This window comes from Chiloscyllium plagiosum, unplaced genomic scaffold (genome assembly GCF_037043375.1).
Source record: "Chiloscyllium plagiosum isolate Xiang-an unplaced genomic scaffold, Cpla_swu_hap1 HiC_scaffold_2, whole genome shotgun sequence".
Lineage (NCBI taxonomy): Eukaryota > Metazoa > Chordata > Chondrichthyes > Orectolobiformes > Hemiscylliidae > Chiloscyllium > Chiloscyllium plagiosum.
In genome coordinates this window covers 73561096-74714528 of record NW_028270140.1, presented here as the reverse complement: position 1 = coordinate 74714528, position 1153433 = coordinate 73561096, and the positions used below count along the sequence as shown (strand labels likewise).

The 1153433-nt window shown below is 40.6% G+C and overlaps 6 protein-coding genes, 1 long non-coding RNA gene and 1 pseudogene across 15 annotated transcripts; 5 read left to right on the top strand and 3 right to left on the bottom strand.

The window, feature by feature from the left end:
- The first annotated feature begins 66960 nt into the window (after positions 1-66960).
- On the top strand, positions 66961-67923 carry foxb2 (forkhead box B2). Its single transcript, XM_043673977.2, has one exon. The coding sequence runs from the start codon at positions 66961-66963 to the stop codon at positions 67921-67923; it is 963 nt and encodes a 320-aa protein (XP_043529912.1).
- Positions 67924-184713: 116790 nt separating this feature from the next.
- LOC148151920 (uncharacterized) lies at positions 184714-216119 on the top strand. Its single transcript, XM_087993960.1, has 3 exons — positions 184714-185300; positions 214639-214700; positions 216076-216119. Exons 1-3 carry the CDS (start codon positions 184714-184716, stop codon positions 216117-216119), a joined length of 693 nt encoding a protein of 230 aa, XP_087850086.1.
- Positions 216120-216343: 224 nt separating this feature from the next.
- LOC148151919 (uncharacterized) lies at positions 216344-224768 on the top strand (annotated as a pseudogene).
- A 39273-nt stretch (positions 224769-264041) lies between these two features.
- On the bottom strand, positions 264042-271730 carry LOC122561123 (uncharacterized). The gene is made up of 3 exons (XR_006314916.2): positions 271590-271730; positions 269465-269788; positions 264042-265386 (listed from the first exon to the last, which is right to left on the bottom strand). It is a non-coding gene; the product is annotated as an uncharacterized LOC122561123 (long non-coding RNA).
- Positions 271731-271736: 6 nt separating this feature from the next.
- On the top strand, positions 271737-694726 carry vps13a (vacuolar protein sorting 13 homolog A). Of its 7 annotated transcripts, XM_043712521.2 has the most exons (72): positions 271739-271964; positions 297546-297589; positions 309120-309162; positions 317650-317745; positions 339646-339747; positions 342522-342631; positions 348754-348813; positions 357024-357083; positions 357175-357255; positions 359577-359634; positions 362347-362474; positions 366740-366846; positions 368853-369024; positions 371734-371796; positions 372054-372183; positions 377180-377274; positions 380169-380311; positions 401021-401222; positions 404009-404123; positions 408494-408630; positions 411326-411458; positions 412511-412628; positions 420369-420504; positions 420789-420879; positions 424341-424513; positions 428488-428644; positions 433895-433974; positions 442044-442103; positions 447908-448073; positions 455279-455395; positions 465740-465843; positions 466134-466301; positions 466454-466749; positions 473868-474015; positions 474710-474839; positions 478973-479097; positions 484271-484443; positions 495653-495873; positions 495960-496192; positions 496463-496555; positions 496657-497016; positions 504983-505084; positions 520539-520691; positions 537809-538067; positions 549510-549670; positions 552944-553059; positions 558669-558957; positions 561341-561736; positions 562658-562762; positions 563809-563955; positions 565490-565618; positions 568107-568240; positions 574546-574681; positions 587237-587469; positions 587778-587931; positions 588346-588492; positions 593670-593751; positions 594273-594342; positions 600300-600411; positions 601193-601306; positions 606266-606408; positions 613387-613468; positions 613573-613686; positions 636208-636283; positions 639112-639275; positions 643482-643527; positions 643606-643729; positions 649847-649961; positions 678635-678720; positions 685476-685599; positions 687688-687762; positions 691075-694726. In XM_043712521.2, the coding sequence occupies exons 1-72, from the start codon at positions 271865-271867 to the stop codon at positions 691135-691137; spliced, it is 9579 nt and encodes a 3192-aa protein (XP_043568456.2). In that variant the 5' UTR covers positions 271739-271864; the 3' UTR covers positions 691138-694726. The 7 variants fall into 7 exon arrangements, with proteins under 7 accessions (XP_087853893.1, XP_043568487.2, XP_043568472.2 ...); XM_043712537.2 differs by lacking the exons at positions 678635-678720; positions 685476-685599; positions 687688-687762; positions 691075-694726 and adding an exon at positions 650402-652007 and having other exon boundaries at positions 271738-271964; XM_043712528.2 differs by lacking the exons at positions 678635-678720; positions 685476-685599; positions 687688-687762; positions 691075-694726 and adding an exon at positions 650232-650394 and having other exon boundaries at positions 271738-271964.
- A 1275-nt stretch (positions 694727-696001) lies between these two features.
- Positions 696002-872351, bottom strand: LOC122561122 (guanine nucleotide-binding protein subunit alpha-14). Its single transcript, XM_043712573.2, has 7 exons — positions 871605-872351; positions 808393-808577; positions 732644-732798; positions 719867-719995; positions 713844-713973; positions 705196-705349; positions 696002-698897 (listed from the first exon to the last, which is right to left on the bottom strand). Exons 1-7 carry the CDS (start codon positions 871723-871725, stop codon positions 698707-698709), a joined length of 1065 nt encoding a protein of 354 aa, XP_043568508.1. The 5' UTR covers positions 871726-872351; the 3' UTR covers positions 696002-698706.
- On the top strand, positions 761371-769855 carry LOC148151918 (endogenous retrovirus group 3 member 1 Env polyprotein-like). Of its 2 annotated transcripts, none has more exons than XM_087997784.1 (2): positions 761371-762172; positions 767228-769855. In XM_087997784.1, the coding sequence occupies exon 2, from the start codon at positions 767469-767471 to the stop codon at positions 769368-769370; it is 1902 nt and encodes a 633-aa protein (XP_087853910.1). In that variant the 5' UTR covers positions 761371-762172; positions 767228-767468; the 3' UTR covers positions 769371-769855. The 2 variants fall into 2 exon arrangements, with proteins under 2 accessions (XP_087853910.1, XP_087853914.1); XM_087997788.1 differs by lacking the exon at positions 761371-762172 and having other exon boundaries at positions 767082-767496; positions 768366-769855.
- Positions 872352-900675: 28324 nt separating the features above from the next.
- Positions 900676-1102945, bottom strand: LOC122561127 (guanine nucleotide-binding protein G(q) subunit alpha-like). 2 transcript variants are annotated; one of them, XM_043712596.2, is made up of 8 exons: positions 1102209-1102945; positions 1016728-1016912; positions 941616-941770; positions 924428-924556; positions 923773-923901; positions 923098-923227; positions 913294-913447; positions 900676-904299 (listed from the first exon to the last, which is right to left on the bottom strand). In XM_043712596.2, the coding sequence occupies exons 1-8, from the start codon at positions 1102342-1102344 to the stop codon at positions 904109-904111; spliced, it is 1209 nt and encodes a 402-aa protein (XP_043568531.1). In that variant the 5' UTR covers positions 1102345-1102945; the 3' UTR covers positions 900676-904108. The 2 variants fall into 2 exon arrangements, with proteins under 2 accessions (XP_043568531.1, XP_043568539.1); XM_043712604.2 differs by lacking the exon at positions 924428-924556 and having other exon boundaries at positions 1102209-1102931.
- Positions 1102946-1153433: the final 50488 nt, after the last annotated feature.

Genomic DNA, 1153433 nt, shown 5'->3' with positions numbered 1-1153433 from the left:
TCCGTAGACCACATAAACTAACTAAACAAAACATATGATATATCAAGCCAGATTTGATTTTGGTGCCTGATTTTTCAAGTGGTACTATCAGCCAAGATTAGAACAAATCTTGCTGACATAAGACTTCATTGAATTTAAGAGGGATTTGAGGCTTTTTTAAAAAAAGAAACATATGCAGAATTACTGGACATAAAACATGAGTGTTATGGTGAAGTTTGTTGCATGGATTGGATTGTCAAAATGGTTTTGAATATTACTAAGACTTTTCTGGGAGTAGGATATCCTAGGATCCTCTGGGAAGCCAGGGAGGAGATTCCTGAGCCTTTGACATTAATCTTTAAATGTCATTGTCTACAGGAATAGTGCCAGAAAACTAGAGGATAGCAAATGTAGTTCCCCTGTTCAAGAAGGGGGGTAGAGACAATCCTGATTATAGACCAGTGAGCCTTACTTCAGTTGTTGGTAAAGTATTGGAAAAGGTTATAAGAGATAGGATTTATAATCATCTAGAGAAGAATAATTTGATTAGGGATAGTCAGCACAGTTTTGTGAACGGTAGGTCTCACCCTTATTGAGTTCTTTGAGAACGTGACCAAACAGGTAGATGAGAGTAAACCGGTTGATGTGGTGTATATGGATTGTAGCAAGGCGTTCGATAGGCTATTGTACAAAATGCGGAGGAATGGGATTGTGGGAGATATAGCAGTTTGGATCAGTAATTGGCTTGCTGAAAGAAGACAGAGAGTGGTGGTTGATGGGAAATGTTCATCCTGGAGTCCAGTTACCAGTGGTGTATCGAAAGGGTCAGTGTCCACTGCTGTTCGTCATTTTTATAAACGACCTGTATGAGGGTGTAGAAGGGTGTGTTAGTAAATTTGCAGACGACACTAAGGTCGGTGGAGTTGTGGATAGTGACGAAGGGTGTTGCAGGTTACAGAGACATAGATAAGCTGCAGAGGTGGCAAATGGAGTTTAATGCGGACAAGTGTGAGGTGATTCACTTTGGTCGGAGTAACCGGAATGCAAAGTACTGGGTTAATGGTAAGATTCTTGGTAGTGTAGATGAGTAGAGACATCTCGGTGTCCTTAAAAGTTGCCACCCAGGTTGACAGGGTTGTTAAGAAGGCATACAGTGTTTTAGCTTTTATTAATAGAGGGATCGAGTTCCGGAACCATGAGGTTATGCTACAGCTGTACAAAACTCTGGTGCAGCCGCACTTGGAGTATTGTGTACAGTTCTGGTCACCGCATTATAAGAAGGATGTGGAAGCTTTGGAAAGGGTGCAGAGGAGATTTACTAGGATGTTGCCTGGTATGGAGGGAAGGTCTTATGAGGAAAGGCTGAGGGACTTGAGGTTGTTTTCATTAGAGAGAAGAAGGTTGAGAGGTGACTTAATAGAGACATATAAGATAATCAGAGGGTTAGATATGGTGGACAGGGAGAGCCTTTTCCATGAGGGGCCATAGCTTTAAATTGAGGGATGATAGATATAGGACAGATGTCAGAGGTAAAAATGTGTTGCTGGAAAAGCGCAGCAGGTCAGGCAGCATCCAAGGAACAGGAGAATCGACGTTTCGGGCATAAGCCCTTCTTCACACTTCCTGAAGAAGGGCTTATGCCCGAAACGTCGATTCTCCTGTTCCTTGGATGCTGCCTGACCTGCTGCGCTTTTCCAGCAACACATTTTCAGCTCTGATCTCCAGCATCTGCAGTCCTCACTTTCTCCTCGAAGATGTCAGAGGTAGTTTCTTTACTCAGAGAGTATTAAGGGTATGGAATGCTTTGCCTGCAGCGGTAGTAGATTCGCCAACTTTAAGTACATTTAAGTTGTCATTAGACAAGCATATGGAAGTATATGGAATAGTGTAGGTTAGATGGGCTTCAGATTGGTATGACAAGTCGGCGCAACATCGAGGGCCGAAGGGCCTGTACTGCGCTGTAATGTTCTATGTTCTATGTTCTATGATATATAGTTTAGCATTATTTGAAATCTTCAACTAAACCTATACTGAGAAAGCCAGCTGAAAAAAATGAAGGTAGAAATCATGATGTGATCCTATCATAGCTAAAGTTAGTTAATATTCTGTTATAAACAGAAAAATTTGACTTATGGAAATTGGCAATAAGAATTTAAACAGAATTACGAAAGGAAACATAATTTTAAGGTGAAAGCTAGGAGATTTAGAGGGATTTAAGAAAAAATTTTCCTCCAGTAGACAGTGGGTGTTTGCCATGCACTGCCTAGGAGGGTAGTTGAAGAGGTAACCTCGCAATATTTAAAAAGTACTTTGCTGAGCACATGAAATGTCATAACATTCAAGGCTATGGTCTAGTGATGGAATGTGGAACTAGTATAGATTTAGAGTAACTTTGGCGGCACAGACTTTGATGGGCCAAAGGGACTCTTTTAAACACTATGATTCTATGAAAGTTTGATCTTCAAGGACAGAAGTCAAACAACAAGACTTGAAGAGAGAAGCTTAGAATAAGGAAAAAGAAAATCTGTCTCTCACAAGGGCTTTTATTTAACTAGAATTCTGCATTTATCACCTAAATTCCACCTAAATTTTGTTGGGCCAAAGGGCCTGTTTCCATACTGTAGGGAATCTAATCTCAAGACAAAGTGACCAAAAGATGTTTGAACCTTAATATTACAGGTGTTTTGACAGGTCCTGCTATGAATATGTATACCAGTTTGCCAGAAGACCAATTTGTGTGATTTATTTATTTACTGTCATTTGCATTTTACAGTAAAATACAGTGAAAATCTTCCTCGTCCCTCTGTGCTATGGTAAGAAATTTGAAAAATCGGTTGAGATATTCAGGCCCCTCTTGCCCTCAAGGTAGAAGTATCGCATTTTCCTGCTAAGTCCTGGACTTTGAGATGAAGGTCTCGTTAGTGCAGGGCGAGAGGCATATTAACAGGGATTATTGCTCATTATCACTTAATAACAATTCACTGTTATGCACTATCTCACTTTTCCACACATCAGATAGAAACCAAACTGACAATTCCTGATATGAAAATCGGAGCAAGTACCTGGTGACCCCAGCTTGCTGCTCGCTCCTGTCCATCTTGGACACCTGGCACACTATTGGTCAGTGACTGCACGCACATTATTTCCATGAACTTTGGCATACAAGATGTGCCACCCTCTCCACCTCAACATGGCTCATCTCCAATTCACTTATACAATGCTTCTGCACTTTAATGTTGCAGTTCTCAGCACTGGCACTTCTCATTGGAATGCTTCTGCAAGGTAACTGTGTGCAGGGACAGACAACCAGTTCAAGATTGGATCAGGCTGCATCTTAGGGCTGCTAGCTCAAACGTAATGCTTATTCTCTTTGTGCCTCCCCTTGATCCTCTAAACATCACTATCTTGCCTTGGGCTTGCCTTTTTGCACTTTAGCCCCTGAGTCTGATCTTAAAAGTTCAAAATACATTGTGTTGTTTTGCAGTTTAGCACAAATGGATGTCAGGCAGATTATCATGGTTGCCAAGGGGATAGACACATTGCTGTACGGCATGGTGCATGGTACATGAAATACATGTGCCAGCTGTGTATGTACCAAAGACACTGCATGTGCTTCAAGAAAATAACTATCTACCAAAAGTATAAAGATACTGGTGCCCAATCAAATCCAGGGAGACACCCTTCAGTCAAGAGTGTTCCAGCGCTGTAAGTCAATGGCAGCCTCTGAAAGGGCTTGGCCACATTCAGCCAGTTGGTCGGGATGGTCAGGGTCAGTGGTCTGTACCTCTACACTCCAGAGCCACTGTGAGTACAGTGCAACTAGTCCAGGGTATCACGGGAAGGTAGTCAGCGAGCATCATTCAGTGTTGTCTGGCTAAACCATGCAAGGAGGTGTGTCATGTTCAGTATTGGGTAAAATCACTGACTGCAGATGCTGGAAACCAGAGTCTAGATTAGAGTGATGCTGGAAAAGCATAGCAGTTCAGGCAGCATCCGAGGAGAGTAAAATTGACGTTTCGGGCAAAAGCCCTTCATCAAGAATACATGTTCAGTACTGGGATGGGGGTCAGGTTCCATGGACTAACAATCAAAGGGGCATTATTAGTGCTGCTGTTAGGGGGTTCAGTTCTTAATCATTGGGATTGGAAGCAGAATACTGGGTGAAATGGATGCAACTCAGTATGTATTCGGGAGGCAACAAGATACGGAAGGTAAATGGGTAATGCAGGAAGAGGCAATTGACTGTGAGCAGCTATCTAGCTTCAATGGGGGGAGCGCTAGTAGACTATGTTTATTTCAAAAGCCTGGTGGTAGGGGGAGGCATGCTAAAGTGGGCAGGTGAAAAGTTAGATAGACTTATTGGTTGAGAATTTGGGAAGTTCAAAGCCTATTGATTAGATTAGATTACATTGGATTTCCGACAGTGTGGAAACAGGCCCTTCAGCCTAACAAGTCCACACTGACCCTGCAAAGAGTGACCCACCCAGATCCATTTCCCCCAGACTAATGCACCTAACACTGGGCAATTTAGCAAGGCGAATTTACCTGACCTGCACATCTTTGGACTGTGGGAGGAAACCGGTGCACCCGGAGGAAACCCACGCAGACACAGAGAGAACGTGCAAATCCTGCACAGAGACTCACCCGAGGGCGGAATCGAAGCCGGTCCCTGGTGCTGTGAGGAAGCAGTGCCAAATACTGAGCTACCGTGCCAACCCTGAATGCACAGATGGACCTTTAAGATGAACAGTAGCTAGGTCAGTCAGGGAGGTGGCAGGTATTTGGTGCACTGTCCCCTTCCCTTTCATTCAGCCTCTTGTCCATCAGTGGGCGACATTGCAACCATCCCTTCCAAACTCCAGCACCTGAAAGAGCACTGGCACCAAGGCTCAGAGGGCACTGTTTTTTTGTCAATGCATCGAAACTGCAAATTAGCTGATCTTTCTTATATAGAGTGACCATGTACTTTTGTTTAATATTGGGATGTTCTTTGTTGATGTCAAATTTTAATCTTTTGTGTATCACTGACTTCCTTTGCCCCAATAGCAGCCATGTCTTTAGTTATAGAATTTTCTTTAGCTAACAGGGTGGGTCACCAGGAAGGGAATGTTTACTGATGGCAGTCCAAATCCTTTCCCCAAACACTTCTGACCATTTCATGCAATATTTGAATCAGACCCCTAATGGCTGTGATACAATAGCAATACAATACATTGCTATTGCTGGATAGATTGATCTTTCTTGCTAAAGTAGCAAACAACTGCCATGTACCCATAGCCTTCGCATGGTTCGGGAGCTGCTTACTTCACACCTTTACCATAAAACATTGTGTAGTGCTCAGGATAGCTAGGCTGTAAATCTTCAATGTTTTAGTTGCAGCTAGACAGATATTCACACACGCAGCTGATGAAAAAAAGTTGAACATATATTTACAAATGTGATAACTTACTTATGTTGGCATGTTACTCGTGCCACATGTATGTCCTCAGAAGGTTTTTCTCCCCCACTTCCACAAGTCTCATCACAGTTCTAGGCTTTGCAGCTGATTGGCAGGAGCTTGGCCTATAGTAGAGACTTTTGACCTTGCAGGTTTGATCAGGTGATCTCAGAGGGGCTAGTGGCTACAGGGCCCAGTCATGCTGAGTGCTGAGAGGCCTAACCCTAATCCTATCAAGGCCTCCTTGGCTGGAACTCCCACACGGCTGAGGACGGCAGATAGGGTGGAGATGAATGCCCAGCCACTGAAAGAGTATCCTGAGAAGAGAATTCTGGGACCTATGTCATAGAGACTGAGAGAGTCATAGAGTCCTACAGCGTGGAGACAGGCCCTTTGGCCCAAACTGATCCATGCCGACCAAACTGTCCATTCATGCTAACTCCATTTCCCTGCACTTGGCCCATATCCTTCTAAACCTTACCGATCCATGTATTTGTCCAAATGCTTTTAAAATGGTGTTAATGTACCTGCCTCAACCATTTCTGCCGGCAGCTCATTCCCTATGCATACCACCCTCTGTGTGAAAAAGTTGCCCCTCAGGTTCCTTTTATTCTTTTCCCTCTTATCTTAAACTAATGCCCTCTAGTCCTTGATTCCCCGACCCTGGGAAAACGACTGAGCGTGTTCACCCTACATATGCCTCTCATGATCTTATACACTTCTATAAGATTCCTCCTCAGTCTCCTGTGCTCTAGAGATAAAAGTCCTAACTTGTCCAACCTCTCCCTATAACTCAGTCCCCTGAGTCCTGGCAACATCCTTGTAAATTTCTTTTGCATTCTTTCCAGTTTAATAAAATCCTTCCTGTAACAAGGTGACCAAAACTGAACACAATACTCCAAGTGTGGCCTTACCAACGTCCAGTACAACTGCAACATAACTTTCCAATTTCTACACTCATTGCCCTGACTAATGCAGGCCAGTGTGTCAAAAGCCTTCTTCACTGTCCTGTCTACTTCTGACTCCACCTTTAGAGAACTATGCACTTGAACTCCAAGGTCCCTTTGTTTCAGTACACTCCTTAAGACCCTACCATTCATCATGAAACTCCTACTTTGACTTCCAAAATGCAAGGCCTCACCTATATTAAACTCCATTTGCCATTTCTCAGCCTACTTCCCCAGCTGATCAAGGTCCTGCTGCAATTTTTGATAACCTTCCCCAATGTCTACAATACTTCCTATTTTAGTGTCATCTGCAAACTTACTAACCATCCAAATCATTGATATGGATAACAAACAGCAATGGGCTCAGCACAGACCCCTGAGGCACTCCACCAGTCACAGCCCTCCAGTCCGACAAGCATCCTTCCACTATTACCATCTGCTTCCTACCATCAAGCCAATTGTGTATCTAATGTGCCAGTTCTCCCTGGATTCCATGCGATCTAACCTTCTAGAGCAGCCTACCATGTGGAACCTGATTTGTTGGTCTCCTCTGACTGTGTATTTATTGGTATCATCCAGTTTACTTATGAGGATGGAGTGTCTGGAATAAGCTCAAGGTCCCTCATTGCCTTGTCACCTTGCTTTTGGTACTGAGCACCTATAGCTGGAGCAATGGATTGCAGATCTTTATACATTATGAACAGGCCCTGAGATTGCTGGATTTGGCTCTCCATGGCAACGGCCAACCTGGAGATGGAGGCAGCCTGACAGAGGTAGCAGCATCCCAACTGCGTTACTGCAGTCCTGCAACATTTGTGTCTGGTTGTCAGGTGCCCTCAGCCAACCTGCCTGCTGCTCCTGTGATTGCTTTTGCATTTGTATGACATTCCTATTTGTCAACACCACAGGGTCCTCTCTTGTCTGGAGATGAGCAGGTGTTTGGTTTCTGGCAATCCACTGAGTGCTAGTGACCTGGGTGGCTTTTTCCTTTACCAGCTATGGAGAATTGGCAGTGCTGTGATCGCCAACAGATATTCCTAAATCTAGATAAAATATCCAGTCAGGTATCAGTATCTGAGCTGGTGAGGGTACAAGAAGCAGCCTTGCTGTTACTTCCTTTGTGTGAGGTGGGAGTGTCTAACCCAACTATTAGTGCTGGAATAAGTGAGGGGAAAGGTAATGTGTTGTGTGCAGTCACAGAGAAAGAGTGACTGTGAGGTAACTGAGAGAAGATCTTTGGCATTGTTTCAGAATTCCTGGCCATTTCACTGGGCTGTGGGCATCACATTGGCCTCGTAGCAACCTAAGACCAGGCTGGCAGGGTCTGTGTAATGGATTTACTGCCCATCCTGGACAAAGTGCCAAGACCCCTGGAGCTGTATCCACAAATTGGGATGCCAGTTTATCTGTCATTTCACACATGACTCAACTGTAGCAGCTCTTTTTGACAGCTCATGACATGTCCACAATAGCCTTTTAAAAGTGGTGTTGACATCCTGGGATATCTTGTTAGAGGTGAGTACTTCTGCCTATAGTGAGTGGGAGGTTTGGGCAAACATTGGACAAGGGGCACCATTGAGCCATGGTATGTAATTAATGAGGTGACAATGGGATGATCACTTGAGATTACTGTGGGAAATCCTTCATGAAACCGTGAAAATGAAATGTGGCAAATTTCTGGTAAGATTTAGCCCTGATTGTTGCTGTTGAATAATCCAACACTTGTGAAATTTGCAAGATAAGAAAAAATGCTGTTGGATCAGTGGTTTCAATCACTGAGGTTAGAGGAATATTTTGAAAAACTAAGAGAAATCATGATTATGGGTGAATTCAGAAATAGCATTCCATTCAGCTTCAGCATCAGTGTGTGCACCAACCAAGGTCCTGTGTCAGCTGAGTAGCATATCAACAAAATGGCAGTACCTGCTGTGCCCTGAACCCCTCCCACTCCAGACTCACATCAACCATGAAACCTCTCATTGCAATCAGTAGAGTCTACCATAATACTACAAGGTAGAACCCTTGCAAGTGTCAAAAATTCCATGTTATTTTCAACTTCCGTTCAACTCTCTTTAAGTCTTGCCTAATATCTGCATCTTTGAGGTGCCAATGACATAGGGCAAATCAAATTTGATCAGCATTTGAATCCTAAATGCATTCTAGTTGCTGGCATTGCAAGTGGATGATTAAATTATTGCAAATTAAATGCAAGTGCAATTTGCAAACACATGTTTCCTCTGTTTGTCCTTTCAATGTCCTAGTGCCCAGCAGCTGTGGATCCTGTCTTTTTGCTCATCAAGCTGACACTTACTCTGCCGAAACTGGACTTTATCCCAGCCATCTTTCAGTGACAGTAAGCATCAATAAACAACAAGTAGTGACAGGGATCGCAGAACACAGTGGATACATCAGCACTGGGCTCTGCCTGGTCACCAGGCATATCTTCTTTCCAGTATCCACATCCCCCTTTATTGAGCAATACCCTGACAGGCCATTTCCACCTATCCCCTTACTCACATGTGGGAACCCAACACATTGAATTTTGTCACTAGCCTTCCTCCCTGCCCTCAAGTCCAAACAGTACATCTTACTGACACCCAAAGTAGTCCTTTACACGACACATATACCATAGTTTTACCAGACTGTAGAGCTGCTCTCTCATTAGAAAGAGCAATTGATGATGATTTAACCTGAGGGCCACCACACCTCAGAAGAGGGGAGAAGTTGAGAAGAAGAGTTCTTCATGGTAGCCTCAGCCAGTAAGGGAATTGAGTGAATCAACCATCCAACCAACTGAGCTAAACTGACCCCTATTTACACTCTCCCTGTAGAAGACAGACAAAGATAGTGACCACATGGTCAGAGAAAGAAACTTACACTGCTGTAAGTGAATCTGCCCAGTTATTGAATTTGCTGTTTGAGTTCAAGTATTTCTGGACATCGGAGTGCATTTAGGAAAAATTAACAAATAGTGAAATTCACAGCTGACCTTGGAGGAAATTGTGTGGCACAGCAGCAGATAAGAGCATAGTTTTTAAATATAACCTTGCTGTAAATCTATAATAATGAGTAGAATGGGTTCTTTCTTGATTATATGTTTTATTGAGACCTGTCTCTTGATTAAATTTTGAAAATGTAAACCAGAAGTAGTAAGTTAGCCTGGAGCAGTGTTTTTTAGAACAATAAGACTGTGCTATTTTCTGGGTCTGTAGATTGTGAAGGAGCAAAGGTGGCCTTTAGTAGAGTGATGTGTTCTTCCTATCAGATGTGGGAGATTAGGGAGAGGTTCCATGTTACTGATGGTTATGTCTACAGGGAGTGCCTTTTGTTGCAAATCCTATCAGTTCACGTGGATCGGTTGAAGCAGCAGTTACAGGCAATAAGGAATGTACAGGAGTTGAGATTGTGATGGATGGCAGTTATAGGAAAGGAGAAAATTTGCAGATACAGTCAGGTATATGGGCTCCAGGAAAGGTGCGAGAGGAAGGCGGGTCATGCAGAAGTCTCCTGTGGCTATCCCCATCTCAAATAAGTATGCTGTTTTAGAAAATGTAGGGGGTGATGGACTCTCAGGGAAATGTAGCATGAACAGCCAAGTTTCAGGTAGTGAGAATGGCTCGAATGTAATGAGGGGTACGTCAAGTTCCAAGCGTTTGATTGTGATAAGGTAGTGTCTAGCCAGAGGCACATGCTGACATTCCTGCAGCTGGCAGCGAGAAATCAGAATGTGTATTGCCTCTCTGGTGCCAGGATCAAGGATATCTCAGAGAGGATGCAGAATGCTCTCAAAGCGGAGAGGAATCAGCAAGAGGTTGTTGTACACACTGAAACTAACGACATAGGAAGGGAAAAGGATGAGATTTTGAAGGGAGAAAGTTAGGCAGGAATTTAAAAAGATCTTTGAGCCTAGTGATATCTGGATTACTCCCAGTGTTATGAGCTAGTGAGGAGAGGAATAGGTGGACAGAGAAAATGACTGCGTGGCTGAGGAGCTGGTGCAGCGGAGAAGGATTCATATTTTTGGATCTTTTGGAATCTCTTCTGGGGTAGAAGTGACCCGTACAAGAAGGATGGATTGCACCTAAATTGGAAAGGAACTAATATAATGGCAGAGAGAAATCGCTAGACCTGCTCGGGAGGATTTACACTAGTAAGGTGCGGGGCGGGGGAGGGGGGGGGGGGGGGGGGGATGGTGGTGGGACCCAGGGAGATAGTGAGGAAAGAGATCAATCTACAACTGGTATGGTTGGGAAAAGGAGCAAGTCAAACAGTCAGGGCAGGCTGGAACAAAGCAGAGAACAAGGTAGGACTGAGAGGGAGAACCTGCACAGTTACCACCTTTGCTGTTTGAATTCATATATCGCTGGACATCAGAGTACATCTGGGAAAATTAACAAACAGTAAAATTCACACCTAATCTTGGAGGAACTGTTGGGCGAAGTTCACAGCACAGAATCAGATGTGTTAATTGTTGTTTTAACTCTGTCCAAAAGAAAGGCTGCAGTACTGAGTATAGTGGATTCTTTCTTGATTATATGTTTTTGGAGATAAGTCTCTTGATTAAACTTAAAATATAAGCCATAGCTATTAATTTAACCTGGGGCAGTGTTTGTAGAGGAATATGACGGTGTTATTTTCTGGGTCTGTAGATTGTGAAGGAGCAAAAATGGCCTTTGCAGTGATATGTACTTCTTGTCAGATGTGGGAGTTTAAAGAGAGTTTAAGGGTAACTGCGGATTATATCTGCCCTAAATGCTGTTGGATGCGAATCTTATCAGATCGAGTGGATCAGTTGGAGAGACAGATAGAAGTGATGAGGAATTTGCAACAGCAACAGTATGTGATGGATGGCAGTTAAAGGAAGGGGAGAAAGTCCCAGATACAGTCATATAGATGGATTAACTCCAGGAAAGGTAAGAGAGGTAGGCAGCTAGGGTAGGAGTCTTTTGTGGATATACCCATTTCAAACAGGTATGTTGTTTTGGAAAATGTGGGGTGTGATGGATTCTCAGGGGAACGTAGCACGAACAGCCAAGATTCTGGTATTGAGACTGGCTCTAATGCAACGAGGGGTACACCGGCTTCCAAGAGATCAATTGTGTTAGGGGATTCTGTAGTCAGAGGTACAGATAGATGATTCTGTGGCCAGCAGAGAAAAAGCAGAACGGTGTGTTGTTTCCCTGGTGCCAGGATCAAGGATGTCTCAGAGAGGGTGCAGAATGTTCTCACGGGAGAGAGGGGCCAGCAGGAGGTCATTGTCCACATTGGAACCAACGACATTGGAAGGGAAAAGGTTGAGACTCTGAAGGGAGATTGCAGAGAGTTAGACAGAAATTTAAAAAGGAGGTCCTCAAGGGTAGTAATATCCAGATTACTCCCAGTGCTTTGAGCTAGTGAGGGCAGGAATAGGAGGATAGAGCAGATGAATGCATGGCTGAGGAGCTGGTGTATGGGAGAAGGATTCACATTTTTGGATCATTGGAATCTCTACTGGGGTAGAAGTGACCTGTACAAGAAGGACGGATTGCACCTAAATTGGAAGGGGACTAATATACTGGCAGGGAAATTTGCTAGAACTGCTTGGGAGGATTTAAACTAGTAAGGTGGGAGGGTGGGACCCAGGGAGATAGTGAGGAAAGAGATCGATCTGGGTACAGCTGAGAACAGAAGTGAGTCAAACAGTCAGGGCAGGCAGGGACAAGGTAGGACTAATAAATTAAACTGCATTTATTTCAATGCAAGGGGCCTAACAGGGAAGGCAGATAAACTCAGGGCATAGTTAGGAATATGGGACTGAGATATCATAGCAATTATGGAAACATGGCTCAGGGATGGGCAGGACTGGTAGCTTAATGTTCCAGGATACAAATGCTACAGGATGGATAGAAAGGGAGGCAAGAGAGGAGAGGGAGTGGTATTTTTGATAAGGGATAGCATTACAGCTGTGCTGAGGGAGGATATTCCCGGAAATACATCCAGGGAAGTTATTTGGGTGGAACTGAGAAATAAGAAAGGGATGATTGCCTTATTGGGATTGTATTATAGACCCCCTAATAGTCAGAGGGAAATTGAGAAACAAACTTGTAAGGACATCTCAGCTATCTGTAAGAATAATAGGGTAGTTATGGTAGGGGATTTTAACTTTCCAAACATCGACTGGGACTGCCATAGTGTTAAAGGTTTAGATGGAGAGGAATTTGTTAATTGTGTACAAGACAATTTTCTGTTTCAGTATGTGGATGTACCTACTAGAGAAGGTGCAAAACTTGACCGACTCTTGGGAAATAAGGCAGGGCAGGTGACTGAGGTGTCAGTGGGGGAGCACTTTGGGGCCAGCAACCATAATTCTATTTGTTTTAAAGTAGTGATGGAAAAGGATAGACCAGATCTATAAGTTGAAGTTCTAAATTGGAAAAAGGCCAATTTTGACAGTATTAGGCAAGAACTTTCAAAAGCTGATTGGAGGCAGATGTCCGAAGGTAAAGGGACGGCTTGAAAATGGGAAGCCTTCAGAAATGAGATAACGAGAATCCAGAGAAAGTATATTCCTGTCAGGTTGAAAGGGAAGGCTGGTAGGTATAGGGAATGCTGCATGACTAAAGAAATTGAGGGTTTGGTTAAGAAAAAGAAGGAAGCATAAGTCAGGTATAGACAGGATAGATCGAGTGAATCCTTAGAAGAGTATAAAGAAAGTAGGTGTATACTTAAGAGGGAAATCAGGAGGGCAAAAAGAGGACATGAGATAGCTTTGGCAAATAGAATTAAGGAGAATCCAAAGGGTTTTTACAAATATATTAAGGACAAAAGGGTAACTAGGGAGAGAATAGGACCCCTCAAAGGTCAGCAAGGTGGCCTTTGTGTGGAGCCGCAGAAAATGGGGGAGATACTAAATGAATATTTTGCATCAGTATTTACTGTGGAAAAGGATATGGAAGATATAGACTGTAGGGAAATAGATGGTGACATCTTGCAAAATGTCAAGATTACAGAGGAGGAAGTGCTGGATATCTTGAAACGGTTAAAAGTGGATAAATCCCCAGGATCTGATCAGGTGTACCCGAGAACTCTGTGGGAAACTAGAGAAATGATTGCTGGCCCTCTTGCTGAGATATTTGTACCATCGATAGTCACAGGTGAGGTGCCGGAAGACTGGAGGTTGGCAAACGTGGTGCCACTGTTTAAGAAAGGCAGTAAAGACAAGCCAGGGAACTACAGACCAGTGAGCCTGACCTCAGTGATGGGCAAGTTGTTGGAGGGAATCCTGAGGGACAGGATGTACATATATTTGGAAAGGCAAGGACTGATTCAGGATAGTAAACATGGCATTGTGCATGGGAAAACATGTCTCACAAACTTGATTGAGTTTTTTGAAGAAGTAACAAAGAAGATTGATGAGGGCAGAGCAGTAGATGTAATCTATATGGACTTCAGTAAGGTGTTTGACATGGTTCCCCATGGGAGACTGATTAGCAAGGTTAGATCTCATGGAATACAGGGAGAACTAGCCATTTGGATACAGAACTGGCTCAAAGGTAGAAGACAGAGGGTGGTGGTGGAGGGTTGTTTTTCAGACTGGAGGCCTGTGACCAGTGGAGTGCCACATGGAACGGTGCTGGGCCCTCTACTTTTTGTCATTTACATAAATGATTTCAATGCGAGCATAAGAAGTACAGTTAGTACGATTGCAGATGACACCAAAATTGGAGGTGTAGTGGGCAGCGAAGAGGGTTACCTCAGATTACAACAGGATCTGGACCAGATGGGCCAATGGGCTGAGAAGTGGCAGATGGAGTTTAATTCAGATAAATGCGAGGTACTGCATTTTGGGAAAGCAAATCTTAGCAGGATTTATACACTTAATGGTAAGGTCCTCGGGAGTGTTGCTGAACAAAGAGACCTTGGAGTGCAGATTCATAGCTCTTTGAAAGTGGAGTCGCAGGTAGATAGGATAGTGAAGAAGGAGTTTGGTATGCTTTCCTTTATTGGTCAGAGTATTGAGTACAGGAGTTGGGAGGTCATGTTGCGGCTGTACAGGACATTGGTTAGGCCACTGTTGGAATATTGCGCGCAATTCTGGTCTCCTTCCTATCGGAAAGATGTTGTGAAACTTGAAAGGGTTCAGAAAAGATTTACAAGGATGTTACCAGGGTTGGAGGATCTGAGCTACAGGGAGAGGCTGAACAGACTGGGGCTGTCTTCCCTGGAGCGTCGGAGGCTGAGGGGTGTCCTTATAGAGGTTTACAAAATTATGAGGGGCACGGATAGGATAAATAGGCAAAGTGTGTTTCCTGGGGTCGGGGAGTCCAGAACTAGAGGGCGTAGGTTTAGGGCGAGAGGAGAAAGATACAAAAGAGACCTAAGGGGCAACTTTTTCATGCAGAGGGTGGTACATGTATGGAATGAGCTGCCAGAGGATGTGGTGGAGGCTGGTACAATTGCAACATTTAAGAGGCATTTGGATGGGTATATGAATAGGAAGGGTTTGGAGGAATATGGGCCGGGTGCTGGCAGGTGGCACTAGATTGGGCTGGGATATCTGGTTGGCATGGACGGGTTGGACCAAAGGGTCTGTTTCCATGCTGTACGTCTCAATGACTCTATGACTCTAAGGTAATCTGCATTTATTTCAATGCAAGAGGCTGAACAAGGAAGGCAGATGAACTTAGGCCATGGTTAGAAACATGGGACTGGGATATCATAGCAATTACAGAAATGTGGCTCAGGGATGGACAGGGCTAGCAGCTTAATGATCCAGGATACAAATGCGACAGGAAGGATAGAAAGGGGGACAAGAGAGAAGGGGGACAAGAGAGAAGGGGGAGTGGCGTTTTTGTTAAGGGATAGCATTAAGGCTGCACTGTGAGAGGATATACCTGGGAACACAGTCCAGGGAAGTTATTTGGGTGGAACTGAGAAATAAAAAAGGAATGATCACCTTATTGGGATTGTATTATAGACCCCAGTAGTCAGTGGAAATAGAGAAATAAAATTGTAAGGAAACCTCAGTTATCTTTAAGAATAATAGGGTGGTTATGAGAGGGGATTTTAACTTTCCAAATGTAGACTTGGACTGCCATAATGTTAAGGGTTCAGATGGAGAGGAATTTGTTAAATTATCTGATTTCGTATGTGGATGTACCTACTAGAGAAGGTGGAAAACCTGACCTACTCTTGGAAATAAGGCAGGGCAGGTGACTGAGGTGTCAGTGGGGGAGCACTTTGGGGCCAGCGACCATAGTTCTTCGTTTTAAAACGATAGACAGAATCTAAAAGTTAAAGTTCTAAATTTAAGGAAAGCCAATTTTAATGGTGTTAGACAAGAACTTTCAAAAGTTGATTGGGGCAAATCATCACACAGAAAGGGATGACTGGAAAATGGAAAGCCTTCAGAAATTAGATAACAAGAGAACAGAGACAGTATATTCCTGTTCGGGTGAAAGGCAAGGCTAGTAGGTATAGGGAATGCTGGATGACTAGAGGAATTGAGAAAAGGAAGGAAGCATATATCAGATATAGACAGGAGAGATCAAGGGAATTCTTGGAAGAGGATAAAAACAGTAGGCATATACTTAAGAGGGAAATCAGGAGAGCAAAAAGGGGACATGAGATAGCTTTGGCAATAGGGTTAGGGAAAATCCAAAGGGATTTTATAAATACATTAAGGACAAAAGGGTAACTAGGGAGAGAACATGACCCCTCAAAGATCAGCAAGGCAGCCTTTGTGTGGAATCAGGAGATGGGGGAGATACTAAACAAGTATTTTGCGTCAGTGTTTACTGTGGAGAAGGACATGGAAGATATAAAATGTGGGGAGATAGATGGTGACATCTTGAAAAATGTCCATATTACAGAGGAGGAGGTGTTGGATGTCTTAAAATACATAAAGGAGGATAAATCCCCAGGACATGATCAGGTATACCCTAGAACTCTGGAGGAAGGTAGAGAAGTGATTGCTGGGCCCCTTGCTGAGACATTTGTATCCTTGTTAGTCACAGATGAGGTGCCTGAAGACTGGAGTTTGCCACTATTTAAGAAAGATGTTAAGTAAAAGCCAAGGAACTATAGGACAGTGAGTCTGATTCTGGTGTGGAGCAAGTTTTTGGAGGGAATCCTAAGGAACAGGATTTAGATGTATTTGGAAATGCAAGGACTGATTAGGGACATGGGAAATCATGTCTCACGAACTTGATTGAGTTTTTTGAAGAAGTAACAAAGAGGATTGATGAGGGCAGAACAAAGGGCGTGAACTATATGGACTTCAGAAAGATGTTCGACAAGGTTCCTCATGGTAGACCAGTTAGCAACGTTAGCTTGCAAGGAATACAGGGATAACTAACCATTTAGATACAGAACTAGCTCAAAGGTAGAAGATAAAGGGTGGTGGTGGAGAGTTGCCTTTCAGATTGGAAACCTGTGACCAGTGGTGTGCCACAAGGATCAGTGCTGGGTTCACTGCTTTTCGTCATTTATATAAATGATTGGATGTGAACATAGGAGGTATAGTTAATACGTTTGCAGATGAGACCAAAATTGGAGGTGTAGTGGACAGCAAAGAAGGTTACCTCAGATTACACAGAATCTTGATCAGATGGAGTGGGCTGAGAAGTGACAGATGGAGTTTAATTCAGATAAATGTGAGGTGCTGCATTTTGGAAAAGCAAATCAGAGCAGAACTTATACACTTAATGGTAAGGTCTTGGGGAATGTTGCTGGACAGAGAGACCTTGGAGTGCAGGTTCATAGCTCCTTGAAAGTGGAGTCTAAGGTAGATAGGATAGTGAAGAAGGTGTTTGGTATGCTTTCTTTTATTGTTCAGAACATTGAGTATAGGAGTAGGGAGATCATGTTGCGGCTGTACAGGATATTGGTTAGGCCACTTTTGGAATATTGTGTGCAATTCTGGTCTCCCTCCTATCAGAAGGATGGTGTGAAATTGAAAGAGTTCAGAAAAGATTTACAAGAATGTTGTCAGGGTTGGAGGGCCTGAGCTATAGGGAGAGGCTGAATAGGCTGGGGCTGTATTCCCTGGATCGTTGGAGACTGAGGTGAGACGTTATAGAGGTTTATAAAATCATGAGGAGCATGGATAGGGTGAGTAGACAAGGAGCTGAAAATGTGTTGCTGGAAAAGTGCAGCAGGTCAGGCAGCATCCAAGGAGCCGGAGAATCGACTTTTTGGGCATGAGCCCTTCTTCAGGAATGAGGAAAGTGTGCCAAGCAGGCTAAGATAAAAGGTAGGGAGGAGGGACTTGGGGGAGGGGCGTTGGAAATGTGATAGGTGGAAGGTGAGGGTGATAGGCTGGAGTGGGGGTGGGGGCAGAGAGGTCAGGAAGAAGATTGCAGGTTAGGAATGTGGTGCTGTGTTCGCGGGTTGGGACTGAGACAAGGTGGGGGGAGGGGAAATTAGGAAACTGGAAAAGTCTGAGTTCATCCCTTGTGGTTGGAGGGTTCCTAGGCGGAAGATAAGGTGCTCTTCCTCCAGTCGTCGTGTTGCTATGGTCTAGCGATGGAGGAGTCCAAGGACCTGCATGTCCTTGGTGGACTGGGAGGGGGAGTTGAAGTGTTGAGCCATGGGGTGGTTGGGTTGGTTGGTCCGGGTGACCCAGAAGTGTTCTCTGAAACGTTCCACAAGTAGGCGGCCTGTCACCTCTGGGACACCCGGACCAACCAACCCAACCACCCCGTGGCTCAACACTTCAACTCCCCCTCCCACTCCACCAAGGACATGCAGGTCCTTGGACTCCTCCATTGCCAGACCATAGCAACACGACGGCTGGAGGAAGAGCACTTCATCTTCCGCCTAGGAACTCTCCAACCACAAGGAATGAACTCAGACCTCCAGTTTCCCCATTTCCCCTCCCCCCACCTTGTCTCAGTCCCAACCCTCGAACTCAGCACCACCTTCCTAATCTGCAATCGTCTTCCTGACCTCTCCGCGCCCACCCCCACTCCAGCCTATCATCCTCACCTTAACCTCCTTCCACCTATTGCATTTCCAATGCCCCTCCCCCAAGTCCCTCCTCCCTACCTTTTATCTTAGCCTGCTTGGCACACTTTCCTCATTCCTGAAGAAGGACTCATGCCCAAAATGTCGATTCTCCTGCTCCTTGGATGCTGCCTGACCTGCTGCGCTTTTCCAGCAACACATTTTCAGCTCTGATCTCCAGCATCTGCAGTCCTCACTTTCTCCTGAGTAGACAAGGACCTTTCCTTGAGGTGGGGAGTCCAGAACTAGAGTGCATAGGTTTAGGGTGAGGGGGAAAAATTTAAAAGAGACTTAAGGGGCAACTTTTTCAGGGAGAGGTGGTGTGTGTGTGTGGAATGAGCTACCAGAGGAAGTGGTGGAGGCTGGTACAACTGCAATATTTAAAAGGCATCTAGATGGGTAGATGAATAGGAAAAATTTAGAGGAATATAGGCCAAGTGCTGGCAAATAGGTCCTGATTGGGTTAAGGTATTTGTTTGACATGGATGAGTTGGAGCGAAGTATTTGTTTCTATTCTGTACATTTCTATGACGCTGTGATTCTCAGTCATCATGTTAGTCACTGCACATAATACCCCATCCCTTTCCAAAATGGCTGTTTGGTTGAAAGAACATGGAGTGTGTTTGCCACACAAGTAGCTGTAGGTGTTAGAGTGATGTCTTAATGTCCTGTATGGTGAGTTGACTCCCCGTGAATTGATCCTATGGACAATCATGAAAGGTAACCAGTTTGGCTGTGCAGAAGATTATTTCAATTCTAACAGCCTTTAGGCACTTGCTGAAACAGGCATGGAAAGGCAAAATAAGACATGGATACTGCAAGCATGTGGGTAAATGCTCAGTGAGTGACCCCTGAGAGAGAAAGCAAGCTGCACTAAGATGCAGCCTGGTCCAATCCGTGCATTGCATGCTGGTCTCAACTTTCTAAACATCCGACAAGTGAATGAATAAGGTATCATCAGAACCTTGAGAGATTGAATGCCAATGTCTGTGTACAAGGGGCATATGTGGCTGGTGCTCATGGATTGTGCCCTGAGATACTGTTGTGTAGTGACCAACATAGAGGCTCTTTATAACAAGCAGCAAGCTGAAGTTGTCACTTTGACATACATGTCAAGAATTCTTGGCATCCAGTTTGCTTTGGCAGGTAGTAGGATAGAACGCTGCATATTATTGAAGCAAAGTGTGCAGTTAATAAAATCATTAACAAGCAATAACACCCCTGAATAAGGCAATATACCACTGTCTAAAAAGAATCTTGCCTCGACGCCCAGAAACTGGGTAAAAGATGCAGCAAGTAGTTCCGAACATCGAGATAGGTGTCATGGGCTTCACACATGATTCTGCCATGTTTTTCACCATGTGAAATGTGATCAAAATGGACTTGTGTAAAATATGATTAATATGAAACTCATTGTGTGTTTAATCTGATTATTGTTGATATGACATTGAAATAGTGTTAAGAACTTTTGGATAGTGTTCTGAAGCACTCAGGTAATGATATTCCCAGAGTCATCACAAAGGTTAAAACACTTTATAAGTGTAAGCAAAGTTCCCCAATTTATCTGTGTTTTACACCCAGTTTGACAATTCAAATCAGGCTTCTGTAATTCCTATTTACTATTCATTACAAATGAATATATCTTGCTACAACTAAACAATTATGAACATTTATAATATCATAGAATCCCTATAGTGTGGAAATAGGCCATTTGGCAAACAAGTCCATACCCACCCTCCAAAGAGTATCCCACCCAGACCCATTCCCCTACCCTATACTCTACATTTCCCCTAACTACTGCACTCAACCTACACATCCCTGAATACTATGGGCAATTTAGCATGGCCAATTCATCTAACCTGCACATCTTTGGACAGCGGGAGGAAACCGGAGCACCTGTAGGAAACCCACGTAGACATGGGGGAATGTGCTAACTCCACACAGACAGTCACATGAGGCTGGAATCAAATCCGGGTCACTGTGAGGTAGCAGTGCTAACCATTGAGCCACTGTGCCACCCCAAAATTATATAACCACAAAGTAAGAACTCTAATCTCATTATAAAATTCACCCTATTACCACATGCAGACTCTATCAGATACAAAAAAATGGGTCTGATGAGCTAAGGAAAAGATGGGGAAGGCAGGTCAATGGTCCCTATCCACAGAGTTCATTGAGATGAGATTTATGGTTTGTCAAGACTTACTGATCCTCAATCTTCCTTGCTCAGGTACCTTGTTTACTTGAAGGAGGTGTAGACTAACTGTGTCATACTTTTATAGTTTTATCTCCATTATCAGCTAAAATCCACAGCATACTGCAACTGGTGAGTGGAAGTAAACTGGCTATCTTCAGGCTTGATGTGTTTTTTACTGTAGCAGAAAGGGAAGTATTTTCCTTTATGGAGATCCAATGGCTTGTAACTAAATATTCACACCCACAAGGTATCCGGCTATCTGGGAGCCAATCACATAGTTGTTTGCAGGCAGAAGACCTTTAACATTGACAACGGGTCACCATTCTGCAGACCAATCATCTGTTTGTTACCAGCAGAATCTGCTTTCGTACACAGCCCCTGGCTCCAGCTCATTCATAGTAATCTTCATCACGAATTGAATAGAGAGCAGTTTAAACAGCACCCTACAATGAGTGTTTTCTTCTTTAAAAATGTCATAATCCTTTCTACAATCCTTGGTTTTTTTAAAATAAATATATTTATTGAAAAGATAAAGGTTTTTGAGGTTTTTTTTACAAAACTAATACAAACTAGTGTAACCACTTCACATATAATAACAGCATTGATATAAATTAAGAAAACTAACTACTAATCTACTCTACAGACTACCAAAACACAAGGAAGATATAAGAAAGAAGACTATATATATATATATATATATTAAAAACTACAGTATAGTACATAACTAACAACCAAAAAAGGAAAGAAAAGGTTAATAAATAAATAAGTATCCAAAATAAAATTATATCAAGTCATAACAAGATCCGTATTTATATGGGATTCTCCCTCCCAGGGGCCCCCGAACCGACAAACATCATCCTCATGGCTAAACAAAGGCCCTAGTCAGTATGACCTATACATCTGCATTGGTGTAGCTCAAGAAGGGCCGCCAAGTTCTATAAAACATTCCGTTTTTTGGTGCACCATATTTGTAAGGAAGTTTAGAGGGATATATTCCATAACTATCCTATGCCAATTCGCATGTCCTGGGGGATTTTCCGATACTCAGCTTGCTAAAATGTTTTTCCTCGCACAAAAGGATAGGATAGTAAACAGTTTCTTCCCGTATGCATCTAGAGAAGGAAGATTTGGAAAGCCCAAAAGGAGAGACACCAGGTCCAATCTAATCTCAGTTCCCAAAATCTTTGCCAAGGCATTTGCTACACTGTCCCAGTATCTACGAATCTTATGGCATGTCCACAAAAAATGAGTGAGAATACCAACTACTATTTTACATTTAGGACACATTGGGGATGCTCCTGCCTTAAACTTAGCAAGCCGCTCTGGTGCTATATGGGCCCTATGAAGTATCTTCAATTGAATAGCTTAAGTCCTATTACAGATAGAGATCTTGCTGGCATTTTCCCAGATATCCTCCCACATCTCTAAGGAGATTTCCATCCCTGATTCTTGAATCCAGGTTTTATATCGCCATTCCGTGTTTTTCGATACCTTATTACCGAGCGAGTGATAGAGAGTACTTACCAAGGGTGCACCCATTAGCCGAAGCACTCTCCTTTCCATATCCGAGGATTGGTCATCAATGTGGTCTTTTTTTGTACGAAGTCTTGAATTTGACAATATCGAAAGAGATCCTTGCCAGGCAACCTGAACTTCTGACACAACTGTTCGAAGGATATCATGACCTCCCCATTGAACAGATCTCCCAAGCAGGAGATTCCTCTGGACTCCCAAATTTTAAATCCAGCGTCTGTTAAATCTGGCTGAAATCCCAATGTTCCCACTATAGGACAAAAGGGGAGGTTTTTCGTAAATTACCCTCACCCTGTTGTATCATCCTCCAAGCTTTGATTGTGTTTAGTACAATCGGGTTTTTACAATGATCCATGACAACTCTTATCTTATCCATAAATAATAGATTGATGAGGGGCCATTTTGCATGGGAAGCCTCAATATTCAGCCAAATTGATTGTGGATCACAAGACACCCAATCAGCCACATATGATAGCAGGGAACTCAGTTGGTACTTCCTAAAATCTGGAAAATCCAGACCTCCCCTTACTTGTGGAAGCTGCAACCGATCTAATTTAATGAGGGGCCATCTTTGATTCCAAATAAAAGGACCAAGCCAACCATAAAGCTTACGTAGCGTCTGTCTCAGCAACATCAAAAGAAGCATACTCATTGGATATAATAGGCGAGGGAGAATATTCATATTGACCAAAGCTACTCTTCCTAACCAGGATATCAGGAGATCTTCCCAACGTTGGAGGTCCTGCCTTATTTTCTCTAATAAATGCGTATAATTAGCTTTATATAGCTGACCAAATACCAGGGTAATGAAAATACCTAAATAGAGAAAACCTCCCAGTAACCACCAAAAGGGGAAGTGGGATCCATCCGCAAAGTTGGATATGCTGGTAAGACTTCCTAGCTGTATGGCCTCTGATTTTGTGAAATTAATTTTGTACCCTGAAAACATACCAAGTAAATTAACCACTTGAATTAAATGGGGCACAGATATCAATGGATCATTTAAGACAAGAAGGATTTCATCCTCAAAAAGATTAATTTTATGTTTGCCTGATCCTACCTCTGGGGCAGTTATATTGGGGTCAGTTCGGATAGCTTCTGCCAGTGGTTCGATCACTAATGTAAATAGTAGTGGCGAGAGAAGGCATCCTTGACAACAACCTCTGCCAACACTAAAACTATCCAATCTTATGCCATTGGTAATCACCGCTGCTTTCGGGTCATTACATAACCTTGCGACCCATTTGGTAAAAACCTCTCCAATGACAAACAGTTCCATAGTATTAAAAACTTATGGCCAAGCCACCCAGTCGAATGCTTTCTCTGCATCTAGGAAAATGACTAATCCCGGTATCGTTCTTTGCTGGCAGACTTGTACCATATTTAACAATCTTCTGATATTATTAGTAGATCTGCGACCCTTAATAAACCCCGTCTGATCCTCTTTTATAATAAATGATAATACCCTCTCCAGTCTTAATGGCAGCGTTTTTGAGAGGATTTTAAAGTCCACTTTCAATAAGGATATAGGTTTGTACAAAATACAGTCATCTGGGGCATTTTCTTTCTTAAGAATAAGAGAGATATTTGCTTCTCTCAGAGAGTGCGGGAAACTACCCTGACTATATGAGTAGTTATACATATCTATAAGTGGTCCGGCCAATTCATCTATAAACTCTTTATAGAACTCAACCTGAAAACCATCTGGTCCAGGCGCTTTACCACTCTGGAGCTGCCTCACCGCTTCCTGCACTTCTTGAGTTGTCAGGGGGGCATTCAAGAGAGACACCTGCTCCGAGGTTACGCCTGGAAGGACCAGATTCTTAAAAAAAGACTCCATCTTTCTTGCTCTATCCTCACAGCCCTCTGACTGATACAGTTCAAAATAGAACTTTCTAAAAGCTGCATTGATCTTTTTAGAATCACAAGTCAAAGTACCAGCACCTTCTCTAATAGATGTAATAGATTCGGAGCCTTTTTCTTTCTGTCAAGGTCTGCTAGATACCTGCCCGGCTTATCGCCGTACTCAAAATAATCTCTGCTTTGTGAATAGTATCTTCCACTTTGCTGTTTGAGTAAGTGCAGAATTCATAGTAGCCCTGAGGGCTGTAATCCTCTGTAATTTAGTAATGGACAGCCTATCAACGTACCCTGATTCAGCTGACTTCAGGCGAGCCTCAAGCAGATGCTGTTGTTCTCCCTTCTGTCTTTTCCGGGTCACACAATATGAGATAGTCAAACCACGCGCATATGCCTTAGCAGTCTCCCACATCACCGAAGGGTTACTGTCTGTACCTGAGTTAACATCCCAGAAAACTTTAAATTCCTGCGAGAAGTATTCTATGAACTTACTATCCTTCAATAGGAAAGGGTCCATACGCCATTGTCGGGAGGCCATCTTATCACCAATAGTCTTGACCTCCATCTACACTGGTGCGTGGTCGGAAATAGCTATATTCCCTATTTTACAGGACAATATCAAATTCAGAAAGGTCGAAGTGACAAAAAAAAATCAATTCTGGTGTGGCACTTGTGTGGGTTAGAATAAAAAGTAAAGTCTCTGCTCTCAGAGTGAAGACACCTCCACATCTACCAATCCCAACTCCGTATTCAGATCAGCCAACTGCCTAGGTCTCAGAGATATACATGCAGAGCTCCTAGGTATCCTGTCCAACTCGGGATCGATAATACAATTAAAATCTCCTCCTATAATTATGTGACACACCCCAAGGGATCAACCTGAAGAGCGCATCTGTTACGAATTTAAAAGGATGTGCCGGGGGTCAATTTACTTTCAAAATTTCATATTCCTCTCCATATATTAGAGCTTTATGTATTATAACCGTTCAGACTCATCTTTTATCTGGCTTAACATTTGGAATGGAAGATTCTTTCAGATAAGAATGGCCACTCCCCTACTTTTCGAATTGAAAGATGAAAAGAACACCTGACCAAATCCTCCCTGCTGCAGCTTCAAATGCTCCTTATCATTTAGATGTGTCTCCTGTAAAAAGGGCAACATCAACCCACTCTTTTTTTTAAGACTTGATAGTATCTTTTTCCTCTTAACTTGAGAGTGGCTCCCATTAACATTCCGGGTGCACCATTTAAATGAATGGCCAGCCATGATCGTTCAAGAAAGTCCGAGACCCCGCAGGAGGAAGAATCCCACCCAAAAAACATTGAGTAGAGACTATAAACAATTGACATAAATTTAAAAATACAACTTTTGAAACAACTAAATCAAAACTACTAAAATCTACTCCAAAGAAATAACATAAAACATAATCAAAAGGAGATTTTCCCCCTTGACCACAGGGGCACTCCTACCATCCAATAATCCCACGATAACTCCTTCCAGCTAGAGCCATGCCCTCGGCCCAGACATCGCAAAGTAAGATAAATAAATACCAATGTCTTATAACACAAAAATTAAAAGTGGGCAACCAACCCGCACCCTTCATGTTATAACCCTAGGCATTCTTGACAAAGCAGCAACATGAAATAAAATATATAAAATTACAATCCCAGCAAATATTAAAAGAAAACTCAAAAACACCCTCCAACAACCAGACAAACAAAGCAAGTTAACCATAAGAGTTAAAAGAAAAAACACTCCCTGAATGAAAGATGAAAAAGAGAAAAGGGGAAGGAGAAGGAAAAAAAGGAGTAAAATAAAGTCATTGTACATATAGTTCAAGTCCTTTAGTCTGTTTGAGAGCATCCAAAAATTATTTTGCTTTTGCCGGCGATCTGAAGTTATACATAGACCCTCCGTGACCGAAGCGCAGCGTTGCTGGGTATCTCATGGAATACTGAATATTTAAATCCCTCAGATGCTTCTTTACCTCATCAAATGCCTTCCTCTTGCATACCCAGGCCTGCGCACAGTAACCCGGTGGGCCCGCTCAACCCACACCTAGCCTATTCTTCCAACGACCTCGATTTTCAAGGTCATCGATCTGCTCTTCCAAGGCCCAGACTCGGTGTTCCAGAGCCCGGACCTGACCCACAAAAGATTCAGCAGCGGTCTTGAAGGCCGCGGTTCATTGCTCTGCCCCTCCAACACTCTGCCTGAGTTTCTCGATTACCCGGTCATGCTTCTGCAGCACGACCAAGATTGACTCCCACCTGGACTGGGTCTCCTCAATTGAAGTGTCAATCTTCTCTCGGAGCTTGACAGACGACAAGATCAGGCTCGCCTCTGTGGGTACATCCCCCGGGGTGGCCATGGACTCATCTTTTGCTGCGGGGGGTGGGAGGGGTCCCTGCCTGTTGCGAACTCCATGATCCTTTACCTTTAGTCATTTTAGAATGTACCAGACTGCTAAAGTTTGGTGCAAAATGGCTATGACAGCTTTTTAATAGTTTAAAAGGAGGGTAGGTACCCCATTTTGTCTGGGTCCTGGGCAGAAATCAGCAGACTCAGATCTACTGTGTTGCCGCCATCTTGAACTCCCCTCCTTGGTTTTTAAAACAAGTTATTTTTCTTTTTCAGTCTACAATCAAAAATACAGAAAATAAAAAGATACAGGTTTTATAACTGACAATGAAAGTCTGTGCGAAGGATAACTTCCATTTTTTTCTTTGGAAGAATGTGTAATCAAAAGCGCAAGAATAGATCTTTTTTATTTTTGGAATTCAGATTGTTTTATAAAGAGGATATGTAAACTTAGGTTAGTGCTGTGAAGATTGTTTTTAAGCTTCAAAGTCATTCTGAAATAGTGATCTAAAGTGTCAGTTCTAAAATTGCTATGACTGCCATTACAGCTTGGATGAACACCCAGAGTGTTAATGGAATAAGATGTTTGTATTTTGGGGTTTATATTCGAAAAGTGTGGTGCTAGAAAAGCACAGCAGGTTAGGCAACATCCAAGGAGTAGGAGAATTGATGTTTCGGGCATAAGCCCTTCATCTGGAATGTGGGTTTATGACAGGCAGTGTAAACATACTAGAAGATAGTTTTATTTGCAGTTCAGATTAGAAAACAGCAGATTTGAAGTTGAGAAGAATCAAGACTTGTGTTCAGATGTAATTTTTATTTTCTTGTCTGGCAGTTTTTATTGTCAGTTCACTTCACAGGAAACCAGTCAGTGCAACAGCAGTGTTTGTTATACTTTGTGAAATTTCCAAGCCAGGAGAGTTTTGAATAGAAACCTTCAGGTTGTTAGGGTTTATCCCATAAGAATTATGAAAGGTTCATCAATCAGACTCTCAGAGAAATCTTAAAATTGTCTCTACAGTTCAAGGAAGGGAAACCAGAACATGCCAGTAAAAACTCAAAAGTTAAGGTATGATTATAATTTTGTTTAGAAGCAAGAGGCAAGATGATAGACTCTGAATAGGCCATAATAGACTGCATCCAAAGTCATTGGACTTGCACCCTCAGTGGATGGCAGTCCCATTCTCTGGAACTGCCAGCTATTCAGCTCCAGCACACTGGGCAGTGCCATAGCTCCATAGTGGAACCCCACAGCCAGGATGAAGGTTCCTTACATACCAGGGCACAGGTAAAAATGGAGGATTGGACAGGGTGGTTCTTAGGGAGAGAAATCAGGGGTGGAGGGTATCTTTACACGTCTGTGCAGGGTGGAAGGATGTGGAGGTAATTATCTTCTGAGCTGATACAGCAGTCTGAACAGAGCATGCTCTGGAGTTAATAACCCGCTTCCTTACCAGATTTTTACAAACTTGCAAAATAAAAGGGACCAACCATTATTGTGCTGTAGATTTTTTAATCAACCTGTTCAGAATGTTACGGAAACTCTGGAACAAGTGGGACTTGAACCTACCACTGCACCATAAGAGCCTTCTGTTATGCTGTAGGCAAAGCAATATTAGGGTTAATTGAGCTTTGATAAACTGGAAAAATTCTTAATTATTTACTTATATATGATGGGTAGACTGCTGATTTTGGCTGAGCTCAGAGTTGGGTGGAAAGGTGGTAGGCTGGTCTTATTTTATATGGCTCCATGTCCTATTCCAAACACACACAGTGGAAAATGTGTTGTGTCGCATGATGTTCTATTCTGGGATCACTTCTCTTGTCTACATAAATCAACAATTTAGATATAGGGCTCAAGGGAAGCATGTTTAAATTTTATAGATGGCATTAAGTTGGAAGTAACAAAAATAATTAGTTAAGATCAAAGAAGGTTGCAAGGATATACTGTTAAGATTTGGTGGTTCATTTTTTAAAAAGAGAACATCAGAATTCTAAACTAACACCAGAAAGTAATGGAGAAACTCACCAGGTCTGGCAGCGTCTGTGTAGAGAGAAACAAAGTTAGCACTTAGAGTCCAATATGACATTGATTCAGAACTGAAGAATGATGCTAACAGACTTGCTGAGTTTCTCCAGCACTTTTTTGCTTCATTTCAAATCTCCAGCATGGAAAGTGTCTTGCTTTTATTTAACTATTGATTCTACTTTTGCTTGGGGAGAAATAGGTAGCTTGGAACAAGAAGAGATTTGGAGATTCCCAAATACATACACCTGTAAAATGGCCAATGAAATTTTACGACAAGAGGCATAAAATATAAAACTTGAGGTGTGGTGATAAACCTGTGTAAAATAAAAACACTGAAATTTTGGGATCTACACTAGAGAAAGAATGTTGGAGGAATAGAAAGGGTACAATGCTGAATCATTAAGACATAAAAATTTACACAAGTTAAAAAAAACTGACAATTTTTACCTAAATGGAGGGGATCATGGCATAACTTGAGTAAAATGCTTAAAATTTTGAAGGAATGAGATCAGATGGTATTACAAAAGGCAAATTACCTTTGTAGGTGTCCAGTGAGAACTCCATTTCCCAATGTGGCTGAGAATTCTGGACAAAGTTAAAAATCACACAACACCAGGTTATTGTCCAACAGATTTAATTGGAAGCACACTAGCTTTCAGAGCAACGCTCCTTCATCAGGTGATAGTGGAGGGCTCAATCCTAACACACAGAATTTATCACAAAAATTTACAGTGTGATGTAACTGAAATTATACATTGAAAAATTGATTGTCTATTAAACCTTTCATCTGTTAGAATACAGTGATAGTTTCACTTCTTTCATGTGTAAATCACAAAACCTTTTTTTTAAGATTAAAACTCACACAACACCAGGTTATAGTCCAATAGGTTTAATTGGAAGCACACTAGCTTTCGGAGCGAAGCTCCTTCATCAGGTGATTGTGGAGGGCTCAATCCTAACACAGAATTTATAGCAAAAATTTGCAGTGTGATGTAATTGAAATTATACATTGAAAAATTGATTGTCTGTTAAGCCTTTCATCTGTTAGAATACAGTGATAGTTTCACTTCTTTCATGTGTAAATCACAAAACCCTTTTTTTTAAAGTTGCATTCTTGGGTTAGCTGTTAACAATGGTGATAGCTAGACAATATGTTGAAGGTGTTAGCCCCCTGTGTTCTCTGCCTATGACCTGATGTTTAGATTGATTCTAATCTAAAAAGTGAGATAACAGAGTTTTACATAAATTCATGCAGTTTTTGAGCTCAGAGTTCTACATGAATGATGCAGTTTTTGAGCAAAGTGCAATGTAACTCTGCAAGTACAAATTCACCACACAAAATATATGTGTGCATGTGGGGCTTTGTCTGTCTGTGTGTGTGTGTCTGTCTGGGTTGGGGGTTCTGAGTGTGAGAAAGTGTGTGTGTGTGTGTAGTGAGTGCAGAGTGTCTTAAGTCTGTGAGGGGGTGTCTGTGTGTGTGTCTGTGTGTACCTGTGTCTGTGTGTAGGAATATCTGTGTGTGTGTGTGTGTGTAGTGCAATGGTGATCACCTGTAATGTGACATGAACCCAAGGTCCCGGTTGAGGCCCTCCCTATGGGTACCGAACTTAGCTATCAGCCTCTGCTCGGCCACTTTCCTCTGCTGCCTGTCCCGAAGTCCACCTTGGAGGATGGTTACCCAAAGGTCCGAGGCTGAACATCCTGGACCACTGAAGTGTTCCCCAACTGGGAGGGAACCCTCCTGTCTGTTGATTGTTGTGCGGTGCCCATTCATCCGTTGTCGTAGTCTTTGCTCGGTTTCCCCAATGTACCATGCCTCCGGGCATCCTTGCCTGCAACGTATAAGATAGACAACATTGGCTGAGTCACATGAGTACCTGCCATGTACAAGGTGGGAGGTGTGCTTCCAATTAAACCCTTTGGACTACAACCTGGTGTTGTGTGATTTTTAACTTTGTACACCCCAGTCCAACACCAGCATCTCCAAATCACGAGAATTCTGGAGCATGCCTTAAGAGTGGCATTGTTGCAGGTAGGACATACTTCATTCATGTTGTTTTTAAAAGCGGAATGACCTTGCTATTAAATGTGAAGGTGTTAGCCCCTTGTGTTCTCTGTCTATGACCTGATGTTTAGATTGATTCTAATCTAAAAAGTGAGATAACAGAGTTTTACATAAATTCATGCAGTTTTTGAGCTCAGAGCTCTGTGTTGTGGGGACTACCACAAAAAGGAGACTACAGGATCAGGAATGCTAGAGAAGAAGAGCCATTGGAGTCCAGTCAGTTGTTTGGTGTCAGTCAAAGCAGAAGGTTGCTACCTTTGGGATTCTGATCGGGTGGGGAGAAGCCTTGGGCAGTTGTGACGAGAGAGAGAGAGAGAGAAAATTCAGGTCCAAATTGTTTTTTGGTAGCTGAGCACAGCAGTGAAAGAAGCCCACAAGTAGTATTTTGTTAGTGCAGATGGAGACTGGATTTCAGAGAAACCAGAAATAGTGCCAGCTTAATGAAGCTAGTTGTCTATGAAAGAGCTGAATTTGTGTCATTGCTGGGTGTTTCCCCTTGAAAATCCAGACAGGGGCGGGGGACCCATTCCCAGGCAAACAAACTCAAATTAGGAAAGAAGAGGTCATTGAGGCATTCCATAATGGAGTAGCTTTGAAGGAATTTTAAAGCTAGACCTCAAAAGTGAAGAATTTGAATACCTTGTATAAGAGTCAAAGTTTTAATGAAGTTGTGACAGTGTCACAAATATCTGGGTAGGTTGCTGAGAAATCTCTGGAAAATGTATTAACCACACATGCTATTTGAAGTGTTCTGTGTGGTGTTTGATCACAGTTTGTCTGATAACACGCACTTATCCTATGTTAATTCTGGATATGAGAGTTTAAGTTCAATGTACACAAAGTAAATGTAGAAATACAGAAAATAGGAGCAAGTGTAGAACGTTTGTCCTTCAAGCCTGCTCCAAAATTCAACATGATCATGGCTGATCATACAGCTCTGTGCCCTGTTTCTGATTTCTCCTCAGAACCTTTGTTCCCTTTTATTAGTAAGAACCATATCTATCTCTTACTTGAAAACATTGAATGTTTTTTCCTGAGCTGCTTTCTGTGGCAGTGTACTCCACAGGCTGACCACACTGAAGTAATTTCTCCTAATCTCAATGCTAAAGGACGTATCCCATATGCTTAGACAGTGACCTCTCGTTCTGGACTCCCTGGCCGTCGGGGACATCCTTCCAACATTTACACAGTTAAAATTTTACAGGTTTTTATATGCTCTGGTTCCTCTCTGAATATGGTCCTATTCACTCTAGTCTCTCTTCATATGCCAGTCCTACCATCCCAGGAATTGGTCTGGCAAACCTTTGTTGCACTCCCTCCGAAGCCAGAACATCGTCCCTCAGAGAAAGAGACCAACTTTGCACACAGTACTCCAGGTAAGTACTGGAGTACTAAGCCTGGTACAATTCAGCAAGACATCCCTGCTCCTGTACTCAAATCCTCTTACTATGAAGGCTAAACTTCCATTTGCCTTCCTTACCACCTGGAGATGGTTTTGCTTTTCTAACCTCCTATAGTTCTATTCATTTGTTGAAACCTATGGAATCTTGTAGCTTTATTCTCTTTGTAAATACCTAGGATCTTAAATTATGTTTGCTCGAGACAAAAACATTACTGGTTCCTAACCAGATCATAAGACAAACATGGCAGTGCCATCTGGGAACGTAATTATAGATGCGGATTGACTGTTTCTCATCATTGCGTGGTCTGAAAAGGAAAAAGCTAAGGATAAAGAAAAAAATGAAGGAGACTATGACAAAAAGCAAATGTTTACCACACAGAAGATAGTGGCATTGTGGAATATACTACTAAGAGTAAATTATTGAGACAAGGTCACTTTAACATTTAAGAATAGATTAGAAAATAGGTGAGGCAAAATAGAGAGGATACAATCTACAAAGGGCATAGGCACTTGGATTAAGACTTTAGGTCAGATGAAAAATAAGCACCAAGGTGCTTTGACTGAAAAACCTGTTTTCATTTTACAATTCTGTTAACACAGATTTACAGAATCATTATAATACAGAAAAAGCCATTCAGCTATTCATGTCTGCATTTTTCTCTTTGGTAATTGAGTGCCTTTCTCCAGCCTTTTCCCCTTAAGCCTGCATATCCTGAGATGAGGTTCCAAGGGTGTATCAAATCTACCACAAACATAGCCTCTATCTAGCTCCATAATATCACCTCCATCTGCTGCTGAAACCCAAGAGAACTTCAATTACCTCTAGCCTTAGACTATATCAATACTCACTAATTTTCCACTCTCCATGAACTTCTAAAACTCTGCTATCCCTTTTCCTAACTCATAGTACATAGTGTTTACTTATCACATCTGGCTCACTGATGTCCATTGGCTTGCAATCTGTTAACACCTCAGTCTTAAAATTCTCATTGTCTCATCTTTTCCTATTTCCATAACTGTCTCCAGCCATACAAACTTCCAAAGTCTCTATAATCCTCGAATCTCTAAATTTAAAGGCAATGTGTTGAATTTTAAGATATTATTAAACCTGAGCTGTAGGAATTCTGATATAGTGAGCATGGCATTCTGATGAATGGCTTATGCCTAAAATGTCAACTCTCCTGCTCCTCGGATGCTGCCTGACTGGCTGTGCTTTTCCAGCACCACATTTTTTGACTCTGATCTCCAGCATCTTCAGCCCTCACTTTCTCACAGTCTATGATGCAGTGAGAATTTAGATGGTGTAAATATGGGAATGAATGCCAAGAATTTGATATCTGCCGTAAGTGCCACAACTATTCAAATGATGCATCATTCTAATATTGAAACACAAAATGTACCTATAGATATAACAACAATGATCACTGCCTGTATGAATATTGCCACAATGGTGGGATCAAACGGGCCAGTCGTATTTAAGGTGTAGCAGAATATTACAGAATTGTCCATGATACATCTGGAAGGGTCAAGGTTAGGATCTCAAAATTGGATGTGAAATTGATATAAACGTGGACAGGGATTATGGAAATGATAATAAAAATTTATTACTTTAAGTCATATTATCACATGCATCTTTTATTCCCAACCCTCCAGTTATGCCTGAAGATTGCGCATAATGCGAAAAGAACTCAACAAAAATTTGCACCAAACTAATCTTCCTTTAGGAAACAAAGAGCAACCAAAATGTCAAGAAAAGTTATTATATTGATATTTATACTTGATATTTTGAGACCAATTCCTACCATCCTTAGAGGGCCATCTGATTCAAGATAGTATAACAGCTGTTTCTTTAATAAAAATGCAGTTTAAATTATGGCACAGATAGAAGTCCTAAAAGATGCAGGGTTTGGAAGAAAATCATGACTTAGAATTCTTGTAAGAAAATTAAACCATGTCTTAAAACTCTGCAACTTTAACAAATGGTTGCAAAACCTTAAGTCTCATAGCTAAGTAAACTATTGTAACATTAGCTTTATGTTTGCTCGTCACTGCATTGAACTGTACTGAACTATTCAAAACCAGAGCATAACAGATAAAGTATCTAGATGTGGAAACATTCTCAGATAAATTAGGAGATATCAGATGGGAGGAATCTATTAAAGATCATATGTGCTCTGATCACTGGTCAGTTGGCTCAAATAGCTTGTAGACAAAGAGCCTAATTATCTCTTCAGGTGGTAAGAAAGAAGATCAAAATGACATTTGCCGCAGCAGTGAGGAATAGACCATAAGAACAAAAGACATAGGAGCAGAAATTAGGCCATTCAGCCCATCGGGTATCCTCCACCATTCAATCATGGCTGATAAGTTTCTCAACCCCATTCTCCCGCTTTCTCCCCAGAACCCTTGATCGGTTAGACAATCAAGAACCTATCTATCTCAGTCTTAAATATACTCAGTGACCTGGCGTCCTTTCTTCTGTGGCAGTGAATTCCATAGATTCACCACTTTCTGGCTGAAGAAGTTTGTCTGTTCTAAAGGGTCTTCCCTTTTTTCCAAGGCTGTGCCCTCAGGTCTTAGCCTCTCCTACCAATGGAAACAACTTTCCAATATCCACTCTGTTCAGACCATTCAGTATTCTGTAAGTTTCAGTTAGATCCCCCCTCATCCTTCTAAACTCCATCAAGTATAGGCCCACGTCCTCAAATGTTCCTCATGTATTAAAGTTTTCATTCCTGGGACCATTCTTGTGAACCACCTCTGAACACGCTCCAGGGCCTGTACATCTGTTCTGAGATAAGGGGTCCAAAATTGTGCACAATACTCCAAAAGTGGTCTAAACAGAATAGGTACAAAGTGTAGAAATAGTCCTTACTTGAGATCAGGGAATGACAGACATCAAAGCAGCTAATAACATTTTAAAGGAATTATATGCAGCATGGATACTTTAGGGGTCTTGTGATGCAGTGGTAATGTCCCGACCTCTAAATTCAAGGCCCAGGCTGAGCTCTCACCTGCTCCAGATATGTGTCATCACACATCTGAACAGGTTAATTGGAAATATCTCTGAGTCAACCCTGATTTGTGGCCTTGTGGCACTGTGGTACTGTCCCTACCTCTGAGGCAGAAGATTCAAGATCAAGTCTCACATGCCCTGGAGATGTGTTATAATACATCTGAGCAGGTTGATCAAAATAAATCCTGTTCATAGCTAAAACAGAAGTAAAAATCTCCTTCCTGTAGTGTGGTGACCAGAGTTGCACACAATACTCTAGCAGTGGCACAACGAAAGTTCTAAACACCTCCAACATAACTTCTCTGCTCTACAATCCATGTCTCAACTGATAAAGAAAGTGTCCCAATTGCTTTTTTAAACTACCCTATTAATCTGTCCTGCCACCTTCAGTGATGTGTTAACAAACATTCCTTTTGTCCTCTGAGCTTCCTAGTGTCCTGCCATTCATTGAGCACTCCATTGTCTTGTTACTTCTTCCAAAGTGCATCACCTCAAACTTATCAGGATTAAATTTCATCTGCTACTGATCTGTCCATCTGACTAATCTGTTTATATTGTCCTGTAATCCAAGACCTTCTTCCTCACTGTCAACCAGGCAGTCAGTTTTCATCTCATCGCAAACTTGCTTATTATCTCCCACCACCACCTTATCCCCACACCCCAGCATTCTCATTAATGTTGCTTATGTACATCACAAACAATAAAGACTAAGAGACCCGTGGAGCACCACTGAACACCAGCTTCCAATCACACAACAGCTACCTCAGCCATCAATCACCACTCTCTCTCTCTTGCCACTAAGACAATTTTGGATTCTACTTGCCCATTTATCATTGATCCCATGTACTTTTACATTCTAAATCGATCTCCCATGTGGAATCTTGACAAAGGCTTGACTGAAACCCACATAAATGCAGGAAAGATGTTCTTGATGACTGGGGAGTGCAGAATCGGTAGTCTAAAGATATAGAGTAGGCCATTTAGGGCTGAAATCTTTTACATCCAGAGAGTTGCAAGCTTGTGGCGTTCTCTGCCACAGAAAGCAGAAGAGGTCAAACATTTAGCTCTTTTCAGAAGGAGATAGATATATTTCTTAGGGCTAAAGGAATCAAAGAATATGTGATGAAACAGAAGCAGGATATTGAGTGAGATGATCAGTCATGACGATAATGAATAGCAGAGCAGGCTCAAAGGACTGAATAACCTATTCCTATTTTCTCTCTTTCTATGCTAATTTTCATCGTAACTCAACTGCCATATCTGGATTTTAATATGCTAACACAAGCTGTTATTCTTATCACATTAAACAAATTGAGCACAGCTACAGGACTTACATTGAGACAATAATGCACTAGAATTTATACCCCCTCACCCCTCTTTCAGTATCCTGGTGCACGAATCACATAAAATTAGTATCTACATGCAGTAAGTAATTAGGAAAGTAAATGAAATGTTGTTTACTGCAAGGACAATGGAAATCAGGATGTTTGACATAATTGTATAGAATTATTGATACCACATCTGGATCACTATTTTCGTCTCATGTAAGAGAGACTACAAATACCATCGAAGCAATCCAAAAGATCACTTAATTGATACCTCAGACAGGGGTTTGTCCTGTGAAAGGGTTAGTCAGGTGGAGCCTGTAATCATTAGAGTTTGAAGAAGAAGTGATGATCGTACTAAAAGATACAAGACCCCCAAGGATTTGGCAAGGTTGTTTCTGGAAGGATGGGCTGAATCTTAACAGAAATCAGCTAAGTGTCAATTTTTGCGAGTTTCATAGATGGTTTCTTTCCACAGTGCCAAAAATATTTTTATGAACTCTCATCAACCTACCCATTAACTAGGTACCACATTCCCTTTCATCAATGCTAGTCCAATTCCCCATTCACTATAGGCGGAAGTATTCACCGGATCCCTAGCAGCGATATCGTCTTTGACCTTCAGCTACCCTCAAACCTTGTGGGAATCTAGGGAAATGATTGCTGGGCCCCTTGCAGAGATACTTATATCATCAATAGCCATGGGTGAGGGACAGGATTTACATGTATTTTGAAAGGCAAGGACTGATTAGGGATAGTCAACATGGTTTTGTGTGTGGGAAATCACATCTCACTAAATTGATTGAATTTTTTGAAGAAGTGACGAAGAAGTTTGATGAAAGCAGAGCACCAGACATTGTTTATATGGACTTCAGTAAGGCCTTCAACAAGGTTTTGGATGATAGACTGCTTAGCAAAGAATAGACTGCTCAGATCACATGGAATACAGGGAGAACCAGTGATTCGGATACAAAATTGGCTCAAAGGTAGGAGGTAGAGGTTGGTGGTAGAGGGTTCCTTTTTGGACGAGAGGACTGTAATCAGCAGTGTGCTGCAAGGATCAGTGCTGGGTCTATTCTTTTTTGTCATTTATATAAGTGACTTGGACGTGAACATAGGAGGTTTGGAGATGACACCAAACTAAGTGGTGTAGTGGACAGCAAAGAAGATTACCTCAGAGTACAATGGAATATTGATCAGATGGGCAAATAGCCCAAGGAGTGGTGGGTGGAGTTTTATTTAGATAAATGTGCATTTTGGAAAGGCAAGTCAGGGCAGGACTTATACACTTAATAGATATCTTGGGGTGCAGTTACAGAGTTCCTTTGAAAGCAGAGTCGCAGGTAGCCAGGTTTGTGAAAAATGCATTTGGTATGCTTGCCTTTACTGGTCAGTGTATTGAGTATAGGAGTTGGGATGTGGCAGTACAGGACATTGGTTAGGCCATTTTTGGAATAGTGCATTCACTTGTGGTCTCCCTGCTTTAAAAAGAATGTTGTGAAACTTGAAAGGTTCAGAAAAGCTTTACAAGAGTGTTACCAGGGTTGGAGGGTTTGAGCTATATGGAAATGCTGAATAGGCTGGGGCTATTTTCCCTGGAGCTTCAGAGGCTGAGGGGTGACTTTACAGAGGTTTATAAAATCATGAGGGACATGGATATAGTGAATAGTAAGCGAGAGGGCATCGGTTGCAGGTGAGAGAGGGAAGATTTAAAAGGGACCTAAGAGGCAACATTTTCATGCAGAAGCTGGTGTCTGTCTTGAATGAGCTCCCAGAGGATGTAGTGAAGGCTGGTAAAGTTACAAAATTTAAAAGGCATCTGGATGGGTACCTGAATAGAAAAGGTTTAGGGGAATATGGACCAAATGGGACTACACTAATTTAGGATATCTGGATGGCATGGACAAGTTGGACTGAAGGGTCTGTTCCCATGCTGTGTATCTCTATGACTATGTGCCTGGTGAAGCCTAGGCAGTTCAGAGTTGCCCTTCATCATTAATGGCAATGCAGCCGCAAACCTTTCATGGCACAAAGTTGGCACAACTGACATCTTCTTCCACATGCAACTGCACATATCTACCCCAACCACTGTTTAATACTAGGCTGCACAGCTTACCTGCTCTTAGCCACATCGCATCTTACAACCCTCCAAGTCTTCTACTTTTTTATACTTGCATGAGATGTGGACATCAGCATTTATTGCCCATCCCTAATTTCCACAGGACATTTACAGGTATAAAAGAGACCTGAAAGGCAACATTTTCACACTGTGTGGAATGAGCTGGAAGTGGTGAAGGCTAGTACAATTGCAACATGTAAAAGGCATCTGGATGGGTATATGAACAGGAAGGGTTTGGAGGGATTTGGGCCGGGTGCTGGCAGGTGGACCTAGATTGGGTTGGGATATCTGGTCGGCATGGACAAGTTGGACCGAAGGGTCTGTTTCCATGCTGTATATCTCTATGACTCTATGACTCTATAACCAGGTGAGGATGACAGATTTTCTTCCCTAAGGTACATTAATGAACCGGATGGGTTTTTATAATAATTGACAGTGACCACGAGTCACCAGTTGTCATGATTTTAATTCTAGATATTAGAGTCATAGAGATGTACAGCATGGAAACAGACCCTTCGGTCCAACCCGTCCATGCCGACCAGATATCCCAACCCAATCTAGTCCCACCTGCCAGCACCCGGCCCATATCCCTCCAAACCCTTCCTATTCATATACCCATATATTCTTTTATTGAATTGAAATTTTACCATCTGCCATGCACACAATACATTAGCCTTGGGCTCTGGATTGCAGTAAAGTGACATGACCACAATGCCACTGCCTCACTCACTTTTTCCAAAGTCCACTATAGGCCAGCATCTTCTCAGCAGAGTCAAAAAGTGTGGCGCTGGAAAAGCACAGCAGGTCAGGCAGCATCTAAGGTGCAGGAGAGTCAACATTTTGAGCATAAGCTCTCCATCAGGATCTCCCAACATCTTCTCATTGTACGTTGTGGGATGCCTTTAAACAGTTTAAAACATTCACCTTTTCTTCAGCAATGCCAAAAGCAAACAGAAAGCAAACCAACAGAATCTACATTTGTTTCTTAAAACAGAAACAAGCTACTCACATGTCAATCGTCAAGAATCCTACAGTCAATGAATAATCATTGCACCCAGTTCTCTTCTGCTGGAGTCAGGTGTCAGTTAAGTACTAGACATAAAACTGAAAGGACTGTAGATATTGAACATCTGAAGCAAAAACAGAAATTGCTGGAAAACCTCAAATGGTCTGGCTGTACCTGTGGAGAGAAATCAGAATTAATGTTTGGGGTCTGGTGACCATTCTTCAGAACTGATTGTAGCTCGGAAAAGGATGGTTTTTATACAGAAAATGAGGTGAGGGGTGGGGACAAAGTAAATAATAGTTGGAGATAGAGCCCACTGAGAGAAAGACAGTCGGATAGACAAAGGAGTGGTGAAACTTTGATCTAAGGGATTGAATAGCTGCTAATGGTGACTATTAGTGATTGATAAAAGGTAGTTTGAATTAGAATTCCTCCAGTGTGGAAATAGGTCCTTCAGCCCAACACCAATCCTCCAACGAATACCCACTCACGCCCATTCCCCTACCCTCTAGTTTCCCCCTGACTAATAACCTATGCTATGGGCAATTGAGCATGACCAATTCACCTGACCAGTACATCTTTGGATTGCAGGAGGAAACCCACGCAGACACGGGGAGAATGTGCAAACTCCAAACAGACAATCACCTGAGGCTGGAATTGAACCGGGAATCTCTGGCACGACGAAGCAGCAGTACTAGCCACCCTATGTGCTACCACCCAGGTAGTGTGTGGTAGCAGCCCATGAAATGCCAAGGTCGTTAGTCAGTCAGTCAGTCAGTCAGTTAGTTAGTTTGGTAAGCTATTCAAGCCTTGACATGGTTGACCTCAATATTACATCCAGAAGGCTGCAGGTATCCCAAATGAAAATGACGTGCTGTTCTTCCAGGGGAGACGATGGTGTGTTGAAGTAGCAAGCAACTGGAAGCTCAGGGTCTTTTTTTGCAGAGTGAAGGTATTCTGCGAAATGGTCACCCAGTCTATGTTAATGCAGGTAAAGCGCTGCTTCACCTGTGAGGTGTGTTTGGGACCTTGGATATTAAGGAGGGATGAAGTAAATGGGGAGGTGTTAAACCTACTGCAGTTGCAGGGGAAGGTGTTGTGGGGCTGATGGCGGTGGCATTAGACGTGAAGGAAGAGTGGATCAGGGTGTCTAAAGGGAATGGTCCTTGCGGAATGGTGACAAGGGAAGGAGGGGAATTTATGTCTGCTGGTGACATCTGCTGGAGGTGGCAGAAATAGCGGCTAATGATCCTGTAGATATGGGTGTGGGATGGTAGTTGAGGACAAGGGGAATCCTATTGCTGTTGTAGGAGGGAAGACAGGGCATGACGGCTGAATTATCAATGATAGGTTAGACCTGGCTGAGGGCCCTGTCAATTAAGTTGCTGGGAGTCCTTTGTTGAGGAAGAAAGTGGACATTTCAGAGGTCCCCTTGTTGAAGTTGGTATCATCAGAACAGACGTGATGGAGACGGAGGAACTGGGAGAATGGAAAAAGTCTTTACAGGAATCAGGGTAGAAGGATGTATAGTCAAGGTGGGAGTCAGTGGGTTTGTAGTGGAAAATGGTGGTCAGCCTATCCCCAGAAAAGGAAACGGAGATGTTGAGGAAGGGAAGGGAGGAGTCAGAGATGGACCAGGCGAAGGTGACAGCAGTGTGGAAATTGAAAGCAAAATCGGTAAACCTTTCCAATCCCAGATGAAAGGGGGAAGCAGCACTGATTATGTCAATAACATTCCAGAGAAAGAGTTGTGGGAGTGGGTCAGAGTAGGACTGGAACAAGGAATATTCCACATACCCCTCAAAGAGACAAGTATAATTGGGACCCATGTAGGTATCCATGGCCACCTCTTTGACCTGACGAAAGTGAGAGGAGTTAAAAGAGAGGTTGTTCAGGCTGAGGACGAGCTCGCCCAAGCGGAGGAGGCTGGTGTGGGGCGGGGTGGGGGGGGGGGGGGGGGTGGGGGGAGGGTGGCAGGTGTGAGGTGGGGGGAAGGTTCAGGCCTTTTATCCAGAAGAAAGCAAGGAGCCCTGGGACTATTCTGATGGGAAATGGACGTGAAAAGGGATTGAATGACCATGGTAAAGAGGAGGTGGCTGGAGCCCACGACCTGGAAATTCTGAAACTCACATAAGGCATCAGAGGAATTGTGGATGAAAGCAAGAAGGACTAGGCAGCAGGAGAAGCCGGGGAGGGGGGGGCGGGGAGTATTTGGCTTGTATTCCCCGATGCTCCCAAAGAGCCCTATCTTGGAGAAGGTGATGTTCCTCCTGCTTAATGCCCTCACCCTCCCATTCTCCCAGCTCTTCCACATCTTTGACATCCCCTGTCTCCTTGAAAAACGGTAAGTATTAGAATTAAGCAGTAAATTTTGTCCCAAGAATTCAGTAATTCCTGCTCTCCTAGACTGATTCAAGCATCTTCAGGAGATCTATTGTCTGCTTCACCATAGTCCTGATGGAAGAAATGACAGCATTTTATCTACACTTGGCCTCAGTCTAGCTTTTATGTAACAGAGACATTAGCAATGGTTGCAAAGGGTAGCCCTGGAACCCTGTAACTATGCTTATAAGGGATATGAAATGCAGCAGAAGCATGAGAGCTCTCCAGGACAGAGGCATCATTTCAGTTCCCAATCTAGTATGAGCAAACATGTAGGAAGTGATACCAACATTCACAGATCATTTTTACATTAATGGAATAGGTTCTTTTTCTATTGATGAACTCAGCCACAATATTATCTCAACATGACTTGTGTACAGTCTACAACCCCTTGCACTTGAAAGTAGCCAGCTCCATTAATAAATGTTATCACCAGGACTGCTGCACTGACCTCATTATAGGGAAACAAGATGAAACAATGTGATCTGTCACAAACCGCATCAGTAACAGCTTTGATACATGTGATGACTGGGGGCTCTGAGATCCCACACAATGTCCCCTTGGAAGGATCCAGTTGTGTAAAAGTTCAACCCAGCTGTCACCCTGATGGCCACTAGGATAGGATGACTAACCACCCCTTCAGGCCACATGTTGCACTCAAGGGGTTGACATAATTCTGTGATAGTGACCCGGACATCTTGAGTCTGCACAATAACTGCACCTGTCTCATCCAGAGGAAATGGCATCCACGATAATCTAGCTACCGTGCACATGCGGAGACTATTCAGCACCTTTCTGGAAGTTACTGCTGGTCCTGGGATTGCAGGAACAGCTGTTGCTCCTCACTTCCTTTTCATATTTGTTGCATCACTGCAACGGTGACATTAATGCCAGTTGTGGCTGAATATGTCACTCGTGCTAAGAATGAACCTCACCGAAGAGGTCAACAGGAATGTGAACAGTCAGCATTCACATCACTCACAAATGATGGCTTTGCATACTTTTCCATACAGTGAAACATGGAATACCATGGAGTGATTCACATTTAACTTTGGATTTGGACCTTATTCTGATGAAAGCACCACCAGTTATGCCACAAAGATATAAAGGACATTGCAGGTGGCGCAAGAGTGCAGAACCTTTCTCTTCCAAGTTGCATATCATTTACAAAAGGCATAATTCTATGCAAGAGTGTGTTGCATTATACCTACTGATCAAGTTAAGATGCAATGATCATCTGGTAGGGCAGAATTGGGTATAGCTAAAAGGGACTAATTTTATCAAAACTCTTTATCCTGCCCTCATAAGGATAATTCACAACTTTGATTGAAGAAGTATTGTTATGGAGAATATCAATTAATGATGTTTGTTTGTTAATTTCCTCAGGGTAATGCCCTGACCAATCAAAGTCAAACTGCATGATTTAAAATTTAAATAAACCCTGGCTGTTAACTGCCAATTATCATCAACTGGTGCATTTTCTATGGCAATACTTTTACCAATCAGAATCCACCTGCCAAAAAAAAGTACTCTCCTCTCATGCAGTATAGGTATAATATTGTCTTCTTGAATTGGTATTCTCGCAAATTTCCCAGATGAGTGCAATGTGAAAGGCTTTGGCAATTTTTTTCAGCAAAATGAAAAATGTAATAATTGACTGTGCATGCAAGCCAGCAACATTAAAGGACAAATGCTTATTCCTCTTAAAATCCACAAAAAGAAATACAGTCCAAGGTATGGCTCCAACAAACAGAGAGTTTTTCCCCTGATTCCCATTAACTAAGGCTCCTTTGATGCCACACTTGGTAAAATATGGCTTTGATGTCAAAGACAGTCACTCGCATCTTAGCTCTGGAGTTCAGCTCTTTTGTCCATGTTCGAACCAAGGCTTTCAAGAGGTTAAGAGCTGAGTGGCCGAGGAGGAATGCAACGATGAGGCTCTTAGGTAGTTAATGAAATTTTTTTTTAACAGTTCAAGACAAGATAGTCATGTTCCAAAAGATTTAGGAAATGTTGAAAAAACTGCTCAAGGATAAAGTAGAAGGTGAGAGGGTCAAACTCAAAGCCAATACATGCTCTATTTATGGCAGCTATTTGTTAGACCATAAGAGACCATAAGACATAGGAGCAGAAATTAGGCCATTCAGAAAATTGAGTCCACCACTCAATCATGGCTGAAAGGTTTATCAACTCCATTCTCCCACTTTATCCCCATAACCGTTGATCCCCTTGATACTCAAGAACCTATCTAGCTCAGTCTTTTCAATGACCTGGCCTCCATAGTCTTCTGTGGCAGTGAATTCCCCAGATTTCCAACTCTCTGGCTGAAGAAGTTTCTCCTTATCTCTGTTCTGAAAGGTCCTCTCTTTACTCTAAGGCTGTGCCCTCAGGTCCTAGTCTCTCCTACCAATGGAAACATCTTCCCAACATCCACTCTGCCCAGGCTATTCAGTATTTTATATGTTTCAATTAGACCCCGCCCCTCATCCTTCTAAACTTCATTAGATATAAACCCAGAGTTCTCAAACATTCCTCATATGTTAAGCTGCTCATTCCAGGAAACCTTCTCGTGAACCTCCTCTAAATACGCTCCAGGGCCAGTACATCCTTTCTGAGATAAGGGGCCCAAAACTGTGCACAATACTCCAAATGTGGTCTGATCAGACCCTCAGAAGCTTTTATAATCAAGTCCTCTCAAAATAAATGCCATCATTGCATGTACCTTCCTAACTACTGACTCAAGCTGCAAGTTTACCTTGAGAGAATCCTGGACTAGAACTCCTAAGTCTCTTTGCACTTCAGACTTCTGAATTTTCTCCTCATTTAGAAAATAATCCATCCCTCTAATCTTCCTACCAAAGTCCATGACCTCACATTTTGCCATATTATACTCCACCTGTCACTTCTTTGCCCACTCTCCTAACCTGCCCAAATCCTTCTGCAGCCTCCCTGCCTCCTCAATGTTCCCTGCCCCTCAACCTATCTTTGTATCATCTACAAACTTAGCCAGAATGTCTTCAGTTTCTTCATCTAGATTGTTAATGTGCAAAGTGAAAAGTGTGGTCCCAACACTGAGCCATGCGGAACACCACTTGTCACCAGCTGCCACCCTGGGAAGGAACCTTTTATCCTCACTGTCTGCTTTCTTCCAGACAGCCATGCTTCTATCCATGCTGGCATCTTGCCTCTAACACCTTGGCCCTTATCTTACTCAGTAACCTCTTGTGCAGCACCTTGCCGAAGGCCTTCTTGAAGTCCAGGTAAATAAAATCCATTGGCTCTCCTTGGTCCAACCTGCTCATATCAGGCCTGACATACGCTTGATGAAACCATGCTGACTTTGCCCTATTTTACCAATCACTTCCAAGTATTTAGAAATCTCTTTCTTCACAATGGATTCCAGGATCTTACCCAAGACTGAGGTTAGCCTAAGCAGTGAGTAATTTTCCATCTTTTGCCGTACTCCCTTTTTAAACAGAGGTGTCATATTAGGCCAGATAATGGCTGTGCTGAAAGATATAAAGAAAATCCAAATTCCAGTGCTTGTCAACAAGACATGATCAATACTTGATTAACAGATCATAATGATATGAGAAGTGTAAAGAACATGGGTTGTCTTACTTTGGAAAGGGAACAGAGAGGGTGAGAATAGGGCTGTCGTGCCATTAGCTCTATGATTGTGTTGGTTACACAATGATGCTGAATGGGACACTTTTAAGACAAAACACATCAGTTTAAAACAAAATGCACATGCATCCTGTGTTATCACGGAAGTTTCAGATGTGCTAATTTTTACTGCCTCCAAAGATTTATCCTGTGCTTAGAAGGTATCAACCTTTTGGCGTATTATTAGCTGAAAAACAACAAATTGTTCTGTCACTTGAAGATCAGAGTGATAATCTTTCAAAATTAAAATTACAGGATAGAAAAGCCATGGTCATGATATACCTGATTTTTCAGTATATTTGCTAGCAGGCATTGATCTGCATTGCTCATATGAGCTGTTGGATATCTCTAATCATCCTATTCAGCAATATTATTACAACCTCAAGAATAGGTGAGAATTGTATCCAGGCTTCCTGGTTCATATGTTGAGACACTACCATTGCACCATAAAACCCCTACACATGGGAGCTGTAGGTATTTTTAATCAACTTGTTTGGAGATGTTACAACACCACTGAAGCAAGTGAGACATGAACACAGGTCTCCTGGATTAAGGGCAAAGACACTAACACTGCACTACAAGACCCCTATAGAGCTTAGCTGGTAAAATTACCTCTCTGTGATTTTGCACCTGAATTAGGTGACGAATGGATAGGCTGTTGAACAGCTTCCATAAGGAAGCTCTTAAAATTGGAGGTGCTTTTTAGACAGAAGACATTTGGTGCTAGCTCTTGGACATATATTTGTGTAATTTTCAAAGTTGAATATATGTGTTATTCAAGTCATTAACAAGTACAGTGATTTGCTTCTGGACCACACAAAGAGTTAAAGCAGGAACACACCAATGCAGTAAGAAGGACACTTACTGAGTTTCACAAATCTGCTGAGCAGGCTAATCAGAAAGTCAGCCTGCTTCATTACCTGAAACCAAACATGTTGAGTAATATATACAAATAGGGGCATTTAATTTTGTAATCTAAATGTATACTAATTTGGATTAGTTGAGTTTACTTTTTGTTGAAATCAAATACCTACTTTAGTAACATACTGGTTTAAAGTTGAAATGATGATGGATCATCCTTTTATTTTGCCTGTTAGCTTTTACTGTGCCTTTTAAAGGCTGCCAATGAGTTGAGATACATTTATGATTCATTTTCTCAATTTGTGATTGCAAAATTAACTCAATTGGTTAATAAAGGTGACAGGAGGAAACCGGGGAATTATAAAGAAGTTGGCTAATTTCTGTTGTCGAAAAATTGCTTAATTAATTAAGGATAGTGTGACTAGGCACATTTGAGATTTTCAACTGATCAGAGAGAGATAACATAGATTTCTAACAGGTAAGCCATGTATGACCAACTTGATTGAATATTTTGAAGAGATGGCTAAATTGATAGAATCATAGACATGTACAGCACGGAAACAGACTCTTCGGTCCAACTTGTCCACAAAGTTAATCTAGTCCCATTACTAGCATTTGCCCCATGTCTCTCTAAACCCTCCCTATTCATGTACTCATCCAGATGCCTTTTAAATGTTGTAATTGTACCAGCCTTCACCACCTCCTCTAACAACTCATTCAATGCATGCATCACCTTCTGCATGAGAAAGGAGCCCCTTACGTTCCTTTTAAATCTTTCCTCTCTCCCCTTTAAAACTATGCCCTCTAGTTTTGGACTCACTTACCATGGGGAAAAGACCTTGGCTATTCACTCTATCTATGACCCTTATGATTTTATAAACCTGTAGAAAGTCACCTCTAAACTTTTGACGCTACAGGAAAAATAGCCTCAGCTTATTCAGTCTCTCTCTTTAGCTCAAACCCTCCAACCCTGGCAACATCCTTGTAAATCTTTCCGAAACCCTTTCATGTCTCACAACATCTTTCCTATAGCAGAGAGACCAGAATTGAATGCACAATTCCAAAAAGGCCGAACCAGTGTCCTGTATAGCCACAACATAAGCTCCCAACACCTCTACTCAATGCACTGGCCAATAAAGAAAAACTACTTAGGACGGCACGATGGCACAGTGGTTAGCACTGCTGCCTCACAGCGCCAGAGACCCGGGTTCAATTCCCGCCTCACGCAACTGACTGTGTGGAGTTTGCACGTTCTCCCCGTGTCTGCGTGGGTTTCCTCCGGGTACTCCGGTTTCCTCCCACAGTCCAAAGATGTGCAGGTCAGGTGAATTGGCCATGCTAAATTGCCCGTAGTGTTAGGTAAGGGGTACATGTAGGGGTATGGGTGGGTTGCGCTTCGGCGGGGCGGTGTGGACTTGTTGGGCCAAAAGGCCTGTTTGCACACTGTAAGTAATCTAATCATACTGACCAAACTTGTCAAACCCTAAATAACATAGGTCCTAAACTGTGTCCATAGTAGGTGGTGAAGGAACCAGAGGGAAAAACATACTTGAACATATTCTCACCAATTGACCTGCTGCAAATACACCTGATGAAGGGTCACTGGACTTGAAATATTAACTCTGTTTATCTCTCTACAGATACTGCCAGGTTTCTGTACTTCTCCAGCACTTTCTGTTTTAGACAGTGAAATATTTATTGGTGATTTATATGGACTTCCTGAAGACAACTATTCCAGTTCCTCATAAAAGACTGATAAATTCCAGAACTGAATGAAAATTATTGACCTGATTAATAAATTAATTGAGGGGAAAAAACCTGAGAGTGGGAACAACAGAGAGATAGTCCAATTGACTAATAGTGTCCTCAAGGATCTCCATTCAGGCCTCAGCTATTCACTGTATTTTTTAATGGCTTGAATATGGGACAGAAAACCACATATAATTTACAGGTTTTGATGTAAATTTTAAAAGCAAGATAAATAGGAAAGAAAATAAATGTTCATTATTCAACACACAAATATATATGTGACTGCACCCACTCAAGCACCAATGCAGAAACATACAAACTCAAGGAAATATTGTGATTATAAATTAGTGTGGGTTTAGGTGTTAATAATTAAAGAGTTCTTTGTCACACTTCTTTTTCAAGTGAATAATTGAAATGATGCAGTCCTTTAATTCTCTTTGATTCACTGAATCTTTGCCTGTTGGTGTTTCTTGGGCATGGTCTTTATCTTTCGTTAACCAAGATATTTCTCCATAAATGGACCTGATTACACCTCCTTATCAGAAACTTCATTTTCATCCTGTGACCCGGGCATTTCTTTCCATTTTCCTTATAAGTGAGGATCGCTGGGCCATTATGAGGCAATGGAGCCTGTGTGGCATTACCTCACTTACCATCTTGATAAGGGTGAGCATTTTACACCCATGTTCCAGAATTTCAGATTGCAGTTGAAGAATTTGCGAAAGTGAATTGTGCGATCATGTTTTTGAATCAGCTGGAGAAGTAAAGCCATTAACTGTAGGAAGACTTCTTTGTGTTTTAATAGCTTCTCAAAGATATGGCCAGAAAGGTTATTTGCATCTCAATGACTTTGACAAGATCTCCACAGGTCATCAGGGAGCATTGTGGCACAATGTTAGTGTCTCTCCCTCAGAGTTGGCAATCTGGGGTTCAAGTCCCACCAGTTTGACAGGCATGTCGTAACATAGCTGAGCAGCCTGACTTCTTAAAGAAGTATTTATATCATATGTTCCATATTGCCATTATGGATTCTCAATATTACCTCAACAAAAAGTCAAATAAGTTAATTAAATACGATTTAACATTCCAGTACTGGTTTTCCTTAATGTTTGTTCAAGTGACTATTTGTTATCCCAACTGATCTGTTATTTCTGGGCTTACCTTTACATTCTTTTTTGATCAAGTGTGTGATATGTACTGCTATTCAATCCTCTGGGGCAATGCATATCTGCACCTAAGAATGTTAAGTTCAGCGCCACTACAATTGTTACCCTTATTTCACTTGTGTGTTTGATATATCTTATCCATACCTGATCATTTATCAACTTTAAATAGTCAGTCTTTAAATACCTCCTCTTTTTCAAGCTCCTCAATGAGTTCCTTTATTCAATTTGAAGCTGACAACATCTTCTACCTTGAAAAAGCCAAAGTACTAATTTACTATATCAGCCAAGTCCTCTGTTTCCATGTGTAAATTGCTTTTCGGGTCCCTAATCACCATTACCCATCTTTTTACTGTTCTTTTATTATTTATGTGTTTTCAGGAAACTTTAGGATCCCCTTTAATTTCAGCCACTATTCTGTTTACATACTCCCACTTTAATTCTTCCATTTCTTACCCTTTTCTTCTGAACTTACCATATCGAACCTGGTTCTCCTTTATATTATCAACTTCCCTCAGTCAAATACATGACTATTCTGTTTCATCTCACTGTCTATTGCTTTCATCACCTCGGGAACTCTAACCTTGCTTGTCCTATCTTTCTCTGAGTAAGATTATATCTTGACTGTACCTATACCACCTCCTCTTTAAAAACTGTCCATTTTTCTAAAACAATTTGCCTGTCAGTCTTTGATACCAATTTATCTGACAGATGTTTTCCCACCAAATGAAATTAATCATTCTTCAATGTATTGGAGTCTTAGAATCATAGAGATGTACAGCATGGAAATAAACCCTTCAGTCCAACTTGTCCATGCGGACCAGATATCCCAAGCCCCATTTTCCAGCACTTGGCCCATATCCCTCTAAACTCTTCCTATTCATATATCCATCCAGATGCCTTTTAAATGTTGCAACTGTACCAGCCTTCACCATTTCCTCTAGCAGCTCATTCCATACATGCACCACACTCTGCGTGAAAAGGTTGTCCCATAAGGTCCCAAATATAACTTTCCCCTCTCACCCTAAACCTATACCCTCTAGTTCTGAACTCCCCCAACCCAGGGGAAAAATACTTTGTCTATTTATCCTATCCATGCCCCTCATGATTTTGTAAACCTGTATGAGGTCACCCGTCAGCCTTTGACACTCCAGGGAAAACAGCCTATTCAGCCTCTCCCTATAGCTCGAATTCTCCAACCCTGGCAACATCCTTGTAAATCTTTTCTGAACCCTTTCAAGTTTCACAACATCCTTCCAATAGGAAGGAGACTAGGTTTCCACACAATATTCCAAAAGTGGCCGAACCAACATTGTGGTACAGCTGCAACATGACTTAATTTTTTATTTCAAAAATATACTTTATTCATAAAATGCTTTAATGGTCTGTACAGTTGGACATGCCATACATATGTAAACATTCCATTTGTTTGCATACCGAAAACGGAGTAATCATTCCTATTTACAGGTCTGTACGATTACATTTTTAGCTGAGGCGTTAGCAGGGCCCAAATGACTGCGTGGGCCCCCTGTTCTTCTTTAGGCAGGCAGATGTTACACGGTGGTCTTTCCCCACCTTGCCTTGGTGGCAGCTACCCCAAGCTTCAGCGCGTCCCTCAACACGTAGTCCTGGACCTTGGAATGTGCCAGTCTGCAACACTCAGTTGGGGTCAACTCCTTCAGCTGGAAGATCAACAGGTTTCAGACTGCCCAGAGAGCGCCCTTCACCGAGTTGATGATCCTCCAGGCACAGTTGATGTTCATCTCGGTGTGCGTCCCAGTGAACAGGCTGTACAGCACAGAGTCCCGCGTCACGGCGCTGCTCGGGACGAACCTCGACAAACACCACTATATTCCTCTCCAGACTTCTTCTGCGTAGGCACATTCCAGAAGGAGGTGTGTGGCAGCCTCCTCCCCCCAGCAGCCGCTTCGAGGGCAGCGTGCGGTGCGGCTGAGAGTCCGGGTGTGCATAAAGGATCTCACAGTCAGAGCCCTTCTCACCACCAGCCAAGCCATGTCTTGGTGCTTGTTGGAAAGTTCTGGCAATGAGGCATTCTGCCAAATGGCTTTGACAGTCTGCTCAGGGAACTGCTCGATAGCATCCGCCCTCTCCTTTTCCCGAAGGGTCTCAAGGACACTACGTGCTGACCACTTCCTGATGGACTTGTGGTCAAAGGTGTTTTTCTTCATAAACTTCTCCACGAAGGACAGGTGATACGGAATGGTCCAACTACTCGGAGCGTTCCGCGGCAGCGAGGCCAGGCCCATCCTTCACAACACCGGGGACAGGTAGAACCTCAGTACGTAGTGACACTTGGTGTTTGTATGCTGGGGATCCACACACAGTTTGATGCAGCCACACACAAAGGTGGCCATCAGGGTGAGGGTGGCGTTGGGTGTATTTTTTCCCCCGTTGCCCAGATCTTTGTACAGCGAGTCCCTTCGGACCCGGTCCATCTTTGACCTCCATATAAACTGGAAGATGGCCCGGGTGACTGCAGCGGCACAGGTTCTGGGAATAGGCCAGACCTGTGCCACGTATAATAGCAATGACAGGGCCTCACACCTGATGACCAGGTTTTTTCACGTGATGAAGAACGACTGTAGCTTCCATCTGCCCAGTTTCTGCCTCACTTTGCTGATACGCTCCTCTCAAGACTTGACGCACGCCCCAGCCCCCCGAATCAAATACCCAGCACCTTCAGGTGGTCGGTCCTGACGGTGAAGGGGATCGAGGATTGGTCGGCCCAGTTCCCGAAGAGCATGGCCTCGCTCTTGCCTCGGTTTACCTTGTCCCCCGAGCTGGTCACAGATGCACATGAGTCTGCGCACGGACAACGGATCCGAGCAGAAAACGGCGATGTCATCCATGTACAGGGAGGCCTTAACCTGCAGGCCCCCGCTGCCAGGAATAGTCACCCCTCTCAGGCTCGCATCCTTCCTGATGGACTCGGCAAATGGCTCTATGCAGCACACAAACAAGGCAGGAGAGAGAGGGCAGCCCTCCCTGACTCCAGATCTGATTGGGAAGCTATGTGATTCCCACCCATTGATTGAGACTGCACTGACAATGTTGGTGTAGAGCAGTCTGATCCAATTGCAGATTCCCTCCCCAAAGCCCATTTTGGAGACAACATCTCTCATATGCCTGTGTAATATCCTGTCAAAGGCTTTCTCCTGGTCCAGGCTGATCAGGCAGGTGTCCAACCCTCTGTCCTGCACGTAGGCGATTGTATCCCTGAGGAGTGCGAGACTCTCAGCGATCTTCCTGCCCGGCACAGCACAGGTTTGGTGAGGGTGAATCACCGACCCCAGAGCAGACCTGACCCGGTTGGCAATTACCTTTGACAGAATTTTGTAATCCGCATTCAACAGTGAGACTGGTCTCCAATTTTTGAGTTCTTCCCTCTCCCCCTTCCGCTTGTAGATGAGGGTGATGATGCCTTTCCTCATGGATTCACTCATGGTACCTGCCCAAAGCATACTGACATACACCTCCAGCAGGTCCTGGCCAATCAAGTCCCACAGAGTGGAATAGAGATCAACCGGTAAGCCATCGCTTCCAGGAGTTTTATTCTTTTCGAAGGACTCAAGGGCCTTGGTTAGCTCGTCCAGAGATAGCGGCTGGTCCAGCCTCTCGCGTGTTCTGTCGTCTAAGACCTCCGTGATAGATGACAGGAACGACTGGGAGGCCGCGCTGTCGGTCAGCTTCGCGTCATATAGACTGGCATAGAAGGATTTACTGATCCTCGTGACGTCAGCCTGAGATGACGTTATCGAGCCATCTTCTTCCTTCAGGCTGCTGAGCACAGAGCTCTCTTTGTGCACCTTCTGGAAGAAGAAACGTGAGCACATTTCATCCTGCTCCACCGAGTGGACCCTGGACCAGCTGCAACATGACCTCCCAACACTCAATGCTCTAACCAATAAAGAAAAGCATACCAAACACATTCTTCATGATCCTATCTACCTGCAACTCCACTTTCAAGGTGCTATGAACCTGTAGTCCAATGTCTCTTTGTTCAGCAACACTCCCTCAGACCTTACCATTAAGTGTATATGTACTGCTAAGATTTGCTTTCCCAAAATGCAGCACCTCGCATTTATCTAAATTAAACTCCATCTGCCAGTCCTCAGCCTATAGGCCCATCTGAAGAAGGGCTTATGCCCGAAACATCGATTCTCCTGTTCCTTTGATGCTGCCTGACCTGCTGCGCTTTTCCAGCAACACATTTTTAAGTATTGGCCCATCTGATCAAGATCCCATTGTAATCTGCGGTAACCTTCTTCGCTGTCCACTACACCTCCAATTTTGGTGTCATCTGTAAATTTACTAACTATACCTCTTATGTTCATATCCTAAACATTTATATAAATGATGAAAAGTCATAGACCCAGCACCGATCCTTGTGGCACTTCTCTGGCCACAGGCCTCCAGTCTGAAAAACAACCCTCCATCACCATCCTCTGTCTTCTACCTTTGAGCCAGTTCTGTATCCAAATCGTTAGTTCTCCCTGTATTCCATGAGATCTAACCTGTCTCCTATGGGCTTGGAAAGGGTGGAGGCTAGGAAATTGTTTCCGTTAGGCGAGGAGACTAGGACCCGTGGACACAGCCTTAGAATTAGAGGGGGTAAATTCAGAACAGAAATGCGGAGACATTTCTTCAGCCAGAGAGTGGTGGGCCTGTGGAATTCATTGCCGCTGAGTGCAGTGGAGACCAGGACACTAAATGTCTTCAAGGCAGAGATTGATAAATTCTTAATGTCACAAGGAATTAAGGGCTACGGGGAGAATGCGGGTAAGTGGAGTTGAAATGCCCATCAGCCATGATTGAATGGCGGAGTGGACTCGATGGGCCGAATGGCCTTACTTCCACTCCTATGTCTTATGGTATCTTATCGTATCTTATGGGAACCTTGTCAAACGCCTTATTGAAGTCCATATAGATCACATCCACCACTCTGTCCTCTTCAATCTTCTTTGTTACTTTTTCAAAAAACTCAATCAAGTTCATGAGACATGATTTCGCACACACAAAGCCATGTTGACTATTGCTCATTAGTCCTTGCCTTTCCAAATATGTGTAAATCTTGTCCCTTAGGATTCCCTCCAACAACTTGCCCTCTATCTCCACCAGGGACCCGGGTTCAAATCCTGACTCAGGCAACTGTCTGTATGGAGTTTGCACATTCTCCTTGTGTCTGCATGGGTTTGCTCCGGTTTCCTCCCACAGTCCAAAGATGTGCAGGTTAGGTGAATTGGGCATGCTAAATTTCCTGTAGTGTTAGCTCCATTAGTCAGAGGTAAATGTAGGGGAATGGGTCTGGATGGGTTGTTCTTCGGAGGGTTGGTGTGGACTTGTTGGGCCGAAGGGCCTGTTTCCACACTGTAGGGAATCTAATCTAAACTTGCCCACTTGACATCAGGATCACCAGTCCATAGTTCCCTGTCTTGTCCTTACCATCTTTATTAACTAATCGTACCACATTAGCCAACCTCCAGACTTCCGGCACCTCACCTGACGATATAAATGTCTCAGCAAGGGGCCCAGCAATCACTTGCCTAGCTTCCCACAGAGTTCTAGGGTATACCTGATCAGGTACTGGGGTGTTATCTACCTTTAGGTGTTTCAAGACGTCCAGCACTTACTCCTCTGTAATATGGACATTTTTCAAGATGTCACCATCTATTTTCCAACATTTCAAATCTTCCATGTTCTTCTCCACAGTAAATACTGATGCAAAATACTCGTTTAGTATCTCCCCATCTCCTGCAGCTCCACCCAAAGGCTGCCTTGCTGATCTTTGAGGGGGCCCTATTCTCTCCCTAGTTACCCTTTTGTCCTTAATGTGTTTGTAAAAACCCTTTGAATTCTCCTTAACTCTATTTGCTAAAGCTATCTCATGTTCCCTTTTTGCCCTTTTGATTTCCCTCTTAAGCATACTCCTACTGTTTTTATACTCTTCTAAGAATTCACTTGATGTCTCCTGTCTATACCTGACATATGCTTCCTTCTTTTCTTAACCAAACCCTCAATTTCTTTTACTTGTCCAGCATTCCCTACACCTACCAGCCTTTTCTGTCAGCCTAACAGGAATATACTGTCACTGGACTCTCGTTATCTCATTTTTGAAGGCTTCCCATTTCCCTTTACCTATGAGCATCTGTACCCAATCAGCTTTTGAAATTCCTTGCCTAATACTGTCAAAATTGGCTTTTCTCCAATTTAGAACTTCAACTGTTAGATGTGGTCTATCTTTTTCCATCACTATTTTAAATCTAATAGAATTATGGTCGCTGGCCCCAAAGTGCTCCCCCACTGACACCTCAGTCACCTGCCCTGCCTTATTTCCCAAGAGTCGGTCAAATTTTGCACCTTCTCTAGTAGGTACATCCACATACTGAATCAGAAAAATTTCTTGTACACATTTAACAAAGTTAAAATCCCCTATCATAACCACCCTATTATTCTTACAGATTAGATTAGATTCTCTACAGTGCGAAAATAGACCCTTTAGCCCAACAAGTCCACACTGACTGTCCGAAGAGTAACCCATACAGACCCATTCACCTATTCCATACTAATGCACCTATCACTGTGGCAATTTAGCATGGCCATTTCATCTTTGGACCGTGGGAGGAAACCGGAGCACCCGGAGGAAGCCCACGCAGACACAGGGAGAATGTGCAAACTCCAAGGTCGCCCAAGGTTGGAATCGAACCCAGGTCTCTGGCTTTGCAAGGCAGCAGTGCTAACCACTGAGCCACTATGCTAACTGAAAGCTCCTTACAAATTTGTTTCTCAATTTCCCTCTGACTATTAGGGTGTCTATAATACAATCCCAATAAGGTGATCATCCCTTTCTTGTTTCTCAGATCTACCGAAATAAATTCCCTGGATGTATTTCTGGGAATATCCTCCCTAAGTACAACATTACTGCTATCCCTTCTCAAAAACGCCACTCCCCTCCTCTCTTGCCTCCCTTTCTGTCCTTGCTGTAGCATTTGTATCCTGGAACATTAAGCTGCCAGTCCTGTTCATCCCTGAGCCACATTTCTGTAATTGCTATGATATCCCAGTCTCATATTCCTAACCATGCCCTAAGTTCATCTGCCTTCCCAGTTAAGCCTCTTGCATTGAAATAAATGCAGTTTAATTTATCAGTCCTACCTTGTTCTCTGCTTTGACCCTGCCTGCCCTGACTGTTTGACTCGCTTCTTTTCTCAACTGTACCAGTCTCAGATTGATCCTTTTCTTCACTATTTCCCTTGGTCCCACTGCTCCCCCCTCCTCCCTGCCCTTATTAGTTTAAATCCTCCCAATCAGCGTTAGCAAATCTCCCTGCCAGTATATTAGTCCCCTTCCAATTCAGATGCAAACCATCCTTCTTGTACAGGTCACTTCTACCCCAGAAGAGATTCCAATGATCCAAAAATGTGAATCCTTTTCCCATACACCAGCTCTTCAGCCACGCATTCATCTGTCCTATCCTCCCAATTGTACCCTCAGTAGCTCAAAGCACTGGGAGTAATCCAGATATTACTACCCTCAAGGACCTCCTTTTTAAATTCCTGTCTAACTTTTTATGTTCTTTCTTCATCTTTTCCATAGCTAACCAAAACTTTATCAAATTATGACCTTGTATTTTCTTCACCTTTATGCAATATACTTGTGTTCTTTTGTTAAAGACCATTGTCACCTTGTGTAATTATGTTTAGTAATTATATTTACACCAATTTCAAAATGAAAATCTGGACCTATTGGTGGAATAGAATTCTGTTGAATATAAGAAGAATCTGTGAAACTTTCAAGGAAAAGAGTGTATAGATGACTAGATATAAAGATTGGAGTTATTGTGAATTGTAGTTGGGTTGGACTTCTAAATGATTTTGAATACTATTTTAATTTTTCTGGGAGTAGAAAACATAACTGCGAATTGTTTGTAATCTTTGACCATTTTTTGGAAACATTAACTGATAAATTGAGAGTAGAAAGGTAAAAAGATAGAAGGGCTGGCTTAATGGCTCAGTGCTAGCACTGTTGCCTTGCAGCACCCAACACCTGGGTTCCATTCCAGCCTTGGTTGACTGTCTGGAATTTGCACATTCTCCCTGTGTCTGTATGGATTTCCACTGGATGATCTGATTTCCTCCCACAGTCCAAAGATGTACTAATTTGGTGGATTGGCCATGCTAAGTTGTCCCGTAGTGTCCAGTGATCTGCAGTTTAAGTGGATTAGCCTTGGGAAAATGCAGAGTTATGGGGTTAGGGCAGGGGTATTGTCTGGGTGCAATGCTCTTTAAAGGTATGGTGCAGACTCAATGGGCTGAATGGCTTCCTTCTACACTGTAGGGTTTCTATGATTCTAAATAAAGCAAGATCTTGTAAAGATGAGACGCTGAAAATGATTGCCCAGCATTTCCAATTAAAAGCGGGGTGGGCGGAAGCCTGAAATTAAGATGTCACAATAGAATTAGTTAAGATTCAGTTAAATATGCAGACACAGCTGGATCAACATCGGAGAAGGAGACATAGGCATCAATCACAAGGGTGGTGACAGTTTGAATTTTCTTGTCCAGGTTAATTTTCAACTTCTTGAATGTATTTGCATCTGTACCCTTCTGGGAAGTGGGAACTGTTTATCACATTCTTGGTTTGATAGATGGTGCAGAATTTTGAGCTGTCTGCATGTTATCCATTCATTCTAGAGGACCTTAAATCTGCCCCCTACTTGAATCCATGTTGTTATGCTTTGTCCAGTTAAGTTACCGATCAATATGAAATGCTAGTATGATCACGGTGGAAGAATTCAACTGTTGTGATATTGCTAATGTTCAAAGAGTTTTGAGCTTCTGCCATGTAAGGTCATAACTTGACATTTATGTGGTGTGGATGTTACCTGCTATTTGTCAACCCAAGTGCCTGATCCAAACGGATTGCATCCTTCAGTCCATTTTACAATAATCTATGGAAGACATACAGAGGTTTTATCATTTAAATTTAATAATGAAATTTTAAAAAGGCTTAATGCCAAATGGCTGATAAATAGAGGAATTTGGAGTGGAATTGGAAAGTTCCAATTGTCGTGGTCCACGTGGGTGCCAACAGTATAAGTAGAAAGTTGATAGTAGAAAGGTAGATGGAAAAAGGTTCTGCTGAGGGAATATAAGCAGCTTGGGGCTAAATTGAAATGTAGAACCAAAAAGGTAATAATCTCCAGATTACTACATAAAGCATGGGCTAATTAGCATAGGATCAAGAAGATTAAAAAGCAAAGATTGGTGTAGGAGAAGCAGGTTTGAATTCATGGAGGATTGACACCTGGGGAAGGAGGGAGCTGTTCCAATAGGACAGTCTCCACCTGAATCATGCTGGGACCACAATCCTGATGAATTTCATAACTAGGGTTGTAGCAAAGGCTTTAAAAAAAGTAGTGGGGTAGGGTGAGTTCAGTTGGACACAAAATTAGAAAATCAAAGTTAAAGAAGGTAAGATTGTAGGTTGATGGGATTGATTGCTACCAGAAAATAAAAAGGGAGAAAATGTGTGAATGTCATATTGTACCAAGGAACCATAAAAGTATAAGAAAATTCACTTATATAACAAATTTAAAAGGATTGAAGAATTCAGAATAAGGTAGACAAACTGACAGTGCAAATTGAAGAAAATGAATATGATCTCACAGCCATTGTATAAAAATGGTTACGAGAGAATGTAAATAAACACTCAGGGATATTTGACCTTTGAAAAGACAGGAGAAATAGAAAAGGTGGTAGTTGGCATTATTAATAAGAGATGAAACAAGGACAGTTGTGAGAGACAATATAGGCCCAGATGATGGAGACTCCATTTGGGCAGAGGTAAACAGCAAGGTAAAGAAGACATTAGTAGGAATGTACAGACCCCAGAACAATAGCCACTCTATAGGAAAGGCTATAAATCAATAAATGATGGGAGCAGAGCAATAATTATGGGTGACTTTAATTTTCATGTGTACTGGATTCATCATAGTGGAAAGGGTAGCTATGATGATGAGTTCATAAAGTGCATTAGGGATAGTTTCTGACAACAATATATCATGGAGTCAACCAGGGAGCAGGCTACCTTGCATCTGGTCATGGGTAATGAGGCAAGTTTAATAAACAACCTCAGAGTGAAAAATGCCCTACGAAGTAGTGATCTTAACATGATGAAATTTTATATCCAGTTCACGAGTAAGAAATTTGTGACAGAAACAATTGTGTTTAACTTAAATAAAGGCAATTACAGTGAAATGAGGATAGAGTTGGCTAAACATAGCAAGGCAGATAGATTAGCAAGAATGACAGGTAGGCAAGCAGTGGCAAATATTTAAGGAGGCAATTCAATGTCTCTCAGCAAAACTACATTCCAATGAGGAGGAGAAATCAAGGTAAGATCAAGTGTTGCATAAAGATTTGTAGCTCAGGTCCTGGTTGTTGTGGTTATGGGCATGTTCGCCAAGTTGGGAACTTAAAATGGAGATGTTTTGTTCCCTGTCTAGGTGACATCCTCAGTGCTCTGAAGCCTCCTGTGAAGCACAGCTATACTGTGTCCTCTGGAATTTATTTGGTTGCATTCCTGCTGCTTCCAGTTGCCAGTTCAGCCTATTCATTCTACAGGTCAGTATATTGGGACAAGGACTATGTATTTGTTGATGGAGTCCATGGATAATGCCATGCTTCTAGATATTCTGGTATGTTCTCTGTTTAGCTTGCCCTATGATCATTGTGTTGACCCAGTCAAATTTGTGGTCCTTGTCACCTGTGTGTATGGCTATTAGGGATAGCTGGTCATGGCATTTAGTGGCTAGTTGGTGTTCATGGATGCGGATTGCTAATTGTCCTACTGTTATATCCTACGTAGTGTTTTGTGCAGTCTTTGCATGGAATCTTATAAATTACATCAGTCTTGCACATAATGGATATAGGGTCTTTTGTTCTGGTGGGCTTTTGTCTGCATGTGGCTGTTGGTTTATGGGCTGTCATGAATCTGAGTCATTGGAACAGTATGGCTGTTACTTTGGAGACATTCTTTTCTTAAGGTAGCATGGCTAGTGTGTTGGGTCATGGCATGTCCTCATCGTGTTGTTTGTCTGCAGATGATGTTGTGGGGGTATCCGTTCTTGGTGAAGACTCTGCAGAGGTGTTCTTCTTCTTCACTTCGTGGGTCAGGGGTGCTGCAGTGAGTTGTAGTCCTTTTGAACAGGGCCCTTATGCAGCTTTCCTTGTGCGTCTTCAGGTGGTTGCTGTTGTAGTTCTTATAGACTGAGACTCATATACCGGTCACTACAATGAACTAGCGGAACTGGCAACTGGAAGCAGCAGGAACTGAACCAAATAAATTCCAGAAGAGACAGTATAGCAGCACTTCACAGGAGGCTTCAAAGCACTGAAGATGTCACCTCGGCAGGGGAGAAAACATCTGCAACTCAACGTCCCAGCTTGGCAAACATACCCACAACAAAGGCAGGAGGAAAGATTCTAAGAGAGGGATAAACCATTCATGGCTAACCAAGAAAGTTAAGGAGAGTGTAAAGTTGAAAGAAAAAGCATATAAAGAGATCAATGTCAGTGATGCCGTGAAGACTGGGATAAATTCAGAATCCAGCAAAGGAAGACAAAAAAGATAATAAAGATGGAGAAAATGAGCAATGAAGGCAAACTAGTGAGTAATATAAAAAACTGACAATAAGAGTTTCTTGAAATATATAAAAAGGAAAGAGAGAGAGATCAAAGTGAACATAGGCTCCTTAGAAAATGAATCTGGAGAGAGAGTTATGGGGAACAAATAAATGGCAAAGGAGTTCAACAGCTATTGTGAATCAATCTTTATGATGCAAGATACTTTGAACACCAAAGAATACAGGGGAGGAATTGAGTAACATCCCCATCATCAAACAAGTAGTAATAGACAAACTAAGGCAGGCAGGTCCCCTGGCCCAGATGGCTTGCTTCCTCCGAGCCAAAAAGAGGTAGCTACTGAGACAATGGATGCATTAGATGTAATTTTCCAAATATATTTGGATTCTGGAGAAGAACCAGAGGATTGTAAAACTGCTAATGTGACACCCCTTTCAGAAAGGGAGGAAACACTGAGCAGGGAAGAGGAGGTCATTTTCAGGTTGGTAACCTGTGATCAATGGGGCTGCACAAGGATCAGTGCTGGGGCCACAATTGTTTAGCGTATGTATTTATGAGGAAGGAAGTGAATGTACTGTAGTCAAGTTTGCAGCTGATACAAAAATGTGTGTAAAAGCATTTTGCAAGAGGGATACAAACAGTTTACAGAGAGATATTGATAAACAAGTAAGCAAAAGGTTTGCAAATGGAGTATAATGTTAAAAAATGTGAGATTGTTTAATTTGGAAGGGAGACCAAAAGAATATTATTCAAATGGTGAAAACTGTAGAAAGCTGCAAAAAAAAAGGGGTTTGGTGGTACTTGGACATGAAGCACAGAAAGCTAGCACAGAGGAGCAGCAAGGTTAATGCAGTTTTAAAAACTGAAAGAACTGCAGATGCTGGAAATCGAAAACAAAAACAGAAATTGCTAGAAAAACTGGCAACATCTGTGGAGAGAAATCAAAGTTAACGCTTCAGGTCCAGTGACTCTTCTTCAGAATAGTTCAGAACAGAAACGTTTTCTCTACACAGATGCTGCCAGACCGGCTGAGTAGCTCCAGTGATACCTGTTTTTTGTTTGTGGGGCTAATGCAGTGTTGGCTCTTATTTCAAGGGGTTTGGAGTATAAGAGTAGGGAAGTCTTACTGAAACTGTACAAGGTGGTGGTGAGACTACATCTGGACTACAATGAGTAGTTTTGGTCTCCTTTTCTAAGGAAAGACATTATTTCATCAAAGGCAGTTCAGAGAATGTTCACGAGCATGATGACCAGTATAGAGGGATTGTCGTATGAGCAAAGGCTAAACAGATTGGATTTCTCCCCACTGGGGTTTAGAAGAATGAGAGGTGATGTCATTGAAACATATAGGATTCTTAAGGAGTGTGACAAGGTAAATGCTGAAGTGGTGTTTACCCTCATGGGAAAGTCTAGGACCAGAGGGCATATCTCAGAATAAAGAGACACCAATTTAAGACTGAGATGAGCACGAATTTCTTCTCACAGAAAGTTATAAGTCTTTGGTATTTCTTTAGGGCTTTAAGGGCAGAGTCCTTGTGCATCTCTACAGGTGAGAATCAAGAGTTACAAGTGAGAATCAGTAAGAGAATCAAGAGTTACAAGGAAAATGCAGGAATGTGGAATGAGGAGTGTTGGATTAGTCATGATCCTATTGAATAGTGGAGCAGGCTTGAGGGACCAAATGGACTCCTCCCATTTCTATTTCCTATGGTTTTGTCTTATTGTAAAATTTCCTGGGAATTATCAACTAGTCAGTTTAATGTCAGTGGTACATCTAGAAAAATAATTTGTATTATCAATATGCATTTCCAAATGGAATGCTTTGCCACTAATTTATTTTTAGGGAGGCAACAGACTAATCGCATTATCACTAGATTATTAATCCAAAAACTCACCTAATGCTTTGGGGATGCAGGTTCAAATCCTGCCTCAGCAGATGATAAAATTTGAATTTACTGTTAAAAAATCTGTAATTAAGAATCTACTGATGACCATGAAATTGTTGGGTCACTAATGTCTTTCAGGGGAGGAAATCTGTCATCCTCACCTGGTCTAATCTAAACATGACCACAGCAATGAGGTTGACTCTCAACTGCCTCCTGAAATGGCCTAGTGAGACATTCAGTTCAAGAGCAGCTCGAGACAGGCATAACTTCTGGCCAGCCAGCAATGCCCACAAGTGAACAAAAGAAAGGAGGCAGTAAAAAGAGTAGACAATGGTAATGCATTAGATATAATTTATCTAGATTTTCAAAAGATCTTCACCATGGTGCCTCATATTAGATTATGCTAAAGTAGAGAGTGGCATTTAAGGTTAATTATTCAGAGAGACAGAAGGTGGAAAGTGGTTTTCCAGAATAAGTAGTATTGGCACCACAGCTGTTCACAGTTTACATTAATGATTTTGACTTTGGGATGGAAAAAAAAAATCTGAAGTGTCTAATGACACCAAACTTGTGAGGGGGAGGGAAGTAGTCGGTACTGCCAAGAACTATAAGACATTATTGGAGGGCATCAATAATTATGTCAAAGACATCTACTCATTTCCTATCTGACGCACAGCTATTGTATCATTTAGATCACGGTTGTGATGAAGTGTGAAACAAAGTTTCTCGAACCCAAAGTAAGTAGGATAAAGCAGGATGATGGTACAGTTAATGATTGACAATGCAATGAAAGGCTGCTGTCTAATCAACATTTCTGTCTGAGATTGAACCCTGATTGCAGTACAGACTTTGAACAACATTGAAATGTAAGTTGATTCTGACCGTCAACTGGACAGCCAAAGATTACTGCGTAAATATTGTTCTGCAATGGCACTCATACATGCAGCATTGAATTTAAAATCCATGTCTTCCAGCTATATATCTCATCATGATACTTCAATCCTCTGACTCCAATCCCAAATCCGGCCCCTTTCACCCACTTTATTTATTATCTCTTAAAATCCATTTTGTAATGTCAATTTGTAAAATTCCTTTGGGCATCTGGTGCAGGTTCTTGTTACTCAGTGACTTACACACAGAATATTTGTTGTTCTGAGGTGGGTGGGGCGCAACTACTGATTACCTCAAGATCACCGTGAAAGGGAATGGAGTCGGTGCCACCTGTGGAAGGCAAGGCTGGACAGCGTCCTGAACACAATACAAGTATAGGGGAGCTACCAGTAAGCAAAGTATGGTCGCAGGGATCTGTATGTGACCGTGTATGGGGCTGAGTGATTGCAAAACACATATTTTCATGATTGCTTCGTAAAATGTTAAAAGTCAACCAATAATCGAGAGACATTTCGGTAGCGCGGATCAATGTTAGCTCACGTTGGTTCCCGGCCACCTCTGCTGTTGTGGTTACAGGAAAATAGACATCACCATGAAATAAAACAGAAAATATTGGAAGCATACATTCACTGCTGTAGTAACTGAAAAGAGAAATGTCTGGTTTGCGATTGGTTAACGTATCTTACAGAGTCCTTTCTTCAGAGCCACAGTGTCTTTCTATCTCGACCTTTAATTTGGTTTTGCGGTTCTTTGTTAATTGTTTGTGGCGATTTGAATGGATGTTCACAGTTTTTAATTTCTGTTTACAGTTTATGAAGGTTCTGGGAGTTGGGGTGCCCTGGTTTTGCAGTCTTTCCTGCATAACCAACAGCTCAGAGTGGATTTCCTTTTGGGTGTAGCTGGTGAAGCGGGAGAGGACCACAGTATCCCTACTGTTCCTACACCCTTCGACCATTGGTGAGTTTGGATTTGCCAAAATACCACACTTCCATTTTCCAAATGTTTTGCAGTTAATAGGACCGCAGGCTTGAATTTTACCAAGAAATGTAATTTAAAACGCGTCGGGGGCAGTCACTCCGCATTAAATTGCGAATTCTCCATGAAAAATTCGCGAGCCAGATTCAGCACCTGATCTCGAAAACTGCTTTGCTTCCCGATTTCAGCTAATGATAATGATCTCTGTATTTCTTATTCAGTAGTTGAAACTGTTCTGGTCCAACTTGCTGTTTCTTGCTCACTTTCCCCTTACTGCAGTGTAACGCACACACACACACACAGACCCGGTGCTGTAGAAGTCTAGTTTGCGTGCGGCACAAGGGACTGGAGCTCAGAACCTGGGAACTGGGACTCCCTCGTGACTCGGTGCCGCGACTTAGCAGGAATCAGACGGAGGTATCTGTCTGTGTAAAATCACTCCTGGAACTCTCTCTCTCTCTCTCCCCGGGATATATTGCCTCGAGGTTTTATTTAGATCAATGCTTCACGTCGCTGTCTCTGTTACCTACTGCTTACCCTTATTCAAACAGCCAGAAAAAAAAAACCCTACTCCGCCGTCACTTACATTTCCTCCTCACCCAAAGTTAGATAACGATTCCGTGGAAGACTGAACGGATTTCATGCTGGACCTGAACGGCTCGTTTCACTGCCCCAGTAACAGAAGCCGAGCGAAGAGCTTTCTGCCCTCTATATACTGTTGTTTTAAAATGACGCGCGACAAACGGACTTTTCAGTTGTCGATTTTAACACTCTCAAGTTATAGAAAAAAAAGTTGGATTCTTTTGCATTAATTCACTTTGCAACGGAACATATTTAACGTGGAGCAAAGATGCCTGTGGCTGTGTAGTATGGCTGTGTAGTTTACCACTCACTGAGCGGAAATGCGAGTGAGGGGATGCTGCCTGAATTGCTTCCTCTGATTTGGTCCGTCAGTCAGCGTTCGGGGGGTTGTTAACATGGCCATTGAAGAAAGCCGCCGCGCTGGACGAGTTACACAAACAGACAAACCTTTCAAAATGACATTACTCACATCTTGACATATTAGTCGAGATGGGTTATTTGAGGAGTGTAATTATCTGTGGCCCCTTTATAGCAGAGCCTGACCTTCCTTCCCGCGTTATACTGCCGGAGACTTACTTTGAATTTCAAACAAAGTCGAAAAGTAAATGCTGCAGATAATTTGAGGTCCCAGCCTGAATGAAAATCTATTTGGTATTCTCTTTCATGTTTTCATCTCCCCACATATTTATTTCCTTCTTTCGGCAAGTTTCTCTCATTCCTGTTCTTTCTCTCTTGTGTTTTATTGATTGTGGGAGACCTGCTAGTTTTTAAACCTGGTTATGTGCAGAAAATCCAAATTAAAAAGATGTTGAAATAGAGCATTTTTTAAAAAAGTGTCTATCATTAGACAGAGCGTCCCGATCTACAGTCAGTAGAATTTATATATGTTACCGCAGTAAATCTAAACATATCGAGAAATTCTCATTTTCACACGGCTCATGGGGATGGACAGTGACACTTAAAGGCTTAATGTTGATCTTTGAATCTAAGCTTCATTTGGGTAGGAACTGGCGATCCGAGGCACAGCCAAATGGGCGATGAGAGGAACTGTGCAGGGTTCGGAAGCGGGATTTGCAGGTTCCGATCAAATCAACTTGCAAATAGTTCGAATTGCAACCTGGCCTTGGGTAGCTGAGCAGGTGGTAGATACTGAAACATCTGGAGACGACCTTTTGTGTTTTCTTAATGTGAGCAACGAGTTAATGTTGGTGTAACCCTTCTGCAACTAAAACGAGCTAGTTTTTAGAACCGTCAATTTTAAACCTTAGTTTGAGCTTGAATGACGGGAGCGAACCGCGGATTTTGCTGCTGCCCGCCAGTCCGTTTCCGCACTGCCTCACCGATATTCAGCAGGAGCGCACACTGCGGGCAGTACACAGGCATATTCTATTGGCCGAGCATTCCTCCGAAATAGGTGTAAGTGAAACTAGAATCAAAACTAGAATCGTGTAGTTTTTTTCTCTCTCTCTCACCTCCCACCTCCCCCCCCCCCCCCCTCCCCCGTCCCTGAGCGATTGTCATGTGATAATGAAGAGCAACAAAGCGCTGAAGGGAACTGCAGGGGTCTCCTGCATCTGTGATCACAACAAGCCTCGTTAGCTCACACAACACAAGTGTGCACGTCTCGGCCTCTTTATCTCGGAGCAAGACAGCAAGGAGCTTTCCTTTTTAAAAAAAAACCGCATCTACAACTCTGGCATTTACAACAGCACAGTTTAGCAGCACAGGAATTCGTTCAGCACCTTAGCCACTCTGAGATTTTATGGAATCTTGGGCAGGGAACTCAGCTCGATCGTCGACAGAGTTATCGCTTCGCTTTCCGGGAGAAGGGGCTCCGGTGAATTCGCTGCTTTCCTCTCGGTTTATCGCAGCCTAACAAAATGCCTCGCCCCGGGAAAAATTCCTACAGTGACCAAAAACCTCCTTACTCGTACATCTCACTGACTGCGATGGCTATCCAGAGTTCAGCCGAGAAGATGCTGCCGTTGAGTGATATTTACAAATTTATCATGGACAGGTTTCCCTATTACCGAGAGAACACTCAGCGCTGGCAGAACTCTCTCCGCCACAATCTCTCCTTTAACGATTGCTTCATCAAGATCCCACGCAGACCGGACCAGCCGGGCAAAGGCAGTTTCTGGGCACTTCACCCGGACTGTGGCGATATGTTCGAGAATGGGAGTTTTCTCCGCCGCCGTAAGAGGTTTAAGGTGCACCGCTCTGAACACTTGTCCGCCAAAAACTCACAGATGATCCACTATTTCCAACAGCACCACCATCACCATCAGCAGCAACAAGCCAAGTTGGGACTGGCCACACCGGAGACGGCCCCAGGTATGGGGCGCATACCCCATTTCCAGCCCTATGGAGTCAACGGGCCCCAATCAACTGGATTTAAGCACCCGTTCGCCATCGAGAACATCATTGGAAGGGACTATAAGAACATGATGGCCAGTGGACTCCCTTTAGCCTCTGTAATGCATCACCTTGGTTACCCAGTGCCCAGCCAACTCAGTAACATGGTAGGATCCATGTGGCCTCATGTTGGTGTCATAGACTCGATGGCCCCCATGCCAGTTTCTCCAGATTACAATCCATTTGGGGTGCCCATGAAGACAATCTGTCACCCGGGCACGCAGACTATGCCAGCCGTCCCCGTGCCCATCAAACCTACAGTGTCACTGGCGTCCATCTCCACAATGCCTGTGCCAGGAGCCCTGCCGGGCAGTGCCACGCAGATCTGTCCTTCTTCATCTTCAACCTCCTTACATCTAGATCAGACTCGGTCAGCTCCCAGTGAGGGCAAAACTAGCTCATTACACTCGGTGCTCGTCCATTCCTGAGGGCGATCCGTTTGAACAGAGAAAATAATTGATTTAAAGATAATGTGAAAAGGTTAATTATGCAGAAAATGTTTTATCTCGTTAAAGATTCATAAATCATTCTCATTTAGACATGATATCAGGGAAATGTTTTAACAGAGCATTTATAGGTAAGAGGGTCGACTTTCTGCAAACAAGTAAAATAGCAAGTTATATGTTTCTGGAATAAACCCCTGGATATGAAAACATATATTTCATCATTATTGCAGAGACATCATCTGTGAGTATTTAAAGGTGCACCTTATCCTTCCGTGTGGTTGTAGGTTTGTAATATTCAGAAATCGCCAGATAATAGCGAGGGGCTTCAGTTGCAGGTGATTTCCAACCCGTGATGTTGTTTAACATCAACCTCGCTTAAAATAAACAAGTGGATTCCTGAGAATCGAATGGGTCTGAGCGGCAACAAAAGAATGATTTCTAAACTTGCTCGCGTTTAAACAGTTGAGGCGTAAAAACAAAGGGTCCAGCAGGAATTTGATGAGATTTGAGATGACAAGAACTATTAGAAACTGGAATAAACGGCATATTGGAAGCTGAAGTTTCGAAAGGGCCGCGCCGATTGCAGCTTGAAATCTCTCAGTCTCGCAGCTCAGATAACATTTTTGGAGCGCGACCGTTTCCTTTTACAACTTCCACAAGTCGTTCAAGTAAGGATTGGTGGATATGAATTGCGGTCTAGAAACGTCTGAGTAAATTCTAAATTTGTTTTAAGAAAATACAGATGTACTCATTGCGTCACACCGTACAAAGGGACAGTTCCTGTTAAGTTGCTCCAGTTTTAGATAACGTGTATTCTGGCTGCTTTGAACGTTGGCGAAAGAAAATACAAGTCACGCCGCAGAGTTTGTTAAATACTCGAGCTCACTGTTCCACCTAATTACTACGTAGCATTTACTTTACACACATCGACGGAAAACAAAGAAAAACTACTTTGCTTTGATAGCGAAATAACTCATTCCAATCGTTATTTTGTAAGTTATGTCTGGGCTCAGGTTTTGACAGAATGCACATTTGAAATCCCACAAAATTAGAAGCGGGTGTTTTTATCAAATTCCTACTTGCTGCGACATGTAGGCTTACACTCATTTGGAGTGGATAGTGCAATTGAAATTGTCCAGTAGTTTCCGTGGCGAATTCAACTTAGCTGACAAAACAAGGCTGGGTAAAAGAGGGACAATATCTCCTGAGTGACACAAGTTTCCTTTGGCGCGCCGCGAGAGAAAAGCTTTTCACATTATCTTTGTAATGGACAGAATTTTCAGGTTTTGTCCTTTACTCCTCTTGCCATTCTTTTGGCACGTAGTTTGGATTCATTGTGATGTTAAATATGGTGTGATCAAAACCACAGCAGACAATGTCATAGCACTTTACGAGCAACAAACAAACTGAATGGAATTGCTGGATTGTGAATATAGATGTATAGTAAACTTGTCGTGAAAGGTGGTTCTAACTTTCATTCGTTTTGTATATACTGGTACTGAATATTTCATCTGTGAATAATTGTTCAGAATATGTTGTGTACATTGTACACATGAGCTTTTATCGAAAGCAAAGGTTATTAAATATTTACAGTCCAATATGTGTTTACTATCTTTATTTTAACGGAACTATGGTTCAAACCGTGCTGGTACTGAAAAAGCCCAGAATTGCACTTCTGCTAAACTAGGCGAACACTTCAGGCCAGTTAAGTGTTCCCAAACACCAGCGCCTTCTTTCCGGGCCTGAGATGCCCTCTTTTCCATCACTAAAGTATTTGTTCTATCCGGGTTTCACTCCAGTAACTGAGATGACAGTATCAAACACCACGGCAGGTGATGCTCCAAGGATTACTATATGCCTTCCAGCAACATTTCCGAGTACTTATATGAATATTTCGAATTCAACAGATGAAAGTGATGTTGGGCACAAGGTGAAATTATTTTAAAACGATTCCATTTGACATCCTATGCGTTGAATGGGATACCTTCACCCCGAACAAGAGGTGAGTTCACTTCTATTGTGAAAGGATTGGGAATAACGGAATCGAATAATGATATAAATTTAACCCTTTGTTGGAAAAAATGAAAACAGCAATTTGAAGAGCTTTTCCCTTCCCTACTTGTTTCCATTCACAGGATTTTAAAGACAGTTGATTTTTTCACATTTATTTTGCATTTGTTTCAATTTTCTTACTCTTGTTTTAGAACGTGGGAAATAACTGCTGGAGTGGGTGACCGAAAGACCCTTCGAAGACATGACGGGAGGGATGGATAGTGATTAGTTCATTTCGAAACTAAACTCTGGAACGTACGATGGCTCAATTTGATGAGTTTGTTTTTCATTATTTCGAGCCAGAGTCAAAAAGAGTGTCACACAGGAAAGTGAAACCCCCCGCCCCCATTCCCCAAACCATACAGAAAGCCCCGTGTCATTGACCTGTTGCTGCTGGTGGTCCCACATTGTATCATTATTGGTTCATTCCTCAAAGAGATATGGGCATTCACTGAACTGACGGGAACATGTTTCACCCAGTTGTTCTATGTTGCCGTAATTGCATTTAGTTTAAATACTTTGGATATACAACACTGACAGCGGTAACCAAAAACCGTGATATACCAAACCATTGAGAATATGTAGGGAAACAAAATCTCTGACGACTCTGAAGACTAAGACCTCCAATATTTAAAGCAATTTTCTTACGGTTTAATCACTTTCCTGCGATTGACATTCAAGATGAGCGCTTAAAATACCATAGCATACAAGGCTACAGGCCAAGTGCTGGAACATGTAATTACAATTAGATAGACGCTTAATGACAGGAGGGGACTCGATGGGCCGAATGGCCTTTTCCCGTGCTGTTCAAAGCTCTAAAACTCTATTAATTTTTAGTGCACAGCTGGAGTAGCGCAAAACTCCAATCGTACTCAACCTTCGAACATCGAACTGCTGTGGGAACGTACATAACAAAATTCAAGTTGCATACCAAACAAAATAGGATAAGAAAGAAAGTCGTGAAGATATCAACACTTGAAATTAATTAATTGATTTAATTTTCATAATTTAAATATCTCTAAGGATTGATAGACCAAGTACTTTTAACCTTCGATGATAACACATTGAACACAAGCAACAACTAATAAGAGATTTACTGTCGACAATTAGAGCATAATGTAACTGTCACGTTAAACGGATCTTTTCCTGTAGAGGGACATCAAACACAATTACCTTTCAAGCATCTCCGATCTTCAGAAAATGGTTCCAGCCAGCTAATGCAAAACGGTGGGAAAGACCCAGTTACACTCAAGCTGTCACGTTATTATTAACTTGGTTTTTCTTTTTGTTTGTGAATAATTATGCAAGAACAACCGAAAACTCTCTAAAATGTTCTGGTTTGTAGTTTTATACTTATTCAATAGTTAAATTAACAGTCGACGGTAGGGGGAACGTATTGATCAGCTGTCGATTTTTAAATAACTAACTGATCCAGTTGGAAACTTATTTTCTTAAAAGGCATTAAAGAGGCTCCAGTGTAAACATTGATAAATGTTCTGACATTCTTAAAGCCCATTGAGACGTCCGTGCTGTTACTCTGTTAAGATATTATTTAACACATGCAATAATAACAATAATTTGCATGGCAAATCCGACCACAATTAGGGTGCCACAACATCGTGGTAATGTTGTAATTGACACGTCATTCAGAGACCTGAGCAAATGATTCGGATCGAAGAATTTAAAACTCACTTTGGCACCGGAGAAGTTAAATGTATTTAATTCACTGTTTCTGGACTAAATGCGGTAATGGTGGTCACGTAGTAATGACTAAACTGTGGGTTAAATCCCTTCAATAACATATGATGTTTATTTACTATTATCTTCACAGATGGAAATCTGCTGTTTTTGCCCCGTCTGGCCTATAGGTCATGAATAGGAAAGGTTCGGAGGGATGTGGGCCAGGAGCAGGTGATGGGACTAGTTTAGTTTGGGATTATGTTCGGCAGGGATTGTTTGATGGGTCTGTTTCCGTGCAATATGACTGTGAAGGCAGTCCCGCAGCAATGTGGCTTACTCTTAATTGCTTCTGAAGTGGCCTAAAATCCAGTTCAATGTCAAGAAAGTGGCTCACCGCCACCTTCACAAGGACAATTATGGAACAATAACAATTCACCATATATTATGATTTAAAAACGTTTATAGAAGCTAAGAGTTCTCCGTAGTCCTGTGTACAGTATTGGCTTCAACACTTGGAAGGAATAATGAGGCTTTACTGAAAATACAACGAAGATTCATTACCTGGTATGAAAGAATACAAAAAACTTGAAAATAATGGGTGTAATTGAGTTGTTGGAATTGCTTAGATTGCTGGACAAGGATCGGACAGGATTTGTAGAAACAGATTGTTTCCAGTGGTTGTGGAGTCGAATTACAGAAAACACAGACGATGAAATATTGGAGATTTGGAACAAAAAGTAGGAAAAGCTCTTTAGTTAGAGCTCTGATGTAACATAAGGCATGGGAATGTTCGAAATTATATTGAAGCGGTAGATAAAGGAGGAAAATACTTTTGGGACAGGAATGGCATGAGGAATATATGCAAGGTAAATAGACTGGTTGAGCTCACTTGCCTATTAGCGGCTTACACCTTCCATGTAAGCAGTTTGTGTAAATGCAGCTGTTACATTGCTTTAAATCTAATCTTTAAATATTAGTTTTGTATTTAACATAGAAACACAGCATTTCAGTAATCCAGAAAAAAGGATTTCTGCTTTCAACTGAAAATACCTTGATCTGTTCAGACATGGTCATGACTGCATAAGGTATGTTACAGTCCTTTCACTCTGTAAGATGTTGGGTCTGTTTTCTGACATACTACTCTGCCACGCTTAAGTGTAGCAATTCAATGGCATTTGAATGTATGTAACATCAAAATCTATTTAATATCCCTTGCCCAAACTAGTCAGCTAATGATGATAAAATTAAACAAATGCAAAATCGATTTAAAGATTTCTGACCTGTAATTTTTTTGGTCTGTTTGGCAAAACATAATAATGCGTACACTATGTATTAACTTGTACAAACCCAGTTCTCTAATTGAAAGGTTACGAATTTATTTGTACGATTAATGGAAATGTAGGATGCACATAACAACGATTAAAATTAACAATGTAAGCATGATCAATTTTTCTGAAAGGATTCTGGCGTTTTGATTTCGATGTTAACTGTGTCTTGTTGATTAACAAAACCTGTAAACAATTTGCTAAAACAGTAAAAATATAACCTACTCGCATTCCTAAGTTCCATTACCTTAGTTGAAGTTGATAGGACTTGTCATCCTTCCAACTATTTTTTTAAACGCTAACATTAAAATGTAGCGTGCAGTTTGAAATGGCTTGGATACCATCTTGCAATAAATTCGCATTTTGTATCAAAGCTCCTATGAGAGCTAAAATACTCATATTACTTATTTGCTGAATTGTCACACGCACACTTCCCGTTTGAGTTTGCAAATAAAACTATAGTGTCTCAGTCACAGGCATATTATTAGTGTTACTTGCATTGCACGGGCTCTTACCCAATTATGGATATTGATGACTGCAATTTCGATGTTTATATTAAATAAATTCCAAAAAAAAAGCAATAGAACTTCGCATTTCTCTGAAAAGCAAAAGTAGCTAAAATGAACTATCGACTTCATGTGTAGTGTATCTGGCTGAAAGGACCAGTCTAATACTAGAAGCTGCTGTGTACTCATGGTGAGACGATTAGCTGTCAAAATGTGATCATGATTTTAAATTGGCGAGCACACCTGTATCACAGGCAAGTGGTAACATTCTGAAAGTTGTACATCATCGCATTGTCCGAATACGCTGAATTATCCATTTGAAAACTAAATTAACCTAGATATCGACGCGGCTTATTCTTTCTCGGTAACGAGCAATTAGGAGGGAAATCTATATAGAAGCATAAGAAAAGTGCACGGATCAGTTAATAATTCGCCTGGTTACATTATTAACCAACTGCAGACGCGTGCTGTCTGGAACTGATGAGATAGCGTTTCTGAACTATTCATTTGTGAAACTGAGATACCTGGGATTTGGGTAGACAAGATGTTTAGTAAGTATTAGTACATGATTACCTATTCGTCCTCTAGGTACTACCGAACATTTGCGACTGGCGCTTCGTGTTAACAAAAAGATAGCATTCCAAAGGACATTGATGATCTGACGGAAGGAACTTGCTTGTCCGACCCAATTGGCAAAGTGAAAATATCGAAATATCTGTTGATGTTCTGTACACTGGATTAATGTGTTACATGATATGTCATTTTTAAATTGACCATACGCTTGTCAGAATGCATGCAAATTGTCACCAAGTCCCAGTTCCGCAGCAACTGATAATTACTTAAAAGTGTTCTGCTAATAGAGTGGCTTTTTTATATTCTTGTAATTAATATTTGTGACAAATGGTATTTCCGTATAGGTGTTATCAATGTGCTTTTAACTTCAGTACAGTAAATATCGCAATTATTTTCCGTGTAACTGGGCGATTAGGAAATATTCCCTTTCTCCTCAAAATGACACCAATTAAAATCTCAGTTCTGAAGAAGTTGTGTGGAACTGGAAAGTTGATTCGGTTTCTCCCTCCACAGATGCTGGAAGACATACTCAGTATTTCCAGCACTTGGTTTCATTTCATATTACCAACATCCACAGGACTTAGCTTTTATTTATTCGACCAACACTCTCAAATTCTCTCAAATGTGATACATTTCGTGCAAGGGAGTCTTTATTGAAAGCTCACTATTGGCACCTGAAGTACCTGTTACTATAGGAAGGAAGACATGCTTCAGCTGTACAGAGCTTTGGTCAGATCCTACTTGGAATTCTGAGTTTGTCACTCAGTTTTGGACACTAAATGGTTAGCAAAGTATATTGGCTTTGAAAGGTTTCCACCACAGATTAACCAGAATGATATTAGCCCTTGAAGGGTTAAATTGGGGGGATACATTGTATATGGAATGTGTTGCCATGAATTCAGTATATTAAAAATCAATATGTTTAAAATAATTAATGGCTAGATGCAGAGAGACTATTTACTGTAAGAGGCAGATTTAGAACAAGAAAATATTCATTTAGAATTAAAGATAGAATTAATGTAATATTTTTTCACAAGAACACAAATGGGGATATGAAACATAATCTTCCAAAAGACTGATGATGCTGAGTTAATTAAAATCTTCAGTACTAAAACTGGTAGACTTTTATTGGGTCAGTACAATGTGTAAGAAAGCTATGTAACAATGGCGGATGGAGTTGAGGCAGAAATAATTCAATTGAATGGCAGAAAAGGATCAAGGAAGGGAATGGCTCAATTGAATATAGTTGAAATAATATTGAAAAACACGAACTTCAAAAGTATAATTGAGGCAAATTAATATTTTTACCAAAGATGCTGTGTGATTATATCTGTGCATTTATTGGAGAGAAAGAAATAACAGTGTTACGATTATATACTTGTTCTACTTCTTGCATGCCATAGATCCACCACTGTGTTAAGCTCAGAGAAAAAGAGATGATTGGAGAAACCGAAGGTAATGACTAGAGTCAGTTAAAAGACCAGGGTCTTCAGAGTAAAGGAGGAAAGCATGTATATCTTTCTGTATCCAATATTATCTAATTATTCAAACAAATGCATCTGTTAGTCCCATCCAATAGAAGGAACTGATTGATGCTAATCAGTTACACTGTGACAGAGATTTTAATTTATGACAAAAATGAGATAAAACCAAAAGTTTGACTGTATACAAATGGTAAGAAGTACAACAAAATTGCTATATGTTGCAATATGACAATAAACAGAGAAAACTAGATGCAAATAAATAGTTCTCTTTCGCATTGATTGCCCTCAAAGTTTCATGCCACGCCAACAACTTTCAATGTAGGTAATGGCAATTCTTCCTTCATATTGACTCAATGAAGGAACCATATTCCTGAACTTGGCAAAGCTGCCTAATATCATAGGTGCCATGAAGTAATGCAACAAGTAGGTTGATGATTTCATATCTGAATTTAAAGGCATAGGAATTATAAAACTAGAACCTTATCAATAACTATGTCAATTGTAAAATCAATTTTGATGTTTCCATATTAATAGTAAATGTTATATGGATGCATAACTTCTATTTATTATCTGCTGACATCACTTTAGAAATAAAATTCAATTTAATTTAACAATTGTGGAATAACTTCACATAACTGAAAAGGTTCTTTTATTTATCTTGAAATCTCCAACTTCTCCACTAATTAATAGAATCATCAATAAGATCCAAATCCACCCATTGTACTTTTAAAAACAATTCTTTCCATCAGTCAACAAAAAAAACTTCAAAATTCCCTGCTGCTTTGGAGTTATTTGTAATGTAAATTAAACTGCCTACAGATTGAAAACAAGCAATGTGATGCATTTCACAATAAATTTTAAAACTTTTTGAAACATTAACCAATTTAAACTGAAGTTAACAGGCTGGGGTAGACTTTTTGGAAGTACAAACCAACTTCAAGAAAATATAACTATGAGAGCACAGAAAATATATTGCTCAAAATGGAAACTCATGTAGCTAATTGGACTTTTATTACAAGTTAAACAGAATCACATGTCACAAAACAAATGTGAATGTGGAATTCTCATCTTAATTAAACTATGCAAAAAAAACAAGCATCCTGTTACAATTCCACCTGTCTTGAAAAAACTTTCATGAATTTGTTTCTTGTATCTATCTCAGAAGTCATTAAAGTTGTTAATCTATCAAGTGAAGGAACATATCTTATCACCCAAAATCTGCTTTTCATCAAGACCAGCAGAGCAATTTATCTCATCAGAGTTTAAAGTTTAATGTTTTCAATTTATCTTTATCATTTGCTATCTTATCAATGTAGTCTCATCTCAATTTATTATCTTCAGTGGTTTGAAACAAATACATTTCCAAAAATTTACAAAAATTTGAATTATTCAGACTTCTTTCATTGTGCAGTCCTTTTCCACAAGGCATTGGCCGGTTAGATTGTTGTACTGCTTCCTGTGTTTGTGACTGTTGGACTAAAATTTTAAACAATGTCAAAGTTCATCTGACCAGAGACTTGTACAATTTTGAAATGGAAACATCTGATAATAATACTGTACAATCATTATATTTGATGTGTCAATTGTTGTGCAGTATGACTTGACAGATCAGGTCCTGATTATTTCCATCACATATTCACAAGAGAATTATTATTAACCTCCTTCAATCACTTTCAACTGCGTGCTTAACAACTTGACTCCATTCATAAAGTTTACATGTTGCCTAATTCTTCTAATTTGCAGTAATTTATGTTAATCTGTTTTCAACTTCCTCTAACATTGATCCATTCATTTCCCAGTTGTCTTGAGGTCATGTTGTAGACTACTAGTTGCTTTATCAGGCACAAATTCTCTACTCCAATTGACAAATAAATTGGAAATGGTATAGATTGCAACACCAGTCTTGGGGAATTTATTTAATTTTTGCTTAATACCACAGCTTCCTTATTCTCCTGCCAATTTCGTATTCAGTTCCAGGATTTTTAATTGGGTTCCTACCACTTTAAGATTTTGTATCAGCTTTCCATCAGTAACAACAACAACTTGCATTTATAAAGAACTTCACAGAGAGAAAAAAAATTGAAGATGTTTCAGAGAATGTTTGTTGAATCAAAGATTTAGGGATGAAATTCCAGGAAGAAAGATTTAGGGGTGAAATTCATGGAAGAAAGGTTGAAGGATGAAATTCCAGAGGCCAGAGCATAACGTACATAGAAAGGAAAGGGTGAGGTCATCAAGGTTGTTAAACATGAAGATAAGAATTTAGACTTGATAGGTATGGGGCCCAGCAGTAAATAAAGATCAGCAAGAACTGAATGTGTGATGTGATATCAGTATGAGAGTTCGGGATAAGCGGAAATCTTTTGGAAGATACAGAACATTTTCAAAGATAAGGGGGCAAAATAAAATCTAATTTGCCTGTTTCTTCAGGCAAATGGGTCAAAAAGAACCAGTTTCTGAAAATGCACTCATGTTATTTTTAGTCAGGCAAAGTTTAAGAGTTCCAGGCAACTACCCCATTCAGGCTTTAATCACCATGACAACTGTTTCATAAGCCTCTGCCAAAATGCAGAGAATTCATCGTTTTCTTCCTATTGACCAAGTTTTTAGTTACCCTTCCTGATATTCTGCCAGTTATGCACCTCTCAATTTCTCATGTTTCAACAGCATTTCTTAAAGGAGGCCACTAATAAACAGCAGGATACAAACAGGTGGGTTTATGGTGGATCACAATAAATAAAAAAGAAACTCAGCAAGTTGGAAACAGATGATGATCACAGTGCCTTGATGAAAATTACACAACCAGGAGGGGAGCAGTTGCTAGGTTTTGTCACCGTTGTTCTCCGTAATATGGAATTTGATTTATATGAATATATGTATACATCCTTATCATAGCAAAAGAAATGTTTTTTTTCACAATCCTAACTAACATAAATTACCTGGATTCAAAACTCAATTTGAAGATGAAAGCAAATTAAGGGGGAGTGTGGAAATGGAAGAGGCAGCACAGATTTTAAAGAATGAATTGCTCAATTTATGTAAGTGGGACAAGCAACAACAGATGAAAATTAATGCAGATAAATGTAGCATGTTAAAGGCAAATAGACCACAAGTGTACTGTGTAATTGGGGTTTAAATATGTAAGGATGAGATTGAAAAAGACTTAAGAATTTTAATTAACTTAGCAGGAAAGCATGAGCTGGGTCTTTGATTGAAATTAGGGCCAGTAGGGTAAATCCATCGGAAGGAAGAGTGAGCAGGCCAGTTTCTGGACTATTGCTGAGATGGGACCATTAGTGACTAAGAGTGGAGTTTGGTTATAACCTCAAAATAATGTGGGACAAAATTGGGGAATCAGGCATAAAAAAAAGACATTGGAACATAGGACTTATGAGCAGGAAGAGGCCATTCAGCCCTTTGAGTTTGCTCCATCATTCAAGAGGATAATGGCTGATCTCACTGTGGTCTGAATTCTGCTTTCCACTTAATACAATTGAGATAACATGCAACTACTCAGACAAAATTATCAGTCACAGTTACCAGTATCAATATGGAGTCACAGAATGCCTGCAAGAAAGAAGGAGGTCATTTGATCTGTCATGTCATGCCATTTCTCAGCAAGAGCAACTTGACTCCCAACCTTTTCAACATAGGCCTATACATAAGATTTCTTCAGATAATTATCCATTACCCTTTTGAAAGGTGTAAATAAATCTGCCTCCACTAAACTCTCAGCAATACATTCCATATCCTAACTAGTTGTTACATTAAAAAAAAAAATTCTCATTTCACTGTCATATAGAGTCATACAGCATGGAAACAGATCTTTCAGTCCAACCAGTCCATGCCAAACATAATCACAAACTAGACTAGACCCACCTGTCTGCTCCTGGCCCATATCCCTTCAAACCTTTCCTATTCGTGTATTTATCCAAATGTCTTTTAAACATTGTAATTGTACCCACATCCACTACTTCCTCAGAAAAGTTCATTCCAAATGTGAACTACCTTCTGTATAAAACACTTGCTCCTCATGGCTTATTTAAATATCTCTCTTCTGACATTAACAATGTGTCTCCATCATAGGAAAACACAGCTACCATTAACCCTACCTATACGCCTCATTATTTTGTAAATTTCCAGAATGTCATTTCTCAACCTCCTATGCTCCATTGAAAAAAGTCCCAACGTCTCCTGCCTTTCTTTATAACTCAAACCTTGCAACATTTTAAATGTCAACATCCTGGTAAATCTCTTCTGAACAATCTCGAACTTAATAATATCCTTCCTATAACTGGGCAACCAGAACTGGACACAATATTCCAGAATCATTACTTACCAATGTCCTGTACAACCTCAACATGACTTGCTAACTCCTATACTCAAAGGACTGAGCAATGAAGGCAAGCGTGCAAAATGCCTTCTTAACCACACTGTCTGTATTTAACCGAAACTTCAAAGAATTATGTACCTGAACCCCTAGGTCCCTCCAGTCTACAACACTACCCAAGGACCTACCATTAGTATTAAAGGTTTGGTTGGTGAAGAATTTGTCAAATGTGTTCAGAGAATTTTGTTTCTGGTGGAGTGAAAGGTGGTAAGATTAGCAAACAATAGTTGAATAAAGATATTGAGGTTCTAGTCAAGAATAAAAGAGAGTTTTATATTAGATAGAGACAACTAGGTTCAAATGAATCTCTTAATTAACATAAAAAGCATAGGGCATTCTTAAGAGGGAAATCAGGAAGGCAAAGATGGGATATAAGATAAGGTTAAGAATAATCCAAAGAGATTCTACAAATACATTAAGATCAAGAGGGTAACTAGAAAGAGGGTAGGGCCCCTTAAAGATCAAGGAGGTTGTCATTGTGTTGAGCCCTGGCAGATGGGAAAAATACTAAATTAATATTTTGCATCAGTTTTTACTGTGGAGAAAGAAATGGAGGCTGAAGAATGCAAATGAATAATTCCTGATGTTTTAGAAACAGTTCATATTATAGAAGAGGAAGTTCTGGACATCTTAGAGAATATAAAAGTGGATAACTCTCTGGGACCTGATCTAACGTATCCCAGAAACTTGTGTGAACTTCCTTCAGGAGAACAGTGACCATCACGCCACACAGCTCTGCCATGACAACCTCTGCAAGACATGACAGATCATTGATATGGATACTGGCATGACATGTGGGAACACCATCCACGACATGCACAGTATGTATTTATGTGACTTGGCCAATGTTGTCTACCTCCTATTCTGCAGGAAAGAATGCCCTAAGGCATGGCATATTGGCAAGACCATGTAACCGTTATTACAACGGATGAATGGATACCACACAACAATCACCAGGTAGGAGAGTTCCCTCCCAGTTGGGGAACACTGCAGCAGTCCAGGACATTCAACCTCCAATCCTTGGGTAAGCATCCTGTAAGGCAACCTTCAAGATGTGACAACATAGAATCGCCAAGCAGAAATTGATAACTAAGTTCCATACTCATGAGGATGGGTTCATGTTGTGCTACATGTAACCCCACCATACTGTGCTGTGTTTGTAAAATCTTCCTTACTATTCTGTTTTGATACAATTACCTTGGTTACTTGTTGTTATCTCTACTTTAATTAGTTTGTAGAGTTTTTGATTACTTGTTTCTTTGGTTAGACGTTCATTATACGACTCTTATCCAGTCATTTAGTTGTCTCCAGCACCATCTTATTTTTGATTATTTGTAATTATCTCACTGCTTTATTCATCAGTTCATAGGTCATCCCTTCGCTTGTTATTCAGCTGGTGACACTTTATTCACAACATTTAACACTTTTGATCACTGGCAAAGACTTGTTACTCAGCCTGTCAACACTCCACTCACACTATTTGGACTCATCTGTTGATGCTCTTAATCCCTAGAATTATCTTGTCATTATCTCTCTGACTATATGTTCTGTGCCTGTGCTCTTCCCTCCGCTTCACATAGCGAAAGAGCAATACTATGAAAGCTTGTGATTTTAAATAAACCTGTTGGACTATAACCTGGTGTCGTGTGATTTCTGACTTTGTCCAATCCAGTCCAACATTGTCATCTCCACGTTGGGGAAAGTAAGGGTGGAAAATGCCAGACCCCTTGCAGAAATATTTGCATCATCTCTAACTATGGGTGAGGTACCTGATGACTAGAGTTTGGCTAATGTTGTACCTTTGTTTAAGAAATGTTATAAGGAGAAATGAGGGAACTATGGACCTGTGAGTCTGACTTGGATTGTGGGTAATTTATTGGAGATGATTTTGAAAGATAGGATTTATGGACATTTAGCAAGGCAAAAATTGATTAGGGATAGTCAGCCTAATTGTGCAAGGAAAATCATCTCTCAGGAACTTGATTGAGTTTGGGAGATCACCTTAAATCATGGTTCTCTGATCCTTAGAGTCAGAGAGTCATAAAGATGTACAGCATGGAAACAGACCCTTCAGTCCAACTTGTCCAAGCCGACCAGGTATCCAAACCCAATCTCGTCCCAACTGCCAGCACCTGTCCCATATCCCTCCAAACCCTTCCTATTCATATAACCCTTCCAGATGTCTCTTAAATGCTGTGATTGTACTAACCTCTACCACTTCCTCTGGCAGCTCATTCCATACACGTACCACACTCTCACCCTTTCCCCTCTCACCCTAAACCTATGCCATCTAGGTGTGGATTCCCCCACCCCAGAGAAAAGACTTTGTCTATTTATCCTACCAATACCCCTCATGATTTTATAAACCTTGATAAGGTCACCCCTCAGCCTCCGATGCTCCAGTGAAAACAGCCCTAGTCTATTCAACCTCTCCCTATAGCTCAAATCCTCCAACCCTGGCAACATCCATGTAAAACTTTTCTGAACCCTTTCAAGTTTCACAACATCTTTCTGATAGGAAGGAGACCAGAATTGCACGCAATATTCCAACAGTGGCCTAACCAATGTCCTGTATAGCCACAACATGACCTCCCAACTCCTGTACTCAATATTCTGACCAATAAAGGAAAGCGTACTAAATGCCTTCTTCACTATCTTATCTACCCACGACTCCACTTTCAAGGAGCCATGAACCTGCACTCCACAGTCTTCCAATAATGGGGACAATATCTCCTTTCAATTCTGTCTAGAACCCTCATGATTTTGATGCCTTGAACAGCTCTCAATCTTCTTTTCTTCAAGAAGAACAATCCATCTTCTCCAAACTATCCAGGTAACTGAAGTTGTTTAGCCCTTACCATTTACATTCATCTCTTCTGCAACCTCTCTAATATCTTTATATTCTTTCTGAGGTATGATACTCAAAATTGGACACAGTAGTGCAATTAAGGCCAAACCAGTGTTTCAGACATGTTTATCATAATTTTCTTACATGAATGACTAATTTCTTGAAATTTATATTGCCCTCACCATATAACTGGAGTTCCCCTTCAAACCACTCATCATCCTAACTTGGAAATAGATTGCTGTTCTTTCAATGCCACTGGATCAAAATCCAGGAACTCCCTCCCTCACAGCATTGTAGGCCTACCACTGTATCAAATGAACTGCAGCACAAAACCACCTTCTTAAGGACAGTTAATGGGCGATATATGCTGGCCAGCTAATGATGCCTACATCTCAAGAGTGAAATCAATTTTAAAAAATTGTACTTTAAAAACATAAATTTTAATGAAAAACTAGATATTTACTTTTTCAGACTCACTAGGATGATACAGACTTTCTAGCATGTCCCCCATTTAAGTTTACCCTTTTGCTGCCTTCTTGCAATATTTTAAATGCAAACACTCGCACACTCTCCCAAGATGTTCACAAACTCAGCATCTCGCTGGAGATTCTAAGCAAATTGTTGTGAGAAACCAGTACATAAATAAATGCTGTTCTACCTAGTGGGGTGAGATCAGCAGCTTTGGCTTAAGGTGTATAAATCTTGAAAGAGCAGCAACACCAGCATGTTTCACAAAGTCAAAAGTCACATACCACCAGGTTAAAATCATAAACTCGTCACCTGACAAAGGGACAGCGTTCTGAAAACTTATGATTTCAAATAAAGTTGTCGGACTATTACCTGGTGTCATGTGACTTTTGACCTTGTCCACCCCAGTCCAACACTGAAACTTCCACATCATGTTTCACAAAGGCAGCAAAATAGGCTCACTTGAATCTGGATGACTAATAATTGAAATGTTTATCTGAGTTCCAATACTGAGTTAGGTAGTGCCCATATTTTTGACATTACAGTTGCCTTTTCATCTTCAATGCTGTGCATACATCTTTCAGCTGCAGAAAATTCTTTGTCTTGGTCGTAAGTACAGATGTTGCAAATGTGTGGCAGAAGCATACAGTTTGGCTGATATCAGTCATCTCACCACGTTGATTTGACTCCATCAGTGCCATTTCAAATTCAATGCCTCAGCGAATGCACTGTCTTAATTACACTAAGCAACAAGAAGGGCCATGCTACCATTGGCATCTAAGGCAATCATCAACTTTCAGATTAGTTATTGATTGCTTCCTATCATTTTTGTTCATAGAATAGTTTGAGGTTTTTACACTATTTGTACATTATTTAATGTGATTGATGTGCATATGGGATGGTATTGAATGTGGTGAAAACCTTGTGTTTTCATGCTGGGTTCTGCTTTGATTGTGAGAATGTGCAGCAGTTACTCAGAGGAGGTCAAACTGCTTAAAGTGGGAGGAAGTGGATTCAGAGAAGGGCTATCGGTACAAATCCCAGGAGATTTAGGAAGAAATGTTATGACCTCATTCTAATCCAGGAACTGGATATGTGATGTCTCCATTCCACTAACAATGTTCTCGCTGAAATCTGCTGCATGTTATAGGCTGACTTGTAGCCACTGAGCGGGGTAAGTGTGGCATGTCAGCATCTGGAAATATGCCTCCAGCCATAAATTTTTCATTTTGGGTTTCTTCCATAAAAGAGCAGGGGTTATCACCAAAATCTCACAGTTTGCTGTTCAATGAGAGAGTTGACTGACATTCTAATAGAAAAAGAGGGCAAAATGTTAGAGTCTTTATTTTCAGAGAAAATCAGTAAATGTGAGCCTATGGCTTTGACAGGATACCAGGCTCCCCAGTGGTTCAGGTTGCACAGATATTCCTTTGTGTGTGTCTCATCTACATTCAGAGATGTCCCCTGCCCACAAAGGGCTTTACTCCTTCAATGTTCAGCAGCTTAAGGGCATGAGGTCACTGGACACATCATCCAGAGTCAAGAGTGTGGTGCTGGAAAAGCACAGCAGGTCAGGCAGCATCCCAGGAGCAAGAGTGTTGATGTTTTTGGCAAAAGCCCTTCATCAACCTATCATCCGGAGTCCGAGGCTTATGTTCTGGGGACATGAGTTTGAATTCCAACATAGCAGATGGTGAAATTTGAATTCAGTAAAAGAAGTTCCAAAATAACTTTAAGAGTCTGATGGTGATCATGTAACCACTAATGACTATTGTGGTGACCATCCAATTCTGTAACATCCTATGGTGGAAATAAGTTTTCCATCCATGCCTGGACTAGCCTATAGGTCACTCCAGACCAACAGCAATGTGATTGACTCTACATTGCCCTTCATTGAGCAATTAGGAATGCCTAGCCAGTGAAATCCACATCTCATGGGCAAATAAAAAAGAAGTTGGTGTGTGATCCTATTCAGCAAATTAAGTGGCCAATGATTATGAACTGTATTAGTCTGCAGTGTCATCGGCATTTCAGCCACTAGGAGAGACTAGAAGGTGACTGCTGGATGACATTGTTTAACTGCTGACCTTGTAACTCATGAATGCACAATCTATGTACAGCAACAGCATGCATTAACAAGAGTTTTGCTGGCACATGAACTATCATCAAGCAGACCACTGGAGTGCTTCAGCAATGGTCCTGCTGCCGAGGTTGTTCTAGAAGAGCAAAATACTGAAATAAATGTTGCCACAAACATTCCATGATGACTTTATCAAAACAATTATCCACCTTTCCAGACAAAATTCACCTTTGCGCATTCTATCAATTTCATTCATGTGTTTTTCATTGGTCTAGTGATTTGAGTGCATTGCTACAACAGTGGCCTCTGCTTGGCTGGCAGAAAATTGCTGACTTTCATGAATGATACTACAGATAATCTTAGAAAATGGCCGAATGCAGAACCATCCCTTGAAGACCTGGCTTTGGATTGCAATGTTAAAGTGGGTGGAAGCAATCCTGGATGACTGACGGGTAACAACAAACTGGCACTGCAACAAGGTGAATGTTGTGATCCTGAGGAAGAAGCACAACTTTGTGCTCCGTGGAGCCACTGCTACTCTCTGTGTGGTGCCTCAGCAATCTTGATAATCTCCAGGAGGACAAATCATTTTATGACTTTGAAATTCTGCAAGCTCTTGAGAACTGGCATCAGGAGTTCTGATGGTAGCAGTCTCAGCTTGCATGCCAACTAGCTGCATTTGCTCCGCAATGAGCTAAATTTCCGTGACTGCAGTTTAAGTTTCCACTGAAGTACTTAGTTCTTGCAAAGCTTGTTCTTCGTTTATGGAGGCCAGGGCATTGACCAGCAGATGCTGTATTGTTGTTTGAATCTGAAAGCGTTTTAATGTTGAACCCCACTTCTAGCAAAGTACTGTGTAAAATTGGTGTTGTAGTTCACCACGGTTATTGTCAATGATATTTTGGCTTTATGATATGCTAACCAATCAACAAACCATTTCTGTGGGCATATCTATCATCTTTTTCTTCACCTGATACCTGCACTACGTAATACTCCATTAGAGATGTCACAGAATGTTGCTTTGCCAAAGGGAATATCTTTTGGTCGGGATGTTATGCCAAGGCCCTATTTATGTTTCCAGATATACCTAAACACATTATTTTGGAAAAGAGCAGTGGAATTATCACTGACGTTTAGGCAAAATTTGAGTCCCACAGTTTATATCACAAAAATCTGATTATCTGGTCATGATTATATTTCTGTTTGTGGGAGTTTCCTGTTGACAAACTAGGCGTCATGTTTCTTGACAGCGATTACCCTTCAAATATAATCCTTTGGCAGTAAAATTCTTTGACATATCTGGTGGAAAGCAAGCTATATAAAGTCCATCAGCTTTAAAAATGTGTTTTTTTAACATTGTGAATATAATGCATGTACATTTCCAGTCTTAATTTTTCATTTAAAAAATGGGAAATAAGAAGTGGGGGCTATTCTCAAATTTAGGTGGAAGCCAGTTTCTACCAATTGTTTTTGTTAAATCTGAAGAAGGGTTCTGGTCTAATTATTCTGGATATTCAAAGGAAAGTTGGTAAATTCACTTGAAGTAACCCCACACATACATTCACCCTGTCTAGAATTAACTCTGTATGACTAAGTTTCTTTCAAAATTGTAATTCAGGATTCACTTTTTGCTTACCTTCCCCTATTCTGTACTTTCTTAAAGGAGGCTTTTTTTATAAGGAATTAGTAAATCTTAACAAATAAATTTGTTCCTCAGTTTATTTACCATTCATTTTGTTCAGCTCACATCTACTTCTTCATTAACATTAACATGGTGAAGAAATTATGCTCATGACCATAGCATTACCTTTGACCACATTTATTTTTGCTGTTTTTAAACTGTAAAACCTATCCACCTGGACTAAATAGAGTGACATAAAATCCACCCCAGGTGAAATATTTGTGGTTTACAGACACAATGAAAGGTGTCAAGGAGATGATTTTTCTTTCAAGCTAGTCACACCTGTTATCAGTGTCCAAGTTCCAATAATAAACCAAAATATTTGCAAATCTTTACAAGCAATCTAGAAGACTTAGCCTATACCTCAGGGCTAATGAAGTAGTACAACTCTAAGATTACCAAACAGACAGGATGATGAAAGAGTCACAGTGGACTATTCAATTGCAAAATGTTTATTACAGAAAGTTTTAACCAGCACAAAAATCAACATGCATTAATACAACCTTTAATATGTTATTTTATCTTATTTCCAGCTTTTCCTTTTTCATCTAAAGGCAATGTTTATTGTGTCTTTTGATGAGTTAGAGAAAAATTAGATGTGAGTAGTGCAGATCGTGTTGTACATATGCACTTTAAAAAAAAGTTGATAAAGTACCAGGTATTAGATTTATTAACAAAACTGAAACTCATGGGACTAAAAGTACAGAAACAGCATGGGAACAAGATTGGTTCAGGAACAAGAAATGGGAGTTATGGTGACTAGCTGCACTTTGGATTGGAGGAAGGTATAGAATGGAGTGGTATATGATTTACAATGGTACAATACAATTGGAAGCTTCAGTATGAAGACATCTGTGTCCAGTCAGTGCAATAAGACATGGATAACATCCAGGCTTAGGCTGTTAAGTAGCAAATAACATTTTTGCCATGTAGGTCATAGGCATGACTATCTCCAACAAGAAAGAATATAACTATTACTCCAGATGTTCAATCGTTTCACCATTGCTGAATCCCAATCTGTCAAAATCCTGGGTGTTGCCATTGACCAGAACTGGCCTGGACTAGCCATACAAAAACTGTGACTACAACAGCAGATCAGAGGTTAGGGATGGTGCATGTGTAACTTATCTCCTGTCTCCCCAGTGCCTGTGCACCATTTACAAGGCATAAGCTAGGGGTGTGATGGATTTCTCAACATTTGCCTAATAAGTGCAACCCTAATAACACTCAAGAAACTTGACACATTCAGAACAAAGCAGCTCAGTTGATTAGCATCCCAACTAACATCTTCAACATTCAGTCCCTTCATCACTGATGTAAAGTGGCAGCTGGGTGTATTACCTATAAGACACACTGTAGAAATTCACCAAGGCTCCTCTGACAGCACCCTTGATATCTAGCACCTGAAGGATAAGGACACCAGATGCATGTGTAGAAGCACATAGCAGCAGCATGAGACGCCAGCAGCTCCCCTTCACTGTCACCAGGAAATATCCCAGAAACCCCCCTCCTAGCAGCAATCTGGGTGCCCCGACATCCCATAAATGACAGTCTTTCAAAAGGCAGGTCATTGCCACCTTCTCCAGAGCAATTAGGGATGGACAATAAATGCTGGCAAAGCCAATGATGCTCAGATCCCATGAACAAATTTTAGAAAAAATGATAACTGCTTGTTTTATGTATATGGACGACTGCTACAAGGGGAAACCTGCAGATAACACAAAATGTGGAAGTAAACACAGAAGAACAATGTACATTGGCTTCAAGAGTACACAGACTGTCTGGTGAAATGGAAAAACAAACCATATAAAATTTAATGCAAGAATAATGTATGTGATGTATGTGCAGAAACAATACTTGCTAAATGATACAATTTTAATGATAACATGAAAAGAGGGAATCCTGAGGATGGTTCTGCACTTTGAAGGTGGCAAATAGTTTAACAAAGAAATTATTCAAGAATAAGGAATCCTGAATTTTATAAATAGGGTCATAGAAATAAAAGCCTGTAGGGGGTATGTTATAATAACCTAAATAAAACACTAATTCGGTCCCATTATGAGACTGGAGTCAAATTGGGGTGCCATGATTTAGGAGGACATCAAGATTTTGAAGAAGGTAGAGAAGACATTTACTAGAATAATTCCACGAATGCAGGGTTATAGCTATTTAGATAGGAAACTTGGAACAGACAAAGTGAAAAGAATACTTAAGAGAGGTAGTTAAAATCATGGAGTGTTTAGGTCGAGTAGGTAATGAGAAATTGTTTTCACGGTTGAAGGGCCAACAGCACGAGGGTTCAGATTTAAGACAATTGGCTAAAGAAACAAAAACAACATGAGATAAACCTTTCATAAAAAACATGTCTGGTTAGGATTTGGAATACACCACCTATGGAAAAGAATCCACAGTGACATTCAGATGTTAATTGGATAAATTTAAGAGAGATAACATTATTGGAATATAGGATTTAGATAGTGGAACTAAATGCATCATTCTTTTAAATGGCTGGCATGGGTAGAATAGTCTTCTGTACTTTGTGCTGTATTTTTCTTTGATTCTATAGAAGCAGCTCATTGGTATTTGATGATAGAGGAGATGATGGTCTCATGGTATTATCACTGGACTGTTAATCCAGAGACCCAGAAAATATTCCGGGGACTTAGGTTCAAATCCTGCCATAGCAGATGATGGAATTTGAATTAAAAAAATAAAATAAATCTGGGATTTAGAGTTTAACAATGGCTATGACACCATTGGCTTAGAGAGGGTGGACGCTAGGAAATTGTTTCCGTTAGGCGAGGAGACTAGGACCCATGGACACAGCCTTAGAATTAGAGGGGGTAAATTCAGAACAGAAATGCGGAGACATTTCTTCAGCCAGAGAGTGGTGGGCCTGTGGAATTCATTGCCGCAGAGTGCAGTGGAGGCTGTGACGCTAAATGTCTTCAAGGCAGAAATTAATAAATTCTTGATGTCACAAGGAATTAAGGGCTATGGGGAGAATGCGGGTAAGTGGAGTTGAAATGCCCATCAGCCATGATTGAATGTCGGAGTGGACTCGATGGGCTGAATGGCCTTACTTCCGCTCCTATGTCTTATGGTCTTATGGTCTTATGGTCTTATTGCTGATTGTCAGGAAAAAAACTAAAGAAATAGAGTATAAAAGTAGGGAAGTGCTCCTGCAACTCTACAAGGCATTAGTGAGACCACACCTGAGTATTGCATACACGTTTGGTCCTCTTACATAAGGAGGGATGGATTTACATTAGGCTGATCATGTGAACTCTATGGTTCTAGGAAAATAGATTTGAGAAGACATGTTATACCATCATAGAACACAGAGAAAAGTGCAAGAAGATTTAAAAAAGGCCCCTATAATAGAGGTGGCAGAGTTTCCCTGTTATCACTGTGATAAAACACATTCTTGTAATTTATATGTCCTTACTCGGATCATTACTTAGAAACTAGTGTGGTCACAGTAAAGAATTTAGGAAGTTTAGTGTTGGTGTCTAGAAATGTTGGGCTGGACTAATTTATTCCCTAACCTTAAAATAAGTGATTGCAGTTCTACTCACACAGAAATGAAAGATTTCCTGAATCCCTTTCTCCTGCAGTCTCTTTACATGCTGCTGCTCAGATGACTCGATGTGTGGTACAAATGGAAGGACTGTGCCATTTTTTCCAGAAAATTACAATTAATGTCGACAAAAAGGTTTCCTCCGGGTGCTCCGGTTTCCTCCCACAATCCAAAAATGTGCAGGTTAGGTGAATTGGCCATGCTAAATTGCCCGTAGTGTTAGGTGAAGGGGTAAATGTAGGGAATGGGTCTGGGTGGGTTGCACTTCGGCGGGTCGGTGTGTACTCGTTGGGCCGAAGGGCCTGTTTCCACACTGTAAATTATCTAATCTAAAAAAACCCAATGTCGACCCCGTTAAGCATATTTCCCTTCAGCCTTTTGTTTACTTAGAAGTGAGCAAGTAGCTTATCCATTCCCCGAGGCTGGCCTGACAATTAGGTTTGGGCCTTATATCAATGGGTAATTGAAATCTCTCTCCCTGATGTTTAACTGCCAGATTCCAATTTTTATTCTGAGAAACATATTATCAATTTCAGAGACCAAGAATATACTTGTACAACTATAAGGAAAATGACTTGTGTTTTCTGCAAATATGTGTTTGTATATGCATATATGTTATATGTTCTGTTCTTTGCAACTGAGCGCTCTACTATTTGGAATTATATAAAAACATAAGAACTGGGAGCAGGAGTAGGCAATTCAACACCTTGAGCTTATTCAGCCAGCTGATGTCATGGCTGATCTCATCTTGGTCTCAACTCTATTTTCTTGCCTGTGCTCCATAACCTTTCAACCCTTTACAAATTAAAAATCTATCTCCTTAAATGTACTCAATATCCTGACCTCCACTGCACTCTGGGGGAAGTGAATTCAACTGATTCATGACTCTTTGAGAGAAGTAATTTCTCTTCATCTATCTTTTTAAATCTGCTTAGCCTTATCCTAAAACTATGATCTCTCATTCTGGATTCCACCATATAAGGAAACATCCTTTCTACGTTTACTTTGTCAATCCTCTTGTCTACCTCAGTTCGATTTCCTCGCGTTCTTCTGAAATCCAAAGAGAATCGGCCTAAACTGCTCAATCTCTCTTCAAAAGCCAAAAAGTCTCATTTCTGGAATCAATCTCGTGAACCTCTTTTGAATTACCGCTAATGCAATTTTATCCCTTCTCAAGTAAGTATTTGTAAGAGTTTTAACATATAGATACATATAACATTTTTAAAAATGAAGAGTTAAAATGTTAAGATTACATTTCAACCATGGTTTGTTATAATGTAGATTTTATGAAATAAGAATGTTTCTAAAAGATTGGAATTAACTTGAAATTTAATAGTATTTTTCCAACCTTGCATACAGCAAGATTTCCAGACAAATTTGAAAAATAACACTCCGAAGTCAGCCAGATACAAAACCTCTACTGGGCCATTATGCCCAATAGTAGACCTTTTAAACCCCATAAGTACTCTATTCCACACAGCACTGTCTTGCCTATTTTCCAATGATAATTCCAATCTCATGAGTCTGTTGAAGTATTGTAAAACAATTAGTTATAAAGCAATGATGTATTTGCTGGTAACATTAAATCTAGTTTTTTTTAAAATAACGGATACATTTACAACTTATTGAGATACTCCACTTATGCAAACATGTTACATTGTCAAGGGTAAATTACAAAAATAATAATAAATTAAACTATTGAGGCAAATGTCTCACAAAAAGCAACAAACCTTCTACATCGAAAATGCTGAGTGTAAGGGAAAAATGGTAAGTTATCCAGCACATTAGAAAGAGGGCAAGTGTAGAGAAAGTTAAGAAAATGATGCACTTAGCAGCAGGAAAAGGAAACCAGTCATTTTTCACAAAAGAGAGGAAATCACAATCAGACTTCACACAGAGAATAACAAAGTCTGAATGGAACACAAATGGCCTGTGACCACATTGCTCTGATCCCCCACTTTAATACAACAAATGCACAAATCCCCAGTGAGCTTTTGTTGTGTAGATTGTCTTTTCACTGCTTAATACAGGTGTCATCATTTTTATCCTTTTGCTTTCTTCAAACATAAATTTATAGATAATGACACAATAGAAATGTTTTAGATGTTTGACAGCTTCAAGCTTAATAGAAATGTATATTATATGTCATGCCATCTGAAGCACTAACGAATTCAATTGCTCCAAATACATTTAATTTTGTAAATATCAATGCAAGCACACACAGTGTTTCTCTACACTAGTTTCTACCCCCTCTACACTCTCATCTAAGCTGAAGTACATTGCAACCTAAAATAATTTTGTTCGGATACTAGTGAGGCAAAGTGTTTCAAATCCACTCTGATGGCCTTGCACATTGAGCTTCAAGATCAGATTTGATTGAAGTAATATTTTCTACTTTATGCTGAGCTGTTTTTGATTTAATCTTTCCATTCTAAAATGTAAGAATTATAAATAATGTTTAAAGATTTGAATCTTAAAATACTTGTTTCTTGCCTTTGCTGTAAGGATTCACTTAAAATTCTTGTAATTACTCTGAATCTTACACATTTGTTTTTGAGACACCATTACCAGCCACAAATACACATGTGACAACAAGTCTACGATACTGAGCCAAACTGAATATATTTGTGCCTCAGGTTCATATAAGTTAAAATAGGTAACTACTTACTTATTTGGACAGGTCTTTTGACCACCATAATAATTATATACCTACTTGTATAAGTATAAACAGAAACACAAACCTGCGAGATAGAACAAGTGAAGAGGATAATGTAAATACGCAGTATTTTCTTTTCTCGAGCTCAGTCATAAGAATTCTGAGTAGCATTACAAATGCCACAAAAAATACCTTGTTAACAGGTACAACAAAAAAAATTATGTACAGAACAACCTTGATTATCTGAATGAGACAGGCGGGGAGTATTGTGTTCGGACAACCGATCATTCGGACAATCGATCTGATCGTAAACAAGCGGTAATTTATGAGTCCCGGTTATCCGGACATGTCTCGGTTATCCAGCAATGCACACCATAATGCCGTATAACTGATAACTGAATGCTGAGTTGCCTAGTGCTGTTTTTACGAACCATGAGATCTTGTTCAGATAATCCAAAATTTGGATAACTGATGTTTGGATATCCAAGGTTGTTCTGTAATCTCAGTTGGAACAGTTGCTACCAAGTTTAAATTAAAAACAAAACACTGTAGCAATTGATAATTCCAAAAGGACAAAATGCAGGCATTCCCCATTCAGTAAACATGCATTAATCAGAAGTTCAAAAGATGAACCTATCAATAACATAGCCACGAGAGCTGGGCAGAGGCTAGATTTTCTGACAATTGATTCTCCTGATGCCTCTCACCATCTACAGTGATCAGTTGAGAAGTGTGATAGAATATGTACCAATCAAGTGAATGTGCTCAGCTTCAGCAATGCTCAGGAAGCACAACATAATTGAGGGTAAAACAATTTGTTTAATTACTGCAGGCTTAGTATCCACACCATTCAACTCCTGACACTGCCTGCGATACATTTGGCATAGTGCAGAAACTTGTAGGAGCCGATGAACAGGATCAGGCCATTAGCTCCTCAAGCATATTGTGTCCTTCAATGAGATAATGACTAATTATCAAAAAAACTCTTTTTACTATCACTTCCTCATATCCTTTAATTAGTTAAATTATCGTTGATTAACAAAAATCTATCATTCAGTTTTAAAGTGATCAATGGATCAACCATCAATTTGAATTTATTGGAGATATAAACTTCTACCTTCACGTATGTGTAGAAATATCTTCTAATTGCCCTCCTGAAAATATTGGCTCTAATTTTTAAAAATGTCCCTTAATTCTAGCAGTATCTGTGGAGAAAATGAGGACGCAGATGCTGGAGATCAGAGTTGAGAGTGTGGTGCTGGAAAAGCACAGTCAGTCAGGCAGCATCTGACGAGCGGGAGAATCGATGTTTTGGGTAAAAGCCCTTCATCAAGGGCTCTTGCCTGAAACGTCGATTCTCCTGCTCCTCAGTTAATGTTGTATGTCCTGTAAAGGGACACAGGACTCAAAATGTTAACTCTGTTTTCTCTCCATAAATACTGCCAGATCTACTGAGTTTCTGCAGCAATTTGTGTTTGTGCTTGTTTCAGACCTCCTGCACCCCTTGGTCTTTGTTCTATTTATCCCTTATTTTTTGATTTCCCAATTAGTCAAGATTTTTTCTCTCTATTTACCCCATTTGTTTCCCTTAATATCTTGGAATTCTTGATTAAATTAACTCTTAACCTTTTAAATTCTGAGACACAATTGGTATAATCTGAAAAATGTGTTGCTGGAAACGCGCAGCAGGTCAGGCAGCATCCAAGGAGCAGGAGAATCGACTTTTTGGGCATAAGCCCTTCTTCAGGGCTTATGCCCGAAACGTCGATTCTCCTGTTCCTTGGATGCTGCCTGATCTGCTGCGCTTTTCCAGCAACACATTTTTCAGCTCTAATCTCCAGCATCTGCAGTCCTCACTTTCTCCCACAATTGGTATAATCTCTTCTTCAACTTTGACCTTTGAAGTTCAAGTATTAGTCCCATAAATCTGTGCTGTGCATTCCAACAAGATCAGTGTATTCTTTCAAAGGTTTGGTGCCTAGAAAAGTACTCACAGGGCTTCAAATGTGTTTGAACAGGATTTAGCATAGCTGTAATATTTTTCTACCTCATTGTGTTCTATTCATCTAAACCTAAAGACTAGTATTCAATTAGCTCTCTTATTCTCTATACCTGTCTATGACAATTTAATGGTCTATGTATGAGGACTTCCAAGTATCTTCAGACCTTCACATTCAAAGATTTTCATCATTTTGAAATCTTAGAATTAAAAAATGACAAATCAAACTGGTTGATTTCACATTTGCTGACATTGGAATTTATTTTTGACCATGCATTTATTCTATAACTACCTCTGCAATTTAAATCCTTCATATTTACTGCCTACAAATGTGACCTTTCTTTGTGTTACAAGCAAATTTGGTTAAAATTGAAAAGAGAGCCAAGTTGACAAAGCTTTTCATCTTGCAAACATCAATACAAATGCATGAATACCAAACTTTGAGTGATCACAGTGAGAAAAGAGTGCTGATTGGCTGGCAGAATTCTGATTGACAGAGATATTGGAGAAAGCAACAAAGAACTATTGTCATGACATGTCCTTGGGGACCATGATGTGGAGGTGCTGGTGTTGGACTGGGGTGGACAAAGTTTAAAATCACATGACTACAGGTTATAGTCCAACAGATATATTTGAAAGTGTAAACTATCAGGTAGCTAGTTGGGCAGGATCACAGGACACAGAATTTATATGTAAAAGATCAAAGCATCAGTTGTATTACATTTTCATCTTTTTCTTATAAATTCTGTGCCCTATAATCCTGCCCCACTGGCTACCTGACAAAGGAGCAGCACTCTGAAAGCTTGTACTTTCATATAAACCTGTTGGACTATAATCTGGTCTCTTGTGCTTTTTAACTTTGTCCTTGGAGAGTCAATGAACCAAGAATCTGGATAAGCTTGAACATTAGCCCCTGAATGTTTTGATATAAAAATAACCAGCAACACAGCTTTATGCTTTAAATGTGTTAAAAGGTTAATTTACTACACAATTATTGCTGAAAGTTATTTAAATAAACAAGTTACAGTTATTCGCGAAAATACAACTACAAAAATTTAAACTAAGTAAGGATAAATTTGTACATGAAATTGGAGGTGAGATCAGTTCCTACTACTATAAGCTTAGCTTGTTTGAATGTTCTCTTTCTAAATTGAAGAAATTTAAAACTTGAAGTCAGATTCAGCAGCAGCAATGACTTCTGTAGTTGAATAGTTAGAGCTTGCTCCCACAGGTCCTGAAAGTGAGAGAGGTTTCTCTTTTTCACTTCTATGGCATTGTGTAGTGAATCAGTCGAGCAGTTCTGGATATTGCCATGTATCTCCCTGTTGATATCTAGATCAGTGTCTTTATACTAATATATATAGACAAAAGGATACAATTCAGCGATCAAATCAGGTTTTCACATTAGTTATTAGGGGAGTACAGGTCTGGAGCACAGGCATCTCATTGACATTTCCTCATTGCATTTCACTTGCTATCTGTGTCAACCATTAGCTTGAATAGCTTTCATTCAGTCAGATACTAAAATAAAACAAAAAACTACAGATGCTGTAAATCTAATGCAAAAACAGAAACTGCTGGAGAAATTCAGCAGATCTGGCAGCATCTGTGGAGAGAAAACAGTTAATGTTTCAAGTTCAGTTCTGAAGAAGAGTCACAGATTGTTGACTTTCTCCAGCAATTTCTGATTTTGTTTTATTCTGCTAAATTTTTGGTGACACAGAAAGAGCAATTCACAGCCCCAGCGAAGCTATTGTCAATGACTTACTGTTTACTCTTGGAAATGTGAAGTGAATTTTAAAAGATCTCATGTTTCTTCTTCAGATAAATAAAATTAGAATTAGATTTTATTATCATGTGTACAGGAGCACATGAATATAGTGAAAAGTGTACAATGTTGCCATTCCTGCCACCACCTTAGGTACAAAGGTACCTAGGTACAAAATCTTAAGTACAAAGTAGAAAAGTTATTAGTTAAACCTTATAGTTCCTCTTAGTAAAAAATAGGAAAATAAAGAAACAAAATTAAAAGGTCAGCAGTCTTTCTTAAGTGCTTAGCTATGCTAAGCTCGTACTCCCTATAAGGGGTCAAGCTCCTCCGCTTTGGCCCACTCTCCGGGAAACCTCAGGCTGCTTACTCTCGTCCCTGCAGCAGATGCTGGGGGACCTCCCTCACTGTCTCTTTGAGCTCGCTCTTCCTGCATTGGGTCCGATCTCTGTCTGCCAAGTCCCTGGTCTGGGCACCCCAGCCACTGCCACTATCTGGACACAATGAAGATGTCTGTGTCATCTCTGATTTGCCTTTTAGAGAAGACAAATCAAAATAACTTGTCATGTTTGCCAGCAAGGGCAGATATGTTATTGTGGTATGGTAATGTGCTATATCAATGTCACACCTTCAGCATATGTCAGCAGTTTATATGGCACACACAGTGAATGGGTTTCAACCAGGTCTCAAAGTGGTCCTTAGTCAAGTCAAGGCAGACTGTAATCAGTCAGGGAGTTCTGCTCCACTCAATATATAGTATCATACAATTTCAGTCCAAGGGCTTGGACACAATTGGTTGGGTTGCTTGGACTGTTCAGAGTCAGGAGTGTATTTCATTTAGTGCAGGGAGCTGGTCTTAGCCAGTCCTGCAGGTTTGGTCCAACTAGTCAGGTTATTAACTGTAAGTCAGTTGGGGAGCTGCACAAATATCAGAAATGGGTTCTGATTAGTCATCAGTTAGGCTGTTATTCCAAGTCAGTCAGAGAAGGTAGAACACAGATAGTCAAGGGGTCTGGTCACAGAGGATGTTCTGCTGTCCTGGCAATTAGGGAAGTCATTTGTAGATTGGAGGCAGCATGCAAGCATGCAGATGGGATAACAGTTGTAAATGGGCAACGCAATGTATAAAGGAGGAAACAATAGAGTTTAGGGGAGAAAGGAGGTACTGTGTGGGGATGCTGTGTGGGAGGATATGGGGGTCATCAACAGTAATGGCCCCGGGGCCTTTGATAGGGGAGCAGTGCATAACCATGTTTGGCTTAATAAAGGTGTATGTCTAGGCTCAGGGGGTAAAGTGGGGATTAATAAAGGAGGCAGATGGGATTAATCTGGGATTTAAATCAGACAGTACAAGTGAAAGACGCCTTTATCATGCAATCCTGGCTGTGGGTTGTCAGGTGCTCTCTTGTGGTATTGTGATAGTGTCCCTACCTTTGAATCAGGAGGCCTAGGCTCAAAACCCATGTGCTCTAGTGGCGTGTAGTAAAATGTCCTTGATCTGAATTTATTTTATTTTAAATATCCTGGATATGAACTTCATGCATTGATCAACAATAGCTACAAGCAACCTTGACCAATCATTCAACATTATAAATTAATACTAATAATGGCTGTTAAGAAGAAGTAATATTCAATCTAAGTTCCACAATTCACAAATATATGCCAAGGTCTTTTAGCCTGTCTAAGGTCCAGCAGCTGCTAGCCACACACTTTAGACTTCATAATGTGTGCAGCAACTCTCCAACATGCCTTTCTTGATTAATATGAGAGGAGAGGGGAGAGATTATTGCTACACAAGTACAATCACCTACTCTACATTTACCAAATGACTTGTGCAGCAAGCAGCTAAATCAGGTCTACAATATTAAAACTTCACGTAGAGACTTTACATTGCCCTCCTTGTCAGATGCCTCCATGTCCCAACATTAGGAGAACAATGTTTAAATGTCATTTATGTTTGCTGCAACTAATGAATGAGGAGGTGCCTTGTTTCTGATATTCCCAAAGTAGATGCATAGAAATTATCTCCCTTGGCACAGATGCTGTTATCATCTCTGATGTGACTGCACAAAGAGCAATAACTTATGATGAACATGTGTCTAGTACCCCACAATTGGCAATATGGGCTTTCTAGCCAGGTTTCTATGCCTTTACAATGAGGTAAAATGTGGGAGACCCACAATTACTTATTTTCCATGGAGCATCATGTAATGAGAGTCAATGGTGCTCTACTTTATACAGAGATGTCATCAGAGTGCCATGCCACAAAGTAATAGATAATACAAAAACATTTTCAACTGGAACCAATGAGAGCCATAAGATATCTCCTCAACATGAAACTTCCATCCTTGCCATGTCTGTCATTCATTGCAGAGGACACCACTTAATCCTTGGATGTTTTGCTCTGGACAACTGTAGGATACAATAAGGGTATGTGATGAATGATAAGGATCTGTGAGTATTGCAGCATTGCATTGAGTCAGTCAATTAGGCCATTCATCAAAAAGAGCAACAGTATTACCATCCTACAGTGTAGCATTGTCAACCACGGTAAGCAAGACAAGATTTGTTTGGCAATTGCTTTCAATTGAACCAGTTTGGTGAAGCCATCTTTCACTGACATAAAATGTTTTCATGCTTTAGAAACCAGCAGTACCTGTTTCATCCCAATTTTATATTCTGTTCCTCTTGGAATAAAAGGTGAAATTCTGTTGGCCATATTCATCAATTTATGTGATTCATGTATTAGAGGTGAAATTCTGTTGGCCTTATTCATCAATTTATGCAACTCATGCACTAGAACAGCTAGATCCCTTTGCACCTCAGAATTCTGCGGTCATTCTCTATTTAGGTGATTCTCTTTTTTATATTCTACCCGCAAAATGAACAATTGCACATTTTCACATATTAGACTCCATTTGCCAGATTTTTGCCCATTCACTCATCTGCATATCCATCTGCAACTTCATTATGTAATCTTCACAACATACATATCTTTGTGTCATTTGCAAATTTAGATACCATACCTGTACTCCCCTCATCTACGTCATTGATGCGAATTGTTAAAAATTGAGGCCCGAGCACAGACACCCGAGGAACCCTACTCATCATATCCTGCCATTCAGAAAACGACCCATTTATGCATACTGTCAGTTTCCAGTCAGCCAGCCAATCCTCTATCCATGCTAGCATATTAAACCCTACAACATGCACTTTTGTATGTAACGGTATTGTCTAATGTACAAATAACATTGTCACTGTCTTGTCATATGTGGAACTGGGATTTGAGGTTTGTCCTCCTCTCCCTGTAAAATGGTTGAACGGTAGGGTTCGGGGCCTAGCTTTGCTGCTCCTCTCCCTTGTAAAACTGCTGTCTTTTGTGTACAGCTGTCAATGTTTTTTGTAAACTGTTTTGTAATTTGTTTAATATAATAAAAAAAAATAAACCCTACAACATATGTTTCTACTTTGTGTAATAACATTTTATGAGGCATCTTGTCAACTGGTTCTAGAAAAAGGGATACAAAGAGTTCTACAATTGAACATACCAGACTCAAAATGTTAAACCTGTTTTTCTCTCTCCACAGATGATACCACAGCTACTAAGTTTCTTCAGCATTCCATGTTTGTTTCAGATTTCCAGTATCCACAATATTTTGCCTTTATAAAAGTAAGGTGTTATGCTTCAATTATATAGAAAATTGGTGAGATCACCTGTGCGCTGGTTTGGTCTCCCAATTTAAGGAAGGAAGTAAATAGATTGGATGTGATTCAGAGATTTCTCAATTAATTCCTGGAATTGGCAGTTTGTCTTTTGAGACAAGTTAGGACAAGCTGGATTAGTTTTCATGTTTGTTTAGGAGACAGAGTGGTGATTTGTTTAAAGTCCAGTAATGAGATCCTGAATGATCTTGACAAGACAGATGTGAATGTGGTCAGTTGAGTACAAGGTGAGAGTTTTTAAAGTTAAGACTCTCCATTTTAGGACAAGGATGAGGCAAAGTCATTCTTTCAGGGTTGTGTAACATCAGAACTCTCTTCCTCAGAAATAGTGGTGGAGGCAGAGTAATTGAATATTCTTAAGATGGGGTAAATAGATTTTTGTTTGGCAATGGAATCAAAGGTTATCAGGAATAGATGGAAATATGGAATTTTAAACATCAAACAGGTCAACCTTGAGTGAATTGAATGCCACAACAGGGTCAAGGGGCCAAATGTCATTCTTCTGCTCTGAACATAAAATATAAAAGACAACTTAGCTTTTTGTATAAAATATGTAATAGTATAAATGTACATTTATAACACTGTAGATTCTCTAAGCTCCTGCTCAGTTCAAAAACATACAAGGCTTGAATACATTATTTATCTTGCAGAGAATGTGTTCCTGCATATGAATATATGCTGCTTCTACTAAGCATAAATGTGACATGTTACAAATTTGCCTAATTATCTTAATTTGGTAGTAGTGTTGCTATTGACATCCTCAGGATTGTTCAGCAAATGTGGACTAATCATGGAATTACAGTTAATAGTAGAAATTTTGTTTTATGTTTTGCAAGTGCAGGCTGGTTGAATATGGTCTGTACTCTTCCTGTTATGAATAACCTTCTGAAGAAATATGATTTTGATGCAATTAACCCATCACTGGAGCATACAGTTTATGCACCTGGCATTTCAATTCATTATGAGAGTCATTAATAAATACGGTGGATCACTGAGTCATAACACAGGACTTTGCAGGAAGAAAATGAAACATTGTAAGTTAATGTACAGGTACCGCAAACCATTTAGAAGTTAAACATCATTTTTGCTTTAATTAGAAGAGGATTGGACAATAAGAAAAAAAGGTGTGAGCTTATGCACTTCGTCAGGAAGAATATATGAACTTATTGTTATTTAAATGAAGAAAGATTGCAGAAAGCATCAACACAGGAGGAATTTGTGGGCCATCATTCATAAATCACAAAGGCTAGCTTCCAAGTACAGCAGGTAAGAGGGAATGAAAATGGAATGTTGATCTCTATTTCAAAAAGAATGGAGTATAAAATTTGGGACTTCTTTCTAAAACTCTACAAGTCATACTTAGAACATAGAACAAAGAACTATACAACAAAGGAACCGGCCCTTCAGCCTACAATGTTGTGCCAAACATGATGCCAAATTAAACTAATCCCTGCTACATGCCCTTTGTTCGTATCCCTCCATTTCTTGCATATTCATGTGTTTATCTAAAGGTCTCTAAAATGCCCTATTGTATCTGCCTCCATCATCACCTCAGGTGTGCGTTCCCAACTCCCACCACTCTTGCCCTTCATATCTCCAAATATCTCTACTTAGACAGCACTTGGAATACTGTCTACAGTTTTGGTCCCCTTGTGGAAGGAAAGATATATTGGCATTGGAGGCAATCCAAAGAAGGTTCACTAGATTGAATTCAGTTATGGAGGGTATTGTTTATGTGCAGAGGTTGAGTAGGTTGGGCCTTGTACTGCTTTTTTTAGAGGTTTAGAAGAATGAAAGGTGATATTATTGAAACTTATAAGATTCTTAATAGGCTTGACAGAGTCAATGCTGAGAGGTTGTTCCCCTTGTGGAAGAATCTAGGGCTAGTGACACAATCTCAGAGTATGGGGGTCGCCCAATTAAGACAGAGATGGGGAGGAATTTCTTCTCTCAGAGAGTAGTGAATCTGTGGAAATCTTTACTGCAGAAGGACTGGAAAATGTCAGGTCATTAAGTCTACTCAAGGCTGGGACAGAAAGATTTTAAATCAGTGAAGCAATCAAGGAATATGTGGGAAAAGCAGGAAAGTAGAATTGAGGACAATTGGATCAGCCATGATCTCACTGAATGGCTCAATAGGCAAAATAGCCAACTGCTAACACTATGTCTTAAGATCTAAGTCTTGCTTCTCTTATGCAGGATTTTAGTGGGATCACACGTACAATACTGTATGCACTTTTGGATTCTATATTTAGGAAGGATATGCTTATTTTGGAGGTAGTACTGTGAAAGTCTGCTAGATTAGTTACTGAAAGTGAACACTTTCTGAAAAGATGGATAATTTGATTTGATATTCTCTAGAGTGTAAAAGACTGAGAGGTGATATAATTTGAAACATATAAAATTTCAAGTGACTTGACAGCATAGATAATGAGAGGTTGTTAGCACTTGCTGGGGAATCTAAAACATAGGGTATTGTTTCCGCAGAAGGAGATGATCATTTATGCTGAGATGAAAATTTCTTCACTTGAACAATTGTGAATCTTTGGAATTTTCTACCCCAGAGTGTTGTGGAAGCTGCATTGTTGAATGCATTAAAGACTGGAATAGATGGCTTTTTGATCTCTCAGGAAATCAAGGATATGGGGAGTGAGTGGTGAAAGAGAAGTTGTAGTGCACAATTAGCCATGATCATATTGAATAATGGGCCAGGGTCACCAGACTGTACGGTCAACTCCTGCTCCTATTTCTTCTGTTCTTGTGTCACCTGTTATATTCTCATCTTGTTCCTTTAAAACATTCTGATGGGAAGTATCTAGTCTGCTAGAGATCACTTTAATGACATCCCAACATTCTCACCCAGAGAGTGATGGAGATATGAAATGCACTAACCTCGACAGCAGTTGAGGTAGGAAACCTCACAACTTTTAAAAAATACTTGGATGAACATGTAAATTCTCATAACATTCAAAGCTATGGGCCTAATGTGGGAAAGTGGGACTAGTATCAGTGGTAGTGTATATTTGGTTGTACAGATTTGATGGGCTGAAGGCCCTCTTCTGTACTGCATGATTCTACTTTCTATTTTCCTCGGTTTTGTTATTTTGCTTATACTCACTTTGGATATTCCCTCTCCAAGATTCAATATCAGTTCCTTTGGAATATTTTGTTTATTGATTTATTCAGATGTAAATACTGATGAAAAATAATTATTCAACATGTCTGACATTTCTTTATTTTCACTGATCGTATCACAATGAGCAGTTTGCAAGTGACCCACATTACACCTGACAGTCTATTTTGCTATTATACTGGTTAAAATTTGGTTTGATTTTGATGTCTTTCAAGTTTCTTTTTATAATTACTTACTGTAACTTTTACTGTTTGTTCCATCAGCCTTCAGTTTTTTTAATGTTGTTCTCACTCTTGAGTAACTGCAGGCTTATTTGTATTTTTGAATGTTTTTTTCTTTTAGTTTCATTTTACTTTTACCTTTTAATCCTCTAAGTCTGTGTGTCTTTTTGGGAAGGAAAGCTCTTGCAACTATGGCATATAATTCCATTCTGAATTCTATTTGTAAAGTAATCACATCACATTGACCTTGACATGTTAAACCATTAGCCTATTTACACACAAAAGTGTCCATCTCCAAACTATTGAAATCCCTAGAACTGCCACATTACACTTTCCCTCTTCCTCCTCCTCAACTATATTCCCTTGCACTACACCTTCAACCCTCTGACCATCAACTGCTTGACCTGTTCTTCACCCCAACCTTATTCAAACCCTACCACTTAGGATATAGTCCGGCTCATTATTATTAAACTGTTGTTTTTATGGCAGTCTCCTTCCTCATTTCCTTATCTTCACAGGTAGCTAGTACAGGGTAAGGTTGAATAGGATTAGTGTCTGCATATTCTCATTGACTATCTAACCTGGATTTCTCTTATTCTGTACACTATCAGGTTACTCACAAGCAAAAATACAGATAAAGGGGCACAACCTGAAATTTTAACACCGATCCCCTCTTCAGAAAAACTGCTAAATCAGCTTGAGTATTTGTAGCATTTCTGATCTTATTTCAGGACATCACTTTGTAGAAAAAAAAGCAGACAATTCTTTAAAGGGCAACTTTAAATGTTGAAGATCATGATACCATGTTGTCTTTATTTAAAGCATACAGAAACTGAGTATGCAGGCACATAAAGTAATTAGGAAGGTAAATAGTTTGTTAGTTTTAATATAAGGGGGCTGGAATACAAGATGATTGCAGTCTTACTATATTTATTTGGGTCTTTGATGCGACCATTCCTGAAATACTGAGCACAATTTTAGTCTTCTGACCTCCAATGGGTAGCTCAGCAGTTAGCACTGCTGCCTTACAGCACCAGGGACCTGGGTTTTGATTCCAACCTTGGGCGAGTGTCTGTGTGGACTTTACACATTCTCTCCATGTCTGTATGAATTTCATCTGGAAGCTCTGGTTTCCTTTTACAGTCCAAAGATGTGCTGGTTAGATGGATTGACCTTGCCAAATTGCCCATAGCATCCAAGGATGTCCAGGCTAGGTGGATTGGTCATGGCAAGTGCAGGAGTACAGGGATAGGGTGCGATGCTCTTTGGAGGGTCAGTGTGGACTTGATGGGCTGAATGGCCTGCTTCCACACGGGTAGGGATTCTTCGATCTTAGGAAGGATATACTTGCCTTGGATACAGGGCAACAAAGGTTCACTAGATCAGGATGAGATGATTTTCAAAAAATTAGTCATAGGGTGTGGTTATTGGTAGCTTGCCCAGTATTTATTCCCAATACTTAATTGCGTGTGAAAAACTGTTAGTGAGGCTTCTTCTTGAACTGTTCTCATCCTTATTCGAGGGATTATTCGGGATTCCTTATTTAGGATTTCTGCCCAGTGACACCATTCTAAGTCATAATGGTGTGTGCTTTGAGGGGAACCTGCAGATGGTGGTACTCCTATGTATTTTTTTTCTTATCTTGCTGGATGGCAGAGGTCATGAGTTTAAACAGTGCTGTCAACATTGATACATCTTGAAGATGGTACACATTGCTACCACCATGTGTTGGCAGCGAAGGGTGTAAGTGTTTAACATAAGAACATAGGAACAGGATTTGGTCATTCAGCCAATCAACCCTGCCCCACCATTCTAGATCATCGCTTCATGCAATTTTCCTGCACTATTTCTGTTTCCCTTAATGTCAGTAGTCTCCCAAACCTATCGATTTCTGTCTTGAACCTGTTCAATGATTGAGGCTGCATGACTCTTTAAGGTATAAAACTCCAAAGATTTATATCTGAGTGAAGAAATTCCTCCTTATTTCAATTTTAAAAGGCCTACCTCTTATCCTGAGATGATTTCCCTGGTTCTAGACTCACCAGCCAGGGGATACATCTTCATCCATCTTTTCATGCCCTGTAAGATTAGTATGAGTTTCAATAAAATCTCTACCTCAGAAGTAACCCCTGCAACCAGGATTCAGCAAGCACATTGGATGGGCTGTCCATGAGCAATTCATCAGATTCACAATATGTCATATTCAAACTTCTGCCTGAGACCATCATAACGTCTTATTGGTCAAAATTATGAAATATAACAGAAAAGCACCAACCCATAACATCCTAATCCAACAGCATCTCCAATACTAAATACAAAACTTAACTATTTACACTTGGGCTTTCGCTTGGTGTTGGTGCTTGTTCTAGTGCTATACTTACTGTAAAAGATTTTTGTATCTCTTCATTCATTTAACTAGATGTCAAAACATACTGCAGCCAGTACTGTGCTCCTTGAAGGAAGATGACACTGTAAGAAGACCATGTAATATTCACTTCCTATAAAAAGGAAAAAGGGGTTGATTTTACATCTGTGTATTAAGTTAAAACTCTTTTGTTCACATACTATTTATTTTTCTTGGTAAACTAAAAGAGGATTTCATTAGCAATACATTAAGGATAATTTACATTCTCATCTAAAAAAATTCCTAAAATACCATTATGCAAATGTAAATTAGATACTGAAGCTTTTTTTAAGTTGGTATGAAGGGTGACAAAATTCGATCCTGTACTACCCACAGTTTCGGCACTATAGATACTCTTTTGGTGCCACTATGATGCTCACATTGTGTTCTCAGAGCTCTTATCAGATTTTGGTGAGAGAATCAGCATGATTGTTAGGAGTGTACAGCGGAGTATGTGAATCTGAGCATGATGAGACTGATGTGTCTGCAGGACTGCTGTTTACAACACCACTGGTCCAGTTAACACACTGTTTTAAACGTGTGTAGTTGGAGTGCATTTAACAACAGGAAGAACATGTGAAGTGCCGACATGTGTTCCAGGACTGGCTGCATCCCCAGCAAAGCACCCTAGCACTATTAATCCTGCATATGAATTAGTCAACCTTTGTGCACTGAAAGTTTTGCATTCATAGGTTTTGTCATGACTTCTCTATCTATGGGTACATGTCTTTTTAGAATGAGAAGGGTTGTTTATTGGTACATACCCTGAATCAATTTTAGCCAATAATGAACAAATAACAGTTTTCTGAGGGCAGGTGATTTGAATCTTTGCAAACACTTTAGACTGTGCGGTGACACTGATAGTGTGAAAGGTGACTTTCACCACTCTTTGGTCATGAACACTATCAGATCCAGGTTTGTTGATCAGGTCTGTGGATGGCTCTGGTGGGATCCCAGATGCTTGTTATTGCAGCTTGAAAATATTCCTTGTGAACCGTCTGTTTAAGTCTATGATGACTCCTTGTCATCATAACTACATCAGTTTTTACTCTACTGTACTGCCTCTGCCAATGGCCTTTTCTGCTGCATGATTTGCAAAGTTGATTGAAAGATGGGGATTTCATTGTTTCCTGCAGAAAGTCACACCTCACACATGTTTTGCTATATTTGGGTATTCTTGTGATTGCATCAACTGTCAACCTTGTTCTGCAGACCTGTAAACTATGTTTAGCAGTAACGATTCCTTCATTCTCATGTCAATCTTTCCAAATCTCCTTGGCACTATAACTCATTAGCGTGTCCAAATCTTTCTGGAAACCATCCAAAGGGCTGGATGCAATCACCAACTCACCAATTCTGTTTGCCAGCTCCCCATCTGGTAAATCACATAGTGAGCTGCTTTTCTCTGCATCTGTTCATGAACAGGTCTCATTATTGACTGCGGGCTTGGTCTCATTATCTAAGGAAGGGTGTGAATGCTTTGGAGACAATTCAGTGAAGGTTTCCAACATTGATATCTGGAATGAACGGATTGTCTTGTGAAAGAAAGTTAAACAGACTGTTTCCATTCGAGTTTAGAAGAATAAGTGATGTCTTGATTGACGTGTAGAAGATCCCGAACAGTTTTTACAAGGGAAACAGGGAAAGAGTATTTCCTTGTAATGTAATTGAAGATGAGTCCAGAATTAGGTGGCCCATTTAAAATGTATGGATTACCCTATTAAAACATTGATGAAGCAAAGTTTTTTTTTCTCTCACAAGGTTGTATGACTTTGGAACTTCCAAAAGGCAGTAAAGGTAAAAAGATTCTTGTTAGGCAAGGGAAGCAATGGTTAACAGCAGTTGATAAGAATGTGAAATTCAAAACTCAAACAGATTAGGCATGACCTTATTGAATGGGGGAGCAGGTTCAAGCAGCTGAATGTTTCATCTCTGCTCCTGGTTCATGAGCTCAGTGTTGATGATAATGGTCTAATAATCATTTGCTTATCAGGAATTATTTGAGAACGTGTTTGTTTATTTAGAACAGTGAAATGCATCAAGTCACAAAGTCACAAAACTGACTGGTTTCTGTGTGTGTAGCTTGGCTAAAGTGAGGACTGCAGATGCTGGAGAGTCAGAGTCGAGAGTGTGGTGCTGGAAAAGCACAGCAGGTCAGGCAGCATCCAAGGAGCAGGAGAGTCAACGTTTTGGGTTTACGCTTTTCGATTCTGTGTGTAGCTTGCAAACGTTTACTGATCACTTGTCACAAAAAAATGCAACATTGTACATAGAGTCATAGAGACATAGAGATGTACAACATGGAAACAGACCCTTCGGTCCAACCCGTACATGCCAACCAGCTATCCCAACCCAATCTAGTCCCATCTGCCAGCACCCGACCCATATTCCTCCAAACCCTTCCTATTCATATACCCATCCAAATGCCTCTTAAATGTTGCAATTGTACTAGCCTCCACCACTTCCTCTGGCAGCTCATTCCATACATATACCACTCTCTGTGTGAATAAGTTGCCCCATAGGTCTCTTTTATATCCTTCCCCTCTCACCCTAAACCTATGCCCTCTAGTTCAGGACTCCCCTACCCCAGGGAAAAGACTTTGCCTATTTACTCTATTCATGCCCCTCATAATTTTGTAAACCTCTATAAGGTCATCCCTCAGCCTCCGATGCTCCAGGGAAAACAGCCCTAGCCTGTTAAACCTCTCTCTATAGCTCATATGCACCACAGAGTCCTTGAAGGTGAAATTTTGTAAAACAAGGTACAGCATACACCAATGATCACCTTAGCGAACACAATTAAAAATAAAGAACTCCATCCCATGAATGATATTTAAAGAAATTGTGAATGACTTACCAATCAATATCTGATTGGTTTTATTTTTATGGTTGCAGTTGTAGAAATGTCTTGAGTTCTCCAAATTAGGGTTGGTACTAACAACAGGAAAGTTCTATGAGTTGGAGGCTCTCGTTCTGGCTTCAAGAATTCTGATCAGACCACCTGCTGAAAATCATATTTACAGCAGTTATCATCTTTCTTGGCCTGTATCTTGAAAAGGAAACTGAGAAAAGGCAAAACAAAAGATGGCAATTTGCTTGTGGACGGCAGAAGATGGGGAGTAAGGCTTTCAGCAGGATGCCTTCAATATCGAAGTCTCCCTGGCTGATTTCAATTACTTTTACTCAATGCAGAACGGTGTATATATTTTCTCCATCTTCTAAATGAGGGATCACTAAAATGTGCCAACTCTTGTAAATTGCCTTGCAGTTGCAGAGCATGGTGAGGACAGAATTGTCAGTAGCTTTGAGCCTGATTGTAACAATGAACATCTTTATGTCTAGCTCCTTCCAGATTGGAATGGACAGTACCTCTAATATAATTGTTATAGAGTCATAGAGTCATACAACATGGAAACAGACCCTTCAGTCTAACTAGTCCATGCTGAACGTAATCCCAAACTAAACTAGCTCCACCTGCCTGCTCCTGACCTACATCCCTCTAAACCTTTCCTATTTGGTGCCTTTTAAATATTGTAACCGTGCCCACATCCACCACTTTGTCATGAAGTTCATTCCTCACTTGAACCACTTTCTGTAAAAAAAGGCGCCTCTCTTGTCTTTTTAAAGTCTCCCTCCTCTCACCTTAAAAATGTGCCCCCGGTCTTGAACTCCCCCATCCTAGCAAAAAGATATCTACCATTAACCCTATCTACACCCTTACTAATTTTCTGGAGAGATTATAAAAATCTTGCCGGAGCTTGAGAATTGCAGGTATGAGGAAAGGTTGGATTGGCTAGGGTCATTTTTCTTGGAACAGAAGAGGTTGAGAGGTGTCTTAATTAAGATATACAAAATAATGAGGGCTTAGATGGAGTGGACAGTGAAGAACCGTCTCTCCTGTTGTAGAAGATTACTAGGGGGCACAAGCTTAACGCCATTGGTAGGAGGGGGTAGAAGTGACATGAGGCAAAAGAATTTCACTCGAGAATGGAGGGTGTCTAGAATTCACTACCTAACTTAGCGGTTGAGACAGAAACCTTTGACTCATTTAAAAGGAACCTGGATCTGTACCTGAAGAGCTGTAACCTGTAGGTCTACCAGCTAGATGCTGGTAAATTGGATTGGAATGGGCGCTAATCTATCCAGTTGCCTCGGCAGGCAAAATGCTTAAATGTTGAAATTATCTACAATCCTGACTGCAATCATGTTGCCTTTTTTCTGCACCAAGGATCTTCAAAATTTGAGTCACTGTTTCAAAATAGAGTGTATAGAAGGGAAACAAGTGCTATCAACTGAAGACCTGGATCTTAGTCTAACAAATACATATAGAGAATGCCATAGATTCAAACAGTCTGAGCTCCTCCTGTAGCACTCAGTTGTTGGGTGACTTCTGGCTGTGCCACAATGGAATCTGAGATACTGGCCATCAGACATGATCATTGGGTTTGCCAGTATTTCTGTAGAATTGGTGACCATTCTCACATGGGAAAGACTGGGCAGTAAGTTCCACAAGAAACCCCATACCAAGATCTTTTCATTTATTCAGGGATCCAGGTGTGGTTGTCTGGGCTGGTATTTATTGTCCATCCCCAGTTGCTCAGAGAGAAGCTAAGAGTTAATCACATTGCTATGGGTCAAGAGTCTATATACTATAGACACCTGCAGGTAAGGATGACAGATTCCCTTCCCTAAACAGCATTAGTGGAGCAGATGGTATTTTTAACGCTAACCAATAATGTTTATACAGTCGCCATTAGACTAGCTTTTCAGTCCAGAAATTGATACCAGGCTCCTCCTTGTTCCTCAGCTGTGAAAGCAGGCCTTCTGACAGGTCTGCCAATGCACCCAGCATTTCCATCAGCAAATTTCTATTCACCACCCTCATCATATTTCATAGTGTGGAAGCAGGCCATTTGGTCCATCGAGTCCACACCAACCCTCCAAACAGCATTCCATCAAGACTACACCAACCCTCCAAACCACCCCTCTACTCTATTCCAGCATTTCCCATGACTAATCCTTTAGCCTGCACATTCCTGGACACTATGGGCAATTTAGCATGGCCAATCCACCTAACCTGCACATCTTTGAACTGTGGGGGTTAACCGGAGCACCTGAAGGAAACCCATGCAGATGCGAGGAGAATGTGCAAACTCCACGCAGACTTTTGCCCCAAGTATGGAATAGAGCCCAGGTTTCCGGCGCTGTGAGGCAGCAGTGCTAACCACTGAACCATCATGCCACACAATACTTATTTGTGTCCTTTTCGACACAACACATGTGCAAACTTGTCCTCTGTGAAGCTGGCACCTGCAGTAACCTTTCCTCCTACCTTTACTGCAGCCCAGTTGTGCCTAGTGATACGTTACACTCTGGTTTTCTTCCTGTCAGAAGGATGTTGTGAAACTTGACAGGGTTCAGAAAAGATCTACAATGATGGTGCCAGGATTGGAGGATTTGAGTTGAAGGGAGAGGCTGAATAGGCTGAGGGGTGACCTTATAGTGGTTTATAAAATCAAGAGAGGAATGGATAGGATAAATAGACAAGGGGAATAGTTTGGCTTTTGCCCGAAACGTCGATTTTCCTGCTCCTTGGATGCTGCCTGACCTGCTGTGCTTTTCCAGCACAACTCTAATCTTGACTCTAATCTCCAGCATCTGCAGTACACACTTGCGCCTTAGGCAGATATGGGCCAAGTGCTGGCAAGTGGGAATATGTTCATGGGATATCTGTTTGGCATGGACGAGTTGGACCAAAGGGTCTATTTCCATTCTGTACCTCTCTATGACTCTGTGACATGTAGATCCAGTTCCATACTGTCCTCAGTACTTAATGGGCTCTATCTGAGCTGATGGTAGCAAATGTAAATTTGAGTGACAGTCTTGATCATTACTGGTGTCTCCTTTCTCTTGGGCTCAGTGTCTAGAAGCATTATGTAACCAGCTAGCAGTTTTTTAATATTGAGCAGGAGAGAGCGACAAGGGTAGTGTTCCAGTGATAGATGTAGGGAATGCTTAAATCATCTATGCTCATAAATCAGAAGAAATTGTCCGATCAAGAGAAAGTAGGAAGTATGAAGATAGATTAGGTTGAAATCTAAAGTAGACAAGAAGGAGGCTGCAAAAACACAGCAAGCCAGGCAGCATCAGGAGGTGCAGAAGTCGATGTTTCAGGTGTAATCCTTCTTCAGGACTGGGGATGGGTGTAAGGGGAGCTGCAGATAAAGGGGGTGGCGGGACAGGGTGGTAAAGTGGGGATAAGTGAAGACAGGTAGAGGGTACGATTTGGTTGGTCAATGGGAGGAATGAGTCCAATTGGTGGCAGAGAGGAGTGGAAGGGAGGGTGAGAGGCTGGGGAAGGAGTTGGTGGTGTACAGGCAGGTCTTGCATTTTTTCTGGTTGCAGGGTAAGGTACCTGGGGTTCAGGGGGGTGGGGGGATTGATGGATAGAGTGGCGCAAACCTAACCTAGGTTGAATTCTCGGCCATCTCAGCTTCAGTCCTTGTTCCTCTCCAATGATGACTAGCATCTTCCCTTGCATGAGGAACAAGGCACAAGCCATTAATATGGATGATACTTTAGATTAAATGTTTAATTATAACATGCAAACAGACAGCAAAAGCCATTTCAGCTACAGAATGTGTTATCTTACGAAAATGTATTATCTCATCAATTTACAAAAAATTTGCACCCTATTCATTAGCTTTCAAAAAAGTAGACTGCCCGGAGGATTTTGTTTTCATGTACTACCAGGCAAAGTCTTTCTATCCCTCGTCACAATTCCATCCCATTCCACCCCCAATCCTGCACCTGGAGTTTAGCCTTTGTAACGTAAGGAGGGCTATTCTGCTTGGGAGAGAGGGAGAATTTCATGACTTCAAACAAGGGACATTAGATCAAGTTTTTTTTCTTTTCAGATAATCCTGCCTTTGATGTCACCAAACTGAAGCCTCTCAGAAAAGAAAGGGAAAGCTGTGAAAGGGGCCCAGTTAATTTATACGTTTAAGTGTTGCTGTTCTAATTCGCCAATGTAGCATTTTTATTGTCTTCTGCTTTGCATTGCAAAGGCTGGCTTACATCAGGCAATTATCAATGGCCGCCTGAGCAAATAATTGAAATGCACAAGTTGCGGGGTTTGGTTAAACAATGTCAGGAATGGAGGTGCGAGGTCATACATATTCCTAATTGCATTATCAATAGTTGGTGATCTTCCCTGTTGACCTGCTATGGGAGTATTTATTTTGCATTTATTTCAGAGCAGCTAATCAGGTAAACTGCATGGGTACAAGGCACGCATTCACAGGCATTATCTTACACAAAACTCCTACCGAGCAAATAAACATCCTTATACAGCTCAGTTGAATTCTTTTTATACCAGACACATCTGTAAAGGATAATGTAGCTGCAGACTCTGCATTGTTAGTCTCTCTGGAAAAGGTTAGTAGAAAATAAGGATTTAATCTTCTGGAAAATCTTCAACAAATAGCTATAAGTGGAGTGGTTTTAGTATAACTTTTAGTTGTAATTAATGCCATCATATTGTATTATTTATTAAATTCTTTAATTATCTCAACGGCGGGTGAGAGCGGAAGCAGGCAGCCCGAGGTGGCCAGTGGCAAGAGTGGGAGTAGGCTACAAGGTGGTGAGAGCAAACAGCCCAAGGGAGCGGCAGCGATGGGGGCGACGTTGAGGCTGAAGTGACGGAGGTCGAGCACTTGTGAGGACTGCGAGCTGAGCTTGGCCCGGCACTTACGGACTGTGGTGTTGAACTGTTAACTGTGTTTCTTTGTTTTTCTACTCTTTAGTGAGAAAGACTATAATGTTTACATTTTTAAATTTGGTTTCCTTATTTTTTTGCTTTGTAACTAAGAAACCTCTAAACTTCTAACTAGACAGGGTAAATGCAGGAAGGATGTTCCCAATGACCGGGAAGCCCAGTGCAAGTGGTCGCATTTTAAGGATTTGGGATAGGCCATTTAGAACTAAGAGAAAGAGAATATTTTTCACCCAGAGAGTGGCAAGCCTATGGAATTCTCTGACAAAGAAAGTAGTTGAGCCAAATGAATGTTTTCAAAAAGGAGCTAGATATAGCTCATAAGGCTGAAGGGATCAAAGGATTTGAGGAGAGAATGAGAATTGGATACTGAGTTGAATGATCAGTCATGATCATATTGAATGGTGGAGCAGGCTCAAAAGGCTAAATGGAACAATCCTGTTCCTATTCCTAATAGATAATGAACTTTATAGCTTATATATACACAATACGTTGGCTGTTAGTGAAATTAACAAAGTATTTGACATGTCATAAAATGTTTCAATATACAAGCATGCAAATTAGGAACTGATGTAGACCATTCCGTCCTTTGAGACTGCTCTGCCATTCAATAAGATCGTGGTTGATTTGAATATACACCAAATTGCACATCACTATTGACCCCAATAACCTTTGACTCCTTTCCCTCACATGATTCTATCTACTTCCACCTTAAAAACCATTAATGACCCTCTTCCCACTGCCTTTAGGGCAGTGAGTTCTAGAGCCATGAGAGAAACAGTTTCCTCTCCTTTGTGTCCTAAATGAAGATCCCTAATTTTAAAACAGTGTCAGCTAGTTCTGGACTCACCACAACAGCACGAGAGTAACACCCTTTCCATCCCATCAACTTCAACCAAAACACCCTTACTCTTCTAAACTTTCATGAAAGCAAGTCTAATCTGTTCAATCATTCACCATAAGACAACCCACTTATTCCACATAGCAATCTAGTAAACCTTCTCTAACATCCAACATATTTCTGTCCTTTTTCAAATAAGGAGACTAAATCTACACACAGTATCTAGAAGCCTACTTAGAACATATTTACTCCAGAATGTTGAAAAACCTGTCAAATGAGATTAAACATTCATATATACTAGGGATAGAGTTCATACAATGGGCCAAATTCTAACAAAATATATCACACCAATGCAATTTCACATAGCTACGGAAATATATGAACCTATTATTAGGTACCAAATGTAACAGCTCAGCCATTAGTGAAGTCATACAATCCTAAATTTCCTCAGACCTAGAGCAGACTGCTGATGTAAAAGGAGCAAAAGAGGGCAGAAAGTGAGACTGGATATTGTGCTGATAGATTTCCACACTGAAGAAACGACGACAGGGATTTCTCTAGGGAAGGGAATGAACAGGAGTTCTTTTCTCCCCCTTACCATATAATGCACAAAAATGTGGCCACAGCACTAGCAGAATGTCATTATTAGTCAGATTCCAGGCTGCTCTTGTCGGTGTAGGCAGTCATTGTTCTGAAAAGGTAAAAGCGCACTCAACAGAACCAGAGATGACTTGGTAGCAACTCCTTGGCAATAGCTTTCGAGTGAGCTTCAAAACTCGTTCATTTTGGTGAATGTTTTCTTTGCTAAGTTAGCCAATCTTACATATCCTCAGAGGTTGCATTTCTTTAAGCTCCCCTAATAGGTTGTTTCAGATTTCTCAATCTTAGCTTATAATATTTCTGAGAACTTGTGCAGGATAAGATACAAGATTCACTAGTCTGAAGGTTAGGGTGTGGAGCAGTGTCTTCAGTTTTCCTAACTTCAGGTTTGGTCTTCAGAATGGTCTTCCAGCTGTTTTTAACCTGTTCCTTCTTTGAAATCTGCAAAACATAATTACTAAATCAAGATGCAGGATTTACTCAAATTTGCTCCTATACATCACTAGACAATAATTCTGGAACTGCAGCTTTGTGGGAATGTCAGATCCATTCCTTTTTGGGGTTTGTTGGTAATTGCTAATTAATTTATCTTTTAATGTGGGGGGCATGTGTTGATACGCCTTTTACTATTTTAGGATGTTAGAAGACTCCCATTGCTATGGTTGAGGCAGCTGAGCTAACCACAGATGGTGAGTGGGTACAGAAATTGGTAGCTCCCTGTCATTTTTAAATGACCAATTAACAACCTATGTTAAGAACTCAATTGGCAGTAACATCTTACTGCCCAGTTGGAAACAATGAGAAGTGTTTCATAATATTTTCTTTTATAATCTGGGTTTAGGACTGTATAATCTCACAAAAGTATAATGTTTAATTCCATGGTCTATTTGTACCAGAGCTCTTTACTTACAATGACATCTGCACATACGTTCTCTTCATACAAGCATCCGCTCCTATTCAGATTTTTCAACTTACTGATGTGATGCTGACATTATTATTTCATCATCATAATTTATACTTGTGATGTTAACCCATTAATTTACATCTCCCCCTTGCCCTTGTCCAAGTCTTTGATCCTATCACATTTACATTCTCTGCATCACTCCTCTAAGGTCTCAGACTTCATAGAGCTAGACTTGCTTGACCAATCTCCCCGATCTGGTTCTGACCTTTGTTTGTGGTCAATGGGGCTGTTCGTACTTTCTCATCTATCAGTGTAAGTGTTCTTTTGCTGGGTAGTTACAGAGCTTCCTTCTTCTTGTGACTGGTAAATACAAGTTTCTTATGAGTCTCTGTGAAATGATATCATTGTATTACAGTTTTACCTTTTGATATTGTGGTCTGTCTCAACCATGTGTGATTTAGATTATGATCTTTTTCAACAATTAAATATTCCTTCTGTTAGTCCTTTACCTGTATTCTCCCCCCACCCCCGGCTTCAGAAGTGGTAACTCTCATGCCCTGTACCTGTTATTTATTTTGAGTCTAGACACTTGATCTTGACTTTTGATAGTGCAAAGCAAACAGTATGAAGTCATTTGAAAGTATCAGGCAGGACAGTAATAGTTGACCATTGAAAAAAATTGCAAGTCAGATTTCTGTTGTTTAAATTCATTGACTAATAATAATAGACCAGAATATTATCACCGCTGTAGAACCAAGAATATTTACTTGGCCAAGAAGCAATACAATTTCCACATCTTCTTCTTCCTCTTCTGGTTCAGTTTGCTAAATTATCCTTCCGTGTGAAGATGATAAATCTAATTTATTTCGAAAAGGTGATCTGACATAGAGTAACTGCTGGAAGCAACTAAATCTGCCATACAGCAAGGATTGAAATGCCATCAATGTCACTGTGCTTAGGAAGTTTTCATTTCCTCATTGTTCCTTAACCTAACATCATGAGTCCTCAAAAAAAACCTTGTCTATCTTAAACTGATGTCTCCTTCCTTGCCAGACAATTTCTAACCACCTGTTCAGAGATGTTAATACAGAAGGACTGTACCACTGCATCATAAGAGCCATCTCCTTCACTGCTACCATATTCTTGTATGGGTTCTTCATATTTTCATATAAGCTGAGGACAGACTTCTGAATTACTTTTAAGCAATGTTTATTTACAGATTATGATAAGGTTTCAGATCAGCATGTTCTATGCTCAACATGTTCCAAACATTTGGTGGAGTACCATTGCATGACTGTTGATATTACAGTTATGTTGCACTTTGATGCACTTTAGAAAAAGTAACAAGACAAGTGAGGGCTCAACAAATGGTAGGACACTTGGAAGCTCAGAAGAACACAGGGATCTTGGAGTGCTTGTCCACTAATCCTTGAAGGTGGCACGACACATTAATAGGGTAGTTAAGAAGGCATATAGGATACTTGCTTTATCTGTCATGGCATAGATTATAAATGCAGAGAGGTTATGTTGGAGTTGTGTGGATTTTGGTTAAACCATAACTGCAGTTCTGTGTACTACACTATAGGAGGGATGTGGTTGTACTGTAGGGATGCAGAGGAGATTCAGCAGGATGGTGTCTGGGTTGAAGCACTTTACCTATGAAGAGATATTGTTTTCTTTGGAGCAGAAATGATTGAGGGGGGACCTGATAGAGATATATTCAATTATAAGGGACATGGACAGGATGCACAAAAAGTAGCTTTACCCCTGAGTTAAGGGTCAATAATGAGGATCCACATTTTTAAGATGATAGGAAAGAAGAAGACAAAAGGGTAAATAGGGAGAGAATAGGATCCCTCAAAGATCAGCAGGGCAGCCTTTGTGTGGAACTGCAGGGGATGGGGAGATAAAAAAAACTATTTTGCATCAGTGTTTAGTGTGGAATAGGACATGGAAGATATCGAATGTAAGGTCATAAATGGTGACATCTTGCAAAATGTCCAGATTACAGAGGAAGAAGTGCTGGATGTCTTGAAATGCATAAAAGTGGATAAATCGCCAGGACCTGATCAAGTGTACCCTAGAACTTTGTGGGAAGCTAGGGAAATGATTGCTGGGCCCCTTGCTGAGATATTTGTGTGATCGATAGTCACAAGTGAGGTGCCGGAAGACTGGAGGTTGGCTAACGTGACGCCACTGTTTCAGAAGGGTGGTAAGGACAAGCCAGGGAACTGTAGACCAGTGAGCCTGATGTTGATGGTGGGCAAGTTGTTGTAGGGAATCCTGAGGGACAGGATGTACATGTATTTGGAAAGGCAAGGACTGATTAGAGATAGTCAACATGGCTTTGTGCATAGGAAATCATGTCTCACAAACTTGATTGAGTTTTTTCAAGAACCAATGAAGAGGATAGATGAGGGCAGAGTGGTGCGCATGATCTATATGGACTTCAGGAAGGCATTTGACAAGGTTCTCCATGGGAGACTGGTGAGCCAGGTTAGATCTCATGGAATACAGGGAGAACTAGGCATTTGGATACAGAACTGACTCAAAGTAGAAGACAGAATGGGTGGTGGAGGGTTGTTTCTCAGACTGGAGGCCTGTGACCAGTGGAGTGCCACAAGGATCGGTGCTGGACCCTCTACTTTTTGTCATTTATATAAATAATTTGGATGCGAGCATAGGAGGTACAGTTAGTAAGTTTGCAGATGACACCAAAATTGGAGGTGTAGTGGACAGCAAAGAAGGCTACCTCAGATTACAATGGGATCTTGATCAGGTGAGCCAATGGGCTGAGAAGTGGCAGATGCAGTTTAATTTAGATAAATGTGAGGTGCTGCATTTTAGGAAAGCAAATCTTAGCAGGATTTTATACACTTAATGGTAAGGTCCTAGGGGGTGTCGCTGAACAAAGAGACCTTGGAGTGCAGGTTCATAGCTCCTTGAAAGTGGAGTCGCAGGTAGATAGGATAGTGAAGAAGGTATTTGGTATGCTTTCCTTTATTGGTTAGAGTATTGAGTACAGGAATTGGGAGGTCATGTTGCGGCTGTACAGGACATTGGTTTGGCCACTTTTCGAACATTGCGTGCAAACTTGGTCTCCTTCCTATTGGAAAGATGTTGTGAAACTTGAAAGGGTTCAGAAAAGATTAACAAGGATGTTGCCAGGGTTGGAGGATTTGAGCCATAGGGAGTGGTGGAATAGACTGGGGCTGTTTTCTTTGGAGCATCAGAGGCTCATGGATGACCTTATAAAGATTTATAAAATCATGAGGGGCATGGATAGGATAAATAGACAAAGTCTTTTGCCTGGGGTTGGGGAGTACAGAATTAAAGGGCATAGGTTTAGGGTGAGAGGGGAAAGATATAAAAGGGACCTACGGGGCAACTTTTTCACACAGAGGATGGTACACGTATGGAATGAGCTGCCAGTGGAAGTGATGGAGGCTGGTACGATTGCACCATTTAAGAGGCATCTGCTTGGGTATATGAATAGGAAGGGTTTGGAGGGATATAGGCCGGGTGCTGGCAGGTGGGACTAGATTGGGTTGGGATATCTGGTTGGCATGGACGAGTTGGACCGAAGGGTCTGTTTCCATGCTGTACATCTCTATGATTCTATGACTCTAAGTATAAAAGGGAGCTGAAGACACACCTTTTCACCAAAATTGTGTTAGGGGTCTGGAATGCACTGCCTGGGACGGTAGTAGAGGCAGTTAACCTCACAACATTTAAAAAGTACGTGACTAAGCACTTGGAATATCTTAACATTCAAGGGCCCCCCAATGCTGGAAAGTGGTGGTTGCAGCAATGGCAGCATTGCAGCATTAGTGGGTCCAGTGCAGGCAGCATTGGTGAGCCTGTCTCAAGATTCATGGTCGTGGTGGCAGTGAGGGTGAGTCAGACATAATCTTTTCCTTTTGGTTCTGTTTCTGTTTCTTTAATTTTGGATCTTGTTTTTAATTCTAAGTATTGTATTCTAAGATGGCACCAGAGAGTGGCAACTCTGTACACTTTTCACAGTACGTTGTACTTTTGTACTTGGGTACATCTGATAATAAAACTGATTTTTGATAAAGTAGATTTAACATAGTTTTAGCATGCCCCTTCAGTACATTTTGCCCTAGCCTCGGAACACTTTTGTCTGTAATAAGCCGGAAGAAGACAGAGATCTTAAGAGACTCATTATGATCTAATGACTTACTAGTCATGTACTCCAAAATCCTGAAGTCACTATCAACATCACATGCCCCCCTTCTGCACAGAGTCTTGTTATTTTTATTCTCTCCCATAACACAATACTGGATGCCAAAATCATCCATTGTGTAGTGAAAAAAATTATGTCCTTTTTAAATTATGAAGTGAAATGAGAAAGAGCTGTTTTGAAATCCAGGAATTTACAAAGTTATCTGTATGTTATGAAAGTATGGTTTTGATACCTTTTATGAGCCCTGTATGTGTAGCTGTGCATTCCAACAATGTGCAGATGAACTGGAGTCAAAGAATTATTTACAAGTGAAGCTGATTGGTTTGTGGATTAGGCCTAGTTATCAATGGCAGAGGTTGTTTGCCTACCAACAACATGGTAGTCAGGTGACTAAACAACATGGGCTGTATACTAGACAAGAAGAAGCTTTGTCAGACCAGAAGAGGAATTAATAGTTTGGAGCAACTGAAAAACTCTCACTCTCAGTCTTCTGTAATGAGCCACTTTGAACCAAAAGAAAAACACTAAAATAAAACAAAGAACTCAAGATTTCAGAGTCCTGAAACAAAAACAGTAGTTACTGAGTTCCAATTAAGAGTCAGTGGACTCAAAATGCTAACTCTGCTTTCTTCCCACAGATGCTAAATGGCTGAGTTTCACCAGCATTTTCTGTTTTGGTTGTGGAAGGAAAAAGTTTATATTTCCTTCAACTGATGCTGCTAATTCTCTCTTTGAATTGGATAAGTCACAAACTGTTCAAAACTGAAAAGTCATCCTGTGCTCCCCACAAAGCAGTGGGAGTATTCAGAAAAAGGAAGTTCAAGGAGAAACTTTCAGGTTAGTAAGAACAATCCATCAGATCAAGTGACCAAACACTGTAGAACAGTTTTCCCAGTTTCCCATCTGCCCCGTGTGTTTTTCTCCTGTTTATGTTTGTCTCTGTGTTTTTGTCTGTGTGTTTGTGTGTGTGTCTGTCTGTCTAAGTTTTGAGTTTTAATTTGCAGAGTTTCCTTCATTGAGTTTAAATGTAGCTACAAATGTACCTGTAATAAATAATATTCCTAGTGAAGTACAGAAACCTGGTCCTTGCTTTCTATCAATGTGGGTCATTCAGTTTGGGAATTTTACCAAATTCTTTTAAAAACGTTCATTTTTCTGATGTCATCAAGAATAGCAGGACTTGATTTCCAATGCAATATCCTAATGAGTTGTGACAAAAACAAAAGCAAGCTCAGAGTTTAACAGCCACACTCAGACTCAGAGTAAAGTGAACCAGTAAGGTAGACTAACCCAGAATTTAATTTTTTAAGGGATGTCCTTAGAAAAGTTTCAGAATAAATCTTGTTTAATTGTTGGTGAAGATTTGATATAATGTGCCTGAAAGATTTATGATGTATTTGGAGTTCACAGCTCCATCAACAATGAACTTGAAATAGTGAGTACTTTTAAAGGAGTGCATGAAATCCACATTTCTGCTTTACTTACTCCCAAACCAGCATCATTGTGGGTGAGAGAATTAATTGAAATATTAGTTATTAAAATGTAGCACTACTTTCTGATGAATGCTGACAGGCATCACAAGTGACATTCAGATCCTTAGCAAACCTCCATGCAGTCACTCTACGCAAAGTTTCATTCCTTTAACAGCCTCGTGTTATCTCATGTGAAACAGCTGTCAGCTCAAAACCACATCCTGGTCAACTTTAGTACTGGGCACACTATTGAAAATTGCTTTAAGGTCTTATGTCCTACTCAAAGACGAAAGACAAAAGTTAATCCATACCTTTTTCAACTTAAATCATAACTAGCGAAAAAAGGTCAAATTAGTAAGTTAAAAACTGAAGGTTCAGAACAGAAATACTTTTTCATGCAAAGAGTGATTAATACTTGGAAACATCTTCTGTGCAGAGAAAACTTTAAGATCATTCCAAAGGCAGGTAGCTGCTGTACTACTGGGAATTTGATGCTCTTTGGAAGGAAGATGAGGGATGACAGATGAGCCAGATTTGGCAAGGGGGTTCTTTCATTTGTACTCCTCATGATCATTGTGATGTAATCTCTCAGTAGACTAACATTTGCTGGAAAATGCTATGTATAAATTGAACCTCGTTCAGTTTTAAGTTTACCAGGCTATACCATCTTCACTGCACCATTACAGAACCATTTGTACAATAGCCTGCAATCATACTTATACTTATTTGTCTCTTGAAGTGTGTGTTTTGAGCTGCTTGTCATAATGTGCATTATAAGAATGTCCCTCAATTAACTATCATATAATGAGTACTTCATCACTTTTAAATTAAGTTGCAACTCTGCTCCTGCCAAGGCTATCTCTGAAGGCAGATATAGCACATGTTTTATATTTGAACCTTAATAGTGCATGTGGCAAATTATGATTTGGAGGTGCCTGGTGTATAATCTGTATACCAGGTTATAGTCCAACAGGTTTATTTAGAAGCACTAGCTTTCGGAGTGCTGCTCCTTCATCAGGTGGTTGTGGAGTGTAAGATCGTAAGACACATAATTTACAGCAAAAGTTTACAGTGTGTAACTGAAATTATATATTGAAAAAGACCTGGATTGTTTGTTAAGTCTCTCATCTTTTAGAATGACCATGTTGGTTTCAGTTTTTTCATATGTAAATCCCAGATCTTTTTTTTAAGTTACATTCTCAAGTGAACTGTAAGAATAGGTGCCATGTTGGCCCAGATAATGCATTGAAGGTGAGAAACTGTCTGTGCCCCAATATTCAAACTGATTCTATTTCTGAAAAAGGGATTTACAGAATCTTACATGGATTCATGCAGTTTTTGAGCAAATTAAAATGTAACTCTGCAAGTACAAATTCACCCATAAACGTGTGTGTGTGTGGGGTGGGGGGGGGGCGGTGAGCGCAGCTATGAGTGTCTGTGAGAGATGTGTGAGCATTTTGAAGTGTAATCATAAACGAGATGATGTTTTGGTTTCTACTTCTTCCACTGAAAGTTGTTCTAATGGAAATTATTTGATGGTTACTTTATCATAAAGATGCAAACTTAGATCCAGAGATTTTTAAGGGATCTGTTCACTTTGGGGGTACAGGGCGGATTGTGTTTTTTTTTTAGAATATTGGAAATTGTCTTAGGATTATTACAGATTGTCTCATTGTGTGGTGCAACTTGTCACAGCTGTCAAAATGCAATTGAGATTTCAAGGCAGTTGTTAGGTATCAATTGGTTGAAGCCTCCACAGTGAGATTTCCTTTTTTCAGCTTTGCAGCTACAAAGCATCAACCAGGCAGAGACAAGTCTCAAGGAAGAGTAGAACAATACTAATAACTCTGAGGTGACATAGTGTGGCTGTGCTATGTACTGTACTGAATGCCCTTTTCACTTGTTTCCCCATGTAATCATGATATTAGAAGCATTTTTATTGCTGTGTTATATATCTGAAACTCTGACTTACACAAATGCCTTATAGTTGCGTAGATTTACAAATCTCAAGGGTAATCCTGACCAATTTTGATTTAGAATTGATTTGCAGAAGACACTTCAAGAGATCATGATGTAATAAATGCTTTATAACAAGTTACACATTTGTACAATCAAGTAACTTATATTAATTTTACATGTATGTGCATTTACATGTTGCTTTGTGCTATGTACTATGTGCTAGCATTTTAAAATTCTTCTCCTTAGTACCTCTGTGGGTTTTTACATATACGATCTTGGAGGCTGCTCCCTTCACAAGGTTACCACTGTTCTTAATCTTTAGTATCCTTAGGCCATCTTTATTCTATTGTAAGACTCTCTTATTCTCAAGGAGAGACAGTGTCAAATAAAGGGGACTGTACTGAAAGGTGTGCAGGAATAGAAACACCTGGGTCTATATATACTTAAGTCATTAAAAGTATTGGGAGTAATGGAGAAAGCAGTTAATAAAGCACCCAGTATCTCAGACTTTATTAGTAGGAACAAAGAGTACAAGAGGAGGAGGTGATACTGAACTTGAATTCAAGATTAGAAAGATATTGAGATTGTGTACAGTTCTGTTAGCAACACTTTAGGAAGGATGTGAACGTATTGGAAAGAATGTGGAAGTCATTTGCAAGAATGGTCCAGGGATGAGAATCTTTAGTTACAAGGATAGATTGGAGAGTTGGGACTGCTTTCCCTGGAGCTGAGAAAGCAAAGGGAGATTTATTGAAATTTTCAAAATCTTGAATGGGCTGGACAGTTCCCATCCATAAACAGGTTGAGAATGAGAGGGCATCAATTTAAAATAGTCTGCAAAAGAAACAAATGTGATCTGAGAAAAATATTTCTTTTAATACAGTGAATAAATCAATGAAGCATTCAGGATAGCATGAGACGATTATTTCAATAGAAACAATGTGCACAGCTACTGAGGAAAAGCAGGAGAATAGAACAAAGTTTTGTTTACATATTAAGCACTTTGCATTGTTGTGAACAATATAAGAACAGAATAATATAGCAACAAATTGCTGTCAAGTATTTATGTTCCATTTTTAATACACTTTTGACATTTGGTCGTCCATGATCCTTGGCCAGCTTGAAATTTTCAATAAGCTGCTGATGTGGCATTCTGCTTAAGTTATATTTTTAAAAAGCCTCAGAGATAGCTCAAGATTCTAGGATAATAGCAATGCAATTTAGGAGACAACTTATTTGGACAAAGTTAAACTGCCATTTGTTATATTGTGTAGATGCATTTTCTGTTGCTTCTTTAACTCATATTTTATCATTATTGTGTTTAGCCTATTTAACGAAATTAGATTTAGCTCAGGTCAAGCCGATTTGAATTGAATCTGAGTTCTTGGCATTTTTGATCACCAGGACTACGTGCCTGTTTATTTCCCTATGGTGTGAGAATACAAGGTTGACACTTTTTTGTCCTTGGAGGAGAAAGTGACTGGAATTGTAATTAGATTTATGACTAAATTAAACACTTCTGTAATATTGCTGTAGGCTTTTGGTGCTGCGTAAACCACAGGCCAGTTTCTGCAATAACCAACAAGCATCTATTTGCCACTAAGATTGTCAGTTTTGCTAAAAATGTTATCAATAGAAAATGCACTAGTTTCTGTTGCACTAGTTTTCTGTTGCACTAGTTTCCTGCATATTCCCAGTGGTAAGTTTTGGATTCCTGCTTGAATATTTTTCTTTCTTTAAAAATACTTTTGTCCCTTTCAGGTTCTCATATAAATTCTTTTTCAGATTGGAAGTATCAGGATATTAATGGTACACTGTGAATACTGTTTTACTGCAGCTGAAAGCAAAACACAATGCCTTGCCAATTCCTTTAGAGGTGCTATTTTGAATGTGTTCCTGTTGTGTCGATTGATCGTGTGATCATTTGGGGTCTGCAAGCACCTCAATCCTGTCATTGGGTATGATCCTGAATCAAAGGTAACAGATGTGATCTCGTAGGATTTTATCAAGGGCACAAGCATAAACTCTGTAAAAAGAAACAAAAACAGAAGCAAAAATACAGCGGGTTTGACAGCATCTGTTGAGGGAAAAAAAGTTAACCTTTTGAGTCCAGTGACTCTTCAGAACTGAAAATGAATTTCTGTGTATACATTTGCTTAAAAGATAAACAACAATTTTCAGTTATACTGTACTTTAACGTAATGAAGCATACCAATGTACTTTACAGGAGTGTTACAAAGTACAATTAGACAATGAGCCCTATAAGGCTATGTTAGGACACCTGGCAAAAGCATGGTCAAAAGTTCTAAACATTAAGGAGTCTCTTATGGGAAAGAGCTAAACAGTCAGAGAAGTTTAGGAAGGGAATTTCAGACTGTAGGTCAAAGGTAGCTGAAGACACAACCACCAATCATGGATCAATGAAAACTGGAGATTATGGGAAATTAGAATCAGATGAGTGTAGATATCTCAAAGGACTGTGAAGCTGGAGGATATTACAGAGATGTCTCAAGATGAGTCTACTGAAATATTTGAAAACAAGAATGAGAACAAGAATGGCATTGTTTGAGGTGAGTGAACATAGATATGTTAAGATATTTCAATCATGAAATATACTTTTTCAATTTGATAACACATAATCTTATGAAAGAAAAATCAGGGACAGTTTAAAGGAATTTCAGAAACTGAAACAAAAAGTTTTCATCACATAGGGTTGAATATACTAAAACTTGGTTAAGTGTCAATTTTGGGGAGTTTCACAGAGGATTCCTGTCCATGAAGTCTAATCAGTTGTGTTCCACTGCTCATCTCATTATGTGTGGACCATGGTTCTATGGCACTGCATCATTGGCACTTTGTACTCACCAGTGGCAGAAGTACTTGCCATAGCCAGGACCTTCCAGGATTTCTGCTGCTGGTGTGTACCAGGTCAATTGCAGATAGCTGAGAATGACCATTCATAATACATGTCGTGGGAGGGAAACAAAAAAAAAAGCTTCTGAAGGCACATAGATGGCACAAGTGACACTTTATTGGAAATAGAAGCTCACAATTGTAAATGTATTGCAACTTAACATTATCACCAGCCTGCCATTGTAACTGCAGCTACAAGAATGAAACTACTCAGCTACCCATTCTGAGCACTATCCAATGATGTCTAAGGAAGTACCACTTTTTTCCTTAGACACCAGCTTGGCATAACATCTTGTTCAATGTGGGAGCATTACAAGTTGGAAAGTCATAAACTGTGAAAAACATTCTTGCTTATTGAAAAAGGAAAAATAAAGAAAACACAAACAAGAATAGTTGCATTTGCTTCTGGGAATCAAAAGAACTAGCTTGCCTTTAGACCAGCAACAAATGAGTGACCACTTCACCTAATTCAGTTTGATTAGAAATAGGTGGCGATTAGGTCCAGTCTGGCATATTATGTTGCAGTGCTGAATTATGGTGAAGGTGATGTACCTCCTGCTCAATATTCACTTTTTCTTTCTTGGAAGATTGCTGCCATTCTCCTACCTTTTCAGTTCCCATCGCATCACCTCTCTGCTTGTTCCAGTTCTGCAGAGTGCAGCATGCAAGGATTATACCACACACCTGTCCCCACAGTATGGCAAGGCCATCCCTACCCAACACACTTCAACAGATCTAAACAACAGAACTTCATTTTGAGAAAGCCTATCAGCTGCTCCATTATCTTTTGTAGAAGCCTGGGCCACACTGCATCTACAGTCATCATCTGTCAGGGGGTTGCATTACTGAGCTGTCAGATATGGTTGCAGAGGGTAGCCTGAATAACTACCCTGTCCCTGTCTTGCCCAATTGTATCATGCACCATTCTCAATTTGGCACTCATTGGATATCCTCCAAAACACTGGCATTCTGTCATCCATGGCACTTTTAAAAGGCCAATGTGTACCCAGGTGAGTATTGGCATTCCATGGCAGTCCTGCTTGTTGAAGGACAGTCTTTCTGAAGTTGTCAGAGAAGAGGAAAATAGTGCTGCAATTCTTTGAAAGGGACCTGGAGGTACTGGTGGATAGAGTGATCCAGAGGACAGAGCCTTCAGAAGGTTAGTTTCCATTCTCTCCAGAGATGGCTGGGCCCTTCCCTGAAGGAAAATGTCCTGATCAGGCCTACATGTGACTCCAGACCCACAACAATGTGGTTGACTCTTAACTTCTAACTTTGCAATAAATTCTGGCCTAGCCAGTGATGCCCTCATCCTGTGAATGAATAAAAATAAAATCATGCAAAAGTATCTCACGATATACACCATGGCACCAGCTGTGCACACCTCTCATCCATGGACATTGGAATCCAATTATGTCAACTCTTCACATATTTCATGGTATCTCTCCAATCTACTTGGAGGAACCTTAGGAAAGCAATGCCCACATTGCAGGCTGCACCAGTAAATAACATTGAAAGACTGCTGCCAGGATACTTTGTAAGCAGGGACAGGAACCCAGCCCACGGATTGGATTAGGCTGCATGTCAAATCTGCTCACTTAAATTTGCTTTCTTAGCTAACCTAATTTTTGAGTACCTGGATGCTCATAGTATTCCTATTTTGCCTTGATTATTAGCACAGTCTCACAAACAGGCATTTAGCCTTAAGGTCGGTAGGTCTCAGACAAGGAGACAGATGTGTTGCTATATGCTACATCAACTTCACACCTGCATTATGTGCCAACATCTTATGTGACAAACACGCTGAATGTGCAGTAAGCAAGCAGCCATGTTTTAACGTATTAGAAAGGACACCCTCTGAAGTCCACGGAGGCAGTCATCAAGTAAGGGATCCCAGCACAATATATCAAGGGCAGCGTCCAATAGCAGTCCATGATGTTGACAGCAGTTGGGCATTCGGTAGAAGTTTTTTCAGTCAGGGGTTCTCTGCCTCTGCAGCCCGAGCGCTTCTTGACTGAAGTTGTCTGGTTCGGTCATTCAAGGGGTCATAGTCAGTTCACCAGATCTGTCCAGAGTGGGGAATGGCTGGGATGGGGGAGCCGTTAGCACAGGGATTAGGAAATGCAAGCTGGAGCGAATGGGCAGACATTGTGAAGAACGGGGAGTGGGGTGGGGGGGGGGGGGGTGTTGGTGGGGTGGGGGAGGTTGGGGAATGTGACTATATTTATAAGGGGGGGCATGCGGTAAATCATGGATGGGAATGGGGTCATGTAGGAAGGGGGTCCATCTATGGTCAGGAGCACCATAGCATCAAGCAAAGTGTGGGAGGGGATGGTCAGCATATGATCACACCTGCAATGGCCACCTACAATGTTCCCACTAACTTTTTTTCCGCTGTGTCATTTCCAAGATCCATGCACAGCAGTGACTTTCTTGTGCATTAAGTTATTGCTTCAGAGCAACTGCGTGACTGTGTGGGTGGGTGTTGAGGGGTGGGGTTTGCGGGAGAAGGTTACTAGGCCTCAGAAGGGCTTTTAGGAAGGGGAGTTGGACGTTTGGACCCTCACCAAAATGTGGAGGCGGAGGCTGGAAACTGCTGCACGAAGAACACTTCTTGTGGCCATTCATTGTGCAGTGGGAAAGAAAATAGCTGCAGTATTAGGAATAAATATCCTTACCTGTAAGGGAGGGGGCTGCAAGACCCCCCTTTAGAGGGGGAAAGAGCATTTAACACAGCCCCCTGCGCTGGACAGGAAACAAAACTCCATGTCCTGCAGCATGCTGTTGTGCAGAGGGACTTAGGAGCGCTCGTACATGAATCACCACTAAGTTGATTTGCAGAAGAAACAGGTAATCTGGAAGACAAATGGAATATTGGCTTTCATTGCTAGAGGGATTGAATTTAAGATCTAGGAGGTTCAACTGCAATTGTACCAGGAGGTTCACCAGGTTGATTCTGGAGATGAGGAGGTTAATCTAATGAGAGGTTGAGCCGCCTGGGACCGTACTCACTAGAATTTAGAAGAATGAGAGGGTATCTTCTAGAAACATATACAATTATGAAAGGGACAGATAAGATAGACGCAGGCAAGTTGTTTCTGCTGATGCATGAGACTAGGCCTAGACCAACTGGCGTCAAGATTAGGGGGAGTAGATTTAGGACAGAGATGAGGAGGAACTGCTTTTCCCAGAGAGTGGTGATTCTACAGAATTTTCTGCCCAAGGAAGCAACAGATGCAGCTTCATTAAATATATTTAAGACACAGTTGGATGGGTTTTTGCATGGTAGGGAAATTAAGGGTTATTGGGATATTACAAATAGGAAAAGCTGAGATAATGGATAAATCAGCTATGATCTTAATGAATGGTGTGACAGGCTCGATGGGCCAAATGGTCTATTCCTACTTCTATTGCTATGATACTATGATACTATTCCCTGATAGCCCTAATGCATTTGCTCCCTGTGTGCTCCAGACAATGCTGATAATTTCAGTCAGGGCTGACGCTTGTGCACACAGAGGCCAGAGAAAGGATAGGGATGTGTGAGCACAATGGGTCATAGTGCCCTTGTTCATCTTGCTTTCACATGCTGCAGCAGGCTCTCAACATAGACATCAATATGTAGGTAATCCTGCATGGACATGATGTTAGACACAGATACATTCAGGGCTAGTCAGATGCAGTGCAAAGCTATTAATATTTATGGTAACAGGAGCATTGTAGTACAGTGCAATGTCATTTGTACCTCGTTCCTTCCCAAGATGTCTCAGTATATTTCCATGTTCTGCAACAAGGTAGGAGGGAGCCTGTTGGCCTTGGACATTTGTCTGGGCAGGCTTGTGCCTGGATGCTCCTTGGCTTGACGTTTCGCAGGTTTGAAGGGCCAGGCAGGGTCGAGATGGATGGCCCAGCCAACTCTGGAGAAAACTGAGATGAACCTTCTGAGGGGCTTAGATATAGCTCCTATTCTGGCTGAATGCTCCTTGGCACTCGCCTGTCTCTGTATGGAAGGGACATGGAGTGAGTTCAAAGTTCCCTATTTCTTTGTTGCTATGCACTCAGTGATGAGAACCCACTGCTGACACAATGGATTGCATGTGTATGCACCTCCCCAGCAAACTCAAGTGTGCTGGACCTGGCTCTCCATGGCAACAGCCATGCTATCCATGGAAACAGACAAGTCACGTATTTGAGGCAGCCCTGCTGGGAAACAGATACGTTTTTCATGACAATGGCTTCATAGTCATCATTAGACTCTTAATTCTAGGTTTTTAAAAATTGAATTCAAATTCTGCCAGCTGCTATGGCAGGATTTGAACCCAGGGCACCAGAAGATTATTTAGGTCTCTGGATGAGTAGTCATGTGATATTACCACTTGCATCAACTCCCCTGTAGTGACTTGCATGGAAGCTCTCCATAGCAGTGGTGAGTTGAAGTCACCACGTACCAATTTTGACTTCCAATTCGAGAATTCTAAGCATCCAGTCCATGACAAGAATTCTCACTGCCTTGTTTGCTTACAATGGGTAGTATGATAGAAAGATGTATACAGTATTAATAAGGTCATTAACAAGTAATAATCCCTCTTCATAATAAGCAACTCACCATTGCCTCGCAGAAATCAAGGCTTGACACCCAGAAGTTAGTTAAAAGATGCAGCAAGTTATTCTAGACCTCTAGATAGGTCACACTGGACTTCTTCTGTGATTTTGCGATGTTCATGCCATAACACAGATATAAGATTCCACTCCTTGTTTCTGAGATGACTTCTTCCTTATCTCTAAGTCATGCAACTCCTTATGTATTGTAATATTCATTTAGTTACATCAATACATAATATATTTGCAATGCAGCTCTCTAGTATAGTGTCCAAGTCCCCTTTTTTCACATACTCATTCTTGCCTAGGGTCCTCTCTCTTATTGATGTCAGAGTTATAGCTTTAGTGATATCATCATGATTTATATGAATCTCAGTAATCCACAGCACCATCCATTGGATGAAGCTGCATGTATCATGCTTTGAAGTAAACCATCTTGATTGTACAATAAATTTGTTAATATTGTGATTTTTTTTCTTTCTGGTCCACAAACAGAAATGGACAATAGCAATTGAATTGCAAAATTTCACCTGATCCTCACAATGTTCCTGCATTAGGTGAAGCATTATGTTAAATTTTACTTTAATTTTTTTTGAAAAGCTTCAGCTTTTTTTTCAGTCCTCTTAGCTGTCAGCCATGATAGATGAAGCTGTCACTGTGGGTCTGGCTAGGTATAATGATGGTACACAATTACGTCTACTTAAAAACTCTATTAACACATACGTCTTCAATATACTTTGTATTAGCACTACTGCTTGAACAGAACCCAATATAAACATTTGCCATTTCAAATAACAGTAGAATTTATAATAAGTGCTGATTGTTGACATAATTTATTGTTTTCTTTAGGTTAAAAATTAAATATAACACAATTTAGGTTCCAAGTACAGTGTACATTCTATCTCACCAAGAAAAAGCAAAATAAAGGAACATATTGTTCTGATTGTGTTGAAACTGCTGAAGCTATTTTTGTTTATTTTGCGAACATGCCCTCAATAATACAGATTATAAACTGAAAGCCATGGAAAATATTATTCAGTTTTAAAGTATGTCTGGTTGGAGATGAAATAAATGGAGTTTAATATCTTTTACTAGGTGGGGAATGGGCAACTAGCTAATTACATTGATAAATGAGTGATTTGTTCAGTCTCAGGAGAAGGTTCTTTCCCAGATTAGCATACACTTGGCATGTGCTCGGCCACTTACTGGAAGTTCCTGATGTTCTTCTTGTTGGAGTGTTCATCATCAACTCTATGAATTCATAAATAGTTTCTGACACCAGGGACTTACAAGCTTTACCTTCCAAAGGAAGTATCCCCTCAAGATTCTCTCGTCTAAAGAAGAAAGTACTGGGATGTGATAAATGATCTGTTTACCGCCTGTCTGACTATGCATTTTGAAAATACAGATTGTCTTTATTTTTATAATAGCAGAGGTGAGATTAAAGGTTCTGTTAGAAGCATCAGGGGTCTGAAGCAGATAATATTGGGTCATTACTCCAGTTTTCAAAAGCCATATTTCATCAACCTTTCACCTCAACACAACTTTTCTGATCATAATTTGACATTTTATTAGCAACGGATCTATTTTTACATTATTTGTGTTGTTTTTATCAATTCTATGAGCACTTCAAAATGAAATATAACATCAGACAAAGTGGAAGTAATTTTAACTTTGTACCATGGTCTACAATGAGCAAAGGCAAATTTGGCTCCTGTCTTACAACTTTCCCAATTTTTATATCTATTGAAATGAATGAAAATAAAAATTGGCAGAGACATGAATGAGCTGTTGACACGCTGTCACCTATTTTGCACAATTGCACAGAGTCAACATTATCTGAAGTAAATATGATTAACTCATTAAGGTACTTTTCATTGATTTAATGCTGTAAATGCCTTGAAAAGTCATTCCTTGTTGCTATATAACAAAACATATTGTTTTAAAATACAAATTGAGGTTTTATGTAATATACATAAGACAGAAAACTTATCATTTATTATTAAAAGTACTGAATATTTCCTTCATAGATATTTTTTGGACATCTGTTGTAAAGTATTTTCGATACAGGTTATTCTTAGTTCATCAAGGTTTTGCTTTGTTATTGTATAACTATACCCTTTTTGAGGGAAATTAATCAATTGCAAGTAATTGCTCCATAAGTTACCAAGTACAAAGGAAAAAGTATTCTCAAACATTATTTCCAGAAATTTGTCTTGTAAAATAAAAAAAAAAGATTTTACATGACTGAAATAAATCATTTAAAATATTTTAAAATAATTTTATTAATCAAATATAAATTAGAGATCTTTAAAATGTATTAACAGAGGGAACTATGATAAAATTGAAATGGTCATAATATAGAAAGTATTGAAGATCGTAGATAAACCTTGTTTACTTCGCTGACAGGAACTCGGGGTGATTGATCACTATTGCAAAATACTGTATGTTTAAAATGTCCTGCCCATGTTTTTGCTGGAATCACAGTCAGAAAATGTTAAAACAATGTAATGACAAAGACGTTTTTATTTTCATAAAAACCTGTTAAATATGAATGTGATCATGAATAAAATATGAGGCCATGAACAGATCACAATGTACCACTGAACCCTGAACATATAATAGAACTTGCATTTGCTCCTGAGATGTGAATGAAGACTGAATCAAAGATGAGATATTAATCATAATTAGAGTTCGTATGACAGGTCTACGATGACAAATACTACATGCTTCCTAACAACCATAAAAATGGTTCGTCATAATGAACTGCTTAATTCGTTAACTCCCTCATTAGAGAAAAGTCCATCGTGTAAGTTTAATTTAAGTTTAGTCCCATCTTCATTTGCAAATTTCCCAATTGATAGTAAATATCGTGCTGAAGACTAGATAAATTGTTCAAAGTATAATCACTTGGATATATTCATAGATTAATTCCCCAGGCTATACTTCAGTGATGACTTGTCAGCATGCATATCAGTATATTTACCCTTGTGTTTCATGTTCATCACTGCATTTCATTCCTTTGTAGAAACGGTAGATAGGTTAAGGACTCAATATTATTCATTATCTTTATGTTTTTCCACACAATTGGCCATCATTTCAGTCAGCACATCTAATAATCTTAAAAATACAATATAGTCTGAATTCTACAAATGCAGTCATAGCTATAAAATTATGCATTTGTTACATATGGACAAATGATCCAAAAATTTGTTCCTTTCTTTTGTTACTGTTTATGTAACCACGTTGAGTGCATGACCATCAAGTGACAGGCTTTTACTTGGCTATCAATTGTATGGAACGTTTGAGAAAACAGGAACTACTGACTGAAAAAGCATTCAAAGAGGTTACACATGCACAGATGGCATGCTTTTACTTCTTAATTTAAATTGCATTTGAAAGTTATAACTGTCTAGATAAAAGATAATAAATGAATTCGTGATCAGAAAATATCTTACTGTGGCAACCTTCAAGTTCAAACTCAATATCTTACAGTTCTACATGAAGCATTCCTCCACTACCTCAACACATGTGAGCCCTGGGTGGGCAGACTTTGGGAAAGATTTTAATTCAGTCAAAGCCAATGTACTTCCAAAGAGTTAAAGTCAGGCCCATCAGACCAAAGCAAGGTCCTGCAGTTGCATGACAGGCAGAGGCATGCTTCTTCCAAAATGGTCCAGTGGATAGAAAGATAAAACAGGTCATCCAGCTGATATTTCACCTCTCCCAGATAATGGCACTAGGCCATTTGTATTGCAGCTCAAGTTATGCAAAGCAACATACATTAACACAGCATAGACTGAAGATCATGCCTGTTAATAGCCAGTTTGTATGGCTTAGTATAACAGTAGTTGATGCCTTTATCGATTGAACTGACGAGAAAACATAATGACAGGTATTTTACTGTCATAGATCATTTAATGAGACTAACAATGAGATAATATGACTCAAATCATTTAATGCATCAATAATTTCTGCTCATCATATATCAATTTAAGGATGTTCAATTTTCTTGCTTTTTAGTAAGAGGCTCTTTCAAAATAGTTTATTATCAGTCAATTTAACATTTATATGCTAATTTACAAGGACCAAACTTAGCCCAAAGAACTTCACCATTCTTTCCCTCACTAAGAAGATTTTACTATTCTACTTTAAGTGATTCTTACATCTTAGGCTTCTGTTATTTACTTGCCATGGGATTAAGTCTAGAGTGATGCTACTTTATTTCAATGCAATTAAAGTTTATTTGGAGAAATATTTAAGGTACTGCTTTATTAGTAAACAGGGCACAAAACTTTTTGGTGTGGAATTGCTGTGATTTTCCTGAGATTTTAAATTTGTCTCAATGTCAAGAAAGCTTCTAAAGTTTTCATCTGACCAAGTTATGAGGATCTGATTATCCAATCATTTCATTCAAAGAGATCCAGGATCACATCTTGACCAATGTGATAAACAAATATTAACATGGTTGGAGCTCCAGTTAATACCATTACCAAAAAAGTGCAAATCACAGAGGAGTTTCAGCAATGAAATCAGTAAATGATATCCAGAGAAAGCACCAAGTCCTGTACTGTTAGCATCAATGGTATCCATTCAGAAAATTTAATACAACAATATTCTACTATCATTAAGATATAAGGATTAAACCAATAATAAGCTCCACTACTACCTCTCTCGAAACGCAAATGGAAAACTTTGTATTCTGCCTAAGTTTCAAAAATTACGAAACTAAAGGAAAATATTTTTAAAGACTTTTGTTGTTTAAGTGGGAATGCCACATTTTCTAAATTCCTTTTCTGCCCTTGATTATTTTGTTCAAGCTATAAACAATGGACAGAATTCTCCCATTTACAGTTACAGTGAGGATCAACTTGCCAGGCGCTTGGAGCAACTTTTCTCATGCAATCTTTTGCCCTTTATCTTATTCAACCAGTCTCTTTAGGCTTTTCCAGTAGAGTACATGACAGCAGCAGTAGACATACTCACCACTGCTGGGACCTTCCGGCACTCACGCAGTTGGTGCAATATTTAAAGCCCAATTATATGTCACTTCAGATGCTGCAAGCAAGGAACTGCCCTCACACTGTGTGGTGATCATCATTTAGGAAGAGGCCTAAAAATGGCAATTTAGTTTTCTGCTTTCTGGACTATAGCATTTGGGTGGTAGAAAGGAAGGCTGCTTTATTCCTGCAGACTACCAAAGCTTTATTTGACACAGCCAACCTGGACACAGATAGTGCTGTGTCTCAGCTTAAACAGCATGCATAGAAGTGCAGCAAGGTCAATGATCTTCTGCAATGCACAAGAGTAATTGCCACCACCTCTTTTGCACTATCTCTTATTCACAGGACCATCACTGTAACTCTGCCATTGCACCATGGCTCAAAGTCTAAAACTTTCAATATTGCATGCATCATGTCCACTCAAATGTTCTCAACCATCTCAGCCACCCAAGCTGCTAACTCTTCTTGCCCTTTACATTTTCTACTTACTCGTGGGGATACTTCACCATCTCCCCTGCTCCTGTGTCACAATTAAAACTGCTCTTCTATCCACTTCCATCATATTCAATCCCTCCCTTTGTCCCATTGCAGGAAAGGTTGACCAACAACTGAGGTGAGATGGTCAAGATGAGTAGAGGGGAGGAAGTGGAGAACATAAAGCCCCTCACTCCATTTGAGAAGAAAATGCTCCATTTGACAAAAGAGCAGAACCGTTGATGTGGGGACAGAGGGAACTCATTGGCAGAGCAACCAAGTAAGCTTCATTATGCAGTGCTGCGGTGGTCACCCATCAATGCCAGTGCTCACTCTTAATCTACACAAGGTTTTTTTTCTTCTTACACAAATAATTCCCTCTCTCCTTTTTTTGTTGCAGGCACTAGCAACATTCAGCAAATCTCTACCTCAAAAGAGCAATGTAAGAAACCCTCTTCCACCTCTGAGGAGGAAGTCAATGAACTCTCAAAGCAAGCACCATTAAAAGTCTTACCTGCACATTCCACTAGCCCAGACACTTTCACCTTAGTGGTTATTCAAGCCAAGTTAGACTCCGGATCATCATCTGGTTTACCTATTACTAACATGTTTTTGTAGTTGGTTGAGGAAGAAATACTGCAGAGTCTTTGATGCTTAGAGGACTGACAGAAACCAGGCAACTGCTTAGCTCCAGGCAGAAGATGATACTAGAGTCTTGGACAATAAGGCTTTCATCAAATGCTGAGATAGACATAGATGAAGCAGGCAGGTTTGTCAGAAGCAGTCAGTTAGCTGGATCAAAGGATGGAGGAATCCAACAATGTTATCACATCTAGGCTGGATTCAACATGTATGCAGCTGACTGCCTTCATGACGAGCTTGACTCCTATGGAGACCCAGGCCAACATAGTGTCTTCCAGATATGCACAAGGGCCTTCACTCTATCACACTAGCCATAGGTGTTCAGCAATAATGGTAGTGTGAGAGGAGGTATGAGACCTCAACCACATATTAGGTGTCTCTTTCCTCACAGGGATCTCCAAAACCCTTTCCCAAAACTCTCCGGAGATGTCAAGCCCCTTCTATCCCCATGAACCTATGGAAGTCCAGATGAGGATAGTAAATGGGCAGGCCGATCTCAGTGGGCCTTGGTCCTCTAGCCCCAAAGTTTCTGCAGACAAATGTCCAAGTCCTCCAAAGCCAACTATGGTGCACGCTCCCTCCAGTCCAGTGCAAAGTTGACGGGATATGGGTATTATCTGCTAAGCCAGCATCTTGTGAGTCAGAGTACTCTGTGAGTGATAATTCCACATGCATCTGGAGGGAAAGGTTCATTGTATCTATCAGTTTTACAAGATTGCCATTCAAGGCTGGGAGATGAACAATGGGCGCCTCATATGTCTATTTGCTCATAGTGCAGAGATTAGTCAATAAAATGTGCCCAAAACTTTGACTGTCACACACTCAATCTTGTCCTATGGGATACTCAAGTATTTCTGGGCAACCTTTCACCCTCTGTGCACTCTGAGTATTGAAGGGATATTGATGAAGGAAGGTCAAAATGTGATCCCTTAGGATTCATCTCAACCTGTTGTTTACGAGGTAAAAACAATGACTGCAGATGCTGGAAACCAGATTCTGGATCAGTGGTGCTGGAAGAGCACAGCAATTCAGGCAGCATCCGAGGACAGGCAAAATCGACGTTTCGGGCAAAAGCCCTTCATCAGGAATAAAGGCAGAGAGCCTGAAGCATGGAGAGATAAGCTAGAGGAGGGTGGGGGTGGGAGAGAGTGGCATAGAGTACAATAGGTCAGTGGGGAAGGAGATGAAGGTGATAGGTCAGGGAGGAGAGGGTGGAGTGGATAGGTGGAAAAGGAGCTGGGCAGGTCGGACAAGTCCGGACAGGTCAGGGGATCGAGTTTCTGGAGGTTAGAAGCTAGGATGAGGTGGGGGAAGGGGAAATGAGGAAACTGTTAAAATCCACATTGATGCCCTGGGGTTGAAGTGTTCCGAGGCGGAAGATGAGGCGTTCTTCCTCCAGGCGTCTGGTGGTGAGGGAGCGGCGGTGGAGGAGGCCCAGCACCTCCATATCCTCGGCAGAGTGGGAGGGGGAGTTGAAATGTTGAGCCACTGGGCGATGTGGTTGATTGGTGCGGGTGTCTCGGAGATGTTCCCTAAAGCGCTCTGCTAGGAGGCGTCCAGTCTCCCCAATGTAGAGGAGACCGCATCGGGAGCAACGGATACAATAGATGATATTAGTGGATGTGCAGGTAAAACTTTGATGGATGTGGAAAGCTCCTTTGGGGCCTTGGATGGAGGTGAGGGAGGAGGTGTGGGCGCAGGTTTTACAGTTCCTGCGGTGGCAGGGGAAAGTGCCAGGATGGGAGGGTGGGTCGTAGGGGGGCGTGGACCTGACCAGGTAGTCACGGAGGGAACGGTCTTTGCGGAAGGCGGAGAGGGGTGGGGAGGGAAATATATCCCTGGTGGTGGGGTCTGTTTGGAGGTGGCGGAAATGTCGGCGGATGATTTGGTTTATGCGAAGGTTGGTAGGGTGGAAGGTGAGCACCAGGGGCGTTCTGTCCTTGTTGCGGTTGGAGGGGTTGGGTCTGAGGGCGGAGGTGCGGGATGTGGAATGAGATGCGTTGGAGGGCATCTTTAACCACGTGGGAAGGGAAATTGCGGTCTCTAAAGAAGGAGGCCATCTGGTGTGTTCTATGGTGGAACCGCTCCTCCTGGGAGCAGATACGGCGGAGGCGGAGGAATTGGGAATACGGGATGGCATTTTTGCAAGAGGTAGGGTGGGAAGAGGTGTAATCCAGGTAGCTGTGGGAGTCGGTGGGTTTGTAGAAGATGTCAGTGTCAAGTCGGTCGTCACTGATGGAGATGGAGAGGTCCAGGAAGGGGAGGGAGGTGTCAGAGATGGTCCAGGTAAATTTAAGGTCAGGGTGGAATGTGTTGGTGAAGTTGATGAATTGCTCAACCTCCTCGCGGGAGCACGAGGTGGCGCCAATGCAGTCATCAATGTAGCGGAGGAAGAGGTGGGGAGTGGTGCCGGTGTAATTACGGAAGATCAACTGCTCTACGTAGCCAACAAAGAGACAGGCATAGCTGGGGCCCATACGTGTGCCCATGGCTACCCCTTTGGTCTGGAGGAAGTGGGAGGTCTCAGCATGCTCCTGCCCCACTGAACTCATCTCTACCTACCTCGACACTGTCCTATCCCCCCTAGTCCTGGAACTCCCCACATACGTTCGAGACACCACCCACGCCCTCCACCTCCTCCAAGACTTCAGTTTCCCCGGCCCCCAACACCTCATCTTCACCATGGATATCCAATCCCTCTACACCTCCATCCGCCATGACCAGGGCCTCCAAGCCCTCCGTTTTTTCCTCTCCAGACGTTCCCAACAGTACCCCTCCACCGACACTCTCATTCGTTTGGCCGAACTGGTCCTCACCCTTAACAATTTCTCCTTTGAATCCTCCCACTTCCTCCAGACCAAAGGGGTAGCCATGGGCACACGTATGGGCCCCAGCTATGCCTGTCTCTTTGTTGGCTACGTAGAGCAGTTGATCTTCCGTAATTACACCGGCACCACTCCCCACCTCTTCCTCCGCTACATTGATGACTGCATTGGCGCCACCTCGTGCTCCCGCGAGGAGGTTGAGCAATTCATCAACTTCACCAACACATTCCACCCTGACCTTAAATTTACCTGGACCATCTCTGACACCTCCCTCCCCTTCCTGGACCTCTCCATCTCCATCAGTGACGACCGACTTGACACTGACATCTTCTACAAACCCACCGACTCCCACAGCTACCTGGATTACACCTCTTCCCACCCTACCTCTTGCAAAAATGCCATCCCGTATTCCCAATTCCTCCGCCTCCGCCGTATCTGCTCCCAGGAGGAGGGGTTCCACCATAGAACACACCAGATGGCCTCCTTCTTTAGAGACCGCAATTTCCCTTCCCACGTGGTTAAAGATGCCCTCCAACGCATCTCATCCACATCCCGCACCTCCGCCCTCAGACCCAACCCCTCCAACCGCAACAAGGACAGAACGCCCCTGGTGCTCACCTGCCACCCTACCAACCTTCGCATAAACCAAATCATCCGCCGACATTTCCGCCACCTCCAAACAGACCCCACCACCAGGGATATATTTCCCTCCCCACCCCTCTCCGCCTTCCGCAAAGACCGTTCCCTCCGTGACTACCTGGTCAGGTCCACGCCCCCCTACGACCCACCCTCCCATCCTGGCACTTTCCCCTGCCACCGCAGGAACTGTAAAACCTGCGCCCACACCTCCTCCCTCACCTCCATCCAAGGCCCCAAAGGAGCTTTCCACATCCATCAAAGTTTTACCTGCACATCCACTAATATCATCTATTGTATCCGTTGCTCCCGATGCGGTCTCCTCTACATTGGAGAGACTGGACGCCTCCTAGCAGAGCGCTTTAGGGAACATCTCCGAGACACCCGCACCAATCAACCACATCGCCCAGTGGCTCAACATTTCAACTCCCCCTCCCACTCTGCCGAGGATATGGAGGTGCTGGGCCTCCTCCACCGCCGCTCCCTCACCACCAGACGCCTGGAGGAAGAACGCCTCATCTTCCGCCTCGGAACACTTCAACCCCAGGGCATCAATGTGGATTTTAACAGTTTCCTCATTTCCCCTTCCCCCACCTCATCCTAGCTTCTAACCTCCAGAAACTCGATCCCCTGACCTGTCCGGACTTGTCCGACCTGCCCAGCTCCTTTTCCACCTATCCACTCCACCCTCTCCTCCCTGACCTATCACCTTCATCTCCTTCCCCACTGACCTATTGTACTCTATGCCACTCTCTCCCACCCCCACCCTCCTCTAGCTTATCTCTCCATGCTTCAGGCTCTCTGCCTTTATTCCTGATGAAGGGCTTTTGCCCGAAACGTCGATTTTGCCTGTCCTCGGATGCTGCCTGAATTGCTGTGCTCTTCCAGCACTACTGATCCTCAACCTGTTGTTTGTCATGACAGACTTCACTACACAGCACTCAGATACAATATGCTATCTGAAACTATCTATCCTTAGAACCAAGCAATATTAGTTCGCCATCTCTCACACTATTTCTTTTCCTTTAACAATCAATAGGACCTATAACGTGTAATACTTTAAAGTGGGAGCACCTGAAAATATCAAGCTGCAATCAAAATTAAAATGAGACATACATTCAGCAACACAAATGGTCAAGGACTGTAAAAATAACAATATCCAAATCTCCTTCACACTAAGTGAGAGCTGCTTATCAGTTTAAGAAAACAGAATTGTAAGGGCCTCCTCCATCACCACATACTAACCACCTGACGCTGGAGGAAGAATGCCTCATCTTCTGCCTTGGGACCCTCCAACCACATAGCACCAATGTGGATTTCACTAGTTTCCTCATTTCCCCTCCCCACACTTTATCCCAGTTCCAACCTTCCACTCGGCACCACCCTCATGACCTGTCCTACCTGTCCATTTTCCTTTCCACCTATCCACTCCACCCTCCTCTCTGATCTATCGCCATCACCCCCACCTCCACCTACCTATTGCATTCTCAGCTAACTTCCCCCCAGCTCTACACCCCTCCCATTTATCTCTCCATCCCTTCGGCTCACAAGCCTCATTCCTGATGAGGACTTTTGACTGAAACACCGATTCTTCTGTTCCTTGGATGCTGCCTGACCTTGCTGTACTTTTCCAGCACTACACTCTTGACTCTGATCCCCCGCATCTGCAGTCCTCACTTTCTCCATACTTAACTCATTCTTCCTGGAAATGACTTTCAATTAGTTTTTCTCTGATTTCTCATGCTCAATGAACACAATTGAGAAAGGAATTTAACAACTGTGACATGGGGTAAATGGCATCAGTAAAGTCCTGAGTGCATTGATAGCTCAACAATTGGGAGACACTACATGGGTCCCTCATTGCTCCTTGAAATGACCCACTAGCAGGAAAATTCTGGCTGTTTGGCATTATGCAGGACCCCACCATTAAGGATATATTTCCTCCCCACTCCTATCTGTGTTTTGGAGAGACTATTCCCTCCGCGACTCCTTTGTCAGATCCAGGACCCCCACCAGCCCACACCCGGCACCTTCCCCAGCCACTTCAAGAAGTGCAAAACCTGCTCACATACCGCCCTCCCACCTCCATCCAAAGCCCCAAAGGATTCTTCCACATCCGACAGAAATGTACACATCATCTGCTGTATTCGTTGCACCCAATGTGGTCCTTTCTGCGTCGGGGAGACAGGATGCCAACATGCGACTGCTTCAGAGAACATCGTTGGGATACCCACACCCACCAACCCCATCGCCCTGTGGCTGAATACTTTAATTCCCCCTCCCAATCCACCAAAGACATGCAGGTCCTGGGCCTCCTACATCACCAAACTTAACTACCTGATGCCTGGAGGAAGGATGCCTCATTTTCCACCTTGGGACCCTGCAAACACATGGGATCAATGTGGATTCCACCAGTTTCCTAATTTCCCCTCCCCCACCTTATCCCAGTCTGAATCTTCCAACTCAGCACCGTCCTCTTGATCTGTCCATCTTCCTTCCTCCTATCTGCTCCACCCCCCTCTCCAAACTATCAATTTCACCCTTACTTCATCTACTTATCACATTCCCAGCGACCTTCACCCCAGCCCCACAATCCTCCCATTTCTCCTGGCCAACAAGCCTCATTCTTGATGAAGGGCTTATGCATGAAATGTCAATTCTCCAGCTCTGGATGCTGCCTGACCTGCTGTGCTTTTCCAGCACCACATTGTCGACTCTGATCTCTAGTGTCTGCAGTCCTCACTTTCTACTATTATGCAGCACATACCCATTTTGCTTGTTTCTTCAACAAATTTATTAAAGATACAGCCAACAGGCTGAAATTATGCACAAATTTCCAGTAAAACTCAAATATTTACAGAAATCTCTTGATTGAGGGTGGTGGTTGATGGGAAATTTCCATCCTGGAGTTCAGTTACTAGTGGTGTACCGCAAAGATCTGTTTTGATCCACTGCTGTTTGTCATTGTTATAAATGACCTGGTTGAGGGCGTAGGAGGATGGGTTAGTACATTTATGGACGACACTAATGTTGGTACAGTTGTGGATAGTGCTGAAGGTTGTTGTAGGTTACTGAGAGACATAGATAAGCTGCAGAGCTGGGCTGAGAGGTGGCAAATGGAGTTTAATGCAGTAAAGTGTGAGGTGATTCACTTTGGAAGGAGTAACAGGAATGCAGAGTACTGGGTGACTGGTAAGATTCTTGGTAGTGTAAATGAGCAACGAGATCTGGGTGTCCATGTACATAGATCCCTCAAAGTTGCCACCCAGGTTGATAAGGTTGGTAAGAAGGCATACGGTGTGTTACCTTTTATTAGTAGAGGGATTGAGTTTCGGAACCATGAGGTCATGCTGCAGCTGTATAAACCTCTGGTGTGGCTGCAGTTGGTGTATTTCATGCAATTCTGGTCACTGCATTATAGGAAGGATGTGGAAGCTTTGGAAAGGGTTCAGAGGAGATTTACTGGGATATTGCCTGGTATGGAGGGAAAGTCTTATGAGGAAAGGCTGAGAGACTTGAGGCTGTTTTTGTTAGAGAGAAGGTTGAGAGGTGACTTACATGAGACATATAAGATATTCAGATACTCAGAAGGTTAGAATGTAAGGTGAGAGCCTTTTTCCTCCGATGGTGATGGATAGCATGAAGGGCCATAGCTTCAAATTGAGGGGTGATAGATATAGGATAGATGTCAGAGGTAGTTTCTTTACTCAGAGAGTAGTAGGGGCATGGAACGCACTGCCTGCATCAGTTGCAGACTTGGTAGCTTTATGGGCGTTTAAATGGTCACTGCATAGGCATATGGACCAGAATGGAATCGTGTAGGTCAGGTGGGCTTCAGATTGGTTTCAGAGGGCGGCATGACATTGAAGGCTGAAGAGCATGTACTGTGCTGTAATGTTCTATGTTCAATGTTCTCATTTAGATTTAGGAACAGGAAATTCTATTAGAGCCTTAATTTTTGCTGCTTTAAGCAACACTTGTCTATGTCCTTCAATATGTCAAAGTAAATGTTACTCCTGCTTTTTCAAATTCACTTTTTGATACATTTATTACTAAGCCACATTTATTACTAAGCCAATCAGTTGTAATGGCTTAATCAGGTCACATGCTCTTTCCATATGTTATTATATACCACAGCATTGTCTAACTATACCACTTAATTGATCTGAAAGAACAGACTTGACTCTTAAGACTCTGGAATCTAGCTGAAGCATTCTTTAACCCAAATGGTATCAGTCATCATTGGTATAACCCTTTTGGATATAACAAAATCAGACATTTCTTTAGCCCTTGATAATAATGGTACTTGTCAGTATCCTTTCAATAGATCAATCTCAGAAAGGAATGAGACTCTGCAATTCTATCACTGGAGTCCTCCAACTGTGGAATTAGATACAATTCTGTTTTTGTGATCGCATTTATCTTTCTATAATTTTATACAGAGTCCAGTTGATCCATTCAATTAACTACAGGTGAACTCCAGCTACTTGGACTAGGCTCATCCAAGTGGTTTTCTGGGAAGTTCTGAATCCTTCCTTCCACTTGAGCTTGTTTATCTGGGCTCAACTGATAAGGATGTTGCTTTATCTTCTCAGACTCTCCTACATCTACATCATACCTCTTCAATGTTGTACATCAAGGCATATCTAATTCTAACCCTAATCTTATACTTCCAATGACTTGCTTTCATTTTTAGTAATAGTCCTACTCAATGTACTGACATTAGGCTGAATGGTTCTGTAATTGGTATCAAAGTATTGGGTTTGATTACATGTTGAGGTCTCTCTATCACCTGACATCAATGGCATGTTTTACATTTCTATGAAGCCATGATCATATAAAATACATGGTTAATGAAGTCAATATTTTCCATACTCTTATACCCTTCCATAGAAAATTCATGTGCTACTCAAAGTATCTCTTTACAAGATTGAGGCAGTACTATTATTTGATGAACAACCAACTATTCTTCATCTGTAGATCTTTGAGGATCTTTGAGGATGTCTCTGCTTCCTCATCAGAACTGAGTTTTAAATTAAATACCATTCTGCAACATCTTCAGCTTCAGCTTCTAGCTGAACTCTCTGTAATAACACTGGATTTGTTTCCTGAGCCTCAATTAATGAAGACATTTCTTTTGATCTGTCCTATTGCATAATCAGAGTTTCAGGTAGCCTAACAGATGCTTGCAGTATTCCTGAGACCTCAGATGATGACCTTTGATTAGTCATTGCTCTGGTCACTACACATATTGGAAAAATACCTAGAACCTATTCGTTCAATTGTTCCATCTCTTTAGCCTCAACTGGATTTCCAAGGCAAAGTTATAATTTTCATTCCTGCCAAATCATTCTTCATGAGTAAATCAACTCAATCCACAGGTAATTTCTTAATTAACCTGACTATTACTGGTCCTGAAAATTCACACTCCAATTGGACTTTGTATAATGGAGCAGGGACATACTCACCACCTATCCAATTTATGAGCACTTTGTCTTTAAATGAACCCTCTGCAGGGAAAACTAAAGCCTTTCACAGCAAGATAGCTTGAGTAATCTCTGTATCCCTTAGAATAAAGCTTTGATTCTTATGCCTTAAAGGATAAAAGGGTATTGGAAGAAAGCAGGAACGAGGAGGTGATTTGAATGGTCAGCTCTAATTATACTGACTAGTGGAGCAGACTTGGAGGGCCAAATGGTATACTCCTGCTCCTATTTTCATTGTTTCTATGTTTCTTCCTTTGAAGAAAAAGGGGTTATCTTTTCTTCAGTTCAAAATGCTTCATATCTCTCATCAACCCTATGTATTTCTTATGCACTCACTCAATGTTTAGTTTTAGTTAAAACTGTAGCTAGCTGTAATTTAGCAATAATTAATGCTGCAATTTTCCTTCTGATTATCCTTTTCAAGCTCATATGTACAAGCTTGAAGTTGTACAAGTTGCATGGGTTTCCCTTACAATTTCCAGCATTTTGAATGAACATGTCTCACCTTGTTCTAACACAAACATCTTGGATTCTGAGTTCCCTACTAATAAGGAGTACACCTGGGACATTTCCAGCTATCCATTTCTTACCTTGGCTACTCCAATGTCTATCACTTTCTATCCCTTTCGAATTCATGAAGCTGACAGAAAAATAGTTTAGTTTTATGGATTAGCTAATAATCATAATCATTATTGCTGCCTGTCTAGTTGCAACCCTTTGGTCATTAGCATTGTTTCTTATTACTGAAGGTAGTGAGTTTTTACTTCTTCTAAGAGAGTAATCTCTTCCAGAGCTTCATTGAGAGTTTAAGCTTCCAATGTCTATATTTAGCTGTGTCAAAATTACTTTGCTTAGATGATTATACCGGATGTACTTTCACCAGTTATTTGTGTATTATATTGAACTTTGAAAACACGCGGCAGATAACCATATGATGCTTTCTTTCTTAGAGCAAAAGTAATAAAATAAGACATAAACTCCAAGATATTCTTCAAGAATAATTGTCTTTCCGTATTCTTTTCCATTTCATCAGAATCTATATGACAGATTATTTTATTTGATGAAACTTGCTTTAAGTATCAGCACATTTTATGTTAGATTATTTTAACTGGCTATGCAGTAATTGCCATTTATTTAATTTTAGTGGTTTCAGTAAAGTGTTATGGCAATTTTATTTTTATAACTCAACATTTTATGATATACATTAGTGGATATTATGTAGAACGTGTTTAGTAAGTCAGTACTTAAGCTTTTGTTGACAAAATGAAAGGTATATTTTATATATTTAAAATCAGTAAAATAGAAGCATGTCGAACAGACTTCTCATTTTGAGGTCAACGAGATATAATTGTAAACAGGCAAGTAGATAGTAATTGCTTTCCTTTGGCTAGAGCTTGTAAATCCTTGATTCTTCTTCAGAACATGTGTTGGATGCAATCTAATTTGGTAATACAATAAGCCATGACCAATAACTTATGACCACTCCAATATTACTTTAAATCCTATTTCACGTGAAGTTAATAGTCATGGACTGGACCACAGAAAGTTGTCAATACTTTGGCAACATAAATAGAATCCTCATCCCAAGATATCTCCTCAAAGCACAGTGGAAATTAAGCATGAGGCATTATCTACATAAAACCCATTGAGCTGAAGGCATTCAGCAGATGTTTGTATCTGAATAAAATTGTCTAGCTACAATGTCAAGCTGACCTGTAGATTGATCCTACGAGTAGTTCAGAAAATAGGAGGTTGAGGGAAATGGAGGAAGGCATGAACCATCCACAGCAGTAGGGTAGAATCAGAAGGTTGGTCTTGGCTCTGCTTAGATGTGGCTAAAATAAAGCTAACCTATCTTTAAGGGCCATCCATCAAGCTGATGTACACCAACAATAAATAAGATGAGCATGTGCAATGCATGGTCAGCTTACATACACCAACTTTAGCAAGGGGTCCCCAAACAGGCATTAGTGAACCTGATTAGCACGTTGAAATGGTCTAATTCTTGTTTCAAACAGACATCCTGGATATTGGAAGCCAGCAATTGCTGTTTAAGCATCAATGCCTTTCCTGGAGAAGTCAAATAATGAGATTGTACCCAGAAATAAGTTTCCCCAAATACTTATAGCAGAAAACGAATTGGCACAACTGATGGATTTCTCCCAGTGTATTCCTTCAAAATTATATCCCTGCATTGTCTGGTGACAAGAAAAGGAAATAAAAGTGTGCGATCAAAATGGTGGAAAAATAATTTAAAAGATATTTAAGCTAAATATAATACACAATAATATTTGTACTTAATTAAAATCAAGATCTTCATTTCATTTCATTTACAGATCAAGCACTTGAATTTTGCCCTAAGGTATGACACCTCAATTAGATTTTTGTCTTATGGTCCATAGAGAAGGTATGTTTGGAAAAACTAAAATGATATTTTGAAATTGTAAATGAAATAAAGTAACGTCTATTCCAAAGTACAATCTCAAATCATTTTGAATACAGAAAATCTAAAGCCTATTGCTCAGCTTTCTAAGTCACTCGAAGTGGGAGATTAATTTTCAGTTAGGCAGTTTGCTATATGTGAGCTAAGTATAAAAGCATGAATAGTTGATGTTTTGTAGAAAGTTGAAAAGCATAAAATACTAACATTTAATAACCAGAATCTGAAAAAGATTGCTGTTGAAATAAAACTTCCAATTTATTTTCTTCTTCTGAAGTCCATAATATCTTCTTGAAGTGCGCTCATAAAATGTGCTTTCATTTGAGACTTTATTAATATACGTTACATTATCTGCTGTGACACATCTATTCATCATTTCATGCAAGTTTGGTGGTCATATCAGTTAAGCTACTGCTCTGTCAGAATTTCAAAACAAATAATGTCATTAGTTGACAGAATACCTTTGTACTTGAAGCTGCACCATACCTTCCTTTGGGCCTTAAATAAGGATTGGAAGAAATAACTTTCACAATTTTTTAAGGGTTTCTATGAAGCTTTTCCAAATGTTTTGCCACATGATGTTAATCATTTAAGGTATATTCAATCATATTTAATGTTGATTTATAATGAACATGCCATATTTTATGAACAATATTTGCACAACGTCCTTTGCGAACAAATGCAAACCCCATGAATGCAAGTGTGAAAATAATGAAATTCACTTTGATTAAAGATTATAAAAGAACATTTATCTTATGTTCATAATGGTGCCACTATTATCTTTAATAATTTCATTCCTCCCTTCTCTGTCCTTCCTCCATCTTTTAAAATGGGAGAGATTTGATCAGAATTTAGGTGGGGAAGGGGCAAGGATGAGGTAGGGGTCATAAAATGCCATAGCCATGTTGAGAGGGCTTCATGGACACAGAACAACTGCTGGACCATTCCTCCAGCTGCAGAGATGACAATGGCTTGGCTGCCAGTTTCTGTCGATAAATGGCCAAATTACATACCTAAGTACTTAAATTATATACCCAGGTTATATAATTTGGTTGAACAGGTTGAACAGTTTATCAACTTCACAAACAGCTTCCACCCTGACACACTGACCTCAAGTTCACCTGGACCATTTTGGACACATGCCTCCACTTTCTGGACCTTGCTGTCTCCATCTCCGGAGACCAACTCAACACGGACATCTACTTCAAACACACTGACTTCCACAGCTACCTGGACTACACCTCCTCCCACCCCGCCTCCTGTAAAAACGTTATCCCTTACTCCCAATTCCTCCACCTCTTCCGTACCTGCTCCCAGGAGGAGCAATTCCACTCCAGGACATTGCAGATGGCCTCCTAATACAAGGGCTGCAATTTCCTCACCCATGTGATCAACAATGCCCTCCACAGCATCTCCTTCACTTCCTGCACCTCCATCCTTAAATCCCTCCAACTGCAACAAGGATAGAAATCCCCCAGTCCTCACCTTCCTCCCCACTAATCTCCGGATTCAGCGCTTTATCCTCTGCCATTTCCCCAACTACAATCAGACCCCAGCAACAGAGATATATTTCCTTCACCACCCCAATATTCTGTAGAGACCATTCCCTCTGTGACTCCCTCATTAGGTCTACACCACCTACCAACCCACCCTCCACTCTGGCACCTTCTTGCGGTGGCAAGGGGTATAAAACCTGTGGCCACACCTCCCCACTCATCTCCATTCAGGGCCCCTAAGGATCCTTCCACAATTGGCAGAGATTTTCCTGCACATTCAACACCATAGCTACTGTGTCCATTGCTCTCAATGTGGTCTCCTTTATACTGGGGAAACAGGACGCCAACTCACAGAAGGTTTCAGGGAACATTTCTGGAGGACACACACCAAACAACCCCACCGGCCTGTGGCCATCCACTTCAACTCCCCCTCCCGCTCTGCCAAGGACATACAAGTCAAGGGCCTCCTCCACTGCCAAATCTATGCCACCCAATGCCTGGAGGAAGAACACCTCACCTTCTGCCTTGGGACTCTCCAACCACATGGCATCAACGTCAAATTCAACAGCTTTCTCAACTACCCTCCCCCTATGTCATTGCAGATCCAACCCTCCAACTTAGCAACACCGTCTTGAACTGTCCTACATGTCCATCTTCCTTCCAACCTATCCGCTCCACCCTCCCCTCTGACCTATCACCATCATCCCCCACCTGGATCTACCTATTGTCTTCCTCACATCCCAACCACCACCCTCCTATTTAGCTCTCAGCCCCCTTCCACCACACCCCGCATTCCTGGTGAAGGGCTTATGCCTGAAATGTCGGTTCTCCTGCTCCCCGAATGCTGCCTGACCTGGTTTGCTTTTCCAGCACCACATTTTTCAACTCTTGATTGCCAACATCTGCAATCCACCCTTTCTATATACCTAAATAGCCAAAAAATAACAATTCTTCTAGGTAATGGAACATCCCTTGCTATGTGTTGAGGCCACCAACAGCATAGAAGTGGCTTCACTGTGCCAATGGCCAGACCAGGTCTCAAAATCACCTCTTGAATGGGTTTTCTCCCATTGGTAGGCCTAGCGTACCTGGTTCCAACACAAAATCTTTTAGCCCAAATCCACCTCCACAAAACAGTGCATGATATCTAGGAAGGGCAGGAAGTTAGGAAAGGTTGAAGGAGTTTCTCTGTTAATTAATTATCATATTAACATAGTAGAGAGAAAGAGAGAGATGACCTAAGCCTAGTTAACCAGAATGTATAAGCCATTTGGCTAGACCTGAAAGATGATGAAGTTAAAAAATATTTTGTGAGAATGTTTCCAAATGAAGACACATTTGATTGAGGTTTTTCACCTTGTACTCATCAGAACAATTTGTCAGGAGACCAATCAAGAGAAAGGCCAATATTTATGCTGCATGAGAGGAGACGACTATCTGGTTGGTAGATGAGGTCTGATTGATTTTATAAAATTATTTGTTATTAACCAATTTTTCTAATGAACCTGTTCAGAGATGTTAAAAAAACACCTCTGGTGCAGATGGGACTTGAACCCGGGCCTCCTGGTGCAGGAGTAGAGAAACCAGTGATCGTTAGACTTGACACTAATTGAGAGTTAACTGTCAGGCATTCTTTAATGGTTAGTGTGATGAGATGTGGCTTTAAGACGGATTTGTTCTGTCTTGTTTCTCTTGAAGAAGAGTGTTTTCAATCTGATGCCAAGGTGTCTGCCTCATAGGAAGCAGAGTAGATAGTTTTTTTTTAAGTGGCAGGAAAATTGATGTTTCGGGCAAAAGCCCTTCATCAGGAATAGAGCTATTTCTGATGAAGGGCTTTTGCCCGAGACATCGATTTTCCTGCTCGTCGGATGCTGCCTGACCTGCTGTGCTTTTCCAGCACCATTCTGATCTAAACTCTGGTTTCCAGCATCTGCAGTCCTCACTTTTGCTGAGCTTTTTTTTTAAGTTAGACAAATGAAGCAGAAGTGGGTGGAGTCAGGCTCAGACAGACCCAGGGTTTTAGTTTTTGATTTCAGTTGTTGCAGCTGGGGGTTTTGCAGGTGAAGCTGCGACATACAGCACTCGCTCTGCTGCTGCAAAAAGGTTGAGTTCTCTTTTGCGGCTGGATTCATTCCATTGGTGTTTGTTCTGCCCAAGTGAGGGACTAATGTTTTGCTAAATTTGCCTTTGTCAAGGAGGTCTTTAGGGGATGCTGCTATATTGAAACAGTGATGAGGAGCAGATAAATAATATATTAGTTTATTAGGTGTTCCAATAGAGTTAAAGTTGTGCCAATTTTTCTTTCTTCCTGTGTAGTGGACAGCAAAGAAGTTACCTTTTATGGTGAAAGCTATTTAATTTTCAAAGTAGGGAGGTTATGCATCAGTTGTACAGTTCATTGCAGGGACCACATCCAGAGTGTTGCGTGCAATATTGGTCTCATTATTTAAGGAAAGATGTAAATACTATGAAATGAGTTCCGTTTACTAGACTAATACTTTAGGAATAGGTGGGGTGCCAAATGAAGAATGTAAGTAGAGTTGAGGATTATGAGATCAACCACGATCTCATTGAATGGTGATGCAGACTGGATGGGCAGGTTGGCCTACTTTTGCTTCTGTATCTTATGATCTTATCATCTTATTGAACATGCTAGACCTATATCCATTCAGAAGAATAAAAGGCAACTTGATTGAAATGTATAAGATTTTGAGGGATTTTCACAGGATGTACGTATAAAAGATATTCCTTCTTCTAGGAGAATCTCGAATTTGTGACCACTTTAAAAAAAAGGGAACATCCAGTTGACTGAGATGAGGACAAATGTTTGCTCACAGTGAGTCATGATTCTTTGGAACTCTCTTCCTTAAAAGGCAGTGGAAGCAGAATATTTAAATATTTTTAAGGCAGATGTAGATAGACTCTTGGAAGGAAGGGGATGAAAGCTCATAAGTGGATTGGGTTTTACAGTGATCAGATCAACTCTGATCTTATTAAATGCAGACCAGCCTCAATGAGCCAAGTAATCTGCTCCTAATTCTCATGTACATATGTTCACATGTTCATTAAGCTGCTTTCATTCGCTTTGCACACCCAGCAGCAAAAGTTTTTCTCAGTGATGCTGACAAATGCTGAGTTTCTGGTTCTCTTACCATGCCTATGCCCCAGGAATGTTCAGGAGTCTACAAAAATTAAAGGTCAATCTTCTAGATATAACTTGGGTAAAATAAAATGCAATTGTTAATGAAAATTTTTAAAACACTTTTATTTAAAGTTAAATCACCAAAGTCTTACCAAACCATAGCACTGCTCTGTAATTAGAGAGACAACTGGTGGTGATTTAACCTGACAGCCATCACACCTCAGACAAGGGGAGAGGTTGAGAAGGAGAGACCTTAAAGGTAGCCTCAGCCAGCGTGAGGATTGAACTCATGCTGTTGGCATTATAGTGTTTGCAAAATAACTATCGAAATAACTGAGCTAAATCAAGTCCCACACTTTTGCTTATTTATGACAAAACCATTGGAAATTTTCTAAAACAAAGGTTTGCTTGATTGATCTTGAACAGCAGAGACAAGGATGAAATCTTCAGGAATATGTCAGAGTTTGGAAACCCCATGGTCTGGTAGTAGAAGCGGTCTGGCAATGGAGAGCTAGCCAACTGTTCTAAATGGGATGGCAGGAGCAGCAGCAGTCTCTTTATTGGCTGCAGCCTGAAGATTGCTTACAAAGTCCGGCTCACTGTCTTTGGATCATCATATAGTTCAAACATTATGCAACATTTTTCCCTGTATTTTGTCACTAAATAAAAATGACAATAAATAAATCAAATCAAATCAAAATAATGGAACTCACCACATGCCAGAAAAATCACAGTTTATATGTGCCTTTTCTCTAATATTGATAGCTGAGGAGTGGCATTTGGAGAAATTGGTCAACTGAGTGTAAAATGAGCCACACTACTCACACAAACTGTAATATTACAGCTTCTAGTAAGTTACATTAAGGAATGTATGATTCAAACTACATCAATAATACATCACCTTCAAGGCACAAGTTAATAGTGTTATGTTGGGGGTGGGGGGCATGCATTAGTGTCTTTACTTCCCTAGATGAGCATAGCTCCAACCCACAAAATGCTTGACGTAAGTCAAGACAAAGCAGTCCATGTCACTGGCATCCCATCTACTGGCTTAAGCACACTCACACCTTCCACCATCAATCCACAGTGGCTTCAGTGCGTACCATGTAGAGATGCACTTTAGCAACTTGCCAAGCAAACATGCTATCTCTACTACCAAGAAGAACAAGATAAGCAGACATTCACAAACACCTCCAAGTTCCTCTCTGCATCACATACCATCCTGACTTGGAAATCTATCATTACCTTTTTATTATCTTTGGGCTGAAATACTCCCTCCCTAAAAGCATTACGAGTATACGTACACGACCTGAATAGCAATAGTTTCACAAGATGGCTCTGCAATAATTGGGGACGTCAATAAATGTTGTATTTGTAGGCAATTCCCACATTCTATTAACAAATACAAAGAAGTTTTGTTACTCACACACTATTACAACTGATGCATCTACAATGCACGCACCCTGGTTGATACAAGATGGTTTTAAAGATAAACTTATTCACATCTAAAATTTAATGGATAATAAATAAGAGCAAAATAGCAAAAACGACACAAAAATAATTTTGGAGGCAAGTAAATAACTTCTGGCTGCTGAAAAAAATATATGGTGCTATAATTAAATTCAAATTATTTATGTCTCAAACCTCATCAGTGATACCACAAATACCACAATGTTGTGCATCTTGAAATATGTTGGAAGTGTTGGTAAGACTACTTCAGATTAGGTAATATGTTGCCACTTCTGAAATCTGACAGACGAAACTTCACATTTACAGTATGCAATGTGCTCAGGGCAGCTATACATCATGATACCTCACTAGTCCACTGTATTTAAACCTATACCTAGAACCTGATGCAGTGATTCCAGCCTTCTCCTCAACTCATAAAAGTTCAGATTTTTGTTGTTCTGCTTTGGCTTGGTAGCTGTCTCTTTAAAATGCAAAATATATGAGATTTCATGGGATGTATGGCACAGAAACAGGGCATTATGCCCAACGAATCACATCTAATGTTTATGCTCCACTTGAGTCTCTTCCCTTCTATTCTTACCTAAATCTATCATTGTGCTCCATATTCTGTCTTCCCTCCTGCTCTTCTCCAATGTCCCCTTAAATGCATTTATGCTATTCACATCAACCACTCCCCATAATGGCAAGTTTTACATTTTCATCACTCTTTGGAAAACAACTTTCCTTCAGATTTTTCCAGAATTTCTTGATTCTTACTATATATTTATGGGAGCGGACGTGCGAGCATGTGTGGTGGTGGGATGCTGAGTGAGGGTTCGATAACTATTGTATGGTTCAGAATAACACCAAACAGTGTGGGTTAACTCCTGTTCTGTCTGAGATAGAGTTGGGACCTGTCTTCTCACCATACCCCTTAGAATTGAAGATCAATGCAAACCATTACACAAAAAAAAAGTTCAGGATGAAGCATCAGCAAACATTGAGCTAAGTACCGGTCTTTGGGAGAAAACACATGTACTGTATCATTCTGTACTGATGGCATCTGGTTTTGCTAATCCCACAAGAGGAAATATATTCTGTATCTATTCTGTCAAAACATTTCAGAATTTTAAATACTGTAGTTTAATTAGATCACCTATCTACTTTACCTGTACAAAAGGAAATAAACCAAATCTATCAAATACTTTTCTGAAAATGTACTTTATTCATAAAATTAAGTGCATTACATGACTATTCAGTGATGTTACATAAAGTAAAAACAAATCACTTTCTTCCAATAGAATGCATTACTCACTACATTCATAATTGTGGATAGTATTACATTGTCATTACATGTCAAGTTGCAATCCAGTTTTTCAGTTTGCAGCCCCTTGGTTTAAATTAGATCCCCAACAGTGTGGAAACAGGCCCTTCGGCCCAACAAATCCACACCAACCCACCGAAGACTAACCCACCCAGACACATTTCCCTCTGACTAATGCACCTAATACTACGGTCAATTTAGCATGGCAAGTCCACCTGACCTGCACATCTTTTGACTGCGGGAGGAAACCAGAGCAAACCTGCACAGACACAGAGCGAATGTGCCATCTCCACACAGACAGTCACCCGAGGCTGGAATCGAACCCAGGTCCCTAGTGCTGTGAGGCTGCAGTGCCTAACCACGAGCCACCATGCCACTCCATACTATGACTGATGGGCAATCAACAGTCTTTCTATATTTCACATTTGTGGTAGCTGTTCCAAGCTTTAGTAGTCCTGGACCTTGAAATGTGTCAGTCTACAGCAGTCAGTCATGGACAACCCTTGATGACCACCATCCTTTAGCAAGTTGATGGACCTGCAATTGCAGTTGATGATTATCTCATCGTCTCCCGGGTAATAGTAATTAGAACAAGGAGATCTTCATCATGAAGCTGATTGGAATGATCTTCAGCAGAAATGACATCATCCTTGTGAAATGAAGCTTTGACCTGAGTGCCTCAGCTACCTGTAATTGTTACCCCTCTTCTGCCAGCAACCTTCCTAAGTATTTCACAGAAGGTCTCTTCCATCTCTCAAGCAGGACAGGGGAGAGGACGCAGCCCAACTAACTCTAAATTTTATTGGAAAGCTTTACAATTTCCTTCCATTGATTGAGAAAGCATTCCAGATGCCTGTCTAAATCCATTGGATACAATTGTGGATTTCCTAGCCAAGCCCCATTCTGGACAGCATAGTATGCTTGTATGTTGTCATAGTATGACAGGATAGTATTTAGAAAACCTTTACCTGGCTTCTGGATTAGTGGTGCTGGAAGAGCACAGCAGTTCAGGCAGCATCCAAGGAGCAGCGAAATCGACGTTTCAGGCAAAAGCCCTTCATCAGGAATAAAAGATTGCAAAGGTTGATAATTAACTCATTTGGCCATCTTACCAGTGCAGCTTCCATGACTAACTGTTCCTGGCATGGGATTTGATTCTAAAACTTCTGATGCAGAAGTAGAGAAGCTGTCTGCACCACAAGACCTCCCCAGTTCATATTGGTGTAGTTAGCATCCTGCATGATGATCATTCGGTGTTCTGTACTCAGTTCTGTACATTTCTTTATCTATCACCCTTCTACTATTTGTTGGTCTGTAAGCTGCATCTTTTAGTATGATTGACTCTCTGTTATCGTTCATCTCAATTCTTATGTTTTCTATTTTTGTTTTGCTGATAGTGGTGTCTGCTTTTTTAGCTCCTGGCATTATGTCATCCCTATTAAGTGCAGTTACTTCACCTTCATATTTTACCCCTCTATCTTTACTAAATATGCTATACCCTCCTGAATCTTTTTGTATCCATGTCTCAGTAATCTCCTCTGTGCCTGGTTCTTCTCAATATGTGATTACCTTCAACTCCCCTGTTTTATTACAGACAAAGTGTGCATTGCTCCACAGATATTTTATCGCAGTTTACATAGTATTTCCTCTCAATTTATATTTAAATATCTCGTGTTCTTTTACTGTATTTCTTCTCTTGCCATCCTTTTTCTCCCTTACATCATTTTCCCCATGCTCCATATCAACATACTGTTTTATTTACATTTATATTCCAATTTTTTTTGCAGGTTCCACAACCTACCACCATGCTCAATACCAAAGCAAGCTTATTAATTTAAAACTAGTGTTTAAGGCAGAAACATATTTATTAAAACAACATAATGTTCACCAAAATTAAAAATTGCAAGCACATTTTCTGCTGTTGGAGACAAGTGTGTAGATGAATAAAAGCTTATTAAAATGCTTTAGAAAAAAATTTGAACTAAAAAACTAAATTCAACCCATGATTTGGCATAGGGATCCATAAAGCTTGCTTACTCACACCCAGTTAAAGTGAGACAACATGGAAAGTTCATCCTTGTTAATTTGCATAATTTCAGCAGTCTGGATCTTTAAAAAAAAAATCAACATGTTCATAACTGTTATTACACACTGCTCGAGCAAATGAGACTTGAACCTGGGAGTCCTGGCTCAAAGGTGGGGATGCTAGCAGTATACCATGCAAACCATAATTGCAAAATGCAGTCTGATGTGAACGATAGTACATAGATCAAGTGCAGCTAGCATGAATTTCAAGTGGCTTGCACTTCATAAGGAAACATGTCTCTCTTAAAGTGAAAGTGTATTCAAGATGTAGTGGCTGGTGGAGCTGTTAGTGAAAGTTGTCGAGGGAGGGAAGAAGATGACCTATGGAGCAACAGGCCAGAGAGAATGCTCCAAGGTTCTCTGATGAAATGCAGCAGGCATTGGTCGAGGAGATCAAAAGAGTTATAGGGCCACCATCCAGTATTGCTGAGAACATCCAGATTGTTTGTATATTCCTTCCTTATGTACCTTCTAAAACTCTACTTCATCCTTTTTCTGCTTTCTGACATCAAGTGCTTACTGCAGGTGCAGCCAACTGTTATGTATGTAATTAAGGCAGGCTGACCCTCATATGAATATAAAATCAAACATGACGATAACATGCCGGCAATACAATGTTGTCATGTTAGTCAACCAAATTATGGATGCCAAGCGGGCACATATATCAGCGGCATTTTGAAGTCACTAATTAACAAACTATTAAGCTGGTTAACAACCCAGTGATTTTCAATTTTTCATCACACTGTATTTTTCAGGCAATGAATATAAAAATATTTTGGAGTATTTTATAGCAGCCATGACAAGGTGATGCAAAGGCAAGAGAGAAGGCTTGCTGCCAGGATGATGAAGAAGGTGGCAGCAACTTCTTTTTTGGCCTTTTTAGAGTCTATTTTGAACCTTTAATAAAAAATAAAGACTGATTCGGAGAGCAGGGGCTTTTAGTATTCTAGCAGTAATGAACCTTCTGTTTGCGGCATTATCTCTCTGATGTATGACGATCCGGCCTAAAGTGCTAACTGGGTGTGGAGATCTCCTTTGTCTTCTAATCAGCCCCTTTCTCAATGGCCATTCAACACTTGAACAAACACACTGAGACAACACGGGGTGGGATTGAGCAGATCTACTCAGTTTCCACTGCAATGCTCTATTCAACCTGAGAAACATGGAATCTAGCCCATGGTGTAACGATGGATCATTTGCTTTCCATTTTAGTGAATCTGTCTCTCTACCCAACTCTTACACTCTTCATTTTCATCTTCAAATTTTAAAGAACTTTCATCTGGTCAACCACAGCAGCCTCACTATGAAGGACTCAAGCAAGACCAGAATCAGTTGAAGAAACATTGTCACATGGCTTAACTGTGGCAGCCACCAGCTGAGATCTGGAACTATGCACATTTCAGAGGGTAATGACTTAACAGACATGACTGGGCAAGGGGACAGGAATTCATGTGTGCTAGCCTCACAAGAGTGGAAGCCTGAAGACAGTTTCTGCTACAGAGAACTCAGATGATGATAACAATAAGGCAGCATAAGGGAGAGTGTTGCATACAAAATGTTTGGTGCATTGGCAAAGGCTATTACAAAGCCTGTTACACTATCAAGGAGCATGGAGGAGTCCAACTCCATGGAATCACAGAATTGTTATTGTGCAGAAGGAGACATTCAGCCTATCATGCCCATACCTGCTCATCAAATAAGCATCATTACCTAGTGTCAAGCCCTTGCTTTCTCTCCATACCCTTGCACATTATTTTTATCCAAATAATCAGCCAATGTCTTCTTGAATGCCTCAATTGAACCTGCATCCTCCATTTCCAGGCAGTGCACTCCACAACTAACTACTCATCGCTTTTTTCTCAAATCACCCTCGCTTCTTTCGCACATCACTTCAACTGTATGCCCTCTCATTCTCATTCTCGTTCCTCTTATGAGTGGGAACAGCTTCTCTCAATCCACTCAATCCAGGTGCATAAGGCAGGAACATATTGTCACCCTGGATGTTCTCAACAATAGTAAATGATAGCCCTATTACTCTTTTGATCTTCTGGACAAAGGTCTGCTGCAATTCATGATTTTGGGAACCTCTATCTAATCTCCAACTTGGCACATAGAGTCACAGAGTCATACAACATGGAAAAAGGTCATTCGGCCCAACTTGTCCACACTGACCAGGCCCCCTAAACTGAACTAGTCCCATTTGCCTGCATTTGGCCCATATCCCTCTAAACCTTTCATATCGTGTACCTATCCAAATGTCTTCATGAAAAGCCTGGAATCCATTCTTCTCACTGCAAAATGGTTGAAAACTCCATCATTCAGCAATTGATGCCTGATGTCACAATTTACATTGAAATGTAAGCAAATGCAACCCAATATATCAGTGCTGCAGTGGAAGGTATGATTGGAAATGCTCTTTGAAAAGTTTGTTCTTAAACGTTTTCCCTTTTTGTAATATCTTTTATTTCAGGATTTTGTTGAAGAGAACACTATGATGGCCCATGGTCAAGGCATGGAAACGCAAAGAGTTATGAGCCATTGGTAATGTTAGGATGAGACTTCAGGGGAATCTGAGTCTAAGCGTCCTATTATGGATTGCTCAGCTATTTTGTTGTGTTATTGGGTCATACACTCCTTAGTTTCCCAAAGTTACCGCTAGCATTAATGGAACTTTTGTAATCATACTTTAGTTGCAGCTTGGATAATACAAAAGTTAACTTTCATCAAGGTTAGAACTTCTGCTCCATCTCACCTTTTCGTACTTATCAAGGTTTAGAGGGGTATGGGCCAATGCAGGCGTATAAGATTAGTTTAGTTTGGAAAACTTGGTCAGCGTGAACGAGTTGGACTGAAGGATCTGTTTCCCTGTTGTCTGACTCTCTGACTCTGTATGTATCTCACATCATGACTACATCATTACTGTTCTGAATGTTTCTGATATTAATTCCATTATTAACTTCCAATAAAGTCCAGAATTGTGGAGAGCCAATGTCTCATCTCTTCCTCCTTGATTTCTTCCCTTTTCCTCTTCCTCTTTCACTTCTTGAGGTGTCCTTTAAAAACCTGGTGGCAAGGGCTGCATCCCATAAAAGCCAGGTTACAGCAGAAGCAACAGTTCTTGTAGAGTTAGACAAATGCTCCAGTGAATTCTGCAGGAATCACCACAACCTCCAGACAACAAAGCATTATTTCAGAACACAGCAGGTTTGTTCCATTGTGTTCCAAATGGGGTACGATTTTCATGATCCAGTGGCTCAGGAGAGTCACCAGTCTGCTGTGGAGTGGATAGCCCTTATCATCAAACTGAGATGCATTAGTTTAATGTTTACATCTTTCATTACAGTACTCCATTAAGGAGTGATTCTTTAAATAATTGTTTTATTTGTTTGATTTTCTCAAAAACAAATGAAGAGTTATTTCTGCACCACCTAGTGTTGATGAGGACACTGATGGATATTTGTAACGTTGCATTCTGTAAATTGCTTTAGTATTCTGTAAAATATTGGTGTTCTATTTGACCATCTGGCTGTCAGTTGTTTAACATGGCAACAGAGATTAGGTGCAAAAAGTGAAGATTGGAAAATATCATATTGTTCCAGACAGAGCATTTAATCTGAAGGCTGAATCTTACATTTTTTGGTTAAGTCAGAGTTGCATTTAGGTTTTCTTGGAGGGCTTCCTGCCACGTCGTCGAGAGTATTTCCTCACCTGATTTTATCAAACACATCTCATTTATTACCAACCATGCCTCTCTCTCTTACACCCAATCTCTGCCCCATCTTAACATGTGCCAATCCCACAATAATTCATCACTCACTTAATATCTCAGCATTCACAGGCATTCCTTACATCACACAACCTTAAAAATACAATGATACATGTCAGTCCAGAGCTGATCTCCACACCTCCTGACGTTTTCCCCAGGGGTACTGGAGCCCCGCATGGTGGGCAGAATCCTGAAGGTCTGCTTGAAAGGATGGTGCTGATACGGTGCTTCCATTTCCCCGAGGATCAGCAGTGGAGGTTTAGACACCAAAAAATGTCAGCCTGGTCTGAGGTTACCATCCAGATTAAAGCACGCTCAGATCTGGAGGGTAATGCCCGACAATGTAGACAGGAGATCAATATCCTTTTCTACTTTGCCAATGTAAGTGCCAACATCTGCTTTTTGCTACCTCACACTCACTCAATCTCTGCTACTGTACCAGTAAGCCTTTGTAAAAAGTATTGCATTTTATATTGCCTGAAAATAATAAACATTAAATGTTCAAGTTTTCTGCTTAAATTCTGCCATATTAAATCCTAGATTTGTACAAAATAAGTTCCACCTGCAGTATTTTCATAAATCCAAGCATTTTCTTTACATACACACACACATACACACACACACGCACAATAGGGCACAAAGAGTCAAGAGTTCGCCATTTGGCTCCATACCGCTTATGATGAGAGGATCCTTACTCTGACCACCCTGACTATAGCTTTGATGGATTTCAAAATACAGATGGTTGTTCCATAAAAGAATTTATTATACATTTTAGCAGAGTGATTAGAAGAATTTAATTTGGAAATGCCTTGTTTAGTGCTCACATTTAATTGTCTGGATTACATTAAGCATCGTGCTGACCAATTTTTACAGCGTGGCAAGGAGAGAAGGTTGAGTGAAGCGAGGGCTGCCGGGAAGGGTACGTTTTCCCACTTAAAAAGGCACTTACCTCGGAAGTCGGGCCTCCATTTTTACAGCCCGGCGAGGAGAGAAGGTTGAGTGAAGCGAGGGCTTAATTACCGGGAAGGTAAGGGCTTAATTTATATTTGAGCAGTGGCTAAACCTGAGATACTACACATGTAGTGTCTCCCTCCTGCCCCCCCCTCTAACCAGAAGAAAAAGACTCTATAAGGTCAGGCTTTTATTTTTCTCTTTTTTTTTCATATATTTAAGTGCATTGCTTGGTTTTAGTTAGTTCATATAAAGCTAAGCTTACAATGGCAGGCGACTTCAGACCCGTGGCATGTGCCTCTTGCTTGATGTGGGAGCTTAGGAACGTTCCTGACTCTTACACTTTCAAGAATTGTGTCCAGCTGCAGCTCTTGTTTGACCGCATGACGGCTCTGGAGCTGTGGATGGACTCACTGTGGAATTTAGTGAACTGGTCGATTAGAATTGCTGAGGGAGACAGTGAAGGGGTGACCAAAAGACAGAAAAAGAGTAGGAAGGCAGTGCAGGTGTTCCCTGCGGCCATCACCCTCCAAAACAGGTATACCGTTTTTGGATACTGTTGGGGGAGAAGGCTCACCAGGGGAGGGCAGCAGTTGCCAGGATCATGACACCGTGGCGGGCACTGCTGTACAGAAGGGCGGGAAAAAGACTCGTAGGGCCATAGTCATAGGGGATTCTTTTGTGAGGGGAGTAGATAGGCGATTTTGTGGCCGAAAACGGGATTCCCAGATGATATGTTGCCTCCCAGATGCTTGGGTCAGGGATGTCACCAATCGGCTGCAGAGCATTCTAAAAGGGGAGGGTGAACAGCCAGTTGTCTTGGTGCATATAGGCACCAACGATATAAGTAGAAAACTAGATGAGGTCCTGAAAGAAGAATTTAGGGAGCGAGGAGAGAAGTTAAAGAGGAGGACCTCAAAGGTAGTGATCTCGGGATTACTAGCAGTGCCCTGTGCTAGCCAGGGTAGAAATGAAAAAATAGGCAGGATGAACACGTGGCTTGGGAGATGATGTAGGAGGGAGGGGTTCAGATTTCTTGGACATTGGGACCAGTTCTGGGGAAGGTGGGACTATTACAAAATGGACAGTCTACATCTGAACCAGACTGGAACCAATGTCCTTGGGGGAGTTTTTGCTACTGCTGTTGGGGAGGTTTTAAACTAATGTGACAGGGGACTGGGAACAAGTAGGCAGCGAGGTGGAGACTGGAGACTGTAAGAATTATGAAGATTGCATTAATAAAGAGGAGAGTAGGCAGAGAGCAGATGAGCACAAAAAAACTGGTAGCCTGAAATGCATCCACTTTAATGCAAAGAGTATAGTGTGTAAGGCAGATGAACTTAGGACTTGGATTGGTGCCTGGGAGTATGACGTTATTGCAATCACAGAGACTTGGTTGAAGGAAGGTCATGATGATTGGCAACTAAATGTTCCAGGATATAGACACTTCAGACAGGACAGGGAGGGAAGTAAAAGAGGGGGTGAAGTTGCATTGTTGGTACGATATCATGGCTGTGCTAAAGGAGCACACTATGGCGGGCTTGTGTAATGAGGCATTATGGGTGGAGCTGAGAATAAGAAGGGTGCAGTTATATTGTTGGGGCTGTATTACAGGACTCCCAACAGTGAATGTGAGGTAGAAGAACAAATAGGTGAACAGATTATGGAAAGATGTAGAGGCAATAGTGTAGTGGTGATGGGAGATTTTAATTTTCCCAACATTGACTGGGATACACCTAGCGTCAGAGGTCTGGATAAGGTAGAATTTGTAAGAAGCGTCCAGGAGAGCTTTCTAGAGCAGTATGTCACTGGTCCGACGAGGGAAGGGGCCATATTGGATCTGGTACTGGGGAACGAGCCGGGACAGGTGGCAGAAGTTGCGGTGGGGGATTTCTTTGGGAACAGTGAGTTTTAGAATACTCATAGGTAAAGAAGAGAGTGGTCCTAAGGGAAGAGTACTAAACTGGGCCAAGGCCAATTATATCAAAAAGAGGCAGGAGCTCGGAAATGTGCATTGGACACAGCTATTTGAAGAGAAGTCCACATTTGAGATTTGGGAGGTTTTCAAAGATAGGTTAAAGATAGACATGTCCTGTTGAAGGCAAAGGATAGGAAGGGCAAGATTCGTGAACTGTGGATGACAGGAGCAATTCTACGACTAGCCAAGAGGAAAAGGGAAGCGTACTTAAGGTCTAGGCAGCTAAGAACAGAACGGGCCCTGGAGGAATGTTGGAAGAGCAGGACAAGTCTTAAACGAGGAATCAAATGGGCTAAAAGGTGTCATGAAATAGCTTTAGCAAGCAGAATTAACCCGAATCCCAAAGCATTTTATTCTCATATAAAAAGCAAGCGGGCAACTAGAGAAAGGATTGGTCCACTAAAGGATAATGAGGGAAGGCTGTGTGTCGAACCTGAGCAAATGGGTGAGATTCTGAATGATTACTTTGCATCAGTGTTCACTGAGGAGAGGAACATTATGAATGTTGAGATTAGTGATAGAAGTTTGATTAGTCTGGATCACATTGACATAAGTACGGAAGATGTGTTGGGTAGGCTAGAGGTTATTAAGGTGGACAAATCTCCAGCATGGATGGGATCTATCCCAGGTTGCTGAGGGAGGCGAGAGACGAAATAACTGGGGTCCTGACAGATATCTTTGTGTCATCTTTAAATACAGGTGAGGTGCCGGAGAACTGGAGGGTTGCTCATGTTGTCCCCCGTACAAGAAGGTTAGTAGGGATATTCTGAGTGCCTACAGACCAGTGAGCCTGACATCAGTGGTGGGAAAGTTGCTGGAGAAGGTACTGAGGGATACGATCTATTTATATTTAGAAAAGAATGGGCTTACCAGTGATAGACAACATGGTTTTGTGCAGGGGAGATTGAGCGTTACCAACTTAACAGAGTTCTTCAAGGAAGTGACGAAGTTGATAGATGAAGGAAGAGCTGTTGATGTCATATACATGGACTTTAGTAAGGTGTTTGATAAGGTTCCCCATGGTAAACTAATGGAGAAAGTGAAGTCACATGGTGTGCAGAGTGTCCGAGTGAGGTGGATAAAGAACTGGTTGAGCAACAGGAGACAGAGAGTAGTAGTTGAAGGGAGTTTCTCAAAATGGAGAAAGGTGACCAGTGGTGTTCCACAGGGGTCAGTGTTGGGGCCACTGTTGTTTGTAATATACATAAATGATCTGGAAGAGGGCACTGTTGGTATGATCAGCAAGTTTGCAGATGACACCAAGATTGGTGGAGTAGCAGAAAGCATAAGGGACTGTCAGAGAATACAGGAGGATATGGATAGGCTGGAGAGTTGGGCGGAAAAGTAGCAGATGGTTTTCAATCCAGACAAATGTGAGGTGATGCATTTAGGCAAGACTAATTCTAGAGCGAATTATACAATAAACAGAAGAGCCTTGGGAAAAGTTGATAGGCAGAGAGATCTGGAAGTGCAGGTCCATTGTACCCTGAAGGTTGCTGCACAGGTGGATAGAGTGGTCAAGAAGGCATATAGTATGCTTGCCTTCATTGGACGGGGTATTGAGTATAAGAGCTGGCAAGTCATGTTAAAATTGTACAAGACATTGGTTCAGCCGCATTTAGTGTACTGTGTACAATTCTGATTGCCACATCACCAAAAGGATGTGGACGCATTGGAGAGGGTGCAGAGAAGGTTTACGAGGATGTTGCCTGGTATGAAAGGTGCTAGCTCTGGAGAGAGGTTGAGTAGGTTAGGTTTATTTTTATTAGTAAAAAGGAGATTGAGGGGGGACCTGATTGAGGTTTACAAGATCATGAAGGGTATAGACAAGATGGATAGAGACAAGCTTTTTCCCAGGGTGAAGGATTCAATAATGAGAGGTCACGCTTTCAAGGTTAGAGGTGGAAAGTTTAAGGGGGATACAGAGGGTGGTGGGCATTTGGAACGCGTTGTCAGCAGAGGTAGTAGAGGCAGGCACGGTAGATTCATTTAAAATGCGCCTGGACAGATGCATGAGTAGGTGGGGAGCAGAGGGATACGGATGCTTAGGAATTGACTGACAGGTTTAAACTGTACATTTGGATCGGCTCAGGCTTGGAGGGCTGAAGGTCCTGTTCCTGGGCTGTAAATTTTCTTTGTTCCTTGTTCTTTGAAATGTGCATGAGGATGGACTTCTAGTCTTAACTGGCATTCAGTTCTCAAAAAAAGACATTCCTTTTGGATCATGCTTTTAAAATAAGAATTCTATGGAAACAAGCATTTCAGCAAATACAACATTCAACAGTGTCACAGGGAATGTAGGACCCGATGCTTCCCATCTCTCTTGGCCGCCATCTTAATCATAGAGCTTGTGCTTAGTTCCGCTGGTCTCCTTTCCTTCTTACTGGCTTCAAAACTCTTGCATTTCTATCTTTCCTTTATTTCTGGTGAGATATCATCAAAACAAAACATTATCTTGTTCCACAGATTTTGCTTGACCTGTTGAGCATTTCCAACTTTGTCAGATATCAGTCTGAATAAATTGTACTCGATATAAGAAGCTTTAATCCAATAACCTATATTAGTTGAATTTACTTAGATTGGTTAAAATGTTATTCAGAGTCATTGAGTTGTAAGAATCAAAGTAATTTTGAGGAGTATGAAAGTTGAAACTTTATTGCTGGAACAGCACAGCAGGTCAGGCAGCATCCAGGGAACAAGAGATTTGACGTTTCGGGCACAGGCCCTTCTTCAGGAATCCTGAAGAAGGGCCTGTGCCCGAAACGTCGAATCTCCTGTTCCCTGGATGCTGCCTGACCTGCTGTGCTGTTCCAGCAATAAAGTTTCAACTTTGATCTCCAGCATCTGCAGACCTCACTTTCTCCTTGAGGAGTATGAAAGTCTTACAAGTTTCAGGATCAGGTTTAACAGCACATTAAGGTCATTAATATGGTCAAGCAGCCACAAGCTAAAATTGGACATTCTAAATTGACCCACAGCCAGTGAAATGGGACCCAATTGAAAACTGGCCAAACTTAATTAAACAGCAGCCAACAGCTTCAGAGAATGGTGGAAACCAAAGTAAAAGAGGTCACAAAGGTCAGAAGGAACCAGCCTGAGGGTTGCCTGAGGAATGTGCATTGACGGAGTATTGATCAAACTTTCTGGCACCTTGACTTCTAGCTATTGCCTAATGATGTGCACTTTTCACTTCCAGCAGAGCAATAGTGAAGGGTATTGGCATGATCCCAGTGGATGCTTTGAACCCCGCTCATGACCCTATGGGCCAAAAGCTACAGAACATTCAGGAAGGTCTGGAAGAGGGAGGTAAAAACATACACCTGGTAGCCACCTCCTCAGTGAAGACTTGCTGAAAGACTTGTGGTGGAAGACTGTGTGGCAACCCAAGAAGACCCAGAAGAAGATCCACCCTGACCTGCAAAATCCACCTTCATGAAAGAGAGCCAGCTTTATCTGACCGATTGGAGAGGAAGGAGATTCTAATGGCTCAGCTCAAACACGGGAATCATTGTGGATAATATCCCTTCTCTGGTGGATAGAGTGAAATAGAGAGTAAATATTGTGGGAATTTGGGAAATGGTCACATCGTCTTTTTATTAAGGAATATTTTGTTAATAAAATTGAGTTGAACCGCAAACCGAATTCTGTGTTTGTTTGTTTTCCTCACCAACAAGAGTGCTTGGGTAAATTATTTTTAATACATAAATTGGTCAAAGTGTTCAAAGAACAAAGAACACTAAATAAGAGTGGTACTTCCAGTAGGATAGCTTGAGTAAGCTACTTAATTTGTTGTAATATAGTCTTGAGTGATTCACCTTGCTGAAGTAAGAAATGATGCAGAGTGTATGGTTATGTCAGGCTGTGGAACAGAGCTCTCAATTTTGACTCAAATCCCCAGTTGTTAGTGGTTTATTTTTCTCGAACTTGGGCAGTATGGGACGTTGTCATTCCCAATGCCGAGACCAATGTGAGATCATTTGTCTAGTCTTATTCTTTTTCAAAATCCTTGAGATGTTTGTACAGACTGCTACGGCAACAGCCAGAAGTGACATACAACCTGACTACAGTCCATCACCTCCCAAGATGGACATGTGCCTGCTGTACTGATTTGCTACAATTGATTGGCTTTTCAGGCCTCTCCCAAGTGTACTTAAGAATTAATTACATTGCTGTGGGTTTGGAGTCATATAGAGACTAGGTAAGTACAACTAATTTCCTTCTCTAAAAGACATCAGTGAACCAAATGGTTACTTTACAATAATCCAGACAGTCCATGGTAATAGTTACTGAAGTCAGTATTTTATTCCGGATGATTCAATTCATGAAATTAAATTCCACCAATTGTTGTCACAGGATTTTAGCTCATGTCTCTAGAGCATTACTGTAACATTACCACTTTTTCAGCCACAATTTTCCAATGTCAGGTCTTCCACAGTGAACATGTGGTATTTGCATTCATATTGTTTCATTGATCATCACCACATTTTTCCACTGCGGGTATTGTTTGCATTAAATTACCAATTTTACAAATTAAATCATGTATCAATTATACTGCAAAAGGTTAATTGTTATATTGTGCAAGTATGTCTTTTAATGTTTATTGGAGAGTCAAATTTCGTAAAGAGCTAACAGGACTCTATCAAACTAAAATAAATATGCATGTTGTATTTTCTACCATCTCTGAATGTCCTGAAGTGCTTTACAGATAATTGCTTTGGAAATGGAGACACTGCTGAAACATAAGAAATTCAGCAAATAAATTGCACAGAAAAACTCCCCAAAACATAAGCTGATAATGACCAAATATTCTGTATTTTTAATGATCTTCATTATGGATAAATATTGATTAGGATAACATTCCCACTCATCAATCGGACACCATTTTTAGTGTTTGCATTCATACACTGTAGATGTTATATTCTGTGGGTCAATATGTGTGTTTCAAGGATAATTGCGTGTGGTAAGTGGTACTCTTCAGATTGTTTTAGATGAGGGTTTCACCAGATTGACAGTGGTCAAACATGATCTTCCCACTCACCCTCTGAATATGCTATTGCTATTATCAGTTCTCTTTTGAAACAATTTTGATAAAAGCATAGCTCCTAGCTAACTTCTGAGCACAGTATTTGATAGAATATTTATTTTCCCAACAGAAAACAGTATTTGCTATAATGAGAATTCATTAACAATCCTTTAATTGCTTTTAATAAGTGATGGGTGTAGATTGAATGCACAGATCATTAGTGCAAACTAGTGATGCTTTGACATGGCAGATGAATGAGTCTAACAGAAATTCTGGCAGCAAATGATGTTACAACTTTTTCTTTAAGTTTTCCACCTATTTTAGTCTACATGAACTCTAACATGGTTGACAATTCTAAGTTTTTTGTCAATGAAACCAAAGGGTAGATGAGGGAGAACTAGTTTAATAGGATTTTCATACTACCTTTAATAACATGCTGCACAAGCATTATTATACAACATCAGAGTGTTTGGAATTCAAGAATAATATATTTGCATGGATTGAGGATTGTTCAATGCACAGCACATAGAGAGTAGAAATAAACAAATCATTTTCATGTCACAGGCTGTAATGATCAGATCTTAGTCATCAGTAACTTACAACCCATGTCAATGATTTGGATGAGGAGATTGACTGTAACAAATCCAAGAGAAATTGAGGACTGCAGATTCTAGAGATCAGAGTTGCAAAATGTTGCACTCGAAAAGCACAGTAGGTCAGGCAATATCCGAGGAGCAGGAGAATTGTTTTGGGCATAAGCCCTTCATCAGGAATGTGGGGGCAGGGGTGGTGGAAGAAAGGGGGCTGAGAGATAAATAAAAGGGGTGGCCATGTGGGGAACATAGCTGGGAAGGCGAGAGGTAGATGCAGGTGGGGGGTGATGATGATGGGTCAAAGCGGAACATGGACCGGATACGTGGGTAGGAAGATGGATAGATAGGACAGTTTAACAGGGCAGTGCTGAGTTGAAGGTTTGGATCTGGAATGAGGTGGGGGAAGGGGTGATGAGGAAACTGATGGAGTCAATGTTGATGCCATGTGGTTGGAGATTCCCAAGTTGGAAGATGAGGCATTCTTCCTCCAGGCGTCAGGTGTCCAGGATTTGGAAGGGAGGGATGCCCAGGATTTGCTGGGACACATGCACCAAACAGCTCCACCACCCTGTGGCCGGTCACTTGAACTCCCCCTCCACCACCAAATCCTAGCCACCCAACACCTGGAAAAAAATTGATAAGGAAGACTCAAAAAATTTGCAAAAGTCTGGCTGAGTGGACAAACACCTGAGTAATTGAGTGTAATGTAATGGTGGCAAAGTGGTCAGCACTACTTTCACACAGTGCTGGTGACCTAGATTCAATCCTAACCTTGGATAACTGCCTGTTGGAAGCTTGCGGGTGCTTGCCCTGTGTCTGTGTGAATTTCTGCTGATTGTTCTGGTTTCCTCTCACAGTCCAAAGATATGTATGTTAGGCCATGCTAAATTGCCCTGTGGTGTTCAGGAATGTTCAAGCTAGGTGGTAAATGTGGGGATAGGAGGGCATGGTCTTTGGAGGGTAGTGAAGACTTGATAGGCTGAATGATCTGTATCTGCAGGAATTCTATATAATTATAATGTTCTTTACAAACGGATGAAAGATTGTACATGGTTACACGATAAATGGCACAGAAGCAGATTATTTGGTCCAATCAGTGCATGCTGGTGTTTATTTTCCACTTGCACCTCCCCACATCTTTTCTCATTAGAGCTACAAATAATCTCAAATGTGTAAAGTTTCATTTTAAACATATCTATAACAACTCCCTGTGGTAGTATGTTCCACATTTTCAAAACTCTTTGGTTAAAGAAGATTCTGGGTAATCCAAGATGGAGGATGGGAGAAATTTCTGGCTGCAACAGGCTGCTCTTTTTTTGAGGTATTTTAGGTGTTGGAGGTGATTTCCCCATATTCCAGGAGCAGCAATTATTGTTTTAAATACTATTGGAACTTTGGAGAAAAATAGTCAAAATACTTTTAAAGGGGAAAGGGACAGACAAAGGGAGCACATGGTCGGGTCAGTGTAGGAGAGAGAGAGAGAACGAAACCCACACTGCTAACTGACACAGCAGTGAACCTGTGCAGTTACTGCCTTTGCTGTTGAATTCATGTATCACTGGACGTCGGAGTGCGTCTGGAAAAATTAACAAACAGTGAAATTTACAACTGATCTTGGAGGAACCTGTTTGGGAGAGGTGACCGCACAGAGACAGATAAGTGAATAGTTTTAAGTGGGCCTTGGGGCTTTGCCGTAAGTCTGCAGTAGCGAGTAGAGTGGGTTCTTTCTTGATTATATGTTTTTATTGAGATATATCTCTTGATTAAACTTAAAAATATAAGCCATAAGTATTAAGTTAGCCTGGACCAGTAGTTTGCAGAGGAATAAGACAGGGATATTTTCTGGGTCTGCAGATTGGAAGAAGCAAAAATGGCCCTTAGTGGAGCGATACGCTCTTCTTGTCATATGTGGGAGTTTAGGGAGAGTTTATGTGTTACTGGGGATTATATCTAGTAAATTACATTGGTTGCGAATCCTATCAGATCAAATGGATTGGTTGGAGCGACAGTTAGAAGCAATGAGGAATTTACAAGAGCAAGGTGGTGTGATGGATGGCAGTTATAGAAAGGGAGAAAAGTTGCAGATACAATCATATAGATAAGCTAACTCCTGAAAAGGTAAGAAAGGTAGGCAGCATGTGCAGAAGTCTTCTGTGGCTATTCCAATTTCAGACAAGTATGCTGTTTTGGAAAATGTAGGCGGTGATGGATTCTCAGGGGAATGTAGCACGAACAGCCAAGTTTCTGGTATTGAGACTGGTTCTAATGCAATAAGGGGTACATCAAGTTCCCAGAGATCGAGTGTGTTAGGGGACACTGTAGTCCGAGGCACTGATAGAAGTTCCTGAGACTTATAGCGAAAAATCAGAATGGTGTGTTGCTTCCTTGGTGGCAGGATCAAGGATATCTCAGAGAAGTCGCAGAATGTTCTCGAGGGGGAGAGGGACCAGCAGGAGGTCATTATACACATTGGAACCAACAACATAGGAAGGGAAAAGGTTGAGTAGTAATATCTGAATTACTCCCCGTGCTATGAGCTAATGAGGGTAGGAATATGAGGATAGAGCAGATGAATGCATGGCTGAGCAGTTGGTGTATGGGAGAAGGATTCACATTTTTGGATCATTGGAATCTCTTCTCCCATTTCAGGATGGATTGCACCTGAATTGGAAGGGGACTAATATACTGGCAGGAAGATTTGCTAGAACTGCTCAGGAGGATTTAAACTAGTAAGGTGGGGGGATGGGAGGGACCCAGGGAGGTGGTGAGGAAAGAGATCAATCTGAGACTGGTACAGTTGAGAAAAAAAAAGTGAGTCGAACAGTCAGGGCAGGCAGGAACAAGGTAGAACTAATAAATTAAACTGCATTTATTTCAATGCAAAAGGCTTAAAAGGGAAGGCAGATGAACTCAGGGCATAGTTAGGAACATGGGAATGGAATATCATAGCAATTATAGAATCAGCTCAGGGATGGACAGGACTGACAGCTTAATGTTCCAGAATACAAATGCTACAGAAAGGACAAAAAAGGGAGGCAAGAGAGGAGGGGGAGTGACGTTTTTGTAAGTGATAGCATTACAGCTGTACTGAGGGAGAAAATTCCCAGAAATACATCCAGGGAGGTTATTTGGGTGGAACTGAGAAGTAAGAAAGGGATGATCACCTTATTGGGATTGTATTATAGACCCTCTAATAGTCAAAGGGAAATTGAGAAACAAATTTGTAAGAAATATAGGATGTTTATAGTAGTGGATTTTAACTTTCCAAATGTCGACTGGGACTGCCATAGTGTTAAGGGTTTAGATGGAGAGGAATTTGTTAAGCATGTACATGTGGATGTACCTACTAGAGAAGGTGCAAAACTCGACCTACTCTTGGGAAATAAGGCAGGGCAGGTGACTGAGGTGTAAATGGGTGAGCACTTTGGGGCCAGCGACCATAATTCTACTAGTTTTTAAGTGGTGATGGAAAAGGATAGACCAGATCTAAAAGTTGAAATTCCAAATAGGAGAAAGGCCAATTTTGATGGTACTAGGCAAGAACTTCCAAAAGCTGACTGGGGGCAGATGTTCGCAGGTAAAGGGACGGCTGGAAAATGGGAAGCCTTCAGAAATGAGATAATGAGAGTCCAAAGAAAGCATATTCCTGTTAGGGTGGAAGGAAGGGCTGGTAGATATAGGGAATGCTGGATGACTAAAGAAATTGAGGGTTTGGTTAAGAAAAAGAAGGAAGCATATGTCCTGAGAAGAGTATAAAGGCAGTAGGTGTATACTTAAGAGGGAAATCAGGAGGACAAAACGGGGACATGAGATAGCTTTGACAAATAGAATTAAGGAGAATCCAAAGGGCTTTTCAAAATACATTAAGGACAAAAAGATAACAAGGGAGAGAATAGGGCCCCTCAAAGAACAGTAAGGCAGCCTTTGTATGGATCTGCAGATGGGAGAGATACTAAACGAGTATTTTGCATCAGTGTTGACTGTGGAAAAGGACTTGGAAGATACCGAATGTAGGGAAATAGATGGTGACATCTTGAAAAATGTTCTTATTACCGAGGAGGAAGTGCTGGATGTCTTGAATTGCATACAAGTGGATAAATCCCCTGGACCTGATCAGGCATACCCTAGAACTCTGGGGTAAGCTAGGGAAGTGATTGCTGGGGCCCTTGCTGAGATATTTGTATCATCGATAGTCACAGGTGAGGTACCAGAAGACTGGAGCTTGGCTAACATAGTGCCACTATTTAGGACAAGGTAGGGAACTATAGACTGGTGAGCCTGACGTCAGTGGTGGGCAAGTTGTTGGAGGGAATCCTGAAGGACAGGATGTACATGTATTTGGAAAGGCAAGGACTGATTAAGGATAGTAAGATGGCTTTGTGCATGAGAAATCATGTCTCACAAAGTTGATTGAGTTTTTCAAGAAGCAACAAAGAGGATTGATGAGGGCAGAGTGGTAGACATGAACTCTATGGACTTCAATAAGGCGTTCAACAAGGTTCCCCATGGGAGACTGGTTAACAAGGTTAGATCTCATGGAATACAGGGAGAACTAGCCATCTGGATACAGAACTGGCTCAAAGGTAGAAGACAGAGGGTGGTGATGGAGGGTTGTTTTTAAAACTAGAGGCCTGTGACCAGTGGAGTGTCACAAGGATCGGTGCTGGGTCCTCAACTTTTTGTTATTTATACAAATGATTTGGATGTGAGCATAAGAGGTACAGTTAGTAAGTTTGCAGATGACACCAAAATTGGAGGTGTAGTGGACAGCGAAGGAGGTTACCTCAGATTACAACAGGAACTGGACCAAATGGGCCAATGGGCTGAGAAGTGGCAGATGGAGTTTAATTCAGATAAATGCGAGGTGCTGCATTTTGGGAAAGCAAATCTTAGCAGGACTTATGCACTTAATGGTAAGGTCCTAGGGAGTGTGGCTGAACAAAGAGACCTTGGAGTGCAGGTTCATAGCTCCTTGAAAATTAGATTAGATTAGATTAGATTAGATTACTTACAGTGTGGAAACAGGCCCTTCGGCCCAACAAGTCCACACCGCCCCGCCGAAGCGCAACCCACCCATACCCCTACATTTACCCCTTACCTAACACTACGGGCAATTTAGCATGGCCAATTCACCTGACCTGCACATCTTTGGACTGTGGGAGGAAACCGGAGCACCCGGAGGAAACCCACACAGACACGGGGAGAACGTGCAAACTCCAGAATGTTTTGTTGTGGGTGTAATGAAGGTTCATCAGACTGATTCCTGTGATGAGAGGTTATCCTATGAAGAAAGAAAGAATAGCCTGGATCTATATTCCCTATTGTTTAAGTGATTAAAAGATGATCTCATTGAAACATATAATCAAGGCAACACTGATAGATTTTTTTGGATACTTTAGAGAATCAAGGAACATGGTGACTGGGAAAAAAGTGGTAGGGATAGAAAATCAGCCGTGATTCTATTGAATGGCAGAGCAGATTTTGTAGGGTCAAATGTCTTACACCTGCACCTATTTTTAATGTTTTTACAGTAAAGCCACAGATATAGAAAACATAACCTGAAATACTTGGTCAGTATCTTAATTGCCATGCAATTCACCTTTACTGATTAAATTCAAATTTCCTTAATCCCATCCTGGTCCAAATAGATCATACATAAACAGGTTCTAAGTGTTGTAAATGTTCCTAGCCTAAACGTCTATTGATACCACAAATTCTCAGCAAACTAATGCAGTATGCGGTGTGTTGTATGAACAACGATGTGTAATCTCCATAATGAGTATAATTCACACAGCAAACAAAACTAAAGATTTTAGAAAAGTTTGGAAGAAAAGGGTTTCTCCAGTCCTGTCCAATTCCTGTGGGATCACTGAAAGGTTGACAGAATGAAGTGATCCCTCAAGAACAGCAGAATTCATAGGGCAGATTACTTCATAATGCCGGCTGGCAATTGATTGTCAGGTCTAAAAGTTGACGGAAATACAAGAACCGAGCTGAAGGCTCATCTGCACAGTGCACAATAGGAGCAATCTTCACTTCTGGTGATGGTTAATTTAGTTGACTGGATATATAGTATATCATCATTTGGAATGATACTCGAAGTGTAAGTTGATTTCTACTCTAACTGAGGTAGATTTCAGGCCTGCCTTTTCGCTCTATCAACAAGAATGAAAGCAACGGAAAACCACTAAAAATAAATTGAGGACGAAGCATCGGCAATGAACCAAGAACATCTTCAGGTCCAATGAATTGATCTTCACTTAACCAATGGGCAGAAATCTGACATGATAAGATCATGTGATCAGATTAAATGTTACTCTCTATAACTTCAGCAGAAAATTGGCTGTACTTATGGATACAGAGATTAAAAGATGATTTTCTGCTGAGTTTTTACTGCTGTGCAAAGATTATATCAGGAAATCAGGAGAATATAAGTTCTCTGCTGCGCTGTACAAAATAAAAATTTTCCTTCTTTCAATTCTTCTAGAAAGACATGCAATAACTTTCCCAGCCCAAAATATCCAAGAACCCATTCCTGGGTTGCATGAGTCTAGATAGAGGAGACACTGACCCAGGCTGTTCCTTATATCTTCACGTCAAGGTCATTTGCCTGACAGGGGCAGGTGAATAGTATCCGCAAAATCTCAGGAATGACACTTAAACCCAGAGGAGGTTAGGGAAAATTGGAGCAAACCTCATGAAGTAGTATTGCACTATCACAAGTTATCAAAAGTTTAGTTTGTAAAATTTCCAAGATTATAATGTATTTAGCATCATCTTGTGGCACAAAGTGGTACTGTGTTTGAGTCTTTTAAAACTAAAATTTACTTAAACCATGTTTTCTGTCAATCTGACTCTGGTATTAAGAAACACAATTAGAAAGGAAACATTTCAAAGGAAATGAATAATATTTGTAATAATTATAAATTTAACATTTGTAATATTATAAAAAATGTGATTCAAATTAAATTTTACTTAAAACAATTTTTCTGTCAAACTGACTGGTACTGAGAAGCACAATTACAAACTAAATATTTCAAATAGGGAATGAATAACATTTGTAATTATTACAAATGTAAAATTTGTAATAATTACAAATATAAAATTTGTAATAATTACAAATATTATTCATTCCCTATTTGAAAATTAAGTAAAATTATATCCCTATGTAAAATTTGTAATATTATAAAAGATGTGTAATAGAATTTTGATTTAACAAATTTTCACTGAATTTCACATTTAACCAAAATGCTCGTTTTTTAATATGAATTTTCAGTATGCTTAAATTCTGAATTGTTTGTTTCTGAAACTGATATGCTTGAAAAATATTTAGTGATTACAGTTGGCCATCCACATATTCCTAAAGTCTACTTTTGCAATAATGGTGCAATCATTTATCACATGAAAGAAAGCTCTAGACATATTTCAAACAAATGGTACTCTTTATAGCTGCAGGCAGCTGCCTTTATCTGGAGATCAGGATAACATCAGAGGTCTGACTCTTGAACAGGCTGGTAATTAAAACATCAGTGCAGGTGTACAAAAATGGAAAACACTGTCATATTACTAATCTGGGAAAGTACTGACCATACCTGTTGGGATCACACTTTGTTCATTGTTTTTGAAAGAAAACTACTGAAACATTGGCAAGTGTGGTATTTTCTAATTCTTTAGGTACATTTTTCTACACTTTTAAATACACCATTATCAAAAAACCATATGCATGCTCATGTTATAATTATTATATTACTTTGGCATTGAAAGTGTGCACTTTAATTTTGGAAGTAAGCATTTCCAATAATTCTTTTAGGTCATTGCAGAAGATGTGGAGATAATAAATCTACTTCACAACATGCTCCCAACATACCCAGAGGGAACCCTTTTGGGACCATTTGTCTTTTGTTCATTATCTTGTCTGGTTCATGCAGTGGTCTAGTTCATGCTCAATGAGTTTCAAACAGCTTTTGGGATCAGAAGTCATCCACTTTTCACCTGGCATCTTTTTATATTTCAAATTATATTAAATTTTTTCCATCACATTATATACTTCTCAAGAACCTATTTAAGGGTTTCAGTTGATCGAATATGCTATTCCTGTTATTGCCACTTCTGACACATATACAGAAAAGGTTAAACATGTGAACCATGACTTCCAAAGTGGATAGAATAAATATTACAGTGGAGTCCAGCTTCCTGATTGTCCAGAAGTTCCAGGCAACAAATTCTTTGCCCAAGGTTTCACATCATTGTGCAAATGACAAACAATCTTTTTGATGCATAAGGCTGTAAAATATTTTGTGATTTGTAAAGCATTTATCTTCATTCATAGGTCCAAGAAATTGATACACCACAAGTTCAAGACCTAATTTTGTGGACTCTTATTTAATTGGCAATTTCTTTCAAGGAAAATGAAAGTTGCAACCTACTTTTAAGAAGATTCTTTTTAATTCAAACGAATATTAACACAATACCACAGGTCTAAGATTAAGAGTAGCATTTTTGTTCTAGGGTGGGGATCCCAACATTGTGATAATTTCTGAAGCATAATACACATATCCTGATTTGTGATTGAGAAACCAGTTAATAACTGGAGAGTACACTCACCACCCCATTAAAGATGGCAAATGGATATCTGACTCTGCAGAGCGAAAGGGAAGTTCTCCAGAAATGAAAGTAATGCAGCTTTCTGTTGTAGGAAAGAGAGAGATCAAGAGTTTACAAGATGAGTACAGGTTGCTTCGGAATGCTTTTAAGATCGGCAACTTAAAATGGCAGCAGTTGCCAGATTGCTCTCTGTATGCCCAAACAACAGTCTGCAAATCAGCTGCTGTGGTTGAGGGTTGTAAGATGGAGCAGAGGATGAGTAATGGAAGTGAGCATGCAGAGCGTGTGCAACAGATGCTTAAATGTTGAAAAGGAGCACTGGCTCTCCAGTGTGTCAGTGGAAAGCTGCGTTTCTTTCTCTGGCTACAATTCAGCCATGCAGGCTTGCAGGGGAACGCAGCTACTCACTTCTTGCAGCAATGGTCACAAAACCTTGAGAATTCTGTCTGAAAATTTTGTTCACCATTGGAAATAAAACTCATGTTTCATTGAAGCCCAATCATGAGTCCACTTGAAAGGTCTATGAATTTCCCTTTTCATTATTGACAGGTCCTGCTTCATAGATAAAGCAGAAAAATCTGAGAAAAGGAAGCAGATATAAGTGCTTAGGTCTTTAAAATGTATTCATTCACAGACTGTGGGTACGGCTAGCTAGGCCCATGTTTATTACCCAACTCTAATTGCTCTTGAGCAGATGGTGGTGAACCACCTTCTTAGACAGCTGCAATCCACCATGTGTTGTAGGAAGCTCAGTTCTGTCAGGGAGAGGGTTCCAGGATTTTGACCCAATCATAATGAAGGAGCGATGATATATTTCTAAGACAAACTGGTATGCCACTTGAAAGGAAGTTGCAAATAATACAGATGTCAAGCTGTCAAGGGGAGATGGTAAAATTCTGTCTTGTTTGAGATGGTCATTACCTGACATTTACAAGAGTCACAGAATCCTACAGCATGGAGACAGGTCCTTTGGCCCAAACTGGTCCATGCTGACCAAAATGTCCATCCAGGCTAACTCTATTTCCCTGCACTTGGCCATATCCTTCTAACCCTTTCCGATCATGTATTTGTCCAAATGCCTTTTAAATGTTGTTAATGAACCCACCTCAACCACTTCTGTTGGCAGCTCATTCCACATACGTACCACCCTCTGTGTAAAAGCGTTGCTCCTCAGGTTCCCTTTTGTCTTTCCCCTCTAACCTTAAACTGATGCCGTCTATTCCTCGAGTCCCCAACCCTGGGAGAAAGACTGAGTGCATTCACCCTATCCATGCCTCTCATCTTATACATCTCTATAAGATCCCCTCTCAGTCTCCTAGGCTCTAAAGAAAAAAGTCCTAGTTTGTCCAACCTCTCCCTAAAACTCAGACCATTGAGTCCAGCCACCATCCTTGTAAATTTCTTCTGCACTCTTTCCAGTTTAATAACATCTTTCGTATAACAAGGCTACCCAAACTGAACACAATGATCTAAGTGCAGCCTCACCAACATCCTGTATAACTGCAACATAACTTCCCAACTTCTATTCTCAATTACCTGATTGATGAAGACCAGTGTGCCAAAAGCCTTTTCACTGCCCTGGCTACCTGTGACTTCACTTTCAGAGAATTGTGAACCTGAACTCCAAGATCCCTTTCTTCCACTATTCTCCGTAAGGCTCTACTATTCACCATGAAACTCCTACTTTGGTTTGACTTTCCAAAATGCAAAACCTCACACTTATCTATATTAAACTGCATTTGCCATTTCTCGGCCAACTTTCCCAGCTGATCAAGGTCCCGCTGCAATTTCTGATAATCCTCCTCACTGTCCACGATACCGCCTATTTTAGTGTCATCACAAACTTACTGATCATGCCTTGTATATTCTCATCCAAATCATCGACATAGATAACAAAAAGGAATAGGCCCAGCACCGACCTCTGAGGTGCTTCACTCCACAGACTTCGAGTCTGACAAGCATCTTTCCACTATTACCGTCTGCTTCCTGCCATCAAGCCAATTTGGTATCCAATTTGCCAGCTCCCCCTGGATTCCACGTGATCTGATCTTCCAGAGCAGCCTGCTGTGTGGAACCTTATCAAAGGCCTTACTGAAATTCATGGAGACTACGTCTACTGCCCTGCCTTCATCAACTTTCCTGGTCACTTCATCAAAGAACTTTAACAAGTTTGTGAGGCATGATCTCCCACTCACAAAGCAATGCTGACTACTCCTATTCAAACCCTGATGTTCCAAGTGCATGTTTGTCTTTCCTCTGAGAATCTTCTCAAGTATCTTACCCACCTCCGATGTTAAGCTTACTGGTCTGTAGTTTTCTTTGCAGCTTTTCTTGAATAATGGCACAACATTCACTACCCTCCAGTCTTCTGGTACCTCACCTGTGGCTAACTTTAATGCAAAAATATCTGCCAGGGCTCCTGCATTTCGTCTCGAGCAGTTGCAGTGTTCTTAGATATATCTGATCAGGGCCAGGAAATTTATCCATCTCCATACATTCTACTACATCTAACACCACCACTACTGTGATAGGGACTGTCCCCAAGATATCACCACTAACTTCCCCAAGTCTTCATGTCTTTTCCATGGTAAACACAGAGGAGAGATATTCATTGAGAATCTTGCCCATCTTCTGTGGTTCTACACGTATATGTCCACTTTGGTCCTTGAGGAGCCTTATTCTATCTCTAGTTATCCTTTTTCCTTTAGTATACTTAAAGTACCTCATTGGATTCATCCTAGTCTTCTCAGCCAAAGCTATCTCATATGCCCTTCTCACCCTCCTGATTTCCTTCTTCAGTAAACTCTTGTATTCCTTGCATGCCTCCAGGTATATACTTATGTGGCATGAATGTTACTTGTCACTTTAAAGTTAAATCTGAATGTTGTCCAGGTCTTGCCACGTATAAGCACACCTCCTCTGATGCTGAAGAAGTCTGTGAATGGTACTAAGCATTATGCAATCACCAGCAAATATCTTCAATTCTGACCTTGTGGTGGAAGGTAGCTATAGAGCATAGAACAGTACAGCCCACCATCTCTGTGCCGTTCTAAACTGATCCCATCTGCTGGAACATGGCCTGTATCCGTATATTCCCTGCCTGTTCATGTGTCTGTCTATATGCCTCTTAAATGTTGCTGTTGTACCTGCTTCTACCACCTCACTTGGCAGTGTATTCCAGGCACCTACCACCTTTATCCCCAATTCCCATTGAGTCTAGTTTTGTTACGATTCTTTGATGCTACATTCAGACAACCGCTGCCTTGATATCAAGGACATTAATTTTAAGGAACCTCTGGAGTTGTCTGTATTTGCACCAAGGCTGTAATGAGGTCAGGAACTGGGTGGCCAACTACATGTCAGCAATCAGATCATTGATGAGTATGTGTCACTTGATAACTCTGCAGAATGACTCACTTCATCACTTTCTTGATGATTGAGAACAGACTGACAGGACAGTAGCTGGCCAGGGTGGATTTGTCTTGGGTTTGGGCACAGGACATGGATAAGCAATTTTGCATAGACAAACACATGGCTGGGTGGATGCCAATGGTCTAGCTGCATTGGAAAAGTTTGGTTGGGGGTGTAGACAGTGCTGGAACACATGCCTTCAGTTCTATTGTTGGAATGTTTTCAGGAACAATAGCCTTTGCAGTATCCAATACTTTCTATCATTATTTTATATCAGGTGGAGTGAATCATATTGGCTGAAGACTCGTGTGATACTGGAAACTTTATGAGGAGGCTAAGATGGATCATCCTTAGCACTTCAAGCTGGAAATGTTGCAAATGCCTCAGCTTTACCTGTTGCACTATTATACTAGGAACCCAGTCAGTGAGGATGGAGATAGTTGTGGAGCACTCTCCTTCTATCATTTATTTAATTGTCTACAAACATTCAGGACTGGATGTGTCAGGACAACAGATCTGTTGGCTGTGGGATCATTTAATTCTATCTCAAGATTCTATCTTTCTTGTCATGCAAGAAAGTCTGTAGAATTCCCTGCCCCAGACAGCAGTGGAGTCCGGGTCACTGAATCTCAATTGAGATCGGCAGTTTGATCTACAAGGAGAGACCACACCAGCCGTGATTGTGATGGGCCAAATGGCCAACTCCTGTTCCTCGAGTCTACTCTCCCACAGGGAATAGCAGCTAATACAACACTGGCCTCAGTAAAATGTTCCCAATCCAGAGAGAAGTTACAGCACAGTAGCTAGATGGTTCATTTACATGCCCCACATGAGCAAGAATCCTAAACTCACTAGTAGAGGCAGGGACAGAAATCATGGGTCCCACTGTAGACCTGGCTCAGGACCTTCTGACTCAAGCTGACCACAGCAAGCCCTCAACAGCCTGAGGCCCCAGTTACAGAGCCCTGATGTGCCTATGTCTCCCATTTCCTTTCTCTTAACCACTTGGCACTTTTAATATTCTGTTTTCAGCTGCCAGCTTTGCTAGCTATTGTGCAGACACAAACCCATGCTGTTTAAAATAAAGAAAAGCATCCTCATTACCAAACATCTTTGTCTTGATGCTTTGCCTTTTTGTTTTCCCAAGTTATTAAAAGGAAGAAGCCCACGGTGGAAAAACTACTTGATACTAAGGAGAACTATTCCAGCACTCCTCCTGATTCGACCCCACTGCTTTTTCATGCAAAGGATGGTGTGTGTATGGAATGAGCTGCCAGAGGAAGTGGTGGAAGTTGGTACAATGACAACATTTAAAAGGCATCTGGATAGGTATATGAATAGGAATGGTTTAGAAGATATGGACAAAGTGCTGGCAAATGGGACTAGATTAGGTTGGGATATCTGGTCAGCATGGTACGAGTTGGACCGAAGGGTCTGTTTCTGTGCTGTACATCTTATCTCTATCTCGTATTTCTAAGTACTGTGTTGTAGGTTCACGAGGTTGACACCTCATTTTAACACCTACAAATGTTCGGGACACCACCCACGCCCTCCACATCCTCCAAGATTTCCATTTCCCTGGCCCCCAACGCCTCATCTTCACCATGGACATCCAGTCCCTATACACCTCTATCCGCCATGACCAGGGCCTCCAAGCCCTCCGTTTCTTCCTCTCGCGACGTCCCCACCAGTTCCCTTCCATAGATACTCTAATTCTTTTGGCTGAACTGGTTCTCACCCTCAACAATTTCTCCTTCAAATCCTCCCACTTCCTCCAGATGAAAGGGGTAGCTAAGGGCACCTGCAAGGGCCCCAGCTATACCTATCTTTTTGTCGGCTACATGGAACAATCTATCTTCTGCAATTACACCGGCACCACTCCCCACCTTTTCCTCCGCTACACTGATGACTGCATCAGTGCCACCTTGTGCTCCCACGAGGAGGGTGAACAGTTCATCAACACATTCTACCCTGACCTTAAATTCACCTGGACCATCTCTGACACTTCCCTCACCTTCCTGGACCTCTCCATCTCCATCAATGGTGACCGACTCAACACTGATATTTTCTACAAACCCACCAACTCCCACAGGTACCTGGATTACACCTCCTCCCACCCTGCCTCCTGTAAAAATGCTATTCTGTATTCCCAATTCCTCCGCCTCTGCCGCATCTGCTCTCAGGAGGACCAGTACCATCACAGAACACACCAGATGGCCTCCTTCTTTAAAGATCCCATGTGGTTGATGATGCCCTCCAGCGTAGCTCATCCACTTCTTGCACCTCCTCCCTCGAACCCCACCCTTCCCAGCACAACAAGGACAGAACGCCCCTGGTACTCACCTTCCATCCCACCAACCTCTGTATACATTGCATCATCCTCTGCCATTTCCACCACCTACAAATAGACCCCACCACCAGAGATATATTTCCCACCCCATCCGCTTTCTGTAAATACTGTTCCCTCCGTGACTACCTCGTCAGGTCCACGCCCCCCCAAAAACCCACCCTCCCCTTCCGGCACCTTGCCCTCCCACAGCAGGAATCACAAAACCTGTGCACACACCTCCCCCCTCACCTCCAACCAAGGCCCCAAAGGAGCCTTCAACATCCATCAAAGTTTCACCTGCACATCCACCAATGTCATTCACTGTATCCGTTGCTCCCGATGTGGCATCCTCTACATTGGGGAGACAGGACGCCTACTCACAGAGAGCTTCAGAGAACATCTCTGGGACACCCGCACCAACCAACCCCACTGCCCCATGGCTGAACACTTCAATTCCACCTCCCACTCCACCAAGGACATGCGGGTCCAGGGCATCCTCCATCGCCACTCCCTTACCACCCGACACCTGGAGAAAGAATGCCTCATCTACCATCTTGGAATCCTCCAACCCCATGGCATCAATGTGGATTTCACCAGTTTCCTCATTTTCCCTCCCCTCACCTTATCCCAGTTCCAATCTTCCAGCTCAGCACCACCCTCATGACCTGTCCCACTTGTCAATCTTCCTTCCCACCTGAACGCTCCACCCTCCCCTCTGACCTGTCACCATTACCCCCACCTCCATTCACTTATCGCACTCACAGCTACCTTCTCCCCAGTTTCATCCCCTCCTATTTATCTCTCCACCCCCGAGGCTCCCAGTCTCATTCCTGATGAAGGGCTTTTACCTGAAACGTCGATTTTCCTGCTCCTCGGAAGCTGCCTGACCTGCTGTGCTTTTCCAGTACCACACTCTCAACTCTAATCTCCAGCTTCTGCAGTCCTCACTTTCGCCGACCTCATTTTTACATATGGCCAGTGCTATCCAAGAAGGTGGCTCTTCTTCCTGTACACTTTATTGAAGCAGGCTGATACCGTGACACCTCTTACGGTCCAGGGTCAATGTTGTGGACTCCCAGGGCAATTCTCTCCCTAATGTATTCTAATGTTCCACTGCTGTTAGTGCAACGCCCTGCTGGTGGGAAAGGAAATGCCCAGGGATAATGCACCTGGGACATTATCTGTAAAACATGATTCTGTAAGAATGACAGTGTCAAGCTGTTGCTTGATTAGGCTATGGGACTTTGCTTGGGCTATGGAACCAGCTGCAAAGTTAGTAAGGAGGATGTTGCAGTGAATCTACAAAGCTGGGTTTGGCATTGCCATTTTCAGAAGTCACACAAACCAGGTTATAGTCCAATAGGTTTATTTGAAATCACAAGCTTTCGGAGTGCTGCTCCTTCTTCAGGTAAAGTCTGATGATAGTTTGTGATTTCCAATAGACCTGTTAGACTATAACCTGGTGTCGTATGAGTTCTGACTTTGGTTGCCCCAGTCCCACATCATTGCCATTTTTGGCATCTACTTTGATGGTGGGTGGTCTGTCCAGTTTAATGTCTTTTGTATTTCTAATAGTTTGAGTCAACTGAGTGGCTTGTTAGGGCATCAAAGAGTCAACCACATTTCTGTAAGTCTGATGGAAAACAGTAGGGCTTCTTCCTTAATGTGCATTAATAAACTGTGCATTTAAGACAATTAATAATCATGGTCAATATTACAGATTTTAATCCAGATTTATTAATTGAATTAAATCCATTTGCTTAAACACTGTGGCCCCAGAGTACTGGGGGAATGTGAGGACTGCAGATGCTGGAGATCAGAATTAAAAAGTGTGGCGCTGGAAAAGCACAGCCAGTCAGGCAGCATCTCTGAAGCAGGAGCTCCTCTTAGAAGCTGCTCTCAGATGGAGGATGTTTTAACTCACCAGTTGTCAGTGTCATGCATTGTGCACGTTGCTCATACGAAGCATTTGACACTTTGAGTGGCTTGGGAAAATTCCTCTTTGGCTAGGTTGACTCAGTTTTGTTCAATGAGATGTTGTTTGAAGTTACCTTTAAATCTAACCTGTAACTAAAGATGATTGGCTGTCAGGAATTCATGCATATTCAGTGCTGTTTTCCTCCACAAAGTAAGGCTAGAATTCAAGCTTCTTTTCATTTGGCTTAGTTTTGTCCTGGATAATGAAGATCGTTGAGCTCAATTATAGAACTCTTAGATATAGCTTATTCAAGCAACACAATATATTTAACAAGTATCCCAGCTGTGACAATCAGCATGTCATGCAGATAGCAAATGTTGGAATTAATTTTCCATAAAGAATAACTTGATCTTAGAGTGACGTTCAAAGATGTGTATCACCAGGCACTCTTCAAACTTCCGTGGAGAAATCGATTGAAATGCTCACTTCATATTTCATTGTATAGGACAAAAAATATAATGAAATTCCCGGCTTTAACCTTTATAACTTTACCATTTTTATAGCAATGTACCATCAATTCAAAGTTACTGGAAGAAAGCAAATTAAATAAAATTTTAAATGAAATTCTTTGCTGATGTTTTACACATATGGATGCTGATTTGCTTCTTTCTCATATATTTAAATAGTGCCAGAAATCTATCAATGGAATTGGTTTTGCTAATAAGAACAACCACTTTGAAACCTGATTTTCTGAGAATCAGTAGTTATTGATCTCATAGAGTCTTGGAGCCATAAAGTACAGAATTGGCCCTTCTGCACATCAAGTCTGCATTTACCGAGCTACACAAATCCCACTTTCCAGCACTTGGCCCATAGCCTTGAATGCTATGGCATTTCAAGTGTTCATCCACTTTTTAAATTTTGTGAGGTCTCCTGTCTCTACTACCCTCCCAGGCAATGCATTCCAACCCCAACCACTTTCTAGATGAATAAGTATGTCCTCAAATCTCAAAGTCTCCTTCCTTTCACCTTAAAAGTGTGTTACCTTATTACTGATCTTTCAACAAGGGGGCACAGTTGCTTTCCATCCACCCTTTCCATGACCCTCATAATCTTACACCCTCTAATAGATCACCCCTCTACCATTTCTGTTCCAAAGAAAACAACCCAAGCCTAACCAGCTCCTCTTCATTGCTAATGTGCTCCATCTCAGGCTACATCCTACTGAATCTCCTCTGTATCCCCTCCAGTGCAATCACTGGATTGCACTTCCTATAGTAAGGCAATCAGAATCACATACAGTTCTTCAGCTGTGTCTCTTTTTCCTCTCTTGCTTCTCAAGCAGTGTGGAATATAACTAATCACACGTGGACATTTGTTCACTTCTAAGTGTATCAAAAACTTCAGTATCTTCTGACTCCCTGTGTCAGTCTGAGGTTGTGTTGCTTGTTGCTCAGTTATTTCTCTGTTGTTGACAGGCATGCACAAATAGATCTCTATTCACAATGAAGCCAGTTACCATTCAATACTTAAAATGTCCAATGCTGGTACTTTGTGAAGATTAAAAAAATGCTTTAATATCAGTAAAATTTGTAACTTAGATCCTAGATTACAAATGTACAATATAGGCACCTATTATCTGTCTTACACTTGTCAAGAAATGTGATAAGTTAATAAAATTTAAAAATGAATAATGGGTAACCAAGCTAATCTGTTCCCATTGTAAAGCCATTCTATCCAAAAATGAAATCCCTTTCCAATCTTATCCACCTCGACTTAAAAGTATTCAGTTATTCCACTTTCACTATCTTCTCAGGCAAAGATTTCCAAAGTCACACCTTCCTTTGAGAGAAAACAGAACTTCCCTTCACCTCGGTCCTAAAAAACCTAATATCAAAACAATGTCCCCTAGTTCTGGACTCACTCATAAGAGTAAACATCTGTTCCACGTTCACCTTGTCAAGGATCTTATAAATTTCAATCATATCACCCCTCGGTCTTCTAAACTTCAATGAAAACTCGGCCAGCCTATCTAATCTTTCCTCATGAGGTAACCTGTTCATTTCAAGTATTGTGCTGGAAAAGCACAGCAGGTCAGGCAGCATCTGATCAGCAGGAGAATTGATGTTTCGGGCATAAGCCCTTCATCAGAGAGGGCTTACTATCATCAGGCTTATGCCTGAAACGTCAATTCTCTGTCTACTCGAATGCTGCTTGACCAACTGTGCTTTTCCAGCACGACACTCTCAACTCTGATCTCCAGATCTGCAGTCCTCACTTTCTCCTCATTTTAAGAATTACATTCTTCATTAAATGAGGAGGCCAGAACTGCACAGAATATTTGAGATTTGGTCTCACTAATGCCCTGTATAACCGAAGCTTGGAATCCTTGCTTTTACATTCAGTTCCATTCTTAATAAAGTAAGCATTCTATGAGTCTTCTTAATCACTTGCTATATCTGCATAGTAACTTCTTGTGACTCGTTCGCTCGAACATTTATATCTCTCTGCACCTCAAAACTTTGCCTTGGTTCTCTAGTTACATTATACTCTGTTTTTGTATTTTACCCACCAGTGTGAATAACTTTACATTTTCCCACATTATACTCTATATTCTTAATCATTTAATCTGTTTTATGAGTCTACATCTTGCATTTTCAAAATTTGTCAGGATGTGATATGATCTGTCCCCTTAACTGCCTCCTCAACCAAGGTATCCAGAGCAGCATCAGAAAACCCTGGATCCTGCTGTCTGCATTATTGAGACAAGATTGACTTTTCTTCAATACTGATTGTCTTTCTACAGATACCTTCACACTTGCTCCATCCAGAAAACAGCACAACTTTAATAGGAGCAGGTTGATTTTAAGTGGCACATTTATCTCTAATTGGTGCAAGACCTGCAAAGACTTGGATTCCTGGCTGAGATGTGCAGTCACTCATGACTTTGTTTAGCACTGGCTTAATATTACAATTCTCCCAAGTTTGCATGTAATACAAAGTTGGCATCCTGCCTGTAGGAAAAGAAAACAGGTGTGGGTTAATTGCACATCATAATCTACATGTTCATTTTTGAGAGATGTCCAATTCAGCCCTCTAATATTTTTTCCTCCTCAAACTAACAAGCCATGTATCAAGCAGTTAAAAAAAATCACAATTCTTGGTAAAGCAAGAGTAGTAGGATTGGGAAAAAGGATAGATTCTTGACAGCCCAGTAAGGTATGTGAGGATTGGTTCATTTTAATTATTCTTAGTTTCAACATTTTTTTTAGTGACATGCCTCACTGAGAGAATGTTTACTTGTCAAGCTAACAAGAGCTTCTCTCCTCACCTATTATTAGCTTACATAAGCACCAATCATTTGAAGCGAATACAAAATCATTGAAAACACTTCAGGCAATGTTTGGTGTAACACACCCTCCTTTGAACATGGTCAAAAAACAGGGCTAATCCAGCTGAAAAGAGAAAAATACAGTTGCATAAGGAAATATCAGTTTAATGAATAAAGGGATCTTGACACTACTTGACATTCATTCTTTATTACCAAGTTCTAGTTTCCCTTGTTCACTAAGAGTTATTATGAAATGCCTGTGGAAAATAAATGAACACCAGGCATTACAATAATGCAAGTGGCTCATACCTCTATTTAAGAAACCCTGGGTCATCCAACAAAGCACCAGACATTAAATTATATTTGACAGCAGCCACAGGCTATGACAAGCTAGAACCTTGACCCAGTCTTCAGGTCTTAGTTTGGAAAAGGTAGATTTAGTTTTGCTGGTATTTTTGTGTTTCTTAAAAGCAAAATGCAAATCTTGTAGTTAACTAATAAATAATTTATAAAGAGGAGGAGGAACTTTCACAAAAGGATGCAGTGGCTATTGGAAAATGTATTTTTTTTGTTATTTTTATGAAATCATGCTGGAGGCTGTAGCATATAAATGTATTTAAAATGACATTATTATTTAGGAAAATATTTTGTTATTTTGGAAAATAGATTAAAATTTACCATAAATTGCCAAGGCATACAAGTCTATGGGCCAAGAGTGGAAAATAAGGTTAGAATAGTTAGATGCCTGCTTTTGACTGGTACAGATCTATTGGGCTTAAGGGCCTATTTCTGTGCTGCATACCCCTATGATTCTGTGACTCTATACTTTGTAGCATATGTGTTGATATAGCACAAAGGGCAATTCAAACTCTTGCTTCCAAATATCATATTTATGAATACATTTGGTGTACAATTTGACTCCAGTTTTCCACCATGACAAGTTATTCCCATATTAATAGTCAGCATCAATTTTTTACACTACAAATAAATGTTTTACTCACTGGTACCTTAAGACTAGGTGCAAAGGATCAGCAGGCAATAGAGACATACATTGTCAAATCACAAATGGGTTTAAAACATGCCCACAGAGAGCAGATCCGATGTGGCAAACAACAAAGATAGTGAACACATACAGCTACACAGGAGGTTCTCCTTTATATCTAAAATATAAGGAGAAAGTGAGGACTGCAGATGCTGGAGATCAGAGCTGAAAAATGTGTTGCTGGAAAAGCGCAGCAGGTCAGGCAGCATCAAAGGAGCAGGAGAATCGACGTTTCGGGCATAAGCCCTTCTTCAGGAATGAGGAGGGTGTGCCAAGCAGGCTAAGATAAAACGTAGGGAGGAGAGACTTGGGGGAGGGGCGTTGGGAATGCGATAGGTGAGGGTGATAGGCCAGAGAGGGGGTGGGGGCGGAGAGGTCGGGAAGAAGATTGCAGGTCAAGAAGGCGGTGCTGAGTCCGAGGGTTGGGACTGAGAAAAGGTGGGGGGAGGGGAAATGAGGAAGGTGGAGAAATCTGCATTCATCCCTTGTGGTTGGAGAGTTCCTAAGCGGAAGATGAGGCGCTCTTCCTCCAAGCGTTGTGTTGCTATGGTCAGGCGATGGAGGAGGCCAAGGACCTGCACGTCCTTGACGGAGTGGGAGGGGGAGTTAAAGTGTTCAGCCACGGGGTGGTTGGGTTGGTTAGTGCGGATGTCCCAGAGGTGTTCCCTGAAACGTTCCGCAAGTAGGCGGCCTGTCTCCCCAATGTATAGGAGGCCACATCGGGTGCAGCGGATGCAGTAAATGGTGTGTGTGGAGGTGCAGGTGAATTTGTGATGGATATGGAAGATTCCCTTGGGGCCTTGGAGGGAAGTGAGGGGGGAGGTGTGGGCTCAAGTTTTGCATTTCTTGCAGTTGCAGGGGAAGGTGCCGGGAGTGGAGGTTGGGTTGGTGGGGGGTGTGGACCTGACGAGGGAGTCGCAGAGGGAGTCGTCTTTCCGGAACGCTGATAGGGGAGGGGAGGGAAATATATCCTTGGTGTTGGGGTCTGTTTGGAGGTGGCAGAAATGGCGAACACTTTAACTCCCCCTCCCACTCCGCCAAGGACATGCAGGTCCTTGGCCTCCTCCATCGCCAGACCATGGCAACATGCCGCCTGGAGGAAGAGCGCCTCATCTTCCACTTAGGAACCCTCCAACCACAACAGATGAATGCAGATTTCTCCACCTTCCTCATTTCCCCTCCCCCCTACCTTTTCTCAGTCCCAACCCTTGGACTCAGCACCGCCTTCTTGACCTGCAATCTTCTTCCCAACCTCTCCGCCCCCAACCCCTCTCCAGCCTATCACCTTCACCTTAACCTCCTTCCATCTATTGCATTCACAACACCCCTCCTCCAAGTCCTTCCTCCCTACCTTTTATCCAAAATATAAGTCAAACACTGTTTGAGACATGATTTTCCAAGGGTTTATACATCAGTATCTGCAAGATATGCAATGATGATCAGCCAAAACACTTATCTTGTTTATTGTGAAAAGTTATAAGATTTTCATGCATGTCTTTCTCACAGGCTTTTCTATTATAGATTTCAGTAAAATACAAGTCTTAATAATATTACATTTGATTTTGGCAATGATTCTAGAAAGAGCATAAATTAGCTAATCTTTGCAAACTCAACATATTTAGAATAATTATTGCAATTTGAAATACAAAGTGCATAAACCAAAAACAGTAAAAATAAATATGTGTTTCACAAGCATTGTTTATGAAATTTGAACATCACTGGCAAGGCCAGCATTTGATGTTCATCAGCAATTGCCCATAGACTATAGTGGTAAGTCACCTCCTTGAACTACTGCGGTTTATCATTTATAGCTACAGTCACAGGCGACTTGGAATGGAGTTCCAGGATACTCACCCAGAAACAGCATCCAAGTGAGACTAAGTGGTGGCAGTCCCACACATCTATCAGCCTTGTTCTACCAGTTGGAAGAGATCATGAGTTTGGAAATTCTGTCAAAGGAGGCTGGCGGAGTTGCTACCATGCATTATGTAGATGGTGCACACTGCTGCTACTCTGCTGCAGCTATGAAGAGAGTGAATGTTGAAGATGGTGGTTGGGGTGTCAATCAAGCAGGCTGTTTCCTTCCTGGATAACATCAAGTTTCTTAAATTTTGTCAGTGGTTCATTCATCTGAGCAAGTTCAGAATATTCCATCACAATCCTGACTTGTGCTATTAGGTGATGGACAGATTCTGAACCTTGAGCTTAATCTCGCCACCACAATATTTATATGAATGGCACAGTTCAGCTTCAAATCAATATAACCTTTAGGGTGCTAAGATTGAGGGAGTGGGTTGGTTACTTCAGCAATGGTATTGAATGATATAGGGAGATGGTTAGATTCTTTTTGCTGGAGATGGTCATTGCCTGAAACATGTTGAGCAACACAAATATTGCTTACCTTGTATCAGTGCAATCCTGAATTCCATTTAATTCTTGCACATCTGGGAATGAACTACTTCTGTATCTGGGGATTCATGAATAATATTGAATATTGTGCAATCATTAGTGAACAGTCCAACTTCTGACCCATAAGACCGTAAGACATAAGAGCAGAAATTAGGCCACTCAGCCCATCGAGTTTGCTCTGCCATTGAATCACGACTGATAAGTTTTTCAATCTCATTCTCCTGCTTTCTCCCCATAACCCTTGATTCCCTTGATACTCAAGAACCCATCTATCTCAGTCTTAAATATAGTCAGTGACCTGGCCTCCATAGCCTTCTGTGGCAATTAATTCCATAGATTCACCATTCTCTGGCTGAACAAGTTTCTCCTTATCTACATTCTAAAAGGTCTTCCCTTTACTCTAAGGCTATGCCCTTGCATCCTAATCTCTCCTACCAATGGAAACATCTTCCCACTCTGTCCAGGCCTGATGAAGAGCTTTTGCCCGAAACGTCAATTTTCCTGCTCCTTGGATGCTGCCTGACCTGCTGTGCTTTTCCAGCACCACTCTAATCTAGACTCTGATTTCCAGCATTTGCAGTCCTCACTTTTGCCATTCAGTATTCTGTATGTTTCAATTAGATCCCCCCAATCCTTCTAAACTCCATGGAGTATAGACCCAGCATCCTCAAACATTCATCATATGTTAAGCTTTTTATTCCTAGGATCATTCTTGTGAACCTCCTCTGAACACACTCCAGAGCCAGTATATACTTCCTGAGATTTGGGGCCAAAAACTGCACACAATACTCCAAATGTGGTCTGACCAAGCCTTATAGAGCCTCAGAAGTACATCCTCCTTTTATAGTCAAGTCCTCTCAAAATAAATGCCATCATTGCATTTGCCTTTTTAACTACTGACTCAACCTGCAAGCTTACCTTGAGAGAATCCTGGACTAGAACTCCCAAGTCTCTTTGCACTTTAGACTTCTTAATTTTCTCCCCCTTTAGAAAATAATCCATATCTCTATTCTTCCTATCAAAGTGTATGATCTCACACTTTCCCATATTGTATTCCATCTGTCACTTCTTTGCCCACTCTCATAACCTGTCCAAATCCTTCTGCAGGTTCCCCACCTCCTCAATACTACCTGTCCCTCAACCTATCTTTGTATTATCTGCAAACATATCCAGAATGCCCTCAGCTCCTTCATCTAGATCGTTAATTTATAAAGTGAAAGGTTGTGGTCCCAGGAATGAGCCTTGCAGAATACCACTTGTCGCCGGCTGCCATCCTGAGAAGGACCCTTTTATTTCCATTCTCTGCTTTCTGTCAGGCAGCCAAGCTTCTATCCATGCTAGCATGACCCTATGATGGACGAGAGCTCAATAATAGTACGTTGAGATTTTTGAGCCTAGGACACTACCCTGAGGAACTCTTGCAGTTCGATGGCTGAGATGATTGACTTTTAATAACCACACTAGTCTTCCTTTGACTCAGTATGCCTTCAAACAACAGAATGTTCGTTCCATGATTGCTTTTGACTTTAATTTTGCTCAGGCTCCTCGATGCCAAACTTGGCCACATACCGCTTTGTTACTATGCTAAACATTCCTCACAATGTATTGGACAATATAGATGAAGAGATGCTGGGACAAAATTTTTTTTAACGTTTAAACTGCTAAATTTAGATCCCTGATAAAATCATGGAAGACCTGATTAATGAATCAAGCTGCACAAACTACCTTTTCCTGTTGCCAACACAATAATTACAATAGGCAAGCTGTCATTTGTTTTGAACTAAAATGAAACTTTGAGTGAATCGTAATATGTGACAGTATACCAAATGCAACCAACAGACTTGTTTACCTTCTCGAGTACATATGGAATTTCTTTTAAATACTCATATTAGTTTAGAAACCAATTCCAAACAATCACGGTAAATAATTTTGTAACAAGCTAAACCACTAAGCAGTTTTATTCTCAGATAGCCACTAACAAACAAAATTATTAGTGAGTTGTTAAAATTAGTTCAAACAATACTATAACTTTGAAAAAACACATGATAGATTTAACCAGGCAAGGCCATCAGTTAAATTCATTTGACTATCTTTCTTTGAAGAAATTTGAAAAATGGTTCTTGGAAGGCAATAGTGGAAAATCCCTCTCAGATACACCAATTCTCAGAATTCTCTTTGAAATTATTTTTTGTTTCCATTTGTGTTGAGATTAGGTCATGATTGATAATACCTGATATTTCAGAAGTTTCAGATTCTTATTCTTAAAAACATTTTGGAATACAGGAGGGAATTCCCCAAAATTATCCCAGCTGGAATCAAGAGTAAGAAAATATTCACATGAAGTCCTAATGTTGACCTACAACCTAAAGCAGGAATTCTCTGTTTCCAGCCCTGTTGGAATCACCACTTCCTGCTTCTTCCCTATCTGTCAAGTGCCAATGTCAAGGTTCTTAAAGATTTTTTTCATAGTTGTTGTATTTGATATGAGTTGTCATAGGAAGATGGTGGACCTTGAGTTCTCCAATACGGTTAAGGAGTCTTCGCATTGTCTCGGTTAGATTCAGCACTACTGAAGCCCTCAATGAGAGTCTTGATGTCAGCTTCAGAATAATCTTTACTGTAAAGTCTTTTGCTGCCTCTTCCAGTGTTACAGCAGTAATCCTTCTTCTGCATCAGATTAGATTAGATTAAGTTACTTACAGCGTGGAAACAGGCCCTTCGACCCAACAAGTCCACACCGACCCTCCGAAGAGCAACCCACCCAGACCCATTTCCCTACATTTACCCCTTCACCCAACACTATGGGCAATTTAGCATGGCAGAATGTGCTAACACCACACAGACAGTTGCCTGAGGCGGGAATTGAACCCGGGTCTCTAGCACTGTGAGGTAGCAGTGCTAACCACTGTGCCACCGTGCCGCTAAATCATCACTAAATAAGTGTGCACACAGCTAGTAGTGGGAACCCATCCAGAAACTCGCTCATGCAACCTCCACCTACTGGCTTCACAAATCTTGACTGCATAGTTCATGGAATTACATCGAATCACACTTTTTGGAATTAAGCTACTGCAATTCTTTAGGTTACTGTCACCAACTGAAATTTAGTAGATATAACCCCAAACCAGCCAGGCTCCACTTTCATATTAACACAAAAAAAAATCATACAGCCTTTCAATTCTTGAAAGTTCTGCTCCTTCTGCCCAGTATAAATTTGCAAGATGAAAGCCTCCAATACTTTCAAATCAAGAAGCTAACTGTGAGAAATAATGAAACTAATAGGAAGAAGTTACTGTCACCTCATCCACACATTTTCCCATTTATGCACTCCTGCAATGAGATATATACACTCAAGCATATGAATGTGTCAGAGCAACATCATTTGGTAGAATGTGATCCACAGGCAACTTCAGCACAGGGTCAACAGTCAAGGCAGGCAAAATTTTGTATTATTGTAGCCCAGGTTCATTTTAAGTTACTACAGTGAATATTAGCAAAACTATTGAGCCTGTAATGATTCAATATATTGAAATTGGGGTGGATTAAGAAAACAACTACATTACATTCAAGATTTTACTGATAACATCCTTACAGACATTTGACCTTCAGCAAGCAATATCATGATGTTCATGACTTCCCTTCATTAACATGAAAGTGCTTCTGAAATTTTCTTCAAAATATATTTGTGGTTATCTGAGAGTTTTGTATATTATCACAGGCAATGTTTATCATATTGAGAGAAGCCCCCCAGTGGTGTGCATATCATATTGTTATGCAGTTTCTCTGCAGCCATAACATTGTACTCTTTGCTCTGTTCTATTACCCTCCTGTACTTGTATGGTCTGATCTGCCAGTACTGCATGCAAAACAAAACTTTTCACTGTATCTAGAAACAGCGACAATAATAAATCAAACCAAAAACTGAAACCAAATCATAATCATCTACTTTGTACTGGGAAATGCTAAAGCGATGTTCTGATGCTGTCACAAATGTTATAACATATGGTTGATTGTGTCTTACTTCAATCCCAGATCCCCAGCATATGACCCTGATCTGATCCCCAGTTTTAAACATAGTTTTGAGTTTCTCGATCACTTACTGGAAAGGTGATGCAATGCTACCAGATATCCAATCATGCAGCTCTCTTATATAATGAGAACCGATGTTTGCCAAAAACAAAATCAGCTCAAGGAAATCTATGGCCAAGGAGGCCAAACATTTCCATGGTTAAACATCTAAAAGAAAGTATTTTCCTTAAAATTCTGCAAAAAAAAAAAAACCCCAGATTTGTATATTTTGTTCCTAAGTGAAGATCATCGGGCACATTTTTATTTAACTATAGTGGTGATATTGCTATGGCAATTCCAAAAAAAGAAATATACCCCCTTAAAGAGCAGAATCCCACTGCTGCAATGAGATTTAGGCTGCTGTTTTTAATGTAGGGATAACCCCATCACAAACTGGTTTGGGCATGTTGCCTGATTTAATTTTGTAAATCTGTATAATTCTACATGAAAAATAAATGAGACAATCACATAAGCTAGACCAGTAGATTACAGTATTGTCTTCTGATATTCAAAAAGTGCAACTAATGTGTTTTGTAGGGGGGGGGGGGGGGGGTTATATTACCACAAACAAGGCAATAAGCCAAGCAAACTCTCATGACCTAAGGCTTCAATCTGTCAGTAGAATCTTCCATCAATACATACCGTTAATAATGTCACACCCTTTAACCACCAGGTAATCAACGAGGAATTTATGGAACTCTCTAAGAATCCAAATATAAATCCATACCTTCAGCTAAAAGTACTTAAGGATACCTGGTAATAACTACATCTCCACGGCAAGGGAAAAAGTGGGAAGAGAACACATCATGATGAAGGAAGTAAATCAAGTCATGAAGATTATATACAGTGGTAAATGTTTGGATATGCTGGATGTTCAGTAGAATGAACATAAAATCTGGTCCCAAAACTGTCCCCCTGAACTGAATTAGCCCATTATCAAGTACAAACATGAAATTAAAGCACAGAAGTTTCCCAGCCAGTGAAAGGAGTGGATGCAGGAGAGCCATATATAATAGCAAAGACTCATGTCAGAACAGGTCCTTGATGCCTTCCCACTGCCAATGTTTCCATAGGGTGGGACAAAATGCAGACTGTTTACTTGCTGCAAGGCAGCTGTAACCAATATTCATGTTTAAGGCCCCAATTAGGGCTATTTAGAGCATAAAATGCTCATCGGCATTTTACCAGTGACTAAGCGACTGCCCACCATGTATGGAAGCCACCAACTAAATGGAGGCAGTTTCCCTCTGGTCCAGGGAGTCTTTGTGACAGAGATTTTATCCTCCAAAGAGGGAATAAATGACATCTAAGATTGGGACCACAAACTAAATGCTTCCACCAGAGAGGTTCCCCTGTAGTCAGAGGCTGCTGCCTGTTTGGTGCCTCTCAAAAAATTAATTTTCATTCTTCCAATTGTCTCTGCACTTTGAGATGCCACTTTGTTCTCTTACCTGCCTCAGCAGTGCTACCTCTCATTAAGGATCTACAAAGGGCCTACAGCTGTTGGCCCTCTAATAGGATTGCTATTATCAGCAGCCTACTCACTGTCTATGACTAGTCAGTGAATTTAGAAGCAGTCAATTAGAATGTCATCACTGAGCTCCTGGTAGATTCAGGCTCAAGGTTTCTAAATGACCCTCACATTACAGCTCTGAGGTTTGCAAGGAATTGTTACTGTCCTTTTCAATAAACAAGCCAACCTCTTGGGAAAAGTTTACTGGATCAGTTCTTATTGCCCTGATTTCCTAAACTAGGAAAACTCAAAATGTGTACCTATGCCTCTGCTCCAAATGCTCCTCGTCAAAATACACAAAACTGTTTGTAATTAATTAACAAGAATCATCTGGAAGCCAAGAAACCAAACTTAGTATCAGAAAACTCCAACTACTAAAAGGTTTGACCCCACCTCCACACCGTGCTGTTGCTTCTACTGGACAGCACCAATTCAAATAATAAAATAATAATATTTCAGGTACACATTAAATATACAAAATATTTTTTGAGATATTCCTAGATGGAAAATGAACTAGAATTAATCAATCCCTTAAAATTATCTAGGTTTGCATGAAATCTACTTTTCTATGCTACATTTTTAAATGAACAATATTAGATGGGAAAACCAGGAAAGGCGATAAACAATGCTCACCCAGACAAAAATTAAGAAAAAGGGCTGTATCGTCCTCAAAACCTCTCCTGTCAATGGCAATGAAAAAGGAGGAAACAGTGATTCAATCTAGACTATTGCTGCTTTCCTGTCCTGAATTTAATTTATTTTCCTTCAAACTCATTTATGGATTTCCAATCCCCCAGGATTTGCAAAAGATTTTGGTCTGTCTAGTCCCATTTCTATCATTCCCTGAGACCATAAACAGAAGAAAGCAGTATTCTTTGATGTTATGGCATGAAGGTCCCATTGTGCCCATATGATGTGAGAGCATGTAACAGTACCTTAAACAGTATCTTTGGGGCAGCATGGTGGCTCAGTGGTTAGCGCTGCTGCCTCACAGCCCCAGCGATCTGGGTTTGATTCCAGCCTCGGGTGACTGTGTGGAGTTTGCACATTCTCCCCATGTCCGCGTGGATTTCCTCTGGGTGCTCCAGTTTCCTCCCACAATCCAAAGATGTGCATGTTAGGTGAATTGGCTATGCTAAATTGCCCATAGCATTCAGAGATATGTAGGTTAGCTGCATTAGTCAGGGTCTAATGTAGGATAATAGGGTAGGGGAATGGATCTGGGTGAGTTACTCTTCAGAGGGTAGGGCGAACTTCTAAGGGCCGAAGGGCTTGTTTCCACACTGTAGGGATTCTATTCTAAATTTCTTTCAATTTAGTCCAAATGATTGCCTATATTAACTGACACCAACAAAAAATTGATTCAACTGGAACTTCTGCACTTTTGCATTATTAGTTTTATTTTCACCAGTGACCATCCTTGCTTACCACTATTTCTTCTCCATTTAATAGGCTCTCACCTGATTTTGAAGTTCTATGACCTTGTCATTTTTGATAATGACTATCCCAAATGTGGCAGAATATATTAAAATCAAGTTCAGAAGACCAGGACAAAATTTCATTACATTCCACCCTCACCCACAAAAAAAACAGCACAAAGGATTGTCATGTTATTGCTTAAAGTTGTATATACACCTTAATAAAATAGAATCATAGAATGGCTAAAACACAGAAGAAGAACATAGAGCCTTTTGAGTCTGTACCAAGATAGCTAGTCCTACCAAGTTCTCCATTTACTTCCCTTAAGGTTCTTATTAACTTCCCTTTCGATAATCACAATTGAAACCCACCTCCACCATCCTCTCATGGATTAGATTCCACATCCTAACCAGTTGTCACATAAAAAAGATTTTGCCTCTGCGCCTTTTACCAATCATTATAAATCAGTGTCCTCTGCATTTTTTTTATCTGTTCTTGAAATGTGTTGGTTGATGGCAAGGCCAATATATATTTGCCATGTTTATTTTCCTTTCGGAAGGTGATTGTGAATCATTTACTTGAACAACTGCAATCTATGATTTAGGTACGCTCATGCTCATTCTATGAGCAATTTGATTTCATTTCAGAGAGCAGTTAATTGTCAATCACGGTTGCTGTGGGCCCAGAGTCGCATATAGCTCTGACCATGTAAGGAAAGCAAATTTCCTTTGCTGAAGAACGTTAGTGGAACAATCCAATAATTTCGTGAGCATTATTAAAATACTAGCCTTTTAATTCATATTATTAATTTAAATTCTTCAAGCAGCTTTGATGAGATTTAAAGTTATATCTCCAGTGTATCATTTCAAAAACTATGGAAGACAACTCAAATAACACTACGGCCAGACCAATATCCTTCACTCTTGACACTTTCAACAATAGGGAAAGTTTAATTCTAATCTGTCACTTCTTTCATAATTTTGAAAACATCTCATAAATCTCCTCTCAAACTATTTTTTCCTCAAGGAAAATGATCCCAGCTACTTCAACCTACACATATTACTGAAGTTTCTTATCCCTAGAATTATTCTTGTAAATGTTTACTGCAACCACTCTGAAGTCTTCACATCTTTCCTAAGGTACAGTTTTCAGAATTGCAAACAATACTGTTGTTGAGGACAAACTGGTGTTTTAAGGGTTTAGCATATCTTTGTTGTTTCTATAAATTTATCATAGAATATTACCTCATAAGTCCTTGGGTGGCAAAGACATTTATTGTTATATGTTTATGAGTTGTGGGGATTATTGAAAAGGCCTGAATTTATTGTTCATCAGCAATAGCCCTTAAAAAAGCAATATTGACCCACATTCTTGAACTGTTGGAGTCCAGATTATGCAGATACAGTGTTTTTAGGAAGAGATTTCCAGGATTTTGAAACAGTATAGCACGACCATATCCCAGGTGAGGTTCTTCAAGTTAACAAGGTTCCAGATGGAATGCTCAAAACTGTCAAGCTCCAAGGCTAAGAATGATGAACTGGGTCTCATCTTAATTCATCTACCCCCCTTATCTGCTCACAACAAGGCTAAGTTAGAAAGGATCCCTCCCCTTTGATACCTTCCTCCTAAATAAGATTAATATATATTTTAAAAGGAACCAACTTAACCAGGCTTTCTTGAGTTAACAAAAGAGTTTTTTTAGTTACTAAAGCAGGGAAGGAATAACATTGAAACACACATATAAATAGATTAGAAATGAGAAGTGAGTTCAAACTAAAAAGTAAAAGATATCTGGTTCTGTCTCTGGGTCATTCATGTACAATATGAAATATTGCTAGTTAAGTGGTTGGCTTAGAGATTCTTGGCTTTGTAGATTGATTGAAATTAGTTTGCCTGAGTCCCTTTTGACTAGCTTGCTGGACAGTTGGATTCTAACACTCAGAACAAGACAGTACATTACAGCAGCACCGGCGTGACTATTGGTGGTTCTTCAGTAGTGAACATCACAGCACGATACTGCTTGAACCCAAGCTAACATACAGAAGTACACCAGTCCACTAGCATACACGAGCACCATAGTTCACTAGCACAGCTTCTTCCACAAGCGCATGCAGACCAGGCTGAAATTGACACTTAATTGCTGCTCATGTGCATTCTTCAAAGGGGAAGTCACAAACATGTAGACTTTTCTCAAATCGTGTTCCGAATGCTAGATAGTCCCCAAGTGATTACAACTCAATATGTAGTGCACCTCTCCTTCTTTATAAGGAGAGGTGCACTAAGGAAGTAGTGACCATAATACAATAAGCTTCAATCTGCAATTTGAGAGGGAGAGGGTACAATCGGAAGTGACAATATTTCTGTTGAATAAAGGGAACTATGGAGCTATGAGGGAGGAGCTGGCCAAAGTTCAATGGTGCAATACCTTAGCAGGGATGACAGTGGAGGAACAATGGCGGATATTTCTGTGTATAATGCAGAAGTTGCAGGATCAGTTCATTCCAAAAAGGAAGAAAGATCCTAGGAGGAGACATGGGTGGCCGTGGCTGACGAGGGAAGTTAAGAAACATATAAAGTTAAAAGAGAAAAAGTATAACATAGCAAAGATAAGTGGGAAAACGGAGGACTGGGAAGCTTTTAAAGAACAACAGAGGATTACTAAGAAGGAAATACGCAGAGAAAAAATGAGGTACGAAGGTAAACTGGCCAATAATGTAAAGGAGGATAGTAAAAGTTTTTTTAGGTATGTGAAAGGCAAAACAATGATTAAGACTAAAATTGGGCCCTTGAAGACAGAAACAGGGGAATATATTACGGGGAACAAAGAAATGGCAGAAGAATTGAATTGGTACTTCAGATCTGTGTTCACTGGGGAAGACACAAGCAATCTCCCTGAGGTGACAGTGGCTGAAGGACCTGAACTGAAGGGAATTTATATTTGCCAGGAATTGGTGTTGGAGAGACTGTTAGGTCTGAAGGTTGATAAGTCCCCGGGACCTGATGGTCTACATCCCAGGGTACTGAAGGAGGTGGCTCGAGAAATCGTGGATGCGTTGGTGATCATTTTCCAGAGTTCGATAGATTCAGGATCAGTTCCTGTGGATTGGAGGGTGGCTAATGTTATACCACTTTTTAAGAAAGGTGGGAGAGAGAAAGCAGGAAATTATAGACCAGTTAGTCTGACCTCAGTGGTGGGAAAGATGCTGGAGTCTATTATAAAGGATGAAATTACGACACATCTGGATAGTAGTAACAGGATATGTCAGAGTCAGCATGGATTTATGAAGGGGAAATCATGCTTGACTAATCTTCTGGAATTTTTTGAGGATGTAACTCTGAAGATGGATGAGGGAGATCCAGTAAATGTAGTGTACCTGGACTTTCAGAAAGCTTTTGATAAAGTCCCACATAGGAGGTTAGTGAGCAAAATTAGGGTGCATGGTATTGGGGTCAAAGTACTAACTTGGATTGAAAGTTGGTTGGCTGATAGGAAACAAAGAGTAGTGATAAACGGCTCCATTTCGGAATGGCAGGCAGTGACCAGTGGGGTACCGCAGGGATCAGCACTGGAACCGTAGCTTTTTACAATATATGTTAATGATATAGAAGATGGTATTAGTAATAACATTAGCAAATTTGCTGATGATACTAAGCTGGGTGGCAGGGTGAAATGTGATGAGGATGTTAGGAGATTACAGGGTGACCTGGACAAGTTAGATGAGTGGTCAGATGCATGGCAGATGCAGTTTAATGTGGATAAATGTATGGTTATCCACTTTGGTGGCAAGAACAGGATTACTCCCTAAACGGAATCAATTTAGGTAAAGGGGCAGTACAGAGAGATCTGGGCGTTCTTGTACACCAGTCAATGAAGGTAAGCATGCAGGTACAGCACGTAGTGAAGAAGGCAAATAGCATGCTGGCCTTCATAACAAGAGGGATTGAGTATAGAAGCAAAGAGGTTCATTCTGTAGCTGTACAGGGCCCTGGTGAGACCAAACCTGGAGTAGTGTGTGCAGTTCTGGTCTCCAAATTTGAGGAAAGACATTCTGGCTATTGAGGGAGTGCAGCGTAGGTTCACGAGGTCAATTCCTGGAATGGCGGGATTACCTTACGCTGAAAGACTGGAGCAACTGGGTTTGTATACCCTTGAGTTTAGAAGACTGAGAGGGGATCTGATTGAGACATATAAGATTATTAAAGGATTGGACACTCTGGAGGCAGGAAACATGTTTCCACTGATGGGTGAATGCTGAATCAGAGGACACAGCTTAAAAATACAGGGTAGACCATTTAGGACAGAGATGAGGAGAAACTTCTTCACCCAGAGAGTGGTGGCTGTGTGGAATGCTCTGCCCCAGAGGGCAGTGGAGGCCCAGTCTCTGGATTCATTTAAGAAAGAGTTGAATAGGGCTCTCAAGGATTGTGGAATCAAGAGTTATGGAGATAAGGCAGGAAGAGGATACTGATTAAGGATGATCAGCCATGATCATATTGAATGGTGGTGCAGGCTCGAAGGGCAGAATGGCCAATCCTGCACCTATTGTCTATTGTCTATTGTCTATTATCTTCATTGTTGAAACTTTATTGCTGGAACAGCACAGCAGGTCAGGCAGCATCCAGGGAACAGGAGATTCGACGTTTCGGGCACAGGCCCTTATCTTCATTTACAGCTGGGTTAACTGGGATCTCTAGGTTCTGGATAAGGTGTCTGTAATCAATTTCCGAGCAATACGGGTGATTTTTAAGGGGCACAGTTGAATGAATTAACTCCAACAGAATAAACAGTCATTCTAGGTTTAACTGCTTCCAAATAAGTTAGTAGGTTTGTGATCAGTTTACAGTGTGGTCTTTCTGTATCCATCTTGTACATACATCTCAAAGTGTTTGGAAGTCAATAAAACACATGGCTTTCCTTCCTACTACGGAGGACTGACTCTTATGCTCATTTAGATTTCTATTGCTTGACTGGTATTCTAGACACCCAGGTTCACATCCGACTGCAACCAAAGAGAGAATTTGAATTCAATAAAAATCTAGAAGTAACAATCTCTTGGAAATTGTCTGAACAAACAAATCTGGTTCACTAATCTTCATTAGGGAAGGAAAATTGCCATCCTTGACTGGTCTGGCTTATATGTGACTCCAGAATCACACCGATATGATTGGATCATAATTGCTATCTTATTTGACAGTCACAACAAAGCAACACAAAGGAAATAAATACTGACTGCAGTTAACTCTATAATGCAAACCAAATGCTGGCATAATACATTTGACAGCCCATGATGGTCTTCTGTAGCCATCTAGCTTACTCCCGGAATTGGGTATCCATTAGGTCCTGTTTGTCTTATAGCAGCTGATGCAGCTGCTGAGTGCAGTCATCCACAAGGACAGCTTCCTCAATGTCAATGTCCTCATCCTTCTCTTTGGATAACTCAGATTTCTTCCCCAGATCCTTAGCACCTATTACATTGCCTTGTTGCTTTCTCTAATTGTGCAAATCATAGCATTTCAGGATGGCGCAGCACGCTCTCTCTGCACTATATTGGAGTCCCCCACCTAAAACTGTTTCATGCTATGGAGCTGCATCTTCAGCAGCTCTATTGCTTGCTCCAATCCAGCCCCAGTTGCAGAACGTGCAACAACTTGGGAAAGCTGCAGCACTAGCTGAGTGACCATTGCACTGCATTAAAAAGGGAGTGCTTGGTATCCTCCAACTCCCTTCTATCCCAAATCTACATTAATCATCCAAAATTTTACATTGTATTCCTCACAGTCCATCATCATACTTATATGATTTATGACGAAACGATGTTCCCTCATCCCAAAGCACCTTTGCATTTCTATAGATGATGGGGCTTTTGGCCTGCATTTGCTTCCTTGTGAATTGTTGCCTCTAATCTCTGATATGACAATGTTAGTTCAGCTAACTCCAATGGCATAGTACAATTTAACTTGCACGAACATTTGATACATCAGCACATTCATTCCACATGATTTTCATACATGCCAAGAAATGTTTGGAAATGAACTGTCCCTTCATGTTTTTGCTTCTTCATCCAGCAGCTGTGGATGCTGCATTTTTACCCATCAAAGTGACACTGAGTCTGCCCGACAATCACCCAGCCACTTTCTGGTTCCATTTTGTATCTAGAGAACGGTAAGTGATGGAAAGTAGGGAACACAGATCCCAGTTGATACCATTAGCATCAGGCTGTGCCTGTTCAACATGCACCAAATCACCTCCATATCCCCTTTTACCTCATATTACACCAGCAGCCCATTTCTAGCCATTCACCATCCCCCCAAAATATGGATACCCACCATATTGAATGTTGTCTCTATCTTCTCTGCCCCCTGAGCCCTGACTTTACATTTTAAATGTACCAACCCTGCTCCTATATGCTCTACAGTGGGTGGTCCTGCCAATAACCACACCCTCCAGCAGCCTTCAATTCCCTCCGATTTTGTTCCATGTTCACATCTTGACACAGACCTTGAGATTTCAATTCACTGTTCATAATCCTTGATCCCACCTTCACAAACACTTTTGATTTACCCCCTCCCTCCCATATTTTTGATTCATCCACCCTTTTTGTCAGTGATCCCTCCTCTATTCCACAGGCTCCCTCGAACCTTCCTTAACAATTAATAGATAGACCTCCAGGAATGTATTTGCCCCAGATCTTTAACTAACTTTGAAAAGCAGCACTTGGACCATCAAAGACACCTCCATTGTCATCATGATATCTACACATTTCAGCAAATTATCTATATGCTAGAGAGACTCATAGTCTCACTTGTTATTGCAAACAGTTAAATTTTATTTTGAAAAGGAGGGAATATTCCATTTGTACCTTGTCTTTAAGAAAGTTCACAATTAAAGCTTCCATTTGCTGTGTATACAATGTTGTGTCTCTGCCTGACTGCCAGTCTAGTGTGTGTGCGTGTGTGGGTGTGTGTGTGGGGTGGGGGGGCTCAAGCTGCACATATAGAAATCAGTGCGCTGATGTCTGCTTCATAACTTGCAATGAAGCATAACTTGTTTCATAACTTCAACTGCTTTAAGCAAACTAAGTGGTGAGTTCATCAATCCCTGATGAACAATTGATTATTAGATCATTATCACTAACATTACAAATATCACTCACTACACCATCACATCCTCCTGCATTTCTTGCCTAAACCCTTAAATCTGTGTCCCTTGTCCTTGAATGATCAGCTAATTTATTAGTTAATGTTTATTATCTACCTTACCTAAACATTATCGTCTTCGTACACCTCTGTAAATTTCCTTTCAATATCCTTTGCTTCAAGTAGAATCAGCAAAAGAAAGTTCTGTTTTTGGACAAACAGCTACCATCAGAAAATATTTAAGGTAGAGTATTGTCACTAATTCTCCTTTTGTACTGTATCTAAAGGAGTATTTGTTTAACAGGGTTAACAGTGATAGAGGATGAACCATTAGGGAGTCTTAACAACAAAATGCAATTTATTTCATGACATCAGCAAGCACATGTTAGATTAGTTGGTTAGTTAAACATAAGAATTAAAACTATCAGAAGCTAAATGCATTGCAATCTCAAACTAGACTTCTCTTTCTCCACCCATGTCTCAATGACACCATCAGATTAGCAGAGCCTGTGATCTTCAACATTAACCAGCGCTTAATACAACAAACATCTCTGTTTATGAAGCCCAAGATCCCAAATGCTTTGTGAACTATCTCTAAATATATCCTGTGTATGAACCTCCAGGTCATTCTGTCCCTGCACATTTTTTACAGCTGTGTCCTTAAGTCTTTATTGCCTCTTCCTATACCTTTAAGCAAAATGCATCACCGTACATATTTCTGTATTGAATTCAACCTTTCTCTTGCCTTCACATTCTAATAACAATGCCCTATTGCCGTTCAAATCTTTCTCAGTCTATCGCGTTTTCAAGTTTGGTATCATCAGCAAATTTTGAAATTTTACTCTGCATAGCAATAAACAAGTTATTTAAAATCAACAAATCAGGATTCCTAGCACTAAACTTTAAGGGACAGCACTCTCTACCATCCCCCAGACTGAAAAAAACAATCTTTTCCCATAGTTCACTGTTATATGACCTTAACCCATTTTTAAAATTCAGTTTGACACCGACCTTCTTATGCCCTCAGCATCCATTTTGGTAACCATCTTTTAATGTGGTACTTTCTCAAACACTTTAATGAAACCCATAGATGCAATATTATTGCTTTCCTTCATCAATCTTTTATGTAACATCATTAAAAAAAACTTGACTAGTCAAGTATGTTATGCCTTCTACAAATCTGTGCTGGTTCACCTCAACTAACTCAAACCACAAAGTGCCTGTTGACTCTTTCCCCTAATTATTGTCTTGAAAACCTCTCTTACCCACTACTGGATGTTCTATTGACCAACTTGCTAGATACTAAGAATACCTTTACCACTTTCTCAAATAAGGCTGTCACATTTGCTACTATACAGTCCTCTGCCATCTTTCCTTAGTAACCTGCATAAGAAACATCCTAGGCTGACAAATTATCAATTTGAAGCATAGCCAGAACATTTTGTACATTCTATCAAATTTTTCTTGATCCATTATCAGCACCATACCTGCTTTTACTGATACTTTGTCAGCACTAATAGAATGTACTCATTAGATACCTTAGCCTTGCCCTACAACGCTAAACATATATCATGGCTGGGTCCCTTGTGTGCAGTGGTAATAATCCTCCCCACCCCTCCTACTATAGCTCAGAAGTAAATGTCCCACCTGCCCCAGGCATGTGTCATCATTTGAGTGCCCAGACTGATTAAAAGTATGTATATGGTGAAAAATGTGTTGCTGGAAAAGCGCAGCAGGTCAGGCAGCATCCAAGGAGCAGGAGAATCGACGTTTCGGGCATAAGCCTTCCTGAAGAAGGGCTTATGCCCGAAACGTCGATTCTCCTGCTCCTTGGATGCTGCCTGACCTGCTGCGCTTTTCCAGCAACACATTTTTCACCTCTCATCTCCAGCATCTGCAGTCCTCACTTTCTCCTAAAATTATGTATATCACTCACTTTGTTCATAGTTGCACTGACCTACCTCTTACTATTCGCTTTCTATTTTTATGCTGTTAGAAGATTTTGCTTGCCCAACAATGACATCAATCGATAGAGTGGCTGTGGAAGCAACAGAATCCTTTCCTCACCTGATCAACATAGTTTGAGGCACATTCTGAGAAAATCACCTGCTGCCTGAGACTGTAAGAAGTGAAACTCTACAAAATCTAGTCTCTGTTATTGTTTTGCTAGCTTGGCAACAGGGATTCTTACACAAGTTCTGCCTACATGACCGTAACACAGTGCATTCTACCCAAACTGGAATATACAATAGCTCTGGCAAGTGGCAACATAACATGGCTAAAGGTCCGTGGGCACTAAGCATTACATTACACTAAGCAATACCAATTGCTGACAATAAAAATAGAAAGTGTTGGAGAAAGGCCTGGCAGCACTGTAGTGAAACAGAGTTAATACTATGACTTCTTCCAAAGAACTTGCCTTTCTGTCAAACATTTCTGAGATGCTTAATCAAAATTTTATTTCAGAAATGTGGAGCTTCAGATTTTTATCAAAAAACAAGTATTAGATTGGAAAACTGCATGGCGTTGTCACTCCTTAGAAAATTTGGCCCATTATTGGGGCAGGGCACATAGCATCGAACATGGAGGTCATTCGCCTGCATTCTAAAACTCCTCATTGTAAAACTCCCTAAATTATTAAGTACTATATCTGTTAAAGCAGCATTGTATAAACAATGATAAAGGTCTCCCAAATAGATCAGTGAAGTTTAAATCCAGTCTTGACTGAAATTTACACTTGGGTTTTGACTGATAAGAGAAGGTTTGTGTGAAATAAAATCCTACGACTTCTCATTCCTACATAATCAAAATATACATCACGTTTGATTGCATTATTTAACAATAGCCACCACACAGTTCTAATATGAAAGAAGCAGAATAATGTGATCAATGTGATCAGTTGAAATAAGCCAGGCAGCTTTCTCCAGATGAAGCAGAGTAAACAATGCAGTATTCCAGTCAATCACAATACAAACAAATTTTACGAATTGCACCATGATCATGTACATTTTCCTTATGCACATTAAGTCAACCCAGAGACCTGACAAGCAGCAGAGAAAAATAAACATGTAAATTACAAATTCTTTTTAATTGAATGAAATATGGCTAAATTCTTGATATGCTAATATACATTCCCATCAAATGGAGTTTCTTGCTGGGAGTATGAATTTGTAAACTTACCCTTTAGAGTATAATATCCTGCACTGCAGATCAAAGTTTCTACTCCTGGAAGAGGCAAGAAGAATGGACAGCTTAATTGGATTAGAGTCAAAAATTAGGATCTTGCCAGCAGGATTATTTTTTTCAATTAAGCTCCCTGATCTCTGAAATGCAGATAAACCTTCCTAACTATGTTAGAGCCCGGGTGTCCTTGGAGAAGGAGCACGCGGTGTCCACCAACACCCTGGAGTTGTTCAGGGAGAGGTGGGTGCCGCTGGGAGTGGAGTGCATCATTTCTCCCTCCAACTCTATTTTGATTTAGTCCCTACCCTCCCCTTCACTGTTCTGATCACACAGCACTGCCCTTTCATGTGAAGGGCAGTGTTTGTCACTGGCCACCCGGGTGTTTTCCTATCTTCCTGGTGGTGGAAATTGAATAAAGATTCGTGCACTTTGTGTCTTCCACTGTGTCTCACACCTGCACACACACACCATGGGTGCTGGGGATAAAATAAGCACTACCGCACTTAGGTGGTAGTGTGGGGGTTAAAATAAAAAAAAAAGAAGAAAAAGAAAAAAAAACAAACAGGGACCTGATGGAGCACGAAGAAAAAATAAATAAATAAATAAACCTTCCTAACTGCTGGTAGGGAAGTCTATCTGTATGGAACTATATTGTTCCATCATTGTGTTAAAATCCTGGAACTCCCTTATTAACAATGTTGTGGCTGTCCCTACACTTGAAAGACTGCAGTGGTTCAAGCAGGCAGCAACGATCTTATTCAGAGCAATTAGAGATGGGCAATAAGTACTATTCTAGCCAGTGATACTTACATCCCACAAATAAAAAAAAGTTCGACACAACTGAGAAATTCCATGCTTTCTATTGCCTGGCTGTGTATAAGAAGCAAATATATTTGGCAATCCTTATTTACTTCCGGACTTCAGGTTAGGTACTTGCAACTCTGATTGATACTATTTAAACAAAGGTTGCATTCAATTTCAGTGTAAGATTTTTAAGGACTGAGCAAGCAGGTGGGGGAGGAAGGTGGCTGCAGCAGGTTGAGGGGGGGGGGGGGGGAGTGGTGATGGTGCAAGAGGATGCAGACTGGAGATAAAGTAGTGAGGAAGAGGAAGGATCAGTGTGGCAAAGTTGGCGTGCTGTTCAATCAGAATTTGGGCATTGATTTTCCAAGGGTGGATGGACAGATATTGCAAGATTTTCTGTCCTGTATTGCTTCACATGGGGTGATAGTTAGAAAGGGAGAATCACAGGGAGTTGGCTACCCAAGGTGTAATACTTTCACATAAAGCTCATGTGCAGGGATCTGTCTGTTAATATGAGTATGTTGACAATGATATGTACGTGGTCTTGTGGAAGTCATGTGCAGAAATCCATGGTCACATGGGGAGGAAGGTCTTACTGAAGGTGAGAGTGCAAGTGGACTCAAGGATGGATATAACCACAGAGGAAGGGAAAGGATGTTATCCATAAGCTGTGCAGGTGGCAGAGGATGGAATGGAAGCTCTATAATCTCATGCTAGAAGAAGAGGAGAGTGGTGGAGAAGTTTGGGATTTGAGGGCGTTGTTGATGGTCTATCATGCTAACACATGCTTAGAATAATTCTGCCGAGACCACTCAAAGGGAGGCTGACTATTTGCATTAAAATTGCGCTGACAATGTTTTAAGTACATCATCTAATGCTAATGTCTCCATTAATTTGGAAGATTGTTTGCTAAGACCTGTGCTTTTGTGCTAGACATGATGGACCTAACCATGCTGCCCATGCTGATGGGGAGAAAATATGCAAGATCAAGGGTTTTACTAGGGTGTCATAGAGCAAATCTAGAGGACAAATCTAAAAATGAATGATCACTTGTATCAATGAACTATTAATCATAGATCTCCTGAAACCATCAGCACTATGGCACATCAGAAACCTTCCCTCCTTCCACCATCTTGCAGCCAAGAAGGATCTAGTACAGATGGATGCTGGAACAGCAACAGCAGGCAGATGCTGTAGGCCAGCCTGAGAGGAGTAACAGCCGGAGCAGTAGGGGCCATGCTGACAATAAACATTGGCTAGAAACTACATTTACAGTTGTCACTGCAGCTAGCTCCAACTGGATACAATGCAGAAGGCACCTTTGGATGTTCCAGGAGATTGTCTTCTATATCTGAAGCTGCTGGATGAGCACTTGTAGCTGCAAAGAATGCTGGTTAGCTAGAAAGTGACAGCAGCCCTCAATTTTTATACCCATGGATCATTTCAGGAGACACTGGAGTCATTGTGGAATTGTTTGTTTGAGCGAGGCCCATTTTGATATTGGGAGCATCACGTTCCATCTTTTCACAAGCAGCATGGTGAGATTCCTGCGAGGCAACAGTGAGTTACCAATCAAATGGACTAATTTTTTTTTAAACACCTCATTGAAGGCTCAACTTACCTCGTTAATAGTAAGCCTTCTCTCTTACTAGAATTGCCAAACAAGAAAAATGTTGAGGAAACAAACTGGAAACCAAACTGGGTACTTGACAAATTCAGCTCATGACTTGCTCTAAAGGGTCTCTGCGATGGATACTGGGCACTAATACCTCACGGCAGGCTCCATGAACACTGGACATACATATCTCACTTCCACAGACATTTACTCTAACATGCGCCAGCCTCTAAGAACCGTCATGGCACATCTCTGATTCACTTACAATGCTCTATCTCAGACTGAACTGGCAACTATCATTACAATGCTGCAGGAAAGACACTTTGCATCCAGGACAGGCACCAAGCTTTATGGATTAGACCAGGCTGCATCTCCAGACTCTTCAGTCATTGTCATAGTGCATACTCACTCTGAGCTGATTACAGCCTCTTAGCTTTGTATTGCCTTGCCTTACCATTTTTTTTTGCTTTGCCCCCTCATCCAGAGATACCTGGCTCATATTACTTCTGTCTAGCTTTGCCATTTAGTAATGGTGATGGTTGTCAGTAGACCTCAGTCATATCAAGGCTTTGGTCAGGGGTCAGGCACTAAGTGATCTGATACCAGAACAGGGGCTTGGACACAATCAGTCAGCTTCACAGGACAGCCAGACATGGATGCTCTATACATAAGGGGTGGGAGTCACATGGCAAGCAGCCCACCACAGTCCTGAATCTTTCTGCCTTATTAGGAACCTTTCTGCCTTTCCTATTTACCTCCAGGAAAGAGATGCAAGTATTAAGGGACATGAAAGTGGGAGGACCAGCGGTTACTTTTGATGCAGGTAAAGAGATGATCTGAATGAGTGAGTAGACAGCTGGAGGGCTTGCAGGGTTAGTGATGTGGGTGGTGATGATGAGTGAGGGAAGATATTGCAGGCAGTAGTGAGAATGATAGAGAATGAGCCTTGGTGGAAGTTGGATACAGTAGCTGTGATAGAGTGAGTGTAAGCTTTGGAATGCCAGTAGTCAGCTGGGTGGACAGTAGCCTCTTAAAGATGTCACAGACATCAGAGACGCTGGTCTTTTGATAGATACCCTAAGAGTGGTGAGTTGTTCCACAATCAGTAAGTTGGGGATAGAATCAAATATGAGGGGAGCCACAGGGATGGGGTAGGTAGTTAATAAGGTATATTTGATAAGATAAGAAACCTCACTAGGTCTCATGGTGAACATGACTACAAAAACCTCAGTACAAATCACACTTCATCAAACAACGTAAGATTCAACCCATTACTGTTAAAAATATTGGGATCCAGCGATGGCACACCTGATTCATTAGGACCTCAAGGTAAAAACAATGACTGCAGATGCTGGAAACCAGATTCTGGATCAATGGTGCTGGAAGAGCACAGCAATTCAGGCAGCATCGAGGAGCTTCAGCAAAATCGACGTTTCGGGCAAAAGCCCTTCATCAGACCTCAAGCTGGTCTCCCCAATCTCCACCCAGTAATATGTCATGATATCATTGGATCAATGGAGCTGAATGCAATTTCCAACATTAACCCTTTCACAGTTAGTATCTAATCAGATTCTTGGTAGAGGAAGTGATGAAGGAGCAAGGAGATTTGTTCTGATTCGGAAGACGAAGGTATTGTTTGTGACATTGGGCAAAAGATCACTCACAGGAAGAAGCTAGGACAATAGTCTAACAAGGTAGACATACATGTGAAACCTTATTACTAACAGATTCCATCTGATTGAGCTATTGATACATGTTTGTTTTTATGTTATTAATTTTGGAACCAGCTGGCGAGACAGCCCTCTTTTCTTCTTTGGATCATTGAATGAATATCATTTCATTTTACTTTGTGCATTGAAGGAAAGATCCTTTTCCACTTTGACAATGTTGGTACATCAAATCGCATAGACGAATCTAGGATTTGTGCTCATTATGGTCAATTGAAGCTGCACAACACTTGGTATTCCCATGACCACAGGTTCCCGGAGAAAAGAAGAATAGGGAGACTTCAACCTGGGAAGCATTTTTCATTCTTTCATCTGCAGATCCTGGTCATATTTTTTCCTAACCCAAATAGATTATCTCTAACGTGTCCACATTGTATTGTATGCCAGCCTCATTCTCCTCTCCGTGACCTCATTGTAAAAGGTCATTCTCACTGAAACTAATCGGTTGAGTCTTGATTGATTTTTTTGCAGCAGAGAGCGGCGGGAGCTGGGCAGAAGTGAAGTCGGAGTGCTGAGGCCGTTGGGAAGGTGGGTGAGTGTTATTTAAGTAGGTGTGTTCTAGGCCCCAGGTCCTACACAGTAGGGCCTCCTCTAACCTAAATTAAAAGTCCACAGACTTGCAATAAAACATGGGGGTCGAGGGAAGTTTCTGTTGAGAAAAGAGCGAGTCTTTGGCTCAGGAGTCTTCGACAAAGAAGTTGAGAGAAGTGATTACGCCACAGTTGAAGAGGATGAAGACATGACTGCCAAGCTGATTCAGTGTACTGCGTGCATGACTTGGGATGTCAGGGACTCTGGTGTAGCTGGCTCGTATAACTGTGGAAAGTGTGTACACATTCAGCTTCTGACAGAGCATATTGCAGCACTGAAGAAAGAACTAGATGACCTCAGGCTCATCCGAGAGAATGAGATCTTTCTGAACAGGATCTTCAGCAAGGTTATTACACCGAGGATACCAGAAGAGAGTAGAAGGGAGAAGACGATGAGGAAGGCAGAGATGAGACAAGTGCACGAGACCCCGGGGGAAGTACCTGTCAGGAACAGGTTGAATCTCTTGGAAACCGTAGAGACAGATGTCGCTGCTAGTCTGAGAGGCGGTCAGGTCTGCCAATCAGAAATTGGCGTGGAGGCAGAGCCGAGGAGTCAGACATCACATAGAGCCGTGGTAATAGGGGACTTCATAGTGAGAGGGACTGAAAGGGGTTTCTGCGGCAACAGGTGGGATTTGAGGATGGTTTGTTGTCTTCCTGGTGCCAGGATTAAGGATATCGCAGACAGAGTGCAGGAAATCCTCAAGGGCGAAGGTGATGAGCCAGATGTGGTGGTGCATGTCGGCACAAATGATGTCGGGTAGAAGAGGAGGGACATTCTACGGCGGGACTTCGGAGAACTTGGAAGAAGGCTGAAAAGCATGACATCCAGGGTGGTTATCTCTGGTTTGCTTCCAGTTCCTCAGGCTGGAGAGGACAGGAACAGAGAGATACTGGACTTGAATGTGTGGCTGGGGAACTGGTGCAGGAAGCAAGGATTTAAATTCTTAGATCACAGGGGTAAATTTAGCAGTAAGGCTAAATTATACAAGAGGGACGGGTTGCACCTTAATAGGTGGGGGACCAGCATTCTGGCAGATAGGTTTGCCACTGCAACACAGCTGTGTTTAAACTAAATAGAGGGGGGGAGGGGACAAACTGGAAGTTTAAGAAGGAAGTTAAAGGGAAAGTTAGAACAAGGGAAGTCAAGAAAGACAACGGAATCAATGGAGCAGAAAACTCAAAAAAGGATCATGCCGTAAGGTCAAGTGAAATAGGGATTGATAGGAAGGGTGAGGGGAGTAACAAATTAAAAATATTATACATGAATGCACGAAGCATTAGAAATAAGGTGGATGAACTTGAGGCTCATTTGGAAATTGGCAGTTACAATGTTGTGGGGATAACTGAGACGTGGCTTCAAGTGGACAGGGCCTGGGAAATGAATATTCAAGGCTATACGTGCTATCGTAAGGACAGACTGACGGGCAGAGGGGATGGGGTGGCCCTGTTGGTAAGAAATGATATTCAGGCCCTTGCGCGGGGGGATCTAGAATCGGGGGATGTAGAGTCAGTATGGATAGAGCTGAGAAATTCTAAGGGTAGAAAGACCCTAATGGGAGTTATCTACAGGCCCCCAAACAGTAGCCTGGATGTAGTGTATAAATTGAATAAGGAGCTGAAATTGGCCTGTCGCAAAGATATTACTTCAGTTGTTATGGGGGATTTCAACATGCAGGTAGACTGGGAGGATCAGGATGGTACTGGACCCCAAGAAAGGGAGTTTGTGGAGTGCCTCTGAGATGGATTCTTAGAACAGCTTGTGCTGGAGACCAGGGAGAAGGCAATTCTGGATCTGGTGTTGTGCAATGAACCGGATTTGATCAAGGATCTTGAAGTAAAGGAGACATTAGGGGGTAGTGACCACAATACAATAAGCTTTAATCTGCAGTTTGAAAGGGAGAGGGTAGAATCGGAAGTGATAATATTTCAGTTGAATAAGGGGAACTATGAGGGAGGAGCTGGCCAAAGTTCAATGGTGCAATACCTTAGCAGGGATGGCAGTGGAACAACAATGGCAGGTATTTCTGGGTATAACGCAGAAGATGCAGGATCAGTTCATTCCAAAAAGGAAGAAAGATCCTAAGGAAGGCAAGGGTGGCTGACGAGGGAGGTTAAAGACGATATAAAGACAAAAGGGAAGAAGTATAACATAGCAAAGATGAGTGGGAAATCGGAGGACTGGGAAGCTTTTAAAGAACAACAAAGGATAACTAAAAAGGTAATATGCAAGGAAAAAATGAAGTACGAAGGTAAACTGGCCAAAAATATAAAGGAGGATAGTAAAGGCTTTTTTACGTATGTGAAAAAAAAAATGGTTAAGACTAAAATTGGGCCCTTGAAGACAAAAACGGGTGAATTTATTACGGGGAACAAAGAAATGGCAGAAGAGTTGAATTGGTACTTTAGATCTGTCTTCACTGGGGAAGACACGAGCAATCTCCCAGGTGTAATAGTGGCTGAAGGACCTGAACTAAAGGGAATTTATATTAGGCAGGAAATGGTGTTTAAGAGACTGTTAGGTCTGAAGGCTGATAAGTCCCCAGGACCTGATGGTCTACATCCCAGGGTACTGAAGGAGGTGGCTCTAGAAATCGTGGATGCGTTGGTGATCATTTTCCAATGTTCTATAGATTCAGGATCAGTTCCTGTGGATTGGAGGGTGGCTAATGTTGTCCCACTTTTTAAGAAAGGAGGGAGAGAGAAACCAAAGAATTATAGGCCAGTTAGTCTGACCTCAGTGTTGGGAAAAATGCTGGAGTCAATTATAAAGGACGAAATTACGACACATCTGGATAACAGTAACAGGATTGGTCAGAGTCAGCATGGATTTATGAAGGGGAAATCATGCTTGACTAATCTTCTGGAATTTTTTGAGGATGTAACTCTGAAGCTAGTCAAGGGAGATCCAGTGGATGTAGTATACCTGGACTTTCAGAAAGCCTTTGATAAAGTCCCACATAGGAGGTTAGTGAGCAAAATTAGGGCGCATAGTATTGGGGGCAAAATACTGACATGGATTGAAAATTGGTTGGTTGACAGGAAACAAACAGTAGTGATAAATGGCTCCGTTTCGGAATGGCAGGTGGTGACCAGTCGTGGGCCGCAGGGATCGGTGCTGGGACCGCAGCTTTTTACAATGCACATTAATGATATAGATGAAGGTATTAAAAGTATTATTAACAAATTTGCTGATGACACAAAGCTGGGTGGCAGGGTGAAATGTGAGGAGGATGTTAGGAGAATGCAGGGTATCCTTGACAGGCTAGGTGAGCGGACAGATGCATGGCAAATGCAGTTTAATGTGGATAAATGGGTGGTTACCAACTTTGGTGGTAAGAACAGGAAGGCAGATTACTACCTAAATGGAGTCAAGTTAGGTAAAGGGGCAGTAAAATGAGATCGAGGTGTTCTTGTACATCAGTCAATGAAAGCAAGCATGCAGGTACAGCAGGCAGTGAAGAGACCTAATAGCATGCTGACCTTCATAACAAGAGGAATTGAATATAAAAGCAAAGAGGTCCTTCTGCAGCTGTACAGGGCCCTGGTGAGACCGCACCTGGAATATTGTGCGCAGTTTTGGTCTCCAAATTTGAGGAAAGACATTCTGGCTATTGAGGGAGTGCAGCGTAGGTTCACAAGGTCAATTCCCAGAATGGCGGGATTATCTAACGCTCAAAGATTGGAGCGACTGGGCTTGTATACACTTGAGTTTAGAAGGCTGAGAGGGGATTTGATCGAGACATATAAGATTATTAAAGGATTGGACACTCTGGAGGCAGGAAGCATGTTTCCGCTGATGGGTGAGTCCCAAATCAGAGCACACAGTTTAAAAATAAGGGGTAGGCCACTTAGGACAGAGTTGAGGAGAAACTTCTTCACCCAGAGAATGGTGGGTGTGTGGAATGCTCTGCCCCAGAAGGCTGTGGAGGCAAAGTCTCTGGATACTTTCAAGAAAGAGTTGGATAGAGCTCTTAAGGATAGTGGAATAAAGGGTTATGGGGATAAGGCAGGAACAGGATACTGATTGAGGATGATCAGCCATGATCATAATGAATGGTGGTGCTGGCTCGAAGGGCAAAATGGCCCACTCCTGCATCTATTGTCTATTGTCTATTGAAAACCCCAAATGCCTGCTGAGTGCATGCCTATGTTTTGCTAGGCCATGGGAACAATATAGAAATACACACTGGCAATGACATGAGACAAAGGATGTGCAGGTGGAAACCAGCATTGTTGCCTCTGGGAAAAATGCTCCACTCCTTTAGTTTGGACAACCATGTCACTAAGTGGTGTAAAGAGACTGCAGAAAAGTATTATGCAATGCCAGTGAAAATATATTTACAGAAATGCACGCTACATACATTGCCTGATCACTTATGTAATCTGTTTGCCCTCACAAGGTCTTTTGAGCCTAATACTACAACTACATGCTGCCTCAACATCCACAATTAAGGTGGAGGTAGCCAGCTTTGATAGCTTTGGCAAGCTTTCTCGAGTATGGAGCTTGACTTGCTGGAGGTGTTGGAGGCACTGGGGTCACTGGCAGAGTGAGGTGGAGAGGAAGGACACCTCTGCGATGTCCTGTTGTGAATTGCTGGAGTAGTTCGATGGTGATTCTCCTCCCTGAAGATACTGAATATCACTTGCATGTCTCAGGTAAATAGTCACATGGATGGAGGTTGGACTGCCTCTTCCATCTCTTGGCACTGATACTGTTCACCCATAGTTACAGTGACTGTTTGCAGGTCTGAGAGAATGTCCAGCAGCCACTACATGTTCCACTGGACGGGTCCAAGGTGGACACACAGATAAGCAGGCATGCTGGAGCAATGACAGTAAACAGAACTTGTATACCCTCGTACCTTTCACTGTGTGTGTCAGTTACGTCTGAGTACAAAGTATGCCATTTGCTTAGAGGTCAGTAAATGTCTGGTCTCCAGCAATCATCAAACTGTCAGAGATCTTGGGCTTTACCTTCTCACCATCTGTGGACCAATGATGTGTTCACCAGATTCTGACCTTCAGTCTCCTGAAGATAATGTACCCATTGAGGTGAGTGTCTCTGCACTGGTGATGGGTGCAGGTGAACACCATTCGGCTGCAGCCTTTGATTGTGGTGATACATCATCTTCAGAGATGGTTGTGCTGCTCAGGGGAGGTTGTAGCCTCTTGTGCTCCTTTGCCCTCTGGTTGTTACCAGGATCTGGAGTGGATAATATAAATAATTAGCTGCTAACATAAACAGTTCCTTATTCAAATAATCACCAACACTACACATTTGATAACACCAGACTGAAGACTTCCACACTGGCTTTCTGATACAGACCTGTCTGTCCATACAGAGCATAATCATGGTGCAAGCTCGCCTACTCTTTGAAAGGGGTGATGTTCTAAATATCCAGCTCCCCTCCTTAGGCTTACCCATGTTGACTGCAAGAGTTTGTTCATCATCTTCCTGGATCTAGGTTGTCTGCAGAATTTCAGATACTAGGTCGAGACTGGATGCATCAGGGCTAAACTTAATTTCAAATCTTTCCAATGCATTCCAGCTGAATTTGAATGAGCATGGCCTGAAGTCAGACTATTCTAATCTCCAGTTTCTCTGCACTGTGTTAGGGTGACATGGTGGCTCAGTGGTTTGCACTGCTGCTTCACAGCACCAGGAATCCAGGTTTGATTCCAGCCTTGGGCGACTGTCTGTGTAGAATTTGCACATTCTCCCAGTGTCTGCGTGGGCATCTCTGGGTACTCCAGTTTCCTCCCACAGTTCAAAGATGTGCAGGATAGGTGAATTGACCAAGCTAAGTTGCCCATAGTGCTTAGGGATGTGTAGGTCAGGGGTAAATGAGGGTAATAGGGACAGGGAATGAGTCTGGGTAGGTTACTGTGGATGTGTTGGGCCAAATGGCCCGTTTTCTACACTGCAGGGATTCTATGAAGTCTGTATTCTAAGATTATTTGACTTTGAATCAGTGATGGCATGCCTAATGATGTTCAGAATCATCTAGCACCTGTTGAAGACCATAAAAGAGCTTGATTTAGGGATTCTAGAGATCATTGTAAGACAAGATACCTGACTATTTTGTTTAATATTACTGCTAAGATCAAAATATTCTCCAAGTTGTTCATAAGTAGAAAAAAAATCCAAGATCAGAATTTTTATTTCACAGCATAGTAACAGACCCATACTTCATATCATCTATATTTCACTTCCCTTTTGGTTTGTAACATTCAACATTATGCATTTGTAAGATATCATTATAAAAAGCTACATTATCTCTGCAGGAAACCATGATCATTTTAATGATATAGATGTAGAAAGTGTTTTTTTTTTAAGAGTTAAATTATTTTTAATATATGTATTTGTCTCATAACATTCACATTAAAATTTATTTCTGTGCTATAACACATGAAGCTAAATAGTTGTCAAGTCTCTGACCAATATCTCTCCTCACTATTAATCTACTCCTCAGATTTACAACATAACGTATGTTGCACTCAAGTATAATCAATTATTGTCTGATTCCATGAATGAATCTGGAGTTCTGCAAATAACCATTTTATATTATACACACTTTATCAGGAATATTTATTTCAGTCACATTTAGTAATTAACATATAAAAATACATTAATGAAATTATGTATAAGAAATGACATACATCAGACATTGTAGAATGTGCAAGGTCAAATGACTTAAAAGTTCAGATGTAAGTAAGTCTCTGTGGTTATTCAGATAACAAATTCTCCAAATATATCTTTTGTTAAATAAAACAAATAGTGAAAACTTTAAAAAAATCCAAGTTGAAGAATGAACAATGGAAATATTACAGTTAATTTCCTTATACCAGTGTAGATCAATTCAGAATAGTTAGGAATTGGTGCAAAAGGTAAAGCATTTCAAACATTCAAATTGACATGGTGGGATTATTTGTATTGTTATTTACATCTTTATCTAAATAGATAAGGAATGTGGGTGGATGTGTAGACCACCTTATGTGCTAGTGGAAAGCATTGAGACTGTCATTCATCTCCTACTGGAACATGTCTTTGCAAAGGAAGTCTTGAGAAGGATGCAATAGTTTTTAATCAAGGTTCATCCCTCGCCCTCTGTGACATGGGACTCTACGCTCTATGGCCTGTTCCGCTGGATGCACACTGAGACAAACATTGCCTATGCCTGGAGGACCATCACCAAAGCTGCATTTTGGTCTGCCTGAAACTTGTTGGTCTTGCTGCCACCAAGGAGCAGCGGGGAAGGACCACCAGGTCTTCCTGCTCAAGTTAAATGAGGGTCCGTTCAATTATTGGACTCTCCTAGTGCCTCAATACATGTAAACATAGTCTTTGGTTGTTGGGCTAGAGTTAAAATCAAATGTTTGTTTGTTTACTTGATATGAAACTGTACAGAACAGAACTGCACTTGTGACTATGTATAAATACAAAGATCTTTTATGAATAAAGTATATTTTTGAAATAAAAAAAGTCAAAGGATGTAATTATCAAAATACTTTTAGCCTTTATCAAAGCTGCAGGAGTATAAAAAGGTAGGCCATCAACAATAGCTACTATTTTCCTTTGTGCTTGGTGTAACTACAATGAATGGAGCATTTTCCCCCTCATTTCCATTGGTTCTACTTTTGCTAGGGTTCCTTGATGACACAATTCAATTGCTGACCTGGTGCTAAAGCAGTCAACCTCATCTCCCACTTGGATTGCTAATTCATTTCTCTACTTTGTACAACCAAAACTATAATGCTTTCTGGAGCTGTGTGGCACAGAACCTAAACTAAGCATCATGGCAGGTTATTGCTATTGCACCATCTAATACCACTGTTAACTAGACCTTTCATCACTTTATTTTGCTGGTGGTTCAAAGTAATCAGTCAGATTGGAATATGTTTTCTATTTATGGATTGAACATTCCCCACAGAGTCAATGAAACTGTCCACACAAAAGCAGGTTATTTTGCCCATCATTTCCATGCTAGAAAAATCATTCAATTTAATCCCACTATTCTGCCTTTTCTTCATAGTTCTGCAATTATTTCATTTCAGATATTTATCCAGTTCTCCTTTGAAGGCCATGAATGCATCTACATCCACCACAGTCTTGGGCAAATATTCTAGATTCTAACCTTGCTCTGTATAACAGGATTTCCCTGCTGTCAGTGTTTTTTCCTTTGTCATTCACCTTAAGTCAGTGCCCCTTGTTTCACCACCCATTCTAAACATGAGCATTTCTCCATTCCTAATCTGTCCAAGTCCATCAGTATTGTGAAATCTATCAAAACTGACTTTAATCCTCTCTTTTCCCTTCATTGCATCAGCTTGTTCAATCTACCCTCGGAAATGTTCGACAATGACAGGTAGACATCCCTTGCAAGCCTGCTGAAACAGTTTGATTGGGGGTCATGGCTAGTTCATGTCTTCTGCTATTTAACTGCTCTGCTATTTCCTTTTTCTTCAGTGGTCTACACCCTCAGCCTTAAAGTGTGTGTTAGTACCCAAACTAACCCTAACCCATCAACCTCACAAATTTCGTACATTACCAACTTCCCAACCAAGCTGTGAATGTGACTACACCTGCCTATCTTTTCATACAAGATCTAAAGCCCCAACTCCAGTTCCCCCTTATTCTTTGTGATTCGACCCAATGGAATGATTATGGCCCACCCCCTCAATCAAACTAATCAGCCAGCGCAGATGGAGACCTGCCCAGACCCTTGACTGGTAGCTATACATGTCCATGACTGGGACATTTCTGCCTCTATAGACTGGTCTCAATAGAGACAAAGGACAGATCATGACCCACTCCCTTGAGCATTGAGACACAGATCCCTGGATGCCTGATCTTGACCAAAGGAGTGGTATAGGAAGTTGCCCTTGTGTAACCATGCCAAGTGCCCTGATAGACAGTGTCTCCATGGACTTCACTGGGGAATACAGAAGAACCTCAATTATCTGGCATTCAGTTATCCAAATATTGGATTATCTGGCAAAATCTAAAGGTCTCGATGTTTGGCTAAACATTGTTAACCGGCATTCAATCATCAAGAATTCGATTAACTGAACAAAATACCTCCCACTTATGTCCTTCGGACAATGGAGGTTCCTCTGTACTCCCTTAAGGTTTTGAGACATAGCTGACTGTTTGCTGCAGATGTAATGTGTTTAGTGTGAATGCTGCTGCCATGCAGTTCACGTGTGACACTGATGTTGTACACTGCAGTGCAATAACATGTATGTGTCCTTGTTTCAGGACTGTCAAGCAGCATGGCCAGCGATCTGATTGTGTGTCAATTGCTTTGGCAAGTCAATGCATGCATGCTGTGACATCGTGCCAGATTAATGCTGCGAAGAGTGTGACTGAGCAGCCAGGTAGGCAGCTTGGTCCAAGCCAATGGGCTGGTTGTTGTCTCCAGTGTGTAACTGCCCCTGATGCAGCTGGGCACTGCTGATTGCTTGTGTTTCCTATGCAAGTCTGTGTTTCCAAGGCATACTGCCACCAGATTGGAGAGATGTCAGTATGGTGACAAGGGCTCACTGAATGTAACATGCCAATGCCTGGGGGTGAAGGGTATATGTGGCCTGTAACTATGAGGTTGGTAGGATGAGCACCAGGATTGGAGTGATAATGTATGGGGGCTCACCTACGCATTCAGGCTGAGGCTGATAGTACTGAGTTGCAATATAGTTGTGGACAACATGACATCATTATGAGGAAGCAGTGAGTTTAATATGCCAGACACCTGCTCCGGTTTCCATGTTTAGCAAAAGGTAACTTTATTGGGTGAGATAAGATTTGAAGCAAAATATTAATAAGAAGCATAATAAGTATCAATTGGCAACTTGCCATTGCCCAACCAAAATCTCACCAAATATGAAAAGCTTACAAAATAGAATAATGATTTTGGTTTCAAGATTATCCTCACTGGATTATTGTTCAACTTTATAACATGCCTTACCTTCGTCCATGCCGTTCAGACTCATTTTTTTCTATATCCAGAAGTGCTATTACAGTCAGACTTTTATAAGAATCATCCATTACTTTTCCCCTCTTAATCAGCTGCTTTGTCTGCCTTTGCTGAATTCTCAATTGCTCCCAATCCCTGCCCCAGCCCCCTCGGCGGCGGGGTAGGGCAATGGGTTTGGGGTGGTGGTTACTACTTTGCAACCAAAATTTAAATGCTGCCTGTTTGCATCTAATATTATTCTTAATTTTTTTGTTAACCATGGTTTTCCTGTAGTGTTCTTTACCCCAAAAGGAATGTATAATTGATGCAATGTATGCATTCTTCCTTAAACATTAACATCGCCTATATATTGTCATATCATTTAATGAAGGTATCCAATCTATCACTCCTATATGTAAATTCCTTTGTTTTGATTTAGAATTCTCATTTCAGATTGACTATTTCATTTTCTATCCTAAAGAATCCTGTCATGTATTGATCAGTTTTTTCCTGAAGCACCTCTCACAAGAGTATTAATCAAAATGTTTTCATTGCATGAAACCAAATCTAGAATAGCCCCTGAATTGGTTCCTCAATGTACCAGTCAAAACATCCATGCTTGTAAACATCCCAGGAATTCATTCAACACAATTTTATTGCTAATGTGATTTATCCAGTTTTAATGTTGGTTAAAATAATCTATGATTACTGCTGCAACTAATTTCATAAATATCTAATTTCCTGTTTATGTCATCCCGACCACATCACTACTGTTTGGAAGCCTGTAGACAACTCTCAGTATATTGTTTCCAACCATTGTTGCTTCTTAGCTCCGCCCATACTGATTCCAGTTTTAGATCGTCTTACCTACCTAGTGGTCACCCATTCCCTTTCTGCCTTTGTACTCTTTACCCGTAGTGCGACCACCTCACTGCACCTGCTATCCACAAAGCTCTCAAGTATTGTGGATACATCACTGTGACTCCAGCTGTTGCTCCAGATATGAAACAAAAATTTATAGTAGCTGCACTGGATACACTTCCTGTACATGTGATCACTCTGGAGAATAGAAGTATTAACATTCATCCAGAGCTGCCTTGCATCACTTATTACTTCCACTAGTTTAACAAATGTTATATACCACTATCCTTACTTTGTTTCTTATGCTCTTATTGTTCTTAATCTAAGCTAAAGACCAGTTTTTATTTTAAAGACTGGACACTACAAAAACTTACATGGTCCGGCTTATTGAGGCCATCTATCAGGCGGTGATGATTCCTAATCCCACCTTTGGTTTTTCCTGCAATGTCACACTTGAATATTTTCAAAACTTAACCTTTTTATGTAGCTTTTCAACTTCTGGTATCCTTGGGATTGTTTTCCAGTATTTGAGTTGTTTTGTTTCCCGAACCTGAAAATCTTCACCAACTAGTACCCTCCTTTAAGCCTCCCTGATCTCATGCTGATTCTTATTATAGCATTTACTTTCTTTTTTTTGCCTTCATATATTTTATTAACTTCATCACCAATTTGTATCCTTTGTTGAAATATAAGAATAGAAAAGACCTTAACCACTTAACGAAGACTCAATACATACCTCACTTTGTCTGCACTTCAGTAAGAACCAATTAAAATCAGCTTTAATTAATTAACTGTGTCTGACTGCCTGCTACTGGGTCCTTACCTCACCCACTCCTTTCAGTGTTGTTAACTGCCTGTTTGGAGACTTCACCTCACTTGTCCTGCTCAGTAATTCTGACCGCCAGCTTTGGGATCCTCACCTCACCTTCTTCTTTTAGTAATGCTTTCTACTTCTTTTGGGTTCCTCAATTTGCATGCTTCCTTTGCCCATTTTTGGCCTAATGCTGTGAGAATTCATGGTGACTGTAGTAATATTTGACACTCCAAGGGCCACTCCCTTCCAATTGTATACTATTGTGCTGTCAAGCTAGTGGGTCTGTTCCGTTAATGGGATGACACATATTCAGGGCTGGTGATGGTCATGTCTGGGACATGGCCTCTGACGTGTCTTTCAGAGTATTTGATAACATCAGGCTGTTGCTTTCCTTATTTATGGAACCACTCCCCCAATTTTGGCAGAAAGCTCCAGATGCTTGTGATTTGCAGGGACAATTAGTTTGAGTATGTCTTTGTCAATGCCAGGCAATTTGTACAGTTTCATTCTTTTTTAACCTTTTGGTAGGGGTTTGATGTAACTAATTGGCTTCCATAGCCACATAATACGGCAGGATGGTAAATTTCCTACCCTGAAAGACTTTAGCCAACAAGATGATTTTTTTTTGCCAGTGTAGTAGTTTTCTGATTACTGATGTAAATAACAGCATTATTTATTCATATTTATTACCTAATTGAATATAAATTATCCCAGCTACTATGATGAGAACTGAACTCGTGACACCAGAGTATTAGTTCAGGCTGATAGATCATCATTTCAGTAACATTATCATGGTGTGACCATCCCCTACCATAAGGGCAGGAATAAGGGAATGTAATGGGTTAAGAAGGTGGGGAAAGCATGAATGCTTCGTAATGGCACAACAGCTATATATTCTCTGCATTTCCTATCTTAAATGTAGCCTACAGATGTTCGTGACTCCTTTTTCTCTATGCAGAAAGATAGCATAATTACTTTCCATGTAAAACATCAATATTCCATGAAAAAAGTGCTCTTTATTTATTTGCAAACAATGTCAAAATATTTCTCATGAATGCTGATTTAAAACAATTCAGTGAGTACTTAATTTAGCTATTCCAATATTATATGAAGGGTCTTCGTCTCCACAAGGACTGCATATTGGTTATTGCTAATGAGGATACTGTCATGAAATGCATTATCTTGTGCTTTAAGCCAATGCTGTTTTCTGCACATTGAGATACAGGTCTGGAGTATCATAGGCTATGTACTGTCCCTGAGGTTGCTTGCTCTTTGTTGCTAAGTAAGGCTCTTCAACTCCTCATATATCATAAAACTTCTGTATTTACATGTGTACACAGTATGTTATTAAGTACAGATTTCTAATGCATTGTCTAGAACCTCTCTTCACACGCACATTCTAGACAGGTACCTTCTCTCTTACTGATGTCAGAGTCATGTTATATCATCATTATCGGCATGCATCTTATTATATCCGAAGAAGATCCATTTGTATAGGAGCATAGACTCATAGAGTTGTATAGCACAGACAGAGACCCTTTGGTCCAACTTGTCCATGCTAACAGATATCTTAAATTAATCCAGTCCCATTTGCCAGCAGTTGGCCCATATCCCTCACAATCCTTCCTATTCATATACCTATCCAGATGCCTTTCAAATGTTGTCATTGTAACAGTCTCCACCACTTCCTTTGGCAACTCATTCCATACATGCACCACCCTTTGCATCAAAAGGTTGCCCCTTAGGTCCCTTTCAAATCTTTCCTCTCTCACCTAAACCTATGCCTTCTCATTCAAGGAAAAGACCCTATTTATGCCCCTCATGATTTTATAAACCTCTATAAGGTCATCCCTCAGCCTCCCACGCTCCAAGGAAAACAGCCCCAACCTATTCAGCCTCTCCCTGTAGCTCAAATCCTCCAACCCTTGCAACATCCTTGTAAATCTTTAGTGAACCCTTTCAAGTTTCACAATATCCTTTCTATATGAGGGAGACCAGAATTGCTCACAATATTCCAAAAGTGGCCTAAACAATTTCCTGTGTAGCTGCAACGTTACCTCCCAAATCCTACATTCAATGCTCTGACCAGTAAAGGAAATCATACCACTCACCTTCCTCACTACCTATCTACCTGCGACTCCACTTTCAAGGAGCTATGAACCTGCACTCCAAGGTCTCTTTGTTCAGCAACATACCCCAGGACCTTACCATTAAGTGTATAAGTCCTGCTCTGATTTGTCTTTCCAAACTGCAGCACCTCACGTTTATCTAAATTAAACTCCATCTGCCACTCCTCAGCCCATGGCCCAAATGATCAAGATCCCATTGTACGTAAGGTAACCTTTTTTGCTGTCCACCACACCTCCAATTTTGGTGTCATCTACAAACTTCCTAACTTTCCCTCTTATGTTCACATCCAAATCAATAATATAAATGACAAAAAGCAATGGAACCAGCACTGATCCTTGTGGCACACAACTGGTCACCGGACTCCAGTCTCAAAGGCAATTCTCCACCACCACCTTCTATCTTCTACCTTTGAGCTAGTTCTGTATTAAAATGGTTAGTTCTTCCTGTATTCCATGTGGTCTAGCCTTGCTAACTAGTCTACCATGAGAAACCTTGTTGAATGCCTTACTGAAGTCTATATAGATCTCGCCCACTGCTCTGCCCTCATCAATCCTCTTCATTACTTCTTCAAAAAACTCAATCAAGTTCATGAGACATGATTTCTCATGCATAAAGTCATGTTGACCATTCTTAATCAGTCCTTCCCTTTCCAAATACAAGTACATCCTGTCCCTCAGGATTCCCTCCAACAACTTACCCACCACCAATGTCAAGCTCACTGGTCTATAGTTCCCTGGCTTTTCCTTATCACCTTTCTTAAATAGTGGCATCACTTTCGCCAACCTCCAGTCTTCCAGCACCATGCCTGTGACTATCGATGATACAAATGTCTCAGCAATGGGCCCAGCAATCATTTTCCGAGCTTCCCACAGAGTTCGAGTGTACACATGAACAGGTCCTGGGGATTTATCCACCTTCATGCATTTTAAGACCATCCAGCACAACCTCTGTAATATGGAGATTTTTCAAGATGTCACCATCTATTTCCCCACGTTTTATGTCTTCCATGTCCTTCTCCACAGCAAACACTGCTGCAAAATACTCATTTAGTTACTCCCCCATCTTCTATGGTTCCACACAGAGGCTGCCTTGCTGATCTTTGAGGGGCTCTATTTACCCTTTTGTCCTTAATGTATTTATAGAATCCCTTTAGGTTCTCCTTAACCCTATTTGCCAAAGCTATCTCACACCCCCTTTTTATCCTCCTGATTTCCCTCTTAAGTATTTTTCAAACTACAGGGGTCCTTGATTTATGAATGTTTGACTTAAGAAATTACATATGTAAAAATTTAATTCCATACTGGAGTGTAATTTTAAAGATCCAACATATGAACATTTGTTGTACTTATGAAGAGGTACTTTATGTGTCCTGCATTGGGTTCTGACTTATGTATAAATTGACTTGTGAATGGACTCAAGAATGGAACCCATTCACAACCTGTGTCTGCGTGCACATCAATTACCCAGGGAAAGTTAATTAGGCAAAAGTGAGGACTGCAGATGCTGGAAACCAGACTCTAGATTAGAGTGGTGCTGGAAAAGCACAGCAGGTCAGGCAGCATCCGAGGAGCAGGAAAATCAACGTTTCGGGCAAATGCCCTTCATCAGAAACCTGATGAAGGGCTTTTGCCCAAAACGTCGATTTTCCTGCTCTCGGATGCTGCCTGACCTACTGTGCTTTTCCAGGACCACTCTAATCTAGACACAGGGAAAGTTAATGCCATATGCTGTTACATTTATGGCCATCAAAGGTTTCTCAATAACTTTGATGAAAAACATGCTATGAGTATCAACTGATAGCACTATCTGCTTTGGGGAATTTCCATAAATTTGTGTGGCGCTATGCAAATATATTTTTCTTATTAATGTTTACATTTTGAAAAATCTTTGTCTTTACTGAAGGTGTTAATCAATTTATTTTTAATGAGATTTTATTTAATGAGATTAAAATTGCAAATGGAAATAATTTAAAATGAATATTGCATTTCTACAATATATATTAAAATTGTAATTTTAAAGCCTATTCTGAATCATTGTAATATTCTCACTAATTGATCAGCACCAATATCCTCTTAATCCAGTTTCTTGATAAATTATTCTTGGAGAAGTTCAATAAATATTATGTACATTGCAGAGCATAACAGTTTTGCGCTCATCATGCCTGCGATATTTGATGCCTTATCCAGATAAAGTTAAAAATCACACAACACCAGCTCATAGTCCAACAGGTTTAATTGGAAGCACTAGCTTTCTGAGCGCTGCTCCTTCATCAGATGGTTGTGGAGTACACAATTGTAAGATACAGAATTTACAGCAAACGTTTACAGCGTATGTATTCTGTGTCTTACAATTATGTACTCCACAACCACCTGATGAAGGAGCAATGCTCCGAAAGCTAGTGCTTCCAATTAAACCTGTTGGACTATAACCTGGTGTTGTGTGACCTTTAACTTCGTACACCCCAGTCCAACACCGGCACCTCCTAATCTTGTCCAGATAACACTCTCTTAAACTTGCATCATTGTGAAATGAATATTATTTTACCAAACCTTTATTAAGTTATGCATTGTGATATTTCACATGCTGCTGCAGCTGCTTGTAGTTTCTTCTGCTCAGAGAACTGCTGTCAAAGTATGTCACACTTGTCAGCTTTGCGCCACTCTCACATATTCACCATAACTCATCAGCTACCAAACTGTGACACCTTGCCATTCAACTACACTTAGGTTGACCTATGCTTTTGCTGCCCATTACTTTGCATTTTAAAAGAGACCTCTGTAGCTTTTCAGTTCTGATCAAGTGGCAGTAGTACTGACATTTTTTTCTAGGTTGATCTGTGTAAGACATTTTCAGTACACCTCTTGGCATTCATATTTCAAAGGCCTTATTTTATCCACAGATTTTTAAAGATCCATTTTATTTATTTGTTCAGGGGTATTGCATCATGGGCTAGGCCAGTTTTTATTGCCAATCCCTAATTCACCCGGAGATGATGACGAGCTGCCTTATTGAACACTACAGTTGAAATAACATTAGAGTGCTGTTAGAAAATGAGTATCCACGTTTCTAAAGCATACAGGTAGGTAAAGAGAATGTAGCATCAAATGAGTTGTTTTCCTTGTGTTAAGCTTGAGGTTTGTTATCATTACTGACTGAAAATGTGTTGCTGGTAAAGCACAGCAGGTCAGGCAGCATCCAAGGAACAGGAGAATCGACGTTTCGGGCATAAGCCCTTCATCAGGAATCATTAGCACATCTTTCATATTCAGAATGTAACTCTAGTTCTATCCTTCTTCTGACTTCAGCATCACTCCAATCTTTCATTATCATTCATCCTAAATAGACATAAAGAGAACAAATGCATTAATGGAGGTTTTTTTTTAGTGTTTTTGCATATTCTTCCTTTTCCATGGGATTACTGAATACAAGCACTTGGAACTTAAAATCTTTCAGTTTAATGAGAGTGCAATTGTGTAATTGCAACTATATTTTGGAAACATTGTGCATTTTATTTATACAAATATTCACACCACACCAATGCCAAGCACTCACAGTATCCTTTAAGGGAGAATCTAACCATTTCCCTAGTATCAGCATCCTGGAGGTTACCATTGACCAGAAACTGAACTGGACTAGCCATTAAACACTGTGGTGACAAGAACAGGTCAGAGACTAGGAGTATTGCACCAAAACTGTATCTCCAAAGCACAAGTCAGGAATGGGCTGGAATGTTCTCCACTTAGCTGGATGACTGTAACTCCAGGAACCCTATTCAAGAAACTTGACACCGTTCAGAGCAAAGAAGCTCACTTGTTTGGCACCACAGTCATTCACTCCATCACCAATGTTCAATAGCAGCAGTGTGTCATTCTACGAGATGCATTGCACAGATTCACCAAGGATCCTTAGAGAGCACTTTCCAAACCCAGAACCCCTACCATCTAGAAGGAGAAGGGCAGCAAATTCATGGGAACGCCACCAATCTCCTTCCGAGTGACATACCATCCTGACTTGGAATATTGCCGGTTTTTTTCAGAGTTGCTGTGTCAATCTTCTGGATCACCCAGCCCCACCATCCACACTGCCCCCTCCCTCACCCAATGGCATTGCGGTCTCCCAAAGCAGATAAACAATAACATGTGGTTCACCATCACCTTCCAAACAACATTTAAGATCATCAACAAATGCTGGTCCAGCCAAAAATGGCCAAATTCTATCAATGAATTTATAAAATTATAAAATGCTATTGAAGTTTATGATGGGAAAATACTTTGTAAATATATTAACAAATCTAACATGTTTGCTTTTTAATCAGTGAATGGTTTGTTGCCTTTTGTTTTTTCCCTCATGAACCTTGAACGTCTGTCCAATATTAGCTCTTCATTTGCTGCCATCTAGTGGCTGAGTAAAATAAGATCAACACCATAGAACAACTGTTTGTTTTACACAAATAGTTGGGGGGGGCGGGGGGAGAGACAAGCACGTCCCATCTGCACCAGAGGTGTGTATTAACATCTCTGAATGAATTGATTAAGTTTTTGTTTACCCATTGATCGAGAGGCATATAGGTGAACATAATACTCACATAATGAGAAAGTGCAATAGGTTTATTCAATTTTTATGTATTTCAGGTCTAGTAGAATACATTAATATTAAGTTTTAATAAAATTAAAATATATTTTTCAACTTAAAAGAAAATTCTTAAAAATATCAAATCCTCTTTGTTTTTCATTTGAAATGCACTCAATACAATGATTATTCCAAATTTTGATTTTTTTCTCCCTAAAAATTGTGCTTTATTCATTTCAGTAAAGTAACAGGTGGGCTGCTCAGAACAAAACCAAACATATTTTAGTGCCGTCAGCTTTTTTAAAAAAAGCTGCGCTCTATCATTTGTAAAATCTTTATATTTTCTTTTATTCTTTCATGGAACGTGAGCTTCACTGGCTGAGCCAGAATTTATTGCCAATCTTTAATTGTTCTTGAGAAAGTGATAACAAGTCTCTTTCTTGAACAGTGTAGGTATATCCACAGTGCTGGTATAAAGGGATTTCCAGGTTTTTGATCCAGTGGCTGTGAAGGAACATCAACATTGTTCAGTCAAAACGGCATATGTTTGCAGGGGAATTTGTAAGTGGTGAGATTCTCAAGCATCTCTGCCTATGCCCTTCTTGGTAGTAGAGGTTGTAATTTTGAATGGTGTTGAAGGACCCTTGGTGAATTGTTGCAATGCATCTTAATGATGGTACGCACTGCAGCCACTGTGTACTAGTAGTGGTGGAAGCGAATATTGAAGGTAATGGATGAAATGCATTAGGTTGCTTTATCCTGAATGGTGTTCAGCTAATTTGTTTTGTCTTGACTTGTGCCTTGAGAATGGTGGAGAGGCTTTGGGGTTTCACCCACAGCAGATTTCCCAGCATTTGAGCTGTTTTTCTAGCCACAATATTCATATGTAAAGTCCAGTTGTGTTCAGTGGATACTTTATTGCTGGAACCACAAGATGTTGATGGTGGGGGATTCAGTGGCAGCAATGCTATAGAGTATTAAGGGAAGATTGCTGGATTTTCATTTGTTCAAGGTGGTCTTGAATTGGCGCTTGTCTGGCATTAACATTACTTGCCGCATTTTTCACCTACGACTAGATGTTGTCTAGGTTTTTCTGCATATGGACGTGAACTCCTTCAGTACCTGAGGAATTCAGAACGTTTCTGAACATCCCAACTCTCATCAGATGAAGTCATTGATGAAGCAATTAAAGATGCTTAGGCCTAGTACATTACCCTGAGAGACTACTGCAGATAGTTCTGAAATGTTTGACCTCCAACATCATAACCATCATCAGTTATGCTAAGAGTGACTTAAACCATCGTAGAGTTTCCTATTGATTTGGATTAGTTCCAGCTTTACTCAGGTTTTTTTGATTCCACAGTAGGTCAAGTACTATCTTAATGCCAAGCGCAGTCACTTTCACCTCATCTTGAGTTCAGCTTTTTTTGCCTATTTTGGATCAAAGCTATAATGACATCAGGATCTGAGGGACCTTGACCTGAGGGACACTGAGCATCAGTGATGTGGAGGTGCTGGTGTTGGACTGGGATGGACAAAGTTAAAAATGACACAACACAAAATTATAGTTCAACTGGTTATTTGGAAGTTCTAGCTTGAAGAAGCAATGCTCCTGCATCAGGTAACAAGCAGGACAGGATTATTAGGCAGAGAATTTATAGCAAAATATCACAGTGTTATGCAATTAAAATGGTATATTGAACAAACCTAGATTGCAGTTAAGTCTTTCATCTCTTAAAATTGGTTGCAAGTTTTGGTTCATTAATATGTAAATTCCAGAACTTCTTTTAAGTCACATTCTTGAGATAACAACGAGAATCAAAAAGGTGACACGCGGCTCAGACAACGGATTAAAAGGTGTGAGGTTAGAGTCTGTCTGTATCCCAATCTTGAATCAGACTGGTTCTAAAGTAAGAATTTATAACGTGATATGGATTGACTGCCTGCAGTTTGTGTGCTTTTCGAGCAAAAATAGAATTCATCTGCAAATGCAAATTCACCCCATAGACTTATATGTGCCTGTTTGTGCGAGAGTGAGTGAGTGAGTGAGTATGTACATGTAATAGCACACAAACACACTCTCTCCCTCCCTCACATGCACACACACACACACACACATATATATTAGTCTATGGGGTGAATTTACATTTGCAGAATTGTATTTACAGATACATTCTATTTTTGCTCAAAAGCGGACAATCTGCGGGCAGTCAATCCATATAAATTCCTACTTTGGAAAAAGAACCAGTCTGACTCGAGACTGGGATACACAGACTCTAACCTCACACCTGTAACATTGTCTGAGCTGAGATGTCACTTTTTTTAAATATAACCTTAAGTTATATTGAGAATGTGACTGGAAAGAAGTTCTGGGATTTATAAATTAATGAACCAAAATCTGCAACCCATTCTAAAAGATGACAGACTTAACAGTAATCTAGGTTTGTTCAATGTACCATTTTAATTGCATGATATTGAGATCTTTTGCTATAAATTCTGTGTCTTATGATCCTGCCCCCTAATTACTTGAAGGAGCAGCACTCTGAAAGCTAGTACTTGCAAATAAACCTGTTGGATTATAACCTGTTGTTGTATGATGCTGAACTTTGAGCATCAGTGAGTAAGTTAGTACTGAATAATTGCTCCTTGGTAGCACCATCAATCACTTTGATTGAATGTTGATTAATGGGCTGGTAATTGGTTGGGTTGATTTGGCCTTTTTTTTGCATGTTGGACAAACCTGGTTAATTTTTCACATTATCAGGTAAATGTCACTGTGCACACACAGCTTGGCAAGAGGCACAATAAATCCTGGACCATAATTTGGCATTTGGCTGGCTTTTGTTGAGATTGTTGAATATTTGTACCCTGACTAGCTCTCTTGTACTCAACTCTGGTAATGGTTTAACGGTCTTGATGAAATAACATTTGACTTGCTGTGATTTTGCTTTGATTTTTCTTCACTCACGTATATTACTAGTTCTGACTTCAGTAAGTTTTGTTTTACTAATAGAAGAGTAGTTTGTGTGCTGTGTGAGATAAGGTTTATAGTAGACTACTTGCTATGCCTTCAAAATGTGTGTTACTCCACTTGAAGCTGTGTGAGATTTGCTCAATTTCTTTATGACTCCTTTGATGATTTTCATTTCCACCTCAAGTTGACGATGTGGCTGGGGATAGTATGGCAATGATATGTTGCATTGAATTTCCCAACCTTTCTTGAAGTAACTTAATTCTTCACTCATGAACCTGGGGCAATTGTCACTCCTGACAATGTTGGGAATGCCATAAAAACTGAACTCTGCTTAAAGGCATTCGACAATCACAGCATGCTCAAGTACTTTAAGATGATATTCTCCTGCAAGACATCCTAGCAGTCTGTACACATCTTTATACTCATCTAGGATATATTCCATGGTCAATAATTTAGTGTGCTGTGATGCATTACAAGTTTCTTTGCACATTCTCCCAGTGTCTGTGTGGGTTTCCTCCGGGTGCTCCGGTTTCCTCCCACAAATCCAAAAATATGCAGGCCAGGTGAATTGGCTATGCTAAATTGCCCATAGTGTTAGGTGCATTAGTCAGAGGGAAATGGATCTATGTTACTCTTCGGAGGGTCGGTGTGGACTTGTTGGGCTGAAGGGCCTGTTTCCATACTGTAGGGGAATCTAAACTCTAAACTCTTTTGGCAAGTTGAGGTTACCAGTCTGGGATTTAGACTTGCTCCAGCTGAGGTGGGTGGCATTTGCTTGCTTCTTATAATGTGGGACTCCAAATCCTCATTCATGTGTTTCAATAGGCTTGCAGATGCATAAGTATAGGACCACCATATGGCCTTAACCTTACTTTTGAGGGCTTCCATTTCTTTTTGGATTGCCTTTTTACGCAGGTCTGTGAATGTCAGGAGGTTGCTTGATGCACCAGTGTCTATCTGACATTTTATGTTGACCTGATGTTCTCCTTTTGTGGACTTCCTGACAACAGCCACAAACTAGGTCTCACCTATCACTTGACTAAACCAATTTGTTATATGCTACATAGTGATTCGCTAGAATTTTCATCTGTTATCTTTCGAGTAGCTAGCTGTACTCCCTTGTTGCCAGACACTTGTTGGCAAAATGATTCAGCTTTCCCTATTTTAGACATGCCTTCTTCTCTTTTGCATGATATCTTCCATAATATTTCCACTCTGTGTTTGTGAGAGACATTGTTTGTAAGGTATGATGCTGAAATTACTACCATGTCAGGCTGCTGCTTGTCTAGTCTATGGGACAGCTCTCCCAGTTTTGGCACATCCTCAGAATTAGAAAGGAGGTTTCACAAGCTCAACAGAGCTGGGTGTGTCATTGTCATTTTTGATATCTAGGTCAATGCTTGGCCGTCCTTCTAGTTTCATTCTTTTTACAAGAATGGTTTGTGCAATTTCAGGAGGCATTTAAGAATCAACCATATTGTATTTAGGTGTACCGCAGGGCAAAAAACAAAGATTGTGGCATCATCCTTTTACAAATTGTGAGCTGTTCACTTAAAAGTATATCTTTCCCATCTTTAATGTTTCTAGTAGTTTAGGCCCTAAGTAAGCAATCACAAATTACTTAATGGGATACTAAGGTAATGCTTCGAGCAGAAAGTCTTTCTTTAGTTATTATAGTGATAGTGTTAATGTAGTTAAAGTATGTTAAGCATCTCAATGTAATAGCAAAGCCAATGTTATTGTTTACTAAAGATGACTAAGTCTTGCGACTTCTGGGAAGAATTTGCCAATGCCACTAAAAACTGTAGCTATGAATTCTCTTATTTTCAGGTGAATTGTTAGATCTTTCCAAGAGTAATCTTCCCTAATCTCAATGTTTCCACTTTTTCCTCTTGAAATGCTGATTCTTGGTGAAATGCATTTCTGAGGAGACCAACAGATCTCTGATAACTTGTCAAGTTGGTCTTTGTTCATCCCTGAATTTTAGAATTAGAATTAGATTTTAATGTCAGGTGTACTCAAGTATAGGAATACAGGAGTACTGTGAAAAATGTACAAAGTCACCATTCTATGGCACCACCTTAAATACAAAATACAAAACCAGAATTTAAATAAAAGCATAGGATAAATAGACAAAGTCTTTTCCCTGGGGTCGGGGAGTCCAGAACTAGAGGACATAGGTTTAGGGTGAGAGGGGAAAGATATAAAAGAGACCTAAGGGGCAACTTTTTCACGCAGAGGGTGGTACGTGTATGGAATGAGCTGCCAGAGGATGTGGTAGAGGCTGGTACAATTGCAACATTTAAGAGGCATTTGGATGGATATATGAATAGAAAGGGTTTGGAGGATATGGGCCGGGTGCTGGCAGGTGGGACTAGATTGGGTTGGGATATCTGGTTGGCATGGACAGGTTGGACCGAAGGGTCTGTTTCCATGCTGTACATCTCTATGACTCTAAAAGAAGAAATAAAAGAAACAGAACAAAAAGAAGTCCAGATCTTAAAGTCCTTATCCAAAGAAAAGGAAAAAAAGTCAGATTTTAAAGTCTTATTTCCCAAGCCTAGCCCTGGCCTGGATTTGATCAACCTTCTCCTGGAACATGCTCCACCAATCACCTTTGCTACCATTGATTTAGACTGTTAAGTATAGTAGGTTTACAACCAAAGTTAATGTTTGCCGACACTTATTTCTTACAGACATCACTAAATAACAGTGTGAAATGGGAGCTCTTAATGTCTTTTTTGTTCTCAAATCCAGGTGGGGTGAAACCCATTTCACTATTCATTTGGTTCACATTTTCTCTACAACCCGTTCACAGATTGGTGGGACCTGAACACAAGCCTCTTGGCTCAGAAGTCTATTCTTTTTTAAAGAACTATTAGTTTTAGCAAATTTTGAGAAGATTTGTACCTCAGGTTGAGGTTTTGGATGTAGGTTTGCTTGCCGAGCTGTAAAGTTCATTTCCAGACGTTTCGTTACCCTACTAGGTAACATCTTCAGTGGGCCTCAGGCAAAGTTGAAAATTCCTGCTTTCTATTTATATGTTTGAGTTTCTTTGGGTTGGTGATGTTATTTCCTGTGATGAAGTCACTTCCTGTTCCTTTTCTCAGGGGTGGTAGATAGGGTCTAACTCGATGTGTTTGTTGATAGAGTTCCAGTTGGAATGCCATGCTTCTAGGAATTCTCGTGCGTGTCTGTCTGGCTTGTCCTAGGATGGATGTATTGTCCCAGTCGAAGTGGTGTCCTTCCTCATCCATATGTGAGGATACTAGTGAGAAAGGGTCATTTCTTTTTGTGGCTATGGTGTTCACGTATCCTGGTGGCTAGTTTTCTGCCTGTTTTTCCAATGTTACAGTCCTTGCATGGTATTTTGTAAATGACGTTAATTTTGCTCATTGTCTGTATAAGGTCTTTCAAGTTGATTAGCTGCTGTTTTAGTGTGTTGGAGGGTTTGCGGGCTACCATGATGCCAAGGGGTCGGAGTAGTCTGGCAGTCATTTTCAAGATGTCTTTGATGTAGGGGAGAGTGGCTAGGGTTTCTGTACATTTTTTGTCTGCTTTTTTGAGTTTGTTGCTGAGAAATTGGCGGACTGTGTTCATTGGGTACCTATTCTTTTTTAATACACGGTATAGGTGATTTTCCTCTGCTCTGCGTAGTTCCTCTGTGCTGCAGTATGTATTGGCTCGTTGAAATTATGTTCTGATGCAGCTTCGTTTGTGGGTGTTGGGATGATTGCTTCTGTAGTTCAATATTTGGTCTATGTGTTGTTTTTATGTAGACGCTGTTTTGAAGTTCCCCATTGGCTGTTCGCTCTCCTGTGACATCTAGGAATGGCAGTTCGTTGGTGTTTTCCCTCCTCTTTAGTGAATTCTATGCCAGTAAGGGTATAATTGATGGTCTTGAAGGTTACCTCTAACTTGTTTCATTTAGTGATGACAAAGGTGTCATCCACAGAGCTGACCCAGAGTTTGGGTTGGATAGTTGGCAGAGCTGTTTGCTCAAGTCTCTGCATTACCGCCTCTGCTAAGAACCCAGATATCGGAGATCCCATGGGTGTTCCATTGATTTGTCTGTAGGTTATGTTGTTGAAGCGGAAGTGGGTGGTAAGGCATAGACCCACTAGCTTGATGATATTATCCTTGTTGATGAAGTTAGTGGTGTTTGGTGTATGTGTCTTTGGGTCTTCTAATAGTGTAGTCAGTGTTTCCTTGGCCAGGTTAATGTTGATTGAAGTAAACAGGGCTTTTACATCAAAGGAGGTCATTATTTCATCCTCTTCTATCTTAGTGTCTTTGATGGTCTTCGGGAATTCTTGGGTGGAGTGGATGGAGGTGCGTGAGCCTTCTACTAAGTCTTTTGTTGACCAATCTGTAAGTTGGTGTTCCAGGTAGCGAGACTATGGGTCTGAGGGGGACTCCTGGTTTGTGAATTTTGGGTAATCTATAGAAGCGTGGTGTGTTGGATCCATCTGGTTTCATTTTTTGGAAGTTGGTCTTATTTACTTGTTCAGATTTCTGAAGTTTTTTGAGTAGGTCTGCGATTCGGTTCTCTAGTTATGGGGTCGGGTCAATCGCCACATGTTGTTCAGTGTTGGTATCTATAGTGCGTTTGGTTTTTCAATGTAGTCTCTTCGATTTAGAATGACTGTCAAGCGTCCTTTGTCTGCAGGTAGAATAACAATGTTTTTATCTTTTTTTAAAGTCTTTCCGGTGCTTTCCTTTCTTGTGTATTGAGTGCGTTTCCTTCCTTTTTTCTGCTTAATGTAGGTGCGACTACCTAAAAGCCCTGTTTACTTCAATCAACATTAACCTGGCCAAGGAAACACTGACTACACTATTAGAAGACCCAAAGACACATACACCAAACACCACTAACTTCATCAACAAGGTTTGTTGGGTTTCTTCTGTGAGTTGGTTGTCTTTCAGTGTTGTTTCTAATGCTGCTAAGAAATATTTCTTGGCCGCATCCTGGCAGTTATACTTTTATCCTCTTCCTAAGACAACTTTTTCAGTGTCTGTTAAGGGTCAGTCAGATAAGTTTTTTATTCATGCTTCTGTGTTGTCATTGTTGTTACTTTGTGTAAGTTTGTCTCATTTTTTCTGCAGGTCCATTTTTTTCATTTTCTGTGTTTGTTGCTGTCTAATATCTATGGCTTGTTGTACTGTGTCTGTCCATTCATGGTCTGTTGCATGACTGAGTAAAGATTTTTGAGATTAGTTTAGTTAATTGATTAAACACTAATTAAGAGCCTAATCTAAGAGCCTGCTAAATTATGCAACTGAATATCATATGAGCTAATCACTTAACTATTGAACCACTGGTAGCTTAAATGTAAAACATTTAGAAGACCTGTCGATTTGACTTATAGGGGAAATATGAAAATATCAGAATCTATCCCGACAAAAAAAAATTTAAAGAGAAAATATTTCAGTTATCTTTATATATGATGAAAGCTGTTCCAAACAGATCATTTGCAGACTTTTGTCATCAAACAATATTGTTTGGGTGTAAATGTACTATCAAGCTAATTCGAGGACAGAGATAGCGCAATCAAATATGTACTCTGCAAGTTATAAATAATATTGTAGGTGGACTAGTTTCAGTTTAGCAATGCTTTCATGTGGACAAATTGATGTATAGGTCTCCTCCAGAGCCCAGTGGAACAAAAACAAAAACATAAAAAAATGAACTGTTTGTGAATACAGCTATACTTTGAAACTGCCTTGACCAACATACTTAATGACTTATTCAGTACAGTTCCATCACTACTATTTCTGTCTGTCATTTCTCATGGCATTTTTAAAATTAAGTTGTGAACTTTTGTAGTAACATTTTTTTGCTAAAAAAGGTAACTTTTGGATTATAAAGTGCAAGTCAGTTGAACTGAAAGAATGCCCAACAGTGAAAAATAAAATGATAATACCTACAAACGAATGCCTAAAAAGGTTTGAGAAAAAAGTAACAAAGCATGCTTATGTGTAACATCAATTTGTCACAAAGGAAAAGAATACAGAGAACCACAATGGAATCAATTCAAAAGCAGGTCCAAAAATGCCATGTTCTAATCTGAATAGATAAAATCTGCATCATTTCACAGAATTGTTTCATTTGTAGAATCTTCAACCTTGAATAGTGTTTGTAAAGTGTATTTATCTCTTGCATCATTGCTTGTTGTGTGGATTTTATAGAGTCATAGAATCACAGCATGGAAACAAACTCTTCAGTCTAATTTGTCTGCTCCGACTAGACATCCCAATCTGACCTAGCCCCATTTGTCAGCATTTGGCCCATATCCCTCTAAACCCTGCCTAATCATATACACATCCAGATGCCTTTTAAATGTTGTAATTGTAGCTGCTTCTATCACTTCCTCTGTCAGCTTGTTCCATACACTCACCACCCTTAGTCTGAAAGTTATCCTTCAGGTTTTAAAAAAATCTTTCCCCTTTCACCTTTGGACAAGGGAGTCAAGGAAAAAGACTTTGGTTATTAACCCTATCCATGTCCACCATGATTTTATAAAACTCTAGAAGGTCACTCCCCAGCTCCAATGCTCCCTGTAAAGCTTTTCTGCACCTTCTCATATTTAACAACATCCTTCCTATAGAAGGCCGACCAGACTTGATCACGGTATTCCAAAAGTGACCTTACCAATGGTCTGTACACCTGCAACATAACGCCATGACTCTTGTACTCTATCCTCTAACCAATGAAGGCAAGCATGGCAAATACTTTTTCACCAGTCTGTCTACCTGTGACTCCAGGTTTAGGTTGAGAGTGCTAGGCCTTTTCTAATTGGAACGGCGAAGGATGAGGGGTGACTTGATAGAGGTTTATAAGATCAGGGGAATAGATAGACAGTCAGAGACTTTTTCCCCAGGTATAACAGAGTGTTACAAGGGGACATAAATTTAAGATGAAGGGTGGAAGGTATAGCGGGGGGAATGTCAGGGGTAGGTTCTTTACCCAGAGAGTGGTGGGGGCATGGAATGCGCTGCCTGTGGGAGTAGCAGAGTCAGAATCATTGGTGACCTTTAAGTGGCAATTGGATAGGTACATGGATAGGTGCTTAAGCTAGGACAAATGTTCGGCACAACATCGGGGGCCGAAGGGCCTGTTCTGTGCTGTATTGTTCTATATTCTATGTTCTATGTTCCACTTGAGGAATTATGAACCTGTACTCCAAGGTCTCTTTGTTCAACAACACTTCCAGGGCCTTACCATTAACTGTATAAGTCCTGCCCTGATTTGCCTTTCCAAAATGCAGCACATTTATCTAAATTAAACTTCATCTGCCACATTGTCCCATCTGCTCAAGCCCCCACTGTGCTCTGAGATCATCTTCACTGTCCATTACATCACTTATTATGGCATCATCTGCAAACTTACTAACCATACGTCCTATATTCACATCCAAATCATATATGACGAAATGCAGTTGGCCCAGCACTGATCCTTGTGGCATACTGCTGGTCACAGGCCTCTAGTCCAAAAAACAATTGTCCAGGCTTTTATATGAAAGGTGTTAACAGAAAAAACCTTTCCTGCAGGGACAGGGACAAAAATCAGGTGAAACACAGAGCAAAGGCCACTCTGCTCTTTCAAAACATAAAACAAAGTTACCTTGATTTTGTTAAATAATAATAAAGGCCCCATTACTCTGGGGATAAACAAAAATAAATAAACAAACAAAAAGGCTCTCCCTTGACTCTGTCCCCACCGACCTCTTTTTGGCAGGGACCATGGGGTCAAAGTAAAAATAAACTAAAGCAAAATCAAATAAAAACAAATAAACAAACAAACAAAAATATAAATAAATCCCCTCTACTCCATCCCCATCGAACCCTCCTGGGACAGGGACAACAATAGTTGAAAATTCAGAGGAAGTTCCACTGCTCATTTCAACTAAAAATAAAATTCCTCTCTCATCGATCCCCATGAAGTGTATCTGAGACAGGGACAGTATGGGGCTAAAATAAAAGCCTCCTTTGCTCTGCCAAGGTGTCCAAAATCAGAACAAAGGGAAGACGGTCTCCAGAGGCCATAGAACATGCATGTGGTCTGGCACCCAGTAAGCTTGCTCAGTTGCATGTTGCATGGCACTGCCACATGGAGCACTCCACCTCAATGTAAGAGGGGAGCACACCTTCACAGAGGGCTCTTCACTGGGGATCTCCAACACTGTATGGCAAAACATCACACCAAAGCATGTCCAGACGGATGAAGACACAGCAGTGGAGAGTGTGCAGCACCAACTCATACAAATAAATCCTCCTTACCATTGTAAAGGGCACCAGGAGGACATCCCTGAGACATCTCAGATTGTGGGATACCAAGTCACAGGGGAGGATCCGTGGCACGGGGCCAATGTTGAGTTTTGGATGGACAGGGGTCAGTTCATCTGGAAGCCCACTGCACACCTGAGCCGCCTCAAGTGCACATGAGGGTTGACCTATGACAGGTCCTTCTACACAACTTTGCAAGCTTTCTCACTGGACAGATCTGGAGAGAGGAGAGTCCCATAATAGTCACTTAGGTCCTGATGCCCTCTGGGTCCGAGATGAATGATCTGTTGTCGGCTCGCAATACAAGGAGCAGCTGGTAGACCCAGTGATTAGAAGGGGGAGCCATAGTGGAGATCCTGAAAGAACTGGACCCGCGATGTCACATTTGCACCCCTGGACCCAATGAGATACAAATACCGGAGTGCTGCTACCCTCTCTTCATTTGCCTCCCGCAGGGCTAGTCCACATCGGGCTAACCGAGGTGTGACTCCAGGTGGAGCACCTTCTTCTTCAACCCTCTACCCTGGATTTCAGCCTCTTCATCGACACCCACACTGACAGAAGACACTGATGTGAGTCTTGCGCATGTAGGAGTGACCTCGATCTCTGAGGCAAGACGACTTTGAAGGTGTCAGGAATTCAGCAGGAACACTTTATTCAAGCTGTAATCAATTACAGCAAGGAGAGGAACTCAAGATCATCACGCAGGATGATCCAGCTTACTCTGTCAAACATCCACACAATACTATTTTTATACTTTCGTACATCAAATTATGTAAATCTACAAATTAACTCTTAACGTGCAGTTGATCATATCGAATCCATAAGTCAATCAACTGGGTGATGATTACATCAAATCTGTAAATCAATTGACTAGGCAGATTAAATTTGACTATATAAAATTTATAATTCAGTAACTAAGCACTTCAATTACATCAGATTGTTGTGTATTATGCATCTACAATTCGAACACCTAATGCCCGTTCACTTACATGGTCACTTGCTTATTTTGTAACCTTTGCCTCTGAATACTCTGATCTGCTAAGGTTCTGCCCTGCTTACTCATATTGGTTAGCAATTAACAAGGCCTCTGTGGTTTAGGTGGGGTGTCTTTAATCATGCAGAGAGTCAATCGTCGTAAAACATCTTATTCTATGGTTTTGAGAGACATTGTGCTATAAGTTTCTTTACTTTGGTATTAAGGTCCTTTTTTTTTTAAAACCAATCCACTCACGTGCTCTATTTTACTACTATTGCATTTCATTCACTCAAAACCATGGTCTCTTCACTCCCCAGTGCACTAGGTCACCCAAAACTATGAAAAGATTATAATACTCATCCCCTCTCAGAACCATCTACCATGACTTGAATAGCTTGTAGGACATCAAACAAGTTTTCTCCATCAGCACATACCTGTTAGATACATATTGATTAGGGCCATCATCCGCTTTAAGAAAGTTACCATCAAAATAGTGCTTCTGTGAAATTGAATGAATGAATCAGTAAACTAGCAATAGTGAGTGAAATCTCAAGATCCAGCTGTGGTAGTCAGTTTCCACTCACTCTGCTTTTATTAAGTACGTATATAATTTCTGATTTGTTTACATCATATAATATTGTGATGATATTCTTTCTAGCTAAAAGGAGAGGCTGAATAGGTTGGGTCTGTTTTCCCCTAGAGCATCGAAGACTGAGGATGACCTCAGAGGTTTATAAAATCATGAAGGGGTGGGGGAGTCCAGAACTGGAAGGCGTAGGTTTAGGGTGACTCTCGTATTCTCTACTGCAGAAGGATCCACACCTCACATTCCCTTATTAAACATATCCCACCATAGCCTCAAGGAGGGAGGACCACCCGCCCCATCACTTTCCTTTTCCAGCTGGTCCACAAGTAACAAAATGAATACCCGAACTGCTCGTCCTCCAGCAGCAGGTTGAAACTAAGAATAGACACTTACTTGAAGAAGCACATCTCCTTAAGTCCCATTCAAGGCACGTGTGCATTCACGAAGTGAAGCACTGTGCCTCTGAAATGAACTGTGTGAGTTGTGTTATGAAGGTGTAGGTGTGTATTGTACCTTGAAGAGGGGGGAAGAGGGGGAAGAGGGTTCAACAAAGACTGACTGAAAGCACAGAGTGTGCTGAACAATTTAAAAAAGTGTAACATTTGGTTGAAACAAATAGCTGGAGCTGTGTGGCCATGGTACAAAAACAAGTTCAAATTCGGCCAATTTAAATTATGCCCCAGATACCAAATTTGAATTTTCATGTTTGACATGACATCAAACCAATGAAATGATCCAACTTTTTGGAGCTGAAAAATCAGACATTTTGAACAGTTAGGGGGAGAACAGCAAAAAAATATCCACAAGTAAAAATTGCCAGCAGAATAGCTCTCTGAAAGATACCTGTCTATAAGAAATGTGTGCAGCAGAAGACCAAAGCCAACTTAGAGAAATCTACAGGGAAAGTTTGACATCTGAAGAGGACAACCAGGTTTGAAATTGATTTGTCGTAAATCCAAGAGGGAATTTATCGGACCAGTATTGTAGAGTGTGAGGTAAAAGATAGGTTTAAGAGAAAGGAGTTGTAAATAGTTGTGGTTTTAATGTTCTCTGTTGGACTTAAAGAATAAAATTGTTAAATTTTACTTTAAATAGTGACCTCTGGGATAGTTCTTTGCCTCTCAAAATTTAACAGACTATGGCATGAGGTGAGCTTCTCTGGGTGTTGGGTTTAAATTAGCAGAGGGGTTTACCCCATGTCATAACAGTTGGAGCAGATGGCCTGGCACATGCTGCTTGAACCTCAAAATCTCTGGCTGACAAACAGGGGCCAATAAGATAGCTACTCTGCCAGAATTGGAGGCCATGAAGACCTTTCCACACAAATCCAGGAGCTGTGCAGCTTCATCTCCTGAAACAGAATGGGTACCTTGCAGGAGGCTCACCACGTACTTGCGTTCCCTGAGGAGCAAGAGGATACGAAATCTGCACCGGCCTTCCTGGTACTGCTGACATTGAGGCTAGCTATGGGTGTTTTCATGGTTGCAGTATATGCTACCACCATCAATTACAAGAATAAAACCCAACTTACTGAGCAGGCAAAGGATTATTTTTCCCTTCCACTTCCTGAGTATGCTGCAAAGGAATCCCTGGCACCACTGCTTCATGTACCTGTCCATTCCCCAAGCGGCCAATAGCTACCAGACATGGCCAGAAGTGGCAGAGAAGTCCACCAGTCCATAGCCAAACTGGACTCTGACTCAATGCCCAAGTACTGCTTACATGGAGTTCCCCAAAAGGGATAAGGGGGGGCCTCGCCCACAAGCACCACATCTCTCTCTGCCCCGTCTAACTTGGCAATGCTCCTGACCGACTCCCAATCCTCCTCCAGGACGTTGCTTCGGACCCCTCACCTTTCTCCTGCAGGAGACGGTCCAGGGTCACCAGTTAGACACACCCCTGCCTCAACCCAAACCCAGGCATGACAGCAGGAGGATCTTTTGGTCAATGTGACATTTGAGCCTGAGTTGTATTGTTCAATAATTAAAGGGTGACGAGATACCAGGGACAAGCAGAGAGAGGATGACTCAGAGGATGCAACCACTCCTGTGGAGGAATGATTTAGCCCCACCCCAGATGCTGTTATAGAGGATCCCACAATCATCATTGCAACCACAACCCCCCCCCTCCCCACAACCAAACACCAGGACCAACATCTCCCCCACATAAATAGTAGGAAAAGGAAAATGAGAAAGTCCCATCAGGCCTCACCTGTCAGTCCAGTAGCTACAAGCTGCCATGTCCCTTCACGCCATCTAACCAACAGGTACAAAACAATAGTTCCCCAATGTTTAGAGGCAATAATCAGGCAGTAAGTAGGCCACAGTCACAAAGTAATAATTAAGATGGCCTGGCTCCAAACAATTCCAGGGCATCAGAATCCAAAATACAGTCACTCACTAAGTGTTCAGGCTCCAAGCAATGAATGTACAAGCTAAATCCCCTGTCTGAATAAATCTAGGCTCCTATGTTTCTCAGGGCAGCAGCAAGTCCCAAGACTGAGTCCTTTCAGGCAGAGTGCAGCACCCCAGGCCCCAATCAATAACAGCAGCTTCTCCATAGCGCAGCATGTATTATTACATCAGTCTTCAATTCACCAAGGAGAAAGGCAAGGCACCAGGCTTCTCAGGGCAGCTGTAACAGCAGCAGCAAGTCCGAGATTTGAGTGCCTCTAGGCAAACAGGCTGTAATGCCCTAGGCCTCAACCAACTCCAGCTGCTCTCAGCTGCAACAGGTGTTGCCATTTAAGACTCTAAGTTCCAATTACAGCAGAGTACAAATTCTCAACACAATGCTCTCTACAGGAAACAATCCAGCAACACAACTCCATCTTCTAAATTTAAACTAATTTTGTAACAAATTGGCTAGCTCTCCCAGATCCCATGTAATCTAACTCAACAAACTAACCTATCATGCAAAACCTTGCCAAATGCTTTGCTGAAGTCCATATAGACAATGCCTACTACTGTGCCTTCATTAATCTTCCTTTTCACCTCTTAAAATAACTCAATCAAGTTAGTGAGGTGCAATTTTCCAAACACAAAGCCATGTTGACTATTTTTAATCAGTCCTTGTCTTTCCAAATGCGTGTAAATCCTATCTCTCAGAATTGCCTCCATCAACTTACTGAAAACTGATGTAAGGCTCACCAGTCTATAGTTCCTTGGCTTTTCCGTATAGCCTTTCTTAAATATGGCATCACGTTAGCCAACCTCCAGTCTTCTCGCATCTCATCCATGGCCATCAATGATACAAATCTCTACTAGTGGCCCAATTTCAACTTCCCACACAGTTCTAGGAAACACCTGATCAGGTTCTGGGGGATCTATCTATCTTTATGCACTTTAAGAAGTCCAGTACATCCTCTTCTGTAACATGAACTCTTTTCAAGACATCACTATGTATTTCCCCACGATCCCTAGCTTCCAGGTCCTACTCCACAATAAATACTGATGAAAAAATATTCATTTAGTATCATCACCATCTCCTGTGGTTTCACCCATAGACAGCCACATTGATCTTTCAGAGACCTTATTCTCTACCTAGTTACTCTTTTGTCTTTAACGTACTTTTGGATCCCTTTGGATTCTCCTTAAGTCTATTTGCCAAAGCTATCTCATGTCCCCTTTTTTCTCTTCGGTCCTCTTCTTCAGTATACTCCTACTGCCCTTATACTCTTCTAGGGATTCACTCAATTCCAGCTGTATATACCTGACATATGACTCCTTTCTCTTGACCAGAGCCTCAATTTCTCCAGTCGTTCAGCATCACCACTCCTAACAGCCTTACTCTTCATACTAACAGGTACATACTGTCTCTGAACACCAGTTATCTCACTTTTAAAGGTGCCTCAATTCCCAAACATCCCTTTACCTGTGAATAGCCTCTTCCAATCAACTTTTGAAAATTCCTGTCTAATACCATCAAAATTGGTCTTATCCTGATTTAAAACTTTAATTTTTTGAACAGTTCTATCTTTTTCCATAACTATTTTGAAACTAATCAGATTATGATCACTTGCCCCAAAGTGGTCTCCACTGACACCTCAGTCTCTTGTCCTGCCTTTATTTCCCCACAGAAGGTCAAATATTTTTCCTTCTCTAGTAGGTACATTCACATATTGAATAGGAAAGGTTTATTGTACACTCTTAACAAATTCCTCCCCATCAAGACCCTTAACACTATGACAGTCCCTGTCTATGTTTGGAAAATTAAAATCTCCTACCATTACAGTCCCATTACTCATATATATCTGAGATCTCCTTACATATTTGTTTCTCAATTTCCTGCTTACTATTGGGGGGCCTATAATACAATTCCAACAAGGGGATCATCCCTTTCTTATTTCTCAGTTCCACCCATATAACTTCACTGGATGATCTCCCGTGAATGTCCTCCCTAAGTACATCTGTAACATTATCCCGAACCAAAAACACCACTTTCCCTCCTCTCTTGCCTCCCTTGCTATCCTTTCCATAGCATCTAAACCCTGGAACATTAAACTTCCAGTTCTCGCCATCCCTGAGCCACATTTCTGTAATAGTTATTATTTCCCAGTCCAATGATCCCAACCATGCCCTAAGTTCATCTGTCTTATCTGTCAGGCCTCTTGCACTAAAGTAAATGCAGTTTGATTTCTTAGTCCTACCTCATTCTCTGCCAAGATCCTGTCTGTCTTGACCATTTGACCTGCTCCGTTTATCTGTACCAGCGTCAGCTTTTTCTCTGCGCTTACTATCATTTTGGATGCCCCCCACCCCTAACTACTTCAAAGCCTGCTGAGTAGCACTAGCAAATCTTCCTGCAAAGATATTGGTTCCCTTCCAATTTAGGTGGAACCCATCCTTCTCATACAAGTCATTTCTACCCCTGAGGAGATCCCAATAATCCAAAAATGTGAATTCTTGCCTCCTGCAGCAGCTCCTCAGCCATGCATTCATTTGCGCTCTCCTATTCCCACTCTCACAAGCACGTAGCACCGGTAGTATTCCATTAATTATTACCCTTGAGGACCACTTTTTAACCTACTGCCTAATTTCCTACATTCTCTCTGTTGAACCTCATCACTTTCCCTACATATGTTATTGGTACCAAAGTGAACAATGACCTCCTGCTGGTTACTCTCCCCTTTCAGAATATTCTGCATCCTCAAAGTTTGTGAGAAGATTTGTAGCTGGGGTGCTCGTTGTTGTGGTTCTGTTCGCCGAGCTGGGAATTTGTGTTGCAGACGTTTTGTCCCCTGTCTAGGTAACATCCTCAGTGCTTGGGAGCCTCCTGTGAAGCACTTCTGTGATCTTCCTCCGGCATTTGTAGTAGTTTGAATCTGCCGCTTCTGGTTGTCAGTTCCAGCTGTCTGTTGCAGTGGTCGGCATATTGGGTCCAGGTCGATGTGCTTATTGATTGAATCTGTGGATGAGTGCCATGCCTCTAGGAATTCCCTGGCTGTTCTCTGTTTGGCTACACTACTATATAACACTACTATTATAGGACAAGCCAAACAGAGAACAGCCAGGGAATTCCTAGAGGCATGGCACTCATCCACAGATTCAATCAATAAGCACATCGACCTGGACCCAATATGCCGACCACTGCAACAGACAGCTGGAACTGACAACATTCTGCATCCTCTCCAACACATCCTTGACCCTGGCACCAGGGAGGCAACAGGCTTTTCTGTTGTCTCGCTGATGGCAGAAATGTCTGTCTGTGCCCCAGATCAGAGATTGCCCTATCACAGATTGCTTGGAACCTGATATATCCGTCATTACTACAGCCAGTCACAGTACCAGAAATCTGGCTGTCAGTGCTATTCTCCCCTGACAGGCCATCCCCCTAAAGTATCCAAACAGCGTACCTGTTTGAGATGTGGATAGCCACAGGAGACTCCTGCACTATCTAGCTACCACTCCTATCATTTCTAGCCATCAATGATCTACCTGACAGTATTTGTGCTGTCTCCACCTTCCTGAAACTGTCATCTGTCACGCACCCACTTGCTCGTGTAAACTTGTCATTGTCTCTAAATGCCGTTCCAACTGATCCCTGCGGTCCAGAAGGATTTGCAACCAAACACACTTCCTGTAGTCAACATTCAAATTCTCTCTGATCTCCCATATCTGATTTTATGTGAAAACAATAGGCATTTTAAGAGAATGGAGTCTTGTCACTTTCTAAGTGGGACAAGTACAAAGTAAAATAGTAAATGATGATTTTTGCACTCTGTACTCCTTCAGGAACTGGTTCACTGGCAGTCAGAAAATGGTCGCTGTAATCACATTCGTATTTATTGAAGAGCAAAGTGTTTGTATATAAGAGAATTTTCTTCCCAAAGACTTGACTTCTTATTGTTCTCCATCTTCGCCTTCCTCAACCTAAGGGTTTAATCTTTATACTTCATTCTTCTAGAACTCAGTGCTGCTCTGTTTTGTGGTCCTTTTCAAGAAATGATAAGTAACAAGTGAAAAAGCAATATCCTAAGATAAAGATGTTTCATTGTTTTATGATCTGCTATTAAATAATTTCCATTAAATACAATAGAATTCTATAGAAATTACAGCAATGAAATAGGCAGTTTGGCCCAAGCAAACTGGGTCATCCACATATGAATAATATGCAGCTATTCTTTTGTACTGCATTCAAAAGCTATATAGAACTTCAGCAGAGGCTTAGTTTAACCATGGATTCATATATCACTCATATGTCATTGTAAGTATTCAAATTACATTTGCAAATAAAATAAGATTTTCATGGTAAGGTATCAGACTGCTTAATGTTAACTTCAGCAAAACATTAGTTTCAGGATTAACAAGAGTGCTAATATAATTCACATGTTAACATGGTTTTACTAGTCCAGTAATTAGCAGAGAAGCTACCCTGGTTTCTCTGAGAGTTATATATGGAAAGGACAATCCGCAGCTGGCTAGATTCCCACAAAAGGAAGTCAAACTTCACTACTGGTACTGAATCTGAATGTCCTTTTGTGGGAATCTAGCCAGCTGCTGGTTGTGCTTGTGGGTTGTACTAGATCCCACCACCACATCGCAAAGCTTAAAATTAACTTACCAAGTAATACCACAAGGTGGGAATCACATAACTGTGAAAAATGTTTTTATATTGTGAACATATAATATCATGGTTTAATGTCAAATTTGATAGAGTTTTGGGCTATTGATATAATTGTGTCATTGCAGATTAAGTTTGAAATCAACTAATTTTCTCAATTTACTTTTAGATCAAGTAGCAAGTTGCCAAACAAACTTGAATACATTGACATATGATATCTTATTTGCTAAAAATATAACAAAGCCTATGAGAAACATGGATGTCATTCCATTCCATTTTTACAACAGACCTTGGCAAATAATGTGACCTAGTCTAAAGAAATTAGAACAACTTCAAAATGGAGTCATAGTGATGCAGCACCAAACAGACTCTTTGGTCCAAGCCGTCCATGCTGACCAGATATCCTAACCTAATTTAGTCCTATTTGCCAGCACTTGGCCCATATCCCTCTAAACACTTTCTATTCATGTACCTATCCAGATGCCTTTTAAATATTGTAATTGTACCAGCCTCCACCACTTCCTCTGGCAGCTCATTCCATCCATCCACCCCCACCCCTGCATATTAGGTCCCTTTTAAATCTTTCCTCCCTCACTTTAAACCTGTGCCCTCTAGTTCTGGATTCTCCCACCCCAGAGGATAGACTATTGTCTATTAACCCTATACATGCCCTTCATGATTTTATAAATCCTCGGCCTCAGACACTCCAGGAAAACAACCACAGCCTATTCGGCCTCAAACCCTCCAACATCCTTTTCTAAATCATTTCTGAAGCCTTTCAAGTTTCACAACATCCTTCCTATATGAGGGAGACCAAAATTGCACACAGTATTCCAAAAGTGGCCTAATTAATGTTCTATACATCCACAACATGACCTCCCAATTTCTATACTCAATGTTCTGACAATAAAGGTAAGCATACAAAATGCCTTCTTCACTATCCTATATACCTGAGGCTCCACTTTCAAGGATCTATAAACCTGCACTCCAAAGTGTTCAGCAACACTCCCCAGAACCTTACCATTAAGTGTATAAGTCCTGCTAAGATTTGCTTTCCCAAAATGCAGCACCTCACATTTATCTAAATTAAACTCCACCTGCCATTCCTCGGTCCATTGGTCCATCTGATCAAGATCCCATTGTACTCTGAGGTAACCTTCTTTGCTGTCCATCACATCTCCAATTTTGGTGTCATCTGCAAACTTACTAACCATCCAAATCATTTAGATAAATGACAGACCTAAATTAGAGTGGTGCTGGAAAAGCACAGCAGTTCAGGCAGCACCAAAGGAGCAGGAAAATCGACGTTTTGGGCAAAAGCCTTTCATCAGGCTCTTCGGATGCTGCCTGAAACTGCTGTGCTTTTCCAGCACCACTCTAATCTAGAATCTGGTTTCCAGCATCTGCAGCCCTTGTTTTTAACTAGTCACACACCTCCAGTCTGAAAAGCAAACCTCCACCACCACCCTCTGTCTTCTACCTTTGAGCCAGTTCTGTATCCAAATGGCTGGTTCTCCATGTATTCCATGTGACCTAACCTGCTAACCAGTCTACCATGAGGAACTTTGTCAAAGTCCATATAGATCACATCCACCGCTCTGCCCTCATCAATCCTCTTCGTTACTTTTTCAAAAAACTCCAACAACTTGCCCATCACCAATGTCAGGCTCACCAGTATATAGTTCCCTGACTTTTCCTTACCACCTTTCTTAAATAGTGGCACCATGTTAGCCAATCTTCCGGCACCTCACCTGTAACTTTTGATGATGCAAATATCTCAGCAAGGGGCCAGCAATTGCTTCCCTAGCTTCCCACAGAGTTCTAGGGCACACCTGGAGAGGTCCTGGCAATTTATCCAACTTGTTGCAACTTAAGACATCCAGCACCTCCTCCTCTGTAACGCTGTCAAAATTGGCCTTCCTCCAATTTGTAACTTTTAACTTTTGGAGTCCAGTCTGTGCTTTTCCATCACTATTTTAAAACTGATAGCGTTATGGTCCCTGGCCCCAAAGTGCTCCCCCACTGACACTTCAGTGACTTGCTCTGCCCTTTCAGGCAGCATTTGAGTGTGACATCAAAATATCAAAATAGAAGTCAGTGGGAATTAGAAAAAAACTACTTGGATTCATATTTAGCACAGAGGAAGATTATGTGGTTGTTGACAACCATGTCTTTGAGCCTCAGAACATAGTTGAAGTAGTTTCTTAGGACTAGACATGGGCAATTTTAGCCTTTTCAAGAGTGATCTTGCTTCCATCATATGGATAGAGTGAGGATGTGCATTGATTTTTAGGCAGCACACAATTCCTTCTGCAACGCTCAACTAAAGCAGCAGACTGGGTCCACATACAGCAAGATCTAGACAACATTCAGACTTGGGCAGATGTATGGTACTAATTTTTTTACTGCATAATGCAAGGCAAGGACATTTTCAAATAGAAAGAGTTGAAAGACATCCCCTTGATATTCATTATCTTTATCATTATTAAATTCCTACCATTTGCACACAGATTTACCATTGACCAGAAATATAACTGAACCAGCCACATAAATACATTGGCTATACCAGCAGGTCAGAGCCTAAGATGGGGATTTTAATTCCCTAACTGCAGTAAAGTTGGAGACAGAGGGTTAATTTTTTTGAGGACCATGTCACCTTCCTGTCTCCTCCAGATTAAGTCGAGGGTGGAAGGGTTTATGGACTCAGCTGCCAAGTGAGGCTCTTAACTGAGTATCCTGCTGGTATTATGATCCCAGCTTTTGGTCCTACTGGCTAAGGCAGAGCCCAAAATGAATTGTGGCTTAATAGGTCATGGGATGAATCTTATTATTCTTACATGGTATCAGTTTTGTCACATTTCATCTGGAGCTTCTCACCATGAGCCTTACTATTGAGACTCCTCACCATATCACAGCAAACATGCCTCATTAAATACCCACTCCCTCTTCATGGTATCTATTTAACTCATCTTACCACACAGTGTTTGTGGAACAACTTTGCCATTGCTGCATTATCCCAGAATTGACTGGCATCTTCCATATTTCTCACCATAGTCCATATTGTTCACATCCTTGTATGATTCTGTCCTTGATCTTGGTTTAGTTAATTAACATGGTGGTTAATCACTGAGACACATTCACAAAACATTGTTGGCCTTTAACAAGAAAACATAAATTCATGACACAGAAGGTGAAATAAAAAAAGCAAGCTATCTAAATATCAAAGACAGCCAGACCCAAAACAAGTTTCAACATGATCTTGACACTATCCATTATATAAACTCAAGCCCAGAGAAATTACCATATGTCACCTCTTTAGAAGTCAACAAAATTGATACCTAACAATTTCTTAGGTGTGGATTGTGGAGACAGTCCAGTAAGACCCTTTCCAAGTTTGCTGACATGAAAATTTCATATATCTAATAGCCTTTACTTACTCCGTTCTAATAATCTGGATATTCATAACCTTACTCTCCTAGATTGAAAGTTTTACAAACTAATTGACTCTGCTAAGGGAACCCATTTGCTGAAATGCCCTGAAATCATCTTCCTGGATAAGAACAACAATTGCTTCCAAAATCAACAACTCTTCTGAACTGAATCAAAAAAAAATCTTTTGAACTGAAAACAAAGTCAATGGTTATGTACGGTGACTCTATCTACCATAAACTTAGCAGCATAAACATTTTTCCATTAACATCACAAGAATTTGCAGTCACCTGTTCTCTGACAAGTATTTGTTTAGGTCACTGTTTAAAGGAGAAAGTCACCAACATCCATATGATAATAGTTTGAACTCCAAACTCCAAAACTTTCATCATACTACTATGAGAGGAGCTGCCAAACAGGGAGCTGGAAAGCAAACTTTGTGACACCTGGCTTAACATATCCTACGTGGTTTCTTTTGTAATTTGGTCACTATAATAGTTAGTCACTGAACACATTGACATTTGGCTCCTTAAAATAAAGAACACAAATTTATTATTTAAAAGAAAAAACAAATGAGAGGGTGTACAATTTAAAAGATTTTGATATAAACAGCAAAATCAAAGATTAATGCCTTTTAACAAGCAGTGTTCTAAAATTTATAGTTACTTAAGTATCACTCCCATCTTAACTTTAAGATTTCTCACTCAACTGACTGCTTCCAGTTTCGATGGCCTAAAATTCTTTACCGTACAGACAGCCTGGACTGCTTTTCAACTCTCAAAGTTCACACAACTGGAGATATCTCCCAATGAAAAACACAGATTTCAACAGATTAATGTGCCCTTTTCATGATTAAAACAAAAGTGTTCTTCTGAACAAAAACCCGATTCTGACCTTTGACTAGCTGTTTCTGTATAGATTATAAAACTCAGCATTGTAAAACATTTAGCAATTAACCTCCCAGGTATCTGATTATGGCATGTAACTTAAATCACATGGTTTCCTGGAAATGATGTCCTTTATTCTATGTAATAAATAACTTTCTGATTTATTTTAAAAAAAATCACCTTCACAGAACTGAAACCAAAATCTATTTACCTACTTGTCATGGGTAAAGAGACCTTCCTTCTCCCCAGAGTCCTTGTCCTTCTCTTCTGATGACTGCTCTCACTCAACTATCTCCTCCACATCCAGGACATTATCTCTTTGCCTGCTCCAGAGCACAGCATGTCAGGATGATATGACATACTGTGTGTGTACAAAGCTGGCGAGCAACCCCAAACTGATGCATTTAGTGGAACCATAGTTTTGGCAGCCCATTACTCTTCTCCAACAAAGCCGATGCACGAATGCATGACTGTCCTGTTAGAGGGAATGTTGATAACACTCTGCTTTTCTTTGTAACAGTGCAATGGATTTTTTTTTACATAAATATGAACAGATGAATAGCTCCTTGATTTAATATCCAATCCAAAAACCATATTCATCAGTGTATTGCTCCCTGCCTATGTCTTCTACACACAAATCTTCACTCTCTCTTGCACTCAGCGACCAATTCATTGGAAGCTTTACTAACCAGTTAGCTCTTCATAAGCGCACGTCTCAAGTGCTGATTCACCCGTAAGTAAGGTTCCAGGATGGAGTTTGGAACAACTGACAATTTGCAATTTAAACTAATTCTGGTATTCTGTCCAAGTGCTACCGTAAGAACTGGAAATATTGGTTTGTACTGAAGCAGCTGATGACAGGAAAAAAGGTGTCCTTAAAGGGGCATCCAATTAGACTGAATCGACAGCTTAAGACTGAAAACCATACTTACCTGAATGTTGAGACAGGAAGAGCTGAAGGGCTCCTCCCAGTCTCATAATTCAAAGAAAGTGGGTCATCCCCATTTCATCTATCCCTGATCACCACCAGCTTCTCTCAAACAATTGTCCACCTGCTGGCCACTTTCAATTTCCAACATGTTATTACCACTGCCTCATTTACAAGAGGATCAGTATGCACTTCATTAACTAGATTGCATCTTAACCTCTGCTACTTATTGACTTTATGGAAATTAGTCTCCAGATCTAACATCGGCGGCACTCTGAGCCTTACCATTCTAGAGCAGGCATTGTATTCTGTGGCGCTCTATGCCCCAAAATAGACATTCTCAAACTCCTTGACCATTCTCATTTCTAGCAAAATTTTCATAAACATAAGCTTCTGCATTTTTGTCATCCTGATGCATACATCAGATGAGAAAATTTGATTAATTAGCAAATGTTCATCATATAGTTAAATGAAGTTTCCAAGATTACATTACAATTCAGTTGGGAGAAAGCAAGGACTGCAGATGATGGAGATCAGTGTCGAGATAGTGGTACTGGAAAAGTACAGCTGGTCAGGCAGCATCCGAGGAGCAGGAGAATCTTCCTGATGAAGAGCTTTTGCTCAAATTGTCAATTCTCCTGCTCCTCGAATGCTACCTGACCAGCTGTGCTTATCCAGCACCACACCCTCGATTACAATTCAGTTGTCTAGTTCTGTGGACACAGGACTGGATTGCCTTGTATCTAGTTGCAAAGTATCCTCATAATATGGTGTATTTATGAAGTAGCAATATGACATTCATAAAGCATTTGATAGAATTCTACTGAGTTAATTATGTATATATGTATTTTTATTTACTTGAATAAATTTATCTAATGAACCTATTTAGGATTTTTCATTTTGTATTTTAATCTACTTATAATTAAAGAGATGAATGTGTGCCTCAATTGGAGACTATACAATAACAATTTGCATTGATATAGTCCCTTAGCACAGTAAAACACCTCAAGAGTTTCTCAAGATTGTGATCAAATATAATTTGACATTGAACTTTATGAAAAAGAATTTAGGACAAATGTTTAAAATCTTCGTTAAAGAGGCAGGTTATGAGCCATGTCATAAAGGAAGAAAGAGACATAGGAAGGTGGAGGTGTTTAACCAGGTAATTTAGGACCTTGAAGCCTAAATGTGATGCACTAGATGCTATTATTGGAGGACCACAGATAATTCAGAGAATATATGGCTGGAAGAGGATACAGAGAAACCATGGAAGAGTTTGAAACTAAGGATGAGAATTCGAAGTTCAGGCATTACTTAGTAGGGAGTTAATGTAGGTCAGCAAATACAGGTACATGGGTTATTGGTGAATGAGATTTAGTGCAAGTTAAAATTTGGGCAGTAGGGTTTTTGAGCTGAATATACCTTCAGATGGAAAAAGGCAATCTTAGCAACAGCACAATCACGGGTTGGAATTTCATCTTTGGGGCGAGCATCATACCTATGTTTTAAAGAGCATTGTTCATTTTAGATAGTAGCCAGGAAGAGGAATGGAGTCAGCACTTGGAAACAGAGGGCTGAATTTTGCCAGAATCTGATCAGCATAGGCTATGGAAAGATGCGTGGTAAAAACAGGTGAGATGTTTAGCCAGGTCCAGCTCAATGTTGAGATCATCTCATTGTATCATGTTTGCTTTTCTCTAATGGTTTGGCAAGATTATCGCTAGCTAGTCGTAAGTTCCCAACTGATGATCATTATTGCTTGTTAAACATCTTGCACTCTTATGAAACTTATTGTACAAGGCAGCCACTGATAAAACATGACATGGAAACCAGACTAAGTTCTTAGAAGCTTCAACTTGCTACTTGCTTGAGGAGAATCATGTTAGCCACAGACAAGCTGGAGAGCAGGACACAATACACCATCACCATTCTAATGCACCCTTCCACCATGGATGTTGACATTCCACTTTCAGGGAAGCTGACTACCATCCTGATATGTTCTAATGCACTGGCACTGTGGCCTGCGAGATCAGACTCATCTGGGGGGCTACACTGGCAAACAACTGTATATAGCTGCATTGAGTACAGATACCAAATAGGGAAAGGAACATGACTTTTACTAACCTAACTAGTAGGGATGCTCCCTTGCCTTCTCAGTGTGCCCTTGCCCTGCTGTACCTTGCATTGGCAATCACATAACCACACAGATGACCATGCTAGCAGCAGTCCTCTGTCAAGGACGCTTACATTATTATCCCAACGCGTGCATCACATGGCCTCAGTGTTTTTCCAACAAACAGGTATCTGCAGCCAGCCATCAGACATGTCTGAAAGTCTTAGCAGAGCAGTCTTAGGTGAAGTCCATGGTGACACCATTAGTCAGGGGTTCCCAGCACAATTCATCAAAGGCAGCCTCCCCTACCAGTCCTAGGCTTTGGCAGCTTGTCAGGGTACTGCACAGGGTGGGAGGTATTTGTACATGCTACAGAGAATAGGCCAGTCCTTTGTCTCCACAAGGGCCAGTCAGGGAGAGAAAGCTGTCATGGTCAGGGATATGTATTTCCACTAGCCAGGAGTCTGGGCAATTGAAAGTCAGTGCTGGAAGGTCAGATTGCTTGAGGGATGGGCCACTACGGTCCCATCACCTTGGTTCATAAATATTAAGGGGAAAAAGGGCTGGAGGAAGGAGGGCAGGAGAAGAGGGTCTGTGGGACATGAAGGCAGTTTTAGTTTCATGTGCACACCTTGGATAATGACCTGGGTCCATGATTAATGATGAGGCTGAGAAAAGTGGCAGAGGAAAAAAAAGGAGTGGAAACAAATATTGTAGTCCAGATCCCACTCTCTCATGTAACCAAATATCTATGGCTTGTGAATCCGCCTATTCTATTATGTGAAGTTATGTCATGGAAACTCTCATCTTTGGCTCGATGACATCTTTGAATCTAGGAGCAGACAATAATGAAATGATTTCAACATTTTGTTGTTAAACACTAAATCCGCAGTGATAATGCTACTTACTGCTTTTATTTTGCACAAGTACTCCTTTTTCGAGTTATCTCAATAAGATGACATCATTAAATCTAAAACAAGTAAAAATATTTTACTCCCTAACTTGCAATAATCCACATAAAATGGGAATCTTGGTAAAATGTCATCCAATCTGTTCACCTACTGTCAAGATGAAACTACTATATAACACAGCACAGCTGAATAACTTTGTTACAAACACTCTCATCATCAGACGAATGCTCCTTGCGATTAATTCCTTAGATCAATCATTATTGTCTTCTTCGGCTTCAGAATTCTCTGTGATACATGTCATTGTAAAAATCCCTTTGGCCAATATATTTTCTTTGGACAATATATCTTACAATGGTATTTTGTGTCACAGCTGAAGCATCCATCAACTGTTTTCAAGACATTCCTGGCATTCATCTGACTCTATTGTTGATCTTCTGCTGGTGTATCAAGATCTACTAAAGATATTTTCATCCTTATTCCTCCTGTTTGTAAATCTTTTTGTTGCACTGATGCCTGCATCCAGTATCTGGGTGGTCTCAAAATGCAGCAATAATTGAGTCCTCTATTCTTTGTAACAGAGTTGAATGTGCCATTTGCTCACCAAAGTTGCTGGGAATAACTGCTTCCTCACCATTATTTTTAAGACAGGATACATCTGATCCAACAGCAAATGTTTCTCTGAGGACCGAACTCTAGTTAGAACCAGGACCCTGTTCCTATTTGACATCATAAAACAATTCAACAATTTAAACACTAACATCTAAAATTTCTAATTTGAACTTCTTCAATCCTTCACACAATCTGAAAAAAAAAATTCACAATGTTACTCCATGCAAAGTCAGGAATTTAACCCAGTGGAAGCTTACACACTTTGTTTAATATGACAACTATGCCCTCCTTGCCATGGACATTACTTGTGACTATATATTAACTTCATTCTTCCACAGGTCTTGTGATTCAGATACTGAAAACATCATATCCTGACAGCTTAAATCAGCTTTCTGCCATTTTCTACAATGGTTACAAGGATTATAATTTTTCATTCATCTTTTTTTCCAACCTTCAGTTTGAGGCAACCATTTTCTTCTGCTATCCTATAAGACCATGAGATAAGATAAACTTTTGATAGACAATTGATAAAGAGGAATCCAAAGCCAGTCTTTGTTTGGAATAGATTTATTAACACAATTAAATATTACAGGTCTAACTTGGTCCCACTCATTTGTAAGTGTCTCTTTAAATGTGTTTTTAAAAATATTTTCTCATTAACCTGTTCAGAGATGTTGTTACACACCTTTACAGCAGATGGGACTTGAACCCAGATTACCTGGTTCAGCGGTTGATACAATTTTACTACAAAAACACTCTTTAAATGTGCTTTTTATTGATGTCAAGAAGTTCTCTTACACACAACTGAATGTTTTCTTCCCAATCACCAAATAAATGTATTTTCTTTTACCCAGAACTGCTACCACACACAGCTGAGCAACTTCCTACCACCAAAACCATTGTGACTTTTTTTAAAACCTGTTAACAACCACCAGTAAAACACCTGTGTAGTCAACTGAATATTTACATGCATTGTCCATTATGGACAATGCAAACTATCAAAGGTGAGGGTGGGGTGTGGGCTAGGCAGAGCAGGCAAGGACTAAATCAAAATGGTGTCACAGCACAGTATCCCTCACAGTGACCATCTCTTTCAAAAAGCATCGAGAGCATTGGTGGATACCATATGCTCCTTCTCTAAGGACACCTGAGCACAAAGGTAACTGTGGAAAATGGGCAGACAGTCAGCAGAGATGACCCTTTCTACAGCCTGCTGTTTATAGCCAGTCTGGCCAGGCCCAGCAACAGATTCACAAGGTGGTCCTCCGATCTGCCCAAACCCCTCCACACTGGATGCTCAAAGATCAGGACAGTAGGGCTGAAGTGCAACCAAAAATACAATAAAAGATTTTTCTAATAACTAAAAAGGGTGCAAATGCCCACAACCAACGTATGTATGGTCCACGGACTCCACAGCACCACAAAATAAACAGCTGAGCTGGGAGTCTGAGAACCACCGCAATCTGTGGTTATAATGTAAGGCTGCATGCAACACCCTCCACCCCAGCAAGAGGGGTGATTTCCACGTAGAGAGCAGTCTACTGGGGAGCCCTGCTGCCCGACAGCAAATCAGCATATCAAGATATCTGGGCAGCAAACATAAGAGTTGAGGCAGATGTGTGCAGCAGCAGCCTGTACAGAAAATGTCTTTGTGCAAGGCTAAAAGGCAGAGTCATAGTCATACTTAGGAAGTGACTCAGGTTGTGGAGTACAGACCCGTGAGGGAAGTTCAGGAACTTGGGGCCAATATGAAATTCCATCCAAAGAGGATTCCACTGCACAGCTGAGTATCCTCCCAACAGGTGCATGACATCAGGTTTGAGCACTGCTGTTTTCATGCAGCAAACGGCTTTGGTTGAGAGCTGGACGTCCACTGACACCCTGCTTGCCAATTCCTGCAGCAACATCCAATCCAGGCCTTTGCCATTCAGCACGTTCCCAAACTCTAGCGTGGCCACAGTCCTCCCCTCCATCAGCCATTTGAACTTGCGATGGTGGAAATGAAGATTCCTGAGCAATGGCTCTCTGACAAAGTCGCTACTCCTGACGGTGGGAATCGCCAGCATGAGTTGACCATGTTTCAGACATTGATCAGGTCCTGGTAAAAAAACAGGCTGCATCCTGAGATAAACGTGCAGACCATTGTGGTCAATAAACATGAGCTGCGTATTATTAAATGTGCTTAAGCAACCATTCAGTAAGGGCTTCACCTGTAAGTAGTCAGTTTACATTAATACAATTAACAGTGATAATTAATTAAGTAATAAGGCTCTTGTGGTGCAGTGTCTATGCATATCATTTATATGAATTTCCAGAAGGCATTTAATATAGTCTGACATAACTGGGAAATTGATTGAGTGGGAGGCAACAGAGCGTAGGGATAATGGGTAGCTACTTGAATTGAAAGGATGTGACCAATGGTGTCCCACAAGAATCTGTGTTAGGACCTAAGTAAATAATTCACACTATTTATTAATAATTTGGCTAATGGCATGGAAAGGCAGATATCCAAATTTGCTATTGACATAAGTGGCATTGAGGCTGATAACATAATATTTCAAAAGGGCACTGATAGGCTAGGCAAACTGATAAAACTGTGGTTGTACAAGTTCAATGCAAGCACATGTGACGTTATTCATTTTGGACTGAAAAGGTTTAGATTAGAATACTTTCCAGAAGGCATGAAGTGTGGGGTAATGGCTCAGTGGTTAGCATTGTTGCACCAGGCACATGGGTTTGATTGCAACCTCAGGTGATTATCTGTGTGGAGTCTGCACATTCTGCCCGTATTTGCGAGGGTTTCCTCTGGGTGCTCTGGTTTCCTCGCACTATGCTGGAAAAGCGCAGCAGGTCAGGCAGCATTCAAGGAACAGGAGAATCGACGTTTCGGGCATAAGCCCTTCTTCAGGTTTCCTCCCACTATCCAAAGATGTCCAAGTTAGGCACACCTGGCAATATTAAATTGTCCTTAGTGTCCAGGGATGTACATGCTAGGTGGATTAGCCAAGAGAAATGCAGGGTTACAGGGATAGGATATGGGATGAGTCTGGGTGGTATGTGCTTTGGAGAGTTAGTGTGGACTTGATGGGCCAAAAGGCCTGCTTCCACACAATAGGGATTCTATTTAAAAAAAAGAGATGTCCAAAGAGATGCATGGTAGACTAATTAAAGTTAGATCTCTTGGGAGTCAGGGTGAGCTTGCCTACTGGATACAAAATTGGCTTTATGGTAAGAGACAGAGGGTAGTGGTGGAGGTTTTTTTCAGACTGGACACCTGTGCCCAGTGGTGTTCCTCTGGGATCAGCACTGGATTCACTTTTGTTTATCATAAATATAAATGACTTGAATGAGAATATAGAATGTATGGTTAGTAAGATTGCAGATGACCAATTGGGTCAATAGGCTAAGGAGTGGCAGGTGAAGTTTAATTTGGATAAATGTGGGATATTGCATTTTGGTATTACAAACAAAGACAGGACTTATACTATTAATGGTAGGGCACAGGGTAGAGTTGTAGAACGGAGATACCTGGGGTTCAGGTATAGAATTTTTTGAAATTTGCATAACAGGTAGACAGAGTTTATTAAGAAGGTGTTTAATACGCTTATCTTCATTGCTCAGATCTGTAGAGTATAGGAGTTGGGGATGTCATGTTGATATTGTACAGAATATTGGTGAGGCTTCTTCTGGAGTACTGTATCCAGTTCTGGTCATCCTGTTAAAGGAAGGATATTATCAAACTGAGAGGGTTCAGAATAGATTTGTCAGGATGTGGCTGGGAATGGAGGGTTTGAGATATAAAAATAGACTGGAAAGACTGGGACGTTTCTTTATTGGAGTATAGGAGGTTGAGGGGTGACCTTATTGAGGTTTATAAAATCATGACGGGTATAGATAAGGTGAATAACAAGGGTCTTTCTCTTGGGTGGGGAAGTTCAAAACTGGGAGTGAATTCTTAAGGTGAGAGGAGAAAGATTTAAAAAGGACGAGGGGCGATTTTTTTTCCACAGAGTGGTTTGTGTGGAATGAAATGCCACAGAAAGTTGTGAAAGCAAATACAGTTACAATGTTTAAAAGACATTTGGATAAGTTCATGAATAGGAAAGGTTTGGGGGGATATAGGCTAAGCACAGTCAGGTGGGACTAGTTTAGTTTGGGAACATGGTCAGTGTGGACTAGTTGGACCGAAAGGTCTGTTTCTATACTGTATGACTCAACAAACTGGAGGTTCAAGTGCATAGGTCACAAAAATGCCACAAACAGGTGCAGAAATTAAACAAGGAGGCTAATGGAATGCTGGCCTTTATATCTAGAGAACTGGAGTATAAGGAAGCAGAAGTTATGCTGTAGCTATACAAAAATCTGGTCAGATCCTATTGGAGTACTACGAACAGATCTCGGCACTACACCTTATGAAGGATATATTGGCCTTGGAAGGAGTTAGATTAGGAAGCACTCATACACACAAAGGTAGAGGTTTGGAACTCTTTGATAAATGGTAGTTGACACTAGAACAGTTGTTAGTTTTAAATCGGATATGGACTTTTTTTTTGTTAACCCTCCCCAACGATATTAAGGGATATGGACCAAAGGCAGGTAGAGTTAGGCCATTGATCAGACATGATCTCATTGCACGGAAGAACGGACTCAAGGGACTGAATGACCTACTCCTGTTCCTATGTGTGACCCTAACACAAGCAGAGCTCCTGATGGTATCATTCGTGGAGTCACTGGAGTGCAGAATCTTCTCCACCATGTCAAGAGGGAAATCCACAGAGATGCTGTTCTGCAACCAAATGAAACTGCGCATGCAGCATGACAAAGCATTCATTTTTGGAATATATTCAATTAAGGCTTTATTGCATTCCCCTATAATTCAGTATTCCAGGACTATTGGTAGCATATGATGGGAAAAAAATCACGTAACTAGAATGCAAATTGTCTTAAAGTTATACAAACAATTTTTTCACCCTATCAGTTATCGGAAATAATACCTACAAATCCTGCTATAAGATGCAGGCAGGATGATAGAGTATATAAAGCTCATAACGAATAGTTGGGGGCAAATGGTTAAGGATTTGAAATTCCCATGTTTATTTAAAAACTGCTGATTATAATTCTGGTGACTACTTTAAAACAAACGCCTTCCAATTTAATCATTGGGGCTCATGTGGCACAAGAGGCCTGTGTTCAAGCAACTGCTGCAAATATGTGTCATATGTGGTCAGATTGATTATCAATACTTATGAGGCTCATAGGAGAAGTTAGTGCACAAAGGAGGATGACATCATATCAAGTTTATACTGCCATGGCATGTAATCTTTCTGAAATAGTTGCCACTGATCTAAAGGTGTGATTAGATTAGATTCCCTACAGTGTGGAAACAGGCCCTTTGGCCCAACCAGTCCACACCGACCCTCTGAAAAACAACCCACCCAGACCCGTTTCCCCTCTGACTAATGGCCAATTCACCTGCCCTGCACATCTTTGTGATTGTGGGAGGAAACTGGAGTATCCGGAGGAAACCCACGCAGACACAGGGAGAATGTGCAAACTCTACACAGACATTCGCCCAACACTGGAATAGAACCTGGCAGCAGTGCTAACCACTGAGCCACCGTGCTGCCCCAAAGGAGCAATCTGACAGATCCGTTTTACCGCAGAATGAAACAATTCATATTCTTGTTTTATCCTGGTGCCTTTCCTTTAAAAGTCACTTTAGAAACCACAACACTGCGATGGCCAGGAATCGAACCCGGGTCAACTGCTGGAAGGCAGTTATGCTCACCACTATACCACCATCACCTTATAGGTATAGGGCAATGAAAGAAAAAAAACTTTAATACTACACTTTATAGACATGGAAATTAGATTTAGTCTTCTACAGTTACACATATCAAAAATAACAGGATGATTATAGACAGTCACGTAGAAATGGTGAGCTTGCAGACTTGGACAGTGATTAATTTTCTGACTGATAATGAAATCTGCTAATGATGAGTTAAGAGATTTGTACGAAAACATTGACACCACGGTCAAAATATTGCAGCTGAAGTTTTTAAGTAATGAAAAGAATCATGCAGTGATTGATGAAATGCTGCAGAAGATCTGAGCAGAACAAGCAAGCTGCAAGTTGACAACTGCATTGGCATGAGCTGTTCATGTAGGAAATTTACCTTGAATGTTGTGTTTTATTCATTCATGATTTGTCTAGCATTTATTGCCCATCTCAAATTGTTAACAGTTCACTCAACCATATTACTTTGGATCTGGAATCACATATACAGTAGACAAACAGGGGGCTGGAAGAACACAGCAAGCCAGGCAGCACCAGGAGGTGACGTCAACGTTTTGGGTACAACCTTCTTTCAGGACTAGATGCAGGGGTAGGTGGCGCTACAGATTTACGGAGAAGGGTGGATTCCAGCATCTGCAGTTTTCTTGTCTCTAACTGGAGTCACATATAGGCCACACCAGGGAAGGATGACAGATTTCATGCCCTAAAGGATATTAGTAAACCAGATGGATTGTTATGACAATCAACATTAGTTACATGGTCACTATTAGCTAAGCATTACAATTGCAGATTTCGATTAAAATAAATTTTACCATGATGATAGCTGAATCCATGTGTCCAGAACATTAGCCAGGGGCTCTGGGTTACAACTCCAGTGACATAATCACTATGCGACTGCTTCCTCAAAGCCAGCACTTATTGCCCAACCCTGATTGCCACTGGAACTGAGTTTCTTGACAGGCTATTTCAGAGAATAGTTAAGAGTTGACCACATTGTTTTGGTCTGGGCTAAAAGGTAGTGAGTCAGACGGGTTTTTAATTACAATTGATGATAGTTTCACAGAGAGACTAGCTTTTAATTTCAGGATTATTTAATTAGCTTAAATTCTACCAGCCATCACAATGGCATAATTCAGAGGCCCATCACCCTGGGCTTTTGGAATATTAGTTCAATGATATTATCACTGTTACTTATCACCAACTCCCCTCAGTGAAGTTCATGGACTGACAAAAATGGATAAAAGAACAGAAACTAAGAAAGTGCAGTGAGAATTCTCATAATGGGTCCAAGATTGCTCTTACATTGGAAAACAATCATGTACTTCAAAAGAGAGTCTCTGACTACTACTCACATTCTGCCTGGCCTTATCAGTAGTGAAGTGCACACAGATCCTGCCCTGGCAAGCCTTCTATCCATCACTAGGAAAGCTCATTTGGCTGGATAACTGGTTTGCAATGCAGAGTAAAGTCAATAGCATAAGTTTACTTCCTACACTGGTTGAGGTTATCATGAAGGTCTTTCCTTCTCAATCTCACCCCTTATCTGAGGTATGGTGACCCTCAGGTTAAACCACCACCAGTCATCCCTCTCGCTAATGAGAGAGCAGCCTTATGATCTGGCCAGACTCTGGTATCTTTACCTTGATTAATAAACAGAAGTTTTTGGGAGAAACTCAGCAGCTCTGGTGGCATCTATGGAGAGAAAACACAGCCTTCTGAAGGGAGAAGATGTTCCTCCCTGTAAAATCACTTTAAATTTATGCCTCTAGTTATGTGCAAATGAAGCAAGGGTGATGTGGGAGAAAAAAATTCACACTAAATTCTTAGAGTATGGAAATGTGATAGAGGCAGGTTCAATTAAGTCCTCAAGCAGACATTGGATGATTATTTGGATAGAAATGATGTGTTGGGATATGGGGAAAAAGCAGGAGATTAGCCCTAGCCAATAGAAGCAGCGGAGGCTTACTTTTGCTCTTATATGTTCAGGCCACTCCAGTAAACAATGTAAAGATATAATTTTAATTACAATAACTAGAACTGTATTCCTCTGCTACCCAATATTATGAGATGGTACAATGCAGGGGCGTAACAAAGCGATTAGCAAATGTGCCTTTTGCACGGTCACGTGCTCAGTCCTTTTTAACGCAAGACAATTTCACAAGGCCCGTTATGTAGGTTCCTGCCGTTTTTTCTCACAAAAAAAGTCATTCCGCTCGTTTAGATTACGACCTGTACAATTTCCCTTATGAATATTATCGTGTTATTTGAAAATTAATTTTGCTTGATTTAAAATCAGTCATATTCAAGAATTATTTATATAAATAACGCAATTTTATCACATTAGGCCTGTTAAATGAACTGCACTCATTACTTGCTGATCATAAATAAAACAGTCAATAAGTATTTCTTATTTATTTTAACTCCCCCTCCTGATGACCAGGATTCTGGGCGAATGTTATATTTAAAAATAACTGAAATTCGTTACTATGAAGAAGAACTCTTACTGCACTAAATTGAGCCGTGGTTCTGCTGACACCTACGACCATCCGCAATTGCGGAAGCGAGCACGCCCGTCGTGAGCGTGCACGGCCTTTCCAAGCTCGTCAGATGGGTTCCGACAGTCGCCGTTGGTGTGCGTCGCCCTGAGAGAGAGCGAGGCAGGGCTGCTCGCGCTAGTTCCGGTTCACTGTGCGATCGTTTTCTTTTGAATCCTTTGGTTTGGTTCTTGGGGGCAGGAGGAGGCGGTGGCGGCTGGGCCGAGGATGGTGATTGGAAGACGATGGTGTTCGAGTCTTTAGTGGTCGAGGTTTTGAACCGTTTCTTGGGGGATTATGTGGTGAACTTGGACACCTCGCAGTTACAGTTAGGAATTTGGGGAGGTAAAGTTTATAATTTGCATGTTTGCCTTATTTGCTGTCTCTCTATATAATGTCAGGGTATTTGACAAATACCTGCGTGAGTCTCCGTCGCTGGGTGTGGAACCTAGCTCCCTGGAGAGAGAGAGAGAGTGACCCACCCACCAGGATTCTGCAGTAAAATGCACCATGGCAATTTTCTTATTTGTTTCTGAAGAAACTATTAACTTTATGTAGTTTGCAACAAATAAATATAATTGCTTTGCGCATTTCAGTTTTAAGGTTGCAAAGCAGCAAGTAGGTTTTTGTGCATATGTTTCTTCATTATTGCATGATTTTACATTCAGATCATTTCAAATTGTAGTGACTGCGTTTATTAGACACTTGCTGCTTATTGAGTTTATATTTAATTTGATACAGAACTACGGCTTTAACATAGCGAATGTTTTAAACTCGTCGCTATGGATTATATAGCTTGCTTTCTTTTCATTTCTCATTTCTGTGCTTCTCGAATACATGCGACTTAATATATTAACTCAAGTGTAATTACACACGTCTTTCTGTAAGAGCTTTGTAGCTGCGTTGACAATAGAACAGTACACATAAACCTTATTCATTAAGCAGTAGTGAATTTGAAGAATGGCATATAACTTGGGAGTTGTAAACTCCTAAAGCCAAGTTTAGACAGCCTGACATAAAATCTTCTTTCTTCAGTTTTTTCTCTTTTATAGTCATAGAGATGTACAGCATGAAAGCAGACCCTTCGGTCCAACCCGTCCATGCCCACCAGATATCCCAACCCAATCTAGTTCCATCTGCCAGCACCCGGCCCAAATCCCTCCAAACCCTTCCTATTCAATGTTGCCTTTTAAATGTTGCAATTGTGCCAGCCTCCATCACTTCCTCTGGCAGCTCATTCCATACATGTACCACCCTCTGTGTGAAAACATTGCCCCTTGGGTCCCTTTTCTATATTTCCCCTCTCACCCTAAACCTATGCCCTCTAGTTCTGGACTCCCCAACCCCTGGAAAAAGACTTTGCCTATTTACCATATCCATGCCCCTCATGATTTTGTAAACCTCTATAAGGTCATCCCTCAGTCTCCACTCCAGGGAAAACAGCCCCAGCCTGTTTAGCCTTTCCCTATAGTCAAATCTTCCAACCCTGGCAACATCCTTGTAAATCTCTTCTGAATCCTTTCAAGTTTCACAACATCTTTCCGATAGGAAGGCGACCAGAATTTCACGCGATATTCCCAACAATAACCTAACCAATGTCCTGTACAGCCGCAACATGACCTCCCAACTCCTGTACTCAATACTCTGACCAATAAAAGAAAGCATACCAAACACTGCCTTCACTATCCTATCTACCTGCGACTCCACTTTCAAGGAGCTATGAACCTGCACTCCAAGGTCTCTTTGCTCAGCAACACTTCCTAGGACCTTACCATTAAGTGTATAAGACCTGCTAAGATTTGCTTTCCCAAAATGCAGCACCTCGCATTTATCTGAATTAAACTCCATCTATCACTTCTCAGCCCATTGGCCCATCTGGTCCAGATCCTGGTGTAATCTGAGGTAACCCTCTTCGCTGTCCACTACACCTCCAATTTTGGTGTCATCTGCGAACTTACTACCTGTGCCTCTTATGCTCACATCCAAATCATTTATGTTATGCTTCCTTGTTTTCAGTTTTTCTTAAAGAAAATCTGGTGTAACTGCTGTCATTCTGGCTATATCAGATAGTGGAAAATGAAGATTATAGTTTTTGCACTTCTGATTTGGTTGTTTACTTAAGGGTTTTTAACGAAAGAAATCTATTGATGATTGTTGATGTCTTATGTCCAATAAGAGACAAGGACTGACTTTAATTAGCCTGTTGTCCTGTGGACCAGTATAAAGGAAGAATGTTGCTGTTAACTATGTGTACTTACATTTTAGCATACTTGCTGTAAAGCAAGGACATTAGAGCAATTTATTTGCTATGAAACATTATGCAATATATTTGGCAACTTCTGCAAACTTAGAGTCATAAAGATTGCTCTGAGCACAATGTTATGTTTTGGTCTATGCATAAAAACCTAGACTATATATTGAAAGCAGTTCAGAGAAGGTTTGCTCAGCTGATTCTGACAATGAAGGAATTTTTTATGTAGAAATGTTGTGCAACTTGGCCCGATACTCATTGCTGTTCAGAACAATTCTATATTCTATTGAAACAGACGCTTGAGGGGGTTGTTAAATCAAATCAGAGAATTCTTATTCAATATATAATTTCAGTTACATCACACTGTGTAAACTTTTGTTATAAATTGTGTCCTATGATCTTATTCTCCACAGCCACCTGATGAAGGAGCGGCGTTTTGAAAGCTAGTGCTTCCAAATAAACCTGTTGGACTATAACCTGGTGTTGTGATTTTTAACTTGGTACACCCCAGTCCAACACCAGCACCTCCAAATCAGGATCATTCCTGATTGTATTAAATGGCTGAGCAGGGCCAATGAGTCAAATGGTCTTGCTGCTCCTATTTCTCATGATCTTATTGTAGGGCTTCCCAAATAGGGATTGGACCCCAAGTAGCATCGCAAGCGCAAAGGAAGCAATGGCCACTGTGGAGCCCTGCCCTCTGTCCTTCGACACAGGCTCTCACATCTTCTGTATTCTTTGTTTTCACTGAGGGGGTCATTACAATTAAGCTTTAAAATGGGGTCAAAGTTGGGAAAACACTAGGGAAGAGCTTAAAAATGTGTTGCTGGAAAAGCGCAGCAGGTCAGGCAGCATCAAAGGAACAGGAGAATCGACAGGAGAACCTGAAGCCCTTCAGGTGGCTAGGGAAAACACTAGGGAAGTTTTGTCTTCTAGAATGAAGTTGATAAAGCTCAAAGCATGAAGGTGAAGAGCTGATGTGTGAAAATAACAACTGAAAGCAGAAAGAGACACCAGTTTCTCCTAAATTATGTGCAGTATACCCATTTTTGAAATGTTAACATTACACGATCCTGTAATAATCTGACTCGTTAGTTATTCTGTATGGATAGAACTGTACTATCTCTTTAGGATATACAGTCATAGTCTGAAACCTGACACAGCCCCGAAGAATGTAGGCATTAACTTGGATTGAGACAATGCTGATTGTAATAATTTCAATAACTTTAAGTTTCAGAATGGATAAGAATAATAGCATCACTGAAGCACATGGTAGGTCAAGTTTCTTATGAAGGAATAAGCCCAAAATTTTCTGCTTTTGCTTTGTTCTTTAGATGAGTTCCTTTTTACATCCATTTGAAATACTGTTTTGAAACATCTCAATAATGTTATGTTAGGAATTATTAATTTGCTATCATTATTCAGCATACAGTCCTACATTCGATAGGTCCTACATTTTAATGGTCCGATTAACCTATTTAAAATAAATTGTTAATGCCCCCATTAAATACTGGGCAGAGGAATGTTATATGGGCATTAATTTCATATCAACATATTGGTCTTTGACTATTGTAGTGAAAAAATTACCGCTTGAGTTGGTCAAGCAAAGATTTTATTAAAGCATTTGAACTTTTAAAGGAAATGTCCACAGACATAGTGAGTGCACTGGTAGTAATCTTACATGAATTCTTGGATTCTGGACAAGTTCCAGAAGATGTGAAAATTGCTAACAAACATCCCAAACAAAAAAGGTGTAACTATAAATCGGTTAGCTTAACGTCTGTTATTAGGAAAATATTTGAGTATTATAAAGGATGTAATCTTGAAATGCATAATATGATCAAGCAGAGTCAGCATGGTTTCATAAAGGGACAATCATGCCTGATAAAATTTTTTACAAGTCTTTGAGGTGGTAACAAGCAGTTTAGAAAAAAGGAACCAGTACATGTATTGTGATATATTTCAATTTTCTAAAAGGCATTTACAGAAGTACTGCACGTGAGGCTCTTTAATATTTTAAGAGTACATGGTGTTGTTGGTAATATATTTGCCTGGATAGAGGATTGTCTAACTAATAGAAGAAAGTTTTAGGATAAAAGGGGCATTTTCAGGATAGCAACTGAGTGCCACAGGTATCAGTGCTGGGACCACAATTAATTATTGTATAATATTAATGACATGAATGAGAAAAGTAAATGTATTGCCAAGTTTGAGGATGACCCATAAATAGATGGGAAGGGGGGTAGGTGTTAGAATGGAAATAAGGAGTTTACAAAGGATTATAGACCAGTTAAATGAGTGGGTAAAGACTTGGCAGAATATAATGTGGGGTAGTTTCTGTTTGGCAGGAAAAATGGGACAGCTGAATATTATTTAAGTAGGAAAGGATTGCAGGAAGCGGCAGGCCCAGAGGGATTTGCATGTCCAAAGTGCATGAATCACAAAAAGCTAGCATCCAAGTTCAGGCAGTAAGAAAGGCCACTGAAGTGTTCGCCCTCCTTTCTTCTCAAAGGGATAGACTAGAATAGAAAAATGGGGAGGGCTTACTAAAGCTGTGCAAGACACCAGTCAGACCATATCTGGACCACTGTGAACAGGGTTGGTTCCTTTTAGCTAAGGAAATATGTATTGACATTAGAAGCAGTCCAGAGAACTTTCTCCAGGCTGGTCAAAGGAAGAGGGTCTGTTTTGTAAGGAGAGGTTGAGTAGATTGGGCTTATACACATGGGAGTTTAGAAGAATGAGAGGTGACCATACTTGAAATATAAAGAATTCTTAGGGAGCTTGACAAGGTAGATATGGAAAGATTCTTTCTCCCTTGGGGCCAGAGGTACAAATATCAGTCGATTGATTGCCTAGTTATGAGGAATTTTGTTTTCTCAAGGTTAGGGCGACATAGTGGCTCAGTGGTTAGCCTGCGCACAGCACCAGGGACCTGGGTTTGATTCCAGCCTTGAGCGACTGTGTCTGTGTGGAGTTTGCGCGTTCTCCCCATGTCTGCGTGGGTTTCCTCTGGGTGTTTCGGTTTCCTCCCACAGTCTAAAGATGTGCAGTTTAGCTGAATTGGCCATTCTGAATTACTATGTTCAGCGATGTGTAGGTTAGGTACATTAGTCAGAGATAAATGTAGAGTAATAAGGTAGGGGAATGGGTCTGGGTGCGTTACTCTTTGAAGGGTTGGTGTGGACTTTTTGGGCCAAATGGCCTGTTTCTGCACTGTAAGGATTCTGCACTGTATGAAGTAGTGAGCCTATGGAATTCTTTGCTGTAGAGAACTACAGAAGCTGAGTCATGAAGTATATTCAAGGTTGAGATGGACAGATTTCTAACCATGAAGGCAGTCCAGTTTGTGATAAGGCAGGAAAGTGGAGTTGAGGATTATTAGCTCAGTCATGATCTCACTGACGGTGGAATGGTCTCAATGGGCCAAAAGGACTTCTGTTCCTACATCTTATGAACTTGCAAGCAAGAGCTCATCTTTACACAAAGAAGTTGTCAAATATAAAGTTTTCAATTATCCTTTTATAATTCTCAACTTCATGCAGTTTCTTGTTCTCTCAGCTTTGTGTCTGCTAGTTTTCATGGTAGCTCAATCATCTTGTCTGGCCTTTAGTTCACTTGTATCCTTGCACTGTGTCACAGTGAATCTTATGCTCACACAAGCTATTACTGTCACAACATGGAAGAAATTGAGCACAACTGCAGCAGTTAAAGACATTTGTGCAATTTAGTTTCATGTAACCCTACTTATATTAAACCCCTCATCCTCCCTTCAATCCTTCCTGTTGGGCCCCTGGTCAGGTGCAACTTGCCAATAGCTGCAGGAATGCTACTGGTGTCAGTGGGCTTTACATCTTCTAAGGCTTTATTTAAGTCCTGATGATCTACAAAGGGCCTGGAGCCACCATCAAATTGCATATGAAAATCGGAAACATTTATGAAAATTTTTGCTATTTGCTAGAAGATTGTGGTGGTTATGGTGTTTATCGTTCATTAATCAAAGTTTAAAAACCTCACAACACCAGGTTATAGTCCAACAGGTTCATTCAGAGGCATTAGCTTTTGAAGCACTGCTGCATCTTCAGGTGGTTGTAGAGCAGAATCATAGGATACAGGATTTATAGCAACTGGATTGCACTGTCATGGAATGTAATAAACAAATTTAGATCAAGTCTTTCATCTTTTAGAATGATCATGTTTGTTTTGATTCTTTCAATTGTAAATCTCAGAACGTCTTAAAGTTAAAGATAACTTCTCAAGGTATCTTTAACAATAGGTGTCATCTCACCTCAGATAATGCATTGAAGTTAGTCTGTCTGTGTCCCAGTGTACAGAATCTTACATAGATTTATTAACTGTAATTGCCGCTAACAGCTATCTGACTTGTGTTGCATTCTTGCCATCTGGCTCAGTTACCAGCTGAGCCCTCCAATACTGTAAGGCACAGTCTTGATGAGGATCACCTGCATATTTCCCATTGTGGTTGCTTGATGGTGTTTTATAAATCCCTTTTATTCATATTTAGAATCCTTTCCAGTGCTGACTGGGCTGTTTTTTTCCTGGGATAGCTTTAATATTTGATAAGTAATTCTGCCACTGGCTGAATACGTAACTGGTGAGGGCTCTGCCTGAAAGTTTGTTACAGTAAGGGTGCTGATGATCAGAGTGAAAAGTGTGATTGTTGTCACCCCAGTCCATCATAGGAACATTGTTTATCAGTGACAAAACAACACCGCATAGAAGAATTTCTTTTGTGCCTTAGGCCTTTTTGAAGAGGACGGAGTGATTCTGTCATGGTAGAATAGCTGCTAATGGTTTTTGGTTATTACATGAACAGGTTATGTAATACCATGATCAAGTACAACACTTCCATGATACAAAAAGATATTGTTAAACCTCTAGCTATATATCTGCAGGATCCTATGTGATGCACAAATTGATCCTTCTCCAAGCCCATGGATTCAAATTTACATTCTCTTGATAGGTTACATTGGCATGTTCTTTCAGTATTATCTGCAGAGGCTCTCCTGCTCTCCCGCCCTGCTGTTAGACTGTGAGTTAGTTGTATTAACGATGGTCTGGGATAGTAGTTCTGATCCGACTGTTATGTCCTCACTCTGGACCTTTTATGGCTGAAAGTGCACATTCTGTGAATCAGGTTTGTGCTGGAGATTCATACTAACTCAAGGACTCGACTGGTATTTCTGAACAAATCCTACCACTATTTCTTAAGCTTCACTTTGCCCTTCCATTCAGGGTTTGCCTGGTCTTCAAGGGGCTATGTGATGCTACCAACTAAAACTTTCTAAGCTCTCCTTACAGACATGCATGCATAGAAACAAATAGGGTAAATAGAGGTCCAAAATCTGGAAAATTAGCTAACTGAACTTTGCTTCCCAGATCGCATGTTGAGGTGATCCTTTTGTGAGCCTGGTCTTTGCTGTTCAGTAGTCTTTCTCTGAATGCTTCTACTGATTTGTAACAGGCACAGAGTATATGGTTCACTTGGAATATTTCAATTCAAGAGTAACAGTTCACAGCAATGCCTGTAGGAAAGATAACTGGTTTGTCAGATATCCCACAGGAGCTTGGCTGGATAGATAATTTTTTTTATTTTTGCTGAGATTGTAATTGACTAAAGCATGCACTGTACAAGTCCTTTGTTTTAAGAATAAAACAAAACAACTGTTTATCAACAACAGAAATGAAGATGGGCTGGGGGAAGAAAACCTATCCTTTATTAAAAGAACTGATTCAAAGATTTTTAAATACGAGAAATAACTAAGTACAGTACAGCTTAAAAGCATTGCTGAGATTCTAAGAAATTGCAGTTACCAGAACACAGCAAGACCCAGCCCTGCTCATTTCCAAGGGGTCTTTTTTTTTTGTTTGTTTCAATTACTTCAAGTGCGAAGTATTAAAATTTCAACTGATCAGTTAAAAGAAGTGGATTTAAGCTTAGTTTAAAAACCTGCCTCAGGTATAGTATAGTTGAAGGAAGGAAACTATCAGGAGCATAAAAATAATTATGAAAATTTATTAATATTTGAACAGATCAATTGAAATTTTAATGCTCCTGATAGTTTCCTTCCTTTAGCTAGACTTTACCTGAAGCAGGTTTTTAAACTTTAAGCTTAAATCCACTTCTTCACTGGTTGTATCCCCAACACTTCAGTCACTTTTATTTTGTGTATGTTATGGCCCAGGTAGATTGAAAACAGCTACTAGTGGGGAGAATCTAGTTTATAAAAATCTTCCAAAAGGCCATATAAACAACAACCATCAACTTACCTCAGTCCACGTTTGTCAACTCTTCCAAAAAAAAAATGAGGATTGTCAGGCATGATCTCTCCTTTGTGGATCAATGCTGACTCTCCCTGATTAATTGAAATTTTTTGAGGTGATCCTTGATTATAGACGAGCAAGAGGGGAATAATGTTTTTGACCTTGACCTCTACTCAGTCTACATGTGTTATGTATGCTGACCGTTGGTAGAAGTGACCATGCTTGCTCCATATATGGTCGAGAGTGTTTTGCTGGGAAAGCACAGGTCAGGCAGCATCCAAAGAGCAGCAGAATCGACATTTCGGGCATAAGCCCTTCATCAGGAATGAGACTTGTGGGCCAGGGCTGGGAGATAAATGGTAGGGGAGGTGGGGTTGGGGGCATGATAGCTGAGAGAGCAATAGGTGGATGACGGTGAGGGAGAAGGTGCTAGTTGGGGGGGGGGGTTTCGATTGAAGCTGAAATGAAATGAGTTAACTTGCTTCCACTCCTCAGGTTTGCTACTTTTAATAGAAACTTTAGATACTGTTCGGATCTGATACTGTTCTTTGTTTATTTTGGTTGGGCCACTTTTCTTGTTCTCTCACCTGAAAGGAATGTATAATGCTTGCAATTTAGGACCCTAATTTTGGATTGGACTACTTCATTTTCATAGCCAGTGAAGAATTCTTCTCGTTCCATGGTCACTTTGCTTTAGGGAACTTTGACGATTATTATTTAAATCCTTCCCATTGTACTAAATCAAATCTAAGATAGCCTGCACTCTAGTTGGTTTCTTGATGTATTACTGTAAAACACCATCTTGTGTACACTCGGGAATTCACTTGCCAAGTATTATTAATGTTGTTTGTCCAGTCTTTTTGGATTAAAATCCTTCATGATTACACTAGTACCCTTGTTGCCTACATCACTAATTTTTTTTTGTTTTAGTACTATCTCCTATCTCTCCAGTAATATGAGAAGCCTATGAACAACTCCCACTAATGTTTTACAATGCTTGTTGCTTCGTAGCTTTACTCCATTTGATTCCTCGTGTAGATTCCTCTGCTGATATCCATTTTTCCCTGTTGCATTTATTTCACCGAACAATTTTCCTTTTTTGCCTGTCCTTCCTAAAAATAGAATATTCCTGAATGTTCAGTTCCCAGCCTTGATTATCCTTAATGTCGTCTTAAGTACAATGACATTCTATCGGTTTATAGCAATTGTGCTGTTAATTCATCGACTTTATTGCAGATGCTCTGCATTCGGATACAGTTATAACTTTCACTGTTTGCTTTTAGTCGTTTGGTAGTGCAGAATTTGAGTATTCTTGGGCAAAGGAGGCACCTTTCTTTTTGCGTCAAACATGTTTGTCTGCACTCATCACAACCAATGTTCCCTCTAATTATTTTTCTTTATGGAAATGCAGACCTCCAAGGTCCACATATGACAGCAACTTCCAAAACTGGAGCCCAGTTCTGTGATCGCATGCCGATTGCAGTGTGTGGAACCTTGGAGCTTTAGAGGGATTGTTGATCGGTTTTGCAAGATTACAGTTTCAAGAGGCAAACCAGTATTTATGCTGCATGAAAGGAGAATGTTAATTGGTATGCAGGTAGGCTCTGGTAGAAGATTGGTGAGGTCCTTGAAGCAACTACCAATCACAGTATTCAACTTCCTTATTGCGTACTATGGCTGTATTTACTGTTAGTCCTTTGCCTTCCACTGAATCTTGTACTTTCTAGATTATGTTTTCCACTTTTCTTTCTCATTATTGTCTCTCTGCCCTCCTCTTGCGCTGCTGCTGTCATTTGGGGCTAGCTAGACCTACAGCTAGGAAGAGAGATGCATGATTTTTATATAGGATCAACTGGGTGAATGGGGGGGGGGGGGGGGGGGGGGGGGGGGGGAGGGAATGAGTACAGATGGTGTGCGGCTTCAAATGAAATCAAGGGAGGCAGAGCACCATAAATATCTTGCATTGATGGTGACGGAAACCCCTTGCCTGTCCCCCCTAAATGTGCAATCTCCTACATTTACCCTGTACTGTTCTTTCCTTTATGGCCCTTGCCCATTAACTCAACTCTAAGGTGTCCTCACTTGTAGCAGTTCACAACTGAGAGCTGGTTTTGAAGTGACACAGCTCAAGATATCTGCAATTCTATTTTCTTCTATTCACCCATCCATCTATTCAGTGTACCTGTGGGATGGCCATCTTCTGGAAAGTACTACTTGGGAAGTTCTCAACTCCTGTCATGTTCCACACAATTTCTAGCTGCCCCCAAGCTTGGAAACTTGAGCTTGAGCTGAAGCAATTGGAGATCACTCCTTAGTCATGATTACCATCCAAGATAAGATAATGAGTATTGAAGCTCCAACATGATTCAGGAATTTCAAGCAACACTGTTGATCCGTAATCTTATAAACAAAAGTGATGTATCACAAACAAGGCTGGAGTGTTTTCAGTTCTGGTTGAAGGTGGGTGCAGAGTAGATATGTAAAACTAGCTGGTGAAGCTTTTAAAAAAAAATGTAGTGTATCTTTCTGACACCTCTACACCAGAGGTTTGTTAGAGTAAAGGCTTTTGGATCTCCATATTTTTAGCATATGCTGATATTTATCTGGTTAGGGCAAGATGATTCTGCATCTTCCATTAATTCTGCTCACCAACTGTTCAGTGGAGCTGTTCTTTGGTAATTTTTTCTGATTGCTAGGCTGTATTGCTTTGGTTAATCTTAACCGTTTGCTATCCACCTCTATAATGCAGGAACTTTAACTCAAGTTATTTTTTTTGGACCTGCTTCCTAAATTTTCTGTCTAGTTTGTTTAGCTGCACTCTCCAGATTTGTTATGTTTTAAAATAGGATCTTGCTCATTTGGTTGATCAATGAATTCCAGTTTTACACTCCTCTTGGTCAGGGGCTGTGGTGGCAGTGTCCGCACCTCTGAGCCAGAGGGCTTGGATTCAAGTCCCACCTGCTCCAGAGGTGTGTAGTAACATCCCTGAATGGGTTGATTTAGAGAATATCTACCCTCTTTTGGTCTGAGTTTTCTTTTTGTTTTTGTGTGTCTGCGTTCTTTCCTCTCTCTTTTAGGGAATGTTCCAACAAACTGGGGACAGTGTTCCTCAGTTGACTTTGGCTGGGTGAGGTATCTCCCCAACCAGCTGTTTTGTGTGAAAGTACTTCTGGTTCTCATTTAATTTTAAGAATGTGTATTCTATTGCATTTTGAGTCATTTTCTCCTCCTTTTTAAAAATGATGGGCCTCCCTGAACCTTTCTTACCTTCATCAATTTCCCCCATTTGCAAATAGCCATTGCCTCAGAATTGTAATTTCCTTTTCTGGCTCCTCTTTTGTGAACAGTGAATGTAAATTTACCCCTTCTAACACAGAATTCATTTATCCCCAACATTGCATTGTAAATAGCAGGCCCACAACTTCAGTGACCTCATACTGGTTTAGCAGAAGGGTTCCTTGAGAGTCTCATTCTTTTGCTAGCAATTTCAAAGCTAAAATAAACAGATTAGTACTCAATTAGGGAATCCAGCGTTACAGGGATGAGGCAGGAAAGTGGATTTGAGGATTATCAGATTAGCCATGACCTCATTGAATGGTAGAGCAGACTAGATGGGCTGAATGGCCTACTTCTCATGGTCTAATTATCTCAACACTCTCTCATAACTGGTTTCTATTTTACATGCCTATATCCAGCAGTTGAACATTGCTGGGCTATCAGTGTACATTTAATCAGGCTATTTCTTGAATGGTTAAAAATTTGTCTGTAAGTTTCAGGCACTAAATTAAACTGAGGATAGTTTTCTCTTTAATGTCAACTAAGCAGCTGAAGTCTCCTCAGAAAGCATAACTTAATCATCTTATGCCTTGATTGTCAACCTGCTTTGCAATAAGAATCTAAGCTTTTGCCAGGCAAACAAAATGGCAAAGCTTTTTATATGAGAAAATGTAAATGCCTCTGTCCTCTTCCAAGATTGGGATTCTTTTGGACAAATTTTAAATAGGTCTGCACTTTGACTTGAATTGGTTGCAACTCTTTTATCTGTATCTTCACTGGGTTGAGTCAGGCTATTTTTAAAATTTTATCCTTTTTCTTCTCACCTTTTCTTTTCCTCTTTTGAAATGCTGTTTCTTGATCTCTATCTCCTTTTGTTTTTCACACTCCTCCGTATCTCTTTCTTCCCCCCTCTTTCATTGAATACGAGCTCCAGTCTCTTCTGTATCAGCTGAACCTTTGCTAACTTGAGCTTTGTTTGTTTACATTGTTGACCGTAGTTCTTTGACTAAATGTCAAGATTGCAAGCCACTAGTCTCTAAATTTCATACTTTTTAGTTTTTGATCCAAGTTCTATTTCCAAATACCTAGTCATACCTTTCATTTTATCAATGGACAAAGTCTGTAAGGTATTCCAAGTTCTTTTCCACTCTTAAAAATATACTAACTGGGAAATGATGTTGCTTTTGGTTACAACCCTCTATGCTATCTCCGCTCATTTAATTCTGGTGTGATTTCTTTAATTTTAATTTATGCACCATTATCTTAAGAAACCATTGGAACTAAAGACTGATAAGCCTGGAGCTGACAGGTTGCATCCAAGGATTTTTAAGAACATAGCTACAGAGCTAGTGGTTGCACAGGTAGAATCTTCCAGGAATCCTTAGTTTCTGGAAAATTCCTAGAGGATTGGAAAGCTGCCATTATAACTCCCTTCAAAAAGGTGAGAAATGGTCAACTATAGGCCAGTTAGCTTAACATATCATGGGAATATGTTCGAGTCTATTATAAGGCATGTAAAAACAGAGCAATTGGAGGTATACTATATAATCAAATAGTTAACATGACTTCATGAAGTGAAAATCATGCTTGGCTAAATTATTAGAATGAAAACTGAAAATGTGTTGCTGGAAAAGCGCAGCAAGTCAGATAGCATCCAAGGAACAGGTGAATCGACGTTTCGGGCATAAGCCCTTCTTTAGGAATGAGGAAAGTGTGTCCAGCAGGTTAAGATAAAAGGTAGGGAGGAGGGACTTGGGGGAGGGGCGTTGGAAATGCGATAGGTGGAAGGAGGTCAAGGTGAGGGTGATAGGCCGGAGTGGGGTGGGGGCGGAGAGGTCAGGAAGAAGATTGCAGGTTAGGAAGGTGGTGCTGAGTTCGAGGGATTTGACTGAGACAAGGTGGGGGGAGGGGAAATGAGGAAACTGGAGAAATCTGAATTCATCCCTTGTGGTTGGAGGGTTCCTAGGCGGAAGATGAGGCGCTCTTCCTCCAACCGTCGTGTGGCTATGGTCTGGCGATGGACAAAGGGGCATTTTCAGGATTGCAACTATAACTAGTGTTGGGCCACTTTTAATGACTTGAATGAAGAAAGTATTGTCAAATTTGCAGATGACACAAAACTTAGGGGGATGGCAAGTAGCAAGGTTGATGGATTTCACAGAAATAGTCAAAATTATAGACACAATAACAAAAATCTTTGTCAGTGAAATATAGTATGGGAAAATGTGAGATCATGCACTTTGGCAAGAAGAATAGAAGAGCTGCCTGTTTCTTACTAGAGGCTGAAAAAAGCTGTAACACAAAGAAATCCCATTCTTCTATAATCTGGATTCCAGAATTACGCTATTTCTTTTTTTTTGGGGTGTAATCAACTTTTTACACAGCTCCAGCAAAACCTCCTTGCTCTAAACTCTTTGCCTCTGTTAATAAGGGCTTGTATACTGTCTTAACCACTTGTCTAGCTATCTTAAGAGGTTGACGGACCTGCACACCAAAGTTTCCTGATCCTTGGTGTTTCTCTGGATTCTACCATTCATCTTGTAATTACTTGCCTTAGTTGACCTGCCTAAGTGCATCACATCAGTTTCTTACATGTTTGAATTTCATATACCATTGATCAACCTAACCAGACCTATATCCTCCTGTGGGCACTGAGAGGCAGAAGTACTAACCACTGATCACTGTGCTGCCCACTGTATTGACCTTTTGGAAGTTTGGCTGTTCATCTCCCCTGTTAAACATTCCTTCTGGATCCCACCCCTCTGCCACGTTAGTTTAAACTTTCCCAAAAAGCACTAGCAAGCTTTCCAGTATAGATATTGGTTTCGTTCCTGTTTAGATGCAACCCATCCATTTTGTACAGTCCTACTGCCCCAAAAAGTGGTCCCAGTGTCCCAGAATTCTAAAGCCCTCCCGTTTGTACCATCTTTCCTATTTCTATATTCTGAGCACATGGCACTAGTGGTAATTCAGTGATTTTTGTTTGGGTCCTGTTTTTCAATCTGTTTTTCTAGCTCCCTAAATTCAGCTTGCAGGACCTTAACCACTTCCGTTTTCTACCTCTGTTGGTACCAATCTTTTTTTTTAAAAACGACTTCACAGGATGCGGGTGTCATCGTCCAGGCCGGCATTTGATATCCATGCAAATTTGCCCAGCGGGTAGTTAAGTACCACCCATATTGTGGGTCTGGAATCATGTGTAACCCAGGCTAAGAAGTTTACTTCCTTTTAAAGGGCATTAGTGAAAACCGACACTTGTTTCATGTACTACATTAGACTTCTAATTCCACGAACTGTCATGATAGTTTGAAGTCGGGTCCCCAGACATTACCTTCATTAATAGGCTAGTGTTAATGCTACTAAGTCATCAGCTCTCTTTTACATACCACAATCTGTTTGTTTGCCCTGTGGTTGTTCAGTGGACCTGTAGTCTTTGGTGGTCACAGAAACACCTGTCAGTACCCCTTGCCTTTTAGGTCTCCTTGTCTAAGGAAAGGTGTTTGGCATTTTAAACACTCCAGTGAAGATTCATTAGGTTGATCGTGGAAATGGAAGTTTTTGCTTCTGAAGAGATGTTGAGCAGGTTGGGTTTGTACTCCATTAGAGTTAAGAATGAGAGGAATCTTTTGAAGCATAGATTATTTGGGGCCTTGACAAGGTAAATACTGAGAGGTTATTTCCCCTTGTGGGTTAGTTTAGGAACAGAGGGCATAAATTTGAAGTAAGACGTTGGTCAATTATGACAGAGGTGGAGGAATGTCTTTTGGAGGTCTGTGGAATTCTTTACCACAGTGGATTGCAGAACCCGAGAGAGTTTTAATCAATAAGGGATTTGAGGGTTGTGGTGATGAGGCACGAAAATGGAGTTGAGAAATATCAGAAAATCTGTGATCTCATTGAAGAGCAGAGCGGGTTTAGTGAGCAGAATGGTCTACTGTGCTCCCTGATTGTTAAGGTTGTCATATTTTCTGCTGAGGCATGAAGCTCTGGAAGACTCTACCAATGCTTCACCGCTTTTAAGAAGCACTTTTTTAAAGCTTACCTCTTTGGCCAATGTTTTGATCAGTTGACCTAGTATTCTCATTGTGTGAATTGGTGTTGTTGAAAGGAGATATCAAAGAAGTCTTGAGTCCTGTGATTTGCAACACGATCAACCTTTTATTTGGAGTTCCTAACCAATGCATTGAGAGGTTCCTTTCCAGGTCACTGACTTCCCCAGCCAAATACAGCATTTTTATACATTTTGTTATAATAATTGCATGCAACATGAATATCATTGTGAGCCACATTGCCCCAATCTGCATATCCAATTCTGTACACATTATCAATGATGGGCAACTCTATGGACTGCCCTAGGTCCTCTCATGATGTTTACACTTTATCATCTTTCTTTGAGATGTATTGTAAGAGCCTAATCACATTCCAATACTGACAATTATATTCCTTCTCAGACATTTGCAAGCTGCATCTCATTGATTGCCAATAACCTGTATACTTACCACCAAGAAGTCTTGAAATACTGTATTGCAGTTTATATTCCCTACTGATCTTAGTACAGAAGATTAGAAAAGATGTTAATTTCTACCAATTGTTATGAAGTCTTTAAGATCAATTCTAATATAAAGATATTACAGTTCTGTAACAAGGCTGGCAAATTGGGGCAGCCTCTCTCTCTCTGTCTCTCTCTCACCTGATCTTCTGAGATCAAACAAACAATTTCTTGCAGCTGCAGTTTATAACCTCTGCTATTTGCATGCTCTAAGTTGGGTTTAAACCAGGTGGTTAATTCGTGGATAAAATTTACTGTCTCTATGCTAAATGTTTTTCATACTTATTTTCTTTAATTAATAAGACTGTGTGTTTATTTGAATTCAATCATTTTACAGCTTAACCAAGTCATTCAAAGGAGCTTGTTTTAGATCCTTAAAATTCAATAGGATATTACTTCTGTCCTTTGGAAGTAAGGATCTGAACTTCAGATACAATTGCTTATTTCTTCACAGTTGCAATGACTGTTCTTTACAACTTTTCTGTAATTCCTGCCATGCATTGGTGCTCTTTTAGAGGTTATCTGTTTACACAATTTGCTTTTTCTGTCCTGGTTGACTGAGTAGGAATTTTCTTTATTGCCTACAGCTATCTGCTTAAAGGAATTCAGTTACACCCCTTAATGTTGGTTTGTAGGTTTGCATTTCTAATTTGCAATTCCCTTAAATACAAAATACTGTGGGATTAGACTTTTTTCTTCTACATTTTTACTAAATAACAAACTTGGGAGGCTGGTTAGTGTATATGTATCCCTCATCCTTTCAAGGGTATTCTTTATCAAAATGTTTTAGTATTTAGAACTGCTTGTATACCGAAAATCTGATTAAATTGCCCTGTCTTTTCTCACTGGGATCCTATTTTGATTCCCATGGGATCTTGCATTACCTTATCCTGCAACTTTGTACGAAGACCACAAGTCTGGCTGTGAATGTCTGTTATATGTAACTGCTGATCCCCTATTAGGCCATTTTATGTAAACATTGGTCACCAGCAGCTGCAATAGGTATCATGGTTTATAATGTTTTGTTTTGTCATGGTTGAGGGTATGTTTGTCGAACTGGGAAGTTGTTTTTAAAGATGTTTTGTCCCCTCTCTAGGTGACATCTCTGCTTTGGTGCCTCCTTTGGAGCGCTGCTGTACTGTCTCTTGAATATTTTTCTTTGGCTCTATTTCTGCTTCCGGTTGTCGGTTCCAGTTATTCGTTGTAGTGGCTGGTACACTGGGTCCTGGTTAATGTACTTGTCCATGGATGAGTGCCATGCTTCTAGGAATTCTCTGGCTGTCCACTGTATGGCTTGTCCTATGATCGTGTGTTGTCCCAGTTGAATTTGTGGTCCTTGCCATCTGTGTGTATGGCTCCTAGGGGTTGTGTTCGTGTATGTGGATTGTTGTTGTCTGCCTGTTTGTCCTATATGGTGTTTTGTGTAGTCTTTGCATGGAAGTTTGCAAATTACATTAGTCGTGCACATGATGAGTAATGGGTCTTTTTGTCCTGGTGAGTTGTTCTCTGTGTGGCTGTTGGTTTATGGGTTATCCTGAATCCCAGTGGTCGGAGATGTCTCGCTGTCAGTTCCGTGATGTTACTACCACAGGGACGCAAAACCAGCAGACTTCCTAGCTGCACTAGAATGTACACTCAGAACTAACTGACTAAACAAAGCGACACCGCAAACGGTCAGACCAATGTACCCTCGCTATCAAAGAAAAGACAATTGAACAACCTCAACACCAAAGAGACAAGCCCTAAAAAATTCAAAAATGACAGGAACATAATTATAGTATCAGTAGACAAGTGCAGAATGATGGTTATCATGGGCAAGACCCCATGTACAGTATTCAGAAAGTGGAGAAACCACTTGCAGATCCTGTCACCTACCTGCAGAGAGAGTTTGACCCCACACTACAGCTAACCAACACAATAAACAACACAATGGAACTTGCAAAAAAAAAGGACTAATAACCAGAATCGACCTACAAAGGATGAAACCAGAAAGCAACAACACCCCAAGATTTTAGGGATTACCCAAAGTACACAAACCAGACATTCCATTCACCCATTGTGGCACTCCTGGGAAAGCCATCACTTAAAGTGGCAAAAATGAAATCTAAACTTTGGATCAGCGGATCCAAACACTCCACAATAGTCACAGGAATTCCTAGACAACATCAAGAACATAAACATAGATGAGGATGAAGAAATGGTCGCATTTGATGTAATGGCACTGTTTACTTCAATTGACAAAACTCTAGCCAGAGAGACAATAGCCAACCTCCTGGACAAGCAGAACAGAGAACACGATGGGAAAACCAATCAATAAGGACTGCATACGCAAACTACTAGACCCGTGCTTGATGGCGCACTTTATAGTCAATAACCAAATGTATGAACAGATCAATTGGATACCTCACGGACTCTTCCATCTCTGGGCTCATAGCAGAAGCAGTGATGCAGAGATTGGAACAAACAGCCCTATCACAAAATCCAACTCAAAATCTGGATCAGATATGTAGATGACACCTGTAGATATCATTAAGACAAATGGAGAACACACCGGATCACCAATACCATACTCACAGGGACCAGATTTATGAGAAAGGAGGAAATCAACAATCCAACTCCCATTCCTGGATGTGATGGTACAAAGAACACAGAATAGTGAATGCACTACAAGTGTACAGGAAAGCCACACATTGACCAGGTCCTGAATTACAACAACAACCACCACCCAAACATACACGAAAATCTGCATTAGGACTCTGTTCAAAAGGGTTACAACACTGTAGCAACCCCCCGACCTGCAAAGAAGAAGAAGACCTCTACAGAGTCTTCTCCAAGAACAGATATCCCCACAACTTCATCTACAGATGCCTAACAGACAAAAAACAAGATGAGGACATAGAGTCGTAGAGATGTACAGCATGGAAACAGACCCTTCGATCCAACCTGTCCATGCCGACCAGATATCCCAACTCAATCTAGTCTCACCTGCCAGCACCTGAGCCATGTTACCTTACAGAAACATCTTGGAACTGACAGCCAGCCTTCTTGACCACTGGGATTCATGACAGCCCATAAACCGACAGCCACACTCAGACAACAACTCACCGGGCCAAAAGACCCTATACCCATTTCAAGACCATTGTAATTTACAAGATTCCATGCAAAGACTGCATGAAACGCTATATAAGGCAAACAGGTAGACAACTAACAATCCGCATCCACGGACACCAACTAGCCACTAAATTCCATGACCAGCTGTCCTGAGTAGCCATTCATATAGATGTCAATGATCACAAATTCAACTGGGACAACACCACAATCATAAGACAAACTAACCAGAGGATAGCCACACAATTCCTAGAAGCATGGCACTCATCTACAGGCAAGCACATTGACGTGGGCTCAACATACTGGCCACTGCAATGAACAGCTGGAACTGGCAGAAATGCAACCAAATAAGTTCCAAGAGAGTGTGTGTGTGTGTGTGTGTGTGTGTGTGTGTGTGTGTGTGTGTGTGTAGCAGTGCTTCACAGGAGGCTCCAAAGCACAGAAGATCTTACCTAGATAGGGGAGGAAACGTCTGGTGAACTTCCCAGCTCAGCGAACATACCCACAACCATGACAACCAACACCCGAGCTACCAATCTTTATACAAACCTTGATTTTTTTTTTATTTTAAGGTACTTGAGTAAATATGACATTTCACTTCAGCTATTTTTTTGTTCATCCAGATTATCTTCCTCAAGTTTTTTGGCTCAGTATAGTTTGTACAAGGTCTTGATTTAGGTATTAATTACCAAAATCATTTCCTTGACCATTTAGTGGTCAGTAAATGACCAAAAGACTGCAACAGAATTTACTCCCTTTACGCTTATTTTAAAAAAAAATGCTAATCCACAAAGTGTTCTTTGGCTTTTGCTCTTATCCAGCCTGTGGTATTTTATAGGGCATCTGTTGTCTGTGAACAGGGAAAGAAACAGCAAAAATCCTCAACACAATCAAAACCAATTTGAAATGATTTACAACAAAATAGTCTTCTGAAGGCAAATGATCTCAACTTGGTAAGGTGAAAGATCCTTATTTTTTTTCCCTATGGGCTATAGGTCTCACTGGTAAGGTCAGCATGTAAAATTCCCTCATAGGCAGGACAAATTCCATCTCGATAATTGTCTTGCTATCTGTCCATTCTTTATTTAAGAATCAGTAAACTGATGAAAGGCATCATTATCTGTGCCTGCAAACAACATTTGCTCCTCAACAGCCTGTTCACTAATGCTCAGTAGGGTTCTGTCAGGATCAGAAAATCACCCCACGCCTAAGAGTCCTCATCCCTCTATTTTGTTGCTCTTGTACCCTTCTGCAAACATCACCCACTTATCTTTTTTTTAAATTGTCATATGATGTTTGGCAATTGCATTTGTATAGTTAGGCTTGTGGATTTATCAAGTATAAAATCAAAATGGAAACTCTCTGCTTTTCAAATGTTAAGGAGGCGAATAGGCACTCTGCTTCTGAAACAAAATTGAATTGAGCAGTCAGGTGATTTCTTCCTGCTAATATACATGGATCAGCACCATGTCTTGGAAACTAACCGGCATGTTCAAGCTTGCATGCAAGCCATGACATTAAAATGCAAATTTCATTTTCAGACATTTAACTGAGAATCCATTAAAATCAAACTGATCTCTGCTGTTGGGTTAATGATTCCACTGTAAATACTGTAGAAATTTGATCGCAATTGATTTGAGACTTGCTGGCTTCTGAATGGCTGTGACAAAACACTCTTATTGTTAAATATGAAAATAAATCGAACTAAAAATTGAACTATCAACATTGTTTCAATGGGCAGATATAAAATGTGATTTATCACTTTTTTATTTTTAACAAGATATTTTTAGTAGCAGCATTCCAGAACAGTGAAGGAATAGAATCTTACCTAAACTCCTATCAGGTGCTCCATTAACCATAGAGACTCGCCATTGCTGACTGAGTAACCTAGCTGCTTTTTCTTTTGCTAGAGGGCTTTGACTGCATCCTGACTGGAGTGAAGCAGCAAGCCACTTCAAATTGATCTTCCTTAACCTCTCTCTCTCTCTCTCCCTTTTTTTTAAAGTGGACAGGAAAGGGAACCATTGGCCTACACCTTTGTAGGGAGCAACTGACAGTGAAATTTTGCATTTAAGACCCAAGCATATAGTATCTTCAGAACTACCACCATTTTTGCTTTGATGCCAGAATACACTTAGTGTTTAGTGATAAGCTTTTAGCTGCCTTTTTCAAAACTCAAGAGAAAACATGCCATTTACCCATCAGAGTCATAGAGTTATAAAACACTAAAACAGAGACTTCAGTCCAACCTGTCTGCATGACCAGACATCCCAATCTGACCTAGCCCCACTTGCCAGTATTTGATCCACTTCTCTCTAAATCTTTCCCATTCATATACCCATCTAAATGTCATAATTGTACTTGCCTCCACAACTTCCTCTGGTAGCTCTTTCAATACATGTAGCACCCACTGCTTAATAAAGTTACCCCCTCAGATTCTTTTTGAAATCTTTCCCTTCTCACCTTAAGTCTATGCCCTTTAGTTTTGGATCCTGCTGACCCTCACATCCCCAACATTAGGAAAATGAAGTTTGGCCATTCACCCTGTTGCGTCTGCCCTTATATTCAGCTAAGTACTGTGAATCGATTCTTAATAGTGATAAATATACTTTTATCTATTTCAATGCGACAATAACAAATACACTATAGACTAACAATTAACATTATAAATCTAAGACTTTGATTAAATGCCACCACACTAGATCTTGGCCTTGATCCACGTGGTGATGATCTTCTGGTGGTCCCAGGGTCGTCATCTCTTCACACTAGTTGGTCTTTTGTAAGTGTTCCTGTTCCCAAGGGTGGTGTTACGGTGATTCTTAAACCTGGCTGCTTTTGTGCTCCTTTTCTGAGGGTCATTGGTAGGAATCAAGGCTTGATCACCCTGAATGATTGGGTCCAATCAGGTATGGATGTGTTGATGAGATGATCCTTCAGCCTCCATTTCTGAAGGTGTGAGGGGTACCTAGGTTTCTAGCCTTTCACAAATAAGGGTAGTCCTTTTGTTGTGGAAAACAACTCAATGTTTTCTATTGTCCTGGGGATAGCCTGGTTCAATTGTACATTGTGTTGTCTGTAGCTGCAGTCTGTCTGGGTCTGTAGTTGGTTAATTTCAGTGGTTTTAGCACAGATACCCATAGGGTGGACAGTGAGAGCCTTTTTCCTCTAGTGATGGTGAGCACGAGGGGACATAGATTTAATTTGAGGGTGTGATACATAAAGGACAGGTGTCAGAGGTAGGTTCTTTACTCAGAGTAGTAAGGGCATGGAATGCCCTGCCTGCAACAGCAGTAGACTCACCAACTTTAAGGGCGTTTAAATGGTCATTGGATAAATATATGGGTAATAATGGAATGGAATAGGTTAGATGGGCTTCAGATTGGTTTCACAGATTGGCGCAACAGAGGGATGAAGGGCCTGTACTGTGCTGTAATGTTCTATGATACTTTTGGCCAGTGTTTGACTTGATTTGATTTCCCAGCATGCATTTTTTAAATCCGGTTTCTTCTAAGTCCATCATTTTTGAGCAGCCTGTCCGGCCACAACCATGCCCCTCGTGATTTTATAAACCTCCCTATAAGGTCGCCCCTCAGCCTCTAATGTTCTAATGAAAAAGGCCCAGCCTATTCAACCTCTAACTCAAAAACCCTCTGGTCCTGGCAACATCCTGTAAATTTTTTCTGCGCTCTCTCAAGTTTAACAACATTCTTCCTAGAGAAGAGTAATGAGAATCCTGAGGTATTCTAAAAGTGGCTTTAACAATGACCTGCACAGCCAATTCATGTGCTCCATGCACTGACCAATGAAATCCAGTATGCTAAATGCATTTCTTCACCACCTGGTTTACCTGCAACTCCACTTTCAAGCAACTATGAACCTATGCACCTAGGTCTGTTTGTTCGGCAGCAGTCCCCAGGGTTGTACCATTAATGGTGAGAGTCCTGCCCTGGATTGCCTTGCCAAAATGCAACACCACGCATTTATCTGAATTAAACCTCATCGGCCAATCCTCAGCTCATTAGCCCATCTGATCAATATCCTGTTGTACTCCTCCTTGCTATCCACTACATCACCTATTTCAGTGTCATCTGCAAACTTTCTAATTGTACCTCCTGTATTCCAATCCAAATCATTTATCATACTTGGGGGAATGTTTGCCGAGCTGGGAAGTTGATTTGTAGATGTTTTGACCCCTGTCTAGGTGACTTCTTCAGTGCTTTGGAGCCTCCTGTGAAGTGCCGCTGTACTGTCTTCTGGAATTTATTTGGTTCTGTTTCTGCTGCTTCTGGTTGTCTGTTCCAGTTGTTCATTGTAGTGGCTGGTATAGTCCAGGTCAATGTGCTTGTCTGTGGATGAGTGCCATGCTTCTAGGAATTCTGTGGCTGTCATCTGTTTAGCTTGTCCAATGATCGTTGTATTGATCAGCTGAATTTGTGGTCCTTGTCATCCTTTGTGTATGGCTACTAGGGACAGTTGATAGTGTTCTAGTTGATATTTGTGGATGTGGATTGTTAGTTGTTTGCTTGTTTGACTTATATAGTGTTCTGTGCAGTCTTTGCATGCAACCACCTGAACACGAGAAGCTGCATTTGGACTCTGTTCAAAAGGGCTACAACACACTGTAGCACTCCCGACCGACGAAGGGAAGAAGAACACTTCTACAGAGTCTTCATCAAGAAATGATATCCCTACAACTTCATCTGCAGATTCCTAACAGACAGACAACGTGACGAGGATGTGCCATGACTTAGCTTACTAGTCATGCGACCTTTTTATATATTTTTAAAAAAATGTCTTGGACCTGACAGCCAGGCTTCTCTGACCACTGGGATTCATGACAGCCCATAAACTGACAGCCACACTTGGATAACAACTCACCAGAATGAAAGATCCTATACTCATCATGTGCGAGACCAACATAATTTACAAGATTCCATGCCGGAAGCAGCAGGAAAGGCACTAAATAAATTCCATAAGACAAAATACAGCAGTGCTTCACAGGCGGCTCCACAGCACTGAAGATGTCATCTAGACAGGGGATGGAACGTCTGCAAATCAACTTCCCAGCTCAGCAAACATACCTACAACTATGCCAGCTGGCACCCAAGCTACAAATCTTTATGCAAACCTTGAAAATCATTTTTATAAATGATGAAATGCAGTGGACTCGGCACTGATCCTTGTGGCACGTTTGCTGGTCGCAGGCCTCCAGACTGAAAATGGACCTCTGTCACCGCCCTCTGTCTCCTGCCTTTGAGCCAATTTTGTATTCAATTGACTAGCTTCCCCAAGATCCCATGTGATCTAAACTTTCTAATCAGTCTATCATGTGGAACCTTTGTTGAACACTTGAAGTCCACAGATAATGTCTGCCACTCTCCCTTCGTCGATTTGTTACCTCTTCCAAAAAAAAACTTTCTCAAGTCACTGAGATGCGATTTTCCCCTGAACAAATCTGTTGAAGTCCTTGCCTTTCCAAGTTCATGCAAATCCTGTCCCTCCGAATCCCCTCCAATAATTTATGCACCACTGACGTAAGGCTCACCAGTGTATAGCTACCTGGCTTTTTCCTACCACCTTTCTTAAATAGTGACATCACATTAGCCAACCTCCAGTCTTCTAGCACCTTGCCTGTGACTGTTGATGATACAAATATCTTAAGGGGTCCAGCAACCTCTTCCCTAGCTTCCCACTAAATTCTGGGAAATGTGTGATCAGGACCTGGAGATTTATCTACCTTTTTGTATGTTTTAGATCTCTGCTGCAAAAGGAACTTTTTTGAACACTTCACTTTATTTTAACCTGGAAGCTGTAACTTTCAAAAACAGTTTTTTTAAAATGCATCTGCCTTGAGTAAGTTGAGAGATGGAGGAAGTAAGAGAGGATCCTGCTATGTTTCATTTGTTCGTAACAAAGTAAATGATCAAACTATCTGAGGCAAGAGTTGTCACCATCCATGACAGTATCTGTACTTTTACACGCTACTATTTGTTTGTGTGCATATGTGTGTGAGAGAGAGATTTGTAGCATCAAGAAATAATAGACCCTGACTCTGTTTTTGACTTTGGAGATGACTTGAAGTCAATATGTTTAACACACTCTCAACATCAGTCCTATCTGTCTTTTGGAGCCTATAAAACTCCTTATTGTCGCTACAAAGGAACAGGTATCTTATTATTCATCTTTGTAATGAAATAGAAAATGGTGTGTATAATCACGTTCCTATTTTAACGATGTTAAGTCTTTTATTTGACAGCAGCCCAATAGAGATTTTATTATACAAAATAAGTAAAATTTTGCTATTAATTCGAATAAAGAAATTCATTCAATCTTATCCTGCTGGGGCTTGATTATGTATTGCATTTAGATGTCTATATTGTTTCCTGATATTACTACTTTCCCCCTCAGGCTGCATGGTTTAATTTCTAATGAAAATTAAATTATTTATTTTTCACAGGAGATGTAGTTCTCAATAACCTGGAAATAAAAGAAAATGCGTTGGTAAGTAACTTTGTTTTTTAAATTTTGCAAATGATTTGATTGTACTTACTGTTTGATTTATAATAAAAAAACAAGCTGAAATTTAAATCCCCAATGTCGGAGAGGGATGAGGATGAAAACTTAGAGGTATATATTGTTAGTGAGGTCTCTACTGAATTGTCCTTTACCATTAGCTGGATGCTTGTTCATTCACCTATGAAGAAGAAACAAATGAGAAAGTAGGTCAGTTGTCTGCCAGGTCAAATGTTATTTGATGTATGATGCCATCATTGTAAGTCCTCGTCTGTCCACGTTTAATCCAAGGGCTGTAATAGCTTGAGGAACGGAAGTTCTGGCATAACTGAAATGGAGCAACAAGGAGCAGTTGTAAGCGCCAATTGGCAATACTTTATTTTTGGTTTACAATAGACTCTGTTAAAATTGATTTTTTTTTTTGCCTGTTCTTTGGGAACGCTTGCAGATTTGGTGTGATGTTTGGCATAATCTAGATCTCTCAAACTGACCAGTTTCATCAGGGCCTGAATGTTATTGGCCTTTGAATGTGAAAGGAAACTAGAATGGTGATTGAAGGATTTGCAGACCGGAAACTTGGGCGGCATGGTGGCACAGTGGTTAGCACTGCTGCCTCACAGTGCCAGAGACCTGGGTTCAATTCCTTGTTCAACTGTCTGTGTGGAATTTGCATATTCTCCCTGTGTCTACGTGGATTTCCTCCGGGTGCTCCGGTTTCCTCCCACAGTCCAAAGATGTACCGGTTAGGTGAATTGGCCATGCTAATTTGCCTGTAGTGTCAGGTGAAGGGGTAAATGTAGTGGAATGGGTCTGGGTGGGTTGCTCTTCGGAGGGTCGGTGTGGACTTGTTAGGCCAAAGGGCCTGTTTCCACACTATAAGTAATCTAATCTAATCTTAAAAAAAAGTCCAATTTGAGATTTGGCCAGTTCCTCTGGACCTATGTATTATTGGCCTTTTGGCCTTTGAATTGTGAAATTCCTGATAAATTTAATTTTGAAAGTATCAAAATTGTTTTGAGATGTCCAGCATCTGCATCAAGTTTTTTTTTTCTGAATCTGTCAAGCGTTTATATAAGCCTGTATAATGCGGTTAGTGTTTTGGGGCAATTACATTTGAAAGGAGATCCAACTGGTTTCTTTTCATTGTCCCCCTCTTCTGCCTGGCTGAATGTGTTCTCACTTTGAAAAGCATCTCCTCCTCATCACCCTTTTTCCAATCAAAAGCTATTGCTTTGAGTTTCTGCAAGAATCCTAGCCAAGCCCACCTTTTTGACACTCAAATTTAAAAGTGATAACTTCAATTTAAATGGGTTTCCTCAGTCCAAGGTGATTCCAGGAATTGTCTCATTGCTTATTCCTGGCATATTTAGGCCTCCTTCCTGATATCTTTCTCTCATGCGTTGACTTGTATCAGTCACTTCCTGTTCTTGCCATGAATTGGGAGTTTAATCAGTTTTTTGTTTCTGATTTCCATCTTTCTCTTAAATGCAACTGGTCCTTTTCTGACTCTTCTTATTTTTCCTTGATATTTCTTTATATTTCTGGAGAGAGGCATTCAAATAATAATTTATGTAAGGCTGGAGACTCTCTCAAGCTACCTTTGACTACACTTTTTCTCTTTTTTTTGTTTCCTATAAATGTTATCCTACTTTCCCTGAGATGACAATCAGTGGAGTGGTACGCTCTTTCTGTCTGAAGCGGAAGATCAGGGAGTAGTTGACTGTCTATGGTGACTACATTTGCAGGAAGTGTGTTTTGGTTGCAGCTTCTATCAGATCAGTTGGGGGCCCTGAGGAGCATATAGGAAGCAGCGTGTGATAGAGAGTAGCTTCAGAGTGGTGCAGTCAGGTAGATGGGTGATTGCTAGCAGGGGTCTGCTCTGGATATTTCCCTCTCAAACAAGTATACTGTGTTGGATACTTTCGAGGGAGATAGTGTGTCAGAGGAACATAGCAGTGGCAACCAGGTCTTTGACACCATGACTGGTTCTGCTGTTAAGTGGGATATAGAGTCATAGAGATGTACAGCATGGATACAGAACCTTCAGTCTAACTTGTCCATTCCGACCAGACATCCCAACCCAATTTAATCCCACCTGTCAGCACCCAGGCCATCTCCCTCAAACTCTTCCTATTCATATACCTATCCAGATACCTTTTAAATGTTTTGCAATTGTACCAGACTCCACTACTTCCTCTGGCAGTCTATTCCATACACGCACTACCCTCTGAATGAAAAAGTTGCCGCTTAGGTCCCTTGTATATCTTGCCCCTGTACTCTTAAACCTATGCCTTCTAGTTCTGGACTCCCCCACCCGAGGAAAAAGACCTTGTCTATTTACTCTATCCATGCCACTCATGATTTTATAAACCTCTATAAGGTCACCCTTTAGCCTCTCATGCTCCAGGGAAAACAGCCCTAGCCTATAGCCCCAACCTCTCCCTATAGCTCAAATCCTCCAACCCTGGCAAATTCATGTCAATCTTTTCTGAACCCTTTCAAGTTTCACAACATCCTTCCAATAGGAAGGAGACCATAATTGCATTCAATATTCCAAAAGTGACCCAGTCAATGTCCTGTACAACCACAACATGATCTCCCAACTCCTGCACTCAATACTCTGAACAATAAAGGAAAGCACACCAAATGCTGCCTTCACTATCCTATCTACCTATAACTCTACTCTCAAGGAGCTATGAACCTGCACTCCAAGGTCAGTTTGTTCAGCAACACTCCCTAGGGCCTTATCATTAAGAGTATAAGTTCTGCTAAGATTTGCTTTCCCAAAATGCAGCACCTCGCATTTATCTAAATTAAACTCCATCTGCCACTCCTCAGCCCATTGGTCCATTTGATCAAGATCCAAGGTAACCTCCTTCGCTATCCACTACACCTCCCAATTTTGGTGTCATCTCTGGGCAATTTTGATAGGCACAGACAAGCATTTCTGCAGCTATGGGCGAGACTTCAGAATAATGTGTTGCCTCCCTGGTGTCAGGGTCAAGGACATCTGAGAGCGGTTTCGGCAAATTCTCCAAAGGGGAGCATGAGCAACTGGAGGTCATTGTACACATTGGTACCAGCAACATAGGTAGAGAAAAGGAATGAGGTTCTGCATAATGAATATAAGAAGTTGGTAGGAGGTTAAAAAGCAGGAGCTCAAGGGAACTCAAGTGATCTCTGGATTACTCCTAATGCCATGCGTTAGTGAGAATAGGAACAGGAAGATAGGCAGATTAATGTACGGCTGAGGAACTGGTGCAGGATGTAGATATACCTATTTGAGCAGGAGCAAAACTCTGCCTTATTTCCCAAGGTAAGGTAGGTAAGACTGAGATGCTAGTGGGGAGTATTTTGGGATCAGTGACCATAATTCTATTAGTTTTAAACAATTTATAGAAAAGCATAGGCCTTATCTCTCATTTCAAGTTCTAAATTGGAGCAAAGCCAATTTTGACAGTATTAGACAGGAACTTCAAAAGTTGATTGGGTGATGTTTGTTCACAGGCAAAGGCGTGACTGGGAAGTGGGAGGCTTTCAAAAGTGACACAGTGAGAGTTGAGTGACAGTATGTTCCTGTTCGTGTGAAGGGCAAGGCTGGTAGGAGTATGGATGACGAGGGACATTGAGGGTTTAGTCAAGAAATAGAAGGGAAGCATATGTTGTATGTGGTTAGCAGGGAATTAATGAATTCCTGGAAGTGTATAAAAGCAGTAGAAGCATACTTGAGGCGGGAAATCAGGAGGGCAAAAATGGACATGATAGCTTTAGCAAATAGAGTAGAGGAGATTCCAAAGAGATTCTTCAAGTACAATAAGGGAAAAAGAGTAACTTGGGAAAGAATCAGGCTCCTAATAGAGATATTTGTGACATTCACAGGCACTGGTTAGGTAGCAGAAGACTGGCAGCACACCACTGGTCAGAGGACTCTACTCTGAACAATAACCTTCTACCATCATCCTCTGTCTCCCACCATCAAGCAAATTGCACTGGAGAGTGGTGAATGTTGTCATTATTTAAGAAGCCTTACAAACAAAAGCCAGGGAGCCATAGACTGGTGAGCCTGATATCAGTGGTGGGTAAGTTGTTGGAGGGGATTCTGAGAAAGAGGAGTTACATGTATTTGGAAAGGCAAGGACTGATTAAAGATAGTCAGCATTGCTTTGTGTGTAGGGAAATATTCTCTCTCAAACTTGAGTTTTATGAAGAGCTGATCAAGCAGATAGATTAAGGCAGAATGGTAGTTGTTATTGACGTGGACTTCAGCAAGAATTCAATAAGGATTCACTGGTTATAAAAGGTTAGATCCAAGGCGAGCTAGCCAATTGGATACAAAATTTGCTTGATGTTGGGAGACAGAGGCTGGTGGTCGATGGTTATTGTTCAGACTGGAGGCCTTTGACCAGTGGTGTGCTGTAAGGATTGGTGCTGGTTCCACTGTTTCTTTTACTTAACCAATTTGGATGAGAATATTGATGTGGTTACTAAGTTGGCAGATGATGCCAACATTTGTGGTGTAGTGGACAGTGAAAATTATCTAAGAGTATAATGGGATCTTGATTGACTGGACCAATGGGCTGAGGAGTGGCAAATGTAGTTTAATTTAGATAAATGAGTGGTGTTGTAGTTTGTTAAGACAGACCAGGGCAGAACTTGCACCATTAATGTTTGGGTCCTGGGGAGTATTGTCAAACAGAGACCTAGAGGTACAGTTAAGTAGTTCCTTTTAAAAGTGGCATCACAGGTAGATAGGGTGGTGAAAAAGGCATTTGGCACGCTTGCTTTTATTGCTCATAATATTGAATATAAGTGTTGGGATGTCATCTTGTGGTTATACAAGAAATTGATGAAACTACATCTGAAATACTCAATACAATTCTGGTCACTCTGCTATAGGGAGGAGCTATTAAACTGGAATAGGTGCAGAAAAGATTTACAAGTACATTACTGAAACTGGAAAGGTGAATTATAAGGAGTGGCTGGTTAGATTGGGAGTTTTCGTTTCCCTGAAGTATTGGAGGCTGAGGGATGACCTCACGTTTATAAAATCATGAGGGCCATAGATAAGGTGAATAGCCAAATCCTTTCTGCAGGGTAGGGGAGTCCAAAACTAAAGGGCATAGATTTAAGGTTAGAAGGGAAGGATTTAAGAGAAACCTGAGGGGCAACGTTTTCCACATAGATGATTGTGTATATGGAACGAGCTGCCAGAAGAAGTGATAGAGGTGAGAACAGTTAGAATGTTAAAGGACATTTGGACAGGTACGTGAATAGGAAAGGTTTGAGGGATATGGGCCAAATACAGGCAAATGGGAAAATCTTGTTGGCATGGGTGAGTTGGACCAAAAGGTCTTTGTGTTGTTCTGACTCTATCCGATCTGTTCAGATGATGGCATCTTCTGTACTAGTACTTCCAATATGTCTTTCTCCTCAACCAGCTTACTTGCCAACCATGGTGTACAGGTCCCTCCCACTGTATCTAATTTACTTTTTGTGCATTTCAGTCCCCCCCCACCCCCACTATATAGTCATGATATGGTTCCCCTTGTTTTCATCAGCCTCTGTATTCAAAGGATTACCACCTGGATAATTGCCACCATCAAATATATCTTCTCTTGCCTTTTCCTTGTATCATTTCATTCCCTGATACCATTGGGAAGCACAGTGGTTAACACTGTTCCTTTAAAGTGCCAGGGACCTAGGTTTGAGTCCACCCTTTGGTGACTCTGCAAACTCTACACAGACACATTCTCCCCATGTCTGAGAGGGTTTCCTCCAGATGTTCTAGTTTCCTAACTACAGTTGAAAGATGTGCAGGTTAGGTGGATTGACCACACTAAAGTGTCTATGGTGACCAGTGGTGTGCAAGCTAGGTTGATTTTATCCCTGGGAAATTCAGGGATACAGGGATGGTGGGGTGGGTTTATGTAGGATGCTCTTTGGAGAGCCCATGTGGACTCGATGGGCCAAATGGCTTCCTTCCACACTGTAGAGATTCTATAATGCCCTGCTCAAACCTCGTGTCCCGCTACTTAGTCACCCCCTTATCCCGTCCCTCACTTTTCTACTCCTTTTGCATGCAAGTACTGAAGATGCAGTACTAGTCTTCAACCGCCTCTCAACACCATTCAAGGCCTCTCATCCTCTTGTGCTAAATAACAGTTTGTTTTTGTTTGTTTCAATTTAATGTGCTGTATTCAGCTGCTTCTAATGCAATAGTATTGCTACAAAGTTGAAAGAGTGTATGGTCACTTTGAGATAGAAAGTATTTTCTGAATTTAAGTACAGCCACAGCTGCCGGTATAAAGAACAGTTAAGAAATGGGCTTTTCTAAAATAGAAAAAATGACAATTATCTGTTAAGTGGATACCTGAGTTTTGGTAGCTGTTCTGACGACAGGTGCATTAAGGACATTTAAGTAACTCCTGTATAGGCACATGTGAAAAAGTGTATAGGCTATGCGCAGGTAGGGAAAGAGTTAAGTTTGAGTTTTGTGAACTGGGGTTCAGCTGAGCATGACTTGGATCAGATTAGATTAGATTAGATTACTTAGTGTGGAAATAGGCCCTTCGGCCCAACAAGTCCACACCGTCCCGCCGAAGCGCAACCCACCCAGACACATTCCCCTACATTTACCCCTTCACCGAACCTGCAATTTAGAATGGCCAATTCACCTAACCTGCACGTTTTTTTTTTGGACTGTGGGAGGAAACCGGAGCACCCAGAGGAAACCCACGCAGACACGGGGAGAATGTGCAAACTTCATACAGTCAGTCGCCTGAGGCGGGAATTGAACCCGGGTCTCTGGCGCTGTGAGGCAGCAGTGCTAACCATTGTCCCACTGTGCTGCCCATAAGAAAAGAACTTGCAGTTAACAATGGGGTGCTGGACGCAAAGGTAATGGGTTAACAAGGTGAAAAAGCATTCATTATGTCAAGTCATTTAACAACATTGGAAGCATTTAGAATGTAAGGTCAGTTTAACAAGGTGGAACGTATTCATTATGAGAAGCCAGTTAAGGTTAAGAACATTCATTGTGTAACAGCAGATGGCTTAATCTTTAGTATTGACACTCGCTGATTATAACGGTCACGCAATGAATATGTATGTTGCCTTATTTGGGTGCTCTTCCCTGTAAAGTGACTATAGAATTAATTAACAACTGCTGTTTGAAAGAGAAGACCGAGAACTCATGTCCCTGTGCACGGGCGATCGTTCTCTCTCCCACCAGGGCCCGGAATAAAGATGAAGGGGTAAAACTATACTGTGTATCTGAGTGTTTTGCTTCAGCTGAGGGGGAAACGGGATGACACATGGATGATAGTAAAATGAAGGGTATGTAGGTTAGTTTGACATGTAGCTGTGAAGGACATTGGTTAGGCCACCTTTGGAATACTGCGTACAATTCTGGTCCCCCTGCTATAGGAAGGATGTTGTGAAACTTGAAAAGATTTACAAGATGTTGCCAAGGTTGGAGAGTTTGAGCTATAGGCAGAGGCTGAATAGAACATAAAACATACATAGAACAGTACATCCCATGACAAGCCCTTCATCTTCTATGTTGTGCTGACCTTTTATTCTACACTAAGATCGAACTAACCTACACATTCATTTTACTATCATCTATGTGCCTATCCAAGAGTTGCTTAAATGTCCCTAATATATCTGACTTTACCACCATTGCTGGCAGTGCATTCCACGCACCCACCACTCTTTGTAAAGAACCGTCTGATACCTCCCCTAAGCCTTCACTTTAAAATTATGCCCCCTTGTGATAACCATTTCTACCCTGGGGAAAGGTCTCTGACTATCCACTATCTATGCCTGTCATCATCATGTACACCTCTATCAAGTCACCTCTAATCCTCTTTTATGTTCCAGTGAGTAAAGCCTTAGCTCCCTTAACCTTTCTTCCTTAGATATGCCCTCCAGTTCAGGCAGCATCCTGGTAAATCTCCTCTGTGCCCTCTCATCCATTTCCTCATCAAAGTGATTTATAAGAATCACAGAGAGCAGAGGTCCCAGAACAGATCCCTGTGGAACACCACAGGTCACCGAGCTCCAATCTGAGTACTTTCTACCTACTACCACCCTTATCTTCTATGGACCAGACAATTCTGTATCCAGACCGCCAAATCTCCTTGTATCCTATGTCTCCTCACTTTCTGAATGAGCCTACCATGGGGAATCTTACCTATGTATTGCTAAAATTCATGTCCATCAAATCCACTGCTGTACCTTTTTAATGTGTTTTGTCACATCATCCCAAAAAAATTCAGTAAGGCTTGTAAAGCATGACCTGCCCCTCATAAAGTCATGCTGATGGTCTCTAATCAAGTTATGCTTTTCCGAATAATCATAAATCCTGTCTCTTGGAATCCTCTCCAAATAATTTGCCCACTACTGACATAAGACTGGTCTATAATTTCCAGGATTATCCCTATTCCCTTTCTCAAACAAAAGAATAACATTTGCCACCTTCCAATCATCTGGCAGTATTCTAGTGGATAGTGAGGATGCAAAGATCATCATCAAAAGTGCAGTAATCTCTTCCCTCGCTTGCTGTAGTAACCTTAGGTATATCCTGTCTAGTCCAGGGGACTTACCTATCCTTACGTTTTTCAAAATTTTTAGCACTTCCTCCTTCATAACATTAACCTGTTCGAGCATATCAGCCTGTTTCATGCTGTCCTCACAAACGACGAAGTCCCTTTCACGAGTGAATACTGAAGCAAAATATTCATTTAAGAACCTCCCTTATCTCCTCTGACTTCAGGCACAAGTTTCCTCCACGACCCTTGATCAGCCCTATCCTCACTCTGGCCATCCTCTTGTTCCTTGCAGAGGTGTTGAATGCCTTAGGGTTTTCCTTAATCCTACCTGCTAAAGCTTTTTGCTCTCTTCTCCCCCCCCCCCCCCCCCCCCAGCTCTCCTAAGTCCATCAGTTCCTTCCTGGCTATGTTGTAACTCTCTAGAGCCCAGTCTTGCTTCCCCAATGTTAAGCTTCTTTCTTCCTCTTGACTAGATATTCCATGTCTCTTGTTATCCAAGGTTCCTTTTCCCTATCATCCCTTTCTTGCCTCAGTAGGACAAACTTATCCGTCACTACAGGAAGTGCTCCCTAAACAACTTCCACATTTTGTCATGCATTTTCCTGAGAACACCTGTTCCCAATTTAGGTCCCCAGTTCCTGCCTAATAACATTGTAATTCCCCTCCCCAATTAAATACTTTTCCATACTGTCTTCCTCTATCCCTCTCGATGACTGACTGTAGTAAAGGTCAGGGAATTGTAATCACTATTGCAGATATGCTCTCAAATAGAGAGATCTGACACCTGGCATGGTTCATTGCCAAGTGCCAAATCCAATGTGGCCTCTTCTCTAGTTGTCCTATCTATATATTGAGTCAGGAATCGTTCCTGGACACACCTGACAAAATCCACTCCATCCAAACTATTTGCACTAAGGAGGTTCCAGTCAATATTAGGAAAGTTGAAGTCATCCATGACAACAATCCTGTTACTTTTGCACCTTTTCAAAATTTGCCTCCCAATTTGCCCCTCTGTGTCTCAAATGTTATAGGCTGGGGCTATTTTCCCTGGAACGTCAGAATATGATAGGTGACCTTAGAGGCTTATAAAGTCATGAGGGACATGGATAGGATAAATAGACAAGGTCTTATCCCTGGAGTTGGGGGAGTTCAAAACTGGACGGCATAGGTTTTAAGTAAGAGGGGAAAGATTTAAAAGGGATATCAGGGGCAACATTTTCAAGCAGAAGGTGCATGGAATGAGCTGTCAGAGTAAGTGGTGGAGGCTGATACAATTACAACATTTTAAAAGGCACCCGAGTACAGAAGAACCTCAAATATCCAAATGAGATAGGCGGGCACTGTTTCATTCGGATAATTTGATTATTTGGATAATCGATTTTAGCTTAAATAAGGCTGTGCTCCACTGGAGAATTTGTTTAAATCTATAATTTTAATGAATCTCCTATTTAAACAAAGTAAGCTTTGCAGTCTGCAAATTACAGGTTAAAATGAGAAGGACTAAACCCTTACTGTGAAATCCCAGCATCAACAAGGTCCCAAAGAGCTTCTGTGATCACAAGACCATTTACAGTATCCGTTTCCAGAAACTCCGTCTCACGATAGAAAAACGGAAACCCAGCCTCGCGCATGTGTTTACGTTTTTGGCCTTGTTTTTTAAATGAACGGCCCGGTATCTGGTCAGCGTGGGTGAGTTGGACTGAAGGGTCTGTTTCCATGCTGTACACCTGTATGACTCTGTAACCCTATGTATGCCATCTGACCCTTGAAACTCCTCAGTCTTCAGGGTTTTCTCAAGTCTTTTTACCGGTGATGGTGATTTTTATTTCAAGTTCTACTCTTGGAAGGTGAATTGTGCTGTGAGGAGTGATTGTTAAAATTAGACACTTAATCTCTAGGGTTTTGGAGAATGAGAGATAATCTCATTGCAACATCAAAAATGCTCAGAGGGCTTGACAGAGTTGGTGCAGAAAAGATGTCTTCTCTTGTTGAGTGTCTGCAACCAGGGGCTGTAGTCTCAGAATAAGAGAATGCTAATTTAGGTACCAGAATAGGTAGAATTTCTTCACTCAAGATCTTGAATCTTTGGAATTCTCTACTTGGGGGTCATGGAAGGTGAGCGTGTGTGTATGTGTGTGTGTGTATATCTCCCCAAAATTGAAAGTATCAAAGAATATGAGGATAGTGTGGGAAAATGGTGTTTAGATAACAGATCAACCATCAGCTATCGAGTTGTATGGCAGAGTAGTTGTTGGGCTGAATGGTCTATCATCCAAGTTCCTATTTTCCTTCCTGTTGTGTTGAGGCAGCTGCTTTTGCAGTCTGTCTTGCCTTATTTGCGCATACCCATTTCTTTCTACTGTACTCACTTTCTTTGTTTTGTGCCAAGAATCTTTTGGCCCTTAAATGACCCTGCCCCCTCTTCCATTACTGGAAATTCTGTTTTCCTGCTGGTCTCTATTTTCATTGGTTAAACTTTCGCAATTTCTATATTTTATTTCATTAAAACTGATATCATTGACCAGAAATGTATGGTTGGACTTTACACTCCTTCACTAGCAAGTTTGATGTTACAGGTTCCTCACGTTCAATGGACATCCTGCTTGCTTACATAGTGATCCAAATTCTGACCTAACATTGGATGTCTGAATTAAAGTTTTGGAAAATCTAGTATCTGGTTGACCAGACCTTCGGTATGGACTGGTTGGACCATAGGGTCTGTTTCCATGCTGCATGACTCGATGACTCTCTACGACCCCAAGGTTAGGCTGCTGGGCTACTGGTGTTCTGTGTTCTCTTTCCATCACCAAGCACCCCTTCCGTCGTTACTGTACCAAACATGTAATTACTAAACCTGTTGGAACAAAGTTTAAAAAGTCTTGAGGAATGTGGTGATATAGAGGGTAAATTGTATTAGAGTATAATGGCTTTAAACAAAAACATTGATTCTTATTTTCTTTTTCCAGTGTGAGCTTAATGTTCCATTCAAAGTTAAAGCTGGTCATATTGGTAAGTACCTTTCATACAGTTATTGTTATAATGTCTAAGGTTAGCAGAACTTTGTCTTTTTTAGGTTCATTTATTTGACTGGTGTCTGAGTGTCATGACATATCATCTGGATAGAATTCTTCACTAAATTACCCCTTCCTTTTTAACTTGCTAACTGTATTTAACTTCAAACCTGCTATCTCACTCTGCCTTGTCCCTGTTGTGAAGAAAGGTAATCAACCAAGAGGCAAATTGCTTCCCCCTCACCCACACATGCTGCTAGACTTGCTGAATACTTTGCAGAATTTTCCTTTTTATTAATTCTGTGTGGACTATCTTCCTTGTTAATCGTATGGTACTTTGACCTATTGATATTAATGAAGATGTTAAAGTTTTAACCTTGCAAAGTTGAGTAACCAGTATGTTCTAATGCACATTCCCAGGATAATTTATGAAAGGTTATAAATGATATTATTTGGGAACTTGGATTCTAGAGTGAAGGTAAATTTAGTTTTTGCTGTTGAGTGCTGAGCATGTCTGGTCCCTTTTTTTTTTGAGAGTGGGTCAGAAAATTACTTGGAATGCTGAGCTGCAGCTGACCTGTCTAAGAAATCATGTCACCTTGGCTAAGTGATGTGAATTAATGAATGTTAACTAAGTGTAACCTTTACAAACATGTAGAGGCTACAAATGCATGGAGTTAAGAAGAGGAGGTCCATACCAGCAGAGGAAGTTTTATAGTTTGTGGAAATCTGCAGGCCATTAGCTGGAGGGACATATTAAGCTGTTTGTAAGAGCCTCAAAGTAGTCAAAGTCAGAAAAGTCAATTGCACAGAGTTCTGGTCACCACACTACCAGAAAGATGTAAATGCTTTCAAGAGGGTGCAGAAAATCTCTTTACTAGGATGTTGCCTGATATGGGGGATTTTAGCTTTGAAGAAAGGTTGGATAGACTGGTTTTGTTTTCACTGGAAGGTGGGATGTTGAGTATTTATAACCTTATGAATGACATGGATAGAGTGGAAAGTATGAGGCTTTTTTTCTGGGGTGGAAGGGTCAATGCCAGGGGACATAGGTTCAAGGGGTGGGTGGAGTAGAGTTGTTTTGTGGTGTGTGGAATTTAAGAGATGCGCAAGACAACTTTGTTTTTTCACATACAAAGTGCATTGAGTACCTGGAACGCATTGCCAGACGAGGTAGTGGAAGCAGACACAATAACAGCATTCAATAATACATGTAATAGGAAAGGAATAGAGGAATACGGTTCATGTAAGTTAAGATGGTTTTAGTATGGAAGGGCAAAATGTGCCGGTGCAGTCTTGGAGGAGTGATGGGCCTATTCTTGTGCTGTATTGTTCCTTTTGTTCCTCGTGGCATGCCTGTGTCTTGGTGAGAGAGCAATTCACATCTGGTGAATTTGCAAAAAGTCTTTGCAAGAAAATGCTTACACCTTCTCAGTTGAGAGGCTGAAATTAAGAGTATTACTTCATTAGTGTTGAGTGTTTATAGTGAATAATGCTGGGGGGAAAGGAAGGTTCAAATGTTTAGTTTTTGTTGTTTGATATTTTTTTCTAAATTGTCATAACTTGTTTTAAGTTTTGTCTGGAATTTTTATATTCATTTGTTTAAAAGTACATTGACTGTATTTACACAAGATAGTCAGTTAGTGACTCACTGTGATAATCCAAAAGTCAAAAATAAGAGTTGTCTCTCAAAACAAATTTCACTTTAGAACCTGACTTGCCTAGTAAGTCAGCTGGGGTCATGATAAAGTTTTTCTCTCTGGTTAAAACTAAATTTTAATGTTGCTTACTAAAGCAAAGTACTGAAGGTCTTGAAAGCCCAACACAAAAGAGGAGAAAGATCTGGAAACAGGAGTAAATCTGGCAAAGTGTGGCAAGTGAAAGAGTTAATGTTTTGGGTTGTTAAAACTGGGACACATTATAATGACAGTTCAAGTGCAATTTTAAGTAAGCGCAACGTCTTGGCTGGGGGGGGAGCAGATGAGTGGAAAAAAACAAAAAGAATACTTTTGTGGTCTGAAAATGAGTAACTGACAAGAGTTGACGGTGCAAAGCTCAAATGGAGTGGCTATGGGGCTGAAAAAAATGAGAGCTGTGATTTATAGCAACAGCTGGCATTCAAAGCCAACTGGAAAGCAAATGGTATGTTGGCCTTTTGTTTCAAATGGAGCAACATAACAGTAGGGATGTCTTGCTAAAAGTATGGAAGACCTTATTTAGACCACATCTGGAATACTATGATCTGTTTGATCCACTTATCTAAAGACATTGGGCTTATTGCAAAGGTTTCATTTGGATAGTTCTGGGATTGTAAAGGGTCTGAGTCCATGATTGGTGTGTTGATGTTTAGCTGCCTTGCAGGGAAAAACTTATGATCAATCGTATGTAATAGAATCATTGGATACTTAGACTATTGAAGTGGGCTATTCGGCCCATCAAATCCACACCGATTTGTCGAAGAGCATCCCACCCAGACCTCTGCATTTCCTGTGGCTAATCCACTTAGCTTGTACATCCATGGAAACTAGGGGAATTTAGTATGGCCAGTCCACCTAACCTGCAATCTTTGGACTGTGGGAGGAAATTGGAGCAACAGACGTGGATAATGTGCAGACTCTGCATGCATTTACCCAAGGGTGGAATCGAACCTGGTTCATTGGTGTTTGTGAGGCAACAGTGTTAACCATTGAGCCACTGTGCCACTCCAGATTTGGCTCTGCATAGTCAAGACTCTGAACTCATTGAGATCTGACTTTGGTTAAGGATAGCTGACATAAATTTTCCCTGTGTGCACACAGGGTGAATTTAGAAGCGGATTAAAGTTTTAATTATTAGTATGGTTTATCTGTTTACCAGGAATTAAACTATAGCTACAGTAATAAATAAATAGTTCCTGTTCAGTACAGAAACCTGGTCCTTGCTTTCTATCAACCTTGGTTTGAAAGCTAGATAAATCAGGGAACTGCGTATTTTTAAAAGAAACTTTTTAACATTTTGGGATCTCTTCAGGAATAATCAGTCTGATTGACGGCACACTAACTCAGTGAGTCAAAATAGTAACCTGTTGCTGAAGAATGATTTAAATGCATAATTTGGCAGTGTGTGACAATGGGTGGTTTTTCTGGTTGCAACAAAAATGGGGGTTAGAATAATACTGATTGTTAGGAATCTGTAATTGTGATTAATCTGAAACATGAATTTCAGTTGAACTTAGATTTTGGTGATTAACTTCAAGAGGACTCAAGCCAGTGGAACGTGTGGAGTTAGAGCAGATAAAACGTCATGCAGACAGGAAGAACAAGAAGTGGAAATCCATTTCAAAGATAGTACCATTCTGAAATGGGTTCAAGAACAGAGAACCCAGGAGGTTTATATCCATAAGTCATTGAAGATGACAGGGCAGAAAACATCTGAGATCCTTGCTTTATAAATAGAAGCATGGAGTACAACTCCTGCTTCTCTGAACATTTCTTAATAAGTGGTTTGGTCCATACTGAAAAATTGCATTTTTTTTTTGGGCACTGGAAGTGAGGGATTTCAATTATATGAATAGATTGTTGATGTGAGATTTATTTCCATTTGGAGAAGAGAAGTTTAAAAAAAAATTTGAGTTGCTCAATGTCACGAGGAGATTTGAGTTGATCAGTGTCGCTAAGTAGAGCAGTTTAAGAGAAACTGTTCCCAATGGCAGAAGCATTGAGAATCATAAGCTGTTGAAAGAAGGTGAATGACAAGGACTAACCTCTACATGCAGCAAGTAGTTACGACCTTGAAAGTAGTCCCTGGAGAGTATGGTGGAGACTGATCAATTGATTAAATTATAGCATTCAAGTTGGAAATGAATAATTAGGGGAAGATAAAATTTTGCAGGGCATCCTAAGCAGGATGCAGGTTTGGGGAAAGCTGAATTTGTCTTGCCGAGAACTTGCACAGCCCCAAATTACCTTGTTCTGCCCTGCAAGCGTTCTTTACCCACCTTGCTAAAGTCATCATAGTTGAACTGGACTATAGGCTGCTTTCACAGTTTGTGGCGCCAGTTGGCTAAGCTGGAAAACCTTGAAGACACACAGATGTAAATTAAAAAAAAGTGAAAGCACAATCTGCTTTCAGTCAAGGATGAAATTACATTATCATCATTGTCAAAAAATGGGCTGCTGTTTTTAAGTAGCAGAAATGCATAATTTCATGAGCACTGGCATGGTCCTAAGCGATGTACTAAGTAGGTTTTCAATTAACAAAACAACTAGAGAATCATAAATCATTTGTTAGGTAAAACTAAATTTGCAATTCACTGATAAGGACCTTCATTCTATGCCTTTTGAGGCAACAAGTTTTTTTTTGCTGATACACTCAAGTATTATTGACCTCTGAAGACCATAGTCTGGCTAATGAGAAGCATTTGATCTGGAAGATGTGTAGGCAGTTTACACACCCTTTGTCACAAAAATTTAAGGCTACTGCTGGCGTTGTAAATGAGGAATGTGAATACATTGTTTAACATACCACATTTCAATATGACATATGCATCAAATGTTGGAGGATACCATTGTGCTTAAGTGATTTTAAGTGTTCCATTAACTCAGATGTACTGAAGTTGTGGTTATGAATTGAAAAATATGGGGCAAGATCAAAAACTTTTATTAATCATATCTTGTAGATGTGGCTACTAGGTTCAGCATAGTGTGTAAGATTATGGAAAAGTGAGGTCACACAAGCTTGGGAATGCCAACAAACTTTCCAACAGATAAGGGAGGAGAGTTTGCAAACTACCAGTTTAGGGACATATACAAAAACTTAAATGTAGCTGTGAATACTGCAGAATCATTTAGCAGTGACTTGCGTGATAGAAATCACAGCAGTTAATTTAAGTTATTATACAACATTCTGTCAGATCAGCCAAATTGCTGGTTGCTCACAGACGTGGTGTGTACAAATGGTTAGCATGTTTCACCTGTACCAATTAATATGCAACTGTAATCCAAAATTGTCTTCCATATTATGTGATGATCTCTGACTATAGAGGGTACAACTAGTAATTCCATTTTTTTTTTCTATTCTATATGCTGGCAGGACAGGGTGCAGAAAAAGTCAGATAGCATTAAGACATTGCACAAAACCTTTTTTGATGTGTTAAGAACAAATGAGTTTTAAAAGAATGTTATCTATGAAATAAATAAGAAATTTAAAATTGGTAATCAGACTTTTGAGTTGATAGATTTGGAGGTAAAACAGGGTGAATCAGATTTAACTTTATCCTTACTCCATATAAAATTGTTTTTTTTAATAGATTAAGAAAAGACTAGAGCATGCTGGAGTTTGTATTGAACAATTATACACAAACAGTTGTGAAAACTGACTCTTTTTTTTAAATGATTGACTAGCAATATAATATAATCAACTGTCAAAGACTGAAAGACCAGAAAAGATGAGGGCAAGTTTACCTTTGTAGTGCCTCCTATGATGTCATTTGTACTTTGGTAAGAGCTACTTTTGTGCTATTGATGGTGTAAACTTGGTTAGAGGGATTCAGATCAGTAGTTCTGTTGTTTAGAGTTGATAATCCTGAGATCTTCATGAGAAAGGATGGTGGTGACCAATGGTTAGGAAGTAAATAGAAATGATTTTAGCAACAGGCAGCTATAGAGATGGCTGATGGGTGTTGATGTAGGTGCAGAGGAGGGGAGATCCTGAAAGGACGAGGGGGAACTGTTCTCTTGATGATCCCTACCCCTTTTGATCTTGGTCTTTCGCTCTATCACATCCTCTATTGTGCTCACTCTCACTCAAACCCTGTTGCCCAGTATCTAGAATCACAAGAATTTAATTTGGAGGGTTTTTTGATTTGCACCTAGTTTGGATCTGTCAGTTTCATGCACAGATGAGTGGGTAAGATTGAGATGAGAAGTTATTGAAGTTCCGAGCGAGAGTTCAGCTGTGCTGATGACTCTGGATACATAGTGCTGATGCTGCTCTTTTTAACAAGTTTATGTTGTAATTGGGTCTTTTTTTTCCAGCGAGGTCCTGAAAGATACCAGACTCAGAAAAGTCGGAGGTTAAAGGATTTCAGAGGCCAATTTGATTATAGCTAATAGATACTACCTCAGGCAGAAGGCTTTCGAATTTTAAAACAACTTGTACAATGAGAGTGGCATAGTTAGTTCTCTCAGCTCAGCTTTTCTTTGGTTTGGTTTAGTTTTTTAGGTCCAGCTGCTTTTACAACTCTACTGATCCTCCTCCTCCCTCTGACTGGTCCATGCTGATCCTCCTCCCTCTGACTTGTCTCCTGTAAGACCTTGTGTTTAATTTTCCTTTTTGTGCCAAAAGGTATTTATGGGAATTGTGGCAAGTATTTGGCACAGCATCATTAAGTGGGGATAGTCTGCTGGGTTTTCGGATAGGTTGTTATTCTGTATTCTGTTATTTTTTTAATGTTTCATTCAGTAATCTTGTAAATAAATTCTGTTTTACTTTCAAGAGATGTACAGCACAGAAACAGACCCTTCGGTCCAATTCATCCATGCTGACTAGATATCCTAACCTAATCTAGTCCCATTTGCCAGCTTTTGAACCATATCCCTCTGAATCCTTCCTATTCATATACCCATTCAGATGCTTTTTAAGTGCTGCAATTGTACCTCCACTTCCTCTGGTAGCTCATTCCATACATGCCCAACCCTCTGTGTGAAAACGTTACCCTTTAGGTCCCTTTTTATATCTTTCCCCTCTCACCCTAAACCTCTGCCCTCTAGTTTTGGATTCCCCGGGAAAAGAGTTTGTCTATTTATCCTCTCCATGCCCCTCATGATTTTATAAACCTCTATAAGGTCACCCCTCAGCCTCTGATCCTCCAGGGATAACAGCCCCAGCCTGTTCAGCCTCTCCCTATAGCTCAAATCCTCCAACCCTGGCAACATCCTTGTAAATTTTTTCTGAACCCTTTCAAGTTTCACAACATCTTTCCGATAGGAAGGAGACCAGAATGGCATGCAATATTCCAAAAGTAGCCTAACCAACGTCCTATATAGCCGCAATATGATCTCCCAACTCCTATACTCAATGCTCTGACCAATAAAGGAAAGCATACCAAATGCCTTCTTCACTCTGGTATCTACCTGCCACTCTACTTTCAATGAACTATGAACCTGCATTCCAAGGTCTCTTTGTTCATCAACCCTCCCTAGGACCTTATTAAGGGATTTGCTTTTCCAAAATGCACCACCTCAGATTACCTAAATTAAACTCCATTTGCCACTCCTCCAGCCCACTGGCCCATCAGATCAAGATCCTGTTGTACTCCAAGATAACTTCCTGTTTTGATTCAAACTGAGTAGTTTGGCCAGCTGCATCTGTCCTGGAATATCTGTTACTCCTTAAAACAACTAGCAAAATTAGGGACTGGGTTACTTTCTTGAAAAGTTTTGAGGGGGTCTGGCCTGGTCCATAACAGCTGAAAATGTGTTGCTGGAAAAGCGCAGCAGGTCAGGCAGCATCCAAGGAGCAGGAGAATCGACGTTTCGGGCATGAGCCCTTCTTCAGGAATGCCCAAAACGTCGATTCTCCTGCTCCTTGGATGCTGCCTGACCTGCGCTTTTCCAGCAATACATTTTCAACTCTGATCTCCAGCATCTGCAGTCCTCACTTTGTCCTGGTCCATAACAACCTGGCAAAGCAACGTGGTGTGGGTAGTGTCTGAGTTGGAGCCGGGAATGGAATTGCACATGTATATTAAGCACACACAAGAATCCAAAGTCTTTCTTGAGAGGAGCAGTCTGAGTTGCAGCTCTGAAAATACAAGATAAGGGATATCCTGGCAGCAAACTTAGGACATTGATCCACCCCCCCCAATTACAGGACTGTTCCTTTACAGTTTGGGGTTGGTGCTTGCCTATTTTGGGGCATGTAGCTAAAAGTTAACTTTATAGTAAGTTGTCTTTTCTTTTGCTCAATCTTCTACTTTGCCCACTTCTGGTGCCTTTTATAGTCGTTTGCTGTGTTCTGAGATTCCAATATTTGTTACAAACTAATTTATTCCCAATGCCTGAATCGAAATGTTACATGTGCATGAAGATTCATATTCATTCTAACTTCTATCCCTCCTTCAATCCAAGCAACTCCTCCTTCTCCTGCTTACATTTTCCTTCCTATAACTTTGCATCCATGGTCGGATTTCTTTGATGGGGTGCACTCTTTTCTCTGTCTTTAATAAAAACCTGCGCTGTGAGAAGTTAGAAGTCATCTTTTCATTTGAATTGTCAAATCACCTTTTTTAAAAAAAACCCTCTAAACTTGTATTTTTCTAAGTCTGTGTTGCTGGACAAAACTTTGTATTGTTAGTACGTGGACTCTTAACTGAAATATCTTCATCTCTGGAATGTCTGGTGGAGGGTTAATGTCTTTATCTGTTGGTATTTGCCATCCTGCGGCACTTTAGATTTTTGGTTGCCTATTTTCATTTTCATTTTGACAAAACTTTGTTTATTTTTAGGTAAACTTGAACTGAAAATACCATGGAAGAATCTATATGGACAAGCAGTGGAAGCTACATTGGATGGAATCTATGTGCTTATTGTTCCATGTGCCAGTAAGCAAAAACATAATACTGCAGTCATTTTAGTTTCTCGTTGAAAGCAGTGTACAGACCAGACTCTACTAATCTGTACTTGTAAAATCCAAATTTAAATGTCCACTGTTAGACGTGATCCTATGATTGGGCAGCACCTGCTGAACAATCCTGTGTGCGCTAGTAGTTGCACTGGTAGTCAGTTTATAAAAGATCTGTCAAACTCAACATGCTCACTGTCTTGCTAGAAACATCATGAGTTAACAGAGAGGGACGATTCTGCAAAGAGAGAAGTATGTTGGAAGTTAGCTTTTTTGGCATTACCTGGATCCTGTAGTTACTTAATGGCAGTGCGCCTCAACTGAGTCAATTTGCTAACCGCTATGCACCCTTTTCTCCTGTGATCCAAATTCTTGTGATCATTTTAAAGTTAGAATTCTTATCCTGGTGAGTGCAAGGTAAAAAGTTTTGGAAGCTTGTTTTTCTTCAGTCAGTTTATAGTCGGTGTAACAGAATCTCGATTCAGAAATAATTTAGACCTCTTGTCTATATAATGGCCTTTCAGTGTGAAGGTGACACTTATACACTTGGAAGTTCTTCAGGTGAATAAATTTTCCAATATTTTCCAGCAATTTGTGAACCATTTCAGTTTTGCCAATTATTTGATTGTAGCATTGTTGAGCATTTAGCTTTTGTTTTAAATATAAATTCATTACATTTAGTCATCAGTGAACTTTGTTGCATGTGGCTACCACTTTTCCGGTATAAAATGCCAGAATGTTAGATTGCTGAAGATGTTTTAAAGATCTTTTTAGAAGTTTTGGATTTGTTGTATTTGGTTTTCTGACTGAATTCCAAACTTTGTTCAAGCTGTTAAGTAATGTTGTATTAAAACTTTAATATGTTGCCTCCTTAGAAGGATCTTCTAACTCAATACCACTTTCTCGAGGGCAAGTAGAGATGGGCATGAAATTCAGGCCTTGCCAATGATGCTCATGCTCCATGAATCGAATAAATCTAGTTTTGCAATAAGAAAGACGCATAAAAGAATACTGCCTCATTTTGATCTTCCACTGTAAATGCCCCACGGATATTGACTATCGAACAAAGATGATGGCCCCATCTGTCAGAGTGGGTGATTCAGGAATAAGCCTTTTTAAAAGCTATAATACTCATTGCTCATTTTGGTCTGTAGCGATTCTTCAAAATTTGTAATGCTTAATATGTTTATAGTTTATTTTAAACTGTTACAGGGTTTAACAACTTCACTAATTTAAAAAGTGTTGTTTACAGCTACCAGCAAAAATACTTACTTATTTGAATGTTCAAATTGTTTACTAGTAAAGTTTGTTGTATAATTACCTGAAGTTGCCAGCTCCTATCGATTTGCAGTCTCTTTATGACTTTTCAGTTGGGTTTCTCCTTCATACCTGCAGTGCTTTTTATCTTTGCTGCAAAGTTTCTGTTCTCTGTATGTTTTTGGAAGGATATGAACGCTTTGGAGAAAATGAGCAAGAGATTTAGAAGAATGATTCCTGAAATGTGAACTTCAGCTATTAAGTTGGCCTTCTCATGATTTTGAACATTTGTATCCAGTTTCCTCTTTGTTTCCCTCAGGAGAAGTTTGTGTAGTAGATTGGGTGAAACAGTTCCTGCTCATAGACTACTCCAGAATGAGAAGGCACAGTTGGTTTGCACATAAACTAACAGTGAAATGAAAAGAAACTTTCCATAATGCGACAAGTTGGGGTCTGGATTGCATTACTTGGAAGAGTGACACAGGCAGCTTCAATTGAAGCATTTAAATTGGTATTGGATAATAGAGAAAATGTGTAAGGTCAGGGAACGAGCAGGGCGATGGTAATTTATGATGCTTGTTTGAAGAGCTGATGTAGCTATGATGGGCTGAATGGCCACTATTTGTATTGCAATGATTGAGTCTGTGTTCAATAACTTGTAGGCCCATTGCTGTAAAAGAGGTATGTTAACATTCCATGTTCGCCAGCCAAGCTTCTCTTGCAATCTCTATCCAGTTGTGGTCTGTATACTAAAAATTTGGCTGACCAGATCGGAGTTAATAAATATTCTGTTTTCAGCCATATTAGAGGATAAACATACGCAGTGTTGAAGTGATTGAGAGTAGCTTGCAAATCTGCAGTGTGAGCATTGATACTGCTGTCATCCATACGCTGAGGTCATGTATTCTATGGTGATCACTATAGCTGTGATGGAGGTGATTGAGCTTGGTGTTTTCCACCGAGGTTTATTTAATAGTGCCCTGAGAAGGAAGTTCATCTTTTTTGGGTGAATAAGCACTCTAGTAGATTGTAAATTAGTGTGGGACTATTACACAGCCGTGTTTTGATTCTGTTCGAGAGGGTGTAAGCCACTTTCAGATCTCCTGCTGAAGACAGTTGCAGTCAAATCGATATGGAGCAGATGAGGAATTGAGATATAATCTCTTGGACATCAAAACTCTGAAGAGCAATCCACGTTGAATTCACCACAAACTACTACGAATGACCTGGAAACTATCAGCTGCCACTGTGGATTCACTCTAGGAGAGTTTATTTTAAATTGATATCGTATTGATGAATAGTGTCCTCCAGCTCTTTTTTTTTGAAGTAGGGACTCTTGAATATGTTGAGCACTAAGTCATAAAATAAGAGGCCATGTGTTGGAGATAGTGTATTGGCATGTATAAAGAATTGGCAGCAAGTGAGGATAAGGGTTTATTTCCCCCCAGGTTGGCAATTTGTGACCAGTGGGGGTTTCACAGAGATCTGTGCCAGCGACTGTTTACAATACGTATTAATGACTTGGAGGAAGGAAGTAGCTGAATTTGCAGACAATACAATAGGTGGAAAGGCAGATTGAGTGAGAGATGCAAACATTTACCAAGAGATGTTGCAAGGTTAAATACATGAGCAGAAATTTAGCAAATGGAGTATTAATGTGGGGAAAATGTGAAGTTTATTTTTGAAGGGAGATGATTATTTAAATGGAGGAAAACTTCAGAAAGTTGCAACACAGGGGGTTGGGAGGTACTCTTAGGTGAAATTGAGAAAGCTAGCACACAAGTGCATCAGGCAATCAGGGAAATTATTAGAATGTTGGCCTTTATACTCCAACCCCCTTGAAATAAGAGTAGGGAAGGCTCACTAGTACTACACGGTGCTTATGAGACCACATCTGGAGCACTGAGCAGTTTTTATCCCCTTTTTAAGAAATGAGATATCATTTTCATTGGAGGCAATTCAGAGGAAGTTCACTAGGATGATCCCTATGGAAGCAAGGAAGGTATGGAAGAACTGTCCAACAAGCAAAGATTAAACAGATTGGGACTTTACTTATTGGAATTTAGAATGTGAAGTGATCATTTCGGATTAGAGACAAGACCATAAGACATAAGAGCAGAAATTCAGTCATTCAATCATGGCTGTTAAGTTTCTCAACCCCATTCTCCTGCTTTTTCCCTGTAACCCTTGATCCCCTTGACAATCAAGAATCTATCCATCTCCATCTTAAATGCAGTCAATGACCTGACCTCCACAGCCTTCTGTGGCAGCGAATTCCATAGATTCACCATACTCTGGCTGAAGAAGTTTCTCCTTATCTCCATTCTAAAAGATCTTCCCTTACTCGAAAGCTGTGCATCCCGGTCCTTATCTCTCCTACCAGTGGAAACATCTTCCCAACATCCACTCTGTCCAGGTCATTCTGTATTCTGTAATCTTCAATTAGATCCCCCCTTCACCCTTCTAAACTCCACGGAGTATAGACCCAGATCTTCAAACATTCCTCATATGTTAAGCTTTTCATTCCTGGGAGCATTTGTCGTGAACCTCTTCCTAATGCACTCCAGGGCCAGTACATTCTTTGTGAGATATGGGACCCAAAACTGCACACAATACTCCAAATGAGGCCTGACCAGAGCCTTGTAGAGTCACAGAAGTACATTCCTGCTTTTATATTCCTGTCCTCTCAAAATAAATGCCAACATTGCATTTGTGACCCAAAGTGCAAGTTTTCGTTGAGAGACTCCTGGACTAATACTCCCAAGTCATTTTGCAATTCAGACTTCTGAATATTCTCCCCATCTAGAAAGTAGTCTGTGCCTCTATTCTTCTTTCCCACATTGTACTGCATCTGCCGACTCTCCTAATTTGTCCGAATCTTCTCCTCTCTCCCTCCACCCCAGCCCCCCCCCCCCCCCCTGCCGGTCCCCCAATGCTTCTATCTCTGTGTTTGCCTCATCTGCAAACTTAGCCAGAATGCTCTCCATTCCTTCATCTAGATCGTTAATGTATAAAGTAAAAAGTTGTGGTCCCAACACTCAGCCTTGCAGAACACTACCTGTCACAGCTGCCCTCCTGAGAAAGACCCTCTTATCCCCACACCCTGCTTTCTGTCAGACAGCCAATCTTCTATCCATGTGAATGAAGTGGGAGATGGCGTGGGGCAGGGTGACACTAGGCACATGGACACACAAGATGGTCGCAGGACTACAATATGGAGAGAGACAGCAGAGCAAACACAGATATTGCCTAGGGCCACCAGGATGCCAGCATAATGCAAGTGGGAGAGAGAATACACGAGTAGCGTATACTGCTCACTGAAGTGTCTGGGTCTAGCCAACACCTTTGGCAGAAATGCTAACTGCTTGTTTGATATGGACTTTATACAAAATGTTAATAGCTAGGGCTGCAGTAATTGTCCTTCTCAGGAAGAGCAATTAGCACCCATTAATACAGTAATGGACTTCCGCGCAGACGTTGAAATTGACAACGACTGCGATGAAACTGACAGTGTCTGCACTGAAATTAACAAAGGCTGTGCTGGAACTGACATGGACTGCGCTGAAACTATCAACAATTCTGCAATGTTGACAATAAACAAACTATGTTGCAAAGACAATAACCTCATCACTGACCTTTTTATCTTACAAAATGTATAGAAGTATCTTGACATGTGCTCCAGGTTGAGAGAAGACTCTCAGCTGACCCCACTCTGTTGGTGTCTTTCTCTCCCCAGGGCTCTGGTATTTTCTTGTACAATAAACATTGTCGTTGAACCCTGACTCTGACTCTGAGGCTGGTGATTCTCCCCATAACAATTGACGTAGTCAGCAGGATTCTTATTACTGGTACCCTGGTTGAAGGCCACGATCGGGGGGCCGGAGTAAGAACCGATTTGTATCTGCAAACGGGAAGAGTCCGACTGGGCCAAAGACAGTTTAAAAGGTGTACCGATTGTAATGTCTAACTTGTTACAGTACTGAGTTAAAAAAAATTTAAAGTGCATGTCTGGGGAGAATATGTGTTAACTGTATTAACTGTTGTAAGAAACTGCTTCTTGTGCTGAAACAGCCAGAGGACAAGGTCGTTCCTTTCTCAAAGACCCTGCCTTCAACCAGTTGTTAAGAGGGTAGCCCCCCCCCCCCCCCCATGCAAAGGTTGGGATTTGAAGTGGGAATTGAGGCGCCAAGAGCACTAGGAGTTGTGAAGCACCAGTGGCAGAGTCAGGTAACATTGGACTCTGTAGGCGCGAACAATGCAGAGTCCAGTTAGAGTTTCAGTTAAAAGTTGGATGCTGTTTGTACTTGCATATTTCCAATGTGGTGAGGAAGAGGAGCTGAACACTGACCAAGAGCCAAGCTCAGTGGAGTGCATGTGAACACTGAGTAACCATGATACCCTTCAATCCGTAACAGAATGACAGAGCTTGAGTAGAGGCGGTGGCTGGGAGAGTAAAGAGTCCCACCGGTAGAGAGCACCCCAGGCTGGAGGTAGGTTTCGGGGCCTATTGGGAAGTGTTGGGTCAGTAGAGATTGCCGGGAGGGTAGAGGAGCCCTAGTAGAGCGCACACCCTATTGAGCCAGCATTCCCAGCTGACCAGTAGGTACAGACCAGTAGTGGTGCCTGGGAGAGTAGAGAAGTCACATTGGTAGAAAGCACACCTTGCTAGGAGGCTGCTATAGGCATACAGACAGTGCTGGGACAGTATTGGTGGCCAGGGGAGTGGAGACGTTCCCACTGGTTAGGGACACTTTGCTGTTGGTGGTGTCCAGGGGGACACAATCTATTAAGTGGTCGATCAGACTTTTAAGGGGGATACTGCAGGTTCCCTTACTGAGAAGTACAAGGATTAACAGAGCAAATGAAGAAAAGTGGTTGGGATCTATCTCTGACATTAGCACAACAGAGAGAGTGGATAGATAAACAGAAACGGAATAAAACTAAAATGATAGGGGTGATGTTAGTGTACCAATTAGCAAGCCTAATTGAACAATTGAGTGCCTCCATGAGTAGGTGGAGAAAGTGCTCAACTACCACTAAATCAAACACCTGGCCCGGTTCATTACCAAGCACCAGATCCAGTATGACCTCCCCTCTTGTCGGCCTTTCGACATACTGTGTCAGGAAACCCTCCTGCAGACATTGGACAAAAACAGATCCATCCGACATACTAGAGTTATAGCATTTCCAGTCAATGTTGGGGAAGTTAAAATCCCCTGTAATGACCACCCTGTTCCTTTCACACCTACCCAGAATCATTTTGCCGATCCTCTCCTCCACCTCCCTGGAATTCTGTGGAGGCTGAAAAAAAACTCCCAGCAGTGTCACCTCTCCTATCCTGTTTCTAACATCAGCCCATACTACTTCAGTAGACGAGTCCACGTCAGAAGTTCTTTCAGTTACCGTTATGCTGTCCTTGATGAACAAGGCCACAATGAATGATCTAAACCTTGGAACCTGCAACATCCATTCCTGACCCTATTTGATCTACATCATCGAAATCCCAGGTACCTATCCATGGTGCAAGCTCAGCTGTCTTATTTAGTAATTTCTAGTGTTGAAGTAGATACACTTCAAATCAGCTTGCTGTCTGCCAGCACATTACTGTAACCGTGAAATCCTTCCCATGCCCTCCCTAATCCCATCCTCCTGTGCACTGGAAGTACACCCAGGTTCCCACCTAAACAGCACCAGCAAAATTTCCCACCCAGGATATTAGTACCCTGCTGGTTCAAGTGAAGACTGTCCTGTTTCTAGAGGTCCCACCTTGCCCAAAATGAGCCCCAATTATCCATTTTTAGGTATGTGAAAGGCAAAAAATTAGTTAAGACTAAAATTGGGCTGTTGAAGACAGAAACAGGGGAATATATTACGGGTAACAAAGAAATGGCAGAAGAATTGAATTGTTACTTCAGATCTGTGTTCACTGGGGAAGACACAAGCAGTCTCCCTGAGGTAACAGTGGCTGAAGGACCTGAACTGAAGGGAATTTATATTTGCCAGGAATTGATTTTGGAGAGACGTTAGGTCTGAAGGTTGATAAGTCCCCGGGGCCTGATGGTCTACGCCCCAGGATACTGAAGGAGGTGGCTCGAGAAATCGTGGATGCGTTGGTGATTATTTTCCAGAGTTCGATAAATTCGGGATCAGTTCCTGCGGATTGGAGGGTGGCTAATGTTGTACCACTTTTTAAGAAAGGTGGGATAGAGAAAGCAGGAAATTATAGACCAGTTAGTCTGACCTCAGTGGTGGGAAAGATGCTGGAGTCTATTATAAAGGAATAAATTACAACACATCTGGATAGTAGTAACAGGATAGGTCAGAGTCAGTATGGATTTATGAAGGGGAAATCATGCTTGACTAATCTTCTGGAATTATTTGAGGATGTAACTCTGAAGATGGATGAGGGAGATCCAGTAGATGTAGTGTGCCTGGACTTTCAGAAAGCTTTTGATAAAGTCCCACATAGGAGGTTAGTGAGCAAAATTAGGGTGCATGGTATTGGGGACAAAGTACTAACTTGGATTGAAAGTTGGTTGGCTGACAGGAAACAAAGAGTAGTGATAAATAGCTCCATTTCGGAATGGCAGGCAGTGACCAGTGGGGTACCGCAGGGATCAGTGTTGGGACCGCAGCTTTTTACAATATATATTTATGATATAGAAGATGGTATTAGTAATAACATTAGCAAATTTGCTGATGATGCTAAGCTCGGTGGCAGGGTGAAATGTGATGAGGATGTTAGGAGATTACAGGGTGACCTGGACAGGTTAGGTGAATGGTCAGTTGCATAGCAGATGCAGTTTAATGTGGATAAATGTATGGTTATCCACTTTGGTGGCAAGAACAGGAAGACCGATTACTACCTAAATGGAATCAATTTAGGTAAAGGGGCAGTACAAAGAGATCTGGGCACTCTTGTACACCAGTCAATGAAGGTAAGCATGCAGGTACAGCAGGTAGTGAAGAAGGCTAATAGCATGCTGGCCTTCATAACAAGAGGGATTGAGTATAGAAGCAAAGAGGTTCTTCTGCAGCTGTACAGGGCCCTGGTGAGATCACACCTGGAGTACTGTGTGCAGTTCTGGTCTCCAAATTTGAGGAAAGATATTCTGGTTATTGAGGGAGTGCAGCGTAGGTTCACGAGGTCAATTCCTGGACTACCTTACGCTGATAGACTGGAGCGACTGCGCTTGTATACCCTTGAGTTTCGAAGACTGAGAGGGGATCTGATTGAGACGTATAAGATTATTAAAGGATTGGACACTCTGGAGGCAGGAAACATGTTTCCGCTGATGGGTGAGTGCCAAACCAGAGTACACAGCTTAAAAATTCAGGGTAGACCATTTAGGACAGAGATGAGGAGAAACTTCTTCACCCAGAGAGTGGTGGCTGTGTGGAATGCTCTGCCCCAGAGGGCAGTGGAGGCCCAGTCTCTGGATTCATTTAAGAAAGAGTTGGATAGAGCTCTCAAGGATTGTGGAGTCAAGGGTTATGGAGATAAGGCAGGAACAGGATATTGATTAAGCATGATCAGCCATGATCATATTGAATGGTGGTGCAGGCTCGAAGGGCAGAATGGCCTACTCCTGCACCTATTATCTATTTACCTGAAACAGTCCCTCCTGCACTGTCCTTGCAGCCATGTGTTCAACTGATATCTCTCCCTATTCCTTGCCTCGCTATCACGTGGCACGGGTTACAAACCAGAGATAACAACTCTGTTTGTTCTAGCTCTTGTCTTCTACCCTAGCTCCCTGAAATCCTGTCTTCCATCCCTATCCCTCTTTCTACGTATGTCGTTGGTACCTACGTGCACCACGATTTGAGGCTGGTCACCCGCTCCCTTCACGACCCCGAAGACAAGAACCACTAAGCAAATTAAAGGGGAAGGAACCTCTGAGTATGGGGAATGATTATTTCGGGTCTATCAGGAAAGCTCAGAGCAAGCAAACCCAGATGGGCGGGACCAGGCATTCATCCATGCTTTTAGAGATGGGCTCTCTGGCGCCCAACAAGCCATCCTGAACATGGGAATAATAATGTCTCGGGGTTGTCAGTTGAGTTGGCTAGTGGGGTGCAGGAGGCAGAAGCTCCTGCAATAAAGGCAAGACCTGACAAAGTAGCCTACTGGAATGGAGGCGAGAGTAGAATACAACTACCCTGCCACAACTGTGACTGACAGGGACACTTTGCTAGAGAATGTAGGGCCCTACGAGCAGAGAACAATGTAAAATATTGCAGCCATTGCAAGAGAATAGGACACTTCGAAGTGGGGTGCTGGGAAAAGCATAGGGCACCCCTAAACACCATCCGGAACACCGTGGAAGTGCCGCAATCCTGAGGTCAGCAGAGCTGACAACCAGCTGCCCTCATTCTTGAGGATGAGGGAGAGGGGTGAATTTACATCCCCGCAGTACAAGGAGGGAGGAAATGTGAAATGATAGTAGACACAGGAGCGGCCGTATCTATCACAAACTTACTCTTACCCCACACAAATAAACTTATTCCCTTAACTCTGGTAGGAAGAGATAAAACACAAGTATGCCTAAGCAAAACTACTCTCTTTGAGGTATATATATATATATTATTTATTTCCATGAAATTCTATGTATGCCAAAATAATGAGGGCACCATAATGGGCAATGATCTCATGAGAGAATATCATGTTCTAATCCATTGTGGTAAAGGGAAATTGATTTGTCCCAGACACAACGGTCAAAAGACCGAGATTGGGAAACTTACAAGTCACTTTGAAACTATTAAAGTAGCTACAGTCACCAGTAGGGAATGGAACCTCAAAGCGGGGATTCGGAGCCCTTTACACCTCTGTCCCTGGAGCATGGGCAGAAGCCACGTTTGATACAGGTGTAGTTAATATAGACCCGATAAGGGTTCCTAGAACAGAACATAAGCCCCACCGGCAATGCTCAATAAAACCTGAAGCTGAAAAAAGCAGTTGTGGAGATAGTGAAAGGACTAGTAAAACAGGGAATCCTGAAAACCACCACAAGTACAACTAATTCCCTGACATGGCCAGTAATAAAGCCTGATGGGAGCTACAGGCACACCATTGATTATAAGAGTTAAATAAAATCACTCCCAAATTGCACCCCCATTGTAGCAGACTCCTCTACCATTTCATATGGCCTGGCCCCTGAACACAAGATATTTACTGTTTTAGACATAGGGTGTAGACCAGAACCTGTTGGCTTAGTCCCAGAATAAATTCACTTTTACAGTAAGGGACAGGCAGTATGCATGGACTCGCTTGCCACAAGGGTTCCACAACAGCCGTACTATTTTTCACAGGGTGATGAGCCCCATTCTGAAGAGGGTAGCACTGCTCTCGAATATGTAGATGATCTCCTAATTGCCTCAGAGTCTGAGTCAGGACACCAGGAAGCTTTATTTCGAGTATTACAGGAATTGGCGACCACAGGGTTAAAAGTTAGCCCCACAAAGTTACAAATTGGCAAAACACAAGTCTTATACCTGGGATATCTTATATCCCAGAGACTCAAAGAAATGACCAATGACTGCGAGAAGGCAATCCAACAAATGCCACGACCTGCCACTGTCAGGGGCGTCAGGAAGGTCCTGGAACTATTCAACTACAGTCAGAGCTTTATAACAGAGTTTGCAAAATTGGCTGAACCAATCCAGAGATTAATTAAAGGAGGCAAGCCTGTCTTGGAACCTGTAATCAATCTGGGGGTCAGAACAGGAGGAGGCATACAGTCAGCTTAAAACTTGACTCATGTCGGTCCTGGGCTAGGGCTGCTAGATCCCACCAAGGATTTTCATATCCACTGTAACAATGAGGGAGGATTTTACTCTGCAGTGGTCACTCAAGGCCACGGTAGTAGGCGAAGGCCTGTGGGGTTCTACTGTACTACAGAAGGGCCAGTAGTCACCAGGTTGCCCAGGTGCATAGCAGCCTTAGACTGCGCTGCTTGGGCTGGTAGGATTAGCGAGTCCCTCGTAATGACAGAGAATGTCAGCCTCCACACGAAGCACACCCTAGTAGAGATGCTAAACACGGGGAAACTGAGTGCCATCTCCAATATGAGAAGGGCAAAGTGGGAGGCAGTTCTTTTACCCCCAAGTCAGTCAGTGGTAATAGTTAGGGATACGGGAGAAAACCCAGCTGAGGGAATTCTAGACACAGGGCAACCGTACAGCTGTGGGGATATAGATGGGGATGAGGATAGAGGGAGAGTAAAGGATACACCCCCCCTAGACTCAGCCAAGGAGAGCCTCTTTGTGGATGGTCATAAAAATGCATAGCAGCATCGCCCTGAACAGGATGGGCTGTGGTAAATGATAAGTTAGAAACAGTTATGTCTAGGAGGATTGATGGAAGTCAGTCCGCACAGGTAGCAGAACTGGTAACACCTATCAAAGTATTTAAGCTAGTGAAAGGAAAAGTCATGAATATATATACAGACAATGTGCCTTTGATGTAGTCCATGATTACATGGTGGCATGGGGTAAAAGAGGGTTCATCACCGCAGGGGAACCCCTATCAGACACCAATTAAGAATTCAGGCACTATTGTGTGCCAGTGAACCGCCAAAAGAGACTGCTGTAATAAAAATAAAAGCCCATCAAAAGAGAGCCCAGGTTGGCTAAAATTCAAAGGAAACCGGGCGGCTCAGAAAGCCCTAGAACAAGACGCCACTGACGAGGCTGCAATAGCCACTATTGAATTAGCAAAAGACACTATCCAAATTCAGCAGCTACAGGAGGACACCATGCAGGAAAAGAGAGAGAAATGGGAACTGCAGGGGGCATTCAAAGGGTTGGATGGTGTCTGGAGGCGAGCAGACAAGGTGGTAGCATGAGCGTGTATACAGAACACATTGTTTCAACTGCTCCACGGGCTCTCCCATAGAGGTAGAGAGGCCATGATAGCAAGCCTAGGGAGAGAGTAGTGGTGGAAGGGAATGGGAAGACACATGGCCAAGTACTGCTGCAGATGCATGGTTTATGCACAACATAACCCAGGGAGACCCATAAAAGTTAGGATGAGATACCAGCCCAGACCAAAGGGACCCTGGGAACACCTTCAGATTTTACAGGGCCACTACCACCTTCTTGTGGGAAAATGTACTGCCTGGCCATCATAGACCAATTCACCCGGTGGGTAGAAGCATTCCTGACCAAAAGCTGCACTGCGACCACTGTAGCCAGAACATTAGCGGAGATGGGAGGTACCCTTCCAGATAGACTCCGACCAAGGGCCCCATTTTACAGGCAGGGTCATGAAGACTGTCTGCCAGTTACTCAGCATGAGACAAAAATTTCACATTACCATCTCTGAGGTGTGGGGGTGACGGAGAGAGAATGAATAGAACGCTCAAAAATGTTTTAGATAAGGCTATGCAAACCTCAGGCAGAACATGGGTTGAAGTGCTGCCAGCCATACTAAATGAGATTAAGAGCCACCATGAATCAGGCGACTGGGCTAACACCATATGAATTAATGGCTGGGTGAGCAATACAATTGCCAGAGACAATAATCACGGTGGCACTCGTGGGTCCACTAAAAGACAAAATTCAGCCATATGTGGTAGAATTAAGTGCCCAATTGAAAGGGATACGGAAATCTGTAATTGATAAACAGGACAAAAAGGACAAGGTAGGGGAACTCCATCTTCTCTGATGTCCCAGCAGCAGGAGGCTGCGTTCTGGTGCGAGCATTGCCTGACAAACCAGGCTTTGCCCCAAAATGGAATGGGCCATACGACGTGGTAATAAGTGGGGACACCTGTACCTGTATAGATATTAAAGGAAAAGGCACATGAAGCACTGGACCCAACTAAAACCGTTTAAAGACTCCTATGACCAAACTAATGGCATTGACCATTCACCAGGTGCAGTCAAACGAAGGGCAAGATGGTCATCCCGGGGCGAGTACCAAAAACACAAAGAACAAACCACATATAAGCACGACTGTACCTCCTGATGAAAACAAAGACTTTGACTGATAACTTTATTTAACTGCAAAAATGTATAAACCTGTTTGTATTTTACTGTGTTTAAGTGTTGCAACTGTTGGGAGCATGTCAGGATTTGAAAATAAACTCTTCTATAAAACCCTCCTAAGTTTGCATGGGAACCAAACTGTCTGCTACCCACTGGCGCGATTAGTGGAATCCCTATTTGTGGGCACTTTGGTGTGGACCCCTTGCTACCTGTCTACAGTAGACACCTCGGGAGCACCGTGTAAGAGGCAGAGAGGAAAGTACAAATGGGACTCCAGGGTAGATGCATGCAGCTGGGCAGGACCACTGGTTCATGGGACCGGGCCCCCCAGCCTAGGGTAGAGAAGACCCATTTAAAACCTGATAACTACCCACTCTGTTTCACAGGGCAGGGTTAGGGATGCGTTTATGCCCTAGTTACCTAAAAATTACTCCTGTCCAGACACAGTGCAATTACCAGCACTGTTTACTTGCACCTGCGACAAGTAGGCGTGCTTGAATGTGCCCGCAGGCAGACAATTCGTATGTGGTCAGTGCAATGACACCCATGTCAGCCCTGCCATATGGACATACCCGTTTGATATTTACCAGCTGGGAGGAATACCCAGGGGATCTGGGGCGACGTGGGTGGACAGACAGACGGAAGGACAGGACCATGTATGTTACAGAGCAGCAAAGGGATTTGTTTCCCTATTTAAGGGGACTTAAGCGACAGACACTCCCGACCTCCCAAACCTGTTCGTGGTAGTGACAATTGCACCCCTTACTGTACCATGCCCCAGCAGGGGACATGTTCAGAGAAGGATAGTGACCCACTTCATCAGCCAGGCGTTCTGTGCTGACTGGCAGATTCCTACCACTTTGGGATTATCAGTGGGATGTGGATTCTTGGGATGTCTATCTTTGGGGGGGGGTGAGGTGGGCGGTGCAACAGGGATCGTCAGCACTAAGCACAGACATTACCTTATATGTGGCCTGACTATCTTAGGCAATAATACCACAAAAGTTATGGAAGCAATTAATACACAGTTGGCTGAACTCAGACTCTACACACAGCAGACATGTTTCGTGGTGGATTATCAATTAGCACAGTAAGGTGGCTTTTGTACAATTATTGGTCATAATTGTATCATACATGTTATTGATGACTCTTTTATAACATTACAGAAGCCATCAAGAATATCCGAGACCAGCTAGATAAGTTTTGACAGGGAGCCACAGTTATAGACAGCTGGCTAAATTGGTTGGTCGGTAAATTTTGGGAACCCAATTTGGCAAACGAGATAGAATATCAGCATGAGTGCAAGGAGAACTGTGAGCCGCAGGTGTTTAAAGCTCTGCTGTAAGGCACTATTGATGAGAACTGTGCCAGCAGCAAGTGTCAGCACGTAAGAGCCCCCGACAAAATTAACACTCCATGATACCCCTTGGAAGGAGGAGCTCCCAGAGATGACCTACCTCTACATTTAAATTGAGTGGTTTGCGGGAGATCTCCAGTTTTCCCCCCCCCCTTTGTGGTCAAGGAGGCGAATTCGAAGTAGGAGATGGTGCGGGGCAGAGTGGCACTAGGCACATGGACACACAAGATGGCCGCTGAGCCATAAGTTGGCCACTTGACACGCATGATGGTTGCTGGACCACAATATGGAAAGACACAGCTGAGCAAACACATACTGCCTGGGGTTACCAGGATGCCAGCACAATGCTCTCACAATCTAGTTGATTAGCTTAATGCAAGTGGGAGAGGGAATACATGAGTAGCGTATACTGCCCGTTGAAGTGACTGGGTCCAGCCAACACCTTTGGTAGAAATGCTAACTGTTTGATACGGACTCAATACAAAATGCTAATAGCCAGGGCTGCAGTAAAATCCTTCTCAGGAAGAGCAATTAGAACCCATTACTAGAGCAATGGACTTCCGTGCAGACATTGAAACTGACAATGTCTGCACCGAAATTAACAAAGGCTGCGCTGGAACTGACATGGACTGCACCATAACTATCAACGATTCTGCAATGTTTACAATAAACAAACTATGTTGCAAAGACAATAACCTCAACACTGACCTATTGTATTACAAAATGTATAAAAGTATCTTGACATCTGCTCCGGAGACTCGCAGCTGACCCCACTGTGTTATTGGTTTCTTTTTCTCCCCGGAGCTCTGGAATTTCCTTGTACAATAAACAATCTCGTTGAACTCCGACTCTGACTCCGAGGCTGGTGATTTTCCCTACATCCCTAGAACCTTGCCTGTAACAGCATGGGCCCTAGTCTTACTCAACAGCCTCCTGTGCAGCATGTTGTCAAAGGCCTATTGGAAGTTCAGGTGAAAACCATCCATTAGTTCTCCTTGGTCTAACCTACTCGTTACTTCCTCAAAGAAGTCTAGCAGATTTGTCAGGCATAACCTCCCCTTGATGAAACCATGCTGATTTTTCCCTATTTTATCATACATTTCCAACTGTTCAAAGATTTCTTCCTTTACAATGGATTCTAAAATCTTACCCATGATTCTTCAGGGACTTATCATGGGAGAGACTAGGACCAGAAGTTATAATTTCAGGATAAAGGGGCATCAATTTAAGGCTGAGGTGAGGAATTTCTTTTGAGGTTTGAGTTATTTTGGAACTGTCTGTAAGGGAAGAGGTGTTGTGCATACTTGAGGCGAAACAAAATAGATTCTTTATCAGTAGGCATATAGAGGGTTATGGGTATAGGGAGAAAGTGGATGTGAGTGTTACTCGGCCGTGATCATACTGTATAGTGGAGCAGACTTAAGAGGCTGAACAGCCTACACCCGTTACCATTTCTTATAATTTTATGGTCTGTCTTTGTGTACTTTAATTTCTCAAAAAGCCAGGAGAAAGTCAGGACTGCAGTTGCTGGAGATCACAGTTGAAGAGTGTGATATTCCTAAAGAAGCGCTTATGCCCGAAATGTTGATTCTCCTGCTCCTCCGATGCTGCCTGACCGGCTGTGCTTTTCCAGCACCACACTCTTCACCCCTCACAGGGCCAGCCTGGACTGAAATCCAATACCAAATCAGCTATATGTGCTCTGCCTTCTACAAACAATATCAAATAAGTGTTTGACAAGATAGACGTTAACAAGTCAATAGAGTTCCTAATATACCGATCAGTTGTCACAGCAATTCTCTATTACAGTATGACCTGGACTGCATATCATGGGCAAGAACGCTAGAAAAATTCCCAATAGAAATCTACCAGTACCTTCTAAACTGGCAACCTCTATCATTTAGAAGGCGCAGAGCAGCAGATACAAGAGCGCCACTACAAAGTGCTAGTTCTCCTTCAAGCCACACCATGTTTACTCGCTGGTCTTGACAATTGCTGGGTTAAAATTCTGAAGCTTCCTAATAGCAGTGGCTGTATGTATACCCCAAGGACTGCAGTGAATCAAGACGGCTGCTCACCATCAGCTTCTCATCGGTTCTTGGGTTGGGCAATATATGTTCACCCAGCAAGTAACTCCCACATCCCATAAGTGAATGAGAAGAAAAGTTGCCTCCAGAGTTTTCTCTGGATTCACTGGGAGGCCCATTGAAAAAAATGTGGGTATTTTTCTGGAAGCCAGTTCTACAAATATTCAGGAAAAACATCCTGCAAAATCAAGTACAAAGGATTGGGAAAAATATCTCCTGCAAGATTCAGTGTTTTCAAATGTAAATGGCCAACATTCCATAGGAGGACAAAGAAAATGTGACAAAAGCGCTCTGAAGCTTTGCTTGAAATGCAGTAGCATTGGCATTAATGACTGGGAGGAGCTTACTACCATTCGAGTGAAATGGCGACAACTTTTCTGTCAAGCCATATCGTGCTTTTGTGTCCAGACTCTCCCTTTGTTCAGTCCTGGCAGAAAAGGAAATAAAAGGAAGCAAATCATGCACTTTGGATGCCACAATGCACATGGAGGATACACCACGAGGTAAAGAATTGATCTACTTAGTCACAGAATTGCTGCAGAAAGTTATAACACTGAGAAGATACCTTTCTTCTAATTGAGGGCAGTTGATAGTCTTTATTTTTCAGTAGGTTGAATCTGCCCGGAAAATATTTTATTTCTTTTTGCTTTCTTCACTCATTTGTAGTTGATGTTCAAGTAAAAGGTTGTGTTTCACTGCTTCATCTTATCGAAGTTGTACACTCTTTTGAAGGTTATTCGAAGAGATAAATAGGAGAGTGGGGATGAGGTAGCTGGGAAAGCTGTAGGTAGATGCAGGTGGGGGTTGACGGTAATAGATCAGAGGGGAGGGTGGAGTGGAATGATGGGAAAGAAGATGGGCAGTTCAAGAGGGCAGTGTTGAGTTGGAGGGTTGGATCTGAGATGAAGTGGGAGGAGGGGAGATGTGAAAACTAATGAAATCAATGTTAATGCTTGGTTGAAGGGGCCAAAAGCCGAAAATGAGGCTTTCTTCCTCCAAATGTTGGGTGGCTTGGATTTGGCAGTGGAGGAGGACTCGTTCTTGGGGGAGCTGAAGTGGCCGGCCACAAGGCGATGGGGTTGTTTGGTGCCTATGTCCCAGGGATGTTCCTTTGGGATGCCTGCTCACCCTCCGAGGACCCTTTCTTCTGCCGCCAAAATACTTCATTCACTTGGACATCCTGTGGCTGGTCTGTTGCCCACTAAAGTGAATGGAGTATGTTCGAGGTAGGAGAAAGGGTCCTTGGAGGGTCAGTGGTTGAACATCTCTGGGACACAAAAACCAAATAACCCCACCGCCCTGTGGTTGACCACTTCAAGTCCCCTTCCCACTCCCTCGAGGACATGCAAGTCCTGGGCTGCCTCCACCGCCAAATCCAAACCACCCAATGTCTGATGGAAGAACGCCCCATCTTTTGTCTTGGGAACCTCCAACCACATGGCATCAATGTCAGTTTTTCACCAGTTTCCTTGTCTCCAACCCCCACCCCACCCTCATCGCAGATCCAACCCTCCAACTCTGCACTGCCCTCTTGAGCTGTTAATCTTGCTTCCCATTGATCCACTCCAACCCCACCTGGATCTATCGCCTTCCCAGCTATCCCACCCTCCTACTTATCTCTCAGCTCCATACCTCCCCCCTCAACATTCGTGTTAAAGGGCTTGTGCCCAAAACATTGATTCTCCTGCTCCTCGGATGCCGCCTGACCTGTGATTTTTCCAGTGCCACACCATTTGATTCTGATCTCCAGGATCTTCAGTCCTTGCTTTGTTCTTGGGAGTTAGTTTGTAAGGTAGGTGATTGAAGGTGGGGTAGGGGGACTTTGGGATTTGAGTTTGTGATGATAGAGGGGCCTGCTCAGTGTTTCTACAACTTTTGGAACAGCACCTTGATTCCTGTCTTGGGACTTGATGTAATGGAACTCTACCTTGAGTTCCATTACATAAGGTAATGAGCATTGTACTCCATTTTGCTACATTCCCCAGCCTCCTTGGCTGTAAGTGTCTTGTTGGGTTTACTCTGTTCAGAGTGGAGCCATTTTTCTCCTTTTTCATACCTAACATTTAAACCTAATTTACATAGCTTTCTTTGCCATTATCACTGCCTTTTTTCTTTTGCTTTGGGTGCCCTCACAATCTGTTCCACTTGCTGCTCCTTGTCTTCTGACAGCAGTGTGAAAACCACCATTTTCCAGCTCTTTTCAGTTCAAAGCTGCTTGTTTTCCTTTCTCCACAGGTGCTTCCAGATATGCTGCATTTGTAAAAAAATTCTGATTTCCTGCATCAGTATTTTGCTTTTACACTTGCTTTTAGTCTTGCTATAGAATTGCTTTTATTACTTACCGAATGTTATGAAACAGTCGAGCATTTGGCCTAAGAGTTTGTTCCTATTTGTACCTGTCTGTCAATCTCTCTTCATTATTCTATATTTCTCTTTCACCAATCTGTAATATTCTTACATATTGGAAGAAAGTGAGGACTTACAAATTGACGTCACTGCCTCAAGTACAAGTTCTGGCTGCGCATTTCCCATCCCAAATCTTCTGTAAAGAGCGCACACAACTGCAGCTGCTGGAAATCTGAAATAAAAACAGCTGGAGAATCTGGGCAGGTCTGGCAGCATCTGTAGGGAGAGTAATAGAGTTAATAGAATCAAGTTCAATGACCCTTCATCAAAATCTTTTGTAATCTTTAAAGTTCATCTGATCTTGCTCCCAAATCTCTAATATTTAATATTAGATTATCCTTCCTTCAAATAGATTTCTCATTGACTAGAAATCATTTCTATCCCAACTTCCAGTCACAATAATCTTAAATACCTCAATCAAATCAACCCTTAATTTCTAGGTCAAACTGAACAATCCTAATTTTTTTCAGTTCTTTATTATTGTATTTATTTATACCAGGCAAAATCTTTGTAAATGTGTAATGTTTCCTTTCCCCTGTGTTACGAAGTTGAAGGCATGTACTGTACCTTTGAAAGAGTGAAAACTGGCAAGCACCTGTCATGTGACTAACTGGTAGTTAGACTGTGCTGGAAAATTGAAAGATGCAATATTTGGCTGTAACCTAGATACCTGAGTTGTTTTCACAGCAGTTTGAATTTAACCAATCAGTCTAAATTATATCCCAAGATACTAAAACCCAATTGAATTTGAATTTTACTGTTTTGACAACATTGAACCAATGAGACAATCTGATGTTTCGGGTATGAAAAAAGCAGGTATTTTGGACAGTTAGCCAGAAAGAGCACCAACTGCCATTGAATGACTGTTATTCGTCACACTCTCTGTAAAAGGTACCTTTTGCATATGAAACCTCTTTGCAGCAGAAGACCAAAGGTGGCCAAGATCTACAAACAGAGGAAGATCAACACCGGAGATGAAAACTGCTGCCTGCTTTTGAAAATTGAGTTGCTGTAAATTTAATAGGGGCCTTATTGGATCAGTATATTGTTTTAGAGTGGGAGGTAGATAACCAACCTTTAAGTGAAAGGAGGCTTAGAGTTGTAAACAGTTATTGTTTAATGTTCATTTTAGAGTTAAAGAATAAAATTGTTATTTTTTTCTTCTAAATAGCAGAAATTAGGTAGTTCTTTGTCACTCATACTTGAACAGATTATGAGGCGAGGTGAACTTTGCTTTGTGTTTGGTTTACCACCATGTCGTAACACTTTTTTTAGATTAGATTCCCTACAGTGTGGAAACAGGCCCTTCGGCCCAACCAGTCCATACTGACACTCCAAAGAGTAACCCACCCAGACCTATTTCCTTCTGACTAATGCACCTAACACTATGGGCAATTTAGCATGGCCAATTCACCTGACCTGCACATCTTTAGACTATGGGAGGAAACTGGAGCATCCAGAGGAAACCCACGTAGATACAGGGAAAATGTGCAAACTCCACGCAGACAGTCTCCCCGAGGCTGGAATCGAACCTGAGACCCTGGTGCTGGGAGGCAACAGTGCTAACCACTTAGCCACTGTGCCACCCCAGTTGAGATTGCTTCTTTATAGTGTAGAGCTCAACTAATTTTCAGTTCTATAATGAAACTAGTTTATGCTTTCTGGAAGTGCCTTCCATTTATGTTTAGGACCCTTCTCTCAAGACAAAGATTTTGTTGAACTTTTGCACTTTATGAATTACCAGTGAGCTTGGGGGTCCCATAACTCCTTAATCTTGTCCAAGGCACTGTTTATTGATAAATCAGTTGATTTGCCAAACAGTCAACATTCTTAACTTGTGTTGTATAATTGTGTGTGCACAGTGCATGCATATGAGAGAAATTTGGTATCCTTGCCTTTGTTGTAATGACAAGCAAATATATCAACCAGTTGCTTTTTAGCAATAACAATGTGCTGCAGATGCTGAATATACTTGGCAGGTATGACAAGAAATAGAGTTGATGTTTCTGGTCATGGGGACTCATTAGCCTCTACCCCACTGCATCGTCTGATCTGACAGCTACCCTCCTGGTTTTACTCCCCACTTGCCAGCTTTTCCTCCTGGTAACCTACTCCCTCAGTTGATAAATTCACATCCTACTGGCCTGTCATCTGACCCTTATCCATCTGACATCATTCCGCCCGCCCCTATCCTTGAAATCATATTCTCTTCCCACTAGACATTTGGCCCAGATGGTTTTATACGACTGGCATTCTAACTCCTCATTCTCTTCTCTTTCTCTTATTCTGTCTTTCCTTTCACCCTATCCCATAACTTTCACCCTACCCATCTGGTACCCTAACATCAAACAACCTATGAACCTTGCTTTGACTGCAACTGTCAAAAGGTCCTGTTTGGACCCATTTTAATTTCAGAATCATCACTTAGGAATTCCAGGAAAGTATCTCAGAATGCAAGTACTGCTGTGGTAATCTCCTCTGAGAATTACTGAGTTCTCTTCTTTAGTTCAAAGAAAAAGGGCAGAGTGTTAATCTGCATCACATTGCCATTCCTAGGAAACTCCAGCCCAGTGTGATGTAGTTCGATGGACAAGTTGTTGCCATTGGGCATGATTCATAGCAAGATGCTTCCACGTTAATAGCAAGATTGCCGTACATCAACGAGACCGTTCTCTGAAGTCTATGGAAGTGCACTTTTTGTCTCCATCTCAACATGTCTTGCCCACACTCCACCCACATCCCATCATTTACATATAATTTGTGTTTTCAATTTGTGTTTTAGGTATCCAATATGATGCTGAAAAAGAGGAATTGCAGCTTCAAGAAATAAAACAGAGAGAATTACAAAGAATTGAAGAAGCTAAGCAAAAGGTTGCTGACAAAGGTACTATGAACAGATGTAATGCAGATTTCTTTCATCAGTGCATTAAATTTAATTCCTAATCAAGTCTTGTTTTAATTGTCTTTTCCTCTGTATTGCCTGAATCATTGAGTTATGTTTGTAGAAGTTCTGAAATGTTTGAAATCATAACATCCATACTGTTCACTCCATCGATTTTTGATTAATTTTTGTATTTTCTTGTTTTAAGAATTCTGGCATGTATATTGTCACTTTAAAAAATTGTTAAATGAGCAGTTTTTAATGAGCAAATTTAAATATTGTGCACTTCTGATTAACAGTGAATTTTCTTTTCCACTGCACTGAATAATCTAAAGTAGCAGGAGCAATTTTATGGAGGTGACTTGCATCTTGGCCACAGGCTGGAGACTTGACAAGACAGCGTTGTTACCTCTCTTCAGGAAGATCCACTAACTACATGTCTATCTGACAATTAACCAGCCATCAGAGTACTGACCTAAAAATCTTATCTGCCTTCAACCTGCCAGAGGGGTGCATAAAATATCACTCAATCTTTTGACTTTTCCTCACTAAGTGAATATCAATCAACAAACACTCTTTCAAAAATTCTCCCTTATTTTTGCCTATAGCATCTTATTTTTTTTGTGATCTTCATTTCCTGATATTGACCTGACTGAGATCAGTTCACTGTCATGCAAAGTAAGTCTTTACTTGAGGTTGTATTCTTAAAAGTCATCATTTTGCATGGATTGTATTTAAACGAATTACACTTGCCCTTAAAACCAACTTAAAAGCTATAGTTAGATTTCTAGTGTCTTCCTCATCAGAGAGTTAAAAAAAATACCCTGCCAGTTGAAATATTTTACATTGGAATTCAGCAATTATGATAAATGAAATAAATTTTAAAATCACAATTATAAAAAAAGGTAACATCCTGCTTGTGTAGAAGTGGGAGAGACATATAATTTGTGAGGAGCTGTTCTTCAGTCAAATATTCTGCTTTTTAATGTTGCTCCTCGAATTCTACCAAAGACAAATACCTTCTCTGCCACCTATGGTGAAGGGAGGAAATGTGTGTTTGGATGAGAATGGTGGAGTTAATCTGGCTGATGTCAGGGCCACCAGGCAGCAGAGTTACAGGAGGTTGGAGTAGTGGCTTGGCCTGGCCTGGAGCAGGTGGAGCTGAACTCTAGTGTAGGACAGGCAGGGGACAGTTGATGGTGCTGCAGAATGCCCCGCTCATTGATAACCAATTCATTAATTGGGTGGATGCCAAACCTTGTATATACTTTGTAACTTTATCCATCCCTGACTGTTTGTTTGATTTTATAATCACTCGTAATGTTCAACATGCTGCAGGAACACATATTTGGGCAACTTTCTGTAGTTGGTCATGACCACGATTGAATTTTCACAGGTACTTTGCGGATGACATCACCTGCTGCCCTGTCTATTTTGCACACTGTCATGTGGGAGATTGATTTGCAATAAATAAACAGAAAAACATCTAGATTCCAAATTAAAATATATAATACATTTGTGCATACAATCGTGTTTATACTTGTGAAACCTCTGAAGAAAACCCTAAAAATTCATGAAACAGGTGATGATATTGCTGTTACTGTTATCTAAAAAGAGTAAATGAGAATGGAAAAAGTCCTTTAAAACAATGTTACACCCAAAAGTAAAAATATAGTCCTCAAATCTCACGAGCCTTTAGGAAAATAATCTTTTGATCTCTTTACCATGGGCCTCAACTACTGAAGCTGCTTTTCTTGCATCTTGTCACTTGCTGTAAAAATTCAGGAAATGGAAGAAGTGTGCAGAAGCATGTTAAAAAAACAAAATTACTTAATAGCCACGACCCAGCTCAGGATAGCGGTTTTATTGCTGATATAGAAAAGTGTGAATTGGAGAATTGAAGAGTAGAAGAATCATTTAAGAATTTTGGTTAGTGAATGGTCAATATAGCAATTTGAGGCTAGGGAGTGGGCAAGGCCACTTTAAAATAATGCTGATCGGGCCATGTGACCCTAAATGTGACTGGGGCATTGGTTTTAAAACCAATCTCATGTCGCTAAACCAAAATGTAAGCCTCATTGGTAAGTTAATGTTTAAACAAAATGTTAAATGGGGACTTGTTGTGCAAAGGATTCAGTCTGCTGTCATTTCTGGTTTGTGTGGATCATTACCACAACCTACGTGTATCATTTAGTTGTTGGGAAATTGGAAAATTTCTAAGTATGCTTGTGAAAGCGTAAAAGGTTTTGTGCTTCTCTGCTGCAATGCCTTGGTAGTTTATGAACCAAATCTCATTGTAATAGGAAAGCAGTCTCATAAACGAGTGTATATTTTGATATCTAGCTCTGGAACATGAGCCATCTGAAGGGAAGCTTAATGTTGAGAGGAAAATATTGACCAGTTATGTATGGAATGTATTAAGTGCTGGATTATCTTTTTAAGTTATACTTAAATTTTGTAGTGTATTCTAACAAATTTGTAAATCTCAAGGTATTTTAGTTGCAAGCTGTGATAACCATTGACTGGAACTATGTTAACTTAGGTAATTTTTGACAAAAATGAAATCCAATGTGCATGTATGCATTATTGCATAAAACATTGCTTGCCGCACATTAGAACTTAGTAAATGTTTTAGTAGCTTTCTGATGGTGATTGATGGATTTCCTTTGTGCCAGCATGTACACAGAAAATTCAAATTTTAAAAAAAATTATGCTGAGAGGAAAAATATGAAATGTGATCATGTGGTAACTATTATTAAAATTGTTACCTTTTACAGAAAATCCCAAAGAAGGGAAGCAAGATACCTTCATTGAAAAGTTAATTACGCAAGTTATTAAGAATTTACAGGTTAAAATTACCAATGTCCATATCCGCTATGAAGATGATGTGAGTATTTAGCTTGTTTTATTTAAATACTATGCTTTTATGACTTTTTTTATACTGTTAAAAATCTGTGTATTTGAGATACTTGCACAAAAGAACTTTTATCTCGTGAAGATCACAATGTCTTTTCAGTAATACAAACGTTGTGAATTAATTTAGTTACAGTCGTGGACAACCAGCAGAGTCCTCCAATTTTCCTTGTCTTCTCTTTCTTCAAGACGTAAATTTTACTGAGATCAAAACCTCTAGAGCAGACTTAAACCTGCATGTATTGCACTGCAGGACCTGTGCAACTGAGCTCACTGACTGTTTTCTGATGGGCAAAAGTTTCGGTGACTGAGTAGTCTCAGTTCTGAACCTGAAATGAATTGTGTTTTTTTTTGATGAAAGGTGTTTATCTTTGTGCTATTATAATAACTAGATATTTCTGTTGATAAAATATTGTGGAGGAAGCATGGAAGTCCCTAAATGGGTGAATATGTGTTAAAACGAAAGCTGACACAAAAGTAATGTAAAGTTTCCTTATCAAGCTTTTAACAGTCTAAATTTGTTATTCTTGAATGAGATTTTCAAAACTTCTGAAGAAATGCCATATTAGGAAGCTACATCTTCATGTGCACATATTGCTATCTCAGAGGGTTATGAGCACAGGGGAGGGAAAAATCGGGACAACACCTTGAATCAGAGTTCTAAAGTGGAGTAATATTGGGCTTGAAGTGTTGGCTGTTTCTTTCTCTGCAACACTTTTTGTTTTAGATATCCAGCATCTGCAATATTTTGCTTTTATTATGAGAACACAGCTATGCATCAGTTCTCAATCTTAGGACAATAAGTTTGCCGGTGACATCAAAATTGGAGGTGTAGTTGATAGCAAAGAAGGTTACCGCAGATTACAAGGGGATCTTGATCAGATGGGCCAATAGACTGAGAAGTGGCAGATGGAGTTTAATTTAGATAAATGTGAGGTGCTGCATTTTGGGAAAGCAAACCTTAGCAGGACTTGTACACTTAATGTTATTGTCCTAGGGAGTGTTGCTGAACAAAGACATCTTGGAGTGCAGGTTCATAGCTCCTTGAATGTGGAGTCTCAGGTAGCTAGGGTAGTAAGGAAGGTGTTTGGTATGCTTTCCTTTATTGGTCAGAGTATTGAGTACAGGAGTTGGGAGGTCATGTTGCGCTGTACAGGACATTGATTAGGCCACTGTTGGACTATTGCATGCAGTTCTGGTTTCCTTCCTATCGAAAAGATGTTGTGAAACTTGAAAGGGTTCAGAAAAGATTTAACAGGATGTTGCCAGGGTTGAAGGATTTGAGCTATAGGGAGAGGCTGAACAGGCTGGGGCTGTTTTCCCTGGACCGTCGGAGGCTGAGAGGTGATCTTATAGAGGTTTATAAAATTATGAGGGGCGTGCATAGGGTAAATAGACAAAGTCTTTTTCCCTCGGGTGGGGGAGTCCAGAACTAGAGGGCAAGGTTTAGGGTGAGAGGGGAAAGATATAAAAGAGACCTAAGGGGCAACTTTTTCACTCAGAGGGTGGTATGTGTATGGAATGAGCTGCCAGAGGAAGTGGTAGAGGCTAGTACAAATGCAACATTTAATAGGCATTTGGATGGGTATATGAATAGGACGGGTTTGGAGGGATATGGGCCGGGCGCTGGCAGGTGTGGACTATATTGGGTTGGGATATCTGGTCAGCATGGACGAGCTGGACCGTGCTGTAAGTCTCTATGACTCTTAAATTATCTGGATATCTTTATTTGGATGTAACATTAACATGACATTTCAGGAAGGTGCACACAACTTATCACATCACGCTAATGTCCTGAATGTGAAAGAAGAATCCTATCCTACCAGATCTGTGATCATCAATGAAGTAGTGACACTTGCTGTTAAACTCATTGACAGCTTCCCAAAACTATTTTTCCAGATGTTTGTTCAAATACTTGCTCTAATTCAGCATGGCTCCTTGTGCAGTGCATCTGAGATTCTGAGATCAAGGTATGCAACAGTGAGGCTATTCAAGCAATCAGATTGTGGCGTTTGAGAATTCTTTGGAGTCTGAGCCAAGAAGTGTGAAGCTGGTTTAAATCCTATACAGCATAGTTTGGAAGGAGAAAGAAATGGGTTTGAGAGAAACAGGAGTCACATGAATAGTGTTAAAAATTATAAAGAAAACCGTTAACTTGTGGAGGAATGAAATTCCATACTTCATAAAATAATGTAATTTTTAGAGCTAGAGAGCTGATAGATGTTCACCTATTCCTGGTTGCATCAGTCGTCATGTTTTCTTTTGGGCAAGTACTCCAAATTCACACCACTGTGTTGATATCAAGTCTAGTGGAAGGGGATATCTCAAGAGCTCAACAACCAGCTTTGTTTAATTTCACTCGCATATGGTGTAGATTGCTCTCCAAATTACTTGAGCTTCTTTATTGCAATTTCCAGGCCAGGAATTACTCATGGGCTATAATTTTTATAGGTCTGAGTCTTGATGTGTGATTTAAATCTGTTGTTATAGTTACTCAGTTTTAGTTTTTCACCATGGGCTGAATTTTCCCACTCAAAATTAAAGGCAAGATCATAGGTTCCCTAACTGATGGTGAATGAGAAATTGAGATTTCAGTTAGTGGCAACACTCCTTTCTGTGTGAACAGTCTTGGCAGGAAGGGGCTGCCTTGAGATTTCTCCTCCTATCTGTTCCTATTTCTGCCTCTTAGCTGGTCACTGGTGCAAGGCTTTTTTAATTATTAGATTAGATTAGATTAGATTAGATTAGATTAGATTACTTTACAGTGTGGAAACAGGCCCTTCAGCCCAACAAGTCCACACCGACCTGCCGAAGCGCAAACCACCCATACCCCTACATTTTCCCCTTACCTAACACTACGGACAATTTAGCATGGCCAATTCACCTGACCTGCACATCTTTGGAATGTGGGAGGAAACCGGAGCACCCGGAGGAACCCACGCAGACATGGGGAGAATGTGCAAATTCCACACAGTCTGAGGCGCTGTGAGGCTGCGGTGCACCGCAGCAGATCACCGCAGACCTCAATGTCTGCTCAGTCGAGCATTGTGTTCCATTGAAATGGGTGTTCCAGATGAAGTGATGACTTAACACACCACTAATCTACTATGTTAAGTTTTGCGTAGCAGTATGCTTAATTGTATTCAGGCAGATCACATGAATGGGCTGCAGACTGGAGTCACTAGATATTTGGCCAACAGCCTCTCTTTTACAGTAGTTGATTTTTTGTAATCATTTGTACTAAGTTCAGTTTACAAACAGTACAGACTGGTCATAGTAAGCGAGGACATATGGATCATAGGGTGCTTCGAGTGAGGCATACAGGTTACACTGCACAGGAGATGCGTGAAGCAAGATCAATATTATTTGAAGTTAGAAAGTCCATTCACCAATTTAAAAATGGCAGGGAAGAAGCTCTTCTTGAACCAATTGGTGCATGTGATCAAGTTTCTGTATCTTTTGCCTGACAGAAGAGGTTGTAGCAGAGCATTACCTGGGTGGGCGTGGTCTTTAGTGTTGGTGGCGTTTCTGTGGCAACAAGAAGTGTAAATGAAGCCCATGGTGTGGGGAGGTTGGGGGGGAGATGGTTGGCTTTCACAATGGTCTAGGTTGTGCACATAACTTTCTGTAGTTTCTTAACCGTCCCGGGCAGAGCAGTTGCTGTACCATTATGCACCTGTGTAGAATGCTTTCTATGGTGCATCTGTTGAAGGTGCTATCATCCTTTTGGCTCCAATGGTGACTTAAATACATCTGTATCAGCAGACTTGCATGACACCTCATTGTGATAGTGTGCTGGAAATCAAGCCCTGCTATTTATTCCTAGAGTTGTCAAAAAGTTGGAGAAAAATTATCAAAATATTCAAAGTCCTTGTAGTATTCAAACTTGTCTGATAGATGCGTAATAACACAGACAACAGACCAGCTTTTTGAACTTAACAAGAAACACTATTTCTTCTAAATAAATAGATTCTAACCACAAGTGATCAACTATGAGCTTTTGACATGAGTCCAAACCCCCACCAACCACCTCATAAAGTTGTTATGTTATCTGAATGGAGATTGGGACAGGAAACGTGCAAGAGACTTTGGTGTCCTTCCTGTACACATTGATGAAAGTCGGCATGCAAATACAGCAGGCAACGAAAAAAGCAAATGGTGTGTTGGCTTTCATAGCAAGAGAATTGGAGTACAGGAGCAGAGATGTTTTGCTACAGATACATGTGTCCTTGGTGAGACGGCACCTAGAATATTGTGGCCTTCTGGTCTCCTTATCTGAGGAAGAATTCTCTGGCTAAGGAGGGAATGCAACAAACTGCTGACTTATGAAGAGTGAATGGATTAGTTAGAACAAAGAACAATACAGCACAGGAACAGGCTCTTTGAGATTCCATGCATATTGCCTTTCCATACTAAAACTGTCTTCACTTATAGGATCTGTATCCCTTTATTCCCTTCCTATTCATATTTTCACTGGTGTTTAGAAGAATGAGGTTGCATCTCAGGTCCTTAAAATTCTAACAGAACTAGATAGGTTAAATGTAGGAAAGGTGAAGATGTATGACCAGTGAATCCAGAACCAGTGGTCCCAGTCCAAGGATATGAGGTAGGCCATTCAGGACAGAGATGAGGTGAAGTTTATTCACTGAGTGGTGAGCCTATGGAATTCTATCACAGGAAACTTAGTCAAAATTTTGAAGATTTTCAAAATAAGATGTGCCTGAACTGCTGTGCTTTTTCAGCACCACTCTAATCTAGACTCTGGTTTCCAGCATCTGCAGTCATTGCCTTTACCTGTTTGGACATTGGCCCAGCAAGTCCACACTGAACCTCAGAAGAGTGACCCACACTGACTCATTCTCCTACCCTATTATCTATATTTACCCCTAACCAATGCACCTAACCTATACATCTCTGAACACTATGGACAATTTAGCATAGCCAATTCACCTAACCTGCACATCTTTGGATTGTTGGAGGAAACTGGAGGAAATCCACGCAGACACAGGGAGAATGTGCAATTCTGCCTGAGGCTGGAATCAAACCCGAGTCCCTGGTGCTGTGAAGCAACAGTGCTAACTGCTGAGCCGCAGTCCTGCTGGTGCTGTCTTTCTATCAAAGACTGACACTCTTACCTTTAAATTCTGGAATTGAGTCCCTTTTTCCACATTTGATTTAGGTTGTTGGAGTGGGACCAAAACTCAGCAGTTGATAAATGCTGCTTGATAGCACTGTCAATGATGTTTTGCATTCAATATAAAAACTTTGAATATTGATCATTGGCTGATGGAACAGAAATGGTTGGATTCAGTTTTTTTAATTCTGTAAGTCATTACTGCATTTGAAATGGAATGTATGCTACATGCATCTTAAGAGAAACTGGTTTTGTGCAGGAACTTTGAATTTAGCAATGAGAATTTCAACATCAACCACAATGCTCCTGTAGCCTTTTGCAATTTTAAATAATTATTATATGTTTTAAATTGTGGAATTGTAGCAAAAGCTAAAGAAATCAATTTGCAGCTTAAAGGTAGGTTTTAAATGACCACTTCAAATAATAATGATAATAATAAGGGTTCTATTCTGCTGCGAATGGGCATTCAAATGTGAGGTGAAGGGTGTTGGAGGATTGAGCTCAAAGTTGGCATTACTGGCATCAAATTAGTTGATGCAGTTTTCTTGCTCTGCACACTACCAGAGTGTCACTGAGTAATTAAGATGCTTTCCCTGATATGACGTCCATACAGTTTTGAAATTATTTTTTAAAGTCAACCATGAATAGATCAGCTGTGATTTTATAGAGTGTTAACACTGGCTTGAGGGCCTGAATGGGCCACTCCTGCTTCTGTTTCTCATGTTCAATGATTGCATCTGTTTTGGGCACTGTAGTCTTGCCTGCTATCTTTTCCAAATCTGATTTTTCTTCTCTCTAATTTCAAACAAGACAATGACACAAATATTTTAAGTAATGTAGTTAACTTCAATGTAAAGAGAACTGCTGTTAATTGAAATTTAAGTGATAACTATTATAACTTAGTTTTGTGTAGTGCTTTTTCTAGTTGGAAGTTAATTTCATAATTCTATTCTTATTTGCAGATCACTAATCCAAACTCTCCATTGTCATTTGGAATTTCACTTCAGAACTTGAGTCTTGAGGTAATGTACATTTTTTATCTTTAAATTCATTGATTAGTCAGATCTTTATTGTGATACTTATGCCTATTGAATCAAAAGACTTTGGATTCAGGGTCTACTACAAGACTTAAGCTTTGAATCTTGCCTGAAGCTTCAATCTAGCACTGCAGGAATTCTCACTGTTAGGTAACTTTCAGAGATGGTGATAAATTGAGGTCACCGGACTTGAAACATTTAACTGTTTGCTTTTCTTTCTGTAGATGCTACCAGATGTGCTGAGTTTCTCCAGAACTTTGTTTTTTTTTACAGATTTCCAGTATCCACAGTTCTTTGTTTTTATAATATTAAATTGAGGCCCTGTCTACTGTCTCATTAGGGAAGATTCCATGAACTGGAAAGACTTTAGAGTGTCCTGGCTAAACTTTTATCCCTTTATCAATCCTCATAAAATTAGAAAATTCATTAATGTATTTCATTACTGTCAAGGGACCTTAATGTGAGCAAGTTTGCTGCCATATTTGCTTTCTTTTACAAGTAATTACATTTCAAAAAACACTGAATTGGCTCTGATGTTATTGGGATGGATGCCCTTAGGCTGTGCTATATGAGTCCACTCTGTCATTCTTGACCATTTCTCCCCACCTTAAATCATTGAAGTAGTATTTAATTAATAGTTGACCAAACTGTCCTTGTTCATGAAGTTTATTGGTGTTTTATTTCAGCTGTAACTAGTTAGGACTCCTTTATGAGAGCTATTATATTAATGGTACTCTCTGTCTCAAGTTGCCTTTTAACGACTTCACTCTCTTACTCAATCTTTTGGCGTGATCAATCCAGCTACTATAAAGTAAGTTCAGCTTTATGCAATTAACTAGACCTCTCTCTTTTTAACCCCAACCATTATGAATGATTTCTTTCTTATCTCTTGCTCCTTGTTCTTCTGTTCTTCGTGACTGTTTTCTTCTTTTTCCGAAAACCGAAATTTGAAACTAGGCAATAGCTTCTGACACTTATATAAGAAAAAAGGATGTGGACATCACTGGCTAGACCAGAATTTGCTACTCATCCATAATTCACCCTGAACATAGTGGTGAATGACCTTTTTGAATTCTGCCCTCCACAGTACAATTAAGAATGGAATTACAGAATTTTAGACATTTCATAACGAAGGAACAGTACTCTTGTTTCAAGTCAAAAAGATATGTATCTGTAAAGAAATTGCAGGTGTTTCCCATGCACCTACTGTCCTTGTCCTTCCAGGTCAGTAGTCTCCAATATTTAAACGTGAGAGGACTTCATTGAATTTAAGTGTAACCCAAAATTTAACGCCAAGAAAATATAAATAGTCTATTTTTGATGCCATAAAAACCTACTCACCAAATCTGTGATATTTTCTGTAGTGACTTGATACTTTGAGTTGAGATGAATAGTTGTATACAAACCATCAAATGGCTATCTGAGGTATGTGGAGCTAATGTAAGCAACGTAGGATGTCACAAGTGGGTACGTTTCTGTGTTTGATTCCCCCACATCACTGACCCTCAATCTGACTTTCAGTTCAATATCATTTTGTATAGTAATTATCTCTATTGTTATGGATCAGATAGACCCCTCCTCAAAATATATTAAGAAGGTAGGTTAGACCCTAATGTTTTCTTATTTTAAAGTTAAAGGTGAGGTCCTATATTCCAGATGCAATTTGATTCATGTTAAACAAAACACAATTTATTCAAGCACTGTAGTTAAAATGCCAGAAAAAAGGAAATTGGAATAATTTAACTGTATTGGCAAACTTAACAAAATAATAGGTTATTTTGCTACTAAACAGTAATTGTTCAAGTATAGCAACTTGCCATAAGCACACCCTTGGCAAAAGGTAAATTCAGAAACCGATTGTCTCATATGTAGTCCAGGAGGAAAGAACGTGGAAAGAACCATTCTGAGTGTGTGTGTGTGTGTGTGTGTGTGTGTGTGCGCGCACCTGAGGGCTTGACCATACTCATTCAGGCTGCTTCTATTGTTCCAACATTATCAAAACAAAACCAAGGCCTCACAAGTGATCTAGCTTCTCATAGACTGCTCATCATCTGTCCTCCAAGTTCTCTAAAAGAAACCAGGACAAACACACCTCTTACAGCCACAGCATAGTCACAATATCATCTCCATTGTTTTGCTCTCGATGGAATTTGGTAATCAATCCACCAATGTCTGTTTGAAGGTAGAAGCTTTTTTTTTGTTTCTTTCTCCCCCCCACCGGTGTTCCCTCCATACTAAATGTTGTAGTGTTTTTTTTCATGGGAAGGATCACAGACCCAGTTTCAAAGGGAATGCATTCACAGCAGTGATCATATTATCTGCCCTTTCTTTGCCATTGCCAGTTAAGCTAATTCAGTTTTGTCTGTAAAGAATTTGAAGTTGAGCAACCATGCATTGTCTGACTGCTCACTACACACTTATTCCTCGATTTAAAGAAAGTAACAATTTCTCTTGACCTAACCACTTCATGTCAGCATCAATGTTTAGTGCACTATTGGTAGCATAGATGTGATGAAGTGAGGGTATAAACAAGCACTGCTGAAGGGTTGATGCTCAGTTTACAGTCTTAATATTCTTATAAATGAATCCCACACTCCCACCTTATTGGTGGTTTACACCATACCAATTGACGAAGGAATAAATTATGCAGAACACAACAAAGCCTGCATTTAAACCAAACTTCAGTTGTGATATAAACCAGTTTCTTAATGGATATGTGGTTCTTAAGCACATAGCTTTTGGATTTGTTGTAAGTATTCTCAGCCCTTGCTTTTTCTTAAGCAGCATTAGGGTGAAAAGATCTTTAGTTGTTATGACCTCTTTAAAGAAAAGAAATTGCTGACAAGAACAATCAACTGGCACTCAGTCTTTAAATCCTGCTGTTGTTGCTGAAAGATGTTATCATCCAAAGATCCCACTCATCTTGCTATTGTGGAAACACCAAATGGCATGCTCTGGATTATTGTTATTATTTCTTCTTTGTTCTTAAACTTTGAATAAAGAGTCAGCTGCCACAGTCATTGTTGCTTTAATTACTTTGCATATGTGAATAACTTATTGAGTTTTACCAGAAGGTAGCAAATATGAAATAATGTTTCAGTGCAGGCCTTACCATTTTGCTGCTGGTTTTGAGATAAAAAACTGTCCAGCTTGGAAATTGACTTTCAACTTGTTAGCTCTTGGTCCAAAACGTACTGTTCTAAGGAAAACTGACCTTGAATTTACTGTGCTATGTTGTATTGTTCCAAATTGCCCTTTTAACTTCTCAATATACTTTGACCTGGAAAGCAAATGCTGTTTTACAGTTGTGAGCAAATTCATTTTCCTAATCTGCATGGAAGTTGTATGTTTTCAGTTTCTTTTGAAATAATCCAGGCTCATCTCGCATAATTTACTATTCAGAATTGTATTTCTGTTTTATTTTCTTAAAACAAAAACCAATTTAGTACTAACTGCTAGCATCCAATGGAGAACATATATTGGGTTAAAGGTGTATGCTACAAATGATAAACAACTGATTGTACAGGCTTTTTTTAAAAACTAGTATTTAAAAATGGTTCACCATCATGGTTGTTTGCAAGTACGAAGACTGAGTCTTAAAATTGACCTTAAAAGCTGCTCTGCCTTGCTTTGCACTTCATTTTTGTGGTTCATGACAGTACTCTGCCACTGGTCATGTAGCAGGTAGGCCCCTGGATTTAAACTTCTGGACCATCCAGAATGTCGTTGACTGTTTGAGTGAGTGTGAAGGCATGGGATGTCAATTCTGTGTTATTTATTTCCAAAGCCTGGGTGTGTTTCTGTCACCCATGAATTGGATGTGGTCATGGCAGTGTTACCTGTAATTTTTCTTCATCCTGAATGAACCTCTGAGCTCTGTGCCTGACAGAGGTGTCTGGAAGCAGAAACATTAAAGTGGCACAATGATTAATTTGCACACACAGTTTGGAGGAACCATGGGTGGTGTATGAAGGACAGTGCTCCACTGTTAGATTCTTTGCAATTGACTGGTTAATCACAATGTACGGGTTGGAGATCATGGTTCTAGTTTATGAATATAGAATGAATGATCTCTAAGCAGCTGCTTAAACTCAGCAAATAATCAATTGCTTATAGATTGTTGATTACCAACTTAAGGTAACTCATCATGATCCCATGATTTCCCCCCACCCCCTCCAAAAAAAAACACTTAAAGGGTAACTTTCAAGAGAACATATCATAAATTTTTCCACAGGCATGTATGGTGGAAATTAAATTTAAAAAAAGAGTAAAATTATTATTGGATGGTATAATCACCTAATTTTTAAAAAAAAAGACACTGAAGTTTTCAAATCAATAGGTTATAGCAAGTTTACCAAAATAAATCATCAAGTCATAGGGAATCACTTGCTTAAGATACTGCTTTCTTCTGGGGTACTGAAGTAAGCTAGAAAGTACACTGTTAAGGCCAAGTTAAAAATCTCACAACACAGGTTTATTTGGAAGCAGTAGCTTTCTGAGTGCAGCTCCTTCATCAGGTGGTTAACATAGAAAATAGAACTTTACAACGCAGTACAGGTCCTTCGGCCCTTGATGTTGCACTGACCTGCGAAATTAATGTGTTGCCCATCTAACCTACACCATTCCATTATTATCCATATGTATGTTCAATGCCTGTTTAATCTCATGGCATCAGTGAGTCTACTATTGTTGCAGGCAGGCCGTTCCACACCCCTACTACTCTCTGAGTAAAGAAACTACCCTTCATATCTGTCCTAAATCTATCACCCCTCAATTTAAAGCTATGTCCCCTCATGTTAGCCTTCACCATCCAGGGAAAAGGATTCTCACTGTCCACCCTATCTAACCCTCTGTTGATCTTATATGTCTCAATTAAGTCACCTTTCAACCTCCTTCTCTCCACCAAAAACAGCCTCAGTTCCCTCGGCCTTTCCTCGTAAGACCTTCCTTCCATACTAGGCAACATCCTAAATCTCCTCTGAACCTTTTCCAAAGCTTCCACATCCTTCCTATAATGCAATGACCAGAACTGCACAAAATACTCCAGGTGCAGCCTTACCAGTGTCTTGTACATTTGAAACATGACCTCGTGGCTCCAACAGTCAACCCTCCTACTAATTAACACGAACACACCATATGCCTTCTTAACAACCCTCTCAACCTGGGTGGCAACTTTCAGGGCTTTATGCACCTGGACACCGAGATCTCTCTGTTCTACACTGCCAAGAATTTTACCATTAGCCCAGTACTCTGCATTCCTGTTACTTCTTCCGAAGTGAACTACCCCCACTTTTCCGCATTAAACTCTATTTGCCACTTCTCAGCCCAGCTCTGCATCTTATCTATGTTGAAATTGAATTATCTATGAATTTATATTGCTATAAATTCTGTATCTTAAGATCTTATACTCCACAACCACCTGATGAAAGAGCAGAACTCCCAAGGCTAGTGTTTCCAATTAAACCTGTTGGACTATAACCTGGTGTTGTGTGATTTTTAACTTCGTACACCCCAGTCCAACACTGGCACCACCTAGTCATTACTGTTCAGGCACGTTGAATAAATCTGTCTTTCCCAAGTTTCTGATTTGTAGTTTCAGTCTGTCTCAATGTTTTTTGTTTTGTTGCTATCACCTTCCAGCTCAGCACTGCCCTCATAACCTGTCCTACCTGTCCATCTTCCTTCCCACTTATCCGCTCCACCCTCCCCTCCAATCTATCACCAATACCCCCCACCTCCATCCGCCTATTGTACTCTCAGCTACCTTCCCCCCAGCCTCACCTCTCTCCCATTTATCTCTCCACCGCTGAAGCTCCCAGCTTCATTCCTGATGAAGGGTCTTTGCTCGAAACATCGATTTTCCTGCACCTCTGATGCTGCCTGATGTGCTGTGCTTTTCCAGCACCACATGCTTGACTCTAATATGCGAGGGGTCTACTCATAAACCTGATAATAACAGGGAAGAAGCTGTCCTTAAATCTGTTGATATATATTTTCAAACTTCTTTAACTACTGCCTGATGGAAGAGGGTGGAAGAGAATATAACCAGGGTGATACTAGTCTTTGATTGTGTTGGCTGCTTTTCTGAGTCTGGAGGAAGTGTACAGTTAATTAGTGGAAGGTGGGCTGGTTTTCATGATGGGCTGGCCTGTTTCACAATTCTGCAATTCCTCATGGTCTTGCGTAGAGCAGTTGACATACCATGCTGTGAAGCATCCAAATAGGATGCTTTCTATCAGCAAATATTGGTGGCATTGTTGCATCTTTTTGATATGGATGGACCAGGATTGATTATTGGTGATATTCCTCATAGGAACTTGAAGCTCTTGATCACCTCCATCTCAGCCCAATTGATACAGGCTGGGGTGTGTCCTCCATGATCACCTCCATCATTTTGATGGTATTGAGGGAGAGATGGGTGTCTTTGCACCATGCCATTAAGCTGTCTATCTCTTTCCTGTACTCTGTCTACCACTACAGTGGTGTCATCAAATCTGTAAATGGAGTTAGAGCTAAATTTGGCCAAACAGTCATAAGTGTGTAAAGAGTATAATAAGGGGTGGAGCATGTAGCCTTTGAGGTGCACCGATGTTGAGGATTATTGTGGAGGAGGTGTTGCCGCATGTCCTTACTAATTATGTTCTGCAGGTCAGGAATTTGATCCAGTTTCAGAGGGGGTAACAGAGTCCAATATCTTAGAGTTTGGAAATTAGCTCAGCCTTCATGTTTCCAACAAAACTTAAGTTAATAAATAGGAATCGGGCATAGGTATCCTTGTTAGCCAAACGTTCCAGGGATGAGTGTAGGGCCAGGAGATGGAGTATGCTGTGGACCTGTTGTGACAGTAGGAAATCATAATGATAGAGGTCAGATCCACTGGGCGTTTTCATTAAGGCACATTGCCTAATTTTTCTTTGTCACGACGAAACATGATCATCATTGACAGGTTCATTTGAGGCATTCAAGATGGTATTGCATGTTTATTTAAATAGAACTAATGTGTCGAGTTATGGTGAAAAGATAGGATTTTAGCACTACATCAAAATGCTCAGAAGAAGTGCAGACAGTCAGCTGAATTGCCATCTTAAGTCATTATTCACTTCAGTCATTAAGATTCATAGATTTCCTGTTCAACTTGTCACTTGTTTATTACTCATCTGTGAAATCTACAACTTTTCACATTATTGTACCTCAAATATATGTTGTGACTTTTCTGTTCCCTTTGTTTTCTGACTTTAGTCCTTAGAACATCCCGACTTGGTTCAGAATCATCCTTGCTGTCAGAAACATTCAAACCAATTTTCTCTCCCAGGTTGGGAACATAACGTTAGGAAATATCCTGGCCCCGCAAACCTGACTGGGTATAAAGTGCCCTGAAAGATTGGACTTACATTGGTATGTTGCAGGGTTTCCTGAGAGTCGGCCTGGAGAACCCAAATTAAAGCGGCGATTATTGGGCATGAAGATTGGCTATGCAAAGGCTTGTCTTGGCACTTCAAAGTTTGATAAAGTTAGTTGTTAAAACAGGAAACAGCCCTCCTTCACATCTGAGCATGTCCTATCCATGCCAATTTAACACCAGATCATTCACCTTACAATCTCTGAACCAACTTAGCCTTCTACCCATTCATTTCTGTAGTTGCAATGCTAATTTTGCCAGAGAACTGCAGGCTGCGCAGGATGACGCGAGAGCTGTACGACAACGTTAAAATAACATTTATTTGTTGCTATAATAAGGTACTTTTTTGGAACTTAGTTGCTTGTGGGAGATTTGTATGTTTGACTATGTAAAGGAAAATCTGATGATTTGAGAGCTGTAAGGAATAGATCAAAAATTTATTTTCCAGATATGCAGCAGCTAGCTGGTATAATTAATGATATATTTGCTAAAACAAAATGAGGGACTGCCAATTTATAACGGAGATTAGAGTGACAAGTGTAAAAAGGGGAATCAAACAGAATGGGCCAGAAGTATATTTCTTAATGAGCTCTGGATGCCTTTGAAAAGTTGCGTACAAACTGCAGCTTCCAACTGTAACTTGAACAGCTTGTGACATCAAACCAAACTTTAGCACAAAAATAAGTCAGTTTAGTCTCTGAACCTCTATTTCTGAATATATGCAGCTCAGGTGTTCCTCAGGCACCTATTATAATGCTATTTTTCATAACTTAGTCTGTTATTCTTTACGTTATAGACAACAGATGAAAGATGGAATCCATGCTTGCATGATCAGTGTGAACATACCTTCAACAAGGTAAAACTAGTTATAGTTTGTAACATAAATGCAAATAATAGGATTTTGTGATATTTCTAAATTAACTGTTTTTATGTATTTATTATTTTAGCTTGTTCGATTAGACTACCTCTGTGCATATTGGAATGTCAGCACCAAAATGTATTCAAAAAGCCATCAGATTCAGGCTTTGGTGAGTTGACTTTATATGGTAAATATTCTAATTCTGTGCTTCTCGCTCACTGGGTGCATCCCTTATGCATCCCCTCCCTTCCTCCCTCACTCCCTCCTTTCGTGCCTCCTCCCACTTTCCCTCTTTCACACGTCTGCTCCCTCCCCCTTTCACAGCCTACTCTCTCCCTCCCTCCCTCTCTCAAATGATGCAGTGTAGAATACAACTTAGTCTATTGTACCCATGCCAGATTTTTGCCAATCATACTGTAAAATTATCTTTTCAATATTTTTCTAATTCCACTGAATCTGCTTCATTCATATTTTGAAATTGTGAAGTCCAGATCTTCAAAACACCACACATTTTTAGAAAAAGCAAATTGTTTTATGTTACTCTGGAGCTTTTACCAATGTCTTTTTTAAAAAATGTGTGTTTTCTAGTTTTTGACCATTCTGCCACAGGGGACAAATTCCCTGTTTTTACTCATTGAAATAACTTCCAAGGTTTTGCATCCCTCGTAGTATTCTTGTAAATATCCTCCTGCAACCTGTCTGAGGCCTTAACATTTTCTTAAATGTGTTATGGCAAATTTGACAATATGACCTCCAACCTTTTCTGTCTTGAAGTGCAAAGGCAAATAAAACAGATCTTTGAGCGTACACAATTATAAGAATTTTATCCATCAGTTCGTATTGTTGTATTGAAAAGGAACATTTCATGTGACCATACAAACTAGATTGAGTTTTTTGAAGAAGTAACAAAGAGGATGGATGAGGGCAGAGCGGTAGATATGATCTTTCTGGACTTCAGTAAGGCGTTTGACAAAGTTCACCATGGGAGACTGGTTAGCAAGGTTAGATCTCACGGAATACAGGGAGAACTCGCCATTTGGATATAGAACTGGCTCAAAGGTAGAAGACGGGGTGGTGGAGGAGGGTTGTTTTTCAGACTGGAGGCCTGTGACCAGTGGAGTGCCACAAGGATCGGTGCTGGATCCTTTACTTTTTGGATGTGAGCAAAAGAGGTATAGTTAGTACGTTTGCAGATGACACCAAAATTGGAGGTGTAGTGGACAGTGAAGAGGGTTATCTCAGATTACAACAGGATCTTGATCAGATGAGCCAATGGGCCGAGAAGTGGCAGATGAACTTTAATTCAGATAAATGCGAGGTGCTGCATTTTGGGAAAGCAAATCTTAGCAGGACTTATACACTTAATGATAAGGTCTTAGTGAGTGTTGCTGAACAAAGAGACCTTGGAGTGCAGGTTCATAGCTCCTTGAAAGTGGAGTCGCAGGCAGACAGGATAGTGAAAAAGGCATTTGGTATGCTTTCTTTTATTGGTCAGAGTATGGAGTACAGGACATTGGTTAGGTCATTGTTGGAATATTGTGTGCAATTCTGGTCTCCTTCCTATCAGAAAAATGTAGTGAAACTTGAAAGGGTTCAGAAAAGATTTACAAGGATGTTGCCAGGGTTGGAGAATTTGAGCTATTGGGAGAGGCTGAACAGGCTGGGGCTGTTTTCCCTGGAGCGTCGGAGGCTGAGGGGGAATCTTATAAAGGTTTACAAAATTATGAGGGGCATGGATAGGATAAATAGACAAAGTCTTTTCCCTGGGGTGGGGGAGTCCAGAACTCGAGGGCATAGGTTTAGGGTGAGAGAGGAAAGATATAAAAGAGACCTAAGGGGCAACTTTTTCACGCAGACGGTGGTACGTGTATGGAATGAGCTGCCAGAGGAAGTGGTGGAAGCTGGTACAATTGCAATATTTAAAAGGCATTTGGATGGATATGTGAATAGGAAGGGTTTGGAGGGATATGGGCCGGGTGCTGGCAGGTGTGACTAGATTGGGTTGGGATATCTGGTTGGCATGGACAGGTTGGACCGAAGGGTCTGTTTCCATGCTGTACATCTCTATGACTCTAATGTTGGATTTATTTAAATGAATGCGGGAATTATCTTTTAATGTTAAACTCATGCAGCTTTTGAACAGTTGACTTGCACCACCTTGTTTAACATTAAGCAGGTATTTCCGAGATCTTCAAGCAGTTGGGATGCTGTATTACTTCCTGGATTTCGGAATGATTTTTGTAGTCTCAAATTACAATGGCAGTTTGTGGCATATTTTTGAAAATCTCCTGCAGCTCAATTATTTACACTAGGGACTAAATTCAGATTAAGCAAATACATTTCACTGAAGATGTATAATTTGTATATTCTGTTGAACAGATGGTCTAACTCCTTTAAATACACAACCTTTTAAATGTATTTTATTCTGATAAGTGTGAACAAATGCTATTGCTAGATGTTACTGTTTAACATTAAAAATTATCTTTTCAGAAAGACTTAAAAAATGGAGTTTCAACAAGCAACTTTATTCCAGAGACTTACCAGTTCAGTAAGTTGCACGTTTTTATCGTGGTATGCTTTTTAACATAACAGAATACCCTTAGGCACTTCGTAGTTATTGCTGTATCTTCCAAAGGAATACCATGTATTACACTAATCAAAAGTTAGCTTATAGATAGAAATAGAAATATGGAAAGTATAAAGATTAAATTTTGGAAAAATGCCAGATTCTTAATGAAAACTAATCAAACTATCTAGCTACATAAGGATAATGAACCAGTTGTTGTGGTCTACCCTGGAACCAGAAATATATATTCCTGCGAAGAATCTTGTGCACTAAAATAAAAAAACAGAACTTCTCTGGTAGTAAAAACAAGAAGCGCTGGCGAAACTCAGCAGGCCTGGCAGCATCTGTGAAGAGAGAAACAAGATTAATGTTTCAAGTTCAACATGCTCGAATGTTATTCCCGGTCTGCTAAGTTTCTCCAACATTTTTGTTTTTATTTCAGATTCCCAGCATCTGCAGTATTGTTTGCTTGTTCTCTCATTGTGATTTTGTGGGTTATTATCTGAGCAATGAAAAATTTGGGACAACATCAAATGGATTGGAGAAGTAATTGTTTGAAAGTCGATTTCCACTTCATGGGACACTACATCATGCGGGAAAGAAAGGAGCTGTACTAATAGAATGGGCTAGAACCAAGGTTATTAAATTCCTTTGCTTAAAAACAAGCTGCATTTAGTTTCTTTTCCCTGCCATCTTCAGTGGTGCCCACCTTAGTTGTTTCTGCAAGAAATTCTTCCCTTCAGCTATCAGGTTGCGATTTATATGGTTGTGTAACCAGTTAGGTAATTCTGTTTGTTTAAACGTTCACAGCCAATATATTCTTTCTGAAGTTCAGCTTTTGTAGCTGAATGTAGCATTTCCTTTGGAGTCTGATCAAGACTTTGCAACTGAGACCTAACTTCCTTCACCTTATAATTCAGTCCTTTAGAAATCATGATTCCATTGATCTTTTGAGTACTTTCAGTAGCTCTACATAGGTATGAATGATGTTTGTACAAGGATGCAGAATTTCCTTTCTTATTCCACAGCTCACAATATATTTATGATAAAGAAAAATTCCAGTTGAATCCAAAGTGAATGGCCTTTCTGTTGCCTGCATTGAATTGTCTGTCATAGATACTTTGTTTGAATACCAATGCTGTGCTGCTTTGTAACTTCCCTGCTCCTATTTCTGCAACTCTGAACCTCCTAGCTTAGACCCTGTGTGTAAACTTGGATTGGCAACTTTCATCATACATCCAACTCATTAAGATTTCGGCAGAATATTGTAGTTGTACAAATATGACATAGAAATATTCAGCAGATTGGATAACATCCATGGGAAGATAAAGAATCAGTGATACATATGTAAGAGTTTCAAGCATCAGTTTGTTCTCTGTTCTGTCCATAAAAGAAATTATGTACTTTAAGAAGCCTGGAATGCAGGTAGAGGCCATTCAGCCCATCGGAACTGCACCAACCCTCTGAAGAGCATTCCAACCATCTGAAGAGCATTCCAACCAGATCCCTCACATCCTTATTTTACCATGGCTAATCTACCTAGCCTGCACATCACGGCAATTTAACATGGCCAGTGCACCTAACCTGCGCACCTTTTGGACTGTGCGACAAAACCAGAGGACCTGGCAGAAATCCACGTAGATGCTGGGAAAAAGCGCAAACTCCACACATAATCACCCAAGACTGGAAATGAACCTGGGTCCCTGGAGCTGTGAAGCTAACCTATTGTACCATTGTACTTGCTTCACAAAAAGCTTTTTATAAAGTTGAAGTTTTTTTTAAGCAGGAGGATAACAAGTTATGCTGTCTAATTTCTCATTTCTCATTGGTTTAATGCTGGTTGAGAGTGAGTTGATCTAGTCAGGGTACTGTTAGCACCCTGCATTAATTTTTGGGCAGTGCATCTTGGGGGGAAAAATAAGCATTTGATTTGAACGTACAGTGCAGATTTGTCAGAATGGTACTAAAACTCTATAGGTTAAGCAATGAGGACTGGTTGCATAGTTATTTTGTTCTTAAATCGATGGCGGTGTTTCAGGGTTCCATAAAATAATTGGGTTTGGCTAGAAGTGATCATGCTCTAATTAGGAGGCAAAACCAGTATGGTTGCCACATTTGCAGTACAGAGTGAGTTGGCGTCTCACCTAGGAGGAGTTTGCAAACAGACAAGTGTCGAGAGTGGTACTCAGTTCATCAGGCAGACCTGCAGTTACCAAGAAGTGTTGGGTGTCAGCTGAGTTCAGCGTTGTTTGAGAGGGGAATTTTTAAACTATTTGAGCATACATATTGTGTTTCGAGAAGCAGGAGCACCCATCTCACTGTTAGTTGTGTGCACATACATGTTTTCCTTGATTTTATGTATGAGTGCAAGTAGTTTACTGTGACATTTGTGCAAATATTGACTATTTTTACTTTCTAGCTACATGTCATTAAGAGATCAGAAATTGTGTGCAATCTAATGATACAAAGGAGTATTAGAAGTCCTAGGCGGCTGTATTCCTTTCAAGGGATGTTGCCCCATGATGGTTTCCCTGAGCTGTTGAACTTCTTTCAAAGAATGAGGAAAACTCTTTCTGCAAATGAAAGGACATAAATTTATCTTGTTTTTGACACTTGAATACTCGCGTAATTTGATAAACCAAAGTTTCTATGCAAAATTTGAGCTAATACACCTTTCAATTTTTTTAACCTAAGTTTTTCAGCCATTATCTGCCCAAGCTAAACTTGAAATGAATCCACGGGCAGAAGTTGACTTTGCTTCACCAAAAATGAACTTCCAAGTAAACATTCAAGATATAGCGATCGAAATAAAAAGACCTCAGGTAATAATTGTGGGTTCACAGTTTGCTTGCCCTCCAGCTTATGCTGTTGAATTTGTTTCATATGTAGTACATTTCTAAACCTTACTTATTTCAGAGAATGTGTTTTCAGATTTGCAAATCAATGCAGTGAAACACTTCTGATGAAGTGAAACGAAAGCAGAATAACAATTCTGAGGAAGGGTCTCTAGATTGGAAATGTTAACTCTGATTTCTTTTCACAGACATTGCCAGACATGCTGAGCTTTTCCAGCAATTTCTAATTTCCAACGTTAATGGTTCTCTCTTTTTATTCTGAAGTGGTGAAATGTGGTCATGCCCTCTATGTTACTTCTGGGTGTAGAATTTATGCTAAACTTAAATATGTGCAGTTCTATCAAAAGAATGCAATTGTACTGGAGGGAATGGAAAGGAGATTCACAAGGACGTTGCTTTGGAGGAGCATTTCAGCTGTGAAGAGAGACTGGATAAGCTTGATTTGTTTGGAGCAGAGAAGGTTGTAGATGGTTACCTAATAGAGGTATGATTAAAATGAACAAGGTTAATTAAAAGCAGCTATTCCCTTTTAATCGAAGGGTCAATTTCAAGATTTTGAAGTTAAAGGCAGGAGTTTTGCAGGGGTTTTGAGGAAAAAACCAGAAGGTAGTGGTCTGTAATGCATTGCCTGGGAGGGTTGTTGAACTGGTGAAACCTCAACCTTTTAAAAATAATACTTGGATGAGTACTTAATGTGTCATTGCATCAAGGCTACGGATCTAGCGTGGGGAAAATGGGACTCGCTTAAGTAGTCATATATTTTTGGTGCAGACTTGATAGGCCGAAAGGCAACTTCAACACTGTATGACTTTGAATGGTAAATGAACCCACATTTGTTGCAATAAAATATTTCTGTATTAAAATATTTGTTAAAGTTTTAACAAATAGGCGACTCTGGCTGAATCATTCATATTTGGGTAGACATATGGCCATGGACAGGTTGTACATCAGAGCCCAATAACCAGGAACAAAGCTTTAAGGGTCCTGCTTTGGTGAGGCCAGGAATGACAGTGGGATTCGTGACTTTTATGCCCTTGCTTTTTTACATTTTGCAAATGTTTTCAGAATGAAGCAGGTTGCATGTAGACATGCCAAATTCTTCAGAATGTTCTGACTTTTATTTATGACTATATTTAAGTTAGACGGTGCACTTGAAATTCCTCGTGGTTGCTAAATAACTGCTGTTGTCTTGTAAAATAGCTGAGAACTTATTTAACAAAAGAATTGAATTATCAAAGAATTGCTTTTGTAGGAAAGCACGATCAATGGGATTTAGTGTGTTTAAGGGTGTTTGGGGTGTGGGGCGGCTGGGCGAACTCTGGGAAAACTAAACTTGGCTCAAGTTCTTGTAAAAGAGACTTGACGTATCAGACTTGAATCGTTGTGGTTTGTTGCATGTTTCATTAAAGAATCAAAAGTTGGTTATTCAGCTACTTGAGTCTATTTTAAGTCATCTGGGCTTCTTTTTAACCTGTCAGCTGTCCATATGCTCGGACATTGTTTACCTAATTTCAAAAGTACTAGTCTTCATTTTGAAAGTTTCGGTTAACCAAACATTTGCACTTCTTTAGGGGTCCAAATTCTAACAAGGCCTATTGTGTCAAAAAGTGCTGCTTGAGTTAATTTATAAATTCAGTAGTTCTATTTTTAGAAGATGCCTCCCTGGCTTGGATTGCTCTATCAGAGGTAATCGTCCCTTTGCCATCCACCATAGTGAATCCCTTTGATTAATAATAGCATCCCTCAACTTGAAACTAATTAAATATAAACCATATTTTTTGTTCATTTAATTTAATTCTTTTTAAACCTTGGTACCCTCTGGTAAATCTACATACCAGAGCTATTCTTGTAGTTTCCTGTAGGATTGTGAATACAAAGACTTGCCTGATCAATATTTATTCAACAAATCTATGTAAACAATGAGTTTGGTGTATTGATTGTTGCACATAATAAATCATTCTGAATTGTGAACAAGTGCGTCTTATACTCAAAAACTCTTTCAAGTTTCCATAGTCTCCTGTGAAGTCCATCTTTGATATAGTTCTGTAAGGCGACCATATAATTCTTTGCCCACTTTGTGCATGCACATATTGTTGTTCAATCTGTTCGTGGAGTTTGAAATGTTAGGCTGGGGTCAACACTTCATCTGTGCTTTGGAGTTGTATTTCTTCCAGTTACATTAAGTTAATTCATTTCTAACTGGTAATATGCTAGAATATGTTCCATCTGTATTATCAGCAATGTTTTTATGTTTCTGTCCACATGGCTAGCCTTAATTATCTTCAGTCACCTGATTCAATGTTAATTTAAAATCATTTGCCTACAAAACTAGTTGGACTTTATATTAACTATAATTGTTTGCTGAGACTATTTGTTTTGGCACACATCTATTTTATATCCCCTACAAATGTATTATATATATATTGAGCAAATACTGCTATAAATCTGAATAAAGCCACAATACCTGAAATATGCAGCAAGTCTGGCAGCAACCCCTACTCCCAATCCAAACTCTGCGACACATCTGAGCATAACCAGGTCCCTGCACCCAGTGCCAATATTTCAACACCTTCCATCTTGTACCACAGAATTTACAGTGGGCAGCTGCTTACCTGAGTTGCAACATAAAGCATAAACAGATGCCTGCCACCTTTTCAAACAACCTTGAACTGGTTGCCAAAGATTCTCATGTGACACTATATTTTTATTTAGAGGGAAAGACATCATTGAAACCTTGCATATTCGTGTAGCCATTGCACAGGAACCTAGGATCAAGAGTGGGCCATTCAGCTCTTCAAACCTGAACCGTCAATCAGTTGGATCATAGCTGATCATGTCCCAATGCTTCTTTTCTACAACATCCTTATATAGCATGACATTCCAAGTAGCCACAAATCTACTGATGTGTGACTTTGCTTATACTCAGTATTTGAGCTTCCACATTCCTCTGGGGTATGGAATTCCTACTCCTCATAGTCTAGATTGGCCTCAGGAGGCATTCTATCAACATCCACACCATCAGAACCTGTAACAAAAAAAAAGGTTGCAATTAAGTGGTAGAATGGATGAGGAGATGCTGCTCTCCTGAAGGTGACCTGAGGCAAAGGATTTGGATTAACTAGGGCACTCCTTCACCATCTAGCTTTGTAAAATTTTGTCCATGCCTCCTTTAGGGTAGGGGCTCTAGGGAAGTGGATGGGAGTCACAGGGGTGGAAGGAGGTTATGAATTCACACACAATGATCTGATGACCTCACTGAGCTATGGGTCCCACACACACTACCTCTCAATGGGGTCTTGGTCCTCACTTGCCCACTTTCTTTCACTCTCTTTCTCTTTTCCTCCTTGTTCTCTTCCTCAGCCTTCCTTCCTCCTCCCACCTACTAGATCCTTCTTCCTGTGGCCCTTCCATATGCCAATGAAGTGGTTAAGTGATTAACTTATCAGTATTTCTGTAAAGATTTTTAAAAAAATATGTAGGAGGCATCCTAGAGAGTACTGGGGTTTTCTTTTCCTTGGATAGCTTTATAAGTGAGCAGAGTAAATAGTTGTGCATTTGGCTTCAGATAGAATATACTGGAATGGATATTTCTTTTTGGCTTAGGGAAGCACTCAGCTTGAAGTAAGTCCTTTTTGATTGTAGTTTAGAGTTCTTGCCTCAAATTCATTTTGGAAAATAATTGCTCCCTAAAGTCAGGAGAGAGTTTAGAATTGTTAATAAATAGATTACCGAGTGTAAGTAGGGTATTTCCAAACTTTTTGACCAGAAGGGTTTGGTTAAAAGCCTTAAACAGATTGTTTGAAACAGAAAAAGTCTAAGCTTGGTTATATAAAGAATTTGGGAAGAAGCTATCTTATTTTCAAGGCCATAAATTGAGGCATCAGTTAAATTGAGCCTTGTAGATGTGATAGAGAAGGAAATTCTCTCTATTGTGAGTCTTGTGAAGAAGTATTTTTGGCATTAATGGGATCCAATTTTATTGTGTTTTAAAATATTTAAACTTGTGATACTGTTAATTTTTTTTGCACAGTAAGCTTGCTGTTATTTGATAAAACCATGTCTGCAGCATTATGTGTTTGCTTCAATGGAAAAAAGATAACCTCGTTAAAAACTAATGTTGTATAAAAGCAAGATTTATCCTGGGATCTGACTTGTTCAATAATAGCATCAGTTGGAATCATAACAGTATGTTGTATTTTCATAAAAAACCTTATTTCTTTTCCTTTGAACAGTATCTTAGCATCATGGAACTACTCGGATCAATTGATATGATGACACGAAATCTGCCATATAGAAAATATCGGCCAGGTGTTCCCTGTCGCAACAATGCTAAGAAATGGTAAATATTTAAATTTTGATGTTTTGGAAGCAAATATGGTTACTTGAAAGATCATGGTATAGAAAGTTTTTTAAAAATAATGCGGAGAGAACTGGACTCTGACAATGTCTATACATTGAAGTATTATATTCACTGAAGTGTGTAAGCCTAATATTATTGTCTAGATGGTATTGCAACTGAAGCAGTTCATGTTCAAACGCAGCAGGACCTGGATGTTGTCCGTGTTTGGACTGACAAGTGGTCAGTAACTTTGGCTCCTCACAAGTGCGAGGCCATGGTCCATCTCCAACAAGAGAGAACCTAATCATTGCCCTTTGACATTCAGTTGCATTATTGTTACTGAATCCCCCCACAATCAACATTTTGGAAGATAACATTGACCAGAAACTGTACTACACATACCAGATAAATACAGCGACTACAACAGGAGGTCAGAGGTGATGAATCCTGCAGTGTAATCCACTTCCGGACTACTCATCCACCATCTCCAGGATAGAAGTTGAGAATGTAACAGAATGTTCCCAAATGCTTGAATGAGTGCAGCTCCAATCACTTTCAAGAAGCTTGTCCAGGACAAAGATACCACATCATTAATCTTTCACTCAGCATCAATAATGTGTATCATCTCCAGGATGCACTGTAGAAATTCACAGCTTCTTCGCACCTTCCAAACCCAAGAGGACTACCATTTAGAATGACAAGAGCAGCAGATACATGAGCACTACATCCTGCAAGTTCTCCACCAAGCCACTCACCATCCTGACTCTGAAGTCTATTGCTGTTCTTGGGTCAAAATCATGGAAGTCAGTTCCAGATGACTTTGGGTCTACTTACAGTAAACTGATTGCAGTGTTCCAAGAAGGCAATTCCCCTCCAACATTTTGAGGGCAATTAGGTATGAGCATTAAATGCTGGTATTGCCACCTTCATCTCGTGAATGAACTCCAAAAAATGATAAAAGCATTCACCCTAAGAATTGTTTAAAAAATGTCTCCTAGCAGTTCAATATTAGTTCCTAGTTGTGATCTATTGCAACATGTGGATAATTTCTATATTTATCATATCATCTATATTAAAACATATGCTGTACTGTAGAATGCAGTTTGAAAATTTAAATTTTTTACTCCTAAAGCAGTAACATCTAATTGGTCTCACACCGATTGCATTTTCATGTTTACATTCAAACTTTGCCATAAACAGAGTGGACTGCTTTGACGTTATTTCTGGATTTGTTAGAATTGACTTGATGGATCAAATTATATTCCTCTATGGCATAATTACTGTGTTATCCCTGGAACAAGAAGGATAGATTGCATTAGAATGATTACGTACAATGTTTTGGAATCGGGACATACATTTTGATATCATGCAGGACTCTCAGTACAGAACTTCTTTTGTCCACTATAATTTTGTGGTAGCAAGATACGGTTTTGTAATAAGCTTTGTACGTTGGAGCTAGTATGAGAAAATTCAGCAAATTTACCAAGCAGTTAATGTCATGACATTATGCTGTGATTTGCTGACCTAACATAAAGCATGTGTTGTTTTTATACTTGTTATTAACTATTAATACAAGCTTTGGTTATCTATTTGGAAAAGTTTTATTGCTATTGTTGTTTCTAATATACCAAGTAAAAGTTACAGACATTATGGGTTTTGTATGAAGTGCTGTATTACGATGAGAATATGTAGAGTCTGCCCTCAACATTTGTTTAAGAATTTAATACACGTTAGTGCATTGAACTGAGGTTTTAAGATATGTCTACTCTTTGCTTTGAAAGTAAATGACATTTAAAAATGAGACTATCCATGCCCACACCAGCATTTCACTTTCATACTTAGCTTTTGCATTGATCCTTTATTTTTAGAGGCTTTTTTTTGAGACTCCATTTGTATGCTGACATCTAGAGTAAATGTTCTTCACAGTACAGAATTAAAGCATTGTCTACAAATGTTGACTTGTAATCTCTTTTTAAGTAGATGTTGTCATTCTTTTGCATAATCAGGTGGGCATATGCTATAAATGGCATATTGGAAGAGAAGATAAAGCCTGCACTTAATGCTTGGTCATGGAGGCACATTCGAAAGCACAGACAAACATTAAGGAATTACAGGAGCCTTTATAAATCAAGGATCAAAACTAAGAAACCAGATGAGGAACTTCTCAGTGCACTTGAGGTTGGTTAACAGTAAAACATTGTTTAAGATAACCTTTTACATTAAAAATAACTAATGTTAATTTCGGAAGAGGTATGCCATGATATTTGATAAACCACAACAAAATGACCAACTTAAATGGTTTTGAAGAAAAATTCTAGTTTTTAACTTGTCAAAGCACCAACCAAAAAATCTAGGCCCTAAATAATTCAGTTTAAATACCTACCTATCACTATTCCCAGTACACGTCAAAATTTATATTATGTGATTCTGTCTTTAAATGAATGAAAATGTCAACATTCTTTGTCTGTGGTGGCATTCTAATAGACCCAATCCTGTTCTCAACCAGTGTATTTGCACAAATGCACAAATACAGGACACCAGCCATTTTCTCCATTCTAGTCCAAGATTACATGCAGAATCATATAGTGTCGGAGAAACTCATTCAATTGCCTGTCCCAATTCTTTGAAAGAGATGTTGTTATCATCCCACTGCCCTTTCCCTATAAGTGCTTCTGCGTCTTTTTAATCATCCCCTCAAATATTTGTTTAGTTCTTTCTGAAATTGTTAGCTGATGCAAATACTGCACAAGTCGAAACTCAGAGTAAAACTTGGCTTGATAATTTATATGTTTGATATTTGCACTTGGCCAAAATGGTAGTTAAACACTGACCATATTCACAACAAATAAAAGAAAGCTCTACATACTTATATACAAAAATTAGTTGTTGGAGTTTTGCTGCTCGTCAGGAATATCCTTTTACAGATAATCCAAACGCACTGAAGTGTCATTCTTATATTAAGCCTGATTTCTTTCTTAGCTGAGTCTTTCTAATTTGCTGTCTGTCAGACACTTTTCCAGTTCCGATGCCTATGTGTTTGTTGATGGAGTTTGTGGATGAGTGCCATGCTTCTAGGAATTCCCTGGCTGTTCTTTGTTTCGTTTGCCCTAAAATGGTAGTGTTGTCCCAGTCAAATTCATGTTGCTTGTCGTCTGCGTGTGTGGCTACTAAGGATAGCTGGTCGTGTCGTTTTGAAACGACATGACACGACCAGCTATCCTTAGCAGCCACACACACAGACGACAAGCAACATGAATTTGACTGGGACAACACTACCATTATAGGGCAAGCGAAACAAAGAACAGTCAGGGAATTCCTAGAAGCATGGCACTCATCCACAAACTCCATCAACAAACACATAGACCTGGACCCAATATACCAGCCACTACAGCGGACAGCTGAAACTGACAACCGGAAGAGGCAGGGACAGGCCACTATAAATGCCGGAGGAAACACCACAGAAGCGCTTCACAGGAGGCTCCCAAGCACTGAGGATGTCACCTAGACAGGGGACGAAATGTTTGCAACAAAAACTTCCAGCTCGGCGAACAGAACCACAGCAATGATGTATCAATTTCAGATTTTCCTTCTCCTAACTCTTAAATACTGGGTAGTCGCTTTTCGCATCTCATCCTGATGTGATCCTGCTCTGTGTGGCTTAAATCAAAATTTTAAATCATCCACTGTTATATGTTCTTCTCCCAGAAAATTCTTAACAACTTTCAAGGCCTAATCTATGTAATATATTTTGGAATTTTTTTTTTAAATGTCCAGTGCCTCCCAATTACTTATTTCTTTATGGATTCACTGATAATTCATAATTTCAATGAATACCTTTTGTTGCCAATAGCTGGAAAGCTATAAGGGAAAAGTCAACTCCTAGAATGAATCTTGACTTGTAAGATCATAATGAAACAAAAAATATTGAAGATGTTGACACAAATTGCCAAAGAAACTCAGCGTGTCTGCCAGCATTAGTGTGGGTGGGGTGAGTTACCATTTCGGGTCCAGTGACGCTCCTTCAGAACTCTTTTGATGGATCATTAGTTAAATTTATGACATTGCTAACTATATTGGTTAGTCGCTGAATATGTTTACACGAGGCTAATCATCTTCAACAAAAGAACATAGCTTATTTCACAAAAAGGGAAAGAGAAAAATCTACAACAGTTTCAAATGATTTGATCATAAAGAGTTTCAACTATTTTCCCAGCATTATCCTTTACAGATACTTGATCCCAGTCAATTTTCACTCCTTTCTTAACTCTCAATGTTTATTTCCCTGACTTTCTCCATTTCTGATAGCCTAGACACTTCCCATTTCTGATGACCTAAACTTCTCTTCTGTTCTGACAACTCGAAAACTTTTACGCTCTGAGACTTCACAAATTGAAGTGAAGCTTCTGCTTCTGCTAAAGTGAAGCTGTTCTCCTGGGCTAAGCCTGATTCTCTACTAAATTCAAAAGAAACAACCCTAATAGACTGTTTTTCTGTAAGTCGTAGAACTTCAACTTTTTTAGCAAGTCATCAAATTAACATCACAAGTATCCTGCTAAGAACAGATTTGAAGTCATATGCTTTCTTGGAAATTATGTTTCTCGTTTACTGCTCTCAATGACTTTCTGACTTCTACTAAACAGAACTTATCCTCAAAATTGAAGCCATATTTCTATTTTAACTTGAGAATCAAGATTTTAAAGTATGAATATATATTGTGTATTGTCACAAGTGTAGTTGTTGAGTTGTCTTCCATCATCCTTTTCAGGTAGTGTATTTCAAGTAACAGTAATTTGCTGAAAAAGCTATTCTCATTTTGCCCCAACTCTCTCCTCAGTTACATTTTCAAATTTGTTTTCTACTTGTTTTTATGATTGTTTTGTTTTTCAGGAACTTGAAAAAGACCTTGATTTGTTTAACATTACACTTGCAAGACAGCAAGCAGAAGTAGAGGTATTTTATTGAAGGATTTTAAAATGCAAATTGACTTTGATAGCCAAGCGCATTTATTTTGTAATTCTGTTTATTCTGTTTATTTGCTCATTTACTTAATATAATATACTAAAATATTTAGTTTGCATTGTAAACTGTTTTAAATAATTAATATGGCTCACCGACACGTGAACTCTGTCTTATGATATAGCTGCATAAATATCAAGCTTGATACCCAAGAAACTAAAGACAATGTATTCTGTAAATGTTTCTTCTAGGTTATGAAAACAGGGCATAAAATTTACAGACCGGGTGCAAAAATTGAAGATGAGAAAACTGGTGGATGGTTTGATTGGGTTTGGAATTGGGCAGGAACAAAAGAAGAGAAACCACAAGAATCCAAATCTGGTACAGGAAAATATTTTACTGCCCATTAAATCTGATATTTAATATGTAAATCTAATATAAAATTAGAAATTGCTGTTGGCAGATTTGAGAAAGATCTAATGGAGTCAGAGTTGTACAGCATGGAAACAGAGCCTTTACTCCAACTCATCCACACCGACCAGATATGCTAAATTAACCGAGTCTAATATTTTCAGCATTTGCCCTAATCCCTCTACACCCTTCCTATTCATATACCCATCCCGATGCCTTTTTAAATGTTTTAATTATATCAGCTTCCACTACTTCCTCTGGCAGCTCATTGCATACACACACCATCTTCTGTGTGGAAAAAGTTCCCCTTTAGATCCCTTTTAAATCTTTCCCCTCTTGCCTTTAAACCTATGGTGTCTCATTTTGGGGAAAAGACCTTGGATATTAGCCTATCTTTGCCCCTCATGATTTTATTAACTTCTGTAAGGTCACCCTTCAGCCTTCAATGCTTTAGGGAAAATAGTTTCAGCCTCTTCCTAAAGCTCAAACCCTCCCACCCTGGCAATATTCTTGTAACTCTTTACTGAACCCTTTGACATTTCACAACATCCTTCCTACAGCAGGGAGTCCAGAATTGCTTGCAGTATTCCAGTAGTGGCCCAATGAATGTCCTCTACAGCTGCAACATGATGTCCCAACTCCTATACTCAATGCAGTGACCAAACATAACCAAATGCTGCTTTCACTATCCTGTCTACCTGCGACTTTACTTTTAAGGAAATATGAAGCTGAACCCCAAGGTCTCTTTTTGTCCAGCAACATCCCCAGGATCTTACCATTAAGTGTATAAGTATATGAAACTCCTGTTTACTGACTTCCCACATGACAGCTATCTAGGTTCATAGGAAGGTGGGGATGATGCAAATGGACTCCACATTGCGAGAGCTGGAGTATCTGGGGTTGAGTTGAGACATCTAGTTGCAGACGTTCTGATAAGTTTGCTGGGGCGGTGAGAGGTGGCGGCAAATGCGCATGACCATGAAATCTGCTCTTGGTCATCTTGGACCACAGACCATGGGATTATTTCACTCCCTCCACCATGGATATATTTTGTGTACCATCCACAAAATTGAATACAACAACTCAACAAGGCACCTTTACAAGAGTGCTTTCTGAACCTATCACCTGTAGCACATGGAAGAAACAAGAGTAGGAGATACGTGACCACACCACAACCTGCAAGTTTCTTTATAAGGCACACACCATAACACCATAAGAAACAGAAACTAGAATAAGCCTTTTGTCCCTTTTGAGCTTCCTCTGCTGTTCAATAGGATCATGGCTGATCTGACATTCCTCATGTTCACTTTCCTGTCCTTGTCCCATAATACTTAGAGTTTTGATCAATATAGGAAATCCTCTGTATCACCTTTGTTATATACACAAGGTATCTGCCCCCACAGCTCTTTGTGGCAAGGAGTTCCAAAGACACTCAACTGCCTGAGAAGAAATTCCTCATTGTCTCAGTCTCAAATGGTGCCCTTTATTCTGAGACTATGCCCCCTGTCCTAGACTCTCATGAGAGTCTCATCCTCTCAGCATTTATACTGTCAAACCCTTAAGAATTTTATATTTCAATGGGATCACCTCTCATTCTTCTTAACACCCAGTGAGTAGAGTCCCAACCTGCTTAATCTTTGCTCATAAGACAATCCTTCAATTCTGTGGATCAATCTGGTGAACCTTCTCTAAATTGCCTCAAATGAAATACTATCTCTTGTTAAATAAGGGAACCTAAACTGCTCACATTACTCCAGATGTAGCCTCACCAGCACTTTGATACAGTTAAACTAAGACTCCCGACTCTTAATCTTCAATCCCTTTGATATAAGAGCCTACATTCATAGGAATGTAGGAGCAGGAGTAGCCCATTCCACTATTCACCTGAGATTATGGCTGATCTATGATCTACCTCCATTTTGTGGCCCATATTCCTTTTAATACCTTGTTATGCCATAAAACCTTAGCAATGTCCTGACTTGGAACTGTACGATTGTTCCTTCACTGTTGCTGAGTCAAAGTCATGAAATTCTCTCCCTAACAGCATTATGGTTGTCCTCTGACCACATGGACTGTGGCAGTTTAGAATACAGCTCACCTTCTGGAGGGCTATTAAGGCAGCATAAGAAATACTGGCCGAGCCAGTGACACCACATAACTGAATTTACAAAAGAAAAGATGTAATTCATGGATTCAACCCTTTTCACCTCCTTTCCTCTCCTTGTGTTTTAGAGGCGGCAAAAGTTAAAATGGCAGCAAACCATCTGCTTAAATTACCCATTTTCCAACTCTCTGTTGAAATCGCTAATGGAGCAGTTGTGATTGTGATTTCATTGTTTTATCTTCTCACCCACCACCTCCCTAATTCATCCTGATGTATACTCCTTTAGTGTGCCCTGTTTGCCCTGAAAGGGAGATTAGCATAGAGATTTTTTTTGAATTAGGAAAATGTAAATTCACTGGTCGTCTTCTGATGTTCTGTACTAATACTGAAAGTACATTTGTGTGAGAATGCTATTTGAATCTAGTTTTTAGCTGTAATGCACTACAGTTCAGTTGCCTTCAAAGCTGGAGAGGGTGTGGAAGGTTTGAGTTATAAAAAAAAGCTGGGATTTCTTTCACTACAGCGAGGAGGTTGAGAGGTGACCTGATTTAAAGAGGTGACCTTATAACATAATGAGAGGTATAGATAGAGTTAACGGTAGTTGCCTTTTCTGTAGGAAGGGGGATTTCAAGACTAGGGAGCACATTTTTAAGGTGAGAGGAGAAAGATTTTAAAAAGACATGAGGGGCAAATTTCTCTTTTACACAGAGAGTGGTTTGCGTGTTGAATGAACTTCATGAGGAAATGGTGGATGTGGGTACAATTATAAATATTTAAGAGACATTTGGATAACCACCTGAATTGGAAAAGGTTTGGAGCAATATGAGCCAGGAGCAGGCAAGTGGGACTAGTTTAGTTTGGGATTATGTTCAGCATGGACTGGCTGGACCAAAGGGTCTGTTTCCATGCTGTATGACTCTGACTGGACTCTGAACAATAGTGACTTAGATGAGACACTAAACAACTACTTAATGTCCATTGCATTACATATAACAAGGTATATACTTTATGTGTGAGAGGAAAAGATGAAGATGCTTTTGAGAGATAGTTATGAATTATTTTCCTTTACTCATTTGAATAAATATAGTTTGTCTGAGAATCATCCTTAGTGTCAAAGAACTAAAACCTGCAGAATCTCTGGAGGTGGACTGTAAGTTGCTCAATCTCTGTTTTTGCTGCAATATTTTGATCACATTTAAACTAGTTTGCCTTTGCAAGTTTGTTTGCTTTCCTGTCACTGAACTAATTTATGTTAGTTTTTTTTAATCATAACACTACAAACTGGAATCAATCTAAAATTGCAGGAAATTTTTCACTGCAGTATAAATCTGAAATATGATATTTCCCTTCAAACATTTTCCATGTACCTGTGTGATTGCTCTGATGCCCTCTGCCATTTAAATGTTTCAGTCTTCTGATCTTATTTCCTTTTATTATGAGCTTCCACTTCCTGTGCAACTTTCTTTTCTACTCAGATGACTACAGGTCCTCTGTTTCTTCCTTGAATGAAAGTCCAACTAGTCCTGATCTGCCATTAAGCTACTTCACTTGACTGAACTTGTGCTTCTTTCAACCAAATTCTCCACTCATTTCCAAATATAGAGCATTTGTATAGAAGGCTGTATAGATCCAAAATGTGTCTGCTTTTATATGAGGTGTATGGAATGCTCTTTGTTTTTGTCTTTGTTCCATTCCTTCACTGGCAGCTTTGTTTGATTGCTTATTTGAGTTCTTGCAGCTTCCTGCTTTTGTTCTGAATTTGAAAAGAATCATCTTTTGCTTAAGCTGAAAATCATGCTTCCAATACACACCTCTCTCTTGCTTTTACATGGTCCATCTCTGACTTTTCTCTCTTCCTGGTTTTCTTTATACCCATAACACACACGCACACTTTGACTTCACTTGCTGCCATTCTGCTACTTTCGAGGATTCTCTTCCATTCTCTAAATCCCATGGTGAATGCAAGTTGGAAAGGAGTCAAAGTGAATTTATTCTCCTGATCTTGTCATTCCCAAACTTCATGAAATACTTGGAAAATAAATTAATTGACAGAATTGGGGTTTGAAAAGGGATTTCCTGAAATTGATTTTAAACTGAATCGTCAAATGATCCTTTTGTGTCCAAAGATACTTCTCGTTCTTAGATTAACTTCAGTTAATTGTGCTCCAATATGTTGACCATTACCTAAAAATCCAAAAGCTTTTTCTGAAATTAGGTTCAGTTATGAAGAGTGACCCATGACAACTGAAATGTTATTGATGATTGAGTAATAGAGATGAATTTTCCTCCTGCCTACCTTCATGAAGTTGTCAGAATTGAAGTAGTAAAGGGGGCAAACCTTGTATGTCCCAGTATGAGCCAGAATGATTGCTTGAAATTTTTTTTGTTTCTACTCACTAATCTTGTGTTTTCCAGATCATTAGTGGAAATGCTGGAATTGTCTCTCAGATATTTTTGCAGACCTTTTCAGCGATTCCTTTAAGAGCTTTCATACTTTAAGAGCTTTCAAGTTAGCCCCACTGGAATGAAAAATAAGCATTTTATTTATTAGAACAGATTGACTAAGCTAGAATAATTAGCAAGAATTTTAAAGTAACCTTCTGTTCCAACTTTGACCTCAGGTGCTGAAGTAATCTTCCTGCCCCTTTGAAAAGGAGCACAGTATTGCATCTCACACTTTGCTGCACCTGTATGATTGACTTGAGTCAGTGGGGCACTTTTTATATTTTTAGAATCTTCATCTGTAGCATGCTAATAGAATTGATAAGTCAGTTAAGCTATTCATTCGTTTTGGTCTGAAACAGTTTTTAATTAAGATGTAGAAAGCTACTTTTCCTAACTTGGAAATGTGCTTATTTTTAGGAATTGATTTATTGATGACGCCTGAAGAAAAAGCTAAACTCTATGCAGCAATTGGATATAGTGAAGCTGTGGTGGACCCAACAATGCCTAAAAGAGTAGGTTTTATAAAATTACTCATTCACATTGTTCCTGCATCATCGTTTGGTATAGTATGGTCAATGAAACTAAGAGATGCTGTTATGCAAATGCAACAACTTTTTGTTTGAAATGCAACCTTATGAACCAGCACTCTTGATAAACCACCAAACATTATGTACCTGAAATATTGGAGGTTACTGTATTATCATGATCTCTTCAATGTGTGTAATCAGTTGAGGATGCAAGTGAGAATGCTGTCTGCTGGTAGTTTTTATTTAAGGCAAAGATGCATGATAATTTTATTCATGCTGTAAATAAAGTATAACTGATGTATATACAGTCTGCATTTCATTTCTATTATTTTGTGTTGTTTTCACATTAATTTTATATTTAATATTAATTAAATATTCTGATCAACCAGAATATTTGATGAACTAATACCCTCCTAGTCCCGTAGTTGCCAGTTAATAAGATATTTGCTGTATTTTATTCCGTAACCATTGTAAATGTAACTTTTCAGGCAAGTTGATTTGCCTTGTATTTGCTCGATTATTTCACTGTTTTTTGATGTGAATAGTTGATCTCCCATGGTGTTACCAACAGGATAGAGAGAAAATCAAAGTTATTTTATCTTCCTCTTTCCATCTTGTTCAGTAAAAAGTTGTATCCCTTTTGGGCTCGTTCCTTCAGTAGTTATAGAGTCATAGAGTTGTACTGCATGGAAACAGACCCTTTGGTCCAACTCATCTATGCTGACCAAATATCCTAAATTAATCTAGTCCCATTTGCCAACACTAGGCTCATATTCTTCTAAACCCTTAATATTCTTGTACCCATCCAGATGCCTTTAAATGTTGTAGTTGTGCCAGTCTCAACCACTACCTTTGGCAGCTCATTTCATATAAGCACCACACTTTGTGTGAAAACGTTGCTCCTCAGGTCCCTTTTAAATTTTTCCCCTCTCACCCTAAACCAATGCCCTCTAGTTCTGGATTCCCGCTCCCCCATCCAAAAAAATCCAGGGAAAAGACCTTGTCTATTTACCATATACATGCCCCTCTTGATTTTTAAACTTTTAAGGTCACTCCTCAGTCTCTGACCCTCCAGCAAAAAGAGCCCCAGCCTATCCAGCCTCTCTCTGTAGCTGAAACCAGGATTTGGTTTAGCTCAGTTGACTGGATGTTGGTTTACATAGCAGTGTGATGCCAACAGTGTGGGTTTAATTCCTATCTTTGGTTTGAGGTTACCATTTAGTATTCTCCTTCTCAACCTCTTCCCTTGCCTGAGGTCTGGTGGCCCTCAGGTTAAATCACCACCAATTGCTTCTGTCTAATGAGAAAGCAGCCCCTCTGATCTGACAAGACTATGGTGACACAGCAAGATAGCTGAAACTCTCCAACCCTGGCAACTTGTTTATAAATCTTTTCTGAACCCTTACAAGTTTCATAACATCCTTCCTATAGAAGGGAGAGCAGGATTGCACATGATATTCCAAAAGTGGTCGAACCAATGTCCTATACAGCTGCAAAATGACCTGACCAATTAAAGAAAGCATACTAAATATCTTCTTCACTATCCTATCTGCCTGCGACTCCACTTTCAAGGAATTATGAACCTGCATTCTAAGGTCCCTTTTTGTTCAGCAACACTCCCAGGACCTTACCATAAAGTGTACAAGACTTGGCTTGATTTGCCTTTCCAAAATACAGCACCTCACATTTACCTACGTTAAGTCCATCTGCCACCCATTAGTCCATCTGATCAAGGTAGTACTCTGAGATAACCTTCGTTGTCCACTACATCTCAAATTTTGGTGTCATCTGCTAAGTTACTAACCGTACCTTGTATGTTCACGTCACGGGAAGGGATTAGAGGGATGTGAGCTAAATGCTGGCAAATGGGATTAGATCAGTTTAGGATAGCTGATTGGCATGCTAGAGTTAGACAAAAGGGTTGGTTTCTTTGCTGTATGACTTTGACTCTGTGATATCAAGAAACAGCTGAAGACATTGGAAGTTGTAAAGACTAGGGCTTTTAACTGGAATTGGTTTAGCTCAGTTAGCTGGATTGTTGTTTTGCAGAGCAAGTGTGATGCCAACAGCATGGGTTCAATTCCCGTCACCGGTTTGAGGTCACCATGAAGGACTGTCCTTCTCAATCTCTTCCCTCACCTGATGTCTGATGACCCTCAGGTTAAATCGCCACCAGTCGATTCAGTCTCTGAGAGAACAGCTGCTGTGATCTGTAAAACTATGGCGGCACAGCAACAATGACAGGGCTTAACAATACTCTGGCAACATATTCTGAAGACGTGAGCTCAGAACTAGCCATATCGTAGCTAAGTTATTCCAGTATAGTTAACATCTAAAGCGATGTGATTGATTTGAACCCCCACCTTTGAAATTTGCTCCCTTCAACACACAGTGGCAACAGTGTGTACCATCTATAAGACATACTATAATAACTCACCAAGACTGTTCTGACATTGTCTTTGAAACCCATCACTATTACTGTCTAGAAGCATAAAGGCAGCAGATGCATGGAAACACCATCAACTGCAAGTTGGCCTTTAAACCATTATCCTAACTTGGAACTCTGTTGCCATTCGTTATTTGTCACTGGGTCCAACTCTTAGAACTTGCTTGCAAACAAAATTGTGGGTATCACTGCACCCCACGGATTGCTGTGGTTAAAAGTTCACCACGATCTTCACCAGAACTAATGGAGATGGGCAATAAATGCTAATGCTGCCCACGTCTTATGAATGAATAAAGAGAATGTACATTTGCCCCCAATTTAAATGAAAATGCTCATTGTTATTGCTGCTGACTTCTAAATGGAATGTAGAATTTATTTGCATTGTACACTACTTAGTATTGTACTTAGTATTGTTCTTGATCTAATTGTATAGTATGAAGCAGTAAAACTTTCCGTGAAGCTTGTTAGCATGTCCGTTTCCATTCGAGAAGAAGAAGACCAGCCAGAGATCATGAAATTTGCTGTGATTGACTTGAGCATGATGATGATCCAGAGACCAGGAGCACAAGCAATAAAGTATGTTTTTATGACTCGAGTAACATATTAATGTAAATGACATTAATTTTCTCCTTGGGCTATGACTGAAATTGTGATTGCATGTAGAATACTAAAAGTTAAATTTAACAGCATATTTGTTTTGGTAACTATGTACAATTAATTATTTTAGAAATTTTATCTTGTTGTCTTTTAGGAATTTTAATTTCAAGGGAGATTACTAACCACTTGTAGGAATCTTTGACAATGCTCATCACTGATTTCTTAAACCCATCCATCATGGCTGATTAACCAGGAATTCTATTTAACAAGCAAACTTCCATTCATCTATTGCTCTATTCACATTATCCTTATTACCTCCCAAACTCCTCACGGTTAGAATTAAAATCATGCACCCATTTACAAATTTGTCTGTGATCTCACTCTGTCCTTTCAAAATTTCTTTTAAGTCTCTAAGTAGCAATTGTCTAGCAACTTGATTATTTTGATTTTGTGCAAATCTCCCAGTTTCCCTCCTTTTCTCTGAAGCTATTGTGTTAGTTACCCCACCCATCTCATCTCTTCAGTGAACACTCTTCTCGTTCCATAACCTGACTGCTGCCAAATGGCAATTTTTTTAAATTGTTCATCGTGTCTGTGCACCGTCGACAAGGTCAGCCCATCCCTATTTGCTTTGAGGATGATAGTGAGCCATTTGAACCACTGAACATGCAGCTATCCATCTCATTGAAACCACTTGCGAAAATACCCACATGTGGTTCCAAAGGTGGTTCTAGGTTTTTGTTTTGTTGATGATGAAGGCATAGCAGTCAGGATATTATATGGCTTGTAAGGGAACTTGCTGCTCAAAGTGTTCCACGTGCTTATGCTCTTAGGTGGTAAAGGTTACGGGCTTGCCAAAGATGTACTTAAAGGAAGCTTGCCAAGTTGATGTAGTACATCTTGCAAGTAAAAAAAAACACTGCCACAATTTTTTTTGGTGCAGGGAGTAAATGAATTAACTGGTGAACTGCTGATCAATGGAGATGCTATATTCTGAATGGTGTCAATCTGCTTGAGTGTTATTGGAGTTGCTGCTATCCAGATAAGTGGAGAGTATTCTTTCACTTTATGAATTGTGTTGTAAGATGGTGACAAGCTTTGGGGAATCAGGAGATTAATTACCACAGAACTCCCAAATTTTAACCCTGCTCTTCTAGCCAGTGTTTGAACAATTTGGTTTACAGTGGTAGATAAACAGTAGTGAATCTTCAACATGAAGAGGCGCTTGTCTTCAAAAGATGTGGTTTCCTGCATAATAGCAATCAGGTGTAAGTCACATCAGCTAGTAAGACATTGTTCCTAAGACCTGGATATAGTATTTGACCGCTTCAAGATCAAGACCTAGTCACCTGATTTCTTGCCCAGTGATTTTGGAGCTCAGTACAGTCACCAGTGTTAACTCTTTCACAATAATTACCTGAAAACAATATTTCAGTTACCAGAGGTCACAGATATAAGGTGATTGGTAGAAACAGTGAAGAGTTCATGAGGAAAACATTTTTCATCCAGAGAAAGGTGAATGTCTGAAATTTGTTACTGCAGTTTGGTGGTAGAGGCAAAAAAATACTCAACTTGTTTGAAAAGGATTTGCAAATTAACTTGCTTCAGGTGCACACTCAAGGCTGTGCATAATGTATTGGCAAATAGGCTGAGAATTGGCAGCTGCTTTATCCACACAGGGCAAATATGAAATGCTGAATTGCCACTTGCTATCACATACCTTAATGGTCCTAACATCTATCCAAGTTTTTCCCCCCAAAGTTAACATTTATTACATTCATGTATGTAATTACATATATTACTATCCTACCTGATGAAGAAGCAGCACTTCGAAAGCTAGTGCTTCTAAATAAACCTGTTGGACTATAACCTGGTGTTGTGTGAATTTTAACATCTTCTCCCAGGCAATTCTTTATCTTCAAAGTCCTGTCTGCTACTGCAGTTTGTTCTGCAGATGGTTTTGCTGTCCGCATGACTTTAGTTAAATTCTGCAGTGAGCTCAAGTGGAACATACTGTTCATTCTTGTCCATTTTTAGTACTACTTGCAATAGTTGCTGTCATCCAAAGGTCTTTTGTGGTGATAAGTATAGAAAGCATTTCCACAATACTGTATAGTTGCAGATTTTGTTTTTATTGACTGTGTAACACAAGTTTTATTTGTGTCAACATAGGTAATGCCATTGGGTTTTCTTTTTGAGTACTGCCTTGAGTTTAGGAAGCCCGACGAACTCAACTATGGGTTGCCCTTTCCCCAGTTGGCTGACAACAACTTGTTGTTAGATCAGTTCTCTCAACTACTTCTCTTTGAATAATCTTTTCAAAATGCTGTTTCTTTTGACCTGTTTGCTGCCTTTTCGAGCAAGTTGTAAACCCTACCTATTTGTCTGTCTGCATGTCCTTGTGTATGTGTACATTAGGGGCGTTTGTAAGGGGATTAGAGCTTTATCCATTCGTGTTATACATTGACTGTTGATAATTGTTTACCTGTAGGAAGAGTCTATTTATTTCTAATTCATAGTAAATCTTGTTCAATACAGACACCTGGTCCATGCTTTCTGTCAACTTGGTCTAAATCGATTAGTAAATTTGGAAATTTTGTGTACTTTGAAATCTTTAACTTTTGAAGCATATCTTGGAAGTGGCAGGCTTGATTTCAAACATGCCAGCTAAGTGAAGTATGACAATTAGGGAGCCATTGCCCCAAAAGATACTTGGGGGTACTTTGTCCATTGGGCCATGAACCTCATGGTTGTTACTAGTTCCTGGCCACATTGTGTCATTGCTGTCTTTCTGGGGCATGTAGCACCATTCCTGCCTGCTGCTGTATTCATGGTCTGCCTGGGCTACTGCTAGGTGGTACTGCTCTTTGTGCTGGCTGCATGCTCAGATGCAATTCATGCATTCTTCCAACAGCTGTGGGCTGCAGCCTCCTCTGTGGGCCCCACTATTTTGGCCATTGCCTCAGGTGTAACGGGTATGCTGCCAAGTTCCAAAGTCATCAGCATTCCAAAGGCCAGGGAAAGAAAGGGAGCTGGTGAGTTCACAAGTGGTTTCAATGAGATGGATAGCTGCATGTCCAGTGTGTTCTGGAGGAGGTGGTGGCCTGTTGGGAAAGAGGAAAGATCCCGTAAGGCTATGGCGTGTGTGGGGGCAGGCGGCAGCTGCTTTGGGCACAGTGTTGCAGTGAGGCATTGAGCAGAGCTACAAAGAGGAATGCTTAGAACAGCCTCAAGTCTTGAAAGAAGAGGAATTTGTGCCAAAATGATGCCAACTGAATCACTTACTATTCTGCTGTACACGTAATTACACATTTCTCCTCGCTTTGAGGTTTTGGAAAGAATAATTTAAACCAGTGCTAAAGTAAAACAGCACTAAACTGGATGATTGGACTGACTCTACATGCACAAAGTTAGTGTTTTATTTTGGTCATACATGCTGGTGAGCCTCTTTATTTTTTGTTCCACGGTGCTGATAACTGACTCTTAGTGCCTGCTTTATGCCAACATTTATATTTATTTGTTATGTGTCTTTCAAGTTTTATAACTTATAAAATTGATCTATTATAAGTTGTTCTCGAGGTTGTCCTTCTCTCAGGTTTCTCTGTGATTCTTTCTCATTTTGGCTTCTAGCACAGTCTGAATAGCTTTCTGCAAAGTCTAATCTTCTGTTAAGAAGTCTAAATCTAACAGACTCATGAAAAATTTCAGCAGCCAATCTTTTGGATTTGCATCTTTTGAATTCTAATATCAAAATTTAGTTTTCCACGAGTCTCAAGAGATTTTTTAGTGAAATTATGATTTCTCTGGATGTTGAACTCGTCTGTTAAATTTTGCCCTTTGGGAAGTTTTATTTATTCAGATTAAAGTAATTGTCAAAATCTCAGAACTTATTCAAAAGTATGAGTTTTATGTTTTGATAATTTTATAACTTACTCTTGATCACTGTTACAAAACAAAACAAAAAATGCGAGAGAAACTCAGCAGGCCTGGCAATATCTATGGAGAGACAAAATGTTAATGTTTTGAGTCCAGTGTCTCTTAAGAACTGAACGCATCTAGGAAAAACTGGTATTTATGCTGTTGATGAGGTGGGGGGGGTGGAGGTGAGTGGATAGGTGGAGCCCATAGTTTTGGGGTGGGGGGTTGGGGAAGAGAGGGGGAAAACATTAGGCAGATAAAGAGATTGTTGATAGTAACCAGGGAAGAATCATAGAATCATCAAATTTATGGTACAGTAGGAGACTATTCAACCCATATTGTCTGTACCAGCTCCCAAGCAATCTGTCCCACTATCTTTGTAGTCCTCTAACTTCATCCCTTTCAAATATATGTGCTGCTTTCCTTGGAAACCACTCTTCCAGGCAGCACATTCCTAATCCCATCAATTTTGAGTAAATAAGTTTCTCCTTGTCTCAGCTCTTTTGCTGACAATGTTAAAGTTGTGAAACCTAATTACTGACATACTACTGAAAATAGAACATTTTTCTTTACCCTGTCAAAATGTTCATAATTTTGAACTTCCCAGTAAGTTCACCTCTTAATCATCTCTTTTGCTAGGATAACAAGCCCAATCTCTCTAATCTTTCCTTGTTTCTAAAATCTTTCATTCGTGGTATTATTCCAGTAAACCTCTTTTGAATTTTGTCCAGGACTTTAACATCCTTCCTTAAATAAGGTGCCCAGAACTGAACACACTACTCCAGATATCGTCTGACCAATAGTTTGTGGAAATGTAGCATCACTTGATATTCTATGCCTCCACTTACAAACCCAATGATCCTATAAGCCTATTGTTTCAACTTGCCTGGCCACCTGCAGAGAATCATGCACATGAACTCAAGATCTCTCTGCTTCTGTACTCACCTCAAAATTGTACCATTTGAGTCAGTATTGTCTTTCCATGTTTCTTCTACCAAAATGCATTACCTCACATTTCTAATCATTGTATTTCATCTGCAAACTGTCTGCCCATTTGGCTAACTTGTCAATGCCCCTCTGAAGTCAATCACCATCATCCTCACAATTCACTATTCTCTCACTTAGTTTCAGCTGTAAATTTAGATATTTTGCCCTCAACACCCATCTCCAAGTCATGTATATAAATCAGAAAAAGCAAGGGTCTCAATACACCACTTCCAATCTGAGATATGCCCAGCTGTACCTACTGTTTGTTTCCTATCCTTTAGCGAACTTCTAATCTTTGCTGTCAAGGGTTTATCAACTCCAAACATTTTTAATTTGTTCACCAACCTGCCATGAGGCAATGTATTAAATGCTTTCTGACAGTCCAAATGTACAACATTCACAACACTTTCCTCATCTACTCTGTGTGTCACCTCGTTGAATCGTTTGTCAGACATGACCTGCTCTTGACAAAAACATGTTGACTGTCTAGTATTAATGTATTTTTCTGTTTGTGTATATTTTACTTATCCTGTATTATGTCTTCCAACAATTTTCCATGACTGATGACAGACTAACATGGTTTCCTGGGTTATCCTTTGTCCCTTTCTTAAACAATGGTGTCACATTTACAATACTCCAGTTCCCCAGGACGACTCATGTGTTCAGAGAAGCCTTGAAAATGTCTGTCAACAACACCACGATTTGCTTCCTGAACACGCTCAGCAATCTAGGATGCATTACATCAGGGTCTGGCGACTTCTGTACCTGGAGTGCTGCCAGCCTGCCTAGCACTTGTGGGTGGCACAGTGGTTAGCCCAAAAAATGTGCAGGTTAGGTGAATTGGCCATGCTAAATTGCCCGTAGTGTTGGGTGTAGGGGAATGGGTGAATAGCTCTTCGGAAGGTCGGTGTGGACTTGTTGGGAAGGTCCGAAGGGCCTGTTCCAAGCTGTAAGTAATCTAATCTAAAGTCCCATTCACCTCTCCTTTATCAATCACTACACTGATCAGTTGCTCAGTGCCTGTGTTTTTAACTAGGTCATTGTCACCTCCTTCTGATTTGGTGAAGACAAAAGTGAAATATTTAGTATCTCTGCTGTATCCCTTGCTTTAGTGAGCAGCTCTCCCAGACCATAGAGAACCTCATCACCTCAGGAGATCTCCCACCCACAGCTTCTAACCTCATAGTCCGGGAATCCCGCACTGCCCAGTTCTACCTCCTTCCCAAGATCCACAAGCCTGACCACCCTGGCCAACCCATTGTCTCAGTATGCTCCTGCCCCACTGAACTCATCTCTACCTACCTCGACACTGTCCTATCCGGCGTAGTCCAGGAACTCCCCACATACATTCGAGACACCACCCATGCCCTCCACCTCCTCCAAGACTTTTGTTTCCCAGGCCCCCAACGCCTCATCTTCACCATGGATATCCAATCCTTCTACACCTCCATCTGCCATGACCAGGGCCTCCAAGCTCTCCGTTTCTTCCTCCCCCGATGTCCCCAACAGTACCCTTCCACCGACACTCTCATTTGTTTGGCCGAACTGGTCCTCACCCTTAACAATTTCTCCTTCGAATCCTCCCACTTCCTCCAGACCAAAGGGGTAGCCATGGGCACCCATACGGGTCCCAGCTATGCCTGTCTCTTTGTTGGCTACGTAGAACAGTCCATCTTCTATAGTTACACCAGCACCACTCCCCACCTCTTCCTCCGCGACATTGATGACTGAATCGGTGCCACCTCGTGCTCCCGCGAGGAGTTTGAGCAAATCATCAACTTCACCAACACATTTCACCCTGACCTTAAATTTACCTGGACCATCTCTGACACCTCCCTCCCCTTCCTGGACCTCTTCATCTCCATTAATGACGACCGACTTGACACCAACATTTTTTACAAACCCACCGACTCCCACAACTACCTGGATTACACCTCTTCCCACCCTACCTCCTGCAAAAATGCCATCCCGTATTCCCAATTCCTCCTCCTCTGCCGTATCTGCTCCCAGGAGGACCAATTCCACCACAGAACACACCAGATGGCCTCATTTTTTAGAGACCGCAATTTCCCTTCCCACGTGGTTAAAGATGCCCTCCAACGCATCACGTCCATATCCCATACCTCCGTCCTCAGACCCCACCCCTCCAACCGTAACAAGGACAGAACCCCCCTGGTGCTCACCTTCCACCCTACCAACCTTCGCATAAACCAAATCATCCGAAGACATTTCCGCCACCTCCACTTGGACCCCACCACCAGGGATATATTTCCCTCCCCACCCCTTTCCGCCTTCCGCAAAGACCGTTCCCCCTGTGACTACCTGGTCAGGTCCACACCCCCCCAACAACACACCCTCCCTTCCCCTGCCACCGCAGGAATTGCAAAACCTGCGCCCACACCTCCTCCCTCACCTCCATCCAAGGCCCTAAAGGAACGTTCCACATCTATCAAAGATTTACCTGCACATCCACCAATATCATTTATTGTATCCATTGCTCCCGATGCAGTCTCCTCTACATTGGGGAGACTGGACACCTCCTAGCAGAGTGCTTTAGTGAACATCTCTGGGACACCCGCACCAATCAGCCACACCGCCCTATGGCCCAACATTTCAACCCTCTCCCCCCACCTCCTTCACTGCCGCTCCCTCACCACTCGACGATGGAGGAAGAACGCCTCATCTTCCGCCTCGGAACACTTCAACCCCAGGGCGTCAATGTGGACTTAACCAGTTTCCTCATTTCCCCTTCCTCTACCTCACCCCAGTTCCAAACTTCCAGCTCAGCACCGTCCCCATGACCAGTCCTAACTGCCTATCTTCCTTTCCACCTATCCACTCTACCCTCCTCCCTGACCTATCACCTTCATCCCCACCCCCACTCACCCATTGTATTCTACGCTACTTTCTCCCCACCCCCACCCTCCTCTCATTTATTTCTCCACCCTTCAGGCATTCTGCCTGTATTCCTGATTAAGGGTTTTTGCCCGAAAGTGGATTTCCCTGCTCCTCGGATGCAGCCTGATTTGCTGTGCTTTTCCAGCACCACTCTAATCCAGAATCTGGTTTCCAGCATTTGCAGCCCATTGTTTTTACCTTGTTCCTTATGGGCCCCACTCTATCTTTCAGTAATCTTTTACAATTAATATGTTTGAAGAGCATTTTCTATGATTGTTTTAGTGTAGCCTAGCATCCTTTCCTCATGCTTCCTCTTAGCCGCCTTTATTTCAGCCTTAGCCTGCATTCTGCATTTGAGATACTCTTCCTAATTTCTATTGTTATTCTGATAAGCATCATATGCCTCCTTTTTCTTCATTTTCTCATCAACATCCCTAGTCATTCAGGATACTCTAGCCTTAGATATCCTGTATTTATTTCTCATGGGGGTGTCCATAGTTTGCACCCTGTTCATCTCCTTTTTGAAACTGTCCCCTTTCTCAGCCACTGTTTTATTCATCAACAACAAAAGCAGAAATTGCTGGAAGAGCACAGCAGGTCTGGGAGTATCTGTGAAGAGAAATCAGTTAACATTTCGGGTCCGGTGATCCAACCTCAGAACTGGGTGCAGCTCTGAGCCAGCATGATGCTGGCTCACTCCAGTACTATTGCATCATTTTTCCCCTTCTGTGTCCCACACTCTACCTTTTGGCCAGTCTACCCAAGGGTAATAGAAATCACCAACTATCACAACCCCAATTGTCCTGCAGACTTCTATAATCTGCCTACAAATCTTCTACTTCCCACTATTTGGAGATCTGTAATAAATACCCAACAAGGTCACTGCTCCCTTATTGTTCCTCAACTCCAAGCATAAATTCTAATTCGGGAACTAGATCTTGTTCAAAGGCAATGACACTATATTTTTGACTAAGACTGCTACGTGATCTCCCCTTTTACTACCCTGTTTCAACTAAAATGCATAAAACCTTTTCTGGTTTAAGCTATGTTTCTGTTATTTCTACTATGTCATATCCCCTTCGGAGCAATTTCTGTTTCCAGTTCACTATACTCTGTGTATTTGCATAAAAACAGTTTAAAATAACATTAAAAGAAAACTCAGCCCATATCTCATTCTTGCCCAGTGGAAAGCAATCACCTTCTTTGTTCACTGTTAACACTCAAGCCTTCCCTCACTTCCTTTTCCCCATCAAATATCTTCTTTCTGCCCTCTCGAGTACTTCTCAAACTAGGCTATTTTGTCAACCCACCTTCTCTGCCTTCCAAGTTTAAATCCACCCCCACTACACTCTTCACACAAGATAAGAGTTCATGTTCTGCTCAGCTGAAGCCCATCTCTTCTGAATAGCTTTCTCCTTTCCCAAAAATTATCCCAGTGTCCCCAAAAATCTAACCCCTCCCTTGTACACCACCACTCAAGTGGTGTTTACCTCCCTGATTTGCCTTTGCCCAAATAGTGTGAAGCTCGTGGTATTTCTGAGATTACTGCTCTGGAGTTCCTGCATTTCAACCTACTCCCTAACTCCTGAAACTGATCCTGCAAAACCTCCAACCTACCCCATCCTATGTTGTTGGTTCCTAAATGAATCACGAACCACATCCACTGGTTGTTCACCCTGTCTTTCCAGAATTTATCAATTTGTTCGTTACATCCTGTACCCTTGCACTGGGAGGATCAAACCATGCTGGAATTATGATCTCAGCTGCAAACTAGTCTGTCTATCTCTTGAACTATTGAGTCACCCATAGCTTCTACCTTGCTGATCTGTCTACCAACCTCTCCTCCTTTTCTCAGAGTAACCTTAGGTAATATGGTGCTGTGGTTTTCCATTGAGTTATCCATCATTGAGTCAGTTATGAGGATCACTAACAGGCAGCTTGAAGGAATTTTGGGTTTCTTGAATCTGCCATCTTCTTTACTTTCAGCAAATGGTCGTCCATTCACCTGCCATCTCTGCATTCCTCTTTGCTTGCGTCTTGTGCGTGAATCATATGACTGACCAGGAATCTTTCCTCTTCTTGTACAGAAGCTCGATGGTGCACATTATCACCTATGCGTGGGTGAAAATGATTTGGCAGTGTTGAAAGCAATCTATGTCATAGCGGATCTGAAGTTTGTGGGTGGTAAAAACATGGAAGGAAGTATTCAAGCTCTGTTGAATTCATAATCAAGTCCTGAAGGTTGCGAAGTCCCCAAGAGGAAGATCATTCAGCTTGTGCTGAGCCTTGCTGGAGCACTCCAGGAGGCCTGAGACAGAAAAGTGGCATGGGAGCATGATGTGTTGAAGTGGCTGGCAGCTTGGCGTCATTTTTACAAAGAGAACGTAGGAATTCCACAAAGCAGTCACTCAGTCTATATTTTGTCTCCCCAGTATAGAAGCGACTGTATTGTCAGCAATAGATATAGTAGACTAGAAGTTCAGGTAAATTGTTCCTTCAGTTGGAAGATGTGTCTGGTATCTTTGGTAATGCGATGGGAGCAAGTAAACAGACAAATGTTGCACTCTGTGATCCCAAAAGAATGGGGAGGTATGAGAGATGTTGGGAGTGGAGGAGAAATGGATTAGGGTGTCCGAGAGGCAATGGTCCCTGCGGAAGACTAACCAGCGAGGGGTCGTGGCATGCCGCTGGAAATGGTAGAAACAGTGGCTTATGATCCTTTGGATGAGGAGACTGGTCGAGTGGAAAATGAGAACCATGTGGGAGGAAGAGAATGGGGAGGACAGATCTGCAGAAAATGTATTGGACACTGTGAAGTGTTCTGTCAACTAGGGTACCTAGGAATCCTTGGTTGAGTAAAAGGCTGGATACCTCTGAGACTCCCTTGCAACTGGTGACATCATCAGAACAAATACAATGGTGATGGCAAAATTAGGGTCGTCAAGGGAAAAGTCCAGGCAACAATGGAAGTCAGTGGTTTTATAAAGGAGATCGATGGCGGTCCTATTCCCTAAAATGAAAACCAACGTCAAGGAAGGAAGAAATTAGATAGACCAGGTAAAGGTAAGAGCAGGTTGGAAAGGTTTTTGAAAGTTCTGAGTGAGAGCGCGAAGAAGCTCCAATGGTGTCATTGATGTACTGGAGATAGATTGGAACAAGAAGTGTTCCACGCATCCCACTAAGAGACTGGCATAACTGGGGTCTATGCGGGTACCCATAGCTATACCTTTGACACATATGATCTCAGCTGATAGAGTCATAGAGATGTACAGCATGGAAACAGACCTTTCGGTCCAACCCATCCATGCCGACCAGATATCCCAACTCAATCTAGTCCCACCTGCCAGCACCCGGCCCATATCCCTCCAAACCCTTCCTATTCATATACCCATCCAAATGCCTCTTAAATGTTGCAATTGTACCAGCCTCCACCACATCCTCTGGCAGCTCATTCCATACACGTACCACCCTCTGTGTGAAAAAGTTGCCCCTTAGGTCTCTTTTATATCTTACCCCTCTCACCCTAAACCTATGTCCTCTAGTTCTGGACTCCCCAACCCCAGGGAAAAGACTTTGCCTATTTATCCTACCCATGCCCTTCATAATTTTGTAAACCTCTATAAGGTCACCCCTCAGCCTCCGACGCTCCAGGGAAAACAGCCCCAGCCTGTTCAGCCTCTCCCTGTAGCTCAGAGCCTCCAACTCTGGCAACATCCTTGTAAGTCTTTTCTGAACCCTTTCAAGTTTCACAACATCTTTCTGATAGGAAGGAGACCAGAATTGCACGCAATATTCCAACAGTGGCCTAACCAATGTCCTGTACAGCCGTAACATGACCTCCCAACTCCTGTACTCAATACTCTGACCAATAAAGGAAAACATACCAAACGCCTTCTTCACTATCCTATCTACCTGCGACTCCGCTTTCAAGGAGCTATGAACCTGCACTCCAAGGTCTCTTTGTTCAGCAACACTCCCTAGGACCTTACCATTAAGTGTATAAGTCCTGCTAAGATTTACTTTCCCAAAATGCAACAGTTCGCATTGATCTGAATTAAACTCCATCTGCCACTTCTCAGCCCATTGGCCCATCTGGTCAAGATCCCCTTGTATTCTGAGGTAACCCTCTTCGCTGTCCACTACACCTCCAATTTTGGTGTCATCTGCAAACTTACTAACTGTACCTCTTATGCTCGCATCAAAATCATTTATGTAAATGACAAAAAGTAGAACACCCAGCACCGATCCTTGTGGCACTCCACTGGTCACAGGCCTCCAGTCTGAAAAACACCACCACCACCACCCTCTGTCTTCTACCTCTGTGCCAGTTCAGTATCCGAATGACTAGTTCTTTCTGTATTCCATGAGATCTAACCTTGCTAATCAGTCTCCCATGGGGAACCTTGTCGAACGCCTTACTGAAGTCTATATAGATCACATCTACTGCTCTGCCCTCATCAATCTTCTTTGTTACTTTATCAAAAAACTCAATCAAGTTTGTGAGACATGATTTCCCACGCACAAAGCCACGTTGACTATCCCTAATCAGTCCTTGCCTTTCCAAATACATGTACATCCTGTCTCTCAGGATTCCCTCCAACAACTTTTCCACCACCGAGGTTAGGCTCACTGGTCTATAGTTCCCTGGCTTATCCTTACCACCATTCTTAAACAGTGGCACCACGTTTGCCAACCTCCAGTCTTCCGGCACCTCACCTGTGACTATCGATAATACAAATATCTCAGCAAGAGGCCCAGCAATCACTTCTCTCGCTTCCCACAGAGTTCTTAAGTACACCTGATCAGGTCCTGGGGATTTATCCACTTTTAACTGTTTCAAGACATCCAGCACTTCCTCCTCTATAATCTGGACATTTTGCAAGATGTCACCATCTATTTCCCTACAGTCTATATCTTCCATAGCCTTTTCCACAGTAAATGTTATTACTAGACAAATAAAACAGTTGAAATGGTGTATATGGATTTCAGTAAAGTGTTTGATAAGGTTCCCCATGGTAGGCTATTGCAGAAAATACAGAGACATGGGATTGAGGGTGATTTAGCCGTTTGGATCAGAAATTGGCTAGCTGGAAGAAGACAAAGTGTGGTTGTTGATGGGAAATGGTCATCCTGGAGTTCAGTTGCTAGTGGTGTACTGCAAGGATCTGTTTTGGGGCCACTGCTGTTTGTCATTTTTATAAATTACCTAGATGAGGGTGTAGAAGGATGGGTTAATAAATTTGCGGATGACACGAAGACTGGTGGAGTTGTGGAGAGTGCCAAAGGATGTTTCAGGTTACAGAAGGACATAGATAAGCTGCAGAGCTGGGCTGAGTGGTGGCAAATGGGGCTTAATGTGGAAAAGTGTGAAGTAATTCACATTGGGAGGGGTAAGAGGAATACAGAGTACTGGGCTAATGGTAGGATTCTTGGTAATGTCGATGAGCAGAGAGATCTCTGTGTCCAGGTTGATAGGATTGTGAAGAAGACAGATAGTGTGTTAGCTTTTATTGCTAGAGGGATTGCATTTCTGAGCCATGAGGTCATGCTACAACTGTACAAAACTCTGGTGTGGCCACTTGGAGTATTGCATGCAGTTCTGGCTGCCACATTATAGGAAGGACGTGGAAGCTTTGGAAAGGGTGCAGAGGAGATTTATCAAGATGTTGCCTGGTATGGAGGGAAAGTTTTTTGAGGAAAGGCTGAGGGACTTGAGGCTGTTTTCATTAGAAGAAGGATGAGAGGTGACTTAATAGAGACATACAAGGTTATCAGAGGATTAGATAGGGTGGACAGTGAGAACCTTTTTCTTCGGATGGTGATGGCTAGCATGAGGCGGCATAGCTTAAAATTGAGGACAGATGTCAGAGGTAGGTTCTTTGCTCAGATTGTAGGGTTGTGGAATGCCCTGCCTGCAACAGTAGTAGACTTGCCAACTTTAAGGGCATTCAAATGGTCATTGGATAAACATGGATCTTAATGGAATAGTTTGGGTTAGATGGGCTTCAGATTGATTTCACAGGTCAACGGAACATCGAGGGCTTAAGGGCCTGTACTGTGCTGTTATGTTCTATGTTCTAAATCAGATACCAGATAGAAATTTGGCTTGATAGATCATATTTATAGTCATGTGATACTCTGGATCAGGTTTTAACAATCAAATAGATTTATTATGCATCATAAATGATTAAAATTGAATAATTCAAGCTTTTACACAACACAGTTTCCACACTGTAAGTAATCTAATCTATGAATGGAGTTTGAAAGACATGAAAATATGCATTATTCTTTCAGTCTTAATGCCAACCCTTTTACAGTACAAACAGATTAATTTCTTTCTATTGCATCTATAGGTTGGACAGAACGGTTGCTTGAATTCCTGATCTTAAGGGTCTGTTAGCCTCGAGTATTCCAATAACTGCGCTTAGAGTTCTCTGCTTCATACAATAATTTCAGGGTTCTAAGCATACACTCCTGATCTAAGAGACTGAGAGTTTCTCGGATAGCATGTTTAGAAAGGTGGTTACACCTCAGCTCAAGGAAATTGGTGATCACCCGGCCGACTAAGAGAATTAGCCAGGTAGGACAAGTGACCTGCCAGGACCCTGAGAGTCACTGGGTTTGTAAGGGATATCGGTGGCCAGCCTATTCCTTGAAATGGAAACCAATGTCAAGGAAGGGAAGAATCAGACTATACAGGAGGGAACGAAGAAGAAAGCAGGAGTAATAGTGATAGGGGATTCATTAATTAGGGAACAGACAGGCATTTATGGATGGTATGTTGCCTTCTTGGTACCAGGGTCTTGGATATTGCTGAGTAGCTGCAGGGCATTCTGCAGTGCGAGGGTGATAAGTCAGTGGTTGTGGTACAGATTGGTGCAAACATATAGGTATAATGAGGAATAAAGAATTTTGGGAGCTAGCCAGAAGGCTAAAGAGCAGAGCCACATAGGTTATAATCTCTGGATTACTCCAGATGCCATATGCTAGTGAGTATAGAAATAAAACAATAGGGAAAATGAATGCGTAATTCAAGATGGAGTAGTTTAGATTTTCTGTTCACTGGGACCATTTCTTTTGGGTGGTCTACACTTGAAGCAGAATGGGACCAAACTCCTTGCAGGTGGGTTTGTTAGTGTTATTAGGAGGAATTTAACTAGTTTTGCAGGGGTGGAAGGGGAATGCGGTGTTAGTTTAATAAGGGCGCCACATACTCCAGTAAAGAAACCAATGGCAGAGTGACTTCAGCTATGTTGAATTTCAAGGAAGTAAGGTGAGGTTAGATGGTATCTACTTTAATGCTACCAACCATATCGTCAAGGGCACGGATTGACGGATGGAATTGCGATATTGTTGCCATTACGGAGACATGGATGGAGAAGCCGTTCTGGCAATTCAACATTCCGGGGTACCGGATATGCAGGCAGGACAGGAGTGGGTGTAAAAGAGGGATAGTCTTGCATGATTAGTTAAGAAGTCAGTCAAGGAAAGACAATATCATTGAAGGGGCTTCAGATGAAGCTTTGTGGGTAGAACTTAAGAGTAAAAAGGGGCCCTCACTACTGGGAGTGTATTATGGATCCCAAACAGTTAGTGGACAATAGAGGAGGAGATATGTAGCCAAGCGGTTGAAATGTGTAAAATCCATATAAGGGTAATTATTTTTGGGGATAATTAATTGGGATTGTCATAGTGTAAAGGGTTTAAAGTGGGCAGATTTCTTGAAATGGATTCAGGAGAGCTTTTTATATCAACATGTAGTAGATCCAAGAAAGGATGGTGCAATGCCGGACCTAATTCTAGGGAACAAAATTGGACAGGTATTCAAAGTGATAGTGGATGAGCACTTTTGTAATAGAGACACAACACTGTACATTTGAATTTTGTTATGGAAAAAGAAAAAGATATTATACAAAAAAGGATTTTGGATTGGTAGAAGGCAGATTTTATTAAAACAGGGTAGGATCTGGCCAAAAGTAGACTGGAATACTTCTGGGAAAATTTATAGCAAAACAATGGGGCTGTTCAAAATAGAATTGGCAACTGTACAGGTCCAGCAGGCACAGAATATTTAGGACTGGGTAAGAAGGAAAAGATGATACATTTTAACAGGTGCAAAGGAATAATTAAGAGAGATGGGGGGATCTCAAGAAAGGAATTAGGAGAGCAAAAGGGGGCACAAAACATGCAGGCAGGAAAGATTGTGAAGAATCCCAAGATATTCTATGAGTGTATCAAAAGAAAAAAACTAACCGAGAGTACAGGGAAAGTATACGGCCATTAGGGACCAAAGGGGCAAACTGCATGGAGCCAGAGGACATTGGTAGAGTGTTAAACAAGTACTTCACTTCTGTCTTCACTTTAGAGAAGGGGGATCCAAGTTCAGAATTCAGGAAGGACTGAGGTATTTGAGCAGTCTGACGTAAGTGGTTAGAGGTAGTGGAGGTTTTGGTGGTCTTAAAGTGGACAGATGTCCCAATCCAGATGAGTCATCCCAGACTGCTGTTGGAAATGAGGGAAGAAATGAGGGGTTCTTATCCAATTTTTAATTCCTCTCTGGCTAGAGGGGAGGTGCCAGAGGACTGGCGCATAGCTAATGTGATTCCAGTTTTCAAGAGGGTGGTAGAGATAAACCAGGAAATAACAAATGAGTGAGTGTCCGATCAGTAATAGGGAACTACTGGAGAAGATTCTGAAGGAGAGAATTAATCATCACTTAGAGAGGTAAAGTTTTGATCAGGGATAATCAGCATGGCTTGGTTAAGGGGCGGTCAGACCTAACATTTGATTGAATTTATTGAGGATGTAAGCAGGAGTATCGATGAGGATAGTGCAGATGATGTAATTCATTGAAACCTTTGACAATATTGCATTTGGGAGACTGTTGAAGAAGGTAAAAGCACATGGGATCCAGGTGGATTTAAAGTTGGCTTGTAGGAGACATATCATGTGTTGCTAGAAAGCTGTCTGCATGACTGTAGGCTGGTGTCTAGGGATTAGTGCTGGGCTCCTTTAGTGTTCATGATATAGATAAATGATATGAAAGAAAATGTGGAGGTGAAAATAAGTAAGTCTGTGATTGACATGAAGGTTGGATGGTTGGCTGTGGAAAAAGAAAGGCTCGGGTAACAGGGGGAGAGAGAGATGGATTGGCCAGATGGAATTTAACCCAGGTAAATAACAAGTAATGCACTTTGCAAGAAGAAACAAGGCAAAAGTATACTCTATGAATAGTAGGATGCTAGGATTCTTGGTGATCTTGGGGTGCTTATCCACAGATCCTGAAAGTGGCAGGTTAGGTCAGTATGGTAGTTAAGAAGAAATATGGGATACTTGCCCTTTTCAGACATGGCATTAATTAAGAGCAGAGAAGTTACATTGGGATTGCACAAAGCTTCGATTAGGCCAAGCTGGAGTACTGTGTGCAGTTCTAGTCCCTGCATTATAGGAAGACTGTGACTGCGTTGAAGGAGTGCAGAGGAGATTCACCGGAATGTTACCTGGGACAGAGCTGTTTAGCTATGAAGAAAGCATAAGCTGATGTTGTTTTATATGAAGCAAAGAAGGCTGTGAGGTGACTTGATTGAGGAGCATGGACAGTGGATAGAAAGCAGCTGTTCCCTTAGATGAAAGGTCAATAACAAGAGGGAATAATTACAAGATGGAAGGCAGGATATTTAGAGGGACTTTGAGGTAAAATGTTTTTAGTCAGAGGAAAGTGGGAATCTGGAATGCATTGCCGGGGTGGTAGTTGAGCTGAAAAATCTTCAAAATCTTGGAGAACAGAACTGGCTGAAAGGTAGAAGACAGAGGGTGGTGGTGGAGGGTTTTTCAGACTGGAGGCCTGTGACCAGTGGAGTGCCACAAGGATCAGTACTGGGTGTTCTACTTTTTGTCATTTACATAAATGATTTGGATGCGAGCATAAGAGGTACAGTTAGTAAGTTTGCAGATGACACCAAAATTGGAGGTGTAGTGGACAGCGAAGAGGGTTACCTCAGATTACAAGGGGATCTTGACCAGATGGGCCAATGGGCTGAGAAGTGGCAGATGGAGTTTAATTCAGATCAATGCGAACTGTTGCATTTTGGGAAAGTAAATCTTAGCAGGACTTGTACACTTAATGGTAAGGTCCTAGGGAGTGTTGCTGAACAAAGAGACCTTGGAGTGCAGGTTCATAGCTCCTTGAAAGTGGAGTCGCAGGTAGATAGGATAGTGAAGAAGGTGTTTGGTATGCTTTCCTTTATTGGTCAGAGTATTGAGTACAGAAGTTGGGAGGGATATCTGGTCGGCATGGACGGGTTGGACCAATGGGTCTGTTTCCAAGCTGTACACCTCTGTGACTCTTTGACTCTTAAGTTTTTGGATGAACATTTGAAATGTCATAACATTCAAGACTGTGTGGCAAGTGTTGGAAAGTGAGACTAGTGTCGATGTGGAATCGTCTTTTTGATGCACTTTCAATGAGCTGATTGTCCAAATACAAACAAATTCTTCTTAGCGTCCGAGCGCTCTCACTCTCTCACATCTCTGTTTGAAAAGAAAATGGCTTCGGAAATATTGACGCAGTAATCTTTGAACCCCTTTTTATATACAATCCAAAAACTGCATGCCACTCTTTCAAACTCCAGATACCAAAATGAGTATATTAACATATCAATGAATTACACATTGTGTGTAATAGTACAACAAGTATAGTTACTTGTTGAATGTGTGATTGTATTTTTGCATTCAGTTTTGAAGTAATTTGGTACTTTGGATGTTCAATCCTGTGCTATGTGTCCTATCTCTGATTTTAAATCTTGCATGTAATATTGCTTTTCATGCCATTCTTCTAATGTGTTTGATTATTCTTACTTTAAAACTTTTGAATTCTGCAGCTTGCAATACTTTATGTTCTTTGGCTTGAAGCTTTTAACTTCGATTCTGGAAAGCATACTGTTATATATCTGGTAATTTATTCTGAGAACTGGTCCTCATTCTTATGAGCAAAGTGGAGGTTTCCTGCCTTTCATGATCTAGTTCAAAAGCATGTCCATGTAATGACCTCAATTTTAAAAAAGATTCTTGCAACTGTGGCCGTAACACTTTTTTTCTGATGGGTCTGCATTTAAAATTATGGATTTCTATTTCTTATCATGGCCTCAAGTCTCCTAACTCTTATTCTATAAGTGTCTACCTGCTTAATCTTTAAAATTATCCCTTATTTTGACTTAAATCTGCTTTGTGACGATCCTTGTGCTGAAACCTTGGTTAAAAGTACTTCTCTGACTTTGGATTTCCCTACTGTATCCACATTTGATGATGGCAGTGCTCAGTGTAAGGTGTAGGTATTTCATTTTTACTTTCAGAATTCTTAACCTGTTTTGTTATGTCAGCAATTTCAAGATATTTTTCCCTTTCCTAACGGGAATTTTACAATTTTTTACTGTCATGAAGCTCAATTACGAACACCTCCTAGCACAACCTACAGTTCCTCATTTGTGATTAGCTAATCACGTGTGATTATTCAGAGTTCATGCTGTTTCTCCCCCTCTCTACTTCTCACCGAGCTTGCATTGAAAACTTTAGCCTATAATTCTGTTTCTCCCTTACTGCTCTTTTCAATCTCTCTTGCTGACTGCTTGTTTCTCCGTGCATTTGTAGCTGCTGACTTATTATATGTGAGTAGTTCTTAAAGAGCATGAAAGTCTTTAAAGCTGGAAATTTCTTCTCCTGTACATACTGGAATTTTTTTCACTGTTGTAGTTCATGTTAATTAGCACTGATGCCCACTGCTGTTTACAGATTGGAGGATGCTGTCCCCGTTTCTCTGAAATGATTGGTTCGAATGGTCTATTTAGTTTAGTGGTTGTGAAACACTTTTTTAAGACAACAGTCTCTTGTTAAGACTCACAAGTTGTTGTAGAACAACTACGAGGGAGTCTTAACAAGATACTGTTGTCTTAAAAAGATGTACCTAATTGCTATCCTGCAAAGATCTATAGATTATATAAGCTAAATACATATAGTTTCTAAGACTGAGGAATGTAGGAGAAGTGCAGACCTTTCAGTCCTTCCAGCCATTTTGTATCATGACTAAATATATGTCTAAATGCCATATTCTCAGGCAAGAAATCTATCAGCTGTCTTGAGCTTATTTATTGATCATGCTTCCATAGTTCTTGCTCCAAATGAACATGGATTGCTTCAGTATCTGAGGAGTTGCAAGTGGATTTGAGCATTATCATAGCAACTGATGGTGGTTAGGCCTAGGAAATTGACTTGGGCAACTCTTGTAGCAGTGTTCTGGGACTGAGATGATTTGACCTGGTTCTTCTGTGGTTTACTCAGTTGGCTAGATGGCTGCTTTGTGATGCAGAGTAACATCAATGATAAAGGTCACCGTAACAGGATCACCACCTCAACTTTGCCCCTTGCCCAAGATAGGGTGACCTTTGGGTTAAACTCACCACCAGTTTTCTTTCTCTAATGAGAGAGCAACTGTATGATCCTCTGGGTCTATGGTGACTTTACACATACCTATTTGCACTCACTTTAAGCAAATTTTCTGTTTCTTTGTAACAACCATTATCATTCCCTTTGCCATTGGTACCGTGAAATCATCTTTTCAGTTAATCTCTCCTGCACTGTCACACTCTTTTTGTTACTTCTCCCCTTCCTTTCACTTACTTCAAATCTAATCTATTACTTTCTCCCTTTACCCCTTATTTCTGAAGAAATGTCTTTCATCTGGAAAATTTAATTATGCTTCTCTCCACGGATGCTGCCAGACCTGTGGAGTATTACAGCATTTTCTGTTTTTAATTGATGACTACGAGTTTCGTACTAGTTAATGTGAAAGCTCTCATTATGTTAGCTTTGAGGAATCTTTTTTAAATATAGATTTGAAGCAATGGTAAGCACACTGGAAGTGACAGGACTACCTCAGAACACAGACAAGCCACTGCTGCTTTCTTCAAGGAGTGCTTTGACAGAAAATGAAGATATTCTGCTCAGGATCATGTTTGAGACCAATCCATTGGATGAAAGAGCTGATCAGCGGCTGAAGGTGGAGTCATGTCCACTTGAAATTGTATATGATGCGGTGAGTGAAATGCACATATGTTTAATGCATTTTAAACTTGTAAATAAAAAGTCATTTAGGCTATTTTAACTAGGTTTTTTTCCAGTGTTTTGAAGAGGATACATTGAAAAATGCATAGAGGGAGGCCATTCAGTTTGGTGTGACTGAATCAGCTGTTTGATCGCGCTGTCTACTCTGTCTGACTTCTCTGTTCTTTCTACAATGTCCCTTTTTGTATTTTAAATCTTTGAGAAATTATCCACTACAATTTTCAAGTTTTACTATTAGATTCTGCTCTCCTTTTGTCAGTGCTTTCCAGATCATACTGACTGACCTATTTTAAAAAACAAGTTTGTATCCCATCCCTCTGGGCATCTTTATTATAAGACTGAAATTTGTGTTGACTAATTACTGATCTTTCTGTCACTTGAAATTGGAGCTTTATTTTCTATATCAAAATGCGAAATAGCTATGTTAGTAATGGTGGCGTAAAAGCTCATCTGCTTCATTCATGACCTTGACAGAACAACAACATCTGACTTTTCAGAGTCTGAGTTGTGACTTAAGGACAACAGCAATATTGTTAATTTTTAAATGCCCTCTGAAGTGACTTAGTTAAGCCACTTGTGTTCAACATGACAGTTCATTGCCACCTTCTTACTTTTCTCTCCTCTGTACTTTTCAGGGTCCTACTGTTCATGTATTCCTTTGCACTTGAGCAGGCCAAACACTTGAGTGAATGAGTAAACAGTGAAAAGAGCATGCACAGTTAGTGATGTGGGGGATTGAGGTGAGTGAGTGAAGGAAGATGCCACATGCAATGATGAGAGCAGTAGAATATATAAGCGTCTATGGGAGGTAGATGCAGTAGCAGAGGTGGAATGAGTGAGGTATTGGAATGAGTGAGAGGTGGAATGAGTGGAATGAGTGAGGGCTGAAGATGGTAACACTTAACCTGGTAGAATGGAGAAGATCATTGGCTTTCAAGGAACAGAGAGTAGCGCAGGTAGAGACTGCACTGACCTGAGTGGCAATCTCTGACCTAGTTGATGTGGGCTTTTCTGACTGTCATAGGGGAAGAGGATGGCACTCTCCCATCCTCTAGGGCCTCCAGGCCCCTGGGCAAAGTTGGGTGCCAACTTCTACTTGTCTCCCTTGTCCAGGACAAATGTCAAAAACTGTGCAAGCCATGGTGCTTGACCAAGTACACAATGGCCTTTTAAAAGATGCTGCTGCAGTAAGGATAACCAAAAGCATCTCTTACTTGAACCAGACTATATTTACGTATATTTGAGGTGCCTTGAGGGCCTGATAACTGAGGTCTTCCCGCTGAAGTTAGAAGTTGCAATGTGCCAGTCTGTAACACTCAATGCTGGGAGACACTCCTTTTAAAAAAAATTCAAAACTATATTCATAAATAACTATGTATGTATATAGTCATAAATGCACTTCAATTTGTACAGTAGCATATCAAGGAAACAAAAACATTAGAATTTTACTATCCAAACAAAAGACATCTGTTACAGATACAAGACTATCTTTACATGGATTTGTGGCACTGTGAGGGTCTGATAACTGAACAGACCCCCACTTAGCTTCAGCAGAAAGACCTCAGACAATGGTCTTTTCCCACTCTGCCTTGGCAGCAGCTGCCCCATGCTTTAGTGTCTCTCAGCATGTAGTCCTGGACCTTGGCATGTACCAGTCTGCAACATTCTATTCTGGAAGACCAACAAGTTTCGGGCAGACCAAAGAGCATCTTTCACTGAGTTGATGGTCTTGGTGCAGTCTGTTGTTTGTCTTGGAGTACATCCTGGGGAACAGACTGTAGAGCACAGAGTCCTGCATGATGGAGCTGCTTGGGACGAACTTCGGCAAAAACTAATGCATCTTTCTCCAGACTTGCTTTGCAAAGGTGAAGGAGAGTGACCGTCTCTACCTCCACCTCCACTTCAACCCGTATTGAGGGCAGAGTGCAGTGGTGCAGACAAATTGGGCATACAAGAAGGATCTCACAAATAATGCCCTTCTCACCAATAGCTAAGCGGTGCCGGATATTTCCATTGGCTGAAGTAGAAGAATCACCTAGCATTAAGGGTAATAGGTGCCGTAGGGCAAGGTACCACAACAATAATTTGGGTTTTGCATTATTATATGAGAAGCTTTGATAGATCTCACAGAGAGAAACCCTGCATGAAACTTGACAAAACTGACACTTAGGGCTGAATCTTTTCAGAAGTCAACTATGTCGATAAATTCCAGGAAGATCAAATGCAAATAAAGGGCGAAAACCGTTTTGAGCTCTCTGTGCAGGAATAGTTTGCTATGAGGCACCACCTGCTATAAAGAATTCTTTTGCATGTAGAAGCCTACCTTTTCGAAATACTTAGCTGACCATTGTACTAGGTGAAGCCAAAGAGCTTGTCCTCTAACAGCAAAGCAAGTTTTAGTGTCAGTGTAGTTTCACATTTTCATTTTCTTGTTACTTTTTCCATCTCTGCAGCCACTGCTGCACCATGATGCATTTACCTGTTCCTCATTTGAGGACTTCACTGGCCTAGTCTTCAACAATGTTTTATCGGTGACGTGCAACTTGATCTGCAGCTCAATACTGGGGATGTATTGCTCATGATAAACACAGAAGAAATGCTCTCCATCCAAAAATGGGCGCACCCACAGTACTTCAGCAAATTTTTGAAGTGTTTCTTTTTGGGTCTTAGCAAAATGTTATCATTTTCCTATACATGAAGCTGTGTATTAAATTTAGACAACTTTATGCTACATTATTGATATATTCCCTTCAACAGAGAACTGTGAATGGGTTGGTTGACTTCTTTCGACCTCCAACAGATGTTCAGCTGGTAGAAATAACGTCAGCTACTATGATGAAGCTTGAAGAATTCCGCGACAAAACTGCAACTGGTAAATATCAATATTGTATTTTTGCAATTGTTTTAAACAGGAAACTTTAAAAAAAATATAGCACATTCCTTTCATACTCTTGACTTCCATATGTTTTGGTGATACTCCAATAAATAAACTATTTTACTGTGATTATATGAAATCATAAATTATTCAACAACTTGTTTATTGGAGTATCACCAATAATCGAGAGTTTGAAAGGAATGAGCTATCTTATTTTTGTTTTAACTTTTTTAATGGACTTGGATAGGAATTATGAACATAATTTTGAAATTTACTGAAGACATGAAACGGTGGCATGTATTTAACAATAAGGAGGATGGAGACCAGTGAAATGGCAACTGAAATTCATAATGCAAGTGTGACGCTTGCCTCTAGGTAACAGTGATCAGCATATGATAGAATTTAATGTATATTGAGGGAGAGAAGAGTGCATTCAAGCCTCGTGTTTTAAATTTTTAAGTGTGAGCAATTGAGAATGTGAAGGCAGAGCTGACTAAGGAAAACTGGACGATCGTGTGAACGTGGGCCAGTAGAGATGCAGTGGCAAACATTTAGTTGCTGTTTCAAAATACTCAAAGGATACATTCTAGTGAGGAAAACAAAAGACACAAGGGAATAACACTCCATCCCTGGCAAAAGGAATTAAAGAGAGTATCAGTTTCCAAGAAGAAGTGTACAGTCCTGCAAAGGTGAATGGCAGATTGGATTGATTATGAGGAACAGCAAAGAATTACTGAAGAATTAATAAGGAGGGAGAAATTAGAATATAACAAAAGGTTGCCAGAAATGTTAAATACATGTAAACATAATCTACAAATTTGAAATGAAAAGGAATGGAAATTGAGCATTGGTCCTTTGGGAAAGTAGCTGAAAATGTGTTGCTGGAAAAGCGCAGCAGGTCAGGCAGCATCCAAGGAACAGGAGAATCGATGTTTCGGGCATAAGCCCTTCAAGAAGGGCTTATGCCCGAAACATCGATTCTCCTGTTCCTTGGATGCTGCCTGACCTGCTGCGCTTTTCCAGCAACACATTTTCAGCTCTGATCTCCAGCATCTGCAGTCCTCACTTTCTCCTTTGGGAAAGTAGGAAATATTAAATGAACAGATACTTTCCATGTCCTCACTGTAGAGGATTCAAGTAATATCACAAGTGTTATGGTGCAGAAGGATACCACTTGGCCCATGGGGTCATTTTAAATGAGCATCATTATCTAGTTTCAATTACCTGCTTTTTCCAAACCCGTGCACATTAATTTTATCCAAATAATTTCAATGCCTCAGCCTTCCAGACCCTGACTACTTGCTGAGTGGAAAAGTTGTTTTCCCCACCATCCTTACTTCTTTTGCCAATCACTTTAAATCTATGGCCTCTTGTTCATGTTCCTGTTACGGGCAGGAAAAATTTATCCCTCCCTATTCTCTCTAGCCCACTAATGACTTTGAAAATCTCTATTAGATCCCCTCAGCGTACTTCTGTCAAGGAGAACAGTCCACACTTCAATCTAGCCTCATAGCTGTAGTTCCTTATTTTGAGATCATCTTTTGTAAATTACGTCTGTACACATACGAATGCATTCACATAATTTCTAGAATGTGATACGGAGATCTGTACACAGTACCAAAATCAGAAATTGCTGGTAAAGCTCAGCATGTCTGGCAAGTTAATGTTTTGCATCTGGGGATCCTTCTTCAGTACACAGTACTCCAGCTGACTTCTAACAAATTCAACATCATCTCTTTGCTCTTTTACTCTATGCTCCAATGAATAAAAGTGAGGATGCTATATGCTTTTAGTTCTCTGTTTAGCTGTGCACCCACATCCCTGTGCTCCTGTACCACATGCAATTTAGCATGGGCAATTCACCTAACCTACATATCTTTGGATTGTGGGAGGAAACGATGGCACCCGGAGGAAACCCACACAAACACTGGGAGAATGTGCAAACTCCATACAGCCAGACGCCCAAGGTTGGAATCGAACCCAGGTCCCTGGCACTGTGAGGCAGCAGTGCTAACCACTTGTATTTGGACTGCCAGAAGGCATTCAGCAAGGTGCCTCACAAAAGGTTAAGTCATACTATAAGAACCCATGGTGTTGGTGGTGTCATGGATAGAGAATTGGCCAATGGGGAGGAAACAGCAAGTAGGGATAAAGGGTTCTTTTTTAGGTTGGCAACCAGTGACCAGGGCTTCCTATGGTATCGGTGCTTCAACTGCAAGTGTTTACAATATATATTCATGATTTTGGAGGAAGCAAGTGAATGCACTGTAGCCAATTATTGGACAAAACAAGGCAGTTTGTGAGAGGGATATAAACACTTTAGAGTGTACGATTAATCGGGTAAGTAAGTGGGTTAATTTTGGCAATGGAATATAAAATACGGAAAATGTGAACATTTTGCAAGGAGGAAGAAAAGAACAGTATTATTTAAATGGAGAGTTGAAACTTTATTGCTGGAACAGCACAGCAGGTCAGGCAGCATCCAGGGAACAGGAGATTCGACGTTTCGGGCACAGGCCCTTCCTCAGGAATGAGCAGAGAGTGTTCAGCAGGAGAAGATAAAAGGTAGGGAGGAGGGACTTGGAGGAGGGGCGTTGGAAATGTGATAGGTGGAAAGAGGTCAAGGTGAGGGTGATAGGTCGGAGTAAGATGGAGGCGGAGAGGTCAAGAAGAAGACTGCAGGTCAGGAAGGCGGTGCCGGGCTGGAGGGATCCGGCTGAGACAAGGTGGGGGGAGGGGGGATGAAGAAACTGGTGAAGTCCAAGTTCATCCCCTGCGGTTGGAGGGTTCCCAGTCGGAAGATAAGACGCTCCTCCTCCGACCGTCGGGTTGTTGTGGTTTGGCGGTGGATGAGTCCAATGACCTGCATATCCTCGGTGGAGTGGGAGGGGGAGTTGAAATGCTGTGCTACAGGTTGGTTGGGTTGGTTCGTCCGGGTGGCCCAGAGGTCAAATGGAGAAATGGAGAAAACTGCAGAAAGCTGCAGTACAAAGAGACTTGGGATACTTGTGCATGAATACAGAAAGCTATCATGCAAGTGCAGCATGTTATTAGGAAGGCTAATTAAACGTTGACTCTTATTTCAAAGAAGTTTAAGAGTTGGGAAGTCTTACTGCAACTGTACAAGGTGTTGGTGTGACCACATTTGGTGTACTGTGAGCAGTTTTGGTCCTCAAATCTAAGAAATGATATTATTTTGTTGGAGGCAGTTCAGAGAAGGTTCACGAGGATGATACCTGGTATGCAGAGATTGCCATATGCGCAAAGACTAAATAGATTGGGGCTGTTCTCTTTGCAGTTTAGAAGAATGAGAGGTGATCTAAATGAAACACAGATTCTGAAAGGGCGTAACAGGGTAAATGCTAAGAGGATGTTACCCCTCTTGGGAGCTATGGGACGAGGAGACAGTCTCACAATTAAGGGGCACCAATTTAAGATTGAGATGAGGAGGAATCCCTTATGAGAGGGATTGAGAGACTTTGGAACTCTTTGCTGAGTTGTTGGAATCAAGTCCTTGTGTATAAACAATGCCATGGTCCTGTTAAATGGCAGAGCAGGTTCAGGGGGGTTGAATGCCCTTATTCTGTTCTCTGGTCTTATCATCTTATGCTTAGGATTGAACATCTTTCACACTGTATTTGCATGTACTTGTAATCTTTTTAACAGTGGTAAATAATGATATCTTTAAGAACATAGAAGCAAATTCAACATGTTTATATCTTGTTAACTCCAGAAAAAATATTTTTGATAGAGACATTTCAATCCTTTTAGCTATCACCAAGAGAATATATTCATACTTTAACAAATAATGAGAAGTAAATTCTTTCACTTTTGTTACAAGTGTTTGTTTTCTTGATCTGCAATCAATATTTCAATATGTGTTATGGGATGACATACATGGAAAAAACGCAAGGCACAATGCTATCTAAAAATAATTATGCTTTCAAGTCCTGTTCTATAATTATTGACATTCTTATGCTGAATCTCTGACACTGAATCTTAAACAACCAGTTAATATATGGAAAACTGAAGTGGTAAATTGCAGAATTTAACATTATATAGCTGAACTACTATTTTAAGAGTACTACAACAGCTATTGATGTACAAGTTCTTGAAATATCTTGGCACATTCAGGCAGTAATAATTCTATTGACTAGTGTAACTGTTGACTGGACTGTAGGTAACGTTACACAAATTTTCCCAAGGTAGGAGTGTAGAATGTTTACTTTTTCCTGGCTGAATAAACATTCTTGCATTTATTCATATCAATGTTTTTTTGTTACAAAGTAAACATTATCTCATTAAAGAATTCATGATTGCCCACATATTGTCTTCACAAGATATTAATTCATTTTGTGCTTTTACAGGTTTAATGTATATTATTGAGACACAGAAAATCCTGGACTTAAAAGTGAATCTCATGGCTTCTTACGTCATTATTCCACAGAATGGTTTTTTTGATAAATCTGCCAGCTTATTGGTTCTTGATCTTGGTAATTTTAAGGTAAGTTTATAAAGTGACAGAATTGTTTGAATGTTATATAATTAAAACATATTAAATTGTTTGCGCATTCATATCCACTGATTAGACACTCGTATAGAAAAGGGAAAAAAAATCCTTTAACGACAAGTGTCTGGAGCTTCACTAAGTTCTTGGAGTGAAAACAAAAGTGTCAGTTTGTTTTGCTTAATTGTATAGAATACATTACAGAAAAAAGATAATTTGAGTTCACTGTGCTTCATTTGGATTAGCCCTTTGATCTTAAAGTATGCCCAACAATGTCACCTGGAATGATAGAAATACATTGTCTGAGTGGAATGGATAGCTTATGTCTGTTTCAAAAATATTCTTCTACCTAATCAAATAATTGATATTTTTGATATCTTCATTTCGACCGTCAACAATGTTTCTTTTAATATCAAAGAGTCCAGCAAAATGTACATCTTTAATATGTGTCATTATGTTCAAATGGGACAATTCTGTTACTTAAAAGTCAGAAGTTAAACTGCATTCCATAGTGCTTCGTTGCTGCTGGTATGTCAGCTGTTTTCAAGTACTTAGAACTGTTAAACCTTTGCTCACAAGAGTTCTTTTGTGGCACAGTGGTAATGTCCCTATTCCTGCACTGAGAGGCCCAAGTTCAAGTCCCGTGTACTCCAGAGATGTGTCATGACGTTTCTGAACAGGTTGATTAGAAAAATAGACTAATTAAAAATGTAGTTGAAACCTTTGAAATCAGGGCTATTGTGATACAAGGCTGAGCTAGGATACCTGGGTTGAAGACCCACCTGCAGATGTTGACTCAAAACATCTGTCTGGATTTAATGCCAGTGGAATCTGTCTTTGTTCTTGTTCCTCATAGCCGTTCGGGGAGCCCTGTTCATGCTGTATAACTCTGTAACAATTCAATCAGATTCCATTGCAATGGGTTTTGCTGAAAGCTATGGTTATTATAAGCACCAGCATCTGTATTGGAACAGGTTGGCAGTGCCATGTCACTACAATGTGACAAAATGACAGCTGCAAGAAGCCTTGTCCATATTTGCCTTCACCTGCGCTCTTCTGCCTCTGTCATCTTAACCCACTGTCACCTCCACCCTGAATTTCCAACATTCTCTTCATGGTATCCCTCTCCCTCTTTCATCAGCTTGTCCATCTCTTCCTGGTGTGTTCATCCTCCAGTCATGTTATATTCCAAGGGTCATATCTATCAGTGCACCTGTATCTGGGAGTGACTGATTGATTTATTCAGAAACCTTTGAAATCAACAAAATGCTTTCCTTCATGCCTGCAGTCACTGTCGATGCAATTTTTGCAAATTTGAGATTTACCATTATTGTAGATTTTGGTGAGGATATTCTTACTGTAGCATAGTCATTTTATGCATTATTGATCAAGGAGACTTGCCCTCTAAAACTCTTGGATAGATATATGCAACTGAGGGTCCTTCTTTCCACCCAAACTTATAACAACAAGTCTTCCTCTGCAGGGTTTCTGCTCATTCTCCAAATCATGCTGTGATCCATGAGTAAAATCTATTATTGCACCAATGTCTGGAAGCAACCAGTTTGCTCAGAACCTTTTAAGGTCAGCAGAAATGTCTTTCTTTATTCTCTGTTAATTTTTTGCAATCAGAAGCATCGGCACATAGAGTCAAAGAGATGTACAGCATGGAAACAGACCCTTTGGTTCAACTCTTCTATGCTGACTAGATATCCCAACCCAATCTCGTCCCATCTGCCAGCACCCGGCCCATATCCCTCCAAACCCTTCCTATTCATGTACCCATCCAAATGCCTCTTAAATGTTGCAATTGTACCAGCCTCCACCACATCCTCTAGCAGCTCATTCCATACGCGTACCACTCTCTGTGTGAAAAAGTTGCCCCTTAGGTCTCTTTTGTATCTTTCCCCTCTCACCCTAAACCTAAACCCTCTAGTTCTGGACTCCCCAACCCCAGGGAAAAGACTTTGTCTATTTATCCTATCCATGCCCCTCATAATTTTGTAAACCTCTATAAGGTCACCCCTCAGCCTCCGATGCTCCAGGGAAAACAGCCCTAGCCTATACTGCCTCTCCCTGTAGCTCAGATCCTCCAACCCTGTAAATCTTTTCTGAACCCTTTCAAGTTGCACAACATCTTTCCGATAGGAGGGAGACCATCAAAAGTTATATTGAGGTATGTTGGCCCTCTGGTTAAACCACTACCAGTTGTCTCTCTCTAGGACTTTAACAAGTTTACTTTTTATAGTATAAATTTAAAAAGTCAACCAGCTATTGAAATTCGGGAGTTCCTTCCTTTTTTGCATTGATGTTTTCATCTGTCTATTGTATATTTTTGTAATTGACATTCACCTTCTGTGTGCAAATGTCCTCAATATTATGGCATTTGGTACAGTTTTCCACATAACCCTTGGAATATATCATGGGTATTTTATGAATCTCTTGGAGTGTTTGTAATACCCTCAAAACAGTGCCAATGAGTCAAATTTATTGCCCAAAGTTTTCTTAGAAGAAACTTGAACAATAAAAATGGCATTTATTTTCAATTATCATAAATACTGACTAAATAAATAACTTTTAACTTGGTCCTTTATAATTTTTTACGGTAGGATTTATTTTTGTCCAAATGTGTAAACAGAATAAAATTCCTAATTCCATCAAATTTAAATATTTTGTATTTTTTAAATCTTTTAAGATGATAAGTAAAAATCGTGCGCGTCTGCCACAAATTACTGCTGGAGAAAGCACCTTGGAGGATATCATGGCCAGAGCCTATGATTGTTTTGATATCCAGCTGAGTAGTGTTCAACTTCTCTATGCTAAACCACGTATGTATCCACTTAAATATTTAAAATTTGTAATTCTTCTGCTGGGTACTTAATGGCTTTTTCTGTTAATAAAACCAATGAGTTGAAGTTTAATAATGATATTTTGGGTCACAATAAATATTGACTGCAGGAACAGCTCAGCAGGTCTAGCAGCATCTGGAAAGAGAAATTGGAGTTAATGGGAGGAAGGGTCTCTGGACCTGAAACACTAACTCTGATTTTTCTTTAACAGATGCTGAGCTGGAAGTTTGGAACTAGGGTGAGGTGGGGGAAGGGGAAATGAGGAAACTGTTGAAGTCCACATTGATGCCCTGGGGTTGAAGTGTTCTGAGGCGGAAGATGAGGCGTTCTTCCTCTAGGCGTCTGGTGGTGAGGGAGCGGCGGTGAAGGAGGCCCAGGACCTCCATGTCCTCGGCAGAGTGGGAGTGGAGGGGGAGTTGAAATGTTGGGCCACAGGGCAGTGTGGTTGATTGGTGCGGGTGTCCAGGAGATGATCCCTAAAGCGCTCTGCTAGGAGGTGCCCAGTCTCCCCGATGTAGAGGAGACCACATCGGGAGCAACGGATACAATAAATGATATTGGTGGATGTGCAGGTAAAACTTTGATGGATGTGGAAGGCTCGTTTAGGGCCTTGGATGGAGGTGAGGGAGGAGGTGTGGGCGCAGGTTTTGCAATTCCTGCAGTGGCAGGGGAAGGTGCCAGGATGGGAGGGTGGGTTGTAGGGGGCGTGGACCTGACCAGGTAGTCACGGTGGGAACGGTCTTTGTGGAAGGCGGAAAGGGGTGGGAGGGAAATACATCCCTGGTGGTGGGGTCTTTTTGGAGGTGGCGGAAATGTTGGCGGATGATTTGGTTTATGCGAAGGTTGGTAGGGTGGAAGGTGAGTACCAGGGACGTTCTGTTCTTGTTACGGTTGGAGGGGTGGGTCCTGTTGATTTTTAAAAACAAAACATGAAGTTTTGATTTTGGTATTCCAAAACTAGTTCCTGTAACTTTATAGTTATGGAAAAGATGTTTGAAGAGAGTTAACTAGCTTTGGTATTTTGATTTTAGATGAGGACTGGAAAACAGCTCGCAAACGAAAGGTGTCATCTCAGCATATATTACGACCCATGGATTTAAAGCTCGAGTTATGCAGAGCAATGGTTGCCTCTGATCCAAGAATGCCGAAGTAAGTTTATATGCATTCAGGTGGACAATGGTTGAGGCTTAAATGTTAAAAGTATGTTCAAAATATGTTCAACTAAAAAGTTTGGAAATGGTGTTATGACAATTTAGAAGGATAAAAACAAGAATTTATGCATTACTACATTGTTTGACATATTATTAATAATCAACATCTTTCAACAAAGAACAGTACCACACAGGAACAGGCCCTTCAGCCCTCCAAGTTTGTACTGACACATTTTGCCCTTCCCTACTAAAACTATCTTCACTTACAGGTTCTGCATTCGTCCAAGTGCTTCTTGAGTGCTGCTATTGTGTCTGCTTCTACCATCTCCTCTGGCAGCGCACTGTAGGCACTCACCACCCTCTGTGCGGAAAATTTGCCAACTTTCCTTGCACATCTCTTGTAAACCACGCCACCCCACCTTCCCCCCACCCGCCCCCGACCCCAAAGACCTTGATCTGTGTTCTCTAGTAATTGACCCTTCTACTCTGGGCGGAAAAGCTTCATACATTCCACTCTATCCATGCCATTCATAATGTTTTAAATCTCTGTCAGGTTGCTCCTCAATCTCCTGCGTTCCACTGAAAGCAAATCCAGTCTATCCAACCTTTCTTCATAGCTAATCTTGTCAAAGGCTTTACTGAAGTCTATGCGATAGCATCAACTGCTTTTCCCTTAATCGTCTTCATCAACTGCTCAAAAGGTTAGTGAAGCATGACTTCCCTACACAAAACAATGCTGTCTATCACTGAGAAGTTCATTTGCTGAGAATCTTTTCCAATAATTTCCCCACCACCAATGTGAAGCCCATAGGCTTGTAATTTCCCGAATTATTCCTGCTACCCTCATTAAACAATAGAACAGCATTGGTTATTCTCCAATCCCTTAGGTCTTCATCTGTGGCCAAAGAGGATACAGAGATGTCTGTCAGTGCTGCAACAATTTGTTCTCTTGCCTCCCTCAATATTCTGGAATAGATCCCATCAGGACCCAGGGACTTATCTACCTTTTCGTATTTTTTTAAAATATGGTACACTATTTCCTTTTTAATAGCAACCTGGCTTAGAAATTCAACACTACCTTTCCTGAGATCATCCTGCACCAATTCCTTTTCTTTGGTGAATACTGACACAAGTATTTGTTTAGGACCTCACCTACCTCTTCTGGCTCCACACAGATTCCGTCCTTTTGACCTTGAATGGGCCAACCCTTTCTCTGGCTAGCCTCTTGCATTTAATTTATGTATAAAAAGCCTTGGGTTTCTCCTTAATCTTGCTGATAATTACTTTTCCTTTGTTGGTCAGAGCATTGAGTACAGGAGTTGAGAGGTCATGTTGCAGTTGCACAGGACATTGGTTGGGTTACTTTTGGATTATTGTGTACAATGCTGGTCTCCCTCCTGGAAGGATGTTGTGAAACTTGAAAGGATTCAGAAAAGATTTACAACGGTGTTGCTAGGATTGGAGGGTTTGAGCTCTCGGAAGAGGCTGAATAGGCTGGGGTTATTTTTCCTGGAGAGTTGGAGACTGAGAGGTAACCTTTGAAGTTTATAAAATCATGAGGGGCACAGATAAGGTAAATAGACAAGGTCTGTTTACATTTAAATCTTTCTCCTCGCCCATGTCTATGGTTATGGGGAAATATTTAAGTGGCTCTAAAGGGCAACTTTTTCACGCAGAGGGTGGTGCGTGTATAGAATGAGCAGCCAAAGTGATAGAGGCTGGTACCATGCGACATTTAAAAGGCATCTGGATGGGTCTATGAATAGGAAACGTATAAAGAGATATGGTCCAAGAGCTGGCAAATGGGACTAGATTAATTTAGGATATCTGGTCAGAATGGACAAGTTGGACTGAAGGGTCTCTTTCTGTACTATACAACTCCGACTCTGACTCCTTTTAGATAATGCCTTGTTTTATGTTGTTTCCTACTTTGCTTTATGTACTTCAAGGGCTTCATCAGTCCCCATTCTTCACTTCATTTTTCATTTTGACCAAGGCCATGGCATTCCTGGTTATCCAAAGTTCACATAACATGCCATACCTGTCCTCTATTCTTGCAGGAACATATCGTTCCTGAACTCCTACCAACTGCTGTTTGAAATACTCCCACATGTCTGATTTGGATTTACCCTCAAACAGCTATCTCCAATCAAGATTCGCCAGTTGTTGCCTAATATTGTTGTAGCTCACTTTCCCCCAATTTAACACCTTCACCCAGGGACTGCTGTTATCTCTGTCCATGAATATCTTAAAACTCATGGTATTATGGTCACCATTCCTGAAATGCTCCCCCACAGGAACTTCACTCACCTGGCTGAGCTCATTTCCCAAAACCAGGTCCAGTATAACTTCTTCCCTGGTTGGACTGTTTACGTACTGACAAAAAACCTTCTTGAATGGTCCCTACAAGTTCAGCTCCAGTCAAACCCCTCGCACAAAGTGAGACCAAGTCAATATAGGGGAAGTTAAAATCACCCACCATAGCAATCCTTCTGTTTTTACATTTTTCTAAGATCTGTTTATGTGTTCTTTCCTCTCTTTCCTGCTGGCTGTTAAGAAGCCTGTAGTATATCCCTAGTGTTGTGATTTCACCTTTCCTATTCTTGAGTTCTACCATATTGTCTGACAGCACGAGTCCTCTGATGTGTCCTCCCTCAGTACAGCTGTGAGATACTCCTTTGCCAGTAATGCAACTCCTCTGCACCATTACATCCCCTCCTATCATACCTGAAATATCAGTTGCCCATCCTGTCCATCTTTCAATCAAGTCTCTGTAATTGCAATAATGTCATAGTTCCAAGTACTAACTAAAGCCCAGAGTTCATCTACCTTGCCTATTATACTTCTTGCGTTGAAACACATGCATTTCAGACCACCTCCCCTGCTTTTTCCAGCAGCGTTTCCCTGCCTGTTCTTATTCTCAGTCATGTTTGCCATAGTTTCTACCTCTCCCTCAGTGTTTGCATCTACAATTCTTATTCCTCTGGTTTCCATTTCCCACCCCAAAACCTGTCCCAAGGCCCCATGAATCTGAAACTCTTCCCCACTCACAACTCTTCATGTATATAGCTTGCTGTTTCTACTCTGACTAGCTTTATGGCGCTTGTAGTAATCCAGAGATAACAACCTTTTTGAAGTCCTACATTTACACTATCTTCCAAGTTCCTTAAATTCTGCTTTTAGGACCTCATTTCATTTTCTAAATCTATGTTGTTAGTACAAATGTGTATTATGACCAGTGGCTCTTTGCCCTCCGCCTCCAGAATGTCCTGCAACTGCTGTAAAACATCCAGGATCCTACCACCAGGGAGGGATCACACCATCCTGGGCTCTCATTTGTGGCCACAGAAACACCTATCTATTCACCTTGTGATTGAATCCCCTATAACCAGATCATTTCTATGCCTATTTCTCCCTCCCTTTGCAGCTGAGCTAACCATAGTGACATGAATTTGGCTGCTGCTGGTATCCTCTAAGAGGCCATTCCCCTCAACCATATCCAAATGCTGCATCTGTTTTTGTAGGGGAATAGCCACAGGAGACTCCTCCTCTGCCTGCTTAGCCCTTCTGCTCTGTCTAGTGGCTACCCATTTCCTTCCTGCCTGTAGACTCTGAATCTGTAGTGTGACCACCCCTCTATACTGGTATCCACGATACCCGCTGCCTTTTGAATGCTCCGCCATGTCTCCAGATGTCGCTTTAACACCGAAACTGGGCTGGAGATACTTCTTGCATGCACGTAGGTCCCGGGCACAGGATATGTGCCTGACTTCCCACGTAGTACAAGTACAGCAGATTACTATTTGGAGCTCTCCTACTACATCTTACCTCATTAACTTAATTAATCCTTACAATGTCAAATACTTTTAATACCAAATTGATGTTGCTAGTGCTCTCTGCTCCAATAACAATTTCTCAAAACTTACCTGCTACTCACCAGCAGCAGTTTCCAGAAGCTGTTTAGACTCTCACACTCCTTTACCCATTGGAACTCTCGCTGCTGACCTTCCTCTCTCAATGTTCTGTCTCCTCTCTTGTGACATGGAAGTGCTGGTGTTCGACTGAGGTGGACAAAGTCAGAAGTCACATGAATTCAGGTTATAGTCCGACAAGTTTATTTGAAATCACTCTCCTCCGAACTTTGCCTCTCTTTTTCTCCTTGGTGGAGGAAGGAGGGATGGAAACACTACAGTAATGTAATGGTTGGGGCTGACCATTCCTTAACATTAGGTTATTCCACTATCACCTTCGTACCTGCACTGACTGCGAAGTCCACTCCCATAATGCAAATGAACTATGTCTCAGCACCTTGTGGTCAGAACTGTGAAACCGGGGTTGGGGTGGCCGCTAGAGGCACCAGGAATGCTGTGGGAGTGCCAGAGTGACAGAGAGAGAGTCTTCAAGAACGTGCATCGGCTATGTTGAGCAAAATGAATGTCTATCTGAAATAAATCTAAATTGAGCATGATTGAGTACTTCAATATTAAATGCATAAATACCAATATTTCCTAAATCCTTAATCGAATTTTTGACTTCTGCCTAATACTTCGGTCTCTGTAACAAAGTTTCAAGACCCAGATTGTTTGTCAGCAACAGGCATCTATTATGAAACCAAGGACAAGCATTGATGCCACTCAGCTTAACATATTAGCAACATTCTCATAGATTGTAACTGTGCTTACAGTCTTTCTTTATATTCTACTGACACTTTCTCCTTTTGACGTTCCCACTTTGTTCCATGTCTCTTGTATATCCTTTAACAGCCTCCTCCTAGTGCAAATACTAGGCCAATCCCATGATTGTCATATCTTCATTTCCTTTACTCAATTTCTGTACTAGCCTAGGAGGACATGCTGGGATCAACACTGGACATAACTAAAATGAGGTTTCAATTTGGTGAAGCTACACTAAAGGAAAATTTGTATGGCAAGTATTCTAAGAGGATGTCAGTGTTAAACAATTCTAATATAATAGATAAGATCTAAACTCTGGTGTCACCTAAATTCAGTTGTGCATAGTGGTGGGCAATAAACCAACAGGAGCCTTTGTAAATATCTTTCTTCTCTCAAATGGAAGAGTCCAGCACGTCAGTGTGAAAGAAAATGCTGAAGCATTTGCATCCACCTATCTGAAGTTCAGTCTGCATGATGTATCTTTCTGGGGTCTATGGTGTTACAAATGCCAACAATCTGATTCATTCCATGTGGTATCATGAACAGTGAAATCATGAGGTGTGCCCCGGGCAGGAGAGGCAATGGCCTACTGATATTATGGCTGGACTGTTAATCCAAAGACCCAGGAAATGTCCTGGGGACCTGGGGAATCCTGCCCGGGCAGATGGTCGAATTTGAATCCAGTAAAAATCTAGCATTCCGAGTCGAATGATGACCATGAATGCATTGCTAATTGTTTGAAAAACCCATCTAGTTCACTATTGTATTTTAGGAGAGGAAACTGTCATCCTTACCTGATCTGGCCTTTGTGTGACTCCAGACCCCCACAAATCCCACTGCCACATCCAGTCATGAATGGTGATTGGCAGTTTAACAACTCACTGGACGAGGAGGCTCCACAACTATTCCCATCCTCAATAATAGAAGAGCCCAACCCGTCAGAGCAAAAGATAAGGCTGAAACTTTTGCAGCAACATTCAGCCAGAAGTACCGAGTGGATGATACATCTCAGCCTCCTCCAGTGATCCCCAGTATTACAGATTCCAGTCTTCAGCCAGTTCGATTCAGTCCTAATAATATTAAGATAAGGTTGGAGGCACGGGATACTGCAAAGGCTACAGGCCCTGACAACATTGCGGCAATAGTATTGAAGAATGTGCTTCACAACTTGATGCTCCCTTAGCCAAGCTGTTCTCGTACAGTTACAACACTGACATCTACCCGACAATGTGGAAAGTTGTCCAAGTTTGTCTCATACATACAAGGCAGGACAAATTCAATTGCTATCCCATCAGTCTACCGTCAATCATCAGCAAAGTGGTGGTTGGTGTCATCAACAATACAATGAAGCAGCACCTGCTCAGCAATAACCTGCTCAGTGATGCCCAGTTCGGGTTTCGCTGCTGACCTCATTACAGCCTTTGTTCAAGTATGGCGAAAAGAGCTAAGTGTGACATCAAGGAGCCTTAGCAAAATTGAAATCAGTGGATATTAGGGCAAACTCTCCACTGGTTAGAGTCATATCTGACACATAGGAAGATGGTCGTGGTTGTTGGATGTCAATCATTTCGGTTCCAGAACATCTCCGCAGGAGTTCCTCAGGGTACTGTTCTAATACCAACCATCTTCAGCTGCTTCATCAATGACCCCCCCAACCTCCCTTTTATAAAGTCAGAAGTGGGGATGTTCGTCAGTGATTGCGCAATGTTCAGAACCATTTGTGACACCTCAGACACTGATGTGGTCTGTGTCCAAAAGCAACAAGATCTGGACAATATCCAGGCTTGGGCTGACAAGTGGCAAGTAACATTCATGTCACAGAAATGCCAGGCTCTGACTGTCACCAACAAGAGACAATCTAACCACCACCTCTTGACATTCAATAGTGTTACCATCACTGAATCCCCCAGTATCAACATCCTGGGTGTTTTCATTGATATGAACCTCACCTGGACTCACCACATAAACACCGTGACTACAAGAACAGGTCAGAGACTAATACTGCACCAAGTAACTCTCCTACCTTCGAGCCTGACCACCATGTACAAGTCACAAGTCGGGAGTGTGATGAGTGCAGCCCCAACAGCACTCAAGAAGCTTGACACTATCCAAGACAAAGCAGCGCGCTTGATTGGCACTGCATCTACAAACATCCACTCCCTCCTCCATTGACGCTCAGTAGCAGCAGTGTGTACTATCTACAAGGTGCACTGCAAAAATTCACCAAAGATCCTTCGACAACATCTTCCAAACCGCAACCACTTTTGTCTGAAAGGACGAGGGCAGCAGATGTATGGGAACACCACCACCTTCAAGTTCTCCTCCAAGCCACTCACCATCATTTATCTCTAAGATTTCTGGAACTTTGGAACATACTCTGCATTAGAAGGCAGTGGAGATGGGATCATTGCATATATTTAAGATGGAGGTAGACAGATTATAGTTAGGTAACAAAATGAAAGGATATTAGGGAGGAGATGTGGGATGGCAGTGTTTGAAACACACATTGATCAATCATGATTTTATCGAGTATTAGAACAGACTTGAAAAGTTGTCTGGCAAGTGGATTTCATTGCAAGAGGAATTGGGTATAAAAGTACTGTTGCTTGTTGGAGCTGTCCCGGGTAGTATTTATTTCATATTGAAATTATTGTGAACAGTTTTGTTCTTGAAGCAGTTCAGAAGAGATGCACACACTCAACTGGGAGGCAGGGATCAATTCATATGAAGAGGTTAAACAGACTGGTCAACCCTTGCACTATATGCATGTTACTCTTGGACTGCCTGGCAGTCTCCCATTGCTTACTTCCATTCTTGCCCCTAACTTGTGGTGTGACTAACTCTCTAACAATAGTGCAATGTTTAACCCTTTCCTAGCTCATTTATTAATGAGCCAGTTTGTACAAATACCTTTAGATCAATATCTTTTTAGATGGGATGCTCTTTGGACACAATTTTGAAATGAACAAAATATTTTAAGATAAACTGAAATTCCCAATAGAGAATGAAGGTGGTTTTGCATATGTTGATTAAGTATCTAATGTAGTGTTTATTTTTTTGAATAGGTTTAAAGTTTATGGTGGACTTGCTTTACTTTCAGTTTGTATCTCAGACCAAAAACTGAAACGAGTTTTAGAGTTGATTGATAGTATTCCGAAACCAAAAAGTAATACACCATCGCCATCCATAAAATCCCATCAGGTAAGCTTAAAACTTTGCATTTAAAGTAAAATATATGCAGAATGCTGTCTGATTATTAGTAGCTTCTTTGATGTAGAAAGCAGGTTTTGCCAACAAACCATATAATATCGAATGTAATGCAAATTACTATTTTGGAATAATTTTAAATTAACATCCTTTTGTGAATTTCTCTGGGAAAAATAATTTTTCCAGAATTTATTTGGAAGGTAAATGTTTTGAAGTAAATTGGATACTATAATTAGAGTCTAGTTAATTTTCTCATTTGATATTTGAAATTTGTTTAGCCACAGAAAATATCACCTAATATGACGCCACGGTCTGTTCAAAAAAGAGCTGTACAAAAGGACTTATACTCTTCTGTTCTGAGTATGGCAGGTAAGGTTTGCAAGAATATAGTAATAAAATACAAGCCCTTTTGCAACATCTCTACCTTCCAAGTAAGCACATGCCACTGTTCTATACACCACCTCATTTTGCATCTGTCTTTTCTGGTACAGTGCATGCCACATTTTGACTTTCACAGTAAGAAGACATTTTAGCTGAATTTACTTTTAGTGCTGAATTTACTTTTAGTGCTAATCATTATTTCTTTCATTTTTATCATTTCACCCAGTTACATCCTTGATTGTCAGGAGTGTAATTTAAGTTTGCCCAGTTCCTTGCAATTAAATTCCTTCACACCAGGTATGCTAGTGTATCAGGTACAGAGTAATCTTGCAAAGTCGGGTACCTAAAACAATGTGTGTTCTATATGGTGTTTGACCACATCTTTTATTTAACTCCTTTAGCTTTTATATTCAGCATCTTATGATAAAGCTCATTGTCCCAAAAGCATAAGTCAGTGTGCTAATGCAACTGGATTGCTTTGTTCATCCCATACATCAGTGTATGGGAAAACCTTTGCTCAGCTCCTACAACCCCCATAGTTAAATTTTTAAACTGTATTTCCTCCAGCAATTCCTGAATTGACTCCAAAATAGAGAATGACTTTGCTACAAGTGAAAGTAGTTCTGCTCATTATTCTGCCCAAATATTTGATATTTTCTTTGCCCTTCTTAGCAATTTTTGTTCATTTTACATAATTGATTTTGTTCCTTCTTCTAAAATCATTTATGGATGCTTTGTGATGTTAACAGCTTCTATAATTGTTGTCGACTAATCCACAATTTTAAGTATTTTACAAACCTATCTTTACTGTTTACATAGTATCAGTTTTAAAAATTTCAGAGCATGAAAATAATCAAAGCTGATTTGAACAACAAAGAACCAATGTGAATTGACAGTAAAACTGAAATGAACCAGTCAGTGAGTCACTGTTTGTTTTTGTGAAATATAATTACACCTAAGCTGAAACATGTTGCCTTTAAGGTTACTGCATTTTCACCTTTTGATTTCCACTTTCCTTGGGCTGAGGGCCAAAGTTTACTTCTGTTTGAACTGAAGTCTGCTTTTTACACACCCAGTATTTATTTAATGGTAGTTATCCTAGTCACCAGACAAACTTGTGCTTTTGGCTCACTAGGCTTAACAAAATTCAATGTACTCTAGGAGTGATGCCACCAAGGATCTGTATAACTGTTGTAATAAGTTGCTAGTTCTACACTTGTATTCTCTTGCAAGAAACACCATATACTGTTTGCCTTCCTAACAGCTTGCTCTGCCTGCCTGTCTACTTCTATTGACTTATGTACAAGGGCACTGAGAAATGTTTGTACATCCGTCTTTCCCAATATGTTATCATTTAAATAGTGGCCTTCCGTTCCTTTTTGCATCAAAATGTGTAAGTTCACATTTAGCTAATGTTGTAATTGCATTTACCATGTGTTTGCCCAATGACTCAACTTGACTAAATTACCTTGAAGCTTCTTTACAACTCCTGATTGTGCCTAATTTTACGTTGTCAGCAACCTTGGCAATGTTGCATTGTGTTCCCCTTATTCAGGTTTTTTCCTGTCTTTGTCCAATCCCATTAAAGAAACATACGGTAAGAGGCTATTTGTTGGTTGAGTTCGGAAGAAGAAATGTCATCCTATCAAGTGGGCAATTGTAGGAATCTCCGGACTGTAAGAGTTGATAGAAGTCTCAAGTCTATCAGTCCTGGAGGAAGTGTATGAGTCCTTCAGCATTCCAAGGAAAATGACTAGGAAAAGTAATTTTGAATAAAAAATTAAAGTTAAGACAGGACTGAAACTTCACTCGCATTGCGATTATTGTAAAGGAAATTGCTGGGAAAGATGTTTGAATCATTTTATAGTTTAAGGTGTTTCTAAATTATCTTGCATTAAGTCCTTTTTCATTTTCATGTAATGAATTTGTGTTATTTTATTAAGGGAACATTGATAGCTTTATGTGAATGTGTTCATGCATTAGGGACTTAACAGCAAGGTAACCAAACTACAAAATTCAAACAAGACTTATCAAGACAGGTTTCTCTTTTAGGAAAATATGCCCTGTATGTCCAAATCTAGATCATTAGCAACTCTTGAGTACCATCCTCTGGCAAACTTAATTGTAGAAGTCCAAACAGCAACTGCTCATCACCACTTTTAAAGTTTCTACTTCACTGACAATCTATTTAGTGGTGCTTTATCAAATATACCTTTGGATGTTTTCAGAGTTCCTTTTCAAATTTTTAACCATTTCAACCTTGGTCTTCCTCTAGCTTAGTCTATGACTACCCATCAACTACTTACTTTTGAAAGAAGGTATATGCTCCTAAAAATGAAATGTCTGAAAACTAGAATGTTTTGACAATATAACAGGATCAAGATCAGCTTATGGTTAAATAACTTAGATGATCTCAGTTATTGTAGAAAACCTGTGTAAAGTTCAAACATGCTTTCTTACATATAGTAAATACCTGCATTCTCATTAAAATTATATGCTTTGTTCTGTTCGTAGTTTTGGTTATTAACTTACATTTTATCATACTTTTGATGTATGTCCTATTTTAGCCATTTGCTTTTCTGAAATGGAGTCTAATATTTCTTGCTTTACATTGTCAAAAATTATCTCTCTGTTGCTGATGATATTCTTCTTTTCTCATAACCAAGCCACAGTTTTTACTGTCTCCGTGAGTTTCCAGCGGATGCTCTGGTTTCCTCCCACAGTCCAAAGATATACGGGTTAGGTGGTTTAGCCATGCTAAATTGCTTTTGGCTTCTAACGGTGTGTAGGCTCAGTGGACTAACCATAGAAGGTGCAGGGTTACAGGGACAGGCTATGGGGTGTTTGTCTGGATGTAATGCTGTTTGGAGAGTCGGTGTGAACTTGATGTGCTGAATGGCTTCTTCAATAGTGCAGGATTCTATGATTCTAATATTGTAGCATTTAAGAGCTTTGTGTCATGTTTCATATCCCTTCTGAATACATTCTGTCCTCCTCGATGCACATACTCTCAAGGTTGGCCCCAGACCTGAATTTTTTTTCTTCCCCTAATTGACAGCTACATGGCACAGTCCTGTGTGGTAGGAGATTTCTAAAATTGTGCACTTACCGATTTTGTTATTCTTGGTTGGTCCATATTCCTTTCCACCATGGATAACGTGGATTTAGTGGAAATAACCTTTACTGAGTTTATATATACATCATTTAAAAAAATCTATTCAAACTTGGGATCGCTGGAGGTGAGCTAGGAAATTTTAAACTAATCTTCAACTAAATGTTAAAAATAGCTTTACTCTCAAACAGAATGAACTGAATTAGGTTTCTGAGAAGAAGGAAGTATTATTTATATCTGCATTTCTGTAAATAAAGATGCATTTTTTTCCATGTAGCACATTTGTCTGTTTTAAAATTCCTTTTGTCAAATTTGTAACCAAATTTAACTTTCATAGATTCAGATGATGAATTCTATGATGCTCCAAGCTCACCTGTGGATGAAACACCATTTCTGCCAGCCAAAGCTGTTTCATTGCAAAGATCAGAAAGCATACGCAAGAAACAATTGAGAAAGCAAGAATCTATGAAAAATATGACTGACTTCCAACTGCAATTTGAAATAACAAAGGTAATTATTTTCACTATTAAAAACATGCTTTTCCTTGATGTTGCCTGAAATTTTACTGATGTTGAATTAAGTTCTCATTTTGGAAAGCTTCATACTATATTTCAATTCCCGCCTCAGGCGACTGACTGTATGGAGTTTGCACGTTCTCCCCGTGTCTGCGTGGGTTTCCTCCGGGTGCTCCGGTTTCCTCCCACAATCCAAAAGATGTGCAGGTCAGGTGAATTGGCCATGCTAAATTGCCTGTAGTGTTAGGTTAGGGGTAAATGTAGGGGTAGGGGTATGGGTGGGTTGCGCTTCGGCGGGGCGGTGTGGACTTGTTGGGCCGAAGGGCCTGTTTCCACACTGTAAGTAATCTAATCTAATATTTCAGAACAATTTCATTAGTTTTGCTAAAATCTTTACAGGCCTTTTTAATTCTAACCCTAAAGTAAGATTTTTCAGATGACTAGATTTCCCACCTCGCTACCTGAAGAGTCAGAGGGAAATACATCCCTGCAGCCATTCATTCTCTAAGTGCATTTAAAGGCTGGAGATCCATTTACATTTCTCACTCATGCAGAAAGCCTGCCTCAAAGGAGCCAGCCCATCCAATTGGCCAGCAGCTCTAGTCAGTAACAGTGGTGGCCAGGACTGGAAACGCAGAGTGACCAGATATAAGTCCCAGAATCTTGGAGCAAGCAAGTATGGGGTCTCATACAGGATGCAGGTGCATTGATGGAGAAATCAAAGGAATAAATGAACCCATGGGTGGAGATGTATGTGGCATGGAAAGGGGGCCCCTTTGAAGGAAGCCCCTTCATCCTATAGGCCCAATGTTTAACATCCAACTGGAAAATATAATTATTCAAAGAAACAAAAATAATATCCCCATCTGAGATTCTGTATCAGTTATTGTTTCATGACCTTCCTGTGAAGTGTTTTGGGATATTTTTGTTAAATGAAAGGTTACGTACTAATACAAGTTGTTGTTTCAGGAAATGGTTACTGTGTAGTATTCACCTTTTATTTATCACCATGAGTGAGAGGCATGTAGTTGAAATTTTTTGACTTGCATTTATAAGGACTGCAACACAATAAAACCAATTATAAGCAGAAAATGACTATTTTACAAAATAAGGAAAGGGTTATGGATACAGCCAGTCCCTGCTCCATCCCTATGATCAATTGGTGTCACCTTGCCAAGCTTGAATTTAACCAGTAAACTTTCTCAGTGCTAGCCATAGTCCAAGCAATCAGCACCAACGTTTCAAACTGCACAAGTTTTATGCTCTGCCATGAGTTGGTTTTCTTGCCTTTCAGTCCTAATAAGTGAAAAACAAAAAGCTTCATGTTCACATCTCTTAGCAAAGTTAATGTTCTGTATACGAAGAAATTAATTGTAGATTATCCTGAAACAGTTTGTTGCCAATTAACCATATTTTGGATAGATTAGTACTCTGACATAGATGACCTGCACTGTATAAAAGTATGTTGGGATAACCTGCTTCAAATTTTGAATTGGAGACGCCGGTGTTGGACGGGGGTGTACAAAGTTAAAAATCACACAACACCAGATTATAGTCCAACAGGTTTAGTTGGAAGCACACTAGCTTTCGGACTATCGCTCCTTCATTAGGTGATAGTGGAGCCCTCCACTATCACCTGATGAAGGAGCGACGCTTCGAAAGCTAGTGTGCTTCCATTAAACCTGTTGGACTATAACCTGGAGTTGTGTGACTTTCAAATTTTGGAGCTTGTGAAAGTAATTATTCATACAATGTACTATTACTGACAAGGGCTCTATTTATTGTCTATGAATGTGATACCTGTCAAAGTGTTGTAGGTAAATACAGTACCGCTAGGAAGGGCATTCCAGGATTTTAACCTAATATCAAGGAAAGTTGCCAAGATGCTGCAATACAACCAAAGAGTATATGCCTGTCACTGAATTGTTGAGTGAAAGAATGTCAATGGTGGTGAATGGCATGTTGATCAGAGCTGCTTTGGCTTGGGTGGTGTCAAGCTTATTGAATAGTTGGAGTTGCAGTCAAATAGGAAAGTGAAGAAAATTTCACCACGCTTCTAACTTGTACCTTCTAAAATGGTATTGCTTTGGGCGAGTCTGATATGAGTTACTTATCTCAGAAATCTCTGCTTCTGGTTTGCTTTTGTGGCCATGCTACTTATATGATTAGTCTAGTTAGCCTTTGACAACGGTAACACTCAACATATTGATGGTGCAGCATTGAGCAGTAGAAATGCAATTGCATGTCAAAGGGTGGTGGTTAGATTTACTTGCATTAGAATTGGTCATTGCCTAGCTTTTGTGTGGTATGAATGTCATTCGCCCCTATCAAGCCTGAATGACTCTTCAGATACTGAAGCAGTCTGTGAATGATGCTGAACAGTGTATAATCATCCATGGGCATCTCCACTCCTTATGATGGAAATGGCGCTATTAATGAATCAGCTGAAGATGATTGGGTCTAGGACACTACACTTATTGATTTAGGACACGTGTGGCACAATGGTAGGTGCCTATCATTGGGCCAGGAGGCCTGGGTTCAAGGACCAACTGCTCCAGCAGTGTCATAGTATCTCTGAACAGGTTGACTAGGAAATATCTACACTTGCTGATTGTGGCACAGTGGTAGGCCTGGCTTTAAGTCCTAGCTGCTCCCGAGGCATAAAGTAACAGCATCTCTGAACAGTTGGATAGAAATGTCTTTGCTCCTTGATTAGGTTTGTCCTCCTGGGAGCATGATCAACCTTTTATATCAAATATCTTTTTGTCATGTGCAAGAGTAATTTTTTTGGGGGAAAAAAAGCTTGAATAGAACCACCAAAAACAGTTACATGCTACAAATTATGGTCACAGGGTACATTTTGTAAAATACCATTGACTGTTGGAATTAATGATTATGATGAAGTGAAAGCACTTTCTTTTTATATGTTGCTCACAATATTAGAGTAATGTGGTACAAAAGGATGCCTTTCAGCCAGTGAGGTTAGGTCATCTGTTTGATATCTAGGCTTGATTCCTTGTTCTGTACCCATGGAAGGTTTCTTGTATCTTCTGGAGTCTACATATGCACAGGACAATGTGAAAAGCTAGAATTTCATACCAGTGCTGTTGTGGAGGGTGTGTTATGAAGGGTGTACATGACAGGCCAGTGACCAGGTCCTGGGCTTTAGGTAGCACCATCGGAGATTTCTGTGGCTGCTGTGTACAAAGGATTTGACCTAATCTCACCCCATGATACCATAATTAATGGGAAGTCTTTGAACGAAGAACAAAATCCATTCTTGTGCTGTCAGTCTTGTAAAATAAATTGAAACTAAAGTTGTATCTTATTGAGTGAAGTATATTTAGGTTTTTAATGCATTCTAACTTTATAATTGATGTTTAACAGCTTCACAAATCTCTGGAAAGCAAATTCTGTATTTGTGGATGGTCTTTTTTTTTCCATGATTTTTTTTTGGAAAAGTAACTTTTTTTCCCACAGATTTGTTCATCTTTGAATGAAGGCAGAATCTAAAATAATCAAAACAATTTATTTAATAGTTTGAAAATTTTATATTGAAATTGAAGGACTGTGTACTTTTAGCTTCCTGGTTTGCTCTGTTCAATGTGATTGGTTGGTTACCCTGTTGTTGCCATCACTTTTGGTGACTTGGTGACAGTCAGGATGGGGAGATGTTCACTACCATGGTTATTAGTAACCGTGAGCAGCTTTTTAATGGTCATCAGTCATCTTCATTTGTTTCCCTGCTAACTGCAAAATCTGGGTGATTTATTAAACATTTGCACATTTGAATTCTGTCATGTAAAATATTATTGGCTGCACAATAGTGTAAGTTAAAGTTGACATAAAACCTAAAAGCATTTAAAAAAGACTCAAAATTGTGCTAATAGATCCAGCTCATTTATTATATTGAATTTTTAACTTAAAATGTGCTTATTGCTAATTTTATTATTTCAATGACATGTCTAGATATCACTGGGAATCTATCGTTATGTAGAGGATACTGAAATCCCTGTATTAGAACTGGAAATAGTCGGACTTGGCACAGAGCTTAAAATCAGAACATACGATATGACTTCACACACATTTCTGAAAGAAATCAGTTTAAAATGCCCTGAGCAGACAGGTAAGAGGAAAAAGACTTCCGAAGTTGTTCAATGTTATAATTGTTTTATGCATTGAAAGCTTTTCTAAAAAGGTAGTACCAAATGATACCTATGAATATCCAGATTCCAAAAAAAATACTCAATTTTGTGTCCATAACTTTCATTGTGGCAATAAAACTTAAATAATTTATAACACTTCTCTAATTTCCAGATTGCTGCATTACATTTAGTCTTGAATGGCCATTTAAATTGTGGCCTGTGATCTGTTCATTTCACAAGTGGAGCAGTATTAATTTTCATGATTGGTGCAATAATGTGTCATACTGAGATGCATGCCAGAAATTAGTGATGTACTTGTGAAATAAAGTACATCAATTTAATATGATAAGGTTTCAACATGGATAATGTAAGTATGTCCAATGTCAGTTTTCCACATCAGTTACAGCAACAAATAATGGGGAAAGGTGGTGGCATAGTTTTATTATCACTGAACTAGTAACCCAGGCTAAAGCACTGGGAATATTTCAAATCTTGTCACCATATCAGGTGGTGAAATTTAACTTCAACTTTTAAATCTGGAATGTAAAAAAAAACTATTTGTCTTATAATTGTTGTAAAATCCTTTCTACTTTGTTAATGCCCTATAAGGAAGGAAAATCCATCCTCCCCACCTGATCTGGTCTGTATGTGATTCCAGTTTCACAACATGGGGCTAACTTTTTTAAATGCCTGAAATGACTGAACAAACATTTTGTTCAACAAGTTGAATCTGGCTGCTACAAAGTCTCAAAACAATGAAATTGGATGGACAATTCAGCATTGACTTAAGACAGCAACGCTATACAGCTTTGTTAACCTTGCAAAGTCATCCTTTCCAACATCTAGTAGCTATGTGAAAATTGGAAGAGCTGACCCACAGATTAGACCAGCCATAGCCTGACTGAGTCATACTTAAGATTATAATTATGTCTTATAGAAATTATCTCCGATACCACCATCACCAGAGGTAGCAGGAGGGATTTGGCATGTAAGATCTCAACATTGATTCCGGACCCCATGATATCAAAACAGGAAAGGAAACCTCATGCTGTTTAAATGGAGGTGCCAGTGTTGGAATGGGGTGGACAAAGTCAGAAGCCACATGACACCAGGTTATGATCCAGCAGGCCTACTTGAAATCACAAGCTTTCAAAGCACAGCTCCTTTGTCAGGTCACCTTACGAAGGAGCAGTGCTCCGAAAGCTTATGATTTCAAATAAACCTGTTGGACTATAAACTAGTGTCATCTGATTTCTGACATCATGCTGATTGCCACCTACCTTAGCTGCATGGTACTTAGACTTCAGACCTCAGTAAGGGGTCTCGGTAACATCCCCACAACTGAGATTAGGCTGAGTCCTAAAGAACACAACTGCTGTACTGGGTCTATTCCCTGTGGTGAAGGGAAAAGTGGACTTGACTGCACCCACGTCATATGTGCCTGTAGCAAATGCATTTTGTCCGTGACAGTATTGTAGGAGTGACCACTGCACAATCCTGCCTTCACTTTGAGGATACCCACCATTGTCTTGTGTGGTACTGCTAGTATACTGACTGGGATAGATTATGAACAGATCCAGCAACTCAAAACTGCACAACTGAGCTACAATGGGCAACTATCAACAACAGAATCATAAGACTCAGCACACGCTCCACTCTAGACAACTGGTTCAATAAAAACTGTGAAAGGTATGCTGAGGACAGCACTGAGCGTATGTACAAATTGTTAATATGGTAAGGCTACTAAACAGGATTACTTGCATACCAATCAGTGTAAGCAGCATGTGCTAGACAACTAAGCAACTCCACAACCAATGGATCAAATGGTTCACAGCCCTGCTACATGCAGTCATTAGTGATGATTAACAAGTATTTGTTGTAATTTAATTTACCCATTTTTCCACCCTTTCCACAGCCTATGTCCCTTTTGAAGTCAATTACTATCCTCCAGATTTTGTATCAACTGCACATTTTAAAATGGCACTAACGGTCCTCTATACCAAGTCTAGGCCATTAATATGTCATAAGAAATGCAAAGGTGCTATCGCAGACCTATGGGAAAACCCTGTCCTTACACGTCTTCTGTCTAGGTAAACACCGGTCCTGATGAAGGATTATGCCCAAAGCATCGACTCTCTTGCTCCTCAGAATGGTGCCTGACCTGCTGTGCCTTTTCCAGTGCCACACTTTATTGACTCTGACTCTCCAGCATCTGCAGTCATCACGATCTCCTAAACACATTTGACACTGGTTGATAAGGATAGACTTATTTTGTTTCCATGCTGCATCTATCTCTTTATTTCACGGGCTTCAACTTTGCTAACAAGCCTGTTGTATGATATTTTATTAAATTATTTTGGAACCCCAAGAGCATCACATCAATCATTCTGATCAATGGTCTCTGTCAACTCATCAACAATCTCAAGTTAATTAAATATGATTTTCCTTTAAGAAATTCATGTTGACTTTTCTAATTGAATTAGAATTATCTATTTTCTCTCAAATCCTGGAAAGAGTACAATGAAAAGTGTATTGAAAATCTTGCATTTTTCGAATGCTTGTGGTGCTGGACTCTCATGTTAAGGAAACTGTTAATTTTGTTCTAGATTCTTGTTTCTAAGAATGCTCCCATCACCAGTGTTACTGGTCTGTAGTTGATAGCTTATTCTTATTACGTTTTTTGAATAAGGATGCAACATTTTTAATTCTTTAGTTCTCTGGCAACATACTTTTATCTGAAAATTGCAAGAATATGGAGTGATCTTTACAGTATTACTATTCATGTTTGTAATTAGAATAATTGCAATCTTGTATTACAATTCTTAATCGTTGCTGCACCTTTCTTGAACTTCCTTGCAAATTTATTTCTCCCATATCTTTTGTATTAGTTGGTCAATAGAACACACCTACCCTGTGGAGCAGGTGGGACTTGGACACTACCACTGTGCCACAGAACTCCTCCAGCATATGTATTATGAGCATACAAATTAGGAGCATGTGTAGGCCACTCAGGCTATTCAGCCATTCAGTAATATCATGGCTGATGTTTTTATTCCATGTTCTCTTTCATCTTTCACCCCTTTGCTTGCCAAGAATCTATCTCATGAAAAATTTTCAGAGACTTTGGAATTCTTTTCCTCAAATGGCAGTAAAAGCAAAGATGCAAGACTGTTGGAAAGAAAAAAATCATCTTAAGTCAGTCACTCCTCATTTTTAAACTGTGACCTCTATTTCTAGACTTTTCCATAAGAGGAAATGTCCTATTTTAACCCTGTCATGACTATTGAAAATCTTGCATTTTTCGAATGCTTATAAATTCCAGCAGATGCAACATTAGTGTACTTAATTCTTGCTCACAAGCCAACCTGCTGACTTTACGTATTCGATCCAAAGTCTTCTCTGAATTGGTTCCACTACATTTTATATCCTTGTATAAGGAAATAGTTTTACATTTCCCCACATTATATTCAATTTGCTAGATCTTTGATCGCTCCTTTAAATTATCCAAGATTCCTTATATCTGCTTCACAGTTTATTTTTCTAACTTTGTGTCACCAACAAACGTTGTTCAAGTCATTTATTTAAATTGTAGAAAGTTGAGGTTCCAGTAATGATCCTGTGATACATCACTTATTTCACTTTGCCAATCAGAAAAACATTCATTTAGCCTGCTCACTTTTTCCTATTAACTAGCCAACCTTCTATCCATACCAATAGGACAACTTTTAGGTCTGCAGTAACTTTTCATGTGGCACTTTGACTCTGTCTGATTTACCTTGAACTTTAAATGATCTGCTATGATGTCTCTAATAGTAGCTCCAAAAATCATCTTTGTGGCAGATGTTAAACAAACTGATCTGTAGTTTTTCTGCTTCTGTCTCCTTCCCTTTTCAAATAAAGGACTTGAATTTACTATTTTTCTTTCTAAAGAAACCTTGCCTGAAAATAAGAAATTTTGGGAAATGAAAACTGATACATCAGTTATCATATCTCAGTACACAATGTGAGCTCTGGTGTATCCTGCTTTCTAGCTCCAGGAAATGTTGCTGTAAGAAATTACCCTGAAAACATCCTATTATCTCCTTTACTAGCTTTCCTTACCTTTGTCCATTTGATTTTTCAAGTCTTTATGAAGATTAAAATCTCCTATGATTTGACAGGATCCCAGTATTTCTTCCTTTTGCACTCTATCCTATCACATGGTTAGAGTGATCCTGTGCACCACTCTTGATAAGTGATTTCTTGCCTTTGTCATTTCTAATTTCTAATCAAATTGCTTCAACTTTCTAATTTCCTGAACTTGGATCATCACTCTATATTGTTATCTTGTTATTAGTTATTAGAATCACCTTGCCATTTGTTTGCTAACTTTCTGCCCTCTGTTATTGCCATGTAGTTTTCAATATTCAGATCTCAATCTATACTCTCCTGAAATTGTGTTTCCACAATGTTTATCAAATTGTACTTACTTACAATTATGCAATCAGTTTACTTCCTCTTGGTTTGAAATGTTTTTATGGAATTCCACCTGTGTTCAAACATAGTTTCTCATCTTTCCTTTAATTATTTTTGTAACCTTTCACCTTACCAGTTGACCTACTCTTAGTACTATCTATCTCTTCCTATTATGGTCTGTTTATCAATTCTCACCTTTTCACTTGTCCTGTCTGTACTCTGCAGTTTATCACATCTCCCCAGATTTAAACCCTTTCTTTCCATATTTAGTTTAACATCCTCTGTACTTCCCTTGTTACACAGTTTACAAGAATAGTAGCCCCAGAACAGTCCAGCTGTAGGTTCTTTCCCCAGTACTGGTTCTAGTGCTGTATGAGCTATAACCCACTTCTCCCTCATCAGTTATTGAGTCATCTGTTCATCTCTCAATCTGATTTGCCCTAGGCCACCAATCTTTGACAAAATGTATTTTTTTAGCAGTATAAAAGGAAACATGACAATCAATTGGAGAATGTAGGCTTCAGGAGGATGAAGACACATACTAGGTTTTCAGTTGTTCATTCAGAGAGGCAAAGCTGGAGGCAGGTAGGCATTGTTGAGGTTGAAAGTGACTATTAAATGGAGCTACTGCTTTTCCTTCAAAAATATAAATAATACTCCAAGAACTAAGGTGATAATTTGACAAACCTAATTCTGATTGTAATTGCTTAAACGTGTTTTTGTTGAAAGTATATATAAATTATCCACCATCTTTTGATTTGTAAAATATCTTTCAGATGCTAAAGACAAACCCATTTATATTATCACTACTCTGGACAATGATGAAGACGATCTCCTTACTATTGAATATATTAAGGTATGCAATAATGCTTATGAAATGGCATTCCAACCATGGAATATTTGTTCTATTCATTTCTTTCTATAACGGCCATTGTATTTATATTGTTAAATGTCAAGCTTTTTCATTTTATCATTGGTTTGTTTTGTGTTTCTACGTTTATGAATGTTCTAATATATAACCTATCACCCAAATTTCAATTTTCTGTGCAACTGCACTGGAACAACTAAAGACATTTAGCTACAATTGTGTAACTATTTACCCATAAATTGGTAACAATACTAAATATAGGCATTCAATAAATTGAGTTTATTAATCCTATTTTAAACTTACTTCAAGCATAGCCCTAATCTACGCTGACTGGCATAATTCCATATTCCTGACCTGCCTAGCCTCATGCAACTAAGTTTTAATTTCACTAATTGATGCAAGAATATTCCTGCTCTTGGTCAGTTATTTTCTGAGTGAGAGCGTAAACATACATGTCCCTTAGTTGTTCTCTTATCCTACTCCACCTAAATTTCATCTATTTCTAAGTATTGCTGTGGGGTCATGGCAGCACTGCAGTCATAATCTTTAGAGACTTTGCTCAGCTTTATTTGCCCAGATGAATATAGTACATACTGTACTCTCCTTGCATACATTTTTAAAAAGCTCCTAAAGACACAGGCTATAGCTAAATGCTGCATTTCCTTAATAATGAGTAGAGCATTCAAGAGCGAAATATAAACTGATGGCTTTTTGTGTTCAGATTTGCAAATTAGCTAAGAAGAATATTCATCAATTTATCTTCCAGTAATCTCAACAGAAAGTATATTCCAATTATCCAAAACCAATTATTTTTACCCATCCTGCCAAGTTATTTAAATGATGAGGAGGCAGTGGATACTATTAGACAACCGATGGGAGCTTTCTCCCTTATCCTCAGTTAAATTCCTGTAGTTGATTTGGACTGGGGTGTACAAAGTTAAAAATCACACAATACCAGGTTATAGTCCAACAGGTTTATTTGGAAGCACTAGCTTTCGGAGCGCTGCTCCTTCATCTGGTGGTTGCGGAGCATAAGATCATAGGACGCAGAATTTATAGCAAAAGTTTACAGTGTGATATAACTGAAATTATATATTGAAAAAGACCTGGATTGTTTGTTAAGTCTCTCCTCTTTTAGAATGGTTTCTGTTCTTTCATATGTTGCAGAACTTTCTGAAAGTTACATTCTCAAGTAAACTTTAACAATAGATGCCATGATGGCCCAGATAATGCATTGAAGGTGTGAGGTGCCTTCTGTGAGGCTGTCTGTGCCCAATGTTCAGACTGATTCTAATCTAAAAAAGGGATTTGCAGAACTTTGCATGGATTCATGCAGTTTTTGAGCAAAGTAAAATGTAATTCTGCAAGTACAAATTGTGTGTGCGCACGCTCATGCACGCGGGGGCTGCGAGGGCGAGTATGAGTGTCTGTGAGTGTTTGTGTATGTGTATGAGTGTAAAGGTATATAAGTCTGTGAGAGGGTGCGTGTGAGAGTATAGAAGTGTATGTGTGAGCATACGAGAGAGAGGTTGTGTATGAGAGAGGGTCTGTGTGATGTGTGGATCTGTAGGAGTATCTGTCTGTGTGGTGCAGTGACGTCACCTGTAGTGTGACATGAACCCAAGGTCCCAGATTAGGCCATGGGTACCAAACTTGGCTACCAGCCTCTGCTCAGCCACTTTGCATTGTTGCCTGTCCCGAAGTCTGCCTTAGAGGATGGTCACCCGAAAGTCCGAGGTCGAATGTCCCAGACCGCTCCAACCAACACTATACACCAGGTATATTGATGACATTTTCTTCCTCTGGACCCATGGGGAGGAGTCACTGAAACAACTGCACAGTGCTATCAACGAGTTTCATCCCACCATCAAACTCACCATGGACTACTCTCTAGTACTGTCTCACTCTTGGATACATGCATCTCCAACAAGGATGGGCACCTCAGGACCTCACTACTGCAAACCCACGGATAACCTCATGATGCTACACTTCTCCAGCTTCCACCTGAAATATTAAAACAGTCATCCCCTACATACAAGCCCTACATAGACACAGGATCTGCTCAGATGAGGACGAATGTGACGGGCAGTTGGAAGTACTCAAGGATGCCCTCATAAGAACTGGTTACGATGCTCAACTCATCGACTGCCAGTTCCGATGTGCCACAGCGAGAAACCATAATGACCTCTTCAGGAGACAGACACAAGCTGCACTGACAGGGTACCCTTTGTTGCCCAGTACTCCCAGGAGTCGAAAAACTATGCCATGTTCTTCGCAGCCTGCAACACATTATGAATGAGGTTGAGCACCTTGTCAAGACCTTCCCCACATCTCCATTTCTTGCCTTTAAACAACCACCAAATCATTGTTCACAGCAAAGTGCCTGGCTTCTAGGACAACACCATACAACCTTGTCACGGCAGATACTGCAAGACATGTCAGTGTATCGAAACGGATACCACCATTACGTGCGGGGACACCACCCACTATGTACGTGGCAGGTACTCATGTGACTCGGCCAAAGTTGCCTATCTCATACACTGCAGGCAAGGATGCCCTGAGGCATGGTACATTGGTGAGACTGAGCAGAAGCTATAGCAATGGTTGAATGGGCATCACACAACAATCAGCAAACAGGAGTGTTCCCTCCCAGTTGGAGAACACTTCAGCATTCCGGGACATTTGACCTCCAAGATGGACTTCAGGACATGCAACAACGCAGAGAGGCAGGCAGAGACTGATAGCCAAGTTCAGTACCCATGGGGATGGCCTGAACCGGGACCTTGGGTTCATGTCACACTACAGGTGATCCCACTGCACCACAGACAGACACACACTCCTCCAAACCCATACACTCACACAGACCCTCTCTTATATGCTCACACATACGCTGTCACGTTCACACACGCACCCCCTCACAAATGTATGCCCCTTTACACTCACGCACACATACACATGCTCACACACACTCACACTCTCTCACAGACACTCATACCCACCCCTGCACATGCACACACACACACATACATACGAGTTTGTGGGTGAATTTATACTTGCAGAATTACATTTTATTTTGCTCAAAAACTACATGAATCCACATAAGGTTCTGTAAATCCCTTAGACTAGAATCAGTCTTAACATTGGAGCACAGACAGCCTCCCACCTTCAGTGCATTATCTGGGCCGACATAGCATTTAATGTTAAAGGTCACTTGAGAATGTAACTTTAAGAAAGTTCTGTAATTTACATATGAAAGAACTGAAACCAATATGGTCATTCTAACAGGTGAGAGACTTAACAAACAATGCAGGTCTTTTTCAATATATAATTTCAGTTACATCACACTAAATCTTTTTGTTTTAAATTCTGTTGAAGGAAAAACGCTCCAAAAGCTAGTGCTTCCAAGTAATCCCGTTGGACTATAACCTGGTGTTGTGATTTTTAACTTTAAACTACTGTATTTCCAATAGAATCTTGTGAAACATTTCAGAGTTTTCTAGTCCTGACAAGATGTCTGCGGATCTTTTTATGCAAAGAGCATAGGAATGTTAATATGACTATCATGGACATTTCAGTCCTGCAAAGTTTTCTTGGAAACTGAAAAAGAACAGTGATGTTTTATCAAGTGAAGGACAGTATGAACAGAAAAGTAGATGATACGTGAGAGGCACTGGGTGGTAATTTTACAAAACAGGCAAACTATGAGACTAGAGACAGTGTTCACCAAGTCTAGAGAAGAGATGAACAACTTACAAATTATACAGTATATTTTACATAAAAACCCAAAATATTATGAAACGATGGATATATTAATAAGAAATATTCAGCGAGAAATGGGCCAAGTGATGGCAAACGGGACTAGATTAATTTAGAATATCTGAACAGCATGAATGATTGGACCGAAGAGTCTATTTTCTAGAGATGCTATGCATCTGACTCTGACTAACATGACACCGAACCTCTCAAAACTAAGATCTTGTGACAAAAGTTTCATCCAAGAAGTAAATGTTAAGGAGTATCTTCAATAAATGAGAAGTAGAGGGGTTCTAGAGAAGGAATTCTACACTCTGGGGCCTGGTTAACCGAAGACATAATCACTAATAGTGGAGTGATTGAAATCAGACAGGCTCGAGAGACTAGTACTAGATGAGTGGGATATCTTTTGAGGGTTTCTGTGATTGGCAGGGATTAGAAGTTAGACAGGAAATAGTCCAAAAGTAGCATCAGTGGAGAGATAAACAATGGTTTTTTTTTTCAGTTTGGTGACCTTTAAAGAGAATGGCATTAGAAATGAGGGACTTGCTTTGTAGAGTGATCTGAGAACTTGAGGTGTTTCCCTTTCAGCATGAAGCATGAACTGTGTTCTACACTTTGTAGACACTGTCAGATCTATACTTGTCCAGTGCTTCTGCTTTCATTTTGGATTTCCAGTATCTGCAATATTTACCTTTTTGTGTCCAAGCAGCGTTGAGTTTTGGAAGGATGTCGTCAGTCAACGAATGAAAAAAGTAATGTGATTTTGGATGATATTGCTGAGGGACAATATGTAGGTGTGAAGAGAAGAGAAACAAGAACAAATACTTGGTGCATGCTGTAAGTAATGGTATGAGAACAGGAGAAAGTGAGGTCTGCAGATGCTGGAGATCAAAGTTGAAACTTTATTGCTGGAACAGCACAGCAGGTCAGGCAGCATCCAGGGAACAGGAGATTCAACGTTTCGGGCACAGGCCCTTCTTCAGGAATGAGCAGAGAGTGTTCAGCAGGAGAAGATAAAAGGTAGGGAGGAGGGACTTGGAGGAGGGGCGTTGGAAATGTGATAGGTGGAAAGAGGTCAAGGTGAGGGTGATAGGTCGGAGTAGGATGGAGGCGGAGAGGTCAAGACGAAGACTGCAGGTCAGGAAGGCGGTGCCGGGCTGGAGGGATCCGGCTGAGACAAGGTGGGGGGAGGGGGGATGAAGAAACTGGTGAAGTCCAAGTTCATCCCCTGTGGTTGGAGGGTTCCCAGTCGGAAGATAAGACGCTCCTCCTCCGACCGTCGGGTTGTTGTGGTTTGGCGGTGGATGAGTCCAATGACCTGCATATCCTCGGTGGAGTGGGAGGGGGAGTTGAAATGCTGTGCTACAGGTTGGTTGGGTTGGTTCGTCCGGGTGGCCCAGAGGTGCTCTCTGAATCGCTCCGCAAGTAGGCGGCCTGTCTCCCCAATAGAGTGGAAGGCCACACCGGCTGCAGCGGATGCAGTAGATGATGTGGGTGGAGGTGCAGGTGAATCTGTGGCGGATATGGAAGTTTCCTTTGGGGCCTTGGAGAGAAGTGAGGGGGGAGGTGTGGGCGCAAGTGTTGCACCTCCTGCGGTTGCAAGGGAAGGTGCCGGGAGTGGAGGTTGGGTCGGTGGGGGGTGTGGATCTGACAAGGGAGTCGCGGAGGGAGTGGTCTCTACGGAAAGCTGATAGGGGAGGGGAGGGAAATATATCCTTGGTGCTGGGGTCTGTTTGGAGGTGGCGGAAGTGACGGCGGATGATGCGCTGTACATGAAGAACAGGAAGAAAGAAACTATTGCAATATCCTGATTATGGTTAACTTAGATGAGAATAGGACATAGACTGCAGTGCTCCATGGAGGCAGTTCACCACCACCTTTATGAGGGCAACTATTGATGGGCAATAAATGCTGGCGCAGTTAGTGATGCCCACATCCCACAAGTAAATAAAAGCGAGCCAGGCAAGAGCAGTCTCACCCGGCTGATTGATGGTGGCAAAGTGTTGGGGCAGGATGATATCAAACATGTTCGAAGCCACAGATACGTTGAGTATCATGAATAGAACATAGAACATAGAACAATACAGCACAGAACAGGCCCTTCGGCCCACGATGTTGTGCCGAACATTTGTCCTAGCTTAATCACCCATCCATGTACCTATCCAATTGCCGCTTAAAGGTCACCAAAGATTCTGACTCTACCACTCCCACAGGCAGCGCATTCCATGCCCCACCACTCTCTGGGTAAAGAACCCATCCCTGACATCTCCCCTATACCTTCCACCCTTCACCTTAAATTTATGTCCCCTTGTAACACTCTGTTGTACCTGGGGAAAAAGTTTCTGACTGTCTACTCTATCTATTCCTCTGATCATCTTATAAACCTTTATCAAGTCACCCCTCATCCTTCGCAGTTCCAATGAGAAAAGGCCTAGCACTCTCAACCTATCCTCGTACGACTTATTCTCCATTCCAGGCAACATCCTGGTAAATCTTCTCTGCACCCTCTCCAAAGCTTCCACATCTTTCCTAAAGTGAGGCGACCAGAACTGCACACAGTACTCCAAATGTGGCCTAACCAAAGTCCTGTACAGTTGCAACATCACTTCACGACTCTTGAATTCAATCCCTCTGCTAATGAACGCTAATACACCATAGGCCTTCTTACAAGCTCTATCCACCTGAGTGGCAACTTTCAAAGACCTCATAGGTCTTTAAACCTCACACTTGGCAGGGTTGAACTCCATCTGCCACTCCTCAGCCCAGCTCTGCATCATATCCAAGTCCCTTTGCAGCCGACAAGAGCCCTCCTCACTATCCACAACTCCACCAATCTTCGTATCATCTGCAAATTTACTGACCCACCCTTCGACTCCCTCTTCCAAGTCATTAATAAAAATTACAAACAGCAGAGGACCCAGAACTGATCCCTGCGGAACTCCACTTGTAACTGGGCTCCAGGCTGAATATTTACCATCTACCACCACTCTCTGACTTCGACCGGTTAGCCAGTTTTCTATCCAATTGGCCAAATTTCCCTCTATCCCATGCCTCCTGACTTTCCGCATAAGCCTACCATGGGGAACCTTATCAAATGCCTTACAAAAATCCATGTATACTACATCCACTGCTCTACCCTCATCCACATGCTTGGTCACCTCCTCAAAGAATTCAATCAGATTTGTAAGGCAAGACCTACCCTTCACAAATCCGTGCTGGCTGTCCCTAATCAAGCAGTGCCTTTCCAGATACTCATAAATCCTATCCCTCAGTACCCTTTCCATTACTTTACCTACCAAACTATCCCTATAAACAAATAGGGACAGTTTGTCTTCGGAACAGTTACATAGGATATAACCCTGTGATTTTGAGAGCTGCTTTGGTGTTGTGGCTAGGCAAAAACTTTACTCGAACGATTTGGCATTTTTATGAACAGACCCTTTGATTTCATAAGGGGTAACATTGAATATGCAGAACGGAAACCAACCGTTCACGCCCAGACCATGTCAGTCTCTCTCCTGTCCTTGATGTTTCTTCATCTTTATCTACATCTACCATCATAATGTTGTATTCCCTTCTCTTTCACATACTTGTTTAGCTTCCCTTGATGTTTTTCACGTCCATTTTACTTTGTTCTAGCAAGTTCCACATTCTTAGTACTCCTTAGTTAGACATTGTTTTCTGAATTCCCCATTGCAATTCATAGCAATTATCTCATTGATGTACTCCAGTTTGTTTCGATTTATTTATTGTTACATGTATTTTGTTACAAATACACCACAAGCAAATTCATCCTCACTTTCAGCTCTATCAAAACCCTTCATAATTCGTGAAGTTACCTCTTGTTCCTTTTCTTTCAGTAGAATATTCAAACTAATTTTTAAGTATTTCTGTAGTCCTATTAGCAACTGAATATTTTCACAATTTATTAAAATCACCTTTCTACAGCTATACTAATAATCAGCTGGTTATTTCACACTTCTTTTTTAAAGTAAGTAACATCACATTACCAAATTTGAAAATGTAATCATTAAACTCTTGAAGTTTGTGTACTTGGTGTCGCTGACTTCTTTTTGGCATCAAGATAAAAAATGTTTTCTTTCATGGGATGTGGATATTGCTGGCTGGGTGGTATTTATTACTCATCCCTATTTGCCTTTAAGAAATTGGCAATGAACTGGCTTTGTGAATTCCTAACTATCTTTGCTCACTACATTGAATGGCATATTCAAAACTAGAATAAATCAATCAGTGCCTGTTCCATAAAATGAGAAAGAAACTGATAATCCTTTCTTTTCCAGGCTAACAAAGATGGACCAGAATTCAAAACCACCTATAGAAATACTGAGCAACTCATAAAGGTAAATGAATTCACGGGACTGCTTAATAGATTTTGTTTATCACAGCTAACAAAAGCAGCCAGAATGCTGTTTCCAGCACTTCGTTGTTATAGCATATTAGTTGAAAAAACTGCATGCTGGAGAGTAGCACGTTATAAGTCACCAGATAATAGATGTATTTTTATTTGTCTTTTAGGTATCAATGAACAATTTTGCATTTTCTGCCTCCTTTCTGTCAATGACTGACCTTTATTTTGGAATAAGCGTTTGTTTCAATTATCTTGGCTTTTAGCACTGAAGTGTCCTTGATGGTTGAATTTTGAAAGATTGTTATGCTTCCACTATTGCATGCTTTACACAACCCACTAAAGGAAAGAATTAACTTGGTTAGCTCATGCTTTGTCAAGTGCGAATAGGGCTTGGAAATTTTCTAGTTTTCATTCTAGTTTTTAAAATGCATTAAGGTAGCAAGGGGTTTTAGAGATAGGACAGCACAGGAGCTGTCATGAGTTCAAATTAGCAGAAGAAATTGTTTACTAGATTTGTTGCCAAACGATCAAACATTATAATCATTACTGGCAGTATCCCAGGTTTATTGCTACCTTAGAATTATAGAACTACTGTCACAATAGGTCCATGGCAGATGCCATCTCCCTGGCCCAATACTCATCCCTAGAACACCTGGATAGCAAGGACATCACATTAGATTCCTATGTATTGACTTTAGCTCCATCTTTAATACCACAATTCCAACAAAATGCATTTCCAAAGGCCAAATTCTAGATTTTTGCTCCCCCCTCTGCTACTGGATACTTGATTTCATCAACCGCAGACTGTAATCAGTAAGGATAGGCAACAACATCTCCTTCGTGAGAATACTCAACACTGGTGCCCTGCAAGGCTGCATACTCAGCCCCCTGCCATACTCATACACTCATGACTTGTGGCATATTTCAGCTGTAATTCCATTTACAAATTTGCTGATGACACCATCGTACTGGGTTGGAATCTCAGGCAGCGATGAAACATAGTACAGGAAAGAGGTAGACAGCTAATTGGCATGGTGTAAAAATGACAATCTCTTCCTCAATGTCAACAATTGGAAGAAGCTGATCAGGAATTCAGGAAGCAGAGTGGAGGATATGCCTCTGTCTGTATCAGTGGTGCTGAGATGGATTTTGTCAAAGAGCTTCAAATTCCCAGGAGTAAGTATCACCAATAATCTATCCTGGTCCATCCATGTCCACTACTCAGTCAAGAAAGTACACCAATGCTCCTATTTCCTCAGAAGGCTGAGGAAATTTGGCATGTCCACAAAAACTCTTAGCAATTTTTACTTAAGCACCAGTGGAAAGCATCACATCCGGATGCATCACCATTTGTTGTGCAACTACTCTTCCCAAGGCAGCAAGAAATTACAGAGATTTGTGAACGCAAACCTGTCCATCATCAAAACCAGCCTTCCTTTCGTTGACTCCATCGACACTTCTCACTGTCTCAAAAAAGCAGCCAACAAAACCAGGGTGGGAGTGGTTATGATTATATTCTCTTCCACCCTCTTCATTGGTCAGAAGATACAAAAGTTTAAAAACATGTACATGAACCAACAGATCTAAGGACAGCTTCTTCCCCATTGTTATCAGACTTAGGAATGCTCCCCTCCTATATTAGAGTTGATCTTTCTCTGCAACCTCTCTGTAGCTGTAAGACGATATTCTGTATACTGTTCTGTTCCCCTGATATACTGATGTGAGGTATGATTTGTCTGGTTGAATTTATTAGAATTTAAAATTTATTGTCATATGTAATTTTTACAAGAAAAAATACAATGAAAAGTGTTCTAAATTGCCCTACCATGGTGCCTATATTTATGACAGAAGTCATGATAAAATGATATCTTACACAAGGTAAATATAAGACAATGTTCATCAAGATCCACTTAAAGGCTCCTTGTCTTGAGGAAATCCAATCAAGAGACGATAGAACAACATTCTGGACGAGAATGACACGACAGGACAAAGACCGAAATGCTAGGACGCTACTCATCATACCAAAAGCATCTGAAGAAAAACCACTGCCAGGAACACCATTTAAAATGCTGAGCTGTCAGATCATTGGGCCAGTGCAAGACCGCACCCATGGATAAAACAACCTGCCGACACATAAGAATACCGAGCTGAAAGATTAAGATTGAGCTGGACTGCTCTGAAAATGGGACAAACCATCCCATCAGTGACCAGTCCGCAGGCTGAGACCAACACACTGGAAAAAAATGCCATTTTGGACCGCCGGAAGCAACCACCGCTGAGAAGAAGCTCACAGCTGAAGCTTGTAAATTAAGCTATGATGAATTTGATATCTTTACTAATTGATCAACATTAAAAACAGAAAAAGAAAAGTAGTAAAGGCAAACTGAGTAGATAAGCAATGGGCTTCTGGGGGTGAGGAATCTGTGCACTATGCTGCTACTACGTGGCTATCTTTGATACTTGTAGCGCACAAAATAATACTTTTCATTGTATCTCTGCAGAATTGACAAAAATAAATCAGAGCAAACGAGTTACTCATCCTAGTGTGTTATGTCATTGCTTTGAAACATGAGCATTCTTTGTCTGTCTAATGTAAATCCAAACTGCGGCTGCTGCTTAAACATAACAAGCTCTGAAAATTCTGTACAGTGTATTTTGTGAATGGTCATCTCTTAACTTAGGAAACTTGGATCATGACCCCTGACCCACCCATGACCCGAAGTATCGCTAGGTCTAAAGTTCAGATTCCAGTGCATCAGCTCTAAGGTTAACTTGCTTGAGATACAGATTCTTGCTGCAAAAGTGATTGCTGTGGATCAGGCAGGTGTTCACTTGGACTTTCACAACAGCTGCAGTATAGAGCCTGGCGTGCCATCTTTAATGTGTTCTATCTAGCTAATTAAGTTTAGAAATAGGAGAGAACAGTCTTGGTTATCTGAACATAGATTATCCGAACAAGATCTCAAGGTCCTGATGCTTGGGTAAACTGTGTTATCCGAACATTCGATTATCCGAACATGTGATTATCTGAACAAAATGCTCCCTGCCCATGTGGTTTGGATAATCGAGGCTGCCCTGTAACAGTTCCTGATTATTAAGTATTTAAAATGTTAAGCTTTGTATTTAATCTTATAATCTCCCCCATATCAGTTCAACTACTGACCTGCTTACAGAAGAAATCTTGAAGCTCAGCTATCTGCTTACCTAACAATGCTTCTGAGTTTCTGAATTGAACTTCACCTGCTAGTATCAAGCTCCTTCTCTGACCGTTTTTTGATAAATTATCAGGAGAGCACCTCCTCCCTCAGTGATGAATGTCTCATCTGTTTTCAAACTGTATTCATTCACAAGCTGCTATCTTCGTGCTTGCATATTTTGTGCACTTAGTGTATGCTAGATGAGATTCTATGAAGGTGAGTTAGCACTGTTGGCTTGAGAATGCAGTTCAATGAAGTGTTAGGTAGGTTCACGAACACTGTCCCCTAATTTAGGCAGGTGACCATTCACAAATCTCAGGAATTTTCAGATAGCTTATTAAGTTCAATTAACAATGATTTAGATATACATTAGTTAATCAGACAAAAAAAGTACGACCCATGACATTTGAGGATAGTTGACTGATACTGGAGAATGAACAGGCAGTTGGTATGGAATGTATCAACCCCATTAAAGTTGTGAAGACAGCATCCTGCTGTTTGGCTGATATGATGGGATCTCTTACCTCCATTTCTTTTTTCATGTGAAGAAGACAGCTCCCTGCTGAGGACTGCTCCTACAAGGCATGCCTTCTGCCTCAGCACTTGTTGATAAATCCTGTTCTCTGGGGCTGGTAATCTCTGTGATGTGTCTAAATTGTTTTTAACCAGTGAGCACAGGACAGCTCCTCACAATGTCAGAATAACTTTCTCCACTTGCATTGTAAGATCTGTTTTCTGTTTCTATTTTACCTATGGACAGATTTTTGTATCTGCTAAACAACTTGTGTCATGAGCTGAAAATGTGTTGCTGGAAAAGCGCAGCAGGTCAGGCAGCATCCAGGGAACAGGAGAATCGATGTTTTGGGCATAAGCCCCGAAACGTCGATTCTCCTGTTCCCTGAATGCTGCCTGACCTGCTGCGCTTTTCCAGCAACACATTTTCAGCTCTGATCTCCAGCATCTGCAGACCTCACTTTCTCCTCAACTTGTGTCATGAGGCATTGTGGGCAATAGTGGCCTGGTAATCTTCACAACTATTATCTTTAATTTGCCTTTTGTCTGTGTTTAAGAAATTGTTTGGGAAGGGAAGTAACTGCGATAGCAGCTATTACAGAAGGTCTCGTACTCCACAGGCAATACAAAAAAAATCAGTTTAAAGGGGACCTCAATTTCTAAAGCTATTTCATAAACTGACTGTAGTTGCCTTTCCAGGAGTCTATTCCTGCCTAAGATGCAAAGAAGGTTAACTTCAATAAATTCATAGTTAAGCCCAAACTAGTCTAAAGTTTAGAAAGAGATTAATTCTTGAAATTATTTCATTCACCAGATTGCCTACCCTCACCGTTTCAAGCTGCATTCAGCAACAAATTACTATTATCATGCTTTCATATTTCTAATATCTTCTGAATTTTGCACTGGTACAATTGATTATGGCAGATTTTGCTTTTTAAATAAAAAATCCATACAACCCAATGGAAACCCCATACCCAGAAATCTGTCTCTAGTTCGTGCACTTTGCATTTGTTTGGCTTTGATTTGCCTGAATTAAACTTTATGTGAGTACATAATATATTCAATATAAAAAATCACTTTGTTTTCGCAGATGAAGGGACAGCAGCTATCAATACCAATTCCCAGTGTTCAGAAAAATCCTCATGGGCAGAAGTTTCTGTGGGAAGGGTTATTGGTCAGTCATTGGCATAGCTAGCAGAAAACCCATTCCTTCCAATTAGAGATACCACACAGCTATTTCATGCTCCATAGCCTAATTTGAATCAAGAATTCCAGTAACACACTGGAAGGTATAGTCACCAGGAGTCTAATTTCTCTTGAGATTTTTGCCAGAGTATATCTTTTACTTTTCACGATGACTCCTTGAGTTTAAGTTTTGCACTCTGGTTGTAACGTTACCTTCTGTATTTATATTGATATATTTGGTATTTATACTCCTACAGAAACAGAATTAAAATAATTCAGCAGTATTCTCAACCATCACCACCTCATTAAACTTAAAGCCACAACTCTCAAGGGCCATATTAATTTCCTACTTGAAATATTTAAATTGACAGATAATGACAGGAAATATAAGTTGGCTTTTTAAAATTACTGTGAAATTCCATCACCAAAGCCCCGATTTTCATTGTCTGGTGAGATCACTTCTAAATGGAGTGTGTCTGTATCAAACACAGCCATTGCACCTCAAGTAATTCGCAGAAAGTGAGATGTTTGAGATGGCTATTTCCCATACAGTGTAGACTTCTGAACCACATTTATTAAGCTTGATTATAGAGTTCAGAACCACCATCTGGCACTTGGTACAATGTGAGACAGCAATTGCTTATCTACTTACAATTCATGGAGAAGCTATCACCTTGGACTGAAAGAAGGTGTTAAGACACGTGATCATATGAGTTGGAATTGAATTACTTTTCAACTAGTATTTAAGAAAATATTACTGAAAGTATTAAACAATATGAAATCGATTTTTGTTTTTGTGAACTTACTAGTTTTATTTTTATGTTGCATTAAAAGATTTCGTTATTAAGAATTACTTGATATCCTCCGAAATGCTCAAGTTGTTTGTTTTATTTTCATTTAGGTGAACTTTTCATCTTTGGATGTTTATTTACACAGTGAAGCTCTGCTAAGCTCCATTCATTTCCTAATGAACCTTATCCCACAATCAGAAACCAAGGTCAGTTCAGACGAACAGGCTCCTGAAATTGAGGAGAAGAAAGACGAACTCCTCACAAAGAAGAAGACATGTAAGAAATATTCAGCTTCTGCTTTAATTTGCTTTCTATAATATCTTTACCTTTTTTTTCTAAACTCTCTTTTGTATCTGAGGTGATAATTCATATTCCAGTTTCTCATGATCTTCCATTGGCGTTGCTGGAAAAAAAAGTACGTTTTTGTCTTGTGATCATCAGGACTTTTGCAAGGATATCAATCTAACGAGATAGTAACATTTTATACTGTTTGAGAAGAGAACACATTTAGGCTGCAAAGAACCGGACCTTCTATATTCGGATATCTAGCTTCCGATGCGTGCAAATGCATAATATTGTGAGGCTGACGGGCAACTTCAAATTGTCTCTGTGTCTCAGTCTCTCTTTTTCTCTCTTTCTCTCCTCTCTCTCTCTCTCCTTCACCTCTCTCTCTCCTCTCTCTCTCTCTCTCCTTCACCTCTCTCTCTCTCTCTCCCTCTCTCTCTCTCTCTCCCCCTCTCTCTGTGTCTCTTTATCTCTCTCTGTGTCTCTGTCTGTCTGTGTGTCTGTTTCTCTCTGTCTCTGTGTGTGTTTTGCTCTCTCTCTGTTTGTCTCTCTCTGTCTCTGTGTGTATGTCTCTTTCTCTCTGTCTGTGTGTGTGTCTGTCTCTGTCTGTCACTCTGTGTGCCTGTTTGTCTCTGTGTCTCTGTCTCTCTCTCTCTGTCTGTCCCTGTGTGTGTGTGTGTGTGTGTGTGTGTATGCCTGTGTGTTTGTCTCTCTCTCTCTCTCTGTGAGTGTGTGTGTCTGTCTCTCTATTTCCCTGTCTCTGTGTGTCTCTGTCTATATGTGTGTCTCTGTCACTCGCTCTTTCTCTGTCTGTGTGTATGTCTCTCTCTCTCTGTCTCTCTGTATGAGAGTGTCTCATTCTCTCTGTCTCTCACTATCTCTGTCTCTCTCTCGCTCTGTGTGAGTGTGTGTGTGTGTGTGTATCTATCTCTCGTGCTCTCTCTCTTTGTGGCTGGCTGGCTGGCTGTCTCTCTCTGTGCCTGCCCCCACCCCCTGTCTGTCTCTCTCTCTCGCTCTCTCTCGCTCTCTCTCGCTCTGTGTGTGTGTGTCTCTCTGAGTGTCTGCCCCTCTCCCTCTGTCCCTGTCTCTCTCTCATTCTCTCTCCATCTCCCTCTCTATCTCTCTTTCTCTCTCTTCTGTGTTTCTGTCTGCCTCTCTCTCTGTATCTCTGTCTCTCTACCACTCTCCCCTGTATTTCTGCCAGCATCTCAATGTCTTGCTCTGTCTATCTCACTCTACCTCTCCCTCCCTCCCTCTCTCTCTCTGCATGTCTCTCAGTGTGTGTCTTTGTCCCACTCTGTATGTCTCTGTGTGTGTGTCTGTTTGTATGTCTCTCTCTCTCTCTCTCTCTCTCTCTCTCTCTCTCTTTCTCTCTCTGTTTCTCTCTCTGTCTCTGTTTCTGTCTGTCACTCACTCTTTTTCTCTCTCGGTCTTTGTCTCAGTACCTCTTTGTCTCTGTCTCTGTCTCTCTCTCTCTGTCTCACCCTGTGTCTTTCTCTCTTGCCCTGTGTCTTTCTCTCTTCCTCTGTCTCTCTCTCTCTCTCTCTCTCTATCACTCTCTCTCTGTCTCTGTGTGACTCTCTCTCTCTGCGACTCTGCATCTCTCTCTCTCTGTCTATGTGTCTCTCTGTCTTCTGTGTATCTGTCTGTCTGTCGTTCTGTCTTTATCGCTCTCTCTGTCTCTCTACCTCTCTCTATCTCTTCTGTGTTTCTGCCTGTCCCTGTCTGTGTCTTTGTGTCTATCTCACATTGTCTCTCTGTCAGTGTCTGTCCCACTCATGTGTGTTTGTTTGTTTGTGTGTGTCTCACTCTCTGTGTGTGTCTCTTGCTTTGTGTGTGTGCCTCTCGCTCTCTGTCTGTGTCTATCTGTCTTTCTCCCTGTCTCACTCGCTCTCTTTCTCTGTGCCTGTCTCTCTCTCTGTCTTTGTGTCTATCTGTCTTTCTGTCCCTCTCTGTGTCTCTCTCTCTCTCTGTGCCTGTGTTTCTCTCTCTCTCCTCTCTCTCTCTCTCCCCTCTCTCTGTGTCTCTCTACCTCTCTCTCTCCTGTGTTTCTGCTGGCATCTCTCAATGTCTTGTGTGTCTATCTCTCTCTCTCTCTCTGTCCCACTCTGTGTTTGTCTCTCTCTGTCTGTGTATATGTGTGTGTCTCCCTCTCCCTCTGTCTCCCTCTGTGTCTGTCTCTCTCTTTCTGTCTTCTCCCTCTATGTCTTTCTCTATCTATCCCCCTTTGTCTCTGTCTGTCTCTCTCTGTCCCTCTCTGTCCCTGTCTGTCTGTCTCTCCCTCTCTCTCTCTTTCTGTCTTTCTCTCTCTCTCTCTCTCTCTGTATTTCTCTCTCTGTCCCTCTCTCTCTGTCTTTCTCTCTGTGTCTTTCTCACCCTGTGTCTTTCTCTCTTTCTCCGTCTCTGTCTCTCCATCTCTCACCCTGTGTCTTTCTCTCTTTCTCTCTCTCTGTCTCACTCTGTCTGTCTCTCTCTATGTCACTGTGTCTCTTTCTCTTTCTCTGTCTTTTCTGTCTCCCTCTCTCTCTGTGTCTTTCTGTCTCTCGCTCTGTGTCTTTCTCTCTGTCTATGTCTCTCTCTGTCTCTGTGTCTGTCTGTCTCTGTGTCTGTCTTTCTTCTCTCTCTCTCTATCTCTGTCTGTCTCTCTCTCTCGCTCTGTATGTGTGTGTGTATCGCTCTCGTGCTCTCTCTCTTTGTGTCTGGCTGGCTGTGTCTCTCTGCACCTGCCCCCCCCCCCACGCCCTCTCTGTCTCTCTCTGCGCATGACCCCCCCGTCTCTCTCTCTCTCTCTCTGCCAGTGTCTCTCGCTCTGTGTGTGTGTGTGTCTCTCTCTCTCTGTGTCTGCTGCTCTCCCTCTGTCCCTCTATCAGTCTCTCTCTGTCTCCCTCTCTATCTCTCTTTCTCTCTCTCTCTCTGTGTCTCTCTCTTCTGTGTTTCTGTCTGTCTCTCTGTCCCTATCTGCCTCTCTCTCTGTGTCTCTCTATCTCTCTACCTCTCTCTCTCCTGTATTTCTGCCAGCATCTCAATGTCTTACTGCATCTATCTCACTCTATCTCTCCCTCCCTCTCTCTCTGCGTGTCTCTTAGTGTGTATCTTTGTCCCACTCTGTATGTCTGTGTGTGTGTGTCTGTTTGTATGTCTCTCTGTCTCCCTCTATCTCTCTCTTTCTCCCTCTCTCTGTTTCTCTCTCTGTCTCTGTTTCTGTCTGTCACTCTCTCTCTTTTTCTCTCTTGGTCTTTGTCTCAGTACCGCTTTGTCTATGTCTCTCTCTCTCTCTCTCTCTCTCTCTCTCTCTCTCACACCCAGTGTCTTTCTCTCTCTCTCTTTCTCTGTCTCTGTCTCTCTCTGTCTCTGTCTCCCTCTATCTCTCTCTGTCTGTCTCTGTGTGACTCTCTCTCTCTGCGATTCTCTCTCTCTCTGTCTATGTGTCTCTCTGTCTTCTGTGTTTCTGTCTGTCGCTCTGTCTTAGTCCCTCTCTCGTTCTCTGAGTGTCTCTCTGTCTCTCTACCTCTCTCTCTCTCTTCTATGTTTCTGCCTGTCCCTGTCTGTCTTTGTGTCTATCTCACATTGTCTCTCTGTCAGTGTCTGTCTCTGTCTGTCCCACTCTGTGTTTGTTTGTGTGTGTGTGTCTCACTTTCTGTCTGTGTGTCTCTCTCGCTCTGTGTGTGTGTGTGTGTGTGTGCCCCTCGCTCTCTGTCTTTGTGTCTATCTGTCTTTCTCTCTGTCTCTCTCCCTCTCTGTGCCTGTCTCTCTCTCTCTCTCTCTCTCTCTCTCTTTGTGTCTATCTGTCTTTCTGTTCCTCTCTCTGTCTGTGTGTCTCTTTCTGTGCCTGTGTTTTTCTCTCTCTCTCTCCTGTGTTTCTGCCGGCATCTCTCAATGTCTTGTGTGTCTATCTCACTCTATCTCTCTCTCTTTCTGTTAGTGGTGTCTCTCTCTCTTTCTCTGTCTGTCTGTGTGTATGTGTGTGTCTCTCTCTCCCTCTGTCTATCTCTCTCTCTATCTATCTATCTATCTATCTCTGTCTGTCTGTCTCTCTCTGTCTGTCTCTTCCTCTCTCTCTGTCCCTCACTGTGTGTTTCTCTCTCCTGTCTTTCTGTCTCTCTCTCTCTCTCTGTCCCTCTCTCTCTGTCCCTCTCTCTCTGTCCCTCTCTGTGTCTTTCTCTCTCACCCTGTGTCTTTCTCTCTTTCTCTGTCTCTGTCTCTCTATCACCCTGTCTTTCTCTCTCTCTGTCTCACTCTGTCTCTCTCTGTTTCTGTCTGTCACTGTCTCTCTCTCTCTCTCTGTTTCTGTCTGTCATTGTCTCTCCCTCTCTGTGTCTTTCTCTCTCTTGCCCTGTGTCTCTCTCTTCTCTGTGTCTGTCTCTCGCTGTCTCTGTGTGTCTCTCTCTGTCTTTGTCTGTCTGTCTCTATCTCTCTCTCTTTATCTGTCTCTCTGTCTGTGTGACTCTCTCTCTCTGCATCTCTCTCTGTCTCTCTGCGTCTCTTTTTCCCTGTTCCTATGTGTACTCTCTGTGCCTGTGTCTCTGTGTCTGTCTCTGCTTGTGTGTGTGTGTGTCTCTCTCTCTGCTTGTGTGTGTCTCTCTCTCTGTGTCCCTGTCTCTGTTTGTCTCTCTCTGTCTCTGTCTCTCTCTGTTTCTCTCTCTCTCTCTGTATCTGGGTGTCTCTCTGTCTTCTGTGTGTTTCTGACTGTCTGTCTCTCTGTCTTTGTTTGTCTCTGTCTCTCGCTTTCCGTGTGTGTGTCTCTCTCTCTGTCTCTCACTCTCTTTGTGTCTCTCTCGCTCTGTATGTGTGCCTGTTGCACTCTCTCTCTTTGTGTCTGTCTGTCTTTCTCTCTGTCTGTCTCTCTTTCTCTCTCTTTGTGCTTGTGTGTGTGTCTCTCTCTCTTTCTCTCTCTGTACCTCAACTCTCTACCTCTCTCTCTCCTGTGTTTCTGTTGGCGTCTCTCAATGTCTTTCTGTGTCTATCTCACCCTATCTCTTGTTCCCCCCTCTCTCTCTGTCTCTGCATGTCTCTCAGTGTGTATCTCTGTCTGTCCCACTTTGTGTTGTGTCTCTCTGTCACTGTTTCTCTCTGTCTTTCTCTCGCTCTCTCTCTCTCTCTCTCTGTGTCTTTCTCTGTATATATGTGTATGTGTGTGTGTGTCTCTCTCTCTGTCTCTCTGTGTATCTGTGTGTGTCTCTCTCTCTCTGTGTATCTGGGTATGTGTGTGTCTCTCTGTGTCTCTCTCTGTGTATCTGTGTATGTCTTTCTCACTTCTGTGTTTATGTCTGTCTCTGTCTCTATCTGCCTTTCTCTTGCTCTCTCTACCTTTCTCTCTGTGTCTCTCTATCTCTCTACTTCTCTCTCTTTTGCCTGTATTTCTCAGTGTCTGTGTGTCTATCTCACTGTGTTTCTCTCTCTCCCCAACCCCCCACCGTGTGTCTCTCTCTGTCTGTCTGTGTGTGAGAGTGTGTCTGTCCCTCTCTCTCGCTCTGTCTGTCATTCTGTCTGTCTCTCTGTGTGTCTGTCTCTCTGTGTGTCTTTCTCTCTGTGTGTCTTTCTCTGTCTCTGTTTCTCCCCCTCTCTCTGTCTTTCTCTCCCTCTCTGTCTGTCTCTCTCTCGCTCGATGTCTTTCTCTCTGTTGTTGTGGTTCTGTTCGCCGAGCTGAGAATTTGTCTTGCAAACGTTTCGTCCCCTGTCTAGGTGACATCCTCAGTGCATGGGAGCCTCCTGTGAAGCGCTTCTGTGATGTTTCCTCCGGCATTTATAGTGGCCTGTCTCTGCCGCTTCCGGTTGTCAGTTCCAGCTGTCCACTATAGTGGGCGGCACGGTGGCACAGTGGTTAGCACTGCTGCCTCACAGCGCCTGAGACCCGGGTTCACTTCCCGCCTCAGGCGGCTGACTGTGTGGAATTTGCACGTTCTCCCCGTGTCTGCGTGGGTTTCCTCCGGGTGCTCCGGTTTCCTCCCACAGTCCAAAGATGTGCAGGGTCAGGTGAATTGGCCATGCTAAATTGCCCGTCGTGTTAGGTAAGGGGTAAATGTAGGGGCATGGGTGGGTTTCGCTTCGGCGGGTCGGTGTGGACTTGTTGGGCCGAAGGGCCTGTTTCCACACTGTAATGTAATCTAATCTAATCTAATAATCTAATCTAATAGTGGCCGGTATATTGGGTCCAGGTCGACGTGTTTGTTGATAGAGTCTGTGGATGAGTGCCATGCCTCTAGGAATTCCCTGGCTGTTCTCTGTTTGGCTTGCCCTATAATGGTAGTGTTGTCCCAGTCGAATTCATGTTGCTTGTCATCTGCATGTGTGGCTACTAAGGATAGCTGGTCGTGTCATTTCGTGGCTAGTTGGTGTTCATGGATACGGATCGTTAGCTGTCTTCCTGTTTGTCCTATGTAGTGTTTTGTGCAGTCCTTGCATGGGATTTTGTACACTACATTGGTTTAGACAGAGGATGAAACGTTTGCAAGACAAATTCCCAGCTCGGCGAACAGAACCACAACAACGAGCACCCGAGCTACAAATCTTCTCCCAAACTTTCTCTCTGTCTCTGTATTTGTCTCCCTCTCTCTCTGTCTGTCCCTCTTTCACTCTGTCTCTCTCTCTCTGTCCCTGTTTTTCTCTCTCTCTCTCTCTCTCTCTCTCTCTCTCTCTCTCTCCCCCCTTGTTCTCTTTGTCTTTCTCTCTCACTCAGTGTCTTTCTCTCTGTCTCTGTTCCTCTATCTCTGTGTCTGTCTCTCTATCTCTCGTTATGTCCCTGTTTCTCTGTCTCTCTCTCTGTCTCTCTCTCTCTCGCTCAGTGTGTCTCTGTCTCTCTTTGTCTCTGTCTCTCTTTCTGTGTCCCTCTCTCTCTCTTCCCCCTCCCCCAGTCTGTGTGTGTTTGTGTCTCTGTTTCTCTCTCTCTTTCTCAAACTCTGCCTCTCTTTCTCTGTCTCTGTCTGTCTGTCTGTCTCTCTCTCTGTCACAGTCCCTCTGTCTCGGTACCTCTCCCACTCGCTCTTTGTGTCTGTCTGTCTGTCTCTCTCTCTCTCTGTCCTTCTCTCTCTTTGTCTCTGATTCTCTGTCTGTCTGTCTCTCTGTCTCTCTCTCTCTGCCTTTCTGCCTCTCTCTCCCTCTCCCCCGTCTTTCAGTGTGCGCGTCTCTCTTTCTCTGTCTTTTCTTTGCAAATTTATATTTAACTGTAATTATACACATTCTTTTAACTCCTTTTTTAGCTCCGAGAAGTGGAAGGTTAGAAGATCTGATCAAACTTCATTTGTGTGCAGAACTGGCACTTCTGAAGATTTTCGTCTGTGATCCAACCAGAAGAATTGCCGAAATAAGCATTGTGGGTAAGTAGTTGAATCATGTTTCTATTGTCGATGCAGGCATTTTTTTTAGTAACTTGCGAATTAAGGTACACAGAAGACATAAATACATTTGCTTACTTAAAGATTTGCATTTTATAATTTTGCAAATTTTGGATATTAATAACCAGCAAGCAGTTTTGGCAAAATAAACATTCATTGGGTCACAAATAGGGATTAGAAGAAGGAACGTGCAAAGAATATAATATCAAAATTATTGCAATATTATTTGTTTCTAGTAGGAAAATTAGAGTGGTCACGTGTAACGTGGACCCTTTGAAAGCTGAAAGTTAGGATTTATAATTAAAACTAAGGAAATGGGGAGCCTATTCAATAGTTGATTTGCATCCTATTTATAATGGTTGAAGAATGCAATCCCAAGAAAAATGCAGCAACTTTGCATAATTATTACAAGAAAAATAATGATGTTGAAAGAAATGTGTTCAGAATTTCAGAGGGTGGGAACTAGAATTCCACAAGGATCAGTGCTGGGATCACTGGTGTTCATATTTTACATAACTATGACCCTTAGAATCAAAACTATAATTGATAAATTTATAGATGTTGCCAATTTGAGGGTGATAGCACCCAATAGGTCTGCAATGAATTAGAGATTAATATTAATCAAGTTTTGGAAAAATGAATAATTGACAAATTAAGATCAACATAGATAAATATGAGGTAATACAATGAAGAACAAAGAGGTCCGTGAGGACTCTTCTGTACAAAGAACAGTGAGTTTTATTTTGTAAAATCATTCAAAGAATGTGAACATTTGACAGGGCATTTATCACCCTTGAAGATGAGTGTTATTTACCAAAGAAAACCAAAAGAACTGTGTATTCTGGAAATCAGAAACAAAAACAGAACTTTTTGGAAAATCTCAGCAGGTCTGGCAGCATCTCTGGAGAGAAAGCAGAGTGAAAATTGATGTTTCAGGTCCAGTAATCCTTATTCAAAACTGATGTTTGCATAATTTTTTTTTTCTGAGCTGAAAGTAGTGTGGGAGGTGGGGGTAGCGGGAAGAGTAAGGAGAAAACAAATGGTGGAAATGGAGCCTAGGGAGAGAAGAATAGTTGAATAGACAAAAGAGTGGATAACAGTCAGCCTAGGAGTATAAATGGCTGCTAATGGGGCCTATTAGTGCTAATAATGGGTTGTGTGTAATAGCAGACCATGTGATAACATTGTCTGGTGTGTGGGGCTTGGGGTAAGGACATGGGAGAAGGTGCCTCAAGTCCTAAAATTGCTGAAGTCCATATTGAGTCTAGAAGGCTGTATAGTTTCCAAGTCAAAAATGAGGTGCTGTTATTCAAGCTTATGTTGAGCTTTGTTGGAGCACTGCAGCAAACCTGAGACGCATGTTGGCCAGGGAACACGTTGATGCACTGAAGTAGCAGGCAGTTTTACCAACTTGGACTATTTCTACCCCTGGGATGTAGTGGTGATATTGGGAAGGGAGTTCTATGTTTATAACCTAGTGACAGTGAAGCAATAGCGATGTAGCTCCAAGGCGGTGATATTCTGTTCATTTGCTGCTGTGTCCTTCGTGTGGTAGAAGTTGCAAATTTGGAAAATTTGATGACGTCTAGGTGAGATATTGCATTGCTGCCACGTGTATTAATGGTGCAGAGAATGCAAGTTAACAGGCATGGGGTTGGGGGAGTGGTGTTCCGGTGAAGCGTGCTGCTGTGTTCTGATTTATTTTGAACTTCATCAAGGTTGTTGAACCTGCTCATGTTTAGGCGAATGGACAGTATTCTATCATACTCCTGAATTGTGCCTTAATGGTGGTGGGTGTCCTTTGGCGGAGATAGCTGAGTTACACCCCTCAGAATTTCTATCTTCCAACATGTTCTTACAGCTGCGGTATTTTTCTAATTGTTCCAGTTTTAATTCTGATCAATGGTAGTCCCAGGATATTGACAGTAGCAGATTCAGGGAGATTTATGCCATTAAATATCAAGGGGAGGTGAGTTTGTTCAGAGCTGAACTGGGTAGGTATTTGACTTCAATAAATCAACTGGGAGAAAGTGAGGACTGCAGATGCAGGAGAGTCAGAGTCGAATAGTGTGGCGCTGGAAAAAAACAGCAGGTCAGGCAGCATCCAAAGAGCAGGAGAGTCCTCATTTCGGGCATAAGCCCTTCATCAGGAATGTGGAGGGGAAAGGGAGCTGAGAGATAAATGTGGGGGTGGGCTGGAGGGAAGGTAGCTGGGAAGGCGATAGGTGGATGCAGATTGAGGGTAATAGTGATAGCTTGTTGGGGAGGGTGGGAATGGAGTATTTATTCCCAATCTTCTTCTACCATAAATTGTAACACCATGGGATTCAAGAGCAAAAATAGGCATTGAGCCCATCAATGAGGTAAAAACAATAACTGCAGATGCTGGAAACCAGATTCTGGATTAGTGGTGCTGGAAGAGCACAGCAGTTCAGGCAGCATCCGAGGACAGATTTTGCCTGTCCTCGGATTTTGCCTGTCCTCGGATGCTGCCTGAACTGCTGTGCTCTTCCAGCACCACTAATCCAGAAATTGAGCCCATCAAGACTCCTGAAGAAGGGCTTATGCCCGAAACGTCGATTCTCCTGTTCCTTGGATGCTGCCTGACCTGCTGCGCTTTTCCAGCAACACATTTTCAGCCCATCAAGTCATTGCAAATATTGCTGATCTGATGATCCTCAACACTTTCCTATGTTTGTGATTCCCTCAGTGATTAGAAAGTGGTCTGTCTGTCTCAACCTTGACTGTTCTTTAATGAGTTTGATTCAAAAATCCTCTGCTGGTAAAGAATTCCACAGATTCACCAGTTTGAGAGAAAAAGTCCTCCTTGTCTCAGTCTTAGATGGGGAACCCCCACTTGTGTGCAAACATTGAGGATCAGAGGACACAATCAGAAAGTATAACACTGCATTTACCCTATCAAGTCTCTTTAAGAATTATTTATGTTTCAATAAGATCTCCTCTCATTCTCATTCATGTAAACTCCCAATGAGTACATGCTGAATACCTCTATGCCTAGTATCAACCCAGAGACAGTGAACTTTTCTTTTTTTTTAATATTCCTGCCTTTCTGAATAAGAGGTTACACTGGTCGTTTTCCAATTGTTTTCGACATTTCGATAATGCTTAAAATTTGGGAAGATCACTACCTGCGCATTTGCTGTCTTTGCAGCTACTTCTTTTAATATCCTAGAATGTATTCCATCAGGTCCAGAGAACTTCCTGGTCTCTAGCCCCATTTGTTTCCCAAGTAATTTTCCTCTAGTGATATTTATTGTATTTAGACCATAAGATGTAAGAGTAGAATTAGACTATTCAGCCCTTCGAGTCTGCTATGCCATTCGATCATGGCTAACATGGTTTCTCAACACTGTTTCCTCCCTTCTCCCCTTCATCTTTCATCCCCAGACTAATCAAGAACTTATCTATCTCTGTCCTAATTACACAATGTTGAAACTTTATTGCTGGAACAGCACAGCAGGTCAGGCAGCATCCAGGGAACAGGAGATTCGACGTTTCGGGCACAGGCCCTTCTTCAGGAATGAGCAGAGAGTGGCCTGTGCCCGAAACGTCGAATCTCCTGTTCCCTGGATGCTGCCTGACCTGCTGTGCTGTTCCAGCAATAAAGTTTCAACTTTGATCTCCAGCATCTGCAGACCTCACTTTCTCCCTAAATACACAATGACTTGGCCTCCACAGCTTTCTGCGACAATGAGTTCCACAAATCCACCATCCTCTGACTGAAGAAATTCCTCCTTTTCTCAGTTTTAAGGATCATCGTCTCACTCTGAAACTGTGTGCTTGGGTCCAAGTCTCTTTCACTATTGGAAACATCTTCACCATGTCTACTCTATCCAGGCCTTTCAGTATTCTATAAGTTTCAGTGAGATCCCACTCATCCCAACAAGTATGGACGCAGAGTATTCAACAACTCATCATGTGATCCTTCATCTCTAGGATCATTCTTGTAAACCTCCTCTGGACCACCTGTATGTCCTCCTTTAGATACAGGAACCAGAACAGCAGCTAATGAATTTGAAAGACCCTGTACAGACAACAAGCAAAACTAATGTCATTTACAAAATACAGTGCGAGGATCGCAACAAACACTACATTGGACAAACAAGCAAAAAACTGGCCACCAGGATACATGAACATCAACAAGCCACAAAACGACATGACCCTCTCTCACTAGTATCCTTCCATACAGATTAAGAAGGACACCACTTTGACTCGGATAACACATCCATCCTAGAGCAAGACAAACAGAGAGACACATGAGAATTCCTCGAAGCATGGCATTCCAACAGGAACTCTATCAACAAACACATCGAGTTAGACCCCATCTACCACCCCTGAGAAAAATAACAGGAAATGACATCACCACAGGAAATGGCATCACCAACCCAAAGAAACCCAAACATATAAATAGAAAGCAGGAATCAACATTCCTGCCATTTTTCTGACTTTAAATTATTATTTCCCAGCCTAAATCTCTAAAAGACCTGTTCACTGGTGGGCGGCACGGTGGTACAGTGGTTAGCACTGCTGCATCACAGCGCCAGAGACCCGGGTTCAATTCCTGCCTCAGGCGACTGACTATGTGGAGTTTGCACGTTCTCCCCGTGTCTGCGTGGGTTTCCTCCGGGTGCTCCGGTTTCCTCCCACAGTCCAAAGATGTGCAGGTCAGGTGAATTGGCCATGCTAAATTGCCCGTAGTGTTAGGTAAGGGGTAAATGTAGGGGTATGGGTGGGTTACGCTTCGGCGGGTCGGTGTAGACTTGTTGGGCCGAAGGGCCTGTTTCCACACTGTAAGTAATCTAATCTAATCTAAAGTAATCTAATCTAAAGTAATCTAATCTAATCACTGTTGTTCTTCTCTTCCATTTTATATATTTAAAAAAGTTATTGTGCTTTGTTATATACAATTTTTCCCTCAGTTTATTTTCTCCCTCTTTAGTAAATTTTAACCATCTTTTGTTGACTCTTAAAACTTGCCCAATTCTCAGATTTGCCACTAATCTTCAGCACATTCCATGATTTCTTTTTCAATTTGATACTATTCTTAACTGGTTAACGATGGTTGGTTTATCCCCCTCATGGAATCTTTTGTTCTCATTAGGACATACTGTTGCTTTGTGTCTTTTTTTTAATAGAAGTCTGCCACTATTCCTTAACCATTTTTACTGCTAAACTCTTTTTCCAGTTGGTTCCAGCTAATTCTATCTTCATTTCCATGTATTTATCCTTATTTAAGTTAAGTACACTTGTGTCCTACCTACATTATGCACCCTCAAACAGATGCTAAATTCTACCATGGTATAGCTGCTGTTCCTTCAGGAATCTTTCATTCTGACAAAATTTATTAAACCAGTTTCTTTGTACATTATCAGATGCAAAATAACCTGATTCCTACGTGGATCGACAACACATTGTTCTAGGAAGCTATTCTGAATGCTCTTTGATTACTGCATTGTGCCTACCTCTGCCAATTTGATTTTCCCAATATATATGAAGATTAAAGCCATCAAAGATTAATGTGCTGCCTTTTATTTACATAGCCTTGTTATCTTCTGGATTTTTGTCCTCTCTGTGTCCTATAGAACAGCTACTGTTATTTGGGGGCGGCTTTACAAGTGTTGTCTTTCCCTTGATTCTACATCCAAGATAATTTCTTACTAATGTACTAATTCCATCTCATATTTTAAAAAAAGGTCACGCTTCTAGCCTTTCCTTACTACTTGTGCTTTTGGAAGGTCACATACCCCAACTTTGATCTTTTTATAACCATTTTTCGTAATGGCTCTAAGATCATTACTGTTAACTTATATTTGTGTCACTAATTAATCTATGTTTTTACAAATACTCTGCGCATTGTAATCAAAATCCCATTAATTTTGCCTTATTACATTGTTCCCCCTTTGTCCCTATGTTACTTTTTTTTAATGCTCATAAACTCTGCTCCTTCCTGTTCCATTTTGGGTATGATTGTCAAAATAGTTGCCCTGCAATGGTGTCAAATTCTTTTGATTTGCAAGTCTAAAGTTTCTGCCAAACCTCTTATGTCCCAGCCCCAGTTAGATTAAAGCCCTGACAATAGTCCTAGCTATTCAATTTGCCAGTTCATTGGTCCCAGTACAGTTAAAGTGAAGGCTGTCCAAATGGAATAGCTAACTCCTAACTTAGTACTGATGGAAGTGCCCCATGAACCGAAACCCATTCCTTCTGCTCCAATCTTTCAGCCACATATTTAATTCCTTTATATGCATAATGCCCATTCAGCCATGGTTCAGGTAGTAATCCTGTAAGTATTACCTTGGAGGTTCTGCATTTTAGTTTAGTTCCTAACTGTTCAGAATCTTTCAGCAGACCCTTGTCATTAATATCAAAATGAATGACAACAACCTAAAGTCTACCTTTCCACTCCAAGATGTTGAGGAGCCAGTGTTGGACTGGGGTGGACAAAGTTGAAATCACACAACACCAAGTTATAGTCCAACAAGTTTATTGATTCAATCTTGAATTAGACAGGTTCTATTTCCAAAGTGGAATTTACAAAATATTACATGTATTGACTGCCTGAAGATTGTGCATTTTTTGAGCGAAATGGAATGTATCTACAAATATAATTCTGCAAATATAAATTCACACCATAGACATATATTTCAACCCACCATCAGACTAATCGTGGACTACTCTTGAGCATCTGTCTCATTCTTGGACACATGCATCTCCTCAGTACCTCACTCTACCGCAAATCCACAGATAAGCTCATAATGCTACACTTCCCTAGTTTGCACCTAAACGTATTAAAACAGCCATCCCCTACAGACAAGCCCAATGCATACACAGGACCTTTTTAGATGAGGAGGAACATGACAGACACCTGAAGGTGCTCAAAGATGCCCTCATAAGAACAGGGTACAATGCTCAACTCATCGATTGCCGGGTCCAAAGTCCCACAGTGAGAAACCATAATGACCTCCTCAGGACACTGACACTGGTTATAAGTGATAGTGTTGTCCAGTACTTCCCAGACACCAAAAAACTACACCATGTTCTGTGCAGCCCGCAACACATCAATGAGGATGAGCATCTCACCAAGATCTTTCTTGCGACTCCACTTCTCGCCTTTAAACAACGGCCAAATCTTAAACAGACGATTGTTCGCAGCAAACCGCCCAGCCTTCAGGACACCATCGACCACAACACCGTACAACCCTGTCATGTCAACCACTGCAAGACATGTCAGAGTGGCGACATGGATACCACCATTATCTGTGGGGACACCACCCACCGTGTACTCAGCAGGTACTCATATGACTCGGCCAACATTCTCTATCTCATACGCTGCAGGTAAGGATGCCACGAGGCATGGTACATTGGCGAGACCAAGCAGATACTACGACAACAGATGAATGGTCACTGCTCAACAATCGCCAAGCAGGAATGTTCTCTTCAGATCGGGGAACACTTCAGCGGTCAGGGACGTTCGGCCGTGGATCTTCAGGTGATCATCCTCCAAGGAAGACTTGGGGATAGGCAACAACGCCGAGTGGCTGAGCAGAGGCTGATAGCCAAGTTTGGTACCCGTGAGAATGGCCTCAACTGGGTTCCTGTGACACTACAGGTGACCCCACTATACTATACACTCGCTCAATCTCACACACATATATACTTTCACACTCGCACAGACCCTCTCTCTCATGCATGCACACACCCTCTCAAGGCTTATGCTCTGTCACACTTGCGCCCGCAATGTACCAAGCATGCAACGCTCTCTTATGGACGCACTCACATGGACACACATGTAAGTCTATGGGGTGAATTTGCATTTGCAGATATATTCTATTTTGTTCAAAAGGCACAAAATCAGCAGGCAGTCAATCCATATCAACGTTTTATAAATCCTACTTTGGAAATAGAACCAGTTTGACTAAAGATTGGGATACAGACAGGCTCTAACCTCTCACGTTTTGTTATAAAACCTTGGGTTATTTCGAGAAGGTGACTGTTAAGCTTCACAATCACCTGATGAAGGAGCAGTGCTCTGAAAGTTTGTATTTCCAAATAAACCCTTTGGACTATAACCTGGTGTTGTGTGATTTTCAACTGAATCCACTCCAAGTTCTTCATAAGCCTCAACGAGATATCTTTAACTTTGGGACCAAGCAGGAAACATAGCCTTCCAACTCAAGCTTATAGAGGCACTTATGGCTATATCCTTCAAAAGTTCCTGCCACTACCCTATCTCTGTTAATACTTCTTTGTTTTCCATGAATGGTTCCCTGTTATGTGGTGTTGTGATCAGTTTGTCTCACTGCTATTTTTACTACTGTATGGATTGACGCTCCACAGAGCTGTCCCTCGAGTTCCTATGCTCACCCCACCTACAGTCACATTCTCCTGTCCTTCATCACAGACTAAGTTTGAACTCTCTAATTTAAGGGGTGTAACTGCGTCCTGGAACAAAGTGTCTAGATAACCTTCTCTCTCCCTGATGATGTACAATGTCTGTGGCTCAGACTCCAGCGCCTCAATGCGGATCCTTAGTTGTTCATGCTGCAAACGTTTGCTACACTTGGATCACCTTGGTGTTCAGCAGTTCCCACATGTTACAGCTGCAACATGCCATCTGATCTACTTTCTCCCTCATTTTTAATTAACTTATTAATTAAACTTGCTCTAATATCTCTGCTGTTTTTACACTTTATTATTTCCCATTTTTAATGCACTAATATCAATCTTGTACCTAATTAGATATTTTTAAAAAAGACAAAAACAAAATACTGGAGACCTGGAGAACGTACTTTCACTTTAAAGTCTATAAATGCTTTTTCCTCCAGTTATCTCCTCAATTTTATTGAAAGTCTATGCTGGGTTGGATTAATTTACTCTATAAATGAGGTTCCAGTTTCAGCCGGTTCTTAATGAGGCTTAAGGCACCCTTTGAAAATAGGCCTGCTCAAAACTTGAAGCTACAAAATTTTTTAAACTTTTGAATTTTGTTGGAACAAATCTCAAATTACAGTCCAATTTAAAATTGCACAAATTGAAGATTTAACCATTTCCTTATTCAGCAAAGGCATACACTTTCTCCAAGGATGATCTGGATTTACTTTAATGTTATAATTTAATTTGTAATCTAAGATATTTTTCTTCCCTTTTCCATTCCATTTTACTCTCAATAAATCGTTCTTTCCGTCTCTTTACTTTTTTCCTTTATTTATCTCCATCTTATTTACCTGTGCTGATTCAACAATCTTTTCAGATAGTTTCTGCTGTTCCCTAAACCTAATTGGTTGTGAAGTAACCTTGATCTCCATCTTTATAGAAGTCTTGAATGCCATTATTCTCTTGTTGTCAGCTGCATTCAAACTTCAGCAAATTAGAATGCAAAAGATTTGCATACTGAATCATGCATCATAACGGCTAACAAATTACACATGCCATGTTTGAACAGTGACTTTCTCAATCCTGTGCGCAGATGTTGGCTGAGATTTGTGCGCTAAAGCTTTACTTACACTTGAACTCAATCTTGTGTCTCGAGCTGCTACCATTGAATAAATATGAATATCAATTGAATTATGGATTAAGATCAACTCGGTCAATTTTGGGAAGAGATTTATAATTTGTATGAAGTGTTAAACTGTGTGATCATTGGTCTGGAAAGTGATTCTGTATAAATTGAAGATTGCTCAGTAGAGCTTTGAAAAGAAATATATTTCCCAGTATTCTGGTCAACTGCTTTTTGCAGTCAGCTTTACCAAATATAGATAACTCTACAGTTGTTTCTTAGCAAGTGAACATGGTAACAACTGTTAGCTAACATCTTCTCACCCCCTCTTGTTGCACTTCAAAATTTTTATTATATGGGGAAATGTGGTAAGACCATTCAGTTTGTCTGTGAATTATTTTTTAATTATTAAAGATAGCCTTTTTCCAGAGTTTGTAACAAAACATTCGAAACAGAACATTTCTGAGTGAGATTTTGTTATAGGAAGATGAAAACAAATTGATCCCACAAAACTAGGGTGATTAGTTGGTGCATCAGATTGCAAAGATGCACATATAATTCATTTTATTCGTTCTTTTGAAGGGACAACTGTAATGGGAATTTGGAAGATGAAGCATTTGAAATGAAATTTGGTATTTTTTGATTTAAAATGGCAATGGATAGAATTTAAATTTAAGCCCAGACAGAATAAAACAAATGGAGGACATAGCTGGTGTGTAGGATTGGTTTCTGGATGACTTGCAAATTTGTACCAATGCTTTTTGTGATTATTCTGTGTGTGTGAAATATCATCATTTATATTCGGATAGGTCTTGATGCTGAGGTGGCTTTGAGGAAGAATTTATCAGAAGTTACAGCAAAGCTGAAGAATATTGTAGTTTTGGATTCCAGTGAAGATGCAATATACAAAAAGGTATTTTTGATGAATCAGTATTAAAACACAGTATCTTTCTATTCATCCTCTGTATTATTGGGGATAACTGGAAGCTAGGTTACTATAGCTTCAGTCCGTCATTAATCATTGATTCTCATCTATATCATAAAATGGTATGAGAAAACTGTACCTGTGTACACATTGGCTATGTACAAGTATAGCAGTAATATCTTCCTTAATTGACATAAAATTTAACAGGTTTATTTGCTTGTTTTTGCAATTTTTAAAAGTAACCTGGTGTTTCATTAAGATTTCTTTTTATTTCAAAGGCTGTTTCCATTGCTGGAAAAGAGGTCTTCAACTTCAAAATAATCTCTCATGTAGATGCGACAGAAGGTTTAGCCTATTCTAATATGGATGTAGTTGATAGTTGTGTTCAATTGACAGTTGGCTGTATCCAAGTCATCTTTGTAAAGAAGTTTGTGTCATCAGTATTGGTGAGGAAATTTTAAATTTACTCAAGAAGTGTGCAGAATTTGTTGAAAAAATCTTTATTTTCATTGTCAGCATTTGCTTGAATTACTGTAGATTATTTTTTTCAATACAGTGCACCGAGCTTCTGTTCATAACAGCATCTCACTTGTTTCAGGCATTCTTCAACATTTTCCAAGCTGCCAGAGAAGCTGTCACAGAGGCAACTGTCCAAGCAGCATCTGGCGTGAAGGATCTTGCAGAACGGAGCACTAGAATGCAACTTGACATTCACATCAATGCACCTGTTGTTGTTGTACCTCAATCTCCTGTGTCAAAAAATGTTGTTGTTGCAGACTTTGGTTTTGTCATTATTCAGAACAGTTTCTCACTGGTAAAACAAAAAGGTTCCACTAATCTCCCACCTATAATTGACTCCATGAAAATTTCGTTACGTGAACTTAAACTGTACAGGTATGGAAATTCTATAGAATTTTTAAAAAGTAATACAACAATATATATCATGAACACTTGACTGCTTCCTAATATTTGAATGGGTCATATTTTGAATCTTTATAGTCCATTTTAAAATAAAGGTCAAACCTTTATGTTTACTGCATCCAAATCCTAACTAATACCTAAGCTGTATCACTGTCTTTATAGATAGGCAACATTTATGTAAAGTTTCATTTTAGCCTGAAAAATAATTTTGATGAACTTCTACTGGAATCTATTCTAGGTTTGTGAATGCTTGCTTGATGTTAACTTGAAAACTTGATTCATAGCCAAGAGTACTTCTACGGGGTCATGATAATAAAATAGTAATAAAGTTTCTTGAATATTGTGAGTAACAATTAAATTTGTAATATTAGAATATGATTCAGAAATAAATATCTACTACATTATAGTTGTGGGTATGTTCAATGATCCTGGGAAGTTGATTTGCAGACATTTCGTCTCCTGTCAAGGTGACATCCTCAGTGGTTTGGAGCCGTCTGTGAAATGCTGCAGTACTGTGTCTTCTGGAAATTATTTGGTTCCGTCCCTGCTGCTTCCGGTTCCGATTGTTCGTTGTAGTGGCCGGTATGTTGGGTTTCGATCTGTGTGCTTGTTGATGGAGTCCGTGGATGAGTTCCATACTTCTTGGAATTCTTTGGCTGTCCTCTGTTACCTTATCCTATGGTCGTTGTGTTGTCCCAGTTGAATTTGTGATCATTGGTCATCTGTGTGTATGGCTACTCGGGTCAGCTGGTCGTGGCATTTACTGGCTAGTTGGTGTTCGTGGATGTGGATTGCTTGCCTGCCTGTTTATCCTATATAGTGTTTTGTGCAGTTTTTTCATGGAATCTTGTAAATTATGTTAGTTTTGCACATGATGGATATAGGGTCTTCTGTTCTGGTGAGTTGTCAGAGCATGGCTGGTGGTTTTTGGGCTAACATGAATCTGAATGGTCGGAGAAGTCTGGCTGTTCCGAAACATTTTTTATATAAGGCAGTGTGGCTAGTGTATTGGGTTGTGGCATGTCCTTGTCATACTTTGCTAGGCATCTGCGGATGAAGTTGTGGGGAATCTGTTCTTGGTGAAGATTCTGTAGAGGTGGTGTTCTTCCCTTCGTAGGTCAGGAGTACTGCAGTGTATTGTAGCCCTTTTGAACAGGGTCCTAATGCAGCTTCTCTTGTGTATTCAGGTGGTTGCTTATGTAGTTCAGGATCTGGTCCGTGTGTGTGGCTTTTCTGTACACTCTTGTACTGGATTCACTTCTGTCTTCTTTCTACAATTACATCCAGGAATGGGAGTTAGTTATTGGTCTCCTCCTCCTCTCGTAAATTTGATCCCTGTGAGCATGGTGTTGATATTCCAATGTGTGTTCTCGATCATTGTTCTCTTAATAACTACAAAAGTGTCGTCCATATACCTGAACCAGAATTTGGGTTATATTTGTGGCAGGGCTGTTTGTTCCAATCTTTGCAACACTGCTTCTGTTATGAGCTCGGAGATGGCTGAGCCCATAGACGTCCCATTGATTTGTTCATATATTTGCTTGTTGAATGGGAAGTGTGTCATCAAGCACAGGTCTAGTAGTTTGCGTATGCAGGCCTTGTTGAGAGATTTCCTGTTATGTTCTCTGTTCTGCTTGTTCAGGAGGTTGGCTGTTATCTCTCTGGCTAGAGTTTTGTCAGTTGAAGCGAACTGTGCCATTGCATCAAATGAGACCATTGCTATGTTTATGTTTTTGATGTATAGAAATTCCTGTGATGATTGTATGGAGTGTTTGGATCTGCTGATAAGATGTTTCAGTTTATGTGATGGAGTCCTGGAAGTGCTGCAATGGATCTAGGTGGTATGTCTGGTTTGTGTACCTTGGGTAGTTTTGTAAAATCTTAGGGTGTTGTTGCTTTCTGGTTTCATCCTTTGTAGGTCAATCCTGGTTATTAGTCTTTTTTTTGTAGGTTCCGTAGTGTGTTCAATAGCGTATTAGTTAGCTGTAGCGTGGGGTCAAACTCCCTCTGTAGGTAGGTGTCAGTATCTGCAAGTGGTTTCTCTGCTTTCTGAATATGTGTGGTCTTGTTCAGAATGACTGTCATTCTGCCTTTATCCGGTAGTACTATGGTTATGTTTTTTGTAATTTTTTGAGTGTTTTTAGGGCTTTGTCTCTTTGGTGTTGAGGTTGTTCATTTGTCTTTTCTTTGCGAGTGAGGTTATTTTGGTTTGTCTGACTGTTTCCAGTGTCTCTTTATTTAGTCAGTTACTTCTGAGTGTACATTGTAGTGCAGCTAAGAAGTCTGTTGTTTTTGCATCCCTGTGGTTATACTTGAGTCCCTTGGCTAGTACCGCTTTTTCTGTATCTGTAAGGTTTCTGTTGGAGAGGTTTCTTACCCAGGTGTCTGTGTGTTGTCTTCTCTGCTGTTGGCTAGCTTACTCATTTTGTATTGTAGTGCCGTTCTCTTTCTGTATGTGGTTCTGTTCTGTCCATGATGATGGCCTGTTTGATTGTCACGGTCCACTTCTGATTGATTGTTTTTGAAATTAACAATTTTTGCTGCACAGTTTCTTGTCTGTACCTGTGTAATCTGTTATGTGCATCTGTAACCATAACCTGGATCATCCCAAAACCGTTTTGTCATGACTGTTTCTCTGGCTTGTGGGTTGTTGATGTGAGTTGTTGATCTGACACAGGGTGGTAATATTTGATTCCTTCGACATCCATGTAAGAATTGCAGTTGTTCACAGGTAATGCTTAAGCGTTTGGTACAGGATTCCTATTTCCTTGCATGTCTGCAAATCAACTTCCCAGCTTGGCAAACTTACCCAGAACTCCAGCACCTGACACCCAAGCTATAAATCTTTACGTAAACATTGATCTAGTATGCTATTTTAAGCCTTCTCCAGTGATCAGTTTGAAGGCAGGGAGGGCACTTAATTAGGCACAATAGTGGCACATGGGGACTCTGCGGTATTGTACCTCTGGGCTGATTTAAGCTCATGACAGAAAGGTGCCTGGGGCCACATCCGAGTGGTGCTGTTATTATCCCAGTATGGGTAGGCCTCTCAATGCACTGGGAGCATGACAAGCAAACTGACATCACAATGAACATATAATAAAGGAGCTTGCTCAGTCATTCAGTAAGAACATGGCTGATCAGTTGTATTGTGAATTCCAGATTCCCATCAAAATACTATTGTGAAATCCAATCTTCTCCCTTTTTCAGTCCGAAAGTAAAATTTTAATCATGTGGTCACTGCTACCTAGGGTTGGTTAACTTTGAAGTCATCAATTAATCTGTCACAATACCAAATCATCATAACCTGTTCTAAGAAGCTATCTTGAAATTATTCTGTGAACTCTTTATCCAAGTTACTACTGCTGATTTTTTTCCAATTCATATATAAAGCCACCCATGTTTATTACGGTATCTGTATCAAAGCACCCAATATTTCTTCTTGTATATTTTGTTCCACAATTTGATTATTGTTAGGGGCCCATAAACCCCTCCCACTGTGACTTATTTCTCCTTCTTCTCTACCCAAACTGATCCCACATACAGAACCTCTAAGCCAAGGATGTGCCTAATTATTACACAAATGCCATCCTTGATTAGCATTGCTATCCTTTTACCTTTACCTAGCTTCCTATTTTTTTTGAATGTCATATACCCCTTAATATTCAAGACCCAAATCTTGTCATACTGAATGTCTCCATCATGGCTTACAGTTTCTTTTTCTTTTTTTTTTGCTTCAATGTGTGCGATTAATTTATTTACTTTGCTATGAACCTTTAATTGTGTGTTGTTGCTATCTTTGTGACATCTAGTCTTAATTGTTGATTATTTCTGAGGTTTTCTCTCTGCCATATTCTCATATTACTATTTCCCTCTTATCTTGTCCCTATTCTTAGATATACCATTGCTTTTTGTATAAGATCCCTTGCTCTTTTCTAAACTCTCTTCATTTCTCTAGTTTTGCATCATACTTTTGTGATGATACATGGCTTTAGAAGGAGTATTTTGTCCAGGTTTTGTTTTAAAATAGAAGGGTTGAGACAGAGGCACAGAGCTGTCTCTTCTAAGCCAATAAAATAAACAGCTTGTGAGGCCTTTGTTATCTTTTTAAAGTTGCAACAATTGAAGCAGCATGAAGGGGTAGGCGAAAGTGAGGACTGCAGATGCTGGAGATTAGAGGCAAGATTAGAGTGGTGCTGGAAATGCACAACAGGTCAGGCAGCTTGGCTCCTGCCCAAACGTCGATAAAGGGGTAGGGTCAGGCTTCCAAAGAGCCAGGATCTTATTTTAGATTTCAGTAACTGTTGAGGTTTTGAAGCTGCTATACATCTCTCCATGCTTCAGTAAAATGCTTGAGCTCTATCTTTCTCAGAATTTTCTCTTTATGTTTGTTCTTCCTGGACTGGAGAAATGTTGCATGTGAGACGATCTATTTTACTGAATTTGGGTCTGCCAAGGGTTTATGGGATGTTACTATCTTGGAACAGCTAATCAGTGGTAGTTAACATATATGTTATCTTGTTAAGTATTCCAATAGAGTTACATTTAAGCTAATTTTATTTTTAAATTTATTCTTTTGTTTGTATTTTAACTATAGTCTCAGAACAAAGTGTGTTTTGCCTCAAGCCTGGTAGTTTAACCAATCAAATTGCACCTGGAATACAACACCTTACATTTCCCTTTCAAAAATAAGAAAAAGTTGGAGTCTAGGCCTATCTTCTTACTATGTTTTGATGGGATTTGTTCTGTCCATAACACTTTGAATAATATTCAATGAATATCAGACAATTTGCTATCAAGATCTGATCAAATTGGTAGTATCTGATAGACTCACCTTGTTGTTCTAAGTTTTTGTTTACATAATTGCAAATGTTGAGCCTAATTAATGTCACGGAGTTCCCTGAAGCCTTACCTCCAGTAAAATAAAATATAGAACTGTGGTTGCTGGAAATCTGAACAAAAACAGAAATTGCTGGAGAATTTCAGCAGATCTGGCAGAGTCTGTGGAGAGAAAGTTTTGAGTTCAGTGATCTTCCCTCTGAAGTGAGGTCTGAAGAAGGGTCAGTAGATGCAAAATGTGAGCTCGACTTTCTCTCCATAGATGCTGCCAGACTTAAAGGTTTCGCCAGCAATTTGTATTTGTTCCGTTTCTCTAGTATCTGACTGAGGGAACCAGTCTTGGAAGATCTGCTGAAAGCCACACTCTAGACCTTGTTGTGATCTTTTTTTTCCTTCTCCTGCAGCCCACACCCTATTAAATCCTATCTGACATCATTTGCCTAGGGTCTGCATTATCCTGCAGTCCTGGTCTTTGATGGATGTCATTCCTGGAGCACTGCTGCTGGCTTGATTTCCAGGAAATCCTGGTGAGCAGGATATCCTCCCTGATATCATGACACTGCCTTTTAGGAAGGCAGGTCAGTCACCTGTTATTTATATGATTTGCTTGTATTTGAGCAGGCCTGCCCCAAAGGAGGCAATGTAGATCTATCAAAAAAAACACTTGCTGGAGAAACTCAGGACTGGCAGCATCCATGGAGAGAAAACAGTTAATATTTCCTGTCCAGTGACCCTTCTAAAGGACTTTTACTTTCAAAACCTGATGGACTATAATCTGGTGTTGTGTGATTTTTAACTTTGTCCACCCCAGTCCAACAGCGACACCTCTACATCATGGACACAGTGGGACAAAGGGCAGCTTTATATACTGTAAAACCTCTGATTCTCTGACTTTATTTCCTTCAAGAAATCATTTTTGTAAAAAAAGTAACAATTAGATCTTTATTGTCTGTATTCCTTATTCGTTCTCTAAATTTTTAACTTAACTTTAAATACGTGCAACTTCCATTTCTGCATGTAACTACTTCAATTCTCTTGTCATATCATATTCTTAAAATTCTTTTAGTTCTTATGATCTAGTTTGCAACTGTGAAAAACAGTTTCCGTTAACAAAAAAACCTTCAAACTTAGTCTTCAAATCAGTTTAAAGTTAGGAGTTTTGAAATTTGCCCCATGATGTAATTGATATGAATAGAAGAATTGAGAATTATAGCTGAAAGGTTCAACTTTCACTGTCTTTGGGAAAAATACAAAATTTCTGCCACCTGCATATGGAAAAAAACTTCCTATTTGCACTCGAATAACTTGGCTCTAATTTTAATATTATGCTTACTACTTCTAACTCGTTGCATGTTGAAGCTGAACAAATTATACAGAATAGCTTATCTTGGTGGGAATCTTTATTGTGAACAATAAGAGTCATTCATTCATTTAGGCATTGAGGAAGTTTTCAAATTGATGGAACATTCAGCAGTTCACGAAGTCAAATTATTTAACAATATTGCTTTTTCGTCTTGTGTAGCATTACCTTAGTTATAAATTACAAGTAAACTAATCTTAAAATATTAGAGTAAATCAACAACATATAGGTCCTTCAACAAAATGAAAGCATCCAAGGTTATAAAACAGTGCATGATATTAAGCCAAATAATGAAATATTAAGTCGAATTAGTAATATCTTGCTCAAGAGCAGAGTTTGGAGTGGGGAGCAATATTCAGTGGCTTCAGTCTTACCAATATTCTGCCTGTTAAGTACTAGATTTTGAGTAAATAGTCTGATAATTTAGCAACAGTGAATTAGTCAAGTGAAGTGTGAATGAGTGAAGTTTGGATTTTGCAGCAAAATGAGAAAACTAATGCTGTTTCTTTGGGTGATGCTACCAAGGGGTAGCATATGCATGGGAAATAGAAGTGGGCAGATTCTTTGGAACACTAAAGGTGATAATGTGGGAGCAAAATGTCAAGTAATTTCAAGTGATTCTTCAGCTATGATTAAACAGGATGGAATCACATTAAGTTATCTTTTGTTAGTTTTTAGAAGGCCAAGTCACTTTCACTTACATCTATTAAATACAAAGTAGATTTATGGAATTTTTATGCTATTGTATGAAAGGCTAATAATGTATTCTAATGTCTAGTTAATGAGCCAAGATTTTTGTTACCAACATCTTATGTTTCACATACTCTCTTTACAAAAAATGATTGCATAACATAATTGACTTTTGAAATCAAATATTTTTTAATTTCACCAGGACAATATTTGAGAATGAAGCTTTTCGGTCTGAAATCTCTTTGCTTCAACCTGTTAATCTGGAAGTTGTTGTTGAACGCAATTTGTCTGCTGCTTGGTACCATGAGGTTCCTGATATTAAAATTCTTGGAACCCTAAAACCTCTGCATGTAAGTGCATCTTTTCAAAATTTGTGTTTTGAATTAGATTTCCTAATAATAGAAAGCAGATATAAATTACCCAAATTAGGTTTCAAACTGTTACCAAACTCTCAAGTACTCAATACAATTATTTCGTTTTCTTCTTAGTTCCTGCTCCCATTCCTTTACATGAGCATTTTGAATGCTTTTCTGATTCTAAGTAAGATTTACTAAACTGTTTTTCTGTACAACTTCCAATAGAACATTTTTTGTTATGTAATGCAAAATGTAACTGTTGCTACATTTGAATGACTTTCTTAAAGATATAAACAAGTGTTTGGAAAGCAACTGATGTGTGGAGATTTTATGAGGAATTTCATTTAAAATTTATTTAAAATTGGCTTGTGATAATATGACACGGACATTTATATTAAACTCACTACGTATACCGTGACTAAAGTAGTGGTAGAATATATATTTTTTAAAAAACTGGAAGTCCTTGGGTGTCAGTGTACCAATTTAATCCTAAATTTGTAACATGAATAAGGAAACATTTGCCATTCTTGCCTATTCTTCAAGTTTTATTTACTTGATTTAGATATATTTTTGCTGCCAAAGCAGGCATATACATAAATTGTGCCTCTCGGCTGTTCATAGACATGATGTTGATTAATGCTTTTTTAAAGTATTATTCTTCATTTGTATTGATTTGATGTTTTGATAGGCTACGCTCAGCCAAGATGATCTGATCATCATATTGAAATCTCTGAATGAAAATTTGGGTGATAATTCTGTTGAAGTTGTACCTGTACAAGCTCAGAGGAGTAGTTCAAGTCCTTCTCCAAGTTCTGCAGGTTTGCATTCTTTTTGCATCGATATTGAAATTATTAATTTTACATCTCATATTGAATAAAATTATTCCTCATCTCATATGTTCCTTATTTGACTTGCAGCAAAAGCAGTTGATATTTTCTCAATGACTTTGAAAAGATATGATTATCCAGCTTTTAAACAATGTCAGTTTTCCACCTCCCTCCAGTTCCTAACTAATTGTCCATGACATTCTATGGTGTCCCAGTTAAGCTTAATGGAAGCTTGAGGAGCAGCACAATCTTTTGATTCAGCTTTCTGGATTCTACATTGAGTTCAACAATTTTTGGTCACCACTTCTGCCACTGTCCCTTTATTTTGTTTTATTTATCTTCCCCTTTTGAGTTTGGTTTACAAATGACAGCTGTTCATGATTCTGTCATTCACACCTCTTGAGATTTTTAGCCAGTCACCACTTCCTTCTTTTGCCTTAAATCATCAACACTTGGCCATTTAAACTCTTCTGCTTTCATCCTGTATGTAACCCTTTTGTTTTTACTCTTTTTTTTAATCTCCTGAAAACATCTCTAATTTTCATAGTTGTGCTGAGTATTTTCAGTGCTTTCTATCTTTTATTCACTTTGTTTCTTTCTTAACATTAATTCACTCACCTGAATTCATCCTTACCTTCACTTCTTTCCAAATTTTTACTTCCCAGCTGTTGAAATTATGCACTGTTGGCCACATTGTTCCTGAAGATCACAAATCCTATTGGCCTCTGCGCTGTTAGCTTTTGCAGCTACCAGCTTGTAGAGAAAATTATTATTGAAGCTGAAGGACGCAGGGAAAAAGTGTCTAATGCACCACTTAAATAAGATTTGGCTCAATGAGCTAAGCGATGCATAATTTGGAAAACCAGTTTAAAATTGAAGTGTAGCAAGGGATTGATATTTTTGAAAGTTCTGAATTTTCACTTATTTGAAAATTAATAACCCCTCTGTTTCAGTAATGCCTGTCAAAGAAGAGAGGCCTCATTTGGCTGTACTTATTTCAACCTCATACTGCATGTTGGATTCTTGAGGCAGAATTTTAATTAGACAACGGGAGTCTTGCCCATCAGCTGGAAAGTCTTGAAAACATTCTACATACCTTTGGGAAGACTCACCATTAAGTGGCCAATTGTAAGCGTTTTCTGGGATCAGTAACTTGGGTGTAAATGCCTCCACCTCTACCTGCTCACTTGCCCTTCTCCAAGTCCTCAAGAGCTTCAGGTCTTTAAGGCTGAGAGCATCATAGGCAGCAACATCACCATGGGAATGGTAGATATCAAACACCCAGGCCACATGCGAGTTCAAATGGTCAGGACCCATGGGGAGGGATTCACTAATGCTGTAGGAATGGGGAAGCAAGGACATAGTAGTTCACTGCAGGTTGCGTGCCCTTGATCAGGCCTCTGAAACAGGGACCTGCAACCCCTGAAAGCAACCAGGCAACCTTGAGCCATGTTTATTTTTCAGGCTTTCTGCTTATGGTTGCCCTGTCTATTGTTGGTTAAGGACAAGTGATGGTGGGATGAGATTCTCAAATGTGAATTAATTCCAGCTTTAGGATTGTAGTTCGCTTAGGACAAGATGGTTGACTGTGAAGATGGCTGACCATTAGCAGTAGAATACTGAGCAATGTTGAAGGGAATCTTGGAGTGTATGGCTACTGATCCTTGAAAGAATACGATATTATGTAATTTTACTCCAGCTTTTTCTGTTATTGTGTAATAAAGCATTGCCAAAGCACTGCAGCACTCGTGCAACATCCTGGCATGGATTAATGAGTGACAGGTAGAATTGTGCCACTTAAGTGTGATGTAATGATGATTCGTTGCAAAATGATTAATCTTGTGACGATCAACAAAATCATCAGCATTGCTCTGATACATTGAGTTCACTACTGACTAGAAATGTGTGGACCAATTATATCAAGAATATATATATAAGAGAAGGCTAAATAATGAACTGCTTTGTGATGTGTGATTTGAATATTCCTCATTTGCTTACGTGTATGTAGAAACTCAATACCATCTCAATGAAGGTAGTTGATAGTACACTCCACTACATAGTTCACCACCAGTATGGTAGTCTTGTGGCACAGTGGTCGATAATGCACAGTGATTGGGTCATATTCCTTCTTGTGAGTCAGGAGCTCCAAGTTGGGTAGCACTCCAGAGCTTAATATCCATGGATGTTGAATCATAATGTGGCCAAACAGGTGAAATAGCAAACAGCAAAATTCTCTTGGTATGCCAATGGCAGGCGAATCTTCTGGCAACAATGCTTGTTATGGAATGTAGATCATTGCTTCTGACAATGGACTTGTGACTTATTGTAGAAAAACTAGTTATGACAACAGACATAAGCATGTTCATGGTCTATCTTATGCATCATTAGACTTGGGAAGTCTAAGTCATAGAACATAGAACAATACAGCGCAGAACAGGCCCTTCGGCCCTTGATGTTGCGCCGACCTCTGAATTATTCTCAGTTCGTCCCCCTACACTATCCCATCATCATCCATGTGCTTATCCAAGGATTGTTTAAATCTCCCTAATGTGGCTGAGTTAACTACATTGGCAGGTAGGGCATTCCACACCCTTACCACTCTCTGAGTAAAGAACCTGCCTCTGACATCTGTCTTAAATCTATCACCCCTCAATTTGTAGTTATGTCCCCCTCGTACTAGCTGACGTCATCACCATTGCATTGTGACTACAGTGCATGCTGTATGTGTAACAGAAATACCAAGCTTAGAATGAAGTCTCAAAACATCAAGTACCAGGAGATACAATAGCAGTATGATTGTGGGAACACAACCATCACTAGAATTCCCTCCAAGTAACATACTGACTGAACTTAAATATTTGTCTCCATTCTGTAATCATTGCAGAGACAAGCCAAGGGATGTCTCTACCTAACAAACTGTAGGAACACCATTCATTTTCCTGTGTCACTCGTATCCTGTGAGTGATTGAGAAAAGTGGACAGTGAAATCCTCATCAGGAATAATAGTGAATTTTTGCCATGTCAGGTGCAATCTTTCCCTTCCAATAAATGGAAGGGAACAATGATGGGAGGGCAGATGTTGGGCAAGTTGGAGTCAGGATAATGCTTAACCCCTTTCCTGCATCAGAGCAGTTATGTTCTCAGCAAGAAGGCCCAAGTTGGGCTTAGCCACCGATTAAGTCCTTTAGTAGTCTATTAACAACTAGTTAAGGGTCTCATTCTTCTTGGTGTACAATCACTTCTGCTCCAGGAGTGATACAAAGTGTTGATCCACATGACTGATAAACCAGGGTGGACAAGCTGTCAGTTTGGGATGGGGTGTTCGGATTTCTCTTAATTTGTATTAGTTTATGTAAGGCAAAGAGACTATACCTTGTGCAGGGGGCTGCCCTCTGTTAGCCACACCATTCTTCACTTCTACACCACTGCCTTCCTTTCCCTGAGACACAAAACTCCCTGTACACAAAATGTTTTCATTAGTGATTCATCATCCAGGGGTCTGAGCACTAGTGTCCTGGCAGCAGCCCCAGTAGTGACTGCTTCTGGCTTCCTGAATGGTTGGAGACTCCAAACAAGCTTGGTGTTGCAATTCAAGCAGAAAGCTTGCTAGCAGACATTCAATTGTCTGAGAAGAACTAGTGCACTTTCTGATCCTATTAGAATGCAAGCTTCTCTGCAGAAAACTCTCCCACTTTAGGAAAATTGCTGTCTTTTAATCTCTCACATCTTGTACCCTAACACAGCATGTCCTTTTAGGTTCCAATTCCTGATTAAACAAATTTAAATTCTATCAGCTGCCATAGAATTGGAACTTGGTACTCAAGAGAATTATACTTGGTCTCTGGATTATTAGTCCAGTGACATTACCACCGCATCACCACTTCCCCTTTTTCACAGCAATAGTAATGATAACAGGGTTTTTTCATGGAGGATATTATGCAATGAGTGAATTTTTAGACCAAATTGGTTGCTTTGTGGTCATTTTACTTTCTCATTGATACCACTTGTTGACTGAAATTTTTAAACTGCTGCAAGAAAATGATGAAATAAAATCTGTGGAGAAAAATCTTTGCATAAATACTAAGCTCATTTCAATACTAAAAATATTTCTTTTTCTTCTTTAGGAAGAACTGTGGTAACGGCAGCTGTTGTAGAAACACAAAAACCTTTCAGAGTTAAAACAACGCTGAAGTTGGATTTTAAATTAGATGAACTTTCATTGATACTGTACAGTCAGTCCTTGAACCCGGTACAACAGTTTTCTTAAATTATCTGCTGAAAAAATGTTGTTTTTCTTTAACAAAATGCCATTTTTCAATTTCTATTTTTTTGCTTCTTCAAAATCACTGTTTATAGTAAGCCAGTGTTTGAAACTGAGTTTGCGCACACCAGGTTATCACAAGCAGCAATGTGATGAGGATCAGCTAGTTTGTTTTTAGTGGTGTTTGAGGGATGACTATTGTCCAACATACCAGGGATAAGTTTGTTTTTGTTTTTCAAAATAATGCCAAGAGATAATTTCCATGCACGTGATGTTTCCTGCTGTTTCAAGTGAAGTGTGTTATCTATAACATGGCAGCACTCCATCAGTATTGCACTGGAACTTTGACCTTGATTTTTGTGTTGAAGTCCTGGAGTGGAATTTGAACCCGCAGAGCCTTTTGAGTCAGAGGTAAAAGTACAGTCAACTGAGCTTAGCTGCCACAGTGAGTCATGTTTGATGGAATAGTTTTGGAATGTACAATCAAGCATAAAAATACGTGATTGAAGTTGAATTTGGAAGTAGATCTGCACTTGTGGATTGGAATTAAAAGTTTGATGATTAACAGTAATTAAATAGTGAGTGGTCTGAAAAGAAAAAGGTGTGGATACAGAATATGCACATTCCCATTATTGGTGAAAGGAAGGGTATCCAAATCTAGGGCTCCTTGGATGTTTGGCCTCATTTACTTGTTTGATGTTAGAGCTAGCGTTAACTTCTCGAATAAGAGTTGTTAATATATACTTTGGGATTCTTACAGCTGCACGTGCTATAAGATTGACCTTATTGGCAATCTTGTAATCCAGATCTGAGCCAGTTGCTCATCACCTAGTCTAATGATGAAACTGGGTACATCATAGCTGACCTGCAGGATCAATGGCTACCCCTACCCATTATAGTGTGCACACTCAAAATTTGGTTAAGGGCTTCCATTCTTCGACCTGAAAACTGCCCAGTTAACCTAAATCTTACAAAGGTTTAGAAAATCACAAGGAGCATTGATAGCGTGGATAACGAAGACCTTTTCCCCAGGTTGGGGGCGGGGCTGATGGGGTAGGATTCAAAAGGGACCTAAGGCACACCTTTTTCATGCAGAAGGTGATGCGTTTATAGAATGAGCTGCCTGTGAAAGTGGTGGAGGCTGGTACAATTACAGCATTTAAAAAGCACCTGGATGGTACATGAATAGGAAGGTTTTTGAGGGATATGGGCTAAATGCTAGCAAATGGGACTAAATTAATTTAGAATATCTTGTCAGCATGGACATGTTGGACCAAAGGGTCTGTTTCCATGCTGCACATCTCAATGACTATATGACTTTGTTACCCAGGAAAGGTGAACTACCTCAGTAATTTGGGCACCAGATTAAGCTAACCATTTTATACTTTTATTATGCAGTAGAAATATGAATGATATTTTCTCCTAAGTAAAGGATGCCATCAAGGTGCAAAAACTGTGCCTTCAACACAAATGAGGCATTTAATTTTTGTGTCAGCGCATTGTCACAGCTGATATGTCTCAAGGACTAGCGAATCGCATCAAACAGCACTTTCCTCTGAATGTTTGCAATAGGAAGAGTACTGACAGTACTGGACCCAGCCTGTTCTTACAAAAGTCTGGTCAAAATATCAAATCTACAACGCTTGGTGAATAATCTTAAGTGTGCTAAGAATCACACTGATGACCAATTTAAGATTATCAGTGATGTGTGCAGAATAACTAATGTATGCCTACAAGAAGCTTTATCCTTTACAGGGCACTTCTCTGCAGGAGAGAGAACATCTCCAGCCATTGCAATTTTTTTCAGTTAAATAAAAGCTTTTCTCGTTGTTATTTTTTGGCAATTTGACTCTATCAGAACCCTTTTCTCAAACTTTATAAAATGTTGTTGAAGGTTATTGTGGTGCAGTGCTGCCAGCTCTGCCTCTGACCCAGGAGGGTAGCATTCAAGTCCCACCTACTCTCTGAACAGATTCAAAAATATCTTTAAAATATTGTTCCCCTTTGAAATTTGGAACCCTTACATCACTGCAGGCAGAAAGGTTTGACAGTGTCTTCTTGTTCAGCAATAGAGGCATTTTATTTAAATTTGCAAATGCTAATGAAAGATTCTTTCTCTACCTGTAAGGGTCACAGTGATGTGTAGGACAATCAATAATCCACCTGATGTGAGCTGCTATGTTCTTGGTCTTGTCTACATTGTGTACCTTTGTTGCTTAAAGAAGATGGAGATAGCCTGTTCACTTTTGCTACATGGCTGCGAGGACAATAGTAGAATCTTGTGTGTAGATACCCATAGTGTTCTTCCTGGAACTCAACTATCTGTATCCATAGGGGAAACTGTCATTAATTTGTCCTTACTCTGATGTGTTCCCTGATACAGGAACGAAGTAGGCCAAGGAAGCCAAGGGTTAAATGATCCCCTCAGAAACATAGCCTTTAAGTTAACAGTCATTAATCCTTGCTCTGGCTGCCTGCTGATCTGGACTATATTTCTGGAGCTTGGCTTCTTATCTTCTCCAGTGCCAGTTGGGCCATTTGCAAGATTCTCCTATTCTCCACTGTTATATGAGGGAAGCTCTCCATGTAAAGACATAGTGCACAGCTGGGAACTACTTTCTAACTCCAGATGCAGGCATTTACCTTGAGCAAGAGTTCTCTCTGCTTTTGCATTATTCCAGGTGTTGATATGTGGTTGTACATTAGACTGATCGCTCTGCCAAGGAGCTCATGAGCTTGAGAGCCTGAGGCATGGTTGATTTTGTTGCCATCAGATGCTGCAGTTGTCAATTATGATCTATCTTTGCACAAGGGAACTCTACCATACTACTGCTTCTACAGGTCCAAATACTGAGGGCAAACTCATTCTCCTGATGTTCTGTCGACCTCACAGAGCATCGCTGTGTCATCCCCTATTCCCCTACCCCAAAGGAGGACTGTCCTCAGAAACCTTTGCATCTGATATGGCCCCCAGACATTTCGATTTGATTTCTTGTTGCCCCATGTACCATGATACAGTGAAAAGGTTTGTTTTGCATGATGGACAGGCAAATTGCACCATACAAGATGTATGAGATAGCAGAACAGAGTGCAGAATATAGTGTTACAGCCACAGAGGATGTGCAGATAGGGAGATCAGAATTAATATTTGAGGTCCATTCAAAAGTCTGATACGACTGGGGGAAGAAATAGTTCTTGAATCTGTTCATACATGTGTTCTACCTTTTTATACCTTCTGCCCTCCGGAGGATGATGGAAGAGAGTATAACCAGTGAAGGAGGGATCTTTGATCATGTTTGCCTGCTGAGAGGTAGTGGGAAGTATAGATGGGGTCAATGAATGAAAGGCTGTTTGGGTGATGGACTGGGCTGTGTTTGCAACTTTCTGTAGTTTCTTGTGATGTTGGGAGGAGCAGTTGCCATATTTTTCCTTTTTGCACCCAGATCGAATGGTTTCTATGGTGCATCTATAAAAATTGGTAAGATTCCTTGTGGACAAGCTGAATTTCCTTCCCCTCCTGGGGAAGTAGAGGCATTGTTGTACTTCCTTGACAATTATGTCTATGTGAGTGGACCAGGGCAGATAGTTGGTGATCATTACTCCTAGGAACACCTCAGCATCATTGATCCAGACAGGGCAGTGCCATCCACTCTGCTTCCTGAAGTCAGTAGCCAGCTTCTTCCTTTTGCTGACATTGATGGAAAGATTGTTCTTTTTGCACCAGACCACTGAGCAATCTCTTTCCTGTTTTGACTCTTGTCATTGTTTGAGATCCAATCTCCAACGGTGGGGTCATCAGCAAACTTGTAAATGGAGTTGGAATGGAACTTGGCGACACAATGGAACTTGGTGGATAAGGAGTACAGTAAGGGTCCACTGGTGTTGAGGTTTATGGCGGAGAGGGTAATGTTGCCTATTCTTACTGATTCGAGGTCTATGGGTCAGGAAGTTGATCCAATTAGGGGGGAAGCCAAGACCTAGGTCTTGGAGTTTAGAGACTGGTTTAGTTGGAATTACGCTGTTGAAGGCTGAGCTGTGGTCAATAAGTGGGAGCCTGGTGTAGGTATCTTTATTATCCAGATGTTTGACAGATGAATGTAGGACCTGAGAGATGGCATATGCTGTGGACCTATTTTGCCAGTAGGTGAATTTCAAAGGATCAAGAAAATCTGGTAGACTGGAGTTGAAGTGAACCATGACTAATCTGTTGAAGCACTTCTAAATAATGGAGGTCACTTGGGTTATAGTGCTCACTCCTGGCTTTGGTGTGTAATATTTAATCTTGCTGTAACTTTCTGTGCTGATCTGAGATTTGTTTTTATTTGGTTCACACATAAAAAGCTACCTGTTTTAGCACCCAGCTAGACTTTTTCTGAAGCCTGCCTTAATTAACAAAAGCCCTCGATTTCCCTAGTATCCTTGGAGTGGAAGGTATCACACCCATATCTAAGTTTGTTCAATATCCTTTAATCTGTACTTTTGTGCATCTGCCAGGTAGTGGCTAGTATTAACTTTGCCCTTTGCAAGCTTTTATGCTGTAACAATTTTCTTATAGGATTTTGAAATCCATTGCAATGCACTGGAATGGATGAAACTAACTGAAAACGGGCATGATCGTATTTCAGATTAGATTAGATTAGATTACTTAGATTACTTTACAGTGTGGAAACAGGCCCTTCGGCCCAACAAGTCCACACTGACCCGCCAAAGCGCAACCCACCCATAACCCTACATTTACCCCCCAACTAACACTACGGACAATTTAGCATGGCCAATTCACCTGACCTGCACATCTTTGGACTGTGGGAGGAAACCGGAGCACCCGGAGGAAACCCACGTAGACACGGGGAGAATGTGCAAACTCCACACAGTCAGTCACCTGATGTTACTGACCTAGAAGACTCAAGTACTCCAGTATTAGAGAACATAATATTTCCGCGAACACATTTTTTCTTAGTCTTTAAACAAAACAAAATGTTGGTTATGCACCTTAAGAACTCTATACTTAATGTGTGACTATAAGCAAAAATAGTTAGTTTTATTAGAGTTAGATCCTACTAAATTTTAGATTCTGATATTTGATCATTTAAAAAAAATCTCATTAAGAATGATTGTTTATCATTCACTGAAACAAATATTCCTTGCTTTCCAATTAAACCAGTTGAACATTGTTAAAGAACAGAGATCTGAAGAGGACCAACTAGCAGAGTTCAAATTGCATACACTTTCCAGTTCAATCAAGATGCTGTCTGATGGATCCATGAATGCTGCTGTGAAACTTTTTAACTGTATGCTGGATGATAAACGAAAGGCGATACAGAAAGCCACATCAAGGTATTTCTTTTTCAATGTAGACAGTACAAGCTCAAGTATAGTCCAGCTTTTTGGTAATTTTTCTTTCACAGCAATATAAATTGTTACCCTGCATTCCAGGCCCACCTATTTCCACATAACTTTTGCAAAGTTATCTGGCTTTTTTTAATAGACTGGGTACAAGGTTCATCCATTTGTGGATCAATTCTAATTGACTTTTGTACCACATTTTACATATGAAAGCATGCAACAAGTATTTCAAGTGATACCCTGCTAATTCTACATCCCAAATCAGCAGCCAGTCTAATTTTATGGGACATCAGATATTGTTCATTGTCTTCTGAAATTCGTTGTGCATACTTTAATTTATTTGCCCAAAGTACAAGGAAAAATTGGTAAATTTCTGCTAGATAGTTTAAGATAAGCAAAGAAGCCATTGGAGAAAAGTAGCAAAACTTGTCTGTTTCCATTTTTCACCTGTCAGCGACAGCACTTATTTAGTTTTTGCTACATCAATTAAAATGTCTGATCAGAGCAGTGTATAATTTAAGCTCCACTTTCTCTGACTTAGAATTATTGACAAGATACTAGATTATATTTACCTTGCTTATTGCCTACAATTCCATTGTCCTCAAAGTAACAAGGTGAGTAAATACCTTTTTCCCCTTTTAATGACATTTTTAAAATGTAAATTATATGATATTTCTTTTAAAAATAGTGACAGAAAGAGGTTATTCATCCCCTTGACTTGCTGTACTGTTCTGGATCATGCCTGTTCATGTACCTCCAATGTCATATTCTCACACTATCTCCATATTCCTTAATGTCACTAGTAACTTGAAATGTATCAGTTTATGTCATGAAATTAATCAAATGACTGAATTTCAGTAGCCCTGTGGGGTAGAGAATTCCAAAGGTTTGCCACATTTTAATGAACAAATTCCTCTTCATCTCAACCCTAAATGGCTTGGCTTTTATTCTAATACTGTGTCCCTGGTTCTAGAACTCTCAGCCAGTGGAATCATACTTTCTGCATCTGCTCTGTCTATCTCTTTAAGAATTTCAGAAATTTCTTTGAGATTGACTGTCATCTAAACTCCAGAGAATTTAAACCAGTTTCTTTAATCTGTCCACATTGTTCCACCATTCCAGGAATCAGATCCTTTATGGCAAGTTACTCTTCCTTAGTCAAAGGGACCCAAACTGCACACACTGCTCCTAGTACAGTCAAACCAGTGTTCTATACGATTAAAGTAAAACTTCTTTGCTCCTGTACTCAAATCATCTTGCATTAAAGGTTAACATGCCATTTGTCTTCTAAATTACTTGCTCCACCTGTGTTAGCTTTCAATTGTTTATGAAAAGGACATCATGTCCCTTTTAGATATTAGGACTTTCCAAACTCTCTCCATTCAAGAAATATTTACACCTCTATTTCTTATATTAGAGCAGACAACCTCACATTTATCCTTATTATATTCCATCTGTTATGTTCTTGCCTACTTACTCAGCTTGCCTAAATCCTGAAGCCTCTTTGCATCTCCTTCAGCTCTTCTTCCTACCAAGTTTTTTTATTATTTGCAAACTTATGAAAATATTACAATTTGTCCCTACGCCCAAATAATTGATGTAAATTGTGAACAGGTGGAGCTGAGGTACTGCTCTTTGCAATATCCTGCCGGCCACAGCCTGTTAGGCTGATAAGCAACCAGTTTATTCTAACCCCCTGCTTTCTGCGTGTTGATCAATCCTGAATCCGTCCAGTATATTACCCCAATCCCTTGCACTTTAATTTTGTTTTCTAACCTTCTGTGTGGGACTTCCTCAAAAGTCTTCCAAAAAGCTACATGTGTTATATCAAATGGTTTCTCCCTTGTTGGCTATGTTAGTGACATGCTTAAAAAAATTCTGGTTTGACCCAATGACTTCCTGTCATAAATCCATGATGACTCTGGCCAGTTAGACAATTATTTTCTAAATATCCAGTAATCACATCCTTTATAATGGATCTAGTATTGTCTCTATTACAAATGTCGGGCTAACAAGTCTTTAGTCCCTTGTTTTCTCCATTTTTCCTTTTATAAACTGTCGACGGTTGCAAAACCCTTTCCGGTCTCGGGTAACTTTGCAGAATTAATACAGTCAGTTCTGCAATAATGCAGTAGTTCAGTTCTCATGCAATTCCGTGTTGTAAGAAAATTGCATAATAGCAGACCATTTAAACTAATGGGGCCAGTTTTAGCATTATAATCAATATATGCTTTAAAAGTTCACATTTTAAAGACAGTGTCCCCTATTCGCCAATCGTGTTACAGTGAATTTATGTAAACCAAATGGGCATTGTAACAGAATGACCTGTAGAATTCACATTATTCACTATCTGTAGCAGTATCTTTAAAATACTAGGATTCTGAGGAATTGTCAACTTGGCGTGCTGTTAATTTTGCCATTGCTACTTTATTACTAATAATTTACTTCAGTTCCACACCTCACCAGACTTTTGAATGTTTATTATTTCAGGGCAACTTCTTGCTTCTTCTTGAAGATGAGCACATAGTAGTTTCTCCGGCATTTCTTATTATTATTCTTACTAAACTCTCCTGTAATCGACCTACATTCTCTTATTGCTTTCTTTATCAATTGTCGGTCCTCTATTGCTGAGTTGTAAAATTCTTCTATGCTCTGGCTTACAGTTTTAGGCAAATTTATAAATCTCCTTTTTTGTTCTAATACAATCTTTAACTTCCATGTTGGCCTTGGTTTTCTATGGGGCATTTTGGAAAATTGAGCATTAATCCCTGAATTACAGAGCCATTGCTTATCTACCATCAAATATTTCAATTTATTTTTCCAATTGCCCCCAGCTAGCTTCCTGCATATAGCTTCAAAATTGCCCAAATTCCAATTCAAAATTATAGTTTCAGGTTGAACTAATTTTGCAAGTTTAATGGAAAATTCCATTATACAATACTTGCTACTCATTACTGGCTCTTTAGGAACCAGATTAATAATTAGTCATTTTTCACTGCATAATACTGGATCTAAATTAGCTAGTGCCCTGGTTAGTTCTTCAACATACAATTCAAGAAATCTATTGTTAATTCTTCTTCCAAAGCATTGGTGCTCATTAGATTTAGGAGAAAGTGAAGACTGCAGATACTGGAGATCAGAGTCGAAAAGTGTGGCGTTGGAAACCTCCAAGGAGCAAGAGAGTTGATGTTTTGGGCATAAACCCTTCATCACATATTTCCTGATGAAGGGCTTATGTCCGAAACGTCGACTCTCCTGCTGCTCAGATTCTGCCTGACCTCTTGTGCTTTTCCAGTGTCACACTTCTCTGCTCATTAAATTTACCCAGTTTAGATGTAGATTGAAGTCACTCATGATTATTGTATTTCCCTGGCCACATGAAACTCAAATTTCCTGATTTATACTGTATCCTATACAATCACCATCTTTTCAAAGCTTGTAAACTATTTCTACCAATGATTGCTGCCGTTTACTGTTTCATAGCTCCACCCAACAGATTCTACATCTTATTCTTCCAATTGGAGATCCTCTCTCATGTACTCATCTTGTAACTTATTAGCACTACCACTTCCTTTTCCTTTATGCCCATCCTTCCTAAATAGCGTTAATCCTTGAATATCCACTGCCCACTGTTGATCAAGTTTATGTCACATATCTGTTAAACCATATTCCTTCACTTGCACCATCTATTCTCTGTCTTGATGTGAATGCTGCATGTGTTCAAGTAGAGGACTTTTAATTCTGCCGTTTTAACATACCTCTAACTTGACTTTGGTTGATTCCAGAGCTTAGTTCTGTTGTTTTCCAATGTGATTTACAGTTTTTGTGGTTCCCATACCTAGCTTTGTTTTAGAGTCATAGAGATGTACAGCATGGAAACAGATCCTTCAGTCCAACTCGTCCATGCTGACCAGATATCCTAACCTAATGTGGTCCCATTTACCAGCACTTGGCCCATATCCCTATATAACCATCCAGATGCCTTTTAAATGCTGTAATTGTACCAGCCTCCACCATTTTCTCTGGCAGCTCATTCCATACACGCATCACCCTCTGTGTGAAAAAGTTGCCCCTTAGGTCCCCTTTACAGCTTTCCCTTCTCACCCTAAACCTATTCCTCTAGTTATGGACTCCCCCACCCCAGGGAAAAGACCTTGTCTAATTATCCTTTTCATGCCCGTCATGATTTTATAAGACCATAAAACCATAAGACATAGGAACGGAAGTAAGGCCATTCGGCCCATCGAGTCCACTCTGCCATTCAATCATGGTTGATGGGCATTTCAACTCCACTTACCCGCATTCTCCCCGTTATCAATCTCTATAAGGTCACCCCTCAGCCTGCAACACTCCAGGGAAAACAGTCCCAGGCTATTCAGTCTCTCTGTAGAGTTCAAATCCTCAAACCCTGGCAACTTCCTTGTAACTCTTTTCTGAACCCTTTCAAGTTTCACAACATCCTTCCAATAGGAAGGAGACCAGGATTGCACGCAATATTCCAAAAGTGGCCTAACCAATGTCCTGTACAGCCGCAACATGACCTCCCAACTCCTGTACTCAATACTCTGACCAATAAAGGAAAGAATACCAAAAGCCTCCTTTACTCTACTGTCTACCTGAGACTCTACTTTCAAGGAGCAATGAGCTTGCACCCCAAGGTCTCTTTCTTCAGTAACACTCCCCAAAACTTTACCATTAAGTCTATAAGTCCTGCTCTGATTTGCTTCTTTGCCGTCCACTACATCTCCAATTTTGATGTCATCTGCAAACTTACTAACTATACCTCCTATATTTACATCCAAATCATTTATATGAATGATGAAAAGCAATGGACTCAGCGCTGATCCTTGTGGCAGACCACTGGTTGCAAGCCTCCAGTCTGAAAAGCAACCCTCCACACTACCCTCTGTCTTCTACCTTCGAGCCAGTTCTGTATCCAAATGGCTAGTTGTCCTGTACTCCATGTGATCTAACCTTGCTAACCAGTCTTTCATGAGGAACCTTGTTGAACGCCTTACTGAAGTCAATATAGATCATGTCCACTGCTCTGCCCTTATCGTTCCTCTTAGTTACTTCTTGAAAACACTCTATCAAGTTAGTAAGACATGATTTCCCTTGCACAAAGCCATGCTGACTATTCCTAATCCATCCTTGCCTTTCCAAATACATGTTCATCCTGTCCCTCAGGATTCCCTCCAATAACTTGCCCACCACCGATGTCAGGCTCACCGGTCTATAGTTCCCTGGCTTTCTTTACCACCTTTCTTAAATAGTAGCACCATGTTAGCCAATCTCCAGTCTTCCAGCACCTCACCTGTGACTATGGATGATACAAGTATCTCAGCAAGGGGCTCAGCAATCACTTCCAGTTCAACTTATTCCTAGATGGCTATCCCAACAGGCATCAAGTTCCGCACACCTATCATTTCCGTTCTTGCTGAACTGTACAAGTGATCAATCTCCTAATGTCTTGAATTTAAAATGTGTACCCTCATTTCAGGTGTCTGTTCATGGCCTTACTGTTCCTCAATATTAAAATCCACTGCCACTTGTCTGTCCTGAACACAAGGACATAATTAAGCCATTTAGCCCCTCAAGCCTTCTCTGGCATTCAGAAAATGCTGTATATTCCAAGCCAAGTTGCTGTGCTATCTTAATAATCCTTGATATTATTAGTAACTACAAATCTGTCAATCTGTGTCTTTAAATTATTTAATTGTGGAGCTTCCACAGAGTATAGGGAAGGTGATGGCCTGGTGGTTTTATCACTAGACTATTAATCTAGTAATCCAGAATGTTTTGGGGGCCCAGGTTCAAATCCTACCACCCCAGATGGTAGAATTTGAATTCAATAAAAACAATTTCGGAATTAAGAGTCTATTAATGACTTTGACTCCATTGTCATTAAAACCCATCTGGTTCACTAATATCCTTTAGGGAATGAAACTACCATTCTTATCTCATCTGGATTACATGTGAATCTAAACCTAAAGCAATTTGGTTGACTCTTAACTGCACTCTGGGTAATTCTGGATGGGCAGTAAATGTTAGCTTAGATAGTCATGCCCTCATACCAAAATGACTAAAAATTCCAATGATTCATCATCCTCTAAACAATGAGGCTCCTCCTCCTCATATCAGTCCTAAACTGCTTGCCTTTTAGTCTGAGACACACCCCCATCAACCCACTCTCCACTCCCAGCACCTTCCCTTGCTGCTGCAAGAGGTGGAAAACCTATGCCCACACTCTTCTCTCTTCCCCCCGCCCCCCCACGCACACACTTCCATCCAAGGCCCAGAGGATCCTTCCACATCAGGCAAAGATTTTCCTGCACCTCGAAACACCTCATCTATTGTGTCCTTTGCTCTCAATGTGGTCTCCTCTACATTGGAGAGACAGGAGACCAACTTGCGGAATGTTTTAATTGTTTGAATTCTTTCTCGGGTTCCCATCTCCTTGACATGCTAGTTTAAAGTCTTTCCAACAACACCAGCAAATCTCCCCATGAATAAATTAGTCACTGTCCTACTAAGATATAATCCATCCTTGTGGAGGTCTTACCTGCCCACAACCAATCCCAGTGCCCCAGAAATCTCAGGCCCTCCCTCCAGTACAATTTTTCAAACCACTTAAGCTCCTGGTCTCTGTGCACTGGGAGAGCAATCCTTATTTTTGCAAGCTTGATGTCACAAGATTGGCGCTTGCTACATTTCTTTGAAGAATCATTGTCCTCATACAAAACCAAACTGGAGAACTGGTTAGTGATAGAGGGACTTGGGGCACTCCTGCACTACCTACCTACCATTCTCTGTGACTGCATGCTCTTGATCTGTGATATAACCATTTTGTAAAGTGTGCGATCTAGTAATTCTCAGCTTTGCAGATGCACTACAATGATTCTGGTTGCTGCTTGAGTTGCAAATGCTGAAGATTTCTTTTTCAGTTGACTACAATGCTTGCTGCATCGTCTAGGCCTTATGAAGTGACCCAGAATTCCTATCTGGCAGACTGGACATCTCATGCATCTACATGTTCTTCCATGCATGAAGTTTGCATTCAGACTATTGACATTAAATTAGAGACTAGAATGAAGAGTATCAAATTATTCAATAATTAACTACTATAAATCCGGATCTTTATACACGCTAGATACTTGATCAATCAGCTTCCGCACTTGTGCAATTACTGTTTTTGTTTTCAAACTTGGCTGCAACTGCAAACATAGCTCTCATCTTCTATTCATTGTGCATCTCTGAATTTTCTTACAGATCCGCTCTGTGCTCTCTCGCATTCGCTGTCTCGCTCTCTTTTTTTTCTTCAGGCACGTGTAAGCCCTGATCCTATATGTGACTGCCTCACGTTGATTTGTTGTTGTCACATGCACCAAGATTGAGTGAAAAGTGTTGTTTTGCATGCTATACAGGTGGATCATACTATACAAAGTCCAGCAGGGTAGCAGAACAGAATGCAGAACACAGCATTACAGCCACAGAGAAGATGCAGAGGGAACGAAAGATCAGAATTAACATTTGAGGCCTGTTCAAAAGTCTGATAATAGTGACGAAGAAACTGTTGTTGAACCTATTCATATACGTATTCAAACTTTTATATCTTCTGCTGGATGGAAGAGAGTATAATCGGGTTGGGACAGATCTTTGATGATGCCGGTTTCTTTTCTAAGGCAGCGGGAAGTACAGATGAAGTCACTGGACAGAAGTCTGGCTTGTCTGATGAACCGGGCTGTATTCATGACTCTGTAGTTTCTCTTACAGTCTTGTGAACAGCAGTTGCCATAGCAAACTGTAATGCATCGAGTTACCATGCTTTCTATAGCTTTCTATAATTTCCATAGCCTCATGAGGAAGAGAGACATTATTGTGCTTTCTAGACCATTGCATCAACGTGGGTTGACTGGGACAGATTGGTGATTGTCACTCCCAGGAACTTGATGCTCTGGACTGTCTCCAGCTCAGCACCATTGATGCAAACAGGGGTGTGCCATCCACTCTGCTTCCTGAAGTCAGTGACTAGCTCCTTAGTTTTGCTGATGTTGGTGGAGAGATTGTTGTCTTTACACCATGCCACTAAGCATTCAATCCCTTTCCTGTATTCTGTCTCATCATTGTTTGAGATTCCACCTACAATGATGCTGCTGTCAGCAAACTTGTACATGGAGTTGAAGTGGAAAATTTGGCAATACAGTTGTGAGTGTATAAGGGGTATAGCAGAGATGGTGAGTATGCAGCCTTGCGGGGCACCAATGTTGAGGATTATGGAGGAGGAGGAAGTTTTGCCTATTCTTACTGATTGCAGTCCATGGGTCAGAAAGTGGAAGATCCAGTTACAAAGGAGGGAACCAGGACCTAGGGCTTGGAGTTTAGAGGTGAGTTTGTTTGGAATTATGCTGTTGAAGGCAGAGCTGTAGTCATAAGTAAGAGTCTGATGTAGTATCCTTGTTATCTAGATGTTCGAGGGATGAGTGTAGGGCCAGGGAGATGGCATATGCTATGGAACTGTTGTGCCGGTAGGCGAATTGCAAAGGATCAAGGCACTTTGGTAGGCTGGAGTTGATGTGAGCCATGATTAACCTTTCCAAGTACTTCAGCATTATGGAGGTCAGAGGTACCTTATGCTGTTTAGATCTTGTCTCTGTTCAATTTTTTTTACGATGGCTAACCCACTTAACATGCACACTATGAGGCAATACTTAGCATTACAAATCCGCCTGAAATGCTCACCTTTGGACTGTGGAAGGAAAGCAGCGCAGCGAAGTAAACCCATGCAGACATGATGAGAATGTGTGAACTCCACAAAGATAGTTGCCCAAGACTGCAATTGAACCCAAGTCCCTAGCCTTGTACAGGAAAGTTTGTCTGTTTTATTACATTAATTGAGTTTTGATTATCCAGTCTCAATAACCTCTGATATTTTTATATTCTTAAACAGAACAATTCCACTTCTCCAATCCTTTCATTTAATTGACTACTCTTCATCCCTAGTTATCCAGCAAACAAATATCAATTCTACCCTCTCCAGGAATGTTTGATTTCAAGAGGTCTCCATAATTTTCCTACATGGGATAAACAATGATTTGCAAAGATTTAGCATTTCTTTGTTTTTAAAAAAATTCAATATCCTTTTTTACAAAGCCAATTATGCCATTCACTTTCCTTAACCACCTTATCAACTTGCATTGCCACCTTCAAAGATTTATGACCGTACATCCGCAGATCATCTCATCTTATACTTCCTTAAAACAACACCATTTATATTACTTTGAAAAAAACGTAGTGGAGAGACGAAGTATCTTCATTTTGAAGGATGGTAAGATCTAGAACACACTACTTGGAAGGGCATTAAGATCAGATTCCATCAAAACATCCAAAAGGTAACTTTCTGAGCTGAAAGAGAACAGCTTGCTAGGATACTAGGGAGAAAACTAGAGTGTAGGATATGTTTCAAAAGAGCTGACACAGGTAAGATGGGCTGAATGGATTCCTTCTGTATGATCAATTGCTAATATTCTGGACATTATTTACTAATTTATTTCATATCCTTCTTCTCTGATCCTCACGAAGTTCAAGTTATGTATCAATCTTACACTTGCTCTTTCCCATTTCCAACAAAATACTGATTTGTCCAACTTTCCCTCCTGACCACTATATTAATTGACATTGTACTAAGGAGCTGTAGCAATTTATAATGTAACTTGTTTTTAAAACCCCTATCAGTCTATCACCTAAAGCCTGTAGAAATGAAGTCTAAGTCATTTGTCATCATTTTGTCGTCATTCCCTAAGGACATGCCACATATCCAAATACAGCAATCAGCTGCTAAATTAGTTCGTACAGCTGCACCCTTGCCTGCATAATGTGATTGCTAAACAGTTGTTGTAGAACTTCTAAATTCTTAATGTTGCTGTTGTGACCAGAACTCTCCTGACTCTTTGGTCTATCAACATCATTCAAACCTCCAGTTGTTAAGTCAAATTCCTCTGACTCACTGATCTACTCCTACTTCTAACAGCATATTTCTCATCCACCACATTACACCTTCCTAAAATTGGATTCAGACTCCTAGAAGCTCACCCAGAATTCAAGCAATTACTTGGCCTCGTGTAAAACCTCTTAAGTAGTGCAGTTAAGTATTGATTAATTGTCATTTCTTGATATAGAAGGCAGATTCCAGGAATCCAGTGGCCTCTTACCTGATAGCTCATTGGGTACAAATGATAAGATTTGGCCCAAAACCACATCCTCCTACTCTTCCCTTTTTGTTATGCTTACTCTTCTTTCTACATGTCTTTCCTTCTTCCCTTTCTTGTCCACAATCCTCTAGCATCTTGGCTGACTTGCAAGAAGTTAGGATAATGTAATATTTGCCAGTGTTGAGATGACAATGTTGGGGTGGGGATTAGAAAGTTTGTATCACAATTTGATAAATAGTGTGCAGGAAGGTTCACGTAGCTGTGGAATTTGTTCCTTAACTGATAAAAGTAATTCCACCACTTTGTATTTGTGAGAGCCATGTAAACCTACAGGACTTCAAGTTGCTTTTAATTCCATGATCATTTGGGATTATTCCTTAATCAGTTCTGGTATCTAGGACTAGAGCTATTGCTAGGAGCCTGAGTTCTTCCCAGATAACTCTGCAAAACCAGTGTTCATGAAGGGTTGGATGACTTCCAGGTAACAGGAAGCATATTTGTTCTGTGATTCTACCAAGTTGATTTCAAACAATAGGCTGGAGGTTCCATAAATCATGGCTTTGGTAGCAATGTTTACTCCTCTGCAACGGAATTTGCATTATTTCAGGTAAATATAAATGCTGAAAGTATCCAGTAGGTCAGGCAGAATCTGTGTAGATTGAAATCAAACTAAAGTTTCAGGTTAATGGCCTCTCATTGGAACATTAGCTTTCTTTCCTCAAAAACTGTTTAGCCTGCTATCTAGTCATACTAGTTCTTGTTTTTATTTCTGATTTTTACCATCCACAACAGTTTGAAAATGATGTTTTACTTATGTTGATCTTTCCAATACTTGAATTTAAGATACCTTAGCAAAATATAGACAATAAGTTTTGTTGCATCAGATATTTAAATGGTTTGGGAACAAAAAGACCTAGGTAGTTATATTTTGCTTTTTCAATCTGTTTCATTTTGTCTAGTAATTGCTAATGTGATTATTTTCCAAACTTTAGAATGATAGAAATGAAGCTAGGAGTTGAAAAGAATGCAATGATGGACCTCTACTACAAACAAGGAAGAGAAGGAATGGTTCTAGATGCAACTATACGTGATATTCATGTTTGTGCAAGTATGGAATTTCTGCTCACAGTGGCTGACTTTTTTGTCAAGGCAAATAATCAGGTCTCTACAGCTCCAGTGAATAAACCAGCTGCGATGACGTCAAAAGAAAAAGGTTTGGAAGATAATTAAGGGCATTTGGATATTTTTAAAGTTGATGGAAAAAAATTATACATTTACATTCTTTTTTATTTATTAAAGTACCACCGCAAGCTGCGTCCAAAATGGAGCTTAGTGTTCACATTCAGAATCCAGAGATTGTCTTTGTGGCAGATTTGACCAGAGTGGATGCCCCATCACTTGTGGTGACTGCACAGTGTGAAGCTGACATTAATAATGATCCAGAACTTCAACAGATAACTGCAACTATTAAAGATCTCAAAATTATGGCCTGCCCATTCCTAAAAGAAAAGAGAAAAGATCATGTTACCACGGTATATAATGATGAATATAAAATTTTCCATTTTCTGTTTCAGTAAAGTTTGTGATACTTTGCAAAAATCTACACCTATTTTGTTGAATATTTCTGCATTTCAGGTTTTTTAACTTAAACATTGATGTTGTTTCTACTTTAAAAGGTATCAAGTCACAAAATTACTAATGCCATTGATTGGCTCAATCTAAATCTAAATTATTGGATATGCTGTAATTACAGGAGTATAATCTTGCATGTATAATGTGATATTTTCAATTCTGATACCTAGGTCTTACAGCCTTGTAGTGTATTTTTCCAAAGTGCACAAGCTACATCTGGTCCCAGTTTCTTGGAGTTGGCAGTGAAATCACTAATGCTGAAAGTAAGAAGATATTTAGTTTTTCTACATAATTTTTCTGAGTTGCAAAATAATTTAAAAATGCTTGCTGAACAACTTTACCTATTTTGTGTGTTATTTCTTAGGTATCTCCTGTTATTATTAACACTGTGATTACAATCACATCTGCCTTAAATCCCACTGTTGATAGTCCACATGAAAAGGACAGTGAAATACCACCTGACTTGTGGAATAAGAAGAATGTGAAAGACTTAAAACTCTGGTTTTTGGAGAAAACTAAAAATAATGAAAGTAAGAATGGCCCAACAGCACAATTAGAATCGACAGAAGAGAACCTAAAAATGACGGTGGACTTCATTTGCTTGACGCTCGAAGCAGGTGTTGGACATAGAACTGTTCCAATGCTTCTGGCAAAGTCAACTTTTAAAGGAGATGTTAAAAACTGGAGCACATTCATTAATCTGCATTGCCATCTTAACTTAGAGGTATGAAGTGATGGAAAATCCTTTTTTACATAAACATGCATATGTGTTAGGCCCATTCCTGGTAATGTTTTTATTATGTTTTCGGCAATGAAGCTTTGTGATGTGAAATTCTGATTAAGTAAAGTAGTTGAAATTTGATAGTTCTAGTTTGTTTTAAAATGAGCAGACCTATTAGTACTCAGCATGAATTTAAGAAAGAAAATTAGTGCATGTGTTTTTAACAGTGTCATTTTTCAGATTAGATTTTATACCAGGCTCAGTAGTTGGATTTTTAAAAAATATCTATGGTGCTAGCAGAAGTGAAACAGGGTGATGTGCTAGTATTTGGTAGAATTTAAATTTGGTTAATAAATCTAGAATTGAAAGCTAGTCTCATCTATAGTGACTACACGCTACCATTGATCGGTGTGAAAACCCATGGAAAAGATGGGAAAGAAATCTGCTTAGCTGGTCTGGCATTTCTATGACTCCAGATCCACACCAATATGTTGACTCTTAACTGATTTCTGAAGTGGCCCAGCAGGTCACTTGGGTTAAGGGTAATTAGGGATGGATAATTGCAGAATTATTATGGCACAGAAGGAAGCTTTTTGGCTCATGGTGTCTGTATGGTTCTTCAATGAGCATTATTATATAGTACGATTCTCCTATATTTTTACCATACCATTACATATTCTTTCTATTCAAATCATCATTTAATGCCCTTTTTTTCAATGCCTCAGTTGACTCTGTCTTCCACTAAACTTCCAAGCAGTGTGTTCCAGACCTGAACCATTGATTTTCTTTTTCTTCTTGCATCATAATTGCAAATCACTATTTCCCACATTCTCAATCCCTTTGCAAACACAAACAGTTTCACCCTGCCTATCCATGCCTGTCATGATTTTATAAATGTTTATCTATAATAAATACCAATACCCAAATTCCATGAGAGACTAATGAAAATTTAAGTATGTGTAAAATGTGGATGCAGGTACTTGAATTGTCAAGAAGTCAAAGCATTTGATCAAATCTCCTGGCCTTCAATTTTTTCACTTTTTTAAAAAGTCTGTTAATTTGAAAAGAGTGTTTGCATTTTTTGTTTGATTACATAAGCCTGAGGGCAATCATTATAAAATTTGCACTGAATGACTCATTTCACAAGCTATTATTGTCACAGTGGCCGTCAACCAGCATGGTTTCATTGACAGTTGCACAAGGTTATGAAATGTATTATGAAGGGCTATAAACTTCAAAAGTGATTAAACACCTGAATATACTTTTTTCTTCATTCCAGTGCAATAAAGGTATCATTGCCCATAACATAATCTCCTTGACCTGAGTCATTTAGTCACCTATTTCAGAAAGCATTCACATGTCAGTGACATTACTGAGTCCTTAGTTGCTTGTGATCCAGACTGGGGAAGAACAGCAGATTTCTTTCCCTGAAGAATACCTGTGAACCAAATGTATTTTTAACAATTGATGTCATGGACCACAGTCACTGAAACCAGCCTTGTATTTCAAACTCATGAATTCAATTTAAATTTCACCAACAGCTATGGCGGGATTTGAACTCCTGTCCCCAAAGCATTAGATTGTGCCTTTGTATTGCCAGTCTAGTGACATTACCATTACACCAATGTCTAATTTTTACAATCTCAAAGTTCAAATGACCGCTCCCAAAGGTGTCTCAGGATGGATCTGACAAGGTTGCCAACTTCTCCAAATAATTCTGGCAACTTCACACTTTTCAGATGGTCTAAAGTCCATAAGTTGTGTTTTGAGCACTGATAAAGATTTCTTGAAAGCAGCTGCACTTCCACATGTGAGGCGGTCTCCATGAATCAGGAATGAGCAAATAGCAGTCTCTCTCTTTTCAACTCCTGTGAAAATGATAGGTGCTGGAATTGAGGGCAGGACTTCAAGTTGGGGCTGTGGAACCATTTTTTGAGACAACCTCTGGCTTAGGCATTGCTTCAAGCATTCAGGCCACGATCCCATTAAAATGTCACCAAAGTCATTGTAGATACTGTTGGCTCTGCTATGACAGGAATTGACTTTAATGTAATTGAAGAATGTAGACCGTTATTTATAGAATGCAAACTTTCCTTATATGTATTAGATTAAATGGCATAGCTTTTGTGTGATTTTCTTATAATGTGATTTTCTTGTGACATTGCACAAGAACTGAACTATTGTGTTATGTCAGAACCGACTGCATCTAGTTATAGACATAGTATACACAAACGTGTGAATTTACACTATATATATAAACATGAAAAATTATGAGTAAGGCTATTCATTTTCCATCTCCAGCCTGTTCTTCCATCTTGATAGTAGCATGGCCTCAACTTTACTTTTTTGACTACCACCAATAGCCTTCAAGTCCCCTGTTAGTCAAGAATCTATTCAGCTCTGCAGAAAAATATGCAGTAACCCTACCTCCAGTACTCTCTAGGGAAGAGAGTTCCACAGACATTGAATCCTCTTGGTCGTAGAGAAGGTGGTCCATACCTTGCTTATATTGTCTTCTGTGAATAGACACAGATCGTGGTCCATACTGGTGTCAGTGACATAGGCAGGAAGAGAGGTGAGGTCCTGTAAAGGGAATTTTGGGAGTTAGATGGAAAGTTGAAAACCAGGACCCCTAGGTTTGTAATCTCATGCTATGGAGGACAGAATTAGGAAGATAATACAGTTGAATGCTACAGAGTTGATGTAGGAGGGAGGGCTTTAGGATCATTGGGATCTCTTGCATGGCTGGAAGGACAGGTTGCATCTAACTTGAGGGGCACCAATTTTTTTTTGAATGGAGGTTTGCTAGTGCCACTTAGCAGGGTTTAAATTAGGTGTTGGGGGATGGGAACAGAGCAGAGGGTTAGCGAATGGACTGATTGAGGAGCAGGTAGAAATTAAGTCAAGCAAGTTTAAGAGCAGGGTTACATTAATGAACACTGTGGGACTGGCAGCCTGAGGTGCATTTATTTCAATTTGAGGAGTATCACAGTAAGGTAAATGAGTTTGGATTAATATGTGGAACTGTGTTGTTGCAGCCATTCCATAAAATGGGCTGAGAAAAGGGCAATATTAGCAGTTCAATGTTCCAGGGTTTAGATTTTTCAGGTGGATTGAGGGGGAATTAAAAAGGATGGTGAGTTGTTAAAGATTGTGGAAAATGTCACAGCTGTACTAAGAGGGCATCTTGGATAGCTCATCTGGTGAGGCCATATGTGTAGAACTCAGGAAGTAAGAAGGTGCAATCATAATGATTGGGTTATAGCATAGGTCTTCCAATAGCCAACAGGAGATAGGGGAACATGCATGTATGCTGATCATGGAGAGATATAAAAACAAAAGTTTTTTAGTAGTGGGTGGCTTTTACTTCCCCTATGTTTACTGCGACTCCCTTAGTGCCAGGGGCTTAGTTGGGGCAGAATTTGTTAGGTGGATCCAGGAAGAATTCTTGAAACAATATGTAGATACTTCATCGAGGAAAGTGGCCATACTTGTATTGGGGAATGGCTCTTATTCGGATTTCACTGGCAGAGCATTTTGGCAACAGTGATCATAATTCCATAAGTTTTGAAATATTTATGGATAATTATCAGACTAGTCCTTGGGTAAAAATGTTAAATTGTGGCAAGGCTTCTTACTAAAGCGTTGGACAGGAACTGGAAAAGCTAGATTGGGGGTGGCTGTTTGAGGGTTGACAGTTCAGAGACTTCAAGGGCAATTGTTCAGAGTTGAGGACCAGCATGTTTCTATGGGAATGAAATGTGAGGATGGCAAGATGTAGGAATTCTGGATGACGAGATGTTGGAAGTTCTGTTGAAAAGAAAAAGGAAGCATATGTAAAGTTCATGAAAGGCCGGTATGTAAAGGCCGGTGAGTCTCACTTCTGTTGTGGGCAAAGTCTTAGAGAGAATTGTAAGGGATAGGATTTTTGCACATCTGGATAGGAATAATGTGATCAAGGATAGTCAGCATTGTTTTGTGAAGGGCAGGTCGTGCCTCACAAACCTTATTGAATTCTTTGAAAAGGTGACGAAGGAGGTTGATGAGGGGAAAGCGGTAGATGTGGTATATATGGATTTTAGTAAGGCGTTTGATAAGGTTCCCCATGGTAGGCTACTGCAGAAAATACGGAGATATGGCATTGAGGGTGAGTTGGAGGTTTGGATTAGGAATTGGCTGGATGGAAGAAGACAGAGGGTAGTAGTTGATGGCAAAGTTTCTTCATGGAGTGCCGTCACTAGCGGTGTTCCGCAAGGATCTGTTTTGGGACCATTGCTGTTTGTCATTTTTATAAATGACCTGGAAGAGGGGTTAGAAGGTTGGGTGAGCAAGTTTGCGGATGATACGAAAGTCGGAGGAGTTGTTGACAGTGAGGAAGGATGTGGCAGGTTACAGCAGGATATAGAGAAGCTGCAGAGCTGGGCAGAAAGGTGGCAAAATGGAATTCAATGTAGCTAAGTGTGAGGTGATTCACTTTGGGAAGAATAACAAAAAGATGGGGTACTGGGCTAATGGTCGGATACTTGGTAGTGTGGATGAGCAGAGGGATCTTGGTGTCCATGTACACAGATCTCTGAAAGTTGCCACCCAGGTAAATAGTGCGGTGAGGAAGGCATATGGCGTACTGGCTTTTATTGGTAGAGGAATTGAGTTCCGGAGTCCTGAGGTCATGATGCAGTTGTATAAGACTCTGGTGCGGCCGCATCTGGAATATTGTGTGCAGTTTTGGTCGCCATACTATAGGACGGATGTGGAGGCACTGGAATGGGTGCAGAGGAGGTTTACCAGGATGTTGCCTGGTATGGAAGGAAGATCGTATGAGGAAAGACTGAGACACTTGGGGCTGTTTTCATTAGAGAAAAGAAGGTTTAGGGGTGACTTGATTGAGGTGTACAAGATGATTAGGGGGTTAGATAGGGTTGACAGTGTGAACCTTTTCCCGCGTATGGAGTCGGGTATTACAAGGGGGCATAGCTTTAAATTAAGGGGGGGTAGATATAGGACTGAAGTTAGGGGTAGGTTCTTCACTCAGCGAGTCGTAAGTTCATGGAATGCCCTGCCAGTAGCAGTGGTGGACTCTCCCTCTTTATGGGCATTTAAGCGGGCATTGGATAGGTATATGGAGGATAGTGGGTTAGTATAGGTTAGGTGGGCTTGGATCGGCGCAACATCGAGGGCCAAAAGGCCTGTACTGCGCTGTATTCTTCTATGTTCTATGTTCTATGAAACTGAAATTGGACAAGGTCTTTGAGGAATATAAAGGAACCAGAGAAGAATGTAAACAAGTAATTAAAAGGGCTAAAGGGGTCATGAAATATTATTCATTGTACTTACCAAGGAGAGTCCAAAGGCATTTTGAGCATATATTAGGAGCAAGAAAGTAGCTAGGGAAAGGGTAGGTCCACTTGAGGACAAAGAAGATAATTTGTGCATGATGTCAGGGGACGTGGGTGATGTCCTTAATCAGTACTTGGCATTGGTATTCACCAAGGAGAAGAATATGGATGATGGTAAGATTGTGGATGGGTATATTGATATTCTAGGGCATGTTGATATTAAAAAGGTTAGGGTGTTAGGTGTCTTGAAAAACATTAAGGCGGATAAGTCCCCAGGGCCTGATGGGATTTATTGCAGTATATGGAAAGGGACAAGGGAGAAGATTGCTAGGGCCTTGGCAAGATCTTGTAGCCTTTTTAACTATGGGTGAGATCCCAGAAGACTGGAGAATAGCCAGTGTTGTTCCTTTATTTAAGAATGACAACTGGGATAATCCAGGAAATTATAACAGTGGTAGGGAAATTATTGGAGAAGATTTTTAGGGACAGGATTGGCTCACATTTGGAAAATAACAGACTTATTAGGTACAGTGAGCATGGCTTTTTGTGGAGAGGTCTTGTCTCACAAATTTGATTGAGTACTTTGAAGGACAATATAGATTTTACTAAAGTATTTGATAAAGTCCCTCATGGTAGGCTGGTCCTGAAGATTAAGTCATTTGGGAGCCATGGTGAGTTGGTAAATTGGATAGAAAATTGGCTGGGTCATAAAAGCCAAAAGGTAGTTGCAGAGGAGTCTTTTTCTGACCAGAGGTCTGAACCAGTGGTGTTTTCCCGAGGATTGGTGCTGGGATCTCTGTTTGTAATATATTTATAAATGATTTGGGTGAAAATGCAGGTAGTCTGATTAGTAAGTTTACAGATAATGTAGAAATTGGAGGAGTTGTGGGTAGTGAGGAAGTCGTCAAAGAATCCAATAAGATATAGATCAGTTGGATGGAGAAATGGCAGATGGAGTTTAATCTGGCCAAGTGAGGTAATGCATTTTGGGAGATCAAATGCAAGAGGAAAATACACAGTAAGTAACAGGACCCTTAGGAATGTTAATATGCAGCAAGATCTTAGGGTGTAAGCTGGAATCAATGTTGATCTGTTTTCTTCTCACAGATGCTGCCAAATCTATTGTGTTGTACCAACAATTTGTTGTTTCAGATCTCCAGCATTCACCTTCTCTTTCCTTTACCCCAGGAAGTAACTTGGAGTTGAGTATATTAGCTATAAGGAACGGTTGGACAAACTAGGATTGTTTTCAGTAGAGTGACCTGATAGAGATATATAAAATTTAGAGGCGGGGATAGGATGGATAGTCAGTCTTTTTTCAAGGGTAGAAATGTCACATACTAGGGGGCATAGGTTTAAGGTGAGAGGGGGAATGTTTAAAGGAGATGTGCAAGGCATTTTTTTTTTTAAACAGAGGATGCTAGGTTCCTAGAATGTGCTGCCAGTGGAGGTGGTAGAAGCAGATATAAAAGCAATGTTTAAGAGGCATTTGTGCAAATACATGAACAGACAGATAATGAAGGGAATACAGACCATGAAAAGGCAGATGGGATTAGTTTAGCACAGCATTGTAATTGGCACAGACATGGTAGTTGAAGGCCCTTTTCTTTTGCTGTATTGTTCTATATACTATGTTATACCACTACATTACTACTAATCCCCATGCTTGAAGGCTTTCAGTTCCTCAGTACCAAACTCAGTTTGCTTATCCACCCTGCAAATCCACTTATGTTCATACAGACCACAAAATCTCAAAGTTGTTGGAAATTACAATAGTTAGCTGCTTTATCTTCTACCTTTTCATTCCCTTATTTGCCATGGATACTGTCACACGCTTCTGTCACTGGCTGTTGACAGAAATGGAAGACTCTATCTTAAGAAGTATGATTGCCTCCAAGTGTCCAGGTAACTATTAGTGATCTGATGCAGTGTGTGAACTCAGTTAGCAGCTCAATGACCTGAAGCTGTTGTATTAGATTGGCATTCTCATGCTGCTTTATTCTATAATCATAATGCATTACCTGCAGTGCCATTATGTTAATTTACTTATTTTTCTAAAATATTTTATGATTAATAAATCCTACAACTTTGAAGAAGTTTTACTCCTGTTTGTAAAAACTTACTGACACTCTTGAGATCAACACCATCCAGGAGAAAGCAGGCACTTAATTGGCCTTAACTATTCAGCCCCTCCGTAATTAGTACATCAAGTGAACAGTATATACCATTCACAAGATGTACTGGCAACGTGCCTTCTAGGCAGCTTCAGTAGTGCATTCCAAATCGGTGACATCTGAGCCACAAGACAAAGGCTGGAGATGCATGGTAAGCTGCCTGCAATTCCTATATCTTGTCTTGGAAGTATGTTCACTATATTCTGTGTCAGTGGTTCAAACATTGCTGGAACTCCCATTCTCAAAGCACACTGGGTGTACTTGCCCCAAATGGACCACAGTGGTTCAAGAAGGGGCTTGCTGCAATATTCTAAAGAGCAATTAAGGATAGAGAATAAATTCTGACCTCATTAGTAATGCCTACATCCTTTGAAAAGAACAATTCAAAAACGTTTGAGGAATCTGGAAGAGAAGAAAGAGTCAAAATATTAACTGCTCACCATTTTCTTTTTCCATTAGGTGCATTACTATAATGAAATGCTTGCTGTGTGGGAACCGCTACTAGAACCATTAGAAATTGAAAACAGTGATGAATTTAGACCTTGGGAACTTGGGATTAAGGTTTGTGCATTGACCATCTTTTTAAATAAATGCTTTGATCTAGATATTAGAATTATAACTCAAAAATGCTACCATATAGTATACTACGAATAGAAGCTTCTTCCAGCTGCTTCGAGGTTCACTTTGATGAGATTTGCTAATGATGTGATGTTTTGTGTATTGCTTTGCACTGAAAATGTTGATAATTTATGCTCAAAATTATATCAAGGTTCATGGCAAGACGCAATGTTGATCAGTTTTCATACTTTGGCAGCCTTCTCTCAATGAAGACAGATATCAGTGATAAAATGCATCATCTCCAGTGTCATTGCAGTCAATGGAAATAGACTGATGACAAAGACCTCACTTCCATTATTAAGCACATGGTCTACTGGACAACAGTTGTTATCTGCCTTCCTGTATGCATCGGAGATATGGACAGTGTACAGCAGCTGTTCTGGATCATTATATGATCAGAGTTGCCTCAGCAAAATCCTGAAAATCCAGTGGATGCTTTGATATCAATGACCTCCTTCAGGACAACATCCTGAGCATTGAGGCACTGGTTACAACCAATTGCATTGGGCAGACCACATCATCTGCATATTTGATGCAAGTCTTTTAAACAAGCTGTCTATTTTGAGCTTTGTTGTATGGATTTGTGCAAAATGGGAACATAAGCAGATCTGATGACCAGTTCTGAGGAAGAGTCAGTGGACTCAGAACATTAAATGTCTTTCCTTTCCACAGATGCTACCAGACCTGCTGAGCTTCTCCAGCAATTTCAGTTTTTGTTTCAGACCTCCAGCGTCCACAGATCTTTGTTTTATTACAGTGGACGTAAATAATTTGGAACCTTGAGCTTGCTCTGATATCCAGTAAAATTATGGTTGATCGGTTTGTTTTACATTCTATTTTCCCATCTACACCTGATAACTTTTGATTATCTTGCCTTCCCTTAAAGTAGGCTAATCTATCTTTGCTTTTAAAACAAAAATAAATCAATGACCCCACATTCCCTAGCTTTAGAGACAGACAGTTCTGAAGTCACAGATACCTCTGGGGGAAAAGAAAAATTATCTTCATCTGGAAAGGATAGCATCTAAGTTTTAAACTGTGCTCTAGTTCTGAACATCACCACACGAGGAAACATCCTTTCCATCTTAAAACCATACTTCAATCAAGTCACCCCTCATTCTTAACTTCAATAACTAAACTACAATGAAAATGAGCCAAATCTGTGCAACCTTGTAAGTCAATCTATTGATTCCATCTGGAAATCCATGTCTGAACCTCCTCTGACACATTTACATTATGACCAAAACTACACGCAGTATCTGCGATGTGGTTTCACCAATGCCTCATATAACTGAAGTATAACTCCTTATCTCCTCTTTACAACATACTTTCCAACTCACCCTTGTATCATCTGTGAATTTAACCATTGTGTGTTTGCTCTCCTCAACGATTGTCATTGATGTAAATTGTAAAATGTTTGTGCTGTAGCACAGACACTGTGAAACTCTACTTGCCATATCCTGCCAATTAAACAAAGGCCCATACTGTTTTCTGTTAACCAGTCAATCCCTACCAGTCAATCCCTGCTGGTGTATTATTGCCTGCATCATCAGCTTTTATTTCCACAACAAATTCTGATGTGGCACCTTGTCAAATGACTAAGAAATCCAAGTATAATATGTCCATAGGCTCTCCTTTGTCCACAGTCCTTGGTTAAATGTGATTTTCCTTTTACCAAACAATTCTGACTCTTCCCTGACATCAAGCTAACTGGTCCACAAGTTCTTGCTTTCTGCCTCCCTCCCTCCTTGAGTGAAGAAGTTATATTTGCTGCTTTTTGGTCTGACGGAATCTTTCCTAAACTTAGGGAATTTTGGAAATTAATACCAATGCATGTACTACCTCTTAAGCAACATTAGAATAAACTCCACCTGGAACTGAAGAGTTGTCAATTCATATCTCCATAAGTTTGCTTTATGCTACTTCTCTATTAAGTGTAATCTCAAGTTTCTGTCTCTTTTCTACCTTCTGATTTACAGCTATTATTAGACTTTTTTTGTATCCTCACTAATAAGGACTTATCAAAATATTTGTTAATTTCATCAATCATTTCCTTTATTGTTTAATATTGACTCCTTATTCTGACTCATTGGAGATCCAACACTACGTTTTGGTTTCTTCCTTAAGTACCAATAGGAACTCTTGCTATCTATATTTACATTTCTAGCTAGCTTCCTGCTATACTCTAATTTCTTTCTCCAAAGAAACCTTTAGTCATTCTCTGCAATTGTTTATATTCTGACCAATCATTTGACCTGCCATTCATGTTTATTTAGTTATATTTGTTAATTAACTACAGATGGCAGGTCCTCCCTTTGAGAATTTTTCTTTTATGTTTTGAAAATGCTTATTGGCAGACATTGGGAATGTTTCAGAATATTCACCGAATCTCTCTCAATCTGTCCCCTATCCAGTATGCCAGTTCACTTCACTAACTCAGCTTTATATACACATATAGTTGTCTTAATTAAGTTGAAAATACTACTCTTTGCCAAGTCTTCACACTTTGAAGCTGCATGTAAAAATGCACTATATTGTGGTAGCTACTACCTCAAGGTACCTTTACTCTGAGCTAATTAATTAAGTCTGTCACTTTACGCAATACCAAGGCCTATAACCCGTTCTCCAGTTGGTCCAAGCATTCTACTTCCAAAAGTATTTTTTTGGTCTCTTCATCCAGCTATAACTGTCAATCTGATTTTTCTAAATTATGTAGATTAGGCTGGGAGCAGTGTACAAGTCAGCAGCACTGTTAAGCAGATTGGGAGGACTATGCAGTGAGTCAGCAACACTGTGAAGCATGGAGACAGTGAGGTATGCAGATGCTGGAGATCAGAGTTGAGTGTATGTTGCTAGAAAAGACCCGAAACGTCAATTTTCCCTCTCCTCGGATGCTACCCTGACCTGCTGTGCTTTTCCAACAACACACACTCAACACTGTGAAGCATACTGAGCCAAATGAGGAGGAGCCTGTGCTTCCAAAACAGCAAGAGGAAGAGTAGGACAGTAGCTTCAAGAGCAGCAGAAAGAAGAACCAATCTATGTGAGAAGGAAGTAACTGTAGGAAAGAAAAACTGGCAGCAGACTCCCTTCAACTTGTTACTTTCTGTAAGACCCAATGTGTGACATCACAGGAAACCAGGTTGGAGATTGGTGGGAATTTTTTCAGTCTTTTAATTACCCAATTGGTTTAAATCAGGAGACTTAGGACAGCTGATGAGTACAGATAAGAAATTATTTAACATCTAAATTAATTAATTGAATGGAATACAGTTAGCTGGGCAGGCAAAGTGCTGTAGCTATAGTATGTGCATGTTGTTGTGCATGAGTACAATCCATCATGACCACATCCAGCTGCTCAAGACATTTTGGCTGGAGTAAGCTGGAGTTTGAGCTGTAGATGGTGTAAAACATCAAGGGGCGGAGGAGGACAGGTACCTGAACAATGACTCTCTCCTGAAACACGCACTTAGAAATTATTATATCAAATTTAGTTTGTGGTTCAGTTTGTGTGCAAATAAAGCAGATCCAGAATTTAGTTCTAGAGGAGACTCTGCCCTTTTCCAAAAGGTATGAGTTTCTTGTTCCCAGTGTGGATGCGAACTGTCGTCCAAAGTGCAATTTAATTGGAGTGAGAAAAGAGAAATGTAGGAGGAAATGGATAGCATGGATAGGGAAATAGATATTGTTCTCTGCAGAAAAGACAGAGTCCAGAAGGATGTGTTGCCTACCTGGTGCCATGATTTAGCACATCTCTTTTGGGCTGGAGAAGAACCTAGAGTGGGAGGGGAAAGATCCAGTTGAAGTGATCCACACATGATGTAGGTAGGATTCTGCTGAGGGATTAGAAGCAACTTGGGGATAAACTGCAAAGCAGAACAATAAGGGTGGTAATCTCCAGATTTCTATCTGAGCCATGTGTAAATTGGTGTAGCATAAAGAAAGTTAGAAAGGTAAGTGCTTGGCTGAAATGTTAGTGTGAGAGAAATGGCTTCCAATTCTTGGAGGACCAGTACTGGAGAAAGGGAGCAATTTGATTGGGATGGACTTCATCTGAGCCATGCTGGGATGAGTGTGCTGGTGAATTACATAGTGAGGGTTGTAGATTTAAACAAATTATTGGTTCAATTGAAGGGAAGCTTTTAAAAAAAAAACAAAAAGAAACAGGTGTGGCATTACCATGTAGTGAAGAGGCAAATGATGATCAAATTGGAACAAAAAGGGGTAGAAAATGTGTGCACAATTGCAGCAGAAATAAGACCCAGAGAGAGAGAGAGCAGCAATATCAAAGCTGAATGTTTGTTATCTGAATTCACATCATGTTAGTTGAGTTGGCAGCACAAGTAGAATTTATGGAAGTTGATTTGATATTTTCTTATAAGGACATGCCTACAGTCTGACCTAAACTTGCAACTCTATTCAAGTGTACTCCGTGTTCCAGAAGAATAGGCAAAAAGACAAGGAGATGGAGTAGCCTTGTTAATGAAGAAGGGTATCAGCAGTGATATAAGTGCAATAGGAAAGGCAATGGCCTAGTGGTATTATCATTGGACTGTTAATCCAGAGACCCAGATAGTGTTTTAGGGAACCAGGTTTGAATCCCACCAAAGCAGATAGTGGAATTTGAATTCAGTAAAAATTTGAAATTGAGAGTCTAATGGTAACCATGAATCCATTATTGATTGTCAGAAAAATCCATCTGCTTAACTAATACCCTTTTAAGGAAGGAAACCGCCATCCTTACCTGGTCTAGCCTATATGTGCCTCCAGATCCACAGCAATGTAGTTGACTCTTAAATGCTCTCTGGATAATTAGGGATGGGCAATAAATGCTGGCCTAGTCAACAACGCCCACATCCCGTGAATGAATTAAAAAAAAACATTATGATGTGGAATCCATTTGGGTTGAAATAAGAAATAGCAAGGGAAATAAGTCATGGAAGGGACTCCTAGATGTTACTGAAGAGTTGCCTCACTGTTGAGCAAAGTATATATTGGCTGATAATAGAGATATGTAAGAAGGGCTTTACAATTATCATCGATGATTTTAAGCTGCACATTGACTTGATAAGAGTGACATGGAAGGTGAATTTCTAATGTATGTCAGGGATTGTAACTTCGAGTAATTTCATAATGCTCAGCGTTGACAATACCAGCCAAGAGTCACTCTGTGAGAAGGATGAAGCATCTGTGATTAACAGACGCAGTCAAGTATCCAATCAAAAACTGTGGCATATAAGGTGGCAAAAAGTGCTACACCACAGGGTTTTTTTAAGGAATGACTGAAAAGCTAATAAAAAGGAAGAAAATGGATTATAAAACTAAATTGGCAAGAAATATAAAAATAAACAACAACAGCTTCTATAAATATGTAACAGTAGAGTAACTAAAGTAGATGCCCGAGCCCTTCATCAGGAATGCTCCTCGGATGCAGCCTGACCTGCTGTGAGTTTGCCAGCAACACACACTCAATTCTGATCTTCAGCATCTGCAGACCTCAGTGTCTCCTAGCTAAAGTAGATGTTGAAACCCTTAGAGGTACAACTGAGGAGTTACAAATGGGGAACAGGGAAATGACAGATAATTTAACCCAATGTTTTGCTTTGACCTTCACAGTGGACGATTCTACAACATCCAAAAGACAGTAGATAAGCAAGGTGCTAATGGAATAAAGGATCTTAAATGTGAAATGACACTCTTTAGAAGGAAAAACAAAACGATTGTAATCTGAATGACAGGACACTAGAAAGCTCAGAAAAACACAGGGATCTTTAGGTGCTTGTCCCTCGATCCCTGAAGGTGACAGGAGAGTTTTATAGAACACTTGAGAAGAAGAAGGGATGCTTTCCTTTATCAGAGTCAAAAAGTGTTGTGCTGGAAAAGCACAGCCAGTCAGGCAGCATCTGAGGAGCAGGCGAGTCAATGTTTCGAGCATAAGCTGTTCCAGCACCACAGTTTTCAATTCTAATCTCCAGCATCTGTAGTCCTCACTTTCTCCTAGCTTCACTTTATCAGTCAAGACATAGATTATAAGAGCATGCAAGTTATATTAAGGCCTGTAATGTCATAGCCTGTAAAAAGTACTTGGATGAACACTTGAAATGTCATTAGCATTCAAGGCTATGGGCTAGTGCCGAAGTGAGACTAGTGTAGGCTTTGAAGTAGATTCTGAATCACAATCATGAGGGACAAAGTATTTGACAAATCAGCATGACTGAAGGCAATCATCAGGACCTGATGGCCTGCATCAAAGTGTTTTAAAGGAAGTGTCGATAGAGATAGTGGAGACATTGGTCATCATATTCCAGAATTCACTGGATTCTGAGAGGTTTCCCTCAGATTGGAAAACTGCTAATATGATGTCGTTTTTCAAGAAGGGGGAGACAGAAAGAAGGAAACCATAGGCCAGTTAGCCTCACATCTGTCATTGGAAAAATGTTAGAGCAAATTTTTAAAGGTAGAACATTTGTATATTTGAATTTTCAGAAGGCGTATATGAAGTTGCCACACAATTGCACAAGATAGTAAATCACAATTAGCGGGTTTTGAGAAGATTTGTAGCTCAGGTTGAGGTTGTGAATGCAGATTTGCTCGCTGAGCTGGAAGGTTCATTTCCACATGTTTCGTCACCATACTAGGTAACATCTTCAGTGGGCGTCCAGGCGAAGCACTGCTGATAATTCCTGCTTTCTATTTATATGTTTTGGTTTTTTTGGGTTGATATCATTTCCTGTGGTGATATCATTTCCTGTTCTTTTTCTCAGGGGTGGTAGATGGGGTCTAACTCGATGTGTTTGTTGATAGAGTTCCAGTTGGAATGCCATGCTTCGAGGAATTCTCCCAAACATATAAATAGAAAGCAGGAATGATCAGCAGTGCTTCACCCAGAGGCCCGCTGAAGATGTTACCTAGTAAATCACAGTATTATGAGTAATGTATTAGCATGGATTGAAGAATGATTAACATAAGTGACAGAGTCAAGATTTATGGATCCTTTTTCAGATTGGAAAGATGTAATCTGTGGAGTTCCACAAGGATTAGTCATGGGTCCTCAATCATTTGGTATCAATATTAATGATTTAGAAGAGGGAGCAGAGTATACTATATTTAAATTTGCTGACTATCCAGAAATAGATATGAGGTTTTGTGATGAGGATATAGGAATCCGGATAGAATGAGTGGGTAAAAACCTGGCAAGTGGGAGTTTTATGTCTGAAAGTGTGAGGTCATGCACTTCTTGCTAGGAAGAATCAAAAGGCCGGCAATTATCAAAATGGCAAAAGACTCCAAAAAGGTGTAGCACAAAGGAGTATTGCAGTACATGGAACACAAACTTAGCATGAGGGTGCCTCAAATAAATAAGGCAGCAAATTAATTTTGACCTTTATTGTTAGGATGCTGGAGATTAAAAACAGGATGACTTGTTCCACTGTATAGGATGTTGGTGAGGCCACACCTGGAGTACTGGATTCAATTTTGTTTTCCATATATAAAAAGTGATGAAGTGGCATTGGAGATTTTTAAAAAGAGATATATTGATTAATTGTTAGGAGGAAGTGTTTGACTTATCAAGAATGGCTAAACAGGTTAGGCCTTTTTTTTGTTAGGCTTTTGTTTATTAGAGTTCAGAAGAATGAGAGGTGATCTTATTGAAATACAAGCAATTCTGAAGGGTTTGTCAGTGCAAATGTTGAGAAACTATTTCCACAAGTGGGAAAATCTCAAACTAAGAGGCATAGTTATTGAGTAAGGAAACACTCCTTTAAAACTGAGAAGTGATGGTTTTTTTTGTCTCAGAGGGTAATGAATGTCTGAAAATCTCTACTCCATAATGTAGCAGAGGCTGAATTGCTGGAAGTATTTAAAGAGGAGGTAGATAGATAGATTTTTGGAACTTTAGAAATTTGAGGACTACACTGGCCAGACATGAAAGAGGAGGTGAAGCCTGGGATAGATCTGCTATGATGTTGAATATTGGGGGCAAGTTGAGGGGTCAATTTGCCTGATGCTACCTATTTCTTAAGTTCTTTTATTCTTAAAGTCAGTCATGATTACAACTGTCCCTTTCATCATCACCACTCAATAGTTCTTGTATTATTTGTCCTGCGTTATGGTTACTGTTAGTGGCCTGTAGATCATTCACAATTGTGACTTCTTTCCTGTATTATTCTTCTTCTCCACCCAAACTGACTCAATCATGGTTAAAGAGATCAGAATGTAATCTCTAACTATTGCAGAAATACTATCCTTAATTAATAACACTCCATCTTTACCCAGCTTTCTCGTCCTCTTCAGTATCATGTTCCCCTCAGTATTCATGACCCAATCCTTGTTATCCTGTAGTCATGTTTCTGAAATGGCTATCAGATCAGATTTATGTACTGTGTACTATCAATTCATTTACTTTGTTATGAACATATTGTGCATTCAGATGCAGAGCCTTTAGATTTGCCTTTATCCAGATTGTAACACCTAGTCTTGATTTTTGGTACAATCTTTTTTTAAAAAATCCTACTTACCTAATTATGCATTTCGTAAGAACATTGGTCCCACATGGCTTAGGCATATGTCGTCCCAATGGTATAGGCTCCAATTTCCCCAGGACTGATGCCAGTATCCCATGCAAAGGAAGCTACTTCTCTACACCAGTCTAAGAGACTGCATCATCTCAGTAATTTATTTACCCTGTGCCATATAGTGTAGGTAAGAATCCAGAGATTGTAACTCAGTGCTTCATACTCTATATGCTTTCCCAATTCCGCCTATATCATTGATGCCTATATAAACCGTGGCGTCTGTTTCCTCCCCATCCCTCTCAAGTTCCCCTCTAGCTCTCAGCAGATTTCCCGAACTCTGGCATGCAACACGACTGGCTAGGCTATTGCTCTTTCCTGCAGAGACCCATGCCAATCCCCCTCACTATACTACCCCTACTGTCACCATATTCCTTGTTGTTACTGTACTTGAATGGCTTCCTGTACCATGGTAAGTTTGCTAATCCACCCTGTGCTACTGCTGTGCCACTCAGTCAAGCTGAGGAAATATCAGACCTGTTGGAGCCAACGCTCCTCAAGTTCTAAACACTTGCTGTACATGTGTTTGCCCTGGGTCATTATGCTATCCAGGAGCTTTCCATATGTTGTAACTTTGACATATTATCTGTCCTGCCATCATTTTTGAATTTTAATTAATTGCTTGATTATATTATTCACTTATGTATTGTCATCTATTATTAACTTCACCACCAATTTGTATGCTATTCTAAACATTTAGAATATAATAGATGTAAACTACTAAGAGAGTGACCAAAAACAACTATCCTTTTCCCCTGTTACAGAGTAAGAACCAATTCGCCTGGGGCGAGAAGGGTAGAAAAGCAAATCAGAACAAGTACCATCTTTCCATTAAACTCTCCCACTTGCCAGACTTGCACATTTGCACACAGTTTCCTGAGCAACAATCGTCATGGCAGGTGACTGCCAGGGTTGGAGGAGGCATGTCAAGGGCATCCTCAAAGCCTCCTTAAACAGTAATATTCCTATCAACTAGAAACTAAACTTTCATACAAAACTTGTTTGCATTTTAAGTACTTTTCTCTTCCAACTCTCTGCTCTATTCCTCTACTTATTTAACTTCTAAAGGGGAGTTGATGGTCTAGTGATATTATTATTGGACTGTTAATCCAGAGACCCAGTAATTTTTTGGGGATGTGGGTGCAAATCCTGCCATGACAGATGGTGGAATTTGAATTCAATAAAAATCTGGAATTAAGAGTCTAATGATGCCATGCAAACACTGTCACTAGTTGGAAAACTTATCTGGTTCACTTATGACCTTTAGGGAAGAAAACTGCCATCTTTATCTGTTCTGGCCTATATGTGACTCCAGACCCACAGCAATGTTGTTGGCACTTAACTGTGTAATTAGGGATGGACAGTAGATGCTGGCTGATTCAGTGATGCCCTCATCCTGTGAATGAATGCAACAAACTAGTCCATTTCTTTATAGTGAATTTATATTTTCCTGAATGTTTGCATTCCTTTCCAGCTTTAAATATTCAGAAGACATAGATACGTTAGTCTGTTTCTGTCTAAGTCATCAATATAGTTTATAAATTGCTGAGACCCCAGAAGATGATGTGCCACTCCGTCAGCAACAAACTGCCAACTTCAAAAAAAATTTCACTATTTAGTTTAAAGGTCTAGTTATATGGATTACCAAAGTCTTTTGCTGATGTGCTCGTCTTTAAACCTTGAAGCGGTCTGCGACTTGGTAGATATATTCTGGTCAAGAGTTCTCTCCTCGCTTTCGCTCTGTCACTCACCTGCCCCTGCGCTCGCCCTCACCTCACCCCTCCCCCGCCTACCTTCTGTCATTATGCCATGTACTGCAGTAGTCCATTAATGGTGTTATCATAGCTATATCTAATGGTTGTCGGCAGCTTGTTTGTTCAAACATTGCATGGAGTTCAGACTAGGACTCAACATTGTGGTAGTTCAGTGGCAAGTCTTTTCCTTCCATTTGATCTCCTTTTCTTGTGATGGACTGTAAATCATCTGGGAGTTGTAAAGGAGATTTTTGCCTTCATTCATGGATTGTGGCCATTACTGGCTGGGCCAACATTTTATTGCCCATTACTGGTTTTCCTTGTGAAGGTGGTGTTGAGCTGCTGCAATCCATTTTCAGTAGGTAGACCCACAATGTAGTGAGGTAGGAACTTACAGTAATTTGAGCCAGTGACTCCCACTCAGAAGATGGTGATAAATTTCCAACTCTGGACAGTGAGGAGTTTGGAAGGGAATTTCTAAGTGGTTCCCATGTATCTGTTGCCCTTGTCCTTCTAGATGGAAGTGTTCATGGGTTTGGAAGGTGCTGTCTAAGTAGCCTTGGTGAATTTCTGAAATGCATCTTGTAGATAGTACAGACTGCTGCTGTTCAGCATCGGTGATGAAGGGAGTGGATGCTTATGGATGTGGCGCTAATCAAGTGGGCTGCCTTATTCTCAGTGATGTTGTTGGGGCCACATTCATTCAGGTAGTGTGGAGTATTTCTTCACACTGCTGAGTTATGCCTTATAGATGGCACACAGGCATTGGGGAATGAGTTATTCTCTGCCTTATTTCAAACCTTTAACTTACTTTAGTAACAACAGAATTTCCATGATTAGTACCGATCAGTTTCTGGTCAATAGTTAACTACCAGGATTTCAAAGTTTGTGCGAAGATTTGTAGCTCGGGTGCTCATTGTTGTGGTTCTGTTTGCCGAGCTGGGAATTTGTGTTGCAGGCTTTTCGTCCCCTGTCTAGGTGACATCCTCAGTGCTTGGGAGCCTCCTGTGAAGCGCTTCTGTGATCTTTCCTCCAGCAAACCACTATAAATGCCGGAGGAAAGATCACAGAAGCACTTCACAGGAGGCTCCCAAGCACTGAGGATGTCACCTAGACAGGGGACGAAATGTCTGCAACACAAATTCCCAGCTCGGCGAACAGAACCACAACAACTACCAGGATGTTGATTGAGGAGGATTCAATGGTGATGATGCCATTGAATGTCAAGGGACATGGTCATTGCCTAGCACTTGTGTGCTGCAGTTATTACATGCCATTTTTCAGCCTAAAACAGGATATTATCCATGCCTTGCTGAGTGTGGGTACAGACCGCCTCAGTAATTTGAGGAGTTGTGAATGGTGCAGTCATCTGCGAACGTCCTCATTTCTAACCTTACAATAGAGTGAGAGTCATTGAAGCAGCTGAAGATACTTGGATTACAAGCACTACTCTGAGGAGCATCTGCAGAGCTTTCCCAGAGCTGGGATGACTAATGTTCTTTGGGGAAGGAAATTGTCATCCTCATCTGATCTGGCTTACATATGACTCCAGAGCCACAGCAATATGGGTGACTCAAAACTGTCCTCTGAAATGGCTGAGCAACCCATTCTGCTGTAGCAGTCATTAAAAGTCTCAACAAAGATTTTAAATCAGATGCACCAATTGGCATCGACCCAAGCACCTAAGATGACAATGGCAACAACAACCCTAGTGACCCTGCAAAATTTTCCTTACTAAAATTGGGAGAACTATTTCTCAGACTAATCAAGCAACAGGTGTACAGTCTGGAGGGAGTTGCCCTAGAGTCTTCAATATGGACTCCAGATCCTATGAAGTCTCAAGGCAAGAAGTTAAACATGAGCAAGGAAACCTTCTGCTGATTTATTGTGTACCGTCCTCCATTAGCTAATCAGTACTCCTCCATTTTGAGCAACACTTGGAGGAGGCACTAAGGATGGCAAAGGTGCAAAATTTACTCTGGATGGGAGATTTCACTACTGTTTGAGTTGCTCAAGTCCTAAAGAACATAGCTGCTAGACCGATTCTACGGCAGGTGGTAAGGGAACCGATAAGAAGATAAAACATACTTGAACTTATCCTCGTGAATCTGCTTGCTGCAAATGCATCTGTCCATGACTCTATTGGTCAGAGTAACCACTGCACATTGTCAATACCTTCCATTGTGTTGTATGGCACTATCACCGTGCTAAATGAACAGATGTTGAACAGATCTAACAGCGCAAGTCTGGGATTCCATGAGGTGCTGTTGACCATCAACAGCAGCAGAAATATACTCCAAAACAATCTGCAACTTTATGTCCCAGCCTATCCCCTTCATACTTATCTGGTGAAGCTATCAAACAGTGCTATTTGCATGCCACGCAGCAGGTGATAGACTGAGTTAAGCAATCCCACAACCAATGGAAGAATCTAAGCTCTGTAGTCCTGCCTGATTCACTCATCAATGTAAGTAGGTAATCAAATAACTGACTGGAGGAGGTGGCTTCACAAATGTCTCCATTCTCAATGATGGAAGAGTACAAAAAAAAAGTGTCCAGTTACCATTCTCGACAACAGTTATTGACTTAGAACAAAGAGGACAAGAGTCAAGTCTGTACCAACTAACCACCAACTTTATTAGTTTAATTAAAACAGACATACAATTTATTTTTTTTGGTGAAGAAAAGGTTAAGAACAGGCATGCAATTCATACAAGGCTATAAACTAAGTGCACGCCCATTGGTTTCCATGCCATTCCCTCCTGAATACTTAACAAAAATAAAGGCTAATACCCAAGAATAGAAGCTCATACTGGCCAGGAAATTTCTCCCAGGTCTCTGGGCTATTTCCATGCTCCCAGGCATGGGGTCCACAACTTAGCAAAGGTTGTTGTCCAGCGTTTTCGCTGCTGGCACATCAAAATCCTTAATTTTTTTATCTTTTTCCTAATCTTCCCAAACTGTGGTGTCTTGTTGTTGTTAGCGGGTGCCTTTCCAATATAGGCTCACTCCAAGGACACCGTTAGGATTAACTCATTACTCTTCCACCAAATAAGTATTTGCAACATATATCACCCCTCAAAGTTGATCTGGTTTGAGCCAGCCCAAGCCAGTGGCTGCGGCTCGGATAACTTCAGTTCACAAGCTTGTAGTTTTTAGATATGAGCAATCCCTGGCCAATGTAAGGTTGAAGCATTAGCAACAGTCTTGAGCCAGAAGTACTGAATGGATGATCCATCTGAGTCTGCTGTGATGTCCCCAGCATCACAGATGCTAATCTCAGCAAATTCGATTCACTCCATGTTATATCAAGAAACAGTTGGAGGAACTGGATACAGCAGAGGCTACTGGCCCTGACAAAATTTTGGCGATATTCCTGAAGATTTGTGATCTTGATTTTGCCAAGTTGTTCCAGTATAGTAGCACATTGTCCAGGTATATCCTGTTCACAAAAAACAAGAGAAATCGAACACCGCCAATTACTATATATTCAGTCAACTCTCAATCATCAGTAAAATGATGGAAAGTATAATCAATAATACTATCAAGCAACACCTACTCAGCGATACCCAGTTTGGGTTCCACCAGGGCCACTCAGCTCCTGACCTCATTACAGCCTTGGTTCAAACATGGACAAAAAAGCTGCATTTCAGAGGTGAGGTAAGAGTGACAGCCTTGACATCAAGACAGCATTCAATCAAATGTGCCATTAAAAAGCTTTTGCAAAACTGGAATGAATAGGGAGGGGGGTTTGCAAGCTCTCTGCTGGTTGAATCATACGTGGCATGTAGGATGATGGTTATTTTCTAGTGCTTTGAAATTGAGATATTACCATGCTTTGGGAAGCTGAGTGGCATCTTCTGTTGTCTACAGGTAAATCTACCTGGTCCATGTCATATAGAATACTTAATGATCAATTAAACTGAGTCACTGGACTATATGTAGACTAACTCTCTCATCCATTCTGCTGTCAATGATGGCTGATCTGTATCTCGTAACTCCATTACATGCCTAGCAGCAATCTTTATCAGCCTTGCTGAAAGGTCAGTGTCGAGCTTTCGAATTTTAAATTGACTTGGTCACCACAACAATTAGAGGCTGCAATTTCTAGATTTCTTCTAACATGTGGAGATCATTTAGTTCAGCTGGCTAGACTACAGGATTGTAATGCAAAGTGATAGCTATAGTGCAGGTTCACTTCATGGACAGCTGAGGTTATCATGAAATCTGCCTCCTCAACATTGTCCCTCACTTGAGGCATAGTGACTCCGAGGTTAAATTTACTTCCAGTTGTGACTCTGTAGTGAGAGAACAGCATGTGGTCTGCTGGTCAATGGATATTGTGATGAAAAGTGTCTGCTTAATCAAAGAGTGCTGATATTTGAATGGGTTTATGAGTGGGAATGTAAACATTGAAAGCTGTTCGCTTGTTTTTGGTTTGCAATTGTCAAAAATTGATTTCCGTTTAGAAAACCCAAAGATTGGACGTTTCTGTGTAGCTTTCGAGAAAACCTGACTGGTCAGAAGTATGATTTTTTTTTCTCCTAGAAGGATGCATACAATCGTTCAAAGAATAAGTTAGCTTGGTAGAAAAGATTGTTTGTGGAGCCTCTTAACCAGTAGTATTTGGTTAGAAATTTGCAGAATATACTGCAAGTCTCTAAACTTTCAGTTTCGTGACTATTCATTTGTAAAAACTTTACAGTTTACAGCAAAAAATACTGGTACGACTCAGTGGAGTCAAAGTTCAATGTTTGAGACAGAAAGTTACTTTTCTCTGACTGTGAAACTGTAATGTGATGGTATCAGGTAACGGCTTGTTTTGCTGTGTTTTAATATTTTTAAAATTGCATTCTGTATTCAGTTTGGTTTTTTGTCCTTTTTGTGTAATAAACTTTTGTATGATGTTTAAAAGAATCTGTATACTGAGCATGGTGGTCAGTCACTGAAAATGGACGTTTAAAGACTATCTTCAAGTCAGATTTCATTCTGGGGTCTGTTTGTCCAGTAAAAACTTTAACTAGCACTGTAACAATATTTTATGAACTTACCTGAATACGTCTTTTTCAGATAAAGAAAAAAGCTGTCAAATCAATGACACAGAGTGAAAAAGAAGAGGAAAATTCTCCTGCTTACAAAACAGTTATTCAGATCTCTTCAAAAGACCAACTTAACATTACAATGTCAAAATGTGGTTTGACCATGCTTAACAATTTGGCAATGGTAAGAAATATGTTGTTTAAATAAAAATGATTACTCTATGCCAGATTAGGTGGACCATGGTTTGCTTTTTTAATGATAGGAGATTTATACATAAAACTTAGTGCTTTGTGGTTGAATTAGAGGTATACTCTAAGGTGGTTTATTTGTCTCCGAATATACTTGAAGAACTAAAGTGCAACAATAAGATTAATTTAATATTTACTTTTGGTTAAGTCCATCCCACTTGGACAAATTCTGTCAAAACCTGCATTACAGCACTTTGATGGTGGCACTCGTGGAATATCTGACTACTGGAATGCATCCAAACGTCCTCTATAACTTTAATTGTACTTTCTAGCATTTTTCCCTATGACAGATATAAAGCTAACTGGCCTAATAGTTTCATTCTATCTGCTCTCATAGAGTCATAGAGATGTACAGCACGGAAACAGTTCCTTTGGTCCCACTTGTCCATGCTGACCAGTTATCCTAAATAAATCTAGTCCCATTTGCCAGCACTTATTCCATATCCCTTTAAACCCTTCCTAATCATATACCCATCCAGATACCTTTTAAATGCCGTAATTATACCAGTCTCCACCATGTCCTCTGGCAGCTCATTCCATACATGCACCACTCTCTGCATGAAAATGTTACCCCTTAGGTCCCTTTTAATTTTTAACCCCTCTCACCCGAAACTTATGACCTCTAATTCTGGACTCCCCCACCCCAGAGAAAAGACCTTGTCTATTTGCCCTATCCATGCTCCTCATGATTATAGCTGAAAATGTTTTGCTGGAAAAGCGCAACAGGTCAGGCAGCATCCAGGGAACAGGAGAATCGACGTTTCGGGCATAAGCCCTTCTTCAGCCCTTATACCAAACTCTGTCAGGTTACCCCTCAGCCTCCAATGCTCCAAGGAAAACAGCCCCAGTCTATTCAGCCTCTGCTTGTAGCTCAAAACCTCCAACCCTGGCAATATCCTTGTAAATCTTTTCTGAACCCTTTCAAGTTTCACAACATCCTTCCATAGGAAGGAGACCAGGATTGCACACAATATTCTAAAAGTGGCCTTACCAATGTCCTGTACAGCTGCAACATGACCTCTCAACTCCCATTCTCAATGTTCTGATCAATAAAGGAAAGTATACCAAATGCAGCCTTCACTATCCTATCTACCTGTGATTCCACTTTCAAGGAACTATGAACCTGCATTTCCAAGGTCTCCCCATGACCTTATCACTAAGTGTTTTAAGTCCTGCTCTGATTTGCCTTTCCAAAATGCAGCACCTGACATTTATCTAAATTAAACTCCACCTGCCACTCCTCAGCCCATTGACCCATCTAATCAAGATTCTGTTGTACTCTCAGGTGACCTTCTTTGCTGTCCACTATACCTCAAATTTTTGTCATCTGCAAACTTACTAACTATAGCTCCTTTGTTCACATCCAAATCATTTATGTAAATGACGAAAAGCAGTGAAGCCAGCACTGATCCTTGTGGCACTCCACTGTTCACAAGCCTCCAATCTGATAAGCAGCCCTGCAACATGACCCTCTGTCTTCTAGCTTTGAGCCAGTTCTGTATCCAGATGGCTAGTTCTCACTCTAGTCCATATGATCTAACCTCACTTACCAGTCTATCGTGAGGAACCTTTGTCGAATGCCTTACTGAAGTTCATGTAGATCACATCCACAGCTCTACCCACATCAATCCTCTGTAATGTGGATATTTTTCAAGATGTCACCATCTATAACCCCACATTCTATGTCTTCCATGGCCTTTTCCACAGTAAACACTGATGCAAAATACTCCCCCATCTCGTGTGGTTCCACATATAGGCTACCTTGATGATCTTAGAGGGCCCTATTCTCTCCCTAGTTACCCTTTGTCCTTAATGTATTTGTAGAGTCCCTCTGGATTATCCTTAACCCTATTTGCCAAAGCTTTCTCATGTCCCCTTTTTGCCCTCCTGATTTCCCTCTTAAGTATATCCCTACTGCCTTTATACTCTAAGAATTCATGCAATCTCTGCTGTCTATACTTGACATCTGTTTCCTTCTTTTTCTTAACCAAAACCTCAATTTCTCTTGTCACTCAGCATTCCCTATACCTACCGGACTTACCTTTCACCCTAACAGGAACATACTGTCTCTGGTCTCTCGTTATCTCATTTTTGAAGGCTTCTTTTTTTTTAGGCCATTTTCCAGCCGTTCCTTTACCTGAGAACATCTGCCTCCAATCAACTTTTGAAAGTTCTTGCCAAATACCATCAAAATTGGCCTTTCTCCAATTTAGAACTTTAACTTATAGATCCTGTCTATCCTTTTCCATCACTATTTTAAAACTAATGGCCCCAAAGTGCTCCCCCACTAACACCTCAATCACTTGCCCTGCCTTATTTCCCAAGAGTAGGTCACGTTTTGCACCTTCACTAGTAGGTACATCCACATACCAAATCAGAAAATGTTCTTGGACACACCCAACCAGTTCCTCTCCATCTAAACCTTAACACTATGGCAGTCACAGTCTATGTTTGAAAGTTAAAATCCCTGGCCATAACCAACCTATTATTCTTACAGATAACTGCGATCCCATTACAAATTTGTTTCTCAATTTCCTGCTGAATATTGAAAAATCTATAGTACAATTCCAATAAGGTGATCGTCCCTTTCTTATTTCTCAGTTCAACCCAAATAACTTCCCTGGGCGTATTCCCAGGAATATTCTCCATAAGTATAGCTGTAAAACTATCCCTTATTGAAAATGCCACTTTCCCTTCTCTCTTGCCTCCCTTTCTATTCTTCCTATAGCATTTGTATCCTGAAACATTAAGTTGCAAGTCCTGTCTATTCCTGAGCCATGTCTGTGTAATTACTTCGATGTTCCAGTCCTATGTTCCTCACCATGCCCTGAGTTCATCTGCCTTCCCTGTTAGGCCTCTTGCATTGAAATAAATGTAGTTTAATTCATTAATCATACCTTATTCTCTGATTTTCCTGCCTCCCTTGACTGTGTTTGACTTGCTCCTTTTCCCAACTGTACCTCACTATTTCCCTGGGTCCCTACCCCCGCCTTACTAGTTTAAATCCTCCCTAGTAGCTCTAGCAAATCTCCCAGCCAGTATATTAGTCCTTCTCCAATTCCGATGCAATCCGTCCCTTGTGGAGGTCACTTCTACCGCGAGGAGTCAGAGTGAGAGTTGTTTCTACCATATACAGCTCGTGTGATATAAATGAGACAGCATTCGTCCAGGACCAAGGTTCCATATGAACACACAGACTACACGAGAGCATAGTCATACACAAGGTGGCAAAAAGTACAGTAATTCCAGACAAGACAATAGGCACAGTGGTGGACAAATTACAATGTAACAGTGAATAATCATTAATAAAACATTATTTTAGCAGCAATTCAAACAGTTGTCTGAAAATTGCAAATGGTGTGCATTCATACAGTGTTAAGGAGCCTGATGGCTTGGGTGAAGAAATTATTGCACGGTCTGGCCGTGAGAGCCACAAGTCTCCAGTATCTTCTGACAGATGACAGGAGGGAGAAAAGTTTGAGTGAGGGGTGTACGAGGTCGTTCATAATGCTGTTAGCCTTGTGGATGCAGTGTGGTGTAAATGTCTGTAATGGAGGGAAGGGAGACTCCAATGATCTTCTCAGCTGTCCTCACCATCCGTTGTAGGGTCTTACAATCTGAAACAGTGCAATTCCCAAACCAGGCAGTGATGCAGATGCTCTGGGTAACCTCTGTAAAATATGGTGAGGATTGGAGGTGGTTGGTGGTTGGGGGGGCGGATTGGAGATAGACAGACGTGCCTCAACCTATGCAGATAAAGATGCTGCTGGGTGTTCCTGGCTATGGAGCTGGGATTGAGGGACCAGGTGAGATTCTCCACCAGGTGGGTGCCAGGAAGTTTGGTGCTCCTCACAAACTCCACGGGGGAGCCATCAATGTCCAGCAGAGAGTGATCGGTCCATGCCCTCCTGAAGTCAACAACCATCTCTTTCATTTTGTTCACGTTCAAAGACAGGTTGGCTGTGCACCAATCCGCTAGCCACTGCACCTCCTCTGTGTGCTGACTTATTCGTGCTAATGAGATCCATTACCGTCATGTCATCAGCAAATTTAATAATATAATTCAAATTGCGCATTGCTGCACATTTGTGAGTGAACAGCGGTGGATTGAGCACACAGTCCTGGGGGGCCCCCTTGCTCAGTATGATGGTGTTGGAGATGCTGTTCCCAATCTGGACTGACTCAGGTCTCCCAGTAAAGAAGTCCAGGATCCAGTTACAGAGGGAGGTGTTCAAGCCCAGCAGATTCCGTTTTCCAGTCAGGTGCTGGGGAATGATGGTGTTAAATGCAGAACAGAGGTCTATGAATAATAATCTGATGTAGGTGTCCTTCTTGTCCAGGTGGGCAAGGTCTAGATGGTGGGTAGTGGAGATGGCATCATCTGTTGAGCAGTTCGGATGATACACGAACTGTAGGGTGTCCAGTGACGGAGGCAGCAGGCCTCATCAGAATCCTCTCAAAACACTTAATGCTGAAGGATGATAACGCAACGGGGCGGTAGTCAAACATTGTAATGATCCAAAAATGTGAACCCTTCTACCCTGCACCAGCTCCTCAGCCATGCATTCATCTGCTCTATCCTCCTGTTCTTACCCTCACTAGCTCATAGCACTGGGAGTAATCCAGTTATTACTACCCTCAAGGATCTCCTTTTTAAATTCCTGACTAACTTCCTATATTCTCTCTTCAGAATCTCAATCTTGTCCTTTCCTATGTCATTACTTTCAAGGTGTACAATGACTTCCTGCTGGTCCCTCTCCCCTTTGAGAATATTCTGCAATCTCTGTGAGATAGCCTTGATCCTGGCACTAGGGAATCAACACACCATTGAGTTCTTGCTGACGGCGGCAGAGAGGTCTGTCTGTGCCTCTGACTAGAGATCACAATTAATCCCTTGGAACCTGATGTACCGCTTGTTACGTTAGAGCCATTCTCGGTACCAGAAACTTAGCCATTTGTGCTACCCCTAAAAGTCCATCACCCCCTCTGTTTTCCAAAACAGCATACTCGTTTGAGATGGGGATAACCACAGGCAACTCCAGCACTACCTGTCTCCCTCTCCTATCTTTCCTGGAGGTAACCTTACTGTGCCTGTGATTTTTCTTCATTCCTATAACTGCCATCCATCACAACCCCTAGCTCCTGTAAATTCCTTATTGTCTCTAATTGCAGCTCCAGCTGAACGATGTGATCTGATAAGATTCACAACCAAACACTTCCTGCAGACATAATCATCAGTAACCTGGAAACTCTCCCTCATCTCCCATATCCGACAGAGCGAGCACATCATTCTACTAAAGGCCATCTTTGCACTTCAACAATCTACAGATCCAGAAAATAGCACCATCTTATTGCTCTAAAAAACACTGCTCCAGGCTAACTTAATACTTACATTTTATACTTTTAAAATTTAATCAAGAGACAAAACATATAATCAAAAAAAGAACCTACTCTTGATTAGGTTAGATTCCGTACAGTGTGGAAACCGGCCCTTTGGCCCAACAAGTCCACACCGACCCTCCGAAGAGTAACCCACCCAGTTCCATTTCCCTCTGACTAATGCACTTAACACTACGGGCAATTTAGTATGGCCAATTCACCTGACCTGCACATCTTTGGACTGTGGGAGGAAACCGGAGCACCCGGAGGAAACCCACGCAGACACTGGGTGTATGTGCAAACTCCACACGGACAGTTGCCCGAGGCTGGAATCGAACCTGGGACTCAGTATTGTAGATTTACAGCAAACTTAAAAACTATGCACTTAGCTTCTCCCCTGCTGTGAGCTCTTTCATGCAGGTTTCTTCAAGGTCACCTGTGAATTCGCTGTTTGTTCATTTTTCTTAGATGCACTCCAATGTCCAGAAATACTTGAACTCAACCAGCAAAGGCAGTAGCTGTACAGATTCACTGCTGTTTTTGCTTTTGAACAAATGAGTTAAATTTGCCGCCTTCCAATCCCATGCACCCATTCCTGATTCAGAAGGCCTTGGAGTACTAAAACCATTGGATCAATTCTCTCAATAGTTACCTTTTTAAGACCTTTAGATGCCTTCTTTCAGACCTGGGCACTTTACTCAAGGTGAAATACTGTGGGTACTGGAAATCTGAAACAAACACCGAGATTGCTAGAGAAACGTAGCAGGTCTGACAGCATCTGTGGAGAGAGAAATAGTTAATATTTCCAGCCTAGAAATAGTTAATATTTCCAGCCTAGTATGACTTCATAGTTCAAATTTTATAGTGGATTCAAAATGTTAATTCTGTTTAACTCTCGACAGATACAGCCAGACCTCTATTTGTTGTAGATTTGGACCCTTATCTGTCCCATTGAAATAAAATGCTCAGTACCGCTTCTCTGGTGATTGGGATTTACTGCTGCATATTGGTTGCTACTTGTGAAGACTGTCTGTCTTCACTGTTGGAAAATGCCTGTTCATTTCATCTGCTATTTCCTTATTTTCCATTATTACGTCTCTGTCTGACGTTCTGTAGGACCCATGCTCATTTGTCAACGCCTCTTCTTTAAATATTTACATAAATTCTTCGTGTTTGTGTTTCATACTTCAGGTTAGCTTTCTCCCCTATTATTAATTTTTCTCTTTTTTAACCGTTTGGTTATTCTTTGCATAGGATATAAAACCCTGCAACTTCTGACCTGCCACTTGTATTTGCAAAATTGTATGCTTTTTCATTGACTGCATTTCTAATCTTTGTAGATAACCAGGAATGGTGGGTGTGACCCTTGGATGTTTTGCTCTTCATTGGCATGGATGTTTTCTTTACATGCTGCAATATCATCATCATAAATGACTGGCACACATCTCTATTGACCTAGCTAAGGATATAAGCTGTTTTGCTAATTGACTTCAGCCAGCTTTGCCTTCATGCCCTCATAAGTGACTTTATTTAAATTTGAAAATAGCCTGAGACACTCCTCACTTCCTCAAGCTGAAAAGAATTCAACCACATGCTTGATACCACATCCATGTGCCTTCGTTATGAGACTAATTAATTAAACCTATTTAATCGTAGAATACCAATTCTAGTATACTGTGCTCTCTGGTCAGCTCCAGCGCATGCTGTTCTAAGACATTATCCTGAAAACATTCTATGAACATCTAGGCTATCTTTTGTCCATCTGACTTTTCCAGTTGATATGTAGATCATGGGTGGTGGGGTTGCCCAGTGGCTAGTACTGGTCCCTCACAGTGCCAGGGATCTGGATTCGATTCCAGCCTCTGGTGACTGTCTGCATGGAGTTTGCACATTCTCCCTGTGTCTGCGTGGCTTTCCTCCAGGTGCTCCGGTTTCCTCCCACAATCCAAAGATGTGCAGGTTAGGTGAATTGCCCATAGTGTACAGGGATATGTAGGTTAGGTGGATTAGTCAGGGTAAATATAGAGTAATGAGTTTGGGTGGGAGACTCTTCAGAGGGTTGGTGTGGACTTGTTGGGCCAAAGAGCCTGTTTCCACACTGTAGGGAATCTAAAATTCTAAAAATTCTGGAGGGATTCTAAACATTAGAATCTCCCCTGAGCATTGTCATGCAGTTCTGACAAGTTCTGGTTATTTCTTCCTTTTTTGCCCTGCCCTACAGGTTGCCATCATGGGTGCTGCACACCACTCTCACAAGCGAATTCTTGTTTTCATGATTTTTCATTTTGACACAAACTAATTTTATACATCTTTTGACTCCTGAACTAGATCAGCCCTCTCTATTGTACTAGCATTACCATTAAATAACAGATCAACTTCTTCACCTTTTTCCTTGTTTCCAGTCATTCCTAAAAGTCTTGTACTCTTCAAGATTCAAGTCCCAATCCATATCATTCAGCAGCCAGATTATAGCTATTCATTTCTATTTGTATACTCATTTACTTTGTTTTGAATGCTGCGTGGATTCAGTACTAAGCCTTTAGATGTATCCTTTAATTCTGCATATAAATTATTGTTCTATCTATTGATTTGGCTTTGAGATTCATACTCTCTAATACATCCTGTCCTGATTTATCATTGGATTGTTACTATTGGTCTGATTTATTTTCTTTTTCTTCAACCTTGTAATAATTCCTTTACCTTTGACCATAACTTATTCCTAATGCATTCTTGCCAAGTTGAATCAAGGGTGTTTCATTACGGGCATCTGAGCAAACCTGCTAGTGTTCTGGTCTTGAACATTTTAAATAGGGTGATGGATTCAATTTGCAAGACATTGAACTAACCAATATAAAAGTATTTTATCGGTGAAAGCTGTTGAAGGCTGGTAGGTGTAGGGAATGCTGGATGATTAGAGAAATTGAGGTTTTGGACAAGAATAAGAAGGAAGCATACAGCAGCTATAGACAGCAGAAATTGAGTGGTGACCAAGAAGAGTATAAAAGCAGTAGGAGTATAGTTCAGAGGGAAATCAGCAGGGCAAAGAAGGGACATCAGATAGCTTTGGCAATCCAGAAGGATTCTACAAATACATTAAGGACAAAAGGGTAACTGGGGAGAGAATAGGGCCCCTTAAAGATCAGCAAAACCACTTATGTGTGGAACTGCAGGATATGGGGGAGATACGAAATGAGAAGTTTGCATCAATATTTACTGTAGAGAAGGATAGGGAACGTAGAGAACGTGGGGAAATAAATAGCGACATCTTGAAAAAATCTATATTACAGAGGAGGTGGTGCTGTATGTCTTAAAATGCATAGAGGTGCATAAATCTCTGGAATCTGATTAGGTGCACTCTGGAACTCTGTGGGAAGCTAGGGAAAAGATTGCTGGGCCCCTTGCTGAGATGCTTGTATCATCGATAGCCATAGATGAGGTGCTAGAAGACTGGACGTTGGCTAATGAAATGTGGTGAGGAAAAAAACAGGGAGCTATTGACTGGTGAGCCTGACATCGGTGGTGGGCAAGTTGTTGGAGGAAATCCTGAGGGACAGGATTTATATAGATTTGGAAAGGCAAGGACAGATTAGAGATAGTCAACTTGGCTTTGTGCATAGGAAATCATGTCTCACAAACTTGATTTGAGTTTTTTGAACAAGTAGCAAAGAGGATTGATGAGGTCAGAGCAGTGGACGTGATCTGTATGGACTTCAGTATTGCATTCAACAAGGTTCTTCATGGTAGACTGGATAGCAAGGTTAGATCACATGAAATAGAGGGAGATACAGATACAGATATTTGGATACAGAACTGGCTCGAAGATAGAAGATAGAGAATAGTGGGTGGAGGGTTGCTTTGCAGACTGGAAACCTCTGACTGCCACAAGGATCGGTGCTGGGTCTACAGCTTTTCATCATTTATATAAATGATTTGGATGTGAACATTGAAGGTATAGTTAGTAAGTTTGCAAATGACACCAAAATTGTAGGTGTAGTGCCCAGCAAAAAAGGTTACCTGAGAGTAAAATGGGATCTTGATCAGATGGGCCAATGGGCCAAGGAGTGACAGATGAAGTTTAATTTAGATAACTATGATGTGTTGCATTTTGGAAAGGTGTCTCAGGGCAGGGCTAATACATTTAATAGTAAAGTCCTGAGGAATGCAGGTTCATAGTTCCTTGAAAGTGGTGTTGTACATAGATAGGATAGTGAAGGTGGTGCTCAGTATGCTTACCTTTATTGGTCAGTGCATTGATATGGGAGAGGTCATGTTGCAGCTGTACAGGACATTGGTTAGGCCACTATTGGAATACTGCCTGCAATTCTAGTCTCCCTCCTATAGGAAGGATGTTGTGAAACTTGAAAGGGTTCAGAAAAGATTTACAAAGATCTTGCCAGGCCAGGAGGGCTTCTGCTATAGGGAGAGGCTGAATAGACTGGGGCTGTTTTCCCTCGAGGATCAGAGGCTGAGGGGTGACCTTATAAAGGTTTATAAACTCATGAGGAGCATGGATGAGCTAAATAGACAAGGTCTTTTCCCTCGGGTGGAGGAGTCCAGAACTAGAGGTCATAGATTTAGGGTGAGAGGGGAAAGATATAAAATGGACCTAAGGGGCAACATTTTCATGCAAAGGATATTGCGTGAATGGAATGAGCTGCCAGAGCACGTGGTGCAGGCAGGTACAATTACAGCATTTAAAAGGTTTCTGGATGCGTATATGATCAGGAAGGCTTTAGACAGATATGGGCCAAATGGTGGCAAATAGGACTAGTTTAGTTTAGAATATCTAGTCAACATGAATGAATTGGACCGAAGGGTCTGCTTCTGTGCTGTATATCCCTATGACACTAAGTCATTGAATGATCTTGTACTATATGTGGCAACCTTTTATTGGACTTTGATGTTTTGTGAATTGTTACTTTCAGGGTTGCTCAGAATTTATAGCACAAAAGTTGTAAATCCTTCAATTGTGTTTATCCTGCAATTACTTTATAATTGGCAATTGACCATTTTATAAAGAAATTGTGTATTTTCATATGTTAATTTAAAACTACACATTAAATAATAATGCCTCAGTACTACAATAAAATCATATTCAAGAGGCTAGTAAGGAACAGTATTTGGACTTTGAAGTTGCCATAGTTCTTGTGCAAATTCCATCCTCCAACGTTGGCTTGTATTTATTTGATAACAATATCACAGAAAAGGACTTTAATTTCTTTTGAGAATCTTTCCACATTTTGAACAGTACACAAGAGTGAGTTACATCCTGTTAAATTGTTTGTTCTATGGTAAGTATTTCAGTCTTTTCTTCATTGTGGTATACGTAGATCAAACCTTCAGATTAACTACTTTTATACATAAGCCGTCTGAAGGACAGTAATAGCATGGATATAAAGCTGACTGAATGATAGGACAAGGTCATGATTGGTTGTAGTTTGAACTTAAACAGTGCTGGAGAAACTCAAGTCTGTCAGCATCCGTGGAGAACCATAGAGTCAACATTTCAAGACTGGTGTGACTTACTTTGGACTGGAAAGAAGTGTAGAGTGGGGCCCTGGGAGTTGGTACTCTGACTAGGGCCAGGTTTTCCTCGGGCCAGGTAAAACCTGGAAAAGGATGGCATTTGTAAATAACTTATCCAGGCTGAGCAATTCTAAAGATCATTGAAATGTCATGGAATTTTATAGGAATGAGATGTTTCTGAATCTCTGCAAAAAAATCCACTATTGTTCCAACATTCGCTTCCATCTTTTGGTAATAGTTTACTTAATCTTGCACATTTTGAGTCCAGAACTTGTTTTCTTGCCAGATCTTGCCTGTTGCTGTTGCTGATCAACTGTTTTGGAGAAGAACAGGAGTCATCAGCTAAGCAGCCGACTAGTCAAAGCCAGTCTGCTGACCAGATTGGCTGCTTTGGACATGGCTAAAATAACAGCAGTAATTAGTTAAGCAATACATGCTAGACTAGCTAACAGGAAACCAAATTGGGTCATTTCAAGGATAGCAAACTGTGAAAGAGATCTGTTCTGAGGCCTCACTATTTACAGTCTAAATTAATATTAAAATGTGTGTGAGTGGGCCGACAGTATTCTCGACAGGTTTGCTATTAAAATACTAATTTCAAGGATGGGGAAGAAAGCAGGTAGTCAGGAGGATACAAAGGGCTGTTAAACAAGTGGGCAAAAGTTTTGCATATTCAACATTATGTGAAGAAAATGAGGTTGTTAAACTTGGTTGGAAGAATAAAAAAGGTTTTATTTAATTGGAGAGAGATGGCAGAATGTTCTGATACAGAGGGACTTGGGTGTGCAAATATAGCAAGAAATTGGATGGAGAATAAAAGTGGGGAATTCTGAACTATTCAGGGCATTGGTAACATCACACTTGGAGTACTGTGTTCAGTTTTGGTCTCTATAATTCATGAGGAACAGACTTGCTTTACATAAATTTAGACAAGATTCATTAGGCTGATTTTTGGAATAAGGGATTTCTCTTATATGTAAAGCTTCAGCAAGTTGAACTTATACTTAGAGTTTAGAAGAATGCAAGATAATCTTTTTGGAATGTATAAGGTTTTAAGAAGGCTTGATTAGATGGGTACTAAAATAATGCTTCCTTTATTGGAGGAATCTATAGCTAGGGTGCATTATTTAAAAAGTAAGGAATTTCCTATGTAAGATGAATAAGAGAGAACTTTCCTGAAGGTTGTCTATGTTTTAAATTCTTTACTTAGAGAGCAGTATATATTGTGTAATTGAATATATCCAAGACTGCGTCACTGTTTTGATTCACCGGGAAGTTGAAAGTTCTGGGGGCTAGGCAGGAAAGAGGAATTAACAGCCACAAGCAGATCAACCATGGTCTTACTGAATTCTGGAGCTACTTTTCTGCCTATTTGTGGTCTTATTTCCCAAACTTTCCTTTCTTGCTTCCTCATGTTAGAGAGGCATTTGTTGGTGTCATTTGCAGATTTTGTGATGTTACGACACGGCAGTGAACCCTTCTGTTAATTAAATCAAACACCCAGAAAAGCTCTCCATGCCTTGTAATCTGTTAAAATATAAGTGGCGTCACAGTGGTTAGCACTGCTGCCTCGCTAGAGACCCGAGTTCAATTCCCACCTCAGACAACTGTCTGTGTGGAGTTTGCACATTCTCCCCGTGTCTGCGTAGGTTTCCTCTGGGTGCTCCGGTTTCGTCCCACAGTCCAAAAATGTGCAGGTTAGGTGAATTGGCCATGCTAAATTGTCCGTAGTGTTAGGTGAAGAGGTAAATGTAGGGAAATGGGTCTGGGTGGGTTGCTTTTCGGAGGGTCGGTGTGGACATGTTGGGCTGAAGTGCCTGTTTCCACACTGTAAGTAGTCTTAAAAAAAGTGACCAAGAACTCCCAAATTCCACTATTTAAGGAAAATAATATCAATTTATTCTTTAACTCTAAAAGTGAGCATGAAACAACAACCCTTCACAACTCTAAGCCCCCTTTTGTCGTAACTGCCTATTATCTGCCTCCAACTCTATAACAATATACTGTACCAATAAAACCTTAGTAAAATTACATCAACTTGATTTCAAAACCACACAGCAGCTGTTGTTATCGGTGTCTTTCTTCTTCTGGCTGAAGATCTATCTGGGTTGTCGTCTGTCTTTTTACTGTGAAGATGTTTCCCATGAAAAGGTACCTTTGGTAGAGTGTTTCAAATGGCAGTTGCTCTGTCGATGGCAGTTTCTCTCTTGATGGTAGTTACTCTGTCTGACTTTCAAAATGCCAGCCTTTTTTATATCTTCAACATCTGATCGTCTCATTGGTTCAATGTTGGCAAAACATTATAATCAAAATTGATAGGGTTTTAGTAACCTGTGGCATAATTTAAACTGGTTGAATTTGAATTGTTGTCAAAACAGCAACCAACTTTGGCATCTATTTCTCACCCAAATGTTACAAGTTTTCAATTTCTAGTACACTCTGGGACTGCTAGTTAGTGATATGACAGGCACTTGTAAGCTCTCAGTGCAAAACAGCATTCATCTTCTCTTAAAGGTACAGTACATGCCTTCAACTTTATAACAGTGATGACAGAGAATTTTGACAGCTGATACCTTAAAATCGAAACAGGGTAAAACAACGTAAGATAAATCAGGAACAAGCAACAATATCAAAAATGGTGGTGGAAACAACATTATCTAAAATGCTGTATGTATATAGTATAGATTCAGTTGCTCCAATTTTGCGTGAGAATAACTAAATTTCTTCAATTTGCACAAGATATCAAGTTTAATTTTGTGAAAGATTCAGAGGTGGTCTTACTATGGGTATATGACAATTTGCTCAATTTTCAGGTAATACACGACTTGGAATATTGTGAACTGAGGGAAACATTCCAATTTACTTCAAGAAAACATTGGCAGGCTGGTGAATAGGTGTATATATGGCAGATAAAGATTAGTTTAGAGAAATGTGAAATGATGCCTTTTAGTAGAAAGAGCAAGGAAAGGCAATACAAGCTAAACTATAAAATTCTGAAGGGGTTGGGGAACCTAGGTGAATATGTATGAGTCAGTGAAAGTGGCAGTACAAATTGAGATAGTGCAAAAGAAGATCAAAGGCTTTGAGATTTATGAATAGGGGCTTAGGCTACTTTGGCAATAATGTCATTACATTATTATTCTGCCAAGTTTGCAACATCTGCAGTCATGACTGTTCATTTTTCATAGTCTTTAATCAAGATCAGTATCTTTGTAATATTCTCAAACTTTCTATTTCTTAAGCTATTGGTGCATCTCCTCTGTGTCTTCATTTTGCACTATTACTACCAAATGTTCTAGTTTCTTTTTCCTATGATGGAGAATTATAGTTGTCTGTTGATAATACTGTTCACAAATTTCTTGTGTGTCTGTTTTCCTCAAAATGCAATTATTAATTGCATGTGTTGTCCAACTAATCTTCATTTACAGGCTAAATTTTATACTTTCCCTTTGGGTGTGTTTGTGTGTAATGTTGGACAAATGCACAGCTCGCCCATCTTTCCACCCAGCCCTGAGCTCACTGCCATAATATAGGGGTGAGGGTTGCTAGTGTCTAAGTAAATGATTGAGGGACTCCTGATTTTTTTTTCATCAAGCTCCGTTCACCCTAATATTACTCAGGCCACACATAATATGGTTGGTGTAGTCACCTGGGTAGGAGTTGGCAGACTATTGTTTTTGTTTTAAACCCTTTTCTCACAATCATGGATTTTGAAGTCCACCTCTGCATTCTCTCACTCCCTACCCGAAAGTTCTCAAACCCTGTACATCGAATGCCTCTTGGGTTTGTGAACCATTGGGCTGACGTCAACTACAACCAAGCTCATGGTCACTTTTGCCGTGAGATCTTCTTAGACGACCTAAATAAGAAGAGTCAAAGTGTAGCACTGGAAAAGCGCAGTAGGTCAGGCAGCATTTGAGGAGCAGGCGTGTTGATGTTTCGGTATAAGCCCTTCGTGGATGTGCACAACCTACTGTGTCCATTGATTTCGATGTGGTCTCCTCCACATCTGGAACACAAGACAGCAACTCGCAGAGTGTTTCAGGGAACATCTCTGGGACACAACTACCAAAAAACCCCACTGCCCTATGGCCGACCACTTCAACTTCCCCTCCCACTCCCCCAAAGGCATGCAAGTCTTAGGCCTCCTCCACTGCCAAATCCAAGCCACCCAACAACTGGAGGAAGAATGCCTCATCCTCTGCTGTGGGACCCTTCAACCACACAGCATCAACATTGACTTTACCCATTTCTAAATCTCCCCCTCCGCTCTCCTCTACCTCATCCCGGATCCAACCCTCCAAGTTGGCCCTGCTCTTCTGACTTGTCCTACCTGTTCATCTTCCTTCCCACCTTCCTACCTATCTGCTCCAATATCCCCACCAACCTATCACTATTAATCCCAGCTGGATCCACCTATCGCCTTCCCAGCTACCATCCCCACAGCCCAACCCCCCTATTTATCTCTCAGCCCTCTAACCCCTCCACATTCCTGATGAAGGACTTATGTCAGCAAAGCAGTCCTCACTTTCTCCTAGTTCTTAATAAGAAAATGATTTGATTTTGTTTTATTTCTTTTGACTCCACTGTTGTTTTCCACCTTGTAATTGTTTTCCTTGATATTTTCATGCACTCTGTTTGAAGATTCTTTGTAGATTTTTCTGTATATGTTATAATTACTGTGTCATTCACATGTCTTACATTATCTATATCTGTGCACCTACTTAAATTCTTGGTAAATGTCTTAAAGTAATTTCAATGTGAAAATTGAAAAGAATCTTGTCCCTCTCCTACTTAATACCAGAATAAAGATATCACAAAATATAATTGCATCCATAAATTGATAGAAAAGGAATATAATGTAGTCAAAGAAAAATGAATAATTGGAACCACGTGAAGACATTGAGTGCTAGAGTTGAATGACATAGAACAACGGTAAAGAAGCTTTCGGTTCAAAGCTACTTTCATGAAAGCACTGTATCAATGCAATGGCACAGTAAATACTGAATAAAAAGTGATATCCTGAGTTGATGGACTGCACACAGAACACTATTCTCTGGTAAAAGAGGGAAAAATCTGCCCACTGCAAAGATGATAGAACATCCACCAATTGGGAAACAAAGTATTAGTATGAAGCCTTAAGTTATTTTTAAAAAGATGAGAGAGGAGATAACATTCATGGAATGATATTGGAATTACAAAAGAGTTTGGCCATAACATTATTCTACTTTAAATATTGGTGGAAGGTTTTATGGAGCTCAAAGTGGGAAATGTGAATGAACTTACTTATTTTGGTGTAATAAAAAATTTTGACACGCTAATGATGTGATGCAGAACTAATGTCAGCGATATGTTTTTTGGCATGTTCAGCCTCAAGCAGTCCTATGGTGGGTTCATGCTTGTCATATCTTTACATGTCATGAATACACATTCATAAAGATTTATATAATTATGTCCTACCTTCAAGGTAAAGACAATGAAGTGTGAGAATCCCTTGGTTGCCATTGCCCTCCTTCACCTGTGAGCTGGGTTAAATACAGCCTCTTTCAACAGGAACTATGATGGCTGAGGGAGAAAGTGAGGACTGCAGATACTGGAGATTAAAGCTGAAAATGTGTTGCTGGAAAAGCACAGCAGGTCAGGCAGCATCCAAGGAGCAGGAGAATCGACGTTTCGGGCATGAGCCTGTTTCCTGAGCTTCATTCCTGAAGAAGGGCTCATGCCTGAAACGTTGATTCTCCTGCACCTTGGATGCTGCCTGACCTGCTATGCTTTTCCAGCAACACATTTTCAACTATGATGGCTGAGCCCACTAAATGCAGTAGAGGCTCCATTATCAGTCTCCAGTGGTGGCAAAGCTTCTCCTGATTTAAGGCTATTTCAAAAGCCACTAGTCAACCTAAAGCACCAGGTGGAACCTTTTATTGTACTATAATGTTAGATATTTCAATTCTTTTCCCTTTGTGATATATTTGATCTAATAGCATCATAGTGCAGACTCTGCAGTAAAAATGTGCGGACTATATTTCTTTTCAGTATTCCTAAGCAAATGCAAAGGAATTCATGGTAAGTTGTATTTAATACATTAAAAAAATCTTCATAGTCTTAGGACTTGGACACAATAATAACTTGCATTTTATTTTCCAGGCATTTACTGAAGCTGCTGGCCAATCCAGTGATGTTTTTCAGAAAGACCAGGCACCTTTTAAAGTAAAGAATTGCCTTGGACTTGATGCGTCAGTTTATCCCAGTGATTCATTTATCATCATTGGCAAACATCAAAAAATACCTTATGAACTTAAAGATGGAGAATTTCTCAGCATGGACTACCAACGAACAAATAACGAAAAGGAGCGGCTGTCAAACTTGACTAATACAAGCAGCAAATTGTTTTATATTTCATTGAGTAAGTATATTCCTTTCCTATTTAAAAAAAACAGTAAGAGATTAAATACTAGTTTGTTATTTCTTCAGTTGAGAACTGAGTATCTTTGCCATCTGGTTGGCTTTAATTCAATATTATTATCTTGTAAGTGTTGAGACCATTTGTTATCCCTATAACCTAGATCGTACATTTACTAATACTACACTGCAGTTGAAAAAATATAGTACCTTGAAATGATGACTTTCACATCGATGTGACTGGAATTATTTTCCACTGTACTCTCCAATTTGCTGATCATGTAAATGGATACCTGATTATAATCAGACATGTAATTATCTACTAAGAGGCATAGTAGCTGAGTGGTAGGACAGCATGGTAGCTCAGTGGTTAACATTACAGTCTCATAGCACCAGGGACCTGGTTTCAATTCCACCCTCAGTCTGTGTGGAGTTTGCATGTCCACCTCGTGTCTGCATGGACTTCCTCTGGATGCTCCAGTTTCTTCCCTCAGTCCAAAGATGTACAGACCAGGTGGACTGGCCACGCTAAAGTACTCATAGCGTGCAGGGATGTGCAGGCTAGATGGATTAGCCAAGGGAAGTGCAGAGTTACAGGATAAGGTAGGAATGTTGGTCTGGGTGGGATGCTGTTCGGAAGGTCAGTGTGGACTTGATAGGCTGAATGGCTAGCTTTCAAAGTGGTGTAAAAGAAAACTGATTGATCTGTAGAACATGATCTAAACCTAATTTAGGGCACTAACAATAAATCGTGGCAATTAATGATTCCAAATATTTCATAAAGTGAAAAACAAAATAAAAGAGGAAAACAGTGGACAATTGATGTGGATTGAGATTTTTAAAGGTCTGAATTGAGAGAGTTAAGTAAATCACTTTGTGATGAGTTTCCAAAGAACAAGGGAATAATAACTGAAAGGTCAACCTGTAATGATGCAGCAAGTAATAATTAATAGTCTTAAGTGCAAGGGAAGGGGATTGATCAGAAAAGCGATCATACATTAAAAATTTAGCTAAACATACTGAATAAAATGGTTTGTATAATCTGGCCTGTTACTTTGTATTTTCTAAGTTATTGAATTCTGATCTAGTAATATGTAAGTTGGTAAACATTTGAGAAAACGAATGAGACAATTATTGGCAAAATCTCAGATTTGTTACCTCTTATAATTTTCAACTTGCAATAAATCTATAAAATTACTATTAACCATGCCTGGACATCTTGTCAAAAAAAAACTCTTATGCAGATGAATTTCAACACTCCTTGCATTTTGAATTCTCCTTATGATATTAACTCCCGATGTTACTGGAAACGAAATTGAGAAGTCAGCAACCAGTCCATATGCTGGTTTGTACATTGTTTCTTCAGCTATTTTTGTGTATGTTGTGCAGCTGCCACCCACCATCTTTTGCTGAAACCTCCTATTTTCACCACTATGCTCCTGCTCTGTAGTGCCCAGTGCCTGCTCCCTCCAAGATCCCTCATTCCTACCCTCCATTTTACTGCTTCCCAATGCCAGCCGTCCATTTGTCCTCTCCCTGTCTTCTCCCCTTTGAATGTTCCACCATATTAAAATGGTAGTGAAGCAGTAAAAGGAGCAGTGGAAATGGTAAGGGATGTTTGTAATGAGGGAAAGAGGAACTGGTAAAGAGAATGGAGAGGGAGTGTGCTAGAACAATTGCCTTTTTTTTAGGTCATTGTTTGATCTGTGCACTTTTTAATGCAGTCAGCTTCCTTGACTGGGGTTTTCGGTGACATCACAGTCACTGACTTGTATAGGGAGTGCACCTCTACAATTGCAGTCTTGGAAAGCACAGCCTGAATAGAATAAATGTGGAGATGTTTCCACTAGTGGGAGAGTTAAGGACTTGAGGGCACAGCCTCATTGAAGGGAAGACCCCACATAACTAAGAGGAGAAGGAATTTCTTCAGCTGAGAGTGATGAATGATTGCCACAAAGCTGTGGAGGCCAAGTCACTGAGTTGTACCTAAGACAGATATAGACTGAGATTGCATGGATAAGGCAGGAAAATTGGGTAGAGAAACATATCAGCCATAATCAAATTGTAAAGCAGACTCAATGCATCAAATAGCCTAATTTTGCTCCTATATCTTATGGTCTTTCATTAAGGATTTTGTCATTTGCAAGAAGCAATTCTTTGATTGTTGCATTATTTAATATTCTGGGATGATCAAGCCTTTCACTAGAACATCGTGGAATCATAGGGGAGGATTTGCTGCTCTATTCTGTTTTATGCAATTCATATGATAACAACCAAACAAGCAGATGGAGAAGCTTCAATTGTGAATTACATCAAACAGCAGATCGATTTCATGATCTGTTATACTACTTGGAGAAAGCGTTATATTGGAAGCTGGCCTTGCTTCAAGATACTGCCAGATTTGTGCTCATGTGCTTTCTGTTTTTACTCCCTTAACCCAATCTGTCGATCAAAGAGACATTGAGTTCAGCTTTTTTAAAGACACAGGAAATTAAACCTTTATAAAAGCTTTAAAATAGTTTTAATTGATTAAGAAACTGACAAATATATATCATTTAGTGCATGTCCAGGATAGTTTTTGTAAAAGTTACTTTCAGTTTTTAAAATTTGTTGTGCACAAGTGAGGCACAAACTAAAAAAAAGTTTGTTATTTTCAGCTGTATTTTTAAATCAATGCCAGTTACTCCTCATTACTAAAAATGCATGTATATTGGAAGATAGCCTAAAGGTGAAATCCACATTTAGAACCTGAGGTTGGGGCCAAGCACACGCTTTCTACCCAGGGTGAAGACACTCCTGAAACAAACACAGCTAATGCTGGAGAAACTCAGCAGATCTGGCAGTATCTGTGGGGAGAATAAGTTAACATTTCACGTTTGGATTCTGAACAAGTGTCACACCAAACTGAAGTTTAATTTTATTTCTCTCCACAGATACAACCAGACCTGCTGAGTTTGTCCAGCCTTGTGTGTTTGTTTCAGACTTCTAGCATTCACAGTACTTTGCTTTTACCCAAGGACAATCATGAGTTTTGCAGAGGATTCAGATGAGCTAATGGATTGATATGAATTTTCTAGATTTCTCTAAATTCAGGGAAGGTTCCATTAGTTGGGAGATGTCAAATTTCATTCCTTTATTCAATAAAAGGAAGGAGACAGAAAGAAGGAAGTACAGACCAGTTAGTTTAATATCTGTAATAGGGAAAATGCGAGAAACTACTATTAAAGATTTTTATAACAGGGTACTAAGAAGAATTCTGGTAGTCAGGCAATGCCAACATAATGTTGTGAAATTATATTTGACCAACATTGGAGCTCTAGTAAGTAACACATGATATGGATAAAGGGAAACCAGTAGATTTCGTGAACTTGGATTTTGTGAAGCATTTGATAAAGTGCCACATCAAAGGTATTGCAAAAATTAAACAGTTATATTATAGAAAGAAGCATCTTTGCATGGATAGAAGATTGGCTGGCTGACAGGAAAGACAACGTAGGCGTAAGTGGGTATTTTTTCAGGTTAGCGATTATGTAATGTGGTGTGCCATAGGGATCAGCTGTTTACAATTTACATAAATTAATTTGAATGGATTAAAGATATAGTTGCCAAATTTAATGACGATCAAAAAGATTGGTAGGAAAGTTGTAATGAGGACATAGAGGCCACGAGAAGCTATCTACTGGTTAAGTAAGTTGGCAAAAATCTGGCAAATGGAGTATAACACAGAAAATTTTTTCTTCCATTTTTGACAGGAAGAATGAAAAAAAATTGTCTAAATGCTGTGAGATTGCAGAAGTCTGAGGTGCTGCACGATCACCCATTGAGTTGGACGATCAGCTGTGATTATGATGAATGGAGGAGCAAACTCGAAGGGCCATTAAATGGCTGCTTTCTGCTCCTATCTTCTACGTTTCTAAGAATCTGTGTTTCCTGCTGTATGAATCACACAAGGCTAGCAGTGCAATTACAGCAAGTAATTAGGAAAGCTGATAGAAAGTTTCCATTTATTGGGAGGGAAATTGAATATAAAAATAGGTTATGCCTCTGTTATACAGGACACTAATGAGATCGCATTTGGTGCACTGCACAAAGAATTGGTTGCTTCTTTTTAATTCACTTATAGGAAATAGGCATTGTGGGCCGGCCACCATTTATTGTCCATCCCTTGTTGCCCTTGTGAAGATAGCGCTGAGTTGCCTGCTTGAACTGCTGCAGTCCATCTGCAGTAGGTTGGCACACGATTCCCTTAGGGAAGGAACTCCAACATTTTGACCCAGTGAGAGTGTAGGAATGGTGATATTTTTCCAACTCCGGATGGTGAGTGGCTTGAAGGGGAGCTTGCAGGTGGTGGTGTTCCCATGTATCTGTTGCTCTTGACCTCCTAGATGGAAGTGATCATGAGTTTGGAAGGTGCTGTCGAATTTCTGCAGTGTATCTTGTAGATAGCACACACTTCTGCTGCTGAGCATCGGTGGTAAAGGGAATGGATGTTTGTGCATGTGGCGCCAGTCAAGCAATCTGCTTTGTCCTGATTGATGTCCAGCTTCTTGAGTGTTGGTTGGAGTTGCACCCATCCAGGCAAGTGGGGAGTATTCCATTACACTCCTGACTTTTACCTTGTAGATGGTGGTCATGCTTTGGGGAGTCAAAATATGAGTTCATTGCCACAGGATTCCTGATCATTGACCTGCTGTTGTAGCCACTGTGTGCAGTTGAGTTTCTGGTCATTGGTAACCCCCAGGATGTTGCTAGTGGGATTTCAGGATTGGTAGCACCAATGAATGCCAAAGGGCGGTGGTTAGACTGTCTTTTATTGGAGTTGGTGATCACCTGGCATTTGTATGCTGTGAATGTTACTTAGGAGAAAGTGAGGACTGCAGATGCTGGAGATCAGAGCTTAAAAATGTGTTGCTGGAAAAGCGCAGCAGGTCAGGCAGCATCCAAGGAGAAGGAGAATCGACGTTTCGGGCATAAGCCCTTCTTCAGGAATGAGGAGGGTGTGCCAAGCAGGCTAAGATAAAATGTAGGGAGGAGGGACTTGGGGAGGGGCATTGGGAATGCGATAGGTGGAAGGAGGTTAAGGTGAGGGTGATAGGCCAGAGAGGGGGTGGGGGCGGAGAGGTCGGGAAGAAGATTGCAGGTCAAGAAGGCGGTGCTGAGTCTGAGGGCTGGGACTGAGAAAAGGTGGGGGGAGGGGAAATGAGGAAGTTGGAGAAATCCGCATTCATCCCCTGTGGCTGGAGGGTTCCTAGACGGAAGATGAGTCGCTCTTCCTCCAGGCGTCGTGTTGCCATGGTCTGACGATGGAGGAGGCCAAGGACCTGCATGTCCTTGGCGGAGTGGGAGGGGGAGTTAAAGTATTCAGACACGGGGCGGTTGGGTTGGTTGGTGCGGGTGTCCCAGAGGTGTTCTCTGAAACGTTCCGCAAGTAGGCGGCCTGTCTCCCCAATGTAGAAGAGGCCACATCAGGTGCAGCGCATGCAGTAAATGATGTGTGTGGAGGTGCAGGTGAATTTATAATGGATATTGAAGGATCCCTTGGGGCCTTGGAGGGAAGTGAGGGGGGAGGTGTGGGCGCATGTTTTGCATTTTTTGCGGTTGCAGGGGAAGGTGCTGGGAGTGGAGGTTGGGTTGGTGGGGGGGTGTGGATCTGACAAGGGAGTCGCGGAGGGAGTGGTCTTTCCGGAACGCTGATAGGGGTGGGGAGGAAATATATCCTTGGTGGTGGGGTCCGTTTGGAGGTGGCGGAAATGACGAAGGATGATCCGATGTATCTGGAGGTTGGTGGGGTGGTAGATGAGGACTACTGGGGTTCTGTCCTGGTGGCGATTAGAGGGGCGGGGTGGAAGGGCGGAGGAGCGGGAAGTGGAGGAGATGCGGTGGAGAGCATCGTCAACCACATCTGGGGGGGAAATTGCGGTCTTTGAAGAAGGAGGCCATCTGGGTTGAAACTTTATTGCTGGAACAGCACAGCAGGTCAGGCAGCATCCAGGGAACAGGAGATTCGACGTTTCGGGCACAGGCCCTTCTTCAGGAATGAGCAGAGAGTGTTCAGCAGGAGAAGATAAAAGGTAGGGAGGAGGGACTTGGAGGAGGGGAGTTGGAAATGTGATAGGTGGAAAGAGGTCAAGGTGAGGGTGATAGGTCGGAATAGGGTGGAGGCGGAGAGGTCAAGAAGAAGACTGCAGGTCAGGAAGGCGGTGCCGGGCTGGAAGGATCCGGCTGAGACAAGGTGGGGGGAGGGGGGATGAAGAAACTGGTGAAGTCCAAGTTCATCCCCTGCGGTTGGAGGGTTCCCAGTCGGAAGATAAGACGCTCCTCCTCCGACCGTCGGGTTGTTGTGGTTTGGCGGTGGATGAGTCCAATGACCTGCATATCCTCGGTGGAGTGGGAGGGGGAGTTGAAATGCTGTGCCACAGGTTGGTTGGGTTGGTTCGTCCGGGTGGCCCAGAGGTGCTCCCTGAATCGCTCCGCAAGTAGGCGGCCTGTCTCCCCAATATAGAGGAGGCCACACCGGCTGCAGCGGATGCAGTAGATGATGTGGGTGGAGGTGCAGGTGAATCTGTGGCGGATATGGAAGTTTCCCTTGGGGCCTTGGAGAGAAGTGAGGGGGGAGGTGTGGGCGCAAGTGTTGCACCTCCTGCGGTTGCAAGGGAAGGTGCCGGGAGTGGTGGTTGGGTCGATGGGGGGTGTGGATCTGACAAGGGAGTCGCGGAGGGAGTGGTCTCTACGGAAAGCTGATAGGGGAGGGGAGGGAAATATATCCTTGGTGCTGGGGTCTGTTTGGAGGTGGCGGAAGTGACGGCGGATGATGCGTCTGTTTGGAGGTGGCGGAAGTGACGGCGGATGATGCGATCTGGGTTGTTCGGTATTGAAATTGGTCCTCCTGGGAGCAAATGCGGCGAAGGCGAAGGAATTGGGAATATGGGATGGCGTTTTTACAGGGGGCAGGGTGGGAAGAGGTGTAATCTAGGTAGCTGTGGGAGTCAGTCGGTTTATAGTATACGTCCGTGTTGAGTCGGTCGTCTGAGATAGAGATGGAGAGGTCTAGGAAGGGGAGGGAGGAGTCTGAGACGGTCCACGTAAATTTGAGGTCGGGGTGGAAAGTGTTAGTAAAGTGGATGAACTGTTCAACCTCCACGTGGGAGCACGAGATAGCGCCGATACAGTCATCAATGTAGCGGAGGAAAAGGTGGGGGGTGGTGCCAGTGTAGCTGCGGAAGATGGACTGTTCCACATATCCAACGAAGAGGCAGGCATAGCTAGGGCCCATGCAGGTGCCCATGGCTACTCCTTTGGTTTGGAGGAAGTGGGAGGATTGGAAGGAGAAGTTGTTAAGAGTGAGGACCAGTTCAGTCAGTCGAAGGAGAGTATCAGTGGAAGGGTACTGGTTGGTTCGGCGGGAAAGGAAGAAACAGAGGGCTTTGAGGCCTTCGTGATGGGGGATGGAGGTGTATAGGGACTGGATATCCATGGTGAAGATAAGGCGTTGGGGGCCGGGGAAGCGAAAATCATGGAGGAGGTGGATGGCTTGGGTAGTGTCCCGAACGTAGGTGGGGGGTTCTTGGAATAAGGAGGACAGGACCGTGTCAAGGTATGCAGAAATGTGTTTGGTGGGGCAGGAGCAGGCTGAGACAATGGGTTGGCCGGGGTAGTCAGGTTTGTTGTGAATGTAACTTGCCCTGTATCAACCCAAGTCTGAGTATTGTCCAGAGCTGAAAATGTGTTGCTGGAAAAGCGCTGCAGATCAGGCAACATCCAAGGACAGGAGAATCGACGTTTCGGGCATAAGCCCTTCTTCAGGAAGCCATTCCTGAAGAAGGGCTTATGCCCGAAACGTCGATTCTCCTGTTCCTTGGATGCTGCTTGACCTGCTGCACTTTTCCAGCAACACATTTTCAGCTCTGATCTCCAGCATCTGCAGCTCTCACTTTCTCCTTGAATATTGTCCAGCATTTGAACTGCTTCAGTAATTGAGGTAATTGGATGGTAAAGATTAAGCAATCATTGGTGAGCATGCCCACTTTCGACCTTATGATGGAGGGAAGGTTATTGATGAAGCAACTGAAGATGACTGAGCCTAGGACACTACCCTGAAGAGCTCCTGCAAAGATGTCCTAGAGCTGAGATGACTGACCTCCAACAACCACAGACATTTTCTGTTGTGCCAGGTATGACTTCAACCACTGGAGAGTTGGTCCCCTGAGTCCTATTGATTTCAATTTTGCTAGGGCTCATTGAGGCCAAGGGCAGTCACTCTTGCCTCAAGTCTGGAAATCAGCTCTCTTGTCTAAGTTTGAACCAAGGCTGGAATGAGGTCAGGGGCTAAGTGGCCCTCGTAGAACCCAAAATGGGTATTAGTAAGGAGATTATTGCTGAATAGGTGCTGCTTGATAGTAGTGTTGATGACACATTCCATCATTTTACTGATGATCAAGAGTAGACTGAATAGTTGGTAATTGGTTGTGTTCGATTTGAATTGAATTGAATTGAATTTATTGTTACATGTACCGAGGCACAGCTAAAAGCTTTGTCTTGCAAACAGTACAGGCAGATCACGTAGTTAAGTAGCATAGATAAGTAAATAATAGGTAAACAGCGGCAAAAACAAAAACACAGGTACGGACTAATGTTAAGAGTTTGAGAGTCCATTCAGTATTCTAACAACAGTAGGATAGAAACTGTTATGAAACCTGCTGATGCATGTGTTCAGGCTTCTGTACCTTCTCCCCGATGATAGAGCTCGTGGAAAAACATTGCCAGGGTGGGATGGATCTTTGAGAATGCTGGCGGCCTTTCCTTGACAGTGGGCCTGGTAGATAGATTCTATAGATGGGAGGTTGGCCTTTGTGATTGTCCGAGCCGAGTTCACCACTCTCTGTAACTGTCTTTGATCTTGAACGGTCCGGTTGTCATACCACGTAGTGATACATCCAGACAGAGTGCTTTCGATGGTGCACATATAAAAGTTGGCAAGGGTATTCGCCGTCATGCCAAATTTCCTCAGCTGCCTGAGGAAGAAGAGACGTTGTTGGGCCTTTGAAACCAGTGTGTTCATGTGAAGAGTCCAAGAAAGCTTGTTGTGGATGACCACTCCCAGGAGCTTGACACTTCACTCGGTTCACCTCTGTGCTGTTAATGTGTAGGGGGGCATGAGTAACATCCCACCGAAAGTCAGTAATGAGTTCCGTGGTTTTGCTGGCATTGAGAGCTAGGTTGTTCTCAGTGCACCATTTTTCCAGGTGTTCCACCTCCTGTCTATGGTTTGTTTCGTCGCCATTGGGCGGCACGATGGCACAGTGGTTAGCACTGCTGCCTCACAGCACCAGAGACCCGGGTTCAATTCCCGCCTCAGGCGACTGACTGTGTGGAGTTTGCACGTTCTCCACATGTCTGCGTGGGTTTCCTCCGGGTGCTCTGGTTTCCTCCCACAGTCCTAAAGATGTGCAGGTCAGGTGAATTGGCCATGCTAAATTGCCCGTAGTGTTAGTTAAGGGGTAGATGTAGGGGTATGGGTGGGTTGCGCTTCGGCGGGGCGGTGTGGACTTGTTGGGCCGAAGGGCCTGTTTCCACACTGTAAGTAATCTAATCTAATCTAATCATCTGAGATTTGACCAACAATGGTGGTGTCATCATTTGTTCTGCTTTTTCTGTACAGGACATGATAGGGAAATTTTCCACATTGTCTGATAGATGCTAGTGTTGGAGCTGTGCTCAAGCAGCTTGACTAGGGGGCGAGACAAATTCTGGAGCACAAGTCTTCAGTATTATTGCCGGAATATTATCCATAACATTTGCAATATCCAGTACATCCTAACTGTTTCTTGATATTACGTGGAATGAATTGAATTTGCTGAAGACTGGTATCAGTGAAACTGGGAAACACTGGAGGAGGCTAAGGCGGGTTTTCCGCTCAGTACCTTTGTTGTTATAGAGTCATAGCGATATACAGAATGGAAATAGACCCTTCGGTACAACTTGTCCATGTAGACCAAAAATATCCTATATAAATTAGGGTGTAGCTTTGCTCGCTGAGCTGTAGGTTTGATATCCAGACGTTTCATTACCTGGCTAGGTAACATCATCAGTGGCGACCTCCAAGTGAAGCGAAGCTGTTGTCTCCTGCTTTCTATTTATATGTTTGTCCTGGATGGGGTTCCTGTGGTTTGTGGTGATGTCATTTCCTGTTCGTTTTCTGAGGGGTTGATACATGGTATCTAGATCTATGTGTTTGTTTATGGCGTTGTGGTTGGAGTGCCAGGCCTCTAGGAATTCTCTGGCATGTCTTTGCTTAGCCTGTCCCAACGCTGACCAAATATTTAACTATACCAGCAACCATCCCAACAGACACAAATGAAGCTGTATCAGAACACTATTCCAACGAGCCACCACATACTGCAGCACAGACAAACTTCGGAAAACAGAGGAGAATCACCTATACAACGTATTCAAGAAGAACGGATACTCAAAAAATACAGTCCGCAGATTCCTCAAGAACAAACCACGACATGCAGACCAAACACATCCAGAAACCCTAACCACCTTATATCAAAAGAAGTTTCAGCAATGACAGCCAGACTATTAAGACCCCTCGAATCCTAGTAGCACGCAAACCCACCAACACTCTCAAACAAAAACTAACAAACTTAAAAGACTCAGTACAACCCATGGACAAAACCAACGTCATCTACAAAATTCCATGCAAGAGCTGCCACAATCACTACGTAGGACAAACAGGAAGAAAGTGAGTCACCAGGATACACGAACACCAGCTAGCCACAAAAAGACACGACCCTCTCTCCCTTATAGCCCTACACATGGATGAGAAAAATCACCAATTCTACTGGGACAACACATCTATCCTGGGACAGGCTCAGCAAAGACGTCAGAGAATTCCTCAAAGCCTGGCACTCCAACCAAAATGCCATAAACAAACACAGATCTAGATACCATCTATTATCTGCAAACTTATTAACCATACCTTTTATATTCATATCCAAATCATTTATATAAAAGCAGAGGACCAGCACCTATCTTTGTTGCACACCACTGGTCACAGACCTCCAGTCTGTAAAGCAACCCTCCACTACCGGCCTCTGCCTTCTACCTTCGAGCCAATTCTGGATCCAAATGGCTAGGTCGCCCTGTATTCCATGTGTTAACTAATCTACCATGAGGAATTTTGTTGAACATCTTACTGAAGTCCATATAGATCACATCCACTGCTCTGCCCTCATCAGTTCTCTTCATTACTTCTGCAAAAAAACTGCTTAAAAGATGACAAACTATATGTGGAAACTCATGAATAAAGTACATATTTTCAGTTTTATATGTGGCTGTTAAGTGGTGAGGTGCAACTGTAGTCAATTTAATTTGTGATTTGGAGTGAATAAGAAATATGTATCATTTGAAATTGTTCTTTCCTGTTAACTTTCATCATGTACAGCTCCTGAAGGCCACACTCGTGCAGACAAAATTCCATTAACTAAGTTAGGCCGTCGAATGTATACTGTTTTGCATGAGGAATCAACCGTTGAACGATCCATTGTATGTCAGATTGATGCAGTACGAGGAAGCAAGAGAATAACCATCCGTTCTCCTGTTCAGGTATACTGTTCATGTTAACTTTGTATTTCTTATAGAACTTGGCTGCTATTTAAACATGCGAAAGCTTTTAATGCATGGTAATCCCTTCTTAGTCGTGTTTCTTCTTACGTCTATATGTTTTGAGAAAAATATGAACATAAAATGGAGTAAAACAGAAACCCAAGTTGGCTTATACCTATATATTGGGTTATATATGGAAATAATCCCCATACAAGATTCTCATAGTGTTTTCCTGACATAGGCAACCATGGCATCCAGTCTTGAGTTTTTCAAATTTAAAAGACGACAGCCAATAAGGACTGCAATATTCAACCACTTTGAATGAATTAATTTAACTGGGCATGTTTAGGTCACCTGAGATATCCTAGTGGCTTCAATTGCAGAAAATTTAATAGATCAGGGCAATGATTATTTTTATGTCATGTTTTGTAGAATAAAACAAAAACGTACAGTATATTTCCTGGAGGAATCTGAGACCTTTTTGAATAACAGTAATTGATAAAGTTCTGGCCAATCTTAGTCCTTCAATGAACAACATAAACACATTATATGTACATGGCATCATCACATTGCACTTTGTGGGAGTTGTTATACAGTCAGAGAGATATACAGCATGGAAGCAGACTCTTCAGTCCAACTCATCCATGCCGACCAGATATCCTAAATAAATCCAGTCCCATTTGCCAGCATTTGACCCATATCCCTCTAAATCCTTCCTAATCATATACCTGTCCAGATGCTTTTTAAATGTTGTAATTGTACCAGCCTCAACCACTTCATCTGGCAGCTCATTCCTTGCACACACCCTTTGCGTGAAAACATTGCCCCTTAGGTCCATTTAAAAACTCCGTCCCCCCCTCCCCCTCACCTTAAACCTTTCCCCTCTAGTTTTGAACTCAACTACACCAGGGAAAAGACCTTGTCTGTATACCCTATTCATGTCCTTCATGATTTTATAAATTCTATAAGGTCACCCCTCAGTCTCTGACATTCCAGGGAAAATAACCTCAGTCTGTTAGTCTCTCTACAGTTCAAACCCTCCAATCCTGGCAACATCCTTGTAAATCTTTTCTGTACCCTTTCAAATTTCACAACACCCTTCCCATAGCAGGGAGACCAGATTTGAATGCAGTATTCCAGTAGTGGCCTAACCAGTGTCTTGTACCACTGCAACATGACTTTCCAACTCCCATACTCAATGCACTGACCAATAAAGGCAATGATACCAAACGCCGCCTTCATTATCCTGTCTACCTGAGACTCCACTTTCAAAGACCTATGAACCTGCACTTTAAGGTCTCTTTGTTCAGCAACATTCCCCAGGCCCTTACCATAAAGTGTATAAGTCCTGTCCTGATTTGCCTTCCCAAAATGCAGTATATCACTTACAGGTAGTTCTCATATAATGTCATAGTTACGTTCCCGTGTGACACTGTGTTATAGTAAATCGTGCAATAGAAATAATGGAGCCTGCAAGAAAAACAAGGTTGGGGTGAACCACCAAAAAAAACAGTGAAAATCAAAACAAAAGTAGTAGTTGGCCTAACAAATGATAGCACAGTCTAAGTAAATTTTGACCTGTTGTGTGACCTTTTGTATGGTACTGTATAATGCATTTAATCAGAATCTTCAACTGATTACTCTCGATTGGCATCTGTACCTACTGGCTGCACTACATTCTAATCAGTCTTCTGATTCCATCCAATGGGAACACTGAACAAGTCAGATTCCAGAGCCTTGGTAGATCAAGGACTCGATCTCAATTTTTTTTTTGCTACATGTCAGTTTTGTCAAGTCTGTTGGAGGGTTTCACATCCTGATGCTTGGGGATGTCTGTCACCTTTATTTTGCAATACCTGCCTGATTTATTAGCTACCCCACCCTTTGACCCTCTCACATTCTAGCACTGTCATACCATGTACCATTTCCAAACCAACTCACCACTTCCTAGCTATCCCAGAATTGAGCAACGTCCGTGGTGCAGTACCATCTTTAAAAGGATATTGTATACCTAGACAGGAGCTGTAAGTGCGGAGCTGCCTTGCATAGTTCCTGACATTGGCCCTGGATGTGGCAGACAATGGAACATTGGTGCTTCTCCTTGTGGGTGAGGACATGGAGATGCTGCTGATGGAGATGGAGTGATACAAAGGCAGAATGTCCTATTCTCCCAGTCCAACAGAGGATCCCATTCTACCAGAACCACGCCAACTTGGACCAGGGTTACCATCCAGGCCACTGCAGTCTCGACCATCTGAGGGAATGCACAGAATGTAGGAAGAAGATCAGTGATCTTCTCCACTCTGCCAATGAAAGTGCCACCAAGTGATGCTGACGCAGAATCCAGTCTTCCATGCATCGTGACATCTAGTGCCAGGAATGAGAATTGCATAACAGCAAACGGGAGTTTGCTTTACTTAAAAAAAAAGTCGGCAATTCACAGACAAGTCACTTTTGATGAAGGTGTGTTATAGGAAAACAAACTATCTAAATTAAAATCCATCTGCCACTCCTCGGCCCATTAGCCCATCTGATCAAGATCTTGTTCTACTCTGAGGTAACCTTTTTCGCTGTACACTACACCCCAATTTTGATGTCACCTGCAAACTTACTAACTATACCTCCTATGTTCACATTCAAATCATTTATATAAATGATGAAAGCCAGTGGACCCAGCATTGATTCTTGTTGAAAACTGCTGGTTGTGTGCAAATTGCCCCATTTCCTACATTACAACAGTGATTCCACCTCAAGAATATCCCATTGATGGTTTATTGCCTTTAAACATCTGTTCATTGTGAAATGCGATATTTAAAACTAATTTAAAAAAAATATATCTGTATTCTTTCAATCTGCCTGCCTGGTCTCGATTGGCCTGGCTGCCTGTTCTAATTTGTTTTGCCTGTCCTTTTTGACTTATTCCTTTAAAGACTGGGAGGAAATTGGTACCAATGCATTTGTTTGTTTGCCGGTCAATCAACATGTCTGATGTTTTTCATTATAGTGTTGATTATCGTATAAGCTTTATGCTACATCAGCATAGTTGAAGCTAGTACGATTGAACTAATTTCATTTGAAGACAACTTTTGGAAAGAAGGTACTTCACGCAGTGTTGTGTTGTATCAACACATTTTGAAGCATTATTGCACTGATATGTATCATATTGGTATGGGGTTCCCATTAATGATGCAAATATGCTATTTGGATATAGTTGGAAACTGTTTATTGGATTTATAATGTTTTAATTGAATTCAACCTTTATTTAAATTACAGATTAAGAACCATTTTTCAGTACCTTTCAATGTATTTGAAGATTTGGAGTCTTATCAGAAGATACTTGGTACAATACATCCAAATGAAGAGTTCAATGTTCCTTTGCTCTCTTATAGGTAAAATCTCTTTCTAAGCATAGTATTTTGTAAGGAACAATTTGCATGAAGTTAAAAAGTATTCTTATGTTATAGCATTGATGCAAGAATCTGAGAGATAATTAATTTCTTATCACTTATTTAAAGCTGAAACTAATTTGTTTTACTTGTTTTTGATTGGACAAGGGTGCTTTTACTAAAATAGCTTCACTCAGTTGTGCAAGTGTGTTGGAGATCTGCTGTTGTGATATGCTATACTTTTCTGACTTGGGGTGGTCTCCTCATCCACTGCAGTTGACTGCAACAAAGACAGAAATTACTGAAGAAACTCAGTAGATTTTGGCAGCATCTGTGGAGAGAAAGGAGCGTCACTGCATTGGTTCCAGTGCTACCTCAGTTAATGTTTCGTGTTCAGTATGATTCTTCTTCAGAACTGGGAGAACAAAATGAAAAAGCCAAACTAGAATTGAAACTCTGCATCTCTTTCTATAGATGCAGCCAGACTTGCAGATGTTCTCCAGTATTGATGTTGGACTTTTCTTGTTAGCACGTCCTTTAGCACATGCTAACATATCCTTGTACACCAGTCAATGAAAATAAGCATGTTCATATAGCACACAGTGAAGAATTGGTATGTTGGCTGTCCTAGTGAGAGAATGTGAGCACAGGAGCAAGGATGTCTTGTTACACTTCACTATTATTACTGTGCACAGCTTTGGCCTCATCTGAGGAAGGATGTTCTGGCTACGTAGAGAGTGCAACAAAGGCTTACCCAGATTGATTCCTGGGATGCTCGGACTGACATTTAAAGAGTTTGGAATGGTTAGGACTATGCTCACTGAGCTTAGAAGAATGAGGGAAGATCTCTCAGAAACCTACAACATTCTAATGACTAGACAAGATAAACACAAATTATGTTCCTGATGACTGACTGGGGAGTCCAGAACCAGGCTTCACAGTCTAAAAATGTAGGTCAGGCCATTTAAAACTGAGACGAGGATAAATGTCATCACTAATGGTGTGGTGAGTCTATGGAATTCTGCACCACAGAATGCAGTTGAGGTCAAAACATTGGGTGCTTTCGAGGAGATAGATACAGTTAATCATAAATTTAGAATCGAGTCCACACCAACTTTCTGAAGAGCAGCACACCCAGACTTACCTCCTTACATTATCCCTGTAACCCTGCATTTCTCATAGCTAATCCACCTTATCTACACATTCCTGGACACTATGGACAATTTAGCATTGCCAATCCGCCTAATCTGTATGTCTTTGGACTGTGGGAGAAAACCTGAGCATCTGACAGAAACCCACTAAGACACTTGGAGAATGTGCAAACTCCACACAGTAGTCACACAAGGGTGCTTCCTGATGCCGAGAGGCAGCAGTAGTAACCACTAAGCCACTATGCCATACCACCCCAACCATTGAGCTACTGTGCTGCCCTTAGTTCTTGGGAATAAAGTAAAGGCACTGAGTTGGATGATCAGTTGTGGTCATATTGAATTGTAAAGTGGACTAAAAGTGCCGATTGTCCTATTCTGTGGTTAGTTTTTGTGTTTCTAAAGCATTCCCTGAATGCTACTTTTCTATCATTTTGCATCTGTTTGTTTGGCAAATGAATTGAAATCTGTGTACTCTGGTTACTTATTTTGCTGGCACTGGAAATTGTTTCTTGTTCTCAAATGAAAATCATTCATGATTTAGACACCATTATCAAATGTCTGTTTACCCTGCTCTGCTATAAAGAGAACTACCAAAGTTTTCTTAATCTCTTCAAGTAATTTAAATATTTAATTCCATGCACCATTCTAATAAACCTCTTCTATATCTTCGCCAAGACCTTTCCTGAACTGATACAGAATTAGCCATATTATCCAGATGCAGCCTAGCCAATTTTTAAACAAAGATTGAGTGTAACTTTGATTTATTACTGACACGTGTACCGAGGTACAGTGCAAAACGTTGTCTTATGTACTTTACAGACAGATCATACTGTATTAATGCATTAGGATAACAGAACAGAGTGCAGCATGCAATGTTACACTGCCATGCAAGTCCAGAGAGAGATCAACATTAACATTAAAGAGGCCCATTCAAAACTCTGACAAACAGCAGGGAAGAAGCTGTTCTTGAATCTGTTTGTATGTGTATACAAACTTCTGTTTCTTCTGCCCGATGGGATAGAGTATAACCAGGAAGGGAGGTGTCTTTGTGTTGGTTGCCTTCCTGAAGCAGTGGAAGTATAGATTCAGTCAATGGATGGGAGGTCAGTTTGCATGATGGACTGGGCCATGTTCACAACTGTCTAGTTTCTTGCAGTCTTGGGAAGAGCAATGGCCATTCTGCGTGTGATGTATCCAGATAGGATGCTTTCTATGGTGCAGGAAAAAATCCCAATAAAGCCAACTTCCTTGGTTTTATACTGTTACAATCCACTGGAGCAGTGTGCTGCAAATAGTGCCCTGCTGTCTCCAGAGTCTTACTAAATGTTAGAAATACATTTTTTTTACCAAGGTATGCACAATGCACCAAGTTACCTGACTTTCTCCCCTGTAACCACAAACCTGCATACACAGTACACAGACAAACAAATAAGGAAATTATTATTGGTGAAAATGGAGAAAAACTGGAAAGTCAATTCAGTAGGCTTTGCTTCCTGATGCCGATGTCAAGATGATCCATCTTTGGCTATCCAGGCTATTGTTTTTTCGTTATCTTTCTTTCCAGAGGTTTCCACTAGTTTTTAAGTACAGAACAACTGGGAAAATTTCTTCAGTTTATCAATTCAAAAACTGCTGCAGGAAAGATTGCTGGTTCTTTTAAATTCTAATTTGAGATTTTTACTGCAGTTTCTGCTGGAGAAAACGATGGTACACTGTTTGCTGTCTCTCTTTCTCTCATTTGTTTTCAGTTCAGTCTGCTTAATTAGTTGAGAACCAATTTCATTTGTAAACAACACCTCAACTCTTTGTCATCTGCACATTGCAGGAATACATTAAGAAACGGAGTTCACAGTAGATAATCAAATTTCTTGTTGTGAGGTTATGCAGCTAACCTGTAAATACCAATTTTGAAAAATAGCTGTTCTTCCTGCAGTCCACAGTTTTTGAAGACAAATTGTTCTTACACTATGCCTCTATTCATGAAGTCAGGGAGCTTCTATCCTTTCTTCATTTGTCCTGCCATCTCAAGGTTGCTGTGTTCCTGCAATCGCTTTATAATTGTAGCATTTTGTTTCTACAAAAACCAACTGCTGCAAATGCTGAAAATTTGGAATAAAAACAGAAAATAGTATAAAAATTGAATACATCTATAATAATTACTAAAAGGAGTCACGAAGTCAAAGCATTTCACCTTGCACTCATCAAGACTTAGATGCTTGTAACAGACATTAAAAAAGAAACACTAATTTATACAGCATAAAAAAAATACTGCTGGCTGGTTAGGTCATCAGCATGGAGAAATCAATGATGTAAATGTATTAGTCTTGATGAGTGCAAAACAAAAATTTTCAATCTTGTGTCTTACCATTGTTTGTAAGTACAGAACTTAAACAGTTTTTTTGCAGGACTGTAATATCTGGATGAAGGCAAACAGTATTGGAAATATTTCAAGATGTTTCAAGAGAACTTGACCTACCTGCATCCACCTATCGCCATCCCACCTACATTTCTCCCAGCTACCACCCTCTCCATTTATTTCTCAACCCATTCTCCCTTCCCAATCCTGATGAAGGATCCTGCCTAAAATGTCAACCCTTCTGCTTTTCGGATGCTGCCTGACCGACTGTGCACCACACTTTATTGACCCTGGCTCTCCAGTATCTGCAGTCCTCACTATCTCCAATTCTTGGTAAAGTGTCAACAGCTGAATAGTAAATGAAGGAGATGATGTATAATTGAATTAAATGAGGCAGAGAGATAATTACAAAAAATTAAAAATAATGTGTTGCTGGAGACCAACCAAACGGCTAGAATAACATGATAGATGAGTCACGTGTCGAGGGACCAATCAAGGTAACAGGTAATCCAAAATTGTACAAACTAATTAAGGTAGAGAGATCGTACCAAGTTATCAAGGTGTTAGTGTCAAAACAGGACAGTAAGGAAGATTTTACAAACACAGAACAGTATGATGTGGCTACATGTAGCGTGACATGAACTCAAGATCACAGTTGAGGTCATCTTAATGGATACAGAACCTGGCTATCAGTTTCTGCTCAGCGATTCTGCATTGTTGTGTATCTCAAATACCACCTTGGAGGATGCTTATCCGACGATAAGAGGCTGAATATCCTTGACTACTGAAGCCTTCCCTGATTTGGGAGGGAACATTCCTGTCTGGCGATAACCTGTATGATTTCTCAACCTTAATTAGTTTGGATGGTTTTGGATTTGTTTTTCCCTTGACTAGGCCCTTAGCATGCAACTCTTACACCTATCTTGTTATTCCAGTCATTTGGTTCATTTCCAGCACCACCTTATTTTTGGTTTTTTTTTGTAATTATTTTTCTGCTTCAATTAATTGGATTAAATGTCATCCCGTTCACTTACTAGTCAGCTGTTGACACTTTACTCACACTGTCTGACACTTTGGATTACGTACAGAGACTTATTATTTAACATCTACTCATACCATTTGTATGATCATTTGACCTCTCTGCCCATTGATCACATTCCTGATGAAGGGCTAATGCACAAAATGTCGACTTTCCTGCTCCTCGGATGCTGCCTGACCAGCAGTGCTTTTCTAGCGTCACACTTTTCGATTCTGACTCTCCAGCATCTGCAGTCCTCACGTTCTCCCATTGATCTCTCTGCCTATAAATTCTGTGCCTGTATGCTTTTCTTCACTTCACCTGACAAAGGGGTAATGCCCCAAAAGCTTCTGATTTGAAATAAACCTGTTGGAATATAACCTGCTGTCACATGACTTCTGACCTTATCCAATTTAGTTATTGTAATATTTTTCTGGCTTGCCATTCTCCACCCTCCATAAACCTTCCTTATCCAAAATTCTACTACCTGTATTCATTCCAACAACATTTCTACTTGACTAGCGCCCTTTTTTCCTTACTGGATTGCATTGGCTCTTTGTATTTAAATGCATGCCATGAGTGCTCCGATTCCTCCATCAGTTCAAAGTAACAATATTCACTGCTATGCCCTCCCACCCCAAACCAAAATTTTGTTTTCACCATGACTGAATTTTTATGCATCACCATGTCCCTTTGCAGCACTATTTGATGCTATGGATTTCGTCTCCTTAGCTGCTCTTCATCCAGCTCATTTACATCTTCATATCCCTCACCAATTTAAGGCATAGCTTTAATCTACTTCCTTGATTAAGCCTTTGGTTTGATCTCTTAACTTTTCTATGCCTTGATATCATTTTTCTTTCTGTCTTTCTATGAAGTGCCTTGGGATCATTTCCTTTAAAAGTACTATGAAACCGAAATTCTTATTCTTGTTAGTTTTGAGGCAACAGAAAAAACTTCCTTGTGACATTATTCATTCTTTATCTGTTTTCACTTGCTGCAAAATTTTAGTTTGCAATTTTTTTATACCAAATGAAAAATTAAGTATTTTATTTTAATCTAGTTTGTTTTGTGCATGTTCTTGCAGATCAGATCTTCGTTTGCAGCTGATAGTGGAAGACGAGAAAATATATACTCCCTGTGAAGCTATCACATTTGGTCATGTTAGCACAAGTACTGAAATACTATTTCATCGCAAGTGCCAGTTTTCTAGAGGTGGTGACCAGCATACCCTTATGATCAATATAGTTGCAATGCATGACATGCTGGCATCTGACAATCCTGATGAAATTAACAATGCATATGTTCTCCATTTGTGGCCGAGTGCTGTACTTCAAAACCTTTTGCCTTATGCAGTCAGTGTTTCCTTAATGGAGGTATGTTTGCCTGTGTGTTTTGCATGTAGACTGTGATAAATGTTAAATTTGTTTTTCTTAGGATATTATTACACATGGAGAAAGAAGTACTAACATCAGAAGCAGGACCCAGAAACACCATTGATGCTAAGAGTTTTAACATTCAAACTCTCCTGTTTTCTAACAATAAGTTGCTGTGTTTTTTGGCTTGCTTTAAGTATTCCTCACTAATCATATGGTTAGGTAATGCTCTCAACAAAAAACATTTTGTGTTCCCATCGCACTCCGATTCAGAATAGGGCTACAATATTAAGTAAACACTTTTTTAAGGAACTTTTCAGTTTTATTTAATCAAGTAAAAAGAATTGCTGTCACTGAAAACAAACAACTAGAATACTTTTCTCAATGTTGAATTATTATTTTAGGCAATTTTTTAGTTAAAATTCTTCAGTAGTCATTGTCACTATAGCCCCTGAGGACCATAAGGCTGCCCTCTCACGAGAGAAAGACAATTGATGGTGAATTTGACCTGAGGGTCAGCACACTTCAGGTGAGGTGTGAGGTCAAGAAGATTGAATCTTCATGGTATCTCATCTGGTGTTGGAATTTAACCCATGCCATTGGCATCACTGCATTGCAAATAAATTAACTGAAGTAACTGACACCTTAAACTTTTTTGTGTATCTATTGATCACCATTTATCACACTAAAGTTTCTTTGCTTTCTATAGCACTATGACTCAAAGTGATATGTTGTTCAGTGTTGGCAACTGTACCAGACAAAAAGACCCTACTTTGCTATGTTTGTTTATACAATTCTTCCATATAAATGATGTCGGAAAGCTTGACACATTTGAGAAAAGCAAGGTTGAGTGGCCATCCTTGCTGGCCTTTGTAGATGCTCAGTTCTTGTCTCCCCATTTATCATTAAGTAATTTTACAACCATGCAACCCATGTAATCCTCTCCTGAAAAAAAGTCAAAGCTATGTTTGGATCCCAATAGTAATGCCAGCAGCTGTGTCTTTTCTCAATCAATTGTTAATTTCATTGTTGAGATGCCTACCTTTGAAGAGCCTCGGCACGAGACACAGATTTGCACTGGCTGATTTGAGATTCACACAAAACAGCAGATGAGCTGACTTGAACTTTAAATAGTACATTTAAAACTTGAGAATAATTTACATGTGAAAAGTAATCTTAATGTTGCAAACTTCCTTAAAGGGGAAATGCATAAGGGATCAGAAGAGAGTGTAAAGATTGAAAGAGTGCGAGACAAGGCAACAATTGGCAGAAAGACAGTGATAGCAAAGATGTGGCTGTTTGCAAGGGTTGGGGAGGTGAGAGAGAGAGGGCAAGGGTATGTAAATGTTAGTGGTTAGCAGCCCATATGTTTAATGTAAGGCTGGACAGGACACCCATCACTATATAGGATTGGGAGATGCTTCACAAGTATGGAGAAAAAAAAAGCATCAATATTCTTCCATCTTAATCACATGTTTCATTTTTAGAATATTAAAATATATTTCAAGAATTAAGTGCCTACACTAAAGATCAGTAACCGTACTTGCTTAACATTTGTTCTGTAATTCTGTAACTTAAAAGTGGTTTTAGCATGAATGACATCCAGTAACTTAAGATTTAAAATGTTGCTTATTCTCAATGGATTATTCCTTTGATTTATTTTAGAAATGGTTTACTTCAGAATATTGAAAGAAAATCAACAGCTCATGTATTAAGAATTCTAAAACCTGCTAGTCATTCTGGCTTATGAATTGCATAAATGTCAATTTATTTTTCTCATGTCATGGCACACCATTTATACAATGTGTTTTGTTATTCACCATATTTACAATAATAATTTTTCTTTGTTTTTTAAGTTAATGAGTGGAACTATTTTTGTTGTGTCTGGTAAAACTTCCTGCTTCAATTCACAGTTGTACAGCAAGATTGCTTCTTTTAAAAATGAGTGGAATGGAAAAAAAGACAGGAAAAATACATATAAGACTATAAAAACATAGAAAAGCAAGATGATAGTCTCACTTAATCTGTCTTGTATCATCATTTCTGCAAAACACTTACATTTAATTTTAGCAGTAAAAACTGATCTCTTCTGATGAAAAAAGTTTCCATTAGTCCAAGAACTTCTCTTTTTCAAATGTTTAATTGTGTTCACGTTTAGCAATTTTATTTATTTATTGAGTAGAACTATCAAACAAATTTCTAGTGTAACAATAGGGCTCTAGCATCATTCCAGAAGTTTGGGAATTCCTCCTTGCAATAATAAGGCTACAAGGTAATTTCTTTCATTGTTTTTTAGAACATGTATAAATGCATAAATGAAGAACATCTTGAAAATTAAATACAATAATCATAATTTTATGTTCGAAAATAATTCTTGTTGCAGGAAAATAAGAGTCGGAGGTTGATTCTAGATGAAGGACATTCTGCCCAACTTCATGATGCTGTACTAGACCAATCCAAACTGACACTGACTATTATTGACTATTTAGAACATAATTGGGCAGGAGAATACTTGATCAAAAGCAATCAGACAGATATTGAATTAATTAAATTTAAATCATATATTGATGGTGAAGAAACTGAAATAGATATTGCAATCCTTGCAACATACAATGTTGGACATGTGATGCTATCATTGTATAGTCCCTATTGGATGATAAATAAAACTGGACGACTGCTTCAGTACAAAGCTGATGATGTTCATCGTAAACATCCTTTGGACTACAAAAAGCCTCTCCTTTTCTCTTTTGGATCTAAATGCTTTTTTGAAAAGAATAAAGTAAGTTGTTTATCTTTTTTTGTTGTTTTACAATTTATTGCTCATTTATTTTCCTCAAGTATTAACATAATATTACAACATTATTCAAAGGGAGAAATTTTAACCTAGGAGAGTGCATGGATTTGGGCACAAGTAAGGCTTTCTTTTAATCTAAAATTATTTCAATTATATAATATTTCATTGTACAGGGGTATTATACTTTTATTGAGTTAATAATAACTCTAATCCAAGAGAAGCAGTCATGCGTGTATTTCCTCTTATCAATCAGCCATCAAGCAGCAAACCTGGACAGAAATATAACAACTGGGAAAGGAATCTAGGACATTTTTATGTATGACATATTTATTTCTCTTCAATTAAGCATTAAGCTTTACTTTCCTGTCACTGCTAGAAGTGAAACTGGGATTTGATAGTACACTTGTTAGAATCTTTGTTGACGTTTCATTATTTTTATTTCATTCTTGTAAAGCTGTGGACTGTGAGCTGAAGATGGCCTTAGACTGTGGCCTGGGAACACTATCGTTGTACCAACCTAGAAACAAAATCTTGCTGTCTTGATCTTTCTCATTTAAAAATCAAAACTTTGCAGTGTGCTTTGTATATCCATATTTGCATAGCTTCATACACATTTTCTCCACTCCTATTTTGATTAAATTTGTGTTGGTCAACTGGTACAAAAATAGCAAAGTTGCATTATTTTATGAAACACAAAATTAACTAGCTCCCAAGCTTTTTTTTCTCCCTTATGGACGAGTTGCATTTATGAAGTATAATATGACATTCCTTTTGAGTAAAATTACTGTTGTAATGCAGAAAAATGTGGTAGAACTGAGCATAAATAATTTCAGCATAAAAGATTGAGGTACAATGACTTGATTACTATAAAATTGTGTCTTATAAAAATTTATTTTAAAAATATAGGTTCAGCTTAGGATAACTGACAGCCAATTATCAGATTCATTTTCTCTGGACACAGTGGGTAGTTATGGCTCTATTAAATGCAAAGGACCAAAAAAGGAGTATCAGGTAAGTGTCTTTAAAGCAATACTACAATTTATATTTTGCCTACATATGGTTTTAATAGATTAAAGTAATGAATTGAATCATACAATAGTTACAGTACAGAAGAAGGCCTTCTGATCTGTAGGTTCCATGTCAGAGCTCTGAGAGAAAAATCTATATTCCAAATGAGGGAGTGGGGTGACATAAATTGGGCCTCTAATCAACTGTTTGAAGCATATGATTAAATATAATAGCTGTAGAAAGACTAATAAGTTAATCTTTACCTCTTAATGCATACTGAACAAAAGCCCACATGCCATTAGTTCAAAATCTAAATTCTACAATAGTCGTTGATGATATCTATAACTCATACACCTTACATCACAAAATAAATGCAAACGCATGCAATTTGGGAAAATTATTTGGATAAGACACTTTTTTTTTGTGGAGACATTATGTTAACCAATTCACAGCTAACTTTTTCCATTATCTGTCTCTTCTTTATTCTTGATTTGTTTTTGAAAATACCGCACTCATTTACTGCTAAAAATAATCTGGAGCATCTGCTGACATCGAAGTCTGGCAGGAAAAGGAACTCACCTTCTACAGGAAATGAGCATGATGTTTGCTAATATGAAATTCATTCCATGATTACAAAAGAACAACACTAATAAATGCTTCTACATTTGTATGTAGAAGCAGTGTAGCTATGTAAGGAGTTGCATGTCATCTATACAATGGAGAGGTGTACAACAAGTGCTGGCAGCGTAGGAATCCATTGTCTGTACAAGCCTGAGGATGCGCGACATTGTGCCCAATAATTTGATAATTTGTAACTGCAGCAGAGCCTTTTGTCAGTTTGAAATAATATAAAAGGATTTTGATGGTTTATAACTTTTATTGCTTACCAAAGAGAATTATGCAAGCCTTCACAGATGAAAACCTGAAGCACAATTGAAATTCATACAAGGATGCAAACTTGTCAGTCATTAATTTAACTAGTTAAGTTGAACATTTTCCCTATATAATCATAAACAAATTAAAGTTTATTTAAATGATTTTTTTTCTAGGTTGGTGTGAAAATAGACAACAGCAGCTTTAATCTAACAAGAATTGTTACCTTTACACCATTTCACATGCTAATCAATCGAACGAAGCACAAGATTGAAGTTACTGAAGAATGTGAATCAAAGTGGTTGGGCATTGATTCAAACCAGGTAATTGAGCATCCTTTTAATCAATGTGGTGAATATTTAAAAGAAATGTATAGTTCATTTGAAAAGCTGAATATTGCAAGATGTAGGAACTGAGAAGATGAGTAATCTAGATGTCTCGGGAGACAATCAATGCCTGTTTTTCTTTTATTTTTCTTTCATGGGATGAGGGTGCTGCTGGTAAGGTCCAGCCCGTCCTTAATTGCCCTCAGAGGGGAGTTAAGAGTCAACTACATTGCTGTCACACGTTTCCAGATCAAGTGAAGTGAGGCCAAGGATGGTAGAGTACCTCTCTTAAATCACATTATTAAACCAGAAGTATTTTACAAAAGTCAGTGATAGTTGTCATGGTCATCATTAATGAAACTGGCTTTATATTCCAGATTCTATTAATTGAATTTCAATTCTACCAGCAAACATGAGTGATATGTAGCACTAATATTAGCAATGGTGGTATAGCGGTGAGCATAGCTGCCTTCAAAGCAGTAGACCTGGCTTTAATTCCCAGTCATCAGAAGCTGCCACCTTTTGGAATGGTACAGTGGCTCAGTGGTTAACATTGTATCACAGAGACAACAACCCAAGCTCTATACCACCATCAGGTGACTGTGTGGAGTTTGCATGTTCTTCTCATGGCTGCATGGGTTTTCTCTAGGTGCTCCTTCCACAGTCCAAAGATGTGCAGGTTAGTTGGATTGGCCATGCTAAATTGCCCATAGTTTCCAGGAATGTGCAGGCTAAGTGGATTAGCCATGGAAAAGGCAGGGTTACATAGATTGGAGGGGGGAGGTTTGGGTGGGTTCTCTTCAGAGGGTCATTGTGGACTCGATGGCTGATTGGCCTGTTTCTACACCATAGGGATTTGATGTTTCTATGAACACGGTGGGATTTGAACCTATATTTCCAGGACATTGGCCTAGGCCTCCGGATTACTAGTCCATTGACATTACCACTACACCATCATGTCTGAACCCTAATATTGCAGGTTTCTATAATTTACAATAGGCCTTAAACAACTTTAGTCCTTTTAAAAAGAAGTGCAGATTGTAATCATGGTGGATTCTGTTGCATGGCTCAACTAAGTTGGAATAAATGAGTTTCCTCATTTGTACCTTTCTTTTGATGTGCTCAAAACTGAACTTTGCAGTAAATGTTCTTACCTACCCTTGGCTATTTCAATAGCCTTGTGAAGTAAGAGGTTGCTCTGAAATTATTTGTTAGATTAACTTTCACACATCTGTTCACTCAGTCCTGTCATTTTTATGTTAGGCAGAAATCTTGTAACTTCTTTACGTATGCTTACTTTCCAGTTTTCACTTTGTCTATAAATAGGATTTGAGCAGCTTGAATTGTTCACGCAGTTTTATTTCTTTACCATTGAGTAGCCTGCACAATGAGTCAAATTATCCAATAGAACAAAGTCTTATTGATGTTATCAGTCTAAATGAAATACATAATTTAAGTTTATATTTTACCATTAAACATGTCATAATTTTTAAAAATTTATTTACGGAATAGTTTGATCTATTTTAACCAGTGCAGCCCATTCTGGCCTGCCAGAGATTCTGAGAGATTAGCAGTTCGAATTGAAGGATGCAGTGCTGGGCCCCAAAAGTTTTACTTCAACAAACAAGAAAATTGTCTTTTACTGCGTCTGGACAATAAGGTATGAATGTTTTAGAAATGTTATGATATAAAAACCATGATTATACAAAAGTACCAAGGTGAAATTGGCTCCTATGAAAATGATGTGATAGAGACAATGCACTTTTTACCAACCTACTGCCACCCACAGTTACTTGGTAATATTTTCTCACCCTATATCCTATAAAGACGTCATTACATTGTCTCAATTCTTCCTTCTCGATTACATTTGTTTTGATTATGCAACTTTTCAAACCAATAATTTTGCAATTTAATACAATATATTCAGTGTTTACAATGTGGTTTCCTCTACAGTTGGAAAGATCAAATGTAGATTGTGACTGCTTTGCAGAACCTTCACTCCGTTCAAAAATCCCAAGACCTTGTTGGTTTGATATTTGATCTCACATTGATGTTTCTGCCCTTGGCCTACTACATTGTTTCAGTGAAGTTCAATGTCAACATGAAATACAAATCTTATTTTTCAATTAGGGACTCTACAGTCTTTCAAACTCAAAATTGATTTTAGCAATTTTAGACCATTTCTGACCCATTATGTTTCCTTTTCACAGAATCATTGAATTTTGTGGAGCAGAAGGCCATTTAACCTTCTCATGTTTGCACTAGCTCTCTGAGCACAGTACCAAACCCACGTCTTGTCCCTATAACCCTGCACATTGTTCATGCTTCTGTATTCGTCGAAGCCTTTTTTAAATGCCTCAATTGACCCTGTCTGCATCACAGTTCCAAGCAATGAATTCCAAACTCCGACCACTTGCAATGTGAGTTTTTTTCTTCTCATCTCGCATTTGCTACTTTTGCAAAACAATTTAAATGTGCCCTCTGATTCACAATTATTTTCTTTGCTTGTTTCATTTATCTTTTATTTTTGCTTGCTGTCAGAAATACACCTAATTAAAGCACATCATGTACTTTTAAAGTACTTCTTTTCTTGTACTGCTCCATTCCCTTGGGTACTGTAAGAATTACTCTTCTATAATTCAGTTATTTTGGGCTACCACCTTGTCACAGATCATAATTTTTCCTGTTCCAATTCATTCCTTGTGCAAAGCTTATTACATTTCTAACTAGTGATGAAAAGTCATTGATTGTGGATGTTAACTGTTTCTCTCTCTAGAAATTTACCTTTCTGTTGAATATTTCCAGATTTTTTATTTATCATTTTGAAATTCGATCGCCCCTCAGCTTTTAAACTCAAAGATATCCAAGCTGAAATTATAGAAACTACCCTCAATATTATATTCCAGTATCATTTTGGTAAATCTAAGTTGCACCCTTTCCAATGTCAGTGAACCCTTCCTGCCAAGCAGGCCTCAAAACTGAACCCCTATTCCAGATGGTTCAAAGAAATCTTACTGGACTTGAAACATTAGCTCTTTTCTTTTCACCACAGATGCTGTCAGACCAGTTGAGTTTCTGTTTTTTTTAATATCTGAATTTTGAGGTGTGATTCCCTTCAAATACTAATTCTCAGGTCTCATTCGTATCCAAAATTTGAAGGACCCAATAGATGAGGAAATTCCAAATTTGGCTGCAATGGCCATCCCATAATAGCTCTACATATTGGAATCAAGAGAGATGCCCTGAATCAGGAATCGAAAGATGAACATGCACAAGTTTGGATGTTGACAGAGAAATTCCAGATCAGGGGTTGGTATCTGAAGATGGAGGCACTGCCAAAAGGAGTTGATCTGGCATCAGTAGAGCCAGTTAGTGTTGGGCAATTTAGGATCGAGAGATGAGGCTGGAGATTAGGAAGAGATCAATTTTAGGGCCAGGAGTTGAGTTGCTCATTTTATTGATGAACAATCTCATAAATTGGAGGAAAAGAAAGAAAAGAACTGCAAATGCTAGAAATCAGAACTGAAGAAGTTTTGAAAAAGTGTTACTGGGTCCAAAACATTAACTCCGATTTCTGTCCACAGGTGCTGCCAGATCTGTTGAATTTTTCCAGCAATTTCTGTTTTGCTTTTGTAACCTCTGTAATTGGTTTTCTTGAGTTCAGCTTCTGATGAACTTTGGACAAATTGGTGAAACCTCAGTTAGGTATGAATTGCTCACGCAAAGTGCTCACGAACTGCTTCAGGTGAAATTAAAGGAAATCATTTGTCTGCTCTAAATCTTATAGTGACTGCTGCATTTTAAGATGGAAATTGTATTTCTGTCCTGCACACCACATTGGAGCACTGAGGGTTTGTGCAGCATTTGAAAAGTAGATGCTAGATGGACTATGTCTAAGCCATTACTACTTTCTAATAGTTTCCAACTGTGACCTTATTGCTTCTGCTGCAGTGAAAATATTAAGAACATTCTCATTTGTGATCAAGTGTTGACCCTTTGATCTAAAGGACTTGATACTCCATTTCAAAACTTAGCATGTCCAGACAGCAGAAATGTGTTTTTAAATTGTATATTGTGAATTTCAATGAATTTAAAATGAGCTATAATATGATTCTCAACCTGATTGAAACTTCCTTCTTATGTTACAGTTTGGAGGTATCATAGCAGAAGTACACTTGGCAGAACATTCGATAGTGGTGACTTTTAAGGACTATCATGAAGGGGCTGCTCCATTCCTCATTATTAACCACACAAATGCAAGCAGGATTGAGTATCATCAGAGGTACCTTTACATGTATAACAAGAATTTGTTTGAACTGCTTCTATTAAACTTTGTTGATCATTCTATTTAGGAATTCTATAAGCATAGTAGTGAGCTGGGCTTAATTTCAGTTCCCAGTTAAGACAACAGTGAACATGTACTTTAATTAACAAAAAAAAACTCTCTGGAATACATTTTAGCAATAGGCTGTCCACATCAATTCATAGAATTTGTCTTTCAAAAATCAGATAAGCATGTATTCCATAAATTGTAATTTACTGATGGTAACTGTCTTTGCAGATAGATCTGTATTCTAAGGTTTTGCTATGTATTGCATTCTACAATTTATTTCAAGATTATTAAACATTATTTGCACCTTTTGACAATTATTAAAAATGTCATCTGTCAAGGGCCCAACAGCTATGTCAGAATACACACATTTATCAAAATGCTAATCCATTGTTGATACTTGAATCTTAAGTGTTTTTAAAACGCAGTCACTTTAAAGTTATACTGTCATTATGGCAGTATAGAAAAGTGAGTAATTAAGCTAAGCCCCTGGCACTCAGCTCATTTCCCCCTCCCCTTTGCCCTGTAGGTTTATTTCCAACCCAGTCCCTATCTATTTTCCTTTTGAAAGCACAGTGGTCCATCTCACTATTGCATCAAGTGCAAAATCATTACCATTCACTGCGTAAAAGAGTTCTTCCACATATCCTCCTGTATTTTTGTGCACCACTTTAAATTTGTAACCCCAAGTAATTAGCTTTGGGAAGGGCTTTTCTTTGTCAACCTTATCTGCATATTTGTGTATATCTCTTGTGATGCTTTCACTTTAATAAAGTTATTTTGTCCTTTGTTTTTTTTTGAAGAAAGGTCGTAAAGGCAGAGGTGTCGAAGGGTCTATTTATCAATGCAAGGAGGGTGGCCAGTTTTCCCAGTTCAGGCTTTTCCTAGTTTGTTTTAATTGGAGCAGTCATGGAGTCATAGAGATGTACAACATGGAAACAGACCCTTTGGTTCATCCTGGCCGTGCCGACCAGATATCCCAACCCAATCTAGTCCCACCTGCTAGCACCCGGCCCATTATCCCTCCAAACCCTTTCTATTCATGTGCCCGTCCAAATGTTGCAATTGTACCAACCTCCACCAATTCCTTTGGCAGCTCATTCCATACACGTACCACCCTCTGCGTGAAAATGTTACCCCTTAGATCTCTTTTGTATCTTTCCCCTCTCACCCTAAACCTAATACCCTCTAGTTCTGGTCTCCCCGACCCCAGGGAAAAGACTTTGTCAATTTATCCCATCCATCTCCCTCATAATTTTGTAAACCTCTCTGTAAGGTCACCCCTCAGCCTCTGACCTCCAGGGAAAAAAACCCCAGCCTGTACAGCCTCTCCCTATAGCTCAAATCCTCCAACCCTGGCAACATCCTTGTAAATCTTTTCTGAACCCTTTCAAGTATCACATCTTTCCGATAGGAAGGAGACCAGAATTGCACGCAATATTCCAACAGTGGCCTAAACAATTTCCTGGGGCCTAATCAATGACCTCCCAACTCCTGTGCTCAATACTCTGACCAATAAAAGAAAGCATACCAAACGCCGCCTTCACTATCCTATCTACCTACGTCTCCACTTTCAAGGAGCTATGAACCTGCACTCCAAGGTCTCTTTGTTCAGCAACACTTCCCTCGGACCTTACCATTAAGTGTATAGGTCCTGCTAAGATTTGCTTTCCCAAAATACAGCACTTCACATTTATCTGAATTAAACTCCATCTGTCACTTCTCAGCCCATTGGCTCATCTGGTCAAGATCTTGTTGTATTCTGAGGTAACCCTCTTCGCTGTCCACTACACCTCCAATTTTGGTGTCATCTGCAAACTTACTAACTATACCTCTTATGCTTGCATCCAAATCATTTACGTAAATGACAAAAAGTAGAGGATCCAGCACCGATTCTTGTGGCACTCCACTGGTCACAGGTCTCCAGTCTGAAAAACAACCTTCCACCACCACCCTCTGTCTTCTACCTTTGAGCCAGTTCTGTATCCAAATGGCTAGTTCTCCCTGTATCCCATGATATCTAACCTTGTTAAGTCACAACATGAGAGAGTCCAGGGAAGTCGCAAGTTTCAATAAAGAACTCCTCTGACCTTCTGAAATCTCTTTGGATGGTGTACCCTCCTGCCAGTAAGAATCTGTGTTTGAATTTACCTTTTTTTCCAAGAGGTATGTTTGTGGGGTATTACTGTATTGGAACAGGTATTTAGAAGTAGTGACTGTATTGGGTTGGTTAAGGTTTCCCATAGTTAAGTTATTCTAAATGCTGCTTCCTTTTGTATTTCAGCTGTAGTGTTTAAATAAATTGTTTTGCTTAAAACCAAGTGGTTTGACCAGCTGCATCCCAATTGGAACAACCACTTTACACCTGCCTTTTAAAATAAGAAAAAGTTAGGGTGTAGGCTATCTTAAAATATTTTGAGGGGGTCTGGCCTGGTCCATAACACTCTGCCAAATCTTCCCTAAATCACTTCTGCTCCAGTTTCTCTAACCTAACCTAGCAGCTAAAATTCTACGTCAGACCATAAGAAATTTGCCACCTTCCAATCTGGTGGAACCATTCCAAAGTCTACAGAATTTTGAAAGGTGACCATCATGTTTTTACAGCCACTTCTTTCAAAACACTGGGCTGTAGATATTTTATTTATCTACTTTAAATTCCTGGAAGTGCACTCATAAATTTAATCTGAGTGCTGTAAGGGCCCTCACATCCATTCCAAAGTATAAGTGTCAGATCTAGATGTAGATTTATGTGGTAGCCTTTATTGAACTTTGAGGTTCACAATAGCCTCAAACACTTTTTGTACTAAATCCTTTTATTTAGGCATCCCAAGATCCCATACATGTGGTTCCCTACACTCTCAAAATGTCCTGCCAACCTTAAATAATCCATCACATGAATACCAGTAACCTCTGTTCCTGCAGTTGTTTAGAATTGTGCCATGAAGTACATATTGTCCCGACCACCAAAATGTGTCGTCTCAAACATCACTGTATTAAATTCCAACTGCCATTGAGCTGTCCGTTCTGCTAGTCTCTATCCTGCTGCCATCAAATGATGTGATCCTTAATGTTTGCATTTCCAAGTTTGTTCTTGCTGTGAAATTTTGAAAGTTTATGCTAATATGTTCCAATCTCATGCTATATATGTATATTAACAATGTAGTAATCCTGTCACTGACATCTGGGGAATACTACTGTCAATCATCCTTCAGTAAGAAAAACAACATTAACACAACTCACTGCTTTTTATCCTCAGGCTAATTTTTATCCATGCTGACACTGACCTCTTATTCTATGAGCCTAAATTTATTAGCCCATTAATTATGTGATACTTTTAAAAACACTTCCTAAAAATACAAATAAATAGCATCCATTGCATTCCCTTCAACAACCTCCAGTTAATTCTTTAAAATGCTCAAAATTAGATCAGTTTAGAGTGTGGTGTGGGAAAAGCACAGCAAGTCACTCTTGACTTTGATCTCCAGCAGCTGCAGTCCTCACTTTCTCTTCAAAATTAGATCAGTCAAACACCCTCTGATTTTTAAAGATCAATATTGCCCCTCCTTAATTAACTGAAACCTAACCATAAATTTTAACATTATTTTCTTAAAGCCTTGACCATCACTAACATTAAATAGCCAACCTGTATATCCCTTATATGCCCTCAAATTCTTTCTTAAATAGGATGTCACATTTGTCACTTTGCCATTATCTAGCATTTCTACCCCATGTAAGGAAGTTTGAAAACTTATGGCAGACTCTTTGCTATCTCCAGCACACTTGCCTTATCAACTAGTGATGTAAACTATCTGGGGCAGATGGCTAATCCATTCTAAGCATAACCAGCCTTTCCCGTGTGTCCTGTCTATCAATTGCCTTCTCATCCATTACTTTTAGCAATGTTTTGATTGCATTCGTTTTGTCAGTGAAAACCAGTAAAAAACACACATTAAGTATTTCAACTTTGCTTTGCAATGGTCAGCATAAAGCGCTGCCTTCATTCCTAGTAGAGTCATCTGTTTCTATCCACTTCTTGATGACATGCTGTTAAACAATTTTTGGGTTTTTTTTATGTTGACTGCCATTCTGTTTGTTTTAAGCTCGTCTTGTTTTCCTTTTCACATCCCTACTCAACCCATTGTATTTGGCCTGATTTTCATTTGAAGAATTCACTGGATGTGTGTCAGATACTATCTTTATTTTTGTTTTTTATTGTGTCTTCCTCTTACTAGTGAGCTTTGGCTTTGGCTCCCTGCCTTCTTTCTTGTTGGAATTAGCCTAGCTGAACATGAAACACCTAAAAGAAAGCCCGTTATTCTTTTATCAATTCTCCTGTCTGTTTGGTTTCATTTCAGTTTGGCTAGGTAGCCTCTTCTCCTTCAAATCCTCCTAATTCCTTCAGACAAGAGGGCTAGCCATGGGCATCCGCATGGGCCCCAGCTATACCTCCCTCTTCATCTTTCGCATGTACACTGGCATTATCCCCCACCTTTTTCCTCTGCTGTATTAGCATCACCTTGTGCTCGCACAAGGAGGTTGAACAGATCATCAACTTCGCGAACATCTTCCAACCTGACGTCAAGTTCACCTGGACCATCTTGGAGACCTCCTTCCCCTTCTTGGACCTCTCCATCTCCATCCCTGGTGACCAGATCAATATTGGCATCCACTTCAAACACACCGACTCCCACAGCTACCTGGACTGCACCTCCTTCCAGCTTCCATCCTGTAAATATGCTATTGCTTACTCCTAATTCCTCCGCCTCTGCTGTATCTGCTCCCAGGAGAAATAATTCCACTCCAGGACATCTGAGATAGCCTCCTACCTCAAGGATTGCAATTTCCATTCCCACTAGTGCATCTCCTCCACTTCCCCCAACTCTGGTCTTGAACCCCACCCCTCCAACTGCAACACGGATAGAACACCCCTGCTCCTCACCTTCATCCCACTAATCTCTGGATACAGCGCATTATCCTTTGCCATTTCCACCACCTAAAATCCAACCCCACCAACAGAGATATATTTCCCTCCTCACCCCTATCAGCTTTCCACGGAGACCATTCCCTCTGTGACTCCCTTGTTAGGTCCACACCCCCCACCCACCCACCTTCCACTCCTGGCACCTTTCATTGCTGCTGAAAGAGGTGTAAAACCTGTGCCCACTCCAGCATCTGCAGTCCTCACTTTTTCCTAGATACCCTCTTGTCTTGTTAGTTTTTTTCAATTTAGAAGCTCTACTTCAGGTCATTCAGATTCTTCATTACTAATCATATATTAACCAAGAAGTCAAGTGAGATCTAAACAATTAATTATCACTGGTCCTTTACATTTGGCTGTTCAGCTGAACTTACCCTTAAAATTTACGATGATGCTCTGTGTGAAATGATGGAGGAGCTTTCAACATCATTAGATTTTTATATACAAAGATCATGAAGATCAAGGGTTTAGAGGGGTATATTTTGTGATATAACCCACATCCCTCCTAAGAGCAATTTGATCCAGACATAACGTAAGTGGGAGGAAGTTTGAAATCTTTAGTCAGCATTTCAGGGGATGTGGCATGAGGTGGAGAAAGGAGGAGGAAATTTCAGCTGGGAATCGGTGAGGTTGAAGGTTTCGTTAAACCTTGGGGAGCACTCCTGAACCACAGAAGTACTGAAAAATACAATACATATTGTGTATTCGAGAGAGTCAGCCTCTCCAGCTAAGCAAGAATCTCACAGCTTGAATTTCTTTAACATTTCACATCACCTTGGGATGTTATTTAGGCCTCTGCAATTTGCAGAAACATTGCTAATATTTTCAATTGTGTACTTCAAAGTTTCTCAGGGTGAAGTTGTCCAATTCATATATTTTCACCCCCAATCCTCTTCTGTCCCAATCTCTTCTGTGCATCAAGGAGTCTACCTTAAAACTGAGGCCCATAACTCTGTGAGGGAAAATGACTCCTGTAAAATGCCTTATCAGATGTTAAATGAGTGGTCCCCTATAAGTGGCAAGCAATTTGTTAGCCGCATTAGTTATTCCATTTGTTCTTGTTTTACCAAATTGGAATAAAAGTGCAGATTTCTTCTTTTTATACATTTATTTTTAAAATGTTTGCTGTCACTTAATGGCAGTGTTTCAAAAGATCAATTAATATTTTTGGTCTGTAGTTTTATCTGTACTGAAGTTTCATCTTCAAGTACTGAAAACACTGAAGTGCCACTTAGAATTTGTATTAAAACTGAAGTATTGTCTTATCGTGTGTTACCAGCAGTTCAACTGGAAAGGGACATCAACTAGAGCCAGGTAAGGCAACCTACTATACCTGGGAAGATCCAACAGGATCAAGAATGCTGAGCTGGTACTGTGGATGTGAAGATACAGTAAGAGTGCTGAGTACAATCGAGGTAATTATGTAGAGAATTTTGTGATGTTTTCACCCTCTTTCTTTTGCCGTTTGCTTTTGACTTGATGATATTAAATTCCTATCTTGTATTTCAGTTCAGTTCTCTGATATTAAAAATCTGACAATGTTTCTATTAGCGTATTTGGATGTTCCTGGTTTTATTTCATTTGCTTACAAACGTTGACCCACAGTCCACTCAATTAATGTCCTGCATGTAAATAGTAAGCAGAGTGACATTCTACTTACTTATCAGAAAGCATTAAAGAACAGTATTTGTTATTGTATTGCATTGGTTTAGTTCTATTTTCATGTATCTCACATTAGAGTCAGTTTTGTTTCTGATCATACACATGGTCAGTTGCATTAGTTGTATCACGTGACCATTAATGTGTTCACCTTTTCTCTGGCAAGGTGATAATACAAATTCTGATCCTAAGCATAATGGACCAATTTTACAAGCACCCTCCTGAAGCAGGTGGTAGTCTTTTATTTGATGAAAAGAAAATTCCGATTTTGTAACATCAAACTTTTCAGGTTTTGATTTTTGAGGCAATGGAGGCAGAGAAAGATGCATGCTCAGTTTGCATTTAATTAGCAAAACAATGTCATTGAATTTCATAGTTCGGAGACTTTGCCTCACCACAGACTGTGGTCATATAAAATGAATGTGTGTCTGCTCCACTAACCATGTCTTTGGCATTTATGCTTATTTCTCTGATATGACATACTTTGCTAGTGTGCTGTCTTTCTTAAAATCATCAATTCACTGCCCAGTTGATGAGTTCATCACTAATGAGTTGATAGACCATGAGGCAAATTTTTTACACAGTTTAATAACATTTTGACTGGTTTGTCTACTGGACCCAATTTTGTTGACCATGCCATTCATACCACATACTTTGAGAGGCATACCTTTACTTCACAGAAGCAGTGACCCAGCTATGCCATTTTCTGCAATTGAGTCTCATGCCTAAATTTGCATATAGTGTTGCTAAGAACTAAGAACAAAGAAAATTACAGCACAGGAACAGGACCTTTGGTGCTCCAAGCCTACGCCGATCCAGATCCTCTATCTAAACCTGTCGTCTATTTTCTAAGGATCAGTATCTCTTTGCTCCCTGCCCAATCATGTATCTGTCTAGCTACATCTTAAATGATATTATCGCGCCCATGTCTTCCACATCTACCATCTCCACTGTCAATGCATTCCAGGCACCCACCACCCTCTGCGTAAAGAACTTTTCACGCATATCTCCCTTAAACTTTTCACCTCTCACCTTGAACTCATGATCCCTAGTAATCAAGGCCCCCACACTCTTGGGGGGAGAGGGGAAGAAGCTTCTTGCTATCCACCCTGTCTATATCTCTTATGATTTTGTAGACCTCAATCAGGTGCCCCCTCAACCTTCATCTTTCTAATGAAGATAATCCTCATCTGCCCAACCTCTCTTCATAGCTAGTGGCCTCCATACCAGGCCACATTCTGGTGAACCTCCTCTGCACCCTCTCCAAACCATCCACATCCTTTTGGTACCAGAACTGTACGCAGTATTCCAAATGTGTTTGACACATCTGCAGAATCAGGAAACTTTCTAGCTTACTGAACTCATATCAGGAAGAACAAATCTTTGCTCCAGGATTGGGTGTGTGACAGTGTAGTTCATTGACCTTGGAAGCAGTAACTGTGCAGAGGGAGTTGCTATGTTATGAATTCTTCTTAGACTCTGCATCAAAGTAGATCTTGGTGAGAGTTCCTGCTGAGTAAGAAATAGTTGAATGACCATTTCTGGTCCTGAGAGAAGCTATTAATAAAAGGAATCAGATGACCATTAATTGTACTGGTTGTCCAGTTAGTTGCAAACAGAAGGAGAGATAATCATTCATAGGATTGCTGATACCTGTTTACCTTGTAATGAAGGGGTACATGTTCAAGTAAATTGATGCTGGAAAACAAGACCCTGTCATGGGCTGGCATTATGAACCATATGAGGTATTCTCTAATGACTGTGCGGTGGAAAGCCTCCATAATGACTGGAGGATACCTCATTTGCAAGGAAATTTTAACATTCCACATTCCCTCCTTCCACCCAACTCTGTGTGACCTTGCATAGGATCCTTAAAGCTGCACACTGCCGTGGCAGAATATGCCACAAACTGTGGAGAAGGATGTGGAAGTAGAGAACCTGGATAAATAAATAATATCTTTAAAAGTGTCTATATTACAGAAAAGGAGGCCCTGAACACCTTAAAATGCATAAAGATGGATAAATCCCCAAGACTTGATCAGGTGTACCCCAGAACTTTGTGGGAAGCAAGGGAAGTGGTTGCTGGACCTCTTGCATCATTGATAACCAGAGGTGAGGTGGCAGAAGACTAGAGGGTAGCTAATGTGGTGCATTATTTAAAAAATATGGCAAGGAAAAGCCAGGGAACAATAAACTGGTGAGACTGATATCAGTAGTGGATAAGTTAATGGAGGGGATTCTGAAGGACAGGGTTTACATGTATTTGGAAAGGCAAGGACTGATTAGTGAAAGTCAACATGGCTTTGTGCATGGGAAGTTGTGTCTCACTAACTTGATTGAGTTTTTTGAAGAAGTAACAAAAGTTTGACAGATTGAAGGAGCTGAAACTTTATTGCTGGAACAGCACAGCAGGTCAGGCAGCATCTAGGGAACAGAAGATTCGACGTTTCGGGCACATGCCCTTCTTCAGGAATTGAAGGAGTTGTCTATATGTACGTAAGCAAGGTGTTTGACAAGATTCTGCATGTTAGACTAATTAGATTAGATTAGATTACATTACAGTGTGGAAACAGGCCCTTCGGCCCAACAAGTCCACACCGACCCACCGAAGCGCAACCCACCCATACCCCTACATTTACTCCTTACCTAACACTGCGGGCAATTTAGCATGGCCAATTCACCTGACCTGCATATCTTTGGACTGTGGGAGGAAACCGGAGCACCCGGAGGAAACCCACGCAGACACGGGGAGAACGTGCAAACTCCACACAGTGATTCGCCTGAGGCGGGAATTGAACCTGGGTCTCAGGCGCTGTGAGGCAGCAGTGCTAACCACTGTGCCACCGTGCTGCCCATGGTGGCACAGTGGCACAGTGATTAGCAAGGTTAGATCACATGGAATCCAGGGAGAGCTAGCCATTTGAAGACAAGATTGACTTAAAGGTAGGAGGTGAAGGGCGATAGTGAAGGTTTTATGGATTGGAGGCCTGTGACCAGCAGTGTGCCACAAGGATCGGTACTGGGTCTGCTGCTTTTTGTCATTTATATAAATGGTTTGAATGTGGATTTCAGAAGAATGGTGAGTAAGTTTGCAGATAACACAAAATTGGTGTAGTGGACAGTGAAGAAGGTTATCTCAGAGTACAATGGGATCTTGATCAGTAGGCCGAGGCGTGGAAGCTGATGAAGTTTAATTTCAATAAATGTGAGATGTTGCATTTTGGTAAGGCGAATCGGGCAGGACTTGTACACTTCATGGTAAGGTCCTTTTGCTGAACAAAGAAACCTTGGCGTGCAGGTTCATAGTTCTTGAAAGTGGAGTTGCAGGTAGATACAATAGTGAAGAAGTGTGCTTTCCTTTATTAGTCAGTGCATCGTGTACAGGAGTTGGGATGTCATGTTACAGCTGTCCAGGACAATGGCTGGGCAACTTTTGGAATACTGCATTCAGTTCTGGTCTCCGTGCTGTAGGAAAGATATTGTGAAACTTGAAAGGCTTCAGAAAAGATTCATAAAAATGTTGGGGGGTTTGAGCTATTGGGAGAGGCTGAATAAGCTGAGGCTATTTGCCCTGGAGTGTTGAGGGTTGACCTTATAGAATTGGCATGGTGGCTCAGTGGCTATCACTGCTACCTCACAACACCAGGGACCCAGGTTCGATTTCAGCCTCGGCAACTATCTGTGTAGAGTTTGCACATTCTCCCCGTGTCTGTGTTGGTTTCCTCTGGGTGCTCCGGTTTCCTCCCACAGTCCAAAGATGTGCAAATGAGGTGAATTAGCCGTGCTAAATTGACCCAGCGTGTTTTGGGATGTGCAGATTAGATGCATTAGTCAGGGCAAATGTAGAGTAATCGGATAGGGGAATGGATCTGAATGGTTTACTCTTCGGAGGTTCGGTGTGGACTTGTTGGGCCAAATGACCTGTTTTCACACTGTAGGGATTCTATGAAGTTTATAAAATAATGAAGGATATGGATAGGTTGAATAGCCAAGCTCTTTTTCCCAAGGTAGAGGAGTCCAAAATGTGAGGGTATAGGTTTAAGGTGAGGGGAGGGGGGAAGCAAATATAAAAGGGACCTAAGGGGCAACGTTTTCATGCAGAGGGTGGTGTGTGAATGGAATGAGCTGTCAGAGGAATGTGGTGGAAGTTGGCATAATTACAACATTTGAAAGGCATCTGGATGGTTACATAAATAGAAAGGGTTTAGTGATAAATGGGCCAAATGCTGGCAAATGGCACTAGATTAATTTAGAACACCTGGTCAGCGAGGTCTGGTTGAACCAAAGGGTCTGTTTCCCTGCTGTACAACTCTGACTCTGTACCAGTGGGCTCATGCCCGAAGTGTCGATTCTCTTGCTCCTTGGATGCTGCGCTTTTCCAGGAACACATTTTCAGCTCTGATGTGGAGGGAACAAGGTAGTTTGGGCAACATCAGGTGTTGCTGAGCTCATAAGCCTGTTTCATGTATGTAAACAAATGGATATTCTATGTAAGACTTGTTTAACTTGGAACATTGTGTTTTTTTTTTGTTTGTCATCTCTTGATGACTTACGGAAGTGAGAGGTAAGGTGGTTCCTCTCAAGTGACCAGGATCTCCAGTGCCTGGTTCAGGAGGTCTGATTGAATTGAATTGAATTGAATTTGTTAAGGCAATATCAGAGTGGTCAGTGCAAGAAAAATCCAGAGATTAAAAATTTTTTGGCAGTTTTGGAAGAGACCTGACTTGGGTCAGAAATAAGTATAGTTTCTGTCCTAGAAAGGAATATAGAACAGTTCAAGGAAAACAGTTAGCTCAGTATGAATGTTAAATTTGGGGAAACTTCCAAACAGGAGTATTTAGTTAGAAACTTGCAGGTTATTAAAAGCTGTAAAGGTCTAAGTTTTTAGATTTGTAAATATTCATACAGTCAGATATGCTGTAATGCAGTATTTCGCTCTCGTGCAATCCCATGTTATAAGAAAACCACGTAATAGCAGCGCAATTTAAACTTATTGGGCCAAAATTGCATTATAACCAATACAAGCTTTAAAGTTTTGCCCTTTAGAAACAGTGTCCCCAGTTCGTCAAATGTGTTATCGTGAAACCATGTTAACGAAACGTGCATTATAGCAGAACGACCTGTGTAAGAAGACTTCACAATTCAGAGGAAAGAACCAAGGAGAATCAGTTGAATTGAACATAAAGATTTGCTGTAAAGTGACCATTTTCCACATTGGAGTGTCTAACACAGTGTGTCAGGTGACGGTGCAAGACTTTGCTTTGTGGTTTAAGATCTTTTACATTGTGGTCTATAATTGGATAGCTTAACTTATGTTTGTTCTTTGCTGTAATAAACTTCCATTCTATTGTTAAAGAAACTGCAACCCTGCATGACTGTTTCAGTAAATGGCAACCACATTTACTAAATTAATAAAACTATGTATGATCAATCAGGCTGGATTTTATTTTGGAGTAATAATAAATCTATCCATCCTTCAAGCTGCTTCATCCCTCAGGTGTCAGAAGGTGGAAGAGATGTCTGAGGAGGCAGTGTCAAATCTCATCAATCCACAGACCACTGACTACAGATTCATGTACTTTGGATATACACAGCATGCATTTAGATTGGATTGCACATGGTGAAGGAGCTGCAATGCAGTCTGAATCAGAGGTGAAAGTGAACAGTCCCTTTTGTAAAGATGCTACAGTGGAAATTGAGATAAGACTTCATGAGTCACATCAAGAGCACAGTATTTCAAGCATTAAATTGTTCTGCTATTAAGCGATTTTGTTATAACACGGGATTGCACGAGAACAAAATACCGCATTATAGCACATCTGACTATACAAATGTGTGGATGTCTGATGAAGTTCTCTGAAATAATGCAAGCTGACATAGGGAATAAAGGAGACCATCACAGTGATGACCGCCTCATTTCGGCGGCTTGTTTGAATGAGCTTTAACCATAAGAGAACAGCAAGAACTGATCAATAGTACATGCTGCATCACTTTTTGAATGGATACAAGAGCATTGTAACTCTGTAAAGAGTACAGCGCTCACTCAATAACCTGGCTCAGTTCACTCAGAATATGAATATCCATGAAACAGATGAACTGTGTTTGCACTGGTGACACAACGGTTGCAGGTGTGGATGATTGCACCTACGTAACTAACTCCAGCTCATCCGCTTGGAGGCCAACATAGAGCTGGGAGGTTAGTAAGGAGGATGAATGTCATGTAAACATCAGGCATCCTCCTCATCATCCAACTCCCCAGCTCCTCTACCAAAACTCTTTGTGACATTTATCTAAATTGGCTGCAAATGCAGAGACTGCAGTTGGAGGTAGGGCTCTTCCATGATGAGTGCAGCCACCAAGCTGCTCCGTGCCTCATAGATGAGAGGTGAGTTGCCTGCCTGCACATCTTCTGAGGCAAAGTGGAGGATATTTCATCAGAGTCTTTATGAGTGCAGTGCGTCATATCCTGTACATCACTGTTAGTTCATCATAGTTTCATTTCGTATCACTTTTGAAGATCACCTTCGAGCATGTTGTCAGTACATATCTATTGCAAAAGCATTTTTGGTCTGGTTTTATGCACTTATGCCCTCAATGAGATTTTTTTTTACAGAACGAATGAGTTTCTTATCATAGGCAATGAAAATTGCATGCTGCAATCCATCTCCCATTGTGACTATCACGAGCAAGTGAATTCCCATGTATGTCTAAAGGCTGTTTTCCTTTCCAGCCCTTTGAATAAAATAGTAATACCAATGGTCACAAAGATTGAGATGCTTCTTGAAGCATTTTCTATCCTTCAGTGATTGATCCTCCCTGAGAAATGATGATTAGATTTTTAATCAAATCCAGTTTCTCATGTGCACTTAGGTGTGAGCACTGTACCGAAGTAAGTCATCTGCAGGCGAGTGTTACATAGTTGTTAATTTGATAGTGGCCTCAATCGCACATGCACACCCATTCAAAATGCTTTGAGTGATTTGTTCATCAGAATCTATCTTCTTATGCCTTTTAAAAAAAAAGTTTTAATAATTTATCTTCCACTGGTTGTTGGGTAAGTAAGTTCCAAAAATGCACAACTTTCAGCTCCATCTTAACTGAGGCACTCCCTTATTTTTAAATTATCTCTAGTTTTATTCTGTCCCACAAAAGAAGATACCCTTTCATCATCTATCCTGTCACCTTCATAATCTTAATGAAACATGTATGTTTCCCGGACCAGCGGCTGGCGCGGGGAGGGAGTCCCGGAGCGGCGGCTGGCGCGGCGAAGCAGTCCCGGAGCGGCGGCTGGCCTGGGAAAGCAGTCCCGGAGAGCGGCGGCTGACCTGGGGAAGCAGTCCCGGAGCGGCGGCTGACCTGGGGAAGCAGTCCCGGAGCGGCGGCTGGCGCGGGGAAGCAGTCCCGGAGCGGCGGCTGGCGCGGGGAAGCAGTCCCAGAGCGGTGGCTGACCTGGGGAAGCAGTCCCGGAGCGGCGGCTGGCGCGGGAAAGCAGTCCCAGAGCGGCGGCTGGCGCGGGGAAGCAGTCCCAGAGCGGCGGCTGACCTGGGGAAGCAGTCCCGGAGCGGCGGCTGGCCTGGAGAAGCAGTCCCGGAGAGCAGCGGCCGTCCTGGGGAAGCAGTCCCGGAGCGGCAGCTGACCTGGGGAAGCAGTCCCGGAGCGGCGGCTGACCTGGGGAAGCAGTCCCGGAGCGGCGGCTGACCTGGGGAAGCAGTCCCAGAGCGGCGGCTGACCTGGGGAAGCAGTCCCGGAGCGGCGGCTGGCCTGGGGAAGCAGTCCCGGAGCGGCGGCTGGCCTGGGAAAGCAGTCCTGGAGAGCGGCGGCTGGCGCGGGGAAGCAGTCCCGGAGCGGCGGCTGGCGCGGGGAAGCAGTCCCGGAGCGGCGGCTGGCGCGGGGAAGCAGTCCCGGAGCGGCAGCTGGCGCGGGGAAGCAGTCCCGGAGCGGCGGCTGGCGCGGGGAAGCAGTCCCGGAGCAGCGGCTGGCGCGGGGAAGCAGTCTCAAAACTTACCTTGGAGCAGTTATGAGCCGGTGTGTAGCGGACTGGAGGTTTGGAGTTGAGTGGGGATGGTTGTTGTACTGTGGTCTGGCAAGGGCGGTCAGACTACATTTGTAAGCCTCTGCATTGATCTGTTGCAATGTAATGTTTACTTGAAATTTTTTTATTTGACGGTAATGTCAATCCTTTAACTTATTTGTAACTCATTTTTTAAACACTCTGAAGTAATGCAACCAATTTTCTCTTTATTCCTCTTATGTATATAAGATTCGTACCTAGTAATTGTATCTAAGATGGCTCCATAAGAGGTGACATTGTTAAACTTTTCACAGTACTCCTGTATTTGAGTAACTGTGACAATAAATGATATTTTGATTCTAATTCTCTCTGCTTTAAATAAACTTCTGTTGAGAAATATCCAAATCTGTCCAACCTTTCCAGGTAGAACATCTCCCTAAGTGAACCTTCCCTCAACTGTGGTGATGTAATTTTGTTTTGTTAAATAAAGCAACCAAAACTACACATAGTGTTGGACACGTGGTCTCACTAATTCCCTGCACAACAGTGGTAAAACATCCTGACCTTTATATTCCCTTCACCTTGTAGCGAATGCAAAGATTGCATTTTCCTTGCTAATCACTTGCTACACTTGCATGCTAATGTTTTGTGACTCAAGTACCAGGACACCCGGTCTTTGAGTATATCGATTGCTTTCCCAAGGTGGTGGGAAGTATAGTTGTATAATTGGAGTCAGTGAATGGAAGGTTGGTTTGCATGATGGACTGAGCTGTGTTCACAACTCTCTGTAGTTTCTTGCAGTCTTAGGAAAAGCAGTTGCCATACAACACTGTGATGCATCCAGATAGAATGCTTTATATGGTGCATCTATGAAAATCATCAAGAGTCCTTGTGGACATGCCAAATTTTGTTAGCCACCGAAGGAAGTTGTTGTGCTTTCTTAAAAATTGCATTGATGAAGGTGAACGAGGACGGATTGTTGGTGATAATCAGTCCCAGGAACTTGACGTTCTTGATCATCTCTACCTCAGCATCATTAATGCAGACAGATGTGTGCCCTCTACTCAGCTTCCTGAAGTCAGTGACCAACTCCTTTGTTTTGCTGGTGTTGATGGAGAGATTGCTGTCTTTAAACCATGCCACTAAGCAAGGAACTTTGTCTTGTTTTAGATCTGACCTATGGAATTTGGCCCCATAGTCATGAGTATGTAAGGAGTATAGTAGAGGCTGAGTACTTAGTCTTACAGGGCACCGGTCTTGAGGATTATGATGGAGGAGGTATTGTCACCTGTTCTTATTGATTGTAGTCTGTGAGTCAGGAACCCAAGGATCTGATTAGAGGGGGAGCTAGGATGTCACAGTTTAGAGATGAGTTTGTTTGGAGTTACGATGTTGAAGGCGGAGCTGTAGCCAATAGCAAAGTTGCTTGACTTTGCTATCCATGTTATCCAAATTGACAAGGTCTTTTCCCTGGCATGGGGAGTCCAGAACTAGAGGGCATAGGTTTAGGTGTGGGAGGGGAAAGATCTAAAAGAGACCTAAGGGACAACTTTTTCACGCAGAGGCTGGTGCGTGTATGGAATGAGCTGCCAGAGGAAGTGTTGATATCAGGCAACATAAATAGCATGCAAGTTATGACATTAATCAATATGTAGCGCTGATTTCATGACAGTGCCACCATTTTCCAAAACCACTTCTACTTGACTTCACAAAATTAACTCTCACCAACAATTATGTGTTGCTTTAATATTTATTCTATTTGGTACAAATATATGCATTTTTTGGTACTCTCCTGTACTTATCTAAATGTATTTAACAAGTTGCTTCTGAATTACTTAGTATTAAACATGACTGAGAATTGAAAAACCATGCAGAACAAAATATGATGCTAGAAGAGGGAGGAAGGGAAGAATGGTTTCCTACTGAAACCTTATCCACAAGTCTTTCTAAACAGCAGTTATCTTATCACTGTTCAGATAGTGTATAAGATCTATGAGTCCCTTTTGTTCTGGCAGTAATCAGAATTTCTTCACTCTGTAGCCACCAATATTTGAACCACAATGAGAGGTTACCACTGACTTCTGGGTGATGAAGGTTATCCACTTATACCACAACTCATAACATAGTCTGGCACCCATGCATTTGTATGCAGTAGGTATTAAATGAAAGCCATATTACCACGTAGCATATTACAAAGAATATCATGGGTGTCTACAAGGATGCTTCTGTCTGGACTACTCAAAGAACTTTCCACTACTCAGGTGAGCAGGTCTCTCAAGTTTTGTAGTAGTATCCTCTAAACTGTATAACGATTGAGAGAACGATTATGAGAGAGCAACTCTTCCCAGCACCTATTCAGTGAGAAGCTGAGGAGCAGGAACATTGGGAAGTTGAAGAATGCTACAATGTAGCTGCCTCTTTGTACTTGTACTGTATTTATTCAATGAAATAATTATTTTAGCAACATCTACATAGAACTTTTTTTCAGTCTTAGGACCGTCCAAAACATTTCACAGCCGGTGATATACTTAAGTGTTAGCACCGTTGTAAGAAATGCAGCATTAATTAAGTATACTGTCTCCCAAATAGCATAACGTTTTAATGAGAATAGTTTTAGTAATTTCTTTTCCAATCTTCAAATTATTAGAAGAAATCTGATACACCCATCTGGGAGAGCCTTGATTGAACCTCTATTTTAAAGGCTCGATGTGTAACTCTGCGCACTCACATGAATACTGCATTTGATTGTAAGTCTAGATATTTGTACACAAGTCTTTGGAGTGATGCTCAAGCCTATGAGGAGAAACTATTATTGATCAACTGAATTTCAGTTAACATGCTGAAGCATAGCACCAGGCCTATAATTTCTGTTCCTACCTGGTACCCTAGACTTGATCCATCTTCCTGTTTTTAAAAAGAAATCTCACTAGCTGTCCACAAGGCCTCTTGAACTATCCTCTTTCCTACTGACTTTATTTACATGTGAATGTATTTCTGCTGCATTTTTGCTAACCTCTAACAGATGAAGATTCAATCCATCTAGAGTAAGAGTTTAATCCTTTCTAAGTTTGGTTGGCCATTCCTTCTGTTTCCCACACCCCCCTTCCTAAAATTACTGCAACTTTTGATCTCAACTTCATGCCCACAGTCTCTTGTAACTATTACTAAAGAAAGTTGCGAACGATCAAAAATTGGAAGATATTAATGGTATGGTTGAGTGAGTGCAGAAATGCTTTTAGGAAGGGTAAACAGCGAGGAAATGTACAATAAAAGGGAGGTGCAGAGGGCTAGATGAAGTGAGGCCTTGGAGTGCATATGTTCCAAGATGTTAGGACAGTCAGGTAGCGGTACCGAAAGCACATGATGGCTTTCCTTCATTGTGCGAGTTACAGAATACCAAAGTAGCAATGTAATGCTGTAACCATACAAGACCTTGGCTGGGCCAGAACTTGAGTTTTATGTACAGTTCTGGTCACGATGTTATAAAAATGTCATAATTGGTCTAGAGAGAGTACAGAGGAAATTTACATGAAGCTTGCTAGGATTTGAAAATTGTAGATATGATGAAACGTTGCGTGAGTTAGGGTTGTTTTCTTTTGAGCAGAGGAAGCTGAAGGTTGACTTAATCAAGTTGCCCAAAATAATGAGAGACTGGGATGGAGTGGACAAGAAAGACCATTTTTCCCTAGCAGAAAGGCTAATCACCAGGAGGCACAGATTTAAGGCGATTGGCGGAAGGATTAGAGGGAAAATGAGTACCAGCTTGTTCACACAGTGTGGTGGATTTCTGGAATTTGCTATCCCGTTTGGTGGTTGAGACAGAAGACATCAACTTCTTTGATCTGTACCTGAAGCCTTGTAACTTGCAAGTCTAAGATCCAGGTGCTATTAAGTAGGATTAGAGTGAATGGCTAATTTATTCAGTCAGTGCAGTCACAATGGGCTGAATGATCTTTTTGAAGGCTGTAACATTACTATGGTTCAATGGAAACAATTTATGTTTTCCCGTTCCCCGACACTCTGAGGTTCGTGGTGTTCTGATCCTTCGCGTTCCTATCTTGTTTTCTGAATGTTAATAAATTTGTAAAATATTTCTTTCCTTAATTTAGTTGTGTAGTTGTTTTAATCTTTACCAATCTTGTTTCTTGCGTTAGTCGCTCTCTCTCTCTTTCTCTCACCATATTTAATATATGCCTTTTCTTTAATATTAATTTTGCTGTTTAATTTGCAATGCTAATAGCCAAAAATTTTCAAAGTTGCAAAGGAGATTCAATGTTCAGATATACTACTTTACTTTCAGGATATATTCTCAGAGATTCCTCAAGAAAATGGGAAGATTTATTTAGCATCCTTCTTTGAGGGTCTGCAGAGAATCATTGTGTTCACGGATGATGAAGGAACATTCAGACTTACTCAAGAAAATGAGAAAGCAGAGCAAGCAGAACAGGAGATCATTCTGTCATTGCAGAACTTGGGGATTTCACTGATTAATAATTCAACAAAGCAAGAAGTGGTCTACATTGGTATAACAAGGTGAATGCGTGCTTTGTAGCAGGTTATTGTGAAATGTAATGCATTATTGAACCTGACCTTCAGCTTTCTCATGGTTCCTGTTACTAAAGTGTATGGTTTTTGACCACAAGTTACTACTCCCATTCAGAAATAGAAAATTTCAAACAATTTTTGATATCTCTGTATTTTTATTTCACATTGAATGCCACACATTTCATAATGAATGCTGTATTAATAATAGAATCTGTAACATCAAGATTTTTGATGTTAGGATAATTGAATGCAATTTTGAAGAATTTTACATGTTTGTTATTCTGTTTGCAACTCAGTTCTGATGTTGTTTGGGAAAGTAAACCCAAGGCGAAATTGCGCTGGAAACCAATGAGTAGAAAGCAAACAGCTCAGCTGGAGCAGGTTTACAAAGAATATATAGAGTCTTCTCCTCAAGAGAGCCACATTGCTGAACTTCCATGTGATTTTCAGGTCAGTTGAAAATTATGCTTACGTTGATCATTTGTATTTGAGTAGTTTAATAATTAATTGAAGTGGATGGCAACATTTTCAATTACATAAAAAAACCTGTCGTCTTAAATTGCTTAATTAAGTTTAGTATTATTAACAGGTCCAATCCCTCCATCAAAATTAAGGCTTGCTTCATGCGGATTGAAATAAATGGGTAGGGAAATTCATGGTCTGGTTTTTGTTTCATGGTGTGATTAGTCTCCTCAATTTAGTCTGTCAATTTTATAATGACACTGAATGAAGAGAGCAAATCACACTACATCATTTGTAGTGATGAAGTCAAATTGTAAGTGACTATTTGGATTCAGTTTAAAAAAAAATGTCTTTTTGAAAGTAAACATTCAGAAGCATCTTTTATCTCTTGCAAACAAAAAGGCACTTTTAACTCCAAATGGCATGGACATGAAGCTCTTACAACCTTCTGAAGTACCAATAAGGAGAAATTACCTGCCAGCTATAAAAATAGAGTATACTGTCTCAACTCATCAGAAATCTCTCCGAGTCCAAATTTACAAGATCCAGGTATGTTAAAATCTGATAGCATAGGACCTTTGTTAGTATGCAAATGGTATATGAATTGTTTAAAGTTTGCAACAGAATCATTTATCATAACTTTGGTCTGAGTTTCTATGTTGTCTAATTCAAACTTTCAGGGAGGAGGAGTATTGAATTAAATAGCAAAATGAAATATTACAGATGTTAGAATTCTGAGAACAGTGAATTAATTTTGCATGTTATTGATTTATAGGCTTAAGTGTTATGTTATGAGATCAGGACTGCTGCTATCCCCCGCACATCTGAAATCCAGTGTAAAGATGTCAGATTGTGAACTTGATGTTAGTATGCCAGCCTCTGAAATAGAAGTCAATCTGCATTGATCAGAATATATGTTGATTACAGTATTCAGTGGGTGCTTGGGGAAACTTTTTTTGGAAGTGGTTACATTTTTAGTGGTAACGCTGTAAAGCGTTTTAAAAGCTGCAACTGGGACTGTGATTGACTTTAGCAGAACAAGGCAAGGAGAGTTGTTATTTTTCAATTTAAAACTCTGCTGGGAAATTTTCTAAGCAATGGAACAGCCAGGAAATGTTGAAGGAAAAATTGTGGGCAGTAGCATTTGTGGTGAATGTCACTGTGCCCAATTGGAATAGTTCTTAGGAGAAGGAGAAGGAAGATGGTAGCTGGCAAAGGACAGCTGTGCCCTATGGTCAGTCAAGTTAGCTTAACTAATTCTGCCAAAACGCCTATAGGGGAAAGTCAATAGCAGCTGTCAGACAACAGATATAGTTAAAAATCACACAACACGAAGTTATAGTCCAACAGGTTAGCAGTGCTTTGAAAACTAGTGCTTCCAAGCAAACCTGTTGGACTGTAACATGGTGCGGTGTGCTTTTTAACTTTGTCCACCTCAGTCCAACACTGGCACCTCCAAATCAGGACAACAGATAAGACCCTATCTAGCAAGGCTCAGATACTTGAAAGTGACGGAGTACCAGTACCTCTGAAGACTTGAGCTGTCTAGGAGCACAGTAACTGCAATCTGTGAAATGCTGAATCTTGAAATTGGATTCTGTTGTGTAAGTGTGTATCTGATGCTTGTGGCCTTGAAGGTCTTTGACTGCAGGGCCTTTCCAGATGGCATATGGAGGCTTTTTGGTGGATTTTGCACCACCGCATCCTTAGAATGTCATCATTCACATACATGATTTGATAACAATATTAATATCCTATCTTGGATTCTATAAATTGAACATTAATGTTTAGTTATCTCAACTGTTATGTTCACTCTCCTTGTTTAACCTGCAGTATCAAAAGTATCTGGGCGGCATGGTGGCTCAGTGGCTAGCACTGCTGCCTCACAGCACCAGGGACCCAGGTTCAATTCTAGCCTCAAGTGACTGTGTGGAGTTTGCACATTCTCCCTGTGTCTGCGTGGGTTTCCTCCCATAGTCCAAAGATATGCTAATTAGGTGAATTGGCCATGCTAAATTCCCCATAGTGTTCAGGGATGTATAGGTTAGGTGCATTAGTCAGGGGAAATGTACAGTAATAGGATAGGGGAATGGGTCTGGTTGGGATACTCTTTGCAGGGTCTTTGTGGACTTGTTGGCCAAAGAGCCTGTTTCTACACTGTAGGGATTCTGTGAAAAATTGTTAATGTGCTTATGCCATAACGATGTGCAGTTCTGATCACCCTGTTTGAGGAAGGATATTACTTAACTGGAGAGGGTTCAAAAAGATTTACCAGGATGTTGTCAGGAATGGATGATTTGAGATATAAAATAGATTGGAAAGGCTGGGACTTTTCTCACTAGAGTGTAGGAGCTTGACCTTATTGAAATTTATAAAATTATGAGGCGCATAGATAAGGTGAAAGATAAGGTTCTTTTCCCTCGGAGTTCAAACTAGATGACATTTTTAAGATGAGAAGAGAAAAATTTAAAAAGGACATGAGCGACAATATTTTTACACAGAGAGTGGTTTGTCTGTGGAATGAACTGCCAGTGAAAGTAGTGGATGTGGGTTAATTACAGTGTATAAAAGATATTTGGATAGATTCATGAATAGGTAAAACCAATGACTGCAGATTTTGGAAACCAGATTTTGGATTAGTGGTGCTGGAAAAGCACAGCAGTTCAGGCAGCATCCGAGGAGCAGTAAAATCGACGTTTCAGGCAAAAGCCCTTCATCAGGAATACAGGCAGAGTGCCTGAAGGTTGGAGCGATAAATAGAGGGTGTGGGGGGGGGGAGAGAAAGTAGTATAAATGACCTGGGAGTTGCAGTGGGAAAGAGACTCCCTGAGATTCTTGTAGAGATGAGGAAGAAAACTTCTTCAAGGCAGGCATCCTTGCAAGAGGATTCGCAGTAGGGTTAAAATCAACTAGGTAAAAACAATAACTGCATGAATAGGGTCCAGCACAGGCAGGTGGGACTGGTTCAGTTTGAAAACATGCTTGGCATGGACTGGTTGGACCGAAGGGTGTGTTTCCATTCTGTATGACTCTTTAGGATCTAGCAACAGTTAGTGGTCTTATTATTACAAATTTACATCCATATAAGTTTTGATGTAGCTTCTTGACTCCAAATATGACTGCCAAACCTTCTTTTTCTGTCTGGACAGGTTTATGCTCTGCATCAGCCAAAGTCCTGGCTGCATACGGTCTTGGGCATTCCTCTGCATTGGGCCATCTATGAGCTAATAATACGCTGATGCTGTACGGGGGAGGCACCGCATATCAATACCAGATATTATTTGGGATCATAGTGTGTCAACACCTTGGAGGATGATAGCTATTTCTTCCCTTACCTTAAAGCTATGGCTTGGCTATGTGATAATTTCCAAAGCTGACTCTTTTTAAAGAGTTGATGCAAAGGTGCCAGGATGGAGGCCAGGTTATGTATGAACTTTCCATAATAATTCCTCAGCCCAAGAAAAGAGCTAAGCTCCAATACAGATGTGGGAGCCAGGGCACCTTTGATCACCCTCCCTTTATCTTCCATTGGGTGTAAACCAGTCTTGTCAACTCTGTAGCCCATATAGGTCACTTGGGATGCTTGGAATACACTTTTTTCCCTTCTAAGGTGTACACCCAGAGGGGAGAAATGTCTAAGGACTGTGTCCAAGTTCTCTATGTGCTCCTTATTAGTCTTCCTGATTATTAGTATGTCATAAATGGCAATCTGAGGTAGATCATGTAAAGTGTTCTCCATTGTCCGCTGAAAAATTGCATATGCTGGCAATACCCCACTCTTGTATATTGGGTACAAACCCTTATGGGTATTTACTGTAGCATATTTCTGGGAATACGCATCTAACTGCACTTGCAAGTATTCATTTACCACCGATGGTAGTAAAATACTGGAGCCCAAGCTTAATGGGGTGAAATTGTCTGGTGCTCCGTTTTCCAGCCTTTTTACTTTTGCGTCTACTTTTGCCCATAAGACAAATGGTACTGGGTGTGGCCTTTCAAAATCGTGGAATTGCTTCCTAGTCAATATGCAAGGTGGTCTTGACTCCTTTGATCATCCCCAGACCTCCTTGGAAAAACATCCAGGTATTTACCCAGGACTTCACTCAGGCACCCGTTTTCTAATTAAAAAATGTTGAGACAATCTAGGTCAATCTTTCTTAACCAATTTTGCCCCATCAAGCTTGGGCCTGAGTCTTCTACTGTAGTGAGTTGTAACTGAAACAGCTGCTTCTTACACGAGATCGGAGCCTAAGTTGTACCCTGAATCTACGACAGTTCCTTGTATGGGTTCTCAGTCTATGTGAGGCCTTGTGCAAATTTAAGGGTTGGAGTCCAGAGTGAATTTTGTTAAAGACTAGTTTGATGATCACTGAAATGGCTGCACTGGTATCAACCTCTATTAGAACTGGGTGACCATTTAACCAAATGTTTAGTTTGATTGGTTCTGGTTTGGATGTTGCTGAGTAGTTTGACTGTTCCACACCAGTGTGTACTCTCCTGGATATCGGCCTATGAGTGCTCTTGTTCCATTTAGCTCTAGTGGGAATCTTTTTTTGCTGTCTCAAGTCCACATACCAGCAGCAAGTAGAATGGCTTGCCAGCCTAGTTCCTGAAGAAAATTTTATCCATTTGGCCGAGGTTTGGCGTTGTTTTGGGATTTTCCTGTAGGCTGACCTAGAGTCTCTCATAGAGATTCATAGAGTCCCTACAATGTGGAAACAGGCTGTTCGGCTCAACAAGTCCACACCGACCCTCTGAAGAGTAACCTACACAGACCCATTCACTTACCCTGTATTTACCCCTGACTAATGCACCTAACATCTCTGAACACTGTGGCCAATTCACCGAACCTGCACAATTTTTCGGAGGAAGCTCACGCAGACACTGGGAGAATGTGCAAACTCCACACAGACAGTCGCCCGAAGCCAGAATCGAATCTGGGTCCCTGGTGCTGAGAGGCAGCAGTGCTAGCCACCAAGTCACTGTGCCGCCCTCTGTTCCAGGTATGTCCTGAGTGAGGCTATGCAGTTGCCTTCACTCAAGTGGTACTAGCAAGGGTGTCAACTTCCATCAGAATATGCTGTAACTCATGCTCCACTTGCCACATTTTCCAGTTACAAAACCAGTTGTAGTGTCTGTTTGAAGTCCAATTGGGCTTCAGCATGTAGCACTTTTGCCTGGTTACATCACTAATCCCACATACCAAACAGTGTCTCAGCATTTCATTAAGGGTTAAACCAAAGTCAATCCAAGAACTCATTCTAAGAGGTCCACCTGGCTGACTTTGTTACAGAAACGACACAGTAGGTGTTTGGAGCTTTCGTGGCACTTGCAGTCAAAGCTAACAATTTTCTCAAATGGTTCATTGGCAATGAATAACGGAACACAAGAAGAGACCTGTACTTGCCAAATTTTCCATTTCAATGTTTTCAATAGCCTCTTCTCTACGAGTTGCAAAGCTTGTGATCATTAGTGGAGAGGAAAGCTGAGAATTTGGGAAAATTCCAAGTCTCTCTTTTCCTCTTTTAAAATAAGAGTTTGGTCACCGTGAGATGCTTTAAATTCTAGATATATTTTAGTTATTTTGGAGCAAGTGTTTTTTAATTCTCATCATTAAAATTTTAATTTTGTGCTGAATGAAGATATTAATATTGCATTTATGTTATCAGGATAATGTTTATTATTTTTGAACTAAACAGCTACTTTACTTTTGTTTCTGTTCTAAGATACAAAATCAGCTGTCTGGGGCCATCTTTCCTTTTCCGTTTTATCCAATTATTCCCCCCAAATCAGTCACCATGGATTCAGGTTGGTTTTATATAATTTATTGTATGCACTCTGCTGTAATGAAATATGTTAAATGTGATGTTTTCTGTAAATGGCATAAATAAATATGTTTTCATTCATATGGATACTCGTTGAAATTTTGAATGTCCTATTACATGGCTATGAGCTGCAGTTTAAATTAAACTTGATCGTGCTGATTAAGGTCAGTGGAGCTTGGAGTTACAGAATCTTCATTTATTAAAAAGTTATATTTGTTTGATTCTTTCAACTGTAATTTTAAGATTCCTGCAGCACTGATTTAGGAATCCTGCAAGTACTTGAGCTCAACTTTGTGTATTAGTTTTTATATTGTGATATTTAGAAGTATTTACAGGAAATTATTATCTCCTTTCCAAAGTTTATGTAAAAATGAAATGTAAACTCCTGAATCAAAATAATATTTTTAGAATATTACATTCAGTTTAGAATATGAGAAACAATTCTGTAATTGAATTTTTTTGAAAAAAAAATACAGTTCTTTAATATTTGTTTTATTTTAATAGCACCAAAGCCTTTTGCTGATGTCAGTATTATCACTAGGTTTGCAGGGAAGTCTGATATATCTCGTTTTAGGTAAGTCATAAACTTGAAATTATTTTGTCTATGATTATATGGTTAAAAGTGGGGATGTTAATTGACAACTGCACCATACTCAACACCATGAGTACCAACTCCTCAGATACTAAAACAATCTCTGCCCAAAGACAGCAAGATCTGGACAATATTCAGGCTTCACAATTAACATTGATGCCACATAGTGCCAGGCACTGATCATTTCAGAGAGAGAAACTAACCATCTCCACTTGAAATTAATGACTTCACCATCGCTGGAACTCCACAACAGACAGGGGATTGATCAGAAGCTGAATTGCACAGGTCACAGTCATACTGTGGTGATAACAGCAGGTGCGAAACTGGAAATTCTGAGGTGAATACTTCATCATCTGATTTCCCTAAAGCCTTTCCACCATCTGCAAAGCTCATGTCAGGAGTGTGATGGAATATTTGCCTGCATTGATATGGATCCAACAATGTTCAAGAAACCTGACAGCATTCAGGGCAAAGCAGTCTGCTTGAACAGCACCCTACACAGGAACTTAAGCATCCACTCCCTCTGCCACTAACATATTGTGTCCTGTTACAAGCAACTCCCTAATGCTGTTTCAATAACACCTTCCAGACTGACACACACTGCCATTTAGAAGGACAATGGTAGCAGAAACATGGGAGCATCAGCACCTATAAGTTTCCTTCTGCACTGCAAATCATTCTGGTTTGAAACAATTACTATATTTTCACTTTCAATGGATCAAAATCTTGGAACTTTCCATAGCACTATGGATGTGGTGATACATAAGGAACTGCAGTGGTTCAAGAAGGCAAATCATCACCACCACCTTGAGTTCAGTTAGGAATGAACCATATATATTGGCCTTGCTGACAACTCCTAAACCCATAAAATAATTGAAAAACAGAAATTTTCAAACAATCTATTGATAATATTCTTTATAATCTACTCAGTTCTTCTTATGCAGAATAATTTTGAATAAATCACCTTGAAGCCTTATTTTTATACCAAGATTGAAAACAGTATTTAATTAAAATCTGCACAGTATTTCTGAATAGTCCACATCTTGGAAGACATGATGCTCTGGCTTTGAACTTCCTTGTGATTCCTAAATACTGCCCTGTGACTGCTTACGTAAGATAGTAAAACAAGCTGTTCAGCACTGAAATCAAAACAGCAAATGTTGGAAATACTCAGAAGCTCTGCTCGATATGTGACAAGAGTAAACATTTCAGTCTCTGACCTTTTTGTCTGGGAGAAGTTACATGTAACTTTGCATCTCTAATTAATATTGCAGATTTAATTTTACCAGAAATCAGCCAATTATAAATGTTAGTGAGTTTCATGGATTATTTCTCTCTGCCAATCCTAGTGGATTTTGTCACGCTATCTTCCAAACTTGCCTTATTACCCAGGCATCGTACACCTATAATGTTCTATTTGTTGCACTTTCCCACTTGCCACGGGCAGAGACATACTGGCCACTGCCAGAAACTCCCAGGAGTCCTGGTGCTCGTAGTACCTTCAGTCATGCACCTGGTCAAGCACCGGCAATCTATAACTGCCCTGAACAGTTCCTATGAATTGCCTAGACATATTAAAAGGAAAGTGGCACCCCACTTTGCTGATATGGGACTGCCTGGGTCTTGGTGGGTGGGGCGTAGTGTGGCCAGTGGCTTCCATGGAGCGGGCCCTGAGATGTTGGTGCAAGGTAACCAAGAAGGTGAACTGGAGTTGCCAGGTTATCACTCTGAATTTCATTTCAGGAATTGTTGCTGTCTAGTTTCTATCTGGTTGGTGAGAGAATGGGAAACAGCATATCAGTGAAGTGAGATGATTTGGTAATAAGGATGGTAATGCAAACCAATTGGTCTCTTTCTGCTTGCTCACAACAGTCATATCTCATTATTCGACACTTGGTTGGAAAACAGGATTTGTTTTGCTGTCAAAGTTGGGAACCACCTTACAGTTGCTCTCCCAGAATTCTCCCAAATTTTTCACCTGTGCCTGTGTTGTTAAGTGGTTGGGAAGATTCCATTCTACATCTCTGACTCTTCCTAAAATGATTTTTTCTTTTCTCTCCAAAGTTCCTGTCTTAACTGCTGAGATTTTCCACAATCTGATATTTTTATTTCAACTTTCATTATCTGTAGTATTCTGCTTTTGATTTGGTCAGCAATAAATCCATTAAATCATATTACTAATAGAAACTTTGCTTGATCTTTTAGGAAAAAGTGATTGGAACAAAGTTTTCATGTAGATCCCACTGAGTATGAGATCCCTAATTGGGGTTAAACTGGACCAATCAGGGAACCCTGGCTGGCAGATATAAACAGGAGTCTGAGTCTCCACACTTTAGGGACTGGCTCTTATCTAGCTGGTCAGAGTCCATGTACTATGCACGTGCAAATAAAGAGTGACTTGACAGGATACCAGGATCTGGATTAGAGTGGTGCTGGAAAAGCACAACAGTTCAGGCAGCATCCGAGGAGCAGGAAAATCGACGTTTAAGGCAAAAGACCTTCATCAGGAATACAGGCAGAGTGCCTGAAGGGTGGAGAGATCAAAATTTTATCTCTCTACCCTTCAGGCACTCTGCCTGTATTCTTGATGAAGGGCTTTTGCCCTAAACGTCGATTTTCCTGCTCCTTGCATGCTGCTTGAACTGCTGTGCTTTTCCAGCACCACTCTAATCCAGAATCTGGTTTCCAGCATCTGCAGTAATTGCTTTTACCTAGGATACCAGGATCGGTTATTTCAGGAAAAAGACATTTTTTTAAACTTTCATCATCGTAGGCTAATTGCATCAACTCAACATATAGAATGGTTAAAATTTGATTGAAGGTCACGTTTCTGTTTCAATAATTTTCTAAAACAAAATGAGAAATATGGATATGTGAATTTTTTTTACTTCAAGCAACGGTAAAGTTTTATTGTAATAATTTAGTTATAGAAACTTCTTTAAATTTTAAATCTGTTTCATGTTGCATTCTTTTAAACGCTAGATTTTTAAAAAAAGATTATTACTCTGACAAGATTTCACCAGATTCTTGCAAAAACCCCTAATTGCCTATCCATAGAGATCTTTGTACTTTCCCATTTTGGAGGAAAAACTTTATAATATATCTTTATTGCCACTATTTGCACATTATAAAAACATCTTTGCACTTGGTACTGCCAGATTGTTTTCAAGTAGAGTTACTGTTGTTATGGAAGCTGTTTCACTTGTAGCAAGGTCCTAAGTGATAAATGGTAAACATCAACAGCTGTTTTGGAGAATCAGTTTTGGAGAAAATTGTCTGACCTCAGATTGTGTTAGGAGTCTTTTGGATCCGTTATGAGCAACAAACATGATCTTAGCTGAATGTTTCACTTGAAAGACAGTTCTTCTTTTGTCAGTTGCTCTTTGGGTGCCTTTGTTCTTGGGTCACTAAAAGTTTGCACTTAGTTACAGCAAGCAGTTAGCAAGGCAAATGTCATGTTAAACTTTACTTCCAAGGGATTTGATTACAGGTATAAAGTTGTCTTGATGCAATTGTACAGACTCTTGGTGAACCCTGGAATATTGGGTCAAATTTTCTGAACAGTGGCAACTGTACTCAGACTGTCACTCCATTCCTTATTCCAATATGAAAGAACTCTGCATTTCTGACAGGCGATTCCAATTTGGACTCCTTCAGAACTGTGGAGCATACTTTAAATCTGACAAGTCACTCATCGAACAGGATAATCAGAAGTCAAAGCACACTTCTTTTTCACAACCTGGGGGAGAGAGGAGAAGGATTAAGTGTTGGAGTAGTGGGAGTCAGATCCTGGGTAGGTGGTGAGAAGTGGGGGGGCATGTAGTCGATGGGTGTGTGAAGTAAATTCAAATTCAGTTTAACACTTGGAATTTATTGAATAGTAGCAGAATCCTTTGAATTCTCCAATTTAAATGGATGCTCCTTGAGGGCTCCAGTCTTAGAGAAATTGTCTATCAAAATTTTCAATTTCCCTGGCATTCCATCAGTTTCCATAGGCTTCTGATATAAAAATCCCACCAATGCTACAGAAAACTATTTGACCACTGGAAAATCTAGTATGCTGTGTGCGGTTTTTGTTGTTCTTATCTGAAAGAGCATACTTGCTATAAATGGCAAGAGGCATGGAATGGCAGCAGAGGATCAACAGACAATCCCTGAGATGGCAAATTCTTTTAAGGTCAGATTGAAGAAACTTGGCCTGCATTCTTAGGGGTTTAGAATAACTAAGGATGTTGTCATTAAAACTTAGAAATTTCTTAGCGAGTGATGGGCTGAATCAAGATAGGATATTTCCCCTGACTGATGTATCTAGAACTAGGGGACATATTCTCGGAATAAGGAGTCAACCATTTAAGACTGAGGTGAGGAAGTATTTCTTCACCAGAATCTTTGGAGTTTTCTACTCCAGTTAGCCATGAAAGCTCAATCATTGAGCTTGTTCAAGAAGAAACGATAGATTTCTGGATGCTAGTGACAGTGTGTACTGTCTGCATGATGCACTGCAGTAATTCACCAAAGATCCTTAGACAGCACCTTCCCAACCCATGACCACTTCCACCTAGACGGACAAGGGCAGCAGGTACTTGGGAACACCACCACCTGCAAGTTCCCCTCCAAGCCACTCACCACCTTGACTTGGAAATATACCGCTGTTCCTTCTCATTCGTTGGGTCAAAATCCTGCAATTCCCTCCTAACGGGCATTGTGGGTCAACCCACAGCATGTGGACTGCAGCAATTCAAGGCAGCAGTTCACCATCGCCTTCTCAAGAGCAAATAGGGATGGGCTACAATGCTGGCTAGCCAGCAATGCCCAAGTCCCACAAATGAATAAAAAAAAGAAGGTATCTGAGGAAATTGAGGTAGGTCATCAGTCATTATTGAATTGAATCACAGAGCAGGTTCGACTGCCATATTCCTGCTCTATTTCTTCCCACATTTCAGCCCATTCAGTGTCAACTTAATTTGCATGCTCTCATTCTGAACTGGGGTTTGAATTCTTGCCTTTTGACTCTTAAGACAAGTGCATTACCAACTAAAGCAAACTGTCTAATTCTTCCAATCGTGAAGGTGCAATGACTAGGTTCAACGATTGTCTCACATAGGTCCTGAATAAAATCATTTTACTTTCTCTTCTTGAATCTCCAACCTGTCTCCAACCTTTCACATGAATCCACATTTTACTTATAAAACATAGGATGACAGCAAGAAGAATATGCACGACCCAATTCCAGAACCTTCCCAACTTGGGTAATTGCTCCTGCTTACTTCCCAAGTAACTGCACCACTCACTATCTAGCAAGGTTATTTAGCTCACGTATGTTACAGTATCTCCTGATTATTTTTCCACTCTGGGAGGTGTGTGCAACAGGAGAAAGATTTCATAATGAAAGACAAAAAAATGTAATGAAGAAGTAAAACAAATTCAAACAAAGACCTGCTGCTTCACAGCGCCCGGGACCCATGTTCGATTCCCACCCAGGGCGACTATCTGTGTGGAGTTTGCACATTCTCCCAGTGTTTGCGTGGGTTTCCTCTGGGTACTCAGGTTTCCTCCCACAATCCAAAGATGTGCTGGCCAGGTAAATTGGCCATCCTTAATTGCCCATAGTGTTAGATAGTTAGGGGTAAATGTAGGGGAATGGGTCTGGGTGGGTTATTCTTGGAGGGTTGGTGTGGACTTGTTGGTCCGAAGGGCCTGTTTCCACACTGTAGGGAATCTAATCTAATCTAAACAAGAATGCTGCAGATTGCCAGACAAAGCTAAAATGGGATACAAACAATGGACCATCTATAGCAAGGGCTGTTTAATTTTAATTTGCCCAGTTGATGAATTAGCAGTATTTTGGTTATAATTATGATGAACGTATTTTAATTGGCTGCATTTATTTCAACTTGAAATATTTTTTTCATAAAGATTATATTATATACTTGCAACAGGTATTTTAAAGTCCTAATTCAAGAAATGGATCTGAAGTTAGATCTTGGTTTTCTTTATGCTGTGATGGACCTATTCACTCAATCAACAGATACAGTTCTTGCAGAGCAAAAGGTATAATACAAACATACATAAAATAAGTAAAAACAAAAAGATATCTAACTTGTGTTTATTTTAATACCTCTTCATTTACTTCTAAGATGTTTGTAATTTCAGTATTTCTACTTGGATAGAAATGCATTTTCTTTGAGTTGCAGATTTGAGGCAGCAGATAGCTACATTAGTCAAAAACAAGTCAATCACTTCCCCATCTAATACCTATCCAATTCATTAAGTTTTTCCAAACTCTGTGCTCCTGGGGCCTTCCTATAGGTAAAGCCTGCCCTCTGCTGAATGTATGACCCGCACTTTCCCTAATCCACAAGCAGAACCGTGAAGCACTTTTGTTATTATTTTCTTACCTTTTTTTAGCTGTCAATTTCCAGACAGCAGAGAAATCCAACAAATAATGGTTAGAAATAGAAGTTTTGCTAAAATGAAGGTACGCAATTTTCTTAAAAATGCTTCAACCCACCCATTGAGAGTAAGTTGATCGCATGCCCCCTCTTCCCTAATTAAAACCAGCATTGGGCAGTCTCGAAGTTGCTTGGGGTCAGATTTAAAATATTTACAACTTACCTTCTCATTTCACCCAGATCTCCCTGTTTAGGTGAGGTTTTAAATGTGTGCAATTAATTTTTAGGTAACGTGTGTAAAATACTCAAAATCTGAACGACCAATCAGAATTCAGAAGAAAGTGCTACGAAATGTTAACCATGCTATTTGTGACATTGAAGTAATGCAATTCTAATTTATAAATTCCACATCTAATTTGTTGAATTACTTTGTTTTTAAGCTGGATCTATTCAAAAAGGACCTTGAGTATATTCAAACAGAGCTGTTGACTGAATCTGCCATTGACACCACACCTGTCAGTCTTTATGAGTATTTCCATATTTCACCTATCAAAGTAAGTAAACATTTTAAGTATTTCACTGAATAAATGTACGATTTTATTAAAGCTATAATCAGATTTGAAGATCTTGTTTCTTGTTTATATAGTAATGGTATTTTCCCACAATGTAACTGCCGATTTCAGGGAACTACATGAAGGGTTTCTTTTCTCATAGAATTATACACTGCTTACCTCATTCTGTAGGTACCATATTATCACAACACCACATTTACTCTACCTGTACTCAGCAATTGTAAAAATGCTCACTCGTGCTGGAGCCTTCAGGAATTCCTGTTGCTAGTCCCATATTAAACTCTCAACTGTGCACCTTTTCAAAAGCTGCAAGTCAAGAACTGTCCTTCGTGGTTCATGTTATTGAAGAACTGGAAAGGCGATGTCTTCTAGAAGCAAATTAGCACCCCACTTTGCTGACTAGGAATTTAAGATGGTAGTGGAGATGAAGGCCATCTTCTTTCCCCCGGATGGCCGGAGGAGAGCATAGCACAAGATTCTATCAGCTGGTCCGAAGTTGCCATCCAGGTCAATGCTGTTTCCATGATATGTAGAAACATTCAGCCATGCCATAAGCGATAAGCTATGTTCTGCTCTCTGCAAGGATAAGTGTTACAATTTTCTCTCTGCTACCTTACACTCATTCCAACTCTGCTACTGCACTAAGCTCCCACCAAGGCAGCAGTATCTTTTCTCGTCTCTTGTACATCCCATTTCCCCAGTCTTATCCTTCCTATCCACTGCACTTCCTACTTTCTCACTCACTTGGGATACTTGCCCATCTTTGCTCCCCCTGCATCCGCTCTTAATAGCTAAAAGTGCCAAGTACTTGTATCTCTGCCAAGTACTTGTATCTCACTTAATCCCTCCCTTCGTCTCATCTCAAGAGAAAATGTCTCACAATAGAGCTGAAAGAGCCAAACCATAACAGGATCGCTGACAAATGTCTCCTCACCAGAATCAAGACAGAATCCTTGATGCAGGATGTTCAGAGCTTCATGTCCTGGCAACCAAGAAAGGTTCATTATGACATACTGCACTGCTTCCTCAAAAGCATTGTGTAGGTGCTTAATATGTTGAAGCTTCTACCCCTATTGTGCAACTCATTACACTGTTTCTGCAGCCACCAGTAACATTTAAAATGGTCTGTACCCACTAGAAACTTGTCCCTCTGGCCAACAGCTGCTCCTCCACTTCTGAGGAATAAGCAACACACTATGAAGTAGTGGCAAAGCTGTCTCCTGCACCATCAAGCTCAGATACTGTCACCTCAGTGGGTAATTTAAATAGATTAGACTTGAGAACACATTCTGAATGTCATGTTTTCAGGATTCCTAGCACTTGAGGTTATCTGCAGCCAAATAGACTTGTGAAAGAGAGGCACTGCTTAGAATCATATAGACTCTACAGTGTGAAAAGAGGCCATTTAATCCATTAGTCTGTGGGAGGAAAGCAAAGCATCCAGTACAAATTCCACACAGACGTTCACCCACAGATGGATCCCTGGCAGTGTGAGGTAGCAGTGCCTACCAGGTACTCCGGTTTGACCTGGAATCGATTTCTAAAAAGACTGTTCATCTCTTGCATGGGTGGGTCTTGACCAGTCCAGCAGTGAAAATCATTCTATAGCACGCATTTGAACACTGAAAGTTTATCTACAATGATGTTTTACCCATGCCAACTGTATACCCTGTGTAAACTCTCCTCTTCCTCTGCCTCCCACTATGCCTAAGTGCAATCAAAACCTCCACAAAGGTGCATAGAAAGCTGGCTGTGTAGTTCACCCTTATGGTCTCAAGGACTTGGACAGTCCCTGATGCATTTGGGCCTTGAGAGCCGAGGTCTTTTTCTTAGATGCAGGCTCATCACCTCAACTTGAACTTCTGCCTCTTTGGAATAACAGGCAAAGGAGTAGATGGTGGGGCACTTGGAGTGAGTTTGAGGTCTTTCATCCTCTTCTCACTTTGCCATTGATCTTGAGACCTATGACGAGAGCAGTGGAGTGCAGCTCCTTGCTAATATTTAGAAGTGTGTGAACTGGGTCTAGATGTTCAAGGGTGTCACCAACCTGTCCATGGATGTAGCCAGATGGCATGTCTGCCAGAGACAGCACATTACTGGTAACATCAGAGACTTCTCCATCCTTCAGTATAACTTGGAGTGCCTCTGACAAACCTGCCTGCTGTTCTTGTTTCTGTGTGTGCATTTTGACCAAGTCATTAATGACTGAAACTGAGGGCTCATCTGCCCAGGACTGAGCAAGAAATTGATCTCCTCCAACCTCCTAAGTGCCAAACAGCCTGGGGCATTTCTTCTCCAGCCTTTGCAGAGATGTGTCTGTTATGTGCTCAGAATATTCCCCCACATGTCTAATCTAGAAAATGTGCCCACCGAGGTGATAGTTCACTAGAGGTGCAGATGAAAGCCTTGTTCGTGCATTCTGAGGGCTCAATAGCTTCCTCCTCAGTGTTGGAGGTGAAGCAGATGGATATCTGACACTGGCCTTTTTATAGAGCATTGATGGGTGGTGCTGTTGCCTGCGTCAGTCAAGAGATGGAATTAGCTATCTAAGAGGAATAAAAGCTTGTTAATTTTTGGCATGAGGTAACAGTGGAGGTAATTGGAGAGCAAAACAGCTCTGTACAGTACAGTGAAGCTTACCATGTTGTTTGCCTACTGAGGTCTCCCCATCCTCACATGAACAGTTGTATACTTCTCTGGCTTATTCACGTGTTTACTCCTCATATGAAACGGAGCTGACCCCTGCCAACTACCTTTGCCCAGTAATGAACCAGTCTTACCTTCTATGATACAAAGGGAGATGTTGAATATGATGGGAATGGATGGATGAGAAATTAATAATGATGTATGAACAGGGGAAATGGTGAGGTATCCCTAGTGAGAAAGTAGGAAGCACAGGGGACAGGAATGGTGATAAGTTCAAGAGAATGATGTGTGTGAGGGCGGTAGTGGACATGATGCATACAATAGTCCCAAGAATATGGGGTAAGCCATTTAGGACTTGAAAAGGGAAAGGTCTCCCCTCAGCACCTCATCCACCAGAATTACTAGGTCCCTCTCTGCAAAGCAGGATAGGAGCTTTCCTTTCTATCTCATAATGATTAAGCACCACAGTGACAGGGCCGTTCTTGTTTTTTGTAGCATCTAAATTGATGTGCCACTGGGCTAAAAAGAAAATGGTGCAGTGGATGAGCACTAGAAGATCACAGCAGGGACAGTGCTTCCACCATTCTTCCGGAAAAGGCACCAAATAACCTGGCTGCCTGCTTAATGAGATGCAAAGTGGAAAATTGTGAGAGGAAAATCATTCCAAACCATGGCACACTGGAATCTCATTCAACAATACAATTGACTGCAAATGAAAAAAGTTTGCCTGTTATGTTTTGCTTTCTGCCTCCCTCCTTGCTTGAATTGCAGTGTTATATGTAGGATTGGTCTAATATGATAGGACTTTCTAGAATCTAGGGAATTCTGGAAAATTATGATAAATGGATATGTTTTAAGACCTGAGCAGGCAGGCCATCAAATCCAGGATTCCTGAACCTTTAGTGTCATATGTTTGCCAAGTATTTTTATCTCTAATTATAATGACTATTGCAAGATCCTCCCTCTCTTTGGGACCCTCATTTTCTAACATAACTGATTGTTTTGCCATGAAAATGGATCTAAAACAAATTTCTTCAGAGTCTGTCATTTACTTGTTTTCTGTTAATTTTTCATACTCAAAGAGCCCACCTTTTAGCTATTTAGTCTATTTCTAAATGCTTATAGGAGCTTACACGTTTTATACTTATTGCTTGTTTACACTCTCAATTTGTTTTCTCCTTTTTAGTCATTGTTAGTGAATTCTAAAATGTCCCTAATTTTCTGATCTTTCCCTAGTTTCCTCGAGATTGCATTCCTCATCTTTGATTTTGACGCAATCCTTTCAATGTCTATAGCAATGGATTGGCTCATCTTTATAGTCTTTCCTTCCCAATGTAATGTACCTTTGGGAATTATTAATAAGTCCTCAAATGTCTGGCACTGCCTATCTAGAGCTTGCTAATCTATTTTTACAGTCCTCTTTAGCTAACTGTCTTCACAGCTTCAGCCTTTACTTTAAATTCAAAGAGCAAAAGATTTAAGTTGCTTGACAATGCCAAAGGCTATCTCTTTTTAAATCGTACATTTCAACTCTTTCACAATCCCAACAGGCTTCCTGACATCTCCAAAGAACCTGGGCGAGTTTTGACCCTCCGCTCAAATTTTCAAATCCCATGATGAAGTTTGTTCCTCCTTCAGAAGGCAACTACAGTTTTAAATGTGGATGTAAACAACATCCATTTCTTTCTGTCTGTCTTGCACACTGTCAGTCACACATGCACGCACAAAAATGATGGGAGTGCAGTACTTCTGAATTCGGGCTCAGGTGTTGTTTTGGGTAAGATGTGGAGCCTGATACTACATCAGGCCAGCACATTTTTAATGGAAAATAACATTCTTTTCATTTCTTGTGCAAACTGTGATTGTAATTAATTTTCACCCAATTGTACTTTATATAATTATACTACATACAGGAGGTGCCTGATTTATTATTATACTTGAGAGAATCTCTTGCAGAATAACGTCAAAGCCCATTGATTCAAATGATCCAATTGACACTTCAAATCTTGTAAGAATTAAGGGACTCTCCACAAAGTTAAATTCTAGAGAAGAATGCATCATATCAAGGTTCCAGGAGTGCTTGTCATTACATATAACCTGACTCTGAAATTCAGGTCAAATTAGTCAAAATGAAAATTGTCTAAGATTTTCTGTTAGACTGTTTTATGGGGCAACAAAAACTACATATTCGAGCTTCTGACCATTACTGCCAGAATTACTTGATAGCATTTCAACATTGTTGCCAAGAGTTTCATTAATTATCATTTTCTTGTGTTAATGTTTATGTTCTTGTAGCTACATTTGAGCTTCTCCATTAGTTCTGGAGGTGAAGAAAGTAACAAACAACAAGAAGCAGAACTGATCCCAGTGCAATCTCTGAACCTGTTGCTGAAAAGCATTGGAGCAACTCTCACTGACGTACAAGATGTTGTCTTCAAGTATGTGAATTACTTGCATGATTTTGTAATTATTCAGTGTACATTATTGAAACACACTAAGGATTGCAATAGTGGCTTTTGAATACAAAATCAAACAATGTATTACTTAGTGAAAACATTTAACAGCTTGCAAATTCACAGTGCACCTTCTAGGACTTGACTATGTATTACCTAGACTGATGTTTTGTACAGAAGTTAGAGAGGTCTGCAATGCTTGAGGGTACCGTTGTTTTCTCGGCTGACGTTATTGTGTGGTACTGAGAGACAACTTCACTACTTGAAGGTACTATGTTTCAAACATTAAGCTGAAGCACGCCTGTTTATTAATGTGAGTTCAAAGTATTCATTGCAAAATTCAAACAAATAAAGTCCAGCATACCTTTGTCCCTTAGGTTAATCTCTCAAAAACTTCCTTTAATTATACTGTTATTTGTTTAAAATATATTGACACACAAAAAATTGCTGCTGTAATTTTCCCGTGAAGAAATTTGGTGCATTCTTAAGATACTACTGTTTTCTTTGTCTCTGAGATCTGAGCATTTCTGGCAAGGCCACAATCGTTACCTATTCATTGTCACATGTACAGTCATAGATATGTACAGCATGGAAACAGACCCTTGGGTCTAACTCATCCATGCAGATCAGATATCCTAACCTAATGTAGTTCCATTTGCCAGCCCTTGGCCCATATCCCTTTAAACTCTTCCTATTCGTATACCCATCGAGATGCTTTTAAATTTTGTAATTGTACCAGCCTCCACCACTTCCTCTGGCAGCTCATTCCATACATGTACCGTCCTCTGGGTGAAAAAGTTGCCCCTTAGGTCTCTTTTATTTCTTTTCCCTCTCACCCTAAACCTATGCCCTCTAGTTCTGGACTCCCCCACCCCAGGGAAAAGACTGTCTATTTACCCTATCCATGCCCCTCATAATTTTGTAAACCTCTATAAGGTCATCCCTCAGCCTCCGACGCTCCAGGGAAAACATCCCCAGCCTGTTCAGCCTCTCCCTATAGCTCAAATCCTCCAACCCTGGTAGCATCCTTGTAAATCTTTTCTGAACCCTTTCCAGTTTCACAACATCTTTCCGATAGGAAGGAGACCAGAATTGCATGCAATATTCCAATAGTGGCCTAACCAATGTCCTGTACGGCCGCAACATGACCTTCCAACTCCTGTACTCAATACAGTGACCAATAAAAGAAAGCGTACTAAACGCCTTCTTCACTATCCTATCTACCTGCGTCTCCACTTTCAAGGAGCTATGAACCTGCACTCCAAGGTCTCTTTGTTCAGCAACACTCCCTAGAACCTTGCCATTAAGTGTATACATCCTGCTAAGATTTACTTACCCAAAATGCAGCACCTCGCATTTATCTGAATTAAACTCCATCTGCCGCTTCTCAACCCATTGGCCCATCTGGTCAAGATCCTGTTGTAATCTGAGGTAACCCGCTTCGCTATCCACTTCACCTGCAATGGTCATTCAGACCTCAGAGTCAGCTCCACCATGTATGATCACAGCTGATCATTCAACTTAATTGTCTGTTCCCATTTCTTTCTCTCCTTCATGTCCTTTGATCCCTTTTGTCCCTAGTTGTGATCTCCAACTCCTTTTTGAAACCATGCAGTGTTTTGGTGCTGACTGCTTCCTGTGGTGGCACATTCCAAAGGCTCACCACTGTCTGGGCGAAGACATCTTTCTCAGTCCTAACGTGGGTTTAACCACATTCTTAGACTCTGGTCTCTGGTTGTGGACCATCTCTTGCATCTACCCTGTCTAACCCTGTCAGAATTTTAGACGTTTCTATGAGATCCCCTATTCTTCTAAACAGAAGTGAATATAATCCAACGGATTCAACCTCTCAACAGTCAGCCCTGGTGTGCCAGCAATCAGTCCTGGAAGTCTTGGCTGTACTGCTTCCTCAACAAAGGAGACCAAAACTGCACACTGTATTCCAGGTATGGTCTTACCAAGGCCTTGTATAATAGCAACATATACCTGCTCCTGTACCCAAATTCTTTATGAACATACCATTTGCCTTCTTCACCACCCACTCCACCTGCTTGCTTACTTTAAGCAACTAGTGTAAAAGGACACTGAGATCTCATTGCAAATTCTCCTGTCAATTTATAGCCAGATGTAAGTTCTCCTGTTTTTGCTACCATGTCGATGACATCACATTTAATTGACATTACGCTTCATCTGCCATGCATTGCCACTAGGTCTGCATCCTCCTCACAACTTACCATCCTACCAAGTTTTGTCATCTGTAAGTTTGGAGATTATTACATTTAGTTTCCTCATTTAGTAAATCATTTATATATATCAATAGCTGAGGTCCTGGCATTGATCCTTGCAGCATATGCCTGCCATTCGGAAAACAAACCATTTTTTTCCTCTATGGTATTGTTACGAGTTTGATTTGCCCAATATGTATGTTGATAAAAGTCATAATGACAGGTGTTCCTTTATTACATGCACCTCTAATCTCCTGTTTAATACCATTGCCATCACCCCCTACTGCTTGGAGGTCTATATACAACCCACATTAGCCCCTTTTCTGAGCTCTACCCATTCAGATCACACATCAGAGCCAATATCCTTCCTCAATAATGTGTTAATTTCCACTTGAACCATCAATGCAAATCCACCGCCATTTCCTTTTTGTCTGTTCTTCCTCAAAACTGAATACCCTGAATGTTCAGTTCCGATTCCTGGTCACCCTCCAGCCATATCTCCCCAGTTTGCAATGAGAATTTGCAATGTCCCAACTCGATTATTTTTCACTGTGGCCCTGTTTAATGTTGGCTGTTGATTTTGCTTCTTATCACTTTTCTCATTCCCTTTCTTATAAGAGACCATAAGACATAGGAGCGGAAGTAAGGCCATTCGGCCCATCGAGTCCACTCCACCATTCAATCACAGCTGATGGGCATTTCAACTCCACTTACCCGCATTCTCCCCGTAGCCCTTAATTCCTTGTGACATCAAGAATTTATCAATTTCTGCCTTGAAGACATTTAGCGTCCCAGCCTCCACTGCACTCTGCGGCAATGAATTCCACGGGCCCACCACTCTCTGGCTGAAGAAATATCTCAGAATTTCTGTTCTGAATTTACTCTCTCTAATTCTAAGGCTGTGTCCACAGGTCCTAGTCTCCTCGCCTAACGGAAACAATTTCCTAGCGTCCACCTTCTCCAAGCCATGTATTATCTTGTAAGTTTCTATTGGATCTCCCCTTAATTTTCTAAACTCCAATGAATACAATCCCAGGATCCTCAGCCGTTCCTCATATGTTAGACTTTCCATTCCAGGGATCATCCTTGTGAATCTCTGCTGGACACGCTCCAGTGCCAGTATGTCCTTCCTGAGGTGTGGGGACCAAAACTGGACACAGTACTCCAAATGGGGCCTAACCAGAGCTTTATAAAAGTCTCAGTAGCACAACGGAGCTTTTATATTCCAACCCTCTTGAAATAAATGACAACATTGCATTTCTTAATCACGGACTCAACCTGCATGTTTACCTTTAGAGAATCCTCAACTAGCACTCCCAGATCCCTCTGTACTTTGGTTTTACAATTTTTTCACCGTTTAGAAAGTAGTCCATGCTTGTATTCTTTTTTCCAAAGTGCAAGACCTCGCACTTTTACTATCATTTCTAATATATTTTAGTCTTTAATTCATCATCTTCTGGCTCCGTGCATAGGTTCCCATCTCCCTGTCAAAGTCTCCCCACACACACTAGCAAATCCTCTAGGACATCAGTCCCAGTCCTGCCCAAGTCAAAACTTGGCAACTTGAAAATGCCCTGAGTGTGCATTCATTTTCTGGGAAGCCAGGAATACACCAAGTGATTCCCCTTCATGTGCTAGTAGGGCACGTCTTCAAAAACCTCCACTAAACCTGTCAATCTGTATTTTCTTTTGTAAGATCAAGTAAATTGGTTATTATACTAGACCTTAAATGTATTGTTAGGATTTTCTTCATAATAGATGTCAATATTTACCCCCAATGTCTAATATTCCAAGTTCTTGATTGGCTCGAACAGGAGCTTTCTATTCACTTACTTCCAATCTGATAGAACCAGTTGCAAAGTTAAAAATATTGTTAAAATGACTACACACTCTGCATAGCTCAAAATGAAGCCTTAAACACAAGATTTTTGAAGGCGTCTTTGAAGAATTTTAGATTCAAGATTTCAAAGCTGCATTCAGAGTTTGAATTTCTAAAGTTTTTGAATTTTTTTTAAAAATCATTTTGCTTTCCATCTCTTTTACCAAATCATCTTTCAGAACATAGCAGAGTCAAAACACTATTTGACATACCAAATCACCCTGAAAAGTTGTTCCTTGCCTTTATCAGATCCTGGGTCAGACTTGCAATGCAAAAATTTATTTTCTAATTTTTTGTGGATTGTGGGATTCGCTGGCTGGCCAGCATTTATTGTCGGTCCTTTGTTATCCTTGAAAAGGTGGTGGTGAGCTGCTTTCTTTAACTGCTGCAGTCTACCTGTTGAAGGTTGACTGACCCACAATGCCATTAGGGAGAGAATTCCAGGATTTTGACCCAGTATCAGTAACGGAATGATATCCTTCCAAATCAAGGTAGTGAGTGGCTCAGTGGGGAATTTGAAGGTGGTAGTGTTCCCACATATCTGCTGCCCTTGTCCTTCTAGTTTGTGGGTTTAGAAGTTGCTGTCTTAGGATCTTCAGTGAATCTCTGTAGTACATCTTGTGGATAATATGCTTTGCTGCAACTGAGATTGGGTGGTGGGGGGGAGGAGATGCTTGTGGATATGGTGCCAATCTTGAAGATACAGTGAAAAGTGTTTTGTCACCACAATCCAACATCATTTTGAGGTACAATTAGGATAAAGAGAAATTATGTAAATAAGAGTTCATCCTCAGTTCAAATGGGGGTCTCAAGCATGGCTTCAGGGCTTCTACAAGGTCCCTGCGAGGCATTCTGGTCCTCAGTGAGTCCTGCTCTGGGAACAGCAACAGTGAAGCTGATGGCCCAAGAGACTCAGGCTCTGCTGCTGCTGTCTTGCTGACACTGCCAAGGTCTTCAGGCCTACAGCTATCAGGAATCTCCCCTTCTCTGAGCTCCAGGCCTACCACTGCCCCCAAGAATCCAGGCTCCAGGCCAGCTGCCTCCAGGGGTTCCACTCCAGACACTACTATCATCAAGAGCATGGTCTCCAGGCCTACTGTTGCCGCCAAGAGTCCCACCTTCTGGAGTCCCCTTTCCAGATGTCACCACTGCCAGGAGGTCAGGCTCAGAGCCTACCATTGCTGTGAGTGCAGGCTCCAGGCACCACAGCCAAGAGTCCCAGTCCACGCTGCTGATGCTGCACCCACACCCTGCTGACACCACTCCAACTTCTGATGATGAAGAGAGGAAGACAAGATAAAAGGTGAAAAGTACATAGAGAAAATGATGCCACTGGCCTGGAGCGGATGGGCTCCGATGACCTATTGATCTGTGCCATCTTGGTTTTTCAATGGTGATGGTTTCTAGGAGATTGGCAGTCACTTTGTTGTTGCTCATAGCAACTGCTTGCAACCAAAATCATTCTTCCTTATATTAAGTCTACAAGTGAGTATGCCTTATAATTTAATCATTTTTGACTTTTCTAACCTATTAAAAACAAGCAGTGGTATTGCTTTGGGGAACTCAAATAGACACCACAGCAATGTAGCTATCTTTTGACAATTTTGTATTAATTTTCTAACAAGAGCCAAGATTCAATAAACCGTTGTGTTTAATGAATAATAGAGTTCTGCTTAAATCAAAATAGTAATGTCCATTTTTATTCTTTTGTCTCTTTTGATCTCTTCTAACCAAAAGTCCATTGGTCTGACGTTGCTCTCGCCTCTCAAAAAGTCAGAAACCAAGTCAAACAATGCTAATAAATGATTTAAAACATGCAAAATAAGGTTTTAAGAATCTAAGATTATAAGAATATAAAAGATACTATTGGTTAAAGGGTACTTGAAACCAAAATTAACTTGAAGCAAGAACAGTCATAAGGAAAGAAAAGAGAGATAAGGAAGCAGAAGTCTAAAGTTTACTTCTCATGCCAAGTGCAAGATCTTACCTTTGGGTTTTGGACTGTGTTGTAAATATTAAATGGGAGTCAGAGACCCATGCTGTTTGAGAAACAAATATTCACTGTAATTTTCCCAAAATTGAAGAATTGCTGTCCAATTTAGAATAGTGGTCGGCACTCAAAGACAACAGACCAATTGGAGGCCCTCTAGCACTTGAAAAAATAACTGGTTTCTGATGTAAATGAAGGAAAATGCAAGAGGACCATGGAGAGACCTTTCTCCAACGTTTCTTCTTTTACAATAAGAAAAAGTACCTTTAGCAACTGGACCAGTACTGTAACTGAAGCCAGTTGGGGAGAGACTGCAATCCCGCCTGGAGTCCAAGTTCCATGCATACTTCCAGAGATGACCTCTGGGTAGCCACACTTTTCCCTACTAACTATGGGACCAAGACACAAAGTAGGACATTCCAACCAGCCTCCAATTATTGACCATAACAGACCTTTAAATAGCTACACTTTTTGGTTGAGTCTTCCCATTCCCAATCGTCCTCCACTGGTAATTCCCCCAAGAGTAGGATCAGAATCTGGGAACTGGATCTGACTGAATTTATTACCCACCTGCCTATTTCTCTGGTTGCCCTATTGTGACAAAAACATTCATTCCTAAATAGCTTTCTGTGTACTGGAGTGTACTGGAAAAATATTGTCCACACGTATAGTTAAAACCTACTTGCTTTCAAACTTTTGTAGTAATTTAGAGGTTAGTTTGTGTTTTGCAATCTCTACCAGAGAGCTATGGTAATTGCGAAAGATTTTGAAGTTTTAAATCTTTTCATCACAAGTTTGTGTCGCTTAACATTTTACAAGATAGATAAATAAATCTTGTGCTTAATATTCAAATAATCGATTCCTTGCAGGCTTGCATTTTTTGAAATCCGTTATCAGTTTTATACTACACAACAACTTCAGTGGGAGGTACTCCGACATTACTCCAAGCAGGTATGTACAATATTTCAGGTGCAGTTTTAAATATTATTAATAATCCCCAGTACAAGTAGTTATAATAATTTGTTTTCAAACAATTTCTGATTCTCCCCCTCTAGGCAATCAAGCAATTGTATGTGCTTGTTCTTGGACTAGATGTCTTAGGCAACCCTTTTGGTTTAATCAGAGATCTATCAGAAGGAGTTGAAGCCTTTTTCTATGAACCTTATCAGGTCAGATTTCAAGATTTCAATTTATAAACTACTTAATACATAAGCTCTTTAAGTAAATCAAATGTAATTTACAAGATGTATTATTTTGTGTGCAAAATTCTATACACAGCAAATCAGTGATGTTTTTTGTCAAATTTAGGTAGTATGTGCTAGCTTTTTTAAGGTCTGTGACTAGAAGATGACTCTATCCTTTATCATTGGATTTATTGCATTGTGATGCATTATCTTTTCTTATCATTTGAATTGTATTTACCTTTTGAAAATTAAGAAATAATTTAAGCATTTTATGAAATAACTGCATCAAATTTTATATGGTGCATTGTTACAATGACATTATAGTCTTAACAGAAAATTCACTGAAGATTATCACATCTTATCCTTAATTAAACCTCCCCAGCTGGCTACAACAGTGTCAGTGAGGCTGTAATCGCACATTGATCTGACCATCTCCTCCTCTGCACCCCCATTTCAGATTTTCCACCTTTGTCCTACCAGGCGGACTAGGACGCAGGTCAGGGTTATTGACCTGAGGGAGTTTTTAAAAAATCAAATTGGCGTCATGCAGGAAGGCTATAAGTTGATTGTCTGGTGAGAATTGACCACTTTTTTCCCTTTTACCAAAGTTAGGGAGTTACTCTAAAGAGCTAGGGAGCATGGGGACAGAGTAGTAATGTTACTGAGTTTATAATCCAAGCGGTTGGGCTAATGATTTGGTGGCATTGGTTCAAATTCCATTATAGAATCTTGTGGAATTTAAATTTAAGCAACTAATTAAAATTGAAGTAATGAAGACAACCATTCATTGGAATGGTAGAGGGGAGGCCCTGGACACAGTCACGGTACTAAAAAAAGTACAAGGGGAGGATGAGTGGACACTAGATAGGATAGCTTGAAGAATAGAGAAAAAGTCTGAATGACATTACAGCAAAGTCATACCATGTTGAGCAGAGGTGATGAGGGGAAGGCAGGTGATGTGGTGCACATGGACTTCCAAAAAGCCCTTGATACAGTGCTGGTATGAAGGGCTTATCATGAAAAACATTTGAGGACTTTGGGTTTGTACTTGATGGAGTTTAGAAGGATGAGGGGAGATCTCATTGAAACTGATAAAATACAGAGATCTATTGATAGAGTGGACTTGGAGAAGATGTGCCTACTAGCAGGGGAGGCTAGGATGGAAGGGCAAAGCCTCAGAGTGAATAGATGACCCTCTGAAACTGAGACAAGGAAGAATTTCTTCATCCAGAGTGTGGTGAATCTGTGGAACTCAGTGCTGCAGAAGGCTGTGGAGAGCAAGGCATTGAGTGTATTTAAGAAAGACAGACAGGTTCCTAATTAGTAAGTGATCAAGGATCAAGGGGGAGAAGACAGGAGAATGGGTTTGAAAAACTTATCAGCCATGATTGAATGGCAGAGCAGACTTGATGGATTGAATGGTCTAATTCTGCTCCTATATCATATGGTCTTATAGCCACAGACATGATTGTACAGAAAGTTGTAAATCCTTGAATAAAATCAACAGAGACAATATAGACACAAAAATTCCTGAGGCATGAGAAATAGAGTGATAGTTAATGGATTTCTTCTGTGCTGGAAGATGGTTTATTGTGGAGGCTCAGAATGGGAACTCCTGCTTTTCCTTAGATATGTAAATGATGTAGACATTGGTGTGCAGGTGACAATTTCAAAGTTTGTGGATGGCACAAACTTTTGAGGATTGTGAACTGAGGAAGACAGTACAAATTTTCCAGAGGACATTGACAAGTTGGTGGATTGGACAGTTAGGTAACAGATGAAGTTCAGTGTGGAGAAGTTTGTGGTGATTGACTTTGATGCAAAGAACATGGAGACAGTATAAAACAAAGGGTGTTATTCCAAAGTATATGCAGGAGAATGAGTCATTACAGGTGGCAGGACAGATAGAGAACGTGGTTAATAAATCATACAGTATTCTAGGCTTCATAAAAAGGGGCATAAAGTATAAGAGCAGGGCAGTTGTAATGAACATGTAGAAGACACTGGCTGCACCTCAGCTGAAGTATTATATATATAGTTCTGTGCGCCACACTGTAGGATGGATGTAAATCAGTTGGAGAGAGTGTCGGTGTCCCTTATGAGAAAGTTCCAGGGTTCATATACTTCAGTTTTGAAGAAAGTTTGACTCTGTTTACCTTTGAGATAAAGCTAGGAGGAGATTTGATAGAAGTTTACAAAATTGTGACAATGTCAATAAGGTAAACTGTTCCTATTCCTAAATGGATAAAGAATCAGAGGGCATGTTTCAAGTGTTTTGCAAAGGAAGAAGATGCAAAGTGAGAAAAAAAATTACACAGCAAGCTATTAGAATCTGGAATGCACTGTCAGCAAGTATGGTGGAAGCAGGTTTGATTGAGACATTCACAAAAGCAATAGATGATTAATTTAATTAGAAACAATGTGCAGGCTTATGGGGAAAAAGCAGGAGAGTGGCACTGTAATAAAATGCTGAAAGATCCAATGTGGACACACAAGACCAAATGACCACCACCTTTTCCATAATAGTTTAGTGATTCTGAGACCTGGGAAATGAAAGTCTTTTTGTTTGATAGTAAGGGTTAAATAAATTATTTTGATTAATCTCCCTATACTTAAGTAGAAAAAAGGATAGCGAGTGAGTCTTTGTTTTCCAATAAGTTTTATCAGCTACTGACCAGTAGAGTTGATCAGAGGTTGCCAGTGGGTATCGTTTATGTCGACTTTCAGAAGACTTTCAATAAGGTCCCATATAAGAGATTAGCATGTAAAATGAAAGCACATTGAATTGTGGGTAGCGTACTGAGATGGATAGAGAACTGATTGGCAGACCAGAAATAAAAAGAAAAAGAGGTATTTTAGGTGTTGGAGATGATTTCCTCGAATTCTAGGAGCAGCAATTACTGTTTTATATGCTGTTGCATTGTTTTGGAACATTGGAGAAAAAAATAAAGTCAAAACAACGACACTTTTGAAAAGGAGAGGGACAGACAAAGACAGCACATTGTCAGGTCAGTGCAGGAGAGAGAGAGAGAGTGAGACAAAGAAACCCACACTGCTAACCGACACAGCAGTGGACCTGTGCAGTTATTGCCTTTGCTGTTGAATTCATGTATCACTGGACATCGGAGTGCGTCTGGGAAAATTAACGAACAGTGAAATTCACAACTAATCTTGGAGGAATCTGTTTGGGAGAGGTCACAGCGCAGAAACAGATAAGTGAATAGTTTTAAGTATAGCCTTGCTGTAAATCTACAATAGTGAGTAGAGTGGGTTCTTTCTTGATTACGTGTTTTATTTGAGATATGTCTCTTGATTAATGTTAAAAATGTAAGCCATAAGTATTAAGTTAGCCTGGAGCAGTGTTTGTAGAGTAATAAGATGGTGCTATTTTCTGGGTCTGTAGACTGGAAGAAGCAAAAATGGCCCTGAGTAGAGTCATATGCTCTTCTTGTCAGATGTGGGAGTTTAGGGAGACTTTATGTGTTACTGAGGATTATATCTGCAATAAATGCTGTTGGTTACGAATCCTATCAGATCGAATGGATCAGTTAGAGGCAATGAGGAATTTACAAGAGGAAGGTGGTGTGATGGATGGCACTTATAGGAAGGGAGAAAAGTCACAGATACAGTCACATAGATGAGCTAACTCCTGGAAAGGTAAGAGAGGTAGGCAGCTAGTGCAGGAGCCTTCTGTGGCTATCCCCATTTCTTGGGAAATAAGGCAGGGCAGGTGACTGAGGTGTCAGTGGGGGAGCACTTTGGGGCCTGCGACCATAACTCTATTAGTTTTAAAATAGTGATGGAAAAGGATAGAGTAGATCTAAAAAATGAAGTTCTAAATTGGAGGAGGGCTAATTTTGACAGTATTAGGCAAGAACTTTCAAAATCTGATTGGGAGCAGATGTTCGTAGGTAAAGGGATGGCTGGAAAATGGGAAGCCTTCAGAAATGAAATAATGAGAGCCCAGAGATAGTATATTCCTGTTAGGGTGAAAGGATAGGCTGCTGAGTGTAGAGAATGCTGGGTGACTAGAGAAATTGAGAGTTTGGTTAAGAAAAAGAAGAAAGCATATGTCAGGGATAGCCAGGCAGGATCGAGTGACTTCCTTGTAAGAGTATAAATGCAGTAGGCGTATACTTAAGAGGGGAATCAGGAAGGCAAAAAGGGAACATGAGATAGCTTTGGCAAATAGAGTTAAGGAGAATCTAAAGAGATTTTACAAATACATTAAGGACAAAAGGCTAACTAGGGAGAGAATAGGCCCTCTCAAAGATCAGCATGGCGACCTTTGTGTGGAGCCGCAGGAGATGGGGGAGATACTAAATGAGTATTTTGCATCCGTATTTACTGTAGAAAAGGAGATTGGGGACATAGAATGTAAGGAAATAGATGGTGACATCTTGAAAAATGTACATACGAGAAAGTGCTGGATATTTTGAAATGCATAAAAGTGGATAAATCCCCAGGACCCAGTCAGGAGTACCCTAGAGTTCTATGGGAAACTAGGGAAGTGATTTCTGGGCCCCTTGCTGAGATATTTGTACCATTGATAGTCACAGGTGAGTTACCAGAAGACTGGAGGTTGACTAACGTGGTGCCACTGTTTAAGAAAGGTGGTAAGGACAAACCAGGGAACTATAGACTGGTGAGCCTGACATCGATGGTGGGCAAGTTGTTGGACGAAATCCTGAGGGACAGGATGTACATGTATTTGGCAAGGCAAGGACTGATTAGGTTGTGCGAAGGAAATCATGTCTCATGAACTTGATTGAGTTTTTTGAAGAAGTAACAAAGAGGATGGATGAGGACAGAGCGGTTGATGTGATCTATATGGACTTCAGTAAGGTGTTCGACAAGGTTCCCCAAGGGAGACTGGTGAGCAAGGTTAGATCGTATTAAATACAGGGAGAACTAGCCATTTGGATACAGAATTGGCTTGAAGGTAGAAGTCAGAGGGTTGTGGTGGAGCGTTGTTTTCCAGTCGGGAGGCCTGTGACCAGTGGAGTGCCACTACTTTTCATTATTTATATAAATGATTTGGATGTGAGTATAAGAGGTACAGTTAGTAAGTTTGCAGATGACACCAAAATTGGAGGTGTCGTGGACTGCAAAGAAGATTACCACAGATTAGAACTGGATCTTAATCAGATGGACCAATGGTCTGAGGAGTGGCAGATGGATTTTAATTTAGATAAATGGGAGGTACTGCATTTTGGGAAAGCAAATCTTAGCAGGACTTATTCACTTAATGGTAAGGTCTTTGGGAGTGTTGCTGAACAGAGACTTTAGAGTGCAGGTTTATAGTCCCTTGAAAGTAGAGTCGCAGGTAGCTAAGATAGTGAAGAAGGCATTTGGTATGCTTTCCTTTATTGGTCAGAGTATTGAGTACAGGAGTTGGGAGGTCATGTTGTGGCTGTACAGGACATTGGATAGGCCACTTTGGAATATTGCGCGCAATTCTGGTGTCCCTCCTATCAGAAGGATGTTGTGAAACTTGAAAGGGTTCAGAAAAGATTTGCAAGAATGTTGGCAGGGTTGGAGGATTTGAGCTATAGGGAGATGTTGAATAAGCTGGGGCAGTTTTTTTCCTGGAGCGTCAGAGGCTGAGGGATGACGTTATTGAGATTTATAAAACCATGAGAGGCATTGATAGGATAAATAGACAAAGTCTTTTTCCCTGGGGTGGGGGAATCCAGAACTAGAGGACATAGGTTTATGGTGAGAGGGGAAAGCTATAAAAGAGACATTAGGGGCAACCTTTTCACGCAGAGGATGGTATGTGTTTGGAATGAGCTGCCAGAGGAAGTGGTGGAGGCTGGTGCGATTGCAACATGTTAAAGGCATCTGGAAGGAAATGTGATTAGGAATGGTATGGAGGGATATTGGCCAGGTGTTGGCAAGTGGGACTAGGTTAGATTGGGATATCCGGTCGGCATGGATGAGTTGGACCGAAGGGTCTGTTTCCGTGCTGTACATCTCTGTGACTGTAATAGATGGGTCATTTTTCCAGTGGCAGCCAGTAATTAGTGGGATGCTGAAGGGATCAGTGCTTGGAAACCAGTTATTCACAAAAAATGTTCAGGATTTAAACAAGGAAACTATAATAGGACTATTTAGGGTAAACACAGGGAAATCACTCATGACCATGGAGACCAGGACAACAGTTCACTGTTGGGGTTTGCAACAGAGATTCAAAATTTCATCATCGAGAGAGTGGTGAACCTGTGGAATTCTCAGCCTCAACCTCTTTCTATGACAGCAACATTGAACATTTTCAAAGAGAAGTTGAGTATATTCCTTCGAACTAAAGGGATCAAAAGGTATACGGTGAAAGCAGGAGCAGGGTACTGAGTAGGATGATCAGCCATGATTATATTGAATGGTGGAGCTGGTACAAAGGACTGAATGGCCTATTCCTGTTCTTGTTCCTATTTTCTATATTTATTATGGACAGTGGAATGACAGGACTGCTGAACTTCCTGGAGAGTATGTCATACATAAATGGAAATTCAGGATATTCTCTTTTTTCTGGGACAACAACATTTGTAGGAATTGTCAGCCGCAGCAGGTTGAGCTGTAGCATATCTACCAGGTTGGCAGCTTCATGAATAGTATATTTACAAATATGGTCACCTGTAGCTTAACAGAATGCAAGAACAGAAATGGGTAATCACCAAGCAGTTAAGAAGAAACAAGCAGCTAGCCTTGACTACATGAGTACTTTTCAACAGGTATTTGATTAATTTGATGGTTCATCTGGCAAGTGCTGCCAACAGCTTAGCTGTACATGAAGATCTTAAGTTAAATAAGTTTAGAAGAGCAGTAGTGACAGGAGATTCAATAGTTAAGAGAACATACAGGCAGCTTTGTGACTGTGGTTACAAATCCAGAGTGGTTTGTTGACTCCATGTTACAAAAGTCAAGGATATCACTAAGTGGCTGCTGAATATCCAGAGAGTAGAGGATCAGCAACTAGCAGTTTTGGTTTACATCAACAGTTATATAGGTGGGAAAAATGATGTAGCCTTGCAGTCAGAATTTTTGGAGCTACATAAGACATAGCAGTAGAAGTAAGCCAGTTAGTCCATCAAGTCTGCTCTGCAATTCAATGAGTCATGCCTGAGTTGCTAATCCTTAATTCCACTTTCCTGCCTTTTCTCTATGAGCCTTGATTTCCTTGTTGATCAAAAAACTGTTAATCTCAGCCTTGAATATATTTAATGACACTGCCTCAACAGCCCTCTATGGTAAAGAATTCCACAGATTGACTGAGAGAAGAAATTCTTCCTCATTTGCATCTTAGATGAGCAACTCCCTTATTCTGAGGTTATTCCTCTGGTCCTAGACTTTCCCAAAAGGGAAAATAGCCTTTCTGCTACTACTCTGCGAAGTCCTTTTAAGAATGTTTGATGAGGTCCTCTCTCATTTTTTTTATATTGCGAATACAGAACGAGATAGGAAGTTAGCAACCACGACCTTCAGGGATATGCCTTGTTACGGTGCAAATGAGTATAGAAATAGCAAATGATTACTAAGAGAGCTGGTGCAGAAGGAAGGGCTTTAGGTTCTTGGGACCCTAGGTTCAGTTCTCAGTGATCTGGGATGTTGGATGTTGGATGCTGGATGCGTTGCTCCTAAAAACAATTGCTCCTAATTGCCATAACCAATTTCCTTGTGAAGTGATTTGTTAATACTTCTGGTAAGGCTTTAAATTGTGTTTGAGAACCACACGGCAACAATTAATAGCTGTACCAAGGTGCAAAGGATATTTGGAGACAAAGCTAGAATAGGACATAGCCAGGTATTACCTATTCATCAAGAAGGAAAATAATGAAATCTACATTAGAGTTGCAATGCATGTAAATTAATGTGCAGAGAGTAGTAAATAAAGTTGAGAAACAGAAACACAGATAGCCACATTGAAATACAAAGTGCTGGTAACAAAGACCAGCTCAAAGAAAGGCAAGTCTGGGTATTAAATATCCTTGAATGCTAGATGTTCAGGAAATATTGAGTAGGAAGAGGTACCTGTATTGATTAAGGAAAACAATGCAGTGTTGAAAAGAGAGGAAGTCACAAAAAGACCAAGAACAGAGTTGATACAATCAGAGGTAATTATTGATTAGTGTAATCTATAGGCCACCATTTAGTTGGAAAGATGTATAGAACTAAGTTTGCATGGAAATTACAGAGAAATGTCATAGTTATAAAGAGCTGCCAGAGGAAGTGATGGAGGCTGGTACATTTGCAACATTTAAAAGGCGTTTGGATGGGTTATATGAATAGGAAGGATTTGGAGGGTGCTGGCAGGTGGGACTAGATTGGGTTGGGATATCTGATCAGCATGGACGGGTTGGACCGAAGGTTCTGTTTCCATGCTGTACATCTCTATGACTCTATGACAGAGAGAAATGAGTAGGAAATATTCTATAGCATATGTTCCCAGTCTAAGAAGGAACTAGGTTTTGCTGGACTTGGTTCTTGGAAATTAAGGGATTTAAATAGATAATGTATTAGTAGAGAAATATTTAGGAGTCAGTGATTGTTGTACCAAATGGTTTTAAAAATGTCCTATGGAAAAGGACAAGGAGCAATACTAGATTAGAACAATTAACAAGGGAAAGTCAAATTCACTGGTGTGAAAAATTAGGAGTAACTGTGACTGAAGAAAGGGCTACCTTTAAAGAGATCTCAGATGCAGTCAAGGTAAGTTCTTGTGAAGAGAAAAACAAGGCAAACAATTTGAGTTTCCTGGACAGCATAAGAGGTATTAAGATGAAACAGAAAATCTGTGCTCAATTGTATTATCCACTTAACAATGTAGAAGGTTCAGAGGGAATTTACAAAGCAAATGAGGAAATCAAAGAGAAACTGAAGCGAGACAATCATATAAAATGGAATCCAGAAATCTTCTATGAGCATGTAAATAATAAGAGGGTGGTAAGGAGTGGTTAGGAATCAAAAAGTAGATTTATACATGTAGACAAAGGCATGAATCAGTTTCGAAATGAGTAGTTTGCACCTGCCTTTACCAAGGAGACAGATACAGGTCAGGTGATGGTGAAAGATTAAATCATTCCGACACTTAAAGAGTTTAAAATTGATGATCTAGGATAGGCTGTGTGTATTTAAATTTGATACCATATTCGGACTGACCATAGATATAGGAGCAGAGATAGAATATGGATGAAATGTATCCAGTGATACTGAATGAAATGAGTGGAAGATTTGGAGGTACTCACCATAATTTAACACTCTTCCTAAGACTTTGAGAGGTCATGCCAGAAGACTGGAGAATTGAAAATTGTTGAGAAGGAGGGTGCAAACATAAGCCAAACAACTGCAAGTCAATCATTTTATCTTTAGTGATGGGGAACCTTCTAGAAATGACAATTCAGGGCAAAATTAATTGTCAGTTGGACAAAGATGAGTTAATTAAGAAGAGCCAACATGTATTTGTTGAGGGAAAGCCATTTTAGCTAACTTGTTTGAGTTTTCTGGTTATATAACAGAAAAGATTATTAAGGGTAATGCTGTTGTTATAGTGTATGCCAAAAGAGACAATAATGTGCTGCAGAACACAACCTTTGAACAAAGTTCGAGCTGACCGAATAAAAGAATCAAAGTGCAGTGTGAGCAATATTTCAGATTTGAGAAACTTTTACACAGCGGCCATTGGTGCTAAAACACTACTGTTTCTACTGTATATTAATGACCTATATCTTGGCTTACTGGAACAAGTTCTAATTTTTTGAATAACATGAAACTTGAAAATGTTGTGATATGTAATGAAGGTAGACTAGATTCCCTACAGTGTGGAAACAGGCCCTTCGGCCCAACAAGTCCACACCGACCCTTGGAAGAGTAACCCACCCAGACCCATTTCCCTCTGTCTAATGCACTAATAGGCAATATGGAATGGCCAATTCACCTGATCTGCACATCTTTAGACTGTGGAAGGAAACCGGAGCACCCGGAGGAAACCCACGCAGACATGGGGAGAATGTGCAAACTCCACACGGACGGTTGACCGATGCCCGAATTGAACCTGGGTCCCTGGTGATGTGAGGCAGCAGTGCTAACCACTGAGCCACCATGCGTATTACAGAACTTCAAACAAATGTAGACTGATTCACAGAATGGGCAAACATTTAATTCAGGGAGGTGTGTGTGAGTCACTTTGGTAGAAAGAATATGGAAACTGTACAAAATAAGGGAGCAGAGGAAGCTGGCAGGAGAGGTTATGAGAATAATAAATAAAGCATTCGGTATCCTGGACTTTATCAATAGAGATATAGAGTATCAAAGCAGGGAAGTTATGTTCACACTGGTTTGATTAAAACTGAATGGTTCCAGGGATAAGAAACTTTGGTTATATACAAAGGTTGACAAAATTGGAACCGGTCTTTTGAGTAAAGAATATTGAGATTTGATGTAGATATTGTCACAAAGCTGATCCTTTTTTCTAAAAGCTGTTCCTTTTCTCAAGGATGCTGTGTCCTTGATTTTTTTTCAGATGGGTCATAAAATAGTCCAGGCTCTGAAACGACTGGTTTGGTACAGACATGAAAGGGTTTACTGAGAGGCCTTTTGTTAATATGTAAACTGGTGAGACTTTAGGCCACGGCTTTATGTTTTGGAAGTAATCTGTATCCTGAGAGGGGAGTGGTCAGTCATGAAAACTGAAGTTCTGTTTGAGTCAGTTCAGCAGTGGGCTGTGTGGAAACAAGCTGCTTGACTCTCTCTCCTTCTGCCCTTCTAATTTTGACCTGTGGGCCTTTGTTTCATTTTTGCCCTGTGTTTAAGGGGTTTGTTTATTGGGACTGTTGCACATATTTTCTGAACAGTGTAATTAAGTCTAGTATGGATAGACTGTGGGTATTTTGTATTCTGTTATAGAGTCATAGAGTCATAGAGATGTATAGCATGGAAACAGACCCTTCAGTCCAACCCGTCCATGCCGACCAGATATCCCAACCCAATCTTATCCCACCTGCCAGCACCTGGCCCATATCCCTCTAAACCCTTCCTATTCATATACCCATTCAAATGCCTCTTCAATGTTGCAATTGTACCAGTCTCCACCACTTTCTCTGTCAGCTCATTCCATACACATGCCACCCTCTGCGTGAAAAAGTTAGGTCTCTTTTATATCTTTCCCCTCTCACCCTAAACCTATGCCCTTTAGTTTTGGACTCCCCGACCCCAGGGAAAATACTTTGTCTATTTATCCTATCCATGCCCCTCATAATATTGTAAACCTTGATAGCTCACCCCTCAGCCTCTGACATTCCAGGGAAAACAGCCCCAGCCTGTTCAGCCTCTCCCTGTAGCTCAGATCCTCCAACCCTGGCAACATCCTTGTTAATCTTTTCTGAACCCTTTCCAGTTTCACAACATCTTTCCGATAGGAAGGAGACCAGAATTGCACGCAATATTCCAATAGTGGCCTAACCAATGTCCTGTAGAGCCGCAACATGACTTCCCAACTCCTGTATTCAATACTCTGACCAATAAAGGAAAGCATACCAAATGCCTTCTTCACTATCCTATCTACCTGCGACTCCACTTTCAATGAGCTATGAACCTGCACTCCAAGGTTTCTTTGATCAACAACACTCCCTAGAACCTTACCATTAAGTGTATAAGTCCTGCTAAGATTTGCTTTCCCAAAATGCAGCACCTCACATTTATCTGATTTAAACTCCATCTGCCACTTCTCAGCCCATTGGCCCATCTGGTCCAGATCCTGTTGTAATCTGTGGTAATCCTCTTCGCTGTCCACTACACCTCCAATTTTGGTGTCATCTGCAAACTTACTAACTGTACCTATTATGCTTGCATCCAAATCATTTATGTAAATGACAAAAAGTAAGAGGGCCCAGCACTGTTCCTTGTGGCACTCCACTGGTCACAGGCCTCCAGTCTGAAAAACAACCCTCCACCACCACCCTCTGTCTTCTACCTTTGAGCCAGTTCTGTATCCAATGGCTAGTTCTCCCTGTATTCCATGAGATCTAAACTTGGTAATCAGTCTCCCATGGGGAAACTTGTCGAATGCCTTACTGAAGTCCATATAGATCACATCTACCACACTGCCCTCATCAATCTTCTTTGATACGTCTTCAAAAAACTCAATCAAGTTTGTGAGACATGATTTCCCATGCACAAAGCCATGTTGACTATCCCTAATCAGTCCTTACCTTTCCAAATACATGTACATCCTGTCCCTCAGGATTCCCTCCAACAACTTGCCCACCACCGAGGTCAAGCTATAGTTCCCTGGCTTGTCTTTACCGCCCTTCTTAAACAGTGGAATCACGTTTGTCAACCTCCAGTCTTCTGGCACCTCACCTGTGACTATCCTTGTGTTTAATTCCGTAATTTTGTGAATACATTTTTGTCTGTTTTAAAACCTGGTTGTTAACCTAGCTAACTTATTCCAGGTAATTTTGACAGTACACTTACCAAAACAAATAGCAAAGTTATGGTCTGGGCTGCCTGCTTAAGAATGTTTTGCGTGGCCTGGCCTAGTCCATAACAGATTGGGGACTCTTTGCGGGATTTAAACAGCGAGAGGTAGGTGCTAGTGGCTTTATTTCAGTACAGTAGCGTCTCGACATACGAACGACCCCATTCACATACAAATCGGTTTACGAACAGGATTGTACGTAAAACTTTGCTTCAATGTACGTACAAGGTACGAATGCAAAAAGCCCGTGTGCGACCACATGGTTTCATTGTTCTGCTTTGCTACGCGCTTGTTGAACGCAAAAGCTCTCGGGCCCCACGTGATTCCATTCAGTTCGTCTTAGGTGCATGCGCTGTGAACAGCCATCCAAGCATTCTTACGCTATCCAAGCAATGGGAAAAATTGATTCCGTTCGCGAACTTTTCGGTTCACAAACCGGGTCCTGGAACAGATTAAGTTCGTGAGTCAAGGCGCTACTGTATTTGTTTTGGTTGGGTAGACAAAACTTGGGATAGCAATGGATCTTTCAGTCACCAAGGTGAATAAGACCAGGCTGCAAGGATTAGCAGACAATCTGGGGTTGGAGCTACCTCCTCCTGTGAGGAAAGGAGAGATAATTACAGCAGTAGCTCAGCGTTTAAACTTGCTGGGAACACCCTCAGAATCTATAGAGAGCACAAGGATTCAGTTGCGAATGAAGCAGCTTGTGTTCGAGACAACAGATAAGGAAAGGGCAGTAGAAATGAAACAGTTATAATGAGTAGAGAAAGAAAAAGAACGAATAGCTTTAGCAGAAGAGAAAGAAAGGAGAGTGTTTGAACTTCAAGTGCTGATACTTAGACAGGAAAGTCAGCATAAAAGGATGAAGATGAAGGCTGAAGGCAAGTCTAGTGAGGAAGAGAGTGTGGATGAGCAAACCTATGGTGGGCAAAAGCCTGATGAGAAACTGTTTAAGTACGTTCAAGCATTTCCATATCCTTCTCATCAAGTATAGGCAGTCTTTTTCATCTCATTTGAAAAAGTGGCTAAACAAATGCAGTGGCCTGTGACCATGTGGGTTTTGTTGATCCAAACAAAACTTGTAGGTAGTGGTAGTGAGGTCTTCACATCACTATCAGAGGAGTATGAGGATGTGAAAAAAGTCATCTTTAGTGCATACGAGCTTGTACCAGAAGCCTGTAACAACATTTTAGGTATCTAAGGAGGGACCCTGGTCAAACCTATACTGACTTTGAAAAGATCGAACAAAGTAACTTTGATAGATGCATAAGAGCTTTAAAAATAGAGCAAGCCCATATTCCCCAAGAGAGGTAATTATTTTGGAGGAATTCAAAACTTAACTGCCTGAAGCAGCGTGAACTCATGTAGAGGAGCAGAGTTAAAATGGCAAGGTTAGCAGCTGAAGTGGCTGGTGATTATGAGCTGGTCCATAAAACACCAGTTTGGCTTTCAGAATTAATTTCAGTCCATGAGGGATAGAAACTGGGGCAAAGAGAAATCCTCATGTGGAAAGGGAAAGGTAGATTTCAGTGAAGATCATAAGGATAACTTACCACAGGGTAAAAGGGAAACCCTTGAAGGGGACAAGGAAAGTTAAAAGCTCCGGTGTTTTCATTGTAATAAAATGGGCCACATGAAGACACAGTGTTGGTGGGCGATGAGAAAGCCAGATGTAAGAACACAGGACAAGCTGGGAAGTTTTGTTGGCATAGTAACAGAAAGCACAGTGAAGCTAGAATGTTGCATCAGAGTGCACAAGCTGATCAGAGGCTAATTCAGGAGGAAGTGCCAGATCTGCTTAAAAAAATACATGGAAGGGTAAAGTTTATTCACATAGGCTAGGAGTAGCAGGTAAAGAGCTTACAATGTAAAGGGACACAGGATCCTCTCAGTCTGTGAGGTGGAAGGATGAAGAGACATGTACTCCTGAGGAACTATTGTCAGAAAAGATACTGGTATCAGGAATTCATGGTGGGACAAAAAGTGCTCAGTTATGTAAAGTGAGGCTAGAGTGATCAGAAAAGAGTGGACAATTTGTACTGGACAAACTCTTTGCTCCAGGAATACAATTTTTCCTTGCAAATGATGTAGCTGATTCACCGGTAGGCTTGCTGCCTACTTTCGTTGAAAAGCTAGGGGAGATGCAGGCAACTGAAGCAATGCAAGATGTTTATCCAGGAATCTTTCCAGATTGTGTCTTAACAAGATCGCAGTCACAAGCTGAAGCAGGAGAGATCAAAAGGCACAGATAAGGAAGCTGAAATAGCAATATCAGAGACTGTTTTTGATCAGATAAGTGGGACAGAACAGGAGCAAATAGGTAAACATGCAAGTATCTTTAGCTCTGCTAAGCTTATTGAGTTACAGCAGAAAGATGAGAATTTAAAGCAGTTGTATCAAAAGGCGCATACAGAGAGAGAGTGATTGCATTCCTGTGTGTTATTACTTAACAAAATGGTGTCTTAATGAGGAAATGGAGACCATCACACACTCAAATAGGTGAGAAATGGGCAGAAGTTCATCAGATTGTTTTGCCAGTAGGGTATAGAAAGGAGGTGCTGCGAGTGGCACATGAGCTACCACATGGAGATCATTTCGGAATACAGGTTAAAATACAAAGACACTTTTTACTGACCTGGACTACACAGGGATGTAGTTGAATTTTGCCAGATGTATCATACATGTCTGCTAATTGGAAAACCACAGGCAGTAATAAAACCTGCACTTTTACTATCTATTCCAACATCTGAAGAACCTTTCACAAGAGTCATGATTGATTGTGTATGTCCCCTACTTCAAACAAAAAATGGGAATAATGGATGTATTAACTAGATTTCTTGAGGCAGTCCCATTATGCAATATCACAGCTAAAAGGGCTATAGAAAAATTACTTGAATTTTTTATTATATACAGATTACCCGTAGAGATACTGTCAGATCCAAGGATCAGATTTCACATCCAAACTATTCAAGGACGTTATGGATAGCTTGGGAATAAAACAGTTCAAATCTACTGTGTACCATCCAGAATCGCAGGGAGCGCGAGAAAGATGGCATCAAACATTAAAGACCATGTTGAGGGCTTATAGTTGGGACTTTCCAGATGATTGGGATAAGGGAGTTCTGTTTGTGCTTCTTGCGATCAGCGATGCACCAAGTAAATTGACCATATTATGTCCATTTGAATTAATGTTTGAGCATGATGTAAGAGGACCATTAAAATTAATTAAGGAGAAATTAATAAGTCAGAATTCAAAGACCCTCTCCCTATTTGGATTATGTGTCAAATTTAGCGAATGACTAAATAGAACTGGGGAGTTGGCTAGATGGCATTTAAAAATAACACAGCATACAATGAAACAAAAAACAGATAAGAAATCAAAAGTTCGCAATTTTGCCATTGAGGATAAGATATAGGTGTTACTTCCAGTAATAGGTGAACCTTTAAAAGCAAGGTTTAGTGGACCTTATCAAATCAAGAGGAAGTTGAGTGAGGTGAACTACTTGATAAGGACTCCAGACAGGAAGAAATCTCAGAGTGTGTCATGTGAATGTGCTCAACATGTATTTTGACAGGGAAGGACAGCAAGAGGAGAAGGTGTTAATGATTACACACACAGGGAAAAACCAAGTTCAGAGGATTCTGAATTGGACATTCCTCAAGTCAATTGGACCATGAGCAAGTTGTAAAAAATTGGGATAAATTATTGAGCTATCTTCCACAAGAAAATTGAAATGACCTGAAAGAGTTGTTATTATCACATGGGAAGCTACGTGGAAATAAACTGGAAAGTACTGACCTACTTGTGCATGATGTAGACATAGGAGCTGCTGTTTCGATTACGCAACATCCTTATAAGCATAACCCTCCAAAGTTGGCAAAGTTCAGAAGGAGATAGAACGCATGCTCCAAGTGTGAGTTACAGTGACTGGAGCTCACCCATAGTCATGGTGCCAAAGCCAGATGGTACCCAACAGTCATATGTGTGGACTATTGCAAAGTCAATGCCATTACAAACACTGATACATATTCAATTCCGCTGTTGGAGGACTATGTTGAAAAGGTGGGACAAACAACTTAGATTTCCAGGTTGGACTTGCTCAGAGGCTACTGGCAGGTACCTTTGACAGAAAGAGCAAAGGCAATTTTGGCTTTCGTAACGCCAAATGAACTATATCAGCTCAATGTCATGCTATTTGGTATGAGTAACGCTCAGCCACATTTCAGAGACTGACTAATAAGGTCATTGCCAGATTACACAGCTGTGTGGTGCATATTGATGACCTGGTGATTTTTAGTCACTCGTGGAAGGAACATTTACACAATCTATCAGATTTATTTGATCGACTTCAGAAGGCAAGGTTGGTGGTAAACCTAGCTAAAAGTGAATTTGCCAAAGCCCAAGTCACCTTCCTGGGCCATGTTATTGGACACGATCAAATGGCCCCATGGGATGCAAAAACAAAAGTAATTGGGGAATTTCCTCACCGTTGACGAAAAGAGCAGTACTACAGTTCCTGGGATTGAGTGGATTTTACCGAAAGTTTGCGCTGAATTTTAGCAGCTTGGCTGCTCCACTCAATGGAATTGTTAAAAAAGGGCAAGAGGTTTCAGTGGACAGCAGACTGTCAAAAGGCGTTTGACAGCCTAAAAACTGTGTTAAACACTGCCACAGTATTAGCCACACCTGATTACGCAAAGTCTTTCAGGGTAGCTATCAATGCCAGTGATATGGGTGTCAGTGCGGAGCTCCTGCAGGAGGATGACAAAGAGATAGAAAGACCCATCAGATATTTTTCCAGGATGTGCAATATTCATCAACAGAAATATTCAACGGTTGAGAAATAGACTTTGAGCATGGTGTTGGCAGTACAACATTTCAGTGTCTATATTACCAGCAATGCATCTGAGACAATCGTACCCATTGACATTTGTGGAGCAATTTAAGGACAAAAATGCCAGACTGTTTAGATGGAACTTGTTGTTGCAGACACTCAATGTGACAATTGTGCATTGGCAGGTCGCGAAAACGTGATTGCCGATGTGTTGTCGAGACTCAAATGAGATACGGAGATGTTCGGTGGAGGGTGTACTACAGCCTGAATATGAATGTGGGTGTGCATGTTTGCGTGGGTACAGTCAGCGTAGTGTATATGTATGTTTTAGAGTACTAACTAATTTTTTTGAAGATTTTAACAATGAAGCCATCTTTGGATATTGATGGTTCATTTTTTTAAGGGGGGGAGGTGTCACAAAGCTAGTATTTTTTTCTAAAAGCTGTTCCTTTTCTCAAGGATGCTTTTTCGAGGGGTCGTAAAATAGTCCAGGCTCTGAAATGGCTTGTTTGGTACAGAGATGAAAGGGTTTACTGGGAGACCTTTTGTTTCTATGCAAACAGGTGAGACTTTAGGCCTCAGCTTTCATGTTTTGGAAGTAATCTGTATCTTGAGAGGGGAGTGGTCAGTCCTGAAAGCTGAAGTTCTGTTTGAGTCAGTTCAGCAGTGGGCTGTGTGGAAACAAGCTGCTTGACTCTCTCTCCTTCTGCCCTTCTAACTTTGACCTGTGGGCCTTTGTTTCATTTTTGCCCTGGGTTTAAGGGGTTTGTTTATTGGGACTGTTGCATATATTTTCAGAACAACATAATTAAGTCTAGTTTGGATAGACTGAGTTCTGAGGGTATTTTGTATTCTGTTCTTTGTGTTTCATTCCGTAATTTTGTGAATACATTTTTGTCTGTTTTAAAACCTGGTCGTCAACCGAGCTAACTTACTCCAGGTAATTTTGACAGTACACTTACTGAAACAAATAGCAAAGTTATAGTTTGGGCTGCCTGCTTAAGAATGTTTTGAATGGTCTGGTCTAGTCCATAACAGTATTCTAAGTACAGGGTTTGGATGAGTAGCTGGGAAAAATTGTTTCTATTAATGGAAGGATTAAGAACCAGAGGTTGCAGATTTGAGGTAGTGGCAAAAGCAGCAATGGAAACAAAATGGGAAAAGTTTTCAATTTTATGAAAGTGATTAGGAACTGTACAGACCGACAGTGTCTTTGACAAGTTCCCATGTGGAAGGCTGGTCCAAACTGTAAAAGCCTTGGGATTCCAAGGCAAATTGACAAACTGGATCCAAATTGACTTGCACATAGGACGTAGGGGTGATTGTGGATTTTGTAATTGGAAGCCTGTGACTAGCAATGTACCACAGGGATTAGTGTTGGGACCCTGGCTATTTGTCACATTCATCAAGGATTGGATGTGAATGTAGAAAGTAAAGTTAGTAAGTTTGTAGATGACACAAAAATTGGGAATGTTGTTGATAGTAAGGAGGATGGTCTCAAGATACAGTCTGATATTGATCAGCTGGTAAATTAGACAGAGCAATGGCACACGGAATTTAATCCCAGTAAGTGCAAGTTGAAACTATCTTGTTGAAACTTCTATAAAATATTGGTTAGGTCAGAGGTGGAATACTGTGTGCAGTTCTGGTCACCTTACTATTGGAAGTAAGGGATTGCAAGGAAATGGCATAGAGGAGATTCACAGGAATGTTACCTGCGATGAAAAGTCTCAGTAATGAGGAGAGGCTAGATAGGCTGGGTGTGTTTTGCTTGGAGTAGAGGCATCCAAAGGGGGGTCTGATTGAGGTATACAAAGTTGAGAGGCACAGACAGGGTAGATCATGAGAATCTTTTTTTTTCCCATGGAAGATGTGTCTAAGGCCAAAGAGCATAAATTTAAGATGAGGATCAAGGTGTTTACAAGAGATCTGAGAAAAGAAAATCACCCAGAGAGTGCCAGAAAGGTGGTGGAGGCAGGTACTCCTGCAATATTTAAGAAGCATTCCGATGAATACTTAAAATTGCTGAAGCATAGAAGACTGTACCTCAAATGCCAGTGGAGTCATAGAGATGTATAGCCTGGTAATAGACCCTTCGTCTATGCTGACCAAATATCCTAAGGTAATCTAGTCCCATTTGCCAGCACTTGGCCCATATCCCTTTAAAGCCTTCTTATTCATGTGCCTTTTAAATGTTGTAATTGTACCAGTGTCCACCACTTCTTCTGGCAGCTCATTCCATACACTTGCATCCTCTGTGTAAAAAAGTTGCCCCTTGGGTCCCTTTTAAATCTTTCCTCTCTCACCCTAAACCTATGTGCTCTAGTTCTGGATTCCCCCACCCTGGGAAAAGATCTTGTATGTCTACCCTATCCATGCCCCTCATGATTTTATAAACCTCTATAAAATCACCTCTCAGCCTCTGACATTCTAGGGAAAACAGTCTGTTTAACCTTTCCCTATATCTGAAACCCTCCAACCCTGGCAATATCCTTGTAAATCTTTTCTGAACTCCTTCCAAGTTTCACAACATTCTTATAGGAGTAAATGGGATTAGTTGATGTTTGTTGGTTAGCGTAGACATGGTTGTCTGAAGGGCCTATTTCTATGCTGTATGACTCTATTACTACACATTGTAACTATTCTGTGGACACATAATTATGAGGAATAGGGCAGATATAATTAGCAACCAGGTCAGGATGAGAGTCCCAACGCATTCACGTGCCCTTGTAAGCTAGGGCGTTGAGTGGGGACAGTATTGCGATCTTGAAAGGAGTTTGAGGGGTGTTTTTAAACTTCTGTGTGGGGAAGAAGAAAGACGGCTGCTATCTTGTCCATTTTTAAAGGGGAGATCTTTTAAATCTGAAATGTGCTCCCTCATTCCAGTTGCCCTTGCAAGGCAATGCATCTTCCCATTCTACTAAATCCATTAGGTATCGACTCAACCAATTCAACTTTCCTTCATATGTTAAACCCTTCTTCCCTGGAATGAGTTTTGAACTTTGCCTATTTGCTTCTAACATATCTTCCTTTTGAAGATGACCAAACCTATATGCTGTATTCCAGATGCAGTGTTGTTCATAAAATTGGAGTGAAATTTGCTTATGTTTATATTTGTATTCCACTCTCCTTTTAATAAACAACTTCCCACTTGTCTTCCTAGTCCCTTGCTGTACCTGCATGCTAACTTTTTGTGATTCACATATCAGGGCACCCAGATCACAGTACACCATCAAGTTTCAAGACTCCATTTAAATAATCTATTTTCCCTATTCTTCCTGTCAATGTGTGTAAGTTCACATTTATCAACATTAAACTCCATCCACCATTTCTTTTGTCCATCCTCTTAATCTATCTGTATTCCTTTTAAAAATTCTTTACTTCTGCTTAGAAACTGACTTCCCTACTGTCCTGTTCTCATTCTTGTTCTTAAATCTCTCCATGGCGAGTAATAGAGCAATCACCTATAAATACTTTTACGAACAGTCAAGCTTGACTTGTCTTTCAAATTTCTTTCCCACTAAGAATCTCTTGGCCTACATCCAGTGTGTTTTGCCTTGATTAAAAATTGGAAGTCGTTTTTTCCAACAACATGCAATTAATTAAGATTTTATTTCCAATTAAAATTGTGACTTGATTATAGTAACGTGCAATCATCTGTCAACTGTAATTGCTAACATCCAAGTCAATAACTGAGTAAAATATGTCTTTCTCCTTACTTGCAAATATGATAAAGAATAATACATAGATGCCATAGGTTGGAATGATGTTTCCTTGTTGTGAAGAATCCTTACTGAGAAGCTGAAAGTCTGAGTTATAATATTTAATTCAACTTAAAATCATGAACTGAAAATAAACAAAGTGAGTGTTAAAAATATGGGCTCTAGAGAAATGAGACTCCTCTCAATACAGCACATTTTCAGTGCCAGGTAGGTTGCTTCATTTCATCATAATTAAGGTTTATCATACTATTTAAAATTCACCTGAATGCACAAGCAATGACTTTTTTTTTGCTTGTTCAGTGGGTATTTGTGGCTAAGTACCATAATGTCTTCCTCTTAATTTATTTTAATGCTGAGTCTCTTGGCAAGGTTCTGTTATGAAGCTGAGTAGAATAATAGGGAATTAAAAAGCAGAGTGTGGCTCTTTGAGAGAAAAAGTGCTCTTTAATCTTAGAGTTCAGTTGAGAAGGGAGTCTGAGCAGCTGTGGAAGACAGACTGTTCTAAAATGGAAACCTGTAACAGTTGGCTTTGTTAATGGATACCTGAGGTTTGCTACTATTTTGATGACAAATCAAATTTGACCAATTAATTAAAACCAAACACACAGCCATTCGAAGCCAATTGAACATAAAAGCTGATGGTGTTAACAGCCTGAAACCAATCATGCTGTAAGAATTTGGTGCATCATCAGGAATATTTAAGATGGGTTTTTGTTTGAAAATCATGGAGCGAGCCAATTGTCATCTGAAGAGTAAATATCAAACTCTCAAAGAAATCTTTAAGCTTTCTGAAAAGACCCATCAAAGGTACCGCAGTTCTTCCAGTTCAAAATCCTCACAGAAAAATTCGATAAAGAAAGGCGTTTGTATTGTGAGATCAACAAAAGGAAGATTAGAGATAAAGCAGAGAAAACATAGACTACAATCTTGGAGAGATTAAGTTTTCTTCATTGTTTAGTTATTAACTGGGTTTATACAAGTGGGACTTGTACAGCATTCATTCTGGTAGAATCTGTTCAGTTAGGGAATAATTAGTACTTAGGGGAAAATCGTCCGTTTGATAGTAATTCTGTTAAATTGTTTACTATTAGAGTTGAATAAATATTGTTACTTGTTAATTATAGAGTGGATGAAAGGATTTCATTTTATTTAACCACTACTTTATAACAGATTGGAGTTTGAGAGGTAAGTTATAGCCCTTGTCACACTCCTTTATCAAGGCGTGTTTCAGTTTTAATTACCAGAGGAGTGCCGACCTCTGCTTTGTAACAGTCCCAACATACCAAAGCTTATTGAAGAGAAAAATAACTTGTACACTAACTACTTGACTTCATGTTTAACTGCCACATGTAGATATTGGAAGTTATTCTCTGATTTATTCCATAACAGTAGTTAGTATCAATAACCTCAGGTAATTTTAATGAAAAATCCAGGCAAACAAAGTTAGATTTTAAGTAATTTTGTTGTTTTTCCTCAGGGAGCAATTCAGGGACCTGAGGAGTTCATGGAAGGAATGGCCTTGGGTGTAAAGGCATTGGTAGGAGGTGCTGTTGGTATGTATTTCCACTTCTTGAAAGAAAACTGATTATATGTAATTTGTTAATTTTGAAAATGTTAGTTTGCTAGTTATAAGTTTAGGCTAAATTTTCAAAATTTTTAAAATATAAGACAATCTTTCAGTTTTACTGCATTTCCTAGTTGTATAGTATTTGAAATTAGTCATGATATCACATTTACGTGACATTTTCTTTCATCTGGAACAAAGTTTTCATCCCATTTATCTGGTAGGTCTCAGAACTCTGAATTCTACCTCCCTTAAACTCCTTTTGTGGCATTGATGAATTGGAATAAAGATTTTTGAAGAATTACCAAATTATTTTCACTGCAGGTAGAACAGAAATCATTCATGCATTTAAATTGCAGAAAATCTTAACCTGATTCATATGGAAATTAAGGATTTTGTTTCAAATTCTAACTTGATTTAAGTGTTTATCCAGTGGAAAACATTGGTAGGCCACATTTACAATATTGCATCAGTCATTGAGAATATTTTAGGAAGCATATCAACATCATGGAGTGGTTAGGTCTGTTGGAAAGTTCAGAATTGATAAATGCTGATGAAGCAAATCAGTAAATTTTGCAATTGTACCAGCCTCCACCACTTCCTCTGGCAGCTGACATACAAGAGTTTTAGTATTGGGCATGGGTACTTATACAGGCCTGAGGAAGCAACTGGCCCTAATGGACTGTGCAAAAATATTAAAGTGCAGGACAGTTGAAGATCAGTGGCAACTGCTTAAGGAGATATTAAATACCTCACAATTAAAGTATGTTCCTGAGAGTAAGAGGAATTGTAAAAAGATGAAAAATCATCCATGGCTAAACGAGGAAGTCAAGACAACATAAAGTCAAAACCTAGGACATATCACACTGCAAACATTAGCGGCACTCTGGAGGATTGGGCGAATTTTAAATGTCTGCAAGAGTTTCCTAAAAAAAATGAAAATAACTAAGATGAACTACAAAAGGAAACTAGCAGGAAACATAAGTAATGATACAAAACTGTGAAAGAAATCTAGCAGGGAATATAAGTAATGATACCAAAAGCTTCTATAAGTATATAAAAAGGAAGAGAATAGTGAACGTAAGTGTTGGCCCTTTAGAGGATGAAAATGGTGAGGTAGTAATGAGAAAGTAAAATGGCAGAGGCATCAAAGCAATATTTTGTCTCTTTTCACAATGGAAGATAATTTCTTCCTAAAATCTGCATTTGCTGCAGAGTATCTTGGTGAAATTATTATAACTAGGGAGAAGGTATGAAGTAAACTGATGGAATTAAGGGCAGATAGATTCCTGGGGCCTGGTGACCTGCATCCTTGCATATTAAGGGAGGTGGCAATTGAGATAGTGGATGTGTTAGTTATGATATTCCAAAACTCCCTGGACTCTGGGACAGTCTCGAACAAGAGGTCATAGATATAGAGTGAGAGGAGACAGGTTCAGAACTGAGATGCGGAGAAGCTACTTATCTTGGAAAGTTGTAAATCTGTGGAACTTACTGCCCTAGAGTGCAGTCCAGGCAGAATCAATCAACAGTTTCAAGAAAGAAATAGGTATGTTTTGTGTGAAAAGCAGAATAAAGGGCTGAGGGGAACAGGCAGGAAAATAGAGTTGAGTCCAGGATAAATCAGCTGTGATCACTTAGGAACAGGACAGGTCTCCAAGGGCTGACTTGCCTTTGCCCATTCCTAGACTGAGGTAGCTAATGGCACTGACCATTCTGGAGCACAGGATATCATTAACCTTTTTCTTGAAAAGCTGTACATTGATCCAGGTCGCTATCTGAGTTCCAGGCTGAGACTGGTATGACCTCCTTCATTGGTCAGCTGAAAAAGCACTACCATGGTGACTTTTACAAGGGATACTTTTTTATTTTCAGATTTTCCTTCAATGGTATTATTGCTATGGTTGTAGTTAGTTACAGTTTGTACTTCTCTATGAGTATAAAAGCCCCTGCGGTGGTAATTTGGTTAACGAAAATTTAGAAATAAAACAGCATCCTTTGTGAAAGTTAGCTTTTTTAAAAAAAAGAATAAGAGCAGGACACGCAAGCGAACACCACTGTCTGCTATTTGCTCCCCACAGAGCAGTAGATAAATACTTCTAAAAAAATCTTAATATACAACAAATTTCTGCATTTGTAATAACATTTGAAATTATTATGCATGCAGCTAGTTCATTACAATCACCATTACCATCTGAAAAGTCTTCCATTGATCTCAAGGTCACAATGTAAAACTGCTGGACTCTGAGTTTTAAACTTAAATTGAAGAGTGATGACTACAAAGATAAATGCAAGCTTAGATTATCAGTCTTTATTGGGTGAATTTGCCTGAAGGTTATTGAAAATAAATTTGCAAATAAATTAATATCAATCTACAGAAAAATTTGAAATCCTGTGTACAGTGAAAATTCATGTAAGGAAAAACAAATTGGGGAGAATCTATGATTGAATTCACTGAATGAGCATTCCTTGAATTAGAGAAAAAAAATACAGTAAAACAAGAAAGTGGGGAAAAGAGGGATTTTACTCCTTCTCCTCCTGTTGTAACACAATTTATACAAAACATTGTAAAGAATAATTGGTAATTTTTTGCTAATTTAATGACTTACAAAAAATCTTGAATTCTAAAATTGAGTCTTGTGATTTGATGATATGACTGCCAAATCAATTTCTTAAATTTACATTGTTTATAAATATTACATATTAATTATTTGACCTTACATTTCTTCACATTTGTAACTTGTTATAATGAATACAAATTGAGTAAATTGAAGAAACGTTATACATCATTTTAGTAATTATAAATTATTCTTGCAGGTGGTATTGCAGGTGCTGCTTCTAGAATAACTGGTGCAATGGCAAAAGGTGTAGCTGCTATAACAATGGATGAAGAATACCAGCAAAGGCGTAGGGAGGCCATGAACAGACAGCCAAGTGGAATTAAAGAAGGCATTACACGTGGAGGAAAAGGCTTGGTGTCGGTAGGATTTACTAAAATACTCCAACCTCCCTCCACCCAATCTATCATCTCACTTCTCCCAATACAGTGCATGACATAGAAGCCTATTTTCACAGCAAAAGGAGAAGGGCAACCTTGAGCTTGTTCTTCTATTGAATAAAATCATGATTGATCTATAACCTAAATCCATACATCTGACTTTGTCCCTATACCTTTGGATAACAAAATTCCAGCATTCTCAGGCTTAAAGTTAACAATTAAGTTGGAACTAACTTCCATGTGTAGAAGAATATTCTCAGTTCTACCACATTTTATCTGTCGATAGATTTTCTATCTTTTGGGCTGTCCAAAGTTGTTAACTTCCATAGCTAAGAGAAATAGCTTCCCCCCTCCCTTTACATTATCAGTTCACATTAATATTTTGAAGCCATGAATCAAATTATTCCTCAACCCTAAATTGCAGGAAATATAAACCTTTTTTTAAAATCGCTATCCTCCCTTTACCTAAAGGCTAATTTAGGCCTCATAATTGAGGTATCGTTCTAGTTGATCTATAAAAACAGAGCAAAGAAATTGCATGCTACTGTGTAACTTTTATTGGTAGAGGCAAAAATGGGTCATTCAGCCTCTCAAATCTGTTATATAATTAGATTACATTCCCTACAGTGTGGAAACAGGCCCTTTGGCCCAACCAGTCCACACCGACCCTCCGAAGAGTAACCCACACAGACCCACTTCCCTCTGATTAATGCACCTAACACTATGGGCAATTTAGCATGCCAATTCACCTGACCTGCACATCTTTGGACTGTGGGAGGAAACCGGAGCACCCGGAGGAAACCCACGCAGACACAAGGAGAGTATGCAAAATCCACATGGACAGTAGCCCGAGGCTGGAAACGAACTTGGGACCCTGGCGTGGTGAGGCAGTAGTGTTAACCACTGAGCCACCGTGCTGCCCCTAATGAATATCATTTATTAGATTATGGCTAATCATAATCTCACATAGCCACAAGGAGTCTTTATGTTGTAATTGTACCTGACATTAAAATTTAAGAAGCAGTCCTGTTGCAGGCAACGGCATTTGCTTAGCAACAATAAGCCAGGCCTTACATTTATGCATTGTGGTAACATACAGTTATAGCTATTATGGTGTATAATGGTCCACAGAATCTTGTGGGTAGATGGATGTATGAATAGATTAGTGAATAGAATAGAATAGTAGAAAAGGGAAAATTTGAGAGGATGTTCCATATAGATGCTCAAAATAGTGAGCGGTCAGAACAGAATAGACAGGAGAAATTGGCAGAAGGATCAAAAGCCAAAAGATGTTGATTAAAGGTAATTGGCAAAAAAACTGGAGGCAAAAAGAGGAACTTTTCAAGGCAGCAAGTTGTTAGATTCTGGAAGGTACACACTGAGACTGGTGGAGACAGATTAAATTCACAGCTGAAATATTTATATTTACCCTTTATTTCATTCATTTAAGGGAGGTGGTATTTGATGGCTAATTTATTATCCATGTATATTTGCCTGCAGGAAGCGGTAGTGGAATGCTTTCTTGAACAGCTGTTGTCCATTAGGAGTTGATAGGCCCACTTGTTGTTAGGAAGGGAGTTGAGGATTTAACTCGGCAGAAATGGAGATATTGTTCAAAATCAGAATGGTGTGTTTTTTGAGGGGAAATTTACGTTACATGGCATTCCTATGCATCTGCCATTGTCCTTCCAGATGGTAAAGGTGCTGTCAAAGAACCTAGGTGAATTTCTGCTGTGCATCCTGTAAACAGTACGTACTTCAGCCACTCTATATCAATGGTGGAGGAAATGAATGTTACAACTGGTGAATTGAGTGTCAATGAAGCAGGCTGCTTTGTCCTAGATAGTGTTTAGCTGCTTGTGCATTGTTGCAACTGCACTCATCCGAGCAAATAGAGTACTTCTGCTCACAGACTTGTTCCTTATCAGGACATGAGATACTCTCCACAGAATTCCTAGCCTCTGACCTGCTGTTCTATCCGCACTATTTATATGGCTGACCCAGTTCAATTTCTGGTCTGTCATAACTTCAGCATTTTGATAATGTGGGATTTGGTAGTGATAATGTCTTTGAAGGTCAAGGGAAGATGGTTTGATTGTCTTGAATCAGTTGATTTGATTATTGTAGATGGCTATTGCCTGCCACTTGTGTGGTGCAAATATTATCGTCAGAGCCACTTTCCTTTTTGCAAAGTTTGACTCTAACCAACAAAGAGTTTTCCCCTGATTCCAAGTGCTCCCTAATGTCACAATTGATCAAATGCCGTCTTGCTTCCAGGAGTAGTCTCCATCACTTCAGCTGTAGAGTTTAGCTCTTTTGTCCATATTTAAAGAGTGTAATAAGGATAAGAGTTAAGTAATCCTGGTGGAACCTAAATTCAGCATCATTGGGCAGATTATTGATGAACAGATGCCACTTAGTAGCATTCTCAATGACCCAGTCCATTATTTTCCTAAGAATAGACTAATTAGATGGATGGACATTTTCTTGTTTTATGGCCAGGCATGCTTTGAAAATTTCTCATATTTTTTGGATGAATGCAATTCTGGCTGTGTGTAATCAGCACGGCTAATTCTGCAGCATAAGTATTTGGTACTATTAAACAGCTGTGACAACAAAACCTCCAGAGCTAAAAACATTACCGCCTGTAAAGTCATTGAAGGAATTCAATCATCTGCTTTAGCTTTGAAGCGGAGAAATGGATGTCTGACTGCCATTCCATGGAAAGATTAAAGCAACTGATGCAGTCTGATCTAAGCATCAGTTTTGTTCAATACAAAGGAAAATATCATCCGGTGTATAATGTGACCTAATACATATAAAGAATTTTCTTCCCTAACTAACAATACTAATTAATTTAATTCTCATTTATCTTTTAAGAGCACAGCATCAATCACTGCAGTAAAAACATATATACCTTACATAATATTTCATTATGGCATATGAAATTGGTGACACCTTTTGAACTTGTCTGTCAAAGGATTACAGATTCCACATTAAGGCTCCCCTTTGTTCATGACACCTCTCAGCTGTATGATCTCCAGTGGCAACCCCACCACCATTAAAATTACTGGAGGTCTGGAAGACTGTTTCCTGAATGTAGCATACAACGGACAGTTGCAAATGGACTCACCATCTGTATCCTTAATCTGGACTACTAAAAGTTTGTGATGGTAATTGGGGTGTGAAGTCTGGAATCAGGCAATTCTGCCATGTTTTCAGCCAGCTTGCCTCCATTTGAGTATGGACAGAGGCGTGAAAATCCAGCTGTTCTCCAGATTAACTAACAGTGCAGTGATGATTCCAGCAATGCTGTCATGAGCAAACTTATCTGTGGCAGCTAAATTGGTGAAGATGAGTACACACGTGATAGTGTTTTATGTTGATTCACTCCCAACCTGCTTCAAACCATTCTTCTTGGGCTTAGAAATTATGTGCACTTGTTACCCTTAGTAATTCCTTCAACTGGGGTGTTCAGTGTGCAGTACTGATTCATTTGCTAACTCTCAGGATTACTTTAATTCCACACCTATCCGTTGTCTTTATACTAGTGTGCCACTTCCTCGGATGGAATGTCCTGCTCAGGGGATATTGGCTAAAAAATATAATTCTATATGTGTTACATTATTATTTGAATATGGTTTGCTTTTCTACCTCTGACACTGTTTTCCAGATTTTCGTGAATGCAGATTCTACTGGCCTGTGTCTTTGTAATGTCTGAATTTGAATGCCAAGATCGCATGGCACAGCTGAATTTTAATATTGTTGTGATATCTAAAGGTTTCGTATTATGGCGTGTCTTGTTAGGGCAGTTTAGAGCATGGTTAAGAGCCATTCACATTGGTGTGGAATTGCAGTCAGGTTTTGTTTTGATGAACCAGTAAGCTTTTTAGGATAACACACTCCTTCAGCATTCGTTTTATTAATTGATGCCAGGTCTTTGTATGTGGATTTTATTCTTTTAAAAAAATGAATTCAAAATTTCAAACTTCTGGTGAGATTTAAAGTCATGGTTTTTCAATTATTCATCCAAACATTCAGATTGCTAGTTCAAAATGTAAGCACTATACAACTGCATAGATTGTTGCAGAGTCCTCTGGTTGCAAGGTGATTCTGTCAAATATGCCATAATGTGGTAAATATTTAATAAAAGGAATAAGTTTTGGTAATTTTTTTCTTATCTTTTTAGGGATTTGTGAGTGGAATCACAGGAATAGTGACAAAACCTATTAAAGGTAAAAAGAAAAATATTATGATGATTTACCCAGTTTTAAATGTTCTTAGTTATGGAAATTTACCTTTTAATTTTTTAGGTGCACAGAAAGAAGGTGCAGCTGGTTTCTTCAAAGGTATTGGCAAGGGCTTGGTTGGGGCTGTTGCAAGACCCACCGGAGGCATCATAGACCTAGCCAGCAGCACTTTTCAAGGGATCAAAAGGTAAAATATTGAGTGAAATCGTATCTGGACAGAATCATCTTTGCATGTGACAGTTCCTGATAATGGAACTGTAAGTGCATAGCACTTCTGCTTGGAGCAGCTGGCCACATGAAATTATTTAGTGCCAAGCAAATTAGATATGTAGATACCATATAATTGAAGGTCCTTGCATCATATTTGAACAAGCCTCAGCTAGGTATCCATTCCATTGCCATCCCTAACATCAGTCTGATTGTTTATGTGGAGATTATAATCCTCCGAATTTGCGGCAGTTGCACAGCTACATATCAAGATCAGAAGCCTAATTCTGGCTGGGATCTGGATGCATTGAACATGACATGGGTGTGTCCGATACATTGATCCTTCACTCTTGCCCTGCCTTTGGTGCCCCTGTTCAAACTTGACTAATTTTCATTCACCCTTAGAACGTTTCTCCTTCTGCCTATCTCCATCAGTCTGTCCTTCTGGCATTGGAACTTTGCCTGCTTCCTCCCCTTTCCTGTTTTTCAGCCTCCATTCTTCGTGTACCTGCCATACATATCCCTGCTTCAATAAAATTCTCTATATAAGAAAAGCAGCTCTTATTCAGTCCAAATCCACCATGAGGTCAATTTCACTGCTGCGTGCCTCCTTTAACCAGTCATGAATCTGAAAGCACATGTTTCTTGTTTGATGCATAATTCCAAAGATAGAAGCACAGTATAACCTCAGTCCACCACCAACCTAAAACCCAGCTGTCAACTCAATTAAGTGCAACTGCCCACCTCATTTTCTACTCACAAGAGTTATACAAAATTTCACTCTTTGTTTCAAAAACATTGAATTCTGAACAGGTTTCTAGCAGGTCTTCTCATGTTTTTTTCAATTTTAAGTAGTCCAGAAATGAATCATAGAATCCTAAGAAGTGCGGATAAAGGTAAATTAGCCCATCTCTCTGCAGGGCATCCCATTCAGATGCACCTCCTCATCTCTTTGTTTTTTTTAACCCAGCCTCCGGATCCCTGGCCTCTACAGGGCAAATTTAGCATGGCAAATCTAACTATTCTGCATATCTTTGGACTGTGGGGGGAAACCAGAGCATCCAGAGGTAACCCACACAGGCATGGCAAGATCATGCAAACTTCACACAATCTAATTTCCAGCATCTGCGGTCCATTTTTAAAATAATTGAGTGAGTTGGCTTTAGTGAGCTGCTTGCAGTCTTCATGCCAACTCAGCAATTAGGTGCTGCATGAGAATGTACATGTACGACCTTCTTGACTCACCATTAATTAAGTGGTCAAAATTCAGACAATTAAGGGTCTCAAATCACATAATGGGGTTACTTCCATTTGTCTCAATGTGAAGCAAAGTGGGGCTGAGATGGGAGAATCAGGCTGACTGCTGAAGGCTCTGCTCATGCTTCAAATCTCCATGACCAAAAGCACATTTTAGAAATGTGTATGGAAGCATGTTTAAGTTTAAAGTTTAGTTTAGACCACAGGGTTTTATATTGTTAGTACCATACACGTTTCTAAAATCTTTCAGCTTGAAAACACTTATGATGAGATTTAGTACTCAATGCAATAAATATGGAGGCAGTCAGTTTCAGCAAGAAAGCCCAATAGTACCATTGTCCTTTGGTTGTATACTGGCAGAACAAAGAACATACTAATTCAGTACACGTGACAGAGAGGGAGAGAGTTTTCATTGGTTAAAAGGTAGTAAAATTTATATTTTGTTTATCTTCCCAACCCAAACTTAGAAATTGAAGTGTTATGATGTATAAGACATATCTGCTCAGAGTTGTGGGTTGTTACAAATTTGACAGTTGTAAATATTAATAATATTCACATTAATATTCATGTAATTTAGGTAAGAATACATAAGCAACATCTTAGTGCATCTAAACTGAGAAAACCTGTGGTTCCCTCATCATGTCAGTATAAAACTACTGCATAATTTCAGAATATCGCCTACAATCTGCAATCCTGCTTCACACAGTGATCTCACTACTTCCAGTAGTCAGTCCTACACTTTCCTTGGGTCATGTGCCTCAATTTCCTACTGTTATAGCCACTAACTAGCTTATAATTCAATACAATGAGTATTTCTTGTTGAGTTTCTCCAGTCATTTGTAATAAGTTAGTGTATCGTGCAATGCTTTATCTGTGTGATCTGCAATCTTTGTAACTCAGCAAGGCGGCGCAGTGGTTAGCACTGCTGCTTCACAGCGCCTCCGGGTGCTCCGGTTTCCTCCCACAGTCCAAAAATGGTTAACACTGCTGCCTCACAGCGCCAGAGACCCAGGTTCAATTCCCGCCTCAGGCGACTGACTGTGTGGAGTTTGCACATTCTCCCCGTGTCTGCGTGGGTTTCTCCGGGTGCTCCGGTTTCTTCCCACAGTCCAAAAATGTGCAGATTAGGTGAATTGGCCGTGCTAAATTGCCTGTAGTGTTAGGGGTAGGGGAATGGGTCTGGTTGGGTTGCGCTTCAGCAGGTCGATGTGGACTTGTTGGGCTGAAGGGCCTGTTTCAACACTGTAAGTAATCTAATCTAATCTAAAAAACAAAAGTGTGAAGTGTGATCAGACTATATCCTTTTCTCTGACATATACCAATTTAATAAAATCATATTTCAATCTGTAATGTCTGTGCTGGTACTTCTGTGAAACTTAATTTTTCCCCCCTTGCTAGCCACCAATGAAAGTGGTCTTCTGTTGTTTTCTTTCTCAAACCTCCTATAATCTTTTTTTTTTAATCCTGTGACTTCATTACAACTATATACTCTCATATCTATTATTTGGTGAGTTGACGCAGCATATTTTCATCACTACAGTACCCCTCCTGCAACATAGCATCCCAACTCCGTAAAGTACTGCAATTGCCAAATCCTTTAATAGCACATCACTCCTTTCTTTTTCATGGCTTTGTTGTCATCAAATGTAAAATCTAAAATATTATTAACCTTTTAGTAATAGCTTATATTATCAATTTGCTAATAAACGTTTTAAACTATGTAAATTTAAATTTTACTGACATTATTATTATAGATTCGGTGTTCTGACGTACTCAGTTCTTCCTTCATTATTTTTTGTAAATTTTGTTAAACAGTTTAGTAGTCTGTTTGTTTTGTTAATTGGTTCTCCAGATAGTTTTGTATGTTGAACACTGAGCCAAATGCAAATATTTCTAGGTCTCATCCAGTTTCACTTTTCACTAACTCGACATGTTTTCTGGATTACAGGTGATGCAAAGTTTTTTTTCCCTGTGTGCAGCTGTTTGAAGTTGAATTTTGTTTATTGCTGGTCTGCCCATTAGTTAACTTATTTTGTAACTTCAACACTATCTTCTGAAGACTCAACTAAAACTCCTGAGATTTGAGCAATTTGCACTGAACTGTGCATAACAAATTTCTCATCTAAATTAGAAACTGTCCTCATTGTCCTGAATTAATTTACACCCAGTATGAAAGATAAATGTTCTCATGACACTAGCTGTTAGTTTTTTTCTCCCTGAAAGGGGATTTTTCTATCCCAAATACACTGTTCCGAAGATGGGATAATTAATGTATAGCATTCCTCTCACTGAAATGTCAATTTAGAATGTGTGTCAAAGTCTTGGAATGAGGTGTAATTTCATTAATCTATGATTCAAGAAGCAAGGATAAAAATGCATTTTCAAGGCTGGCACTATATTACAAAAACAGCCTTCGTAAGAACATCAGGATCAGATGTAGAAGCAGGATTAAACCAAATGGCCCTGTTGAGTATGTTTTGCCATTTGATCTGATCATAATTGAATCTCTTTTGTAACTATATTTTCTTGTTCATTTAATGTAACTCTAGATTCCCCAAGAGATCAAAAACTAGCTTAAGTGTATTTAATGACGTAGTATGAGCAACCTTCTAGAGAATTCGAGGATTTAGAATCCCTGAGTGATTGAATTTTAACACATCTCAATCTCAAATAGTTGTTCTCTTATCCTGAGACTATGACCACATATTCTAGATTCCCCAAGATAGTGAAACTGTCTACCATATTAAGACCTTACCTTCAGAATCTTGCATATTTTCAATGTGATTGCCTCTCTCATTCTTCTAAATCTTCAAAAAGGTGTAGAATTCATTCAGCCATCAAACAATAGCCCTATCTGGATGAAGGTAGCTGTGAGCCAACATTCATGCTTCTAAATCTGTCCCCCATATCCAGTCAAAAGTGTTGTAGAACTAGTTATTTTGTGTATATACACTGGGTTAAGGGGCATTAAAACCAGGTGCTGGACAAACTCAGCCAATCTGGCAGCATCTTTTGTGCGATGTGTGACTGCATTCAGCCAAATTTTCCATCTGATTTTCATTGATTCCAGTTTTGCAAGGGCACCTTGATGGTCACTTGTCAAACACTATTCTAAGGACAGCAACTCTCACTTCACCTCTGGAGTTGAGCTGCAGTGTCCATGAGATCATAAGCTGAGCGACCCACGTTGAACCCAAACTGAGGGTCAGAGAATAGATTATTGGCAAGCAAGCGTCCCTTAATAACACTGTTGATAACCCCTTTTATCATTAGGGATAGGCAATAAAGTTGAGACACTAAGACCACATCCTGTGAAATAAATGAATATAAAAAGCTGTGAAATGTTTCACGGGAGAACTAAGTTTAAACTACTCCATTATTTATTAAATGATGGTTTCAGTGATTATGCAAAAAAAACATAGGCTGCAATGTTTTTGAGTTTTCTTCTGACCCAATCCAGATTGAAATTGATGACACGCATTTACTATTGGCGTGTCTAATTTTTTTAATAGAGATTAGCTTGAAGATGGTTTTCATTTTATTGCAGAAATTTCACAAGGAGGAGAATATTTAGTAGAGTACATTAATTTTTAAAGTTGATCACTCTGATTCACCAAATGAAGCAATAGTTTTCGCGCTGTCAGTAATGTAGATGAGGGAATTAGTTTGGCTCAGTTGGCTGGATGACTGGTTTGTAATGCAGAGTGATTCCAATAGCATAGGTTCAATTCCCACGCTGGCAGAGGTTATCATGAATGATTGTCTATCTCAACCTGTCCCTTCACCTTAAACTACCACAAGTTGTGTTTCTTTAATAAAAGTGCAGTCAATGGTCTGATGGGATAATTGACACTTTAGTTGAAAAAAACCTAAGTGAAAACACAGACCATTTCTCACAGTATGTCATGCGAACTCACAACTGGGCCTAAAGTGAGAACCTTCTGGTTTGAAAAGGTGCCTCAACTTCTCATACTACTCTGAAGGATATGGTATTTTAAAAGTTTGTTGAGTGGTGTATCTCAAGCAACATATCTTCTTGGCTTTTCACAATAAGGAACATACTCACCATATCCCACCACGGTTGAAAAGCTCTCAGTACTGTATCCATTATTAGATAATATTCCATGATTGCATGTAAATTACTAAATAATCCCAAGTGTGTAAAGAATTATACTGACAACTTGGAATTGTCAGCCCAGATTGAAACGTAACATGCTTGAATGTGCTAGAAGCTACATATAGTAAAACAAAGGATTTTGTTCTTTGTAGACAGAAAGAGCATGCACAAAAGCACTTCGCCTGTTTCAACTCCTCAAAATAGGTGATAGCCATTTCCTATTAGTGGAGTAATGCTTTGACAAATCCGAGTCAACATGCTTTGTTTAAAGTTTAACAAGACTTGGTAGTTAATTCCATCAAGATTAGAGTGGTGCTGGAAATGCACAGCAGGTCAGGCAGCATCCGAGGAGCAGGAAAATCGATGTTTCCAGCAGGAGCCCTTCATCAGGAATTAATTCCACCATCATGACAACATCTCTACCAATCACAGTCTACTTCATACACCATAAGTGTTGTTTTCCTTTACTTTGGTACTACATATGAATTGTGTTAATGTGTGAAAGACAGAAAGCTTCAGCAAAGTGTCTTTTTTTTTGTGTTACCGCTATTATGGTCTACCAAATGACTAACTGTTCAGTGGTGTTCATCCTAATATTTGTGTAAATTTCTGTTTATACATGGAAAGGGTGCTTTGCTAGAAATTTTAAGACCCCTAGGAGATTACTTTTCAATTTAAAAATTATGTTTAAAAATTATTTACATGTTCCCTCATTTTTGTTAGAGCTACAGAAACAACAGAAGATGTTGAGAGCCTTCGCCCACCTCGATTTATTCATGAAGATGGAGTAATTAGACCATACAGGTTGAGAGAGGGAATTGGCATGCAAATGTTACAGGTATTTTTTTTATATAGTTACTTGCCTGCATTTTCTGTACAGGGATATCTTTCTAATATTGATTTTTTAAATTTCTTAATTCTTTATTCGTAAGATTTTTTTAGAACTGTGTATGTTTCAGCAGTGCTTGCTGTACATACAATATGCAATCAGTATAATGGATATTGGGAGCTATGAGCTTAAAATGCTTTACCAATAAAAGGCAGCAAAGAAAACTACAGTGAAACTAACCAGTTATTTTACTTCTTTCCCTCTTTACCATGCTTGCAGAAAGGACAGGCCTGCAAAGAATGGAATAGGTTGACCATGCTGATGATTAATCTGATCAAATTGCTGTATATCATCAATGCATGCATTCATAACAGTCCAGTTGTCTGCAGCCAATACCATCAGTAGTCCTGTTAGTGTCTTAATGTTCTATGATTTTGTTTTGTTTTTAGTTGAAAAGTTGCATACTGGACAGTACATAGGGATAGACAGAGAAATGGACAGCATACCTGTATACTTGAACATTTCCAACTAAAATCAATGCAAGTTGCACAAATCAAAGAAGGCTGAGAAGAGAATTTTGCAGAACCTATTCTTAGTGTAGGATATTGTTCTCTTAGCATTTGTTTACACCCACTTTTGCAATTTTAATTTGGTTCATCCTTGTCTTCTATTGCTGTTTCTAATTCTGTGATAAGTTTTGTAGTTTGTATTTGATAAGAATTGCATATAAAACTCCAGGTAATTGTACAATTGTGAAGATACTGTAATAAACGTTTTGTCCAATTTTTATAGTTCCTTTCATATCACTCATGACAATGCTTTTTCCTGTTCAACTCCTACATCGTTGCTTTTTAATTCACAATAGTTCTGCAACTAATAAAGTCATAACATGCACAAAAATGGCTTTTTATAATTTCTGCATAAATATATATTAATGTTGGAATGTGAAAATGTTTTTACCACTCATATGTCTTTCTATCATTTCATTATAAATTGACTAACTACTATGAAAGTGTGGTCAGTTTAAAAAAAAATTTCATTGTTCTGGCTCATTAATTTTATGGGGAGATACCCTTTATAGGTGAACTAAACTTAAGGTTGGCCTCAATGATTTTGAGCCATCGAGTTCTGGCAGAAGAGTATAGTGCATTCTCCAACTTAGTCAAGCCTTTGAGTTAAACGTTCAGCTGATTTGAACTGACAATCTTAGTTGAAATGAATTTAGTCAGTTTATGATTTACAGAAGTTATGAATAGGGATTGTGGTTGGTGGTAGAAGGATTAGCTAATAAAAACAAATTTGCAAACATCACTACAACAGCCATAGACAAATCTCAATACAGTGGGTTCCTGTGGAGGGAGTTTTATTTCAAATTGATAAATTTCTGAATCCTTTGTTTTCCAGCCAGAGGAATGTCCTCTGGTTTCAAAGAGGAGAGCATTCAAACATTTGTCATATAGTGGAAGTCTGTTAAGTCATAGTTCAATATACTGCAAATTTATTTAAGGCATAGGGGTCTCATGACTCCAACAAGAGGTAAATCATGAGTTAAATTTTCTTTTGCTAATAAGAGTTTTCTTATTATTGCTCAGTGTTCAAACAAACTTCCACTGTAACAGAATATCAAACAGACACTTCCGCAATAGCATTGACAAAACTTTCATATATATGTGTGCTGTTACTTTCCTCAGTTTTTAGCATAATAGTTGTAAATGTAGCAATTAATACATTAATACAACACAATTTAACCAAATAAAATTTATAATCTAACTTCACATTTTCTGTTAACTTGTCACAGAAAATATATTTTTTATTCTTTTTTAAACAGAAATCCAAGACTTGTGAAATTCATAGGCTGTTTAAGATAGCCTCCATCCCAATCAGACAAGAAATAGATATGGTGAAGGACTTTTTCCCTAGGATAGGGGACTTCAAAACTTGAGGGCATAGGTTTAAGGTGAGACAGGAAAGATTTAAAAGGAACCTGAGAGGCAGTGAAACATTTGGAAAGTGTAGGAAAGTGAACTGATTGGAAAGCTGTTTCATGAGAGTGAAGGTCTGAGTGGTGTCCTTTGCTGCATCATCCATTCTTACATAAACTGTATATCAAAGATTGTTGTATTTCAAAACCATTAAAATCCATACCTTACAAGTTGTGAATGCTCATATTCTATACTGAATAAATAATAAGTAAGTTTTATTAGCTAGTCAGGAAACGTTATTAATTGAAGAATATTTAACCTATTCTTCGGCACCGTAAAATGAATTCTAGCATATTAATTTGAAATGAGGAACAGTTCGTTGTCTTTATCAGGAGAATGAATGTTTCATGGCATTGCTCAATAGGAAAAGACTTGCTTCTGCCTTCAACTGGTCCTCTGCCACTCAGTGGTAGCACTCTTCCCTTTGAATTAGAGTTGTGGATTCACGCCTTGCTGAAGAACCTGAAATGCCATTGCAGTATCTGAGAAAGTGCTGCACGTGTTTAAGAGTGCTATTTTAAATTGAGTCCCATTTACCGTCCAGAATGAAAAAAACAAATGTATCATGCCTTTGCACAAAAACAGAATGGTTCATCCATGGTGTTTTAGCTAATATTTATTTTCCAGCTTACATTATGAAAAACAGATTGCAGTCGGTTCTGCTATAACACATGTTGCTTTAACGCAATTGAAGAACCCAAACCTTCCTTACCTGTATTGATTGGCTATAATGTGATTCCATTAGTTTGAATGGCACGGCTATTGCACAATTTTCTTATAACCCGAGATTGCACGAGGACAGAACTATCGCGTTATATCAGAACCGACTACATTTGAGTGCATTTGGTCTTGGTTACATTTTGTAAATTACAGCAGTAACACATTTTAGAAGTATCTAATTAGCTGTAAGGTGCTTTGGAATGTCCTGCTGTCATGAACGGTGTAAATTGAAGTTTTCTTTGGTGTGTTTTGTTTTTTTCTATTGATTTTCTTTTCTTCCTTTCTCTTCTGATTTGGACATTTTCTTTAAATAAGTGGTTTCATTTTTGTTCTGTTGTGGTCAGGGACAGGAATAGAAAATGTGTCCATTTCAATCAAACATAGAGAATGTATGTTTCTGTTCTGTATAATGACATCACTTCCTTAGCTTCAACATCAAAAGAGAATCCTTCATTTATACTAGTATGTTTTAGATTTCCTACAGTGTGGAAACAGGCCCTTTGGCCTAACTAGTCCACACTGACCCTCCAAAGAGTAACCCACCCCAACCCACTTCCCTCTGACTAATGCACCTATCACTATGGGCAATTTAGCTTGGCCAATTCACCTAACCTGCACATCTTTGGACTGTGGGTGGAAACCGGAGCACCCAGAGGAAACCCACGCAGACACACGGAGAATGTGCAAACTCCACACAGACAGTCGCCCAAGGCTGAAAATGAACCTAGGACCATGGTGCTGTGTGGCAGCAGTGCTAACCACTGAGCCATTGTGCCGCCACTGTTATTTTCCATTAATTTTTTTTTGAAAGCTGCAGATGCTGGGGACCCGGAACAGAAACAGAAATTGCTGGTGAAAGTTCTGATCAAGAGTCACCAGACGCAAAACGCTTTCTTCCCACAGATGCTGCCAGTCCTGCTGACTTTCGGCAGCAATTTCTATTTTTTGTTATTTTCCATTTCCTGTGTTAGCCATTCATGTGCATGTGCAGCCTCTCCTTCTCTGCTTCATAATCTGTATGTCTAACACCGTCTAACTTTCTCTGTCTGTCCCTCCTTCCCTCTCTTTCCCCTTTAAATCCGTTTCTCTTTCCAGTTGTTTTCACTTCTGTCTTTGTGTGTTTCTCTTTTTTTTTGCTACATAAGAGCAGAAGTAGGCCATTCAGCCCATCTCAATTACTCTGCCATTCAGTGAGATCATAGGTGACCTGATAATTTCTCATCTCCATTTTCCTGCCTAATCCCCATAATCCTTCATTCTTTTTCTTATTAAAGATCTGTTTATCTTGACCCTAAATATATTTGAAACAACATAGTTTCCAGTGCCCCACGTGGTAGAGAATTCCGCAGATTCACTGTTGTCTGAGAAGGAATTCCTCCTCATCTGTCATAATTGAGCAATCTCTTACTCTACGATTATGGACTCTGGTCCTAGAATCCCTCACAATGGGAAACAACTCCTTTCAAGTATCTACCCTTTCAAGTATCTCCCCTAAGAATATTCTGTGTTTCAATAAGGTTGCTCCACATTCTTGTATATTCCAACAAGTATGGACCCAATCTATTCAACCTTCCCTCATATGAAAGTCCCTCCATAACTAGTATCAGCCTGTTGAACTTCTCTGGTCTGCCTCCAATGCAACTGTATCTTTCCTTGGGTCTGATTAGTACTTTGTTTAGTTTTAGAAAAACGCACCTAAATTATATAAATGTACATTGTAGTCTGTCTTTCTCTCCTATCTATCTCCATCTTTCTAATTCTGTGCTTGCCACCTGTCTATCTGGAAAGGCAATACAGAAAGTATAAATTGTTTTACTGGTCAGTAAGAAGTTTACATTGAGGTAATGAAAGCAGGGATTGGACATAAGGGGTAAGATTATTGCATAAAATATTTATTAAATTTCCTTAATTACTGTGAATACTTTTTAAATATTCATTCTTGGAATGTTGTATAATTGGCAAGCTAGCATTTACCACCCATTTCTGTTCGCCTTTGAGAATGTGCTGGCAAGACATTACATTGAATCGCTGCAGTCGCTAGTGAAGCTGGCATAATGTGCTGTAAAGTGGAGAGTTCCAGGATTTTGACCCAGTGATAATGAAGAAATTGTAATATATTTCAAAGTATGTGACTTGCAGCTGAAGTCTCCATGCACCTAATTCCCCTTGACCTTATGGCAGTAGGTATCACAGGTTTAAGGAAATGCTTTCAGCTAAGCTCTTTTGTGGTGGTTCATCTTCTTGATTGTGCACACTGTGGTCATGGGAATGCTGTTGGTGTACAGAGTGAATGTTTGTGATGGAAAGGGTGGTCAATCAAGTATTCTGTTTTGCCTTGAAGCATTGTTGGAGCTGCATTCATCCAGGGAAGCAGAATATTTTTATCACACTCCTAATTTGGGGAAAGGATATGTTTCACTTGCCATAGAATACGCAGTTTCTGATTCTCTTATAGCTACACGTAAGTGGTTAACAGTAGGGAACTCAAAGGAATGTGGAGGGGCAACTGTTATAACTTCTAGTGTTGAAGTCAATGTGTAGCAGTTGGATGCCACTTATGAGTACATGTTTGAATGTTATTCAAATATTTGCTACATGCAGGACTGACTGTTTCCTGATCTTGGAAATTGTGAATGGTATTGAACACTAATAATTATCGTTAAATATCCCCACTTCCTCTCTGTGATGGAGAGAATGTCATTGATTAAGCAGCTAATGGTGGACCACTGGCCTGAGGAATTTCTAATGCAATAGTTTGGACTATAATAATTAGCCTCCAACAACCAAACCCATCTTCCTTTGTATCAGATATGATTATAATCAGTGGAAAATTTGATGGAGTGGATAGATGTGTTAAATTAAATCTGATGCTAAAAGGAACAAAGTGATTTTGGGGTTGTATGAGGAAAAACAATATGCTAAATCATGTCATTTTTAAAGCGATGCAAGAAGAGGAAAACCTAGCTTTCTCTGCAGAAATCTCTGAAAGTGTTGAGACAGGTTTACAAAGGTATTAATTAAGTTTTTGGGATCCTTGGCTTTGTAAATAAGAATTGAATAGGCTACTACCCTTATTTCTTACATTCCTAGTAAATATAAAATGCTAGGAACTTATGTTAAATATGTATAAATCATGTAGTTCAGCCACAGCTGGAAGAATAGGTGCCATTTATGTGTGGGCATTCTTCAACAACATGAAAGCTTTGCAGAAAGGATTTATTGGACTGATTCTGGGGATGAGCAACTACAGTTACTTGGATACATTGAAGGAGTTGGGGTTGTTCACCTCACAGCAAATAAAGCTATCAGGAGATTTTATAAAATTGCATAATATCATAAAGGACTTGGAAATGATAAAAACATTGGGGAAGGGTTTTCCATTGTTAACGCTCAGTGCGGCACAGATTTAAGCTGATTAGTAAAGGTTTGGAACATTGCCTAATGGGGCTAATTGAAATGTACAGTTCAAAAGAGTTTAATGTTGATTTAATGCTCTTAAGGAGGAAAGATCTGCAGGAATTTGGGTTGGGGAAGGGAGTGGCATTTAGCAGAGTGCTTTTTGAAAGAGCCAGTACAGGTTCAGTCAATTGATCTTTCCTATGCTGTACTTCCAATGATAAGATTTAAAATACAATTCATATTTTGAACTATACCACAAGCAAAATTTGAGAGTGTAGCTGTATATTGTCTCACACAGAAACAGTATGGTTTAAATAGCGTTTTTTTGTGGTAGCTGTGATCAGTTGATATAACTCTCGCAAATTGAGTCAGAAAATTAAAAATTCAAGTTCCTTTCTAGGGCCTGAGCGTACAAATATAGAGATTCCACTGCAGTACTAAAAGAGAACTGCATTTTAAGAGGTGTTGAATTCAGATGAGATATTAAACCAAGGCCCTGCATATTATCTCAGATGGAGCTATGTGATCACCTGACAATTCTGTACAAGATTATACCTGATATCAAGATCACTATTTATCCTTAAATTTATAAAAAGATTATATGGTCCTTAGCAATGTGCCAACTAACAGTAACATTATATGTGCAAATCGGCTGTTGCGTTACAATACTGATACTTAAAACAAAATTACTTAATTAGGTGTAAAATACTTTGGTTATATTGTGATTGTGGTAGGTAGTATACAAACATAATCTTCCTTTAATTTTAGCAGAAAAAGAAAATTATGTACTTCTCTTCTAGGAATCAGTGTCAGGACTTTATTTTTGTTCCAGTTGTGTTATTAAATAAAAGATGAATTGTGAATTGATATGTTGGTATCTATTGATAATTGAAAAATTAATTGGATTTTATTTTGCTTGCAATGGGTTGTTTTTACTATATATTAGAAGTGCTTAAAATACTAGTTCTGTGCACTGTGGGGGCATTCTTTTATTAATCTGACTTTTTTAACATTTGTAAAAAAATCCCATTGTGTAATGAGTCAATCATTTCACAAGCTTGGAAAGATGAAAACAAGGGAAATTAGTTGGTCCAAGAAATTATTACAATAGAAAATAAAAACTGCATTTCCATTTAATCATCTGATTCAACTAATGCAAGTTTAAACCGTAACGTGTTGTTACATCATTAATTTTGAACATCATATTACATCTCATTCACAAGAGTATTTCCAAATGTGTTCAGAACTGCATTATATTTGAATAAAACACTAGATGAAATATTGTAGTGACATTAATAAAGAGCATCAAAACTCTATTACTTGTAACTGTAGTAATTTCATTAATGGGTGAACTATTAGTAACTGCCTTTTCCAGTGACCAAAAGTGCATTAATAGCCTTCATGATAATCAATATTTTTGATCATGCTGAAGTAGAATTTAGAATTATAATACAACCTGGGTGCAAAGAACATTTCAGAAGTCATAGATGACAGAAAATGCTAGATAATTGTGAAGAGAATAGTCACCAGCTTCAACAGGACAAAGGAATGTTAGTGGAATGGGCAAATACCTCAAGTGTTATTTAGCAAAGGAGTGCAAAGTGATTCCCCCTTGGTAGGAAGGAGGGGGAGAGGAAATAGAAATGAGTCTGACTTCGGTTGTGGGTAAATTGTTAGAGGTGATTCAAAAAGATAGTATTTATAGACATTTGGCGAGGCATAAATTGATTAGGGATAGTAAGCATGGTTTTATGCTAGGAAAATCAAGTCTCACAAACTTGATTGAATTTTTTGAGGAAGTTACCAAAAAGATTGATGAAGGCAGTGCAGATTTTGTTTACTTGGACTTTACTAAAGCCTTTTACGAGTTTCCACCTGTCAGAATAATTAGTAAAGTTAAATCACATGGGATTCAGCGTGAGCTTGCCAATTGGATACATAATTGGCTTAACAGCAGGAGACAGAATAGTGGTGGAGGGTTGCTTTTCTACAAGAATCGGTTCTTGGTTGTCTTTTGTTTGTCATTTATATAAATAATTTGGATGACGCTATAGAAAACATGCTAAGTTTGCAGATGACACCAAAATTGGTAGCATAGTAAACAGTGAAGAAGGTTTTCTAAGATTACAAAGGGATCTTGATCAGATGGGTCAATGGCCTGAAAAAATGATAGATGGAGCTCAATCTGGATAAATATGAGGTTTTGCATTTTGGTACATTAAATGGGGCAGGGCTTACACAATTAATCGTATTGCTGGGTAGTGTTGTAGAACAGAGGAACCTGTGGGTTTGGGTACATAATTCTTTAAAGTTTGCCTTTAAAATATAGAAAGGGTGGCTAAAAAGGCATTTAGTGCACTTGCCTTCATTTCTCAGTACTTTGCGTGTAGGAGTTGGGAAGACATGTTGAGGTTGTACACAATGTTGGTGAGGCCTCTTCTGGGGTCCTTCTGGTAACCCAGTTACAGGAAGGATATTACTAAGCTAGACAGGGTTCAAGAGAAATTTACCAGGATGTTGCCAGGTATGGAAGGCTTGATTTATAAAGAGAGGCTAGGACATCTTTCATTGGGTCCTAGGAAATTGATGGGTGAACTTAAGAGGGGTTTAAGTAAAATTAACGATTGGTGTCTTTTCCCTAGTTTGGGGGATTTCAAGATGAGAGAGCATATTTTTAAGGTGAGGAGAAAGATTTTAAAAAGAAATGAGAGGCAAATCTTTTACACTGAGGGTGGTTCACATGTGGAATGAACCTTCTGAGGAAGTGGTGGATGTGGCCACAGTTGCTGTGTTTAAAAGATACTTAGATGTGTCCATGAATAGGAAAGGATTGGAGGGATATGGGCCAGGAGCAGGCAGGTGGGACTAGTTTAGTTTGGGAAGATGGTCAGCATGGACTAGTTGGATTGAAGGGTCTGTTTCTGTGCTGTATGACTCTATAACAAAAGGTACAATTTTAAACAAGCTTCAAGATTCGAGCGAACTGGGACTAAATGTGGACAGATTTTTTGAAGGTGCCTGGCAGCTTTGAAAAAGTTTATAATTTAACATAGAGGATCCTGGGTTTTATAAACAGGAAAATAGGATACAAAAATCCTGTGGAATCTTTATGACATACTAGTTTGGCCAACTGGAGTATTGGTCCAATTTCAGACAGTACACTTTAAGACCTTGGGAAACCTGTGAAAGCTTTAGAGAAGGTGCAGAAGAATTTTAGAAGAATAACCTGGGGAATGGAAGCCTTCACTTACATAGTTTGGAAAAGCTTTGGTTATTCTCCTTGGATTAATATAGAAAATATCATAAAGCTTGACAGGATGCTTGATCGAGGTGATCAAAAAACAGATCTTAAAAAGAGGTAAATTATTCCCATTTGCAGGGACTGTTAAGATCTAAATAATGCAGATTTAAAGTAATAGTACAAATAATCAAGTGTGAAATGAAGAACATTTTATGCAACTGTTTTTCAGTGTACTTTCTGTAAGAGTGGATTCAATTGTTGCCATCAAGAGGGAAATGGACAGGCATCTGAAGGGGAGAAACACATAAGGCTATAGGGAAAGTGTGGGGAGTGGGACCAGTTAAGTTGTAATAGAAGAGAGCTGGCACAAGCTCAAAGAGCTTAATAGCCTCCCATGTTGGTAACTGTTGCATGAATTTATAAGTTGGTTTGAAAAATTTTGAGGTTGGTTATATTCTAAATTGTCTAATTTGTTTGCATTGTTAGTATCTCCACTGAGAGCTTAATCTAATTAGTGAAATAGATAATGAGTAATGTAAATACTCAGTTATTTATTTGTGTAATATTGTTTCAACTACAAGTTTTAAAGGAGTGTTAGAAAAACCTTCATCAAGGTAAGAGATACTTCACGTAATGTAAGCACATTTCATTTTTATGAGTGAGCTCTTGTATCTGGATCAGGAAAGTAGGATGTCAGTAGGGTCATTGTGACTATTCTCTGTTCATGCTGGCCATATGAGGTGCATAGAAATGAATGGAGTTGCAAACTAAGATCGACTATGCAGATCTAGGTGAGAGGCTTGGCACTTGATCGTGCCAAACCTTACCTTTACAGGTCTTTGATCCTCTTGATCTCCAAGCTCACTTCCTTAACCTGCCTTTGGGAAAGTTCATCTCACTGAATCTTCTCAGGCCCTCAGTTGCAGCTCTTGGCTAGAATGGGAGACTCTGGGACCTGCTTTTGCGGATCTCTTCACTGTTCCAATAGTGCTGCAGCCTATAATATGTAATTTTGTTATTTTTTTGCTGAAGAGTATAAAGGATCTTTTTAAATTAGAAATCTGTCCCATAAGATAGTTAGCATTTTATCCTGCCAACTGTTTCTTAATCAGGCAGCATGGAGACTGATTTTTAATTGATTTGCTCTAGCAAAGAACAATCAGATGGTCTCTGACTCTTGTGATTGGGCTTACAATTTGTAAATTGCCCAATGGCCAAAAAGCAACAAAGTCAGGAAAGTTTTTAGTCCATTGTATCAAATACAGAATGGTTTGATCCAAGTAAATGTCATGGCACTACTCAGTTGAAACTTTATTGCTGGAACAGCACAGCAGGTCAGGCAGCATCCAGGGAACAGGAGATTCGACGTTTCGGGCACAGGCCCTTCTTCAGGAATGAGCAGAGAGTGTTCAGCAGGAGAAGATAAAAGGTAGGGAGGAGGGACTTGGAGGAGGGGCGTTGGAAATGTGATAGGTGGAAAGAGGTCAAGGTGAGAGTGATAGGTCGGAGTAGGATGGAGGCGGAGAGGTCAAGAAGAAGACTGCAGGTCAGGAAGGCGGTGCCGGGCTGGAGGGATTCGGCTGAGACAAGGTGGGGGGAGGGGGGATGAAGAAACTGGTGAAGTCCAAGTTCATCCCCTGTGGTTAAGGGGATGAACTTGGACTTCACCAGTTTCTTCATCCCCCCTCCCCCCACCTTGTCTCAGCCGAATCCCTCCAGCCCGGCACCGCCTTCCTGACCTGCAGTCTTCTTCTTGACCTCTCCGCCTCCATCCTACTCCGACCTATCACCCTCACCTTGACCTCTTTCCACCTATCACATTTCCAACGCCCCTCCTCCAAGTCCCTCCTCCCTACCTTTTATCTTCTCCTGCTGAACACTCTCTGCTCATTCCTGAAGAAGGGCCTGTGCCCGAAACGTCGAATCTCCTGTTCCCTGGATGCTGCCTGACCTGCTGTGCTGTTCCAGCAATAAAGTTTCAACTTTGATCTCCAGCATCTGCAGACCTCACTTTCTCCTCCATGGCACTACTCAGAAAAGGAGTGGGTAATATTTGCAGTGTTGTAGCTGGTGATAATACTAAGAATAAGTGTTTGCTCTTTTACCTTGTTTACAGAACGTACTACACAAAAAGGTACAAAGCAATAATGTTAATGTGTAACATTAACACTGAAGTTAAAATTAATTAATTGTATGTGAATTGCTTTGAGATATTTCTATTAGACATGATACGTTTAAGAAAGCAAGTCTTCCTTGTTTCCCCACCAAGTTTGAGCATTGCTAATTGAGTATTTGTTTACAAAAACTATTTACCTTGTGACTTTTGTCTCAGCATAACTCTGTGTGGTAAAGCCTTCTTAATGGTAAAAACAATAGTGTAGCATTCTATTGTTTTCTGATAAATTTCATGCTTTAGCTTGATTTTTTTTAAACTGAGGAATTTTTTCCAATTGATTTTATAAAAGGAAGACACAGTCAAATTAGAGAGATAATCCAAAACACAACTTGAGAAAGTGAATTTGTGTGGTCGGATTGAGAGATCGCTGCTGGGATTGAATGCTTATTCTACATTTAACACCTAAACATTAGCATTGAACATTGGGAGCCCCAACTTCACAGTCTCTGGTGGTTATTACGTTTGCTTTCACTATCTCTAATGCAATTATAGATTTCGTACACTTCATACATGATAACACTGTCTAATGCTCCTGAAGTATCATGTGACCTTAATCCTGAAAACCTAGCTCTTTGACTATGTGTTATTGTTTGGTTGAATATCTCCTTTTTGGGTCTCTGTATGAATTTCTTTGATAATACTCGTGAAATGACATTGGATGTCTTGTTATATTAGAGATACTATATAAATGCAAGTTGTTTTTACTTTATCTTCAGGTCCCTTATTGTTTCCTATCTCTATAACCTCATTCATCTGTTTAAGCCTCTCCAATTTCTACAATCCTCCAATTCTGGATCATTGCATTTTATTGATTATCTTCATTCCATTATTGGCAATTTGCCTTCAGTTGCCGAGGTTCTCATCATGGCAGTTACCTCCTTAAATATCTCTACCCCTTTCTCCTTTTAAGCAGTTTGTGTAATACTTTGTCTAAACTTTGAGTCATTTGTCTTAAAGTCTCCTAATCTGGATTGATACCAAACTTTAACAATTGCTGTCTACTTTTCAGTTAGTATTCTCAAGTTTCTCCATGTTCCAAATAGTGTCAGTAGGCTCAAATAAAAGGTGAAGAATGTAGTTTAGTTTATACTTCATGTTACATCTACACAGCCAGTTGGACACCATTGAAGGGGTTGTGCAAGATCTTGCATAGATGCCTTGCAAATATTGTTAATTTCATCTTCTAATATGCAATTTGATTGTTGTCACATATACTGAGATACAGTGAAAAGTGTTGTTTTGCATGTTTATACAATCAGATTGTACCATACGAAGTGCATCTGTGTAGCAGAGCAGAGTACAGAATACAGTGTTGCAGCCGCAGAGAGACATCAGAATTATCATTTGAGATGTCCATTCAAAAGCCTGAATACAGCAGGGAAGAAGCCGTTTATGAATCTATTTGTACATGTGTTCAAACTTTTGTATTCTCTGCCTGATGGAAGAGGATAGAAGAGGTCTTTGATTATATTGGTTGGTTTCCTCGAGACAGCAGGAAGGACAGATGGAGTCAGTGAATGGGAGGCTGTTTTGCATGATGTCATGAGTTTTGTTCACAACTCTCTCTAGTTTCTTGTGGTCTAGGGAAGAACAGTTGCCATGTTATGCTGCGATGCATCCAGATAGATGCATCTGTAAAAATTGGTAAGAGTCCTTATGGGCATGCTGAATTTCCTTAGCCTCCTGAGGAAGTAGAGACAGTGTTGTGCTTTCTTGGCTGTTGCATCGATGTAGGTGTACCAGGACAGCTTGATGATCATCTCTCACAGGAACATGACGCTCTTGACCATCTCCACCTCAGCATTATTGATGCAGACAGGGGCGTGCTCTCCACTCTGCTTCCTTAAGTCAGTGACGTTAATGGAGAGATTGTTGGCATTATGCCATGCCACTAAGCACTCAATCTCTTTCCTGTATTCTGTCTCCTCGTTGTTTGAGATCAGACCGACAATGATGTTGGCAATGCAAATTTGTAAATGGAGTTGGGTATATATTGGCCGCACAGTCATGAGTGTATAAGGAGTATGGTAGAGGAATGAATATGAAGCCTTGCAGGACACTGGTGTTGAGGATAATAGTGGAGGGAATGTTGTCACCTATTCTTACAGATTGCGGTCAATGGGTCAGGAAGTCAAGGATCCAGTTATAGAGGGGGAGCCAAGTATAGAATTAGGTTTGTTGAGAATTATGGTGTTGAAGGCGGAACTGCAGTCAATAAGTAGGAGCCTGATGTTATTCAGATGAGCTACTTCAGCTCCTGGATGACAATGTTGATATTGTAGTTTGTACTGTCATGAGAAATACAAGTAAATCTTATCTGGATCTGTTCCTGAGATGGACATTTGAGAAATAGGCTTTGAAAATCTTTATCTCTGCAGATATCTTTGCCTGTTTGAGCTGCAACTAAGTTTTGAGATTGTAGTTAAATCATCTTCAGTGACCAGATTAATGTTTTGTATTAGATCCTTTGCAGCTTTTAAGCAATGACATTTTTCAACTTAATGTTTGATTGTCATTGTAGATTCGGTTGCACTGTATCTGATGCTGTGTCTATTTATGGCTAAGTGTTTGAAACCTAAAGGATTGCTGTGTGAATCTGTTAGATGCTCCTATATGTTTCTGCAAGCATTATTGAATCAAAGATAATCAAAGTGACATTGTAGTTAGATTAAATAAACAGGAAATCTGACAGTTTAACAGGACAGAGTCTTTTCTGGCAATAGATGTTGGACAACAGGCTTGGCTGTTATGTCCCTGTGTTAATGGAGTCTGCCAAAACTAAGCACACACATAGATTGACAAACCTAGGTGTTACCACGATGAATATCGCATATGAAACCACCCACAGGTCAGAGTGCAGGAAAAGAAACATAAACTAAATTAGCAAAAATATGTTCAAAATGATTTAAAAACTTCAGACTTTCCAGGAATTCTTGCTGCACCAAGTATAATGATTCAATTTAAAGCAAACATGTTCGGAGACGATATCCAGATTTCACAAAGTACAGTACATTAGATTTTCTGATATTTGTGGAAATTTGGACATTTATTGCTATGTATCTATTGATCTAAATTGAAGTCACATGATGGACCTGGATTTTAACAATGTTCAGCCCATGTGAAAGGGTGGAAAGAAAAGGCTAACTCTGTCAAAGTGTCAGTCTTGACCCAACTAGCCAAGTTATCAAATGCAGCAAGATTAGTAGCACTGAGTCATGGACACAGTTGTTCACTTCTTGTAGAGAGGCAGAAGAGCTCTAAAGATATGCAGATAATGATCCTATATGATTTTAAGTACCACGACATAGCTTCATACAGGTTCACATGATTGCTAAGAGATCCTTTGAAGCATGTTCATTCACTTCATTATGGATTATGTTTTTGTAATCATTATTGGATTTGCTAGTACTTTGAGGAATCTTTATGAAGTCAGAAGTCATATGTAAGTGCATAGGAATGAATATGCAAACATACAAATTAGAAGCAAATGTAAACCATTCCGCTCCTTAGAAAAGAGCAGCACCAACTTGCAAAAGAACCACAGCAGAGACCAGGTCCACAGAAGGCTTAGCTAACCTCATAAAAAATACAAACCAAAACTTCTTCCTTGGTCTGCCTGAGGAACAGTATGTCAGGTCACTGCAGATCTCTAGTCTCCTCAAAAAAGACCTGCTTCCTACTTGATAATCGTTGGCAGTGAGTCACGAGACCTCTCCATTTTTACACCTCAGGTTCCCACAGAAGCCAGGTAGGATCGAATCTCCATCATCCAACCATTAATGCATCAAGAACACTGATCATTAGAATTGCACTGCCCAACATTCTTCCCCAAAGCACAGGAACTATGCTCATATTAAGGCGATTTCTGACAAGGAAGCAGTCTTTTATAACCAGAAGGACTTCAACCCCATCACTTCCAACCACAAGAAGAGGTTCATCTAAATGTATGCCTAAGATCCAGGGAACTGCGAAAATGCTTTCATTGTAAGATTTTCAATATCACACCCATCACAGTGTGATGAACTACCATCAGTATTTGACAGTGGCAGCTTGAGGGGTAAGGGGCACCCCTGTTTACCATTCTACATCAGAACAAATGCTACAGCAGCTACATCACTGCAGGGTGAATCGAATACTCAAGTTGAGTTTCAGATGACTTGATAGTTCAAGAGGCACCCTGTGATATTTGTTATGTAGAATGTGACTATCGATGATTCAAATATCTCAGCAAGAGGCCCAGCAATCACTTCTCTAGCTTTCCACAGAGTTCTAGGATACACCTGATCAGGCCCTGGGGATTTACCCACCTTTATGCATTTCAGGACATCCTTGCATTGGATGCATGCCTATGGCATGATACCCTAGATGCTCACTCCTTAACAACCTCAGTCCAGGTTGTCTTCATTACAGGAGCAGATTTCTTCTTGACCCTTCCTGATGAAGTGTCCTGACCTGAAACAGCAACTCTCCTGCTCCTCTGCTGCTTAACCTGCTGTGCTTTTTTAAGCTTCACACTTTATTGAATTTGACTTTCTAGCATCTGCAGTCCTCACTATATCCAGATCGCTTCTTCCCACTTGAATGGATCAGCACTTCCTGCCTGACTCTCTCTGCACCTCCTGTGTTTTGAGGAAGTAACTCTCATTTTAGCCATGAGTCTTGGCAGCAGGCCCATTGAATCATGTATCAGCTAAGAAACCTGAATGCAATGTTTGAATTGTCCAGATCCCCATGATGAATCATAGAGAAGGCACTCTTATTTCACCTTGTTACTATAAACCAAACCAACACATTTGTTTTTGGAAACCATTCAGTGAATTTAAATTTGAACATAATTTGTTTTGAAATTTCATGACCACAAAATTTAAAAATCTTCGTTGAAAGTTAAGAACCAATATTGTTAACAATCATAACCAAGTTATGTTCTGTTAAGCGTCAAAATCAGAGGAAGTTAATAAAAATTAGCTTTTCCGTCCCAGACGTTTCCTGGTTCACTATTGACACTGAGATTCCTTGGAACTGTTGAGCCATAAAGGACAAGGTTCATAGTGTAAAGCATCACCAAATTTGAAATTACAAAATAATGTGTGGTGAAATACAAAATGCTGATGAAGTTTTAAATCCTAAAGCAAAATTGAGGGTGCTGAGTTTTCACAGTTTTGAAGAATGAATTGGAAATTATGAAATGAAATGAGAGTGGGAAGAAGAGTTAGTTTAGAAAGGTAATGTTAATGAAGTCTGTATGGAAACAATAAACTATTTTAAATGCTGTCTAGTTACGTTCTGATTAACCTTGTAGCTCTAGTCTTGGATATACTGTGACCAAGAAGGCAAGAAGATTTAGTCACTATGAGAGAATTCTCATTTCTGAGTTACATTATGTTGGTACGTAATCATAGATTTAAAAAGATTTAAAAAATTTATATCATATCACTGACAAGATTCTGGAGTATAAAATGCATACTTTCCAGAAATAAGGTATAAACGTCCTCATTAATATTAAAAATAAAACGGTACCTTTTTGATCTTAAAATAATTTTCAGAAGTAAATGTACTAATATGCTGTCTAGCATAAAATAACTAGGTGTTATCTGTACTTGTGGAATGTTTTATTGGTCATAACCATCAGCTGATGTAAAATAATTATATGAAATATATTGTGTGACAAATTGTAAAGATGTTTAAAAGTTCACTACTTAACATATTAAGAAGAATAATTATATCACAATCTGAGAAAGTAGAATTTGCAGGATATTTGCATGTTTGAACTGATCCAGATTACACACTTACCAATTTCTTCTGATTTTTAATAATTATTTTTCATGCTATCAAATTATATTGATATCACAACTAAATCTACATCTCCATTCAAGATTTTGTTTTTTGACTGGTTCAGTTGGAGGATGTACTCTGGCATTACTCACTCGACATTTCTTCAGTGATGACTGTTCTAGGAAAATTGTAAATCACCAGTTATAGGCCACTGGCCTATCCATGACTGTCAGATTTCCTCTCACTGTGTGCAGGTAAAGGTGTATTTGCCTTTGGATCCACCTTTTTTTATTTCATGTTGGCCCTTCGCTCAGTCTCCAACTGACTATAGCTTTCCTGATGTAGCATCTCAAGTCATCATGAACTATGGCCAATGCTTCCTACTGACGATTGTCAATGTGGCAAACATAGGGAGACTTCTTCAAAGAGTCCTTGAAACATTTGAGTGGGACCTCTGTTGCATTTATCAGTGGTTAGCTCTCTGTACACATCTTGGGTAGACTACTGTTGCCCATCTCTGAGGAGAAAAACCTTGTCCTGGAGGTGTTGGCTGTTACTAGAACTTCAAAATTTGTGGTGCAGTCCAGCCAGCAGATTTTGATGATGCTATGGAAGCCTGTGGAAGGCATGCATAATGGCAGTAAAGAATTCATGCCATACAGAAGGATGGTGACTACCATGGATATTGTATGCTCCACACATTTGTAGTGGAATGTGCTTTTGAAAACCCATCGTTCACTTCTTTGTCTATGGTAACATCAAATGAGATGTCAATTCCTAAATAGGTAAATTACTTGACAGCTTCTAATTTCATTCCCTGAATGACCAAATTTTCTTTTTGGAGTCTGGGATGATACAAAACTTTCTTTTTTTTTCTTATCTGATTTTTTGTCCAAAGAGTTGTGCTGTCTCAGAAAAATTTGTTATCCATTGCAGGTCTGACTGAGGGCCAGGAGAATACAATCACAATGAAAGGTCCACTGAAGTTTTCATGCACCTTTCATGTTTTTGAAGACACCACAGGTTGAAAAGACCTTAATCAATCTTGAAGCATATATAAATTCCCTTCCTAATGTCTTCCATTGCCTGCTGAAGCATCGTGCTGAATAACATAGTGAATAGAGTCAGGGCAGTGTCTTGTGGTGCTTGACTTGTCTGCACTATTTTTTAGGAAACTGCTTCATCATAATACAGATTCTGAGTGAGCATCCAGGTTTACTGAGGATTTTCCAAAGTCCATCTCTGCACAAGTATCAAAGATCTCACCAAGGCATACAAGAATAATGTTTTCCTTTGGCCTCAATGCTCTCCTTAGATTTATCTGAAGGGAGATACACTGGCTATGGTGCCTCTATTTACTCTGAAACTGTACTGGCTCTTTGGAGATGTTTTGTCCATACTAGTAGGTACAGCCCTGTTCAGAGGTATTTCAGACAGCAACATTCCAGCAATAGAAAGGAAGCTGATCCCACACTAGTTAGAGCAACCTGACATTTCTCCTTTGATTTTGTATAAGGTGGCAATAACAGAAACACGCATCCTATGGTATCCTGTTCTATTCCCAGGAGACCATAGAAAGCTCAAACACTTTGGTGTCTAGAGTGGGGTTACAATGCTTTTAGATTTCAAGTGGAATTCCATTGACTTCGGGGCTTTGTTGATGTTCAGGTTGGTGGCCATCTGTTTCCTCCAAGGTTGAGCTCTTATCCAGTTTTTCTTTGTGGTTAATGGTAGTATCATCTATTGTGTGTTTGGTGCTCAAGTCAAAGTGCTCTGACCAGGACACACTCCTTGTCAATGCATAGTATCTTACCTTTGGTGCTTCTCAAAGGGTTTTTGGTTCGATAAGCTGTCCATAGACAGATTTAAGTGTTACATTAAGCTTTTCATGTCACCAATTTCAGTATACAGTTGAGTTTTTTTTTTCAGAAATATGATCCACTTTTTCTCTTTGCTGGCTGATCAAGCTAGGTGAGACTGATGAGGTGATTTTTGGATTTCTATATCATTTTCATCAAATAAGTCTTCTAAGTGCAGGGTCTGATGTCTTTAGAGGTAATTAGTACTGTAATAATGATGGATTTCTAGATTTCTTCCACAATGATATCAGCCAAGGAAAAAGGGTGTTCCAATCAAGTGTGCAAGGTTGTTCAACCCCTATATCTGTAAAATGAGGCTTGCAGGTTGCTTTTGTTTATTTCCAGGTCGTTCTTGGGCTTAGCGTTGATCTGGAAGCTCAGTTTTGAGCAAACAAACCTGTGACCTGTATGACAGTCAACATTCGGCAGGACTCTAGTTTGCAGGTGTCATAGGTACACCAAGATGTAATCCGTTTGGTGCCATTGTTAGAGCAAGGAGATATCCATTTGGTCAGAAGCAGTTTTTTTGTTCAAAGAAGGTGTCAGTTATGGAAAGGTGTTTTTCTCTGCAGAGCTCCATGGGTAGACATCTGTTTCCCCTTGCAGGGTCTCAGCCTGTTGTTTCCAAGCAGCCCTTTCCTTCCAGGTTGTCATTGCCAACTCCGGCATTAAAGTAGTCAAGGAGGACCATCTTGCCCTTGAGACTGGGTATCATGGAGCTCTGTAAAACCTGCATTTGTCAGGTTAACCAATAAAAACTGATGATGATTCCATGCTGCTGATCTTGAAGGGGGTGGTGCAGAGATAGAATGGCTGATGGGCAATCTTTTAAAGTTTAGAAGTAAAGCATTCTTCATCATGAAACTGACATAGAGGAGGCATTTCACTTGAGGTCTCCTGACCAATAGAAGTGGTAACTGGCATTGTATTCTGTCACATTTCCTTGCTGTCCGAAGCAAACCTCACTCTGACCCATAACATCGTTCTCTAATCTAGCGAGCTCACGGGCCACCAGGGCTAGGAACATTGGGAGTGACTGGTATAATCAGACTCTAGTATTCTTCTCATGTTCCAACAAGGAGTTTCAGAATATTTCCCCTTTTTTTCCCTGAACTTTTAAAGTCACAGTTTGGTCATACCAAATAATGACCCTTAAATGTACAAGCCAACCAGGTGGCAGTGAGACCAGCATTTGCTTAGGTCTTTATCCTGGGCACCGCTGCAATTCAGGAGCTTACACTAACTGATCCCAATCTTTCAGCCTGGAGTTTATCTGTCATGGGCTAGCAAACTGGGGAAGCAACCATAGCCATAGGTTTGGATTCAGAGTTTCCTGTCCTAGTTGGGTTATCCACCAAGGGACCTTTCCTTCCCTTGCTGTTTGATCCATAGCTAGTACACCAGCAACCATATCCACACATGAGGTGTGGGCACATCTTTGGTCCTAACCATGATGGTCACTTGAGGCACTTGGACTCCTTCTTCCCTTGCTGCTACCTTTGTCAAGGAAGACTTCCACCCTGTTATGTTCATCATTTCTCTGCCGTTTGCCTGCCAGCTAATACAGTGTGCCAGAATGTGGCACTGGAACCAGCAATAAGAAGCGTAGATGGGCTCCCCAGGCCCAGCCTTCCCCCCCCCCCCCCCCCCCCTTTCATTTATCTCTCCACCCCCGAGGCTCCCAGCCTCATTCCTGAAGGGCTTTTGCCTGAAACATTGATTTCCCTGCTTCTCAGATGCTGCCTGACCTGCTGTGCTTTTCCAGCACCTCTCAAATCTTGACTTTCATCTCCAGCATCTGCAGTACCCACTTCCTCCTAGCAATGATTCCAGTCCATCCTTAATGTAGCCTACAGCTAATTGAAAATACAATTGAATTACATCTATCTGAAAACCCCATACACACCACATCGACAAAGATAGTAGAAAATATAGTCTTTGGTGTTTACATTGTAACTAGTTTCCTCTAGAATGTCAGTAAATTCACTGCACACAAAAGGTTACAAAAGCAAATTGACCATAATTTTAACTCCTTCCTAGCCAGGCACTCTTAATGATTGTATGTAAGTAGACACTGATGAGAATAGCTGGAATTTCCTCAGTGTAACTCTAAATGAGCGATGGGCTGTTCCAACTGGTAAAAACATCTCTAGCAGGATGCTGCCTTAAGAAGTGGAGGATCAAGAGAAGGAAGTCATAACATAAAAGATGTGAGTGAACCTTGTTAACTTTTTGATAATTGATCCATTGAGGAGAGAAAGATAGTTCAATGTAGTTATTCATTTAAGTAATGTTAATTTGAAGAGAGTATACAGTCAGCAATGACTGGTATCTCATTAAAAGAATTTATAGTACTGTTAAACATTCATATTTCCCTTGGTTATATTAGATTTTATCACTTGGTTAAATATGTTGGTCATGGTTAAAATTATTAGTTGTGTTTATCTCAAGCAAACACTTGACTTTTCTCTGTTAACAAAGGTATATAAGTAATTATCTCAGTTTATGGGAAAAGACATGCCAGCAAAACAAGACTGAACAGATATGGGAAATACTAGTTAGCTTAATTTTCACTGAGCTCATCAGACTTTGCCTAACATTTTGATGTTCTAGAAAATCAGTGTTTTGCTTAGCTCCTTATCCTGGGCACCTCTGCAATTCAGGAGCTAGCAAAACCTTTTCAAAATGTTGTTTTGCTACTCTGTGATGAAATCATCCCAAAGTCGTCATTGAAAAGAATAATTTCTTGACTGCCTGAATGCAAGATCGGAATTGTGACTGCCAGTGACACCTTTTGCTGGCATGATTATGGATTCGCACTAATGGAGCAGAGGTAGAATAGTACAATAATTTTGTTCTACCAAGAATTTCAGCTTAGACTACTAGTGTAGTTAGATCAATGTTCATAAAAATAAACAACACATTGCAATAACCTTATTTATATGAAGAAACAAAGATAAAAGAAAATATAGTCTTTGGTGTTTACATTGTAACTAGTTTCCTCTAGAATGTCAGTAAATTCAATGCACACAAAAGGTTACAAAAGCAAATTGACCATAATTTTAACTCCTTCCTAGGCACTCTTAATGCAAATGATATTGCTAAGCAGAACTTCAGATTAAGGACATTTTTTCCTGTGAACTGTAATTATGGTGTAGACGAGAGAACTCGAGCTGCGAAAGATGTCACAAGTGCTGTAGCATGCCCACTAAACTGAGCCATAAGACGTTATAAGACTGTAGTTTCAAAGAAGAGTGATTATGGATTTGAAACATTAACTCTGTCTCTCCACAAATGCTGCTAAACCTACTATCTTTTCCAAGCACTTTGATTTTATTTCAGATTTACATAGTTCTAGAATACAATAGACCATTTGTAGTTGGAGAAAGAAAATCGCTTGAATTAGGTATTAGCCAGGTTGGCTCATGACTCAAAAATAGGTAATAAAGTGAGTTCCAAAGAGAACATGAGACTGCAAAGAGATATAGATAGGTTAAGTGAGTGGGCAAAGATCCGGCAAATGGCGTATAATGTGGGAAAGTGTCAAAATATCCATTCCGGCAGAAAGGATATAAAATCATCTAAATGGTGAGTGGTTGCAGACATCCAAGATGTGGAGAGATCTGGATGTTCTAGTACGTGACTAACAGAAGGTTAGTATTCAGGTACAGTAAGTAATTAAGAAAGCTAATTGAATGCTATGTTTTATTGCGAGGGGAATTGAATGAAAGATTAGTGAGGTCATACATCAGTTATGTGGAAAACAGGTGAGACTGCATCTGGAGAACTATGTAAAATGCTGGCGACCATACTTATAGAAGGAAGTTGTGTTAGAAACAGTTCAGAGAAGATTTACTAAACTTTTTTCACTAAAGCAGAGGAGACTGAGGGGTGATCTTATAGAGATTTAGAAAATCATGAGACGTATTGACAAGGTGAATGACAAAGGTCTTTTCCCTAGGGGAAAAGGAGTTCAAAACCAGAAAGCACAGGTTTAAGGTGAGAGGGGTAAGATTTAAAAGGGACCCGAGGGGCACACAGGGTGATGCATATGTGCAATGAACTGCTTGAGGATATGGTAGAGACAGGCACAGTTGCAGCATTTAGAATGCATTTAGACTGGTACATGAATCAGAAAGGTTTAGAAGGATATGGGCCAAGTGCAGGCAAAATGGGAGTAGCTTAGTTTGGGAAATTAGTTGGCTTGAATGAGTTGGACCAAAGAGTCTGTTTCCATATTGTATGACTCTATGACTGACACCTGGAATGAGTGGATTGCTTTATGACGAAATGCTAGACTGACTAGACATGTATCCACTGGAGTTTAGAAAAGTCAGAGGTAACTTAAAATTGAAGTCTCTGAGGGGACTTCACCAAGTGAATGTTGAAAGGATTTTTCCTCTTGTGGGAGAATTTAGAACAAAATGTCACAATTTAAAAATAAGGGGTCACCATTTAAAACAGATGAGGATATTCTTTCTGTCCAAGGATTGAACGTCTTTGGAATTCCCTTCCTTAAAGGGCAGTGGATGAAGAATCTTTAAACATCTTTAAGGCAAATGTAGGTTCTTGATTACATAGGTGATGAAAGATGATCAGGGATCTGCGGGAATGTAGATTTGAGATTGAAATCAGGCAGTTATGGTCTTATTTGAATGGCGAAGCAGGGTTGAAGGGCCGAGTGGCCCATTCGCGTTCGTTGTCATGGGTTTCTATATTCGCACGAAATGTCAGCGTTCAGGGCAAAAACAAAGGTATGAAGATATAGCAATTGACAGTACTGTCCATTAGACAACTGCCAGATCTCAAACAGCGATCCACTCAAACGATGGATGACTCTGACCTCTGTTCACTTTAACTCTGCTTGATCTCACCAATACATTATGTAGTCTCCATTGAACTTGGGCATTTTTGTGGCCACATTCCTACACAAATTATTCCTCATTTTATTTGTGTCTCTGCAACAAGGGCACAGATGAGAATAGGATTAATAGTTCTGTCTCCAAATGCAGAAAGGTCATTGTTGGTGTATGGATGAAATTGTTAGCATCCCGATATGAAACACTCCATCTCTATGTTGGCTTTTTGTTGGACTCTTGGAGATAACAATGTATAATTGACCAATGCAGTATGTTAGCAAGCCTTGTCTAAAACTAAATTTCTTTCTGGTAATGTTGGTAAGGCATAAAGTAATCGTTACGTTTGGCATTACTTGATATAATTAAAATTCTTCCGTAATGCCCTTAGGGAAAACTCTTAAGTTTTCTACTGTAAATTTTCAGATGAAAAGTTATATACTACATGTGGTCTTCAAAAGAAGAGTGCTTTATATACAAAGAAATATTGTTGAAACTGGTGGAAAACAGCTCTGGACAACACAGTATAAATTGTAAAATCTTTGATTAGAATCATAAAATTCTCACACTACAGAAAGAGCCCATCAAGTCTGCACTGACACTCCAAACTTCATTCCACATATACCCATCCTGTCCCCATAACCCAGCATTTACCATAGCAAATCTATCTAGCCTGTACATCACTGGGCACTACAGGGCAATTTAGCATGGCCAATTCACCTAACCTGCACATCTTTGAACTGTGGGAGGCAACCCACTCAGATACAGGGAGAACATGCAAACTGCACACAGACAGTCATCCAAGGCTGGAATTGAAACTAGGTCCTGATACTGTAAGGCAGCAGTGCTAACCACTGAGCCACCATGCCAGTTTCTGGATATTGTCTCTCTTCTGCAGCTTGTTGCCTCCATAAGGTTGATTGAGGCATACAACTGTACAAAACCAGGAAGTATGTTTTCTATTTGTGGTAACATTTAGCTCAGTGCTTCAAAGGGTGAAAAGATTTATTTTTCTATTTGGAATCTCAAGCTTCAGAGAGATTTTCTTGCCCTTGCTGACCAAGTGCTTCTCATCTGGGAATTAGAAGAAGGAGAAGTGATCTCATTGAAACATAAGATTCTGGAGGGACTTGTCAAGTTAAACAGAATTTGTCCCTGCTGCCTGGGGAGTCTAAAACATGAGGACATAGTGATTTAACAGGGGTAGAGAACAGAGCACTTAGAACAGAGTAGCAATTTCTTCGCTCAAAAGGTTGGACTTTTCAGCCAGATGGTTGTGAATACTCAATTATTGAATAAATTTAATGCTTGAATAGGGTTTTTTTATATTTTCAGGGTATTAAGGAATATGAAAATAGATAGGAAAATAAAGTTGAAGTTCAAAATCACCCAAGATCTTATTGGATAGTTGAGTAGGCTAATTGGTCTACTCATGATCCTATCTCATGTTCTTGTGTTTCTTGGCATTCTTTCCTAATTAGCGAAATGTAGCTCTTGAAATTTCTCTTGCATAGAGATGTTCAGAAAAATGACCAAAAGCTTGGACAAAGTAGTAGGTTTTATGGAACACATTTAGGGAGGGTAGAATCAGAGGTTTGGGAGATTTCAGAACTTGGTACTTTGGCAACTGAAGGCATGGTGGAACATTTAAAATCTAGGATGCTGAAGATCAGAGTTAACAGATATCTCTGAGGTGAAACTTTATTGCTGGAACAGCACAGCAGGTCAGGCAGCATCTAGGGAACAGAAGATTCGACGTTTCGGGCACATGCCCTTCTCCTGAAGAAGGGCATGTGCCCGAAACGTCGAATCTTCTGTTCCCTAGATGCTGCCTGACCTGCTGTGCTGTTCCAGCAATAAAGTTTCAGCTTTGATCTCCAGCGTCTGCAGACCTCACTTTCTCCTCGAAGATATCTCTGAGGGTTAACAGGCTGAAGGAAGTTAGAAATAGCAATGGCCAAAGCCATGGAGGAGTTTGACAGCAAGGCATTGAAACTTGACTAGGAATCAATCAACAGAACAAGCATAAGTTGGTAAGTGAAGGTAGTGAGAGTTAGGGCACAAGCAGTAGTTTTGAATGACCACATTTACCAAGCCAGAATTGGAACTATCAAGTCTAAGAGAGCAAAGGATGAGGTTACAGAGCAGTTGCTCCGAGGAAGAGACGCAGTGGGGTGATGTTATTGAGGTGGGAATAGACTTGATAATCCAGATGTGTGATTAGAAATTCAGTGATGTCAAAGTAGGTACAATTTTTTTTGAAGAAGGGCATGTGCCTGAAACGTCGAATCTTCTGTTCCCTAGATGCTGCCTGACCTGCTGTGCTGTTCCAGCAATAAAGTTTCAGCCACAATTTTTTTTGGCCTCACAAAATTGGGAGAGAGAGAGAGAGAGATAAACAATTGGTAACTAGGAAACAGAATTTGTGGTGGAGATGAAAACAATGCCTTTGTCCTGACAATATTTACGTTGGAAGAAATTTTGTTCTGTTCTGGTCAATGATATGAGCATTATATTTTTAAATTACTTGCAGTAGATATTTTTTGGCAGATCATTTTAATGACGCTAACAAGCTCACTTATCATCCCAGTTACCTTTCCCAATCTCTCATTTTGTACTGTCTATTATTTATTGCTCATTCCTAGTTGTCCTTGAGAAACTATTTTGATTCTGTAAATGTTTTTTCTTTTAGCCCATATACTGCAGATATAGTTTTATAAGCTTACTAAATCATATTCAAATCAGGTAAAAGCAAAATATTACAGAAGCTGGAATTTGTGGTAAAAACAGAAAATGCTGAAGAATGAATGGAGACAAATAATTAATGTTTCAAGTCCAATATGACTACTTCAAAACTTACTTAAATGACTATTGAAGTTTTTGACTGCTAATAAGTTGAATATTTCCCATACAGTTGACTCTGTAAAGTACACTATTTTCATACTAGGTTTTTCAGAGACCAAGTACTGTATGTGAAGAAGCCAGATTCCATTTTGGGGGTTTCTGTATTACTTCATAGTGCCCTAGTGATCAGCAGTTCAGAACTGGACTTTCAAGCGGATAACCAATCTTTTTCCTTCCTCAGAAATGGAAAATCACATCAAAGTAAGGTGTTCCATTTAGCTACTACTGATTCAATGATAGTCTTGCAATTATTTGCTTAGGTTATTAAGTTCTAGTCTGTTAGAACTGGTTCTCAACTGACATCAACCAATTATCGAACACTGACCTTTAATTGGAATGCTAATTCATTTTCTGTAATTAGGTTGTATTGTTTAATCATATATAATTATTCAGTTCTTGTGGAACATCATTTTTGAGGATAAAATAATTTATAGTTCCTACTGCTTTCATTTTTAACTTTGATTCATACAAACACAGAAAATGGGAGCAGGAGTAAGCTCATTTGGTCCATCGAGTCTGCTCTGCCATTCAATATGATTATGGATAATCATTCAACTCTGTACCCCGTTCTTCCTTTCTCCCATACTCCTGGATTTCATTAACTTATTCTTGAAAACATTCAATTCCACAGGCTCACCACTCTCTGGATGGAGAAATTTCTCCTCTTCGCCATCCTAAATGGCTTACCCTGCATCCTTCGACTGTTAGCCCTGGTTCTGGACACCCAGATCAATGGGTACATTCTTCCTGCATTTATGCTGTCCAGTCCTGGTAGAATTTTATATGTTTCTATGAAATCTCTCTTCATTCTTTTAGTTGTAGAAAATACAGTCCCAGTTTCTTCATGCTTTCCTCATAGGACAATCCCAACAACACAGGAATTAGCCTGGTGAAACTCTGTTGCACTCTCTTCATGAAAAGTATATCCTTCCTTGGGTAAGAGGACCAGAATGGCACAGGAAGTGCCAGATGTGTTCTCACCAAGTGAACATAATCATAATTAATCCAGTCGTTCTTTGTATGCCATTCCCATTCTTGTACAGACAAGGAGACCAAAACTGCACACACTATTCCAGCTGTGATCTCACCAAGGTTCTGTACAATGGCAGCAAGTTTCAAGTTCATAGAAACTTACACTGTCATGGTTTCTCCTCCACAATATTCCTTAATTTAGCCTTGTGGTTAGCTCATACAAGGGATGCTGTTGTTAGGCTATTTTAATTATTGCAGTTGTTTAAGGTTAATTTCTCCCTTAAAGATAATTGTTTATGCCACAAATAAAAAGCACTGTGGTTACAACATAGTGAGAGTGGGTGAGTTTGAATATTGACCAAGGCTAATTCAAGTTTTTATACTATATATTTGTGCAATGTTTATTATCTTGAATTGTAAATGTTACACTATTATTGACGAATAAAAATTGTTAAATTTCATGTCCATGGCACATTTAATAAGGTGATTTAAATGTTTTATGTTGAGTTGAAGAGTGTGGTGCCGCAAAAGGACAGCCGGTCAGGCAGCATCCGAGGAGCAGGAGAATCAACGTTTTGGGCAAAAGCCCTTCATCAGGAAGGGCCCTGATGAAGGGCTTATACCCGAAACGTCAATTCTTCTGTTCCGCAGATGCTGCCTGACTGGCTCTGCTTTTCCTGTATCACACTCTTCGACTCTGATCTCCAGCATTTACAGTCCTCACTTTCTCCTAGTATGTTTTACAATGCATTGAAATGAAAATATATACTTTGTTTTACCATTGCTATCTATTTTCCTTAGAAAATTGAAAATGGAAGATTTGCCAAATACAAGTACTTTGGGCATAAGATGATTAATGATTCAGACTTGTTTATGATTACAAAAAGGTAAGATCATAAACTTTACATGGATTTGAAAAATCTGTTTTTAAAATGCTGACATATTGATCTGCTCTTTGTAATCAAATTTCAATTGCATTTGCAAAATTCCAAACCAATGGTATGGAGTTGTTATGTTTATAAGCTTTTATTTGGGATCAGTAAGAAAATGGTACAAAATTGGGTGATTGAACAGGGAGCACTTGGTTGCTTGCAATTTTACTGGAATATGTCATCTGTCACAATGCTCAGGAGAACAATGTGGCTGCACTGGTAGTAATCTTCCAGGAATCCTTAGCTTCTGGAAAGTCCCAGAGGATTGGGAAACTGCCAGTGTAACACCTTTATTTTCAAAGGGGAGGAGACAAAACAAAATAGGTAACTATAGGCCAGTTAGTTTAACCCATTCTTACTTTAAAGGATGAAATAGCAGAGCATCTAGAAATGTATAATGTAATCAAGTAGTCGGTATAGCTTCATGAAAGGGAATCATGCCTGACCATTGCATTAGAATTTTTGAGGAGGTAGCAAGCAGAATAGATAAAGGGGAACCAGTAAAAGCAATATATAGATTTTCACAAGACCTCTGATATGATAGCACACACTGGGCTCCATTATGTTGGAGGTAGTATATTAGCATGGATAAGAGGATTGACTAACTAATAGAAGACAAAGCTGAGAAAGGGAAAGCATTTTCAGGCTGCAATCTGAAACTTTTGATTTGTCACAGGGATCAATGCTGGGGCTGCAAATATTTACAATATATATGTTAATGATTTGAATGAGGAAAGTGAGTGTACTACAGCTCAATTTTTAGATGACACAGAAATAGACAGAAGGCAAGTGCTGAGGAAGACGGTGTCTGCAGAAGGATATAGACAAGCTAAGCAAGTGGACAAAAATGGATAGAATATAATGTGGTGAAATGTAAGATTATGCACTTTGGAACAAGAATAGAGAGGAGCTGTATATTATTTAAATGGAGAAAAGCCATAAAAAGTTTCAGCTGGTAGAGAGCGCAAATGCAGTGCAGGCCTTTATTTCAAAGGGAAGGAATATAAAGTAGCGAGGTTTTGCATAAACAATACAAGGCACTAGTCAGACCACAACGGGAATTTTGTGAACTATTTTGAGACCCTTATCTAAGAAAAGATATACTGGCATTGGCGGTAGGTCAGAGAAGGTTCATTAGTCTGATACTATGTGTAGAGAGAGTGTCATTTGATTTAATTTATTGTGATCACGTGTACTTAAGTACAGTGAAAAGCTTTGTTTGCAAGCAATACAGGCAGATCATAGCAAGGATATACAGAACATAGGGTGCTTAGACAGAGTGCAGCATCTAGATTGCACTGTACACAAAGTGTGTGAAGCAAGATCAACATTATATGATGTTAGAGAGTCCATTCATCAGTCGAATAACAGCAGGGAAGAAGCTATTCTTGAACCTGTTGGTGCTTGTGTTCAAGCTTCTGCCTGACAGAAAAGCAATATGAAAAGTTGAGTAAGTTGGACTTATACTTTGAGTACAGGAGACTGAGCAGTAACCTATTGAAACATACAAGATCCTTAAGGAACTTGGTAGGATTGACACAGAAAGGTTGTTTCCCCTGGATTAAATGACTTGCTCAAAAGTCTTATGGAGATACGGTCTACCTAGTCCGGTGGATGTGTTTTGAAGAGCAGAATTATTAATAACGTCCAAACCAATTTTATCCCTCAAAACAACATCACAATAAACAGATTTTCTAGCCATTATCCATTAGAATGATTTGGATGTGAAGAACAAATGTAATAGTTCCGAGTATGCAGATGACACAACATAGGTGAGAATGTGTTGTGAGGGATGATATAGAGAGGTTTTGACAGATTTGGACAGGCTGAATTAGTGGGCAAGACATGGCATAATGAATATAATGTAAGTAAATATAAGGCTATCCATTTTGATACAGAGTGGTGAAAAAGGTATTTGATATGCTAGACTGCATTGGTCAGTGTATTGAATACGGGAGTTAGATGTTTTATGGTTATACAGGACATTGATAAGGCCATATTTAGAGTATTGCATACAATCTCCCTATTATAGCAAGGAACGTATTGAATGGAAAGGGTGCAAAAAACATTTACAAGGATATTTCTGAGACAGGAGGGTTTGAGTTATAAGGAGAGGCTAGGATTTTGTTCCCAGGAGCGTCGGAGGCTGAGGGGTGACCTTTTAGAGGTTTATACAATCATGAGGGACATGGATAGGTTGAATAGCAAAGATCGTTGTCTGCAGGGGAGGGGTATCCAAAACTAGAGGCCATAAGTTTAAGGTGAGAGGGAAAAGATTTAAAAGGGGCCTGAGGAGCAACTTTTCCACATACTGGGCGGTATGTATTTTGAATGAGCTGCCAGAGGAAGAGGTAGAGGCAAGTACAATTACAACAGGTACATGAACAGGAAAATCTGGTCGGCATGGATAAGTTGGGCTAATGAGTCTGTTTCTGCTGTATGACTTGATGACAGTCGGAATGGAGGTGTGGAATTTTTCTTGCATAGTTATTCCTTAAATGATCAAGAATTCTTGCTGTCCAAAAGAACCTGGCCAGAATTCACTGAAAGCTAAAATGCAAGTGCTGTAAGCAAAATGTAGGCTGGCCTAATCACTGGACGATTTTCATTTAGGAATAAATGTCTTGCTGCAAATGTATGGAACCTTGGTGAGAATATACCTGGCCATTTTCTGTGCAGTTCTGGTCCTCTTACCCAGGGAAGAATATACTTTCCATAGAGGGAGTGAAGCAGAGATTCACCAGACTAATTCCTGGGTTGGTGGCACTGTTCTATGCGGAAAGCCTGAAGAGACTAGGCCCATGTTCTCTGCAGTTTAGAAGAATGTGTGGTGAACTTATTGAAACTTGCAAAATTTTTGAAAGGACTAAATAGAGTAGCTGCAGAAAGAACTTACCTTCAGCTGGGACATTGTCGCAATAAGGGGAAAGCCATTGAAGGCTGAGATGACAAGGGAAATGAACTTTGTAATTCTCTTCTCAAAAGGAATGTTCATTAATATGTTCAAGATAGTGTTATGACTGAGCTTGTAGGACTCCTGCTATTCCATTGGTCCTAATATGAATGTAATGTTTTGCCCAGTTCCCAAATCTGGCCATTTGTATGCTTTCTCTATGTTAAGCTTAGAATAAAAAGAATCCATGAACCACCTTTCTTCAATAAACACAAAATTATTAACCCTTAACAAAATTCCATGAAGTAACAACAGTAGTTAATGCACAAGGTTTGTGATATGAAAATACAATTATCCCTCTAGTAACCCAAAACAAACAAACAACAAACATGCACGCATCAGGGAACGGAAAATAAAAGGATTTCTCTCCAAAGAGAATCATTTTGCATAAAACCCTTATGAAAACTTCCATTATTAATCATTTGAGAATGCAAGTTCAAGCTTCTGAATTTTGCTTTTATTCACCCTCTCTCGCGTCTTTCTTTCTTTTCCTGTTCTAGTTTGACCTTTTTCATTTTGAGTTAGTTCATCTGTAGTTGCATCCTAGGTTACTTGTGAGTGAGTTAGCCTTTATTTCCATAAATTTCAAATGTTTAAGTTGCTGGCTCATCGTGTTTTACCTTTTTCGCATCTAATTAATCTTTAACTGTTATAAATCATCCAGCACTCTCAAATCTTCCTTTCAAGAAAAGCTTCAGCAATTAAAACCATTTCAACTTTTTAATGAAGAAACCTGTTTACTTAAAATTTGCATTGTATCTGTCTTAGTCTATGGCTTCAAAATCTTAGTAAGAGTCCCAAGTTCTTAACTAACTGGATGGAGATGAGATAATTCTTCACCCAAAGAGTGGTGAGCCTGTGAAATGTATTCAAGAGGTGGCTAGATATAGCACTTGGAAAGAATAGGATCAAAGGTTATGGGGAGAAAGCAGGTTTAGGCAATTGAGTTGGACGATCAGCCATAATCGTGATGAATGGCGGAGCAGGCTCAAGGGCTGAATAGTCTTCTATGTTTCTATGAAGGGGCTATTCCCACATGATTTCATTTTGTAAACAAAACCTTTTATTGTACAAGAATTAAACAAAGCAAGTACTTCTAATTTAACAAGTTTCAATTCCACCTAAAAATTCCTCAGTACTTTTGGGACCAAACCAAATATACCACAACTCCCTGAATTCACTTTGACTCCTTTTGGTGTTCCTGCTGTTCTAAAGCACAAGATTCCTATGGATCTTTCCACTAACATTCAGCCAGGTGACCCAGAAGCTCTCTTTCAGCAACTCAATTGTGGACTCAAATGTGGGATTCACCATCTTTTTATTCACTCACTGTGAAATCACAAACACCCTTCAGATAATTCCCCAAATTATCCTTTGGTCTGAACTGTACATGGATACTTCGCTAGTTTCAACACTTCTTTTTATGTAACAAATTACTTGAATAATTCACATCTGTAACAAAGTCAGAGCCATATTACTCAAATTTGCTGGCTTGATATTTACGAATTAACCTATTCAGAGATGTTATTACACACTGGAGCACGTGGGACTTGAAACAACATAAGAGCCCGTACTGACTTGCTTTCATTTCCGTAAGTGCTAGTACACACAATTTGCTTTCTTGCCCCCCGCCCTGCCCCCTACCCCCCCACCATCATGTCACCTCTTGCCTTTTGTCCACCACCACTAAAACATCAGTGTTTCCAATTAATAACCAATTTACCTGCAAAGCCCACTGCGGCAGCAGACCTGCTGTCTGTTTATTTTCTAACGTCTGGAAGTGCTGTCACAACTAAATGGCATTTTGTTTTCCATCATGTCACCTATGGCATTTTATATCCAGTTTTGAACACCACTAAATCATCTATGTTTCCAAGTAATCAAATTTAATGAAATACCCATCAAAGATGAGAGAGAGGTATGGTGAGAGAGAAGGGGTCAAAATCAAAGTAGAGTTAAGGGGGAGATCAGGCACTTCACCTCCTGCAGTAATCACCTTTATCAAAGCATCAAGAATATTAGTGTTCATTGCATGCTCCCTCTCCAAGGACATACGAGCATGCATAAAGCCACATGAGAGAAGTGGCTGATTTGCTGTCTTTTTTATTTTCATATTTTTATATCCGGGGTAGAGACACAACCATAAGAGGACTCTCCTATTTGCTAACTTCCTGACATCCACCTAATTGGGTCCAACTGCCATTTAACGCCTCTTGCCCTTTTAATATCTAAGTATGTATGGTCCACCCTTTGAACAGTAATTACCTTGTTTCACAACCTCTCATGCTCAGGGATCCTTTCCCCCTTTCGTACTTTAATACCGCACCAAAAAGTTATATTCCAAAACCACATAATCCTTGAAATCAGACATTTTCATACCTAAATGCTAATCTAGGCAGGGTTGTTTGATGAGTGGCAATCTCTCAGAATATCATTACACTTTTTGCTTACATAGGAGAGTTCTCCAATTCTGACAGGATATTCTGATCAAGGCTTCTTCAGAAATGCAGAGCCATACTGTCATTTTGGCACAAGCTTTATGGTGCAGAATGGTTAGGGCAAGGAAAAGCACGTCCACTTTTCACAACAGTTGGTTGCTGAATTCTGTGATTTAATGGTCCAGCATCAGACATCCACTTTTCATTTCAGACACAATTTGAGAACTTCTATGGCTGAGTTAAAAATCACACAACACCAGGTTATAGTTCAACAGGTTTATTTGGAAGCATTAGCTTTCAGAGCGCTGCTCCTTCGTCAGGTGGTTGTGGAGTATGATTGTAAGACACAGAATTTATAGAAAAAGTTTACGGTTAACTGCAATTATACATTGAAAAATACCTTGATTGTTTGTTAAGTCTCTCATCTGTTAGAATGGCCATGTTAGTTTCACTTCTTTCATATCGCAAAACTTTTTTTAAAAATTACATTCTCAAGTGAACTTTAGCCCAGGTAATGTATTGGGTATTAGCACCCTTCTATGTTGTTGTCTGTGCCATAATGTTTAGACTGATTCTAATCTAAAAAATGAATTAACAGAATCTTACATGAATTCATGCAGTTTGTGAGCAAAGTACAATGTAACTCTGCAAGTACAAATTCATCCCACAAATTTACACGTGTGTGCGCGCACACGTGTTTTGTTGTGGGATGGTGGCTGAGTGTTTCAAGTACTTGAGCAAAATAGTCTAATTTCCTTTTTGTTCTAGGTATGTTCAGAAACGTTTGGCTAATTCTTCGCAACATCTGAGTACCTCATTAGTATACTGAAATAAACAAAAAAATTATTTAGAGACAGAGAAAATGAGATAAAGTTTGTGATTACTGTCTGTTGACCTGTTTAAAGCTTATACTTTCATCTGCAATTATGATCATTCGATTGCATGTAATATATTCTAGTAGTGTTAGAGAAGGGTTCTTTGTTCAATCATGAAACTTTGCCTCCAACAAAATAATGGAGAAATAGACATACACTATTGCACTGGGGAATGGTAAGTGGCTTCAGGTGAAATAATCACATTAACCAAAACTGTAATTATGATGGTGTATCTAATGGAGGAGAAGGTAAGTACAGTAATAAAAGGGCAGTGCAGCTTGTAATGCTTTTCTAGTGAAAGTGACCTGAGCATTCTTTTACTAAAGTATTTTGTTATACCATCTGAGGGGTAGGTGAAGTACTTTGTGACATTAACTTGGATGTTCTGAACAAGTCAGTAAAGTACCTTTTGTTAATCTTATTGCACTAAATATCATTTTCCAGTGGTATCTTGTTTGTAACACAAGGAACATTTGGGCAGCTGAACTGTGAATGGCAGTATAGCTTCGAGGAATTCACAAAAGAACCTTTTATTGTTGCTGGAAGGAGGTTACGTATTGAAGCCAAAGTAAGCAAATGTTTAGATTGCCCTGTTTAATTATCACATAACAAATGAGTAAGAATGAATGCATGTATTGACTTGGAAAAGATGTTTTGAAGTTTACTCATGATAGGTGCATGTAAATCAAAGCATTCCATTATCTTTATTAATATGACATCCGAAACTTAACGTAGTTGTGGACAGATGCTCCATTACAATTCATAACTGAACAGGACTAATTCCAAAATTAGTAGTGCAAATTATTCACTGCTTTTGAAATGCTATCACCTTGATCAATAGTACCTCATATACAGGGCCTAGGGATATTTTCACTAGATAGCTGTTGCAGATGGCAGAATTTGGAAATAAGACTCGAATGATGGCCATTGTTGATATTCTAAAAATAGATTTGCTTCAATATCTTTTAGGAAAGAAAACTGCTGCCCTTATTGGGTATAGCCTGCATGTGACTTGGGACCCATTGTGAAGTGATTGCCTCTTAACTAGCCTCTGAGTAATAAACCCAGCCAGCCAGTGACATTCTCATCTCATAAATACAAAAATCAGTTGTTGGATTATCTTTACTGCGCTAAAATCTTTGCCTCATCTCAGATACAAAAATATGGTGATCTGCAATTTGTATCAATCAAGCTGCTCACGCTTGACTATCTTTATTTATCCAAAAAAAAAGAACCATTACTCTTCACCATGGACATATCTCCTGATAGAATTCTGATTTTCTAAGATGGATTTTCAGATGTCTGTATGACAAAAACATTGTATCTTTCTGATATTTATACATGCAATTCCTTAGTATTCCTGGAATGGCTGAACAAATGAAATATTCAGAATATCTTCCATATGTCAATGCCAGAGAGAATGTCCAAGAGTTGTGGAGTTAAATATTTCTGACTAAACTAGTAGCAGCAAGTCACCATCAGGTCTCGCACAATCACATGAATTGGACCCTGATTTCAGGTCATCAGACAGGAAAGGATCTATCTTCTACCTTTCATGAATTAAAACTCATGCAAACCTTTGCTGTCCTTATCTTAACTCTTACCAAGTCGCATTCAACTATGACCCTTGTATTCACTAGCCTACATGTCTTGTGGTATGGCAGAACCTCAATTTAAAATTCTCATCCTCATTTTCACATTTCTTCATGGCTCATCCCTGCAACCTTCTGATAACCTCAGACTAGCTCTGTACACATCCTGATGAAACTTGCTTTTCTTGAAACTCCCTTCTCTGTCACATCACCAAAATTCCTTTGAGTGAAGTTAATTTTGTTTGATTACATTCCTAATAAGTGTTTAAGGTTATTTTTAAAGTCCCTATATAAATACAACTTGTAAAGTGAAAGACTAATATTTTAGCCGGGGTTGGTTAAAAGCTGCAAAACATGCTGATTGTGAACATGAATCCAGCAGATGGCAATATTATGTACTACTTTGTTTTCAAAGTGAAGCTGAGCTTCAAGAACCAGAAGTTTGATTTTTGCTAACTGCATACTGTGGTGCTCAGTGAACATCAATACAAGAGGCTGCCATTGAACAAAAAGAACAAAGTTTATTACCTGTGAAAGAAAATAACTTCACTGTACAAGAATTATACAACTAACTTGTCACTAAGGTTTCCATACCCTCACTTGCAGCAATTTTTTGATGTGAGTTTTCTTTTAAGCCACTCAGGACTTCTTCTGCAGCCTTGACATTTTGGAAACAGCTAAGCAACAGCATCTTTTAATTCTGACGAAACCTGCACACACTGCTTGACTTTTTGGGCAGTTCTGCCCTCTTCCATGGTATTGGACTCCTGCTGTGAGGCAACAGCAGGTGTTTTTTCTTCTCCAGTTGTTTCTAATGCGTACACTGTTTACTTCTAATTCCACTCCAACACTCTGAATTAAAAACACATTTCAACAAATTTCAGACACCTCCACCTGTCTCAAGAAAATCTGAAATAAAACCATATCTCCTCTTAACACAGAATATTGAAATGCAAGTCAAATTTAATGCTATACATGGTTCTTTTATTTTAGAATCCAAGTTTCAAAATAGCAATGCATCATGATTTATTTATCTTCAGCTAACATTTTCTGTTTTCTTAAAGGAACGTGTGAAATCTGTATTCCATGCAAAAGAATATGGAAAAATTGTGAATTTCAAAACTGAAGATGATGCACAGGTATTGAATTTTCTTGTTCAATATGGCTGTACCCTACTTTGATTATTAGGCATTTTCTCCACTTTGGATATGACTTTTTCCTGAGTTTATTTGTAACTGACTAGTTTTCTGTATTTTGCTCTGTATACCTTGATTGCAAGTGCCATTTAGTTCTTAATAATTCAAAGTTGGAAATAAAGAGATACAGACAGGTTAAATGAGTGGATAAAAATTCCACTGATGGATTATAGGGTACTTTGGAAGGAAGAGGAGTTAAATGTTATTTAAATGGACACAGCCTGCAGAAGATGGCTGCACATGGGGATTTTGTAGTTATGCATGTCCAAGTATAGCAAGATAAGGACAATATCCAGGTTTAGGCTGACAAGCGCCAGATAATTACTATCTCTAACAAGACTGAAGCAACTCACCTCGTCTCCAAAGTCTGTCCACTATCTACAAGATACAAGTCAGGAGTGTGATGGAATATTCCTCACTTGCTCCAACAACACTCAGCTTGATATCATTTAAGACAGAGCAGCCAACTTGATGGGAACTTCATCCACTCCCTTCAACATTCTTTCCCTCCACCACTAATAAACAGTGGCAGCGATGTACACCAAATACAAGATGTACTGCAGCAACTCAACAAGGCTCCTTACACACTTTTTGAATCCATGACCTCTACCATCTAGGACAAGGACAGCAGGTACATGAGAAGACCCCATTCTGCAACTTCCCCTCCAACCACATACTATCATTGCTGTTGGATCAACATCCTAACAGTACTATATAGGTGTATCTAACATCACAATATTTATACAAGCTAAGACAGTGCCAAAACATAATGACCTCATCTTGCCATTAAATATGAATGGAATTAAGTTGCATGAATGGTATTTACCATTTTTCAGCCCAAGACTCATTATTGTTTAAATCTCACTGTTTATACACAAATTGGTTGCTCCATTGAGCTATTGTAATGGTTTCACATATGAAATATTTCAGATATATCACAAAATGTAAGAAGCTACATTTATTCTGAGTAAATTTCACCTCATCGTCTGTGACCTAATTAAGCTGTTTAGAATTACAAGAGTTTTATTTGAGGATACATTGACTATAGTGGCAAGAGAATGAGTATTTTGTCGCCATGAATTTAATTAGTTTAGAAAAAGGATAGATTTTAAAAATGCAGGAGGTTAGGATATGGAATGTTCAGCCTGAAAGGAGAGTGATAACAGATTCAATTTTTCCTTTAAAAAGGGCATTGATAATACTTGCCATTGGCTGGAACTAATTGGATAGCTTTTACAAAAGGCTTTAGGGTCACAATATGCAGAATGTTAAAAATCACAACACATTATAGTTCGGAAGCAGTAGCTTTCAGAGCATTGCTCGTTCATCAGGTGGTTGTGGAGTATAAGATCATAAGACAAAGAATTTATAGCAAAAGTTTACAGTGTGATGTAACTGAAATTTTATATTGAAAAAGACCTGGATTGTTTAAGTCGCTCATCTTTTGGAATGGGCATGTTGGTTTCAGTTCTTTCATATGTAAATCCCTGAACTTAAAGTTACATTCTCAAGTGAACTTTAACAGTGGTGCCACATTGACCCAGATAATGCACTGAAGGAGTGAGGCTGTCTGTGCTCCAGACTGATTCTTATCTAAAGGGATGCACAGAATCTTACATGGATTCATGCAGATTTTGAGCAAAATACAATGTAATTTTCAAGTACAAATTCACCCCACAAACTTGCGTGCGTGGGGGAGAAATGTGTGTGGAGTCTAAAGGGGTATAAGTCTGTGCAAAGGTGCATGTGGGAACTTAGAAGAGAGCTTGTCTATGAGACAGGGTCTGTGCATGTAGTGCAGTAGGGTCACCTGTAGTGTGATATGAACCCAAGGTTGAGGCCATCCCCATGTGTACTGAACTTGGCTGTCAGCCACTTTGTGTTGTCACTTGACCCAAAGTCTGTCTTGGAAGATGGTCACCCGAAGGTCTGAGGTAGAATGTTCCGGACTGCTTAAGTGTTCTCCGAGTAGGAGGAAACTCTCCTGTTTGTTAATTGTTGTGCAGTGTCCATTCATCCGTTGCTGTAGCCTCTGCTCGGTCTCAATATATACAATGCCTCAGGGCATCTTTGCCTGCAGCGTATTAGATAGACAATACTGCTAAGTCAAATGAGTACCTGTCACAATCATGGTGGGAGATGAATATGCAGAAGGGATTTCTTCATCCATGAGTCTGATTTACATTTTCATTCTGCCTAGGCAAATGATGTTATGCATCTGGGTTACCCCAGCAAATAGGTGAAATTAGGTACTTGTGGTTAATAGTGTGTTCATGGTATATTGAGGCTGTAACACAATGGTAATACTGTTTAAATGCTCATGTAATTAAGTGAACACATTCCTGCATTTCAAGTTTAAATTACTTATCATTAAAGAACTTTTAGAGGTATTGCATAAAGAGAATGACCCAGGGCTCTTCACATAGAGCTGGATCAAATATCTCCTAAAAGGGGTAGATATTTATGGAATCTGTAAGAGTTGGAAAAGTGCTGTTAAGACTGCTGTCAGATCAACTGCGATCTTATTGAAAGGCAAGGCAGGCTAGAAAGAACCTTTTGCCCAAAACGGTGATTTTACTGCTCCTTGGATGCTGCCTGAACTGCTGTGCTCTTCCTGCACCATTAATCCAGAATCTAGTTTCCACCTAGAAAGAACTTTCAGCCTGTTCCACCATAGCAGATCTATGGACCAAAGTATTAACTTTCTAATAATCCTGCACCGATTCCCATTTTGGAAGAGTTTCAAATATTTTCCATCATTTGTGTATAAAAGTGCTTCCCAAAATCTCTCCTGAATGATCTAACCCTAATTCTCAGAGTGGAGGGCACAGTTTCAGGCTCCCAAACAGTGCAAATAGCTTAGCTTTGTCTTTTCCTATGAATATCTTTAAGACTTGGATCAGATCACCTCTTAACCTTCTCAAGAAAACAGGTCTAATCTCTCCTCAAACATAAACCCTGAAGTCTAGGTATCATTCTTGTAAACTTACATTGTAATCCCTACAAGGCCAATATATTTTTGAGGTGTAATGCCAGTATCTGCTGACAGTACTCAAAAGGAGGAAATGCCGGTGGTTAGGGCCTTGGCTGCTGTCGACATGACAATCAATTCAGAGTGTGCATTAAACTATAATTGAGGAGCATGGTGGAATTGAGAAGATCAGAGATAGAGTTGATGCTTAAATAACAAAATGTATCATTTTAAAAAAACTTAAATAATACTAAGTGTAAATATCTCAACACTTTTGTTCCCAGTGGATTCTGACAAAATTGCAAGAAGTGCGAGAAAGAGGAGTACGTGATCATCCAAAGACATGAATGATACAGGAAGTATTATGAATTTTGTAAAACAATCATGAAAAATAGCTAGATTTTCAACTATTACTAAATGAGTTAAATTCACACAAACAGTGTTGTACACAAATATTTAGAATTAGCTAAAGTATTGGATGTCCAAGTTTAATAATTAAGAAATTGGACATTGTTTTGCATCCATACAGCTATTGTATTTAATGGCTGAATTATCTGTCCTGAATTTTCAGATGTTAGACTGTCGCATAGAGTAGAAAGCTCACTTCCATAGGCCTTCGTGTTTAATCTATTCACATGACTCAAAGGTTGGTCCAAAGGAAAGCACTACACTACCAAGTGCCACACAATACATTCAACAACACAGATGTGCCAATGACTTTCTTCACTGCAGTGCTTTGAAAGTTACTTTTGTGTCACTGGTCAGTTTGAAATATCCAGATATTTGACACATTAAAAACTCAATGATCCATTAGTGTATTTTAGTACAAGATGACACCACCTGGAGTTTAATTATTTCCAGTCAACACTAAACAAATAGTAGAGTGTTAGCTTGGCTGTTAATCAAATACCCAAGATCCTCCAGTTATATTCCATTACATTCAGAAGATTCACATTCTTGTAAATATTTAATCATGCTCATCAGCACATGAAATTGTTACTTATGTACTCAGACCATTAAGAGGATAGATGCTGGAGTATTAATATTCAATCCACTTTCTTGCAAACATAATGCACTGAAATTTAAACAACTATGGAGTCTCCACAGATCCAGACAAATCTTTGCTTAATACAAGGTCGTTTTTAATCATGACAAATTTGAACACAGGGCTTAATTTTCAAATTTTTAGTATGACAAAACTGCTAGATATTTCAGACTTCATGCTCCAAATCATATGCATTTTCTACTTTGTTCGATACTAGTATATTCCTGAAGTACATGTGTTGCTGAATCTATTTACATATACCACTCAATACAATTAATGTATGAATGTAATCACCCCATAGAATAACTATAAATAATTTCTAATCAGTGATGAATCTTTTGTTTGTAATTGATCATGCTCATGGCTAACTGTTTTTAAGTTCCTGCCTTTGATATTATAATGTTAATATGCAATTTTCTACAAAACTTCCAATTATGTCAATGCACTGTATAATCCAAAATGTTTACCATGTTTGCAGAGAACTTATAGTATGCATTTTAATGTTATGTGTAATTGTTAAACGTTATGCAGCAACTATGCCATGTTACCTCCAAAAGAAATGCTGACCTTGAAAATGGTAGCATTTGGGAAGGGATGGGGGAGTCATGGGAGTAAATTTTACAGTCTGTACCAATTTTAAAAACCTGTATGTTTCCAAATTCATGGTGTTATTTTGAGTGATATTTTTCTTTTAAAAAATTCTTAAGCACTAACAAGTAAAAGCATAATACCATTCGAAATTGCAGTATGCCCCTTCATAAACTTCACCTGGATACAGCTGTTTAAAAAACAAAATGGAGATTAATCTTATGGAAGCATGATAGAAGGCAGTGATATTGTTCCAAGGAAAAGATCTTATTCAAATTTTGTTTGAAAATACAGAAATATACTCGGGTAGCAGAAATTAATTTTTTTTTAATGTGAATTGTGTTATCTAAGAGGCTCAAAAAATCCACTGTACATATTAAATGCAAGGTAGCTATAAATGGATATAATACCTGAATGTAATGTCTTGAAAGTTGACAGTTCTGCTCATAGTTTAAATGGAGTTTTGGATTGTCGCTAATGATGAAACAATAGTAACATAAAAAGCTACTTTTTAAATACAGCCTAATTTATAAGTTCTAAGTTCTATGACGAAGGCTGGAGTTTACAGTTCTTGACACAACCCTTGACTGTAAAATTTGGGCCTGGGAGGACACTCACTCTAAGCCTCAAATTGGTCCACAAAGATTTGACTGGCTCTGGTATTCGGATTGCTCTTCACATTTAGTACCACTTCTAGAGATTGGCAGGTCCAGCTACAGCAAACCCGACCTAACATTTTCAAAAAGGAAATTATATGGTTAAAAGTATGGAATAAAGACAAAATAACATCTACATTTTTTTAAAAAGTCATAAATTCAAGAAGTTTAGAATCTGACTCCTTGAACATTTAAAAGTGAATTTTCAGCACATGTAAAAAGGGCAGTACATACTCAGTTATTTAAAACTGGGTTTTTCTTTGAGTAATAATAACCAAAAGTGTGTAAAAGGTTGAAGTTCTGTGATAATTTGCTGATTAAAAAGTGGAATAATGCATCATTCTCACAACAGCAACTTCAGGATTTCTATGTTTAACTACATGTTGAAAATGGCAGAAGTTGCTATGAGTTTTACAGTGACACTGTTAAACAGCAGCAGTTTCACGATGATCATAACTACACATTCCAGACCAATTATTGAGATCTTGGGTCCATTGCCTAGAAAATTGACATTTCCTGATATGGTTGAAAGGTAGATGCATGCACATGCAACCAACTGTTCAGCAATGGGAGAGAGTATAATATCCACTTCATGTGTATTAGCAGAGAATCGATGATAGAAGAATAATTTAATTGTATCTTCTGCTTGGAATGCTATTTTAACTTTATGAATTCTCTGACCCTCATACTCATTCAAAAAAATCTCATTTTTGCTCACGAGTCTAATGTCTTGCATATCACAGTTGATAATATGCAAGTTCATAGTCATTCACATTTTCTTCAGCATAGCTATTCTGTAGTGTCTTAAACCAACCTCATCTTTTGGACCATTTGTGGGAACCTGCCTTCCAAAGTTTGATTCATTCAGCCATGAGCAAAAGTAAATTATTTAAGATGCCCATATACTTATGGGATACTTACAAATGGGTTTATTTCAATAGTTAATTGAAACAGCTAAAATATGCATTAGGTCAAGGGTAAAGTCAAAATTGGAAACAAAATTCATATTCCTCTGAAATGAAACAATACAGAAGTCTTTTGTTAGATAATTAGATCTGATGGAGGTTTTCAATATCTTCACTTGTTCATTTTTGACAGATTTATTTTATTGAATGTTGGCTAGTTAAAATAGCTAATTGAAAAGATCTATTACAAGTGAAAAAAAACTTTAACAAAAAACTGAACTCTAGCTTGTTTGATACAAAGCTATTCTAGGTATCTATTTGGCCAAGGTTTGCTTCTTTGGAATTCTGTAACCAGGAAGAGGAACAGATAACTCAGTATTATACATGAGCTGAAGCATAAGTGCCAATGTTATCTCTACTCAGCCTTGTATTTGAGTAATTGGGTAAACCTAAAATATTTGCACCATGAAATGCCTGTTATTGGAAATTGTAACAAGGCATAACCTTAACGGTACTTTACTTTTATAGAGACTAACCTTACAGACTGATCATTATTTTACTAAAATTTATCATGGACATGTAATTTCTAACAATGTGAAATTGTGAAGTAATATTTTGTTTTCAGTGCTGCTTTTGTTTGAGCTTTTCTTTAGCTTTGCACACAGTACCATTGCACCAATGGTAAGTTGATTTTTTAAAAATGTATGGATGCAGATTGTTGAATAAAAGTGTACTGCCCTCTCGTCTATTATTCTTCGATATTCAAGAAAAACTGGAATGAATTTAAACTCCATACAGTTAAGGGGAAAAAAAATCATCCACACAAAGTAGAAAGGGTACTGTAACAGTGAGTCAATGCCACTTACCCAAACAGTCTGAGAAGGACATGGTCTCGTTACTATAGTCTTCATGCAGGAGAGAATTGTAAACATTGCATCATTCAAAGTATTTTACATAATACATTATTCAATTATTTTTCCCCATGGTTGTGACTTGGTACCAACTCAGTAGAATATTTGTTTTAGTTTAAGACTATGCAAAGGAAACTTGGAATTTTAAATTGTCCCTAGATATGAATAACCAGGACCCTGAGAGAATGTCCGAATAGATGCATTGAAGCTTTTCTGGTTGGATAAGGATTTGATGCCATTAGGAACCTGCATGGTCAACAGGAATTAAGCCAAGATTGAAACAAGGGTACCATGGCATTTTTACATTTAACTTCATAAGAATAGACCTTTATATTAAAAAAAAAACCCATTCAGCCAAAACAAAGAGATAGTCTCAACAGCAGTAAAACCCATATGTGGACTCACCATCCCAGTTTATGAATTTCCATCACATTTTAATAGATATCATTCATTCAGCACTCATTTGGGTACTACAGTCTCAGAAGCCTATTCTGATGCTATTAATTGATCAAGGATTTACCGATCCTTGATCCTCATTATAAAAGATTAAGTCACCAGTCACCTTACAGAAAGATCCCAAGGCTGCAGTGCTCTTTAAAAAAAAATACTCCTGTAATCTGTGTTATAACAACTTGGCCAGATAAAAGTACAGGACAGGTTTAGTAACCAAATAGCAAACCCTTTCAGTCAACCACAGAATTACAATATTGGACTTTAGCCTTTATTATTTCCAAGTACTGGAGACTTGCCAGTTCTTTCTCACTGGTGTAATATGAATTCCAGTTCACTTTGGTTCCAAAACTCAAAGCTTTACATTGGACAAGATTCAATGTAATGCTGTAGAAATATACTTGTACACTTATGTTTGAAAGTAACTATTCTCCCTAAAGTTACTTATACTGAGTGTGCACATTTATTCACGTTTTAATCGAACAATGACTGCACTATTTAACAAAAAAAAGGAAATCCTTTGCTTCAAATGGTATTCACAAAATACAAACTGTAAATTAACAGTGAGTTCATTTCATTGTAATCCAAATAATTAATAGGACAATTGATGGCTTAGTGTAGACTTTACAGGTTGGGGTAAATTGGATAACTGAAACTGAAGAATGAAGTTTGTGTTTAATTTCAGTTTAAAACAGCAGCATTACCAGTTATGAAACATCTTTAACTTCAAAGTACAGATCAGTTAATTAATGACCAAAATACAATACAATAGAAAAATCCTAACAATCTTTGATGTCAGATTTTAACAGTTGCAATTTATAGGCTTTTAAATTCGAAGGGTGAAATATACATATTAAGCTAATTTTAAACAATAAAACAAAATGAGTGTGATATAGCTGAAACAAGGATATTAAAAGTGCATTTAAGATTTCATCCTTCTGCTATCTATTTTAGCACCTTCTGAAAACATGGTATTTGGCCATTATTATTGGCAGCAGCATTCTGCCTGGCACCTATTGCTCAACTTTTAAAATTGTAGTACGTACAGATAGGCTTCAATTTATAGCTCCTGAAATAAAATTATTTATCCAAATTAAATAATTGATTCCCAGATTGAAAATTTGCAAATTTAGTTTCTCAAGATTAGAAATTCCTGCTTCAGTCAAGTGGCTTTCTCCAAATGCAAGGGCCTTTTGGCTGTCACAGTGTGCATAACTTAATATGATGAATTGATACCAAATTACCTGCTCAAGTACACACTGCAAATTAATTTAAATCAAATCCTAGTGAAGGTATTGTTAATTCCTTTCACAAATTTGAAAAGATGCATAATTTATGAACACCAAAGGAGGACATATTATATAATCATTCTTCACACAAGTTAAACTCAACAATAATGTGCAGAAACACATTTGTCCGTATATCCATTTTCCCAAATCCCACTTGTCTATGTTGCCCGTCTCTACTAATATTTAGAATGGTGTCCTCTATATGGAGTTTTAATTTGGTTTCTTTAAAATGTCTATAAAATTGAAGAATTCAAGAAAAAATAAGAAAACACAACCTTTACTGCTTTAAACTAGTGATTCAGACTATGTTGCTCCCCGCAAGGATTAGGAGAAAGTGAGCACTGCAGGTGCTGGAGATCAGAGGCGAGAGTGTGGTGCTGGAAAAGCACAGCAGGTCAGGCAACATCCGAGAAGCAGGAGAATCGAAGTTTCAGGCATAAGCCCTTGATTGGGATTCCTGATGCTTCCTGACCTGCTATGTTTTTCCACCACCACACACTCTAACCCCACAAGGATTATGCAGCTGGCATCCAATTCTTAGGAATGTAACATTACAGAAAGCACTAATGACAAAAGTGGCTAACATTGCAGACTGACTTCACTCAGATGCATCACTCCTGTCATATTCAGAAGGGATATCACAGCAAAAGCAAGCCTTTATATAAATGATGTTCAAATTCAAGGCACGGTATTTTAACATTCAAAGACAATTACCTATTGCATAATGTGTAAAAACTCAAAGGTAAGAGTATTGGTCTTTAAAAATTCTTATAATCTTTAACTGTTCATAAAATATATCAGTGAGAAAAGCTTTAAAATCAAAATGCAATTATATAGCAGAATTGTGCATTACAAATTATATCTCAACTTCAAAACAAGTGATTACTTACCTAACTCTCCAAAATGTCGAAACACCTGTACAGTCTTTTACAATTATTGATACTACATTATTCCAACAAATAATATCCCTTTTTGACCAAGATAAATAATTTTCAAAGCTAGAAAAGATGCAATATATATAGAATACATATTTACAGTTGTCTGTAAGCATTTAAACATGATGTACCTAGGTATAATTTCGATGGTAATAATAATAGAATAAATAAAATCCTGTGGAGTGGATCCACCTATCCTTTGCAAGTCTATGAAAGCACAAACATCGAAGCAGACTGGAATTTTTCTACAATTTAAACTTGTAAGCATTTCATTGTTCACAAATGGAATGAGCAACTTATGTTTTAATAGCTTGAATAAAAACATTTTACACTAGCCCAACAAGAATCATTCTGGAATCTGTTGTGCTAATACTTAAAATTCCTTTCCTGTTTTTATTATATTTTGCAACTCATTCAATATTCATAATATGTTTATTCTACATTGCTGTCATTAAAAGCAATAATTAATGTCAGTATTTTAACTATTGAAAACATCTGTAGTTAATCTATGCTACGATTCTAAATGGATCAAATCAGAATAAATCTCAAAGGAAATCAAAGTATTTGTTTTGTACACCGTTTACTCTCAATTAAAATTCCTCTGCATGTTAAATGCAACCCATCCAGTAGTCATCATGGGAATCAAAAAGTTATTTTGTACCCTTTATTATCGATAATGTTTGCATTCAGTAAACCTCTGGATTCTTGGAATGCCACATATACTTTTGACACAGAGATATGTAAAACTAGATTTGGGAGCAGTTACTATTACAAAAGTTGTAAAACAACCACCTTTGGAAAACATTTAGGTCCATTTCAACATGACCCAATTCCCAGCAATTTTTATTATAAAAACACCTCAGTTAAAGCTTTAAACATCTGTGCAAATCCTTTTTCAGAAATGTGTAGAAAACCGCAGCTTTTTTTTTGCAAATAGAAAAACTGTGAATGAAAAATTCTGAATAGAACACAGAAGTGATGTATCTGCAGTGTCAATACCAAGCTCGCTTTAAAACTGGACACAAATTCCTAAGTGTAGCTTACAGATAAAGTACAACAGAGTTGTCAAGTAAAAGCAGACAGCTTGACAAAAAGTATCGAGTGATGTGAAGCTGGTTCTTGCTGCTGGTCTGTCCTTTATACCAGGTTAAATTCCTTCAGGTTTAGCTGTAAGATAGTGTCCTTGACAGCAGCAAAGACAAACCGTATATTCTCGGTGTCTGTGGCACATGTGAAGTGAGAGTAGATGACCTTTTCTTTATCTGGATTCTGATTTTGATAAGTTTTCAAGATGAAATCACAAGCAGCTGTGGGATCTTGTTGAGGACCTTAGAAGCATCAGATTTACATCAGTCACAATATGATATATTATTAAAGCATCATTAAATCAAACAATAAGCACAAATTACAATCAGTTCCTCAAACACAGATCTGGGCAACCTGCCTCAATACAGTTTAAAAATGAAAAGAAATAACATTCAACAACACAAAAGACAAATCATGCCAAACCAACCTAGAGCAATAATTAGCAAACCTAAGAACGCTGAATTGTCTTCAATTAAACATTGTAGAAAACCAAGTCAGAACAGGCTATAATCAAACTATATACCAAATATCAGATCTCACAGCAACAACATTTGTTCCAGTCTAATTAATCAAGGCACAATGTGGCTGGAGAAGTAGTAATGAGAAGCAAAGAAATGGCAGAGAAACTTAATTGGCATTTTTCATCAGTCTTCACAGTGGAAGATACCAGTAGCATACCAGAACTTCACATAGGTCAGGGCAGGGGTGGGTACAGTGGCATCACTAAAGAGATGCCAAGGAAGCTGAAAATTCTGATGGTGGATAAATCACCTGGATCGAATGGACTACATCAAGGGTGTTGAAGGTGATAGCTGAGGAGATTGTGGAAGCATTGGCGATCTTTCAGGAATCACTGGAGTCAGGGAGGGTCTCAGAGGCCTGGAAAATGGCTAACATTTAAGGAGAGACAGAGGCAAAAGATGGCATATTACAGGCTGTTTGCCTGAACTCTGGTCCAACCGTAGTGTCACTACCCTTAGACCAAGATACCCAGTTCAAGTTCTCCTTGCTCCAGCCAGAAATGTGTAACAGCATCTCTGAACTGATTGATTAGAAAAATAGGTTAAATGTTTTAAAAATCCTGATCTCAGTCTTTGGGAAGATTTTAGCATCCATTATCAAGGATGAGATTGCAGAGTACTTGGAAATGCATGGTAATAACAGGGCTTAGTAACCAAGGCCTCACCAAGGGAAGGTCACCTCTGACACGTCTGTTAGAATTCTTTGAGGAGATAATAAGTTACACAAACGAGAGCCAATGAATGTAATCAATTTGGATTTCCATAAGGTCTTTGACAAGGTACCACTACAGAAGGCTGCTAAATAGGAGCACATAAGGAGCAAGGTACAGGCAAGAAGAGAGCATTGGCTGACTGGCAGAAGGCAGAGAGGATAAAAGGAGTCTTTTGCAAGATGGCAGCCAGTGATCAGTGGAGTTCCGCAGGGGGCAGTGTTAGGACCACAATAATCACCTTATACATTAATGACCTGGATAAAGGAACTGAAGGCATTGTTGCTAAGTTTGCAGATGACACAAAGATATGTGGAGGGACAGGTAGTGTTGATGAGATAGAGGCTGTAGGAGGATTTGGACAGGTTAGGAGAGTGGGGGTGGGACACCAAAGTAGTGGCAGATGGAATACAATGTGGGAACGGTGAGGTTATGCAAGTTGGGAAGAAGAATATAGGCATAGACTTTTCTGTATGAGGAAAGATTTCAGAAATCTGAAACACAAAAGGAACTTGGGAGTCTTAGTTCAGATTTCACTAAGTTAACATGCAGGTTCAGTTAACAGTTAGGATGGTAAATGCATTAGGAGGGCTAGAATATATGAGATCAGGAATGCCCTGCCGAGACTGTATAAAGCTCTGGTCAAATCACGTTTGGAAAATTGTGAACAATTTTAGGACCTATATTGAGGGAGGTTGTGCTGGCCTTGGAGGTTTACAAGAATGATCTTGGGCATGAGGGGCTTGTCACGTGAGGAACGCTTGAGAACTCTGGATCTGCACTCTTGATTAGAAGGATAAGAAAAGTCCTCATTGACATTTTCAGAATACTAAGAGGCCTGGGATAGAGTGGACATTGCGAAGATGTTTCCACTAGTGAGAGACTAGGACCCAAGGGCATAGCCTCGGAGTGAAGGCTTAATTTTTTAAAATGGGAGGTAAGGAATTTCTTCAGCCTGAGGGTGGTGAATCTGTGGAACTCTCAGCTTTGAAAGCCTTATGTGGCGAAGTCATTGATTATTTTTAAGACAGATAGCGTCTTGATTAGTAAGGGGGAATCAAAGGTTACAGAGAGAAGACAGGAGAATGGGATTGAGAAACATATCAGTCACGATCAAATGGCAGAACAGACTGGCTTAATTAGGCTGAATAGCCTAATTCTACTCCTAAATTTTATGTCCACAAGTTTGCATGAGGTGGGGGGGTTGGTTTGGAAACAGTGAACCAAGAATAATTAAACTGGGAGAGTACAGCAAGGCGACACTGGTTCAAAACAAAAGACAAACTTCCAACAAATTTAAGATTGTTCTATATGGCTAACAGGTCGACTTAACTTTCAAATTATTGGGGGCAATGCTAGATTCATGGTGTTGTCAATATGAGGATGAGCATGCCCGCCTGAAGTATTTGGTAGGATTTCTGAGAGTAAAAAGATGCTTGCCAAGGTCAATCAGCAGCCAGAAGATTTTGTTCCAAAGCGGACAGAATAACACTAATGATTTTATTGGATGAGTTGTTGACTCGAGATTTCCTGCCCTGGTATTTCCTCCCAGTTTTGACAAACATTTGCTTTTAAAAGTGGTGGCATTATTTGTCTGGCTGTGTCAGGTGAAGCAATCAAGGTCCATTTCAAAACTCCTACAGTGCCTAGTGTGTCCTTAGAATAATTTCATTGTCCACCATAAAATCAAGTCCCAGACTTAAGCTCTCCATTGAGAGCTTGCTTTGGAGAGTGAGTGCCAAGCATTCTGGCTACATGACCAGCTGAACTCAGTTACGATTGTCTCAATTTGTTCTGCCAGTTCAGGTGAGTACCTCAGTGTATGGTATTTCATTTTGCCATTTGAGGCAGCTCAAGTGAAAGTGATTAAGTGGCTGTGATCCATTCAATAATCATGGCAATTCTCTTGTAGCTGTATGTCTGTGAATACCGTATCAGTTATCCTTTTATCTATTCAGAAATCACACTGACTCTGGCAACAGGTCCCGGTCAAGGTGTGCATGAAGTGGTTGAGAATATCCCGAAGATTTCTCTGATGAAAAGGGGTGAGATTCCTGCATTTTGACCCAAAATTGAGAGTTCCATTTTTCTGACAGAGAGAGAGAGAGAATGTATTTCTATATTCTGCATTCTTGTGGGATGTTTGCTTACTCCCACAAGAGATTGAAAGAGTCCACTTGACTGCTTAACCAGGAACTGACTGCCAACCTTATGCACATCAGCTAAGATAACATCAGATTCTGACACTTCGCTGCTGAACAGAAACTTGAATATAACCAGCATTTCTACTAATACGGGAAGGTCATCAAGATAGTACTTATTGACAAACTTTGGTGGTGTGTTTGCTTCTTCATTGATGGATGAGAGCTGTTTGAGAAAGTGGTTAAAGTAGTTTGCTCATCTTTTTTCGAATTTGAACTTTATGAGCAGTATTGACCTGCAGTACTGAGGGGAAACCTGCCGACAGGGGCCCAGTGAGAGATTTCAGAGCATCACAGAATCTCTTTTAGCTTTTGTGGTTCTCATATGACTGAAATTAGTCTGCTTTCTGATTCTGCCAAGTGTTTTGCATCACTCTAAACAGTAGTATGGATGTTTTGTTAAGCATTGTGCCTGGATAGTGATGACTACTCATTGAGCAAGCCCTGAAGAGGAAATGATTTCCTCCTAAGATTTTTGAATCAACTCATTGTTTCATTAAATCAAGCGTTTACAATTGAGAGGTAGAGCCACGAGCCTTTACTGGAATGGGTACATAATATCTCTGAAGATATGCAGGATATTTCTAACTCATCGCTTAAGGACTTGTGACATATAGATGATAGAAGAAAATGACTAAGTGCATAAACTGGATAATAGCAAAGGAGAGTTACTTGTCAACAATCACATTCTCTCCTCCTAACCTAACTTGCACAAATCCAAGATACGTCCAGAAGGCTGGAGATAGAACCAGGTGATTGAATGACCAAGATGTGTTCTGTGTCTTGTTGAGCTTTAAAAGGTTCCACAACATGGTGCTGACTCACATTCAAGATCTCTGGACTTTAAACTAGTCTCATCTGACCAGTTGACTGGAATCAGTCTTCTCATGCTAGGGTATGCCAATCTCAAAGTTGTTGAGAGTACAGAACCCCAGCACCACCCTCACCTGGTTTTGATCAACCAATCAAAGCTGTTTATTGGGATGTGTGGGCTTGTCAGGATCTTTCAAGTGTCTAATCCTTATTGGTCCTTCCCTTGACCCATCTCACCTGCAGCTCCCAGGAGCTATGGGAAATCAGATGGAAATAATGGAATGCTGCAATAAAAGGAACTGAAAGAAATTTCTATTTGAATAAAGTCTTATGTGTTGGATGGCAGTATTCAACTGTAACTGTCTTTCAAATCACTTCCAACTAAACATTTAAAAAATCTTCAGTCCCTACCCGAAACAACGCATGTTGTCATTGGTCATTGTGTCACCTTGAAACAATCTCAGAATCCCAATCTCATACCCAGCCTATCATAAGTTACCATAATTAATTCATGTCCATGGCAACTCAAGTCCTTTCTACAGCTATGGATCACTGTCCAGTCTTTCTACCTCTAAATACATTAACCTACAGTTCATCTGAAACGTCCTGCACTACCCTGGACTAAAGTCCCATTTGTCTACCCGACCATGCTTGCTGATCTATTTGGCACATATTTTATAGAAAGCTTGTTTGGACATGATATGTTCAATGGTCACACAGCGCAAAAAGAGGCCATTTGATTGTTCTCCAGGGCCTTGTCCTTCCCTTTTGCAGATCACCCTGCTCAGCAAGATTAATACTGAAAAAGGTTGTCTATAATTGAATCAGGACCAGGTGGAATACAAGAAGCTCTTAATAATCATTCAGACCAATTAAATAGAGAAATTAGTTGAGTTACTGCACCTAGAAATTAAGGCCTGAATCTGAGCCAGAATGCAAATTTGGTGCAGATAGACTATTCTGACATTGGCAAAATCTAAATATCCTACAGAATTTAAACGCCTTCTTATTTCCTCCCCCAACACCACACCACCCCCCTCCTCCCGCCCACCCGTCATGGTATTTCTATCCACACAACATTGATTAATAGTCTAGAAGTCTTTTGGAAGAAATATAACATTGGAGCAGAGAGAAAGATTGTCAAGTTGATTTAGATGGTAGCTTGCTAGGTCTTTACAAAACTCTCCTGCTCTTCAATCCCCACAAGTAAAGATGCTAATTTATTCAGTCCTTCTGGACTTCCCGTGAGAAAAATAATTATTGGTCACTCATCCCAGCTATATTAACACCAGAAGCTGTCAGATTTCATTTCAGATCACTTGCCCTTTAACCTCTGACTCAACCACATCCCACCCTCACCTGAGAGCAATTACAGGACAACTACAGGGATTTCTAATAAAAGAAAACAAAACTAAAATACTTGCAGGTGTATAAACTGAATTTCTCTCTCGGTCAATGGTACAAGTATTGTGGGAATAAATGTAGACACTTATTGCAATCTTGACACTCCACTATTTTCCAACAGAAATAATTTAATTATATAAAGTCATAGAGATATACAGCACAGATACAGATCCTTCGGTCCAACTCATCCATGCTGATCAGATATCCCAACCCAATCTAGTCCCACCTCCCAGCACCCAACCCATATTCCTCCAAACCCTTCCTATTAGATGTTGCAATTGTACTACCACTTCCTCTAGCAGCTCATTCCATATACATACCACCCTCTGCATGAAAAAGTTGCCCCCTAAGTTTCTTTTATATCTTTCCCTTCTCACCCTAAACCTATGCCCTCTAGTTCTGGACTGTCCCACCCCAGGGAAAAGACTTTGTCCATTTACTCTATCCATGCCCCTCATGATTTTATAAACCTCTATAAGGTCACCCCTCAGCCTCCGACACCCCAGCCTATTCAGCCTCTCCCTATAACTCAAATCCTCCAACCCTGGCAACATCCTTGTAAAATATTTGCTGAACCCTTTCAAGATTCCCAACATCCTTCCAATAGGAAGGAGGCCAGAATTGCCCACAATATTCCAACAGTGGCCTAACCAATGTCCTGTACAGCTGCAACATGACCTCCCAACTCCTGTACTCAATACTGACCGATAAACGAAAGCATACCAAATGCCTTCTTCACTATCCTATCTACTTGCGATTCCACTTTCTGCACTCCAAGGTCTCCATTATATTTGATTTCATTGTTAAACCAACAAGGAAAAAACATTTAAGCCATTTATTAATAGCTAGAATTATGATTTGAAATAGATCAAATTTCCATAAAACACTCACCATTATATTCTGGAAAATAATCGACTAAATGAGAATACATGATTTTTTCTTCCAGAAGATCCTTCTTGTTTAGGAAGAGAATGACTGAGGAACTATGAAACCAGGGATAGGTGATAATTGTCTTAAATAATGCCTTGCTCTCCTCCATCCGATTCTAAACCAAAATATAAAACACTTTTACATTAAACAGATAACAGCAGATAACGAACAGAGAAAACCATCGCCTCTGGGATGCATTGTAACAAAGTTACCTTGGAAAGATGATTCTGTATAAGGCAAGAATTCTGCCCAGTTTTATATAGAGCAGATAATGCAGGTGGCATTATTTCCAAAATGTTTTTAATTGGGGTGTTCTACTGGTGAATATTTTTCCATCTTTGATGATGTCAATAAGCAATCTAATTCTTCAGTGGCGCGTTTACTGTGCCAGTGATTACAAAGAAGAACTTAAAGTGGCACTGCCAACAGTCAAATAAGTTAATTCTGTTCTATCGGAAAAGAAAGCAGTATAAAAAAAAGGAATAAAACTAGGGCGGACCACATAGCATTAACTTAGGTATCAGAAACAGTGGAAGAGCCAGCCTAATCACTCTTTCAAAACTTCCACATAGAATCAGAGCTGTACAGCACAGAAACAGACCCTTCAGTCCAACTTGTCCATGCCAACCAGATATCCTAAATTAATCTAGTCCCATTTGCCAGCATTTGGCCCATGTTCCTCCAAACCCTTCTTATTCATATACCCATCCAAATATCTTTTAAATGCTGTAATTGGACCAGCCTCCATCACTTTTTCTGGTAGCTCATTCCACAAACGTACCACCCTCTGCATGAAACATTTGCTCCTTGTGTCACTTTTAAATGTTACCCCTCACACCCTTAAACCCATGTCCTCTAGTTCTGGACTACTCCACCCCAGGAAAAAGACCGTGTCTTTTTACCCCATCCATGCCCCTCATGATTTTATAAACCTGTATAAGGTCACCCCTCAGGCTCCACCGTTCCAGGGAAAACAGTCCCAGCCTATTCAGCCTCTCCCGACAGCTCAAACCCTCCTACCCTGACAACATCCTTGCAAATCATTTCTAAACCCTTGCAAGTTTCACAACATCCTTCTGATAGGAGGGAGACCAGAAACTGGGAACTTCAGCCAAAATTTAGAAAGCTGTTAAAAAATCTTTCAAGCGACAGCCTGACACAGTCATATCATAAAGCACCTATTTGTTCTTAAGGTGATGCTGTGCAACTTGATTTTCATTGCTGCTCTCCATCTGATGTAGGTATACCCATAACACTTTCAGGGAGGGAGTTCCAGGAGTTTTACTCACTGAAGTGAACATAATGTAAATGGAAGGCAGGCTAGTGTTGACACTGGAAGGGAGACTTGCAGTTGGTGTTTCCATGAGACTGCTATCCTTATGTCTCTACATAGTGGAGGTTGCTAGTTTGATCAATACTGTTGAAGGAAGCTTGGTGATTTGCTACATTGTATCTTGTAGATGGTACATGCCATTGCCATCTGCTTTGGTGGTGGAGAGATTGAATGTTCCAAATATTTAATGGAATGCAGATTAATCATTTGTTTTGGTTTTGAGCACTTTCACTGTTGTTGAGGGGACACTTCTTCATGCAAGGAGTATTCTACTGTATTTCCTTGCAGATGGTGGACAGGCTTAGGGGAATATCGAGGTGCATTGCATTTAAGAGAATTTCTCACCTCTGATGCGTTCGTGTAGCTGGAGCATTAACGTGATTCTTCTAATCAGGTTTTTGGTGAATGCCAACCTAATCAATGGATGTTGATTTTGGAAAATTCTGTGGTGATAAAACTGTTGAATATTAAAGAGAAATGTTTAGAACCTTTCTCATTTGAGATGGTCATTTCTTTGCAATTGTGTGGCATAAAGATTATTTCCATTCAGCAGCCCAGGCCTCAATGTTGGCCATAAGGACACAGGTTGTTTCAGTAACTGAGAAAGTTGTAGATGGTATTGAGCCTTGTGCAACTGTCAAACAATTTCACTTCAGAGCTTATGATGATATCATTGATGAACCAACTCAAGATGGTTGGGCTAAGGACACTACCCTGGGAAAACTCTGGAGCAATGCTGGGGCTATAATGGTTGAACCTTGATGTACACAATATGTTGTAGAGTCATTGAGTCACACAACATGGAAACTGACCCTTTAGGGAGAAAGTGAGGTCTGCAGATGCTGGAGATCAGAGCTGGAAATGTGTTGCTGGAAAAGCGCAGCAGGTCAGGCAGCATCCAGGGAACAGGAGAATCGACGTTTCGGGCATAAGCCCTTCTTCAGGAAACTGACCCTTTAGTCCAATTTGTTCATGCTGACCAAGTTTCCCTTGATGGCACTTGCCAGGATAATACCTTCCATTCATTTGTTGTTGATTGAGAAAGAACCAGTGGGGCTGTAATTGGCCAAATTGGATTTATCCTGCTTTTTATGAACAAAACTTACCTGGGCAATTTTCCACATTGTCCTGCATAGGTCAGTAATGTAGCTGTAATAGAATAGTTTTGCAGGAAAATGGCTAGTTATCAATCACTGAAAAATTTGTTGTCTCAGTGTCTCAAGCCTTTTCTTGATGTCACATGGAATGAGGAGAAAGTGAGGTCTGCAGATGCTGGAGATCAGAGCTGGAAATGTGTTGCTGGAAAAGCGCAGCAGGTCAGGCAGCATCCAGGGAACAGGAGAATCGACGTTTCGGGCATAAGCCCTTCTTCAGGAATGGGGAAAGTTTGTCCAGCAGGCTAAGATAAAAGGTAGGGAGGAGGGACTTGGGGGAGGGGCGTCAGAAATGTGATAGGTGGAAAGAGGTCAAGGTGAGGGTGATAGGTCAGACTGGGGTGGGGGCGGAGAGGTCGGGAAGAAGATCTCAGGTTAGGAAGGCGGTGCTGAATTTGATGGATTTGACTGAGAAAGGGTGGGGGGAGGGGAAATGAGGAAACTGGTGAAATCCGAGTTCATCCCTTGTGGTTGGAGGGTTCCAAGCCGGAAGATGAGGCGTTCTTCCTCCAACCGTCGTTTTGTTGTGGTCTGACGATGGAGGAGTCCAAAGACCTGCATATCCTTGGTGGAGTGGGAGGGGGAATTGAAATGTTGAGCTACAGGGTGGTTGGGTTGGTTGGTCCGGGTGTCCCAGAGGTGTTCTCTGAAACGCTCCGCAAGTAGCCGGCCTGTCTCCCCAATATAGAGGAGGCCACATCGGGTGCAGAGGATGCAATAGATGATATGTGTGGAGGTGCAGGTGAATCTGTGGCGGATATGGAAGTTTCCTTTGGGGCCTTGGAGGGAGGTGAGTGGGGAGGTGTGGGCGCAAGTCTTGTACCTCCTGCGGTTGCAGGGGAAGGTGCCGGGAGTGGAGGTTGGGTTGGTGTTGGGTGTGGATCTGACGAGGGAGTCACGGAGGGAGTGGTCTTTACGGAATGCTGATGGGGAGGGGAGGGAAATATATCCTTGGTGGTGGGGTCCGTTTGGAGGTAGCGGAAATGACGGTGGATGATGCGCTGTACATGGAGATTGGTGGGGTGGTAGGTGAGGACCAGTGGGGTTCTGTCCTGTTGGCGTTTGGAGGGGCGGGGTTCAAGGGCGGAGGAGCGGGAAGTGGAAGAGATGCGGTGGAGGGCATCGTCGACCACGTCGGGGGGGAAATTGCGGTCCTTGAAGAAGGAGGCCATCTGGGTTGTGCGTTTTTGGAACTGGTCCTCCTGGGAGCAGATGCGGCGGATTCGAAGGAATTGGGAGAATGGTATGGCGTTTTTACAGGGGGCAGGATGGGAGGAGGTGTAGTCCAGGTAGCTGTGGGAGTCGGTCGGTTTGTAGTAGATGTCCGTGTTGATTCGGTCGCCTGAGATAGAAATAGAAAGGTTGAGGAAGGGGAGGGAGGAATCTGAGACTGTCCAGGTGAATTTGAGGTCGGGGTGGAAGGTGTTGGTGAAGTGGATGAACTGTTCAACTTCCTTGTGGGAGCACGAGGCGGCGCCAATACAGTCATCGATGTAGCGGAGGAAAAGGTGGGGGGGTGGGGCCAGTGTAGTTGCGGAAGATGGATTGTTCCACATATCCTACGAAGAGGCAGGCATAGCTGGGGCCCATGCGGGTGCCCATGGCTACTCCTTTCGTTTGGAGGAAGTGGGAGGATTGGAAAGAGAAGTTGTTCAGGGTGAGGTGCAGTTCAGTCAGTCGAAGGAGGGTGTCAGTGGAAGGGTACTGGTCGGTACGGCGGGAAAGAAAGAAGCGGAGGGCTTCGAGTCCTTCGTGATGAGGGATGGAGGTGTACAGGGACTGGATGTCCATGGTGAAAATAAGGCGTTGGGGACCGGGGAAGCGAAAATCATGGAGCAGGTGGAGGGCATGGGTGGTGTCCCGAACGTAGGTGGGGAGTTCTTGGACTAAGGGGGACAGGACGGTGTCAAGGTATGCAGAGATGAGTTCGGTGGGGCAGGAGCAGGCGGAGACAATGGGTCGGCCGGGGCAGTCAGGTTTGTGGATTTTGGGCAGGAGGTAGAAGGGGGAGGTGCGGGGCTGTGGGACTATGAGGTTGGAGGCGGTGGATGGGAGATCCCCCGAGGTGATGAGGTTATGGACGTTCTGGGAGATGATGGTTTGGTGGTGGGGGGTGGGGTCATGGTCAAGGGGGCAGTAGGAGGAGGTATCTGCGAGCTGGCATTTGGCCTCATCGGTGTAGAGGTCGGTGCGCCAAACTACTACCGCGCTTCCCTTGTCTGCTGGTTTGATAGTGAGGTTGGGGTTGCAACGGAGTGAGTGGAGGGCTGCGCGTTCCGAGGGTGAGAGGTTGGAGTGGGTGAGTGGGGTGGGGGAGTTCAGGTGGCAGTTAATATCGCGACAGCAGTTGGCTATGAAGAGGTCGAGGGCAGGTAGGAGGCCAGCACGGGGTGTCCAGGTGGATGGGGTGTGTTGGAGGCGGGAGAAGGGGTCGTCAGAGGGTGGGCGGGAATCTTGGTTAAAGAAGTGGGCACAGAGGAGAAGGCGGCGGAAGAATTGTTCGAGGTCACGCCGCGTGTTGAATTCATTAATCCGGGAGCGTAGGTGAATGAAAGTGAGGCCCTTGCTGAGGACTGATCTTTCATCCTCAGAGAGGGGTAGGTCTGGAGGGATAGTGAAAACACGGCAGGGCTGGGAGCTAGGACCTGGTGTGGGGCTGGAGGTGGGTGTGGGGGCGGGGTTAGGTCTGGGGGCGGGGACGGGGATCGGCGTGGGGGCGGGGTTGGGCGTGGTGACGGCGATAGGCGAAGGGGCGGGGTTAGACGTGGTGACGGAAATAGGCGTGGGGGCGGGGTTAGGCATGCAGTCGGAGATCGGCGAAGGGGCGGGGTTAGGCGAGGTGACGGAACTCGCCGGGGGGGGCGGGGTTAGGCGTGGAGATCGACGTGGGGGCGGAGACACATGCGGCGTTGTGGGCGTGTAGGTTAGTGACATCAGTGGGGGCGGAACCAACCACAAGGGATGAACTCGGATTTCACCAGTTTCCTCATTTCCCCTCCCCCCACCCTGTCTCAGTCAAATCCATCAAATTCAGCACCGCCTTCCTAACCTGAGATCTTCTTCCCGACCTCTCCGCCCCCACCCCAGTCTGACCTATCACCCTCACCTTGACCTCTTTCCACCTATCACATTTCCGACGCCCCTCCCCCAAGTCCCTCCTCCCTACCTTTTATCTTAGCCTGCTGGACAAACTTTCCCCATTCCTGAAGAAGGGCTTATGCCCGAAACGTCGATTCTCCTGTTCCCTGGATGCTGCCTGACCTGCTGCGCTTTTCCAGCAACACATTTCCATCACATGGAATGAATCAAATTGGTTAAAGACTGATGTATGTGATGTGGTGACCTACTAATGATGGCAAGCTGAATCATCCACTTGGTACTTCTGCCTGAAGATGGTTATAAATGCGTCCGTTTTTTTAACACTGGTCCTTGGTTTGTCCATCACTGTTATGGGTATACCTACATCAGATGGAGGGCAGCAATGAAAATCAAGTTGCACAGCATCACCTTAAGAACAAATAGGAATGATCAATAATTGCATGTCTCAGGAACAGGAGCACATTAAGTCCACGATTGTTCCATCCCGCTAGATGATGTGATGATAGTATTCCTTGATGTTATCAATACGAAAAACCCTTTCAATCTCTATGATGAACACACTCATTAACTGAGTTTCCTTAACCCTTTTAAAAAGGGTACTCCAAACAATCATTATTCTGAGTGAAAAGGTGGGTACGGTCTGTCAAACTATCATGCTGCCAAGTTATCTAAATGTTCAGCCATTTAAAATTAACATAAACCTGCCTGAGCAGATGAAAATCAGTTCTAACTGTTTTAATAGTTGTTCGTTGACAGAACCACAAGTGCTTTCATTCGAACATTGTGAATATTTGACTGCTTTCCATAACCTATCGTCACTGTGGAGGGGAAATGGGTGTTCTTGTTATATATTGATTGACAGCTCAGAGAGGTCATTAAAAGATTTGATGTGGGATTATTAATTAAGTCTGGAGGGAATTTATGTGCTTTGAACAGGCATTCATGATTGAGTTTTTAAAAAAATCTTTTTTGAGGGACAAGGACAGCAGATACATTAGAGCACCACCAAATGCAAGCTTCCCATCCAAACCACTCATCTTACTGACTTGGAAATAGATCACCATTCCTTCCCTGCTGCTGGGTCAAATCCCCAGAATTTCCCTCCCTTAAGACATTGAGGGTCTATCAATAGTACATGCCCTGTAACAGTTCAAGGTGACAGCTCACCACTACCTTCTCAAGGACAACAGGAAAATGCAATAAATGCTGACCCAGTCAGCATAACCTGTATGTCCCACAAATGAATAAAAAGGAATAATAGATATTGAGAACTTTATTTCTTCTCAGCATGGTTTCTGAGATTCCTCATGGTGGGTATAAGGTGAATTGGTATGGAGGATATACGGGGAAATTGTGATTAGGTTACAACTTGGCACTACGATGGCACTGGAGCATAAACCAGCAAAATCATGCACTGGGGCCTTCGGTTAACATAGATTGTTACGTATGGGCATGTGGCTACAGGGCTTACTGTTTCCAGAAATGACTGGGACAAAGTCCTGGAGAACCAGAGTAACATAGAACATAGATAGAACATAGAAGAATACAGCGCAGTACAGGCCCTTCGGCCCTCGATGTTGCGCCGATCCAAGCCCACCTAACCTACACTAGCCTACTATCCACCATATGCCTATCCAATGCCCGCTTAAATGCCTATAATGAGGGAGAGTCCACCACTGCTACTGGCAGGGCATTCCATGAACTCACGACTTGCTGAGTAAAGTAACCTTTTCAACTCCACACTCACCAGCCCCTGCTCTGTACCCAAGGGTAAGGCACAGCCTATCCCCACATCGATCCACTCCGCGGCTCCAGAAAAAACATCACATCATTTGACGATGAAGCAAATCAAGAAATTCCCCAAATCCCACTTTCCACCAAATTCAGTCAAAATCCAAGCCCTTTGTATGCAGTATTATAGTGAACTGGAACCAGAATCTACAACTTTTACATTGGCATTTAACTAGAATAAATAAATGAAGCTCACATTCAAAAGGAAACAACTTTGGATTTCACTTGCTATTAATTGTTTCAATTACAGGAAATTGTACAACAGTCAGACCACTTCGCCTTACTCAGACTCCCATTTCATTTATTTGGTATTATTTTCATTGTCAATTATTTACTTCATTTCTGTTATTTGACTGAAATTAATTTTTGTGGCAAGTTCTGAAAGGAAACTAATTCTTTCAATCATAGAATCCCTACAGTGTAGAAACAGGCCATTCGGCCCACTAAGTGCACACTGGCTCTCCTCGGAGCATCGCTCCCAGACTCTCATCTCTTCCATTGCCCTGTTAGTCTGCATTTCTCGTGGCTAATCCACCTAACCTGGCCACTACTGGCAATTTAGCATGGCCAATCCACCTAACGTGCACATCTTTGGACTGTGGAAGGAAACCGGGGCATCTGGAGTAAGCCCACACAGATACGGAGAGAGCATGCAAATTCCGCTCAGATAGTCGCCAGAGACTGGAATTGAACCCAGGTCCCTGACGCTGTGAGGCAGCAGTGTTTTTTTTTCCACAGTACTATCAATAATCCGAGTGAAATACATAGCACAAAAAGAAGGTTCATAAACGAAGTGAATTAAGTTTCATCGTTACATGGAAGAACATAAACTTAATATTTAAGCTTTCTTTCCTGTGTGTTTCATCCAGGTCATTAATTGCATTGTAAAACATTTCCTTTCAGAAATTTCAGCATCAGGACAGAGACTCATTCAGCAAAAAAACTGACTGAACACGGAAAAGTTTTTTTTTTAAAAACAGACGAAATGACACGAAAATTTGTGTAAATTGAGGAATATGGCACTGGTTATTCTTTACCAAAGCTATGATAAGTGCCTCTGTTTTTGATAATGCCAATACTACACAAGATCCAGAAAAATAATTAACTTCAGAAATTTCCTCCATTTTTTGAGACGTTCGGAATTTCTAACACTTTTTTTAAAAAGTACAAGTCTTCAGTAAAAGTTGGATCTTGTTGACAATCCTATCATACGATTGCCAATAAATAATTACCTCATTATCACATTCAGCCAGAACCTGATCATATTCACTTAGTGCAACTAAGAAAATGATTGAGGTGACATTCTCAAAACAATGAATCCATTTTCTTCGTTCAGATCTCTGACCTCCAACATCCACCATCCTACAAAGTAAACCAAAAAAAGTTTCAAACTCAATAGTATTGAATGTTCAAACATAGAATATGTAAACTACAAACAGAATGGAGTTTAATTTAGATAAATGTGAGGTCCTGCATTTTGGGAAGGCAAATCAGGGCAAGACTTATACAGTTAATGGTAGGCTCCTGGGAAGTGTTACCAAACAAAAAGACTTGAGTGCAGGCTCATATTTCCTTGAAAGTGGAGTCCCAAGTAGACAGGGTACAGAAGGCTGCACTTGGTATGCTCGCCTCTGTTGGTCACTGCATTGAATGTAGAATTTGGAACGTCATGTTGCAGCTGTACTGGACATTGGTTAGACCACTTTTGGAATACTGCATGCAACTCTGGTCTCCTGGCTATTGAAAGATGTTGTTAAACTTGACAGAGTGCAGAAAAGATTTACAAGGATGTTGCCAGGATTGGAGCATTTGAGCTTTAGGGAGAGGCTGAATAGACTGAGGTGCGACCGGAGAGATATTTATAAAATCATGAGGGACATGGTGAATAACCTAGATCTTTTTCCCAGGATAGGGGAGTCCAAAACGAGAGGGCATAGGTTTAAGGTGGGAAGGGAAGATTTAAAAGGGACCTAAGGGGCAACATTTTCATGCAGAGGGTGATACATGTATGGAATAAGCTGCCAGAGCATGTGGAGGCTGGTACAATTACAACAACATTTAAAAGACATCTGGATGGGTACATGAATGGAAAGGATTTAGAGTGATATGGGCTAAATGCTGGCAAATGAGACTGGTTCAATTTAAGATATCTGGTCAGAGAGAGAGAGACCACCAGCAGAGAGACAATGGGATATAGTAGTTTAAACAGAAACAACTACCTTCATTCTTAGTTTTATTAAGAATCAGCTCCACCAGTGAAGTGTGTTAAATGTTGCGCTGGAATTTGTAAAGTCCAACTTTTTAAACAACCTTTAAATATCTCATCACCTAAGTGGGACTTTAAACAAAGTAGTTAAGGTTTGAAATAGGATAAGACCTTTTAATTTGTAACATGGGTGATTTGGTAATGTCTTTAAACAGCTCAATTAACAATATTGGGGCCTCTTGTGGCATTGTGGTATGGCTTTCCCTGATCCAGAGGGCTCCATTTGAGGGGCACTATTCCTACATCTGGACCAGAAGGCTCTGTTTCAAATCCCATCTGCTCCAGTTTTTAAAAAAAGTACTGATAACAAAAGGATTTAGAGTGGATTTGGTGGGCAGCACGGTGGCACAGTGGTTAGCACTGCTGCCTCACAGCGCCTGAGACCCGGGTTCATTTCCCGCCTCAGGCGACTGACTGTGTGGAGTTTGCACGTTCTCCCCGTGTCTGCGTGGGTTTCCTCCGGGTGCTCCGGTTTCCTCCCACAGTCCAAAAGATGTGCAGGGTCAGGTGAATTGGCCATGCTAAATTGCCCGTAGTGTTAGGTAAGGGGTAAATGTAGGGGTATGGGTGGGTTTCGCTTCGGCGGGTCGGTGTGGACTTGTTGGGCCGAAGGGCCTGTTTCCACACTGTAATGTAATCTAATACGGGGTGGCACGGTGGCACAGTGGTTAGCACTGCTGCCTCACAGCGCCTGAGACCCGGGTTCAATTCCTGCCTCAGGCGACTGACTGTGTAGAGTTTGCACGTTCTCCCCGTGTCTGCGTGGGTTTCCTCCGGGTGCTCCGGTTTCCTCCCACAGTCCAAAGATGTGCAGGTCAGGTGAATTGGCTATGCTAAATTGCCCATAGTGTTAGGTAAGGGGTAAATGTAGGGGTATGGGTGGGTTGCGCTTCGGCGGGTCGGTGTGGACTTGTTGGGCCGAAGGGCCTGTATCCACACTGTAATGTAATCTAATGTAATCTAATCTAATCTCTAATAGCAAAAGACAGCTAGGTTTTGAGGGAGGTTCTTTGTATAGTGTTGTGTTCTTACCACTGAGCCAGAACATATCAAGACAGATTGGTTTAAAAAAGTTAAAAATCACACAACACCAGGTTATAGTCCAACAGGTTTAACTGGAAGCACACTAGCTTTCGGAGCGTCGCTCCTTCATCAGGTGATAGTGGAGGGCTCAATCCTAACACAGAATTTATAGTAAAAATTTACAGTGTGATGTAACAAAATTATACATTGAAAAATTGATTGTTAAGTCTTTCATCTGTTTAAATACCATGATAGTTTCACTTCTTTCACCAATGGAAACATCGTCACAAAATGTTTTATTAAAAAGTTGCATTCTTGGGTTAGCTGTTAACAATGGTGATAGCTAGACAATATGTTGAAGGTGTTGGCTCCCTGTGTTCTGTCTATGCCATGATTTTTAGATTGATTCTAATCTAAAAAGAGAGATAACGGAGTTCTACATGAATGCCTGCAGTCTTTGAGCAAAGTACAATGTAACCCTGAAAGTACAAATTCACCCCACAAAATACATGTGTGCATATGGGTCTTTGTCTGTCTGTCTGTGTGTGTCCCCGTCTGGGTTGGGGGTTTAGAGTGCGAGAAAGAGTGTGTGTGTGTCTGTGTATGTGTCTGTGTGTGTGTGTGTCTGTGTGTAGTGAATGTAGACTGTCTTAAGTCTGTGAGGGGGTGCATGTGAGAGTGTGGGAGTGTGTATGTCTGTAAGGGTGGGTGTGGGTGTCCGTGTGTATGTGTGCATAGGAGTGCCTGTGTGTGCACATAGACACCCACACCCACCCTTACAGACATACACACTCCCACATGCACCCTACACTCACTACACACACACAACCCCCAACCCAGACAGACCCACACACAGACAGACAAAGACCCATACACACATATTTTGTGGGGTGAATTTGTACTTGCAGGGTTACAGTGTATTTTGCTCAAAAACTGCATGCATTCATGTAAAACCCCATTATCTCCCTTTTTAGATTAGAATCAATCTAAACATCATGGCATAGACAGAGAACACAGGGGGCTAATACCTTCAACATATTGTCTAGCTATCACCATTGTTAACAGCTAACCCAAGAATGCAACTTTTTAATAAAAAGTTTTGTGATGTACACATGAAAGAAGTGAAACTATCATGGTATTTAAACAGATGAAAGATTTAACAGACTATCAATTTTTCAATGTATAATTCAGTTACATCACACTAAGTTTTTGCTATAAATTCTGTGTTAGGATTGAGCCCTCTACTATCACCTGATGAAGGAGCGACGCTCTGAAAGCTAGTGTGCTTCCAATTAAACCTGTTGGACTATAACCTGGTGTTGTGTGATTTTTAACTTTGTACACCCCAGTCCAACACCGTCATCTCCAAATCATGGTTTCAAAAAAGGGTTCTTCCCCATTGGAATGTTGACTTCCAGACAAGGAAAGGATCCAGAAGGGGAAAGTGGAACTCATCTACAACAAAACCTTTGTATGTCTCTGAAAGTAGTTTGTTGCAATAATTCAACGTATGGATATGGATCTGTGAAACAATATTTCTCAAAAAAAACTAAGATGAAATGGCTCATGAGACACTTGATGCATTGGTAGTAATTTTCCAATACTCCATAGATTTGGGGGAAGGTTCCACTGGATTGGAAAGGGTGGATGTAACACCTTTATTCAAAAAAGGATACGCTCAAAGCAGGAAACTAAAGGACCATTTTATTATCAAAGATATTATGGCAGGCGCACTCAAAGGTTCAAGGAAATCAGGCAGAGGGTCAGCATGGTATTCAGAAAGAAAAATCATGTTTAACAAATTAATTGGAGCTCCTTGAGGAAGTAACATGTGCTTTGAATAAAAGGGAAATTGGTGCATGCTCTGTACTTAGATTCAGAAGGCATTTAATAAGGTGCCACAAAGGTTTGGTGGGAAACAGAAGTCCACGGTGTAGGGTGTAACATATTGACATGAAGTTTGGCTGGCTAACTGCAAGCCAAGTGTAGACTTAAATGGTCATTTTCCAGTTGGTATGACATGATGTCTGGCGTGCCACAAGGACCAGTAATGGGACCTCAAATTCTTACAATTTATATAAATTACTTTGTGAAAGGAGTCAAAAGTATGGCTGCTACATTTGCTTGAGACACAAAGATAGCCAAGAAAGCCAGTTGTGTAGTAGAGGGCATTACAACACCAGATACAGATGGGTTATAAGTGAGTGGACAAAGATCTGACAAAGGGAAATGTGAAACTGTCCATTTTGCAAACAGGAATAGAAATAAAGCATATAATCCAAATGGTGAGAGATTACAGAACTTGGAGATACAAGAGATCTGGGTGACCCTGTGCATAAAATACACAAGGTTACTGCAAAGGTTTAACAAAGAATAATGACAGCTAAGAGAATATTATTGTTTATTCAGAGTGGAATGCAATACAAGGAGGGAGGTCATTCTTCAAACCCACAGAGCACTGGGGAGACCACATCTGGACCACCATACATAACACTGGTCTCCTTATTTAAGAAAGAATTCAAGCATCTTGGAAGCAGTTCAGGCAGGTTGACTAGACTAAAACCTAGAATGGGTGGATTATCATACATAAGGAAAGATTGGGCAGGCTCAGCTTGTAGCTGCTGGAGTTTAGAGGTGTAACAGGCAACTTGACTGAAACAATCAAGATCCTGAGGGGTCCTGACAGAGCAGATATGGTAAGGATGCTTCCACTTGAGGTAGTTTTGAATTAAAGATCACCATATAAAAATAAGGGATCATCCATTTAAGAGACAGGTAAAGGTTTTTTTCCCCTCACAGAAGGTCATGAATCTTTGAAATGTCCTTCCTCAAAAGGCTGTGGAAGCATCTTTAAGATAGAGGTTGCTCAGCAAGGGTGCGAAAGATTATCAGATATAATTGGGAATGTAGAGCAATGAGATCAGCCATGATCTTATTTAATGACAGAGCAGGTTCGAGGGTCCGTGCAGCCTATTCTTGCTCTTAATGTGTATGCTCGCACTTAACAACAGAAGTATTTGCAGTGGATGCCTTTATACGGGACACATTCAAGAGTCAGGTTATCTATTTTATACACACACATCACAAACTTCTTGCATCCAGGCAGACTTACTAGGCAAGGTCTTTCAGGTAGTTTCCAAACGGAAGTATTTCTTTCAAGTGCAAATAGAGAATATAAATAATTTATAATGCACTGATCCATTCTTCACTAAGTCTCAGCCAAAAAAATGAAACTATGTCACTGCTTGAAAAAAGAAGAAACTAAGTTTATAAATACCTACGCTGGAAAATCCACAACTACTTAAAATGAAGCTAATTTAGCTACTATCTCCAATTGGAGGCAGGACTTCTTATTTATTTTGATGGATAGGAACTCATTGACTGAATTGCAAAGACAAAGGTAATATTCGAGGAATCTTATTCTCTTCTTTTTCAGAGGAGCTTACAGAAGTGCATATTTAATAAAATAGGGCTATGGCTTTAAATACATAAAAAATCTTTCAAATCACAATATTTAGAGAACTGTCCTTTAGATTCCCGGACTTTTATATTAACACCTTTTGGATTGCAAATGTGGCTACTACACCATAAATTAAGGTTGATGCACACATTCATACATAAAAATATTGCCAGTGTGTTATCAAAAAATGCACACGGAGTAAATCATCAGTTCAAGAAATCACAAAGTCAAACATTAGAATCCAGAAAGGTTCGAAGATGGTTAGTCAGTCATTGCATTTCAGTTATCAGAATGCTGACTGACTTGGGATTTAGTATTAATTTGAGCTTGTGGTAAATACAATAGCCAAGTTAGTGCTATGTGTTTCTCAAACTGTGTTCCCTGAACAAGCGATGTAAATAAGTCTCCATTTTTACACAGATATTATGTTTTGATTCATGTGAAATTAACATGGTGCTTTCTCACATTAAAATGAAAAACCATTTCTAACTATCCAGTTTCAATACCTGAAGATTATGTTCTCCAAATCAAAAGGATATTCAATTATTCCAGTTGTTGGTACCCTGACACGCAGTATGTCTTGCTGAGTTGGTATATATATTGGTGAACTAATGCGGTCTACGTCACTAAGATAGCTGGAAAATGAAAACAGATCAATCACAGCAAATTACAAATCCTTCAATGTGATTCACTGCATCAATGTTTAAGAAAAGCAGAATTAAAACTGATGCATACCAACAGTTGCCGAAGACAAACATATTTAATAGTTTCTGGTTAGTCTAGTTCCTGAAATGTGACAAAATCCCATAGAAACAAAACTTTATAGCAGAGTTACGGAGATGATTAAACCAAATCAGTCTGTCTACTTCTCTATTTGCAACAGTAAAATCAAAGCCTTAAAAAAAAACCCTCAAAATTGACCCCAATGTTTCCTAACCAGACTTTTGAATAGCCAATCGAAATGAATAATTAATTCCAAACATTGATTTGCATATTAAACAAAAGACTTAGCAATTTATTACCAATATAGTAACTTGAGCACAGCAAAAGTTAAACAGCAAAGTAATCTAATTGGTCTATACTTACCCAGAGGTTTTTTTCAGGCCCATTCACACAAAAGGAAAACAGATAAACACTTAAGGGAGTAAAAGAAATAACAAAACTGGCAGATTACTTAAGTGGTTTTCATGATATGTTGTTCCATAGTGATAGATGATGGTTGACTGAGTATGTTGATCAGAGTCACCTTTACAGTCACTCAGAGGGTGTCATACAGAGAGGTTAGACTGGGAGCTTTCAAATCTTGGTGTACTGTAGCGCAAACAACCAGATTCTTTCTTCATATCCAAAACACAATTCAATCTATGATCACTCCCTGACAGCTTAACCATATCCTCCATGTCCAAATTACTATTCAACATCTGCCATCTGTCTCAGCACAAGGTCTTTGCCAGACTTGCTGGAATGAATTTCCATGGACTGACCTCAATAGCCAACTTCTGCTATCTGTTGGAACAATGTTTTTCCTTGGTGATAAAGTGTCTGCAGAACTTTTTGATCAGGAACCAACCTGTAATTAACTTCCAGGACATGCCTCAGCTCCGTTTTTCTTTTAAAAAGCTTTACCCACAATCCAGAAGTCATCTTTAGCTCACAGTTCTCAGTTCATTTCTTTTATCAATCTTGGTTTGGAGCAAAGTAAAAGTTATGAATAACCATTGAGGGCTCCAAAACAAAAGAGGCACTAGTCCACTGTTGGCTCTTGACTAGAACAGTTCAAGCTAACAACATTGTTTTGCTTTCATCTCATTGACTTATGTCTCCTTTATTGAAGAAATTTTAACAGTAAAGTATTTGAAATTCTAATCAATCACTACATCAAAATCTATGAAACTCTCGTTATTTACAATAATATTTCTAAATGAGTTATCCCTCATTACTGGAAACAGAGAAAATAGTTTTCAAAACCCTACAATACTTTGAAAGTATCAATTAAATATAGTCAGAGTCTCACAGTTCCAATGGAAACAATTCCAATTTGCCCTAAGCCACAATTTCCTATTACTATATTGATAAATCCAAGTAATATGTGCTCTCCAGACTAGGGTTCTCTATTTTCTTTCTTTCATATAAGGAAGACATTTTAACACTGTCATTCCCTTCCCTCAAAACCACAATTCAAATCACCTCTACAAATACAGATACAGAGAATAATATGAACCTAACACTGACACTGTTTCCTCTTCTCAAACATATTTTCAATCCATGCTGCTATACTTTTCAATGCATGATGTGCCTCTGCTCCCATGGAGTGTAGCAGTTTCTCATAGCTACAGCTTTTCATTGCTGTTATCACTCAGACAAGTCTGCACTGTATATGCTCAATTGCTTTAATACTTTTTCCATAATGGCTGCCTATAACAATATGTCTTTGTCAATGTTATATCATGGAAATAAATTGAGGTTGAGACAGATGAAGTCAACTTGAGATAAAGAGCTTGTTTTCACAAGTGTGCAGCATGTCAAGATGAGATTTAACTTATTTTTAAAGAAACAACTTGCACATATGTAGCACTTTAATGTCAGAAAATGTCCTAAAGCAATTCACAGGGGGATTAACAAACTTGACAAAGAGACATAAGGAGGTATTACACACATACGCAGAAGTTGTCAACATGTAGGTTTGAAGGAGCACTTCAAAAGATAGAGGGAATAAGGAGGTAATTCCAAACAATGAATTTAGGTAGTTAAAGCTGAAGTGCCCATGGTGCAACAACTAGGATAAGACCACCCTAAGACCTATGAGCAGCAGGCGGCCATTCAACCAGATTAGGGAAACCACTGGAGAAAATTCCAAAGGAGAGTATTAATCGCCACTTGGAGAAGCAAGATTTGATCAGGAAGAGACAGCATGGCTTTGTCAAAAAGAGGTCACATCTAACAAATTTGATTTAATTTTGCAAAGATGGGTCCAAGTGTTTAGATTAAGGTAGCTGAAAATGTGTTGCTGGAAAAGCGCAGCAGGTCAGGCAGCATCCAGGGAACAGGAGAATCGACGTTTCGGGCATAAGCCCTACTTCAGGAAGGGCTTATGCCCGAAACGTCGATTCTCCTGTTCCCTGGATGCTGCCTGACCTGCTGCGCTTTTCCAGCAACACATTTTCAGCTCTGATCTCCAGCATCTGCAGACCTCACTTTCTCCTTTAGATTAAGGTAGTGCAGTTGATGTAGCTCATATGGATTTCAATAAAGCCTTTTATAAGGTCCCACATGGGAGGTGGATAAAGAAGGTAAAAGCACATGACAGCCAGAGTAACTTGGCAAAATAGATCCAAAATTAGGTTCCTGATAGGAGACAGAGGGTGGTGGTATAACATTTACATGAAGATTGGCTGAATGACTGATAGTGAAGAAGGTCTTAAGTTAAGGAGGATATAGGAGATTGATCAGATCGGCAAATTAAATTTAACCCTGGCACGAACGAGGTGATACAATTTGAAAGAAACACCACCACAAAGGACTATTCAGTGAAGGGGAGGATGCTAGAAAGCTCAGAGAACAGTGGAATATTGAGGTGCTTGTCCACAGATCCCTAACAGGTTAGCAGAATACAGCTTCCAGTCACACATAGGTCATAACAGCAGGAGGCTATGTAGGAGATGTACAAAACTGGTTAACCCACAACTGTGTACAGCTCTGATTGCCACACTATAGGAAGGATGTGATTGCAGAAGGATGTGCAGGGGTTGCAGAAGAGATTCACGAGGATGTTGCCTGGGTTGGAACATTTTAGCAATGAGGAGAGACTGCATAACCCCAGGTCAGCTTCTTTGCAGAAGATCGAGATGGAATGAGATTTAGTTATGTACAATTATGAGGGGCATTGACAGTGTGGTCAAAAGCAGCTATGCCCATTAATCAATGAGTTAATAAAAAGAGGGGACAGAAAGAATTTGACAAAACTTTCTTCATTCAGACAGTGATAAGAATCTGCAATGCACCATCTGGGAGAGTAGTCATCGATAAGGCTCACAACCTTTAAAGTATGTGAATGAACACTTCAAATGTTCACAACATTCAGGTAATGGATCAAGTGCTGGAAAGTGGCATACATATAGATAGGTCAATGGAGACTCAATGGGCTGTAGGGATCCTTCTGTGCTGTATGACTGACTATTCTGCCATTCAATTAGACCATAGATACTTAATGACCAACTCTCAACAACCCTGTGTGATAAGTAATCCCACAGCTTCACAACCCTCAAAAACCCTCTGAAAGGTGCAACCCATTGTGCTCAAATTATGCCCTTTGGTCGCACACTCCCCCACAAGAGGAAACTAGTTTTTTGCATCTACCCTACCAAGTCCTCTATGAATCTTGTACGTTTGTAGAATGTCACCTTTCATTCTTCTATATCCCATTAACTATTGGCCTGACCTATTCAACCTCTCCTCTTAAAACAGACAGCCCCATCATTGCTAGTATCAGGCTAGAACCTTCTCTGGACTGCCTCCAATGCCAGTAAGGAGCCCAAAATTGTTCACAGTATTCCAGATGTGGTCTTGTACAGTTTCAGCAAAATCACCCTTTGGGTGAGATTAGGGGTGATCTAATTGAGGTCTTCAGGATAACAACAAATAAAGTCAGAGTACATAAACTTTCCACTGGTTAGAGATTCTACAGCCAGGGGCATAGCCTAAGAATTAGGGCCAGACCGTTCAGGAGAGATGTTAGAAAGCATTTCGACATGCAAAGAATTGTAAAAGTTTGGAACTCTCTTTTTCAATGACGATTGATGGTAATTCAATTGTTAAATTTAAATCTGGCAAACATTTTTTTATTAAATAAGGGTACCAAGAATTACAGGCCCAAGGCAGAAATATGGAGTTAGGTTTCAAATCAGCCACAATCTTACTTTTTTTAATACATTTGTGAGATGTGGCTGTTGCTGGATGGCCAGCATTCATTATTGTTCCTAATTTTCCCTGAGGTGGTGGTGAGCTGCCTTCTTGAACTGCTGCAGCCCACCTGTTGTGGGTTGACCCACAATGCTCATGGGGAAGGAATTTCACAGTTTAGACCCAGTGACCGTGAAGGAACAGCGATATATTTCCAAGTCAGGATGGTAAGTGGCTTAGAGAACTTGCAGGTGGTGGCATTCCCACGTATCTGTTGCCCTTGTCCTCCTAGCAAGCTGTGGTTGTGGGTTTGGAAGGTGCTGAATGAGTATCTTGAGTGAATTTCTGCAGTATATCCTGGAGACGGTACACACTGCTACTACGGAGCATCAGTGGTGTAGTGGGTCCATGCTTGTGGATGTAGTGCCAATCAAACGGGCTGCCTTGTCTTGGATGCTGTCAAGCTTGAGTGTTTTTGGAGCTGTATTCATCCAGGCAAGTGAGGACTATTCAATACACTTCTGACTGGTGCCATGTAGATGGTGGACAGGCTTTGGGGAGTCAGGTTACTCGCCACAGTATTTCTAGCCTCTGATCTGCTCATGTAGCCACTGTGTTTACGTGGCGAGTCCAGTTAAGTTTCTGGTCAATGATGACACCCGGATGTTGATACTGGGGGATTCAGTGGTGGTAACACCATTGAATGTCAAGAGATGGTGATTAAATAGTCTCTTATTAGTGATGGTCACAGCTGGCATTGTGTGGTATCAATGTTACTTGCTACTGGTCCATCCAAGCCTAGATATTGTCCAGATCATGTTGCATTTGAACACAGACAGCTGCAGTATATGAGGGATGGCAAATGGTACTGATCATTGTGCAATCATCGACAAACATCCCTACTTCCTACCTTACAATCCAAGGAAGTTCATTAATGAAGCAGCTAAAGATGGCTGGGCTACAACACTACCAGGAGGAACTCCTGCAGAGATGTCCTGGAGCCGAGATGACTAACAACTACAACCACCTTGTGTGTCAGGTATGACTCGAACCAGCAGAGAGTTTTCCCCCGATACCCATTGATTCCAGTTTTGCTCGGACTCCTTGATGTCACACTCCTTGATGTCAAAGGCTGTCACTCTCATCTCATCCCATACATTCAGCTCTTTTGACCATGTTTGAACAAGACTGTAATGAGTCTGGAACTGAGTGGACCATCGTGGAACTCAAACCAGGCGTCACTGAGCAGGTTCTGGATTAGAGTGGTGCTGGAAAAGCACAGCAGTTCAGGTAGCATCCGAGGAGCAGGAAAATCGACGTTTCAGGCAAAAGTCCTTCATCAGGAATGAAGGGTTTTTGCCTGAAACAATGATTTTCCTGCTCCTCGGATGCTGCCTGAACTGCTGTGCTTTTCCAGCACCACTCTAATCCAGAATCTGGTTTCCAGCATCTGCAGTCATTGTTTTTACCCCGTCACTGAGCAGGTTATTGATAAACAAGAACTGCTTAATGGAAACTTTGATGACATCTTCGATCACTTTACTGATGTGATCGAATATAGATGGGCGGTATTTGGCTGGGTTGGATTTATCCTACTTTTGTACTGGAAAAGCTTCACTAGGGGAGCGGCAAATTCTGGAGCACAAGTCTTCAGTACTATTGCCGGAATGTTGGCAGGGCCAATAGCCTTTAAAATATCCAGCGTATTCAAATCACATGGAGTGAATTAACTGGTATCTGGGGATATATTGGGGACGACTGGAGGAGGCCAAGATGGATTATCCACTCAGCATTTCTGGCTTACGACTGCTGAGAAAGCTTCAGCCTTATATTTTCCACTAATGTGATGGGCTTTTCCATCATTTTGGGGGGGGGGGGGGGGGGGGGGGTGGTATTTGTGGAGCCTCCTCCTCCAGTGGTATTATTCAATTGTCCAGCACCATGTATGTCTCGATGTGGCAGGATTGCAGAGCTTAAATCTGATCCACTGATTGTGGGATCGCTTAGCTCTATCATTTGCTGCTTATGCTGTATGGCATGTGAGTAGTCCTGCTTGGTAGCTTCACCAGGTTATTTTCAGGTATGCCTGGTGCTGCTCTTGCGCACTCTCCGTTGATCCTCTGGCTTGATGGGGGATATACTAGGCTATTGTGGAATACAATTTTACTGCTGATGGCCCACATCACTTCATGGATGCTCAGTCTTTAGATGCTAGATCTGTTCATATCTGAGCCACTTATCAAGATGATAGTGCCACACAACACATGGAGGGTCTTCTCAGTGTGAAGGTGGGATTTCATCTCTACGAGAACTCTGTGGTGGTTACTCTTACTAATACTGCCATGGACAGATGGATCTGCAAACGGCAGATTGGTAAGGATGAATTCAAGTATGCTTTTTCCCTCTTGCTGGTTCCCTCATCACCTGCCACAGACCCAGTGTAGCAGCTATGTCTTTTAGGGCCCGACCAGCTCAAACAGTAGTGTTGCTGCCAAACCATTCTTGGTGGAGCACATTGAAATCCCCCAGCCAGAGTACATTTTGCCACCTTCAGCGCTTTCTCAGTGTATTGTCAACATGGAGGAGTACTGAGCCGAGGGAGGGCAGTACTTGGTAATTAGTAGGATGTTTCCTCACCCATGTTTAATCTGAAGTCATGAAACTTCATGGAGTCCTGCACCAATGTTGAGGACTCCCAGGACAATTCCCTCCTCACTGTATACCACCATGCTGCCACCTCTGCTGGGGCGGTCCCACTGGTGGGACAGGACATATCCAGACATGGTGATAGTCATATCTGGGACGTCATATTCACGGAATCATATTTTACAATGTCGGGCTGTTGCTTGATTAGTCTGTTGAGATAGCTCTCCCGATTTTGTCACTAGCCCCCAAGTGTTAGTAAGGAGGATGTTGGAGGGTTGACAGGACTGTTTTGGCGATTGTCTTTTTCAGCACAAGGTCATCTGTCCGGTTTCATTTCTTTGAGACTTTGCAGCAACTGGTACACTTGAATGGCTTGCTCCGCCATCCAGACCCACATATATAGATTAATTCCAAATTTGTGTTTTCTTTTCAATTGAATTCAAATTCCACCACCTACCACGGTGAGATACGAAACCTCGTCCCCAGAAAATTAGCTAAGTTTGAGGATTAATAGTCTAGCAATAATGGAGGCTCAATGACCTACTCCTATTCCTATCTTCTATTCTCTAATCCCTTTGAAGTGAAGGCCAACATTTCATTTGCGTTTGCTATTATCTGTTGAACTTCGATGTTGTTTTTTCATGATTTGTGGACAAGGGCTCCCAAATCCCAGTGTTGCATCTCTCTGCAGTCTTTCTCCATTTAAATAATATTTAGCTCATCTAATCTTCCTGCCAAAATCCATAATCTCACATAATATTCCCACTGCCATGTCTTTGGCCACTTACCTAACCTGTCTATATCCCACTACAGACTGCGTCATCTTCACCTATTTTTGAGTCACTCACAAGCTTGGTTATAATAGATTCATTTTTGTCATCCAAGTTGTTCATGTATATTGTAAACAGTTACGGCCCCAGCAACAATCACCGTGGTGCTCCAGTTACCATCGTGAAATGCCCCTCCTTACCCCAACTCTTGGTCTTCTACAAGTCAATCTCTATCCACGTTAACTTACTACCTTCATCACCATGGTCACATATCTTATCAAGCACCTGATAAAAATCTAAATATATTAGATCCACTGCTTCCCCTTTACCTGTTCTGCTTACTGCCTCCTCAAAAGACTTCCAGTAAATGTTATCATCAGGTATGATTCCCCCCTTATGAGCCATACTGACTCAGCTTGATCATATTGCACACTTCTAAATGCTCGGCTATTACATCCTTTATCATTGACTCCAACAATGATAAGACATTAAGCTAACTGGCCTATAGTAACCTATTCTTTGTCCCCTCCCCTTTTTAAAGAAAGATGTTATATTTGCATTTTTCTAATCTTCCTGGACTTGTCCAGAATCTAGGAATTCCTGGAAGATTATGACCAGTGCATCCACTATTCTATGGCTGCTGCTTTTAATTTTCTGGGATGCATTCCATCAGGACCAGAGGACTTATTGGTCTTTAACTCACTTGTCTGTAGTGCTAGTTATGGTTTTTATTTCTCTCCTCCTTTTGACCCATGAAAATTTAGCAATTTTGGAATGCTATTTTTGTGTCTTCCACATGAAATTTTTTGCAAAATACTTATTCAACTCCTCATGAACTTCCTGGTTTCCCATTAGAATTTATCCAGCCTTATTAACCAAGGAGCTTTGGTTTCTCTCTTCCTTTTTATATATTTAAAGAAGCTTTTGTTGTCCATTTTGATATTACTTTCAAATATATCCTTAAAGTTTATTTTCTACTTTTTTTGAATGTCTTTTGTTGGCTTCTAAAACTTTCCGAATCCTCTGGCTTACCACTAATCTTTGCCACATGTATACTTTTCTTTTCTTTCATTCTTTCATGAAGCTATTCTTAACTTCTCTGAATAAGCAAGAGGCCAGAATTGGAGAAGTGCAGATACTTGAGAAATATAGGCCCCAGAAGGGCAACAGAGATAGGGGGTGAACACACTGATGTTCAGAGACTTGAAAACAAAAAAAATGAGATCGGGACGCAACACAAATCACTGGAGACCATAAGATATAGGAGCAGAAATTAGGCCATTCAGCCCATCGAGTCTGCTCTGCCATTCAATCATGGCTGATACATTTCTCAATCCCATTCTCCCGCTTTATCCCCGTAACTGTTGATCCCCTTGATACTCAAGAACCTATCTGGCTCAGTCTTTTCAATGATCTGGCCTCCACAGCCTTCCGTGGCAGTGAATTCCTCAGATTCCCAACTCTCTGGCTGAAGTAGTTTCTCCTTATTTCCATTCTAAAGGGTCCTCCCTTTACTCTAAGGCTGTGCCCTCAGGTCCTAGTCTCTCCTACCAATGGAAACATCGTCCCAACATCTATTCTGTCCAGGCCATTCAGTATTCTAAATCAACAAGTTAAGGGGAAAATGGGTGAACTACAATCATGTGAATTGAGGTACAGAGTTTTGTCTGAATTCAATTTTATAGAACATAAGAAATAGGAGGCAAGGTAGGGCAGCATTGGAATAATCAAATCTAAACATGGCAAAGCATGGATGAATGCTTCAGCAGATATAGAGTTGGGGCAGTGTTATAAAATTGGAAATGATGGATTTATTGATTACAGAAGCTCTTCTTTAGGTCAAAAACAAACAAAGTTATATTCCTTATCACATGATCCTTAAAATTAGATATTGCAAGTCTAGGCAGGATTGTTTGATGAGAGGCAATTTCTCCCAGATTATTACACATTTTGTTTATACAAGAGTGTTCCACATTTTGGACAGGAGATTCTGATCAAGGCTTCCTCAGAAATGCTGAGCCATACTTTCATTTTGGCAGGATCTTTATAATGTAGACATTAAAAACACAGCCCAAAATAATACGTTAATAAGTTGTGTATAGAGATTTATTGAAGGAGAATAGCAGAGCACTTCATGTAGATAATGCTAATCATCCAAAAAAGGAAGCCAAAACCAATCTTCTGATTTTCATACAATTAGTTCGATAGCCCATCTAATTAATTTTGTCCTGACATTTGCAGCAAAGAATGAATGAGAGGAACAACTGAAACAAGCGGCATTGTAAGATTAACTAAACGCAGTTTAAAGCTTGATCAAGTATGTTTGTTTTGTAGATTTTGATTGCGTTCTCTGGATTGAATTTGGGCTTTGTTTATTGACAATAGAAGAGACTGCAGAGACAGATCATTTAGAAAATCTATAAAAGGGGACAGACCGCAACAAAAGAGTAGCCAAGAGTTGCAGCTATGCCCAAACGGAAGAGGAGCTTAACAAGGATAAGTTTATCACCCTAATTAAAAACCACACAATACCAGGTTATAGTCCAATAGGTTTATTTGGAAGCACTAGCTTTTGGAACACTGTTGCTTCATCAGATGGTTGTGGAGTATAAGCTTATACAAGGCAAAACATTACCTTGTCACATTGAGCGTATGGCATTGAATAGCATGAAAAATGTTATGGACATTCTCTAGTGGAGAACACGAAGACATTTACGAAGATGAGTAGGCCAAAAACTTAATTTAATGGGATGTAAGCATGAGGCCTAGGAAGAGAATCAAAGTGATGAAATAAAGTGAAGATTTGGAAAAAATGAATACATTGGTATCACATCATTGACTTCCCTTAACATGACTGGACTATTAATGCATAGGCCGAGGTTATGGTTATGAGGTAAAAACAATGACTAGGTTATGGTTATGCTAGGGTTATGATTTCAAGTCCCACCATGGCAGATTGTGAAATTTGAATTCAGTTTAAAGGAAATCTGGATAAAACGTTGGGTCTAATGACAATCATGAAACCACTATTAATTATCATAAAAATCCATCTAGCTCACAAGTATCCTTTAGGGATGGAAATTTGTCATCCATACCCAGTCTGGCCAACATCCAACTCTAGAGCCACAGCAATGTGGATTAGATTCCCTACAATACGGAAACAGGCCCTTCGCTCCAAAAAGTCCACACCAATCCTCTGAAGAGTAACCCACCCAGACCCTACATTTACCCCTGACTAATACATCTAACACAATGAGCAATTTCGCATGCCCAATTCACCTGACCTGCACATATTTGAATTGTGGGAGGAAACCAGAGCCAGAGGAAACCCACACAGACACAGGGAGAAAGTACAAACTTCACACAGACAGTCATCCAAGGCAGAAAGTGAACCCAGGTCCCTGGCACTGTGAGGCAGCAGTGCTAACCACTGAGCCATCGTGCTGCCCCGAGTTGAGTCTCAAACACAACTTTGGGCAATTAGGGAAGTGCAATAAATGCTGATCTATCTATAAACACCACATGCCATGAATGAATAAAAAGTGGTACCTACAAATCAGTCCTTGCAAAAGATGAAGTGTGGAGATGGAAATTGAGCAATAGATCAGCTGTGGTTGGAGGATCTGCAAGATACACAGTGAAGAATGGCGTGTGATAGAAAAGTTTTGAAACTGAAATCAATATGTATAAGGCCACTGTGTGATCAACCTTGTGATATCGTACAGGTATTTGAGCAACCTCAGGAGGAGTGAAAGACCAACTGGACATTAATGTAATGCACATGTAGAGATGGGTATGTGGAATGATAGGAAAGGATAAAGGACAAGTCGAGAACAAGAACATCACAAGACTGTGGAAGCAATGGAGTAAGTAGCCAAGAGGAGACTGAAATGGTACCATCTGCAATGGACAGTGTGGAAAGGTGTCAAGGTGAGTGATAGAGATGGCAACTACTGCAAGAAAAAGATAAAGTTCCAGAACTAGATAAAGTGATGCAATTTTTAGAGACTTAAACACAGTGGAACTGGAAGAGGAATGGATAAAACACAGCGAAAAATAGTGAAGGGTAATCAAACAAATATTGTGGTAATGCCAAGTAAAACTGGAGACATCAGAACAGCAGCACAGTGGTTCAGTGGTTAGCCCTGCTGCCTCACAGCACCAGGGACTGTTTCGATTCCATTCTTGGGTGACTGTCTGTGTGGAGTCTGCATATTCTCCATGTGTCTATGTGGGTTTTCCTTCGGGTTCTCCTGTTTCCTCCCACAGTCCAAAGATGTGCATGTTAGATGGATTAGCCATGCAAAAGTGCCCATAATCTCCAGGCATGTGCAAGCTAGGAGGATTAGCTATGGAAACTCTTTGAAGGGTTGGTATAGACTTGTTGGACCAAATGGCCTGTATCCACATTGTTGAGATTCTAATCAAGGTGCCAATGACAAACAAGATGACAATAAAACATTATGGAAGATGAAAGACGACAAAGAAAAGACAGACAAATGTCAGAAATTGAAATCGGAGACATGGATCTGACCAACTACAGGACTTGAGGAAGGTACTTCTTTTGATTTTATTTTGCCATGCCCCGTTTTAAACTTGTAGTGCAGGGCATATTACAGAGAAGAATTTAAATGAAGAGCTGTATTAGAATAAAACCACACGGTCTCTTACACAAGACATATCCTGGGCAATGTGCAAAATTTGTGTTATCTTTCAGCTTCCTTGATTACTCTATTCAAGCAGCTAAACTTGACATTCTGCAACAGTCACTCAAGATGGAGTTCGGAAAGGCAGGAAAACGAATAATAAACATTTGTGATGTCACACAGGAAGACCAATTCCCAAAGATCCAAATAAGAAAACAATTTTTGGTACTGTCTCTGCTAAATGCTGATAGATGAAAGATGGGAGAGTATAGAAAACTTGATGATGATGATGATGATAGCTTAGAACAAATTTCATACTTACTATTTGGCAGAATCAGACAACTGATACTCTCGACGTCTGTCGTAACACTCCTGGATGCCAGGATCACTCCATAATTTCTTTATTGCTTCAACATATTTTTGCTCAAACGTGACTACTTTATCTACCTCCACTTCTCGGACCATATTTGCATTGTCCTATTGAAAAAAATTAAGATATTTAAAAGTCTTGTCATATTTGTGTTCATCAAAATCATAAATTGCAAAGAAGAAAACTTTTAACGGAAGCATCTTCATGGAAATTTACAAGTTCTATTTGTCTGCTCATTGCTTTTAATGGAACACATCAACAAGTTCAGGAAATGTCAAGCATTGAGGTGTTTCCTTTAAATAATTATTCCTTCAAATGGATTAGCTTGTCAATACACATTTATTATGGCAATGTTTTAATTCTGGTTGCATGAAGGTTTGGCCAAGAGACCTTATTTTTCATCCATTTTATATGAAGGAATCCAGTCATTTTAAACATAAAACACAACAAAAAAGACAGAAGACGACAAAAAATGAAAATAAAAATTGGTCACATGGATCTGACTAATTTTGAATATTTCCTATATCAATGGTTAAAATAGGCACCTAAGCTCTGATAACAGGCTTCACTTTTCAACTATATTGATTTTCTATAACTTCACTTCGTAATTGAATATATTTCACTGAAGTATGAGACATTTTGTATGAAGGTCATAGCAAAACTATTAAGACTTTTTTGAATCATAACAGAGAGACGAGGTTCAAGGGTGGAGGTTTGAAGGGAGGATTGAAAGTAGAAATTGTTTAGGGTGAGGACCAGTTCCACCAAATGAGTGTGTTGTTGGAGCGAGGTTAGTTGGGTCGGTGGGAGAAGAAACAATGAGGGCTTTGAGGCCTTCCTCATGGGGGATATGGGTGTACGGCGATTGGATGTCCATGGTAAAGATGGTGTTGGGAGCTGGGGAATTGGAATTCATGGAGGTGGTGGCGAGTGTGGATGGTGTTCCGAACATATGTGGGAAGCTCTTGGACCAAGGGGAAAGGGCTGAGTCGAGATAAGTGGAGACGAGTACGGTGGGGCACGAACAGGCGGAATTAATTGGTCGACCGTGGCAGTCAGATTTGCAGAATTTGGGTAAGAGATAGAACCAGGCAGTGCAGGATTGGGGAACAGTGAAAACACTCAGTAAAAGTTGATTGATAATGTTTGCCAGTGCAATAATAACTCTGCAATTATTATGATTCTGTTACAAACTGTTAATGTTTGAAGACAGCTCAGAACACCCAGTGACTAACTGAAAAAGAATTATGTTCAGGAATTTCATGTTTTTAAACAAAAACATTTACTTTGCGTGGAGAAAAATTCAACGAACCAAACAGCACTACCTTAAGCAATACCCTATAAAGACAAAGGCTATAGACTCAACTCTACTTTTCCCTGCATCTTTCCCTTACACAAAAAGTTTAAAGATTCATTCAAATTTCCGAGGATCAAGCAAAAAGGTATGTCACTACTCCAGTTTCCAACTATTCTCCAAGGTATGAAATGTAATGGACATCCTTCCATTAGGTATTAGCTGAACAATCCTGTGAATTCCCTTCAAAAACTAGGAACTTCTCAGCATAAACTTGCACTTCCATGAATTCTCCAAGCTGCCTGTTGATATTCACCGTGAGGTTTACTGTAGATTTCTCTGGTTCCAAGCTAGACAAATCTTCCAGCTGCTTTATCCCTCTTGGAATGAAAACTGAACTCAAGCTCACATGGACATTGATATAGTTAGTAGTTTCATCACTTAAAGTGCAAGCCTACTAACAATTATAATTAGGCTTTCTCAATCAGCTCAGATTCAGTGAAGCAAATAAATAAACAAAAAGAACCTTCTATCCCCATAGCCCATCTACAGAAATGTAGCATTTTTTGGAATATCTTCAAACAGGAAATGTAAATTACATTAACTTGACATAACTGATTCTGTAACATATAAAAAAGTTGGCGTTAGCCATTTTTCTTGTTCAAACAACCCCTCTCCTAGAATTACTGGCCTTGTCAAGGAACTCTCTTGATTCCAAGGGGTTTTCAATCTCCTTTCATTTGGAGACTGCATAAACAATGCAAACCTTATATTAAATAAAGTAGATCTGCTAGCTTCATTACAAAGCCAACAAATGCTTCACAATTCTACCTCTGACCTTGAATGCAAATCTTACAGTTGGAATTAACTTTTAAAACTAGCTTGTTTAATTTTCATTTATTCCAGGGCCTTGCTTGTCATTTTGCAACCAGATGTCCCCATTAGTAGAGATGGTGGCATAGTGGTAATGTCACTGGACTCACAATCCAGAGCATAGCCGAATGTTCAGGGAACGTGGGTTTGAATCCCACCATGGCAGATGAAGAAACTTCAAATTAAGTTTTAAAAATAACTAGCTTAATAGCAGATGGGCAGAAGGAATAGGGTTGCCTTATTAGTAAGGACTGAAATTAAGTCGACAGCAAGAAATCAAGTAGGGTCAGATAGTGTATAATTTGTGTCGGTAAAATTGAGGAACTGCCAAAGGTTAAAAAAAAACTGTAGGTGGAGTTATGCACAGGCCTCCAAACAGTAATCAGGAGCTGGGGCACAAGACATCAGGAGATAGAAAAGATATGTAAGAAACGAAAAATTACAGGATCATGGGGGCGGGGGGGGGGGAATTTCAATATACAGGTGGACTGAGAAAATCTGATTGGCAGTGGATTGCAAGAAAAGGAATTTGTGAAATGTCTATGAGATGGCTTGGTGGGGTCCACTAAGGAACAGGTAATATTGGATTTAGATTTGTGCAATGTGGAAGACTTGATCAGGGAGCTTAAGGTGAGGGAACCCTTAGGAGGCAGTGATCATAATATGATTGAATTTACTCTGCAATTTGAGAAGGAGAAGATAGAATCAGAGGTAACAGTATTACAGCGGAACAAAGCCACTACAGAGACTTGAGGGAGGAGCGGGGCATAATTGTCTAGCAGGAAAGACAGTGGAACAGCAATGGCAGGGGTTTCTGGGAGCAATTCAGGAGACACAGCAAAAATTCATCCTGAGGAAAAAAGCAGTATACTAAAGGGAGGATGTGGCAACCGTGGCCGAATATGGAGGTCAGGGATTACATAAATGCAAAAAAAGTATATAATGTGGCAAATTGCAGTGGGAAACTGGAGGATTGGGAAGCTTACAAAGACCAACAAAGGGCAACCAAGAAATAAATAAGGAGGGAGAAGATTAAATATGATGGTAAGCCAGTCAGTAATAATAAAGGAAGACTGTAAGAGTTTCTTAAGATACACAAAGGACAAAAGAGTGGTAAAAGTGGACATTGGGCCCTGGAAAATGATACTGGAGAGATAGTAGTGGGGGACAAGAACAAAGCTGAAGAACTGAATACTTACTTCACGTCAGTCTTCATGGTGGAAGATACAAGAAAGACCCCAAAATTTCGAGTGTTGGAGTAGGAGCTGAGCATAGTGGCCATCACCAAAGAGAAGATGCTAGAAAACCTGAACATCCTGAAAGTGGATAAATCACCTGGACCGGATGGACTACACCCCAGAGTTCTAAAGGAGATAGCTGCAGAGATAGTGGAGGTCTTAGAGGTGATCTTTCAGAAATCGCCAGAGTCATGGAGGGTCCCAGAGGACTGGAAAATCGCTAACATGACACTCCTGTTGAAAGAGCGAGTAAGGCAAAAGGCAGAAAACTACAGGCTGATTAGCCTAACCTCAGTCGCGAGTAAGGTCCTGGAATCCATTGTAACGGTTGAGATTTCTGAATACTTGGAAGTGTATGGTAAACTAAGACAAAGTCAGCTTGGTTTCATCAAGCGAGGTTACGCTTGAAAATCTGAAAGAATCTTTTGAGGAAGAAAAGAACAGGTCAGACCAAGGGGAGCCAATGGATGTTATCTACCTGGAGTTCAAGGAGGCCTTTGACAAGGTGCCGCATAGGAGGCTGCTCAGCAAGGTAAGGGTCCTGGGGATTCAGGCAAGGTGCTAACATGGATAGAAAGCCAGTACGGGCGATAAAAGAGTCCCTCAAGACGGCAGCCAGTAACAAGTGAAGCTCTGCAAGGGTCAGTGTTGGGACCACAGCTTTTCCCTTTATATATTAATGATCTAGACAAAGGAACTGACAGCATTCTGGCTACATTTGCAGACAATACAAAGATAGCTAGAGGGACAGATAGTATTGAGGTGGTGGGGAGGCTGTAGAAGGATTTAGACAGGTTAGGAGAGTGGGCAAAGAAGTGGCAGATGGAGTACAATGTGGGAAAGTGAGAGGTCATGTGCTTTGGTGAGAAGAATAGAAGTATGGATTATTTTCTAAATGGGGAGAAAATTCCGAAGTCTGAAGTGCAAAGAGATTGGGAGTTCTACTCCAGGATTCTCTCAAGGTAAACTTGCAGGTTGAGTCAGTCGATAGGAAGGCAGTTGGCACTTGTTTTGAGGAAACTTGAATATAAAAGTAGGGATGTATTTCAGAGTCTCTAAAATACTCTGGTCAGACCACATTTGGAGTAATGTGTGCAGCTTTGGGCCCAATATCTCAGAAGGTACGTATTGGCCCTGGAGTGTGTTCAGAGAAGGTTCACAAGAATGGTCTCAGGAATGAAAAGCTTAACATATGAGGAATGTTTGAGGACTCGGACTATATTCGATGGAATTGATAAGGATAAAGGGAGATCTAATTGAAACTGAATGGCCTGGAGAGAATGGATTTTGGCGAGATGTTTCCATTGGTAGGAGTGTCTAAGACCAGAGGGCCCAGCATTAGAGCAAAGGAAGACCATTTGGACTGGAGATAAGGAGAAAATTGTTCAGCCAGAGAAAGGTGAATCTATGGAATTCACTGCCACAGAAGACTGTGGGGGCCAGGTTATTGAGTATATTTAAGTTCGAGATAGATAGGTTTTTGATTGTCAAGGTAATCAAGGGTTAAAAGGGAGAAAGCAGGAGAATCGGATCAAGAAACTTATCAGCCATGATTGAATGGCAGAGCTGAATGGCCTAATGGGCTGAATGGCCTAATTTCTGATCCTATGTCTTATTGTTGTGGTTCTGTTCGCCGAGCTGGAAATGTTTGTTGCAAACGTTTCGTCCCCTGTCTAGGTGACATCCTCAGTGCTTGGGAGCCTCCTGTGAAGTGCTTCTGTGGTGTTTCCTCCGGCATTTATAGTGGCCTGTCCCTGCCGCTTCCGGTTGTCAGTTTCAGCGGACAGCTTATGTTTTAAAAAACTCAGAATTCTATAGTTTTGCTGAGTAACAGCTATCCAAATAGTACAATTAGTTTTATCAGGCATAGAATCATAATTTCAAATAATCTTAATACTTCCATACTAAAATGGACTTTGCCTACTTAAAGGAAATATAGGAAAGTCCAGTGCAAAACTGTGACATTTTTGGCTGATCCCAATGGCAAAGAAATATTGCAAAAATCAAATAATATAGTCATTATAATGAAACAAACTACCAGAAGGTACTCTGAGAGTATGTTATAAATTCACATTGGAGAAATTGGGAAGACTGTTAAAAACTTTGTTAGATGTAGGTTTTAAGGAGCATCTTAAAAGAGAAAAGTGAGGCATGTACGCTAGGGGAGGGAATCCCAGTGCCTTGGCAGCTGAAAACGTGCATTAATGATGGTGCAATTAAAATTGAGGTATTCGAGAGTCCAGAAATTGCTGAGCTCAGAACAGCTATTCATGAAACTCAAAGCAAATCAGAGATAGGGATATCATATGGGAAGCTAGTCAGGAATGTGCTGAATTGTAAGCGGAATGTTCAGAAGCAGTTGATAGGAGGCATGGGCGGAGTTGGACGATGCTATACTTTGCGATTGTGTGGACATAAAGTCAGAACTTCAACTTAGATTCTGCTACAACATTTAGTTGGGGAAGATTTCTGTACATGCATTATAAGGTGTTTGACAAGCAGTCTGATTACTTTGCAACAATGGAGATTGTGGAGGGAGATTGTGGTGAGGTAGAGCTAGAGCTAGACTTCATCAGCATCTCTATGAAAATTGATGTGCTATTTAGGAAAATGTCACAATGGTAACATGCAGAAGAGAAAGAGGGGACCAAGAACAGATCCATGAGGGACATCAGAGTTGGTGGTGCAGGAGTTGACAGAGAAGTCATTCCACATGGTACTCTGGCTACTACTCTTCAGTTACTATCAACGTCTTCCCATAATTGTCTAATCTACCTAAATATTTATGTCACCTTTTTAAAAATCAGGCTCTCTTTACTGCATTCAAAAATCTGATTGGACAGCAATGCCAAGTGTTTCATGATTAATACAAAGCCACGTAATTCTAATGAAACACAATGCAGTAAAGAAACCTACCAACATACTTAATTTGCCAATGATGCATCGTGTACAACTATTAGTATTACTGAAACAGAAGAACAGCTGTGATTCACATTCAATGGTGTACAGCAGTTTGAACTGATTAAGATGTAATTATGCAATACTTTGGACACATTCAACCAACTTAACTGACCAAGTATCATCCAGTGACAAAATGCGGAGACCACATTTGCTGGAAAAGGGATGATTTATTTTGACCCACACTAAACTGGTCTACCCACTATTCTTACAACACATGAGAGTTTAAGTCAACTCTGATCTGAACATTATTTTCCGCATCATCCACAAAACTGCAGCAGTTCAAGAATGTCAAGCAACATCTTCAAAGCAAATAGCAAGTGACAATAAATGAGGCCTTGGCACAGTCTTTCAACTCTTAAGAACATTGTTAATGCTTCGTAAACTTTAAACGAATTGTCCATGCAAAAATAATCATGTTGCAACTTTTACTTCACTCAATTTCGAAGTGTTCACCAGACCCACAATAATAGCTTGAATTCCACAAAGTTATTACACCATACTGAGTCACTCCTTCAATGAGTCAGAATACAGATATAGAACAGATGCCTATCAGACAATGTCACAAAACAGTCATTAGCCAACATTTTATAATGAAGAAAATGAAATTTATATTCTCTTGGGGAAACAAAATCTGTTCAAGTACCTGTCAGATGTATCAAGCTATTACATAGTTACAAATCAGGTGAACCAACACAATAGTGTATATTTACATGAAAGCCATTCACTGCAATACGTCAAATGGCAGCTCTTTATTACCATAATCCAAGACTAGTCCAATTTTGGAGATATTTCCCCCATTGTCCCTCACAATTCTTGCTTCAAGTATTCATCCAAATATCCTTTACACAGTTTCTGCTTAAACCCACGGCCAGTCCAATCTGTAACAGCCTTGCATCAACAATTTTTTTTTTAAATCTTGCTCTGTAATGACAATTATGAATCCTACTCAGTGTGGTTTTCATCTGTCACTGCAATTTAATCAAAATAGCAAACAGAGAGCAAGGTTGCTTTCATAGTTCACGACTTGGTCTGTGTGTGTGGCTTTCCTGTGTACCGTAGTGGTGAATTCTCCGTTTGGTGTTCTCTGTACCCTCACGTCTAGGAATGGGAGTTGGTTGTCCTTTTCTTCCTCTCTCGTGAATCAGATTCCTGTGAGTGTGGAGTTGATGATCCAATGTGTTTTCTCTATTTCCGTGTTTTTAATGATTACAAAGGTGTCATCAACGTATCTGACCCAGAGTTTGGGTTTAATTTGTGGTAAGACTTTGCATTACTGCTTCTGCTATGAGTCCCGAGATCGGTGAGCCCATGGGTGTTCTGTTGATTTGTTCGTATATCTGGTTGTTGAATGTGAAGTGTGTTGTGAGGCACAAGTCCAGTAGTTTAAGTATGCCGTCTTTGTTGATGGGTTCAACGTCCTGTTGTCTGTTATGTCTGTTCAGCAGGTTGGCTATTGTTCCCTGGCTAGGGCTTTGTCAATAGAGGTGAACAGTGCTGTTACGTCAAATGAGACCATGGTTTCTTCCTTGTCTGTGTATATTTCTGATGATGTCCAAGAATTCCTGTGTTTATTGTATAGAGTGTCTGGATCCGCTGATCAGGTGTTTCAGTTTCTGCTGTCAGCGGAACACCAAACGGAGAATTCACCACTAAGATACACAGGAAAGCCACACACACAGACCAAGTCCTGAACTATGAAAGCAACCACCCCAATACACACAAACGAAGTTGCATCAAGACACTATTCGAAAGGGCCACAACACACTGCAGCACACCAGAACTGCAAAAAGAGGAAGAGGAATACCTATACAAGGCATTCGCCATAAACGGATACCCTCGCAATTTCATCAACAGATGCCTAAGGGAAAGACAACGGAACGAGGACATGCCGCAACCCAAAGGACTAGCCACACTACCATACATCAAGAACATCTCTGAAATGACAGCCAGACTACTGCGACCACTAGGACTTATAGCAGCACACAAACCAACAGCCACACTCAGACAACAACTCACCAGAACGAAGGACCCGATACCCAGCATGAGCAAAACTAATGTAGTGTACAAAATCCCATGCAAGGACTGCACAAAACACTATATAGGACAAACAGGAAGACAGCTAAAGATCCGCATCCACGAACATCAACTAGCCACGAAACGACACGACCAGCTATCCCCAGTAGCCACACACGCAGATGACAAGCAACACGAATTCGACTGGGACAACACTACCATTATAGGGCAAACCAAACAAAGAACAGCCAGGGAATTCCTAGAAGCATGGCACTCATCCACAAACACCATCAACAAACACATCGACCTGGACCCAATATACCGGCCACTACAGTGGACAGCTGAAACTGACAACCGGAAGCGGCAGGGACAGGCCACTATAAATGCCGGAGGAAACACCACAGAAGCGCTTCACAGGAGGCTCCCAAGCACTGAGGATGTAACCTAGACAGGGGACGAAACGTTTGCAACAAAAACTTCCAGCTCGGCGAACAGAATCAGTTTTTATTTATTTTACCTCCTAGTGTATCTGAAGCATCTCCGTGACCATTTGGAACATCAAATGTAGAGTATGCACCCACCAAATAGCTCATACCGTTAATCCACACTTAAAAATGCCTTTGACTTGCAAACCATCAATATGACCATGAAGAACTGAAAGAACAATAATGCTACTCATTAACCACAAATAAACTACCAACACCACACAGAACAATATGTAAGTAAAACCTTTATAAAGTAGTGAAACATCTAAAAATGCTTTACAGGTGCAGTATAAAATAAAAGCATACCACAATAAGATACATTAGGTCAGATAACCAAAAGCTTGACCAAATAATTTTTTTCTTCTAAAAAACAGCAGTGCCTTCAAGGAGAAAGGGGGAGAATCATGGCCACCAATAATTAAACAGTTATAACTGATAATGCAGGAGGTGGTCAGTTTGCAGCTACCTCTTCAGTATCTGAACAAGCTGAGCTACCTGAACAATAATTTTCACTTGACTCCACTCACCTCCCCCAAATAAAAGCCTATACTTTGGAAATGTGTATAAATCCCTCTGTGTGGGACATGTAAAACAGGTATTATTGTAGTCATATGCAGCTATCATACCTCATTATTTTTTAAAATACATCGATGACTGTTGTGGCACTGTTCCCTGCTCATACTCAGAAGATCAAGAACATTGCTTTCAATTTTCACTTGTGTGCCTTCAGCGGTCCATTCCTAATTCTATTAGACTGATTCCTCAAATGGCAGGACCAATATATGAAGAGAGATTGGATCGGTTAGGCCCATTGGGAGTGGAGATCTCATAGAACCCTATAAAATTCTAAAATTACAAGATATGATAAGCGCAGAAAGAATGATAACCAATGGACTATTACTAGATCCCTTTTGTCCTAGAGCATGGAACCACTCCCACTATTAAGATTTTTTTCTTGAGATTCTTACACACTTGATGCAACTGCAATACACCAACTTCTGTGAACAGTCAAAATTTATTATGTACAGGCTTTGGAGCACCACTTGACACTCCTCACAATGCTTGTGAAGCATGTCAAGAGAAGCTAGCTGAACAAAAGGAGCAGCTCTTCCTTTATACAAGATCTTTGCATCACAGTCAGCAATGCCCATAAGACAATCCTCAGCCACTCCCCCAGTATTTAAATTATTGACACACAAGGTACAATTATTATAATGACATTAATTACTAGTCCATGCAGTAGATTAGAATCACAGGATCCTCCCGCGTGGGAAAAAAACATTCAGCAGTAAAGTTCTTAAATCCATTGTCCTTAGTGACCACTCCAAACTATCCAAGTTGAGTAGAAATGAGACAGTTATCCAAAATCTCCTTCGGTAAACTCCAATCTGAAAATAAAATCCCGTCTGTCCTTGCACATCACTCCACAGAGAAATCTGAATTCTTGGATGAAGGCAGTTAAATACTTAACAAAACTGACAAGACTTCCATCCTTGTGGAGATGCTTCAAATGGAGGATACCACCACGGTTGAGCGAAAAGTGCAGCAGCTGAAGCTACAGGCTAGGTGAACGCAGCATTCTTTGCTGCTTCGGCTCCCTCTCTGCTGTTTAAATGTAACAAAGCCAACTGGCTGTTGTGATATTAGCTTGATCAGTGAACCTTCATATCCCTTAAATTATAGAAAGAGGATAAAGCTCACGTGGTTTAATGTCCATAGGAAGTCCACTGACAAAAAGTATATGGACCTCCACTTTATCGTTGTTACTTTCTTCACTTTTCATGCTCATGACGGGGGAGGTGATTGAATCTGTTGGGATCAGGTTGTGGAGGGGTGGGCGGTGATCCGAAGGCGTACTTTACCTCGAAATGGAGAAACTCTTTGAGATGATATCAGCTGCTGAAAGTACCTCTGTATTTCCTCTCATTCCTTCCTTGCCAAGGTAGGTATCAGTATAAAGACAGTCACACATTTAACTATTCCAACAGTCTCAGTCATCTTGAAGTCTGTTACTCTGTTTACTATTTATGACATTATCAAGTTTTATACAATCCATAAACGTCTAAATTGCACTGCCTGAACAATTCAGTCACTTATAAACAACAAAAAATGGTCCTAAAATTAAACCCTCAGGGACTCCATTCAGATTATTCAAAAATTATTTTCCTTTAACAAATGAATACTCAGTTAATGTGAAAGCTGTCAGGAAAAGCATTTCAAACCAAGTTTTTCTTTAACTTCTGTTACTATTTACTTCATGCTTAGCTGTAATAAAGTTCGATTTCAAGTCTTCTATTTTCCTGATCACTTAAGCAAGGCTTTACCAGCAGTATTCACATGCAGACATTTCCTTGAAGTTTAATTTTTTTTTGCTATATCTACCAGTCAATCTTTAAACAGTCCTGCCAGCTGAGAATCATTCAAATGGAACAGAGCCCATAGCTGGACTCACTGCTGTGTTCTGTCCGAAATTACAGTAAGCACTATACTAATTAAGTTCTTGTGTCATCTCACACATTTAGATCCTTAATTCTAAAATGTTGGAAATAATTGGTAGAAATTATGTTTCACATGAAGTGTGAAAGCAATACACAAATATTTCATTTTTTTTTGTTACCAAGTACTAATAGCTAATAGTATTGTGTAAGTTTATAGAAAACAGATATGAGCAGTCACTTAACAAAACAAAGCAACATATGAATATTTCCTAAACAACTGCAAATTAAATTGACAACTATGAACTGAAACTTAAAATGAAAATAAAAACGGAATAAAATTAAATATTCTAGGTATTATTAGCGTTGGTAACGAAGCAGCAGGTATACACACTTGGCCAACTGGAGTGATCCAGAAGCCTTTTGACACAGAGTGCGAACACCCATGTGTCTTCCATATTTGTTTTGCAGGGTCAGGGTCACCCTCACCTTTACCACCCCCCCCCCCCCCCCCCCCCCCACCAACCACCCCTGTAGTTTAGTCCCTGTATTTTGTTTCCAAATTACCTTCTCTACTTTCAAACATTCATCTATGTCCCAAGTTCCTCTGAGCAGCCAAATTTCATTTCCCGATTGTTTATTTAAACATCCTGACAGGCCACCTGAACCGTTCCCCATTTTGGGGGTCATCTCAGCATAACTGATATAAAGAGGTCCTGACACCTGACTTATCCAACGTTTGTCCCATTTTTTTTCCCTGGGCTGAATTTCCAATCTTACTTCTATATACTAGCCCAGTGTTCTGAGTCTCCACACTCAGTTCAGGGTCCTGACCTTCATGTGGGGGACTTCCCCTCTTGACAACCAATCTAAGGCAGAGTGGTCGAGACAGACACAACCATTATTTTTTACCTTATGCACTATGGCCCAGAGCCTCAAACCTAATCCAGTGTCCTCAGTCTCCACACCCACTTCAGAGTCCCAACCTTCATGTGGGTATTGCCCCTCTGAACAACCAACATATATGGAAGCTTCGAGACAGACTGAGTAAGTGATTGTCTGAGTGCCGGTTGCGTGAGATAGATAGGCCATTTAGTAAGAATTACCTTGCTCTCTCTCACGAACCTATCATTCCGTCAACCCCTCACCCCCGGGACTCTGTAGTGACGGAATGTCCGAGTTGAGACAGACACAGTTGAGACAGACACAGTTGAGACAGACACAGTTGAGACAGACACAGTTGAGACAGACACAGTTGAGACAGACACAGTTGAGACAGACACAGTAGTTTTTTTTTTATCTTGTGCATTATGCTCTGGAGCCTCAAGCCTCACTATTAGAGAACTCTGACTTCTGAATTCCAGGGGGAACTCTAACCTCCCTTTCCAGTGAACTTATGATTCTGAGGACTCAAACTTCCGAATTCAAAGGGCACTCTAACCTCCTCAAGAACTTATGGTTCTGAAAGAGAACTCATTGGTGTGCAAGTGCATAAGTTAACTCGGACATTCCGTCACTACAGAGTCCTGGGGGTGAGGGGTTGACGGAGTAATAGGTTCATGAGAGAGAGCAAGGTAACTCTTACTAAATGGCCTTCTCACGCAACCGGCACTCAGACAATCACTTACTCAGTCTGTCTAGAAGCTCCCATATATGTTGGAACCCCCCCACTGCCACTAAATGTTAGGTTCATTTTTTCGAGATTCTTATACTTGATGCAATTGCAGTGTGCCAACTTCTGTGAACAGCCAAAATTCATTAAGTACAAGTTTTGGAGGATCATTTAACACTCCTCACAATGCTTGCCAAGCATGTCAAAAAATCTCTCTGAACAAGGGAACAGTCCTCCTTTTTGTACAGGATGTTACATCAGTCAGTAATGCCCACAAGACAACCCCCAGCCACACATACCGTCACATGCCACTCTCACACAGAGTCACATGCCACTCAAAACAATGCAGTGACCTGATTATCTCCAGAAACAATGTGATGTAAATCATCCCTTCAATCTTATTTTTATGTGCAGGGTATAGTCAGAATTTTGACAGCAATGTTCTTATTGATTCTGAATAGAAGATCATAATGTAAACTTACTCTGAAGAGGAGGAGATGACAATGTAGTTTTTTTTACATTGTACCTGCAAGACAGAGAAACATACCACCCTACCCCAGGGACATCCAATTTCTTGAAGGTCAGCAGAGCAAATTAACCCCTTAACATTTCACCACAGCTCGTGTTGCTGAATGTAATAGGATTTCAATCCCACGTGAGCAGTTGTAGATATGTACAATGATGATGTGGAAATCAAGAGCACCCATCTGTAAGGTACTCATAACTTTTAGGCTTCATTATATTTGCTGTGCCTTCCGAAAATTAATCAGTGATTAACTGCTTTCAAAAAAATCAATTTTTAAAAGATTTCTTGGCTTAGGGCACAGATAGAAAGAATGAAAATGAGAAAGATGTGCTGTGTTATCGGAGTTTAGGTGGTGGGTTCAAGGCCCTGTATGTCATAGTAGTTGGCAGTTGAAATGGAGGAAATCATGCTGCTCAATAATAGTTGAAGAGTGACAAAGCTAGAATCATGGTAATGGTGACTTGGGAGAAAAGTCAAGCCATAACCTTACAAAGTCATAATCAATTAATCATACTTCATCAGTGCCCTCAGACCCTGACATCAACACCACCGCTACATCTGTCTCACCAGATCAGACCAACTAGAGCTGGAAACAATACAGCTGTGAAGAGTAGCTGACTCAATATTTACTCTGGACCTCAAAATGATTTATGGCAGCCTTGTTTCTATACATACTCTTTCATAAGTCAGTACTCCTCCATATTGACAATACTTGAAACAGGCACTGAAAATAGCAAAGGCTCAATGTATTCTGCAATGGCTATAACAGAGACTCAGTAGCAGCACTACTGACAGCATTGACAAAGTCCAGTAAAGCACTATTTATCAAACTGCCTTGTGACAATTGGTGAAAAGGATCAACACAAGAAAAAATAACTACATCACCTCATTCCCAATCTTTCTGTCACAGATGCACATGAAACACTGCATCAGCCTTGTGAAGGTGAAATCTCACGTTCACAGTGAGGACGTTGTGCACCATGTTTTATCTATGTGCTAGATCAGACAAATTCAGATCAAATCTAGCAGTTCAAATCTGAGGATCCATGAGACACTGATGGATATTAGAAATCTGTAATTTTAAGGGCTGCTATCTCTCTCATTCTATCATTACCATTAAGTTATGAGATGCATGTTGGTTTGGTGAGGATTTGGAGAGAATGGAGCAGCAAAAGACTTAACTAAAAGTGAGGTGCCAATGTGTTGAAGCTACAAACATGTAAAAACAGTAGAAGTAGCATATTTATAAACAGGCTGAAACCATTAGACCCAGTGAGTCCTTGATGCTTCTCTGTTGAGTGATACCACAACCAATGGATCAGATTAAAGCCCTGCAATTCTGCGAAAGTGTGTCACGATTGGTAACAAGTAAACAACTAACACAACATTCTTTTATCATCTCATGAAAGAGAAAATCTGATCTGTTTATCTTTTTTGGGACTCACTTCTTACCTGGTGTGCATCTATTAAATTATTGCTGCTTTTAATGTTTAAAAATGAATGAACTCACTCTTTTGTCCATTCAAGAAAGCTTGGTTAAATTGGTTGCTTTTAAAATCTAAATTCCTTTTTGCCTGGAAGAAAAATTTCCACACGGAAATGGATCCTTTTTAAATTAATCTTTTTGCAACCAACCTCGGGGACAAGTGAATCCAAAGGGGGAGTCAGTTCATACCTCAACAGGGAGCTTAAGAATTTGGGAGTAATGTACTTGGAGCTGTAAATATTTGGAAACCTGACCCAGGAACTGATCATAACAGCCTGAAGCCCAGCACGTGTCCACCTTAAGAAATTTAACAGAAGTACATTGTTTTAGCTCTCTTCGTGCTGGAGTACAACACGTGCTTCCTCCCAAAATATAGCCCTCACATTTCTCTGCATAAAACTTCATCTGCCACAAGCAAATTTCTTCAAGTCTGTCACTGCCTTCTGCATAGTGAACAAAACTTACAAGTTTTTGTCACCTACAAGTATGAGTCCGCAATGAGCAATCCCAAGTCTAACTCACTAACGTAGATCAAAGTAAGCAGGACTATGACAAGTGCCTTCCCAAATTTCACACTCCATCTCCCCAGCATTCTCAAAGAGATCTCATTTGGTCCTGGTGACCCAAGTTTTAAATACAACCAGACTTGTTAACACCATTTTTTGTCCATTGAGTAGACAGACCATTGAGAAAAAAGTTTTGTGGATTTTACAAAAGTAATAATTAATTTGTACAAACCAATAGGGAGGACACAAAACACTGTGTGCAGAAAGCAATTAAAACCATTCAGGATGTACAATTTAAATTCATCAGGTTGATGCCAGAGGTAGGGGGAAAAAAACTAAAAAGGAGAGAGACATGGCACAGGGACACTTTCTGTTGGAGAAAAAAAGGCCACGAGATGATTTAAGGGAGATCTTGTTATAATTCCAAAAACTTTTTTGGAGTGTGAAACACTATTCTCGATTTGAAAGAGCTCCCATCTAATGAACGTGGGGGGTGGTGGGGAGCAAAGGAGTAAATAGTATTTGTATACTTACTGGACATATGGCCATAGATTTAAGCACGTCAAATTGGACAAGCTTGTGTAGAGTAGCTAAGGATCACAATTTAAGTACTTACTCATGTTTATTGTTGTGAGGAATGCCTTGGGCTTAAGCAGTGAAAAGATATTATTTATATAAGAAACCATTGCCAAATTCCAAGCACTGATGTAATTGCTGGAACAAGATCCCAGTTACTGTATTAACTGCACACTGTTGCATAATATTTCGTGACAGCTGATGTAAGATCAGATATTACAAAGTATGTTCATTTATTTACACTATTGCACATATGTCTGTTTTGATTAAAATCATACTTTGGGGTTACTGTTGTGTGTTATTTTGAAATTACTTGCATGGAAATTTCCTGAAGGAAGAAACCAAATTAAAATTTTGGAGGTGCCCCTTTCATGATTTAAAAAAAAATCACCAGAGGGCACTCAAGTTTAAACTCAAGACATGGGCCTTCATGCCAGAAAATTAGCACGTTTTAGTTTAAAATCTGCAATACTTGGTGTTACTGCATAGTAACAGTGAAATAACAGAAGAAAGCAAATTGAAAATGAGAATGTACACAAAACAAATATGTTCCCCAAACTAGTACTGTAACCCAAGTGCACATCATATTCAGCTCTGAGGAGTTGAAGTGCAAACTTCTCAGCTACTGACTAGATAGTGTATTTACAAAGTTTACTTCCTTTTTCTCTTCAGAGGTGTTTTGTCACTATTCTGCTGAAATTTATTATTTTAGGACAATCTGCAAGACTGAAAAAAAGAACAGCAACTTAAGAGTTATTAGATTTTTACAAAGAACATTTGCAACACATTCCAAACACATCTCAAATGGGGACCTTTTAAGTTCATTGCGAAGTTATAACATTTTGATAAACTAGCAACCATCACTGTTTAGCTGAATGAAATCCTGAGTGCCATTTTTGAGGCAAACCCTCTGAGGATGTGAACGAGGTCTAAAATTTCCTGTAAGAATTCACTCCAAAGGTAACAAATTCTGAATTATTCGTTAAACCAGGCAGAAACTAACATCGCACCAAGCATTTTTGAGAATTACGCCTGTAGCTCAATGAGTAGCAGGGGAAGAAGGGGTTTTCAGTTCAGTCCGAGTGGACAGGGAGCCAGCTGATTAGGACATGTTCTGGTGAATCATATAACTAGGGTCATAGATTGGGCTTCCAACTAAAAGATGGCTGTGTGTATGTGTGCAGAAGGCAGAAAGGATACAGCAAGAGAAACAGGGAGATGTCATGGGTAGGGAGAGAAAGAAGTGGTCATCGAAGCAAGATTTAGAAATCCAAAGAGAAAACTTGAGCAAGAGAGTGGTGGAATGATTAAGGTGAAACCAAGTAGGATTTAGTAGTTTAAAAAAAATTAAAGGCTCTTCATTAGCATGCACAAAACATTTATAACTGAACAAGCAAACTATCTGCACAAATAAAGATCAATGGATTTCATATAATTGCAAGCTGACCAAGTAAACACACCAGGGTACACAACATTTCAAAAACACAAAACAGAATGTAAACTAGGTAACAGGAAAGGAAGACAGAAGTCATCAAAATGATTTTGGATCCTAAGATGCTGCCTGATCTGCCGTGCTTTTCCAGCATCTTGACTGATCTCCACCATCTGCAGTCCTCACTTCCTCCTGGTTGAATTTAACCTCACTGCGAAGCCTCTTCCAAGGATGCCAACCTTGAAAAGATCCTTCTCCTCTGTCTACAAGGATCTCAATGAGTCTCACTCTCTCTCTCACTGTACCTCCCCTCCCCCCCCAGGTCATCATCTCTGCGCTGAAGCTCTTACCCCCAGCCCCACATCCCTCCCATTTATCTCTCAGCCCCCCTGAGCAACAAGCCTCATTCCTGATGAAGGGCTTATGTCCGAAAAGTTGATTCCCCTGTTCCCCAGATGCTGCCTGACCTGATGTGCTTTTCCAGCATCACACTCTCAACTCGGAAGCAGAGCCAATATGAATGAACATTAGAAATAAAAAGGGTTCGTAACATCTTTGGGAATAATTTATAAAAAGCTTTTAAGAGGAGTTATAGTTTTGTCTAAAGATTAAGCAGAAAATCATTGGAACTCATAAAAGCAAAAAAAGAAGGATTTTATATAGAATAGAAAAATTCAAATTTGCAAAGGTAATCTGGAAGATGAGATTGCAAAATGTGTTTACAATACCTGTACATTGCAACCAAATCAAGGAAAAGTTATTTTAGATCCTTTGTATAATGAGGTGGGATGAATTAGTAATTTATTTTAAATGTTCGTCTAGGAAAACATGTTCCTCAAATTGAAGCTATTCAAGCTGCTCCAAGTAGAGCATTTCAATCAATCCACTGCTCAATTCTCACACGCCTGCATTTCTTTTACTCGTCAGGTGCCAATTCAAATTTTCTTTTGAACGGAGTGTTCCATTTCTACTTCTATAGTCCATGAGTTTCAGGTCATTGCCATTCATTATTTAAAAGTGTTCCTCATATTCCCCCGCATCTTTGACCAATAACGTCTCTTGCCCTTATACCTTTCGATAACGGGAATAGCTTTTGTCGAGATGATCTGAGCCTTTCAAAATCTTGTAGCCTTATCATTGTCTCTTTCTTTGGACGAAAATAACCCAACTTACCCAATCTAACATTGCAGCTACACTTCTCCATTCCTGGAATCATTCAGAAACATTTGCTCAGTATCATCATTCGGATCTTCAGAACCAATGTAAATTCTGAGAAATCTTTGCCTCAGAAGGCTACAGAGTCTGGGGTATTAAGTTTTAAGGCTGAGAAAGAGATTTTTAATCCTTGGTGAATCAAGGGCTGTGGGTAAAAAAACAGAAAAGTGGTGTTGAGGATTATCAGATTGAATACGATCTCAGTGAATGCAGAGCAGACTCAAAAGGCGTGAATGGCCCATCTTTGCTCCTATGTCTTAAAGTCTGTGCTTGGAAAAGCAATTCCTCACAGATTGTGTCTTGCCCACATGCAGGAATTACTTTTCTCTCATTGATTTTCTGTGAATGAAATTGCCCATGTTTCTTGGTACTTCTGACAGTAAATCTGCCTACTACAAAGTTGTGCAGGTTAGGTGAATTGGCCATGCTAAATCGCCCATAGTGTTAGATGCATTAGTCAGAGGGAAATGGGTCTGGGTGGGTTACTCTTTGGAGGGTTGGTGTGGACTTGTTGGGACGAAGGCCTGTTTCCACACTGTAGGGAATCGAATATGCCATTCATTTTCATTTACTTTTTTGCAGCCCTTTTCATTCAAATGATTGAACAGCAGCTTCGTTTGCCACAATAACATCTCTTTCAATTTAATTTAATTGTTTAAATAAATATTAACCCATTTGCTGAATTGAGTTTAGGACCTCCCTTTTTGAGATTAGGAATGCATGACATGAGGCACCAAGGGCGCAAAACTACAATAAAATCCAAGGGCACATTTAGAAACGATTTTTTAAAATTTCAATTAAATGGCCCTGCTGCTCAACAGGACTAAAAATGCTTCTGATTACCAGCTGGTATTTGTAAATGTGGTAGTTATAAACTAGACAGAATGAAGTTAAAAATCACACAACACCAGGTTATAGTCCAACAGGTTTAATCGGAAGCACACTAGCTTTCGGAGCGACGCTCCTTCATCAGGTGATAGTGATGAATGTTGTGAGATTTTTAACTTTGTACACCCCAATCCAACACCGGCATCTCCAAATCATAGACAGAATGAAGCATTCTTCTTTCCCAGTAATATGAAACTGTGTAATACACAATTGACAAAAAGGTTTTAATTCACTTTGCAGACATAATTTGACAGACAGTATTTCTGCTGATTGAATGATTTCCTGCTTTCGCATAAATTTAACAAATTTAAATTCTGTTCAATACACTCATGCAGTGACATAGAATCAACTGATAAATGAACAAAATGGAACTGATTAACATAGTTCTGCTGCAGGCAGAAGTTCAGTACAGCAAACATTGAAACCAGTTTTTCAAACGATAATAAAAAACCAAAAACAAACAAATTGAAGATCATCTTAGTGCAGAAAATGAATAATTATGTCAATTCTGCCAAAGACACATTAATATAAACTGAATTAAAACATTTGTTATTGCATTTCAATGATAGACCAGCATCACAAAATTATTTAACTCTTAACAACCAAGTGTAAAAACAGACCACTCAGTCAGAATTCTTAATTTTAAACATAAACTAGTCAGTGAGAGCTCCTCAGAAGGAAAAGTAGTAACTATTCTATATCTGCCTAATTAATAGCCCAGTAACTATTTAAGGATTAGATGCAGACTAATCAGATGGAAATAGGGGCTATATTACTTCTAGACTTCAATAATTTAGCAACAGCACAAGCAAGGAACCAAACCAAAGTCTGCATTCAGACAATATTGGATTGAATTTGGGAGTATACTGGAGGGTATTACTCAAAAATAGTATCAAGGATGAATGGTCACCTGGGTATCCAAAATAATAGGTGTAAATATAAATGTCCAAGATGCATCAATAAAAAAGTTAAGGATGATGAAGAAATTTACAAAACCTGTAACAGGTTAAGAGGGTGATTTTCAGAAGACACACAGGATTACACAAGATTTGGAGATGCCGGTGTTGGACTGGGGTGTACAAAGTTAAAAATCACACAACACCAGGTTATAGGCCAACAGGTTTAATTGGAAGTACATTAGCTTTCGGAGCGACGCTCCTTCATCAGGTAATTGTGGATCACCTGTTTTATAAAGATACTTTTGCTTTTACCTTTCCTACATTCATTGACCTGTATGACACCAAACATAGTGCATAAACTAAGTTCTGTAGCACTTGAACGAAGGGTCATAAACCTGAAATGTGAACTCCATCTCTCTTTCACCAGATGTTGCCACATCTAATTCCAATACATGGTATTTAAATTCAGTTTTGCAGCATCCAGGGTCATGTTCTGAAGAGTCACATCGAAGCATTAATACACCTTATCTCTCCACAAATGCTGCCAGACTTGTTGAGTTTTGTTGGTTTTATTTCAGATTTCAAGCTTCCGCAGTGTTTTGCTTTCATCTGAAGTAGTGCATGTAATTAGCACCAAAATAGTTGTGGCAAAGGGAAAATCATGTATACAATGTCAAACAGGTAAAGTAAAAGATATATAAAAAGAGGGTATCAACTAACAACACAATCACACTGTTGTTCAATTATATTTCAATCAAAATTTTAAATGGGCCTCAACTACTTACCTGGCAAGATGCTCTCGCTTCTAACTTTTCCTTACACTATAGCATCGGCCCCACAGAGATGTAGATTTGTCTGTAATGGTCGGAAACTTTTTGAACAGAGTGCATCAAGCTTATTTGGTAAAAACAATGACTGCAGATGCTGGAAACCAGATTCTGGATCAGTGGTGCTGGAAGAGCACAGCAGTTCAGGCAGCATTCGAGGACAGGCAAAATCCGAGGACAGGCAAAATCGACGTTTCGGGCAAAAGCCCTTCATCAGGAATATTTATTCCTGATGAAGGGCTTTTGCCCGAAACATCGATTTTGCCTGTCCTCGGATGCTGCCTGAACTGCTGTGCTCTTCCAGCACCACTGATCCAGAATGCAACAAGCTTATTGCCTACTAAGAGCTGTGCATCAAAGTCTTTTTGCAACTACTTCTACATAATATTGAAGGCATGATTTAATTAGAAGTTCTTCCTTCAATGGATTAAACACATGTAGGTGTTTGTCCTACCATAGGAATGGCAGATCTTCCTACAATAATTCCTGCATGGAAATGCCTTCTCAGAAAATAATGTCATGCAAGCAAGGAAGTTGAATGGACCTAGAAATCTTTGGAGATCATCTAATCTGAGGTTTTGCCACCCAAACGATATCTTAAATTTTCCCAGCATCCAAGCAGATACTGACCACGAATAAATGAAACAATTTAAGTGTATGGCCTAGGTACCTTAATGGAGCATTTTTTGGTGAAAAAGAAGCCTTGCATCAGTCTCAATTAGCAAGTGTAGGTTCAATCATGCTCTTCTTTCATGCTTCCAACTGGGAGTGACCCATCCACAATACAAAGAGTTAGTAATTAATTCTATTATCAGCTCCACACAATGCTGAAGTATATCCTTCTTACACAACAACGCCAACAGTTAAAAAAGTACCTGCTGAAAAAGGAGTTTGAAATGATAACTTTTGGGACTCTCTTCACAAGTGAATGGAACAATTGTTTTTTGCATTTAGTTTGGAAAAGCATTTCATGTCAACAAACATCAGATCTAGTTGTTTTCACTATAGCATCTTACGAGAATCTCTCTTTAAAACTATGTTTAGCTTCCTTGCAGTAATGGCAGAACTGCACCAGTCTGCCATTCTGTGCTCAGCAAATTATCATTTTTCCATTTTTGTTTTCCATTCCATCTGGTTCAATCAACTATGATGCTCTAATTGGCATGCTGCATTTTGTGGTGCATTGAATGATGACATTTTTTAATGGACAACTGTGTAGAACCTCTAAATGGACCATGTTAACTCATTAAACCTGCATTCCTCATTGGGGAACACAGGTACATTTCTGTTGGACCATAACATGTCACAGGTTTCATAGAGATAGAGATTTTCAGCATGGATACACACCCTTCAGTCCAACTCGTCCATGCCGACCAGATAACCCAACCCAATCTAGTCCCACCAGCCAGCACCTGGTCCATATGCCTCCAAACTCCTCCTGTTCATATACCAATCCAAATGCCTTTCAAATGTTGCAATTGTACCTGCCTCCACCACTTCCTCTGGCAGCTCTTTCCATACAAGTACCACCCTCTGTGTGAAAAAGTTGCCCCTTAGGTTTCTTTTATATCTTTCCCCTCTCACCCTAAACCGATGCCCCCTAGTTCTGGACTCCACGACCCCAAGGAAAAGACTGTGCCTATTTATCCTATCCATGCCCCTCATAATTTTGTAAACCTCAATAAGGTCACCCCTCATCCACCAACACTCCAGGGAAAACAGCCCCAGCCTTTTCAGCCTCTCTCTATAGCTCAAATCCTCCAACCCTGGCAACATCCTTGTAAATCTTTTCTGAATCCTTTCAAGTTTCACAACATCTTTCCAATAGGAAGGAGACCAGAATGCACACAATATTCCAACAGTGGCCTAACCAATGTCCTGTACAGATGCAACATGACCTCCCAACTCCTGTACTCAATACTCTGACCAATAAAGGAAAGCATACCAACCGCCGCCTTCACTATCCTATCTACCTGCGACTCCACTTTCAAGGAGCTATGAACCTGCACTCCAAGGTCTCTTTGTTCAGCAACACTCCCTTGGACCTTATCATTAAGTGTATACATCCTGCTAAGATTTGCTTTCCCAAAATGCAGCACCTCGCATTTATCTGAATTAAACTCCATCTGCCACTTCAGCCCATTGGCCCATCTGGTCCAGATCCTGTTGTAATTGGAGGTAATCCTCTTCGCTATCCACTACACCTCCAATTTTAGTATCATCTGCAAACTTACTAACTGTATCTCTTATGCTCGCATCCAAATCATTTATGTAAGTGACAAAAAGTAGAGGACCCAGCACCGATCCTTGTGACACTCCACTGGTCACAGGCCTCCAGTCTGAAAAACAACCCTCCACCACCACCCTCTGACTTCTATCTTTGAGCTAGTTCTGTATCCAACTGGCTAGTTGTCCCTGTATTCCATGAGATTTAACTTTGCTAATCAGTCTTCCATGGGGAACCTTGTCAAACACCTTAGTGAAGTCCATATGGATCATATCTACTGCTCTGCCCTCATCAATCCTCTTTGTTACTTCTTTAAAAAACTCAATCAAGTTTCACTTGTGGGTTGGTCTACAGACTTCCATTCCTTTTGATATAGGTCCTCAATTGTGGCTAAGATAGAATATTTTGGCACTTTCACTATTGTCAACCTTCTTTCTCAATTGACATGATATTAAAGTGTTAATTTGCTCAGCTGACCTGCAGGAAATTGAATGCCCCAAGGCTAGGGTGGGATGCCTCTGACTTACAGGTAGATTGTAAGGAATTTACATTCCCATCCCTTGCCATTCAGAGCTATTTGCGTCAACTTCATCCTATTCAAAATCACTGAAAACATGGCAGTTGGAATTTTGACTACTCCCGATTCACAACAGATTTGACCATTAAGGGATGATTTACATTATATTGTTTCTGGGAACAATGTGGTCACTGCATTGTGTCTGGAGTGGCATGTGACTGTGGAGGAGTGACTGTGCATCACAGTCAGTGATGCCCAAAGATTTTATCTAAGTGAAAAACGGTTTCCTTTGTTCAGAGAGATCCCTGGCATGGCTTCGCAAGCATGGCGAAGAATGTTAAGGGTTTCTCCAAAAGCCTGTACTGTGCTCAATACAATTTTGCATGTTCATAGAAGTTGGCATCAGCAGTTACATCAAGTGTGTAAGAATCTCAAGAAAAAAGACCTAACATTTGGTGGCAGCAGTGGGATTCCAACATACACAGAACTTACAGGTGGACTGAATAAGTGATCACCTGCATGCATGGATGGGCACACAAGGTAAGATTTACCTTGATCTCTCTCCTTAACCCACCACTCAAGTCAACCCCTTGACCCCTAGGACTCTGTGGTGAACTAATCTCTAAAGTAACTTACACACTTGCACACCAACGAATTCGCTTTCAGAATCAAAAGTTACTGGGAAGGGAGGGTAAAGCCCCCTGGAATTGAGAGGTAAAAGATCCCCTGGGGAAAAGGAGGTTGAAGTCATAGAGATGTACAGCACAGACACAGACCCAGACCCTTCAGTCCAACCCATTCATGCCGACCAGATATCCCAACCCAATCTAGTCCCACCTGCCAGCACCCGGCCCATATTTCTCCATGGTTTGAGGCTCCTGAACATAGTGCATAAGATAAAAGATAACAACTGTAGTGTCTGTCTCAATCACCCTGCCTGCAACCAGTTTTTAAGAAGGGAAATCCCCCCACACAAAGGTCAGGACCCTGAAATGGGTGTGGCGACTGAAGACACTGGACTAGTACAGAGAGATAAGTTAGGAAGTTGAGACTTGAGAAGTGGGACAAGCATTCCAATTACAGGTTTTAAATGCAACAGTGTTTTATTTGCATAAGTCTAGTCAGAGCTCTTGATGAGTTTTGTTATTGTAACTTAAACAATAAACTATTGCTATCTAAACAGTAGATCAAAAATTCACGTGGAAAAGGTTGATGATTATGTCATAATCAGTCAGTCAATCAAGACCAAGAATTACTACTGAAATATTAAGTGATGCCTCTTCGTTGGTTTACATTTTGTTGTCTGTGTTCACTGTGTATGGTCAAAATTTGAAGATGCTTAATACACCAGGCAAACTGTTGAAAAATGTTAAAGACTTCCAGCATTTTTTTAAAACCCAAGAAGAATGATGACCTGATACAAAAGCATTGTCTTTATTTGGGGAATAAGGAATGAATTAGCAGAATATTTGTAATTACAGGGAATTGTAATTTTGCAAGGATGGTGAAACTCAAAATCCTTTTAAGTAACTGTTTTGCCTCATCTGAAATAGGATCTCAATTCAATGTGTTTTGTAGGGAAGATTTTGTTTTTACATTATTATAAACATTATGTCCTTTTTAAAAATTAGGAAACACATAACCTTAAAACAAATTGATTAAGGGCCTTGAGCTCCTAACTGGTTTGAAATTCTACAATGCCTGTTTCAAAAAACAATTGTCACTGGTCATGCTTTAGCCAGATGAGGGTATTATATTAAATTACCTTTGATGCTTTTTTTAAATGCAGAGTGTTCACAAAAAGAAGTGCATTTTAATTTTGATGTTTTGTTAAGATGTAAATAATATTAGAACTTGAAGCTAAGCTGCTTCAGTTCTGTCAATTATTGTTAAGAATTTGTTGGCCCCTTTCATATTGCAAATTCAACTAATGTTGATCTCTCCCGAAATTGTACATGGTTATTACTAAGCTGGTAGCACCATCCAAGTGGTTATCAGTGAATGATAAAAGGAGGGAATGAGATATTAAAGGGTTAATTTGCTCTGCTAACCTGCAGGAAATTGGATGTCCCCAAGGGAGGGTGGTATGTCTCTGTCTTACAGGTAGATTGTAAGGAATTTACATTCCCATCCCTTGCCATTCACATGGCCATTTCCTAGTTATTCAGAGAGAATTTACATGGCCACCTCTTGCCATTCAGAACCATTTGCATAATCATCCTATTCAAAATCAATAAGGGCATTACAGTTGAAATTTTGATTACTGTGTAGTTTTTAAAAAAATAGATTTCACAACAGATTTGACCATTAAGGGATGACTTACATTATATTGTTTCTGGAAATGATGTGGTCACTGCATTGTGTCTTGAGTGGCATGTGACTGTGGGGGAGTGACAAGAGTGCTGTCTTGTGGGCATTACTGACTGCGATGCAAAAATTTTGTCTAAGGGAGGAACTGTTTCCTTTGTTCAGAGAAATCCCTTGACATGGCTTCGCAAGCATTTCAAAATGTGTTAAAGGGTGTCTCCAGAAAGCTTGTACTGTACTATACTTAATAAAATCTTGGTTATTCACAGAAGTTGGCGTCTACAGTTGCATCAAGTGTGCAAGAATCTCAGGGAGGAAAAAAGAACCTAACAGACACCTGCCAGACTTGCTGGGGTAGAGGATCTGGTGTATTCTGAAATCTTCCATTCTGTTAACTGAATCTAAAAGGTGACTGTAAAATAACTATTTCATTGTATCATCTTGATCCTCATCATCTATTTTGGTCTGAAGAACCCCTATTTCATACATGGACCTGTGCTTTTGGTGATTTCTCACCTGCTTTCTCCTCTAGTTAACATGCTTCTGCAATGTAGAACTGCCCACTTTAGGTAATCAGCGTTCCTGCTGCTGGACATTTTGCAAAGTTGAACCAGTGCCGTCTATATCCACAGGCTCTGCACATCAGCATATGCTGGACACTTTTGATTTATGGGAAAGTCACAATTACAGCTTACCTTGCTCTGTCTGGACACCTTGGATATAGCATCATTAGGCATTAAAGACCAAAACATTTGTAAACACCATCATCTAGTGCCAATGCCTTGTATTGGTGTATGTTGCAGCATTTCTATGCACAGTGTCATTTTGTCTTTGCCCTTTCTCTGCAATGGTTAATAAATTTGTCTCGACACTCACTGGCTTTTTGTTTGTATCACATAAACTTCAAGTGGTATACACTGAATTCACTTCAACCTTCGCCATCAGACAGAACAAAATGAATTAATTCTGCACAGTCTTACTTTTCACTGGAGCTAACTTGTAGTTTGCCTCTCTAGGTCTTTCACCTTGTGGTCTTGGAAGCTTCGTGTCTCCTGAAACATGAAATACTTTCTCGGCCAACTCTGGAAATCTGGCAATGATCACTTCAATCTTTTGTTCTTTTCCACACTAAGGAGCATTTGTTGCTTTAAGAAGATGCCACCTCCCGAACTGTGCTGTTGCTTTTTGCTTGCAGGTGAGAAGCAAATGTTGCAATGCATGAAGAACCCCTCACCAGGTCCCAGTGCTGCTATGAACTCTGCAGCTGAAACTGCTATTGCTTTTCTGTGCTATCTCAGGCTAAGTAAGGAGTGTTACCCTGCCATGTGGAAATGATATTCTAGTCACAAGTACTTCAAGCACTTTAAATCAGCATTTTCAGCTACAACTGTATGGTGTTGGCTCATTATTACTCCCACCATGTTGAATTCTCTCTTTCTGGGCTAACACAAATGAAGCTGAAGCCAGACATACAGGTTAAACATAGACCTTTAATGAAGGTTCCTTTTGTACCTGCTCGTGTGCAGACCAAATAACTAAGATAGCTCCTGCATTACATGACAGCATGAATTACAGTGAAGTCCTAACTTCACATAATCGCACATGTAAATTAGCATCTTTACATTTTAGCAAACATGCCACTGCAACAATTACTGCACTTTATTTTGCATTGGTGGAAGACACTGGCTTCTAGAGACATCTGAGAATTTAAATTCCATCAATTGGAAAGTAAGGTCTCTTGTAAACAATATTATGTTGGGCGAAACTTTCATGACAGAAATCCTTTCCATCCAATTTGCCTCTGGTTGTGATCTCCAAGCCGACAAATGTAACCAAAATGCTCACAGGGCTCAACAGAAAAGTCAGTACTCAACAGAAAAGTCAGTACTGAATGTATCCAAGTCATTTCTCTGCCACCCCAATCTGTTAGTTACCTTTTAGATGTCTGGATAGAGACAACATGATATTAAAAAGGAAACCCTTGGAGACACCATCCTACTTTACTTATCAGAGACAGCTACCTGAGGTATAACCTTTTTTGATATGAAATGCACAAGTACATGATTACTCTATTTTAGCTAAGAGTAACAAGGGGTATCAAATACAAAAAAATTAAAACAACTTTCACTTAATAATAACTAATATTACTTATGAAAGCAAATCAAAAAATTTTAGCTACAGGAAGATGCAATTACGCTTTCATCACATTAGGTATGTCATCTAGTCTGAAGATTTCTTTTTAAAATATGGCTACAAAATATGGCTTGTGATTTTTCAAGCGACCAAGACATTGGTATTATGGCCGGTTATACAATGCAACTACCAACAATGCCTGACAATTAAAGCTGGTACATGCACATCAAGACTAGTGTAAGAGGTAATTTCGGTTTAAACTTTAAGATGTGCCTGGACCACAGACTGATCTATAATAAAAGACAAAACCTTTGTTTCTTTTCTAACAACCATTTTATATACTCAAAAGTAGAGTAGTTTAAATTGTGCAGAATGCTGACAATTTGTGAGCTATAGTAAAAGCGAGCAGGCTCTTGATTAATGAAGCCATTCACACAGCAGAGAAGGATGAGTCCTTCGCTGATAAGACTCCAGGATGGGAGTACGACTTGAGACATCTGTTTCAAGATTAAAGCTTTTGACTGATAAGACTACAGGGTGAGAAAAACAACAAACTTTGGAGACTCTGGAGCCTTTTGTTGCAGACTTTGTGATAAAAATAATGATGTTTTTAAGAATGTGAACCTCATGGCTTGTTGGAGCCAAGGAGAGGAGGGACTTGTCCTATAAATAATGGAGACTTTGTAAGCCTCAGCGCGCCTTTTCTTTAAGGGTGCCCGACTCTGCAGACTTGACTTGTTAATAAAACTTTGTTTTCCTGAATTTGTCTAGAGCGATTATTGAGAAGCGATTTTCGTTTCTAACAACTTGGGGGCTCGTCATCCGGGATCAACACTCCGGCCGCAAGGGGAGTTGAGGAAGGATATCGGAGAAGGTGCACCCTGCTGAGTTCAGCAGTCCCTGATTCCTTGCTTGTCGCCCCGCGCGGCTTGAGCGAGTGATATCCGGGAGGCTCAGGAAAACAAAGGAGGGGTGTACCCGAGGCAGTGGGGACGGTTAACGATCGAGTAATTTCGGTGCACCGAACCCAGGTAAGACAAAACTTGCGGGGACCGTGTTTCCGGAGGACTGGGTACCTACGGGGTGCCTGTGGATTTTTTTTTCTACAGAGACGTGGGACTCAGGAATCTGGAGACCGGGGCTCGCCTGTGAGGGATTTTGCAGAGACCGTGTTTGAGGAGGAACGTGTACCTACGGGGTGCCTGTGATTTGTGTCACAGAGACGTAGGACACAGGAATCCAAAGACCGGGGGTGCCTGCAAAGGAACCTGGGCGATCACGGGACTGAAGGTCCGGGAATTGGCTACATTGTGATAGATTATCACGGGAAAAATACGAACTCCTCGGAAATGGGAAATAAGGGATCCAAGGTGATTAAGGGAAAGGTAGGCTTAAACAGGGACAATGACACATACCCCGGGGTACCTGACGATAGTCCGTTAGGGAGAATGCTAAATAATTGGGATCAGGCTGGAAGAAAGGGAAAATCTAAAAGGAAGATGGTAAAATACTGTCAAAAGTGGTCCCAGAAACCTATTCAGGGCGACTCAGTGTGGTGGCCTAGATTCGGTACTGACGAAGACTGGGTCCGGCAAGCCCTCATTTTATATGTCAATTCAAAACCTGATGTTAATCTGGAAGAAAGTGATTATGCCCTTTGTTGGCTGCCGGTTACGATATCTTGTCAAATGCAGGTAACTAATAAAGACTCGAAAGGGCAGAAAGAATGGGACCCTTTAGATCACTTACCGCCGCCCTACGTGACCCCGTCTGCCCCACAGAATGTTCCTTCGGGTGACGACGATTCAGGGGAAGGGGAAGAAGATGGGGAGGAATCACAAACTACCTCAGGGGTACAGACCAGATCTCAAGCTGAAAAGGGTCACAGACAAAACCCTGTCTCGATTGCAAGAATGAATCCACTCCGGGAAGTGCCCATGGGGGGCGAGGAAGGAAGGACGGGATATGTGAACGTTCCCTTGACGAGTACTGAAGTACGGAATTTCAGGAGGGAGATGAAGGGTCTACTAGAGGACCCCATGGGACTTGCTGAACAATTGGATCAGTTCCTGGGTCCGAATACTTACACGTGGGAAGAGATGTGTTCCATCATGAAAACATTGTTCTCTAGCCAGGAGCGTCAGATGATACGACAAGCTGCGCTCTTGGTCTGGGAGAGAGAGGGGGGAGAAGGAGGGGAGCAGAAGTTTCCCCTCACCGACCCCGAGTGGGATAAGAACACGGAGGGAAGACGGCGCAACATGAGAGACATGCGGGAATATTGGATAAAAGGAATAAGACACGCAGCCCCAAAGGGGCACAATTTTACCAAGGCCTTTGGTAATCATCAAAACCCGGAGGAAACCCCTACGGACTTCCTAGACAGGATTAGGAAGAATGTGCAGCAGTTTGCTGGGGTGGACCCTGAGACGGACGTGGGGCAACAACTCATACGGGTAGAGTTTGTATCAAAGGCCTGGCCGGACATACGAAAGAAGTTAGAGAAAATGGATGATTGGGATAGTAAATCTTTAAGTGAATTACTACGAGAGGCGCAAAAGGTGTTTGTGAGAAGGGACGATGAGAAGCAAAGGAAGGCGACAAAGATAATGATGCAAACGGTGCAACAAATGACAGCTGGAAGAAAGGAAAAGGGAGAGCCGTGGCAGAAACAGGAAAGGGGAGAGTCGTGGCAAGAGCAGAGGAAAAGAGAACCATGGCCGGAACAAAGGAAGAGTGGAGGAACGCGAGACCGCGACAGGGAAACGAAGAGGACACTCAGATGTTACTATTGTAATGAAGAGGGACATTTTAAACGGGAGTGCTCCCGCTACAAGCGGGAGGTGAGGTCGTACGCCCTGATGGAGGAAGATTAGGGAGGTCGGGGGTTCCTACCCTTGGGGCAAAAGGACTATCGACAGGAACCCCTGGTAAACTTGAAAGTAGGGCCCCAAGGATCGGAGATCACATTTATGGTGGACTCGGGAGCCGAAAGATCAAGTATAATCCAAATACCCCCCGGCACCCGAGCAGGAGGAAAAGTTAAGGGGGTATCTGGAATTGGAGGACAGAAATTACAAGTCCCAGTGGTAGAGGACGTGGAAATTGGATATGAAAACAGAACTACTAAACGAGACCTCCTTCTACTGCCATCGGCGGGATTTAATTTGTTAGGAAGAGACTTGCAGGTCAAACTAGGGATCGGAACGGTACCAAGTAACGGGGAAATGGTGGTAAGGTTGTTCGCCCTCACCGAAGATGATGATCAACAAATAGACCCGGAAGTTTGGTACCGAGAGGGGAACAGAGGGGGTCTAAACATCAAACCTCTCCAAATCACCATGTTACCAGGAAGAGGCCCGGTAAGAAGGAAACAATACCCGATTGCTATGGAAGGACGGGAGGGGTTACAACCTGTGATAGAAAGATTAATCACAGATGGACTACTGGAGGAATGCATGTCCCCTTTCAATACTCCAATACTCCCTGTGAGGAAGCCGGACGGGACATATAGGCTGGTGCAAGACCTGCGGGGGTTGAATGAAGTAGTCCAGGCTAGATACCCGGTGGTACCTAATCCCTACACGTTAATGAGTAAAATTCCCCCCGAACATGAATGGTTCAGCGTAATAGATCTGAAGGATGCTTTTTGGAGTTGCCCCCTTGACGAAGAAAGTCGGAACCTTTTTGCCTTTGAATGGGAGAATCCCTTCACAGGACGAAAGCGACAGTTAAGATGGACGGTCTTGCCGCAGGGATTCACGGAGTCACCCAATTTGTTTGGACAAATACTGGAGCAGATCTTAGAAGGATTTCAGTGTAACGCGGAGAATCAATTGCTCCAATATGTCGATGATCTCTTACTCTCAGGACCAAGAGAAGAGGAGGTACGAGCAGACACCGTTGCCCTGTTGAACTTCCTGGGGAAACAGGGTCTACGCGTCTCCAGGACAAAACTCCAGTTTGTGGAGCGAGAAGTAAGATATCTGGGCCATCAAGTCAGTAAGGGGCACCGCCGTATCACGCCAGAACGAATATCAGGAATTACGGGTATGCCAATACCCAGGACGAAGAAAGAAGTCAGACAATTCCTGGGACTAGTAGGGTATTGCCGGATATGGATGGAAAGTTACACCACTTTAGTAAAATTTTTGTACGACAAACTGGGACAAGAAGGACAAAAGGTGGACTGGTCAGATGAGGAGGAGCAGCGATTTAATATTATTAAAAATAAACTGATTCGAGCTCCGGTATTGGCTTTACCCACCCTGAAGGAACCGTTCCAGTTATATGTTAATAGCGCCGGCGGAATTGCCCAGGGTGTGCTCACTCAGCTGCGGGCAGGGAAACGTCAGCCGGTTGCATTTTTGTCAAAAATGTTAGACCCTGTGTCACGTGGATGGCCGACCTGTATACAGGCAGTGGCAGCTACGGCAATGTTAGTAGAAGAGGCCCGAAAACTTACCTTTGGAGGAAGGATCACAGTATACTCCCCACATTCGGTTAGTGCCATACTGGCTCAGAAGGCTCACCGCTGGTTAACAGACTCTCGCATCCTAAAGTATGAGACGATTTTGATGACCGGGAACGATCTCAATTTTGCAAAAGATCTCAGTTGCAACCCAGCCCAGTTTCTGTACGGACGTCCTGCAGACGGGGAACAGGAGCATGATTGTGTGGAATTTGTGGACTTGCAGACCAAAAGCCGAGAGGACCTGCAAGAAGCCCCGCTGGGTGAGGGACAGGAACTGTATATCGACGGGTCCTCCCGGTGCATCAGTGGAGTACGATACAGTGGCTATGCTGTTATAGATGGTGCAACGAAACGGACGATTGAGTCTGGACGACTGCCCGGGAAGTGGTCAGCCCAATCCTGTGAGTTGTACGCCCTCCAGAGGGCCCTGAAGCTGTTGGAAGGGAAAGTGGGGACCATATATACTGACTCAAAGTATGCATACGGAGTCGTTCATACTGGAAAGAGCGAGGATTGATAACTTCCCGGGGAAAGGAATTAGCTCACGAACAAATGATCAGCCTAACGTTGGAAGCCCTGGCATTACCTACGGAACTTGCAGTAGTCCATGTACCCGGTCACCAGAAGGGGTCGACACCGGAAGCGGTGGGAAACCGGCTGGCAGACGAGGAAGCCAAGCGGGCAGCGGTCGAAAAATCCGTCCAATTGTTAACGTTAATACCGTTGAGGGAGGGCCTCGCTAAACAACCCGTCTTCACCCAGGGGGAGATTGATAAAATGGATCAATTGGGTGCCCGGCTAGATACTAACGGGAAGTGGACGGTTCCTGATGGGAGACAAGTACTGAACAAACAGATCACCCGGGGTATTCTGCACCGATTACACCATCAGACCCACTGGGGGGTGCAAGCCATGTGTGACACAATCCTGAGAGACTATGTATGCAGGGGGATATACACATTAGCCCAACAAGAGGTAGTCGGATGCCCCACTTGCCGGCGTATTAATCAGAAAACCATGCGTTCTATGCCAGCTGGTGGTCAGCCCCTAGCGATTAGGCCATTTCAGAGGATCCAAGTTGACTTTACAGAATTACCCCCAGTACAGAGATGGAAATATCTGCTAGTAATAGTAGACCATTTCACTCACTGGGTAGAGGCTTTCCCAACTGCCAAAGACGATGCACCAACCGTGGCCCGACTGTTGTTAGAGAACATAATCCCGAGATATGGCATAATGGAATCTATTGACTCCGATTGCGGGACGCATTTTATTTCTAAGCTACACCATTTGATCTGTAATGCCCTGGGCATCCAATGGAAATTCCACACACCCTGGCATCCTCAGAGTTCGGGTCGAGTTGAGAGAATGAATGGCACGCTCAAGACCCAATTGACTAAGCTGATGTTAGAAACTAAGTTACCCTGGCCAAAGTGCCTGCCCATTGCCCTAATGAGGATACGTACGGCACCTCGCCGAGATGTCGGGGTTTCCCCCTATGAAATGCTCTTCGGATTACCGTATTGGAGTAAGGTTGATGGATGTCCCACTCTACAAGGGGGGGATGTATTTATCCGAACCTATTTACTGGCCTTATCCCGTTCTTTTGCAGAACTCCGAAGGAAAGGTCTCCTGGCTCAGACTCCGCCGCTCGACTTCCTCCTGCATAAGGTGGAGCCCGGAGATTGGATACTTGTTAAGACCTGGAAGGCCGAAAAGCTCCAGCCGCGGTGGGAAGGACCGTTCCTGGTTCTGTTAACAACTGAGGCAGCTGTTCGAACGAAAGAAAAAGGGTGGGTCCACGCATCAAGGATAAAGGGGCCCGTTCCGCCTGAAGAAGAAAGCACCTGGACATGCGAACAAGGGGACAAGCCGTTGTCGGTAAAACTGAAAAGACAGCAATAATGAACTCTACTTGGACTGTATTGGTGGGGATATTGATCAGTTTACTCCTGTATGTGGGGGAGGGTGAGGGGAGATGTGAGAAATGTCGAACTACAGTAAGACTTGGGATTCGAATCTATTCGGGATCATTTGTGTCCCATTCCTATGTGGACGATAGGTGTTACGATGTGAGTGCACGCCATGAATGTTGGGAGGATGGGAGACCCTATTATCAGGTATATAATAAAGGATACGGTGGCAAAATCCATGGATGCCCTATAAATGACCGCTGGGTGTGTATTAGCAAAACTGGGAGGCGGGACCTATCCTCCGTGTTGCTCAGGGAGCAGGTTGACAGAGTCAAGGAGACCAAGATACAGATCCCTGATCGGGGGTTGGGGAAAGAGCAAGACCGACAGGGAACGGTCGTGCTCCCTAAAGTGCCATCTGTATACGAAGAGGTAGAAGGACAGATTAAACTCCCTGATGTTACACAAAACCTGTTTATTGATCTCACCTCTAGAATAGCCACTGTTTTAAATGTTAGCAATTGCTGGGTCTGTGGGGGGCCGCATATGTCGGAACAATGGCCGTGGACTGGTCAAAGCTTAGACATAGGGGAATTGCTGCAAACCACTTGGACTCGTGACAACGACAGAAAAAGCCAGGGGTGGAGACTGACAAACAGCCCTGAGGGCCAGTTCTGTATTGAAGGCAAGGGGACCGTGAAGGTAGGGATTAGCCCCTGTCAGAATATATTGGATGCAACCACGCGAGTATGGTGGCCTGAGAATATTGCTTGGTACATTGCAAACCGAGATCATCAAAATTGCATTCGGTTACGTTCTGATTCCTCCTCTTACGAGCTCAGTGCTGACCCTTCCGATGGCATGAAAAGAGTGTGGAGCGGTGGTTGTCAGGGGAATCAATGCTGGAATAATCCTGTCCAGACTCTGCCACGGGGTCAACAATCCGAATACTGGAATTGCAGTGGTCCTGGTCCTTGTGAGGGCGTCCCTGGGGTAAAGGAGTTGTGGGATGACGTTGTGAGGCAGGGAGGGCCTGCTCCAGATGGCCTATTTTGGATATGCGGTAATCAGGCATACTCCAAACTGCCCATGGGATGGGCTGGGGTATGCTTCCTGGGTCTAATACGACCTGCGTTCTACCTATTACCCCGGGAGGAAGGCGATGATTTGGGAGTTAAACTCTTTGACTCCCTGCGTAGGTCGCCAAGGGATATCCAAGTCGGTGATTGGGGGGATGAGTGGCCACCGGCCCGGATTATTGAATACTATGGGCCGGCTACTTGGGCACAGGACGGATCATGGGGATATCGTACTCCTATCTATATGCTAAATCGAATTATCAGGCTCCAAGCAGTCGTAGAGGTCATTACTAACCGGACTGCCCTGGCCCTAGAGCTGTTGGCTCAGCAGCAGGATCAGATGAGGGCTGCTATATATCAAAACCGACTTGCCTTGGATTATCTGTTGGCCTCGGAGGGGGGTGTGTGCGGGAAATTTAACCTGACAAACTGCTGTCTAGAAATTGACGATAATGGTAAAGCGGTTTTGAAAATTTCCGATGAAATTCGGAGATTGGCCCATGTGCCAGTACAATCTTGGCGTCCTCTTAGTGGCATCGGATGGTGGGATGGTCTCCTAGGTGGTAGCTGGTGGCGCACGGCGTTGCTGGTGGTTGGGGGCGGCATGATTCTTCTTCTCGTATTACCCTGCCTAACTCCCTGTATTCAGTTTTTAATTCAGAAAAATATTTCCCGACTCCAGGCAGTGGTGGTTCCACAACATGGGACACGGGAACTTAAAGTGATGTTGCTGCGAAAGACCAAGGATTTCCCGGGCCCTTGAGGGAAGGGGGGGGGCTTATCTTGGTCAGGCACATCTTAAAGAAAGAAAAGGGTGGAATTGTAAGAGGTAATTTCGGTTTAAACTTTAAGATGTGCCTGGACCACAGACTGATCTATAATAAAAGACAAAACCTTTGTTTCTTTTCTAACAACCATTTTATATACTCAAAAGTAGAGTAGTTTAAATTGTGCAGAATGCTGACAATTTGTGAGCTATAGTAAAAGCAAGCAGGCTCTTGATTAATGAAGCCATTCACACAGCAGAGAAGGATGAGTCCTTCGCTGATAAGACTCCAGGATGGGAGTACGACTTGAGACATCTGTTTCAAGATTAAAGCTTTTGACTGATAAGACTACAGGGTGAGAAAAACAACAAACTTTGGAGACTCTGGAGCCTTTTGTTGCAGACTTTGTGATAAAAATAATGATGTTTTTAAGAATGTGAACCTCATGGCTTGTTGGAGCCAAGGAGAGGAGGGACTTGTCCTATAAATAAATGGAGACTTTGTAAGCCTCAGCGCGCCTTTTCTTTAAGGGTGCCCGACTCTGCAGACTTGACTTGTTAATAAAACTTTGTTTTCCTGAATTTGTCTAGAGCGATTATTGAGAAGCGATTTTCGTTTCTAACACTAGGAAAAGTGACACACTTCTGAACAAGCACAATCATTCCAATTTTTTTTTACACTGAACAGTTAATCAAGTGCAAAAGCAACAAAATCTTCAGTGCAAACAGTTAATTTTACTTTAAACCAAAAACAAATCAACAAACAATAAATAAATACTAAAGCTGTCAGTTTTATTAATATGACATCAGTTTCTGAACAAAATTAGAGCGTTGCTCAATTCTGGGGAATCATTTCGACTTTCATGATCGAAGCTTCAAAAAAAGAAAGTTCATTTCACGTACTATATACAAAACAGTATGCTAACCCAATATTCATCAGGACATCTACATGGGTTAATTTTAAATGTGATTTAACTTTGCAGTTAAATCTTTGGGATAGTGTATCAAGAACCACAAAGTGTGAAATCAGTGACTTTTTCAAACAATTAAATGTTATGGTGGTAAAATTGTTATACTAGACAGATTAGCAATTTTTGAAGCAAATGCCTTTCGCATATTGGATTTTACACACTCAATTTTCCAGCAGGTAAAAGCATCTCTTATTTTGCCCTCCAGTGTTGATTGGATCTGCTGTGTACAGGATTCTTGTAACAGGAAATTCCTCTTTACAACTTATCATTACATCTCAAAAGCCAGATGTCTACACTCTGCTCTTCAATCAAATGGGTGGTTTCTTTCTCTTCCTGTTGGTATTTATAGAACTACACAAGCAGACAGTGTAACAGAATTGGACCATAAATGACCTTCAGCTGATCAATCCCTTTGCTTGAGTTCCTCTTTCCTCACCAATTAGAGCAAAACTACGGTTAGAAATTCAAAGCATTCAACTCTGCTACAAACAGATTGGTACCACATTTCACATGTTGCTTTCATTCAGAAATGCATTACAATTATCTTGTCATATGTAGTAACAATTCCACCTCAATTCTGTGTAACATATTAATGCTAAAGCTCAGATATTTAAAACTTTGTCCAATCCTTAAAGTACTTGTTCAACATAGATAACAGCAGTACACTCATTGCTTCATCTATCATCTTTGTTTCCTCTTGAAACATTACGTTGACTCATCGTTAGAGTTGTTTTTTTTTCAAATGTAAACAGTGGGAGTCTAACATCCAAAGCCCAACGTATACATTCAACTTACTTAATCCAGTTTACATCTTGGGAATTTTCGTCAAGAGGAGCACCATTCACAAGAGTACAGTCCACACCAGATAACTCAGTTATGCTTTGCTTCGAAATACAATTTCCAAACTAGCAATTGCATTAACATGCCACAAACAATCCCATTCACTTTATTCTTTGACAATTTTGCTGATAACACAAAGTAAGTAGGAAAGTAAGTTTTGAAGAGAACATTATAACATTGCAAAAAGATAAGTGGGCAATGATCTTGCCAATAGAATATAATGTAGAAAATTTGAAATTATTCATTTTTTGGCAGCAAAATTTTAAAAAGCAGCATTTTATCTAAAGGGCAAGAGAAATTGTAGAGCTTCAAGATGCAGCTGTATAGTCATCCAAGTGCTCTGTGCTCGAGTGTATGAATCACAAAAGGTGACTGTGTTGGTACAGCAAATAACAATGCAGGTTAATAGAATGTTATAAAATGTATTGAGAGTATGGAACACAAATGTAGACAGGTAACACTTCATTTATACAACACATTGCTGAGACCAAATCTGGAATACTAGGTACAGTATTGGTCACTCTATTTAACAAAATGACAAAGCACTGGAAGCAGCTCAGAGAAGTTTTACCATGCTCATACCTAAAATGGACAGGTAGTCTTAAGAAGAAAGGTTGGACAGACTAGGCTTGGACTGAGAGTTTAGAAGAGCAAAAATCGACTTGACTGAAACAGAATAGATTCTGAAGGGTTTTGACAGGTTAAGATGTGAAGACTTACCCACTTCTGGGAAAATCTAAAAGTCATTTAAAAATCATGGTTGGCCATTTAAAACAGATATAACGTGAAATTTCTCCTCTTAGAAAGAACATTTCATCTCAGCTATATGCTACATATGCAGCCAGCCCAAGGTTCCAACTTCCAGTTCTGCAGAACTGCTGCACATGGAATGCTGAGACCCGCACAGCCAGAAAGAAATTAGGGAGAATGCTGTTCAGAAGGTTGAATGTCTTTGGAACACACTTTCTGAAAAGGTGATGGAAAGAGAGTCCTTGAATACTTTTACGGTAGAGGTGGATGCATTCTCGTAAGAAAGAGGGTTCAACATTATCAGGGCTAGGTGGGAATGTAGATTTGGGGTCACAATCGGATCAGCTATGGTCTTATTAAATGGCAGGACAGGCTCGAGGGGACCAATAGCGAACTCCAGTAAATTTGTCAGTGCGTTTACAGACATTCTTCTACCCGTCAGAGAAATCCACAACAGTTTGATCCAGGAATGCTTCAGATGATCTGAGCATGAATCATGATACTTCAATAATGAAACCATTCCACCCCAATCCAAGTCATTCCCACGTCAATATTCCCACCATGATTGATAGATATTTATTGTCACGTGTACTGAAGTACAGTAAAAAAAAACTGTGTACATGAGCAGTACAAGCAGAACATAGTAAGCAAAGATATACAAATCAAAAAGACTTAGAGGCACACGGGTTACATTGCACAGGGTGCGTACTAGGCATGATCAACGTTAGCAAGATCAGCATTATTTTAATTTAAAGAGTCCATTCATCAGTCTAATATCAGCTAGGAAGCTGTTCCAGAAGAAGTTGTAGAAGATCATTACCAGGGTGTAACAGGTCTTTGATGATGTTGGCAGCCTTTCTGTGGCAAAGACTCGTGTAAATGGAGCCCATGAATGCAAGGTTGGCTTATGTCGTGGTCTGGGCTGTGCACATCACCTCCTGTGGTTTCTTGCAGTCCTGGGCAGAGCAGTTGCCGTACCAAGCCGCTATGCACCCAGACAGTATACTTTCAATGGTCATCTCAGTCAAACTTCACCTATCTTCAACTCTGATCCAACCTTTCCCAAGGCTGACAATCATTTTTTAAGCAAAAGACAATGATGGAGATAGCTGGATAATGGAAGCTTGAAATGAAGATTATAGTTTAACAACATCTTCAATTATATGAAGACAGTATTGTTGTTAAAACAAGTGCTCGCCTGAATCAACTAAATAATCTTGCTTCTCCTGGTCCTATTACTGTTAACACAGTATTATCGTTGTGACTTCAGCAGAGCAATAGACTAGCTGCCATACATTCAGGGGAACATGAAGGCTCCGTTAAAGATTGCAAAATTTGCTCCAGCAGAGGGGCAGAGTTGGACATTGGGGGAGCCAGGCGGCACATGGCGTGAACCAGAAGGGGGTAGCAAGGAAGATGAGAAGTTGGAATACCTCGAGTAGATGCCATTCCTTCACCATGCTTCTTGTAACCTACTACCCATTCTCTACTGGCCACAAGGAGGAGAATATTCTTTTGCACTTAGTTGATTAAGGATGAGGCCACAGCAGTAAGTATTGTCTACATGGACTTTAGATTAGATTAGATTAGATTACATTACATTACAGTGTGGAAACAGGCCCTTCGGCCCAACAAGTCCACACCAACCCACCGAAGCGCAACCCACACATACCCCTAACCTAACACTATGGGCAATTTAGTATGGCCAATTCACCTGACCTGCACATCTTTGGACTGTGGGAGGAAACCGGAGCACCCGGAGGAAACCCACGCAGACACGGGGAGAACGTGCAAACTCCACACAGTCAGTCGCCCGAGGCGGGAATTGAACCCCGGACTCTGGCGCTGTGAGGCAGCAGTGCTAACCACTGGGCCACCGTGCCGCCCACGGTGGCCTTTGTCATGATTAGCAAAGTTAGATCACATGGGATGCAGGCAGAGCTTGCCAACTGGATACAGAATTGACTTGATGATAGGAGACAGAGAGTAGTAGTGGAGAGATGTGTTTCAGACTAGAGGCCTGTGACCAGAAGTATTCTGCCAAGATCAGTACTGGGTCACTGTTTGTCATAGTTTAGTAAGTTTGTGGATGACACCAAACTTGGTGGTATTGTGGGCAGTGAGGAAGGTTATCTAAGATTACAAAAGGATGTTCATCAGGTTGTTGGTTTGCTCACTAACCGTTGTTCCCGAATACGTGGTATTGGTATATCTCCTTGGCTTCTCTCAGTTCCGAGGTGCTGCAGTGCGTTGTGGCTCTGTTTGTGGGTGTTGGGATGGTTGCTTCTGTCATTAAGTATCTGGTCAGCGTGTGAGGCTTTCCTGTACATGCTGGTCTGCAGTTTTCCATTGGCTTTTTGTTCTGCCACGATGTCCAAGGAAGGGAGTCAGTTATTGTTCTCTTCCTCTTTGGTGAATTTTATACCAGTCAGGATGTTGTTTATGGTGTTTCTTCTAGCTTTTTGTGATTCATGAGGATAAAAGCAGTCATCCACATAGCAAACCCAAAGCTTAGGCTGGATCGTGGGAAGGGCTGTTCGCTCTGACCTCTGCATAACCGCTTCTGCTGCAAGTCCTGATACTGGTGATCCAATAGGCACCCTGTTGATTGGTTTGTAGATCTTGTCATTGAAGATGAAGAGGATTGAGAGGCAGAGGTCCAGTCGTTTGAGGATGCTGACCTTGTTGATGGAGTTGGTGGAGTTGTCTAGCAGTGAGGCCAGTGTTTCTTTGACTAAGGTGATGCTTATTGATGTGAATAGGGCCAGCACATCGAAGGAAATCATGACCTCGTCATCCTCTGTCTTGGCATCTTTGATGACGATAAGGAATTCCTGGGTGGAGTGGATGGAGTGAGTTCAGCCTTTTATCAAGTGTTTTGGTTTTCATTGCAGTTCCTTTACTAGCCTGTATGCTGGTGTGCTGGGAAGTGAGACTATGGGTGTGAGGGGGATCTCTTGTTTATGTACCTTTGGTAATCTTAGGTTAGACCCTTCTGGTTTCATTCTTTGGGGGTCTGTCTTGTTAATTTCACCTGTATAGTTTCCACCAGGTTGCTTTAATGCTGTTTTCGAGCAGTGGAGCAGGGTCCATCACCACCTATTGGTAGGTGTTGGTACGGGTTAGTAGTGTGTTCACTTTTTCAAAATACAGTGTTCTATTTAGATTGACGGTCATGTACCCTTTGCCTGCAGGTGGGATTACAATATTTCTGTCTGTCTTTTGAGTCCTTCCAGGACTTTCCTTTTAGTGTGTTGAGGGTGTTCCCTTCTTTCTTTCTGCTTGGTGTTGTGCTGCCATCTGTCTGATAGCCTGTGGGGTTTCTTCTATAAGTTTGCTGTCTTTTTGGGCAGATTCCAATGCTGCTACGAAGTCCTTTTTGTCTGCGTCCGTGTGGTTGTAGTTCATCCCTCGTAAAAAGGATGGATTTTTCAGTGTGTGAGTGTGGTCAGTCAGCCAGGTTCTTTATCCACGTTTCTGATTCGTCTGTGTAGTTTCGGAGACAGCGCTAGGATGGCTAGAACCCCATACCCACAGCCAGCTGAATGAACGCAATATACAAAATACCTTGCAAGGAATGCAACACATTACATTGGACAAATGGGCAGGAAACTAACCACCGGGATACATGAGCACCAATGAGCCAAAAGACATGATCAAATATCACTGGTATCCAGACACACAGATGAAGAGGGACATCAGTTCGGCTGGGACATTACATCCATCCTGGGACAGGCCAAAGACGCGTGGGAATTCCTAGAGGCCTGGCATTCGAACTGGAACTCCATGAACAAACACAGAGTTGGATCCCATTTATTAACCTCTTAGAAACCGAACTGGAAATGGTATCACCCACCACAACAAACGAAGACACAAATAGCAAGTGGGACAGAACACAATCACTTCACTAAAGGCCCATTGATGAGCATGGTGATAAAACATCTGAAAACAAACCCATCAGCTCAGTGAGCAAACCAACAACCTGAACCACAAATCTTCTTTACAATTTCCAAGGATCTTGATCAATTGAGCCAATGGACTGAGGAGTAGCAGATGGAATTTAATTTAGATAAATGTGAGGTGCTGCATTTTGGGAAAGTGGTCAAGGACAGGATTTGCACATTTAATGGTATGGTCTTGGGAAGTGTTGTGAACAGGGACACCGAGGGGTTCAAGTACATAGTTCATTGAAAGTTGCATCACAGTAGACAGAGTAGTAAAGGCGGTATTTGGCATGATTGTCTTCATTGTTCAGACCATTGAATAAAGGAGTTGGGATGTCACATTGAGGATGCATAGAATGTTGGTGAAGCCACCTTTCAAGTGCTGTTAATGTTTTGGCTGCTCTGCTGTCGGAAGAATATTAAATTAGAGAGGATTCAGAAAAGATTTACAAGGGCATTACCAGGAATGGTGGGTTTGAGTTAAAGGAGACGAGATAGGCTGGGACTTTTTTTTCACTGGAGCACAGGAAGTTGAGGGGTTATAGCAGTTACTAAAATCATGAGGGCCATAGATAACATGAATTGCAAAGGTCATTCCCTTAGGATAGGGGAGTTCAAAAGTATAAGGACATGGTTTTAACATTAGAGGAGAAAGATTTAAAAGGGACTGGAGGGTAAACTTTATCCACACAGAGGATGGTTCTTATGTGGAATGAACTCCCAGAGAATATGGCAAATCTAAGTATAGTTACAACATTAAAAGACATTTGGACAGGCATTCAAATAGGAAAGGTTGAGAGATATGGGCTAAACAAAGGCCAATGAGACTAGAAACTTGATCTGCATGGATGAGATAAACTGAAGGTTCTGTTGCCATGTTGTATGAGTCTATGATGCAAAAGGTGAGCCTTTCCCCATTCTACTTCAAGTGACAAATTGCATGTGCAAGCCATTGTCCTGAGCCACTATGTTACCTGCCATACCTGATTCCCCATGCAAGTGGCCTCTTTTTGCATGGAAATGGATACCAATTCAAAAGCTTGAGACCTCATAGCCTCATACTAGAGATGAACTCTTCCAAGCCCACTTCAATCTATGCAGTGCATCTGGAAAAAAAAAGGTTTCTGACGCTGTTTTTCTTTCTATTCAAAGAAATCCTGAAGATTGAGCATCTGGGTCAAGCTAAGTTGAAGCTTGGAGCATCCTGCCCTCTATCTTCAATACCTGCTAATTGCAATGTGCATATTACCATATGTCAATGTATATAACAGCCTTTCAAGGCCCCAAAAGTGTGCGCACAACTGAACTTACGGAGAATGCACAGGAGATTATGACAGCACTTCCTTAGTATGTGCATGCAACTGAGGACTCTGTCTGGTTCAAACAACTGAGTAATGCTTAAAAGACCTACGGGAGGCAAAAGCCACAAGGTAGAAATGACGTTGAATACTTTCCTAAATCAAAATCGTGCATATGGTCCTCTTGCAGTTAGTTGTTAGTGGTGACAGAAATCCAATGTTTGAATTATATGTCACAAGGCAGTTTAATAACAAATTATGTCATCAAGTATCTGAAAGATATCCACTATTGACATCATTTGGCTGCATTCCACCATCCTGCCCTTCTCCACGACCTCTTCCTCAACAGGTCAGGGTACCTACTACTGAAGAACTACATGCCTAGTTCTTTCTTCCTTTCCCTGGAATTTTATGCTCCCTTCTCCTGAAGTGGAAAAAACTGAGATGAGAAAGTTAGAGTTTTGTGAACGTGAAAAATGGATTACCTGCAGAGATTAAACCACAACAGTGTGAAAGCTCAGACTAAGGTATGGATGTCAGATTGGCAGTAAAATAATGAAGAATGCTGGCATGCATTGTCTGATATGGATGTGGTGAGGTGCATAGAGACAATGACTGAAACTTAAAGGTATGCTTGATGGAGGAGTATTGTACACAGGAAAGCTGAGGATTCAGAGTAAGGGGATTGGCAGCTGATTGTGGATCACTCACCTTTCCAGCCTTCATAAGGCTATTTACAGGCTACCGCCAGGTGTGAGTGACCGCATGCTACCGCTCACCACTGACCACTTCCACTCTCACTGCTTGATCAGAGAAACTGCTATCTTTTTTCCAGATATGAAAACTTGTCTTCAGATCCGCTCATCCTCTGGAAGGACAGGGTGAAGCAGACTTCCCACATTGTGCGTCCTTCTCTTGGGTTCCTGCATGCTGAGTGAGAGAACTACAATCAAGCAAGGCTTGTTGCTGCCAGAGTCCCTTTAGACAGAAAACCTTCACGTGATAGGTGCAGGTAATCATCATACATACCTTGATATAGGTCTGGAAATCGTGAACATGTCTAAATCATTTGTACCTCGTTCTTTTCATTTCACCCTTTGCTTCCTTACCAAGTCCCATTAATTGCTTACATTATTGTATTATCTCAAATTTCCATGTCAAACTTCAGATCTTCATTCAAAAATGCCTCCATTGCCTCATTCTATCCAATCTCCTTCAGTTCTACACACATGGGCAGACTCAGTTCTTCTGCAAGTTGTCAATCCTGCAAAGCCCCTCCCTTTGTTCCATCATCAGCGAAACCTCAACTATCTTGGCATAGTTAGTCAAGTGATGATTAGTATTCAATGCAACACAGTAAAATACAAATCAGGTAAAGGAACTTAAAATTAGTGAACTGATAATGTTTGCAAGACATAATTCACAGATCACAGCTCAATTTCATGAGATCAGCACCTCTTAGGGCAAGACTTAAAGTTCTTGAAACAAATACTCAATGCTGTAATCAATGTTCATTTAATATTTAGAAACAAACATATTTTCAATGATACTACTCAGGTAAAAGGAAAACAGTGGATGTTGGAAACTTAAAACAAACACAAAGTACAGAAGAAACTCAGGAGGTCTGACAGCATATTTACAAAGAGAAACACAGTTAACGTTTGAAGTCTGATATGGTTTCAAAAACATCTGAAGAACCACATCAGACTTGGAAGTCTCCCATCAAATACTGCTCAGAGCTGTTTGGAAGCATCGAAGTATTTTTAATGGCCAGTATACTGCAGTGCGTATCAGAATGACATAACCAAGATCAGTAGTTCGCAAAGTGTTCTAATAAAATTTTCTTTTGCAGTTATTAGGAAATATATTGAAGATGATGGTCTTTAGCGTTGACATCAATAAACAAAATGACAAGCCATTAATAGTAATTGTAATTTTTCAGCATGAGTTGCCATCTTCAATGTGCAACAAATTCCATTGCTCATTTGAAGACAATGAAATTGCACTCAGAGTAACATGTACGTGTACGTATGTGCATACAAAATGAAGGCAATATTAAGGGAATTGGGCAGGTACAAATTGGTTGATATTTTAAACATAGTTTTGAAAACAGTATTCAACAAAATCAAATGGCATAAATGGTTCAAAATTAAACAATAGGTTTTTCACATACCCTTTCACATTTCTGGTATCGGTGTAAAAGTTTTATTCAATAAATGATGGTTAAATATTCGGGCTCTCAATTGCAGACAAATAGCCTGGTTAAAGTCCACACTTTGATGAAAGAATATATAACACAGACACGGCAATTAAAAGCAACTGCACCAAGCGCAGTTTGAAAGATTAGTTCAATGGAGGTAGACGTCACGAGTTGGGTGACTGCCATTATTGGCAATTGCTTATTACTAGGGAGGTGGTGATGGTGGGCTGCCTTTCTGAAGTGCTGCACTCCATGTGGTGAAAGTACACTCAGTGCTATTAGGAAGCCAATTTGAGATTTTTGACCTTGTGACAGTGAAGGAATAATGATACAGTTCCAAGAAAAAAATGGAATGTAGCAGGAAAAAGGAATTTGCAGGTGGCCACGCTCACATGCATCAGCTGCTTACATCATTTTAGGTAGTTGGGGTTTCAGGTTTGGAAGGTACACTTGCAATGCGGAAACCTTCCAAAACCTCAGTGGTGGAAGGAGTGAATGTTGATGGTTGTGGTCTAGGTTCAATCACAAGGTAAATTCTTTTGCAGATAATGCACTAAGCAGCATATTCTCTCACCTGCTAAACCTCAAGATTACATTTTGCACTAATTTTGGGAACAAGATAACTGCATAGCCAACTGTTTGCATACAAAATAACTGGGATATGAGTAATGAGACAGAACATGATTTATGCAAGTCATTCTGAAGAACACCGAAATTGCAAATGCCAACTTTTGACTCAAAGACAACTATAATACTCAAGGCAGGCTAGTTTGTGAATTGAAAGCCTCGTAGTTTGAGTGTGTCATAACCCATGGAAGTGCTTACCAGCATGTGCAATGAACAGCCTTAAAACAAAGTAATCAAACATCAACTGCCATATCAAAATTTTCCAACCACTGTTCCAAGACAATATACTGAAGAGCAGCTGTCTCTTACCACCACCAACCCCCACCCAAAATATTACCTCTGCCTCTCTTCAATTACACTAACTCCCAACATCCTAATACCTGTACAAATCCTCAAATTGATCACATCTAACAAACAACAGTACTTATTTGCAAAAATTACTGCAAAAGAATCAAGAATTACTCCACACAGCAATTAATTCAGTCTAACTCATCTTTATAAACCTGAAAGTTCATTTCTCTCAAGGGCTTGCCAAATTTACATAAAATCATTTGATTGTTTCTGCTTCAACCAACCCAATAAGCAACCCAATAATTAACTCACCATCAAATACAGATTTAAAAAGGCTTTTCCTCACTTCCCCTGAACATCTAACTCAAAACTCTAATTTTATGTCCCTTGTCCTTGTAAGATATTATATCATTGACAACACAAATGGCCGAAGAATTTCTGGTTGGAGTGTTGTAACTTAAGGAAAATTAAATATAGTCACTGAATAGAAAATAGAGGATATATTTTTAGTTTCATTTTTGCCAAAAAAAACACCAGTGAGGCCATGACAGAAAGAGCTGGCTTCAATAAGGGTAATTTGTTTTTTTTTTGTCCTCTTTCAGTGTATGTTTCTCATATTCATATTTCTAATTAGCTTTTCATGATAAATAACTAAATCCCAGGTCATTACATTTTTGTAAAAACTCCCAGTGGGAACTACATTAAAGTAAGTGTTCGCCTACTCAGCAGTTTTCTGGATGACCAGGAGATAGATATGTACAAGATGAGTGCTAAAAAAAATGTCAGAAACCAAGATCATTGTAAAATTGTTTATTTGGGAATACAAACACAAATGACAAATTAAAGTCTGCATAAGCTGGGGTAAAACCCAAGATGACTTAAGAAAGAAGCATTAGCCAGAAAGCAAACATTCAAAATGCATAAACAAAGAATCAAAACACATGACACATCATGTTGTATTTGTCGGTGAGCTGTTGGCAACAGTGGAAAGCCAGAATTTATTTCTCAATGGCCAAACTGACAGACTTATTTTTATTACATTCTTGGAGGCTGTCCCAAGAAAGCTGGTGAACAAAAGGACAACTCTAAATGTCAAGATTATGGCAATCGTAGGTAGAAAAGCTCGATTCATCATTATCTTGTTTAAAAGTTTCTTTATTCAACAGGAGACACAGATTATATCACTTCCTGGTGCACAGAAAAGGATTATGGACATTTAAAAAATTTTACTTACTAAAAATCTGTGTGTGTTTCCAGATAAAACATGGCCAATTTTTTCCTAACTTACAGTTCTTTATTTTGGAAATATTATTGGTTTATTGCACCAGTATCTTCTACAAAAGAAAAAAAAATCCTCATCTATAAATATCATGTAGTCCAAATAGAAGTAGAATAAACACAAGGTAAAGTTTCCTTAGGCATGGCTTTCTACAAAGAAAGGACCTCTAATCTCAACAGCTCAAGACAAACATGAGATGCCACATAAAGGGTGATAGTGAGAAGTGACTGAGGAGGATTCTGGGAGTAGTTGCAGAAGAACCAGTAACAAAGAATGAAGAAGACCCAAACATTACATTAGTGAAGTGCTTCTCTTTCTCCCTCCTCATGTTGGAAGGGGGTTAATGATGGCAGTGTACCTGCTCAAGAATTTGAGGTAGTTGTTTACATCGGCAAGCTGCTGGGTTATTGTGCAGATATTTTGTTTCCATGGCCAGGTAACATCATCAGTGCAACTTCCATGAAACACTGTTGTTCTGTCCCACTTGTTTTTTGTGTGGTCAGGTCTGAGGCTCTTGGTGTGAGTGTCACTTCAGAGTCTTCTCTGCAGCTGTTTGTACACTGGGTCTTAGTGTTTGTTGATGGCCTGTCTGGTAGAAAACCAGGCTTCCAAGAATGCTCTTGGTATCTCTGGTTGGCTTGTCCGAGAATTATTACTTTGTCATAGTCGAATTGATGACTCTCTTGATCTGTATACACAGACCGTGTCAGGACATTGTTGAAAAGAGCCACAACACACTGCAACATACCAGAACTGCACAAGGAAGAGAAAAAGCATTTACACAAAGTCTTTGCCAACAACTGATATCCCATCAGCTTTGTCCGCTGATGCCTGTCCAACAGATAACACCAAGACCACACTGTACCTACCAACACACCGGCCACCTTACCCTATGTGAAGAACATACCAGAACTACCTACCAGGCTGTTATGACCACTGGGTATCATGGTAGCACACCAACCAGGACAAAGGACCCCATACCCACATGTAGGACCAATACGGTGTACAAAACCCCTTGCACCACAAACAGGAAGAAAACCAGCCATCTGAATTCACAAACACCAACTGGCAACTAAAATCCACTATCCCTCATCTCACTATACACCAACCAAGGGGACCATCAATCCAATTGTGACAAATTAATCATTCCAGGACAAACCAACCAGAGACACCCAACAGAGTTCTTGGAAGCCTGGTTTTCTACCAGGCAGGCCATCAACAAACATAGAGATAGACCCAGTGTACACACTGCTGCAGAGGTGACCCGGAAGTGATACTCTCCCCTACAGACCTCACCACATAAAAACCAAGTGCGACAGAACAACAGTGCTTCACAGAAGTCGCGCTGGTAATTAAACATCTGCACAATAAACTATTAGTGCGGTGATCTTACCAACTATCTCATCCACAACTCAAGCTACAGATCTTCGCAAAAATCTGCTAGAGAATTTGTTTTTGGCTCAGAAACAATAAAGTCTCAGCTGTGTGCATCTGAGCCAGTAAAGGTAGAAGGTACTCTGGGAAAACTTGTCATGTGTGTAGCATGTAATATGTGGGAGGTTTCATTTCCACAAGACATACAGAACAGTTACATCTGCAGAGAGTAGCTATCCTCAAACAAGTGGCTGACATGGAGCAGTGACTTTTTTCCAGATACACCACATTTAAGGAGAGGGGATTCTGGATCAGTCATACTCCATTTAGAGATCAGGCAGTTAGCAGGAAAATGGGAGACCATTTGACAAAAAAAAGAGACAGGAGGTCCAAGAAACCCAGGATTCCTTGGAGCTGTCTCGCAGGTACGGAATTTTGGATGCCTAGTCAGTGAGCAACATGACTGATTTGGGGATGGATGACTAGAGGGGAAAAACCACAGTTTCATGGTGGCTACTCAAGGAAAAGATGATGGCAGTTAGTGGTAGCAGTGGGTTCAGGGGATTGGCAGTCTAGCTCACAGCCAAGATTGGAGTCTGTTGCCTCCTGGATGCAGGGCTCAGGACATAATGGAACAGCTAGGGAAACTTCTGAAGGAGGAGAGCAAACAATCAGTTATTGCAGCTCACGTGAAAACCAACACTGGGAGGCACAGCTTGGAGGTCTTGCAGGATCACTTTCAGGAGTAGGGTGAAACACAGGATGTCCAGGGCATTAATCTTGGGAATACTACTGTGTCACAAACTTCCCCATTTAGACAAAGGCATATCAGGGAGGTAAATGCATATCTTGAGAGATGGTGTAGAAAGGTGGGTTTTAGATTTTGAGGAAAGAGAAAACTGTTAAGATGACATGGGCTTCACCTGAGCAGCAAGAGAACTAATCGCCTCGCTGAGACAGGAAATAGTACATTGGGGATGGATTTAAACTTGTAAAGACAAGGGAGTAGGCTGTCTAATAGGTTTAGTTTTGGAAAAGAAAATGGGGAATGAGGCAGACCAAGCGAGGGAAGGCTTGAGTGAACAAACAAATGACCGCATGCCAATGTGCAAGAAAGAGATAAAAGCAGGGTTGAAATGTACGTATATAAATGCACAGAGTACAGAGGAACTGCGATTATCCAAATGAGATAGGCAGGCAGTATTTCACTCGGATAATCGATTTGACCTTAAACAAGGGAAGCCATACTGATCTAATGCTGTGCTCCACCAGAGTTTGTTTACATCTATAATTTTGATAATTTCAACAAACTAATCTTTGCATTTGAGAAGGACTAAACCCTTATCATCACATAAATAAATGAAATCCCAGCATTAAACAAGGTCCCGTACAGCTTCTACAATCACAAGATCATTTGCCAGTTTCCGCTGAACTCAGTGCCGCGATAGAAAGACAGAAGCTCTGCCTCACCCGCGTTTACTTACTCTGCCATTTTTTTCATGAATGGCCTGGTAAAGTGATGGCAATAAAGCACTTGCTTTTGCAAAGGGCTGTGTAACCAACCATTTTGTAAAAATACCCAGTCACCGATGCTTGAGGTCCTTTTGTTTCTTTGTTTTTGCCAGCATTTTCACATGTTCCTCAGTACAGGTAAATCGAATACACTTACCTCTTTGATGTAACGTTTTTACGGGACCTTGAGATCAAGTTCAGATAATCCGAAATTTGGATAATCGATATTCAGAAAACAGAGGCTTCTCTGTCGAGGGCACAAAATTGGGGAACTGGAAGCAGAAATTGCTGTAGGGGCAATATGACATAGTAGCATTGACAGAAACATGGCTCAACCCAGATCAGGGCTGGATACTTCCCATTCCAGGTTAGAAGATATTTAGTAGAAACAGAGTGGGTAAAAAGGGCACAGATCTAGCAGTCTTAGTCAAAGACTATATCATTACCCTTGAACACGATGCAGTTTCTGAATTAGAAACGAAATGGTTAGAGGTGAGAAATAGGAAGGCAGCAGTGACCTTGTTATTTCTTGATTACTGACCTCGAAATAGTGGGATGGCAGTAGAAGAGAACATTTGTAGGCAGAGAATGGAAATCTGCAGGACAAAAAGTTGCAATAGTTGCCGATTTCCATTACCCAAGAGTAGACTGGAAAAATTAAAATTGTGAGGCAAATAAAATTGTGAGAAATTCCTGCGGTGTGCGCAGGAAAACTTTCTGGAACGTTACATTTCCAGTCCTAACAGGGAGGAAGCGGTGTTGGATCTGATCCAAGGAAATGAGGTAGGCCAAACGGAGAATGTTAGAGTGGGGGAGAATTTGGCAATAGCGATCATAATATGATAAAAGTAAGGTTCATGTTAAACTGGAAAGGAATAAAAATCAGTCAAGGATTAAGATCCCAGACTGGGAAGGGGTAGATCTTAGGAGTTTAAAAGTTGAAATGAAGCTGGTGGATTGGAAACACATTTTAGATTAGATTACTTACAGTACGGAACAGGCCTTTTGGCCCAAAACGTCCACACCAACCCTCTGAAGAGTAATCCACCCAGATCCATTCCCCTGGCTAACGCATCTAACACTATGGGCAATTTAGGATGGCCACTTCACCTGACCTGCACATCTTTTGATTGTGGGAGGAAACTGGAGCACCCGGAAGAAACCCACACAGACATGGGGAGAATGCACAAACTATACACAGACAGTCACCCGAGGTGGGAACTGAACCTGGGTCCCTGGCACTGTGAGGCAGCAGTGCTAACCACTGAGCCACCATGCCGCCCTAATTTTGATGGATTAAAAACTGGCAGATGTTCAAAACAGTGATGAATTGGGTGCAAGCTAGGTGTGTACCTATGAGAAATGAATATGGGGTATCAAAAGCTGAAGAACCCTGGATGACTGCAGATATTGATGAGGAAATAAGGAAGAGAAAGGAGGTAAATAATTCACACCCAAATAATAGCAGGTAGATATAGACGTGCATCTCAGCCTGGAGAGAAGTTGAAAGTGGTGTTCGAACCCTTGTTTTTTTCCTGATTTAAACTATTTGAAGATAGATATTGAGGACATCTGAATTTGCAAATAAGGACATCTTTGAATTTGCAAATGATATTGAGCTCAGGTGAATACCGAATTGAGAGGATGATGCTGAGCAACTATGGAGGAAAACTGACAAGTTGGCCAAACAGGCAGACCTTAGCAAATGAATTTCAATGTGAGGTAAGGCAATTTGGACGAAGAAACATGGAAAAACAATACAGGCTAAATAGTACAAATTTGAAGGTCTTAGAGGAACTAAATGACCTCAGGGTTCAAGTTCATAATTCTCTGAAGATGGCCAGGCAAGCTGAAACCATTAAGATGGCTTACAGAATCCTTAGGTTTATAAATGGAGGCATGGAGTATAAAGCAAGGAAATAATGCTACTCCTCTAAAAGTCATTAGTCTGACCATATTTGGAGTATTGTATGTTCAATTCTGAACACTTAATTTAAGAAAAGATGTTAAACTCTAGGGAGAGTGCAAAGAAATAATACCAAGAATGAGGGATTTTAAATTCAAGAATAGAGAAACTAAACTTCTCTGCTTCAAGGAGAATAAGCCTAAAGAAATGAAGTGTTCAAAATTATGAACAATTTTGATAGGATAAAGGAGGATATAATGTTTTCAGTAGTTACTATGTTAATAACTAGGGGTGATATAATGATCTTGATAACTTCAAGATCGACAGCAGAGCTAGACTAACACAAGGAGTACCTACTACACTCAGAATTTGGAACGTGCTGCTGAGTAAAATGGAGGAGGCAGATTCCATCGGTGGTTTAATAAGAGAGCTGGATATATATTTGAAAGAGATGAACTTAGAGGGCTATGAGGATAGAGCTGGAGGATGGGATGGGGTTGGGTAGCTCTTTTGGAAGCCATTGCAGACATGGGTTGAATGGCCTCCCTCTATACTGTAGAATTCTAGGATTGTAAAAATAAGAGAAAAATGGGCATTTTGCCACAAATTTTAACAGATTTTGCCTTCAGTTGAATGATTTATAGGTAAAGTGGTCACTATCTCTGGATTGCAGTTACATAACTCATTTACAAAAAGCAGAGTGTAAAGGAACCTTGACACAAAGTGAAAGATCTGTATTGTACTTTTTTTTAATATATATAATCCCTACAGTGTGGAAACAAGCCATTCGGCTCAACAAGTCCACACCGACCCTCCAAGCGTAACCCACCCAGACCCATACCCCTACCCTATTATCTCACATTTACCCCTGACTAATGTGCCTAAGCTACTCACCCCTGAACACTATGGGCAATTTAGCAAAGCCAATTCACCTAACCTGCACATATTTGGACTGTGGGAGGAAACCGGAGCACCCAGAGGAAACCCATATAGACACGGGCAGAATGTGCAAATTCCATACAGACAGTCGCCAGAGGCTGGAATCGAACCCGAGTCCCTGGTGCTGTGAGGCAGTAGTGCTAACATCTGAGCCACTGTGCTTCCCATAAAAGGATCCTTTACACTCTGGTTTGGAATCATTGGTAAAATATACTCCAACATGTTAACAGATGGCAATTAGGTGCAGATAGATCGGTAACATAATTCAGAAGCTATTACATACTATAGATTAGGATGACCAACATGTACATTCACATTTTTGACTTGCTCTAAATATACTCGAGCATATGCCTTGCAGGGTGTTCTGGTATAATGCAACAGTTCCTATGCTATGGAAAATTGCACTGTAGATTGCTACAGAAAAATTGCTTTACCCATTCAGTAGAAAGTTTGCGTTATCCAAACAATGTTCACAATGCGTTAATCGCGTTGTTGCCAATTCACGTTGACGAAACTCACGTTATACCAGAATGACCTATATTGGTGTCACAAAGTATTAACAGTTCATTGGAAACCACGGAGACTAGACCAATTAGAATGCTAAAGAGTTTAGAGAGCATACTCAACCACCTACTTCAGCACTTCCCAATTTTCTAATGTGATGCCATTTTAATGCTTGAAAATTAATGTGAATGTAGTGATTGTTAAAAGTTCAGCCGGGTGAACCTCATAGAAGGAGTTCCCTGATTGGGGCTGTTAACCTGATCCAACCAGGGAGTACTGGCTGACCGATAAAAACAGGAGTGTCACGAGGTACTATTCACTCAGAACTGGCTTTGAGGAAGCCAAACTAGTGTCAAGTACTATACACATGTAAATAAATAAGAGGCTACCAGCCTCTTGAAATTATTTCAGTGGCAACAAGAGTAAAGCACACTTGACGATATTCATTTGCAACCATCGTCTTTCAATTGAGGTGAGTATTTCTGGCATCATGCTGCTATTTGGAAGTCTTGACTCATTTGATTCGGCAAAAGACTGGGCCAAGAGTACGGAAAGAATGCGTCAGTTTTTTTTTCTAACAAATGACATTGGAGCATACGAAAAACAAGTAATTCTCCTGACATTAGGAGCCTAATTTTCCTCAGACACCAGAAAACCATTCAAGAGTTGACAGATTTAGTCAACGAATATTACAAGTCTCCTCAAATTGAGACACTATCTATTCTAGTCAGTGGTTCGAAAACCAGGAGAATCGGTATCAGAATTTTTGACTAGGTTAAGCTGACTGGCAGAAACATGTGACTTTGGTTTAACCCTTAATGAGATGCTGAAACACTTTGCATGTGGGATTAACGCTGAAACCAGGCAAAAGCACCAACTAGCTGAAACTCAACTGGACTTCCAACAGGCTTTATCATTGGAAAATGCATGAGTTGCAGAGTATTCCAATAGAATGGACACCCTCACCAGGTGACTGAGCTTAGGGAACAATACTTGAGTGAAGGCAATTGCACAGCCTCATTCAGGATATATCCAGGACAGAGGGACCCTCGGTCAGCCCATAGCAAAACCCTAAAACAAAGCCAAGCCTCGGTCAAATGGTTTTAACATTTTCTCGAGGATCTGGACCACCAAACTAATGTAGTTGCTGCCGGTATGCAGATTCGCAACAGTAAGAGTCCGAATTGACCCAAATTGATTAAGAGAACTCAAAAGGCTGGTATACAGAAGAGTGCACACCCTGAAAAGTCGACCGACATCCGGTTTGGAACAGTCAAATTGCTTTGCAACATCCAAATCAAAACCAATGAAAATAAATGTCTGGTTAAATGGTCACATGTTTCAAAAAGAGGTCGATACCAGCAGAGTCATTGCAGTGATCACTGAACCAATCTTTAACAAAATTCACTCTGGCCTTCAACATTCAAGTTCACGTAAGACCTCAGCTAGACTGAAAACCTGTATCAGGGTGCCCTTTAGAGATTAAGGATCCAACTTCTGTTGTAGTCTCTTATGAAAAGTAGCTGGTTCAGATATTGCAGTAAAAGCATCAGGCCTAATCTTGATGGGGCAACATTGGTTGAGATTCAACTGGATTAGCTCAACATTTTTTAATTAGAAAATGGTTGACTGAGTGAAGTCCTGACTAAATAGCTGGAAGTTTTTCAGGAAGATCTAGGGATCAAAGGAGTCAAGGCCACCTTCCAAGTCAATGAGGTAGCAATTCCAGTATTCTGCAATGCCATTTGCCTTAGAGATCAGAAGGCTGAAAGGAGAAGGAACCATCAAACCATTCAGTTTGCTGAAAGGGCAGCACCAATTGTACAGACTGTGGAGCCCAACGGTCGGTTCACATTTGTGGAGATGCTACACAGTAAGTGGCTTCTCGCAATTGGATAAATACCCAATCCCTCATATACAGGATTTATGTTCACAAAACTGGACATGAACCATGCGGACTTGCGATTGGGGTTAGATGAGAATTCCCAGAAGGATGCTACAATTAATATCCATAAGCATTTGTTACAATACAAAAGACTGGATTTTGGGGTATCAGCCAGTATAGTTTTTCAGGGGATGTTTTATAATGTCTGCCCCAGGTCACCATTTATCTCAATGATCTGGTAATAACAGGGAAGACCAATAAAGAGCACTCAGAGAAGTTGGACATAGTTGTTAGACGTTTCTGTCAGGTGGGTATACACATTAGAAAGGAATAAAATGTGATCCAGTCATGGCAAGTGAGCTACTTGAGCTACAGAGTTGACAAGACTCTGTTATACCTGTGGAAGATAAAGCGAGGGTGATCAAAAGGTGCCCCAGCTCCCATGCCAGTACTGGAGATTAGGTCTTTCCTTGGGCTGGTATGAACCCTTACGAAAGTTCATACATAACCACCCTCCATCCTGGCACCTTTGCATCAACTCTTAAAAATGGATTAGCCTTGGAAATAGTTGTTTGGCCAGAGCACAGCTTTCAGGGAAGTGAAGAAACAGCTACCATCCTTTAAGGTGTTGGCACTAACAAGATCTGGTCTTGACATGCAATGTGCTATCAGGACAGTATTAGCTGATAGGTGGCCCAATGGAGAGGAACACGCAATAGATATGCATCCAGGACTTTGGCTGATGCAGAGCCAAAGTCCAGAAAACACGCCCAGAAAGCAAAGGAAGGTTTGGGGGCCATATCTAGAGTAAGGAAGATCCACTAATACCTTTACAGACGTAATCTGTAATAATTATGGACCACAAATCCATGCTAAGTCCATTTAGAGGACAAAGCAATGCCACTCATAGTTTCAGGCCAAATTCAGAGGTGGGCTCTAATATGAATTGCATTTAGTTACAAGTTAGAACATCGTCCGGGAGGTCAAGTAGCAAATGCACATGCATGGAGTCTCCTCTTGCTGTCAGATACACCACCAGAAGATGCAGTAATGGTTTTAAATTTTCTCAACACACTCCCAGTCACAGCAGAATGATCCAGCTCATTTGTCAGACACAGGATGATGACAGATACACTACGTGCACCTTTTGCAATACACAGACTCCCAGAAGTGTCACAGATAACAGGCCATTGTATACCAGCAAGAAATGAGTATTGCCTAAAATCAAATTGTATTCAACATATAAGGATAGCTCCATGCCATCCATCATCCAATAGTCTGGCAGAACGAGCAGTCGAAACTTTGAAGGCAGGCTTAAAAAAGCCTACAGTTTTACTTGATACCAAACTATCCCAGTTCTTATTTGATTATAGGACCATCCTTCATGCAACTACAAGGATAGCTCTAACAGAGTTGTTAATGGGTAGAAGACTTCACATCTTGTTAAATCTCAGACCAGGGGACTAGACTTAAGACTCCACTATGCGAGAGACTTTGTCTACTTCAGACAAAAAGCTTTGGTGTAGAAAACATAGGAACGGCCTAGCGTGGGTAAGAGGCACGATCACGTGAGGTCAGGTGTAGTGATGTATAAAGCTCGAGTTGTGACAGTCAAGGACAAGCGCATGGACCATGTGAAACTCGCTAACTGTGCAGGAGCAAAACATACCCTGCTCCTTAATGGCCTGACTGTTCCAGAACCCATGGATTCTCCTACTCCATCAAGCGCTGAAAATACCTCAGATCAGAGATGGACATGGCAGATGTTGGTACCTTGATGCCTTTGCAGCCTGAAGAGGATAATTAATTTTTTCCAAGACACTCCGGGCACAAGAGGCAACCAACTACACACCATCCGTGACAGAGACAGAGCTCAAGGAACCTGACCTGATGCTAACATGCCCCAGGAGGAGCTTCAAAAATAAGATCTGACCTATGTCCTCAGACTCAGAGGGGGAGGGACGTAGTGATTGTAATGAGATCAGCCTGGTGGACTTACTAGATTAACAGCCCCTATCAGGGCTGACAGATAATAACAGGAGTGTTGGACATCCTGCTCACTTAGAGCTGGAGGGTCAAGGACTCTAGATGTGCAAATAAAAGGGTGACTTGTTGATTGGATACCGGCCTCTGTGGAGTTATTTCAGTGACCACTCTGACACCAAAAAATCCTAAACAATAAACAAGGCATAGCTGCATTCAGTACGTAATTAATGACTCTAGTTAATTTTGTTTAAAAAAAATCAGTTACTTATGTTTAAGTCAAGCTCTCCATATTCCTCAATGTGAGTAGACCCAACAAAGCTTTTCTTACTACTTGGCTGAAACAAATTTGTGCATCTGCCCTGGTATGCTTTGCCCCCATAAGAATCGTGCACACACAAATGCTCTGTAGCACATCGCCCCCTATAAAGTTGTGCAATACCTTAGAAAGAGAGCAAGAGACAAGCAGCATAAGTGCAGGGCTGAATACTGTTTGTACCTTAGTGCTGATATGGCGAGTCAAGGGAGTTGATACACACGATCGTCATCTTTTTTGACTCACTTGGAGAACTGAGAAAGTGTATAAGGTATGAGCAGGTAGGGAAAGAGTTAAGTTTAGGGTTGCTTGACAAAGGCTTAGCTCGCATGACTTTGACCAGACAAGAACTTGCATTAAACAATGAGGTGCTGGAAGTGAGGGTAGTGGTTTAACAAGGTGAAGAATGTCTATTGTGTAATGCCAGATGGCTTAATCTTTACTGTTGATGCTTGCTAATTGGAATGGTCACCCAATCAATACAGACTTTTCCTTATTTGGATACTGCTTCCTGTAAGGGATGGTATAATTCGTCAAGAATCTGCTGTTCGAGGCATGACTGAGAACTCATGTCTTTGCGCACATGGGCAATCGCGCTCTCTCCAGGGCTCGGAATAAAGATGAAGGTAGAGCCATACTGTGTCTGAGTGTCTGCTTCAACTGATATGGAAGCGAGATAACAACACACACAAAGACATTCCATACAAACCAGTACAATGTGATGACTTTGCTGATTTTCTGTTGATTTAACAGACTACACTAGTCATGTTTCCTCAAGCCTGAAAACAATTAAAATTACTGATTATAACAATGAACTCAATCAGTTGACATTGAAGTGGTTCCAAATGCATGTTTGAAATAGGAGGACATAGGTGCCTGAGAGTTATACCGTTTTTAGTGCATCCCTGGCTGAGTGTTTGGCCCGGCTTGTAAAACCCAAAACAAAACTTCGCCTGTTTGATGTCATTCCATAACTGAGCAGCACATCCTAAACAGTAGTGTGCTAACAGCTAAACAAATTACCAACTTAAGATCACAAGTTGACCTTGTATTGTTGTTTGCTTACTCTTGCTAGAAATGACATACATCCAGAAGCAGAATCCCATTCTCTGAAAACAGTAATACATTCAAACCTTGCTCTTTTTGTTTTAATTACCTGGCAGTATGAGGAACCTGTAGTTCCTGTTGCTTTGCCCATGGCAATGCCTCAGCCAGAATCAACTAGCCAACCAGTCAATATCCTTTCCGCTGTGATCATTTCAAAGTTGCCATTTTGCATTTGTCCAGATAAGTGCAAGCTGAAAAGTTCAGTAATACTTCTATTTTCAGTAATATTTATGACATTTCGGTTACTACATTAATCCTATTATGTATCACTCACTGAATTAATGCACGCTGTAACATGTTCAATTAAGTGTAAAACTCAGTGCATTGACTGGCTAGCTTGCGGGCGACAAGAATTCTTCAAAGTAGTTGGCTGCTGATTCTGATCGATGACATTATTGCTGCAGGCCTCGAGATTTCCTTGATCCAGCACCAAGTTCAGTGTTGGGAAAGTAGAAATCCAGGTCAGAGATCATTATAACTTAAACATCTAGCTTTGAGGTCAGTGGAGAGTGCCATTGTTTTGCTGCTGACAGAAAAATCAAAGCCAAAAAGACATGCCTAATCTACAGATGCTGTTCTCAAAATTTATATCATCTTAGCGCAGGTATCACTGAAGAAACTCTGAATAGCCTCCAGAGCCACCATATCCTGCATTGCCCACATCCAACAGTACTCTAAATGGGATCTAAACAGATATTTCTATAACCAATTAGTTTTCTCTCCCTCAAGTTAAATGTCAGCATTGTTAGTCTTTTAAAATGATTTTTGTATCTGCATATAAGTATTTGATGATTTTTGTATTTGAAGTTGTAAATTTCTCTGATGTGTAGTCTCTAGCTGCTCACCCATTTGAAAAATATAATGACTTATCTCTCTGAAAAAAGTGACCTCATTTCTCCATACACAACACCATCAGCCACTCATTTGATAGGTCAAAGTCCTTTGCAACTTCTGTTCACATCTGCAAACTTATAGATAAGTAACTTCACTGATATCAACAATCACGGGGTTCTCTAATCCTTCAGTTATGTCATGTGTAAAGAGTGAAAAGCTGAAGGCCTGGATAGAACCTAAAGGGATAACACCAATAACATGCTACCAATTTGAGTGCACATCTATGACCACTCTTAACGTCTCCACAAGAACAGAATCTTAATCAAGTGAAATTGCATCCTTCCATGTATACCAGCACTCAAATAGGAACAGAAGTAGGCCATTCAATTAGATTATAACTGATCTGTGGCCTATTTCCTGATGAATTGCCTTTGGCCCATATCCCTTAATATCTTTACTGAACAAAAAATTCTCAGATTTAAAATTAACAACTGATCCTTCACCTACTGTCATTTAAGGAAAAGAATTCCAAACATCTACCAGCCTTTCTGCATTGAAGTGCTTCCTAACACCTCTCCTGAACAAACTAATTCTCAAATTCTTTCAGTTCTAGAATCCCTAACTTGTCTTTTCCAGTTAGTATCTTGAAGACTTGGATCAGATCACACCTTAACCTTCTAAATTCTGGAGAAAACAGGTCTAATTTGTGTAATCTCTCAATAGACAATAGGTGCAGGAGTAGGCCATTCAGCCCTTCGAGCCTGCACCGCCATTCAATATAATCATGGCTGATCATTCCTAATCAGTATCCTGTTCCTGCCTTATCTCCATAACCCTTGATTCCACTATCCTTGAGAGCTCTATCCAACTCTTTCTTAAATGAATCCAGAGACTGGGCCTCCACTGCCCTCTGGGGCAGAGCATTCCACACAGCCACCACTCTCTGGGTGAATAAGTTTCTCCTGAGCTCTGTCCTAAATGGTCTACCCCGTATTTTTAAGCTGTGTCCTCTGGTTCGGCACTCACCCATCAGTGGAAATATGTTTCCTACTGCCAGAGTGTCCAATCCTTTCATAATCTTATACGTCTCAATCAGATCCCCTCTCAGTCTTCGAAACTCAAGGGTATACAAGCCCAGTCGCTTCAGTCTTTCAGTGTAAGGTAATCCTGCCATTCCAGGAATTGACCTCGTGAATCTACGCTGCACTCCCTCAATAGCCAGAATGTCTTTTCTCAAATTTGGAGACCAGAACTGCACACAGTACTCCAGGTGTGGTCTCACCAGGGCCCTGTACAGCTGCAGAAGCATCTCTTTGCTTCTATACTCAATCCCTCTTGTTATGAAGGCCAGCATGCTATTAGCCTTCTTCACTACCTGCTGTACCTGCATGCTTGCCTTCATTGACTGGTGTACAAGAACACCCAGATCTCTCTGTACTGCCCCTTTACATAAATTGATTCCATTGAGGTAGTAGTCTGCCTTCCTGTTCTTGCCACCAAAGTAGATAACCATACATTTATCCACATTATACTGCATCTGCCCACTCACTTAACTTGTCCAGGTCACCCTGTAATCTCCTAACATCCTCATCACATTTCACCCTGCCACCCAGCTTTGTATCATCAGCAAATTTGCTAATGTTATTGCTGATACCATCTTCTATATCATTAACATATATTGTAAAAAGCTGCGGTCCCAGCACAGCTCCCTGCGGTACCCCACTGGTCACTGCCTGCCATTCCGAAATGGAGCCGTTTATCACTACCCTTTGTTTCCTATTAGCCAACCAATTTTCAATCCAATCTAGTACTTTGCCCCCAATACCATGCGCCCTAATTTTACTCACTAACCTCCTGTGTGGGACTTTATCAAAAGCTTTCTGAAAGTCCAGGTACACTACATCCACTGGATCTCCCTCGTCCAACTTCAGAGTTACATCCTCAAAAAATTCCAGAAGATTATTCAAGCATGATTTCCCCTTCATAAATCCATGCTGACTCTGTCCTATCCTGTTACTACTATCCAGATGTGCAGTAATTTCATCCTTTATAATAGACTCCAGCATCTTTCCCACCACTGAGGTCAGACTAACTGGTCTATAATTTCCTGCTTTCTCTCGCCCACCTTTCTTAAAAAGTGGTATAACATTAGCCACCCTCCAATCCTCAGGAACCGACCCCGAATCTATTGAACTCTGGAAAATAATCACCAACGCATCCACGATTTCCCGAGCCACCTCCTTCAGTACCCTGGGATGCAGACCATCAGGCCCCGGAGACTTATCAACCTTCAGACCTAACAGTCTCTCCAACACCAAATCCTGGCAAATATAAATTCAGTTCAGGTCCTTCAGCCACTGTTACCTCAGGGAGATTGCTTGTGTCTTCCCCAGTGAACACAGATCTGAAGTACCCATTTAATTCCTCTGCCATTTCTTTGTTCCTAGTAATATATTCCCCTGTTTCTGTCTTCAAGGGCCCAATTTTTGTCCTAACCATTTTTTTGCCTTGCACATACCTAAAAAAGCTTTTACTATCCTCCTTAATATTCTTGGCCAGTTTACCTTCGTACCTCATTTTTCCTCTGCGTATTTCCTTCTTAGTAATCCTCTGTTGCTCTTTAAAAGCTTCCCAGTCCTCAGTTTTCCCACTTATCTTAGCTATGTTATACTTTTTCTCTTTTAACTTTATATGTTTCTTTACTTCCCTCATCAGCCATGGCCGCCTATGCCTCCTCCTGGGATCTTTCTTCCTTTTAGGAATGAACTGATCCTGCAACTTCTGCATTATACACAGAAATATCCGCCATTGTTCCTCCACGGTCATCCCTGCTAAGGTATTGCACCATTGAACTTTGGCCAGCTCCTCCCTCAGCTCCATAATTCCCTTTATTCAACAGAAGTACTGTCACTTCCAACTGTACCCTCTCCCTCTCAAATTGCAGGTTGAAGCTTATTGTATTATGGTCACTACTTCCCAATGGCTCCTTCACTTCGAGGTCTCTGACCAATTCTGGTTCGTTACACAATACCAGATCCAGAATTGCCTTCTCCCTGGTCGGCTCCAGCACCAGCTGCTCTAAGAATCCATCTCTGAGGCACTCCACAAAGTCTCTTTCTTGAGGCCCAATACCATCCTGATTCTCCCAGTCTACCTGCATGTAAAAATCCCCCATAACAACTGTAGTGACATCTTTGCGACAGGCCAATTTCAGCTCCTGATTTAACACATCCCACATCCAGACTACTGTTTGGGGGCCTGTAGATGACTCCCAAGAGGGTCTTTTTACCCTTACTATTTCGAAGCTCTATCCACACTGACTCTACATCCCCTGACTCTAGGTCCCCCCGCGCAAGGGAGTGAATATCCTCCCTTACCAACAAGGCTACCCCACCCCCTCTGCCCGTCAGTCTGTCCTTACGATAGCACGAGTAGCCTTGAATATTTATTTCCCAGGCCGTGTCCACTTGAAGCCACGTCTCAGTTATCCCCACAATATCGTATCTGCCAATTTCCAAAAGAGCCTCAAGCTCATCCATCTTATGTCTAATGCTTCGTGCATGCATGTATAGTATTTTTAATTTGTTACTGCTCTCACCCTTCCCATCAACCCTTATTTCACTCAACCTTACAGCATGATGCCTTTCCGAGTTTTCTGCCTCATTGATACAGTTGTCTTTCTTGACTTCTCTTGTTCTAACTTTCCCTTCAATTTCCTTTTTAAACATCCAGCTTGTCCCCTCCCCCCCCACTACTTAGTTTAAATGTAGTGATGTTGCAGTAGAACACCTGCCTGCCAGAATGCTGGTCCCTAACCTATTAAGGGGCAAGCCATCTCTCTTGTAGAATTTATACTTACCACAAAATATACCCCAGTGATCCAAGAACTTAAATCCTTGCTTCCTGCACCAGTTCCCCAACCACACGTTCAAGTCCATTATCTCCCTGTTTCTGGCCACACTAGCCCAAGGAACTGGAAGCAAACCGGAGATAACCACCTTGGACGTCCTGCTTTTCTAAAGTCTAAAGTCCAGGTATCCTTTCTGTAAGCCGAAACTGTACTTTCACCAAAGCCAATACTTTCCTAAAGTGCAGTGCCCAGAGCTGCCCACTGAACTCCAAGGCAGGGTCTAACTAAGGTTTTGTATAACTGCAGCCTAGCTCTGCACCCCTTCTACTCTAGACTTCTAGATACATAGACCAGTTTTTTTTAGCATTGTTGATTATTTTCTGCACATAGATGCTTTAAAGGTCTCTGCATCTGAACTCCCAAGTCTCTTTGGGCATCTACTTCATACCATTGGGAAATACCCTGATACATCCTCCTTCAATCAGAAATGAATAACCTCACATTTGCTTACATTGAACTTCATCTGCCACAGTTTTGTCCATTGTAAGTTTATCAATACACCTTTATAACTTTATGCTATCATCGACAACACCACCTGTCATCAACAATTTGGATAGAAGACTTTCTATGCCATTATGCAAGTCATTAATAAATAAGTAAATAACTGAGGTCTTAATTGAGATCTTTGTGGGGCACCACTGGTCACATCCTGCCAATGTGAGTACTACTCAATATTCCTACTCTGTTGCTTGCCACTCAAGCAATTTCCCACCATGTCAGTAATTTGCCCTCAATTCTGTGGGTTTCTACATAAGCGGGACTTTATCAAATAATGAAAGCAGATGCCCAAACTCAAATTGAGACCTTGCTGTGATCAGTTAACTCAGAGCGAGTGATTCACTGATGTTGTGAACTTTCATGAAGGACTTGGCGAATAAACGGTTAAACGAATTGAGCAATCAGGAAATTGTGACTTTTACTGCATCATGCATGCTTATCCATACATAGCTATGAATTCACTGTCAGGATGAATTCCAAATTGAACACTTACAAAGATGCTGTAAATTTTAAAGCTATTAACTAATATAAATCTGAGGATCCGTTTCAATTCAATTGAAAAGATCCTGAGGTTTCAATTGATTATATTTGAGAAAATCTGTATGTTTTTTTCTTTCAGAACATTTGTGCAGAAAACTAATCCATTGTTGCACATTATTAATGTAGAGTAGGGGGAGGGAAGAAGTTCGAAACATCTGGTCACAAAAAACAAAATCATCTATTGTTGATAACTGGTATTGTACAATTTAAGAATGAATACCCTGTACTGGCAAAATTCCTTTATTCTCGAAAGGGTAAAAGCCAACCTGTGTTTTATGTTTAAAGCACCAGTGCTGCATTAAAATGCACTTTCCCTACATATTAGGAACTAAATGCTTCTGATCTGTATAACATCAAATCAATAAAGATAGACATAAAACATTCCGCTAATATAGAGAATTAACATGAATTTATTCAAAAACAGAAACTAGCTTTCTTGATAAACATTGAAGAATAAAAAACTGTTAAAAATGCACTTGTGTCTTTACAAAGAGTTTTAACAAGCCACTCAAAATCTCAAATCAATTTATACTCTTCATGCACAGATTATCTCACTCAAGGCAGGATAATATTTGATGAATGTGTCGGTGGAAAGACATTGCATGGGGGTAGGGATTGAGTGTCTTTGGAACTCCTTGCCGGAGAGGTGTGAGATTACATTTCTTGGGTCTGCTTAAGGCTGGGAAAGTTAGTTCTTGATCAGTACGAGGAACAAGGATCACAGGGAAAGGGCAGGAAAGTGGATACGCGGAGACTTGGATCGGTCACAATCCTACTGAATGGAGGAGTCGTCTCGAGAAGCCAAATGGCCTACTCCTGTTCTTATTCTTTATGTCTTCTTGGAACTGATGTTTACTCAGAAAAAACTCATAACGTCATTAATGAAGCACAAAGTTTTGACCCTTAAAACATCTCTCATACAGATGTCACAAAACTGGGAGAGAGTCAGTGGGTGTTGTGGAGTGCATGCAAAGGTACTTCAAGGGGAATTAGAGAGGCAAAGTGAGTAGGCAATAATGCAGCATTATGGAGTAGCATATGGAGAAATGAGAAGTTATCCACTTATCTACAAAAACAGAAATGCAATTTTTTTTTTAAAAATGGCAAAAGACTGAACCTTCACTGAAACTTAATACGTAGGTACAGCAAGCAAAGCAGATGGTATTTTAATACAAGTGAATTTGAATTTAGAACTGAATTAAACACTCAAAAGTAAAATTTCACACCAATTACATGGGACCTCAGAGACCACATCTGGAGTACTGTGGATAGTTCTGGCCTCTTTATCCAAGGCAAGATATTGTTGGCATAGAAGCAGAGCATTGGAAGTTAACCAAGCAAATTCCTAGAATGGAGGGCTTGTCCTATGATTAAATAGACTGGGACACTCTCTCGAGTTTAATAGCAAGATACGATCCCTCTTAAACAAAACATTCTTACAAAGATCAACATATATGGGTGGATGTTGCCCTGACTGGGAGGTCTTGTAATGAGGATATGTCCTTAGAATAAACTACAGGCCTGACATGAGGACTTTCTTCACTGGGTAGTCAATCTTGGGAATTCTCTGACCCAGAGAGCTGAGGAAATTCAGTCATTGAGAATTTAACAGCAAAGCCAATAGTTTTCTATATATAAAGTACATTAAGGCAAATGGGGATAGTTCAGGGAAATGGTATTGAAGTGGACAATTCAGCTATCTCATTGCATGGAAGACAGAACTTGAAGGACCATAAATACCCTACTCCTGCTTCTATTTCTTCTCTTATGTACGCATTCGCAGTTAAAAGTTCACAAAACCAGGTCACAGTTCATTCAGAAGATATTCCAAACAAAATGTTACAAATTCAACATACTACAGATGCAGGAAATGTGAAAGAAGAGCAGCAATATTCTGGAATAAAGATTAGCATGTTTCACAGTACTGTGCAGCTAATGAGAGGAACAGCTAATGTTGTGACCTTTCATTAGAAAAAAATGCTGGGTGAATAGCAGTGAATGTAGTTGGAAAGTTCATGAAGTTGAGTGTGCGTAAACTAAAGGGTGAAGTCTTTAAACTTGAAAAGATTTCTTCAGAGCTCCCACCACGAGCAGCTTTCATGGGAGCACAGTATTGATGTACAAGGAGCATTTTCCACATTTGCCACTAAGGTTAAGATAAAGGCAGCAACAAGTGACAAAATGTACCATGGCTAACTTGCACAGGCAGACAGCTATGACAACTGACACGAAGAAAAATTCAAAGTCACTATAGCAATGGACAGTTATTTAGCTAATTAAATATAGCTAAGCTCTCTATTGAGCAGTCCAAGGTTACAATACAATGATACGATATGATACTGGAGCAGAATTAGGCCATTCAGCCCATTGAGTCTGCTCTGCCATTTGATCACATTTCTCAACCCCATTGGCCTGCCTTCGCCTGGTAACCCTTGATTTTCTTATCGATCAAGAAACTCTGTTTCGACACATGATAACTTGGTCTCTACAGCCCTCTGTAGCAATAAATTCCAGATTAACCACCCTCTGGCTGAAGAAATTCCTCATCTCTGTTCTAAAGGGTCAGCCTTTCACTGAGGCAGTATCCTTGGGCCCTAGTTTCTCCTACTAGTGGAACCACCTTCTCCACGTCCACTCTATCCAGGCCCCTTAGTATTCTGCAAGTTTCCACCAGATTCCCACCTCATTCTTCTAAACTCCATTTAATTCAAATGCAGAGTCCTCAACTGTTCATGAGACAAGCCCTTCATCCCTGGGATCACTTTTGTAAACTTCCTAGCATGCCCAAGTCCTTCTGTAGGCTCCCCGCTTCATCAACACCTGTCCCTCCACTTATCTTTATGTCTCTGCAAACAACAACAATACCCTCAGTTATTTTGTCCAGGTCATTAAATGAGTAGTTGTGGTCTCATTTCTAATAATTTGAAACCTCTCCAACACCATGTTTCAGGTCACACTGATCCTCCTGGCCTTTTTTTTTCTACTTGCTTTGGTGCATGAAACTGGAAGTAATTGAAAGATTACTAGAGGTATAAAACATTTTATCTTCTCTCCCCTAATTCCTAAAAACCTGCGCACAGGTCTTCAACTGCACTTTGCATTATAACTGACATGTACCATAATTTCTGGAAAACTCTTTTTACCTGAAAAGCATTCTGCATCTTCTCAGTAATGTTCTTTACCTCAGTAGGAGGGAACCACAACACAATGTGGGACTCACAGAAGCAGTTATGAAAATAGCCAACCGTCCTCCTGACAAGTACATTTCTACTCTTTGCTGCTCCTTCCAGTGTCCTTCCAGTCCTTTCCAAATGGTACCATGGTCAGCACTACTTCGAGGTATCACCAGTCACATCAGTCTCCAAAGTCACGCACAGGCCTGAATGACACACACATTTGCAGACTCCCGCATGTTTTGCTTCTTAGTCTTTTAGATGTTTATCTACAATCCACTAACTCTCATTGCCTGTTGGATGACCACCTCCTAGAATGCTAAAATCTCTCATCTCTTATGGTTCTCCAGTGTCTCCAGCCTCAAGCTCTGAAATCCTGAGCACGATCGCCAGCAAGGCAGAAACTTCACAGTACAGATGGGCTGGCTAGAAAGTACGTTGCAGAGCACAGCTAGAAGGACAATAGTTTGGGAAGAGAGCAAAAATTTATTAAAAATTCAGAAGGGAGACCAGAAGCAAAAGTAAAATTTATTTTTTACCAAGTGAAATAGAGCATACACCTCACGTAAGCACTGATTTTCAAACAAGACTTTTCAGGGACCAGAGTCTGAGGGGCAAGTGGACGTGACAAAAGAAATGTCAAAGAAGCCTTATTTTTTAAAAAAGGAATTGCATGGCGTCACTGATATGACTTATATTTCTTATTTAAATTTCTTTAAAGATGATGTTAAGAGCACCTTTCCCCGCCCCCCCCGACTTTTAGACCACTTGAGGACAAGATCCCTCTTCAGTAAATAATTACTGAAGTCCAACAATACATAAAAGTGATAGAAATTCAAAGTTAAAACCTCACCTGCCTCAAGGTGGCACCCAAACCAGGAGCATTGGTTCAGAGATTTGGCTCATGGAAATTTATAATGTAAACATTAGGAATCATCAATATTCTAGGGGTAACAATTGACAGAAACATAGCTGGACTAGCTATATAAATACTGCAACTCTAAAACCAAGGGAGAGGATGGGAATTCTGAGGCAGTTAATTTACCTCCCGACTTCCCAGAGATTACCTATCACTTACAAGACACATGACTAGAATGTGATGAAATACTCTCCACTTACCTTGAAGATCATGTATCAAAAACACTCAAAAAACTGATCACCTGTGACTAGGCTGCCCACACATCATTCGTGTAATGGTATACCACCTACGAAATGCACTGCTAGAACTCATCAGGGCTCCTTCAACAGAGCTCTCAAACCCACTACCATTGAAATGTCAAGAGCAGTAGATCAAGACACCACTAATATCTGCAAGTTTTTCTCCAAGCCTGACTTGGGACTAATTAATTTTTCCACTGTTGCTGGGTCAAAATCCTGAAACACCCTCACAACAGTGTAGGTGGATCTACACCAGAAAGATTATAGCTGTTAAAGGCTACTCTCCACCAGAACACTCAAAAAGAGGGATTAGGGATGCACAATTAATGCTGTCTATGCTAGCAATTCTTACATCCTAAATATAAAGTAAACGACAAAAGCATAACGGAAACTATGGTTTTACCAATTTTAATAGGATACTGAAATTGCCTGAACATCCTGAGATAATCTCAAATAATTTGTTGCTTTTCAAATCTTTTCACTGTTATGGAGTTAACGAGAACCACTAACTTGTGTGCAACAAAATCATAAATAAAAATGAGAGCAATGACAATTTGTATGACGTTGGGGGAAGAAAAATAAAAAAATGTAAACAATTTGAAGACAATGCCCATGAATAATCTGCAATACGTAATAGTGGATTAAGTTTACAATATTGACTGCAAGCATACAGCAAACGTTTAACATTTGTTAGTTAATGTCGCCAATTACTCATTAATAAAGCAAAAAATGTATGTCCTTCGATACAGACTTAAACACACAGAATTTGTCAAAATCCTATCTCCAATAGAACTAAAATTTTGATCAGAAGACAATGTTTATTAAATATGTGAAAAAAATTGATAACATTAAGGAAACTATAACTGTACATATTTACTGGTGCGTAATCAGCTCATTTTCATTCGAGTGCTACACATTTCCAAAATGAGGCCAAGCAGTGATGAATACACTAACACATGGACAATTCCCACCATAACCATTTCAAACAGGCTTCATTTGAAAAGAAAATTACTTCAGACGCTGCATTAAAAATCTGAGTGGAAACAATTTTTGAGCTGCGTATTGCTGAAGAGCAGAACCAATGAAGACACTGAACAAAAATAGGAGAAGTATTCTGCTGTCCCGTGCACATACTATTCACTGTAAATTCTAGATTACAGTGACTAAAATCATTCAACTTATAAAACTACAGATAGTTCAGTGCAATTTACTTCTACTGCACTTTGCATTTTATGCAGTGGAAATGTAATTCAAAGTAAACAATTTGAATTATTCTAAAATACAAAATTTAGTTTGCAGCCAGACTGATGAAAGGATGTTAAGAGTCAGGTTTGATGAATAAAACTAACGCTTGCTCCAACAAAGCTGTTCAAGTTTAGCTACAACACTGGCACCTGGGTTCCTATCCATAAAGCCGGGTCAATACGTCTTCTTCACAAACAGGACAAATCCAATCTGACCAACTACCATTCCATCAATCTACGCTCAATCATCAGCAAAGTGATAGAAAATGTTAATAACAATCCTGTCAAGGCGCACAAACTCAGCAACAAAAATCAGTTTGGGTTCTGCCAGGGCCATTCAGCTACAAAGTCTTAGTTCACTTCTGGAGTTCAGATCTTTCACCTATGTTGAGACTGATGGTAACATCAAGGCAATATTTGGCCAAATGTGGCACCAAGTAGTCTGTGAAAACTTGCATCAATGTAAATTGGGCAAAAGCTCTCTGCTGATTGGAGCCATAGCTAGAACAAAGGAAGATGGTTGCAGCTGTTGGAGGTCAATCACCTCAGTTCCCAGAACACTACTGCAAGAGTTCCTCAGGATAATGTCCAAGACTTAACTAACTTCAGCCGCTTCATCTACAACCTTCCTACCACCTCAAAAATCAGAAGCAGGGTGGTTTCTTGATGACAACTCCAATGATATTCAACACAAATTCCAAGGCAGCTATGTCTAAATGCAAAAGGACATGGACAACATTCAGGCTTGGGCTAAAAAGTGACTCACATGTCATTAGCCACACAAGTGCCAGTGACCATCATCTCTTGGCAATTAATGGCATTACCATTGCTGAATTCCCCATGATCCATATCAATCGGGGCTTACCACTGACAACAGATTGGAAGAGCCACTGCATTTTATATGCTTAGTCCAAAGAACAGATTAACAGCTGCAAAGTCTGAAAGAAGTACCTCGCCACCTGACTCCAAATCCTACTGACGATCGCCAAATGCTAGCTTATCCAATGCCCATGGTCCCATGACGGAATAAAAGATATTCACTTCTCAGTGTTACCTTTCTCAAAATGGGAAAATGACATGCAAGTTTGGGTTCTCATTTTTGGCATTTTAATTGATGATATATTAAAATTCCTTTTAATGAGTATTATCCTAATTGGCAACAGAAAATGTATGCAATCTGAGCAGAACATATGGACCTTTTCTTTTTGTTAGATGACTGATCGATAATACATTGTGAAGAGCATTCAACTAAGTTATACCAATTTTCATTATAAATTCCCAAATTGTGTTTTAAATTAAACATTTCTGTTGGTTAAGCTGAAAATAATGTAGCTATTTACTTGTATATGGCAGTTGTAATTTGCTCATTTCTGAATGTGTAACATACATGAAATCAAACAAGATGAGCAATCATTTTAGGAAAGTTTTCTGTCGCAGGTGATTGAGTTTAGATGACATTTTTAAGACATTTGATCATAAACAAATAGATTTGCAATTTGAAATAATGCTCAACAAATAGTAAATCCAACATATACTTATTTTCTCCCATTTTCATTGAGAGGTTAAAAGTAGAAAAATATTCCAAAGCAATTCAGAGCTGCAATAGGACACAATGGGTAACAAGAAAAAAGGAATAGGTGTTAGGATCATAACCAAATTCTTATCAAACAGATAGGTTTTCAGGTGGCTCTTCAAGGATGAAGTGAATATTGGAAAGGCAGACATGTCCAGAAATGAAATTTCAGAATGTAAAGCCTAAATGGCTAACAAACAATCAAAATTGATGGGAATGGGATTGGGCGAAATGTGCTCAGGTTGCACATAAGTCCAGTTGGATGCATTGTTGCATCATGTTAGCAGCGGAAGGAATAAATGTTAAAAAATTACTTAAGTCCACATGGAACTCAAGAACAGAAGTAGGCCATTTATCCGCTCAAGCTTGTTTTACTACTGAAATGAGATCATGGTTAAACTGAGACAGATAAAACAAGGACGCATTTGTTTTTGCAGAGTTGGGAGAATGACAGAAAAACTACAAAATGACATTTGCGAATGTGTCTAAGAATAAAAGGCAATAAGTGCAACCTCAACCTTATCTTTCAAGTAGTGACTGAACTAAACCAGTCATACAGAACTGTTAGCCATGAAGATCTTTTTTAAAAGCAAAAGAATCCCTCTGGTGGCCACATTGGGAAACCTGCCAAGTTCATTTTGAAGTTGCTAGCAACTATCAGAAATTTACATAGCTTATCCAGTGTCAGTATTATTGGCCTTACTCAATACAAGTGTGAGAGATTGCTATTATTGCATCTTTTACCTATGGCTGCATTGTGTGAAAGATTACTATAAACATAAAAACAGTGTTATCCATCATTCTGTTAAACTGGTGCCTGTGGTCTAGGTGACATGACCATAGAATTGAGCATGCTGAGAAATTCTTTTACATTTCTTCATGTTATACATTCCTGCATTTGTACAATAAAGAATGGATCTAAAAGAATAATGTCACAAACGCTGTTTGTCTCAGACATTTGTTTAGACTGAGCATTGCGGACATGTATCACTTTTTGATCAGATAAATAGTTTTCTTGATTTTGATTTACATTTAGCCTGTCAATAATTTAGCTTGAAAATAATTGATATTCTGTTTTTAGGCCACACTTTTAATTGGACTCCTGTTTTTCAACAGCAGCACAGCGCTGTTGGATGAATTTAGGGATGATACTGTAGTGGTGCCAAAGGTGTGTCAGCAAAATACTTACAAGTAAATGAGATAGTTTGAGAATTATACTTTACATTTAAATCATGGATTACTGATTTTAAAAATTTAGTGGCTTGACCTCACAATTCAAACATATCAAAATTGTTGCAATAAAGTCCTAGCAAAGGGGATGGGTTCTGAGAGACAGCTGCAATCATTAATTTCTAAGCACATGACAAACATGTCAAGCTGCATATGTACAGTACATGTGCAATGTGCACTTTTATGCCAGGCAGGTTTTTGATGCATGGCAAGTATTGTTGAATGAGTGCATTCGTGAAGTAAGGCAATGCGAACATAGTAATTTTACTGTAACTGATCATCTGACTCAAAATCCTTGCTCACATGAAAAAACAATCCTACAAACGTTAGGGTGTAGGTTTGCTCGCTGAGCTGTAGGTTTGATATCCAGACATTTCATTACCTGGCTAGGTAACATCATCAGTGGCGACCTCCAAGTGAAGCGAAGCTGTTGTCTCCTGCTTTCTATTTATATCTTTCTCCTGGATGGGGTTCCTGGGGTTTGTGGTGATGTAATTTCCTGTTCGTTTTTTGAGGGGTTGATAGATGGCATCCAGATCTATGTGTTTGTTTATGGTGTTGTGGTTGGAGTGCCAGACCTCTAGGAATTCTCTGGCATGTCTTTGCTTAGCCTGTCCCAGGATAGATGTGTTGTCCCAGTCGAAATGGTGGTTTTTTCTTCCGTGTGTAGGGCTATGAGGGAGAGGAGGTCGTGTCTTTTTGTGGCTATCGCCACACGGATGAAAAAAACCACCATTTTGACTGGGACAACACATCTATCCTGGGACAGGCTAAGCAAAGACATGCCAGAGAATCCCTCGAGGCCTGGCACTCCAACCACAACGCCATAAACAAGCACATAGATCTAGATGCCATCTATCAACCCCTCAGAAAATGAACAGGAAATGACATCACCACAAACCCCAGGAACCCCATCCAGGAGAAAGATATAAATAGAAAGCAGGAGACAACAGCTTCGCTTCACTTGGAGGTCGCCACTGATGATGTTACGTAGCCAGGTAATGAAACGTCTGGATAACAAACCTACAGCTCAGCGAGCAAACCTACACCCTAAACCTCAACCTGAGCTACAAACCTTCACAAACCGTCTTTTATTTTCAAAGATACACTTTGCACACATCACAAAAACATACCATGTTTTGTTCATTCTTGTATTGTACACGGAGTGTGTCCATAGCTCTTATCATTGCTTGCATTGCAGTGAAAATGTTCTGAAATACGAGCTTTGTGAAGTTCTTTCTGTCTTCATCGGAATAGCCATCACCATGGATGATTCTCATTTGCTTGATGAATGTGCTTTTGCCACTTTCACCAGTCCCTAAAATCAAACAAAGAATATAGTATAATATTAAACCTACCCCTTTGGGTGTTACCAAATCCATTGCACAAAACATATTTCTCTCCAACAACTGCACTCTCTCTTAGGAGGTTGTTACATAGCTCTTCCTCACCACTTGCCAAAAAAAATGTAGATTAAGAAATATTTTTGTTCTCCAGCAGAATGCCTTCCATGCTGTTAACCAATTCTTCAGAACTTGTAACATTCATGCTGTTTATTGAACAATCTTTCAGAAACAACCATAGGCATTTAGTACACGACAGCAATAATCGTCTTGAACAAAGTTATTAGGCTGATATTGTTAACCTCAGAGACTATAAGCATCAACCACAAATTGAGATTACTGTCCGATATGCTGTTCCACTGAAAAAGGTTGCAAGTGCAAATGCATTACAGTGGGGAAATCAGTCAACATGCTCCTGATGGATTTTATTTATAATCTAGCTGCAGCCTGCCACCAGGAAACCATACTTATCACATCAATTTAGAAGGTGCATAACATAATTAACAAGAAAGAGTTCAAAGAAGATATATTGTACGTGAGCTGAATGGCAAGTTATTATTCAAAACGTGATATGCATTCAAAACGTGATATGCAGTCAAATTGAACAGTGGACAAGAGCGACAGACATGCAAGCAAGAAACAATGGCACTAAAACAAATACTATGCTCCAAGAGCATGAACTTGCTGACAGTAAGTCAGTGTGTTAATTTTAATCAGTCAAAAAGTCTGGTGCTGGAAAAGTACAACTAATCAGGCAACATCTAAGGAGTAGGAGAGTCAATATTTCGAACATAAGCTCTTAATCCTCCACCCTCACATTCCTGATCGAACGCTGCCTGACTTGCACTGTTTTTCCAGCGCCACACTTTTTGACTCTGATCTCCAGAATCTGCAGTCCTCACTTTCTCAGTGTTAATTTTAAGGATTGTTCCATCTTTATCTTAATATGTTTTCAAATTCATTCATAACATAACATCCCATCATTCCATATTCCTCTATTTTAGCACCTAATTAGATCAACGCAATATTGAAACCTGGGTTCCCTTTATGAATGTCCTCATGATTGTCACACAAGTCATCCACTTAACTCATTTATAGGAGCATGTGTAAGACATGAGCACAAGATAAACTGATATTCTTGAAACTGAGCTCAGTAGCAGTATTGATATGGGAATAGAAAATGCCACACAACATGCAGACAACCATTTTAAATGTGGTCTGTACTGCGCTGCACTGATGCAGACATATTGTGCATGCACCAGGAGAGATTTTACTGTGATATCAATGAGCTTCTGTGTCTTAGTTCATGCAGGTTTTCTTCAATTTTACTGTGTGGTTCATTGAATGACTGTATTACTCACACTGAACTGAATGTGGGACCCACAACTGACATGGATTTAAAAACACACCTTGAGTATTGGGACCCTCCATTTTTGTTTCGGCAGCAGGAAAAGTGGGAGCGTTGACCAGGGAGCTGCCAGGAAGGAGAGTCACTAATTTAAAAAATTTACTTCATGAATAGGCAGGAGCAGACACGGACTGCTGAGTAAGTGAAGCAAAATATTTGGGTGGTTGTGTTAAACGAAATACTACTTAGATAGTGTCTTCCACCCATCCTCCTCCTCCTCCTCTAACCAAAATCAGGTCTGTGCGCCGGATTGGTAAGGTAACCAGTCTTTTTTATTCTTTATTTTTCAATAGTGTCTGTGGGAATTTAGAATAGTGGGAATGGAGGTTAAGGCAGTTGAATGCTCCTCCTGCACAATGTGGGAGGGTAAGGGTCACCACTCATGCCCCTGCTGACTGTATCTGCAGGAAGAGTACCCAAGTCCAGCTCCTCGAAAACTGCACTAGGAAACTGGAGCTGGAGGAACTTCAGATCATTCAGGAGACAAAGAGAGTTATACAGGGGAGTTACAGGGAGGTAGTCACATCTCACATACAAGAGAAAGGCAGCAGGGTTACAGTCAGGGTACAAAAAGGGAACCCACAAGCAGTGCAGGAATCACCTGTGGCCATTCCTCTCAATAACGAGTATACCATTTTGGATTCTGTTGGAGGGGATGACTTAGCAGGGGTAAGCCTTGGGTACAGGTCTCTGGCATAGAGTCTGACACTGTTGCTCAGAAGGGAAGGGAGGAGATGAGCAGAGCATCAGTTATTGGGGACTCCATAGTTAGGGGGACAGATAGGAGGTTCTGTGGGAACGAGAGTGACTCACAGTTGGTGTGTAGCCTCCCAGGAGCCAGGGTTCATGATGTCTCGGATCATGTGTTCGGGATCCTTGAGGGGGAGGGGAACCAGCCCCAAATCATGGTCCATATAGGCACCAACGACATTGGTAAGAAAAGGGATGGTAATTTGAGGCAGAAATTCAGGCAGTTAGGGTAGAAGCTTAGAACTAGAACAAAGTGTTGTCGTCTCTGGTTTGTTGCCCATGCCAGCGAGGTGAAGAATAGGGAGAGAGGAGTTGAATTCACAGCTAGAGGGATCGGGGCGGGGGGTGGGGTCCAGATACGTGAATAATTGGAGCTCATTCTGGGGTAGGTGGGACCCCTACAAACATGATGATCTACGCCTGAACAAGACGGGTACGAATATCCTGAGGCGGGGAATTTGCTCATGCTCTTTGGGAGCATTTAAATTAATTCATCAGGGGGATGGGAACCAAAATTGTAGTTTCAGTGTCCAGGTGGTTGAGAGTAGTGAAGTCAGAAATAAGGTTTCAAGGTCACAAGAGGGCACCAGCAAGCATGGAGATGGTTTGAAGTGTATTTACTTCTATGCCAGGAGCATCTGGAATAAGGTGGGTAAACTTGCAGCATAGATTGGTACCCGGGACTTTGATGTTGTGGTCATTTCGGAGACATGGATAGAGCAGGGACAGGAATGGCTGTTGCAGGTTCCAGGATTTAGATGTTTCAGCAAGAACAGAGATGGTGGTGGTGGTGGAGCATTTGTTAGTCAAGGACAATATTACAGCGGCAGAAAAGACGTTTGAGGACTTGTCGACTCAGGTAGTATGGGCTAAGGTTAGAAACAGGAAAGGAGGAGGTAACACCCTGTTGGGAGTTTTCTATAGGTCTCCAAATAGCTCCAGAGATGTAGAGGAAAGGATAGCAAAGATAATTCTGGGTAGGAGCAAAAGTAACAGGGTAGCTATGGGGGACTTTAACTTTCCAAATATTGACTAAAATACTATAGTTTGAATACTTAGATGGGTCAATTTTTGTCTCGTGTGCAGGAGGATTTCCTGACAGTATATACAACAGGCCAACAACGGACAAGGCCGCATTGAATTGGGTACTGGGTGTTAGATTTGGAGGTAGAAGAGTATTTGTAATAGAGACTACAATTCAGTTATGTTTACTTTAGGGATGGGAGAGGGGATGGGAGGGGGGATGGGAGAGGGGATGGGAGAGGGGATGGGAGAGGGGATGGGAGAGGGGATGGGAGAGGGGATGGGAGAGGGGATGGGAGAGGGGGCAAAAGAGAGAGCAAAAGAGAGAGCAAAAGAGAGAGCAAAAGAGAGAGCAAAAGAGAGAGCAAAAGAGAGAGCAAAAGAGAGAAAGAGAAAAAGAGAGATTTAGCGATTTGGATCAGAAATGTTCATCCTGGAATTCAGTTACTAGTGGTGCACCGCAAGGATCGGTTTTGGGGCCACTGCCGTTCATCATTTATGTAAATGAACTGGATGAGGGCATAGAAGGAAGGGTTATTAAATCTGCAATAACACTAAGGTCGGTGGAATTGTGGATAGTGCTGAAGGATGTTGCAGGTTACAGGAGGACATGGATAAGCTGCAGAGCTGGGCTGAGGGGTAGCAAATTGAGTTTAATGTGGAAAAGTGTGAGGTGGTTCACTTTGAAAGGAGTAACAGGAACAAAGAGTACTGGGATAATGGTGAGATTCTTGGTAGTGTAGATGAACAGAGATCTCGGTGTCCATATACGTAGATCCCTGAAAGTTGCCATACAGATTGATAGGGTTAAGAACCCACACGGTGTGTTAGCTTGCATTGCTAGAGGGATTGAATTTCGGAGCCATGAGGTCATGCTGCAGCTGCACAAAACTCTGGTGCGACTGTACTTGGAGTATTGTATACAGTTCTGGTCACTGCATTATAAGAAGGATATGCAAGCTTTGGAAAGGGTTCAGAGAAGATTTACTAGGATGTTGCCTGGTATGGAGGTCTTATGAGGAAAGGCTGAGGGACTTGAGGCTGTTTTCGTTTGAGAAGAAGGAGGTTGAGAGGTGACTTAATTGAGACAGAAGATAATCAGAGGGTTAGATAGGATGGACAGTGAGATCCTTGTTCTTCGGACGGTGATGGCTAGCATGAGGGGACATTGCTTTAAATTGAGGGGTGATAGCTATAGGACACAGTCCAAGATTTCCCAGTCCAAGATGAACCAAAATTTCCTCCAGCAAAACAGAAACCACTGTCTGGCCTCACTACACTAAACAGATTCAAAACTATTCCTCTGCAACTATTTCAGGTTAAACAAAAGTCAACAATCTTAACATGCTATTCTACACAGACCTGAACATGCAAGTCCTTTTACATGTTACACTCATCTTTACTCATTTAATTCATCCATGCCTGCTAACTTCAACCGACAAACTTCAGCTAATTCAAAATTCTGCCACACGTATCCTATCCTGCATTAAAATCTATTCAATACAACTCTACTTGTTACTTTACCCTGGTCACTTATTGTCCTATTTTCGTCCTGGCATTTAAGTCTTTCCATAACCTTGCACTTCCCTTTCTCTATGATCTCTTCCCCCTCTATGAACATCGATTCCTTCCAACACTGACACTCAGTAGAAGCAGCATATACCATCCAACAATGCACTGCAGTAACTCACCAATAGCTGTTAAGACAACACCTTCCGAACCCACAACCACTTCTACCTAGAAGGACAAGGGCAGCAGATGCTTGGGAATACCACCACCTGCAAGTTCCCCTCCAAGTCACTCACCATCCTGACTTGGAATTATAGCATCGCTCCTTCCCGGCTGTTAGAGCAAAGTCCTAGAACTCCCTCCCTAATAACATCGTAGATGTGTAACAAACAAACTGGAGAAACTCAGCAGGTCTGACAGCATCTGTGGACAGAAAAAAAAAGAGTTCATGTTGAGTCCAGTTGCCCTGGTTTAATTGTTTAAATATAGCGTTGTAGATGTACTGCCAAACAGATTGCAGTGATTCAAAAAGGCAGCTCACCACCATCTCAAGGACAATTTGGAATAGGTAATAAATGCTGGTCCAACCAGTGACACTCATCTGCTAAATGAAAGAAACAACCATACCAGCCACTCATTCTTGCAACTGTTCTTTCTTGTTCTCTGCCTTCACCTTATCCTGAGAGATAAATGTTTCAGCCTTTCAAGTCCTCCTACGACAGTGACAACACTTGTAAAATTTATTTCAAATGCAAAGTTCATGAAATATCTAAAGTTTTGTTCTGTACAATATAAGCTTCAATCTTCCTTCCCATTTTTGTCTAATTATTCATCTATGAAGGACATGGGGAATGTTTTGATGTTGAAAGTGTAGCAAAATGCAAGCTGTTGTTTCAACGGATTGTTTTTACATGATTGTCACTGAATATCAGACCATATATATGTTAAGCATCTTCTAAACTTCAAACCAGAAACTTCACAACATATTATTTTAAGCAAGGTTAAGGTAATGAAGCATATCGACTTGCATCCAGTTAGGACTCATCTATTCCATCTCAATTGCAGGAAAAACAACAAACCAAGCCCAAGCACTGGGTGACAATTTCTGATGAGTTACCTGCACTGTTCATGCACCTTCCAGCAACAAGCTTTAGATAAATATTAGCAGAAGCCTGGAAAGCAAATCACCTGCCTGACTACCCTTATGGTTACATAAACACCTTAGAAAGTGAAAAAAAAATTAGTGTCATGGCTTTTTAAAAAATCAAGTTTTGAGTCACATTATTAAGAGGTGGCACTATAATAAATTAATACCTTGGTCTAAGATCTAAATTTATATTTGCATGTATTCTACTGGCAAATACAAAACACACCATTGTTTGGAAATCAATGCTTTATTTTTGAGACTAAGCCATTTTCTCTCATTACATTTAAAACAATGCACATTTTGACAGAACACTTCACCTGCACCATCATGCATTTATTTCAGTTAAGTATACTTGCTGAGATCACCTCCATCAGCAGCAACCAACCACAATTCTCAAATTCTAAACCTAGCAAGTCTAATCAGCACTCACGAAACTGAATCAGAACACATTCAGATCACAATACCACTACTGATGTAAACCTTTACCAGTTTATAACTGCCACATTCTGTTAAAATGACCTACAGATCTTACCAAAAAAAAGCACACTGGATGAATTTGGGTTTGAAAGAACGAGAATTATTTAAATGCAAGATTGAGAGGATGTGCTGTTTGTGGGAGGGATTAGAATTAGGGACACCATTTTAAAATAAGGCATCGCCTATTTAATGCCCAAGAGGATGAGACTTTATACGTGAGGGCTGTTTTTCTGTGGAATTCATCTTCCCCAGAGAGGCACAATCATTGAATGAGACGTTTGTTTGAGTAAATAATCAAAAGGCACAAGAGGGTAGACAGGAAAATGGAGTCAATGTCAACAGTGAGATCAGCCTTAATTTAAAACAACGGGCAAGCAGGTTCATGGGGACCAACTGATTACACTTTCTCCTCATTCACACATATGCGCTTACACAATTCTCAAAGGCAAAAACCTTAGTCATCTCAATATGACTTTTACACAACACAATCGTATCAATCAGGCAAACTCATTGCAGAATTGGTGATCCTTCTGAAACATGGTTTTGATTATAAAATATGTGGAGCAGGGTAAGGGTTTTAATTGAAGGCAAGTGTCAAAAAAAAAAGATAGGGATGCAGGGTGTCGAAGAGGCAAACAATAATTGAAATGTGACAGAAAGATGCAGGAATTAGAACCACAGACAGTAATAATGATAAAAAGTTAAAGCTTAAGGTTCTCTATCTCATTGTGATAAATACATATTTGGTTCACTAAGGTCCTTGAGGGGTGGAAATCTGCCCTGCTTACCTCATCTGACTCCAGTAGAATAGTAATGTGGTTGACTCAACTGGAGGAGAAAGTGAGGTCTGCAGACGCTGGAGATCAAAGCTGAAACTTTATTGCTGGAACAGCACAGCAGGTCAGGCAGCATCTAGGGAACAGAAGATTCGACGTTTCGGGCACATGCCCTTCTTCAGGAATCTGAAATGGCCAAGGTGGTCATTCAGCTCAAGGGCAATTGGGGATGAGTAACAAATATTGGACTTTTAAAAGAGATAATTTTGTCCTATTTCACTTGGCTTAAATGACTTAGCTTATTTTATAGCAATCACAAATGCATTCATTAGTCTTGGGAACAAGGACATAACCAAAGATATAACAATGGCATGTCAGTAGCAAATCATTGTCGTAACACCAAATTCATGATTTTGATTTACATTATAATGGGAAATCTGATATCAGTTATCACTGAAACCTATCTTTTCCACCACCCCATGGCAGGTTAAGAGGTATTTTGGCAAATGTACTGTTTAACATATTTGGATTACTGGGCTGGGGAGTTGAGGTTTCTCAATTTTCAAGAAAAAACTGTTACAAGTAAATATAGCAATGAAGAACAGACCTTCAGATTCTCAAAATACCCAAGTAAAACTATCAGAGGTTGAGCAACAGAGCAATATGCTTTAAATCATTCCCAAACATTGGGCAAGATAGCTTGGATTTTACATTTAACAAATGGATGGAAAAGGTAAACCTGAGTGAATTACTCGTGTGCAAACTGGTAAGCAACTACTTATGGCATGAGCAACTACTCATAAGGTATGCAATTAAAGGCCATCAGACTTGCCCTACTCAAGCTACTTCATGTGCAATTTCTCAAACTCAGCATTGCAATAAATGGAATGGTGTAAAGTTGCTGTACTTGTGATAGACATGCACTCACCCCATTAGAAAAAGATTAAAGTTTGCCCATTCCAATTTAAATAAAGTTTGACAGGCCTGATAAGTCTGAACAACTCCCAAACAAACTATTTGGCCAGAGGATCAAGTGAACCAAGGACCTCAAGACAGGCATGTGAAAGAAAGAGTGAACTGGGCTTCAGAGGAAAGCCTGAACGTTGCAGTTGAATATTAATCTAAAGGTAGTAATCTCAAGAGTATCTAAGTGGGAGCTGATTAATTTGTTTTAAATCTAATCCATTTTGCATCATGGTGGTACCACATAGCACAAAGGAGAATACCCTTAATGTAGACATGGGTCTCGGTCTCCACAAAGTCATTCCTACCAAAACTGACATGCGCAGATATATCTGTAACACAGACTGGCAAGATGAAGTCAAGTACGATTTTCCCTCTTAAATGGTTTCCACAACACCTGCCATAAACCCAAAATGAGCAAACGTGTTTTGTTTTACAACAGAGGCAGCTGAACCAAATCAGGCTTCCTGTTTGCAATACAGTAAAATTAAAATCTTCACAAGACGCACAAAATTGACCCCAATGGTTCCAAAGCTGAGTTTTTGAGTAACGAATCTCAGACTTTGCAATTAACCAATTCTAAACACTGGGTTTGTAACGTAAACAAATGCCTTAATTTATTAATGGTACAGTAACTTTGGCAGAGCAAAATTAAAAGCAATCTAATTGATCTCTATGATGTAAACCCAACAACCTTTGTTTTCACAGAAAAGACAACAGACAATTACAGTTAAGGGATAATTAAAAGAAAATTACTAAATTGGTCAGATAACTTAAACTGTTTTCACAATGTGTTGTTCCACAGGCATAGAGGTTGTTCTGCTATAAATTTGCACTTCATAAATTTGAATTCACTATAACATGATTGATGATTTGGGGACACTCTTTCTAAAGCATGACCTTTTAAAGCAGCATTTGTTATAACATGATTCTAGCCACATTAGTTTAAATGGTGCTGCTATCATGTGATTTTCTTATAACACTGTATTGGATGAGAATGGAACTATCTTGTTATAGCAGAACCAACTACATATTATTTCTTGGTTGATTTTCTGTAGACATCATAAAGGGCCACCTTTTCAGTTCACTTTGGGGAAGACTGAGCAATACTTACAACTTAATTTTGATTCTCTGAAATTATAATGGCTGATAATGGAAGGTCAGGCTGGGAACATTCAAATCTGATGCTATTGTGTCAACAGCCAAATTCTTTTTCTCAGGAATAATCCAAAGGAGTTCAAACTCTCCAGCCCCTCCCTTTGCTTCACCATCATGCTATCGCCCAGACTTGCTGGCACCAATTACCAGACACTCACCTGGCTAATGGCCAAATATTTGCTATCTAGTTAAATTACTCCCGAACCAGTGTCGAAGAATCTATGCAACACTTTGATCAAGAACAAACTTGTGATTATCTTTCAGGCCTAGCCTCAAACAAACAACACCTTGTCGCTTCAAAAAAAATGTTACCCACAGTCCAAAGGTCATCTTTAGTTCTTAGTTCAAAGCTCCAAACCAAAACCGATCAAAGAATACAAGTGTTTTAAAAAAATGAGAAATTAGCAAGAGTTCTAATATTTAGGATTCAGTCAGGTCAGCTGTGGTGCAATAAGCCACTCTCAACGATGGACTTTGAAAGCATCCACCCTGGGGGAATTCTATGGCTTTGCCACACTAACTACTTCCAAAGTGGTGTTAAACATGGGGGAGTACTGATTCATCAGCAGGACGGTGGAGGGGGATAGCTAGTAGTATGTGGTGCTAAGCAGTGGTCGTCTTTGCTCATGATTGACTGGATGCCATGAGACAGCCTGAAGTCTGGAGCCAATGTTGAGGGTGTTCCCTCCTGACTATACATTATTGTTCCACTAACTTTGGTGGCTGCATTCTGCTGGTGGAATAAGGCATACCCCAGTGATGATGGTGGTGGGGTCTGGGACATAGTCATTGTCTCAGAATCATACAGACAAACAATGCTGTGCCATTAGTCAACCATTTGGGGAAAGTAACCAACTGTTAAGTGACAAGCATTTCACTGAGCTGGCAAGGCTTTTCCTTCCTGTCATCATTATCAATGCCTAGGTCAATACTGTGTTGTCCATCTGTTTTCATTCCTTTTCTTACATTTTGTAATAGCTTGATATATTGGAGTGGCTTGTTACGCTATGTCACAAGGCACTGAAGGACAACGTTCATTGCCACAGGTCTGGAATCACATGCAGGCCAGAATGAGGAGGAAAGACGAAGTAATGTCTTTAAAGTAACCTGTTGCCCTAAATGGCATCCATGAACTAGATGGGTGTTTACACTCCTGGACAATGGTTTCAGGCAGTAGGCATTATCGATTTACTGATGTTTTACTCCAGTGTTACGTCGATCCCGGATAACAATGCCAGTGATTTTTTTAAAATCCTTTCATTCATTGGATGTGGACATCACTGGCCAGATTTTATTAGCTGGACAAGATAGTGGGGAGTTGTCTTCCTGACAGACCGCTATTCTTGAGTGTCAATATACTCAGAGCTGTTAGAAAGTGAATTCCAGGATATTGATCAAGCGACATATGGAACATTTGTCCAAGTCAGGACGGTGTTATGGCTTGGACAATTTTCAGGTGATGGCTTTCTCATTTACCTATTGCCCTTTTGGCAGAGGTCAAAGGTTTATAAAGGCGCTGTGCAAGGAGCATGGGTGAGTTGATGCAGTGCATTTTACAGATGGTACATATGGGTGTCACCGGGTCAATAGTGAAGGGCGTGTACAATCAAGTTGGCTGATTTACCTTGAATGGTGTCATGTCATGAATATTTTAAGAGCTGTGGTTGTGCAGACAAGCAAAGGATTCCATCGCAATCCTGACATATGCCTTGCAAATGGCAGAAAGGCAACAGGAAGGAAAAAGGTGAGTTAATTGCCACAAACAGCTACAATAATGACCAGAGCATAGGGAGAAGAAACAAAATATTTGGTTATCAGTAAAAAGAGATGCAAATAAGCAGAGCACCATTAAAATACATTTTATTCCAGTTAACCTTTACTGCAAACGATATAACCGTACTGAATCACTGAGCCTTTGAATGAACAGAAACAGCCATCAGAAAGTGTTCCTAAACAAGCTACTTTAAACATGCTCTGATGATTTAACTTGAACCAGTTAGATATTGTAAAGTTGCAGCTCATCAAATTATGGATAATGCCAACCTGTTGGCTACATTTTCTAACAGAGATGATATCAATGTGCATTTTCAATTGTTAACAGAGCATGCATTTTATTTGGTTGCTTTGCATGTATTATATCGGGAAATAGAATGGCTGCACTGAATCAACTGACAGTGGGGTTAAACATCTACAGAGAACGTGACAACTTACATTCAACATTTTTCCTAGTGAATGCAGAATTTCAACATAACAAGCAGATTTCCTATACAACCTATTAATGAAACTAGAGAAAGCTCAGTTTAGCATTGATCTGACAAAATATAAAGAGGGAATTGCTCAGGTAAGTGTAAAACATTTAGGCAGGCAGCTGCCTACAAAAGTCAGCCAGAGTAAATACTCAGAGCACGACCAAGATGTGGATAATTGCATAATCTTTGGTGGATCCTCTGATGGCTGCAGAAACAATTGCAGAATTAGAATGAACAAAACTGGCAGTTCACACTGTTGGTGGAAGCTCTACATTTCTGGCCTTTATGTTCAGCATGTAGAAGCTCCATTCTAAAATTGAATTTCAATGCTGGTCTCCACATGCTCCAGTTAGCTATTCTGTTTTCTCAAAAGAGGCTGTCTAGAATGCAGACATTTCTAAGACTCTTGTATCAACCATGTTGATGTTGTTTGCCTTGATATAAAAGACAAAGTCACCACAGTCCCAGCAGACCATAAAGCAAGCAAGAACAAAAGCAAACACGAGTGAGAGTGTGAGTGGAATTAACCTGTGGGTTATTGCGATTGCCCCATTGAACACCCATTGGGGATTCTGCAGGAGACACGCATTACCCAATTAATCTGAATTTTGTAGATGATAAAGAAACTCACTGTTTAACAATTTGTTTTGATATCCAATTCCCATGGTGGACCTGAAGGCCCCTTGTGAAATTGTTTTATAGCTTTAATTGGATTTCTATAACTCCTTACAGCAAGATGGCAAGGACAATGTCTGATAAAGTTTAGTTTCCAAATCAATACCAAACTGCTTCAGATACAATAATGGAGCTAGCCAGAAGCAGAAAACAACTTTCTGGATGCTTGCACAGATGCCTTCATCAACAGTGGCATCTGTTATAAGCATACTATCAAAAGTGCTCATTTTCACACAGCCTCAAGATGGTGCTATCAATAATTACATAGAATCAGAGTCAGACTATGGAAACAGATCCTTCAGTACAACTCATCCATGCCAATCACACTTCCTAATCTAAACTACTCCCATTTGCCTGCGTTTGGCCCATTTCCCTCAAAATCTCTCTTATTCATGTATCTGTTCAAATGTCTTTTAAATCTGCATCCATCTGACACTTCTCCACATGTGGTTGGTGCTGGGTGGAACAATCTCAGTCTTGGAAATGCTGATATTTTGAGATGAAAATTTGGCAATACAAGAATGCACCCATGGTCTGAATGTCCTCCTTGAAGCAGACAGCTAGTGTAGCTTCATGTACATACAGACACACACAAATTACCTCCTCTTTCTGCATAGACAGATTGAAGTACTTAAGTTCAAGTAATGTAACACTGATTATTATCCTGTTTGAGAGGTTAGCAATGGCTCTACCAAAAGGACATTTCTTGCTTCAGTCAATGACAAATAGAAACTATAATGCATAGTTTGTGATGGAAGTTAGTGGCCTCCATTTCACTAAATTGTTCCACCTTTATTGTGGGACACCTCTGTATGAAAATTAAAGCAAATATTTACATCTTCAATCACTAAAGATCACAAATAAATTTATTTGAAATCACAAAATTTCTGCACAATTTTTAATATGAAATAATAGCCAGTTAGTTGATTCAACCAATTTATACACTGCTTCACAACAACCCTCCATATATGTGATTTTTGGTTTTTATACATTGGGATTGCATGTGACTACTGAGTATTAAATTGCAGTTGTATGGTTGCAAAAGGAACATATCAAGAATCAATCTCTGTAAAAATCACTAGAACAGTGTAGATTACAAAAATTGTTCCATTATTGTAGAATGAAGATGACATAGTTGCTTGATCTGGTCATTACAGTCAGAATATTTTAAGTAAATTTGCTTAAAAACTTTACATGTTATGCTGCTTTATCAAGCAGGAGGCACTACAGATAAATTTTAATGAGGTTGAATGGAGAAGATTACCACACAGTTTCTAGTAGGTTAATGCCATTAACAGTACATTGAATATAAATGAGGGGGCTTATATCTTAGTACACTACATGCCAACCATTTCCATCATTCTTTTGATGAACTGCAAGATATATAAATAAGAGATGAGATTAAGTACTATTATGGACATATCTCAAAGATGCAAACACAAGTAACACTCAAAGTCCAAGAATGTTCAAGAAAATTTAGTGTGACAAAAACATTTGATATATGTTGAAACATTCTAAACAATATTGCCTTTATTCTCAATGTTACTTAACTCAAACACCATTAAACTCTTTACATTTATAGCAATTGTTAACATAAGTGCATGATAGAGAAAACTTACACTCCACATCATTAGCAACCTGACTATAAAAAAGGCAAAGCATCTCTTGCAAAGTTAGACAGCACAAACAAATTCAAGATTATTTTATACCAAGACCTGTAAAAATCTTGAGTGCATCTTAGAGTAATTTCCATAGTGCAGTAACTTTAATGTGTACAATAAACGGAATAGAGATAGCATGGCAATTTCCTCAGCACCATGAAATAGGATTGCAGAGCTATTTCTATTCACAGACCATTAAGTAGCGAATCAAAACGAAAATAATTACCTGTAAATGAACATCACCCCATTCAAATCCTCCAAACTTCTTTGTCAATTAAACAGCGCAAGAATGATGGAGAACATATTAAACAGCACACGAGCAATGGAGACAGAATGCATTAAAAAGCCTGATAAATATAGACAGAGAGACTGCGTTAAACAGCACGAGAGCAATGGAGAGACGATACACTAAACAATATGAGAGCGATGGAGAGAATGTGCATGCAGTCAACCCGGCAGGGGGGGGGGGGGGGGGGGGGAGGAGGAGAAGAGGGGGAATTAAACATTGAGAGATCAATGGAGAGGCCTGATTAGAATGAGCAGCAACCATCTGTCTGTGACCAATCATTTTGGGAAATAAATTAAAAATTGAGTCTAAAAGGGACAAGTCAAGTTATTTTGGACACTGATTGCTTCAGTTTTTGAAGAGTTGCAAATGGTGCTGAATATTAATTGAATCATAGAATCACTACAGTGTGGAAGCAATCAATTCCATACCGAACCTCCAAAGAGCATCACAGTCAGACCCACCCCCTTGCCCTATCTCTGTTTTGTGTAATGAACATCCACACTTCTGATCTAGTGATGGAAGGAAGGTCACTGATGAAGTAGCTGACCATGTCTGGACCAAGGATGCTGATTAGCAAGTGAGTACCTCACTTATGATTTTACAATCATTAATAAATTACCTCTGACTTGAAACATATTATTCACAGTGAAACTTCTAGCCATAGTATAACTTGTTGCCAACACAATCACTTCTTTTTTTGGGTTTTGATCTACGATTAAGTTGAGAAGTGAACTTTGAAGAGCAGCTTGCTTTAATGTTTGCTGTTGGGACTAGTGTGGAAAAAATAATGCAGGTTAATCACTATTCAAACGTCACTGCAGACAATTCAGCACTGTGATGTTGCAATGCTGATGGACTTGGCAGTTGGTTGGATATTGAATTGGTCAATCAAGGGAGGTCCAATGCTGCTTAGCCACCCACAGAATATTGAAGAAAGAAAGAAAACGAAGTGACCTGATTTTGACAGTCTTTGCTTTGGAAGCTGCTAGACTGGGCTAGGTTTTTGGTTTTACTCTATTAATTTGTCACTCATTCTCTTGTTAAAAATTTTAAGAAAAGAGTCTGCAAGAAATAGGTAAAAGTCACTACAGGTCTGTGGAAGAAGTTTGCATTGATTGGATTTCTAAATTCAAGCAAGACTCCTATAGAACATATCGGCGCAGTACAGGCCCTTCAGCCCTCAATGTTGCACTGACCTGTGAAACCAATCTGAAGCTCATCTAACCTGCACTATTTCATTCTCATCCATATGTTTATCCAATGACTATTTAAATGCCCTTAAAGTTGGAGAGTCTACTACTGTTGCAGGCGCTTTATTCAACGCCCCTACTACTGAGTAAAGAGTTATAGGAGTACTCCTAGTCCTGTAACTTTAGTACAACGTTTGTCTAAGGATTTCAAGGCAGCCTGGTATTCAATTATTGAACTGGCAAATTACAATTTTCTTTGTTATCCCTTAATTGTCTATCATGAGAGAGTAGGGCGGCTGTGATCAAAGAAGATTGAGTTTAGATTTTAAATATTAATTTCATTACCTTGCTGGTCATGTGTACGGTGAAAGTTACATTCTTAATAATAAATTATTAATTTTTGTTTAAGCTATAAACTTGGTGTTCAAGCTTTGTTATGTAACATTTGATTAGGAACTAAGCAAGTTTGAGTGGCATTAAATGTTTCAGCTCACTGTACTGCAAATCCAGTGATAATTAGGCTGCTTTGGATTGCTATCCCTGAGTCACAACAATGTTTAATTCTAAATTAAACAAACATAATAAATTAATCAACCCATGAAGAATAACACAACAGACAATATACTGCGCCAGTAGGATTTGGAGTGTTCTGGATGCCATATGGTCAAAGAAAAACATTCCTGCAGTAAGCCAGCTAGCTCAAGAATCTTTGGCTTCAAGTGAGCGAGAGACTAAGCCACAAACACAGACAGAGAGAAAGGAAATGTTTCCCGGGCACTTTGCTCCAGGAAGTGAACACCTATGTTAGAATAGGGTCTCCTGAATTGGTCAGTGAGCACGGAAAAGAGAGAGAAAAAGAGGTTCCATGATACTAGTGACATAGAAAGAAGTGAGTGGTGATTCTAATAAGAGTATAAGCAGGCAAGAATGAAAGTAAAGGGCAGAATCAAGGGAAATTATCTCTGCATTAACTGAACCACAAATAAATTGGTATAGGGTAAAATAAAAATTGAGGGGTGAACACAAGGCTCAAAGATTGGTGTGGGAGAAGTAGGCTTCAATTCCTTTAATTCCAGACATTTGGACTCTACAAATCACTTCTGTTGAAAACAAAGGGAAACAATGCTTTCAAGTCACAGAGCAAAGTCAAATCAGGTTGATCCAACATTTCAGAAAGGTCAGAAGAACTCCAGTGGGAAAAGCAATAAACTAAAAAAAGAGGACCTAAATGGCTTCCCACATACGTATGGCACCATTAATATTTAGCCTGAACAAATCACATGGTATGTGCATCAAACCCTACAATAATTAATCCTTCCATACTACCATGTGATAACAAATGAAATATTTACTCGTTCAAAAGCAAAAGTCTATTTGCTCTGTCAACTAAACTTGAAAACTGATATCAGAAGTTTTTAACCAATGATGCAGATATAGATTTGACTGCATTTGTATTTCTGAAACACAATTCGCTGCTAGACATCATCCTCTTCAGCAGGTAAGGGTATTAAGAATGCAACGATCATCACTGGATTTGGACAGGGATCTGGCACATAATCAAATGGCTAGGTTAAGTACTCAAACAAATATGCCACAGCGCATTCACAGCTGTTGTGAAAATAGATTAGTAATAATTTGAGCATGTAGTCAATCCAAACATATTCCAATTACAACAGGATGGATGACAACTACACAGCACGCACAGATTTCACGTTTAATGAAATTGTGACACATTTCAGAGACATGGGCATCACTACCCCATCTGACCCTTCCCCAAACTCCCTCCCTAAAAGAGCACTCAACAGAGGCAGTTGGGGTGGTGCACATGTGTCTCAGTGTCTGTGTCGGGGAGGAGGGGGAAGCAAGCAAAAAAGCAAGAGGATCTGCAAATGCAAAACCTGGCCAGGGAAACTGAAGGAATGGGTGAGACCATGCTAAAATAATGCCAATCAACTCTCACTCGCTTAGTTCCGCCTCACTGCCGAATGGTGCTAAAGTGAAAGCCCAGATACAAAAAGTGCACAACACACCAGTGCTATTATAATTAAAAACAAAAAGGTCACAGCAATTTAAAGCAGATTTACTGCATGCAAGTTTTTTCTGGTCCAATGCTTTGGTCATCTATTCAAATGCAATAGCGTAAAGAAATACTTGAAGGCATTTTCAAAGATATTCACTCAAAGAAATTCCTCCATTCGCAGCCAATAAACAGGCAAAAAAATCTGGAATCTACTTTTTACAGTTTTAAAACCAATATGTAGTTCTCAAAACTAGATCTTAACTTAACCAGAGTATCTTATTTTGGTGTAATCATACGCAACATTTATGGGCTAACCCTGACATTTTAGGGGTTGATATTTTTCATTCATTTGCTTTAACTTCTGGATCTTGTAAAGTCTTTTAAAAATAGGGCATGTTGAGAAATTGTGCAATGTGCTCAATAGCTACCCATTACTTTTTATCTCTAATCTAGTTTACCTCAGAAATGAGAGCAACACAGCAAATGACAGTAAAGCTGCTGTCATACTGAATATTTTTTGAATGATTGGTGGTAAAGTAATTAACACTTTGACTGTTACCAGTCTGTCGAATTCCGAGGAGCTTCACCATTCATTGGCATGGTTTTGAGGTATCTGACATGCCCTTCCAAATCCTTTTTATGCACACAAAACCACCACAATCCAACGCACACAAATACATTCCTTTGACATACAAAAACACAAGAAAAATATGCCATTTAAACTATTATGATGCTTCTTTCCAGGCACCCCACACAATCTAGTGATCACATGTTTAACTCATGTCCTTAAGCAAGGTTCTCCAAAAACTGTGGGCATCTAGAAAAAAACATTACAATACACTGCATTCTTTGTAGTACATCCCAGTCTTCTGAGGTATGAAAACACCGCGGTCCCAGAATGTCAGAAACTACACTCTACAATTTAACTTTTGCTGTCTGCTGTCAATTGGGAAACTTAAAGCCAATTTTTTGTAGGAGCACTGAGGGATAAACACAGGAATGGTAGTTTTCACACCAAGCAAGTTTATGTTGGCAAGATTGGATATGCAAATATTTACTTTGGTATGTTGTCACAAAAATAAAATCCAAGAATTCTGTAAAAAATAAATGGATCAAAGGAGATTATTTTACAACGCAATTAATGTTATAAATCTCAATTTGGTTCCAAATGTTTATTCAGATTGAGAAAAAAGTTCAAATCAAAATAATGTGAACGGTTTCATTGAGATCTTAATACATCCATTCTTAGATTGTGGGTCAGAGTTTTATTGAACGTGGCAATGGAGGGGGGTCTGGGGACGGGTGTGCATTGAGGAGACAGGAAGACTCTTGGAAAATACCTCAAGGCTCTAAACATAATGGTTTTCATTTCTGTACACACAGCCAATTAACATAGTTATGCTTCTTGCACGTACACTGCCCATTACCCTCGGTATTTGTAAAAACAAATGGATAGTTGCTCAATCAGGACAGGCAGCGACAATCAATGTCACTGTCTTCATAATCTCAAGCCTCTTGGAACATGGCTACAAATCCCAGCATGACAAATGGTGAAATATGAATTCCATAAACACAAAAATTGAGAATTTACAAAGCTATTCTAATGATGGCCATGTAACCATTGATGATGGTTTTAAAAAATACCCATGTCCAAGGGTAGGTTAGGTGGTTTGGCCATGTTAAAATTGCCCCATAGTATGCATAGATGTATAAACTAACTGGTTGAGGCATGGTAAATGTGGGGTTACTGGAATACAGTAAATCTAGACCGGTAGCTCTTTGAAGGGTCAGTGCAGATTTGATGGGCTGAATGGCCTCTTCCGTAGAATAGAATTCCTACAATGAGGAAGGCGGCCTTTCGGCCCATTGAACCCAAACTGACCCTCTAAAGAGCATGCCGTCCATACGCACCCAGTTACCCTACTTGTGTTTCCCTGCATTTCCTATGGCTAACCACCTAGTCTGCACATCTCTGGACACTATGGGCAATTTAGCATGACCTAATCCACCTAACCTTTGGGCTGTGGAGCACCCAGAGGAAACCATGCAGATTTAGAGAGAATGTGAAACTTCACACAGAGTCGCTTAAGGCTGGAAATGAACCTGGGTCACTAGCGCTGTGAGGCAATAGTGCTAACCACTGAGCATCTATCTGCACTGAAGGGATTCTATGATTCACTAATGTCCTTTCGCAAACGGTGCCATTCCTACCTGGCCTGGCTACACATGACTCCAGACCATCAAAATTGTGGTTAACATTTAAATACTCACTGAAATAGCCTAAAGAGCCACTCTGTTCGAAGGCAATGGACAGCCTTGCTAGTAATGCCCAAACTCCACATGATAAAATAAAAAGAGTCAGCCTTCTTCCATGGAAGAAAAGATCAGTTTTTGATGCACATTTGCCTCCAACAGGGCCTTTTACCTTGATTTAATGTTATATCTCCTATAACGTGTCAAACTGGGTGTGGATAACTATGATATTGAAGAAGGAGAAAGTGAGGTCTGCAGATGCTGGAGATCAGAGCTGAAAATGTGTTGCTGGAAAAGCGCAGGTCAGGCAGCATCCAGGGAACAGGAGAATCGACGTTTTGGGCTTTTCCAGCAACACATTTTCAGCTATGATATTGAAGAAGCCAACCGAAGGTCACTCCATTACATAGAAACATGACATTGCGTAGGTAAACAACTGTCTGGGCTATTATTAGGCTGTTACAACAGATCAGCATGCTTCTAGTAAGTCTAATTCTTCAAATGATCCACAATAAGATGGATAAAAGGAGACCATTAGACCCTCAGTTCACATGCTTTGGTAGTGATGGTATGACAAGTACATCTATTCCGGGTGTACTGATATATTGAAAACAACATAGAGGTTCAAAGAAAGAAGCAACTCACGAATGATTCGCCTTGGAACACAATTCAACACATTCATGCTTTCTCTCCCCCAGAGTCAGTGTCCAAAACTGCATGCATTAACCTAAATGGAGCTTCCCTAACACTCTACACAGATTAATATAACAATCATGAATCTCCTCAGCAGTATAGGTGAGCCAATCGGTACGATGGTTCAGTGGTTAGCACTGCTGCCTCTCAGCACCAGAGACTTTGGTTCGATTCTAGCCTCGGGCGACTGTCTGTGTGGAGTTTGCACATTCTCCCCGTGCCTGCGTGGGTTTCCTCCCACAATCCAAAGATGTGCAGGTTAATTGAATTGGCCATGCTAAATTGTCCATAGTATCCAGGGATGTGTAGGTCATGGGCATTCGTCCAGGGTAAATATACAGTACTAGGGGAATGGGTCTGGGTGGGTTACTCTTCAGAGGGTCGGCATGGACTTGTTGGGCTGAAGGACCTGTTTCCACACTGTAGGGATTCTATTCAAAGTTTGTGAGAAGATTTGTAGCTCGGGTGCTCGTTGCTGTGGTTCTGTTCGCCAAGCTGGAAGTTTCTGTTGCAAACGTTTTGTCCCCTGTCTAGGTGACATCCTCAGTGCTTGGGAGCCTCCTGTGAAGCGCTTCTGTGGTGATTTCTCCAGCATTTATAGTGGCCTGTCCCTGCCGCTTCCGGTTGTCAGTTTCAGCTGTCCGCTGTAGTGGCCGGTATATTGGGTCCAGGTCAATGTGTTTGTTGATGGCGTTTGTGGATGAGTGCCATGCTTCTAGGAATTCCCTGGCTGTTCTTTGTTTGGTTTGCCCTATAATGGTAGTGTTGTCCCAGTCGAATTCATGTTGCTTGTCGTCTGCGTGTGTGGTTACTAGGGATAGCTGGTCGTGTCGTTTCGTGGCGAGTTGATGTGGCTAGGGATTCTATGATTCAAACCTTACCAATTTATGTACTTCTCCAAATGTCTTTTAAATGGCTGCAACCATACTTGCACCCACCACTTCCTCTGGCAGTTCATTCCACACGGGAACCACTAAGTAAAAACAGTTGCCTCTCATGCCCCTTTTAGATCTTTCTCCTCTTACCTTAAAAATACCCCTCCTAGTTTTGAACACCCCCACCCTAGGGAAAAGACCCTTGGTATTCACCTTATCTATCTCCTTCATGAATTTATAAATCTCTAAGGTCACCACTCAACCTCCTACTCTCCGGTGAAAAACGTCCCATCCTAAGTCAAACATTCCAATCCCGACAATATCCTGGTAAATCCTTTCTGAACCCTCTCCAGTTTAATATTATCCTTCCTATAACAGGGTGACTAGAACTGGACACAGTAGGTACTCACCAACATCCTGTACCACCTCAATATGACATCCCAACTCCTGTACTCCAAGACCTGAGCAATGGAAGCAAGCATACTAAAACACTCATTCCTGAAAAAGGGCTAATGCCCGAAACGTCGATTCTCCTGTTCCCTAGATGCTGCCTGACCTGCTGCGCTTTTCCAGCAACACATTTCCATCTCTGATCTCCAGCATCTGCAGACCTCACTTTCTCCTACTAAAACACTAACAACCGTCTACTTGTGGCGCAAATTTCAAAGAATTATGTATCTGAACCATTAGGTCTCTGTTCTACAACATTATCAGAGCACTACCATTAAGCATATATGTCCTGCCCTTGCTTGTTCTATCAAAATGCAATACACTGCATTTAAGGCTCCTCAATTGAGGTCACATGGGTAGAACTTAGAAACAAAAAAGACCCACAAGAGAAAATCAGGAAAAGCTAGAAGGGCAGAAATGTCAGCAAGTTTCAGAGATGCGTAAAAATAAAGTGTAATAATAGTTGGAGATTTCAACTTGCACTATCTTAATTGTGATAGACAAATTGTGTTTAAGGCTTAAAGGGGGTGGAATTCTTAAAATGCATCCAGGAGAGCTTGGTAACCCAGAACATAGAAAGTTCTAAAAGAGAGAGTAGTGCTGAAACTACTTTAAGAGAACACAACTGGGCAAGTGTCAATTTGGAGAACATTTTGAGAGTATGACTGCAGCTCAAAAATATTGGAAGATATCGTGAAACAGGATAAAGTTGAGCCAGAAATAAAGGTCTTCAATTGGGGAAAGGCCAATTTTAATATAATAATACAGGATTTAGCTAAAGTAGATTTGGAGCAGCTATTTGTTGGGAACCTACATCACACTTGGTGTTGACTTCTTTTTTCCTGAGGTTCTTACACACTTGAAGCAATGGCAACACACTATGAACAAGCAAAATTTTATTAAGCACAGTAAAATATAAGCTTTGGAGAAACCCCAAACACACTTCGCCATGGTTGCGAAGCATGTCCAGGGAAGCTCTCTCTGAACAAAGGAAACAGTCCTTCCTTTATACAAAATCTTTACATCACAGTCAGTAATGCCCACAAGACAGCCTCCAGCCATCCCCCTCACAGTCACATGCCCCTCAAGACACAATGCAGTGACCACCTCACCTCCAGAAACAATAGAATGTAAATCATCCCTTATTGGCCAGATCTGGTGTGAATCGTATTTTTTTTTAAAACTACGGCAAAGAGTCAGAATTCCAACTTTCATGTTCTTATTGATTTCTGAATAGGGAATGATAATACAAATGGATATGAATGGCAAGGGAATGACCATGTAAGTGACTGTGAATAATAGGAGATAAGGCATTTTCTTGCAATTTATCTGTAAATCAGAGACATTCCACTTTAGCCTTGGGACATCCAATTACCCGCAGGTCAGCAAAGCAAGTTAACTCTAATATCACTTTGGAGTCTTTCAAAACCAAATAGTGAAAAGTGCAAGGCCAACAAATTCCTGTGAAAGTAGACAGTGGGTCCAAAAATTCCAAAGAGTCCTGATTATCAAGCAATATACAGGATGGGATGGTGAAAAGGGAAGATTATGGTAGATTTATAACACCAGAAGCCCTAAAGGAGTGTAGAAAGTATCAGGAATTACTTAAATTAGGAAAGCAAAGGGATATGAAAAAATAGTCACTGATGGGTAAAATAAAGGCAAATCAAAGACATTGAGTATTTTTGTTTCCAAAGGATAACTAGGGAAAAAGAGTAGGTCCCATTATTGACCAAAGTGGTAAGCTATGTGGAGCATGAAGACATTGGTGACGGTTTAAATGAGTATTATTAAATTAGTGTTATCTGGCTTAAAATTGGATAAGTCCCGTGAAGATGCTTCTTGAATAATGGCCATTTGTCCTGATCTTTGTTTGAAGAGACATTTTAAGGCAGAGATGACAAGCAATCTACCAGTACCACTAGAGTTAACACTAGAGTTAAATTTAGTTTTCTAAATTTACCTTTTATTGGGTGTTATGGGATGTTACTACATTGGAACTGTTATTTAATAGTAGATACTATCTATTATTTTGTTAAACATTCCAACAGAGTTACAACTAAGCCAAATCATATCTTTATTTTTACTATAGTGGATGAATAAACTATGTTTTGCTTTAAATCCATTAGTTTGATCAATTGAATTGCATCTGGAATACAATACCTTAAATTTACCTTTAAAACCTATCTGAATATATTTTGATGGGGTCTAGTCTGGTCCAGTCTGATCCATTATACCACAGTCCTAGATATATCCTAGGCTGCTGATAAAAGTCAAGGGAGGAGATTTCAGTGATACTGACGCTAGTTACTAAATTCTCCCTGAATGCTAGTTACTAAATTCTCCCTGAGGTTTGAGAAAACAGTTAATATGGTCTCATTATTCAAGAAGGGTGGTTGAGATCAGCCAGAGAATTTAGTCTAGCATCGGTGGTCAGGAAATTATTGAAAAAAATTCTGATGGACAGAATTAAATCTCCACTTGGAGACACAGGATTGATCAAGGAGAGTCTGCATGGCATTGTCAGAGGGAAATTTATAACTGACAGGTTTGATTGAGTATTTGAGAGATAACTAGATATGAAGATTGTGCAATAGGATGGAGTCTACATAGGCTTTTGTCAAGGTCTTACACAGGAGAATGGTTAAGAAAGTCAGAGTCCTTGGGATCAAGGTCATTTTTGAGACTCCAAACCTGTTCGTGATATCATAGGGTTTGCTGCTTGGTCCCTTGCTGTCTGTAATGTACATTAACAATCTAGAAATGAATAGAGATTTGACCAGTGAGTTCACAAATGATTCTAATGTGGTAAATCTTAAGGAGGAATGCCGTTGACCACAAGACGATTTTGACAGGCTGGTCGGAAGGGCAGAATAATGGTAAATGGAATTTAATCCTGCTAAGTGTGAACTCTAAGAAATGCAGTGGACCAAAGGGACCTTGGAGTGTATGCCCTCAGATTTTTGAAGGAAATAGGGCAGGTGAATAAACCAGGTATATCGGATAGCGGCCTTTATTATTCAAGACATCGAACACAACAGCAAAGAGATTATGGTGGAGTTGTATAATTAGAGAAATTAGATCACAGCTGAAGTAACATGCAGTTCTGTTCACCACACAATAAGGAGGATGCGATTGCACTAGAGAAGGTGAAGCAGAGATTCACCAGGATGTTGCCTGAACTCGAACGCTTCTACTAAGAGGAGACGAAAAGTAACCGATTGAGATTGAGGATGAAGATAGGGTAAACAGGAAACAAAAAGTGCAGATAGCTTAGATGGGATTTAAGGAAGACCTCTTCCTCCTACTCAGAAGGTATAAAACACTGCCTGAGTTGTACAGTCAGGAACCATCATAAAATTTAAGTGGTATTTAAATAGTCATTTGAAGTGTCATAGCTTACAAAGTCACAGGCCAAGAGCTGGGACCTGCGATTAAAGTAGATAGGTGCTCAACAACAGTCATAAACACAGTTAACCAAAAGATCTCATTGCTGTAAAACTAAGATTCTATTAGTAAGAATGGAGGAGATTATGGAAAGCTGTAACATTAAAGGATTTGGGGGTCCTCGTGCATCAAATCGAAAAGCCAGCATTCAATTTCAGCAGGCAACCAGGAGGCGGATGACTGCCTGTTTGTGTTTAAAAGGGAATGGAGTATGAAAATAGGGAAAGCTGTACAAGGCCTCACTAACAATGTTAGAAATACATTTGGTCCCCTTATACAAGAAAAAGAGGTACCTGACGTTGGAGGCAGTCCAGAGAAGGTTCACTTGACTAATTCCTGGTATGGAGGGACTGCCTTATGACAAGACGTTGAATAGGTTGGACTGGTACTCATTGTAATGTAGAAGGATGAAAGGTGACCTTATTGAAACATACAAAATAGTTAAGGACCTTGACAGGGTAGCTCCAGAGCGGTTGGGTCGAGGACCAGAGAACATAATTGCAGTAAGTGCTCACCCATCTAACACAGATGAGGAGGCATTTCTTCTAAGGTTAGCAGTTCTATGGATTTTTTTTTAACCACAGAGTTATTGAGGTTTACGTGCTAAGTGTATTCAAGGCTGACAATTACAGATTTTTAAACAGTAATTGAATCAAAGTTTATGGGGATATAGCAGAAAAGTGGAGTTGAGGATTATCAGAACATCCATGAACCACTGAATGCTGGAGTAGACTCGACTGTCTGAATGGCTCACTTCTGCTCTTACATTTTAAGAGTCAGAGTCATGCAACACAGAAGAGGCTCTTTGGCCCATCAGGTCTGTATCAACCAATCAACACTAATTCCACATCCCAGCACTTGGCCCAACATTTTCAATGTTGTGACATTTCAAGTGTTCACCCATATATGTTTTAAAGAGTTGAGAGTTTTCCAGACTCAACTACTCTCCTAAGCAGAGCGTTCCAGGTTCTGCATGAAAACTTTTTCTGAAATCCCTTCTAAACCTCTTGCCTTTCACCTTAAAATTATACATTTCTATTTTTGACCATTCACTTAAGGAGAACAGCTGTTTTCTATTCGACCTGTCCATGCCTCTCAATCTGATACTTCCTCAGCCTTCTCTGCTCCAAAAAAAAATCCAAGTCTATAGCCTCCCTTCATAGGGAATATGGTTCGTTCCAGGCAACATCCTGGTGAAACTCCTCTGCATACTGAGCCAGTCTTATCACATGATCTACACCCATCAACCTACTCTTGGTCAAAGTGATTCAAAGAGTCACCAATACTCTTCTTTCAGGCAGCACTTCCTCACTAATAACCTCCTCAGGTGATGCATAGCTTTGGTTCCACGAACACAATGCAATTCCTGACGTCATTACAGCCTTGGTCCAAACCTGGACAAAACAGCTGAATTCAAGAGGTGAGTGACTGCCCTTGACATACCTTACACAAAAGGAAGCATTTGGGTTGTTGGAGATGATTGTCTTAGTCCAGATACACACAAAGGTTCATACATGCCTGCATGAAACTCAAAATGGAAAGCATTCAGGCTTAGGCTGATAATTGGCACTTAACAAGTAATAAGTATCAGGCAATGACCATCTCTAATGAAAGCAAGTAAATATCCTCCTTTGACATTTAACAAATTGACTGTCACTGAATTCTCCATTAAGTTATTTTCAGCAGGGAGATGGGGGTGTCACCAAACAGAAATGTAACTGGTTCAGCCATATAAATACTGTGGCAACCAGATTAGATCTGAAATTTTCTGTAAAATTGACTCACCACCACTACCCCCCCCCCACCACCCACCCCCATTTACATTAAAAGTCTACATTAGGACAGAATAGCAGCTACCTGAAGTACAGCTCTAACACATCAAGCCCAACACCATCATAGGAAAAAAAAACTCTCAAAGATTTGCAAAAGGCCCCCACTGCTGGAAAGCTCACTGTATTGTGAAGCTAGAGGCTGCTTTCCTACTAAATAAAGCCTGCAGGATCAGCCCCTGTCTATAGCAGCATGTCAGCTGGTCAGAGTGTGATTAAAAACATCAGCACCACAGCTAGCTGGCAGATTCGGTTAAAAGAACAAAGGTTTTTGAAAGCAGACACCAGACCATAATATTTTTAAGAAAACAAAATTAACGGAGATGTAAAATGAAAAAAAAAAGTAATTGTTAGCCATTTTTAACCAAATACTTTTTTCACCAAACACACTTTAATTTTACGTATTTCTGACAAAAGAAATTTAGTCTTTGACAGACATCTCGAGCAGAGCTATGATAAATGGAATGTGCAGCTTAAATTGAATACTGATATACTAGCTCTCTGTTTAAGATTTCTACATTTTCATAATTAAAAATTACCTATATCATTAACATTGCAGCATAGATAAATTTACATATCCTGTTCACAGTCACAGTCAGTGTTCCAGTCCTTCATTCTCCCATGAAATTAAATCAAAACTGGCCAAAACCCATTTTCAAAGCATTGAAATTAGGACCAAATAGGGAAAGGTTTTCCTTGGCTCCAAGTTACTCATCTTACCGGATTTCGAAATAATTTCGGTGAAAGAGAATTCAAGAAAATATTTCAGACAATATTATTTTTCTTGGATCGCAAATCAAAACAAAACAAAAACCAGTATTGCAAAAAAGACCATTCAACCAACCAAAGTTAATCTCTCTGCTGCTGAGTTTAATCATAGCATCCACTTTTATCATGAATAACTCTCATGGTGCCAGTCAGTTACTTGAAAACATGTCACTCCTGATGATAGTTTGCTGTACTTCCAACTTTGTTAATTTAATATAAATCTGAGTAACAAAGTATGTTTATTTCAAAGTCTATACTGTTCAAGCAATTTTCATAAGAGCAAGCATACTCCCAGGAAAGACTTCACCCATTTAAAAATTCTCCTCCAGTTTCCTGAAAATAAATGGCAATTACAAAGGGACAAGCTGACATCAATAAAGGGGGCCAGTTAGATACACAAAGACCTGACAATTCCTCACCATCATGATGTTCAAAATCTGTGCACAGAAGTTCCAAGAATATGAATGAAACTATTACCCCGTATGACTGAAATAATCTAAAAGTAGGGGTACTCAACATTTTGTAACAGTTTATATTTCTAGGAGTCTTTAGACAATATTCACAATTAGAGATATAAAGGTGTAAATATTTAGAAATTTCAGGAATTTTGCTGAGCGCATGTCAGATTTAATAAATCAAAAGTAGCATTATTTTAAAAAGTGGCTAATCTGCAAAACAAGAATGAAGTACACATACATACAAATGGTCAAATGGTGTCAGATAGACTGTCACACTGGTCACACAGTCACAGAGAAGTACAGCACGGAAACAAACTCTTCAGTCCAACTCGCCCATGCTGACCAGATATCCCAACCCAATCTAGTCCCACCTGCCAGCATCCAGCCCATATCCCTCCAAACCCTTCCTATCCATATACCCATCCAGATGCCTCTTAAATGTTGCAATTCTATTAGCCTCCATCACTTCCTCTGGCAGCTCATGCCATACACGTACCACCCTCTGAATGAAAAATTGCCCCTTAGATCTCTTTTATACCTTTCCCGTCTCACTCTAAACCTATGCCCTCTCGTTCTGGACTCCCCCACCCCAAGGAAAAGACTTTGTCCATTTATCCTATCCATGCCCCTCATGATTTTATAAACCCTCCAACGCTCCATCAATAGCATTGAATAGCTTATTCAACCTCCCCCTATAGCTCAAATCCTCCAATCCTGGCAACATTCTGGTAAATCTTTTCTGGTTTCACAACATCTTTCCAATAGGAAGGAGACCAGAATTACACGCAATGTTCCAACAGTGGCCTAACCAAGGCCTTCTACAGCCGCAACATGACCTCCCAACTCCTGTATGCAATACTCTGACCAATAAAGGAAAGCATACCAAACCCCTTCTGCAAGGAGCTATGAACCTGCATTCCAAGGTGTCTCACTTTAGAAAATTTATGTAATAACATGGATTACATAAATGAAAGCAAAATATTGCAGAGGCTGGAGAGTGAAAACAAAAGGCTGGAGAAACTCAGCAGGTCTGGAATCATCTGAGAAGAGAGAAACACAGAGTTAAGATAGAGTCTGATATGACTCTTTTCAGAAATCTCTCTCCACAGATGCTGCCAGACTGCTGAGTTTCTCAAACATTTGGTTCCTATAACAGAGATAACATTAGCTGATAATGCAGGAAATGTAAGGATTAGTGACAATAGGTGTTTCTTGTATTAATTTAGAGTTGAAAGGGATGAAATCCTTAAAGTTAGTCTGAAGAATGCTTTTGGATCGGTTACCTCAGTTGGTGGATGGCTGATCGCAATGTGGTTACATCAATAGCATGGGCTGAATTTCCATGCTGGTTTAAGGACTCTGCTTCTCAACTTCTCACCTTGCCTGAGGTGTGGTGACCATCAGGTTAAACCATGACCAGTCACTCCCCTCCAATGAGAGAATAGCCCTATAGTCTGGTCTGAATGTACGTTTTGTGCAAATGATCTGCACGGAGCAAGGAAACAAATGTTAAATTTGCATAGAACATAAAAGAATTCAACAAATAAAACAGTGCTGCAAAATGGTTCAGCTGGATAAGCTGGTTAGCAGAATTGGCATTGGTGACAGATACAGCTGTTGGAAGGGAGTTGATGGTGGCGAGCAATGCCAATGCTGAGCAAAGGGTGGAAGACAGGTTGAATTGTAGAGGCAACAGATGAAGGAACACTGTAAACAAATGAATAAAGCAATGGAAACATTGCCAAAGAGGGAAGGAGACAATGAATTGAATTTATTGTCATGTGTACCAAGGCACAGTGAAAAGCTTTGTCTTGCAAGCAACATAGGTAGATCAGAGAGTTAAGTAGCATAGATACTAAATAATAAGTAAACAGCGGCAAAAACAAAAACACAGGTACAGGCGAATGTTAAGAGTTCGACAGCCCATTCAGTATTCTAACAGTAGAGTAGAAACTGTTACAAAACTAGCTGGTACGTGTTCAGGCTTCTGTACCTTCTCCCCTGTGGTGAAGGTTGTAGAAAAACCTTGCCAGAGTGGGATGGATCTTTAAGAATGCTGGTGGCCTTTCCTTGACAGCAAGCCCAGTAGATGGATTCTATAGATGGGAGGTTGGCCTTTGTGATTGTCCAGGCTGAATTCACTCTCTGCAACTGCCTCCGATCTTGAACAGTACAATTGCCATCCCAGGTAGTGATACATTCAGACAGAATGTTCTCGATGGCGCACCTATAAAAGTTGGCAAGGGTATACGCCATCATGCCAAATTTCCTCAGCTGCCTGAGGAAGGCGACACGTTGTTGGGCCTTTGTAACCAGTGCGTCAACATGAAAGGTCCAAGAAAGCTTGTTGTGGATGACCACTCCCAGGAGCTTGACACTTCCTACGTGTTCCACCTCTGTGCTGTTAATCTGTAGGGGTCATGAGTAACATCCTACCAAAAATGAATAATGAATTCCTTGGTTTTGTTGGCGTTGAGAGCTAGGTTGTTCTCAGTGCATTTTTCCAGGTCTTCCAACTCCAGTCCATAGTCTGTTTCATTGCCATCTGAGATTCGACTGACAATGGTGATGTCATCAGCAAACTTGTAAATGGTATTAGTCTAGTTTTTGCGATGCAGTCATGGGTATACAGTGAGTACAGTAGGGGGCTAAGTACACATCCCTGGGGGGCTTCAGTGTTGAGCGTTAGTGATTATGAGATATTGTCCACAATCTTCACTGATTGTGGACTGTGGATGGGAAAACTGAGGATCCAGTTACAGAGAGTGGGGCTTAGTCCGAGATCACCAAATTTAGTAATCAGGCTAGAGGAGATAAAAGTGTTGAAGGCTGAACTGAATTAAATGAATAGGATTCTTACGTAGCTGCGCTTGGTGTCAAGATGTTCTAGGGAGGAGTGAAGGGCAAGTGATATGGCACCTGATGTAGATCTGTTGGTGCGAGAAGCAAATTGTAATGAGTCAAGAGTAGTGGGGAGGTTGGAGTTGATTAATGCCATGACCAGCCTTTCAAAGCATTTCATGACCACCGAAGATAGGGCCGCTGGGCAATTGTCATCGAGACATGCTGTATGAGCCTTCTTGGGCACAGGGATGATGTTGGCCCTCTTGAAACTGGCAGGGACAGTGACCTGCTGCAGGGAGAGGTTGATGATGTCCGAAAAGACCTCTGCCAGTTGACAAAATAATCAAACTCCAGTCAAAAGTAGAAAAAGGAAGGCGGCAAATCTGAAAAAAAGAAAGCAAGAGAGTAGCTAGAAAGAGGGAACTCTTTCCAGTGTACAATAGGACACAGACCAGGAAGGAAGTGCGAGTGATCAGCAGCTTATGGAGATAAGAAGGGAGCAAAAAACTGAATTCATTTACTAATCATTTATTTTATACCATGGTCTCTGTCCTATAGGATGATGTGAAACGTGAAAGGGTTCAGAAAAGATTTACAAGGATATTCCCAGGATTGGAGGGTTTCAGTCATTAGTGAGCAGCTGAATAGGCTGGAGCTGTTTTCCCTGGAGTGTCAGAGGCCGAGGGGTGACCTTATAGAGGTTTATCAAGTAATGGGGGGGATGGATAGGGAAATAGACAAGGTATTTTCCCTGGGTGGGGGAGTCCAGAACTAGAGAGCATAGGTTAAGAGAAAAATTTAAAAGGGAACTAAGGGGCAACCTTTTCACGCAGAGTGTGGTGCATGTATGGAATGAGCTGCCAGAGGAAGCAGAGATGGGTAAAATTACAGCATTTTAAAAGCATCTCGATGGGTATATGAATAAGAGGAGTTTAGAGGGATATGGGACTAGATTAATTTAGGATATCTGGTTGGCTTGGACTGAAGTAAAGGTGGAGAAAGTGAGGTCTGCAGATGCTGGAGATCAGAGATGGAAATGTGTTGCTGGAAAAGCGCAGCAGGTCAGGCAGCATCTAGGGAACAGGAGAATCGACGTTTCGGGCATTAGCCCTTCTTCAGGAATGAGGAAAGTTGGTCCAGCAGGCTAAGATAAAAGATAGGGAGGAGGGACTTGGGGGAGGGGCGTCGGAAATGTGATAGGTGGAAAGAGGTCAAGGTGAGGGTGATAGGTCAGACTGGGGTGGGGGCGGAGAGGTCGGGAAGAAGATTGCAGGTTAGGAAGGCAGTGCTGAATTTGATGGATTTGACTGAGACAGGCTGGGGGGAGGGGAAATGAGGAAACTGGTGAAATCCGAGTTCATCCCTTGTGGTTGGAGGGTTCCTAGCCGGAAGATGAGGCGTTCTTCCTCCAACCGTCGTTTCGCTGTGGTCTGACGATGGAGGAGTCCAAAGACCTGCATATCCTTGGTGGAGTGGGAGGGGGAATTGAAATGTTGAGCTACAGGGTGGTTGGGTTGGTTGGTCCGGGTGTCCCAGAGGTGTTCCCTGAAACGCTCCGCAAGTAGGCGGCCCGTCTCCCCAATATAGAGGAGGCCACATCGGGTGCAAAGGATGCAATAGATGATATGCGTGGAGGTACAGGTGAATCTGTGGCGGATATGGAAGTTTCCTTTGGGGCCTTGGAGGGAGGTGAGGGGGGAGGTGTGGGCGCAAGTCTTGCACCTCCTGCGGTTGCAGGGGAAGGTGCCGAGTGGAGGTTGGGTTGGTGGGGGGTGTGGATCTGACGAGGGAGTCACGGAGGGAGTGGTCTTTACGGAATGCTGATAGGGGAGGGGAGGGAAATATATCCTTGGTGGTGGGGTCCGTTTGGAGGTGGCGGAAATGGCGGTGGATGATGCACTGTACATGGAGGTTAGTGGGGTGGTAGGTGAGGACCAGTGGGGTTCTGTCCTGGTGGCGGTTGGAGGGGCGGGGTTCAAGGGCGGAGGATCGGGAAGTGGAAGAGATGCGGTGGAGGGCATCGTCGACCACGTCGGGGGGGAAAATTGCGGTCCTTGAAGAAGGAGGCCATCTGGGATGTGCGTTTTTGGAACTGGTCCTCCTGGGAGCAGATGCGGCAGAGTCGAAGGAATTGGGAGAATGGGATGGCGTTTTTACAGGGGGCAGGATGGGAGGAGGTGTAGTCCAGGTAGCTGTGGGAGTCGGTTGGTTTGTAGTAGATGTCCCTGTTGATTCGGTCGCCTGAGATAGAAATAGAAAGGTCGAGGAAGGGGAGGGAGGAATCTGAGACTGTCCAGGTGAATTTGAGGTCGGGGTGGAAGGTGTTGATGAAGTGGATGAACTGTTCAACCTCCTCGTGGGAGCACGAGGCAGCGCTGATACAGTCATCGATGTAGCGGAGGAAAAGGTGGGGGGTGGGGCCAGTGTAGTTGCGGAAGATGGATTGTTCCACATATCCTACGAAGAGGCAGGCATAGCTGGGGCCCATGCGGGTGCCCATGGCTACTCCTTTCGTTTGGAGGAAGTGGGAGGATTGGAAAGAGAAGTTGTTCAGGGTGAGGACCAGTTCAGTCAGTCGAAGGAGGGTGTCTGTGGAAGGGTACTGATCGGTACGGCGGGAAAGAAAGAAGCGGAGGGCTTTGAGTCCTTCGTGATGGGGGATGGAGGTGTACAGGGACTGGATGTCCATGGTGAAAATAAGGCGTTGGGGACCGGGGAAGCGAAAATCATGAAGCAGGTGGAGGGCATGGGTGGTGTCCCGAACGTAGGTGGGGAGTTCTTGGACTAAGGGGGACAGGACTGGCCCCACCCCCACCTTTTCCTCCGCTACATCGATGACTGTATCGGCGCCGCCTCGTGCTCCCACGAGGAGGTTGAACAGTTCATCCACTTCACCAACACCTTCCACCCTGACCTCAAATTCACCTGGACAGTCTCAGATTCCTCCCTCCCCTTCCTCGACCTTTCTATTTCTATCTCAGGCGACTGAATCAACACGGACATCTACTACAAACCAACCGACTCCCACAGCTACCTGGACTACACCTCCTCCCATCCTGCCCCCTGTAAAAACGCCATCCCATTCTCCCAATTCCTTCGACTCTGCCGCATCTGCTCCCAGGAGGACCAGTTCCAAAAACGCACATCCCAGATGGCCTCCTTCTTCAAGGACCGCAATTTCCCCCCCGACGTGGTCGACGATGCCCTCCACCGCATCTCTTCCACTTCCCGATCCTCCGCCCTTGAACCCCGCCCCTCCAACCGCCACCAGGACAGAACCCCACTGGTCCTCACCTACCACCCCACTAACCTCCATGTACAGCGCATCATCCGCCGCCATTTCCGCCACCTCCAAACGGACCCCACCACCAAGGATATATTTCCCTCCCCTCCCCTATCAGCATTCCGTAAAGACCACTCCCTCAGTGACTCCCTCGTCAGATCCACACCCCCCACCAACCCAACCTCCACTCCCGGCACCTTCCCCTGCAACCGCAGGAGGTGCAAGACTTGCGCCCACACCTCCCCCCTCACCTCCCTCCAAGGCCCCAAAGGAAACTTCTATATCCGCCACAGATTCACCTATACCTCCACACATATCATCTATTGCATCCTTTGCACCCGATGTGGCCTCCTCTATATTGGGGAGACAGGCCGCCTACTTGCGGAGCGTTTCAGGGAACACCTCTGGGACACCCGGACCAACCAACCCAACCACCCTGTAGCTCAACATTTCAATTCCCCCTCCCACTCCACCAAGGATATGCAGGTCTTTGGACTCCTCCATCGTCAGACCACAGCGAAACGACGGTTGGAGGAAGAACGCCTCATCTTCCGGCTAGGAACCCTCCAACCACAAGGGATGAACTCGGATTTCACCAGTTTCCTCATTTCCCCTCCCCCCAGCCTGTCTCAGTCAAATCCATCAAATTCAGCACCGCCTTCCTAACCTGCAATCTTCTTCCCGACCTCTCCGCCCCCACCCCAGTCTGACCTATCACCCTCACCTTGACCTCTTTCCACCTATCACATTTCCGACGCCCCTCCCCCAAGTCCCTCCTCCCTATCTTTTATCTTAGCCTGCTGGACCAACTTTCCTCATTCCTGAAGAAGGGCTAATGCCCGAAATGTCGATTCTCCTGTTCCCTAGATGCTGCCTGACCTGCTGCGCTTTTCCAGCAACACATTTCCATCACTGAAGTAAAGGTGTCTGTTTCGGTGTTGTAATCTCTGATTATATTCCGTCACAATATGAACAGCACCTCAATTATACCTAATAATCTTAACTGTACAAGGGACAAAATTAACTTGAAATTTCACATTGTGTAAAAACAAAGCTAGGTGTGCTAAACAAAGATATAGAATTAATGCCAACGGAGCTATATCTGTCACTTCTCTTCATGAGCCATCTTTGTGAATCCCACTTCCATCTCCTTTTGTTTTGTCATCATTCTGCTATTTAATTCTTCCCGTGTTCCACCATAAACCCTATTGCTTTGCCCACTCTGCCTGCATTACATCTCAAATTTCTTTCCAGTTTTGATGCAAGTTCACTGCCCTTGAATGTTAACTTTTTTCTTGTGCCCTCTCTCTCCCCACAGACGCTGCCAACTTGCTAATATTTCCAGCATGTTGTGTTGAGTGTTAAATTCAAAAGCCTACTATAAGTAGCTCTGCTGTTTTGTGGCAGGATAGACTCTGTTGATCTTTACTGTTAAACAAACACTAGCGAAACTCAGGTCTGGAAGCTTATGTGGAGAGAGAAACAGTTAACACTCCCAATTTGATAACATGTCTTCAGAACTGAAAAGTGTGGGAAAATAGTTTTTTTATAATACATTTGATAGGGGCAGAGGAGAACAGACAGCACAGTAAGCTAAAGCAAAAGATGAAGCGGTTGCTAATAGTGGAGAAAAAGAGCTGTAAAAAGCGTGTAAATTTAATAGTAGCAAGGACTCTCTCTCATTAAGTGAAGAGCAAACAAGATACAAACATGACATGGTGTGAGGAAGAGAATGTAAGAATAGTGGAGGACAGACATAACGCAGTTAATGAAGTTATTGAATTTGGTTTGACACGTGGAGGTTGTAGAGTGCCGAAGCAAAAACAGAGGTGTTCTCCTTTGATCTTCTGTTGTGCTTTGTTGGAACATTGTAGCACACCCAGGCTAGAACTGCTTGCACATGAACAAGGTGGTTTATTGAATCAGGGGCATTCCGACAGACAAAGCAGAGGTATGCCGCAAAAGTCTCCATAATGTAAAGGCGGCCACATTATGAAAACAGTAAACTAGATTGAAAGAAGTGAAATGCTGCTTCAGTGGAAGGTATGCTTGGGCCTTGGACAGTGAGGAAGGAGGGGGTGAATGGACAAGTGTTACACTTTCTGCAATTGGATGAGAAGGTGCCATTGGGAGTGAGGAAGCATTAGGAATGATGGAGGAGTGAAGAATTTTATTGTTTTTGTTTTCCTTGTTGATCAGCTATCTGATCAAATCTTGCTTTTACACCACATTTGTCTCCACAGCAAAGATCTCAGGCTCCCAATGAATGTAGATCCAAACCGAAATACCATCTATCATGTTTTAAATCACCTTTGATTATATATTCAGATAGCCACACCACTCCTCAAACCACTGCTTTCATTATGTAAACAGAGATACAAATACACACACACAATGTCCCTGCAGCACCAATTCACTTGAAGTTGTCAGGCTTGAGGTTCCAATTTTACAGTCATTGCAAAAAAATACTTTCCTTCCTTTCAGATTTCAAGCATTAGAGAAGATTGTCAGATTGATCAACACCTTGCCAACCATTCTTCCCCCTTCAGGTCCCTCTGGCTCCTTCCCTTTGCACAGTCTTATACCCTTATTAAATTAATAACTGTTCTTCTATCACTTCACCTGCACACCCACTTCTTTGGTCAAGAGATCCATCCTGATCCTTGTGACAAAACTGATCCTTTCTCACCATCTGCATTCTTGCCACCCTGGAAGGCTTACGAGCCACAAATTTCTCTTGACCTTCTCGTGTGACATAGAACATAGAACATAGAACATAGAACAATACAGCACAGAACAGGCCCTTCGGCCCACGATGTTGTGCCGAACTTCTAACCTAGATTAAGTACCCATCCATGTACCTATCCAAATGCCGCTTAAAGGTCGCCAATGATTCCGACTCCACCACTCCCACGGGCAGCGCATTCCATGCCCCCACCACTCTCTGGGTAAAGAACCCACCCCTGACATCTCCCCTATACCTTCCACCCTTCACCTTAAATTTATGTCCCCTTGTAACACTCTGTTGTACCTGGGGAAAAAGTTTCTGACTGTCTACTCTATCTATTCCTCTGATCATCTTATAAACCTCTATCAAGTCACCCCTCATCCTTCGCCGTTCCAACGAGAAAAGGCCGAGAACTCTCAACCTATCCTCGTACGACTTCCTCTCCATTCCAGGCAACATCCTGGTAAATCTTCTCTGCACCCTCTCCAAAGCTTCCACATCTTTCCTATAGTGAGGCGACCAGAACTGCACACAGTACTCCAACTGTGGCCTAACCAAAGTCCTGTACAGCTGCAACATCACTTCACGACTCTTGAATTCAATCCCTCTGCTAATGAACGATAATACTCCATAGGCCTTCTTACAAACTCTATCCACCTGAGTGGCAACCTTCAAAGATCTATGTACATAGACCCCAAGATCCCTCTGTTCCTCCACCTGACTAAGAACCCTACCATTAACCCTGTATTCCGCATTCTTATTTGTTCTTCCAAAATGGACAACCTCACACTTGGCAGGGTTGAACTCCATCTGCCACTCCTCAGCCCAGCTCTGCATCATATCTAAGTCCCTCTGCAGCCGACAACAGCCCTCCTCACTGTCCACAACTTCACCTATCTTCGTATCATCTGCAAATTTACTGACCCACCCTTCGACTCCCTCATCTAAGTCATTAATAAAAATTACAAACAGCAGAGGACCCAGAACTGATCCCTGCGGAACTCCACTTGTAACTGGGCTCCAGGCTGAGTATTTACCATCTACCACCACTCTCTGCCTTCGACCGGTTAGCCAGTTTTCTATCCAATTGGCCAAATTTCCCTCTATCCCATGCCTCCTGACTTTCCGCATAAGCCTACCATGGGGAACCTTATCAAATGCCTTACTAAAATCCATGTACACTACATCCACTGCTCTTCCCTCATCCACATGCTTGGTCACCTCCTCGAAGAATTCAATAAGACTTGTAAGGCAAGACCTACCCTTCACAAATCCGTGCTGGCTGTCCCTAATCAAGCAGTGTCTTTCCAGATACTCATAAATCCTATCCCTCAGTACCTTTCCATTACTTTGCCTACCACAGAAGTAAGACTAACAGGCCTGTAATTCCCGGGGTTATCCCTATTCCCTTTTTTGAACAGGGGCACAACATTCGCTACTCTCCAGTCCCCTGGTACCACCCCCTTTGCCAGTGAAGACGAGAAGATCATTGCCAACAGTACTGCAATTTCCTCTCTTGCTTCCCACATAATCCTAGGATATATCCCGTCAGGCCCGGGGGACTTGTCTATCCTCAAGTTGTTCAAAATGTCCAACACATCTTCCTTTCTAACAGGTATCTCTTCTAGCTTACCAGTCCATTTCACACTCTCCTCTTCTACAATATGGTCCCTCTCGTTCGTAAATACTGAAGAGAAGTACTTGTTCAAGACCTCTCCTATCTCTTCCGACTCAATACACAGTCTCCCACTACTGTCCTTGATCGGACCTACCCTCGTTCTCGTCATTCTCTGGTTTCTCACATACGCATAAAATGCCTTGGGGTTATCCTTGATCCTATCCGCCAACGATTTTTCATGCCCTCTCTTAGCTCTCCTAATCCCTTTCTTCAGGTCCCTTCTGGCTATCCTGTATCCCTCCACTGCTCTGTCTGAATCCTGTTTCCTCAACCTTATGTAAGCCTCCTTCTTCCTCTTTACCAGACATTCAACCTCTCTCGTCAACCAAGGCTCCTTCACACGACCATTTCTTTCCTGCCTGATAGGTACATACATATCATGGACACGTCGTATCTGCTCTTTGAAAAAGTTCCACATTTCCACCACATCCTTCCCTGACAGCCTATGCTCCCAACGTATGCTCCTCAAATCCTGCCTTACAGCATCGTAATTTCCCTTCCCCCAATTATAAAATCTACCTTGTTGTGCGCACCTATCTCTCTCCATAACCAAGGTGAAAGTCACAGAATTGTGGTCACCATCACCAAAATGTTCACCCACTAACAAGCCCACCACTTGTCCCGGTTCATTACCGAGTACCAAATCCAATATGGCCTCCCCTCTGGTTGGACAATCTACATACTGCGTTAGAAAAGCTTCCTGGACACACTGCACAAACACCGCCCCATCCAATCCCATCCCCCTGCCAAATTAGTTTAAACCCCCCCGAAGAGTGCTAGCAAACCTACCCCCCAGGATATTGGTGCCCTTCTGGTTCAGGTGCAACCCGTCCTGTTTGTACAGGTCCCACCTTCCCCAGAATGCAGTCCAATTGTCCAAATATCTGAAGCCCTCCCTCCTACACCAGCCTTGCAGCCACGTGTTCAATTGCACTCTCTCCCTATTCTTTGCCTCACTGTCACGTGGCACCGGCAACAACCCAGAGATGACGACTCTGTCTGTCCTAGCTTTTAGCTTCCAGCCTAACTCCTTGGAGGTCTTGAATGACCTCCCCACCCCTCTTCCTACCTATGTCGTTGGTGCCAATGTGCACCACGACTTCTGGCTGCACACCCTCCCCCTTAAGGATTCTGAAGACACGGTCTGAGACGTCTCGGACCCTAGCACCCGGGAGGCAACAAACCATCCGTGAGTCTCGCCCATGTCCACAGAACCGCCTGTCCGTCCCTCTAACTAGAGAGTCCCCTATAACTAGCGCTCTCCTCCTCTCCCCCTTTCCCTTCTGAGTCTCAGAGCCACAGACCCCTTCACTGCAGCTTACACCTGCAACGCTGTCTCCCCCAACAGTTTCCAAAGCTGTATATTTATTTTTTAGGGGAACGACCACAGGGGAACCCTGCACTGCCTGCTTCTTCCCCTTCCCACCTCTAACTGTTACCCAGCTACCTCTGTTCTCCGGCGTAACTATGTCCCTGTAGCTTCTATCAATCACCGTTGGGCTTAATTTCACTCCATCGTTCAACTCACTCAGTTTGATCTATTTCGGTCTGTCTCACTCCATTTCCTCAAGTGCAACTATAGCATGGTCATTCAACTTGATGACATGACAGTGATATTTTGATAAAACAATCTCAACCTTAAAGGCTGAACACGAACCCCTCCCGACATTTTCGCAGAGACTTCGCCGTCACTGACCTTCTCCTGGACCAATAAAACAAACTTCTCTAATATAACAGCCCCAACCCAATCAATCAGTCTGCTTTCTCCTCCTTCCCAAGATCCATATCAGGTATGGCAATGTTCTTGTTGGTCCACCAAACTTTTTTATATATCTAAACTCTAATTTCATCCAATTTGGTCTTCAGTCTCTTCCTACTGATGCTGGACTCTTCCAATCTTTCTATCCCTGAATCCTACACGATGATAGCACACAGGCTATCTGGTCCTTCCCCAAAACACAGCCGACCAGTTTCTGCTTATTAAAATCCTCCTTTGGCTCGTGAAACTTGTTCTTATACCAAACAATTTCACTTTGAATTTCACTCACTTCCTTTAAAAGTCATTTGTAGAATTAAATTTGCAGATACATTCTTTTTCTCAAAAAGCAAACAAACAATCTGCAGGCAGTCAATCCATGTAATATTTCATAAATGCCTACTTTGGAAATAGAACTAGTCTGACTCAAGATGAGGATACAGACAGACTCTGACCTCACATCTTTAATGCACTGCCTGAGCTGAGTTTTTTTTTATAAAACCTTAAGTTATCTTGAGAATGTGATTTGGAAGAAGTTCTGGGATTTACATTTTAATGAACCGAAATCTGCAGCCCATTCTAAAAGATGAAAGCTTTAACAGCATTCTAGGTTTGTTCAATATATCATTTCAGTTGCATGACACTAATCTTTTGCTATAAATTCTGTATCTTATCATACTGTTCCACAGCTACCTGATGAAGGAGCAGTGCTCTGAAAGTTAGTGCTTCCAAATAAACCTGCTAGACTATAATCTGGTGTTGCAAGATTTTTAACTTTGTCCATCCTAGTTGAACACCAGCTCCTCCACATCATTCCTCCAAATGAAATGTTTTACCTGACAAATCTACTGGGATCAACCTATGCCAATCTTTTCATGGAATAAACTGAAAATCCTTGGTTTAGTCCTACACAAGTAATCACTCATCTTTTATTTTTAAATGAGAGAGTACGTGGATGATTACATTTCCTGATTTCACCCAGAATTAGACATTTTCAAACTTAGAGACACACACACACACACACACACACACACACACACACGTATTTAAAGTCAGACTAACAACCAATATGCACCATACATGCACGGAATCTATCCCTAAATTGATGATGCTTCCTCATATCATTTCATTAAAGGACTCTAATCCATTCTCAGTTTCACCATCTCAATGTTCTAATGATACCATCTACATTGCAATGCTTCTACACTTCATTTTTCCCCCAAAATGAAGTTGTCCCTCATACCATGTTGATATGGCCATTAAACACATGGCTCTACGAAATGTCTTCTCTCCCTTCCACAACTATGACAGCATTTCCTTTGTCCTAACATTCAATCTCATTAGCTAAATTCAAATGATCATCCTGCACCACAAATGCTACAACCAATCACATCTTTCCTTTCAAGAGTCTGAAGAACTGTTTCCTCCACAACTCTAACATCCCCAATACCAGCCCTCATCTCAACATACCCTTTCATGTAAAAGTAAAACACACTACACCTGCTCTTGTACCTCCTCACTTGTTCATAACCTCAAAACATGCCTTCCAGTTGAAACAGTACTTCATTTAAGCATTACAATGAATGGTAGCAACAAGTACTTCTTTCAATGTTACTCCCCTACGCTGGGAGTTCCAACAACCGAGTTCAGTCTGTCAGAGTGATCCAGTCACCTGTCATTTTCAATTCTCCAATTCATTCCTACTCTGGCCTCTCTGTCCTCAGTCTTCCAGAACGTTCTGATGAAACTAACAATTTCGAAGATCAGCATGTCACATTTCAGTGGGATACTTTGCAGTCTTCCAGGCAATAACATAGTTCTCCATTTTCCCCGCACAGCAGCTGATGATAATTCTGTTGTCTCAATTTAAAACCTCCTTTACACATTTCAAACTTTTTAAACTTTGCTAAAAGGTCATGATCCTACAACATTAGCATCTGAGAAGAGAGACAAATCAAGTATTTTCAGCAATTTTAGTTAATAATGCAAAGCTACAAATTGCTGGGTTTTAAAGGTAGAAATATTCAGATTGTATTAGATTTTATGAAATAGATGAATTAACTACTCCATTTCAAGTGCAGTATTATTATAATATACATAAGCAAACAATTCACAATAGGTTACATTGCTCATTAAGATTATACCTACATGTAAAAAAAAAAGGATGTGGTGCATACACACTCTCTAACCAAGTTTTTTTTTTAAATTTGCGGTTAACACAAAACAAGGCTAAGGCCAAGTAAGATTAGAAATAAAGAGCATTGGTTCAGAAGTGGTTTTTACGAAAATTTTGTTGTGATAATGATCAATTCTCGACATCTTTTCTTTCAAAATTTGAAAAATTTATATCCCACTTTCAAGTAGTTAGCAAACAGACAAAGTTAATTCACGTATTCACTTACAAAACTTGGAAGGACAATATTTAAAAACAAAATCATAGAATCATACAACGATACAGCATAGAACAAGACCATTTGATCATGACAGTACCCTAAAATAATTGCCCTATTTAGTTTATCTTCAATAGTCTTCCCCCATATTTCAAAGTTCTCCAAAATCAAGCAGTGACTCAATCCACTTCAGGAAATTATTACTGAATATATTTTCACTGCTCTCTCAGACAATATACTCCAAATCTCAAAAACACATGTTTTACACATGTAACCTCTGCCAATTGCCTTAAGCCGGTGTCCTCCGTTTTGTTAGCCCCTCACAAAAAGAAAACCCAAGGATAAGCCCAGTCTCTACAGGTCAATCAATCAGTTAAATCTCAGAAGGAGGAGAAGGTTTTAGGGCTGGTAATTTTTTTAAAAATTAAGTCACTTGAACAAGTGTGGTTTAACAAAATCCAGCACAGCTTTCCTAACTTAGAGTTTTCTGATATGATAATAAAGGTTAACATGAGGATAATATAGTTGATATGGTACATATAGGACTTCCAAAAGACATTTGATGAATAGCCACACAACTAACTTGCCAAGTAAGTGAAATTAAAATTAAATTGCCATCATGGATACGGTGTTGGCCAAGTAGCAGGAAATAGTCTACGGAGTTGTGGGTAAAGTTAAGTTAAACCTCACAGAGAACACATCTAAGCTGACAGAATGCATAGAACCCTATCAGACTAAATTGAACGCAGAAAATTGAGAAATGCAGCATGTTGGCAAAAAAAATGCACTTTTTTATTAAAAAAAGAGACAATTTCCAAGAAGGTGCAAGAACAGAAATATGGAGGTTATGTACAAAACCAATGGAAGAGGCAGCACAATTTTAAAAAAGGTGGTTAAAAAACCTGGTGATACTGGGTTTCATAAATTGCAGCCTAGGACATAAAAGCAAGGATATTGTGATGACCCAGTATAAAACAGTGGTCCAACTAGATAATGGTCTGATTATGAGGGCTTTAGTTAAGCAGATTAATTGGTAAAGCTGATAGCTAGTCTCCTTGGGGAAGATCCAGAGATTTGATAGAAAAGTGTTCTAAATCAGACGCCCGAACACTAATTAGAAAGAAACTATCTAGGTGGCAAAAGGATCAAGAGGACATCAGTACAAGACAACTGGCAAAAGAATGAGGAATAAAAAATGTTTAGTCACACAGTATGTTAGAATTTAAAATGTACCGCCTAGGATTGTGATGGAAAAAGATACAATCAGCTTTTTCAACACAAATTTGACAATCATTTGAAAAGGACTACACTTGCAAACATGACAGGTCAAATATAGTCTCCTTCTGTGCTGCAATAATACTTCAAATCCATGATACTCTATGTCACTGAAAATCATTTCTGACATTTATACCTAGCTTATTACAACCCTTCACAATTTTTAATGCCTCCACAAAATCTCCCCTTAAGGATAATGCCAACATGAAAATCAAAATATTTTCTTTGAGGGTTCTTATAACAAAGAAAAACTGCTCACATTGGTCTTTTTCTCAGGGATACTTTATTTTTCAGGGCCAATATTTCATTATCACTCACTCCTTTCTTTAAAAGGTGATGCAGTCGTATAGTGGCATTATCTTACATACAGGCTGATTTTTATTTAGGGTTTTCCGAAGGGTTTATGGATTTAAAACATTAACTGTGCTTTCTCTCCACAGACGCTGACAGTCCTGCGTTTCTCAAAAAATTTCTGTTTTTGTTTCAGATTTCCAGGATCCACAATGCTTTGTTTTATCAACTGTAACGCACCCAACAATAGAAAATCCTAAAAGAAATTTACTTTTAATTCAGTGTTTTTGAATTCTAGTTACTATTGAACATGTCTGTCAATCTGCACAGCAAGTTCCCACATATTGAACGTTTTCTTTTCCAATCAAATGGGATGGGGAAGAGAAGGGAGCAGGCCAGGTTGACCCCACAACTTACATTAACCCTTGCCCTTGGATATGTGATATTTCCTCACTCTTTGCTAGTTCGAAGGATACATCCAGGAACAATATTTGGCCAACTCTAAAACCAGTTATGCTTATTAAACTCAAAGCTCAACAAGAAAAGTACAGATTCAGACTCCCAATCTCAATCTGACAAGATATAAGTGGCAAATGTGAAAAATGGAAAATCAATGATCCCCTAAATAGTCATGATTATTTCAGATAGGGTGGATGGACACTAGCTGTTTGTTGCTCCCAACCTTGTCGCCAGCCTGAAATGAGACTGTTTACATACAGAAGTGAAAGTGGGAAAAATTCTCAAGGAAATTTAATTTTCAGATAAAAAAATTGTTAAGTCAACCATGACTGGATGTAGGTTTGCTCACTAAGCTGGAAGGTTTGCTTTCAGAAGCTTTGTCACCATACTAGGTAACATCTTGAGTGAGCCTCCGAATGAAGCACTGATGGTGTAGCCTGCTTTCTATGTATATGCTCGAGTTTCCAAGTGTTGGTGATGTCATTTCCTGTGGTGACACAATTTCCTATGGTGATGTCATTTCCTCTTCTTTTCCTCAGGAGGTGGTAAATGGGATCTAAGTCAATGTATTTGATGATAGAGTTCTAGTTGGAATGCCATGCTTCTAGGAATTCTCGTGCATGTCTCTGTTTGGCTTTCCCTAGGATGGATGTGTTGTCCCAGTCGAAGTGGTGTCCTTCATCATCCGTAAGTAAGGATACTAGTGAGAGTGGGTCATGGTGCTTTGTGGCTAGGTTTCTGCCTGTTTGTTACAGTTCTTGCAAGGTATTATGTAAATGACATTAGTTTGCTTGTTGTCTGCATAGGGTATTTTAGTGTGTTGGTGGGTTTGTGGGCTGCCACGATGCCAACGGGTCCAAGTACTGAGTACTATCAACAAACACATTGACTTGGATCCCATTTACCATCCCCTGAGAAAAAGAACAGGAAATGACATCACCAACCCGAGGAAACTCAAACATATTTTAAAACGTGGGCTACGTCACCAGTGCTTCATTCGTAGGCTCACTGAAGATGCTACCTCGTATGGTGACGAAACATCTGAAAACGAATCTTCCAGCTCAGCCAGCAAACCTACATCCAGAACCTCAACCTGAGCTATAAATCTTCTCAAAACTCGCTCAACTATGACTTTCAAATGTTTTTGTTTCTTACCAGAGACAGAGGAATAACATTCACAGAGAAAGATTGAGGGAATTTTGATGAAAGAGGTTTGTAATCAAAACATAACTTGACCTGTTCTCTGTGCTTCCTGCTGCATCCTCTTTCTAATGATTAAGCAACTGGTTAAACCAATTGCCATCAGCACTGCCAAATTATGCGCTGCATGGCAGCAGAGACATCAGCCAGGATGATCCTCCTTCTAGCTTCAATGACAGGTTCTCTCACGACTGCCCTAGCTGCTCCTCCAAATCATAGATTCTGTCGCCAGAGAGAGAGGAAGGAACTCAGACTTGTTATAACAAGAGTTTTTATTTAACGATAATCATTTTAAAGCACAAATCATTCTAAATATTAAACATTATAACACCACATTTTTTCTTGCCAATCAAAATATTTTAAATTAAAAATGTTTTCTATTCAAGTCTAGCTTCACTAAATACAATCCAAAAGAGTCCAAGTATCAAAAACTCAACATTTCCAATTTTGAGGTTTCCAACATTATCAGAAAAAGTCAATTATTTCATTGGAATATCACAGGTTCATAAGGTCATAGCCAAGTCACATGTTTAACGAATCATCTTCCTACAAACGTTAATGCTATGGCCAATTCTCTATATTGCCTATGCTCCTCTTAATACAATTTATGGTAGTGCTTATGAACACTGTAGGGTTTCTCCAGATGACCCACTGCCAGAACCTGTATTTGTCACCTCAACCAGTATGCATTTCTTGGAAAAGGTTTGTTTCAAGTGGTTCACTCCCACCAATCCTTTTATGTTTTCAACAAAAGCAGTGATTCATGATATAGGATATACCACTATACAGTGCTGATATAAGGGGAATGAATGCTCTTAAATAACAAGCTTCATTGCATGATGCAATAAGTACAATTATATTTGATCAGTTATAATGACTAGGACCTCAGGGAGATGGTATAGATACATCTGTCCCCTTCAAAAGCTTCAGTAGAATTTCTTCTCTGCCCAAAGATTGTGCTGCATTAGCTTAATAGGTGGAGCCAATGTAACATGAACATTAACTCTTTTCCGTGCCACCAAACTTTCTCCCCCCTCCCACAAATATATAATGGGTTAATTATGTTACTTTTATCACAACACCATCGCATCCTTAGTCACTGACTGCACAATTGAAGGTGATCTGGATATTTCACACTTTTCTCAGAATGCATCCTCTTTGGACTTGAAAGAATAACAGGTCTCTTCTTTGGGGGTTGTTCACTCTGATTCTGATGTGGTGAAGGACATTGTTGGTTATAACCTTATGTAGAGAATTCTTAATCTCGGAGGTTCCTTTGCAGGGAACACTTCCTATAATTTGGGTAGTTAATCCATATCACCATGTGAGGAATCTTTAACCTCATGAATGTCCACAATGGAAAATAACTCTTCTGTTGAAACAAGTAATTTCTTCTTGATAGTACCCTCGATTTTTGGATTAAGCAATTACTTTCTAACTCTAAGAGATCTCTTTTTGCATTATCCTGAATGCTCAAACATGGTAATTTCTTCTTCACAACTTCCGAGATCTGTGGACATTGGTCCGACTCCAATACAGTTGTATGCAGCTCATTTGATGATCAGTCTATGCCATCACCAAATACAAGAAAGATAACTCAAGTGGATTTTCACACTCTGTCATCTTACTAAAAAAATCCTGCTCACTCAGCACTACTTGAATTACGAGCATCAAAGTGTCTTGATGTTAATCAATGGATAAGCTCAAAGTGGGTTTTGTTAATTCTTGAACTCAGTATCTGCACCTTCTCACGTTTTGTTCAGTTTCAACTTATGATCACTCTTCAATGATGACAGGAGCAATCTCCAGACTTGACAATCCTAAGTAACTGCACGATACAAAATGAGATATGAGATCTTCAACCTTTTAAAATTTGTGGCTCGCACACCACTGACTGATCCCTGGCTGTACATGTGGCAATGCCCAAGTGTCACTGGTTCATCCTTTGCAACAACTCCACAAAGGGAAGCCAAAATAACTACTTCCTGGTCATATTCTGGTAGGTTGCCCATTTTTTCCAAAGTATTGCTTGTACTCAAAATACTTGTTCTCAATCAACTCACCAGGCTTTTGTCATAGTCCTATACTTCTGACAGCTATGCCACCTATGTCACGTAGGCTCAGGTTACATCTTCTTCAGCAACAGTAACTGGTCTTTATCAAACTTAAATTGAACAGGTTGCACAGGTGGAACCAATTCCACGAATCCCAGATCATTTGGTTCACCAATATCCCCTATTTTCTCTCTTTTGGTTATCTTTTCTAAAAGAGACTGCTGTACTATATGGAGTTCTTTTGAATGCATGACCTCCTCCTTTTCTGCCACTTTGTAATTATGTTGCATGCCTGCACTTTATGCTCAATTTTGAAGCAATGTTGTCTCCATGAAACTTAACCTTACACTCAGTATGGTCCTGCTTCAAATTGAATCTGTTAGAAAGAATCGTATCTTCCTTATATTTCTGTAATTACGTCTATTGTTACTGGGTTTTCTCTTCTAGGTTGTTGATGCATTTCAGACGGAGTTTGTTGACTTATTCCTGAGTAAAGAGAACAACTTCCTGACTTTTACTGTCTAAAACACTAAGCTAAAGAGACAATCAATTGCGACACTAATTGATGGTTGTGCTTTTAGCCAAAACCACCATTAGGTGAAATGTTGTGCATGTGAAAAATGAGATGTCATGTTTAAAGTTAAGCAATATGATTAGAAGTAAAATTAAAGTCACCACAGCAAACAAAAGTACATTTGGGAGGATGCTTGAAAGTAGCCTGTGTTTGGAACTTTGTATTCTGTGTTTTAATAGACCCAATTAACATCGCTGTCATCATTAGATTAACAAATCGAGATTAAAGTCCATCAGTTTTACAGAGATAATTACCTTAAGATAGACAAAGCCAACCAGTTTGAAACTGTTTAAAAATGTTTTCAGAAAGTACATCAAGTCTTCACCAGTCTGCATTTCATGAATGGCATGATGCCACTGGTACAACTGCATGTGTGCAAATGGATCATGGTTACAAATACTCCTACTGAAAACAGAGCTTAAATACAAATAGTAATACAAATACAAATCCTTTTAAATCTTTAAAATGGCCAGAAATTATTTCTTCTGCTTGATTTCAGATCAAAAAGTTATGTTCTGATGTCTCCCTGGTTCTGCACCCCTTGTGTAATATTTCTTTTCTGGCCCTCTGTTCCTTGCAGCCACACTCCGTAAAAGAGGGAGGCAATGCCATAGTGGTATTTTCAGACTAACGATCCAAAGACACAGGTAATGTTCTGGGGATATGGATTTGAATCCCATAAAATCTGGAATTAGAACTCTGGCAATGACTGTGAAAACATTTTTATTCATCATACAAACCCAACTGGTTCGCGAATGTTTTGGAAATGTAATCTGCAGATCAAAAAGATTTCTTTTTAAAATCATAGATTGTGGATACCTCTTGCTATGTCAACATTTATTGCTCATCTCAAATTGTCCTGGAGAAAGTGGTGGTGATGTGCTGCCTTCATGAATTGCACATCCTTTTGGCTTAGGCCACAGTGGTCTAAGGAAGATAATTCAAGATTTTGAGCCAATGTTAGTTTGCATATTAAAATAAGGTGAATAGAGGTGGTGAGGCAATGGCCCAAGGAAAAATTCGAGGGGTTTGGATCTTGCCAGTTAAGTCCAAAAGCAGAGCAAAGTAGGGAATGCACGAGTTGGAAAAATATTGCATTTTCAGGGAGCTAAGATATGACAAAATAGGGATAGAAAAAACAAGGCTGACTATTTTAAAATTGAGTTTTCAAAGACCAGAAACTATCTCTGGATGATAACATGTGAAAATAAAGCTGGCAACTGGTATCAGCAAAAATATAACCATGAGATTTTTTTCCACAGCTTCCAAGATTGTGTTTTTACACTTGAGCCCTTCATAAAAGTTCTTGAAGTCTAAAGGAACATGCCTGAAAATTTTCAAAACTCACACAAAGAGTCAAATGTACTCCCAGTGGTACTATTTAAAATTTGACCACTTGGGCAATATTCTGCTTTACAAAAACTCCAGTGTAGCACAGTGATCAGTGATCAGCACAGTGCCAGGGACCCGGGCTTGATTCCACCTTTGGTTAACTCACTGTGGAGCTTGCACGTTCGCCTAGTCTTTGTGTGGGTCCTACCAGGTGTTGCAGTTTCTAACCTACAGTGCAAAGATATGCAGGTTGGGTGGCTTGACCATGCTAAATTGTCTATAGTATCCAAGGATGTGCAGGCTAGGTGAATTAGCTATGGTAAATGTGGGGCTATGGGGATAGAGTAGAGTAGAGGGCTTTGTCTGGGTGGGATGGTCTTCACAGGGTTGGTGTAAACTCCATGGGCCAAGTGGCCTCTTTCCACACTGTAGGGATTCTATGATTGCCAAGGAAGAAAATCCCTCATCTCAACAAGGTGCAGTTAAAATTAGTGTGCAAAACAGAATTTAAATGTTGAATAATCTATCTTTAAATGTGCTCAGTATTGAATATTGATTCCACAATGGAAATAACGTTTACTCCAAGTAGATTTAATCCAATGTAAAATCTCTTGGCAGCAACTAAATATATCTGATGGCAGATGTACAATTAACAAATGCACTAGTGCACTATCCCGAGGTAGCAAGCAGAAGGTGGCCCATTGTTACATCATCAATTAAACAATAGCAGGAATCTCGGATATAGGTGCCTGACTGCTTCACCAATAACTTGAGGGCAGGATGACTGGGGGAGAAAGGAGGGAATGGAGTCAAAGGGCACTGACAAATTAAATGAATAATAATGAAGTTATTTATCATTTCCAATGAAAGGTGAATAGAATTGAAAGGTCACTTGTATACGCCTATCAGCTAACATCTTGAATAGAGCTAATGGTTGAAAAAGATGTAAAAAAAAATTATAACTTATTAAATAAAATAACAATGTGAAGTGTGCACCAAAATACATACTTGTCATGAATAAGAATTACTTATTCCATTTAGAAATGTTAATAGTTACAGTGATATGGACTTGAAGAAATTAAAATGGAGGAAAACAGTCACAGTCGTCAAAACACAATTGTTAGATCAAGCATGATCTAAATTGACAGGAGAAAATGATCACATTTAAAAGATTTCTTAGAATCTTTTCCTAAGGCATTACATGGAAAACAATTATGAGAATGAGACACTGCCGAAGAATAGGATGTTGACACAAGTGATAATGATATGGTAGCAGTGGACATTGGATGTTACTAATGTTGGTGCCACAGGGCTCCATCCTACACTAACGTTGCACAGTGGAGGTAGATGACTACAAATGAGAATAATGCACCGAGGGGATGACTAAACAGCATTCATACCTCAGCCAGTATCAAATAAGTTTTAATTTCAACAATGTAAAGCAATGTACAAGTCAATTTTTATAAAGTCCTATGGGTGAAGCAAAACTTGGTAAAGGAGAAAAAAAGACTAGAGGTATTGTTGGGTTCAATTACATCCAGAGCGTTATTTACAATCAAGAATTTTCAAAATTGAGGTATATTACCAAACAGTTCGCATTTAAGCCCCCAGAAATCATGCTGAGCTCATACCAACAGACATTCAGATTGCTTACGAAGTGCATTTAAGAGGAGCTGGTGAAAATTGTGGGTCTAGTAATGTTATTGGAACATAGATTCAAAAACAGCTGTGTCAACTGATGCAATTTTATTCTGATGAATAAATCTTCAAGTAAAAGCCAATGACTACAAAACCATGGTCAGTTTCCTCATTTGGCACACTATTGTCTTTCAGGAGGAAAATGTGCCATCTTTACCTGATATACCCTAAACATATCAAAACAATTACAAAGTGAAAGGGAATTAAAACACAGGGTCAATCTGGCATTGACCATACCCAATAGCATCAACCCAGCAAAGCTGCTCCTTTCAAACATCTATGGTTTGTACCAATACTGGGAGAGCTGTCACCTGTTAAGCAACAACCTGACAGTCATGCTCAGCAAATCATACCAAACAGACAATGACATAAACACCACGATGATTATCTTAGGTTCGTACCATCCCATGGCCGAGTGAAACTCACCAGAGGCGGTGCCACAGTGGTATGCAATCAGACGTTGCCCAGAGTCCTCAGTGATTTCAGACTTCATGAAGTCTCATGACATTAAGTCAAAGATGGGCAAGACCACCTTTGACAATAAATACTCCTTTTTACTGAACACCAATTTTAGAAAGCACCAAAAGATGGCAAGGGTACAGCTGGAATCTGGGTGGGAAACTCCAACTCCATCACCAGCAGCAGCTCATTAGCATAATTTCTGACCAAGTTGACAAAACCCTGAAGGATACTAGATTGGTGAGGATGAAGTAAATAAATTTGTACCATTTTGTTTCCCCCACCAAACTACTTAAAATAACATGGGGCAGCATAGTGGTTTACACTGCTACCTCAGTGGCAGAGACCAGGCTCAATTCCAGCGTTGGGTGACTGTCTCTGTGGAGCTTGTGCAAAATCTGTCTGCGTGGCTTTCCTCCAGGTTTTTCAATTTCTTCCCACAATCCAAAGATCATGTTAGGTGGATTGGCCATGCTAAATCTCCCATAGTGTCCAGGGATGCGTAATCTAGGTGCATTAGCCATTGGAAATGCTGGGTTACAGGGATATTGAGTGAGGGGTGTGTGTGTGTCTGTGTCTCTCTCTCTCTTTGGAGGGTTGGTGTGAACTTCATGGGTTGAATGGTCTGCTTCCACACTAACGGGATTTTACAATTCTACACCTATCTTGACATGGTACCAACAGTGACCACCACACAGTCCTCGTGAAGATGAAGCCCCGATTTTAGACTGAGATAGTCTCAATAAATGTGGTGTAGCATTACCACACTAAATGGGATAGATTTCAAACAGACCAAGCTAATAAAAACTGGACATGAATGGTGGTAGACAACTAAGGCCACTGTTGAAATATTGCGTGCAATTCTGGTCTCCTTCCTATCGGAAAGATGTTGTGAAACATGAAGGACAAGGGGGCTCCACAAATACTCTCATCCTTCAACGACAGCGGAGCCCAGTGGGTCTGTGCAATAAACATGGTTGCAACCTTTGCATCCAGCTTAAGCCCCATGTCAAATGGACGATCCATCTCTGCCTCCTCCTGAGGTCCCCAGCATCACAGATAAGAGTCCACAACAAAATGTGAGACCAGTAAATATAGTAGATTTGCTTCTCTGAAAATATTAAATCAAATGGTCATCTTCACCCATCATTATTTTGAGATACCATGATCTGAAGTTACCATGATGTCAAAACAAATATTAAGCTAATTAAACATAGCGTGCTGCAAACTGCACCTGGAGCATAGTAAAATAATATTCAAATTTTGCTCTTGCTTTGTGAAATCCAAAAGATTATCTATACTATAAATACATGCTACAGTGTAGAACATTTTAAGTGTATTACCTTTGCTCCTGTGTACAATAATGTACCAATGACTTAGAATCAGAGTCATAGAAATGTACAGCATGGAAACAGACACTTCAGACCAACCTGTCCAACCAGATATCTCAATCCAATCTAGTCCCACCTGCCAGCATCCGGCCCATATCCCTCCAAATCCTTCCTATTCATATACCCATCCAAATGCCTCTTCAATGTTGGAATTGTACCAGCCTGTGTGTGAAAATGTTGCCCCTTAGGTCTCTTTTATATCTTTCCCCTCACCCTAAACCTATGCCCTCTAGTTCTGGACCCCCCCCCCTCCGCCACCCCAAGGAAAAGACTTTGTCTATTTACGCTATCCATGCTACTCAATTTTGTAAACTTCTATAAGGTCACCCTCAGCCTCCGACGCTCCAGGGATAATAGCCCCAGCCTGTTCAGCCTCTCCCTATAGCTCAAATCCTCCAACCCTGGCAACATCCTTGTAAATCTTTTAGGAACCCTTTCATGTTTCACAACATCTTTCCAATAGGAAGGAGACCAGAATTGCACGCAATATTTCAACAGTGGCCTAACCAATGTCCTGTACAGCCGCAACATGATCTCCCAACTCCTGTACTCAATACAGTGACCAATAAATGAAAGCATACCAAATGCCGCCTTCACTATCCTATCTACCTGTGACTCCACTTTCAAGGAGCTATGAACCTGTACTCCAAGGTCTCTTTGTTCAGCCACACTCCCTAGGACCTTACCATTAAGTGTATAAGTCCTGCTAAGATTTTATTTCCCAAAATGCAGCACCTCACATTTATCTGAATTAAACTCCATCCGTCACTTCTCTACCCATTGGACCATCTGGTCAAGATCCTGTTGGAAACTGAGGTAACCCTCTTCACTGTCCACTACACCTCCAATTTTGGTGTCATTTGCAAACTTACTAACTGTACCTCTTATGCTCACATCCAAATCATTTATGTAAATGACAAAAAGTAGAGGACCCAGCACTGATCCTTGTGGCACTCCACTGGTCACAGGCCTCCAATCTGAAAAACAACCCTCCACCACTACCCTCTGTCTTCTACCGTTGAGCCAGTTCTGTGTCCAAATGGCTAGTTCTCCCGATATTCCGAGAGATGTAACCTTGCTAATCAGTCTCCCATGGGGAACCTTGTCAAACACCTTAGTGAAGTCCATATAGATCACATCTACTGCTCTGCCCTCATCAATCCTCTTTGTTACTTCCTCAAAAATTTCAATCAAGTTTGGGAGACATGATTTCCCATGCACAAAGCCATGTTGACTATCCCTAATCAGTCCTTAGCTTTCCAAATACATGTACATCCTGTCCCTCAGGATTCCCTCCAACAACTTGCCCACCACCAACAAGAGGCTCACTAGTCTATAGTTGCCTGGCTTGTCCTTACCCACCCTTCTTAAACAGTGGCACGTTAGCCAACCTCCAGTCTTCCAGCACCTCACCTGTGACTATCGATGATACAAATATCTCAGCAAAAGGCCCAGCAATCACTTCTCTAGCTTCCCACAGAGTTCTAGGGTACACCAGATCCGGTCCTGGGGATTTATCCACCTTTAACCGTTTCAAGACATCCAGCACTTCCTCCTCTGTAATCTGGACATTTTGCAAGGTGTCGCCATCTATTTCCCTACAGTCTATATCTTCCATGTCCTTTTCCACAGTAAACACTGATGCAAAATATTCATTTAGTATATCCCCCATTTTCTGCAGCTCCACACAAGGGCCACCTTGCTGATCTTTGAGGGGCCCTATTCTCTCCTAGTTACCCTTTAGTCATTAATGTATTAGTAAAAGACCTCTGGATTCTCCTTAATTCTATTTGCCAACGCTATCTCATGTCCCCTTTTTGCCCTCCTAATTTCCCTCTTAAGTATACTCCTACTGCCTTTATACTCTAAGGATTCACTCGATCTATCCTTCCTGTAGCAGTTGTATCCTGGAACATTAAGCTGCCAGTCCTGCCCATCCCTGAGCCATGTTCTGTAATTGCTATGATATCCCAGTCCCATGTTCCTAACCATGCCCGGAGTTCATCTGCCTTCTCTGTTCGGCACTGAAATAAATGCAGTTTAATTTATTAGTCCTACCTTGTCTCTGCCTGCCCTGTTTGACTCACTTCTGTTCTCAACTGTATCAGCCTCAGATTGATCTCCTCCTTCACTATCTCCCTGGGTCCCACCCCCACACCTTACTAGTTTAAATCCTCCTGAGCAGCTCTCGCAAATTTCTCTGCCAGTATATTAGACCTCTTCCAATCCGTCCTTCTTGTACAGGTCACTTCTACCCCAAAAGAGATTCCAATGATCCAAAAATGTGAATCCTTCTCCCGTACACCAGCTCTCAGCCATGCATTCATCTGCTCTATCCTCCTATTCCTGCCCTCACTAGCTCGTAGCACCGGGAGTAATCCAGATATTACTACTCTCGAGGACCTCCTTTTTAAATTCCTGCCTAACTCTCTGTAATCTCCTTTCAGATTCTCAACCTTTTCCCTTCATCTGTCGTTGGTTCCAATGTGGACAATGGCCTCTTGCCGGCCCCTCTTCCCAGTGAGAAGATTCTGCATCCTCTCTGAGACATCCTTAATCCTGGCACCAGAGAAGCAACACATCATTCTGCTTTTTCGCTGCTGGCCACAGAAACGTCTGTCTGTACCTCGGACTAGAGAATCCCCTAACACAATTGAATTCTTGCAACCCGACATACCCCTCATTGCATTAGAGCCAGTCTCAGTACTAGAAACTTGGCTGTTCGTGCTACGTTCCCCTGAGAATCCATTACCCCTACATTTTTGAAAACTGCATATTGTTTGAAATGGGTATATCCACAAAGGCCTCCTGCACTAGCTGCCTACCTCTCTTACCTTTCCTGGAGTTAACCCATCTATGTGACTGTATCTGAGTCTTTCCCCCTACCTATAACTGCCATCCATAATATCACATACTGTTGTTGTTGCAAATTCCTCATTGTTACTAACTGTCTCTCCAACTGATCATTTCGATCTGATAAGATTCTCAACCAACAGCATTTATGGCAAATTCTCTTTAACCTCCCACATCTGACAAGAAGTGCATATCACACTACTAAAGGCCATGTTTGCTTCTTTACAATTTACAGACCCAGAAAATAACAGTCTTATTCCTCTACAAACACTGCCCCAGGTTAAATTAATAGTTATGACTTATATTTTAAGTTTAATCAAGAGATGTATCTCCAAAAACATAATCAAGAAAGAACCCACACTACTCAGCACTGCAGACTTTCTGTAGGTCACACTTAAAACAACACATTTATCTGCTTCTGTGCTGTGAACTTCACCTAACGGTTCCTCCAAGATCAGTTGTAAATTTCGCTGTTTGTTAATTTTCCCAGATGCACTCTAATGTCCAGCGATACATGAATTCAAACAGCAAAGGCAGTGTCAGTTTCTTTCTCTCTCTCTCTCCTGAACTGACCTCACCATGTGCTTCCTTTGTCTGTTCTTCTCCCTTTTAAAACTGCTATTGTTTTGACTTTTTTTTCCCCAAAAGTTTCAAAACAATGCAACAGCATATGAAACATTAACTGCTGCTCCTGGAATTCAAGGAAACCACCTCCAGCACCTAAAATACCTAAAAAAAAAAGGAGCAGCTGCAATAGCCAGAAATTTTTCACGTCCTCCATCTTGGATTACCCAGAATCCTTTTTTAAAATGAAAAAAACTTAAGATCTCTATTTAGTCGTTGGTTTGGAATGTTAATAATTATATTTAAATATGCTCATCTGCAATAAGATCAAAGAGAGTAAAAAAACTGCAAAAACAGTCTCATTTCACACTGGAAAATATTCAGAGCATAGCAAATCAGTAACTTCTTTCCTTTGGAACATTTTAGACTGAGCTTAGTCATGGAGAGAAAAAAAGTGAACATTTGATTTCAATAGGACTTGTCTTTGCAATGAAAGCTCTTGGATTTAAGCATTAACTGTGTTTCTCTCTCAACATATGCTGTCAGATCAGCTGAGTTACTTCAACACTTTATTTCAGATTTCTAGCACCTGTAGTACCTTATTTTAACCTATTTGCATTTTTGAAAACTACCCCTCACTAATTAGGCTTTCAATCTGTATCAGAACTTATTGTATTCATTCTCTAGAGTATAGGTGTTGATGGGAAGATGAATAGTTATTATTACCTAGTACAATCAGTAGACGGCCCAACCATTTAGCCCAACTGGGTCGGGGCGTTTATGTTTAACAAGCATCTTCTCAAAGCATCTCAGCTTATCAACATATCACAATGTTAACTCCTGTACCCTTACTTCTCCTCCAGATGGAAGTGTTCAGGCATTTGGAAGGCACTGTTCTAAGGAACCTAGGTACAGAGGAACCTCGACTATCTGAATACTAATTATCCGAAAATCGGATTATCCAAAGGAGATCTTGAGGTCCCAATACAAACATTACAAAGACTTGTTTCCAACACTGATCGCGTCTTTTGATTACAGTGATTAAACAGGCACCGTCTCCAAATGACTGACCTCCCGTCCTCTCTCTCTCCCCACACGCTTTCCCTGGAGTTCTATAGAGGGGTGTATCTTAAATCCCCCTTCCCCAGATAATCTGACTAATATTGTCCTGTAAAGGACAAAGGTGGAACCTATCAAAAAGTTGCAGTGAAAACTTGTGCGCATGTGCGTGGTGGTGTGTGCGTGTGCTATTTGGAGACTTACCCCACAAAGGCAACTGCAGCAGCAGTCTTATTGATGGTCTCCAGTCTGGCTGCCCGGAGAGGGGGCGGGGTTGTGGGGACGGGCGTCGGGCGGGGTTGTGGGGACAGGGCGGTGTCGAACGGGGTTGTGGGGTCAGGCGGGGGGGCGGTGTCAGACGAAGTTGTGGGGGCAGGCGGGGGGGGGCGGTGTCAGACGGGGTTGTGGGGGCAGGCGGGGGGACGGTGTCGGACGGGGTTGTGGGGGCAGCGGTATTGAACGGGGTTGTGGGGGCAGGCAGGGGTGCGGTGTCGGACGGGGTTGTGGGGGCAGGGGGGGCCGCTTCTCGTGCGTGGTGTGGTGCTGCTGCTGCTAGTTTCCTGAACAGGGAGCAGACTTTAAACCGAGCCCCAGAGGAACAATATTTAATTGATTAACTGAATAATCAATTTTCTGAATGAAATAGTGCCCACCCATCTCGTTCGGATAATCGAGGCTGCCCATATATTTCTGCACTGCATCAGTGAATGTCAGTGATGGAGCTCACAGTGGTAGCTGAGCAGCAATCAAGTGAGCTTCTTTGTTCCATATGTCAATGAGTGGAATGTTTTTGGATCTACAACCAGTTAAAAGGAGTGCATTCCATCGAAGTCCTGACTTGTGCATTGTAGGTAATGAACTGGCTAAGGGAATTAGGAGGACAATTACTCCCTGCAGGATTCTTCGCATCTGACAGGGAGGGAACTGAGCTGTCGAAGATTGGTATCTGTGATGCTGGGGACCTCAGAAGGAGGTCCAATTGGATTGTACATACAGCAGTTCTGGCTGAAGATGCTTCGAATTGCCTCAGCCTTGTTGTTTTGCATCCATCAGGAATTCCTTACTTAAGTACATACTTAATTTGTTTATTGATGCTGTTTACGTTCTACCAGGTCCTGACCTCATTTTTAACCACGTTTGGATCAAGTTTGCAGAGCTGAACTCAATGAAAAATGAAAGCAACTACGTGACATCAAGTCAGCATTTGACTAAGTATGGTGTCAAGGTGCACTAACAAAATTAGTGTGAAATGAGAAAACGTATTGCTGGCTTGAGCAATTCCTAACATAAAGGAAAATCATTGAGCTGTTTGAAGGTAAATCATTGTCAGCCACAGGATCTTCCAAACCCACAAACACTTCGACATTGAAGGTCAAAGGCAGCAGATATGTGGGATTGTTTTCACCTGCACGTACCCTTCCAACATACTCACCATTCTGATTTGGAAACATATTGCCATTCCTTCACTGTCATGGTGTCAAAATCCTTGAATTTCCTCCCGAATAGGATTATGGGGTCAATGTACAGCATGTGGACTGCAGCAGTTTAAGGAGGCAGTTCACTATCTTCCCAAGAGCAACTGGGAGTCATGGGCATCGCTGGACAGCCAGCGATGCTCACGAATCCCATGAATGAATTTAAAAAAGGCATGGCTGCAGGAATATCTCGTGGTAGCATCTCAGCCATCTGCAGCTGCTGCTTCAATGACCTTCCATCGTCAGACTAAAAATGGGGGATGCCTGACACTGTACAATTTCAACACTATTCACAACTGCGCAGATACTGAAGCAGTCTATGCCCAAATGCAGCAAGTCCTGGACATTTTATTCAGGAACCATTAATGTTCAAATGTAAAATATTCAAGTGCCATATATTAAACAGAATGAAATGCACCCTGGGATGTAATGTTGAAGATGCTACATAAGTGTAAAGTTTCAACATAAAAAATCAAAACAGACCACTGAGTATCATTTGAACCCAAACAGATCCATGCTCACCAGTTAATAACAACGCTCTGTTTTTAATTGATCCTCATTCTTCACGTCTTCTTACATATAATTTTAAAACCATGTGTATTACGCAAGATATTTTTATGCAAGTAAAACCAATATAAACAAAACAGTAGTGTACTACAGTTCTTTTCAGAAATTAAAATATAAATGATAAGAGATTGCACATTAATTACCTTACAAATTGTATTAAAAGTAGAAAATCATTCAAGAAATTACTTATTGTTAGGGTTGCATAACACCCATATCAATTAACAAGAAACCAGATCGCTCAATGTAACTATAGTTCAAGAAATGTAAATATTTTTCACTAATGTCAACAGCAACAAGTAGCATACATTATTTCTGCTACTGATCCTAACTATTGAAACCACACAAAGTGAGTCAGCAGCATTTCTCCAGCATGCTGCTTTTGGCATTTACTACCCAAGACTAAAATGTTATTTCACACCCAAAGTGCTAACCATCAAAATTAATTTCCTGTATTTTTCACTCAGTTCTGTCAAATACTCATTCAACTTCACAGATTTATGGCTCTGCTGCACACTGGATAAAGTCACTAAGCTACCCAGATGCTCTGTTTACAGGCTGATGATTAAAAAAGTGAATGTAAGCAAATGAACGTAGTAGCTTACAGTCAGAGTCATAGAGGTATACAGCATGGAAACAGACCCTTCAGTTCAACGCATCCATGTCGACCAGATATCCTAAATAAATCCAGTCCCATTTGCCAGCATTTGGACATATCCATCTAAATCTTTCCTATTCATACACCTGTCCATGTGCCTTTTAAATGTTGCCATTGTACCAGCCTTAACCACTTCCTCTGGCAGTTCATTGCATGCACGCACTCTTTGCGTTTGGTGAGAATCTTTTTTGCTTTCTTCAACTTGAGGACAAAGAAAATTTACTTTTGATATAATTCAAATCCAGTAGTTGGAAAATTTGGAAAATAATGAAAACAGACAGCAAATGTGTATTTTACATACTTCCCAGTCTTACAAAGTGAGTGAAAATTTCTCCTGCATACTTGGATTGATCACAATATGATTTTTGCTGCACTTAGCCAAAAGAACTTCCAAGCTAGCCAAATACATTAAACGAAAATATGATTTTCTGTCACCATCTTCCAAACCACATGACCGAATTACTCAAGTGCAAGTTGAACACAACTGCCTGGGCACCTTAATTTCCCGCTCTCTCTGCACCTCCATCACAGAGGCATTGAAATGGAGACCAATCCTGTGCACATACAAATAATTAAATTATAGCTTTTCCAGGAAGATGAAAGACAGATTTTTGGTGTCTCAATAAATCAAGACGTATGCAACATGGAAAGAAAAGTGGAGGCTGAAAAGTAATCATTTTATTTAATTATGTAGTAGACTTGATGGGCCATAGGGTGTACTGCTGTTCCTATATCTTCAAAAATGATTGATTGTCCCCTCCTTAACCAGTGTCTCCAAGTGGCGAACATAATCCAAACTTCTCACCACATGACTTCACACCTACAACTACCCTCACCTTTGGGCACCTTACTTTCAACATCACTGTTTTCCCATCTTTTTGGAATGTTGACAAGCAGCTGTTTTTAATGCTGACAAGCAATGTTTGAGGGATTACATTTTAAAATTCTGGAAATCTAAAAACTTTATCCCCAACCAAGAGCATCCCATCACACATTTTGAGATTAGCCAACTGAATACAAAGCTTGAATTAGAATCCTGCTAACTGATTTAGTTCATGAACTGACTAATTTAAACAGTTGACCTACCAGGAGAGCTTCTGATGTTATGTAATCCCTTTCAGGATTTTTAAAATTCTGATCAAAATGCGAAAATCAAATCTCAGCTACATAATCGGGACAGCAGAAAAAAAACTCCTTGCCAAAAGAAATGTGTAATTCAACAAGGCAAAACTACTAGAAATTTGAGCACATTTGCCAGTGCTGCTCTGTCAAAAGATCAAAAACAAATATTCAATTCTCAAAGATAATTTAAAAGACTTAATTTACAGGTGCCATTTAGCTAAACTACTCACAAAGGGGGCGTGTAATAGGACAAAACAGCAAATTACAATCGAAAGGATAACAAAACCTCCAGAGAGAACAAAACTAACTTAATAGACTATAACGAAAAACGAAAGTAATTTTAGAAGTTAGATAACGAAAATCAAGGAAACCATTATGACCCGAAGCATAATCGCCACACCCAGCTTGCTCGTCTAGTTAGTGAAGCTGTGGAGTCAATAAAGATTAAAGAGACCCATGTGATAGATTGACGGTATTGCGATGCAGTTAAACAAAGTAGGGAAGAAACCTAAAGTTAGAAATCTATTCAAAGTGTAGCCCATTCAAGCTCCATTCTCATTAACCCGTCCAGAGTTGAGAGCAAAAAATGATTTCACCAGTTAGTCTAAAATAATTTCAAGGACCACCCCCCCCAAATGAAAAAACGTTGCTAATGGTCACCAGTTTAGATTAAGTAATAGTGACTTCACCGAGACTCAGGACTTTTAAAATAACAGACTTCCGATACAAGTTTAACCAGTCCATTTACCTTCTCGCTCATTTTACTTCCACCTGAGGATCAAGTTACAGGAGCCGACAACAGGCCGCCAACTTTAACAAAGTTCAACCCCGCACGGCGCCTAATAAACCACTCTGTAGGAACGACCACCACCTGCCTTTAAAGTAACCTGCATCATTAAACTCGAGACATTTATGATAACTTTTAAGCTAAATTGGGAGGAGGGAGAAAATGAAAATACAAAAGGGATTCAGGCCTGCATAAAAATATGTTGGAAACTACTGACATGCCGACGCACCGGAAGGTTAATAACATTGACCAAGAAATGAGACTTACAAACAACTTATGACACTAGAATGAAGTATTAATCTACCTCAACAGATCTCGCTTTCAGGTACATAAAGTGACAAATGATAGTTTTCCTGAGTTGAGTTTAACCCATTCAGATACAATGGAAACTAACTAATCAGGAGCTCTCCCCATGTAGCTGAGAATACTTTGTTACTCACCCAGCAGCAGCAGTTTGAGTTCCCTTCGAGCGTCTCTCTTGTCCCTCCTCAGTTGCCTCTCAATTTCGGCATTAATCCGCTGAGACTCTTTATCCTCCTCGGATAGACAGCACCCCGCCATGATGGAGCCCAAACCAATGTCCCTGGGTAAAAGAGGAGCGCCAAGACAGACACCTCACGGATACTCGGTACCGCCACAAGAGCCGTGCTTTAACACCCTCACAGCCACTTCACCATAGCCACGGCATGGAGAACTGCAGAATCACACAATATAAAAAAAAACACAGCTTTGGTTTTTACTTCGTTCCTTTTGAACCTTTTTTTCTCTTGAATCAAAAGTTAACTTCAGTTTAAAGCACTCGTATGAAACATTTGAAAACTGCTGCTAGTAGAGATGTCTGAACTCCAGAGTGGGCGGGAATACGCGAAGAGGGAGGAGAAACAGAACCACTCCAACATAGAGAACAGCGAGCCGGCGGACATGCCTCAGTCTATCAAATGGCAAAGAAAAAAGGCGGTGCGACATGAAGACGAGGGCAAGACTAGTTCAAAACTGTTAGTACGGCTGAAAAATGGCGTTGCTGTAAATCTTTCGCTGGAAACCATTAAGAATTTTTGTTTTCTTTCCATTTAAATACTTTCTAAGATTGTTTTCGTCATACAATGTGCATGTTTCAAAGAGTGCCTTAAATTCAGCTGAGGGCATCAAGAATATGTTTGAATGCCATTGCTCATCCAGCAACATAACGTGCAAAATACCATATATTTGAATTAGTTCAATTTCAAAGTGACAAATCAAATATTTATGTTGTTCTGGATCATTTAATCCCAGCCGCAAAAAAACCCCCATCTTTACAGATGCTGTCTGACTTATTTAGTCCGGTATTTTCTGTTTGTATTACTTATGTAATTAAAGGTGATATATAAATATATCTCCAAGGGTATCACCGGAGCATTATAAACTAATTTAGTAAGTCGATACAGAAATTTAGAATTAGGCGAATGTTATTTAACCCTTCCAGACACTCAATAAAGATCAGATCCTCTACGTTTGTGACCCATAAATCTTGACCTTTAGGTCAGGTGTTTGGTCACAGAGGTAGGTTTGAAGACTCATCTTAACGGGCAAAACAAGCTGGAAGAAACACAAAGTTCTGAGCAGAGGATTTCAGAGCCTGGGATCTCTGAAGCTAAATTGCTGGCCATGTGGCAGCGAATGCTCAAGAGTCTTGAATGAGTGAAGATATCTGAGAACTATGGGGACGGAAAAGGTTTCAAAGATAAAGGAGGATAAGACCGGGGAGAAATTTAAAAACGGAGATAACATTTTTAATAACAAGATGTTGTTGAGCAAAAATAAAGATTGTCACTACTATCACGGAGAGAAACGTGGTGAGAACATGTGCAGGTGAATGTGATTGGAAAATGTAAAGATACTAAGATACCTTCTGAATATAAATAATAAGCATACGTCCACGAATTTCAGAAGCGAAACTTTAAATAAAGACTTAACTAGATTTTAATTATGAAGGCATGATGCACCACACATCCCACTAATTTTAATACTTTCTGTATTTATTTACACTCTGGTGTCTTCATTGGTTTCCAATAATCCATTTGATGCATATCTCATTTGTGCGTTTCATGATTAAACATTTTTATTTGCCAGTACTCTTGCTCCCGTACAAGAAAAAAACTTAGAATTTCTAAGGGTCATTCGACGCGCACATTACATCTGATTTCTCTCCACAGATGCGGTCAGACCTGTTGAGCTTTTCCAGCATTTTCTTTTGTTTTTGTTTAGAATTAAACGCAAGATAATAAATTCGATCTCTGGGAAATATATGGTGTCGTGTTCTTGTTTTCTGACAGGGTCTCGTGAATATCCACTAATTTTCAAATTTCCCACTAATGCAAATTATCACGTCAACCGGTACTTTTTTTATGAAACGTGTAGGCTGTCAAAAGAAACCGATATTCAGTGGAGTTTCTGAATTTAAGTCGCTTTTTAAAATAAGCCAAAAATAATTTCACTTCGCTCAGTAGTCTCTGGGTAATGTGAAGTTTAGATGACAAATGGCATTTTCTCTTCCGAGTGCTGTACGTCTGTTAGACAATCCGTTTTCCAACCTTGAAAGCTCAAGTTAAACCGATTCCATTTATTTTTGTTAAATTAGTGTAGATGGCTTTTTCCTCCTGAATCAGATATTAAAACGAACACAAGTCACCACCTCTTTTGCAGTTGGCGTTAGTTTAAAGGAAGCTTGTTAGCCACTTTGCGAACAAGCTGAATCCCGAATGCGAACGGTGAACAAAGTCGCCATCTGCAATGTTGCTGTTTCTTGTTGCCATTTAGCCTCCAACAGGAGGCGCTCGCGACATCGAAACTCTGCTTCAGGAATGAGATCAGTAACATTATTAATCCGTAAAAACTGAAAATTGGTTAATTCTTAAACAATCGCAGCATTTTTAGTATAATTTTATTAAACATAAGATTTTGAAGAACTGCTGTATGGAAAATATCTACCAGACAATTATGATTTAAACATTCTGGATCTGGTTGCTGGCACGTTCCGGGAGGAATAAGGCCAGCGATTCTATGCTTTGCACATGAGAGCTCCTTCTAAAACTGCATACGATGTTGAATGACAATTAAATTGGAAGAACGACCCAGACATACCAGAATGTACAAAAATAAAGTCGTGTTGTTACCCTAAACGGCTAACTGCAAAATGGTAAAAGACAAAACAAAAGGTACATTCTATTTAAAAGCCGGAAAAAAAACAGTATCAAATAACACGATTGTGCAGCTTCAATTTGTTCCAGCGCCCCCCACCCCCCTTCGGTGAAGCACTGATGCCAACCCTTATATGAACTACAGATTTGTCAGTTTAGCATAAACAGTTCGTGCTTAACGTGACAGATCTTTTCCTGTTGACCTTCTCCTGATGTGTGGAGGCGTACGGATGTTAGGAAAAGCCCTGAAATTCCGAGACGTTTTCCAAATCGGAAGAAATAAAGCGTTATAAATGAGACAATAAATTACGCTCTTATCAGGAGATAAAGGTAAAACAAAAGTGGAAAGCATTATTCATTACGCATATTTTCCTGTGATATATTTGGTAAAGTAACCGGCAGATTTATCCCTTCATTGACATTGGAAATACAATATGAACAATCGAAAGAAGATGAAAGGGGAGATAGCGAGTAACAAGAATGCATTTTGAATGTTTCTAGCCAGATCTGGCTGAATCCTATAGTAATCCTCTGCTAAAACCGTTCGCAATTCCAAGGTCTTTATGGAAATTTAACCCTCAGCTTTTCTAAGGCAAATCTTTGAAATAAAAATAAAGTGCCGGAGAAATTCAGCAGTTATCTGTGGAAAATGTAACAGAGTTACGTCTGATATGACTCTTAGTTAGAGCGAGAGAAGGATGAGATTTATTGGTCATTTATTAGACAATCCAATATCAGTTGCCTCTGTAACACTATGTCATAAATCTGTCTTGCACCAACCAACTTGGCTAAACATACATTAATGTCCCAGCGCCAATGCTAACTTGTTAGTTTCTCTACTTTCTTTCTTATCTCCCTTCACACATCCCCTCCAACATCATGTTGCTCAATGAAGAGATAGGGTAGTATAAGTGATAATATCACAGGACTAGTATCCCAGGTTAATGCTCTGGGGATGTAGGTCTATACTCCACCCAGGCAGCTAGTACAATTTAAATGGAATCATAGAATCCCTACAGTGTGTAAGAATTCCCAATGTTTCTCCAAAGAGCAAGCATCCAGCCCAACCTTGTAACCACAACATTGTTAACCCACCTAACCCACACACCTCTAGACACGACAGGACAATTTAGCATGGCCAATCCACCTGACATACATATTGCTGTATTTTAGGTGGAAACTGGAGCAAACTCATGCAGACATGGGGAGAACATGTAATCTCAGATAGTCACCCAAAGCTGGAATTCAACCCAGGTCCTAAGCACTGCAAGGCAGCAGTGCTAACCATGAGCCACTGTGCAGCCCTACAATTCGGTACATCTGGAATTAATCTTGTAAATTAGATAAATATAATTAGATAAATCTGGGATTTAAAAAAAGTAATCACCAGTCACAAAATCCAATTTGCTTCATTAATGCCCTTGAGAGCAAGAAATCTGGCATCCTAATGTGTGACTCCAAACACACAGTATTGTGGTTAACTTGCAATTTCCCTCCAAAATGGCCTCTCAAACCATTCAGTTTAAGGACAAGTAGGGATGACTAAGTGCTGACCACACCAGTGATGTTAAATTCCATGAGAGAATAAAGAAATAAAATACAGCTTTGCTCCCTCAATCTATTCACACCAAACTCTGACCAAACAAAACCCCAATTCAGATTCCATATTAACTGATAGCGAAGTTCTGTTGTCAACATTCCTCTCCTTGATCCCAACATGCTTGAAAACTAACATTCCCATCTCCAAGCTCACTTTCCTGTCTAAAGCAATTCTATGTCCCTTCCCAAACCAGGTACTTCTTTTTTAGAATTCTGTTTTTGAATCCTTCAAGTCAGATTTCTACTGTGACAAAATCACACTATTCCTTCACTTCCTGTGCCTCCCAACCTGTCAGTTGCATTTCATTTGATCATCCCAAACTTTTCCAACTCTTTGCCAATGTTGTCCATTTACAATATTTGAAAAGTTTATTTTTCTGAGTGTACCTTATGTAATTTTTTTGAAAACATAACTGACTGCAAATTGCAAATGTATTCTGATGAGAAAAGACAAAATTTAATAATTTTATAAGTTGTGGCATAATTAATTTCTCTAAATTGAAACAATCTCAGAATCAGAAGGAAAGCAATTTTAAACAAGCAATTAAAAGTTTATTGCCTCTTATGGCATGTAATTCTTAAATTATTTCTATGCTTTATTTGCCTCTACTCCTATATCTTCCAAAACATAAGCACATTATTGTGAATAAAAATTTCATAGAATTATAAAATGGATACAGCGTGGAAGGAAACCATTTACTCCATCATATTTATACCAGGTCATGGCAACTGCAACTGACTCACCGCCACTCACCTCCCTTTTCTCTACAGCACTGAGTTCATTTGTTTGCTCTTCAGGGCATTATTCAATGGCTTCTTGCAAGCCAATGATTGAAGCTCTCTCTAGCCCATTTTTAGGAAATGCATTCCAGATCCAAAATGCTTGCCAAATTAAAAAAAAGATTTTAAAAATCCTGTGCAGCATTTTTTTTTGCCATCCAGTTTGAATACAGAAATAATTGTTCTGCTTCTCAATTATTTGACTAATGGGATGTTTCTCCCCACCTACTCTTCCAGACCCTCAAGTTTTGAGCACCTCTACAAAGATCTATCAAATTTCATCCCAATCTTCTTGAAGTAGAACAGCACGTCCTGCAACCATACTTGTAAATCATTTCTGTATTCTTTCTAATGTCTTTACATCTTTCCTATGTATGGTGCTAAGAATGGGACAAACCCATGCTTTTGACACTGGTTAAAAATCCAGGATACAGAATGGATTTTTCAGTCTTCACATACACACCAAAAGTGCTTTGCTATTACATTTTCTTTAGAATTGGATCCTTTATTTGATATTTCTTTCCCTCAATCCTCTTCTCAAAATGTATCATTTCACAATTTTGAAGAGTATAACATTTGCAATTCTCTCCAGTCCTCGAGCTGTCACTGTATCTAAGGAGAATTGGAAGCCTCTGAAATTTAAAATCATATTTCCCTCAGTATCCTCAAATGCATCTAATCTGTCCTGTCTTACTAACTGTAAATACAGTCAGTCTTTCTAATACTCTTTTTCAGTCTTTAGCATGTCTAGTATCTCAATTACCAAACTTTTACTTATGATTTTGGAACCATCATCTTCCTTGGTAAAGAACTCATTTAGCACCTCAGTCATGCTCTCTCTTTCATGCATACATTCCCTATTTATAAGATCGTAGAGTATGAACAGAAATAAGCCAATCAACCAAACTACTCTGCTCTATTCCGGCCATTCTTCCATTTCCCACCAATATTATAGTCCTATAAAGGACTCAAATTCCACACTGTATTAGTTATGTCCGACATATGCTTGCTTCCCATTTCTTTTTCCACTTCACCTCTGTACTTTCTATATTCAGCTTGGTTCTCCTGTCATACCATTCTGGTACAGGCAATTACTTTCTGCTCCATTTCATTTTCTATTTATTTTGTCATCTAGCAAACTCTGGTTTGTTTGCTGTTTGGAGTTGTACATCGATTGTACCTATTATCTAATATTTTTAAAGATAGTTCATTGTACTGTTATACTTCTGCCTTTCATCTCTTAGTTCACTTAATTGGATCAGATCTGTTCTCATCTCTTTGAAATTGGACACCCTCAAATAATTATTTTTATTCTGGATTACTAACTTGAACTTGATATCACGATAGTTGGGCCTTTCCAATGGCTGTCCTAAATTTTGTCTCTTCACATTGAACTCATGGATTTTTCCCTGACTTTTTGAAACACATAGAAACTTCAATTTAATTTTTGCATATCTTTAAATACTTTGTTTCCTGACATAAGATCACCTTGAAGACATTACAATTTCAGGCTGAGTGCCACATTTTTCTTGTAATTGCTCAAACCATAACTCTTTACACCAGGGTCATATCTGTGTTTGTAATCGCACTTAAATGTCTCTTGTTTGTCAATATTCAGAATGGACATAGTACTGAAGACATGGTCAGATCTGAGCACTGTGCAGTTAATCTCAATTTATAATTGAGTTATGAATCATCAACAAGCTCAAATGCTAATTTGATTTTCTTCTCAGATGCTGCCAGACCCGCACTTCTAGTTTTTGCTTCAGAATTACATTTTACTGTACAAGAACTGTTTTGCCATTTACTTCAAAATTCAATGAGCTTTAATGAAAACAGAAAATTCTGGAAACACTCAGGTAGGCAGCACATTTAGAGAAAAAGTCAACATTTTAAGTCAATAACCTTTAACCAAAATCATGTTAACTTTGTTGATTTGTAACATGTATTAAGTGGCCATGTTAAGCATGAGATTTGAAAAGATTATTCTTCAGATTTACCTTCAGCTTTTTCTAACCCTATTAACATTATACATGGTGAGTTTTCTTCCCTTCCTATTTGCAGAATTTCATGCATTGGAGTCCTACTGTTCTTTTTATCCTGGAAACATATACTGCAATTCATTTTGTAATTTCTAAACTTACTCCTTCAAATTCATCATCTATACTAATTTGATAGCATCCATAAATTGGATAATGTGCATTAAGTTTTTAAACCTAAGTCTGTACTAGAAGTTAAAGTTATTAACATAAAGGCCCCATTTTTTACAGCCAGAAAGAAAACATACACCACTGCACCTGTTTCAAGTCAACAAAAGAGATGACAGCCATTCATTGGTTTATTTCTATAGCAACACCCTGACTAATCAGTTAAGCTACCTAGTTTAAAATTTAAACAAAGTCTGACTGTTTCTTTTATTCATTCATGGGACGTACGCATTGCTGGCTGGGCCAACCTTTATTGCCCATCCCTAATTGACCTTGAACCGAGTAATCTGTTAGGCCATTTCAAAATTTTCCCATGTGTCTTTTTTCAGCAGTACTCAATTCTATATTGGCAATAACTATCAATAATATAAATACTTTAAGCTCTCCAATCTGGAACATTTATTGTCCATCCTTAATTTCCCTGGAGAAGGTAGTGGTTAGCTACTTTCTTGAACTGATGCAGTCCATATGGTACAAATACATTGAAAGTACTCGTAGCGTCTTCTAGGATTTTGACCCAGTGACAATGAAGGAATGGTGATTTATTTCCAAGTCAGGATGTCAAGTGTCTTTGAGAAGAACTTGCATTGATGATATTTTCATGTATCTACTAGCATTCTCTTTCTAGGTGGTAGCAGGTTGGGTTTGGAAGGTGCTGTCACAGAAGCTTTCTGAATACCACAGTGCATCTTGTAGATAGTACATGCTGCTACCGCTGATCATTAATGGTGAAAGGAATGGATAGGGTGCCAAGCAGAAGGGGAGTATCAACACATTGACTTCAGTGCCTAGTAACTCTGGCATAATGACTGTCAATTCTCTGCTCCTCTCTCTCAACAAGATAATTCCAATAAACAGCTGGGGAATTATTTATAATTATTTATTCTAAGTCCTTCCAGTTTGTTGGCAACTTGTATTTTGTTTGTATCAAAGCAGAAAATTGGAGGAAGGACTAGGAGAAGAGTGTTCAAAACAATTGGTTCACGTGGAGAGTCAACACTTACACACAGGTTGAGCCAAATAGTGCATTGCTTTTTCATAACTGTGTGCAATTACGTTCTCCTTAGTGATTAACTGTTATTGGAGTGCATGTTGTTCATGCTGGTTCTGGCAATGGAAGTAGTTTTTAAAAGTATGTTCTATTTTGTACTCACTCTCAGTTTAAAAGTCAGTTTTGCATATTTTATTACTTTTACCAATGATTAATCTTTTATTATTACAGTACTGAAAGATTTTTTTGACTATTTATTCCTCTACATTGTGCAAATTTGAATATTCATCCCTATAAATCCCTTTTATTTCCTCTTGTAGGATTTAACATTTTTGCAGTAATTCACTTGTAATCTAGTTGTTAATTTAATTAGGGTTACGCTAGTGTAATCTGAGTTTGGTGAGTAAAACTACCCTACACCTACAACAAGGAGAAAGTGAGGACTGCAGATGCTGGAGATCAGAGCTGAAAACGTGTTGCTGGAAAAGCGCAGCAGGTCAGGCAGCATCCAAGGAACAGGAGAATCGACGTTTCGGGCATAAGCCCTTCTTCAGGAATGAGGAAAGTGTATCCAGCAGGTTAAGATAAAAGGTAGGGAGGAGGGACTTGGGGGAGGGGCATTGGAAATGCGATAGGTGGAAGGAGGTCAAGGTGAGGGTGATACGCCGGAGTGGGATGGGAGCGGAGAGGTCAGGAAGAAGATTGCAGATAAGGAAGGCGGTGCTGAGTTCGAGGGATTTGACTGAGACAAGGTGGGGGAAGGGGAAATGAGGAAACTGTAGAAATCTGAGTTCATCCCTTGTGGTTGGAGGGTTCCTAGGCGGAAGATGAGGCACTCTTCCTCCAACCATCGTGTTGCTATGGTCTGGCGATGGAGGAGTCCAAGGACCTGCATGTCCTTGGTGGAGTGGGAGGGGGAGTTGAAGTGTTGAGCCACGGGGTGGTTGGTCTGGGTATCCCACAGGTGTTCTCTGAAACGTTCCACAAGTAGGCGGCCTGTCTCTCCAATATAGAGGAGGCCACATTGGGTGCAGCGGATGCAATAGATGATGTGTGTGGAGGTGTAGGTGAATTTGTGGCGGATATGGAAGTATCCCTTGGGGCCTTGGAGGGAAGTAAGGGGGGAGGTGTGGGCGCAAGTTTGCATTTCTTGCAGTTGCAGGGAAAGGTGCCAGGAGTGGAGTTTGGGTTGGTGGGGGGTGTAGACCTGACGAGGGAGTCACGGAGGGAGTGGTCTTTTCGGAACGTTGATAGGGGAGGGGAGGGAAATATATCCCTGGTAATGGGGTCCGTTTGGAGGTGTCGGAAATGACGGCGGATGATACACTGTACATGGAGGTTGGAGGTGAGGACCAGTGGGGTTCTGTCCTGGTGGCGGTTGGAGGGGCGGGGCTCAAGGGCGGAGGGGCGGGAAGTGGAAGAGATGCGGTGGAGGGCATCGTCGACCACGTCTGGGGGGAAATTGCGGTCCTTGAAGAAGGAGGCCATCTGGGTTGTCCGGATTTGGAACTGGTCCTCCTGGGAGCAGATGCGGCGGAGACAAAGGAATTGGGAATATGGGATGGCGTTTTTACAAGGGGGCAGGGTGGGAGGAGGTGTAGTCTAGGTAGCTGTGGGAGTCAGTCAGTTTATAGTAAATGTATAGTAAATTTCCCCCCAGGTCAGGTCCACACCCCTCACCAACCCAACCTCCACTCCCGGCACCTTCCCCTGCAACCGCAAGAAATGCAAAACTTGCACCCACACCTCCCCCTTTACTTCCCTCCAAGGCCCCAAGGGATCCTTCCATATCCGCCACAAATTCACCTGCACCTCCACACATCATCTATTGCATCCACTGCACCCGATGTGGCCTCCTCTATATTGGGGAGACCGGCTGCCTACTTGCGGAACATTTCGGAGAACACCTCTGGGACACCTGGACCAACCAACCCAACCACCCCGTGGCTCAACACTTCAACTTCCCCTCCCACTCCACCAAGGACATGCAGGTCCTTGGACTCCTACATCGCCAGACCATAGCAACATGACGGTTGGAGGAAGAGTGCCTCATCTTCCACCTAGGAACCCTCCAACCACAAGGGATGAACTCAGATTTCTCCAGTTTCCTCATTTCCCCTCCCCCCACCTTGTCTCAGTCAAATCCCTCGAACTCAGCACCGCCTTCCTAACCTGCAATCTTCTTCCTGACCTCTCCGCCCCCACCCCGACCTATCACCTTCACCTCCTTCCATCTATCGCATTTCCAACACCCCTTCCCCAAGTCCCTCCTCCCTACCTTTTATCTTAGCCTGCTGGACACACTTTCCTCATTCCTGAAGAAGGGCTTATGCCCGAAACGTCGATTCTCCTGTTCCTTGGATGCGGCCTGACCTGCTGCGTTTTTCCAGCAACACATTTTCAGCTACACCTACAACAACAACCAATAATGCCTGCCACCCCCAAAGTGTAGCACAAATGTCCACTTTGCACTTTATTTCAGCTCTGATGAAGTCATCCAGACTCAAAACATTAGCTTGCTCTATCTCCATGGATGTTCTATGACCGGCTATGATCTCCAGCATATGTTTTCAGTACAGATTCCAGCAGCTGCAGTAATTTGTTCCTATATATTTAATCTTGTGACTGTACTGCATAAAAGATTGGTGGCACTAGAGATTGGAACTCATATACATTCTCATCTCTTCAAGCTTGCTTTGAATCACTGGGTGTAGTTGTTTTTTGCCTCTCTCAGGAGGTTACATTCATTGCTGGGGAGAAATAAATAACACCATGTAATTACTGATTAGGTAGACTTGACAGACCAGTTTTTTTAGCTTTTGGATGTTTGCATGCTACTCATTCAACATTATTCTATTAACCATTCATTTTCCACTGGTTATGTTGAGCATCCTTTTGCTTAGTTCTTCTCTTAATTTATTTTCATTCTTTTAAAGTGATGCATCTTGATTACAATCAGTACATATTCGATAATAGTAAATCTGGTTGTATTATGATCAATGTCTGTGAGGGATGTTGGTTCTGCAACTACTGTATGTTGTTAGGGTCCGTGTCACAATGAGCATGGTCTCTAGCTGCCTTCTTGATACGCTGGATTATGAAACGGCCATCTCTGAATCCGAACTCACTTGAGTGAGTATTCAAAGTTCAAATTTAATTTATCAAATCTCGAAACAAAATAGGACAATTTCATCTGTTACCTTTTAAACTTTCCTCAGACAGTAAGAAATTAATGGCCAGGTGGTATTATCACTGGACTGCTAACCCAGAGACGAAGGTCATGTTCTGGGGAACTGGGTTCAAATTCCACCACTGCAGATGGTGGAATTAGAATTCAATAAACAACTGGAATTAAGTGTCTAATGGTGACCACAAATCAATTGCTAAAAAAACCTATCTGGTTCACCAATGTCTTTTACGAAGGAAACTGCCATCCTTACCTGTTCTGGCCTACATGTCACTCCACACCAACAGCAATGTGGTTCACACTTGACTGACCCCTCAGTAGTTCGGAACAGGCAGCAGCGGCCCCATCCCATGAATGAATAAAACAAAAGGGAAGTGGTCAGATGTTAGCAAAGGTTTGTACCATTCCCTGATGAGTTAGCTACGTATTTATCATGTGCGATGCATGGAGTATGACAGATAAACAGAAACTTGCATAAATAAGTGCTCTTAACATGGTAAAACATTTCAAGGAACTTCCCAGGACTATTAAGAGAATAAATCTGTCACTGAGTCACATAAGCCACTTAAGCATTCTCTGTTTTTATTTCAGATTTTCCATCATCCACAGTATTTCATTTTGTAAAGGATTACATGTGTCAATTTAAATCCAAAGTGCACCTAGAATAGGTCAGCCAGGTCAATGAAACACAAACCTGCTAGTCTAATCTTCACGCCTGGGTATGTATAAAATACTTCATGTTTCACTGAAATGCAACTAGTCCATTTCATATCCAGAATGAGTGTAAAGTGACTTCTAGTATTGAAAAATCCATCCATTGTTGGTCACCCATTGACTTAAAGTGGCAGAAGCGAAAATGTGTTGCTGGAAAAGCGCAGCAGGTCAGGCAGCAGGAATCCTGAAGAAGGGCTCATGCCCGAAACGTCGATTCTCCTTCTCCTTGGATGCTGCCTGACCTGCTGCGCTTTTCCAGCAACATGTTTTCAGTTTTGATCTCCAGCATCTGCAGTCCTCACTTTCTCCTAAAGTGGCAGAAAACAATTTTGAGTGAGTCTCAGCAAACCCGCAGCAGTTCCCCCACTTAATCCTGAGTTAATGTTAAGGACTTAAAAGGACCTGAATTTATAAAAACTCCTAAGGTTGTTCTGCTTTAAGCAAGTGCTGCATTTCTCTAGAGAATGTTAAAGCAGAAATGCATGAAAAAATAGTCATATATATTATATTCACCAAAACTCTTTAGACTGCATCTTCTAAACCCATAACTACATCCATTTAGAAGGAAAAGAGGAGCGGATACTGTACATGGGAAGGCTGCTACCTGCATGTTCCCCACCAATCCACTCACCATACAAACTTCGAAATATATTACTGTTTTTTCATGTCATTGCATCAAAATCCTGGAATTCTCTCCCTTACAACATTGTTTCTCTAACCCAGCACATCAATTGCAATAATTCAAGGAGGCAGCTCACTACCACTTTTTCAAGGAAAACTAGAGACTAGGATTAAATGCAGCCAGTGACACTAACATTCCAAAAGTGAATGGCAACCTGCACATTTTTAAAACGACACCATTTTCTGGTTTCTGCTGTCAGACTAAAATCAAATGTTTTGTCCCTTTCAGACCATCTTGGCCATTTTTTAAAAATCTCATTCATTTGATGTTACTAGTTAGACCTACATTTATTGTCCATTCCTAATTGATGGGAATGTTGTGCTACTTTCTTGATGTTGTGCTACTTTCTTGAACTACTGCAGTCCATTTGGTACAGATACTGCTTGGTGTTGCTGTCAGGAAATTCAGTGACAGTGAACAAATGATTTATTTCCAAGCCAAGCTAATGAATGGCTTGGCGAGCAACCGGTAGGAGATGTTCGCATGGATCTATTGCCCCTATTCTTCTAGATGGTAATAGTTGCAAGTTTGTAAGGCACTTTTGAAAAAGCTTTAGTGTGTGCCTTTTAGATGGTACACATTGCTATCACCGTGTATCAATAATGAGGGACTGCATGGAAGCCAGTCAAGTGGCTTGCTTTCCCCTGAATAGTGTCAAATTCTTTGAGTGTTGTTAGAACTGCAATTATCCTGGCAGATGGGCAGTATACGTCACACTCCTAACATGTGCCTTGAAGATGGAGGACAGTGAGGAGGTGAGTTACTCATTGCAAGGTTCCTGGCTCCAGACCTGTCCTTGTATCCACAGTATTTTTATGGCTAGTCCATTTCGGTTTCTGTTTGGTTTCTATATAGAAGTTTCTTCCACTATCTATATCTTTTTCTTCCCTATTTTCAGACCCAGGATGTAAATGTTTTGATGTGGTATAAAAGGAGGCCACCAAGAACAGTACTGTGAGGAACCCTATCCCCACAGACTGCAGCAGTTTAAGAAGCCAGCTCACTAACACCAACTCAAGAGTAATTAAATAAGCAATAAATACTAGCGTAATTAGCAATGCCAACATCCCATGGATGAAAAAATTATAAACTAGCAATGTTATAAACATAACACTTCTGAACAGGTTGATTAAAAAGAAAATTAAGGGGAAAGACACAAAAGGAAATTAGGTTTGGCTGGGGATGGGGATTAGTTGATGAGAGATAGAAGGAAGTGGATGATGGTTGAGCTATTCCCATCTATAGAGAAGGTTTAAACGTCTGGCAACGAAAGATAGCAAGTTCTGACAAAACAAAGTTGTGATGCTGCCTTCCTGATACTTGTAAGTAGTTCGCTCTTCAGACATATCCAATAACACGGCACTGTCTGCCACAGTCTATCTGGATTGTTACAGATCGAATGAGTCTTCTTACAGTGCAGCGATACATGACTCATTCCCATGGAACTCCTCTTGATCCTCCCTTAGGGTTATAAGAATTTCTAAAGAACAGATAATGGGATTACTTTTAGACAATGATCCACTTTTAAGATCAGTAATGTCGAATATAGAGAATCAGCTTCAGAACTTGGATTAAAGCTTAAATTTGGATTAAGGCTTAAATTTGGATTCAGATTAAGCACTGAAAAGTCAATGACAAGTCCAAAAATTGCATTATGTATTTATTGTATCAATAGAAATCACTGCAAGAAGCAGGATTGCAAATGAGCTTTTTGATATAGAAGTACCATATTGATGAAGAATATTGGAAGGGACCATTTCCATTACCTTAATGAGATTTGCACTTGGAGCAGCAATTGCCTCCTGATATCAGTGCTACCAACCAGCACCATCAAAAATAGCTTATTTGATTATTTACCTAAGAGCTACTTATTTCTTGAAGTTTGGGTCTTACATGTCCTACATGGCAACCCTGCTTACAGTGAAAGATATTTTATTGACTAGGAAGCACTTTGGACATCCTGAGGTAAAACAAGACAAATAAGTACACATCCTAGAAATGGGCACATAGAAAACTGCTTGCTATATGCTTGGAATATTTAAGTTAAGCATTATTACATTTCATCAAGACGTCAAATTCTCTGACATTCTCACCAATTTCAGATTCACAAATTAGTGAGGCCAGATTAATATTTCAAGCTGAGATCACTAGTTTATAACTTTTTTCATTCCTGGGATGTTGTCATTGCTAATTAATTAACATTTGTCACTCATTTAATTGCTCTTGAGAAGCTGGTGATGAGCTGCCTTCTTAAACTGCTGCAGACTGTGGGGGACGGAGATACTCTCGGTGCCATTAAGAAGGGAGTTCTAGGATTTTGATGCAGCGTTACTGAAAAGCAACTGCAATATACTTCCAAGCCAAGATGACATGTGAGAAGAGGGGGAGTGGCATTTTTGATAAGGGATAGCATTACAGCTGTGTTGAGGGAGGATATTCCCAAAAATACATCCAGTGAAGTTATTTGGGTGGAACTGAGAAACAAGAAAGGGATGATTGTATTATAGACCCCCTAATAGTCAGAGGGAAATTGAGAAACAAACTTGTAAGGAGATCTCAGCTGTCTGTAAGAATGATAGGTTGGTTATGGTAGGGGATTTTAACTTTCCAAACATAGACTGGGACTGCCATAGTGTTAAAGGTTTAGATGGAGAGGAATTTGTGCGTACAAGACAATTTTATGATTCAGTATGTGGATGTGCCTACTAGAGAAGGTGCAAAACTTGACCTACTCTTGGGGAATAAGGCAGAGCAGGTGACTGAATTGTCAGTGGGGGAGCACTTTGGGGCCAGCGACCATAATTCTATTCGTTTTAAAATCGTGATGGAAAAGGATAGACTAGATCTAAAAGTTGAAGTTCTAAATTGGAGAAAGGCCAATTTTGACAGTATTAGGCAAGAACTTTCGAAAGCTGATTGGAGGCAGATGTTCGCAGGTAAAGGGACGGCTGGAAAATGTGAAGCCTTCAGAAATGAGATACGAGAATCCAGAGAAAGTATATTCCTGTCAGGGTGAAAGGGAAAGCTGGTAGGTATAGGGAATGCTGGATGACTAAAGAAATTGAGGGTTTGATTAAGAAAAAGAAGGAAGCATTTGTCAGGTATAGACAGGATAGATCGAGTGAATCCTTAAAGAGTATAAACGAAGTAGGAGTATACTTAAGAGGGAAATTAGGAGGGCAAAAAGGGGACATGAGATAGCTTTGGCAAATAGAATTAAGGAGAATCCAAAGGGTTTTTACAAATACATTAAGGACAAAAGGGTAACTGGGGAGAGAATAGGGCCTCTCAAAGATCAGCAAGGCGGCCTTTGTGTGGAGCCACAGAAAATGGGGGAGATACTAAATAAATATTTTGCATCAGTATTTACTGTGGAAAAGGACATGGAAGATATAGACTGTAGGGAAATAGATGGCGACATCTTGCAAAATGTCCAGATTACAGAGGAGGAAGTGCTGGATGTCTTGAAACGGTTAAAGGTGGATAAATCCCCAGGACCGGATCAGGTGTACCCTAAAACTCTGTGGGAAGCTAGAGAAGTGATTGCTGGGCCTCTTGCTGAGATATTTGTATCATTGATAGTCACAGGCAAGGTGCTGGAAGACTGGAGGTTGACAAACGTGGTGGCACTGTTTAAGAAGGGCGGTAAAGACAAGCCAGGAAACCATAGACCGGTGAGCCTGACCTCAGTGGTGGGCAAGTTGTTGGAGGGAATCCTGAGGGACAGGATGTACATGTATTTGGAAAGGCAAGGACTGATTAGGGATAGTCAACATGGCTTTGTGCATGGGAAATCATGTCTCTCAATCTTGATTGAGTTTTTTGAAGTAGTAACAAAGAAGATTAATGAGGGCAGAGCAGTAGATGTGATCTATATGGATTTCAGTAAGGCGTTTGACAAGGTTCCCCATGGGAGATTGATTAGCAAAATTAGGTCTCATGGAATAAAGCGAGAACTAGCCATTTGAATGCAAAACTGGCTCAAAGGTAGAAGACAGAGGGTGGTGGTGGAGGGTGTTTTTTAGACTGGAGGCCTGTGACCAGTGGAGTGCCACAAGGATCAGTGCTGGGTCCTCTACTTTTTGTCATTTACATAAATGATTTAGATGTGAGCATAAGAGGTACAGTTAGTAAGTTTGCAGATGATACCAAAATTGGAGGTGTAGTGGTCAGCAAAGAGGGTTACCTCAGATTACAACAGGATCTGGACCAGATGGGCCAATGGGCTGAGAAGTGGCAGATGGAGTTTAATTCAGATAAATGTGAGGCGCTGCATTTTGGGAAATAAAATCTTAGCAGGACTTGTAAGGTCCTAGGGAGTGTTGCTGAACAAAGAGACCTTGGAGTGCAGATTCATAGCTCCTTGAAAGTGGAGTCGCAGGTAGATAGGATAGTGAAGGCGGCGTTTGGTATGCTTTCTTTTATTGGTCAGAGTATTGAGTACAGGAGTTGGGAGGTCATGTTGCGGCTGTACAGAACATTGGTTAGGCCACTATTGGAATATTGCGTGCAATTCTGGTCTCCCTCCTATCGGAAAGATGTTGCGAAACTTGAAAGGGTTCAGAAAAGATTAACAAGGATGTTGCCAGGGTTGGAGGATTTGAGCTATAGGGAGAGGCTGAACAGGCTGGGACTGTTTTCCCTGGAGCACCGGAGGCTGAGGGGTGACCTTATAGAGATTTACAAAATTATGAAGGGCATGGCTAGGATAAATAGACAAAGTCTTTTCCCTGGGCTGGGGGAGTCCAGAACTAGAGGGCAGAGGTTTAGGGTGAGAGGGAAAAGATATAAAAGAGACCTAAGGCGCAACTTTTTCACGCAGACGGTGGTACGTGTATGGAAAGAGCTTCCAGAGCATGTGGTGGAGGCTGGTGCAATTGCAACATTTAAGAGGCATTTGGATGGGTATATGAATAGGAAGGGTCTGGAGGGATATGGGCCAGGTGCTGGCAGGCAGGACTAGATTGGGTTGGGATATCTGGTCGGCATGGACAGGTTGGACTGAAAGGTCTGTTTCATGCTGTACATCTCTATGACTTGGAGCAAACCTGCAGGTAGCAGTCTTCCCTGCATCTGCTAGATGGTAAAAATAATGGGTTTGGAAAGAACTTTTGGAGGAGCCTTGGTGAGGGACTGCAATACATCTTATATAGATGGTGCAAAATACTGCCACTGTATGGTGGTTACAAAAGGAGTGAAGATTGAAGTGATGGATAGGGTGCCAATCAAACAGTCTGTTTTTGCCTGGATGTTGTCAAGTTTTTTCAGTGTTGTTGGAGCTGCAAACATTAGGCAAATGGATAGCATTCCTTCACATACCTGACTTGTGCTTTGTAGATGGTGGACAGACATTATGGAGTCAGGATGTGAGGTCCTTGCTGCAGAACCTGAACCTCTGAACTGCTCTTGTTGGCACAGGATTTATTTAGTTAGTCCTGTTCAGTTTCTGGTCAATGGCAACTCCCCAGGCTCTGGGGATTCAGCGACGGTAATAATAATTGAATGGAAAGGGAGATGGTTTGTGTTGGTACAATAGCTTTAAGAGGTATATTTTGACTTTTTTTTTAAGAAGGGAAGTTGAGATAGAGATAGAATTGTCTGCTCCAAGCCAATAAAGTAAACAGCTTGTGAGACCTTGGAGTTTTTTTTTTAAGTTGTATGACTAGGAAGGGTTTGGAGGGATTTGGGCCAGATGCTGACAGGTGGGACTAGATTGGGTTGGGATATCTAGTCAGCATGGACGGGTTGTACCGAAGGGTCTGTTTCCATGCTGTACATCTATCTCTATGAGTCCAAGTTGGAACAACAGAAGCAGCATTAATGGGTGGGGTCAACCTCCCATAAACCAGGATTTTAGTTTAACTTTCAGTAGTTGTTAGGGTTTGGAAGCTGCTATACATCGCTCCCTGCTACAGCAAAATGCTGGAGCACTCTCTCTCAGTTTTCTCTTTTGTTCTTTCTTCCTAGACTAGAGAATTGCATGGGAGATGATCTATTTTACTAGGAAGGGTTTGCCTTTGCCAAGGGTGTGTTTATGGAATATAACTATATTGGAATAATTGCTGGTTAGTAGATAAAGTTAAATTTTCCAATGGTGTTAAATTATTCCAATTCTTTCTTTTGCTTATATTTTAAACTATAGCATAAGAACAAAGTATGTTTTCCTTCAAGCCTGACAGTTTGACCAAACTGCATCTCGAACACATTGCCTTACACCTGCCTTTAAAAGTAAGGAAAAGGTGGGGTCTAGGCTATGTTCTTTATATCTATATTGAGATATTGGGGGCGGGGGGGATTAATCTGTTCCACAACAAATTGGCGGCTCTTGTCAGGATCTAAATCTCTAATTCCACATTGGGTTTAGGATTATTGGATTCTAAAGATAATGAGTGGTGAATGTTTGTGTTCTCTTTTAAGGTGCTGCATTTGGTTAGTTTTAAGAGGGTGCAGTACCTTGTGTAGTAATGGCTCTTTCACTAAGTTTCCTGCGGGTGGAAGAAGTCACTTTGGGAATTTTACAGAAAGTGAGCAAGGCAAATCTTTTGGAATTGGCAGACAAGCTGGAGTTGAGGTTGCCTTTGTCTGTGCAAAAAAGGGGAGGTAATTGCTGGAATAGCTTGTCATTTACGATTGCCAGAAATGTAATTAGAATCTTTGGAAATAGCTAAAATTCAGTTGCAAATGATGCAGCTTAAATTGGAGGCAACAGAAAAGAGAAAAGGAAATGAAACAATTTGAATTTCAATTGAAGGAAGAAAAGCAGAAAGAGATAATAGCTGTAGCAGAGGAAAAAGAAAAGGAAAGGAATGCCTTACCAGAAGACAGGGAGAAAGAATGTTTTTGAATTTTGGGGGTTTGAAGTGAAAACTCAAGGTCAACATAAAATGGCAGAGGTAGAAGGGAAAGGTGGGTGTAGTGATGAGGACAGTGATGGAGAGCAATCCCATTGTAACCAAAGGCCTGGTGAGGATCTGTTTAAATATGTCAAAGCATTGCCTCAGTTCGACTGGAAGTGGCTAAGCAAATGAAATGTCCGTGACCACGTGGATATTATTAATCCAAACAAAGTTGGTAGTTAGAGATAGTGATACAAACACCTCCCTATCAGTGGAGGTATCTGGAGAATATGATGAGGTGAAAAATGCCATCTTAAGGGCATATGTGCGAGCATCAGAAGTCAACAGACAATGTTTTAGGAATCTGAGGTGGTAAACCGGTCAAACGTACACAGTTTGAAAAGGATCAAATATAACATTTTGATAGGTGAATAAAGGCATTGAAGATAGATCAATCTTATGACGCTTTAAGAGAGACTTTTAGAAGAGTTAAAAATTCACTTTTTGAAGTAGTAAGGACTCATATAGAAGGGCAGGGAGATAAAACAGCAAGATTAGCAGCAGAAACGGATGGTTAGGAATTGATTCATAAATCTAAGTTTGGCTGACATCCACTTCAATCTAGGAGGGATAGAAATTGGGGAAAAGAGAAATCCTCAGATGGTAAGGGAAAGAGAGATCTCAGCAAAGACAGTAAAAATAGTTTACCATGGGTTAAAAAGGAAGTCTACGAGGGAGAAAGAGAAGTGACAAGCTCAGATGTTTTCACTTATTAAAGTAGGCCACATGAAGTCACAATGTTGCTAGTTTAGCTAAAGCACTGGGAAGACAGATGTAGGAAAACAGGATAAGCCAAGATGTTTTGTTAAAGTAGTAAAGGAAAGCACAGTGGAAGCTAAAAAGCTGCACCAGAAAATACAATCAGAGTAGGGGTTGGTTGAGAATAAAGTGCCAAATGTCTTTAAAGAATTGCATGAGTGAGGTTTACTCATGTATGCCAAGAGCAGCAACAAATGAAATTAAAATTTTCAGCAATGTAGGAGCAAGTCAATCTTTGACAGTAGAAGATGAGGAGATATGTAATTCGGAAGGAGTATGTATTACCAGAAAAGGTGGTTTTATGTGGAATTCATAGTGAGTAGTGTTCCATTGTGTAACGTGTGGTTGGATATTTCAGTAAATATCCAATTGTTGTCAGAGTAATAGAGAAAATTTTTGTTCCAAAATTATAGTATATCCTCGGTAAAGATACAGCTGGATCACAGATGGGAGTATTATTACTGTGGTTGAAAAGCCAGTGGAAAGTCAGACATCTGAGGTGTTACAGGAAGTACATCCTGGGGTTTTTCCTGACTGTGTGGTACAAGGTCACTAAGCTACAGGTTAAAACAGGAGCAGAAATCAAGGAGTACAGATGAGGGAAGTTGAAGTTCAATTTATCAGAAACTGCAGGTGGCTCTGGGATAACGCATGTTTCGGCTGCTTGATTTGACCAGAACGCCATTGAAGAATTAGGGAACAGTATTTTTGGGAACGTTTAGATCCGTTGGAAATAGGGTGGTTCCAGCGGGGATAGGTTCATGTGCCTTGTTTGGCACATGCACCGAAACCTCTCTACCGTTCCGTGCATGCACAACGTTGATACTTGTCTTTGTGCCATTTTGCACATTTGTGACTTTGGTGCTGGTCTTCATGCTGTTCTGCGCATGTATCAATGTCAGCTGCTGACTGCGCAGCGTTCCGAGAGAGGTATTGTAGAAGGAGCAACTTTCTTACTTTTTTTTTTAAAACGCACTGTGTTAAATTTACTTTGGTTTCATTATATTTAGACTGTGCTATACTTAATTTCTTTCGTCTTTTGGGTGATTTTTATGAGCGATCATGAGTGATATTATTTGCTGGTCTGTCCCTAACCCCACTTTTTTCCATAAACCCCATTATTTCTATTAAGTGAGGTTTCACTAGAATGCAATTATGAAGTTATAGGTGAACTACCTGTATGTTTGTTCATGGTTGAGAAAATAAATAAGAGGTGGAGGAAAAAAATTGATATTTTTAAGTTTAGAGAAATTAACTCAATTGCAAGAGCAAGATGAAAAACTAAAGCAGTTGTACCAAAAAAGGAACACAGTAGAAAATATGAATTTATCGCAGAATGTTACGATCTTAAAAATGGAGTCTTGATGAGGAAATGGAGACCATCACATGTTCAGGTGAATGAAAAATGGGTAGAAGTTCAACAAGTTGCATTACCATGGGTTGTAGAAAGGTCGTCTTGTAGGTATCACATGAACTTCCATTTGGGAGTCAGGCAAGCTCAAGTCAAACTCCAAAAACATTTTTATTAGCCTGGATTGCATACAGGAGTGGTGCAATTTTGCCGGACATGTCATACGTGTCAGGTAATTGGAAAAATCTCAGGTAGTGATAAAGCAGCACCATTATTTGCATTTAAAGAGCCTTTTTCCAAGAGTCTTAATTGACTGCATAGGTCCCCTACTGCAAACAAAAAGTGGGAGTCAGTATTTATTGATCATAATGGATGTATCTGCAAGATGTCCAGAAGCCATTCCATTTCAGAATACACAACTAAAAGGATTGTAAAAGAGTACTCTTTTTTTTTCCACTAGATACGGACTACCCACAGAAAGACAATCAGATCAACATTCAAATTTTGTATCAAAAAGTTATTCAAGGAAGTTATGAATAACTTGAGAATAAAACAATTCAAATCCACTACATATCATCCAAAAGTGCAGGGAGCAATAGAACAGTGATATCAAACTTTTAAAACCATGTTAAGGACTTAGAGTCAAGCATATCCAGTGGATTGTGATAAAGGAATTCCATTTGTACGTTTTGCAATTAGGGATACACCCAATGAATCAACTACATTCAGTCCATTTGAATTAGTTTTATGGGCATGAGGTGCGAGGACTACTGAAATTATTTACAAAAATTGGTGAGTTGGACTATTTAGTCCAAATTTTAGGGAAATATTAAATAGAGCAGGTGAGTTGGCTCAATAACATTTAAAAGTAGCACAGCATATGATGGAACAGGAATTAGACAAGACATCAAAAATTTGCAATTTTGCTGGTGGAGATAAAGTGTTAACATTACTACCAGTGGAAGTTGGACCTTGTCAAATCGAAAAGAAATTGAATGAGGTGAATTATGTGATAACTCAATTCTGAAACTGAGTATGTCAGCATTAAACAGAAGTTGTATTGCATGTCGGCTCAGCTATGCAATAAACGTCATTCTAAATTAGAAGCTCTGAAATATTAACAAGTAACTTCTCTGCTTCAGAATAATAGCTTCAGGGTAAGTGTATATTCATACCCTTCAGATCTAAAGGCTAACCTGACTGATTCTCAGGAAACCTAGCACTTAGCTACAAAAAGATGTTGCAAATCCAAAATGCGACTAGTGAATAATAAGGTCAGATGAACAAATTCTCACCTTGTATAAAAGTCGAGGACTTATGCCACCATACTAACTCATTTTGAGCCAAGTTTAAATTGAAATTTATGATTACCACTTCCTCATACCAACATCTGGGCTGAAAATATTTACAAATGACATTGCAACATGTGAAGGATACAAATGAGGTTGACAATATCTCAGCTTGGGAAATTGCAAACAATAGTGTCATAAGATATTTGCAGGTAATTGTTAATCAACCTGTTCAGAAATGTTCTGACATACTTCTTGAACAAGTTAGACTTGAACACAGGACATGTGACCCAGAGATAGGGAAACTACCACTGCCCAGAAGATAGTTATATTTTAATCAAAAAAGTGTCATGTAAGAGGTGAATATTCTTAGCTAATCATTAGTCATTTTTAGATGCTGTCAGATCACATATAGCTAGGACCTGAGAGAATGTTTCAGGATTATAACTTATAAATGCAGACATTTATTGGCTATTTACAACAGCATGGTTTACAGCTTGTTTAAATCAAGTCTCGTCTTGGTATTAATGCAGAGAAAACTTGTAAATTAAACAAATTTGCAATTTTACATACATTCTCTCAGGCAGGAATAGGTCAGAGAAATTTTCAATAAATTGGAGCGTCAACCAAAGTCTCTATAATACAAGAGAGAAGTCCATCAAAAAATCTTTGAAAGATACATTCTTTGAGTAATGCAGAATAAGACTCATTGTGCATGGATTCTGGAATAAGCATGCTAGATTAGATTAGATTAGATTAGATTCTCTACAGGGTGGAAACAGTCCCTTCGGCCCAACAAGTCCACACCAACCCTCCGAACAGTAACCCACCCAGACCCATTTCCCGCTGACTAATAATACTATGGACAACTTAGCATAGCCAATTCACCTGACCTGCACATCTTTGGATTGTGAGAGAAAAATAGAGCACCCGGAGGAAACCCACACAGACATGGGGAGAATGTGCAAACTCCACACAGTCACCCAAGACTGGAATCGAACCTGGGTCCCTGGCACTGTGAGGCAGCAGTGCTAACCACTGAGCCACCGTCCCACCCATGTTGAAGCAATGCATTGAGTGGGCTACAAAGCAAACTCAATTTGAGTTTTGAGCAAGTCAGTCTTTGGAATTTATATGCTAAAAAATGGAGAATGAAGGGAAACCTCACCGAAGTCTGATCTCTGTCTTAGCAACTGATTTACTCAGCCACACCTTCACCTCCACGTTTGATGTGCCAGTCTACGTTAAATCCATTACCTCTCTCTTCCTGCACATTCTCCCCAGTAGACTTAATCTCTGTCCCTTAAGTTACAAGCAACACAAACTTGAAAGGCCATGACAGACGTCTAGTTTCTCCATTAACTGCCAGACCTGATTCAATCACTTAAAGGACTACCATATCCTGCTCTCCTCTATTAAAATTCCAAGTATTACCCCGGCTCCTTTTCTTGACTGTAATCTGTCTCTTAAGCCACCTCTGTGCCAATCCCTACAATGAGTCCAAGCAGCTCATGGGAATCCTTGTCACTAAGACAATATAACCAGCATCCTCTGCATTGCCCCTCCATTTAACTAGCTCACTGATCAAACAATGAATGTTCAGCCTACCATGGTTCTGACTCTCAGCTTTGTCTAGTTTCACTCCTACTTGCCCATAAATCCTCTTGAGCCCAGCTTGTCATGAGATCTGCTGTTCACTTGATCTTGCTCCCACTATGCTGCTTGACCTAACTTCCCTTCCTGATCCATGTTAGCCAATATAGCAAAATGTTTCAATTTATCAGGTGCCATCCGTCTTCTAACTTTGCCATCATTACCCATTGCCTCAAAAAGAAACCCTTGACCCTACTATCCTTGCAAATTATTGTTTCATCTCCAATCTTTTTTTCCTATCCAAAATTATTGTAATATCCCCAACTTTCCGAGAACACTATGTTTGAATGAAGTTTTCACCCATGCTAGAGTACTGAAATAGCTTTTATCAATGTCACAAGTAGCACCTCATATGACTAAGACAAAGTTCCTTGTCCTCTTGGCCGATGTGCAATATTTGATATAGTTGACAAATACCATCCTTCTCCAATATCTCGTCACTGTCGTCCAACTTGGTGGGCTGATTTTACCTGGTTCCATTTTTATCCACCTAAACATAGGTAGAGAAACTGCTTCCCATTGTTCCAAGTCAGGTGCAAAGCCCCAGGCCCTGAATCTGGCTCTCTAGAACATAGCCACCTCTCGACCTTCGTCTTCTTTTCTAAGGCAATCCTTTAAACATATCACTTTGGGCAAGCTTTGATTATCTGACCTAATATCTCCTTAACATGGCTCAGCGTTATACATTGCTTCACAATACTCCTATGTAAACAATAGACAATAGGTGCAGGAGTAGGCCATTCTGCCCTTCAAGCCTGCACCACCATTCAATATGATCATGGCTGATCATCCTTAATCAGTATCCTGTTCCTGCCTTATCTCCATAACCCTTGATTCCACTATCCTTGAGAGTTCTATCCAACTCTTTCTTAAATGAATCCAGAGACTGGGCCTCCACTGCCCTCTGGGGCAGAGCATTCCACACAGCCACCACTCTCTGGGTGAAGAAGTTTCTCTTAGCAGGTTTCATTACTTTAAAATATATTGTACAGATAAAAATTGTTTGACTTTGGAAATTTCTATTAGGTTTGAAGACTAGACTCAGTTTAATATTAAGGGAGTTAGAAATATATGCAATTTAAACACATTTTAATAATTGAAAGCCATGGCAAATTTGAAAGAATTGACTGAATTTCTTTTTGGAGGAAATAAAGGTCCATTGTCCCAGCTTCTCATTAAAGAAATTAATCAATGATTCAAAAAGGGTGGGTAGATAGGCCAGCAGTATACCTCTGCCCAAAACATTCTGTTTCTAAATATCTTTAAAATTTGAAATTTTAGCCCAGTGACATCCCATTGGGCAGTTCATAACTATCATTTCCAACATCTGTGACCTCTCCATACCTGACCTACTTAGCATCTTCAAAGAAAAAGCAGCTGACTATATTGAGAGTAGTAATTTCAAAGTCTGAAAACATTTTAATGCATTTTCTTCTTGAAAACCTGAGGTATCTATCATGGCTAATGTACCAAATTTTGGTAATAATTATGTATAATTGTATCCATCTGCACTAATGCATTATCTTTGAAAACATTTGGACAAGGTTATTGGGACATATTTTTCAAGCTAAGGTGCAATTATTTCTTCCAATATGGTTACATTAGCATTAGTGAGTGTATCACACCAAAGAATCCAACAGGAGTGTACCTTTGATAACAAATGAAATTTCATAGACTAAATCTTCATACAAAAGCCTTCATGACTTGCATGTTATTCAAGCCTGTTTGAATATGTTCAATCATGTTTCTCTAAATTCCCTAATATCAAGTTGTCTCCTAGTCTCCTGAGAACAGCAACTAATAGTTATATACATAGAAACAGTAAATAGGAGGAGTAGGCTATTCGGCCCTTGTCATTTAATGTGATCATAGTTGGTCATCTAATTCTGTACTCCCGCTTTCTCTCCACATCCTTTAGCTTGAAGAACTATATCCACCTCCTTCTTGACAACATTGATTGTTTTAGCATCAACCATTTTCTGTGGCAGAGAATTCCACAAGCTCACCATTCTCCGGGTGAAGAAATTTCTACCCATGTCAGTCCTAAATGGCTTACCCCATATTCTTCAACTATGCCCCCTGATTCTGGACTCCCCCATCATTGGGAACATTCTTCCTGCATTTGCCCTGTCCAGCCCAATTAGAATTTTATAGGTTTCTACAAGATTTCTCCCCATTCTCCTGAACTCAAGTGAATATAGTGCTAACCAATCCAATCTCTGTTTATACATCAGTCCTGCTATTCCAGGAATCAGTCTGGTCAATCGTCATTGCACACTCTCAGTAGTTTGAGCATTGTTCCTCAGATAAGGAGACGGTCAGTACTCCAGCTGTGGTCTCACCAAGACACTGTACAATTGTAGCATGCTATTCCTGCTTCTATTCTTGAATCCTCTCACTATGAAGGCCAACAGACTATTTGCTTTCTTCAATGCCCACTGCACATGCGAGCTTACTTGCAGTAACTGGTGTACAAGGACACTCAGGCCCAAGTTGCATCTCCTCCATTCCAAATCTATTGCCTTTCAGATAATAAACTAACTCACATTTATCCACATTATATTTCATCTGCCATGCATTTGCCCACTCACTCAACTTGTCCAAATCACACTGAAGCATCTCTGCATCCTCTTCACAGTTCACCCTCCCACTCAGCTGTGTGTCATCTGAAAACTTGGGCATCTACATTTAGTTCCCTCATCTAATTCATTAATATATATTGTGAACAGCTGGGATCTACACACTGATCCTTGAGGTATTCTATAAGTCACTGGCTGCAACTCAGAAAATGATCTGTTTACTTCTGTTTTTTGCTTCCTGTCTGCCAATCAGTTCTCTATCCAAGTCGGTACACTATCCCAATGCTATCCGCTTTAATTTTACATGTTAAGCTCTTATCGGAGACCTCACCAAGAGCCTTCTGGATGTTCAAGGAAACCACATCCAATGGCTCGTCCTCAACAACTCCAGTCATTATATCCTTAAATAAATTCCAATAGGTTTGTCAAGCATGACTTTCTTTCATAAATTCGCACTGACACTGTCCAGTCCCATTACTGTTTCTCAATCCTCTGCTATTAAAGATTTTGTAATGCATTCTAACTTTTTCGCTACAACTATCTTCAATGTAATGAAAGATGGCCTTTAACAGGAACATCATAAAGCAATGTATAACAGTCAGCTATACAAGAAGCTATTAGGTAAAATGATCAGAAGCTTGACCAAAGTGGTAGATTTTAAGGAGCCTCTTGAAGAAGAGGATTGAGGTGGAGATCTTTTGGGGGTGGAAATTCAAATCTTAGGGATGAGGCAACTGAAAGAATAATAATAACTGTAAATCCGCAAAGAAGGGAATTATAGAATTTCCCAATTGTTATATCCGACACAGATCAGACAAAAAGTTATATGATTACTTATCTGTCATACCCCATTTTATGACACTAATTATCCAAGTCTAGTAAGTAAACAATAATTGCCTTAAGCCTCAGAGGCTACAGAAGAACAGCAAATGCATACATAAAATGGGTAAGGTGATCAGTGTGTGAGAAGGAAGGTACAGGTCTGTAGGTGAGAGGGTTGGGTAGCAGACGAATGGGTGAGCAGTTAACAGTGGCAGGTGAATGGGTGAGGGGATAAGGTGCCAGGCAAATTGGGTGAGGGGGTAGTGGAGCAGGCAAATGGGTAAGATGCAGCACTTGCTAACCAATCCTTAGTGTAGTAATAACTACAGTAACAAACAATTTAAGACAAATCAGTCAAACTCTTAATACTTACAGAAGTTACATACATTGAGATGCAAGGGCCTGTTGTCCGCAAATAAAAGGAATCTATTTAAGCCTTAAAAAATATTTTTTAAATGACCTGGCAAAGTGGAGAGCTTCTGTTTCTTTATGAATTTCTACATGGCAATGCCTTTGCCAATTAAAGTTGATATGCCAACCAGTGGGCAATTAGTGATATAAATTATTTGATCAATTGAAATTTGTAATTTGTTCTGCTTAGTACAAGACAAAGTCTTGGCAGCATGGCTGTTTTTGTTTTGCAATATTCAAGCTCTGAACTATGAAATGGCTTTGTGAAAGGAAACCAGAAACAGCAATTCGCTTCTACATCTGTTTTTATATTATGTGTATTTTCCATTGAAAACTTGGTAGTGAAAGGGCCTGATTACTGTGGCAATAGTTCATTAAGTACTTACATTAGAATGAACATGTGGAGCACTAAAAATTCAAAGTATTCATTTTATTGAACATACAATCCATGACAAGGGACAAGTCTTTTCTGTGCTACTACATTGATCAAATTTCTCCCATGAGAGTCTAAAGGACAATTATTAGTCTCACGTGCTGAAAAAAATACTGGATAATAGTAGTTTTTTTTTATGTGAAGACAAAAATCAGTGGAATAAAATTTTATTCCAAGTACAGTATCATGAAAAGCAGTTAAGAAGAAAAATACAACCAGGAGACATCAAATGAAACCAGTACAAAATTATGGCCAAAAAATACTATATTTGTAACCAGCAAGATCATTTGGGGCATTAATATACAACATTAGTTTTTTCCAAAAACTATTTCCCTTCCCCAAACAATGACAATACATGCATTTAAGTGGCAATTTAAAAACAGCAAATATGATTTTTTTTAAAATATTGCATGTTAAAATTATCTAACAGGAATTAAATATACAAGTCCTACCAGAACATTTAAAAGAATCTGGCACTACAAGAAATTGCCCATGGCGCACACTATTTCACTCTACTATGATTTAGATCTCTTTAATTCTATATTATTTGGAGCAGAATTGATCTGGCAGCCATAATGCCATACATGATTTTCAATTAAGATATTTAATTTCTTAACAGCTTTCAACTTCTCCGCTGGAAGTGCCAATGGACTAAAATCCTTGAAAGACTAATTGACTGAGCAATTTAAAAAATAAATGAAGGCAGGGCTTTTGTAGGCCAAATTAACATACTTTATGTACATTCTATTAGATTACAAAAAATGTAGATGTTACAAGAGTTAACAAGCTACTGGTCATCCTTACATCTTTACATACAGCATGCCTAACTTCATTTATTTGTTTGCACTTAGTGACATGAATTGGTAAATGGCAAGTAGCTGCGGGACTTGGCTTACTTCATATTGACAATATAATGTCTTTCTTCGTTCACAGGGATTAATGACATTGCATTGGTCCCTCCAGTGCATTACCAATAATGTAAAAGCCGATATCTAATTTTCAATTCTGACACCCAACACAGCACATATGTTTTTGGGGGGTGTGGGGGGGGGGCGGCATCTCTTGTCTTGGGCTTCAATTCTGAGGCACAAAGTTCTTGACTCCACTGCCATAAAACACAAATTTAACTATCTACTGGTAATACAAACATTCTGTATAATGTGAACTACGACCAATTCCATCAGAAACACTATAGATACAAGAATTTGGCATATGACTTTCCCCAAAATACAATCTTTGATCGAGAACACTCTCTTAATTTAAGGATTTATGGCAAGTTGTTTTCTTTTATACATGAAGATGTGACAAGATACAGAAGTCAATTTTTTTGACTGCGTCATGGGCGGAGTCATTGATTAAAGTTTGTATAAGTACTTTCTAGGAGAGAAAGAATGGATTTAAATTTTATCAAAAGGAATTCTTTGACCAGAAACGCATGTATATTAATCAGACTACTACACTATGATAATTATCTTGACTTTCAAAATGAAAATACTTTAAACCCTAACTGAGAAAAAAATGGCAAAAATTTACATTCGCTTCTCATAAAAAAAGTAAATAACATTATTCAAAATGCGAATTAGCTATAAGACATACAATACAATTACATAGATATATATTATCAATATAGCACATTCAATCTGCCAAAATTATCACAAAGCCAATATGGATGTGAGCGCATGTGTGCACATATATATAATATATATACGTATTCACACACAATTATTACAAGATTATAATTACACTATGCCTATAGCCAAGTTTTACAAATTATAAGAGCTTTATCTATGAAAGCACAAATGCATGTTTGATGGAGGTGCAGGAATTGAGGGAGATAATCACTGACCATTAACTTCGGTGCTCCATAGAAACAAAAGCTTCTCTTTTGAAGCAGGAAACCATGCACAAAGACATATCATCTTTGACAATGGACAGTACAGATAATTTTAAATTAGCTACCTGAACCATCGATGTTAACATCTCAAAGAACAAAAAATCCAGAAAACAAGGAAGTTAAAGGAACACAGTCATGTCCATTCAAATATCTGCTCTTTAAACAGTAACCAAAGCTTCAGACTCAGATTTGAAAAGAATGAAAATAATGACACACATTCATTTACTAGGGCATTATGGCAAATGAAAATCATTCTGGTTTAAAATTAAGGATCTGTCAGAGTTTAATCAAAACATCATCACAATACCTTTTAACATATATGTAAAAAAGTTAAGATACAAAGTTAGCCATGGACACTGATCTGCCAATGTCAAAGAATAATACATAGTTAATGGCAAATATAACAATGTGGAAGAGCACCATATTTTTTCCCTCACTGTTTTGGTATGTGTCCAAGGAAACTGCTTTTAGAAGAACCCAGGAGTCAATACTACAATGTTATTTGCTTACCATTCATCTTCTGCTCAAGTGCAGTCATACTGTGATATGAGCCACATGATTTTAGGCATTTTGAGTAAAGCAATTTTTATCACTAAAACTTCAAAAATATTGAAAACGCCATGAGTGGCAATATTAAAACATTTTTCACTTAAAAGAAACATTTAAGAACTACACTGGTGCAAAGTAAGTACATCAATGATGTCTCCAGCTACAGTTCTAAGGAGAACAACCCAAGCAAAGATTGCAAAAATCATCAAATGTAGTGTAGATAATATTTTGTTTGGCATCTTTCAGTAAAACAAGTCTCGTAAGTAGCAATAGAATGGCACATAATAAATAGAAATTGAACCCCATATACTGATTTACAAGTACACAACATTCTCAATATTGTACTCTTACCTACATCTATCCATGTTTTTGGGAATCCAAGTGTGGCAACATTTACAGATGAGCAATCAGCTATTGCTTTATGAGCTCCCATCTTTATAGCTTAAGATGAAGACAAATTGCTTAGTTTGAAATTTGAGGAGTAAATTATACATATCATTAATTTACAAATCACAGTACCAATACTTTTCATCTATCAGAAAAAAATAATTATACCATTGGTAGCTTGGTATCTGCCAAAAACATGACAATTTTTACTGTGTACCATTGAGCATCAAGGAGGAACAGATGACAGGAAAAGGGACATTGTACCTCAAATATTCCTTTGGGGAAAAGGAAGGGGTATGCTTGAAGAAGCAAAAAACCCTACCTTCAGAGAGCTGAAATCAGAATTTACAGTGAAAATTGAAAATTTTACATGAAATCACAAAATTTTGCCTAAAAAGTGGACGAGTGCTGCAAAGGTGTGTCAGCATCTTTTGCCCCATTTTTGTTAAATAAAATCATAATATTTACTAAATCTCTGTGGAAGCACACAGAGTCCAGAATGGCAATAAATTAGCATTATGCAAATTATTTTCACAGATAATACAGTTGCTCTTATTTTTTTTTCCCACCAAGTCAGTTAGTAAACTAGACCAGGTTATATTCCTTTAGGTTTAATTGTAGGATAGTGTCCTTGACAGCAGCAAAGACAAACCGTATATTCTCTGTATCTGTAGCACACGTGAAGTGAGAGTAGATAATTTTGTCACTATCAGGATTCAGGTCCACAAACATCTTCAAAATAAACTCCCTCGCTGCTTGTGCATCTCGTTGCGGTCCTGTTAGTAAGGTAATTTGAAAGAGTATACAGTTACTTAATTACATATCCCTCAGGCAGTCTTAATGTCTCCATGCAGTAATGTTACAATGGCTGTAATACACTAGAACTGTAGACAATTCAAAGTTAAGCATATTGTTCATGTTTCTAAGTAGACAATTAGAACATTTAATGTACCTTTTAAATATTTCTACACATAGATAAATGATCAAATAATCTACAAAGTTACCCATAAAATGGTTCAATTTATAACGCAATTCATGTTTTCAATGACAAAGGCTGCTAATGAGAATACATAACCTGGAGGAGTGACAACTCATTGCAATATCATGAACGTGCTCCATACAAAGAGATGCTATCACTATCCTTTGAATGAAAACTGAAATCACAATCCCGTTTACCAGCTCCTTTGGTCTCAATAGAGGCACTGGATCTGTAAAATCTATGTGCAAGAACTGAGTGGTCTTCAAGTATCCTGGCCAATATTAGCTCCCGTCTCAAACAACTCCAACAAAACTATGGATGGAATTTTCCTATTTTCAGCTGAAGTGTTCTGTTGACTGAGATTCATGGTGCCCAGCCCATCGTGTCAGGGCAACTTTTCTCATACAATCATTTTTCTACTTCAAGGAGAATTAAAATGTTTCTTCAAAAGATGAAATATATTAAAGGTTACAGAAAGTGGGTAAGACATGCAAATCAAACAGTGTAACTGGTGGAAAACACTAGCGCAAACTTGATCTTGTGTGCTGCCTCCCTGAACAAAAGAATGTTTGGGAATTGGAGATTAGTTTAAATCTCCATGAGGAATATCCCTGGTGTGACACAATGCTGTAAGGATAGCCTGCAGAGAAGGTTTATTTTTGATTTTGGATTTTAGCTGTGTGATTTTCTCAGAGAAGCATGTAGTTGAAGACTGAGTCAGGACCTGCAAAGAGGTTATCGGGGTAAAAAAAAAAGGTGGTATTTCTGATTTGGACTTTCTAAGAAAGGAGGCAGTGAGGAAACTAGCTGTTTCCAAGGATCCATTCATTCATAGAATCCCTACAGTGTGAAAACATGCCAGTTGGCCCAGTAAGTACATACCAACCCTCCAAAGAGTAACTCACCCAGACCCATTCCCCCTACCTTATTACTCTACATTTACTCCTGACTAATGCGCCTAACCTACACATCTCTGAACACAATGGGCAAATTATTATGGTCAATTCGCCTAACCTGCACATCTTTGGATTGGGGGGGGGGGGAGGAAACCGGAAAACTCTGAGGAAACCCACGCAAATACAAAGAAAATATGCAAACCCTACACGATCGCCCAAGGCTGGAATTAAACTTGGGTCCCTAAATCTGTCAGGCAGCAGTGCTAATCATTGAAGCACCCTGCTGTTCTACTAGGGACTGTGACAGTACTGTGGCTTTGAAGACAGACATATTCTGTGCTGTTTCTCTTCCAGAGATATTGCTGCAGTGGTGCTAGAATGTCCACTTTAGACAGGCAGTCAGTTAACAACTTGAAGTTATCCCTGGGTATTTTTGTTTTAAATTAGACAAAAGCAACACGAGTAGGCAGGGTCAGACCTCCCGCAGACCCAGGAAGATTTTTGGTTTTTCTTTCAGTTATGAGGTTTTGCTCCTGCTAAGCTAACAGTTCCAGTTCTCTGCTGCTAGAGACTTAGACAAGAAGTTCCTCTTGGAAATAAAATGAAGCAGACTACTTTTTTCAGTATTTGGTTCTGCTGGACTGGAGAAGGGCAGATGAGAACCTTAGTGGCTATAAGTTTGCTCACTGAGCAGGAAGGTTTGTTCTCAAGATATTCCGTCACCATACTAGGTAATATCATCAGTGAGCCTCCAGTGAAGCGCTGGTGTTATGTACCACTTTCTATTTGTGTGTTTCGGTTTTCTTGGGTTGGTGATGTCATTTCCTGTTCTTTTTCTCAGATGGTGGTAAATGTTGTCCAAATTGGTGGTAAATGGTGTCTAAATTGGTGGCACGGTGGCTCAGTGGTTAGCACTGCTGCTTCACAGCACCAGGGTCCCATGTTCGATTGCAGCCTCAGGCGACTGACTGTGTGGAGTTTGCATATTCTCCCAGTGTCTGCGTGGGTTTCCTCTGGGTGCTCCGGTTTCCTCCCACAGTCCAAAGATGTGCAGGTCAGGTGAATTGGCCATTCTAAATTGCCCATAGTGTTAGGTGCATTAGTCGGAGGGAAATGGGTCTGGGTGGGTTATTCTTTGGAGGGTCAGTGTGGAATTGTTGGGCCGAAAGGCCTATATCCACACTTTACAAAATCTAATTTAATCTAATCTTAATGTGCTTGTTGAGTGTGTTCCGGTTGGAATGCCGTGCTTCTAGGAATTCTCGTGTGTGTCTCTGTCTAACTTGTTCTAGGCTGAATGCAGTGTCCCAGTCAAACTGGGTGTCCTTCCTCATCTGTATGTAAGGATACTAGTGAGAGTAGGTCATGTCTTTTTGTGGCTCGTTGATATTCATTTATCCTGGTGGCTAGTTTTCTGCCTGTTTGTCCATGTAGTGTTTGTTACAGTTCTTGCATTTTTTGTTTTGTAAATGTATGTTTTGCAAAACATCAACTAGCCACAAAAAGACATGACCCACTCTCACTAGTATCCTTACATACAGATGAGGAAGGACACCACTTTGACTGAGACAACACATCCAGCCTAGGACAAGCCAAACAGAGATATGCATTAGAATTCCTAGAAGCATGACATTCCAACCGGAACGCTATCAACACACATTGATTTGGACACCATTTAACACCATCCGAGAAACAGAACAGGAAGTGACATCACCAACCCAAGGACCCCTAAACACTTAAATAGAAGGTGGGATATAACACCAGCACTTCACCGGAGGTTCACTGATGATGTTACCCAGTATGGTGACAAAATGTCTGAAAATGAACCTTCCAACTCAGCGAGCAAGCTTACATCTAGAATATCAACCTGAGCTACAAATCTTCCCAAAACTCGCTAGAACCTGAATGGTTTTGCTAAATTGCCTTGCCAAGGGTGTGGTTATGGGATGCTGCCTATATTGGAAAAAAAGTCAAAAATCACTCGACACCACGTTATAGTCCAATAGGTTTATTTAAGACCACAAGGTCTCTGAACCCTTGCTCCTTCCTCGGGCGCTAGTGAGAAAATATATCAGACATAGAATTTATAAGAAAGAGTTCAAAGGGTCATACAACTTATGCAAATATGCTGAACAAACCTAGATAGCTATTAAGTCTTTAATCAATTAGAATGGAGGTGCACGTTTTGATTCATTAATATGTAAATCCCAGAAAGTTTTCAAGTCACTGTCCCAAGATAACTCCAGGTTTTAACAGAATAAAGGAAACATCAAGCCAGACATTGCATTTTAGGTGTGAGGCCATAATTCGAGTTTGTTTGCATCTCAAACTTGAGTCAGTCTGGTTTCATTTCCAAAGTAAAAATTTATAAAGTGCCACATTCTCTGTGATGAGGTCACTGCTACTGCCTGGTCAAGATGCTGTGCCGACATAGATCAGCTTCGCCCATGCACAGGGTACTACAGACACTGTGCGTCAAAGTTCCACTCCACATCATCTATGATCAGTGTTATCACATCCCAAGGTATGTGGAAGCCGTCATGATGCCTACATCTTTGAGAACTCTCAGGTTCCTGCTTTATTCCAAAGATCAAATGCTTTCCAAGGAATAGCTGCTAAGAGACAAGGGTTACCATCTCCAAGTATGGCTGATCACTCTTTTACAAAACCCTGACTGAGGCCAAGCATCAATACAATGCAGCCCATTCTCCACCCTGGACTATCTTGGAACTGACAAAAGGCCAAAGATAAGGTTCCAACGCTTGAATCGATCTGACGCGAGGGACCAAACAGTATGCTGCATAATCCTAGAACCCTTTGATTTGCAAAATTACAGCAGGAACAAGGGGGACATGATGCACGCGGAAGAACTGGAAGAGGAGAAGGACTTTTCTGAGAAAGAAGGCGAGGACATTTAGTGGGAGGAATATCACCTTCACCATGATAAAAAGTAGTGTGCAGTGTCAGGTATGACAAGCCAGACAGCACGGATGGCATCCAATTGCAATTGGAGTTGGTTGAAGACAATTCATTTACTGTAGATACATTGCTGCCTCAAAGCTAAGATCTGTTTGCTTTCAAAGGCAAATGAAGTTTTTTGTTTGTTCTTTCTTCACCCTTCTTGTTATTTAATTTAAGTTAATGTTAACTTGATGTTAATTTGAAGGCTTCATAACATCTGATGTTCCCATAATCAAGAACCCCAATGGGCATTAAGGAAAGAGTAGAACACCTTCAGCCAGGGTTCTAATGTTGTATGGTACTAAGAAAGGGTAATTTCTGTTGCTGGATTCTTTATCCTACACGTAAAATGATAGTCAATCAGACAGCTGATGATTAAAGTAAAAATATTTACGTGTGACATTTTATTTACAATGAAGTGTCTTCCCATTATACCTAGACACAATCTCAGGGTCCACAGGTCGGATGGTTGGAGCTTGCTCTTTAGTGGATATATTGGTCTTAAGGATTTGGGTGGATGACCCTGGCAGCCTTTTTGACTAGTGCGCTCAGAAATGCTGCGAGTGCTCTGTCCTGATGCAGACTCATCTTCCTCAACTGCAACTTCCAAATGGAGCATGCAGGCAGGGTGGATGAGAAGGTGCTGGGTATCTCTGGAGTGTCCTGAGGGGAGACGGCTGGCATCACCCAGTTTCCTTGTGGTGAAAGTCACCTGGAATGAGGTCAGGGTTCCTCTTTCCTTCTGTCACATTTTCAATGTTGCTGTCCACCAGTGACAAAAGCAATGAAATCCAGATTTTTATGCATTTGCAGCTACACCATTCTGCTGGATGTGACACTCAATGACAACTGCCAACCTGTCCATACAGACAGCCAGATGCACACATCACAGCCAGCTGATAATGTTGGTGAATTCCTCCAGTTTACCGATTGTCTCCAACAAACCTGACTGTTGCTCTTGTGTCTAATTGATCTGAATTGCTGCTCTGGGCAAGGCTGGTAGCATCTGATGCCATTGTCTCCTTTGTTGGTCCTGGGGTTGGTCCCCAGCCTGCAGTTTCCTTTCTCTCAGCCACATCCTTTCCAATTGTACAGCCAACACATTAAGGGCAGTTCCTGCTTTGCAGCGTTTGAGATGGTGCACAACTGGGGTTTTAAATATAGTGTCTGCAGCACGAATGCCAGCAAGATCCCGCACCAGTGATCATTTCCACCTCTGATGACCACAAGAGTACTGCTACTCGAGGCAGTAGAAGTGATCTTTTGTAGGGGGCCAGCTGATAATCAATAATGAGCTGACCAGCAGAGAACTATTTGGAGTAAGTCACCTATGCTCTATTAAAATCCCTCAAAATTGACATTTGGCTGATAAATGATAAAATTCAGCCAACATTTTTTTAGTTTGTAATACTTATTTAGTTTAAATCCGAGAAAATAAAACTGAAATTTAAGATGTGAAATCTTGTCGTTTAACTCTGTTAACAGCTAAGAGTTTTAATTTATTTGCAAACGTTACTGGTACCTGCCAAGATGTTAATAGTCTGGTTACATTCTTGTGAAGTGTTTTGGAAGTTTTCCTACATTAAATGTGTGATATAAATGCAAGTTATTGAAAATGATAAAGTATTGCAGACACATTATTCAGGAATTATAATCAAAGGTTTTCCAATTGACTACTCTAAAACTGATTGTAATGGTGAATAAGTGATGTCCCTGGTTCCTATTTTAATCAAATATCTTGTGGGGCCGTAGAATGCAACAATGGATTTGGTAAGTGTCAACATTGCCAAACATGAACATAAACTGGAGTAGGCCATTTAATCCCTTCAGGGTACTTCATCAAATAAAAGCAAAATACTGAGGCTGCGGGAAATAAAAATTCAAAACAAAGTACGGAAGAGACTCAACAAATCTGGCAGTATCTGTGGAGAGAGAAACAGATATTTAGAATTCTGAAGATATTACACCTGACTTGAAATGTTAACTTTGTTTCTCTTTCCAGGTTTGCTGACTTTCTCCAGAATTTTGTTTTCATTTCAAGCCAACTTCATCATTAACTCCATTCATCTGCTTCAATTCCACACTGATTCAAGTATTTTTAAATCTGTCTGATCAGACACAATATGTGCAGATGGAACTTGAACTAGGCACACTACCATTGTGCCAAAAGGCCCTTCATATAATTTTATCCTCTTATCCAGCATATCAATCTCAGATTTAAAACAATTAATTCAGCAAGCATCCAGGGCTTTTTGTGGGAGAAGTGTTCATATTTCAACAAACGTTTGTATTAAAATGTTATCCTAAAATCTCTCTAAAATAGCACAGCACTGATTTTGTCCATAACAGCATTAAAAAAAAGGAACAAAAGTTAGGCCATTTGACCCACTGAGTCTGCTGTGCCATTTAATCATGGCTGAAATGTTTCTCAACCCCACTCTCCTGCCTTCTCCCTGTAACCCTTGATACCCTGTCTCGTCAAGAACCTATCTAACTCCGTCTTAAATACACTCAATGATTTGGCCTCCATAGCCTTCTGTGGCAATGATTTCCAGTTTCACTACCCTCATTTCAGTTCGAAAGGGGCATCCTTTCACTGAGGCTGTGGCTTCGGGTCTTAGTCTCTCCTACTGGTAGAAACATCTTCACCATGTTCACACTATCCAAGCCGCTCAGTATTCTGAAAGTTTCAATCAGACACCCCCCACCACCTTCCTTCTAAACTCTAATTACAGACCCAAAGTCCTCATCCGTTCCTCACATGACAAGCCCCTTAACCCCAGAATCAGTTTTGTGACTTTCTCTGACCCCTCCCCCCACATCCTTTCTTAAATACAAAGTCCAGAACAGCTCTCAATCTTCCAAATGTAGACTGACCAAAGACTTATACAGCCTCAGCACTACATAACTGCTCTTGTATTCTAGCCTTCTTGAAATGAAAGCCCCCCAACATTGCATTTGCATTTGCCATCCTAACTGCCATGTGAACCTGCCCTCAGTTCTTAAATGCCTTACTTTTGAAAAATGCATCTTTTGATCCTATTAATTATTTCCAAAATACTAAAATCTTCAAATAAAATAACATTTAAATATAAACCAAATTTATGCAATTTCTCCTCTTAATCTAACCTTTAGAGTCAGGAGAATATATCCTTCCTTGATCTATTTTTTCCAAGTTGTATACCCCAAAATTTATAGAGCACTCCAGAATATTGCGAAATAGGTCTTGAAATAGCTGTAGCAATTTCACCTCCCCTCCACTCAAATGAATGTATTAGTATTCTTACTATAAAAATAATATTCCATTAGCCTTTTTTCTGAATCTGACTGATTACTGAATCGAGAATAATTGTAAGGTTACTCATCATTTGTGGAGTAAATAGGACAGCAACTTCTGGGGCACACAAATACACAGTTTGATGCAGGAATCATGGAGTTACTACGTATTCCTCCTCATCCATAAGCAACAGAACTGAAATCTATATAAAGTTTGAGGTTGTTGCATACACAACCTGTTAATCTGTTTTGCATGGAAGAAAAAAGGTTATGCTGATGAATGTAAGTATAAATTAATTTTTAGTATGATTGGCCATGACTACTAACCCTCAAACTTTTTAGAATTGAAAAATTAACAAGATAGGTCTAATTCTTTCAAACCTTTGTGCTCCCAAGATTAAAAAATGTTATTTTTAATTTTTGTCTCTATCTCTGTTAATCCTTTTTTGTTATTTCTCTCTCATTTTCTATATAGATTTCATTGATTTGAAAATGATAACTGATGCTTCCTGGGTGTCAACCATGGCTCAGTTGGTAGCACTTCCAAATCACCAGATTCTCGGTACAAGTTCCACTTTACGGTATGATCACAAAAATCAAGGCTGACAGACCAGTGCAATACTGAGGGAGAGTTGCACTGTTAGGACACCACCTTTTGGAAAAGCCATTTAAGTCAAGGCCCCATTCACTTGCTTGAACAGATGTAAGAAGTCCATACAACAATTGTTGATTCTGCAGAGAAGTTATCCCAGTGTCCTAGGGAATATTTATACCTCCATCATCACCACAAAATCAGAATATGTGATTATCATCACACTGCTGTTTTTAAGAGTTGCCTGTGCATCGATTGGATATCACTTTTCCTACAATACAGCAACCACATTTGAAAGGTACATGCTTGGTGTGAAGTGCTTTGAGATGTCCAACAATCATTACAAATTTTGTAGAAATACAAGTCTTTCATTTTTCATGGTTTAGAGTTGGCAAGCTTGGTTGAACAGCCTCAGTACCTCTTTTCTCTTCTCACATCTGCTACAGATTAATTGCAGAAAGTTTAATGTTAATCATATCCCCAAAAAACAATAATCTCAAACGCTGGTTATAAGTCTGTGGGTACCTGTGTCTGTATATATATGTGGTATTCCTCGGTGGTCAATCACAAAATATTGTCACATTCTAACTCATGGCTGCTGCTAATTGTTTTCCCTTACCTTCTTTTTTGCTTAGATCAAATAGGTGGTATAATTAAAAAGGTGGTATTGAGCTACAGAAATAGTGAAATAATGACATTAATATGACTGCTCACTTGGATAAATATTAATATGAACAGTTGGGGCTGAAACACTTATTTCTATGCTTTACCTTCCAACACACTTCAATATTGTATCAATTCACTTATTGATATAATTGAAACCAGTGTTTTGAAATCAATAGGAAAACAAAGAAACAATACATTCCCCACAACCAAATGATTTTAAAAGTTAACAGATTCCAATTCAATGCATTCAAATACTTGATCAGTTATTTCAACAATTAGAAGGATATTAATCAAGGAACATTTTTCAAAGTTTCATATTCACGATAATAGCAAAAACTAATCTAATTGCATTTTATAAAATAAAATCCTTAGGCAATAATTTTAAATTCAATTTACTCACCATCATACTCTGGGAAATAATCAACTAAGTGAGAATACATGATCTTTTCTTCCAACAGATCCTTTTTGTTTAAGAAGAGGATGACGGAGGAGTTCTGAAACCAGGGATATGTGATAATCGTTCTAAATAGTGCTTTGCTCTCTTCCATTCGATTCTGGAATAATTATATTGAAGCAAACAAAATTCACAATCAGAAATTAGAAGAAATAAGACAAAAGGTCCTGCAGTTTATTCATGTACACAGTTTCAAGCTCAAATGTGGAAATAATATATTTCTCACAAATCTGAAGACAATTGACAATGTTGCTCAAAATGGGGTGTTAAATAGCCAAAGTTCCACTCAGTGAAAGGATAACATTAGGATAAAAGAAAGGTCAACTAACTGCTGAAACATCAGAACATAAGAACAGGATCACCCGATAATATGCCCAGTTATTGTTTTTTTAAAAACCCTTATTCCAGGTTGGGATGTGCATATTGCTGGAAAGGCCTGCACATGTTACCAAACACAAGGTGCTCTTGTATGTTGTGGTGTATCATATGGGTTTTCATAGCTGAAAAGGTGTTGCTGGAAAAGCGCAGGTCAGGCAGCATCCAAGGAGCAGGAGAATCGACGTTTCAGGCACGAGCCCTTCTTGAGGAATGAAGAGAGTGCGCCAAGCAGGCTAAGATAAAAGGTAGGGAGGAGGGACTTGGGGAGGGGCGTTGGAAATGCGATAGGTGGAAGGAGGTTAAGGTGAGGGTAATAGGCCGGCGTGGGGGTGGGGGCGGAGAGGTCAGGAAGAAGATTGCAGGTTAGGAAGGTAGTGCTGAGTTCGAGGGTTGGGACTGAGACAAGGTTGGGGGAGGGGAAATGAGGAAACTGGAGAAATCTGAGTTCATCCCTTATGGTTGGAGGGTTCCTAGGCAGAAGATGAGGCACTCTTCCTCCAGGCGTCGTGTTGCTATGGCCTGGCGATGGAGGAGTCCAAGGACCTGCATGTCCTTGGTGGAGTGGGAGGGGAAGTTGAAGTGTTGAGCCATGGGGTGGTTGGGTTAGTTGGTCCAGGTGTCCCAGAGGTGTTCTCTGAAATGTTCCGCAAGTAGACGGCCTGTCACCCCAATATAGAGGAGGCCACATTGGGTGCAGCGGATGCAATAAATGATGTGTGTGGAGGTGCAGGTGAACTTGTGGCGGATATGGAAGGATCCCTTGGGGCCTTGGAGGGAAGTAAGAAGGGAGGTGTGGGCGCAAGTTTTGCATTTCTTGCGGTTGCAGGGAAAGGTGCCGGGAGTGGAGGTTGGGTTGGTGGGGGGTGTGGACCTGACAAGGGAGCCACGGAGGGAGTGGTCTTTTCGGAAAGCTGATAGGGGAGGGGAGGGAAATATATCCCTGTGGTGAGGTCCGTTTGGAAGTAGCGGAAATGACGACGGAAGATACGATGTATATGGAGGTTAGTGGGGTGGTAGGTGAGGACCAATGGGGTTCTGTCCTGGTGGCTATTGGAGGGGTGGGACTCAAGGGCGGAGGAACGGGAAGTGGAGGAGATGCAGTGGAGAACATCGTCGATCACATCTGGGGGGAAATTGCAGTCTTTGAAGAAGGAGGCCATCTGGGTTGTTTGGTATTGGAACTGGTCCTCCTGGGAGCAGATGCGGCGGAGACGAAGGAATTGGGAATATGGGATGGCGTTTTTACAGGGGGCAAGGTGGGAGGAGGTGTAGTCTAGGTAGCTGTGGGAGTCAGTAGGTTTATAGTAAATGTCTGTGTTGATTCAGTTGTCCGATATAGAAATGGAGAGGTCTGAGACGGTCCAGGTAAATTTGAGGTCGGGGTGGAAGGTGTTGGTAAAGTGGATGAACTGTTCAACCTCCTCGTGGGAGCATGAGGCAGCGCCGATACAGTCATCGATGTAGCGGAGGAAAAGGTGGAGGGTGGTGCCAGTGTAGCTGCAGAAGATGGACTGTTTCACATATCCTACGAAGAGGCAGGCATAGCTGGGGCCCATGCGGGTGCCCATGGCTACTCCTTTGGTTTGGAGGAAGTGGGAGGATTGGAAAGAGAAGTTGTTCAGAGTGAGGACCAGTTCAGTCAGTCGAAGGAGGGTGTCAGTGGAAGGGTACTGGTTGGTACGGTGGGAAAGGAAGAAGCGGAGTGCTTTGAGTCCTTCGTGATGGGGGATGGAGGTGTACAGGGACTGGATGTCCATGGTGAAGATAAGGTGTTGGGGACCGGGGAAGCGAAAATCATGGAGGTGGAGGAGGGCGTGGGTGGTGTCCCGAACGTAGATGAGGAGTTCTTGGACTAAGGGGGACAGGACCGTGTCGAGGTATGCAGAGATGAGTTTGGTGGGCAGGAGCAGGCTGAGACAATGTGTCGGCCGGGGCAGTCAGGTTTGTGGATTTTGGGCAGGAGGTAGAAACGGGCGTGCGGGGTTGTAGGACTATGAGGTTGGAGGCGGTGGATAGGAGATCCCCTGAGGTGATGTGGTTATGGATGGTCTGGGAGATGATGGTTTGGTGGTGGGAGGTGGGGTCACGGTCAAGGAGGCAGTAGAAGGGGGTGTCCGCGAGTTGGCATTTCGTCTCAGTGGTGTAAAGGTCGGTGCGCCAAAGTACTACCGTGCCTCCCTTGTCTGCCGGTTTGATAGTGAGGTTGGGGTTGGAATGGAGGGAGTGGAGGGCTGCACGTTCCAAGGGTGAGAGGTTGGAGTGGGTGGGGTGGGGGGGGGGGGGGGGGGGGCGGGGAGAGAGAGAGGTTGAGGCGGTTAATGTCACGACAGCAGTTGGCTATGAAGAGATCGAGGGCAGGTAAGAGGCCAGCATGGGGTGTCCAGGTGGGTGGGGTGTGTTAGAGGCGGGAGAAGGGGTCGTCAGAGAGTGGGCGAGAATCCTGGTTGGAGAAGTAGGCACGGAGGCGAAGGAGGCGGAAGAATTGTTCGCTGTCTCGCCGCGTGTTGAACTCGTTAATCCGAGAGCGTAGGGGTATGAAGGTGAGGCCTCTGCCAAGGGATGAAAGATCAGTCCTCGGCAGAGATGAAAGATCAGTCCTCGGCAGAGGCCTCACCTTCATACCCCTACGCTCTCGGATTAACGAGTTCAACACGCGGCGAGACATCGAACAATTCTTTCGTCGCCTTCACCTCCGCACCTACTTCTTCAACCAGGATTCTCGCCCACCCTCTGACGACCCCTTCTCCCGCCTCCAACACAGCACATCCACCTGGACACCCCGTGCTGGCCTCTTACCTGCCCTCGATCTCTTCATAGCCAACTGCCGTCGCGTCATTAACCGCCACAACCTCTCCACCCCTCTCACCCACTCCAACCTCTCACCCTTGGAACGTGCAGCCCTCCACTCCCTCCGTTCCAACCCCAACCTCACTATCAAACAGGCAGACAAGGGAGGCATGGTAGTAGTTTGGCGCACCGACCTTTACACCACTGAGGCTAAATGCCAACTCGCGGACACCCCCTCCTACTGCCTCCTTGACCGTGACCCCACCTCCCACCACCAAACCATCATCTCCCAGACCATCCATAACCACATCACCTCAGGGGATCTCCTATCCACCGCCTCCAACCTCATAGTCCTACAACCTCGCACGCCCGTTTCTACCTCCTGCCCAAAATCCACAAACCTGACTGCCTCGGCTGACCCATTGTCTCAGCCTGCTCCTGTCCCACTGAACTCATCTCTGCATACCTCGACACGGTCCTGTCGCCCTTAGTCCAAGAACTCCTCACCTACGTTCGGGACACCACCCACGCCCTCCACCTCCTCCAAGATTTTCGCTTCCCCGGTCCCCAACGCCTTATCTTCACCATGGACATCCAGTCCCTGTACACCTCCATCCCCCAGCATGAAGGACTCAAAGCCCTCCGCTTCTTCCTTTCCCACCGCACCAACCAGTACCCTTCCACTGACACTCTCCTTCGACTGACTGAACTGGTCCTCACTCTGAACAACTTCTCTTTCCAATCCGCACACTTCCTCCAAACCAAAGGAGTAGCCATGGGCACCCGCATGGGCCCCAGCTATGCCTGCCTCTTCGTAAGATAAGTGGAACAGTCCATCTTCCGCAGCTACACTGGCACCATCCCCCACCTTTTCCTGCACTACATCGATGACTGTATCGGCGCTGCCTCATGCTCCCACGAGGAGGTTGAACAGTTCATCCACTTTACCAACCCCTTCCACCCCAACCTCAAATTTACCTGGACCGTCTCAGACTCCTCCCTCCCCTTCCCAGACCTCTCCATTTCTATCTCGGACGACCGAATCAACACAGACATTTACTATAAACCTACTGACTCCCACAGCTACCTAGACTACATCTCCTCCCACCCTGACCCCTGTAAAAACACCATCCCATATTCCCAATTCCTTCGTCTCCGCCGCATCTGCTCCCAGGAGGACCAGTTCCAATACCAAACAACCCAGATGGCCTCCTTCTTCAAAGACTGCAATTTCCACCCCAGACGTGATCGACGATGCTCTTCACTGCATCTCCTCCACTTCCCGCTCCTCCGCCCTTGAGCCCCACCCCTCCAATAGCCACCAGGACAGAACCCCACTGGTCCTCACCTACCACCCCACCAACCTCCATATACATCGTATCATCTGTCGTCATTTCCGCTACCTCCAAAGGGACCCCACCACCAGGGATATATTTCCCTCCCCTCCCCTATCAGCGTTCCGAAAAGACCACTCCCTCCGTGACTCCCTTGTCAGGTCCACACCCCCCACCAACCCAACCTCCACTCCCGGCACCTTTCCCGGCAACCGCAAGAAATGCAAAACTTGCGCCCACACCTCCCTTCTTACTTCCCTCCAAGGCCCCAAGGGATCCTTCCATATCCGCCACAAATTCACCTGCACCTCCACACACATCATTTATTGCATCCGCTGCACCCGATGTGGCCTCCTCTATATTGGGGTGACAGGCCGCCTACTGACGGAACATTTCAGAGAACACCTCTGGGACACCTGGACCAACTAACCCAACCACCCCATGGCTCAACACTTCAACTTCCCCTCCCACTCCACCAAGGACATGCAGGTCCTTGGACTCCTCCATCACCAGACCATAGCAACACGAAGGTTGGAGGAAGAGTGCCTCATCTTCCGCCTAGGAACCCTCCAACCATAAGGGATGAACTCAGATTTCTCCAGTTTCCACATTTCCCCTCCCCCCACCTTGTCTCAGTCCCAACCCTCGAACTCAGCACCACCTTCCTAACCTGCTATCTTCTTCCTGACCTCTCCGCCCCACCCCGACCTATCACCTTAACCTCCTTCCACCTATCGCATTTCCAACGCCCCTCCCCCAAGTCCCTCCTCCCTACCTTTTATCTTAGCCTGCTTGGTACACTCTCCTCATTCCTGAAGAAGGGCTCGTGCCCGAAACGTCGATTCTCCTGCTCCTTGGATGCTGTCTGACCTGCTGCGCTTTTCCAGCAACACATTTTCAGCTCTGATCTCCAGCATCTGCAGTCCTCACTTTCTCCCATATGGGTTTTCATGACAATCGTTAATGATATTTGACATCTTCATGGAGAGACATGTTAACTATGTTAAGCACTTTAATTGGAAAAAAAGTGTTTATTTTTCGGCCAAAAGTAACATGAATGTTCCTCTGGAGCCCTCACAGTAGTCTTAGGCTCCCTTTGTTCCGGGATTCACACCTCCATCCTGTCATTTCGCCTCTTTCCCATTCCATTCACTAGTGTACCCCGAAACATTCACGTTCATCCCGAAAAGTCGTCTTCAACCAGATAACTTCTTTGCTAGTTCTGTGGCATGTGAATGAAATCCATCATTAAAACTGGCTTGGTCTGAACATCAATCTTGCTCAGACGTCATTGCCTATTTGGGGCTCAGCTGCACTGTTTCTAATGTCAGAGTAAAATCCGATTCCACAGCGTCGAATCAGGGATATTAGCTTTATTTGTTTATACGAACAGAACATTAGTTCCAATATGCAAGCCAAACACACACAATTCAAAACATCCCAGTATTACTCTGTTTTGTTGCAATTACCTGATCTTAAAATTTCACATCAAGTTCCGAAAATCTTTTTTGTCATTTATTTGTGAAAAATGGATTTCCTTTCATATTTAGTACTCAGTAGAGACAATAAGTATTCTCACTAGCATGTTACATAGACAAGTTTGTCTACAGTATCTTTTCAGTTGGCAGTTCCTGAATGGGATGAATTGGAACTCAACACCAGATTTCAAAACTGAAACACTGTTTTCTTTTCAATATTCTGAAATAAATTTGGAACACGGTCTTTGGAATTTCTTGCAAATTCACGTCTTCTTTTCAACAAAAGGATTCTGCTAAATGTATTCCTGTAATTATATTCCATGTATTTCTTTGTTTAAATAATACAGCCTGTCTTTTGTTAAATTTCTCCTCTTTCCCCCCTATTGGGCCCCTCCTCATCTTGTAAATGATCAGTGGAAACTTGTTTACTGTTCATAGTTCCTCAAATGCTGGATAGAGATAATATAGTGCCATATACTGACAAATCTTTCCTCAGCAGTAGAGAAATGCCAGTCCCCTTTTGTTATTTCCTCAACATAACAACACAGTCAGGAATTCAGCATATTCTATCTCAAGAGAAGTCTTGCAAACCAATCATTTTTTCATTGGCTGATATTGTACCCAGTTCCATTAAACACCAAATGTATTACTTTGTCCTTAAGTTATTCAATGATTAATTCCTTCTATCCCTGTAAACTTGCCAATGGTATGATTCCCTCTACTCAGTTCCACTTATTCTGGTCTCAAGACACCAGCATCCTACCCAACAGCAGTGTCTACCTTCCACCCCTACTCTCACTATGTCTTTCTGCTACTCATACCTCCTTCAAGTTACAAACGTTTCCTCAAGGCAAAACAGAAGAATAAATTAGTCACATGTTCTACTATTTTGCTGAGCATGAAGCCACGGGGACATGGTTATTAATGGGAGAGAGTTTTCGTTATATTGGGAAGGTACATAGAACATAGAAGAATACAGTGCAATACAGGCCCTTCGGCCCTCGATGTTGCGCCGATCCAAGCCCACCTAACCTACACTAGCCCACTATCCTCCATATGCCTATCCAATGCCCGCTTAAATGCCCATAATGAGGGAGAGTCCACCACTGCTACTGGCAGGGCATTCCATGAACTCACGACTCGCTGAGTAAAGAACCTACCCCCCCTTAATTTAAAGCTATGCCCCCTTGTAATAGCTGACTCCATACGTGGAAAAAGATTCTCACTGTCGACCCTATCTAAACCCCTAATCATCTTGTACACCTCTATCAAGTCACCCCTAAACCTTCTTTTCTCCAATGAAAACAACCCCAAGTGCCTCAGCCTTTCCTCATACGATCTTTCTACCATACCAGGCAACATCCTGGTAAACCTCCTCTGCACCCGTTCCAGTGCCTCCACATCCTTCCTATAGTATGGCGACCAAAACTGCACACAATACTCCAGATGCGGCCGCACCAGTCTGCAACATGACATATACTGCTGGATTCTTACACCTCTACACAACAGTAAGAGCATTTGTGCTGAGTATGTATAGAATGTTAATCTCCAAATCATAGGCAGGTGATAGGAATATCAGGTTTGATAAGCAGTTGAACGGTTTATGTAAATTCAAGGTATTATGGAATTGAATGTTTAGAAAATAGCTAATCAGCATTTCTACCTGGGTATAAAATGTAGTGAGTTATACCACAAGGTAGATGAAAAGAATCTATAAAAAGCCATTGTAATATCAGTTAACAAGGTTTTTAATGGTACCACTAATGCAGTCTGCAAAAATCTGAGCGAGCGCAAGAGCTCGAGGCATCCAGACCATTCACTACCTATATCACCAGCCCATTGTGCCGCATCACCAGCTCTTTAAATGAGCATCATTGCTTCGTGCCAATCTTTTGCCTTTTCCCCATATTCATGTGCACTATTACTATACAAATAAATATCCAATGCTTTTGAATGTCTGAACTTAACTTGCTCTACCACAGTCCGAGGCAGTGCATTCCATACCCTGACTAATCACTGCATAACTAAGGGGATTTTTCTCTCTCACAAGCCTTGCTCCTTCTGCACATCAGTTTAAATCTACATCCTCTCTTTCTTGATCCTGTTATGAGTGGGAACAACTTTGCCTTGTCTACTCTATCCAGTCAGCTCATGATTTTGAAAACCTCTATCAGATCTCATCGCAGTCTCCTTCTATCCAAGCAAATCAGTCCCAATTTCTTCAATCTATCCTGATAACTGAAATGAAACCTTACTTTTCAATGAATTCTGCAATATCTCTGGTGCATTCATATCTCTCCAATAATGTGCCGCTCATAACTGTACACAACACTCTAGCTGAGGTCTAGCCAGTGGTGTACACAAGTGCTACATCACACTTGTACACTCTGTTTCTATTAATAAAGGAAGAATACTGTGTGTTTTATTAACTGCTCTCACCACCTGTCCTCCACCTTCAATGATCTGTGCACATAAACATACAAGTCCCCCCTGCTCCTGCAGACCCTTTAAAATTGCACTTCATATCCTATATTGTCTTCCAATGTCCTTCCTGCCAAAGTGCATCACCATACACTTCCCTACATTGAAGCTCATCTACTACGTATTTGCCCACTCCACCAACTTGTCAATGTCCTTTTGGAGTTCCACACTCCTCCTCACAGTTTATAGTTCCTCCAGGTTTTGTGTCATCGGCAAACTTTGAAATTGTCACCTGCAAATCAAGATTCAGATTAAAGCAGGAAAACTAAGGGTCCCAATACTGACCCTGGGGAACTCCAATGCAAACCTTCCTCCAGCTCAAAAATATTTATTGACCATTACTCTGTTGCTCATCACTCAGCCAATTTTGTATCAACATTGCTACTGTCCCACTTATACCATTATTTATAAATTTCCTCAAGCTGGTATCAAAAACCTCCCAGAAAAATAATACTCACACTGAAACTTAAGTTATCTCTTCAAAAAAAAATCAAGTTTGATAAACCTGATTTCTCCTTTATAAATCTATGCAGAGTTTTCCTAATCGATGTATCTTTTTCCATGTGACTAAAAATTCTATCCTGAGTAAGTGTTTCTAGAAGCTTCCATATCACCAAAGTTAAATCGATAGGAAAATAACTCCAGCAATTACAGACCAGTCTTCTGGCACTTCCCCTATGTCCAGGGAAGAATTAAATTTTCAGTCACATTAAAAGTTAAATGGGGAAATACCTTTTTTGTAGTTTAGTGGATTGGTTACCTACTGAACAGTGGGCAAAAGTGAGGACTGCAAATGCTGGAAACCAGAATATAGATCACAGTGGTGCTGGAAAAGCACAGCAGGTCAGGCAGCATCCGAGGAGCAGGAAAAATCGACGTTTTGGGCAAAAGCCCTTCATCAGGAATGAAAACTACCTATTGAACAGTGCCAGATATTCATTACATTTAGTTGGTTTGTTAGAGGCAAAAGATTTTAAACTCGAAATCTTGTGTGATACTTCCAGTTGATTACTGGAAATGCAAATATCTTTTGAAAAGTTATCAATCTCTACGGAGACCCTTAAATTCACCATAAGATTTGAATCACGCTACCCTCACCAATTCTTTGGTTTATTGTTACTTTTCCTAACTAGTATGCTTTTTTGATACAACATATACTATGAGAATACAATTTTTATTTTTTTTCTGGGACAGTGTATCAAACTCAGATCTGTAATGTAATCTTCATTGAAAGCAAAATTAACCATGTGATATAAAGGACGACATGGATTGTCATGTGTAACATAACTTACCTCATTGTCTGATTCCACAAGAACTTGATCGTATTCACTAAGAGCAACTAAAAACATAATAGATGTCACATTTTCAAAGCAGTGAATCCATTTCCTTCGTTCTGACCGCTGACCCCCAACATCGACCATTCTGAAAGACCAATGTAAAACCAAACTGCGTATGAACCAGCTATAATGTTATGAAAACCTGACAAGTCCAAATTTCAACAATATAGTACAATAGCTGAGAAGTCCTTAAAATTTGTAACATACATGCATTTGACAAATATTCATATGATTAATTCAATAATAGCTCAACAGAAAAAATAAGTCATATTCATTTTGAAGAATTTACATGAACCTCAGTCTCTTTGTTAAGCAAATGATGACAACTTAAAATGCAAAATAATAATTTTTAGTTTACCCAATGATCTCATTATTTAATACATATTAGATTATCTGGTTAATTTAAAGAATAAAAAAGCAACTTGCAAATAAACATCGAATGTTGTAAATAAATATTGCCTTTAAAAGTAATCATAGATTTATGAAGCATGCACTGTTTTGTTCCAATCATATCTATTAAGTTTACAAATTTGAAATTCAGTTTACATCATGCTCAAAGAGTCCTTGAAAATGGAAGGTTTTTGTCCAAGCTGTAAAAACTAATACTGTCTTTTAGTAACTTTCTTCTACCTGAAAATGACGGTTTGTAAGTCGAAAGGGTATTCAATGATCCCTGTTGTTGGGACTCGCACTCTAAGCACATCCTGTTGAGTGGGTAGGTAGGTAGGTTCTGCTATACGGTCCAAGTCTTTAAGATAGCTACAGACAGGGAGAAACAACAGGAATGCAAAGACTGTGACATTGGAGAGGGAAGCTGGGGAGGAAAATAGAAACAGGGTGTTGTGGTGATCACCATTCTTCCTGGCAACAAGAGTCATGGTGAATTCCCCAAGATGGTACCACTTATTCAAGGAGGTGATGTGGGATAGTTCTTAACATTCAAACCTACTCCTCACCAGATTGTGCCACTTTCCCTAGAATGCAGAGTGCATTTTCCCAGTATTCCTCTAATATAGAATTCATGAAACTTGTGCTTTTTTTTTCAAAAAAACACATGTTTTAGTTGAATTGGCAAGGTTCTCTGAAAGGTTTTTAATTTTACACAAAAGGTATTTAATTTCCAAGACCGTGATTGTGTGCATTTTTGTCCTTGACACTAATCCATAAGTACTACTTAGAAATAAGGTCAATTACAAGTAGTGTATGTCATCAGATTGAACTTGAAAGTACTGGGAAGACACAACATCTGCTAACTAGGAAATTTACAACAGGCCCCAATCAGTACCTGAAGATTATATTCTCCAGATCAAATGGATACTCAATGATGCCAGTTGTGGGCACTCGAACCCGCAGCACATCCTGTTGAGTTGGCAGATAATCTGGTGCTGCAATACGATCAGTATCACTAAGGTAGCTGTGAAATAAGAAAGAAAATTAAATGTGATGCATTGGCTCCTCTAAGTGAGTGCCTTGATTTATTTGTGGAAAGCCAAGTAAGGAAAGATACTGCAAAAATTAAAACAAATTCATATGTTTGGATCATTTTTAAAAGAATGAGCAGGATCTCCTGTTATTGCTCATAACTTGAGGGAAAATATGCCATTATCCCATTTAGAGCCTACTATTTAACAAGGTCATTGAATTGGTGGAATTAATGCTTTCAAATGCCAATATCATGTCTATGCAATTGTGTAATAAGAATGAATCAATTCTCTTGTTTCTTATAACATTTCTTTTGAATGACATAACTTTATTTTAACATTTTTTTTCCAAATAAACGAAATTCAAGAAACTGAGAAAGATGGTTAAAAACCAAACAGGTCAGCGCAGAATGATGCAGTGCCAAGAGCAAAAGTCTGAATACTGACAGATGGAGTCAGCATTTACACTCAGCACCAATGAGAGAGATTTCAATTTAGGAGCAGTCTGGTTCAGCAGACTAAAAAGCATTTTTCTCAAAAATTGTGCAGATAGCATGTACTCAGACTACAGGACATAGATCTAGATAGGGAATTAAATCTTTGGGCAAATATATCAATTTCAAGGCTACAATTATAGGAGCTGCCGAAGCTTCATGCAAAACATTTACTGAAGGGTTTCAAATACAAACTATATTTCAAGGAGTATATTGCATTACATCATCCCAGAATATGTAACTGCAGTTGACATTTTTTGAAATAATAACTTATTTTAGACATGAGATATTGCAATGAGTGAGAAAAGAATTATAGATTTTCTTATGCAGAAGTTGGTTCATCACCTTTTGCCAGGTAGTTAGTCCTTAGTAGCTCCCTATTGGCCATCTTTAGGTACAATTCTCACTTTTAATTGCATGGTCACTATCTCTTCAATCCTGATTTGTTGCTATTTTACTTAACAAGCAAAATCAACAGAGTGTGACAGTGAATGCGCAGCACGGGGAAAAAAAAAGTAGCACTTAAAAGAATTCCACACTGTGTAGAGACTGCAGGGGTCCCTGTTTAAGTCAGCCTCATTTAGCACTGTTCTGCTTTAAAGTTGGGAAGTTATTTGGGCCTGCAATTTTGTTGAGTGTGGCAAGATTCATTTTACTGCTGTTTAACACCTGATTGACAGCATTTTGACGTGCTCTCTCACTGTCTAAATTGAAGCTGTTCCTCATGCTGAACCTGGTGACTTGCAGTCTCTCCCCATGCCACACACCTGGCTGAAGTCTGCAGCAGAGATCCATCGCTTGGCGGGCTCTGTGCCACCTGCTTGGGTTGTCACTTGTTCATGCCAGATTGTAGCCAATGCCTGCTGGCGATTTTTAAGAGGACACAACGCCTCGTTCATGCTGGTCACCTCTGGGCTTCACACGGAGCCGCTCCTGTGGACTGGCTATAGGAAGTTGACCTTCACCCCTCCTCCTCCTCCATGTGTCATCTATGGATGAGTTCACTGGCTTTTCCTCCCTCCCTGTCTGACTTGGCAAACAGGATCTCTTATGAAATGGCAACTCACAATTGGAAGAACAGTAGAGGGTGATGGTTGCTCAGTGTAGAGGAATGTCATTCAACAGGTAATTCAAACAGATCATTTAAAAGGAATACAGCAAACTTCAAGAGTGCAGTGAGAAGTCAGACCAGCATTCACTTCAGAACCTGCTGATTTCAGTCTGAGTTTTGATACAAGGAAAGAAAGGGAGGAGACGCCACTGAGCCCTGCCGTGGCTATATAAGGTGAAGGGGAGGGAAGCTGGAGGCAGTAGCAGAGACAGGGAGGTGGTCAATGTGTCATCTCAGGGAGGTGTAGTACAAAGTGGCCAGGACTGGGCTACAGCTCAGTCCAGCGGCCTGGAGTTTAGTGAGTGGAACCTCCCTGAAAGTGATACCTTAGGCTCCACTCCTGAAGGGACAGGGAGAGGGAAAAAGTCTACAATTTGGAGAGTTACAGAGAGGAATGATCTTCAGTGACCAAGAGGATAAGGGAGTGGGAAGCATGATTAACGATGAGCAGTAGGAACTGCAAGTTATATTATGATTTTTTTTCCAAGTTTTCATTTACCAATCTAACAATTTAGCCACGTAAAGTTTTTCAACTTCTGGAATGCAATGTCTGGGAGGGGAGTTGAGCTGGGAAACCTCACAACCTCTAAAATGTACTTGAATGAGCACCTGAAAGGTCATAACACTTAAAGATATAGACCAAGTGATGGGAAGTGGAACTGGTGTACAGAGTTAAAAATCACACAACACCAGGTTATAGTCCAACAGGTTTAATTGGAAGCACACTAGCTTTCGGAGCATCGATCCTTCATCAGGTGGTAGCAGAGGGCTCAATCCTAACACAGAATTTATAGCAAAAATTTAGTGTGATGTAACTGAAATTATACATTGAAAAATTGATTGCCTGTTAAGCCTTTCATCTGTTAGAATACCGTGATAGTTTCACTTCTTTCATGTATAAATCACAAAACCTTTTTTTCAAAAAGTTGAAAATTACACCATGTTCTTTGTGACCTGCATTATCAATGGGGATGAGCACCTCACCTAGACCTTCCCCACAGCTCCACTACTTGCCTTTAAACAACCGCCAAACCTCAAACAGATTGTTGTTCGTAGCAAGCTGCCCGGCTCTCAGGACAACTCCATACAACCCTGTCATGGTAGGCGCTGCAAGACGTGTCAGAGTGTGGACATAAATACTACCATTACACGTGGGGACACCTTCCACCTTGTACATGGCAGGTACTCATGTGACTCAGCCAACATTGTCTATCTTATACATTGCAGGCAGGGATGCCCAGAGGCATGGTACATTGGGGAAACTGAGCAAAGGCTACGACAACGGATCAATGGGCACCGCACAACAATCAACAGACAGGAGTGTTCCCTACCAGTTGAGGAACACTTCAGTGGTCCAGGACATTCGACCTCAGTCCTTCGAGTCACCATCCTCCAAGGTGGACTTTGGGACAGGCAGCAGAGAAAAGTGGCTGAGCAGAGGCTGATAGCTAAGTTCGGTACCCATAGGGAGGGCCTCAACCGGGACCTTGGGTTCATGTCACATTTCAGGTGACCACCTTTGCACTATACATATATATACACACACACACACTCACACATGCACCCCCTCACAGACTTAAGACACTCTGCACTCACTACACACATACACTTTCTCACACTCACAACCCCCACCCAGACAAACAGACACACACAGAGACAGACAAAGACCCACATGCACACACATGTTTTGTGGGGTGAATTTGTACTTTCAGGGTTACATTGTACTTTGCTCAAAAACTGCATGCATTCATGTAAAACCCCATTATCTCACTTTTTAGATTAGAATCAATCTAAACATCATGGCATAGACAGAGAACACAGGGGGCCAACACCTGCAACATATTGTCTAGCTATCACCATTGTTAACAGCTAACCCAAGAATGCAACTTTTTTTAAAAAAAAGGTTTTGTGATTTACACATGAAAGAAGTGAAACTATCAAGGTATTCTAACAGATGAAAAGCTTAACAGACAATCAATTTTTCAACGTATAATTTCAGTTACATCACACTGTAAATTTGTGCTATAAATTCTGTGTGTTCGGATTGAGCCCTCCACTACCACCTGATGAAGGAGCGACACTCCGAAAGCTAATGTGCTTCCAATTAAACCTGTTGGACTATAACCTGCTGTGGTGTGATTTTTAACTTTGTACCCCCCAGTCCAACACCAGCATCTCCAAATCATAGTGTACAGAGTAGCTTTCATCGTTGGGTCAAAGGACATCTGCTGTACAATACGATTCTAACATATAGACTATAATGTTTTAAAGTCTTATTTTGAGGAGGAAGGCCCTGTAGAGCCTAACTCCTGGTTTTAACATTGGTGCCTTTGAGAAACTGTTTCATTTAAAATTGCAATGTTTGGAAACATCGGCCACAACTTTAAGTGAGGACTTAGATAGTTTCAAATGCTTTGTCAAGACAATAACAATGACAATAAAGCACAAAGTTAAGTAGTCCTTAGTGAAATCTTGAATTAATACAAACAAATTAATAAATGAAACCAGTAGTAGATGACAATTAGCAAAAGAAATAACTTTGATAAATGAGCAACTTTCTAGAATTATGAGCACCAGAATAACTTCTTCAAAATTAAATGTGGGCTATATTAACATTTAAATGGGTATATTTAATACTTGAACATACATATCCTTGTTGAAGCATAATTTACCATTTGATAATTCTACTGATTCAGATTGAAGAAAAGGAATTAAATTTACAACATGCAGTATGACACTTAAAGTGTCCCATACTTCAACATAGCTTGAAACATTCAATGAAACAACCATTCTTTTTGCAAGCACTGAAGTGTTCTGATTGATCATTTGGATGTTTGGAGGGATATGGGCCAAACACAGGCAAATGGAACTAGTTTCGTTTGAGAACATGGTCAGCGTGGACGAGTTGGACTGAAGGGTCCATTTCCATGCTGTATCACTCTACAACAGCTTGATTCACTTAGAAACTGCACCATGGAAAAATGGCTCTGGTAATGTCTACTGATTATAGCTTCTGTTTTAACAGGGAATCATGTTACTAAATTTGAAAGTTTGAACCACGCAGTATTGCAGCAGCAACAGTTGGCTGAATTCTGCAGATATTTTGTTCAACAAAGCTTAGAATAATAAGAAATCAAAAAGTCATCCAAGGAATCCATGACATGATAAAAGACATGTGGAGGCTAATCAAATATCTAGAGTTCTCGGCCGAACAAGTTGTTTTATCTTCTATGAAGCTACTACTTAAGTCAATCATCAGATTTGTGTGTACTTTTTAATTAGAAGTATCTGAAGTGAATGCAACTTAAGATGGTAGAGGCAAGTGTATATTCTGAAATAAAACACTATTCTCTTAACTGCCAACCCTAGTCAGCTAACATCATATAAAAGAAGTTTGGCAGCATGTCATAGGGATGAAGTGCACATAACATTCTCAGTTGTCATCATTGTGCAAGATGCTAAGATGAGACCGGGTACTTTCCCGTAGGGCGCGAAACCTGCACAATCACTTTCAATGGACTGTTTACATAGACAATAAGACATAGGAGCAGAAATTAAGCCATTCAGCCCATCGAGTCTGCTCCACCTTTCAATCTTGGCTGATAGGTTTCTCAACCCCCATTCTCCTGATAACCCTTGATCCCCTTGACACTCAAGAACCTATCGAAATCAATCTTAAATAAACTCAATACATAGCCTTTTGTGGCAGTGAATTCCATAGATTCACCGCTCTCTGGCTGAACAAGGTTCTCCACATCTGTTTTAAAAGCTCTTCCCTTTACTCTAAGGTTATGCCCTCAGGTGCTAATCTCTCCTACCAATAGAAACATTTTCCTAATATCCACTCTGCCCAGGTCATTCAGTATTCTACATTTCACTTAGACCCCCACCCCACCCCCATCTTTCTAACCTTCATCGAGTATAAACCCAGAGTTCTCAAATGTTCCTCACATGTTAAGCATTTCATTCCTAGGAGCATTCTTGTGAACCTCCTCTGAATATGCTCCAGGGTCAGTACATCCTTCCTGAACTATAGGGCCCAAAACTATACACAATACTCCAAATGTGGTCTAGCCAGACCCTTACAGAGCCTCAGAAGTACTTCCCTGCTTTTATATTCAAGTCCTATCCAAATAAATGGCATCATTGCACACACCTTCCTAACTACTGAGTCAACCTGCCAATTTACCTTAAGAGAATCCTGACCGAGAACTCCAAAGTCTCTTTGCATATCAGACTTCTGAATTTTCTTCCCATTTAGAAAATATTCCATGCCTTTATTCGACCTACCAATGTGCACAACCTCACTCTTTCTGAATTTGCACACCATCTGCCACTTCGTTACCCACTCTCATAACCTGTCCAAATCCTTCTGCAGCTTCCCCACCTCCTCAATACTACCTGTCCCTCAACCTATCTTTGTCTACTCTGCAAACTTAGCCAGGATGCCCTCAGCGCCTTCATTTAGATTATTAATATATAAAGTGAAAAGCTGTGGTCCCAAAACTGAGCCTTGCAGAACACCACTTGTCACTGGCTGCCATCCTGAGAACGACCCTTTTATCCCCAGTCCCTACTTTCTGCCAGACAGCCAATCTTCTGTCCATGCTAGCACCTTGCCTCTGACACTATGGGTCGCTATCTAAATCAGTACCCTCCTGTGCAGCACCTTGTCAAAGGCTTTCTTGAAGTACAAGTAGATAACTTCCATTGGCTCTCCTTGGTCTAACCTGTTTGTTATTTCCTCAAAGAAGTCTAGCAGATTTGACAGGCATGACCTCCCCTTGATGAAACCATGCTTACTTTGCCCTAGTTTACCATACACTTCCAAGTATTCAGAAATCTCATCCTTCACAATGGATTCAAGGATCTTACCCACGACTGAGGTTAGGCTAATTGGCGTGTAATTTTCCATCTTTTGCCTTACTCCCTTTTCAAAGAGGGCTGTCACGTTAGCAATTTTCCAATCCTCTGGGACCCTTCCTGATTCTAGCGATTCCTGAAAGATCACCACTAATACCTCCCTTAGAACTCTGGGGTGTAGTCCATCTGGTCCAGTTGATTCATCCACCTTTAGGCCATTCCATTTTTTAAGCACCTTCTCCTTGGTGATGGCCACCATACTCATCTCTGTCCCAATATCTCAAATTTCTGGGATATTACTCGAGTCTTCCATGACGAAGACTGACATGAAGTAAGTATTCAGTTCCTCAGCCAATTCCTTGTTTCCCCACTACTATCTCTCCAGCATCATTTTCCAGGGACCCCAATGTCCCTCTTTTGCCATTTACGTATCAAAAGAAACTCTTAAAGTCTTCCTTTATATTGCTGGCTAGCTTGCCCTTATATTTAATCTCTTCCCTCCTTATTTCCTCTTTCGTTGGCCTTTGTAAGCTTCCTAATCCTCTGGTTGCCCACTGCCCTTCGCCACATTATAAATTTTCTCTTTTGCTTTAATGCTATCCCTGACTTCCCTGGTCAGCCATAGCTGCCTCATCCTCCCTGTACCATGCTTCTTTTTCCTCAGAATGAATCTCTGCTCTGTCTCCTGAATTACTCCCAGAAACCCCTGCCATTGCTGTTCCATTGTCTTTCCTGCTAGACTGCTCTCCCAGTCAGTTCTACCCAGCTCCTCCCTCATGCCTCTGTAGTTGCCTTTATTCAGCTGAAATACTGTTACATCTGTGTCCATCTCTCCCTCTCAAATTGCAGAGTAAATTCCATCACATTACGATCACTGACTTCTAAGAGTTCCTTCACCTTAACCTCCCTTATCAAGTCTGCCTCATTGCACATCACTAAATCTAGTATTGCCTGTTCCCTAGTGGGCTCTACCACAAGCTGCTCCAAAACACTATCTTGTAAACATTCCACAAATTCCTTTTCTTGCGATCCACTACCAACCCGATTTCCCCAGTGCACCTGCACATTGAAATCCTCCATGATCATGGTATCTTCACCTTTCCTACATATCTTTTCTCTCTCCTAGTGTATCGTGCGCCCCAGCTCCAAACTGCTATTTGGTGGCCTGTACATAACTCCAACTATGTTTTTTTTTTACCTTTGTGGTTCATTAATTCTACTCACACAGATTCTACACCAGAAATAACCTGTTCTCTCAGTCACAGCTGCTACAGCACCTTGACAGAAAATTAACTTTGTTTCGAAAAAATTAAACCACTAACAGATTTCTGAATACAGAGTCAAAGATATGCAGTACAGAAACACACACTTCAGTCCAACCCGTCCATGCCAACCAGATATTCTAAATTAATCTAGTCCCATTTGTCAGCAATTGGACCCATTTCTCTCTAAACCCTTCCTATTCAAAAACGTATCCAGATGCCTTTTAAATGTTGAATTGTTCCAGCCTCCACCACTTCCTCTGGCAGCTCATTCCATACATGCATTGCATGAAAATGTTACCTCTTGGGTCCCTTTTAAATCTTTCCCCTCTCACCTTAAACTTATGTCCTCTAGTATTGGACTCCCCTCCCTCAGGGCAAAGACCTTATCTATTTACCTTGTCCATGCCCCTCATGATTTTGTAAACATCAGTTTTTGACACTCCAGAGAAAATAGCCTCAGCGTATACAACCTCTCCCTATAGCTCAAACCCTCCAACCCTAGCAGCAGATATTACAAAGAACGTTAACACTATTTACAACAATAGAACCAAGAATCATGAATGCCGGATAACGGAGGTGAATGTGGGTCTGGTGGTGTCATCCCACTGAAGGTGATAGGAGTGGCAGGTGACAATACTTTAGAAGCAAAAGCTAATGGGTGGAAAGTGAGGACAGGGGACCTATCATTGTTGAGGAAGGAAAGGAAAGAGGTGAGGGCAGAAGTATGGGAAGTGGCTAAGGGCCCTGTAAACTATGGTAAACAGACAGTGCCTTAAACCCACAACTACAACCATCCACAATGACATGAGTGGCCAACACACAGGGACATCACAATCTGGAAGAAATTAGATGGCCTTGGAAATGTACTGCCTTTCCTTTGTGTCGATGTGTCAAAATCCTGGAATCCTCTTTCTAAGGGCATTGTGGATCAACCAACATAAATTGGACTGCAGCAGTTCAAGAAAGCAGCTCACCACCACCTCCTCAAAACCAATTCAGGATGGGTAGCAGGTGCTGTCCCAGGTGACAATACCCACATCCCATGAATGAATAATAAAAACAAAACTTTTCCCTGTGATAGAAATCTATTAGCTTTCTCAATTACTTGCTGCTTCTGTACCCTAATGTTTTGTGATTCATGCACAAGGACACCCAGATCCTCCTCCTCCTCTGAGCTCTGCAATCTCTCATCATTTAGAAAACAGGCTTTCTTTTTACGCTTGCTGTCATTATGGGCAATTTCACATTCTCCTTCATTATGCTGCATTTGCCACATCTTTGCACACACAAGCTTTGTATTTCCCTGTATTGTCCTGTTCCCCCCTCAGTTGAAGCATAACGCTCAGAGACACGGTATGGCTTTATCTCCTTCATCTTTATTCCGGGCCTTGGAAAGAGAGAGAATGATCGCCCATGTGTGCAGGGACATGGGTTCCCAGTCTTCTCTCTCAAACAATAGTTTCTAAATGAATAAAATAGTCATTTTACAGGGAGGAGCATCCAGATAAGGCAACATATATATTGACTGGGTGACCATCTGCTGTTACACAAGGAATGTTCTTAACCTTAACTAGCTTCACATAATGAATACTTTTCACCTTGTTAACTGACCTTACATACTGAATGATCCCAATACGGTTAAATGGCTCTACATAAAGAATGCTTTTCCACCCTGTTAACCCATTACCCTCACCTCCAGCGCCCCATTGTTAACTGCAAGTTCTTATCTGATCTGAGTCATGCTCAGCTGAACCTCTTCTTTCACAAAACTGAATGTAACTCTGTCCCTACCTGCTTATACCCTATACACATTCATATTTACAGTGTAAATATTTCATCTTCACAACTTACTTTCCAATTTATCTGTATCAGCAGCACATTTGGCAAATATATACCTTCTACCCCTTCATCGAAGTCATTTCATTAAACTGTTAACAGTTGAGGCCCCAGCCCAGATCGCTGTGGCATGCCACTTGCAAAATTGAAAAGACCCACTTATGTCTACATTTTGCTCCTGTTAACAAGCCAATCAATGCCAACATGTTATCCTTAAACCATGAACTTTCATTATCCACAAAAACCTTTGATGTGGCATTTTAATGGCTTCTGGAAATCTCAGTGCAGTGCACCCATCAGTTTCCCCTTGTACACAGCACGTATTACCTCCTCAAAGAACACGATTAGATCTGTCCATCCTGATTTCCTGTTCGCAAGCCCATGTTAACTCTACTTCACTTTCTTGAACTTATCTTAATTCTCTGCTATAACTTATTTTAAAATAGCTTTTAGGATCTTTCCTGTGGTGCTGTTAAAAATAACTGATCTGTTGCTTCTTGATTTCTATCTCCTTTTTTGAATACAGGAGTTATAGTATTTAAAAATAATTACCTCCCAGCCTAATGGGACCTTCCCTGAATGGCATTTTTTTGAAAATTAAAAATCAATAGATCAATTATTCCACTAGCCACTTCTTAAAAAGTTTAAGACCCGAAGGTGAAGTTCATCAGGTTTGGGGCACTTGCACGTCCACAGCTACAACAATATAACCAGTACTATTTGTCTGTGACTGTGATTTTCCTGTATTCCTCCATCCTTTCAACTTCCTGATTTATCTCTGCTTCTGAGATCAATTGCTCACATTCACACAGTAATTTTTCCAATGTTTCACTAATTTAAAAAAATCCACAGAAAAGTTCTGCTATGCTGTCTAGCCCACTATTAGCAACTTAACGTTCATGAAATGTAACGCTGATGTCTCCAACTGCAGCTTGGTCCTGTTTAACAATGTAAGCACCTAATAGTGATTGCTAAGACATACGATCACATCAGTCACTTCAGGAGATTTGAAAGAAAAGGCACTAGCTGCAGTTGACGTGCAATCAAGCAACATACATTTAAAAAGCAAGTAAACAGTAACACCAGTTCAAAGGGTTAGGATAAAAGCATTTCATTAGAAGTAACAAAGTGGTAGCATTTATTATAGAGATTTTAACAGGTTCAAGCATCATTCCCTGTTGTAAAATTAACTGAATGTACTCTAGTTTTGAGGGTGACATATGAATATCAGCAGCACAGCCCTTCCAGCAAACTAGGTGAAATACAAAAATAGAAAAAGCACTTTTTTCAGTCCGATTTGTCTTATTCACAGTAGGTAAAGTTCAGTAGGTGGCACTGTCTACTAAATTTGGGTCACAGTTTCTTGCTATGAGTGATGATATTAGAGTTAATTTACAACATTTGCTCTAACCTTGGGCAGGGCTGTTCAGCATCATCCATAAGTGCAAAGTCAGTTTCCAAATGCATGCTGACAACACCCTATCACTTCCTTTGTCCCCATGACTAACTGTCCTGTCTGACTTCCTATCTAACAAAAAGTGAAATGATGCAATAATGAAATTAATACAGAAGTGTGAAGTGATTCATTTTGGGAGCAAGAACCAGAAGAGGCAACATAAAAAAGATGAAATTCTAAAGGCAGTGCGACAGCAAAGAGACCTGGGGTACAAGTGCACAAATTGTTGAAGGCCTTGGGAAAGATTGTGATAGAGTTAATAAGATATACAGGATCTTTAGCTTGAAAAATAGAGGCAGTGTGTACAGAAACATTATGATGTAGTGCATCCAATTATGGGCACCACACCTGTCCACAGAAGACTCTCAGGATTGAGGGCAATACTTCCAACTCCAAGTCAATGGATTTTGATATAGCCTATGAAGCCAAAGTGGGGTCTGCCACTTTGGCAGATGTGGTACTTCAAGAGCCAGATAGAATAATTTGTTAGAAGATTTATGCACTCTCTTTGTGACATCCGGTCTTTACCTCCACATATTTCCAACCAAATGTCTCAATGTAATCAGCACCATCCTGAATGAACCCTCTCCATTTTGGTTAGGTACAAAGCAGGTACTTTAATGAATCCTCAAGAAAGTTTGAACTCAAAGATGCTTTGAGGCCCTGAAAAAGTTTTCACTCTCCACTAGGGAGCCTTCTGCCATTCCCAAGTTTGCAGTAGAGAATGGACAGCATGATTTCAGAGGTTGGCACTGCAGCCTTACGGTACCAAGGATCTGGCTTCAATTCTAACCTCAGGTGACTGTCTGTGTAGAGTCTGCACATTCTCCCCAGGTCTGCGTGGGTTTCCGGCAGGCGCTCCGGCTTCCTTCCATAGTTGAAAGATGTACAGGTTATGTGGATTCGCCATGCTAAATTTCCCCCATAGTGTCCAGGAATGTGCAGTCTAGGTACACTAATAATGCTGGGGATAGGTGGGTCTGTTGGGATGCTCTTCGGAACATCAATGAATGACCTCTATCTGCACTGTAGAGATTCTATTCAATTCTATTTGTCTTGAGAGTCTGGTATCAGGCATAGGAACAACATTTCTTGTACAGCATAACTGATTTTGAATGGTCACTGCCTTGATACTGGGCATACTAGATTGAGAAAAGGACACTACAATTGAACTATCTTCCTTTTCACTGGATTTGGAGGATCTAGCGAAGTTACTATTGATGGCAGTTCTCCAGTGCTTTAAGGTGGCTATTGTTTCAAGTCTCTGAAGTATTTGGATTATGGGAATCACAGGGGTTGCTAAACCATGACTTTTAGTCTGAGATTTCAAAGCCTGGTCCTCAGATATTATTCTCTTCAGTCAGCCAAAGCTTGAGCTGGCACAAAAGATGGGAAGATATAGAGAAGATTGATGTAAAAGATTAGGGAAGGTGTTGCTGTTATCTCCAGTGAAGAGAAATTGAATGAAGATTTGATCTATGTGCTCAAAATCATGAAGATGCCGTATAAAGCAAATAGGAAGGGACCAGAAGGATCAAAAATCAGAGGACACCAAAGATGAAGGGAAAAACAGCAATCAAAAAATGAAGAAAAGTGCTTTACAAAAGGCATATGGATAGGTATACGAATAGGAAGGCTTTAGAAGAATATGGGCTAACTGCTGGCAAATGGGACAAGATTAGGTTAGGCTATCTGGTCAGCATGGACGAGTTGGACCGAAGGGTCTGTTTCCGTGCCATACACCTCTATGACTCTATAACTGTATGGTTAGGATCTGGAAAACCCTGCCGGGGAGACTCTGCAGACAAGCTGAATCGTGCTTTGGAATTGGAATTAGATAATTTTTTGCAAAAAAATCCAGCCCCGGGAAAAGGCAGGGGTGTTGGACAAGTTATTAGCACTTCGAAAGCTTCCACAGACCAGACCAGCAAATGTCCTCCTCCTGAGTAATACATACACCACAAGTCTGCAATTCAAATTTAGAATTGTATAAACATAGAATAACACAACACTGCAAGAAATCATTCAGACTATGCTGCTTCTTTGAGAAAGCTATCAAATTAATCATACTCCTCTACTCTGTCAACAGCACAGTAACATGTCTGCCTACCTACTGAAATGCAATTCTTGAATCTGCTTCAAATTTTTATAGGCAGCACATTCCAGATCTTAAGAACATGCAGCTCTCTCTTATGGAAGAGTCCAGAACTTGGGGACACAGATTAAAAATAGGGAGTCCCCAATTTAAGATTGAGAGAAAATATTATTAGATTAGATTAGATTACTTACAGTGTGGAAACAGGCCCTTCGGCCCAACTAGTCCACACCGACCCGCCGAAGCGCAACCCACCCATACCCCTACATGTACCCCTTTTTACCTAACACTACGGGCAATTTAGCATGGCCAATTCACCTGGCCTGCACATCTTTGGACTGTGGGAGGAAACCGGAGCACCCGGAGGAAACCCACACAGACACGGGGAGAAAGGCGACTGACTGTGTGGAGTTTGCACAGAGTCGGGAATTGAACCCGGGTCTCTGGCGCTGTGAGGCAGCAGTGCTAACCACTGTGCCACCGTGCCGCCCACAAATTATTATTCATCTAATAATTGCAAGTCTGTGACATTCCATTGCCTAAAGGGTGATGCAGATGGTTCACTGAATATTTTTAAGGCAGAGGTAGATAGATCATTTTCTAACAGTTTCAAAAGGGTATGAGGGATAACTAGAAAGGTGGATTTGAAATCACAATCAGATCAGCCATGATCTTATCGAAGGCAAAGTAGATTGAAAGGGTGAAATCACTGGCTCTTTGTCCAAATTGATACATTTTGGTATCTTTGCTCTGCATTAACATTTTATGCCTCATGCCACCTCTATATTTGTTTTACTAAATACATTAATATGTTTTTTCTGCTTACCGACAGCTTCTCTTTCATAAATCTGCAGAATCTTCACTTCACCTTTGCTATTCTAACAAGCATAATTTTCTCTAATCCTTCCATGTATCTTGTTTACTTTTTAAATTCTGTCTCTATAAAGACAAGCCTTTTTAACAGCATTCTCAAACTACACTACCATCAATGATTTGTACATTCGGAAGTTCTTTAAACTGCATCCTTTTCAATATTTCATCATTTAGTTTCAAATGCCTCTCTAGACTTTCAAAAAGTGAGGATTACAGATGCTGGAGATCTGAGTCGAGAGTGTAGTATTGGAAAAGCACAGCAGGTCAGGCAGCATCCCAGGAGTAGGAGAACTGACGTTTTGGGCATATGCCCCTCATCAGGAATGAGGCTTGTGGGCTGGGGGGGACGTAGTTGGGAAAGCAATAAGTGGATGAAGGTGAGGGAGAAAGTGATAGGTCAGAGGGGGTGAGTGATGGATGGGTCTGGAGAGCAGTGTCGGGTTGGAGATTTGGGACTGTGATAATGTGGGGGGGGGAAATGAGGAAACTGTTGAAATCCACATTTATCCCATGTGCTTGCATGGCCTCAAAACGGAATATGAGGCGTTCCTCCTCCAGACGTTGGTGATAACGATTTGGTGGTGGAGGCGGCCCAGGACCTGCTTGTCCTTGACGGAGTGGGAGGGGGAGTTGAAGCGTTCAGTCATGGGGTGGTGGGGTTGGTGGGTGAGGGTGTCCCGGAGATGTTCCCTGAAACAATTCGCAAGAAGGCATCCTGTCTCCCCAATGTGTAGGAGACCACATCGGGTGCAACAGATGCAGTAGACGACATTGGTAGAGGTACAGGTACATTTCTGACAGATGTGGAAGGATTCCTTGGGGCCTTGGACGGATGTGAGGGGAGTGGTGTAGGCACAGGTTTTTCACTTTCTGCGGTGGCAGGGAAAGGTGCCAGAAGTGGGGTGTGGCCTGGTGGGGGGTGACGCAGAGGGAATGGTCTTTTCGAAACATTGATAGAGGCGTGAAGGGATATATATCTCTGGTGGCAGAAACCTCTCTTGACTTTCCAACCAAAATTAATCATTTCACACTTCTGATTTAATTTTCAGGTTGTCCTGAACTTAGTCACCTGATCCATCACACCCATCAAAATTCCAATACTTCTCTTACTCCAATTTCAGTAAATTTAAACTTTGTTGTCATGATAAAACCATAAAATGTAGGTGTAGAAATAGGTGATTTGAACCAACTACCTACCATTCAATGAGATAACAGTTGGTTTGATGATCCTCCCTTCCACTTTCCTTCCTTTTCCCCATTAGCCTAGAGTCCTTTCCTGATTAAAAACTTTTTTGTCCCAGTATTGAATGTACTTAACAACCCAGCCTCTAATAGCCCCATGCAGTAAAGAATGCCACAGATTCACTACCATCTGAGACATCCCTTCATAAACAAACATACCACATCTCAGCAACGTCCTCTAGCTTGTGTCACCCAAGTTTGGCCTTCTGTACAATTACTCTGTTCAATTTGCAAGACAATTCAAAGTCAGTTCAACCATACTCTTTGGAACCCTAATCCTAAACACTTCCTTTAAAAAAAAACTCCCTAAAATCCCATCTCTTTGGCTGAGCCTCTCTTGGAGCCAAAAACATGAAACCTTTAAGTCACTACTTATGTCATTGCTTATCCCTAATTACTCTTGAATTGAGTGGATTACTATGCCAGAGCATAGCTAAGAGTCAATCACATTGATTGGATGGATCATAGAGCATGTCATACCTGTCCTGGGAATTCCCAATTCTACCAATGAATTTTCCAAAGTGCTATTATTCTGTGTTCTACTTCCCTGAATTCTTACGCTTACCTTGATATACATAGAATTCACTCCAGAGACACTGCAAATTATCCAATGAGTAATATCTGCAAATTGACATATTTAGGAGCTTTCAGTTTGAAGGGTGTTTGAAATTGTGGTAAGAGTACATTAAATAGACCTGTTCTGATTTTTTTTGCTTACATGCCTTGGGGCAATTGGCTATGAGGCTTGACTTGTGATTATGAAATCTTGCTATGACCTTTAGTCATTCAATTAACCAAAACAAGTACAGTGGAAACTTGATTATCCGAACGAGATGGGCGGGCACTATGTCGTTCGGATAATCGATTATTCGGAAAATCCATTAAATGCTTTTCCGCTGGGGTTTGGAGTTTTTAAAGTCTGGTCCCCCTTCAGGAGACTACAGCAGCACACAGAATGCGAAGCCCTGCCCCCAGCACAAAATGCCCAAGACAGACCCCCGCCTGCCCCCAGAACCCCGCCCCCCGCAAAACACGTTTTGACAGGTTCCACGTTTGCCCTGCACAGGATAATGTTGGAGATTATTCCTGGCTTTTGGGGGGGGAGGTGGGGGGGAGAGAGAGGGGGTAGGTACAGGGTACACCCCTCTGTAGAACTCCAGGGAAAGTGTGTGGGGGGTGGGGGGGGGGGGGGGGGGGGGGGAGGAGAGAGGGGGTAGGTACAGGGTACACCCCTCTGTAGAACTCCAGGGAAAGTGTGGGGGGGGGGGAAGGAGAGAGAGAGGGAGAGAGAGAGAGAGAGAGAGAGAGAGAGAGAGAGAGAGAGAGAGAGAGAGAGAGAGAGAGAGAGAGAGAGAGAGAGGGAGAGAGCGAGAGAGAGAGAGAGAGAGCGAGAGAGAGCGAGAGCGAGAGAGGGAGGTCAGTTATTTGGAGATAGTGCCTATTTAATCGCTGTAAACAAAAGACGCGATCAGTTTTGGAAACACATCTTTGATGTAATGTTTCTATCGGGACATTTGGATAATCCGATTTTTGGATCATTGGTATTCGGATATTCGAGGTTCCCCTGTATACACCATGAAATTAGGAATACAACTGGTCACCAGAAATTTCATATTATAACATTTAACTTTTAATATTTACATTTGCTTTATTTTCCTTAATTTTAATGCACTTTGGGCATAAAAGGTCATGCTAAATACAAAGTCTACAAAAATGTATTCCTATATGTGGGGCATAAATGTCAATTTTAAGAGAAATATTAAGAGTTTATACACAAATGAACTTTAAAACTAAGTCAATTAGATTTGTAAACTTACTATTTAGTTGAATCAGACAGTTGATACTCCCTCCGTCTGTCATAGGACTCTTGGATGCCTGGGTCAATCCATAGACATTTTATTGCTTCCACATAGGGATTATCAAATGTTGTCACCTTTTCTACATCAATATCACGAATTAACTGTGCATTTGCCTGTGAAGAAAAGAAATTCTTTAATGTTTTGCATCCCACTTAAAAGAATCTGTCACAAGTTATATATTACAAATGTCCATTATTGCTCTTTTGAGGCTACTCCAGGATTTGCAATTCTCCACCTGTCAGGATGGGGTGAGGAACTGATCCCAGATCCTTGAACTACACTTTAGGGAGCACACAGGACTCCTTCCTTCTACATCCAGTGGTTCAGAAAATCAGTCTTTTAAAATTTCCAGCTGTGGTGCTCCCATGTAGTGTTGAAAATTAGGCCTGAGCCATACTTTACTGGAGTACAGCTTCTTATGCCATGCCTGGGCAGTCAGACTGGACCGTGCACCTTTGAGGAGAACACTTTCATTATGTAAAGGTATTAAGAATGCAAACAAATAATGGCTTGTTGAGTACAACAGGGAATCTACGATCTTCTTTCAACAATATGAGTTAACGAGTAAAAAAGGAACAAAAGCTCAAAAGTGCACAGAAAAATCAAAATACTGTGGATGATGGAAATCTGAAACAAACACAGAGAATGCCTAAAGTACTGAGCAGGTCTGGCAGCATCTGCAGAGAGTAACAGAGTTAAAAATTTTCTCAGTATGACTCTTCATCAAAACTCAGGCATCTAGGAGTCCTATAACCCTTAGCAAGGGTATATTGATCTTGGAGAGAGTACAATACAGGATTATATGAATGATGCCAGAACTTCAGCGTGTGAGGAGAGATTATGTAAATTTGGTCTGTTTTCTCTAGAATTTGGAAGATTAATGAGTGATCTGATTGAAGTCTTCGAGACATTAACAGGCAAAGACAGTAGACAAAGTTAAACTATTTCCACTCAGAGATTCTAGAACTGGGGACAGTTTTAAAATTAAGACCAGACAGTTCAGCAGAGATGTTCAGAAGCAATTCTACGGATGATACATGTTTGAAATTTTCTTCGACAAACAGCAACGGATGCAGGATATGATGTCAATTTTAAAGTTAAAATTAGATTTTTTCTGTTAAACAAAGATATTAAGGGATAATAAACGAAAGGCAGTATAGGGTATATGGAATTAGGCTGCAGATCTGTCCTAATCTCACTGAATGTCCAGAAAATGCTTAAGGGGCTTAATGGCCAACTCCTGTTCCTGTGCTCCTATGATAGTTTTGAAGAAATGTTATGCTGCACACAAAAAAATTAACTCTCTTTCTCGCTCCACAGATGCTACCAGACTTGCTGAGTTTCTCAGCCATTTTGTGTTTACTGCAAATAGACAATTAAATAGACAATAAAGTAATTCATGGAGTATAATAATGTGGATATTTGAGAGGTTATTCACTTGAATCATAAGAATAAAAGCAGAACTTTTTTCAAAGGCATTAAACTTTTGATTATTGATGTTCAGAGAGACTTGAGTATACAAAAAACATGACCGGTTTGCACTGTAAGCAGATACGATGCAAGAATAATAGTGTTGCTACAATTGTGCTTAACTTTGTGTGACCGCACCTGGAGTTTTCACCTTCATATCCAAGGAAGGATAACTTGTTTTTAGAGGCAATGCAGCAAAGATTCAGAAGATTAGTACTCCTATGATGAGGAACTCAGTAAATTGGGTAAATAATCTTGGCAGTTTAGAAGCATATGATCTCATTCAAACAAACAACATTCTGACAGATATTAAAGTTGGTTTTCTTGGTTGGCAAGTAGGGATGGATAAGGAGTCATCCTTTTGAAAAGATTGTGGGGTTTTGTTGACTTCTCTGCCTGCAACGTCCCACCCTAAGGGGCTCCTTGTGCAAATGAAAGTGAAACTGAAGTATTTTAAAGCGTACATAAATTCCTAGGAGAAAGCGAGGACGCCAGATACTGGAGAGAAGAGTCAGAAAGTGCGGTGCTGGAAAAGCACAGCCAGTCAGCAGCATCCAAGGAGCAGGACAGTCAACGTTTTGAGATAAGCTCTTCATCAGGAATGTTGCGGGGGTGGCAAAGGGGCAGAGAGATAATGGGAGGGGTGTGGGGCTGGAAGGGGAAGGGTAGCTGAAATGCGATAGGTAGGTGAAGGCAGAGGTGATGGTCATAGTTCTGAGTGGAGGGTGCAGCAGATAGTTGGGAAGGAAGTTAGACAGGTGGGACAGTTCGAGTAATATAGGACAGTTCAAGAGGGCAGTGCCGAGTTGGACTGATGGATCTGGGATGAGGTGTTGGGTGGGGGGGAAATCAGGAAACTGACAAAATCGATATTGATCCTAGACGGTTGGAGGGTCCCAAGGCAGTAGATGAGGTGCTCTTCCTTCAGGCATCGGGTGGCTAGAGTTTGGTGGTGGAGGCCACCCAGGACTTGCATGTCCTTGGCAGAGTGGGAGGGGGAGTTCAAGTCACAGGGTAGTGGAGTTGATTGGTGCATGTGTCCCGGAGATGTTCTCTGAAACATTCCACAAGTTGCCGTCCTGTCTCTCCAACACAGAGGAGACCACATCGAGAGCAACAGACACAGTAGATGTGGCTTCGGCAGGTACAGGAGAGGTGTAGATGCACCTTGACACAGCAACTAATGGCATCCTCAAGACCAAGTTCCAATGAAATTAATTGGCAGACATGTGAGTCCAAGTGTGAGTATTCGCAGATAGAACTATCAAAGTTTTGATGATGTTTGTCACAAACAACAATTTTGTGAAATAGAAGTTTTGGCATGCTTGATGTAAAAAAAGTAGAGACGTTGGATTCGCTTGGGAAAGAAGGGGTTAACAGAGAGATTTGATAGATCACTTCAAAGTTGCGAAAGGCTTAAGAAAAATAATGAAAACCTGTTTCCAATGGCAAATGGAAAAGTAAACAGACTACACAGGCTAAAGATAACGTGGACCAAATAACCAGAGTAGGGATCAGGATTTTTTTTTTAAAAACACAAAATTTGCTGGCACAAAAACAAAGTACTGGAAAAACTCAGCAGGTCCGGTAGCACCTGTGGAGAAAAAGCAGTTTATGTTTCAGGTCCTGTGACCCTTCTTCAGAACAGAAATAATTTGCTGGTCGAGAGTGCAATCTCAAAAGACAGAATAAAAAACAAAGAATAATACAGCACAAGACCATTTCCCCGGACCCCAACACCTCATCTTCACCATGGATATCCAATCCCTCTACACCTCCATCCGCCATGACCAGAGCCTCCAAGCCCTCTGTTTCTTCCTCTCCCGACGTCCCCAACAGTACCTTTCCACCTAAACTCTCACTCATTTGGCCGAACTGGTCCGCACCCTTAACAATTTCTCTTTCGAATCCTCCCACTTCCTCCAGACCAAAGCGGTAGCCATGGGCACCCGTATGGGCCCCAGCTATGCCTGTCTCTCTGTTGGCTACGTAGAACAGTCCATCTTCCGTAATTACACCGGCACCACTCCACACCTCTTCCTCCGCTACATTGATGACTGCATTGGCGCCACCTTGTGCTCTCGCGAGGAGGTTGAGCAATTCATCAACTTCACCAACACATTCCACCCTGACCTTAAATTTACCTGGACCATCTCTGACACTTCCCTCCCCTTCCTGGACCTCTCCATCTCCATTAATGATGACCGACTTGACACCGACATTTTTTTACAAACCCACCAACTCCCACAGCTACCTCCTGCAAAAATGCCATCCCGTATTCCCAATTACTCCTCCGCCGTATCTGCTCCCAGGAGGACCAGTTCCACCGCAGAACACACCAGATAGCCTCCTTCTTCGGAGACCGCAATTTCCCTTCCCATGTGGTTAAAGATGCCCTCCAACGCATCTCGTCCACATCCCGCACCTCCACCCTCAGACCCCATCCCTCCAACCGTAACAAGGACAGAACGCCCTGGTGCTCACCTTCCACCCTACCAACCTTCGCCTAAACCAAATCATCCGCGGACATTTCCGCCACCTCCAAACAGATCCCACTACCAGGGATATATTTCCCTCCCCACCCCATTCCGCCTTCCCCAAAGACCGTTCCCTTCGTGACTACCTGGTCAGGTCCATGCCCCCCTTCAACCCACCCTCCAATCCTGGCACCTTCCCCTGCCACCACAGGAATTGCAACACCTCCTCACTCACCTCCATCCAAGGCCCTAAAGGAGCCTTCCACGTCCATCAAATTTTTACTTGCACATCCACCAATATCATTTATTGCATTTGTTGCTACCGATGCAGTCTCCTCTACATTGGGAGAGCAGAGCGCTTTAGGGAACATGTCTGGGACACCCGCACCAATCAACCACACCGCCCTGTGGCCCAACATTTCCACTCTGCCGAGGACATGAAGGTCCTGGGCCTCCTTTACCGCCGCTCCCTCACCACCAGACACCTGGAGGAAGAACGCCTCTTCTTCCGCCTCAGAACACTTCAACCCCAGGGCATCAATGTGGACTTCAACAGTTTCCTCATTTCCCCTTCCCCCACCTCACCCCAGTTCCAAACTTCCAGCTCAGCACTGTCCCCATGACTTGTCCTACCTGCCTATCTTCTTTTCCACCTATCCACTCCACCTTACCCCCCGACCTATCACCTTCATCCCCTCCCCCATTCACCTATTGTACTCTATGCTACTTTCTCCTCACCCCCACCCTCCTCTCACTTATCTCTCCAACCTTCAGGCTCTCTGCCTGTATTCTTGATGAAGGGCTTTTGCCCGAAATGTCGATTTTACTGCTCCTCGGATGCTGCCTGAACTGCTGTGCTCTTCCAGCACCACCAATTCAGAATCTGGTTTCCAGCATCTGCAGTCATTGTTTTTACCTACAAGAACAGACCCTTCAGCCCTCCAAGCCTGTGCCGAAACATTTTGCCCTTCCATGTGAAAACTGTCTTCCTTTACAGGATCCGTTTCCCTCCATTCCCTTCCTAATCATGTATTCATCCAGATGCTTCATGAATGCTGTTGTGTCTGCTCCCACTACCTCCTCTGGCAACGTGTTTCAGGCACTTACCACCCTTTGTGTGAAAAACCTGCCTCGCACATTTCAAATTTTGCCATCGCACCTTGAACCTGTCTCCCCTAATAATTGACAACTTCACCCTGGGAAAAAAAAAGCCTCATACTTTTTCACTCTATCCATGTCATTCACAATCTTATAAACGTTTATTAGGTCACCCCTGAAATTCCTGTATTCCAGTGAAAACAAACCCAGTCTATGCAACCTTTCTTCACAGCTAGAATTCCTCCATACTAGACAACATCTACGTAAACCTTTTCATTACCCGCTCCAAAGTGCCCACATCCTTCTGTTAGTGTGGTGACCAGAACTGTATGCAATATTCGAAGTGTGGCCTAACTAGAGTTCCAAAAAGCTGTAGCATAACTTGCCTATCCTTATAATGGCCCTTCCAATGAAGGCAATATGACATAAACCTTTTTTTCATTATTACTTACCTGCACTACCACCTTCAGTGATTTGTGCACCTGCACTCCCAGATCCCTCTGCATATCAATACTCCTAAGGTTCTGCCATTCACCATCCAATTTCCACCTGTGCTTGATCTTCAAAAAAAATGCATTTGTCCGGATCAAATTCATCTGCCAGTTTTCTGCTCATGACGCCAACCGATCTATATCTTGCAGTATACAATCGTTCTCATTACCTGTAATTCCTCCAAATTTTGTATCATCTGCAGACTGACTAATTAGACCAGCTACATTTTCCTTTCATTTATGTAGATCACGAACAGCAAAGGTCCTAAACACTTATTCTTGTGGAACACCACTCATCACAGCCCTCCATTCTGAAAAGAATCCTTCAACCACCCTCTATGACTTGTGTATCCATCTTGCCAGCTCACCCCGATACCATGTGACTTCACTTTTTGTACGAGTCTACCAAAGGTGGAAGCAGATTCAATATAAGTTTTCAAAATTATTTTTTAAAAAGTTATGAGAAAAGTGTGGGGCATTAGGACTTCTTTTCAGAGAACCAGCATGTATGGCTTTCTGTCTTCTGTGGTGGTGTAGTTTATCTAACTCCTCCATCGCTAAATCCAGGTTACAAATGCACATTCATGCCAAGATTATTCCAATGCATTTTTGTGTATGATTTCTATCCTGTCAGTGCTGTGTCAAACAGAAAATAATATCTGTTGTCAACATTGAAAGGAATCTGAAAAACTCTTCTCCAAAAAGATGATCAATTAAAAATTTCAAAACTGAAGATAGTATGTTGTTGCTAAAGTACATGAAACCAAGGCCATCATCAGTCGATGTCGTACAAGGGGTTGAATCGCTAATCCTGTTCCTGAAGGAATAAAATTTCATTATTGGGAGTATCTATCAATCCAATACAAGCAACTAGCACAATTTACCTTCAATTAGTTCATTCTGGCAGACCATAACTATCCCTTCATCTCCAAATCGATTTTGAAATATATAGATATATGAGAGTTTACGCACAAGAAACTACTCAAAGCTTTGACTTTAAAAAGTTAGAGAGTTGTCCATCATTTTGGAGCATTTTTAATCAATTTGCAAAAGTACATAAATACTACAATACATTCTGTGTTTTAAAGAACAATAAATGATGTTTTACTCATTGAATCTTCATTATAGTTGAGACAATGAATATCATTGATTAAAATTGATTAAAATTGCCACTCAAAACTACGCCTGCCCTAACTTGTTTTTTCCCTCACCACCACTGCAACCAATTAGCTGATTGCTGCAATTTGGTTACTAACTTGTGAAATCTGAAAATTTTAAGAGATAAAAGCCTTTAAAGATAATGAATAACACTATGATTTGGAGATGCCAGCGTTGGACTGGAGTGTACAAAGTTAAAAATCACACAACATCAGGTTAGCATCCAACAGGTTTAATTGGAAGCACTAACTTTCAGAGCGCTACTCCTTCATCAGGTGGTTGTGGAGTATAAGATTGCAAGACAGAATTTATAGCAAAAGTTTACAGCGTGATGTAATTGAATTATATCCTTAAAAAGACCTGGATTGTTTGTTAAGTCTCTCATCTTTTAGAATGACCATTTTTGTTTCAGTTCTTTCAAATGTAAATTGCAAAACTTTTTAAAAAGTTACATTCTCAAGTGACATGTACTCAATACATTATCTGGGCCAACATGACACCAATTGTTAAAGTTCACTTGAGAATGTAACTTTTTTAAAAAGTTCTGTGATCTACATATGAAAGAACTGAAACCAACATGGTCATTCTAAAAGATGAGACTCTTAACAAACAATCTAGATATTTTTCAATATATAAAATTTCAGTTACATCACACTGTAAACTTTTGCTATAGATTCTGTGTCTTACAATCTTATTCTCCACAACCACCTGGTGAAGGAGCAGCGCTCCTAAAGCTAGTGCTTCCAAATAAACCTGCTGGACTATAACCTCCACACCAGCATCTCCAAAATCATTAGTTGCATGCGTAATTCTTAGCAAAAATCAGTTCTGCTTAATAAATGTTATCCAATCATAGAATCAGATTGAATATTAAACACTGTATTGAATTTTGCAAGCATGGTCTGGTCACACACAGTCAATATTCTGCCTGTTGCGAAGAGGTGAAGAGATGTTTTGTTTGATGCAATCTGTTGTTCACTGGGACATACAGCCTACATATCCTAATATCACTCCAACATTAAAATTCATATACCACAATAAATATTTATGTAACAGGCAGTATGTATTTTCTTTATGAAGGCGTCATCTAGTAAAGTTAAAGTTAAAAATCACAACACCAGGTTATAGTCCAACATGTTTAATTGGAATCACTAGCTTTCTGAGCACTGCTCCTTCATTAGGTGGTTGTGGAGTACACAATTGTAAGACACAGAACTTATAGCAAAAGTTTACAGTGTGATGTAAGTGAAATTGTACATTGAAAAATACCTTGATTATTTATTAAGTCTGTCATCTGTTAGAATGACCATGTTAGTTTCACTTCTTTCATATGTAAATCACAAAACTTGTTTTAAAAAGTTACATTCTCAGGTTAATTGTAAAAATTGGTGTCAGCCCAGATAAGATGTTGAAGATGTTAACCAGCTGTGTTCTGTTGTCTGTGCCATAATGTTTAGGCTGATTCTAATCTAAAAAGTGAGTTAACAAAGTCTTACATGAATTCATGCAGTTTTTGAGCAAAGTACAATGTAACTCTGCAAGTACAAATTCACCCCACAAACGTATGTGTGCATGTGGGTGTGTCTGGGGTGGGGGGGTTGTGAGTGTTTGTGAAAGAGCGTGTATGTGCATGTGAGAGAGTGTAAAGGGATCTAAGTCTGTGAGAGGGTGCATGCGAGAATGTGGGAGTGTGTGTCTATAGGAGTGTGAATGTGTGTGCACGCGCGTCTGTGTATAGGGCGTGTGTGTGTCTGGGGTGGGAGCTTGTGAGTGTCTGTGAGAGAGTGTGTGTATCTGTGTGTGTATAGGAGTGCCTGTGTAAATGGCATATACCACTCATGTAAAACCTGCAATGTATAAGCAACCTGTTGCTCAAACTTTCTGTGACAACTTATTTCTTCAGGAGAATCTAAGATGGATTAGGCAATTTTCAGGATGTAAAGTGGCACCTTTAAATTCATGAGATACAGCAAGAAGCTATCTGAGCAGAGAAGCTATTTTCCTGCATGATAGCCCTGAGGTACCCTGCTTTAAAATCAAGTTTGCACAGTGAGCAAACGGCTCGGACTCTATTTTGCTAATAAGGTGAATCTTATAATGTTTGGAATTTCAGCCCATATCTGAGCAGTGAAGGCATAATTGGCTTTCGACAGCAGCTGAGTAATGCAGTAGCAGTTTCCTCAATTAGCAAGTTGAGGAAATGGAGCCTGGTAGACAGTTCTATTTCAAAAATGAATTTGAGCATGGAATAAACCCCATTAAGGAATGCAATGAAAATGTTACATGTAACTGCAAATACATAAATATAGGAGGAGCACACCGTGTAGACCTTGAGCACACTCTGCCATTCTAGATCCTAATCAAGAGAAGATTTCTTTCCTCAGAAGGGTAATGGACTTGTAGAATTCTCTTACCATGGAATGCTGTGTAAGCAAGTCACCAAATATATTCAAAAAAAGAGAGAAAAGCTTTTAAATTTTAAAGGCATCGAGGGGTTTGGGAGAAAATTGGACATGACATTGAGATAGAGGGGATCTGTCATGGTTATGTACAGCAGGCTCAAAGGGTTGCATGGCCTAGTCCTGCTCCTAGTTTCTATATTTCTATATGTGTTTTGAAATCACTCAGAGTGGATGGGAAGCAGCACTGTGACCTAAAATTCCTGTTTTTATCTCTTTATAAATGACATCCAGAATAGAATATCAAACCAGACCAAACTCAGTGTAGAGTACTATCTCGTCTCCACAGTTGAGGGTTATCTCAACTGAAACAGTTGCAATAACCCTCCAGAAAGATCTAAATTATCTCATCAATATGCCAATAATATGGGGAATGAATTCAACACAGAACTGCAGCATCAAGCACAGGAAATACTCAATATCAAACAATTTCCAATTTGCAACGCATATTTTAAAAGTTAATTCACATGATGTCATTTATATAAATGATTTGGATGTGAACATAGGAGGTATAGTTAGTAAGTTTGCAGATGACACCAAAATTGGAGGGACAGTGAACAGTGAAGGTTACCTCAGAGTACAATGGGATCTTGATCAGATGGGCCAGTGGGCTGGGGAGTTGCAGATAGAGTTTAATTCAGATAAATGGGCGGTGTTGCATTTTGGAAAGGCAAATCAGAGCAGGGTTTATACACTTAACGGTAAGGTCCTGGGGATTGCTGCTGAACAAAGAGACCTTGGAGCGCAGATTCATAGTTCCTTTAAAGTGGTGTTGCAGGTAGATAGTGAAGGTGGTGTTTAGTATGCTATCCTTTACTGGTCAGAGCATTGTGTACATGAGTTGGGAGGTCATGTTGCGGCTGTACTGGACATTGGTTAGGCCACTATTGGAACAGTGTGTGCAATTCTGGTCTCCCTCCTATAGGAAGGATATTGAGAAACTTGAAGGGGTTCAGAAAAGATTTACAAGGATGTTGCCAGGGTTAGAGAGTTTGAGCTTTAAGGGGAGGCTGAAAAGGCTGGTGCGGTTTTCCTTGGAGCAACTGAGGCTGAGGGATGACCTTATAGAGGTTTATAAAATCATGAGGGGCGTGGATAGGGTAAACAGACAAGGTGTTTTCCCTGGGGTAGGGGAGTCCAGAACTAGAGGGCATAGGTTTAGGGTGAGAGGAGAAAGATTTAAAAGGGGCAACTTTTTCACACAGAGGCTGGTGCATGTATGGAATGAGCTGCCAGATGAAGTGGTGGAGGCCGGTACAATTACAACATTTAAAAAGGCACCTGGATGGGTATATGAATAAGAAGGGTTTAAGAGGGATATGGGCCAAGTGCTGGCAAATGGGATAGATTAGGTTGGAACGTCTAGTTGAAAATATATTTTCAATCTGCACTGGGCATACTTTATGTGTCGTTCACATGCTTACTACATTGAAAATTTAAAAATGCATTATATCGTATCCACATATTTTGATTTATCAATTGTATTGTCTTCTATGTTTCTTAATGCCTTGGTTATTTCCTTTTGGCAAAGGAAATATCTTTTAAATGTGAGGAAAATGCACCATGAGTATCTAAGCTGGAGAATAGAGTTCTTTTACTTCCTTACAGTTATTCTTGGCATTGCAGAAACTACAATTCAAGCAGAATCTGCAGGAGCTTTGTGACAAAAAAAACTTCAAAAAAAAGTAGACTTGCCAACTTGGCATTTTGGGAATTGCATTATACCACTTCCTGCCTTCAAATGTCCCACGCCCACACTCCCACTGCCGATCATTAAATACTCCTTACAATATACAGTCTTCTCCTGTTAGTTGTCAAACCCCGCAAACATTGTTCAATCAATTGGATGGTCCCAGGTGAGAATGCCAACTTTGTGACAATCTGGTTGAGGGACCAGCAGCACTCTTTGGCTTACACAGTCAATGAAATTTAAGATCCAGATATTTATAAAAAGAATAACAGCAAGATTCCACAGTTTTGAAGAAACAAAACTGAATGTTGCAATACAAGGTTAGAAAAGTAAAACAATATCTAATATAGAAAATACTTAGAATTAATTCAGAGTAAATGAGAGATAGAAACTATGATCTTACACACACCTGCAAAGCACAAACAGCAGATGCAGTCAACACAGAACCAGTGGATTTCTCAGCAACAACCCAGATGTCAGTGACACTGCTGATCACCAAATGTGATGAAAACCTGGTCTCCTTTACAAGGATTCCATTCATTTTTACTTTTGGAGACCAAGCTTTGGAACTCCTTCAGAAACAACTCCATACAGACTGCACCAATGACTGCTCACATCCTAGTAATTCAATTTCTTCCAGATACATATTCCATGAGATTCCACAGTCTGCACTCCAGAACCCAATACAATTTGTATTCCTCTGCAGATCGCCAGACTCAATAAGTGCATTGCACCTAAGCTTACCAGAGCTGCAATATTTCTCAACTGCATGAAGCAGAAACTGTTTGTGGGCTTACTTCATCCTCACTCTCACCTACCAAATTGTTCATGGGATTATAATGGACACCCCAGTTCCAACAGCAACAATTTAACTGTGTGGCAAAATCTTCTTTGGCTGCTCTTCCCACTAACTCAGAACCAGCAACCTTGGTATAACAACATGCTGTCTTTCTATACAAGTTGGTTCATTGGGCACTTACAAAACAAATACAACTTAGAAAGTACTCAGGCTGGAATCTTAGAAGGGTCTGAGCGATATGGGTTATGGCAAGATGTGTAGCAGAATTATACGAGAATTGCGACAAGGCTAATTTCAACTGAGGTAATCTGACCCAATCTTTTACGAGAAGCACGGCAACAGTCTCACCAGAGTACATCACATTAAGTTTTTGTTGACAGTCCAACGCAGCTCATCTTACCAAACTCACCAAGCCAACTAGCCAACAGGAAAAGCCAATTTGAAAACCAGGGCAGGTGTTTGGCAGCTTCCTAGCACTGCCTCTTCCTTCTTCTCCTCCTCCATCTTGCCCACAACCCCTTCTCCCGCCTCCAACACACCCCATCCACCTGGACACCCCATGCTGGCCTCTTAGCTGCCCTCGATCTCTTCATAGCCAACTGCCGCCGCGACATTAACCGCCTCAACCTCTTCACCCCCTCACCCACTCCAACCTCTCACCCACGGAATGTGCAGCCCTCCACTCCCTCCGTTCCAACCACAACCTCATTATCAAACCGGCAGACAAGGGAGGCGCGGTAGTAGTTTGGCACACCAACCTTTACACCGCTGAGGCTAAACGCCAGCTCGCGGACACGCCCTCCTACTGCCCCCTTGACCGTGACCCCACCTCCCACCACCAAACCATCATCTCCCAGACCATCCATAACCTCATCACCTTAGGGGATCTCCCATCCACCGCCTCCAACCTCATAGTCCCACAACCCCGCACCGCCCATTTCTACCTCCTGCCCAAAATCCACAAACCTGACTGCCCGGCCGACCCATTGTCTCAGCCTGCTCCTGTCCCACCAAACTCATCTCTGCATACCTCGACACGGTCCTGTCCCCCTTAGTCCAAGAACTCCCCACCTACGTTCAGGACACCACTCACGCCCTCCACCATGATTTTCGCTTCCCCGGACCCCAACGCCTTATCTTCACCATGGAGTCCCTGTACACCTCCATCCCCCATCACGAAGGATTCAAAGCCCTCCACTTCTTCCTTTCCCACCGTACCAACCAGTACCTTCCACTGACACCCTCCTTCGACTGACTGAACTGGTCCTCACTCTGAACAACTTCTCTTTCCAATCCTCCCACTTCCTCCAAACCAAAGGAGTAGCCATGGGCACCCGCATGGGCCCCAGCTATGCCTGCCTCTTCGTAGGCTATGTGGAACAGTCCATCTTCCGCAGCTACACTGGCACCACCCTCCACCTTTTCCTCCACTACATCGATGACTGTATCGGCGCTGCCTCATGCTCCCACGAGGAGGTTGAACAGTTCATACACTTTACCAACACCTTCCACCCCAACCTCAAATTTACCTGGACCATCTCAGACTCCTCCCTCCCCTACCGAGACCTCTCCATTTCTATCTCGGACGACCGAATCAACATGGACATTTACTATAAACCGACCGACTCCCACAGTTACCGAGACTACACCTCCATCCAACCCTGCCCCCTGTAAAAACGCCATCCCATATTCCCAATTCCTTCGTCTCCACCGCATCTGCTCCCAGGAGGACCAGTTCCAATACCGAACAACCCAGATGGCCTCCTTCTTCAAGGACCGCAATTTCCCCCCAGACGTGATCAATGATGCTCTCCACCGCATCTCCTCCGCCCTTGAGCTCCACCCCTCCAATCGCCACCAGGACAGAACCCCACTGGTCCTCACCTACCACCCCACAAACCTCCATATACATCGTTTCATCCGTCGTCATTTCTGCCACCTCCAAACTGACCCCACCACCAGGGATATATTTCCCTCCCCTCCCCTATCAGCGTTCTGAAAAGACCATTCCCTCCGTGACTCCCTTGTCAGGTCCACACCCCCCACCAACCCAACCTCCATTCCCGGCACCTTCCCCTGCAACCGCAAGAAATGCAAAACTTGCGCCCACACCTTTCCCCTTACTTCCCTCCAAGGCCCCAAGGGATCCTTCCATATCCGCCACAAATTCACCTGCACCTCCACACATATCATTTATTGCATCCACTGCACCCGATGTGGCCTCCTCTATATTGGGGAGACAGGCCGCCTACTTGCGGAACGTTTCAGAGAACACCTCTGGGACAACCGGACCAACCAACCCAACCACCCCGTGGCTCAACACTTCAACTCCCCCTCCCAGTCCACCAGGGACATGCAGGTCGTTGGACACCTCCATCGCCAGACCATAGCAACACGACGGCTGGAGGAAGAGCGCCTCATCTTCTGCCTAGGAACCCTCTAACCACAAGGGATGAACTCAGATTTCTCCAGTTTCCTCATTTCCCCTCCCCCCACCTTGTCTCAGTCCCAACCCCCGAACTCAGCACCGCCTTCTTGACCTGCAATCTTCTTCCTGAGATGTCCGCCCCCACCCCCACTCCGGCCTATCACCCTCACCTTAACCTCCTTCCACCTATCGCATTTTCAACGCCCCTCCCCCAAGTCCTTCCTCCCTACCTTTTATCTTAGCCTGCTTGGCACACTCTCCATTCCTGAAGAAGGGCTCATGCCCGAAATGTCGATACTCCTTCTCCTTGTACACTGCCTGACCTGCTGCACTTTTCCAGCAACACATTTTCAGCACAGTCAAACAGAACCAACTGCGCACACCCTCCATCATGGACACTATCATCCAACTTTCAGGTAGGCACTAAATGACATCTCTCCAAAGCTTTATACAATGGCAACCAACAGTGTGCAATTGCATCATATACAGTTAGCACATCAGGATAAGCACCCACTCCCTGGGATGGACCAAGCTGCCTTCCAGCATGCTGCAGCATGCATACCCTGCATTGTCCGACTGTGCATCGCAGTGGTAATTGGCACACAACCAGGCAGCCGGACATGCCGTACTGGTAAAGTGATTTGGCCATTACAGTGCCACCTATATGCTGGCAGGAACATTCATGTCAAACACATGGCATCTGCAGCAAGCCATGAAGCATGTTGAAAGTCTAATGGGAATTGTCTGCAGTCAGGTCCATGGGGGCAACTGTCAATCATGGTCCCAGCAGTTAACCAAGGGGAGCTTCTCGGATGTCTGGTCAGAGAGGCATTACACAGGGCTCCATGCCTCTGTGCTCCAGGGAGCGGGTCATGAGGAGTCCTTTGGCTCTAACTGAGCTAATCTCTGGAGGAAGACCTGCAGAAATCAGGCATATGTGTGGTCACTAGTCAAGGGTTTTGAGTGTTCCCAGTCCTCTCCTTGTAAGGCGTGATGATGGATAATGGAAGTTCACTGCACCTTACCTGCATCACTCTGTTATAGGACATCCTTGTTTGTCATACAAAAGGGGCAAAGGAGAAAAATGCAAGTGGATGGCACAGCTGTCAGTGCTGCTGCATGTGGGGTAGAAATGTTGAGGTGTCTGAGGAAATAAGGAAACAGTACGGTGGAGATGCAGACTTAGTGCAGTGGAAAAATAGAAGTAATGAAATAAGAGTGAGGGAAGGTGTTGCAAGCAGCAATGGGGGAGTCGAAGCAGGAGCCTTGGTGGGAGGTGGGTGCAGTAGCAGTGAGAGAATGAGCGTAAGAGAGCAGAGTATGGCACTCATCCCAGAATGGAGGGGTCATTGACCTTCCTTCTGCACTGCACCCCAGTTTCACATTCTTACGATCTCTCCTCAGGCTATAACAACAAGCAGGGCAGCTGCCAGATGTCAGCACTCCTCCAGGTATGTAACAGGCTTTCAAAGACAGTGTGGGTGCTGGGAATGCCCATGTTTGCCAGTGGTGAGCGACAAGTTATTCCAGGAAAGGTATATGGGAAGGTGAGATGGAAATCTGATGTGTAAACATCAGAGAGGCAACAACGACAATTAATGACGTGAGTCGAAAAGTGTGGCCCTGGAAAAGCACAGCAGGTCAGGCAGCATCTGAGCAACAGGAGAAATGTTCATCATTCTGATGAAGGGCTTCTGCCCAAAACATCGACTCTCCTCGGATGTGACCTGACCTGATGTGCTTTTCCAGCGCCACACTGACTGACTCTCTTAACATCTGCAAGCCTCACTTTCTCCGATTTAATGAGGTGAGTTTGGTAAGATACAACAAAAAATCATGATTAGCCTCACATTGAGAATCATTCCATCAACTCAACATGACCTGAATTTAGCCAGAGATTATAAGATTCAGCCGAGACATTTTATAATGCAGCTTATCTCCATATGAAAACTAATCAAATAGCTTTTGATATACCAGAGTGAGCTTGGAGCAGAGCAGTTAGGACTTGTATCCAACAAGGGGCGCTTAGATAAAGCAACATTGTGGTTATCATTCTATAAAACCCAACTGGATCACAAAAGTCAATTTTAATGCAGTAATTCTTTCCGATGTTGCTAAGAATTTATGGTTAAAAAATCGTTTCAATTATCATTCCATTCTAATTATAACTTTAATACAGTACTCAAACTTTTGATTTTAAAGACTAAAATGAATATTCAAAAAGACACATTTTTTAAAAATGTACAATTTTGTACTGTTGCCTCAACTCAGCTTGGATTTATTTGTGTAATTAAAGTATCTTTCAGCAGTGACTGACATGCTCTCTCGAGATTAGGTGTCAATAGCAACAGAATGAATTCCCAAAGCTTCATGAATGACGACCTTAATCTTCAGCGAGAAAGAAGTGAACGAAACAATTACAGTTATATATTTGAAAATGAAGCAATCCATTTCTAGTCAGTTCAGAAGGATTTAAATTATTGCTGTAAGTGCAAGTGTTTGGTTTAACCGCTAATGGACCAGTTCTGGTTATGTTTATACTGAGCTCTAAGAATGGTTAATCTCTATTAAATTTGTTTGACTTCTGTAGTATTTTCAGGGAAAAGACCCTTTGTAAAACATTTTGGCAACTTAAATCATATTTTATCCTGATCAATTTAACCTTGTTAGGTCATTCTGTAGTCAGAGGTACAGACAGTCATTTCTGTGGCCAGCAGAGAAAGCAGAATGGTGTGTTGTTTCCCTGATGCCAGGATCAAGGGTGTCTCAGAGAGGGTGCAGAATGTTCTCACGGGGGAGAGAGGGGCCAGCAAGAGGTCATTGTCCAAATTGGAACCAACGATATAGGAAGAGAAAAGGTTAATATTCTGAAGGGAGATTAGAGAAGAGTTAGGCAGAAATTTAAAAAGGTCGTTCTCAAGGGTAGTAATACCTGGATTACTCCCAGTGCTATGAGCTCGTGAGGGCAGGAATAGGTGGATAGAGCAGATGAATGCATGGCTGAGGAGCTGGTGTATGGGAGAAGGATTCACATTTTTGGATCATTGGAACCTCTTTTGGGGTAGAAGTGACCTGTACAAGAAGGACAGATTGCATCTAAATTGGAAGGGGACTAATATACTGGCAGAGAATTTGTGCAGTCCTTGCATGGGATTTTGTACACTACATTGGTTTTGCTCATGGGCAAAACACTACATAGGACAAACAGGAAGACAGCTAACAATCCGCATCCATGAACACCAACTAGCCACGAAACGACACGACCAGCTATCCTTAGTAGCCACACACGCAGATGACAAGCAACATGAATTCGACTGGGACAATACTACTATTATAGGACAAGCCAAACAGAGAACAGCCAGGGAATTCCTAGAGGCATGGCCCTCATCCACAGATTCAATCAATAAGCACATCGACTTGGACCCAGTATACCGACCACTGCAGCAGACAGCTGGAACTGACAACCGGAAGCGGCAGATTCAACCCACTACAAATGCCGGAGGAAAGATCACAGAAGCACTTCAAAGGAGGCTCCCAAGCACTGAGGATGTCACCGAGACAGGGGATGAAACATCTGCAACACAAATTCCCAGCTCGATGAACACAACCATAACAATAGACAGGATAGATCAAGTGAATGCTTAGAAGAGTGTAAAGGAAGTAAGAGTATACTTAAGGGGGAAATCAGGAGGGCAAAAAGGGGACATGAGATAGCTTTAGCAAATAGAATTAAGGAGAATCCAAAGAGTTTTTACAAATACATTAAGGACAAAAGGGCAACTAGGGAGAGAATAGGGCCCCTCAAAGATCAGCAAGGCGGCCTTTGTGAGGAGCCACAGAAAATGGGGAGATACTAAATGAATATTTTGCATCAATATTTACTGTGGACAAGGATATGGAAGATATAGACTGTAGGGAAATAGATGGTGACATCTTGCAAAATGTCCAGATTACAGAGGAGGAAGTGCTGGATGTCTTGAAATGGTTAAAGGTGGATAAAACCCCAGGACATGATCAGGTGTACCCGAGAATTCTGTGGGAAGCTAGAAAAGTGATTGCTGGGCCTCTTGCTGAGATATTTGTATCATCGATAGTCACAGGTGAGATGCCGGAAGACTGGAGGTTGGCAAACATGGTGCCACTGTTTAAGAAGGGCGGTAAAGACAAGTCAGGGAACTATAGACCGGTGAGCCTGACCTCAGTGGTGGGCAAGTTGTTGGAGGGAAACCTGAAAGGACAGGATGTACATGTATTTGGAAAGGCAAGGACTAATTAGGGATAGTCAACATGGTTTTGTGCATGGGAAATCATGTCTCACAAACTTGATTAAGTTTTTTGAAGAAGTAACAAAGATGATTGATGAGGGCAGAGCAGCAGATGTGATCTATATGGACTTCAGTAAGGCATTCGACTAGATTCCCCATGGGAGACTGATTAGCAAAGTTAGATCTCATGGAATATAGGAAGGACGAACCATTTGGATACAGAACTGGCTCAAAGATAAAAGACAGAGGGTAGTGGTGGAGGGTTGTTTTTCAGAATGGAGACCTGTGACCAGTGGAGTGCCACAAGGATCGGTGCTGGGCCCTCTACTTTTTGTCATTTACATAAATGATTTGGATGCGAGCATAAGAGGTACAGTTAGTAAGTTTGCAGATGACACCAAAATTGGACGTATAGTGGACAGCGAAGAGGGTAACCTCAGATTACAACAGGATCTGGGCCAATGGGCTGAGAAGTGGCAGATGGAGTTTAATTCAGATAAATGCGAGGTGCTGCATTTTGGGAAAGCAAATCTTGGCAGGACTTATACACTCAATGGTAAGGTCCTAGAGAGTGTTGCTGAACAAAGAGACCTTGGAGTACAGGTTCATAGCTCCTTGAAAGTGGAGTCGCAGGTAGATAGGATAGTGAAGGCGGCGTTTGGTATGCTTTCTTTTATTGGTCAGAGTAGTGAGTACAGGGGTTGGGAGGTCATGTTGCGGTTGTACAGGACATTGGTTAAGCCACTGCTGGAATATTGCGTGCAATTCTGGTCTCCTTCCTATCGGAAAGATGTTGTGAAACTTGAAAGGGTTCAGAAAAGATTAACAAGGATGTTGCCAGGGTTGGAGGATCTGAGCTGTAGGGAGAGGCTGAACAGGCTGGGGCTGTTTTCCCTGGAGCGTCGGAGGCTGAGGGGTGACCTTATAGAGGTTTACAAAATTATGAGGGGCATGGATAGGATAAATAGACAAAGTCTTTTCCCTGGGGTCGGGGAGTCCAGAACTAGAGGGCATAGGTTTAGGGTGAGAGGGGAACGATATAAAAGAGACCTAAGGGGCAACGTTTTCATGCAGACAGTGGTACGTGTATGGAATGAGGTGCCAAAGGAAGTGGTGGAGGCTGGTACAATTGCAACAACAATTGCAACATTTAAGAGGAATTTGGATGGATATATGAATAGGAAGGGTTTGGAGGGATATGGGCCGAGTGCTGGCAGGTGGGACTAGATTGGGCTGGGATATCTGGTCGGCATGGACGGGTTGGACCGAAGGGTCTGTTTCCATGCAATACATCTCTATGACTCTAACTATAAATAATAACATAACTATTTACTTTTAATTGCTTGATAGTGAAAAACATAAACTTTGCTAAAAAGACAAAGTCAAAACTTCTCAACTTGCACTCATCAGGAGTAACACAAAAAAAAGAAACAACTTTAGAAAGGGGCCATCAACTGTACATAAGGAGAGCAGGATATCAATTGCTTGCACCGTGATTGCCAAGGGAATACAACAGGAAGCGACAACTGCAAATCTTAGCTGATTATAAGTTCATAAGATATCGGAGCAGAATTAGGCCATTTGACCCATCAAGTCTGCTCTGCCATTCCATCAAGGCTGATACTTTTCCTTCCCACCCAATTTTCCTGCCTTCACCTCACAACCCTTCAACGCATTACCAGTTAAAAATCAGTCTAACTCCAAGTTTTCTCACTGTCCCAGCATCCACTGCACTTTGGGATAGCAAATTCCACAGATTCACAACCCTTTGGGAGAAGTAGTTTCTCCTCAGCTGTTTTAGATTTGATACCCCTTATGCCAAGACTATCCTAAGATTACTCTCTATTAGTCATGTGCCTATTCTGAGAGTGCAGCAGAGACTGGTGGTCTCCATAACCCTTTCCTCAAAAATGTGTAATGTAACTGGGGTGGAAGAGGGCTTTGATTATGTGGCTGCTTTCCCCAAGGCAGAGAGAACCATAGATGGAAGGCTGGTTTTCGTGATGGACTGGGCTGCATTTCCTTTAATTTCCTGCAGTCTTTGCCATATCAAGCTGTGATGTATCTGGAAAAGATATGTTCTATGGTGCATCTATGAAAATTGGTACATGCTGAATTTCCTTAGTCGTGATTAGATTAGATTACTTACAGTGTGGAAACAGGCCCTTTGGCCCAACAAGTCCACACCGACCCTCTGAAGAGCAACCCATTCAGACCCATTACCCTACATTTACCCCTTCACCTAACACTACAGGCAATTTAGCATGGCCAATTCACCGAACCTGCACATTTTTGGACTGTGGGAAGAAACTGGAGCACCCAGAGGAAACCCGCGCAGACACGGGGAGAATGTGAAAACTCCACACAGACAGTTGCCTGAGGTGGGAATTGAACCCAGGTCTCTGGCGCGGAGAGCTGGCCACTCCTGAGGCAGTAGAATGTACCGTTGACATGGATGGACCAGGATGGATTATTGTTGATAATTACTGCTAGGAACTTGAAGCTCTCAACTACCTCCACCTCAGCACTATTCATACAGACTGCGGAGAGGTCCTCCACCACTTCCTGAAAGCAATGGCCAGCTCTGTCATTTTGCTGACATTGAGGGAGTGGTTGTTGTCTTTATGCCATGTCACTAAGCTGTCTAACTCCTTCCTGTATTCTGTCTCATCATTGTTTGAGATCCAACTCACTATGGTGGTGTCATCAGCAAATTTGTAAATTGAGTTAGAGCTGAATTTGTCGTTAAGTGTGTAAGGAGTATAATAAGGGGCTGAGTACACAATATTGTAGGTGTTAAGGATTATTGTGGAGGAGGTGCCATTGCTTATCCTTACTGAGTGCAGTCTGTGGGTCAGGAATTGAAGGATACAGTTGCAGCGGGGAAACATAATATAAATTTACAGCGTGGCACAGCATAGCTTCTTTGATTTTATATTCTATGTCTTTATTTATATAGACTGGGATCCTTAAGCCTTTTTCACGCCTTCTCTATCTGTCTTTCCACCTTCAAAAACTTGTGTATGTACAACTCCAAATATGTGTACTCCTGCACCACCTTTTCAAATTCCAGAAGTTGGCTTTATATTGCCTCTCCATTCTGCCCAGCAAAAGATTCAACTTCACAGTTTTCTGCACTAAATTTAATCTGCCATACTTGTTAATTTCATGAATCCTTGTCCTCCTGAAGCTTGTTACTAACCTCCTCATTGTTTATTACCTTTTGAAGGTTTGTGTCATCTGAAAACTTTAAAATGATGATATGTATATCCACACTCAGGACAACAATATGTATCAAAGGCCAATTGGCCCAACCCCCATCCCTGGGATCACAACTAAATATTTTCGCTCAGTTGGAAAGCAACCATTCATCACTTGCTTCTGCTTCTATCCGAGAGAGATTTTTGTGTCCACATGATCATTCCTCCCAAATTTTGTGTTCCATTTTTACTTCATTTGCTACTTTATCAGGAGTCTTTTGAAAATCCAAGTGCACAATATTAATGAACATCAACTCCCTCCATCACTTTGTCAATCCACAAACAGATTTTGCCTTTAAAAAAGATATACTTATTTTCACTGATTATTCTATATTTCTGCAAGTCATGTCTCCAAAAAGATTCTGCACTGTTAGATCAATTTGTAATTGTTGTTTTTCTACCCACCTTTTCTTTCAACAGGAGTCCAATGTTTGCAATCTTCCAGGCCTATAGGATCACAATTCATATCCAATGAAGATTGAAAGATGGTGGTCAATGCCTCCATACATAGTTCCTTCAGCGAGTAAGGACATCCCATTTAGACCGTTCTATTTTCAGTGCTGCCAATTTTTTAAGATCTACCTCTTCATTGATTTTTTTATTTATTTTAATTTATTTTTTACCTTTTCCCTTACTACAATAAAGATGAAGTAGATCAAGTCTTGTTCAAGCAGTATCAAGGGTTACAAGAAAAAAGCAGGAAAGTGGACATGAGCAATGTCAGATCAACCATGAAAGTAGTGAATAGCAGAGCAGGCTCAAAGGGCAAATGGCCCAATCCTGTTCCCATTTCATATGGTCTTAACATATAATATTGGCAGCAATCTCTTTAATGAGGATAGATATAAACTACAGTACCACAGCCATATCCACTCCCTCTAAAATCTCCTTTTTGGTCCCTAGTGAACAACTGTCCTTTCACTATCGTTTTAGAACATAGAACATAGAACATAGAAGAATACAGCGCAGTACAGGCCCTTGGGCCCTCGATGTTGCGCCGATCCAAGCCCACCTAAACTACACTAACCCACTATCCTCCATATACCTATCCAATGCCCTCTTAAATGCCCATAAAGAGGGAGAGTCCACCACTGTTACTGGCAGGGCATTCCATGAACTAACGACTCGCTGAGTGAAGAACCTACCCCTAACATCTGTCCTATATCTACCCCCCCTTAATTTAAAGCTATGCCCCCTTGTAATACCCGACTCAATACGCGGGAAAAGGTTCATACTGTCGACCCTATCTAACCCCCTAATCATCTTGTACACCTCAATCAAGTCACCCCTAAACCTTCTTTTCTCTAGTGAAAACAGCCCCAAGTGCCTCAGTCTTTCCTCATACGATTTTCCTTCCATACCAGGCAACATCCTGGTAAACCTCCTCTGCACCCGTTCCAATGCCTCCACATCCTTCCTATAGTATGGCGACCAAAACTGCACACAATATTCCAGATGCGGCCGTACCAGAGTCTTATACAACTGCATCATGACCTCAGGACTCCGGAACTCAATTCCTCTACCAAGGAGTTTTAGAGTTGATTTGTTTAGAAAAGACTAAAGTTCTCTTTTAATGTTATCCACTCACCTATGATCATGCATTTGCTTCTCCCTCCAGTTACTTCCTGTATTTGTTGTTTTGAGTTTGGTTCTTTATGGAATTATTAACCCAACATGTTTTATAAGCTTCCTTTGATTATACAAATATGCCAGGTCTATTCATGCAGAAGAACAGTGGTTATACTTGTCACTATGAAAGCCAGTTTAAAATCTTAATGGCTGTAAAATTAAGATAGCTGGAACAATTTAAATACCGTGTTCCAGAAAGTCAGGCCAAGGAACTAATGTTTCTATAAATAATAGAGATATTATGCTGTAATTGAGGGTATAGTTCATTTTTCTTTTATTCAAGATGGTCCACACATGGTGACTGGTTTTGCACATGTTACTTACCACTTGTGGGCCCAGATTTGGAAGTTATCAAGGTACATCTGTCAGTTGTTCCCACATCAGAGTCATGAAAGAAATTGGACACTATAGAATTTGCAGTCACCAGATCCACTCCTGCAGGACTGATTTTATAGAATTCCACAGAAATAGTGATATGAAACAGATCACTAATCTCAACACAGATAATAAACACAGAGATTACTACAGAAACCTAGCAGGACAAGCGGACAGACACTCAATTTCAGTATGGTATGCGTCTTATTCAGAACTCTGAAGGGATAGATTTACAAATTCTATGAAAGGTCATACTGGACTCAAAACATGAACTCTTAAACAAAACATTGATTTGTTAACAAAACATTAACTCTGCATCTCACAGATGTTGCCAGACCTGCTAAGGTTCTCCAGCACTCAGTTTGCTTCAGATTTCCAGCATGCAAAGTATTTTGCTTTTATTCAGATCTATGTTAACATTTATCCTCTACATGAGTAGAGTTCTGTCTCTCAGAATTGCCTCTTCTTCCCTTCAGAGACCAAACTACTTTACTCTACATGTTATTCCATTACTAGGCAGTTTAGTAGTGCATTCCACAGTTCTCAACGCTTTCAGGAAAAACTTGCTTCCTGTTTGTCCTAAACATCCTACATAGGAGCAACAGAGTTATCTAAACTGAAGACAGCAATTTGGTGATGTTGCAACATAGGACCATAAGCATGTTTGACAGCAGAAGCAACATGCTATAGACAGAGCGAGGCAAGTTTACAACCATTAGCTGAAATGAAAGCCTCAGTCCTGACACATCCAGCCATGAATGGTATTGGGCAAACAACTAACCAGCTCAGTAAATATCTCCAGAAGCATAATCATGCAAAAGACAAATCAGGCACATTGAAAGTAATCTTCAGCCAAAGTGTTGAATGACAGTTTAATCTCAGCCACCTTGAAGTCCCCAGCATTACAAATGCCAGTCTTCATCCAATGAGCATTGTGTGCTACCAAAAAACAAAGCTGAAGAAACCAGATATGGGAAACGCTAAGAGCTCTGTCAGCATCCTAGTTGAAGTTTTATTTTAAATTCAATCACGGGATGTGTTCATTGCTGGCTGAGCCAGCATTTATTGTTCAATCCTAGCTGAGAAGGTGGCAGTGAGCTGCCTTTTTGAACCAGTGCAATCCATTTCTACTGATGGTTTGTGCACCAAAATCAGATACATCTTTTAGACTAACTGTTCCAGTATAGGTACAGCACTGGCATCTATCCATTCGGGAGAAAATTTGTCAAGGTATGTCTTTTCAACAGGCAGGAAGACAAACATGTTTGGCCAATTACCACCCTAGTCTATTCTCAATCATCAAAGTGATGGAAGGTGTCATTGACAGTACTATGGAAATTACATGTTCACTGATACTCAATTTGGGTTCTACCTGGGCCACTTAGTTCCTGGCCTCATTAAATCCTATCCAAACATGAACAATAGAGCTCATTTCCAAAGGTAAGACAAGCATGACTACTCATGACCGCAAAGTAGTATTTGTCCAAGTGTAGGATCACGATCCCTCGCAAAATTGCAGTCAATGAGTCAGTCATATCTAGCTCAAAGGAAGATAGTTATTTTGTTGGTCAATCATCTCAGCATATCACAACTCCTCAGACACTGGAGAAGTCACAGTTCATATGCTGAAAAGTCTGAACAAGAGTCACACTTGTGACAAACAAGTAACATACGTTCCACACAAGTGCTAGACAATCATCTTACCAACAAGACCGAATCGCACCACCTCCTCTTCCACATTTCTATTGCTGAGTCCATCATCAACAACATCCTGAGGGTTACCATTGACCTGAAACATAACTGAATCATCTGTATAAACAAGAAAAAGTCAGAGGTTTGGAGTTCTGCAGAACGCAACTCACCTCCAACTCCCAAAAACCGGTCCTAAATCTAAGCAGAAGTCAGGAGAATGATGACAGTCTCAAATGAATACATTCTAACAATGTTCAAGAAGCTGGACAACATCTAAGGCAAGGAAGTTCACTTGACTGACATCCCATCTGCCACCTTAAATCTTCATTCCCTCCATCATTAGCACAAAGTGGGAGCAGTATGCACCATCTACAAATACACTCCAAGACTATTTTGACAGCACTATTTACTAACCCAAAGGAGGGCACCAATGCATGGAGACATAACCACCTGAAAGTCCTCCTTCACAACTTCAGTGTTAAAATGTGGATTTCCTAATAGCCCTATGGGCAGTTGGAACTGCAATGGTTCAAAGGCAGCTGTTCACCTTTTTGAGGACATTTGGAATGAACAATAAATGCTGGCCTTGTCGATCAGTGTCATTACAGTAAACAAATGAGAAAATAACATTAAACCTTACAGCTATGCATGATTATGGAATACAATGTGCTAATTCAGGAAGCCAGGTGGTAAAGGATAGAAATAGAGCCTAATCTTTATGCACTCCATAGGCTTTTATTGAAAAAGATACTAAAAAGTCATGATTCCAGCTTGCTGCTGCATACATTCCTCCCAATCATCCTGACCCATCCAAAACACTGCATCAATTAGTTTACCACCTTTCACCCTACTAACCTGGCATTTACCCCATACTCATCCAACATTCTACCCCTGACTCCTCATCCACTCCATAACTGGCACCTTTTGTTACTGACCCTATAACGCTACTCATTTGTATCCAAGCCCAGGCATCTATCCTTCCCCAGCTCACAGCCTACTCATCTGACTCTCTACCCACTATATCCATCAGAACACCTTAACCTCTGGCCTATCAAAGACTGGACCTTCAAATTGCAGAATGTGGCAGCTGTAAAGGAGGCATTTTTGCCTTCCCCGACAGCTCTGATCTATGAAATAACTGTCTGAATTGAAGTATACCTCCACAATTCTAAGGGTGCCCTGAGCAGATCTCCTCTCAAATGTGGAGCTATCTTCTTTCATAACTGGAAACTGCTCGGAAAATCCAGCATGATGAAACACTTGCTGAAGACACAAGAAAGAACAAAAACGACTGGATCAAATTTATTTCTATTTACACTGCTTATTCCTGGAATAATTTGAAACTATCAAATCTTCTCCCATCTTCTCTGTTCTAACAAAAACCTTCCCAATTTTTCATGCTTAGACTTGGCCATAGCAGGCTGAATCCTAGTAAATTCATGTTGTCAATGCCTTCTGTGTGTAAGAGAAAAGTTCACTGATGAGACAGTAGAAAATGATTTGGCTGAAGAGACCACCCAGAGGAATTGCTGCTGCAAAGTACGAGAGCTATAACCACCAATCTTTAATAATCACAAATGTTTTTCTTTTCACCACACATGACTGCATGGCAGCATTTTGCTCGCTTCCGTGTTTAGAGCATGAACATAATGTGATCTGGAGCTAATGTGAAACCAAATTAAAGCATCAACAAGTTGGCATCAAATAGTATGACTCGTATCGCCTTATGTCACAATATTGATGCTTTGGAGAAACCTGATAGGATGATAAATGCCTGGGTTAGAGCTATCCTGTTTTATGGGTAGGAACTACCTCAACAATCTTCTATGGAGTGACACAAGTACACCAGAACAGCTTGGCTAAATAAGAACCTCACTGATGTACCCAGGTTTTCAAAACTTCATAATTATTGAATCATGTGCATTCAGTCATTTTTGAAACCCATGTGAAGTGAATGAAATTGGCTGAATGTAATGTGTGTGATGGAAAGCTATGGAGGTAGGGGGTAGGTAAAACTTTGACAGAAGACAAAATGGAATCAACATAGGAACATTTTTGATTGACTATTCTCATGAACAGCATTCAACAGATAACACCCTTGGAAACACAGATAACAGAACGATTGCCAAACAGTACAATCCAGGCCTTTAAGTTTAAAAGGATTCATTGCAAAGAAGAGGAATAACCTCAGCAACTGATTGAAAGAGATTGTTAAACAAGATTTTGTCAAGGCAAAAGATCACATTTCTAGGAGAATGCTGGGCAGACAGTATAAATCAACACTTAAAACTAGCATGCTCAGACAAACTGTGACATAAAAAGAAAGGTAGACAATGCATTCACAGTTTTTGCATTGCGGAAGCCTATATGGTTTACAAGCATGAAAACATTAATATGCAGATATAAGACAGAAAAGGAGATCCAAGGAGACGCAGAAAGGAAAAGAAAAGCAACAACACAACAGCAGTTACAAACAGTCTAATTTACAATAAATGATTAAGCCTTTACTTCAGCAATCATAGCTCAAGAAAGGAAGTTAACACAATCCAATTAAGTTACATCAACAAGTTCTTGGCTTTGTACCAATTTTATTTGCTCCAATACCTAATGAATCTCCGTTTTCTTTACAATTTCTTTAGCCAGCTAATGTAGATGTCCAATAGGTAGCATGGCTGATTTGTTTTGAAGAGGTGACTGAAGTTGTGGACAAAGAGCTGACTATGGATGTCATTTATATGGATTTTGAGGAGGCTTTTAATGAAGTCCTGTGGCAGCTACTGGTGATATTTAATGGGCGGCATGGTGGCTCAGTGGTTAGTACAGCTGCCTTACAACACAGGGACCCAGATTCAATGCTAGCCTCGGGCGACTGTCTGTGTGGAGTTTGCACATTCTCCCAGTGTCTGCATGGGTTTCCTCCCACAGTCCAAAGATGTGCAGGACAGGTGAATTGGCCAAAACTAAATTACCCATAGTGTTAGGTGCATTAGTCAGAGGGAAATGGGTCTGGGTGAGTTTCTCTTCAGAGGATCGGTGTAACTTGTCGGGCCAAAGAGCCTGTTTCCACACTTTAGGGAATCTAATCTAAGAGACCATCAGGTAAAGATGAAACCCAAGGAATTAAAGCCAAATTTTTAGACCCACTTAAGAAATTGGTTGAGCAGTGTGAACCAGACAAGACAGATAATGGATAGGGAGTTGGCAGGATGCAAGAAATCATGCATCCCAAATATCTGTACTGGGTTGTTGTCTATTCACCATATTTATTCGCTACTTTGATAATAAAACAGAAAGCTACATATCAAAGTTTGTTGATGACAAAAATAGGAAGCATCTTAAGTAGTGTAGACAGCAGCAGCTGGACTCCGATTGTCCCCTTGGATGAAGTGTTCATTAATACAGATTATCAAAATGTTAGTATTAAGTATGTCCACTTAAGCAAGATAATGGAGGTCTGCATTCATGTAACACTAAGACAGCCGGAAGCAATCTGCTGAAGGTACATCCATATCCCTTCGAGGCCCAAATGCATGGTACAGAATTAATAAAGGAAGAAGTGAGAAAAAAATTTAGGAGATTGAATCAGCCCTAAAACAAATACAAATCCAATTAGACAATGTAAGCCAGTTAAAATTAAGGAATAACCCACTCACTGATAATAATTTTCAGTTCTGCCAGGGCCAGATATCTTCTGATCTCTTACAGCCTTATCCACGGACAGAACAGGTGAATTCCAGACATAGGTAAGAATGACTATCCTTGACATTAATGCAGCATTTGTATGTGTGGCATCACTCCCTTCCATACAGGGCATTGGGTGTACATACATCCAAAAGATTGCAATGCTTCAAGAAGGTAGTTCACCACCACCTTCTCCAGGACAATTAATGCTGACCTAGTCAATAACACCAACATTCAGTGACTGCAACCTTCATTGGCACAACAAAATGTCCCTCATCGTATAACATCAACAGCAGTAATAGCAGCACCTCTTCATGTGGTAATAAACTGTGATTTGGAAGGTACAAAGTTATAACAGTCACTAAATGTAAAATAAATTAGAGAGACCTTCTCATACTTGAATGCTTCAACACATTTTAAAAAATAAACGTTGAAGTTGAGCCATTATTTAAGCTCCTCTACATCAAAAGAACTACTTATTGTCACCTCTGTCTCTTACCTCAGACCACTTACTGCTGTAATACTAAAGATCCAACACATGGCCATTCCTAACCTTACCCTTGAACCTAAATCAACTCCAACTTGTCTCAACTCTACGAGATGGAATGCAGATTAGAAGGGTGCTGGAAAAGCACAGCAGTTCAGGTAGCATCCGAGGAGCAGTGAAATCGACGTTTCGGGCAAAAGCACTTCATCAGAAATACAGGCAGACAGCCTGAAGGGTGGAGAGATAAATGAGAGGAGGGTGGGGGTGGGGAGAAAGTAGCATACAGTACAATAGGTGAGTGGGGGAGGGGATGAAGGTGATAGGTCGGAGGGGGGTGGAGTGGATAGGTGGAAAAGAAGATAGGCAGGTAGGACAAGTCATGGGGACATTGCTGAGCTGCAAGTTTGGAACTGGGGTGAGGTGGGGGAAGGGGAAATGAGGAAACTGTTGAAGTCCACATTGATGCCCTGGGGTTGAAGTGTTCCGAGGCGGAAGATGAGGCGTTCTTCCTCCAGGCGTCTGGTGGTGAGGGAGCGGCTGTGAAGGAGGCCCAGGACCTCCATGTCCTCGGCAGAGTGGAGGGAGAGTTGAGGCCCAACGCATCTCGTCCACATCCCGCACCTCCACCCTCAGACCCCATCCCCCCCAACCGTAACAAGGACAGAATGCCCCTGGAGCTCACCTTCCACCCTACCAACCTTAGCATAAACCAAATCATCCGCCAACATTTCTGCCACCTCCAAATGAACCCCACCACCAGGGACCCCCATCCCTTTCCGCCTTCTGCAAAGACCGTTCCCTCAGTGACTACCTGGTCAGGTCCACCTTCCCATCCTGGCACTTTCCCCTGCCACTGCAGGAATTGTAAAACCTGTGCCCACCTCCTCCCTTACCTCCATCCAAGGACCTAAAGGAGCCTTTCACATCCAAAGTTTTACCGGCACACCCACCAATATCATTTATTGTATCCATTGCTCCCCATGCGGTCTCCTCTACATTGGGGAGACTGGACGCCTCCGAGCAGAGCGCTTTAGGGAACATCTCTGGGACACACGCGCCAATCAACCACACTGCCCTGTGGCCCAACATTTCAACTCTCCCTCCCACTCTGCCAAGGACATGGAGGTCCTGGGCCTCCTTCACCGCCGCTCCCTCACCACCAGACGCCTGGAGGAAGAACGCCTCTTCTTCCGCCTCAGAACACTTCAACCCCAGGGCATCAATGTCGACTTCAACAGTTTCCTCATTTCCCCTTCCCCCACCTCACCCCAGTTCCAAACTTCCAGCTCAGCAATGTACCCATGACTTGTCCTACCTGCCTATCTTCTTTTCCACCTATCCACTCCACCCCCCTCCGACCTATCACCTTCATCCCCTCCCCCACTCACCTACTGTACTCTATGCTACTTTCTCCACACCCCCACCCTCCTCTCATTTATCTCTCCACCTTTCAGGCTGTCTGCCTGTATTTCTGATGAAGGGCTTTTGCCCGAAACGTCGACTTTACTGCTCCTCGGATGCTGCCCGAACTGCTGTGCTTTTCCAGCACCCTTCTAATCTCGACTCTGGTCTCCAGCATCTGCAGTCATTGTTTTTATCTAGATGGAAAGCATCCCACAGCAAGCCTATCCATCCACCCAAGCTGTCCTCATTATTGTATAGCGACTCCCTGTACTTGACACATTAAAGTTAAAATCCTCATCCTAATCTTCAGTTCTTCAATGTACATGAGGTGCCATAACTCTAAAATATCTTGCAATATTCTTTGCAAACCTCTCCAAGCCCTCTGGTCACTGAATCTGGTGTCCTTGGTACTTCAGGGTGTCATACAATAAAATTTGCACCAGGAACAAATGCTACCTAGTAATGCTAATTAACCAGATGTCACCTATGGGAAGCTGATAAATAATCAGATGCAAGCAAGGTCAATGTTACTTTTCTGGTTGTTTCTGATTAGTGTTAACGTTGGTACTTAGTCATTTGAAGACAGAGACCAAGCTACTGGTTTGTTTAAAAACAGAGCTTTCAGTTCACTGATAGATATTTGAAAGTGACAGTGAAAATGAGTGGCTTTTTAAAGAAGTCGAGTTGTGAGAAATTCCAACTGCCTAAATTAATCCTTCTGTAAAGTCGTCAAGTAGTTCATTGTAATAAAGGTGCTATGTAAATATAAGATGTTGCTATTTTGTGCGTTAACTCCATGCTTTCAGCAATGAATGCCATGTTTAGATTCAACTGTCAAACTCCTTGCCCCACGATTACCTTTACAAATGGGTCAAAATCTTTCCCTCTTTGACAGATCTTTTACATGCCACATCTAATCTGTCTCCCGAGAGACCCAGGATAATGATCTGGGATACAGTGGCAATTGGAAACATTTAAATTCAATTAACATGGAATACAGCTGAGGGATAGTACCAAAATTGGGAGAACTGTCTAACAGACTAATCAAGTAACAACCTGACACAGTCATACTCTCAGAACCATACCTACAGATGATCATACCTAACATTATCAACACTCCCAGTTATGTCCTGTTCCACTAGCAGGACCTATCTAGCAGAGGTGTACAGTGGTGTATAATTGGGAGTAAGTATACAGAGAGTCCTCAATATTGACTCTCAGCTCTATGAAGTCTCATGGCATCAGGTCAAATACAGGCAAGGAAACTTCCTACTGATTACCACATCCTGCCTTCTTGTCTGATAAATCAATATTCTTCATGTTGAACCTCACTTAGACAAAGAAGAGCGGGTGCCAAATGTTGCAATTGTACCAGCCTCCACCACATCCTCTGGCAGCTCATTCCATACACATACCACCCTCTATGTGAAAAGGTTGCCCCTAGGTCTCTTTTATATCCTCTCCTCTCATCCTAAACCTATGCCCTCTAGTTCTGGACTCCCCAACCCCAGGGAAAAGACTTTGCCTAACTATCCTATCCATGCCCCTTATAATTTTGTACAGTTAAAAATCACACAACACGAGGTTATAGTCCAACAGGTTTAACTGGACAGGGGATTTAAAGCATTTATCAATAAAACTGGTTTGGCAACACCACTAACTAACTGCATTGGTTGAATTCTAAAGGACAGAGCTGATGAAGGGTCCATCAAGAGGGAAAACATTTGACGTTATCATCACCAATCTCCCTATCAAAGCTGTATAAGAAGTAACCACCCCAAATTCTTGCTCAGATGAGGCTCCACCACTATCATCAGTGTCAATAACAGGACAGCCCAGCACATCAATGCATGAGATAAAGCTGAAGCATTTCCAATTACCTTCAGCCACAAGTGCCAAGGGCATGATCCTCAGTATCCTCTGGAGATCCCTAGCATCAAAAATCCCAGACAACAGCCAAATTAATTCACTCCATATCATCCAGAGTAATGAATGGATGCACTGGATACTGCAAAGACTGCGGCCTGAGAATATTATCACAGCAACACTGAAGACCTGTGCTCCAATACAGCTACACACTAGCATCCACCCGATAATGTGGAAAATTGTCCAAATCGGTCCTATGCAGAAAAAAATAGGACCGATCAAACCTGGCCAATTCCTGCACCATCACTCTACTCTTGATCATCAGTAAAGTGATGGAAGGTGTCATCAAGCAGCACTTACCAGCCGTAGAGTCATAGAGATGCACAGCATGGAAACAGACCCTTCAATCCAAACGACTAGATATCCCAACCCAATCTAGTTCCACCTGCCAGCACCCAGCCCATATCCCTCCAAGCCCTTCCTATTCATATACCCATCCAAATGCCTTTTAAATGTTACAATTGTACCAGCCTCCACCACATCCTCTGGCAGCTCATTCCATACACATACCACCCTGTGAAAAAGTTGCCCCGTAGGTCTCTTTTATATCCTCTTCTCTCACCCTAAACCTATGCCCTCTAGTTCTGGTCTTCCCAACCCCAGGGAAAAGACTTTGCCCATCTATCCTATCCATGCCCCTCAATTTTGTACAAAATTATAATCCAACAGGTTTAATTGGAAGCACACTAGCTTTCCGAGCACCATTCTTCCATCAGATGGCCGGCATCTCCAAATCATAATTTTGTAAGCCTCTAAAAGGTCACCGCTCAGCCTCTGACGCTCCAGGGAAAACAGCCCTAGCTTGCTTAGCCATAATCGGCTCACTGGCAGTTAGGTGGATTTCAACAAGTCCACTCAGCTCCTGATCTCATTATAGTCTCGATTCAATCATGGGCAAAAAGCTGAACTCCAGAAGTGAGGTGAGAGTGACAGCCATTGACATCAAGGCTGCACTTGACAGAGCATGGCATCAAGGAGCCCCAGCAAATTTAGAGTCAAAGGAAATCAGAGGAAAACTCTCCACTGGTTGGGGTGATCTCTGCACAAAGGAAGATGTTTGTGGTTGCTGAAGGTCAGTCACCTGAGCTGCAGGAGCTCCTCAGGGTAGTGTCCTCAACTCAACTATCTTCAGTTGTTTCATCAATGACATTCCCTCCATCATAAGGTCAGAAGTGGGGTTGGTCGCTGATGGCTGCACAAAATTCGGCACCATTGACAACTCCTCAGATATTTGAGTAGTCCGTGTCTAAATGCAAGAAGACCTGGATAACCTCCAGACTTGAGCTCCACATGAATGCCGACCATTCACCATCTTCAAGAGAATCCAGCCATCATCCTTTGACATTACCATCACTGAATCCCAGATTAACAATAATCTGGGGTGTTACTATTGACCATAACTTGAACTGGCCCAGCCATATCAATCCTCCGGCTACAACAGCAAATCAGAGACTAAAACGCCTGCAGCAGGGAACTGATTTCTGGACTTCCCAAAGCCTGTCCACCATCTACCAGGCTTATGTCATAGATGTAATGAAATATTCTCCAATAACCACTCCACAACACTGAAGTAGTTTAACATTATGTAGGACAAAGCAGTCCTTTTGGTTGATGCCACATCCTCAAACACTAGCTCCCTCCACCACCCAATACACAGTAGCAGGAATATGTACTATCTCCAAGATGGACTGCAGAAATTCAATAAAGCTCCTTAGACAGCACCTGCAAAACCACTTCCATCTAGAAGGACAAGAGCAGTAGATATCTTGGAACATCACTACCTGCAAGTTCATTTACAAGCCGCTCACAAAGTCATACAGATCTACAGTACAGAAAAGACCCTGCGGGCCATCGTGTCTGTGCCAGTCAAAAACAAACCCTAATATTCCTATCCCATTTTCCAGTACTTGGCCCTTAGCCTTGTGCGCCTTGGCATTGCAAGTGCACGTATACATATCTTGCCAATGACACCTACATTCCTTTTTTTTTTAAAAATCAAAATAACACGGTGGCTCAGTGGTTAGCACTGCTGCCTCAGAGCGCCAAGGGCCCTGGTTCAATTCCATCCTTAGGCAACTATCTGTGTGGAGTTTGCACATTCTCCCTGTGTCTGCGTGGATCTCCAATTTCCTCCCACAATTCAAAGATGCGCATATTAGGTGGATTGACCAGGCTAATTTGCCCATTGTGTCCAAGAATGTGCAGGTTAGGCAGATCAGCCATGAAAAATGTAGGGTTAAGGGATGGGTTGAGTCTGAGCGGAATGGTCTTTGGAGGGTCAGTATGGACTGGGTGGGCTGAATGACCTGCTTCCAGGAACATTCTATACATTCAAGAGACTATATGCAAGATGCTGTGGGCAATGCAAGTTATTTTGCATGCAACAAGATACAATAAGGAGCACTGAGATAAATGATCAATTTATCCATTTCAGATGCCAGTTGTTTTGAGATAAACACTTGTCAGGACACCAGGAGAACTCCTGTTCTTCTTAAAGTAATACTGGATCCTCAAGATCAAATTGGAAAAGGAAGGTAGAAAGTTTCATTTGAGAAATGAAAGAAAGAACATATCAGTAAACCAAATGTCATAACCTTTCAGAAACTATGGCATTTTTCAAATACAAGTCAGTAACAACTTTTTTCTTAGTTAAAAATTTGAGTTCTGATTCTGAATCAATTAATTTTCCAATATCCCTCTTTATATTCAGTTTCATTATGCAGTAACATTCTGCTCAAAATGTGACCTTTATAAATTATAAGCTCCTCTTGAGCATTAATCATACACAATGCAATTAATATTAATTAAGACCTAATTAGGTTATGTATTTTCGTATTCCTCTTCTCAGACATTCTATTTTTTGAATATCGACTGAATCCCATAACATTTTATAGCAATATTGCTCTATTTGATGAGCACAGTAAAACTCTAACAACTCTCATATTCCATGCAATAATAAGGAAAGATTACAAGATTCAAGTTAAGCAAATTGCAGAAAAAAGCATTATGGGCATTGAATTTTGACCCAGTAATGATGACACATTTCCATGTCAGGGTGGAAAGTGGCTTGGAGAGAAACTTGCAGGTTGTAGTATTCTCATACATTTGCTGCCCTTGTCTCGAGGAAGTTTCTGTACAACATTTTAAAGATGACACTTATTGCTGCCACTGCATATCATTAGTAAAGGAGGTGAATTTTGCAAGTGTTGGATGGTGCGCCAGGCAAGTGGCTACTTCATCCTGGCTAGTGTTGAGACTCTTGACAATTACTGGAGCTGCTTCCAGAGTTAGAATTATCCAGAATTGATCCTGTTCAGAAGGCACTCATTTAGCCCACTGCATCTACACTGACCGAGCATTTCAATTTAGTGTCAAACTTAAGTCTTTTCCTGCAGTCCTGCTGGAAGAGTCAGTCAGTCATTTAATGCCTTTTGAATGAGAGTAAATATGCAGAATACACCATCACACAGCTACCTCATACTTTGTAAATGGCTAACAGGCTCTGGGAGTCAGAAGGCAAGTTACTGATCACAAAGTTCCGAGCTTCTGACCTATTCCTTTCACCATAATACTTACATGGCTGGCTGAGTTCAGTTCCTGGTCAGTGAAAAGGCTCAGATGTTGATAGTTAATGATTCACAGATAGCGCTGCCATTGAATGTTGTGCAAAGATGGTTACCTTCTTGCGCTTGATATGTCATTGCCTGGCACTTGTGTGCATGAATGCGAGATGTCAATTATCAGTACCAAAGTAATCGAAGTCTTTCCACAAATGGCCACTGGTTGCTTCAGTATTTTGTGAATGCAGCTAGCATTGTACAACGATAAGTAGAACATCCCCATTTCTGACCTTATGATGGAGGTAAGGTCATTGATGAAGCAGTTCAATATCATTGGGCCTAAGATACTATCCTGAGGATAGTATTAAAATGAGTAACCACCAACAACCACAGCCATCTTCCTTTTGTACTGGATAGCACTCCAAAAAGTAGAGACTTTCCCACACAAAGCCATTTTGACTATTCTTAATAAGTCCTTGCCATTCCAAATACATGCACACCCCTCAGGATTCCTTCCAACAACTTGCCCACCACCGACGTCAGGCTCACTGGTCTATAGTTCCAACTGGCTCAAAGATAGAAGACAGAGGGTGGTGGTGGAGGGTTGTTTTTCAGACTGGAGGCCTGTGACAGTGGAGTGCCACAAGGATCAGTGCTGGGTCCTCTACTTTTTGTCATTTACATAAATGATTTGGATGCGAGCATAAGAGGTACAGTTAGTAAGTTTGCAGATGACACCAAAATTGGAGGTGTAGTGGACAGCGAAGGAGGTTTCCTCAGATTACAACAGGATCTGGACCAGATGGGCCAATGGCTGAGAAGTGGCAGATGGAGTTTAATTCAGATAAATGCGAGGTGCTGCATTTTGGGAAAGCAAATCTTAGCAGGACTTATACACTCAATTGTAAGGTCCTAGGGAGTGTTGCTGAATAAAGAGACCTTGGAGTGCAGGTTCATAGCTCCTTGAAAGTGGAGTCGCAGGTAGATAGGATAGTGAAGGCGGAGTTTGGTATGCTTTCTTTTATTGGTCAGAGTAGTGAGTACAGGGGTTGGGAGGTCATGTTGCGGTTTTACAGGACATTGGTTAGGCCACTGTTGGAATATTGCGTGCAATTCTGGTCTCCTTCCTATCGGAAAGATGTTGCGAAACTTGAAAGGGTTCAGAAAAGATTAACAAGGATGTTGCCTGGGTTGGAGGATCTGAGCTATAGTGAGAAGCTGAACAGGCAGGGGCTTTGTTCCCTGGAGCGTCGGAGGCTGAGGGGTGACCTTATAGAGGTTTATGAAATCATGAGGGTCATGGATAGGATAAATAGACAAATTCTTTTCCATGGGGTTGGAGAGTCCAGAAGTAGAGGGCATAGGTTTAGGGTGAAAGTGGAAAGAGAGACCTAAGGGGCAACCTTTTCACACACAGGGTGGTAACGTGTATGGAATGAGCTGCCAGAGGATTTGGTGGAGGCTGGTACAATTGCAACATTTAAAAGATATTTGGATAGGTATATGAATAGGAAGGGTTTGTAGGGATTTGGGCCGGGTGCTGGCAGGTGGGACTAGACTGGGTTGGGATATCTGGTCAGCATGGACAGGTTGGACTCAAGGGTCTGTTTCCATGCTGTACATCTCTATCACTCTAGGACTCTAAGTGTAGTCATTGTTCGTGAACAATCTCATTGCCCGTGAACCCCATACACCCATTTCTACCTCCAACCAAAAAAATCACAAACCTGACTTCCCCAGTGGATTCATTGTCTCAGTCTGCTTCTATCCCACTCAACTCATCTCTGCATACCTTGACACCGTCCTGTTCCCCTTAGTCCAGGAACTCCATACTCAAGTTCAGGACACCACTCACTTCCTTCAAGATTTTCATTTCCCTGGCCCCCAATGTCTCATCTTCACCATGGACATCCAGTCCCTATACACATTCATCCGCCATGACAAAGGCCTCCAAGCCCTCAGTTTCTTCCTCTCACTCCATCCCAACCACTACCCTTGCACCAACACCCTCATCTTCCTGGCTGAACTGGTCCGCACCCCTAACTTCACCTTCCACACCTCCCACTTTCTCCAAACGAAAGGGGTGGCCATGAGCACCTGCATAGGGCCCAGCTGTGCCTGCCTCTTTGTTGGGTACGTGGAACAGTCTACCTTCCGCAATTACATCGGCATCACCACCCACCTGTTCCTCCGCTACATCAATGACTGTATCAGCGCTTTGTGCTCTCACAAGGAGCTTGAACAGTTCATCCATATCAACACCTTTCACCTCGAAATCAAATTCACCTGGACCATCTGACACCTCCCTCCCCTTCCTGGACCTCTCCATCTCAGTCTCCAGCGACCGACTCACCACAGACATCTACTACAAGCCCACTGACTCCAACAGCTACCTGAACTACACCTCCTCCCACCCTACCTCCTGTAAAAACACCACCTCTACTGCATCTGTTCCCAGGATGACCAATTCCACATTATAAAATCCCAGATGGCATCCTTCTTCCAAGATCACAATTTCCCCTCCCACATGGTCGACGATGCCCTCCAGCGCATCTCCACCATTTCCCGCACCACCACCCTTGAACCCCACCCCTCTCAAAGCAACAAGGACAGAACCCCCTGGTCCTCCCCTTCCACCCCACCAACCTCCAGATACATTGCATCATCATCCGCCACCTACAAACAGGCCCCACCACTTTTCCAGCACCACATTCTCAACCCCCAACAAGTGCAGGGATGCTCAATTTAGCTCTGGAATTCAGCTCTCTTGTCCATGTTTGAATCAAGACTCAAATGAGGTCAGGAACTATGTGGCCCTCGAAACCCAAATCAAGGTCAGTGAATAGATTATTTCTAATCAAGTGCTGACATGCCTTTCCATAATTGATAATTAAGAGCAGACAGATAAGGCCGTAATTTCCAGATTTGCCCCGCATTTTGTGCACAGGACATACCAAGTGAATTTTCCACATTGCTATCAATACCAGCACTGGAATTATACTGCAGCAGCCTAGCTAAGGAGATAGCTAGTTCTGGGGCAAAAGTCTTTACTACTACTTCCAGAATATTATCAGAGTCCATTGGCTTTGCAGTATCATTCCCTGATGATAACACATGAAGTGGATCAAAGTGGCTCAAAACTGGTATCTGTGATGCTGGGGCCTCAGGAGAAGGCAAAGATGGATTATAAATGCCACAAATGTTAGCCATTTAACTGCCCACTTCCACTCATTACGAGATGTGCCATGACTGCAGAGATCAGATGTGGTATTTTGATGATGAGATTGCTTAGCCCCGTCTATTGCATGCTGATTCCATAGTTTGGCATGAAAGTGCCCATGATGAAGCTTCACGAGGCCGATATCTCAAATTTTAAGAATGCCTAGTGTTGCTCCTGGGATGCCCACTGCACCCTTCATTGAACCCCTGCTTTGCAGGTAATCAAAGAATAAGGATATGCCAGCCTTTGAGTCTTCTCATTGTGGTTGAATATAATTATGCTACTGCTGATCCACAGCTCTTCCTGGATGTTCAGTTTTGAGTTGCTAGATCTGTTGGAAATCTATCCCATTTCTCAGAGTTGATGTGCCCTATTGAGAATGTGTAAAGGGTAATAAGCAGGTAAGGAAAGAGTTAAGTTCTGAGTTTTGTGAAAGAAGAGGTTCAGCTGAGCATGACTCAGATCAGATAAGAACTTGCAGTTTACAATGGGGTGCTGGAGGCAAGGTTAATGGTTAATAAGGTGATAAAGCATTCATTATGTAGAGCCATTTAACAATATTGGAAGAATTCAGTATGTAAGGTCAGTTTAACAAGGTGGAAAGTATTCATTATGTGAAACCAGTTAAGATTAAGGACAGCCCTTCTGCAATAGCAGATGGCTTAATCATTACTACTGACACTCGCTAATTGTAAAGATCACCCAATCACTATGTACGTTGTATTTTTTTTTTAAGGTTCCTCAGTATAGGTTCCCAGTCCAGTCTTGGTTATGTATAAACCCAAGGGTTGGAGTACAGGGTGAACTTTGTAAAAGACTGATTCTGCAATCACTAAGACAGTCGCACAGGTATCGACCTCCATTAGATCCAGCTGACCATTTCACCAGCAGTGTTTTTTTAAAAAAAAACTTTGGACACTCCTGCCCTTTCTTTTAATGAGGGAGCACAATCTCTGACACACCTGTTTATTTTTTCCCTCCACTACTGCCCAACTGCGATAGTGCTTATTTTTTCCCCAGCACCCATGTTGTGTGTGTGCAGGTGTGAGAGAGTGAAAGACACAAGGTGCATGAATCTTTATTCAATTTTCCACCACCAGGAAGAAAGGAAACACTCGAGTGGCCTGTGGCAAGCAGTGCCCTTCATATCAAAGGGCAATGCTGCATGATCAAACAGTGAAGGGGAGGGCAGGGATCAAATCAAAATAGAGTTGGAGGGAGAAATAATGCACTCCACTCCCTGCAGCACCGTCTTCTCCCTGAACAATTCCAGGGTGTTGGTGGACACCGTGTGCTCCTTTTCCAGAGACACCCGGGCTCTAATGTAACCGCGAAAGAGGGCAGGCAGTTGGTCCTAACGACCCCTCCACGGCCCGCTGCCTGGACCCATTTATGGTGAGTTTGGCTATGTATGTTGTATTATCTGGCTCCTGCTCCCTGTAAAATGACTATATAATTAATTAAGAAACTGCTCTTCCATAGAAGACCAAGAACTCCTGTCTCTGTGCACATGGGTGATCATTCTCTCTCCCTCCAGGGCCTGGACCAAAGATGGAGGAGGTAAAGACCACACTGTGTCTTTGAGCGTTTTGCTTCAACTGAGGGGGGAAAACAGGATGACACTAGCAGTGGGCAAGAAAATATTGACAGATGGTGATGATGTATCTAGCGCAAAGTCCAGGAAGTATGATTCTGTGAATACAATCTATCAGGCTGTTGGTTGCTTAATCTTTGGGAAAGCTCTCCCAACTGTTAGCAAAAGACCTCAGATATTAGTAAAGAGATAAGGCTGGTTGCTGTTGTCATTTCCAGTGCCTAGGTTGATGCTGGAAGGTCTGCCCAGTTTCATTTGTTCTTTAGACTTGGAAGCCGTTTTGCTGGCCATGTCAGAGGGAAGTAAAAGCAAAATACTGTGGATGCTGGAAATCTGAAATAAAAATAAAGTGCTAGAAAAATTCAGCAGATCTGGCTTCAAGTTCCATAGAAAAGTCATATTACACTTGAAACCTGAACTCTGTTTCTCTCTCTTTCTCTCCAGAGATGCTGCCAAACCTGCTAAGTTTCTTCAACACTTTTTGTGTTTATTACTCGGCCAGACACAGTAAGTATCACAGATTTCCTTTCCCAAGGACATTAATAAAGTAGATTGATTGTTATGACAATCAACATTGGTTTCATGATTACCATTAGATTAGTTTGACTGAATTCAAATTATGCTACTTAGCATAGTCACAATTTCTAAATATAAACTTTTAAAATAAGAAAAAGGTAAAATGGTAGTGAAATCAAAATCCCTTCAAACAGGTTAATTTGTATGCATAAATCCATATGTTAAGTGCTACAGTAAGTAGATCTGCAGAGTAAGACTGGGAAATATGGGGAAAAACAAGAATATGGAACACTGCAGGGAGAACTGGAACAATGTTGATGTTAAATGCAAAATCACAAATTTTTTCCAGTGTTTTAATAGAAAGAGAGAAAAGCTTTGAATGATCTCTCTGATGTATTATTACAAAACCATTCTTTATATATGTGAACTTCCAAAAACCTTGGACAAATTCCATATTATGAAATGCTGCTTGAACTTTAAGCAGTAGGAGCTTAAACAGAAAGCTATAATGAATAAGAAACGAATTGCCAAGTAGGAAGAAGCCATTTAGGGCCTGCCTCAAGAATCGTTGTTAGGGTATCCGGTGCTTAGATTTTATATTGATCAACTAGTAAGAGCTTAATGCATCCTGAATATTCAAAGAAGCCAGGGATCTATGATTTTAAATTAGAAACCATTTAAGACAAAAGGGGTTTTTTTTGTCCCACTTGGCAACATATGCTTATACAATGGGTTTTCATATCTGCTTAGTTTGCTTACCAGAAATGTATTTATAAACATGGTTCAAATATAAAAAGCACACTATTTTCTTATACAAACTTTAAAATATATAAGGAAAACGTAATAACTATGAAAACTAGAGACAAGGGTGTGGAAATGAAAAAACAGCAGCAAAGAAAACTAGAACGAATAAGAGCAGACATGAATTAAACTAAATTACATTTACATTGAATCACTTGCATCCTTCAGTCATTTCAACATGCTTCACAGCCAAAGAAATACTTTTACACTGCCAAACTGACTATATTTACAATGTAACAAGCAATTTTCCAAAGCCAAGTCACAAAACTGCAAGGGTTTTTATGGTAAGTTAACTTATTATTGTGATACTATCGAGAGAAACAAAATGACAAGTTAACTCATTGAATGCCACTGGTATTTCTCTCCATGATAAATTGGTGGAAGCATATCAGTTTAACATCTAATCTGGTGGTGCAGCAATCCCTCAGCTCTGGTTATTTGTTCCAACTCTGTACAAACTGGATGAAGCTACCAGCTCAGCATATCACCTTAATGCTACAGCATGGAAGCAGTTCATTTTCAGCCAAATGGTTGATGCCCATAGTTTTGTCTCCATGAGGCAGATCCCATGGGAACATCCTATCCTACAAGTATGCCATGTGAATGTGTAAGTATTAAGCATTTTTGATGGAAAAACACATTCACATCAGAAATTAACTTTGGGAAATATTGCCAATTCCTTGTTGGTTCTTTAGGAAAATAAGGCTGCAGAATGAAATGTTCCAGGTGACCTTCAGGCTAGTATCCTGATACATGCACCTAGTGACCAGCCTACATAGGATTGCCTCTACAATCTCTTCAAAAATAGTTTAAACCAAAAAGGAGATTTTCTCCCACCTTTTGAGTTGCTTTGGCTTTTCAGATGTTGCACTGGTTCTGAGACAATTATCACAGACTACATCCCAAGTGAACTCTAAACAGTGTCAAAATACCCGCAAGTACTCCTGACAACCATGAACTCAGAGAAGTTTGTAACAATAAAAAATTATAGACTTATACAGTAAACAAGTTTAAGCAGTTTGCTTAAGTCATGTAACTTCGATTTACATATCCCAGTGTCCCTTCAGTGACCTTTAAGTAAAACTGAATCTAGATAGGACCTCAATATTCCAAATAACCAATTGTTAAAACCTTTATTTACAAGTTCTCAAGAGGTATTAATCATGGAAGCCCCCATTCCTCAGCAGTCGCTTTGATGTGCCCTACTTCCATTACCAAGCCTACAAGTTAAACAAGTGACTTGCCCCCAATTTACAAGGTTATTGATAAAGGCAATCTTCAGGTGCATGGAGTTGCACAAATCTCAATGTATAAATTGACAGGTGAAGGTAGGCTTGCGAGAGTGTGTAGTGGAGAATGTGTGTGTGAATTTCTCAACCAGAAGGTCAAAGAAAGAAAAGCAAATTTGAACAAGAGATGGAATGTATTAAGTTGTGTGACGAAACAGTACACACATCGGTAGATTCAAAGGTTGCAAAGTGATCAGCTAGACATCAGAAATATGCACAGAGTTGAAGGGTGGAGCTCATTTAATCTTGAGGAGAAACAATTAAAATAAGCACTGTTTAGTGAACACAGAATCTAAAGGGGATGTGATCGATACACCATCTATTCATGCAAACATGGTATCACCAAAATTGAACTTGACTGCAAACGTTGCTAAGTTCATAGGTTCATAAGATGGAATTGAGTCCATCAATGGCTCATTTGTAAATCAGCTTACAATGTCTAATAAGGATATAGACAAAGCATTGCTATCAACATGTAGGCTGTAGTAGTCTTCACAAAAGTTAAAGAAATCCTTCACTTTGTGCTTTGATAACTGAGCCCACTGCAATAATTCACAAAATCATTTGCCCAATTCATGCAACGCAATCATTAATAAAAAAGGGTACAATGGGACATCAACTTTTGTGCAGTTTTTGTTCTTTTGGTAGTCCATACTTGCATGGACATAGTGAACCACAAGGAAGAATGCAATCAAATATGTCATCACATAAGAATAACAAATCTTTCCATAGCTTGCATTTGAGCAAGGCTGTGCAGACACGCTTGGCAACAGATCCAATAGACACAAATTAAGAACAGCGTTAATTCTGTCAACAGAACTGCACTCATTCAGAAAGACTCCTCTGGAAAATATGTATGTCATGGTTAGTAACGCCACCACTCATTCACATTGCATAAGAGCATCAGACCAATCATTGTGTAGACCACAATAGGCTCTTTTCATGAACTCACTATATTTAGCGATTGACAACTTGTAGCTGGTTAGGTGAGAATGCTCTTAACTTACCTGAGAATCAAACTAAGTAAAAACTGAAAAATCTGCAAATCAGAAACAAAAATAGAAATTGCAGGATAACCTAAACTATGTTGTATGGTGCACTGTGTTTGGTTGGGTATGTACAAATTTCTTTTATTTTTCACCATAATCTGTTTGAGCCACCAAATTTTCTCAACTGATGACCACATGAAAGCACAACCGAAACTAAGCATGACTGCACAGTAAACCTGCTTAAGAGGAAGTATTTTGGCAGCATGATGAACAGCATACGAAATATTTAGTTGACTTATAAATCAAGTACTCCCCAAAAGCAAAGAGCATTTCTCCACTAGCAATGTAGGTATTCCTGTGTAGCATATCAAATGGGAAGAGATACTTGTTGACTCCAAACTCCATCATTCTTAGTTATCCCACCACAAATAGTGTCCAATGGAAAAATTCAGAGGAAGAGTCATATTTAATTTGCAACATAACTCTTCCTCTCCCCACAAATGTCGCCAGACCTGCTGAATATTTCACTAAACAAAAAAAAACAAAGATCTTTGGATGCTGGAATCAGAAACAAAACAGAAATTTGTTGAAAATCGCAGCAAGTCTGGGAGTATCTGTGGAAAGAAAGCAGAGTTAATGTTTCAAGTCCACTGACTTCTTCAGAATGGATTGCAGCCATGAAAAGATTGGTATATATGCTAAAGAGAAAGTGGGGGAGGAGGAAAGAGGAAACCTTCAGCACAGAGAAAGAGAAAAACAGTTAGACAACCAATTCTGGTTGGGCAATAAATATTGCCACAGCCAGCAATGCAAACATCCCATGAATGAATAAAAGTAATTACAACAGAAAAATTATAGTCTTACTCTGAAATGGGGTCCTGATTGACATCTCATGTTCAACACCATGCTGAGCCATCTGGAGGAAAGTGGGCTCACTACTTATTACTAGGCCAATCAATCCAGAGATCAAATCCTGCATGGCAGATGGTGGAATGTGGATTAAATAAAAATCTGGAATTAAGAACTTAAAGATAACCATGAATCCATTGTTGATTGTTGGAAAAGGCCATCCGGTTCACTAATGTCCTTTAGGGAAGGAAACTCCCATCATTACATGGTCTGGCCTACACGTGACTCCAAACCCACAGCAATGTGCTCAATTCTTAAATCACTCTCTGGGCACTTACGGATGGGCAAATAAATGCTCGCCTAGCAACTATGGTGCTGGCCTAGCAATGCTCTTATTCCATGAATGAAAATAATCATTTTAATGAGGTATCATGACTAATTTTAAACTACTCAGAGGCTGAGATGTCTCTTAGGGATTGCATTATTAGAGTGTATTACATTTTTTGAACGTGACTGCAAATAAGCATTTGCAAAGCTCTCTTCTAGAAGTTCAACCAGTAACATAAATATGATGGTACTCTACCTTCAAGTTGATTCAGTACTAATATCCCTTAATTACTCTACCAGAAACCAAAGACAATTATGACAATTAAATACCTTTTTTCAAAATATAATGAGAACACGAGTGTTTCTTCTACATTAAAAATATACTCATTAAAAATATACTCAGTTTCTAGTTGCTGACAATAGGTTTCAACGTTATAAAATTGAACATGAAATAAAATTTCACTGAAATCTGCTTTTAAAAAATACTTATTTTCTTGAAGAATAATTTGGCCAAACTTATGTATTTATTTGCAAATTGAACTAAACAGTAACTGATCATATGATGGTGAGACCTTGCCTTTTGAGGAGTCAACTCCATGGCAGTGTAATCAGTAAATACGATGAATGGATTAGGACAAATGTACAAGCTGAAACCTTTTCAAGGCTGACATCATAAAGTACAAGAGCCAAGTTCAAGAAACTTGGAACACATGCTACAGAGTATGCTCAGAATACTATACTGCCACTTCTATTTAATTTAACCACGTCATTTTTGGGTCTCTCAACATCAAATTGTACCAGCTGTGTGCGGTGGGGGACAACTGATGGAATGTGCATCATAATTTTACACTTAAAGGTACATTATAATTTCATTAACTGGCATAAGAAAATTCAGCTGTACTGTTTACTTACTTAAAATGTTAATATAATACAGCTGTCAGTCATAAAAATAAATCACAAAGAAAAATGCATGAAGTGTGCTATGCTAGATTAACTTCACAGATACATACCAAACCTTAAAAGGAATTGCAGTTCAAAGCGCCTTACTGGCATTAAGAATCAAATTCCAGTTTATAATAGTCTTGAAATCTCACTGCCAAATAAACATGCCTTTATCAAGCCAGCCTAATGACAACTGACAGTTAACTTCCTTAATTCATATTCTGCCTATCTATTCTGTTACCCTTTTCAGTGATTAAGTACCTCAGGAAGAACAAGACTAAAATCTACATGGCTTTGTTTAAATATATGCAAAATAAGAAACTTGCAAAAATTTGGGAATCATTATGGCTGAAAATGGGATCGGGGTGAGGGAAATACATCAACTGTTATGGCTAGCTAATGCCAACCTCAATTTCTGCACATTGTAGGAAGAGAACTGAATCCTGAGCTCCCCAACTTGAAGACATTATTTCAGATCAAATCCATAAAGTTAGAGTCAAGTGGGGACAACAGGCAGGGGTAATAGGAATGGCTAGCCGGGGCGGGGGGGGGGGGGGGGGGGGGTGTTTTGGACATCCAACCTGACAAGATATTCTTTCTTGCACGGAATGTGAGACTATTGAAATGTTTTTTCTTATGCCATCTGCAGGAAATACAGTGGGCAGACCCAAAAGGAGAGAGATAGGGTCCTTCTCCACTCTTACGCCCAAAATCCTCTCCATTGCACCCACCACAGCATTCCAATATGCTTGAAGCCTCGCACAAGACCAGAGACAATGGGTAAAAGTGCCCGTACAAACCTTGCACTTGGGACATGCTGAAGATACCCTTGTTTTAAATTTTGACAAACGATCCGGAGCCAAGTGGACCCTGTGGAGAACCATCAATTGTAAAGCATGGGGCCTATTGCAAATTGATATCTTCTTTGCATTCTTCCAAATATCCTCCCATGCCTCTAAGGAGACTTCAACACCCAGCTCTCTCTCCCACATCCTGCAGAGTCAATCAAACTCATCTGAGAGGACACCCCCCAATTGATGACATAAAGTACTGACAGAAAGTGTTCTCTTAGCACTGACCACCCCCTCTCTATGTCAGATTTGTAGGTATCAGTCAAAAGTGTGGGCTTATTTTGATAAAATCCCTAACTTGAAAAAAATGAGAGGTCTCTATTAGATAACTCATATTTCCGTAATAACTGATCGAAAGACATCATTACATCTCCCTGAAACATATTGCCCATGCAAGACACACCCCTAGCTGACCAATGTTTAAATCCTGAATCTATCATCCCTGGTTGAAAACCCAGCATACCCACTAAAGGTGTAGACAAAAATGTTTTGCCAATATTGCCTTCCCTCTGGCGAATTGCCCTCCATGCTTTAACAGTATTGATAATTATTGTGTTATGGCAATATTCCCTAATTGTCCCCATTTTTCCCCAAAAACAGCAAACTGGTAAGGGGGCACCAGATATCTAGCCATACTGAAAGAGGATCTCCAGAAACCTAATCACTCATACGACAAAAGTGAGCTTATTTGGTCATTTTTAATGTCTGGAAGGTCCACTTCCTCCAATCTGTGAGGCAGCTGTAGTTTAGCAAACGGGGGAGAATATTCATCTTGATAAGCGCCATCCGACCCAACCACGAGACCGGAAGTGCCTCCCATCTTTGAAGACCTTGTTTGATTTTTTTCAAATAATTGGATAAAATTGGCTTTGAACAGCCGATCCAGAACTGCAGTAATGAATATGCACAAGTACAAAAACCTCCCTGTGACCACCTAAATAGGAATCTATAGTCGCCCCCACGAGCTAGCTCCTTCACAAGACCACCCAGAGGCATAGCCTCTGATTTTGCAAAGTTAATCTTGTACCCCAAAAAAACGCTAAACGCGCGAATGCATTGTATCAGGTGAGGCACTGAAACTGCTAGGTTTGTCAAAAAAATTAGGACGCCGTCTGCATACAACGAAATCTGATGTAATTCTGACCCCTTCTGGAGCTGATATATTGGGATCTCCACGAATAGCCTGAGCCAATGGTTCAATCACCAACGTAAAAAACAATGGTGAAAGGGGACAGCCCTGCCAGCTGCCCTTAAAAATATTAAAGTTGCTTGATCGTACCCCATTGGTGATGACCGCAGTGAGAGGATCATTGTAGAGAACCTTTACCCATCTTATAAAAACTTCGCCCAAACCAAACAGCTCCAGAGTATTGAAAAGGTACGGCCACTCAACTCGGTCAAATGCCTTCTCTGATTGGAGAAATCACCAATCCTTGTACTGACTGCTGTTGACACGCTTGAATTACATTAAGCAGCCCCTAACATTATTGGAGGATCTACAGCCCTTTATGAAGCCCGTCTGGTCCTCTGTAAAAATCGAGGATAACACAGTCTCCAGCTGGAACGCAAGAGTCTGAGAGAAGATTTAAAAGTCTACATAAAAGAGTGAGATGGGCCTGTACAAAGCACAGTCTTCTGGGACCTTCCCTTTTTTAAGGATAAGTGAAATATTGGCCTCTCTGAGAGATGGTGGGAGACAATCATGATTGTATGAATCATTAAACATTTTGTCAGGCCTGATGCTCAATATGTTTATAAATTCCTCATAGAATTCACTGGGAAGTCCTCCAGGATCGGGCGCCTTTCCACTCTGAAGCTGCTTCACAGCCTCCTGCACTTCTTGCTCTGATAATGGGGCACTGAGAAAGGACTCTTGTTCGGGAGACACACCTAGGAGCTTCAGATCCTTAAAAAAAAAATTCCATTTTGGCCTGCCCCTCCTCACAATCCTGAGATTGGTTACAATTTAGATTAAAATCTCTGGAACACCACACTAATCTTTTTAGAGTCACATGTTAGGTTCCCAGACCCTTCCCTAATCCCTGTAATGGCTTGTGGGGCACTCCTTTTTCTGGTGAGATATGCTAAGTATTTGCCCGGCTTGTCACCATGCTCATATAACCTTTGCTTTGCAAACGCCAGCTCCTCCTTTACCATCTGAGTGAGCACGGAAATCAGTGCAGACCGCAGTGCCGTAATCCTCTGTAGTTTGACTAACGAGAGTCTGTCAAAGTAGGCCTTCTCAGCTGCCTTCAACCGTGCTTCAAAGAGATATTGCTGCTCACCCTTCTGCTGCTTCATACTGGCTGAATATGAAATAACTAACTCCCTAGCACAGGCTTTGGCAGTTTCCCAAAGAACAGATGAGCTACCAATTGAGCCTATGTTGATGTCTAGGAACGCCCGATATTCCCGAGAGAAATACTCCACAAACTTACTGTCCTTAAGGATAAAGGGTTCCATTCGCCAGTACCTCAAACCCACTGTAACGTCCTTAATCTTAACCGTAAGGTACACTGGAGCATGATCAGAGATGGGAATAATACCAATTGTACAAGATGCCACCAAATCCAGGGTTACCGCAGGGGTCAGAAAAAAAATCAATCCTAGTGTGACATTATGTAGGTGAAGAAAAACGTCAAATCCCTACCTGTAGGGTGGCAAACTTCCAGACGTCCACCAACCCTAATTTCCCCACAAAGACCCTCGATACCCTCTGTAGTTTGGGCAACCGGTCTACTGTGGGATCCATGAGACAGTTAAAATCTCCCCCTATAATGATGTGCCGGGAGTAGAGACTGATCAGTTTAGAAAAGCATATACCAAAAATTTAAGGGGATGAGCTGGAGGACAAACATTTAAAACACCATATTCTTCCCCATTTAGCCACTCCCCTACTTCTGGTAGTAAATGATGAAAAATAAACTCGGTCAAAGCCATTCTGCTGTAATTTCAGACACTCCTTGTCATCCAAGTGTGTTTCCTGTAACAAAGCAATATCCACCTTCTCCTTTCTAAGACTCAGAAGTACCTTCTTCCTCTTAATTGGTGAGTGACTGCCTTTGATATTCCAGGTACATCATTTAATCAAGTCATTAGCCATAACCTTCTGCAATCACATTTAAATTCCAGACAGGAGAAACCCGAACCACAAACCGCTGAGCCTTAGTGTCATATGAGCCACCAAATATAGAAACTACATAAACTAAAACCACTACATTTAACAAACCTACAAAATTAAAAACAACAAAAACCAAAAACAGACCAATATATAACGCGCCAACAGCACTGAGTAGGGGAACTCATCCTCTGCCTAGAGGGGGCAACTACCCAACTCAAACTGCCCATAAGTAGGCATCTAACCATCCCAGCCACTTTCGCTTCTTCCAGCTACAGCTGCACTGCAAACACAAGCAGAAAAGAGTAAACCCCATAGAATACTAGTATGAATAAAAACCTTTTTTTAAAGGGGGGGGGGGGGGCATGTGGAATAAATACTCCAGGTTGAAACTTTATTGCTGGAACAGCACAGCAGGTCAGGCAGCATCCAGGGAACAGGAGATTCGACGTTTCGGGCACAGGCCCTTCCTCAGGAAGGGCCTGTGCCCGAAACGTCGAATCTCCTGTTCCCTGGATGCTGCCTGACCTGCTGTGCTGTTCCAGCAATAAAGTTTCAACTTTGATCTCCAGCATCTGCAGACCTCACTTTCTCCTCGAATAAATACTCCACCCATCCTTTGGTATATCCTAACTTAGAAATTGAAAATGTCCATCTTAACCACCACCAAACATGGTTTAAACCAAATCATCATCAGTAGAAGAAAAAAAAGACAGATAAAGCTCCAACTGGACTTTCTCTGTTTCTTTTACAAAACGACAAAAACATACCCAAACAGCACTATGTATGCAATCTAAAATTGTGCCGGAGGTCAAACCAGCATCTTATAAAGGTTTACATAACTTCACTTCCCTTCCACTGTATTCCTCTATTTTAAAAGTCCACAATCCTCATATGCAAATATGTTTTCAAAATATGCCACGGTCAACATGAGCCATACATTTTTAACTAAGAGGTACATGGAAAAGATCTCATTGCTCAGTCTGCTGTATACATCCAGAGTACACCTGAAATCTGCTTACATTGTTTAAGATAATTTATGTATCTATATAGAATCATAAAAGGTTTACAGCACAGAAATCTGTCATGCCACTTGGCCCATTGAACAAAATGCCACAAAGTCAAATCAAATTGTCCACACTGTAGTCTGTAGCTCTGCAGGTTACAGCACTTAAGGTGCATATGCATGCACACTTTAAATGAAAAAAGGATTTCTGCCTCTGTTTCAGACAATAATTTTCAGATCTCTTCCACCTTCTCGATGAAAAAGAATTTGCACCCCTCCCCTCTAATCCTTTCTTCAATCATTTCAAATCTATGCCACTAATCATTGACATCCTTCTATGGACATCTTCAACATGCCATTCTACCCACTCTCTATTTTGTACATCTTTATCAAATCTCTCCTCAGCTTCCTCTGATCCAAGAAAACCAACACTAGCCTATCCAATTATTCCGCTTTGCTGCATTTTTACACTTCTTGGCAACATTCTCAAATCTCTTCTCTCTATGATGTGGAGGTGCGAGTGTTCGACTGGGGTGGACAAGGTCAGAAGTCACACGACACCAGGTTATTACCCAACAAGTTTATTTGAAATCACAAGCTTTTGGAGCACTACTCCTTCATCAGGTAAAATGAGAAATTACAGCAGAGGAGGAAAGAAGTGAATTGTTGTTCTTTGGAGAAAAATAGAACAACCATAACATCTGCATATCACTTTCACTATAATTGTATGCATCACAATATCAATGGATTCAATAATGGAAAACACTGGGAGAATAACATTTGCTATTTTTCCCCCCACACAAGCAGCAACATGAATATTTCAAGAGAAGATTTTATCAAAGTAATATGGATAGCAACTGTAAGAAACAAATTGGTAAAATAGCCTGCGCAATACATTAAGAATCACATTTCACAATCAGTTCTCAAAGATGATGCATGCAATTGTATGGAACTCAGAGACAGCAATAGGTCCACAAAGAAAACTTCTCTCACTCAAGCAATTAATTATTACAGGATGTCACGCTAACTTAGCCAAATGAAGTCACTCTATATGCACAAACATGGGGGAGGGGGGGAAAGAGGATGGGAAGCTTGAAATCAACAACAGTGGGCTGAAATTAAATCTTCCTCATTCTACTTTAGTGAGGGAGGCAAAAAAAAGAGAATGATAAAACCACAACTGCCACAGTACTTGGGAATTTTTAGGCAACTACTCAAGCTTCACCGGATCCAGTGATGGCTGCTGTGAATCCACTTTTATTTTGAAACAAGCATGCAGGTTATCAATAATTTAAAAAGTGGTTTTAGTCATAGAGTTATGCAGCACTGAAACAAATCCTTCAATCCAACTCATCCGTATCGACCAGACAACCTAAACTGATCTAGTCCCATTTGCCAGTGTTTGGTCCATATGCTTCCAAACCCTTTCTATTCATGGACCCATCCAAATGTCTTTTCAATGTTGCAATTATACCCGCCTCCACCATCTCCTCTAGCAGTTCGTTCCATACACATACCACCCTCTGCGTGAAAAAGTTGCCCCTCAGGTACCTTTTAAATCTTTCCCGACCCAATTTAAACTTTAAGATCTCTAGTTTTGGACTTCCCTACCCTGGGGACAAAAAGACCTTGCTATTCACCCTATTCTTGCCTCTTATGATTTTATAAAACTCTATAAAGGTCACCCTTCAGAGTCAGAGGGAAAAAAAAGCCCCAACCTATTCAGCACCTCCCTATAGCTAAAAACCTTTAATCCAAGCAACATCCTTGTAAATCTTTTCTGAACCCTTTCCTATAGCAGGGAGACTAGAATTGAATACAGTATTCTAAAAGGGACCTTACACTCTCTCTGGGACTGGGATAAAGGGGAAGGGGTAATAGGGAAACTGGTCCCATCACATTGATTCCATGTGTTTGGAGGGTCCCAAGGTGGAAGATGAGGCGTTCTTCCTCCAGGCTTCAGGTGGTTAGGGTTTGGCAATGGAAGAGGCCCAGGACCTGCATGTCCTTGGCAGAGTGGAAGGGGAAGTTAAAGTGTTCAGCCACAGAGCGGTGGGGTTGGCTAGTGCAGATGTCCCAGAGATGTTCTCTGAAATGATCCGCAAATTGGTGTCCTGCCTCCCCAATGTAGAGACCACATCGGGTGCAATGGATACAGTAGATGAGGAATGTGGAAGTACGGTAAATTTCTGTCGGATGTGGAAGGATCCTTTCGGGCCTTGGTGAGGGGGGAGGTGTGGGTGCAGGTTTTGCACTGCTTGCGATGGCAGGGGAAGGTGCCAGGAGGGGAGGGTGGGGTGGTTGGCTGAGTCGACCTGACAAGGGAGTCGCAGAGGGAATAGTCTCTGCGGAACACAGGTAGGGGTTGGGAGGGAAATATATCTCTGGTGGTGGGGTCAGTTTTAGGTGGTAGAAATGGTGGAGGATGATGCAATGTATATGGAGATTGGTGGGGTGGAAACTAAGGACCAGGGGAGTTCTGTCCTTGTTGTGATTTTTCTTTGGGGTGGGGGTTCAAGTGCAGTGGTGCTCGAAATGGAGGCGATGCACTGGAGGGCATCGTCGACCACATGGTAGGGGAAATTGCAGTCCCATGAACCACAGGATATCAATGTAGGTTTTGTCAGTTTCCCGATTTCCCTTTGCCTCCCCCCCCCCCACCTTATCCCAGTCCCAACCTTCCAACTTGGCATCGCCCACTTTAACGGTCCTACCGATCTATCTTCCTTCCCACATATCTGCTCCACCCTCCATTCCGACCTATCACCTTCACCATCACCCTCATGTACCTATTGCATTCTCAGATATGTTCCCCCCAACACCACCCCCATTCCATTTATTTCTCAGCCCCCTTGACAGACAGCCCTCATTCCTGATGAAGGGTTTATGCCTGAAACATTGATTCTCCAGCTCCTTGGATGCTGCCTGACCGGCTGTGCTTTTCCAGTACCACACTCTTCGACTCTGATCTCCAGAATCTGCAGTCCTCACTTTCTCCTAATAAATTTTGAAACAACTGACTAAAGGTTCCAGAAGTGAGTTTCAACATAGACATTGCAGGACCGGTCATTGTCATTCAAAGGAATTGGCCTCTTCAGCTATCAGCAAAGGTGTACCAAATTAGGACAAACATCTTAAATGGATGTTTGTTGCATATCCACCATGTTTCGTAGAGTGAAGGTTGTCAACCACATATATAATACAAAACTAGGCAGCCTTGTTTTAAATACTGACTCAATGACTGTCTGTATATGCCTATTAAATTATTTCAGTCATAGAAAAGTACAGCTATAGCTTAATGAACTTGTAGATGAATGAATTACACTTTTCTTCTCCATTAATCTTGACCAAAAACAAATGTTGGTCAAGTCTTTCTTTCTAAATGTGTAAACATAGATGCATGAATTCCCTGTGGCCACAGTGAATTGGCATAAGACCTCTTCTAAACGGATATTCCGATAGCGAAGTTTCTTCTACTTAAAACAAGTCTAAGACATAAAGTCAACAAAAATTAAAGAGTAAGATCATAAAGAATGTGCTTGGGATTATTTTGACATTATGCTTCCAAATCTCAAATTAGTTGAATACTTGCTTTTTTAATGAAGACTTGTGCGATGTTCCAATTTTGCATCAAACTTTCACACGTGCATTGGCTTATTTATGCTGGATACTTGGATTGAATCCCAAAATTATGAAACCTACAAACCTGACAATAATTACTAAGTGGGAACAATACAATTGGAATTCAGGATGTTCAGTGATCCATCATCTTGTTCATGAAAGAACAGTAGGAAAAACTGGAAGATTAATTTATTTTGTAAATTCTGATATTTTGGACGAAGAAAAGTCACACTGCTTGAATTTCTGATCATGTTTTGATGACCGGAAATAAAATGAGGAATAAACAATCAAATCACAAAAGGAGAAAATCAAAAATGATACAGAAGAAAACCAGAAATTTTATTGCCATCTATCTGCTGGTAATGATGATTTGTGTCCTCATGTAGTTTTTCACAACCTTTATCACAATTAGTCAGATCTTAATTTGCAGTCAAGAATTCACAATGCATATTATTTTCTCAGAAGACCAGAATATTTGTGCATACATTTAAGATCCATTATACTGACCCTGTAAACTAAGTTTCAAGACATGTTTCCAAATTTTATTTTTATTCACATAGTTGGAAGGAAGAAAACAAATACTTTATCTACACAGTCAAAATTTCCTTAATTATTAATGATAATCGTCATCTGCATCTAACTTAATACATTATGAAATACATCTGAATAGCCATATTCACCACAGATACAGAGAAGATTGATCAAGGAAATATATTAATAGTCCACATTGATAGATTGGATTATTCATGTTCCTCCGAATGTTAAGTAATTTCAACTTATAATAAAGATTGCATAGTTTAATGATAACTGAAGCTCAAGTTTCAAGTCTATAATTTCATGGTTTAGTTTAGTTTCCCTGGCATAAATTTTATGGGCGGCACAGTGGTTAGCACTGCTGCCTCACAGTGCCAGAGACCCGGGTTCAATTCCCGCCTCAGGCAACTGTGTGTGGAATTTGCACGTTCTCCCAGTGTCTGAGTGGGTTTCCTCCGGGTGCTCCGGTTTCCTCAGACAGTCCAAAAATGTGCAGGTTAGGTGAACCGGCCATGCTAAATTGCCCGTAGCCTTAGGTGAAGGGGTAAATGTAGGGGAATGGGTTTGGGTCTGCTCTTCGGAGGGTCAGTGTGGACTTGTTGGGTCGAAGGACCTGTTTCCACACTAAGTAATCTAAGAAAGGCTGATCAAACCACCCCGCAAATAGATATTACTTGCTGTCCAAGAATCCACTTAAAGTAATAAATATCGAATAAGTTAACCAAGAAGACACTTAAAAATTCTATGATCATAAGGATCCTGGAAATTTTGCATTTTCAAAGTTATGAGCAACATGGCATGAACTTATTCCTTGAAGCCTCCAAAATAACAGTCTTAACTTAGAATAACGTGTTCCAAAAATGTCTTATCTTTCAGCCTAGCAGCACAGGAATCATTATGCCAGGTGCCAAGTTTGATCATTTAAATCTGTACTTTTCTTTGGATTTTCTGGCTGATTAACATCTATTCACAATTTTAGTTTTAAAAAACGATTGTCGTTCTAATCATTTACTTTACTAGCTGAATTCGGATAATAACAGAAACAGGAGTAAGCCGTTCAGCCACTTTAACCTGCTCTGCTATTCAAATAGACTATGGTGTACCTCAATTCCATTGGCCTATCTTTGTTGTACATTTAATACCTTTATCTAATAAATATATTTTGATCTCAGTCCTGATATTTTCAACTGGTCCTGTACAGCATGCTTAGTGAAAAGAGAAAGTTCCAGATTCTGACTACTCTATGCATATAAATGCCCTTCCAGTTTCACCCTTAACAGATTTTGATATAATTTTTAAGATCATTCCCCTTTTCATACAATCCACTAATAGCAAACTAGTTGCCCTTACAAAAACCTAATCAAAATCTTTGATTACTAAAAACAATCTCAATTTATCTGACATCTCAACTACCTAAATATCAATGAATTATAGAAAATTTATACATCCTTTCCTCACAAATTAACCCTTTAAGCTCCAGAATCCTTCTGGATCAACTTCGTTGTTGCCTTCAAAGGCCTTCCTGAGGAGCAGTGTCAAAATCTCAATGCAATATTCTAGACAGCTTCACGTGACAGAAGCATCAATCTCAAATGTTTCTATTCCAACTCCTTTTAGTTAGAGAGGAAACTTGCATTAACCTTTTTGATTGCTCACTGCACCTCTCCTCTCTTTTTGTGATTTGGACACATGCGCATCCAAATTCATTTGCTCCTCCATGATTGTGCAGTGTGTTTTCAGCAGGTTAGCATTTGTCCTCCACAAAGAGCTCACTGCGAACTCCAATGATTCCAACTAACACTCCAGGTATCTTGATCTCTCTGGATCAGTGAGATTTCCAGTTAGCATGCAGCCCTTATGTTTAAGGTATGAAATCTATGGCACTATTTGTGTAAAACTCATGTTCAAAAATTCCAGTACTGGAACACTAATTTTTTTTTTAAAGTAACTGGAAACAGATTTCTCCAATGAAGTACTGGGAAATTACTGTGGTAAAGATTCTCTGAATACTTGGGTCAAGAGAATTTATGCAAACTTGCAGCCTCCACCTTCAAGTTTTCCCTCACAGAGAAAAGCTAATCAATTCTTACACTATCACATCAGAGAGTATATTAATATATACCAACACTTAAGGATCCTTTTCTCCAGTTTTCCAGATCTTTTTACTTCTTTCTCAAGTATTCAAAGGTCTGTGCAACTATCATTCCTCAACAATGCACTGAGGCTGCAACACATCCCAAAATACCACACATACGACTGAAAATCCTGAAACAAAAATGGAAATTTTGAGCAAAATTCAGCAGGTCTGGCAGCATCTGTGCAGAGAAAGCAGAGTTGACATTTCAAGTGTAGTTCGATGGAGTTTAATCACTTTTGAGAAAATGATTCAGTACTTACCATCTCCATTTAATATTGAAAATCGAAGGATTTTGCTTAACTAAACTCCCACTTCCATTTATTCTTGCATCTTGAAGATTTTTGAATTATTAGAACAGCTTTGAACCAATCTATGCTCATTGTTAGGAAAATAGGTCAAGTATCAGCCTTTTGTTATCTCAATGCTTGATTGCCAAATAACTCATGGTGACGTTTTGGTCCCTTTCTTAATGGACTCAACCGCCTCTTCTTCTTGTGGAAATGTACCTTCATTCGCAGATATATAAACATTTCTAAATGACAACTAATGTTTTCTCACCCTCTCAGTCTCCTGATGGGCAGTGATTATGTAGCTGAGCAGTGTAATGTTTGGACATAATAATGGCTGCAATATAATATTTGTTGGATTCTGCAATATCACTATCCACACCTCGCTTCTTGGGTTGTATGAGGTGGCAGGAGTCTTACCAAATCAGGTAAAACAAGTAGTATCTTACCAGAAATGAGGTAGATGTAATTTTTATTGCTCTTATAAGTTTTCTCAAATGTTAAAGAATCTATCAAATGCACATTAATCTATTTTATTGTATTTGCCAGAACCATTTAGTATGCTCCTGCCGTCTTATCTCAGAGAAAATATGCTATGATGATAAAGAATACATATCTCTACTCCTTATGCCAAACATACAGAATTCCCATCATTTACTAGCATGAACCTTAAAGCTCAATGGTTCAACCTCAGGAAATTATATAAAGAGACTCACAATTAAAGAAAATCTGGCGATGGCAACAACAATCTGGGCTTCACAGAAATTAGTTTATTTTTAAGAAAATCAGGTTTCCAAACCAAGTGATGCATAATTATGAATCAGTATTATAATCTCACTGCTTTCCATTTGGTAAAAATGCTATCATTTGTCACACAGCAACAGAAACCATTTACAGGAAAACAGAATAATGTTCAATTTTGTATCCAACTTAAAATTTCATTAACAGCAGGCTGCCAAAAAATTACCAAATGGAAAATAAACCTAATCTTGGATCACAATAATAATAGACACGACTGTTTACAAAAATAAATCCAGAACAGCTCAATACTTGCTAGGATGAAAGTCAAACTGACTGAAGAAATAAGTTTGTCCAAAGAAAAAGAATCGGTATGAAATTTCAGTACTTTTAATATACTTCTATTTAAGGCAGCTGTCCTTAAAAACATGCACAGCCAGTTTCAAATGGGGACATGCAAAAGGGTGGGGAATGGAAACAAGTATATGGAAAGTAGAAACGGCAAATGGCAAGAAAGATGGCAGAGAAAAGACAACAAGAAAGGGACGAAGGAAAGGTGAGAGAAGAAAGTAGAAGAAAAGGAGAGGAAAAGGAAAACAATGAAGAGGAGGAGAGGGTACAGATTGTTATGGGGAAAATCACCAGGCTCGGAGTCAGTCAGGGTTCAATGATAGAGTTTATCGCATAACGAAATACCGGAGCTCCGGGGAGAGAAAGGCACGAACAGCACAGTGGTCAGCTGCAATTATTCTCTCGACCCGGAGCACATGTCAAGATACTTTTATACAATAGGACAGTGATGAGATTATTGCTTTGTAACGTGGTTTGTTTATGGCAATCATTGCAGAATCATTGATAGTTTTGATACAGCCATTATCAGTTCCAGCACAGCCGTTGTTAATTTCAGCACAAACATTGTCAGTTTCAATGTCTGCGTGGAAGTCCATTGCTCTAGTAATGGGTGCGAATCGCTGTTCCTGAGAAGGACAATTACTGCAGCCCTGGCTATCAGCACTCTACATTGGGTCCATACTTAGCGGTTAGCATTTCTATAAAAGGTGTTGGCTGGACCTAGACACTTTGGCGGACAGTGTATGTTACTCACGTGTATTCTCTCCCCCACCTGCCTTAAGCTAATCAACTAGGTTGAGAGTACTTTGTTCTGGCATTCCGGTGGCCCCAGGCAGTGTCTGTATTTGGTCTGCTGTCTCACTCTGCACCGTGGTCTGGCGGTCATCTTATGTGTCAAGTGGTCAACTGATGGCTCAGCAGCCATCTTGTGTGTCCATGTGCCTAGTGTCACCCTGCCCGGTGTCATCTCTCACTTGAAGATAAAAGATACCAAAGGAGAAGGCAGAAAAGATACAAGGAAGGAAAAAAAGGGCCAAAGACCAGGTTAATATACATTAAGTTAAGGGGAGGCAGTGGCAATGTCACGAGGTCAGTAATCCAGATACCAAGGCAAATGCCCCAAGGACATGGTTTCAGATCATAATATGGAAATGGTGAAATTTGAATTTTTTTTTTAAATTAAAAGCTAGTCTAATTATGACCATGTAACCATTGGCAATCTTTATAACAGGAAAGATAGCACAGAGGAAAAGAAAAAGGTTTAGTCCAAGGAAAAATAGCAGGGGGGGTGTCTGGTTCACTAATGTTCTTCAGGGAAGGAAACCTTTTGTCCTTACCCAGTCTGGCCTATATGCATCTGGGGACACAACGACGACTCTTAACTGTCCCCTAAAATTAATTTATACAAGGAATATGAAAACATTTGAACTTCCAGTTCATCGATAAGTGATGAAGCAAGAATTCACATTTTAAGATGTTTAGTGTAGCCTGTAGACTAACAGTACTGTTGACTAAATAGTGTTTTTGTGGAAGCTTATCATTTAAAGTACAGATCAGCATTTGTAACAGATCTAAAAGATTCACCACCAGGTATACACAAAACTGTCCTTGAATTCTCCCAAAATGAATCTCGGATACCAAGGTGCTTACTTCTGTTTTCCTCCTTTCTTTACCTGGTAACTTCTAACTCCAGGGCTGTCCTTATCAAAGTATTACTGGAGATCCTTCCACTCCAAATGTTAGTTTTAGCTCTTCACACATCTTGCCTTTTAAATCTGTGCTTGAGTTTCCATTTGCACTCTGGGATGCAATGAGACATTTGGCTCCAGCTGCTCTCCCCACACCTATCTCATGATATTTTGGAAATCATGCAACCTATCAGCTGTGTATCTTTTCTTTCTCAAAGCTCATCAACACAGACCTTGTATTCAGGGACAGAAGGTGATCAGCTATTTTTGAGACTCCAACTCTTTTACCTTGGGAGTAAATGGGAAAGTTAACGTATAACTGATTTCAAATTGACAAAATTTGGGGGATTGGGAGACACATTGTGAACACACGGCTGCTGTCATTTTCTTCAGCTGTAAACATCTTGCACCATCTTCCCAGTAAAACAATCTGGGCTGCTTTTAATCTTTAGCAAACCAGCCAGACTTGCTGCCTGGCAGACTTCAGGACAGGTCATACTTCCACCACTTCACTTTGACTTAAAGTGAAGGCTGTCCTAAAACATCTTAAAAACCTCATAACTGTACCACTGAATCAATCATATCAGAAAGAAATTAAATAGGTCTTTTTCATAAATCAAAAGCTTTCAAGCTCTCACCAAATTAATATGCAGCGCATTTAAGTTCATTGAAGAAAAACAGAAATCATAGGTTCACCATAATTTCAGAAGAGATTTATTTGCTTCATGAAGGAACTACCGCATCCTTGAACATGTTTTACAACAAGCAATCAGATACTTAAATTTCATAGGAAGTGGAAACTGAAGTCAATGTGGAATTGATTTTAAAAAGTGCATCTTGACAATACGTAATAACATTTTTTTGAGGAAGCTGCTTCATCTGCATATCATTTGAATGTGAAACAGACTGTGATCTAATAAAACAGTGCAAAGATCTGAAAACTACATTCATCTACGGAGAAGTGTATCATTTCACAGGGCAAAATCACACCAAAATAAATTTCATCTAAACTGCTACAAGTTTGTAATATACCAAAGTACATCTTGAAATTTCTCTTAAGCTACGGGCACCAATTTTTGGTTGTGGGGGTATGGTAGGCCCAGTGGATCAAGTGTCAGTAGGGGAAAATTTAGGGGACAGTAATCATTCTTATAAAGCTTAGGTCGATTATGGAAAAGGTCAAAGATCAATCCAAAATAATAATAATAATTAACTGCCTGAAAGACAAACTGATGAGACTAAGAATGGACCTAGCCCACATAAATTGGAATAAATTCCAAAAGTGTAAATAAGCAATGAACTGCTTTTAAACAAGTTGTAATTCAGGCACAGTTGTGGTTTCTCTGGCAGACAAAAGGGAGACCAAACAAATCCAGAGTTTGCTCGAGATAGAGATTCATGGGGAAAAAGAAGACAGGGTCCTGAGGCCAGACATCAAGCAGACAACAAAGTGAAGAATCAGGTTTATTTTAGATGTTTCAGTAAGGGATTAGAAAAAAAGAAATAAGAGAAGGCAAGATGGTAAATGAGAAGGAGACTGACAGCTATAATAAAATGATCACCCAAATGTTTCTAAAGGTATGTAAATAGCAAAAAGGATGAGCAAGCCTGCTTTGGGGCCATCAAAATGATTTATGTATGGAGGCAGGGGACATAGTTGAGGTAGTAAAAGAATACTTTGAACCTGCGTTGACCAAAAAAGTTATTACTGTGAAGACATGCTGAAAATAGGAAGCAATTCAGGTGCTTACAGTTTTATGGAAATTATGATGTTCTTGTGTAAGTGTGGTAGAGTGTCACTTTAAGAATCTGATCACATGACAATGATGAAAACATTGGCTATTTTGAGCAAACAGCTCTCTTTACTTCTCCGTCTATCAAGTGAACATTGCAATAATAAAACTCCTATTGTCAGCATCCTAGTCCTTCTTGGAACTTAACACAAGATGAAAACTGGTGGCTTGGGCAGACAGTGCAGAAGTTCACCACATGCTCCATCCGAAAGAACACTGACTAATGAATACCGCACACAGAGGGAAATTCCTTGAGGTAAGTGTGTAGACTAGGAAAGAAACAAATAGGCAGCCTCAGAAGTACCTTGTTTGAGCAGGAAGAATGATGTAGTGCTAAATTTTCATGGTACATCATGCTAAGCAGGTCCATCACATTTGATAAAAAAAGTGGGAAATTTTGGTACTGCAGGGTCACCTATGAAAATACTAGAACTCCTGAAAGCTGGAACTCCTAAACACAAGAGATTCCACTACTTTGTTCAAGCTAACAAAATTGAAGCATTTATGATTGTTTCTGAATTCCTCAATATTATGGGGGGGGGGGGGGGGGAGGAGAGGACCTTTTAACCTCCTAAGGTGCATGATACAGCCAGAGGATCTAGATTCCAATACTTAGAGTCAGAGGTGTACAGCACAGAAACAGGTCCTTCGGTCCAACTTGTCCATGCTGACCAGATATCTAAAATTAATCCTAAATTAATTCTGGACTCCACCATCCGAGGCGAAAAGACCTTGTCTATTTACCCTATCCATGCCCCTCATGATTTTAAAAACCTTGATATGGTCACCTCTCAGCCTCTGACATTCCAAGGAAAATAGCCCCAGCATATTCAGCCTTTCCTTATACCTCAAACCCTCCAACCCTGGCAACATCCTTGTAAATCTTTTCTGAACCCTTTCAAGTTTCACAACATCCTTCCTGCAGGAGGGAGACCAGAATTGTACACAATATTCCAAAAGTGGCCGAACCAATGTCTTGTACAGTCTCAACATAACCTACCAACTCCTATATTCAATGCTCTGACCAATAAAGGAAAGCATACTAAATGCCTTTGTCACTATCGCATACACCTGCAACTCCACTTTCAAGGAGCTACCTGCATTCCAAGGTCTCTTTGTTCAGCAACACTCTCCAGGATATTACCATTAAATGTGTAAGTTCTGCCCTGATATGATTTTCCAAAATGCAGCAGCTCACTTTTCTCTCAGTTAAACTCCGTCTGCCACTCCTCAACCCATTAGACCATCTGACCAAGATCCCATTGTACTCTGAGGTAACCTCCTTCACTGTCCACCACACGTCCAATTTTGGTGTCATTTACAAACTTACAAATTATACCTCCTATGTTCATCTCCAAATCATTTGTATAAATGAAGAAAAGTAGTGGACCCAGCACCGACCCTTGTGGCACACCACTGGTCACAGGCCTCCAGTCCGAAAAGCAACCCTCCACCACCATCCTGTGTTCTTCCTTCAAGCCAGTTCTGTATCCAAATGGCTAGTTCTCCATCCAAATGGCTAGTTCTCCCAGTATTCCATGTGATCTAACCTGGCTAACCATTCTACCATGAGGAATCTTGTAGAATGCCTTACTGGTATACGTCATATAGATCACATCCATCGCTCCACCATCATGAATCCTCTTCATTACTTCATAGAATCATAGAATCCCTACAGCGTGGAAACAGGTTCTTCGGCCCTACGTGTCCATACCAACCCTCTGAAGAGTAACCCACTCAGACCCACTCCCCTATCCTATTATTCTATATTTACTCCTGACCAAGCACCTAACCTACAAATCCCTGGACACTATGGCCAATTTAACATGACCAATTCACCTAACCTGTACATCTTTGGATTGTGGGAGGAAACTGGAGTATCAGGAGAAAATCCATGCAGATACAGGGAGAATGTGCAAATCCCATAGTCAGTCGCTCAAGGCTGGAGTCAAACCGGGTCCCTGGCGCTGTGAGGCAACAGTGCTAACCACTGAGCCACCATCTTCAAAAAACTCAATCAAATTAGTGAGACATGATTTCCCACGGACAAAGCCATGTTGACTGTCCTAATCAGTCCCTGCCTATCCAAATATTTATATATTCTGCCCCTTAGGATTCTCTCCAACAACTTGCCCACCATCAATGTCAGGCTCACCAATCTATAGTTCCCTGGAGTTTACTTACAACCTTTCTTAAATAGTGGCTGAAGCAAGAATAGGAATCCCACAGAACCATTTTTCGCCAAAATCATTGTTGTTTGCTGAAAGCTTCAGAGCATGCAAATGGTACCTTGTTGTGTAACTAGACTTCAAATGTAATTTGGTAAAAGTGTCACAGAACATGCTAGTCAGCAAAAGTTAAAACCCATGGAATTCAAGGGCAGTCGCAACATGGATACCAAAAAAAATGGTTTAGTGACACGAAATAGAATGCAGTGGTTAATAGTTCTTCTTCAGACTGGAGGAAGGTTTGGACTGGACTTTCGAAAGGGTCAGGATGTTAATCTTCACGATATATATGAATGACTCAGACCTTGCTGCATTGGGCACAAATTCAAAATTTGCAGATGATAATAAACTTTCAAGTATTGTCGGATGTAATGAAGCTATTGTACAATTTCAGAAGACACTAATAGGAATGACAAATGAAACTTAATGCAGGGAAGTGGGGGTAGTAGGAAGATGGGAGAGATGATACAAAACAAAAAAGGTATAATTTGAAAGGAGGTACAGGTACAGAGTGACCTGCACCATATCTACATAAATCATTGAACAAGACAGGACAAGCTGACAAAGCAGTGAATAATGTGCTTAGCATCCTCGACCTTGTCAATTAATAACAATAAAGTATAAACATAAAGTCATGTTAAACTTGAATGAAGCACTGGTTTGGCTTGAACTGGAGACTGCATACACTTCTGGACATCATACTTCAAGAAGCAAAGGAAGGTATTCGAGAAGGTACAGTAAACATTTATGAGAATGGTTTTAGGGATAAGGACTTCAGTGATCTAGACAATTTGGAGAATATGAGATTATTTTCCTTGGAGAAGAGATCTGTTAGAGATATTCTAAACAAAGCATATGGGGAGAAACTGTTCACAATCAAGAACAAGAGTATAGGTTTTAGAAACAATGCCAACATAAGGAAAATCCTTTTCATACAGCAAGTGGCTTGGATCGAGAATATACTGCCATGGAGTGTGAAGGAAGGTGAACTGATCATCAAGAGTGAATTGGATTATCACCTGAAAATGAAAAATATGCTGAACTAATGGGTCTAGGCAGATGAGGTTCTCCTTCAGAGAACCAGCACAGGCAAGATGGGCCAAATGGCCTCCTTCTATGCCATGGATATTCTATGATACTATGATTCCATTTTTGGAGAGATATGGCAAAATGCCATTATAATTTTGTTTAATCTCTGTGCTTTTCTTCTGAATGTTCAAATTTGGATCCATAAAACGTAAAACCCCTATTGAAACTGCAACAGGCACTTCAATGTAACAGCTAACAATTTAAATTACTTTGAATTAACTATGAACTTCAAAAGGAGTTGCATACGTGTAATGCACCCAAACATTCTGATTGCACTATAATACCCATAAAGAACATGAAAATTCTAGATTCCAATTTGTTAATCATGTTAAAGTATTTATACAAACATGACATACTGTTAAATCCTAGACATGCTTGAAGTAACTATGCCTTAAAAATGCCCTAGCACTATTTATGATTATTCATGGTGCTTATTTTAAAGTGTATTGTGCTGAGTTCTAAAGAAATTCAATCATTTCAAATCATGGGAAAGTCAGACTTAACTGGTCCTCTACATATTTTTAATGCTTGGGTACCCTCTGCAGATGGCTTTTCACATTTTGAGAAATAAAGCAGCAACTGGTTAATAGTGAAGCATGCCAATTTGATTCTAAAATAGTGTTCATGATCATTTTCATACCAAGTTATTTAATACAAGAACAACATGTCCATCTTTGCATTATTGTAGCATTTGCCTTCAAATCAGTAAGTTGAGGGTTCCAGTCTCCTTTCAGAAACTGTACTCACTGTAACTGGTGCTGATTTTGAAATGTGAAGTTAAGGTTAGACTTCTGTCTAATCTCCCAGACGAGCACATATACATATAAAACAGAACTCTCAGTAATGCTAAAACCCAGCCCTCAACAAATACGACTAAAAGGGACTACATAGTCACATGTTTCATTCCTAGCTATACGCAAGTTGGCTGCTGCATTTTCTAACACTCGATCACATTAAATCAAGCCAAAAAATCCTTAATTAATTGTGAAGCACTTTCAGACATTCTGTGCAATGGTACTGCATAAGTGCAGTTTCTGCCCAAATGTAAATACATTGTGCCATACAGGACAAATTTATGGTACCAGTAATAACACAAAATAAACCACAAATATCCACACTAACAATTGGGGGCACAACTACACAAAATGAATTAGGGTATTTGAATATTCTTTTCCTTCTGCCAGATTTGAAAATCCAACCCACAGCATAATGATCTTCTCACAGGTAGAGCAAAAAGCAGGGAATGAATCCACCCCAGCCATAAACAGTTTTACACCTCACTGGGTAGGCGCACTGGAAATTAAATCCCACTATTGCTGGAATCGGCACAAGTTAAAAACTGGAGCAAACTACACAAAATCTCCAATTTACCTAGCTAACAGAAAACACAGACCAAGTTTCTGTACTTAACAATAAGTTCTATTTATTACAAATAAAACAATTCTACCCACAGGTAAATAACTATGAATGCTGACACAGAACTCAACTACCTCAAAACTCTAACCCCCTGCCATCAATATGCAAACATACAGATTGTTTTTTAAAGTTGGTGTTTTGGAAGGAGGGGAAATACTGGAAAAAAAATTCTTGGATTGAATGGCTACTTTTTTGTTTCCCAAGCCCTTCAGTTCTCTGGTATTTCAAGTTATTTCATTTCTTTACAGTAGACAGAAAATGACTGGTTCACAAAGTCGTAATACCTCTGACTTCCTGGTTAAAAGCAACAGATTAAAAGACTGATGGGAGAAAAACAACTCACTTTCTTTAGCTTCAGGTATTTTTGTTAGAGAGTGGGATACCACCTCCCCTTCCAGAGGACAGAGTTTCTTCTTTAATCATTCACACCCACAAGCTGTGCAGCTGCCCACGAACCAGAGTTATGATCAAAGTTGGCCTTTGTTATCCACAACTAATCATAATTCCATAAATCAGCTACTTGTTGCTGGCAGAATCTCACTTTGTATGCACACCCCAGTGCCATGTGATCTATTTTACATCATCCCCCACTGCTTAGTAAACCCCAGTGTAAATATGGCTTACAATGAGTTTCAATTTTCTTTTGAAGTACAGCAATTCTTTGCACAGTTCTAAGACTATCCTTTTTCCAATGCAGGCCACAATCAAAATAAAGTAAATAAAAAGATGCAATCTTTACAACAGATTAAGATTGTCCTTCCATTGAACTCTCTGCTTTTAAAGATATTATTGTTTAATAACTTGGTTGCTTGGATGACTTGCAATTAGTTCAGTGGGTTTCTGGTGCTACTGTCTGAAAATGACTTGCAGGTTTTAAAAGTAGACAACAATATGGCTTCATCATATGACTTGTACAAATTCAATATTCTTTTCTAAAACTAAGGTTATTGTGTATGTTGAATATACATTTTTATTTTGGGTTAACACCTTGAGAGCGTCTTCATGTTTGAATGACCCATTCAATTTGAGAACATACTTTAGGGTTTGTTGCAGTAAATTGCATTCATTCAACATTAGCTTGGAATGTTCTGTTTAATCCCTCAGTAGCTTCAACTCAAAAAAGGAGTCAAGTAACCCTCTGGCAACCAACTTTGCAGGCTTCAGTATTTGGTTTTAAAGTATGCTGTAGACTGCAAGTTCAAATTATACTGGAGTAAAAGTGTTGAACACTTCACCTGATGAAGAAACAATATTCTGAAAGCTTGTGATTGCAAAAAAAACTTGTTGGACTATAACCTGGTGTCATATGACTTTGTCTACCCCTGTCCAACAATGGCACGTCCACATAATGATCTAAAAATGAACAGAAGAGTTGAGCTGAATAGGTGATATCAAGCGTCCTTGACATCAGCGTAAAAGCTGTCTGTAACATCAAAGACTACTGGCATAGATTGAAGTCAATAGGAATCAGTTCACCTGGCACAAAGGATGATGGCTGTGGCTGCTGAAGGTCAAACCTCCCAGTTCCAGGACACTGCTACAGCATCTCCTCGAAGAAGTGTCCCAGGCATAATTATCTTCAGCTGCTTCAAAGAACTTACCTCAATTAGGAGGTCAGAAGTGGAAATGCTAATTGATGATAGCAATGTTCAGTTCTATTCACAACTCCTTTAGATATTGAAGGAGTCCATATGCCATTACAACATGACTTAGACAACATTCAGGCTTAGGCTGTTAAATGGCAAGTGATATTCACACCACAAGTGTCTATCAATCAACATCGCCAACAAAAGAAAATACAAATTGCCTGATCCCTTGTGTGGATCTACAACATATTATTCTCGGAAACCATCGCAAAAGCACCCTCTGAATTCTTCCTTGTGACTATCTCTGCAAATCTGACGACAGTAAAAGTCGCTCGTGATTAAAGTATTGCCTTTTTTATATACCTATATTATCTTCACATTTATTTGCTGTCCCACAGAATTACTGCTGTTAGGAAGCCTATGAACTATCCCCTATCAATGCCTTCTTCCTCGTTTTTATCTTCACCCAAATGGATTCTACATTATTTCACCCCAGATCATTTTTTACTAACGTACTAATTCCATCTCACACTAAAAGCCACCACACCACCCTTCCCTTCCTGCCAGTCTTTCAAAAGGTCTTATGCCCTAGAATACTCAGTTACAGCTTTGATCTTTTTCTAACCGTTTGTCTGGAATGGCTAGAAGATCAGCCCCATTAACTTCTATTTATGCTGTTAAATCATCCATTTTTATTCCAAATTCTTTGTGCGTTCAAGAGAAGAGCCATTAATTTTGTCTTATTACCTCTGTTGCCCCTTTGTCCCTCTTTACGACTTTTTATTATGCTTTTATAACCTAGTAGTATTATCGCTGGACTGTTAATCCTGAGACCCAGTTAAAGTTCTGGGGATCTGGGTTCAAATCTCACCATGGCAGATGGTGGATTGTGAATTCAATAAAAATCTGGAATTGAGAGTCTAGTGATGACCATGAACCCATTGATGATTGCTTGAAAAATCCAACTGGTTCACTAATGTTCTTCAGGAAAGCAAATCTGCCATCCTTACCTGTTCTGGTCGAGATGTGAGTCCAAACCCACAGCAATGTGGTTCACTCTTAACTGCCTTCTGGACAATAATGATGGCCAAGCCAGCGATATCCTCATCCCATGAATAAATAAAAAAAATTAGGTTTCTTCCTGTCCCACAATGGATAGCACTGTCAAAATGGCTGCCCTGCAATGACGCCATATCCTTTGGATTTGCAAGTCTACATTTTCTTCCTGCCGAATCTTACCCTTCTCTAACTAGTTTAAAGCCCATTCTCTGCTTGAATTATTCAATTCAACAGGATTCTGGTCCTAGTACAGCACAAGTAAAGCCTGGCCAACCAGACTAGCTCTTTTCTACCCTGGTCCAGACGGCAGTGTCCAATGAACCAAAACCAATTACACCACACCAATCTTGAAGCCATGTATTTAACTTTCCACTTTATTTACATTATGGCAATCTGCCTATGGTTCAGGTAGCAATCCTGACATCAACTTGGGTCAGTATTTAATTTAGCTCCTAATTGTTCAAAATCTTTCCGCAAAACCTCCATTCCAGTCTTATCAATGTCGTTACTACCAATGTGGATGAGGATTACGAGATAATTCCCTTCCCCTTCCAAGCTCTTGCCCAGTCCCAAGGAGATAGCAGCATAGAAGTTAGAAGTAGCAGTGGACCATTCAGCCCTTCAAACCTGCTCAGCCATTCAACATGATCATGGCTGATCATCCAAATCAGTACCCGGATCTTGATTTAGATGTCTTTAACACTGGCACAGGGCAGATAATACAGCCTTTAGGCCTCCCAATTACAGTTGCATAGAATAGTATCTATGCCCCAAAATATACTGTCTCCCAAAACAATTACTTCCTATTTCATCCCCCAACTTGAATTGCTCCCTGTACCTTTGTGTCACTACAGTCCTCACTCTCATCCATACAGGTTGCAAGAATCTCAATATTCAACATGGGGGAAAAAAAGTAGAATAGGGCGCTGGAAAAGCACAGCAGGTTAGGCAACATTTGATAAGCAGGAGAATTGATATTTCGGGCAAAGCCCTTCTGGGCTTGGGATCGCTGAGAGTTGCCCATTCGATCTAGGGATCTACCTCACCAACAATCACACCTTCCTGTCCTTGATCATAAATAAAGTTTGAATTACCTGATTTAAGTGGTCGTGGGCAATCAATAAACTGGACAATGAGGCGCCATGAATAAATCCATATTAGATGACAGACCCAAGCACAGGGATGCGTAAGAAAAAGCTGAAGCATTCACAGCCATCTTCAGTGAGAAGTGTTGTGTAGATTATCAATCTTTGACTCTTCAGGAGGTCCTCATCATTCCAAGTGATTGGTAGGTAGCCAATTAATTCCTCAAAATCAAGAAATTGGTGATTAACCTGGATACAGCAAATCAGAACTCCTGTTATTCAAGCTGTAGTACTGCAGATTTGTGCCCTGGCACGAGCCAACCCTCTGTTAAGCTCTCTCAGAGCAGCTACAATTTTTTTGTTTATTGCCAGAATTTATTGCTCATCCCCAATCGCATCCAGAGGGCAATTAAAAGTTAATCACATTACTGAATCTGGAGTCACATGTAGGCAAGTTGAGACAAGGACTGCAGATTTTCTACTCTAAAGGACATGAGTTAACCACAAGTATTTATGAGAACTGACAATAGCTAAATGGTTACCACTGGGTCAGCTCTTTTCCCAAATTTTAATGAATTCAAATTTCACCTCTGCCATGGCAGGATTTGAACCCACCTCCCAGGGTTCTACATTGTTTGTCCAGTGACATTAATACGTGCCACCATCTCCCCATACACTGCCATGTCACTGAATAAAATTGAAAATTGCCCAACGTGTCCTGTCCACAAAAGTTAGAGAGATATCCAAAATCTTTCAACTGTTGTCCTATCAGCTGACCCTGAATACAAGTGGAGGAAGATGTCATTGAGGGTTAATCGGAAAACTGGCACCCCATGCATCAGCTTAAACATCCATTCCATGTACCAGTGACACACGGTCAACAGCATATACCAACTAAAAGGTACACTGCAACAACTAACCAAAGATTCTTCCATGCTGAAGCCCAAATCTGCAACTTCTACCACTAAGAAAATCAAAAGCAGCATGCATGACAATAACACTTCCTCCACATTATAATATATGCTGAACTGGAAAGACATCAATATTTATTCATCATCACGAAATCAGAATCACTGAGCTCCTTACTAAAATGACAGTGGGTGTACCATCACTATTAGAATTGCTGTTCAAGGTTGCAACTCACCCTCTCACTTGCAATCAGGCTTAGGTAACAAGTTACAATTACTGACAGTAAGAGTTCACAACAGAGATTTCTTACCTTTCTGACTTAGTGTTCTGGCTCCTTATGTCATGGCCCTTAAACCCTGGCACCGAAAACATAAACCTGTTCCATAAACAGCCAGTTTCAAACTAGAATAAAATGTATAGAACGCTCAGATGCTGGAAATGTGGCATAATGAAGCATTTGTGAAACTCAGCTGGTCTGTCATCATAGACAGACACCGAGAGGGGCAGACACAGAGCGTTAAACTGTCAAGTTCAATGTGATTCTTATACTGGAATCTAAACGTTAACATTAACATTTGCTCTCCACAAATGCTTCCACACCTATTGAGTTTCTCCAGCACTGTTTGCATTTCAAACTAACATCTTATTCACTGTTACCTACTGAACTTAAAGACTTTGTCTTTTAGCAAACAGGATCATGTCAAAAATCACCATTTTGGAAACAGACCTCCGTTCTGATTTCATGAGTTTACATCAACATTACTTCAGTTTTGTATCCTTAGCAGTTTACTTTGGTTTGAAAACATTTTGGCAGAACAGTATCACACCTCTCCTCAAAAGACAGGAGTTTAACTGTACAATGTTTTTAAATTCAACTTTGTATTTCACATCCAATACACAAGAGCACAATAACAACCTACAGATTTAAAAATCTCACTTCCAAACTCCTTCATCTTTCCAACTTCCACACATTCTATATGTGTTAAAAGATATAAATGGCAATACTTTGATGTGATGTTTATAAATACTGAATATAACTGGCAAATTTTGCATCCTTCTGTTCTTTATTTTACTTACAGGGTATGGAAACACTTGAGCTGTGGCAATAATATTTGGAAGGATAATAATGAGCACTCTGCAATAACTGTCAGAAATGACTGGACATTCTGAGGCTCCTATCTCTTTTAGACTAAACGCTGACCAATAACCCTATGGTGATCCTTGAAATTATGATAGAATTTGATAGGCATAACTAAAGGTGATTCCCTTTGAGATTCCAAAAGTAGAATTAAGGAAAACATAATTTACCAACATATCCAAAGTGAGATTTTTCAAAAATCTTATCTACACAAGGGGTAGCTGGAATGTGGAACAAATTGCTGGTTAAGACAGCATGAATGTCTTTAAAGAGAAGATACATTTATGAACACATGGAACAAGTGGAAAAGAACAGAATATATGTTGACAGAGTTGGGAGGAGTTGAGTGGCAGAAGGCTTGAATGAATATAGGTAATGGCATAAACTATTTCAATAAAAAAGCTTGTTTCTGTGCTGGGAATTGTATAGAATTCCATGCAAAAACAAGAACTGTTTTAATCAAAGGAAACAATAGAATTTCATAAATCAATTTGTATTCTTCAATAATGCAGAGACTTTTAAACCAAAGTATTCCACATCGTTAAAGAAAGTAGTGTCTGAAATGCAGATGTTCTTAATGGCTTGCCACATTTTCCTTCTCTATGTTGGGGTGAATTAGTACTTACAAAATTTTAAAAAGCTCTGACATTAAAGAAATGGATTTTAGCATTTGAACATAATATCATAATGTAACTGTTTTTTTAAAAAACGGAGAAGAGTTCACTCATTGAAAATACTAATTTATTATACAAGACATCCAAAGGAGACAGAGTAACCCCATTGATAATACTTTTTAACAGTTCAGAAGTTTCTTCCTGGAGGTTAATGCATGCACCCTCAAAGAAATTCCATACAATCCAAATTCATTATAACAAATGAATATTGCTGCAATTTACCAGAACTTAATAGCAAAGCATACCACAGCAGAATAGTTAGGAGTATTCCTATCATTTTCATGCTTTTTTCAGTGACTATTAGCTTAATACAACAGACCAAACATACTTTCAAACCAAGATGAAAATTTCCAATCCAGTAAAATATGGAACTGCAAGCATATAATATTTCAATGTAAACATCAATCACAATTAACTTTTCCATCTGACAACATTCCAAGTTTAGAATTGCTGCTGGTTTAATGAATAAGCTGAAACATGCATTTCTCATGCAATTGTTTGGAAATTAATTCAAATCGATCAAGTTTACCTTCCATCAGAAACTTACCTTAAAGTCAAAAGCATGTTACTTTTCTTCAAGTGAACAGAAATGTGTTTTGTAAATTTGCAAATCGCCCATACAGTTTTCAAGTCTTAAATATTCAGCCTAGCAGTGTTTAATTTTAAATCAGAACCAACCCACGCTCATCGTAGCAGCCATTAATTTAAAAGAAAACTGATAAACGATCACACCTTTGGATAAAATCACAGCTGAATTAAGCTATCAAATGTTTTGAAGGGACTAATCTAGTGTACTACATTTTAAAATTGGCTGTAGTTAAAATGTAAAATCAAAAAGGTTTCTCTATCACAAAGTACTATAAAATTTGCAATAACATTCATTTACCTTATTGTACTCAAATTTGTACTGTATTTTGAGTGTATCCATTGCTCTGATCATAGCCTGCATGGCAGTGAAGATATTCTGATAAACCAGTTTTGTGAAGCCTCGTTTGTCCTCATCCGAGTATCCTGTACCATGGATGATTCGCATCTGTTTGATGAATGTGCTCTTGCCACTTTCTCCTGTACCTGAGAAAAACAAACAAACAAACAAGTACAGGGTCAACAATATTGATTTCTACCTGACAAAGGTTCCTAACAATTAGAAGGTATTAAACAAAATGAAATGAAATTAAATCAATGGCTAAAGCCAATTACAAGAAAATAAGTAAATAAACACATTATTTTTTGGCTATGAACATAATATGCTTTTTTAAAAAAAAAAGTGTTTAAAGCTGCTCAAGTCTTGAATGACAGACTATCAAAACTTTTTTCCACATGAATATGTATTAACAGTTTAATAATTTTAAGTCTAACATCTATGTTTATTTACCACATTCTTCATTTGTTTTGATAGCTACTTAAAATGAATGGATTGTTCAAATCTCTAAACTTCTAACATGACATTTTAATTAACATTGACAAACTATTCATTTGGTTGGGATTTTGAGTACTTTTATACGCATTTTAATATTCTAAATGTAAAAACTCAAAACCTGGACATTTAATGGCATTGCCATCACTCGCAACTCCCACTATCAATATCCTGGGGGTTTATCATTGACAAGAAACTGAACTGGACTTGCCATATACTGTGGCTACAACAGTAAGTCAAGAGACTAGGAAGCCACAATTCCCAGCCAAATGGAAAATGGCTAAGTCAAGTCAAAAAAAATTCCAGCATGCTCCCAAGTTGGGTCATGGGTTTTATAAAATTACTCTTTAGATTATTAAAAAGCTCAAGAAGTAAAGACATGCAGAACTATAAACAAAAGCTTCATCTTCATCAGAACTTAATGTCAAAGATCAAATGGAGGAAAGACTAATCAGAGTACAGAGGTTTCCACAACTTTTTTTTTTGGTAGCACCCTGCTTCTGTCTTTTGGACATTTAAATCTTATATTCATCTTCCTCCCTTTTCTGAAGATCTGTATTTTGTAGTCCCTCTGAAAACAGAGGGGGTCAATCTTGTTGGTTTCATAAACTTGAAAAAAAATGCGAAGATAAGTTTAAAATATTCACTGAAAACAAAAAAAGTGCTGGAAATGACAGATCAGATAGCAACCGTTGAGAGAGCAAGCTAATGTTTTGAGTCCAGATGGACTATTCAAAGCTGACGTGAAGTGTCCAGTATCTACAGTAATTTGCTCCAATATTGTGTTTAAAATATTCACCTCTGCCTTCAGCCATATAGAAATAATTTGTCTCAAATAGATAACAGCTTCAAGAGTTTTTACTTCATCCATAAATCAAAGCAAAAGGAGGCCTATTGGGGAATTGCCTTAGCATGTTCTGTATGCTTGAATCCCTGACAACTTTAACAAATGGCTATCAGACCTCTCACAGCAGCTTCTGATGTAAAAGGTCTTCTTCCTGCTCACTTTCCTGCCATTGCTCTAGGCTTGAAATCCTCTTGGATAAAGCCACAGACTTTTCCAAGGGTTCATAAAGTAACCAAGTGTTGCCTACTTATGAGCAGAAACCATAAACGTCCTTCTGCCCTCTCCCACCAGATTTCTCAAAGCATGCTGGTGTAGAATTAAAAATCTTGCTAAATTTGATTTTATCCCTTTCACCTTACCATGACTAAAATAAAAGGAAATCCCCAGAATGATTTTACAACCAAAGTATCACCACCTTGAGTCACAGTTACAGCATTCTTTGTTTGATCTCGTTAATTCTTGTTTTTTTGTCATAAATCTCTATAAACATAAGAAAAATCCCTCAAGCATGTCTTTCAACATGCTTAATTGCTGATTTGTCTTAACTCCATTTTCCCATCTGCTGCTTATATTCTTTGAGAGACTCAATGCTAGCCTCGAATATACATAATGAATCTACATTTTGGATAGAGAATTCCAGATTTTTGCTGACAATACAAAGATAGGTGAAAAAGTAAGTTGCGAAAAGGACACATGGCAGTTACGTAAATAGGCAAAGATCTGGCAAATAGAATCCATTGAGATAGGGAGAAGCAAAAAAAGTGTATTATCTAAATCAGGTCGTAAGTTTGCTAAGCTGGTCGACTTGTTCTCTGATGTTTTGGTACTATGCTAGGTAACATGACCAGTGACCTCCGAAGTGGTGGTGTTCTGTCCCACTCACTATTTATTAGTCTTGGCTTATTGTGGTGGGTGATATCATTTTTGGTTCTACTTTCTGAGAGGTTGGCATTCAAACTAGAACTTCATTAACAAACATATCGATTTGGACCCCATTACCAACCTCTCAGTAGAACAAAAGTGATATCACCCACTACAACAGACCAAGACAAATAAAAAGTGAGCGGGACAGAACACCAGCGCTCCATCGGAGGGTCACTGATGATGTTACTTAGCATAGTGACGAAACAACCGAGAACAAATCTATCAGCTCAGTGAGCAAACTTGCAACCTGAGCTACAAATCCTCTCCAAAATTGGAAATATTATCTAAATGGTGGGAGATTTCCCATCTCCAAGATGCAGACAGTCCTGGGTGTCCTACTGTATGTGTCACAAAGATTAGAATACAGATACAACAAGTTATTAGGGAAACAAAATGTTACTATTTATTGCAAAGAATTGTTTTAAAATGTTATGCTTCAGCTATACAGAGCATTAGAATGCCTGGAACACAATATACATCACTGATCCCCTTAAGCAGAGATGTAAACGCATTGGAAGTAGTTAGGAGACAGATTTCCAGACTAATATCTGGAATTGGTAGGCTTTTTTTAATGAAAGAGTTCACAGGCTAGACTTGTATTCACTAATTCAGGAGAGGCGACTTGTTCTAACATATATCGTGAGAGATCTTGACAAGGATTTAGCTCTTTGAAAAAATCTAGAATGGGGATCAGAATTTAAGACAGATGAGTAGAATTTGTTTATTCTAAGAGGATTGGAACTAGTTTCCCTAAAATGTAATGGAAGCAGCATTTTGTAATATTTTTAAAGGCAGAAGTAGACAGGTCCTTGGTGTGCAAGGGACGAACGTTTATGGGTAGATTAAGGTTGCAATTCGACCAGCTCTGACCTCAAGTGACAGAGCAGGTTCAAGCAGCTAAATAGCCTCTTCCTCCTCCTAACCAGTGTCTGTATGACCAGGAATAGTTTTCTCTCTTCTGCATGTCTTAAGTTCAAGAACTGGTCTCCAAAAAGAACTCTTTGATTTTGAAACATCACTCAAATCCTATTCCTTACATCTAAACTAACTGCAGCTGCAATTGAAAAACAAAATAGTGCAAGTTTCACATGTTTGTCAATGTTTAGCGTTTTATTTATAATAGTTATGTGGAAGCAGCAGTTACCCAACATTACAACAGATGTATCAGGAAATTGCAACATGTTCTAAAAAGCCATTTTCAGTCAATTACTTTAAACTAGTTCAAAGAATAAAAAGTATCTGATTAGACACAAAATAAAACTCATTTTTGCCTTGGATTTTACAAGTCATGACTGCGAGTGATATGCATCCTACCAAAATAAAAATGCTAATTTTGGTTTCACGCAACTGCTCCTGAGAGATTATATTATTTGCAATCAGCACTTAGAAGTCTGAACACAAATTGGACTTTAAATTATTGGTGTTTAAATGGTCTAATGAATTAGGTCCAATATTCATTTTTAACAACCACTTATATTCATGGAATTGCCTTGAATAGGACAATTCTCTCGTACAAAGGGTTCTTGCAATGGCAAATATACATTCAAAACTCACCATCTTGCATACACAGTTGTTATAAAGTGGAGACTGCTCTGGCCACTAAAGTCACTGGTCATCCAACAGATGAACTCAGTTCAGCAAGGCAATACAAAATACTAAAACAGTATAGTGAATTGTGTAAGCATCCACAAATGGTTGACATATACGAGTCAAGAAGATTAAACTATAATGAAGACAACAGCTACATTCTCATGCCTTTACTATCACTTGCACTCAGTTAGACAAGAGGAAAAAAAAAGCCCTTCAGCCCATCAAATCTGTGATCAAAAATAAACAAACAACATGCTCTTCTAAACCCATTTTCCAGCATGTGGCCCATAGCACTATATGCCTAGGCATCACAAAAGCACACCTAAATACTTTATAGTTTGAGAATTTTTGCCTCTATTACCCTGACAAGCTGTGCACTCCAGATTCCCAAAATCCTATGGGTGAAAATATTTTTCTTCCTCTCTTCAAAACTTTCTACCCCAACCTTAAAACTATGCCTCCAGTCATTGATCACGCCCCAAAGGGGAAAAACTTCCTTCCCTTGATTCTACTATTCAAGTGTGGTGATATTTAACTACTCATAATCCTCTACCCAACTCTTCTCTGTTGGAAATGTACTGTATACAATGTTTCAACCAGGGTTCACAAAAGTCATTCGCGGTCTAATCATTATCATGCAGTTACGAATTTTAACCTTTTACATGTGCATTGTTATAGTTTCTAATTTTCCTCTATCGTAAATATCAGCACAAATGACTCAAACCAAATTACTGATTTTCGAAAGCACAAAAAGAGATGGATAAATTAGTATTTCAGAAAGAAGCTGCTGCATACTACAGCATGTGACAGACAGAGCTAAGCTCTGCAAGTCTTGCCACATCCAGTTGGGAATAGTGGTGAACAATTAACTTACTGGAGGTGGCAGCTCCACAATTATCCCATCCTCAATGATGGAAAACCCAACTGATCAGTGCAAAAGATAAGGCTGAAGCACTCACAGCAATCTTCAACCAGAAGTGGATGATCAATCTTGGCCTCCTCCAGTGGTCCTCAGCATCACAGATTCCTGTCTTCGGCCAATTCGATTCACTCCACTTAATATCAAGAAACAGCTTAGTGGCACAGTGGTTAGCACTGCTGCCTCACAGTGCCAGGGACCCAGGTTAGATTCCAGCCTCAGGTTTGTGCGAGTTTCCTCCGGGTGCTCCAGTTTCCTCCCACAATCTAAGAATGTGCAGGTTAGGTGAATTGGCCATGCAAAGTTGTCCACGGTGTTCAGGATATGTAGGTTGGATGGGTTATTCTTCCAATGGTCAGTGCGGACTACTTGGGCCGATGGACCTGTTTCCCCACTGTAGGGAATCTATAGCTGGAAGCACTGGACATTGCAAAGGTTATGGGTCCTGACAACATTCCAACGATAGTACTGAAGACTTGAGCTCTCGGAGTTGCTGCCTCCCTAGCCAAGCTTTCCAATACAGTTACAACACTGGCAGCTACCTGACACAATGTAAAAAATGCTCAGCTATATCCTACACACAAAAAAAAGGACAAATCCCACTCAGCCAATTACTGCCCTATCAGTTTATCCTTGATCTTCAGTAAAGTGATGGAAGGAAGCAGCACCTGCTCAGCGATAACTTGCTCAGTAATGTCCAGTCTGGATTCCACGAGGGCCCCTCAGCTCCTGACCTCATAACAACCTTGGTTCAAACACCATCAAAAGAGCTGAATTCCAGATATGAGGGGAGAATGAGAGCAGTTAGCATCAAGGAGCCCTCGCAAATTGGAATCAATGGCTACCAGCTGGTTAGAATCATATCTGCATATAGGATGATGATCATGGTTGTTGGAGGTCAGTCATCTCAGCTCCATGATTTTCTCAGGGTAGTATCCTAGACCCAAACATCTTCAGGTGCTTCATCAATGACCTTCCCTCCATTATAAGTGGCGACTTTCATTCCAGCTGTGGTAACGCAGCAAAGGGGACAAATGCCTGACTACCAGGTCCATGGTCTATGACGAAGCACTTAACAAGGAGGACTATAAAGTTAGACATTTCCTTTGTTTCTTTTTTTTCCACCTTTATATTCAACGTTTTGGCTTATTTCCCTGTGTTTTAAGACGGTGCCAGAGTGTGTCGACATTACATAACACTTTTCACTGTTGTTTATAAGAGTGTGACCGAATACTCCCCAATTGGTTGTGCAACTCCAACAGTCAAGAAGCTTAATATCATCCAGCACAAAGCAGCCCATTTGATTGACATTATGCCCACAAACATTCATTCCCTCCATTACGCAACAGCAGCATTGTGTACTATCTATACGATCCTCAGAGAGCACTTCCCAATCTCTCAACCACTTCCATACAGGACAAGGGTAGCCGATGCATGGAACACCACACCTTGCCATTTCTGCTCTCAGTCCTGACTTGGAAATACATCTCCATTCCTTCACTGTCACTGGATCAAAATCCAGACACTCCCTTCCTCAGGGCATTGTGGGTTAACCTACAGCACATGGATTGCAGCAGTTCAAGAAGGCAGCTCACCATCACTTTAAGGGCAATTAAGGATAGGCAATAAATGCTGAACAGACAGCAATTCCCACATCCCATAACAGAACATATCTGCTAAGTTAACACTCACTCTCCACAGACGTTTGCATAATCTACTGAGTATTTCCACTGTTTTCTGTTTTCATATCTTCAACTTAACATGTAGGGATTCCATGATTCTACATCGGGTTGCAAATTTGTTTTCAGTCTCAGCTGAAACACATACCAGATAAAGTTTTACTTGCCAAATGAATAAGTAGTATATTTTTCTTCTTCCTTTCTACAAAATTTCACTCCACAAACCCTGTTTCTTTATTTTTTGTCTGGATATCTTATTCTGTTTCCATTAGCACAAACTGCTGATTTACAACTGAAAGGGCTTGGCATTGAGTTAACTGAACGAACTGCTACATTTGATGTATTTATGAAATGTTGAAATGCATACAATACTCAATTTAAGAAAGAGGCATCAGAACAATGTTGTTCTAAGTACATGAAGCATATGACAGACTTTTCCAGTCTCCCAAAGCATGGGTTAGCATCATACCTAAACCTTTGCGGTAAGGCCCATTGCATGCGAAATCAATTGTTTCTTGACATTGCGTTGGGCCAAAATAGTATTGCTACTCAGTACTTTAATTCACTTCTCCAAACTTTTCTCAACAAACCACATCCCTTTCCCAGATTCTCTTTTCCCATGTTTGAGTCCGGTGGAGCAAATGTGTTAGCTAAACTGGCAGGAGCTTGGAATAATATACAGCAACTCAAGTATTGCTGGAAAAAAAAACACATTTTATCAAACCAAATGACACGACAAATGTTAATAATGCTCCACATTTTCTGGTCTCTGCATTCAAAACCTACGCTCACTTCACTTGCGTAGGATAGATACTGTTACCATCTGTTTGGCTACTTGGTATGCTACTCTTTACACCATAGAGCTTTTTTAGCTGTATTGCCAAGTTCCTGAAGTCAATCTAACACTTTATTCAACCTACATGTGCTCTTTTTTAATGGCATCGAAGAAGCTGCACATTCCTTTCATCCGAGCTGGCACCTGATCAATGTCACGAGAGAATACTGAGGAAGCAGTACAGACCTGAACTGGTAACCTTTGATATTGGTGTAATTTGGTGTATGAAAGGTAAGGAGTTTCTTGCTCATCTCAGTTAATTCCGAGTGGAAAAACAATTTTCACCAGTAGACAAATGCTCATTTTTAATCTCTTTATTTATTGTTTATTCAATATTCACCATTTCCTACCAATTCTCTCACGCATCAAGTCTCCTTCCAACTCAACTTATTGTCCTCACTGAAAGCCTCGGCCTGCATTTATTCTTCTTTAGATCTTCCACGTGTACGTCTCTCAGGTTGATATCCACGTCTAGGGCATATCCACAGCAGAAAGTTTCTTTCCTTTGAGAATCCAATCTGCTACAGTCCCACTTGTTATTTGATGGAATGCAATTAATTTTTAGTCACACCATTATAAGAATCTAGAATCACAGTTTAGCAAACTCAGGATCCACTATGTTCAAAAATTATCTATTGCTGTTTGCTATTAAATTTTTCCTATGGCAGCTAATTTAAATGTAAACATTGTACCAACACCTTCAAGTTTCCCTCCAAGTCTCACACCACCTTGGCATGGAATAGTATTGCTATTTCTTCACTGCAGCTAGGTCAACCTCCTAATGAAGCACAACAGGTTAGGTCTAACTGCACAATATGCTAATGAGACTATCATTACAGTGATGCAACATCACATGATCTTGCTCTCTTCAGCTCTGTGGCCAGATGAAGCCAAAGTTAAGCAGCTTCTGAAAGTAAATGGCTTCCCTCCCTTTGCAGACTCTAAATATTCTTCAATATGACAGTGAGACCAAGAATATATATCTAACAAAGCTCTAGTATTCCTATATCACACCAACTGCATCATTTTAAGAGGCCACTCACCACTATCTTCTCCATAGGCAATTAGGAATGGAGAACACCACTCAAACCCCATGAAAAAAATAAACAAACTAATGAAGGCTTGGTGTTTGTTTACTATAAGGTTTTGCACTGCCAGTAAGAAACTGCTGCTTTATTAGAAGCTAACAGTGGTCTGTCTTACTTATACAGAATACCTGAAAACTAGCTAAGCTATGATGTAAGCCATGTCTTTGTAGGTTTAATTAAGACAGTACAGTGCTAGGTATCTGTTTGACTTCATGATATAAAGTTCCTGAAATATTTTTTATTTAAAAACTACAATGCCATGCAAGCACTTTGAGAAAGGAACGTATAAAATAAAATCTCTACATGGTGTTTTGAGAATTATTATTTAATATTAGGAAGTGGACTTCGGAATACAGTCATTAGGAAGCGTTCTTGATTGCTCATCCAGAGGAATAATATACAGAAGTGTATATTAAAACAAAAACAATTTGCTGTACAATGTATATTTATTAGCTTTACCTCTTTAGAGGGTCTGACACAACTAAAGTCTACTGACAGTTCAGTCAAGTGCTTAAAAATGCACTGATCCTAAAATATTGAAACCAACATCTCAGGGCTTACTTAACTATTGTAAATGTAGTTACAAAATGCAATATATAACTTAGAAGACAGGAAGATATAACTCCTGATACTTTATACACAATCCCAACTGTTCAGACATTGAACACTGAACCTTCTCTCATGTACAGTTTTAGGTACAAAATTTCTTCCAAACTATTTTTATTTTTAGCCTTCCTGAAGCAATATCACTCAAAACACATTTTGAAAAAAACCCAACATGAACATGGACAAGTGGAAGAAAACTGCCATCATTAAACAATACTGAGGCATAATCAGCATAAGTCAAGGTAGAGAGAATTTGGACATATTTTCAGACATAGGTTTTGTTTTCTTAGTGACACTGAATAGGAGACGATGTAAAATGATGCAGATGTGTCTTAAAGTAGAACTGTATTTTTTTTTCCCCATAGTTAAACATATCAGCCTCATCTGGTAGAAGTTACATAATATAAAGTGCATATCCTACTCAGTACGGAGATTATTTATTACTTGGAATAAGTGGGTTTGAAATGAAAAGTGTGTTTATAATTTGAAATATTATTAAACTCTATTATGAACTCACAAGAAACAGCCTTTCTTCTACTGGGCTGTTAATGAACTGACTAAGATGGATGCCTGATGATAGAGGTCACATGACTACAATGAGCCAAGAGGCACATTCGTACACTATTGCATTTCTATCTCAAATGAACTCAGCACCGAGTTCAGGAGGCTGTAAAGTGCTGAATTGCAAGCTTAGGCACTATTCTTGAAGGCTGAAAACTCAAGTTGTGTTCCTTGAAATTTAGAAGGTTAAGGGACACTTTGCCCACATTTCTCAGGGTATTACAGGGAACTGATACAGAATCAGACAAAGTGCTTCATGGTTTGCAGAGTCCAGTATGAGGAGGAATAATAATATATAAATTCGAGAGCACTTTTCAAGCTGAAATTAAAATGCATTTTGACAACCACAGGTGATTGAAGTTCAGCATTTTCTTCAGAAAGAGGCATTTGATGCTAGATTAATGATAAATATAAATCTTAGATTCACGGACTTTTATTAATCAAAACTAATGAGAGATTTGGAGCAAAGTCTGATAACTAGAAGTTGGCTTGGAGATCAATCCATTCCTATTCTGATGATACCTATACAATTTTGTTACCTCCTCCAGCAAAAATTTTAAGTCATGCCCTCAAAATTTTGATATTACATGTACATAAATAACACAGTCAAATATTCCAGCACACTCTTAACTTGAGCCTTGTAGTTAGTTGACAGATTTGCAGATGTGAGTTATTCACGACAGAATTCACAATCTCATACTTGCTTTTATGGCCACAGTTTTAACATGACCGGGGAGAAAGTGAGTCTGCAGATGCTGGAGATCAAAGTTGAAACTTTATTGCTGGAACAGCACAGCAGGTCAGGCAGCATCCAGGGAACAGGAGATTCGACGTTTCGGGCACAGGCCCTTCTTCAGGAATGAGCAGAGAGTGTTCAGCAGGAGAAGATAAAAGGTAGGGAGGAGGGACTTGGAGGAGGGGAGTTGGAAATGTGATAGGTGGAAAGAGGTCAAGGTGAGGGTGATAGGTCGGAGTAGGGTGGAGGCGGAGAGGTCAAGAAGAAGACTGCAGGTCAGGAAGGCGGTGCCGGGCTGGAAGGATCCGGCTGAGACAAGGTGGGGGGAGGGGGGATGAAGAAACTGGTGAAGTCCAAGTTCATCCCCTGCGGTTGGAGGGTTCCCAGTCGGAAGATAAGACGCTCCTCCTCCGACCGTCGGGTTGTTGTGGTTTGGCGGTGGATGAGTCCAATGACCTGCATATCCTCGGTGGAGTGGGAGGGGGAGTTGAAATGCTGTGCCACAGGTTGGTTGGGTTGGTTCGTCCGGGTGGCCCAGAGGTGCTCCCTGAATCGCTCCGCAAGTAGGCGGCCTGTCTCCCCAATATAGAGGAGGCCACACCGGCTGCAGCGGATGCAGTAGATGATGTGGGTGGAGGTGCAGGTGAATCTGTGGCGGATATGGAAGTTTCCCTTGGGGCCTTGGAGAGAAGTGAGGGGGGAGGTGTGGGCGCAAGTGTTGCACCTCCTGCGGTTGCAAGGGAAGGTGCCGGGAGTGGTGGTTGGGTCGGTGGGGGGTGTGGATCTGACAAGGGAGTCGCGGAGGGAGTGGTCTCTACGGAAAGCTGATAGGGGAGGGGAGGGAAATATATCCTTGGTGCTGGGGTCTGTTTGGAGGTGGCGGAAGTGACGGCGGATGATGCGCTGTACATGGAGATTGGTGGGGTGGTAGGTGAGGACCAGTGGGGTTCTGTCCTGGTGGCGGTTGGAGGGGCGGGGCTCAAGGGCGGAGGAGCGGGAAGTGGAGGAGATGCGGTGGAGGGCACCGTCGACCACGTCGGGGGGGAAATTGCGGTCCTTGAAGAAGGAGGCCATCTGTGTTGTACGTATTTTGAACTGGTCCTCCTGGGAGCAGATGCGGCGGAGACGAAGGAATTGGGAGAATGGGATGGCGTTTTTACAGGGGGCAGGATGGGAGGAGGTGTAGTCCAGGTAGCTGTGGGAGTCGGTAGGTTTGTAGTAGATGTCCGTGTTGATTCGGTCGCCTGAGATAGAAACAGAAAGGTCTAGGAAGGGGAGGGAGGAGTCCGAGACTGTCCAGGTGAATTTGAGGTCGGGGTGGAAGGTGTTGGTGTAGTGGATGAACTGTTCAACCTCCTCGTGGGAGCACGAGGTAGCGCCGATACAGTCATCAATGTAGCGAAGAAAAAGATGGGGGGTGGGGCCAGTGTAGTTGCGGAAGATGGATTGTTCCACATACCCTACAAAGAGGCAGGCATAGCTGGGGCCCATGCGGGTGCCACAACACACAACAACCCGACGGTCGGAGGAGGAGCGTCTTATCTTCCGACTGGGAACCCTCCAACCGCAGGGGATGAACTTGGACTTCACCAGTTTCTTCATCCCCCCTCCCCCCACCTTGTCTCAGCCGGATCCTTCCAGCCCGGCACCGCCTTCCTGACCTGCAGTCTTCTTCTTGACCTCTCCGCCTCCACCCTACTCCGACCTATCACCCTCACCTTGACCTCTTTCCACCTATCACATTTCCAACTCCCCTCCTCCAAGTCCCTCCTCCCTACCTTTTATCTTCTCCTGCTGAACACTCTCTGCTCATTCCTGAAGAAGGGCCTGTGCCCGAAACGTCGAATCTCCTGTTCCCTGGATGCTGCCTGACCTGCTGTGCTGTTCCAGCAATAAAGTTTCAACTTTAACATGACCGGTCCAATTCCATGTTTGGTCAATAGCAACCCCAGAATGTTCAGCGATGGTAATACCATTGAATTTAAATGGGAGATAATTATTGCCTGGCTTTTTTATGGTGTGAATATTACTTTCCAATTTGACATTGAAAATCTGGTCATTGATGATACAGCTGAAGATGATTGGGCTCAGAACATTAACCATGAAGAGTTTCCACAGGGGTGTTTTGGAACAGAGGTTCATTCCAAATTTCTTCAATCTTTCCACTCCCATCCCAATACCAGTTTTGCTACAGCCCCCTAATGTTATAATGTCTTGATTTTGAAGAAAGTAATTTTCAACTCATCTCCAGGTTTCGATAATTTTGACCATTTTAAAGACCAGAACTGTAAGGAGGTCAATCGCTGATCAGCCTTGATGGAAACCAAATGGAACATCAATTTGCACGCTATTCTGAAATAAGCGCCACTTACTAACAATGCTGAAATTACTTCCATGACTTTGCTGATGACCAAAAGGACATTGAAGGGATGGTATGTGTTCTGCTTCTTGTGAGTGGAATGAATGGCAAAGATTTTCGGTAAGACGGGATTTGGAAAGTTTCAAAAACCAACAAAAGATGACCAAAACAAGAATAGAGGGGCAGAAAATAAACTGCGAGGGTCATCCTGCATGTAATATCAAGATGGACAGCGAATGTATAAAAAGGAAGAAGCCAAAGTCAACGTAGGTCCCTTAAAGAATGAACCTGGAGAAATAATACTGGGGAACCAGGAAATTGAAATGGAGTTGAATAAATGCTTTGCATCAGTCCTCACAATAGAAGACACGAATAACATACCAATAACACTAGATATTCAAGCGGCAGAAAGGAGAGGAAACAAAACAAATAGCAATGAGTAGAGTAAAAGGAGTTTGGCAAACTATGAGGAATAAAGACCAATATGTTTCCCGGATCTGATGGGATACATTCTAGGAATTTGAAGGAAGTAGCTACAGAAATAATGGATGCACAGGAAGTAACCTTCCAGGATTAGAGAACTGCCAATGTAACACGCTTATTTAAAAAGGGAAGGAGACAAAAAGAACAGGCAACTATTGGTGAGTTAGCTTCATGTCTGTTATTGGGAAAATGTTAGAGTCTAATATAAAGGATATATTGGCAGAGCATTTAGAAATATATAATATGGTTAAGCAAAGTCAGTATGACTTCACGAAAGGAAAATCACACCTAACAACTTTCCTAGAAATCTTTGAGATGGTAACAAGCAAGAGAAATAAAGAGAAAGCTGTGGATATACTGTATTTAGATTTTCAGAAGGCATTTGAAAAAGGTACCCCAAATCAGGCTACTTAGTAAGATAAATCCTCAAGGTATTGAAGGTAATACATTCACACAGAGGATTGGTTAACTGATAGAAGACAGAGTTGGGATAAGAGGATCATTTTCAGGATGGCAACCTGTAACTAGTGGTGGGCCACAGGGATTAGTACTCGGGCCATTATACACAATATATATTAATGACTTGGATGAGGAATTGAAGTACTATTGCCAAGTTTGCAGGTGACACAAAAACAGTAGGAGAAAGTGAGGACTGCAGATGCTGGGGATCAGAGCTTAAAAATGTGTTGCTGGATAAGCGCAGCAGGTCAGGCAGCATCAAAGGAGAAGGAGAATCGACATTTCGGGCATAAGCCCTGCTTCAGGAATCTTTTTTCTTGTAGACAGGTGCTGTGGAAGGAGATGTGGCTGTGGTAGCGAGTCTGTTGAAGATGTGGCTCAAGAGCTTCAGGGCAGATGCGATGACCTGGGGGGTGCAGTGAGAGAAGGACTCACTGAGACCCTTGTAGAGGGAGGTGGAGAGCTTCTTCAAGGAAGGCATCCTTGCAAGAGAATTCGCGGTAGGTTAAAATCAACTAGGAGAAAGTGAGGACTGCAGATGCTGAGGATCAGAGCTTAAAAACGTGTTGCTGGAAAAGCACAGGTCAGGCAGCATCAAAGGAGAAGGAGAATCGACGTTTCAGGCATAAGCCATTCTTCAGGAATCATGTAGCGAGGCTGAAACAAAGACTTTGCAGAGGTTAGAGACAGGTTAAGAAAATGCACAAAACTCTGGCTAGTTCAATATAAGGGAAAAATATATGAGGTCATGCACTTTGGCAGAAGAACAGGGGAGTTGAATATTATTTACATCCAGAAAGCTATGGAACAGAGTGATTTAGAAGCCCTCATCACAAAAAGTTAACATCTATGTCGAGAATGGCACAATGGCTCAGTGGTTAGCATTGCTGCCTTACAGCATCAGGGACTGAGTTAGATTCCAACTTTGGGTGACTGTCTGTGTGGAGTTTGCATGTTCTACCTATGTCTGTGTGTGTTTTTCTTCCAGATGGTCCAGTCCAAATCAAAAAATGTGCAGGTTAGGTTAACTGGCAATGCTAAATTGCATGTAGTGCCCATGGATGTGCAGATTAGTTGGATTAGCCATGGTTAATGTGGGATTACAGGGATAGGGTGGGAGAAGATCTGGGTGGGATGCTCATTAGAGGGTTGATGCAGACTCAATGGGCTGAATGGCATCTATACGCCAATGATTCTATGCTCAGCAGGCAACAGGGAAGGCAAATGGAATGCTGGCCTTTATTTCAAAGGGAATGGAGTACAAAAGTAGAGAGGCTTTACTAAACTATACACAGCTGGAAAACTGTTCACAGTTTTGGGCCCCTTACCAAAAGAAAAAATATACTGGCATTGGAGGAAATCCAGAGAAGCTTCACTAGGCTGACGCTGGGTATATAGGGGCTATCTTACGAGTAGATTGGGCTTGTACTTGTTAGAATATAGCCCAATGAAAAGCGACCTTCATGAAACATACAAGATTCACAAGGTAGATGCAGAAAGGTTGCTTCTCTTTGTGGGAGAGTCTAAGACCAGACGGCAGATTGCCAGGACAAGGGAGTCACACATTAAACGCAGAGGAGGAATTTCTTCTAGCAGAGAATAGTGAATCTGTGAAATTATTTACTGCAGAGAGCTGTGGAGGTTGGGTCATTAAGTATATTCAAAGGCTAACATAAACAGATTTCTAAGCATTCAGTGAATCAAGAGTTATGGAGAAGAGGCAAGAAAGTGGACTTGATTATTGTCAGATCAACCACGATCTCCCTGAAGGTTAGAACAAAGTCAATGGGCTGACTGGTCTACTTCTCTTCCTATATTTTATGGTCTTAAATATCCACATTGCTGGATAAATGCCCATGTCACAGCTTTATTGGAACAGTTTACCTCGAGTTGCAGCAAATGAGCATGACAGAGGAAGAGCATTACAGACAGCAAGTCAACCAAAGGCATTACCTGATAAACTGAGAATGAGAAAAGTGCTGAACAGGTGCTAACAGGAAGCATGAATAGATGAAAGCGGCTGTGACGGAAGCAACTCATATCAGACAGGACCTGTGGTGTGGTGTGGATAATGAGCATGGATGAGAGTGTTCATGTTTGAAATTGTTAAACTCAACAATGTGTCCTAAAGGCTCGCTGGAGCATGAGAGCAGGCTTGAATAGAAATGTTGGCATGGGACAACGGTGCTGTGTTGAAATGGCAGGTGACTGGAAGATCAGGGTCATTTTTATGGACAGAGCAGAGGCATCCTGTGAAGTAATCATCCCAATCTGCATCTTGTTTCCCCAATGTATAGGAAGCAGCATTGGCAGCAGTGAATGCAGTAGACTGAAACAAGTGCAGGTAAATTATTACTTGACCTTGATGCTGTGCTTACAGCCTTAGATATCAAGGAAGGAGGAGGTAAACAGGCAAGTGTTGCACCCTCTATCAGGGAATCCTCGGTTCAGGAAAAAGATACGTCCAAAACCCCTTGCAGAAGGTGTCATCAGGATAGGTGTGATGATGAGGGAGAAATTGGGAGAATGGAATGGAGTCCTTACAAGAAGCAGGGTGCGAGAATGTATAGTCAAGATGACTGTAGAGTTGGTGGATTTGTAATGCATGTCGACAGCCAGCCTATCCCCAGAAATGGAAACAGATGTTGGCCAAGGGGAAACTGGAGTCAGAAATTAACTAATCGAAAGATAGAAACTGGAAGCAAAATTAATCAATTTCCAGTTGTGGATGAGAGAGGGAAGTAGTACTGATAATGTCATTGATGGACTGGAGAAAGAGTTGGAGAAGGGACACAAGTAAGATTAGAACAATGCATGTTCTATGTAACCCACAAAGAGGCAAGAATAACTGTAAATAACTGTACCCATGGTTTTATTTGAAGAAAGTTACATGAGTTAAAGGAGAAATTATTCAAACTGGGGACAAACTTGACCAGGAAGATGGCGGTAGATTTTATGCGTTCAGGTTTTTATTCCAGGAAGAAGCAAAGAACCCTCTGAACATCCTGATGGGGGATGGACATGTTCAAGGAGTGCACATCCATGGTGATAAGGAGGCAGTCAGAACCAGCCAACGCAACAAAAGTTTGATTTCATGCCATGCTCGAAATTCAATGAGGTGCGTACGCAAAGGGATAAAACAAATTCCCCTGCTAAGTTCAGATCATTTAGCATGAGATATTAGGTCAGAAGGTATGGTAAATACCCAGTAAGACTTGGGGTTAGAGGAAGGGATGGAGTCAAAAGGGAGAGGAGGAGAGGAAGATTCCAGAGGGGCGTGGGTACCTCTGAATTGTTGCAGCCTGCATTCCTTAATACCTCAAAAGAAAGAGAAAATATATTATTAAAGCTTTGAAAAAGCTGAAGAATGAAGCAGAACTGGGAGCAGCACAACTTTGAGATAGCAAGAAGTGGTACTGTTGGACAGAGAGGCCAAGGTCGTGCCATGTGCTGCCACACACACACACACACACACACACACACACACACACACACACACACACACACACACACACAGTGTGGATTTCAAGATGCAGCGAGAACAGCTTTCCAGTAAGTGCTATACACCCTAGAGATATCTGTAATCCTCGGTGCAGTCAAAACAACAAGAACAAAACTTCAGTCGCAATCCACATGGAGCAAGTCTGAGCAAGAGGCAGTCACTGGGGAATAAGATGTGGCTGTGAAAGCAAATTTTGGCAAATACCTTGGTATGCTAAGCAAAAATATTGATGGTGAACAAGAAAATTAAATGGAAACCCTGTCAGAGAGAGGAGAAGAACTTTAAGGCAGGCAAGAAAGGAAGAAAACAAAGAACTCCAGATGCTGAAAATCTGACACAAAAATAAGTGCTGGAGAAACTCAGCATCGACAGAGTAAGAGGTAGTTATCATTTCAAGTTTAGTAACCTTTTGTCAGAACTGAAAGCAGCTGGGTAAGAATGGTCTTTATACTCATGACAGTGGGTGGAGTTAGGGAACCAACCATGGTCATTGTGGGGACAAGATTGATGCTCAGTGATTTGTCCAGTTTCGTTCTTTTCAGACTTTGGGAAATATTAGGTTATTTATAGGTCTCCCATCGCAACCCCCAAAAATAATGAACAGGTAAGGACAGCAGTTAGGATAATGAGCTTTTAGAACAGTCGATATTATCAATGAGCAGAAAATCAGATTCGCTCTTAAATACAGATTTATTTATTGAATTGAAATTCTACCTGATGCCCTAAGCACTGGGCAGCGGATTATGAGTCCAGTGGCATGATCTCTATGCCACCACCTTCTCCCACCCTGCTAAAGTATTTTTACTAATTTATTGGCAAGATAATATAGCATTATGTGGTGTTTCAGGGCAGAGAGCAGATTAGTACTGCCAAATTTCCAGATTATTATAAATGATCTTAGTGTCACCTAGCAACATAACTAGAAACAGAATGGCCAACTGAACATTTTATAATGTTTTTCATTTCATTCTTTCATTTTTAAAACAGAATGTGATCTACTTAACAGCTTCAATATTGATCTCTTTATAAGTGCAGCCATGAACACAGGTGTCCTTTCACTCCATGACACATTATTAAAATCTGTAGCATGCATCTTCCATCATGCTCTAAATCACTGGATCCACTAGAGAGACAGACTTCTACAGACAAGCTAAGAAAGTTTCTAAAAAACAGCAAAAATTATTCAGGAAGGATGAAAGAAGGGGCAATGAACTCCAAAGCCAAAAAGATAAGATGGCATGGCAAAAAAAACAGAAATGAAACCTTTTAAAACAAGGGCTAATCTTCTATTCTAACTACTTCCTCACGATTAAACATCCTAGAATTTATAAGTTTGTTTCAGAAGGGAAAAGGGAAATTGCATTTGGTAAGAGGCTAAAAAAAACTGCCATTGAAGTGTGCAGTTCCTTCCAAGGTCAGCTAGCCTGTAACACTGTATTAATGATAGACATGATGCGGAGGTGCTGGTGTTGGAGTCGGGTGGACAAAGTTATAATTACCATTCACACACACACAAGTCTATGAGGTAAGCACTTCAGAATTCTGAATTTTCTCCACATTTAGAAAATAATCTATGCCTCTATTCTTCCTACCAAACTGCATGACCTCATACATTCCCATATTGTATTTCATCTGTCACTTCTTTCTCCTAACCTGTCTAAATCCTTCTGCAGTCTCCGCACCTCCTAATGCTGCCGGTCCCCCCACCTTTCTTTGTATCATTTGCAAACTTAGCTAGAATGCCCTCAGTTCCTTCCTCTGGATCATTAATGTATACAAAAGTGAAAAGTTGTGGTCCCAACACCAACCACTGCAGAAGACATCTAGTCACTGGCTGCCATCTTGAGAAGGACTCTTATCCCCTCTCTCTGCTTTCTGCCAGACAGCCAATGTTCTACCCAGGCTAGTACCTTGTCTCTAACAACATGGGCTCTTATCTTGCTCAGTAGCCTCATGTGCAGCATCTTGTCAAAGGTCTTCTCCAAGTCTAAGTCAATAACATCCATCGGTTCTCCTTGGTCCAATCTGCTGGTCATCTCCTCAAAGAATTCTAGCAGATTTGTCAGGCATGACCTCCCCTTGAAGCAACCATGCTGACTTTTCCCTAATATGCCACGCACCTCCAAGTATTCAGAAATCTCATCCCTCACAATGGACCCCAAAACTTCACCCACGACCAAGGTCAGATCCATTCAGCCTGTAATTTCTGGTCTTTTGTCTTACTCCCTTCTTAAACAAGGGGTTACTTGAGTGATTTTCCAGTCCTCTGGGACCCTCCCTGACTCCAGCGATTCCTAAAAAGATCATCACTAACACCTCCACAATCGCTTCAACCAGCTCCTTCAGAACTCTGGAGTGTAGTCCATCTGGTCCAAGTGATTTATCACCTTCAGACCTTTCAGTTATTCTAGCATCTTCTCCTTGGTGATGGCCACTGCCCCCAACTCTCAGATTTTTTGGCATGTCACTTGTGTCATGCACCATGAAAACTGACACAAAGTATTTGATCAATTCCTCTGCCATTCCTTTGTTCCCCATTACGACTTCTCCAGCATCATTTTCCAGCCCAATGTCCACTCTTGCCTCTCTTTTGCTCTTTGTATATATAAAGAAACTATTGTAATCCTCTTATATTATTGGCTTGTTCACGCTCATTTTTAATCTTCACCCTTCTTGTTCCTTCTTTATTGTCCTTTGTTGGTCTTTGTAGGTTTCCCAATACCCTGGTTTTCCACTGTCCTTTGCTGCATTATATACTCTCTCTTTTTCTTTTACACTGTCCCTGACTTCCCTTTTCAGCTCATCCTCCCTTTAGTATGTTTCTTTTTCCTCAGCATGAATCTCCCATATCTCCTGAAATACTCTAGGAACTCCTGCCATTGCTGTTCGACTGTCTTCCCTGTTAGGCTTCTCTCCCAGTCAATTCTGCCCAGCTCCTCCCTCATGCCTCTGTCATTACCTTTATCCAACTGTAATACATCTGATGCCAGTTTCGCCCTCGTAAATTGCAGAGTAAATTCTATGATGATCATTGCCCCCTAAGGATTCCTTCACCTTAAGCTCCCTTATCAAGTCTGCCTCATTGCACATCACTAAATTCAGAACTGCCTGTCCCCAGTGGATTCCACCACAAGCTGCTCCAAAAAGCCATCTCACAGACATTTCATAAATTCCCGTCAGGATCCACTGCCAATCTTATCTTCCGAGTCCACCTGCATATTGTAATCCCCCATGATCACTGCAAACCTGCCTTTCTTAATACATCTTTTCCATCTCCTAGTGCATTTTGTGCCATACATCCTGACTACTGTTTGGAGGTCTGTACTTTACTCCCGTTATGGTTTTGTTATCTTTACAGTTCCACAATTCTACCTACATGGATTCTATATCATCGGACTATGCTGTTTCTTGCTATTGATTTAATTTCATTTCTTATAATAAGGTTACCCCATCCCCATGCCCACCTGCTTGTCTTTTCAACAAGATGTTCAGGGGAACCTTGATTATCCAAATAACATGTACCCGAAAATCAGACTGTCCGAAGGAGATCTTGAGGTCCTGATCGAAACATTACATCAAAGACATGTTTCCAACAGTTATTGCGTCTTTTGTTTTGTGATTAAACCGGCACTGTCTCCAAATGACTGACCTCCCGCCCTCTCTCCCCCCACGCTTTCCCTGGAGCTCTACAGAGAGGTGCACCCTAACCCCCCTCCCAGATAATATCTCCAACATTATCCAGAACAGGGCAAATGTGAAAACTGTCAAAAGGTTGCAGTAGAAAGTTGTGTGTGTGTGTGCGGACACAGTTGGGGGCAGGGATGGGGTTGGACACAGTTGGAGCGGGGTTTGGTGTTGGGGGGGGGGCAGTGTTGGACAGGGTTGGGAGGCGAAGTCTCACTCGCTGTATGCTGCTGTAGTCTCCTGAATGGGGAGCAGACTTTAAAAACGCCAAGCCCCAGTGAAAAGGCATTTAATCAATTAAACCAATTGATTGATTATCTGAACAAAATAGTGCCCGCCCATCTCATTCGGATAATCGAGGTTCTTCGGTATATCCTTGGATACTTAGCACCCAGTCCTGATCCTTTTGCAAGCACATCTCCATGATGCCCACCACATCATGCCTGCCGATTTCAATCTACACCACATGCTCATTTACTTTATTTCATACACTGCACGCATTCAGATACAACACATTCAGTCTTGTTGTGGTTCTGTTTGCCAAGCTGGGAATTTGTGTTGCAGACGTTTCGTCCCCTGTCTAGGTGACATCCTCAGTGCTTGGGAGCCTCCTGTGAAGCATTTCTGTGATGTCTCCTCCGGCATTTATAGTGGTTTGTCTCTGCCGCTTCCGATTGTCAGTTCCAGCTGTCCGCTGCAGTGGCCGGTATATTGGGTCCAGGTCAATGTGTTTGTTGATAGAATCTGTGGGTGAGTGCCATGCCTCTAGGAATTCCCTGGCTGTTCTCTGTTTGGCTTGTCCTATAATAGTAGTGTTGTCCCAGTCAAACTCATGTTGCTTGTCATCTGCGTGTGTGGCTACTAAGGAAAGCTGGTCATGTCATTTCATGGCTAGTTGGTGTTCATGGACACGGATCATTAGCGGTCTTCCTGTTTGTCCTACGTAGTATTTTGTGCAGTCCTTACATGGGATTTTGCATGGACCCAATATACCAGCCACTGCAGCGGACAGCTGGAACTGACAACCGGAAGCAGCAGGGACAGGCCACTATAAATGCCGGAGGAAACACCACAGAAGCGCTTCACAGGAGGCTCCCAAGCACTGAGGATGTCACCTAGACAGGGGACGAAACGTCTGCTACACAAATTCCCAGCTTGCCGAACAGAACCACAACAACGAGCACCCGAGCTACAGATCTTCTCACAAACTTTGAACCTTCAGTCCTGCTCTTCACATTGTCATCCCTTTATCGGACACGCTTGAAGTTAGATTCATAACTCTTTCCAAACACTATTTCTATTGTGTGTTCTGGAGACTCCAATAACCTAGCCTGAGTTCTTCTTTTCCAGTTCTCTTGGTATTATCTTCAAGATTTAATCCTTTACAGCCAAATTCAATTAGTCATTCACTTCATCTGCTGGCTATCGAATATGCCTAGACAATACTGGTTTCATTACAACACATGCCATTCACTATAAAATACTTTGGAATAACTACAGGATATCAAGAGCATTACTACAAATGCAAAATAATTCGTTCTGGTTCGGATATAACGTAGTGAAGTGTTACACAGTTTCTGTTTGCACTTCTTCTGAAGCAAGAAGCACAGCTTCAGACTAGAAAAAGGCAAGGTTAGACTGGCATCAGGAAGTTTCTACAAAAAGGTTTGTGACAGCTATGGCAAAAGCATTAGAATTGTCTGAGGGGAAAAAAAGATGTCCCACTGAGGCTGTACTTTATTTTAGGCCTAAACTGGAAGCTTAAATTGGGTCAGATAATGTCCTGATCTGTTTCTATCTTTGACAGAGGAGATTTAAGAATTACAATTTCTCCTTATCCTACCATTTCTGAAGATTTCTCACTTTAATCTAAACTTTGATTTTGGTAAACATGACATTTGAATTATTACTCCTGTCACTTGATCGTATGAATTGTATCAATGTGCTTTCAATCAGTTTTTTTAAAATTGCGATGTGCGATATAGGGTCATTCTATAAATAGTTCTAGCATGTATTCAAGGAAATGTGTTCCATTCCTATTGCAGCATTCATAGATTTTTTAAAAATATGCAGTCTGTAAGCAATGATATTGATTAAAACGAATGTAAGTACATTAATTTTTTTTAAAAGTCGTTCATATATCTCTATCTTTACATCTGTTAAAACATGAAGTCAGACAACCAAGACAAATCAGCCTCACTATCCCGATTTTCGCAACACAGTAAAATTAAAAGCATCCAATGATCCTCAAAACTACCTCATTAGTTCCTAACCAGATTTTTTGAATAAACAATACTAGACAGCAAACTTATAGCTTAAACAAAGGAATTAACAATTTATGAATAATACTGTAGCTGTTGCACAGCAAAGTTAAACAACATAATCTAACATCTATGATTTAAACGCATTTTTTTTTTATTCTAGCCATACCCTCACAACGACAAAGACATAATTAAGGGATAAATCTAAAGAAAAATAAAAGGAATGTAACTGTCAGATTCCACAATCCATAATATCACAGGCACATAGGATTATATCTCGTTTCTAAAGGTACCAGCAATGCAACAGCCTCCACCAGGCTCTGAGGAATGTTGACTTAATAGTTATAATTGAGATTCTATTCTCCAAACTTTTAATATGTTGGTTATGGGAAGATTATCACAGAGAAATCAATCTCCATCCTTTAGCTTTGGCAGCCACAATTCTGCTGACCTAAAATATATTTCAAAACCCAGTGTCTTTTTCTCTTTTCCTAACAGTCTCTTGGTTAGACTGCTCGACACCAGGCTCCCTGTGATGACTCCTGTTAACATTCAGACATCTATCATCTGTTTCGAGTGTAATGTATCTCCAAAACTGAAATGTTCTTTTGTGTTCTTTGAATAAGAAACCACCTGCAAATAACTTCCAGGCCTGGCCTCAAACATATTTCAGTTTATTGCCCCTTTCTTAACAGCCAGCTGCTGCTCACAGCACAAAGGTCACCTTTGGCTCTAAGTTCACAGCTCCAAACTAAAACTAAAATATAAAAATAAAAATAACGATCTTAACAATACACACATACACACAAAAGACAGAGCATGTGCAATGAAGCATTATTCCTTATGAGCTCACCTATAAAATTGCAAATGTTGTCCAATGATCAGCAGACTACACTTTTTGTGCCATTATCTGCACTTCCTTGTTCGCTGCCCAGCCAACTAGTTTTAGTACTTTGCAGCTCTCTAATTCATTTAGAGATCATGCATGCATTGATAAAACTAGCATTTATTGCTCACCTTAATTGCTCCATTGCCTTCTTGAACCACTGCTGAGTCTTTAGCGAAGGGGCACCCATGGTGCTGTTAGGGAGTTCCAGGGTTTTGAACCACCAACAGTGAAGGAATGGTGATAGGCCCATGTCAGGATAATTCATGGTTTGACGGGAAATTTGCAGGTAGTAGCATTCTCATGAATCTGCTGCCCTTGTCCTATTAAGTGATAGAGGTCACTTGTTTGTGAAGTACTATTATGAATCTTAGCAAATTGTTGCAGAGCATCTTGTGAGTAGCATGCATAGCAGTAGTGGGGCGACTGAAAGTTGAAGGGGTTAAGTGGGTACCAATCAAGCAGGTTGCTTTGCCCTGGATTGTGTTGAGCTAGACTTTGTTGGAACTGTACTCAACGAAATAAGTGGACAGTATTCTATCACACCCCTCCTTGTGCCTTGCAGGTAATGAACAGGATTGAGGGAGTCAGGTGGTGAATTACTCACTGCAGAATTCTCAGAATGACTTGCTCATGTAGTCACAGTATTTATATGGCTGGTCCAGTTCAGTTTCTCATTAATAGTAATTCTCAAGACGTTAACAGAGCTTTCCCCCGACTCTCACTGAATCTAGGTGATGTCACATTTGGTCAAATGCTGTCTTGATGTCATCGCTTTCCCTCAAGTTCAGCTCTTTGTCCATGTTTGGGCCAAGGATGTAATGAGATCCAAAACTGAATGGATCCTGAACTGAACAGTGAGGAGGTTATAGTTCAGCAAGTGCTGCTTAATAGCGACACCTCGCATCACTTTGCTGGAGATAAAGAATAGATTATTAGGACAGTAATTGGCCGAGTTAGATTCATCCCACTTTTTGTGGACAGATATGCCTGGGCCATTTTCCACTTTGCTGTGCAGATGCCAATGTTAAGTGCAGAGACAAAAATCATCCCAGCATCACCAAGAATGAGGCTTTACGAATTTTTTTTAAGAAAAGCTTTAAGATTATAGCTTTTGTTGTCCAAGCTATGGGTAACCTTGGAAAGATTACATGTATATCCAATGTTAGCTGCCTTGAGAAATTAAATGTTTCTGTTCTTGTACTAATAATATTGCAGCAGAGGTACTCATTTGACAATTCTAGCAAAGTGTTGGAATTGAAATATATTTCAACTTTCAACACTACGCGACTTGGAGAGGTTGGAAACAAAGATACTTCTACAACTACTGATTTTGTCATTCTCTTTGGTGCAATTTGCAGAACAATCGGGACATGTTGAAGTAATCTGGCTAATTTGCTGCATAAAACATATAAAGCATCCACAACAGACATAGTGCCAGTCCAACTCACATCAACTGTGCCAATTATTCTTCCTAGATGGTACTGAGCTTTGAGTGTTGTGCTACAGGCTGAATGAGGAATATTCCATCATAATCCTGACGAACAACTTTGATACTTCCTGATGAAGGGCTTTTGCCCGAAATGTCACCTGACCGGCTGCACTTTTCCAGCACCACTCTAATCTTGACTCTAATCGCCAGCATTTGCAGTACCCACTTCTGCCCAACTTTGATACTAGTTTGGCTTGAAGGTGTTTGGAAGAAAGCCACTCATCCCTAACTGCTAATATAGCTGATCCAGTTAAACTCAAATGGCAACAGACCATCTCCTTCTGATGTTGCTTGCACAAACCAAAACTCTTGAGCTAGTGGTACCTTTCAAAGGCAGGGACTCTCAAATATTCAAGATGATCATTCAAGTATATGTGTTACTGGCAAAGCTAAGCCTTAATGATATCATTGCTTTGAGGTTGTACAGACTGCTTTATTGTTCAAGCCACAAAAGCAGGATGTGTGTTACAGGAGCAAGTTTTATTAATCAGCTCCCACATACTGATCTGGGGAATCCTGTGACATTGAAAGTATCTAGCACTAGATATTTCCTTTCTAAACTTTGACATGAGAATTAAGGAAGGTGTTGACAGACAACAGACCTCAAAATATGTGAAAATCGTTTAAATCCAACACATGGAGATAACAAAAGGGACAGCCAAGTACATAGTGTTCAGAGACACAAGCTAGATTTCTCACTTTTCATTTTCCCATTGAGGAAGTAGATGTCAATATTTCTACTATAAACAAAGCTCCATAGTTGCTTATTAATTGTTTATTCAAAATGAAACTTGGGTCTGATTTGACAGTTAAGACTTGAAAATAGAAAATGGAAAATAAATTCTCCTAAATTCAAGAAGGAAATATTTCTTTAAAAAGCTCATTTTCAGTGAGTTTAGAATAAATGACTAATAATTTCAAAATACTTCTTCAAAATCCACACAAAAAAAACAAGAGATGACACAGTGCTTTTTCGTAAGTATGAGGAAAAAGGTGAAGAGAAAAGTACAGCAACGTCTCACTTAGTCAAAATTAAGTTAAACCATCAAAATAGAAGTTCTTGTTTCCTGACTTTCACAATTAGACAGGTTAAGTGTGTTTATGGTTCCCTGTAGGTTTCACTATAAACAAAACTGCAATTAAGTTGCAAGCTTTCAGCAAAGGACAATGATCAAAACTGATCTGACAAATCCCCTTATACACTATGAAACAGATAATATTTAATCTAAAGACAATGGTATACGGTCTACTCACTGTACAACTGATGACACTTAAACATGACATTCTCATTGCAGTTTGATCAGACTACATGAAACCTCAGTACTTTCGACCTAATTTTCAATTCATTTATGACAATCTGACCAGAAAACCTAGTATGGCAAAGAAATGTGCATGTCGATTACACTTAATCTGTATATACCAATGCCTCTTTTAGAAGTCATTTTGCTTTAATGTAATCATTTTATTAGTAGACGAAATCTGAGTGTCAGAGATTCATTTTAACATTATTTACTGCAGACATTACCCTATCTGTTTGACACCATTTTGCCTCTCCCAGCCTTCCAACTTGCCAAAGTCCTCACCAGGGAGATCCATTCACCAGACTCACTGCTCACCACCACCTGAACAGCAAACCATCGGACATGCTTCTACAATCCCCACTCCGAGGACTCAGCCAGTCCAACAGCAATATGTACGCGCACACCCCACCCCCATATACTTACACAAAATCCCAGTGGGGAAACTGAGAAGTATAACAACCTAAGAAAGTGTAATAGTGGGATTAGGTTGAATATGCAGCTTATTTAGCTTTCCCACAGGTCCCTCCCAATCATTGGTGAGGGAAGAAAGTGCCTTATGCACAAATATTAGGACCAAAGGTAAAACTGTATGATTGATCACTGGCTCAATAGACTGCTAAAAGGGATTACAAATTCACAGTTCATCTGTAATCTACACAGAATTTGCTAGTCCCCTTGCCTAGGTACTGCAATGAGCTACCAGATGGTGAAATCACAAAACTTCATTAACATGGGGGAGAAACAAAGAAAACCAATAATACCACAATGTTTTCCACATGTATGAAAGAAAATATGATTGTACCTTTAATGAGGCTCACATTTCAAGTGCTGTTGTAAATGCGGCCAAACAAGATCTAGAACTTATTTTTAAAATTCTTTCAATTTATGGTTGCACAAAAGGTAGGACTTTCCAATAGTTGAAAAATAGTCACATTTTATTTAACAATGAGATTAAGGAATAATTTCTTAAGATTTAAATATTGCTAACATCGTGGGCAGCACGGTGGCACAGTGGTTAGCACTGCTGCCTCACAGCGCAGGGACCCGGGTTCAATTCCCACCTCGGGCCACTGTCTGTGTGGAGTTTGCACATTCTCTCCATGCCGGCGTGGATTTTCTCTGGGTGCTCCAGTTTCCTCCCACAATCCCAAAGACGGGCAGGCCAGGTGAATTGCCATGCTAAATTGCCCATTAGTCAGGGGTAAATGTAGAGGAATGGGTCTGGGTGGGTTAGTATTTGGAGGGTCAGTGTGGATTGATTGTACCGAATGGTCTGTTTTCACACTGTAGGGAATCTAATCTTAAACATTTCAAAAGATTATTGAAGTCTATAACTGCTTATCAGCTGACAGAAAAACATGCACAGTTTAAGGAATAGACAGTGCAAATGGCAGTTAAGTTTGATCAAAAATAATCACAGGATACTCAAAGCACAAAATAGGTAAGATTAAGTTTAAAACACCGCACTCCCACAATTCCTACTTTTTTTAAAAAACAGATTCTTTCATGGGGGGAGGGGTGTTTTTTACTGGCTCAGCCACATTTAATGGGAGGCAATGGCCTCATGGTATTATCACCTGACCAGTAGTAGAGAGATTCGGATAATGTTCTGGGTTCGAAATCAATAAAAACCTGTAATTTAAGAGTTTAGTCATAACCGAAACCATTGTCGATTGTCATAAAAAACACTCATTTGCTTCAAGAATATCCTTTGCGGGAAGGAATCTGCAATCTTTACCTGGTCTGGCCTACATGTGAGTCTAGACCCACAGCATGTGGTTGACTGTCAACTGCACTCTGGACAATTACAAATGGACAATAATGCTGGCCTAGCCAGTGACACTCTCCTCTCTCCTCCCCCCCACCACCCCCAAAACAGTTCAACAACACCCCCCCACAACCTTCGGTCTGCCATCTCCACTTATTATTCAAAGGCATCATCATTCCTGAATACCCAATTAATACACTGAGCTCCAATGATCAGCTACTGAATTGGACCAGCCATATAAATACCATGACTACAAGAACACATCTGTCGGTAGGACTTCTGCAGCAAACAACTCACATCCTAACTCGTCAAAGCCTGTCCATCATCAATATACAAGTCATGAGTGCGATGGAATACCCTTATTTGCCTGGATGTGTGCACCTCCAACAACCTTCAAGCTTGACACTCTCCAGGCCAAATAAGTTTATTTGATTGACACCCCTTCAAAGTTCGCTCACTTCACCAATACACAGCATCAGCATTATTCACCATTAACAAAACAATTACATGAACTCACCAGGATCCTATGACAGCTCACTTCATAGCTTCCACATATACCCTAGGTGCAACAGACACATGTGAACAGGTTGCAGGTTTCGATTTCCCTCCATATCATCAAAACTTGGGAATATAATTGCCATTCCCTCACTACTACTGAATCAAAATCATGGAACTCCCTTTCAAACGGCATTGTGGAACTAAGTGGTTCAGGAAGGCAACTCACCACTACCTTCTCAACGGCAACTGGAGATAAGTAATAAACAATGGGCAAAAAGTCATGCCACATCCAATGAGCCAAAATATTTAAAAATGGTTATGCAAGATTAGATCCTACCTTCTAGCTACTCAACCTCAATTAGATACATCAGTTGAGGAAACTGATGGCGCATGCTGTGCCTGAACCTGATTCTTCTGATCCTTCAGCCAGGCTCAATTCCACAACATGAGTATTTTCCAGCACTGGCACATACATCTCTCTTTGTCAATGAGGTACTGGCATTGGTCACAGAGGCCAGCAGTGTCTCAGCTCTCAATCTTTTATCATTGCAGGAGAAAAGGGCACAAAGCACACAAGAGAAATGGTGTCCCATCTTCAAATCACAACTGCCATGTTCAAGGGAACTGAGCTTCTCCAGGGATTTTACTCTCAATGAATCAAATCTACTCAATGTTTTTAAAATGTAATGTCCTCCGTGCATGTGATAACTTCACTCAAATGAAGCTGTTTTCATGCTCTTTTCATCTTTGCATCACTGAACAGAAATTCTTACATCTGATCTGAGGGTTAATGTTCTTGCTGTCCAAGCTGCTCACTGTGATTGCACACCACTGATTCTTTTTTTTAAATTAATTCGACCACCAGTAATGTTGCTCCTGTGGATCACAGGATATTTACACACAGTAACTAACACAGTAACAATAAGGATAGTAATGCAAGAGATACAATCACTCACTTCGCGATCCTAAGTCAATTCTTTTCTTTATCAAATTATATTCTGGTCTTCTTATTTCAATCACTGTGATTGAATTTCACAGTCCTTCATTACTGAGAGAATTATAGCTGACTGGTATATTTTACTTCACCATTAACTATGTATTTAGTTGCAATTTTTGAAGGCAAAAAAAAAAGATGTACAAGTTAGAAGTTAGATATCTACTGTTTAGCAGTATCAACAATGTGAAATGAATTAACGACACAAGGACAGTCACAGGAGTGTAGGAAATGGTAGCACTACAGTGTGGACCTGGGATTTGGAAAAATTGTTATGGGAATTCTGGTTTTTGAAAACCATGCACAACTGTCACTGGTCTCAGATAGCATTTAGGCCCTATTGAATGACAGAACAGAAATGAAAAAATGGTACTTGGCTCATGAGTGAATACCTAGGATCTATCTGAAGTGCTGTGGAGGACACGGGCTGAAGATCTCAGGGTGGGCAGTATTCAAGATCTGACAGTACTATTTTGAAACTATTTAAGATGACTGATTATTAAATTTGCTCTTCCATGTTTGCATTTGATTCCAGGAAATACATCAATCTTTTATGCTCTCAGTTTCTTACCTCCTGTTGCTGCATTTCTCACAGGCACTAATAATTAGAAAGTTTTCCATTTTTAACCAACAAGACATTGGCATTAATTACAAAATATATGCTTATTTCAGAAACTGAATTTAAAACTTATTTTTACCTTATTTTGGATATCAATTGGTAGGGTTTCCACTTGGCCTTAAATAGAGAAATTGTAATTAAAAACTCTTTTTGGATGACAGGTCAAATTTTTGATTTTTTTTTTGCATAATCATCATTGCGAAGTGTTCCATGAACTGGCAGAATTTTGAACAGCACAACAGAAATTTTCATATACGGAAAAAAATAATTTAAGGGTGATAATCTGGCCCAGTTCTAAAATTATATTGACGCAGTACCAGCTGCAAGATTTCCGTGAAAAATCCTGATTTAACCCAACAGAAAAGTTTTAAAACAATAATAAATTATTTACTACATGCATCTACTAACACTACAATACAAAGTATTTATTTTTTGAAATGAAGAAAACTTTTAATGTACTAACCATTACCTGCGTAAAGAAAATGAGTTCAATTTAGACAGCCTCCCTTCATTAATTCCAGTGTAACTGCTGGAACCTTGGAATTTCAACCTTGTGTGCACCAGCTTTCACAGGAAAATTAAATGTTCAACATGTGGCAAAGAATGTGGAAAACAAAAAAACTGAATAATTTGGGGGCAAAAATCACATTTAACATTACCTAATCTTTTACAGAGGTTCGACAGGTTCAGCCTAAATTGCCATATTACTACTGCTGTAATCAAATAGGAAATCTATTCCAGAAATTAATTACTAAGACAACATTGTGGGCAAGAAGTTTGTTTTCCAAATGGATTCAAGTGAGCCATCAATAAACTGGTGACAAAGAGCTGTAATTTACTGTCAAAATAATATTGAACATTATCAATAAACTAGTGCAACAGCAACTTCTGAAAGCTAAAACACAGAAATTTAAAGGTTGCTCATCAATTAAACAGTGTGATTAAATTCAATATAACAGGTTCAGTGTTGACCATTTCAGTCCAAGTTTCCTTTAATCCAAATATACTTAACAGTCTGCTAAGTGTTAACTATAGCGAATCAATATCTCTACCAGTGAAAATTAGCCATCACAAATCGTAATTTGACAGATTTTTGAAAGTACAATTTTTCTTTTAATTTTTACTTCTGTAACATTTCCTGTTTTTCTTTCTTTTTCTCTTAAACAGGCTATTACTTCCCTTTTGTACTCAATTTGATATTCCTATTCTTCTCAAACATGAAGGAATAGAAGTGTTGATCATGATCACTCAGATCTCAGATGCCTGGTTTATCTTTCTGAAACATTTTTTCAGATTCTGCAACTTATCTCAAAAGATTTCAAATACCTACATATGCCATAACAAATCTAATTAATGACAGATTTCTCAGATGCCCTATGACATCAAATTGGCACTGAATATTTTCATGCAGTTTTCCTGATACAAGATGTTTACTTAGGCACTTTCTATCACAAAATACTGCTCAGAGGTAGGAGTGTGACCCTATATTCTTTGACACCGCTCCTGCACTGCATATTCTTTTAAGATCCAGCCAACAAAAATGAACTAAAATATCGATGCCAAAATAAAAATACATTTGTCACTATTATAATTAATAGGTGATTGAGATAATTAATGAATGAATTAATTGAATCAGTTCTATATGATTTTTAGGGTCACAGCGTAAGGCTGCTTTCAAGGGTGGAATTTTGAACTCCTAGCTCCAGCTAAAACAGCAGGATGTTTTGAAGGTCAAGGCTCACGGGGTTCTGCAGCATGCTATGCTGCGGTTCTTTACCAGAGTCAAACCATCAGCATCCCGCTTCTGGATTTCCCAATCATTAGGTTGGGTGGGATGACTTATCAAATGCCCAAGGAATTACAACAAACAACATGGGACAGAAAGGCTTAACTGGACATGGAGATTTCAAGTTGTAGTTTTAAGGTTCCTGAAGATCCTGCTGTGGGATCTAAAGAACTGCACTAAGGAGGAATCTCCCTAAAGTGGAGAAAAAGACAAACTGCATAAATCAAGCAAATGTGCATGGAGGAAGCCAAATAAATTAGCTGCAGAGGTATGCTCCCCTGAAAGTGACTGAAACAATTCTCCTTCAAGAACCTCAGGGCAACAAGGCAGGTGATTGGTGTACCACCGCTTATATTCTGCCTCCCCTGACATTATCCTGCATAATTTTCTTTAAAATAATATACAGCACAGCTCTACTTTTTATTTCTCTGGGCTCCTCACACCATATTTAATGACCAGTCATTCACATTCACCCTTTTTCTAATCTCAACGATAGGAATAATGCTATCTGGTCAGGAATGACAACATCCCATCAGCAAAAAAGGACATGAGAAAATTTCAGATTCATGGTCAAAATACCTCGGAGTTAAAACTGAGTCATAAATAGCTGATCCAACTTAAAGTGATGAGTTCACTATTTTCACTCAGTTGGTAATTAACAAAATTTAGTATCTGTATTCAATAAACTGATCTCAGTAGGGATAGGAGTAGCTGCAAAGAAGTCCTGCTTCATTTGTATAAAACACTAGTTGACCACACCTGGAGTGGTGTTTCAGGTCTGGTCCCAACGACTATGGAAGGATATAGCTACAATAGTGAGAAGTCGGCAGAGATTCACTCGAATGCTTCCTTTGATGGTGGGACGGCCCTACAATAGGAGACTGGTCCTGTGGTCCCTAGATGTAAGAATAAAAGGGAATCTCTTGTAATTTATAATTCTTAAAGGGAAAGACTGAGCAGATGCAGGAAGAATGTTTTCCTTTGTTATGGGATCTAGAAATGGGACTCAGTCTCATAATAAAAGCCAAGTTATTTAGGGCTGAAATGAGGAGGAACTTCTTCACTCACTCAGATGAATCATAACAAATTCTTGACCCAGAGGGCTGTAGAAGTTCAGTCACTCATTTAACTAAGTTCAGAACTGAGATGAATCGATATCTAGTTTCTAATGACATCAATATATATGGGGAAAATGATGTTAAAGTAAATGACCAGCCATGATCTAGCAGGCTTGAAGGACCAATTGGTCTACTTCTGTTCTTATCCATGAAGTTTGAGAAAAAAAAACTAATTGAGAGGAACAGAATTGACCCAAAAAGAGAAAAATTAACAAGAGGAATAAAAGAGGAAGAGAAGTTCTCTGGAAGGCAACATGCCCAGAGACTCTAGTCATCCTCCCATACATCAAAGATATTTCAGAGATGACTACCAGATCATTCTGGCCCCGAGGCATCATGGTAGCCCACAAACCTACTACAACACTAAAACAACTACTGAAACATTTAAAGCACCCCATAACCACAGCCAGCAGAATGAACATAATATCCAAAATATTCTCCAAGGACTGCAACAAACATTACATCCGACAAACCGGCAGGAAACTAGCCACCAGGATACATGAGCACCAATGAACCACAAAAAGATATGACCAACTATCACTGGTATCCTTACACACAGACAAAGAGGGACACCAGTTCGGCTGGGACAATGCATCTATCTTTGGTGTCATCCCATTTCCTCCCTCAGTCGAAGCAAAATGCCTCCTTCATCCTTATTCCAGTCCCTGGAGGGAGAGAGAACAATCACCCATGTGCACAGAGACTAGAACATAGAACATAGAAGAATACAGCGCAGTACAGGCCCTTCGGCCCTCGATGTTGCGCCGATCCAAGCCCACCTAACCTACACTAGCCCACTATCCTCCATATGCCTATCCAATGCCCGCTTAAATGCCCATAATGAGGGAGAGTCCACCACTGGAGTTCACAGTCTTCTCTGGAATAGCAGTTTTTTAATGAATTATATTGTCATTGTATAGGGAGGAGCATCCAGATACGGCAACATACATATTGATTGGGTAACAGTTACAATCAGCAAGCATCAACAGTAAAGATTTAAGCCATCTGCTGCTACTCAAGGAGTGTTCTTAACCTTAACTGGCTTCACATAATGAATACTTTTCACCTTGTTAAACTGACCTTACAGACCAAATGCTTCTAATATTGTTAAATGGCTCTACCATAATGAATGCTTTTCCACCTTGTTAACCTATTGACCAGCATCCCATTGTTAACTACAAGTTCTCATGTGATCCGAGTCATATTCAGCTGAACCTCTTTTCACAAAACTTAACTCTTTCCCTACCTGCTCATACACGATACACATTCTCACTGAGACAGGCCAAACAAAGACACACACATGAATACCAAGAGGCCTGGCATTCAAATCGAAACTCCATTAACAAACGTATAGATTTGGACTCCAATTACCAATCTCTCAGAAACAGAACCAGAAATTACATCATCCACAACACATCAAGATACATAAACAGCAAATGGGACAGAACACCAACACTTCATTGGAGGCACACTGATGGTGTTACCTCGCAAGGTGATGAAACATCCGAAAACAAACCCATCAGCTCAAAAATCAAACCGAAAACCAGATTAATGTTTGTTGTTGGTCCTTAAATTGATATAGGGACCCTTGAAAATCGAAATCATATAGTGGAAAAAAAATTAGGAAGACGGATACACTTTGCAAGTTAGGCACAACCTCCATGAAACAAAGCAAATATTCAAAATTACAGATTACACTTTATTAAAGTAGCCTGAGGAACAGAGCACAGTAGAGAAAACAAAATCTCACTCAAAGCATCGAAGACACTTCCTGCCCCATCCACACATTCTATTTCAATAAAACCAACTATAAAGACAAAATCGGATCGGTGCTTGTTGATTTCAACCACAGATTACACATTAATTTACAAAATGCCTCCCTTTCATTCTGAAATGTAATCTTGAGCTCTCTCGTGGTTTAATTATCTGACATACTTATACTTTTTCTACATTGTCCCAGAGAAGCTCAATACAGTTCAGAGAAACAGAACTGCCATTTTCTCCTAGATATTCTGCAACTGTCTGGCCTTAATATAATCTTCAAAAGTGTTTTTCCTTCCAGAGTTTTGGACCAGTGGGGCTTTTGCCAGGTTTTCAATACTCCTCCCAATTTAACTGATCTACTTTAATTATTCACACATTCTCTGATAGAGAAATAAAAGCTATATACTCATCCTACCTCTTTGTCTCACACTATTATCACTTCTGACAATTAACAATATCCTGTTCTCCACCAAACTGCTTTACAGCTCGGCATTTTAATTTTTTGGCATATGGTTGCCCTTTCTCTTTTCCTTCACAACATACCTTACAAGCTGTTTCATGTGTAATATTTTTGGATCCTGATGAGAAACAATGCCTAGAATGTTCAAATGTTGATTTACTCCATAGATGCTGAAATCTGACATGTGTGCTTGCCAGTTTTTAGCACTTCTGTTTCAGATTTCCAGGTTCTGCCACATTTTTGCTTTTACATTTTAAATTGCACAGTCTTTGATTCTCTTCCAGAGATGTGTATGGTATATCTGTAATGGTAGCATGCCTGATTCATTAAAAACGTACATACACTAATTCACTGAATGCATTCCCAGGCTGGTTTGTGGTAAATAATGGGAATTTTGAGTGGTTTTTCCCCCGAATTGGAAAGAAATCAATTACACTTAGTTTACCATTCCACCTCCAAAATGTTCAGAGATCTTAGATTTTGCCATTTTAGAGGAAAAACTGATTTTAAAGATCAGCTTCATAAATCATTGAAAACAACATACAAGGTAGTGCTGAATAGCATCTCTATATTTTGAATCAGCTATCCATTTTTTATACAGTTTTCATCTTTCCATCATAAAATGAATCCATTTCAGGAAAGTGGTGATTATTAATTGATGCTTGTATTATCTTACAAACAGTTACCAAACCCAGAATCACTGATGGACAAGCTTGAGCAGTTAAACTTCTGCAAATGTGTGCCATAAGACTTTATGTATACTAATGGGAGATAACTACATTCTTAGCTGCCATGACATGGTAACATTACTAATGCCCTTGTGGTGCACCTGTGTAGTTCACCTATTTGAATTACACGTTTATTGCAGTACACTTACAACAGACCTTGAAGTGAAATGAAGCAAAGTGGACTCATGTAGAGTGATTATATTTCATGTTGCGCTACTAGATCTGTCAACTAACACAATCTGTCAGTAAAACCTTTCAGGAGCTGGCAACAAACCAAGGTAATGAGCAATTTGTTAACTGTAAAATACATGCCCTAGTATGGATATAAAATAACTTTAAAAATTGTAAGTCTTCATATTTTGCATTGTGACAATGTATTTTGTCGATTTAAGTCATATTTGATTTACACTCAAGCTTACAGTGAAATTCCTGAGATTAATGAAGTCACCAAACTAGTATTCCTACATCATTAATGTACATAAATTTTGAAATCATCTCCTAAATATGACAAAATACTGCACTGCAACACATTCAGGGCTTAAATAAAAGGTATATGGTTTGTAATATTCTAGTCTGAATATTGGAAACAAATATTAACATGAGCAGTGATTGGCAATGCGGACATTTCACTTCCATTTGTTTACATACTTAAAAAGCTCTTCTTTTGAATTTTGAATGAAATTATGCATTAGAGGCTCACAGATCTTTTACAAGCTCAAATGATAACTTAATCATCATACATCTTTTAACAACGTAGTATTTTCTACAAATAAATCTGGGACCTGTGTCAATGAAAAAGCAACAGTATAAATGCTTTCACTAATTTGTAGAATGCTTACATCAGCAAATCTGAAATAGGATCTAAAAGTTGAAATATTTAATGTAAAATTATGTACAGAAAGGAAAATAAAGAAACAAAATAAATGAGACTAAGACAAAGGGTAAGAAAAATGAGACAACTTTCAAAATAAGATCGCCCATAATTAAAATCTGAAGGAATGACGTTTCATTTAAATTTCAGTGCAGATTGTTTGGTAATTCAAACTAATGAGATTAAGAAATACATTATAGTTGAGTATACAAACAATAACTCTCAGGGAGGTGGCTTGTGTAGCAAAGTGTGAGGAAGAAGCCAAACCTAACAACAGTTCCCTGATTTCAGCACTTTCCTACAGGTGCAGATGCTGGAAAGTGCGATCTGGTTTATACCTAAATAACAGTAGATGCTGTTTTTCTTACTGTTATGCCAAACACAACATTTGAATTTTTAAAAATTGCACTCATGCTAAAAAACACCTTCTAAAGGAAATACTCAACAAATGGACATCTTAATAAATCATGCCAATAGCCAGATTTCAGTTTGCCCATTTGGTGGCCCATCTGAATATTCAAGCAAGGAGGAGTAAACCAGGTTAATCTCAATTCTACCGTCATATCTTGACAAGAGGGAATTTCAAATGTGTATGCAATTAAAACTAGCAAATAACTGCAAACATTTGTGGTAAAATTAGTATCTTTATTGCAACATACAGAATATTCTGGCTACTTTTTCATGAAAGATCTTAACACAATTAAAACTTCCCACTCTGAAAAATATACATCTATTCCTATGTAACACAGGCCTAGGGACACAAACACAAAATGATGTCAAGAGCCTAGCCTTGTAACTTATTTATACTCAGAATATGAAAACCTAATTAGGCATGTTTTTTCCTAAGCTGAAAAAGCAAATTTAGGAGCCAATATTATTAAAGGAATAAGCACTGTTTCCTCAAAATTTGCTTTCATAATTTCAACATTAGCATCAAAGGAAACCACTTCCTAACTACCAATCTTATCTAATGACAAAAATGTCCAGTTTTGCTCCAACATTACAACTGCTCCTTCCTTGAATCTAAGCTTAGAGAGTGACATGTTCATTTGAGTTAGATTGTACAGAAACTCTGGTGAGTACAGGTTGTTACCAACATCTTCAACTATATAAATCAACTGTGATGATTCTAATAATTTACTTCATAGCTTTACTGAAACATTTTCATTCAAATCTAATGCAGAGCAACATTAATTATGAGCATAAAGATTAGCTTTTAAATAGCAAGTTGCATTACATAATTATCCTGCTATTTTGCTACCATTAATCAACTCCTTGATCCCATTTGTCCCTTTCATGCTTTCCATGCATGATGCCATTTCACACACCATTCCCTTTCCAATTGTTCCAGCTGTCACAGAAATAATCTCTTCAACTAGGATAACTTCAACACTGAGATGCCCTTATCTTTTAGTATTTTCTTCAGTACCATCCACAACCTTGGCCACTAGCTATTAGAAGTCACATGTGCATCACACATTCCAATCCTCCACACATCCCTTGTGTCTCCACATGCATCAAACACTCCCCACCAACACATCCACCCCTTAAACTGACCAATCAGAACAGTCCAGACCAACAGCAATAAAAGTATCATCATAATAAAATTACTAAACTATCAGCTTGTAGAAGAAAATTTACAGATTGCTCTTCATGTGCTTAGGCAATAGCATGGGCCTAAACAGTCAACTTATACTGAGGCTACCAGGGGTAAATGCCTAAAAAGCAATTTGCGTACTTTCTTGAAATTTAACTGCCTCAATTATCAGTTCAGAATCATAGGCATTTCTGAAGAATACTACCTGTATTTCTGCATCATTTCTTTATGCCTGCTTGTATCTAAATTGAATATATGAGAAAGAACGTAGAACAAAATATCAATTGCACGCCTTTGTATAGCGCACTCTCGAATCATTAACAATCCTGCACCGCCGGGTTTTAAATTTAATTGAAAATCTTAGTTTCTGTTGTGTCTCCTGCAACTAGCAGAGGTTGGTAGAATACATGGATATTGATTTATATCCTCAAATCACAAAATGTTCAAATCCAGTAATTACAATTTCAAAAGGTATTATTTTCAAAACATAAATAGGACATTTATGCCCTCAACTTGTTGCACCATTCACAATAAGATTATGTTTGATCTGCGATCTAATTCCATAGCCAAATGGGGTCTTTGTTACATATCCCTTCATGCTTCAAGATATTGTCCGCTGACATGCTTTTTACAATTTTGTAACATAACATTTTTAAAGCATGAGAAGTTAAAAGTATTCAAGGCTACAAACTCTGAACCTAGACTAATAAGTAACTTCAAAGATGTCACCATAAGAACAGGTCACTGCAACAATGAGCACAGCTTTATACCTTCACACCATTCAGATTCCTACAATTACTTTTTAAATGCAAAAATATGACCACTTCTATGACTCAAAGCCCTGCATCGGTCCTCTTTAGAAGGTAGACTTTCATCTCATGATGACAGATGGTAACAGAAAAACTGAGGTACGAAATTAAGTCCAAAAACAGAAGAGGCGGGGTTTTTGGGAACTTGAGTGCATAGATGAAGTATAATAAACTATTGATTCTAGATGTTGTATCATTTTATTTCTCATCCTTTAGACTTTGATACAAATAGAAGCGTACAAAAATAGTTCAGGAGTACAGGTAGGATTCTACAAGTTGAATCTGCAAATCATATCTGACTTGCCAATACAGAAATACTGATTCTCAGCTAATATTGAGATAATAATGTTCAGTAAAAGCACACGTTACATCAACTTTATAGAATACTGACCCATACAACTATCAAAGCATTCTGACCTTTTGTTGTAGGTCTGGACTAGTGAAGGACTAAATGCCAAGTAATACATTCTAACTGTGGAGAGGTGATTTGGAGGTGCCGGTGTTGGACAGGGGTGGACAAAGTCAAAAATCATACACAACACCAGGTTATAGTCCATTTTGAAGCAGTAGCTTTCAAGGCACTGCCTCTTCATTAGTTCACCACCTGAAGAGGCAGCACCTCAAAAGCTAGTGCTTCCAAATAAACCTGTTGGACTACAACCTGGTGTTGTGTGACTTTTAACTCTGTGGAGAGGTGTCTCTCATTGAAAAGATATTCAAGTGCTGCAACTTTCAAATGCCTCCTCTGCAATACATATTGTTTCTGCAATCCATTATTGTCTTACAATTTCAATTTGATTAACTTCTGCTTATAATAGACTATATTACAGGAACTGAAATAGAAAATCAACATGATTTGGTTGAATGTCAAAGAACAGGCTTGAAATTCACTCGTGCTCCTTGTAATTAACCTAGGAAATAAAGCTGTCTGATGAGATGAGATTTCTTTGCTACAGGCAATTTGAAAAATGTTTGTTAAACATTTGATTGCATGATTTCCTCAAATACATTACAGTCCACAACAACTTATGGCAAAAATTTCAAATGTGGACTCAAAACTACTCAATCTGCCAGAAAATTTTAAATTATTCTAGCCTCTTAGTATTAAGATGATGGTGGCCTTGAGATCTAAAACTTAATTCTGTAAATGAAAGAGTAACAATTCAAATTATTTTGGAGCCGAAACAACCATGGAGGAACTCCAAGTGTGAGTTCGTAGGTGCTGTCTGACTGATCCAAATGCATTCAAGTTTCCAAATCAGTTGAATTTCTCAACTGATTTTAGCTAAAGAGCCAAATAACAAGAAAGAGAAATGCAATATTGACAAGCCTTGCAAGATAATGAGGGCAGCATGCTGCTTCCTTGAACACTGGACTTTACAAAATTGTTAGATATTTTAGCTTTTTAATTTGTTATGTCAACCTACTAAGGAAAATGCAAGTGCAATGACTTTCAAATCCTGAGCATAACAGACATCATGTCTCCTTGATATGATCTGTGATACTCCTTCCATCTGGAAAGAGCTCCTGAGATCAACAACTTCAAATTCTCTTCAAGCGAACTGGTCTTGCAAATACTAGAGGAAATCCTAGACAAAATAACTTTTTGGACAGATTTTCAAATCACTCATCAAATTAAAAGTTGTCATCTTTTTTGGAAAATATTGAATGTAATTCCAGTCAAATTTCCACTGCAACCAAAGCTGCTACTTAAGGCTTGCAACAAAGTTGATTTTTATGGCCCTACTTTCCTTTGTATTTTTCTCATGACTCTAGGCTTAAAACAACATATCAGCCCTTTTCCAATTCTGAAAGATAGGTCATGCTTTACACATAGTGAGGTCAAGCTATTGGAACCATGTTTAGGATGAGTTTAAAATTATGTTGGTATTCTTTGAAACGTTTCAAAGTATTGTCCAGAGACACATTTCCCACCCACCCATGCACCCCCAAAAAAGAAGATCCAGGAACTTTAGTGTATACTTGCTGGAAAGCCTGTGATTTTCAGTTGCATTATTAAGTAACAATACCTTGGCAGAAGTCCTGGTCTTTCAGTCAAGAGCATCCAAGTTGGAGTAGTTTGCCTCTTTAGACAATATTCTTTGTTTCAGCTTGAATGCTGTTTTATTTGCACTGAAGCCTGCGCTGATTAACCACCTATATGGGGAAATCATCAGCTTATGAATAACAGCCAAAAGAAGGAATGAACAAACTTGCAATTTATATTGTGCCTTTCACATCTTTAGGAGATCCCAAAGACTTTGACACGAAGACTAGTTTAAATCATTGCTATGTAGGCAATTTGCATACAAGGTCCACAAATACAATGAGATTTATGGGTAGTTAATGTGCATGCATTTACACTGATTAATGTAGACACTTTCAGCCAGAAAGAACTCCTCTGCTCTTCAATGAATAGCATTGTAGAAGCGCGTAGATCCACTTCAAACAGCTAGGCTATGGCTCTATGACCTCAATTTAATATTCAAAAGGAAGCATCCTGGATGGTGAAACATTTCCTCAGTACTGCACTGAACTGCTAGAGGACACTAAAATTTCAGAAATGGGTCTAGGAAAAGTTATTCTTGAGCCATAGCATACTAACTTCCATATAATTTGCACAAAATTATTGCCATGGAATATGACTCTACACAAATACTTCTGCATACTAAACAAGCAGCAATTATGCTAATTTATAAAATTAGCAGCACTAAGGATTGTAATGTAAATTTACAAATACATGCATGTTTTCTTGCATTTCCATTCTGAAGAAATGCTGAATTATCTTTTAACATTATGATCATCATCTCACATACATGTCACAAATATTTAGGACAGATGATCCAGTTAAAGGGATCATAAACCAATTGTCCAAGATACAGTTTCAAAAGGTCAAAAATACAATTCTCATTGGAAAACCGAGAACACTGTTGCAAACTCCTGTTCACCCCTTGTTCCTTAATACAAAAGGAAAGAGTATGCGGGTATAGTATCAATTGTTGTCTTGCTCAGTACACAAAATACTAAACTCAAAGCCCAGCTACAACTAGAGGATGGCCAATTTGAACAGGAGGTTGGAAAACAACATCATTTAAATGACTGAATTTCCATCATATTTCCCAACATTTCGAATTCATATTTTCAAATGCATCGCACGAGAGAGACTGGGCAGGAGACATTAATAGAAATGCACCACAAAAAAAAGTGACCAGCAATTGCCCCTAACTTTTCTATTCTTTCCAATTTCAAAATTAACAAATTACCTCATCTTACAAATAACTCTTTTTCTGAAGTATTCTTTTTTCCCCAAAGGAACGAGAGAATTATAACTGAAATCATAATTTCAGAACATGCTGCATTTACCAAGGAGTTTACTTCGTAACTACTGTGTTCTATTAGTGATAACATTTTTACAATGGATTGATTTCAGTTTTGAAAGTACATTTGGAAAATCTATATATGGTGAGCTTTTTTAAATTTCACACTGGAAGTTGCATTCAGAAAAAAGCTGCATTCAGAAGCAGTGTAGAAAGGTCTTAATACAAACAAAAGTCATTCTTCATTCTTGGCATCCCTCGTTTCTCACTGTATCTGATGAAGAACTTGCAGTTATGTAACCAGCCAGCTGCAGCACATCCAAAACAGTCAGTAACAAAACAAGAACAATGCGTTCCAAATACTTTCTTCTGAACAACAATTCCAAAATATTTGCTGTGTAACTATGATTGAGAGATTACAGTAGAATATAGCTGAAATGCCTTTCATTCTAAGATGATACAACCTAGCATTTCTTTCATCAATAAACAGTCACAGTTGTTACCAGACAGTGAAATATGTTTTTACTTTGAATGTTATTATAAAGTTGTTTCTGAAGAAAGCAAATTAATCTACTACTTATTCTTAAGTTGCCTGCATCCAAGGTCTGTCATTAATCAAGATTGCAAGAAGGAACAAAGCAGAAAATTGCAGGCCTGATAGTCTTTCCTTGACTATAAGTGAACACCCAGAGTTCGTAACAAAGTCCTGACTGGAGAAAGCATGATTTGTAAAGGTGGGCCAACGTTAGCAAAATTTACTGCTTTGTTTTTGAGCAACCATCACATAGTATATTACTAAAGGGGAAAGGTGTGATTCCAAAATGTTTAAATTTCAAGTCAAAGTACGAAGTACAATCAGACACTTAAAATGAAAATACGCAACATTAATATAAAATTGTGACTACACAAAGTAGTGGCAATGGCACAGAAGACAAGTGTAGAGGTAAATCAACATTTTCTAATATATGGACAGCTGAGCCTCCAGAACCTCTCATGGTCCATTTATGTAATAATGTCGTCAAAGGCACAAAAAAATTAAATGCAGCAATATGAAGGGTAAAATACATTGCAAGGAATAATGTAGATGATCACAAAAGAACATAAAAAGGGAGAAGATGCAGTTCAGCAGAATGAACACTTTGGAAATGAAAAATTAACCACCTCACATGATAATATCTCTATCATGTGACAAGATCTGAGCATTTTGTTATTTTGTAATTTCTGCTAGGAAGTGTGAGTAATTTTAGTTCACATAAACGGCTGCCTGCTGTTAATGCACATTATGAGTTTTTCCCCATGCAATACACAACAGAAAGAGGCAATGAGAACAGGAAGAAATTCTTTTCTCATATGAAATGCGAAATTAAGAGCACTGACACTCTTTGGAAAGTCTAAAGTTGATTTTGTGGAAGTTTGAGTCATTTGAAAGATTGTTGGATATTCACATTATATTCATGTACCCAGTGATTCAGCACTCTACATGACTGAAAAATGTTACCAAAGGCATATTTGAGGACAATGGGTGAATTCAACCAATAACAAAGAGATGCAGATAAAAGGTTTTTCTCACTAGATGTGGCCAGGTATTTTTGATTTTTTTTGACGAGCATTGTCCATGAACCTCCAGTTTGATGAACTATTCTGAAATTGAGGCTCTGAACACAAAAGGCCCGACTAAAAATAAGATTGTGCCACAAGTTGCAATAGGTGACACAATACCAATTGTTACAATTCGATTCCCAAATTAAAGAAATTCTCTTGGCATCCTGAAGAAGGGCTCATGCCCGAAACGTCGATTCTCCTGCTCCTTGGATGCTGCCTGACCTGCTGCACTTTTCCAGCAACACATTTTCAGCTCTGAGTGAACTGAAGCTGACCCTGGTAGACAGTTCCAGAAAATCAATTGTTCAGTGCACATCGAAGCTTGTGAAACAACGCGTTATGAAAGTCGTATAAGTAAAATGGCCCATTTTGTTACTTTCTTTCATTTATTCATTAACTGTTGGTCTGTCTTTCAAGTGAACAGGGCGGCACAGTGACTCAGTGGTTAGCACTGCTGCCTCAACGTCAGGGCCCCGAGTTCAATTCCACTGCTCAGGTGACCATGCAGAGTTTGCACATTCTCCCAGTGTCTGTGTGCGTTTCCTCTGGGTGCTCCAACTTCTTCTCACAGTCTAAAGACATGTAGGTTAGGTGAACTGGCCATGCTAAACTGCCCGTAGTGTCTCGGTAGATTAGCCAAGGGAAATGCAGGGCTACAGGGATATAGTAAAGGGTGAGCCTGGCTGGGACGGTCTTCACTGGAGAGATAATGTGGACTTGATGGGCTGGATAGCTTGCTTCCACACTGTGGGAATTCTATGAAAGCAAATGTTTTGGGTTTAAAACATAGACATTAATCAGATTATCTTATTTAACTTTTTTCTCTGTCGAAGGTATTGTCTATTTAATAAATTGCTAACTCTTTTCTTAGAGTGGTGTCTGGAATTAGTTATTTAAAAGTCTAGTTAGGAATCACTGGTCTAACTATTGAGGGTCCTCAGTTTATTGTAAATACAAGGGTAGAAAGGCTGTTTTGGTTCTCCTGTCTGTCTCCATGTTGTAACACTTATAATAGGAACCAGTAACATTACAGATGAAATGGAGGAAGTGCCAAGGGTATGAAAGTGCTTTTTCAGCAAGAAAGATGAATGATAAAATTAAACATCTTTATGAAATTAATTTTCATAAATCAGCATAATGTCTACTTTCGCCATATCACATGAATAAGGATTCACTTGCAGCAGTGCTGTGCAATAAGCCTGACTTTATAATGGAGCTGAAGGTGCAGGAACCTTACGAGGCAGTGATCATAATATGATTGAATTTACTCTGCAATTTGGATAGAGAGAAAACAGAATCAGAGGTCACAGTATTACAGCTGAATAAAGGCAACTACTGAAGCATGAGTGAGTGAGGAGCTGGGTAGAATTGACTGGGAGAGGAGCTGAGCAGAAAAGACAGTGCAACAGCAATGGTAGGAGTTTCTGGGAGTAATTCAGGAGACACAGCAAAGAATCATTCCAAGGAAAAAGAAGCATAGCACAGGGAGGATGAGGCAAACATGGCTGACTAAGGAAGTCAGGGATAACAGAAAAGCATAAGGCGGCACGGTGGTTCAGTGGTTAGCACTGCTGCCTCACAGCACTAGGGATCCAGGTTCATTTCCCGTTCTTAGGCTACTTGTCTATGTGGAGTTTGCACATTCTCCCAGTGTCTATGTGGGTTTCTTCCCACATTCTAAAAGATGCTGGAAATGTGTTGCTGGAAAAGCGCAGCAGGTCAGGCAGCATCCAGGGAACAGGAGAATCGACGTTTCGGGCATAAGCCCTTCCTGAAGAAGGGCTTATGCCCGAAACGTCGATTCTCCTGTTCCCTGGATGCTGCCTGACCTGCTGCGCTTTTCCAGCAACACATTTCCAGCTCTGATCTCCAGCATCTGCAGACCTCACTTTCTCCACATTCTAAAAGATGTGCAAGTAAGGTGAATGGGCTATACTAAATTGCCCATAATGTTAGGTGCATTAGTCAGGGGTAAATTAGGGAAATGGGTCTGCGTGGGTTACTGTTCAGAGGGTCAGTGTGGACTTGTTGGGCCCAAGGTTCTGTTTCCACACTGTAGGGAATCTAAGCTATTCATTTGCAGTCCAAAGATATGTAGGTTAGGTGGACTGGCTACATGAAATTGCCCCGTAGTTTAAGTGGATTAGCCATTGTAAGTAGGAGGTTTAAACTAGGGTAGGGTGGGGGGGGTTGGTGTAGACTCGATGGGCCAAATTGACTTTTTCCGCAGTACAGGAATTTTATGATTCTATACTAAATTACTAAACATACACAAAATGATATGCTAGGGTTTGCTAGAGAAACTCATGAGGATGTGGTGCTCACAAATAAAAAGAGGTGATGAGAAATTTGCAAGTATGTTTCACATGTAGAAATGCACAGAGTATAAAATCAAGACGGTCTTCTATGATGTTTAAGTGTTATTACTCTGCCAAGATTTAGACATTTTCAGAGGAACATTATCAAACCACAGATGAATTGTCCAAGTTATAAGGTGCTATTTTTCGTATCTGAAAATATATAGAAATATTAAAGAATGAACAAGTGATCCAAATCAGATTCAATCCATCCCATGGTAAATGGAGATAATTCAAAGTCAGTAGATGTTCATGTCTTTTGAAGTGGAAGGGGAATTTCTTTAAAATGCAAATCACAACAAAATTTCTTCATTTTCTAATTTTAATGCGTTTAATCTATCACAGTGTCATCAAGGGGACACTCCACTCCTCAATAATTTGCCGTATTGTTTGCGTCTCTCCCTAAGGGAGTTTATGGACACCCCACTGACAGAGGTCAGATGCAAAGGCATCTTGGCCTGTACCCAAAATGTTTAGCAAGGATCACTCTCCCTGTGGTAACTTTAAGCATCCCATTCAAACAGATAGAATCAAAGAATGTGATGGAACAGCAATACAGTATGGAAGCAGGCCATTCGCCCGATCAAGTCCACACCAGCCTTCCGAGAAGCATGCCACCCAGACTCAACCCTCTACCTTATCCCTACATTGCCCATAGGGTCCAGGAATGTGCAGGCTCGGTGGGTTAGCCATGGGCAATTTCGCATGGCCAATCCACCTAATCTGCATATTTTTAGAAACTGGAAAACCTGAAAGAAACCCACGGAAATATGGGAAGAATGTGCAAACTCCACACAATCAACCAAGGCTGGATCAAATCCAGGTCCCTGGTGCTGTGAGGCAGCAGTGTTAACCACTGTGCCACGATTCCGCAAATGGCGTTGTCAACAGGATTGTCAATAATGACATTTTAATGATTTCCGACGTTTCCCATCCTTTGATCCAAAGGATATTTGCTGGCAATAGAGGTGGATACAAATCAGATGTCATCAGCACTAATGAACTTGAATAGTTGTTCACAAACTATTTCTAAAATATTGCAGAAGTTCGGAGTTTGCCCTAAAACATGTAACAGGCTACTAACCCTCTTCTCTCTCCTAAAGAGGCATCTCAATTTCTAAAATTTATTCATTCACTTGCTGGACTTGGCATGTGGATGTCGCTGGCTGGCCTGCATTTATCACCAATCCTCAGTTACCCTCAAGAAGGTGGCAGTGAGCTGTCTCTTGAACCGCTGAAGTCCATCTGCTATAGGTAGACCCACAATCACCTTAGACGGAATTCCAGAATTTTGACCCAGCGACAGTGAAGGAATGGTGACCTATTTCCAAGTCAGGATGGTAAGTGGTTTGATCTGCTGCAAAAATCTTCATAACCTAGGCCAAACGCGGTCTGAGCAACTTTATGAGAAGTGTCTGATTTAGTGTCATTATACCTTTCTTCAGAGTCTTCTGGAAACCACTTTTAATGTTAACCAAATTAGTTGGGTTAACACAGAGGATGTTCTCTGCTTCTGGAGATTTGCACTGCAGGATAAATGCTCAACTATTTTTAAGTTCTGCATAAAATCTCTTGATAGCTGGCTGCCAATGTGACATCTTTTCTATGTTTTAATATGGTAATTATTATTGCCAAATGCCACATTGTCATGAGGGAGGAGGAAATGGTGACTCGTGTATAACTGAGCCAGTCAGGTGCAAGTACATGGGCAAGTTGCTACAGGAATTCTGGTGCAATGTTGTTATATCCCACTGATTTGCAACATTTCAGTTATAATTTTGAAGGGATCAGGACGATTGTGTTCTGTAGCTTTTCTTCTATTCAGTCAGATGGGGGACAAAACTATTCACCTGATCTATGTAGTTTTAGTTCCCTTGATGATCACTGTTAATCAGTACAGTGCCTAGTCCTGAATAACTACTTACTTAGACAACACAGGCCACTGCTGATTCACATTGTTATTGATGATCAAAAGGCAAAGGGCAAAGTCATGTCTTGATCGAACTTCCATGAAGCAAATTGGCCAATGCACAGAAAAAAACTCAAACCATATAATAGGAACTGTGGCCTTATTTTTTATTAATTTGTGGGATGTGGGCATTGCTGACTGGTCAGCATTTATTGCCCATCTCTAGCTGCCCTTGAGAAGGTAATGAGGAGCTGCTTTTTGAATTGCTACAGTCCTCTTGCAATGGGTTGACGCTCATTGCCATTGAGGAGGGAATTGAAGGATTTTGAGCCATCAGCAGTGAAGGAAGGGCAAAATATTTCTATGTCAGAAGGTGAATAGCTTGGAGGGGAACTTTCATGTAGTAGTGTCCTCATGTATCTGCTGCCATTGCGATTCTAGATGGAAGTAGTCATTGATTTGGAAGGTGCTGTGTGAAGACCTTGGGTAAGTTTCTGCAGTGCACCCTGTAGATAGAACACACTGCTGCTACTGAGCATCAGTGGTGGAGGGAGTGGATGTTAGTGGATGTAGGCCTTTCAAGCAGGCTGTTTTGTCCTGGATGGTGTCAAGCTTCTTGATATTGTTGGAACTGCACGCACCCAGGCAAGTGGGGAGTATTCCATTGTACTGCAGACTTGTGCCTTGAAAATGGTGGACAGATTTTGGGGAGTAAGAAAGTGAGTTACTTGCCGCAGTATTCGTAACCTCAGATCTGCTCCTGTAGCCACTGGGCTTATATGGCAAGTCCAGTTGAGTTCTGATCAATGGTAATCCCCAGAGATGTTGAGAGTGGTGGATTCAGTGATGGTAACACCAGCGAATGTCAAGAGGCAGTGTTTCGATTGTCTCTTAACTGGTGATGCTCATAGCTTGGCATTTGTGTGGCACAAATGTTATGTGCCAATTGTTAGCCCAAGCCTGGATATCATCCAGATCTTGTTGCAACTGAACATGCACTACATCAGTATCTGAGTCGTCGCAAATGATGCTGAACAACTATCTCTTAAGACTATTGATTCATTTACATCCCATACCTTGATGCAAAATGCACAGCACTGTAAAGGAGTAAAAATAATCTGGTGACTATAATATAGCAGATTACTCATCAAGTCACTCAATACTGCACCAAATGACAACAGACGTAATATCAGATGAAGAGCTTTTGCCCGAAACATTGATTTTCCTGCTCCTCGGATGCTGCCTGACCTGCTGTGCTTTTCCAGCACCACTCTAATCTAGACTCTGGTTTCCAGCATCTGCAGTCCTTGTTTTTACCTAATATCACTCATGCCAATCAGAAGTATTGGATGCATTTTGCCATCTTGAAGCAGACCAAAAACCATCAATTGTTCATCATGACCCCAGATCAAATTGCCAGTCAATTGTTGCAAACAGAAAGGTACCACTGATTACAAAAATCAATACTTTGCCTATAATGTGAAAGAGAAAGAATACCTTGCTTTGGGCATTAGCTGCGGCAATTAAATAAATGTCGAGTCCATGATAAATACCAAAAAATGCCAAATCTATTTATGCTTTGACACACTGGTTTGCAATCTATGATTTGCCAGAAATGTCAGAAAATGGTCCATGCCTATGTGAAGTAACGTTGAAATATTTAGTTGAGAATGGATTAAAACATGTTTATATCACCACAACAGCCAACATTGAAAGATGATGCAGAAAAATAATGTACAAACTGAATAGATTTGGCAGAGGTATTTGCTAGGTGCAAATTGCACAGCCTCCCTTGGATAATTTTCTGTTCTCAGAAAATAACCCCATGGTGTACAACAGTTCACTCTACTTACGAGTTAGTATTTAAACATACTCCTGGGATAAGATTTTGTTGACTTAAGCCTGATGCTAATTACAAAGAAAGAAAAGATGAAGACAAAGTGAAAAATGAGTCATGATACACAAGGAATGAAACTTCGCTCGTTCAGTTCTGGTCAGAAGGTCATGGTCAAAAACCAGCGAGATAAAAAAAAAGGAATTATGTGCTGAAAACAACAATTGCCAGAGGGATCTCAGCATGTCAGACACATTCCATAAAGGGAAAGCAAAGTCACGTTTTCAGTCTAGAACATCCATCATGGTGGATGGGGAGAGGCGGGGAGAGATAGATAGAGGAATAAAAGATATTAATAGTTCAGATTAAGTGACTGGAATGTGAGAATTGTAGAATAATGGTGTATGTCGCCTGCTAGACTTGAAAGGACACAAGGTGGAATCGGGGAGGGGAGGACATGATAACAAAATAAAAGAAAGTGCAGAAATGGAGGTGATTCACAACTTAAAAGGTGTTGTACTCAACATTAAGTCCAAAAGTTGAGATGTTGTTCCTCCAGTTTACACTGTGATTCACTGAAACACTGCAGCATGACGAGAACAGACATGTGGGCAGGCGAGCCAAATGCTGTGTTAAAACAAATAACTGCAAGAAGGTCAGGGTTCTGTTCGCGACAGACTGGAGGTGTTCCGCAAAGCGGTCATCCAGTCTGTATTTGGTTTCTCCAAGGTAGAGTAGGCCACATTGGGTAAAGCAAATACAATACACAGGACTTGAGGAGGTACAGACTTTACCTGGAAAGACTGTTTTCAGAATTGGATGGTGAATAAGGAGGTGGTGAAGAGACAGGTGTTACACCTTCTGTGGTTACACGGGAAGGTGCCGTGGAGAGGAGGGGTGTCATTGGTGGTCATGGAATGGACTAGGGCTTCCCAGAGGGAATGATCACTGCGAAATGCCGATGGGGGAACAAAGGGAAGATAGGCTTGGTAGTAGCATTCTGCTGGAATTGTCTGAAATGGCAGAAAATGATCCTATGACTGTGGAGGCTGGTGGGATAAAAATTAAGGACAAGGGGCACCCGATCATGCTGTTGTGAGCGATGGGAAGGGGCAAGAGTGAAAGTATGAGTGTGATAGGTTGGATGCGATTGACAGCCCTACCAACTTCAGTGGGTGGGAGACCACAGTCATGGAAGCAGAAAGCAATATCAGCAGCACAATTTTGGAAGCTGGTAGCATCCAAACACATGCGACCTAGGTGAAGGATCTGGGAGAATAGGATGGAGTCCTTGCAGGATGTGGAGTGTGTCGAGCTGTAGTGAGGTTAACTATGAGAGTCAGTGGCTTTGTAGTGGTGGCAGTGAACAGTTTACTCCCCAAAATGGAGACAGAGAGATCAAGGAAAGGGAGGGAAGTGTCGGCAATGAACAATGTCAAAGTTATACAGGGGTGGAAACTGGAGGGAAAATTAAGTCTTTGTGGTCCTGGGAGGAGCACAAAGTGGCAGTGAAGCAGTCATTCATGTACCAAAACCAAGAGTTGTGGGAGAGGACTAGTCTAAGACTGGATCATTCCACATACTCCATCAAGAGGCAGGCATAACTGAGACCCATGTGAGTGCCCACAGCCACTCCTTTGACTTGGCAGAAGTGAGCTGAATTAAAGGAAAAATTGCTCAGTGAGAGAACGTTCAGCCAGACAGAGGAGAGTGATGGTGGATGGGGATTGTTCAGGCCTCTGCTTGAGGGAGAAGCCAAGAGCTCTCAGACATTCTGGTGAGCAATGGAGGTATATAGGGATTGGATATCTATGATGAACAGGAGGCAGTTCGGGCCAGAGAACTGAAAATTGTCAATAAAGATATAGGTGGGCAGGGTCTGGAATCAAGGTAGAAGGCAAAGAGCTCAATGGGGCAGGAACAGGCTGATATAATGGGCTGACTGGAGCAGTCTGGTTTGTGGATTTTGGGAAGGAGGCAGAAGCAGGCTATCTAGGGTTGGGAGCTGACTAGGTTGGAGGCAGTGGGAGGTGTAAAGAGTTTAGGTGCTTCCATATTTCCAGTGAAAATCGGAGAGGGGTTCAATAACATGTAGATCATTTGTCTGCAAGAGGGAATCTGACAAACGGAGAGCAGAAGAAACCTCCTAGAATTCAAATTCCTTCCACAGAACAAAGTGGAAACCAGCAAATAAATAAGTCAAGCAGAAACTGAAATTTTGTCGGCAATGCAGATCCCAGTGGTACAGTAATGTAAATCAGGGTCTCTGATGAAGTCAAATCAATTGATGTCAGAGCCCTAACCATTAACTCGAGTGTACAAAGAGCAGGGTGTGGGGAGGATTGGCACACTCCTGCTCTTAATTTATATGTATGTACTTCTTGTCACATGACATTTCAGTTAAATACAAACTTGGGCTATTGAATTTTTTTAAATGTAAATTATTCTGGTAAATTTTGTCCTGTTCAGATTACAGTAAAACTAAATATGCAAACCAACCTGTTAAATTTCCAGCATTGGTATTGTACTTTTCATCATACTTTATTCTAGGAATCTACGTTATATTAATTTACCATGTTGTGAAAAAAATTACCTGTACCAAATGGGAAAGAAATGCAATATATTGCAAGATCTGACCTACATTGCACTCCCCTTGTGCTCTGTGTTGGGGAATTTTAAATAAAGTTCAATATTGGCTACCTAGAACTGAGCTTGCATTAATCATTGTACAATGCATAACCAATATACTTAAGAGTGGAAGAAAAGGGAGATCCACGTGCAGATATACATAGATTTACAAAAGTGACAGACACTTTGCATTCAGCAAATGGGGAATGAATATGCATGCAAGGAAAGATGCATTCTTTAGGTCATAGTTGAGAATGCTGGATGCAAGTCAGTGCATTCCATTTCTGATAATTCTAGTGAACATGCTTCCAAGAATGACATATGCTTTATCAACGAAGAGACAGATAAACAACTTTGTCATGAAATAGAACGTTAAGGGGAGATTTGAAAGATAAATAGTCAAACACCGCTTCCAATGTTTGATGAATTTCACACAATGAGGAAAATACTCTGTAATTGCAAGAACAAAGGAGGAAATTATATGCTTTTCACACTACCATTACTTTAGGCATATTTTAAAAGCAACATCAAATGTTTCACAAATGAGCCGAATGGAACCAGATGAAAAGCTGGTGTGGGTATGATGAGTAGTATGATCTTTGTCAGTGCTATAAATTTTTGATTTTACTAATCTTATAATTTTTTGACAGATTTTCACTGGTATGCAGATTCAGCAAATACATAATGAGGAAACAATCTTGCTCTACCAGTTTCTTCCAAATGGCGAGCACCACTAGTCGAGTAGGCACAAATACATGACCAGCTTGCTTTTGTCAGAATATGACTCAGATGTGCCTGTGTCAGATTTGGTAAAAATCACAGAATACCAAGTTATAGTCCAACAGGTTTATTCCACCTGATGAAGGAGACACACTCTGAAAGCTAGTGTTTCCAAATAAAACCATTGGACAATAACCTGGCATTGTGATTTTTACTTTTGTCAGAATACTGCTAGTCTGAATTTTCAGGAAAAATCTAAGAGTTTCTGTATGCAGATAATATAGGAAGTAATTTGCACCATATTACATTGAGCTGGATTGGAATACAAAGGTGAAGAAATAAAATGCTAAAAATACAAGTAAGTGGTTCTTCAACATCAATTAATGTGCCAATTATTATGAGCCCAACTGATATTATGAGTGGACAAAACTGATTCCGAACTAAAACTGGCTTGATAGATGATTTATTTAGTTTTAACAGTCTCTAACTGAACTGAACCACAAGCACAAAATGTTGCAGGTTTGGTTTTAACAATAAAACAGAAGCCTATTCCAGAAAAGAAATTAAGATTAAATAGTAGAAACAAAACTATTTTGAATACACATTTAAAGATTTTTAAACACCATGAAGAGAATATAATCCTATTAATCCAAAAAGCATTCCTTTACTGAATGTTCCTTTGACACTTCTACTGCAATCAGTGTCCTAACTAAATTCCAGCCATTGGCTTTGGTATGAAAGCATGTTAGCTTGTTCAAAACACTTCTTAGTTTCATCCTTACTTTGGTATCTTTCTGCTTCTTCTCCAAAATTAGCACCTCCTCCATTCCTTCAATTTCCATGTGCCTACTTCTTCTGTCTACTTCCACACCTGTAACTGTCTGTGTGATACATTGGCAGCGTCTGTCAGAACTGCTGCTTTCTGATCCTGAGTACTTGTTGTTCACCTTGATAGGTTTTTTAAGTTTGCAGGAATGCTATTTCTATTTCTAAATTCTTCCATAATTATATTTTGCTTAATTTGTCAAAACTTTTCTCATTAATATTAATATACATAGCTTCAGGCTTGTAGTGTGGCACTTTTACATGTATTAGAAGCTACATGTAGTAATATACATGTCCTGTTTGTTGAAGACAGTAGTAGTAGTAGTACATGCTCTGAGACTGTTTCAGCTCAACAAAATATGACTGCTATTTGCTGCTCATTTCTCAAGATAATGCCTTAAGATGCCTCTCCTACATTCAGCGTTAGTTTTCCCCACTGCACTGGTATTCTTGTGAACTTTGACACAATGTGACTTTTTTTCAGCAGTTTTAACATTGCATCCAATCTTAGCATTTATTGAAAAATAACTCTTTCTAGCACCAACACCAATTCATAAAAACATACTGCCGAGCAGACAAACTCTTAGAAACAAACAGCCACTTTTCAATTTCAAAGTTTTTCAATTTGTTAAGAACCTTTCACCAATCAAGCAAATCTGAAAAGAATGAGCTTGTAGTATGAATTATGAGAGCATCACAGGTATCAGAAAGCTTTCAAGATGATCCCACACACTATATTAATAAACAATTACAGCAGTTGGAATACTGGAATGAATTGAAAATTAATTAACAGACAAAGTGGAAAGTTGCAACAACTGATTATTCTCAGCTTGGCAGTGTGACCAGTGTCACTGCTTCAGCTCCAGTTATTCACAATTCATATCCATAATTTGGATATGGGAACCAAATGTAATAATTGTGATGACACAAAACTGGGTGACCATGTGAATTGTTAGGTTGATATGAAAAGGCAGCAAGGGGATTTAGATAGCCTAAGTGAATTGGCAGGCACATGGCAGGTAAAAAAAAATGTAAAGCTAGCCATTTGTTAGAAAAACAAAGTGGTAAGAGATTTGAACATGTTCATGTCCAAAGGGACCTGGGTGTTTTGTTCTTAAGGCACTAAGTTAACATGAAGATGTGGCAAGCAATTGGTACACTTGTTTTTATTACAAGGGAACGAGCAGACATTCCTGAAATAAGCCTCTGTGTAAAGAAGTCTTCTTGTAAATGTACAAAAATCTTGGAGACACCAAACCTGTCTGCATGTTTGTTGTGCATAATGTTCTAACAATATCTAACTTGCATCTAATCTATTGTACTAAAAGAATAAACAAATGGGTATAGAAACAGAGTAAATGAAATTAGGATCACTGTATGCATAAGGATCATCAACATGCATTGGTTGAGTCAAATTGCCTGTTTCCAAATTGCATTATTTAAATATTTCTCACTCATTAGGCATGATTTCTAAGCCAGCTAAACTGTCTTATATAAAAAACCTGGTGATAAAGTACACTTCTCCTCTGATCTTAGTCTACTTTGTTAACTAATTAGGGCAGAGGTAATGTTTTAGCACTATTTGTTTACAAAATGACAAATAAAGTATACATATTAAAATGGATGGATTGCAACAAAATTTGATACACTGAAATAGTACAATGCAAGGAAGAACTGATCATTTTTTGATGAGGACACAGGTCTACATGCCAAAATTTTTCAAAGATCTGATAACATTGAGTGATGGAATGTTGCAAGTTGTTTAAAAATGTGATGGATTGTCATAGCTGTCAAAATGTGAGCAGAGTTTTTAAAGCAGTTTGTTGGATGTGAGTTGTCCTAAAGACTCCTCAGTGAGATATATAGTTACATTTTTAAAATAATACTGCTATAAAGCATCAACCAGATTGGAAAACACCTGAAAGAAGAGTTAATAATTGTCAATAACACTGAGCAAGCGATGTGGTGCAGTTGCATGCTCAGAGTATCTTTTTTACTTGACTCCAATCTTCTCGTAGCCAGTCATTTTAACACAGCACCCTGCTTGCATGCCGACTTGTCTGTACATGGCATGCTGCCATGCTCCAATGAATCACAGCACAAACAGGAGGAACATCTCATTTTCAGACTAGGCACTTTACAATCTTCTGGACTTAATATAGAGTTAAACAACTTCAGATTATGACCCCACTCCCATTCATTCCCTCTTTGAGCCTCACTTGTTACATTCTCTGCCACCATGCCCTCTCTCCCCACCTCCTATTCCAGTGGGACACTTTGTTCTTTCCAGTCTGGCAATAAAACACACTATTGTAATGTGAGAATGGCAGAACAATCACTCAATCTGCACTATCAACATCCTTTCTCCACCAGCACTCAATCCGCCCCCCCCCCATGCATAAATGCTGCCCCCTCCACATTTCACATCAACTCTGTCAAAGAATCATCTAGACTCGAAGCATTAGCGTGCTCTCTCGCCATGGGTGCTGCCTAACCCACTGCCATTTCGAGCATTTTAATATTCTTTACTTGTTCTAACTTGTATTGCTCTCCACTAAGATGCCTAACGTTGCATACTTTTTCCATCAAGACTTCTCAAGAGATCAATTATTCCATAATTTGCTATCAAACATAACCACAAACAGAAAAGCAGAGTTGAGCTTTATGCTAGTTCTATTACCTAATCATAAATTATCATTTCTGCTTCTAAAACCAAAACTTACTCACTAAATTGTGTTATATAACTTTCAGCAGCATTTGCACAGCATGGTTTTAGAAAATTGAAGAGTCTACATTCTCCATATTCCGTGGTCTGCTGATTTAATTATAGATCTGGCAAAGTACCTAAGTAGGCCAGTTAGAAGTAGATCATATTAAAGAGATGGGTCATTTTCTGCATATCATTCTCCCAATACTGTGCAGCATCTATTTTCAACATAAAAATGTCATTCCTCATGAAATTTACAGCATATTCTCAATCTGTTCTTACTTGGGTATTAGAACATAATAATTGTTAAAAACATGATTAAAATATTCTATATTTTAGTCACCTGTAAAATATTAAGCCTTCGAAAACTAAAAATAGTGCTTCTGAAGTTAATGGAAAACAACATGCATATCCTGCAGAATGCAAAACAGTAATTGACCTACTTAGGCTTATTTGTGCAATCTCTGTAAAATTCACTTCCATAAACCAACTTTAACATACTTGGCATCATGAATAAGAATTTTAAAAACTAACATTGAGCAATATCAATCTTTTTCATCCAGGACCCTGACTGGGCTAGTGATGCAGAGGCCTATGCTAATGCATTTTAGGATGCATTCAAGTCCTGCCACTTCAGCTGGTCAAATTTAAATTCAATTTCTCAATCTGGAATATAAGCCTGTCTCATGAATGATGACTGACCATGACATTTATCATCAATTGTCATGAAAACCTATGTAGTTCACTACTGTTCTTTAGGGAAAGAAATTTGTCACCAATACCCATTTTGACGTACATAAGACTCCAGACTCACAATGTGGTTGGCTCATGTAACTGAAATTGTTTAGCGAGCCACTCAATTCAAACACGATTAGAGATGGGCAGAGATTATGCAGACAGGCCGACGAGTGGAGAGGCCATTTTGGATTTGGTGCTCAGCAATGAGTCAGGACAGGTGTAAAACCTCACTGTGGGAGAACATTTTGGTGACAGTGACCACAACTGCCTCGCATTTATTGTAGCCATGGAGAGGGAAAGGAGCAGTTACCATGGGAAGATATTTAATTGAGGAAAAGGAAATTATGACAGGAGTTGCGAAGTATAAACTGGGAGCAATTGTTCCACAGAAAGGGTACAACAGACATGTGGAGACAGTTTAAGGTGCAGTTGTTGCGAGTGATGCACAAATTTGTTCCTCTAAGACAGACAAGAGGCGGCTTGGATGACAAGAACAGAGGAGCTTCTCATCAAAAGGAAGAAGGCAGCTTATGTAAGGTGGAAGAAGCAAGGGTCCACCACAGCTTTACAGGATAACAGACTTGCTAGAAAGGAATTCAGAAATGGACTGAGAAGAGCCTGGAGGGGGTACAAAAAAGGCTTGGCGGGAAGGATTAGGGAGAACGCAAAGGTATTTTACTCATAGGGGCGAGATCAGGGAGAAGGTAGGGCCGGTCATCGATAGTAACATAGGGAACTTGTGCATGGAATCTGAGCAGATAGGAGAAGCCCTAAACTGAGTTTTTGCTTTGAGTTTCACTTCGAAAAGGGACCTGGTTGTGAATGAAAACTTTGAGGTGCTGGGAAACAAGCTTGAACAGATCAAGATTGATGAAGTTGATGTGCTGGAAATTTTGACCATCATTAAGATTGATAAGTCCCCAGGGCCAGACCAGATTTATCCTTGTTTGCTCTGGGAAGTGAGAAAGGAGGTTGCAAAGTTGGTTGCGAAGATCTTTGCTTTCTCACTCTCCACGGGAGTCGTACTGGAGGACTGGAGGGAGGCAAATGTTGTTCCTCTTTTCAAGAAGGGTAATAGGGAAATCCCTGGCAATTACAGAACAGTTTGTGGTCTGAAAGGTTTTGGAAAGAATTCTGAGGGAACAGGATGAGTGTATTTGGAAAAGCATAACGTGATTAAAGACAGTCAGCATGGCTTTGCGAGGGGCAGGTCATGCCTCACAAATCTTATTGAGTTCGTTGAGGAGGTGACGAGACAGGTCAAAGGTCAAGCAGTGGATTTGGTGTGTATGGACTTCAGCAAGGCATCTGATAAGATTCCCTGAGGTAGGCTCATTCATAAAGTTAGGAGGTATGGGGTATAGGGAGATTTCGCTGATTGGATTAAGCATTGGTTGGCTGACAGAGGCAGAGAGTGGTCATAGATGGAAAGTATTCTGCCTGGAGGTCAGTGGCAAGTGCTGTCCGGCAGGGCTCGGTTCTTCGGCCTCTGCTCGTTGTAGTTTTTACAGATTACTGGGATGATGAGGTTGAGGAGTGGGTTAGTAAATTTGCTGATAATACAAAAGGTTGGAGGTACCGTTTATAGTATCGAGGACTATTGCAGGTTGCAGTGTGAAATAGACAGGATGCAGAGCTGGGCTGAGAAATGGCAGATAGAGTTCAAACTGGATAAATGTGAAGTGATGCATTTTGGAACGTTGAACTTGAATGTTGAATACAGGTTCAAGACAGGATTCTTGGCAGTGTGGAGCAACAACAGGATCTTGGCATTCAAGTGCATAGATCCCTCAAATTTGCCAACCAAGTGGATAGGATTGTTAAGAAAGCATATGGTGTTATGGCTTTCATTAACAGGGGAATCGAGTTTAAGAGCTGCGAGGTTTTTCTGCAGCTCTCCAAAACCCTGGTGAGACCACACTTGGAATACCGTGTCCAGTTCTGGTTGCCCTATTATAGGAAAGATAGGCTTTGGAGAAGGTGCAAAGGCGGCTTACCAGGATGCCGTCTGGGCTGGAGGGCTTGTCCTACGAACAGAGGTTGACTAAGCTCGGACTTTTCTCCCTGGAGAGGAGGAAGAGAGGTGACCTGATCAAGGTATACAAGGTAATGAGGGGCATTGTGGTGTAAAATTATGTCCCAATACATGTGTGAATCTAACCGGAATGGAGGTGTTGCTTAGTCCCGTGTGAATCTTATTACACACCTCCCCGTGTGAATCTTCTTATCTGTATGTAACCAGAATGGAATGTGTTTTTTAGCCTTGCTCTGCTGTTCACATGAATGTTTATATCTGGAAAAGAGTATATCAGCTGGAAAAGTCTCCAGTTCGGTGAGTCTGCTCCGGGGTTGCGTTTAACCGCCGAGCGTGGGTTGTTGGCAACCGCTCTACGAGAACTGACGGCTCCCAGTTCCGGTAACATGTAGAGTGAGTATAAGCCAGACCCGTTGTAAGTATGAGACCTGGTTGTGGCGACGCTGCGGGGAATAAAATGCTCATATTCTAGCAGACTCGCCTCTTGGTCATTTGTTCTGTGTCAGACTACTCTCCTACGAACCTGACCTTGAGAATTTTTTAAAACAGGCATGGATACAGTCGATAGCCAGAGACCTTTCCCCAGGACAGGCTTGACTGGCATGAGGGATCATGTTTTAAGGTGTTAGGAGGAAGGTATAGGAGATGTCAGAGGTAGGTCTTTTACACAGAGTTGAGAATGCATGGATTACATTTCCAGCGATGGTGGTGGAAGCAGAGTCATTAGGGACATTTAAGCTACTACTGGACATGCACATGGACAGCAGTGAATTGAGGGGTGCATAGGTTAGGTTATTTGACATTAGGAATAATCCTCGGCACAATATAGTGGGTCAAAGGGCCTGTTCTGTTCTGTACTTTTCTATGTTCTATGGACAGCAATTACTGGTCTTGCCAGTGGTGCTCACATCAGTTGAACGAATAAGTACATCTACTACAATAAGGATTTTCATTGAAATATAAATATTATAAAAGCCCTCATCAAGCTTGTGCTTTGTAGATGGTGGACAGGCTTTGATAACATAAGTTGTGGACCACTAAACTTTCAGACTCTAATCTGCTCTTGCAGTCCCAATACTTATATGGCTGGTCCAGCTAAGGTTCTGGTCATCAAGTACCTCTAGAATGTTAATGATACAAGAATCAGTGTTTCTTTTGAAGCATTATTATCAATGTTTAACAATAAGGGAAGATGTACAGATTCTCTTGAAATAAATTTATTTTTCCCTGCATAATTTACACAGGCATAATTTTAATGTTGCTTGATTGCTTTTGATGTATTCATACACTTACTGTTGTGGCTAACATGGTAAAAGTGATGTTTTGTATGAACAGAAGGCTAAAAAGTAATTTTATATTCTGAACTTCATAAACCATTCACACGTATTAATCAAGGATTACTGTGTGACTAGTAAACTGCCAGAAACAGTGTGCTTCAAATAAGTTGTAACTGAATATGCAGCAATTAGTAAAGTAACTTTATTAATGGGGCTGGGTAATGTTCAAAAGTCTTCAAGCTTATTTTAAAAGCATTAATTAGTTACTGTAAGCTTCTGTATGTGGGAAAGAAAATGCAATCAGATACTGTTGTGCTAGTTGGAACGTACCCATCCTAATAGCATTGATATACAGAGTGGTCTGGGCTTACAGGTCCACAAATCCTTGAAATATAGGTGGATACGGCAGTCAAAAAGACATGCAGCATGCTTGCCTCCATCAGAGTTGAAAATGGTGATGCTAGAAAAGCACAGGAAGTCAGGCAGCATCCGAGGAGCAGGAGAATCAACATTTCGGGCACAAGCCTTTCATCAGGTGGCTGGTGGGTGTCTAGAATAAACTGCCAGTGGAAATGGTGGAAGCAAGCGCCTTTGCAACATTTAAGACGTACCTTGATAGACCCATGAACGGGAGGAGAACTGGATACAAACCACATATGGACAAGTAGTGGGTCTAAATAAGGAATAGGAATCAGTGCAGGCTTGGTGAGCTGAAGGGCCTGCTCCTATGCTGTATTGTGTTGTATAATGTGGTGGTAATGAATGGAGACTTGTACAAATCAGAAGAAAGAAATATTGTATATAGTTCCATTATTCTCCAGGTGGCTATAACCAATGAAATAATTTAACTATGAAGTTGAACCAATTGTTAGGTCTTATCAATTCAGAGGTTGAAAGAGGTTCCAAAAGACAGACATTTGTGAATCAAACACTGAAAGACCGAGAGACAGAATTCTAGAAAATTGTCAACAAAAGAACCTAAGGGAATTCCACTTCTAATTTCTGATAATATGAAGCTGTTTATTATTAAATGCAGCTTTTGCTAACAAAACCTTATCTTTAGTTACAATTCAAAAGCTGCATTTTTCTTATAGTTAAAGCTTGTCCAAACAAAAACAATTAGAGCTATTTTGGAATTAATGATAAATTAAATATTTAAACTAGGATAACTTTATTTAGTCTTTTAAAGATTTACACCTGCCACTTGTGTGGCATGAGTGTTATTTATCAATTTATCAGCCCACACCTGAATATTGTCCAGGTCTTGGTACAAGCACAACCTACTTCAGTATCTGAGGAATCGTAGTTGGTGCTGAATATTGTGCAATTATCAACAAACATCCCCAACTTTCCCTCATCATAAAGGTCAGAGGTTATCATTGATGAAGAAGCTGAAGGTCACTGGACCTAGGTCACTACCCTAAGCAGCTATGGTCTTGTGGCACAATGATAGTGTCCTCACCACTGAGCTACCTGGACCATGTTCAAGTCTCACATACTCCCAAGGTGCATCATAACTATTCCTGACAAGCTGAGAAGAAAATGTATCCCCAGAGTAACTCCTGCAGAGATTTCTGCAGCTGAAATGATTTACCTCCAATATCCACAAACCATCTTGCTCTGTTTTTGACTGCAAAAAGCAGAGAAGTTTCTCCCAATTCCAGTTTTACTAGCGCTCCTTGATGGCACATCCAGCTAAATGTTACCTTGATGTCAAGGGCAGTCACTTCCATTTACACCCAGGAAATTCCAATTTTTCTTTTACCTATGTTTAGATCAAGGCTCTAATGGAGATTTGGAATCAAATAGTCTTGATAGAAATAACACTGTACACTGGTGAGCACGTTATTGCTGTCTATGTACTGTTTAATTGTACTGCCATGCACATTCTAACACTTTACTGATGATTGAGGGTAAACTGATGAGGTGGTAAATAGGCAGGTTGAATTTGTCCTGCTCTTTACGGAAAGGAAATATTAAGCAAATGTTCACATTTTGAACAGCTTGGCTAGGAGTGCAGCTAGTTCTGTAGTGCGAACTTCAACATGATCAGCACATTGTCAAAGTCTAGAAGCTTTGCTGCTGTATGCAGACATTTCTTGATATCACATGATATGAATCAAATTGGATGCAAATTGGCAACTGCAGTGGTGGGACCTTCAGAAAGAGGCTGAGATGTGTCATCTACTTCGCATTTCTGGCTGAGATGGATGCAAATGCTTTAGCCTTATCTACTGCACTCGTATTGGGCTTCCCTATAGTTGATAATGGATTTGTTCATAGCTCATTCTTCTCTAGTTAGTTGTTTAATTAACAATATAACTTGACATGTCAGGAATGACTGAGTCAATGTGATCCACTGGTTGTGGAATTACCTAGTTCGTAGATTACATACTGCTTCTACATACATCTAACCTTGTAGCTTCACCAGGTTGTACATTTTTAAATTATGCCTGGTGCTATTTTTGATATTTTCTCCTGCACTCTTCATTGTGTTTGACAATATTTTTAAACGAAATAACCGAATAAAATTTTTGAAGTAACAAATAGGATTGATGAGGACAGAGCGGTAGAGGTGATCTATATGGACTTCAGTAAGGTGCTCGACAAGGTCCCCCATGGGAGACTGATCAGCAAGGTTAGGTCTCATGGAATACAGGGAGAACTAGCCATTTGGATACAGAACTGGCTCAAAGATAGAAGACAGAGGGTGGTGATGGAGGGTTGTTTTTCAGACTGGAGACCTGTGACAGTGGAGTGCCACAAGGATCGGTGCTGGGTTCTCTACTTTTTGTCATTTACATAAATGATTTGGATGCGGGCATAAGAGATACAGTTAGTAAGTTTGCAGATGATACCAAAATTGGAGGTGTAGTGGGCAGCGAAGAGGGTTACCTCAGATTGCAGCGGGATCTTGACCAGATGGGCCAATGCGCTGAGAAGTGGCAGATGGAGTTTAATTCAGATAAATGCGAGGTGCTGCATTTTGGGAAAGCAAATCTTGGCAGGACTTATACACTCAATTGTAAGGTCCTAGGGAGTGTTGCTGAACAAAGATACCGTGGAGTTCAGGTTCATAACTCCTTGAAAGTGGAGTCACAGGTAGATAGGATAGTGAAGAAGGCATTTAGTATGCTTTCTTTTATTGGTCAGAGTATTGAGTACAGGAGTTGGGAGGTCATGTTGCGGCTGTCCAGGACACTGGTTAGGCCACTGTTGGAATATTGCATGCAATTCTAGTCTTCTTCCCATCGGAAAGATGTTGTGAAACTTGAAAGGGTTCAGGGGAGATTGACAAGGATGTTGCCAGGGTTGGAGTACTTGAGCTATAGGGAGAGGCTGAACAGGCTGGGGCTGTTTTCCCTGGAGCGTCGGAGGCTGAGAGGTGACCTTATAGAGGTTTACAAAATTATGAGGGGCATGGATAGGGTAAATAGACAAAATCTTTTCCCTGGGTTTGGGGAGTCCAGAACTAGAGGGCATAGGTTTAGGGTGAGAGGAGAAAGATATAAAAGAGACCTAAGGGGCAACTTTTTCACGGAGAGGGTGGTACAGGTATGGAATGAACTGCCAGAGGGAGTGATGGAGGCTGGTATAATTGCAACATTTAAGAGGCATTTGAATGGGTATATGAATAGGAAGGGTTTGGAGGGAATATGGGCTGGGTGCTGGCAGGTGGGACTAGATTGGGTTAGGATATCTGGTCGGCATGGACAGGTTGGGCCGAAGGGTCTGTTTCCATGCTGTACATCTCTATGACTCTATGACTATGGCTAAATGTTATGTCTTTGAATCTTTCATAGACTGACTTGCTTCTATTAATTCTGATATTGATATCTGAGAACTTCCAAACTTAAATTTGGCAATTCTTGCACTCATTACATGCATAAAAACAGTTTGAGTGCGCCTGCTGTAGAGGTTAGCAAACTTATCCATTACTGATAGATTAACGAAACAGGCTGTGCACTGTTTCAATTTTCATTGTGGTGATCACAGGGCGGTAATTATCAAACACATTTGAGATTAGGTGCATGCTATTTTGGATGTTTGGCTCTGAACTGGCGACTGGGTCACAGTCATCAGCAAACAAAACCGTAAAGTGTATTCCTCGAGACCTCAGTCTTTTCCTGGAATCATCGCAGCTTCTCAGGCATGCAATATTTGATTGCAATACCAGGATTGCCATCGTGGGTGGAATCATAGAACATAGTGGGGAGAAAAAAAACAAAGAAGGTCATTGCTGGAAAGTAGCCTTGTTAACCCCATCAGGTACTGGGAATGGGCCAGAAGACTCAGCACCATCTAGGCCATGCAAACTTTCAAACTACTGAACCATTGTAACTTATTTCAGGATAGATGTCTCTATTACATCACAAAGCCCCTGACATTTGTTTGTGTCAGATCAACAACTTTAGAGGTATATGTTCTGTTCTTGGTGCTTCTGCTGGAGCTGTCCAATTGTAAACAATGGAGCAGTGCATTCACTAACCTTTTCCAAAAGCACATACCAGTCGAGACATTGCACTAAGTGGTTTCACACAAGCTGCTTTTATAAACTTCTGAAAATCAGATGGCAGGACAAAATACAAGACAACAAGGTGCTTATGAAAGCTAGCACACCAAGCATCAACACCATATTAAAACAGGCACAAATAAATCAGGCTGGTCGTGTAACCAGAATACTGAACACACTCTTACTAAAGGGAAGTTTGCGTCTGGACTATACTCTCACAGCAAGGGAAGCACAAGGAGGACACTCATACTGAAGTGGAGTCCACTGCAAAGCCCGCCTAGGATCACTGTACCACATGCAAATTAATAAACAAAAAAGGTGTAGCATCCTTCAAAAGTAACAGAGATGGAGAGTAAACACAAGGGATGAAATCCTAAACCAGCAATTCATTCAAAATTCACTTGTTTGATCAATCTTAACATTCAAACATGTACCCACGAGTACCACCACCCCACAATGATGAACATAGATGGTGCTGAGCCTTCTGGCCCATTCCCAGTAGCTGATGGGGCTAACAAGGATACTTTCTAGCAATGACATCTTTGTTTTTTTTCCCCCACAATAGCAATCCTGGTGTTACCTCAAAAGATAAACAACTTAAGAAGCCCAATTGTAATCAGGAAGCTTCAGGCTGTATTTCAGTTTCTATACTATATTACTGCTTTGTTTTGTGGGCTTTGGAAAGCAACTCTTCACAACATCTTTTTCCTTTAAAAGGTTTATCATGCTACAACTAAAAACAGTCCTTCTGAATATCCTTCGAAACATACATACATGGCAAAACATAGCAACATATGTATTGCTCTCTCAAAACTGTCAATTTTGTGATTTTTTTTGTCATTCACTTAATTTTCACTTTTTAGCTCCTTCTCTTCACAAACCTTTCTGCTTATTACACCTGCGTGACAGTAATTGATGATGCCAGAGTTAAGAGTGCAACATTTTTGTGCTACCTTTCTGAGAAATGAAAACAAAAAATAGAAATGAAACAAACTTGGGTGATCACACAAAATGTATGCAGTGCAAATATCACATCTCTAGCTACTTATGGCATTGACAAATAGGTAACAAAAGTGTGAGAGCGTGTTTTCAAATAATTGTCTAAACTTGATGCATTGTATTCCAGTGAATCTGGCAAACTAATATTTGTGAAAATATTAACAAATCTTGAACAGTAATTTGACAATTATTGCATAGTATTGAATAAGATCAATATAACAGGAAAATTACAAGATGTTTACAAATGGCTGTTGTGGTATAGGTGGTGAGTCCCTACTTTTGGGTACAATCCCAGACATGTGTCACAATATATGTCTCAACAAGTCAATTTTTCAAAAACAATTCTCCAAACAGAAGCCATGATAAAACAACATTGTTTAGAGATTATTACTGATGGCAACAAGAAATTCCTCAAAGTGAAATCATATGAAAAATGTTAATCTATTTTCTGAAATTATATTCAATTGCATCTTACTTTCAATGCTGAGAAAGTAAAGCATTCATGACGGTTTGGACATGTACAGGCTCCTTAAATGCACACTAATAAATGTGCTTCTGGAACATGTTGGAAGAACTCAGACAAAAAGTGTTGGTGCAATTAAAAGAGCAGAATCGCATCAGCATCAATATGAACAGCACTTGATAAAAGGAGGCCCTGCATGAAAAATATCGATAACTGACATCTATAAAGTAGCTAATAGCAAAATATGGATACACAATTGGCCTTTCTGGGTGGTCAATATACCGCAAGAACTGGAACTCTCAACTCCAAAAAAAAATTCCGTATAGTAAATTCTGCTATGACATAGTAGCTCCATTCTCTTGCAATTCCTTGTCATAAGAATATCACGTAATAGCAGCACCATTTGAACTAATGGGGCCAGAATCGAGTTATAACCAACACAAACTTTAAGAGTTCACGCCATAGAAACAGCATCCCCAATTCGTCAATTGCATTATAGTGAACTTGCATTAATGAAACATGCATTATAGTAGAATAATGGGGCGGCATGGTGGCTCAGTGGTTAGCACCACTGCCTCACAGCACCAGGGTCCCAGGTTTGATTCCAGCCTCGGGCGACTGTGTGTGGAGTTTGCACATTCTCCCAGTGTCTGTGTGGGTTTCCTCCGGGTGCTTCGGTTTCCTCCCACAGTCCAAAGATGTGCAGGTCAGGTGAACTGGCCATGCTAAATTGCCCATAGTATTAGGTGCATCAGTTCGAGGGTAAGGGGTGCTGGGTGGGTTAGTCTTCGGAGGGTCGGTGTGGACTGGGTGATCCGAAGGGCCTGTTTCCACACTGTAGGGAATCTAATCTAATCATAACGTGTTTATCAAGAATGCTTTATTATTAAGCTCTTGATTCCAACTAACGTTTTTTTTAAAAAACAGGATAACAATTTCATTACAGGTATATGCAATCTAAAATTTACTTTGGAGGAAAGCAATTAAATTTCACTATTTTAAAATCTTGGGTCAGAGTGTGAGGTTCACTGATGGTTGCACACTGTTCAGTTTAGTTAGCAGCCCTTCACATAAGGAAACAATCCTTCATATGCTGCAGTCAACCTTGGGCTGATGAATGACGAGTCATGTGTCCCATATAAGCTTGCCGGATTCATGTGATAGAAACTAATCTTCTCCAATGATATTCAGCAACATTTAACGATGCTGATTCTTACAGTATCAATATCCTAACTAGACAAGCACTCAAATTCTGAGAGAACTCAAATTGGGAAGATGGGGATTCTGCAGCAAATAACTTGCCTCTTGACTCCCCTATATTTGTCCATAATCAACAGTAAGTAATATAGGAGCATGTTGGATTACATAGAGTTGTTTTGTAAATGCAGCACCATCAACATTCAAGAAGCTTGATACTATCCAGGACAAAGCAGCTCGCTTGATTTTGCACCTTATACATCATCTTATCTTTCTGTTCACCTCTGTCACATTGTAGTAATGGTGTGTACCATATGCAAAATGCTTTGCAGCAATCAAGTGTGCTTCGATAACACCTTCATACTGCAACCTCAGCCACTTGAAAGGACTATGGCAACAAATGCACAGGAACATCACCACATGCTGGTTGGAACTATATTACTATTTTTTTACTGTATCTGGGTCAAAAACCTTAGAATTCCCTCCCTATTAACTACACTCTGTCAACTGGAATAGTTCAAAAAAGGAGTTTGCAACCCTCTTCTCAACGACAGTTGGTGTTAAGTAATCTTTGCTGGTCTTGTCAGTGGTTCCCATATCCTATAAATAAATTTAATTCTACTGGAGTTCATTGACTGAAAATTGATGGAGAAAGGAGTAGTTAGGACTGGTTGTGGGGAGTACTGAGTAAGTATTATTTGAGGTCTTGTAATTATAAATAATCAGGACGGATAGTATGGAATAGCACAGATGCAGTTGGAAGGGAATGGATTTGGGTAGCATGATGGTGTGGTGATGCAATATGGTTATTTGTGAGAGGTTTTTTGGGCAGGTAAATGAAGTGAATAAATTCAAGAATGTAGCATTGATGGATATCTCGACTGCCAGAAAATTTTGTGGAGTTAATAGGAGTTAGGACAAAGGAAGTGGTTGAGATCAAAGAAAAATGCTTGATATATTCTATTCTGGCTGTAGGGAAAGATTGGAGGAGTTAAAGTTCTGAAATTTGAATCTCTGTCACAGGTCTAACTGTTCCCTAACCGTTGACAAAATTGACTTACTACAAAATTCAACAGTTTTTGTTTGAAGAGAAAGTGAGGTCTGCAGATGCTGGAGATCAAAGTTGAAACTTTATTGCTGGAACAGCACAGCAGGTCAGGCAGCATCCAGGGAACAGGAGATTCGACGTTTCGGGCACAGGCCCTTCTTCAGGAATCTTCTTCAGGAATCTGATTCCTGAAGAAGGGCCTGTGCCCGAAACGTCGAATCTCCTGTTCCCTGGATGCTGCCTGACCTGCTGTGCTGTTCCAGCAATAAAGTTTCAATTTTTGTTTGAAAACTTAAATCAACATTTGTTGGTGGTAAGACTTGTATTTCTTGTCTTCCACCTGCTAATATGCATGCTTACTCGATTTGTGTGTTTGGGCTTGCTTGTGCTTTTTCATTTTCACTTTTATGTGTTTACTGACAAAATAACTAACAAATTTAATGATTTAAATATTTTAATTTATTTTTAATCAGCTCCAGAATGATTGTGGGTACAATGTAATCCAATGGACAGAGTAGGAATTCATAATAACTTTTGTGCAGAAGTTATTCATGTCATAGATACCAACTGTTTCACTAAGATGCTGTTCAGATGTCAGTATTTATTGTGACGTCCTGCCTTAAAAATTTGAGCAGACTTGTGAAAGCTGTATGGTGTGGAGCTTCAAGCCCATGTATGCATTGTTTTGCATTTGAGAGTTAGAGGCAATTGTCAGGGTTTGTACACGAACAAAATTTTAAAATGGTGAAATTTGATTGCTTTTCTCCAAAGTAAGTTTTAGATTGCATATACCTGTCATGAAATTGTTATCCTGTTTTTAAAAAAAAGTTAGTTGGAATCAAGAGCTTAATAATAAAGCATTCATGATATACAGGTTATGATTAGATTAGATTCCCTACAGTGTGGAAACAGGCCCTTCGGCTCAACCAGTCCACACCGACCCTCCGAAGACTAACCCACCCAGCACCCCTTTCCCTCTGACTGATGCACCTGGAAAAACAGCACTGTTTTAGAAGCTTACACTAGTTTTATGTTCACACCTTTCTCTACTGTATATAAAAAATAGTTTCAATATACTAACAGAAATGTCATTGCTTATAAAAGGATAGGATAAACATTTCCTCATGAACTGATAATGCATCAAGAGAAATCCTGCTACTGAGATGGTAGCTAACCAATTAAGGCCCCATAATCGTGGAAATAGGTATATCACCATCTTTTCAGAAACAAAGTTTCAAAGAGTTAAAATCTACAGAGAAAAACTTTTAAGGGCAACTTCTGATTTCTAAACTGTAGTCCCCTGTTCTCAATTCTTCCATAAGAACAACATTTCCCTCTCCAACTACCCTGTAAGATATTTCAGGATCTTGCATGTTTCAATCAAGTCACCTCTTACTTTAAACTTTCACTGAACATTTTCATGTTAGAAAAAAATTGAGGAAAGAAAGACAATCTAATTTCTACAGTTAAATAATTCCAATGTTACTGAACCATAAACCATCTGTTACAGATGTATCAAATCCAAAATTCTCAGATGTTTGTGACAGTTTATCTTTGGTTACCTCTCATGGTCATGGGTGCCTCATAGAGGAACAATAGTAAAGACAACCAACCACACTTCCAGGGCACACCATCTCGTGAGAACAATCATTTTTTTCCAAAAACAAAATTGTGATATATAATGCATTATTATGCTGTGTTTTGAAACTTAAGTGAATAAAAAAAAGTGAAGCACTTTATTTCTCCTCATACCCCAAAACACAATCACTCTCCTTCAGTTTCTGATAAGCTAAATCATCTCCAGCTAATTGAAGATTGATGAAACTAAACATGTCCAACAATGAATACAATAACTCTGAATAACAATGGTATCCTTTAGTTTAGCCATGGTTCAAATGGTAGAACTCTAGTAATTTGAGTCCCATTCCAGAATCCCAAAAATCAGCACAAAAATCTAGGCTGACACTAAAAAGCAGTACAGAGGAAATGTTGAGCTGTCACAGAAGAATTATGTTTTGAATGAGACATAAAACTGAGGCACCATCTGCCCTCTTGGGTGAAAGTACAAGGTTTCATGCCATTACTCAAAGAAGAGCAGGAAAGATAGCCACACGTTTATCCTTTCATCAACACACTTTAAAATAAATCTGGTCTTGATCACATGCTCTTCATGACAGCCAGTTGGCTGCCCCATTTCTAACATTACAACAATGATTCCCATTATCACCCCATGAAGGCTTGTCCTGGATTGTGTTGAGCTTGAGTGGTGTTAGAGCTGCATCCATCCAGACAAGTGGTCAGTGTTCTCATACACTACTGATATGCGCCATGTACATGTTGGTCAGCCACTGGGGAAACAAAGGCAAGTTATTCACTGCAGATTTCCTAGCCTTTGACCTGCTTTTGTCACTATGATATTTACATGTCTTTCCAGTTCAGATTTGAACCAATGGTAGCCCTCAGGATGTTAATAGCGGAGGATTGAGCAATGGTAATGCCACTGAAATTCAAGGGGCAATGGTTAGGTCCTCTTGTTAGAGATAAGCACTGCCTGACACTTGTGGCACAAATATTACTTGAATTCATCAGCTTAGGTCTGGATATGGTCCAAGTCTACTGAGGAAATGCTATTTTAATTGTGCAGATAACATACTTTAAACTACAAAAAGGCACGTGCTACTTTTATACCTATAACATAATTTATTTTCCATTGAATTACAATCCTTAATCCAATGCCTATCCACCTGTTTCATCAATCAGTAACTTTGAATGATGACTCCACACAATTTCCTCAACTTTGAGAAACTGTTAAATTAAACATGAACATTAATGCCTGTTCTGATCATTCTTCTTCCCACTGGCCATGCAGGACCAATCTTTCAGAATCCCTTGATGGCTGCAGGATGTGTTTCAAAGTAATGCAATCTGCCTCTTACTTCAGTTGTGGTAGCTCACAAAGCCAAGTGGTCTTTTCTCTCTCCAACCACGTGGAACCACTTTTTGTCTGTATTATTGTAGGGAAGCTTGTAAGCCGATCTCAAAATTGGCTTAATCTGCCCTCTTCCACAGCGACATGAAACACTTTGTATCAAGGTAGAAATTGTAAACAGCTATACTCAACCTCACTTCTCTTCACATCCTAAAAACACCCAGATAGCATAACTGCACACAACCAATGTCATCTTGCAATTCTGGAAAACTCAGTCTACCATTGTCAAGGAATAGATGCCTACCATAATATCCGAGCATAAATAGCTTGCACCTTTTCAGTAAAACACTAATGTGTTTCAATGACCTCTAACAATCAAACCATCCAAAGTAACTGTTGGACGGACTTCAAAACTGAGCACATAAGCCTTTTCATTTACTCCAAATCTGGAGTGTCCCAAAACATAATCTTATAAATTTCAAAATTGTAACTTTGGCTTGTAATTTAATCATTTATAAAGACAGTTCAGATTCTGGCTGTAGTACTAATAATGCAGGGCTTGGGAATGAGCATTGGGGCAATGAGGGATACATTTGTAGCTTCAACTTCAGAGCAGGAAGGAAGCACCAATGCACATTATTCTCTTGAAGTGAGCCCTATAATGCCAGAGACCAAGTATTAATTTCTTATTTATTCATGAGATTTGGAATTCATTAATTTGGAATTATTCCCCATCCCTAACTGCACTTCAAAAAGGTGATGATGAGCATCCTTCTTGAATTGCTGCACTCCTTGTCTGGGTTCGGAACCATGATACCATGACAATGGAGTTCCAGGATTGTGACCCAGTGACAGAAGTAGTGTGACATACATTCAAGTCAGGATGGTGTGCACCTTGGACAGGAACTTCTAAGTTGTTATGTTCCCATGTACCTGCTGTCTTTATCCTCCTAAGTGGAACAGGTCACAAGTCTGGAAGATGCTGTCGGAGAAGCCTTGGTGATTGAGTGCTGTGCATTTTGTAGATGCTACACATGGTGAAGGGCATTGGATTGGGGACCAGTCTGATTAACCTCAACTGCTTGCCCTGGAGGATGCCAAGCTCCTTGAACAATGTTAGAGCTGCACTCACCCAGGCAAGTAGGGAGTGTTCCATCGCATTCCTGACATATACATTGTTGATGGTAAACAGGCTTGGGAAGACACTAGGCAAGTTATGCACTTCAAAAGTCCTCACCATTGACTTACTCTTGTAGCCTCAATATACTTATGGCTAGCTCACTTCAGTTTCCAGTAATGGCAACCCAGAGGATGTTGATAATGAGGTAGTCAATAAGGACCTTACCTAGATGCCAATGCTAAATTCACTCTTCTGATGATAAACTTGGTACTTGTATGGCTTAAGGATCAGAGAATCCCTACAGTGTGAAGACAGGCCATTCAGCCCATTGAGTCCATGCCAATGCTCCAAAGAACATAAATTGAATTGAATTGAATTTATTGTCACATGTACCAAGGCACATTGAAAAGCTGTCTTGTGAGCAATACAGGCAGATCACATAGTTAAATAACATAGATAGTAAATAATAGGTAAACAGCGACAAAAACAAAAACACAGATACAGTTGAATGTTAAGAGTTTGTATGTCCGTTCAATATTCTAACAACAGTAAGGTAGAAACTGTTACAAAACCGGCTGGTGCACGTGTTCAGGCTTCCATACCTTCTCCCTGATGGTAGAGGTTGTACAAAAATCCTACCCAGACTCTCTCCCAACCCTGTAATCTTGCCTTCCCCATGGCCAATCTAACCTGCACATCTTTTGACTGTGGGAGGAAATCAAAGCACCCGAAGGAACTCATACAGACACAGGGAGAACGTGCAAATTCCATTCAGCCAGCCACCCTGGCACTGTGAAACAGCAATGCTAACCATAGAAAACCTTTCTTGAATGTGGCAAGGTGGTCAGCTAGCCAGTCATAGCAACAGATCCCCAGGTAACTATCGCCCAAACTAAGATTTATTCAAATCAGCATTCAACTGGTTCAGAAATTAACAATGTGCCACTTGTCTGGTTTTAATAGCAAATAGGTCGCAAAGAACTCTCAGAGCTGTCGTACTGTACAGAAATTTTGCTTTTTTTTGGAATCAAACACACTTTAATGAAAGTAAGTTCCATTTTGTCATTGTAAGCAAAAAGGATGTCATTGGATCTTACAAGGATCACAGTGATGTAGGTCATGACAAGATGTGTGGAAGAATCAGGCAGCAAATGCAGTGAGGCCCACCTTGGTCTACCTTTTATGCTTTGAACAAGTAGCGTGGTGAGATTCTTACCAGACAGCGGTAACTTGACAACTGACACTATTGCTTGTTAAATACCTTGTTAACCACACAATTCACCTCGTTAATATTCAGCATCCCATTTTTCCAAACAAGTTCAATATCAGGAAAATGCAAAGAAACCAAAGCAGGTACCTGGCAGATACAACTTGCCACTTGTTCAAAATTGCATTTTTGTTGGAAATTGGCACTAACATCTCAGGGCATTGTCCATCGGCACCAGCCATATGTACCTCACATCCATGGACGTTGTCATCAACATTTGCCAGCCTCCAAGAACCCTGGGGTCTGAGTGTGATTTTTTGGAGGTTCAGTGCAGACTGGATAGGCCAAATGGCCAGCTTCCACACTGTATGGATCCTATGATCTCTATGAATGTGAGGTATCAAAGAGAAGATGGTGAAACATATTCTCGAAGACTGGAGAAGGACAGTGAACCTCTTCTCAAGTGCTGGATATTTTACCAGATAACTGTGGTGGTAACCTCAGACCAGTAGGCAGAGTCTGGTATTGTGGCCTACACTGTGGATTTTAAAGGGAAAAATCAAGTTCAACATGGGCACCACTTGCCCAGCGGGACCTCGGGGTCACAAAAAAGGGTACCAAATTACGCCCATCTGCCATGTCCAAGGCAATTGTCAGCAACCATGCAAGGCAGCTCTGGACTGAATGTGCTTGTCTAGTTGCACAACAGGTTTTAAAAAGGTACAAATCTTGGTGATGAATTCAGAGATATCTGGTGAGCGACAAGCTTGTTATAAAATATGGGTGGAAGTGTGTTAGGGGTGTAACAAGTAGTTAATGATGTAGATTTGGCAAGGTACAGTAAGAAATCTGACTAGATCTTGCACTAACAAACCCCCTCCCCCCAAAAAAAACACAATGCACCTCAGACTCAGCCAAAAGACACATGAAATTCATGCAAATCTGACTGAAATACTAGCACAATAATCACAAACCGCAAAATCTGTCAAATAATCTGAAAGATAAGGAGGGAATTTGGACATTACAAAGTCTATGAGTGGCCATAGTTTAATTGTTTAATTTCCAAATCTCAGCTTGCATCAATTAGTACATTTCATTTGTAGGAACAAGAGTTCACATACAAGAATATCCAGACGCCTTACGTTATTTGTGATAACAATATGCAATGAGTTAAAAAACACTCTTCAGGTGGGAAGAATTGCATAAGCAGGCCTAAGGCAAGAATGCCTTCTCAAGGAGAATGACAAAATATGTGAAAGTCAGCCATACCTATGATGAACTGAAACATTTTACCTTGGTGACCGCAAAGAATGAGAAGACTCTTGACGAAAATGTATCCAGGTAACAAATGATGGGAACAGCTTAAGAATACAACATTGCAATGATAACTGGACAATTAGAAGTTTGCCCAACATCAACATGATCATTTGTACCCTGTAGGAATATTCTTCATTTGACTAGATGAAGATGGTTGCAGTGTTGTATTCAAACAAACAGTTTGACACTATTTACTACAAAGTATCCTACATGGTCGGTACCTATTCACCAGCTTAAACATGCAGTCCATTTCTGGTGCAACACCGTGTTTTCCATTGTGTACCACCGAAAATATGCACTGAAACAATCACCAAGGCTTCTCTGATAGCACCTTCCAATCCTGTGACCTTGACTACCCAGAAGGGCAGAAGATGTGTACGAACACAAACACTTGGCATCTTCCCCACAAGTCAACCACCAAGCTAACTTGGAACTAGATCATCTGTTGCTTTGTGACCATCCTGGAAATCCCTTCCTGACAGACTGTAGTATACCTACAATCAGACAGACTGCAGAAGTTCAAGAACGCAGCTCACAAAAACTTCTACAATGGCAATTAAAGATTGACAATAACACTGAGCTTGCCAGGGACTTTCACATATGCATGAATGTACAACCATACAAATTAGAGCTTACGGTAGGACATTCAGCCCCTCAAGCCTGCTCCATTATTCAATAAGATCAGGTTGATATGATTGCAACTACAAATTCACATTCCTGCCTACTCTAATTTTTTACCCTCTTGTTTAATAAGAATCTGTGCATTTCTGCCTTAAAAGAAAATGCAAAGTTTCTGTTTCCACTGCCTTTCCAGGGCAGTACTTTCAAAGACTCAACCATTTCCAAGAAAACAAAAGTCACCCCATTTGTCCTAAATGGGCAACTCATGATCGTAAACAGTAACCCTTACCATAAAAGGGAAAATCTCTCTCCACATCTACTCTGACAAGACCCTCAAGATGTTGCATTTTCAATCAAGTCACCTCTTACTCTTCTAAACTCCAGCAGAATCAAGCCTAGCCTATCCAACCTTTCTTTCTAACACAGCTCCTCATCCCAGCTATTAGTCTGGTAACCCTTCTGTGAATTGCCTCCAATGCATTTCTACCACTTATTAAATTAGGTGCCCAATACTGAACACATTACACCAGATGCAGTCTTAGTTGTGTCCAGTCAAACTGAAGCATAATCTTCCTACTTTTATATTCCATTACCCTTTATAATAAGTAACAACATACAATTTACTTTCTTGGTTAGCTACTGTATCTAATTTAAAAATTGTCTGATAAGTGCATTAAAGTACTCACATCCCTCTGCAGGTGAGAGCTCTGCACTCTCTCTTCATTCAGATAATATGCCTATTTTTCCTAAGTTATACTCTAGTTGCTACATCTTTGCCGACTCACTTAAGTTGTTCATATCATTTTGCAGTCGATAGAATTGAAGGTTGTTGCTATAATGCCACAGTTAGAAATGTCATCTTCCAGATAAGGCTCAGTCTGTGTCACAGTAATTCACCTGGCTGTAAAATATATTCCATGGAACAATTAAGGGTATGGAATTTTCCTGGTGTCCTGGTCAACACTACTCTTTCAACCAAGACCAAGAAAAACTGAGATTTCTTTACCCATATAATAGTAATTACTCATAAAAAAAATTAATAAATGTTGAGCATTTTATCATCCCTCTCATGTTATTTCAAAATAGTTCAGGTTCTGTCAATAGAATGCTCAAAAGAAAATGCAATTGTACATGATCTTGCATTCCCTTTAGATTTTATTCAAAATTATCACTTACAATCAGTTCAAAACCTAAGTATATTTAATAAGTTCACACCAAGATGGGATAAAACTATTCAAAAACACCTGTGATGATCAAATGATCCTATACCACGTAAATCAAAAAAAATTCTTCTCCAGGACACATATGACCTAAGCTAGCATTAATACTATGGACACTAATCATAAATCAACTGGCCAATGAACATCATTACTCAAATCAGACTCTCAATTCTACTCGTGAATACTTTATAAACAAACATCAAGAATGTCCACTTGTGTAACACAGCTGAAGAAATGACAAACCACCACTCGACAGATAACTGTAGCCAGAAAGACCATTCACCTCACATTCATTATTTACATATTTTAATATATTAGAAAAACACTTATTTTTAAAACCACAAGATAGATATAAATGTGATTATTGTTGACATCACACCTCTGCAGACACATGTAGCTTTATAATGCATTGATAACATTTCTGCAAATGTTTGCAAAATAAAGCACTACATCAATAATTCTGCCATAGAAACCAGGATTACTATGCCCATACGTTATTATGTCATAGCAACAGAAAATCAGTTCAATTAAAGTAAACCCCTAAAACAACAGGCCTTAAAGATCAATACCAACATTGTGAATCACTGAATATGATAGGCTTACAGTAAACAGTGGCACAATAGTGATAACATACAAACTGCTAATTTTCAAATACCATCATCTGCTTTTAATATTTGGGACTGTCATGGACTGAAATGCTTTTAAAAAGAAACAAAACACTGCCTTCAAATGGCCACAGCTATCAACTGCTAACACAAGTTAGCCAAGCTCTGTGAAACCAATGCAAAATACACAAAACAGAAGAGTGGAGAAGCATAGCAGGTCTGGAGGCATCTATAGAGAAAGAACGGAGTTAAAGTTTCAAGTCCAGTGACCCTTAGTTCAGGACACAATAATACGCAAAACCTGAAATTAACATTTTTAAACAGAAGACATGGAAACTTCTCCACTCAGTCAGACAGGATGAAACCCTATTCGATGTTGATTTGTACCCTATACACATTTCACCTACTTAAGGTGAAGAACGGAAGATGCAATTACCAAGTTTGGAAACAAGTGAAATCAGACATTGAAATGCATAAACCAGCTGTACATAAGAGCAGGGAAGATGAATTTTTGACTGCAAAACTACAGAAAGCTCTCTAGCTTTGCCTCTCAAAAGGATAAAGAATACAGTAGCAATACTAACTGGACAGAAACATCCAGACAGCAAAAACATAAATAGATCTGCAGTATTCACTACTGCAGAACACACAAAGCATTAAAACTGTGATCTCAGGTGATAACCTTCATCTTTTAATGTGTATTCTTTCATCTTCCATTTAAACTAGACACATCACTTTTTGAACTTCTGCTCATGTTGTGTTTTTGTTATTTCCCCCAGGGTTATCAGAAAATAAAAATGCTCTCTTTCATTCAAGAAAATTTTGTAATAGGCTCCTTATTCTAGAAGTAATATTGGGTAGTTACATTTCTACAAGAGAGAGAGATATTGCTTTGCACTTTGTGGCGAATCAAGGAGGAAGAAGAGAGGGAAGCTAATTCACCCACCCTCACCTGGTCAGAACACTAATTTTTCATTTCAGATAGAAAACAATTAGTACATTTAGCTCATCTATCTACAACATTCCCTGGCACACTTCTAACCACTGTACTACAGAATTATTGCAGCACAAATGGAAACTACTCAAATTTTGTATGTGAACTGGCTCTCCAAATAAGCAAGTCACCTCGTGTCTTTCTGTCTTATCCATTACTAGAATCCCATGTGTTGATAGATTTTGCTAAATTCCTTCTTGAACCCCGAGCATTGTAGATGTACCTATACAACATAGATTGCAATGGCTTAAGATAGCACAAACCAACTTCTCAAAATTATGGATGTGAGAAAGGTATAGATCTTAGCAATTACACTCAGAAACCATGAAAGAGAAAAAGCTATTTGGTCCCATCATTCATATTAGTAACCAGTTTCACATTCTTACCAATGGGGAAAAAATTTATTTTGCATTTCAGCTTTACATTGTTTCCCTTAAATGAGAAATGTTACCATGGGTGCTTACATCACAAAGCTGGTCCCTTTTTTTCTAAAAGCTGTTCCTTTTCTCAAGGATACTGTGTCCTTGTTTCTTTTTCAGAGGGGTCGTAAAACTCTCCTGGTTCTAATTAGACTGGTTTGGTTATATGCAAACAGATGAGACTTCAGGCCAAAGTGGTCATGTTTTAGAAGTAACCTGTATAATGTAAGGGGATGGTCAGTTCTCTAGCTGAGCAGTTCAGTCCAAAACCAGTTAGAACTTCAGCAGTGGACTGTGTGAACAGGCTCTGGATTCTGGGACCACATGATTTGTAGGTTTGGTCCTGCATTCTGATTCTGTACCAACAGAGGAAAGGAAGTGTTACTAGTTTTGAAGATGATTTAATTGTGAAATTTTATGTAGTGAAACTTTAAGCCCATTCAGTTGTTAATGTGTTTCAAATTTGCACCTTTCTCCATGTATCACATAATTTTGACATATTATTGTCACAAAGCTGGTTTCCTTTTTTCTAAAAGCTGTTCCTTTTCTCAAGGACACGGTGTTCTTGGTTTTTCTCGGGGTAAAAAAACCGGTCTCAGTGCTGATTAGTCTGGTTTGGTACAGAGATTAAAGGGTAATGAGAGGCATTTTTGTTTAGATGTAAGCAAATGAGACTTCAGGCCAAAGTGATCATGTTTTAGAAGTGACCTGTATAATGAAAGGGGAGTGGTCAACTCTCTAGCTGAGCAATTTAGTTTAGTTCAGTCCAGTCCAGAACTAGTTGGGAAATGAACTGTGTGGAAACAAATTCTCTCTCTCTGCCCTTCTAACTTCAACCTGTAAGCATCTGTTCTTTTTTTTAAAAAAAACTTTTTTTTTTAAAATGGGGTTTGCTTATTGAGACTTTTGTATATATTCGGAACAGCATAATTAAGTCTAGTTTGGATAGATGGAGTTCGGTAGGGGTTCTTTATTCTGCTCTTTGCACTTCACTGTTAATAAATTTGTTCTTTGTTAATAAATTTCTGGCTGTTTTTAAAACCTAGTAGGCAACCTAGGTAACTTACTCCAGGTAATTTTCACGGTACACATACCGAAACAAATTGCAAAGTTATGGTCTGGGTTGCCTGCTCAAGAACATTTTGAGTGGTCTGGCCTAGTGCAAAACAACATTTGTGCAGAGAGAAAAAAAAAATCGACTGAAATCAAACTTGTCCATAATCTTTGTAATTTTAACAAGTATTATATTCCTTCTCAACCTTTTCTTTGTATGGTAAATACACCTAAAGCAGCACCCCACTTGTGACAAAACCAAACTGCACCCTGAACCACAGCTGTAGTCTCACAAGGATTAACTAGTTTTACAATGTCTTCCATGTGTTCAAGGACAGGTGTAAAACTTGCAACTGAATCAAAAAGTTCCAAGATTAATCTGATTGCAGACACCTATGCACATGATCCAGCCACTTTCAAATCAGACGTCGTTGCAGCCAGTCTGTCCTCTCAAATGGACATAAAAGATCAATGTACTACGCTGATTGTGCATGAAAACCATGTTCAACTAACTACATTAGAACAGGTTACTTAGTCATTGTTACAATGCTATTTGTGAGATGTTCCTTGGTGTGGCTTGGTTTCAACATTTCCTGCAACAGTTCACTTCAAAAGTTTTAATTATCTGTCAAGTGGTTTGGAACAAAGAACTCATGAAAGGCATGATATAATTGCAAGCTTTTTTTTCTTTATACCTTATATGTTATGACATTCATTGTGCATCCAACAATTTGCTTGCCTTTTTAACAATAAGGAACACAAAAAGCCAGGTAGCAGCTGGATATGGACAAATCGACATTTCAGGAAAGGAGCTGGGGGTAGGGAGAGCTGCAGATAAAGGCAGGGTGGAGAGGAGGTCGGAATGGTGAGGTAGTGATTGTGAACACAGGTGGTGCGACCAACCTGATTGATTGTTGGGAGGTATGTATTCAGTTGGTAGCTGGAAGGATGGGTTGGTAATAGAAATGGAATTGGGGGTGGGGGATTGGGGAAGGCTGGAGAGGAAGGGATTATGGGAAGATTATTGGAGAACTCAATGCTGGCACAAACCAAGGAGTGGCACGAACCAAGGAGTGATATAGGGAATGGTCCTTGTGGAAGACAGAGAGGGGTGGGAGGTGAAGATGTTCTTAGTGGTGGGGTCCAGTTGGTGTTAGCAGAAGTGTTTGAGGATGATATATATTGAGTGCAGAGACTAGTGGGGTGGAAGGTGAGGACAAGTGGGAAATCCTGTCCTTATTACGTTTGGAGGTAATTGTAATGTTGATGGGTTTTCAAGATTTTTCCACTAAAATGCGAAGTAAGTGTTTCCTGCTCTGACACCTCAAGTCTAATTGTTGAACCCAGCTGCAGGTGACTAAAAAGACCATGAATAATTCAGAAGAACACATTGACTAACAGTACAACAAAATTATAAAGCATGGCTTGGTCCTCAGCAGGAGTTGCCTTATGAGGCAAGGTGCACCCAGTGATGTTTAAGTCATATTTTTAATAACTGGATTAAGACTGTGCTTATTAAAAGAAGCCACTCATACCTCGGGTCACATATTTCAGAATTTCATTATTTCAGAAGTATAATATATTTTTCACATGGACTAAGTAGGTTGCCACGGTAAACAATTAAAAAGTCTAAAAGATCGCCATTACCTGGCAAACATCAATAGGAAAACAGTGATTTAGTTTTAGACATAGTCAATTGCATTTATCTCATTGAGGGTCTGCTTCAGAGGGTTAACATTATTAACCCACACATTATTAATAACACAGCACTATTAATATTAATCTAACAAATTATGTTCAGCAACTCCTACACTCCAGCTGCGAGATCTGTCAGTCAATATCTCAACACAAATAGTATTTCACACCAACATTAATGCAGCCAGAAGTACAACTAAGTTGCCAGGTATTGTCACTGTGAATGCCACACTGGAATCTTTAATTGTGTTATCTGCATTTCCCTACTTTAACCTTATAACCGAATGCTGCTGCAGTTAATGGTTTTTAAGCTCTATTGTGGTGTAATGATGTAACCCACCATAATAGAAAACAAATCCATATTAAATCAGAGTGCAGAAAAATGTTTTTGTAACAAGTTAAGACTCAATATGTCACATAGAAACAAGACTTAAATGGGTCATGTCAAAATAACAACTCAGGTAGAATGTACAGATACTTCTCCCACATGTTTTTATCTATTACTCTTAAATCAACATGTTGGAGGTAAGACTCCAGGAACACATTACGAGTTCAATCTTGATACATAAACCTTTCATGGATGAATAACTTTTACTTTACTGAACAGATATTTAAACAAAATTTGATCTGTCAGATCTAAATAACAACGTGTGTAGCAAGTGCAAGTCTTAAACAGTAGGGTAATGTTATATACTGATTTCAATTTATTAACAGTTATGACAAGCTTGAATACATACAGATGAGGAGTTTAACGATACAAGAATGCTTCCGTATACAAATAGAGTTAAACTGTACGCCAAACAGATAAGAAATCTAATTTGACCTGGACTCATGTCACTATTTAAAAGGAACTAGCAAATGTACCTTTTGGATGCAAAGGTAGAGCTCATAATATACTATTTCTTTGCAGCATACTGAGGAATTCTTGCCATAAAATGAACAACAAGACTTCCAGTTCAAAAACAAGAATACAAGCACCAATTAATATAATGGAGTCAAAAATGATACGTATCACTAAATATCTATCTTTCTCCAAACATTAAAGTTTTTCATATTTTCATTAAAAGGAATGCTTCCGTCCTTAATGAGGCTATTATTCATTGTGGTCTTCCCTGATTTGACAATTTGCAGTTTTTTTTCCTCTGACAAAATTTGACATTGGTGTAATAGAATTGCTGCCGCTGGCTGAATGTGATCATCTAATCATATAATCAGAGACACAATAACATGCCTCTTGTCTAACACACATTTTTCATAAAGCACTTGGAACAGTTAACTTGAAAGCACTTCTCCACTTTGACCTAACTGTAAAAAGGCTTGTTCTAGCTGCACTCTGTTCATCTTGTACTGTTCTGCATTCTTGTTCCTCAAAATTAAAACACAACAGGGAAGAGTTTAGGAATCTCCAGTTTTTGAAATGCTATTCTAATGATTTAGAAGGAAATAAACATTGCCAAAAGTACCTATTACTGTCCAAATGTGATGTTTACTAACTAACTGTGTTTTGTAATCTAAAATTGTACAAAAACATATGCTAATTTATGATATTACTTGTGGTAATAGTTTAGTCTACATACAGTAACTGTACAACATTCATGTTATTCAAACTTATTTGGTTAAGCACACTATGTTCAATCACACACAACTTTAAAATCTCACCCGTTTAAGTCAACCAGTGTTTTGAGAATATTATGCGTTTTCCTGCATAAGCAATGCTTCAAGACAATTTTCACAATAATGAATGCATAAGTTACATACTAAGTATATGTTCATTTCCTTTAGACGTAGCAATGTACAAACTGCTCAGAATGGAGAGAGGCGGGTTAAAGATTCCAGTAACATCAGCATAGTGCAAAACTCATCTACACCCAGATCACAAAAATTGACCAAACATGTTCCGACTACTATCGTTTTGTAAAATGGCTACATTTGAACAATGCTGACCATCACTACAAGCTATTATTGCAAATAGGCCAGCTATTTTCGCCTACAAGACACTAGTTACGAAAGAATAACATCAGCTGCCTCCTATTCTGGGTTACGCATCCAGAACTGAAAACAACGTCGGCAAAATTAATTTCCATTACAAACAACTCTTACCAAATGAAGGGTAAATAAATAAACACGCACAAGTGACAGGTTAACAACACTGTACCTCATACATATCCGATTCACTCAAAGAAGCGGCACCGACACAGTCTGTTGCATTCCCGTTGGGGGGGGGGGGGGGGGCGGCGGTTGTGGAATGTTTTAAAAATGTAAATTTTTCCCATTTTTACTGAATATGAACTTTATTTTAAAGCACCCTTCACTCTCCTTCCAGCTCCCCCCACTCCCCATAAACAAACCCCGCGTCCTCTTCATCTACAAGACTCACCGAGCAGCAGTAATTTGAGCTCTCGCCGTGCATCCCGCTTGTCTCTCCGGAGCTGCCTTTCGATCTCCGCGTTGATCCTTTTGGCTTCTTTTGCCTCTTCGCTAAGGCAGCACGCCATGATGGAGTCGAGAGTCATGTAGCCGACTGGTGTGGAGTGTCTTTCTCCGCGACCTGTGTGTGCTTGGAGCTGGTGGGAGGGTGGGGGGCTCTCCTCTCAGTATTTCACGGTCTGACTAAACATGGAGAAATCACTAGGAGTTTCAGAAGAGCTGAGGGGGTGGAATGGTGAAGAAAGGCGATCAATTTCTGTTTCCTCTCCAAGAGAAGACACGAGCCGAGAGAGAGAAGGTCTGACGCTGATTCTTTTGCAATCCAGAGCTGGCCAGGGGAGGGTCTCTGATCTCTCTCTCGATGTTGTCCTCACGCTCTGTAAAGGGATGCAACGATATCCTGCGGCAACCTCTTTTCACTGCTCTTGTTTTTCCCCCCTTCTCCCTCTCTCTCACATAGACACTGACATAAAATCGCCCGATTGTTGGCCCGTTCACCACGAGCACTTTCCTCTCGCAACGTCCGCAGCTAGTTTCCGAAAACGAGCAGAGGGACAGAGACAGCTTGCTGCTGCTACCGCTTTCCGCTAGATCCACGGGCGTGGTAAACTGGAGCGAAAATGGCGGATAGCAGCTCCCTCCCTCTGACTGGGAGCAGGGAATACAGCTGCAAAATCACATGCATTGCACACACCTTGGGAACACTTTTTTTATTTTAACAAAAGCACAATAAAATGGAAAATGAAACTATAGATGTTGGACAACGCTTTATCTTTTATTTTCATCTTCCTCCGCAATATTGTACATTTTGCCACTTTTATATTAGAATATAGCTTCCTCGTCTCTGATTTTATTTGAAACGATGGTGTCTCACTGCATAAAATGAATCGAGAAAGGGCGGATTTTATGACTAAATAGAGAGGTTTAAATTAATTATGTTGGCGGTGCATAGAAAACTGTAATACAAGTAGCAAATCTTCAGCCATCATTTTTCCCCTGCCGAGGTTTATCAATAGAACATCATTTGATGTTACAGTAGTTGAGAGCTGATTGAAATAGTCAGTGTTATGATGTGATGTTGATTTCATACAGGGTAGACGGTTTCCAATGGCCTGTTCCATATTCCAGTGACCAGAATGTCCGCGGAACAACACGAGGGCACTCCTTATCCGAATTCAAATTTATCCCGAAACACTCAGACCAACGTTACTCAAAAATGACAAAATGTTCTTAAGTGAACCCACACTTTCATCCATTTGAATATCCCCTGTTGATATTGACTAATAAAGACTATGGTATCATTTCTTGTACAAGATTCAATGACACAAGCGCATTTCTACACAAAAGTAATGGATACTGTTGCTGTGTTCCTTTCGTCATTTTTATGTTTTGGGGAAGACGCTACAATATCGAAAGGCTGCAGTAGTGGTAACCATAACTTTAACATTGAGATTAAGTTAACAAAAACTCAAGTTATTTATTATAAGTAGCCATACTATAATTCTATATTCAAGTTTTGGTATTTACGCTATAAAGCACGATCTTCCCAGCCTTGACTTATTGTGAGGTTGGGGGTGTATTGCGTGCTTGTCCTGCAAGATGCAAAGTGCCGTTTACATTGCTAACCTGTTTTAATCTGTACAGTTTCACAAGATCCCCGATTAACGTCAGATTTAGTGTTCACAGAGTGGGTGTCGTGCAAGAGATACTTTCCAGCCCAATAGATCTATATTTTCGAAACTAGTAACATGCGGTCACGTTAATATAGGTGTTAGGGGAAAAAATCCCTTTTGTGAGTTGTGCAGTTGTTTTGGAGATTATCTTGTAACACTCATATTTGACGACAATTTAACGCGAAGAGTTGATTGACTACACGATCGCGGTTTCCTTGAGCTTGGTGTTCTTCGTTCTAAACGATTGTGATTACACAATTACTCGACGTTATTGGCAAGCAGGTCTCCTTGCTACTGATGGTAACCTATCCACAATTCACCAGTTAGACTTAAACACGCACAACCATTGTAAGATTGTTAATATGTCCATATATGCAATCACATAATTTCACCAAGTGATGACATTAATCACTGTTGAGTACAATGATAAATTATTGTACTGTATGATAAGCACCATGCATTTTTATTTCCTTCCTGGGATATGGGTGTCAGGTAGTTGGGCAAATATTGCCCTTGAATTGAATGGCTTTCTAGGCAATTTCAGAGGGCAGTTAAGAATCAAATTACTTGCAAATGGATCTGGATATAGGCCAAACGCGGATAGCAGGTTTTCTTCCTGACAGAGCACTGGTGAACCAGATTAGTGACAATGTAACCATTAGACGACTTACCTTTTAATTGCAGGTTTTTATTGAATTCAAAGTTCATGTCATGGTCAGATCTGAACCTACATCCTCAAAATAACAGATCTGAACCCACATCCCCAAAATATTACTTTGAGACTGGTTTCCCACTGTTATATCTCCATCTCCTCTTAAACCCAATCTGAAATCACATAATGTATCAATCTACCAGATTGTTATATAACTGACTTTTGTGGACTTTTACTACTAACTTATTCCTTTCCATCCCCCTTCACTTTGTAACTCACTTATATTTCCTTGTGTGTGAATCTTTGTGTACATGTGCATGACAGGGTCAATATCTTTTTACTGAGTTTGTCTAGATGAGGGTGGGAGCTACAAGATGGATAAGCTAACTGATCATTGCACAATGGTACAGGAAGCCATTCAAAAGAGGGCAGTAAGAAAGAATATATTGGCAGAAAGGGGCAGCATAGTTAGGAAATTGACACTGTTCTCTGCAGCAAAGAACAGGCTGCACTGGCAACTTACTGTGTGGTTCAACAAGCAGTGTGGGAGAAGTAGGTTCCAGTTTGTGGCCCATTGTCACCAGTAGTGGGGAAGATGGCATCTATACCAATGGGACAGTTCCACCTGTACCATACAGGGGCTGGTTTTCTTGCTAGCTTCAAAACTACAGAATTAGAGAGGATTTTAAACAAAACAGAGGGGGCAAGGGATTAAATTTGAGAAGATGTGGTAAACCAAATAGTAGAATTGGGCCAAAAAGAAAAATACTAATAAACAAAATGATTAACAGACTATGTCAGGAAAGTTAAAGAGTACAAATCTAAGAGTCAGCCGACAAATAAGGCTAGAGTTTTCAAAGTGAGTAAAAAGATAAAACTTTTGTATCTGAATGTATTTAGCATTGAATCTTAACAGATGAACAGAGAATGCAAGTAGAATTGGGTAAGTGTGATCTGGTAGCTATTTCCGACACATGGATGCAGGTGACATTGAATGGAACAAGAATCTTGAAGCATGCAGGACTTTTAGAAATGACTGGAAAGTTGGAAAAGGTGGAGGATGGCTCTGTAAGTTAATGATGTCATTTTCACAATGGAGAAAGATGACGTAAATTCAGGAAACCAAGTTGTGGGAACAGATTAGTGAGAAATGAGAAATAATAAAAGCAAGAAGGCACTTGTCGAAATAATGAAAGCAGTATGGTTGCATAGCAATTGGCACTGCTGCCTCACAATGCCAGGCATTGGGTTCAATCATAGCTGTGGGTGACCCTGTGTGGAGTTTACATATTCTTCTGTGTCCATGTGAGTTTCTGTCAGGTGCTCCAGTTTACTCCCACTGTTCAAAGATGAGTAGGTTAGGTAAATTGCTTGCAGTGTCTAGGGGTATGCAAGCCAGGTGGATTAGTCATGGGAAATGCAGGGTTATGGAGATAGGGCGCGGGGTTAGGTCTGAATGAGATGCTCTTCGGATGATTGGTGCAGACTTGATGGGCAGAATGGCCTCTTTCCACACTCTGGGGATTCTATGGTGTATATGGCCTGTAACAATAACACATGGTAGGATAGAACATAAAGGAAGAAATTATGAGAGCTTATCAGAAAGGCACAGTGATACTCATGGGAAATCTTAATCTACATTTAGACTGGAAAAGTAGGATGAGAAAAGATAGTTGAGATAAGAAGTTCACAGATTTCAGATAATTTCTTCAAACGGCATGTTCTGGAGTGGACCAAAGACAGGCATACTAGACTTGGTATCATACAATGAGATAAGATTAATTGATGATTAATTAAATGAAGGTTTCCATAAAAAACAGCGACCATAGTATGATTGCAGTTCACCTTCAGTGTGAGAGGGAGAAAAGAGGGGTCTGAGACTATTTGTAAAATTCAAAGAAGGGGGTTATGAAATCACAGCTGGCTAAAGTGAATTGATGAATTAAGTTAAAGGCTAAGTCAACAGAGCAGTGGCAAACATTTAATGAGATATTTCAGAACAGGCAGAATAAATATTTCCAATGATTACGAAAAGCTGCAAGGGGCAGACCCATTTTCAATAGTTAACTCAAAAAGTCAGGGATTACACCAAACTAAAAGAAAAATAATATCACTGTGCAAAGACAGGTAGCAATTTATTTTCTCTCAGAGGATTGTGCATCCTCGGAACTCTCTTCCTAAAACAGTAACAGAAGCAGAGTCCTTGAAATTTTTTAAGATGGGGTAGATAGACTCCTGTTAAGCAAAAGTGTGAAAGGTTATCAGAGACAGATGAGAATGCAGATTTGAGATTACAATTGGAATAATGATGATCTTATCGAATGACAGCCCAGACTTGAAGAGTTGAATTGTGTTACTCATTTTTTTTATTTTCTGTAAATCAGGATTACATAGAATAGATATTACTTTTTAAAAGAACAAAATATTTGTCTGTTAGTGTATTTTACAGGTCATAACACTAAAACAGAAAAGAGCCATTAACCCAATAGACTCAAATGCAGCAAACACCAACATATGTGAACAACACAAATCAACAAGAGGCTGACACAACTAAGCAACAACTTATTGCAGTCAATAAAGGGGACAAGTTTTCCACTGAGCTGAAAATGTGTTGCTGGAAAAGCGCAGCAGGTCAGGCAGCATCCAAGGAACAGGAGAATTGACGTTTTGGGCATAAGCCCTTCTTCAGGAATGAGGAAAGTGTGTCCAGCAGGCTAAGATAACAGGTAGGGAGGAGGGACTTGAGGGAGGGACGTTGGAATTGCGATAGGTGGAGGGAGGTCAAGGTGAGGGTGATAGGCCGGAGTGGGGTGGGGGCGGAGAGGTCAGGAAGAAGATTGCAGGTTAGGAAGGCGGTGCTGAGTTCGAGGGATTTGAGTGAGACAAGGTGGGGGGAGGGGAAATGAGGAAACTGGAGAAATCTGAGTTCATCCCTTGTGGTTGAAGGGTTCCCAGCAGAAGATGAGGCGCTCTTCCTCCAACCGTCGTGTTGCCATGGTCTGGCGATGAAGGAGTCCAAGGACCTGCATGTCCTTGGAGGAGTGGGAGGGGGAGTTAAAGTGTTGGGCTAAGGGGTGGTTGAGTTGGTTGGTCCGGGTGTCCCAGAGATGTTCTCTGAAACGTTCCGCAAGTAGGCGGCCTGTCTCCCCATTATAGAGGAGGCCACATCGGGTGCAGCGGATGCAATAGATGATGTGTGTGGAGGTGCAGGTGAATTTGTGGCGGATATGGAAGTGTCCCTTGGGGCCTTGGAGGGAAGTAAGGGCCAAGGTGTGGGCGCAAGTTTTGCATTTCTTGCGGTTGCAGGGGAAGGTGCCGGCAGTGGAGGTTGGGTTGGTGGGGGGGGGTGGACCTGACGAGGGAGTCGACGAGGGAGTCATGGAGGGAGTGGTCTTTTCGGAACGCTGATAGGGGAGGGGAGGGAAATATATCCCTGGTGGTGGGGTCCGTTCGGAGGTGGTGGAAATGACAGCGGATGATACGTTGTACATGGAAGTTAGTGGGGTGGTAGGTGAGGACCAGTGGGGTTCTGTCCTGGTGGCGGTTAGAGGGGCGGGGCTCAAGGGCAGAGGAGGGGGAAGTGGAAGAGATGCAGTGGAGGGCATCGTCGACTACGTCTGGCGGGAAATTGCGGTCCTTGAAGAAGGAGGCCATCTGGGTTGTACGGTTTTGGAACTGGTCCTCCTGGGAGCAGATGCGGCGGAGTCGAAGGAATTGGGAATATGGGATGGCATTTTTACAGGGGGCAGGGTGGGAGGAGGTGTAGTCTAGGTAGCTGTGGGAGTCGGTCGGTTTATAGTAGATGTCCGTGTCGATTCAGTCACCCGAGATAGAAATGGAACGGTCTAGGAAGGGGAGGGAGGAGTCTGAGACGGTCCAGGTGAATTTGAGGTCGGGGTGGAAGGTGTTGGTAAAGTGGATGAACTGTTCAACCTCCTCGTGGGAGCACGAGGCAGCGCCGATACAGTCATCGATGTAGCGGAGGAAAAGGTGGGGGGTGGTGCCAGTGTAGCTGCGGAAGATGGATTGTTCCACATATCCTACGAAGAGGCAGGCATAGCTGGGGCCCATGCGGGTCCAAACCAAAGGAGTAGCCATGGGCACCCGCATGGGCCCCAGCTATGCCTGCGTTCTTTGCAAAGTAAAAGCCATTAAACTCAGATCAGTTGTGCAGTGATTTGAGCATGCATTTCAATAATATTCTTGTCCTGCCCCACTACCATGGGTTCTTTAACATTTTGTATATTAATTACTTTATTCTCTTTAGCACGTCTTTCCAAATACCCTGAGATGGATATGTGTCAACTGCTGATTTATAGGGTAAAGTATAACACAGTATTTTGTTCATTCATAGGATGTAATTGAAATGAATGACATTGAAATTACTGGGTGCTCCGGTTTCCTCCCACAGTCCAAAAATGTGCAGGTTAGGTGAATTGGCCATACTAAATTGCCCGTAGGTTAGGTGAAGGGGTAAATGTAGGGGAATGGGTCTGGGTGGGTTGTTCTTCGGAGGGTCGGTGTGGACTTCTTGGGCCAAAGGGCCTGTTTCCACAGTGTAAGTAATATAATCTACTTTATATTGAGGTCCAAAGACAATGGTTTCAGTGTTTGCAAAGCTCAGCTTGAATAACTTGCAGTTAATTTAAGACTGAATATTGAACTACCAATCTGACAACATGGTGTAGTGGATAGGTCAAGAGAAGTGAAGAAAGAATGTGTTCAGTGCATATTTAGCAATTATATTGGTAGATGATGTCACAGCAGGTGTTTGTGGGATCTTGCTATCCAGATATTAGCTGCTATACTTCCTACACTACGTCAGTGACTGTACTTCAAAAAAAGTACTTTGCTAGCTTCAAGCATGTTGGACAGTACTAACATTGTGAAGGTGTTATATATGAGCATGTTTTTTATTCTTTCAGAGATACTATGACCACGTAAGCCTGCATCTAGCATGGAATCTGTGACTTATGAAACTGAATACAATTAAGTTTAGGATTTTTGATTCACCAAATAGGGTGCTGTGCCCTGCATCCACACATGCCTTCTTCTCTGCAGCCCCCATTTCCCTACCTCCACTTGTGGGAATGTTTATCAGGATTTTGAAATTTTGCAAAAACAATATTACACCCCCCCCCACTTTTTATAGCAATTCGCAGTATTGATTATTTTATTCTGCCTTTCATTTGTTACTTTTCAAATTTTATCAGACTATTTGTTGTCAAGGATATTAACTAGTTGTGGTGATCCAGTAAAACAGGAATGTTTATGCAGGCAGAAGAGACTGTAAAAAATGGATGGGTGGCAATAAGATAGGCTATAAGAGGAAGACAAAGAAGGACAATATGTACTGAAAACAACAAATGCTGGAGGTCACAGTAGGTCAGACAGCATCCACGGAGAGAGAGCAAGCTAACATTTTGAATCTAGATGACTCCTCATCAGAGCTGAAGAGAAGTGTGAAGGGGCAGCATTTATGCTATAGTTGCAGGAGTAAGCAAGAGAAGGTGTGGGGTCGTGGTATATAGAGTGTGGGGGAGAAAATATATGTTGAGCTCTAACACACGAAAACAATTTAGCTTTGATACATAGAACACATAAAAATGCTAGATGGGATAAATTTTGTGTTAGTTCTGTTCATGACTATTTTATTCATTTAAGTTACAGGCAATAGAATTTTCACACAAAAACAATTAACCATTAATATACAGAAAACAGAACACATAAGTATGCCAGATGGGATTAGATTTGCACTTGACAGTACAGTGGGTGGCATGGTGGCTCAGTGGTTAGCACTGCTGCCTCACCTCAGGAGATTCTGTGGAGTTTGTACATTCTCCCGTGTCTGTATGGGTTTCCTTCACAATCCAAAGATGTGCAGGCCAGGTGAATTAACCATGCTAAATTGCCCATAGTGTTGGGTGCATTAGTCAGGGGTAAATATAGGGTAAAGGAATGGGTCTGGGTGGGTTACTCTTTGAAGGGTTGGTGGGGACTTGTTGGGCCAAAGGGCCTGTTTCCAAACTGTAGGGAATCTATTCCTTTGTTAAGGACAACAGCATTTTCAGTTTTACACACCAGGATACAAAGTACATGTAAAGAAGTTTTGATAAATTTGTACAAAGTTAATGAACCCACTGGTAGAGAATACTGCAACTTCAGATACCCCATCATTGAAACTGTAACAAATCTATAACATTAAAAAAGAAGAGATGATATTACGATTGAGAAACTACGATTCAGGGAGAAACCCACAGCAATGAAATTAGTTGAATAGAGAAGGCAGAGGAAATTTAATAGGGGTTTTTACAATTATAATGTGTTTTGATAGGCAAATGGATGAATGGTGATTTACAAATAATAATTAAATTTTAAAAATGACATTTGTTTTTCATTTATGCTTCAATTTCATTCTTATTATTTATTTTCCTAAGTATTTGTATCTCTGTCTTTTCACTCTCCAAAATAGCACTCCAAGCTGCATGTCAATGCAATTTTTTCATCTGGAGAAGAAAATTCACTTTATACCTTTTTCTGCAATTCATTGTCAACCAATTATGACAAAACCGTAGAAACTGGTTATATTTATAAGCTGTAAGTTCCTAATGCATGGTAGTCAGCTCAAAGAAAACAATATGCCTGTTCCGTCATCATTGTAATAAAAAAGTTAGCTCTCTTTTTAACTGCAGTAAATTATAATATTGTAGCACATGTTAACCCTATAAGAAAGTCTCCAATCTAAGATGAAAATGTAAAAGCACCTATAAAATCATTAAGGATATCAACTAACATAACAATGCATGAATCTGTGGCCAGATCTGTGCCTTGCAAGTTGAGAAATTCTCCATACATCACATGGATTACACAGCATCCTTGGGTAAGGCTAAGAATGGTGAGATATGTTTCCTAATCAATACTTCCTCGTGCTCTTATGTGGCAACCCTGGTGACTTACTGCTCCCCAGACTTAGAACGTCTTACAGTGAAATGCCATTCTTACTACGTGCTGTGCGAGTTCACCTCTGCCACCCTGACAGCAGTCTAGATACCACCCCACGCGGAAGTGAAGAAAGCTCTAGATGAAATTTATACCGATATAAATGCTCTGGAGATGGAATTCCCCGAGGCCTTATATATCACGACTGGTGATTTCAACTAGGCCAACCTAAAGAACGTGCTACCAAAATACCACCAATACTGGCGAAGGGTTCCGGCCCAAAATGTCGACTTTCCTGTTCCTCGGATGCTGCCTGATCCACTGTGCTTTTCCAGCAACACACTCTCAACCTACGCGAGTACACCACCACTGTCACAGACTTCATTAACAAGTGCACAGAGGACTGCATGCCAAGGAAAGAAATCTGTGTGTTCCCCAATTGGAAACCTTGGAAAAACTGGGAAATCCACTGCCTATGGTCCTTCAGCCCAACAAGCCCACACCAACCCTCCAAACAGTAACCCATCCCGCTACCCTTCCTCTCTCTATTTTTACCCCTGACTAATGCACTTAACCTACACATCCCTGAACAGCATGGCCAATTCACCTAACCTGCACATCTTTGGATTGTGGGAGGAAACCGGAGCACCCAGAGAAAACCTGTACAGACACAGAGAATGTGTTGCCTAAAGCTGGAATCGAACCCTGGTCCCTGGCACTGTGAGGCAGCATGCTAACCACTGAGCCATCATACCTCACTCTGTTTAATCACCCTATGATCTGTTTGTACTTGTTTGCTATAATCTGCCTATACTGCTCACAAAACTTTTCGCTGTACTTAGGAACATGTGACTGTAATGATGCTCTGGGTTTCTTTCCACTCCACTGACAGTACTTTCAACTGAGGGAACAGGAGCTGCCATGAGAAATTTCCTGGCACATGATTCAAATCAAACTTTCAATTACATGTTCACCATTTGTCCTGAAATGATCATTCTTTTGCTTCCAATGTGTTTAAAATGCTTACTTTGTTCATCAAAACAACATCAATGATAAACACTAACCCAAGTATGACATGCAATGTAATTTTCTGCTAGGCTTTTCCAATGCAGATACATCGCTCACATCTACTTCATCTTTAGGGGATAGGCTGAAGGGAAGCTTGCAAAGCTTCTCTGAATCTCAGAAATGTAACAGTGCCGAAGGTGGCCATTGGCTATCATATCTGCACCAACTATTCAAATTAGCACCATTACTTAATGCCAATTTCCTGCTTTTAAACTTGCATATTATTTCTAACCAAATAATCATTCAGGACCCACTTGAATGCTTGGGTAGACAGGGCCTCATCACTCCTGTGAGAACGGTGATTTCATGGACCAGTCCAATTAGAGTCATGACTAAGAAAAATGGTAGAATCTGCTTATGTTGCGTCGACTTGAAGAAAGCTGTCAACTGAGACCTTTAGCCTCTGCCAACTATTAATAGTGTAGCTACAAGCCTACACAGTATCAAAGTCATGACAATTATTGTTACTCTCAATGGGTTTTATGAATATAAGAAATAGGAGCAGGAGTGGGTCATTAGTTCCTTCAAGCTTGCTCACTATTCTGTAAGATCATGGCTCCAGTTCTCAATTCCTGTTTTGAATCAGCTCCTCATAGTCCTCAACTCCCTAATATTTCAAAAACCCATTCACCTCCTCTTTAAATATTTTCAGTGATATTGTCTTCCTAACTCTCTGGGTTGGAGGATTCCAGACATTCACTACACTCTGGGAGAAGAAATTTCTCTGCATTTCAATTTTAAGTGAATGCCCCCTTAGTCTATATCTATGTCTCTTAGTTCAACATTCCCTCACCAGGGTTAACAGCTTCACAATATCTTCCATGATGAAATGCAAACATTTTCAGTTGATGAAGTCAGCTGCAGTGTGTTATGGTGTTCTCAATGTACAGTCCGTTGTGTCCTGCATCAGGCAGAGCCAGTTATGTTGGCAAAACCTACTCCCTGAGCTGCAGCACTGATCTTGTCACAGAGAAATTAGGTGAAACAGCATGATGTGTCACAAATTACATCAGTAATAGTCTTGATATATTTGTTTTTCTGGAGGTGTGAGAACTGGCACATGTCCCCAGTCGATCCTTGGAAGCAGAATGTTGCATAAGAGTTTAGTGCAGCTGTCAGCCTGACAGCCACTCAAACAAGATGACCACACAAAGCTTCACAAAGCTTCAGGTCACAGGTCCTACTCCAGCAACTGGCATAGTTTGGTGGCAATGTCCCAAGGTATCATCAGTCTTTGCCGACATTGCACCTTACACATCTGGAAGAAATGGCATCAAGGATGATTAACCGTGTGTCTCATGTCTCTCTTCCAAATGCTGAGGCGATCTTCAGCTGCAACTTCTTCATGTAGAGGCTATTCGGTAGCTTCCAGAGGTTGCTGCTGCTCCTCATGTTGCTGTCATGTTGTTCCTCCTCCATTTCTTTGCACCTTTGTACTACCAGGGTCACTGTGATGATGACCCCTACTGAAGTTGATCCATTGGTCATGGTTCCAAATAGTTTGTGGAGAATATCAGAAACAGACAGTGGCTTAGTAATGTGTGATGTCAATGTTCACATGATGATTTAACATAGTCCTCCACACATTGTGGCATGAAATGCTCTGACAAAGACAGCCATGGAATGTCTGTGCATGGATCTTATTCTGATGTAGTAGCACAAGCCAAGTCACAAAAATAGGGGAAGAGATTTTAGGTGCAGTGAAATTACTGAAACCCCTATCCACCACATCACCCAATAAAGGTAACATTGCACGTAAGAGCATGTCAGTGAATACCGTTTAAGGCAAGAGGAAATCAACTCCGTGACCTTATACAATCAATGAGACCTTGGATAGTCTTTGTGAATTGTGACATGCAGATGATATTTTAAGGTTGTCTATGAGCACTTCAGCTTCACATAGATAAGTATAATAAATTTGTAATGATTAATTACATGTTCAAGATTTCTTGTATCCAGGATTTGAATGCATTACACATGCAGGACCCTCTGATTACCGATGTCCTCTGTGCTGTATAAGTGTCTCACCTTGAGGTGTCTCACCTTGCTCAGATGTTGAGCCTGTGTACTCAGTCAGAAAACAAAACACTTATTTCCTCCACTCTGGATATGGAGGCAGCCATTTTTTATGTCCATTGAGTGTTCATGATTCAGATGAGATGGAAAGTAAAACAGGTCACACTTTGCAGAGTGAGTCGTAGACTCAGCCTGATAATCGAACCCCACCAGTTCTGAGTTTCTATATTGTTCACCCAACTCTTTCATTTACGCTTTCATCAACCAACATTACCACCTGAGTTCCGGTCATACAGCTTAGCCATGCCAACCATGGGGTGTACTACCCCCGTGTTCAAAACCACGGTCAAGGTGACTGTTTTTGACTACCCTGCAATATGTCAGTCCTCCAATGAACTATCGTCTCGCACCCTCATATGTTGAGTTGCTCCTGTTGCAATTATTGTCCCTTTTACAGTCCAACATGCTGCCTCCAGCTCCCACAATTGACTTCCCCAACTTATCATGGCTGTGGTCCCAATATCCGTTCTCAAGGAATGATTATGGCACACACCCTCACTCTGACCATCTGGAAGGACATCCTCAACAGATGAATGACCAGATCCCTGACCAATCTCTTTGCAGCTATCTGACCAGTAATCATTCGACTGATTGCATAAGGCCTCCATGACTGACTGTGGCCCAATCCCTGGGCTCTAATGATACAGAACTCCTGACCCTGACTGTCCAACATGACTGACAGACTGTGTCCAAACTCCTGGACAGACATCAAATGATACCCTTGAATGACTGCAGTGGGAGCCTGATTGAGCTTTGTCCCCTTTGTCTTCACTGAAGACTATTCCTCCTAGACTTTGTGATGTTACTATTCGGTTGAACTGCATGATTTAGCCACAAAGGCTGCTGGCATGTGCTGTAGGTGTAGCATTTGTTATTCACCTGGCCAGACCCCCCTCAAAATATTTTAAGAAGATAGCCTAGACCTTAACTCTTTTCTTATTTTAAAGGCAGATGTGTGTGATGCAACTGGTCAAACCACTCGGATTTAAGCAAAATAGAATTTATTTAAACACTACAGTTGAAACACAAACAAAAAAAAAGCAAAACTTAGAATAACATAACTATTGGAAAATTTAACCTGCCCAATTCAATTACTATTACTAATTAAATGTTTCAGTACAGTAACATCCAATAAACACACCCTTTGGCAAAAAGGTAAATTCAAACACAGGGTACTTACAGGCAAGAGGGAACATACAGAGAGAAGTTTCAGAGAAAGTCAGAAGAATTATTTACTGAAGCTTGCAACTCTTCTGGACTCTAACATCTTGTGACTGCCACAGCAAAAACAAACTGGAAAAAAACTGAACTGGGAGAATTGGCCACTTCCATTATTAAACCAGACCCTTCGGCACCTCTGCTTTTACAACCTTTCTTCAAAAAGTACTTTTTAAAGTGACAGCATCAGCATACCTCCCCTTTTAAAATAAAAATTAACCATCAATATACAAAGATGTCTTCATTTTAAACCCTTTAGTCTTACTCTGTTAGTACACTACAACACATATATATTACATTGACTATAAGCATGCAAACACTCACTACTACATTCTATTTCTGTATGGTAGGCTATCGCACAAATTCCAGAGGCATGGGGTTGAGGGTGATTTAGTGATTTGGATCAAAAATTGGCTAGCTGAAAGAAGGCAGAGAGTGGTGGTTGATGGGAAATGTTCATCCTGGAGTTCTGTTACTCGTGGTGTACCGCAAGGATCTGTTTTGGAGTCTCTGATGTTTGTCATTTTTATAAATGACTTGGATGAGGGCGTAGTAAATTTGTGGATGACACTAAGATCAGTAGAGTTTTGGATAGTGCCGAAGAATTTCATGGGTTACAGAGGGACATAAATAAGCTACAGAGCTGATGTTAATATTCTTGATAGTGTAGATCTCAGTGTCCATGTACATAGATCCCTGAAAGTTGCTACTCAGGTTGATAGGGTTGTTAAGAAGGAATATGCTGTGTTAGCTTTTATTAGTACAAGGATTGAGTTTCAGAGCCATGAGGTCATGCTGCAGCTGTACAACACTCTGGTGCAGCCACACTTGGAGTATTCCATATATTTTGGTAACCGCATTATAGGAAGGATGTGGAATTTTGGAAAGGGTTCAGAGGAGACTTACTAGGATGTTGCCTGCCATGGAGGGAAGGTCTTATGAGGAAAGGCTGAGGGACTTGAGGCTGTTTTCATTAGAGAGAAGAAGGTTGAGTGGTGATTTAATTGAGACATATAAGATCATCAGAGGGTTAGATAGGGTGGACAGTGAGAGCCTTTTTCCTCGGACTGTGATGGCTAGCATGAGAGGACATAGCTATAAATTGTAGGGTGATAGATATAGGACAGATGTCAGAGGTAGTTTCTTTACTCAGAGAGTAGTAGGTGTGTGGAGCGGCCTGCCTACAACAGTAGTATACCCGTCAACTTTAAGGGCATTTAAATGGTCATTGGAAGGACAAATGGATGAAAATGGAATAGTGTAGGTTAGATGGGCTTCAGATTGGTTTCACAGGTTGATGCAACATTGAGGGCCGAAGGGCCTGTACTATGCTGTAATGTTCTATGTTCTATGTTTTATGTTTTATGCTCTATTACATTTTCTCCTCCTGCCACATGTATAATTTTCAAATTGAATTGCTAAAATAATAAGCTCATACAAAACAGTCTGCAATTTTTATCCTTAAATTTTCCAAAAACTATTAATGGGTTATATACAATTGTCTCAGACACATTTTTGGCAATATAAATGTTGAAAAGTTGTCATGCAAATGCCAAGCTCAAGGTCTCAATTTCAATTGTGGAGTATTTCTGTTGATAACTATTCAATTTTCTGCAGAAGTGTCCAATAATTCTTTATATCTTCTCGTCATCTTCTTGGAAGAGTACACCACTGACACCCACATCACTTGCATTGATAGCCAGCTTTGTGTAATTAGGTGTGGCTAATACTGGGGCACTGGCTAATACAGCTTTCAGGCTGTCAAATGCCTACTAACATTCCTCCATCCATTGAAGTTTTCTGTACTTCTTCAATAAGTCAGTGAGTGGGGCAACAGCACTGCTAAAATTTGGCACAAATTTCCGATAAAACCCACTCAATCCCAGGAATAGTAGAAATTCTCTCTTTGTCAGGGGTATGGAAAACTCCCCAATAAAATTTGTTTTCACATTCTATGGAACCATCTGTCCATGTCTGATAACATGGCCAAGAAGGTGACTTGGGTTTTGGCAAATTCGTCTTTGCCAGTTTTATCACCAAGTCTGCCTCCTAAAGTCGATCGAATAATTTCGATGAATGCTGCAAATGTTTCTATTGTGTGTGACTAAACATCACCAGGTTGTTGATGTATATCACACAATTGGGTAATCCAGAAATTATTTTATTGGTTAGTCTTTGAAATGTGACTGGCACATGTTTCACACCAAATGGCATGACTTCAAATTGGTATTAGATTAGATTACATTACATTACAGTGTGGAAACAGGCCCTTCAGCCCAACAAGTCCACACCGACCCGCCGAAGCGCAACCCACCCATACCCCTACATTTACCCCTTACCAAACACTACAGGCAATTTTGCATGGCCAATTCACCTGACCTGCACATTTTTGGATTGTGGGAGGAAACCAGAGCACCTGGAGGAAACCCACGCAGACACGGGGAGAATGTGTAAACTCCACACAGTCAGTCACCTGAGGCGGGAATTGAACCCAGGTCTCAGGCGCTGTGAGGCAGCAGTGCTAACCACTGTGCCACTGTGCCACCGTGCCGCCCACTAATTTTATAGCTGATTTGGTGTTACAAAAGTCAAAATTGCCTTCGCTGTTTCAGATAAAGGTACCTGACAGTATCCTCTGAGTAAGTCCAAATTAGAAATATAAATTGCTTATCCCAACTTCTCAGTACATTCTTCCAAACATGGAATCAGATATGAATCAGACTTTGTAACTGCACTGACTTTGTGAAGTTGGGTACCATATGGTTTTGGCACCATTCCTAGGATGAGCTCCAGTTACTGCAACTCCCTTTAATTATGTTGTCTTGGAACATACGTTCAAACTGTTTTTGAACCTGTACCAACTTTAGAGGTTTAAGTCTATAAGGATGATGTTTAATTGGAACAACATTTCCTGTATCCTATTTCCCAGCTTATTCCCACATATCTCCTCATGCGATTGTAATAGCTCTGACACATCATTTCGATTTTCCTCTGGAAGGCAATTTAATTTATACCAATTTTTTTTATAGATATTTTTATTAGAAATTTAACATTTTTACAAGTTTACAAAAATAAACAAAACTCTCAGATATAAACATTGATATACAATTAGCTCCAATATACAATAGCCAAAATTTAACAAAAAAAACACAAAACAAAACAAAACCGAAAAAAGGAAAAAAAAAACAAACAAAACCCAACTATCTACTAATTTAACCTACAACTAACCAGAGTGTATATTTAAGTCTCTTACATGCTCGGAATGTGTTAGCATCAGATGTAATAAAACCCGTATTCGTGCGGGATTCCTCCCCCGAGGGGCCCCAGACCAGCCAGGTTCGTAGTCTCAATTAAATAAAAGCCCTTGTTAGGATAGCCGAAATATCTGTATTTATGTAATTCAAGAAGGGCTGCCATATTTTATAAAATAATTCGGTCTTTCGGTGCACCATATTTGTAAGGAAGTCAAGGGGAATACATTCCATAATTAGTCTGTGCCAATTTGAAAGTCCAGGGGGGCCCTCAGCCACCCAGTTCACCAAAATATTTTTCCTTGCACAGAAAGAAAGAATAGAAAATAGTCTCTTCCCGTACGTGTCCAGGGAGGGAAAGTTCGAAAAGCCCAAGAAGAGAGATACAGGGTCCACTTTAATTTCCGTTCCTAAAATTTCTGTCAGGGTACTTGCTACTTTAGTCCAATATCTACGGATCTTATGACAGGTCCATAAGCAATGTACAAGAGTGCCCACCTCTATTTTGCATTTAGGACACATTGGAGATGCTCCTGCCTTAAATTTTGCCAATCGAACCGGTGCTATATGGGCCCTATGAAGTATCTTCAGCTGGATAGCCTGGGTTCTGTTACAAATAGTAATTCGTCTAAGTTTGTGCGAAGATTTGTAGCTCGGGTGCTCGTTGTTGTGGTTCTGTTCACCGAGCTGGAAGTTTTTGTTGCAAACGTTTCGTCCCCTGGCTAGGCGACATCATCAGTGCTTGGGAGCCTCCTGCGAAGCGCTTCTTTGATGTTTCCTCCAGTGTTTATAGTGGTCTGTCCCTGCCGCTTCCGGTTGTCAGTTTCAGCTGTCCGCTGTAGTGGTTGGTATATTGGGTCCAGGTCGATGTGTTTGTTGATGGAGTTTGTGGATGAATGCCATGCCTCTAGGAATTCCCTGGCTGTTCTCTGTCTGGCTTGCCCTATGTCCCAGTCGAATTCATGTTGCTTGTTGTCTGCGTGTGTGGCTACTAAGGATAACTGGCCTGTTTGTCCTATATAGTGTTTTGTGCAGTCCTTGCATGGTATTTTGTACACTACATTAGTTTTGCTCATGTTGGGTATCGTGTCCTTCGTTCTGGTGAGTTGTTGTCTGAGCGTGGCTGTTGGTTTGTGTGCCGTTATGAGTCCTAGGGGTCGCAGTAGTCTGGCTGTCAGTTCTGAGATGCTCCTGATGTATGGTAGTGTGGCTAGTCCTTTTGGTTGTGGTATGTCCTCGTTCCGTGGTCTTTCTCTTAGGCATCTGTTGATGAAGTTGCGCGGGTATCCGTTTTTGGCGAATACCTTGTATAGGTGTTCCTCTTCTTCTTTTTGCAGTTCTGGTGTACTGCAGTGTGTTGTGGCCCTTTTGAATAGTGTCCTGATGCAGCTTCGTTTGTGTGTGTTAGGGTGGTTACTTTCATAGTTTAGGACTTGGTCTCTGTGTGTGGCTTTCCTGTATACCCTTGTAGTGAATTCTCCGTTCGCTATTCTCTGTACCATCACGTGTAGGAATGGGAGTTGGCTATCCTTTTCTTCTTCTCTCGTGAATCGGATTCCTGTGAGTGTGGCGTTGATGATCCGGTGTGTTTTTTTTTCTATTTCCGTGACAAACAGGAAGACAGCTAACAATCCACATACATGAACATCAACTAGCCACGAAACGACACGACCAGCTATCCTTAGTAGCCACACACGCAGACAACAAGCAACATGAATTCGACTGGGACAACACTACTATCATAGGGCAAGCCAGACAGAGAACAGCCAGGGAATTCCTAGAGGCATGGCATTCATCCACAAACTCCATCAACAAACACATCGACCTGGACCCAATATACCAACCTCTACAGCGGACAGCTGAACCTGACAACCGGAAGCGGCAGGGACAGACCACTATAAACACCGGAGGAAACATCAAAGAAGCACTTCGCAGGAGGCTCCCAAGCACTGATGATGTCGCCTAGCCAGGGGACGAAACGTTTGCAACAAAAACTTCCAGCTCGGCGGACAGAACCACAACAACAGTAATTCTTTTAGCATTTTCCCAAATATCATTCCACGTTTCTGTGGAGATTTGTAGTCCCAAATCCTGATCCCATGTTTTAAGCAGATTATCCATATCTCCCGATACTTCATCATGGAGTAAATGATAAATAGTACTGACGGAAGATACCCCCACTGGTCGTAGGACACTACATTCTCTATCGGATTTATAAAGACTATCTAATAACATAGTCTTCTTCTGTATATAATCTCGAATTTGGAAGTATCGAAAGAGGTCTCCATTGGGTAATCCGAATTTCTGACGCAGCTGTTCGAAAGACATCAGGACCCCGTCTTTAAATACATCCCCTAGACATGAGATACCCCTGGATCTCCAGAGTTTAAAAGTGGCATCTGTTAACCCCGGTAGGAATCCCCATGCTCCCACTATCGGTGCATAGAGGGATGTTTTATGTGAATTGCCCTCATTTTGCCACATTATATTCCAAGCCTTGATTGTATTTAGTATTATAGAGTTTTTACAGTGATCTGTAATGATTTTCCTCTTGTCTGAAAATAAAAGGTTAATAAGTGGGTATTTTACTTGAGAGGCCTCGATGTCCAACCAGATTGATTGTGGATCAGACAAGACCCAATCAGCTATGTAACTTAATAGGGAACTTAACTGATATTTCCTAAAGTCTGGGAAGTCCAATCCACCCCTTGCCTGTGGAAGCTGTAGCTTCTTCAGCTTAATGAGGGGCCGCCTATGATTCCAGATAAAGGAACCCAGCCAGCCATATAATTTACATAAAGCCGTCCTCGGCAACATCACCGGAAGCATTCTCATAGGATATAGGAGACGGGGCAGGACATTCATTTTGATTAGTGCTATTCTACCCAACTAGGAAATTGGTAGGTCTCCCCATCGCTGGAGGTCCTGCCTTATCCTTTCCAATAAATACACAAAATTAGCCTTATAGAACTGACCAAATACTGGAGTAATAAAAATGCCTAAATATAAGAAGCCCTCCAGGGACCAGCGAAAGGGAAAGAGGGATCCGTTCGCTAAGCGGGGTATCATAGCAAGGCCACCCATTGGCATAGCCTCCGATTTTGAAAAATTAATTTTATAGCCTGAGAATACACTAAATGTATTAATAACTTGGATTAGGCGAGGTATGGACATCATAGGGTTACTGAAGAATAGAAGAACATCATCTGCATAAAGGGTAATTTTATGTTTACCTGTACCAATCCTTGGGGCCACTATATTAGGATCAGCTCGTATAGCTTCTGCTAGTGGTTCAATTATTAGCGTGAATAACAATGGCGAGAGGGGACATCCCTGACGGCAGCCCCTACCCACACTGAAGCTATCCGAACCTAATCCATTGGTAACCACAACTGCTTTGGGATCACTATACAATGTTGAGACCCATTTGGTAAACACCTGTCCAACGCCAAAACTCTCCAATGTGTAAAACAAATATGACCATTCGACCCTATCAAATGCCTTTTCCGCGTCTAATGAAACCACTACTCCTAGTATCTTTCCCTGATGACAAGCTTGAATCATATTCAGAGCCCTTCTAACATTATTGGATGATCTACGGCCCTTAATAAACCCCGTCTGATCCTCCTTCATATTATGTGGCAGTATCCTTTCTAGTCTCAGTGCTAACGTTTTAGAGAGGATTTTAAAATCTAGATTTAGCAAGGATATTGGTCTGTATGATATACAATCTTCTGGGTCCTTTCCTTTTTTAAGGATAAGAGAGATATTTGCCTCTTTCAGCGAAGGCGGGAGACAGCCCTGACTATATGCATAGTTATACATGTCCATAAGTGGACCAGCCAGTATTTCTGTAAATTCTTTATAGAATTCAGCTTGAAAACCATCTGGGCCCAGCGCCTTACCATTCTGAAGTTGCCTAATTGCATCAATTATTTCTTGGAGTGTAAGAGGAGCATTTAGGACCGATACTTGTTCCGGAGTTAGGCCTGGAAAAGTCAAATGTTTAAAAAATGACTGCATCCTCTTCGTCCTATCTTCACAATCCTGTGATTTATATAACTCAGAATAAAATTCTCTAAAGATCGCATTAATCTTTTTATGATCATGAGTCAAAATACCCGCACTTTCCTTGATAGATGTAATAGTCTGAGGGGCCTTTTTTTTCTTTGCAAGAAATGCTAAGTATCTACCCGGTTTGTCGCCATATTCATATAACCTTTGCTTTGCAAATAATATTTCCCTCTTAGCCGTTTGAGTAAGCGTAGTGTTTAGAGCTGTCCTAAGAGCTGTAATCCTTTGCAATTTAATAATAGAGGGTCTATCAGTGTATGCTGTTTCAGCCGCTTTTAAGCGGGCTTCAAGCAGACGCTGTTGTTCTCCCTTTAATTTCTTCTGGGTCGCTAAGTAGGAGATGATCAAGCCTCGCATGTAAGCTTTGATGGTCTCCCACATCATTGACGGGTTGCTAGCTGTATCTGAATTAATTTCTAAAAAAGTTTTAAATTCTTGAGAGAAGTACTTTACAAATTTACTATCTTTCATTAGGAAGGGGTCCATATGCCAATGCCGAGGGGATGTCCCATTGTTCCTCACCTTAGTTTCCATATATACAGCAGCGTGGTCAGAAATTGCTATACTACCTATTTTACAGGATGATATGGAATTTAAAAAAATCGAGGGGGCAAAAAACATATCAATTCTGGTGTGACATTTTGTGGATTAGAGTAGAAAGAAAAATCTCTGCCCTGTGGATGAAGACATCTCCATACATCTACTAATCCTAATTCTTTGTTCAGATCCATCAATTGTCTACATCTGGGAGATATCCTGCAGTACTCTTGGGAATCCTATCTATTTCCGGATCCATAATACAATTAAAGTCTCCCCCTATAATTATATGACGGGCATCAAAAGCCATCAATTTTGAAAAGGCTTCCGTTATAAATTTAAAGGGGTGTGCCAGGGGGCAGTACAAATTTAAAATCCCATATTCCTCTCCATTTATGAGGGCTTTAATCAAGATATATCGTCCAGATTCGTCTTTTATCTGCTTTAGGATTTTGAAAGGAAAATTCTTCCGAACGGAATAACAACTCCCCTGCTTTTTGAGCTAAAAGAAGAAAAAAAGGCCTGATCAAATCCGCCCTGTTGTAATTTCAAGTGTTCTTTATCTGACAGGTGTGTCTCCTGTAGGAGAGCTATATCAACTCTTTCCTTCTTAAGATTTGATAATATTTTCTTCCTTTTGACTGGCGAATTACTCCCCTTGACATTCCAGGTGCACCACTTAACCGACTGATCAACCATAATCCTCTGGGCCAATCTGAGACCCCTCGGGAGGGGGAGCCCTATCCAGAACATCCCGAGCATAGAACATATAAAATTTACAAAAATAAAATCTCTTTAATACACCTACAACAATACAGTAAAAAACTATTTCTAAATTAAAAAAATATAAAATGTATCTAAGTGGAGACTTTCCCCCTTTTTCCCAGGGGGTGTCACTTCCTCTCCAAAAGTTCATCATATCCTCTCCCAACCAATGCCCCACCCTTGACCCAGGCACTCCTCAATAAAATGAGGAGAATGCAAATATAATACAAAGCTAGAGTTATCAGTGAGCACCCTACCTCCACCCACACCAACACCTGGGTATATTTGGTAATGTTAATACCATATATAAACATATAACTATAAAATTACCACCTCAACAAATAATAATTAAATATAATAATAAAAAATAACAAGGGGAAAACAACCCCACTCCTAGATCAGAGGTAAAATTGAATAAGGTAACCACCTCCCCCCACCAACATTAACCAAACCCCCCATCTTTTATATATATATATACACACACATATACATACATCCCTCATATATACATAAAATAATAACAGAAAACAACCCCAAGGCGGGGGAGGAAATCAAATCCCTCTCCCCACCCCCCATGATAATATTAAACAGTAAGGTAAGAGAAAAAAAAAGGGGGGGGATATAAACCAAAGCGGGGGGAAAGGCAGACCAACATCCATTATGTCTTACAGTTTATCTAAGAGAGTCCAAGAATTCCTTAGCCTTTTCTGGTGATCCAAAGTTATATACGGATCCTTCATGGTTAAAGTGTAATGTCGCTGGGTAGTGTAAGGAGTACTGAATATTTAAGTCCCTTAAACGCTTCTTCGCCTCATCGAATGCCTTCCTCTTTCGAACCAGAGCCAGGGAGAAGTCCTGAAATAGCATGATCTTGGATCCTTTATAGATCATAGCTTGGGGGTCTTTTCTGAGATTTCTAGAGGCTTCTAGGAGTATCTGCCTCTCCTTGTAGCTCTGCAGCCGGAACAGGACCGGGCGTGGGCGCTGGTTCGAGCCGGGCCCGCGTATTGCGACCGGTAGGCCCATTCCACCCTTACCTGGCCTGATGCAGCTTGCAGATTTAAAAGCTGTGGCAGCCACTGCTCCAGGAACGCTGTAAGCTGGCCTTCCTCTTCCCGTTCGGGAAGGCCCAGCAAACGAATATTTTTTCGACGACCTCGATTATCGAGGTCGTCAATATGATTTTCCAAGGTCCGGACTCGCTGCTCAAGAGTCCGGACCTGATCCACGGCCGATTGAGCGGTATTTTCAGAGGTCGCGGCCTTTAACTCTGCCCCTCCGACTCGGCGTTCAATTTCTTGGATTTCTCTGTCGTGCTTCTGCAGCGCGGCCGAGAGCGAGTCCCAACGATTTCTGGATTCTGCAATAAAGGCATCGATCTTCGAATCCAGCTTAGAAATCATTTCTGCAAGGCTTGTTACTGTAAGTAAGTCCCCCGGGGCGGCTGTGGACGCCTCTGCTGCAGCTGGAGAGGGTGGGGGAGGGGTTCCTGCTTGCTGAGAGCTGCGGGCTCCCTTCCCTTTAGTCATTTTTACTTCGGATTAAATTGTTTAAATGTAATATTACACAACTAATTAAATTACACAACTATTATAAATGATTTGGTGAGCGTGGTAGGGGGTGGGTGACCCACTGTACCCAAGTCTTGGGAGGAGCACTATAGACTCAGTTTTGCTGGGTCGCCGCCATCTTGGATCCCCCCTATACCAATTTTTAAGAATTTCCTCATTGTCCAATTTAATTTGAAGAATGTCCAATTCAGAATTTTTTCAGTTTGGTTCTTCATCTTGTGTTGTAACCAGTAATATATTCTCCTTTTGGTTTCCTTCACTATCAAAATATCTTTTGAGCATATTCACATGACACACTCTGTGAGATTTCTTTCTATCTGGAGTCCTGATCAAATAGTTCACCTCACTCAATCTCCATTTGATTTGATAAAGTCACTAAACCTTGCTTTTAAAGGTTCACCTATCACTGGAAGTAACAATAACACCTCATACCAGATAGCAAAATTGAGAGTTTTTGATTTCTTGTCTGCTTCCTGTTTCATCATAGGCTGTGATATTTTTAAATGCTGTCTGGCCAATTCCTCTTTCTATTTAACCGTTCCCGAAAATTTGATACTTGGTCCAAATATGTGGTCTCTGAATTTTGACTCACTAAATTTTCATTAATTAATTTCATTGATCCTCTCACCTCATGCCCAAAAACTAATTCAAATGGTCTGAATTGGTTAATTTGTTTAGTGCATCCCTGATGGCAAAAAAGTACAAATGGAATTCCTTTATTCTAATAGTCTGGATAGTCTTTACTGTAAGCCCTTAACACAGTCTTTAAAATTTGATGCCACCTTTCTAATGCTCCTTGTAATTCTGGATGATATGCAGTGGGTTTGAATTGTTTTATTCATAAACTATCCATAACTTTCCTGAATATTTTTGGTGTAAAATTTGACCCTTGATTTGATTGCAACTCTGTGGCTAATCCATATCTCGTGCAAAAATTTGAATAACTCTTATACAATCCTTTTAGCTGTGATATTGCATAATGGAATGGCCTCTGGAAATATAGTGGACACATCCATTATTGTTATCAAATACTGATTCTGACTTTTCATTTTAGGTGGGGGTCCTACACAATCAACTAAGACCCGTGTGAAAGGTTCCTCAAATGCAGAAGAGATTATTAAAAGTGTTCGTTTTATTACTGCCTGAGGTTTTCCAATTACCTGACACGTATGACGTGTCTCGCATAATTCAATTACATCCTTACGCAGTCCAGGCCAGAAAAAATGATTTTGTATTTTAGCTTGAGTTTTTCTTACCCCAAATGACCTCCTACTGTTAATTCATGTGCTACCCACATCACCTGCTTTCTGTAACCCACTGGTAATACAACTTGATGAACTTCTGCCCATTTCTCATCCACCTGAATATGTGATGGCCTCCACTTCCTCATCAAGACATCATTTTTAAGACAGGAATACACTCAGATTCTATTTCTGTGTATGCTTTTCAATACATTTGCTTCAGTTTTTGTTGTATCTCAGTTAATTTCTCTGAGCTAAAAATATCTTGTTTTGTCTCAAATATTCGTTCAAACATGGTCTCTGATAATTCTACTTCAACTTCCTAATCTGTATTCTTTGATTTCTTTTCCTGTTTCAAATGGTGGCTTTGTGACCTTGCTATCATACAGTCAGGAAATGTCCCAGGATATTCTTCCTGTACCACCTCAGTTGCCTGATTCTCCACTGGCTTTTCAACCACAGTAGGCAGCACTCCTACCTGTGTTCCAGCTATATCGCTACCAAAGACGCATTGTATTCCTGAAGCCAAGAGTTTCTCCAGTATTCCTACCACCACTTCTCCATTTTTCACTTCTCCACTTCTCACATGACTTCCATGTACTAGCACCTTTTCTGGCAATAATCCTTCAAGTTACATATCTCCTCATCTCTCAATATCAAAGATTGATTTGATCCTGTATCTCTCAATACTGTATCTTTGCAAGCAAATGGTTTAGGATGATCTGGAACTTCCTTCTCAACCAATCTCCAGCCACGTTGTGCATTCTGGTGCATCTTTTTGGCCTCCACTGTTCTTACCTTTACCACTTTAACAAAATTCACTGGCCTATCCTGTTTGCCTACATCCATTTTCTAAGTGCTTTTTCTAAACCCCAACACTGTGACTTCATGTAGCCTATGTTATTGCAGTGAAAACACCTGACCTTTTTAACTTCTCTTTCCACCTCATGGGTTTCCTTTTGACCCTGCGGTAAGCTATTTTTATTATCTTCACTGAGATCTACTTTTCCCTAACCACATGAGGTTTTCTCTTTTCCCCAATTTCTACCCTCACAGATTGAATTTGATGTGGGAAGCCAAACTTTGATTTATGAACCAAGTCTTAATCATCATCCGTTTCAGCTGCTAATCTTGCCATTTTAACTCTCTGCTCTTCCACATGAGTTCTCACTACTTCAGTAAGTGAATTTTTGAATTCCTCCAAAGTAATCGTCGCTTCATTTGTTCAGCCACTTTCTCAAATGAAATTAAAAAGGCTTCTATATTCTTCTCATCAAATTTAGAAAATACTTGGATGTATCTAAACAGATCCCCACCATGCCTACGGCTACAGTGGCTTTGCTCATCAACACTATCTTCCTCACTAAGCCTACCTTCTACCTTCACCTCCATCGTTTTAAGCCAACTTCCCTATCTAATTGCCAACTTCTGAAGTTCAAACTCTCTCTTTCTTTCTCCCTTTCTTCTGCTAGGGCCTTCCTCTCCTTTTCTATTTGTTCTGGTTCGGGCAATTCTTTCTGTTTCTCTTTCCATTGCTTTTAACGGTAATTCAAACTGTTTTAGTTCCTTTTCATGTTCAAGCTGCTTTATCCGCAATTGAATTCTACCTGTGTCTGAAGATTCTGATGACATTTCCACCAAATTTAAATGTCGAGCTATTGCTGTAATTACATCTCCTTTTCTCACAGACAAAGGCAACCCCAACTCCAGCTTGTCTGCCAATTCCAGCAGCTTTGTCTTGTTGACTTTTTGTAAACTCCCAAAGCCAGTTCTTCCACCTCCAGAAAACTATTAGTGACTGAAAGAGCCATTGTTACACAAAGCACTGTTTAACCCAACTGAACTCAACACCTGAAACAAAAGTGGTTCTGGATCAGTGGTGCTGAAAGAGCACAGCAATTCAGGCAGCATCCGAGGACAGGCAAAATCGACGTTTCGGGCAAAAGCCCTTCATCAGGATTTTGCCTGTCCTCGGATGCTGCCTGAATTGCTGTGCTCTTCCAGCACTACTGATCCAGAATCTGGTTTCCAGCATCTGCAGTCATTGTTTTTACCTGAAACAAAAGACCTATCACTTACCTTCTTTGAGTCCAACAATCCTAAACCCAAATTGGAATTATGAAATCATCCCAGATGACCCCTCAATCTGTTATGGGCCAGGCCAGACCCACCCCCCAAAGTATTTTAAGAAGGTTGCCTAGACCTTAACTTTTTCTTAGTTTAAAGGCAGATGTGAAGTGGATATTCCAGGTGTGAGTGGATATTCCAGGTGTGATGCAGCTGGTCAAACCACTCGGCTTTAAGCAAATCTGAATTTATTTAAACTCTGCAGTTGAAACACGAAGAAACGAAGGCAGAATTTAGAATAATTAACTATTGGAAAATTTAACCAAAGCAAAACAGCACGGTGGCACAGTGGTTAGCACTGCTGCCTCACAGCGCCAGAGACCCGGGTTCAATTCCCGACTCAGGCGACTGACTGTGTGGAGTTTGCACGTTCTCCCCGTGTCTGCGTGGGTTTCCTCCGGGTGCTCCGGTTTCCTCCCACAGTCCAAAGATGTGCAGGTTAGGTGAATTGGCCATGCTAAATTGCCCTTAGTGTTAGGTAATAAGGGGTAAATGTAGGGGTATGGGTGGGTTGCGCTTCGGCGGGTCGGTGTGGACTTGTTGGGCCGAAGGGCCTGTTTCCACACTGTAAGTAATCTAATCTAAACTATTACAAATTACCTGTCCCAATACAGTAATATCCCATAAACTCACCTCTTGGCAAAAAGATAAATTCAAACACAAATTCTTACAGACAGGAGGGAACAACATCCAGGCAGAGATTTCAGAAAAAAGAAGTGGAATTTTTTGCTGAAGCATGCAACTCTTCTGGACTCTAACATTTTCTGACTGCTACAGCTAAAACAAACTAGAAAAAAAACCTGAACTGGATGAACTGCCACTCCCCCTCCATTGTTAAAGAAGACCTTTTGGCACCTCTGCCTTTATGACATCTCTTCAAAAAAAACAAGGACAAAATAACCATGTTAAGTGATAGCATCATCACACAATGATATAGCATGATCTATACAGCTAGATATCCATCATCTAGACTGATCACTGTTGTTCATGCAGTCTAACATGACAAGTTGCTTGGTTTTCTGTCTGCACTAAAAATGCAAAACAAAATAGAGCACTGTAACTTGTAGTTCTGAATGAGATGGCAAAGCAAAAAAGGCAAGGCAAAGGAAGGCAGAGATATTATGATCATCCAAGTAGGCACACAGTAAGTGAGTTTTAGGAAAGCAAGCAAACAGTCAAATACATGAGATGGGTTATTTTCTCTGTGCACAACATGGCTCAGCAACAGCAGTAAAATGAAAAGTATTAGTAGGCTCCAAAATGCAGTATTTTAATGGGTCGAAGTTGTGACATGATGATGTAGTGAGGCCGTGGATGGGGTGTGCAAGTGATTGCTGCCCATGGAGAATGTCCTGAAATGTTGGGGAATGATGGCTAAGATGGAGGCTCAGAACAGCAAGTGATGACCTGAAGTGCCAGGTACCTGCACTGACCATCATATCAGGAATTCTCACTGTTTAGTTTCTCTCTGCCACATGAGTGAATAACAAACTGCATATAAATAAGGCAAGATTAGGTACAACTCAGATATAAATGCATGCAAACATGCCTTTCACCACTTACTAGCAAGATTTTCATGTCACTGTTCGAAATTTGGATGGAAAAATGAATTTTTTTTCCTCAATATTAAGAATCTCATTTTTCCAATGTCATCATATTTTCTGAACTCACTTGCCATTGTCCACATTGTGTAGGACCTGGAAGATCCATACCTCTACCCCTACTCCACCCAAAAATTATACCCATTATGCTGTCTGCTGTGGAACTGGACTTTATGCAACTTATTTTATATATTAGAAAACTGTTCTGTTTTCCGAAAATATCTGAATTTGGCACTGTTGCCCAGAGAACCAGTTCCAACTTGTGCCTAACTGACCAACTGCGCAACTGGTCTCTTAGATGGAGTTTATTTATTACTGACTCAGACTGAAAGAAACTGGAATTTTCAATTTAATATCACAAAGAAGTTAAATTCCATGGGCAAATTTGATTTCATAAAGAGGCCAATGTTTCAATTTACTGTCAGTTCTGCTCTAACATGTTAGTACCGTTCTCGTGCAATCCCATGTTATAAGAAAATCGTGTAATAGCAGCACTATTTAAACTAAAGGGGCTGGAATCGCATTATAACCAATACATGCTTTAAAACTTTGTGCTTTAGAAATAATGTCACCAAATTGTCAATTGTGTTATCATGAATTTGTGTTAATTGAATATGCGCTACAGTAGAATGACTTGTACTTATCAAATTTCCTGATTTAAGCACTTGCAATATTCAGTCATGCTTGACTTTATGCCTCGTATTGATGAAAAAGGTAACACTTCCTGGAGAGAGACTTTAACCTAAAACCTTCTGATTTAGGAGTAAAAGTGCTACCCACTGAGTCAGGCTGATTCCCCAGTATGAATTTTACATGTTCCTGGTAGTGGGCTGAGAAGCAAAATATAAAATTAGGCATATTAGACAGTGCCAACACCTTTCCTCCTCTGCCAGTATTTTGGGATATGTCTCAGGCTGTTTGCCAATCCTTGAGGCAGTTGAGCTCCTTGAGTGGTCAATTAATGGCAATTAGGGCTTCCTCCTATTCCTGCTGATATTGCGACTGAGCTTGGTTTTGTCCTTCCCTACCTGCTCCCCATCAGATAGCTACTGGCCCAATTATTGACTCGTGGTCTTAGAGGCAGTACACTCACTCATTTTGGGATGCAAACTGAAATATCAAGAAACAAGCTGCCTGAGGTAAACAGTAAAATCTGGTTGTGGCTTGTAGGGTCAATGGAAGTTATTTTCCCCAAGTTATACAGCAAATAGGTGGGACGACCAATGCCATATAAAATCCATCCACAGATTTTTTTATTTAACATCAGGTTAGATATTCACTTCTCTGCTATTCATTTGATTTCCTTCAAAACCATATTTATTACTCTGTTTGCTTTGAGCTTTACTTTTACACTCACCATTGACAAATGTAAGTTAGGCTGTATGAGAATGAACGGATGTGTTATTCCTTTCCAGACATCTCTGTTGAACATTTTAATTAGCTGAATTATCCTCCAAACGTTTTCACTGGTCACAAGCTCACCTTCATAGCTTAATATTGTAGGTGAGGAAATATCACAAACAAAAGGCTGAAGATTTCCTCTGTGCACTGCTTAACCTAATAGTGATCATGTTTATAGAATATAGAATAGTACAGCACAGGAACGTGACCTTCGGCCCATGATGTTGTGCCAACCAATCCCTCCCCCAATTTGGTACCTTCCACAAGGTCCTGACTCATCCATATTCATAGCCATCTTAAAACACAAGGAGTCGAGATCACTGTTTCCAAAATGCTGTCTCACTGAAAGTCAGTCACCTTGCCAATACAAGGTCCAGTAAGGCCCTTCCTCTAGTTGGACTATCCACACACCGTTTCAAGAAACCCTCTTGGATGAACCTAACAATTTATCCCCGTCTATGCCTCTTACTCTAAGGGAGTCCCAGACAATATTGGGGAACCTGTTGCCGCAACTTTCCATAAGCTGCCTACATACTTGTTCCTCAATGTCTTAGTGGCTGTTGGGGTGGGAGGGGGTTGCGATGGCATGATCCTGTCAGAGAGATTGCACCCATCTTATTTTTGAGCTCTATCCATATTGCCTCAGATGATGAGCTACATTATAAAAAACAAGTTTACAGTATTTTTCTATATGGCAGAGATGAAATCTTCCTGAATGTTCTCAAAGAAATCTCCTTTGTTCTAGTCAGTTTCCCTTAGTATAAGCATCTGCAAGAGATTGACACTTTCCTTCTCCTCTTTTGCACAATTGATGCTAATTCATAACATTTTTAGCAATTCTGGGGTCCCTGTAATATAATGTTTGGCAGGCTCTTTAAAAATTTTAGTATTTTAGTTGGTCCTAGTTTGTTCGCTTACAAAAGCCTAAATCATTAAAGATCTGCTTTACATATTACAATTTCTGTAAATTGATTTTTTAGTACCCGACCAGATTGTTTTGTACATGGACAGTTATCAAAGTTATGCATTCAGATATTAATTATGTCTGTTTCTCTTTTTTCTAAATTATTCAAGCTTGAGGGTCCATTAAATGTACACTAGAACATATAAGAAGATGCAATTTATTCTGAGCTATTTTAATAGGCACCAATGTCACAGTTATGTGCATGACCTGAATCCAGAAGTACTACTCCCATTTCTGTTAGAGCAAATTATTGGAACAGAACATGAGTCTCACAGGTTGGAAACCTGAATTCAGCAGTGCTATTTGACATTAGTCTGAGTTCAAAAAGAATCCATTTCATTGTTCCAAGGCGTTAATTCACATCATGGGAGTCATACATTTATAGAAGAGGCATAAATGCTTGAGAAGAGCAAATAAAGTCCATTTAAATGTTATGATCTAAAGTTACTTAAATCATCAGCCCTTTCCAATGAATAAAAGGCTGCATCTGTTTTTTAGAATTAAACAAAATTCATTTGATACTGGAGTACATTGATTGACAGGCCAACTTGGAAAATCCATTTCCATCTATTCCTGAAGTTTCGATGGACTTCATTATTGTCATTTTTCAAGAGCTGTTAAGATAGTTGCACTAATTCATGAATGCTTCGCTGAATTTCAATAACTCCTCTGGGGGAAGGGGGTACTTCCCATTTTCATTGACAGCTTTACTGCCTGTTAAAAGGTTAGCTGTTTATGATATGAATGGATTAGAGTAGAATTTTGTTGTTTTAATAACAGATTGATCATTCTGTGGATTTAAAATCTTTGGAATGGTTTCATGAATGAGTTTTTTTTTCAGTAATCAAATGATATGAGTGAAAAATCTCTAAGATAAGACCATAAGACATAGGAGCAGAAATTAGGCCATTATGTCTTTTCTGTGATTCAATCACGGCTGATAAGTTTCTCAACCTCATTCTCCTGCTTTCTCCCTGTAACCTTTGATCCCCTTGATACTCAAGAAGCTATCTAGCTCCATCTTAAATATAGTCAGTGACCTGACCTCCACAGCTTTCTGTGACAATGAATTCCATAGATTCACCACTCTCTGGCTGAAGAAGTTTCTCCTTACCTCTTTTACTTGAAGGCTGTGCCCTCAGGTCCTAGTCTCTCCTACCTTTGGAAACATCTTCTCAACATCTATTCTATCCAGGCCATTCAGTATTCTGTATGCTTCAATTAGATCCCCTCTCATCCTTCTAAGCTCCATCGAGTGTAGACCCAGCGCCTTCAAATGTTCCTCATATATTAAGCTTTTCATTCCTGGGACCATTCTCATGTACCTCCTCTGAACACGCTCCAAGGCCCGTATATCTTTCTTGAGATATGGGGCCCAAAACTGCACACAATACTCCAAAATGTGGTTGACCAGAGTCTCACAGAGCCTCAGAAATACATCCCTAATTGTTTAAGTGTATTTTAATCTCCACAACTCCTTTTGCCTGATGCTGTGGAAATGGCTGTGAAGGTGGTATGGAGAGTACGAGGTGAAATTGGTGCGCCGTATTTATGAGTGGCTATGGAGGTTGAATGGGTATGAGGTGACATGGATGTAGCTGAGAAGGTATGATGGAGGTGGCAATAAGAGTTATGAGTAGATATGGAGTTGGAATTTACGTATAATTGACCGTGGAGGTGATAGGGGGATATGGAGGGATGGTGGGTTGCTATACATACAACTGCTATTATGTATTAGCTGTTCATTATTCCCATCCGAGTATACATTGTACTCATAATTTATAAATTGTGCCATTCTCTTATAATGACATGTCTGTGTGTGTTGTCATTGCTGTTCATCTGTTGATGATTGTTCTCTGGGGTGTGTCATTCCCATGTCACGTGTTGCCATGGGTTCTCTTATTACTCTGTTTCCATTTCTGAGGTGCTGTCGACCTTCAGGACTGATAGCTGATTTGTGGTCAGTGTGAAGATGTTGAAAGAACATCTTCTTGATCGACCACCTGTACTGAAGGAACAGCTTCTCCAGTTGTGCGTAAGTGACAACAGTTATGATGTTTGTTCACTTCCAGCATGTGTGATCAATGTGAAAAGTGCTCCAAGCAGATCCCAAGTTGTCACTTGGGCTAGACGTGTTGAGAGCATTAAAGATTTGTCGCCTGATTGACTCTCCAATGCTCATATCTGGCAATAATTTGGCAGTTTTGTGAAAATGAAATTTGGCTTTCTGCCATTTTGCTTTGATTTTGGCTCTCACTATTTCTTGCTTTAGTAGCTTTTTTGCTTTGGAAAGTGTAGTTTGTGTACAGTGTGTCATTAGTCTTTGTACTAGACTATTTTCTATGCCTTGAGAAGTTGTGCTTCTCCCGTTGAAGATTGGATTTGATCGGTTTTTTTGGTGATTTTCACTGTTCCCTCAGCCTTTCTATTTGACTGGGAACTGTAAAGAGGACGTATGGTTTTGATTTGTCAAATCCATTATGAGGTGACTGAATTCTTCATTCATGAAGTGAGGCTCATTGTCATTCATCATAATGTTCGGAATGGCGTAATGGCTGAAGAATGTTTTCAGGCATTGTACACGCTCAGTGATTGTTATTCAAATCAACCAGTAATCAGGAGTGCAGTTTACAGTGACAGGGTATTCTGATCCTGTAAAAATGAAGAAATCTACTCCCAGCTTCAATCATTGCCTGTCCCGGATGTCATGGTCAATGGCAGCTCTCTATTGATTAGCTCGACACTCATTAAAGCCATTTCACTGGTCCTTGATTTCATTGTTCACGATTAGCAAGTTGAGCACTTTTCTGGCCTTTCTCTGATTTGATTCAGTTCCTTGGTGATTTATATATATAGCATCTAACCTCTAACTCCTTAAATACAATGACTCTATTTCCTTCATATAAAAGCCATCTTGGGCTGTCAACTCATTCAATTCATCACTGTATGCCCACAATACTCTTGTTACCATAACCCCAGAGCATGTTGAGCTGATGCTTCATGAAGGATTTGGAAGATTTCATTCACCATATGTCTTGAGATCCTCTATTGTCTTTCATGGAGTTGTGGGAAACCATCAGGAAAACAATCAAAACACTAACAAGGTGCAGGAGTCCCACACCTTCAAGTCAAGAATATCTAAAAAATGTAAATGTCAGGAAGCTTACACCATCACAAGGTCTTGAAGGATTGACAAGGCCCCTATACCTTATATAGATGTTTGGATCCTTAACTCTTAGATATTTCTATTCTTGTTCAATGCAAATAATTTTGCAACTACCATAATGTGCACACATTTTCACTCGCAGTGATATAATTTTATCTCAGAAATGTGGGTTTGGGAACATGATATGCTAATAAAACAAAGCCCAACATGAAACCACATGATTGTCTACCACGTGCAGAAAAGCAGAAGCAATGTTCGATGCATATATTATTTTCTGTAACTGCAAGTCGTGATCTAAGTTGTTAATAAATCTGTCAAGCTTTTCAAATTAGCTGAATGCATGCTATCAATCTGTGTTACTTCCTGGTAACCAAGAAATCACTACATATATGCCCTATACGTCACTTGGTTTTCTTTCCTTATTAGTCTGCCTGTAGTAGAAAGTGAAAACGAAATGAACCCCAAAGGTGAAGTGAGGTTAGGTTTTCTGAATGATTTGTTAAAGGTAAAAGTGTTGGTTATATGTGCAATCCTTTGGTTGAAGGTCAGCTACCTCTGACCAAGGACCCCCAGGTTCAAACATAGGGTGGTACGGTGGCTCAGTGGTTAGCACTGCTGCCTCACAGCACCAGGGTCCCAGGTTTGATTCCAGCCCCGGGCGACTGTCTGTGTGGAGTTTGCAAATTCTGCCCGTGTCTGCATGGGTTTCCTCCCACAGTCCAAAGATGTGCAGGTCTGGTGAACTGGCCATGTTAAATTGCCCATTGTGTTAGGTGCATTAGTCAGAGGGAAATGGGTCTGGGTGGGTTACTTTGGATGGTCAGTGTGGACTTGTTGGGCCGAGGGGCCTGTTTCCACACTGTAGGGAATCTGATATATTTACTAGGTAGTCAAAGGAAATACTGATCACTTAATCTGGTATCAAATCTGCACACGTATCATTATAAAAAGATATGTTTACTATGGATAATATAAAATGGCTGACAAAATGATGAGAAATTAGTAACTACCAATTCATGAGTGTCACTCAATCCTGTCAGGACCTTAAAGTAGCTTGGGGACTTAATGCTATTATTCTAAGACCATCCCTGGAAGAGGACTACATTATATGTGCTATGGAAAGATGCTATAATCGTGTAGGAGAATCAGGGTTGGATGTTCAGGTAGGGAAGATAAAGGATGGCTAGCGGACAGGCATAGGGAAATAGCATATGCTGATTCAATTGAGTGTAAATGACAGAAATGGGTTAGAGGCCAGGCATGAGAGAAGGCAGATCAAAGTTTGAGGCCACAAGACAAGGGAGAGAATATAGAAGGATTAAGAAAATGAAGAGAGGTGGGAATTGTGATGATGGTAGGAAACTGGGGCTTGGAACTGGGGAAGAAATTTGGGTGGAAAGAGGGAAGAGGAAGGTAAGTGTGCTAAAGAAGTTTCCATGGGGTACAAAATGGAAATAGAGAGTTAACAGGGCAGTCTTATAATGGAGGAGAGGTTAATCCCTTACCACCCATGCAGCACTAACTTAAAGATCTCTCTACAACACTTAAATTGTGAATACAATTGGGACTTTGAGGTTGGAGTTCCATTGGCCCTCCTTGATGTTTTTGTTCAATGAGTTGTTATGATATCTGTATTTTTAATGCAACTGAGGTTGACATAAGTGGGGACCGACTAGTTGTGAATAAGACACTAATTGGGAATGACCACAGTTGAAGAGGGCTATGAACTGAATAGCTGAAAGGCTGGAACAAACATGGCTGATAACTGAGCAAGGCTTTATAAGGGTTATTGGTGAAGGTGAATTGTAAGTTAATTGACAGGTTCCTCCAGAACTAGGCTAGAAGGAGAACTGGCAGAGGCTTTTAATGGAAAAAAGAGGCACAACTGAAAGTGTTACATGCATTAAAAATTCAGTTGGAATGACGATGCAACTTCATTCAGTTAATCTGGAACATTCCTTTCTGTATATATTAACCAGTATCAAGAAGAATCACTGAAGTTCATTTTTTATGTCTGCTGCAGTCCAGTTGGTTACATTCTTGTCTCTGAATCACAAGGTTTTGGGTTCAAGGCCCACTTCAGGATTTGAGGAGGAAAATCAAAGCTAACACTTCAGTGCTGCACATTTGGATATACCATCTTTCAACTGAGATATTAATGCCCCATCTACCTTCTTTAGTTTATTTTGTTTAGAGGTGGCGTGCATCAATTGGTTTTGTACAGTTGTGCCTGAGGGCTGTGTTTGTTCTTTCTGTTAATTTGACAGCAGGCGCACAGATGAACTGAATCTTGCAGAGAGAGTTGGGACATGCAAAAGTGTATCAGTGGTTGTGAGGGTTTGGTGAGATCAGAGGATGGGAAGAGGTATGAAGTGGTGTCAGGAGCATGAAGGATTGGAAGATGGATCCAAGGGAGAGGACAGTGGATGAGGCTGGGGACATGGAGGAAAGAAATTGGGAAGACCTAGCATCCTGTGTGCTGGTGAGGATTAAGATAAGAAAATTAGCAGCTTAAAAAGTGGTTTCAAGTGGAGAGATCCAAGATGGCAGCGATCTGAGTGGTCTGCTATGCTGGGTTCTGTGCCATACCCCCGGGCAAGGTGGATGTTTACCTGCACTTACCAATCATCCCCAGGAGAAAAAAGTAGTAATTTAAACTTGCTGATCATTTGGAGCTGCTGATATCGTGTGGGACAGCTTTAAGGCCAGGATGAAATCAAATAAAGGAAAGGGGCCTAAAGGAGTACAACAGACAGGGCACTCCCCTACCGCATTGGGGGTGCCTGCAGCCAGTGTTTAAACTCCCGGGGTGGCCCCTTTAGATCCAACAGGACAGCAGCATTTACTCTTGGGGTCTGCCAAACTCCGAGAGTGGATTCAAGCAGCAGTTGAGCCACTACCTGCCATGCTAATGAACAGAAAATCCAGCTGCTGGACTGAAGAATGGAGGCAGTGGATGAGAGGAGCACAGCATCGGAGATGTGGGGGAGGTCTTGGGAGGAAGAATCTGAACGCTGGAAGACCAGGTTTGGATCCTTCAGGATCAAGTCGATGACCTGGAAAATAAAAAGAAAAAGAAAAGCTTATGGATCGCTGGTCTCCTGGAACGTGAGGAAGGCGAGGACCTCGTCGGCTTTTTGAAAGGGTGGCTCCTGAAGTTCCTGGGGTTGGAGTTGGAGTCGGGCTTGGTAAGTGTGGAGCGGGCCCACTGGATAGCAATGCGTAGGTCAGGGCTGGACCCGCATCCCCGTGTGGTCCTAGTGCAACTCCTGTATTATAAAGAAAAACAGTTAATAGTTGAAACAGCAAGAAGACTGGGAAGGAATTCACAAGTTTAATGTATAAAGGCTCAAAGATAATGTTTTTTTTCAGGACTTTTCAGGAGCCCTAATTAAGAAGAGAAGGACATTTGATCAAGTCAATAAGAATTAAGGGACCTGAATACTCAATACTCCTTGAGGTGCCCAGCTGTGTCGCAGTTCGCCCATGGGGGTCGTTATATAACTTTGACTCCACAGAAACACAAAGGGCTTTTGACGTCTTTGAATTGAAGGACCTGAGTTAGGGGTGGGGGAAGCATCATTGCGGACAATAGTGTGGGTTTTTTTTTATTGCCCCTTTTTTCACTTCTCTCTCTCTCTTTATTTTTTGTGGGTTTTGGTTTTATATAGCTTTGTTGTAAAATTGGAATTATTTTATATATCAGTTAATTGGGTATTATCTAGGGCTCCTTTTTACTGCTATCCTTTTGATTTTGCATTGGCGGTGGCTATATCTGTAGTTAAGATGAGTGGAGGGCAGATTGTTAGCTTTCAGAATGTAAATAACAGGTTTTCCTCATTTGTGAATTGCCTGGGGCTAGGGCACGGCCTCAGTTGGAGAGAGTTAAGATGGTTGTAAGGATTGGGAGGGGTGCCCCCTATGGGCAAGGGGGAAGATCTCAAGCGAATTGGGAATTATTTGGGTGTTTGCTTCAGTTAAATGTAGGTTTTTTTTAAAATTGTAGTTGTTTTATAGGAATAGCTTTTAGATCTCATAGAGTTAATATCTTTATAGCTCATCACGCCTCAGATAAGCTCCCTCCTCCTGGGCTGCCCTGGATGACCAAGGCTAGTGATTTGTTCAGGTGGTGCACCTGGAATATAAAAGGGAGCTATTCTCCTATGTAAAGAAAGAAAGAAGGTCTTATCAAGCCTCAGGAAGGAAAGGGTGGACATTACACTGCTACAGGAGACACATCTAATTGATAAGGAACATCTGGAACAGTAGCGGGGGTTATGAGAGAGTATTCTTCTCATCCTTCAGTCTAAGTGTAAAGGAGTGGCTATACTGGTAAGAAGGAACGTCCCTTTCCAGGTAGTGGAGCAGATTAAGGATGAACATGGACAGTTTATCATTCTTAAACTCCTAATACATGGAGACAAGTATGGCGTCTTGAATGTATATTGTCCCCCGGCGCAACCTCTTAAATTTATGATTGATGCAGTGGTTATTTAATGAATCTTGCCGTATGATTATAGGAGGGGATTTTAATCGCCTAATAGATCCAGAGATTGACAGGGTGCCAAAAGACCTGGCAGGTTCGCCCGCGCAGTCTAAGCAGTTGGTGGACATGTGCGATGAGTTGGGACTAGTGGATGTGTGGAGGTATCTCCACCCTAATGGAAGAGACTTCACGTTCTATTCCAACTCACACAAGTGCCATACACGAATTGACATTCTTTTTATGCCAGCTAACAGTTTGGACACAACACTAGTGTACAACATTGGGTATGTAGCTGATTGGATCATGCACCTGTGTATTTAGATATTAAAATCAAGGGTAGTGGAATGGATGCATGTCACTGTTGCATGGGTCCATTTTTGTTAGGGTATAGCAAATTTGTTGAGTAATCAGAAGAGAGTTCAGGGCCTTCTGGGGTATCAACTCAGGTATGGCTAGTAATCTGGCAATGGTTTGGGAGGCCACTAAGGCATGTTTACGAGGTCTGATCATTTCATATTCGACGACTAGAAGGAGGCAGAGGGAGGAGCAGCAATGGATGCTGGAGGCCCAGCTGAAGGTAGCTGAGAAAACATATTATAATAGGCTGTTATTGGTTAAGCTGCAGTGGGTCACAGCTCTCTGGGCTGCTCTCGACTCATTGTGCACACAAGTGGCTAATAAAGAGGTCTCCTTTGCCAAACAAAGACTGTTTGAATTTGGAGATAAGCCAGGTATATATGTGGCTTATTTGACAAGGAAGAAAAAAGCTTCCCAATCCATTACATCTGTTAGGGAGAAGACTGGTACGATTACCCATGAATTGAAGAAGACCAATGTTAAGTTTATTGAATACTTTCCAGAGCTACATCAGTCGGAGGAGGGTGAACACGGTACAATAGGAATGCAGTCCCTTTTTGAAAATCTAGACTTCCTCGATATAAATATGGAACAGGCTTCCCTTTTGAATGCACGTATAACGGTACAGAAAGTGGAGGAAGCAATATGGCATCTCCGGAGCGGCAATGCACCGGGGCCAGATGGATTCCCAACTGAATTCTATAAGGAATTCATAAACATGTTGGTGGAGCCACTTCTGGGGATGTATAACAATTCATATGCATTGGATTGTCTGCTGCCTTCTCTTAGGGAGGCTAATATTGCCTTCATTTTAAAGAAAGGGAAAAACCCTGAAGAATGAGCTGCCAGAGGATGTGGTGGAGGCTGGTACAATTGCAACATTTAAGAGGCATTTGGATGGGTTTATGAATAGGAAGGGTTTGGAGGGATATGGGCTGGGTGCTGGCAGGTGGGACTAGATTGGGTTGGGATATCTGTTTGGTATGGACGGGTTGGACCGAAGGGTCTGTTTCCATGCTGTACATCTCTATGACTCTATAATGTGCTTCATATCGACCAATTTCACTGTTGAATGTAGATTTTAAAATTTTATCCAAGATGCTGGCTCTGAGGTTGGAGAAGGTCCTGCCCCGTACTATAAAAGAAGACCAGTCGGGTTTTGTTAAGGGCCGTAGCTCCTCCAACAATATCAGGAGAGTACTGAACACAGTGCAGGTATGCCAGCATAGATTGATTTCAGGTTTGGTGGTCTCCCTAGACACAGAAAAGGCGTTTGATCTGATAGAATGGCTGTATCAATTTGAGGTCCTAGAGCGCTTTGGTTTGGGGAGATCCTTTGCCAGATGGGTAGCAGTACTGTATAATGATCCTAAGGCGGCAGTTGTTACAATTGGTACTAAGTTACAATTGGTACTAAATTGGTACATTAACATTGGAAGACCGCTGTTATTTACCTTGGTGATTGAGCCATTCGCCAAAGCTATCAGGAGGGATCCTGAAATAGTAGCGCCAAATGTGGGAATAGGGGAGCATAAAATCACTCTATATGCTGACGACATCCTCTTGTTTTTGGCCAATCTGGAGAAGTCTGTTCCTCGACTGATTCATGCAATTAATTCATATGGTGGTTTTTTGAATTGAAGGAACAATTTTACAAAATCAGAAGCTATGCCGGTAGGGGGATTAGTGCAGGTAAAAACAATGACTGCAGATGCTGGAAACCAGATTTTGGATCAGAGGTGCTGGAAGAGCACAGCAATTCAGGCAGCATCCGACGAGCAGCAAAATCGACGTTTCGGGCAAAAACCCTTCATCAGAAATACAGGCAGAGAGCCTGAAGGGTGGAGAGATAAATGAGAGGAGGGTGGGGGTGGGGAGAAAGTAGCATAGAGTACAATAGGTGAGTGGGGGAGGAGATAAAGGTCAGGGAGGAGAGGGTGGAGTGGATAGGTGGAAAAGGAGCTAGGCAGGTCGGACAAGTCCGGACAGGTCAAGGGGACAGTGCGGGCTGGAAGTTTGAAACTAGGATGATGTGGGGGAAGGGGAAATGAGGAAGCTGTTGAAGTCCACATTGATGCCCTGGGGTTGAAGTGTTCCGAGGCGGAAGATGAGGCGTTCTTCCTCCAGGCGTCTGGTGGTGAGGGAGCGGCGGTGAAGGAGGCCCAGGACCTCCATGTCCTCGGCAGAGTGGGAGGGGGAGTTGAAATGTTGGGCCACGGGGCGGTTTGGTTGATTGGTGCAGGTGTCTCGGAGATGTTCCCTAAAGCGCTCTGCTAGGAGGCGCCCAGTCTCCCCAATGTGGAGGAGACCGCATCGGGAGCAACGGATACAATAAATGATATTAGTGGATGTGCAGGTAAAACTTTGATGGATGTGGAAGGCTCCTTTAGGGTCTTGGATAGAGGTGAGGGAGGAGGTGTGGGCACAGGTTTTACAGTTCCTGCGGTGGCAGGGGAAAATGCCAGGATGGGAGGGTGGGTCGTAGGGGGGCGTGGACCTGACCAGGTAGTCACGGAGGGAACGGTCTTTGCGGAAGGCGGAAAGGGGTGGGGAGGGAAATATATCCCTGGTGGTGGGGTCTTTTTGGAGGTGGCGGAAATGTCGGCGGATGATTTGGTTTATGAGGAGGTTTGTAGGGTGGAAGGTGAGCACCAGGGGCGTTCTGTCCTTGTTACGGTTGGAGGGGTGGGGTCTGAGGGCGGAGGTGCGGGATGTGGACGAGATGCGTTGGAGGGCATCTTTAACCACGTGGGAAGGGAAATTGCGGTCTCTAAAGAAGGAGGCCATCTGGTGTGTTCTATGGTGGAATTGGTCCTCCTGGGAGCAGATACGGTGGAGGCGGAGGAATTGGGAATACGGGATGGCATTTTTGCAAGAGATAGGGTGGTAAGAGGTGTAATCCAGGTAGCTGTGGGAGTCGGTGGGTTTGTAAAAAATGTCAGTGTCAAGTCGGTCGTTACTAATGGAGATGGAGAGGTCCAGGAAGGGGAGGGAGGTGTCAGAGATGGTCCAGGTAAATTTAAGGTCAGGGTGGAATGTGTTGGTGAAGTTGATGAATTGCTCAACCTCCTCGCGGGAGCACGAGGTGGCGCCAATGCAGTCATCAATGTAGCGGAGGAAGAGGTGGGGAGTGGTGCCGGTGTAATTACGGAAGATCAACCGCTCTACGTAGCCAACAAAGAGACAGGCATAGCTGGGGCCCATATGTGTGCCCATGGCTACCCCTTTGGTCTGGAGGAAGTGGGAGGATTCAAAGGAGAAATTGTTAAGGGTGAGGACCAGTTCGGCCAAACGAATGAGAGTGTCGGTGGAAGGGTACTGTTGGGGACGTCTGGAGTGGAAAAAATGGAGGGCTTGGAGGCCCTGGTCATGGCGGATGGAAGTGTAGAGGGATTGGATATCCATGGTGAAGATGAGGCGTTGGGGACCGGGGAAACGGAAGTCTTGGAGGACGTGGAGGGCGTGGAGGTGCCTAACCTGAAGGATGGAATGCAATTCCCATTTAGATGGTTGTCAAAAGGTTGTTTGTAGTTGAGAATTTTTATTACTCCTTCCTTCCACCAGCTGCGTAAAGCTAACTATGTACAACAACTAGACAGGTGGGAGGGGGTTACCGTTAACATGGTTGGGCCGAATAGCCATGATTAAGATGAGTGCTCTTTCTCACCTGCTGTACCCCATGAGAGTGCTCCCATCCATATCCATGAACACCAACTAGCCACAAAACGACACGACCAGCTATCCTTAGTAGCCACACACGCAGATGACAAGCAACATGAGTTCGACTGGGACAACACTACTATTATAGGACAAGCCAAACATAGAACAGCCAGGGAATTCCTAGAGGCATGGCGCTCATCCACAGATTGTATCAACAAACACATTGACCTGGACCCAACATACCGGCCACTGCAGCGGACAGCTGGAACTGACAACCGGAAGCGGCAGAGACAAACTACTAAAAATACCAGAGGAAACATCACAGAAGCGCTTCACAGGAGGCTCCCAAGCACTGAGGATGTCACCTAGACAGGGGACAAAACGTCTGCAACACAAATTCCCAGCTCGGCGAACAGAACCACAACAATGCTCCCGTTGTTGTTACCTAGACAAGTGTTACAGAAGCTCAATGGTTGGCTCGGATGCTTTATTTGGTGCCACAGGCATCCTCTAATTAAATTCATTAAATTGCAGCTTTCACGGGCTAAGGGAGGGTGGATCTTCCGGAGTGGAAGAAATATCAAATAAGCGCCCTGTTAACATATGCTGGTGACTGGGTACGGGGAAATTCGGGGTCGATTTGGCTTGATATTGAAGCCTCACAGTCGAGATGTCCTTTAATTAATTTATTATTCATGGACAAGATGAAATCTGTGACCAAGCAGTGTAAAAGTGAAAATTATTTTAAATACAGAGAGAGCCAAGAGGATAATGAGGCAAGATGAGGGCAATTGGTCTAAGACTTTGCTATTTACCCCATTGGTGGGAGCCCAAGAATTTAAACCTGTGGCAATGGACTCCAGCTTTAAGGCATGGGAGAATAAGGGAATCTTCTGCCTGGGAGATTTATTCGAGGGGGAGATCCTGGTGTCATTTACTCAGTTAAGCCAGAAATATGGATTGTCTAATCAGGACCTTTTCCGATACTTCAGATAAGGGACTATATACAGAGGAAGACCACCCTCCTGGTCCAGTGTTACAAGTTAGATGTGGAGAAAAGAGTACTCTGGTGTACATATGCTCTTTCACTCAGCATTTTATATCATTTACAGAAAGGTCATACTCTGGAGGACATGGAAGGACTTTGTAGGACGTGGAATTAAGAGATAGGAGAGGATATTCCATCTGAGGTATGGGAAGACATCTGGGGAAATGTAAGGAATATCTCAGTATGTAATAGAGCGCAGGCCATGCAATTGAAGATCTTACACAGGGCTCATGTGGTGCCACAGAGGTTAGCTAAGTTCAAGAGAGGAGTGTCATCAGGATGTCCCAAATGTAACATTAATATAGGCACTGTCACACACTGCTACTGGTCTGGTTGTAAGATCCAGAGATACTGGAGTTCTATAGTAAGGGAGCTAAAGGACATCCTGGGGATTGAAATTAACGTGGATAATTCTTCTTTTGGGGTTGCCAAATTTGCCCTCTCTGGGGGATCACAGGAAGAGATTGTGTAACATTCTCTTACCCATTGTGTGAAGAAGAACATTCTAATGAATTGGATGTCAGAAAAGCCATCAGGTCTTATGGGGTGGCGTAGGCTGGTGATGGAGCACTTCCCCCAGGTCTACCTCACAAATATGGTGCACCATAAAACAGAACAGTTTTACAAGATGTAGCAGCCCTTTTTAAAATTATATTGACGCTGATTTATCAGCAATATTAATTAGGGTTGTGGTATAGCTGTGGGAAAGAGTATGGGTGCCTGGGAGGAGGAGACTGGGGGAAAAAGAATATGGGTACTGTCGATGGTGATGTAGATGGTGCTTCCAGGGATGGGTGCCTCAGTGGAGGTGTGATGAGTGAGATAGAATAAAGTAGTGAGATATTATTTAATGTAAGTTTTTGAATTTAGTTTAAGTTAGTATTTATTGAATATGTTTGTAGTTTAGTTTAAGTTAAGTAGATATGTTTGTGGGGAGAAGATCGCACTGCAGAGCTTCGCATTGGCACTTTATGTAGAGTCATAGTCATAGAGATGTACAGCATGGAAACAGACCCTTCAGTACAACCCGTCCATGCCGAACAGATATCCCAACCCAAACTAGTCCGACTTGCCAGCATCCAGCCCATATCCCTTCAAACCCTTCCCATTCATATACACATCCAAATGCCTCTTAAATGTTGCAATTGTACCAGCCTCCACCACATCCTCTGGCAGCTCATTCCATACACGTACCACCCTCTGCATGAAAAAGTTACCTTTTAGGTCTCTTTTATATCTTTCCCATCTCACCCTAAACCTATGCCCTCTAGTTCTGGACTCCCCGACCCCAGGGAAAAGACTTTGTCTATTTATCCTATCCATGCCCCTCATAATTTTGTAAACCTCTATAAGGTCACCCCTCAGCACCTCGCATTTATCTGACTTAAACTCCATCTGCCACTTTTCAGCCCATTGGCCCATCTGGTCCAGATCCTGTTGTAATCTGAGGTAACCCTCTTCGCTGTCCACAACTTGTCCCTCTAACAACTTGTCCAACGCCGAGGTCAGGCTCACCAGTCTATAGTTCCCTGACTTGTCTTTACTGCCCTTCTTAAACAGTGGCACCACGTTTGCCAACCTCCAGTCTTTCAGCACCTCACCTGTGACTATCGATGATACAAATACCTCAGCGAGAGGCCCAGCAATCACTTTTCTAGCTTCCCACAGAATTCTCGGGTACACCTGATCAGATCCTGAGGATTTATCCACCTTTAACCATTTCAAGATTAGAATGGTGCTGGAAAAACACAGCAGTGTCTATCCGAGGAGCAGTAAAATCGATGTTTCGGGCAAAAGCCCTTCATCAGGAATAACTTTCGTCACGGCGTGTATTAAATTCATTAATGCATGGGCGGAGGGGGATGAAGGTGAGTCCTTTGCTGAGGACTGATCGTTCATCCTCAGTGAGGAGGAGGTCGGGGGAATGGTGAAAACTCGGCAGGGCTCGGAGCTGGGATCTGGTGTGGGTGTGGAGCTGGGAGTGGGGGCGGAGCCAGTAACTGGAGTGGGTGTGGTGGTGGGGGGAATGGGGTGGAATCATGAGCAGAGGTGGTGTTCCCCTCAGGGTTCTGGGGGACGGGGATTGTGACTGTGGGACCTGTGGGGGGGCGTGCCAGCAGAATGCAGGTGAGTGGCGTTGGTGGGGGCGGAAGTGGTGGCAAACATGGCAGTGGGGGGGGGGCGGAAGTCACTGAGCGTGTGACATCAGCGATGATGTGAGTGGCAGAAGTGATGTCATGTGTGGTGCATGAGGAATTGTGAGGGGCGGAAATGGCTGTGGAAGCGGTCATGATGGGGGCGGAAGTGACATAATCAGTCAGCGTGGGGATGGTAGCTGTATGAGCCGCATGGCTAGTGGCGTCCAAGCAGTTCCAGAGGCTGGGGGAATTTACTGGAATTTTCGAGGAGTGCTGGTTATGGAGCTGGGTAGCCTCCCATCTTTGGAAATCTTGTTTAATTTTCTCAAATAATTGAGTAAAATTGGCTTTGAACAGCCAATACAGGACTGGAATAATGAATATGCCGAAATACACAAAACCCCCCTGTGACCACCTAAATGGGAATCTATAGTCACTCTCAAGAGCCAACTCTTTCGTCTGACCACCCATAGGCATAGCCTCTGATTTAGCAAGACATCCCGCACTTCCTCCTCTGTAATCTGTAATTTCCCTACAGTCTGTATCTTCCATATCCTTTTCCACAGTAAATACTGATGCAAAATATTCATTTAGTATCTCCCCCATTTTCTGTGGCTCCACACAATATTGGTTTGTTTTCTGGTTTTTGTTGTTTTTTTATTTTTAATAATTTTGTATGTTTGTTAAATGTAGTGGTTTTAGTTTATGTGGTTTTTATATTTGGTGGACCATGCGACACTAAGGCTCAGCAATTTATGGTTCGGGTTCCTCCTCTCTGGAATTTAAATGTAATTGCAGAAGATTATGGCTAATGATTTGATTAAATGGTGTACCTGGAATATCAAGGGAAATCAATCACCAATTAAGAGGAAGAAGGTACTCTTGAGTCTTAGAAAGGAGAAGGTGGAGATTGCTTTGTTACAGGAGATACATTTGGATGCCAAGGAGCATCTGAAATTACAGCAGAATGGCTTTGACCGAGTTTATTTTTCATCATTTAATACCAGAAGTAGGGGAGTGGCTATATTGGTAAGGAAAAATCTCTCATTTAAATTGTTAGAATGTGTTAAAGACGCATACAGGAGGTTTGTAATTCTTAAAGCCTTGATAAATGGCGAAGAATATGGTGTTTTAAATGCTTATTGTCCCCCAGCTCATCCTCTTAAATTCTTGGTAGATACTTTTTCTAGTCTCGGCACATCATTATAGGGGGAGATTTTAACTGCCTCATGGACCCCAAAGTAGACAGGTTGCCTAAAGGTCCCTTGATACCCTCTGAACAAACTAAACATTTATTGGGTCTGTGTGGGGAATTAGGGTTGGTGGATGTCTGGAGGTGTCTTCACCCTACAGGTAGGGATTTCATGTTTTTCTCCAATCCGCACAGATGTCACACGAAGATTGATTTTTTTCTGACCTCTGCAGTAACCCTGGATCTGGTGGCATCCTATACGATTGGTAATATTGCCATGTCTGATCATGCTCCAGTGTACCTCATGGTTAAGATTAAGGATGTTACAGTGGATTCAAGGTACTGGCGAATGGACCCCTTTATTCTCATGGACAGTAAGATTGTGGAGTATTTCTCTAGGGAATTTTGGGCATTCCTAGACATCAACATAGGCTCGGTTGATAGCTCATCTGTTCTCTGAGAAACTGCCAAAGCCTATGCCAGGGGGTTAGTTATTTCATATTCCACCAGTAGGAAGCGGCAGAAGGGTGAGCAGCAACATCTCCTTGAAGCACGGTTGAAGGCAGCCGAGAAGGCTTATTTTGACAGACCCCCGTTGGTCAAACTACAGAGGATTCTGGCACTGCGGTCTGCACTAAATTCCGTGCTCATGCAGATGGCAAAGAAGGAGCTGGCTTTTGCAAAGCAAAGGTTATATGAGCATGGTGACAAGCCAGGCAAATACTTAGCATACCTTGCCAGAAAGAGAAGTGCCCCACAAACCATTACAGTGATTAGGGAAGGATCTGGGAACCTAACATGTGATTCTAAAAAGTTTAATGTGGCATTCCAGAGATTCTACTTTAAGTTATGTCAGTCTGAGAATTGTGAGGAGGGGCAGGCCAAAATGGAATCCTTTTTTAGAGATCTGAAGCTCCCGAACAACAGTCCTTTCTCAATGCCCCATTATCAGAGCAAGAAGTGCAAGAAGCTGTGAGGCAGCTTCAGAGTGGAAAGGCGCTTGGTCCTGACGGGCTTCCCAGTGAATTCTATGAGGAATTTATAAGTATACTGTCAGGTCCGATGCTGAATATATTTAATGATTCATACAGTCATGATTGTCTCCCCCCATCTCTGAGAGAGGCCAATATTTCACTTATCCTTAAAAAAGGGAAGGATCCGGAAGACTGTGCTTCATACAGGCCCATCTCGCTCTTAAATGTGGACTTTAAGATCCTCTCTAAGGCTCTCGCGTTAAGGCTGGAGACTGTGTTATCCTCTATTATTAAAGAGGATCAGACGGGCTTCATAAAGGGTCGCAGATCCTCCAATAATGTTAGGAGGCTGCTTAACGTAATTCAAGCATGCCAACAGCAGTCAATACAGGGATTGGTGATTTCTTTAGATGTAGAGAAGACATTTGACCGAGTTGAGTGGCCGTACCTTTTCTATACTCTAGACTGGTTTGGTCTGGGCAAAGTTTTCATAAGATTGGTAAAGGTTCTCTAGAATGTACCTCTCGCGGCAGTCATTACCAACTGGGTACGATCAAGCAATTTTAATATTTCTGGGGGCAGCCGGCAGGGCTGTCCCCTTTCACCATTACTTTTTATGTTGATGATTGAACCATTGGCAGACGCCATTTGTGGAGATCTCAATATATCAGCTCCAGAAGTGGGATCAAAATTACATAAGAACTTGCTGTACGCAGATGATGTTCTAATTTTCTTGACAAATCCAGCAGTCTCAGTGCCTTGCCTGATATAATGCATTCATGCGTTTGGCACTTTTTCAGGGTATAAGATTAATTTTGCTAAATCAGAGGCTATGCCTATGGGTGGTCTTATGAAAGAGTTGGCTCTTGAGAGTGGCTATAGATTCCCATTTAGGTGGTCACAGGGTGGGGGTTGTGTGTATTTGGGCATATTCATTATTCCAGTCCTGGATTGGCTGTTCAAAGCCAATTTTACTCAATTATTTGAAAAAATTAAACAAGATCTCCAAAGATGGGAGGCACTTCCAGTCTCGTGGTTGGGTCAGATAGCACTTATTAAGATGAATATTCTCCCTCGCTTGCTATACCCTATATGGATGCTCTCCCTGATTTTCAATAAACAAACACTCAGGAGACTGAACAGTTGGTTCAGCTCCTTTATCTGGCACCGTAAACGGCCCCTCATTAAATTAGCCAAACTGCAGTTGCCTCACAGATTGGGCGGAGTAGACCTTCCGGACATTAAAAATTGCCAATTAAGCTCGTTTTTGACCGACGTGAGTGATTGGGTTTGTGGGGACCCTCTTTCAATATGGCTAGATATCGAAGCCTCCCAGGCAAGGTGCCCCCTTACCAGTTTGCTGTTTTTGGACAAGGTGAGAACAGTTAGGGAATATTGCCATAACCCAATAGTCATCAATACTGTTAAAGTATGGAGGGCAACTCAGCAGAGGGAAGGCAATATTGGCAAAACATCTTTGTTTACACCTTTAGGGGGTATGCTGGGTTTCCAACCGGGTATGATAGATTCAGGATTTAAATATTGGGCAGCTAGGGGGATATCTTGCATGGATGATTTATTTGAGGGAGATGTAATGATGTCCTTCGATCAGTTAGTACGGAAGTATGAGTTACCTAATAGAGACCTCTTTCGTTTTCTTCAAGTTAGGGATTTTATTCAAAAAAAGTCCACACTTTTGACTGATCCCTACAAATCTGACATAGAAAGAGGGGTACTAAGGGCTAAGAGTACACTCTCTGTCAGTACTTTATATCACCAATTGGGAGGGTGCCACCTCAGATGAGTCTGATCAACTCTGCAAGATTTGGGAAAGAGAGCTGGGTGTTGAAGTCTCCTCAGAGGCATGGGAGGATATTTGGGAGAATACAAGGAAGATATCAATTTGCAATAGGACCCATACTTTACAGTTGAAGATTCTCCACAGGGTCCATTTAGCTCCAGACCGTTTGTCAAAATTTAAAGCAGGGGTATCTTCAGCATGTCCCAAGTGCAAGGTCTGCACGGGCACTCTAACCCATTGTCTTTGGTCTTGTGACAGGCTTCAAACATATTGGAGTGCTGTGGCTGGTGCAATGGAGAGGATTTTAGGTGTAGGGGTGGAGAAGGACCCTATTTCTCTCCTTTTGGGCCTACCCATTGTATTTCCTGCAGGCGTGCATAAGAAAAAACGTTTCAATATTCTTACGTTCTGTGCAAGGAAGAATATCTTGCTAGGTTGGATATCTGAAAAAAGCTCCCCTATCAGCTTTCCGTAGAGACCACTCCCTCCGCGACTCCCTTGTCAGATCCACACCCCCCACCGACCCAACCACCACTCCCGGCACCTTCCCTTGCAACCGCAGGAGGTGCAACACTTGCGCCCACACCTCCCCCCTCACTTCTCTCCAAGGCCCCAAGGGAAACTTCCATATCCGCCACAGATTCACCTGCACCTCCACCCACATCATCTACTGCATCCGCTGCAGCCGGTGTGGCCTCCTCTATATTGGGGAGACAGGCCGCCTACTTGCGGAGCGATTCAGGGAGCACCTCTGGGCCACCCGGACGAACCAACCCAACCAACCTGTGGCACAGCATTTCAACTCCCCCTCCCACTCCACCGAGGATATGCAGGTCATTGGACTCATCCACCGCCAAACCACAACAACCCGACGGTCGGAGGAGGAGCGTCTTATCTTCCGACTGGGAACCCTCCAACCGCAGGGGATGAACTTGGACTTCACCAGTTTCTTCATCCCCCCTCCCCCCACCTTGTCTCAGCCGGATCCTTCCAGCCCGGCACCGCCTTCCTGACCTGCAGTCTTCTTCTTGACCTCTCCGCCTCCACCCTACTCCGACCTATCACCCTCACCTTGACCTCTTTCCACCTATCACATTTCCAACTCCCCTCCTCCAAGTCCCTCCTCCCTACCTTTTATCTTCTCCTGCTGAACACTCTCTGCTCATTCCTGAAGAAGGGCCTGTGCCCGAAACGT

Excerpts from the sequence above, each read along its gene's own strand:
- LOC122561127 (XM_043712596.2), bottom strand. The coding sequence starts at position 1,102,344 with ATGACTCTCGACTCCATCATGGCGTGCTGCCTTAGCGAAGAGGCAAAA. Across the intron at positions 1,016,913-1,102,208 it reads GCTCAAATTACTGCTGCTCG|GTACAGGAGAAAGTGGCAAG; the intron begins GTGAGTCTTGTA and ends TGTTTTTCTCAG. Across the intron at positions 923,228-923,772 it reads TTACAAACCGTCATTTTCAG|AATGGTCGATGTTGGGGGTC; the intron begins GTAGAAGAAAGT and ends TTGGTCTTTCAG.
- LOC148151918 (XM_087997784.1), top strand. The coding sequence starts at position 767,469 with ATGCGAACAAGGGGACAAGCCGTTGTCGGTAAAACTGAAAAGACAGCA.
- vps13a (XM_043712521.2), top strand. The coding sequence starts at position 271,865 with ATGGTGTTCGAGTCTTTAGTGGTCGAGGTTTTGAACCGTTTCTTGGGG. Across the intron at positions 342,632-348,753 it reads ATATCCGCTATGAAGATGAT|ATCACTAATCCAAACTCTCC; the intron begins GTGAGTATTTAG and ends TCTTATTTGCAG. Across the intron at positions 496,556-496,656 it reads TGAAATCACTAATGCTGAAA|GTATCTCCTGTTATTATTAA; the intron begins GTAAGAAGATAT and ends GTTATTTCTTAG.
- LOC148151920 (XM_087993960.1), top strand. The coding sequence starts at position 184,714 with ATGGACATCCAGTCCCTATACACCTCTATCCGCCATGACCAGGGCCTC. Across the intron at positions 185,301-214,638 it reads ATCTGCTCTCAGGAGGACCA|GAAAGAGATGCAAGTATTAA; the intron begins GTACCATCACAG and ends ATTTACCTCCAG. Across the intron at positions 214,701-216,075 it reads AGCGGTTACTTTTGATGCAG|CAGAGAGCGGCGGGAGCTGG; the intron begins GTAAAGAGATGA and ends ATTTTTTTGCAG.
- foxb2 (XM_043673977.2), top strand. The coding sequence starts at position 66,961 with ATGCCTCGCCCCGGGAAAAATTCCTACAGTGACCAAAAACCTCCTTAC.
- LOC122561122 (XM_043712573.2), bottom strand. The coding sequence starts at position 871,725 with ATGGCGGGGTGCTGTCTATCCGAGGAGGATAAAGAGTCTCAGCGGATT. Across the intron at positions 732,799-808,392 it reads ACAAGAATGAACAAAACATG|GACAATGCAAATATGGTCCG; the intron begins GTATGTTTTTGT and ends TTTTTTCAATAG. Across the intron at positions 719,996-732,643 it reads TTGTCTGATTCTGCCAAATA|CTATCTTAGTGACGTAGACC; the intron begins GTAAGTATGAAA and ends TTCATTTTCCAG.